Genomic DNA, 1,153,433 nt, shown 5'->3' on the forward strand with positions numbered 1-1,153,433 from the left:
GATTTTTGATGAGTGATTCATATTTTTAAGTTGAGCAACAAAAAGCCATCATCTTTGTAACAGGAAATCTTTGAGCTCCTAGATGAAATTTCTCATTGAAGAAATACTTTGCACTTAAAGGCCTTGGAAACTTAGATGTTGCATCTTTTTAAACATTTTCCACAGATGAAAGTATAGGCTTTGTAGCACCTAGTGATGGGGAAAAAAAAAAAAAAACACATGAGAAATTTATCAAATCACAGCAAGTATGTTGTCTGCCCAGCAAAAATATTCTACATCTCCTGCATTTGTAAAGTCACAGGGTGTTACTGAAGATACAAGAGAAATACAGTATTTTAGTGTTTAAATAAGATCCTAAAAAACTGTAAGAATAATTGGAGATAATGTTTTATTAGCTCAGGATTGGCAATTTACTTACCAGATTTGGACCTGAAATTAATTCATGTGCATAACTTGTGAAGATCCATTCTAAAAAGGAGAGGGAATGCCAAGATTCTTCTGTACTATGCAATGGTTTTATGTTTCTGTGTTCTGCTTTTTTGTGGTCTTTGCTATTTTCATTCTCCAAATAATTTTTCTTTTCTTTTGATCCTGTTAATGAACCTTGAACAGCTCTATGACATCCTTACCTCTCTACTGAACTCTAAAAGTTAAGCAAAGTCTTTATTGGCCTACATACTGATTAAGTTTTGAGTTTCCTAAAGTTTAGCAACCATTTATTTGATTTATACTCTTCAATTGCAGTCAGTTTTTGAACGAAAAAAAAAAAAAACAACCAAAAAAACATAAAAAAACAGCAACAGGGAGTTTTCCTGCCCTAAGACGAAGAACATTTGTATGATTTTAATGAGGCCTTTAGGTACAATCATAAGATGAACATCATAATTCACAATAACAGAAAGATATTAAGCATATGACTTTAAATAGTGTTTGTGTATTTTTTTCTCCTTTCAGTTTATGGACTTCATATACCGTGTCAAGCAAAATTCACTCTGTATTCTGTAAGGCAAAGATAATTTATTTACTCATATGGAAAAGATGATGGCAAAGTAAACTACTCAAAGCATAACAATAGGTGATTGGAAAGGAGCTATTGCTCTGCATTTTAGATGGCATGCTATAGTATGGGGTACTGGGTATTTTTTTAAAAAAGAGGATATGTCTTGCACTCTTGTTGCAGTGTGCTAAAATGAAGCAGGTACAAATAAATAAAATAAATAAAATCCTTGTATCTAAGTAGTAATTTATGATGAATGATCACATGGCTCTTGCATAAATGTCTTCTCTCAAGGATATATAATACCTACAGCTATGCATTTATGTGTGTATGCACAGAAACCTTAATAGGTTGACCTGCACACCTGCTTGTGGAAGCAGCCCTTTTGCCATTACAGACCATAAAGTTTTGTAGGCATATTTCAATGAATTCATGTAATTAGCTGTTAAATCTTATTAAAAAGCACACATTATTATTCTGAAGGCTTCAGAATGGAATTCTGGTTTCATTCTAGCAATAACTCTTGTCTGTTTAGTAAGTGATATTTTTAGGAAAGGGGTGAGGATGATTCTTCCCTCAGGATATTAATGATGAAAGAGCTCTAAAATGCCTAGTTATTATAAACACTTTAGCATTGGCAGGTAGAATCCATCCCACATAGAAAAAAAATAAAGAACAAAAAGTATTAATTTGATTATGTGGCTCTCTGAGATTCTCTGGGGAAGTTTTTCAATATTGTTCCATCTCCTTCAAGAAATTCACACGTTTCATTAGATCACTGCTGTAACTGCAACCTGTCTAAAAAGCTTAGCTATTGCAAAGGACAGACATTTTACCTTTAGCTCAGTAATATTTTACTTTTTTACCTGTAATAATTCTTTATTTTGTGACAGGTCTCAGAACAAATATGTCTGTATTCTATTACATTGTTCCTTAGTTTAACCTTATAAAGACAATTATACAATTCCAATGACTAGTGAATAGGAGCCTCTTTAATATTTTAGATGTTGTTCCTTAAACTTTGCAAAAGCTCACACGCTGCTGGCATTCATTACCTAATACAATATTATGTTTATTTTTAATTAAAAGTCAATGGAACCACAAACTATTCTGCTTCTGAAAACTAGTAGATTTCTCAGTCATTACTTCTGTTAAAGGAACATATCAACCAATTTCTATTCAAGAACAGAACAAAGAGGTATCATTAAATATATACTTAAAGAAAACTCTATTGAACTCACTTTGCTTTCTGCCACAAAGGTATGCTCTTCTGAAACACATTTGTTTGTGATCAGTTAGCAACATTACCCACAGTTTCTATTCTTGTATGATATCATCTGAATCCTAGACTGTGAACTTAGCCTATTGAGTAAGCTCAATCAGGTTGTGTTACAGCAGATAAATTGTTCCAAAAAATATTGATTGTAGCAAAACTCCAATATTTTTAGGCACATGCTGAAACACAAAAATCTATATTGCTAACATTGTTATGTGAAAATTTAAGAGCAATTTAAAAATTTAAAATATGCCTTACTGGAAACTTTAATAGGTGTTGTGGTTTAACCACAAGTGGCAATTTAACCCCACACAACTGCTCCCTCCATGGTGGGATGGGGGAGATAATTGGAAGGGGAAAAGTGAGAAAGCTCATAGACTAAGATAAAGACAGTTTAAGAGGTAAAAGCCATACACAAAAGCCAAGGAAAGCAAGGAATTAATTAACCACTTCCTGTGGGAGGGCAGGTGTTCAGCCATCCCCAGGAAAGCAAGGCTCCATCATGAGTAACAGTGACTTGGTAAGACAAATGCCATCACTCTGAATGTCCCACCCCTTCTTCTTTGTTCTTCAGCTTCATGTGCTGAGTGTGATGCTGTATGTTATGGAATACACTTTTGGTCCTTTGAGGTCAGACGTCCTGGCTGTATCTCCTCCCACCTTCTTGTGCACTCCAGCCTCCTTGCTGGTGAGATGTGGTAAGAAGCTGAAAAGGCTTTGGTGCTGTGTAAGCACTGCTCAGTGGTAATGAAGACATTCCTGAATTATTAATGCTGTTTCACCTGAACCTGCCCTGCAGCTTCTTTGAAATATTCCCAGGTGTCCTGTCACCGGGTACCAAAGGGAAGAGCTCAGCATCTCCCTCTCCCCTTTGTAGGATGTTGTAGAGAGCAACAAGGGGTTGCCTTTCAGCCTTGTCCTCTACAAGCCAGGCAAATCCAACATCCTCAGTCTCTTCCTAGAAGATGCTTTCTGGCCCGTCCACAAGCTTAGTAACCCTCATTTGGATGTGCTCAAGTACCTCAACATCCTTTTTTATTGTTGGGGGCAATGTATGGGATTGTACTCCCTAGAGAATGAGAATGCAATTAGTAAAGTTGAAACTGTTTCAGGATGTGCTATGTCAGAATTAATTTGCCTTGTATGGCCCTCTGCAGAGAGCAAAGCATGGTCCTAAAAGTGGCCACTCACGGCAAGAGAATGAATGTCTAGCCTCGCTCTACCTGCTGATGTATCAGATCTGTGTTTGGACACATGCAAGGGCCCATCTTGTCACACTCAGCTTGCATCAAAATGTTGAGATTTTTTAACTGAATAGACATAGTTTGATTGCTTTCTCCACTTCTCAAACCTGTTTTGAAAACTATGTGTGTGCTAGAAGATTGTTTTATTTAGTTTTAATAATAGGAAGAAACAGAAATAAAAATATTTCCTTTTGTATCTGAAAAATATCATCAGTTAATTTCATCACATCAAGATTCTCAAGTAGTTCCAGGTGGGCATTCAAAAGCCCTAATATTCTGTCCTTTTTTGAGGATATCTTAGAGGTGCATAGGGACTCCTACAGAGAAGCCTTTCAGTGTCAGGTGATCCCCTTGCCAGCCACCTCCTCATCCACATCAGTATTATCAATGAGAACCTTACTCTTCACTAAATGTCTGCAGAATTTCATTAAATTTTAGTAACCTTTATGCACACTTCTGGAGAATAAAGAACATTCACACTAACTGCATCACACTGACCACCACTGTTAATTTGCTGTAGATTTTTCAGTGTTTTGGCTGATCTGGCACTTTGCCCAATTAAACTTCCAAATGGATGCCAGCTGTGGTTATTTTCTTTCCTGAGGGGAAACACCCATTGTTAAAGTGACTAGATGAGTCAGCAGTGGCATGTTCAGAGTCCACTCACACAGTGGGTGGTCACTCAGCCCGGGGAGGGCTGGATCCATGGGTCATGGCCATGTGGAGCTGGACTCTGGCAGGCTACTGATGGGTGATCTCAGGCTCCACCCTTCATTAGTGATCTCAAATAGAGGTAACAGTGAAGCTCTTGATCAGGTCTTCTGAATTTAGATTGCACAAAACTATAGTTCAGGAAATAGGTTTCCTTGTCTACTTCATAACCTGGATTTCATGGCATCCCTGAGACACAAAAACAGCTGTATCTCAGCCTTTTGTAGTGGGAGCAAGCTCTGCACTTCCTTTGACTCCCTTTCCCAGGTGTTCTTATGCAAAACAGTCTGTGCTTGGATGGGCTCCAGGCTTGCTGCACCATCAGGAGCTGCCACTTTTCAGCTCTCTGCATGCAGTACCAGCAGGGGCAGGCATGACAGCACTTCTCATGCATCACTGCCCGAGATGCACAGCAGAGCAAGGCTTTAAAGGCAAAAAGTGGCTTGTCACCCGTGTCATACTTTCAAAAACACCTCAGAGAACCACACATCTCTTCAGTCTCACTGCGGTCACTCCTGGTCATCATTCTTCAAGTTTCCACTTTTTGGGAGATAGGAATGATTGGTCTTGTCTTGCTCCTGCTGCATTTTGTTGCTCTGTGAATTGCCTTTGTCAGACTGCAAGAAATATTTTTTCCAAGCTAAACTGAAGAATGAATCAGCCTGCTCTTGGCTACATCACTTTGTGTTAATGCTAATGAGCATTGGCTCTGAAACAGATTCAGAAAAAATAAGATAAAAATAAAATAAATAAAATAAAAAATAAAGTAAAAGTTTCCACTTGTAATCTTTGTGATATGTGTCTTTGAAAGTGTTTTTGGAGCTGAAAAAACCCTTTCATTGCATCTCATACAATTAATAGTCTCTTCATCATTTGACTCATGGTGAGCTCAGGGGATGGGATGGGATGGGATGGGATGGGATGGGATGGGATGGGATGGGATGGGATGGGATGGGATGGGATGGGATGGGATGGGATGGGATGGGATGGGATGGGATGGGATGGGATGGGATGGGATGGGATGGGATGGGATGGGATGGGATGGGATGGGATGGGATAACACAGAACAGAATAGAATAGGCTATATAATTCATGACAATCTCAGATTAGGTATGAGGGGTCTTCCCAGGAGCAAAGGTATTTACAGTGTAGATCCCATCCGGGAGACAAGATCAGAGACGAGCACACATACAAGATAATTCCAGCAGGGACTGAAACAGTCCTGCATTGTCAACACTGGCTTTAGCAGGAACCAAAAACACATCCCCACACAACCTACCATGAAGAAAATTAACTCTATCACAGCCAAAAGCAGCACAATAGGGAATGATTGCTGGTTTATAATGTCCCATTGAAAATGCATCTTAATGTTATTTTCACATTGTACTGAAAGTGTTCAAAATACTTTTTCTAATTAATTGCATTTCTACTAGCAACATTTATAGTAAGAACACTATATGAACACAAATTGTATTTGTACTTGCATTTCCTTCATCAATTTTTCAGTGCTTCATCAAGCCATAATAAATCATGCTGAAATTCTGTTTTCTGTGACAGCCTCTAAGGACAAAACTAGTGAGAAACATGCCTATCATCAAGCCAGAGGCAGAAGGTGAAACACACTTTTGACCATTTTATTTGAGTTCTAGTTCTGCCTTTGTGTAGTTGTGGAAGGAAAAATGCACATTCACTGTCCCCTGTGGAGCTCAATATACAGAAAAAGATTCAGCAACACTTGTTCTTTTTTTTTTTGGCACATACTGTCTTTGACAGTACTGGATAGATGGGTTAGACAGGAGATTTAAAAAAAAAAAAAAAAAATCACACTCCACAGTAAAACAAAACTTTTATAATCCAAAAATGTCTAGGGTATAAGAAATTATAGTATGACATGAACTTTGTGGCTTCTAGCATTCCAGAATTTAAGAAGTTGGATACATACAGGTTCAGAAGTCAACACATCATGAAAGAAAGTTTCATAAACTTTGGTAGGCTTGGTGCCATGACCTGGGGAGCCTGTTCCAGTGCCCAACCATCCCCTGGGTGATGAACTTTTTTTCTAATATCCAACCTGATCTCCCCAGACACAGCATCATGCCATTTCCTTGGGTACTATCACTGCTCACCAGAGCAAGGATATTGATGCTTTCTCCTTTTCTTCCCCTTGTGAGAAAGCTGCAGAATCCTCTGAGGTCTTGGTCTCCTCCAGGCTAACAGACAAGTGACCTCAGCCACTCCTCATGTGGCTTCCCCTCAAGACTCCATCATCTTTGCTGCTCTCCTTTGGGTGCTCTCTAACAGCTTAATATCTTTCTTTTATACCCAAAGCTGCCCCCAGCAGTTGAGGTGAGGCTGCCCCAGCTCAGAGCAGAGCAGGACAATCCCTCCCTTGCCTGGCTGGCAATGCTGTGCCTGATGTCCCCAGGACAGGGCTGGCCCTCCTGGCTGCCAGGGCACTGGCTGGTTCATGTTCAACTTATCATCATCCAGGATCCCCAGTCCCCTTTCCATGGTGCTGCTCTCCAGCCTCTCATTCCCCACCCTATCTGTACACCCAGGGTTGCTCCATCCCAGGTGCAGAATCCAGCACTTGCCCTTAAACTTTTCATGGTTGGTGTTTGCCCAGTTCTCCAATTTGTTGAGGTCTCTTAGTCTTTGAGAGAGTCAACAGCTCCTCCTAGTTTTGTATCATCAGGGTACTTACTTGTAACAGAGTAAGATTTATTTTGATTGTTCTTCAGAATGCTTACTACAAAATGCATTTTTAATTTATTTTTTTAAACACAATTAAATATATTATGAAAAAGACCAGCTAGTTAGGATCTACCTTCTTTGACTCTGCTGGGAGCATATTGATTTATGCTGATTATCTAGAAAACTATTTTAATTAAATTAGTTAATATACACCATCTTAAATTAAGAATGTACATTTCTTTGTATGCTTTGAAGCCTTGCACTAAGTAGCAACTACCAGTTGAATATGGAGCATCTAGGTTTTTATAATCTCAGTATGTGAATACTACAGGTAAAACACCTTCCAATGTCAAAAGAAAGATTATGAGTATCAACTCATACTGAAAAGTCTGTCAATTATGAAAGAAAATCAAAAACCCCAGAGTACTCATAGTTTCTATTAATTACTGAAGAATAACTTTGTATAGAATAGTAATAGAATCCTTTATATAAAATATGCTAGTTATGCAACACATAGTGTAGAAATTCTCTGATATCAAAGAAGGTTTGAGCACAGCTTACTAGTCCATTTTTTAAATTTCTGTATACGTTTTGCCCAGCTGACTTTTTTTTTGAAAATTTATCATAAAAGAAAATCCTTTCATTTCTAGCCATGGTACATGGAGCTCTGGTACACAAAACTCTGTGAAAATTTCAACTTTGTTTTAAGGCCCTTCAACATCATCACTTACTTCAGAACACTTGGCTGAAATCTGAGTGTGTGCCTACAATACATTTGAGCAGACACTACTCATGTCATGGAAATAATTGTTTCTGTGGCTTTTATTTCTTACACTTGTGCTCAGGTAAATTATTCCATAGCTGCCATCTCCTTACAAAATCTACACATAGGGATTGCAAGTACTGGATAATTTGACTTTTATTACATATGAACGTTTTTATTATTTTGCTGGTTTAGGAAACAGTCTCTAATGAGCATCAGTCTCACACTAGAGGAAAAAAGATGTGTAACTCTAAGGTTTACAATATTGGCTTCAGGCTTTTAAAGCAGAATACTTTTTTTAAGTTCTTTTTTTTCCTTCTTTTTCTTTAAACCATTTGATGAAAAGATGTGTTGTGATAGGAATGGAAAGTAGGTTTCTTCTATGCTTATAGCAAGTATACAAAGACACTAAAAATAAAGTAAATTTAAAGCAATTAATTTACCCAATGAACTCATTTCATATGTCAGCACTTAATGATTTAAATGATACTCATTTAAAGTTTCCCCTTTCTTCTTTTTTTTTTCCAAGTATGAAAGTAAAAAGATCTGTTGATAATTAGACTCCACGGGTACTAGTATTTATGCATTGAACATCATCTACTTCAAATCCACTGAGGGGTTTATGATCCATTTCAGTTTGACTTTGCCTTTCAATTTCCTGCTAAACCAACCATCAGAATTGCTAGATTCACACCAGTAGAACCTTTAGAAACATATTGCTGGTAATGCCTGCAACCAATCCAAAACTAACTGAAAATGTATGTCCTTGGTTCTTCTTTCCCCTGCTAACCCAGAACAGCAAATTCTGCATTTTTCTTGCTGCGGTTTTCCTACTTTTCACTGAGCATCACAATCAGACACAAGGGGCTTTGCATGGATTCATTAAAGGGCTAAAAGCTGTTCCAGCTCCAAACTGGATGGCAAGAAATCATTGTGGAAAGATACAACAGCATGAAATAATCATTCTTCAATACACAAAGTGAAACAGAGCCATTCCATGATTACTATCTGTTGACCTAAAGTTGAAACAGAGAATAGATATACCCTACACTTCCTCCCTAATAGAATATCTTCAATGCCATCTCCATAATGATAGCAAAGTTAATTAATTCCTTGCTCAAAGGCAAAAAGGGGTCAAATCAAGAGGGGAAATAATTAACAAACCAAAACCCTCCACTGGAATTAAATCTCACCTTCTGTCTTTTCTAGAAAAGATATATATTAGCAGAAGACTAAGTACTCTTTGGTGAGGACTGTCACAACTTTTTCTGCTATTTAGACCCCTTATATTCCTCATTGAATGTATAAATTTTTTTCTTATCTTGTTTGTTGGTGTTCTCTCATTTTCTCTTCTGTGAATCAGTACTGCACACCACAGGAGTGGCAGCAAATGGAGAATGGGCTGTAGGTCACAATGTCCACAGATAAACACCCCAGCAGCAAGAGTAAACCTGACTGAGTTTATCTTTCCCCAGTGAATTTAATCCTCAATGTGTGTGTGTGTGTGTGTGATTTCTTAGCACATGTTTAAACCCTTTGTGTGTGTGTGAGAGAGAGAGTGTGTGTGTGAGCATGTGCTCACACGTGGGCTCTCTGGGACACAGGCTCAGCCTCACTTGCTGCCAGACCTGCAGACAGAACAGTCGTGGAAGTGGGATGGAGAGACCCCTGGGTTCCTAGGCTGTACCTGAGAGTGCTTCAGCAACTGCAGGGAAGAAACCCTGGAATCCACAGATTTTAACAACTCAAAAGTTGCAAAACATTTTCACTTTTACTACCTTTGCATTAGACATGCTAGTTTTGATTTGATTTGCTTTAGACAGCTTTTACGCAGATCCATTAAAAATACAAAACAACATTATTTTCATCTGTTTGACTCTTATCTTTTTCACAGGAACACAGCATCTGATGTAGAAGATCAGAGATCCATTTAATCTAATTTTCAAACACTATGCAGTGAGAGGCTATGAAAGCTGTCATGTTCAATGGTTCTGTTAATAAACCCCTCATTTTAGAAATTATTAAATTATGGATCTCAGATTCTGTGAAGACTGGTAAGAATAGAAAACTCAGCACTAAGCATGGAACAAGAAGAGTGTCCTTCTGAGTAAGCAAGTATCCACAAGCTGAACAGCTGCTGCTTCAATGAACGTTACCAGCAAAAACAGAATTTCTGGGTCCTCAGATGGATAAGAGGTGACAGCAGCAGTGAAGAGTCTGGGTGAGAAAGCAAGACAGGGTACAAACTGAGACCTGGGGAATCCAGACATGGATACAATACCTGGAGAAGATGAGTTGGTTGAAAGACAAAACACAGTGCTCCTTGTCCAATGGTCAGTGCTTCAATGTTCAACTGTTAGGTCATTGCAATTGAACAAGTATCTGCTTATATATTTATGTGCACATATAAAAATATATATGTGTATTTACTTTTTTGTTAATTAAAATAATGCTACATAGGTTCAGAAGACTGACAAACCGGCCAGTTTTAAGCTTTAAACCCAAATATTACTAAACTTATTCATTAACAACACATTTTATGTTAATAATTAGTTTTTCCATATTACCAATCACCACAATGTATACAAAACTGTCATCAGTAACATTAATATGGCACTCATTCATATGTATATCATTTATTATGATTATACAAGATGACACTGTTGGCTATGGTAGTTATTGCTTCTCAGTTGCTGAGATTAAGATGATTAAAACCAAGAGACTTTGATGAGAGAATTTATAACTGAAGGACATTAATTTTATTTCTTCCTTATATTTTCACAATGTCTAATGTTTCTAGGCTATTTGGTACTCTCAAGGGGAAACAGACTCTCAACTCCTTCAAAAACTGTTTATATTGAGTTTTTTTCTCATTTTGTACATCATTGTGATAGTAATGGAAATGGCTTCTTGAGTATTCCCCAAATCATTCTGTATGCAACAACACACATCTTTGTCCCTTTGATGATCACAGTCCTCACATATTTTGTGGTTATGAACAGTTCTGCCATCACAGCACTAACCAATACATATAATACATATTAATGCCTTATTTTAGCTTATTTTAGCACCCTTACACTCGAGTTCAAGGCAAGTTAATACAGATTACAGCATTTACAGTTTCTCATTGACATCAGCCTCTGCTTTGGCTACAAGGTATCTGGCACCAAGATAAGTTATTTAAACCCTAAGCTCAAAGTCTTTGCTCCAGGCAAAATGCACAAAGAGACCTGGGCATTCAATAATCAGATGCACAACAGCCAGTCCTCTGACTAGTTTCCAGAATTAGCAATTATAGAATGATGAAAAAATGCATCATGAGTTTACACACCTGATTCTCATCCAAAGGGAAATTATTTTATAAGGATTATCAGCCTAGAATTCTCTCATGGACCTTGGTTCTTAAACAATTTTTTTAAAGAAACACAGATGAGTAATTTATTCCAAAGGATGCCTGGAAGGAATTCTGCTTAGCACAAATCTCAGGAGTAGACAGCTTGCCAGGATTTGGGAGTCAGACTGGATGATCAGCATAGGAGACAGACTACCTAGAAAGTATGGACACTGATCAAAGGAGAAAAACATGCTTTGCCCCCTTCAGAAAGGCTCATGAATAAATATTAGATGATTAATTCACTTAAGAGAATAGAAACATGTGTCTAGTCCTAGTAAGTAAGACACAAAAATCTTACAGTCATTACAGAAAGTAAAATTTACTGAGTTACAACTTTTCCACTGTATTCAGAAATATTTTCTCATCTCTTCTATTTTTTCCATTCCATACTCACTCTATTTCCCATAAATTCTGTACTTACTGATATGGGTCTCACATGAGTCAATGGCACCTCCCAGTTGGGTATCAGCAAACTTACTAAGGGTGTATTCAACTCCTGCACTCAGGTCACTGATAAAAATATTGAACAGAACTGGCCCTAGATTTGAAACCTGAGGGACACTTGGTACAGCCAGATGTAGCCCCACGCACTGCAACCTCTTCAGCAAGTTATTCATTCAGTTCACTGTGGAACTCACTCATCCTAGAGGAGGACAAGTGTTTGAGAAAGATGCTGTGAGGGACAGTATCAAAAAACCTCACTGAAATCCAGGAAAACTACTTCCACTGCTTTCCCTTAATCCACTGTGTGGGTGACCTTAATCAGAAAGATTAAATAAGGCAGGACTTTCCCTTTGTTAACCCAGTTTACTGTGCCTGATGATTGCATTGCTCCTTAAATGACTTTCAATACCACAGTATAATCTTCTCCATATTTTCAGGACTTCCATGTCTGCAGTTCCCTGGGTCTTCCCTCACACCCTTTTTGTAGGCTGGAGCAACACTGGACAGCTTTCAGTCAGCAGGGACCTCGATAAACGTCCAAGACTTTTGGTAAGTGATCAAGAGGGGTGCTTCTGTAACATCCACACCTTCAGTACTCCAGGTCAAATCCCATCGGGCTCATGCACTTACAGACATTCAACTGCTACAACTGCTCCCTCAAAACTTCAGTGTCCATCAGTGGAAAGTCACTGCTTCTGTATCTGTGGTCCTCCAACTCAGAGGACCAAGTAGCCCAAGGGCTTACCAGTATCATTAAAGACTGAAGCAAAAAGCCCCCAACACTGAATGCCTCCAACCTCTTCTTCATCCTTATTTGTCAGGTGACAATCAAGTATCAAACAAACATTTTCCTTAAACCTCTCTTGCTATTAGTGTAGCTCAAAATGTCTCCTTTGTTTTCAGACATAACACTGGCCAGTTTCAAATGTAACTGAGCTTTGCCCTTTTTTCTCCTTGCATCTGTGAAGTACATCTCTGTAATCTCCCTGTGAAGTCTAACCTTGTTTACAGAGATCACACAATTTCTTTTTCTTCATCTCCAAGAGGAGTTTTCTGTTCAGGCAAGTTGGTCTACACCACCTGCTTGCTTTATTATACTATCTGTTAATGATACTGAAGAATTATGAAGTTCCTATGATATATTTTGCAGTTTGCTATTTATTTTCCATCTGATTCTAGCCATACTCCAACATTTTAATGTTATGAAACCAAATTAATAATAAATAAATAAACAAATAATAAATAAATAAATATTCAACATTATTTCCAACATATTTTCTTGAAATAATACTGGAATATTTACATTAAAATTTAACTCTCTTCATTTAATGATTATAGAGGTACTAAAGATTCTTTTACCGTCACCTGAGTAATTGCCAATTTTTCAATATATTCAATATTTAAGGATCTCATTATTTTCTTTACTTGTAGCCCTTCAATATTTCTAGTGCAAATATTTTTTTCTCATTTAGTATAAAGTCTTTGTATACCATTTATTGGATCTCTAAAATAGTCCTGCCAGAGGCTATTGGAATTTCAGACAAAAAACTACTTGCTTATAAATGAAACTATTTTCTTAAAAAGATGAATAGACTGAGATGCATATAGTCATACATTCAGCAAGACAATGTACTACAGTCTTATTTTTCTTTGTTTCTATAATAATGACAAACACATATATGGATAGACAATATGCCAGAAATAAAAAATGTAACTGATTACTCTTTCAGAACTGTAGCTAACACTTCAGTGGGAAACTGGAAATTCTAAAGTAGTAAAAAATACATAAGTATGGAAAATTAAAAATTAGTGCCTCTATATATTAATACTATATTTTATTTAAGTACTTTATTTTTAATAACTTTTATTTTTAATAACTGAATTTGGAGGATTTAAAACAATAGTTCATTCATGAAAACGGGTAATACAATATATTCTATATTTTTATGGAAAAAGCAGTAATCACAGAACTGTTATAGAATCAAAACTAGTCCACATATCACGTCAACAAATTTTACTACTTATGAAACCAATAAAAGGTAAGAAGCAGCATATTCAAGTGCATCAAACTACATAAACCATATATGTATAAAACTGAAAAGTGTAGCCCAACACCTGAAACACAGACTAGGGTGCCAACCAGCAAACTGTCAACAGGTTCCCTCTATCTTCTTTTTGCACACTTGCTCCTACCCAAACTGGCTCGATCCCTTCATCTGCCCACCTTTGGTTCCTCCCCTAAACATTCCATAGTAAGAATTTCACCATCCCAGCATGTGTTTCCCTGTGAAATGATAATGTATAATGCATAATGAGCCCTGTCCCGGGGGCAGGGACCCCTCAGTCTGTCATCCCAGAGGATGACCCCAGGGACTTGTGGTGCTGTGTCTCACTGGGGCTGATGGTCTCCCAGGACAGCCCTGAGGAGATGAGGGCAAGGGCTCGTGTGTCCATGCTTCTCTGTGTGGGGGAAGGTGAGATTTCATCACATACCTTGACATGGGTCAGCTCAGATCTGCATTTCAAGCTGCACAAAAAATTACAGCATCACCACATCAGCACTCATTACTTTTAGCTCATCATTCTCCAAGTGACACGATGCCCATATAGAGAGTGAAGCAAGAGACAGAGCTGGTTGTGAAATGCTATTTAAAATCAGCACCAATATACTCTTTGCTGTAATACTGCACTCAGCTAAAAAGGGGAAGGGATTCAAACATTATAAATCATTTTAGAATGGAGCACAGAGAGAGATAGATAGCAAAAGGGTCTAGCTATGTTCATGCATACCAAGTATCTAGCTGAAACAAAATAGCTTGATACTAGCCCAATATTCTTTCCCACACACTTTCTTTGACCCTACCTCAGCTTCTGATCAATGTCTAATATTAAACAATATGGAAAAAAAGTCTGAAATAGTTTACTTGGCTACCTTGAACACTGGGACAAATTAATAATGCAGTTGTGAATCAAAATTACATCTTAGCTGTTTATCAGATATCCTTAAATTTCAGTTTTGCCTGTCTTTTCTTCAAGATTAGTAATTACAAATGCTACCAAAATTTCCTACACTATCTGTAACTTTAAAATCTCAGCATATGGCACCTAAAAGCCATCAGTATATGTTAGTTGCATGGCAAGAAATGTGTCTCTAAATCAGGTTAACAATTATCTGTAATGCCAACAGTCTTTATATTTTTAAGTGTTCATTAAAGACTACATGGCAGGTAGACAGAATGCCTGTCTTCTTTCCAGCTACAAATTACTTATAGATGTTCTTTATGTAATTTTTATGCCTGAAATTAGAGTCAGGGTTACCAATATTTTATGGGCTTAGTTTACATACAGCTCCATGCACAGAATTCTGGTTCAAGCCAAGAACTCTTCATGAAGAATAACAGAGATACAGAAGCCTACTAGATTTGTTCTAGATTTGTTTCTTCTCTCTGGCATATGCCAGAATATTTATATCCATAACTTCTGCAAGTATTATCAAGAATAATGAATAATTTTATAACTGCAGTGCTTATCTTCCCTGAAACTTCAAGAACCATACAAAGACCTTGAAAACATTACAACAGATAATACAGAAAAAACAGTCACAGAAATAATGAAAGCAAAACCTGAGATGCAAGAAAACTTTTTTGTATAAACAATTCTTTTCACCCTGCCAGCTAACAAGTTGAAGTTTACTGAGAAAATCTGCTCACCAGTGGAATGAATTTCAGATTTGATCAATGAAGAATGATTGTACATAGACTGCATTTCATTATTACTGAATTACAGTAAATGACTGACATGTTTAATATATCTTAACTATATCTCAATCCAATGCAAACAGAAAAGTGGAGTTTGGAAGGACAGTTTAACGTCTTCCCACCAGCTCACTAAATTTATTACCTATGAAATCCACTAAATAAACAAATTTTTTTCTTCCTGTTGCAGCACCTCATCCTTTCCTGATTTCTTTTCCTGTACATACTGCAGAAAAAAAAAAAAAGGACTATTATGACAGAAAGATAATATTTGATGCAATTCTGTATAATACCCTTTTACCTATTACATTAGTGACAAAGCACAGCAATTTCCCAGCACACTTTTTTTCCCTGCAATATTTATCTTCTCTTTTGTTCTACTGACACTGTGTGCAGTAATTTCCTATTATGGAAATTCCCTTTTTTATGTCCATGGTATACAGAACTCAAGGTGATAATCTGTCAGGAAGTATATACTAAATAATTTATTTGGTGAAATGATCATATTAAATGTATTTTCTAAACTTTCACCATGCAAGCTTTCATTTAGAAAGCTTCCACTGCACAATGCAGTACTGTATCACATCCATGTGGGAGCTATCACATTGTTGTTATACTATCTTTTACTTTTTATCTCCACAAAACCAGTGCATTGGGCAGAATAAACATTGGTATTTGTGGTCACAGACTGAAAGCCCTAAATTACTGGAGCTAAGGGGTAATGCAGCTAGTGTTTGAATAGGTATCTGAACAGAAGTCACTCTATTAGCAAAGACAGGGGGATCAAGATATAAATTCTGCCAAAGCTAATTGCACTGCATATACTATGTAAAAAGTCATTCTACCTGTGTAAAGAGCTCAGACACTTCTGCTTTTACATACCTTATAGGATTTCCAAATCATCAAACTCTGCTGACAAGAGATGGCAGAACATTACAGTAGCAACAGCTTTTGCTGAGAATGCCAGTTGTCTAAATATCAGACAAACTACACACCAACATCATCTTAACTGATCATGACTGATACAATACAATAAATTTAGTCACTAAGATAAGAAAAATCTTGTAGCAGTAGAACAAAACTAATTCCTTGGATTCCACTTGAGAACTAAGTGTTTTATGGTACAACATCTAAATCAAAAGAGAATTGCATTCTCGCTCTTGTCTCCAAACAAATTTCACATCTGGCCTAGAGGCCATATCATGTGGCCTCTAGCAGAATACAAGGAACATCTAACATGGAGTTAACAAAATCACAGCTAATTGTGATACTAAAACATCCTAATCCCATCTCTCCATGCACAGTGCATCTGAAGGAAATATTCTTTCTTTCTTAAATCAGGACTGTGGTGGGTACTCTTGAATATTGCTGCTATTTAGTTTTCTTGAACAGAGATATTTTGTGTTAGAGGAAGCTTAGAACCTTACTTAGAAAGCTTAAGCAGTCAAGAGGAGTAACAGCACTTTCCCCTCCAGCTGTTGCCACCACTATATTTGCCTTAATCCATCTCTTCATTGTTTGGGTTGTATTATACTTAATCTTTACACTATGACTGTATCCTCTATGTGAACATGAAGCACTAACAGCAGCACATGGTAGTATCCCAATACTTGTGGAATGATCTCCACTCGTTTCTATCAAAAATTCATTATCTGTTTCATGCAAAAATTATACTAGCCTGAGTGAAGCGGGGGTGGCACAATGGTCTCCTCCTCTTTGTGACCTCCCCTGAAGGACTCAAAGACATTTTCAAAAGCCTAAGTAAGGAAATGGAATTTTACAGCATATCTGTAATACTCTCCTACCGTTTTGAAGAATGTTAGGTCTCACTGATAAACATGCAGTCTGGGTTCCTGGTCAGAGTTCGGACCAAAACCACACTGACATTTATAACCACATGGACTAAGTTATGGGAATACACAACATTCTGCATTCTATCAGGACATTCACAAGAATTATATTATATGAGTGAATGAGTTTTGTATCCGAAGTCAAATACTCATTTTTAAATATCAATGCCTATGTGCTTTACAAGTGCCTACACATACCTAAATATGCTGTCTGTGCTTGCAAGCACTGTGCACCGTATTATTCATAGCATTATTTGTCACAGAAGACCCCACTGCATTTTTTAAAGCAAAGAAACCAGTCTATCCACAATTAGAGTGAAGTTATCTGGAAGCAAAATGTAGGAGCTATTTAACAAAATACAGCTACCTTACACGAAAGTATATGACAGTGAATGAAGAATAACAAATGTAGCTGAAAATGTAGGAGGAATTCGTAATGTAATTATCAAACTTAAATTTTATCTGCCTTGGCAAAGTGAACAGGGAACTGTGAACAGGGAAAATGTGAATACCAATAGTAACACATTATTCCGTAGAACTATTTTGGTGTATTTATTTCTTGGAGGTTGTGAGGCGAGAGTGCCTGCTTACAGATAGTGTAACTAAGGCATCACAGCCTGTCAGGTCTGTGATACAAGTTTTCCACTAGCAGGGCTGATATTCATGTGCCTGACAGGTCAGACAGTTAAGTATCTGCCCATTTCTGATTTCAGCACATTTTAAAATTCTTGGGAGCATTTAATCATCGTGATTGACTTAATGATCCTTGCCAAGTCACTTTCATCCTTGACTGATACCCAAATGATCAATAAGCTTGACCATGCCAAAAGTGCGAGAGAAGAGAAAGAGGGGAAAAAAGAGGGTGAGAAAGAAAAAGAATGAGGAACAAAAATAAAACAAAGGAAGGAAGAAAAACAGTAAAAGAGCACAAGACGGAAAGAGAGAAAGAAGGGAAGAATGGGAAGGAAAGAAGTGGAGGGGAGAAATAATAGAAGGAGGGAACAGAGAGAGGGAAGTAAGACAGGAAGGAAAACTAAGATGGAGGAGGAAGACACACCATGAATATGAAACATACAGCATAATCTACAACTTGAACCCAGAATCACACAAAACATTATGGGACACCAGTACTGAACAACAAATCAATCACAAGAAAAATGCAACACCACAGTATTGGAGGGTTGGGATGGGGGGTGAACTGTAAAGAAATTCTAGACCATCTCTAGCGTGAATACTACTAAATGTTCCTAACATTTGTCTTAGTAGCTGAAGTGATATTTTTAAAATGTATCTAAATTACTTGGAAAATTAAGGGTCATTGAAAATTAGTAGGGATTTCACCACAAAAAATCTTTGATCCATTTTTTAACTGTAAGCATTTATTTGTTCGTGTTAATTTGGTTCATCTAACTGATGAACCAAAATTTCATTTTCAGAAGTAATACAGATAACTTGCAGCATAAATCTTGCTGGATGTCAAACAGATGTGACTTCTAATGACAGTAAAGACCTCTAAATAATTTAGGTATTGAAGTAGTGAGCAATGCAATGCATGAATTAGAAATAACAAGTCTATAATATTCAGTATCTATTTCTTATCCTCTACAACCAATGAAGTATTTACCCCAAGGGATTTTGAATTTCAGAACTAGAAAGTGTTCTTGGGGAAAAAAAGGCAGAGTTTTATTTGAAGGACACACACCACAAAACATGAATACTCAAGGTGTGGCCATCTATGCTGTTCTGAAAGCATAGGTCTCCAGTTTTGGAGTTTGAATTCAGTTTTAATTTCTCTTGAAAAAATGGATTTGTTACATACATAAATGTATACGTATATGTTACATGTATATAGTAAAGAGAGTGATTCTGTAATTCATAAATACAGTTGACAGTTTTATAACAGAATGATTTTCAACTATCTCACTTTAGCTAAAATAAGGACCACTTGTTTTAAAAATTTGTAAATTTTTAAATGAAATTTTGTTATAAACTTGGTCCTAACATGACACTGCCCTTAACACCACCACAAGGCTCACATCACTTGTGAGATCACATTCTGGTGTCACTGCAGAGGAAGCAAACAAGCCTGCCTACAATTACAGCAGTCACACTTCAAGAGTTGTGTCAGCAAGAGAAGGCTGGATGGTACACGAGGCTGTGAAATATACACCTTTGCTTCTCCCCAGTCAACAAACGCAGGAATTCGATGGGGCTGGTTAGTGTCAGCACTAGCAGCTGAAGGTGTTCTTTCCTCATGCATTAGAGCTGCAGAGGCGAGCTCAGCCAGCCATACGCCGAGCCACCCTCTGAATGGCTGCTGTCCTCACTGAAAGAGGGTTTGGCTTTAAGTACAGGTGGAAGAAAGGCATGTACTGCTCACCCTGACACCTCCATGGGAGCAGAATTACAGCCACGCAAACCTCCTCTTTCACACTGTGCTTTGGAAGTAAAGGGTGAATCATTTCCTTTCCAGATTTTTTCAATACTATTATCTATGGTACTGTGGTACTATTACATATATCATGTATATATAAAAATATGGAGCCATACAAATTCATACATGCACCTACACCTATATAGTAGAAAGCCCCAGCTCATAAAGTTCCTAAGCAGGAAATATCTTTCCACAAATGCACTCCATGCATCTAAGACACACCCCTACACACTTCAACACAGGGAAATGCAAACCCACCCGTGGACACACTTGTAAGGATCCATGCTTTGTGACTGGCTGCCAAAATTTCCCAGCTCACACACCTATGTCCATCGGCACCTCAGATAATGCATTTACACAGCTCATGCACCATATGCACATCCATGCAAAACTTACACAAACCTATATGAATGAACAGTTGTGTGAACAAACCCGTGCGCACACGCAAGACAAAAGCACGTCAGAGGCACATATACTGACAGGTAAGAACCCATACGCACAAATACACGTGAACAAAACGCACAGGTACCGAAAAGAATCCACGCACACACACAAACACGGAAATGTGCACATATGCACAAAACGCGCGTGCACACACCCGCACTGAACCGCACGGGCGCAATCACACACCACACGCGCGCTCACACCCAACACGGCAGCGCACACGAGCACGCACAGACACTCACACGGGCAAGCGCACCCAAACACGCACCCCGCCCCGAGGGAATCCTCCCACGCACGCACTGCGGGACCCGATACGCGCACCCCGTGCGCCCAGAATGCACCCCCGCCACCCCCGCACACCTGGGACAACACCCCCGCACACCTGGGACAACACCCCCGCGCACCTGGGACAACACCCCCGCACCGAACACCTGCGCGCCTCCGCACCGCGGGCGGTGCCTGCGCGCCCCCTCCACGCAGCAAACCGCCTGCCCGCGCAGCTTGCGCGGTGGTTGGGCGGGCAGGAGGGCAGCGCCTCGCGCGGTTCAGTCCCGCAGGCCGGGCAGTGCCGGTCCCGCTCCCCCGCCGGATCCCCTCCTCTCAGCTGCCCCGCTCCCCCCGCCGGATCCCCTCCTCTCAGCTGCCCCGCCGGATCCCCTCCTCTCAGCTGCCCCGCTCCCCCGCCGGATCCCCTCCTCTCAGCTCCCCCGCCGGATCCCCTCCTCTCAGCTCCCCCGCCGGATCCCCCTCCTCTCAGCTGCCCCGCTCCCCCCCATCGCCCCATCGCCCCCGCGGAGCGGCGCGGTCCCGGCGGCGCGGCCGGCAGGTGGCGCCATCGCTCTTCCCGGCGGAGCCGCGGCCGCGCCGCCCCCGCTGCGCTCCCGCCCGGCCCGGCCCGGCCCGGCCCGCTGGGAGCCGCCGCCCGCCCGCGGCACCGCCGGGCCCGGCCCCCGCCCGCCGCGCCGAGGAGCCCCCTCACTGCGCCGCGGGGAGCAGGGCTGTGCCCGCCGCTCCCCCGCGCCCGGCCTGTGATTAGTGTCCCCGCGCAGAACAATCGGGCCGCGCATCCCCGCGGGCCGCGCACGGTGTGTGCCCGAGGCGCGGGCGAGCCGCGCTGCGCCAGCCCGGTGGCGATGGCAGCCCCGGGCACCGCGCGTGGTTCGTAACGGGGCTGTGGTTGCTGCCGCGAGCGGCGGGATGGGCGAGCCCCAGGCTGCTCCGGGCGAAGGGGGGACCCCGCCACGCCGGCAGCTCCCGAGCCGCTCTCCCAGGCAGAGCTGATCCTCTGGAGGGAACAAGGGGGTGGGGGGAGAGTCTCAATTGCAAATGCTGTTCGGAGTTTATCGGAGGGAGCGTCTGAGCGCTGAGGTGCTCTCCCGTGGCTCCCGGTGGATGCAGGGAGGAGGCAGGATTGTGGTGGGTTTCGGCTGTGCAGGGAGTTGGGGTAGCGGGGGGGTGGGGGGAGGAAAAGACACGATCGAGAGTAGCTGAGACTTTGTGCCCCCGTTGGAGAGATGGTTGAGTCCTCGTCAAGGTTGCTGTGGTATCCCAGAAACACCATTCACTCCGAGCTGTGACCGCGCACCATCAACAGCAACAACTCCGCTGCGCCTGGCCGAGGAATAGGAATTAGGAGCTCTCAAGAATAATATGAAAGGGATCTGCAGAGGGGAAATCCGTGCAAAGGAATCGAAATTAGCAGACTTTTGGGAAAGGGGATGTACTAAATGTGGCCGGCTGGACTTCATCCTGGTGAAGAAAATGGAGATTAAAAGTGGATTTACATTTTGGAACCTCGTCTTTTTATTGATGGTTTCGTGTGTGAAAGGTAGGGTAGTATTTGAGTGGTATATTTTTAGGGGTCTATTTGCTTTCGGTCAGGGCGTTGCAAGCTCTCGCCTTGTACCAAGGTGTATTTCAAAATATATTTATCTCTTATTTTATATTTTTGCCCTTGGTACTTTGCAATGGAAATACATAAATGATCGCTAAAGCGGGGAGGAAAGAAGGAGTTGATTCAGAGCTCTCTTCGGAGATAGGAAATGTATTTGCTTGCCAGAGCTGGCGTTCAATGCAGTGACTGAGCTGGGGCTCAATAAATATTCTTGCAGTATGCTCAAACGGAGACGTGAGTTGGTTCATATAGCCTCTAACTAGTGTATATTCAAACAAATCCCACTGGTTCACTTTTTTAAGGTGACGATGATGTTAATGCGGGGTGTGTGGGGGGATTACCTACGATTCTGGTTTTCAGTCGAGCAGCGGGATCTTTGCGGGAATGCCTGTATCGATGCACTTATTAGTTTAACCCGTTGCGTGGGGAAAGTTACGGAGGAGCCCAGCGTACGCATAGCCGTCTCACAGCCCGAAATGCGCTTCACTCAGCTGTCTGTACGCATGCAGGGCTCCAGGCTGTCGGAAAGGTGCGTTGGTAATTCAGCCTTGGAGGCATGGTCTGTCGCTAGGTGCAGAGATCGACACCTTTTCTCTTCCCTCCCTTGGTCCCTTTTCTCTGATGTATGTGAGGGAGTTTGACTGGTGGTTTTTGTCTCTTTTTTTTTTTTTTTTTTTTTTTTTTTTTTTTTTTTTTTTCCGAGGCAGGGGCTATTTTGCTTTCTTATTGCTTCAGAGTTGGTGAAAGGTGAGCAAAAAGGAAATGTCTAGTTAGCGGCATAAATATCTTCACTAAGTCTGTGCTTGCAGACAGTTAAGGGAAATGCTACACACAGAGAAAAGAAGAAATATGTGGCTTGAATAATGTGCACCTGCCGAATTGCACGGGCATCGCTAAACAGAGAAGTGCCGATCCTATCACGCGTGCCTTCAGTAAAAGGATCTATTCTGCTACTCCCCACAGTCGGCTGCCTACCCGAAATAATCTCCCCTTGTTTGTGGCCAGTGATTAATATCCGATTAATCACCCTTTTATCCCCCTCCTCATCCTTATCCCTCCTCCCCGCCACAGTCATACACTCCCAGAATATTTAGTAGACATTATCGATCCTCTCCGAGTTTTTAGACTTGGTTATCGCCTACAGAGATTGCCTGCACGGGTGGGAAGGAGGTGTCTTGTGGGGGTGGCATTCAAAGGCGTGCCTTCCTGAGCTGGCGCTGGCTTGGATGAAACAGTTTATTGTAAAGCTTTGCAGCTGCTTTTCCCCCGATTTGCATCGCGTTGAAAAAGACAATTCGCGTTTCACGGGGAGGGTCTGGAGGGCTTTTACCTCATCCCGCGTTATCCTGACGCGGGGTATCCATGGGGAAGGGGCTTGCCTGCCACGTTTATGCACGCTGTAATTAAAGGCAGCCTTTCTCTGTTTGCATCTATTGAAGGGAGCCGCTCCCGGCGCTCTGCCCCGGTCTGGAGACGATTTTCTATCAGCACCGACCCGCGCCTGTGGGGGTGTTTCTTTTCCCCGGTTCAGGGTTCTGCCGTGAGCGCGTTCTCGGTGCTGGTGCGAGGGCTCGCCGGCCCGGGCTGGACGCTGGCCCGGCTGGACTCCGGCCAGGCGCGCCGTGCGCTGCGCGGAGCGGGCGCGGAGCGGGGGCGAGCGGCGGCTGCTTGGCGAGCGCGAGTCGCGGGGCGGCAGCATCCGACCGAGGGACGAGCGGAGCGGCTTCCCCGGCACCTGTTGAGAGCCGCCGCTTGCCCTTGGGGGTGGGGGAAGGAAAAAACGCCGGGATGAGGCACCAGACACAGCCCAAGAAACAGCGAAAAAATGGGTTTTGCAAAACTGGCTGTTTCTCCTTCTTCCCGTTGTCAGGGCCTAAGCTTCCCCGGTGCCAACCCTGGCAATTTCCATAGACTTCCTTTGGACTGGGGCGGTTCTCCCAAAAACTGCCGACCCGGGAGGTGAGATTTTACATTCTGGATGCGGGTTCCTTTAGGCAGCCAAGCCTTACATAGCTGGCTTACACTCACTGCAGCACTGCATCTATTCAGAGCGTTTAGATTAATTCTCTCTCTACTCCCGTGAATAAAAGCGTTTTACTTCGATTTACATTCCCATTGTGTCAACACCTCTTGTCTCCAGAAAGCAGAGGCAAACGATGAATGAATACCTGCCCACATAAAACGTTCCAGATGTTGGGAGCAAGATGACTCCCCAGATCCTACATCTGCTCTACCATTGCCTGGCAAGGCCTTTTCACCACACCCCATCTCCACAAGCTCTAGCCCATACCCTTCCTTGCTTAAACACTTCTACTGTGTCCAGCATCACATCATAACACCCAAACTGTTGCTGTCATTCCTGTCATCCAGACCACTTCCACAGCTTTGCTTGATATCTGTTTCTCAGGCTTTTCCTATTTTTGCTATTGTCCTGTCACCATTTCCCCAGTCTTGAGCCACAGCTCTCCCATCATTACAGGTGTCAAACTATCCTAGAATGCTTAAAGAGCCATGTTCATATCTGAATAATTTGGCTTATATATTAATATAGACAAAACAAATCCTTCATGTTTATCTATAAATTCATGTCTCCTTGGAACCTTCAACAATACCTGAAAGCAGTTAGAAAAGGGAGAAGAAAGCAGAAGGCATAAGAAAGGATATTGTCAGAACTGCAGAGGAAGGAGTGATAGGAAAATCTAAGTAAAGAGGAATTGTTCCTTTTTCAATGAAAATCTTGTTTACACAATCTCCCATTATGCAATGGAACCATCTCCAACAAAATCTTCCTTCAATAGGCATGGAGTAAAAAAGAAAAAAAATGACACCACTGAAAACTGAGAGGCATGAAAGGCATTAAAACAAACACATCCACTATCCAGCCTTTAGAAAAGGCCAAGTAGAGTGATTTCTGATCAGCTACAGGGAGTAGTGAATCCTGTGCTTTTCCCTTTAGATGAGCAAGACACCCAGGAAAACTCCCTCCCCTCACCCCATGGGAGAAATAAGAAGCACCATTGAGGCAAGGGAGATACAAGCAAAGTTTAAAGGAATAGGGAATGGAAAACTCTGCTGTCCAACTCCCTTACAGAAGGGGGGAAGAGGGCATAAAATAGGGGAAAAATATTAGGCAGCATCAGTGAGCTTTGCCTCCTGGGATTTAGGAGAGAAGTAACAGATACTTGTATGCCTTCGGTTTGGCACCTCCCTCCACCAAAGAAAAAAAAAAAATGCTAGTGATCTGTTAGTGGAGGCAAATCAGAGAGGAAATCAAGGAAAATGCCCATATTCCACAAGACTCTCCATCTCTTCTATTTGGCTATCGCTCCAATAGATAGAGCATCAAGGTCGACTTTTGTCTGCCTGGCTAAAATGAAGCTTTGCCGCTGCTGTTGTTCCTCTGTTCCCCTTCTTGCAGTTGTGACAAGCGGAACAAGAGCAGCTTTTAAACTGAAAGGGAGATGAAGCACTGAGATTTTAAACGGCTCATTGACAGGAGAAGTGATGAGAAAATGAAAAGCATTTCCATTTCCAGTATTTCCAGTGATGGGTACCTGGCATGTGCAGTATTTAGCAGGGACAAAGCGTGCCCTGCTTCTTTTAGCCACCTCTGCAATCTCCCTTTTCCTTCATTCCAACCTCAATCCCGCTCCCTTCATGCTCTGCCAGCCCCTCCCCACCGCTTCCTTCCCAGTCACTTGATTTATGATGTTACTGACGATGGATATGGGATTACTGGCGGATGGCTTTCCTCAGTGGGGCACGGCTGGGCGCAGCGAGGTGCTGGCTCTGTCCCCGAGGCGGGAATGGTCGGGACAGCAACAGCAGGTTCAGGTTTCCTCATTCCCAGATGGTCGATGCCGATGCTGCATCTTTGTGTGCGTGTGTCGTGTTAGTTCGTGTGTTTGTGTGAGTGTACCCATGCAGGGGGGCAGGGACACACTGACTGGAGCAGAGCCAGCCTCGTCCTTCCTTTTCAGCTCCTCCACACCCGCTCACCTCCTCTAGGGTGTCTGCCGTGAGCCCCCGCAGGTCACCTAGGGCTGGCTGTGCTCAGCGGGCTGCCCACTGTGACCCTCCTGTTTCCGAGCGACGCAGTTCTTCAGGGCTGCAGGCAAAGTGACCCTCTCTGCCCCCGCCTTTCTCAGGGCTGAAACACGCGGCTGTGCCCGCTAATCGCTCGGCTCCTCCGCCTCCTGTCCCGCAGGGCAGCAGCGGAGGAGCGCCCCTTCCCTCCCAGCAGCAGCGGCCGGACCGGTCCTCCTTCCCCCGCCGGTGCCGCCGGGACTCGCGAAGGGCACGGAACACCCTCGCCTTCACTTCGCTCTTTTTCATTGAGAGAGGCAGCAGTCGCAAGGTGGAGCCGGGTCGGAGGGGCGGCTGCCCGGCGGCATCCTCCCCCCGGCACCAGCATCAGCACCGGTACCGGCACCGAACCCGGCACAGGCACCGGCACCGGGCCCCGCAGCCGCCTGAAGTGACCCTGGCACAGTCCGAGTCCTCTGGCTTTGCTTACTCTGTCTCGGTCACTCCTGCACGTCTCCGGCTGACAGGTCCAAGGCAGCTCTAGGGTGCTCGGCTGGTTGGTTTGTTTGGCTCACACACAGAAATCGCCCCTCACTCCCAAGCACAGCCAGCCCGTTCCTCTGTGAGAGGCTCGGCACTTCAGGCAGCCCTACAGGATGGAGAGGGACAGGTTGTAGCTTCAACTCCATTATCGGCATCTCAATTTGCAAGCACCAGTGCATGAGACCTAAAAAATTCTGAGGATGTGCTTTAAAATTCCTCCTTTTCCAAGATTCCTGTGCAGAAGCATAGCATAAACCTGTGGTTTTTTTGATTATTTGTTTATATTGGGGGGGATGTTTTTGAGCAACAAGTCTAGCAGGATGGTTGCACATCTAGCTTAGTGCCCTTTATCTCCAGCCATCACAATTAGCAGCAGTCTAGTGAAAGATTGGAGAAACACAGCAAGTGGAGTGACTAGCACATCCTGGATTTCAGCAGCCAACAGCTTTGGGTCTCCTTAGATATAGGCTGCTTTTGAAACATTGCATTTGGAAAGGCATGGACTGGCCTGTGTTCCTCTCATTTGTCTGTTCTCTTTCATTCTGCTTCCTTTTTCCCTTGCCTTGCTTTGCCTTTCCTTGCCTTGCCTTGCCTTGCCTTCCTTCCCTGTTCCATACCATGGCATTCTTATAAATCCTGCATTCTTTACTCTCTTCATCTGGCTAAAATCACTGGCTTGTATGGACATTTGTGATAAAATCGGTTGTTGTTGATGTGCTGTGAAGGCCTACCCATAAAAATTGTGGTTTGAAACCATTGAATGCACGTGTAACAAGAAAGAAAAACACACACTTGTCCAGAGAAATTTGAAAAAGTTTTAACATACCCTGTGGGGGTAGCTCAATTTACCTGTAACAACTTTTCAGGGAAAATATTATGAAGAATAAGATAGTCTTGTAGCTTTTTAAAAAAGTAATGTCTTAGACATTGATTTTCAGAGGTATTGAGCATTTACAATTTCAGGTGGCTCTAGTAAGGGTCTGGGGGACATGTTAGCACCTCTGAAGCAAGACCAAGTGAGTCCATCACTATGATGTTGAGACAGAGAGAAACAGTATAAGTAAAAGGAAAGCATCTATAAACTAAATTAAAATCATATTTTAATTCTATAGAATCTGATAAAATGGAATGGTAGGAACAAGAAAGTCTTTATGATATGCTGTAAAATTAGTTTGGTTTTTTTCCCCTTTTCCACTAATAGGAAACTTCAGTTCTAATTCCATGGGGTTGTGACATCTCAGCTTCAACTACTTGCTGATGTTTATCATTCAGCTTGTGTTTCTGACCATAATGGTTAAGGTTGAAAGGATAGAACAAAGCCTTTGAGGGAAATTAGTTTATCAGTAACTATAAGGCAATTTCCAGGAAAGAGCTGTCAGAGAACAGACAACTTGGTCTAAGCTGTTGTTTTTTTTCCTTAAACCCCTATAATTCTAAGACAAGTCTTACTATGTGAGATATTTGAAGAAGCAATGTCTGATAAAAGTAATTATTGCAAGTTTATAAACCTTACCTCATAATTTTGTTTATTTAATTTCCTTGCTAGAGTTTATTGCAAAAATCCAGAACTCTTCCACGATTTAGACCCATGCCTTTCAATCAACTTTACAGAAGAATGTTTCCTTTTCAATGAAATTATAAAATTTCTCTACAAAAAAAAGATAATATTTTTCTTTATATAAAATTCAAGGAACAATATTTGGCAATTATCTTAGACCTACATAGAACAGGGACCTAAATAGAACAGACATGTAATGCACCAGTTTTCACACTCCTTTATTTTAAAAAGAGCCTAGTAGTATCAGAAAATGTTGAAGATCTCCTTCCCAATATCTAGCTTTTCTTCTGGGAAGTAGAATGGAGAAGGATACTGGACTATAAGGAGGAATTTTTAATGCATACAGACACACCATTTCCATTTGTACTTGCTTACATTCCGTTGTTTACCTTTCCTGGCCAGATTTACAATCATTGTTGCGTTGCTTTGTCCTCACAGAATGTGTGAGATTTACTATGGCTTCATAATTTCAGCATTAGAGATGCTGAGTACTGTTGTAAATGTCAAAGAAAGAAATAGTGGGAATTCATCATGTCCTTTCCAGGGTCTGAAATCTTAGTTGGGTAAGTTTATAGATTTAGGAACAGTGTTACTCATAAAGGGTGAGCCTCGGGATATTGGAAAATGGCAAACAAGGGATTCCAGCAGGGCTGGTCCTCTCATAGAGCTCTGTTGTTGAAAAATAAGATGGGATGCAGCAGCACAGACATAGAGAGATGGACTGCCCATTTTCCCTTGGATTGTACAAAATGCATCATAGTGTCATGTGTCATATTTGCATTGTATCATAGAAATAAGGAAAATAACTGTAAGTAACTTAACCACAGAAGCATTCCTGGGGTGATGAATTCTCATCCCCCAAGGCCTGTAAATAAGACAGACTGTCTTTGCAGTAGAACTGAAAGAATTTGGAGGCTTGAGGCAGAAATGACTGAGTTGATTACTTGGATTATAAAGCTATTGAATCTCTATTTCTGACCTTGAATTCTGTTCTGTTTCCCCTATTTATGTATCTTATTAGCCTTATATATCTTTATGTATCTAACTTGTTTGATTTAATTTTCATGGAAATATGTATTCCTATATATTTACACATGCATATATAATATGCATGTGTAGAAATTATATCCACATATTTGATTATGTTATGAAGAAATTCAACAGACTGCATTGTTACCTTGCAAAGTCACAGGTAACAACTTGAAATTTATGTGCTTCCTAAGTTATCTATTACCTTTTAATGTATTGTGTATTTCCAATCTCAGAAGGAAGTTCTGCTGTAATACATAATTGATTTCACTAACAAAAGAAGAGTGATAGTAGTGATAGCTATGAATACTTGTTAGGAGGAAGGCTTGATGAAAAGAAAAAACACTAGTTACTAAAACCAGTAATTAAAAACTGATCCTAGCACATTAAAAATTGACTGATATATTTATTCCTACTGATTTAGGAATTTTTTTTTCCGAATATAGTTTCTATAAACTGTTTTTAGCAGATTTAAAACCTCTAAACAGCTTTCAAGTGCAGAAAAAATGAACATTTCTGGGTTATTTTCAGGTTTATTTTAATACTGGTATTATAATTTGAAAAGGCTGACATATCATATATCAGAGGTGGCTGTATTTCAGTAGCAGTTAAAATGAACCCTCTGCCATCATTATCTCCTCATAGAGCTGTTTTCAAACCCAGCAAGCAGATACCTGCAAGTGTAGTTTGAAGTCCTTGGTGAAAATGAACCACATAAATGCAAAGTACAGATATTCTCATTGAACATAGTGTTGAGCTACTTGAATTACAAAACCTTTCCTCCACTATTTAATCTGACCCATTACTAAAACTTCACAGTTTACAGTTAGCTTCCTTGATTGCTGTGCAGTTTCATTTGGGAACTGAAGCTTAGTCTAATTAAAAGTATTCTTTTAAAAGCCTATACTAATAGTTGCATTTTTACTTCTGTATATGAGCTTTGATCCAAAGGTAAATAGAAGTTATAAAACAGGATATAAGAAACACCTCTAAATTGTCTGCTGTTTGAGCTCATTGAAGGCAAAAGGAGAGTACAGAATAAGATCTCTGAGAAAAGATTTTCCTATTTCTTTTCATACTAAGTTTTGAATTACAATTTTCAGTACATATGTTTAGTTTGACTTATAGATATTAATTATAAGAGAAACCATATTTTAATTAGAAGTGGTCTTTGGAAAACTCTTATTATGTTGTAAACCTAAGGATTACACAATAAATTGTTTAAGTGAAAATAAATGATATATTTGGATACAGTAGGAAAATATTCTTTTCACATTTCATTGGTGGTCACATCAGCAGTTCTCAGTATGAGTCCACTGGATTCAGTGTAATGATAGTGTGCTAATACAATGTCAGGTGTAGTCCTTAGAACCCCAGAATAGTCCTGTTTTTTGTCAGGACATATGGTGAATTACAACAATTTTTAACCCAGTTTCAAGATTTCTTTTTTTTTTTTTTTTTTTTTTTTTTTTTTTTTTTTTTTTGCCACTGTCTTAATTTAAAGACATCTAATATGCTGAGTCAAAACCACAAGAACTGAAATATAGTGGAAAACAAAAGTCCAAATCCTGACTTTTGGGAAGCCTACATGGTTAAACAAAGATTGGGGGAAGAAAAGGTCTTTGTCCCCCTCACATAATCATATCCATTGGCTTTGTGGTAATAGATGCTTTTTCCTTGCACCTCCAGGGGCATGCAGGAACACAGACACATCAGCACTTCTGGTAGCAGGCATCTGTAACTGTGTCCTCTACCAAGAAGAATTATGCCTAATTCATGACTATGCTCTCGTCTTCTGTGATTTCCCTTGAATATATCTGTGCTGACACTTCAGTTATATGACTCCTGCTGACTTGAGCAATGCTTGTTGCATGGAATGGCAGAATTGGGTGGGTTGGCAAAGACCTCAGGGACCATCAAGTCCAACTCTTAACCCAGCAGTGCTGAGTGATGAGTGCCATGCATGACATGGCAGTTTTAATGTCCATGAGAGAAGAAATACATATGCTTAATAACCCATAATAAAAGGGCAGTCTTTGCATCAATATAGTGCTCACAAAGGTTCTCACCTGATTGGAGAGTTTTTATCACTATGATATATTGAAGTGTATTGGCATTTGCACTGTCAGCTGTGGAAAGCTGCACCAATCAACCATATAAGACACAGTCTTTTTGAAAACAAACTTATGATTTGCAAGGCTCTTTATCTGATATAGAAATGAGCAACAGAATCAATGTTTAATAGAGAGCAAGTTCAATGGCATTGCTGATTCCTGCATGCCTAGCTCCATAACTTTCCGAAGGATATGCTTCAAAATTCCTAAATCTTTCTAGTACTACAATTGCAGTCCTTTGAAGCATGTATGAGTTTCTACACTATTTTCAGCTACTTTTAAATTAGGCTACTCATAAAACCCCCACCATTCTCCTAAGCTCTATCTATATATTTTTACTACACTCAAATCTAGCTCATCAACTAGCTCCTATAATTTTTCTGAATTTATTCAGCCTCCTCTGCACTTCTGGGCTCTCTTCCCAAATTCTCTTCCCACTCCACAAGTACCACTGGAGAAGTCCCAATAACATAAAGCCTGCAGTAAAATATAGAAAGTTCTCTTCAGCTTCCATGTAATTTTTAAAGGCCTTTTTTGGCCCAAAGTAATAATCATGTAAGGGTAATAGGCTCGGAAATGAAATATCCTCCCAGCCTTACAGTCATAGACTAAACTTACTTTTTCAGGCAGTTCTTTGGATTTTATATAATCTCCAAGAAACCAAGATTGGAAGAGTAGTTTTTCATCTGTATTTCTTTTCGTTCTTCATTATATTGTGTCTTTTTATCTGATTATTGTTTGGTAACCAAAATAATACCCATTCACCCCAAAGAAGAAAACTTCAAAACACATTATTAAAAAATGTTCAAAATTTGATAATGAGATACTCTTACACTTACTTGTGTATTAACAAACAGTATAGAATTAGATAGTTAAAACTGGAACTCTTGATATATTTTGGAAATCAAAGCTCTAATATATACAGTTAAATTGTCCAAGTGACATGGTAAGAGAAATTTTACAGATCTAATATTACTCCTGTATCCTTTATTAATACTATTGTTCTGGGATGACCACAAATGAGTAGCTGGGACTGGATTTACATAATATTGTAGAAAAATAAAATCATTAAAGAGGAAAGGAGAAAAATCACATACAATAAAACAGGGTTAGATTTGTAGGGATAGTGTTACGTGCTTGTTCCCATTGACTTTGTGTATTCCAGTGAAGTCAGGAGAGTTTGCTGTGTATCTGACTTGTGAAAGGGACTGTTCCAAATTGCTCCCTTTGGGACCTCCTGTATTCCTCACCTCTTTGAAATCTATTGATAGCTGAGTTAACACAAATCTGAGAGTCAGAGTGTGCCACAGATACCAACTAAGGAGAGAAACTACTCATCAGAACCACTGTAATTATTAAGAAAACATGAATTACGTTCTGGAATTTACAATAAATCTGACTATATGGAAAATGGATAGTTTATTTTAGAATATTGTATACAATACAATGAACATTGAATCATTGCTTCTGAAAACATAACTGCTTTGTAATGTTGAGGTGTTCTCTGAGGAAGGTTTTCTTTATTCTTACAAATTTTAATATTGTGCATTATTAAGCTAGTACACAGTGTCCTGTAGTTAAACATCCTCTGGCCAAACTGATGTGGATATATTTATTTGATCAACTGTTTCTCCTCATCTAATTCCTCCATGCTTCATGTGTACAAAAGTTACTTCCATTATCTCTTTTCTATCATACCTATTTTGCGCTTTTAATTCACAGATTGTTCTGGGCAAGGTTCCTATTCTTTGTCTGGCACACCTGGATGATTGTGCACTTTTTAGAAGTTGTATCTTATATTATTCCTCTTTTCTTGTCTCTTGTCAGTATTACAAATAAGCCCATTATCTACTTGAATATCTGTATTTTACAATCCTAATGTCTTTTTTTTTCCTACCTGACAATACTATTTTTTATTTCATTTCTATTGACGGTCCAATTAATGTACCTAACAGTGTTTCTATTTCACACTGCTTGGTGGCTCTAAGTCTTCCCATTCAAAGCTTCTTACTTCTCAAGTGAGAAGCATACTTTTGAAAAAGAGTGATCATCCATTTAATTATAACCTTGTTGAAGTATTTACTAGTAGATTAGTTTAGAGCTTGTCCCTACTGAACTGAAGAAAAGATTTGCCACTGACTTTTAGCAGAACAGAGCAGATTGATGCTAAAAAGCACAATACTCATTTCAATGTAGAGGAGTTTATTTAGGATGTGACAGCTGTACAGAACTGTTTATGCTTTGCATGGGACTGAACTGATGAAAGGGAAAAGCTGTAACAGTTGAACTCCACCAGATTCTTTTTTGCCAGTACCCTAAAATGGTATTAGATCTAGGTGGCTGGGCTACTGAAACTCTCAAAAACCTTTCAGGCTTTATTCTATTTCTGTTCACTGTCTCATGAAGTGAGTCGACAAAAACAATGTTTCTGATGATAAGATTGATATCAGGTTTTATTATAGTTTTCAAATCCTATTCTAATTCATTATCAATTTATGAGGATGGCAGAAGGAAGACTACAGTTGCAAGATGACAAAAATCTAAAATCCTTTTTAAAGCTTAAAGTAAATAATATCAAAATTTTAGAAGACAATGAGTCAACAGTTTATTAACCAATCACTTTTTTTTTTTTTTTTTTTTTTTTTTTTCTTTTTTACTGATTTGTTTTAGAATTTGGCAGAAACACATGAGAAGCCCTGAGAGTTTAAAGTTTCTGGCTGATCTCTAAATCTAAAACAGCTGAGCAGATTTAAATATTTTGTGTAAACAAATTTGCATCCAGGCTGCTAATCTGCATGCCATCCTTCAGCTTGACATTTTCTGAAATGATGGAAAAATGCTAAGCCCCTAATACTAAATGGAGTTCATAATGGAAATGCTGACAGACCCTTAATTACCTGTATTGTGATTCTGCTGAAAGCTTCTTTATCTGTCTAATCTTTCACAATACAGTTAAATATATAAATTCTTGAGAGGAGGAAAAAAAAAAAAAATTGTGTTGGAAATACTGAACTGTAGTAATGCTATATTTTCTTCCAGACATCCACTTATGGAGGCAGCAGTGACAAAAAAAAATATTTTAAGAAAAACGTAACATTATCTGTGCGAATGTAAAGGCAGCCAGCGATGCTTAAAAGTTTAACTTAATCTCCATTTTACAATCTTTTTGAGTCACCTTTCTGGCAAAGTATGACTAAACAGATAAAATCAACCATTTTTAATATAATAATGAGGTATTATCACAGAAGAAATTTCTTATTGACTTGATAGGCAAAAAATCACAAACAACAAAAAATACCCAAAGTATCGTTCCATTGCCATAATGGATACTTTTGCTTATCTCTTTCTGCACTTAATGGAGGAGGAAGTAGAGGATAATATGAGAGGAAGGTCATTGTCTGGACTTTAGTTTACAAATTCTGTAATGTAGAAACTCCACTGTCTGCCAACTTTAGAATACAGTCTTTAAGATTCTCTGGAAGAGCTTTTTTTTTCAATTTTTTTCCCATTTCCCTCATGAAAATCTTCCCTTTTGTCCAGGCTATAACCACCTGAAAAAGTAGACAGTATTTGCTCTGCAGAAATTGCTTAGGTTGGATGACTCAGACATATCAGCCCTGCTCCAGCTCCACACAATCTCTGTGCCCCAGCCAGGGCACACAGCTGTGCCTGTAGAGCAGCTTTCACACATGACACTGGTCCTTCCAGGAAACAGAATATCCTCTAGCATTTTTGCCTTTGTGGTTTGCTGGGCGAATGAAATCTATTTCTCCAAGGTTCCCACAGCAACGACTGACAAAGCTCAAAGAAAATATCCTGAATGAAAATGAGAAACATACTACTCTGATACCTTCTTTCCAGACTGCTGCCTTCTCCAAAAGAGACCTGTAACTTTAATTTTTTTGCTTGTGAAGAACTACTTCAGTTCCAGGATCAGCTATTTGCCCATCTCTGTATCTTTTATAGTATCATTCTGCTTTTCTTGGCATAAGGAGATTAGAACTCTGGGCAGTGCTCAAGATAGGGGTGAATCAGTGTTTTCTGTAGGGGATAAGTTTCACTCTGTTTTACTCTTCCTGATTGTGGTAGTGTCATGGAACATGAAGTCAATAATTTCAAAGAAATTTCACTGATGTGTTTGAGGTCAAACCTCTGAGTTCCAAGTTCAGCATCATGCAGGTATAATTTAGTTATATTTTCATGTATGCATATTAATCTCTAAAACTTGCCTACTCCCACATTTGCACACCTATTGATTTTGTGAAGACATTCTGGAGTACCTTGACATTAGAGTACCTTGGTGCATCATTTGGTTACCCAAAAGATTTTAACATATCCATTCTTGCAACTTTCCATACATAGTCCTTACTCTGTTGAGGATAGAGATGTGAGGAAAACTGATCACTAATCTGAAAGCAGTAACCCCACTTTTGCTTCATCATCTAAGCAAGAGATCATAATCTATTTATTGTATGTTACCTTTTAACAACTTTAAGTTTGTAAAAGGATCTTTCCATCTGTTCTGTGGTAAACTATTTTTAATAGCTTTTGGTGGCGAGCCTTGTCCAGAGATTTTTGCATGTTGACAGTGACTGAACTTAAAAAGTTTATCTTTTCTGATTAATGCACTTATACCCAGGATTCCCTTCTCCAGTGTGACAGCCTTAACCAGGAGAAGAGCTGCCTGTGTATGTTGCCTTCTCTGCTATGCAGATGACCCAAAAATATTTTTATATCAGGACACTTTTCATAATACTTTTGAGGTACAATAAGACTGTTTTGTACTTTAAAAGCTCACTTAAAAATATATTACTGGAAATGGCATATATATTGCAGGAAATGGTGCTATTTCTATTGGAAGCACTTTCTAGAATTTGGACTAAACTACCATTCCAAGCAAAATATTAGAGACACTGAGCTCTTGCAGTTGTCATGTTCCAGATGAGATGTTTCTGGCGTGTCTGGTCCTGAAAGATTGCATGGTATTTTTCACAGAAGATTATTATTAGCCTTCATCTGCTGGCTGAATTCCAATTTGGATAATTACAGTCTGCTATCTAAATTTTCTACACAGAGTGTTGCAAATAACCTTCTACACTTCCTTTTCTGATCTTCTGAGAGGCATTTCTGAGAATTATTAAATAATAGATCTATTTAGTCTAAAAGGCAGCTGCTTCCAAATGCTAGGGGAAAGTTACTGTTTTAAAAGGTGTGTTGACTATTCTGTGCTCAGTGATAAATTACACAATGGCATTGGTGTAGGAAATGCTCCTTAGCACTGTATAAAAAAAAAAGGAAACTAGTTCCTTAACAAGATTGCTGCAATTTAATTAAGAGTTCGTGGAAACATTTTAGATAAACAATACAATATGCTCTACCAAGACCAGGAGTATAAGCCTGGAGAAATCTACATAGAACGTTTTGGAAAAGTTACAAGTTATTGAAGGTTGAAATAAAGATTTCTTATTCAAGATGAAGGATTAATACACACAATAGTGGTACACAGGAGAATATAGAAAAGTGCAAAGCTGTGCAAAGCTTTGAACTTCCTCAGATAGAAAAAAAATCAAAGGGAGAAAATGGGTCAGTTGGACCAGTCATGAAGTCAAGTCCCAGATTTGAAATAACTGGATGAAAAGGAAACATTTCAGATGTAGTTGAGTAGAACATTTTGCTAAGTACATACTAGTTCTGTTGTTTGTTTCAATGTGAGAAAAGACAGGAAGGGAATTCAATATTAATCACAATTGCTCAATATATTTTTGAACATGTGTAATTATTTGACTAGTTTAAGGATAATTTGTTAAGCTCATTGGTCCATCAAAAGTGGTGTTTGCTGCTCCCTCTTGGCCTCATGGTGAGTAGCAGCATTCAGCAAAATAAGAAAGAGATAGGAAGCAGAGATGCCACAGAAATGTCTTGATTCAAAAGGTGCACTCATTTTCACTATCTCCATCTTTTCTTGGTGCCTGTTGACACGGATGTGTTAAACTAGGAAAAACCCTCTCCTGTACTTTCTTCCAACCTTGTTTACCTCCCACAGAATGCCCTCTATCAAGCCCAAAGGGTTTTGCTCTCCATGAAGAAAAGATGACAGTGTCAACATTTTTGCTCATGATTGTTCCACCCTGCATTTTGAAAACTCTGTACAGGTTCATGGTAAAACATTTTTTTGGGGGGCGGTTTACAGAGAACAGTACAGCATAGTTGATGCAACCACATAATAATTCTATGACTTCTGGTATTGTTTGGCATTATTTTAATTCAAGAAAAAAAATTATACCCACTCATGTGTGCTGAAGCTATTTCTAAGCTCAGTCCAATCTGTTAAAAAAAGCACTATAACAAGATCATTTTACATAATGTTATGTGCAAATTAGGTATTCACTGGGTTGATGCATGTCTGGATTGAATGGAAGCAGAGGTGGTTTATAGCCCTTTGAGAAACCACTTAAATCTGGTTCTAAGAAAACTCTTATTACAATGCAGGTGGTGAGTTGATTGCGATCGTGAAGATTAAGGATATCTCTATTTCTCTGATGTTACAGAAACACAGAAGGCTTTTTGGCCTGATTGCCACTATGACTTACCGTTGCCAAAAACTGCATTAGCTGCTATTTTGGAGCCTCCTCAGTACAGAATTTTCATTATCTTAGTTTCTTGTATGAATACAAAATTAGTAAATATGAGTGAAATACAATATGCACGGTTCCAAACCAAGTAGGAGCATTCTTAAGATAACGATCAGGAGAAAAATGGAATGAGTTAATTTCTCTGTTAAACAGCTTCATTATCTGTTGGGTAGTGAAACTTCAGGTACTTTAGTGTGCAATTTAACACTACATTGCCAAAAAGACTCACTATATATATGGCAGTTCAAAATACACTTTGAAGTCTTCGTTCTTTATAGTTGTGTAAGAAATTGGCTTCAAGGGAATTGCTACTATCCTTTGCTAAGGAAGAAACAAAAATAAAATCTTGAAGTTAGTGGGTCAAATATCATCCGCTTTAATTACTTTAAACAGATGGAAACCATGAATAATTATTATTCATAAAAGCCTTTTTATATGCTTTTTCAAGGGGTGTTATTGCAAGATTTTTTTCAGTTACATAAATAGCAAAGTGAAAAAGAGCAAGTAATATCACCTCATGTCTGCACATTAAGAAACAGCAATAAAAGGTTTGTTTTATAAGTGCTCTGAGAAGCTGCATGGGTCCAAGACCCATGCAGACAGCACAAAAAAAATTCTAATGTTTGAGATCAAACTTGATTGAAGGATTTATTTCCAATATTTAATTATTTCTTCGTTTTTTATGATTTGGTTTCACTCATGCATGCCGTTAAGAGGGCAAGGGGGAATTAGTTTCTGGGAATTTGATTTTTCACTAGGAGAAGAATACATACCTCTTTTCAGATAAACTTTCAGATAATGCTTGATTTCTACCAGCTGCAATGAGATTTAAATGCACACTTTACTAGTCTTTCAGTATTTGGCTTATGAATCTGCTACTGGACAGTCTGAGAATGAAACTGTGCAACATTTTAAAAACTGACAGAGTAAAAGTTCATTCACAAACAAAAGATTTTTTTTCCTGACAATTGCCCCACTTTCATAATTGTACTACATTTCAATTTGCATTTATATGTGGGTTATTTCTGATTTTGGTCTCACTAACATACCATGTTTTTGCATCTAAAATCAAACATTTTCCTGCTGACTAGTGGACTGAACATTCTTATATAAAATGCTGAAACATGCAAAAAATTAAAAACACAGCCAAACAACTGTATCACCATAGCTGTTAGACCCATGCATCTCCTCAGTGTCTCACCCTTCTGAGCTGACTATCTATATTGGCTTCTGAAAATTTCTCCATGTCATGTATACTGGTATAAACAAATTTACACAGTTACAAGTGCTGAAATAATTTACTTCCTACAGTCCATCAGCCCATTCAGCTAAGAGGCAGGAGGTTCTTGAATTGCTATTACACAACTACAAATAGACATATGAGAATGTCTGATTCTTCTTGCACTCACTTATGGTTGTGAATTCAGTCCTCTGTAATAGCATACCTTTCTTCTTCTTTTTTTTTTTTTTTATTTCTGGTAGTTCCTAAAAAAAAGAGTTTGAGTTTCAGAAAATGGAAGAAAAAAGGGAGGATTCCTCAAGTGACTCTCATTCTCTAGATTTCAAAGACTAAAAAATCTGAGAAAATATGTTCTATATTTGCAAAAATAATGAGCAAAAATAATTGTTGCTTGTTTCTGCACTTTGATAAGAATGCACTGTATGTTGCTAGTTAATTACAACTAAATTACAAATTGCAGTTTTGCCTTTGATATATTACTTTTCCTTCCCAAGACAATACAACACCTGTTTATCAAAACTGCTTAGGCAACCTCACCAAAATTAATTTTTTGTTACTGTTTGCATTATAAATATTGTGGCAGGTTGGTTGGTTGGTTGGTTGGTTGGTTGTTCTGCTCTTACTCGAGAAGGGGTCTAGGAGTTTTTTTGTCTCATCATAATTACAAGATTTCACAAACAATGGATGACTTTCCCAGTTGGGAGTGAGAAAGAAGGAAAAAAGAGCCAAATAATCCTTGTGAGAGCATTTAGGGCAACATGTTCTGGCCTGGCTCCAGAGATGCTGCTCTATAGAGACAGTTAAAGGGCAATTTAAATTTCACTTTGTTGAACAGTTTGTGGTCCTCTGGGTTAAAAGCTGCTACTTCCATGTAAGCATAACTTCAATAGGAAGCCTTACAATTCTTTTAGGTATCTTCCTATTGTTTTCTCTGCTCAGCTGGGAGGTTTATCTGCCAGTGAGCCAGCCTAGCTGCTCACCTGTAGAGAGCAAGTGGATGCTCCTCCACAGAGCACAGAGCAGCCATGCACAGTGGAACATCCTCTGTGCTAACCAGGCTGTTTCCCAAAGTATTCTCATAATTTCACACCACATTATACTGTGAGTCTTAAATGATTGAATGTCTCCTTTGAACATTCAAAGGTTCCCTACTCTACTAGCTCAATGTTATCTTTTTTTACATTGCCTCGTGGCAAATTAGTTGAATATACTGTAAGAAAAGGGAGATCATCAGTATCTTATTTGCATACAAACATCATATTATTTTCAAATTATCTTCTTTAAGCTTCTCATTTTCCTAGGATGTTTTCTTCTTTCTGTATGAAGTTTTCTCATTCCATATGCACTCTTCTATTAGTGTTTTCTTGCATAACAGATTTTCCTTTCCACCTTTATTCTCTCCCTGGATATAAGTGCTAAACTACACAATGGTAAGAACATCAGCAATACTTCACAATTAAGTTTTACTGACTTATACCAAGCTAGTCAGAAAAGTTAAGACAAAAGTGATACAAAATTTTAAAAAAACAAAAAAACAAGCAACCTCTTCACTTTCTCACTGCATAGGAAATGCTTGTATGGCTTGAATATTTCTATCATTGTCACTTTGCCTAAAACTTACAAAAAATTTCTCAGGCTCATAATGCCTTAGGCAGCAGCCCCTATGTTTTCCCCTCCCACAGAAAAGAAGAAAAGGCTTCCTTACCCTACAGTCTTCATGGGTGTCTTTGGCTCATGCCAGTAAATGTATTGTTTTTGTCTTGTATAAAAAATTTGTACTTTGAGAGGTACATACTTTGAGGGACAGGGGAATGGGAGGTGATTTTTCTAAGAGAAACATAATGAAAGCAAGTTAATCTCTGTACAGTTACAAGTGTTCTCACTGCTGACAATGTCTGAACAGCAGACATGCTGAGATGTAATGGGGAATCACAGCTTCAGGGAGCCATCTGTAGATTTCAATGCAAAATCATTCAACCCAGCAAAGCTAAAGCAGAAACAGATCTATTTGAATTTTTTTTCTTCAGCTGAGAAAAGACTTTCTGAGGAAGATTACAGGAGAATTAATAGATTTCAACTCTACCTTATTTCTTCTTTATCTTGACCAAACTCCTTTAGACAATGATCTGGTTTTCATGCAGTACATAATATTAACATTGTACCTCTCGTCAAGAAAATGTTAATATTATTCCTAAAAGGACATTTTCATTGCAGCTTTGAAAACATAGAGAAATATGTAATTATGAATTTCCTTAACTTATATATTCTGGAGTTCACTACCTGGAAAATATCTCAGGTGATATTTCTATCAAATTTCTAAAGGGAAGTGTCGGAACCTTACTGTGTTAGAAAAAGTTAAAATGTTCTTTGAACCAGGATTCTGTCCATTGCTTCCTATCTCTACGTGACAGATTAGCAAGGACCTAAAGTATGTACAGAAAGAAATGAAATACTTATTTGCCTTATTGCATACATATTGAAACTGTTATTTGCTTCATATATTCTGTATATGATAGGAACTTTAAAAGTGGAAAAAATAAAATTAAATGAGATCCTATGGCAAGTCTTTGAAACAAAATGTCTCACAAAGATTGCCATAATACCCCACTGTTTCTGGATTTCATGTACTTCCTTTCACTGTCAAGAACCAAATATCACTATACTTAGCATTGCTAAGTTTATTTGGCCTGTTGCTGACTTCCCAGGCTTTCAGGTCCATAGCAAAACAGATGTCACAGATACAAATAGTCAAACATATGTAAATCCATCACTAATTGCTTAGAAAGATATTTTCTTTTCATTGCTAAAAAGGAATTACAATGTAAGAACATGTAATCATTGTCTGATTTTCAAAATAAACCACAAACCTTCTATGTTTGAAGTGATGGAAAGGAAAATAGATGTGTAGGGGAGAAAGCAGCACCTGAGCAGATTATCTGCCCAGTGATTTGGTTATTTTTATTCCAAAATACAAGTTCTCTCTACCTCTGATTAGGAACAGCATGTTTAAAAGCTGCAGTTCGTGTGGTGTCAGCTAAATATTGTCACTGTTTTGAGATGTGAGTAAAGAAACATCTTTCAAAGAATACTGGTTTTCTAATAATCTCTGGCAGTTAATTTTTTTGTCAAGGATTTTATTAATGCTGCATATATAAAAATGTGATAGTCATTTCTAGTTAGTGAATGTTGAAGTACGTTTTAAAGACTCTGAAGCTGATTATGAGGGCTTTAATTTGCTGTTGTTTTCCAGCCAATACATTAACTGTCACATAAATTTATACTATTAGTGGGATGTAACATATTTGGTGGTAATTAAGATTCAGGTCCAATTTTCTTAGTGACCTTTCCTCCTTGTATTCTCCATTTCAAAGTGATTTATTAAAACCAAGATTATTTGCTAGATTCACTCTCTTTCCTAATAAGAATTGCCTTACGTTACCCATTTCTAATGGAATTATTTTATTCACACGCCAAAAGTGGATTTCTCCATTCCAGGATAACAACCTTACTTTCAAATACTGACAAAACATCAGTGACACAAGGTTACTGTTGTGAGAAATCCTGGTCCAAAATACCTCTAAGATAATATGAAGTGTTAGTAAAAAACAAATGCAGTATATTTGAAGCAGAACTGGTAAGAAGAAAAAAATAATAGGAAAAATACTTCCAGAAAACATTCTGAAGGTAGCTGATCCAAAACAGATTGGTTAGATATATTCTGTCATGTTCTAAGAATATTTATGACTTTTTAAACTCTCTCCTGCATTGTATTTTTTATTATCTTCTATCATACTATTTATTAATAGTTTTTGTTTAATCAGTACAGTAAGTCCATGCAAAATCTTCTGTCATTAGCAGTGCCATGCATTAAATTCACACCTATTTCAATAGACATTTGAAGTGTTCTTTTGGTCTGATCAGTAGTTACAGAGAAAAGAGGGTGGCCAACTCAGGACAAACGAACAAAACAGTAGAAACAAAGATATGCTTTGAAATTGAGCACATACATATATTGGCTTTTAGTATAAAATACCTTTGTTGCTACAGAATATCTGATAGATAAATAGTGCATGAAAACGAAAGGAGAAAAGTAAAATACCTAGAGCTAAAGTGTTAGTCTAATGTGTGAATGCAAGTAAATTGGTACAAAGTACAGGTGATTAGAACAGCCAGCACACCAGATCATTTAAGATCTTGATTGAAAGTTTGGTTTCCTTTTTGTTTGTCAATCTCTGAGATTCTTTCAACTCTTCTCAAGTTCTGTTCACACCTTTTTTTCAATGCACTTAATCCTTTTTGTCGCAGTCTGTGAAGCACCTTTAATTCTGCAGTGTCATCTCTGGTACAGGCTGGGCACTACTGTCTGCAGTTTTCTAGATACCACTGCACCATTAATATTATGAAATGACATTTTTTAATGATCTGTCTTACATATTGATGCACCATCCCTTGCTTTAATATCTAGCAGTGCTATAATCTTTAATGCATGTTTCCATATACCAATGTCATAAGGGAATACTGTTAGTTGTTACCTTGCTTGCAGATAGAAAATCTTTCTGCAAGTCAGTTATGGGCCAGATTTGTTCAGGGTATTTAGGTACCTAATGATCCAGGCAAGTTCCTAGCAGAACTGACAGAAGCCTGAATGTGTAAGACCCATTATTTCAATAGGTATTAGGTTCTACATTTTTCAAAGTCATGCTGCGCCCTATCTGGAAAATACCTTTTAAAAATCTTAAAGTATTTTAAAAATGTCCCATGTGACTTCCCAAAGTTACAGAAGTCTTTCATCAAGTAGAAAGCTGAAGCCATGTTTCCTGATTCCAGGGCACCTCTGTTAACAGTGATCCATGATAAATCCTTTTCTATGAGTAAACATAAAATACTAACCATGCTGTTACTAGGTATAAAGGAACAATGTCCAGTGGGGGAGGTTTATATTTTTAGAAATTTCTGTATTTTTCTAAGAAGATGTTAGGTTTTATGCCACTTTTCAGTACTGATCTGCCTTCCATATTAAATAATCAGTCTAGTGAAATAATACATGAAATGGAAGTGACACGAGTCTTTAATTACTAGGTGCTACTTTTTCTGGCAAACTTTAAAGTTTGAGTGGACATATAAACATATACAGTCAAAGCCAAAATTGGAAAAGGACACAGTGAATGCATATGAGAATTATTAGTGTTGACTAAAAAATGCAAATAACTGTACTTCCATAGCATATGTGCAGGATCTGGTAAAGGAGACTAGTAAAAAAGGAATTAATATGGGGGGTTTTAACATGCACTAAGAATGGCTGCTTTTTGAGATGTTTCTTTGCTACAATTTCTCAAAAGCTGGTACATGTCTGGCAGCTGATGAACTTAAAGCACTGCACTTCATGGTGATTAGCACCATCTCATTGTTTCCTTGTGCTCCCCAGTCTGCATGTTCTTGTGCTAGTCTACATGCCCTTGCACTATCCTGCACTCTAGTCTGCAGTCTTCTCAAACTGAAATTGGTGTCCTTCCTGTCAGTGCAGTGTGCAGCACAACATGCACCTTGTATATAGCAATACTTTGGAAATATTATCACAAAATAATGGCTGAAACTATAATGCGTCTAATTATTGATTGCTTATCATCTTTGAAAGGCAGAGTTGTTATAAAATACAACCAAATCATAATTTTGCATACAATAGCAATTTATGTCCATTTTTCAAAGACATTAATGGCAAAGGACATTCACAGAGATGAAAGATCATGGCCTGTAAATAAACTGGACTTCAAAAGTTTTTAATCTCTTAAGCATGTTTCAGTAGACTGATTAATGATTAATCAAAATGCGTGTAACAATGACCTAATTATCTTCAAAGTTAGTTTGCTTTTTTTGGGATTTATTAAATATATTAAAGTCCAAAATGGAAAATATTTTTCTTGAATGTCACAAACAACTTCATATTTTAACTGCAACTTTTTAATAATCAATTATTTCATAATAATTTCATAAATAAGTTATCAGCTTGCAATGAAGAAAAATTTGGTCTTTCTTGAAGGTTTTCGTTTTTAAGCATGAATTTACAGCAATGAATTGTTGCATTATATGCTATATATGCATTAAAAATATACCTACCAGTCTGCAAATATTGTGATTTCTCAAATATGCATTGTGAAGGTCTGCATTCTTGTCCACGTTCCACTTAATAAAAGTGGAACACTCCTTTGCCAAACATTAATGATAATTTTGATGTATACACACTGAACTTCCATCCCTGAATTGCAGAGAAATGCAATTAGCTATAAAATACACTGAAACATGCAGAAATCTCAGAAAAAATGGGCCAAACTTTCTTTACTCCCTTGGTATTCATTCTAATATGTATGTAAAGAGGCCAACCAAACAGCCAGTATGGAATTCACTCTTGTAATAAAGAACATACTAAAGTATTTATTATTAATATGCTTCTTGATTCCATTGCTATGGTTTAGTCATGTCTCCAAGACGCTAATTATTTTTTTAGTTCCGTTATTACATTGTTCTTATAAAAATTTTACAATGATAAAAGGGGCTGCAAGGTTGTAGAAAATCAGACCAGATGCAAAGTAATGAAGACTTAGATTCTGGTATTTATCTTGCACTTTTGCATAGTGGTGTCTCAGGTGTATGTAAATATCCTATCTTGATATGTATTTGTTATATCCATTACAAGCTCAAATTACTATAAACTTTAAATTATCTCTTTTTTCCCTGAAGTTTGGAGGGTTTTGTCCATGTTTGCTCTAGTTGTATTGGTCAACAGCTATTAATACTCAAGGCAGGAAATCCTACTTATGATTTTACAGCCATCGTTTGGTTTGGTATATGACTCATGAGACTAAGAAAGAAAATTTATTTAGCCACAGAAAAAAAAAATTATTTAGTGCTTGAAGCAATGAAATTTTCTGGCTTGTATTCCTGATCTTCCTTTTGTGTCCAAATGTATATATACATTTTTTTTTTTTTCCACCTTGTACCTTATTTTTTTGCCAAATCACAATAGCAAATAGTGACTACAAGTGAAGGACTGGAGAATGTCCAAAAATCATAGTCTGGTGTTTAGGAAAATATAGAAGGCAAGAGAATTGCTTCATTGTAGTGTTTCTACTTTGTTGTTGTTGTTGTTGTTGTTGTTCTCCTCTTTGGGAGGCTTTTGAGACTAGAAAGAGAAACAGAATGTTATATTCAATTGATGTATTTTGAGTAAAGTTGTGAGTCGCATAACATTTTCTAAAAATCACAGAATCATAGTCATCAAGCTTGTAAAAGACCTTCAAAATCATCTAATCCATCTATCCAGCACCATGGCAATAACCCCTAAGCCATATCCACAAGTGACACATCCAGACCCCTCTTGAAGACTTCCAGAGACTGTGACTCTACATCACCTCCCTGGGCAACTTCTTCCACTGCCTAACTGCTAATTCAGTGATCTTTTTTTTTTTTAGGATAGATAATCTGAACCTCTCCTGGTACAACTTAAGTCCCTAACCTCTTTAACTTGAGACCTGTCAGAAGAGAACAAATCCCTGCTTCAGTACAACCTCCTTTCAGGTTGTTGTACAGAGCAATGAGGTGTCCCAAGCCTCCTACTCTCCAGAAAAAACTTTTCCAATTCCCTCATCCACTCCTACTAAGATGTTTTCTAGACTGTTCACCATATTTTTTACCCTTTTTTGGACACAAAAGATCAATACAGACTAGAGACCTAGTCTATTAGATGTATTTTGAGAATGCCTACTAGATGTTCTGAAGACAGGAGAAAAAGGATGGCCTTAGTCCAGGCTAAGTGTCAGAGAATTTCTCAGTGTCTCAACTCCATCATGCTAAACTCCAAGCTTTTACATTTACTCTGTCCTTGCTGTTTTGGGTTTTTTTAATGGTGGCCAAGCAGACTTTGAATGTTTCACATTCAAATCTTCACAGGTATTTTGACTCCAGTTCCACTTGCTTCAACAGCTTTAAAGTAATTTATTTAATCCCCATCTTAGCACAGAACTTCTGCATGCCCAATACTTTTGAAAAATTCTGTACCCAAAAAGCATATTTGGATAACATCAGTTACCCAGTAGACAGAACAATAATAGACCATGATTTGCTATATATCTTTATGTATGGATCCATCACTATAGTTTAGGAAATCTGTGGGTGAAAAAATTGGAAAATTTTTACTAAGTCAAAATAGCATGTAGTAGTGATACATCTTAATAATTATGAAAAGTATCCGAATTGAAATACCTTGGCTTAAATTTTTTACTCCAGAATTTATTTTTTTTTACGTAACAAGGATTAAAAAACTACTGCCAAATAATATATGGCTTGTTGAAGGAATTGCATTTACTTATGAGTTTTGTCTGTTTGCTGGGTGGGTACTTAAAGAAGTGTGTGTATCTTGTCTTCCTGTGGATGTCAATTCTTTCCTTCTCTCTGGTTTTGTAAATTCCCAAAATATGAATGCATCAGAAGTAATTCACTGGCCGTGCATGAAACAGCTACGTGCAAAAACACAGTGACTGCTCTGTTTCTCATAGCTGAGTTCAAGCCAGTGCAACTCTTTGTGCTATTAGGGATTAAACCTCCTCTATTTTGTGCTACAACGTCTGCAGAAAAACTTGGCATGCACATGGACCTTGTTTGTCATCTATATTGCTGGGAAAGAGAACTGCTTTCATTTACTGTACACGGCTCTGAAACTAAACCAGCTGGACCTCGGTTTTGGTGGGAGTTTGTTGTTTGAGGGTTTTTGGTTTGATTGTCTGCTTTTGAGAGAAAATGTTCACAACAATAATACTAACATATTTCAGTATTCAAGAAATAGTGGATACTTTTCTGTTGTTCAATGCATTTTGATAATGGGAAGTCAGTCTCTCATCTCTTTAGTCTTCTGCTCTTGGCAGGCTTCTGACATTATTTATCCTGCATTTGATAATTCATCCCCATAAACTTGACTTTTATAAAAATATTTGTTTGTGGGTCTAGAATGTATGAGATGAATTCAGTATGTGAATTCTGAATTGCATCAATTTCATCATATATAAAACATTCTTTTTACTAGTGACACATAGATTTTCTTGTTTAAAAATTCTAATGCATAGTTTATAATACAATAAATGCGCAAAACTTTATGTAAATTTTATAATGCACTGATGCAGTTTCACTTTTATTGAAAAAATTGTAAGCATAGAAAATTCCTTTTCGTTCTCTAAGAGTATATCATAGGGACCAAATAATATTTGTAAAGGATTCTATGATTATGTGCCAAAATATTAGGAAAAAGATTAAATATCCATTATGTAGCATAATACCTAGCTGTGTGTTCTTACTTCTATGTCTGATCCTGCACACAAAAGTTTAATTTAATTTACAGTGAAATAATCCTACTAACTCTTTCCTGTTCTCTTCCTGTTGATCTAAATGGCAAAATTCCCACAGGACTTGAAGAACCAGACAAATTTCTTAATATGTAAAGTTAATTGTGTGGCTAGATTCAATTACACGGGTATCAGAACAAACAGCATTTACTTGCTCCCTTAATACTGTTGCCTTGCCTTCCCTTCCAGAGGCCATCTGTAAAAAGCATGCTGTAAGCTAGAACAGAGCTATTCTACTCTTGTCTGTGTGTGACTAGTGTTTAACTTAGGTAAAAGCTTAGATTGCCTCAAGCCTTTTTTTTTTTTCCCCAACAATTCAATAGTCCTTTCATCCAGATTTTATAGATTTCACAGACATCACCTGGCAGTCTCTGCATCTACTTTTACCAAGCACTTAAAAAGCAGTAAAATGGTCATGCAATGTGTGCAAATGCACAGGATTGGTTTTCTCTTTGGAAATTAACCAGCATAATAAACAAAAGTCCTGACCAAAAAAAAAGCATTGAATAAGAATATTTTTCATGTACCCATCAATTATACAATTATAAATATGAAGGGATGTTTTAATTATTATAACAAAGAACATTTCAGTGTTGCATGCAAGAGCATATTTCCTAGAGACTATTTCCCAGAATATTTTAGATGAAAGGCAATTCCATCTGAAAAAAAAAAATCCAATTTCTTTTCTTTTTATTTTTTTAGACAATGATTTTCAAAGCTTATTAGGTAAAGCGGAGATATAAAAAGCCACTTGAAAGTACAAACAAATGAACAGGGAGGAGAAAAGCAAAGGAAAGCAAGAAAAATCAGAGTAAACAATTATTAACCCTTTACAGCAACACTTTGCTCCCATTTGGCAGCGGAAAATATCTTCTTTCAGCCTTATGTATAAAGCTGAAGTTTCATTAAAAGATATAACAGTTCAGCACATATTTAAAATTAGGCAATTGATTTTATGTACTTAATTGAATTGCAGGCATTTTTTCTACTTTTTCCAGAAGTTTCTCAGTTATTATCATATGAGACATCTCTGTGCAACAGACAGCTTCTTTTACTCATGTGGTATTAAAAAAAGCCCGTGGTGGGTTCACCCGTGGTTGGACACCAGGCACCCATTAAAGCTGCTCTACCACTCCCCTCTTCAAATGGGCATGGGGGAGAAAACACAAAAAAAGGTCCATGGGTTGAGATCAAGGCAGGGAGAGATCTCTCACCAGTTACCATCACAAGCAAAACAGATTTGACTTAGGGAAATTAATTTAATCACCAATCAAATCAGAGTTGCATAATGAGAAATAAAACCAAATCTTAAAACACCTTTCCCCCACCCATTCCTTCTTCCTGGGCTCAATTTCACACTCAGGTTCTCTCCCTGCTTTTCCTCAGTGGTGAAGAGGATGAGGAATGGGTCCTGAGGCCAGTTCCTCACATGTCTCTGCCAATCCTTCATCCTCAGGAGGACTCCTCACACTCTTGCCCTGCTTCAGTGTGGAATCCTTTCCATGGGAAACACACCTCCAAAATTCTGATGTGTGTCACTTCTATGGGATGCAGTTCTTCACAAGCTGCTTCAGTGTGGGTCCCCTCCAGGAAACCTTCTCCAGGGTGGGCTCCTCTCTCCATGAGGACTCAGGTCCTGCCTGGAGCCTGCTTGAGCACAGTCTTCCCAGAGCCACAGCATCCTTCAGGCACATCCACCTACTCCAGCACTGGATCTTCCATGGGCTGCAGGTGATTATTTTCTCCACAGTGGCCTTCCACTGCAGGGGAACAGCCTGTCTCATAGAATCTAAGAATCATAAAGTAGTTTGGGTTGGAAGGGACCTTAAACATCATCTGTTTCCAAGCCCCCTCTGCTATGGACCAGGACACTTTCCCCTAGACCAGGCTGCTCTGAGCTCCATCCAAGCTGGCCTTGAATCCCACCAGGTATGAGATATCCACAGTTTCTCTGGGAGGTGTATTCCAGTGTGTTATCACTCTTACAGTGAAGAAACATCTAATCTAAACCTACCCTCTTTCTGTTTAAAGCCATGTGCCCTTATCCTGTCACCACATGACCTTGCAAAAAGTCCCTGTTCAGGCTTCTTGTAGGCCCCCTGATGTACTGGAAGACTACTTAATGTGAGCTCCAGGCCATGGAATCCCAACTCTCTCAGCCCCTCTTCATAGGAGAGGCATTCCAGCCCTCTGATTATCTCAGTGGCCATCCTCTGGACTCTCTTTTTTTATGTTGGGGACTCCAGTTAGATGCAGTATTCCAGGTGAAGTCTCAAAACAGCAGAGAAGAGGAGAATTACCTCTCTAGATCTGCTGGTCCTGATGGAAGACACAGATGGCTTTCTGGGTTGCAGATGTACATTGCCAGCTTATGTTGAGGTTCTCATCCACCAGCACCCCCATGTGTGGTTCCTTCTCAGGGCTGCTCTTAATACATTCTCTGCCCAGCCAGTATTTGTGCTTGAGATAGTCTTGATCTGGGGGCAAGACCTTGCATATAGTCTTGCTGAACTTCATGAGGTTCACAAGGATCCACCTCTCAAACCTGTCCAGCTTCCTCTGAATGGCATCCCTTCCCTCCAGAGCACTGACCACACCACACCACACCACCCACACCACACCACACCACACCACACACACCACACCACACCACACACACCACACCACACACACCACACCACACCACACACACCACACACACCACACACACCACACCACACACACCACACACACCACACCACACACACCACACACACCACACACACCACACCACACCACACCACACCACACACACCACACACACCACACACACCACACACACCACACACCACACCACACCACACCACACCACACCACACACACCACACACACCACACACACCACACACACCACACCACACCACACACACCACACACACCACACACCACACACCACACACACACACCACACCACACACACCACACCACACACACCACACACCACACACACCACACACCACACCACACACACCACACCACACCACACCACACACACCACACCACACACACCACACACACCACACCACACCACACACACCACACACACCACACACACCACACACCACACCACACACACCACACACCACACACCACACACACCACACCACACACACCACACACACCACACACCACACCACACCACACCACACCACACACACCACACACACCACACCACACCACACCACACCACACCACACACCACACACACCACACACACCACACACACCACACCACACCACACACACCACACACACCACACCACACCACACACACCACACCACACCACACCACACCACACCACACCACATACACCACACCACACACACCACACACACCACACACACCACACCACACACACCACACACACCACACACACCACACACACCACACACACCACACCACACCACACACACCACACACACCACACCACACCACACCACACACACCACACCACACACACCACACCACACACACCACACACACCACACACACCACACACACCACACACACCACACCACACCACACACACCACACACACCACACCACACACACCACACACACCACACACACCACACCACACCACACCACACCACACACACCACACACACCACACACACCACACCACACACACCACACCACACCACACCACACCACACCACACACACCACACACACCACACCACACACACACCACACACACCACACACACCACACACACCACACACACCACACCACACACACCACACCACACACACCACACCACACCACACCACACCACACACACCACACACCACACACACCACACACACCACACCACACACACCACACACACCACACCACACCACACCACACACACCACACGCACCACACACACCACACACACCACACCACACACACCACACCACACCACACACACCACACACACCACACCACACCACACCACACCACACACACCACACCACACACACCACACACACCACATCACACCTTGGTGCTGTCAGCAAACTTGCTGAGAGTGTACCAGATCTCATTCCCATGTCACTGACAAAGATGTTGAAGAGCACCAGTCCCAATACTGACCCCTGAGGAGTAACACTCGTTACAGGTCTCCACTTGGACAGTGAACCACTGACAAAAGCTCTTTGAGTGTGACCATCTTGCCAATTCCCTATCCACTGCATGGTCCACCCACCAAATCCCTGCCTCTCCAATTCAGAGACAAGGAGCTGTGAAGGACAATATGTCCTTCATGTGTGTCAAATACTTTGTTCAAGTCCAGGTAGATGATGGCACTTGTTCTTCCCTTACCCACCAACACTCTGGCCCTGTCATAGAAGGCCATCACATTTTTTGGCACAATTTGCCCTTAGTGAAGCTGTGTTGGATGTTGGTGGTCACCAATCATCTATTTACTTACCTTAGCATAGCTTCCAGCAGGTTCTGTGATCCAGCTCTGTTATCTTGTCAAGCACAGGAGTCTCCTCTACCTGTCCTTCTGGAAGACCTTATATGCTTTCATTTCAACACTCCATTGATAGGAGATATGCATCCCACCAGGTCTGCATGTCATGCAGGTAAGATCACATCCCTGTAGGCTTGTGCACATCTCTAATTCCCCTTGTTTATTCCCCATGCTGCTTGTGCTTGCATAGAGGCATTTGGGTTTAAGCCCCATTGAAGCTGCCCTATGGTCTGGAGTGGGTGGAATTCCTTTCTGTTGCTTTTCAGGTGTTCTTCTGCTCATCTGACGTCCCTCTCCAGGCTCTGGGCATCTCTTGCTGGCACTGGCATCAGTAGGAGTGGGATGGACTGAGGTTCCCTTTCCCCTGGCAGCTTCCATTTTTCCAACTTCCATAGTCCAACTGAATAATTAGAGCAAAATCTAACAATTGATTTCACTGAAAACAGCCAAAAAGGATGTAGGAAGAATGCAGGCTACTTGCTTATGTAAATAAGCTAGTTTATAGTCTACAGAATTAGGTTTTTTTCCTTTTAAAAGGAAGAATTATTTTCTTTGTGGACACAATATCAATATGTAGATATTGTTGCCTTTTTAAGGTGCATACATTTTCACTTGGCATAAATATAGTGGGTAAGATTTTGAAAGCCCGTAGTATTGACCTAATCTTGTTCTCATTTGTTCTCAAAAAATTAATGACTTATGAGTCAGGCATTTCATTAATGCCAACAGTGAGAGATAAGAAACTGCATCTTCAAAGTCTTCAGTACTGAAAGTGCCACCTATCCATTTCAGTTAAAATTGCCTATCCTGAATGATGATGAATAAGTTGATATGGTTTTGAGAGATTGACAGGACAGATGCTTGATTGTCACAAAATATAGGCTTACTCTGATAATTTTTTTATAATCAGTAACATGCAATTTTTTAAGCTTAATATAATATAATTTAATCTAATTTAATTTAATTTTTAATTAAAACGTTACATTTTTTTTAAAATTAAACACTCTATAGTGTAATTTAAATGAGTAGGTAATTTTCAGGTAAAGGTATAGAACTTTTAAGTCTTTTAATCAGACATAGGCCACCATATTTCCTATGTGAATTCTTGAGCTGTATCCTCTGATCTGAGTTTGGAATGAGTTCATTAAAAATTAGATCATGCAATTTGAATTGGAAAACTCTTCAACTGCATGAAAATCTAACTGCTGTACTTATTAGAGGTTGTCTGGATTTATCTCTCTAATTTAAATTTCAATCCACTGTCCACTGATCTGCCAGTCAGATTTACTTCTCTTCGTACTCTCAGTGAAAGTACTTGAACAACATGAATAACAGGCAATTGTCTTTCATAATAAAGAATATTTTGATTATTAGAGAAATTTGGGCATGGAGGAGCTCTGGATCAAATTTCTTTAGCATTTTTAACATTTTGAAACATTTCAAAATCATGAAAAACCAAACAGAGATCTGAAAGTCTTGAGAGTTCAGGTGTTCAGGGCACACTGAGAATGACAAGTGCAGGGTGGGAGCAAAGATGGTGAGTTACTTGTATGTTCTGCTACATTTGCACTTTTCCTGAAAATTGTAAATAGGATTCTTTATGGAAAAGGTCCTCTTAGAATTAATTCCAACCTACTTCTTATCTTGTGCTTTTTGGTAGTGAATACCTACTTTGTTTCAGCTTTTTTTTTTTTTTCCCCCCATTTGTGTCATACTTTGGATAATCTAATAAAACATTGAGAGTATTCACTGTACTAAATCAATTCATACAGCCAATATTGCTATTTCTGGCAGGTCTGATAGAAGGAAAGATGGGCCTGGGAGGTGGCCACTTCAGGTCATACTAATGTGGAGAGGATTGAGAAGTTTAAATTGCTACTTTTGTGTAGAAAAATGGAAGCATATAGCTTCCAGAAAATTCCAATTCAGTCTTTTTTAAGCCATAGAACTCACTTTTAAATTATTCCTGGTTTTGTATAATTCTCTGTTTCTGTGCTGCTTTCTGTTTTTGCTTCTCCTTATCTCCCTTTCCCAAGAGGTAGTTAGAGCTCTTCTCACCTTTCTATGACATGTTCCATACATAGCAGACCGATTTATTTCAATGTGTTTATACAGTTTTCCAAAGGCTTAAATCTGTGTTGTAGAGGTGACCCTGCCAAAGACTGCTGTGAAGCAACTGCAAGCAGAATTCCTTGTGTGTGTGCACCAAGGCAATTGTCAAGGGAAGAAATGGATAGCTGCAGGAATGGGAAGAGAAGTAAAATGGAGTTTTCAGATTTGCTCTAGATGAGAAATCCTTACCAACTCAATTTAAAAAAAGTATTTATATTTATATCTATATATTTATTCTTATTTGGAAATGGAATAAATAAGAAGAGAATACAGCCACAACTGTCATTTGGGTAGAATAATATATAAATCATTCTGGTGATTAATATGAACTTGGAAGTCTAGATAAAAAGGACTTTTCAAAATAATAGGTAAATTTTTTATTAGATAGAAATCAAAATTAAAAAAAAAAAAAAACCAACGTGCAAAATCCAGGTCAGTTGTGATGTGATAACAAGGAAAGCTGAGGTAAGAAAACTGAAACCAAGCACAGTGGGCCCTGCATTAAATTCATGCTTTCCCTTAGTAGAAATGGCTATTAATCTTTCTGTCTTGGAAATAGAAATGTTCTTCACATTTCACCAATCCACCAGCACTGCTTTATGACCCAGATATTTGTCCTATTAGTTTGTCATGTATGCAATGGTGCTGCAAGCAGTACACGTATTTCTTGCCAAGGTCAATGACATTGCTAATTTGTTTTTACTTAGAAATCCATCAATGACCAACTTAATGTAGTGCAGGTTGGTTTCTGCTACTGAAATATTCTAATTTTCAGTATGGAATTGAAGCATTGTTTCCAGCACCCATCAAATTTACTATTAAAAATCTGTTGCAATTTAAGTTGCATTGATTTAAGCACTTTATTTTAGGTGTCCCATTTGAAAATATTACCTATGTTTAATTTTAATTTTAAAATTTTCAGTGGTTTTACTGAGTAACATTAAAAACAAAAATTAATTTTTAAAATAGATGGTAAATCACTACATCTATAAAACTGACTTGCATTTATAATAATCTTCAGTGATATTTACTTGACAATAAGGTTTCAAATATAAACTGAAAATATCTACTTGTGTCTAGTCTTTGCTGTCTTTTTGGTTACCTATTCACTGTGATTTATTTCCATGAAACTTTCTAGTATTTTTAAGTCATACAAGGGAACAAAGAGTCCTTTCAATGTTGGTATGACTTATTCATGCAAGTAGTGTTTACGTTTCTGATTGCCAATGTATACTGTATCAGCATTACAGTGACTGTGTTGTATATTTCAGAAGGTTGTTACTGCTTCTGCACTTATTTCACCTCCATTATGGAAATTTATTAATGCCATTAAGAGAACATTGTTCTGGATTCAGTTAATCTTCAGCCTGGATAAAATGCTGCAACTTTACACATAGTGGTATCCTTGACATAGCTGCAGAGCTGATATAGGTTAATGTAATTGTTTGTGTGCAAGACCCTTGGTATTGACCTGAGAGACATCAAATTCTGCCTTTAGTAACACTCACATAAATCAGGAGTAGGTCCATTGATTTCAATTACTCAGTATTTACAGTGAAATGAAACTGAGAACATAATTTACCCTATACATCTAAATTTAACCTTGACACAAACATGCACAGTTCCTATTTACTTGAACAAAGCAGTTAGAGAATTCCAGAACTGTATCATAAATGGAAAAAAAAAAGTCCTAAATAGATAAAACTCAGAAAAAGTATCTGAGCAGCCATTAAAATTTAGTGAAATCACAATTTTATCTTTCCTCCTGCCCACAAAAATATCATCTGCTTTTAATATAATAATTTCTTACCAGATGTAGCTGTATTTAGAGTCACCCTTTTGGGTGACTGTGGTACAGCCTGGATCAGTCTTTATTTTGTCTTCACTAAGAACTATTCTCAGTTATGTATTTTGTGTCCAGTTTCTGCTACTTAACCCCGTAAAATCAGAAGAGATAACCCTTTAGTCTCTTAGAAGAGATTGAAAATTCATCTAAATCAGAAAGCAATTAACATGGAGTTTTGGTATTTATAGGGGGCAGTTAATCTAAGCCTTTAAAAATATATAGAAAAACTGACATTAGAAAGACTTGTTAAAATGCATCTTCAGGTTTATACATGATGTGTAGGAAACACAACTAATATTGTCTTTCACCCTATTTTGGAAATGGAAAGTAAATATTTATCAGGTTTATATATCTAATAAGGCTGTAATTACTAGTCCTACATAATATTAAGGTTTTTCCAGGAAAATAATCCACATTCTGCCTTATGCCTGCAAAGAACTGTGCAGATCACCTTGCTCTATAAATTACTATATTGGATGTTCCTTGTGCCTCAACTTTGACTCTTTCAGCTAACTAAAACTGAAAGTTTATTTTAAAGTCTACAGTATTCTTCATAGAAATTATTTGTATGTCTTTTGCTTTCAAAATGTATTTTATTCTCTGTTCCATAAATAAAAATTCCTCTTTATATGGATATAATGATGTTTGCTAACATTAGGTATATGTGCTTAATATTTTCCTATTTTCTGTAGCTGTTATTAAACTGTATTCCCTGTCCAGAATATAACAAAAGATGATAGCATGAAGTACCTATCTGGGTCATCACAATTAAATTGTATAGAAATAGATAAAAGAAAACTTTAAAGAAAATTGGTTCCTTTCCTCTGCAGAGATTTGTTCCTCCAGGGTTTCCTAAGGATGGGCATCTTTAATCTTTAAAACCAGACACTGTTCTGAAACTATGTTCCAGAGTAAAAATATTTTTGTACAGTAAATACATTTTGCAAAACTGAGTATTGTAGCTGTCACTTTCATCAGGAAAATCTCAGAATAGAAAAAAAATTATCTGACTTTGAGCCTACACTTACATTCAGACACATCCTTCTGGTTGGGGGATACAAACTACAAACTTATGCTGCTCAAGGGTTTTTTAGCCTCTCCCTCATGCACATAGGAAAAAAAAACTCCTAATTTATTTTTTCGTAACAACTAGTATATTTTTTTCTATAATAATCCTCTTTAAAGTAAAAAATTGTAAGATTTTAAAAATAGAGGTGATAGAAAATACAGACATGCCCCTAGTAGTAATATCAATAGTGCTTAAATAAATAAGTTCCAGATCTTTCTGCATCAGCAGGTTCCTAATCCTCAATTCAAAGGTTAATAAATTTTATGTAGACATAAGAAGCAAGTGGCTGAAAACACACATTTAATTCTTAGTTTAAGGCTGAATGACCTGTTCTTTTATTCAGGCATCATGGTATCAAAAATCACTGAGCTCTTTCTCTGATTTTTATGTGGTACTGATAAGCATTTGCACTGGTATTAACATTTCAGTCCCTTTTACATGGCCACAGAAGTGCTTCCCCTTTAAGAGCCAGGTATTTAATCTTGAAGAAATATATTCTGTATATCCTGATGTTGTGAATTTGACCTTATAATACCATGTCAAATTAAGATTAATTAAATTTGTACATTTATATCTACTCAGTCTCTTATAAATTTAAAATAATCCCTTCTGCCTGCCTCAGATTTTACCATATTTTCCTGTGGTGAGTAAGTTGAACAGAATTCCTAATATTTTGCAAAGTTGCTTGAATAAGGAGGGGCTGAAAAATCATAACCAAAAATTGGTGTGGGACTTCAGAGGATGCTAGATTGCTTTCTCATATGAATAACCCTACTAGTAGGATGCTGTTTTCAGGACTGAATGAAGATAACAGTAGTACTTAATTGACCTTCTACTTCTAGTTTATAGGTGCTGTGTAGACAACAGCTAATCTGTACCACATACATATATGTACTAATTTCATAATGATTTACTTTGTAAATTTTACTAGCTAAACTTGAGTCTGAAATTTAGCACTGTTTTATAGAGCATTGTTTTCACCCTTTGTGAAGTAATGCAGTATCAGAAATCTAATGCCATCAATCCCTCTCAATGCAAATTACCAAGAAAATTAATTCTGCATGTGCTCAGTCCTCAAAACTAGCTGAGTTTTTATTGGAAATGAAAATGAGCATATTAAACAGAGTAGATTTTTAACCTACCACCAAACTTGGAAAATGACAAAACCCTGAGAAGAAAAGTGAGAAACAATACTGGGGGAATGTTTGGTTATGGTGGAAAAATTTTCAGAGTTTCACAGCAAAGTTATGAGCTAGGGAGCATTTTCATTATTCATCACAAGGCCAATGATTAAGGATAAGTAGCCTTCACACTACTGCTCAGCCTGAAGATAATGCTGCAAAGAATTTTCTCATGAGTATCTGCTATATGTACGAGGGAAAAGTGTATTACACACAAAGTCTTGAAGCATTCTACAAAGTAAGTTTTTAATTACTGGAGAGTCAAAATAGATGGATGAGAATGGAGAAGGAATACATGGTTCAAAAAGCTACACTGCAAGATGCTTTTGCTTTTCTTTCATAACCATAGAATTTGTTTTTCATCTACAGCAGTTTGTCTCAGAGTGATAACCACTCAGAACAACAATCCACTGCTTAGTTATTTCCCTCACTGGTTGTAATGCCCACCCTCATCAAGCACTTACTATCATCACATGGAAGAATGAACTGGTTTATAAACTATGGAAAATAGTGTGTCTCTAATGTATGCACTGAAGGCTTGTGGAATACAGATGTTCCACTGTTTAAACTACAGTGTCCTAACAGCATATGTTGGGTGTAGGCAAGGAAAATTAATCTTAATTAGAGTTTAAAAAATTGCTATATACTTACTGCCACCAGCTTTGATAAAAAATCATTCGAGCCTTTAAAAAGCAAAATTAGGAAATAAAAATAAAATATTATGTCATCATTTTTAAGTAAGTAGAGGGGAAAATATCTATGTAGGTCATGTATCCATGTGCCCTCTTAATGTTTATAGCATTTCTTCCTTGAACTAGTCTTCACTACTTCTTTTTTGCATTTCTTCATGATTAGTTTCAATGGAACAGATGTTTTCAATGCAAAGCAACACTCTCATGCAAAATAATTTGGAATATTACAGGGTAAACCAGAATAAAGATAGCAAAATAGGAGTAAATTAATACTTTTTAATAGTTTCAGTTTATCATGGGTATAATTTAAAGAAATCTTATCAATTCAGCAGTAGTAACTAACAGAATTTTTTATTGTGGTGGTTTGAATCTGGCTGGATTCCAGGTGCCCACCAAAACCACTCTATCATTCCTCTTGCAACTGGACAGGAGTGAAAAAAATATAATGAAAAGCTAGTTCATTGGGATAATGGCTGGAGAGGTCACTCACTGATTACCATCATGGGCAAAACAGACTTGAATTAGGTGAAATAATTGAATTTATTACTGAGCAAAATCAGATGAGAAGTAAAGCAAATCTTAAAAACACCTTCCTTCCAACCCTCCCTATTTCCCGGCTCTACCTCCTCCCCCTGAGCAGCACAGACAAGAGATGGGGGTTACAGTCAGTTCATCTCAGATTGTTCCTCCTCAGGGAGAGTCCTTCCCCACTCCAGCCTGAGGTCCCTCCCACGGAGACAGTTCATGAACTTCTTAAAATGAGTCCTTCCCATGGGATGCAGCTCTTCAGGAACTGCCCTGTGGGGTGCAGCCTGTCAGGAACAGGCTGCTCCAACATCAGCCCCCCACAGGTAACCATTCCTACCAGCAGTCCTGCTCCAGCGTGGGCTTCCCACTGGTCACAGCCCCTTTGGGTGCATCCACCTGCTCCAGCCTAGGTTCCTCCGGGGCTGCAGGGGGATCTCTGCTGCCCTGTGCCCTCCAAGGGCTGCAGGGACACAGCAACCCCACCACATGCTGCAGGGGAATCTCAGCTCTGCTGCCTGAATCTCCTCCTCCCCCTCCTTCCTCACTGACCCTATTTCTCTCATATATATATATATATAACTCTTTATCTGCAGTTATTTCTGTGCAATAACTTTTTTCCCCTCTTCCTAAACATGCTGCTACAGAGACATTATTGCCATCTGTGATGGCTCAGCCTTGCCCAGTGCTGGGCTGTTCCTGGAGCTGGCATTGGCTCTGTCAGACACAGGGGAGCTTCCAGCAGCTTCCCACTAAAGTCAGCCCTGTGGACCCCCAACCTCCACCAAAACCTTGCCATGCAACCCAATGCACTTATTAGGAAAAGGGATTATGGTGATCCATGAGGAGAACAGACGGTATTTATATAGAGAGAGTGAGAGAGCAAGCTATTACTATTAAACATAGTATGTTTTGCTCCTGCTTTCCTTAAGGACTGTGTTTTTTGCTTTTATTTTCCAAACCTACTCAGGTACTTTCTGTTGAGATATTTTTAAAACTTGCTTTTCATAGTATTAAAATCAGTGAGTTCATATACATCACATCTTTACTGAATGCCTGTCTTATGTTTACACTGGGTGTCCTCTTCTCCCCTCTAAAACATCCTTGAGAAATATTGAGAATAAAGGAGAATGCCTTAAATTAATAAATTTCCAAAGAATTTGACTGCAGAACATGCCAGGGAAGTTTTACTGCACGCTATCTTGTTTCATACTCTTCTCCAAGAATTTAATTTACTGACTAATATACCATGCATAAAGCCCACTCTAAGTTTTACTGTGCTTCAGTTTTAGGGATGTAATAGCAGTGTGAGGAAAATTACAGTTTTTAACAAATGTATGATTTCCAAATGCAAAAAACATATGTGTAATGTTACTCATGCCCCAGGCTATATTCATGGTGGTAAGAAAATTTATATTATTTTCCCATGATAAAAAAAGCTTAGATAAGAACAAAAATTACCACTTCCTTAGAAAATGCTCACTATAAAAACAAATTGCTCTGAAGGAACCTATGCAAGTCCCATTAAAGGAATTGACTTTGTTGCCCAGTTTACATCTGAAAGGGTGAATACATTTATGGGAACTTGTTATGCAAAATGTTTGCTTTTGAACCATGTGTTGTTATTAAATCACTAGTAGCAGAGGATTCACAAACCCAGGAAGGGCAGTCGGTAGCCATTTTTTCTTTACTTAAGCTGGTGAGGGCCTAATATTACTGCTTTTAATTTCTTAGCTTACTTCCTTCATTTTTTCAGGAAAGATTGTGATGTACAAGCACCCTTATAAAAGAAAACTGTGTTTCTTATGTTTCTTTGTGAGAAGATGTCAATGTTTGTGAACTGATGTGCTGATTTTTCTCTTGTGCTCTTTGGTACTATGACCTGCCAGAGCTAAATGGATGCACGGTTTCATTCAACATCTCTGCATGTGTTGGAGATTTTCTACCTCCTCCTGGTTTTGTTTTGCATTTTGATGCCTATGGAAATACCACATACATAGATAGTGTTATGTTCTTTTTTCTATTCACAGTGTTCCAATTTTTTCCTACATTGACCTCTTCACAATTTTGGTATGTTATATAGGAAAGAAGGTAACAAGTACCATTGCTGCTAGCATTTCATCTGCAAATATAATGAGGGTATAATCGACACAATCATCCAGATAATTAATGGGGGTGTTAAAGAGAATTGGACTCAGAATTGACCTCTGGGGTGCATCACCATTACTGTACTCAACAGTTCATGATACTGATCACCACTCTCTGCTCATCTTACTCAAACTTCATCAACATCTCTGTGAGGACTGGGAGCGATCACTCTGGGAAAAAGAAGTATTTCAAGAGTACCTTACAATGGAAAAATTGTCCTGCAGAAAATGCAGCCACTGTATTGTAATTAATTTCATATTGTATAAAGTAGGAAATAAAGATAAATTACTTTTATCACCCATCAACTGAAAAATGGAGAAATATTAGAAACCTTATTTTATCTCTACTGGAGGTTTGTTTAAGAACTGTAATGGGAACTTTCTACATTCCAGTAATTTCCAGACACACAGGTTTTTTTACTAGTTTCTTTTTGAAAATTGTTGCTATCAGTAGTCAAATTATCCAAATTCCACAGTCTTTCAGGAAAGCATTAAAAAAATTACTATTCAATGTACGAAAAAATTAAAAAACCTCTAAATTAAATTTAAAGTTTTAGAATCTAAATTGCTAAAAAAAAAATTTAAATCTAAATAATAATATATTTTTTATAACCATAACATAGTCAGTGAATGGCATCTTGTTTTTTGGGGGAAATGTTTCTGACATTGCTTGTTCTTTCTTTGTACATTTATATTTCTTTCTAATGTTTCTGGAATTTCTCAATGATAGTAGATGATAAAAGAATTTTAAGCTTTAATAGAAACATGGTAAATGCTTTGTAGTAAATATTAGTATCTTAAACAAAGTAGTGTGTGAGTATCTTTTTTTCACTATCACAATTCAGAAATAAGAGCATGTTCTGTGTTTTTTGGACTCTCTCTGCTAGCTTTATAGCAAGAAGCTAAACACGACAGATGCAAAACAGAGAAAAGATACCCAAGTCTGTATGAATGCAGTTAAAAATATCCAGACATCTTTAATTTATGGAATCCCAAGCAGATGGTAAAATATGTTTACTGAACTCTTGTCTCTTTTTTTCTCTAAAGAACCAGAAGCTTTAAATATCACAGCATGTTTCAGAATTTGGCAGTGAGGACATGAGTTTTCTCTGGTTTCTTTTTTTTTTTCTTTTTCTTTTTTTTTGTTTTTTTTCCTTTTTTTAAAGTCCTAATAAGATGCTCTTAAATTTGGAAGACTGTAAAGATTTTTGATAACTGACTCAAATTATTTCTTTGAGGCCTCTATGTGAAAAAATTTACTTTTAAAAATGATAGAAAAGAAAAAATGTTGTCTTACTATTTTCAGTGTCTGTACTACAATTTGATTTAGGCATTATAATTTAACACTGTCAGAATCTGGCTGTTTTGAAGGCCAATGTTACAATTAAATTATATAGATTTTATTCTTGCATAACTAGATTAGAATAAGATGATTTCATTATTTTTGCACATAAGGGCAATGTGGTGTTTGTCTGAAACACATCTTCCAGATAGACATTCATTCCTGCACTGAGACAATAAAAGACTGAAATCTTGCAGCCACTGATGATTTGTTTCAGTCCCTTACTGAGGATCATCTTAGAGCATTCCTTTATTTTTATTTCCTTCAGTTCACTTCAGTTTGCTTTTTGGTTTGCTTTTTCTTCATTTTTTATTGTTATTATTTCTTTTCTTGTGTAGATTCTTGATCATAATTCAGTTTCATAAATTGAATAATATTAATTTATGTGATAAAAGGAAGAGTAGCAGTAGAGAATCAGAACTGTTGTTGCCTCACATCAGTAGGTGACATCAGACACCACATATTGGATGCCTTTTGTGCATCCATGTGGGGCCATGTTCAGGTTGTTATTTCAGAAATGTTCCTGTCTGAGGACTATACAATGGTGGTGTTTTACATACCTAGATAATAACAGTTAATAATTATACTGTGCTTTCGTGTCCTCCCAGGTAGTCGTGTACTTATCTTGAATTATTCTGAGAACTTATTTGATATTCAGAAGTTCCAAATTATTCAAAATTTTTTATTTCCACAATCTTCAAGATAATGGAAAACTCATTGTTCGACTTCCATATGAGGCTGCTGGTTTTGGAAAGTGATTAGATGCAATATGTGTGAAAGGCAGTGTGTACAATCTGTGTGAATCTATCTGAAAAGATAAAATTACAGTCTAGATATTCTGAATACTTCTTCACAATAGTGGCTGTGAGAGCTTCCTTAGAAGCCTGCTCAAACCAGAACAGGAAAGACCAAGCTGTGTGGCTGGGCAATGTGCAGGAAGGAAACAGCCGGCAGATTTTCAGGAGATCATTCTTCAGGGTTATTTCTCTGCATAAATTCCTGAAGCTCAGTTTCCAGATGAAAGAAGGAAAATGGAATTCCATGCTATCCATTCATGAGATTTTTAACGGATTCTAGAGGATCAGGCAACCTGCATGTGAAGCAGAAACAGAGTACTGCTGTCATTACCTATGTTTCCAAGACTCAAAGTGAAACTCATGTTCTTTGTAGCCCACATTTCAAGAATTTCGTGGGTATTACTGAATCTAGGTTTTTTCTTCCATCTCTGAAGATAGATAGTATCATAAAAACCAACAAGAGTAAGTGTTCTCATGCAAACAACTCTGTATTCTGAGTCTTCTGAATGAGAGCTACGGTAGGAATTCAGGGATGACTAAGCCTTAAAGTTTGAGTAAGGAATGTGTGTGCATGTGCAATATCCCATTTCACATATTGAAAAAACATAGGGAACTGTATGAAAGCTGAATTTGATCTGCCTCAATCTGTAGGCTCTCCATTCAGGAAGCATGATCTTAATAAAGAGGAATAGGATATTTGAATATGTCGCACTGCACAATCGAATTTGTGGTTTGGGGAATCAGGTTACAATAATACCTAGAAGAGGGAATATGCACTTTTTTGATGGAAACACGTGCATTTCAATATATGGTTTAATATATACATTATTGTGATCTGTTTAATGACTTTATTTTTTTCCTTATCCCTTCCTAAAATTTGCATTTCTTCGATTACACAATTTTTAATAATTTATTTATTAATAATTATATTGATTACTTAGAAAGTTTTTTGACCTGCTAGCTGCCTACAGGAACATCACAGATATATATAAACATAGGGTTATAAATAATATTTGACATTATTGACATGTGTAATTTAATTTATTCCTTTGAACAATGCCCTTTGAAATGCTGACATTCTAAGCTTTTGAAACATTAATGCTTCTCTGTGAAAACTTCTATGTAATGGTTTTGGGAAAGTGAAGATGTGAAGAATATACATTTAAATGGAAATTTGGAAATGGTTTTCCTGAAAAATCAAGTTGTGAATATGGTATTAATTGTCCCCTTGAACTTTCCATTAAGCATGAGGGTGAGAATTCACATCTTTTATTTGCATTGAGCACTTTTACTAGCCTTTTGTGATTGCTATTTACAAACATTTGAACTGCACACACAATTAAATATTTTTAAAATTAGCTGTTCTGGAGCTCCAGTCTTTATTCTCAAAAATGTCTTGAACTAAATGCCAAGAACTTGCCTAAAACTAAACGTGGTGACATGAGAACTGGAGTTATGAAATGTATGTCTTTAACTGTGTCCACCTTGTAACAAAGACATTAAACCTAACTAGTCATTGTCTCTTCCTCCATTTAATGTAGTGAATTAATAAGAGAACTGAGCCTTTTTATTAAGTGATCTTAATAAAAAAGGCAAACAAACTGGCTTGGTGATTTTAGGATATGGAAATGTTTTGGTTAAGCAACTTGTATCTTAGCATTTCTGGAGGAACCAAAACACTTAAGTGTAGTTATGAATTATTTCATAGCAAGACTTTGTTTTCATAGAGAGGGGAAGTAAGCTGGTGAGAGGCTTTTAATGCCTTGTCCCTGGCTTGCCTATATCTTGCACAAAGGTTTTGACAAGAACTGCTGGAATTCCTTTCAAATACGTTAAAATTATAATAACTTTATTTATGAGTTGTTTATCTGTACAGTCAGAAAAGTTATGGATTCTCTTACTTGTAAGAGTTTGTAAATCAGAAGTATCTATTCTAAACACGTTGCCTTTCTGCTCCTGAGAGTATAAAGGCAGAATTGTAATAGCTATCAGAATATATTTTCTAAAGTTTTTTTTTTCTTCTTTAACCTTGTTTCTTAGTGCACAAGTGTTCAATAAGCCAAGAAAAGGGATCTAGTCAACTCTTTATCTTCCTAACCTAAATGCACTTGGTTATTGCTTAAAAAAGTCACATGAAGGGAAAGGGAGGAAGCATCCTCTGCAACCTGATGATCTGAGAGATAACAAAATTTCACTTAGAGTTTCCCATGGAAAGAAGCACTATCAAAATGGGAAAAAATGTCAAAGGAATGGAAAAAAAACAAAGTGCTATGATAAAAATAGAACTCAAGCCTTTTGTGAATAGGATGTGTAAGTATATGTGTGGGCAATGATTTAAACTTGCACACCTGTAAACCTGTACAGTAAACTTCAAGATCAAAAGAGCAGATATTCTAAATCTCCTCTCTGTAGGACAAAGTTCCTCCCAAATGCTGATTTTGTCTTTAAAACCCTATTTCTGTATCAGTTCCTAAATAATAATACTAATTAAATGTGTTCCTTTTTCTTCTCTGACGATTGTTAAGAAAAAAACTCATTACAAGTCTACCTTGTAAACAGTGCATTAAACACTGTTATACAGTATTTACACTGTATTAGGGGAATTGTAATTTGCTGGTTCCTAGTTTATTTCTTTAAATTGTGATTATATCAAAGCCTGCAATAAGGAGTCTCATCTTTCTATGGAAAATTGTCTCTATATAAACATATATTTATGTTTATGCAAGTATATTGCCATAGCCTTCAGTGCAGATGTAGTTTGGACAGCAAGGGATGCAACATAAAGTAGTAATTTCTGTTACATTACTGTAAATTCAGCAACTAAATACCAAATTCTGTGTTTAAATTATCTGAGAAACTTTTGAGGGAAAGATGAAAAAAGAAGTGATCAGGACTGCTAATTCAAAGAGGCAAAAGATGATGTGCAACTCAGCAGAGAATCTGGGCCATAATTACCAGGGGTAAATCACACCTGACTGATCTGATTTTCTTCTATGATAAAATGACTGGGTATGCAAATAGGGAGAGAGCAGTGGATGTCATTTACACTGACTTTAGCAGAAGCTGTAATACTCTCACCCACATTAAACATTACAATCTGGATCAGGGGAAAATCAGATGGGTAAAATTTGGATGACTAGACTCAGAACAGTGGTTAATGGATCAGACACTCAGAGGGTGATAACAAGGGCAGGGTCTTGGGCTTGTCTTATTTGCCATCTGTATCTATGACTACAAGAAAGTTGTGGGGTTTCTAGGTGACACCAAAGAGGGAGGAAAATAAATTTAAAAATTAATACATAGTAAAACCTCTTTTAAAGTGCTGTAACTGACCACAAAAATGAAATAACTTAGGATCCATTCGAAAGAATGGAGTAAATTAATCTGGATGTGAGGTTGCTTCATTAATTTATTATAAAATACAGCAAAATATGTATTCAGAAAGATACAGAATGTACAAAACCACAAGCATAGTACAGCTACAACTGTTAGGTCATTCTCTGTGTTACTTCATTTAATAAGAAAGTAGGAGAAATATCCTTCTAGAACTCAATTTCAAATGATCAAGTTTTAGAAATATAAATATAACCTAAATAAAACTGTTTCAAATACGTAGGTAATGATCTGAATATATGACTTAAATTTCCAGTTTGGGAACACTCAGAATTTCACACTGACTTTGTAGATAAACTTCTATAAATGCCTTCTTTTTCTCTGCTTAAAAAATATATAAAATTTGTTTGGTATTTTCCATGTGAAATCCATGTCTGTCTTTTACATCTTTAACAGCACAGCTGCTGTTAATGCAGACCCTGTTTTAAAAACCTTATAAACTTTTATGAACTAAACCTGCTTCTAATTTGTATCAGTGCATACTCTTTCAGTGGAACATTTCAGTATGAAAGATTTTTTAATGGAGGAGAAACCTAAAACAAGGTATGATATTACAGCAGATATCCCACAATTAGTGATTATACAGACTGCTAGATTTGAGGCTTAATCTAATATGCTCTATAACTAAGGTAACACAAAGTTAAATAGCTTTTTTTTTTTTTTTTTTTTTCCTTGAATGCCAATGTGATTCATCTGAAGTTAATTTTGGATCTTTTTTGATAAGTTTTGTGCATAATATGGGCATAAAACTAGATTCCTCCACTATCATTTGGGTTTCATTGCCATAAAACATTCAGGTTTAACTACAGATGGAGTTAGTAACTTTGGTATCAGTTCTTTATAAAATTAGATGGTACCATATAATTTCCCATAAAGTATTTTGTTTCCAAGTAGGTTATATTATCTTTATGAATGCAGGTGAACTGAAGTAGCTTAGAGACTGCAAGCATTACTGTAAAGTTAAGCTGCTTGTAAAATTGTCTGAAAAAACACCAAAAGAAGCAGGAATAAAGACCTGCAAGTAGGCTTCTCCAGGCATAATAGAAAGAAAAAAAACCCTTCAGTTCATAATTCAGCACTTTTTTTTAATAGAAGAAAAGTGCTTCATTTCTATTTTAATTAAAAATGTAATAGTCAATGAAATGGAGATCAGAGTCCAGGAGAAATAAATGAAAGCACCTATTTTTCTTTTCCTTGTTTTCCTATTTTATTCTTGCTCTTATGTTCTTATTTTCAGCTCAGCTTCTTTTTTTCTCCAAATGGGAAAATTGTTGAAAATGTGGATTTTATGGGATTTTAAAAAAAAACCAAAAAAAAACCATATCCAGTTTTTGTTGCAAGTCATTAAAAAATGCAGTAAGGATTCAACTGAACAAAGTGCTATTTGGCTACTCCTATAAATCACTGGTAGATATTGTTTTTAAGATCATATTCCCCATGGTTAAAGTTTCTTTCTGTCTTTCCATTTTCTAGATCTTTCTACACAAATTCCCTTGACTGAATAGTAAGCTGAAAATACTGATAAAACCCCCCAAAGCTGACAGCTCTTCTCCCCATTTTGTGCATGAAGTGCAGGACAGAGACATTTGAGCTCCTGGGATGCCACAGAGGTTGCATAGCAACGGGTGCCAGAAGCAGCTCATCTCTGCTGACTGCCACACTCCCAGGACAGCAGAGAAAGTATTTCAGGGATTGCAGCCTCAGATCTTTTAGACTCTTTAACCTTTTGTGTTTAAAAGAATGAACTATTTTTAAACAGTACTGTGTAAGCATACATAGCTTTTTAGGTTCCACCAAGACAAGGAGAGTGAAACAGGAATATTAATACATCTTTTCTAAAAAGCTTTTTATACTCATATAAAACTTTTACTTTCATAGAATAAAGCTACAGATGGGACCAAAATGTGAAAGTAGAATAACATACTCTCCTGACCACTTGCAAAATGGTGCTACAATTAATTTTTGTCAATGACAGAAAACCAATAATTTTTTATATTTTTCTGCATCAATGGAACTTCCATTGTGCAGTGAGAGCAGTAAGATGCATGATACACATGGAATAATGAAAGAGTTGGAAAGAATGATTGACACTTAAACCTGACAATGCAATGGTTCCATTTGGGACAAATAACACTGGTCTCTAGTTAGGCAGCACTTAGAATTCCTAATATTTATAATATTTTAGTTTCAGGATTTTAATAATTTACAAAGTAGAAGTGGGACTTTGCAAGTTACTTTCATTTCTTTGCAAAGAAAACACGTGAATCCCAGGAACATTTCACACATCTATAAAGGTTCCTTTAGAAGATTATTAAGCCCCTTAACAACATGAAGCAACAAAGCTTTGTGACAAATTACTCCCAGATACAAACAGAAAACAAGTATGGCTCCACAGAGAAATAATTAGGACAAACTGGCACACTACTTAGATTGGAAATCATCATAGGATAAGATTGCCTTTTAAAGCCTCTAAAGAGTTTGAAGTGAAAAATTAATTTGTCAATGAAATGTAGACACCTCCTGTGTTAAGCTGAGTGAGGATTTTCAGGATCAGAAGTCTGGACTTAGGTGCCTAAAATCCCCAGACATTTCCTGTGATCCAGAATCCTTAATGATAAGTGATTTAAAGCAAACTTTAAAGGGAGTCAATTGCTGTTTTTGTCAGTAACTGATCCGAGGCCCCAGAGGCTGAGTCTTCAGGAGCACTAAGACTTACAGTTCCAATGGAAGCTGGCAGTACAGGGTTTTGAGCTTGTATGAACTCATGAAACATTACAGACTGCTAAGTAGTGTGAAAAATGAGATGGCTATAAATACAAACTTTGCAATTATTTTTGGATTTGAGTGCTATGTGATTCAGCTCCTCTCCTGTAAACTGTATTAACTAATCTAGCATGGATATTTTTTGGTGAAGCCATGTTCACAGTTTTGGTAGCTGATAATTGTAAAATGATTGGTCTGAGACACAGGCACTGTATTTCAGCAGTGAAATTGTCTCTACTATTTCATATGCAAACTTTTTTCTAATTGTTCATAATTTTTTACTGTGGGATTTAAAAAAAAAAAAAAAATACTTTTTCTGGATATTCATGCCTGACCTTTGCTTAAGAAGAATGGCATGCAATTCAAGAGGTGACCAATTTGTTATAATCCCTTTCAACCAAAGGCTGGCCCAAGTGGGAATGGTATCTCCATGGCTGAAAATGAGAGGTTTTGAACTGCTGCTGAGCAGACACAATTAGGGTCCTCATATCCCAAGATGAGAAAATTAATTTGCATGCCTGTAAGGAATAGTGCCAAGGTGCAAGGTACACAGACTCCAAGGCATCCTTACACAGACAAACAAAGCCTAGGATGTATTACATTAATTGCTAAATAGATGGAGTGCAACACATTAGTAACATTCTTGCCCACACAGTGATGCTAGATATTTTTGAAGAACTATATTAAATAACATACCTAAAAATCTAATTAAGAGAAGTGTCAGTCACAAATGATTTCGAAGTAAATATTGTGATTTCAGAAACTGTTTCCATTTTGGAAAAGAGCAAAACATTGGAACCTTTAGTTTTTATAAAATTAACTGAATAAACTAAACTAACATTACTAAATAATTTCACTTGTTTGGAAAACGTGAAGTACAGTTCATATTCACCTATGGTGTTGAATATTAAACTAGCTATACTAATAAATAAATTAAAATGTTTGGAAAAGCTGACCATTTGATCTTTGTTGGTTATTGCCAAAATGACTTCCACATTACAAACAAACAAATAAAAAACAAAACCCATCCAAACCAAACAAAAAAAAAACACCGTGGTTCACATTAAATAGTAGTTAAGGTTTTTTAATCTTTTAGTGTCAGTCCTGAAGATGATTGAGTTTTTAATATGAAAGTTGAGTTCACAAAAATTTATCAATAAAAATTAAGCTACAGACATGTTTATGGACATAGATTTTAAAGGTTTACAATAGTACCTTTCCTAGCATCAGATAATTTAGCAGCAGTGACCTTTAATATTTGGCAGTAGTACCTTTTTTCCGAACAATACTGGAAGAAATGAAAGACATGAAAAAATGCTTAGCTTGTGTTTTGCAAAATTAACAATTTAAATACCCAAGCCTGAGGGACAGGTTTTTTTAAATAATCTATTTCTGTAAATGGGATGCAGAGTCACAAAAATTTATTTAAGACCACAACATAGTATAAAAATGTGATTGAATAAGAACTGAGAGTAAACCTCAAAGAAATCTCAGTGGTTTACTTGTTACTAAGTTCTTTCAGTCACAGAAATTTTACTCCTATATTTAGTGCTCCCCTTCTCTAATCCTTGTTCCTTACCTTATTCTTACCTTTCTTAACTTATTTTTATGCTTACTCTGCACTTCTGTAATTGCTGAGAATTTTATAAAAGCACATTACACAGACAAAAGTATTTACTTGGCATAGTTAAGTATACATGTAGTATGTGCTATAAAACTAACTACTCACAATTTCAAGCATTTGATTAGAATAATTTTGAAATTACTACAGTGGTTTTCTGCCATCTGTCAGTAATATTTCAAGTAGAAAGAAGAGCTAAAATACAGCTCTTTTTTTCCTTTAGATTTTTCTCTTAAATTTTGTTTTCAAATATATGTAAGAAATATGAGTTGTTCTTAAAAAGCCTTGAAGTATTTGTAGTCTGCCCATGTAAAATCACACCTGTGATGACTTCAATGGAAATGCTCAATGTGTGAAAAGAAGAATTACAGATCCATACTGAGCTCCCTTTTCATACAGTCCTTGTTTATTATTTTCTAGCATTGGCTGTATATAAGTAAGTAAGTATAATAGCTTAGTTCATATTATTTCAACATATCTAAGCTTGCAAATTAAAAGACCTGTAGTATCAGAGCAGTTTTGAAACCTCTATGGCATTTCCAGTTAAAGTTGGTTTTCAGTTTTAAAAACATACTGGAGAAAGTAATACATAGTACTGGATAGCTGCACACAATTTTCATAAACAGTTTTTCAATAAATATTTGAATTAAGTTCATGGTATTCTGTCTTCAAAGCAAAATCAGAAGAAAAACAGTGATGTGTTTGCTCCTATGGAGTACTAAAATTCAAACTCATTATAGACTTATAGTTGAAAAGTTGAAATTGCACAGGCATCTTTCTCAGAATCTTTCTGTAGAATGAAGGCAAGTATCCAGTGCAGATAGAGAGTGATGCTTGTAAGTGTTCAGTAACAACATCCTCTAGAATTTATCTGCTTCCTACCTCCGAAGTGTTCTCTTCCTCTTGTACCTTGCTACATGACACAAAAGTTTCCCATCTGCACTTGCCTAGAACTCAAAAGTAGAATCTACATATGGAAACTTCTGTCTGGAGATATTTTGACCTTTGATGTAATGATGCAGATTTTTGCTTGGCTGACTAATTCAGATCTTTATTGTTACCAAATCTATTTATTCCCAGAGCTGGGTTTGAGGTCCTTCAATAACATTCTTTTTCTTAGCAGATATAAAAGAGAAGGAATGAGGTGAGGGCTCTTATTGGTAGAAGGTTATAAGGAACACATCTGTTCCCAAACAATTTTTATTATACAGTGTGGGTAATTGAAGTTTTACAGCCATTTATGAAATTAAATTCTCATAAGGAAAGATACTGTGATAGGAATTGGAGAACTAAAAATAATTCTGGTACTTTAGACACTCAAATTTTCCACATGACTGATTTTTTGGCATTTCCATAATTCTGTAACACAGAAATCCATAGTATTCTAACTTCTGGAACACTTAGAGATTTGCCAACGATGAATGTGCGTCTTTGGCTAGTATAGGGTTGTATGGACGCTAGAAGTTACAGATGTGACACCCGATGGTGCACTCGTGACCGATATTACCGATGCTCCTGCACAGAGTGGGTTTGCAGAGGGGATGGGAGCATCCCTGGCCGAGAGGCAGCCGGCTCTGCTGGGTTTGCAGAGGGGATGGGAGCATCCCTGGCCGAGAGGCAGCCGGCTCTGCCAGCAGATGGAGCGTGTCCTCCCCGCTGGATGCGGCTCCGGGCGCAGCCGGCTCTGCCAGCAGCGCCCGCCCTGCGGAGCGGCACACGCTCCACCAGCCACACGCTGCCGTGCATGCTTCTCATGCTTCCAAATATTAATGCCTTTTTTTATTTTTTTATTTTTTTTATTTTTTTTATTTTTTTTTTAATTTTTTTTTTTTTTGTGTTTTTTTGTCTTGGCTTGTTTGTTTGTTTGTTTTCCAACTTACATCCTATCCATTGTGCTCTAGTCCTAGCCTTTTGTACTCTTGATTGTTTTAGGATAGATCTCCCATGTGCCATCAAGCAGAAATTCTGATTTATCTAGTTTCTAGAGACTAAAATAGGCTTTACCTCTAATACAGAGCTAGCAGAAAACAGTATGATGTGTAAAATTTAATCTTTAGTTCTCTATTGGTCCCACATATAATTTTAAAATTAATTTGCACTTTAAAATATGAATCACACTGGGAATCCCCCAGTAGCTAGTCTGAAAACTCAGACACCAAGGATCCAGCAACCCCTTGCCACCCCATCTCCCCTCCCCACTGCAGAGCAATCTCTCAGTGCAGAGGAGCTGACTGGGGTCTCAAACTTGTTGGCCATAAACTTATATAAAAATAAAGTTGTGATGCTACTCTATCTTGATATGTATTTGGATTCTTATGAAGAAACACCAGTTATAACCATTGTATTAAAAAAATCCTTCAGAAATGCAAAGGCTACCTTCTACTTTGAAATTGAAAGTAAGCTTAAAAATGTATTATTCAGGTGTAGGGATTTTTTGGTTTAGTTTGAGAGGTGGTGTTTTATTTCATCTGGGAGGAAAATTTAGGTTTTTAAAAATTAGAAACAGATTTTTTTTTTTTTTTCTTTCCCCTTCTTTTTATTTGGATTAATAGCTCCTGGGCCTGTTTAAACTTACAGACTTACCAGAAAATATACAAGTGCTTGCTGGCATTAACCCCATAACACTCCATGAAGAAAACAAACCCCTTCCAAACAAATTCTGGATGTTTTTAGAGTAATCAGTTTACAAAGACAAAAGTACTTCTCATTCTTGAAGTTTATAATGATAGAAGGAATCATGTTAATGTATAACTTTCCTTGTCTGACTAATATTAATTTTATCTGGAGGAATGCTTCTGTGAATAAATCTTATATGCAAGGCAGAACTGAAATATTTTTGCAGTATGATTTTTACCATGCCAATATTTTTGTGTTTCTAGTAAATAACTTTCTACTGACAATTTTTGTATAACATACTGCATTTTCTGTTCTCACAATTTGAATTCATAAAACAGAAACTCAGATGTTTTATCTAAAAATATTTTTAAATTTATCAATGATAACCTAACAATGTTACAAAATGCAAAGCTTAAGACCATTCAGCTCTCTGAAAATATTTGCACAATCAGTTTTGAATTAAAATGCTGCATCTTCTCTTGAGTAAAAATAAATTGGAAGAGTAATAGCATAAGAAAAACATATGATGAAGAACAGTGATGAAATCTTTTGTTTTTGTGTAGGAAGATATGAGATCATGTATTTGTCATGGTTCATTGGTGGAATCATTACTTGTAGAAAAACCATAACAAATGTTCCTATTCTGCAATTGTTTTTTCTCTCTCTTTCAAACCAGAGAAGGAGTTGTAAAAAGGCAATGCTGACAGAAGATTTACAAATCAGTTAAAAGTTATTCATACTGAAAAGATCAAATCTTACCCAGATTTCAAGATAAGTGTTTTAGAATAAAAAAATCATATTAGAATTCTTCAAGATTTCATAGAAAGGGATAAAGTTGTTAAAGCATTTTATTTTCTCCCATATGTTTATGGGAATCTGGATGAGGTCAGAGATACAAGTTTTCCTGATATTTCAGCCAATACAAGAAGTTTTTCCCCAATTCTTTATTTCCTCTGATGTCACAGAGGCCATCACTGAGACCCTCTACTGTTTGGTTGGGAGGATTGTATGTAATAGCAAGGAAAAGAGAAGGCAGCTCTTTGTGTATAGAATAAAGTAATCTAAAATATATAGCAGCATATTAACTAAGAAAAGAAAATCTAAAAGAAGTAGGTATGCAGATCTTAAAATGACAAGGACAGCCATCAAAATGAGTCTGTAATCTGGTACAGCAGAATGGTATCACATTAATAAAGAGAATAAATATAGGATAAAACTGTATAAATTGGTATTTTATTCCATTATCTTTTGTTGTTTTGATTAACAATATACAGCAATTCAGAGACTTTGATATAGTCACAATAGTTGTGTTACATTAATTATTTGGACTGCATAATTTCATACTCATTATCACTGTGTAGTTGGGAAAGGAAAGAATAATTCACAGAAAGGTTTACTCTAGAGTGCTTTGTGAGGGAGCTACATCTGCCAGTCTGACAGCAGCTTCAGTCAGTAGTTAATCCAAAAGGTTTTTGTAGGATGCTCTAGGTTTAGAAAAGGAAGAGATTTCTGAAGAAAGAGCTTTGGTATCTTTTTAAATCTTAGATATTATAAAACTAGAGAAATTATACCAGAAAATTAATTGGCTGTAATTTTCTAATCACATAATGTAGTGATAGGTATTAGCATCTGGACCAAGACTGCTTGTATGCCTATGTAAGGTAATTGTGGGAACTATTTTCTTTCCATTGAGATAGCTTATCTTGCGTTTTTACTAAATTCATGTGCTAAGTCTTTTCTTGCATGAGCAACTTCTACAGAACACTCTTTAAACAGAACTTTTCGATGTATAATTATCCTCTTTTAATACTTAAGCAGTAGGCGAAATAACAATTTCAGAGCATCTTATCTGAACTGCCTGACCTATCATTTAATCACTCCATCATTTTATATACTCCATTCTTATTTATCTCTTTTAAATTGCCTCCTTTCATTCATTCTCACAGTCTCTGCACATGCTTTTTTCCTTGTCATTTCTGCATTATTTCTAAAGAGAAATGAATGAAGTTGATCTGTTATCAGATGTCTTATATCAGTGTAACTTTTTGGATTTATTCCAATATGTATCAGAAGAGGATGCAATTTGGTACTTCAGAAGAGAATTTTCAGGTGCAAAACTCTCTTAACTCAAAATAAAAGCATTAATAGAATTTTGTGTGTTCACATGCAAACTTTTAATTAAAAAAATTTAGATCATTGTTTCAGTGTAATTAAGATTTCATTCAGATAAACAAAATTATGTCCAGTAAAGCCAGTTAATTTTAATTCAGAAGTGTGTTAAATAATCAAGCTATGTTCCTTTTCATCCACTTTCATTTTCTCTAATACATTTTGTGGTCCATACAAATATCCTTCTGATTTTTTCCATCCTTCATCTCAAATTATTTCATCTCTGTAAAATTCTGATATGTCTTCCTTTGCCCTTTTCAAAAATCAGTATCCATAACATGAAATATCCATTTAAAGAAAAAAGAACTGTAATACAGCATTCTTTCTCTCCTCTATTTACACTCCTCACAACTTACAGCCTGATACAAGTATAGACTATGTACACCAATTTTAGAATGTATTTGTATTCATACAAATTTAGAACAATGAAATTAAATGTTTGATTTGTTCATAGATGGTATAAACTCATAAGAAGGGATAGGCAAGGAAAGAAAGGCAATGGTGTAGCCCTGTATGTTAAGAAGAATTTCCATTCTCCAGAGTTTGGTGCTGCTGATAAAAGGTTTGAATGCTTCTAAGTAAGAATCAGGACAAGACCAAGAAAGCAGGTATCATGGTGGGAGGCTGTAACAGACCAGACAGGAGGATGAAGGGATGGATGAAATACTCTATAAGCAGAAGGAAGAGTTATCATGATTGGTAGCTCTTGTGGGCGACTTCCACTTTCCAGAAGTCTGCTGGAAATAAAATACAGCAGAAAGGAAGCCACCTAGGAGATTCCTTGTATCTGTGGAAGACAACTTCCTGACACAGCTGAGGGAGACAGATAGGGAAGGAACCTGTTTGAGAATGAAGAATTTGTGGGACGTGTGATGGTTGCAGACCTACTTGGACACAGCGATCATGAAATGATGGTTTTGTGTTCCCAGAGAAGTAAGGAGCAGGCCTGATAGCTATATTGGACCTCAGAAAAGCATTCTGGCCAGTTTGGGAGACGTGCTGACAGAGCCCTTTGGGGGTAGTCCTGAAGGGCAAAGGAGTCCACGAAGACTTGACATTCTTCAATAAGGAAATCCTAGTTACAGGTGCAGGCTGTGTCCATTCACTGAAAGACAAGCAGGGGGGAAGACCATTCTAGGTGAACAAAGAGCTTTCCTTAGAACTCAGGAATCAAAGGAGAGTTTATGACCTTTGGAAGAAAGGCCAGACAGCTCAGAAGGACCACAATGATGTCGTGAGTTTATGCAGGGAGAAAATTAGAATGGCCAAAGCCCAACTAAAAATCAACCCGGCTACTGCTGTAAAAGATCATAAATATGCTCCTAAAAAAAAAACCAAAAAACAAGCCATAGTAGCAAAAAAAGGAGGGCTAAGGAGAACCTCCATCCTGTTTTTGGATCTTTAGAAAAGCCTAATGACAAAAGATGAGGAAAAGACTGAGGTAGTTAATGACTTCTTTGCCTTGGTCTTTTTACAGTAGGACCAGCTCTTCTCTGGTTCTCAGACTCTGGAGCTGGAAGACAGGGATGGGGAGAAGAATGAAACTCCTGTAATCCAAGAGGGAATTATCTACATGGATCATGCTATACCACAGGAAAATATAAAATCCATCTACAAGAAGGGTCAAAAGGACCTCTGAGACAGGGAACATCCTGGAGCAGATCATGTTCAACATCTCAACACAGCATGTCAGGGGATGAGGCCAAGACATTGGGGGTTTATGAAAGGCAGGTCCTGCTTGACAAACCTGATCTCTTTCTGTGACAGGATGGCCTGCTTTGTGAATGAGGGAAAGGTTGTGGGTTTGTCTACCTGGACTTAAGTAAAAAGCATTTGACAACAGTTTCCCACATCATTCTCCTGGAGAAACTGTTCATGGCTTGGATGGGTGTGCTCTAAACAACTGTCTCTATGTCTGGGCCCAGAGGGTGGTGTGGTGGTGAATGGAGTTAAATCTAGCTGACAGCCAATTGTATGTGGTGTTCCCCAGGGCTCAGTAATGGAGCCAGTTCTGTTTAATATCTTGATGATTTGTCAGTAAGTGATCTTTCAGTCAGTTTGAATGTGACACCAAGTTGGTGGTATTGTTGATGTTATGGAGGGTAGGAAGGCCCTGCAAGAGATCTGTACAAGCTGGATCAAGGTCAACACCAATTGCATCACATTCATCATGGCCAAGTGTCATATCTTGTACTTGGGTCACAACAAACTCGTCAAGTGCTACAGGTTTGGGACAGAGCCCCTGGAAAGCTGCCCAGCAGTAAAGAATCTGAGACTGAACATGATCCATCTTGTACCCAGGTGGCCAAGAAGGCAAACAGTTTCAGTCTGGAGAAAAGTAGGGTCAGGGATCACCTCATGACTCTTTACAACTACCTGAAAGGAGGGTGTAGTGAGGTGGGAATTTCTTCTTCCAAGTAACAATTGATAGGACAATACAAAATGGCTTTGTGTCAAGGGATGTTTAGATGGAATACAGGGGAAATTTTTTCCCCAAAAAGATTGTCAAGCATTGGAAGAGGCTGCTCAGAGTGTTTATAGAATCAACATCCCAGGACTTATATAAAAGATGTGTAGATGTGGTGGTAGATGTGGTGGCAGATGTGGTGTTTAAGGACATGGTTTAGTGTTGGACTTGGCAGTGCTGTTTCAGACTCAACGATCTTACAGGTCTTTTCCAATCTAAATGATTCTCTGATTCTAGATGCCACCATAATAAACATGATCAAACATATACTTCTTTTCACCTCCTTGCTACCATCCATATCAATGCATGATCTTTCACCATCATGTGCCAATTAATTTACAGTCTTGAAAGGCTTTTGTAAAGGACTTTATCCTAAGCTTTTCAGGCATTCAGATAAGTCATACTTGCTCTTTCTCCACTGTGACGCTTTTTTGAAGACTGCCATCTTCAAAAACAATTTTTCTCCTCTTTTTTTTTTTTTTTTTACTGTCCAGATTGTGCTCTTCTGAATGTCATGACTTTCATTGTTTATATCAGTTTTCCAAAACCCAGTGTAAGAATGGCCCTTTAGCCACCAGTTGTTCTTAGTAGTCTTGTTAAAATTATAGTGCTATCTGATTCATTGTATCTTACATGTCTTTTGAATGACATTTGGAAAAAAAATTAACAGAGGATTTTATACCAATCTTACTGCAAGAGAAATAAACTAAATAACATATGGTTTTTGTTTTCTTTTCCTGAAGGCAGAAGAGTGGAGTGAGGTGCATGAAAGTTACCCATTAAGCATTTTTTAGCAGAGGCCTTCCAAATCTAATGTAAATGTTCTACTTGCTAATCAAGTCTCTACACAGCCAGACTGTGTAGGACTGCAACACAGGCAGTTCTGCTATCTTGTTCTAAATGTACTTAGCTTCAATAATAGAACAAATATCATGAATTTTGCTGTGCAATAAAGGAGGAAAAATAATAGTGGCAGAAAAGAAAAGCACATCTGATTTGGAAGTGCTTTGTGATTTTGCAGGTAAGAATTATCTTCTTTCCTTTCTCTTGGAGAATTTCTAATGAGTCATTTACAGCTGTTAGAAGGGCAGTGAACTTTATAGATATCATTGTGTATATCTGTAGTATGTCTTCTCTGTTTTTTATTTTTTTTCTAAAGCAAGGTGGCAATAGTTACCTTAGTTCAAAGTCAATGTTGCTATGTCATACTGTTATCAGTTAGGTCTGAGCCTTATGAATTAATTATAATGGTCTATGAACTCCTTTCTCATAACTTTTTATATAAATGTTTTGCCATACAGAATCCCAAGGAACATTAAGTTAGAGAAAATTAAAGAGAAAAGTGACCAGGAATGTCATAATTTGTGAACCCAGTAACAGCTCAGTGTAAATCTTTAAGAGTTCTTTCATCTCTCTTGAGCTCATTAGCTGTAATAATCTTCCTGATTCTGGGTCAGTCATTGAAGTGTAAAACTCTCAGGGATATGATTATATTTACCTGTTGTTGAGACAATTTTTTTTTTGACATCCAAGGACTGATGAGAAGGATAACTGTAGCTAATGCTTCTGCCTTATTCCTTAGGCATTATTTCAGAAATCTTTTAACTCAGCCAAATGGAATATTCCAGTATGTTTCTCAACATTATCTCAATGTCATCTTCCCCTGTAGCAGGTAATGCAAGCCAAAGAAAGGTTACTAGCTTAAGTAGGCAATAAACTCCCATAAAATGAAGTTTAAAAGGCAGATTAAGAGATGTTTTCTCTCATTATATATTTTAAAATAATTGCTGTTGATAATCATTAACGGTTTTTAACTCATTCCAAAAACTACTTATCCCTACTTTTTTTTCCTTCATTTTAATTGTAATATGAAGATTAGAGAAATAGTATTTAAACCAATTGTCCAAAAATGCAGCATACAATTTATTAAAATGAAGAGTTTTTTAAGCAAAGAATTCATGCAGAAGCTAGAAGAAAATACTGAAAAATATTTGAGTAGTTAATTGCAACAAATATGTGAAACAAAATAAAGTAGTAAATATATAAACATAGTTTTACCAAGATGTTAAAATATTGTCCATCATACACTGACACAAATATAGCAATCTTTACAATTTTTCCTTGTATGGGAATTTTAGTATTTGGTGTCATAAATTAAATCAGTTATAATATATAAGGATATATATATAAGCAGTCAATAAGTAATATAATTTTATGCTGGTATTGTTTATAGTATATTAAAGTTACTGGAAGAGAATATTTGTACTTAAATGGTCATTAAAGAAATGCATTGCATGGATGGCACAAATTGGGTGCTGTGTTATTTAAAAAATTAAGATGAATTTAGTACAGGGCTTAACACTTAGAAGGAAATCAGTTAAGCAGGCTAGAATTACCTGGTATTTTTTCCAAAGCATGGGTTTAGTATAATATTAGAGCTGTCGATATTTATGGATTTTAAATTAAAATAAAACCTATATCTTGTCTCTTTATAAAACCACAATCTTTAATTGCTTGTGAATTGCAAGAAAAAAGTTGTTTTGACTTATTCCTGCTCACATGAAAAAATCAATTCAGAATTTCATAGAGGCATGAACAATTTTAAATATATTATTTCAATTATTCTTGCTGTTTATTAGTCTGTGTGGGGTCATTAAGCCTATGAACATTTAGGATTACAGATTTACACCAGGAAAATATTAATAAAATCTAGAGGCAAAGCAGACTAGAATGTCTCATGTTGAGAGTTTGCATAACTGTTTTGCTGAAAAAGACTATCCAGCAAGGTGTTATCCATAAATATTGATATATTGGTTTTGACAAAGCATTGTTAATAAGAATAAATACAAATTTTTCTCAGTGGTATTGATAAAGTACAAAAAAAGACAGAAAGTTAAAAACAGATTTTCTCAAAGCTGAATATAATTTTGAAATATACCTCAGTGTTGTTAAAGTGAATGATTTATTAGATGGACAGGCTTGAATTTTTTTTTAAATTTCTTTTAAATCTCTTTTAAAATTCCCACTGGACTATTGGGGTTTTGAGCCAAGTGAGGTTGTGTTTTGAACAGAATCACAAAGTATAACAACATGTCCCACACTTACTAAATGAAATATAAAAATATATTGACTTTTTAATGTAAATAAATAGTTTCATTCTTATCAGGAACAGCCTTATTCCCAGGATTTCTGAGTATTTGGTATCTACATTTTTGGTATCTAACCTTCTATTACAAATTAAAGCTAATGGGTTAGTTTCACTTGGTGACTAATATGTTGTCCAGTGGCACTTAAAAAAATTAAATTAAATTAAAATTGATTTTGTTCCCTCCTTTTGTTCTTATAACATTTATCAGACAAAAAAAGATGCTAACAACTTGGAGTGGTGATTTGTTTTGCTTTTGAAGTACTGAGAAGTCTTCTCTGAAGTTTCTTATAGCACATATGATGAACTTTCAGAGAGCTTTAATGAATTTCTACGCTTTGAAAAAAGTTGCAGAATTTGTGCATGGAGATAGCTGTTCTGTAAATTGAGACCTTCTCAGCTTTCTGGTGAGTTCTAAGAATTACTCTATTAATCAACTCAAGTCAGTGTTTAACCTTGGTATAGCAGTTCATATTACATATTCAAAAATCCTTTCCAGTATTAATGATCACCCTCTCTTAGTAGGGCACAATATTTTTTATAGCCTGGCAATCTGGATTTTTGAATGCACTGAGCATCAGTTGTATTCCCATCCCTGTAGCATCAATCATATGCAGTTTGCCACCATAATTCAACAGTCAATATATCCTTTACACCCAAGAAATAAGTGCTATTTTTTAGAAGTTATTGGGTTCACTGTGCATTGATTTCAGTTTATTACAGTGTGTTAATACCCTAGTCACATCCCTCAAATTACAACAAAGTAATTAAGAGAAACATAAAAATATAATTATGTTTTGTTTGAAAATTCTGTAATTTCCATGCAGACTGGGTAAATTATTCATATTGGATGTGGATTTAATTTTTCCTTTATTGCACGGATAGCATAATCCCATTGTTCTAATTATAGAGATAGTAAATAAGAGAGAAAAGAATACCACCTCTTACTCCTAAAAAAATTCTACTGGCACACTAAGAACTAATTAAAATTTATTATTGCATCATATATTGCACCAATAAAGAAGTTTTGTAACAAAAGCCTGCGTGGGAAGGAAGGAGTCAGAGGGTTATTGCTAGGTTGTTTTTCAGTGAGTGCTTTCTTTCTCTCTAGCACTTGTTCAAATGCTTCAGAATGTTCTCATAAAGCTGTTGCTGTTGGTCACTGGTGTAATATGAGCTGGGGCACTCTCAAAACCAGTGTGGAGCATTCATTTGCAATGCCTGCAGAGCTAATACAATTTTCATTTTCTCTTGAAGAGCTGGTTAAGCTGTATTGCTATTATGCACTGTTTTCTGCAGTGCTGTGTCTTCATCAACTCCACCTTGCACACAGATCTCATTTAGGATTTGAGACAGAGGCAAAGAGCAGTTGAGCAGCCTACTTACCTTCTGCACTTCTTGGATCTGGGGGAAAAACTGTTACATGGAGTTGAAACAAGCAGCTTGATGGTCCTGCCATTTCTGAGATGTGATTTTGCTATTGCTGTCAGAACATGCTGACAGATTTACCCTTGCTGTGCTGGCCATGTTGCATTCTCTGCACACAATACAGTGATGGCACCAACGATGGCAGCTCTATGCTGTAATGTGCAGGTAGGAAATGGAGATCAGACACTGAGTATGCCCTGCTCAGGTACCTGGCCCTCATCTCCTTCAGAAAAGGCAGAGGAAAAGAAAACACTGTGAACCTTACAGGTAAAATTACAATACTGAGGTTTATAAGCAATTGTCCACTTTTCAATGAATTTACTCCTGTCCTTGTTATGCTTGAGAATAAAAAAAAGGCAATAATACAATAATTGGAAAGGACTAAGCTATAGATGTATCTTTGGCAAGATTCTCTCCCTTGATCTTATGCACCTGTGGAACAAATGTCTAAGTTGACCTAGATATTTAAATTTCTGTTATAGCTAACAGGATGGAATCAATTTATTTGATTGCAGTCTGATATACAGGAATAAGCATCACTGAATCTATTGTCCAGGACTTGACTGATAATAACAGGAGCCTTGCTGTTAGGACATTGTAAACACCCACATTTAATCAAATTGTGTTCTTTAACTAATTTGTAAGCAGATGAGAGAAGAATAAATGTCAGTATTGGAACATAAAGATGACTTAAGCCCCTGGACTGCATTCAATAGTTAGAGGACTCTGGATACACCAACAGAAAAGTTACTGGACATGAAGTTAAGGCTGAAAAATAAATCTGCTTTTACAGAAACACAATTTGCAAATTTGGATTTGATCCTAAGAAACAAATTTAATGAAAACTAAGGCACTCTAGAAGATATGAGCATGAAGCTGACTTGCAATTAACCTGTGTCAAATACTCTGTGGGACACATAAATTGGGAGAACACAGGGATCGAGGACTTGAAATTGAGTTTAGAATACCCCAGTAATTACTGTGAACAGATAGCTATTACATGGGATGTCACTCTTAGTTAGACCAGAAGTTCATGTTGGCACTGAGAAACCCTAATAAAAATGCATTTGGATATAGATTAAAAGAGGATTTGATTTAACAAATTTTTATTATATGGAAGGAAAAAAAAAAGAGATAAATAGTTATACTCAAACATTCCAATCAATTTTGCTTCCAACTGCACCAACTATCACTGAAGAGAGTGCCACTCAAGGTGGTCACATCTCCTCTGAGAAAGGTACTTTGATACAATCAAAGCTTTTTCACTGTGGTGCAGTCATTTACCATGCCCCACTTCTCTGGTATTTTTTTACCAAAACTTAATCCAAATTCCACTCCTACACTATACACAGAGTGAGACTGAGCATTTCCTCATCCCAAGGATCATTGTGGGCTATTAAAAAGAATATTTACTTCCCTAGGGAAGTATCATTATATGTGTTTCCTGTCTGTCTATCTATCCATCCATCCATCCATCCATCCATCCATCCATCCATCCATCCATCCATCTATCTATTCATCTATCCACCTACTCATCCATCTATCCATCTATCCATCTATCATCTTTCACATGCATATATACAGAAATCAAATATTTAAAAAATATTTCCCATTAAAAAGGCTGTCTCTGTATTCATATTTGCTCTCTTATAAGCAGACATTTGCCTTTGCTGCAAAGAAGTAGAGAATCAGTAAGTAACAATAATATATTTTTGTGTTAGGGAAAGAAAACAGCATAAAAAAGAGGTGAGGCCCCAAATATCTATACCAAGAGGATCCAATGCTTATTTTTTTTTAAGGCCAAAATATAAATCAAAGTAAAAAAAAAAAAGTGTCTTCCTCCTGAAAATTTTGTTAGGTAAGACACTGCTACCATCTGATATTTAATAAAAAGAATATGACCTGAGAAAGACACAAAGGTTTTTCTCCTCCATGTTTTCAATTGAACAAGCTTTAATACTCTATTGAGATTCTTTACTACTGGGGATATTTCAGTGCAGTACAATTTGTTTCAAAGTAATAGCTTTCCTGTTAGAGCTAGTTTGTCATGTCAGAGGGGATGATTATTCATGATAAGCCACTGGCAATATTACCAGCAATTTTTTAAAAATGTAGGGTACTGATTAATTTCAGAAATATTAGCTACTGAAAGCAGACATCAGTACTGCAGAATGGATGAGACACTTGGAGTAACAGTTGCCAAAAGGTGAAATAAGCTAAAACCTGGGAACACATCAATTACAGATATAAAGTCACCCAATTTAATAGAAAATTACGTGTTTTGCTTACTTGATCAGAAATAACAGTGAACCCTACTGAGTATTAATGACTCCGTGGGAGGAACTGAATGTCCGAGACTATTTTATAACAAATTAAGTCTCGAGAAATAATTAGTACTCTCTCTCTGGTTTGTTTTTTGGGGTTTTTTTTTTTTGTTTTTTTGTGCTGATATAAGCTGAAACCCAAGAAGAAAGACTCAGTCTAGACATCTGCATTTTTCCCATGCATAAATTGTTGGGAGTAGTTATGATATAAGAGTATGCAAGAGGCATTAGCAAATACACAATACCTAGCACATTAGTAAAGCATGTCCAAATTCCAATCAGCAGATATGGCAGAAAGTAATATGCCAGATTCCTTTTTCCCATCCAAATGAACATGAAGACATTTTGCTAGCAATATCTCAATATTTACAATAATATTATTTTAAAATAAAATGGTATAACTGTCCTCTAAAACAATTTTACATTCCAAGTATGCTATCCAAGTCAGAACTACTTACCTACATATTTTTTCTTCTTGTTTCTGTTACTTCAGTACTGCACTGTTTGAGTTTATTCTTTTTTTTTTTTTTTTTTAATCCATTCTTAAACATTTTCTTATGACTTTTCACATAACTTTTTTGTCTAACTTTGTTCTGCATCCCCAGTTCAGGTGATCCAGCATTTTTGGCCAGAGGATGTTGTTGGCAGGAATGTGGAATATGGAAAAGGGTAACTGGTCAGTTCTGGAGATCAAATGGGTTTTTCTTTGATGTTGAGCTGGTGTGGCTGGGTTTTAATCTGTTTCTCTGTTTGCTATTTTCAATAGAGCAGGGAAAAGAAGACATCAATGATGCCATCAAATATTAATCCCTCTTTCTGCAAATGGTCACAGTGCAGCTTAAAGTTTTATCAAAACTGGTAGAGAGATAATTATTCTTTTCTTGATGGTGATGACCCTGCATGGGGAGGTTTATCTCACATAGAAGACTGGAAACATCAGCTAGGGTGGATGAATCGGTTCCTGTGGTCTCTCTGTACCTCAGAGTCATAGTAAGGGCAGCTGGCCAGGGGTACTGCTCATCAGCTGATGTTTAAAACCTCTCTGTTCACATCAGCTCCTTGCATTTTGCCATAATATGCAGATTTCCTCCTTAGCAACTCAGGTATGAAGTTCACATGAATGCCTCTATTGTGGAGCAGGTTATCTCTGGAAGGGATCAGAATAAATATATGGAATAATAGTAACAGCTTCAGTAGTCCTGGGACTATTGGGACCAAAACAAAATCTGAAACAACACTTGACTGTATTGCTTGGCTCTGTAACATTTTAGCACTCTTATCTCTACTAAATAGTGTAAAAAATCAAGAATCTATCAGTGCCACAGAGTTGGACTCATTTGTACATCTTTTGCTGTAGAACAGTTTTCATACCTTTTCTAGAATTTTTTTCATAACTTTGAAGTGCTTTCCACAGTATGGAGAAATAAATCTCTGATTTACTTTTTAGAAAATTATTTGTTAAATACTTAATATTTTTAAGTCAAACTCTCCAGTGATGATGTTTGCTTTCTAAATGGAAATAATGGGAATGTATATATAAATAGAAATAATATAAATTAGATAATTAGATAATATAGATTATATAAACAGTATTGATAATGCTAATTTTATTTTTTTCACAGTGTCAATAAATTAGGTACCATTAAAAATCTTACAAGCTCAGATATTGCAGTAACTAACAGTGGTCTTTATCTTTTGATCTTTCATTAGCCTAAACTGCCTCAACAGTCTACTGAAATTTAGATTCTGGCTTATGATTAAAAAAAAAATACATTTATGACACATAAAAGTACATGGTAAACATATTTATCCTTTGACCTTTTGCAAATTCAGAAATGTACAATGTGAATAAATTCAAAGTTAAAAATTGAGCAGAATTGACAATATTTAAAAAATTAATTTTGGATTCAGACACCTGAAGCCACTAAAGAAAATCATAGCAGTCTGTAGATTTTTAGATGAGAAGAATTAATTTTAATACATTAAAAGGCTGCTTCAATAAAAAAATTACCTTTTGTAAAAAATTTAAGTGTAAAAGAGAATTAATTTCTGTATATAAAAGGTGTTTAAATTCTTCTGAGATGTTTAAATTTTGCTCCTTTCATTTTTACAAACTGACAGAAACTTTCCCATAATGTCAAATTCTTCATGGGCAGTTCTCCTGATCTCCCTGCATTCAGTTGACCCTTATGTAGTCTGTGTCTCTTTGAAATGGTTTTGGGTTTCTTTTTCACTATTATGTGATCTAGAAAATGAAAAGCAGAAAACCCCCTGGAGTCTGGAGTATATCAAAGACTATAGCTGGATTTTCCTGCTGCTGCTTTCTTTAATTCTCAGCACAAATTTAATTCTGCTACCCTCAGATAGTTTAGGTTATTGTAGAGTACATGGAGTGCTTTTGGTACAACGATCCAAATCCTACAGTAATGGTAGAGCAGCATCCAGTAGGTACAGCAATAGCAGAGTAGCTACTGACATAGAGTTCTATATGTCTCACTGTGAAAGCTGAAAGTTTCACTGGAGAAGGTAGAGTTTCAGAACCATGAAACAGTAGTTAGGCAATTATTTCTTCTCAAGTTTATTGAAGGGTCTCAAAGGTCTGAATTTCCACATGATCTAAAGTAGGAATGTTTTTATTTTTTTTAAATTTTAATTTTTTTTTTTTAAGATCATCCCTGTAATGAATGAGGAGAACTTCTAGGCTGTTTATGTCTGAAGTAATCTGAGCTGCCATAGAAGTCTTGTACTTTTTGGATGAAGGAAATAGAATGTAGGAAGACTGTCTGTGGTAGTGCTTAGTAAATACTGTTTAATTTCTGCAGAAACTGTAAACAGAGCCTTATTTTTTGTCCTGATTTTTCAAGCACTGAGTCTTCAAAATCTTTTCTAGTCTTACTGAAGTCACTTCAAACCAGCGCTGTATTTATTTCACAGTGCTTATTTCCTACCTGAATGCTCACTAAAAATTTTATCCTTATTCTTACTTTTTTACCCCTTCTCCCCACTCCCTTTCTGAGTTTGACTAAATCTATGATATTTTAGAAGGTTTATGGGTACTGTTTCTTTATTCCTCTAAAGCTATATAAGAATTTCAGTAGATTACTTAGATTTACAATAATCTTTTCTGTCACTTACACAAAGCTGCTGCAAGATGTCCAACACCAGAGGAAATATAGTGCCCTTCCCCTTCCCCTTCCCCTTCCCCTTCCCCTTCCCTCTTTCTGTAAATCTCTTTACAGTAGTCCATATCCCAGATCTGAGATTTTAATGAACCAGGTATATTTCAGAGGTTTGCTGTGTGTGCCAATGGGCTTTAAATTTAGGGAATTCAGCTCAGCATTATATTATCAGTTTTCCTGTAACATTACAATTATTTTGAAAACTAATTAATGCTATGGGACATTTGAATTTTAAAAGTGTAGCACTACATACCTCTTAATTTCCTCAGAAGTCACTTTTGTTTCAAACATTATTTTGAAGAGGGCATTTCCTTATATAGCACAATTGCCAAGAGCAATGGCTCTTCAAACACTTTATTAAGTGACTGTTTCCCTTAATTAAGAATTTTCTTATTTACCAGTTTTACAGTATTGTTAACCAATTATTCTGGTACAGAAAATTCCATTTACTCTTTATATTTTTGCAAATAAAATTTCCCAAGCCCTGTTATCTACTTATATCCTAGAGACCCAAAGACCTATACTTTAAAGCAAAGTAAATTATAAACTGTTTTAGAAGCTACAGTTTGACCTGATACTGCAGTGGTTGTATCTTACAACTGGCTTCATGAAGCCCTCATGAAAAGAACTGGCTACTTGTCAGAATGTTTTAATAGAATGAAAATTTTACTCTAAGGTATTTTATTAAAAATTAGTTAGGAAATCTATGCCAGTTAATATTTTATTTCTGTAAGAACATAATACTTCAAAATATTGTTGCCAATACATAGTATTCTATGAATGGTCTTCCCTGTGATTTTGACTTGCTGGGAGATTGTTCTAAGCTAACTTTACAAATACCACAACCTAATTATGAAATTAACAGTTTCTCAGATCACATATATAAATTTAAAAAAAAAAGCAAATAAAGAGCATTAAAAATCTTTGTACATGTGGTTAGCTTTGCAGAGAAAGGAACAGTGAAAAGGAAATGTAAAACAAATATAGTTCTTTCAACAACTTATCTTTGCAATGGAATCTCTGTTCCTGTCTTCTCCACAGAGTAAATTTCCTATGTTATCAAACACTAAATTTGCATTAATTAATTTTCAGACGTGCCTTTGATATGGTGTCCTCTTTAGGGCTGCTGGAAAGATTCCTGATACAATTTCTAATTGTATGATGGTTACTTTCTACTTTTGAAGTAGAAAAATTGCAGGAAGAGCAGGTAGATGAAGAAAGAGTGCAAGCTCAGAATACTAATGAAGACACTTTTCACAATTAATTCTCCAAAAATGAGGAAGTCATAGCTCAAAATGTTTATTCTTAAACATGGGAGTGAGAAGCAGGATGGCCAAATGCCACTGAGACAATAAATTTGATTATTTGAACTCTAAAGAAAGAAACCCTTTAAAACTCTTTAATATCTACACCCTCCCCAAATACAAAAAATGTGATTGCCCTGCAATTCTGTAGTGCTCACATGTATTAAATATGGCAGGATTTCAATCCCAGAGAGCATTTGTAATTTGCTCTGTGATGAGATTCCAAATGTCCTCTCTTGTTTTTATGTCTAGTTCTATTGCCCAGATGCTTGTCACATCTGAGAGATTACCCTTATCTGGCTGCATGAGCAAGGAGGCAGTTGTTTTGGAACAGATGATCCCTTGTCTACAAGGCATTGAGATATTATGTCAGGAATAGCAGAGAAATATTGAAATATCCTTAGAAGGAAAGTTAATTACATACTGGGGATAAAATCCTGAGTGTATTTCAGCTGACTCTGTTGAAACCAGACTTTCATCTATAGTTGTGCTAGTAATGCTTTTAAAATAGAAGCAGAAGATGATTCTGTGTCAGAGTTATGTATAAACCAAAGTAATTATGCCTAAAGGTGAGTTTAAACCCCCTATTTTCCTGTGAAGTGACTTAGAAGTTTCTAGATTTATGTTTCATCTTTTTAAAAAATTCCTCAAAGACTGACAACACTATTGAAGTTAAACCCTCTTTGTTTTCAGTTATACAAAATGACAAACAGTTTTCTGTTGTAGAACAAGAAATACAAACAATGGCAATAAATATTTATTTCAATACATGTAATAAAAATTGTATGGGTACATTTCTTACATAAGATCCATTTTCTTATTTTGCCACCTTTCCAGTTTAAGCCTCCTACTGCTCAGAATGTATTCCATATGAACATGAGTAGTCCTAATGTTTTTTAGACCTTATGTTTTTTCAAAGAAGTAACACACTCAGGGTTGGCAGGAAAGAACAAACTTTTGTCCTTCTAGTAGTTTTCACAACTAAGACAAGTGGAAGACAAGACTAAAAAATATTTCAAAATCTCTTTCAGAAAATGTAACAGAGATAAGAAATTAGTCTCTGAAGGAAAAGCAGTACCTCCAGGAAGTGTTTAAAATGTGATAATATACAGTGATTGCTTCTTTTTGACTGATATCCTATACCAGTTCCACTGATTAAGTTATAGAGTTTCCAGTCAACCCTACCAAAAGATTGGAAAAATCTTTTTGGAACCTTGTTATATAGCTTATGCAAAGGTAAGACAATCTGTCTTTCTCAGTTATTTACCAAAAATTATAACCATCTTTTGTCATAGCCTTAAAATGATGTGAAACACAGTTAAAAGTTAAACTTCTTTTGAAAAATTAATGGTGTCTGAACTTCATAATGTCCCAGTTTCAGGTAAGTTGTGCAGAGAATAGACATCAGAATATATTGTTTGAAAAAGCAAATGCTTTTAATAACAAATTGAAATACAATGGCAATTTACTTAAGAAATCCCCAATTACTTGGAACTCCTAAGAGTTGATTTTCAGAGACGTTTTTCAGTGTTCTTTGTGCACTTCACAAACACAACATTATTGCAGTTTCTTTTGTTTGCTTTGGTAATAAGGCTTTATTGGGCAGGTCTGAGATTTCCTTGGGCTAAAGAAGAGTCCTAAATCAAGGAAATTTGCATTATATGTCAAAAATCCCAAGAATTATATACAAAAGTAGAAGGTAAAAAAACAATCCAAAAAGATAGATATCACCACAACAGAAGAAGTTGTAACCGTGAGATTTGGAGTAGTTTAGGTTCCAGGGACACCTTACAGAAATCTTCCAGTACCTAAAGGAAGTCTAGAAGAAAGCTGGAGCAGGATTTTTAGTAGGATGTATGTGGAGAGCTAGGCTGAAAGGATAGTCCAGGAGGGAATCTTTCCCAATGACTCGCAGCTGTGCTCATTACCAAGGAGTGGAAACATCTGAGTCTGCCCAATCAAAGAATGCCCATAAAATAATGGGTTAGCTGGCCACTAGTTACAGGTACTTTGTACTTTGAGCTGTAGTATGAGACTGAGAGGCTGCTGGAGTGAGAGAAGGAAGCTGCTGGCTGTGGTGTGAGGAGGTGTGGGACATGTGGGTGTGCAAAGGACAGACATGGTGAGAAGATGTTGAGTAAGGGACAGTCAGGATTGGTGGCCAGGAAAGGGACAGCTTGGGGTCAGCCAGTCATGCAGAGGGAAAGGAGGAGTCAGAGCTGTGTGGAACTCCCTGCAAGACAAGGAATCAGTACTGGGTGAAGCTGCCCATAAGAAAAGGAGTCAGAGTTGCATGTGAGAGAGGTCTGTAAGAATGGAGGAAGAGATGCTTGAAAGAAATTCACTAAGAGAAGGCAGCATGTAGAGCTTGCAACTGAAGGGGATATCAGCCGTGTCCCTCTCAACATATTCATTACAACAGATATAAAGTAATAGAACAAAGGAAAAAGGCTTTAAACTGACAAAGGATTAGATTTTAGAAAGAAATTCTTTTCTGTGAGGGTGGTGAGATACTGGAACAGGGTCCCCCAACTCATGGATTTTCCATCATTGTAGAGTTCAAGGGCAGGTTGGGAAATTTGGTCTAAAGGAAGGTGTCCCTGCCCACAGCACGGGTTTGGAAATTTAGACTTTTTAAGATCCCTTCCAACCCAGACTATTTTATGATTCCAAGTATTTATTACTTTGGGAAATTAAAACACAAGACAGTAACAATAATGTGTGGTCGGGTAAAATATTAAATGAAGATTTTTCTCAGCTGGTCAAAATTTCATTATAAAAGCTGCTATTGGAGCTGAGACAGAGATGAGAATTATTTGAAGTACAGAATGTTGAATGAAACAGGCATAGAGATCTATAGGATAGTATTTTCTGAAACAGCACAAGCTGTAAGTCCTTGTGGCAGGCATGGATTTCCACTCCACTGTGAACTGCTGCCAAGATGCAGTGTCCTTCTGTCCTGGTGTGCTGTGGGGCAGGACTGCTGCTTCGTGTACACCTCCCATGCCAGCACAGGGGAAACAGGAGACTGGTGAAGAAAGAGCAAGCTATAATGTTCTAGTGGGGCTAAAATTAATATTGTGGTTAGGAAGGGACAGCAGTGAGTGTCCTTAGTATTAGTGTCCTAGCATGTCTCAAACAAGTAACAGTTTTTTCATATGAAAACACAGTAGAATAAGAAAGAAGTTTGCAAGCTGCTGGACACATGGGGTAGGAAGACAAATAGTGGAGAGTAAGAAAGAACTAAGTCCAGTACATTAAAGGAGATGATTACCTTTCGTATTTGTAGTCAAGTGAAAAAATGGAAAAGCATAAATTAAAGAGAATTAAGATATGATACAAGTGATGAAAAGGTAAATTTCAAACACACTTCAAAGTAAAATGCAGTCACCACATCTGAAGAGAGCATCCTATTTTCAGTTTTCTAAGTGGACTTGAAGATCTGGGGGTGAGGCATGTCAGGACAATTGAAGTTGAGATAGAAATAAGTTTTAGAAATATTAAGTATATATTTTGCAAAAATGGATAAGATTGGTAGCAGAATAATAAGATTGATAGCATAGAGATAGGTTCACATCACTATATCTGTGTCTGAGCTCCAGTAGATTCTTTGAAGTGCTAACAAAAAGGATGAGCATAGAGGAGCCATAAAAACTAAGTGAACAGAAAGAGAATCCAGTAAAACAGAAAAGAATCAGCTGTACTGATATATGATCAGCATGAAAAATAACTACCCTTTGCTGCCAAATACAGTCAGGTGATCAAATACCACAAACAGAGAAAGGTGTTGCAGAAACATGCAATGAGAAGAGACAAATGAATATAGATGTATTCTGAATGGAAGAGAACTACCATTTAGGGGGACAAGAATAATTTTGCAAGTGGGTATATTGCACAAAATAAAGGGACATGAACGTGGATGACATGGATAAGGGATACTTTAAGATAGGATTTTAAGGATTTGATTTTAAGATAGGTGCAAGTGAAAGAAATGGAAGATCACGTTACCAGAAAAGATAATGAAGAAAAATGCAGCATATGTACAAATCATCTTCTACTTCCTTTGTTTTCTCTTAAAATAAAAGAAAGTATGAAAAACTTAATTAAAAGGAAATTCACAAGCAACTTAGGAATGTACAAGTGTGTTAATCAATGCAGACTCAGTATAATTATCTTATGATAATGACTGCTATTAAAGAACACACTCAACAAGGGAGATAAAGATTAAATGAAAGGTGTGGAGTACTTGGAAGGTGAAAGGTGTGGAAATATGTTATTAAACAGTATAATTGAATGGTCAGGAGGAAGAGGAAAAGCCAAAGACAATATTGTTGAGCATTGAGTGAGAGTAATTATGGGACATTCAAGGGCAAGGGGTATGGACATGATGTAAGAACTACTTGCTTTGCTAGGAGGTAATGAAAGTTGAATAAATGGATTAAGAGCTGCTGTTACTGATGCTCACAATAATCCCACAATGAATCAAAGGATGACTGAAATCAGGAAGAGGAGCTGTGTTTTTCTGATTTAAAGAAGTATTTATTCATGTAAAATTGATGAGGATTAAACATCTGAATTTTAAAATCTGGTAGAAAACAATGCAACAGAAACTTTGAATCTTACCAGCTATTAAGAGAGTCTCATGAATGGTGTTGTTCATCTTCATACTTATTTCAACAAGAATTTTTCTTTTCTAGTCTAACTTCAAGCTTTTCAAAATTCTTTCTTGTGTGCTTTGAATAAAACTTTCCCTTTAATGACAAGCAGTTTGCAAGTAAATTCTGCTTGGAATTCTGATTCTGAAATCTAAATGAAAAAGATCACAGTATCTGCTACTAGTTATTTCAGCATGAATTTTACCTCTTGAAAATAAATGTCATGTTTTCCACAGTTGATCAGACCAGTCAGTTAATGCACTCTGTCTATTTTGATCATACCCAAGTTGGACTGCCAAGGTGAGGAACATCACAGAATGTATTAACATATGAAAGTAGAGATTAAAGTGCACGTTGTGCACATGAATTCTGTTGGCATGATTCTGTATTTTACAGACTAAAAGAGTAGACCTATCAAAATCAAACTTCACATTGGTTCATTTGTTTTTTTTTCCTTTCTTGGAATTAAAAGTCTATCTTCTGACACGTGCATAGCTGTGCTACATTCTGCTAGACTCTGAAAAACATCCAAGTTAAATCATCTTGCAGTATATGAATAATTCTCTTTTGTTACAGTTTGAATATGGAATAAAGGAGTAATTGGAACTCTCATATGTCATGGATATTTACATTTCATATCTAGGTATGAACAGGACTAATTACACTCCTCAATAAGTAGCATGTTATCTCACAAGGTTCTGTTCCCTCATAGTTGTGGCTCTGGGTTTTTTGATTGATTTTTTTATTTTATTTGGTTTAAATATAGTTTTATAGTAGACCTATTATAAATGAACTTTTGGTTGTATTGAATTAACAGAATAGTCCATATGTAACTGAGAGCTTTCATGAAGTATAGAAAAAAGATTCTGAATTATGGTGCTGTATTATGATCTTGTGTCAAAGTTTATACTCTGCTTTCCACACTGAGTCTGGAGAGATGGATGCAAATTAATAGTCCATGCTATTTAATTTTCAAGGCTCTCTAAGTTTTATCTCTAATTCTATTGAAGAAGGCCTCAGCAAGAGATTTCTAGGAAGAATTGGATTGATAAATACATTCACACAGCTATTTAAAAAGACTTATTACAGTGATTGTATTTGGTAGGAAGGGTTAAAGTTCTAGGATGTAGATCTTATGGGTAAATAGTTTGATTTTCTAAAGTGTCTTGTGCAAAAAACTGTATTCCAAAAGATTTTTAAAGTGCTAAATAAAACAGCTAAGCTTAAATAATAATACATAAAGATGATTTAAAAATAGTACAAGTATATGAGCCAGATGCAGAAAGAGATAAATAAAACAGGCTCCTAACAATGAAGGTTGTGCAGGCACTGATACGAGAATGAATTCTCTAAGGCAACTTGCAGTAGAAGGTAAAATTTGCTACACGTTAGATGACGTAAAAAAAAATCCTAATTACTTTTTGAGTATCTTCCCTTCTGTTTTTGTCCTATATATCTGTGATTCACTGATAATTGTATTAAAAAGAAGTCATACTTCATAAGAGGCATCTTTTTTCACCATTGTAAATAGACATGAAAAAGCTGAGATAAAAAAATTGTACATTCCACCCTTCTGTTGTCAAGAAAAGTCACTTTACAGCATAGCAATACAAAGTGTAAAATCTCCAAAGAGTTCTGTTTAGTACTCCAGAGAAAGGGGTCTCTGTACATTTAAATGCTCAACGTGAAGACAAGCTTGTGGATGTGCCATGCAGGTGACGATTCAACGAGCTCAAATATATACGTGTGTATAATTTAAGAGTTGGCATATGTTTGTTTGTCGTTTGTTATGAAATGTGTATCATGTTTCTGTGAAACAGCAACTCAGCACTTTGCGCTTTCTCTCAGATGAAATCCCTCCAGTAGGAGAGGGGCTTGCTCCGAGCATTCTTGGGGAAGAGAAGCTTCAGGGGTGCAAAAGGCAAAGTAGGAAAGCTGATCTAATATTTAAGGGATAAGAGAGCAGAAAGCTTGGAAAGGGGATGTAGACGTACATTCAGACTACAAAGCTGGTGGAAAATAAAAAAACCAAACTGAAGTCCCAAAAGAGTTAAGAACTGCCATAACTGAGCATTAAAACTTGAAACAAAAACATAGAAAAAGACCTGCCCTGCCAGTGCACAATGACTTGGGAGAGACCTTTTTTTATTTATTCTTGTTTTCTTATTTTTCTCAGGAAATTGATTTTCTATTTAAAAAAAGGAAATTTGTTTAGAGTTTGAATGTAAGGGGATTTTCTGACATTTGAGGATGTTGTTTTTGAAAAGAATCTATCAGCAAAGCAACCTTTTAGCTTTGACCCACTGTACTGTATTTGGCTGGGATAGACTTAATTTTCTTTGTGGTAGATCCTATGGTCTTATGTTTAAGATTTGTAACCAAAACAATGCTGAACATTTTATCAGTGCCTACACACCATCCATCTTCTTCTCATACCTCTGGGAATGGGCAAGAGGGTGGAAGGGGAAACAGATGGGATATAGATGACCCCAATCAGTAAAAGGGTTTTTTGGAACGTATGGCTGCATACTCAGTAATTAAAGCTGATGGAAAGAAGGAGGAAGGGACCACATTCAGGGTTATGCTGTTTGTCTTCCATGTAACCATTTGGCCTCATGTAGGCCTGTATTCCTGGAGGTGGCTGAACCTCCACCTGCCAAAGCAGGCAATGAATTCTTTCATCTGCTTTGCCTGCATGCACAGCTTTTGCTGTACCTATTAAACTGTCTTTGTCTCAACCCACAAGTTTTCTTGTTGTTACTCTTGTTTTTCTCCTCCATCCCACTGGGGGAAGGGAGGGGGGTGTGGTGTTGAGGGAGCTCTGGGGCCCTACCTGATCACTGCAGATAAACAACATCCACATGGGGTCAGTCCAAGCATGTCAACTGTTAATATTTACATGAGATAATATAGTGATGCAACAGATGGCTAGTTCAGATTGAGCCCTTAAGTACAGAGCTTTCATAACCCAGAATTATTGATTGGGAAAAGCTTGCTCATAATAAATAGACTTTCAGTCTTTTCCAGAGCCAAAATACATGGAGGAAAAGCATGAGGTTAATAGTTTTAACCTGTATCAGACTGTATTGAAAGGGATTTGTGTTGAAAGAGACTTATTTACTCTTCCCTTTGACAAAAAAAAGGGAATTGATGTGAATACTTTGGTTCGTAAACAAATTTAGTCATAGATGTTGTTATGTATATTTATTTTCAAAGGTGCTACCATATGTCTTTAGATAAACAGTATGGAAAACACATTTGTTAGGTAGGTGGGATTGTTTGGCATTAAGTGGCCAGCATTTCCATAAAAAAATGAGCTTTACCTTTCTAAATGCAGTAGCTGCTCAGAAACATTTTGATGTATTTTCAGAAGTCATTAATTCTAGTGATGTATTCTGTTGAAGGTGGGTATAAAAATGGATTACTAACTTTTGTTTCTTTGCTATTTTTTTTTTAGGATTTATTTATACTTGTGGTGGAACTTTAAAAGGACTTAATGGCACTATAGAAAGCCCTGGCTTCCCATATGGATATCCAAATGGTGCAAACTGTACCTGGGTTATAATAGCAGAAGAAAGAAACAGAATACAGATCGTCTTTCAGTCTTTTGCTCTAGAAGAAGAATATGATTATTTGTCATTATATGATGGGCATCCTCACCCTGCAAACTTTAGGACAAGGTAAAGAATAAATATTATTAAAATCTCACCGTAGTAATAAATTAAAAACATATGATAAAATAGTTAAATCTAATGTTTTTAAATTATGGATTCTTCAAGGTGTGCTTCCTCTAATTAATCATAGGTGTCAAAATGTATATCGTGCTTTAATTTTAGTTAAAGTAACTGCTGAAATTAATCTAGCCCTCATAAAACTCGTCTCAATGAAATGTAATTAATTAAGAAGCATATGAGCATGGATAAATTAAAGTGAATATGAGATCGTAGAGGTCTTGGTTTGCATGATGTAGTAGCAGTGGAACTTTTGTGATCTTTGCAACAGGGGGCTTTTTATAGAGATCAGGAAAATTTAATTAAGGTAGACTAGGTAATTTTTTTGTGCGTTTGTATATGACCACCTTCTAACAAAAAGGGTTTACAAAAGTGAAAAAATCCGTTTGAGACATCAAGAGTGTGATGTGCCACAAAACTTTTTCTGTCAGAGCCTACTTCAGAGTCTTCAACCAGATGTTCATTTCTGGAAGGCTGCAGCCTATGGAATATGTAATAATTCCACAATACCTACACATACATTTGCTTTGTTATCTTTGCTGTCATCTGCCTTGACTTCTGGAAGTCAATTTGTCATTTTCATAGACTTCTGTAAGGCCTTTGGCAGGGCCACACAACATCCTTGTTGTTAAATGGGAGAAATTTGTATTTTTTTGGGTGCACTCTTTGATGAATTACACAGTGGCCACACCCAAAATGTTGCAGTCAACAGCTTTAAGTTCAAATAGAAATCAGTAACAAGAGAGATCCCTCAGGAGTCTGTATTCAGATAAACACTATTCAACATCTCTGTTAATGATGTGGCCAGTGGAACTGAGTTTGCAGATGCACCAAGGTGAGTGGTGCAGTTGATTCTCTTGAGGGGAGGGATGCTGTCCAGGGGGACATCAACAGGCTGGAGGAGTGGGCCAGTGAGATGAGGCCAAATGTAACATCCAGGTCAGTTCTCAGTATCAACACTGACTAGTGGATCAATGAATTTAAAACAGTCCAGCAGAGAAAGACTTGGGGATATTGGCAAATGAAAAATTGGACATGAACCAGAAACACAGATGAGGACTGGAGCACCTCCCTAATGAGGCAGGTTGAGAAAGCAGGGGCTGTTCACCCTGGAGAAGGGGAGGTTTTATGGAGACTTGCAACCTCCCAGCATCTGAAGGGGACCTACAGGAAAGCTGGAGAGGGACTCTTCATCAGGAACTGCAGTGACAGGTCAAGGGCGAATGAGTGCAAATTGCAAAAGGGAAATTCAGGTTAGATATTAGGAAGAAATTTTTTGCTATGGGGGTGATTAGACACTGAAACAGGCTGTGGAAACTCTTACCCTGGCAGTATTTAAACACAGTTGAGCAACCTGGTCTACTGTGAGGTGTCCCTGGCAGAGGGTGGGACTAAATGATCCTGAAGGTCATCCTAGCCTCTTTTACTTTGAATAATGCTGCTCAAAGAAAGAGATGTGTTTTTGTAATATTTTATGGTAAGTGTTGATACACTGGTAATGATTTTTTTTAAGCTATTGTGTAACAGTCTGGCATCTGATTGCTAAAAGGAATATGTAAAGGAATATGTGTTTCCTTGGTACAGCAAGGAAACTAGAAGAGTAAAATTCTACATCTCAAATTTGTGCAGGATATAAATTCTCTTAAATGGTTAAGTCAGCAGATGCAGAGAAATGCATCTCTAATGAAATTGTTTTTCTTTGTACTTCTGTGTTTTCATTTCTATTTCCTGTTTCATGAATGCAATTCTGATATCAGCTGCAGGAAAGAGGGAACCCACAGATAAAAGATTTGAGAGTTGTCTTCCACAACAAGTTTTTCTCCTTTCTATTCAGTCCTCAAAAGATAAAACTGAGAGTTTCTCAAACGTAGGAGCCTGAAAGGGCCCTCACTGTCAGTCAAAACTTCAGTTGGTGAATCTACTCTAAACTGCAATCTCAAGAAGTATTTGAACAATATTCTGCACAGATGCAAAGAATGAAATTTTGTTTCCCATTAGGAAAAAATGGTCCTTAAGCAGTTAGTTTAAATAAGCATCAAGGAAAACAGGTGAAGATAGTTATCAGATGAAAAAGAAGATAAAAATATCTTGTAAAGACAGAATTATTTTTTTGTCCTGGTCAAGCTGCTGAAAATGTTTATATATATTTGTGTGCAATGTACATTCATATATGTCTGGATACATATATAGATAGCCATATATGCATTTATAGATATGTGTGCAAGATTCTTTTAAAATTAAATTAATTCTTCAATGTTGGACCTTTAGAATATGTTTTTTCAAAAGGTTGGTATCTTAGAAGAAAGTCAAGGAAACCTGCCATGCTTAAATGTTTCGATATTGTGTATTTAATTTGTCACTAGATTCTGGTGAAGAATAGTGTAAGAAGTTACATGAAAGAGAAAAGAATCAGTCAGCACTTAAAAAGGAAGAGATTATTAAGCCTCAATATAAGGCTTGAAATAGACTACTTTGGCAAGATTTACAAGATATTTCCAGAGTGTGAGTGCTCAAGAATAGCACACATTTGTGTGAGTGGAGAATTGGCTTTAAAATTAAGAAAGCATGATAATGAAATTATGCATGCCTTACTAAATCTTTCATGGTGACATTTATTTTATCAGATTGCTGTAGTAATTAGTGAGGTGATGTTTCCTTGAGTTTTCTTTTTTGCAAATAAGCAAAGTTTTACTGAGGTACGGTTGCTTGTGGAATCTATCCTAGCATGATGGTGTATTATTACTTAGTGACATTACTGAAAGTGTAACCAGATTACACTTTTCACTGTCCTTAAATTTTGTAACAGGCAAAAATATTTTCAGGGGACTACACGTGTATTTGAAAAAAGTACATAACTAGACAGCTAAAAAATTGTCTTGGATAGACAAGGCCATTACATCTAGTTTTTTACTTTAATAATGTGGATTAACTTTCTATATGAATTAAATGATTTTGCAGTTCAATTATTTGTGAAGCTCCTCACCTTTTACTCGCACCTCATCTAGTTTTGTGGTTCATCTAATTGGTCTCCTCAGAATTAAATCTAATGAAATTAGTCGTTGCATGTCTTCAGTGAATGCTGAACAACTTTTTTACCTGGCACCTAAATGGCAGCTAAACAACAATAAATGGAAAGTGTAGTCAATATTTCACTTGCATCTTTGTGTTACTGTGTATGCTTCATTTAGTATATTTTACATAATTGTTGCTTCAAACTATAAATACAGAATAACTTTGAACTTTATTCAAAAAATGCTTTTTTTTAAAATAAATCATATTTGTAATCACCTACAAAAAAACAATCTTTATTTGTAGAAAGACAGTGTTTCTTCCTGTATTCAAACCAAGATTTTGGCAAAATGTCATAGTTGGGAGTATTTCTGGGTCATATTACTGTCTGTTTTTAGAGCTTTCTTGTTGCCCCCCCCACCATGCATATTTTGTGACTTTTGTGTATCCAGCCTTTCACATTTATACAACTAGTCCCCTCAAGAAGAAAGAAAACAAAACTAAAAACGGACAAAAAACCCAACCAAAGAGAAACAAAGTTTGATTTTCTATAATTGCTTTTAAAAACATTGTCTAGACATTTTTCTGGTAAGTAGCTAATACAACTCCTACTCTGGATAAAAGTATTGCATTTCCAGATTAAACCTCCTGTTCCATTTTTTCTAAATTTCTGATTTTCTCATTATTTTTGTATTGTACAAGATGAGTAATTTCAGCTAAGCTTACAATATGTTTTCAATTTTCAGAGTGTCTAGCTTGAGAAAAAAGGGTTTTGGTTGCACTAGAGATAAGAAATTCCATGATTTAATGAAGTTAGTAGAAGGTATGCTTGAACCAATAAAACATCACATAAATCAACTGCTTTGCAGAGCAGTTGGAGTCATCTGATGATACCTTTTGTATGTTATGAGAATGGTCTTTAGTGCAACTTGTGAATGATTCACTGGGCTAGCCTTACCTGAGGGAGCAGTGGGAAATGAGCTGCTGCTCCCAGGGACAGGGCAGGAGCCAAGGAGAGGCAGCTCAGGCTGTGCTCTTGGGCAGGGCTGGGCACAGAGAGCAGAGCTGGGCTCTCAAGGGTCCAGCCCTGCTCCTCCCCGGGCTGGGCCAGGGGCAGGCTCCCCCAGACCTGCAGCGAGAGGAGGCAGGGCCAGCTCTGCACTGAGCAGGGCTGAGAGGCTCCTGCAGGAGGCAGGGACAGCACAGAGCTGCAGCTGAGGATGCTTCAGGACCATGGACAGCGAGGGGCGGCAGTGCCACCAGCTGGGGCTGCCCAGGCTGGGAAGGGTTAATGCTTTCCTCAGAGTGCTGACTCTGCATAGAAGAACCCAGGAGAAAATAATTTAATACTTGCCTGTAAAGCAAAAGGTACGGACCTAACCATATGAGTTCTTCATTGTGTACTTTTCTTGTCAGTCCTTGGAAAATCACATGGAAGCCATAATTAGTTTCAAACCACACGCTTTGTGGCAGTGATATGGTGCACATGTGGGTGGATGACTGAACGGCAATATGAACCCTGACATTTCCTTGCAATTATTTTACTTTGCAATTTGGATAACATCTTGTTTTCTTCTTTCTTCTTGAAAGAAATTGCTGAGCATAAGACGTAATATACTGTCAGTAAATATCAAAAAAGCACGCTGGTAATTTTCTTTTTTTTTTTTTTTAATTAAGGAGTTAGGTGCTTAGAATTGAATACTAATTTGAAAAGAGGTGTACTCAGTAGTTGTCTAAAACATTTTTCTCTAATTAGCTACTCCAACTTGCAGTGTAGTATTCAAAATAGCTTTAAATATTTGAATAATAATGTGACTATATATCCAAACGGTGTTCATAGTTCCAAGGAAATATATTTCCAAATTTACTAGTACTTAACCAGTTAATTAATTTAACCAGTACATTTAATTGCCAGTTAAATATTCATGACAAAATTAACATTGCATTGAAACCAATGAAATAAGTTCAGATCTGTTTTAGACAGAAATAAAATGTTCATCCCTTCTGCAAATGTACTTGGCTAAATTGAAGCATTTAATCCAGTATATTTGTCTCTTTATGTTGACTAAAATAATATTTCATATGTTTATGCTCAGAAAGAAATTTTTTAGTAGCTGAAACTATGTTTTACAGAGTTAAAAACAAATTATTTAGAAAATTATGAGCCTACCATAATGTTCCCATAAAAGTCATCATAAGATTTCATCATGTGTGTCTTCATAAGGATAGACATGGTATGGAAGTTTGGAAAGCTCCACTATTACAAATATGGTATAATAATTTGTGGAAGTTATTCATTTCTTTGTTTAAGTGAAAAAAATATGAGTGTTTGTTTAAAAAAAAAAAAAAAGTGGATTTGTGAGAAACTGCCACAAAATGGAATTTTTGATCACTGAATATATATATATATTTTTCCATGTATTCAGAGTCTGCAAGATCAGCAGAGATATTTTTGAATGTTGATAACATCACCATGTCCAAAGACTTAATTATATTAAAGTCCTTTCTCTTGTGACTTGTGGTTAATTTTCTCTAAGGAACTTTAATGGAAGGAAGCTTTAAACATAGTGTTTAAAAGGGGAGTTAATACTCATAGTGTTTAATCTCTTGTATTTAAGCAAGATAAATCATCCTTTCATCTACACTCCCTGCTGAGGCCACCAGGAATTAAATGTACAGGTTACCTGATCAGTGCTGCTGAGCTGAATAGGAGAAATTACCTGAAATTACTGGAGACATCTGCTATCTTTTCTGTGTTGGTGAATTGCTCTCCTAAAACATCTGACTCCATGCTTATGCCCACATTTTTAACATTTACTCCCCTTACAGAGAAAAACAACATTTTCAGTGGATTAATAAGCAGATATTCAAAATTTTAGCATGCTCCTAGTGTTAAAAATGATTTTGTATTGGGTCCCTTACTCAAGTACTTCCAAAGGTTTGAATTTGGTACTTAACCTACAGACTCATACTGACTGTAAAATTAAATTTAATTTCTTCGGTCCAACTTTGATAAAAGCAGACAAAAAAAATGGCTGAAAATAGGTAAAATTACAACTAATACTTAATATTCATTCATATGAAATACTGCTACAGTTGATGATAGGTGAATTGTTTCTTTCCATGGCTCTGGGGCAGGGCTATGGTAACTTAGAAGGGCATGGAAAACCATCAAACCTGCCAGAACAAGGAGCCAGACTGGCTTGTCTGACCATGCATGGGAATTAGACTTGTCTCAGTGGTCTGCAGGATTACACAAGGAGCAGAAGGAGCTTTCCCAGGTGGTGAGGAACACCCATAGGGGTGAGCTGAGCACCCCACCAGTGCCTGCTCCTGGCCTGAAAACCTTCTCAGATGTCTCTCAACAATAAATGTGCCAGGTATTATTGACAACAACTACTGTTTTTTAGCTAAAAACCAATCACAAATCTATGGTATGTTTTATCTGAATAATTTCCTTTTTAATTATTATTACTTTAGAGCTTTGAAATCATAGAATTATTCATACTTTTCTTTGCATCTAAATTTTTATTGGAAACCGTTCAGGATATTGGATAAACAAAACCAAATCAACAACAAAAATCCAAAGCAAAAATCAAGAATACTTTATTAATTTTATGTTCTTACTTAAAAAATAAATAGCACTAAGTAGAATTCTAACAATGCCCAATTTTAAAAGGGAAAAATATATTTCTGGAAAACTAGGTTTTGCCTCTAAAACTTTCTATTTTTAAAGAGAAAGACTTATAGTTTACATCTTCAATATGCTGAATCTTCAAATTTATCTTACAAAACTTTTATGAAGAAAGGCTAGTGAAAAAATAAGTGTTGGCACTAGCAGAAACTTCCAGTGCTCTCATTTAATAATTCTGCTTGCTTTTGCATTCCTTATTTTGATGCATGTGTGTTTCTCCTTCTGATAGATATCAGCCTGTGTCAAAAAGGCAGATATTAGGCTATTGTGGTAATGTTGTTCTGTCAACTATTACTACCCTGGTAGCTCCACTAAGCCTTTTTTTCTGACTCAGACCCTTTGCTTCTCCTTAGAAATTTATCCATATTTCTTTATGAACATTTATATATATTGCATCCTTTGCTATCTCCCAGGCAAACTCCTTACCTTATGTTTTTTGGGGAACTATTATGTTATTATGAATTTTTATATAAATTCACTATATAATATTATTGGAGCAAGTATTCCACTCTTTCTCATATTTATGCTCATCAAAACCAGAAATTCTAAAAAGCCCCACATTTTTGCCTTGCTTTTGTCTCTTCCTTCCTCCATTTCTGCTGTGTCAGGGTTTCTACTTAGAGAATTTCATGACTTTAAGGCTTTTTTTACTTTTTCTGTCTTTTCCCACTTCCTCTCCCTTTAGGTAATCTACAGTACTACAAGGTGCAGTGCAGAGTGCCCAGAGCTAGTGCCAATGTAATAAATGGGCAAAATACCTTGAGGGTGTGTTGATTCTCCTTCCTGAATTCAAATTCTGTTGTAGGTAGATTTATTTTATCTCATATGTGTGTACAATTCTTCTTTTTTGTAAGTTGTTTCTCATATGAACAATTCCTTCTTAAACCATATAAAGACGTTTTCAGAATATTTTATAAGTTCATTTAGATTATTGCCATTTCAAACAGCAGTTAGAGTATCTAACTCCAAGTTAATTCTGTACCTTTCATCTTCTAGTATAACAGTTGCTCAAGCTAGCAGACTACCAATAAAATAAATAAAGAAATGTCAGCTCTGTGAGGTTCTAGAAGAAATCTGACAGAGACAAGGTCTCTCTGAGTGTTTGGTTATTAGGGCTTTAAGACATGTCAGAGTGGAATATTTGCAGTCTTCATTCACAACTAACCTTGACAATTGAAAATTACACAATTTTCTTTTTCAATCTCCTGTTTATATCTTTTTGGATATTGATGTAGACCAGGACTTGTTGATAGGGAGTCCCTGAATTATTTACTGTATTTCAGAAATTTTCATCATCCACTGTAGCTCTGAATTTTTTCAGCTCAGACTGTTTGTTATGTCCTAAGAATACACATTTTTCTTCTTTCATCACTGTTCGCTTCTTCTCCAAATTTTCAACCAGAGTAGACATTGTGAGCTGAATAGGATCAAATTAGGGATTCTCCACTTTGGAAAGAACTTCAAGTCTCTTATCACTGATTTTTATTTTAGCTGCTCCATGGTTCTTTAGATTTCGCCATTATTTGTCTGGAAAGAGATGAGAGAAAGGAATTTATTTTGAGAATTTAGGGACTAGGGAACAAAACAAACTGCATTATACCCTCCCTTCACAAAGAAAGAGAAAATAAAAAGGGTATAATTCCTAGACAAAGACCAATGAGTAGATAAGGATATAGAAAGCAATAGAAACATATACCAAAGTAGATGAAGGAGAGGGAGCAAAGGCGTTTTAGAAATGAAAGAAGGAACCAGCAACCAAAATGGAGAACTATGAGATACCTAACAGAACTGAGTTATTCTTACTAGGAAAATTTTCACTACACAAACAACCAAAATAAATAATGCAAAGGTATGAACAGAAGATATGTAGAATCTTGAACTCAAAATTGGTAGGGACACAGCAAAACTTGTAGAGAAGAGAAGCAAATAATTGAAAGAAATGTAATAGAATGAAATGTATTGGTAAACAGACATGCAGCCCTAGTCTGTCTGAGTAGACAAAACATTTACATAGATTTTTTTTTTAAATGTGACAAGTTTGCTTTATGAAAAAATACATTGAAGAAATCAAATATTTGACACTGTGCTTGTAAATGCAAAGCTGAAAGAACATATCAATTTTTCTATACTCTTAGGAATATTTTTATATGATGTTAAAAGGCTTAATGCTGAGAGTGAGAGAAAGCTAGATAATCAAATCTGATAAAAGAATCTGCTTGCCCAGACAAGGTGCCACTTGTCTCTTGAATTTATACTTAAATTTCTGCAAAGAAACCAGGGGGTTTTGTAGGTTTAGAAAAATAGTTAACTTGAAAGGAAATCTAAAGTTAAGTGGTAGAAATTTAAAAACTAAACCCAAAACCAAACCAAGCCAAACTAAATAAAACCCAAGCAACCAACTAAAATTTTGATTATACTTGAAGGTGGAGGTAACTTTCCAGCAACTGACCTTGGGGAGAGACTTTCCCATTATCAGCTTTCCATAGGATATCTTTCTCTGAAATGGTTGGCCAGTTTGGCTGCTTTGAATTAGCTGATGGATATTGGACTAGCTTGTTTACTACTCATGTAATGCAAGAAAAGCCTCTTGTACAATCTCTGAGATTTATTATCTATCTTTGTATAAACTGATAACCACCTGTATGTGAAGAGTGCCCTTGCCAGTTTTATAGTGAGATGAGTACGGTCATTTATGAGAAAAAAAAAATACTTAGTCACTTTTCTTTGTGTTGCTAAATTGCTTAATGGCACTTGAAACAACCTAAGAAGAAAAGCTGATTTTTGTTGTGCAGGCTATTTATAACACAGCATGCCAGGGCTATCTGTGGCCATTAGTTTTCCATCTATGTTTCACTTATAAAAAGGAAAAGAATGATCACAATAATGGTCTTGTTCCAGAAGGTTATTATTTTTGGGAAAGTATCATGCTATTATAGGGTTGTCTAACTGTTAGAACTGTTTCCATGGCAGAAAGGTAACTCTTAAACCAGCAGTTAAATTGACCTTGTATTGTTGCAGTTAACAGTATCAATAAAAATACTTGATAATTGAATCAACAATATATTGCTACTTAACTAAACTCAATGCTTGGTTCCTGTGTGAATAGACTATTTATATTATTTTTGGAGAAAGGCATGAGCCTTCTATTTTAACTGGTAAGTCTGCAAAAAACTAAAAGAATCCTTTGGGATTTTGTGCAAATACATGTTTGTGCATATGTATTGACATATACACTAATTAGAACACCCCTGTAGATTATATTATATTGCACAGTTGGAAGTGAATATTTTATCATTCAAATAGTTTTGATGCCTGGAAGTTAAGAACAAATTAATGTCAATAATATATTGGAAACCCCTGAACAGGTTGATATGGGCAAGTGATTTTGCCTACCAAAGAAACCTCAAATTAAAAAAAAATAAATTAAAAACCAAAAACATACACACAAAACCAATAAACACCCAGCACCAAAACAAACAAAACCCACAAGAAAACACCAAAAAGCCCCAGAGATCCTTTCTAAGGGTTAGTAGCATAAAAAAATTATTTCCAAATCTGATGTCAGTTCTTCTGTAGTCAAATCAAGTCTTTAGAACCTAAATGTAGCAACACTGATAGTTATGCAGAAGTGTCTATTTCATTAGGATTTATAAATTCAGCCATTAAATTATACACTTTTCTTATACATTTATTTTATGCATCATTTTCTACACATCTATTTTGTATTGTAAAATATAAATCCTACACATCTAGATTTCAAGTTGTATAAAAAATTTAACTTCTATACATTTGTAATATATCTGCAAAGGACTGAGATAATTTTGCTCATTAAATGATGTTGCCTTATAATATGAAACAAGCTGTGCCCAGAAATTAATGTATATTTTATCTAGTTTTAAAGAATATTTGAAGTTCCTTTAAAGTAGATTTGCTTTTCTTGCTGACACGTTGCCATGCTAAAATTATACTAGCAGACTAAGTTTAACTGATATTTTCTAATATTGTGAAAGAGAAATCTTTTCTTGGACAAATGCTGTTCATTCTTAACAGTGGTTTGAAAGAAACCAATAAATGCTTCTATTGCTCAGGTGTGCAGGTGGATGTTTCTTGAACAGTTTTTTATAAGGTTATTAAAGTTGATGATGAGAGAGCTTCTCTAGAGTAGCCAGCATCTATATAGAAGGAATTGAGTTCATATATTTGGGTAGAATACTGGGCACTGGACAAAGTGAAATGAAGAGGGCCTAGTGTGATGGTCTAACTAGCAAAGGATACAAAATTGAGGAATGTTTGGAGAGAGAGTAAATGAGAATGGGAGGAATGAGAGGAAATGCTTTAACAGACCTATGTACTCCTAAAAGGAATTGTACACACACCAAAATGTCAACATCATGAGTGGTGACAACAACTGTATTTTTGGGCTATTTCTGTACTGTAAATTTTCATATATTGAAGTATTTCTGTTGTCATTTAGGAAGTAGTTGTCCATAATTCCAAAAAGATTCATACAGTTTGAAGGAAACAATAAATGCTAAAGGACACAATTTTCAAACAGAAACAACTGACGCATGTTTTCTACCATGGCAAAATCTGGAATTAAGTCAAAGTAATGTTTGGGATTTTTTCCTAATTTACCTAAGTAATTTCTTAGGTAACTGCCTTCATTACATGCCACTTGATAATCCACCTCTGTAAATATAATCTGGATGAAAAAAAGCACATGGACATGCTAATCAAGGCAATTTATTTCATAGTCAATTGAATTTTGCTAATTGTAAAATTATTTTTTGCCTAGTTGCATGGTAGTCGTGTTATACCAGACCATGTGAAAAAGAATCACAGCTGTAATAGTTTATATTAATTATTATATTTCCTCTGTGATTTCAAATGAACATTGGAAATGAAAATATGTTTAAATATAGAATTGAAAAAATACTTAAAATGTCCTCCATGCCCACAAACACACACAAATCAATTGAACATTTTGACTGTCCAGAATACAAAGAAATATGAAAAATAATATTATCCACTATTCAAATAAGTTAAAGTTTTTTTCTCAAATTAAAGACTATAATAAGTATTACAAAAAAATACTGTTTTTCCACATATAAACACTGTGGACAAGTCTCATTATCTGGATGTGTGTTAAAAATTCTACAATTGTTGTTGTAGGGAAGGAAAAAATATAAAATTGAGACATCTTGCTTTTCTGAAGTTAAAACAAAAAATGATGGATTTGACTATCGTTTTGCATGAAAAATAAGTTCTGAATATATTTGTAGCTTCATCTTTTCATGATAACACTTTCCCTATTAAACTATTTTCTACAATTTATCTCTTATTCCATTGCACACTCCTGTGTTAAATTGTTTTATACATTTCTATCCTACCTTTGTAAGACCACCCTAATTCATCATTGCCACACAATTTTATTTTTTGACAATCATTTCCCATTTTCAGTTTTATCTGTGAATAATTTTTTTGCCATCCCTTTCTTTTTCAGAATTTCAGCTAAGCTACTAAAATTACAAAAATCCCTCAAGTAAAAAAACTCTAGGCCCATTTTTTCTTTCTTTCATATTGCACATTTCAATTCATATTTGCACCTGTAATTAACAATATGTTGATAGCCTTTCAGCCTTGGGTATATTGAAATTTGGAATTGAATTTGACATGATTTCACAATTTTATGTAGAGGTTTTAAATGTTTTCTCTTGCCCCATGTCTTGGGTATAGTAGATTTAATCCTCCTGTATCTAAGGTTTTCTTGATGGTTGCCTAGGGAAATTAAGTCTTGTTTGTTTGGATTTTTTCCCAGTCTATTATTTGGCATAGGTTTTTTGTCTAAACATTTTGTTATATAGAACTGCACTAAGTTATTGATCAATATACTGTAGCACAGGTTTCATTATTATGCTAATGTGTTCCAGATATATATCTGAAAGTGGCTCTTAACACTGTTTTATAAGGTGCAGCTGTAAAAAAAAAATTAACTAATAGTAAGCCATGAAGAAGTCAAATCAAAAAATATGAGCTACTTTTTTAAAAAAGAATAATTATAACCTTCAGCACACAAACAAATGTATTTATTTTGCTTTATGTTTGGTTGGAGATTTTTTTTAGTAAAAAATGTGCTTTCTTAAACAAAGTCTTTTTTTTTTGCATTGGTATTTAGAGTAGTGGCCAGTTATTATTGATATTGAATTAAAAGGTAAAATGTCAATAAATGTTCAAAGCAAGACCAACTTTGACTGTCCTAAAAAACCCTATTCACTTTGCCTTGTTAAAATGGCTTGTGTTTGAAGAATAATTTTGAACTAATAGCTCACTTTGTGATGCAGTGGTTTGAAGATCTTAATATTTAACATTTTTATAAAGCATATTTCCTTAAAATACGAGGAAAATGGAAAAGTTTTAAACTCTCTACTTTGGCTTTTCATTGTCTTTGTCAGTTACAGTACTAGAAAGTAATAACTGTAACTCTTAATTTTGCTACGAAATGTGGGTGGCCAACTCATCTTCTTTGTGAGATATCCTGTTTGCAGTAATAATTTTTTCCTTTTACTAGTTTTGTTTACTCCACTATCTGATTCTGTTAATGTCAGTTAACATGGCTCTGACAAGGAATCAAGGTAGCATAGATAACCTGTCCTTTGATGGCTGCAAAATAGATCAGCTAAGTGCACTCATATTTCTGTCATAACTTTATTTTTATTTAAACCTCTTAATTAAAAGACAAATGCTAGTTGCAGACTGTCAGTCCCTTAACTATTTACAGATGCACATTTTATGTGCCCATAGCTATTATCCAATCCTAAATGCAAACACTAGTTGCATTTCTTATCTGATTTCAGCAAAAGTAATAGAATCTTTTAAAATCTCTTTTCTGAAATTATTGTGATATTTCTTTGTTCATTTTGGAAGTATTTTGTCTTTGTTCGATCAGTTATTAGAAGATGATTAAAAAGTTGGTTAGAATAAAGCGCTTGAAATATTTTGGTTATATTATCTATGTTTTCCAAGTCCAAATTTTTAATTCAGATTTTTCTCCCTTGGAAGTGGGCCCTTATTTTCTATTTTAAACTCGGGTACCTTTTTCTTAAAAAATGCTTTAATTTTCCTGCTAGAAGTTTTTCTATGGTATTTCACATGTAGTACAGAATTGATAATTTACCTTCTACGGGAGTGAAAAATATGTGTTTTAATTATTTATGTTTATATAGAATATTAATTGCACTTATGCAATAGATACATTAATTTAGAATATTTATTTCACTGCGCATGTAAAAATCATTATAGGTCACATTTCTGGTTTGATGGGATAGAAAACACCACAAGTGCGACATTTTTCCTAGATCTGTGTTTTCCAGAGTTTTAGACATGGAAATGTAAAATACTTTCCATTATAACCTGGTTTTCTTATCTTCCACTTTGTGTTTAATTTGGTTGTCTGTTTTGTTGCTTTTTTACCTACCCCAGCTCCAAGAGCATTTCAGAGAAATCCGGAGTTTAATTTTTCACTGCAGTGGTCAAAAATAAAGATTTTATTCCTACTTATTTCTTCACTGCAGTGGATTCAGGCTCTGCCTTGAAACACCATATGCTCCAGACCTCTGAGTATAAAGATAGACATTTCCAGAGTTGGAGGAGAGACACCTTTACTCTAGCATCCTCTCTTCCCTCTCTTGCTCTTTCTGGCATACTCTGCTTCTATGTTCTCCTTTGAAGTGAACAGGGGCCTGTGAGAAAGTCAAGTTATTCCTGACTCAGTGAAAGTTTTCTGGAAGAAAATGAATGAAAAAAAATCTATGGAGTTTTTAGTTTTGTTGGGGTTTTTTAGGTATTTCAGCTAATTTAGCTGATGAATCAGATGGTTTTATACTATTTGTTGCCATTACTTGATTTTGAAAGACTGAATTTTTCATATTAAAAGCATAGATTCTGAAATATGTAGGCCTATCATTTGTCCTTTTTTACATGGCCTGCTATGACATATTTATCTCTATACCAGAACAGGAATAAAGAGTGTGGTGATCATGTCACAAGCCTTTTGCTCGTGGATGAATTCCAAAATGATACAGAGCATTTAGTATAAGTTGAAGCTGTTCTGGAAGTTCCTGGCACCTACAATGGTGAGAAGCAAAATATGGCATCTCTCCTTTCCATATTGTGCTATTTTCACACATTAAGGCAAAGTTACAAAAGATAGTCCAACTCATCTAGAAGCTTGTTGTCACTCACAGAAGCAAACCTGTCCCCCGTGTTCCTCTGACTTTGGCTGTGTGATCCTTCTCTTTTTTCCTTTGGCTCTGGCTCTTACCAGGCATACCACTTTGAGGATATGCTTCCCTTTGCTAACTGAACTGACTCAGGTTTATTTTTAAAGCAATAGCTCTTCATAGGGGTGGTTAAATAAATTCAGAGAGAAGGGTGCAAATGGCTAGAACAGTGTGAAGTCAGTGTTAGAGCTCTGGGAAAATTGGAAGGAGTAGGTCCCTCTCCTTTGGTACTTTGAGAGCTCCAAGACCTGCTAAAATGTACTCTAGCTCTTTACCCAGCTTTAGGATGTGGGCAATAAACTATATTGTCACAACATTCTGGCTGCTCAAGGTTAAAAATATGTACTGCTTGCTCAATTTGGTTTTTTTTTTTTTTTTGTTTGTTTCTTTAATTCTGGTTCCTTTAAGGACCTAGGACACTTTCAAGTTCTCTAATGGTTATTGTTTTGATATGTTTTGTTCTTATCAGTTTTCCTCTCCAAGGAGCAGGCAAATCCACATCCTATATAATTTTAAAATTTATTTGTATGGTAGAGCAATATCTGGTTCTTCTTACTTATTTGAAGTTCTTACTGATAGTTTTATGTCTTAAAACAAATTGACTGCTTTAGAAAAGATAATTATTTATAAAATCTGTTTAATTTCTGATGATAGAAGAAAGTGGAGCGTTGTATAAGAAAAGCTTTACACTGATAATGGATTGTGGCAGTTTTTAGAAACATGTTTTGTACAGAATATAATGATCATACCAGAACCTGATGAGTACTTTTTTGTTTAGTTCAAAGCAGCTGCTCAATTAACAGTGCTCAGCCTTGACCTATGACCATTATTTTAAAATAATAGATTGCAGGAGCAGTTTTGCATTTTGACAGGGAAAAATTATCATTTGACAAAAAATAAATTAGTTCATAAATCATATGTCCATTTGTTAATGACTTGTTGAACAAAATATATTTTTATTACTATTTTCAGCAAGAGTAAAACTTGAATCTAGTTGACTGCTTCTGCTTGAGTTTGCTCTTTTATAGATTATTAAATACTGTTTATTTTTTTTAAACAATTGGATAGACATATAAAAATTCTAGGATTTACTCCTATTCATATTTTAATTGGAATCTCTTAAGGAAGTCTTTACATTTCTTTTTTTCTTTCTGATTCAATGGCCAAGTAACTGTTTCTTTAGAAAGAAATTTGAAAGGCCAGAGATGAACTGAATTTTACCAGGATGTTGAAGTTCAATCTTGTAACACTCTCAACTGCAATTCAACTCCTTTATTAACTTCTCAACATGTACAAATGAATGCACACAAGCACATTCGAAAACATAAACCCTAAAGAGAATTGACCTTAATTGTCTATTACTCAGTAGATAAGTGTTATCTTTTTCTAAAGCACTCCTGAGATTTAAAAGATGCTTGTTCTGAATAGGTGTGTAAGAAAAAACATTAGAGATTGTGGTGGGTTGACTTTGGCTGGCTGCCAGATGCCCATCAGCCATTCCATCACTCTCCCTCAACAGCAGGACAGCAAGAGAAAATAAGATGAAAAATCTCCTGGGTCAAGACAAAGATGAGGAGATGTACACATCAAATTTACACATTACAGAGCCTTAGTTTAATTCACTTCCTAGAAATTGATTGATTACCTAAATCATGGGATTTTCATATCACATGAATCGCTTTAGCAATACTATCAGAGATATATTGATGAACTCTGAATTTACTTATTGCTTAAATGTCCAATACATTTCTGAATACTTTTAAGCCTTTGGGTTAACTGAAAAACTTGTTCAACAAGGTAATTGAACTTCATCTTACCAGTTAACTTTGACACTTTTCAGTTTAATTAAGTGTGAGTATATAACAAGTGAGTGATTGATTACCACCATGAGTGATTGTGTGATCCAAATAATCACAATTCTTTTGGAGCTTATTTGATTCTCACTTGGATTAGCTGCTAATGTTTGCTGTATTTTTAACCCTTGTGATTCTTTGAACTTGCTATTAGGATATGGTCTTTTCCACTCCAACCTCAAGAAGGCATGGTTGCATAGGCGGGTGCATAAAACATGGATGTGAGAAAAGGCCAAGGCATAGAAGAGCAAATGGGAGATTAGTTTTACACTGGCAGTTAGAAGAGTCATCAGAAAGGTATAATCATGGAAATATTGTTGATGTTATCCATTAGATTAGATATAGATTTCTCAAATCTTAGAAACTTAAATTTGTATGTAAGATGTAAGCAGTTATTTTGCTCTAAGAAATGCTGTGGTGTACTAATATTAAAATATTGTCTTTAAAAAAAAATTAGAACCTCTGTTATTTTCATTCTTCTATCTAGAAAAGGAAAAAAAAATAAAAAGCAACTCAGAAAACCCACCCCAAACATATACTATAAACTAAGGGAAGTGGGTTGCTTTTGTGTGCAAGTAGAATCATAGAATCATTGTGTTCCCTTGAGTCCTGTCACTGGTCACTGCAGAGATCAGTGCCTGCCCCTCCTCTTCCCCTCCTGAGGGAGTTGTAACTGCAGTGAGGTCCCTCCTCAGTCTCCTCCAGGCAGACCCAACCAAGTGACCTCAGCCAATCCCCCTATGGCTTCCCTTCAACACCTTTGCTTCCCTCCTTTGGATGCTCTGTCTAATAGCTTTATATCCTTCTTATCCTTCTTTCTTTGTGGTCCCCAAAACTGCACATGGTACTCAAGTTGAGGCTACATCAGTGCAGAGTAATGTGGGATAATCTACTCCCTCAGCTGGCAATTAATGCAGTACTTGATGCACTGTGTACATCCACTTGGTGTAGAAATACACTTGTAAAATTTATATAATAAATAAACAGTCGTAGTACTAACAAAGATTTGGGGTTTTTCCCCTCCCCTCAGTTAGATGTTGCAGGGACACCTTATTGTGGCCTTTCAGTACTTAAGGGGGGCTTTTAAGAAAGGCAGGAACAGGCTCTCAGTAGAACCTGCAGTGATAGGACAAAGGTTAATGGTTTTAAACTAAAAGAAGTTAGATTCAGACTAGATATAATGATGAAATTTTTTACAGTGAGGGTGGTGAAACAGTGGGCCAGATTGCCTAGAGAAGTGGTAGATGTCATATCCCTGGAAATACTCGAGGTAAGGTTGGATGAGGCTCTGAGCAGCATCATCTAGTTGAATATGTCCCTACTTATCACAAAGGACTTGGACTAGATGACCCTTGAAGGTGCCTTACAACTCAGAGATCCCTATGCTTCTATGACTTAGTTTATCGTAAGGACTGTGAAAAAGAACTCTTTACAGAGATTAGGGCTTTTAAACAAGCCTGAATCCTGGTATCCAATCCTTTGTACCTGTTCAATAACTGGAAGAACAGCACTTTCTGACTTTGGTGTGTGTTATGAGACTAAGCATGTTAGAATTGCAAGGCTCTCCCTCCTGTGGTATTTGTGATCGCTTTGGTCTGTTACTTTGATAAGGTGACAGAGGCTATTATCACACAGAATAATTTGAATCTTATATAGTGTGTCTCTTGAACAGTTAAGGACTGGATCTGAATTCCCAGAAAGCTTACACACCTCCTTCCTTGCAGATTTTCAGGACTTAACTATATAAGACCTGAACAACCTTTTTTGACCTTAGACCTGTTCCTACTTTGTTTGATATCCTGTTATCTAGTGAAGTGAAATCAATATTTTTTGTATCCAAGCAGACTTTTTACAGTAAGTTTCACATGTATTTTTCATATTTTCAATATGAAAACTTTTTATTTATATAAAATATTTATTTATTTATATAAAATATATTTTTATAAAATTTATATAAAATATATATTGGAATTATTAATGTAATTTTGGTAACGTGCAAGGGAAAATCCTAACAGGAGTGAAAAAAAATCTGCTTTCTTTTGTGGCATTCATGCTACTTTACAGTGGATATGAGACAGTAAAAAAGTCCTAAAATCATTAGAGCTGCATCTCAAGTAGCAGGCTCTGGAATTTGATATAGGAATCCAATATTGTGAGATGTACTTCAAACTGAATGATCTTTGTGCCTTTGAGTGTGGAATATGGATTAAGTTTCTGAGAAGGAGGAGAAACATAGGTTAATATGTTCTGGATCACTTTGAAAGCTTTATTCAAAAGCAAAGATGTTTGCAGTTAACAGTTGTAAGTGGCTTTACTTTTGAAAGTAATATATTTGGTCACTCTTTCATATACTTAAAAACATTGTTGATATTTAAATAACATTTTTTAATGGCATAGAAGATATTTTGTTTCATAATTTTTTGGTAGTGAAATGCATAACTTAATTTTTAAAAGCATATTACCTTGCTTTTCCTTGCTTTTCTGCTGACTACCACTTATGGCTGACTGCTATTGCTCCTTAAATAGTTTTCAGAGCTTTTGAAACTTTCTACCGGTAGATGCTCATTTTGCTGTTTAGAGATGAGAAAGGCTGTTGTGGTTTAACCCCAGCTGGCAACCAAGCACCACACAGCCACTCTCTTACCAGGGGGAAGAGGAAGAGAAATGCAAAAGTCATAAAAGTCGTAGACTGAGACAAAGATAGTTTAACAGGCAAAGCCAAAGCCACACACACAAGCAAGGCAAAACAAGGAATTCATTCACCACTTCCCACAGGCAGGCAGGCATTCAAACACCTCCAGGAGAAAAGGGTCCCCTGAGGAGTGATGGTGACTTGGGAAGACAAATGCCATCATTCCAAACATCTCTCCTTCCTTCTTCCCCAGCTTCACATAATGAGGAGGACACCATGTGGTATGGGATGTCCCTGGGGTTGTTTGGAGTCAGCTGTTCCACTGTGTTTGCACCCAGCTTCCCATTCACTCCCAGCCTGCTCACCAGCGTGACAATATGGGGAACAGCAAAGGCACTGCCCAGCAGAGCAAAAACATCCCTGTATTGCCACACTGCTTTCAGCACAAATATAAAACACAGCCCATAATAATCAACGTGAAGAGAATTAACTCTACCCCAGTCAAAATCACACAGATGCTTACATGTCTGATGAATTATTATGGAAGTGGCACAGAAAAAAATAAAATATCAGAATAAAAATCACGGAACAAACTGAAAGAGAAACAGATGCTAGATTTTGCATTCCCATGAAAGAGGGCAGCCAAAAAAAATTAAAAACCAAAATATGGGATGTCAAATTGGATATAATCAACATTTAAATCCATGCTTTATTAAGTAATCATATCTTTTTTTTTAATATCTTGGTATTCAAAATAAGAAAATGCCATGACATGTAGAAATAAGGGGATATAGTCATCAGAACCAAATATTTGATTAGTATTAGATGAAAACAAGATTGCGTCTGGGAAAAAATACTGAAGAATATTTTTATTTTAGTTGAGTAGATGCTGGCCACAGAAAATGCAGCAACAAATTGGGTGAGAAGATCATGATTTTATCTTAGAAAATGCAAATAAGCAAACCCTTCTGTTGAGGGCTTTCTCTTTTTTTGAATAATAATTAGAGCTAGTGGGAAAATGTTAAACAAGTATCTGGCAGGCAAAAGATCTCACTAAATTTGAAATTGAATCAATGTAGCATCAGGCTAGTCAGATGTTAAATCTAATCATCTGCTACTTAGAAAATTAATAGAAGTGTGTATGAATACAAAACCACACAGACAGGACTCCAGCAGCTAATAATGGATTCATCAGCATGTGGTCCAACAAAACCAAGCCTCAACAGTACCTTACTAAATTCAAGATGTATTTATTTGCTAAGTATTGACTGGTACTCTCTGCATAAATAACAGATAGCAAGCTACTGGGCAAACCAGCAAATAAAGTGACTGGTAGAAGGATTATAGATAGCTTAATGGGAAAAATCCACTGGTGATGAAGTTTCATTTGTATACATGCTATGGATTTTAAGAATAGCATTATCTGAAGATTATCAACTTAAATCATTATCATGATTTAAGTTTTATCGGTCTTATCATTAAGACCGAAATTTCATAGTGGAAGGAAAAGTAAAGTCAAGTGTTTTTAAAAGAAAAGTTGATTTAAAATAAAAAAAAAAAAAATCAATTAGAATATTTTATCTCTTATTTGAAAATATCAGATATTTATGTTTCCTATAAACTGCTAAATATAGAATAAAATTCCATTTCTGTTGTCTTCAGAAAGTTTGCCCTTACTTGTGGGGAAGATTCTCAATGAAGTTATGCAACAGTTTGTTTTACCTACTTTTCTTTTATACTTGGCACTTTGCTTATTATGCATATTCTTTTTTTAGAATCTATCTTCTTTTTACTTCAATAAACAGTTATTTGGAGATTAAATTACAAGTGAGAATGTATAGATTTGATTTTTTGATACTCTTTTTAATTTTACAATCAAAATTACAATAACTTTGCATGTTAACATGTTTTTTATTTCTGCATAATTTTACACAAATTAGGGACAAACATTTCTTGCACCTTTCAGATTAGACTAAAACTCTTCCTGCTGTAAAATTTCTGACCTAATCAAAAATGTATTGAGATTAAGTGTGACTGCTATTCACTTAAAAGAACTTTTTTGGTGAATTTCTTCAGATACAATCGGGTCTAAGCTGAAATATTCTTGAGGAATTGTATTTTCTTTGGAAATAATTAATAGAAATGCTAGAATCTTGTGAACCTGAAAAGAAAGCAAAACAATAAAAAGAACTGTTAAAATACATTTTTAAAAATTACCTATTTAAAAGCGTAATCAATGTCAAACAGCAAATATCTAAGACACACAAGCAAAGAGGAAATAGTCATTTATCACATCACAGTCTCAAGTAAACAGTTTATCTAGGAGAACTTTTGCATGACTAATCAAGATTTCTTTCCATAATTTTAACTCTGCAATTATGAAATGATTGCTCTATTTAGATCCTGAAGCTGGGAGCTGGTCTTCCTTGTGAGCTGATGAGTTTAAAGTTCAGCATGCAGCTTAAAGTGATGTATGATTTAAATTTTATCACAGGGACCACAGTAAAAGCAGAAAACAAATGGTTGATCAAACTGCAAAAAATTCCAATCAGAACTCTAAAGTCTTGGAAACCACAAATCTGAGATGATTTGTCATTTTAAAATTGACATATGTGTTGGAAAAAGATTGTGGGAGAGATTAAAATAGATTTTAATTGCTCTTGGAGTAGTAGTCTTTTAAAATGAAAATGAAAACAGCATTCAACTGTTTAATATAGGTGCCTTCTTTTTTTGAATCTTAAGCTTGTGACAGAATATAGTAACCTACAGGAGGAGGAGACATGGAGACACATTCTGTAAATGACATATTTAAAAGAAAAGAATTATATCATTTTTCAATCATTTACAGTGTCAAAAAATATTGCTACAAATTTTCATATAAGTTAAAACATTATCACAACTATTTAGAATTTATTTATTATATTTTAATTAGTGGTGACAGAATATTTAGAAATTCCTGTGTACATAAGACAATGGTTTTTTTCAGACTCCATTTGACTTTTTCCATTGCTGAAAAAATAAATAAGGATGGAGTGAGAAGACTCATAAGACACAGATTCCTTCAAAGCTAGTCTCACCTGGAAAAAGACATCCTTTAGTCACTTTATTTTTACATCAAGATATTTTATGTACTTGCACCCTAAGTACTTAAGAGACATCTGAGGACTCAAAATCTGTCTTATTTCACCAAGTAGTCTCAACAAATAAAAATATAGCAGTGAATATGACAACTATTGTTACTAATTTGCCTACAATATTACTAACACTCATACTCCAAACAACTACTTATGTAAAATATGCAGTTAAAATTGTACAGAATCCTCCTGGAATCTACCTCTTTTCTCTGATGGTGTTCTGTGGTGCTTTTGATGTTCATTTGGATCCTCAGCCACTTTTGTTTGCCTTGGGAGGATAAAGATGGCACCATGGGATAGTTATGGCAAACAACCAGCAAGATTAATTCTTTGTCAAAGAGTATGATGGTGATGATTTTTTTTCCTCAGTCTTGGGTCTACATGGAGTAATTTAAGCACATATCTCTCATATTTCCTATTCTCTGGTTCCAAGGCAATGTGTGTTTCTGTTTTCCATTCTTATACTCTGAGATGATTGTAAAAACATTTCCAGATTCATGTTACTGCAGCTACTTATCATTATAGTTTTGCATGCAAGTAATATATAGATACTGAATACATATTGTGTCTCCAAATGATATCTTTAATTTCACCATATTTACTACTGGAGTTTTAGAATTTCTATATACAATAAATTTTCAGGAGGAACATCTGGTCTTTCTGATATAGAAAAGTGGAATAAATAAAAATACCTCTTAACCTTTTCCTAAGCTCCCAGAAACATCTGGAGTCTTGCACTACACACATAATGTGTCCATTCCCTGTGGGTGTTAGGTGCCTGGCAAGCTGGATAGACACACCACAAAGAAAAAAGCAAATCTATTCATTCATATGCAGTATATATTAATTTACAAATTTGTATCACTGTTCTGTGTTTGATGACACTCTGTAGCTAACCAACATCATCAAAATCAAAGTACTCAAGTAGAATGTCACAATTTAAAATTTGAGCTTTTAAGAGTTGAAACAGAAAACCTCTGTAGACATTGTCTTTTAGTTTCCATGGTTTGCCATGGCTACCCAAGCCAGTATCAGGTACTTATGGCATCTCTTAATGAAATCAGAGAACACTTCCAAAGTCAAAAAGGGAAAGAAGGAAAGGAACAGATAATCCCACCCAAAAAAAAAAAAAAAAAAAAAAAAAAAAAAAAAAAAAAAAAAAAAAGTGCATTCATAATGTAAATTTTTTTTCTGCCAAAGTGATAGACTATAAAGGAATGATTCAAGAGCATGGCAAAAGATGTAGGCACATCCTGCCAGGCCTCCATCTCTCCAGAAGCACATGGATCTTGTGGTGGTACAATGTCATACCTACCAACTCTGTGCTGATGTTTAGAATTTCTCACAGTATCTACAACAGCAATAGACCTGAATAACTCCATTAAGTATTTTAAATTTGAAAAAAGTTGATACAAATGGAATGAGATATGCAAATGGAATGTAAGATGGGAAATTGCTGAAGATAAAAAAACCTCAGCTACTAGAAGAAATTTAAATTTTAAATGTGTTTAATATGCATGTGATATCTGCTTAATGAGATGACTGCTAATTTTGCATAATGTTTCCACCTAAAGTTTCACTTTTACCAGAGTGTACTCAGTTAGACATTTGGTTGTCTAACATTTAGTTGGACGTTTAGACTGATCTGAATAAGTGACAATCAGATCTTTGCACACACATTATCTTACAGGTATTTTTCTGCTTACCTGCCATCTCTCTCCTGCAGTTATGATGTGCTTGCTGTGTTTCATTTTAAATGGCAATGAAAACTGTTCTAGCTAATGCTTATGATAATTTGTAGAGTTTAGCATACAAATAAGACTTAAGCTTTAAGGTCAATGTCTTTTTGTACCTAATGAATAATACTCAAGTATATAGGCTATTTCAATAGTCAGAATGAATTACCTTACAGTTCTTTCTAAAAAACCTGTAGTATTTTACTGAGTCATATTCACACACTGAATTTTTACTTATTAAAATTTTTGATTCATTTTGCATCCACTAAACCAAAAATATTACCTCCGAATTTCTTCATATCAATTGAAGTGTAGAAAACCAAATTAGAGAAACAAGCTTATCCTTTTTGACTAAATGTGACATAATGATGGTTATAAAAGGCCCACTGCTGAAAGCTAAATGGTATCCAACAGCTCTTGTAATGATCTGTTTTGCATCAGGAGCTGCAATGTTTACTATGCTAGCACATGTGTTCATTTAAAAAATCCACTACCCATCTAAGCTGTGTCTATGTACCACACATAAAATTAAATATTTTGGGATAACTATGTGCTTCTTTTCTGTTGGATACATGTTTATACCCAGACACAGGCTAAGCCTACTGTGAGACACAAGTTAAAGTTTTATTCAAATTATTGGTTTGGTTTAACATTAGGCCAGTTTATTTCAAAGTGTTGATACTAACCAATGAATTAATTTCTTTACTGGTTGATGACTTAGCCATTGGAAAAAATGCACTGAGATTGACTTATTAAAACAATTATTCATATGGCTGTTTGGGAGATGTAAGCATTTTATAACCTTTTTTTTATTAATAGAACAAAAAGGTACCCTCCTAATAAAAAAATGCATTTCCTAAATCATAAATATTCTGTACATAATTCTCCATCTTTTCATATCAGCATAAGTTCTTTAGTCTTGTTTTAATTATATTATTCATAAAGATGCCAATGAAAAAACAAAGAACAACTTTGTAAATACTCCCTCTGAGGACTTGCTACATATAAATATGTGAATATTTACCTCTTTAGGGGCCTTTGCTTCTTTTGTTCATGTTTTTTCATTGTTCTGGTTATGTGATGTAAGTACTATTATTATTTGGCTTTCATATCTGTCGTGACTGTAACCAATAGCATAAATTGGCTATTGTATTAAGAGAGAAGGTTTTTAATTTTTTCTTTTTCTTTTTTTTTTTTTTTTTTTTTAATTTTGTTTTGTTTTCAAAAGATTGCTTAAGAGAAAGCATCTATATAATACCCATTAATTTACAGTATCTGTTAAGGACATGAAGTATATAGAGATCAAATAAAAATATAAAATTTTTTTTGACTCCCATGAAGCAAATAAGCTTCATGGTAAATTACTAATACACTATATGGAATGCATCTGAAGGTATCTTAAAGCTAAAAATAAGAAAAATATTAAATAAATGCTAATATTGCAATTAAAGTATTTTTTAGCAAACAATTTCCTGACCTTTTGAATTCTAGGCTTCTCATCACTCTATATCCTTCCCTCTGATGAAACTAGAAATGCTGATAATGGCAGGACATAACTTACCAGTTAATTTCTGATTTCAGAAGATTGAGACTGAATTTCAGAATAAGCAGAAGTAAATATAATAAAACAGCCGTAAACCTCATTGATGTTTTTTTCCTACATGAAGTAAAATTAAAAATATATATCATCTATTCCAGTAAAATTATCAGAGTTTGTGTATTTCTTAAAGTGTCCTAAAGACCAGCCTATGTAGCTGTATATATATCTGCATTAAAAAACAAACAAACAAAAAAAACCCAAAAAAATCACAGTGAATTTGTTCTACCAATGAAAAGGGAAAATTTAAGTCTTGAGCAGCCTGGACTAACTCTGACCTTCAGCCCACTCTGAACAGTACATTGAACTATGTGGTCTCTACAGGCCCCTTTTGACCTAAATTTTTCTGTCATTCTAAATTCAAAGTAAAATGTAACATAAGGGCTTATCTACAAACACATGAAAATAATTTCAATCTCAATCATTAATAAAATATATCCTCCTATCTGCTGCACAATTCACCACACATGGCTAACTGGGTTCCAGAGGTATGTCTGACCTCACTGGTGTGTGTACAAAGCTAAATTCTTCAACTGGTTCCTTATGCATTTTTGGCAGTTAAATATTGTGGGCTTTGTTGAACCCTGATGAGGTTATTCTCCCAAAACTGAGGAAGTGTTGTCATATGTACATCAAATTAATATGTAGAAGTGGGCATCAGCAGAGCTTATCAGCAGGCTGAGTGCACAAAAAATGTTTCTTTCATTTGTGTCTCAAACACGGTTGTTTTAATAAAACAAAACAAAACCAAGCATACAAACACCAAAAAAATCCCACAAATCTTCATGACCCTGTAATTCCTTTTAAGAGAGCTTTTTGTATGGATTTGTTATTTCACAATGATGCTACTTTTCGGGTTGAGATCAGAAATTTCTTCTTTGAGGCTAAAGTGCACAGTTTAAATAATATTAAATTCCCTCATTAAAGTGAATGATGGTCCTTTTCTTTCATTATATTCCTGTGGAAAAATTCAGCTACTACAAATTTTAGAAGAAGCCTGTGTAAGATATATAGTGCAATACATTTTTGAATATAACTTTAAGGAGTCTAAATTGTCTAGTGTACTGTGATTTCTTTGGTTGTTTTACTTTTTCAGCTACTGATAATGTGAACTGTTTTTAAGTCCAGTTTCTATGTCTTACTATCATCTATAATAAATATAGTGTCCGTCAAAGAGAGTCAAATTTTCTATTAATTCCTCATTTACTATATAAAATGATTTTTTCATGTAATGCAAGCTACAAACTTTTAAGGCAGTTGTCCTTTCCATGATTAAATATTATTTGGAACAGCCATCTGTCACACACAGTTTTATTTACCAAGCAATTAAACATGAATTGTGCTTTTTTGTTTCTTAGGTTAACAGGATTTCATCTTCCTCCACCTGTGACAAGTACAAAATCTGTATTTTCACTGCGCTTGACAAGTGACTTTGCAGTTAGTGCTCATGGGTTTAAAGTTTACTATGAAGGTAAGGCATTCTTAACAAAATATTCTGGTTTTTTTTTTTTTTTTTGCTCTGATCTCTATACATAACAAAAACCTTAAGCATCCCACAGAAATATACAAAAATACACATATAGCCTTATCCAAGTTAAAATATTTGCTTTTTGTGTAATCACTCACAGATGCAAAGAGTCATATCTCAAACCCAAATATTTCAAACTCTACAATCTATAGTCTCCCATCCAGACAAAAATATTTTTTGGTCTCTAATAATGGCAAGTTCTTTTAATTCTGAAAAACTTAATTGTTATTGTTCTGATTCTTCTTACACATGCTTATTCAAATTAATGTCAAGACTTTACTAGTTAGTCTTGGATTTTGCTGGATAGTGGCATCTGCAAGTTTTATGGATGGATTCCTTCTCATATGTTTGCATAGGGGAAATGCTGACTCAGTTCTCTGAATTGACATAAAGCTATTTGTCTATAGCAATTTTCACAACTGTCTGTAGTTTGCACACAGATACTGAAGTTAATGAGCTGGAACATGTATTCCTGAAGTCCAGAAGTTTATAGTATTGTATATGTATGTTCCAGGAAGGATCTTGTTCATGATCAAGTTCAGTATAGTAGTGTTTGAAGAGTTGGTTTATATAATGCATTCCTTTTTTAAACCCATTTCTTAGTACCAGGGACTATGAACTCTAACAAGTTTTTATAGGACATAAAAGAAAATATTTTTCTCATTTTATTTGTTATAGTGTTTTGTCATTTGTTTTTTTTTTCTTTTTGTACTTTTCCCCCCCCTCTTTTTTAAAAACACTTGGTGTTAAGACATTTGATTTTCCTGTTTCCATGAGTGTCTCTGTCAGCAAAGCCAGAGCTATAGTAAACTGCCTGGAGAAGTTCTGAGGTCATTGTTGTACCCTACTTGGTCCCATCTGCAGTAGAAACTCATCTCTGAGGCAGTAACTAGCTGAATAACACTTTGATAGCTAGGAAACTATCCACAAATGGGTAATGCAATGAAGGGCTGCTATTGAAACACAGTCCAGAATCACTCTGTAGTAAAATGTCTTCAGCCACTGATATAGGTTACCTCCAGGTATGATGCATTAGAATTCTACTTCATATAAAAATTCCCTTCTATGTATAAAAACATGAAATGAAAAACATAACACCATTTTTAGGCCCTTATTGAGTTATAGAGAAAATAGCTGAAATGGTTACCCACTATCTTTTTTTGGCTGGGAGGGTGCACATAAAAACCAGATAATTCAGAAAAGAGGAAATCAGGCTATATGTAACTGGTTTTGTCTAGATTATAGCTGCTGTGCAGCCTGTTAATTTTTCAAGCATTTGGTAACTGTTCAGCATCAGCATTATTAAAAATGTTATATTAAAACAAACTATGCAATTCCTATGGATTTTTAACTATGCAAAATATAATATATGCTTCTCATGCATTAATTGAATTCATTATATATCGTATCATCTGTCCTTCTTATCAACATTTTACAGAAAGATTTTTCATTGCTAATGCTAACAGACAACATACTGTGCATCTCAGTTATGATTGAGAATGATTAAAACTAAAATGGAAGATCAGCTGTAGACTTCAGCTTGCACATAAGACTGAGTCCTCACATAGTTCATTTTTAGGTGAAAATAACGTGCTGATTAATAGAACTCAAACTCCTAGCTCAGTCTGGGGAAATTTTACCTTCAACCACAGAAATCAGCATTTTAGAGCAAAACATAAGTTTTTTACCTTGAACTTTGATACTCATCTTTTTTTGAAACTGATGTTTTATTTTGTGAAATTAAGAATTTTCAAAAAGTTAGGCTGGATATCAGAGTCTTAGTTGAATGGAGTCTCCCCTACCACAGCCAGACCTACTGTTTTAAGACCTGAATCAAGGTAACTTCATTTCGTCAGAGAATTTTTCTTTCAATACCTGTTTTTTTCTGACTTCATATGAAGCTATCCTCTTTATATCCAGATAGCAAAGAAATGAAAACTCATTACATTATAGTATATTCATTTAATGCCTCTTCCCTTGATGGGAGAAAATAGATGTATTTAAATGGTAATCACATCAGGGCAATTTCCATTTCTGTTCTTTTTCTATTCTTTGTGAACATGTATAACCCTGCAATCAACATTTTAAGATCTGGTTCTGCCAGTTTTCAAAAATTTTGATTGCCCAGTAGTTCCTTCTTAGCTTCTTGATGAAATATCTGCATATTTAGTACCCTTAAATATCAGGCCTCATAATTGAAAGCTTCATTATGGATATGTAATTTGAAATTTAAGATAGAAATGATTAGCAACCTATCATTGCAATAAAGCAAAATTATAGAGGTGGCATGAGAGGATAGGGTGAGAAGTGGAGATATATATATGCAGGGATTAGATCCAGTTGTAATTTGAAAAAGAAGGAACATACCTTTCATAATCTGAGATAATTTAAAACACTTTCTTCTGAAATGCTTTGAAAGAGATTGTATAGGTAAATGGTTACATGGAATCTGTTATTGTTCACTATTAAAAAAAAACAAACAACAAAAAAAAAACCTAAAGCCTCCAAACATTTTTTTTTCTGACTTCTCATCCTCTTGACAAATTTGCAGTTGAGCTGAAAGCTGACAAGAAACTCCAGAGTACCCGACAGAATCTATGGGAGATATGAATCTGTGATGGGCTTTCTTGATCATAGCACACAGGAACATAGTCATATTCTGATCTCTTCAGAATAAAAATGTTTATGAAAAGATATAAAATGATATCTTTAATAGAAAGACTATGCCGAGCCACCATATGTAAGCCACTGTAATTGCATTCACTCAAACCACGTGCACTACAGGCCACAAAATATTGACTCTGGCCTGCTAAACATTAATATCATAAGCCTCAGTCTGCAATCTATATCCCTACATTCTTCTCTCCTCTTCTTCTTTCTCTTCTTCTCACCTCCTTTCTTTCTTCTATATCAAGTGCCATATTTATCTTTGATACTGTTATGCACAAACTCCTTCATGTTCAGCTTCTTTATTATTCAGAAAAGAACACATCCTATAAACATACCTCTCTATGTAGCACAATATCCCTGAAGAAAAATTGTTTCATGAGGGAAAACTGGAACAGATTACTCAAAAGTAATAGACTTCACTTACAGTGACAACAGAAAATGGTGAGGTGCACTAAAAATTAAGGAGGGATTTTAAAAATACCCTGGAGCTAATTTTATCGCTGTCTAGTGACATGGCATTGCTGGTTGGAGTGAAAAATGGGGAAGTTCTAAGTCTGCTGATTCTGTGCCTGTTTTGTTTGGGTTTTTTTTCTGGAGAGTTTTCTGTGGAGTTTTTTACTAGCTTTCAGGCTCCCTACAACATGTATAGGTATTAATATCTGGAGAAGGAATGCTATACTTAATCTCCTATTTGATAATTTAGGCTAAGTACCGTGTAGCTGTACTCTTTTATTTTATTTCTGGTGGGATAATTTCGTTTTGGAATAGAAGAGTTTGATGCACTTTTCCATTTCCTGTTGTCCTAAGATACATAAGGAGCTTTATTCATTGAGAGTACAGGAGGAGAAATACAGCTGCTGAGAAAGAAAGCAATGTAGCAGCTTGGCTACACAGCAAAGGGATTCAGTAGACATAGTCCTGCTTTGAACAGTGCTTCCTTCTGTTCTCACTGTGTTATTTTACAGCTGTTAAACAGGTAGCTGACATTGCTAAAATCATTGACTTCATTAAGAAATGTAATGCTAGAATTTATGGCAATCTTTATTCAAGTTAAATATGATAGACATTTTTGTGTTATCCTATTGGCCATGGCAAAGAATAAAAAAAAAATTAATATGTACATTACCTTATAGTGAAAACTCTGAATGCCCAGCAGGTGAATTGTAAATATTTATAAAAGTGGTATGAAACATAACTTTATCTGGTTTGTACTGCTGCACATAATTTTAAAGCTGAGTTATAAAACTGAATTATTATACACTGTGTAAGTAGTGGTCTTAATGTTTGTACTGGAGTGCTGCTATGGAGTTCAGCAATTCTGCTGGAATGTTTTTGTGAGGGATTTGAGAGCAATGTTAAAATTTCAAGAATGATCACAGCTTTATGAATAATGGGAAGTGGGGAAGCAAAGAAGGAAGCAGATGATGTTTATTAAGAGATTAGGATTTCCATCTAGTAACTTCTGTGGACTCATCATGAATTTTTTCAGCAATATTAAGAAAAATTGGTAGCTGATGTACAGCATTATTGAAGCATGTAGATAAGAAATACTAATAGGACTTAAATATGCCAGGATGTGGGTGCTCAAAATAGTTTTGGCAGTTAGTATAAAGTTGAGAACGTGAACAAATAGGATAAACTATTTTTAGCTCTGTGCATATCAGAATTCAGAAATGTGGCTAAATACAATATAAATCTTGGATTCAGGTAAGGTTCATGAAGTCCTAGCTGTATAAAGCTAATAATATCACTGCTAGCTTAATATAAAATTTAAAGGAGTACTAATGAAGTATTGTTTAATATTGGAGTGCTCTCTGCAAGAAATCCACTGAAAAATTGTTTGCCAGGTTGGAGTTGTAAAAGCCACAGAATTTAAGCTGGAAATTTGTTACCAAGCTTACTGCCTGATGGATGCTATAGGCTTTTTGTTGTTGCTGTTCATATCTTGCCATAACAGCTGTGGATATGACTGGTCCTTGTCATTACATTGCTTCAACCCCTTAATAGTAAGAGAAAGGAAAGGGAAAGGGAAAGGGAAAGGGAAAGGGAAAGGGAAAGGGAAAGGGAAAGGGAAAGGGAAAGGGAAAGGGAAAGGGAAAGGGAAAGGGAAAGGGAAAGGGAAAGGGAAAGGGAAAGGGAAAGGGAAAGGGAAAGGGAAAGGGAAAGGGAAAGGGAAAGGGAAAGGAAAGGAAAGGAAAGGAAAGGAAAGGAAAGGAAAGGAAAGGAAAGGAAAGGAAAGGAAAGGAAAGGAAAGGAAAGGAAAGGAAAGGAAAGGAAAGGAAAGGAAATTATTAAATTGCATAAATAGATACATTTAGAAGAAGCATACTAAACCTAACAAAGCAACATGTTAGACATAAGTCAATATATATTTTCTATTTTTACTTCTATTCAGTATGTTGGATAACAGGAAGAAAAAAAATGTGCTGGAGTTTCTGTATTTTGTCTGAATGTATGAATATCTGCCAAATTGTCTAGGAAGTCCCAGAAAATTATCTAACAAATCATATTTGTCTTAGAATACTAGCTTGGATGGAAAACATCCCACTAATGCCTCTTCATGGACTTGTATCTACAACAGACTTTTATGCCACTCCTAATGTCAGATGCATAGTAAAGCTGTAGCACAGAAGACAATAAATTTCTTATGAAATCAATACCAGGTTGCCATGGTGCTTCTACATATTTTACCTGTATGCTGTGCTGGTTGCACTGTTCCTGTATAAGTCCAGAGGAAGTAGAGAGAAAAACAGCTCCGTGGACTTAATATGGTTAATTTTCATAGCATTTCACACTATTTTTATGATGCCACAACACTGATTTGACTAAAGAATAACTTCTGGAAACAAAGTTAGGTCTCAAAGACATGAAGCTTTAAGAAACTTTCTTTGATCTCACTGATCACTCTGCCTCACTTAGAAGTAAGACTTTTAATTTTGATTTTTTGAACTTCCAGCCACTGGCTTTTGTTCTGCTTTTATCTGCTAAATTATAGAGCCCTTATTATTGGCATCTGTGACTTCTTATGGAGGTTCTTAAGTACTGCAGTAAAATCTCAGGCTTCAGAGTACTCTATCTCTTTAATATGGGCTTTTGAAGCATTAACATAAACTAATTTTCCAAATAATGAATTATTTTCTGTCATTCTTCTGCATTTTCATCATTTTGTGACAGCTGTGTGAAAAAAGTCTCTGATCAGTACACTTGTCTGGCTGAGGCCTGCACCCGATCACCACAACCTGTCATATCTTATTAAATCTTTTTTTAGTTTTCAGAGCAACCTCTCTCTGTCCTGCCTGTGTGAGGGTTTAAAGGGCTGAGTGCCAGCAGCTGGAGACAGGCTGGGGTGTTGGTAACCCTGCTCTACTGGAGACACTGGGGTCTCTCTCCATGCCAGCTACTGGAGTGGGTGGGGATCTCAGCTGCCACTCACTGGGGTGGGAATGTTGTGTGTCCCAAAAAACAGCTCTCAGGAGGAGCCTGTGGGAGTGAAGCAAGTGAGGGGCTCAGTGGCAGTGCTTGGAGGATGCTGTGTGACAGGTGCTGTGATGACAACTTGTCTGCAGCTTCTCCATCCTGGGTGTGCCACTGGCTGTGCTTGGGTCACTCACCTGCACACTTCCATCTGGAATAACCAGCAGGAAGGAGGTTCTGGGTCTAGGGTGAGGTAGCAGGAGGATGAGGAGTCCATGCTGGACAAGTGGACCAGCACTGCATGTTGGCTAGTAAGCATCAGGCTGGACCAGCCAGTGATGAGGGGACCCCTGGGGCCAGTAAGAGGGCCTGGAATCTGTGTGGGATTGCCAGGCAGGCAGAAGGATCATGCTGATTGTGGGAACGCAGGTGTGCTCATGAAACCAGGTAATTCTGAGTGTGCCTGCATGAATGACCCCCTGTGTCTGTCAGACAAAGAGAGTCTTTGGCCACAGGTGCTCATGTTCAGGGAGTGCTGACACAGCAGTGTCCTGCCTGTGGCAGTCTGCAGCCCATCCTGTCAGTGTCTTGTGTGTGTTGGTGTTTCTCTTGGACACTTGCCCAGCTGTGAAACTGGTAAAATCTACAAAGCAGCAAAGTGGCTTGAGTCACATCCCAGGTCCTGTGGCCAGGCGAGGAAATGTCCAGGTTTCAGAGCTGCTGGAGGCAGTGGCCAGTTGCTGCTGAGAGCAGTGGCCACTTATTCCATCCCTTCAGATGCTTAAATGTCATTTGGGTCCACCAAGCATAGTTTGCCCTTGGTAAATCCGTGCTAACTACCCCCAATTAGTGTCATCCTTCAGGGGATGGATTACAAAAATGTGCTCTTTAGGCTACGTCCAGGAATTGAGGGAAGGAGAATTAGTTTATACTGCCCGTAGTGATCCCTCTTGCTTTCATTAGGACAAGTGAATCATTAATCTGTCTAATATGAAGGACTACAGCTGATTGCTATAATTTTCCATGGATTATGGACAGTTGCTTTTCAGTCAGGGTGGGGCAGCTCTTCTGGTGCCCTTGGGTGAATCTGTGAATTGAATATATCCAACTTTTCGATGTAAACCCAGAACCAATTACCTCTCTCCTTCCCAGGTGGATTGATACATGAACAAATTACTCCTTATGAAAAATGATGCACACAAGACATGGAGTTCTTTGGTCTTTCCATATTGAATATTACTGTCTTTGTCACCTGATGAATCTGCAATCTTCCACATCCTTTTTTTTGCCACTATCATATTTTTAGAATCCCTTTGTATAATCCATCAAACACTTCCTTGGCCTTTGACATTCTTGATTTTTGTTCCTAAGCACCATTTCTGTACACCTTTCTTGCTGTCCATCCTTTTCCCTTTTTTTTTTTTTTTTTTTTGGTCTGTACTTTGCATTTTAGTTCATTAAGAAGCTCCCTTGTTAGCCTCATGAGTCATTTGCCAAAGTTCACTTCCCCTTAAAATAGTTGGGATGTCATTTAAAACAATCAGCCATTTCTCTGACTGCACTTCCTCCCCATAATTGCTTCCCAGGAGATTCTGCCTAACAATTCCCCAAATAAATCCAAATATGATGTCTTAAAGTCTAGTGCCCCGATTTTAGTACTTACTTCTCATCCTTCTTTCTAAATCTGGGCTCAGTTTTCTTGTACTCTGTAGATAGGTCCCTCTTCCCTGAAAAGAGCATTTTTAAAGGTCCTCCTTCTGAGTTTAAAAGGTCTACATGCGATTATATTCTTATTTGCGTTGATCAGGTAGTTTCATTTTTTCCCAGCAGTCCTACTTATCTTCTGATGAAGTACTACGATTATGAAGCCCAAACCCTTGGAGACAGCTGTGTAACTAGGCATTGGTCTGCTGGATGCATTTGCAGCCAGAGCTTTTCTCCTAGTCACAAGGATTGAAAGGGATACCAACACCTCAAGGGATCACATGCTCCTCATTTTTCCTCAGAATACCATATCAGCTTAGATCAGCTTAAGATTTCCCTTGGCCATTTTATTACCACTCAGATGAGTGAATAGCCTAAAGTAGCAGTTGTGAGGCTGAAAAAAGAGCAATTGCTGTATAAAATTATGTGCCTGAGCTCCAGGCAAGGAGTACACAGTCCAAGATTAGAGGTCTGTGATACAGGCAGGGGACTGTGCCATGCAGGAGGGAGTATCTGAACACTAGAACCTCTCAAAATCTCATTATGGATGGCTGTGTCACTTTAACTGTACTTTTGCATAAGGATAATAAAAATTGTTTCTGCTGCCAAATATTTGTCATCCTATTTTTAGGAGAATATGTGATAAATTCATCTAAAGAGACTTGTCATTCTCTTCCCTGTTCTTTCATTTGAAAAATAACATGTAATTTTTAGGAAAAAAGCTCATGCACATGTGCTTGATTATAGATCCAGTGTTTTATTCTACCATAATTAGCAGTTAGATTTTAGTGGTTGTTGAGTGCTAAATTTTCTTTGATAAATCTTTTTAAAATAAGAAATAATTTGATTGATTAGAGAGTCACAGAACATGCATCATTTTGTTCCAGACAAAATGAATGGAAATATATTTATTTGCAAAAAAAGTCATTCTTTGAAAGTTAAAAACCAATGAATAGCTTATCATTTCTTCTGCCTTGAGAAAAACTTAATAACTGGGGAAAAAAAAATGTCTCTCCCTTAGTCTGGTAAAAATCCACTTACTATCTCAATGTTCTGTTTAATTTATTTCTTTCAGAATAATGTTGTTAAATAAGCCATATTTGTCAACTTGTGGTACTGCAATTTATCATTTTGATACGTGCCTCATATTGAAGCTTAACTAAGACAGTGATTAATTTGAAATCTTAATTATATGTCAGCCTTACTTTAGATTTTTTTTTTTCTTATATTTTCAATGCCATTTTTCATTTAAAGAATAATTGAATATACACTGCAAGTCTTGAAAGAAATTTCCCAAGAGATTCTAAGGTTTTCTTGGTGAACTTACATTCTTCAGCTACTGGACTGTCATATTGTTAAGTACAGTAACCTGACCAAAAAAAATCTTAAGGCAATCTAGTTTAACACATTTTGATCCCATGTCTATACAAGCAGTGATAACTGTAATCCAATATAGCTGAAACAGTATTCTGCAGGAGCCAGTATATACTGCTCATTAAAATACCTAATTAAATTAAGCTCCATGTTTATAAGCAGGTGCTTTCTTCCAGTTTTAAGTTACAGCTCAATGAAATTTTGAAATAGTCATTCACAATAGCAGACTTTGAAATATCCATACGATTCATAAAAATGAAACTGCTGATAAGCACCACTTACACATCTAGAACTACATGGCTTAATCCTTCAAACTGCATTTGGGTTTTTGATAGCATTTTGGCTTTGATTTGTGATAGCTTTGACAGAACTTCTGCAGCAAAAATATCAAAATATAGAGATCTGCAAGAACAAGTTCAGTATGCCAGCATGTAATCTTAAAAACTCTTCAAAGACAGGAGCTCTGCAGATGGAGAAATTTATTTATGAAAAGAACATAATACAGAATAATACAGAGCTGTAACCTAAAAGACTCATTTGTCATCTTAACAGATTTTCAAAATTTGCAGCTTTTTCACATTAGTTAAATTTATAGTTTGTATTTGGACACTTAGATCTATAAAAGGTAGTCATACTGTTGAGCAAAAATTATGTGACATGTAAAATGCTTGGAAACAGGGGAACTTTAAACATCCATTATGTCAGTCACTAACATTATTCTGAACAGTACCAGTATAATTATTTAGTGGTGATTATGACAACAGTTTTATTTAAAGAGAAAATCAATTGCTTACTCTGGATCGGAATTCTCAGACTATTGAAATAAAATTAATTTTGTCAGAAGTGTATTTTAAAAGATATTTACTGTTTTGAACAGCTCTTAGCAGAGAATTTCTCAATAGACTGTGAGGCCATACAAGCAAAACTCAGTGCAAGTTAGAGAGCTTTGAGAAGGATGGATAATAATATTGTGGAACTAGATGGTCAGTCAAATGCCTTACAATTTGAAAAAAAAATAGTTTAAACAATTGAAAGTAATTTATAATTAAATTATATTTATATTTATATGAAATAATTAATTAAAAGTCAATATTAATCTTCTCTCTGGAAGAGCCATTCTCCTTTGAATACCTGAACATCGTAATGAAAAATTCGTTCCCTTGCCAGGTGACAATAGGCCACTAACACTTCATGGATCACCAGTGGCATGTTACAGCTAAAAATTATTTAGTAAAGCTGCTTATCTAAGATGAATACTATAGATGTAGAAAAATCATGAGACATTGACAACATTTTAAAACTTTATTTTAAAATTTCAAAACTAACATTTTTTTAAAGAGATATTTATTCTAAGAAAAATCATAATGAATTTTTTATTTTGGATAAATTGATTAATTAATTATTAGTTCTTGATGAATTTTTTAATGTAAGATCCTAAAAGATTACATACTAAAAAACTATGAGTTCCATCACCTGTAGAATGTAACATTTAAAAAGAATTTTCTGAAAATAATAACATTGGAATAATTAAAAGAAAACTCATTAAAATATCAGCTAAAGTTTTGGTACAGAATTCTTACACCTTCTTTTCTTTTCTTTTTAATTTTTGCATTCTGAAGTTTCCCTGCTATAAAATAGCATCTGAAGTGTGTATTGAGAAAATGAAGAAACCTGATATCAGAAAAGAATCCTACTGCTTTCATATTAAAAAAAAAAAAAACATAGAAGACTAGGAGACTTCTTTATATATTTATTGCATGATTAAAGAAGAAATAAAAATAATAGGATTATAAAATATTTATTTTTTAATTTAATTTAGAATAATCTTGTTCTACCCTTATTCTTCTGTCAGCGTGCTTCTAAGCCATGTGTTCTTAGTTCTTTTAGGGCCAGATACTGTTGCCACTTGCAGCATTCAATTCCCAGTCTCTCTAAAGATATAATCAACATTGATGCACTTCATGCCAGTTGTGGGGCTGATTTTGTGATGAAATATGCATCCTATGGGAAATGATTTGAAATCACAGGGTAAGAAAATGCTCCTAAATGATGGCTTCTCTACATGAAGCCCAGGTCTGAACTGATGATGTAGATATAAAAGTCTGTGCTAAATGCTTATTCTTCTCAGCACCCTGTCACTCCAGATTACTAGTTAATAGTAAGCAGACAGATGACAAGAATAAGATGTTTATAGGCAAATATTGTTGTTAAATAACAATGTGCTGTGTCATCTTTAATTACAGCATAGCATTGCTCAGTTCTGTACTTGTCACAAGAGCTCATACTGCAAGCAATAAGAATGTGTTATTCTGGGCATGAAGCTTCTTTTGGAAAAACTTTCTTCTTCCACCCACAATTCTGCTACTGTCACAGCTGAAATGCATCACAGCTTAGCATATCGTTGAGATGCAATGAAATACAGATTCCTGATCTGGTTCCAATCCTCAGACATGGGCAGGGGCACCTTCTACTAGACTAGGCTTGTCAGAGCTCCATCCAACCTGAACTTGAACACTTCCAGGGATGTGTGGTGTTCACTTCTCTGGTCATCCTGTTCCAGTGCCTCACCACCCACACAGCAAAGAATTTTTCACAGAATCACAGACTACTCTGGGTTGGAAAGGACCCACAAGGACTATTGAGTCCCACTGTTAAGTGAATGGCTCATACCAAGATCAATCCTGAGACTGTGGCATTATTAGCATCATGCTCTTTTTCATAAAATCTAATCTAAACCCACCATTTGAGTTACTTCTTCTTTATCATTTAAATACATCTTTATCATTTAAATACATTTTATTTATTTACTATTAATAGGATATTTCATAAGTGCAGCATAAAATAACATTTAATAAAATCAGGAAAAATTGCTCAAAACTAAAGAAAAGAAATCAAAAGAATAAGTTCTGGAAAGATTAAAATGCAAAAGGAGACAGAACCCAAGCATTGATGAAAGAGATTTAGTTATAACTGCAAAAAAATAGGAAGACTCTTATAACATGTGTTCTTCACATTAGTGTTGATGTGGAATGCATTTCAATTTTGACCCATGGACCGAGACAAATAAGCACAGTACTAGAGAAGTTTTCAGGGGTTACCTGAAAACTTGGTGTGATTAAGTCAGAAAGAGAGCAGGAAAAGGAATTAAAAAAGCATTGAAGAGAAAATTATTTTAATTTGATTATTTAATATCACTATTACTTTTAGGGTCTTACAGACTTCATCCGATTGCTATTGTGATGTTCCTTTCTTCCTCTCTACTCAGCACTCACCTGGCTATGTAGGGAGAAATATCATGGAAATAATACAGATGAAAACAAATTGTTTTGCACCTGTTATTCCCTCATCCTTTTCTCTGATCCAGCCTGCTGTATAGCTCAAAAACACCAACAGCAATCCAAGCAACCAAAGTCATAAATGAGATACACACAACTGATAGTGTGAAAAAACAGCTCCATTGACAACAGCACATTTATTTTAATTTAAAACGTTTATTAAACTACATCTTGATGCACCACGTTTAATGCAGAGTGACAATAGGAGGTTATAGCAGTCTTAGAGTTGTAAATCGAGTCACTAATTATCTGCATTTCAATGCTTAAAACCTGCTGACAGATTTACTCACACAAAACTGATGCTTGGTCCTTAGAAGAAAATGGAATGTATTTTGGATTCCCAAGATAGTTTCGAGTTGCAAAGGCTCCAAGAAACAAGTTTGTCATGTTTGGTTTTGGGTCTTTTATGACAGGATTACACAGTGTGTCTGTTATATTCACTTGAATCCAGTTTAATCACTATACAGACTTGAAATGATATAATAAAAATGAAAAAATAAAGTCCCAAAGATGAAATTTGTTTTATAGATTGAAAATAGTTACAAAAGAGAAACTTAAGAATTTGAAATCTTAAAACTGATTTTTCTTCTGAACTCTTTCAATTTCCCTTGAGATGGAGATCTCTTTTTTTCCAGCTTCTCATCTGGAACGCCTTTGGTTTTAAGTTTGGCCTTTCTGTGTGAGATATTTCAGAGTATACTTTCATTGCTCACTTCTAAGAGATGGAGTTCTTTTCTCTTCTTCTGTCTCTATATTTGAAAACTTAAATCAAGTTTGTTTATTTGATAGACAGAATGTTCTGACTTGTCCATGAAAATCATGATATGCATCAGTCTTCACTGCCAGTACTACCTATGCAAAAGAAGGAAAATAGGAATTTTTCCTTCCTGGTTTTCTGAGATTGGTTTCCTTTCTTAGGAGTTTTTTTTAAACTTTCATTTTAATGGCATTGTTTCTATAGCTGTCTCCTTCAAGCCCAGTATATTATCTTGTAAGTGGCATTTTTGGGCTCCTACATTTGTTTATAACTCCTATCATGTATGAGGGATTAGGTGGTCAGGATTCACTACACAAGTCTGCCAATACACAATACAGTGCTGATGTTAATATTCTGTATTGTCATTGCAGACATCCTGTACAGCAGAGGGTAGAGGTAAACATTTCCAGAGTACTGCTAGATTTTTTGTCCTTACTACTGTCTATAAAATAGGCATAAATAACTAGGACTTGTAGGTGTATAGGTAAGTCATACTTGGACACACTGCAACACAGTTTTTTATCTTCATTGCCATGATTGTACATATTTGAGTATTAATGTTTTTTCACCCATTCCCCAGAAATCTTAACCAGGTTTACACAATTCTTACATGAGTGCATGTGACATGGTGAAAAACATAAGAACTTGTGGCATTAGTGCTGTTCCTGCCTTTGGGGCACAGATGAGCGTTGACTCCTGGGCAGTTGGGACTTTCAGCTCGTGGGAATGCTGAAAGGCCACAGCAGTATTTCAATTAAACTCATCCTCTCCTCATCCAAGCACTAATGAGTCAAAAACTCCTCCACAGTGCTACCCTCAACCAGCTTGTCTGATCATTTCACCTATTATGTGCTGGTAGATTTATTTTATGCAACAAAGGCAGGAATAGCTTTCACTCTCTTTTCTGAATTTGTCCACTTCTTTGATAGTCAGGAAGCTAGGAAACTTACAGAATTTACTTAGATTTGCACTATATTTAATTATATGGTCTACAGATCTGAGGTAAATATGTGTTTCCATTCCTGATCAAAATTAAAACTTCATTACAGTTCATCTGATCTGTTGGCTCTTTTTGTATTTGAAACTAACTAAATTAATTAATAATTATATAAACTAATTTTGTTCATAGATCTTCTATGAGCAGGAAGAATTGAAAAATTCAATGCATTAGTGCAAAGCCAAATTGAATTTTCAGTTTACCTTTCTTTTTTGGTAATGAGTATTGCTATTTGTGCTCACATCATTTGAAGAATAAAAATTTAAGATTCATGTTACATCATCTTCTAGTTTTAATCTATGTAAGTTTAGCATAGGAAAACATAAACATTTCATTTACCACAGAGCCTGCACAGAATTCTTAGGATGGTTATCAACTGATTTTACTTTAGGAACAAAATGCATTAACTAATTAGTTGTAACAGGGCATCCACTGAAAGTCATCTGTCTCTTCTTCTGTGGCAACAATTCAGTCTGTTTGTTTGGTATATAAAACAAACTTAAATATTCTTACATATCCACATGCTAAAGCAGTAGATTTCTTAAAGGGCAATACCATTATGGTTTTGAAACAAATGAAAAGCTTTATTTCAAGACTTGAACCACAGACATTTTTCTTTTCAGTAAATATAGTGAGATACATCTAGTGTTGATTTTCACATTACAGAGAAGGTCAGCTTCAGGGAAAAAATAAACCAATAGCCTTTCTGAGATTCCAGTCAGACTGCTTTGAATATTTTTTTTTTCTTTAGACACTTATAGATATGCTATACTCTTTTTAAAAAGAAAATTAATGTATCAGGAACTCCTGTTCATGTCCTTCATTTGGGCCTAAAATCGTCTTTACTGGGTTGTTTTGGGAAAACATAGAATGTAATAGAATGTTCATTTATTAAGAATAGAATATTCTTTTCTTGTAACAGGATAAACATAAGCTTCAACTACTTGTTACATTATTCAACAGTATACCCAGGAAGCAATGGAAGTTAATAGCATACTGTGCTGCATCAATGCAAGTGTAGTCAGTAAACCAGGGAAAGCAAATTTTTCCACAGCTTTTAAATCTGGAATATGACATTCATTGTTGGATCCTCAATGCAAGAAAAATGGATCAAGTTCAGGGAAAGGTCATCCTCCAAAGAGAGGTGAAAGAAGATGTACTTCTTCAGCCTGGAGAAGAGCTTCTGGGGACAGGGAGCATCCTTCAAATACTTGTGTGGAGCTTAGAGAGAGGGGTCTTCATTGAAGTGAATAGAAAGGCAGACATACTAACCAAAATGGTCTAGAGTGATTGTGGAATCGCCTCTTTGAGATCTGCTCTTCTAGTTGACCCTGCTTTAAGCAGGGTCAGGACTAGAGCTCTCCTGAAATTTCTCTAACCTGAATTATTTTATGACTCTGTAATAAGTAACCCGTAGAAAGCAACCAAGATCAGGAATTTTAACTTCCTGGTTTAATATGAATGCCAAATGTGGTTCCTGAAGGGATTATTTCCCTGCAAATACTGACAGATTTTGAAGTTGGCTTGACATAGATGCAATTAAATGTAATTTTATTGTCAGAGAAAAGCAAAGGCTGGACAAAGAACCTGAAACTGAGGGTCACTGGGTCAGTTTCACGCAGGCTGTGCTCTCTTCAGGTGTCACAGTCACACAGGGGCTCAACATGGGTAGCAGAGTCAGAGATTGGATTGGTAACAGGATGAGGGCCAGGGTGGAGATAAAGTACCAACATAGTGCTGAAAGTCCTTACAGACCTAAGCCCACTACATCATAGGGCCAAAGCATCTATGCAGCAGACATCTGAAGACTGGCTGAAGGGAACTGATGGATCCAGACTGGGATGAAGGGAACTGATGGATCCAGACTGGCTGATGGACACTGATGGATCCAGACTGGCTGATGGACACTGATGGATCCAGACTGAGATGAAGGGAACTGATGGATCCAGACTGGCTGATGGGAACTGATGGATCCAGACTGGGATGAAGGGAACCGATGGATCCAGACTGGCTGATGGACACTGATGGATCCAGACTGGCTGAAGGGAGCTGATGGATCCAGACTGGCTGATGGAAACTGATGGATCCAGACTGGCTGAAGGGAGCTGATGGATCCAGACTGGCTGATGGACACTGATGGATCCAGACTGGCTGATGGGAACTGATGGATCCAGACTGGGATGAAGGGAACCGATGGATCCAGACTGGGATGAAGGGAACCGATGGATCCAGACTGGCTGAAGGGAGCTGATGGATCCAGACTGGCTGATGGACACTGATGGATCCAGACTGGCTGATGGGAACTGATGGATCCAGACTGGCTGATGGGAACTGATGGATCCAGACTGGGATGAAGGGAACTGATGGATCCAGACTGGGATGAAGGGAACTGATGGATCCAGACTGGCTGAAGGGAACTGATGGATCCAGACTGGGATGAAGGGAACTGATGGATCCAGACTGGCTGTAGGGAACAGATGGATCCAGACTGGGATGAAGTGGGACTCCTGGGTCCATGGGTAGAAATGCAAATCCTGGTTGATGCTGATCAAGTTCTATAGCTGCCTTCAGTGCCTTGGCATTTAATCTGTCTCAGGTTATTGAAGATATTTTTACTTTGGGTCTATATGTTGTGCTTCTCTTTTTTTTTGGACTTTGACAGCTGCAAGTGTGCAGATTCTGCTATTTTACTACATATCTTGAAATCTGTAAATAAGCAGACATGATTTGTTAATCTTAACTACATTATTGATGCTTTATATTTCTGAATTGACAAGTCAGAAATATCATCAAGTCAGGCTCCACAGGACAATAATTTTAACATTTGTAACCAGGTATCTTCTACCTTCAAAATAGCTCATAAGGCATGATGAAAGTGTTTACAATGCTAAATTTATTTTATCGCAGAGAATTCTTTTTGGACTTTAAAATCATCCTCTGAAAAGGAGGTTTTTTTTTTTTCCCTTTGATTTTCTGGAAAGTATTGTCTCTTAATTTTGAGAACCAAAATAGGAACCTAACACCATGAAGATGTTGATGGTAAGAAGGCTCCACAGAGGGATCTGGGCAGGCTGGATCGATGGGCTGACACCAGTTGCTTGAGGCTCCACACTGGGTCCTGCCTTTGGCTCACAACAACCCCCTGCACCACTACAGGTTTGGGGCAAAATGCCCAGAAAGCTACTGGGTAGAAAAGCTTGGGAGTGTTGGTCAACAGCCAGCTCAACACGAGCCAGCACGTGCCCAGGTGGCCCAAAAGTCCAATGACATCCTGGCTTGTGTCAGGAGCAGCATGGACAGCAGGACAGGGCAGTGAATGTCTAATACTGAGCACAAACAAAACTAATCATTGATACTGATAGCCACTTTCCTTAATTTTCAAAATGTACCACTTTGTTAGCTGGTGAAATGAACTTAAGTGAATCATATTTTGGATATTTTTAAAGTGTCATAATTTATATGTTATATTTGAAAGCTGTGTAAAACACATGCCCTACCCCTGAAAGGTTTGCAAATTGAATGTTACAGATCATGCAATACAAGACACAAGACAAATGGCTGAGACAGTATATTTCTACTATAAATTTATAAACTTAGATTAAAAGTCTAAATTACATTGCCAATACAGAATATGTTTGAATGTTCATTCCTCCTGGACCATCATTAAAAGTAAATTAATTAAATTCCATTAATTGAAGCTGCATAAACTAAAAGCAGCAAATCAGTTTCATACTTTTTGGCTAATTTTTCTGGCCAACTACTAGCGCTGAAAAAAATTAAATGTGGTTAAGTGGTTATCACTATCAATAAGGACTTGTGCCTTTTTCTATTTAAGCACTATTATCTCTACCCTGTGGCACATTAACTCTTTAAATAGACAGCTCATTCTTTTAACTTTTCTAGAAGCATTCATCTACTTCAACAAACCATTGAGAGCTTATTAGCAGAACTTATTTGTCTGTGACTTGTTTTGTAAACTGAAGTGATTAAAAAAGTAAAGGGAAAAAAAGCAATAGTAGCATATATTACTAAATAGTCCTAAAATCAAGGATTTTTTATATTAACTTTTTTTTTTTTCTCTTCTTTCTTGTTTGTTTTTCTTTAGTAATGGTCAAACATTCTGTCATTTACTAGGAGTTATGTGTCATTGACTTTTTTCAAGTGAAAAAATCTCTATAACTCATAGTACTATCATTAGAAATTCCACTGTAGTATTAGACAGACCTAATTTGCAAGAGCATGGCTTCACAGCCTGAACCAGAAAAGTAAAGAGGTTGACAAAAAGACTGAAATATGACAAAAGGAAACAATCAATATCTGGCCTTATCAATAAGCCTCAGCTAGGGAGACAATGGATTCTCATTGAACTGAGACTTCATGGAAAAACTGAGCAATTCTAGAAAAATAATTCGATTATCATGAATGTGAAAGTGTGTTGAAAAGACAATAGGGATGGAAGTAGTCTACAGATGATAGGAAAAAAATATCTTCAGTTGACTTGTTGAAATTTTAAAACAGAAAAAAGGAATTTAATTCTTAAATGAGTAACTCATCTTCCTAATAAGGCTCAATCTTACAGTAACATATGTAAAAGTCAAAATAATTTCTCATATAGAAGAACAGATGCAGTAGATAAATAGCTTTGCAATATGAAAAAGATTCCTGTCAGCAGGTTGGGAATTCCTTGTATTGATTAGAAAACCTCTTCTTAAAGAAAAGATCTAAATTTAGCTAAATTTGAAACAGGCACTTATTCAAGGCCTAGACTCTGTGAACCTGTTAATTAACAGATAATCTGTAGTGGTTGTCTCTCAGTCTAGATGGCTGCAGCTGTTCCACTACTATGGACAATTAGGTATTTTATTTCATCAGGGATTTAGATCTCTTTTATTCCAGGTGATTATTCAAAGGAGCTGACTTTCTTTCTCAGCAAACTTGCATAACCCAGTTAAGATACTAATTTTCATATCTTCCTTTTCATCTTTATTTAAAATGAGGAAAGTTTTTCTCATTCAAAAATTTAGTATTAATAATATTATTTTTTGCACATTTTTTTGAGTCTGTTTTTCTGACTTTGTTGTGAAGAGCTCTAATAATTTAAAAAATATGAAGACAGAAAAGCATAAATTCATATCATCTGAATAGTATTAAAACAGAAGAATTAAATACCTCATATATTTCAAACATTTAGGTAATCTTAGTAAGAAAATACTCTTTGCTTCATGAAAACCTTTTATGTAGTGCAGTGAAAAAACACAATTATTGTAAAATAATTTACTTGCCCAACTTAAATATAATTCCTTAATACAGAAAAATTTAAAAATGTGGTACTATTGGAGATTACATTAACAAAGGAAAATAAGAGATTATGTACACCATGATAAATCATAGTAAGAGAGATATGAAAATAAAGTAAAAAAAAAAAAATTTGCATTTATAATTTATTTCTGTTGCATTATTATCTATTGATTATGTTTTTTTCCTGTATGGTTCACATTACTGCAATACAAGTTTCATACTATAATATATTTATATTAATGTATTTTTCCTTCATTCAATTTCATTTTAAATATCCTTGTTTCTCATAGCAAAGGCAAGGAAAGATTCAATTCATGTTGAGTCCCAGGCCTTATAATTTAAAAAAAATTTAAAAAAACTGGGTTTATAGACTTGTTCAGGGGGAAGCCTGGTGGTGGTTTCCAGAAAAGTTACTGGTCTATTAAGGAGCGGCAAAACAGTAATGAACTTGAAGTTTTTCTCATTCCCAGAACTCTACCAGCACCTTGCTGAAGAACTCTTTGTCAATACAAATAGCTCCTGAAGGTTTTTTTTTATTATTCCATAAAGGAGCTCTATATAATTTTATTGAAAAGTAAAAGAAAAAAAGAAAAGGCAAAGTCTAATTAGCCTTCATATGATATTATTTGCAATTTGGAAATAACATTAAACTAAATGAACCTTAGTGTCTGACCAGTCCAGGGGCTCATAGAATGTTAGTGGAGACTGTGGTTCAATAGCAGAGTGAAGTGGATTGGATCAGTTTTCATCACTGCTCAGGATTTAACTTTACACTAATATTGCATTTTAATTCTGCTATAAACACAATATTTAAATATTTGTAATCAAGAGTGTACTATTCTATGCAAGTAATTAATAGACCATATTTGTATATGTTTTATTTTAAATAAAATAAGCTTTTTTTTCAGAGAATTTCACCATGGTGATAGAAATTGCTCTTTCATTGTCTTTGTAAGCATTCAATTAAACTTTCAATGTTGAAGCAGTTTTTTATAATTTTTTAAAATGAAATGCTTACTGCATTCTGTGTTTACTACATTCAATTATTGCAAAATTCAATTAACCCTTTGTATGTTCTCTGTAATGTATTTATCTGTTTTAATTGAATTTTCCTCTCCTGGAATTTAGCGAATAAATAGGAAAAGCAAAACTGAACAAACAGCATTTGGCTGTACTGGCAAATGAAATGTTAAAAATGAGAAAATTAAATAATCACTAAAGCCTGTGTGAAAAGCTCACTATTGAGGCTAAATATTGGTTTGATTAGGAAAGAAAAAGGACTCAATATCTATACAGTTACCCTCACCCTGTCCCAAGTCTGTAAAAGATCAAGAGAGATCCAGGACACCATAGGATTTCATTTTAGAAACAACAATGTTTAAAAAATAATCTACAGTGTCCATAAGTGCAGCATGTCTGCCATAGAAAATTTAGAGGATTCTAGGTCACTTTTCTGCTGTGAACTGTTGAACAAAAGCTTTGAATTAAAAATGCTGTTCGTCAGCATTTCTACTGCATGCAACGTAATAAGCACAGCAAAATTTATAAAATACTTTCTAAATTGTGAAGGAGAAACCATTCAGACCTTTTCAGGTTTCAAGTGCCAAGAGTCCCAGGCCTCCAGCTCCAGGGCAGAATGTTTTATTTTTAATTCTATAATCTACTTGTGTGTACGGCAGATGATCTGTGATATCTGGGAACATTTGCTCAAGATTACAAACACCAAAATAAATGGTCTTGTAAAAGAGACAGGAGAGTGAGCTAGGAGTAGTTTTTAAAGTCCTAATTTTATCAACTTCTTTTTTTAAGTGCCATTTTCTCTCCAGCTTGTATTTGACACGTGCACAAAAATGAAAAAGCAAATTCTAACATGTAAAGTTAATGACAGCACTCACACCTCTTACCAGTTTGTTCTTGCCCAACTTCTATTTCTGTGAAAAGCAGGCTTTGAGCTGTGTCTGCCCTTCCTATCATTAACACTGGCAGAGTCTGCTTTATATCACATGAAGGACTTGAAGTAGTAAATGAGATGCATCAATTAAAGCTTTCTAATACTGTAGCAAGGTAGAAATGTAAATATAGTCTGTGTACAAAGCAAACTTCCAGATAAGTGGTTTATTTTGGATTAGGAAGGAGTTCTGCTTATAATAGTCAGTGACAAAGATGGACACTTTGATAAGACACTATTAGTACAGTGCACCTTAGGCAAAATTAGGAAGTGGTATTTGATATTTCAGTAGAAAAATATGTCAGATAAAGCTGAAACAAAAGTAGACAAAATGAAGAGTAAATAAACTGACATGCTGCATATATTCTGCTTGCTCTGCTTCTGGATTTCAGGACTTTTTTGTTGTGTCTGGACACTATTGAAATTTGGGCTGTGGGTTCCAGCATAGTTTCCCACAAAGTCTACCTGAAGGCAAAGATAAAATCTAGCATTTAATTTGGAATAAATGACCACAAGTAAAAATTAACAAATTATACTCCTTTTTTGGACAGAAAATTATGTAAGAATGTTCAGCACTCAGTATCATTTGCTTGTATAATTCAAAATTTCAGTGCTTTCACAGAATACCAAAAGCAAGAAAATATCCCCTAATTAAAATGTGCAGTTTCACAGTGCTCTAAAGGGCCACAGGAATTCTTGCCCTTGGTTTATTTGTACAGCTCCCTCTTACATTAATGTGAATTGTATGGGTGGATTAAAGGCATGGTTATAACCTAATTATCTTGACATTTGCACTGTGTATGACTTCTGCTACACAGAAACCACACCAATAGAGCCAGTTAAATGTGTGTTAAAAATAATAATGCATACATAAAGTAGAAAGAGGTATTTTGCATTCAATTCAGCTCTTTACAGGAAAAGGGGATGAAAAACAAGCTAGATCATGTTTCTTGCTTATTCCTGAATTCAGCTTCAATGTTTTGTTCTTTAAATATAACAGAAATGGAGAATACTGCAAGGCAAATATTGCATTTTTTGTGTTGCCACAGAAGTTTTAATTATTAGATTTTTTTGTTTGGTTTGTTGTTTTTTTTTCTTATAGTGAATAAATAATTTCTTATTTTAGTATATGTTAAAAATTCATTTTGGTCACTGAAACCAAAAGGTTTTTTCCAGTTCATTAAGAAGTTATGTCAAAGACCTGTATTTATTTTCTCCTTTGAAGTCTCTCTTCATGTCATGATTCTTCATGTGTTTTTTGGTGTTTATAAATCCATCTTCTTTCTAGACATCCAGCCCTGACCTATCTGTCAAAAATTATAATGTAGAAAATGAATTTTTATACATGGCAAATAAAATCAACTTCCAACAGGTGTATCCAACAGGTGAAGACAGAGACTGTATATCTATTTCTACAGGCCACAGTACAGTAGTTTTAAATTTATTGTAGATTAAACAATAGAAGATCCTACCTGCACTATGTGGTAGTTAGTAGTAGTAGTAGTTACAGTATATCTGTACTAGTTATTCACACAGGGGAAGGATAGAGGAGGATATTGAATCTATTCTACTGTGTGTGTAGCTAGAGCAGTTTATTTGACTTCACCTATAAGCAATTTAAAACCTGCAATGTATGCAGAAAAACTTAGTGAGTAACTAAAGTTTTACGTGTGGGAATAATGGACAAAATCACATGGACAAGATTTAATTTTTATATTCTAGTTTAGGTAAATGATGTTAAGGTCTGTTATTACAGAATTGCTTACCGTTTGAGTTAATCTTCCTTATTCACAGTTGTTAAAAATATTGATGTCTGGAGGTGAGTTAATTACTGCTCTTTTTCTGTGGTGACAGGAAGTAAAGCATGAGCCACACAACTTGGTATAATACTAATGCCATTAATTAAGCTGATTAGCTATTCTTTAAAGATGCTGCTTAAAACTAATTATAAATGGAATGCAGATGGAAAAATTCATAAGTAACTACACTCTATATGTCTGCATTTATTATTATCATCTGTTATGCTGAGAAGTCTGTTTTTTGCATCCCGTTTGCACACAAAATCACCATACAGACAATTCCTATCACAAAACAATGCTGACTGATGCATAGGACTGTGGAGTAGGAGAGGCTTTTTCATCTGTTGTGCTGTGCCTGTCTTTCAGCAGGACTACTTTCTGTTGTATTAATCATGACTTGGAAACAAACCTGAATTAAAGAGAGCTCTTGTTGCATGGTCACCTTTGACTATGCTAAAAGAATTGTATTTGCCAGCCTTTTTTAAAGGGTTCTTCAGGTCTGGCCATGTTCCTCAAGTGGTTTGTTTGTCTTCTCTGTAATTCAGGTCATGCTGGCAAAGTCAAGGTCCAGAAGTGTAGCTGAACAAAAATTTTCACAGTGGAAGAAATAAAAATTCTGAGCATGGATTTCACCTACAAGTTCTTTAGCATTTAAACTAGGGAAGATCTGTTTGGGTTACCATAACCACGGATAATAATTATAAATAGTTTAAGCTTCTTCTGCACAGAATATGCATGTGTTAATGTTCACTGCACTGTGGGGTTTTTCCAAATCTGATGCATTCTTTAATGTTTCTCCTCTCTGCTGCTTTGTGAGACTTGAAAGGATGTGTAGTTTGGTACTTGGAGGGAAGAAATAACAATTTGTTTATTTTAAACAAGTTGGTTTTTGGTCATGGGAAATCTTATTGTTTAACAGCCATATTGTTTTTATTTCTTGGTCCAAAAAAAACTGGTTCTTGAAACATTCTGGATAGTCTTATGCTTTTAATGTTCTGAATTTCTATGTCACAGGATACAAAATTAAAAGAAATTTTCATTTTATAGTCTTGATTGGTACAACTCATTTTTGGTAATGTCTTTTTGTAATTTTTTACTGAACAGAGGATCTGGATATAAATGTTGATGTAATTTAGAAAATTAAAATTCAACAAAGCATCTGGAATTTATATGTTGAATAAATAGTTGTGAAAGAGCAATCAATATTTTAATTCAAATTAAAAAAAAAACCAACCAAAACCAACAAAACAAGTACTAAGTCAGAAAATGTTATGTTTACTTAATCTGAGGAAGAAAATGCCCAATTCCATACATTTTTCACTTCAGTTGTCTGAAAAGTTATGTAGAAACTTAAATGGTCTGATTAGATTCTAATGAAGCAGATAAATACCATATCACCTAACTTAAGGCAACTATGGCTTACACATGACCTAGATACTGCATGCTTCTTTTTGAGTTGGAAGAAAAAAGGGGTCTGCTTCAAGAATGCAATTTATCTGGTCTCTGTTCTTTTATCTTACATTAGGAAGGCAAAGTCCTCCCCAGATCCTTTCATCAGCCCTAGCAGCAGTGTTGCTGCCACACAGATTTTATTTCCCATCCAAATGGTGTCAACACAAATAAATACAAGTATGTATTCCTTCCATATGGAGTGCTTGCCCCCTCAAATTTCCATTATTCTGGAAATTTAATTTCAAATTTTTGCTGTAGGGAACTGCCTTCTGCATAATACTGCTATTAGCAGTGATTCCCAGAACCTCCTACATAGAGCTCTTGCTCAGGGAATGCATTTCCTTCATCCACATCACATCTGCCACTTGCAACTGCATCAAAGTTAAAGATAAAACAATGATCCCAGCTTGAGCTTTGGAAGAATAGTTCCATGGTTTTAATTAACAAGGAACCTGATTAGAGCAGATGGAAAGACATTTATGCAGCACTGACTGAAACACTGCAGTTGTAAATATGGTAGTAAACCAAATGTCTGTAGGATCAGCCTAGACCAACCCTAGAAGGTGATCATGTCTGCTATTAAATTGTAAAAAACTTTAATTCCCAAGCATTTTTTCCATTTCTATAAATTAACACCCTGATACAATGTAGGAGATTCCATGTGTGGATGAGGCTGTCATGGTTTGGGAAAATACGACAACATAAGAATTTTCACCATGGCTTTCCACTGGCTCTCAGGGGTTAAGAATGGATGCTGACCTATTTCTTTACTAGCATATATGAAGTCTCAACCTCCCACTTGACAAATGTATAAAAAGCACTTGCTTTGCATAGTTTTAGCAGCTACAAAATTCTGTATATTCCCATGGTCAATACCCATATGTAGGAACTATCTTTCCTTGGTACTCACTTTCTCATTGTATAAGACATAGAACTAAGACATGGAATGCAGCTTTTTAGATTTTTACTTGGAAGATGGGTATTTAAAATCTAGATAAAGCAACAGAGGATTTGGCAACTTTTTTACTGTTAGATCATCATTGGATTTTTCTCAAGACCAAATCAAAAAGAATTGATTAATGATTTCAAAATTATGGCAAGAAAAAGGGATAGTCACTTTTATCATGGTTTGGTTGCATTGAAATAAACAATCAGTCCAAGGCACATATACTGAAAGATGTAATAAAGTATCTGAAGATGAAGGGCTTTTATGAATTACTTTCATAAGTAATTTAGGAGCAGTCCTCAAGCAGCTAGGAAAGGTGCATCTTCATGCTGGAAAAAGGGAGCAGGTACATGTCCAGTTGAGAAACATGAGAAACAGAGTCATTTAAAAAAAAAAAAAAAAAAAATTAGGTGTATGGTAGTCTGGCTTCCTGGTTGACGGTATAAATTAATCAATATGCCTCTAGGTCATTAGGAAACTTTGCATTGTCTGTAAAGTTTCACATGCTATGCATCAAACATGAGAGAACAAACATTTGCTGGTGTAGTATCACAAATCAACTGAATGCTGCTTAACAATTTTCATTTCATGCAAACTACCACTACCAGTAAATGAATTGTATTAAGATAGACATCATTGTTTAATAAATAAATGCTTTAATTTCAAAATTTGTGTTGTTATATATAAAGCTTCCAGATGGCATCTTAAAATATATCTAACTCTGTTGATCTGAGGTTTAAAAACCCCAAGTTTTAGGATGTTCGTGACATGTCACTTCTAACCTTAGACTCTGATTTCTCAAGTCATTCAAGAGATGACTGTTCTGGCAGACATATAAAAAGAAACAAACTAAGAAAACATAAAAAGATAAATGAATGGGATGAGGGCAAATTATATGCTAACTGCAGAGAAATAACTCAATATTATATTAAACTACTAACTTATTTTAGTCTATAAAATATATCAGGCTAAATCTGGTTTAATTTGAAATTGATATAAATGCAAAATACTTTACAAGTTGGTGATGCTGTTGATACTAATTTAACTTATGCCTTGGGGCAATTTCCCAATTTGAAATCAATGCATCTGCATAATTTCAAATTTACGGCAGCATTGATGAGATCTTTGCTTTGCTGTTCAACATCATGAATAATATGAATATTATGAAGCATATAGCAATCAATATCCTGAAATATATTATGATCTGCATGATCACTAATATTGCAAATCTCTGGCATTGCAGAAAATGAAAGAGAGAAAAAAAAAAGAAGAAGGAAGTTTACACATTAGGACACTCAGGCTCCATTACCAAAGTTATATTTGATCATGAAAGCATCACAAAATACTGACAAAGATAAGCAATTTTTTATCCTTCCGCTGCTTCTTATTGTAAAGAGGACACTATTGCTCCTTTCACTCCTACATTTAGAGAAACTAGACCCTGACTGCCACTTTACTGCACATGAGAGTATTTTACCAACTTTCTGTGTAATAGAACTAACTGATAGTTAAAAATAAAGAATAATGCTAATTAACATCAAAGAAAAAATACAGGAAGACAGACATACAGGATATAATTATAAAGAAATTTTCAGTTCTGCTGCTTCTGTAACAGACACTCTTCTGTTTTGATAATATTTTGCATCCAATTTACCATGCTTGGAACATGGAAGTATGTGCATTTTGTAATTGAAATAGTCCCTACATTAAAAAAAAAAAAGCAAACATTTTGTGCCCTCAAAATCTCTTTCTGTCTCCTGTAGAAGCTTCATGTCTGTGGCAGCAGGATGGGTAGCAAGTAGCAATGAATAGTGTGGCCTGATGGTAATGAGAGAGCTACAGCAAGCCTTTGGATGTCTCAATTTATATGCAAAATCTCTATATTCTCTAGATTGCTGCTCAAAAACCCATTTGCAATAGTTCTCCTCAGCTGTAATTTTTCCTTAGAGATAGCGCTAAATTATGGGATTGCTAAATTAGTGTTATAATGAGAAAAATAGAAGTAGAATACAGATTCCAAGGAAACCTTTAAAAATGTCATGATACCTTCATGCCAATACCAATATTAAATCCTTTATCCCTGCCAATTACAGTATGAGTAATTCATTCTGCTGAAGTGTTTGAAATGAAAGATATTTTCAAACCCAAGACACAATGCCCTGAAAATGTTTTTAATTTTAAATACTATGTTTTATCTATGATTTCAAGATATTACCCTTAATAAAGACATTTTGGAAACAGACAAGTGAGGGAAAAATGGGATTTATCAGCTTAAGAAAAAATCATTTAGGTAATTACTTAATCCAAAACAGTGTACAGGTAGTGCACCATATGCTATAATGCATTTTCAAACGAGAAATTGAATTACATTTCCAGAATGACAAGGCAGTGGGTTTTGACCAGGAAAGGTGTCTGAAACCGAGACTGTTGAAAACCAAAATGCAAATAGACTAAACCCCAAGTAAACTCTGAATTGAGGAAAAAGTAACTGAATTCTAGGAAGATGTAATATTGATACAAATAACAAAGAACTTTTAACAAACTGAAAGCTAATTAATTTCATCAGATAAACATTATTCAAATTAAAACCAGCTCAAAATAGTGTGACTTCAATCAAAATAGTAATCTCTTTAAGAAATGGTCAAGGACAGATAAGAAGTATTTTATTCAATGAAAACGTTTGAGGTAATGATAAAATTATCTAACAATACAGATCTTATCTAAATATGTTTTATGCATATGATATATTTAAATGATTAAGTGAAACTACTTGCCATAGTGTGCCATGTTTTCAACACAACATCATGAAATGCTCCTTCAGAACTAACTTTTAAAGTGAGTCTTTTAAAAATTATGTTCAGGTTATTTATAGTATCTATATGTAACACTTAGCTTAAGAAACAGCTTTCCTTTGAAATATTGCAGAGTTGATTACTTACCATTATGTAGATATATTTAATCAAGGGGTGTCATATTTTCTGTTGTTTATAGTGCCAATCTTTATGTTTAAAGTGAGTTTTCCTCATTTTCCAAATTTTAATTTCTGGGAGGAAGTTTTTTCTTCCTGTTTGAAAACCTTGTAATGTTTTGTAAGTTTTCTACATTCAAGAGGATCTTGAAACTGTAACAAGGTAAACTTTGTGTGTTTTATTACCTTGTCTAATTACGGCTGTCACCCAGAAAAACTGTAGGTTCCAAGTTCAGTGGGAATATCTAGGCAACCTCTCAGAGGTGGTGATTTTGAAAAGGACAATTATCAGGAAGGGCTATGTCTTTTCAATCCTTTGTAATGCAATTTTTTTACTTCAATGCTAAAGGCTTCTCACTGCTTCCTCAAGCTCAGATGGATCAAACAGTGAGAGTGAGATGAGGAGCCTCCCTCTCCCCTGGTCCCAGGGATTCTGCTGCTGGCACCAAGGGCATGAGGTACTGCAAGACCTGTGCCTGTTGTAAATGTTAGGAGGTACTTCTGGATTGAAGGAGGATCCAATTGAAGAAACTCCTTGCTCTCTCTTACTAAAACTGGAAGAATATGAAATATGAAATAATATGTTTCTTTTGACAGGTTTTTTTTAAGTATACTTTTTCTAGGCAATCACAACCTCTTTGTGCTTCACATACCTTAAAAATAATTTCTCCTTTCATAATTTTTTTCCTTGAAAATGATGAAATGTATGCCTGATGTCTAACATTTATAACTGAATAAAAATGTCACTTTTCTTCCAGTAATTTTTCTTTTCAGCTATAAAATCATTAGATTTTACAGCAGAATTTCAAAAGCATGTGGGTAATGTCTGTTATCTACTTATAGTGTGATTAGCATTACAGATCTTAACTAGTTGTTAAGTAAGCAGCATCATTCTTGAGCAACTAAAATATGAAAGGTCTTGTAGGAAAAAATACACTTTGTGAGCCCTCTAGACATTCTGGTAATTGTGCCACCATCTTCTACTGTTTATTTTGGAAACTGTTGACTCAGATGATTTAAATCTTCTAAAATGACCTGAGGGCAGTGTGGTTTTGATACAGAAAACAGATAACCAAAAAGAATAATATCAGAAAGAGCTGATATGAGAATATAGATATATGGATTTAGTTCATAAATTAGGGGATTTTTTATTGTTCTTCTTACAGAGGTTATCTTTTCAGAAAAAAATTCTAGATGGTTCATGTGCAAAAGGAAAGTTTATGAAGTATGTCTTACATATTCCGCATACTAGGAACATACTTGTTAAAGGTATGGAGATATTTAAATGAAAACACTATTTCTTAAACTGGAAGAAATCAGGATCCCTAAATTAAAGAATTTTAATATGTAGAAATTTGGAAAATATATCTATTGCATTGTCAAGTGAAGATTATGTAATTATCATAGGTCATTCGAATGGATCCAGGATTAGTTAGGACTAAAATATTTAGAATGGATCCATTATTGATCAGAAGTGGATGGCACTTAGGAAAGGATTTCACCAGGAACTCAGGTGATGTATTTTGATTTATTGAATTCAATATGTGGATTGATATGCATTTGAGGTTTCTAAACCCTTGTAAAAAAAATTACCCTTTATTCCAATTCTGTGCTAAAAAAGGCCACTTCAGTGTTGTATGATACTCTGGCATGCACAAATTGAAAATAGTTGTAGTTATAAACAATAACTTGTGGTTATAAACAATGACTTTTCTGGACACTGCTGAATCTTGGAATTTGAGTTTTGGCTATGAGTCAAAGGACTGCAATGCTGAAATCAGCCCTGATTTTTGAAGAGCAAGCAAGGATATTTGATGTTGCAGTCAAACTCTTGAGGTGTTCTGGGGATTGTTTTCCTTTTATACCAGCATGACCAGACTGATCTCAGTAAGGACTGAAGTAGGAAGCAGTGCAGAGAGATGAATGTACTTCTCCAAGGAAAGATATTGTACTAGTTTGGATTTGCATAACTCAAACTACACCTGACCCATCTTTTTTCAGGAACAAAATATGTCTGAGACATTTTCTCTTATCTTTACAATTTAAATATGTTTTTAAATACAATCCCTGTAAACATATACATAGAAATATAGAAAATAATAAAAGGTTTTCTTTCTTTATTCAGCCATCATAACTTTCATCACCAAGCACAGTAAATCCTTTTTCATTTGCAGCTTGACAGCTAATCACATATTTAAGCTTTTGTTCAAACACAACTAAATAACTTAACAGTTTTAATTGCTAAATAGTCCCATAAATTATAATTTTGTTGAAAAATTACTTATATCAGCAATGTAGAAATGTAATGAAACAGCTGCTTAAGGAAAGTTTGGAATTCCTGATTTTATTAAATCAATTTGTTTCCAAATATCTTTCATTTCACAAAAGCAAATGAAAAATTTTAAACAAATAGGAATTTTTTGTTCTTTATTCTTAATCTCATTTTTGATGTTACAGAACTAATGTACCAGAGTTACCAGTGAAGCTTTCTCAACTTTATTTAAAAAAATGCTCCTTAAAACTGTGAATGAGGGAGGATCACAGTATAAATTTGACATGCTAATCTACAATTTATCTCCAGTTTGTAGATCTGATTAATTTAGGTATTTTTCCCCTTTTAAAACAGGATTGCTGACTACAGCAGTAGTCAACTCTACCACAACTGTAGCCTTTATACTTCAGTCATCTTGTAAATAGGGCATAGGAAAGCAGAAGTACACAGACTCATTGCAGCTGAGATGATAAGTTTTTGTTTATGTCTCAGCATATTCCTATATCTTTTTGCAAAAGTTGTTAATGTAAGAGAAGGAGGAACATTACATTAAAAAGTGAGAGATTTAAAATGGAAAAAAACTAATTGGAAAAAAGATTCACACAAAAGTATAATCAAAGCTTTCAGCTTATATATACATACAGATCTCTTATTATAAGAGTTAATAATTCAATTTTCTTAATATAAAGTATATGTAGAGGGAAGAAAATATGTTATTATGAAGCCTTGTTTGATTTTCCTTGAAATAGGTAGATACTCCAGAAATCACATCAACACTGCAGTCTAGTCTATGTGGAGTCATATTTCTTTTAGTAAATATTTGACCGATTGATAAAGAATAAATGTTTTTCCCCAGATAGCAAACTTATTACAGCAGGATGTTTGACTGAGCATTCAGGGTGCTGAGGCACAAATAAGAAGTCTGGATGTCTGTAAACTTCCTTGCTCCTGACTCAATCTTTTTCTTCTTTTTTAAATTTTCCTTATAGCCTTCTGTCTACATTTGGCCAATACATGAATTCAGATAACATCTGATAACCAAGTCAATGTTAATTGCAAAAGTTTGTTACAAATGTGTCTGATGAAAATAGATTTTTACTTCCTGAATGAAAACACATCTTTCTAAACTTGTTGAGAAGAGATTTAAAAACTGATTTTTCTGCTCATTTTTTCTGTTGACCTTTATTTTGCAGGGAAAAAGGAGGAAAAATCCAAAATGTTCATCAGTTTGGTAGTGTCTGTCCAACAAAAATGGACAATTAACCTGAAAATAGGGGGTATTTGTCTGTCAATTGAAACTGGCAACATTTTCCCTCCTTATACATTAATGTAGAACTCTATATCACATGATTGAGCATGTCAGATGTAGACCAGAGGATAGATTTCTGCGTATTCCCTACCATTTCACACTGTGTTAACAGCCTACTTGTATAACATATATTTCTTTGACGCTGTTTAGCTCCTGTAACGCACCAATCTGTCACTCTTTAAAGAAGTTTTGCAAAGATCTCGGTAAGATATATGATCTTTCAGTGAGTTAGCACCACAACGAACACTTCATAAGCTCTGTCAAACAGTGATTTGTGCTGTACTGCAGCAGGCTTTTCCTAGGACATTTTTCTTTTTCTCAATAAAAGCACACAGTATTGAAAGTATTTAAAAGTAGAAGCTGACAGGGCGTTGTTCAAGCCATTTTTCAATACAGAAATACCACTAAGTTCAGAGACATGACTGTCACAGTTGTTTCAAAATTAACTTGTCATGTAGAGATAGCCAGAGAAATGGTGGCCTACACAGATGTTTAAAGTGAAGTTAATACAAATCTTGTGTTATTTTAGTGATAATCCTTTCTCTCCTCTCAAATTATGACAACATCTATTCAATTCAATAACAAATTGGTCAAGAGAGGAATGATCCACAGAAAGTAAAATGAAGGGATAGGAATAAAAGCAGTTCTTAACCTGGCTGCCTGTATGAAGGCTATGTTAATTCTACCTTACATTAGTTACAAAATGAGACTTTGAAGAAGGAAAGTTTATATGTTTGTGTCGCATGAATTATTATGCAGCTGCTCTCCATCATTACATTTATAAAATAAGATTAAATGCCTTTTACTACTTATGTCCTGGCCCAGTTATTTTAAACCAGGAAAAGCAAAGCAAGCTGTTTGATCTCTGATCCCACAAGACTCAGACCAGAAACTGCAAATAGCCCTTTTTGATATTAAAGTGTCTGGGGAAAAAAAATTATAGCTATAATAGTCCATAGCTCAGAATCAGTAGTGTCCTGAATCATTCACATTGATTTGTTATTTATTTTTTTCACTATTAAAAAGAGAAAAAAGTGTTGATTAACAGTTTTAGCTTGAGATCCACAAAGGATAATTATATAAATCAGTGCCTACTCTGCCAAGTGGTACTTGCTTATGGAAGAATGTTGGTACATCAATCAGCTCAACAGTTCATTCTTTCTTCAGACATTTGAAATAATTTCTGCATCACAAAATAATTTTTCGTCAAACAATACACTACTTTTACTCTCCAATGCTTCAGAATTCTGAAAATGTTTCTCCATATGTGTCAGGGAGCTTGGGAACTTGCCTCCAGCATAAGGCAAAGCATACAAATTTGAGACTCGAGAGATGTTCTCTAAGAACTGCACAAGCCCATGCAACGAAGGTGATAATAGAATGCTGAGCACCAAGACAAGGAAGAAATTCTTTACTGTGAGGGTGGTGAGACACTGGAACAGGGTACCCAGAGAAATTATGGATGACCCAATCTTGGCAGAGCGCAGAGCCAAGTTTGGATGGGGTTTTGAGCAACTGGTCTACTGGAAGGTGTCCCTACCCACACTGGGGGTGTTGGAACTCAATGAAATTTAAGGTCCAACCAAATCAGTCTCTGATTCTTGCAACAGGAAAATGATAGCATAATGCTGAAATAAAATAACAATTACAGTTGATTGTTTCTCAGGTGAAGGACATATGGATATTCTTAGTAAAAGAGAAAAGGTAATTTGGAATAGGTAGGAAAAGCAGATTTCAATTTTTCATGTTCACACAATAAAGTACCTTTTCTCCCATGGAGAAAGATGGCTTTTGGAAGGTACAGTATTATGGGTGCACATCTCAGCACTTATTCATAAAACAAAATTTTGGTGGAATATACGTTATTCAAAGGTTTTGTGCTTGGTCTTGATGAGTGGCCTGTGGCAGACGTTTGTTCACATTGCTGTCCATTAATTTGATCACACCGTCTTTGGTTAGTGAATCATCATGTAAGTAATTTGGACAAGATCAGTAATGTTCTATTATTTCACCTTATGAAATGGAGTCAATAAGCCATAATGCATTTTAGCCCTGTGAAATTATCAGGGTAATTACCATGCAGAATAATGCAAATATCCTTGATCTAGTATTTTTAAATGTTCTCTCGTCTGGACATTTGTAATGAAAAATTCATATTATACCAGACAGACCTTTTCTCATAAATAGGACTGCATTAGGTGGCCATCTGCTTCAGACCTTGTGTTGGTTCTGATCTATTTTTTCTCTTATATTTACATCTATATATATGTGAACAATGGGATGGGTCTGCCAGAGCAGCTGTCTCGTAGCCTTTATTCCATCACAACTATCAAACTCATTTTACAGAACCAAGCTAGGAAAATGGAAACAGCTTCACCAGCTTACAACAGCAGACAAGTTGTTCTTGGTTACATGGTCTTTTAGAAGTTTTTTAGCCAATATTAAATAATATTTAATAAGATTAAAAGTTGACAAGAGTTTTCTTTAGCCAATTTGTATACTTACATGTACCTCTTGCTTCCAACAATGCTTACTTCTAATGGTTTAAAACAATAAATAAAGCTTCATTTTTAAGCTTACATAATACTGCTATCTTGCTTAACATATTTTCTAAGGCCTAGCTCTAGACAGCACATAGCTTTTTTAGTTCCTGACCTTGCATCTCCAACTTTCTTGCATTTCTTCACACTGAGATTTGCTTTCCCACAACTTTCTGAGAGTCTTGTACCTTTTCTATTTCCCACAACCTTGGATGTATGATTGTGTTGAAAAAATGACTCAGAGAATAGCACTTTATTATGCAAGGTTTTGGATGTATTTCTGAGTTGTATCATAAACATTTGAAAAAATAATCAAAATAAAGTGCTTTACTGCTACTAGTTATACACTTTTAACCATAAATTTTCTCTTGCTTAATGTATCAGCTCTGTTTTCAGCTATATTCTGAATGCACAATCAATTGATACAATCTGATGTAAGCAAAAGAGATTGCACTTCCATCCTAATCTAGAGTGGAAATTTTATTTCAGTATTTTAATTAAAATACTTTGATAAACAATAAAGCATGTTGTATTTTAGAATGAAAAACCTTTAGCTCACATTTTTTCTACATTACCAAAACTTTGCATTCTTCAGAGTATGAATAAATATCAATGACAGATGTACAATGTAATAAAACATGTCTAACTGAGTAAACTGTATGACAGTCATATATAACCTGAAAGATATGCTGGTGCATGAAGCATTCACAAAAATACTTTAAATAGAAGCTTAGAGTAAGGGTTTTAAAATTTCACTTTATATTCTGAAACCTTAGCAGATAAAAAAATGAAGAGTTTGTGTCCTCTAAAAAGATGATTTATTGTAAAAATAAGAACATTCAGAAAATTTATCTAGCATTGGCTCAACAAAGGCACTGCCCAACTGTATCCTACCTACTGAGCTATATTCTCAACCCACCAGCTGAGATTCACTATGGAATATAAAGAAGACCTCTGAAGAGTTGTCCTCATGACACCCAAGAAAGCTGATTATGACCCTATGCATTGAAATACAGTAAGGATATTAATTCTGTCAAGAAATGGTGTGCTTCAAAAACAACTCTGATACAGATTTTGGAGAGATCAATGATTTAATCTTCTAAGGAAAACTAAACCATAAGACTTTATAAATTAAAACTAAATTACAGAACTAAGGTCATCTTTCTTTTCTCAAATTTTTTTCTTTCTCTTCCTCTTCTAAACCAGAAGCATTTGGAACCTAAGCACAGGAATATTGGTCTAAATTTGTTGACAGGTCCAGTGTTGCTACATGTTTTTCATACCAGCAGTAATGGTGGAAGCCAGACTGAAATTTCACTGTAAGAGGCAAAATGACATTTGAGTAACAAGGAAGCAGGTAGTCAATGAAGTTATCCAATTGCCCCAAATGTTTGGATTTCTAATAGGGCACTAGAGTGTCTCCTAATAGTAATCTAACGCATAGGTATACATACAACAACAGATATATGCAAAGTATATGGAATAGATATGAACAATTGAAATATTCATACCTCTGAGATATGTACAGAAGGAAGTGTTTGTTGCTCTGCCAGGTCATACAATAGCTCTGAATGTTTCAGGTGCCACCTAGTGCCCAGTTCCCATGTGTCAAAGCTCCCTTCAGGACAAAACTGCTTTCCTTTGTGCCCTTCTATGCTACTGTCCAACATGTCTATGACAGCCCAAACCCACATCTTATGCTTTAAATTCCACTTTTAAACTACGAGTGATTCACAGTAGTAGAAATAGCTTTCTTTTTTTTCTCCTCTTTCTTTTTTAAAACAAGTTGAAAAGTTCAACACACAACGAGTTCTGCCTTCGTGATGCACAGCTCACACAGGTTGTGAACAAGACCTGTAGCAGGGAAACCTTGGCTAATAAGTCAGACATGAACCATGATTGATTAGCCAAATGTTTGTATCCTCAGACTGCACATTGGTCAGTTCAGATCAGCTTGACAGCAGGAAGGTCAAAGAGAAGCTACATTCCTCTGAAGGCTAGCCAGTCTCTATAATTTATAATAATTTAAAACACAAATCTTTCCAATTATCCCTTGTAACACCTGAAGAGTCAATGCATTAAATAGCAATGCCTATTAGTGCTCACTGAAACTACTCCTATATTTCTTCTTTTTTCCTTTGGAAGTCCCAGTGCTTTTACATTAAATGTGCTATTTTATTCTGTGCTGTAATTTCAGAAATTCCATCATCTTGAATGTAAAAGCTATGCATCTTCCTAGCATTTTTATACAACTTGGAACAAAAAATGGAGCGCTAATTTCAGTAGGAAACTAGATGTGATAATACATCAAATATATAAAATTCATTACATTTATTTGACATATGTATCTATTATTATTTGTAAAATTTGTGTGGAGATGCTGTCTATATAACATCACACAATTTTTTTTGAGCTATGACATCCTCCTTCAGTGAATAAATTGATTTCTTAATTCTTTAGCTTTTTACATATTTGTTTACTATAAATTCTCCAGGTAAGAACAGCCAGTGAGTAACAATGCAACATTTATATTACCTAGTATGTGATAAAATCGGATGAGGCATTGAGGCTAAGGTGAATGAAAAGAGTAAGATGAGATAGTTGTTGCATAATATTTCAGAAATTGAAAATTTAATTATTTTATACAACTCTAGTAAGAAATATATATTGCAGAAGGATTATCAATAAAGTATAAATTCTAGGATTGTTTTTTACTTTAGATTGTCCTGAGCTCTGAAATAATCTTTTCTTGGTAATTCCAACAGCCTTTTCCCAGCTGCCTCAAGAATACAGCCATATTTTTATAAGCACTCAGAAAACACTGCAGTCTAAATAGAACAATCCCATTTTGTCACACACATTGGAATATCTTCACAGCCTTTGCATGGCAGGCAGGTGCTTCTGTCTGGACTTCATTCACCTGAGAAAATGAACAACCATCACATGTGGCAGATACAGCATCTCAGGCTGTATTAAACTGATTAAATTAAACTGATTTGGTTGAATAGTTTCATAATAGTGTGGGTGCAGCAATCTCTGTGATACCTGGAATTCTACATCTGGGCCAAAACTTCATGTTGTTTCCAATGGTCTTCCTCAGTCCATGCGCTATGTGCATCTATCTTCCAGCCATACTCAGGATTTAATTGGTGCCCTCAACAGCTGTGCAGGAATTTACAGCAACTAAAGCTCTGTTCAAGTGGAATTTGGTAAAGGCAAGTAAGCGTGGCTGCTGCTGTTATCTGGATAGCTTTGCTAGCTATCTGCTGTTTGCCTGCCTGTCACTCCCTTCAGGTGGCACTTCAGAAGTCTGCCTGATGGGGAAATACCAGATTTAACCATATCTACAGATCATCTGTTGGTTTCACTTCCTTCCAGGTTATGCTGCCCTGTGGTTAAATTAGTGACTGCCATTATATTTTTTTTTTGCATGTCCCTTCAGCTCCAGTGCTCTAGTGCTGTTCTGCATCTGCAGCTGATTTTAACAGATATCCTGAACACTGTATTGTGTGAAGGGAATACATTGCAAAACCTGGACATTTTTCATGCTCACTGTATTAATGTGACTACAGTATCATAATTATTCCTCGTTTCCCTCACATACCCTGGAGGTTTTTTTTTCTGTACTTCTTCTTGCTGTTCTCTTGCTTATAGAAGAATTATGTTAATGCAGTTCTAACTTAATGCTGAAACAAGTTTGTTCCTATTAAAATAGCATATGACTTTATGCTATAAATAGAAACATTCTTGTCTTACTGGCAAAGAAGACAAATCCAGTGATTGTTTCAATGTATTTAGAAACAAAATCAAATGCAGTAAAAAAAACCTACATTGAAAGTTCCTTCAAGACAGGGTCCTCTGTAATTTTTTGACATGAAAATAATATCTCAAAAGGAAGAAAAAAAGCAAAATCATGTCATTCATTAAAAATATGTTGGAAATAGCAATGTAATTATCTGTATTATCTTTAGTGAACAGTAGAGACCCTCAGTGAGGTTATTAATGCAGATATATTAATCAAGAAAAAGCAATTAGAACAGGGAAAGAAAAAAACTTTATTTTCCTTTGGGGAAAAAGAAAACCCAAAACTTCACACACTTTCTCTTGCTTGATTATTTAGACACCAAAATATGAGAGTCTTTTGACTGATCCACAAAAAATTCAGAAATTAAAAGAAAAACTTCAGAGGAGTTTAGATTCTAGACAAACAGTTTCTGTCACTGTTGTAAGCAAAAGTGAATTTCAGAGTAGTGACTCTTTATCCTACACTTGCATCTTAAGGTGACAGATTTGTTGGAATCAAGGGATAACCATTTTTGTTGTTGAACTTCTACAAAGGAAAGACCTGGATTTTGGGGGAGTTTTTAAAATTCAGTAATTTCCTTAATATATCTGTGCTATTTATGATAGATTTTTCAAAGCATTCATTTATAATGTGCCTTTACTTTCTGAATCTTCCATTTTTGTGCAATTAAATTGATATTTTGATATTAAATTTTTCATTTATTTCCTTCACTGTATTATATTGCTTACTCCAAATTTTTCTTGCTTCAGAGTGAGTTTCCTTCACTCTGTAATCTCAAGTGAAACATGTATGTATAGGCATATTTCAAAATGTGTATAGAAAGACAACAGTATCCCTATACTCATCAGTTAATTCTTCTAGAATCTAGACCATACTTACCCATATACTCAGAGTAATTTGAATGAGAACAGAATAGATAGTAAGCAAAATATAAGTTTTGGGGAAAAAGGCAAAATATTATGATTTAGAAGCTATGTAAATAAGTGACTTTTTTAGTTTATAGAATCTTTAGAAAACAATGGACAACTAAAATAAACTGTTATAACATCCTATACGGATGAATTTTGGACAAGGAAATTTCGGGCTGCTTCTTATTTTTAGAAAGACATCACCTGTCCTAGTGTTTGGGACCTTTAGAATGTACAGCTCTCCCTACAGCCACACACACACAACATGCAGCACTTCTGAAATCAGCCTTGAGTCTTCAATGCCAAAGCATTCTTGCTTGTCAGTAAATCAAAGTACATATGCATGGCTTCCATGCAAGGAATATCCATGGGATATATCCAAGGGATATCCATGTACAGACATGTTCTAATATTTCCAGTACACCACGTCCTGTCCCAAATGACAGCAGAGTGATGCCTGGAATAACAAATTCATATTCATGTTTGTATGGCAGAGGAATTAGCCACAAGTGAACAGTCTAGGGCAGGTATCCCACAGTTATAGGGGGAGATATCCAAACCAAGAGTGTGGGGATACCAGGAGACTTTAATTTCAAAAGTACTGCATGAAACAAGTATTAGCCTGTATTGGGATATTACATGGGTCTTTCAGTAAGTGAATACTCATGAAGATTATGTACAGAGAGTATTTCTCACTTTATTTTGGGAAAAATGGGGTCATAAGGATTTGCAATGGCTGCAACAAAAAGTATGAAAATATATGGATCAACCTTTTAAAAAAGAAAAAAATATTTATATTCCAAATTTTATAATAAAAGTGTGCAATGGACATTAATATTCATAACTAAGCTTAATGGAACACAATGCTATGAGAAATACCTTTATTACTGGAAATATGTGAAAATAATTGTTTTATATATTTAGACATCAAATTATAAATTTCACATTTAAACATTTTAGGGGGGATAGTGCTACTCTTGATTTCATAAATACCATAACAAAAAAAATCCCCAAACATTCCTGACTTAAAATCTGAATAAAAAGCAAGTACATTTGAAATTTCCATATCTGGCTCTGATTTCTTTCCCCCTGAGTGAATGCTGACAAAGAGTCTACATTTCTGCTAGCCTTGTTTTTTTGGAAAAGTTTGTCAGAAATAAATTATATTTAATGTTATTTAGTTGGAATATCTTATTAATTAGTATCTATAAGGAGCTGAATTTCTGCTAATTAAAGTCTTTAAAGGAATAGGTCCACTCCTACTAAGCAGAACTCTCCCAGGTACATTTTACCCATTGTTTTTTAACAGAAGTTACATTGGCATTAATAAGGAGTAATTCAATAGAAACTTATTGAACTGCGTTGAAGAAAATTCTAAGATTCATGTTTTAACATTATGTATTTATGTAGAAAAACAAAGAGGACAAATACGTTCATGCATACCTTGTTTACAAAATTAAATCTAGGACAAAAACTATTCCTGCTTGGAGAGAGATTGAAACAATTGGGGCAGCTCACTTTGAAAACAAGACGAGAAATAATACACAAAAATGAAAAAAAAAGTGGGAAAGTGTAAAAATTCAATTATACTTATTTTCAGACCTCATGAACAAGGAGAAGCTCATCCAAACTACAAGATGGCAAGCTTAAAAGGAAATACTTTTCTACCCTTCATATCATTAGTGATTATCAAACTGTCACTGAAGTCAAGGATCTGTGCTGAGCTGAATAAAAATTACAATCTAGTTTGGCAACTCCTGTGTTCCCTGACAGATGACAATCTTAGGGTAACAATCCACAGCTTTAAATGTCAGGGAGTTGGTAGTACAGTGTCACATGTTCGAAAAAAACACTACCTATTAAAGAAGACAATTGCAGTTACTTGGTAAATTATCTCCCTCTCATCCCCAAATAAGGCACTTGTAATGTTCAAAATGAAAATACTCACAGAATAAATTAATGTACTTTAAAGTGTATAATTTATTTTTTCTCCTGTCTTATCTAGAATCAGGAACAAAATGGCTTGAAGGGTTAGAGTAGTAACATACTCCCAGGCCACATTCATAAAGTTAGAAAGTTAATGAAAAATGCCAAGAATTCCTTTTAGATGAGTCATATAGTATTGCAACTGGAAAATTAGTTTTATTTTAGAAGGAGGTTGATTTTTAATTAGTGCTTTAAAATATAATGTAATTTCACAAGAATAAATTGCCTTCTGTGGGTAATTCTTGGTGAGACAGCACTAAAAGTAAAGGAAGCAATTTTAGGTAGTGGCATTGCTAATCTTTATATTTTTTATTTCAAAAGACAGGGAAACTTTCTGTGACCTTTTTACAAAGCCCTAAGAGATACAGGCTTCTGAAAGACTTCATCTTCTGGGGAAAGCTGAAAATGAAAACACTGTGTACAGGCCGAGTTTTCAAGTTAATATAATATGATTCATATGGTAGCCAAAATCCACAGGATGATATTCTTACCTTAATTTTGACATGCTGTGATGGTAAATAACAAATTGAATGGCCTTGACAACTGTTAGAGGATTTAAAATAAATTCTTTTTGCACAAATATGCGGGAGTAGCTGTAGCATTGCCTTCTTTGTAGAGCTTGCAAGCAGATTTGAGGGCAGAGAAATGTTTCAGCACAGAACACTTCAGTAAAGCAGTGGTAGAAATATTAGTCCTTTGAAGTGACCAAGGTGAGATAGGATATTTTCCCACTTTTGTGTTGTGTCATATTGCAAGGTAATGAAAGTCAAATCCAAACCCCCAGTTTATTATGTAAGAGAAAGCAGGAAATAGCAGCAATGGCATCAGCCACAAATATGCATATTTAAAATATTCACATCAAAATATGATTGGTAAATAAGATTTTGTAAATTAACTCATTAGCATATATATTATATATAGTGTTTATATATGGACACATAGGACATATGGACATATAGGGAATGAATTTATTATTATAGTGGATTCTACCTTTTAATAACTGCTACATAGTTTTGTTTCATGGCTGGAATCAGAAGTCTAGTAGTATTCTAGAAAGATTCTTCGTAGTTTTGGACATTGAAGTTTGAGAATGTAATGAGTGTTGGGAGAACATAGTGATTGTTTTAATAAGTGTTTATATCTTTTTTCTTTAATTGAAACCTGTAACATCTTAGGCATTTAAATATGTTGTGCACACACTCATGAACAAATCAGGGCTACTGAAGAATGTTTTAATCACATGGAATTCAGGAAAATAAATTAAAACAATACATACATAACCCTCTCTTCTTCCATGATTTTCCTTTTTAGCTTAGGGGAATTTGGAATGAATCCAAATACAGATTTACCTGATTTGCCTCTTCCCCATTAACATTAAGTTGATAAGTATGCTTGGTACAAGCTTTGAAGAGCTCAGGATGAGATTATGAAACATATTTTGTTCACACTTGCACTAAAGCTGTGTTTTAAAGTCCATTAACTAAAGGACTTTGGTAGTAAATGACTGAAAATGTTGTAATCAAGCTGTTCATGATGCTGAAACACCAGTCAAAAGGGTACATGGTTGAAGTGTGAGTACCAGCTACAGAAACTGAACTCTAATTAATGGCCCCAGAGATCAGACTAAGAGTGGTCATGAGGCATTTTGGATTCTCAGTGGTGTAAAACTCTGTATTATGGAAGAAGTTACCAGATCTGTGGTATTTATATACATGATGATATACATGATTAAATTAGCTAATTCTTTGCTCAGAAACCAGTTACCACAGTACCTCATCCATTTCCTCATTGTCTAAAATCTATCTAAACAGTTTTCTGATCATGCTCAGGCTTATGCTTGCTAAAATTATCTCTTGCCTTGATTAATTTTATTTTTTTCTTTCAAATTTTGCTCAATTTGAATTTGATGTTCTTTCACATTTGTATTATAATTTCTTTATTGTTTTGCATTTACATAACTTCAAAGTCAGAAATATATTGAGTTGCTTTGTTCCCTGTTTGTATGTAATGATTTATTTTGTATACATTTAATTTAAATATTACATGAATATATCAATAGCTGGAGCTTAAGGAAAAAAACTTCATGCTTTATTTTCATCTGCCTTTGAATATGTGGGTACCTAAGCAAATGTAAAATACACTAAGTCAGCAGTGGATTTTCAGTGTTAAGAGTTCAATAATATCCGTGAGAGTTCTATAATATCTGTGAAAACACACTATCTGTCCAAAGCTGCCTCAACTTGTGTTCTGTATTCTGAATCAAAATGAAACATTTATTTATAGCAACATTTCAAGCATAAAAGCATTTTAAGTCATAAATACATATCTTTTCCAGAGTTACAGAGTAGTTCCTGTGGCAATCCAGGAGTTCCACCAAAGGGTGTTTTGTATGGTACAAGATTTGATGTTGGTGACAAAATCCGATACAGCTGTGTGACTGGATATATTTTGGATGGACACCCACAGCTTACTTGCATAGCCAACTCTGTCACTACAGCATCGTGGGACTTCCCTGTTCCCATCTGTAGAGGTAAGAAAAATCCTCTATACATTAGTATCAACAACTTTTAATCTCTGTATTAATAATTAAGTTTTAAACTATGATTAAAGAACCCTTTTTTTCAATATTTTGATCTCTTGCTCACATATATTATGTATCTCAGCATATATACCTACTAATTTTAGGTCAATATTCTACTAAAATTATAGTTATAATTTATTTTAAAATATGTTATGTGATAAGAACTAGAAACCTAGTAATAAGTAGAATATAAATGTCTGTGTACAGCATTCTTTCAACTGTAGGAATGTATATTTGGCATCTATTAGTGCTTCCTAATAAATGACTCTTTGTCTAGTAGTAACTTGGCTGTTGAGCAAACAGAAATATGAAACTGCCAAAACAATTGACTTACAGGTTCTTACTTCACTAATAATCAGATTTGATTATCTTAAGATTTCTATATAGGATATTCCTTGTATTCTAACAAATATTGTAGGTCAAATCCTTTTCCCTTGTTCATATTAGAAATATAGCCATACTAGGCAACCCTATATTACAGGTAAATCTTATTTCCTGATAGAAATATTGTTAAAGATGAATAATGCTTGCAGAGCAGCAAATGAGGGTTATGCTGATAAAATGAAGGCACTATCACTGCTATATGAAACCAAAGTCAATATGTCAGGTAATCTTAGGATCAGTTTCTAAATTCACAGGTTAATTTTACAAAATGCAACCTTTGTATTTGTCTAATAAGATTGATGAAGTATTACAGAGGTTACAAAAACATTTCAACTGAAATTACCATTCTAATAAATACAGATTGGTTAAAACATGGTTAACCAGCACTGCTAAAAATTAATTATGTATGAGAAAGGTGTGTCATTGGAAATACCATACTTTCATTTCCTGTTCCTGGTTAGAAATATTTAGTAAGTTTATCCATTTTATTGAAAAAAAAAATACAAACTTATTTTTAATAATATTATTTTCCAGTAAAAATATTTATAATTTCTGAGTCTTCCACTCCTACTTCCCAGAAAAATGCTAGCTAATAATGAAGGAGATATAAAATCAAGGCACATATTCAAATTTTGCTTCTGGAGATGAGAATGCAAAAGATATGATGAGAATATGTTAACTTTCAAAAGCCATACATTTGTAACAAAATCAAAGTCTAATGGGCCCCATTGCTCAAATTCTCAATCCGTCAATTTTGAAATGAATGGCATAAAAAAATGTATTCTTGAATGAGTTAGACATTCCTCTTTTTGATATAACATTTTTCAGGAGATCGTTGGATATATTTTTGGTTTTGCTCCAAGGGGAGATGGAAATATACTGTGTAAATTTGAACTGGAATAGCCCTGTGGTTAGCCCAAAATAGCCCTGTGGTTAGACATTACTAGTTTGTAATAAGACTATTATATGAAAATATGAAAACTGTTTTTTTAACTCATAATTAGAGAGGTCATTATTTGCACAGTGTCATTTCTTAAGGCAAAATAAAGTTAACAGATTGGAAAGGATTGAGAAAAATGGGAAACAAATTCTGTTAGTTTTCAAAATTGTCATTTTGTCTAGAGACTGAAGGACTCAGACTTTTCTGTATGTGTGAAAGAGGATTAAGACAACAGCTTGATTTACTGCAGAAACTCATGCAGAAGGAAAATATTTTTGTTTTTAGAAGACAATTCTTGAATCAATAGCAGTGAGGAATTTAAGGTGTAAAAATTTGATGAACAAAAATTTAAAAAAAACCAAACCCCAAGGTACATATTTTAATAGTTGTGGTTTACAAATTACTGAAACATAACCTAAGAATGTCACATATTCTTGATTTAGGTCCTAATATAATGACTTAAAGCCCTAATGCACAAATTGCTGTTCAGGTATTTTTGGGCCATGTCCAATAAAAGAAAAATAACCAATTATTTTCAAGAGTTCCTTCTCTGAGTCAATGTTTTACTCCAGAAACATCTAACTTTACATATAAAATGGACCCTTGTGATTCTATTCAAATGAATCTCTCCTAATTTTGCCTAATACAATTATCCAACACAGAATTCTGCAAAAGGTTGCTGAAGATGATTACAGACTAATGAGCTTCTTATCTCTTTCTACCTGTTTGCCATGGAGACTCTTTGATTAAACACTTATCCTTAAAGATTTCCTGTGATAAATGTCTTATTGTTACCTACCAATGGTCATTACATCTCACACAGAGGATCCTGACACAAGCAAGACAAACACCAAGAACAGAAGTATATTTTATTCAATATTAATCTGAAGATTGTTTGTTTGCTGGTTTGTTTTTACATTTCAGAAAAAAACTTGAATTTGAGGCACACTTAGAAGTCAGCATACTTAAGATCATAGATGTCTGTAGACTAGTTGTGTTTAAATATCATTGTCATCTGCCTCTTGTAATTCAGAACAAATAAATATGAAGATTTTTTTTTTCCTTATTATTTTAGATCATTCCTCTTACATTGTCTTCACTTTAAATGAAGACATAAGGAAGAGGTCATGCTTGTGCTTTAGCAATGTGATTATTATGGATTGATGTTTCAAAATGCAGTATTTCATTGGAAACAACAGTGTTTTGTAATGCCACAAACATATATACAGGACACCCTACTAAATGCTTTAATTTTTAATCTGTTAAATAATATCAATCTGTTAAATAATACCAAGTTATATATTTTTGGGCCAGATTTTATTCATAAAGAGAAGAGTTATTAATCAAATAGCTTCTTATTCCTTTACTTTTCTCCATAGAAATTTAATTGAAAAATCAGAAGACATATTTAATGATTGCTTTATTTCATTTCCTCTTTCTAGCTGAACATTGTTTGAATGCACAAAGATTTTCACCTGCATGTTTTGATATTCATTAGAGTATGTTAAAATAAATTAAATTAATATAAATAATTAATTAAAATATATATTACTTTATTTGATTTATTAGAAGTGAAAAAAATACCCTAATTATAAAAAAGATAAATTGTAATTATTTCTTGTGGTCAACTATGTGGAGGAGTTGCTCTCTATATGAGACAACACTTGAAATGTACTGACATCTGCCTTGGGATGGATGACGAATGAGTTGAGAGTTTAGGGGTCAGATCAAAGAAAGAGCAGATTAATAAAGGAGCTGTGGGTGCTTACTACAGGCTGCCTGATCAGGTGAAGGAGGAGGATGAGGCTTTCTGCAGGCAGCTTGAAGCAGCCTCAAAGTCACAGATACTAGTTCTTGTGACAGCAAAGTACAAACAGTCTGCAGGGTTCCTGTGAAAACACTGATGACAATTTGCTGTCACAGGTAGTAGAGGATCCCACAAAGAATGGTGAATTGCTCAACTTCATATTAACAGCATCTCCTTTTTGGAGATGTGAAGGTTGGGGGTAGCCTTGGCTGCAGTGACCATGAAAATTTGGAGCTATATATCAGGAAAGGAGGAAGCAGGGCAGCAACTAAGACTACACCCATGAACTTCAGGAGAGCTGATGTTAGCTGCTTCAGGGATGTTCTTGGAAGAATCCCATGAAAACAGGCCCTGCAGGGAAGAAGTGTCCAAGAGAGCTAGTTGATATCCAAATATGACTTCCTTCAGAACCAATAATGATGCATATCTATGAGCAGAAATCAGACAAAGGGGGAGAGACACCTGCATGGATGAATAAAGAACTCCTGTCATTACTCAAGCATTAGCAGGAAACACACAGGAGTTAGAAGTAACATCAAGCCACATGAAATGAATATACAGAGATGGTCAGAGTAAGTAGAAATGAAACCAGGAAGGCCAAGGCACATCAACGAATAAATCTGGCCAAAGGATGTCCAGGACAACAAGAAGAGCTTCTCAAAATACATCAATAACAGAAGAAACACAAAAGGGTAATGTGGGTCCATTAGTAAACAGAGGGGGACCCTGGTAACAGGGGACACTGAGAAGGCAGAGATACCAAATTCCTTTTTTGCATCAATCTTCACTGACATGATCAGCCCTCAGGACTCTCTGACACAGACCAGGGTAAAGGAGTCTTGGAGGGAAGATTTTCCCTTGGTGAAGGAGGATTGGCTTGGATAAAGCTAAGCAAACTTGACACCCACGAGTGCATGGGCTCTGGCAGGATGAAAACATGGGAGAGCTCCTGGACACTGTAGTGAGGTCACTCACAGTCATCTTTGCAAGGTTGTGGTGATCAGGAGAGGTGCCTGGTTCTGGAAAAAAAACCAAATTTCACCTTGGTCTTCAAAAAGGGCAAGATGGAGGACATGGGGAGCTATTGGCTCAGCCTCAAGTCAGCCTCACTTGAATCCCTGGAAAGGTGATGGAGCAGCTCATTCTGAAGGACATCTGTATCCATTGGATGACAAGAAGTATTAGATTAGGAGTATTCAGCATGGATTTGCTAAAAGTAAATCGGGTTTGACCAAACAGATTGCCTTCTACAATGAAACAACTACCTGGATCAATGAGGGGAGAGCAGTGGAAATTGTCCTTGACCTTGACTTCAGCAAGACTTTTGATGCTGTCTCTCACAAAACCCTGATAAAGAATATAAGGAAATGTTGACTGGATGAGTGGACAGAGGCCAATTAAAATCTGGCTGAATAGCAGGGCTGTAATCAGTGGCACAGAGTCTGGTTGAAGATTTTTCACTAATGGTGCCTCCAAGGTTCCATACTGGGCCCAGCATTGTTTAACTCATTCATCACTGGCTTAAACAAGAGGGCAGATGCCTCCTCAGCAGGTTCAGTGATGACACAAAGTTGGGAGGAGTGGCCAATACCTGGGTGCTGTGCAATCTTCAGAAAGACCTTGACAGGCTGGAAAGATGGACAGGAAGAACTGTCTGAAATTCAACAAAGGCAGGTCCAGAGTCCTGAACCTGGGGAAGAATAACCCCAAGGACCAGCACAGGCTGGGGGCTGATCTGGAAAGCAGCTCTGTGGAGAAGGACCTGGGGCTCCTGATGGATGCAATCCTGTGCCATGTGCTTGAGCTGACCCTGCTTGAGCAGCAAGTTTGGACAAGATCACCCACTGTGTTGCCTTCCAAACTTGCTGGTTCTTTGATTCTTTGAATTAAACTGTGCACAATCCATGACTAGTTTTCAAATGAAGCCTTCTCCCCTGAAAAATTAATTTTGATAAGGTTGTTTTTAATCATTAAATGTGACAGAAGCTTAATTATATCACCTATTCCTGAGCTAATGTTGCAGCTTGCAGTTTCTCCACAATGCAGTGAGCTGGAAACAATTTACTTAGGGTAATAAATAATGCTACATTTATATATAATATTTTCATTATATAAAGGTTATATGAGTTAGACACTTTCATAATCAAGGAAGTATTCTGACTTTAATGTTTTCTAAAAATTTCTTGTTCCATGCTAAAATGGGTGTTTAAAAATCACCATTCTAAAATCCTTTTTTTTTTTTTTAGAATTCAGAAATTTCAAGTGCAGATACAGTTGTATTTCTATTCCTAGATGTTCTAATGAAATATTTTCACTATTTCCTGTACATATAGCTACAAAATATTTGTCAACATAAAAAATCTGTTTGTATTTTCAACAAGAGACTTTTTCTTCTTGTCTAAATAAATATATATTTTGATCAGAGAAGTGCACAACCCACTAACTAGATTAATTTTTTCAATTGAAAAAAATGCATGTATGCTTTTTTTTACTATTTATCTTTATGGACATTGAGTTATTTCTTGAATATATTGTCATGGTAGATAAAAGTCTGAAGAGGTTCATACTAAATTCCAAGTCTAGGAATTCTGTAATTCCCCTGCAATTTATATGTGTGCATGTACTTATAAAGATATATTTATTTTTATCTATCTTTGTCTTCTTCTGCAGTGATTTTTTCCAAATAAACTGAATTGAAATACTTATGAGCTCTTATTTTTAAAAGTGATCTAACAGGTGTCAAATTGAATTAGAATATTCAGCTCACTATTTAAATATTTTGCCATTTACCCTATGTAGAACCCACTGGACTGAAAAATGTGTTAATTGCAAGTCACTGGTATAATTGTGTAAGTACACTGATACATGATTATGCATATTTCAAATCCATGAGGTAAGTTTTAGGTCAGATATAATAGAGAGTAACTTCAAACTAAATGAAAGGGCCTTGTGCACCTTCCAATACACTGCAATTTAATGGTTGTATTTGTTTATATATGGAATATAATAGTATGGATTTTTTAAAAAAAAACAACAACTAAAATTAAACTTCACATAATTACCAAGAAATAATCATAAAGCAGGGTAAGCATTTCACAGACAGATATATTTGGTTGCAGATGGATTTTTGATTTTACAAAATCGTTTCAAATAGAACCTAGTAGTATAAGCAATAAAATAAGATGACTGCCTTTGCATCTTTGTTATAAGCTGGTCTTTGTAGGCTGTGGAAAGAACAAAGCAGGATATAAAGTCAAAGTACTTCACTTGATGCCATGTAATGCATTAACTACTGGAACTGACAATATACACAGAAGAAAATAGAGTGCACTAACTTAAAAGCAGGAATAAATTACATCTCCTGGGGAAAGAGCAGTTTTCTGCCTGAAGCTAGCTCCTATATACAAACAGTTATTCTTGCTTATTTTTGGGAAAAGCCCCAGAAGAGTTATGTGAGTCTGGATAAGAAATATGTTGGATTACTTGAGAAACTGAAAAGAAAAAAAAATCTAGAATGATGTATTTATATATAAGAAATTATATATGAACAATTTTTTCAGAGCTTGTTCCACAGATCCTTTTTGGGACATAACTAATCAGTGGCTTAGAATGGCTAACACTCTTATGGTGGGTATTTAAAAAAATATAAATGGTCTACAAATGCCAATGCTGCTCCCTAGAATTAGAGACATTAACTAAGATTCTTTTGGGGGTGGAAATGATGAAAAAGATCTACTATTTTATTGAAATAGTAGAATAATGGTTGGGTGTTTTCAAGTACCATGCTGTGTGCTTTCAAGCAGGGCAGAGGAAGATCTGCAAAATAATATCCAGAATGACTTTTTGAATAATGAAATATACAGTGCCTTTTGTTGCTATGAATTTTTAGAATAAAAGAGCTTTGTGAGTTCTTTATTTTAGCCATCTTTAAAATGTGTAATTTTTTATACCAATAGAATCAAAATTTTCCATCTATGAGAAGCATTGAAATTGCTTACTACTGTACCCTACCACACTTGTATTTTCTTTTATATTAGTGTTATTCTCAGGATAGTACCTGATATTCACTATCAGGGGCATAAATGCACAATCTGCTGTGAGAAAAAAAAAATACCTAGGCCTGAAAAACTGTCAATCTTCATGTGAATTTTAGTGTGTGACCAAAACCACAGATTTCTTACCATTGTAAATAGTGGCAAAACTTTGCTGAATTATGTGAAGCTATTTTAAGTCATTATTGATGTGTTATAAACCAAGAAATTGATAGAGAAATATAGATGTTTACCATATTGGAATTACCATATATTCCCAACTCTAGTGCTAAAATATACTAGTTTTACTGTATTATTAATAAAAAAAAATATTAGCATTACTGATATAAATAATAATACTGATATAAATGCATTCCTATCTCACTGAAACTATACCAGCAATAAAAATGATCTAACACTGTTCATGCTCCTTAAGCAGCCAACACTATTCATGAGAGTTACAATTGGGTTTTATACAATCAGTTCATGTCTAGAACTTGTACTTCTTCATTTGTGATAATGGTGGTCAAATTATGAAGTTCTTAGGATGGATGGAGAGCTGGTCCATGTGAAAATTTATGGCATGCAATGATTTGCTACTGTAGTAGCAATGATGCTTGAAAGAAAATCAAAACCTTTTAGAAAGCAATCTAACAATGAAAACTTTTCTAACAGAAAATAATTCATTTTTATTAGCTTCATTTCTTAAACGGTTTTTACACTTTCAAAACTTTGAATATCTTATAATGTTGTTCTTACTTTTCCTTTCTTCAAAAATGTGTATCTCCACATCAGAATAGTAATCAGAATATCAGAGTCATACTTCCATTTGGTTTACAGAGTCTGGCTTTGCACATCTTTATGTGATTTTGCTAATTCCTATCAGTAGTGGAGGCAGTTCTTCTAAGATCCATTAGGAATTTATATTATCAGTGGCCTAACCCTTGGGTGATGTGATATAGTCCAGAATGAAAAGGTATGTGCATCAAAATAATTTAAACTCATCGGTGCAGTAACTGTGTTAATTTGGAAAACAGCCCTCTCATACTACATCTGCAAACAGTATACAGAGGACTGGGGAAAGAAACAGAAATTAACTCTTTCTAAATAAATTAAATTCTGCTTAAAGAACAAAGAAAGTATATGTAATTATTCCAAAAAGAGAACGTTTGGGAAAAGTTGTAGTTCACACCAAAGTAAGGACATTACAGACATGGCAATGCCTTATCTTGCTACTTCTTACAGGAAAAAGTATCAATAAGATCAAATTTAATTACAAAAGATTGTTATAGCAATTGATGAAGGCAATGAAGAGGAAAAAACAAAGATCAAATTTTAATTTAAAGAAATCTAACTCAATATTGAACACATTAAAACTTCTTGAATACCAAAAATCTTTTATCCCATTTTAAAGGTGGGAATTAGGACTTAAACAAGTGGGTGGAAGTCAGTTGGGTGGTTTATGATAATTTTGAATCACTGCTTTTATCTCCTTTTTCTTAAAATTTTTCTTAACGAAGGACAAAAGACATAGTAGTTGTGCTAGTTTTTGAAATTCTGTTGCAAAATTTTTACTGAGGACAACATAACAGTGAGAATTATACCTGAAACTGAAAGGGATAAAGATTGCTCTGAGCAATCAAGATGAGTGAACGAGAAGAAGGAACCTGGAAAAGTAAAATATTGGTTTAGCATCATTCTTCTCATTAAAGCACAATACTAGAATTGTCAGTTGCAACAAAAACTGAGTCTTTCACATCTGATTTAAAACTCAGTTCTTTATTTGTTAAAAACACCTAAAGACTATTCTAAGAGGATGGGTGTTCAATGTATAACTAGCTTAATCCCAGTTTGGGCAAGTAAATTCTGCTTTTGTGGGGTAATTGTTTGCCTTTAAAATCCTTCTGTTCTTCTAAAGTTCATTCTCTATATGGCATTCTTGGATAAATCCTTCATAGTTATCAATTAGCAGAAATAATATTTGTAAAATAATTTAAGATACTTTGAAAGTAATTACTGGTAAATCCCAGGTTCATTAACTCAATTTACTGAGCTGCTTAATCTAAAACCTTTGGCTGCCACAGGCTTCTAAATAGACTAGTATATTTTCCTAACATTATTGAAATTATGGCTTGATAAACCTTTCAATATCTTTCAGTTTCTGCCTAAAATGAGAATTTACCTGAATATAAATGGAAATTGTGAAAATATTGTTCAGTATTTTGATATCACTTTGCAAATCCTGATTTATAACTCAGTTGTAATTACATCTAGAAGACAGAAGTCATAGCAAATTGGTTTTCTGGGGAGTATTTAAAGTCCTTCAAATATTTTCTCAGGAGAGTAACTGATTGCCAGTAGTGTTTTTTGCAGGTGAAAGATTTCATTGCTAAAATTCTAGCATGACATTTTAACATTCTTCAACACTACATCTGTCTAAGACTGCATCTTTCTTAGCCTAAAGATTGATTCACCTACAGAACATGAATCTTCATCTTAAGCATTAATTAATCTTCTTGTTCTCATAATTAGCAGAAGTGTTGCTGGTTTATTTAAGTATTAAGGCATCACTTTTGGTGTCTTGTGGGATGGTTTTCAAAACTGTAGCTTGTTTCTAAGTTCCAATATTTATAATTGTACACTGATGAAGGAGTCTGAAGATGATGCAGTTGTGTTACTAAAATAAATTTGGAATTCCACAAAATTAATTAATCTTTTTATTCAGCTCTGCAAAGTCAGAGGCTAAAACCAATTGGCTTTAAATTATCTTGACTCTGGAAGGGCATTTAAATGTAGAAATTGCAGCAGTTTTGCTACATGTATATGAAAGATTCCATCAGCAAAGATTTAATTTCTCACAGAACTGACTGTAATGAACATATAGATAAACAGTCTATTGTGTTAATTCATTCATCTTGTATGATGGCCTTCTGAGTTTAGTTCAGGATGAAACCTTTGATGGTAGATCTGTACAAATGTAGCATGTAAAATTTCTTTTGCATTTCTGTCAACCAGTGGAGGTGACCTTAGCTGCACAAAACAGCTCATGGGTAAAAGTTCTCTCTGCACTACATCACCAATTTAATTCTGGGTTCTTTTGAGACAAACTGAGAGGAGGTCAGAAACTTTAATTGTGAGAGCTTAGGATCACTAACTGCTTAATCAGTTTAACCTTCCTAATCCAAATGCTCTTGACATTGGCTGGAATTTTACACTTCAGAGAAAGAAACTTCCTGGTGGGCCGTTATGCATTGATTATCTCCATGTCACTCTTCCCTCTTGTTTTTCATTTTGAAGATTTTATATCATATCAAACATTATATAATTCACATAATCACAACATCATCAAGGTTGGAAGAGAGCTTCAAGATTGTCCTGTCCAACCATCAACCAAGCACCACCATAGCCACCCCTAAACCTTATCCCCAGGTGCCACATCCAGATGCCTCTTGAACACTTCCTCTGAGATGGTGACTCCATCACCTCCCTGGGAAATTTGCTCAAATGCCTAACCACTCTTTCAGCAGGTTTTTTTTTCCTGATATCTAATCTACACCTACTCTGGGACAACTTGATGCCATTTGCTCTTGAGACATGACAGAATAGACAGACGCCCATATTTCATACTCTCATAATTTAATTCTAGGTATATATTTTTAAAACTTTTGTATACATCTTAGAACCTGTAAAAACTGTGCAACTAACGGTGAAAAGTCTTTGATTTTTATGCCTGCTAGTTCCTAGTTCAGTCTTCTTTGAGAACCATTAGGAAAGCAGTTTTTCAGTATCAATACTTACACAATCAAGTTGAAAAGAAAATAATTTTAAACTAAGATCCATAGGAAACAGACATTTTGACCCACATTTAACTCAGGTAGCAGTGGAGGGTCATGAACAAAGGATGCAGAATGATGTGCACAGGGTGACATCAGAAATGACAAGGCAGGGTGAAAGTAAACCTGCCTCAGGTCAGCCTGGGACACAAGCAGGAGTCAGAGGAGAACACATTGTTGGAAAAACAGACAGTAGAACAGCTCACATGGATGGAGTGTAACAAAGAATTTCTCAGAAGAGAGATGCAGGATGGGCTGGTCGAGGGATTGTGGAAGAGGACCAGAGAACACTGGAACAATCAAGGAAGTCCTTTACACCCTGGTGGAGAAGGGTGAGGAAGGGTCTGAAATGTTCCTCAAAGAGCTCAAGAGAATCTGTAATTCATTAGTTCTCATCCACTTTAACCTTTCTGTTTCTTGTTGAAAAGGCAGTAGGGCAGGATGAAGACTGTAAAGATTTCAGAAGATCTTAAAGAATCCATACCTGCATTCCACTGAAAGACTTATTCCCACTAGGTAATTGTCAGTTTTTAAAAACCTTCCCATTTTCCAAAGGCAGTGGTTTTCTATATTTTGTATGCAATATTATTAGAAAGAACTTTTATAATTTACTCCACATGTATTTTTCCCACCAAAATTTAAACATCCATTTATCTTCCACCTCCCCTCCACCACCCTGTATATGCTTTAGCACCTATGGAAATTAGAACCCAATTATTTTCTTCTTCTTTGCAGTTTCCTTTTACATATTTAACTTTGGTCTTCTTTAACTGTTATAATACTAATGCTATCTTACTTCATAACTCATGAGATCACTAGTAATGTTTGCTAATTTCCTCTTGACTTTTTTCACTTTATTCCTGCTTTCTTTTGAAGTATTGGGCCCCAGTTAGCAAAGGCTAGTTATGAATTTTTGTGCTTCATGGATCTCTACTCATAATTACAGCGTGCTCTTTCTGGTCTGTGGATGTGTCCAGTTAGTTATTCATCTGTGAGGGCTATTTTAATTCTTGCCCCACTTTTTAAATAATTTCTGTTTTTAAATAACATTTTTTAATTAAAAATATTTTTGTTTTAGTTTTCTTGTTGGTTGGTTGGTTGGTTAGTTTGGCTTGTTTGATTTTATTTTTTCAAAACATTAATTGTTGAATTCCAGGTAGATAGGCAAGGCTTTTATCCTTCTGTATTGTCCATGGAATAAAGCACTTTTGGCACAAATTAAAGAGCTTCAGTAGACAAATTTGGCCTAAGTCCCAGAATAATATGGTGCTTATTTACTGCAATCTATAAATCTCTAGGCTGGCCAAAAATGTGGTGTCAAATTCCAATTTTCTAACTATCTGAAGCAAAAAGCAAAGTGCATGCATCTATAGGAAAAATGCTGTGGTTTAACTCTTCATTTACTCTTATTTCATTTAATATAAATACTGAAAAAGCAGTATTTGGAGATTCAGTCCTCCTGCATCTTTGAGCACCAGATGAAAGTGCTGAGGTAGTGGTTATTTCATTTCAAACTGAAAGAACTATGAAAATTATTTTCTACCTTTGTTTATCTGAACAAGATTTAAAAAGCAGAGGTTTTCTAGTAACACTAATGATTGTAATTTCAGGAGCAAAGATTCGGAAATTTTGATCTAATTGGAGATGAAAGCTCAGAGGGTTTCCGTCATTTATCCAAGTCATGTGGGTATTTGTCCATACACCAAGGATTTATTAAGTGTTCAGTTTCCACTAGGAACACCACAGACTGAAGTAGAATTTTGTAATCATTAACAAACACTAGGCTTCCATCACCTGAGTAATTCAAATTAAAATGACTGATACTCACTGAGCTAGGTTTTATCACCTATAAATGGTACAGCAAATGATTAAGAGCACTCCTTCACTCCTAAGGGGAGAAAGCAGAAGAATGGACAGCACAGTAATCAATAGCTGGCTCTGGATTCTCAAAGACAGTAATGAAAGAGTTTCTCTCTTTCCCAATTTCCTGACAGGGAAGTCAGTTCTTTCCAGATAACATGCAGTTATGTATTAGTCACAGTATAAGATTAATAACTCCAGGGTGCTGTCATCTTCCTTGTTTAATTGCTAAGCTGCATTTTAAATACAGCTAAGTCAGCAAAGCGACTTGCCAACCATTTGCTCTTTCTAAATGTTCCAGGCAGCCACAGCAGGTCCAGATACTCTCTGTGTCTAGGTGCATGGTGATTCCATTATCCTCTTTTGAAGGTAACTGTAGCTGCTCAAGTAAGCCTGAACTGTGCAAGAAAAATAAGTATATAAAGTGGCTCTATGCATATCTGTAGAAAAATTCCTACTATTTAAAGAGACCTCTTAAGAGACTTTGATCTCCCATTTTTCAAATTTATGACTTGCTTTCTGAGTCTGTAAACTCTTGCCTTAAATTAAAGGCAGCCTCATATATGTTACACTCAGCAATGGTTTAATGGCACTTTTGGGAGCTATTTTTCATGTTATTACAGGTTTAAAATTTGATCACAGTCTTGGGCAGATTTTTTTGTTTCGTCTTTTTTTTTTTTTTTATATAAATAGAAATGTAGCCAACTCTAGTCAGAAAATAAAATATAGATTCAACATATGATAATCATGTTCATGGTTCCTTTCACTCATTTTTCCTTCTGACAATCCTATATCAGTAGAATGAGGTCCCCCCTCTTTTGATCCTGTTTCATCTGGAGCTGTCTGGAAGAGTGGCTGGATATTCCAGTCATGTATAGTTGACACACTAAGGCGTGTTTCATTTCATTTTATAACAGACTTATAATTATCAGATTAAAGATAAAATAAATTAGATATTTTCATTAAATATGTAGGACACAACCTGATTACTGTAATTCTGTTCTTTTTACTTCTGCAGTTACCAATTAAAAGGCATTTCTTTGTGCTAAGGATAATTATCTTAAATTTAAACCATAAAGAAGTTCCTCCAAAATTCCTTTGCTGATGCAGCTGTTTGCACACCATATACTCAGTTCACTGCCAAAATAGAGAAAAACATCAACAATCTTAATGATTTTTATATAATTTTTCTCTATTCCAAATAATGACACATTTTTCTGTTTGTCCAAGAAGCTTAGGTAAACTAGGTATTTCTTTTCACGTCACTTCCCACTGTTATTTTTATAACTGTAATTATCAAAGAAACCAGAGTACATTCCATGCTTCTTGGACTGAATTTCAAACATTTCAGGATGACAATTTAACTATTCATTTTGTGTAAGAATAAAGAAACTGCATCTAAGACTGAGATCTTCTACACTCTGAAAAGTCTATAATAGTTTTCAATGCCTTTTCTGTGATGAAACTATCCATTCATAATTTCCTAAAAGTACAGATGTTTAAGACTTTTGTAAACAAGTTATTTCTATTTGTCAGTAAGATTTTTTTCCTAGTTACTTGCATTTGGAAATTAAACTACCATATTAAATTAAAACAATGTAGTGGGTAAGTGTAGGAATTTAGATTTCCACAAAGTTTAATTATGCAAGCAGTTTCCTTGGACAGACATTGAGTTTAGTATCTGTTCTAGTAGCATTAAAAGTTAGAAAGAAGCTAAGAAAATAGGTTTCATATATCTTAGAGTCTAAGAACCATAACAGGAATGTATTTTTTCACCAAACATTTTCTACATTTCCGTGAGGAATTTTGGATTTTGTTAAAGGAAGGTGATATCAAAAACCTTGAACACTCAATGAAAATTTTTCCTCTCATTTCTGAAAGAAGTAAAAATACAGTTAGCTTAGTGATATTTAATGAATTTACATTGTAAAAATATATTAATGGACTTCTAGGTTATACCTACCATATATTGTAGCATTTGCTGAAGCAGATGAATTTTTTCCGGAGGTTTGGAGGTTTCCATATTAGTCAGGCTATCCACTGACTATGCTGCTTACTAAGTTATATTTAGCTGGTCTTTCAGTGTTCTGTTACTGCTAAAAACAGTATTAGCATGTTTCATCACATCAAACATGATATCTGACTTTTCCTCTGAATTGTGACTCTCCCCTAAAGCAATCATATAGTTCTGTAAGGGAATATTCATGTTCTTGCCATGCCAAGTTTCCTGATGATTGATTTTAGTTTTGACTGTTAATTCTTTCTGCAACATTACTGACCAAACATCTTTTAAATAGTACATAAGCTACCAGGGCAGTATGTAAAGACCTGCAGTTACATATCAGTTTAAAACAGCATAAGGTGAAATTTCCATGTGATATGGGTGTGTTGAGAGGGTAAAGGAGATTATTCAGAATGTTGTTTTCTTTGCCTCAATACATTGACACAGTATTTGGAGCAGAGATTTATCCTTCTGACCTACCCTGAAAGAAACTTCTATCAGCACCATATTGTAGTTCTTGCTGTCTGTGCCCCTCTACCACCTTCCTGGGAAGCTTTTTCCAAAGCTTGACAACCTCTTACATGATGAAATCTTTAGTAATAGCGAATCCAAACCTCCTCTGGTGCAACTTGACACAATTTCCTTTTGTCCTATCTCTTGTTACCTGGGAGAAGAGACCAACAGCCCCCTCTCCACAAGTTCCTTTCAGGCAGCTGCAGAGAATGATGTCTCCCCTGCTCTTCCTTTTCTCCAGGCTAAACTCTTCCAGCTCCCTCAGCTGCTCCTCATCAGAGTTGTGCTCCCTTCACAGCCCTTCTCTGGATGCACTCCAACCCCTCAATGTCTTTACTGAAGTGAGAGCCCCAGAACTTAACACAGGGTCCAAGGTGTGGTCTCACCAGAGCTGAGTGCAGAGATAAAATCACTGTCCTGGTCCTGCTGACCACACAACTGCTGACACAGGCCACAATGTCATGGACCTTCATTCACCTGGGTTCACTCCTAGATCATGTCCAACCAGAAACCCAGGTCCTTTTCCACCAGGAACCTTTACAGACACTTCCCCAGGTTCCAGTGAACTACATGATGATGGCAAGAGGCGAAAAAAACCCAACCAAACAAAAAACAAACAGCAGAGAAAATGGGTAAGATAAAGGGATTCAAAGGATTATGCTACAACAGAGATACTGTGCTACTGGGAAGGGTAATATAGATGTTATTTTGGTAAACAAAGACTTTATCTAGGGAGCTCACCTTTCCTTTTAGTACAAATCTATATTAATTTTGTATGCTGGATCCATGGTCCCTTTTTCTGTCCTACCTTTTACAGAAATCCTAGGATGATTCTGGAAAAGTGTATGTAAATCCAGGATGATATGCATCTGCACACAAATCTGTCTTTCAGAAGTGTAGTTTTCAAGCATTCACTCTATCAAATTTCTGCCTCTTGACTCTGGGGGTATCCAAAAGGAATGCAAAAAATTGCTTTAATTATCATAAACTAATGTTACTTTACAAAGAAATATTTCTTCAACAGCAGTAATCTAGTTCTTAAGATTACAGATATAATTTCTAAGTTTTGTCATTGAGGGAAATTATTTTACAGTTTTTCCAGGCTGTGTTTACTTGAAAAGCTACAAGGTAATCTGGTTTTGCAGTTTCTTCTTCAGTTCTGTGATAGCACCTCGCTGTTTCCATGCCTTGTTTCTCCATTATTAATACTACCTCAGCATCTAGAACCTAAGATAAACTGCTTGACCAAAGGTTCATGTGGGCTTAGAAGAGCCAGAAAAATGTGCCACGTATCATGAACTGCTTAGTCTGACACTGGATGTTAATTCTGTTTTGTGCTGTTGCATATAGCCTTGCAACCATTCTAATTTGCATTATCTTTGGATTATATTTGTTTGTGTCTCATGTCTACCCTGCTATTTGTAAGACTACCTGCCATTTTGAACAAGGGTGTTATAATGATCTTGCCATTAGCCATATAATTTCCTCTCAGACATGAATTCCATTGCTTCATATTATCCACTTCGTGCCAGCACTCTGGAAATGGTTTACAGACAATAGTGATTTTGTAGCCCTCTAGTCCTAGAATAAATTAATGTATAATCTGCACAGTGTCAGCACAGGAATTGGCAGGCTTAGTAGGTTCTGGTGCATTTCAGCCATTTTTTGGCTAGGGTAGTACATAGAAGGTCCAATTAAGTGATTTGCTAAATGTGTATAAATAATTACACTAACAGCTCCCTTTTCCATCATCCCCAGTATTTCACTCTTCCAATCTTTCTAAAGATCCAACTTTTATTCTTAATTTTTGTACAATCATTTGCCTCACAGCTTGAAAGATCTATGGTCCAAATTAAGAAACTGCTAGCAAAGAGCTTTGCCATCAATATTTAGATACACTTAAAGAAAAGCTTGAAATTTATAAGCAACTCTAGCATGCTAAGAGACCACACTTATTTCTGGACGTTGATCAGATATCTCAGTTTGGTAAAATTTTTCATTTTGTGGATAAATTTTACATACTTTAAAAAAAATGTGTAAAAATTGAAGACATAAATATAATCATTAAGATCCTACAAACAAGCAAACAAACAAACAAACCTCATGAAGTTAATGATGTCTGTCATCTCACTTGCACATTTAGGAAAGAATATGGAATTCTGGGTCAAAAATGCATTTGTTCCTCTCCCTGTCATCTGTTTGTTTAGGGAGTTTTGAAGATAAACTGTTCATATCTAATTACAACATTTGTCATAACTTCCTCCAAAGATTTCATGTTGTTAAACGACCATTTCATCTTTGTACCAAAATCTAAAGCAAACCCAAACAGCAAATGAAGATAAATGAACTGATTAAGTCACAGACACTTCTAGTAGTTATGTAAACAGTCAACATATAATTTAAAGATCTCATAACAGCCTCTGCCCAGAGACTGCAAACCTCAGTGAAATTTATTTTGTAACTATAGATTAGAAACTCTGAAAACAATTGACATTATTTAATGTGAACAAATATTTGACAAGTGAATTGGGCCTATGAAAACTGAATCCTTATGGAGAATCTGAAAATGAGGAGCCTGTAAAGACTGTTTTGCAGAGCTGGCTAATGAGGACAAGTATGTAAGTTCATCTAAGAATAAGACTAATGCACAAGCTTCCCCAAAGAAAGAAAGAAAGGAACCAGGACAGCCCTGTCTCAAGGCATAGGCCTCAGTCATTTATTTGTAAGTGCCTGGAGAGGTGGTATGTGCTGTATTTCAGACTCAAATCCACTGACAGCGATTTTAGGTTCAGTGTATATAATGCAGTGTTTTTCATACAGGAGCCAAATATAAAATTTTGTACATACATATGTGTATATGCAGATTATTTCTTCTACCAAATATTCAGACAGATGAATGAGAGTATTCTCACCGAAGTTCTATTTTAAAAAAAGCTGCAGTTTTTGCATAGATTGTCTTGATATCAAATGTGTCAGATGGCTGAATGCAACTCAGCTTGAATAGATTTAGGAGGTTTTTTACAGGGTCACTTGGAACACTCTTTATTCTATTGCTTCTTAAAAACTGGATTGCTTTCTGTCTATATAATTAATTTCTTTTTAATATACTTAAATATATATTTTATGCATTTAAAATGTGAAGCAATAGAGTTGGTGTTAGTCAACCAAAAACATTATCTTGTCCTTCTGTGTAGGATACTTTCATGTTGTACTGTTCTTCTTTTCATGAAATTTATCCTGTGTCCGTCTTTGGCTGTATATATGTGGTATTAGGTGAAGATATATACATGAAAAATAAAACAAGCTCTTGCTAAACAATTAGGGAGCATTATGTGATCACCAGTTCTCTAGAGGATTCTATCAAGCACACTGTCAGGGTTTCCATGGAAACAAGAACATTATTAAAGACTCCAAAAAGTCCTGTCTTTCTCAGGTTTGTCCCCTTTCCTCTTTTTTAGGTAGTTTGTGTTGTGCATAAGCATTTCATTTCAAATAGTGTAATAAATGAAAGGATTTAATCCCCTCATTAAATGGAATATATTCCTTTCTATAATAAGCTCTGGAATTCTGTGGAACTTGAGCTGCTGTCCTAATTTTAGGTAGTTTTACATTAAGAGGATATGACTATTCATTTACTGAGAGTGAATAAGAAATGTGACCTAGACTGCTATTTTTCTGTCATGCTTATTTTTTCTAGTAGCTTTAAGAAAGGAAAAAAAAGAAAAAAAAAAAAAAAGGAAAGAAGAATGTGGTATGGGCATGTGACTTACATCAGCCTACTAACTTGCTTCCTCCATATCTGAATTTCCATAGTTCTTACAGAATACCAACAGTTAGAGTGTGGGATTCCTTTCTTGGGCTGAAATGTTTGCAGTTAAACATTGCCTCTGGGCTCTGAGCTGTGTATGCAATTGAGAAGTTTGTTGACAACTGCAGAGAAATCATACTTGTAAAAATACAATGTTTAGCTGAGAAAATATTTTAATGAAAGATTAATTCAACAGGACAATAATAAATATGTTGTTAAATCTATCTTTGTAATGGAAATAAAACTGTGTTATCTCACTAATAAAAGTATCGTGTTCTGTTCTGGGATCTTTGAAAAACAGAGCTTAAGACTGGTTTGGGTTTTTTTCCATTTCTCAAATGTCCCTTTCTTCTCATGATAATTCATTTTCATATTATATGACAAATTCACATTAAAACCACATAACATTTTAAATTCATTTTATAACAGTTCCCAAAGTTTGTATTATTTAGGAATATTGTTGGATGACCAGAGAGTTAAATAGCCTCCTGCACTATCAGCTTAAACAGACAGGATGAGAGGGATTCCTCTGAGCATCTTCAATATAGAAGTCTATGTGTTCACTACATTTCTGTATTTTTAAGACACAACAGAGAATAAAGCACTTATGGTCCATTTTATGTTCTCTGCTAAAATGAATCATAGATTTGTGATATCATGTAGGTTGGAAGGAGCCTCAGGAGGCCTTCTGTCCACAGCAAGGTCAACTACAGTAATTTGCTTGGGCCCATGTCTACTTTCAGCATCTTCAAAGATGGAGATATTGTCTCTAGAGATGGTCACTGGACACTTTTTCCAGCGCCTGACCTCAATAATGGAAAATTTCTTTTTCCTTACATTGGATCTGAATTTCACGTTTCAGTTTATATTCATTCTATCTTGTCATTTCACTATTTACCGTTTAGAAGGAACTGGCTCCATATTCTCAGTGCTTTCCCATTAGGTAGTTGAAGACAATATAGATTTCTTTTATATATATATTATATTCAATATATTCTTTTATATCTTCTTTTCTCCAACCTGAACATACCCATTTTTTCCAGCTTCTCCTCTAGTCATATGCTCCAAGTCCCAATTCACTGTGGCAACCTTCAGTTGACTCAGTCTAGTATAGCTTTGTCTTTCCTGTTGATATGGGCTGACCTTGGCTGGATGTCAGGTGTTCACCATGCTGCACTATCACTCTCCCTACTCAGATGGGCAGGTGAGTGGAAATCTAACAAAAAGCTTATGGATCCACATAAGAACAGGGAGAGATCGTTCAGGATTACTGTCACTGGGAAAACAGACTCAGACTGGGAAAATTAGTTTATTACCCATGAAATCTGAGTAGGATTTCTGAGTAGGCTAATGAGAAATAAAATCAAATGCTAAAACACTTTCCCCCCACCCATCCCATCTTCCTGGGCCTTACTTTGCTCATTACTTTCTCTACCTCCTCCATCAAAACAGTGCAGGAATGACACAGAATGGGGGGGGATGCCAGTTCATTGTCTCTGCCATTCCTTCCTCCTGATGGGCAGGACTCAGATTCTTTCTCTGTTCCAGGGTGAGGTCCTGCCCATGGGACAGAGTCCTCAAAAAACTTCTCTGGACTGAATCATTCACACAGGCTGTAGTTCTTAATGAACTGCTCCATCACAGGTCTCTTCTATGGGGTGCAGCTTTCAGGAGCAGACTGCTCCAGTGTGAGATATCTCATGGGCTCACAAGTCCTAGCAGCAAATCTCCAGCTTGGGCTTCTCTCTCTGTGGGGCCACAGCTTCTGCCAGGAGCCTGCTTCAGTACAGGGCTCCCATGGAGCCAAGTTTCCTTCAGGTGCATCCCCTGCTCCAGTATAACATCCTCCAGGGGCTGCAGGTGAATATCTGCTCGGTCATGGACCTCCATGAAAGTCCAACCTGCTGATCATGGTCTGCACCACCAATTGCAGAGGAGAGCTGCTGTGGTGTCTGAAGCACTTTCTCCCCCTCCTTTTTCACTGACCTTGGTGTGTGCAGGGCCATTTGCCTCATAGTCTCATGCCTCTCTCCAGCTAAAATTTCAGTTTTTATACCTTTCTTGAATACATTGTTCCAAAGGTGCTGTCACTGTCACTGACTGGCTCATCCTTGGCCAGCTGTGGGTCTGTCTTGGAGCCAGCAGGCATGGGCTCTGTCAGATACAGGGGAAGCTTCCAGGAGCTTCTCACCCTGTAGCCACCCCTGTGGCCCAGCTTGTTCTAAAACCTTGTCATTCAGACCCTGTACACTCATACTGGACTTTAATATGGTGTACTGTAAAAGTGTCTACTTCTCATAAATGATTATGAAAGAGCCTAAGATGATTAGCTCAAATACAGAAGTCTAGTGTGTAGGTATATGAAAAGTTAGGTGAGATTTCTAGTTCCATATGTTAAGTGGATCCTGGAAATGAAAAGTGAAAGAAATTGCTGGAAAAACCTATCTTGAGGGAACAGCATATGAATAAGAAATATGAGAGAAGACAAGATATAGGAGACAAGAAGATTCTGAGAAATGGAACAGGCAATTTTGAAACTGTTAATGGGGAAAAAAAAATCACCACAATTCAAAGATGGGACAGAAGATAAAAAAAATAAGTAAGAAAAATACAGTGATTATAGGGTATTGTCAAAGGACCAAATGAGAAGGTCAAAGTTGGGGGAATGGAGAGGATGCACAAAGGGATAGAAATATATACAACTGAAAACAAAATTTTCCAAGGCAAAAACAAGTTGTATGTTTCCTTCAATGCCTATGAATCTGTTTAAAAAAAAACCAAAACCAAAATAAACCAAACTTTTGAATATGAACTAGTCTGTATTTTATTTTTTCTTTTTTTCTTTCTTTGTCAAACAACATATGATCATATTTCAAGACTGCTGCTCTTCATTTATCAATAACCACTGAACTGTTTTCTACTGAAAATGGTACATTTCCCTTTCCTGAATTGAGATGAAAATTTTTACTATGTCAGGAAGACAAACATGAACATTATTTTGACCACAAATTAACAGACTGAATGGCAAGTAATCTAATTGCATCAAAGAAGCTAGGGGAAAATTCATTTATTATAACATAGTATTTTCTCAAAAAGAAACAAAAAAAAAAATTAAAAATATAAACTTTGTAAATCTACTGCATTTTTAATGAATATTATATATTCACTCCAGTCTAGAATATATGAAAAAAGTAATGAATAGAGTCAGAAGTATCAAGGGTTCTTTTAGCATTTGAAATCTAAGGTAAGAAAATTAATTAGCTATTTTAAGACTCTTATCTAGTTCTTCAAAAACAAGCAAAGAAAAAAACCAAGGTCAAAGTACTTATTTTCTATGGTGGTCACCTGTAACAAAAATATTGGCTTTCTAGTGCTTTCCCTTCTGTGAATTATCATTGTCTAATGGTATGATTGTATTTACTCTCCAGTGTGTGAATTCTGCAATGGGATTAGTAATTTACATCTATCTAGTTGCCTATTTTAATGAGAATTTTAGCAGTGATTTTCAGAATGTGTCATTACTGCTAAATTTGCTAAAAGCTCAGCTATAGATTCAAGAGGTGTTAGAGAAAGAAGAAGACAAACTGAAATTCTTAGTGATTGTATAGTCAATTCAGCATCAAGTTTCAACAGTGCAGTTTGGGGCTTCTTTTGCATTTTGCTGTTCAAGTAATCATCTGTGTTCTCCTAAGGATAATGTTTAATTTATGCAACAATAATTTATGCTGTTGCTGAATTATTTAACTTTCAGGTAGTCTATGCTATAATGTAAGGAATGCATTTTTCTTTGATTCTAACTGTTGCACTGTCATCATGATGAAAATAGCAAGTTATGCATTTTATTACTGTATTATTACATTGTGTGCTTCAAGAATTGTCACTTGATGCAAATACTTTGGCAGCCAATTAATTGTATGAAGTTCCTCAGCCAGTTTGTATTTTCTTGTTGATTTTCTTTGCTGTTCCTTCACTGAAGGTGCCCAGACACGTGTTGTGCCAGCATGACATTAAAAGCCAACTAATTTTAGAATTAATTTCTTAAAATTATTTTGATAGAAATTTAGTCTGCTGAATTCAGTTTTTTTTCATCATGTGTCTTTAAATACTCTTCTTTACTGAGTAAAAATATTGCTTTAGTAAATCCTGTGTAATGCCATTGGTCCAGATGGAGTTACAAATCTATCCATCAGTGCACATACCATCACACCATCTTCATAAACAATGTGATCTACCAAGTATTGGATGAGAAGTGTTAAACAATAAAAATTTTTATATATATCTATAAATATATAAACATATAAATATGTCCACATGCATTTATCAGGGTCTTGAAAACATATCCTTGACAGCCATTCTCCTATAATGGGCAGGGCAGTAGTTAGTAGTTACTGGTGTTACTGGCTTATCTTACCTTACAAGTTTTTTACATGGATGTCTCCTGTGAGCACCTAAAAGCATCGTTATCTCTTTGGTTAATCACTCACATACTTCTCAAAGCCCTGTGTGTGTTGTGTCTCTCTGTGACAATACATCACAAAAGTGCTTAGCTACTACTGGTTATGCTGTTATATGGGCTACACAGTTCCTGTGCACTTATTTTGGGAGTCAAGGTAAGCAAATATTAATTGTATCTTGATTCATGCACTTTAATTTATGTTCATAATAGACCTCACCTCAATCTACAGGAGTCACAGTATGAAGCTGGTTATATTGAGATAAGATGTTCATACTGATTCCCTTTTGATATTTATTTCATCTAGGCACTTTGATAGCATGATTCCATTGTAATACGATATATCATTTTTAACATGCTACCAATAAGTATTTATCACAAATAATATCAGGATACTGATTTTAATTGCCTTTATCAGGAGAGCAGTTTGACAGCAACCATATGTATTCGGTTTTTTTGAGCTTATTAAGATAGAGTGTACTTCACAAGAAATTATAAAACAAAATGTTTCCATGTGTTTTGAAGGTGTCCCTGCCAGTAGTAGAGGGGTTGCAACTAAATGATAATTAAGGCCCCTTCCAACCAAAGCAATTACTTGGTTCTATATCCTGCTAGAGGATTAATAGTGGAATAAAGGAGGAATATGGCAATAAAGAGAACTTTTTTCAGAATTCAGAATTCTGATTTCAGCAAGGTGGTCTACTACAAGACAAGAGCTCTGTCATCAAGGACCTCTGAGTTTTAATTGCAAGATTGCTGCCTCTCTAAATACCTGCTCTTCAACTCAGCTCTCTTTCATTTTGGGAAGTGTCTGTAACAGCTGTAGTCATACACAGTGCTGTGACTCTTAATATCAACAAACATATTGCAACATCCTTCTTTGAAAACAGCACTAGAAAGACTTTTTTTAATATATATTTATTTATTTATTATTAGCTCAGTTCTTCTATCTTGCTTTTTTCACAAGGTCATTATTACAAGTTTTGGCATATGTTCAAGTGGTGGCAATTGAATCTTTAAAATTTTCAATAAGTGAGAGCAAGCTAATGAAAATAAAAGATGAACATTTGGATCATGTTTCGAACTACCTTTTAAATTTGAAGAAGTAAAATGGACACCAACCTGAGATTTTACGTTGGCTATTAGACATGCATTGTGATTTTCCAGGAAAAAATCTATAATGACTTCTTGCACACATCTTTAATGCTTTGGATTTCTATCATAAACCAGAATGGCTCTGAAGATGCTGTGACTACCTTTTGACTCAATGATGCATGAAATAAGAAGGATGTATATTTTAGGCCTCAGTGGCTCTAAAGGCAAGGCTTTTGAAAAGAACTGTTCTGTATAACTTTTTTGATTAATGTTGAGAGGGCAAAAAGCACAGATATCAAAAAATATGGATGTGGATGTGGATGTGGATGTGGATGTGGATGTGGATGTGGATGTGGATGTGGATGTGGATGTATTCACTGTGAAATTTGTTGTTCGGAAAAAGGAATACCAAAAAATTTATTTGGCAGAACTCAGTATTTTGAGTAGAAGACCAGAGGAAATAGATGTGTCAGGGTAAAGCTTTTACCTTACTCACTGATGTACACTGTGATCACCACTCCAGAGTGGATGTTGGATACATCCACAGAAGTCAATGCTCATTCCAGCCACTCTCAGGGCTGTGGCTGGGCTTCAGCACAGCAGTTCCACTGTGGGCACTTTGCTTCCATGTGATTTCAAGTGGCTGTATTAAAACATTTCCAGCAGATGTCTACAGGCAAGGGTCTTTGTAGGAAATCAGATCAGTGCACAACAACCCACATTATGCACCTTTCCACTATTTTCTGGTATGTTCTGGCAGTTGCTCATCTATGGCTAGTGTCAAGACTCATGACACTCAATTTGTGTTTAGAGTATCCTGGTTTCCATGGCTTTCCACAGCCTGCACTGTACTCAGTTCTTGACCTAGGAGAGGGCACAATAGTCCCAGAATCACAGAAACAGACAGTATGTGAGTCTGGAAGGCACCTCTGAATATAATCTAGTTCAAGTCCCCCACCCTGAGAGCAAGGATGCCTGGAGTGGGGTGATCAGAGCCATGCCCAGTTGAGTTTTGAGCATCTGCAGATAGAGACTCCACAGCCTCCCTGAACAATCAGTTTGTATCAACCTTAGAGCGGGAAAAATATATGTTTGAACTGTATTCTATTTCCATTTGTGCCAAATTTTCTCATTATTATTCTTGGTACCTTTGAGAAGAGTCTGTCTCCATCTTCTTTACCTCTCTGTCAAGTATTTATAAGCACTGGTGATTCCGCTTGAACCTTCTCTACCCCAGGCTGAACATGCACTCTCTCAGACTCCCTGGTATGTCTGCAGCTCCAGTCCCTGAATAATTTGTGACTCTTTGTTGGACTCTCTCTGTCCATGTCTCTCATACTGGGCAGACAAAGTACTCCAGGTACTGTGAGAGAACTGGTCTCTGTCTGGACTTTATGCTGCTTCTTGCATTTCACCACCTTTCATGCATTTCATCTCCCAGCTCTTCAGTCACTTTTCACCACACATCACAGACTCTTCATCTACCCCATACTTTATCAGTTTGTCTGTGAGTGTTACTGGCTAAAGTGAAAAAGATATTATTCAACTTCTACTTGGAAAACTTTGTTCATCACTCAAGCAGAACACTGAAGCTCCTATTTCTAAATGCTTCTGTGGTGTAAAAATCTTTTTCTTCTACTTCTGATTTTAGTTTTCCAAATTTGAATGTCTCTGTGAACTTTTCAAATGCAGGCAGACTTAATTTAAGTTTGATAAATTTTGGCAAATAAGGTAACAGAGCTGCCAAAGCACTCATAAATTGGCTGAGAAAATGTCTTCAGAAGAGGTTAAGTCCTGCTCCTCTCTTCTGGTGAAGCAGGAGTCACATTTCACATTCAGGAGTACTGAATTCCAAAGTCTCTGCATAATTAAGCAACTACAGAAATCTTGACTGTGAGATCTTGAAAACATTTTGTCATCATTTAGGCATTTTGTGATGCAATAAAACAGAAATTCTTGTAGAAATGTAACATTACAGAAGTAAAGAGATCAAAAATATGACACAGAAATTGTGTTGCTTTGTTTGCACAGTGCTTGGTAAGAATACACCCTATTGTTTAGAGGTTTTACAGAAATAAGTATATGGAATTGCACATTTTAGGAAAAAATTGTGATGAATATTTGCATTTTTCTTCAGCTCATGAAAGTTAGTTATTTTAAGCTGCATGATCCTTGTAATCCAGTTGTCATTAGGACAAAAGGTACAAATGACTAGACACTGAAAGTTATGATTTCCTCTTATGCCTCTAAAGTCCTATACTAAACATAATATAGCAAATTAATATGAGATTTTGCTTGATGGTTTAGACACAGAAGTGGTCTCATTCCAACAGTTTTAAAGCTAAGATAAAAATAACTGAATATGTATGCATTGAAATCCATTCTTCATTGAATGGTGCAAATCTTTTAAACAGTGCATCTGTTCTGAGAAAACAAACAAACAAAACTTTTAATCAGGTCAAGAAAGTTTAAAATACACCAAAGGAAGTATTCTTTTTTCCCTGATCCTGCTCTAAATGTTCTACCAGATCATGGGCAGGAAAATTTTAAAAAATAGTAAGTGAATTCAAACAATACAAGTTCTTCACTGTTTTGTTTTTCAATTTGCTTGGATGTTTTTTTTTTTTTCTATCTCTAAGCTGTCATAGGAGAACTATACTGAATGATAGGAGAACTTATCTGGGGACCACAGGAAGTTATGAAACCCAACACACCTCTCAAATCTGACTTTAAAGGCAGTTATATTTTCTCTGGGTCTTATGCAGCTCACTTTTGAAAATTTCCAAGGCTGTAAGTTCCACAGCCTCTGCAGGCAAACACAAGCTCCCAGGACATAACCTGCATCACCACGGCCTTCTTCACCAGCCACAGGGGAACTTCTGCACATGTAGCCTATAGTACCTTCTTCTTCACTGGACTTGGTGTCTTCAGGTTTACATCTCTCATTTTTATTACACCTCCCTCTCCCTCCCTCTCCCTCCCTTCCTTTTCTTCTGTTGCACAGCATTTTTCCCACAGAGGCACCACCAATTTTGCTAAGTGCCCCAGCTTTAGTCACTGGTGTAGCTCCATCTTGGAGCACCCTGGAGTTGGCTCCATGGGAGCAGCCCCTGACATCTGCAGAGGCCACTCCTGCAGCCCCCAATACCAAAACCTTGACACAATAACCCAGTACAATCTTCATTTGTGTAAGCTTTTTTCTTGGTGGCTTTCACATCCTACCTGCCACACTCTTCTCCTGAGAAGGTCCTTCAAACTAAGAGGTGTAAAGTGATCCCAAAGAAGTGCCAACTCTTCCTCTGCAGGCAGTCTGTCAGATGACACTGGGTGCTCTGGTTAGGATTCAGCCTTCTTCCTGACACTACCACCAAGTGATTTTCACAGAACAGAAACAATTTTCTTTTATGCAGTAAAATAACAACAGATAAAACAAGCGTCACTTTGAATACTTAGTTACTTGTTTGGAGTGAGTGGATGTGTGGTGTTTTGTTGCCAGCTGGGTTAGAACACAAGATTGTCATTATTTTATTCATTTCCATAAATATTTGTCATTAATAGAACAGTGTCTCCATTACAATAATTTAATTATAATTTCTTTGTGGTTCAGAGGCAAAATTGAAAACCAGGTGTAAAAATCAGCCACTGCCAAGTTCATACTTTTGATGTAATTTCTCTCTTGAAAAATAATAATAAAAAAACCCCAAAATCCACAAGATCTCTAGTAATTTCTAAAATCTCAAGTATTATATTATTTATCATGTTTCACATTTTTCATGCTTGGTTTAAAGACAAGACAAATTTTAAAGACAAAATTGCATTTATAAATCACTGTACAAACCATTCTTCCTTGTAGGTATTAAAAATAATGAGAAATTAAAAAAAAAAACAACTAAATTTCAAGTTGATTAATTTATATATTTACTTCTAGGGTTTTTTTTTCCCTTTTCTTTGTTGAAGCAATCAATTTAAGTACTTTCTGCTTTCCTCTGTATTCCATTTGCAATGAATTTACTCATGCCTTCTGCCCTTCAGCAACTCAAACAGTAAATATCAGGGTTGAGAACCATGAAGTCTAAATTAGTATCTTAACACTGCAGAACTTCTAAGCTTTATTGTTTCACAAAGCAGTAGAAAACAGTTTGATCATCAAAAAATCTTTATATATTTTTTCTGTTGTGCCTACATTCATACAAGGCCTGTCTAAATATTTTAATTTACGTTATCTTGGTTTGTAAGCAATAAAAGCACTAATCCTTTCCTAAAGTTCATTTTTCTGTGAGAAAAAAATGCTGCTTTTTTTTTTTGTTGGAAGACAGCAGTAAAGGCAATGTTGACTGATATATAGACTGGTTATTTTTGTTAGAAAAAAGGTTGTGAGTTAACTCATCAATTTCAAGTCCTGTATTACTAAAACAGAAAATTAAAAAAAAAATAAAATCTACGTACATTTTTAAACAAGCATGTAGGTAAGAGTTCAGGGGGCTGCACCCTTTTTTAATTTCTTTTTTTTTTTTTTTTTTTTTTTTTTTGTAAAAAGGAAGTATTGGCTTTATGTGCCAAGATTTTAGTTGGGTTTAAATGTTTCCTTCCTTCTTTATAGAATAGAGAACAATAAATGAGACCTCTGTGCACCATTAACTAGAAAACAGTTACTTTTCTTATCAGTACAGGAGAGTCCAACTCTCCTAAATCACATCCACAACATTTCCTTGGAGAAAAAAGGGGCAGCTCTGAAGATATCATTGAACTTTAATTTTTTGCCAGGTAATAATATAAACATTTACTGTTTCAGAATTTGTGGGTTAAAAAAAAACCAAAAACCAAAAACCAAAAAAAAAAAAAACAAAAAAAAACCAAAAAAAAAAAACCAAAAAAAAAAAAAAAAAAAAAGAAAAACAAAAAGAAGACAAAATCTTAAAACACTTAGAGAACAGAGATTTCCTCTGCTTTCACCTGGGCTCAATCTCTCACTTCCCCTCGCTCCTGCCACACCTCACCTTCAGCTGGACATCGACCGGCAGCGGGGGGACAGTGCCCACAGCTGTCCTTTGTCCCTCATCCTTCACTGTGTCCTCACCTACTCGTGTCCACTGCTGTTGCCCTTGGTGCCCATCCAGCCCCACTGAGCCTCTCCCACTGCCCTTGGTGCCCATCCTGCCCCACTGAGCCTCTCCCACTGCTCCTGGTGCCCACCCAGCCCCACTGAGCCTCTCCCACTGCCCTTGGTGCCCATCCTGCCCCACTGAGCCTCTCCCACTGCCCTTGGTGCCCATCCAGCCCCATTGAACCTCTCCCACTGCTCTTGGTGCCCACCCAGCCCCATTGAACCTCTCCCATGTCTCTTGGTGCCCACCCAGCCCCACTGAGCCTCTCCCACTGCCCTTGGTGCCCTCTCTTTTCCTCTGGCATAGGTAGTTTTTGTGGTTCCATCTCAAAGGTGGTGGGTGGGAAGGCAATTTATTCCCTTTAACTTATGCTCAAGCACCATTTAATCTCCTCACCTCTTTAGATGCAGATGCATTACTTGATTTTTGAATTTTTTGCTGGCTGTCAAATCTATATAAATTTAACTGATATACAGCACACGAGTGCAAAGTGAGACATTTAAGGATGTGAATCATGTCATCATCATTTATAATCATCACTGGGTTTATTTGGAATTTAAAATCTGTGAGTTTTACCAATCAATACAGAGAATAAGATTTCCATTTGTCCTCAAGAATAGGTTTATGTCCTTCTACTCAAAATCTGGCTGAACTTTATGTAAGTCAAAGATGAAAAATCTTCTGCAAAGATATCCTGAAAGATTTTCCATTGATAGATGTTTCAAAATCTTTATATTTCAATTTCTGAAATCAGTAAGGTTTTTCTTATGCATAAATTATGAGGAAAGGTTGAAATTTTTTCATTGCTATAGATTTGTAAAAAAAAAGTCAGCATATGACTGTTTCTCAGATATATATTTATATATTTATCTTGCGTTATATTTAGAGTATTTAGAATGCATCAGAATATCATATAAAATAAATATTATATACATTACACTGCAGACACTGTTCTATGTACTCTATAGATCCGTTCTTTTATCCTCTGACTCTAAACATTACATTATTGAGACAAAATCAGAGAGCTAGTTTTTATTTAGCAGAGCAATATCTTGCTAGCCTAACAAGGTCTTTGACCCAGGTCCACTGGGTTTTTGTGGTTGGTTACCAAAGCTTGAAGGTTTATTCTGGAACAGAGCATCAGGCTGAGTACATACAGAACAGACTGATGAGGGATTTTCTTGCTCTCTTTTTGATAAAGTGGGGTGACCAGAAACAGCTCTCAAGTGTCAATGTGCAGGCAAATGAGGCATGGGAAGGCTAAAAATTGCAGCTTCACATGCAGTCAGAGATCAATGATATTATTAAAATCACAGAGCCATAACAAAACCGTTGGCCCTGCTCAAGTTCTGCCATATGCATGTACAGACTCTCCAAGAAAAGTGATCAGGAAACAAAAGGAATGTCTCAGTTTTACAGACAGGTGTCTGCTGGGGAAGGCAGGATCCTCCCTTGGATTGGAGAATGTAAACCCCCTCCCTCTAAATTATTATAATATTGAAATTATGGGGCTCTCAGGCAAAGATACGAGGATAGGAATAACTGTTCTTTATTAGTATGTATAACAAGGCAAACAAAAATGACAACAACTATGGAATTAATAACAAACAGAACCAGGGACTCCATGGCAGCCTTCTCAGCTGAGATGGGAAAGGATGGAGGAGAGGCTTTGCTTCGCAAAGCCCCTGGGCAGTCAGTCATGGTGCCCCCTTAGGACTCTGAAGAGCATTGATATGGAACAAGAGGAATGAGCTAAAGATCTCAGGCTGGTGGACAAGACGTATCAGAAACTCCACGGCTGTAGCTGGAACTGCTGGATGTCCCAGCAGGGCTGAGAATGCGGGGCTACAGGGCAGAGAAACCCCGAGAAGCACTAAAGGAGCAGCAGGGATGGGGCAGCCATGGCTGGCTCCAAGCAGGGCAGGAGAGGCTTGGACCCAGGAACATGAGCAGATGGGGATAAGTCTCTCTTTTAGTGAGGTAGGTGTTAATAAGGTCCCAGGTCAGTGGCTGCTCTCTCAGTGGCTGCTTTCATGAGCAGAGGCTCACCCTACAGAAGAAGAAGAAGAGGAAGAAGAAAAAGAAGAAAAAGAAGAAGAAGAAGAAGAAGAAGAAGAAGAAGAAGAAGAAGAAGAAGAAGAAGAAGAAGAAGAAGAAGAAGCTCCACACTGGGTTAAGGTAAATTCCTTTATTCAAGCAACAGCAGCCCTGAGCATCCTTCCCTGAGGCTCCAGAGTGAGGGAGGTAGCAGCTGCCCCCAGCCCTCCTTTTACCTGGCCCCAGCCAACCCTTTGTTTTCTCAAGCTCCAGCAGCCAGCGTATCCCCGCAACTCATGGGGAAAATTCTATGGGAAAGAAGGAACAAAAGAAAGGAAACCTAACCCCAAACCAGTGTTGTTTCTGCAAAGGAGGAAGCAGAGAGAGCTGCCATCGTCTATGGAGATCCTGAAGATATTTTTGTGCCTATGTAATCTATTACTGTGCTCATTAGCAAGTTTCATAATCAGACTATAATACTACAGACTTTTAGAACTGAGTTTCAGTTTTTAAGGTGCTTTTCACTTCAGCCTGTTCAAGATAGTTTCTATTCTGCTGATTGTAGCACAGCCAACGAGGAAACAGAATAAGAGACTAAATTCAGGCTGGTGGGTTTTTTTTGTGAAGGCAGCATAGGATGTGCAGAAAATTTAACTGTTTAGTTCTATAAATGTCTAGATAGTTCTATAAATATCTATATAGATAAGATGATGAGATAGACTATGTACCAGATTAAAGCTCGATCTACCATGCAATCTCATTGAATTCTCAATGAAATCCACAAATTTGCATGTCTTATAAATCACTGATGACATTCCCTTTGTCTTTGATTACTCATTTTATTGAAATTTACAGTTCAATATTTATGTAACATCATTATGAATATCACAGAAAAATACAAGAATAAGCAGAAAATTAAATAAGACATAACTAGAGAAATATATTTTCAAACTTTATTATGAAAAATGAGCAGTGAATAGCAAACCAGGAAGTAGGAAAAAAAAATTGTATGAAATCAGATTTCACTGGAGATTATTTGAACATGTACACATTTTTTTTTTTAATGCGCATTTACTCATAAGATTGTAAATGGAGAAAACAAGAGAGAGAAACTGCAGGTGTCTATGAACATAAATAGAAACAATCTATGCCCACAAAAAGAAAAACAAAAACCAAACCCCCAAAACATTATTTCTTAATCATCACTCATCATAATATCAGTGATACTCCCTCTGCACAAGAGCCCTTATGCATATTCAAACAGAGATCTTAATTTGAATTCATAATACCTTGAAAAGCTTTTTAAAGCCAAGTCTCCTATTGCATATCACTTTGAAAAATCTTCCCCTTTCAGCATATGGTTAAGATCAGAGAAATATATTAAGAAAAATGACATCTTGGCAGTGAGTGTATTCTTTGCATTTATGCCTTCATATCACATTTGCAAGATTGCTATTGGATAAAATTTCCCAGTATATGACAAAATCAATTCAATTTGAAAGTATGGAGTATAAATTTTAGAAGTAGATTTTAAAATACATCAGTATTAACTATGTATTTGTAATTGAACAATGTCCGATTCTATCGAGTCTTAACTGAAGTGTTGTCTTCTTACAATTTTTCTGGATGTTTTTCTTCATATTTGATAACTGGAAATTAAAAGAATAGAGATGCACACAGTTCTTTCAGGACATCTAGGTGCTTAACCACTGTTTAGCTACTACATTTTAATTGCAGTGATTGAAGTGTGTGTTGTGTGGGGGAACATGCAGCACACACACATAAAACCTAAACTACATCCTTAAACCCTCTTGGTAACCAACAAACAGATAAATATGTTCTCAATAAGTACTATTCTCCATCCTTTCACAAACAGATATTTTCCCATTTCATGGACTTCATCCACCCTTCCAGATGTTCAAAAATAGATTGTGATTTGGGATCCGTTCATCAGAATGGGTGCCAATGGCAGGAGAAGCAGCAGATTTGATGATTGGGCACCAACACCAGTCAGACCCTGGTCACTGCCACACTGTCCTTGCTCCTCTCAAAATTCACTCTTCATTGGTTCATGTTATTCCTGTTGTTTTGCTCCCTGCAACATAAAACTTGGAGTATAATCCATTTTTTCCCCAAGATTAAATGTCCTTGAGGCACACACTGGGTTTCCCCATCCTGCTGCTTTAGCTGCCAGGTATACTGTGCTCCTTGAGCAAAGACAATCCCATGAATGGGTTTGTCTTTTCCCATGGGAAAAGGGGCTTAGGCACTTAAATGTCTTTGATTATGCCTTGGTAGTATGTTAGAGGCAATTCAGAAAGTTACAGAAAGGCAGGGAAAGAGATTATCGTGGATCTATACGAAAATCACAGCAAATCTTATTTTTCCTCTCTTCCTTGTTCACATTTCCTTACTGGGCTTGTTGCACATTGATGAAGATCAGCCACGGTTACTCTTTCTAAATGTTCCCACATCAGTTATTCTTTTATTTGCAGCATTTCATAGCTGACATCTAAGAAATTATGCTGCTTCAATTGTGATAGAAATAGGCGTGCTAAAAGCAGGTTGCACAAGATACAATTACTACATTTTCTTTTATTTGTCAGGGTCTTGTGCACTATGGAGTTAGTGGTAGAACTCCTGTCAACAGTGTTTGTCAATTTACTTGAAGATTAAATCTTTTTTTACACTGTCTTCACAACTTAAGGCACCAAACATTTGCATAGGCATAATGTTTTTCAGTCTTCTCACAGATGGGAGATTTTTTCCTATGGGGATCTGATTGCAAGACTTGAACCAGGCAAATGATGTTGTAGGTGGAGAAAAACAAGATCAGAGTATAGAATTCTTTTATTTATTGTTCTAATGCTTGCAGTACACTAAGATGATATCCAGTGTGCTTTTTTAATATATGCAACACTGAAATGTAGATAATATTAATTGTATTTGTAGCAAATTTGTTACAGGAATCAGAATAAAAACCATGATGATTTGTTTCGGCCATTTTGCTGATGGTAGCAAAATCACACTTTGGAAAAATCTCTAAACAGCTGTGGCTCAGAATGAAGGGCACACTCAGTGACACTGTTTATATTTTTAAACAGAGCCACACTAATTTTTAAAGTTTTGATATACTGTAACAATATTGTTAGCAAGCAGTTTCTTATATTTCTAGGAACTAAGATATGTTTCTCTGCAATTCATTTGTTAAGAGCAAAGCATGAGTTTTACAATACATAGGAAAGTTTGCTACTGTAAGCTAGCAATTTAAAATTATTTTTCTGAAAGTCTGTAATGCATGAAAACAATATATTCATATTTTTTTAGAGATATATATTTATTATTCCTTTCACAGTATGAGGCCAGAACCTGTGATGTGATAAGGCTTCCTAGTTTTATTATATTTAGTGGATTCAAAGTGCTCTGGCTAATTAGTGAGAATAAATTTAAGATAGATTTTTACTTTGGGGTTGGATTTTTTGTTTGTTTTTTTGTTTGTTTAGTTTTTTTTAATATGGCCATGGCATAATTTAGTAGAATTTTTAAGAGACAAAAACTGTTATTTTAAACTCCTGAACTGCTGAAATAAAGATTCACAAATTTTTTCATTCTGTTGGAAGTGAACAATTATGTATGTAAGAATTCTTTAAACTTCTTATTCTGTGATCCTATACTCCTTAAAGCTGCTTTTTTTCCAATCCTTATCATTAAATTTTCATCAGTATTGACTGGGTTTTCAGACTCTGGGGCAAGTTTTATTCATGTTAGCACTCTAATTGAGCAGAAGCAAAAATTGCTTTTCAAATATGCTTCAAACATTTGGGTAATAAACTGAATAAGTAATGCAATATGGTATATCCATTCAAGTTATTTGAAAGATATTTCCATTTTTTAAAGAAAAATCACTAAATTTCCAACTAATTTTATTACCTCACAGAAATAATTTTAGCATAAGATCCTCAAAAGTAATATTTGAGTTATTAGGCATATATATACTATTAATAAAGAAGATACAGAACATCAGTCATTTGAGAACTATTTCATCATAGAAAAAGGTCTTTTAGAACTGATGATGTGAGTATCCAATGCTTGCCTGATATATCCAGCATAAGACCACATGCTAAAAAATAGAGTAATTTTGGTTTCAGAGTCACTGTTAAAAAAGAAAAAAATCATTGTGACAATTGATCAAACAGTTTCACAGTTATTCATATAAATATTCAAAATCTTTTCCTGTGGTAGAATTGTAAATATTTGATCTATTAAAACTCATTACTCTGATGTAAGCATCTTAAGTGTGAAAGCATCTTGCATGTGACATTAAGAAATCCCTCATGAATGGCTTTGGTTTGAAAACTGATCACCTGTTGGAAAATGATTTCTCAAAAATAAACCTAATGACTAGATACTCACTAAAATAAAATATGACAATACAATTAGTATATAATGGGTGGGATTCTCATGCTTCTTTTCTCAGTATAATGCGACTGCTGCACACCACATATCAGACTTTATGGTAGGGATTGAACTCAACTTGATCTATGAAAAGAATTTTTAATTAAACCAAAAGAGGAAATAGTGATATTTTTGCATGCTATTGTAAAGTGACTGAAACAATGCTAATCCAGATTTATAATTATTAATAAATAGTAGATTATAAAAATACATGCTGGTACAAGTATAATAATCCTTAAGCAATTGTTACTTGAAGCAATTACTTTTTTAACACCTTAATTTTGGAGCAGCATTCCTAGTCAAACATGTTAAAAAGTCTTAAGCAATTGTTCACCTAAACAGTAATGACTTTCTATTCTCAGCAAGAAAGAATACATTTCTAAAGGGCTATTTTAATCTGGGTGGTTTTTATTTTTTTCCAGCTGAGGATGCTTGTGGAGGAACAATGAGAGGATCAAGTGGAATCATCTCGAGCCCCAACTTTCCTAATGAATACCATAATAATGCAGATTGCACATGGACAATTGTGGCAGAGCCTGGTGATACTATCTCGCTCATATTTACAGATTTCCAAATGGAAGAAAAATATGATTATTTGGAAATAGAAGGTTCTGAACCACCAACAATAGGGTAAGACAAATATTGCAATTTTAATTTGATGAAAAAGAGGAAGATGATGAAATGTGAAAATACAACTTTTTGTTACTTTTCCTTTTGTGAATATGTAGTCTTGCTAAAAAAACCCCTCACAGTAATAATTGTGACCATGGCATAAATGTTAATATTCCAATGGCAACTAGTAAATGTTTTTTTAATCTATTTTGGAGATGTAGCATCAAGATGAAGGGGACTGAAGGCTCATTTTCTTCATTGTCTGTGTGTCTGACCATTTAACCATTATGTATATATTTAGAAATAGAATGGAACGTAATGGACTGTAGTACTGGTGAGGACTGGTGAAGCCTTCTGAGAGTATCATAATGTCAGAAAGTGAATGTCATGGAGGCTTTCAGCACAGAGTTGGGGCAGCTAGCATTGGCCACACCTGTTGGTCATGGATTGTCGCTGGAGGAGCTTCTGTACAGAGAAATGCATGCATGATCTCTAAATAGTGAGAGTGGGGTTGGGGATACACTTAGCATGTGAGATAAAACACCCTGAGCTGAGTAGTCATAGTACTTTTTGGCTCTGGTTTTACTCCAAGTATAGCATCTTTAAGGAGAGTTTATGACTGTTTGTTTGTTTGTTAACTTGGCACTAGTAACAATATTTTTGTTAGTCTGACTTCTGCAATTCTTAATCTCAGTGTAGATGTGTTATGTAGATGTTGTAACACAAGCATAAGAAATAAAATATTAAATAACCTCTTTCTTTGATCTTTCAAGATCAGATACACTTAAATGGGGAAAATAAATTACACATTCTGTGTTTTCTGGTCTGGTAGTTTTATGGTAACGCAGCATCACACTACTAAAGAAATATGTCAATGTGACAAATCCTTGTGTTTTTTTTATTGCTTTAAATATGATGTTGATTCACAAAAAAGAAGTTGTATACAAACCCATAAATCACAGTTATGGTCTCCAGTAAAATCCTGATCTCTTAACTCACTCATAAAGTTTTATGGAGGTTCTGCATGACAGACAAAGGCATGTGAGCAACATGTGATAGAAATGGTCATCTAGATACATTAAGGTCAGAAGAGTCTTGTTTTCTTCATATCAGTATAAACCCCCTGCAAATACAACATAGACCAAATAAAACTATTTAGATTTTATAAGATCTAAAATTAGATATCTATATTGTTTAAAAGCATCAGACTATGTCTCTATAAGTGTTGCTTGTAAGTAATACATTTTTACTGCTTCAGGGTGTAATAAAAGTCTATACTCTAAGTCTAAGCTTTAGCAAATAGTGCTTTATAATTTGAGTTAATTTATACTGCCACCTACATAGTTAATTACCTGTATTAGAATATTACTTAATTGCCATTGAGTTTTGCATGATCTTAAACTGAAATCTATTGAACTAGCTGTCAGCTAAAATAAATTTTAAATAATAATTTATAATAATTAGTGAGGTAACACCAAAGACATACAGATGTTATGAATCACTTGAATAGCTTAATATGCATTTGATTTTTCTTGAATGTGTTTCATTTATGAGCTTCAAGTGATGATTTCATTTTTTGTTCTGCAAATACAAGGCCATATTCAAATGATATAAGATTACTTTATAGATGGAAATTCCCATTATCTGTTTATAAAACATAAAAATTTACAATGCTAATTTAATAATTACTCATGTAGAGAAACAGACTGAGAGCATATTCTTTTTTTAGCTTGTCATTTATATTCCCTAAATTGGACTGATGTGTTCAATTAATGGAAAGTATCCCCCCATATGTTGGGAAAAACAGCTTTGGAAAGCTTAATTAATAGCAATTTGTTAATTAGATTTAGAGTGGTAATACTATATATGTCTTAGACTATAGCTGATCTAAACCTAAACCCAGGTTCTTTACCTTTCATTCAGGAAAAGAAAAAACTTCTCCAATTTTCAAAATTACTAAAAACTTACTGGTTGATCTGGATAATAAGTATTATTATAAAAGAATTTCTTAGAAAATCTGCTGCTTTATATGACTATTACACCTATTGATTAAAAAAAACCTAAAACTTTTCTTCTGCACATCTGCTGAAAGTAAATAGGATCTAGTGAAATGTTCCTTTTTGTCTACCAAAAACCAGGTTGTGCCAAACCAATACACAAGTTGACAGCTGTTCTTCCTCCATATTTGGAGAGCTTGGTTGTTAATTAGCATTTCCTGACTCTTAATCCCATTTTGCTAGCACTATAAAAGAACAAAATGATAAATGGAACCTATAAGAAATATTAGTGAAGGATATACAAACTAGTGGTAATTAAAGTGAGGGTGAGAGAGCAGATAATATCTATTATGGAAAAGGGTATTATTTGGGGTTGGGGTTGTTTTTGTGAGGAAAATACAGTTATCCTTGTTATGTACATGGTCACTTTTATTGCCATTTCAGTTACAATAAAAATTAGCCCTTAGGAGGCATTTAAAAATTAAGTGTACTGTTATGACAATTAACCTTCAACAGACACATGCATTAATAAAACAGATTCTCAATCAGATCTTTTTAACCAAGTGGTTATTTTATTTATCCAGTGCCTGAACAGGTTAGATTTGTTTTCAGTAAATGTACTTGATTAAATAACGCTCATATCAAAGGCTACAGAGTAAAATGTCTGCCTGAGGTAAATGTGGCAGCACAGGAATAGAAAATCATAGCTCAATAGTACAAGTACCAATGAAAGTAATAATATGTTGAAGGAAAAAAAGCAAAAGAGACAAAACAAGAAACAGAGGTTCTCATAAGAGATTAAAATAGGAGGAAAAAAATCCCACCTCAGGGCCAGCATTTATTTTCTTGAAAAATCACTACAAATTAGAAAGTGACAAGTATAATAGTCTCTTTTTCAGTAATGAAGACTGTTGAAACTGCTTCAGATAATTATTACCATTTTCTCACTAATAAATAGTTTTTAAATCTGTGTTTAATGCTCAGAGGAAGGACTCAGAAAGGTAAGGTTTAGGAGTAATACGATTTTAATAATTATGCTATGAGCCTCAGATGAGAAAGTTTGTAATCTGATCACAGTTGAATTTAAATTTCAATAATAGTAGCAATATTGATACTGCTTATCATAGGAAAAATAATTTCAGAAGAATGTTGTGGTTGTAGCCAAATAGCTAGAAAATTTTTTTTCAATTAATAGAGCAAACAAAGTACAGTCAAAATAACCTTCTGTAATTATCAGAGTATTTGTTTACTGATAGTGGATAGAATTAATTTTTATTGAACTTAATTGCCAACCACTCCCCCCTAAAAAAAACCAACCATCAAAAAAAAAAAAAAAAAAAACCCGAAGAAAAAACCCTCAAACAAGTGAACAAAAAGGAAGTCACTGCAAAAAGCAGCCAAGTTTTGGAGTGCCTAAATCCTTTTCTTCTAAAACAGGGAACAGAAAGTAACAGAGATAATGCTTAACTGTGGAATGGGGAGAGCAGAAAATAAGAAATAGGAGGAATACCAATGCTAAAAATATTGTCTGGTTTGAGCCTTTGATAATTCATCCATTGTTAGTTATAGTTTTTATCTTCTTCTGAAGGACTGAGAACAAAAATGAAGTTCTTTGCTTTCTTGGAAGCAAAAGCTTTCCATAGAAACCAGGTATTTCTGTCCTTTGCTGTTTGCTTCTGTGATTTAATTTTTTGCCTCGTGATTCTGCATTTCACCTGTGGCATTTCTCTGAGGTCGTTTGGAACCCTCCAAGAAGCACAATGCATTCTGTAATGTGTAGGGTTCAGGCACAATGGTAGTGCTTAGGAGGGGGATTTGTTGCAGTGACTGTGGAGGTTAATTACATGTTTTCCATTGTTCTATTGTGTGATTCTATCTGGCAAACATCATCTGAAAAGGACTTTGAAACTGGCTTTACATCTGGTACTCTCATACCATAATAAAAATACAAAATTTAATACCAAATGCAAATGAACCACTGGTGTAAATCCAGAGTTTCATTCTGGAATTCAATATGTTATGTATGTGCCCACATAACCAGGTTGTAAGGGAACAAGACAGAATGACAATAGCAGGATAGTTCAGCATGGAAGGGGACTCAGGAGCTGATTTGTCCAATCTACTGCTGAAAGCAGACTCAGCTGTCAGGTTGTTCAGGCCTTTATCCAAACATGGGGTCCAAACAACCTATGTGGACAACCTTCTGTATGTCTTGACTGCTCTCATGGGAGGAAAGCTTTTCCATTTTTTCCTAATTTATAAATCATTGTTCTCAGTCAGAATCAACACACAAGACTTTATTATTACCAATTATCTGTTTGAGGTCCAAACATTTGCTGTCTTCTTTCCTCCTTATGGGTAGGCAGTGGTATCACCTTTCTCCAGAGCAGGATGGCTGATACAGCCAATCCTAACTCATGAGTCAAAGATCTTCCTTCTTCAGGCTCAAGTTGTCACATTCATCTTACAGGGATATGTACATAACCAGCAACATGATTTGTCCTGTCTTCCTCTAGAATACTAAATGCTAAAGCTTATCTGGCACATGTAATTTATAACTCTATAATGGAGACAAGCCTCAATGGGAAGACTATCTGTTAAATTTCAGCACGTACTTGCATCAGACAGGGAGTCAGATGCAGCCACAGAATCCTCTTGGCTCATTGTGGTACAAATGAACGCTTTACATGACCACTGTGAAGCTGCTTTTGAAAAAATAAACATGTTGCCACTTCTATTTCTGACTCCTTGGTTGGCTCAGGCATTTACCCAGTAACAAAGGAGCTGCACCAGGAAGTGATATGAGAAAAAACCCAAGCTTTTTTTTCTTCCTGTGTTGGTGAGCAGGAAACACGAGTTGAAGAGAGCAGCAAGGCACATAGGGAGGGGAATATTGTTTCTTCAAGGAATACAGCAACCTTATTGTCAAATTAAAGCCTGATCTGTTGTCTTCTCAGGTGCTTTTATGTTAACTGACAGTACCTACGTAAAGATCTATGATTTTTTACTCTTTTACATTAAGTAAACTGAAAGACAGAAACTTCACAGTTATTTGATTTCCTTTTTATTTTTCATACTGTATCCTTAATTTAATGCATTTTCATGAAGGTATGAATTATTTTATTTTGATTAATGTACACAATGTAAGGAAGACAGTATTTGGTTGCTGTTGTTGCAAAAAGTAGTTAAAAGCACTTTTTTTGAAGAAACTTTTCTGAAGGTACTCCTTATTTCTTCCCTTTCCTATGTTCAGAAGTACTGCAAAAGGAAACATTTATAAGTCTTTTCTGAAATTGCATGTTTTCATTATTCTGATAGCACTTTTTAATATGCATGAAGTTATTCTCATCTGGAGTCAAACATATATTCACCAGCAGTTATCAAATGAGCAGTTGTACATTGGATGAGCTTTTTACATATATTTTTTCTCAACAGTGATAGGATTATATTATTTCACAAAGTCTTATCAACATTCAAAAACAAACTGAAAAACAGTTCTCTGGAATCCTGATATGCAAGCACAGTATTCTGGTTTTCCCACATCCCTCATAAACAAAGATTTACTGACTGCTACTTTTGTGCTTCCATGGGTCACCTGAATCCTCCTTTGATGAAACAGCCCAGAGTGCTTCCAGTGTGGCTTATTTGTAACTCTGCTTTGTAGAAACTTTAGCTGAACTTTGTAGAAACTTTAGATAAATAATACTCTAAACCTGGGGGATTTGTTAATGAACACTTAAACACTACAACAAAAAGAAACAAAAGTAGCAAAGAAAATCGGAAGTCTCTTACAGCAAATTTGGGGAATAAAATAGAGGTGGGAAGATGGCTTGATGATTTTACAGGGAGCACTTTCAGTGTGCTTACTCCAGCAGAACACTGTACTTGTTTTGATGTGGCCATTCTCCACAGTCTCAGGATGGCAGTTGTTGGAGTAGTAGGGGAGACATTGCTCCTGCCTGGAACACCAGTGACTGAACTCATAAATTTTATGCTGTGTGAGCTGTATGGTGGGGGAAAGTGTATTAGGATAGCATGAATCTCAAAACAAGGCAGGGAAGAAACATCACAACCAGCCCAAACCCCAAAGAACAATTAAACTGCAAAACATATTTTTTTTCATTTGTCTTTCCAGAGTAATTAAAATTTCACATTTTCTGCTCATTTGAGTCCTTGCCATGTTTACTTTATCCAGCAAAGTAAGTGGTATGTTGTGGGAGAACAGTGATCCCTAAAGAAATAATCCCAAATCACTCTCATTTCTAGATTCTGATTTAAAAATTTTAATATATTTTGTACACTGAGTAAACTACACGCATTCATCATTCCATCTTTTATGTCTCAGGCTACAACAGCTCAAAGTATAATATTTTGATTGCATGAATGAAATTCTTTGCATTCATTAATAAATTCTGACAAAATAAAACATTATTTATATGTGACCTACAGACTAATCATAACTTCACAAACAGATGCTTCTTTTTGTGATTGTCCATCTGTTTTATGTGTGAATATCCTATTAGGATATATAGGGTACAAATTTACTTGTAAAATGAACCAGTGACTAAACCAAACAAATAAGCATCCTTTGAATCTGCTAATGCAAGTCTATTATATTAAGCATCAACACAATGTCCAACTGGTGTCAGAACAATTTTTTATTAAAAAAAAATATCACCATCCAATATGCAGGTGACTTGTGGCAATCCACAGCTTTCTGGCCATGACCTAACAGTCAGTAAAAAATGAAACTAAACCAGTTGTGTACATTTACTGTATGTTTATTTCTTCTGCATACAGTAGGTCATGCAAAATTCCACTGCTAGGGTGATCATGCATTGGAGTAGGTTATCCCAGGAGGTGGTGGAGTCTCCATCCCAGCTGATGTTTAAGAGATGTCTGATCTGGCACTGGGTGATATAGTTTAGTGGTTTAGGGGTTATAGTGGTAGTGCTGGGTAGATGGTTGAACTTGATGCCCTTAAAGGTCTCCCAAGCTTGATCATTCTCTGATTAAGTGATTTTGTCTGACATTATCTAATGCTTAATCATAATGAATGATAGGATGTAAACCACACTTTCAATGGCAGCCTTATTTAGTTGTTTTATGAAGCTTTTTTGTAGTCAACTACTTTTCTATCCTCTATAAAAAGCTTATTAATGGAGATACATCTTAATTAAGTGAACTCCATTCTTCTTTCTTTGGTTATTTCTGTAAGAGTCCATAAGTAAGTTATTGGCAGCTTCACATCTCTCCATCAGCCTTTTCAGTGTCCAGACTACTGTCTCTGAATCTGCAGAAAAATTACCTACTGCCATAGTGCATACTCTTTCTTTCTGAAGCATATAGCACAGGTTTTGACATCTTTTATGTGGGTATATTGCACTGCTGCAGAAATTCTTTTCCCCATTTTTTTCTATGTCAGAGGAAAAACTTAAACCATCATCACTATTTTCTGAGCAAGAATGTGCTGTCCTGAATGTCCTAAGGGAAGTTAAGGGTAAGGTGAAGGACTGTTTGAATAAGGCTTATTTTCTTTTAGTAAATGACACTATGTCTTTCAAGAAAAAGAATCAAAACAATTCTGTACTGAAGCTTCAACCTTTTAACTAAACTTTCCAATCCTGTATAATTTAGAGAATCTGAGATCCAGTCCCAAAATACATGCATCTTTTCTTCTCTGTGTTTTGGTTATTTTTGAGGTACATCTTTTCCAGAGAGTTAATTATAAAAGGGGAATTCTGTAATGAGGTGGAATTAAGGAAGTGCTACAGTGTTGAATGCAATTTAAAGCAGAGTTCAGCTCCTATGGGAGAGAAATGAGAGATGATTATGGCAGAAGCAAAGGCTAACAGTCCTTAGAGTATTATTTTTTCATTTAGCTTTGAATTACAGTGAATCTACTAGCAAGACCTTCCATCAACTGTTAATAGATTTAAACTAGGTAGCTGAAAGTTAACTACCTATGAAGCTACAGCTTGGCTAGATGTGATGGAAATTAATTTTATTACTGTACTCTGTGCATCAGACATGTACAGAAGTAACTTGAAATGGTACAGAAATGTTGCCATTTCATGTGGTTTTGGTGATTTTGAACACAGGTTCCCCAGAACTCTGAAGTAGAGCAGCACATTTTATTATTCTGTTCTATAAATATTCCATCGAAATAAAGCTTAAATTGTTAAACCTGTTAAATTGTAATTTCAAGTATGTGTTGCTCTTTAAAACTGATGCAACTTGATTTAAAAAAAAGTCTGATATATTTAATATGTTTTTTCCTCTTGGTTTGTGCAAATCTTGCTATTGATGCAAGAAAAGGGTAAAAAATGAACCTGGTGGTTTCAATAGCCTAGTCCAGTTTGCACAGTCAAGTCCAAATTATTCTGTAACATATCCTTACTGATCTCTGATTTTCCTTTGGGTTCACCTGGAAACATGGGACACAGATTTAAACTTTAGTGGCTCAGAATTCATGGCAGGGGTGTCTGTTGTGATGCTTAGATTGAAAATCATTTGATACAACCAACTGGGTCATTCAAGAGAATATAAACGTGTTTTCCAATGAAAAAAAATTCTAGCAACAAACTCTGTGAACTGAAATTTACAACTAAATCTGAGAGAAATCAGAGTTCAGAGTAAGATGCCATTGGGGAGATCAGTATTCAACCAGCTAAATCATTGGTATTTTTTGGGTACTAAATCAAATAGACAAAAAGTAAAATACTGTATAAAATCAGATATATATATTTGTTTTCATTGAGCTAAGCAAAACTAAAAATTATATAATATATCCTTTGGTATTATATTTTATCATATATCTAAATTTAAAAAAAAAAAGAAAGACAAAGACTAGTGCTGCCAACATTGAATGTTGAAGTAGAAGAGGAAGGCATTCTTTGCATTCTGAAAAACTCAAAAATAGATACATATAAAAGGCTATTTGATAAAAAGGAGGATTTGATTTATGTGGAAGTTGGTTGAAAGAGCAGAATGGCATTATATAAGCATACTAAAATGTTTCTTTTTTATGAAAAAAAAAAAGTATTTTTCTAATAATATGAAGGATTAAGGCAGTTTGAATGGAATTTCATTCCTGTTTATGGATAAATGGACACCAATGCTAAGGAAAAGGACATCAGGCATTAAAACCTTACCAAAACAGCTTTACAGAAGGGGTTAATATAATCCACAGGAGATCTGGCAGTAAGTGGAAGTGAATATATCAAGTACATAATAACAGGCTATCCTATTTCAAAAGAAAGATATAGATCACGGTAAGAGACCTTTAAAGCTCCCGGTGCAGTCATAAAGATATACAGAGCAGAAAGAAATTTTGCAAAAGGTGAGAAAAGAACCACATGACTAATGAATAAAAGCATAAAATACTAAGAAGCTTTTAGAATACAGTAGGAAAGGCTATCACAGTTGCTGAATTACAGTCACCAAAGGTTATAAAAGACAATGATGGAGAGAGTTTGTAACTACATTAAAGGGAAAGAGAAAACAAGAAAAATTGGTTCCTCCTTAAAAAAAATTAACAGAGGGCTAAAAAAAGGGACACTTGGGAAGTTTAAATAGAGACAGTTAGCTCAGAACCATGCATAAATAATGGAGTAAGTGATGAAAAATTACTGAATGAAAAAGTTTAATTATTTTTAATAAACAATATTTTTATTACAAACTAGCAGAAAAATGACTCAATGTTGTCTGTTAATATGTGCACTTAATTGGGAAAAGACACACAAAGAATAGTTACTAGTTAGTCTCTGTAAGTCATGTTGTGTTGCATCTTAAATGGATGAGATCTAGGCCTGGTAATGTTAAATACTTTTGCAATATCTCTGATAGTGGAAGAAGAATTATACATGAATATCAATAATGACAATTTGGAGGGTCACAGGCTCCTTGAAGGATGGCAACATGCTTCAAAATAATGCTGATAAATCAAAGTGAACTTGAACATGTTAAATTTACTTCAGAGAAGTACAAAATGCTGCTGGCTAAATAAAGAAGGCATAGGAGTAAATATCAAATACGGAATAAAGACCCAGTAAGAGGACTAATACTGATTAAATGCATCAAGAGAGAACAAATAAAAAAAATATTCATAAGAATAATTATTAAACAGTGTGTCCTTGTGTGCACATGCTTTTATGCTTGCAAAAGTAAATTGTTTTTATGGTATATGTCCTGCATTTATAAAGTCACACAACTTTCAAAAGTTGCAGATAGGATTAATAAAGATGCTGGAAATGGTTGAATTCTTATTTAGCTGAAAAAATTTTTGCACTAACATTCTTTTACAAATATAAATGATATTTGTTATTTATACAGCCCTTAAAACTTCATTAGCAGTTAACACAAATATTTCCATGTTTCCTAATGAGATATTTCCTAGTATATCTTGATAAAATAAGTTTAAAAAAAGATTAAACAATATTAAATCATCATGTGGTGTTGTACCTCAGGAGGCCCAACCTTTGTTTCGTGTGTCATGCTAGGATGGGTATTAAGGGTTGGGACTAAAGAACACTGGCACAGTTGTGGAGCCTAAGCTTGCTTTCATCTGCTCATGTCTGGTTAAATTTCTACTAATTACATTCTTATAAGCCAATACTTTAAACGTCAGTTTCAATTTATAGCATGTGGATTAATGACCTACTATCTTTTATTAGTTATTAGGTCTGAGTTTTTGCAAACTTTTCAACTCATATTTCTCAGGAGAGTTGTTCAGGGTGCTCAGACAACATTATCTCATAACCACTGATATCAGTAAAGGCATCATATAAGAATTTAATAGATTATGGACTCTGATACAAGATATTTTAAAACTGATATTATCTTTTTACTGCATAATTTAGAATATATCACTTTCCAGTCAAATGTCATGAAAAAAGTTTTATTTTGGCAACTTCAATTTTGTGCAGTAATACTTTATTTATGTGGTAAAGTAAATAAAAATCATTATTGTAAGGCAAACTTACTTAAAATCTTCTGCAGTCTGGAAAACCTCCATAATGATCTGGCTGTTCAACTAGGGTTCCAGAATTTCCTAGAGTAGTAAGATATTTCATTCTAAAACCACAGAAAATTTTATAAACTTTGGTTTTGATCTCTACCAAAGATTTCATTTTCATGTATTAGAAAATATATTAAGCAATTCAATTAATTTTAAATTAATGGAATTTCTTAATATATTGACTAATATTGAAATAAAATAATTTAAATATTAGAATAAATATTTTTTGTTCCATGTAAAAGCCAACATTATTAAGCTGGTCTACTTGGTTCATTTTTTGTGGCAGAGGGAGAGGCAAAGACATGAGGATTAAGTACAAGTCTTATTTGTTCATAGAATAACGAAAATATTACTTTTACTTTCTAAGGAACAAACATTTATTTAAAATGGGTTTTATATCTCTTTCAGCTGTAAATGGAAGACTTTTAAGTCCAAGGAGTTTTTCAAGTACCACAGATTGTTATCACAAAATCAATTTGAAGTATTTCCAATTATCAATCACCTTTTGTTTTTTAATAATATTAATTACCCTCAATTAAAAAATAGATTATGGGATTTTATAGTATTGTGGAGAATCTTAAACATTCTTCTTATTTAATAATTTCTTATTGTGTCATATTTTTAGACATTTATTGCTCTTGAATCTTCAGTACAGCCTCTGTTAATGGAGAGTGTGATGGTTTTTTTTGAAAAGTTAAATAACAAATGTTCATTTTGGAAATGTGGTGTCAAATCATGGACAGACTATTTGCTATGTCATAGCTTGTTCACTGATTTACTGGGAACAGCAGGTGGATAGCAGTCAGAGCCACGCAGTATCTCAAACCATGTTCTCATCTCTGAGAGCAACATTTACTTTTTGCCAAAAAAATTATGTAAAATATGATTTTACACATGCCTATGTATTAAGAACTGACATAAATAATTTTAAAGTTATACCTGCTTATGCTTCAACTCACAAGACAAAAATTCCTGGTCTCATTTTCTGTAAGATTTGAGACAAATATTGCTTTTTAAAATTCTTCGTGTAATGTTTCCTTTTCTAAAAATATAAAACATACTGAAAATTGTTGTCCTCGTTTTTTCTGGATGTCTTAGCATAAGAAAACTCAATAATCAATACTATATCAATACTAAAGTTTGGTGAATCCTTTTCAACATGATCTGTTGTAAATCAGTAGAATTTGGCCAAGGATTTCTTTCCACACACATCACTTCGTGTTCATCTACAGGGTTCAGTTCAGTGGCATACCAGCCTAGGTCTAGAATTGGAAGCAGTACAGCTCTAACAATCCTTGCTCAGTGCAAATATTCATGCTTTAGAGTGCATATTTTTTCCTTTTGAAACCCAGGAGTGTTTTAACTCCATCAAGCTAGTTATGTGGCACAGAGGGGAAGGGCTGTGGTGCTCATTCATTTGGTATCTGGTACCCTCTGATATCCACCTTGTGTGCTCTCCAGTGGTTCAAACTGCAAGGCAGATGTGTGATGTCCAGAACTCACATTTAACGAGGTGCTTGGTGCTGACTTGAATATCTCAGAGGTGTTGCTCTGGATGGTCTAGATATGCCAGTAATCTACAGAATATACAGGGAATAGAAGAGGTCGTTGGTTCATAATAAAGAACAGAAGAGAGAATTTCAGTTACTAGTCTCAGGGGTCAGTAAGAAAGGCATTGTTTCTGAAAGAGAGAAGCAGCTCTTCTAATTTTTAAGATTCTATTCAGATACAGGGTTTAGTGCCAGAAAGAACCCCTCCTGTAAATGAGAGGCTTGTGTATTTAATTTGCTTATCTGTGCTAATTAAAAAAAAAAAAAAAAAAAAAAAAAAAAAGTCTTCCCTTAAAAATTCTAGGTGTTTAAAGTACCCAACTCCTCCTTTTTTTCTTCTATTTTTTTTTTTTTTTTAAATCTGCTCTGATAGTTACTAACCATTGTTGCAAAAATAGGGAAAAAATACACTTTGCATGTATTTATCATTGACTTCAGCTGCTGGTATTTTCATGTTTTTATCAGGTTATAGAAAGAGGTCTTCAGTGTTTTTTACATTACTTTTTTCTGGACTTCTTGCCTCCCCACTGTCTTCACACAAACTGCAGGGGAAACTTCTCCAACACCCAGGGCACCAGCTCTCCTTCTTCAGTGCCTTGGTGTCTGCAGAGCTGCTCTGCTCACATATTCTCCCTCCTCTCTTCCAACTGTGGTTGTAAAGCAGTTTTTCCATCTTCTAAATCTGTTATCCCAGTGGTGTTACCACTGTTGCTAGTGGGCTTATTCTTGGCCCTCAGTGGATCCATCCTGCAGCCAATGTCATGTGTTCTGGTGGACATAGCACAAGCTCTAGCACTTCTCACAGAAGCCACAACTTCTACCAAATCTTTGCCACTCAGACCTAATATAATCCTCCAAGTTTCACAGTTTCTGTTACAGGAGGCTCCTTTGACAAGATCCCCAAAGGGAATCAGTTTAGATTACTAAATCTCACCTATTCATACAAACAGAAACATATAATGTGCTCTTAATGGTTCACTTTTAAGGTTTTTTTATTAGGAGCCATCAAACTAGGAAATAGAGTCTAAAATATTGTGAAGTATAAAGTAATTTCTCTCAAAATGAGTTGTTCTGCATTCATGCTGATACTACTTGCCCAATCCCCTTCTTCCTTTTTAATTCTTATCTAATGGGCCTAAATGTGAGCTATTACATCCCTTATTACTCAGATAATTTCAAAGCTTTGGTCCTTAGTTTTAAAGGCATTTTGTTACTTCTATTTCTGTGAGGCAAAAGTGATGGAGGTGTATTATATCCACATTTAATTTTATCACGACATCTTGAAAATTCTCCATACAAAAAAAAGTGAGAAATATTTCTCTAAATACAGTTAGAGAACTTTAGAATATGAATGTTACAAATAGAGTGAAGAGAAATATGATCAAGTACAGAGAACAACAGTAAATTCAGGGTGTTGTTTACCAGGATCTCTCTAGGACCCTGGTCAAATAGAGATGATCAAGGACAGAACTGGAGCAGTCTTAGGCTGAGCTGGAATGGGGTTCCTGGGTCCAAGGCAGAGGCTTAACATGCAGATCTAGTCAAGGTCAAGAAGGTGCCTTTACAGCCCAGGCAGTTTCTGATTTTTTTCTTAGATTTTTGTGGTGGAGAACAAAATTTTGTCTATGTGTTGGAAATTTAGAAATTATTATTATTATCATCATAAACATCATTATATAAAGAATGGTACAATTTCTTGTTAATAGCCAAACATTTTGAAATGAAAGTTGTATAAAATTTTTGAGTAAGAAATTTCTTATCTTACAGATACATTGGAGAAGGGGGAAATGTCACTACTGTTAAATGTAATCAGTCAAAAAATTTAAATGTCCAATGTGAAAAATCCAGTAGAATTAGAAGGACACACAATGTTGGATAAATAGAAGAAAGTTCTTGCACAATATATCACTAAACAAAATATTCATCCTCCTTCTGTAGAAGGTGGAAGCTAAGGTGAATGATTCTGTGAGTAATCTGCATGGATTCCTTGACTACAATTATATTTAAATTATGCAGTAAAATTAGCCTTTCCTGGCAGATTTCAGTATCTACCTTGATAAAAGGGAAGAAACAGGAAGAAGTGAAGTCTCAGAAAAAGTTCACCTGTACTTTGAATTGAAATGTTTAATGTTTATCTTCTTACTTTGTATTGATGAGTTGTCCTTTAAAGGCATTTCAGGACTGTCACCCTTAAAAGATTAAATACCACAACTGACTCAGACTTAAAATGACAGCATTTCAAATTTTTATTCTAATGTTAAGGAACAACTCTTTTAAGATATATTTGCATTTTGATGTCATATCTAAATATGAGCAACTAGAGTGGCAGATACTCAGGAAAACTCAGTCTAGAAGTACTTTCTCTTATAAGACCCATGGGGTTCTTAATTTTGCTGCAGAGTGGGAGTAATTTCACTTATATTTTAAACTTTGGCTCTATCCAGAGCTTCATGCCAATTTCCCTTCATGCACTACAGAAAATAAAATTAGACTCTTTTACCAGTTTGACCACTGCAAACATATATGAGGTTTTCATTTTAACTGCTTTAGTTACATGAAATACTAAGAATTATGGGAAGAAGTTAAATGAGAATTGGCTTCATGGAAAAATACTCTTTGTTTCCTATTTCTAGTGCCTCCAATTTTCTTTAGTGTGCATCTGGCCATATTGAGAGGGACTGATAAATCAGTAAATACAACTTTTGCCTTATTACTGGGAAGTGGCTACTTCCTAGTACAAGTGGCCTTGTACAGCCATTGATCTGACTGCTGGATTCTCTTAGGACTCCTCTGAAGTGTCTTGACCTGGGCTGTTTTTGTCTTTTCGTTGTCTACTGTCAAGTGACTATATGACAATCACGTATACCAAAGGTTTGAGAGCTTAAGCAGCTGCTGCACAGCACATGTTGGACCTCTATGACAATTGGGTCTTGAGAAGGCTGGGAAGTAATGAAAAAGAACAAAGATTCTGTTTAGGAAGCATTCTGTTCAGCTAGCCCAAGGATGACTCAAGACTGAGGAAGGAAAGTTGTACCATGGTGATGTCAAGATACTGGTCATACAATCATAGTGGTGTGGGTAGGAAGCACCCTAAAAATGATCTAGTTCCAACCTCTCTGCTGTCCATGAGACCATGTCCACTAGATCAGGAACACTGTCCACTAGACCAGGTTATTGCATCCCCATCCAGCCTGGCCATGAGCACTCCCAGGGAAGAGGTATCCACAGCTTGTGGTAACACGGTCCAGTGCTTCACCATCCTTGCAGTAAAAATTTCTTCCTAATATCTTATCTAAACCCACTCTCTTTTAGTTTAAAGCCACTTTCCTTGTCCTGTCATTACATGACCTTGTCAAAACTCCTTTCAAATTTTCTTTCAGGCTCCCCTCAGGTGCTGAAATACAACAGTTAAATCCCCCTGGAGACTTTCCTCCTCTAGGCTGAGAAATACCAATTCTCTCGGCCATTCTTCATGACTCTAATAATTTTCACTGACCCCCTCTGTACTTCAATTTATGTCCTTCTTGTGCTGGACAATCCAGAGCTGGATTCAGTACTTCAGGTGGGACTTCACCAGAGCAGATAAAGAAAGGCAGAATGACTCACAATAAAAATTTTTCCCTTTTATTTGAGAAAGAATGAAGTGCTGATCTCAGGATGCAGAGGGACACAGAAAATTTGAACATAGCACATGAGAAAAGAAATAGATATTAGAATTTTTTTTTAAATAAAGAAGTTACTGGTACTATTAATGAGACTTTTCAATATTTAGACTGTTAGTCTGTTAAAATATTAATTGGAATAATAATAATTTTAACATGGGGCTATTCTTTTCTATCCCAACAAGATTTTGTGTCTAACAAATACTATTGCAGAACGTCAAATTGTAGGGCAAGTGTAATATTTTTGAGTTTTTAGTTTTGTTCATTTTTGACTCTTACCAGAAAGAATCAAGAACAAGCTTCCTTCTCCTATTCAGGCAATACTTATAAGTATAAAAATTTGTTCTATAGAACTGAAAAAAAACCAGCCAGTTCAGAAATTGAATATGGCAACGTTTTAAGAGAGGTAAATTTTATTAGCCTCTCACAGGTAATGGTCCCAGTTATTGGCCACATACAAGTTGTATTGAATTTAGTTTTATTTAGATTAGCTGTGAAAGTAGGGGGAAGAAATGTGCAGGGTTCCATGGGAAGCACTCAAGAGAGTCACATTTATCATTATAGCTGTCCATGGTCCTCCACTCTTCAGCCAAGGTCCTCAGATTTGGGATTCTTGAGAGACATTTTGATTTAGCATGTGCAGGAAAAAAATGAAATCCTAGGGCAGTTCTTGGTGTCCAGTTTATTATAGTTCTGGGCCAGCAGGATCAGTGCCTTTGTGGGAGCCCTAAGCTGCACAGGTGCAGGTGCATCTTCTCAGTGGTGCATCCAGACTCGTCTGCCTCTGCTCTTTGTTGACTGCCCTGAGCTTGATCTCACCAATTACACCAAGGAGCTGCTTGTGCAACTCATCACAGCTTGTGTGCTAGAAGGACCCATGCATTAACCACCATGTGCAGCCAGGTGAAGTTATTTTTCTATGATCTGCTCAGGGAAATCAAACTGGAAGTGCAAGGTCACTTTGTATATAAGGTATTTGCATCACATTTATGAAAAATGACTCCTTCTAAGACCCTGACATCTATATGAAAATCAGCAGCCTGTACTAGGCCTATAGGCAATTAGGACACATCACAGTCCATCAGGGTTATTTTCTTATGTCACAAAGACAAGATTGCATGTATCATGAGCTAACAGTTGTATATTTAGAAGGCTTCTAGCCTCATACTTTATTATTCTGTCAAGTCAAGAGGTTAAATGGAAAAACTTTAACGTAGAAACACCTGGCTTTATAGGATGCAATCAACTTTTGAATTTACTAACTATTTCTTAATCTTGGCACTTTTCAACATTTCATAGACTTTCATTAATCATCCCTTGGATCTTTATTCAGTCCTTAATGATTATACAGAGACTTCTCATGGAGTTGCTTTATATGACAGTAACTCTAAAATTTAACTTTTTCCAGCATTGCAAAGGCAAGACAAAGCTTTCATATATTTCAACATTGACATTTTTAAAACAAAGACTTTTTTTCAGTCTTTCAGACATCGTAATATACTTGACAAAAAGAGTCAAAGGGTGAATTGTTTTTATCCATCTAGATGAATAGCTCTAAAATTAATCAGTAGATTATTAAAGTACTTTACTGAACAAGCAGTTTTTCTTCAAGGTTAAATAATGTAGAACTTTTTTTATTCCTCTTCCCAAACACTTGCTTATTTGTTTCTTTTTTTTTCATTTTTACTTTATTATAAATCAGAAATAAGTGATTGCAGTGAAGTTTCAATCTAAGCCCTTACTTTAGTTCTAAGTAGCTCATGAGTCTAAATTTGAAGAGTGGTAATTTACTGGTCCAAAAATAAAAACCTGCTTTTTGTCATTAACTTGACTGCAGTTCTGAGAAATGGAAGCAACAATTAATATAGTATCAAACTCATGAGTATCCCATTCTCAGATACATAAAATGCTCAGTCCTGCTATAAATATTACAGAGACTGACTGTAAGAATTAGGTCTTTTACTAATTTCATAGCCACTTAAAACTTTGGTTATATATGACCCTCAAAATTCTAATAGAGTGTTAGCATTTTTCCTTTACTTTTCTAATGAATATTTACCATTCAGAAGGAGCTTGCTCTAGGAAGAGATTTTTTCTTATTTCCTCTTTAAAAACTGAATTATGACCATTTAATTTATCATTGGAATGATGTGTTCTGTCATTCCCTGTGACTGGACATTGGATATGGCAATGCAGAAGAATAACTCAATCCTCTTCTTCCTTTGTTTTCTTTATTTATATGCTTGTTTTATTTCCAAGTTAATCTTTCTTTCTCTTCTCGTGTTATTTCTGTTTTCATCATTTGTAGTCTTATCTGGGAAACTGCTTATTTTGATATTGTAATTTCAAATTAGTGTCTTTTCTGAAGCCTATCTATCTCACAAGATGGACAATTCCTTAATCATGCAGGTAGTTAATGACTTGAGTGTACTGACTGCACACACAAGAGCAGCTCTGATGCAACCCACCACGTGTTTGAGTTTCACACATACAATTAAATGAAAAACTCAACTTACATTAAAGTTCTGTAGCTTCTGTCACAGAGATGTCTTATTTAGTCTTTTCCTGAGATACAGATACACAAATATTATAAATGTTAGTAGTGCATAAATGTAAGCTACAATTAAAATACTAGGGATAGCAGAGCTCTTAAAACACTTATTTTATGTTGGAAATATTTCAAGAAGCAAAATTTACAGTCAATTATCCATTTTGTTGACATTTGTTGTTATCCAAAGATAACTGAAAATGCCTATTAACATTTAATACTTATTAATACTTATGTGATATCTTCAAAGAAGTTAAATCCTTAGTTATCAGTTCAGACAGCAATAGATTTTCTAAGAAACATAAGTTAGTGGAGCTTTTTTTGCTATTTGACAATATAAGTCAGAGCAGTGTCCTTGCTCTGAAATGATTTAATGTAATTTGGATAGAACATTTCCAGGAAAAAAAAAAAAAGGGCCAGTAACCAAAGCTGTCATGCAAAAGACATTCACATATATAATGAATGCCATTAAGATCCATTAAATTCATCAGTGAAATTGGGACATTAAAAAATATTGATGTGTCTAGTCCTACTAAATACTTACTCTTTAGTTCTTGGCCAAAGAAATAAGTTAGGTTAGTGTCTGAACTTCAGTGTAAAAATCATACAAACTGAGTTGATGGAACAGGAGGGATGTAGTAATTTAATAATTAAGTCCTTCAGGATCTTTCAAATCCAGTGATATATTAAATACTGAGTTGGTGTCAGCTTTTCTCCTCTAGTATGCAACTGGTTGTTTCTAAACAGATCTGGATTTATTAAATGAGAGACCTAAGTTTTAATGTTGTGCCCTCAAATCTGCATTGTGGGGTGGATCCTTTGCAAAAGATGTTTATTATGAAGCTTGCTGCATGAGATGTTGCTCTATGGGATCAAGGCAAACATGAAGAACAAAGGAAAAAAATCACAGAAATCTTTGCAAATGAGTATGTGTTGTACTGAAGTAACAGGAGACACAATAAGCTGCAAGTGCTTGCTACTTCAAATTTGTGTTTAATACAAGTACTGACTAATTTAAGCATAATTTAACCAAACTTCTCTTTTCAAGGGACAGGTGGTTAATCTCCTTTTTAGTGTATTATGCTGTGTAAGTATTAAGCCCCAGTAGCACATATATGAACATGCAGAGGCTTTATCAAAATGTATAATAATTTGCCCTTTTTAAATCAAAGCTTTTTGTGCAATAGTTTTATTTCAACATGCAAATAAAACCAATAAGAAAGGATCCACAGAGCTACAGTTTGCATCAAAACAAGCACTTAGGATTTTTTAGTGCATATATATGAGTAATGAAATCTATGTATGCACTTAGTCATGCTTGGATGTAAGTCTTTGTTACCCTAAGGCTTTGGTAGAATTAGAAGGAGTTTCAGCACTCTTTATCAGGTATCAACCTCAATTTTTTATAATTAATTCCATTTCTGTGAATCTGGCATATGAGGAAATGCAGAAACTATATGCTTAATTAAGAAGTTTCGGGAAAACTTTGCTGTATATTTTTTAAAAAGCAAAACTTTTTTCTCTTTGGAATAGTTTTGGACACATTGAATGCCCAAATTAAGGCCTGCATTACATCATAATAATCAGTGCATTGACAATTGAGACAATCAGTGAAAATATGTTTGTAAGAACTGTAGTTTTAGGTGACTTTTAGAAATTAAAATTAGTCTGGTACATGAGCAAGAGGGGAATGTCTAAATTACTTGTCAAGATTATAGCTATCTGAGAGTGTACATTTCAAATGTTATTGTAAATGTATATTGTTTCTTTTTTGGAAGAAAAAGGATGTGCACTATGCCATTAAAAAAGAAGACACACCAACCTTGAATTCCACTTAGCAACATAAGGTGGGAACTATGTTTTAGAATTTTGAGGGCAAATAAAATACTATTTGACTTTGCTGGATCAGAATTAGCCTAAAGCAGGTGATTTTTTTTTTTTTTAAAATTACTACCTAAATAGTGTATAAAGGAAGGGAATGTAGGCATGTTGTTGTAATGAAGTGCAAGAATGAAATTTTGATTCTCAAAAATGTTAGTCCCTTATTTTGTAAACTGTGCTTTACACACAAATTAAGTGCATTGATGGAACTTCACTGACATATCTACATGCACAATCTTACACTTCTACTAATCCCTTGTTTAGCAACAAAGGGGCATTGTTTCAGTAAGCACTTCTTTTTTCAAATATATTTTGCAGTAGATAACAGCCAATGCTGTTGACTACACAAAGTAGGAAGATACTTTAAATCTCTGGTTCACAGCCAAGATTCTCCATGAACATTTCTAAGAGTTGATGAAAGACAGCTGCAGAAGGGAAGCCTACTCTCTGTTGACTGAAATTTACTCTGCAGGATTCTGTGCAGCTTGAGAGGGAGCTACATATTTTGAATTATAAAAGAACATGAGACAGCTGTGTTTCCATTATGGAAGACATGGTGTTTTACTTTGAATTTTAGGAAAATATTGTAGATGGTGCAATATAACTATGCTTGGAATAATAGCTGACACAGAAGTAGGTTGGGCTGCCAATGTATTATTGTAATGGTGAACAGCTTTATAATTTGCTCTGAAGATAAATTGATATGAGAAAAGGGGCAGTTATATCAGCAGAATAAATTTTGTCAGTTGGCAAATCTCCTTTCTGGGAAGAATCTCATAGAACCCATGGACTGTAAAAGTCAGGTTGTAGGAGTTGTAAATTTAATTAGAAGTCAGCATAGATGTAAGGATAGTTGTATAAAGTGCACCTATATAAATAAATATCTGATTTGATTTGATAGGTAAACTAGATTTTTAACTATTTTAGAAACAAATTTAGTCTTTCACTGTGAACATATTTAAATGTCTAGAGCAATATTTTCTCATGCCTTGGACAATAAACTTGCAATTTATTTTTCACATGGTTTTGTGATTATTGAAGAGAAACCTTCTCACAGGCAGAATATATGAGTGAAAATATGTGTTAGGAAATGTATTTTACAGCCTTATTTTATTTCAATTTTTTTAGTAAGACGTCTTCCAGTAATAGGTTTATTCTAAAATATGCAAGCAGTGAAAGGTTGCTGCCTCTATTTCTATACTGCCTAATAATTATTTATAGAGTGAGAATTTAAATAAAATAACTATTTCCTCTTGCATCGATGGGTAATATTATTATAGAGAGAAATAACTGTACCAAAAAGGGTAACTAACCTCTACCTTCCAAATACAAGCCTCAAATTAAAGTATACTTCTTACATCTGTAGCAAGAAATTTGTAACAACTAAAGCCACTTTATGGCTGTTAGAAAATGTTTCATTCTAAAATTCACAATGAAAATGCAGAAATATTTGATGTTTGCTAATTGAAAGGTGTAGGCTTCTGCCTCTTACACTTTATACATATTTTAGCGCAGTTCTGACTCTAATTGGTATACAGCAATGTGAATTCACCAATCCTGTTGCAATCTAATAGCACTATATTTTTGTTTGTTCAGTTGGATTTTTTTAACTTCATCATCTGGATTTCTTGGATCTAGAATTTGAAGTCAATTTCATAAGCTCAAAAAACTTAGATTCTATATGTTGTTCAACTGAAATTAATTATGTGAGCTAATGTGTTTCCACAGTATAAAAACATTCATTTGCAAGTAGGTGGAGGAGTTTTAATAGCCTGTGGAGTCAGTCAACCTTTTGTCATTTAAGACTTCCTGAGGGAACAAGGGTGCAGGTGCAGTTTTAGAAATTTGGAAAGTTTTCTTAAACATGTTTTGTTTTGTGGTAGAGTGAGTGGGAAGAGATGAAAAGAGCACTACTTCTAAACTGTTATCATTTCAAAATATATATTATACATATATATATCACAGAATATATGCACACAGACACAGACACAGACACACACACACACACACACACACACGCAATACAAACTTATCAGTTACTTATTTAAGTAAGGTTTGGGATTTTATTTCACTTAAAAAAATCCCTTCAGAATAAATTGATTCATCATGAATAGAGCTTTTCTCAAAGTAAAATAAGAATCCTTGATGTCTGAACATAAAATGGCATACTTGTTGGCTAGTATTTTATTTTAACTACAGGAAGAATTCTGTTTGTAACTAAATGGAAGGGCATAGATAAATATTGTGGTATTCTGAAGATGTGACTTATCTTTCTGGTTTTTGGTGAGAAATATTTATTGAATTACTGGCTTGATGGAAGAATTTTCTATCTGAAGTTTATTCTCCGTCTTTATAACATGACATCTCATTTAAAAATAAAATAACAAAAGAAAAATGCCCAAACAAAAAAGAACTTAAATTCAGACTTTCTTAATGAGCCAGTCAAGGTGAAAGACTACTATAATTGGAGCAACATCCTTATGCTAAAAAAGAAACAAAAAAACAAAACAATAAAAAGTCCAGGTAATTTTGTATACTGGGTCTAATGGCTCATAGTTATTTTTTTTTCATAGAAGCCCACAAGGTGATGTAGTTTGGATTCGTGTCTAAATCAGAGTTGATAGCACAACAATGTACTGGCTACTTCTGAGCTGTGCTTTCATAGCATCAAGGCTTTCTTTCCCCCCTCCTCAGTCCCCATAGTGAGTAGACCAGGCATAGGCAGGATACTGGGAAGGGAAAAAAACCTAAGTAACAGAACCAAATTGATCAAAAGGATATTTCATACCATATAACTTCATGGTCATCAATAAAAAAAAATTAGAGGGGCTGAGAGACAGCTGCTAATCATTGGAGACCATTTTGATTGATCTGTTTGTGGAATGTGGTGAATGATTGCTTCTGTATCACTTGTTTTTTTCTCAACTTTTCACTTTTTAAACTGTCTTTTGAAGAGTCCTTCTTTTGCTTTTCCTGTTCTCTGCTCTTACTATTGTTTGGGGCAGGGAAGGGAGGGAGTGAGGAGCTGTGTGATGCTTGACTGCTAGCTGGGATCAACCCACTAGAATTTCCTACTCTTCATGTACATTTAATAACTAATTTTCAAATCCACACAAGTGATGGAATATTTCTCTTATCCATATATCCTGAATTACTTACTCTTGAAAAATAGATGTCTGTTTTATCATTTTAGATAGTGGTTTGCATAACCTAAGCTCTCCCATCTCTTGAATGTGAAAGTCACAAGGCACAAACCTTTGCCTGGTGCCCAGAGCAATGATCCTTTTAGCCCATTATCTGATATAAGTGGACATAAATTCTTTCTAGCCTGAGTGCCATGTACTTCCATCTTTACAGTGCTGTGTCTGGCCAATAACATGGTTGTGTAGTTTCTGGCCTAGCACTGATTTGTATCCCATCACTTGGTCAGGCACAGTATACAATTTTCATGCTTGTTAAAGTGCTGCTAACCAATAAATAAAAAGTTCCACAGAGGGCATGTCAGTGAATGCTGGTTTGAATATAAAAGTTTTCGTGATAATATTGAATTTTTTTCTTAATATTTTTTATTTATTTGTTTTAATTCAGGCTCTCTGGGATGAATATACCTCCTCCAGTTATAAGCAACAAAAACTGGCTCAGACTACATTTTGTAACAGACAGCAATCACCGATACCGTGGATTTAGTGCTCACTACCAAGGTACATTTAAAGAAATAAATTTTAATTGTGGCTGTATTTGTTAGAAAAAACAGTGCCTGAAGTTGTAGGAAATGGGAAGGGCCACTTAAAAAAAAAAAAACCTCATAAAAGTACAGTTTGTTTTGCAACCTGCTATATCAAATTATAATCTGTTAGAATATGGGCAGTGTATGGTCTAGTATATCTAAATTCAGTTACCAAAAATATTACAGGAGATACCTGCTTTACTCCAACCTGTGCAAGTACTTAGCTTTTAAAATGGTCCTAATATTCTGAAAAATACTGTGGAACAGTAACAGAGAGAATGTCTTTATCATTAAATTATGGGATTTATTCTATAGTTGTAATTTGTAAAGCAGTGAGTAAGTTTCTGTTTACTAAAGTAGCATTTACCCACAATTGCATTTTGCTATGTTTTGGAATGCTTTGCATTATTATAGATTTAATTAACCAGAAAGATTCTTACCCACTGTTTTTATGAACAAGCATTTATATTGAGTTAGAGAGAAAGCATCTGAAGCATAATTTTGGGAGTGTCACTGTTTGAAACAAGGTCATTCTAATGATGAAGTGTTAATGAAAACTAAATGTCAGTAGTGTATGGTAATATTGCAAATAGTTTTCAATATCCACAGTGGATCAATGGATCTTCAGGGAACAGTAACCTTTTTTTGTGTTTTTGTCCTTTTTTCCATTTATCTGATGAAAAAAACGAATCATGGCATTCCTATTAAAATCTAGTTCAAGAATTTCTTTTATAGTTTCTTATAGAAAATCTAGCATAGGAAGAGAATAGTAACATAAAGTTTTGCAGAATATGATCAAATTAGTCAAGTAATGCAAAAATTGCAATTATCAAAGGTCTATGACTAATGTTTTAAATTTGAACTTTGATAATAACAAATTTTACAACTCTGTGTGATTGCCTCAGATAACATATTCTACACAAGAACAGAAAAAAATTGATTGCTCTTTTCAGCAGGTATTGTATATCTTTATTTGGACTTCCTGAGTTCATAGATGTTCTGGAATGTGAATTCTGAGTGAATTTATATGAAAGAAGTTTTCTTAATTAGCTTCAGGGCTGCTATAATGGTTTATGAAAAACACTGACTCGTTTTTTGCATAATGTCTTTCATACTGCATATGATAAACCATACTCTTTACTAAGAAGTTGCTAACTTATGGGACTGTAAAAAGATAGACTGTCTAATAAATCTACCCCACAATTGAGAAACCATATGATTACTATTTTGGTGGTTTAAGTGAAGTGTTTTGGATTGTTGAGCTGTTCCTTCTGAACTAGTGAGAAGAGAAGAACAAACCATGTTTCATGGTATATATACATGCATCCCTGCCAAAAATGTGAGCTAATAGCTAATGAAAGAGAGCAGGCTTATGTTTATTTTTAAAAATTTGCTTTATCTAAGAGCCATAAAATGTGTGAGTTGGTAGGTGTAGGAGATTTTAATATGCTGTGTGTCTTCTATTTCTCCTTACTGCCTAAGAATGTAGTGATTAAATATTGGTGTTCTTACTATTTTTGTTTTCTCATTTAATTTTTAATGTTGTATTGCTGAATGTATGTTAAAGTGATCTAAATATTAAGTTGTCAAATGCTGCAGCAGCCCACCATCCTTAAAACAAAGAAAATGTCTTTTGCAACTGTAAAATAAATGTAGACAGTAAAAAAATATCAGCATAAAAAGGAATTAAATGTGCATACTCAAGCCTATATGATCAATAAAAGATAACCTTGATAGTAGAAAATAGAAAAACACATGATCAGATAATGGAGGATGTGTAGTTTCTGGTAGGTTAATGGTAGACTAAAGGAGAGTGTAAGGAAATTAGATAAATATTATGGAATCATAGAATGGTTTAGGTTGGATGGGACCTTAAAGATCATCTAGTTCCAACTCCTGTGCCATCAGCAGGGAAACTTTCACTAGACTAGGCTGCTCAAACTCTGCCATGAACTCTTCTAGGGATGGGATATATTAAAAAACTGTCATACATTTAGAAAATTAACAATAAATGTATAGCACAAAATATTTCAGCTTTTTGAGAACTATAACCTTAATTTTTTCAGTTAGAGATAACTTTAAGCCTTTTTGTAATGACAATTTTCAAACTTTAACCTCAGTTATTTTCGGACATGAGTGATCTGAAAACCAGAAAACTTTATAATAAAATTTTTTAAAGTATTGCAAAAAGCCATTTAGTACAAGTGCTTTTTTTTTTTTTTCATTTTCAAGAGTTTACTTCTGCATTACTTTTGAGAGGGAATCTGTTAATTCTTTAAATAGCTTTTTTATCAGAGTGTTACATAGTAATAACTGTTAAAAGCTCAGTCCTTCCCCTGCTTAATTGATGTAGACTGAATGTAACTCCTTTCTGAGTTCCCTTCCTGAAACATAATATTTGCTACGTAGTACCACTATAACCAGAATTACTAATTTCTTAGTACTTTCTCTAGTTTAATTTTCTTTAACCTATTACATATTTTTAAGGACCTGGACTTCATTCAAATTCTGAACTTCAGAACATTGCATAATTTTAGTCTGTCACTGCGTGGCACTGCAGTACCCTTTTCAGATAATCACTCCCTTGGTTTACTGCTTTTGTCTGCACTAGTGCACATTTTGTCAGTGTATTTGGGTCGTGGTTTAACTCTAAGCAGCAATTAAGCCCTCTCACCACCACTCACTCACTCTATCCTCAGTGTAAAACAAGGCAGAAAATAGGAAGAACAAGAGTGAAAAATTTCATGGTTGAAATGAAGATGTGGAAAATCACTCATAAACTACTGTCCTGGACAAAGTGGTCTTATTATAAAACCTTTCCTTATTATAAAACTTTTCCTTAACTGTTTTGGGTTTTGGAAAACAAAAACAAATAGTAAAGAAATTATGAAAAACACCCTTTCTCTCTCTTTTGAAAGCTTAACTTCATTCCAAACACTCCCCCTCCCTCAGTTCCAGCACGGATTACTCTCTGTCTCTTTGGTGATGTGATAGTGCAGGAGGTTCAGGGCTAAGTGTAGGAGTTAATTTCTGCTGTTGCTCATTTCTCACTCTTTTCTTTTGCCATTTCTTCCCTCTTGCATGTTTCTTCTGCCTTGATGTGCATTGGCCATGGGCCATAGTCCCTTAGGGGAAGAAGCTGCTCCAGTGTGGGTTATCCATGGGCTGCAATCCCTTTGAGGGTATTTCTAGCTCTGGAATGGAGCATGCATGCTCTGACCTTCTTCCTTTCTCTCAGTGTTTATTATCTTGAATACATCTTCATAGAAATGTCACAAGTTCTACTGTTTGACTCTACACACTCAGCTGTGTCCTGTGATGGGTCCTTGTGGAGCCAGATGTGGCCAGATGTGCCCAGCTGAGACAGCTCAGTGTCTGTTGAAGGCAGAGGTGATATGTTCAGCCCTATACCCCTCTGCTACCAAATCCCTGGCATTTATACTAATTGCAGTCTTATTCCCTTCTGTTCCGTTAAGTTTATGAAAAGTGTTTTTTAAGATTCTTTTTCATAAGGCAGCCTGGCATGGCTGAGCTTCAGTGTAAAACCTAAAGCTATTGTGGCCTAGACATTTGGAAAGACCAAAAGTGATGCACTGTAAAGTCAAAATATGGGGAAAAAACCACACAGCAACAAAAAAGCCTAGGGTATAACATACAGTTTTGCAAAGACACTTTTAATGTAATTAAATATCTTTCCCTAATTTTCTGTTTAAGACCTTGCAAATAGGTGTGGGCCTTTAAGGCCTTTAAAGTTTTTGAAATTGACTTATACAGAAAAAATGAAATCTGATGAGGTACATGAAATTGTGGGAAGCTCTCAGCTTCCTTGAAGAACACAGACATGAATTATGTGTATTACTTTCTTTTGATAGGCAATTTTATTCATGAAAGGTATTCATTTATACAATATTTAAAAGACATTGTTAAACAACAACTAATATGGTTAGAAGATAAATTTCAATAAGAAATTTCAATTAAAGGAGAATCAAAATGTTTCCCTACCTAGGTTGTGGTGTTGTAACCCACTTATTCTTGCTTGTCTGGTCATCTATTTTTCAGCACTTCTTTCTATTCACTGAGAGTTCCTTTCCTTGATGCTTTCTCTTCTTGTTGCTTTGTTATAACTCCCTTTGAGTCAGAAACTGTTGGCTGAAGTAGAACAAAAGCTGCTTGGATCTTCTTGAAACAGCTGCTTCACTGTTTCTTGGCACCAATAATCCTCTTTTGCTGTTTCTAAAATTAGTTGTGTTTTTTACTCCTTCCATTTGCAGTCCCTTTTGGTTGCTGCTTTCTTTTGGTTACTTTTTGCACTCCTTCATTTATGTATGAAATCATAATATTATCTAAGTGGACAGAAGGGATTAAGTTAGCTTCATGACATCTGGTCTTACTGGCTGGTATACACAAACTTCAATCTTCTTTATATCAAGCATATCCAGATTCAGAAAATGCTCTCAGAAAAAAAATAAAAAAAAAATTCTTCCTTTTTTGATAGTTAGACATTGCTTTAAGCTTCCACAACTTTTCTATCTCTTTAGATCCAGAATCCTTTTCCTTTCGCTCTACCTGTGTCCTCCCTTAAAACTCTGAAAGGTTTCAGCAGTAGCCCTACAATTGCTAATCATTTCACTTGTGAAATCCATTTCTTAACTAATTTTGTTTGCATCCCTTGTTTGTTTACCTCTGTTTAAGCAAACTCATGCTTCCACTTTGAGCAAAATAGTATCAAATATGTAAATTGAGTGCACAAACACATTTACCATTCATTAGGAATCTTTGCTTATAGAAAAATACAAAGGAAGCTATGAAATATATCCATGAGAATTTCAGAATAGAATAAAATTTAGTTGTCCTGCTCCTATTTAGAAGCATGCAAATGGTTACTTTCCTTCATACTTGACAGACAACTGTGTGGAGCTGAGGTTGGATAAATGTGAGCACCTTGAATGTGGGATTAAATATGAGGAAAAAGATGTTGAAAAAGATATCTTCTTGCTCTGCTTGATTTTCTATTGTTACTTTCCTTTTCTTTCTGTCATTTTGTTTATGAATAGAAATGTATCTTCATTCATAAATTATTTATGGAGTCAGCTTTTCTTAATATTTTTCTTGGTTTTGCTTTCAGAAAGAATATAAATGAGGTAAAGAACAATAGTACTAAGCTGCCTTACAACATCATGGTTAGACTTGCCAGAAGGGGAAAACTGTCTTTATCACATTTTTTACAACATTAGGCAATTTAATCAGATTTTGTCATTCATTTCTTATCTTGAAAGCTATTGCAACAAACAGTACTCTTTACTACTGCTGAAAGACTAGCAGCTGTAACAGAGACATAGGTAAGATTTTTGTTTAGACACCTATAGGTGTCTGCATACTCATTAAAGCTGGAGAGATGTGAAGCACTGTACCTGTATATGTTCACTGATGCATCACTGAAATCACCCAAGATACCAAATGTATTTCTGTGGCAGTGGCAGAAGTGCAGAAGTTCTTTGGGCAGACAAACCAAGGTGTATGTTAATGTAGTTACAAAATTTTTCCAATTCAAATTATGTATGGGTAGCTGAGCCCTCCCCATACCTTGTAATCCTGCCAGTGTGGGTTGCAGAGTGATTGAGCTGACCACATGGTAGGTGTTGGGTAGTGGTGTTCTAGAGTAGAACAGACATCTGCATGGTGCTGGCAAGTTAGAACTTCCAGCAGATCACATGGTGTGTTTAGCACGTCAGACACCCAAACACCGAGCAGACTTTGCTCCAGGTGAGACAGTGGAGAGAGTCAGAAAAAAGGTAAAACTCATTGATTGAGATAAAGCCAATTTAACATCAGAGAAAAGGATGGGAAAGCAGTAATGAGAAAAGAATATACAAAACCAGGGGTGCACAAAACACCTGCCAACCAATTTCCTTCCAGTCCCTGAACAGCAGTTGCTACCCCCCAGATAAGCTGCCTCATGCCTTGCTCAACATGATGTCTTGTGGTATGGAATATTCCTTTGGCCAGCTGGGATCAGCTCTCCCAGCTGTGTTCCTTTTCAGCTTCTCATGCCCCCTCAGCCTCCTTGCTGGCAGAGCAGCATGAGAAGCCAAAAACTCCTTGGCTCATGGTGAGCACTGCTCAGCAATAACTAAAACATCAGTGTGCTATTCTCATCCTAAATCCAAAACACGGCACTATAACATCAACTAGGAAGAAGATTTACTCTATCCTAGCAAGAACCATTCTGGCATAGAAACTGGAAGATGGGAAGGAAGAAACAGCATGTAGGCACCTGTTACATCCTGTCTTAGATGTGTGCTTTAAAACTAAAACACTACATTCCACTCACTCCAATGACTAGATTTCCATTTAGTCTAGCAGTCTGTATGCCTAGTGCAGCTACAGACACACTGATGTAGGATTTTGATCTCAGTTTGCATTTACTAATCACTTATAGAAATGTTTGGGGTTTTTTTAATACCAGAACATTCAAGGTCTTGAGATTCCCTAGGAGAAAGAAAGGTACAGCATCACTTGAGTCACATTTGTAGAAGTCTGCTACTTTGACAAGGGCTGTATCCAAATAAGTTACTGCTTTCATTGATAGTATATTTGAGAGATGACAGATGTTTACTTTTATTTTTTTAAGACACATACTTAGTTATGAGAATTGTGAATCTGTGACTTTGAAGACCTTGAGCTTCTTTTGTCAAAACATCACAGTGGCTGCCTGATTTTGTAATGGATGGAGGAGAAATAAATCCTTTCTTCATAGAGTGAAATTACCAGAGTTTCTCAGAAGTTTGTTTTTAGTTTTGTTTTTACCTCCAGGCACAACAAGAACCTAAATTGCATACATCCTTATATAAGTAAATGTTTTTAGTGGATTTTCATACTCTTGGGTCTTTCAGCTCCACTTCATCTCATACTGACATACATTTTCTAAACACATTATTTTTCACCTTTGCACCCTTGAGATGTCTTTTATACATGATTATACACCCACACAATTACAGTGCACAAAATGACATCGACTTTGTTGTAGAGAAGTTGTAGAGGAGAAAAAAATGTTGCATTTTGTTGACTGTCTCCAAATTTAAAGAACTTACTTTCAGAATTCCCCCAGTGATAGATTTTAATAGCACCATTTTTGGCAGTTAGTTCTGATACTGTATATGTATCCAGATAGATCTAATTTTAGCATTTTAATTCATTTTTTTAAATTTCAAGATCATATTTCATTTTTTAAAAGTCAGTAGAACTAACATGAAATATTAAGACTTGGTAGTCTATGCTAATGTCTAATTTGATAGATTGTAATTTACTTCTGGAATAAACATTAAATGATGCAGTAAAGAGCTGTCCTTTCCCTTTTTAATGATTTAATGGATGCATCCTCTTAATTTTATACTTACCATACAGAAAATATGATATTTTAGGAACATTCAAAAATTTTAATATCTTTCTGTTTAATTTACTATTCTACATACTCCTCTTTCTTGTTTAAAAAAGAATAAATCATAATACTTTAAGTATTATTGACTGCAAAATACAAGAAAAAAGTACAGACTTACTCTTTATTTCTGTTTAGGTAAGCTTAGAAAGCATTTTATTTACTTCAGTCACTTTGGTTGAAAGCTCAAGAATTTATAAAATGAAATTAAATGCAAGATTTGAAACAAACAGAAAAAAAACCTAGGAAAATGTCAAATTGAAACTGTAAAATCCGTAGGTAATATGAAGAATCCTGGTTTTCAGAAGGGAAAAGAATTATTCACACCTTAGTGTGGTTTTAGTGATCTTATTTGTATATACAAACACCCCCACACATATCTAGATCTAGATCTAGGTATATATATGTATATAGATATAAAGATATACCTATATCAATACATAAAAATATTTCAAATATATAAATATATATTATATTTAGATTCAAATATTTACCTATATTAATGCATATCTCTCTATATATGCCTATATATCTGCATATATATATATACATATACATAAATATATTTAATACATCTATTAAAATATTTCATTTAAGAAAATCCACGAAAATTTAAGGAATATTAACTAGGAAAAAAATTTCTGTGGCAGTTGAAAACTTCTATTAATAGTACATAAACTCTAGAGTGTAGATGGCCTTCAAAATACTCCATTTTGATTAGATCAAAATATTAATATATTAACCTATACATCTGTATGCTTCATAACCATCAAAAAGCATAATGTATTGCACTAACAATCTGCTCATGTCAGGATGCTAAAACAACTGAAATAAAAACCTGGAATAAAACACTTGTTTAGTTTCAGAATATTTAATGGTGAGATTAAACGTTGGAACATTTTGTGTCCTCTTGGAAAATTGTTGAAATGCAAATATTCTCATAATATGCTTGAGCTTTTTTTAATAAATTACTTCTATTTTTCAGTTGTGGAAATTGTTTCTTATTAATTAGTGTAATTAATTAGTAGTAATTGAATGCAGTAAGCCATTCAAGTTAGTTTATAAGTAGTTTTGACCATTATAAAGGTTATTGTACATTAAAGAAAATAAACCTGGTGTGTTCTAACTTTAGAAAGTAGATTTTAAATGCTAAAATTAATAGTGTCACTGACACCAGAGGTATTTGATTTATTTCTGCTGGAAGATTTACTCCCATTTATTTCTCTTCCTCTTCCCTCACTAATTTTTTTCAACATTTTTCTTTTTTTTTTCCCTAGGGGGTAATTTTGCATTTCCAAGGGCTGGTTTTCTACTATTAGGGGATACACACACAAGGAATGAAATAATTTTCATAAGAAAACAACAGGCAGGTGAAGACTACCCTCAGACTCAAATTTTCCTATGTACATTCTAATTAAATGACATAAATTATTATGCATAAATATCTTTTATTTCTTCTCTTTAGCCTAAAATGTTTGTATATTTAGTTACTGACAGCAGTTGCATTTGTGAAGGAAAGCATATTGTCATGTCCTTGAGGTTTAGAAGGTGAAGTACTTAAGTAGTTTTAATTTTAATTTTAAAATATTGCTGGCTAGATTTATGTTGAGGCATAAAATATGTGAAATATAGCTTCTGCATTCTTTAAATGTTTCTCCCTGGTCTATTATTTGTAAAACTTAATCATACCTTATGCATGAAGACTGATTGATATGCTGGATAACCTCCTGCCTAAAGATAGAAAAGTTATTATTTTCCATTAGAAAAAAAAAATTCCAAAATTCTATTTGGAATATAAATATGGAAGTGACCCATGCAAGATATTATGCCAGAAGTTATTTCATAGTGTTAAATGAGGTGCTACACTTTTTACTCATTCCCAGTATAGATAAGGTTGAGGACATTCATATTCCTCTTCAGAATTGAATCCAAGATTATCTAATTTCAGGAGTAAAAGTACCTTTTGTAAAGTATCCCCAAATAAATAAGGAATCAAGCCTATTGAATGAAAAGTTAATATTTTAATGAATGCCATTTCAAGTAAGAAATTATATTTTCTGAACTACCCTTTTAATTCCCTATTACATTTTCTCTACTTTAATTCTAGTCAATGGATCTCTTTACAATTTAAAACATTGGCTGCTTTATTTGTGTACTGTATCAGTAGCAGTATGAGAAAGCTGAAAGAATTACATTTCTTTTTCCCCATTCACAAGTACCAGGAAATTATTAAACATACATCTCTGTTCAACAAAGTGTTTTCACTTAAATGCAGCTGAGGCAGTAAACCTTGCATACTAGTGAATATTGCTCTATGGAATTTGTTAATGTGCAAAATCACTAACTAGTACCAAACAGATTCTCAGTTACCTAACTTCTTAGATTTTCTTTCTATGAAATTTTAGTACATTCATATTTAAAAGAAAATAGTAAAAGTCCCCTGAGAACCATGATGGTCAAACCTTCTAAGCATGTCTGAAAAATGTCAGAACAAATATAGAATAGCATTGTGAATACTAAAATGTTTCTAGCATTGATGTTTGTTGTATTGTGTGTTTCTCTCTAATGTACTTGCTTTGTTTTATAGATACCAAAATGTATACTATTTTTGGTCTAGATCCTGGGTCAATATAAGCATTGTCAATACCTTTTCAGAAAATGGAATTTTCTGAATATGTAGAAGAAAGACAGAGGCATGTAAAGTGGTTAGAGTGGAGAGTGAAGGATTGTGAAAGAAAGATTTAGGTGACAAGATGGGTAGTAATAAGGAGATTGAAGGGATTCTGTTGAATAATTATGGCTTCTTGTATAATACATACCCTGGATGGAATCTAGTCTGCGCTAGTTGGATTGGACAGACATCCAGGACAAATCTCTTTTCCAGGATGAACCAGCTGAATTGTTTCAGCTTTTCTTCATAGCAGAGGTGCTCCGTATATCCAATCATCTTCATGGCTCTCCTCTGGACCTTCTGTAACAGGTCTATGTTCTCCCTGTGCTGAGGCCCCCAGATCTGGATGCAGCACTCCTTATGGGATCTCACAAGGGCAGAGGAGAGGGGCGAAATCCCTTCCCTATCACTGCTGACCACGCTGCTTTTGATGCATCCCTGGATGCAATTGGCCTTCAGGGCTGCAAGTGCACACTGCTGGGTCGTGTCCAGCCTCTCATCCACCAGCACTTCCAGGTCCTTGGCAGGGCTGCTCTTGACCCGTTCATCTTTCAGGCTGTATTGATCCCAGGGGTGGCCCTGAGCCAGGTACAGCACCTTGCACTTGGCCTTGTTCAGTTTAATGAGGTTCTCATATGCCATTTCTCAGGCTTGTCCAGGTCTCTATGGATGGCATCCCATTGCTCTGACATGTCAACACAGCACTTGGCTTCTTGCAGTCATCAAACTGGCTGAGGGTGCACTCAATGCCTCAGCTTCTATCATTGATGAAAACAATAAATAATACTGATCCCAATATGAACCCCCGAGGGAAACCACTTTCCCATCTGTCAGAACACTAAACTATCAAGAACATTACCCTCTGGACACAACTGTCTAAGCAATTCATCATCCATTGAACTGTTCACCCATAGAATCCACTCTCCTCACTTTAGACAGAAGGATGTTGTGGGGAACCACATCCAAGGCTTTGCTGAAGTTTAAATAGATGATTTATATGGGCCTTTGTAGATTGGTGTAGCTGGTCCATCATAGAAAGGCACTAGTTTGATTAGAGAGGATGGTGAAGCAGTGCTGCTGTTCTGAATGACCTCCCAGTCCTCCATATGCCTCAGCACAGCTTCTAGGATTCTGTTCCACGGTTTTCCCAGACACAGAGGTGATGCTGACAAGTTAGTGGTTCCAAGGACCCTCCTTTCTACCCTTTTTAAACACAGGTAAAATGTTTCCAGTTTTCCAGTCACCTGGGACTTTGCCTGGCTGCCATGACATTTCAAGTATCATGGACAATGGCCTGGCAAAAATACCAGCAAATTCCCTCAGGACTCTGGGGAGCAGCTCACCAGGTCCCATTGACTTCTGTATGGTGGTAGTGAACCTGAATTTCTCTGACAGTGTAAAGGACTTTGATCTTGAAGCCCATCCACTTGACAGGTGTGGGAAGAGGATTTGCCAGTGAAGACTGAGGCAAAAAAGTTTGGAAATAAAATTATGAGATCTGTTGGTCATTATTATTGTCAGTAATATCAACAAACACTTTTGCTCTAATTTAGTCCCTATACTATGTATATACTACACAGGGTCCTCAGATCCTCACTTAAAATGCTTTTAAAAAAACACTTTAATGCTTTTTCACCTAAAAACTAGGGAAAGAGTAGATGACAGAACAGAAAACTTGTTGCTGTATAAATCAACCTTCACCTTGACTCCAGTTGTTGCTTTGGCCTCTGCATTTCCCAAGAATATAGCAAAGTTGAAGAAAGTTCAGAGAAAGCAAAGATATCAAACATATGGGTAAGTCTCTGATTGAAAAGTAATTCATCTACATAGGACCCTGCAGCTTGGAAAATGAATATATCTGTGGGAAGAGGAGAGATATACAGACCATAAAGTTATGAATCACAGGGGTATTGGAAATATTTATTAGCTGTCTTTTGGATGTCAGAATTGAGGCACATGCTGTGACTTACACAAAATTACTGGAAAGTTACCAGTGGAATAGGGCACTGGGTCTTTTGAGTCCTAATCCAGGGCAGCTGGAAGCGAGGTAAACCATTCCATTTTTGACAAAGCTGGCAGAATTGATAAAATAATGCTGGTTAAGTTTATAGTACTGCCTTGGTACTATAGAAAAATAAGATATACAAAAATATTTGTGAAGAGAATCCCTGACTTGAAGGACATATATTTAAATTAAATCAGGCTGACTCAACTTCAAAAGGGAAGAGGTCAATAGAATTTGTGAAAGTAAAACTGCTGCTTTTTCTATTTTTCTTCACCTGAGACTACTTTTCCTTCTTTCTCAGTTAATAGTAAATTTGGGATTAAAACACAGTTTTTATAATTTCAATAACTTTTAATTCCTAATATATATGTTTAATGGTTTAGTGTAACAGGCAGATAGCATACACAGCTTTTTAATTGTAGGTATAAGAAGAAAGGATTCTTCATTTATACACAGCATCATGTTTGGTAGTTCGGCTTTTCATGAAAAATATATAAGGCTTACATATTTAAATAATATTTTCCCTAGAAAGTTCTCAAACCTATAATTTAAACAAATTAATGCTAATACTATAGTTTTGAAAGAAATTCAATTAGAATAAACTTACCTGTTTGTTGAAGCCATTTGAGCACACTCTTTTGACAGAGAAAACCAGTCAGTAGTATTTAAGCCAAGAATCATTCAAATTCCCAATGACCCAAGTGGGAAATCATGAATACTAAACAACCTTAAAGAAACTGACAGTCATAGAATCATGGAATCATAGAATGGTTGGGTTTGAAGGGACCTTAAAGCTCATCTTTTTCTGAACCCCTGACATGGGCAGGGACATCTTTCACTTGACCAGGTTGCTCAGAGCCCCATCCAGGCTGGCCTTGAGATGTTTGAAGGGACCACAGTGGAGTCATCTGGCCCAATTCCTTGTACAAGCAGGATCGTCCTAGAGCACATTGCAGAGGATTGTGTCCAGATGGTTCTTGGATATCATATATTTGTCATTATACTGCTTTTGGAGGCTATCACAGTCATTTTTGAGTGAATAATTAATATTTAAGTATCCCATGTTCTTTGTACAGAGACAAACTGTCTCTTTTTTGTACTTAGTTTTGTACTTACCTTTTCTAGAAGTAATGTGATTTTTTGGGTTTTTTTGGGGGGGTTGCTTCCTTTGTTTTGTTTTTTTGTTTGTTTGTTTGGTTTGGGTTGGGTTTTTTTTATTTGTTGGGGATTTTAATTTTTTATTTCCTGAGGGAAAAGAGTTGCTGCTGAAAACTCTCATTCACTGCTGTCCAGCAACTTTTCCTTATATGTGAAAGAAGTTGCTTTGGAACTGTGTGGAATTTCTCAGAAACTTGCTTATGCAGAGATGGCCATACCATTTAGTTTAGGTAAAGTAAATATCAAGGAATGAGTGTAAAACTGCTCAGAGCTGTGAAAGTGACCAAATTCTAAGATGCCTTTCAACTTCAACCGTTCTGATGAAGTCTGAAATGTTCAGAAATGGTGAGCATCCAGTCGTCTCAAAATTTGACATTTTTAAGTTCTATAGTCAAGAAGTGTAAGAAGTATCCAAAAACTGCTGCCATTTCTGAAAAATCAGAGAATGATAGAATTTTTAAGGTTGGAAGGGACCTCTGGAGATCATCCAGTCCAACCCTTCTGCCAAGGCAGGGTCACTTAGAGCATGTTACACAGTGCACATCCAGGTGGGTTTTGTGTGTCTCCAGAGAGGGAAACTCCATGACCTCCTTGGGTAGCCTGTCCCAGTGCTCTTCCACCCTCAACATAAAGTTCTTCCTCATGTTGATGTGATACTTCTTGTGTTTAAGTTTGTGGCCATTGGCCCTTGTCCCATCACTGGGCATCACCAAAAAGAGTCTGGCACCGTCTTCTTGACACCTGCCTTTGAGATGTTTATATGTATTGGTGAGATTCACTCTCAGTCTTCTCTAAACTAAACAGTTTCACTCCTGCAGTGTCTCCTCATAAGAGAAATGCTCCAGATCCATCATCTTTTTGCCCTCCACTGCACCCTCTTCAGTAGCTCCTTGTCTTTCTTGCACTGAGGAACCCAGAACAGGGAACTCCAGGTGTAGCTGCACTAGAGCCAAGTAGAGAGAGGGAGGATAACCTCTCTGGCTCTGCTGGTCACACTCTTCCTGTTGAATGACAACATAGCCTTCAGCTGTATCAGTCAGTATCCCCTCAGTTTCATATTATCAGCAAACTTACTGAGGGTATATTCAATCCCTTCATCTAGGTCATTGAAAAACAAGCTGAATAAGATTGGACCCAGTATTGATCCCTGGGAATCATCACTGAGTACAGGCCTCCAACTGGATTCTTCTCAGCTGATCAGGACCCTGAACTCTGCCATTCAGCCTGTTCTTGGTCCATCTCACTGCCCATTCACCTAACACACAAATGTGTGTTACCTGAATTTACCTGCTGTTATGTAAGATAGTGTCAAATTACCATGTTTTTAGATGTGCCAATATATTTTTCTCTTTAGAAGCTGTCTTTGTGAGCATTTCTCTGTGCAACATAAAAGTGAGGATAGATACTTGCCATAACTGAGATTTTATGGATATTAGGAACAATTTTAGCTATTGAACAAGAACATTATCCTTTTTATCATTGTATGGCAGTGCAAAATTGCCTGAAATGCTTGCTAAGGCAATGTATATGTAATTCTTCTTAAAATGATTTTGAAATTTTAGTGTGTAAGCATTTACCTTAGGACACCTTGAAATTGTTGTCTAATAGATCACTGGGGTCCTCTCACAGGGAAGATTTTCCTCAGGCAAAGCTCTTGTTTTGCACTGGATGCCACTTCACAGTTTAAAAGTTCACCTACTGCCCACTTGATGCTGACAGCACAAAATGTTCTGCAGGAATAGCTTTATCTCTGTAAACTCTAAGTGGATTTTGAATCAGTTTTTATACTGAAGAAACCTTTTCCCTTGCCAGAGAATTGTTTTCATCTCACTTAGGACCTGACCTTTCTTTAAAAGTATTGTTTTTCAGTCTGTCCTGACCTTTTAGATAAAACCAAAACATAAAAGATGATGCAGTTTCATTTATAAATCATTCAACTTTGCTTTGCTTTATAATTAAGATTTATTCTGCTTAGAGATTAACTTTATTTATTCTGAGTGAGAAATAAGAGAAAAATAAAATTTCTTGTTAAATTTAATGTATTGCTCTGTTCATAGATGTATTTGTTGCAGATAGGTAAAAGATGTTATAAATCAAAGGCCTTATGAAATCAGGCCTTGCTCTGCTGAATTAGCAAGTTAGCCTGTCACTTCTTGTAAGTGCAGCTGGCAAGTTCCCATGCAAAATAATCTTAGGTACAACAACAACCTATAACATAACAACCTATAACACAACAACCTATAACACAACAACCTATAACACAACAACCCGTAACACAACAACCTATTCTTGGGGAGAAAAACAAGTTCACCTGTGCAAACAATAGATATATCCCATGAGAATCCACAAAGGAAAAATATGAACACCTGAATCTCAGCACGTACACACAAATCACCTTCTGTACAATAGATGAAGTCGTAAGAAAACCACTAGCCAAGAAAACTACTACCCAGTTTGTGTTGCACATGAGGTCTGTGAAAACTGTATAAAATGAGCTTTGTGAATAAAAAATAGGCTTTTCCTGCATGAAGAAAATAGATTCTCAGCTATTTATTACAGCAGTATTTTTCACAGAGAACAAGAGACAAGCAGAGACCAACAGCTCCCTGAAGGCTGGCGAGCTCAGGGATCAGGGCTGGGGCCAGAACGGAAGGGCTTTTCAGCCAGAGTTGGTCCCCCTGCCCCAGCCAGGGAGTAGAGCAGGATCTGGGAGCATCTGGAGGCAGACCAAACCCTGGGCATTGGACATCTCCATGGTAAAGAGAGGTGGAGGGTACATAGAAATGTAGTGTATGTTTGGTACACAAAACCTCAGACCAAAAGTTAGTTGGGTTATAACGCACTAATATAATATTATGTTAGCCAGAAAATCTTGTCATAGCCAAGGGAAACACAACTTATTGTTATTCTAATTAATGTTTAATGATCTGATCGTCTGAATTATCAAATATAGAAAAGCATCAATGATAATAATGCATTTATAAAAGTTAAGAACTGCCTTTCTACTTCCTCTGTATTTGTTTTGTCTTGTTTTCACCCTTTTCTCTGTGCCCCTGGGTGGGATTACAACGAATTGAGAGCATCCAAGAATCTGTTAGGAGGAATTTGGCACTCTTGGGCATGAAGAAGTGAGGTTCCTCTTCAGCCTTGGAGTTCAATTATTCTTTTTTTTTTTTATATTTTCTTAACATAGTCTGCTTTTTTTTTCATTGTTCTTTACCAAAATCTGAAAGTTGCACATTAGCCTCCCTCAGCCTAAGTATGTTTCTGGCTATGTAAGATCTATGTAACTTTATCAGATCATTATTGTATGCAGTATTATCAGAGCACAACATTCCTGAAATGCTGTCAGCTCAAGAAATATTCATTTGACACCTGTGAATTATTAAAAATGGTGAAAACAAACTTAGGCCAAGGCAAGCCTTCATCATGTCAAAATAAATTCTGTGACCTTGTATTACAAATGGCAAAACTGTACTTGCTAGGCTGCAGTATCTGTTAGTTTTGTGTGACATAGGTAAGGCAAACAATGAAAAAGATATTAATATTAATAAAATTAATTAAATTAATAAAAGTATTAATATTTGTATACAAGATACCTTTGCTGCAACTTTGTCTTTACTATTTGCCAAATAAATGAACAAACTTTCTAAGAATTTTATATCATTTCTAATAAGTACTAATCTGTTTAAAAATATGATAATTTAAAACATATATTAAATATATTAGCTATTAAAATAATCTTCACTGTACTAAAGATTACTATATTGGATAATTTATTATCTTAAATTAGTTTAGCAAACTTTAGTAATAAGTTTAAGTCAAATAGTTTCTTGATGCCTAATACTGGATTTAGAATAGAAAATTTGGGTATTTAGCCTGTTTAGAGCAAATATTAGTTAGACACTCAAGAGCAATGGTACAAAGACTTTTGCTGTTAAGAATAAGTGAAAGAGATTATTAATGGGTATAAGATGAATTATTTTCCCACATATCTGAACTTCATGGAAAATATTTTTAAAAAAGAAGTATCAAAGTCATATCAATACACAGTTCGAACTTTAGCAAGTGTTGTTCTGTCTGAAACTGTATATTTTATATATAAATGGCACTTTGCTTGCTTATAACACTGAACAGATATTAGGCAACTAATATTAATATTAAACCGAAAGTGAGAATTTAATTTTGTTGAAAAGAAATGAGAGCACTACAATATGATGGCATATCCTTGTTGGCACAAGAAATAGAATTAGAAGTCAGAATCCTTAAATTTTAAATTTACCTTTTTGCTAAATGGTTTTAATTTTAATGTACATAGTCTGTATAGTAGTTATTATTTCAGATTTGCTTATTTGATGTTATCCTATCCATAAAAAGGGAAATAACCTTCTTGCACTATGATTCACAAAATCAAATTAGAAAGAAGACAAATATATAAGACAATATTCTCAAGTCTTCTTACTTGACAAATACAATAGACCTACTCTTTTTCAAGGGCAATAGATGTGAATGCTTTCCATTCCCAGCATTATATTACTCATCTCATAGATTCCTATAATAATATTGAGTCTCGAAGAATTTTTAAGTTGTATTGTTTGGGGTTCTTTGTATGATTATGTTTGATTACACGGATCTGCGTTACATTGATGCAGATCTCTTTTGAAAAGAAAGCAAAGTATGACCATATGAAAATAAATATTTTGTATTTCAAATCATTGCTTTCTCCTTTTCTAACATTCATTTGTGTTAAGTTTTGGGTCTGGTTTTTATTTTTTCTTAAAAGTAACAGGCCTTTCAAAATGTACTTTCTCACTGAACCAACTGATAGAACTTTATCCATATGTGGGCCTATGTTGGTAATTTTCTTTTTTTTCCCTATTCATTCTAGATATTAAAATATCTATATATATTGCTGCAATAAAATCTATTATTTGGACAGATATATATGTTAAAAAATAGTAGCTATGTCCTGATTTTAGTAGAAAGGAAATAATCATGTTAGAGATTTTTGGCATTTTGTCTGAATTTTTTTAGATTTCCAAATGTAAACAGTTTGATAAAATTAAGATGCATAAATTTACCATACTTTCAATATCCACTTAAAAAATGTAAAGTGATCTTAAATTCACTGGGAGGGGCATATGGAAGATCAGTGAGACATGCATTTGTGTATACTGAAGTATGACATATCTCCTGCACCTCTGAAAATTTCTGCTTAATTGAGGCTTAATTGTCACTTTCAGACTGTTTTGATATATGTCTTACTGTAGCAATCGATTAAATGTAGAACTTTGCATAAAAAGTAGAGAAAAAGAAGAAAGAGTTAACAATAAGGAGGTTGAAAAAAAGAGAGCAGAAAAAAAAAGGCAAGGTTAAAAAAAAAAAAAATAAGGCAATGCAGTAATGCAAAAAAGTAAATTCTGGTACCAAAAGGAGATAAAAGTGAAATTCTAGTCATGTCTCATAAATGTGGGCAACATGAAAACAAAAGGAACCAAAAAGGCTTTTTAAAACTTCTGACTGGACAGCTTTTGGAGTTTTTGTTATTTGTATAAATCCAGGGATCATTGCCTGTTTGAACTGAAATTTAGAAATTTATTTTGAATCATATATTTTTCAGTCATGTATGTCTTTACAACCACAATTTTATTGTATTTCCTTATTTATTTTCTCTTTATTTTTCCTTCTTTTATTTTTCTTATTTTTATTGCATTTATTTTCTGAACGTTTATGCTTCTGTTTCCTTTATTTTCTATTACAATTTGATCCTAACAATAGGTAAAAATACTAGAAATTTATGAAGAATAAAATAAGTGATTTTTAAAAATATGTCTGGAATGACTTGTTAAAAGAGTCAAATAAGCTGCTATATCTACACAAACTTGAAAATTCCTTTGACACATCCAGCATATATTCTTCTAACTAGGTTTCTAATTTTATTGGAAATTTTTTGTAAGCATCAGATATTTAATGACAGAGAACATCAAAGAGAACTGTTAATTAAGATAGGGGAAAAAAGCATCTTCTTAATAGAATGCATGGGTCACTCCAAAATTAGTTAAGTATAGGAAGGTTTTAAGTAAGGAAGATAAATAAGCCTTGATTAAAACTCCTTGAACATCTGAAAGAAGAATGAAGATGGAATATAGTTATTACTCTCTTAAAAAAATTCTATTTATAACTGTAACTCATTCTTCTTTAATGAAGTATGAATTTTTTTTTTTTTTTTTTTTTTTGCTTAAAACTGTTTACACTTCTTTCTCAATTACCCATTGCAAAATTTTAGACTGGCCTCTTGCTAATAAGGTACACAGGAAAAGTCCCAGGATGACCTCATGTCTGTCTCCTCATTAACACCTTCCTGTAGTCTGAGTCCCACTTAGGGTCATCTCCATTAAGGACCTTTAGCCTTATTTGGGAAGTCTGTGGCTGGATCATGTGTGTCACAGGAACTAATAGAGTCCTGTACCTTTATTCGTCCTGAATAAATAAGATAGTGAATATTCCAATTTGCTTTCACATTTTCAACTCAATATGGTTTTAGCAATTAATCAGCAAAAAATTCTAATTAATTAGAGTAGCTGTTGGATGGTAGCCTTAGATCCCATTTGGTCTTATGAACAATTTACATGTTTTTATCTGCTCTTCAACCACTGAAGTTAAAAAAAATTAAATTTAGAAAAGCATCATAAACGGGACAGACTTTCTACCTAGAGTCCAGTAATAAGTGAACTACTACAAGTGTCTGTTCTGGTACAAGTTCTCTTCAACATCTTTATCAATGAGCTTCAATAAATGACAGAGAGCAGTGTCCTTGGGTTGCAGATGACACCAAAATGTCAGTCATTGCAGTCAAGGACCAGCAGTCAGCATAGCCAAGGACAGGGCTGCCATAGGGACACAGACAAGCTGGAGGCAGGAGCCAGCAGGAATCCTAAGAAATTCAGCAAGGGCCAGTGCAAAGTCCTGTGGCTGGGTAGGAAGAGCCCCTGGCAGCAGGAGTGTCTGGTAGAAACAGCTCTGCTGAGCCGCCCCTGTGAGTGGTGGCAGACAGAACTGAGATGACAGCAGTGTGCCCGGGAAGAAAGAGGGCCAACAGCACCCTGAGTTGTATTAATAAGAATGTGGTTAGTAGATTAAAAGGAAAAGATTTTTGTCCTTGTCTCAGCACTTCTGTGGCCATAGCTGGAATAGTGCCTCAAGATTTGGGTTTCATGACAGGGTTTTCACTGAAGCAAGTTCAGTGGAGGGTCACTGAGATGGTTGGGGGTTGGAGCACTTACCCTGTGAGGGAAACTTGAGCAACCTAAGCCTTTTCAACCTGGAGAAGAGGGGACAACTTACAGGAAAGCTTTCCAAACTCAGAGCCCTCTAAAACAAAAAAATAAAAAGATAATTTTCAACGAGTGTTTTCACTCTGTTAGATACCATTTTCTGCATTATTTTTGTTTCTGGCAAATGCTTCTGAGAGTGGGCAAAGGTATTTATTATCTCCCTGGATTATTCCCTCAGGAATTACTCATAAAAGTTTAGTCCATTAGATTAACTGTTAATTGAACTTCCACTATGAGTTTAGCTGGGGTAAATTTCTTTGGTACCATGTTTACAACAGAACTCTGTGTATACTTGTAGCATATTGCATATGCAGTGTGTGCATCTAGCACAGATTCAGGATCTATTTTTGGAGCTTTGTTTCAGGCAAATGTCAAAGGCTCTTGCCTCTTTTCTTTACTAAAAATGATCCTGGAATCAAGAACAACTTCCACTCCTATATAAATAGAAAGGCTTATGGGTCTCCCATATGTTTGCATTATCCTAAGTTTTAACAGTTGCAACACTTTTTGACTGGTGTCTTGTAAAGACTAGTTTTCTGAACTGAATTTCTCTGTAAATCACCATCTTGATCTTTTTTCACTTCTACATAGCTACAAGTTTTTAAGTGTAAATGCCACTTTGAATCTTTCCTTGTGTAAGCAGGCTAATTTGACACATGAAATGTCCTCAGTTTTGCACTTTCATCTCTTCTCCTTCCACAGAGATGTGCTTAGGGAGATGCTGGTCCAGCCTAGTAGGTCTCAGCCTCTTTCAGTGTGGGTTGGTCAGGTTCTCTTTCTTTGTGAACCCATGCCCTAAACAGCAATTATACTTTCTTAACCCCCTGTCCTTATTGCTTCTTCATATGATTCATCCTGGCAGTTCCTCCAGCTTCACATCATCTCAGTGGCTGATTGTGAGTTCAAAGTGATGCTCTGAGTTGACTTCAATTGAATGCAAAATATTGGTTACAGCTTTTCCCAAAAAGCAGAGATCACTATTATTTTCTTCTTTTTTGTGCCATTTATCATTAAAAGGTTTTCTTTCCTTTTTTTCCTTTTTTTCTTTTTTTCCTTTATTTATTTATTTTTTTAACTAGAATATTGAAGTAAAATAATGTAAGGCTATTTATCATATAGAAAAATTCAATTTTTAAAATAATCTCTTTGAAAAACTGAAATGTCAGATGTGATTGCAGAAGACTTAAATGGAGAATATATTAAAATGCCCGTGCAATAAATTGGTCTAAGACTGTTTCCATAAAATAAAGACACCAAAATTCATATTTTTGCAGATTACAAATAATATTTATGGAAACATTGATGGATCTATTCTGTGCAGTAGCTGATACTTACAAGATTGTTTATACCTAACACTAATTTCCTCTCAAAATCCTCCATGTAAATCAAGCCATATTGTTTAACTTTACTAATCTTCTGCATGACTTCTTCAGTGTAAATGGATGTGGAAGCCTATCAACTTAGGTTCTGTTTTTAGGTTCTGTTTGAAAATTGCCTCTGTATCAAAGCAGGACTTTTCAGTGTAAGCTCTGTAGATTTAAGTACATTTAATTTTTCTTGCTTTTTTCTTTTGAGATGAACTTTCTTTTAAGTTGTTCTCATTTGAAGTGCTGTGCCTATTTAAATAAATAGGATAGACCATGCCATTTGATGGAGATTTTGAATATAGTTTTACTTTGACCTTGATATGGGAAGCAGGTGAATGTGTGTTATTGTACATTTGCATGCATGATAAAGATATGTTCATGTAGATTTTGTTTTAATAGCAGTGGTTATGTAACATACATTAAGTTTTCTTTGTTTTAAACATTTTTCTGTTCCAAAATATCTCTTAGTTATGCATTTGTATTTTCTGTGTTTTAAGCTCGATACAAATCTGTCAAAATTTACTGTATACTGAATCATAAGTAGTCTAGACTTTTGATATTATGCATATTGTGGCAATTTTCTTCTTTTATTATGAAATAAAGAATAAAACATATTTAGATCTATTTTAGTTACTTATGCTGCTGCCATCACAGGACAGCAAGTAGTTTTTTGTTTGATCCCTGACATAAACCTGGAGTCTTACATGGTGCTTCTAAGGTTTTCTAGTTTTCCAGGGGAAACTTCCAGTGTGATTTAGAAGTTCTGTACTACACAGCAGATATCAAGATATTAAATGTCAGATAGCAAAATTAACATGTACCCATATCAGCTTTATTTGTTGTCTTTATAAAGCTAACATATCCTCTTATCTTAATATTTTTAATAGTATGATAAAATAAACTATTTTTAGCCTATAATTTCTGCAGTAAACAAAAGAGATTCTATTAGCAAGACTGAGTATTTTTGATATTAGGATCTTTTCTATTATTTTACATAGAACATCTGAGAATTGTGTCAAGAGATCTGATATACCTTGTGCCTTAAATATACTAAATAATGTTTTATTCCTCTGGGAGTCTTATTTCCATTTTCTAGTGGACAGATTTTTCTAAAAGTTTGAAAACTCTTGTTGCTTTCCATCCTACCATCACCCACTACATTTAAAAGACAAGTGTCAAAGTATGAGAGGACAGCTCAGAATCAAAAAGAGAAGTGTTGAACATTATTGTTTGAATGTTCAAGAGTCCCTAATAATTATGATGGAATAAAAAAGCCATGTTTTAAAGATACTAGAAAAACTTAGTACAGTTCATGCTACATAAGCTTTGTTAATGCTATTTTTATGGTGAATTTTGTTATTCATTGCCCAGTCATTTATTCGATCCAGTCAAGATGGAGTTTCTACAGTGTTAAGATGTTCTAAATGCTCACAGGTGAGATACTTGGCTTCCAAACATTTTCAGCCAATTATGGGGGATGGGGAAGGATGAAAATGTTAATAAAATATTGAAAAATTTGCTATATATTTTAAACACTAGAGAACTTAAAAGTGGTAGCTTTCACAACCAGGGCATGGACAATTTTTTAGCTACCAAAAATTTTGTGTGTGAGGGTTTTTGGTAAAATAATCTGGTCTATTACGGAAATCAGAGAGTAAAAAGAGAATTACATATGAAGCCTTTTTACAATTTAAGTATAACTAATAATGCTGACAAGTTTGTTTAAATGTGTACCTTTTATTATTCATCTACCCTTGGCCACATGTCAAGTCTAAATGGGCTTTTAGAGCCCTGTCAAGCTTTGATTGAAAGAATGAGCATATCTGGCAGCCTTAATAGCAGCTGGAGTATGGCAGCTTTTTCTGCTACTTAGGCTGCTATATAATGCTGCCAATGCACTCCTTGACAGGATGGTTGCCACTTTTCTAAGTGTGGGGAGCCTATTAACAGTATGGCTGAATATTTTGCTCTTGCCCTGCTGATTTCAGGACTGAATGTGCAGGGGTGGAAATTATGCCTTGTCATTATGACTAGTGAAAAAGTTTAAGTTTTGAGGAGATTTAAAACTTAACATGTATTATCACTATTTTTACAAAATGTTCACTAGTATTAAACAATGTTCTGATTGCTTCAATTTTTTAAATAAAGCCTGTTGACTTTCCTCTTTTATGTCAGTTGTCTTTACTATGTTAAACAGAGGGAAATTTAATTTTTTAGATTGATCAAGAAAACACAATTCAAAAGAAAAAGTTAGCATCCAGTACTACTGTGTGTCCCACAGGTTCTTCTACTTTCATCAAAACTGCCTCCACTGGTGAGTTAGAGGAGCATATTGCAGCCACTGCTGGTGCCATTACTGTTGCTAGCACATCTGCTGATGTTGCTGTATCCAGTGCAGTGACCACCTGTAGACAATCTGCTGAAGAACAACGAGTACAAGCTATGAATATAAGAAAATCAGTTCTGGAGTCGGCCACTTACAAGGAAACACTCTCTCTTCATCCAGCAAATTTACAAAGCACAAGAAGACGACCAAGAAATGCTGAACAGATAGAGAGAACTAAAGAACTTGCAGTTGTTACTCATAGAGGTATTGGATATTATTTTACTTGTGCCCATGTAGTTATGAAAACATATTTTGTATAAATTAAAAATAGAAGTTCAGGTATCCATTTAGGAAATGCAATTGAACCAAATGGGAAAGGGATTAAAGCTGTCTAAATTTGAGTTCTAGTAGGGCAGTCAGATGAAAAAATGAAATTATTAATAATATTGCCTTGGTTATTTAAATTGATTTTATTTATATAAAGACAAGATGTACATAGAAGGAATTTTCTTTTGATGTGACTTTATAGCTTGCATCATTATATTACACAATAAAACTTAGTTTAAGAGGCATCTGATGAAAGTTTAGAGAATTGAGATTAGAATATTAATCTATTCTGCATATGTGATTAGATATAATTAAGCATAGCATTAAACATGTACTTTATAAATATCTGCTGTTCTAAACTAGTAGGTGATGCAGTTGTATTCATCTCCCATGCGTTTATATCTTCAGCAAAATTTTGGTTTTTAAAACATCTGTACATATTCATTCTATCAAACATGAAATCAATTATCAAAGCAACATATAGAACACTGGAAAATTCAAGAAATATTAAATTGTTAAAGCTAAAGTTCTTATATATTTCTATATTGAGATGCTGTGTGTTAAAAAGTAAATGTCGATATCTGAAACATGAAGCTGACACAAAGTAATGCTGGAATGTTTTAATGTAACCAGCAGATATTCAGAAAAAAATTGCACGTGGTATGCTTTTAAACATACACAATTTCAGAAAAGGATCAGCTTAATTTTGCAGGCTAATGTTGTTGAATTCCATGTATTCGACATTCTGAATTTTATTAAGTGTTTCATGTTAATCAATTGTACATGAAAAATTTGCAAACACAAAAATATTGATGAGAAGCACCTTTTAGAGCCCAAGCAATTTGTAAAAGTTTCATTATATGAGTGATGTTTTGTAAGGACAGATTTATTTGGAATCTGTTGTCTTACCAGATAGTCACTTAATGTAAGTTATTGTAGCTTCATTTACTAACATCTTTTGAAATGGAGAGCTGCAGTTCTTCAGAATTTTAAAATACATAATTAAATAAAATAAATGAAAAGCAAACAGTCTTTGGTTTGCATATAAAATAGAAATAATTAAATAGATATTTATGGTTAATTTGTATTAATTTCAATGGAGTTCTGAAGTATTTTCTGGTTATTGACTGATATAAATTATTCAGTAGCTTGGTTTGTACTAGTTGTGTGGCTGTGCACTCGAGAAAGTCTTTGGTCAAGTTGAAGAAAACAGGCTTATTTTCATTTATGAGGGAGCACATGAGGATCTGTAACAATATCTTCTAATTCAAAGCTGTAAGAATGGCAGTTAAACATGTTAATAATTGTGATACACATTTAATTTTTCCCATTTTCTCTTTGGAATAATTACTCTGCAGTGTCCTCTCTACTGTTTTCAGTGTTCCTTTCTTCTCTGACCTGTTCTTTAATACCAGATATGGGTACTTCTAAATTATTTTATTAAAATAAAGTGCTAAACATTAGATTGCTAAAAAAGGGAGAAGAATTTAGACACCAAGATAGTGCTAAAATAATGTTGTGGTGCTAATTTTTCACATATTAAAATAGTACTGCAGGTACCAAGAGATATGACAACCCACATACACCTTGTATAGACCTTAGTGGAGAAGGACCACACTTAGTTCTGTGTGCATTTTATTCCCTCATGCAACATTGAAAGTCTTGATTTTGCTAGTATTCATTATACAAAAACCTTAAAACTTTTTACTGTGTCTGCTACTCAGGGAACAGTACATGTGTGCATGCTATTAAAGGGATATTTCTGAGCTGAGTAAATTATCATTTTTACTCAGCAAACACCTATATTTGATAATAGCCATTAAAACATATCAAATTACCTTAAATAAATAACCTGTATTTTTTTTTTCCCACGGAATATTCCCTACTAAAAAGACATAGTCATATTCAGAAGGAATTTTTGTGAATGTGAGATAGTTGCTAATTGACTTGAAGGAATTTTTATCATGGAGGGATGTTCCAGAGATATTTCTGTAGAGTTTCCTGCAGGTTACATTGAAATATTTTAACCTCTCTTTGGCAATAAATTATGCAGAGAAGTTTAAAAACTCAGTGTATTAAATAACTATGGAATTATATAAGACCTACTTAAGAATTTTATATTAGTTTCTTTTAAAAATTATTTCTCTATTTAATAGCTATTAAAAATTAGCTTTTACTTTGGAAATGCTTTTTTTGCTGTGCTCTAGATTGCAATTTAAGAATTACACTAACAAATTATGCAAATTAATTCATAATTGAGAAGACAAAATTTAATATACTGAATATAATTATTAAGACTTATTATATGTAGGTGTGAATATTTGAAATTGTAAAAATTTATTGTACATATAGACCTAGCTGTAGTTTTTTTTTTTTTAAACAGTGGTAGTAACACTTGAATAGTGCAGTTTTATGATACTTTAGCAAAATCACAACTTCAGAAAAAAAGTGGTATTGTTGGCCTTCCATGGGATTGTTCTGTGAATAAGGTATTTCAGAATGAGTAGACAATAACAATAGTTTTGTTTTGTAAATATATTTTGAAGTTTATGCATGAAAGAGATGTATAGAGAGAACTAGAGGTTTAGATATACCCAAAATTCAACTGCTAGGTGTAAATTACTGTACCCCTTTCATTCAGTTAAACTTAGGAACTTCAAACACTGAGATTTCAGTAGAAATTCTTTTTGATACTACAATCAAAATTTTTAGTATGATCTGTATTTTTCAGGTGTGGAAACAAGAAGACAATTAAACATGATAGAAACATGTTATTTCCACATGGGTGGTTTTAGGGCTTTTTCCTATTTAAATATTTAAGAATTGTTGGCTTTATCATGACTAAAGTAATAGAGGATAATCTGACATTTTTCTTTGTTTTCTTTTAATTTTGTTCCATATGATGAAATCAGAGTTTAGTAATGCTTTTAGTCCATTGAATTGTTCTATAGTTTATATTAATAACATACTTATTAAGCCTTTAGATTTTTTTATTTGTGTATATGCATACATCATGAGAGATATTTTAGAACATTTTCTTGTGAGGACTTTTGTAGCTTACTTTTACTATCTAAAGATCTGCTAAGAGGCATATGGCCAAATGTTAAAAGGCATTTGTACAGTGTGCTGAATAATATGGCTTAAATTTTGGTCAGCCCTGTAGTGGTCAGGCAGTTGAGTATCAATTGTTGTTGGTCCCTTCCAACTATTCTATTCTATTCCTATTCTATTCTATTCTATTCTATTCTATTCTATTCTATTCTATTCTATTCTATTCTATTCTATTCTATTCTATTCTATTCTATTCTATTCTATTCTATTCTATTCTATTCTATTCTATTCTCAAGGTTCATTTTAGTGTGGAAATAAATGTAAATAATAATTAAATGCTCTGAGAAACAAATGAGTACCAGGTGCAAACAGTGAAAAAGGCCACTAGTACAGTTTGTAAGTAATAAGTTTAGAAAAATAAACTGTCTGAAAAAGAGACACAGTAGTTGGGGGGAAAAAATTGCTTAGCAGACTCAGGCTCAAATAGTGCCAACAAGTTTAATGGATGAGTCTAGTCATCATCTAGCAGTTCACAAGTGTCTCAATGTTTTTATAAGGAAAATAATTTCAAGAGAATTCTGAATTCCAAAAATATATTACTCTAAATTTCTCTTTTTAAAGACTAGAAATGTCACTAAGCATTTCCAAATTTTTAACCATATATTCTCAGTTTAAGGAAATATGTATGTTTTGGTAATTTTACTTAACTATTTTTTTTTACAAAATTTTATTATCTCTTTGGATATCTCAATTCTCTATCTTTTTCTATGTTTTTTATCACTTTTTTTGTAAGCCTTTGTAATTTCTCTGTCCTTTCCCTTTTCTTCTGTAAGAGTACTTGCCTTATGCTTTTTGATATTTGGTTTTATATAGTATCTTAGTAATGGCCACAAAAAAATGAATCAGGGAAAAAAACATCTTGCTACTGGGTGTTCCCTATAAAATCAGAATTTCTTTTTCCTCCTGTCTTACAGGAGAATTTATAATGGTAAAAGGCAGGAAGATTTTAAGATTTGTTACAGGAAATTAAATCAAATGCTATTGAAACTTTTGAGAACAAAAGGATGTTAAGAGAAAATAATTTATCGAAAGGTTATGATAAAAGTGTATGATAGATCATTACTTTGGGATTATTCAATATAAAACTAAGGATTTGCTAGAAAATATGTATTCACATATCCTATTTTTGAGAGGTTTACTTAGAAGCAGGAAGAAGAAAGGTGGAGTAAAGATGGGGAGGTTTTTTGAAAAGCTGTTAAATATTTTTAAGTCTAATAGGTAATCAATGTGCACAGGTCCTCAGGGTCTTTGGTTTCTCTGCTTTTGTTAGTGAAACTCACAGCTATAATGATAGGAGTCTGAAAAAAGTAAATGTATTTGGCAGTATGATTTCTGAAATTATTTGTATATAAGAAGATTTTATATAAGAAGTTTTCTTCTTAGAAAATTTAAAAATTTCAAGAAATTTAATATGTGCAACAAATCACATGTATGTGTTCTGTTTGGTGGATGAATTCTATAATGGATGGTTCGTTAATGTCAAGATTTTTATTAGACAAAAAGTGATAATAATGTCTTAAACTTCTTGATATCTTCCCATTTGGAAGGAGGAAAAGAGATAATTTTTCATCCAGCAGTCAAATCTGGAGTGATTAGAAGCAAGAAAGGGAAAAAGAAAATCAGTCATATTTATTTAAATAAATAAGTTGTGTTAATGTTTTAATTGAATTGTTGCCTTTTATACTTCCTTGTCAATTTTCTCCTCACAACTTTTTTACTCATGTTTTTCTTACTCATGTTTTTATTTTCCATTTCTGCAGTTCTTAATTGTTTTTCATTACACTATCAATGTTTGCTTCTATAACTGATATTCATCTGATGTGTTGTGTCATTACTTTCTCTTGGTATTTCAGTGTTTTTGCTTTTGACCACAAATTGTTGGTATAAAACAAATCTATTTTAGTTAGAATAAAAAAAAATGGTGAAATTATAATTTAATATTAAAATTCGCACATCAAATGTACTTGCTTCCTTTTAAATGATGTTTTTTCAAATTAGAGAAATTTGATATACATATAATAAAAAATATAGTAGAAAAACTGCAATTTTGATAATTTTAAATTAATAACACAGTGCAATAATTCAGTGTAATAATGCAGCAGTTGCAGTAATTTGAAATATAAATCTTCTATACAATTTGTTTTGACCAGGGCACTTTAGAGTTTAAAGGGGAGAGACATATGGGGAAATGTTCGGACTGGGTGAGTAGTAAATAAAAAACTGAGATCAACTTATGTAGAAAGGGAAACATGTATTAGTATGAAAAGTGGCTGTTTCACCACTTTGTAGTCTGTTCATCTTCTGTATGTCTCTTCAGATTTAAGCAATTGTTAACCTGTGCAGTTCATGCTGTACTGCAAAAACTGAAGAAAATTCACGTACTCTAATGCTGACTTTCAAGGTGCAGGAAGATTCTAGAAGATAGTTCTTCATTAGCTGGTGTGTTGGGCTATAGTGAAGTTTATTTAGGTAATCACTAGGTTTAGAGATTTTTTTAGTGGTGACCTCAATGATATCTGGATATTTAACTCTTGCATTGTTAGAATTTGCAAATTGTGGGTGACTGGTTGTGTCACATGCATAGTGAATATGATGTATTAAAAAAAAATAAAATAAAATAAAGGTAGCTGGCCTTCATGTGAGTAGTAAGTTCAATCCATTTATGCAGAGGATATATTTCTAGAGGAAAAGTATCATGCATCATGTATTTGGCATATCTGCACACATACAACCCATGCTGGAAGTCCAAAGTATACAATACTCTTGTTTCTGTCACTAGAAATTGTGTTGTTGTGAGTAAAATCTATCATCACATACTGAAGATTTTAAATAATCATTGAATTACTGGGTCTTCACAAGTCAAAATCAGTTCTACCCATATTCCAAATAATTTTTTTTTACCACTTCAGAAAGCAATTGAAAATTTACTCTTTGCTCTTTATTTCTCGGATAACTTGTTTTCCCATAGTATTAAACTTTTGTATAAGTAATTTAAGTAGGGCTGGATATACAATCTTGAAATAATGACTTTGATGTTAGCATATTGTTCTCCATGACTGTTAGCTGAGTGATAGTGAATATAAAGTAAGAATAATTCTGGAGAAGGAAGGGCTGTTTCCATTTTCTGTATAGTTACTTGAATAATGCAACCTGAGTGCCTGCTTTGCATAGAACAGAGGTGTTTTAGTCCCCAGCATTTTAAATATTGTTTATATTTAATTTGAAAATTTACAAAATATAGAAAAAAAGCTGGATACTTCTGTAACATAAATGCTGTTGCATAACCAAAATAAAGATGTGTATTTGTGGGTTGGCAGTGTTTTAAACAAATATCCTTCACATGGCTGCATACCCTGATTCTTCCATATTGTAGAAGCAACTTTTGCTTCTTGAATTGTGTTTCTCATTTGGCCCTCAGGACACAGTTTTTCAATGAAGTTGGAACTGTGTCAACTGAACAATCATCATTCAAATTGAATTTCGTTTCTAGTGTTTGAGAGCTTTCTGTACTTCAGGTTATTATTCAAATTTTACATCTAAGTGGGTTTTTTTATATCTATGCTTAAAATTTCTTTACTTGAGGCCCTTTTTCAATGCAGTGCCTATCCTGAAGTATAAAATGCTGAAGTTGTTGGATTAAGTCCTCTTCTACAAGTGTTTGTATGTAGCATGTCTGCATATAATGCATACATGCAAATATGAATTTGCATAAATATACATATTATTATTATTTTATTAAAGAAAAAAAGAAAAGACAATACTTTAATCTTTATGCATGCCTAAAATTTTGCCTGTAAGAATTAGAGTCTTGATTATATTACATGAGAGACCATTTTGGTCAAAAGCTTCAAGAAAATAATTCTAAACACATTTCACTTTAAATTGGCTGCTTGAAAAATGTACATGACTCCATTGTGTGTCTAATGAATGAATAGTAGCTCACACATCTGTAATGTAAAATTCTTACATAGACTTCCTTTAATACTGGGACTGTTCATATCCTTACCTCCTTAATAAAGCATTCAGTTCCATTTTCCTTCTTTACAGAAAAATATTGGGCCTTCTAACATTAGAAAGAGTTATAGAGAAAGAGTGAGAGGGACAGAAAGGTGGAACTGTTCAGCCTGAAGCAGTGAAAGCTTTGTGGAGACCTTGGAGCACCTTCAAATACCTAAAGAGGACCTTCAAGAGAGCTGTAGAGGGACTTTTACATGGGCATGTAGTGATAGGAAAAGGCTTTAAGGTCGAGGTGGGTAGGTTTATATCAGATAATACCATGAGGGTGGTGAGGTACTTGAACAGGTACTTGGCACTAGATGATCCATAGGTCCCTTCCAACCCAAACCATTCTATAATTCTATAATAATATTTGTGTATTTGTATTAGAGGGACTTGAACTAGAAAAAAAGCATGAGCAGTGTTGAGCAGAAATCCCAAGGTGGATGTCTAAATTATTTCCAGGGTTCTGACATAATCTCTGATTTGGTTTCACAGAGTTCCAGTGCTACTCTTTGTGCTTCAACCAGTCATATGATCAAAAATAGATTCGAGATTGTCAGGGATTTATTCACATAGATGTGCATCAGTGTTCCTTCTTCTCCAAAAATATGCAATACAAGTAAACAAACCTTCTGTCTTTATCTCTAAATTTAAAAACAACCAACCAACATACAAGCCATATATATTTAACGTAGTATTAAAAATAAATATTTAAGCCTCTCCTTGCTTTATAACACTGGAAAGGTGGTTATGTCATATAGGATTTTATAAATTTTTATTATTTTTATTGTCTTATCACTACCTTCCTATTATATTTGTATGTCTCACAGGGATATCCTTCTTTGTTGGTGTATTCTGTTTTCTTGGCTCTTAACTGTTCAAATATATGAGAATGTACTAATCTGACTGTATTTAAATATTAGTACTATTGTTACATCTGAACACTTTTTCTTGAGAGAAATAGGCATATAAACTCATCTCATGCCAAAATAGGTATCTTATGACCAGATTAACTGATCTCTTAGAGTGAGTTTTTCTTTGTGGATGGGCTTAGATGTGTACAACTACAAAGTTAGCTGTCATGAATCCATCCTCTGAGACTTCTGAAAAGTGAAATCCACTTTCAGTACTTACTGTCATGTGTTTGACACATAAAATAATCCTTATTTTGCCAAGTATAAAATAATCTATTTATTGGATAGGAGATTTCTCTGGTGATGGTGGGATTATCTTTAAGTATGTTCATGCATTTGCAGCCCAAAACATAGTGTTGGCATGTTTGCCATATAAATTTCTACAATTACTCCTTCACAGTGTATTCAGAAGCTACTGTTCAGTAAATTAACATACACACTCCAGTTAACAGTAAAATTCTTCACTTGTAAAGGTTCTCTAAAGAATTACTTGCTTTCCTAGTGGTATTTATTAGTCTTGGCAAAGTGATGCAAAAACCTTTCACTGATTTCACCAAGACACTCTTAACTACTTTCAGTTCTACCTTAGACCTGGTGAACTCTTCTTGTGTACATGAACTAGGGATAAGCCATTTGCATATTTCAGAATGAGCAGAAACAAATGAAAAAAAAAATTATACAGGATGGTCTTCCTTTTTAAATGTGTTGTTTTGATAACTTTTGAAAATAAAGGACAAACATGTCCCTAATGAGAACATTAAATCCATTCCAGCACCTGAGCTATTCAAGACCATTCCCACCTTGCTTAGATGCTGGAAGAATAACTAAGCCTGTCTTCTGATTGATGAGGAGTTACTTTATACTGATCCTCAAAGAAAGCCAAAAGAGGGTTAGGGCTATAGTCCAACATTCCTATTTACATAGAAATAACATTTTAGAAAGCTCAAAAAATGACAAGAGAGCATTACTGTTATTCCAGTATTGCTCTGCTGTATGAAGGTAGAGTACTTGAGTCTGTTATTTCCTCTGAGGATAGAATTGCTTATGGACTTCAGTTAATTTGGAGAGAGGGAGGGTCTTCTCCAATTAAAAGTAAAAAAAACCCAAAATCTAGTACTTCGTAGTAACATATATGTTTTGCTTCTGCAAATAATGTATTTCTCAGAACCATTACCAATGTTTATACCTTACATTAAAATGGCACACAGGTAAATTTACTGCTGCTTTTTGAGATAAAAGTGCTTCTGTATTTATGAGAAAATATAGTCTCTTCAATCAGAAGTGTAAAAATATTTATTAACCCATCCTGTATCTAGTGCATAAATTGTCTTTCTTAGTAGTACGCTCTTTCTTCTGAATCTGGTTCTGCACTTGTGCTTAGTAATGATACTTTTACTTATAAAAAGTATCATTAATATTTTGCTACTATGATATTTATAACTAATGTAAAGGTTCTTTGAATATCCTTTGATTTTCTGTATGAAGTAATGGGTATGAAAATTTATTTGGTGAGATACGGTGTATCAACTTATGTTAAATTCTCCTAGACATAACTCCTTTAATCTTTACTGTCTTCATCAGCAGTGTTTGCTTGTAGCCAAGATAAAACATCTTCTTCTTTATAGTTTCTTTAAAATATATACCTGCTGCAGTGTCTATAATGCCACTTAAGTATATTGTACCTAAAGTCAATTTATATGTAAAATTTAGAATTTTTTAAACTGGTCCATTTTAATGCATAATTCATCGCTCAAGGGCCAAGCAAATTAGAGATGAGGCACTTAGTTTAATGACTGAAAAGGAAAGTTTCTTGTAGTATGTTTGCCTATTCTTGCTTGCATTTTTTATATGTAAAGTTTTGGGTTTATCCTCTTTTTATTAGCTGTTTTCTTTCAAAGATATGTTGAGGCCACAAGGTTTGCCTGTATTAACTGTTCTGTATCATAAAGTCAGCCCACAAGAAGGACTTTTAGAGAAACAGATGAGCTCTGGGCTTGGTGGAGAAGTGGGAGACAGCTACCTTCCATATCACATTCTGTAAATAACATTTTTCAAACTAGAAAAAAGACCAGCTGCAAAACCAAAAGCAGAACAGCAGACTGCATTTTATTTTCTACATTCAAATACCCTTTTTCTTTTTTTTTTTCCCCCAACACAGAAGAAACAGCTATTTTAGATCAAACATATTTATAATTCTTTTCATTTTCCAAGTTCCATGAATGTGTGACGATGTTTTACACAATTATTTTGTGCATGGAAGGAAATATTTTTTGCCTTTTTTTTGTGTTTCGTTTTTTATCAGTTATACAGGAGAAAAATTAAGTTTCAAATACCACTTCTTTCCTTTGTCAGGATATACAGGAATGCTAATTGGTCTCAATATTTATTTTTGTGAATTGTTTCACACCAAAGGTACAAAATCTGAACTTGTGAGATAGCCAGTACTCTAATTTGTATATACTTCCATGATAAAATTTGTCAAATGAAATATTTTAGATTGTATTGCCTGATACATGTTTTTGTTTTTGTTTTTTTAACTAGTGAAAAAGGCCATAGATTTTAAATCTAGAGGATTTAAATTGTTTCCAGGGAAAGACAACAGCAACAAGTTTTCTATCTGTGAGTGTACTCCTTTTTCGTTACCTTTATCTAGTGCAAGAGTGAAGTTTGTGGTGTGCTGTTTGTGTGTAATTATTTGTGTATTCTCATAATAGAACTGGTTTCTCCAGTCTGCATGGTGAATTTTTAAGTATGGTTCTACTCTAAAGACAGCCTTTCTATAAATCTGGCATTGTAGAAGGACATGTTATTTTGTCAGCAATTTCACAATAAATTTACAATATTTGCAAGGAAACAAATATTCATCCTTCTAGGTGTCAGCTGTAAATTTAGGTGCGAGTAAGAGACCAATATTTATATTTGAACCTTAGCAGTAGCATCAAATGTTGTGCAAGCTAAAGTATATCCTCATTTACAACTGCAAACCACATATGAGGTCACATTTGAAATTTTAAAAAATTCATTAAGTTTGACATTTTAACTAATTAACTAGGTATAGATTTTAAAAATCTGGAGATGCTTGGTGCCTTCAATTTTAGTTTTAGAAATTGGAAACTCAAAGCTCTTGACATGTCAGTGGACCAAGTCCTGATCAAACCATGAGGAGTCAGGCAACTTTCTAGCATAAATTAAATAGATGTGTCTCTAAATATATTAAAAGGATAATTTTGAAATAAAAAGTGCCATTTTTATAGAGGCCTTTTTGGAATAGAACCACATTTTAAATATTTAGAAGTAAATAAAATGGACTAAATGTTTAGCTTATGTTGGATTATACCACATTTCATTATTCTTCACAGGACTGAAAGGACTTGCTTTTGAAGCTCCCTAGGTTGGAAATGTTTGCACTAATTATTTGTTTAAAGTATCAGTGATGGATTCAGTTTCCAGAACTTAGCAGGACACATTAGCATATGTTTTAATTTTTGGTGGTAGATTTTAAGCTGTCAAGGTATTTTTAAGACAAAATTGTCTTCAAGCAGCATGACCCTTTGGCATTTTACAAGTCAGAGAACTAAAGGAAAACACATTTCCATTCAATTTTTGTAATGTCATGTATTGCCATATTCAACTTCTTTGTAAACTGCATCACCTAAATAGTTTTGTAAGACATTTCTGGTTTGCTTGAAAACTTTGTATCAAGATATTTTAAAAAAATATTCTTTTTATACCTATTGGGTGAAAGGAAAACTGACTGATCATGCAGAAGAAGTAACAGTTGGATAATTACAGTAGTGTTTATAAAGTACATCACTGAGGTCTCTCAGCCCTTCTGAGATTTTGTAGTTACAAATATTAATACAATAATAGTACAATAAATGATAAAAGAGATTATTTTGTAGTAATTGTTATATTTTCTACTATATAAACTTTAATAAGAATTCCATATTTATAATGAAGTACCAGATACTCATGATATCCAAACCAGATTGCTATGAAATTAGTGATGAAATTTATCAGCATATTTTTGAAGGTCTTTAGATAACTATACATGTTAAGATATTCTATGTGAAGCTGGAAACTTCTTTTTTTTTTATTGATTATGCAGAATAGATTACATATATGAGTCTATAGTAACTGAAAGTGGAAAACTTGGTGATTTGCACCTTTAGTGATCATAATCTTGTGATAAATAGATAACTAAGGTTTTATATTGTCTAGCAATTGATTCTCCACTTTGGTAGCTGAAAATGTTGAAGAGATAGTATTTTATAAGAAGCTTATGTATTTGGATGTTAACAAGATAATTTTTAGTGTGGCTTCAGCTGGGTCTAGTGTCATTACATTACAATGACAGATAGGGTCCTTTAAGAAAAACAATGACCAACATACAACTGAGAGTGAAAATAAGGATAAGTGAGTATCTATTTCACATTATGCCTTCTATTAGCAATGTCTTTGGAATTTTTTCTCTAGCATCCTTAGCATTCTCATTCATCTATTCATTATTTTGCATCTCTTTTTTTGTTTGTTTGTTTGTTTCCTATTTTAATGTATCAGTTGTATAGTTGTATAACATTCAATACTAATGCACAGGTGATTTGTATAGAGTAAAGCCAGAAGATATTTGATATGATGATACTCTTTGAAACAAGCATGAATCAGCTTCAGTTTAGAAGTGCTGACAAAAACAAATGAATTAATTGGCAGATCTAATTGAATTTGGATTAGAATTGTGGAGTTTCTTGATTCTAGTTTCGTGACCAGACCATGAATGAATCCTTTCCCTAGGTGCATATAATTTACTATAGGAAACCCTTTAACTGCTTATTGTGCATAAGCATCTGAGGGTAAAATAAATGTATATATGGACAGATATCTGCAAAATTCCATAGGGTGGCAGACTGAAAAGTCAAGCATTATGCCTATAAAAGTAACAACAATATAAAAATCCTAAACTATGAAATTACTTTTCATTAGATACTTAACAGAAACAAAAATGGTTTATAATTGTGTAAATGTATTTTGGAATTGGGATCAAATCAGAAATCTATATCTACCTATAACATTTTCCTCTATTTTTTTACTGCAGCATGTCTTAAATGTTCAAAAAATTAATTATCTCATTGATTTTCATTAACATAAACCTTTATATTTTTGTTTATGAGTATTTATAATTCTGTATATTATAATTTAAAAGTATATTCTATAGAGTATTTCTAGGAATAGAACCATATACAGAAGGTGCCGAAAAACCAATAGGATTTTCAAGTTTCCATTTTTGGTAGAAATCGAAGTGTATAATAGTTCTTGTGTCTTGCAACCTGGTAGAATATTTTTTTTATATGAATATCTGCTCTATTACATGTGTATGGGGAAAAATAATGTACAAAACCAAAATAATTATTTGAAATATTAAACATGAGCTATAATAAATAGAAATAATATTATTTAAACACTATTTTTATGTCTTTTTCAGTAAAACTTTCCTCTGTGTGCATTGGTATACAATGCATAGGCAAATGACACTATTATAATTTCTATAATATTATTATCAGACATCATGAATAATTTTTAACTATAGTTGTAATAATTAGCTATGTTTAATGCCAGAAAAGTTTGAATGTCTTTTTATATGTATCCAAGCAACTTTTGATGATTCTGAGTTTCCCATGTCTCATAATGAAACACTCAATATTTCAAAGGGAGAGTTAATTCTACATGCTTGTCCAACAAGATAACTTCATTAAATGCAGTCTGTGGAATTGTAGTTGTCAGAGAAAAATATTTATTTCAATACTAGCCTGAACATGGGTTTCTGTAGCTAGCATGACTTCATCACATACACATCTATTGGAAGAGGAAAAGAGTGAAATCTGAAACCAGGAGAAAGACTCTTCCTGGCCCAAAAGTGCCCAGAACGTGGAAATGCAGATGAGCAGAGATTGCCTTGATGTGGTTTTAGAGCAAACTTTGCCATGTTGTGGGTGCCTTGGGACAGAGGAGAGTAAATACTGTGGTTCCAGCTGACAAGCACTGAGCTTGATAGGTTTTTTTCAGCAGTGTGCTCTGTTGAGATGTTTTCTGTTTAAGCCTGTACAACATTTGCATTTGGCCTTTGGCTTCCTCAGGGGTACCAAACCAATTCTTCCCTTTTTCTGTGTGTAAGAAGACAAATTTCAAGGAAGAGAAACCCCCAAGGATTCTGAATCGTTTTCCTCTTCATTCAAAGCTGAAAGTTAATGAACACCCTTTAAAAGTATAATTGGAAGCAACAGTAGTATGTTTACTCTAATTGTATGCAAACCTTTTCCTTAAAGGGAAGTAAATTCTTATATTGCAAACCCATTGGTCTAGTTCATCAGTAATAAAGATGAATAGAGGTTAAAATATTTTTCTGCTTAATACAGATTATTTGGCCTCATGTCAACCTTTTTTTTAAATATTTTTTTCTGTGAAGTCATGAATTTATCAAGTAATAGCAGACTAACACCTTTTGATAATTTTCCAGTTTTATGAAGAGGGGGTGGAATATGCTGAGATATGGTTAGATTTTTACATCCAAATTTCTGGAAAAATGCAGGGAATGGTTCACAGAAAATTTCTCTCTGAAGATCCATTTTGATTTATTGCAAGATAAATATATGCAAATCAAACTGGCATTTTGAGTTTACCTTCAGATCACCATATTTTGGATATATATACATTTTCGATACTGGTTACGGATAATTCTCTCAGCAGAACCTTATGCATTCAGGTTTTATTACAATTTAAGGAGAAAAGGTCAGCTCTTAGTGGAGATGACATGTAATCTTAGAGCCCTAAACCTGATGAACATTCCTTTAAATGTTAATGTTTCTAAAGAGATGATAATGACATTTCCATATGGATTCAATAATATTGCGAGCAAACAAAATAGCTGATTAATAGATTGATTAAAAAAACACTTGTGTTATTTAAAAAAAAAAAAAAAAATCAGAAAATACATGATTTGTTTATTACAGGGAGAACAAATTTATGTATTGAAGCTGGAGTTTATATGGATGATCATATTCTGTAGAAAATTTTAAAAGACCTAAAATGAAAAGAATATATTATCATATTTGTTAATTGCTTATCTCTGTATTTTCTAAAAACGTTGTAATTTTATCTCTTTTTTTGTTTATTTTATTTTGTTGTTGTTGTTTTGTGTTTGTTTTTTTCAGTAAATGAGGGAGGTATTAAACAGGCGTCCAATTTGTGTCCAGATCCTGGAGAACCAGAAAATGGAAAACGGATAGGCTCAGATTTTAGGTAAAATATAAATTCTACCATTGCATCATTTCTCTAATACTGAACTTGGAAAATTAATATGTTGAAAATGTATTACTGTTGCTGAATACTTTTTTAAAACTGACCTTCTTTGAAGAAAGTGCACTATAATTTTGTATAAAATTATGTAATGCAATATGGCATGTACTTAGTATGCAAAAAGATAAAATACCTACCTAGAAGAGATCATATACCTGAAAATATGACAAAAATAGGATTGAAGGTAAGTTTATGTTATTTCCTCATATAAATATTCTGTTAGATTTATAAATATTGAGCCTACGTGTTGTACTGGAGGCTTTTGCAAAGGACAAAGCAAAACTGAATATAACACAAGAAGAACAATAAAACTTCAGAGAAGAAATTTCAGATCTTACAGAAATATTCATTCACTCTAACAGAGAAACTACATTCCCTACAGTATGTTTTTGTTTTTCAGGAACCCAGAAGTTTGATACATGCAGAGGTATTTTCCTAGCAATCCTCACGTAGGCCTAGCACACTTCACATTGCTTTTAAAATTAATTTTTATGTATCCTCTTTATTCACAGCTATCTTTCAAATCGCTTTCTTATAAGATAAAAAAGAGTCTAAATATTCTATGTTGTTTTCTCAGCGAACTTTACTCCTAATTCCAGTATCACCAATGGTTGATGAGTAAAGACATACATAATGAATTTTTAAGAATGTTTTGGATTAATTTTCAAATATTTTCTGAGTTTTGGATTTTTGTCCTTTTCATTTGTTGAACATTTATTTTAAATGGTTAAAACACATGGGACTTTATATTTGATGTATAAAGACACTTTAGACTGTACAAAAAAACTAAAGCTATGTTCTTGTTTCACATAATATGCTAATTTCACATTATGTTTACAAAACATAAAGTATCTTAATAATGAAAGAAAAAAGACAGTAAGAAGGTTGATAATTTTAAAGTTAATTGGTTTTATTACATTCAAGTTTGTGTTCTATATATTTTGTACTGTACATATCACACACCACACTTCTAAGCATTTGAAGATAACTCTTAGAATAATCTGGATGTAAAAAGATTTTTCAAAATGATGATACTTCATTCTTTTACATAACTTCTTGTACATTTTTACGTGTGCTTTTTGACTTTTCTCCTTGTAATCAACCTGAAGACAGGGTTGAAAATTACATCCTGATTAAACATTCTAGCTAGCCAACAGTTATTACAATTTCTCAATTTGCCATAATAGTCTTCCTATTTCTCTAGTTTTGAGAAAAGCAAAATTCGATGTGTGTCCAAAAAAGCTTTTTAACTAATTTTATAAAAGCATAATTTCTAATATTAGCTTGCAAAACAAAAAATATTTTCAGAAAAGAAAAAAAAAAAGCTGTATTTAACTGTCATGCTTTATACAATCATTACTTTGGCTGATGCTTTGTTTTTTAACTTCAGAAATATGGCTTGAGAGCAAATGCTTTTGACAGACAACCTGCCAGTTCTTTCCCAGTCTTCTCTGCAATTGATCATGGAAATACCTCCTTACAAAAATTATTCTAGTTAAACTTGTGTGAGAGCACTATCTCGAGAAACATGATGATGATAAGGCCCTCATCTTTCTTTTTAGACCAAAATGTTGGTATTCCAGTTAGTGTTTTTTCACCTGTACACTGGTGTGATGTACCAGGCTTTCCTATTTCAAATGCATTTATGAGAAAAGGAAAGGAGAACGCATTCAAATTACTAACAATAGTAGAAAAAATATACAAGATATACAATATATTTTCTTTCCCCAAATTTCTCAGTAATCTTGGTGACATTTTTTTCTCTTAGAAAAAGAAAAAAAAAATCCCCAAATTATCTGTTTGGATTTATACTTGTAAAGAACAGCACTGGTGCACATTAATAGAACATGAACATCTAGCTCAATTGAACACTTCACACATTGGTAAAGGTCGTACACGGAACAAAAGCAGAATAAAAAATTTCAGCAGACTTAATAAAATTGCTTTTAGGTTAACCTGGTTTCAATTCTTGCCATTATAATAATGGTTTTCAATTGCTTCATAAGCCTGCAAAGTAAGTGTACTACAAATTATTACTATGTTACATTTAATTAAAAACATCTAGTACTGTGGAAAATCCTTTCCAGGCTGGCCTATACAGGGCAGATAGAAAAATAGCACCCTTTCACCTTTTTCTTCTTGAAGTCACTCTCTCTGTAATGCAAGAAATAGCTTTACTTTAAGGTTGCCTCTCTCTTTTCTTTTCTGAAAAGAAAGTGACAATTCCAATTACAATGCTTCCTTTGAAAACACTGTATCTTGAAAAAGGGTTTAATTCTATCTCTACTAAGATCAATCAAAATTTGATTTCTGTAAAATTTAATATATTTTAGAGAAGAGCATGCTCTTGTCACAGCTCCTCAGCTTTCTTCAAATGTGAAGGTGTAGGTTTGGGAACATTGTATTGCAGTTTTACTTCTGATTGCAAACACTGCCTGCTCTCAGCACATTCATTTCCTCTTACATGGCTTTACAAAATCTGTAATTCAAGCTCTTAGACAAAGTGGAGCATTCTATGACATTATTTGGGGCCTGTAATTCCATGTTTACCCTTTTGGTTATTTTTTCTAATGTGAAAATTCCCATAGCTGTATTTTGGAGTATTAAAGGTTGTTTCTGATGCTAGATGCATATTTCAGCTTAAAATTTTTTTCATGTTGAAACAAAGTCAAGAAGTCTTACTTTTAGCTGCCAGCCTTTCCCATACTGAGAAAAACATTCTACTTCAGAAAGGAAACTTCCCTTCCCTGGAGTTTCTTAAAATTTTTGACACACCAGTGATTATTTGGCTTGAATTTGCATTTTTCTTATCTTGTCATCCACTACAATAAACACCTTTTCCATGTGTCCAGTTTTAGAATCAATGCCCTTATGTAAACTATGGGATGCAATAGATAAAGAGAAAAGGTTTTCACATGATCTTGTTTCTATTTTTTTTTGTTTCCTATGGAATAAACATAGACAGACTGAATTATGAGGCAACCATGTTCTTCCACCACCATGTCAGAGTTCTGTCTTCCTCTGTAATCTGGTCCCACTAGGATTTAAAATGAGATTCTGATCAAACCTGTATCACAGGTTTGAAGCAGTGAATACTTTTGAACAAAATGCTGATGTAGCCTTAAAAATACATACTCTACTGACAGAATGAAAAATATGAAGTTTATGATAAGTACATTTTCTTTTACCAACAGGTTGACTTACAGTAAAACTAGTGATAATACTTTCTTTCACTTTATATTATAAATTAATGTACAGTTATTTTCTTTGGAAGAATTAAGTTCACCATTAATTGACTAGATTGACTAGAGGTTTCATACTTGATTTTCCTTAAATCTTCTCTGAATAACCTATCCTTCTCTGCAGATATGCAAGGAGAGTTTTTAGACTTGGAAACTTGAAGATAAACATCCTGAAAAATAACCAAACTTGGTTTGTAGCATGAAATATGAGGCTAGTTTATAGGGGATCTGTGCACCTACCACTTTTTAACAGTTAATTAGTTCCTTTTTCAAGGACAAGTGTCTTCCAGCACACTTTGTGAGTGTCTGACAAGCTTTGTGAGAAAAGATGACACTTGATGAATTACCAATTACTTCCATAGTGTCAAGAAATCCTCTGAAACCAAAATTTAGCCATCAGTTTAGTTTTTTCAGCACACAGTATGGATTTTTCTTGATTAGAAGTTTGGAAGACTTAGATATTCTAACATTATATCATGGAATCCTAGCATTTTGCAGTAATATTTCCAAGTAATGTATAAACTGATCTGTGAAAATGTTCCTGTGGATGTTCTTAACTTGAGAGAAATGCTGTGACTTAGCTCAGTTCTCATACTGTGACTCAAAGACAACAGTAGAAACTATCTGTAGCTTGCACATAAAAAATTATGGATCAGTAGTGTGTAGAAAGTTGCTAGGTTCAAAGAAAAATCACTATTCATAATCTTGAAAGCTTGCATGTGTTTAGTTTCTTTTGCTGCAGGTGGAAGAAATATGTGCTGTAATACTGATTGCTTATTCATGCTACCATTAAAATATATGATAATTCTAAATTTACAGTTTAATAGAGATGGACTTTAAGAACTGGTTAGTTATTTCTGGCTGTACATTTTCATCTATGGCTAAAAATGGAGTCCTCTCTCAAATTTGTTCACTTGCAGGCGTGAACCAAATAGGTAAATATATCAGAAAGATGGTTTTGATTCCTTGCATAATTGATTATTTTTCAACAATAATTTTAAAGAATATATCAAATTATGGAAGAAAAGAACTAAAATGAGATAGCTTGCTACACAAATGCCTACTATTAAAATAATACTATTCAGTGTAAACTTCATATGAAGTTCAAAATTTTAAACTTGCTCTTTCTCATCCTTTAGGGAGGTTTTATAAGTCCTACAGGTTTTCTAACTATAGGTTCTATAGTTAATTTTGGACTCCTTACTGCTCTTAGTTTTTGTTGTTTAAAGAGGAATCCCAAATTTGAGACAAATGATCAAAACTTTTAAAACAGATACAAAATTAAGTGTTTTTCCAATTTGTATACTAACTTCTATACTAACTTCCTTAGCAAATATTTATTCATATATTTTTCTTAATAAAAATATATTCAGAGTGTGGGATTTTTTATGAAAATGCAAACCTCATGGCAGTCATCTTTTGTCCAATTAGAAACAGAAATTTTCTGATAAAGTTACTGAGAGACACTCATGTCAAGCATTCATTTTTGAAGTTATGAACTGCATTAGCACATATATATATTATGATATATATGTAAAAGCTTTGCATTAATTCAGGACAAACTAAGAAGTTTATATGAGTCATAGAAACATTGATTGGAAAGGTCCTTCAGAGGGCAACCTGTCCATCCTCCTGCCCAAAGCTGGACTAGGCAGATCAGCTGTGGTATTGTTTAGCCAATCCCAAGATTAGAGATTTCACAAGAGTTTGAGTAAGCTGTTTCAGCTCTGCCCTCCTTTATTGAAAGAAATTTCTTGCAAAGTAAATTCTGTATCTTCCAAACTGTCCCTTTTATATTATCTGGCATATTTAGAAAAGTTTGGTTTCATTATCTTTGTAATGGCTCCTGAAATCATTATGGTCTGCTATTAGATGGTACCCTAGCTTTCTCTTTGTCAGACTAATTAAGTCTAGCTGCCTTAACTTTTTGCATGTGCTTTAAGCCTCTGACTAATCTCTGAACTCTTGAGTTTTTACCAATCTCTCTCTTGAAGTGGGAGGTGAAATATTTGGCTTAATATTGCAGACACAGCTTCGCCAGCTGAGTAATAATTTCACTCGATCTGCTGCCACCACTTCTAGTACTGTTAAGTAAATTGTTTTATTCAGGATGAGTATATGTTACTGATCAATAGTGCAGAACATTGCACCTCTGCTTGTTGAGTTTTATGAGGTTTGCCCAGTGCTGGACTTTGTCAGGCTTCTGCTTTGAAGGTCTGCTCTTCAGTGTGTCAGCTACTGTTCCTACTTTAGCTTGATCCATAAATATATGGATCCATAAATTGTCTCCCCATCAAGGCTGAGGATAAAAGTATTACACAGTATCAGACCCTATGTTAATTTCCTAATGCTCAGATTATTACCAGCTGAATATAAAGCGATTAATTCCTACTCCTCAAGCACAGCTACCAGGCAGAATTTGAATATATATCTATTCAGTTTGCATTTTTTCATCTCTCAAAATACACTGCTCTCAGAAACGTTGCAGATGTTGAGCACTGTTACACTGAGCACTGCTACATCTACCACGGGGCCGTGTAGCCATTCATTATGTCAGAGAAGACAATCAAGTTAATCAAATATAATCCAGCTTCGGTAAATTTGTGTACATGCTCTTGATTTCCAGTTCATGCTTTACTAGAGCACCTGTTCTTTCCAGAGATCAGTGTAAGATTCCTTCCATCTCCTTGCCCTTTTTAAAAGTTCATGTAGTGTTAGCCTTTCTGCAATCAGTCAGAACACCTCACTGTGGTTTTTCATAGATTTCACCTTGCAGAGGCTCAGTCAGACTGTTCAGCAGCCTCTGGTTAAAGGTACCTGTCTGCCTGCCCTGGAATATAGCTGCCTCCTTTTATTTGTTACTTACCACTATTGGCTGTCCCTCTTCACAAATCAGGTTGGTACATACAGATACCTAGGAGCACATCTGCTGCAGAAATAGATGCAGGAAAGGCATTTAATGCTTCTGCCTTTTCCATATTGGATTTCAGCACCACAAGATTGCTTCATCCATTTACAAATGAACCCACATTGTGTACGAATTTGCTTTTGTGACTAATATACCCAAAGAACCTTTTTTTGCTTACCAGTGTGCATTACCAGTCTTAGCTGTAGTAAGGGTCTCATTCAACTTAATCACTCAGGGGCTACTAAATTAAATTAGTAGATCCAGTTCTGAAGGTTCATTAACCATAAATTATCAGAAGATGCATTATAAATGCTTCCTGAATTCTATAGATTTTTCTCTGAGCATTAACTTTTCATCACTTTCAGTGTTAGCATACTGAATTAAATGGCCATTGACTGCATTCACAGACAATTTCTTTTTGTGAATATATTCTGCTTCTGACATTTTTTGAGATTTTCATGCTATCCTTGAGATTTTTCTCAATGATGTGATGTCTATCTATATTGTATACAACAACAAACAACTTCATAGCTGTATCTATCATGCTTCAGTTCTCTTGAGATTTACAAGCAGAAATAGTCTACTCACACTTTTAGGGGCCTTCATCTAGTAAGCAATTTGGATCAAATGTAAATGAAGAAATCAAATAGTCCTTTTTTTTTCCCAGTATTTTTGGTCATTTGTTCCCACAATCTGTTTTCAGACTACTCTGCCAGTTTTCTCTAAAATAATGCCTGCCCATAGTTCAGAGGATCCCCTAAAACCAGTTTTCATTATCTGATTTTCTCCCTCCAAAAAGTTTTAGTTCTGTAACATACTAGAAGGCTGAGATCAGATGTCTCACATGTCCTCCTGCAGTACCCCTGGATATGTAATAGTTGTTCATCAGTTTTATCCTGTCAAGGGTCTCTCTTTGCCCTTTAACACAATCCTTCCATCATTTGAGATTTTGTTAAAGAAAAAGAAAATAAAAAAATTAAAACTCCACTGAAATTGTTGCTATGTCACCACACCACACAGACCCTCATTAAACCCTTGGCCTATCTTTCTTTAATTTTTTTTTCTTAAAGCTTATAATTATTTCCTGGTAATTTACACTGTCCTTTTTAAATCTTCATTGTATTCACCTCATGTGCCTCATGAACACTCCAATGGAGGGAAGTGGCACTTTACACTTTTGTACTCAAGTTATCAAACTTTTTTTAAAGAAAGATTAATTTTTAACTGAATTCTTCTAGATCACAGATTAAAGGTACTGGAAAAAAAAAATCATCATCAGAAACCAGAAGAATCTCTCCTTTGATCACAGGTCTTGGCCATTCACTTAAGACGTTAGAAGTCCATGATCCTTGTGGGTACCTTCCAACTCAGAACATTCTATGACTCTGTGATTCTCTGATACTTGAACATTTGGAAAGAATTGAAAGAATTTCCATTTTTAAGAGTGTATATGTAGATAATGACAAAAATATTAGAAAATGGTAATCTTGACTATGCTTTTAAGTTCCTGAGAGACATATTTTCTTAACATTTTCTTGACAAGCTCTCTACTATTGTCTTTTTTTAGCTGATCTTCCATAGGAACTGATCTCCTACTCTTCTATTTTCTTTCTTAGACTGGTACTTTACCATCTGCTAATCTAATTGCCCTTAGTAAGTCTCACTCACACAGCATATATGTCACAGACTTTGTAAATTATCTAGTCTCACTGTTTGTGAGTCCAGTCACATGCTTATAATCATGTACTATTAAATACCAGTTTAATATCAAAACTGATTTGAACAAGTGGACTTCATAATCTGTGGTTATTTATACCTCTGTAGGTGATAGAAATAATTGTCATGCTTGTGCAGTCCTCATAATCATTCAGTCTTCTGAGACTTTTTCCTCTTACAGTTTTTTTTTTTTTTTAACCAGGAGTTTGATTTAAAAATTATTTATTTGTAAATGGTGTACTTCCTGCTTGGCATTTCCTCTTTAAATCAGTCCATGCCTAGTTATAGGAAAAATATTTCTGTGTTATTTTTCTTCAAGTATTCTTTTCTTTTCCTAGTAATAATGACACTCAGATTTTCTCAACATGACTTTCTGAAGCTGATAATTATGAAAATCTAATCTTGAGAAAGAAATTCTTATCTTCCCAATTGCTACCTTTTGAACTTTCCTAACCAGATAGTCCCTGTAGCAGCTGTGCATAATTTTTTTACATTAATTGCAGATAATCCTTGTGTTTCACAGTTTTGAAATATCCTCCAACTCTATGATCTGCCTGGTGGCTCTTTTTCTTCAGCCTCCTATAAAAGCCTTTTATCCTTACATTACAAGGGCCTTTACATTACATTTACATTTTTTTTTCAGTTTTTCACTTTTATATCTCCTTTTTTGGTGGATTCTGCAGCTATTCTTTATCCCATTCTTTCACAAACATTCTTACTTAAACAGGAACTGTTTTGGAATAGTTTATAGAGCTGTTGCTCACTATGAAATCCTCCTTTTCTGAGATGTCTCAGTTCAGGTGACTGTATCATCCTTCATGCCCTCATTTTCTTACTATCTGTGTAAGATATAAAGCCCAGGTTCTTCCCAGATTTCATCAGCTATTTTCTGCTAACACCATTCTTTTTCCAATACCTGACATCTCTAATTCCCTTAAGCTAATTCTTCTTCTGATAAGCATCAATCTTCTTTAGTAGCTTTTTTCACCATAGATGCATTTTAATAGATTACTAACAAAAGTTATTCTTTGGAATGTGTGCTCAGCCTTTTTATGTTTCTCTCTGCCTTTGTGAATTGAAGAATTGCAGCATTAAAATGACCATCTCTAAGGAAAGAAAAAGAGACCTTGTTCTTTGCAATCCAATCCCTTCAGAGAAAAATTAATTTTAGTATGTCTTTTGGCAAAAATGAATGTCATACCTTGTGTGATCAAGTACAGATTTGAAGATTCCAGCCAAGTAAATATTGAGTCTTTGCTTAGAGAGATTTATGAATGATTTTTTTTACCAGTATGTAATGTATCAAAGACAGGAAGATGTCATCCATCTGCAGAGGGTCAGATAACTGCATGGCTTACAGTGTTATACAGGAAGGCTACTAAACCAAACTCTTGGGGAGTTTCTGCACATTTAATCCTAAAATACCCAGAGAACTGCATTCACAGTGTAGCAAAGATCTTGTAATTCATGTATATGTATAAAACACACATATTTTACACTTTGCAGGTGTGACAGACAAACCTTTTAAAAGAGCAGGCTGAAATTATGAGGTGCAAGATATTGCTGTCAGAGAAAGGCCTGATGTATTGGCTAATTTCAGCTGTAATCAGGATTTGAAACCATAATGATATTAAAGGAAAATAATTATCTCAAGAATATACATTTATGTATTGATTTATTCAAATTTTCCAAACTGAACCCCCCTTTTCAGTCTTTCCCCTGTGCCCAATCCTCCTCTCAGAAAAATTTAACAACTAGCAACAACAAAAAAGACCCAAAACAAACAAAAAAACCCCGAGAAAAAGCAACCAAAAAAAAAAAAATAAACAAACAGAAACAAAACAAAATGAAACAAACAAAACAAACAATTTTTTTTCCTGGACTTGTTTCTTGTTTTGTCCTTCACAGATTCCAGCACCAGATGTCAGCTTCGTATAAAAAAGTACAAAACGTTTTCAACTTCATAAATAATCACAGCTAAACTCCTAGAAATATGTTTTTAGAAATCTTTTCTTCCATTAATTTGAGAAACATATGCCAGTTAAATAAGAAATTTCTCATATTCACTGTGTAACTTCCATTATCTAGTAGATGTTACATTCAGAATCTTGTTACTGGCAAGAGTACTGAGACCACTTCTGTGAAGTTAACACTTCTCTGAAAGCTTAATTAAAACCTTAACCTACTAATCAAAATATAAAACAATGCTATAACCAGTATTTTTTAAATAATCCAAATTATTATAGGATGCTCTTATTAATAATGTGCTATCTTTTAAATACCAGAAACATTATTAATATCTAGTCCTTCTCTCTGGTATTGTGCTCCCCCTTCCAATGCCCCCCAGTTCTAAAGTCAAAAGCACCAGATTTCCTCAAGAAGAATCAAGGGTGGGAAATATTCACAGCACAATATTTACAACCTGAGGTCTTTACTGGGAGGAATAAAATGTTTATAATGGGGATTTCTTTTTCATTCTTGTAGCTGAACTTACAACTTTTCTTCTAAGTGATTCCTTTGTATTGCTTTCACATTTTTCCTAACTTCAATTAAATAAATAACTACTTTTAGTTGCACAATGTCTGGGTTGGTCAAATTTTTGCTATATGGAGGTCTGAAGTTAGGTCAGAAGATGGTTGCTTGACCTCCAAATGACTGTTAAAAGAGGTAAAACAGCTCCAGCCAAAGTAGGGCCAGAGAGGGCTGAACATTGTGCACTGTCACACTAGTACACAGCCTGAAGCCTTTTACTGTTGAAAGCAGAAATTTCTGGATTACATATTTGTACTGTTTGTCAAGACTGTCATATCTAAAGAGATGGAAAAGAAATGGGCTGCTATATATTTGTTTAAAAATGCTTCTTTTTATGCCATTGTTTGATTTTAGCTTGGGAGCAACAGTGCAGTTCTCCTGTGATGAAGATTATGTGCTACAAGGTTCCAAAACTATCACCTGCCAGAGGATAGCTGAAGTTTTTGCTGCATGGAGTGATCACAGACCTGTGTGTAAAGGTAAACAGGAATTCCTTCCCTCACAGTGATTTTTCCATTTATCCATTCTATCCATTGTTTCATAGTAAATCCTGTTAAATTTTTTGTAAGTACCTGAGATTTTAATCCTACTGTCTCCACTTTCTTAGTAAGAATGCATTCACCTATGCTGTTTTGTTTAACATGAACTTCATATTTCAGTATGCTTGTTTAACTAGGATCCTTACATTATGAATTGTGCTTTATAAGCAGCTGACAAAAACCTACCACACTCTAAATATTAGGACTTATCAAGATAGGGTATTAAAATTGCAGTGATTTAATATAAAATCAGCATTTCATGAAGCTTCTTCATTACATCTTTTATAAACAGATAAGAAATTCTTGAATTTAGAATAGATTAGTAGTGGAGAAGTAAGTCTATATCTGGTTTTGACCCTGAGCAAATGGATAAAGTGCAAAATATTCAGTAAAGGGAGAAAAGCACAAAGGAATTTTGCTGAAAATATTTGATGACCTAATGCAGTGGCACATATGATGAATCAAGGAATTGAAGTATTAGTGTGTCAGTACATATCAGATATTAGTATATATAATGAAAATATTAATATGCACAAAGACACAGAAATTGTCCTAACTACAATGGGTTTTTTTTCCTAAATTTCAGACTTAAAGTACTGAAAGCTCATAACTTTTCTGCAGCACACAGGCAAAAGAGCTGTGCTTTATATCCCAACTCTGCTCCAAAGGATGGACTCACATGTTCAGATGGAGCAGCAAATTGTCTAGAACATTCACTGTTTTTCCCCTCCTTACTTACTTGCCACATACAGACACAAGATGCAAGGAGTCACACAATTTCTTATTAAATATGTAGACAAAAAGCCATGCTTGGCATTAGTCTCACTCATGACCCTAATGTCTTCAGCTTCTGATCCTAAATGAGGAGCCTTCCTCTCACCTCTCTACCCTCTGCTTCTTTCCCAGCATCTGGTGTGACTTTGAACACACTCATCACCAGAATATTGTTTCTTTGAGGGTGGTGCAAAGGTGACATTTTTTCTAGAGGTTAATGTGAGGGAAGGAACAAGCTGAATCTTCCTGTGTTCAGTATTGATCAAATAAACATGCTTTGTGAAAGTGCAGTGGAGCTCTAGGATTATTTCACATATCTAAGAGTCAGTATTTTATTCAATTATGCAAGATGGTCTGCCAGAATACAGTGGAAGAAATAGTTCTTTACCTCTTGCAGTTTATGTGGTGTCATAACAATCACTGGAGAAATAGGATAGGCTCATGTTTCCTTGAGGTTGCTTGTCAGTTTTACATCTTCATGCAGGAAAAGCTAACCAGTGGAGCATTCAGCAAAGATCTGAATATCAAGTAAAGAATAATAATAGTGTTATTGACTTCAACAGACTAGGAATTTAGTGCCTTAAAAGTGTCATTTGAAAGCAAAAAGGATGCAGTTTAAATCCTTTGTATTATTTGATACAGAGATGCAAGCTACATAAATAATATGTGGGGGTTTTTTTAACCTGACATGCTATTGTAAATAACCAGACAGACTTTGATTTGAAAGTAAATACCCTTTGTAATCTTTAGAAATAGATAACACTGTTTTGAGTTAGTCTAAGTTTTATAAGCTTCCTTTAAACTTTTCAGTGCTTTGGCCATCGATTCAATGGGTTGTAGAAGGGTTTTAGGGGAAAAAATGCTGACATGCCACACACCAACACATATGCACAATAAAGCACATACACACAGTGATAAAAGCCATCTTTTTTTTAATACTATTTAAATTAGTCTTTCAAGACATTAGTGAAGGTGGCATAAGTTAGTCCTTGAAAAAATTTAAAAATAAATAAGGCAGTTTTTGTTACTGTAGTTGCTATTTTTCCTCCAAATATTTTCAATTTTTTTAAAGAATATATGCTTAGACACAAGAGAAGGTCTATTTTATTTTGTCAAAATAATTAAACATGGATGTTCTATTCTTTTGTAAGAGGTGGTTCTGGTTTTGTTCAATGGTATTTTAATTCTTCATATAATGATTAGAGTAAGTTAGAGATCAGTTTATAAATCTGCTAAATGCATTTTCTGTGTGAATTAAAAGGTGAGCTTTCTTTTTGCAGTCAAAACTTGTGGATCCAATCTTCAAGGGCCTGGAGGCACTTTCACATCACCCAATTTTCCATTCCAGTATGACAGCAACGCTCAGTGTGTGTGGGTCATCACAGCTATCAATACTAATAAGGTAAGTTTAATGTTCTGACTTTACTTAAAAAAAAAAAAAGAAAAAAAAGAAAAAAAACAGAGAAAACAAAAGAAACAAATCCCCCCCCACCTCCAGCCTCCCAACCCTAAACCAACCAACCAACCAAAAGCACACACAGACCACAACATTTTTCACTTATAAGATTTATCTCTACAGTCCAGGTTTTGTACTATGTGCATTTCAGATATTTTAAAGAAATTTCTGATAGCAGATGTTAAAACCTCTTGTTTCCCCTAAGACTATTTTACTTTGTGTATGCCAAGTAGATGCTATCATGTTTTTATGTGTTTCTCTAAGTTAGTTCCCAGAAGCAACTCTCCATTGGTATGAGGCAATTCCATGGGTCCACTAGTATTGTGTTATGAGCCTTTGTGTATAAGACTGTTTATGTCATGTTTGGTCTTAGACTGTGTGAGAAATCACTGAAGTTCTTGAATTCATTTTCTCCTCATGAAGGAACTGTTCTGAAGATGTTTATTCCATTGTCTGAACCACTGCATTAAAATCTCGTGTACTTTATACCTACACTTTAAAACAGAAGTACTGAGTTCTGATAATGTCAGATGAGTCAAAGTAGAGCAATAAAGCTAAGTTATGACACCAGTTGTCTTTAATTTCAAGAACTAGACACCTGGCAGCAATGACTATATTCTATTTCCAGGTGTATCATTTTGTGTTAACTGAGTATAAGGGACTTGTTTAGATGTAATAAAACATAAATTAGTTGTGCAGCTCTGGAATGTTTTGTAAAAGACTATTATCACCTGTGTTTGCTGGTACAGAGATATATTCTACCTCTAAATTTTGTTTTATATTGCCATCTGCATCACATTCCATTATCAGACAGATCTTTAAGGCCCACTCCTTTTCACCTGAATTCATCAGAGGACTCAGTGAAAACCTGACTATTTTCAAAATTTCAAAAACCATTTCTCTACACTGGTGTATTTCTCTCTCTAATTTTGCAAAATCCTGTCTGGAAGCCATCCTCATGCTTCACTTTGGTAGAAGAAAAAAGAATATTTATACAACTGATTAGAATTTGATAATTAAAATTATAAATGAGTTTGGGTGGGACGTTGTTTGTTTCATCCTTGTTTCAAGGACTCCTAATCAAATTTATCCAATTTATAGGTCTTAAAAAAAGCATCAAGAGTCCTTGAAAAGTGATTCAGTCTCTGGTCCACAGATGGGCAAAAAGTTAGGATCCAGGTCTCATCCCAAAGAATTTTCATATCTTTATTTCTTTAATCAAAAACTGTTTGTGAGCAAGATGAAATTTCTAGAATTTCTGAAAGTTTTGTCAAATGTGCCAGCTGAGAGAATTTAGTATGATACTATTTGAGGAATTGGAACACAGTTACTACACTGTACAAGTTCTTTAAATGGCCTGAAAATCCCCAGTGAGAGGTTGAATGTATTTAAGACCCATTTTTTGCATTAAATGGTTTACTTTCTTAAATGCACCAAGGGTATGTCTACATAACAAAAATAGAAAAATAAGTTTTTAGACATTGTACCATTGGTAGAAGCAAGCCCTTGAGCTCACAAACTGTTACATATTTACTGGCAAGTTACAGGGACTGCTGGTTTAAGATGTTAATGACCTGTAGATTGTAAAGGATTATACTCTGCTGGTGTTATTTATGTATTAATGCTGCCTTTCTCCTTCTTGCCTGCCAATTCACAAGATGGTGATGCAGTGTTAGCTTCAAAACCTCAGAACTTCATTTTTACCAAAAATATTTTTATGGGAATATTCAAAACATTATTCCATGGTATTATTTTCCTTGAAAATCTCCAGTTTATGCATTTATAGAACTGCAGAAAATTAATTGAACAAGTGGTTTTTTTCTCTGGTTGCCAGTGTGGTTGACAGAGTCACAGAATGGTTGAGGTTGGAATGAACCTCCAGAAATTCTGTAGTTGAGCTCCACTCCTCAAGCAGAGCCACCCAGAGGCAGCTGCCCAGACATTCTGAGTATTTCAGAAGATGGTTACCCTGTGACCCCTCTGGGCAGCCAGAGCTGGTGCTCACTAGCTACAGGGAAAAACTGCTTCCTGATGTTCAGAAACAACCTGCTCTGTTTTAATCTGTGCCAATTGCCTCCAGTCCTGTCACTGGGCACCAATGGAAAGAGTTTGGTTTCATCTTCTTTACAACCTCCCATCAGGAGTTTATTGATGTTGAGACTCAGTGATCCTCTTCTTCTTTGGGGCAAGCAAGCCCAGCTGTCTCAACCTTATAAGAAAGAAGTTCCAATCCCTTAATCTTCTTAGTGCCCCTCAGTGCACTCTCTCCTGTAGCTGCCTTTTTTTGTTTGTACTGGGCAGGTGCAGTTGTTTTCCTTTCTCTCAAAACACTAAAAATTTCCAATTCTAATGAAAATAAAATTGACCCGCTTTTTAGTCAGAGATCATGCCTGCTATAGTTCAAATAAAATGTCCTTAAGTGTTATTCTACACTGATTTTTTACTGAAACTGTAAATACAGCAAAATAACATATGACCATATGAAAACTGTCCTAGTACCTATACAAGAATACCTATATAAGAATACACAGAGTTTTAATACTTGGGGATGAATCAGGACTCATAGATTTAATAACCTCTGCTGGTTCAGTAAAATACTTCAGTATATTCATGCTTCAGTTTGATTTGATTAGCACATGCATTTTGATTTTATTTATACAGCAAAGTTTTAGTAGCAGGATGGCTGTAGGGGTGACTTCTGTAGGAACAGATCAGAAGTTGCCCCCATAACAGACTGAGACAGTTCTGAGCAAATCAGGCAAGCTGGTGGCACCTCTGTGATAACTTATTTGAGTAAGGGCAAAAAAAGCTGTATAACAGCAGCTGAAGGAGATGGTTGAGAATGCCCAAGAGAAATAACCCCACAGACACTATAGGCAGAGCAGAAGGAGTGGAAGAAGATGCTCCATGCTGGAGCACAGATTCCCCTGGAGCTTCTGGAAAGTGCCATTGATGCAGGCTGTCCCTGATGGAGCAGAGACCCACCTGTGATCTGTGCACAACCTGTGCCTGGAGAGGAGGGTGTGCCTGAAGGAAGCTGTGACCCCCTGGAGAGCCCAGGGGTGAGCAGGTTTCTGGCAGGAGCTGTGACCCTGCGGGAGGAGCATTCTAAACTGCAGCCTGTGGGAGAGACCGTGTTGGAGAAGGGTGAAAAGAAACCCTCCTGCAGGAAAAGAGCATGAGGAGGAAGGAGAAGCACAGAGGAAGGGCTACAAACTGACTGCAGCCCCCATTTCATGTTCCCCTTTGCTACTTTGGGAGAGAGGAGGGGCCAGAGAGTCAGGAACAAAAAAAGTGAATTTGAGACCATGGAGAAAGAGACTGGGATGATGCTGGGTTTAATTTTGTTCTTATTTGTCACTTTCCTACTCTATTTTTAATTGTAAGGAAATGAAACTAATTTTCCCTAGATTGAGTTTGTTCTGCCCATGACAGTAATTAGTGAGCAATCTCCCTGTCCTTATCTTGACCCACAGACTTTTTCATCCAGTTTTCTCATTCTGTGCTGCTGAGGGGTAATGATGAAGTGATTTGGGGAACATCTGACAGCCAGCCAAAGTTAAATTACCGCACCTTGAATATTTATCTGTCTTCTCAAATATTTAAATACTCTGAAGATATATGAAAACAATAATTAAGAAGAGGTTGCTTACTTAAAATTAAATATGACTTTTTATATAAGGCCATAACCAGGAATACCTGTTTGTTGGTGGTACATTAGTATCATACCAGTAATAAGAAAGCAAAGAAATAATGTTAGGTTAAGCAAGTAATTTTATTTCAAAGTATAAGTTGGATACTGTTTCTGAACTTCTGTAATATAACACTGAAAGTGCTATACTCTGAATTAGATTCATCATGGGCAGATTGTAGTACTAGGAGCTATAATAGCTTCAGGATTACCCAGAAAATACTGTTCTTTGTGTAGTATTGATTGGAATAATTATAACTCTTTGATATTGCAGTGAAATGCAGATACACAAGAATTGCAGAGTTTTTAAACTAAGGAGTAGATAAAAGGTTTACAATGTTATCTGGAACAACATTCATATATGTTTATATTTTTCAAAAAATGTGTCCAGCACTGATTAGAAGAACATTAACTTGTTGAGGTTAAAAGACAATGAGCTCTTTGTACAAGTTGGATCAACTTCTTCTTATGATGTATTGAGGAACTTGCATGTATAAAGCCTTTGCTTATATAATCAGTGGTTAAATGTGTTTAGTTTTGATTCATGCTAGCATTGCCTTACTGTTCTGAACACAATTCTGCTGGCCTTGTATGACTGCTAGAAGGCATACTAATTGGGAAAAATTATGGGCAAAAAAAACGTGTTATGAAATTGGATGGTAGTAGAGAATTTGTATCATAATTGTAGTGAAGGGTCGAGACGTGGATTTTTTGTAATTTGTCCTTTTGTTCTATACTGTGAAAATGATATTTTTGGATTTGATGAAGGAAACTTTTTTCTTCTATTTAGTTCAGTTGGGTTTTTTTTTTTGTTGTTCTGAGTGAAGATTGTATGTTGAATGTAGATGTTAATGAAGGTTTGTGCCTTGATGCCAAAAACATCATTGATGTATAAATGAAGATTTGTCATTAAGAGTTTTTTATAATGACTACACTAAATAATGTGATGGTATTCATTATATCATGACAATATTTACAATATTCTACACCACAGCTGCGAGGACCACAATGACTTAGTTATCCTGGTACTTCAGAGCTGCTACTTGTTGCATCATTTGCAACAAAATAGCTCAGAAACTGAGATTCTTTTAAGGGAAAGTGCAATAGATGAAAGACCCTGAAATAGATGTAAATGGATTTATCCAGGACTGAATCTAGCTAATTTTCTCCCTAACAGATCTCAGAAATATGTTTGATAACAGCACCATATAGATGAAAGGAATGTTTCCCCAGTCAATTAGCTGCCTCTTTAATTTAGTACTGCATTATAGTTCATCCCTTGCCTCACACAGTAAATCAGATATGCTTTTCATGCCCAAGCCTTGTTGACACTGGAGTAGAGCCATAACTTAAAATCTCAAACATGGCCAGACAGGGCAGTGAGTTTACTATTGAACAGTAGAATAAAAACTGTTTGTGAAAGGAAAGTAATTTGGATGGAGTAAAAAATAAAACTCATTGCTGAAGGTGCACTGACACATCTGATGTTATCGGTGAGATCCCCATATTTTCATTGTTGTTGTGCAGGTTTTTTGCATTATTCTTATACCAGAATCCTGCTCTTTGGAGATGATCTGTTTGTGAGAAAGCCACCAATTTTTCAATAATTAATATTATAATTAGAATAATTATAATCTATGATGTACAAAGATCTGAGCAGTGATTCAGTGAAGAAGGAAATAGAGGCAATTGATTCATGACTTTGCAAGAGTGAAATATCTATGGTTGTCTGTATGGTATCACACCAATATACTCTTTATACCTTCTTGATGACTTGTATCTTGCTTTGTTGCCCTCTTAGGAGGGGTGGTTGAAATTCTCTGAAGAGTCAGTATCTGCACATGTAAGACTTCTCCAACATCATATGATAGAGGAAATTTATGGACAGTTTTCCCTTTTCTGGATTATCTTAACATGGCTTCCATACAGTGTTTTATATACACTAATGAAGTGATTGTTGCCACTTTTATCCATGGCTGCTCTGGAACCAACAAAAGCTTTGTTGATGAAAAATAGCAGAATTATAGTTACAGGGATCTACCTGAAAGAACATTCATGAAAATCATACCTTTCTATGGAACTCTGAAGAAGCAACTAAATTTAAACATCTTTATTTGTCCTCCACTGTGATGCACATATTATAAATCTTTGGGTCTCTTGAAAAAGTTCTTATGAATATCTGAACATAAATGAGAACAAGAATTTCTCAGTTTGGACTCCATTTCATTGCATGTCTCGCATCTAGTGAGGGCAATGATACCTGAATATCATGTGGGATATTGCAAATACTCATCAGTTAGGGTCTAGACCAAGCTATGTATTGCCAGTAATTAGTTCTAACATTAGGTAATGGGATAATTTTATGTTTACATTTTGAGTAGTTCATCTTTGTATTTTCAAGATTTAATTCCCATCTCCTCCACAGTGCATTTTTTGTATTTACTTTCTCCTAAAAGATTAAACCCTATTTTCCTTTCATTGTTTTATTAAAAAAAAAAAAAAAAAAAGACTACAAAGTAATGAATTTTAATTTTTTAAGATTTATGCCAGGGTAGAGTACCAGTGAAATCTGAATTAGGGCTAAAGTTAACCAGAGTTCAAGTCTTATGAATTATACTTGCTGATTTTTTTCTAATCCATGGTGACAGAAACACTGTGGAAAATGTCAGTGCTAGAATGACAGACTTTCTGACAGATCTCAACCACATTCACACCACATATCATTCATCACCAAGCATGAAGAAGGAGAAAAATAAGCAAAACGGTTCCTTTAAAAAAAAAAGAAAAAAATTCAAGCTGGTTTGTTTTTAGAATTGTAAGAAGAAATAAAACATGTTGTGAACAAACTGCTAAATTTAGATGTATCAGAAAACTAGGTCCTGGTTCTGTTAATTTTATATGACAGGAATTTAAATTAAAAAAAAGAAATTCTACCTGTATGTTATCTTTTGTTTGTCACAACCATACTCTACATTTCGAGTGCATTTCAATCATAGAATTCTCCTTACTGCTTGCATAAATACATTACTTAAAATGTATTCTTTATAATATAGGCTTTTGAAAGTTTGACAGTATTCACATTCTTATCCTTTTATCTATTGAATTTTGAAGGAATTTTGAAATCCAGAATGACATGCTTGAGAGCTGAGAAATAGCTGACTTTTGAATTTGGCTTTAGGGTTTTTTTAATTATTATTTTTGTTAAGGTTTTTGGTTTCTGGACTATTTTTGTTCATTCGGTTTGTTTGGTTTGTATCTGTTAGGAAATCTAATCTGAATATTTTTGAAATGGCAGAGCTTACTGAAAATTTTTAATATCTGCTTCCAGTTGCTGTAGTCCTTTACCTTCTAAGAAACTGTTTAAATAATTCAAAGTATCTGGAGAACTCCTCGCATGATATTTTCTGCAGGTCTGGAGAATTATACTGAGGGAACAACTTGCAACCATTACTGAAATAATATTAAATATGGTTGTCATTTAATCACTTTGTATTTAAATAGTTCTTTTTAAAATATTTTTTTACATTCAATTCTTCCCTTCCTTCTTCCTCATGTCACTAAGTTGCTGTTTTGTTCCTGCAAATAATTAAATTTCTGAGGTTTTTGCTTTTAGACCAAGCCAAAAATAAGCAAAAGAATATTCAGCAAAGTCTGAGCATTTATGTTTAATTTTCCTCAGCTGTGGTATGTTGTTAACCATGTCAAAACTGTCAGTGGAACATTTCCTAAGCTTGCTGTTAAGCCTAAACCCAGTTGCCATCCATATTTAATCAGGTTAGCAGTAGAAATCTCAAGCAGGCAGGCTGCTTCAGCATGATTCAAATACTCATTTAATGAAATTTCTTTTGGTCAGGTCTGTTGGAACAAACCACACTGCACCTCTTTTTGCAAGCAAATGCCTCAAACTTGGCTTTTCCTAATCCTCATGTGAAGCTGTACTGTGGGTGCTACAGTGAAATGATTAATAGTATGAGCATATTTAAGTTCACTTTAAACTATCTATTTTACTCATAACTGTGTTCTTCATCCATACAGATGAAAAAGGCTGATCTTGTATTTATCAATAGTAGATAACACATTTTTATCTTACATGAAACTAGAAAGTGTAAATAGATTTAATTTCTGGTCAGGACACAATAAATTGCTTTGTAGTGTTGGCTACACTATTCTTCGATGTTGTTCACTTACATTTTGATCCAGGTAAACCGTCTGAGTGACATATACACTACAGTTAAAAAAAAATCTTAGAAATATATGTGTACAGAGGGGAGATTCTCTCAGAAGAATAATGGCATAGTAGGGAATCCAGCCATCCCTATGCCAGGAAGTTAACAGGTTTGGCTGTGAGGGAACAGACAAAATTGTTGAACAAGACAATTTGGAATCAGGAGGTATGTGCAGTTGTAGAGGGATAAATGAACTGTCATTTCATCCTGAAATTTTGGTATAAGTCTTCATTATGAAAGGAGAACAGGTTCATTGTCTTGTTAAGTTTTTTCTCTGCCATGTCTGTGACTGTATGGGTGATGTTTCACACTCTGGAAATATAAGCAACTCATAGGGAATGAGAGAGATTTTGCTTAATGAGTGATTTTTGCTTATTATTGCAATAGCTACAACAAAAGCAATTATTTCTCTTTGAGCCAATAGCAATATTTGATTCTAGTTGTTCTCTGTATTTACTATACCTGGAGCTATTAACTCCACCTTTTGATAAAACTTCATGCAAAATTAAATGTCAAATTTAAATTTTAGTTCTGTTTGACTTTCTATAAGCTTCTAAATTGGGTCTCACACCAAATTTAAATGCAAACATTTTTCTTACTTTTACTTATCATGAATATCCACATCCAAGCTAGAATTTTTTAAAAGACATATGTATGTGACTGAGAGACCTTGATAGCAAATTTCCACTGCTTGCACTGTGAGCATTTGAGATGTTTCAATCTTTTCTGTTTGATGAATTTTTGGCACAGGGACTTGTCGCTTTTCTCCATGGTTGAGTTCACTTGGTTGCTCTTGAGAGTGATCTTTACAGGAAATTGTTCTGCTCAATATATAACTTTTTTTGTGATATTAGACTGGGAAATAGAGCTGATAGTTGTTTGTTTGTTTCTCTGTTCTCTATGAAGGGACTCCTTCAAAGGCTCTTGGTACCATTCTATGGTGTCCTAATCTTGGCAGATCCCCACCAGGCGGATCTCCCTCCTCAGCTCCCTCCTCAACAAGACAGGGGCAGAAAACATGAAGAAAAAGCTCAGCAAAGAAGATAAAGACAGGGAGATCACTCACTAGTAACTCTCATATGTAAAGACTCAACTTAGAGAAATTAATAAAATTAACTGCCAAATCAGAATAGTTAAAATAAGAATGAATCAAAATCAGCACCTTCCCCTCACCCTGCTGTACCTCTGCTCCCAAAATCTTACCTTGTAAAGCCAATATACATCCAAAGTGCAAACTGAAGTTTTGCAGTGAGATTTAATCACAGTATGATTCTATATTTCCATCCTTTTCAGGATATGTGGCTGCCCATCAGGTTAGGCTGACATCAGTTAGTGACCTCTCTGCTTTCTTTTGGAACAGATGGCTTACCCTCTGTGTGATTAGAAAGAGCAGATTTCTATGCTGGGTGCAAGGATATCCTTTCTGAGCAACTACTGAAAGGAAGAACCAAAGCAGGGCCAGGTTAATTTGAAGTCCTCAGTCCATTCCTATGATTGCAAGAATTTTGCAGTTTGAGAAAAATTAGTTTTTTTCTTTTTGTAAACTCTGACACTGAGGTTAGTTTTGTGAGGGAAAGATTAGTGTGATTTTTTCATTATGATTTTATAAATTAGTTAATTTTTTCCTGTTTATACCTATTACTCTCTCTTTATAATGGTCCTGGCCAGTCATACTTCCTTTCAGGCTATCTAGAGCATCTTCATCTCCATATCTGTGAAAGGGAAAAAAAAAAAAAAAAAAATCTGCAATTCTTGCAATTCTGTAAAGCAGCTTTCCATCTGGATGGCCCCCACAATGTATGATGTGGTGTAGCTCCTCCCTGGGGATTTGACTCTTCCCTTTGTTGAACTTCATGAGGTTCTTAGTGGTCCATTTCTCCAGCCTGTTGATGTCTCTCTTCTGGCAGCTTCAGGTCTACCTGAAGCCCAGGCAGACAATATCCACTGCTTTTCTCTTAGCCAACAGGCAAGTCATTTAATTACAGAAGTCAATCAAAGTTTGTCAAGCATGACTTCCCCTTGGTAAAGCCATGCTGACTGCTCCTGATGATTTTCTTGTCCTTAATTTTCCAGGGTTAGCTCTTCCATGGTAGCAGTAATATTAAATAAAATTATACCTAGTATAAATAATTAAAATAAATAAATATAAATTTAAATAGAATGATGGCTAAGTCTTATAATAAATTATTTATTCAATATATTTTTCTTCTGAAACTATTCTTTTATAATCAAAAGTATGATAACACAAATATTTTGATGGAGAGACCTGTGATTTTATGATAAAGCTGATCAATCAGTGGCGTTTCCTTAGCTTGTACCATCATATTTAAATGCCCATCATTTACTTACTGGGAAGTACTCAGACATCCTCAGCAGAAAAACAATTAATTATGTCCTGAGGGCATATGAGGACACTCAGATACAAACAGGATGTGTTTCCTTCTCCTTGCCTAATTTCACTTCTACAAGTGACAAAGGCAACCAGACATCATTAGGAGTTTTTAGGTAGTTTTTTTCTTGCTGGAGTAAACAGTGAAAAATGGAGAAAATAGGTATCTTGTGAATATTTTTCAGTGAGGTGGATTTCTTCCTTTTGCTAGCATGTTAGGATCATTCATACCATGGGTTTTTGCAAGATAATGTCTGCAGAAATAGATATTTTATGGACCAATAACCAATATCCTGGCACTAGGGGTTCCTAGAATGTTCAAGTTTTACCATTTCTTCCCTTGCTATCTTCTAGGAACAGATGCTATTCCTACACCATGTTAAAGTTAGTTTCTAACAAGCTGTTTCCTTCAATGTCTAGATCAAAATTTTTGTCTTCTTTTATAGTAGCTTAATAAAAATAAGTGAAATTAAGTTAATTTTGAGTACAACTATTTGTAATTTTTGCAAGTAGAATGAGACAGCATTTGCAAATAATTTAATGTGAGACAAAATTGTTAAATCCAATCTGAAATAATTGCCTAGAGATTAACAATCTGTCTCCCAAGACAAAAGTTGTCTAACTGTTTTTATTGTTGGGAACATGATAAACAGAACCTTCAGTAAAATAAAATATGTTTGCTTAATGATTTATTTACAATCATTCATTTCGCTTTGTGGAGATATTGAAAGTATTGTAGAATGCTGTATTGCTCTGAATAATAAATCTCAGAAACTCCTGCTGTGGATGCAAGTCAGCAAAGTATGTCATACATCTAACAGAAAACTATAACATGAAAAAAAATATATCATCTGTTTATGCTATTAATTTAATGTGTTTGTTCTCAGGACAGGTAGGAATATCCATTATTTTTTTAAAACTACTGTTCCTCCAAAGTAATAATTTATGTGATTTTAGTACATTTCTGTTGTCCTCAGCATAGACATCCACATATAAGTGCTTAATCTCACTTTCTAGACAAGACTAATAGGTACTTCTAAGATATGGTTGATCCTGTGTGAATTTTCTACCTTTTGATGGAATAGATTACACTCCAGGCAGGTTTTTTCACTTTTTTTGAAGAAGCCAACATCAAATATAGTTGTTTGCACTGTGGATGTCTACACTTAAATATGATTAATCCTATTTCCAAGAAGGGGACTCAATAAAATGACTATCCATTTCAACTGCTGAGAATTTATCCCCTGCAATAATAATGAACATTTATCTTCTATCTTTGATTTCTCTAATGTTCTGTGAATCCCCTGCCTTCCCCCCCACCCTCACTTTTCTCATCCTGTGTGATACTCAAATATTTAATTAAATTTGAAAGGACACAGTTGCTCTATGATTTAGGCTGTTTCATTTTGGGTTATGTTTTGTTCATATAATATGCAACTGCAAAATAACCAATTAAACTATTCATATGTCATACAACAATTCTTAGACATGTTACATTCTTGGAAAGATGTTTTAATTCATATTTATTCCTTAATATTATCTAATATATAGCTCATTTAAGTTGTATCTTAGCTTAGTACTTAACTACTCTTATAAGGAGAAAAGGTTTCCTTACACCTTTAGAAATGTTATTATTTTCCTGGTAGAATGTCTCATTTTATGGAGTGAAAAGGTTACTATACATCTGAAAATATTTTTAGAGTTACATTTACATTGGAAGAGTCAGGATAACAGATGCACACACAGAAGAAAGTGCAGCTGTGTATTTTCACTCTTCAGAAGAAGAAGCCCTGAGGAACATACACTTGCCTCTGTTACACACTTCGTATGTTCTGAAATTTTAAAAGTTGAGTACTTCACCTGGAACATTGCTTTCCTCAAAAAACCTTCAGGGAGCTAATTTCATCAGGAACTGCATGCATATATTGAACAACTGTCTGGAAAATCTGTTGTCTGGAGTGCATCCTTCTGAGCATGCTTCCTCTGAAAACTGCAGGAAGTTCTCGAGGTAGTCATTAACTATTCAATAAAACCTTTTCTCATTACTTCTGAGCTGGTGTTTTGCCCAAGGAGTAGGTGGTAAAGGATATATTCCAAGGCACAGAAAAAAGGTATACCTGCTGAAATTTGTTAGAAATTAGACCTCTACTTCCAAGGATTCCTTTGAAAAAGTTCTTGCAAAATAATTGGAGACCAAAGTAAATAATTATAATTTTCAGAAAATTACTTTTCAAATAGGCTTTTTTTTTTTTCCCCTGTAGAGACTTACAAAATAATTGGAGACCAAAGTAAACAATTATAATTTTCAGAAAATTATTTTTCAAAGAGGACTTTTTTTTTCCCTGTAGAGACAGTACTTATTATTTTTACTGCCTCTTATTACTATGTATGTCTGGGTTTATAACTTCGGTTTAAATCAGGCATTTAAACTTGTTCATTACTTTTGGGTTTATAAATAGCAAGAGAAGCCCAGGATGTAGAGAGACTGTTGCCTTCTGTTTAGTTACTTCCTATTTTTTTTTAGGGAATAAAGGGTTAGCATATTTTATTTTGAATAATTTGTTTTTTTATATAGTGTGTACATGGAAGAAGAGAAAATTCAAGATTCCTTTTTCCTCATGGTAGTGTATAGGGATGTATTTAATAACATTCTCTGGAACAAAATTCAAGATGTTGTTAGCATATATCAGAACAATTGTAGCAGTCTGATACCTGCTGGATTTATCAGAAATTCTACTATGAAAACACAAAACTTTAGGGACTACTGAGTATCTCTTTCTAAAAAAAATACAACATAATAATAATTACATTGCCTAATTTTAGGATATTCTCAGTTCTGAAGCCATACAGATGCATATCTGATATCATTAGCTGACTCATTATGAGTGAAATGATAGCTCAAGATTGGTGGCAAACTGTCTGAGATGGAATCTTGAAATTTTCTTCTTCTGCCTTCCAGGATCAACTTTTGATAGTATAATCCTTTTATCAAGAATCTTATAGCTCAGGCATATAATTGATGAAATATTTTTGTGATGATATGCCTTATCATTTGAAAACATTTTGTGGTTACTCATTTTTTTCTATTCAGCTTTGAAAGAGATTGTGGTCAGTGGATAAATGCTTTGAATGCAGAAATATATTATAGCATGGTCAATGTTTGTATACATCAATAAAACCCATGGATCTTATTTCATTTATATTAATGCTTTAATCTTGCTCTGGGAAACTGGAAAAATAGACTTTACTGGAATGTATAGCTAAAGAAAAATACTTGCCCCTGCACTTTTGATTGCTGTGCATCTACTAACCAAATCAATAGCACACTTTAGTAATACTAGTCTGATTTAAAAATATGTGGTATGTAGCAATAAATAATCATAGTTTTCCTTGAAGTGTTTATTCTCATGAGCAACAGACTAAAAAGTAGAATTCCTCTAAGGTTTTACTCTAATATTAAACTGATTCAAAGATGGAACCAAACTTTGGTTTGCCATTTAAAGATTTTTCAGAAAACTGAACAAAAACACTGTCAGATGACTGGTACAGCAGAATTATTGGAAAGTTTATTAAAAATTTTTAAGTTATTTTCTCATCTTACCCAAATTTCAGTTTTTATTTTAAAAGGTTCCATCACAATCAACTTTAAATGCTGATATCACAAAAAAACCTTTTCAGTATTCTAAAGGGAATAGTCAATATAATAAGCACTGCCAGTCCAACTGACTTTGAGTGTTATAAAACTAAAGGTGATGCTGTAAAACAAGGACTCTGAAAACATAGTCTTAAAACTACTTATTTTCTTGCCTGTTGGCATATTTGGAAAATTTAAAGTACATATTATATTGTACATTATGTGTGTACTTTGCATGTCAAAGGATGAGTTTCCAAGAAGTATAGAGGGCTTATTTTTCCAGTAGGAGCATGTAAAGGCTTGTACAGTACATGTGTAATAAATTAGTTTCTTATTGGATATTGACAGATCTAGCTTTATAGGATCACAGTTTTTGATGTCATACCTATGCAATTAGCACAGTTTTAGGTGAGTTACAAAGAGAGTGACATAAAAATCTTGTAATTAAACATCCTGCTCTGAAAAAAATTGGGGAAAAAAGAAATTACAAAAATGCACATCTCTTTGGATAATTTTCTTTTTTAAAAAAAGCTCTCTTTATCACAGAAAATCGTTTCAGATTGTGGAAAAGTGAGGGAATACATCAGACCAGCCAGATTACAACAGGATCATAAATTATTTGGAGATTCACTAGAGAGAAGTGGAAAGATTGAAGCTGAAGCCTATGTTTGGATTAAAAAAAATCAGTTTTGATTATTTTTTCATTTTCCACAATATTCAGTAATAAGACGGATATTTTTGAGGGAGTTCTCTTAGTTTTTTATTTGTGAGCATTGTTAAAAAATAATGACAAATTTAAAAAAAATTAAAAAATAATTTTAAAAATATTATCATTGCACTTTCAAAATAAAAAAAAAAAAATCCGGATAATGAGGTCAGATTTCTTCATGTGTTTAATGAAAAACACATGATTAAGATGCAATCCACAAATTAATGAAGATTTCTGATCATGAATTAGTTATATAATTTTTATACTATCTTCCTTTTCTTATTATTATGGGTATAGTATTGATGGTTTTGTTGCAATATTATTTCAAAATGTATTTTACTGTTAATAAATGAAATATACTTTCAAGTTGAATTCAATACTAATATTACTTGCCCATGTTTTATGGTGGAGTCTTCTGTTCTGATGTACCTGCACATCTAATTGCACAGAATTTAAAAGTGGACCAGAAAAACCAGCTTTTATGCTTGGTTTATTTGGGGGTTTTTGTTTTTTGTTGGTTGGTTTTCTAACTACTGAGTGAAATATGTATCAGCCTTAAATGCAGTTATGGATTCCAGTTTAATTCTTATGTCTAGTGTTACGAATTTTGTGGTGAGAACAGCACAAAATATCCAGAATATTTTTTTTTATCTAAGAACATTAAGAAGATTTATGTGTGGTTTTCTTCTCTTTACTCAATTAGAGCAAATCAGCTGCCTGCCTACAAAATTTTCCATGTCCTTTCCATCTGTGCCCTCTTAACTCTCTGTACTTGGCAGCAGTCCCTGGGGTATGGCCCATGTACATGCACACACATGTGTTTAGATATGTGAATATGCCCAGCTGTCTCTTCTTCAGTGTACTTATATCACCTCTTACACCTGTAAAGGAAAACTTTTCTCCTCCCTATGGAACAAATGGCAATCCTTAGAATATTTGTCAGTTTTCCAACTTGGCTGTACTGACTTTTGCTCATGGAAACTTGTCCTTCTTCAATTACCAGAACCCCAGTGTAACAAAGGGATATAAGCTTCCAAGGACATGATAATAATCCATCAGAAAGGCATCCACATCTTTAGACACAAATGCTCTCAGTTCTCAATTACAGCTGTAATAAAAGATGATTTATTACAGTATTAAAATTCCGATGTAAAAGTATTCTGTTATTTTTATCCATATGAAATTTTGAGGGGCTAAAGATAGAGTTACCATGATTAATACATGGGTGGAAACAGTCTTCTCTCTTCTCTTCTCTTCTCTTCTCTTCTCTTCTCTTCTCTTCTCTTCTCTTCTCTTCTCTTCTCTTCTCTTCTCTTCTCTTCTCTTCTCTTCTCTTCTCTTCTCTTCTCTTCTCTTCTCTTCTCTTCTCTTTTCTCTTGTAAAGAATGAATTATTTTCTTAAAATGGTGCTGAAATTTTTATCCTTCAGCAAAAATATGCATAGAGCAATTTAATTTGCAGGATATTAAAAATGGTCATGATTCTAATAGTTATATTTCACACAATTTCATGAATTAAGAAAATTACTTTTACCTTTGATTCTTCTTTATCCTACTTGAGCAAGATTATAGATGTCAGGAGTAAATTATATTCTTCACCTTCTCTGCATTTACTCAGTGATGTACAATTATTTAGTTGGTGTTTTAAGACAGGGTATTTAAAAAATGCAATAAGTTATCTTGCCCTTTGAGTATATAGTAATCAAAATGTAATGTGATTACCCACAACTGTAATAAACATGTAACAACTACTTAAATAAGTAAAATCATGGTGCTTTGAGGAGGTCAGCAGAGTGATGATACTTAAAAGTTATTATAATTCACATGTCATGGACCAAAACCTTGGGGTTAATTGCACTAATTTATTGTGAAATATGCTAACTTACATGCAATTATTAATTGGAAATCACTTTTATTTACATTGCTGAAAAGCTTGATTTGCAGACTCATCTCTCAAGTGCATTTATTTATTTCTAAAATATATTTACCTATTTTATTTTGTAGGTTATTCAGATAAATTTTGAAGAATTTGATCTGGAGATTGGCTATGACACATTGACAATTGGTGATGGAGGAGAAGTGGGTGATCCTAAAACTGTACTTCAAGTGTAAGTCTTTTGCATTTACAGTTTGTGTGCATTGAAGAATGTCATTAATGTGTTTTGATAAGACTAAATAATTATTAGAATCAGATAAATCTGAAAAACTGATCTTGTTGCAAAAATTTTACAGTCTTCCTGCAAGGTTAAGGTGACAAAAGATGTACTTCACCTTAATTTGCTTATTGGCTATTATAGATAACTCAAAAGAGCAAGTTAACATAGTGAAGAAAATCACTACAGAGAAAGGCTGAATAGGGTGTTACTTAAACCACATATTACAAACCAGCATTGAGTATTGAACAGATTTTTATCATTCATGGGCGTTTTTCTAGAATGTGTGAGCCCATATATATATGGATATGTAATATTCTTAACAATCATTGATTACTTCAAAATCCATATTTCTCTAATACTTAGCTTGTGGCAACAATACTAAAAATTTTCCCAAGAAGACAATTAAGAATTTTATTAGTTTGTAAAATTCTCAAGACAGTGTTATAAGTCAGTGGTTGTGTTTGCTCCACGGTCACTTAAAATATGCAGAACACTGTAATTAGGTCTTATAATTCATCATTTTATGTAATTCTAATTCTAGTCTGAATAAATCACTATCATATAGGAGAAATGAATGTCTTTTACAGTACATTGCATTACATGCACTTTCAAATCTGAGCCAAATTTATTAAAAAAGAAAAGTGATCTAATGGTTAAAAACCATAATTTACATATAAGGGATTGACTGCTATTTAGAAAATATTTTTACAGCCAAATAATATTTAACTGTTAATTTAAAGTAAACTGACCTTTCAGCAAATACCTGATAGTATAATTAGTTCACATGAGTCAATAATTGAAACACAGGTAAGAATGTGATACAAGTTAAGGTCAAAATATATTTAATCATAAAACAAAAGAATAACAAAGTTATGATTCTTTAGAACAATATTCCCTGCAGTATATTTATTGGAAATGTATTAAAACAATTTTACATATTGTAGTTTTCCATTATTCACCATAAGAATGATATTAAGAATTAGTTTTGTTAGAGAACACTAAATCCAAGGTTTGCCTCTTTTTCTGTCCTAATTTTACCTCAGTAATATTAGTAATTGCAAAACTTTGAGCAGAGCACACATTTTTTCTAAGATTTACAGATTTTTCTAACCAATTCTCCTTTAGATTTATGCTTCAGAGGATAATTATCTGACCTTTTTTTAATAGGTTTTTAAATCATTTTATCCTTTCTGTTTTGTTCTATTTTGTTTAATATCTTTGTCAATAGTCTGGAGAAGGGGTTTGAGTGTGCCCTCAGTCAGTTTGCAGATGACTCCAAGTTGGGCAGGAGAGTGGATCTGCTGGAGGATAAACAGAGCTGAAGCTCATGGGTCTGTAGGTCCCCGGATTTTCTTTTCTCTCAGGTCCAATGTTTTCCCCCTTCCTGTAGGAAGGACTTTTCGAGTGATGGAGGTGATCTGGCAACATCAGCTTGTTTCTTTATGATCCTGGGATGCATGTCATCAGGCCCCATAGACTTGTGACTTTTCAGTTTCATCCAGTGCTCTTGAAGCTGCTCTTTAGTTCCAGTGCGAGTGACCTCTCTCCCAAATCCCAGGCGGAGGATTGAGGACTTGAGAGAAAAGGGAAGGCTGACAGCCAGTGGAGACTGAGCACAGAACTCACTGAAGTATCTCAGCCTTCTCCATATCTGTTTCACCAGTTCTCCCCTCTTGCTTTTCAGGGGGAAACTCTCTCTTTGGCTTTGTCTTCCTGACTAATGTCAGAAGGGTTGGACATTGTTCCAATGTCGAGCTCTGGAAGGCACTGCCCAGGGTGATGTTGGAGTCAGCATCCCTTGAGGTGTTCACATGTTTAAGGACATGGTTTAGTGGTGGACTCAAAAATGTTGGCTTAACTGTTGTACTTTATGATCTTAAAGGTCTTTTCCAACCTAAATATCTAATTCTAGGATTATTATCCGTGAAAAGACCAGTATTTGGCCAGGTGTTTATGGTGCAATTGCTTTAGGATAATGCAGTCTTGTAGTGGATTGCAGATGAGTTAATTGCTACCAGTAATAAATTTGAGACTTGTGGAAGTAGTATAACTTCTAATTTTTAAGCAGCACTATAATTCAAAAATTATTGCTGATAATGCTAGAATTCAGTTTCATCTATTCTTAAATTCCTAAACTATATGGAATATTCGCTCATGTGGAAAGAACCTTTATTAAGTGCCAATTCATAAGTTCTTATTAAAGTTTAACTAAAGTATCATTACTGAATTACAGGAATGCATTAAGGCAAAGTGCAATACTATTTTAGATTTTGAGTAATGTGGTAGAACAGTCTGTAGAACAGACTGTATTTCATTGAGGATGTTAGCATTTCATAGAAGTATTTCTGATTATGTACCTTATGTTGGGGAGAAATGACAGAATTATACTATTAAAATTGTCACAAATATAAAGAATCCTGAGCAATGATTTTTAATTAAAAAAATTAAGTAGAAATTTCATCTGTCAACATAAAATAAGAGAATCTGTTTTGTAAATAACTAGGTAAATAATTTTAAAGAATTATTACTATGAAGATCCTGGAAAAACAAAAAAATACCCCATTAATTTATGGGGGTTTAATATTAAGTAATATTATACAATAAGCCACAAGTATATTTTTTTTTGTTTAACAGTAGAATCAGTATCCTGTGATCAAAAATATCAATGGTGAAGTTATTAGGATTAAAATGCATTAAAAATTTACATGGAAGATGGAAGATAATTGAATACTGTGAAAACCATGTAAATCTTTTCTCCTGTGAACCATGCAGATTTTGTCTGAGATACGATGCATAGCAAATAAATCAGCTGTTGTATCATTTAATTTTTGTATTTTAAATTTTAAAATAATTACCTTTCCACTAGAAAATTGGTGAACAACATTGGTTTAAATGTCTGGTTTGCATGTTAAAAATGTGAAAACATTTATCTTCCAATTTATCAGAGTTAATCAGGAAACTTATCCAAGTGTTTAATCTGCTAGTTTTACTGGGCACTGCTTGATAGGAAGGTTCAGAAGCAAAAACTGAAGTGGAATTTCAATAGAATTATGTTTCCTAAATTGGTAATTGCAGTCCTGATTATTCCTATTCTGTTCATGTTAATCACAGAAGTAGGTAAACTCCAAAGACTTTTCTGCATTTGCCATTAAGTTTCCCTGGGTGCTTGTAATTCTGAGCCTGTACATCTGTGCACCATATTTTTAGTCTGTTTGAAAAGATGACTGACATGAAGGCATCCTTAGTGCTTTCTTATGGAACTGAAATGCAAGGTGGAGCAGTGTTAAGTGTTATTACCAAGAGACAGAGGGGAAGAAGGAAAAGAAATAGTGTGTTCTCCTCCATACATCAGGCACAGCACTTTTTCAGGATGTTTTTTTTGGAAGTTTGCTTTCAGCAGCTTGGTCTGACAATTGCTGCAGGTGACTTTTATATCCATCTAGGCACTGGTTCCTGTAATATGTCTTTTGAAAATCCAGTATACAAATAATGAAATTCAGTGTTTTTGTGTGCTTGCTGTGTTGGGTGTTCATGTATCCAAACTCATATTACAGAAATGGAGAGTCTTACAATCTTCTGAATATCCTAAAACCCAGCCTTCAGTGTAGTCTATGAGGGGGAGAATACATGTCACTAGTATGTGGGAGAAGTAGTTCTGGAGTTGTAGAGGAAGAAAGGGAGAATACCCTGCTGAGTGTTGTAACTGCTTAACAAAAAGAGAGACATCATAATCACACACTTCCATTTCTACTACTGTCAGTGTTCACTATTCAGCTTTTAAAAGGGAACATGTACTTCCAGGAGAGGAATCTAGGTACTGAATCCAGGGTGGAGGAAGCAACATTAACCCCCAGAAGGACAGAAAGAAAATTCTCCACTACAGACTTTGATTATTCTCTTAAATAACTTCCTATCTATTAAAAAAAAAAAAAAAAGTTTTTTTTTTCTGGATCCTATTGCTCTCTGGCACATTCCTAAATGTTTTACAGGGATCCTTAAGGACTTAAAAAATAGAGCAACAAGTGATTTTTGTGATCTCTTGATTTTTTAAAAATGTATTTTCAAACATTTTTATCCTTCTGTACTATTTAATTGTAATGGATAAAAATGCATTTATAAATTAATTTCAGAAAATGGAAATGCTGAACATTTTGATGGATGTTTATCATAGAAATTATTCTGTCTGACTTAACAGACAGATTAATATTCTCAATGCCCTTAATATTCAAAATACATAGTCAGTCACCAATGACAATTACAAAACTCTGTTAGCCATTAGATCAGTGTTGTTTCTCAGAAACATCCTGTTAATCTACTAATTTGGCAAAGACTGAACTCACTGAAGACACTTTCCCTTAGTACAAAAATGAGCAGTTAATATGTTCTTTTGGCCAGGCTTTTACTTGTTCAGTTCTGGCAAGAGTCTTTCTAGTTGCTCCATCTGTGAACACAGATGTGGGAAACAGACATGTTTTTTTCCCACAGCAGACTATTTAATACAGAAGGAAGCTAAAAAAGACCAGAGGGAAGAACTAAAATTAACTGTAAAATACATTTAGAATAGTCCATTTTAAGTTTCAGCTAGCTTTAAAGAATGGTTAGAATGTTCAAAAAATGAACAGTTTTCATGGTTGTACAGTATTGTGCTTGTGATCCACTTTACAAAAATGAAAAATATCCTGAAACTTTTCAGCATTATGTTTCAGATAATAAACTATAACCAAATTTGAGACAAAATTTTGGGAAGAAAATGCAATATAACATAAAAGTCCAGCTTTCACAACATTTCCTCATTGCTATCACACTGTTCATTCAGCAAATAGAATCAACATTTAGAATTGCACTGATTTGCATACTTTTGCAAAAAATATTAAATTTTAAAGAAAATTTTAAAAAGTAAATCAAGTTTAATTCTTTCTATTAATCATCACCCTGTAACAGTAGAAGGTTTTAAATTTATGACATTTGTTAGTTTTCTTAGTGAAGGAATAAACAACAGCTGAGTGTTGTCAGGCTGTTCTTCCTTTGTTGTAGAAGTGGTGATGAGAGGAGATGAGAATGAAGGGAACACAAAGGCTTTCATAATAATGTTACTACTTAAAAATAGCAGCTTTCTTTTAATTATGTGTTATGCATGCATTTCAAAGTGGGTAGTTGCATACCTGAAAAATCAAAGAATCACTGTAATGCCTCATTATGAGCTTCTAGTGCCATTGATATGCCTTCATGTACCTGAGTAATGGACATTGTATTGTCAGAGGAGGTTAAGGATTAGGGAAGCTGCATGTCTTTTTGGAGTGAAAACTGAAAGAGATAAAATATTTCAATACAAAATAAGCAGTAGTTGCATGTGTTTATAGACTACTATCACATTTCCAGTCATTGGAAATTTGACAATTGTCTTGACTGGCCAGCCAGTAAATAAGAAATTTAGTGTGGGCTGAATGCAATGAATTTAAAAGCAAACATTAAAAAGTGCTTGGTAGTTATTTAGATTTTTTACAAACAGAAAAAAAAAAAAAATCTCCTTAATGCTTAATGGCTTCACGGAAATTTTCTTCTACCTGTAGGTTAACTGGGAGCTTTGTACCAGACTTAATTGTGAGCATGAGCAATCAGATGTGGTTGCACCTTCAAACGGATGAAAGTGTGGGCTCAATTGGTTTCAAGGTCAACTACAAAGGTAATGATACATCATTGGAGATATAATGGTGTGCCAAAAATTAGGCTGATATTACGAAATGTTTTCCTTCATGTTAGTGGAAGCATTCTATTTCCAGTTCTGTCAGTTTTAAAAAAGAGGAAAATAAAAGCTAAAATGTACAAAAAGAAAAGAAAGGAAGAAAAAAGTTTTCTTAAAGGTCTCATGTTACATGACACTGTATGCATTTTGTTTGATGTGTTGTTACATTGATTTTTGGCATATAACTTTGCTCTTATTTTCTGTTATTTAATATTGACAGCTATTAAAATGAAATAAGTCTGTGATTATTTAAAAATTAATGAGAAAAAAATATACTTCCTACATTCTTTTGAAAATTAATATCTATCATAACATTACAAAAAAAAAAACCACTGCAAGTGGACAACTTGAATTACTGCTAAGTTTTGCGCCAAGACAAATAAAAACCTAATTATGTTATTCTTTATGGTCTCAAAGTGCATAATGCACTATATAAACCATTTGTTGTTATTTGATACTTCTGGAAGAACATACAGTTTTTATAAAGCATGAACAGCAAAATAAAGAAATGCTAAAGTACAACACATATATACATATATATGCATTTCTGTATTATTACAGAGTTAGTTATATTTGTTATTTTTATATTACTATTAACACAGATGTATGTCTTTGTCACAAGTAGTTTATTAATTGCACAGTTTCTGTCTAACACCTAAACCTCATAATAGAAAATATGATTATTCATCAGAAAATGAGAGAGGAGAGGCAAAAGTTAAACCAGTGACTGTGTGTATCAGAAATGGAGCTGATGTTGCTGAGAATTGGCAGATGGAGTAAATGGGCATATTGTGAATAAACCTGCACAATGGCACTTGCTGGATTTTTTTTTTTTCTGTCCATAATTTTCCTGTAGTGAAAAACTCCATCGTGTTGTGGTCCAAGTGCACTTGTGCAGTCTGGATATTCAGATCTAGTGGACTAAGATAGTAATATGTATGATAATCATTAAGACCTAGGATTTCTACATTCAGGCTGTTGAAAGGGGAAAGAGAATGATTAGTATAAACAAGTTTAATAATTTGCTAATACAGCAAAACTAGAACCATGTTTGAGTAGAAAAGGATGAATTTTAGATCTGGACTCTAACTTGCAGAGCTCAGATTGTCAATTCTTTTATTTACATGATTCTTTCCTGATGAAATTAATTTTACTTGCAACAGTTTTAGTTTGCAGAAGGTAGAGGATTATTCTCTATTATATGCCATGTCTTCTTTTATTCATGAGTTACATTTATTCTTAGAAGCTATAGTTCTGCAAGAATAAAATTAATTGAATATGAATAGGTAGAAGGGTACAGAAAGGGTGAACATTCACAACAGCATCTCCATATAATCAACTTTGTGATTGTATGCCTAGATATTGAATCTATTTCTCTCTTGCCCTACAATAGTATTTTACCTTAGTTCACTAAATAGCACTTGAATGAAGCACTCAATGGATGGGTGCTCTGTGGTGGTAGTGGGAGGGGATTGCCTTTTTTTTTCTCCTTCTCTTTTGGGATTATTTTGTAGCATTCCCCACCCCATCTCATCACCCATTCAGAGTATGAGATAAATTTTTTATCTAAGTTGCCTTCACTTTGATCCCTGAGAGGATGTGTTCATTAGAACACAGAAATTGGGCAATAGTCATAAAATAAGATGGAAAGGGTATTGAGGACAAGTCAGGTTTTAAAGCGTTGCTACTTCTGTTGTTTTTAAAACTGTATTAAGTCCCTCCTAGTAATGATGGTAGGCACTGAAACTAGATGCATAAATGGGTAGCATTTTGGATTAGCAGTTGTTCTGGCAAGTTTTGAAATTATGAATTGAAAGTTGAGAGAAAGTCCGACCAGGTAAACTGAGAATTTGCATTAGTTCATTCAGGGCTGTGACATAAACTGAATTATTTACTACAATCAAAAAATTGCAAAGAATTTTCACTTTTCAGAGAATTTTTAGAAATACTTAAGAAAATTATGATTTTAGCAGTCAGGGTCACAGGAAATTTCAGTTTAAGTTATTTAATGAATTCTTTAGAATATATGCCTAACTTGTTTGTTCATCTCTTGACTAGAATCAAGTGTATCACTTTATCCTGACCTCTTCTATCTCATAAATTCCACTATCCACTTAGATATCTAGCTAAGGCTGATACTGTATTTATTTATACATGTATTTGTTATGTGTTTAAGTCTTTTAAATTTCTGCTTACATGAAAGGTACAATTACATTGGCATTTTACATTAGATCCAGCAGTTTTATTTTTGAACTGAATCATCCCCACTGCCCTTGTTTTAGTTTTCATCATGGAGCAATCTTGAAAGCCACAAATTACACTTGTTTGAGGTAAGTCATAAGATGCAATTGGATAACATCCAGTATAGCATTCCTTTGGTTTTCCAGCTGCTAACAGGCATTTCTCAGGAAATTCTAAAGCTTTTTTCGAAGTAAAACCACTAAAACACAATTAAATGCATACAGATAACATAGATACTGTATATTTTGTTTCACTTTACGGATCTGCTTATGTGGAAGTTAATTACTTGGTATTGTACTTGATAACAGTACTTACTAACACTAAAACAATTTATTGCTAAAAGGTTTTGATGCCTAAATATCTGCTTCTGTGCTTTTCAGACTCAACTAACTAGAGGTAGTGGAGATATCCATTGCTCACCCCACCAAAATTCATAATGACATTCTTAAATATAAGTGACATTTAGGTCTGATCCTGTCAGGCATTTTTAAGATTATTCCAATTTCTACATGGAATATGAGGAACAAAATATTATGGGATTTCATCACCAGGTTGCTTACAGTGCAAGATAGAAGGACATCTCTTTTCTGACTGGAATAGAACTGAATATGCCATTTACTGATTGAAATAGGCAAATTAATTTTTCAATACATCTGTATTTATCAGTTTTTAACTGAGTAATTCTATTAGATTTGTGTTATTACAGGAATTAGCAGTTGACCCTCTTTTATGTATCTGCCATTTCAGCTAATCTAGGAAGTTTTTGTGAAATAATAAAAGTCTTTGTTTACTTCTACATTAAGGTGTTGCATATGGAGTTATTTTATGGTTTTAATAGCTCTATAGCATTATAAATATTTAGATATTTAAAATAGATTTAAATATTTGTGAGACTATTTTAAAGTAAATGAATTTTCATTGTTTTGAAATCTCTATTCCAGTATCTCATAAAATAAAACTACTTAAAAAGGTAGAATAATTGATATTGGGATTAGGCAGGACAGAAATACAAGCACTGCCTTACTGTAGATAATATTTTATCTGTTATCCACTGTAATATAAATTGTTTTGTGACTTCTTCATGCTTCAAATGTATGTGTAACATTATTAAGTAAAATACATGGAACATTTAGAAATTGTAAGTGAATTATTTTCGCATCATAATTTTAGGGATTATTTGAAAACCATTATCCTTTATTTAGATATGAGAACAGACTTTGGTGCTTGTGTAATTACCAAGTAAAACAAATAAATAATGGAATATTTTCAGACTTCCCATATCATATTTATATTTATAAAAGTAAACTAAAAATTAATTGTTTAAAATGTTGGCATGTTGCATGAACACCTAAGATCATTCAATATTTCAGGAAATGGTGCCATATTGTCACAGTAGCACTTCTATTCTCAAAGCCATGGTGAAGAAGAAAGAAGTATCTGGCTAAACAGTAGCAGAGAAATAATCTCCAACATATTGAAACACTGGAACTGAATAGTCTCCATCTATAACAGTAAAAACCAGCTGCACAAAATATGAGACAAACAAACTTATGGCAGAGCTGTCAAAGAAACCCATTTTTCTGAGATAAGGTTTTGCAGAATTTTGAATTTATTTTGATTCGCAAAAAAACTTTTATAATCAAGTAATAGAATATTATAGTTCCTAGAAAATTATATATGAGAATTTTAAGAATGATAGCCTTCATATGCACCTCTCCTTTTGTAATTTTGAACATGTATGAAAGATTAAATGAAGATATTCCTTGTACACTCTTTCAACATAAACTGTATGACAAAATTTGTGGGATTAACAAATAATATAAATGGTCATGGTGTAAATTAATAGGAAAAAAATACTATAGGGAATGAAATCAGTAAAGTAAACATAATACAAAACTATCCTCTATCATCATCATGTGGGAAAGATGAACTTGTGTTTAGGTCAGATTTGAGTCTTCTGAAACAGACAAAACTAACCTCAGGGCAGTCTTGTTCTGTTAGGTCCTGGTATCACACTCTTAGTTTCTGTGCTGTGGCCAAATCTGAGGGAAAATTTTCTCTTTTGGTGTATCTGTTTTATTTTTCTCTATTTTTGAAGCCTCTTAAATCAGAAGGTTCTCCTGATAGTTCTGCCTCCTGTTAGGACAAAATCTGTTTATTAATACATCAGATATACTCCATTCCAATTGCATATGAAAAGAAAGTTGGAGAAGGTTACACTGACTGAAGTGCAATGATAGGTTTTAGTAGAGGATTATTTAAGATGCCAAGCTAGATAACAGTGTAGGTAAAAGTGAATTTGAAGCAAAGTAGACTTGCTTATTCAATTTTCCACATTGATGATCTAATTTTAGGATATGGGATTTACACTCTGACACCCAGTATTTCAGAAGATTTCTTTTTGCTTAAAGCATGATGTTCATCTTGCTTCAAGTACCATGGCTTGTGTTCCTGAGTGCTTGGGATACTAATACAGCCTGGGGTAGCCGTCTGGAGTTTGTGATCCACATTTCATCCTGTTTTCCCAGCAGTAAACGCTGAGTTTCAGACACATCTCAGGTTTTTTGTCACAGATGGCACAGAGATATTTTTCCATGACTAGCTGCCCAACAGCGATTGCTTTTCTATTGGTGACAGAATACTGAATTATCTGAATCAATTGTTAGTCCCCTAACTATGTCTAGAAACACAAATTTCAATTGTGTGAAATAAGATACATTTACCATAACACAGACTTCAGTAAGATCTCATTTTGACAAACTGAGAAAGTAACTTATCTATGAAACATGTGCCTTCATGTTCATTCTACCAAGAGCAATATAACTTTAATTCTTGCTGTTCTTATTATTGGCTAATTAAAAACAAACAAACAAACAAAAATAAACCACAACTACACTTCAGTGAGACTGTGGACAGTTTCATTGTATAATTTTGGGTTTCACAAGACAGTTGTCTTTCTTTAGTTAAATACTATGTAATCCCTGTGTGAGGATAGGGGAAGTGAAGCCTTTCTGCTTTCTGCACATCAAAAGCAGGAATTAAATCTATGCCATATTTCTACTTTCTGAACTGTTCAGAAATTATAAATTTCAGTATATATACTCTTGTATTTTCACTGTTGTGATGCTTTCTGTTGCCTATCTTCTCTCTTCTCTTCTCTTCTCTTCTCTTCTCTTCTCTTCTCTTCTCTTCTCTTCTCTTCTCTTCTCTTCTCTTCTCTTCTCTTCTCTTCTCTTCTCTTCTCTTCTCTTCTCTTCTCTTCTCTTCTCTTCTCTTCTCTTCTCTTCTCTTCTCTTCTCTTCTCTTCTCTTCTCTTCTCTTCTCTTCTCTTCTCTTCTCTCCTCTCCTCTCCTCTCCTCTCCTCTCCTCTCCTCTCCTCTCCTCTCCTCTCCTCTCCTCTCCTCTCCTCTCCTCTCCTCTCCTCTCCTCTCCTCTCCTCTCCTCTCCTCTCCTCTCCTCTCCTCTCCTCTCCTCTCCTCTCCTCTCCTCTCCTCTCCTCTCCTCTCCTCTCCTCTCCTCTCCTCTCCTCTTTCTCATCATGTGCTTCTTCTTTGTGCGATAACTAGTCAGGATCATAAAAATTGCTTAATTTGATTCTAGTCCCAGTTCTATTCCTTATGTATCCTAATTTCATTTTGCAGAAAGAGTGACATGCAGGATTTCACACTGATGGTGAAAATCCATCCAAATTATTTTAATCCATGTACATCTGATGATTAGTTCAAATTCTTAAACGCAAAAACTACTTTGTATTTTTAAAAAAAAAAATAAACACTTCTTTTTGTGCAACACTGCTAACCAACAGTTTACTAATACAGAATAAATTCTCTATACTGATTTCATGTCTGCTGAAAGTTATTGTAAGTTTTGTAATTCAAAATAATTTCTATTTCAGACATCTCTTGAACATATTGAGCAAAAGTTCATCCATCTCAGAAACTTGGGGCACTTTTTCTGTTGTTAAGTTTATGCCAAGATATTAATTGGTTTTGCATTTTACTCTTATGTTCTTCCTGCTTTGTTGGCCACAATTCACTACTGAATTTTTCTAACCCTACTGAGTCAGCATTATCTAAATATGTTAAAAATATTTTTTATCTAATTTTCAAACAATGCATTCAACATAAAATTTCCTGCTTGTAATCCCTAGTTTATAACAATATGGGAACAGCTGTAGAGAGGCATATCAAAGATTCATTTAACTGGGTACAACATAAGGAAAAGAGAGCAAGCAATTATATGGTGATACTTCTACAAAATATTTTCTTACTTCTTAACAGATTGTGACATAGGCATTCCTAATCCAGTGTATTTAGTGATGAATTTTTAAGACCATTATTTAATCTATTTTTGCTCAAGCCCATAATTTTAGTATTCTAAATATTTTATGGCAAGGATATTTTAGTGAAGAAGTTATTTCCTTTTGTTCACTGTAGTTTTACTAGCTTCATCTGATGCCTTTTCATTTTCTTTCCTAGAAAATACAAAGTATTTAATCTTCCATTTTACTGCTTACTTTGCTTTGCAGGACCTTTCTTTATTTCTTCACAGGTAATTGTCCTCATTACTGTTTTATGTAATCAAATCAAACTTGCTATCATCAGCAAGCTTTGTCATTTCACTGCTTGCCCTGTTTTCCATCTTCTGATATATTGTCAGACAATAACTTTAACTACCCTGACATCTGCTGGACAACTGACATGGCAAAGCATGAACAGTCCAGGAGGGTCCTGGAAAGCACTGATGTCAGCTTTCTGACACAGGTACTGGAGGACCCCACAAGTCCCCCAAATGTCCTGCTCAGCCTCATACTAATGAACTGGGAAGGGCTTTTTTGGTGATATGAAAGTTGGGAGCAGCCTTGGCTGGAGTGACCATGAGATTGTGAAGTTCAATACTGGGTGAGGAGGAAGCAGAGCAGCAAATAAAATTACAGCCATTGACTTCAGGAGAGATGACCAGCCCTTTTGGGGATGTTTTTGGAAGAATCCCATGGAAAAAGGCACCAAAGGGAAAAGAGGTCCAAGACCCTTGGTTCATACCCAAGGATCACTTCCAACCCTGCACAAGAGTGATGCATCCTAACAAGTAAGAAATCAGACAGAAGGGACAAGAGATGTGTGTGAATAAATAAAGAGCTCCTGTCATTACTCAAGCATCAGCAGGAAATACACAGGAGACAAAAGCAGGGATGGAAGCAGCCTGTTGGAATGAATATACAGAGACTGTCAGAGTAAGTAGAAATGAGACCAGGAAAGCCAAGGCCCATCTGGAATCAAATCTGGCCAAAGATGTCAAGGACAGCAAAAATGGCTTCTTAAACTACATCAAAAACAGAAGAAAACAAAAGGATAATGTGAGCCCATTAGCAAATGAAGGGGGACCCTGATAACAGGGGACACTGAGAAGGCAGAGTTATCAAATTCCTTTTTTGCATCAATCTTCAGTGGCATGATCAGCCCTCAGGGTTCTCTGACACAGTCCAGGGTAAAGGAGTCTTGGAGGGAAGATTTTCGCTTGGTGAAGGAGGATTGGCTTGGATAACAGCTAAGCAAACTTGACACCCACGAGTGCATGGGCTCTGGCAGGATGAAAACATGGGAGAGCTCCTGGACACTGTAGTGAGGCCACTCACAGTCATCTTTGCAAGGTTGTGGTGATCAGGAGAGGTGCCTGGTGCTGGAAAAAAAACCAAATTTCACCTTGGTCTTCAAAAAGGGCAAGATGGAGGACATGGGGAGCTATTGGCTCAGCCTCAAGTCAGCCTCACTTGAATCCCTGGAAAGGTGATGGAGCAGCTCATTCTGAAGGACATCTGTATCCATTGGATGACAAGAAGTAGTAGATTAGGAGTATTCAGCATGGATTTGCTAAAAATAAATCGGGTTTGACCAAACAGATTGCCTTCTGCAATGAAACAGCTGCCTGGATCAATGAGGGGAGACCAGTGGAAATTGTCTACCTTGGCTTCAGCAAGGCTTTTGACAATGTCTCCCACAAAATCCTGAGAGACAAAATATGGAAGTGTTGACTGGATGAGTCGGCAGTGAGGTGGATTGAGAACTGGTTGAATGGCAGATCCCAGAGGGTCACAATCAGTGGCACGGGGTCTGGCTGAAGGTTTTTCACTAATGGTGCCCTTCAAGGTTCCATACTGGGCCCAGTATTGTTTAACTTATTCATCAATGGCTTGGATGAAGGGGCAGATGTTCACAGATGGCACAAAGCTGGGAGGAGAGGCCAACACCCCAGAGGGCTGTCCAGGTCTTCAGAAGGACCTTGATATTTTGGAGAGATGGGCAGAGAACAGTTTGAAATTCAAAGAAGGCAAGTGCAGGGTCCTGCACCTGGGGAAGAATAACCCCATGGACCAGCACAGGCTGGGGGCTGACCTGCTGGGAAACAGCTCTGTGGAGAAGGTCAGGGGGGTCCTGGTGGAAAACAAACTGCCCATGAGCCAGCACTGTGCCTGTGTGGCCAATAAGACCAATGATGTCCTGGGGTGCACTAGGAAGAGCAGTGCCAGCAGGTCAAGGAAGGTGATCCTGCCTCTATTCAGCCATGGTGAGGCACATCTGGAGTGCTGTGTCCAGTTCTGGACTCGGGGAAAAAGAGAGACATGGAGCTCTTGGAGTGGGTCCAGTGGAGGGCAAAAAAAAAAGATGATTAAGGGACTGGGGCATCTCTCTTATGAGGAAAGACTGAGGGAGCTGGGCCTGTTCAACGTTGAGAAAAGATCTTGGAGAGGGGAGCTTATCCATGTCTATGAATATTTGAAAGGAGAGTGTCAGAGGATGGATCCAAACTCCTCTTGGTGGTTCCAAGCAACAGGACAAGAGGCAATGGGCAAGAACTGATGCACAGGAAGTTCCACCTGAACATGAGAGGAACTTCTTTAACGTGCAGTGACCATGCACTGGAACAGATGGTACAGAGAGCTTTTGGAATCTCCTCCACTGGAAATATTAAAGAGCTGGAATTATTCAATATCTGGACACTCTCCTGGGCAATGTGCTCTGAGATGACCCTGCTTGAACAGAGAAGTTGGACCAGATGACTCACTGTGCTCCCTTCCAACCTTACCTATTCTGTGATTCTGTGAAACAGATTAGATACTGAAGAAGTCCATTAGTGACTTCTCTTCTCTGGCAGAACTGACCAATTATTTTTACCATCAACTAACTATATTTTATGCAAACATGCAGAAAAAGCTTGTCTTTTTGTGAAAGAGCTCCTAATCTCTGTAAGAACCTTCCATTTGGGCTTCCTTAAATGCCCTTTTAGGACTGTAAATAGTGTACCTAAACTGGATTTCTCTCATCTCCATGCCAGCTAATCTTGCTGGAAAGCATTAGTGGATTTATAATGCAAGATTTTGCTTTAAAAAAGCCACAATGCTTTGTGGATGTCATTTTTATCCATGTGTCAGCTGAATTTATACGTAAATATAATTTCTACAGTCTTGTTACATCTCAGGTTTACATCTCTGTACTTTTCAGATATCCTTTGGAACTTCTTCTGAAAATAGAAATTGTATTTTCATCTCTGTCCTACACTACTAAAATGACCTTAAGAAATTGGGTATTTCTTCAGCCTTTCAACCAGCACTTTGAGGCACAACCCAAATTCTTTTCATAGAATCATAGGTACAGAAAAATTACTTAGGTTTTCTTCTATTGCTTTATGGCAGATAGGCAAATTGGAATTTTTTGTTCTTCTTTCTAATGATGTTTGATTTCTAGTTGTTGGTAGTTTTGGGGGATTATGAGAGGGCTGTTTACAAATGATCATGTGCTCCTCCCTAGAAACTAACTTCTTCCAAAACTGTCATGCATAACATCAGAACAAGTTTTGTGGTGTGGTTTTTCTTGTTTGTTTGTTTATTTGTTTGGGGTTTTTGTTTTTTTTTTTTTTTTGTTTGGTTTGGGGCTTTTTGTTGGGTTTTGTTTGTTTTTGTTTGTTTTAATGGTAGTTGTTCATTTGCTTATTTTTTTTTTGTTATTTGGATACTAGCTTTTAGTTACTAATTTCTTACAGCAGGTTTTTTTTTTCAATAGTTCATCTTCATTATTACAAAAGTTCATGTTTGTTGTACTGCTGAAACAAGGCATTTCCTATCTTTATCAGGATATAAGTTTTGCATTTGGGTTTGAATAAAACGACTACTGGTGCTCTACTAGCCATTTTCTACCCTAAGTCAAGAGACTGCATGCAATTTTTTTGTGTACATGTGTATTTAAACACACAAAAATTTACTTTTAATCAACAAATAGTCAAATTACTATGTAATTTTTAATTTTTAAATATTCAAAATTATATACTGAATTCATAAAATTTATAGGGACAAATATAAATCAATGTTGCGTCAGATTTGATCTTTCAAATAATAACGCTTTATAACCAATAACACCTTAAGTTCTATTTCTAAGTACTTAAAAGGCAATGCAACTTACATTATAAAAAAGGTCTTAAAAATATCCTGTAGTAGAGGATTAAAAAATTACAATATTTTACTCAGCCACTAGAATTTAGCTTTTCATAATTTTTTACCAGTATTTATTGTAACTCTGCCATATTTCAAAGCAAATATGTTGGTCTCAGGTCATTTAAAGTTAGCAACAAGTGGTGTCTCTAAAAGCAGTTGCATCAGAATGCATTTTAGTGTGGGGTTTTTTGGATTTTTTTAAAATAATTTTTGGTGCATATTTTGGTATTAAAAACTCTCACTTTTCTATTGACTTTACTAAATTGGTGAGACTAGATCTTCAGTCTAAAAGCAAGTTCTTAGAGAATGAAACTGTATGCTTTTTCTCCATTTCACCTGTCTATGTCCCAAATTATTTATTTACTGGTGCTTATTGCATATTAACTTCTTTTTCAATACTGAATTTTAAATCTGATTTTGCTATTGGGCCAGATGTCTCAGCCTGGACTAGGCCACCTTCAGAGATCTCTTCGTACCCTAACTATTCTGATTCTCCACATGCTAGTGCTGTTTAATATTATCTTCTCCATGTTGATTTAAAAATTGGGTTATTTATCTTCAACAAGTCAATTAATTATTCATAATTCTACTTAATTGTTTTGTTTGGTTTAAAGGAAGGTGTCATACGACTTACGATCCATTTCTACAATTCCCCTCTTGTCAGTGGAGAGCTGGTCAGGCAAGTTTTTATTTGAAGGTGACTCCCACAACTTTTTAATTTTGTTCAATAAAATTGTAGGTCATTCTTTCTGCTCTACAATATTTAATTAAAAGCATTTAGCAATCCAACCTTTTGTGATAGTGTTATCCATAAAGGAGCAGGATTTTTCACTGCTCTGACCTTAGTCTTTGGGCAGTAGGAATACATTACATGTGGAAAGGTCATCTTTTGCCTATGTCCCTAAGTATTAGCTACTGCTTAAACCAAGACACTGGGCTAAGTGGCTGTTACTCTGATTTGTCCTCTGCAGTATTTCAGTGTGCATTTAACTGCAATTGGTGTTGTTGTCTTCTGCATTAAGCATATATGTTACAAAAGAGTAACTGCTTATCTTTGATTTGGGGGTAAAAATATACTCAAAACAGCCTGTTTAAGTTAGAATTCTTTAACAAGCATTTTTGAATTTTATAACTGTAACTGAAAGCAAAAACACATACACAAATAACAAAGCAATTCATGCTTTTGGAAGATTCTCCTGGGCAAAGGGTAGAATTTAAAAGTCCAGTGTGGTAGAATGACAGCTAGGATATCTTGTTGTGAAGAGCTCTAAAAAGGGGCAGGAATATAGAGTTCTCTCTCCACACTTTATACCTTTTTTATCTCTGAGTGAATCTGCCTCATTTACAGCCCATGATTTTTGTGTTCTCCACCAACTGGCTGTGATTCCTGACTACAAACCTGTCTGTTTTCTCCACGCATTTTACAACACTGAGAGTTTACCATGCCTGATTAGTCTCCATTTACTTGAATTTGAGTTGGTGGAGGCTCCCCTCCTGGCTGCACTGCATCAATTTTCTTGCTGTGGTGAAGGTCTGTGTGTGGCAGTCTCTGGAGATGTCAGCTTTCAAAACACTCAGATGCATTTCCTGCTATACCAGCCTGTGAAAGGGTGACAGAAGTAAGATTTCCATCTGTTTGTCTACTGAAGGAACATCATGGCATAGTAGTTGCTTAATTTCTTCATCTGTTGGCATTGCACGGAACAGAGGGCTAAAATGTATCTTGCTTGGATGAAAAGTGAAGCTCACTGTTTTCTTTTGTGCATTTCAGTATGTCAGGTGGCTGCAAGCAGATCAGCACTATATTTAAAATATAGTCAGAACTAAAAGTGTATGCATGTATAGAGATTTTATTCAAAATGCTTCCAGATGAAACACCCAAAAGAGTAAGCATAACTGATTGTGATGTTGCACTTCTCTAACTTGAACTTCTGGGTTTTCCATATTGCCTTGCATATGCCCTGAAAATATTCTTTTATTCTCTTCTTTTTCCTCCAAGTCAATAATTAATTTCTGTGAGTGCTATTATGCTAGAAAACAACTACATCAGCAGGCCTTTTCATTATGTATTTTCATATTCTGAGAAATTTGTATTAATTATTTATATTGTATTAGAGAAGAATACATCTTGCATTTATTGCTGGCTGTTTATTTCAATTTACTGTTGATTGGCATTTTCTGAAACATATTTCCAGAGAAAATGCCTAAAAGCTATAATGCTTTAGATTTGCCTGACTGATGCAGTTAACCCAGCAGGCAGCTAAATCCTCCATGGCCATGTGCTCACACCCCTTTCAGCAGGGTGGGGAGAGAATCCAAAGGAAAAAAGTGAGAAAACTCATGGACTGAGATAGAGTTTAATAAGTAAATCAAAAGCTGCACATGCAAGCAAAACAAAGCAAAGAACTCATTTTCCTTTTCCTGCTCTCAGGCAAATGTTTAGCTGCTTCCAGGAAAGAAGGGCAACATTATTCATAATGGTTACTTGGGAATGCAAACTCTGTACCTCTGAAAGTCCCTGTCTCCCTCTGTCTCTTGTTGCTGAGCATGATGTCAAATGGTTGGGCTGTCCCTTGGGTCACTTGGGAGCAGCTGTCCCCAAGGCCCAGATTCTGTGCAAATCACAGATCAGCAGTAGGTAAAACATCAGTCTTGTTAATGCCATTTCATTGCAAATCCAAAACAGCACCATGAGCCTCTGCAAAGAAAACTACCCCTTACCCCAGGCAAACCTATTACACCAGCTTGCTATATGACAATGCTTACTTCCAAAGATGGTGCACAGATAGTGCACTAATCATTAAATTACCTTGAATTAATTCATTAATTGTTTTTTTATGAACAAATGAGCCCGTACTTTCACAGTAATTGGTGTTACTGCCAAACATTTGGTAAGTTTTTTCATCTTTTTTATTTAATTTTTTTTTTGATGCTGAAGCAACAGTTTACGAAAATTTGCCATGGAGAACAATATGTGAATTTCTGATTATGTTCTTTTTTTTTTTTTTTTCCTATTATAATTTATTTTTTTTAAATTTTAATTCTTTAAATGGAAAATTACATGAAAGACTATACAAAGATAGTTTTAACTTAAAAGAAGGCTTATTTATGCTTATAATTAATGTTGGTAATTTGAAATATATGTTGAATGTCCCCTTCCATCATTATATGTAGTGTAAGAAATTGAAATTAAAGATAAATTTGCATTTTTAAATTAAAAATCCATAATAATGTTTTTTTCCCGTTTCCACTTTTCTTTCAGCTCTGTGTGGTGTATTTCTATGCATAAAGTATTTAATGACATATGAAAAATGCTAGAATAACATATTGTTGATCCCCATGGTGCAAATCTGTTATTAAAGTGAGATGTATAGTGTGAGTTTGCATTCCTTAAAACTAAGGCAAAAATCCAATCTCTAATCTAGAGAGGATTTTTTTTTCTGCATTGTCACAACAAAAAATAGACAATCATCCTTATCCTTGAATTCTAAATCTAGGCTTTTAATTTTTTTTTACTTAATAAAAGAAAGAGGGTGGCATCTGTCTTTGCCTTTAGCTTTAGCTTTTTGTTCTTTTTTATTCAACCACTTGCAGTATGTGCAAAATGCTGAAAGATTCAATTTTATCAGAAAACAAAGTATTGCACTGACCAGCCAGTGCTCCAAAGAGATGTTAAGGTGTCTAAACACTGAGTCTTTATTTTCTCTAACCAACAGCTCAAAATACATTTGTTGTTGTTGTTGTTATTATTACATTTCTTTGTTTTAGTACCTGGACATATATTTTCTCATTTGTAATTAAAGGATTCTCCAGATACTGTAGAAAAGTCCATTTACACAGAAAGTTTGCCAGGGCCACTCTCTTCTCTCCTTTAATCTCCCCTTCTCTCCCTCTCCTACTCCCTCTCTCTTTCCATCTTAGTCTTCTTTCCTTTTCTTTTCTTTTTTCCTCTCCCCTTCCTCTAGGCTGAATTATTTTGTGCATTGAACCTCTTGCAAATCATGTAAAAAGCTAATTGCTAAGCTGAAGTAACACAAGATGAGAGTAGCTGATCTGGAATTCCTTGTAACTTTAGGAATATTCACGAAGTCTGATTGAACACCTGAGGAAGTGAGTGACAGAGAAACCCTAGGAAGCTCCAAGGTGATATGACTGGGCAAACGTTCCAGTTTTCCAGACAACAGTTCTTCTGATGCAGTCTCTGGTCCCATTCACTCTAAAAATACAGTGAATACTCAGGGTTAATTTTATTATCTAGAATCTCTAAGTTAAAGTGAGATAAAAGTAATGAGAGGATAAAAAACTTTTTCCCTATGGTCTCCATGATAGCTTCCTTCTATTACCCTGTTTATAACTTTAGGTATCACAAAACACCTCAGGTTGCAATAGAATTGTCAACATTTATATAGTATGTAACTCTGGAAAAAAATCTGGGAATCAATTGGATTTCTCTTCTTTTTTAAAGCAGAAAAAACAGAGGATTTTGAAATATAAACTTGCACTTTTTTATGGCATTCTTCTGAAAATTATTGTCAGTTTTTGCTTGTTCTAAATTACTTGTCATAATACTGACAAGAAAAACATTTTATATCAATCCAGGGTCCCTTGGAGAAAGTTTTCTGTGGTATAGTTTTGTCACATTAAGAACTACTAGGAAAATACCAATTCCTTTATGGTTTGTAACAACCAGAGTTCTATATTTTTCCTTTACTATGAAAAACTAAATAGACTCCCTCAAGGGGGAACACCTTTCAATATAAAAGAAATAAAAATGCACACACAGACATATTTTGGCACTTGAATAATCTAACATGTATGTGCAATATCAATTATTTTACCTACATGAAAGTACAACTGCCTTTTGAAAATAAAACTAAACAAAGTTGTAATTATGTGGTGAAAATTTTATTAATGCTGATTGACAGGTGATGGAGACAGCTAATGAAAGAAGGCCACAGCTGACTTCTCAGCTAAGCTGAGCCTTGGGATGCTGTTGTGAACTACTTGTAACTGGGGCTTAGGAGAGAAGCACCTGAAATTACTGTGTCTCAGAAATTTGAAATTGTTTCAAGAAACTTTGGTGATACAGAAAGGCATTTAAGTCTTTGTTTCAAATTCTGCAGATAATAGCTTTCTTTCTTTTTAAATGGAAGTTCTGGTTCAATTTTTTTATGGTAAACAAATATGCAAAAATATAAAAACATAGTTTATAATATCAATTAAATCTACATTTTAAATTGCTTGGAAAAATACAGAGATATGAGAATGTGTCTCTAAATTAACAAATCTTGATTATTGCTTTTGTTAGCCACTTAAACTTTTAAGTTGAATTGTTTGGATTGTTTAAATTGTTACAGAGACCCATTTGTGAAAAAAATGAACTTTACTAAATAGGTGTCATGACCAATATTTTAGTTAAATAGTAATTAAAGAGATCATGACAACTTTCTCTGAGTATTAATGTAAATTACTAAACAGATACAGAAGTTAAACTGATGAAAATAATTAGATGACATGAAACAAGTGAACTCCCAGGTCAGCCTTAGAAGGTGATTTTAGTAGGCATTTAATAGTAATGGAAATTAGAAATCTGTTGATGATGTATTTAAAACTCAAGTGAATTCTTGGAAATAATCAGGAAAACAAATTGATATTATTCCAAATTTAAAGAAGGAATTTAAAAAAATTTTGCTTGGTGAAATTTTGAACACCTTGTCCCTAAAATCATGGGGCTTGAAATTGTTCCTCTTTGAGGAGATATTTCAGAGAGGTGGTCTGAAGGAATTAAGATGATAAAAGAAAGCTGTGTCACCCAGACATAGCCAAAAGAAGGGATAATCAGCAACTTGCACTTCAGTGGAGTGATAGATTCAGTCTAACATTACCAAAAGGGAATAGAGTATAAAAAGAACTAAGAATTTCTTCTTTGTCTAATTCACATTTTAAGTCTTGCATTCAGACTGTCTAATTATCACAAAGGAACTTTATTAACTATACACTTAATAATATGGCACATAACTTTGCTAGTATCTGCTTTTGCCTGGATTAAAGTTCACCTTTCCAATGTTTTTTTGTGCCATCAAATTAACATTTGGCTTCCACTTGCAGAGGGCAGTGAGGAGGAATTTACAATTTATCTGCATCCTGAGTTCAGTGCTTGGAGGAGTAGAATGATCCTAGTGAGATTGCCTTGTCCTTTGAACCTCCTTAGGCAGTTATTGTTCTCCAAACAGCCAACTTCTTTGTGTCTTGGGTTTTTTGTGTTGTTGGTTTCTTTTTCTCTTCTTTTTAAATTCCAGTTAGTGTTTTGAATTTGCAGAATGCACTCCCACACATTGCTCCCCTATTTCTACAACCACCAAGGGCTGTTGAATGTTATACAATGTCTACCCCCATTAGTCAGAGCTTTCCTGTATCTGACTGGTGCAAAATCTCAGCAGGGTAAGTAACAGGTCACACCATTACCAAAAAGCTTCTGGTTTGTCTCCAACCAGGTAAAAGCAGCTCTGGCCAAGGCAAACACAGCTGAGCACTGAACCCTGCCATGGCAGGTCAATGCTGCACTTGTTGCAAGAAAAAAAGGAAAGAAACTTTAAATGCTTTTAATCTAGGCCTCCAGAACCCAGAGTCCTCTCCAGGCTATGTGTTGCTAACAATTAGATCACATATAATTTTTTAATATTAATATAAACATATATGGTGTCTGAAATAGTTCTATGGAACAAAATTATGTTTAGAGCATTCTTTCTTCAGTCTGAGGGTATTCAAAAAATAATCAAAATCTCGCACCTGATGAGGTAGGGATAAGGGAAAAACCAGACAAGTGGTAAAGGTCACTATAATTAAAGAAATTACTGTTTTTATGGGCCAGATTGCAGTAAAGACATACAGATCATAGAGAAAATTGTTGCCTTAACAACTAGGAATTTCTAAAGGGGGAAGAAATTGTGCTTGACTTTCTAAAAATAGTGAATTATATTAAAAAATCAAAAATTTTGGTAGTAACATTGTCAGTAGTAATGATGAAAAGAAAAAGGCCTTTCAGTTTAAAATTTCGGCTAAATTGAGGGGAAACAAAATGTGGTAAGTGACAAAAATGGAGTATACTGTTGAATAGTCACTTTTTGTTGGTAAGTCTTAGAGGCTGTCACCAATTTATTATTTATTACATAGAACCATGTATTTTTAGAATTCTGTTTAGAATTCTTTGCAATTACCTAAAACAGATATGAATGTAATAGCTGTATATTATGCACATAGCTGCAATAAGAAATCTTATTATAAAGCCTCAATGTAAGAAATATGAAAAAAAAACAAACCCTAAAGCATAAATTTTATGGTTGCATTCTACATGACTTCTGTAGATCATATTTAGGTTAAAAATTAACTTCATATCAGATGATAGAAACCATCGAACACTATCCAAAGATACTGTGTTGCAATTTGTTTATTTGAGCATATTGTGCTAATATTATTTTCTCCTCAAATTGGTTATTTTTCTTCACGTGCTTAACCACTTAAATGCATAGTAAGAAATAGATAAATTAAATCAAAAATAATCCTGAAATATACATTATGTTAGTGTATTTCTAATCTGTGAAAATCCCTTCTACTTGGGCAGTAGGAAGATACTATATGTTCAGTTAATATGGCAATTACTGCTGTTAATTTTTATTTCAACCTAAAGGACACCTGTAATCTGGCAGTCCAGCCACAGGCTTCATAAAATGAAGGCACAGACACAGTGTAATAAATAACATTTGGCAAATTGGTATGGGGCATTAATTCCTACTTTAGCATTGCATTAAAAAAGACTAAAAGCTGCACATGACAGAATTAAAGCCCTGGGCATAGTTTTTTCTCAAAATAAAAAAGTATCCCTAAAATATTACAACCAAGAAATAAGTATAATCTAAAAGCTTCAAGGCACCATTTCTACAACTTTTTAGAAACCAAATCACTTCATCTACTGTGACATATGTACTGTAATATATGGTGTGCCAAGTCAATTAAATTGTTAATTGTCTGCTTTTAAGACAAACAGATGGTGGGTCAAATTTTTTTCACTTTCAACAATTTTAGGCCCCAGACCTATTAGTGATATGCTCATATTACCCAGCAGGGAGTTGAAAAAAGACTGTCAATGCCTTTTTCAAACTGTTTGCTTTTCCTCCCCACTTCTACCCTTGTTTTAATGAGTATTTAAAACTGGGGTTTTTTTCATGAGTTTTTCTACAAATATTATGGGGTTTTTTTCTTGTTTATCTGTCAAACATGCAGCTGTAGGTTAGAAATAGTCATATAAAAATGTGGAGAAGTGATTGCAAGTTTTCTAGATTTGTTCTCTTCAACTTCAATTAAGGATTATAAAATTAATTTGCTTTAACATGGCCTTATTACCCAGCTGACTAGTCCTGGAAATATTTTCCCCATGATTTCTATATTTTATTTAGATATTTTTAAGTGTCTTTTGAAATAATTTTACAATAGCTATATTTAGGGTATCTGGCTAGACACGTGAACTATAATTAAAATAATTTCATTTGTGGCATGTTCTCAGTTTTTAAGAGTTTTGTTGTCTCTGTTCTCTAAGTAGTAACTATTAGTTATTACCTTCCATGCCAGGACAACATTTTCTTAGAATAGAATGATAAGGCTGGAAGATACATTCAAGATAATCCAACTGCTCACTCAGCACCACCATCGCAAACATTAAACTACCAAACCAGATCACCAGCGCCAGATCCAGACACCTCTCAACTGTGGTGACTCCAGCAGCTCCCTGGGCAACCTATTGCAATACCTGACAACCCTAACAGTGGCATTTTTTTTATTCTAATAGCTAATCTGAATCTCCCCTATCTCATCTTAAGATCATTTCCTCTGGTCCTGTGACTGCACAGCAGAAGAGACTGGCCCCCACCTCACCCTCCTTGCAGGTACTTGCAGAGAGCAATGAGGTCCCATCTGAGCATCATCTTCCTGAGATTAAACAAAAACAGCTCCCTCAGCCATTCCTGCTGAGACATATTTCCTAGATTTTACATGAGCCCTGTTGCCTTTTTCTGGAAACACTTCAGCACCTCATTGCTCTTTTTAAAGGGAGTGGCCCAGAACTGAATTCAGTGCTTGAAGTGAGGCATCACCAATGCTGAGCACAGTTCTTCCTGCAGATGCCCTCTTTTTTCATGGGTATGTCTGCTAAAGCAGAACTGTCTGCTAGCTAAATTCTGGAGTAAATACTTCCATTTATATACTAGACTAATAAGACTTAAAAGTGGTAAGATATTATATTCTGTTAGTGTGAGGCTTTGTGCAGGTAATGTATGGACAGCCAACACAAAACTAGTTTATTCCTTTTGTCTCTGTGGTTGACAAGCCAGAACTAACCTGATCAAAAGGATCACCATTCCAGTCTTCCTCAGTGACTGTAAGATTCCTGTTTCCAGTGAGACCAATATTACTGAAAAAACCCTAACACCTCACCTTTATTTTAAAATATCGTGGTTTAGCTATACTTTCAGCAAGTGAGGGAGGGAGATGAGTGAGGGAAGCACAGACTTAGATAGTAATTTAAGAGGAAAAGAAACCTAAAAATTGAGGTTTTGTCCAAATTGGGCTATTCCTAATAAGTTTGGAGAGACCCAATTTAATGTTACCTAAGATACTTTTGTTTCAATTGAATTCTGGTTGGCTTTACATCCATAAATGATTTGGTCATAAAGTCAACAGTGCTATCTCTAGTTTTCAATCTTTAATGCAGTCAAAATTAATGTATTTAAATCTAGTAATTCTGTGCTAAAGGATGTACTTATTTTCATCTATGATGTGCATCCATTTACAAAAACCTTCACTTTTGCACTTTTTCTATTAGTTGTATTTCTGAAAAGCCACAGTTTTTTGTAAATAGGGAAGATTTCTTGTTTGCTGACACAGTAGTTCCATTATTTTATTTTTATGGAGTATTTCAAGTAACATTCTTGCCAGACTTAAATGCTGTGTTTATAAAATTGTCATCATTCTAGGGTGTGGTTGAAGCCTAGACTGATTTACTGTGGGGAAGTAAAGAATATTTTGGTACTGTGTTGTGACCCAAGCTGATAGTGATTATGAATCATAGCAACATAGTGTGATCTGGGCCCAGTGCAGCTGCAATTTCATGTTACTCCTGTCCCTCTTCCACCATTGCTGAACTACCAGTAATATAGTTGAAGTACTTAGGAAATGAATATGATTCAATAATGATAGGTTTTGTTGCCACAGAAGCCTCTTTTAATGAGCAGATTGCTTAATGTATTTCTAGTATAAATTTACTTTGTATCCAAGTTCCTTTTGTTCAGTGAAATGGATGTATACATACAGTTTCCATGTGAGGTAAGAGCTTCAGCCACTTGACTAAAGGGTAAAATGAGGTAGCTGTTTTGTTGGGTTTTTCTTAGTTCCTTTTCAGCTTTTTATGGCAACTTGTCTTCAGAATTTTTCTGTGAAAGGAAATATTTAGTGACAGATATTAAGTTTTAGAGAAATAATGAACATTTCATTTAAGACCGAATTTCAAATTCCTATAATTTAATTAAAACAGTTGGTATAAAGTGAGGATCAGTGTAAAAGAAAATTAACTCCTCCTAAAGTAATGGAGTTGGTGTGGACAGTCAAATTCAGATCTTGAGCAGTTTCATGGAACTGTCTGTTGAGAAGCAGGGGTGGCACCCCAGAGTAAAGAACAACATCTCAAAATCATAATATGGATATGGAATGGAAAATGTAAGAGAAAGGTGAAACATCACAAAGCATTTTGTGCAGAGAAGTGTTCCATGTCCAGCTGTCTTGCAGAACTGAAATTTACTGGATATTTTAGTGTAATAATTAAGTGTGGGTAACATCCCATTAGATGTCTTCTGAAAGGATCCAAGAATAAATGCCACTCTTTAAACTTCTGTTTTTTCATTATTTCTAGTGCTATTTCATTTTTACTACTTTCCTCCTTTTAAGCACCACTTACACCACTACTTTCAGTAGTAGAAATGAGCTAACTATTGATTAAGTGAAGGTTTTTTTCTTGCTGAAGATTCCATTGTCACTGTCAGACCTTTCAAGTGAAGGTTTGGTCAGTTCAATACTGCCATCATGAGTTTGCATTTAACACTTGCATTAAGAAATTAAATAAATGTGTAGGAATATGTTTATTTCACCTACACTTGCTGAACCTGCTTTTCAGTAATTGGCATCTGCAAGAATGTGTCTGACTTATACTTTTTCTCTAATACCTGTCAGTCTTCAAATAGGCAAATCAGTTTCCAGCTGTGGAACACAGAGTCCCAGATTTGATTCCTTACTCTCCATAGAGGTTCCCACCAACAAAGGATATTTCTTATTTCTTTTGCCAGCTTCATTAAAACACCTGTCTTCACAAAGAGAATGGAATTATGTCTTGCAGAATTTGTAAGTGACATTGAGGATCAACTTATGTTAATATTATGTCTTCTCTCACTCTTTCATTTTCTATTTCTTACGTTCATTTTCAGGCTTCCATTAGATGACAGTGGACATATACATGATTTATTCTTAGTCTCTAAACCCATAGAAAGCCCAGTTTGTACTCTTGAATGTAATTCAATGAGACGTAGGAACCCCCATTTGACTTCTATATCTAGAAATTACAGGGAGCTGTCACTAATAAAACTAATTTTAATATAATGTAATGAAGTGTAACTTTAATACAATACTCAGATCTTGATACTTTCTGTCTGGCTTTAAATCTGTTATTTTGGTTGTGTGCATGAGTTTCAAATCACTAGAAACAGTGAAGGCATTTAAAGGAATTCCAAGGGATGCAAGGCAGTCTAAATTATCTGAATTTAAACAACTTCCATGGTGGTCATGAGGGAAGTAGTTTTGTTTGTAAGTGGAAGAGGAACACATGCTATTTTTTGGAATTCATTATTTTATATGCTTTTCCCTACTTTGTATTTGAGGTCATTGTCTGCTTTTAAGTTCCTTGTCATGACTCCATGACTCCAAATCTTTCATAATGATCTGACCTTGAAATTGCAGGAATAATATGGAGACAATTATGTCACACATTGGTGTTTTTCCCTGAACCTTAATGTAGGTCCAAATGATTTTCTGTTCTGTGGTAGCTCAAAAATTAGGTACACAAATTTAATTTAATTTCTGTTTTGAAAAATGCATGATCCATGATTTTGCAGTTCTAGCAAATGAAGATTTTCAAGCTGCATAATTTCCAAAGTACCTCACATGTCCTTCTTAAAAAGTGATCTAATTAATCTACTTAACTTCCATGGAAACATGGAAAAGTTAAAACCTGTAGTGGCTCTCTGGCAGGTTTTAATCGTGGTAACAGTCTTCTGTGCCCACATTTATGGCAAAACTGGGATTCTCTGAAATAAAATTAATAACTGGATTCTGCCTATCATTGAAAAGCAACAAAAAAAAAAAATCGTTTTTTTACCTAAGTGAGATTAGCTGTGTGCTCCTTCTCTTAAAATTTACACATTTTAGATTTATTTCTGATATAGAATTGAGTATTTCTTTCATTATTTTCTTTCATGTTTAGAAATTTAAATTCAAATATAATTAATATTTTAAATTCTGAGTCCATAATTACAGCTTTGAGGTATTTAAAGTAACCTCTTCATTTTAGTAAAGTAATAACTCATATACCCAGTACTATTTTATAAATCAGAGTTATTTCTGTAGAAAGAGAAAGCGTGACTCTGAAACCTGTTTATTCTTTTGAGACTTCTATGTTATTTTTGAATGGATGATGTTCGAGAAATGCACCAGCATAGGTCACAGTGATCCTTTTCCACTGTGCTGGAATTAGGATTTCTCCACAACCTGTTTATCATTAGACCTCTGATTCAGTCTGTGCTGAAGTAGCTAATTTTCAAAAACTACTAGTGAAACATAGTATAGTAGAGGTGAAAAGCTTATTTAAACAATATATGATGTTTCTGTCTTTAGCTTAACCTACATATGGAGTGAATTGAATTTAAAAAAAAACTGTGGAATAGATTTTACAGAGGATTGCCTTTTTGCAAAGTCAATTTTTCAAAATTTAACAAGTGTCAGTACATAAGTTACTCATGAAAGCATAATTCAGCCTCTGTGCACAAATTCATTAGCAGAGTCTTTAATTACACAGTCACACAGTATTTCCCTTAGGCTCCCAGCCTCCTTCAGTGCATTGGATGAATGGTGTCTTGAGTATGTGGCAGCTGTTTAATATTTTTAAGTTCATCATTCAAGTGTTGGTCTTTGCCTTATTTACTGCACACTCTTTTGAAGCCTGAAATAAGTACACAATTATTCTCTATAGATCTTATTTTCTAATTATAACAATGATTATAATAATTGTAGTTGTAAAATTTGTAATACTTTCTTCACTACTTCAAGAGAAAAAAGATCATTATTATCCTAGAGTTACATGTGGAGAAAATGGGATAAGAATAAAGAATAAGTGGAAAAACTACTGTTATAACTTATTGTATGATGCACAACTCAGGCTTTATTGCTGCTAACCAAACTGCAATATTAGGTGATGCCTTTTGTCTCTCATGTATTTTCCTGGTATTTTTTTATTGCTTAGGCACCAGGATCTCAACTTAGACATTCCAAAAATTAAATTCACACGAGAGATGGCCAAATGTTAAAATTGTGGTTTTCCTTCTCTCCAGATTATGCAGTAATTGTTATCATCCATTTAATGGTGTTAACATTTATATCACATCACAGCACCCAACTTAGATTATTTTCATCACATCTTTAACTGTAACAGTGTGCTCTTGTCTCCAGGTGTCTAGAAGGACATTTTACTAGTTACTTTCTCTTCTCTGTAGACAATATCCCAAAAAATTTTCATCTCAAGCTGATTCAAAAGCACAGTCTAGCTTTTTTAACAAAAGTAACTTGCATAAATAAAACTGTGCTCATCCATAAAACTAGTATTTAAGCAATCACTATAAATAAATTTATTCCATCCACATTTTGCCTACAATAATCCTTCATGTTTTTTTTTTTTTTTTGTTATACAGATTTAATACCTGTCAATGTACTGATCTTCCTGCCCAGCAGTAATCCTTAGCAACAAAGGAATTCTGATTTCTTTATATTGTAAAGAAACTAACTAAAAGGAATTTGTTAGTTTGCCTACACGCTTATTTCTCAGACTAAGCTTATAGTTACATAATCAAGGAGTAACACATTGTCCTAAAAAGTCCTGATAGCTCCTCCCAATTTAGTTGTCTTTCAGGTGCTTTTCAGTAACTCCCAGAACAATCTTCTCCATAGTTTTACCAGGTGTTGAAGTGAGACTCACAGTAGCTTTCAGGGTCTTCCTTCTTGCCTTAAAAACTGGGATGCATTTTCCAGCTCCCAGTCAACTGGTACCTCTCCAGATTCCTAAGAAGGTTCAGAAATCACTTAGAGAGGTTTCCCCATGACATCAGTCAGTTCTTTGAGGGTTCTCAGATTAATCCTACCAGGCCTCAGAGACTTACAGGGATCCAGATGAAGCAGCAGATCCCACACAAGTTTGGAGTTTCCTGGGAGTTCATCATACTCACAAACAAGTCCCTCCAGCTCAGAGCAACGGGAAACCCACAGCCCATCATCAGTTTATGGCTGAAGCAAAGAAAACATTGACAGTCCCTGCCTTGCCTATGTGCCTGTTTTTCAGGTGATCATCCTCATGCTTCAACAGAGTGATGATATTTTACAGTGCCTTTTGCTACTGATGCATTTTAACGAGCTCTTTTAACTATCCCACATAATTCTGGCTAGATTCAACTCTGAGCTCTGGCAACCTGAATTTTCTCCCTTCAGTGGCAAGTATTCCTGTATTTCTGTATTCCTCCTATGGACCTTGCTTGCAGTGGCAATACACTTTATTTATTTCACCTTAACCCCAGAAGATCCCTGTTCAATCAAGTCAGCCCTCTGCCTTGCCTGCTTGACATTTTGAATTGCCTGCTCCTGTACACTAAGGAGATGGCATTTAAAAAGTGACCAGCGCTGATGAATCTCAGCAGCTTGAAAAGTGTCTGCTCTTCTTATGTCCAGAGATGAAGTTTTCCTGACAGTTTTCCTCCTATCACTAGAGATAGTTCCTATAGCCAATATGGCCATCAATCACAACTTCACCCATGAGCCTGTTATGATCCCACTCCTGACTCCACAATAATGTTAGAACAAGATTATTAAGAGATGCCTCTGCCCAAATTAATGTGTGGACAGGACCATGTGCCAATGTCAGTACTAATTTTATTTAACAGTAAATGGGAGGTAGCAAGACAGATAGGAAGAGTGGGAAGGAAGGGAGAAGAGGGGGAAGGGGAAGGGGAAGGGGAAGGGGAAGGGGAAGGGGAAGGGGAAGGGGAAGGGGAAGGGGAAGGGGAAGGGGAAGGGGAAGGGGAAGGGGAAGGGGAAGGGGAAGGGGAAGGGGAAGGGGAAGGGGAAGGGGAAGGGGAAGGGGAAGGGGAAGGGGAAGGGGGGAAGGGAGGGGAAGGGAAGGGAAGGGAAGGGAAGGGAAGGGAAGGGAAGGGAAGGGAAGGGAAGGGAAGGGAAGGGAAGGGAAGGGAAGGGAAGGGAAGGGAAGGGAAGGGAAGGGAAGGGAAGGGAAGGGAAGGGAAGGGAAGGGAAGGGAAGGGAAGGGAAGGGAAGGGAAGGGAAGGGAAGGGAAGGGAAGGGAAGGGAAGGGAAGGTGTGTCATAACATGTTCTATCTAATAAATGCAAAGCACAGCCCTATGAGACTACTGTGGGGAAAGGTGACTCCCTTCCAGCCATACCTAATGCACTTTACACTGCTTACTGTTGGTGTAGACAGTCTGTCTGCACTGTTTCCTCCTGAGATTTTTCTGTGTCAAAACTGGGATTAGTTTATTCTGCTGCACTAGAAAACAGCTTGTCTTCAAAGTAAATTTTTAGACAATTCTCTTTGGACTATGTGCACTAAAGTGATGGCTAAGAGAGGATTTAATTCCTTCCTAGAAGAGAAATATACAGGAAAAAGTTTCATTGTTCTGAAAAGTGTGAGCTCATAGGAAAAGGAAATAATTTTCTGATGCATATCTTACATAATAAAAACCAAACCATACTGCTGCTGATTATTAATCACTGCAGGTGAAATCATGTAGCACTTATCTTTTTCTCCTGGAAAAACGAGTTTTAAAAATGTTCTGCAGTTTTGTAGCACTTAGTGAATATTACAGAAGCCCAGCCTAAAACTTGCTTTACCACCTTATTTTACTTTAGGATAAAGTATGACTATATTTATTTTACTTTGTGATATGGGCATCTGCATGAATATTTTATCACTACATGCAGACCTTTAGCTTAGTGTTAGCATTCTTTTACTACTTTACCTATGGTCACTATGCTAACCTTCAGCCTAACTCCACTGTAACTTAAGTTTTAAGGTTAGAAATAAATATTATTCACCTTTATTAAGAGTAGCATAGTGACATTTTTTTCAGGAACAACTGTTATTTTCAGGAAACTGTCTGAATGATCTTTGAATCATTGTAACTGTGGGCTCTTTTGAGTATAATACTTGGAAGAGTGGAACCACAGCATAGCAGATGATGTAGTGACAGAAATACTACTTCTGACCATTTATGGCAGGGTTAAATCAAGTGTTAAATGATAAAATTTTCCCTACAATGCCAGTTAAAAGCTTTCCCTAAATACAATAGTGTAAAGGAGCAGATTGTAAAATCAGTGCAGGCTCTAGGTGTCACGTGAGATTGGAAAGTAAACAGCAATTTTTATCAGCTTCAAGTTGAACATTGAGTTCTGAAAATGAGGGTAATTGCTGCATAATTGCTGTTTTGTTCTGAGTTAGTTGATTTGCCGAGGCCCAGGTGTATTTTATTTGCTTGCATTTCACTTGGAATAATAAATGTATAATTATTTTCATCTATTTTGTGGGGAAAACTCATGCTGTACTCACAGTGTTACAGCTCAGGTGTTTGAGATTGTTAGGCTACCTTGCCAGGAAATCATGCTCTTTGTCTTAAGTCAGAAACAACAAAGAAGCTATAGTTGCTCTCTTGACTCATAATATTTATCACTACTTCAAAATCAATGAAGTTTCTGAGAAGGATGACAGATTTCTAAGTGCTTAACTTCACTTTTTTCACTTCATCATCTGTATTATATTTTCATAAGTAAATGAAAATGATAATAGGTTTATGTCCATCAGGCTATTCACATTGTCATTTTCTTGAATCCTTTCAACTCAGCTATAAAGTGATGCATGCACAATTTAAATAAACGTTGTTGCATCTTCAAGTGCTTTGACATAACTCCTTTAAATACAAGGTTTTAATAGTGGTTATTTATTTATAATGGTTAAATCATTATAGAATGGTTTGGCTTGGAAGAGATCTTAATGATCATTTAGTTATTTCTAGCACTATAAGCAGGGATGCCACCTACTAGATCAGCTTTCTCAGGGCACCATTCATCATGTTCATCATGTACAGGGATTTGTACCACAGGACAGTAAGCTATTATTTGACTCTGTCTTGTAACTTTTATGTGATACTGTGCTTTATAATATACATACATCAATAAGATTCCTGAAAAATATTTCCTGAATGTACACGAACTGAATTTTCCCTTTCTCATCAGACTTAATGGAAAGGCCTTTAACAGACTGAAAAATGAGGTCATTGGACCTAAAACAAACACATTGTGTGGTGTATCAAGAAAAATTTAGATGTTAATGAACTATTATAATTTCTTTTGAATCAGTCTGGATCAGTCCTTTACTTTTCTGTGATCCTATTTTCTCTTATATTTCAGTTTCAATAAATAATATTACTATTTATATTCCAAGTTGTATAAGCTGTCAGTAAGGTACAGTACTTCAAGGGGGTGGACATGAGAAGGAAAAAACAGGAAGAAGAAATGAGGTTCTTCTATACTTTTTTACATGGTTATGTTCAGTGTCCTGTAATTGCTCTAAAACTTATAGTTTAGAAAAACATTAAACCATCCATAAAGTATCTTTATAATTTAGAAGCAACAGTTTTAGTTTCAGTCATTATTAATTCTTATCTTTAATATTTTGATATTAAATTTGGTACACTTGCAATTTTGAATACTACACTATCCTCTCATGCTCTTTAGATATTTCTTAGTCTTTTTTTTTAATGTGTAAATGTGCACTTAAAGCAGCACATGCAACTTATAGATAAATTTATTTCAATACATGGACTGAAAAATTTACTCTCATCATCACATTGACATTTTTCCAAGATTTTAATACTGCAGATTGGACACACAGTCACAGTAGTAATCTTCCTGGTGTAGTGGGGAAATTCCTCTCTAAATTTTAGTTATTCTTCCCCCATCCATATGCAAATAAACTCTTTTCTCTAATTTGTATATTTTAACCATAATAACCACAATAAAACATATTATTGTCAAAACAAATTCATTATTTTGAGGTTGAATCATCATTTCCTAAGTAAGATAAGAACTAGTTTATTTTTCTTTACTATTTAGAAACTTGAACTTTGGTTTTTGGGCTGAAATGAACTGTACTCACTTGATGTGCTTATGAGCAAATTCAAGCAAAACACTTAGCAGCTCTGAAGACCATGATTTCAGGAAAATGCATTCCATTGTGGCCAGTAAAAAACAAAACCAAAACCAAACAGCCTTTTTGATAAATTCTTTCTTGCACATTGAATCTATAACCTGAAGTTTGGCAAGGGGATATCTAACCAGATTCAGTTTGTAAAATTCTGATTTGCACAGGCTTATTCACTTGTTTAAGAGGATTTACCTTACAAAAACTGAAATCCACAGGAGCTTCGTCCAAGCTGCAGTCTTATCAGAGATTCTAGCAATGTTTCTCTCTTTTATTACTTTCTTTTTTTCAGGGTAGGGGGTGTGAGAGCATTCTATTTCTAACTTGGAAAAAGTCTGAATTTGACAGCCAGGTTTAGATGAAATTTATATGCATCTCTGTGCTGAATAACCTTGGCTGACTGCACTATGTCCCCAAAGCTGCTCCCACTCCTCAGAACTGGGAGGAAAGTAAGAGGAAAAGACTCATAGGTTGAGATGAGAATGGGAAATAGCTTACCAATTATTGATAAAGACAAACAGACGCAACTAGAGGAAGTTTAATTTGATTTACTGCCAAATAAAAACAAAGTAGGACAGTGCAAAGTGAAAACAAAACTAAAAAAAAATTCCTCCTCTTTTTCCCAGACTCAAATCCTTTATTCCAATCTCTTCTGAATTTTCCTTCACCTCCACCTGATAAAAGTGGATCAGGAGTGGGGAATTGGATTCGTGGTCAGTTCATAACACTTGGTCTTTGTCATTCCTTCCTCCTCATGCTCTCCCTTGATTCAGTGAGGAGTCCTTCTCATTGTCTGTAGTTCTTTTAGAGCTGCTCTAGCATGTGCACTTCCCATGGGGTGTGCTCCTTCAGGAATGGGCTGCTCCACCAGTTGCAGATCCCTTCAATCCCTTGCAATGTGGGGTCACCCACAGGCTCCAGCAGAGATGTCCATGGGCTGCAGACAGGCAGCCTGCTTCCCTTGGCCTTCACCATGGGCTGCAGGGAAATGTCTGCTCTGACACCTGGAGCACCTCCCCTCCTTCCTCTCTGACCTTCATGTTTGCAGGGCTGCTCCACACATATTTGTATTGATCTTCTGTCACAGTTGCTTTGCAGCAGTTTTTTACTCTTTCTTAAATATGTTATCACAAGGGCACCACAATTTTTTCTGATGGATTCAAACTTTGACCAGAAGTAGGTCCTTTTTGGAGCTGGCTCTTTTCAATATGGGAGCAACCTCTCCTCACAGAGGTCATTTCTGCAGACCCCTGACTACCAAAACCTTGTTTTCTAAGCCCAGTGCAAATACATTAAAAGACTTTTGGAGCAAGCCCTGCTTTGTGTTCATAGATCTGGGAACTGGTTTTTTTTCTGTGTGTGTGTGTGTGTATGTGTGTGTGTGTGTGTGTTTGGCAGAGAACAGTATTTTTTCTACAGTCTGAGATTGGGGTTTTTTGGCTATTTGGTTTCAGTCTGTTGTAGCTTTCTTTTGGATATAGTTGTCTTGTCTCAGAAGGGAATAAGTGATCAAACTAGAAAGAAACAGGTTGAAGCATCATGGCCAGAACCTTGGGAAAGAAAACAAGCCACATAAATAAGTCTTGGTGACCTGTTTCTCTAGAGATTTTCCTTTTTGCTCTGTTCTGTGAATTTCTGAGAAAGGCAAAAGCAAGGTGGAACTAACAGTGCTACGTCCCAACTACATGTTTAGCTTGGCAAAACTGAAAAAGTTTAAGTGACAATAAAGTTTCTACCAAATTAAAACCTTCGTGGTGTTGCACAGTCACATGTATATTCCTCATATGATAAAAGGAACCATTATTAAAGGTATCAGAGGATAAATTTATTGATTGCCATTAAAGGAGAGTTGAAGAGCTAGTGCAGGTTTTCTTGATCAACAGATTTGAAAGGTTCAACAGGTAATATATTAGCTGCAAATAGATTCACTATATTTGTAGACCAACTCTGTATGTAATAAGAGATACATTCTTGATGATATTTTCAACAGTCTTGAGTTTGGACTTCTAACATTCTAACATTTACCATTAAAGATGAAAAAGAAGAACACTATGTATAGCAAAAGGATCAAAATTATCTGTACAGTGCTGACTCCCATAATGCCAGAAAAACATCCCTTGAATTAGTTCATTTGCATTTATATGTTCTTCAAAAGCACACTGACAGTTGCAGATGAAGCTATTTAGTCCAATGAAACATTTTATTTTCCTAAAGATTTTCTAAAGTGGAGTGAAAGGTCTTAGTCAAATCATCAGTGACACAAATGAGATTCCTGTTAGTCATATTATTAAAATAGGGTATTGCATGTTCTAATCATAACCTAGAATACTTTGTAAGCATCAAAGGACCACATTCTCTACAGCTCGATTTCTTTATGGTTATTAACAATATGCCTAGATTTTATTTAGTCTGTGGTAGAAAACCAGTCAGTCTTATTTTAAAATGAGAAAGGCCCCACCACTTAAATAAAGATGATTCAGGCACAGAAATTATAGAATCTGTGTAACTTCTAATGAATGAATTTTAGTCTTAATGCTACCTTAAAAATTATTTCAGACATTTCTGCATATGGAGACTAGCCATTCACATTGTTTTTTTCCTTTTCACTGGTCAAGCAGTAACCACTGGTCTGAGGGATATTCTGTGTATTTGCATTGAAACTGTTCGTGTAAAGGATTGCAGACTTAAATAAAATTCCTTAGTATTCTTTTTCCATTTATTCCTCCTTGAGAGTACCAAGTATCTATAGTCCCATAAGGAAAGCTAATAACATAGTTGCCTGCTATTAAAAGTTATGTTAAGGGAGAAATGCTGAAATTCATAGATGCTTTTTCTCTTTAACAAAACTACTTTTTTTGAGGTTTAACTGTGATATAACACTCCAGAATGTCAAATTACATTTTAAGTTTTAAATCTAAAAAGTTACATAAAAATTTCTTCAAGTTACTCAGTGATCCATCTTTGATCCAGCTAAAGTCAAGTACATTAAGGAAAAGTCATCCTGAATTAGCTAATTATGCCCCAATGTAGTTGCTCCAGATTGAAGTAGCTGCATAAGGAAAGCAAATGTAACAAGTTTCTTTCCAACCCATTGCCTAGATTCTTGATAGAGCTAAGAAAGGTGTGATTGATTAAAAGCTATAGTGTTTGGGAAGCAAAGGGGATTGAATAGGCAAGCAGGAAGGTGAAGATACAGATACACACTGCAGTTTCAGAGCACAATGTCACTCTTGACATGCATCTTCACATCTAAATTATACTGAAACAATGCAAGTATTACTTCAATATGACTGAAGGGGAAAGACCATACTGACAGGGTTTGAGAAAGTATAGTTATGAAGGCAACAGAAATCTCTTGAGGCAGCATAGATGAAATGCAAATGTTGAAGCTAATGCTCACAATTTTAACTGAAATTCTTTAAGTAATAAAATACCAGCTGGTTTTGCAAGCAAATCTGGAATTAACAAGATACTGTGATTTAGCAATATTTCAATAGAAATTTAGGAAATACCACAGTTTTTGTTAATTTTTTATATGAATGATAAGTCTCATGGAGTGGATAAATTGTTTGTGTGGATAGAGTTCTACATAACAGTTCATCTTCTAAACCTAAATTAAGAGAGTAACTTATTTTATTGAAGGTGTGATTATTATTTAGAGCCCCACAGGACTCATTCAGACCAGGCCAGCTTATTTCTGTCTGAGTAATAAAAAAACTTTAGATATGGATCACAGTCCTGAATAGGAAGAGAAGGAATATGTCTATCCAGAAAGTCTGTAAGTACCTAAAATACATAATGGAACATAGTTATGAACTATTTTATGCTAGTAGTAGAAAACTTCAGATAAATTATGCAGTAAAAATCATGTTGATATATCTGCTGACCCTCTGAAAAATCTGTTGTCATGACGAATGGCTGTAACTTGTTTTCTTTATACAAGAGAAGTTGAGTGCTTGTGATATACATAAAATATTACTTTTAATGGTGTCTGCCATTGTTTTCTTACTTCACTCTTAGAGGAACTTCATCTGACTTTCCAATGTGTATCCTCCTATAATTAATTATCCCCTTTTTTCCTTTGTGAAATGTTCACATTCTGGCTCATCAAATTGTTTGACTAGGAAATGAGAAATAACCTGACAACTGGCAAATTCAGCAAGGGTGGAGAAGGTTATCACCACCTACGTAGTAGGGAAAGAACAACTCTTATTATAGATTTTTTTGCTCCCCATAGAATTGAGCAGAATAGAACTAACTCCATACCCTTGAATGGCTGTTCTGTATAACACATTATAGACTAAACATCTCATGAATTCATATAAGGAAAAGATTGTATGCTCAAATCTTCCTCCTCATCTCCTTTCCTCCCTTTGCAAACCTGTTTCTGCCTTAGTGGGACCCAGAAGCACAGATAAGGTGCTGGAACATTGTAATGGGTGTCTCACCTGAGGCAGTCAGACACAGGAGTTTTCTTATAGTTTGGCTGCAGTCATAGTTCCATTCTCTTTGTATTTTGAAAGAATGCAAGATTCATTCCCTCTCTTCACATTTGCCAATTACTAAAAAAATAACCACACTACACATTAGACAAGATTCTTCTTTCCTATATTTTAGGCAAACAAGGAAGAAAAAATAAAATAAATATAAAATAAATATAAAATAAATATAAAATAAATATAAAATCTATTGTGGCCAGAATTGAGAATGAGAAAATCACACTAGTTTTTCTGGGTAAAAATAGTGGTTAAGGTGATTTTTATTTTTTCTAAATATATCTGGATTTTCCAAGATATGGAATCTGTAGATAAAAATCTGATCATTAGCAGGAAATAAGAGTATTGATTACCTTCAAAATATCACATGGCAATAGACATTTTTTTGTCTCACAAATGAACTTCCATCCTTTGATTATAAAAATATTCACACTTTAACAGTAATAGGTAATATACAAAATAATCTCTTTTATTTGAAGATACATATCAATATTTAGAAGAGGGTATCATTTGTTAGGTGATTAAAATTTCTTTTTTTTTTTTACTGATATTTAAACCCTATTAGAAACAAATGTAACCAATCTCCAATCTATTACTATTTAAATTGGTAAGCATAGTCTAAGAATGCTGAAATTGGTCCAAAATTCTTTGTCTGCTATGTATCTTTAAGATTATGGGTTTTGTGTATACATACTATGAAGACACATGGTATAAATTCCATTATTTATCATCCTGGTTTACATAGAGAAATGTATATGTTCGTGATTCATGGATTATTAGATTTTATTTTCCCAATTTCTACTTTTTCTGTGCCTTTTCTCCTTAGTATTTAAGTTTGAATTTTCAGGATAAAATAGATGATGTGGTGGATTGATTCTGGCTGAATGTCAGGTGCCCAGCAAAGTGGCTCTATCACTCCACTCCTCAGCAGGACCAAGATTAAATATAATAAAAAGTTTATGGGTCAAGATAAGGGCAGAGTTATCAGTCACCATCAAATGCAAAATAGTCTTGACTTGGAGAAATTACCTTAATTTTCTGCCAATCAAAATCACAGTAAGAGAATGGGAAATAAAGAACTAATCTTTAAACACTTTCCCCCCCACTCCTCCCTTCTTCTTGGGCTTAACTTTACTCCAGATTTCTCTCCCTCCTTCCCCTCAGTGTCCGGGGAGGACAGGGAATAGGGACTGGTCAGTCCATCACACGCTCTCTCTGCTGTTGCTTCCTCCTCATGGGGAAGGACTCCTCACACTTTTCCTCTGCTCCAGCATGGGGTCCAGTTTTCCACAAACTTCTCCAATATGGGTTTTTCTCCACAGGCTGCAATTTTTAATGTGCTCCACCATGGGTCCTTTCCATGGGTACAGTCCTTCCATTATCAAAACCTCAGCACACAAACCTAAAGATGATTATAACACTGGTTCCTTGGCCTTTGCAAGCAAAAGTTATAAAAATTGCTTCCCTTATTTGAGATATTTGAGAACTGTCTGGTCAGAATCCTGTGCAATGTGCTCTGGGATAACCCTGCTTGAACAGGGAGGTTGGACCAGATGACTCACCGTGCTCCCTTCCAGCCTGACCTGTTTTGTGATTCTGTGAAACATTTGGTGGCATATTTTTCTAAATTTTTGAGTAAGAATATCCTGCATTGGGGACATAAGCACAACAATTTCACAACTAAGTTGGATAAATGTGTTCAGTAATGTGTATATAAATTGTACATACCATAGTATTTCAAAGTGAGATTACAAAGATTTTTATGCAGTATCTTGCAAAATGTGTCGATATATGGTGGTGAATGCTTGTAGCTTTTGCAAAAAGAATTCAAATATCAAACAGCGAGTTTTATCCTTTTGAATCACATACTTGAATTTTCTTTTCACCCTCTAGTTCAGCCATGTTCTTTGTTTCAAAATACAATATGATTGTATTCAAATGCTCTTTTACTAATGACTAAACAAATCTAGTTGTGTGTCATATTTCCTTTGATGCAATCAGTAAAACAAATAATGGACATTTTTCTGAGATGTTTAAGTAAAGAATGATTGGTGTTTCCCCTGAGGAATACGGATTTTGAATCTCTGCTGACGTGTTAAGAGGTATTGAGCTTTTCCAGTGTGTACCTGTGAACTCTTTTCTTTCAAAATTGTGTTCCTTATAGGAATCACATTCTTATATTTTGTTTACTCTTGGGTTATAGGAACAGAAAAATAGACAAGTTACCTCTTCACACCCTAACTCCAGTGCATTTCTGTCAAATTTTATTTGATTTATGTGTCCATTTATTTTCCCCAAGGCCCCCTTTAGTCACCTCCAAAATGGGCTTGTCCTTCACAAAGAGAAAGGCTAAGAGAAAAAAACTTCCTATATTGCCATCCTAGGGGCTACTGTAGCTTAGGGCTCTCCCTTCAGTACATCATTGGTTAAAAATCTACAAAATCTTTAAGTGAGATACACCAAAGTAGTGTAAGGATAATTTAAAATGAAAGGAGATGGTTATCTTAATTTTCTTTATATTATTCTTTTAGTTTTCCCTTAACCTGATATTTTTTTCTAGATACTTACTATTAGAAAATATTTTGGTAATAATTTACTTAATTCAGTGCTGTGAAACTACTAACTGTACAGATATATTTAGGCTAATTGCTTTTTTCAAACTTAGTATGAAATCCTAACTAGTTCCAACAAGAATTTATCTTTTCAAAAAAGATGGCTTTCTAACATCGCCATAAATCATCCCTCCTTTTACTGTTAATGTCCTTCTTTGTGAAATAATTTTTGTAAACAAAAATAGATTTTCTTTTCTTTCTCAAAAACCTTAAAAAACAAAAGAACATGCCTGACTCATTTTTAACATATTTAACAAATTTTATTTATGGGTAGAGGTTGTTTTTCCCTTTTTATAAGGCTACAAAGGAAATAATACCTGAAATAATATTAGCATAAGGTGTTATTTTTTCCCTTAGGCACAAACAGCAATACTTTTGTATCACAGGAAAACAAATATACATCCTAGCCATCTCATTTCAGCTAACATGAAGTGCAAATCTCAAAAAGCAGAACGAATCATAAAAGAGAACAAAAATCAATACATAAAGCTACAAAGTGAAATGAAAATGTAAAATAAAATACAAAAATGTGCTTAACCAATAAATTTACTTTTGACTTTTCAAGGTAGCTATACATATAGCTATACATATATAGCTATAGCTATATATATATATATAATAAACTTTTTCTAAATGCTTACACTAATATAATACAGAAGTAATGTTCCACTAAAATGTACTCTATAACAATTTCTGCTGTGAATTGCACTTTCTTTTTACATCTGCATTATCTGAAAGAGGCCATTGTAATATTTTAGTCCAACAAATGCACTAAGCAGTGGTCTCTTAGTGGTCTCAGTTTTGTTGACAGGTGTTCAAGTTATGTTCCAGAAGAGTAGCCCATATGCTTTCTCTTTCACCTCACTATTTGGTGTCTCATACTGAAATTTACAATTTTATAGTTGTGAGGTTTTTATAGTTTCAATTATGGCATTAATAAGTAATCTGTCTGAAAATTTACTGTTTTTCTGCCAATCGTAAAACAACAGTAAATTATTTCTATTTATTGTGAATGAGTTATTTAGGATGAGGGACTAGTATGAGTTTATCAAGAAGAGAGGCTCTGTCAGGCTCTGAACTTCCCTGCTTAGGACTTTTTGAAACAATATATGTAGTGCAGGGAAACTGAAACACAAGTAGTAGAACTAGCAGTAAAAAATGTGAATTTAATTTACTCCTTATTGAATTAAAATACATATGAATTCAAATAAACATTAATACACATTCCTAAAATCATGCTATTTAAAATGTGATTATCTGAAAAAAGCCCAGGAAGCAGCTTGGATTTTTCCTCTCTGTTTTAAAGGAAGTTATTGACATTCTCTAAGAAAATATGAGAAGTATTTCCACTTCAAATAAATAAATAAATAAATATAAAAAAAAAAAAAATAAAAAAAAAAAAAATAAAAAAAACCAAACAAACTAAACAGCAACAAAATCCGAACAAAACAGAAAATCAAACCCTATAATTTCTGTTCCTGTGGAAACCTAAGTAACAAGAGCAATAATCTGTTTCAAATTCAGAAATGAACTAATGCCAATACAAAAGTGTATAAAAGTGTTGTAAGCAATGCAGTCAGGAAAGTTTTAAAAGTGATTAAGGAAATATTTGGTATAAATTTAAATTAATACAAATGGGGTTTAAGGATGGTTTAATTAATTTAAATCCATTATTTATACTACATTTTCTTCAACTTGATTTTGTTCATGAAAGCAAATTCAGTCTAAGGCTATGGATGTAATCTCTCAAATACACCAGTCAATCACATATTTTTTTCAACTAGCTCCTGTAAATTATTTTACACTGCCTAATTATTTTTTGAATGTAGAACTAGTTTCTTTAAGTCCAAATAGGGACAGCTTTGGTCAGCTATGTACCTCTTCAAATTTGAGAAAAATTATGGAAACTCTTGCCTGGCTACATCAGAATAGAAGCCCCAAAAGAGAATAAATTGAAGTAGGTATAAATAAATTTACTGCCTAATCCATACTATTTGAGAAAACTGCAGTAAGCTACATGACATAGTCACTTGGTGGAGAACTAGTTTATAGAATACATCTGTTTATAGGACATATTTTTTTCCCAAATGAAATATGAAATTAATTAGACACTTAGAATAGTATTAATCTACCAGGACAACCTAGGAAAACTTTGTATTTTTTGGCAGTAAAACACTGAACAGTTCTGTAGGTTTGACATTAAAAGCCCCACAAAAATTGAAGGCAGGAGACTGAGTTTGTGTGTTCTTTGGGATAGCTTATGTTGTTTCTTCAGGAAAGCTGTAACATTTCTTTTGAGGTCTGTGATCTCAGGATAATTTGAGCTTGGTTTTATCCTTTTATAATAATAAATTATATCAATCCTTTCCTAAAACTGTTTGGAAAAAAATACAAATAAACCAATAAGAAGTGTTCATGGCTTTTTGAGCTTTTTATTAGATGGTTTTCTTTTGTTCTTTTTGAGTTTTCTTTATCCAAACAGAATAATAAAGCCTTTCAAAACTCTGTGGAATATTTTTAAAAATAATCTTCAACTCTTTTTCAGGTTTTGGTAAAATGGAATGTTCTTTATTTGTTTCTTTTCACAAATTTAATTGTATTTAGAACCTTAATATCTGAAACCTCTGAGAAATCAAGTGTAGGCTGCTAAAAATATTGCCCTAGAAAAATTGTTTGAGTTAAAATCAAAATACTATTTTTTTTCCTTGCACTCTATCATATATGGAAATGTGAAAAAAAAATAAAAGGCTGCAAGACCTTTAAAGAGAAAACCTCAAACTATGGTACAGGGATATTTGTTGCTGTCATTACATGTAAATTTTTTGAAGATCCTTCCATGCCTGTGAAAGTTCAAAACAGGATCCAGCATGAGAGAATGTCATAGCACTAATATTTGTAGAAATAGTAACTATTCAACCTTGCAGTTAAGGCTACTGAGGAAAAATGGTATTTGACTACAGAGAAATTATTGTTTGCATATGTTTACATAATGTATGTGCATATAAATTTGTATATATATTTATGTCTAGCCTCTTTTTTACTGTGGGGAATTCTTTTGGTGCCACCACTCCTTTATTTGCCATGTCATTGGTACCTCAGTTTGAACTGTATTGCAACATGGACAGTGCTTGCACATTGAGGAGCTGGTCTCTGTTTCTAGTTTCAAGAGTTCCTGTTCTAGCAGCATTTTACTTAATAATATTATTGTTTAAAAATTCATGAAATAAAATAGGGTAGAAATACCTTTCCTCGTATCATTTAAATTTTCAATTAATTCATAAACACAAAGAGTTTTCATTTTTCAAATCCCTTGTAATGGTTTAACTGTAGCCAACTAAGCCCAACACAACCTCTCACTCATTTCTCTTGGTGGGATTCCTTATGTAGAATTTCCTCCCTAAGAAGGTGGGATAGAGATTCAGACTCAGTGGTGCATTTTGACAACTGTTTTTACACAGATTATTTCAATTTGCTTAGAATTTTCTATGTGTCAGCATATGCATGCAGCAAGTTTGTTTTATTCTTCTATAAATAAATTCCTTATTTATTTCAACAGAAATTGAAAAGGAAAGCTGTGGGGATCCTGGAACACCATTGTATGGTATTAGAGAAGGGGACGGATTTTCTAATCGTGATGTGTTAAGGTTTGAGTGTCAGTTTGGATTTGAATTAATTGGAGAGAAATCTATCATTTGCCAAGAAAACAACCAGTGGTCTGCAAACATACCAATCTGTATTTGTATGTACCAAATATTTTCTTCTTATTATTTATAAGGCATTTGATAAGCTTTACTTATAGGTAATTATTTGTGTGATTGATTTCAGACTTAGTAAAATGTCTAAAGCTTTCCTGACAGAATAGACTTACTTTTTCTTGGCAGGTTTGCCTAATGTACATGCCCAAGGAACAGGTTCTAAAACTGCTGAAACATATTTTTTCTCTTATACCAACTCTTAAAGCAATTTTCTTTATGTGCTTTGATGTAGTGGATTATTATTGGTAGGTTTTGGTAGGATTCTGTGGATGTTATTATGTAAAATATGTATGGTACAATTTTGATAGCTAGTCTTATAAATTAATATATTTCCTCAGATTAGAAATCACTGAATTGAAATCAAGAGGTCAAATTATTTACATTTCCTCCACGTATTTTATATAAAGATAAATTTTATATAAATACCTATTAGCACTTAAATTATCATAAATATTTATAGCTCTCTTCTTGTTCCATTATATAGTGTAGTGAAAACATTTGCATTATATAGCATAAGTTGCATTAAATAGCATAGGCATATACAATGTTGTGATATGTATTTGTGGAAGCACCTTTCTTAACTTTTCCACTAAAATAGTATGGATCAAATATATTCAGAGTGCAATCATTTGCTTTCATCTCTGCAACTCATTTTAATATGGCTTAACTGAATTTATTGAATATAATACATTATCCTGATAACAACAAAACATATCTTGTCTCTTTGAGGCTTCTTAATTTCTTGGGCCTCTGTGTCAACAACAAGTGATAAGGGCACTATTGACTTTCTGCCCCTTTAATGTGCTCAGTGGGAGGGCTGCTCATCTAAATAGTTTTCTACAAGAGAAAATAAGTGGTGTCAAGTGATTGTTATCAAGGGTAAATTGCAGGGGCTGCCATGGATTTCTAATGCAACACACGTGTTCTGTATTTCTTGTGGGCTCTTTTTGGGAGGTAGTTTTATTAAGAGGAAGGAAATATGAAAATTGAAAAATCAACCTTCTTTCCAGATTCACATATCACCACAAATAACAAATTATTCTGTTAAAGTACTCAGCAAGTTTTAAGATTTTTTGCAAAAACTTAGCACAAAAACAGTCCTTGTTGAAGTGTTTTATTCTATTATCTAATTTATCTATCCCTCTTTTGGCAGTTCCTTGTCTTTCCAATTTCACTGCACCGATGGGAACAGTTCTTTCACCTGATTATCCAGAGGGATATGGGAATAATCTAAACTGTATCTGGACAATAATTTCAGACCCTGGGAGCCGAATTCATCTCTCCTTTAATGACTTTGACTTGGAATCTCAGTTTGACTTCCTTGCAGTTAAAGATGGCAACTCTGTAGATTCCCCCATAATTGGAACATTTACTGGGGCTGAAGTTCCTTCCCATCTTACCAGTAATGGTCATATTTTACGTCTGGAATTTCAAGCTGACCATTCAATGTCAGGACGTGGATTTAACATCACTTACAACAGTGAGTAATTGTATTTTGGGGCAGAGGTGGGGAGGGTTTGTTTTCAGTCTGGGAGATAGGCATAAGTATTTAAAAATGATGCTGTGATAATGCACCTTAAATCTTATATACCTAGAAATTCCAAATATAAGTGTTTGGATTATTGATCAAATACTGTGCTAGGGATGAAAATACTCATTTTTCTCATTTATGGCTTTAGAGATCATTGTAGTAGGAGTGTTTGGCAGACTGACAAATCAGACCAGTTCAAAATTGTGTAATAGGACTTTACTAAATTTGCTGACAAGGCAATTTGTGCCACATAATATATTAATCACCATCACTGCCTGTATAAAACTGTTTTTCTTGAAAACTTATATGTGAACATATGTAACATCCTAGAGCTGCTGGCTGCAATCTTTGCTAGCTCCTAGTCACTGTAGTTAAGTGAGCAGCCATAGGAGGTCTTTGATCAGTCAAACCACAATAGACTTGTCTTTTTTCTTTTTTTTCTGTTTTACTTTCCTTACTTACTGACTACATAATAATAATTGAAGGTAATATCAAATATCTTCTCCAGTACTAAATACCATCAGCACTTATTCACATTTTTACTGCCAAAACTGTTACATTTCTTCTTAAACACATATGAAGATCTGCCTACCTTGCATTGGTACCAAGTGATTTGGTATTTATTCCACACTAAAATCCAGACAGGATATATTCCCAGCTAGTGCAGACATGGTGATGCAAGGCCACAGCATGAATAATTGCAAAATACACTATGAGACTTTCCTGGGAACATATGCAAAATTGGATTTTGCCAATACAGCAGTATCCTGAATTATTAGACTTGCTGCTATGTGTAGAGATTGATGGGAATAAGAGAGCATCCAGTAGGGGGTTCATCATACCCTTCAACCAGAGTTTCTCCACCCCATCAATCCCCTCACATCTGGGTATCTGGATTTCTTTCTTTTTCTTTCTTTTTCTTTCTTTCTGATGATAGGGGTAGCAGAGTTTTCAATGTCAACAGATAGGAAAAAAAAAAAAGCAAAAGACAATACATATTTTGATATTTCCAAAATGTGATGTCATATGTAATTTGTCCCATTCCTGTCTTTCTCCCTAACATCTGAGAGTATATATAATTCCAGAGGCTTGCTTGAGATGTAAGAGACAACAACAGCATGATTTGAAGGAGAACAGATCTCTCCCTGCCTGTGTTATCTGCTGGACTGTATGAGAAATGTGTAACCTGCTGGACTGTATGAAAGAAAATACTGTGGTGCTTACGTTTTGTTTTTTTTTTACTCTAAAAACATAAACTAGCCCTTAAATCAAAAAGGAAATGAGAGAGGTTGGTAATTGAGAGACCCAGACTTCACATTTTTCATAACTGAATGTTAAGTTAACATTATTTTCATAAATTTTCAAGGACTGAATGCCCCTGCAGCTGTTTACTTTTCTCGCATCATCTTTCACCTCTCCATCTTTATTTATTCTCTTTTGATTTTTGTTTTGGTTAAGGTTGTCAGTCTTTCAGAGAATTATTTATAAAGACCTACATTAAACTTTGCTGTCTAAATAAGAAAGAGATAAACTGACACTAGATTATTTTTCTGATATTGTCTTGTATTTCAGCTCTCAGTTCAGACTGTTTGTCACAAATGTAGAATGTAAGCATGAAGAACATGTGGTATCTTCTTATTGGTTTTTATAGGTATAAGTCATCATTGCCCATTCACCTTTGACTGGTAGCTACATATCTCAGTACCATAACTAAATATTGGAAAGTCAGGGGTTATCCAGAGCTTCTGAAATATAAAGTCAGTTATAATGAAAATCAGATATTGAACCCATGTTTCTTTGCAGAAATTTTAACATTTGCTCTTTATTTTCTTTTGTCTCATGTACTTTTAATGTTTATAACAGTTCTCTTTACTTTAAATTTCCATTGTGGTGCACTCAATGCTGTCAAGCCTAAATCTAGTAATGAAAAAATCAAAATCAGTAATTGGAGGGTCTAAGGTAATCTTCTAGAATAAAATAAGGGCTGAGTATAATTGGATTTTCTCAATTCATCCCATTTTGCACAACTAGAGATAAATATAAGTCAATTATTGTTGAATTTATAGTAAAAATGAAAGATAAAGAAGGTTAGCATGGAATGCTTGTTATATTTAGTTCACATTTTGAAATGAATTAATTCTTTAAACACTGCCAATACTTCAGATTTAACATTTCAGGGGCACAGAAATATACTTATCAGATAAATTCTGCTTCTTTAAAAAATTTGCAGACTTCTTTGGGCATGTAGTAATTTGATCATGTCATTTACATTATGCACCAATAGTATAAAGTGATAAAATTCAAATTTTAAAAAGAAATAAAAATCCAACATTAACTTTTACCAGTTGTATAATGAAACTAATAACTCTGAAAAGAATTTAAAACGTTTTACACATTTGAACAGTTTAATATATTTATATTTTTCTTTTCAGGGGTGTGTTTGTGCAAATTGTTAAGCTCTTTGTTAAACTCTGTAGCTAAAATCTTACTAAAACAGCAGTATATCCAAATAATCTCTACTATTTCTTCAGTAAAGACAGCTGCAATCTGATAAATTACAGAAGTAAACCTTCTATATTAAATAAAAGGCAAAATTGATGATAAAAAGGAGTGAATAGAATTTCATTCTGTCTTAGTGTTTGTAAACCCAAAGTTAATTAAAAATATCTGTTTTCTGCTAACACTCCAATTGATATATTCCAAAGCTATCAGTCTCTTTTTGCCCCTTCAAGGATAGAAACAGTACATCACAGAAACAGTATCTCTTGATCAATCTTTTCTAATAAGATAGTAGGCTAGTAAATAACTTCATTGATATTTTTGAGGTGTAGAATGGAGAAGAATAAAACTGAGTTACTATTACATGAACTGATTATTTAATGGATTTATCAGAAACTATTTTAATGCCCTATTTATTTTTATTACAGAAACATGTGTGGTCTCAGATAATTGCTCTCCTTCCAGTAAAATTGAACATAAATCTAGCTTTTGTTGGAATTAAGCAAAAATTAGATTTCAAATGTGTCATCTTTGAGCTATTACAGTAAATCTAACAAAGATTTCCTATTTAGTTAAATTTTGAGACTAGATCATAGAAATATGTGACTTGAAAATGGATGATACAGAGAATGTTCCAATAAGCAAAAGAATAGGAACTCAAAAGGCTGTGATTTTCTGCTTGGAAAAGGAGGCAGAAGAATGTTTCAGGGACACAACAACCTAAAACTGCACTGGTTTAAGCTGCTATGGAAATACATACTTACACCTGATTTATTGTTTCCCCTTTATATCCCAAACTCAAGAGCTGTTGATATTTCTGGTCCATGTGAAGATATCTTTAAAGTCAGCCATCCCCTAATCCTTCCTGTAATAAACTATAAGCATTAAACTACTCAGTTCAAGGGAAAGTATGAGCCTTTTATCATATTTGTGACTCCTGTATGAATGCTTCCCACTTTGTATCTTTAATTATGGAGAACAGAGCTGCACAACTATGTTGAATTGAATAATTGAATATTGAATACAATCACATAAATAACAAGCAATAAATTTATATTGTCTCTTTGCTTCAGTCTAGATTTCCTAGCTTAGGTTAGAGCAGACAAAATGGACACTGAAGTTCAGCGTGACAGCTGAAGCCATGTGACAGAGGATCATATTTACTTTCTGTGACAAAGGAGTTCATGCAGAGGAAACTCAATAAGTTCTCAATGGGCATTCCACAAACCAGACTCATGCTAATCTTCCTTTGGGCTGAGGTGGATGAGTATTTTGAGGTGGAGAGCATCTTCCAGATTGCTTGATTTATGCTAGCTGTGGAATTCTTTGAGCTGTTCCTCGTTGATTGGGATATAGGAAGTACTGGGCAAATATCTCTGAATAAGCTTAGACCTGCTGTTTCTTGTTATGTAGATATTTTTTTTTTACTGTTTTCACTATAGCTGTTTAATTGTGCTAGCAAAAACCTTATAAATTAAATAGCAGACTGGCAAAGGTCAAACTATGGGCCTCTAACGTCAGCCTAGTTACTTGAGTTGTTTCAGCACAGTGGACCAAGACATGGACAATCCCAGATGATGGGTTTGTATCTAAAAACTGATTTAGTGTGGTTTATTGCTGTGTTACAGTATCACAGCATATTTTTCCTGCCAGTCTCTCCTGTTAAGACTTTTTCAGCCTCAGAACTTGTCAAGCTAGAATTCTTCAGTGTAGCATACTAGAAAGAAGTGTCAGCTTACATGTGATGGTACAGAATAAGCTGGCACTTTTTAACATAGCTTTAAATAGTCTTTCACATTAGTTTTTGGTATTAAATATATTGTTATTATTTTATATTCCCATGACTTTTGTTTTTTTTTCTCTGATATTTTCTTCTGAAAATGCTACTTTTACTTCAAAGTTATTGCTATACTTACCAGCCAAAACTCTTGGTAGGGCAATCCACCAAAGCAATTAACTGCACCAGTGGACCACTCCTTTCTAACCCTATTTGAAAGGACTTTCCAGAGCTGGCTTTAGATGAGATGAGTTGTGATTAGCTACATACCTGCCTTCCTATCTCATGAGATCTCTGAAGCTCCTTCCCTTCTGTTGTTTTTTTTGTTTGTTTGTTTTTAATGTAAAGTACATATTTTAATATCCTTCTGAATTAATAGCAGAATATCACCATTTCCCTAATCTGTGATAATATTTCCTGGCATTTTTCCAGATATTGCTTTATATGCCTGTACAGTCATGGTAGTTGATGAGGATAAATGCCAGGAAAACTGGATCCCCCTTTATGTGTAATAGTTCATAAGGAACTTTTTCTGTGGTTTCTTGAATGGCTGTTGATTAGTAAAATATTAATTAATGATATACCCATGTGTTCTTTTTCTTTTCAGCCTAAGGCTAGTATTTAATATTACAGCTCCACCATGAAGCTTTTAGAAGTCTCAGGAGATGGAATTTTGCTCATTGAGTAATGTAACTGTAGCCAGGCTAAGCTGTGACTGCTATTGGTGGGACAAATTGTCTTTCACTATCTTGCCTCCCAAAATCATTCTATGCAGTAAAATTGATCATACAGGAGCAGCAGTGGCAGCAGTTCCTGAGCTGAAATATAGAGCAATGAATTGATTTTTCAACCTTAATAAACTGGTGTCACACACAACCAAGCTAAACCTGGAGTCAACATTTATCTACATTTATAGATAAGAATATTGAAAATCTATCTCTGGGTTATCTGAAAGTAGTAAGAAAAACAGACAATCAATGCCTTCCCTAAAAGTAATGACTGTGAACAAAAAATTGGAAAAGTTTTTGTAACTCTGAAAAAGTATGGGATTGCATCACTTTTTATGCCATCTTTGAGTGGTAAACAATTATTCAATGAAAGAACTATTTTTATTCCCAATATATATGGCATTGCCCAAATCAAAATGTCAATAAATAAATGCTTGCTCTTGTCTGTTATTTATTTATTTTCATAAAAAATATTTTTATGATTTAAAATACCTTCATAATGGAACTTATGAGAAATCTTTCTACTAATTTATTGAGATATTACTTTAAAAAAAAATAATCATTAGGGGGTTTGTATATGCTTTGTCTAGCAGACCCATCAGTAAAACTGCAAGGGAAAAAAGTGAACATCATCTTTTTAGGACTTAGTCCTTTCTGAAGTGTCCACATGTAAACATATTTATGAAGATACAATTTGCAGTCATCATACATGAGGAAGGTGGATATTTTTTCTCACTGAAAAATCAAAATTTTAAAAATACAAGATGTACACACACTATTCTTCATCAATAAAACAACAAAATGCAATAACTACTTCATATCATTTAATGATAATTCTATAAATATGGCATTGCTCATTTCTGTCAGAAGATGGTCTTTCTTCTCAAAAGTAATGTATATTATGCAATAAAAAGATATGAACAGTTTTTGTCATAGCATCTACATGTATATAGAGAAATTATTTTTTTCAATTTATCCAGAACTAAACTTGAAATGTTAAAAGTTTGAAGTTTTCTTTCTTTGGCCAACATAACACTTTTTGTCACTGTTCACCAGCTCTCAATAAAGGAAACAAAATTAACTGTGGTAGGATTAAGCCCACAAAGGTCAGTATGGCTGAAATAGTGTGATGGTGAAATTACATAAAGTTTTTGCATCATACATAGATCCTTGACCTGCCCTTCTGAAGGAACATTCTGTCCCATTTTAACATTAAATAGGATGAATGTTGTTGGAAAAGTAGAATTTAGCCATTGCTGAAATCTGCCAGCAACAAGCTGTCCAAGCTGAGATCCATGCTGGTATAACTTCATATTTTAAGCAATTATTTATACAGTTTTGCATTTTCTGCTGCTGAGCAAGTTTTTGATTCTTATTTTTCCCTTCAGTTTCCTAATATAAATTGTTTGTTCTTACTAGCAAACAAAATCTTTAAAATGTCATCTTCCTTGCAAGAGGTCTATGTCCTCTACCACTTTTCTTTTTTCTCTTAAAAAGCATTTGGACACAACGAGTGCCCAGACCCTGGAGTGCCAATCAATGCTCGGCGTTTTGGTGACAACTTTCAGCTGGGGAGCTCAATTTCAGTTATATGTGAAGAGGGATTTATTAAAACACAAGGAACTGAAACAATCACTTGTATGCTAATGGATGGAAAAGTAATGTGGAGTGGACCTATTCCTAAGTGTGGAGGTATGTATAATATTTCTTTCTAAATCAGGAGAATTTGATATAATAATTTCAAGCTGTCACCAAATGAAGATGAGATTTTTGCAAATGAATAGCACAAAGCTGTTATTGCTGGTACAGTATTAGATCAGAATGAAATGATGATCTCTTCTGGGTCTTTGGCTATGGTATTTAAAACTGTTTAAGATGTTTTAGCTCTCTGCAGTACTTGTGTTTCTTCTATCCACGGTGACTCTAGGCTGGAGAAGACTCACTTAGCAATTATTTTTGGTTTTTTAAACAGAAATTAAGTACTTCCATACATTACAAGCTGAAACCACAGTGTTATGCATATTTCCTTGGACTTGTTTATACTAATTGACACTAAAATATATTTGCTTCATTGTCTATATTCTAGGATCTTTGTACCTAAAAGGGGAAAATTAATTCACCTGTTTGTAATGATTAAAAAAATATTAATCAATTATAATATGATCTCCAATTTGTTAGCTTTTACTTGAAACAACAGTTTAGTTCTTATTTTCACTATGTAACTGCCTTTCTGACAAAATTTGAACAATTTTAATACATTAGTGTGACTGTTTACCATATGCTTTGCATCCATGTTTACTTTCTGTGATGAATGATTATTGTTTCATAGATATAACGTGTGTCAGTTTCACTAGATAAGATAGGCTATAATACCTTTTCTTTACTATGACGTTCATGGATCTTTACAGCACTGCTAATAAAATATAAAGTTGCATTTTTCAATGTCACATTAAAATCTTAAATTACTGGGAATACTTTTAAGTGTCAGTCCATGCACAACCTGATCCACAGGTGGTCTGAGACTCTGAGTGGAAAATGTAATAGAATCCTAAAGTTTGAGACACAGGTATATACAAATTTTTATATTTATATAAATTTTATATATATATATATATATATATATATATATATATATATATTTTATTTATAATATTTATAAAATTTATGATAAAATTGGAAGACAAATGAAAATATGTGTAAATTAACAATTTAATTTTGTCCCTTAATGTGTTCAGAAGTTTTACTGGCTATGTAAAAATTTGTCTGTAAAACAGAGTTCTTTGATAAAAACTCTTCATACACCTCATAATTTCATTGTCATAAATATCAAGTCAGAGGCATAAGCTCCACATACTGACTAGGAATGTGACTGCTGTGCAGTGCTCCTTACACTTCAGAAATGTCAGAATTACAGTATACAGGTGGGAGCTATTTAATAATCTGGTGCAGACAAACAGCATCCACATGCTCATTTTTCAGGCAGTCCTGGCTAACCTCTGCTGGGACTTCCTCCCAGCCCTGCTCACAGCTCAGGATTCTATCTCAGGTCAGACAGTCACTTCATTGCCACCAAACCCCTTTCCTGTAAGCAATCCAGTCCTGTTCAGCTGTCTCAGGTGGAGCTGGGTGTGTCTGTGCAGGCACAAACTCAGGGTGTTTTTATGTGCATGTGCACCAGTGACCATCCCTGGCTCCTGGCTGCTTTTCTTTACCTGCTTTTGCTGCTCCCTGAAGACTTTGAGTTTGGGATTCCTTGTCCTCATGCCTTTCATCTTTCCTGTGTGAGGGTTGTGTGAAGGATTTTCCCATAATCTGTTCTAATATTGTGTGTTGTACCCACGCTGAAGATCTAACCTTGGTCCTCCTGCATAACTCCTGTAAGGCTTAATATCCTGCCATTCTGTAGCATTAGTGATAAGCTCTTCTAAGAAACATTTCTAAAACTATGAATCTACAAGATGTTTAGATGTTTAGTGATTCTGTGAACAGCCTATTATCCTAAAGATGTTTTTCATGCTCACATACAAAAATTTGCTGTTTCAACCCCTGCACCTTGCCATACAGAGAAATAAATACAAATGACTTTGTAAGGTTTCTTAGATCAGACTATGATTGTCTTTTACTATTTGACATAGGCCTGTGTTTGATAAAGAGATTCTGCTTGATGACCACCTCTAGTTGTGTTATATTTCTAAAGTTTCATTTTGAACACATGAACATTGGATATTAATCTGTCAGACAAACATCAAATAGGACTATAAGAATGAAGAGGGGATTAAAATCAGTGTAAGAAAGGTTAGGGAATCAATCCTTTGGCATGATGATTGGAGAGTTTTATTTTCCAAAAAACAAGGCTCTTTAAGATAAGCCCAGTAGCTCAGCTATTCTGAAGCTATTCTGAAGGGAAGTACTCCTGAGTTTAGGAAATCAGCATGTAATGGTAAAAGTCAAACAAAAAAAATCCATTAAATATTTATCTGCAAGAGCCATAATCAGAGGACAGATAAGAAACATTTCTTTAAGGAAAACCAGCAGCAAAACAATCCTAAATAAAATAGAGAAACTATTACAAATTTAGGCAATCTTAAGTGTGCATTATTTTTAATGCACTGTTCATAGGAATATTTTTTGCAATAGAGGTTTGGAGCTTTTTGTATTCTAAATGCAATCTGTGTCATGAAAATTTGGTGAGAATATGGAAATTTGTACAAGTTTTGTAATGCTATATTGTAACTGGCTCAGAATAAGGCCATCTGGTTCCTATTCTTGTCAATATAATTTGTAGTTTATAGGATTCATATGTATTATGAACATTTAAAAGTGCTTATATACAATAAAATATAGATATTATGCTCTAGAGTTAACTTTCTGGTTGTTGAGATAAATATGAGTTTAGATAACTTATTGTTTGTCTCATACTGTTTACTGAAGGTAGTATGAAAAAAACTAAGATAAAAGGTGAGAAACGCCCACTTTAAATGCACCAGTGCATAAAAAAAGAAGTATATATCTTCATATTTAGAAGTGTTTGCAACATATTGAATTCTGAACTCTATAACTTCTAGAAACCCTTTGTTTTCCCTAAAAAAATAGAGAAAGATGGAGCATTATGTCCTAAAAAAACCCCAAACCAAAACAAACCTATTTACAGCAAATCATCATTTTAGTATAGGACCTTGGTATTCTCCTGAGAAAAATGAAGATCAGACAAATGTGTAATAATTCATGGTCTTTAACTTCAAGTTGTGTCAAAGAGAGCAAAATTATTATATTTTTTTTTTGTAATGGAGAAGTTCAGAATAATATAGACAATGATATGTACTGTTCTACTTTGTCAAAATGAGCAACCAAAATGTTTTGCAGGCTCTACTAGATTAAATAACCACAAACAGAAAATAATTAAATAGCCACGTTTTTGTCAGAAAATGTCATATATTTTACACTATTTTTAGTAGAACCATGGTGTTATGAAACTTGATGGTTTTCTTCCTGCAAAGTAACATGCTTCTGCTCTCTGCCTAAATGGAAAAGGTCCTGGATGTCCTGGTGGACACCAAGTTAAATATATGTCCCAATGCAAAGAAGGTCAGTGGTATCCTGGGATGGATAAGACAAGGATGTTGAGCAGGCTGAGGCAGGTGATATTTCACCTCTGCATGAGTACTGCTTGCAGAAGTATATATTGCAATATTTATATGTGTTTTCCAATTAAAAATACCAAATAATCTTGTAAGAATAGTAAGCAGGTCTTTTTCATGGATGAGGAATTTGAACTGCCAACATGCCAATCAAAATTTATGTGGTATGACAGTGGATTCAGTGATGTCAAAGGTAAAATAACAGTTCACTGATTTCTAGCTTTAAACATATCTGAAACTTTAGTTTTTCAAGTCTTTCTGCCCACAATTAAAAGCAAAAATAATGATACTTTGTAGACACTATGTTTTGTTTATATTCTTTAATGCAGAAAATCTATTATACACATAAGTAGAAATACAATAGGAAAAAAAACCTTTTTCAGAATTATTGAACAATTTATTTCATCTTCTTAAAGTCTTAACTCAGTTATTTCTATCTAATTCTGAGCACCCCAGAGCCAGTCAGCTTTGAAACGATTGCATCTTCCTGAACTGGATTTTCAATATTTGTTCATTCTAATTGTCTTATATTGTAAGTGATAAATATGAACTGCATCTAATAAATCTGTATTATTTACCTTTCTCTTTGTTTCATTTTTAGCTCCATGTGGTGGGCATTTTTCATCTCCAAGTGGAGTAATCCTCTCTCCAGGCTGGCCAGGGTATTATAAAGATTCCTTGAATTGTGAGTGGGTGATAGAAGCTGAACCTGGACACTCTATCAAAATTACATTTGAAAGGTCTTGGCTAATATTTTTCTTATTTAATGTTTTCCAGTTTTTACCAAGAAGCAGGAGTTATTAGCTTTATCTTAACATTAGTTTGCATTATATCTAAAATCAAGCAATTGTTTTATAACGTATGACTTTCAGAAACTCCTTCAGAGCACAGATTATCTTCAGTGTAATTTCTACTTTGATGTGCTAAAAAGCTTTTGAAATTTCTACCCTCTTGCCTGTATTTAAGCTTGTCTAGCCCAGTAAAAAATGTTGTCTATATTTAAATATTAGCCTGTTTCATTTGCTTGTAACTATATTGCTATGATGAATTATAATTGCTAAGTTCTCTTTTTTCTCTCAAAATCACATAATATTCAACTCTGAAAATCTGAATCAGCTATGAAAACTAAATTAAATGCAGTCATAATTTTCCCCACTCTGAATATTTATCATATCAGCTGAGCCATTGTTTTGAAAGGACTGTGTGCTCTCAGGATGGAGTTCCAGTGTCCCCAAATTACTGCAGCATTCTGTTTTTCCTAGACTGATGTCTGTTACTAAGGTCCCTAAATCAAAGGATTGAAATGTGCTGAGCACCCTACATTTCTCATGGTAGCAAGATGTTGGCATTTAATTTGAACTCCTAATCAGAAAACAAGACAAAAATGCAATAAAGAATGCTATTCTTCATTTGTATTAGATAATTTTTAATTGTAAATATTAAAAAAATTGGAGGACAGTCCAGTAAAAAAGTGCCATTGATCAAAATTATAGTGTACAAATATGATGCAAGTAATTTTCAGCTGATATTTATGCAGCATGCTTTGACTAGGCTCACAATTGACTTAGAAGAAGGTCAAAAGAAAGAAGATCAAATTGAAACAATTCAAAAGTTGTTTTTAGCAAGGGATGAAATTCATAATGGCTTTGCAAAATTTGTCATTGTGATAAGATTTTTAAAACTCTTTTTTTAGTACTATATCTTACACTGTAATAATGTTTTGATGGAACAATACAAAGAATCAAAAGACAGGTAATATGTAGATTTCAGTTGTTTTCTGTCCTTATCATCACATGAAAGCTAGTCTTTCAAAATCACTAGTATATCACTTGAAATAATGATTTACCAAACTTTTACCAATTAGAATACAATAAAAATATAATAACTCCCTCCTGCTGAAAATTCTGTTGTTTTTGAAAAGAAAATTATAATTTCTAATAGTTGATTTTGATTTCAGCAATTGATTTAAACTATGCATTTGATGTGCACAGTCATTTCAAAGTAAAAAGCATTTATCTTTATATTTGAAAAATATAAATGCCAGCTGCATTTTCTTTCTTTGTACCTGAGTTTTAAATCTGACACTCCCTTACATACATTTTTTTGGTTTTAATACACTAATGCCTTGTCATAAAATTGCACAACCTCTATTACTATTGTAAGTAAGATCAAAAAGAACAAGATGTGGTCTCTTTGGATGACAGAAAAGGCTTCTATCCTCTTTATGACACCTTTTTTCCCCATTGCTGCTCATTTTTGACACTCTTGTCACTTGTCAGAAATTGATCTGGTCTGCATATTGCTCACATGTGGCAATCCAGAGAGGCCCTACTCACAATAAAAGTTTACTCTTATGGTTCTCTGTGCAGAAGTACACCTAAAAATACATCTATGTATGCTGACACAGATGCACTTAGATATATATATACTTACATGTCTGGATGCAAAGAAAAAGTTATTCTATAAATCACATGATGAAATAAAACTTTGTAGTGCAATGAAAGAAAGCATTTTTTAAACTACTGTTATATTTTTACTTAGAATATTATTTTTCACAAAGTTTAAATTTGCCTTCTGAGTCATTTATGCATTGGCTTTTAAAAGAATCATTCCAGTCTTGGCTACCCTTGTTCTGCTGCTTCTGCTTGTAAATTTTCAGCTGCACATTCTTAACAGAAAAGGAAATTTTGTTTAAATACACAACTTTAAAACTATAGTCAAATTACTTTCCTATATAATTAAAAAACCTCTCATATTTTGCCCAGTTCTTTGCCTTTCAGCTTTGTCCTCAGAAACACACATACTTTTTCTAGCATTTATTGGTGCAAATACCAAAACTTCCACAATATATGTGGTAGTTTGAAAGATTTTGAATTTCTTGGTCAGGAAAAATATTTATAAGTGGATGTCTATAACTTTAAAAGAATTTTTTTGATTTTCTAAGTTTCCCACTTGCAAAGTAGCTTCCTTTTAATCTTCCTATAATTTCTCTCTTATATACTTGGACAGGAGCCAGGTACTACATTACATGACTGTAGGCTAAAGTGCTCCTGTGCAAGGAGACAGAGACATGAGAAAAGAAGGAGATCCACAGACAAAGCAAATAAAAATAACTGTTAACTTTTGTGCTTTCAGCATGCAAAAAATGACTTTTTAATATGTTGTATGATTGTGCATGTATTTTTTAAAAAGTTTATTCCTGTTTTACAAGTGCAACTAAGACAATCTATTGATGTTTTGTTATAAATCAGTATCTTTTTAGGCTCAATTGAAATGACAGGAGTGAGAAATGCAATGCCATTCTTGATTGTAATGAAGTGTTTATCATGAAGCCTAATTATGAGTATTTAAATGTGAGAGATGCTGATAGCAAACTACTGATTGGAGTACTACTCATGTTTGTCTATTAAGCATATACTGTGCAGCAGGAAATCCTGACACTGCATTGAGTTGATAAGAGTGTCTCTTAGAAACAAAGATGTGTGTCATAAATACTCAGGCACCTTTATCTATTCAAATAAGGCCCCCTAAAAAAAGTGCATGTGGCATCTCCTATGTTAAAAATTGTTTCACACCTGTCTGCTTGTGAGTCCTCATAAGATTAGATATCACACAGCACTGAAGACATCCAGGTTAATTTAAAAATAATGATCAGTTAAGTAGGTAGGAACACAGCAAGGGTCTTATATGAGCACAGGATATTTCTTACTAAGTTAAAAGCCCTACTGTTTGGTCACACCAGAGGGAAAACAATATGTAAATATAGCAGATATGTTGAGCATCAAAAGATATTGAAGGAAAAACTGATATAAGCATGAGATTTATAAATTAAATGTAAACTGACCAGTTTTTTGCTCCAAATGACCAAGCAAAAGCATTGAACACAAAGCCCTCTTCAAATTTTTTTCAGTTCATCTTACTTAAAAATGGTTCTTACATTTTCTTTCATGCATAATTATTAATTTTTTTAATCTTCATATTTTTCTGCTGTTTATGGTGGTACATATAGTCTAAGTAGTTTTAGGAGGATCTCCTTTATATATTTGGAGATTCAATGTAATTTCAACTTGACTTGATTGGCCTGGTGGTTGCAGTACATTACCTTCTGTCTCAAGTATGCTTCTGGTATAGGTGCTGAGAAAGCTGAGCAAGACTAAGTGATCTCTTTCCAACATTTCTCCTATGTTGTATGGATTGCTGGGGGAAAAAAAAATTGGAAAGAGCAAGTTATTGCCTATTAGCTTTTCAGCAGGATGTTATTGTGAGTTACTCTGGGAACTAACAAAACCCAAAATTTTCAGTTTTCCTGCCACTAAGATTATCCCACTTCATTTCTGTAACTTCCTATTACTTTAATTCTGTGCTCTTTTATGCATTATTTAGTAGGAGCAGAACATCAATAAAAGGAAACACATGTTTTGTGGGTTTAATTTGTCTTCCTGTCTTTTGCCAGACTCCTTGGACATAAATACTGAAATATTGAGTTCCTCAGTACATTGGTTTTACTCGTGCAGTTCTTTGAATGGATTTCAAAAAGCTGAGTAAATCACAGCTAGAATTAAGACCATCTAAGGGTCCTTGTAAGATCCTGCTGTTAATTGTTGCTTTTTAATTCTGAGAAGGTTTTTCAGTAATCCATCAGAGTCCATTATAAAGCAGTATGATTGATCTAAAGTCTGTCATAGCAAGAAAGAGATAAACCACTCTGTCAAAATCCCAAACAGGTGCTTGGGATTGCTGATACCATCTAAAACAAGACAAGCAAGGAGATATCTAGCAGCACTATCACACTCAGCTTTTCCTTGCCAGGGAGAGCACACATGCAGTATTTAAACAGGCTTTCTTGTTTTCTAGTGCTTTCTAAAAAGGGTTTTAGTCATGGGGTTTTTTTTCAAATAACTGCTGTCACCACTTTGGACTGAGTCTCAGATGGCAGAAAGCCACTGGAATCAAGTAATTCTGTCCCTGCTTATAGATGGTTGTAAGACAGGAACCCAAGAGTATGAGCCTTTGATGATATAAAGTACTTTGATGATATTTTTGCCAAATGCATCAACATACCATCATATAATTTAATTAATTATTCAAGAAAGAAAAAGAATATTGTTATAAATGAGCATATGCAAGTAATATTCATATTTATTAACAAACTGTTTCTAGCTTTTGTTTCCTGCCATACAAATCAGCTCAAGGACTTTAAATTTATTTCCTGCCATACAAACTAGTTCAAGGAGTTTAAGGATCTTTAAGCTTTCTAAGGAGCTAACCTGAAATTGTATTATTGTATAAATTATATAGGATAATTAATATTTTTGCTCTGGTATTGAAAAATATATATATGGAGAAAAATATTATCAGGAATGGTGCATAGTTTAAAAATATGAAGTTTTTTGCATTTGTTTTAACTATCTCTTAAATTTGTGCCTCTTTTTTTCCACAATTCCAGATTTCAGACTGAACTCAATTATGATGTTTTGGAAGTTCATGATGGACCAAACCTATTATCTCCACTTCTGGGTTCTTACAATGGCACACAAGTTCCCCAGTTTCTGTTCAGCAGTAGCAATTTCATGTATCTTCTCTTTACAACTGATAACAGTCGTTCTAACAATGGATTCAAAATTCACTATGAGAGTAAGTACTTCTGTGTTGATTATTTGATTCCCCCTCGATGTTTACCCTTGTCATGTACAGATATCATCTTGGGTAAATTTCTGTTATTTTCCAGTCTGAGAAAGATTTAGTAATGGTTAACTGCAAGAGGGATGACCACTAATTTTATTTATATTTAATGCCATTGGTGTATTGCTCTGTGCTTTAAGAATCAAAATATGAGAATGAGAAGTAAATGCCTTTCTTCTGGAGGTTGCTTTTATGTTTTAATGTTCTTATACTTCATACAAAACATGTTTGTGGGTGTAAAACAGCATGAGATCAGGAAGATTATGAAAATCTAAGAAAATAACTGAATTAGTGTTCTGATTGATGTATCTGCAGCTCTAACTGAAGGTACAGGGAAATTCATTGGTGACTTGAAAATCAAGAAATGGAATTGCTTGATTATTAATTTTTAGGGTTTAAACATCTGCCTATGTTATTTTTTCTGACATAGAAATACTCTTTTGTCCTTATTATAGTTATATGCCGCAGAAACTATCTGTAATATTTAATACTTTATGCATTATTAAATTCCTATGTTGAAATACTATAATTCAATTTAAATTTTGTCTTTCTAAATATGACTTCTGTTGTAATAATTCCTACCTATATGAGAAATAATATTTTTACTGTAATCACTATCTTATTTGCTTAGTAAAGGTCATAGGCACATTGTTTGTACTTCTACTTATTTGAATAACCATGAAAAAAATCCAGATGTTCTTAATTTTTAACATTACTTTTTTCAATTTTCACTATTCCTGGGCACTATAAGGATACTAAAATTAATATGCATGGGGGTGACATTGCCAGATAAAATTTGAATGATTTGAATTCCATTGAATGTTAAACTCAGGCTGTTTATTGAAAAAAAAATTCTTATTATACCAAAATTATTACCTGTCCTAGCATTCAGCCACAAACTTCCATTTATATCATCTGCATTATAAAAAAATGATGATTTTGTTAAGTTTTCATCCATCCTGAAGTTTGAAGGAAGGTTATCTTAACACATTAGGAAAACTAGATTAAGATTGCTAACCAAAACTACTAAAATCATAGAAAGACCAAATAATGTTAAATGGCAGAAATTATACTTTGGGAATGTGAGCAGCAAAAGAAGGAAATCTGCAAATTTATTACAAATAAAAAAAAAAGTTTCAAATAAATACAGTTGGAAAGGAAATCTGAAATTTCTTTACAAATAAATTCTTGAATTTCATTGTAAAATCCTATTTTTGTAAAACTGATCCACACCTCACAGTTTTCTACAGAGAATAAAAGTGAAACTTATATTATCAGGGAGCATGGAAAATATATATTCTTACCATTTTTACACAAAATTAACAATTTTCAGTATTTTCTGTTTAATAGGCCCTGTTTATACACAGAAGTTTAATATTCATTTTATTTTTATTTAATTCTTACTTGTTTATCCTCTTGTATTATCCAGTACAATCCAATTCTATTTTTCTTTTTGGGAATACAAACAATAAGGATCATTGGTCTCCTATTCATCACTTCTTCTCCAGTCAAATATTGTATTGAAAGCTAAGATTTTTATATATTCTTAACTTTTATGCTAATTATATCTTGCCATAATTAATTTCTTCGTAAGGAAGGATTTTTTATGACTTCTGTGTAGGAATAAAAGGAATAACACCCATAAAAAATCTTGCACTGAATACTTCTAATAATTTACTAACTTCAGTATTTTTTTGTGGAGGGTTGGGGTTTTTTCATTATTATTTTATAATAAACTGCTTTATATGAGCTTTATATGTGAACATCTCACTGGGAAGTAATCTAAAAGGCTTAATTTTTTACCACACATTGAAATTCCCTTTATCAAGTCAACTTCTCTTTACTCTTTTCTGCTATTCTTTATCTTCTCAATGTATCATATATCAAATAGCACTAGGTATGAGTGTGATTTATGTAAATAATTGATCTATGTAAATATTTAAAATATGAATATCAAAAGAAATGTAAACAACTTCAGCTACACTAGTAAATTTTGATCAGGAAAAATATAGAGTGAAAATCAGAATTTTGAATGATCATCAAAGCTTTTTAACATCAGCATCAGGTTCAAATTCATTTGATGTTACTGAGACAGGATCAAACTAAATATGCTGTAAATCATTGGATATTTTTCTTCTTTTCCTCTGCAACAGTGGCAGGATTCAAACTGTGATCCACAGTATCTTTTAATGGTAACATGGAGAATTGTGGAAAGATTATTCACTGTAAATGTGTGATAATGAAGCCATCACCTCACAACCATCACAACCAATTACTTAAATTAATTTTTAAAAATCTGTAGGTTCCTTATCTAACTGTTTTCTTTCACCTTTTTTTTTCTTTTTTTCAATCTAGGTGTAACTGTTAATACTTATTCTTGCTTGGATCCTGGCATACCAGTGCACGGACGTCGTTATGGACATGATTTCTCTATAGGTTCCACTGTCTCATTTAGCTGTGATCCAGGTTATAGGCTGAGCCATGAGGAGCCTTTACTATGTGAAAAAAATCACTGGTGGAGTCACCCACTCCCAACTTGTGATGGTAAGGAGGAACAGATTTAATACAGAATATTTTAAAAGATGCAAGTTTTGCCAAGCTGTTATCAGTCACAATGAGTTAAATGCCAGAGCCTGTAAAACCTACATTTTTAGGAAAGAAAAAGAATAGTATGAGGAAATAAATGTCATATAAATCTGTGATGAGACCTATAATCATAAAAGCAAAGAATGATATAGTTATTTAGTCCTGTAGATTACTGAAGGTATGTCTATCTGAATTTATGTAATTGTGAGCTAACTGATTGCAAAGTTTATGTATATCTGATTGCAGCTTAAAAACTTGTGTTTGGGTATCCATCTATGGACACAGATTGCTGACATGCAAAACATGCAATGAAGTTTATTTGCTTCTGACTCAAAAACTTCATTTTCTCCTGTTTCATGATGATCACTCTGTTTCTAGCTTGTTAACAGAGCTTGACACCCTTCAATCACTGTGGAAATTTATTAAGACTGCATTATATCTGGTGATTATTAAATCAGATAAAAGCAGGATCGAGTAACACTCCTCCCCCAAAACATTAAATCTGAAAAATTATCTAACATATTTAGTCATCTCTTGTAATCTGAATTGTTCCTTTTACTGCTTTCCCAGTTGGGGTCATATCAATTATATGTACTATTAAGAAATAAGATTGTTATGTTCATTCAGTTACATTAATTAAGATATTTGCTTCCTAAAATAGTTTTCCTCCTTGGAGCATGGTACATGTTTAAACATATTTAAACACATTTAAACATTTTTAACATGGTTAAAAATATTTCCAGGAATATTTTAACAATTTAATTCTAGGGTAGTATTTAACCAGAGAAAGTCTCCTGAGATTTTTATGAGCTACAGAATGTACATGATACTGTATTTTTCTAATACAGTTCTTAGTGTCTCAGGACACTCATTTTGAAGGAAAAATCTGAGTGAAGACTGATGAAGAAACTCACATGTGTGATTTGCTCTATGGAAGACTATTCATTCCCACTGCATTACTTTCTTTAGAAAATTGTAGGGATTTCCTTGGCCTTCAGTTTGTTTAGTTAGGAAATGCTTTGATTTTTTGTATTTCAGGAAGTTGAAGGTGTCAGTATATGATAATACTCAAAATCTCTGGTGGTAGAAAGGGATGTGAATAATCACTTTGCTGAAAATGGGCCTCTGTAGTCCTGCAATTTTCTAAAATTTTCTAAAATAGTCCTCCTATTTTCTAAAATATTCAGGTTCTTGCAGTGAAGAATTGCAGTGTTCCCACAGTTTGCATTGGGACTATATTTTGCTGAATAGATCACAAAACTAGGATGTGGTTTCTAATGGTGATAGGCACTAGATGATAACCATGTAAAACAAACAGTACAAGCACACTCCCTATGAGTACCGTGCTCTGTTGTGAAATAAACTTACATGTTGTGATCCATTTATTCTTAAGGATGCTGAATTAGCATGCAATTCATTAGGTAAATTATGTTTCTTTTTCTCCAGAACACAAAGCTAAATGGCAATTGTCCATTCAATAAATAGATTGTAAAGGTAGGATTGAGTACATTTATTCTACTAAATTTAATCAGTATATGGTTGATGTAATTTTAGTTTCATTGCTGAATTTTCTTCTCTAAAACAATACAGACTCCTTGCACCCCAGGCAAAAAAGGGCATTTGTTAAATGGGCTGTTCTTTGCATAATCTATGAGTACGGGTTTGTTTTAATCATACCACTAATAAACACATCAGTCACTGTGCATTCAGAATGTTACTCTGATGGTTTCAGAGGAGACAAGTTCCTTTGTGATTGTTCTTTTTGATAATTGCATCTCTTTTTTATAATTACATTGTGTAGGGTTGTGTAGACAGACCATGGTAATTGTGCACATAGGTCATGGTAACTCATGAGTAGGTGCAGTTTGGAGAAGTGAATACAACAGGAAAAATTTTAGAATTCTTAAAGCAAGTTCCTCCTCAAAGTAGAATATGGTGTTGTCTAAAATTCTATTATTTGAAGAAGTGTAAACGAAATTTTTCGTGGCGTTTGATGTTGCACAGATAGACACCACAAAAAAGATCTAAAATAGATGGTTATGAGCTTTGCTGAGAAAGCACTGCTTGTGTTGTGTTGATATCATTCCCATCTATTAACTACATATGACTGACTTTTAACCTATGTATCTGGAAAGCCCTGAATTTCTTGTCTGTAGTCATCACCCAGTGCTAACTAAAACCACCAAATTATATCTTGTAATGCCCTTTCTATATGAATTCTACAAAAGAATTTTGCTTTTAAGCTTTGAATACATGTTAGGAACCCTCTTCTACCCAGTATATGAATTATTGTAGTAATCCCATAAAAAATTACAGGAAAATGAATATAAAAGTTAGATATCTACTTGAGTGTAAAGTGCTCTTCATTTCCTTCATCATAACATGAAATTGAATGCTAATAGATAATTCTTTTTCATTATTTGAATTAAAAATAAATATTGTCATTCCCCTGATCCTCATTTACTTAAGAAAATTTATAAATAGAATTAAAATAATTCAATAAGATAAAATAACTTTAATGTTTATATTGGAAACTCCTAGATGTCCAAATGAAGTAGCAAATATGACTTATGCAGTACATGAGGAAATAATGCAGAGGTGTTATATCCTTTCTGCTGAAATCTCTAAAATAAAAATTATAATTCCATTAAAACAGAATTGTTAAAAAAATCTGCTTCAAATAGTGGTGTAGCAGAGGCCAGAAATGGAAATGGAGAGCATGTCTGGTCTATTTTAGATCTAAATGAGGAGGTCAAAATGCATTTATATTGTGAGTAATCTAGGTTGCACTACTTTCTATTAAATTAATCTCTTGTGTAATATAACTCAAGTCCAAGGTTTCTTTCTTCAAGCTGAGTATGTTAATTTGATGTCCACGTCCTTATTTATTTACCCCTACTGAGCTACTTCCCATTTTAAGATACATTATATTTTCTGTAATTAGGGAAGACAAATGCTGAAGTTTCTTGGTCTATGAAGCACAGTACATAAGATTCAAACTCTAATTCCCTGTTTCAATAATTTTAAAGTCTATTTTATATGCCACTTTTATTATCCAACTGCACAATAAATGAAAATCGTCTCAGAGTTACATTTTTAGTTGGAAGTTAGAATCAATTAAACAAATTAATGTAATGAGGCCTCTGTTTTTGTGCACATATATATTTGTATTTAGACATATATACACAAACATATTTCCATATAAATATATTTTTCTCTTTTTTTCTCTGAAGTTCCTTCTAAATGAGCATATGTTTTCAGTCTTCTTTGGTGATGCTTAAAATCTAAAGCTAATTATTACTTATTTATTTATTACTAATCAATTAAAATGTGTGTTTTTTCTTACCATCACCTCTAAAAACCAAATATTTTTCAATTATGTGTATTTAAAAAAACCCTGAACTTATGGAAAAAAAAGTTGTTTTGTTATTTTTTTCTGAAAGAGTGTGTTCTTGAGAGTATTTTACCTTTCCTGACAAAACTGAGATACATCATTGCATGTTAGTGTCTGAACTGTGGTTGGTGATCTATGGCTAGTCTCTTGAAAAACCTTTACATAAGAAAATAATAAGTGACACCATTTGAAAATGTAAAAAATGCTAATTTCACCAATAGCACCATTGTCAATCAGGCTAAAAAAGTAAACCAGTTTGATTGTTTTTTTAAATGAATTACTGGTGAACACTCTATTGAAATACATCAAAAATGCATTTATATGTATCTCTGAATCTATTTTCTTATATATAAGTATTATTTTCTCCTGATTTACTAAATAACTCATACATTTTCTTCACGTTTTCTTTTTGGAGATGGGGACTGTTACAATCTGATTTAACCCCAGAGAAGCAAAGAAAGCTAAGTCTCTGTGTATTAACTGGAAAGAATTGTGAAGGTTCAAAATATACCCAAAAACGAGATTAAAACCAAAGGAGGTTAGAAGTTGGTGCCAAAAAATGGAAGAAGGAAAGGGAAAGGGAAAGGGAAAGGGAAAGGGAAAGGGAAAGGGAAAGGGAAAGGGAAAGGGAAAGGGAAAGGGAAAGGGAAAGGGAAAGGGAAAGGGAAAGGGAAAGGGAAAGGGAAAGGGAAAGGGAAAGGAAAGGAAAGGAAAGGAAAGGAAAGGAAAGGAAAGGAAAGGAAAGGAAAGGAAAGGAAAGGAAAGGAAAGGAAAGGAAAGGAAAGGAAAGGAAAGGAAAGGAAAGGAAAGGTGAGGGGACAGGGAGGGACAGGGCTTAGGTGGAAGCACATTCCCCACCCGAGGGTCCCCACCATGTCTCGGTGCTCCCCTCCACCTGGTCTGGGGTGAGGGTCCCCCACGGCCGCTGCCACACTGAGGAGAGCAGAATTCCCTGGACTGAGATGTGCTTTGGGCAGGTGGGATGGCCCAGGTGCCTCCCTTGAGGCAGTGTGACTGTCCCTGCAGCTCTGAGGCTCTGTCCCATCGTGCTGCAGAGCTCTGGGGCAGGGTCTGGGTCCCCTTTGGGGCCCTTTATGGCCCTGTCCCCCTGTGCTGGGGATGAGCTGCTCCTGGTGAAGGGCCCCTGCTGGGCTCACTGCTCTCACCAGAGCCTTTCCAACACTCCCAAACCTCTCCCCCACCTTTGGAGAGCCTGGCAGCTGGTAGCCCTGGGGCTGTGGTCTGCACCCTGAAGGTGTTGGGCTTGTGCTTTGTGAATGTCCCCAGCCAGCCTGAGCTGTCACTTTACCTCATCTTCACCAGGGAATGGTGCAGGGCCTGTCAGAGCCCCATTCAGGGTGTGGTGATCTTCTCTGCAACTTTTGTAATACAGTTTTAAAAGTCCTTCATGAAAATATTTATGTCATTAACTATAATACTTCAGTCTCTGTCAGGGATCCCGTTCCTCTCATATCCAGACGTCTTGACACTTTATACTATACTCTTCATAACTCTGAGAGTGACTGATGTCACATCAAAACAAACTAGTTTTAAATAGATAGTACATTGTATTTGTAGACCTCAGATGACAGCAAACATAATTAGTGGTTGTTGAGTTTTCCTGCATGGCATAAAAGGCAAAATGTAAGAGGGTTTTCTATGAATAAGTGTTAAGCTAGCTATACAGGATGACCCTGTGCAGGAAGAGAATATACAAACTGACTTCTACAGTAAAATAGAAACATGTTAAAACCAGAACAGAGGGCATGTGAGAATGAAATGGAACAAACAGACAAACAAATATGAACAAACGTCATAATCTAATGTGAAGTGTCCTAGAAATGTGTTTTGTGTAGCACAGTCACTGTGACAAGACAGCCAAGTACTCACAATTTTTAATGCAAGGGTCGTAGAGATGGAAAACATATCTTATTGAAGTAGATTTTAAAAAGCTTGTCTCATTACTGATCCAAAATCATAGATTCTTATGCAATTTGCCAGCCTCCCCAAGTGAGACCCCAAGAGGAATAGAGCATAATGACAGTTTAGCAGAAGATCAAATGGGTAAAAATAGACTATGAATAAATTTAGGCTGGAAATTATAAGGCTGTTTTGAGTATTGCAAGATTGATTTCCTATAACCACTTTATAGTAGCATGAAATATGGTCTGAAGAGGAACTTTCCTACGAATGACAACGTTAAGTGTTTTTTATTAGAATTATTCATGTATTTTAGGGATGAAGCATGATCTGCATGTCTCCCACTGAGGCATGAGTAGCCTGACTAAAAGTTCTGGAACTGTTTGAAATTATTTGCTTTGAAAAATTATTTTCAAAATATATGTTGGGCCATTTTCTAAGCTAGGCTTGCTTGCTGTCACTTTTTTTGCAATTGTTCATGTTACTGAGCAGAATGAATGAAGTTGCAACAAAAGAAAGTGTAAGTAAGCAACCCAATATTGTAAGAATTTATTTCATCTGAACATCTGAACCAAATTCCACTATTAAATTGGACTCTTCCTCTCTTCATTCATGGTTATCAAAAGCTTCCTTTTTAAATTGTTACATCATGTCACTTTTATATTTAATTCTCTTTATTTTTTGTTGTTTTATTCTCATTGTTATCGTTGTTTCATATTTTATTTTATTTTATTTTTATTTTGATTCTCAGTATTTGGAAAATAGTAATGCAGGCATGCCTTGATTCAACTTCTCCAATTGCATTAAAAGAGAAATTTTTAGTTAGTGTGTTAACATAATGTTCCATTTTCCACATTAGAAATCGAAAGCAGTGCTTCAGTTATTTCCTTAAATTCTACTTCTACTTTTTCTTAGCTTCCATTTCTATATAATCAGATTAAGTGAAACAAAGGTAGAATTTGGAAATATGCGTGTTTATCCTTTGCTGCTCTTATTTTTATGTGTTCCTGTTTTCCTTTGCACTCTGAAAAACAGTGAGAAACTAGTAGTGATATTACATGCTTGGGCTGTTAGCCATCTTATCAGGGCCAGTTGCACATCTACTGCTTCAAATGTGTCAGCTTGGCTTTATTTTCTGAAAGGCTGCTCCCTCAATGCTCTTTTTTGCCATCTGCTAACCTTCATAGAGTTGCACTGAAGCCCTGATGGCATTCCATAGATGTTTTGTCACTCTTTGTATTCCTGAAAGGTTCTACAAACACCCCCTGTAAAATATATTATTTGTTTGGTCTATATCTCATGATTATAAAAACTGACTCTTTTGTTATTGAATGGATGAAGTAGATAGTTACCATCAGGAACTCCAATAACATGCTGTCACAGCCCTGGCTGTATTTTGCTAATATCTAAATATAGCAAGATCAGATGATAAGGTGGCAGTATTTGCCTTCACTGTCTCTTCATCAGAGAAGTGAGGAGGAAAATTAATATGGAAGGAGGTTATTTGCCTGTGGCAACAAGGAAGAGATTGGGCAAATGTGGTCCTAGAATGTCCTATTTCAGCCTGTGGTACTGGATTTGCAAATTTCCATCTTACAACTAGGCCAACAAAGGCTAGAAAGTTGGCAGGAGAAATAGCACATACAAAGCAATCATAAGGCTATCCAGTCAAGTAAGCATGTTTAAAACAGAAATATAGCTAGGTAGAATTATTGAACAAATTTTAGCTAGGCAAGATAGGGCAGTCTTCATCATAGGATAGGATGAAATTCCATTTCTGATAAAAAAAAAAAAAAAGTGTTAATAAATATATACTTCTTTTAGTGCCTTGAACAGAGTGATAATATGCAGTGCCATAACCTCATTATGAAAAATAATTGATCTTTATGAAAAGATTCCACAGTGCTACTGTAATGTCTGGAAAATGCATGTATTTCATTGACATAAATGTCTGCTTTGGTACAGGGTGAGACTGAAAGTGCATTCTGGACATTCTCTTGATTCTCTGTCTGCTGTGTCCTCAAATCAGTTATGAATTTACATCTACAAGCAGAAAATTGTGACATGTCCATATGTTCATTCTCAAATATATGACATTAATAGCAAAGGCATCCTGGGTGTAACTTCCATAATTTACTCCATCAATGTATAGCAGGAATTGCCATAAGCGACATAAATATCAAGATATAGCAGAAGAAAGAGTATGATGCAGCAAATTACTCACAACACCTTTCTCCCGAAGTGTGAGATGTTTGAGCACATACTGCAAGGCCAAACCTCTCCCCCTTTGCAAGTCACACTGTTGAGTGCCCCACAGGAGGGGTAGGAGTGGGTTAAACCAGCTAGTGCAGGTGGGGCAGCACCTCTTAGAAAGAGGCATTGCTCCTCCAACCTCTGACAGGCACCTTCCCTCTCCCTCATTGCTGGGGCAAGGGTGGGAAGCACAGACATGAGCAAAAAATAGGTGAATGATTTATTATAGAACAAGAAGAGGGTTTGATGTTTATTTGGGTTGGAGTTACAGAAATGTAGCTGCCATTTACATCTCTCCAAAAGTGCCTTTGAAGACCTTTAACATCTAGAGATAAGAGAAGAATTTGTGTTAATTACTTTGGAAGGGCTGCTCTTATCAGTCAGCTTTACTAGAACCGTCTAGATTATTTGACCTGAAACTGGTGACAGGAGTTGACTGTTTTTATTCTAAAATATTTCTGCAAAATTATTTTGGTAATGCGTATAATGAGGCTAAGGAAAATAAAAGGAGTAGATGCTTTTAACCTTGAGGAAAAAAGAAATAGAACTACTCATTTGTTTTATAATGTATGCCCTTCTGAGATAATCTATGTTCAGAGAACTCTGATGCAATAACTTCATACTGAATTTTAATAACTGTTATTGATATATAATAATTCTAAAATGCAAGACTCTCCCTTACTAAAAATTACTTGATTAATGTTGTATTTTAAAAACCCTGGAATAGAAAATCATTAAGCCGTTCATTTTTACCAGTGTTGTAATGACTAGATTTTTGTATTTTGTATTAATTCAAGCTGCAATTTAATTTCTGTATTGCTCAATTACCAATTACTTTTATAAAGTTGCTAATGAAACAATAAAAATGCTTATTCTTATATTGGAATCTGTCATTAGCAGTAATATCATCGATATAAACACATAACCAATGATTATAATTGTATTCATGAAACCATGTCAACCCTCCCTGCACAAATATTTTAAGTAAATAATTCTTCAATAGCCAAGATCCACTATTTTAACTCTCCAACCTTGGCTTCTGCTTAAATGATATTGTTTGGCTCTGGGTCATCTGCCTTCATCTCTCTGCTGAACTTAATGATTTTCACAGAGACTCCAGAAAATCTGAAGAAACAGCTAATGAAACTTGATTTTGATTTTGTAATGCATGTTAAATACAAATTAATTAATCATTGATTGCATTTATTTTTCTATTGTATAAAAATGGCGAGTAGTCATATCTGAAATTGCTCTGATCTGAAATCATTTGGGTTACTACTTTTAAGTAATTTTAAAGGCAGAAAATTTTAAATTTGTTCTCTCACATTATCTCTTATCTGTATATTTTCTATTATTTATATTATTATTGTTGTTGTTATTATTTTTTTTGTTTCCAGCTTTATGTGGTGGAGATGTTAGAGGACCTAGTGGAACAATTTTATCCCCAGGTTATCCTGATCTATATCCAAATTCACTGAATTGCACATGGACTGTGGATGTTACCCATGGAAAAGGTAAATAAATCCTTTTATCTTTTTCCAGCTTTTTAAATATGTAAGTCCAGTATTCTCTGCTCTTGAAGCAGACCTAGGTTAGCACCAAAGAACTTGTATTTGCATTGCTGATTTTTGAGTTTGTTTAATTTTCTTGCAGTAACTCCTAGAATTCCAGAAGTAGAGTAGGCCCTTATACTTCCCACAGAATGAAAAGTCCATGAGAAAGAATTATGTAGTGACTGATCACAGAAGCTGAAGGATGGAAGGCTTTTAAGGAAAAGGTGCCTTTTTTCTTGAAGGTAGATTTCCAGAAAAAGGTGTAATACTGATTATAACTCTTCTCTGAGAGATTAAATAATGCTTAGGACACAAATGGAAGCTGGTAGCAAAGTTTCCTAGAAATAATGTGTCCTAGTTGCTTTCAAATGACAGACTTTGGTACTAGATGAGATGGATCATACTTTTAGGTTTCTATTTGTATTTTATATTAAGTACGGGAGAGGCTGCTTAGTACTCTAGTGCTGTGGGTGGAAAGAGCTAGAGAGTTTTAATGTTAGGGGAAGGAGAAAGAGATAGATGTCATAAGGGAAATTGAATACAAAGAGTAAGCTGATAAGAACACAAAAATGAGAATTATATTGTAACACTGGAAGGAATACAGGAGAAGAAAGGAAGAAGGAAGGCAAATTTAATTCTGAATTTCATCAGTGTTCTCAGTGAGGGAATGAAAAATGTTGCTAAGTATTCTGATGATGTATTCCTCTAAGAAAGAGTTATTGATAACATAAAAATAAGACTTCAGATACACAGACTTGTGCTGATCTGTGATCCCCTTATTCTATTTTGTACAACTAGTTTGATAGTTTCTCATCTAGATGTTAAATCACTCTGACTGGTTGTCCCATTTAAAACTCCTTAAAGCGTTAGAGTGGCAAAGTGTATCTCTCAAAATTATTGCTCCAACTGTTCCATAGTCTCTCTTAATGCCAAGTGATGCCTTTGTGTCAATGTAATTTGATTTTAAATATTGACAGTGAAAAAGCCTCCTGAACTTACTGATGCTACATCACATGCTACATTGCCTTTGTTACCTCTAGGCATGATACATGGTTTTTAGAGTTGTGGGAATATAAGGGACTGTCTATCTTTTGTTCTTCTGGATAAGCAAGAAAGACTAATAAAAAGTGTAAAGAAACTGTTAGACCTGTAGTAATTTATCTTTGACTCTGTCTGAGAAGTCATTGGATAACAGTTCAAGCTTTATAATCTAAGAATTGAAGGCAAGTAGCAGAGATGGGTAAGATTTTAGCTTCATAGGGTAATACATGACAGAAAATGATGTGAATTCTACAGTAAAAATGAGGTCAGATGAAGTCACATTTTTTAGGATTCTTGAAAGATATTTTATTAACGCTTCCATTTCTCTTAAATTAAAAATGATATTATGAAGATAAGTACTTGGGAAGTTTTGGGAAGTTTTTGTGGGTTTTTTTCTTTTCTTTTCGAGAAAATGAAGTAGCCTTTTTATGATTTACCTTTTTTCCTAAAACCTCAGCTAGAGAAGTACTTAAAAGTTGGGATAAATAAAAGCTGAAATTGGCAGTAACATTTTATGTGAGGCTGTTGAGAAAAGTCATCATATATAATGAGACTCCTGCAAAAACCAATTTGCATAAATAAAATATACAGAGTATAATAGTACATAATACATATAGTAGTAGTACTATTATGTACATAATAGTACATAATAGTACAAATATGGATATTTGTATATGCATATATGATGTGATGCATATGTGCACACATATTCATAGACTCACATTCTTGTTTGATTCAATGTCATGCAGCATTACAGTCTCGGGGCAGAGTAGCTGGAAAGCTGCTCAGTGGAAAAAGACCTGAGGGTGACAGTGGCTGAACATGATCCAGCAGTGAGCCCAAGTGGCCAAGATGGCCAGTGGCATCCTGGCCTGTATCAGAAATGATACAGTGATTGTATCTCTGTACACAGCACTGGTGGTCCTGCGTCCGGTTCTTCAGTGCAAGAAAGACACTGAGGTGTTGGAGCGTGTCCAAGGATTGGACATTAGGAGAAAATTTCAGTCATTGGAACAGGCTGCCTGGGGAAGTGTCATCCCTGGAGCTATTTAAAAAACATGTTGATGTGGCACTTAAGGACATGGTTTAGTGGCGGACTTGGCAGTGCTGGATGTGGTTGAACTCGATGATCTAAGTGGTCTTTTCCAACCTAAATGATTCTGTAGGTTTTACATTATTGTATGGAAATGTTATTAAGGAAAAACATGAAGCATGAACGCAATGTCACAATTTGACTTGGACATTTTGATCCATGCTGCTCAAAGAGCTTCTGGAAAAAATTGTAGCGTGGGTATTTGCTCCGAGTAGGAAATAGTGTGTGAAATCCTCATACTTTGTACTTGTTGGCAAAACGCTATTAATTCTTTAAGCTCTTCCTGTTGCACTGCATGAGGAAGATAGCTGTCCTTTTATGATAATAAGTCACAGGCTTATTTAATTTAAATTTCTAACAGTTAAGTACTATGTCACAGTGAGCTAGTCAATTAGGACACTTCTGTATTTAATGGAAAAATGCATATATCTTTTGGATATGAGTCATTGCACCTTGCAAGGGTATCTAAAGCAGAGGGAATGAACTATCCTCTGAAGGTACCTGTTTATCATGGAATATCCAGCAGGTTAATATAGTCCCCAGATGAAGTGTCTATGGAGAGACTGAATGACTGAGGTTTACATACTTACCATTTAGAAAAATTAATCCCATACACATAAATGGGTTATTTTAATGAGAGAGAGAAATAAACTTTGTTCTGGATATCTCATTTTCTGCTCTATTTCATTGCTAGTATAATTTCAACTTCAGAAACTCAAAAAGTATCTTCTATTGGTTACTAACTGAGATGATTTTTACTTCCAAATATTTTGGGGATTTTTTTCCACAAAGTTTTGTAGTTTCATGTCAGACTGCCAAGAAAAAGTCTGTAACTTGTAGCTCCAGGGTGCTGTGAGGTACTTTCTTATAGACACATCTTTATGTTACAACTTCATACTCCTATTACATAATAACAGGTAATTAAATGCATAGATGTAGTTATGGTGTATATTATATGTCTGTATATGTTGATTTGCTAGTAAAAACAGCTTCTGTGTTTGTATATACTGTTTTAAATAACAATATTGCAGTATAAAAATATGTGTTTTAATTTTACTTTTCAAGTAAAATTCTAAAATTTTAGAATTAATTTTTGATTTGTGTTCTTGTGGACAAGCATTATGATTCTTGACTGTCCATTAAAACTTGATATCATTTTCTTTCATTTAAAAAAACGTGTTAACTAGAGAATTGAACATTTATTTTTAAAATAGTTAATATGTCTATTAATGACTTTTAAGAAGAGAAAAGGAAGCACCTATTGACAAAGTTATTGCATTTTTATCTGTGATTAGAATGCAATATAAGCATATGGTAAAATGAAATTTGTGGATTATCATACCACATACATATGGAGTATGTTTTGAAAAATTTATTATGAGATGAGTTAATTAACCCATCCTCCAACAGTCTGAATTGTAACATAGAGAAGTGACATTTTGCGGTTTTATGTCTTCCTATCTTCATTTCAGATTTTAAATATTCCCCTTACAAAGAAAGGCACATGTGAGGTGGAATGAGAAGGAATCTACCTGAACATATCTTTTAAAATTCTTCCCCAGAGAAGACACAATCTGTCACACAGCATATATTAATGTGATTAGAATATTTTCTGAAGAAAACCAAATTGTACAGCTAGTGCTGTATTATACCTTGGGGTTTTGCTAGGAAATGTCATGGCAATCTGGAAAATTGATTGAAACATTCCCTTGAGTTAAACCTTGAGTCTGATGTTTGAACAATACTCAGTGAAGCTCCACTGTGATTCACAGGAATTCCATTATTTTGGGTTACTACCAAAAATTTTCTTCTGTATTTCTGATTTTGTTGTTTCAGTATACTTGCATGCATAAAAAGGGCGAAAATTAATTTGGAGTGCAGTAAAGGCAACAAATACGAACTGTATTTTGATCTTATTCTGTATATATATATTTAACATGGGTTTTTAAAGAGATCTTTTCATGTGAAATCAACACTACATCCTATATGAAATAAGTTAAAAAAAAACCCCAGACATTTAAGAATTTATTAATTCCAAAGCTAAATTTATATGCGTTTGTTCAAAAGATATGCAACCCAATCTCAATTCCAGAATTCTGTGTGTGATTTTTCCCTATTTATTTTCACACAAGCTGGGAGAATGAAAAGGGTGATGAATGGCTTTGCTCATGCAATTAGTAAATTAGGATTTTTTTAAAAGCCAGAATAAGTCTTTTGGATTATTTATTTTTACATTAGCATAAAATAAAATCTAATCCAGTAATTTCTATGAGTACTATTAAGTAAAAATGTGTTTTTCTGGATCCAGAGGGATTATATGATGTGTGTGGAGTTTTAGGAACAGAAGGAGGTATCTACTTGAAAAAGCCGAATGGCTCTCCAGTCTCTTTAGAGGGAAATAAAAGATAGTGGTCTCCAAGATCCAAGGTTTTTCTCTGATTGCTGCCATCCATATGTCCAGCTGATGGCAATACTAAGCATGTGTTCCAAAATATACAGCTGGTCACACAGACTAACAAGGATAGAGGAAAGTGTCTTATTGGCCCGTGTAGAAACACCAGCAGCACTGAAACAGACATGAGCACCACAGGCAACCAAATCCTGTTGCTCCACACAGGCTGAAGGGAAAAGGAGTCTGTTAGATGTGAAACTAACATACACACATGCATGTGCTCCCTCAGCCTTCCACATTCTGATCCAGGAGCTGGGCTCCAGATTCTGCTCCTACTAGGTTCTGCCTGGTCTGTGACCAATGGCCCTTTTTCCAGTTGTCCCCTGATCTCAACCTGCTCCCCAGACTATTTCTTTACTTTTTGATAAAATTATGTTTAATTGTTGGCCATGACGGTACCCAAAGGTCATTAATCTTCATCTGCTATGTTAATTTGCAACCACATTAATGGATCATCCTAAGTATTCCATCATCACATATATTTGGAGACTGAATCATTGGTTTATAACTAACATGAAAAAACTGAAAATGGTATCACACTAGAGGTGTCCATAATCATCTAAGGTAACCTAATGGATTCTTCTGTTTAATTTTCTTGGCTTTTCAGTGCATTCTACCAAAAGATCATGCTCTAACCCTTGGTAAAACATGCAAAACTGATTTAGTTGTCTGACTTGATCTTTAAGTCTTTTTATTGCTACTGTGTTCCAGGAGATATCTTCCTTTCTAGATGTGGGATTTATATATCATGATATTATGATATTATATTGACAAAAAATTGTATTGTTGACATATGTCACACCTTTTTAGGAGACCTCACCTTTTTTGGGAGGAATTGGTGCTGTTACTATGTGTCATTAGATTTTAATATCATATATTTTATAATCTTTCCTTTCACTAGTGGTATTCAGGATATAAGGATACTGGTGATAGTAAGAAATAAGGTTTGCCTCTTTTATTCTGCCATTACCTGTTTGTATTTTTGAATATGCATAGTGTATCATTGTATTTTACACACAAATGGAAGCATATATCTTTAAATTCTAAAAATCAGATGTCCATATTTTATAGCTAAAGGCAAAAGTTAAAGATGGTGTCAAAATAAAACCTGCTGCAAACATATTTTATTTCCAAAATCAGGACAGATGCTAAATTTTAGTAAAATTGGACTATCTTCATTTACCAAAAGATGATTCATGATGCGATGCATGAATTTTAACCTTGGCTTGGTTACACAGATGTTAATAGGGTAACATGTAAATTTAATTCTCCTTTTTCTAACAGGTGTGCAATTCACCTTCTACACATTTCACTTGGAGGATCATCATGACTACTTACTAATAACAGAGAATGGCAGTTTCACACAGCCACTGGCACGCCTGACGGGCTCAGAGCTTCCTTCACCAATCAACGCTGGTCTCTATGGAAATTTCAGAGCTCAGTTGCGCTTTATTTCAGATTTTTCAATATCATATGAAGGATTTAATATTTCTTTCTCTGGTAAGGACATACCTGTAATATCTAGCTCCTGAAAACTTTGGGTTTTTTTTTTCTCTATTATATAGATATATATTATAAATATAGATATGACATATATAGATATATGTCATATAGAGAAAAAAGTATTTATTTTGATGAACACACATACTGAAAAATGATATTATATTAATATTTTCATAAGCACAATAATTTCAAAGCAATTGAGCCTCTGTGCCTCTATAGAGGCAAAGGACACATCTGTGCTACATCGTAAATAAGATGGCAGTTAACTGTAAGCCACATTACAGTGTGGGGATGAAACAGAGCTAGTCTAATTTCAGTTACTGATATTCCAGATGAGCTGAACTGTCAACTATGTAGTTTTTGTTGTGCCATTTTTTAAATTTGTTTTATTTACTGGAGTTATTTATGACTCTTACAAGAATGACAAATCATGTTGTGTCATGCATCTTTAAAACATTGTGAGTATATTAATTGCATTACTTTTCAATATAATCTAATTATCAATTTAACATTCACAGAATAATTTTGCTTTAAAATACAATGCCTGTATTGATATTCAAGTGGAAATATACAGAAATTACAAGACTGCAAGATTGCATATATGACTGGTAGAGAACGTGCTCTCATACAAACTTACTTGCTCTTGTTTTCAGAGTATAATCTTGAACCTTGTGAAGATCCTGGGATCCCACAATTTGGTAACAGAATAGGATTTAATTTTGGTGTTGGAGACATTCTGACATTCTCCTGTTCATCTGGATATCGTTTGGAAGGAGCTTCAGAGGTTATTTGTCTTGGTGGTGGACGACGAGTATGGAGTGCACCTCTGCCAAGGTGTGTGGGTACGTGGTCAGCTGCTTTCATTTGCTTGTGTGTGTAGTCATTGTCCATGGACTTGCAGATTTAGAGCATGGAAAAGCATGGTAATGCACCCCTTTTTAATGTACTCTCATATTCTCCATATCTCCTTAGTCACCTTTTTTAACCTTTTTTAGTGTATTTAGTATTTTAAATGGACTTCACAGTCTATATTTGAAAGCAATTCAAATTGAGGGCACAATGCTTACTCTTCTTATTTGGATTAATGGGTTAGGAAAACTGGGTATGAATTTAAAGCATCATTTTTCAGTTCAAATGTCAGGTATTTGATTTTTTTGTCAATGCAAGGTTCCAAGAAATACCTGTATTATAAAATTGTAGTTAGAGTATTTAGACCAGATTTATTTCATAAAAATAAGTCCATTTATAGGAGTACAGTCAACCTGGACATCCTATATAGCAACCATATCCTTGGAATATCCTTAGAACAGTTAATCTGTTTTTTAAATGATAGTTAAGATAATTGAGAAGAAACACTTTCTGATTATTCCTACTTCACACTCTCCACTCACTATAGAGGTAGCCTATATATATAGCTTTGACTAGCAATTTAGCTTTAAATGGCTAAAGAATGTTGTTTGAGCTGAATTCTTCCTGAATTATTTGATTTTCAGTCTTGTTGAGAGCTGTTAAAACAATAAGATCTCTAAAAAGTAGGATAGTTACTTAGGTGCCTGCATTATTTTTATTTAAGAGTATATATTGCTGAAATTTATTTGAGTATGTACTATATGGAAAAGTTAGCACATGAAAACATCTGTATCAGTGTGCATTTAAAATATTTTTTCATACTAAATTTTTGGTGAAACATAAATGTCTTTCAGATGTTGATTGCATAGTAACTATGGATTGATTATCTGTTTCCTCTTATATGTTGTTAGTTACTGTATCAACATATTTAGGGTCAAACCCCTCATATGCTTATCTCAGTATAAGCAAAAATATGAATTTTGCTTATGCATTAGCAGCATTTATATATGTACCTATAGAAGAGATTATTTAGAAGCTCAGTCAGAGCAATGGATGAATAAATGTTCTTTTTGTGTTGGAGTTGATGAATTTTTAACCTTAAGATTAATAATGAATGTGTGCACAGTCAAGAAGACAGTTTAAATTTCACTAATATATTTCAGGAAGTGTTAATATGAAATGAGTTGGTAAATTACAAGCAAAAAGAAACTTCCACAGCAGCATAAATGTAAAAAAAAATTGTTATATTTCATGACATAGAAAAATAATGTTTATATTTGCTTGCTTGTTGGGGGAAAAGAAACAAGCTGTCACACAAGGAATAAATTCTTTTCTAGTCAACATGTTTCCTCCTCACTTTTGAAAATAAAAGATAGTCTCAACTAGAATGGCTTAATTAGCAGTTTTCCCTCCATATGTATCCAGCCTTTTCAGTCTTGTGCTTAATTTATGTGTCATAATAATGAAATTCAAGCATGACAAGAGTAGAAATTCCTATTAACACTCATATTAGACTCAAAATTTATGTATTGTTATTGTGGCTCATGTTTGGCATTTTTTGTCAAAACGATTAATGAGATGTAATCCTTCTGATATAAAGTGCACTTTCACACACATGCAACATCAATTGGGAAGCAACCAATGCTCATAGTATTTGTGTTCAGATTGTCAACACAAGAATAAAATGCAAAGAAGATAGATAAAGTAGAAGAAGTTTGGTGGAATGCCAAGCATCCCTGTCTGGATATAACAAATGCCAATGTGTTGGGTTTTGAAACAGAGTAGTCAATCATAATCAATTCTTAACCAAATAATTTGCCAGAAAATTAGAAGCTTTTCTTATTTAGAAGATGGATAAATACTTGTTATGTATTAATTAATGTTATTATTCAAACTATAAAGATAGTATTTTTAAAAAGAAAATGACTTAAGAAATGAAATTTTAAAATTAGGAATTATTAAATGGAAAGATAGTGTTCAAATAGAAAACAATTATATTTTTACTGAACTTTTAAAGCTGAATTTCTCAAATGATAGTATTATCTCAAATCAGTAGGTCTTGATGTTGTGCTGAAACAATTTTTATGGTAAGATTTTTCTAAAAAAAGCATAAAGATTTTCCATTTTTCTGTTCACCATGTGATGCAGCAGTTCTTGGGGTAGATATCTGTAGTCATGGGGCAAGCATATATTTTAATGGTAGCTGAAACTTTGGTGTGTTACCCACTCTGTGTTGGCTAACAAATCCAAAACACACTCTGTATGAGTTACTACAAATTAACTACAACACAGCCAACAGAACAAGCTGTTAATAAATGAGTGTATCTAATGATGACAGAAAAAAAGTCCATAATCTTTGAATTGCTTGCTTTGGACTTTTGCATGGACAGTGACAAGGAAGTCTCCTTTTGACTCCAAGTAATACATTCTTTCAAAAATACCTACAAGTGAGTATGAATGCATGTTCAGTTTTGTCTTTATAAAAAGCAAACTCTAAGCTCTGAGTGGTTCTAAGGAATCAACATTTCCTTCAGTATGCTAGGGGTTTGTCTCCAGCTTGTGATACAGAGCAGAGAAATAGTCTTAAGTTTGTAAGTATGGAGCTGTTTTCTTGGGTTTGTAGTGCCTCTGAAATGTTCTGATGTGTTTGGAGTTCAGATGTTTTTGCCTAGTTCTCTTTATAATTTTCAATGCCATAGATAGCTTGCAATAATTTTCCTGTAACTGTGTTACAGGTAGGGAAAAACGAGCAGTTATTATTGCTCTAAAGGGAAAAATAGTGACATAGATAAAATTAAACTTTTCTTATAATCAATAATGGAATGAAGATTATTAAAGATCTGTTAAAACTCAGTCATTCCTTAGTTTCATTATTTATTTTAATGCTATACTCAAGTGATAACCAAATGCAGTGTTCATATTTAACACACATTTCTTTCTTGGAATTACTTTTTTTTTTCACTGAAGTTGTTCCTATTTTGCCAGGATTTCTTATGTATTTTTTTTTTCTCTCTCCCTTGCCCTTTACCTTATAAGTCTATTCAATAGCCAAATTGTATTACCTTTCACTGTAATTGTCATGTCTGACTTTATAAACCTGAAATTGTTTCTATGTCTGTGTAAAATAATCTGTTTCTTCATAGCTTCCCAATCATGTCAAGTCTTTTCCTTTGGCTTTCTTAGTGCCATAAGGTTTCTTTCCAGACTGCTAAACCTTCGCTGGGAGACATTGACTTTAAAACTCTTTTTCTTCTGTGCTACTTTCACTTTTTCTGTTCATTCTTCTCAGTAAGTCCTAAACAGTCTCTGATTCTGGACTTACAGATTTCTAAGGATCTATGCTCCTTGAAATTATAAAAAGCAGGCAAAAAGACATAAAATATCTACAGGCAAATTCATTAATTTCTGTAATGTTGCATACTTTTCAGATAATACTGTATATGAATTTTTGCTGGTAGAGATTTTTTTTGTTCACTGATATAGCTTCTTTGACAAGCTTTCATTAAGGTGCTTTTCAAAGAACACCAAGAGCAAACATTCCAGAAATGTCTGAAAAGTTATATTGTATGAGAGAAAATAAAATTCAGCATTGACTGGTTATGCATAAATATAGAAACAAGGAAGGGAAAGTTCTAGCACAGATACATCTGTAGTAAATTCCCTAATTAGCAGGAGAACCATTAGCTACCCTCTGCACATCTTATGCTATATCCCATTACTCTTGTTCCATCTGCATAGCTCTGTCCATTTCTGTGCACATAAAACATGTAAGATAAAGATTGCTTTTAGTATATTTTCCTTCAAAAAATGTCCTTTTGCTAGTTTTGAGATTTCTTTTAATACATGGAATGTTTGGGCAGCATGAATTCTGAGTTTAAGGATTGTGATATCCAGTTGTAAATGTCATTGATTCATCTCAGAACAAATGAATCCTAAACGTTCTTCTGTTCATCAGAAGTAAATTTATTCCCTTAAATATTTCTTTGGTTATTTGTGAATGTGTAATATGTCTGTTGTTTTCTTCAGGGATAGGATTCCTGAAAAAAGTAAAATACAGTCATTGAGGTCTCACCATATGTTTGCATATTAGCATTATGATGTGATAAGATTTTTTTTAATATTTCTTATGTATTTTTAGATTTTGCATCAAAGTTTAACTGTTCCTGTTCCCCATGTGGAAATTTTTACTAAGTTCCAACAGCTCCAGAAGTTCTTGAGTTACTTTGTGGAGGGGTTTATTTGGTTGTTCATGTTTTGGGATATTTTTGTTGGTGTTGGGATTTTTTATAATAATATTAAATTAGTTTAAAGGAAAATCATGCCCACTGGTAGCTTGAATTCTTCTAATATAGAATGTGGGTTTTAAATGCAATTTGCCTTTTTAATATTAATGCAGATGCACATTTGTCATGCTATTTCTTCATCCTCCTTTGATTGATTGCAATGCAAGAGCATATTATTTAAAGTATATGGGACTCCTACCCATTCTTGTCAGCTGGAGCAATCAGTTATGAAAAATAACATTAATAATGTAAGTAATTCTTTCCAATAAAAATTTCTTTTGTATTCGGCCATTAGCCACTTGGCCATTGATGTAGAAATATCATCTTTTTGTAAAATTATTTTTAGGTCATAAATACAGGATCTTCCCAGATCTGGAAACACCGTCATTCATTATAAGATAAATAATGTAGTCATAAAACAGAGAAAGTATATCGAAAATAAATTTAATACACAAATAGCCACAGGAATCTTTTGATGTTCAGATCAACTAGGAAGAAGGTACCTGTATTGTAGATACATAATACAAAATTTCTGTTAATTGTTTTTGTCTATATGAAATGAAGTCTTGTATTTTGGAACAATGTAAAATGAAAGGGAACCCCACTATTCTTACTGATTGAAGAAGACAATGTTCTTTTCACTTTTTTTATCAGCAAAGAGTTCCCTGTATTTAACCTGTCAGAATATAAAAGCTGCCTGGAAAACTTGTGATAACCTTATGACTCATGCTACTCACAGAAAGAAAGCTTTAGTAACAACTTAATCCTTTCAGAATTTCTGTGCTATCGTCTGTTTTGCTGCCTTGTTTTGACAAGAGTCTATTTTCTGGTTTCTGCCAGCCTCCAGTTGAAGAGGTAGAACATCTGAAGACAAATGGCTTAATAAGAAACTCTTTGTTGAGCACTGAATTTAGATGCAGTTTCTGAAGTCCTGCTTATTTACAATCTAGTACAAAGTTGTTTAAAGATAAAATCCTTTTTGGAATGCTTCTGCCTACTTGGCCAGTCAAGCTGTTGCATTACCCAGTCTCCTAACCAAGAGATACCATCTGTACAAAACACAGAATGTTAGATGTAGCTCTTATCTTTTGATTCTAAAGGATTGCATTAAAGAAAACAATTTCACTCTGTCTGAATTTTGATCTGTAGGAGCACATCGTGATTTTTGAATTGATAATTATTTATGGCAAAAATTTAATCAGCTAATTGTGAAAAATATTGCAATATTATCTTTCTTTTTATATGTATATTTTTTTTTTTTTAATTTTTTTTTTATTTTTTTTATGAGAAATTCAATTCATTGAAGAATTGGGTTCAAGTGGTTAAGTTACCCGAATAGATGCATTCCATTCCTTGGTTACAATCATTATGACATTTCACTTGCTCACAGAATTTAAATACACTAATAAACAGCAGTTAAAATTCATCTGTTTTATTATGGTAAGGTGCAATGAACACACATTCATAGCCAAAAGCATAACAGTCTTGTATTGTAATTATCTTCTCATAGAAGTTTTTACTTTTCATTACTTTTCCTTTGAGGTTTTTGTTTATTTTCCTTTCTAATACCAAAATGAATCTATTATTTTTGCCAAAGTCTCGAAACAGTAATTCACTTCAGTAATCCACTTACTGTTACATCCTACTACTATTTTTTTTAGGCTGAATTAAAGCCTTTGTGAAAAAATATCTGGGTGTGAAGTATTTTTCCTTTTTTTTTTTATACAAGAAGAGTGTGTAGGGCAGGTTCTAGGTTTCAGCTGAAAGAAGTAGAATTTTTTTAAAACCTCAAGACTTTATTAATAAAGCAGCCTGATTTTTATCTCTGTTGATGAGGAAATATTGCTAAAATGAAGCATTAATTCATTAACAAAATATTTGTAAGTTCTGATAACATCTCTACATATGATTTAAAGAAGGTTACAGACTCTCTGATCCACTGTAATTTTTCCTTTACTTATGAAGTACTAGTTTGTCACCTCTTTTCTCTCTTCTGTTTCCCTATTTACACATATTCCCTAAATTTTATCCTGGTTTTCCTCTTAAGTCTGTATTTATGTTTTACTCACTGTAATGCCTTTTCAAAATTATTTTCCAAACACTTCGAAAAAATTGCATGTGTTTAATATTTGGATTTGTTTTAAACTTTAGAATTCCATCTACGTTACTTTTTTCTGACACTTTTTTACTCAGCCACTAAATGTAAATAGAAATATTATGGTCTGTTTTTATCTTTGCTGTAGTATTAATATCAGAGAACAGAAAGAAACTGTAAGTCTCCTGAAGCTCCACGTGACTTTAAACAAGATAACCACCTGTTTGTGTTTATAGACAGGAGTGGAGATTCTCAGATAGAAATAGCTATGCTGTAGTTTGGAATGTCTTACAATATTAATTGTGGGCTTTCCCAGTTTGATTTAGCACTTGTTCCAATATATAACCCCAACTCCTGTTTTTGTCTGAGCATGTGTTTGATGCTTTGGGGTTAGTTATTCATTTGTGGTTTTTTAAGCCGTAGTTTGCACTGACAGAAGGCAAGGAGAAAAGCCAGGAGCTAACTGTTGGTTTTTGAGAAATGTACAAAAGAAGCAACTGTTGTAGACTGGTCTGTGTGCCTCCGTGGAACTGTGATGATGATATGAAACATTATATTTTGTTTTTTGAGACTGCTTTTACTAAACCAGCTTTGTCTGGTAACACAAGATACAAAGAATGACAGAATGGTTTGGTTTGGAAGGAACCTTTGAGGATCATGTAGTGCATCTGTTTGCCACAGGCAGGAACATTTTTTAATCAATCATGTTGCTCAAGCCTCATTCAGTCTGATTTTGGACACTTCCAGGGATGGGACATCCACAACTTGGAACACAATATTCTTTCTCTAAATTCAGAAAATCATGTTAATGAAAACAAAGACATGAAACATGATGGCATGATGACATCCTTTTTCTTAGCAGAAAACTTAGCATGATTCTAAAATGCTAGTTAAAAATGTCCTAACAGTAAGCTTACTGCTGTGTTCAGATTTTAAAAAATTGCTTTGAATTATAGCTCTGACGTATCCCAGAGTTGTTGGATCAACTTAATACCATAATTACCTTGTGCCTTTTGGCTTTTATATCCCTCTGGAATGGGAAAAGGGATCTCACAATCCTGAAATTACAATAATCTCACTCCTTTCTGTTGTAATTCAAAGTGACCTATGCATCTTTGAAATAGCAAATACCCATTTATTTGAGAGTGCGTAAAAGGATAGATGTGATCACGTGAATAGAAGGTTTTCCACTTCTGCCTAGATTGTGTGTATCCAGCTGTTCCAGGACAAAATAATGTCACCTGAACTATTTGGGTACTTGTTCTATATTGCTGAATTAGATGTAGTCATCAAGCATTTGTTCTTTGATCTGTTCCTGACTTGGCTTTCTGTGCAATATCTGCTTTAGCTGCATACAGAAAGGAGTAGTTTTTTAAGCTGTTTTTTTTTTTTTTTTTTGTCATTGCTGACTTAATTTCATATACAAAGTATATATTTCAATGTGCTGAATGTTGCTCAAACAAGGCTGGGGTGGAAATTATAATAATGTTATTAAAATCAAAAGATTTTAGAATACACACCATAGTTTGCCTAAACATCTTTTCAAACCATTAAGATAAAAACAGTTTTGCAGAACATTATTTATTCTGTGAAATTATAAATCATTTAATTTCCCAGGTTAAAATAAATGAGATTCATTCTCACGAAAGTAGGTAAAATAAGTGGGAGGATTATTGAAATAATCCTGAAAACAAACAGAAACCCAGAAATTTAGTGTTGCAGTTAAAATTAATCCAAATCTGTTAAAAAGAGAGGAAATACTCTTGCACTGCACTATAATGGCCACATATCAAGATTAAGTAAATAGGGGAGCAAAGAAGTGTAGTAGCGTCTCAGTATCTATTTAAAATATGTGATAACTAAATGCTAAAAATTACTTAATTATGTATATAATCCAATACATAATAGGAAGTGAAAGTTAGTTAATAATGCCTAATGAAGCATTGCCACAAGTGTTTATGTGTCCAAGTACTTTTGGGTGATTAAATGAATTGCCAGAATCTTGAATTATAAAGTTTATTTCTTGAAATAATAACTGTATTACTTGAAAATAATTAAATTAACTTTATTTTCCCTGGAGAGTTATGTTTTTCTTCTTTTTTTGCGTTTGAAATTGTTTTTTTCTATATTTATCTGGTAGCTATAACATAATATTTTTCTACTGTAATTTACACCATTGACTATGTTGGTTATCTTGGTTAAATAATAACAGAGGAAAAATACCTTTTTTCATTAATCTGTGTGAAAATGTATATATCTTCACATATATATATACATATATTCATGTGCATGTATATATAAATAAATACTCATATAAATTTATAGAATTCTTCTACTGTATTTTAATTTGCATGTATATGAATTTCAGTGTTGGAGACATTAAAAAAATACAACAAAATTCAAAGAAGATCCTATAAAACAATATGATTATGAAATGTGTCATTAATATGATTTTAACTCACAGTGGTTTTTGGCATATTTTTATTAAAGTATTGTAATTTAGAAATATTCTTGTAGCCTTCAATCACTGTCATGATCACATACTTCAAAATATATTTTTGATATTAATAAACATTAATAATATTGAACTAGGTTACATTAACATTACCATTATCACCTTTACTAAAAATATTTATGTGTTCTATTAAAGCATGTCTTAACTTTTTTGTTTTAATTTCAGCTGAATGTGGAGCCTCCACAACAAATAATGAAGGAATCTTATTGTCCCCCAATTATCCTCTTAACTATGAAAACAACCATGAATGTATTTACAGCATTCAGGTACAAGCAGGGAAAGGAATCAATATTTCTGCCAGAACATTTCACTTAGCCCAAGGAGATGTTCTTAAGGTATGTATATAATCATGCAACTTATTTTTGATTTCTGAATTTCTAGTACCTCCCCTCACTGAGGTTTATCTATCTGCAATATTACAGTACCAGGTAAGTGGATATAAATCACTTCTTACAAAATATCTTTCTAAACTGGTTCTATTTTTAGGAAGTTAAAAATTAGGCACCCTCAGGTGCCCCCATAATCTGTTTCTTAAGACATGTTTTTCTGACCAGAGATAATTAAAAAAGAGGTTGAAATAATGAAACAAATGTTGCCTTCATGGTTATTTGTATTGTATTTTTAGTGTTACATATTCATCAATTACGTCTTTTAATTTGTTTACTTCCACAGTATCTTCATAGCTTTGCTTCATAAGCAAAGAACAATTAACCAAAGGCTACTAGATACCCAGAATTTTCAGATATGTTTATTTTATATTAAAATTGTTGCTTATTTGAGAGCCAAGTGGATGCCTTAATTTTTACAATTATTAATTTTGAAAGATTTAATTTGAAATATGTTTACTATTTATTAAAATGTAAGTAGTATGGAAAAAAAAAACTCAAATCAACCAATGAACCAACCAAATCAGTTGTTCCAGTAACTGTTAGACAGAAAAGAACATGGATGGAATTTTCTCACGATTTTTTATGTTGAAACCATTCAATTCTGTTTTCTTAATTTAAAAGACCATTGTGGGAAGGAAGCTACAGTTATGTACAGTTAGATACATATAAAGGAATATAAAAATAAAAAAAATCAATTCATTTGTCCTTTTACTTTCTTAATCATTTAATGTACATATTTGAAAAGATCTAATAATTTACGAATTTTCAAGTGCCATTTGAACCATATAACTTCAAATGTTTAACTAGATAATCTTAACTCTGAGACTTAGAGATGAAAATTCTGCTTTAATACTGCTACACAATTAATGTGAAAACAAGGAAGGCCACCACTCATCTGTAAATGTCAGTGGCAGAAATATTTGCTGTATCTTGCAGGTGTGTTTTTTCAATGAAACTAGTGTTATGTAATTAGTGTGTTTTTTTGTCAAGTCAGCAGCCTTGAATTATAAGGAGCTGAAGTTCCTCCCTAATAAAAAAAGATCCAAAACAATCTATAAGAAGTATTCTTGATTATGATTGCCACTTTTTTCAATCTATCTGACATCACAGCAAAACAGAGGCACTCAGCCTTTACAATTGTGGGAATAAATATCTGTGGAACCCATCATGTCTTTTCCTGCCTCCTTTCTTAGATGGAATTCTCACAAACTGTCTTAATTCTATCACACTCTTTTTAAACATGTTCATTTGATCAAGAAAGATTCTTCAGAAATTTTTCAAAAAATTTTCTCCCAGAATCAGTTCTGCAGTTGTCTGTCAATCCCTTTCTATGATCCTATTCTACTTTGAAAACAGAAGTAGACTGTCTAATTTGCCTGTTTTGCTGATTGTGGAGAATGACCTTTTGGCTTCAGGAATAGGATATTAGAGCTATATTTTGCTTTTAAATGAATTATTAATACCCAACAAATGCTTTTAACCTAATATGTATCACTGCTTTGTAACTGGAAGTTAAATGTAAAAATGCAAAAAATTTAAAAAAAATCATCCTGTCTTCCAAACAGCCAAGTGACATATAGAGAATGACAGATCAATATACTTATATATATACTTCCTTCCCCCACACACAGATGAAGCAACTCCAAAATATTGCATGGTTAAAGTTCAGATTTTTATTGACAAACTTTGCTTGGATAATCTATCTCTTTGCCTCAGAAGCTAGAGATGAAAATGCTGGCAAAGAAGTTAGTAATGTACTTTGTGTTACTTTTTCTTGAAGCTAGGATTTCTAGATCACTAGAGGTATGCAGCTAAAATTCCATTCTGTAGTCAGAATACACTGAATATTCTAATAAAATTTTGGCAAGTTCTTTACTGAAGCCATGAGGTCTGCAGCTTGCCATGTGAATAAACTGACCCTTTATATCTGATAAGCACTGTGATTGAAACAATGAAACAGCTGTCCTGGGAATGCAGCATTAGAGAGAAATACCATATTTAACACAAGTAAATCTCCACCCTTACTATTACTCCAGGGGCAGAGAAGGAGGAGTTCCCTTTTATCAGTTCTGAACTGATATAGGGCAGAGGTTTCAGAGCACATAATTTGTCTTTCATTTGTTTTATTCTCTTGTTCTCCTTTCAATGTAACTGCTCTGGCTACTTACATTAATGGTGTAACTCTTTTTGGGTTTTATTAGAAACTGTAAGAAATATATAAATATCTCTGCTTTTTTTGGTGTAGGGATATGAACTGCTCTTGAAAATGTCATATCTTGTTCTAATATTTATGAAAGTTATATGAAGACATATGAAAAAATTTAGGATCTGAACAATCATTACATGTCAATCCATTTAATAGTAATCTCAGAAACTCTGTAACACTCACTTCCTTCTTTGCAATTGTACTGATAATTGTGTTTGTGCACTATATTTCCAGAATACAATATTTTTGGAATAAATTACCTATGTGGGAGGCAAAGATAAATAATGCATTTTTATCAAAGTATGAAAATATTTCTACCTGTTTTTTTCCCCCTGATTTTATCTCCATCCAACAATTTTGCTCATAAACTCTCTAGTCTTTGCTAGCTGTAAGCAAGTCCTCGAGATATACACAGAAAGAACAGAGTTATCATTGTTCTGCTTGCCTGAATAGTCCATTGATAGTGGTGAATGTGTTATTTGTGTTGAAATCTGTTGAATGTAGAAAATATTATTTTATATCATGGAATTTTAACATACTTTTTAATTTACAGGGGAAAAGGTATTTTTATTAAAATTGAAACTTTGACACGGCTAATATATAGCTATCTTTATTTTCAATCAATTCCAGCATAAATAAAAATGCATTCATGCATGGTACTAATTAAAGGGTAGTTTTATGGTAATGTTTAAATAAAAAAATCAAACCACTTCCAAAACTTCTGCAGACAGATTTCATTGAGTAAACCTAAAACAAAAGAGAGGAATGCTGAATATGAAAAGTATCTTTTTTTCGCTTTTGTTGTAGAAAATGTGCTCGGCTTTATGTAGTGTGAGACCTGATGTGGTAGGTGGTATTGCACCTATATGGAAAAAATTGATTTAAGAATTATTTTTAATAACATTATAGGGCAATCTTTCTTTTTCCTTTTACTAAAGCACTCACTGCAGCAACAGGCAGGTACCAGCATGTCAGCAAACAGAACTGGCACTCAGGGCTCCCTTTGGCTGTGCTTGGCTCAGCTCTGTCTGTGCTCCTGCCAAAGACAGGATTCAGTCTTACTGCACTTGTTCATTGTCTCCTTCTGGGCCAGATTTTAAAGGTGTGCACATGGTTCCATTTTTGAGGGGTTTGGGCAAAGACACTGAAGGGATGTGATGTCTGGACCTTTTTGCTGGTTTGTTTCTTAAGAACCTTCATGTTTATAATAATAACACATTTAGGAATATCATCCTGAATATAAGACTGAGAAAAAGGTAATAAATGTAGGGGACAACCATCCCCTCACCCCCCCAAACATATGGACCCTTTTCTTTCTTTATATTAATGCTTCTATTTGCGTGTGATATACATTTGACAGGGTGTTGACAGCCTCAGATCTGAGCTGCTGATTTTATGTTATTTCTTCTCTTTATGGAGGAACAGATCTTCATATCCATATGCCTTTTATGTTTCAAAGGAAAATCTCAAAAAGAGCTTGATTAAAATGCATAAATTTTATACATTCACTTATGATACTCCCTTGCTAAAATTTTATATATTTAAATAAATTAGCAGAAAAAAGGGCACTAATTTCCATTTAAAATTTGGTGATAATGGAGCCACTTAAGAGATTAGCAAGTTTTATTTGCCCTCTAATTGTAAATGCAAACAACACTTCCTTCAAAAATTGAATATAACATCTATTAGTTCAAATATTTAGGTAGAGTGTTCACTATTAGCATCCTTCCCTATAACATTTCAACATATTATTGTGGTATGAAGAACAATAACAAAATTTTCTATGCCTTTTCTTTTTCTCTATGAATTAATCATTTAAAGATTGGGCCATTAAACATGTAATAAAGATGGACATCTGTTTTATGAATAGTTGGTTACTGGCATATCCAGGCATTATCCAGTCATGAATCATTTATCTTTGAATTAATGTTACAGAAGGACTTTAAGAAAAATATATCCAACCAAATAGTATTTTATAATGATTATTCTTGGGCTTATCTTTAACACTCAAGTGACATAAATCCAGATGTGCTGGCAAGGCCTATAAGAAAGTAAATTTATATATTAAAAGTAAGATAATCGTGCTACCTTAATGCACATATAATATTGCCTTCCAAAAATATTATGAAGCTGAATTACTAATTCATTAAAAATATTTAGCTCCCACCTAGTTTAACAAGGTTGGAAAGAAAATCTTGGTTCTGAAAATCTCGGAGGGGTCTGCTACCACTTTATTGGCAAGCTAAATTGTATAATTTAAATGATTCTATACATTTCCTTTTTTTTTTCCTGTTAACTCAAATGCAGCAGAAAAATTAAAGTGTGACCTAAATTGAGAGTTACACTGGAAAACGTGCATTCATTTCTTGTCCTAAGGGAGACACTAGTGTCATAAGAAGAAGGGTCCTTTGAATGTCTTAAAGAGAGCAACCAAATGAAAAAAATAATTTAATTTAGTGTTCAGATGAATCACAATCCTGCCCCAGCGAAATGCAGTTCTCCTACTCAAATGAATCAGTTTCACAAGTGTTGGATACTTTAAATTCTATTCCTTCATAGAAATTATTTATGTTTAAAAATATTATACAGTGTGACAGCTAGTTAGCCCATGACATACAATGAATATTAACTAATGAGAGATGTCAGTGGACTAATGTGAAAGATTTAACATGGTAGGACATCTAACAAAATTAGCAATAATATGTGCGTGGGGAAATTCTAACATGAAGAAAATCGGTGTCATGGCACAGCTTATTTGAAGTTTTGGTGAGACATTGAAAATAGTTGTTATATTGGTATAGTTGTTTATTACCAGCTTCCTTTGCTAAGTATCAGGGATACACAGATAGCAGAAAATGGTTTCCTCTTATACAGTTTTTAAAAATAAAATAAATCCTGAAATCCAGGTAACTATTAATTATAAGTGGATTCCACCTGGGTTTTGTTTAAGTCTGTCATGATGTAAATATCTCTGCTGGATAGCAGTAATTCCTGAAATGGCTATTTTCCTTCCAGTTGCTAAAATAAAACTAAGTGCGTTTCAGAATTAATTTTCTGGGTTGGGTGGGGTTTTTTGCTTGGTTTTCGTTTGGTGTTTCTTAGTTTGGGCATGATTTTCTTTTTCTGGCTTGATTACTGATCTCAGTATAATTTAAAGGAGTTTCTTAAAAAGATAAGAAGTCTATTTTAATACTGCTTTATATATATTGAAATTATTTTTAGCTGATATGCATTAATTGCACTTTTTATTCTTCTTTGATTTCTTACATCCAGATGAGTACATCAGCTTTTAAATTTAAGTTTGCTTGGAATTTATTTACTAGTGTCAGTAAAAACCAAGGAATTATGTCAAGTCATCTTGTTGTGCATTTTTACACTCCTGTACAATTGCTCATTACAGCTAGCTAGAAGTCACTTATTTATTTCAGCATATCATTAAATTTAAAGTATTACTTATTAATAGAGACATAAGGATTTCTAGAAAACAGGAATTAGGTGTGCAACTCATTCTTACTATAGGGAACAGGCATCATAATACTTCACATTTAATATGTTGCCTTACTACTATTGCTGGTCTATTTGTTTTGATTTCTGTTTGATGAAGATTCCTGCCTAAAAATGCAAACTCACAGGTCAATTTACTGATTTTTAAGTGAATTTTTTTAATAAACTACATCAATCAAAGTTTTAGTTATTATAGAAGTCACTAAATAAATCCTACAGGAAATAATGTTTGGGTGAGCAATTGTACTTAAATTATAGGAAGGGTTTTTTAGGAATTACAAGAATACAATTATCAATGGTGTTTTAAAGCAACTAGATTTTTAGGGAAATTTCCTGAGAATTATTAGAATATTGTCCAACATATTTAGTATTCTGATAGATGGAAAAGAAAAACACTTGAAGAAAAATAAATAATAAAAATGTGGTACTATGATTTACATATAGATTACAATACTCTTTCAACTTACAGAAGCAGTTGTAAATTTATTTCCTAGTCACCTTTTACTTCACAGTTATATTTTAACCTGTCTTCACAGGATGAAAAGCCACCCTAGGTTTATTTAGGAGGCTGAAGTTGGGGATATATGACATTTTGCATTGCCACCTCAGACTTGAGGCAGATACACATTATAGTTGCTGATGGGTTGTGATCAGCATTACAATACTGACAGTGAAAGAGAAAACACAGAGATCTAAAAAACCTGAGCTGATATGGCACCTCTGCCCCCTTCTGCTGTTATATAAAAAAGGAATTGACATATTTTAAACTGCATTTGAGAATTCACCACCCCTGAGTCAGCTTAAGTCAAGAGAGGCAAATAGTATATCTAAATAGTACTTCAGCTTGACTGGCAATAGGTCTCCCTTGACAGAGCTGTTCTTCCTCTTAATGCAGATGTACAGAATTGTTTTGTAGGTAAAAGATGTCTTCTTTTCTTTCTTCATGACTGTAAAACTCCTTTTTTTTACAGATCTATGATGGCAAAGACAACACTGCTCACCTGCTGGGAGCATACACTGGAGCATCATTAAGAGGCCTGACACTAAGTAGCACTTCAAATCATTTATGGTTGGAATTTAACTCGGACATAGAGGGCACTGATGAAGGTTTTCAGCTTGTGTACACCAGTAAGTATTTGAGAAAACAGTAGGAATAGATTTAAAGGAATTTAAAGGAATGAAAATTTTCACTCATAAGATGAAAATGCAGTTAAATGACAATTATGGAAGAAATTGACAGCAAATCACACATCAAAATAATATACATTCATTGCTGTACCCAAAAAACCCTAAACACATAGCATACTGAAATTCGGCTTTGATATTTAATCTGGTACATAAATCACTGTCGTTTTTCTAGAGGGGTACTTTTCAGTTTTAGAAAGCATAAATAAAAACAGGGTAACTTTCAGATAATTATTTTAGGACATAAAAGTATTAAAGTATATGAGTAGTAATTTAAAAAATGCAACCAAAAAGCATTGCTTCATGAAGATAAGTCATAAGTGAAGGAAATTCTCCTTCTTAAAACTCATCTCTGACAATTACTTTGCTTTTGTTTCTGAGCTTGGATTATTGTTTAGAATAATCCAATTTGGAACCAAAATGATAAAGAAAGTTTCCTAACAAAAACCTATTTACACTATAAAGATGAGGAGAAGAAAAATTGTTTCTGATCTCTGGCTTAGAGGGTATATGGAAGAAGTTATATACATCCACTTTGCCAAGTGTCAGTTTCTGAAAATTGTAGCACATGACTATTGACATGTAGTGTATATGATTTTTTAGTGTATAATTTTTTCATCATCACTGAATTATTATGCAGAGCTATTTTTTATCAAGCAGGATAGTGTTATAAGGTAATTCTGCAACATAGCTATCAACATGGGTTTTTTTGTCCTTGTGCTCAAATCATTCATTTTTCACCTGTTCAAAAATTGTTCATTGAGAAGCTCAACATAATGTTTTTAAAACCAATTTTAATAAAAATTGCATAATTCTTGCAGAATGAAAGGAAAATATTTCAGGATAGTAAAAGAGTATGTAATTATTTTTCAGATGAAAGTTGCATAATTATATTCTGTAACAGCATGTGATAGAACAGGACTCTAACCTATGATTAAAATAGGACTGTGTCACTATGTAAGTGTCAAGGAATTTAATTTTTCTTATTTATATAGGTACAACCAGCACTTGAACCTTATCAATAACATTTCTGTTTTTTGAGACATTTATATTAGAGTACACTTTCCTAGCCTGAAGAATTCTTAGCCTGAACAGTGATGAATCTTCTTTTGTTGCTGTTGGTAGAATTGGAAATAAAAATTAAATCCAGAAGAAGGCCACAGAGATGATCAGAGGCCTGGAGCACCTCTCCTATGAAGAAAGGCTGAGACATTTGAGGCTTTTCAGCCTGGAATATAGAAGGCTCTTATAGGACCTTCAGCCTAAAGAGAGCCTACAAAAAAGATGGAGAGGGACTCTTTACAAGGACAGGTGATAACAGGACAAGGGGTCCTGGCCTTAAACTGAAAGAGGGCACATTTAGACTGGATATAGGAAGAGCTGGGTCTGAGCTTTGTCTGGGTGGATCCATAACCAGGAGACAAGGTGCAGAGCTCCCAGTCAGAGCAGCAGCCTTTGCTCAGAGGAGAGCTCACCATTCTGCCTTGAGGCTCAGGTGGGATCTCACCCTTGAGCTGTGCAGGTGGTCAAAAACCAGTGCTCCTTTGCTGAGTTAGGAGGAGTTCAAGTCCCTCTACTGGGCCAGTGGAAGCTTCACCCTTCAAAGAGGTGTTCTCCCTGTGTGCTGCCCCACACACACTGCCCCACCATGCCCTGGCTGAGGCACCTCCGCCTGCTCTGGTCACACACAGTTAGGGCAGCAAAAATGCTGCTGGTTCCCAGGGTTAGGCAATGGAGTTACATGTTCACCCTCAAAAGGGAGGTGGTCAATTAAAAAATTGACTTTTGTTCTGTGTCTGTAAGAGGGCTGTCCAGAAATGAGGGCATGTCAGTGATCAAGGCAGATTTGAACTTTTCACAGTGTAGTCAGAAGTTTTCTTACGACACAGGAAATTCTAACTGGTCAATAAATGTCCAGACCAGAATTATCAAAAATGGTTCTTCCTCTGGGACTCTCTTTAAAGTGTTTCAGAGCTTCTGCAGCACACACTATATGAAGAAACAATAGTTTAGGAAAAGGAACTTTTCCGTGAGAAAAGTTCAGCTCAGAGGTTGTAGAGGCTGAGACATATTTGGCCGAGCATGAAATGAGCTGAAGGAAAAGCCAGAAAGATACAGATTTTTATATACTTTTTTTTTTCCTTCCCTTTACCTGAGCAGCTTTATCCAACATCTACAATGAATTTACAATTATTTTGCCTGTAAAATAAAATAGAGAAATTTTTTTCAATGAAGAGTAGTAATGCAGCATCTGAGGAGAGATTGTGAAAGGCTACCAACTGTTGACCAGATGGATAGATGCTGAGTGAATGATTTGTTGAACAAAGCAGCCATGAAAACCCCTTCATTTCCTCCCATATTACCTATGCATAGGAATAGCATTCTGATACAAAGGCTCTTTTTTTTTTTGCCTACACACACTCTAAGACACATGATATTGGTAAAATTATTTGGTTTTGAACAAAGTGAGATTTCAAGTTGCTTCTCAGTTAATAACAGAAAACTTGATTTCAAATAGAAATTTTTTCTGCCAAATTGCAGTTTGTGTTTCCCCACGAGTTAGTATACCTCACTGTTTCCATGTAATGCACTGTTACTTTTTTTCTTCTTCCTTTACATCTCTTAAGTCTCAAAAATGTCCAAGTCATTTGGCTTGAATTCTTTATATCATCATTATCATTAGGATAGGGATTGATGAAAATAGCAGTTTTTCTTTGGTTCCACAGGTGCTATTGTGCTGCTATTGTTATTATGCAAAATAATGAGAAATCTGCTTTAAAGTTTTGTTTATGAGCCTTTAAATGTCTATTCACAAGTAAGTGGACAGTCCATGTAGCTGCTTGTTTATAATAGATCATAAAATTTTAAAACTTATTGATAATGGTTACAGATATTTTCTGTCCTTAATTGAACTCTTAGGAAAATTGAATTTATGACACAGTGTGGTCGTGCTCTAAGAATAGTGTATAGGCAGTTATCCTACTTAGACTGCTTACAGAGAAGAAATCCTAAAGATGTTGTTATATGCAGTTTGAAAATGACTGATTTCCATTGAAAAGCAGAAAAATCTGAATGTCATTATTGTATTTATCTGTTTGATTCTGTAAATACAACATTTTATTCCTCGCACAGGTTTTGAACTGTCACACTGTGAGGACCCTGGTGTGCCACAGTTTGGATATAAAATCAGTGACCAAGGTCATTTTGCTGGAAGTACTATAATTTATGGATGCAATCCAGGTTACACACTCCATGGAAGTAGCCTTCTAAAATGTATGACTGGGGAAAGAAGGGCATGGGACTATCCTTTACCATCATGCATTGGTATTACACTCTTCTATCTTTTTATTGCTTTACTTATTTTTTTGAATGCAAGAATGAAAAAAGAATTGTAAGGATTGTTAGATATATGTAAAATCTGATGTGTATGATCTGATATGTGTACAAATATATTTACACAGGCATTTTATACTTCTCTCTGCATGCATCTCATCTAAGTTTATCTAAGCAGTATTGCCTTAATAGCTTAAAAAAAGATAGTAATACTTAAACATTTGTGCATACTGAAAGTCCTAATACATGCAAATCTAGTTAATGCCAGCAAATCAATAGAAAAAGTTTAATCAGAAAGTCATTGTAAAACTAGGGTTTTTTTTACTTATATATAAATATCAATAAACTAGAAAAATCTCATATATTTATACGAAATAGATAAAACAAGATATGAAGAGATATAAAGTTATTTTGCATTTTTGTCCCTCCTGTTTCTTTACAATATTACTATAATTTCATAAGTTTTGCAGCTACCTACAGGATCAATTATTCCCTTAGGAAAGTGAAAAGAAGACAAGACTTAAATATTATAGTAGCTTTCTTTTTCATCTTCATTTAGAGGAAGCTGGGAATGAGTAAGTAGGTGAACCAAGGGGTGAAATGCAGTCCTTATATGCTGTTTTACAGTGTTACAGAATATGATCAGTTTAATTGTGTAACCTGTTCAAAAAAAGAGTATAAATGTGTAAATTGATTGCTCAGAGGATTAGCTGTAAGATCATTCCATAATGTTGTTTTTTATTAGCTGAATGTGGGGGACGGTTTAAAGGAGAGTCATCAGGAAGGATTTTGTCTCCTGGTTATCCTTTTCCCTATGACAACAATCTGCGTTGCATGTGGGTGATTGAAGTAGACCCAGGAAATATTGTCAGGTACTGAAAATGGCTCTTAACATTTTAACAATTTTTTTTTTTTACTCTAATAACCAAATGTTGCCTCTAGAATGGAGGGGAAAAAAAAAGGGATTTTGGGCTTAAATCTTAAGATGCAGATCACTGGTTTTGAGTTGAAATTGTTGATTTTTCAACAAGCATTATCCAAAAAAGACTGAGCTTTACAATTGGTTTTAATTTTGTGAAGTGATGGAGGTAGAGAACTCTCCAGTTAAAGGCTACATTAGAAAAACCCCTGCAAAACAAGAAAACAACACAACCTGCATTTTCACAGTTCTTTTTAGTTAATTTGTTTTGGTGGGAATGTGATAAATAATATTGTCTGAGAAAAACTGAAACTCTTTTCTGAAAAGGTTGTGTAGATACTTATAGATTATTTGAATGGTTCAACTAATATATTACTTTATGGTGGACAAATTCAAATATTCTAAGGTGTTTTTCTTTCAAATTCAATTTAGTATTGGGATTTCATGCATTCAAAGATAAATGTTTGAAACACGATAAAAAATTACCCTTTGAAATTAAATTTCATTTGCTTCTTTCTGTTGTTTAGTTTTGTTGTTAAAGTTGTGTTGTTGAGTAATATTAAAGCTGACAATAAAATGATGTTCTTTCAGCCTCCAATTTCTTGCTTTTGATACTGAGGCATCCCATGACATTCTTCGAGTTTGGGATGGTCCACCTGAGAATGAGATGTTGCTCAAAGAAATTAGTGGCTCCCTTATTCCTGAAGGCATTCACAGCACACTCAACATAGTAACTATCCAGTTTGACACAGATTTTTACATCAGTAAATCTGGATTCGCCATACAGTTTTCAAGTAAGTTGATTAATTTAATTTTTAATTTATTCTATAAGATAGTTCACTCACAGATAAATAATTGTGCTGGAAACACGTGACAACATTTCTGATTTAAGGGAAAGAACTGGCACAGACTTTGTTGTACAGCTATATTTTCATCTTAAAGAAACAAATAAACAAAACCAAAAAAATATCACGTTCTTTGCTAGTTTTGGTTTTCAAGTGCCAGAATGCTTATAATTATGATTAGTGTTTCTCACAAAGGAGGTGATGTAGGCATGTCAAAATCCTCATCCTTTTCTAATCAGTAAGAGTTTCTGCTTTCAGATACATCTGTGGGGAATTTTCATTTCTGTTGTGATTGTATGTGATGAAACAGAAGAGAGCTCCACAGGAACAGCAATGTCCTTCTCCCTTTTGCCTTCCAGTGCTTTATCATCTTATTACAGGCAGCAGGATGACGAATCCAAACAGTTGCCTAACTGTTATTAAATCCCTTTAGACATTTTATTGCTGAAACAGAAGAAGTCATTGAGCCAGGTCCATACTGACCTTCTTTTTCCTCTGGTCAGTGAAATTTATATAAATATATATATATATATATATATATATTATTTTTTTTCTTTTTTCAGGATTAGCAAGATCTAGTCTAATATAATTTTGTGTAGCAGCAGCAACATTTCTAACACGGGTTGACACAGAGACTCTAAATGTTAACACTATTTACCTCATTGTGCTTCCTGAGCTTGGTAGTTGTTTAGCCCTTGTTTTCCCCTACTCTCATTATTTCTATGTGTATGACAAATACATGTATGTGCATACAGTAATTTGAAGGCAGAATGAATTATGTAAATGTGAGCACAAAGTGAAATGTGTTTTATTTGAAGTGAAAGAATGCTTCTGCTCCATATTTTTGAAGCCATGAATAGAGGTTTTAATCCTTCAGCTCCAAGGTATTTTTGGCATTTTACGACCTTAACTCCTTCCAGAGCCTCTTTGAGAGATTCTCACATATGTATTTCCATGGTCTTAAATTTAATTTTGAAGCCAGAGAGGGAGATCATTATACACTGAACTTATTTAGGCAGTCATTTAAGCTGAGTGGAAAAATAGATTGATGCAGAATAAGAATGGAGTTACCAGGAAAAATGGCTAGTACATGGCAGTAAAGTTATAAAACAGCTACTGATGCCCTTGCAGTGATTTATGAGAAAAGAGAGTTTAGAAATTTATCTGAGTGGTTCTTTGTTTCTCCATGCTTTTTGCAGTCTGTTGCATTATAATGACACTTTAAAGAATCCATGAAGTTTTACTGCTTCAGCATTTCTCATTCTCTTGAGTCCAGATTCTCAAAACCAGAGTGATCCTTCTCAAATAGTTGATGTGGCACAGTTTGGGTGTATATTCTCAGTAGAACAGAAGGGTTTTTTGTTTGTTTTTTCCTAAGTTAAGATTTTAAAAGTAATGTGAAAATAGCTACACAACCTGAATAACACTATTGCTCTATGGACATATTATTTCACTAACCAATAATGAAAAATATTCGAGGAGATGAAGGGAAGAGAAGGACAATTCTTTGCAACTCTGTTTCAAGTATCCACATACTTTCTTTGAGTAGCTAATGTCTGAGTGAAACAGATGGTGTCTTCATACTCCAGCTACACTGTAATTAACAAACAGAAAGCTCACACAAGGGAGGTATCTGCTTTTACTTTCCTCTTGCCATTTAATGAAATTGGGTAAGAGTATTTAACTGGATTATCGGCCCTTTTACCTCAAGAGGAATGTTACTCAGTGGCAACAGATACTTTATATTCAAATTCTTTTAAGATTTTGAAGGCTTTACTTTTTTCTCTACTATATTCTTACCCTTTAAACAACAACAAAAAAAAATGTTTCCAAAAATGAGTTAACCTTCCAATTAGTTCCTTTCAGTTTTTTATTTCATGTTATCAATTGTTCTTATACAATTTTGCAACTGTCATTTAATGAGTGAAATTTTTCACCACTGATAATATGGTATAATTTATATTTGACTCCTCTATAAGCAATCCAATATAATCAGAAAAACAATTTTTATCTGGAGATATAAAAGGCAGGTGAGATAGCATCCTTCACCAAATTAAAAGGGGAAGGGTGGAAGAGAAAACCCAAAAAAGCTGAAATGTTTTATAAAAAGTAGAAAGAAAATTATTATTTAATTAGTGCTATGTATTGCAGCATGTAATATCAAAATTGTTTCTTTCTAGGGCTGCCCAAAACAATAATTTAAAACACATGGACGTTGTTATTAATTTTGTAAAATTTAGAGGATGTGAAGGGAAAGGGTTTGACAATGAGATTTTTCTTGCCCATTGTGTCAGTTAGTTTATTTTGTTTCTTTTTGCCAGCTTGCCTATTTTTGCAGAGAAAAAAAAAAAAAAAAAACCACAAAAGGTTATTTGTATCTGAAATAGTAGAAGTATTTTGATGGTTAAACATTCATAATCCTTTCAGTAAGAAAATAATCATGGAATCATCTGGGTTGGAAGGGACCGTAAAGACCATCTAGTTCCAACCCTTCAACCCTCTTGCCATGGGCTGGGACACCTTTCCCTAGACCAGGTTGCTCAGAGCTCCATCCATCCTGGCCTTGAACACTGCCAGCTGTGCCAGCTTCTCTGGGCAGCCTGTTCCAGTGCCTGACTACACTTATAGTAAAGAATTTCTTCCTAATATGTGATATAAACATACTCTGTTTCTGTTTGACCCCTGTCCTGCCACTCCCCGCCTTTGTTAAAAGTCTCTCTCCATGTTCCATGGAGGCTTTCTTCAGGTGCTGGATGTTTACAACCAGGACTCCCTGTAGCCTCCTCTTTTCCAGACAGAACAATCCCAGTTCTCTCAGCCTTTCCCCACAGGGGAGGTGTCTTATCCCTCTAATCATCTTGGTGGCCTCCTCTGGACTCACTCCAGCACCCTGTTCTCCTTTCTGTGCTGGGGACCAAGGAGTTGGACGCAATACTCCAGCTCAGGTCTCACAAGACCAGACTAGAGGGGCAAGAAATTATTTACTTTGTGCTGAACTAAGGAATACTGGGGATTTTTTTATGGCTGGCAAGGATAATTTTTAAAATTTAACACAATTGTACATTACTCTGAGAGGAAGACATAAAAGTGATGAATTTCAGATGAAATAAAGGATTGTTTTTCAGTACTTCCCACCAATTATCCAGGGCTATTGAAAGTGCAGCTTCTTTTATACATCCAATGTAAACAAATAAATAAATTACTTCACATTAGGCAGAGCAGAATTTTGGACTAGTATGTCTTTTGTCTTTAATATGTCTTTATGTCTTTCATTTTTGTGTTGGACCTCTGCAAATGACCACAACAGTGTCTCTTAATTTAAACATTAAAACTTTTCAGTTTCTACAGTCTTCTTTGAGACTACAGTGAAGTAACATGATAGAAAACAGAGCCCACAAATCCTGAAAATCAAAGTAGCAAAAGTTGTATAATAAAGTAGAATATTTCAAAAACTTTTTACCTATGTGTAAAAGCAAAATAAGAACCCCTGATGATTCAACAGTAAGATAAAAATATGAGGGTTTTGGAACATGCCTAAATGGCATGTGAATAATGTAGCTATAGAGCAGATGCCAGAGGTCTATCCTTAAAGAAGTGTGAAAAGTTGACAACAGGCCAGAAGCAATATGCAAACAGGAAATACCTGTTACAGCATATTTTTCTCTCAACTGTCAGAGATGGAGCATGAAGAGCCCAATACATTCTAAAAATCACCAATCAAATCAGCAGTAATTTTTTTTAACAGAAAATTCTGCACAGAATAGAAAACTAAGCTGTCAAGAAAAGTGAAGGAGAAAGAGAAGGAAATAATCATTTATTAGCCAGAGACATGAGCTGCATTTCTCAGGGTCAGACCAAAATATTAGGCACGATGAAACTTTCTCATCAGTTGACATCACTTCATGTCACCAAGATGAAAGTAGTAGCTGTGAAAAAAGGACAGAACTGAAAGTAGTTGAGTAAGAACAATTAAATGTAAAATATTAGCTGAAAATAATTGTGTATTTAAAATAATATTTTAAGTCATTTTCATATGTCTGAAGTGTGTAATATCATATCAGATCCCAAATCAGATCCTTTCCACAGATTTCAAAGGCCTTCAAATCTGGTATTACAGGAAAGTTTTCTCTTTGCTAATTTTACCATTTCAGGTGCCATTTATCTTTAATGCAGGAAGGAAGGATCTGTATTCATCTTTGGTAGACCATTATTTCACCACCAATAGCTGCACTACTGAATCACTCAGAATTACAGAATGCATTCTGCTCAGATCTCAGAGTGTAGTCACATTTCTGACTAATTAAACATCACACAGGATAGAGCATTTTTTAGACCATTATAAGGCAGCTAGTGCAGAAATAAGCTGTAAATATTTTTTGAGTATTGGGAAGGTTTTGTAAATAGATGTTGCAGCAGTATTTTATATCATGTGGCAGCAATTTCTTATATAACAGGATATGCCTTAAAATGCTTGGATTTACTGTCAAACTGCAGCTGTTCATCCTTATTTTAAGACTGGGTGAATAGCCCTTTGGAGTTACTTGCCTCTATACTCTATGGAAAAAGCCTAGAACACTTGAGGCAGATATCTGCTTGCATGGCTTGAGTCTGACAATATTAATTTCCAGTCTGGAATTATAATGCATCATATTACTTATGATGATTACCATGATGATTAAATGCTTACAAGTCAGCTTTCTATATTTATGATTTATAGTCACAGTTTCTTCTAAATGTTTTGTGTTCAATTTTTTTTCCTTTTTTTTTTTTGTTTTGTTCTCTTGTTGTTGTGGTTTATTGGTGGAATTTCTTTTGTTCAAAGACAGACCTAATAGCCACAGTCACCTTTAGGAAGATTCTTTGAATGCTGAACACCCTCCTATATTTTTGGTTTTTATCTTTTCTTCAGTTTTCCAGTAATAAATATCTCTATATCCTGAAGGTGATTTGCAAATGCATATGGGGAATTTTACTGGTTTCTTTCTGAGAATGCTGTTTTCTACCACTGCTGGTATAGGGATCACTTCCTAACATAACTTTTTCAATTTCTGAAGTTACTAACATAGGATTTATTTTTTCTTGTGTCTATTCCACAGCACAAAGAACTTTTAATCTAAAATATTTTCACACTCTGGTTTGCTGAGAACTTTGAGAAGAATCCTTTGAATTTAGAGATTTCAGGAGGATCACTTTTCTATCAGAAATATCTGTGGATGTCCACACTTGTAAATTCAGCTCAGTTTTTTGTTTTAGGTTTGCAGGGAGTGGTTTTGGTATATGTTTTCTTTGGTTTCATGGTTTCTTTTTTCATTGAATTTTGGAGGTGAGGGTGGGTTTGCTTTGCTTTTAGCATCGAGAGGCTTAACAGAAGGAAACCATTTAATAGGTTTGATTCCTTCTATCTGCTGTTGCCTTTATTTAAAGAAGCAGCTATTCGTGAAAGGAATGACCATTTATGTCTTTCAATGACAAAAAATGTCATTCCTGTCACAAGTTTGTAAATGACAATAACTTCTTAGTAGCTGTCATCTTAATTCAGTAGCATAGAGGGCATGTGAATTTTATGCAGACAAATACATTTAATATTTTCATGTAAAATGCCTTGAGACCAGAGAGACCTGGAGTTATAGTATTAATAAGTGAAAGCTGAAAGGAAGTATCAAAAGAAATTTGTGACATTATAAGTAATTTTAACATTATAGATAAACAAATGCTCCTCTCTGCAATGTCACCATGGCATAAATTATATTTATAATTGAAATTCCTGATTTTAAACCCCATGAAATATCATTTGTCCAGACTCTTTAGATATTTATGAATAGAAAGTCTTTTCACCTGTCCTAAATTTACATATGTAAAGTTGACTTTGTCTGACTTGTGACATGGCATTTCAGGGAGATCAAGCTGATATGGTTCCAAATTTCAAATGCTGTGTGTCCCAGTTTAATATTTTACTTTAATATTTCAATTTTATATGTGGGAAAGCTGTTCTTCATATCTGAAAAATCTGATGCTATGTTTTATTTTACAGAATAATAAAATTGAACATTTTGCTTTACGTTTCTAATTTTTGGTTCCAATGGGTTGTTCTACTTGCAGAAGAAGTCCATTACAGATATGTATAACTGTGTATATAGCAAGGTAGCTTGGAAGTGCAAAAATATACTTGTGTGGTTCTTAATATTATAAATAAAATTAATTTTCTATTTTAGAGAAGGTTTTCTAACTTCCTTATATTTTTTTCCTTTAGTTAATCCAATCTCTTTCATTGAATTATTCCAAGCCAACTATTGATCAAAATAGAGTACCAGACAGCAAAATATTAATGTAATAACACAAATCCTTGAAATTATTTCAACTAAGATACTTTGAAGATTTAATTAATAGCATGAATTTTATTTTCTGTTTTGTATTACTCACTAAAAATTTGTCAAAAGTATACGGGTTATGCTTTTTTATGTATAAAGTGCCTTCCTAATATTTAGATGTGGCAAAAACAGAGAAGCATTACAATTTGGTCCATATCCACATTCACAATTGTATGATTTTATTCCAAGTAGCAAATCATAGAAGGAGGATATGAGGAAGGCTGATGATCAAATGGCCTATGTTTAATAATATAGTTTGCCTCTTTATGCTGTTTTGGGACCAAAGATATGTGACTCCATTTACTGGATAAGGAGTAAAATCTCAATTAAGCTTTTCTTCCTTTGTATTTCTTTTGCTACCAATAAATGGAAAAAATGGCATGTCACCAAGACTTACCATGCTTTGTCTTCTATGTACAAAGAAACTTAACCCAATTCACTTGCATTGTGGATATTTCACCATGAAAATAAGTCTCTGCATTCATATACTAGATTGATTACTCAGCATCCTTACTTGCAACCTTATATAGAAAATTCAGTTAAATACTGTGGGACTGATGAATTCATCATCTGAGGTTCATGTGATATGTTTTTGCAAAATCACATGGAGGTGGTGTTGCACATCTTTAAATATACGTGAGTTCATCTTACAATAACTTCTGTACACAGGGCAATAGTATATTAAGCTGTTTTTGCAGAAATCTCGAAAATGGTGTATTGCTAATTATTTTATATAGATGATAGAAGAAAAGTGTGGGATTGACATTCAGCCTCGTGAGTGGGGAAGCCATTTTCCAATGGTGGATAAATTAGATGGCATAGTTATTCTGCTCTCTGTTGTCACTGAGAAATTCTGGTTTTGTTTAATGCTACTTTGGAGATAGATTTTTCTATTCATCTTTTTCAGTATCATTAGTTTCATTTGTTTATCAGTCATGTGCCATCCTTTATAGATACATGTACATGTACACATGTAATGGGACCTTTCCTGCAAGTACAGGTACATCTTCAGGACTATTATCTTTTTTCTATATTCAGATTACAGTAGAGTTCACAAATGTACAGGAGGAAGAACCACTTGGAGACTTATTTTCTGTTTCTCTAAGGTTTTATTCTCCTCTCAGTTGAACATCTCTCATTTTTTAGTCAATTTGTAAGAGAAATACATATTCTCTTGTATGCAATCCATAACAAAGGAAAGGAAAGTGTTTTGGAGGTTTTTTTGCAAGCTCAGAACTGACTGAACATCACAAAAATTTATCTAGAGAGAATATTTTGAGGGAATGGCATATATATATATATATATATATATATATATATATATATATATATATATGTAACAGAATAATTAATGTTGGAAAAGACTAAAAAGATCATCTATTCCAACCATCAATGTAGCACAAACAATACAACAATGGAGTTGACTACTAATACTACAAATTTGTCAGCTTATTGTCTGTTCCTACTTCCCTCTTACCCCATTTCTGGCCAGGGATAGCCATTTTGTAACATACTAATGTAAAAAGGAAACTTTGATCCTATTTTTTTTTGTCAAGGAAATTTTATTTTTTCTTAACAGCATTCTAGTAATCTATCTGATCTCATAATTGACAGATATAGAAAAGACTCTTGACTAATGAATGCTTATCTTTCAGTCTTATGTGTATGAATGTGGAAGAAATTATTTGTGGGCTGGTGTCTTCAGTTACAGGCTGGACATATTCTGACATGAAGTCTGAGATAAAATTAATTTACACAGATGAACTTTAAAATCTCCCTCAAGAACAAAAATCTTTAATCTTATATATATTCTCTTGTTGTTTTGGTAAGATCTAATCTGTATAATGCTGAAGAAAATAGAAGCTATTCTTTGACATTATTCTTTATTTTTTTTCAAGTGACTTTAGTATAATACTTCAACAGAAAAAAAAAAAATTGCCTTAGCAAAGATCAGGATAATGACATTCAAGTGTATGGACAGAATATTACCAAATAATGAGGCCAATTCTGTATCAATGTAAAACTTATCAATAATAGTACAGTACTCCAACCCAAGTCAACTCAAACGAACAAATAAAAAGAATTAATGGAAAAAAATTTAAAAAGTAAAAAATTCAAATACATTAAAGATTTGGCCGTATCTTTAAGAGCTATCAAAATATTCCTAGTGTTTTGAAATTATTGAGCTATAATGCACATATACAATTTGTGAAATTAAAAAAAAAATAGGAACAATCTCCCCCTCTCTTCAGGAAATTTCAGTAAAAAGACAAGGCAAACCACAAGTGTTGTTCTCTGTCATACAACTATATCCTTAACAGTTGCAACAAAGCAGGTTGCACACTATTCTGCAGACAAACAAATGAAGCAAACATATTTTTTCTCAGATCATCCTAATAATCTTTTTAATAGAAATGCTATTAAGAACTGAATTACCATTGATAATATTTTTCACTGCATGAGCAGACCTTGTGTGTAGTCCAAGGTTCTCATCATTTCTTCTTTTTGAGGAGTTATTTCTATCTCACTGTATTCACATGTAAATGCAAAGGATACGTGGTCTGACATAGGATGGAACTTGTATAAAAGCTTTAAAGAACCAAAAGGTTCCAAAAACTCCAAGCCCTAAACATACAATCTAAATTAAATTAAGATTTTCAAAACACTTCTTCCTAGATGAAGTGCGTTGCCAGCATGATTAAATAGTCACAGAATCCGTTTTCTGCTGAGTTTCAGAAATTATCTGAAACCATATATCAATTTATTTATTTGGGCCTGAGTTTCATACTCAGAGCCAAAGCTCTGAGATAATGCTTAAGAAATAATACCTGTTCTGAACTGAAGAGTTCATACTAATGGAAAAAATATTATTACTTATGGACTGGAAATAAAACAGTTCTTAAGGTTTCCAGTAAGACATGCTAAGAGAAGTGTAGTGCTTTGGATGGTTTTAACAACTAGTATAAATTGACAAGAACAAAAACAAAAAGTAATGTATCTAGTAGTAAGAACCATAACCTATCCTTTCTGATAACCTATTTATGATCCTAACCTATCTGATAGAAAAATCAGATAAGGACACTTAAGAAAAAGCTTAGTGGCCACTGTTGCCCTCTTCCCCAATTTGCCCCCTACCCCCAGCCTCCCCAAAAAGAGACTATTCCAGGTTGCAGTGTAAACAAGAATTTTAAAACAAGTTCTATTGATGTCTGAGACAGGGTCAAGCTGGTGAGGAAACTTGTTCTGACTGTGTGAGTGTGGGTGTGCAGCTGTGAATGAACCTGGGCCCAAGCTTTGTGCAAGTGTGACTGCCAGAGCTGGTCCAGGATGGTTGGATGGGGGAATTTTCCTTAACACAGAGACCTGCCTATACAACATAAAAACCCTGCCTGTGCAGTATATTAAACTTCTTCGTTGAAGGGATGCGTTGTCCCAAATGAAATTCTGATTCTATGATTTATTCCTAATATTTTCCCATTTTAATCTTTAAACAAAAACTGACAAACTTAGATAAAATCCATGAAGTCATGCAAAATAAACAAATGGAGTCTGTGGTTAGAATTTACTTAAGAATTACAATGACTATGCTTCTAAATCTCTGTTAGATCTACAGCAGAAAGGAAAGTTAAAAATAGATTAAAGAAATGCTATCAGCACTGCCTCTGTTGGTAGAAGACAATGAAAATACTGTGGATAATTTATTCTTTCTTTTTCAGGAGAAGTTATATAGAAGGTTGGATTTGAGACAGCAAATACCAGGCTTACCTGGTTCTCAAACAGCATTAGAGATTCAGGGAGACTGCAGTGTCTATATGGGTTAAAGGTATTATGTGTATTCTGGGACAACTTGAATTTTGAAGGTGCAGTCAGGATTGGTTCAGGCTGATGTGAATTTGAAAGAGCAGCAATACTAGAAAGCCTTTATTTAAAGTGATAGGAATTTGAAAGAATGTGTTGGTTTAAATACGCATATAATAATATTTTTGACATGATTTGTGTTATGAAGAGCTTGAAATTTGGAAGGCTTGAAGCTGCTGACATGATTGTGGGCTCTGGGGGAAGAGAAAAAACAGAAGGAGGAAAAAAAGAAAAGAAAAGAAAAAGATTTCTTTTTTCCCTTAATTCTCTAGATTTGAGATTCAGACTCTTCAATTATATTTGACTCAGCATGCATTAGAACATTAAATTTAGAAATCACTGTTAACACCAAGAAATCCCAAGACATTTATTATATTGTTTCCAGAATCAGTGGAGTCTATTGTAACCTTGTCCCACTTTTAATGCTATATTTCAAGGTATCTTTCCTGCATGAAAATAGAGTTGTTTAAGAACATTTCAGTCACCTATTAAATTGCCTAGGCTTATAAACTATCAGAAACTTTTTGACCCTGGCAGTAATTTCCCACTTTTGAAGCAGTAATAATCAATTTAGAATATTTAATTATCTTATTTATGACTAAATATACTTTTGTGCCTTATTATTAAAAAGTTGTAACAAAATTCTTTTATACCCCCATGTAAAGGACACTTGTGGATACATCTGTGTTTACATGTTTTCTGGGTATGGTTGAATGAAGATTTAATGGTTTCTGTGGCTCTGCAGGAACATTTGCACAGTATTGTTCAGCTTGTAAAGAGATGATTTAGGATACTTCCCTATCTCCACTGCTCACAACATATGAATCTGTTTATATGAATGATCTTAGGAAAAATTTAAACAAGTTGTGGGCAGAAGGGAACTGAATTTTTGCATGGCTTGGCTGTGAAGATTCTAAACAAGATTCTGTCCCACTTCATTCAAGTCACCTAGCAGGAACTATGAAAGATAAACAACTTTCCAGAGTAAATATTTAGAGTAAATATTTCTGCCTGTGCAATGGCCCTTGTTTTCTGGAAGATTGATGATCTCATATTCAAAGCCTAAATTAGAGAATATGTCTGTATGGCTACCTGAGATATTAAGTCTCACTTGTGGGTCCTTTGGTTATTTCTGTGTCAGCACATCACACAGAAGAACCAGGAGGAGCTGATACATAGATGGAAACAGCTGGCACTGAACCACTGCTGGCAACACAGAGATATTAGTTCAGAGTCATTCTAACATGGTTCAGCAGTGTATCTTCAAATTTAGATTCATCCAAATGAAAGCTATTCATCTGCTCCAAAACCATGCCCCACTGCAAACCAAAACACAATCTGGAGTTTTATTTTACCAACATACTCAGCTCAGAAATGTGTAATAACTATGCTGAAACACTTTCTGCCACTCTAAGCCTGGAGAGAGACATATAAGCTCTATGTATCTAAAATGTTCACTAATCTCTCACCTACTTAACAGTTTGAGCATGAGCTGCATTCATCCCTATCCTGGAATTTTTGATCAAGAATTGTCTCTTATTTCTTTATCTAGCCCAAATGGTTTGACTGATTGCAGTGTGATTACTCTAAACTAGCAGTGCCAAGAGAAAAAATAAAATAGGTTTTCTGCATTTCTCTATCTTCATTAGGGAAAAAAAGGCCCTCAGATGATCACTCACAGGTTTGTGCTACACACAGAGTCACTCTTGCACCTGTTATGCTGCATATATTAGGTAATAGACACATCTGAGGTTTGTCTATTTCCCATAAAAAATGTTTTTAATAGGAATTTAATGCACTACATTCTCAATTCACAGCTTACTAGTTATTCAAGACAGTAATTCCTAAACTCTGCGTTTCCAATAAGTGTAACAGAATAAAATATGAGGAATTCTTTTCTTACTTTATCAACTCTAATACATTACAAAGAACTATAGTGCTTATACATGAGTTTATGGGGAATTCTGATAGCCTGCTCTGTTTATTTTGCAGAAAGCTTTCAAGATTGCATTTAAAGTAAACTATCAAGACATCAGGAATTTTATTATTCCCATAATTTTGTTAACTCCATAAATTTTCATGGAGAATGATGAAGATGGCAATTGAGGTCCCTGAATATATAACAGGAGAAAAACCCCACTTCTTGTACTGGGATATGCAGTTCAAAAACAGTATTGACACTTAAAAAGCAGAAAAAGAAATAGGTTGAAAGTAGGTAATGAAAATAAATATTAATAAAATTAAACAGATTAAAGAGGCAAATGGACAATGCAGGGCAAAATACACAAATAACCTCTCTGAAATAAAAAAACCCTGCAAACATACACAGCTTTTAACAGTAGTAATGATGGGCTAGAGTCAGGCACATGAAAAAATACCCTTATGACTACAGCAGACATGACAGAAAGCTGTGATTAAGAAATTCAGTTTGAATATGTGGATAATATATGCTAACTCTCCAGAGATGCATTAATTCTATAATTACATACAGTACTGAGATAATCTTTCTCCAGTCTCCTTTTTACATAACTATTTTTTAATTTTTCCATCAAAAAGATTGTTTGAGGATCCTTATTCTGGCAAATTTATTTATAAAAAAAAAATCCCACTTCCTTTTTGAGGTAAATATATGACAACAAGCAGCAAAAAAAATTGCCAACAGATTTATTTTTTAAATAAAGATTACACATTTATTATAAATTTTCAGTACAGGATTTCTGCCTCAATGGAAAAAAAAAAAAAAATCATATGTTTCTTTCTGTTCCAGTGCATGAGAATGCTAAGTGCCAAGCTTAAGTAAAAGTTTCTCCCATGTGATACTGATTGCAGAGGTAATCTGGGGAAAAAGCTTATTAATAAGACATCTAGCTTTGCACAGCCAAGATTAAATTAAATTAATCCCACTCCTAATTAAACAAGTTGAATTTAGACATGTGCTTACAAAGCAAGATATGCGGTTTTCAGGAATACCATGAAGGGATAATTTATGTTTTAATTTCTTTGTAGTTGTGGAACTCTGGATACCTTCTCCTGATTTATTCTCTTTAAAATGAATTAGGTAAAAAAATGAAGATTAAGGAAACAATCATTTTTAGGAATTCTGTAATGCTCACTTATTTCTATCATAAAGTATTGTCATATGGAAGAAAAAATAAACAAACATGCATATATATATATATATATATAAATATAAATTCTACCATGATTTATTTATATAGGCTTTTACCACCATTTAAAATTGCCATCAAAGTAAAATAGCAGCTGAAATTTGGTATCTAAATCTGTCAGTTCTAGTTGTTGAAATGCTCTGTGTAGGTATGTGCATGTGTTGAAATTGAGGTGAAAGACAAAACATTTGAGTTCTTGCTTTCAACAAGAGCAAGAAAAAGATACAGATTGTTATATAGATATAAATTAAAAATTTAGAGGAAAGATGTTTCTAAACCTTGTATATATGTTTGAAATTTCCAGTATGCATATCTTTCTAAGCCTATTAACTATTTTTATCTTACCATATCTCCAAAGGCTGTGTGAAAAATTTTACTAAGTGCTCCAACTTAGTAGCTTTGTAGCTCTATAGTGTGCTTTTCACTAAGAACTCGTCCCTGTTTTATTACTCTGATGAAGATATTGAGGATAATATCATGCAATACATTAATAAATAAATCACATATCATGTAGTAGCAGTAGTGTTAGGCAGGTTTTTTTTCTCTCTTCCTTTAAGTAGCACTTTACAGAGAAGATAGAAGAAAAAATTCCCACAGATTTTAGGCAAATCTAACCTAATAAATTATTATTTGTTTATGATAAAGTGAAGTATATTCAGTACTTTTAATGGAATTCTTTCCCTTTCTTACATCCTGTTCATTCAGAATAAATAAATGGGTTTTTTTTTTCAGCCTGTTAAGCTCATATGGCCTGTCAAACCAGTTTATAAATCCTTCAGTTAGATTTCATGCTTTTAATAGAGACTTGCAAAATGCTGAACAAACACTGAAAATAATGAGAGTTAGAACTTCTAGAAATCATCTACTTAAAAGTCTAAACCCCAGATGATGACATAGGAGCAGAGAAGCTCTCTTTTGCATTCTAGTGCTATAATGCAAAATCCAGTCTTCAATAAGTGATTTTATTTTTAAATTAGATCTGTGTGTATTTCGTGTGAATTTGCAAAGTTTAAAAGAAAGTGTTTTCTTTTATACAGCTGGAGTTTTGCTTGTTGCATCTTCTGACTGGTATGTTTGTGCTTTTGGTGCACACATTTTTCCTAGAAGAGCTTTTGTCTTCCATATCCCTTTTCTGTAAAGTTGGTCTCTGTTAAATTGTTCCCTGGGATTAATTTGTCCTGGATGATTTCCTTTTTAGAACCTCATGAAGTTTTTCTCAGGCTTTTTCTCCAGCCTACTGAGACCTCCCTAAATAGCATTCCTGCACTAAAGCATATCAACTGATCTTCCAGTGTCTGTAAACTTGCCAAAAGCCAACTTTGTCTCATTGTCCCCATCTTTAACGAATATTGAAGTCAACAACCACCCCTGAGGGACACTGCTGCTAATCAGCTCCTGCCTAGGTTTTGGATCATGGACACTCTTTGAACCTGGCACACCAACCTGTTTTCTACCCATTCCATACTCTACTTATCCAATCCATGCTTCATCTCTTTGGCTACAGAGCCAAAAGACCAGGAGGTGGGTTGAGCAAGCGTGCAAGCATGCAAGATCACTACTGTACAGGGCAAATAAGGGTAAGGTTATAAATTTGGCACACAGACCTCATATCATAAAATTAATTTGCATAAATATTACTAAGTGGTTAAAAAACCCAAACAGATTGTATCAGAAATTCCTGTGTGGCCCCTTCATGTCTTTTTCTGCCATATTCAATTCTTTTGCAAAATGATGCAATCTAGTAAGAGCAAGATGATGTATAGAAAATAACATGTTTCATGCCAACATCTTTCTCTCTTTGGCCCTTCAAGATTGATTGTAAATTCTGAGTAAGAAACAGCCCCATTCTTCTGGAATTGCATGTTTTAGATAAAGCAGAGAAGTGTTTTTCTTGTTTATGGCGAAATTCAAGGCAGATGATATTAAAGTGGGCAGAACACAGTTTCTCTCCAATATGGACTGTTCTAACTGGCCAACACCAATCAAAAGATTGAGTGTGTCCTGCGTTCTCAGCAGGGAGGGATGCACATTCATATATGACTGGGTTTACTACTTCCTTCAATCTAAGTTTACCTTAAGGATTTTTTTCTTTTTCTTCTGACCTGTATTAAGAACCTTTTGAATCTTTTCATATTTGATGAAATTTTATTCAAGTGTAATACAGCTCTTATCTTACTGTCTTGCATGCAACATTTGCAAGACCTGCTAGTACAGTGTAGTGAATTTAGTAATTTTATATTTTTTTCTAAATTTAAACCCAGCAGCATATTTAAAGATACAAACAGGAGTCATGGTAGTGTCTAATGCAGAACTTTTAAAAAATTGCATGACTATATAAAAAAAAAATTGTCTTTCATTTATTATGAAACATTTAAAAGAAATATGTACTTAATCTTTGAGAACTAAAAAGGAAAATTTTCCCTTTACTTCTGTTCATACTTTAGTTTTTTTGGTGGATTTATTTGTGGAGATTTTTTTTCCCTATAGTCAGTGTTTTCTATGTGTAAAAACAACCCCATAAAAATCCCAATAACTGTATAGAGTCAATTATATTTTTTATTAAGTACATATTGGAAAAAAAGGTATTTGGTATTTGTTGTTTTTTCATAGAAAAATAAACTATTTAGACCAAAATTTGCTCTTCAAAAACATTGTAAATACAAAGCCCACACACATTTTGGATGAAAAGTTTGCTGTCTGCTGGTATTACCTACCCAGAAAGAGAGCATCTAAATTAAATCTCAGTACTGCCACTTTGTGTTTGTGTTACACAGATTGCTGAGCTCAGTGGGACTAGTTCCACAGGCAAGTCTGACATTTGGTATTTATTTGTAATATGTATAACGTATTTTAGTTCTATAATGTTAGTAGGCAATAGTATTTACTGAAATAAATGTTGATGTACTTACTTTTTACTTAAGCTTGCATATTATTGTGCATAATATATTTCTTACATTGATCATGAGGAAAATACATTTTTATTCTTTTTTGTAGTCATTTTGATTGTTTTCTATATTAATAATAATACATAGTTATGCATTATATATAGCTGTACATTCTCTCACACTAAATCCATGTATATTTTTTGTAGTGATTTCTTTATTGTTACTACAAAAGTCTAGTGTTGTAGGTAGGTCATGTGCAAGGGTATAGACATGAGTGACCAATGAAATTCACTTCCAAGGTCACAGCTAAATGTTACACCATAGATATATTGAACTATAGAATTGTGGAGAATTGAAGACATGTGCAAGCATACCTTAACTGGAAAACCTGAAGATCTTATTCTGCTTTTAATTTTATTCATCTTAAAAATTTCTCTAAGTTAAAAGTGCTAAATGCCCAGGGTAATAGGAAATGTCCTCCTTTCCTTTTTATATACTGCAGTGTTTCACAGAAATTAAAAAAAACCCAACCAACCAACCAACCAACCAACCAACCAACCAACCAACCAACCAAAAAACAAACAAAAAAAAAAACCACAAAAAACAAAACAACAACAACAAAAACAAACAAACAAACAAAAACAAACAAATTAAAACAAACAAACAAACAAACAAACAAAAAATCCCACATAAAACCAAAAGAAGAATTAGGCGCTTTTAATAACTAAAGGAGGTAGCAAAGATTAATAGTACAGAAGCAGCAGATTGTTGGATGATTTCTCAAAATTTTTTAGGTGATTAAGAAAATTTTGAATTTGCAGAGCTTCCTGATTAGAAAAATGTAACAAAATGGGAAAAAAAAAAATAAATTGAAAAGCTGGGGTTTTCTTCAATAAAGTATTTATATTTTTTCACTTTGCTTCTAGGTTCTGTAGCCACTGCCTGTCGTGACCCTGGTGTGCCCATGAATGGAACTAGAAATGGTGATGGAAGAGAACCTGGAGACACTGTCATTTTTCAGTGTGACCCTGGCTATGAACTTCAAGGAGATGAGAGAATAACCTGCATTCAGGTAGAAAACCGGTACTTCTGGCAGCCAAACCCACCAGTCTGTATAGGTATGCAGAAAAAATTAAATAACACTTTCCTAAATATAGAAACCCTTATGTAATGACTCACACTGCTCTAGGAACTTGTTTAAAGAAAACACATGTACTGCACATCTTAAAAATTATTTTAATCAACCTCTGATAGTTTTAACCAAAACCTTTCCTCTGTAATTGTTAGTATAATGGTTCTTGTGCTCTCCATCTCTGGGCCATCTAATTGATAATTTGATGATCTGGGACAGAGAAAGCAAATAAATCAGTGCCAATGACTATTATCCTTGGTAGTCTGTTCTTGGACAAATGTGGGGAGGAACTTGACAGAGATTACAACTGCAAGGAACACAGTAAAGCTTTCAATCAGTCTTTCCTTTAATAAACTTAACTTGGCCTTAGCTGTTACAAATAAGATCTGCATTCTATTTGCATATCCTCTGCATGCACAGCATCTACCCTGTTCATGCATATCTGTAGACAGGCGTTTGCAAACACTACAGTGCTCACTTGGTGTCTTGGCTATTCTACCTAATGTGTTAAAGTATTATTTTCTCTGTGCTTACTCTCCTTGCTATGCCTTCCTGTGTAGTGTGAGTTTATGGCTTGAAGACAAGAACTGTCTAAACTATTTTCTGGGAAACTGCAGTAAAATAATATTTTATTTCTCATTTCTTACAATACTTGTATGTGAAAAAATAAAAGAAATTCTAGGGCTCTGAACCCTAAAGTTAAAAGGTTCTTTTATCATGCTGGCCTTATTTGATATTGCTGGCTTTAAAATATATGTCTCAACTGATAAATAATTACCCTATTATAAAGCAGTAGTAGTAGTTTTAATCACTATGAATAGTGAGTCGATGAAATTGCAAAATGAATTAATTGTAAGTGTAGGTGCTCAACTGATATTCTCTCTGTAGCACATATTAAATATGCATACACTTGATTTTTAGCTGCATGCATCCATTTATCTATTACTGGTAAGTTCCACACTTCATGCAAGAACACCTGCTGTACACAGAATAGCAAGAATGCTTATTATGATGATTTATTTGTCCAAATATCAAGCATGAAGTTATCCTCTATTGATTTCCTATAATGATACATTCTCAGGGAATATGAACTGCTAATAGACTACAGTGTGCAAACCTTGCCTTAGAGCTAAGTGATTTCAAAATTGTGTGTTATAGCTCAGTACACCCTGAAGTTCATTGATTTTTTTTTTCTCATAAGCTGTAATATATTCATTAATGTTGCTGTAAACTGTGCAATACTTACCCTACACATAACTTCAACACTATCATCATTTCTCAAAGTTTTAGAAAAAAACAAACATAATTTTGATGAAAGAATAAGAGGCAGGAATAATTCCTAAGGTGTATAATTGTACTATGTTCTAGGTCTACTTTATTAGCTCGTTACACATCAAAGGGTATTTTCGAACCTCCTAATTATTAATGCTCAAAACTAGGTAAATGTACTTTTTAATTGTTCTTACCTGTGGGAGTGCCTTGTTTTTTTTTAAAATTCCCTTAGTTTTGCCTTGCAAAATTTTAAGAACATCATTTCAAAGGTAGTAGCAATGGGAGAATAACCAAGAATTAAATAATGATTCATGTGTTTGAATGAAAGATAGTAATTAGAAATTCTTCTATGCTAAAGATATTCTGAGAAGCTATACATTTGACAGCATGTTTCTGCCAAAAGACAGTCCTTTGGCTTATGCCTGTGCTGCAAAAATAGCAACATATTTTCCATTCCAAAGATTTTCTGTATTTAATCTTGTTTAGATATCCATATCTTAAGTGATTATGTTTGCTTAGTTTCCTCAGGGATGAAATTAAAAATTCCAGTATGCAAAAAGACATTTTAGGATTCAGGTTAACTATACATTTAGGAGAAGTATAGACTGTCTCTCAGAGGTTTCAGACTTTCTTCAGAAATTCATAGGTCTTTCTTTTTTTTCTTGTGGCTTGGTTTTATTTATTTTTACTGTTTTGTTTCAGGCAATGTCTTGTTTTTCATATTTATATTTATAAAAAAAGGTTTTATTGTAGGCACTTTATTCCAGTGGTGCTTTCCTCAAAATCATCTATATGAAACTAACACAAAGTAAAATTTCAGAAGTCTTTTCATAATTCTTTATGATTATTTAAACTTATCTTCAGACTAGATATATGGAAGAAATTTTTTACAGTTAGGGTGGTGAAGCACTGAAGCAGGCTGCCCAGAGAGATGTCCCCTGGAAACATTCTAGGTCAGATTGGACAGAGTTCTGAGAAACCTGATCTAGCTGAAGATGTCCCTGGTCATCACAGAGGGGTTGAGCTAGATGATATTTAAAGTTCCATTCAAACTCAAACCATACTATGATTCTTTATTTAATATGTCTTAAAATAAAAAGTAAATGAAACCGTATATTCTGTTTCTTTTCTTAAGAAGCAAAACAACAGATAAATAAATAAATAAATAAATAAATAAATAAATAAATAAAAGTCAGAAAGCTGTGGAATAAGATTTTCTTGCCTCCTAGAGAAATTAAATAGATGCTCCTTTCATTTAGAAAAAATGAATGCTGAGAGCAGCACAGAGAGAGCAAGGTTCAGTGCTTGCTTACCACTGTGTCTACACAGAGGTTTATAAAGATAGGCTCACATGCCCTATATCAGATTTTTACTGCATAACACATAAAAAATATATTTTTCATAGTGTTTTGACATTTGCCTTTCTTTCTAGACGGGCTGTTATATTTGTTCAGTCTTACCTCTAATACAATAAAATATGTTCTTTAAGCTTTGTTTTCAGAGCTGGTCTGTCACCAGTTAAAAATATGGTTATGGCAATAATAACTTTCTACACATTAAATTCAGAAAATTATGGATTCTGAAACACACAAGAATTTAAGAAAATCTATGACTAAGTTTAGAGAAGATAGTAAACTGGAAAAGGAAACATAATTTACTAACTTTTTTTTCATTTGATAATGTTAACATTCTCAATTTGCTATCTTATTAATTGAAAATTAAAATAATCTGAAACCATTCTATCTGAAGAAAACTCCATCTGGGAGATATTTTGCAAAGTTGAAGATTATTTTTTTAATATTATTTTTTAGTGCTGATAATGGCATACCTTGAAATAAAATATATTGTGGCTGTCTGTCTAGCTTAGTGTACTTTCCATCTATTCTCTTTTTGATTATCAACAGACCTTGGCAGGAATTAAATGAAGACACTGTAAACAGAAATGGTAACTGCTGATTTGTGTAAAGTAAGAATAAGTAAATAGGAAAGAAGTTGCTATTATGAAAATATTCTGTCAGTGAGCTAACAGGGAACTGAAGTAAATCAAGACCTCAGGAAAGTATAATGAATGCAGATATTGACAGAATTTACTCTGGAACATGGACATAGCATTTAACTTCCTTGTATCATTATATGCCAGTTCAGAGTACTTCAAAAACATCCTCACACTCATGCAGTTTTTTGGTCATTTCAGTGAAGCCTGGTTACAGTGAATAAACTAAATATCCTCTTTGGTATTCTTCACATTTTCATTCCTAGGATATGCAGAGAGTGCAATCTGAACCATTAAAGTACACAAAAAAGAGGAATGTACAGGGTTATACTGAAGTATAACCATTATATGAGTATAACTCATTAGTTCCAGCTGATGAGCAGCCTTTACATTCCATACAATCTCACAGTCTCTTGTTTACATGAACTTTTACATCAACAAGGCTACAGAAAGTTACAGTGAACTCTTTTACAATTAATTGACATGTATTGTTTTGTAATAATTTAATATTACTCATTTTGAAATTGTGACAAAGGAACATTCAGCAGCAGATGCTTTTAATTAGAAACAATACGAATTTTAATTTTTTGAATTATTATCCTTATTGTAAAACTAAGTAAATGTTTCACACAAAATTAAATTTCTCCTGTCTGTTCAGTTGTAGCTAATGGAACTTTATCTATCAACTGAAAACATCTGGAAAAATGTTTTTGTTATAAAAATTGTATTTAGAGGTTGTCAAAAAAAAGCAAAACAAATTGTGCTAGGCCTGGAATATATATTTTATGCATTTGCTAGTACTATTAATTTGTGATATTATTGTGTTCCTAAATCCAGGCATTGTTTCCACTTCTAGCTGCTTTTACACAAAATGATGATTTTATGATTCATCACTAATTTTAATACCAAAATATAAATTAAGGTTCTAATTTTTTGCAGTTTTGCTTTGTTTTGAGTTAATTTTGCTATTCATTACTCTATCCTATTTAGATATGTAAAATGTAGAAAAACTATACTCATACGTACTGTGACTGTGGATATGTTAATCTACTTGAGTATTCTACTTGCTTTACTTGAATTCATAAATGACCTAAGTGATTTAGTTCATAGAATCATAGATTCACAGAGTGCTTTGGGTTGGACCTTCTAATTCCCACCCTCCTACCGTGTCAGGGACACTTTTCATTAGACCAAATTATTCAAAGCCCCATCCAGCCTGACCTTGAACAGTTCTAGGGTTAGGCATCCAAAAATTCCATGGAAAACTTGCTCCAAGTATCACCACCCTTCCAGTAAAGAATTTCTTCCTAATACCTGATCTAAACCTACCTTTAAATTTAAAACATTTCCCTCTTGTCCTGTGAAAAATCTTGTGAAAAATCCCATTCCAGCTCCCTGCTAGGCCCTCTTTAGGCGTTGAAAGGCACCAGTAGTTTTCCTGGAGCATTGTCTTCTCCAGGAAGAACAGTCCCAGCTCTCTCAGATCATTTTCATAGGAGAGGTGTTCCTGATCTACGAGATCATCCCTCCTCTGAACTCTCTCCAAAGAGTCGATGTCTTTCTTGTGTTGGATGTCCTAGAGCTGGATGCAGCATTTCTCATTATATCAGTAAATACTCTGTATATTTGCCAATAGATTGAATTATACCTGTACATATAATCTTTATCTGTTCAAATCCTCTTGAGTGCAATCACACAGCACATACAGAACAACCAGAGGATCAGGCCCAGACGACATTTATGAAAGGCAAGTTCTGCGTGAGCAACCTGATCTCCTTGTATGACAAGGACACCTGCTCTGGGGATGTTAACTGTCCAGAGTTTAGTAAAGTGTTTGACACTATTTTCCACATCATTCTCATGGAGAAACTGACTGTTCATAGCTTAGACAGGTGTACTCTTCAGAGGTTACTAATGGCTGGATGGCTGGGCCCAGAGAGTCAGGATGAATGGAGCTACATCCAGTGGTGGCCACCCACTAGCAGTGTTCCCCAGGGCTCAGTCCTGTTCCATGTCCTTACTGATGATCTGGATGAGGGGTGGGTGTCACTAAGTTGTTCTGGAGTGTAGGTCTGTTAGAGGTAGGAAGGCTCTGCCACTCCAGAGGGATCTGGAGAGGCTGGATCAATGGGCCAGGCCACTGCTGTAAGGTTCAATGAGATGAAGTGATGAGTCCTGCACTACACCATATAGCACTCCAGGCTTGGGGGATAAATGGAAAAGGACCAGTGGAAAAGGACCTGGGGTCCATGGCTGGCAAGCTGCCTGCCAAACAGAGGCCAAGAAATCCAATGGCATCCTGGCTTTATCAGCAAGGTAAGGCCAGCAGGACCAGGGCAGTGACTGTCCCCCTGTACTCAGTGCTGGTGAAGCCACACCTCACATTCTCTGTTAAGTTCTGGCCCCTCTCTGTACAAAAGACATTGTGGTAATAGAGCGAGTCCAGAGAAGGGCAGCACAGCTGGCGAAGGGCCCAGAGAACAGCGTAATGAAGATCACCTGAGGAAGCTGGTGTTGTGTAGCCTAGAGGAAAGGAGGATCAGGGAAGACATTCTTGCTCTCTACAACTACCTGAAAGGAGGTTGCATCGAGGGTGGTGCTAATTTCTTCACCTAAGTAAGAAATGACAGGATGAGAGGAAGTGGCCTAAAGTTGCACCATGGGAGGTTTAGACTGGATATAAGGACAGATTTCTTCACCTCCAGTAAGGTTACCAAGCATTGAAACAGGCTGATAAGGGAGATGGCTGGAGATATTTAAAACACATGTGTTTTAAATATGTGCCACAGATGTGGCACTTAGGGACGTGGTTTGGTGGTGGACTTGGCAGTGTTATGTTTATGGTTGGAATCATTGACCTATGTGATTCTAAAAGAGATTTAAATAACCTGAAACCTCACAGAATCTCTGTTACAGAAGACCTGAGTAATTAATTACTTTCCTAGGCCCAAATAATCACTTAGGAGAATTAAAACTTCCAAAATTGTAAGTCTTAATAAATCTTATCTGGAATCTTTTGAATAACATTTTAAGAAGTTCTTTCAAGAACAATCTATAGAAAACCTGATTATTCTCTTGCTGCATGAAGTCTCAGATAAGGAATGCTGAAGAACAAAATTTCATGATATGTTCCTTCTTTTTTACTATTTGTTGTTCTGGACCAAAGCCCCACAACATTTGGGAACCTCAAAGTCACATAGAAAAATGTAGTTGTTTTATTCTCATTGTGCTTAAAGCTATTTTATTTATCTCTGAGTTTGATGACAGCAATTACTTGAATATTTTAAAATTTACTTTATATTATATCCATCTTGGTCTGAACTACTAATCACTGTTATCTGGTCAAAAGGCAGATAATTGCATTATCAATGTAAGTATCATGTTTCATAGCCTGAGGAGGTTCTTTTAGAATGCATTTAATAAGTAGGAAGAGGAATGCTTATCCAGTCAAGTCTTTTTATGTGTGTAGCCAAAGCATTTTACAAGTTCACAGCCTTGAAATAATGTTATGCAAGCAGAAGGACACAGATTTCAAAACCAGGTGTTTCACATAGTATTTGTCTAAGGCAAAATGTGAATATATTTTTTTATTTGTTTCTATTAAAGCTTTGTAAATACCTCACTTGTTTAACTTTTGGAGGTCACTAAATGTCAGTGCACAGATTGCTGCTACTTGCTTCTTTGTCTCTTACCTTCTTTCCTCAAGTCCTATCTATTTTTATTCACAGCTCCCTGTGGAGGAAACCTGACTGGCTCATCAGGTTTTATACTTTCACCAAACTTCCCTCATCCTTATCCCCACAGCAGAGATTGTGACTGGACTATCAATGTTAACAGTGATTATGTTATATCATTAGCATTTATCAGGTAAGCTGCTACTTATATTTTTTAAAGTCAGGTTTATAACTTTATTATTTTATTTTAACTTTATTATTGTTCAGATCTCTGTAGTGTAATATATGTATACTTAATATGAATATCAAAGGGATTAGTAATCCTTATATTTGTTAAAAGTTACAGTAAATGCATCAGACTCATCAATAGACATACAGGTGGAGCTTGGAAACTCATTGCTGTTTTCTTAAAAGCATTCTGTTTACACTGACTAATGCTGAGGTAGATGGTGCTCAATTTAACTAAGATTCAGTTTGTGAGAAGGCAGCATGGAGTAACTCACTGAAATGTGTGCAAACAGGATAGTCTTTAATGATGAAAACTATTGATTCATCTATTTGTATGTGACACCTGCTATTTAAGCAAAATTTCAAAAGTAGTCTTTAAATTTAGATTTATTAGTCCATATAATTTCAGGATACTCAAGATACTTCCTGATGTTCTGGCTATTAAATGGAATTGTTCTAGAATTTTCTTTTATCACCATGCAAGACTAAATTGAGCTTAATAGAATTCACAAAGGAACTTTTGCTGTCTGCACTGTATGTAACACATGATGTAAATTAATATATATGTTATGTGTGAAAATTATGCACCCCAACTAGAAAAAGGTAAAAATGGTACTTGAGATTTAAGTTCTTCTTATGCTGGGTGTTCTATAATAGGGTTTATATTGTTCTGACCAGTGCTAATGATGATGACTTCTTTAGAGAGGTAGATCATATAGTTTTCTCTTCTTGGTGCTCAGTAACATGGTATGTGTTTTCATGAGTTCATCCTAAGGAAATTAATCACATAATTATATTTACATAATTAACAGTATAATTATTTTGTTAGTGATTTCAGAATGTTGTAAGTTGGTAAGGAAACTTTTTATTGTGTACTAGCACTTCTTTTGCTGATTTGGTTTAATATCATCAGCTCAATATATTTAAAAATATTCTGCTTTTTATATTCTATATTTAGATATGAGACCCTCCATCTTACAATAAAAAACCCCAAACATATTGCCGTTTGACTCTGGATACTAAGAACAATTTATAGATCTCAACTAATGCTAAGTTAAAAAAATCTCAAAATATGGTTAGTTGCTATGAATCTTTGGTAGAAACTCAGAAGCTTAGTCTTGGTCAAAGTAGATTGCATCTTTGCTGAGAATTGCCTCATTTATGGCACACAGACTGATCTAGAGTGACAAACACTGAATATTCCACTACACAGTCTTTTGAGTGGAACTCACTCCACTTTAATAATTAAAGCTATTGACTTCTTACATTTGCATTTCTTTTATAAGAAAATATTTTTGAGGGAATCCAGAAGTTAAAAAAAGGAGCTCTATCAGGTCTTCAATGCCTACATTTATTTCAGTCAGGGGCTACTGTCAAGTAGAGACATAATAGTTTGGATTTTCATTCTTTTACTACCTACCTTTTTAGAAAACTTTCTTTTTTTTTATGGGGACAATCTTATAAGTTAACTCTCTGTCCTTAACTAGTCTGAATTTAACTAAGTTAGTTAACAAACTATAATGTAGTTCAGAAAAAAACGTGAAGCTTCTTCACATGAAGATGAAATAAGATTAAATACTTCATCTTTTTATTTAAACTGATGATAGGCAAAATGCTTCTTGCTCCCAGAGATACGTGAAAATCACCATCTGAAAGTGTTTAGTCTGGCTGGAAGCCTAATGCATTATATGATAAAGCATTTCTGCCAAGGGTTCCAATAGATCTAGGTTGTTTATTTTTCTAAACCTTTAGAAATAAGTTATTAATTCTTTTCTCTATTTAGAAAGTTTTCCTTTTTTCTCTGGCTAGCAGGAAATTATTGTTTCTAAGGTGTGAAGTAAAAGATATAGTATTTCTTTGTTTGCTAATAAAACACTTCAACAAAACATTTTTTTCTCTCAGTGAAGGGATTTCTTATTCCCTTTTATTGAAACAGAGGTAGTAAATTTCAAATTTAAGCTAATAAGAGTGAAAATGTTATACAAAGCATATTCCATCTGATATTTCTCTTTTTTTTTTCTCTAGCTTCAGTATAGAACCAAATTATGATTTTCTTTATATCTATGATGGGCCAGACAGTAATAGCCCACTGATTGGGAGCTTTCAAGATAGCAAACTTCCAGAGAGGATAGAGAGCAGCTCAAATACCATGCATCTGGCTTTTCGGAGTGATGGATCTGTTAGTTTTACTGGATTCCACCTGGAGTACAAAGGTAAACAAAACTGTTTTCCTTATTTATTTACAAACTTCAGTGCATGAGTGCAAATTTTGGTTTAATTGCTCATAAGTTTCTGCCTGGTGATGTTTTTGTTTTGCTTGAGAATATGATAATGTGAATAATCTATTCATACAAGTACAACGCTAAAGATTACTAACTTAAAGTTACTAGTATGATTTTGTTTATCTTTAATGTTGAATGTATGATTGCTTTCAGTGTTTGAATGGGCAAGCACTTTTCATGAGGGCATGTTGTGATAGGACAAGGGGGAATAAATGGCCTTAAGCTGAAGGAGGACAGATTTAGGTTAGATATTGAGAAGAAATTCTTTGTTGTGAGGGTGGTGAGGCACTGGAACAAGGTGACCAGAGAGGCTGCTGACTCCCCATCCCTGGGGGTGTTCAGAACCAGGATGGATGCAGCTCTGAGCAACCTGGTCTAGTGGAAGGTTCCTTGCTCTTGGCCAGAGCATTTGGAATTAGATGATCTTTAAGGACCCTTCCAACCCAAACTGTTGTATGAGTCTATGATTCTATGAAAAAATAGGAGACAGCAGTTTACAGGTTTCAAAAATAATGGTGCAGTGGCATAACTTAATAGCATATATATATGTTTTATATATATATTTAGATATACTTATATATAAATTTATTTATTTATATTTATATATATGTTTTATCTAGAATTTATTAATTTTTTATATTACATAGCAGGTCATGTTGATTTAGGTGCATTTAAGGTCCTGTGAAATGATATTACATGCTAGAATCTAAGAATCCAATATGGAAAATAAAAAAAATATTTTGGCCAGACCTTTATATGATAAACCACAGTAGAGTTGTCCAATCTGTCTGAGATCATAGCACAGTAAACAAAAACATATACACTTGCAAAATATATAATCAATAGGAACTTTCATAACTGCCTCTGCATGGCTTGAGAAACAGAAATATTTGCTATTAAATGAATATCAAAATATTCTGTAAAGACAACCAGAAAGAAAATAAGGGCTTTTATGGACCTCCTTGGTGTTGTTTTCTTCCCCATTTATTGTGGGAGCAATTAGTAAGTGCAAAGGTATAGAAGGGAAAGAATAATGTATTTATTGCTTTGTAAAGCCCATGAAGCCTCCTTATACTTTCCTACAGTCATTGGAACCTACAGATGTCAAGGAAGTTTTCTCCACAGTATGAGCTAGTCCTGAAAAATTAACAGTAGGTCTCAATCATGTTGATGCTCATGATGTATGAAGTTTCAGTTCACTTAAATATATTTCCTTTTTTTCCAACTAAATTGAAAAATGATAAATGCAGATAGAAGTGCTGTAGAAAGTGATTCAGGATCACAGAACTCCTGAAGAAAAGAAATTATTTTTGAAGAGGCCAGGTTTTTTTTCTTCTGTGCTGTTGAATGAAGTCTTGTGTCATGGAAGCAAAGTGTTCCTACTTTCCACCAATCCAAGTGTGAAGGATATTTATTAGGAAGACAGTCTCTTTGAATTCTTGATCCAGATTTAAACAAAGTGTTGCTGCTCTACTTTGTGAAAGGGACCAATCCGATTTTTATTTATGCCCCAACATGTGTTATACACGAGGTGAAAAGTTCCTCTGGGTGTTGTACAAGTGCGGGGAGCCCTGTGCCGGGGAGGCTTCGCCTGGCAGGGCAGAGGAAGAGTCCACGATCAGGCTGGAAGCACCGAGGGGCAGATCCGTGCATGCCCGGGGAAAAATGCCCGGGAAATTCGGCTAATTAGGAGCCTCAGCACATAAACGCAGTTATCTTCAACGCAACTTGGGACCACTTTTTCTGGGTTTCTTGGAGGGAGCAGGACTCACCTGGAGGGTCATCTTCGCCTTTCTCCATCCTTGCTCCCCTCGCCTTTTTCTCCCTGCGCTCCTGCTTCTTTCCTGGCTGTCTGTCCTGTCCTGCCCTGCTGAGCCGCTTCCCCGAGGCAGCTGGGCTGTCTGTCCTCTCCTGCTGAGCCACTTCCCCGAGGCAGCTGGGCTGTCTGTCCTGTCCTGCTGAGCCGCTTCCCCGAGGCAGCTGGGCTGTCTGTCCTGTCCTGTCCTGTCCTGTCCTGCTGAGCCACTTCCCCGAGGCAGCTGGGCTGTCTGTCCTGTCCTGTCCTGCTGAGCCACTTCCCCGAGGCAGCTGGGCTGTCTGTCCTGTCCTGTCCTGTCCTGCTGAGCCACTTCCCCGAGGCAGCTGGGCTGTCTGTCCTATCCTGCTCTGCTGAGCCACTTTCTCGAGGCAGCTGGGCTGTCTGTCCTGTCCTGTCCTGTCCTGCCCTGCTGAGCCACTTCCCCGAGGCAGCAGGGCTGTCTGTCCTGCCCTGCTGAGCCACTTCCCCGAGGCAGCAGGGCACCAGGGCGGGCCGGGGTTCCGCTGTTTCCCCGCGGAGCAGCCGCCTCCCCCCAGCCGCGCCCCGGCCCCGAGCTCCTCACCGCAGCGTGCGGGACAGACCGCAGGGTGTTCAACACCTCCGGGACTGACCGCAAGGTGTTCAACACCGCCGGGACAGACCGCAGGGTGTTCAAACCCTCCGGGACAGACCGCAGGGTGTTCAACACCTCCGGGACAGACCGCAGGGTGTTCAACACCTCCGGGACTGACTGCAGGGTGTTCAAACCCTCTGGGACAGACCCACAGGGTGTTCCTGACCGCCGGGACAGACCGCAGGGTGTTCAAACCCTCTGGGACAGACCGCAGGGTGTTCAAACCCTCTGGGACAGACCCACAGGGTGTTCCTGACAGCCGGGACAGACCGCAGGGTGTTCAACCCCTCCGGGACAGACCCACAGGGTGTTCATCACCGCCGAGACAGACCCACAGCCTGTTCCTGACCTCGGGGCAGACCCGCTGTGTCCGTGAGCCGCGGCCGGCCCCGCTGATCGCCGCTCGCAGCGCTCGCTCCATCGGCGCGCCGCGCTCACAGGGCCCCAGGACGGATCTGCCCATGGCAGGGATCTGTCCCGGTGGTCTGTTTCTCTCTCCGTCTCTCTTTTCCCCTCTTCCCCCCTTTTCTGTCCCACTTCGACGGAACACTTACCTTTCTTTATCAATAAACTGTTCTCAGATATAATATTGGCTCGCTTGCACTTTATTTTCATCTGAGAAATCTATAAAAAAGAATCCTCCCCAAATCCCCTTTAACAGAGGGACGGGACTTTGTAATCAAGGCAGAATACTATTTCTAACATTACTGGTAGCCCATGTGCTCCACTAAGATGTTTTTCTCTACTACAAAGAGTCATAATGCCAGAATAATGATGTAGCTATCAGCACATTTTTAAAGGGGCTGAAAATCTAAGTAATGGGAGGATGCAGGTATGTGTTAATGTGTGTATATGTAAGTGAGGGAAATTGGAAATCAACTTTATCCTAATTTTCTCTGTTCACCTGAGTATCTCCTGCTTTTCTCATAATAACTGGAATGTGCATTTCAACATCTTTAAAGAAGAGGCATAAACAGAGAAACTATTTCAATTCACATTAAAAAAAATCAGGAATTATGAAATTTGGATAGCTCAAAATCCCTTAAGCAGACGGTCAGCTTGATTAGCGAATTGTCCCATTTTTACTGGGAATATCTGATGAATGTTCCTCTACACTGCTTAACTTAGGTGTATCATAAAAGCTCTTATTCTATGGCCATTCCTTGAATCTTGTGTTCAGTTTCGGGGCCCTCACTACAGAAAAGATGTTGAGATGCTGGAGCATGGATAGAGGACAACAGAGCTGTTTAGGGGTCCAGAAAAGAAATTTTATGAGGAGCTGCTGAGGGACCCTCGACTGTTTGATCTGGAGAAAAGGAACTACAACTACCTGAGAGGAGATTGTGATGATTGGGGTGTTAGCCTCTTCTTACAAGTAACAAACAATAGAACAAGAGAAAATGGGCTTAAGTTACACCAGAGAAAGTTTAGACTGAATTTTAGGAAAGGAAGTCTTCATGAGAGGGGCTGTCAGTCATGGAACAGTCTGCCAGGGAAGTGGTAGAATCCCTATCCCTGAAAGTATTTAAAAGATGTTTAAATGTGGTACTGAGAAACATAGTTTGGTGGTAGATTTGGCAGTGCTGGGCTTACAGGTGGGCTCAATTAGCTCAGAGGTCTTTTCCAGCCTAAATGAATCTAAGATTCTGTGGTTCCCTTCTATTATTCTATAAAAAAACATGGGTGGAAAATCAGCTGAACTGCTTAGTGGAGACTCTTGGCTAGTATTAATTGTGATTAGTAATGCAGCCAGTATTCTCTTTGTTAACAACCTGTCTGATTAGGACAGACCAAATCTGTGGACAACATCATTTTGGGGGAATATGTCAGTGCTACACAAAGGATCTTATGAGGGTATAGAATCAGACTGACAGGAGCCCTGAACAAAGCGTTCTGGTTTCAGCTGAGTTAAAATGATTTTTCTTCCTAGCAGCTGGTATAGTGCTGTGTTTTGGGTTTGGGATGAGAATAATGTGGAGAATATCCTGTTTTGGTTGCCACTGGCCAGTGCTTAGACCAAATCAATGACTTAGGGAACTGCAACAGCCACAACAGCTGACCCCAGCTTTCCAACATGATATTCTGGCTTGGGGAAACCTACTTAGGTGCTGGCTGGGCATCAGTCAGTTGGTCATGAGAAATTGTTTTTCATTTACATAACTGTTTTTTCTGGGGTTTTATGTCTGTCTCTTTTTTAAAATTTTCCTTTCCATTACAATTTATTATTATTATTATTATTATTATTATTATTAGTAGTAGTAGTAGTAGTAGTAGTAGTAGTAGTAGTATTTTATTTAAGCTATTAAACCATTTTTATTTCAATCTACAGGTTATCTCAATTTAACCTTTCCATTTCTCTCCCCATACCACTGCAGATCCTTAGTTGCTTGGTCCTTAGTTTCTGACTGGGGCTAAAACTGAACAGTTCTTTTTTGGCAAATTGGCTGCAGGTCTGACCACAGTGTGTTAAAACAAATTTGTTTTAATAATCCATAATGTTAATTTAATAGTCACTGGTCACAATGTTAATTTATTTGAAGTCAGAGTTGTGCTTGTTCTGAGAATTGGGTTATGTAACAACTTACTTTTTCTATATGTTCTTCTTTATTACCTCTGGGGACCAGATTAAGGATATAATTTTGATGGACTGTGTAATGCTGGCTCAAGATACAAGAAAGTAATTCCTGTTAGTGAGACTGATCTGGTATTTATGCTCAGTTTTTTTTGTCATATCTTTTAGGGAACCACCTATTAGCAATCACAACCTTTATCTTTTCTCCTCAGAGAGCCAATCTGTGGGGCAGATAAGGAGGAACATTTGCCCCACTCCTTCACCTTTCCTTTCACCTTCGCCTTTTCATTCTCCTCCAGGGTAATTTCAATATTAGCTCTTGAGAATTTTGAGTGTCCTTGAGATGTTCAAACCAGCGTATTCATATTGTTATGTCTCCTGAATGTGATTCAGGTTTTATTTGAGGTTAAACAATTTTTTAGGAATACTGCCCAGAAATCTGCCCTGAAGCTGGACCTTTAGAAGTTATAAGGTGTATGGGAAAGTGTGGGCAAATCCAATGTTTTAGTAGTTCAGCCCGGAACAAGTGTAGAATGATGAAAAAGTGCTAAAATATATGAGGAAAGTATCTTATCACACTAGCAGTTCCAGAGAGACACAAATCATTGCAATGTGCTGGGACCTGGCCCAGGCCTACCAAGCCCTATCCAACATAATTCACTGTCCTCAAGTGGAAGAGGTCTCTGGATCTGACAATAAAACCACTGGAACTCTGGCTGCTCCAGCTGTCATGACAGACCTTGCAACTGGACCAGAGGAACAGCCTGTGCTGGTATCAGTCACCCCTACACACAAACAGAAATACTGGTGCTTGTTTGGTAAGGAAAGAGACTCCTAGTAAGAAGGGAAAGGAGGAGGAAGTGGATGAAGAGGGCTACTCCAAAAAAGCCATCATGAGGAGGAAGAGGAAAAGCTCATAAACAAGGCAGTGACCATACAATCAGCAAACAGTCAATTTGGCTGTGCCAATGCTGGGTTAACAGGGCCAGTAATCTGGAATTAGAGGGAAAAGTCCAGCACCTAGGATCCCCTTCTAGGGAAGGGGGCTTTGACAAAATGTTTGAAAATGGGGCACAAGCCCTCAGCCTCTGAAGGTAACTCCCTCCAGGCTTGAGAAAAGGTATCCCTTCTGAGAAGATGTTATAATCCATTCAGGCAAATAGATCATCATGAGGAGAGGTATCCATACCTGAAAGAATCAGCCATGAAACAGATGATTTGTGATGACCTTGATACTGAGCAGTTATCCAAAGATACAGAAGTCCAGTGCAAATGATCCACATGCTGTAAATTTTTACAGAGCACATCAAATGTCACCTCATTGGCAGTAAAGACCTGAGAAGACAGGGAGGGACAATCAATGGATAAACTAGACATGGAGAAAACACAAGAAAGTGGGATAGAATATCAACCTCAATCCTAGAGACACAGCAGGGAATTGGAGTTGGAAGGAAAAAACTCACAAGGGTGTTTTCCCAGGAAAATGGCCACTCCAGTTTCCAGCAGGAAGGCGGAAAGAATAAGACTATAAGTGAGAAAAATTGTAAAGTCAGTTTAATATAGAAAGCAAGAGCCATGCACACATGCTGAAATAAGGAGTTCATTCCCATGGCAGGCTCATGTTTAGCCATCTCCAGTAAAACAAAGCTCCATCACACATAATGATGACTAGGGAAGATAAATGCATAGCTTCAAGTAGCCTTTCCTTCCTTCTTCTTCCCCAAAATTTATATGCTGGGCATGACATCATAAGATATGGACCCCATACCATACGGTATGATCCAGCTTTGATCATTTGGTGTCAGCTGTTCCAACTGGGTTTGCTCCAACTACTTAAGGAGAGAGTTTTGCAAGTTCATGTTAAAAAGATGGTGCCAGTCTTGTCAGATGCTCGTAGTGATAAGCTGAGAGGTAATGGATACAAGTTGAAATAGGAGAAATTTCAGTTACATATTAAGAAAAAATTAATCATTCTGAAGCTAGTCAAATATCAGAACTGATTACATTGATGTCATTGGAATCCTTCAAAATCATAACTGGACTGTACAAAGTAACCTAATCAAATTGACCCTGATTTGCATAGGAGTTGTACTACATCTCTTTCAACCTAATTTTTTTCTTATTTAACGAACTTAAATTTTTCCTACAAATTGTAACTGATGAAGTTGTGCGCTATATGTACACTAATCCTATTTTAAGTGACAGTATACTCATATTATACTTCATTGGTGGGCCACATTTTTCAGATCCAAATGTTATACTGACCCATGTCCTAGGTCTGATATGTAGCCATATCTCTGGTTGAGTTTATTCCCCTTCTCTCTCCCTCGCTTAATTTCTGTGTTATAATGGAGGAAAAGCTTATTAGTTCTATTAAGTACTCTGGAGAATAATTATGGAATGCTTACTATAATTTGGTATGTCTGTAATATTATCTCCAAGAATTTTATTGTGGCTTTATTCTCTTTGAAACTTGGGCATGGAGTGGTAAGTCATTATGTTCTGGAAAAAGCAGTTGCTTCTCTTGGCTTTCAATACTGTTTTCCATGCACTGAGATACTAGTTTTCAGGAGGATTTTGTTTTCATTACCCTGTGTTATTCAACAGAGACTTCCTTGTGGCACTTGAGGTTGAAACAGCATGTCACTGTTTTCAGCCTGTACTTCAAAACCTTACCTGATCCTGTGGTGTGACAAGGTTTTCAGAGAAGTAAATGCTGGTTTCTTTGAAGCTTGTTGCAAGATTGTGTTATGTACGGAAGGAATTGACACCTGGTATGCAAAGCCAAGAGTGTAATGTCACCCAAATTTGAACTGCCTAATGAAAAAAATTCCTGCCTACTTATTACAGAAAATAATTTTTAAATGCTCCCACTGAAAAAAAAAAAAAAAAAAAAATCTTTGTAATAATATAGAATTTCTCTGATGTTTTGCTAAATCTGTCACTGCCCTTACATGTTTTTATCTTAATTAGTTTCTTAGGAAAAAAAGGGGAAGGGGTACAGGGGTAATCAATGTCCTGTGTTCCTAAGTTAGAGCAACATCAGTGGTGAAGAACTTTCTCTCCTGTCTCCTGGGAGCACTTATAAATTTGCTGAAACAGTCTTCTTGCTTGTTCTTTTTTCACTGTTCTCAGCCAGACTGAAGAATCATTTGATTTATTCTTCACACATTCGACTAACTTTTTATACACATTCACTTAGCAATTCCTTCAGATTTACAAAAGTAGTTTTAAGGTGCTTAGTATTTCAGGCTTTATTTCTCAGAATTTGTATTAAGAAACTGTATTTCTATAGTGACATTGTTACTGTTTAGTCAGCAATTTTAGGAGCCTGTCACAACTATAATTTTGGGGAAAAGAAAATTACAGGGCTGTATTTTCTCCCTAGAGATAATTTGTGCTGTGACAGATCATTCTTTTCTCAAATTTTGATTTATGCACCAGACATAATAGATTGCTTCATTTTTTCTCTCTTTATTTTTTCATCTAGTACTAATATCTGCTTTATCTGTGTATGTTCTAGAATATCTTTGAAACATTTAGAATTATTTTTTCATAAACTCAAGAACAATGATCTCACAATACCAATTATGAATCAATACAGTTATATCAATATTGGTTCAATAAGAGGAAAAATTTTATTGTCTTGATTGTCTAAAATATTAGCTATAATCCTAAATTAAATTATCCTTTTTACCTTTTTTTCTCCTAAGTATGATAATTTAGACTTGAAAGAATTTGAAATTTGCCCTAAGATCTGCCAGATTTCCCAAATGAAAGTGTGGTTGGCTTTCATATAATTAATAATATCTGTGTGATATCTTATAGACTTCCTAGTAAATAGAATCTTTTGACTTCTAATTGTCCATCCAAATTTTTGAATGTGTGTTAAATAGGTTTTAGACAACACACTACAACTATCCATATAAATCAGTGTGATACCAAATACCTGTTCTTAATGATTAAAGATGTATTGTAATTATCATTTGTCATTGTGTTGTTTTTCATATCAGAACCATGCTCTGTAGATTATATATGCAAATTATAATAATTTTTAAACACATTAGGAGGTCTTGACATTCTTTTGGAAGATGTGAAATTGAAAATTATTCCATGTTTCCTTCGCCAAATATAAGCACCATGTAATTATTTATCTCCTCTCAGAAATACTGAAACATAAAAGGGGCCTTAAGGGATGTACTTAGTTCATTAGCTTGGCTCTAGTTGTGACCAATAGTTTATGTGTGGCCAAACTGTATAAAAGGCAAATAAAAATAACTGTTCCTGCTTATCTGTAAGTTTTCAGAAACTTCAGTTTAGGTACTGACAGGATCAGATAAAGTGTCTTTTTATGTGAAACTCTTGAAAAGCTTTCCAGGAAGTTCAAAGCCCATATAGTCTTTTGGCAACCATACCTACCTGTAGCAGAAAGTTCCACAGTGCAAATATGCCTAAATATGCCTGGGAAATTTTTTTTTTTTTTTTTTTTTTTTTTTTTTTTTTTTTTTTATGTTTTTGAAAGCTGGTGCCATTCTTGAAAGAAAATGAAGTGTTCCCTATTGATTTTCTACACAACACCCTGAAATGTTAAATATAGTCTTAAATTTCCATCTTCTGCCTGATAAAATATAATATTGCCAACTACATCCTGTAGAGCACAAAATAATCTGCTTTACTCCAGCTTCTACATAATACATTTACTCTTTTTTCCTTAAAGGAAATTCCATTTTTTTTCCTAAATGTTTTACTTTTCTCACCTTATGCATAATTATGCTGTTAATTAGAAGTTTTGAGTATTTATTTTTGTTCAATATGTTACTGGACATTGGTATTCACATTGTAGAAGTAAAAAGGAAGGAAATAGAAAAGCATATGTGTATGTTTGAATTTATCTCAATAATTCGAAACAAATAGCTATAAATGATAAAAAATGACATATTTAGGGAATATTTTTTATATTTTTTCCTCCACTGAGGGATAAATATGTATATGAAAATATACCATCATATCATATACATATAAAAACTCAGTTGAGTTTATTAATTTTGAAGACATTCTTGTTTGCATACTTCTTATTTTGCAACAAATTGTTAATATTGATTTCCTCCATTTACCAATTTTCAATCCACAGATTTTAAAACTAGAATATGCCTTATCTATTGGAAAAATGTCCATATATCTAACTTACTCTAACTACATAACTTTATCATTGATGAGAATGAAGTCTGGAAAAATAATAGAGCACTATAGGAATTTTCTTTGAAAAAAGGACAGAATGCATAGTTTCTGTCCTTATATAGTAACTTGTACAGTTGTTAAAATGAAGGAGAGAAAACATTTGATGCAAAGTCACCTTAAAAAAAACCCAGATTCTACAAGGTGCTCAAAGAAGGCCTCAGGAGAACTCCAGGGAATATTTAGATAATATTTATTTTTATTAGTGGTTATTGTTTAGTCATTTTGGATTATATTTAGAATTATATTCACACTTGTTTCCTCTACAGCAAAACTTCGTGAGTCTTGTTTTGATCCTGGAAATATAATGAATGGAACAAGACTTGGAATGGATTATAAACTGGGTTCCACTGTTACCTATTACTGCGATGCAGGATATGTTCTTCAAGGATACTCCACACTAACATGTATCATGGGAGATGATGGAAGACCTGGATGGAACAGAGCCCTGCCCAGCTGTCATGGTAAGAACAGATTTTCATTTATTTTAGTTGTCGTTGTCATTACTCTTGCTTTGTAACAGGGAAGAATCAATTGAAAATTTTGAAGTGATTTTAATAATATTCTCTTTCAGAAAAAAAGCATTTTTCAATGATACATGTAATAAAATACATCTGTGACACCTCAGGAAACTATTGATTCCAACTTTTATTAGCATGGGATATATAGTGTTATTATTGTGAATAGAGCCTTGTAGTAATGTCATTCTCACTTACAGCAGAGCATAGAGATATATATTATATATTTAAATACAACATTAACAATACTTTGGATGTCATAATATATGTTTGTTTCTTTTTGTTACTACTGGTTTTGAAAAAATACAGATGAAATATTTTGTATATTTAAATAAATATTTAAATTCTTGGGCATGTGGTCTATAGAAAAGTTAAGCCTTGAAATGCAGGAAAGATACAGTTATTCAAACTTTTAAAGGTATAAAGTCTGCTAATTTCAAGTGGATGTCTCAAGCATCAACATTTTTAGATTTAAACTCTAAGAAATTATTAAAGTTTTTTTTTACTGATTTAACAGAAATTAATAGCCACTTGCAATTTTAACTTTGTGAAAAATCACATATTCATATTGAGCACAAACCTCTCCCATGTATGCAGATGACTGACATGTATGAGAAAACTGACACTTGCTTCATAAGTTAAAACCTAATTATTATGTTACTTTCCTAATTATTATGTTACTTTATGTTACTTTATTATGTTAATTTCCTAATTATTTATGTTACTTTTGGAAAAGTATTGTCTTCACAATTTGAAGACAAAATACCTGTTAAATTCATTTCCAATTTGAAAAAAAAATATATTTTAAATAGAATATGGATTTTCTTTGAGGTGTACTTAAATTTCCATTGCAAAGTGGCTGGTAGAGTACCAGCAAAACCAATTAAAAACCATTCTCAAATCTAAAGAATATCAAATATTATAAGCATTTGCAGAAGTTCAGTATTTTCATTACCTACCAAAACCATCATGGTACTGAATTCCAAAACTCGGTGGCATTAAGTTGGTGCAGTGGTTCTTGCATATGTTTGGAAGTGTGTTCAAACTTCCAAACTCTCTGTGTTAGAAGTCAAATAGTTTTCCTCATTTTAAAATGAGGGATGAATATTCATGAGAGGGGACTTGCTGAGGAAGGTTGTGTACAATAGGGGAAAGATTCCCTTTTTTTGGAAGGTCTTTTTGATAGGTAATGAAAGGTTAAAAATACTTTATTGATGCAATATTTGTGTCTATTAGTGTCACTTATAATCTACTTAGCAATCTTCCAGTGCTGTTGAAACTTTCAGTAAAAGGAGAATGTTTTGCTTGGAAATAATGCCTTTGTAATAAACAGGGAAAAGTAAATTTTATTGTAAAAGAAGTCATGAATGTCTGTCACTGATTCCAACTGGACCATTCTCTTTCCTGGATGAGCAAGGCCTTATTTCAAAGATGACAAACCTCATACTTCTTTAGGATATGATGGTGCAGAATAGACTTGTGTTTCTTGTATTGCTTTTTCCTCAAGTTAAGAGTAAGTGGAGCTTTGTAGTTATGTTGCTGTGATATATTATGGTATATTTTGACCATATTATCAATGCTTTCCACTTTTGTGTGATTTACCTCAAGAAAAACAGAACTTTTATATAGATATAAGAAAGATGGTATCAGTTAATTAGCTCTCAGTTACAGAGCTGGCAGAAACAGTTTGAGAGCTGAATTTAGCTCCTGAAAACCAGTCTCACCTACACAATAAAATTTGCATGGTAGAAATCAGATTCCTTCATTCTGCAGTTTGTATTTTTTGCAGCTGCATTGAAACTGATAGAGTTACAATGAAATATGATATAAAATACCACCTCAGTGTACATGGGGGGTTTATTTAGTTAGTTAATTAGTTACAAGAAAAAAATTGAACAGATGCTAAGATTATCTAGGCTAATATGCTAAGGTATTTGGTATTTCACTATGGGTGTTAAGAAGGGAAATACTGAACATATGTGGATGCATTATTAGTATGACAGAGATAATGATTAATGATTTCTCTCAGCTTCAGCAACTACAGTAATTTTAAATTTTTGGTAGCAAACAACAAATGCTTACATAATAGCAAAAAACCCAGTAATGGGAAATCATATTCGTAATTGAATGTGAAAACCTTGTTCCTACCAGAGGAAATTATGTATTGATCACTAAAACATTTTACTATATTTCATCACAGTATGTTGTTGAATCTTTGGAAATATTTGAATCCAAGCTTCAAAATAACTCCATCTGTAAGATATATCTAAAAATATTCACTACTCCTATGCCTATGATTTATTTATTTTTTTATTTGGTACAAAAAAATTCAAAGCATTATTTTGGTTGCTTTTGATCTGTATTAACTTATTATGGCTATTTGAGGCAGTTCAGATCAGGTTTATATCTAAAAAAATTTCTAGGATAGAACACAGATATGCAGAGAATAGCACACTATTACTGCTATTGTTTTGTAATATTGGAAATGATGACAACTTTTCATAAATCATTCAACTTTGTTTATTTAATCAGAGGCTTTATAGCTCACATTTTTATGCACTTTTACATGCTGACCATATGAAGAGCTGTTATTTAAATATACTTCAAAATTTGAATGAGAAATGAGTTGAGCAACTGCAAAAGCCAGAATATTCCTGCAGTTAATGAAGCTGAATGTTACTGTTAATGAGATGCTCTGTGTCTCTGTGTTTTATAGTTCCAAAATAATGATCAGTTTAACCACTTAAGCAGCATACTTTACTTAAAATTGTCATATGCTGATTACTTATGAAACATTTCTCACTTTCTTTTTGCTCAGAACAGCATGCTTGTATTGTAGAATCACATAGACAATGACCTGAGTACTTAGAATTGAAATCAATTAGGATTTTGTTTTGAATACAAAAAGGCTATTTAAATTCTGAATATTCTGAAAGGTTAATTCTTAATAGCTGAGCTTGAAAAATTAATTGATGGTAATTTAAAAAAAAAATAAACTATTTTATTTGCTATTGAACTATCTTCTGAATACTTAATTTTTGTTCCCAAGCTTCCCTTTCCCGTCATTCACAAATTTATGTCCATTGCATTACCATTCCAAACTTTCCTTCCATAAAATCAGTGGAGAGAGACAGACTTCTTAAAAGATCATCAAGGGGGATTTAAAGAGCTTGTTAAGTAGGTATATTTTTCCATTTGCATCTGGACTGCATTAACAGGATTTAATCTGCTTGTATGCTCAGCAGGATATGACTTAGAGCAGCAACACAGGAACTATTAGATCTAGTGAAATATCTGAATATACTGTGTGGAAGCAGAACTGTTTGCACTAAAAGCATACAACAAACTGTATTTTGGAGGGATGTAAGTGTTAAAATTTAGCAGTTGGATTTCTGAGTAAAGTAAAGAAATAGGAATCTGAGTGTACCTTAATCTATAAACCTCACACTACAGACCCTTTTCTGTATGAACACTCATTTTTCCTCATCCATGCAAAGGAGAGCATTTTACACCAAGAACTATCAAGTCAAAAAGCCAAAATGAGAAAATCTAGCTTCCACACAGTGCATTTTGCAGTGAGTGACTAGAGATTTAGTTACCAGTATATACTTCTCGGGGACAGTAGTCTCATTTTTCTGAAGACTTGCAACTGAGTTTTTTACTGTAAAATACCCAAATGTTTTGTAAATAGAAAACAAAACTAATATCTTTCTTTATGGCTAGGTAGACAGCTGGCATTTTGCTGAAAACCCCACAGTTTGTTTTTTTTTTTAATGTGTTTGAGTTCAAAGCTCACCTTTTCTTGAAGATATTCTCTTCATATCAGAAAAAATTTGAAAATTTTAATGGAATAAACTATAAATATTATTAATTCTAGAAAAATTGGAAAACAAAATAAATACAGACACATGCTTATATCCACAGCAAGCAAGCATTATTCTGTCTGACCTTTTGCATATACATTTGGAATTCATAATATGGGTTTACAAAGTCCATTGAATAACAGATGTGTGTAATCATTCCAGACTTTCATTTAAGAAGCAATACTATCATATAATGGTAAGTACAGTATTAGAAATAAAGAAAGTTGTTAATTACAATGATCTTATTAAAATCAACTGCCAGAGAATCCTTATTCCCAATGAATTTAAGGGATTAGTTAAGTGGAGTGCATCATAAAACCAGACACTTCCTCTTCTCTTGAACTAAATCTGCAAGCCAAATTTTGGGAGCAGAGTTAAGGAAGGAAGTGTTAAAGGAAGGAGAAATATTTTAAGGTATATAAAATTGAGGTTTTCTTCAGCTTTAATGTTTTACTTTCTTTGTTAGAAAATAAATTATTTGAAATCAAGCATATCATATCTATTCAAGCCATAATTTTAAGTATGTTTGCTTATATGCAACTGTTATTTTGAAATAACATAATGAATTAGCAGGGAAAACGTATCAACAACTTTAATATTTTTGAAAGTAATGCATAAATTATAAAATATTTAAATTAACTGACAGTTTCTAATTTTTTTGGCAATAAAAGTATACGGAAAATACCAATGAAAATACAGAATAAATCATGTGATTTTTTTTTTTTTCTGCTTTAGAATATTAAAGACTGACACTTTTGTTTGCTTTGAATATGTAAATTTTCTAGTAGAAGATTGTGAAAACATTACCTTAAAAAAATTCTTTCATCATGTGTTTTGAGGTGGAGACAAAAACAGTTTTAGCAGTAGTTTACATAAATATATGCTTGTTCCTGTATTTATGGTAGCACCATAGGTGCATATTTTTCTTTGAAGATTTTATTCAAACAGACAAGGTAATTTCAGGGTATTCTGTTCTTAGAAGGAAAAATATATCTCTACCATTTAGTCAAACAGAGAAACAAATATTTATTTTCCACTCTGCAAGACACTGAATTGGGACAGGATTATGTAGTGTCCGTTAATAATCATGATAAATCAATTAATTAATTAATAACTGGAATTAAAGAAAATGATCCAGTCATCTACACTGGATGTAGCTGACAAATGTGCATATTTCTAACTTAACCTCAAGCAGCAGTTGGAACGTCCTAACTCTTGTGTAAGAGAACCTCAGTAATGAATTGGAGGAAGTTTCAGTAAGTGGAATATGCTGGTGGTTACATCCATAAGACTCATACTTCATTGTTTGCACAAGTTGTGTCATCTCCTCTTTGTCAGTCACAGTGGAGACTGGGGCATGGATGGTTCTGGGCAGAAACCTGCAATTAAGAGAGTGCATAGTTTTAAAACTGAATTATTTTTATTTTCCTTCTTGACTGGGCTACATACAGCATTTTTCCAACACACTACAGGAATGGTAGGCAAGGACATTGCCCAGCTTAAAGGGGTATCTCTGTCTTATAGATCCCATGTTTCTTGATATTTAACTCAAATGCCAAGTTTGTTGCAACCTTTTTTTCTGATGTTATGCTCTTTTGAAGGACCAGTGTCTTCCACAGCAAAACTTTACTCCTAGTTTTGAGGTTTTTGCTAGAACCTTTTCATGATGTATTTCTCTTTTATACCATAAAGTGTAGCTGTGTGTTAAGAATTTAATATAAAGCATCACAGCACCATGCAATATATAGTTGTGTATTCCATCTATTGTAGAAACTGTTTTGTTGCTATATATTTAAAAGGTTTTTTTTTATTTAACAATTTCTTCCCTGGTGTACTGCAGATTTTATATGTTTCTATTATTTTGTTAATCAGTTACTGGCTTAGATGGTATTTTAAACCTTTACTTAGGTGACATGCTAGGAAATACACTGCTTTGGTTCATGGTTGAATTTTTAATAAAATATATTTTTAGACATTAATCTAAATTTATATTTACAACTGAGAGCAAAGATAAGTCATAGAAGGCCAGATGACATTAATTTCAGTGATATTTTAGTTATTTTCAATTCAAATGTTAACTGAATCACACCTTCTATTTGTATAAGATAAAAGTATGGAATGAATTACCAACTGACCTAAAGCAGAGTGGGAGTAAATGTGACAGTAATATGTTCAATATGTATCTGAAGTGTCTACAATGCATTCAAATTGGACATCCTGGGAGGAAAGGAAGCAGAAAATTACTTTTGTTTCCTTTGTATGGAGAATAATATCATACTAAGGAAGCTGGTTGAAATAGATTTGAAGACAATAGCAAAAAGGTATTTATTTACTGTTGACCTGGAATCATGTTAAAACACCATCTTAGAGTATTACCAATCAGAACCAAAATCTAAATGGATCACCAAAAGAGATGAAGAAAAAATGCAGTCAAGGAATCTAATAGATAGATATTAGGATATATATTTCAGGAAAACAAAATCCTGCTCAAATGAAGGTAATATAAAGTGTGGCAGGGTTTTGAGAAAAAACTTTAAAATCTAATTTAAGCAGTAATACAGTTTAGCAAAGATTAAAAAAGTAGAAATTTATTAAGGAGTCAACAGCAGGTCAAGGCCAAAAATGTATTAAAGGACAATGTTATTGAAGGAAAATAAAAGAAGTTCCTTAAATATTATATTTCTTTTATTACCTTACTGAGGTAACAGGAGAGGTAGTGCATTGGAACCATTCCTTTGGCTTGAAGGGGCCAAGTCAAAATAAGGAAAATCAATAAACAGAACCATAGCAAGCTGCTAGGATAAGGCAGTCTTTTCTGTGTACTGCTGAAAGAGATAGATATGAAGCATTTGAAGTACAAATGTTGACCTTGAGGTCAAATTAGCCTTTCTGTCGGAGAGTGGGAGGTGATGAACCTGTCAGAAATCTTCCTTGATGAGCAGTTGGGAATTTCCACAGTTAAAAATTTGGTAGAGATCATTAAAACAAAAAAACAAAAACAAAAACAAAAACAAAAAAAAAGTAGAACAAGGAGACACATTGTTCAACAAGTTGAAGAAAAGTCAATATAACTTTTGAAGAAGAGTGTGGATCTTTTTGGAATGTGTTAGATCTCAACAAGCATAGGGATGAAATTAAAAACAGTTGATACTACATGATTGAATTTCTAAAGATGTTTGGCAGTGTTCCATGAAAAAATTATTATGTTTTAAGGGAAAAGCAATACAATGCATTAGGATAATATTTGATTACAAGGTAAGAATTGAAAGTTGTTGATGTGATGTCCATTTTTATGTTATCTAGAAAAAAATCAAGGAAGGCTACCACAAAGATCTCATATATATTTTTGCTATGAATTGTGCTGTCCAATACAAATTCACATAAAATTGTGATGAGAAAGTTCACAGTACCACAAAATTATATGGTAGAATCATATCTAGAGTTAAATGCACAGAGTAAAAGGTACATAAATTTCACATTTGTTTAGTGCATCTGTACATCTGTTAAGTGCAGACAAAATGCTTTTAGAAGAAATGACCCTAAGTATAGGCATGTGAAGATAATTAGATATTGGTTGTGAAGTATCACAAAATTACAGAATGGGTGACATTGGAGGGGACCACAGTGGGTCACCTAATCCAACCTCCCTGCTAAAGCAGGTTCATCTCAGAGCACATGGCACAGAATGGTGTCTAGATGGTTCTTGAATATCTCCAATGAACAAGACTCTGCCAGCTCTCTGGGCCATCTGTTCCAGTGTGTGATGACCTGAAAGTCAGAAGTTCTTCATGTTCAGGTGGAACTTCCTGAACATCAGTTCCAGCCCTTTTTCTCTTGTCCTGTTGCTGGGCACCACCAAGAGGAGCCTGGATCCATCCTCTGACACCCTCCCTTCAGGTACTGAAGACATTGGTGTGGTCCCTTCTCAGTCACCTCTTCTCAAGGCTGAATAAACCCAGTTCCCTCAGCCTGTCCTTGTAAGAGGGATGCTCCTGTCCAAGATAAATTACCTCAAAATCATTATTACTAGTCTTTTGCAGATTAGCAAAATTCTATCAGAATTATATTTAAGGATTTTTTCTTCACTCACAGAGCATCTTAGCTCATGAGATATGCTCTAAAGAGGCAGTGTTAACAAAAACCTAAACAAATATAACATAAAAGTCATATTTGCTTCTTGCCTGCAGATATAGGAGAGTCTATTCCTCAGCACTCATAGTTCAAAGAAAAACAGAACTGCAGTTTTTAAATGTAGTACTTATTAAAAGGAAACAGTCTTAAATTTTTGAGAAATGTAATTAAAAATCTTTCTTTGTAGTACTAAGAAATAGATCAATACATTATGCAGTCTTCAACTTGGTGATTTGAAATGTATTAAATAAGATTCTCTGGGTTGCTGATCACTAGAGATCCCAGAGACATCTGTGAAAGTTTCCCAGACACAAAAGTTCAATGGGTATTTTTCTTTCTTTGCCTTCTGCATGCTTTAAATGTCAACTCTGTATTATTTTTTTTTTGTATTTTCAATTGTTATTTGTGCTCATAACTGTTCATTGACCAGTTACTTTGACTGTTGTTTTGTTTTATAGATCATTCGGACCCTACTTTTCTTTCCTGTTTTTCAGGAGTCTCTGTTCCTAACTTTCTTGATGAATTTTATTTCTTTCTAATCTGAATGCATCTTTAATTACGGACAATGTATTGTTTCAGTCTTTTTTTCTTCCTTCTTCCTTTATTTTCTTTAGTTCTCTTTTCTTTAGGGAGTTTGAAAAGTGGGAATTTCTGTCTTTTAGAAGTTAATTTAAAAATCTGTGTTGCAAACCTAAACAGCAGCAATAGAAAAGAAAGCTGAGATTGAAAGGATTACAATGACCTCAGTGAATTTATCATTAACTATCAGATCTAAAATTTAAAATTACAATCATTAACTGTTCCTGCAATTTCCTTTTAAGCTGCTGATGCACACACACTCAAAATATTTAAAATCACTTGGAAACAAAGTGATCATCATTTGGAAACCTAAAACTTCATTCTAGTATTGTAATAATATTTGCAGATTCAAGAAAAATCTTATTTTTTGTTCTAGCTGTGATTCACTGCTAGAGCTTGAAAACTCATATCAGTACAAGAACATTCTAGAGACATGCAGATAGGCAGTTTACAACAACATAAAGGGGTTTTGAATGGGCAATACACTCATTACAGCTTCCCCACAACCCTGAAATACTGAGTCCTATCACCAAAACAGGATTCAGGAGCTGATATCACTTATGAGCTCTAGGGTAATAAGCAGAATCTTTGTTCTGTGAAGTTTGAAATGAAATCATAAAATTACTGAGTTTTAAGAAAGCTCATAATTTAAATTTCATTCTCTATTTTTTTATGTTTCTTTGCTTAGAAGCCGTCGTTATGCTCTTCATCACATAATAGAAATTATTCTTAAACCAAATAAGAAATGAGATATCATGCAGATATGAAGGGTGCACAGATGAATAAATAAATAATAAGTAGACTATATGACCTTCAAAAAGAAAAAAGAAAAGAAAGTTTCTCATTGGAAGGGATGATCATTTCTTGTGAAGAGGTCTGTAAATCCTTACACATTTTTGATTCATACTTTCTGATGCATCAGTCTCTCAATTCTGCTATTGTAGCTAAAATGTGTTAAGCTTTGTTAATCTCTGATTTATTTTTACTTCTGCACATCTGTCATATAATTCTCTTTTCCTCTTGCTATCTTAATTTACTTGAAAGACTCTGAAATGGTCTTCCCCAGAAGACTGCCAATTTTCTTTTCTTTATATTCATTCAGAATGTTGGCAGTTAAATTGTTTTAAAATGATTGTTCGTTTTCTCTCAGAAGTTCCTTAAATATCATGTCAAGTCTGCTGCAGACAGTTGACTTGAAAAGCATGTTCAAACTTTTATTTAGTTACTCTTTTTCAGCTGTGGAAACTTTAGTACTGGTGTGCTCTTTGAAAGGAATGAATCTGTGCTGAATAAGGCTGACTGCAGAGACCTATTCCACCTCCATTTATTATAAGTAGAGACAGTTTTACCTCAAAGATCTCTATTCTAGCACAAAAGATGTTAGAAAATGTTTTCTCCTATTTGATAGTTCCATTCTCAGAGCCTGCTGCTTTAATTCCATTTTATTGGCAAAGGAAAACAAAACATTGGTTAAATGAAAGAACATAACATTAAGTGGGTGTTTCTGCAGTGAAAGACTCCTGGAGATGGTTTTTTCAACTGGAGCAGTGGGAAATATGAGCAAGAGGAGAAACCTCACCATCCTCCAGCTCACATGGGAACACCAAGACAGGGAGAACTCAAATCCCACCCCTTGTTCTAGAGGCAAGCAACATGAGGGGAAGTTTTCATTAGCTGCACACAATTCCTTCAAAAGTTAAAAAAAATATTAATGCATTAAACATCACTTAGAATTCTGGAAGACTATACCACACTGGAAATTAATTAAATCCACTGCTCTCTGTTGAAGAAAATGTTCTTTCAGGAAGCTATTTCTTGCATTATTAGCAGAAAAATGAAGAATTAATAATAATTGTCTGCAATTTAGCTATTTTAAATTCAAAAATTACTAATGCATCTGTTAAACAGAGATTTAAAATTTCCTATAATTTAGGATTAATTTTAATCTGGCTATTTTTATTTTATTTGTTAATTGTTAATATCTTATCTATACTTATTTAGTTATTTATGTGGTGTCTCATTATGCTATGGAATTTTTTTACATTAACATGCCACAGGCCTTGATAATAAATAATTCATGAGGTGTAGCTCTATCCTGACATTTAAAAATTGAATCATTATATAGAATTAGATTTTGGGTTATAAAATTGGAAATCTGACTCTTCAGATTTCCTTTATTATTCTCTCTAGGGCTTTGACAATTCAAATAGGAACACAGGATTTTTCATTTATGTTTCTTCACTTTACTGCTCATCTAAAATGGACTTGAGTTTACTCAGGGCAGAAACAGAAATATGTCTAATTTCCAGCTAATTGCATTTGTTCAGAAAAATATTGGAAAAATAAATAAGGAAGAAATAATTTTCCAAACTGTTAATATTTTGAAAATTTGAATTACAGCCAATATTATGAAAATGTTATCAGATGTGAACCCATTCTATGCAACAAAAAAAAATTGGATTTTGACCTTCTGCCACATCTTGTTTCTACTGAAAAATTCATTTCACACTTTTCTTACACTTGACTAAAATGAGTGAATTCAGTAAACTAATTTTAAGCAGCACAGGATTTCAGCACTTGAGAAAACAATATGGAATTTTTGAAAATGCTGTGCACCACAGTTCCTTAAGGAAAAACTGAATAGAATTGGTAATTATAATTAATCACTAAATTGATCACTAAATTGAGAGCAAACATTGTTTCTAAAGTTAGATTTCCCCTGAATATAGATGTGTATCTCATAATCAGCTGTATAAAATCCGATTTTTGGAACTTCAGAAAAACATCTATTTCTGTTTAAAAGATTTCAAGAAACAGAAACTGAATATGGGAAGGTATTTGGCTTATTTTACTTTGGTGGCAAAAGTTGATGAATTGTTATATAAATTTGCATAGAAATAATTTGATAGTGAGTTTAATTGCATTTTATGCATTTATATAAACTTTATGTATTAACACCAAAAGCAGTACTAAATTTTCTACTGCTTCTCTTGATTTAAAAGAAAGAAGTACTTTCCTCTTGAAATGTACTTCTTAAAATGTATCTAATTATGTTTCTCTGCTAATTGTTCTAATCTATTTGATTTTCTCCTTACAAGATATATTTTATTGATTATACATATTTTAGAAAACTTAAAAAGTAGGTTTAGGTTTTCGGGGATTTTTTGTTGTTTTGTTTTTTTTAAGAATTGCCTTTAGATGTTCTCCCATGCTGTACTCTTTTATTAATAATCTTTTTTTCTTCATGAGTTCCTCTTCTAGAAAATGCTAAATAACCTATCACACTATAGCAATTAGTTTTTGGGTTTAGTACTGCCAGAACCAAGAATATTGAACCAACTTCCTTGTCAGCTTAGAATCAATTAGTAGGAGTAGATCCATAACCAATTATAATAATTACTGTCTCTTGTCTACTTTGATATCCTTAAACAATTGTGGCAGATATTTATATCTCTCTTTCTTCCAGGAATCATACAAGAATTCAATAACTTGCCAAAAGTGTTTATGAGGATATCTAAAATTAATTTATTAAACTAGAACTGTTGGCAATTATTTCTCTAATCTTTATCGCAATCTACCACATCTTCAATATGTGACCAGACTGCCCATGTCCTCATTCTTCTATTTTGGAGAATAAATCCCACCTAGTATTTTAAAACATTATGCTAATATAAAAATAGAACTTTTTTTTGTTTTAAATGGCAAAAATCTTGATGTGATGTTCTTACTGAGACTTTACTGCTCTTAAATGGAAAAAAAAATGTTACATTCTATGTCTACATTAAATTCTAGCTTAGATATAGCTTTCTCTACAGCAATGTTTCATTGAAACTCAAAATCTTTCTTTGATCTTTTAAGTTTTTCTACAACAGTTGCTAGCTGCTTTTGATCTTGCATTTTTCCATTTGCTAGTACTTTTTAAAAGTTGCTACTTTTTTTTTTAAGTTGTTTTGTTTTGGGGGGTTGCTTGTTTTTAAATAATGCCATCATTTCCTTATTTTCTGTAATGATTCAGGGCCTGCTTTAGAAAATTTCTAACTTGCCAACTTCTGCTGGCCTCTGTTTTAGCTAACCACATTCAAATACTTTTACATATATTGGCCTGAGTTTCTCTCTCATGTTTTACATCAGTTTTGATTTCTATATTCTTCATTATATTTTTCTTTCATACTGTTTTTCAGCATTATGATGTTGCACTGTCTCTCTCTGTATTTTTTGGTGTCTTTTTATTTTTAATGTATTTCTGCTTTTCTGAATAGCAACTAAAACATACATTTCTAGATCAGATTGTCCTTTATATTTTCATCGTACTATTAATTGTATTGTAAGCAGCTTTAGGTTCTTCATCAGCTTCACATTTACAGACTCATATCCACAATAAATATATCTGTAAATTAGAACTTTGGAATCAATGTCTACCTTTTTTATATGTTACAATGTCCTTTGCATTAAAATTATTTTATATCTAGAATTTGATGTATCAGTCATTGTATTTGTTTTCTTTTTACTTACAACTACTACAAGAAATCATTGCAGCTGAAAATCTCATAATTGTACTACAAAGGATAAATAGAATGCAATTGTATTACATGACATGAGGAAAAAAGAGTCTCCAGTGATTTAATATATATGGAGGTTTGGGCTGGTATACAGTTCATTTTCTTCACAGTAGCTAGTAGGGCCAGTTTGGGACTTCTGCTGGTTTTGATCATACCAGGGAGTTTTCATTATTGCTGAGCAGTGTTTGCACAGAGTCAAGGCCTTTGCTGCTCCTCATGCCATCCCACCAGTGAACAGCTGGAGGGGCACGAGAAGCTGGGGGGCAGCACAGCTGGGACAGCTGGTCCTGGATGACCAAAGGGACATTCCTTACCTATGGCTTCATGTTCAGCACTAGTATAAGGGGCAGGTTGGCCTGGGGCCATGACCAGTGACTAGCAAGGTTGCTTGATGGTGAGCAAGTATTTTCATTTGCTTTACTTGTCTTTCCTGGGTTACATTCCTCTTATCTTTTCCTTTTCTTTACAATTTCCACTATCACCCTTTCAATTCTCTAATTCCCCCACAAGGAGGGATGAGCAAGAAGGACTATGTGGTATGTAGCTTCCAGAGAGAGTTAAACACAATAATATATTAAATTTTATAAACGTAAATAATGTCACTAAGTAATTATTTTCCTGAACCTACTCATCTAGATGAATTGAATACTAGATATCTTAGATTGGATTTTGAAACAGTGACCCATTAGATAAAAAGTAATATCCCATTACCCATTAGTTCTTCAAGGCATTTTTCCCCTCCTTTTCCAGACTGTATGTGCAGTTGTTCTTATTTTTTGACTGTGTTGTAGCTGTGTAATCAAATTTATCTGCATGACATAAAACCATATTGTGCCATTCATTTTTAAGCAGTGTTCCCCATTGATTCCATTGAGAACTGCTGCTTCAAAATGGATGGTGCAATATGGCACTTAAATCTGCAAATACAATTAAATTATATTAGATCTTAGCTGTAGGAGCTAGAAAGTAGGTGATCTGAAAGCAAGAGTAGGAATTAAAAACTTCAAGCTGCATAAAAAGAAGGCTTGATAGCAAAAGTATTAATGTTTTTTAAAAGGTGAAGAGATTTTAAATTGATTCTCATACTTAGGTAGTCCATTCTTCACTTTTTTCTTACTAAACTTTCACCTTGTGAATTTTTCTTTTGGTTAAACTGCAAAGGCCTGATGAAAAACATCTGAGCAATAGGCACGTGATTGGGCTTTTAACACTATATTGTTTAGCTGGAGGCACAGAAAATTTGACTTTATAGCAGTAGTTAGGCAGATATTACAAGAACCTATTGTTCAGATGGGTGATTTTCCCTCTGTGGTTTTCAGCTACATTTCTTTTACAACTACTGAAATTTGAAGAAAGATGTCACTCTGATGGTAATGCATTTTATATTGCATTCTCTATTTACTAATACACTGCCTTAATGAGGTAGAATGTAGTTCTTTGACAAAGGTAAATGAATACTAATGATCAAGGTGGGTAATCTTCCTGATAAAATGCTTGCCAATTTACATACAGGATGGGTCATACTCTGTTGTTTTTATGATAGGGTTTGTCAAGGGCTACAGGGGATGCTATTTTACAAGGCAAGATGCCATTAGGTTCAGCATACACAGGAACTTTTTGCCATTAATGCTAAAAATGTTTCAAGGAAATAGTGAGCAATGCATCAACATGCTGATCTTTATCACATTCTTACCATAGTCAAGTCCCTTGCTCTCCCATTAATGCCCTATTGCTGACCCTGGAAAGCAGGACAAGGACAGCATACTGCACAACATTTTGGTGAATAAACTAGAATAACCTAGAGCATAAATAAATACATAAGGGAACACAGTATTTCAGAGTCTAAGCAAACATTATTAAAAAATAATGAAATACTATTGGAGAATTACGTTAGAAAATATCAGTTGCCTCCTGAAGGTTTTTTTGGGTTTTTTTTGACTGGTTAGTTGGTAGGTTGGGTTATTTTATTCTGCAGGATATTTAATTTTACATTTAGGATATACAGTTTTACATCCCCAGGGGAATGGTTCTCAGCAATTGTTGCATTTTTTGTTTGTTTTACCAATTTATATTTGTGGGTGTGATGGATTTGCTAGATTTTTACTGTAGATAGACTTTTGAATGCAGAGCATAACAATTAGATGAGTTGATTTTCATGACTTATAAGTCTTTGACTTTCTATTAATTAGGAAACTAAATAAGTCCTTGCACTGTAAAGCTGACACAAAGGCAATAAGACCTACTTAGCTGAATTAAGCAGAAGTGAAAGTCAATGTCTACCATGGTAGTAGTGGAACTTTTACATCTATCCAAACAACTTGACACTAGCTGTTTTCTGGAAGCAAAAATATATGTTTGCATCAAGTCAGTGTTTTCAATTCACTGTAGCTATGAATCCATCTTTGATTTCTGAGCATTAATGTTTAGTTACAGTTGGTAAAATCTCTTCTTCTTGAAAATTTTTGCCATTTTAAATTAAACATTTCCTAAAATGCAAGTAAGTAAATACAGTCAGTGAACTAAGTTTACTGAAATACCAAGCAAACTTCTTCCTCCTCCCTGACACATTCAGAAATGTCTTGGAGGACTGTCTGGCTGCTGTAAGAGTTAAATGAAATTTAACATTTTCTCAGCTTGTAAAGGCCAACTGGAAGCTTACATCTTGCAACCAACTTCTCTCTATTCTAGTTGTTTTTGACACCCAGGAATGTGAATTCTTGTGAGGATGAGAGAGTATTACAAAAGCAGTTGGAAAACAAGGGGCGTAATAAGGAGAAAAGTAAATTCAGAAAGGGCTGAATGAAAAAATCCAGAATGAGAAGACTAAGGAAAGGAGTTTAAAGAAAGAAATACTAACACAGTATTAAGTTCTTACTGCTGATTATATGTTGCATATGCCAGAGTGACAAATAGCTCATGTCTAACTCCAGTCTGTACTGAGCCCATTGTAGCAAAGGCTGCAGACAGCTCTTGTTGAAAGACTCCTCACTGGAAATCCTGTTCTCCCCTTGTGTGAGCAGATGTATCCCATTATAAATCCAATGTAGATGTATGTTACTTTCATGAAATTCAGCGTGTAGGAAAAATGTTTAGGTGTTTCAGAAAGTGTCATATAAACATTTTAATTATCAGCTGTAAAAGAGAATGGTATTATCTTCACATTTTAGAGACCTGGAAGTTATTTTAACCGTACTTCAGTATTAATGAGAACTCTCTGATTTTTGAAGGTGTTAGACATTTTTATTAATTTGCAAAAATGGTTGGGTTTAATGACTTTTAGAGATCTATAAGCATTTTTCAATTAAGTTATTCTGTGACCTTTTTTTGTACTAGCTGTCATAATAATACTACCTTGCAAGTATCATGACATATTTTTTTAGATCTGTACATAGGTAAATATATTTTGCTCTGGTTTAAGCATACTAGTGTAAGAACCCTTTTTTACAATTAAGATAATGCCTTTACTAATTACATAACCTGTAGGAATAAAAAAAAAACAGGGATAAAAAGATACGAATTTTTCTTTATAATTAAGGTCCGCCATATGCTGAGGACTATATTTAGCTCTTAAATTTATTTTAAGTATTGGTTCTGTTTACTAAGACCTAGTTTCATTAAGGGTGAAATTATGTTCCTTTTTCTGTCAATGCCATTGACTTTAGAGGAATTGCAGTTTTACCTAAATTTGGATATTATTTATATCTGCTGATTAGGAAGGTGTGATAATGATATGAGTGCTAGAGTGGGACAGTGGTATTGGTGATTTTAGCTTAATTATTCAACTCACAGACAGTAAAGAGGGAAAAGGAGTTAGGAATTTTTTTTTTTTTTTATATTATTTCTCTTATTTTAATGCTTTTGTTGCTTATATACTTCCATATTCACTTCTGTTTGACCCAAAATCTGGAATAAAAAAAATATTGAGTACTTACTACTGGTAAGCAGATGTGTTTTTATCACAAATATTTGCTGTATTTAAATAGTGAAGGTTTTTTATTTTGGTTTTTCCAGTAACTCATGGCAAATAATTCTCTTCAAATGAGGTTCAGCCAAGATACTTACTGTGTCTTGGAAAAAGTCCCAGTAGTTCTATTATCTAAATATGTTTTCACAGGAAATGATGAATTTCTAATATTTCACATGGTGGGTGGATTGAGGGAAGGCACTGAGATTACTCTTTTAGCCACAGAGGGCAATATTCTGTGTACAAGTGGTAGTCAGTGCTTACTCCATGTGTCAGGGCACGTGCCCATCCTCTGAACTGAGCATCACCAAGACTGATCTGGGTCCTGACAGATTTGCTTAGCTCCAATAAAAGTGCCACATCTGCATCCACACGTGCACAAGCAAAGGTCAAGACCCTTCTGTTGGCATATTTCAAATACTGTGACTTTCACACCAATCCATCAAATCATTCCCAAATTGTTTATGGAAACTGGAGCAACAGGTGCCATCTGCTCCTGTTTCAGGTACACAGTCTGTCAAACTCTGAAGTTACACCATACTGAAAGGAATCCATGCCAGTGCAAATTGAATAAATCTGTTCTCAAAGTGTTGAGGCCTTAGCTTGCTACATTTTAAAGATGTGTGCTTTTCATGGTATACTCCACCAAACATTTTGCATGAATTAGCTAAAAGAAGTGTTAAAATATATGATTTGTATCTACACCAATATCTTGTATTTAGTATGACAAATACTGAGATAAAATCTTCTGGAATAGTAGTAAGAAAACCACCTTTTTCTTCATTTAGTATAATACATGAAGCATTACTGTTTTGAGAGAATACCACAAAAAAACAAAAAAAAAACAAAAACAAAAAAACAAAAACCCAGATGTGTTTAGACAGTAAAACATTGAGTACTACTTCATTTATGAATTTATGTCTTAACAGGAAAAAAATTTCTTAAATATCTAAGTTAACATTAAACTCATTAAAAATGTTTTATAGTCCAAAAGAGAAAAATTCTTCTAAAGAGGTGCCATACCTTAAAATTGGATTAGGATTAAATCTAAATTAAATGCTTGTCTGTGTGACAAGCAGGTAATGGATATAAGCAACCACTAATATTGAATAATATTTCATATATATGCACCTGTATATCTGATGGAAAAAAAAAAAGAAGAAGTAACACTGTTTCTTGCTTGACATTTTGAATAATGCCAAATTCTAAGTTTTGTTATAAGCCTTAGAAAAATGCATTATTGTGGTAAAAAGCATTTGTATCTATCTTCCATTTTATCATGTATTATGGCTATGGTAGCATAAACATGATGTTTCTATGATAAAGAAAATTGTGTACTCATAACTTTATAGAGTTATAAATAATTGACATATAAGTAAGTGATACATCATATTTACTCAAGAAAGCCTGACTTTCTTATATCAGTAGCTGTAGACATTATTTTGCATGATGAGTATATTGGCATGAGTAAGAATTTACTAATGTGCAGAAGGGCTGCATAATCTATGCTCTTGTCATAGTATAAAGCATCATATGAATGAATAATAGTTTTGTATGCTGTAAATAATAGCATTCTGCATATAAACTACATCATTACTTTTATTAAGACGGTTTATAAGTTGTAAAGAAAAAATAATCGATCTGGAAAACTGCAGATGCCATCAATTCTCATTTGATATATGAGAAAATTGCACATACTAGGTATGTCACAGGATGTACAAATTTAATCCAATGTAGAAGTATAATAAAATTTCCTGTTATATCATATGCCAACATACAACAAATGCCCCTGCCCAGGGACTCAACAACTCTCTGTTTTGTAATGCAGTTTGAACTGATTTTTGAAATTACATTACATTTTAAAAATCTGATTATCTTCACTTTCTAGCACCCTGTGGAAGCCGATCAACAGGTTCTGAAGGGACTGTATTATCACCCAACTACCCCAAGAATTATAGTGTTGGTCACAACTGTATTTACTCTATCACTGTTCCTAAGGAATTTGGTAAGTAGGTCTGGTCTCATTCATATATTTTTGTTGCTTGGATACTTTCAACAATTCTAGATGATTTATATGGTTGTTTTTCCGTAAAATTATTAATGTGAAATAATTAATGTGTTTTAAGCTGATACTTCTATTAACACTTCCATCATTTTATAGTGCATTATTTTCTCAGAACACTTATATTGGCCTTTACATTTTGAAATTAGTCATCAGTATTTTTGTCTCACTGGGATAACTAGCATGTTACTTATAATACTACTGTGATGCTAACCAATATATTTGTGGTACCACTTAAGGTTTCTTTTCACCCAAGGTCATGTGCCTATGCTCTAGAAAATGAAGCATAGTTCCAATAAGTCCATGTAAGCAGGGAAAGCAATGTTTATCTAAAATATTTGGTACTGTTGCTCTTTTAACCCTTGACTTCTCAGTCTCATAAGGCAATGGCTTAGTTTTTATTGACAAATGAAATTAGAGCAGCATGTGTCTGCTTGGGTTTTTTAGAGTCTCTGAACCTCCATCAAGATTTCACATCCATACTAACATTTTTTCTGTTGACTAGACAAATATTTTAATGGTGTCTTCTGTCCTATACAAAGACAGCTTTATGTCCCTGGATTTATGAATTATTTTATCTCATTTTATTATTAAACATCTATGGTAACAGCTGATGGTTTTTTGATCACTTTGACTTCTTGGTAAGCGGTATGGCACATATTGAGTGTCATTTAGACTTTAAATATCCTTACTTTAGATTCATGCTTGGATAAGCAGGACTTCATTCTGACCCACAGCCCACATTTCAGTTAGTCAAATAACAGGTGCCTGGGGATGGGGCTGGGTATTTCTTAACCTTCCTTCACATTGAGTATGTAAACATCTTTGCCAAATTAAAGACAGTGCTTCAACTGCTATGATACATCTGTCATAATCATGATATCTGAACTCCCTTAGTATCCAATTGGTTTGTTTTTGTGTATAGTGTAGAGGTGCATAGACTACTACAAAATAAGTAGGATTTTAGAAGTATCGTCTCCTAAGTCATGCTGATCTCTCTTTATTCCAAAAATATTAAGATAAAATGAAACCCGTGCACAATTCTTGATTTATTTCTAGGTATTATAAGCATGTGCTTTTGACAAAGCTAATTGTTTTTAGATAAACTGTAAAGTTTATATTCTCCCATTTTAATCAAATCTGAAGTTACGGATTTAATGTCAGTATAGTAATACTTCTTAGTTTATGAAACAGTGTCAAAATATAAGGCCTTAAAATTACTACAATAAAGGACTCAAAATGTTAAGTTCTTTATACTTCATACTTTTGGCATTCTGGATTGAAATGTAGTTTTTTTAATTTCCAGAAATAAAGCCAGATTTCCCTAAACAACATATGGAATGGGGGAAAATCCCACTGCTCTCTCTGTAGTTGTTTGGAATAATTTGAGAAATACTGGTTTTCTTACACACTAAGCATGATAGTAACAGTATTGAGGAATTCTGTTTGACCATTTCACAGTGATGAGACAAAAAATGTTGATGCAAAAAAAAAGGTTTAGGTATGCTTAACCTTAACATACAAGGGTTCAGTGACATATTGTGGAATATAAATATGATAGAACATCTAACTTTTTTACCCTGTCCTACCTTGGGATAGACCTTTACTTTTTTTTTTGTATTTTAATAGTGTATTTTGACAATTAGTTCAGATACCTGTAGAATATATAATGTACCATATTTGATCCTTTTGTGCATGCAGAAAACAAGCGTGTGTTGAAAGAGAAAGGTAAAAAAACATGGTAATAACCACTCAAAATGAGAATGTCATGACACAACAAAACAAGTGCCAAAACAGATGTTTCCATTTTAGCTGCTTTTTTCCAATGATACTCATTCACTAATAGGAAGCAGAATTCCTCCCACCCAGAAGCTCACATTTTAAAATATGAATCTTTCTTTGAATTGTACGCTGGTGTAAAATTTTTTTGGTAAGTTATTAACATAGATTTTTTCCTGACCTGGGCTCTTTCTGTAATCTATCATTACTAAAATTATTCTGGTAAAAACCATTAAGAAAGGCAAGGTAATTCTGACAATTGATTTAACTGAAGTGTTTAAATTTGATGTAATTATTTGTCTCAGTCTGAAATTTTACAGTGTGAATAATGAATGTGTTTTATCTAATATCTCACTCATCAAAATATATTTAAGGACAGTTTCAGAAAAGAATAGCCATAAAATTGCAGTGCTGAGGTCTTTCAGATCAATTTTAGTAAGTAGGAACTTTGTTCCTGTAACTCTGCTGTTTTGGGTCTTAATAGAAAATATTACATTCAGAGTCTTCACTTGCAATTCTTGATATGTAGGGATCACTCAATAACAAGATGGTCAAAAAAATCTGGCCTTTGTGGAAAAACCCACCAGATTTCATATTCAATTCACTTGGTAGTGTGCATCACATCATTTGACAGAGATTATTCACAACAAAAAAGAGTCAAAATTACATTTTCGAGAATGAAGGGATAGTCTGACAAAGCTGCTGACATAAGATAATTTAATTTTCCTAAAGAAAACAGCAAAAAATCTGTCATCTTCTCTATGGCTCCAACTTTCAATGTGAAATACAGCAACCAAATATTTGCTGAATGGAAACTCTTCAAGAACTCTTTTTTGCAACCAGTACAGTATATGAGAACTTATTAAAAAAAAAAACAAAAAAACTAAAACCAAACAAAAAACAGAGGAAGAAAATTGAAAACCTGGTCAATATAGACAAAACCCACAAACAATAATAACATATTCAGTGTGTAGAATGGAACTTATTGGCCTGGATTAGTTTTTGATGGACTGAAAAGAAACCCATTTCATCTGCAGCTTCTCAGGTTCTCAAGTCAAAAATTCTGTGGAAAAGTCATTTCAATGTGGACTTTTTCTCAGTGTTTCATTATTCTGTCATGCAGAATCATAGTTGCAATATTTCATACCATGACAGGTTTAAGCTACAAGATAAATGATTCACAAAAGCACACAGTGTGCCACAGGCAAAATCTTTTGTAAACATTTAAGGCTCAGCTTCTTTGACACTCTCCCACTGATATTTTAAAGTGGTGTAATGATTGTTAATTGTTCAATCCTGAAATACTGCCTTGGTTGCAATTAAAATGCAGATGTTTGAGATTTTTTTTTCTCTGATGGACATGACCTAATTTTTATGCTCTACTCTGTATAATGGTGTCATCTATGCTTCTTTTTTGAATTAATATTTTTAACAGTAAAATAGATTTTATATTAGCTGACCTCAGCAAATGACTTTCCTTTTTGTTAGAGCAAAAAGATAGATTGAACATATATGACAACAGATGTTAGTGTGGCTTTCAGCTATTCTACCAGAAAATAGATGTATTTTCTCAGTTGTCACCAAAAATGATGAAATTTATATCTGAATGGTCTCTTCCTACATAGAAACTAAGCATTAATTGGGAAAATGTATGGTTTCCATTGAAATGTTTGCTTTACATGCACTGGAAAATATAATATATAAAAATTGCAAGAATTTTATTGATAAGAATGATATTTTGGGACAAGTCTTCTTAGAATTATGGCAATGAAGGTAGATCCAGTTTGCTTACTGTAGACAGGGAAATTTAATTCCACTATTCTCTTCAATTCATGAATTAATGGCTTATATTCACAGACACGTTTATGCCATTTTCTGCTTTTGCTTATGTCTTGTCTTGAATTTCTGGGAGATAGACCTGAGTTATTCCATATTAGCAACATAGAAAAGAAAGAAGTAGAACTGAATAGCTGAACTTTGGGATTATTGTTATTATTATTAATAATATCCTTGAAATAATTATTTTTTACCAATTACTGGAAGGTAAACCAACAGATTTTATTTTGCCAGTGAAAATACACACTTAGCAATGGTGTCAACCTTTGTTTTCTTTTAGACAGCTCTCTGCATCTACACTTGTTAGACACCTTAGCAGTTGTGTCACAGTAAAGTTATCTCAGTACTGTTTGATTTGATTACAAACTCAGTTTACATTTAGAAAGAAAAATATAGGCGAGGACAGATCATAAGGAGCAGAATGTGCCAAATTACAACCTCACATCAAGAGGGAATGAGAACCAAATTGTATTTATGATAATACTTATCTGAATTACAGTAAAACATTTGTTTTAATAACTTGAATCCATCATCACTGCTGAGTACATCATAATATGATTTAAGAAATGTGGCAGATGCATGGACTGGCATTTTTTAAATGTGGAGGGTTTAACTCTCCGTCTTAAGTAAAAATGAATGGAAATGTCTGGCTAAATATCTAGCATCGATATTTTTAAACATAAACTAAACAATTATTGAATTAAGGAATACTTTGCTGAAGGGGAGATGGAAATGAGAGAATATGATCTAAAATATCAAAATGCTGCCATGCCAGGCAGGAATCTGATTCTGCTCCTACCCTCTTTTTATACAAGCAACCACTTCAAAGTCTGTGAGACTGCATTGTTCAAACAATGATTACTTGTCAACAAGATGGAGCAAAACCACAAAGACTGCTCCAAATACTAGAGTGTCCAACTGTATAAAGGTTCAAGACACTAAATTCAGAAGAAGGAGACAGCAATCCAGCACGTACCCTGTATTTTATAAAATGTAAGTCAGCTCGCCTTTCCTTCCCCTCAAAAAAATGACTTTAAACCAGAATGACTTCCAAGAAAAAGGACTGTTTATTTATTCACACTTATTAATGTAACCATAAAACTATTTTTAAGAAAAAAGTATATATTTTTGTATTTGTTCATAAATTTTTTGCATATAAACATAAAAACTGACAATCCCAGGGCGCTTATATAAAAACTAAAAATATTTTAAAACCATGTATCACTTAGTCAAGAAATTTAGTGACATCTTATCTGAGTAATGCAGTTTTCTGGTTTATTTTCTCAAGTTTTCTAAAGTGCAGAGTAAACATCATGGAATAGGATGTACATACAAATATTTGTTGAGAACAATAGGAAGAAATACCTGCCGTATAATTAATACCAACAGTTGATTGAAAATTCACACCTCATCCTCTTTTCTTGGTATTCTTTTAATTGTTGCTATGTCGTCATTTCTCTTAAGACCATTCTGTTGCTGCAATATTTTCAAAGGATCTTATACTATTTGGATTAGTATGTTTCTTAGAAAATTCTTGAAACTAAATTTCAAGAGCTCAGCATAAAAAAGTTTATGGCAGTCCTTTTCTTCAATTTTCTCCAGTCAGCTAATTAAGCTTCATTCAAAAATACATAAGCAGGATTTTCATCTGTGATAGACTTTAGAAACTCTGGCCAGAACAGAGAGATCATTGTGCAAAAGATATCAGGAAGACACAAGCACTTTTCATCTCAGAGATAATAAGCTTAAAAAAGGTAATATTTATATGTAATATTTAATTACAATTGATGAAGTAATTCCTTTTAATGAATGAATGAAAATGAGTGTTTTGGTATGGAAACATTCACATTGGTGTAAATGCTGCTTTGTGTTAATTTAGCTCCTTGTCAGAATATTGTTTTAATTTGAAAATTCTCTGGGTGGACTTAACATGATAGGTATATGTCCTTTCATTTAACTCATTTTTAAATTTAATATTGAGAGTTAATGAAGAGCACTGAAGAGGGTTAAGCGTGGAGTCAGGTTGCTTAGAGCCAGAAGAATATGTAGGTTGTGTGCATTGTGCTTGAAGTAAATTAATGCACCCTCCTACCACAATAGAAATTGAATATTCTCAGTGTTCATTCAATGTGCATTGAATGACTGAGTATGAATTTATTTTCCACTATTATTTTGATTAAATATGATAAACGAACAATTTTTCTGGAATTTACAATGCATAAAACTAACTACACAATGGCATGGCTAATTTCTTCCTTAAATTAAGATGATTGTATAGCTATATAATGAATACAGTAAAAATTGGTAGACTCTGACTCATTGTATTCTGCACAATTTAGCAAGAAAAGAATGTACTGGTGTAGAGCCAGAAATAAAAAGCTTAGAAGTCCATCTTTGTCATACTAAATGGACATGAAAATCTTAATGAAAAAAATTTTCATCCATAAAGGTAAATTCTGGACTTTCACAGTGACAGGATTTGTGGCTTAATCTGTATAATCCAAGTGGGGATGATCTAAATCTGTAAGTGTACTTAGTCTTGAAGTGCTGCCCTTAAACACTGCAGATTTATATGCACATAAATTTTCAGCTTGCATGCAAAGCAAATAGGTGTGTATACATGTAATTCAATCCTATGCTAGAATACATTTCCTGTTTAGATATACAACTAATTAAATAGATATTTAACTGAGTCATTCAGATCCTTGCTCTAATCAACAAATAGAAATACATATTCTTTTGGTGTGATTCAACCCATCTAAAGCATCTACTTGCAATTTTTGAAAAAACAGAATTTATTTGCAAAGTAAAAGAAAAAGCACAGCCTTATTTTATCATATTTGTTCTGGCAGCCATGAAGGGTTACAGGAATTAGAGAGCATGCTGCATGTGTGATCTCCATCCATGCTGCAATCACATTGCATACACATAACTTCATAATTTTCTCTTATGAATATGTCTGAAGCTGGCAATTTCAGATATGTTCCAGTGATCAATCATTTAGTGGCTTGAGACTGAGTGTTTCAAATTCACACTATTCTTAGTGATTCTTCATCCTCAAATGTTTTAAACATAATAGTGGAGGTGAAAAAAATGTGTGTCTTATTATTAAGTGCATATTTGACTATGATATCTCTCCTTCTTAAAATGTTGTTGGGCACCTACTTAAGAAGAATTTCAGGTGATGAGCTGCATTATATTAGTTTTTCTACAGTGACAGGAAGCCATGGCCTGTAGCCTGTCTTCAGAATGAATACCTAATGGATTTATGTTTCCACCTGAAAAAGGAAAATGTAGGACAGGATTGATTATATGCTGGAAATAACTTTTGTTGTGGTTTTGGGAGGGACTTTAGTGAGTATTAAGTATTCTCTTCTCCAGAGTATACCTAAAAATGCAATTTAAAATATAAATATTTTCAACTTGGTATAAAAATAGTTATAGTACCAGAATTTAAGTAATATATACAAACCAGGAAATTATTTGTTCTTTACTGTAAGAATTTATTCCTTTGAATAATAATTTGCTGCTTTTAACAAGACTGTCAGATATTTTTATTTTTAATTGTATTTCAAACACCAAACAATAATACTAACTACTTTTATTTAAAGATGAATAGTCTGGTGGCAAAATATTGTATATCAAACATACCTGATAAATAGTGAATATGTTTTTTATCATAATTTCAACTATACATGGATTACTGTACTACAGGCTTTCCATAGACTAGCTGGAGCTTGCAGAATAAGATTTTTTTTTTAAAATAGAGGTGAGCATTAGTTGTATAACTATTAACTTTTGGCTTGCTTTTCTAAGTCAAGGACATATTTGTGTCATTGAGATGCTAACAATATAAATTATAGAAGTACCAGAAGGTCATTTTGCAACACTTTCCACTTAACTCTGAATCTCCTAGGTTCTGAAGGGAAGAACTGGATGGTTTTATGTACTCAAACTCACAGCTGGGGAGTACTTCATTCATTGGTTCAGTGCTTAACACGCTTGCCAAGTGAGCAGATGCCAATAAAAAAGTCACCATAGGGTGACATTTAAAGCACCTCAAACTATTCAATGTATTTTTGAAATTAAATTCAAAGAATTTAGTTGCTTCGTATGATTTGAAGTCACTTTTTCAGTTCTGTTTTTAGATTTTTCAATAAAAATGATTAGTTTTGGCTCAAATATTAATGATGTGTTTGAATATAATAATGATCAATTAAATACAGTCTACAAAATAGCTTGAGCTATTGAGTTTCACTGTAAACATATGGAACCAGTAGAGTTGTCTTTTTAATGGCTTAAACCCAAAGTCAAATGATAAGACCACATCTATGGTCTTCAAAGAAATTCACAGTTCCCCAATAAGCAAAATAATTTGGCTGTAATGTGATTGAATTGATGAAAGATTTCTAAAGACTTTTTTTTTTATTATTATTTTTTTATTTTCTAAGCAGTGGGACTCCAGCTGCTCCAAATATTTAATCATCAAATCTTGTTCACAGAAAAGGCTGCTCTTAAAATAGCTGAAATTAGTCTGGGTTTCTGGTTATTCCAAATATTGGAGGAAAGACTACATTACAATCATTGATTGCAAGCTTTTCAGCACATGTCCCAAGGAGGAGATTGGATGGTGGGATAGTCCTCTGAAAAATTCTGTTCAGAATTCTGTTTTCTGTTATGCTTACTTCTTAGGATAAGATTGCAGTACTTTGGAAGGATGATAGCAAAATCTTGTATCCCCTTTTGTTAGGACATCTTATCATAACGATATATTAATAATGAAAGTGCCATTTTTACTGTTAATCTCTGCACAAGTTAAAAAGTTGCTTTCTCAGTCTTCAAGACTGGCCATTTACAAGGACCTTTCTTTCTCTTGGAGTTTATGTTTTTTTGATTTTAGTAGTTTGGGAGTTTTTGATGTGTTTCTCTCCCTCCGCTGCATTTTCTTATTTTGTAGCTCCAAAAGTCCAAACAAAAATCATACTAATAGAACATCTGTAGAAATGCCTCCTCCCAGATATGTGTTTCCCTTGTTGGCAGTAAGAACCAGAGAGACCTGGACAGGAATACCATGAAAAGTTAATGTGATCATAGCCAAGTTTCCATCCTGAAATATTTTGATATATTTCAGGGAAGGAGCTCATTAGGATCAGACTAGGATCAACAAATTGCAAAAAATTTCTTTTACAAAACATCTTCTGCGTATAAAATGTTTCACTGTGAGGCTCTGTTTGCATACTTATAATACATATTTCTTACTTTTCCTCTTCATTATATTCCTTTGGCTATCTCAAGTAAGATTAACTGTATTGACTCAAATATTTGTGTTCACCAGTGCATACACAGGCACAAACTTCAAAGATACTGGATTTCTCTCAGTGATTTCTATTTAATTATCTTTGTTTAGAAAACAAAGAAAAAAGTCTTTGCAATCCCCACTATATTTTGTTTTATGTTCTTCCATATGTATTCTTGACTGCAGAACTGGCTGATTATTCCACATGCTTGAAAACAGAATCCCTGAAAAATCTGTTTTACTGAAAAAAAAGGGAGGGTGGTTTTAGCCATTTGCTGTTTGTATCCAGTTGTTTATCTATAGTAATTTTAAAAGAAATTTTCTAGTTGAATTTTAGATAGAGGTGAATTGCATCTACTCTGATAACATGAGTAAATTTTGGGAAAATGTGATTAAATTCTCTAAGGGGGGAAAAAAAAAACTTGGAAGTCTGTAGCTGCACATTTTTTGTGGCAAAAAATAATCCCACCTCTTTATAAGAGTTTAGAACTTGAATTGTATTTTGGGAAGTAATTAAAAGACTGTTAAAATATGGCTATTTGGTGAGAGGAAATTGCTTTGAGTTGTAACTTAGTGAAGATGTTGAATTTTTGGTTTTGGAGGCCATCATGGACACAGATGAAGGATAATAGTCCTCTTGTTTCTGAGAGGTAGCTCCTAGTGTATGCCAGTAAGGCAGGAAAATGGAGGAGGACCATATAATTTGAAGATTATAAGGGATTAGTAGATAAAGAAGGAATGGGAAGAGTAGGAAAAGTAGTGTGTGTATATTTATTTGTGGATACCTTCACATAAATGTATTTATATACATATACTATATTTTGTGAAAGGGTAAAGCCTTCCTAAAACCAACACTTGGCTAATGAGACTTGCCCAGCTCTAAGTAATTATATGGGAGTTGCATGAGAAGAAAAAGGCAAACACAAATTTTGTTACTGACATGGGGTGAGACCTGTGCAAGACACTGCTCTGATGAAGCACCTGCACCACATCAGTCCAGGTTTTGTAAATGTTTAGGAGGATGGTAGAGTGATGTGGTTCTTCTCTTGTGGCTTTCACACCTCAAATTCCACTCTAACAATGTACTTATTAAATGTAACTCTGGATGGAAACTCTACTTTTTGTTTTAATACTTGAGGCCTGGAGAGACTTGTCATTTTAAAATACATGTAATGATAAACACCCACTTGCACTGTTTAGAAGGTATAATAGACAATTAGAAATAGGCTTCTAAAAATCCTGTGTTATTGTAAGGTTTAATTCACCAAGTCAAACTTTTATTTCTCCAAGTCACCTGTTCTTTCTGTTCTCATTCTCCTTTCTCCCATTCCTATTTTCTATAATGGACTGTAGATCCTGAAATGGCAAGCTGATTGTTAATGCAAAATTTGCTTTCTTCAAACACAAAAAAGTTTCTCATTTAGGTCTTGAAACCCTCCCTAGGTTTTGACTTCTCATTTCAGTTAGAGACTCAGGCAGACTGGCAACTGATAAATGGTTTTATTTGCTATAAGGATCGTATTGATGAAGTCCTGTTTCTCATATTTACTGCTCTCAAATGGCTGGAATATTTTCACATTTTCCTTTCACAGGTTCCTTTATATAATTTTTGATGATTTTGACTATGAGGAATTATTTAATTTTTTTTTTAAGTGTTCCACTGGGAGTTCTTTGAGGTTTGCGTACTAATGAAAAGAAAAATAATTACTCAAATATTAATTTCATCCATATGATTCAGTAAACTGAAGTGATAATTTGTTTCAGATGAATGAAGTGATTAATCATCTGATCTAAAAATTAACATTTACTTGTAGGATGATAAAAGATTATTATTATATGCAGAAAACTGTTGTACTTTTAATTAGTAACTCTAAATAAGCTGAGAGGTGATTGAAGAAACAGAGTTTTTTCAAAGTGACTTTACCATTAAATCTAGAACCCTTATTACATAATTAATGTATGGTTTAAATTAAATGTCCTATCTTAATAAAATTCTTTTTTATTTTGCCTTAATACTGTATTCTTCTTATTGTTACTATATTGTTCTATTGTCATGCCAGAGTTTAAATTGTTTATGCTTCTACCATGTATATTACTTAAGAGTAATATACACTGCCTTTGGTCTGTCCATAAGCATTAGAGAGAGACTTAAACACAAATTTATCAAGGGAGGGCCATCCTTCAAATTTGGGCACCTTATTTAAATACCTCATTAACCAATTTCATGTTCCCATGCTACATTTTTTTAATAATTCTCTAACATTAAAAGGTCAGTTCCTCCCAGAACTATAATGAAGAGGTTTGAAAAATACAATTCATTTGAACTTCATGTAATTTGTGTCTTTATAGATAATAGTTTTATGAATGATATTGTTATTACCATCACAACAGTCATCAACAAAAACAATTTTTCTAGATTTCTTATCTCTGTGGATATCCCTTCTGTTATGTACAGGCTACTGTTAAGATCTACAGGAAAACAACAAAAAGTTGCAGGTGTTTCCTTTCTCCTTCAGTTCTGAGACTAATAGAAAAGTTAGCAGTAAACAAAATTTGGATGTTTTACTTCTATCATTTCTTACCTTTTAAAAAAATCTTGCTTAGACAGTCAGATGCTATGAAGGTGTGATTCAGATTTGTTTTCTCAAAGCATAAAAGCAATTGTGTAAGAACATATGAAGCAGAATTGGAAAATGCTGCCCATGTTCAAGATTACCAAGTTCTTCACATTTCTGTGGTTCAGAACACTTTTGTAGTAGCAGGGCAGTAATGACTAGTTGCTTCTTAAAGTAATGTCAGTAGCTGTTAGCTATACAGTCTTGGATTCTTTTCCTCTTCTCACACTATTTTTAAGAGACTAGAGAAAAAAACTCTCTGGGTCACAATTACTGGGCCCAGGCAAAAAGCATTCCACCTAATAGTCTTGTCCCTTTCAGAGAATCCAGAGTACTTGAACATCATATCAGTAAAGAATTGTCTTTTATTTAGAAGAAGAAAAATAATATCATTAATTATACTTTCAATTTCTTTTTTCTCACTACTCTGTTGCTCACTGATGGACTTTCAGAGACATGAACACATAAATTTGTCTCCCTCAAAGCAGATTTGGAGCCAGAAATTTAAACTTTTCAAAACAGTTAATTTCAAATTAGCAGCTAGGTCTACAGCTTTGACTACTGCTTTGGTAAAATAATCTCAGAAAACACAGCCTGTGCAAAGTGGATGTGAAACATAATTCTCTCATTCTTCTGCTTTTATTTAAGTTAATAGGATTAATCACTGATGGATCTGTTAGGCATTACCATTTAAAATGTATTGTGTTGTGTTATATACCACAAAAGAACATAATTAAAAACATTGCTAGTGACCAAAGACCTACTTTAGTTTTTAAGGCTACAAGTAGGACTGACATAATATAGGAAAATGTCTGCACACCTTCTTTAAAGCATTTCAGTAGGATGTTCTGAAACCAGGGTGCTTTTATATCAAACAATATATTGCCTAATTTGTCAGTGGCTTTCTCCATGCAACTTTTATTCAAATTAAATTTCTAATTCTCACTCTAGTCAGTGCTGAGTCTGTAAACTCACTCTCACTCTATTAAATAAAATGTAATTACTGCCTAGGGCCATTTATATTTTTTTTGTCAAACTGTTCTGCTTCACTGTATTATCACTTCAACCCTCTTTGCCTACTTTAGAAACTACATTGGTAACATATAAGAGGTACATTTTTCGTGCAAGACATTGAGAATGACATTCTTTCAAAAAATTAAAAAAAATAAAAAAGAAAGAAAATAGAAAGTCAATTAAATTTTGCAGTGTCATGATTTGGGGAATTAGTCAAATTTAGTGCTCCCACTAAAACCATACTTCCACTTGCTACTCCATCCACCTTTCCACTTGTGGGTGACTGGAGAAAAGAAATGGAGGCTCAAAAGATCATGGTTTGAGATAAAGCAATTTACTGTAAACAGCAATGAGATAAGAATAAGATCAGTAACAGAAACAGCATTAAGGACAGAGGGCATAGGAAAAGAAACAATTCAGATGGAAAAAATGCCAGATGATAATGGACAGTAGCAGATGGCTCTCTCTGCCAGGCTTGCTGGACCTGAAGGAACCTTCTCCTCCAAGAGCCTTCCTTCCCCCAAGCCCTGACAATGACATGAGGTGGTAAAGAAAAACCTCCTGCTTTTCCATGTCCTGGCCATGCCCCCTCCCAGCTACTGCAAAATGTAACCATGTCCTGACTGAAACCAGAACACACAGGAACAGAGGCCTTTTTCTTTTTAAATGTGGTATTATATTTCCTTCCCCTCAGCAAAAATATTGAATAATAAGGCGCAAAAAAGCATCTCCTTTTTAGGTAGGTTAGGGAAAATGAGATAAATTCAATATCTCAGATTAAAATAATAAATCTGAGTAACATTAAAGGAGTTAAAATTATAAGATGCAATTTTTGTCCATAAGGATAAATAAATCTATGTTATCTGTTTAAAAAATTGATAATAATAGATGTTTGAAATTCAGTTGAGTAAAACCAAAACAAATCAATATAGAGAAAAGAAAGTTGTATGGTTTGATGCTTCCTTCAGGTTTCTGTGATAGATAGCAGATGTATACACTAGTAATTTTTAAATTATTGCAAATAATAGACTCTGTAATTAATAATATAATGTAAAATAACATGCTATAGCTAGCAATAAATAAAAAATACTGTTTAAACTGTTTTTCCTTACTGTTGTGTTGTTGCAGATCCTGAAAGAGCTTTACATGTATGCATGATGATTCAGGAGAGAGGGATGTGAGTTGCAGAAAGGGAGAAGAAAGAGAGACAGAGGTTTTAAGCCAGAGGAGAATGATAGTTTATGTAGTGTAATAAGCTCTGCTGATTCTGGAAGAAAGCAGAAAATGTGTTAATTAGGAGAGTTCAGTCCTCTTCCAGCTCCAGGAAAAGTTCTTAATCTCACATTTTACATGGAATTATGCCCATTTGTGGGGAAATATGCATGTAAGCTTTTTATTTTTTTTTTTCCGCTGGGCAGTTTAACATCACTTCCTCATGCTGAGCTTCTTGTGTTAATCTTTGGCCCCATCTCCTGTTTCTAATTATATTCTTATTGTCTTTTCGTACATTCAGATATTTCCTTTTCTCAAACATGAAATACATCAGATCTCATCTCCTTCTTCCCCTCTGAGTCTTAGAATGCAGGAATAAAGTAATAGGAAAGAGGAAAAATCATCATGTTTCTGTACAGCACTTCCTTTGTAGAATTAAAACAAAGGAAGAGCAGCAGAGGATGGCTTGCAGCTCAGTCTGGATCTGTGTGCTCTGTTTTTTTTGAGATCACAGAATGGAACAGGTATTTTCTTCACCTTCTTCTGTGGGAGGAAATGGCACATGAGAGCTTTAAGTACCAGAACTCTTTCTTGCCCTTTCTTACCCCTTCCTTGTTTTCAGGGAGAATCATTTATTCTGCCTTTTCCTCCCTAATCATCTGGATGTCATGCCAGAAAATATAGGATTCCATTTGACATCTCCAGCTGAGACTACCAAAGGAACAACACTAATTCTTGATAAAAAGCAGATAATTCAGTAAAGGCTTTTTCCACAGACTTTAAGAAGAGTCTCCACAGAGATTAAGGACTAGACAGTAGTGTAAGTCACATACATTGGGAAGATCTAGTATATATTCAAATTAATTCACCCTATTCAAGTACAGTTAATTGGCACATCTGTGTGTGGCTTGGAAAACCTCCATGACTTTTATGTTGATGACTCATATTAATTTGTTAATAACAGTAAATTTGTGCTATACCTATGATATTGAGACAGAAATCTGTTATATTTGAGGACTTTTGAAGAATGATCTTGTATAGTCATTCTTCTTTACACTAGGAAACTTGTGTAAAGTTTTTGTAACTAATCTATAGTTCAGTTGCTATATAAAATGCTGTATAAATATATTCATGTGTGTTATATATATCTATATATGTGGGAGGGAGAAGTTCCTTTTACCTATTGGCAGCTTTAGCAACTTTTCATTTAAATAATTATTCTCATCATTTTTATATCTGATTATTTTTTGTATCATTAATATATAAACTCAATTTACTTTCATTGCTCAGTCAATCAGCACCTTTCTGTCCTTAACTCGTGACAGTGAGAATACCCTTTCCAATGGTTTACACACAAACCCCTCTCTAGCCTTATTTTGACATCTTGTCTGTAGGGCATCCAAGAGGCTCATACAGGTGGAATTAATTTTTACTTCTTCCAAGGTCAGGAACAATAGACAACTCTTTTATTCTGTTGCTTTGAAATGAATCAAAATTTACACAACAGGTTACTATTAGCAGGGACTTTAATTTGTATTCACAAACAGTTAATAATTTTCCTGTTACAGCATATGATAAGAAGTGTCAACCATTGCAGAGAAATGTAACAGATATCACTAAAGATCACTGTTACAGTTACAGACTCCACTGAATATATTAGCAGTAACTGGCAGACAACCAAATGTTTGGAAATGTAAGAGGAGAAACATTTTTTAAAAATGACACCTCTGCTACTATTTTATTTAGAAATGATCATAGCAGTGCTAACTCAGACATAATCAGTTTTATATCAAACCGAAGTATTATACTGAACAGTAAAAGATAAGATCTTCTAATTCTTTATGTGCTGGTCAAAATTAATTTAGGTTTCCCTACTGAGAGCAATATTCCTACCCATGAATTCTGTAAGATCATCTCTTTAGGGTGTCATTTTTCAGTCTTTTCCTTCAAAAACCTTCTCAGAGATTATTGAACTGATCTCTTTAAAAAGCCAACAAACACTCAAATTATCTTGAAGTTTTACTGGACATTATCAGCAGAAATATCTCTTTATTTCATGTCTATATGAGTATAAAATAATTTTAACATACTGAGTCAGTCCATCATTTGTATTTCTAGTTCAATGCATCACAATGTATTGCTGGTTCATCCTACATACAAAACAAAATTTCATAATTTTTTTCTTCTCTGCTGTTTGTGATGAAGTTAAATACTTAAATGAAGGGATCCATTTAAAGAGAAAGTCTTTGCTGCAGTAAGAAGGACAGATATGAAATTGTAACATTAGGTAGACTCTGACTTTTTTAGCATTATAGTAAAAGTAATTTTTCTGTTTTGTAATAGATTAAGACAGTAAAAGGTCACAATAAGCCTTTGTACCAGATCATCTCTGCTTTTATTAAATATAATTTCCACGATTAAACTATGTTATGCAAAACTCTTGGCTTGCAGTCAATGAATGCAGAGCTACTTCATATAAATAATTGATGGAACTTAACTTTCAAATATTTCTAGATGCAGATATTCTGCTATTCATTTATGCATTTTATTTTTTTCAAGGCTACTCCATGGCTGGTTTAAGATGTCTTGAAAGCGGCATCCAAAGGAAATTGCAGAAGTGAAAAATTTAAATTCTTACAAAAAAAAAAAAAAAATCCCCCCCAAAAAAAACAAAGTAAAAAAAACAAAAAAAAAAAAAACCAAAACAAAACAAAAACAAAAAACAAAACAAAACAAAACAAAACAAAAACCAAAACAAAAAAAAAATCTCACCTCTTTCCTCTTCCTAAAGAAAAAAAATATCTGTGGCCCCTGCAAAGAAAACTGATTGAAAGTGGTTGTCATCATACTAGTGTAGTCAAATCTTAATGCAGGTGTCTATTTTGTGGAGAATTCCTCTCTTTCTGATGAGAAGGGGCAAAACCAAATGTTTTTCTTATTTGACTGATGACACTAATATGGTCTATGGTAAAGACTTGCTGAGTCTTTCTCATTGAGAGCAGCACCACTCAGTAGTTTCCTGCTTCCTGGAGTTCTGCCTGAATCCTGTTTATTTAAAGCACAGATTTTCTCCATTGTCATTTATCATTTGGCTGACTGACCATGAACCACCACTTAGCACAGTGAATGGGATCTCCAGATTTGGGAGTTAAGATGCATGGGAAATTTGCATTTCTTCTTTCTTAGTGAACACTTGTTATTCTTAATCACCATGGGGGTCTTATTTCTCTAGTGAGAGATTTCTCTGTTTTTTAAAGAAGTTTCTCAAAAATGTGGACTTCTTCCTCTTTTTTATTTTCTATCTCAAAAAATAATTAAATATGGTATTGTATTTTCTTTATAGGAGTTAACAAGAAAAAAAATTAAATCTAAATCATAAGCAAAGAGAGCATATCATTAGTGGACCAGACATAGAAACCGATTTTTATGCATTTTTTTCACTGAGAAATAAAATTTTCATATTTTATTTGTTCATGTTGTGAACAAGACTCTTTTTTGGAAATATTATTTAGATTGTAGATGGAAATTATTTTTGAAACTAGGAGAAGTTAACTTCTACAGAGTAACCACAAATTCTGAGAAAGAACTCTAGCTCTAAAATTAGACCTATTTTGAACCATAACTGTTAGACACCTGAACACATCTTTTTTTCATTCACAGTTAGAAGAAATCTGTTTTAAACATATCAGAGGAAATTATCTAATCTACCATTTTTAAGTACAATTTTAAATTATCATTCTTAACAAATCAATTTATCTTTTATTTCTTGGGATTTTGCTCTGTTCTTCCAACTAATTTGGTGCAAGAGAAACAGTAAAGATATTGTAGAACATAATGACCATAGTGTAGCTCATGTATGTCTTTTCCAGACTGAAACAGATCCTACTGGGAGCCATTTATATGTATTTAGAACTGTAAAGGTAAATTGAGGCCTATTATATTAATAGGGCTAATTTTCATATTTCTTTAGGAGTTATTAAGACCTAGCATTATAAATACTGATTCAGCCTTTAAACAAACACCTAAAACCTCACCAACAGGGCTTATATTAATTGTACATCTCAGTTTCTGTATTACAATGCTTAAACCATGCTATTCCTTCTAGTATTTTCTTAGCAGAAAGTGAATTACAACAGTAGTGGACTTGATTTTACACTAAAGCTTACCTATTTCAGTAAATCCTTAGGCACACAAAACATCCCTAAGAAGGGAAAATCCAGGGTGAAGAGTTATAATATCATCTTATTCCATTGTTACCCATGTAATATATTAAGAGTATTTCTTTAGATCCAAAAGCTGGCATAATATATAAAATAAATATATTTTATCCAGGTAAATACTACTTGATCAGTACTAGCATTAATGGCAATTACATGCTATATGTTTGAATTTTGAGTTAGGTTTAACTCTTTACTGGATCAGTGTAGTGGGTTGACTTTGGCTAGATGTCCTGTGCTCACCAAGCCACTCTGTAAGTGCTGTTTCCAGCAGAACAAGGGAGAGAAAATAAGGTGGAAAACAACTAGCAGGTTTAAAGTAAAAAAAAAAACAAGCAAGACTTTGTGTGTGCATAAGCAAAGGGAACAGTTAATCTCTAATTCCCATCAGAGAGTGATGTTCAGACACTTCCTGGGAAGCAGGGCCTCAGCAGATGTAGCAGCTGCTCCAGAAAGTAAACACTGTAGGATGAAAAACACCCCCACCTTCCTCTCTCTCCCTTAACTTTCATATCTGTGCTGCTATCATATGGAATGCAGTATCTCTTTGGTTGCTTTGGGTCAGCTGTCCTGGCTGCATCCCCGCTCTCAGGATCTTGCCCCCTGTTAACCCTGGTGTGCTATCAACACCCTTCCAGCTACCAATGCCAAGCACAACCCTGTCAGGGCTGCTAAAGAAACTGAACTCCATCTCAGTCAGACCCAATACATAAGAAATGTGAGCAATTCAATGAATGTACATGGCCCTAGAGAGATGAGAAACCCAGAAAGAACATTTTATTTTCAGGGATTGCCACTTCAAGAAAGTAATGGTGCATGCCAATGATCAGACTATCAAACAAAGGTGGCAAAGACCCTGCACAGATGAACAAGGAGCTGATGATAAAACTTGAACGTTAAAAAAAAAGAAAAAATCAAGAGGTTGAAGCAAGGTCAGATGTTCGAGGAGAAATACAAACTCTTGAAATACACTGAAAAGATGGGGTTAGGAATGTCAAAATCCATATAGAATTGAATCTGGGGTGAAGTCTCTGAATAAAAATGTTGCAGAGAAACATGAATTAATAAACTTCTTCTTAACTACAGTCTTTGCCAATAGACCAATCTTGAGCAATCCTGGAACCCTGAGAGCAGCAGAAAAGTCTAGAGTCAGGGTGACTTAGAGAGGACTAGGTGATGGAGCACTTAGACAAACTGGGCAATAATGAATCCATGGGACATGGGAGGTCAGGAGCCCTTGGAAGGTTGTGGCAGCTGTGGGGGGTTCCCAAGGGCTGGAAAAAGACAACATTCCTATCTTCAAGAAAAGCAAAAAGGACTGAGGGAACTACAGGCCAATTGATCTCACCTTTGTTCCTGGGAAGGTGATAGAGCAAATAGTCCTGGTCAACTTCTGCAAATATTGGAGGTGATAAGGATGATTAAAAGTAGAGTTAGCACTGTTCAGCCAAGGGAAAGAAGGACAAAGGTAAGTCAAGGCAAGGCAAGAGATAAAAGCTGTAAGGGAGGCAGGACACTGGTTCAGGTTGGTCAAAGAGGTGGTGGGATCTCCATCCCCATAGAAATTCAAAACATTTTTATATATTATTATACATGGTCCAGAGCAATCTTTTCTAAATGGCCATCTTGTCTGTAAAAGGACTGTACTAGGTAATTGGTGAAGGCTTCTAGTCTGCTATTTTCTAATTTTGTGAGAAATATTTTTTTTGTGAGAACTTTGTGAGAATACTGTTCATAATCTAATACTATTTAAATTACATAATATATATAATAAAAGTATATATAATATATACTTATATAAGTATCTTTTTTAAAGCAGCCAGATGTAAACTCGTTACATATTTACTTCTTTAAAAATGAAGCTAAAATTTCTTTGATGAAATTTTTAACTAGCTCACTATTTTTGGCAATTCCATCTGCTGTTGGATGCTTTCCAAACTCATTGAAAGTATCCAGATGTTAAAGAGATGAAGGCTATAGAGACATCTAGATATTTAGAGGCACGGAATGCCTGTTCATCTAGTTCTTGTCTGTTGAAAAGGGAGCTTGCTTGTGCTGACATAATTTGAATTATGGAGTCACTCACAGTCCTAAATTTTTGGCAATATTAACATTACAGTTTACCTGGAATTTTGAAATTAAAGAAAATCACACAAAAACCCCTTAAAATTAAAATATAAATATAAAAAAAAACACAAAAAACACCTTAAAATGTACTTTATCTATTAAGAAGTACATAAATTAGTAACTATCAAAAATTTCAGGAGAAAGTGTTTTTTGAACAACTTTGAGTTGTTTATCTTGTAAAATAAAGGACAACTAAATGTGTGAGTAAAAGGTTATACCACAAAACACAGGGGAAAAAATATATTTAATTTTTAAATAGTATTGCTACAAAGCATTGAGAGCCAAGATGAGCATAAATTCAGAAATAATTTGCAGCCCCAACATTAGATGTCAAGTTTGGACAGGTGACTTCCAGTATTTCATGATAGTTGACTGGGAATAACAGATGATTAAGAATGAGTCATTATTCAGAGAATGCTTATCCATACATCATTAAAGGAAAAAAAAAAATGCACCCAAATTCTCCAGATTAAGTGATTTGATCTTTATTAGAACTGGATAATAGTTTTCAATTATTTGTTTCCCAAAGGCAAGCTATACTGGATCCTTAACTTATATTTTATCAGCTTTTGTTAATTTAGAGGGTATTTTTGAAATTACTTCAAATGTATTGGTTAGTATTTAATTTAAAGAAAATTCTTTTTAAACACTAGAAAATAAAAGAAAGAACACATACTAAATGGAGTAGACAACAATGAGCATGAGAAAACACAGGAATAATGAACTGTTCTTTTTCCAATAATCAGAATTTCCTTTTTTGTGACAATATGTCAGCTGGCCAGGTATCAGTCACTATATATTTCAACATTTTTCAGTTTAATTAATAAAAATAAAGTATCCTGAGACAGAAAAAGGAAGGAACAGGTTCTAGATTATTTCTTCCCTAATGGCTGCAGCATATTCCTGCTAAATTTGAGAAAGCAGCTTGATCCATAAATTGATTATAAAGGGCTCAAAGCCTCTTGCTTGATCTTTCTGCTGTTCCATGTTGTGGTAGTAATTCCTCTTTGTCACTTCTTTTGATGTCTCAGCCTCCTCAAATCTCTTCTAAATATATTTTATCTCCAGTCAATGAAACTTTTGGTTATGTTCTTATATTTTTGTCTGTATTTTATTAAGAAATGCACAAATTATAGTGGAAAAAACCAAATATCCAAAAATTATATGAAGACCTTTCTCTTTCTAAAGTGACTAATTTTAAGGTATTATTCATGTATTAGTTCAGTTTCTTCAGTGTTATACTTTTAGATTAAAGTGTTCAGAAGACAAATTTAGAGGCAAATCAATATTGAAATACTTACAAAACATACAAAAAGACCTTGGAATTTGACATACTATATGGTAAAATTGTGGGTAAATATTTTGCAATAACTCTTTAAAATACAAATATAGCTTAACAATTCTATTTTTACAGTTTTCCCAGGATACAGGTCTTGATAACAGTTATGCTTGCTTGTTATGGGAGCCTCAGCTCGTGCCTTGATTTTCCATACATAGTTTGAAACTTAACTCAAAGTTGGAAATAACAGTGGAAGTCACAAAGAACTTTTCTCAATGGCAAAATGAAATTCATTGAGTATGAAAAAAGATTAGATAAACGTAAAAAATGTGACATAAACAATTAGCTGGATTAAAAGGTTGTTAGTTGTCTTTAGCAACAGCAAAGAGAAGACTTGAATCCAGATAAATATAATTTTGAAAATAAGCAGAACTATTAAAAATATCACTGATTAATTTTCTGGAAACTGAAGTAGAAATTATGAGGATAATTCAGCATCTCACTTATAGTTCCTGTTAAAAAATGGATAAGAATCTCTGGAAGTGTCTCAGAAAAACTTTTTTTCAAATTTTATATAAATATAACATGCTTCAAAAAGAGGCTTTTTAAAACTGAAAAGTGTATATGATAAGATCATGAGTAAGGAACATGGAACTACCTTTTTTAAAAAAATCAGTCAAAAATCAACAATCTGAAGACAATGCAGTTTTAATGTATTATTTTTAAAGTTTATGGGGGTAAAATTAATTGAAAGAATTGAAGATAAAAGCTTCATCTTCTATAACTAAAACTAAAATGAAGCTACCTTAGAACTTTTGGCAAACAAATAGAACCTAGTAGCAACACATTGGAATATTTGTTCCAAAATGTCTAACCTGACAAACAAGAACTGCTTCAGTTTCTCTTTTCAGATGTTCTAGTACATAAAAATATCTGACTGCTTACACCTTTATACATGGATAGTTCCTAAGTAATTTTCCTCTCCACGGCTTGTAGTGTTGGATATAAATGTCTTCTAGGTACTAGGATCCAAACTAACCCCAAATTTGGGGGGTTTTTTTCACTGATTGCTTGTATTGAAAGTGAAAACACCTGTAATTCAAACGAGCTGTGCAAACCTTTGAATTTAAGTTGAAAAATAGGCCTTGCAATGAGTTGCTCTACTAGAATTACTTTAAAAATAAAGATTTTTGTGATTCAATAAATGTATTCTGAAAAGTGCTTGTTGCCTTAAATCAGTTGCTTATGTATTTCACAAAAGTTATGATATATTTAATGTTAATATTCTTTAAAAAAAGGAAAAAATCCAAGGTAAGTAAAAGTTACAGAAGGTTATCTATAGAATTAATTTTAAAAACTCAGTCTATAATAATATGCCTGGAATTTTAAGGGAGAAAATTGCATTAAGAACTTAGACTTGTGGGGGAGGGCACAGAATTTGAAAGTAGAAAATAATTCAACAACAGAAAAATTGTTTTGCTCCATAATTACTTGAATCTTTTAATGATTATATGTATATGTATATGTATGGGTTCTGTGCCTTCATTGTCTCTTCTAGATGTATTTTCATCCTTTTACTACTGTAATGGTGTGAAAAATAACCTACATTAAGCATCAAGACAGCTGATTCAGTTATTTTTAATATCATACATTAATATATATTTTGTTCTCTCTCTTTTCCCCCCCTCCCCTTTCTTATTCTATTCCCTGTGTTTGCCTTTGGTTTTGGTTTTTGTCTTGGCTACTGATGCTTCTTCCTTCTTTTGCTTTCTGTTTGTTCAGTTGTTTTTGGCCAGTTTGTATTTTTCCAGACATCACTCCATGATGTTGTTGAAGTATATGATGGCCCAGCCCTACAGTCATCTTTGTTATCCTCTCTCTCAGGATCTCATTCAGGTATCATTTAATAGAACTGTCAGTATATCGTTATTTAGTTTTTTAATGAATCTACAAATAAAATTTTAAAAAATAAAAATAATAAAAAAAATTAAAAAAAAAGAGAAAAAAAGGATTGTCCTATTTTTTTTTTTTTTTAATTCATCTGAGGCAAATATATGAAAAGCACTTCAAAATCTTTGCATTTATAAATGAAGAAAAATCACTTTTTAATTTTTTTTTCTTTTGGTATTTAGCTAATATTGTGGGTATTTAAGAGTTCATACTCTGTGCATTTATGGCTTCATCCAGTGATTAATTTGAAATAGAAAAGTAAAATTAAATAGATCAGTCATATGTTGAGTCTATTTAAATAGAGATAGGGACTGGGAGTTTTGTTAGGTTTGGGGTTTTTTTTCCATTTTTATTTAGGCTTTCTGTTGTTGATTTGGTTTGGGTTTTTTTAGGAAGGATTGTTTGTTTGTTTTGGTAAAGGGAAAAAACAACAAATATTTCTAGTAAGTAAGATGAGTTTAAACTCCCCTTTTGTAGAATGACATAATACTGTCAACATAAAATATTAAAAGTGCACGTATTTTACAAAATTTATTGAAGCAGAGCAGGGTTTGGAGAATATTATTTCTAGGTGCAAAGATGTTGACAGGTGTTTTCTTCAGTAAAAAGTGCCTATGACAGCTTTATATTTTCATTGTCTGAGTAGGTGAATCTCTTCCACTGAGTTCGGGGAACCAGATCACAGTCAGATTTACCTCAGTTGGACCAATAACAGCTAAAGGATTTCATTTTGTTTATCAAGGTGAGACAACCTAGAAAAATGTGTACATTTATTCTGTTCATCATAGGTTGTGAATCACCAGAGAAGCAGGCTGAGAATGAAGAGGAAAGTAACAGCTTTTTAACAATAGAACAAGTGTCACTATTTCTACATGTTTTGAAAAATGTTTGGAACTATTCTTTTACCTGTATTTTAAAGTTGAGATCAAATATTTAAGAAGCATAAGAAGGGCTCCAAATTTAAGAAGACAGTTATACGAAACTTCTGTTTTTGTTTGCTAATCTTATTGACAAATTTTAGATCCATCTGTGTGCTCTAACTGGTTTATTTCTCAATTTAAATGTGAATAGTTGTGAATGTTATTTCCTGTGGGCTAAAAATGATCTTACTAAGATATTTTTCTTGATTTACATTATTTGCCTTTTTATGGGTCAAATAGGAAATTTTTATATACCAGCACTTGCAACTGCAATTAATTCTTTCATTACATATAAATCCTTATCTGACAGTCAGAACACGCATTTAGAAATCCACATGAATAAATGTAAATATCTGACACAAAATGTTATTTTTAAACTCTGTACTAGTTGAGTATCTCATGGTAATATTTCTTAAATGTGTCATTTTAGAAAGGTTTTCGTGTGTATTTTATGCATTACTTCCAATCTTGGCAAGGATATCAGTGCTATGCTCTCCTAAATGGTAACTCAGACATCAAAAAGTGAGCAATCTCTATTGTGAAGATTCCTTTGGGGATTATGGAAATTTGCTCAACTGGGAAATAGCTGAAAGTTTCTTCCAGACATTTTAAATATTTGTGGTTCAATATCTGTATTCCGTCACCAAATCTAAAATTAAGAATCCACAATTGTTTGCATGTTCACAGCTGTTCCAAGAACAAGTGCAACACAGTGTAGCTCTGTGCCTGAACCCAGATTTGGAAAAAGGATTGGAAATGAATTTGCAGTTGGTTCACTGGTTCTTTTTGAGTGCAATCCAGGCTATATCCTCCATGGGTCAACAGCAATTAGATGTGATACAGTACCAAATGCATTGGCACAATGGAATGATTCACTCCCTACATGTATTGGTGAGTTCCTAAGGCTTTTTAATATAACTAATTACAGCTTAAAGTGTAGACTATTTTCTAGTTGAATGTGTTTATTCTTTGTCATTGGTATAGTATTTTATTCTTGCTTACTTTAATTTTTCTTTTTTATTCAAGGTTAAGTTTTATTCTCCTTTCTATTCAAACTTTTCTATTCTATTTCTATGTTAACCTTGCTGTGAACTTTCACAAGTCTCATGAGCATGCTCTGCTGCCATCATTTTTGTGATAGCTTCTCTTACATTAACATCCCTGGAAGTTCCTGGCTGCCCCTCTTTAATCAAGAATCAGAAATATTAGTTTGTGCCCTGACTTTTTGCAATACTAGGATGCTTGCATACTGCAGATCTCTAGCAAGATATTGCAAGCTATTAGGAAGAACACTACTATATTAATGATTTAGAAATAGTTAGATTAATATTTTGTTACTTGCCAGAAAAAGGCCAGTAGCTTTTCAGATCAGAAAACAAACATTGTTTACTTCTAGTGACTTTGAGATTAAATTCTCTAAATTCTTAAATTAATGTGCATTCATTGATATTAATAAACTGATTTAGACCAACTGGAAAACTAGTAATTGCAATGAAAATCCCCACTTTACTTTTTCTGATAGGGAACAGAATTTTTTATTAAAAATATCATAACCCATTGCAAAAATGCCATTGTGATACTGACTCCAGCAGAGTACATAAAGAGGTTTAGGTGAGTAGATGAAAAGAAAATAAAGAATATATTTTCATTAGGCTGATGTTTCATCTGCCATGTAACCAGCTGATGGTGCCTGGTAGAGTATGAGTGTTTTTTAGTAAATTAAAAGATTATCCCCAAAATGCCAAAATCCTGCTATAGATCAAGGCTAAGTATCAGTGGGGTAATATTGGTAAAATATGATTAACTGAGTTTTAAACACATGATGTTGATTTACACTCTTTCAGACATGGCAATAAAACCACAATTTCTATATCAGCTGGAAGATGAAGTGTATAACTGTATCTCGTTTAGTCTCCTGGATTACAGATAAATCAGTAGAATTGTTTACTTCTTTTCCTCTTGAATTATATTCCCCTGTTTTTTCTGATATCACAACTTGACAAAGTGTTGAAGTCATTCTTTTGGACACTGATCATAATACATTATAAATATTTTAATACATGATTTAGTCTATGAAGAAAAAGCTATATATCTGTAGAGAATCTAAACTGAGGAACGGTTACAGGCCACCTTTTGTGTGAAAATTCCTGTGTCAATAAAGGTGCTAAAATACCTATAAGGTGAAAATTGTATTAAACTAAAACAGTTTAATAATTGAAGTGGTAGATGTGACCATATTAAATTGCCTTAATTCTAGTGAGTGTTTTAATATTACATATTCTCATAATAGATATAGAATTATTGAATCTAGAATCATTAAGGTCAGAAAAGACACCCAAGGTTATCGAGTTTGACCTTTGATCAAACATCACCGTGTCACCTACAGCACTAAGTGCCAGATCCAGCCTTTTCTTGGACACTTACAGGGATGGTGACTCCACCACTGCTCTGGGCAGCACATTTGAATGGTTCACCACTCTGCCTGTGAAGAGCTTCCCAGATGTCCAATCTGAACCTCTCCTGGCACAGCCTGAGGCAATGTCCTCTTGCCTTATCATGGGAGAAGAGCCCAACCCTCACCTGGCTGCAAGTTCCTTTTAGGCTGTAGAGTGATAAGGTCTCCCTGAGCGTTCTTTACTCCAGGCTGACCAGCCCCAGCTCCCTCAGCCACTCTGATATTGAACTTTCTAGAGCCTTTGCCAGCTTTATTGTCCTCTCTGGACTCCAGCACCTCAATGTCTTTCTTGTAGTGAGAGGCCCAAAAATTAACACAACACTCAAGGTGCAGCGTGGCATCAACCATTCCATCTGCTCATCCTTTTATGAGTAATTGTTTATAAACACTTTAAGTGGCACTAGCATTTAATTTATCCATGTAGTTCTAAACACATTCTATTAATCTTCTGCCACACATTATGTATCTACAATATTTATTATTAAGATAAGTTACATCTTATCTATTTTCTAAATCCTCATATTTGCAGCTCCTGAAATCCCTTCACAACTTAGTGATGTTGCATAGAAGTGATAGATTAGCTTCTAATGGACTTGATAAACCATCTCATCCATCTTTTCCTTCATCTTCAAAATACCAACAGAATATCTGTATGCAGATTAAGATGTAATATTCTTTGTCTCTGTTAGAGCCTCTAATGATATAGACAAGGTGCATTCAAGTTGAACATTCGAAAGAGATACTTGATGGTACTTAATGTGTCTGTCCTGTTTCATGCATAACACTTATATTAATCTGTGGACACAGATGTGATGAATGTAGTCTTGCAAGGATCTTGCAAATTCTTTACTTATGCAGTAGATCCACAGACTATAATGGAATAACTCACACAAGCAGAGAACAGTCAGGGAGTTGAGACTGGAGTTATTAATTATTTAGAGGAGCAATATTAGAAAGAATGAATGAAAGAATATTAAAAAGAAAGAAGAATGTTACCTTTTTTTGTGACAATTTTTATCTTTTATAGTAATACAATACATAGCTTTTAAAACTTCAATCTAAGACTTAAAAAATGCTTTATTTTTGTAAGATTACCAGGAGACAATATAATGGATTTCACTCTGTAAACGTCAAATAAATAAGGGGAATATTAGCATGATTCTGTCAGTTAGGAAACTGACATAATTCTAATTTTATTCTATTCCTTTTTGGTCAGTTGAAAGAAGAGTTTTGAGATAAAAAATTTGATTTTCCTGAACCATATATTTTTTTAATGTAGCATCAATTAAAAAAGTTTTCATTCATTGCATAAGCTTTTATAATAAGTCTTCTCACTTCTGAAGCTTCCAACTTCTTTTCTTGCCTGATGCATTTCCTTTCAGTGCCCTGTGGTGGCATTTTAACAAAGCGCAAAGGGACCATTTTATCTCCTGGTTATCCTGAGCCTTATGATAACAATCTGAATTGTGTGTGGAAGATCACAGTACCAGAGGGAGCTGGGATTCAAGTAAGTGCACTTGCTATTTGCTTGCTATCATCATATTTAGAACTGTTTTTCCTGATGCAAAAGGTGAAAAGATCATTTATCTGTACAGTTTTTCTATCTCATTAATGATTTTGAAAATTGACTTTATTGCATATCTTTTTAAGTATGCAGTAATTGAAAGTTATAAGATTTTAAAAGATGCACTTGTAGCCTTTTACTTAGAAGAATATCACAATGACTTCAAAATGTATTTTGATAGATCAGTGATATATCCTTATAAGCCAAGGGAAGTAGAGAGCCTTCCTAAGAATTCTATTTTGCCTTCCCCAAATTTATATTTCTTCTTTATTACAGTGAAATTAAATTAATTGCTTTCAATGACAAGTTATATATGTTTTCCTAGAAACTCTATTATTTACTCTATGTTTATGAAAGTTCACTGTGATGTAAAGATGCTTCATTATGTTTCTACATGGCATGGGAATTTATTTTTAAAATTGCTTCAGAGTGTTCATTTAACTCCATAGAACACACAGTAGGAAAGTATCCATTAAGCTTAATCATGCATGTCTCTAGAGTTCACTAAAGAAACTGACAGAAATCTGGTTATTGCACAGGCAGTTGAATTTAATAAATTAGGACTTCTAAGCATCTTCTGAAAAAATTCCTAGCAAAATGCACATCAAGAAATCATGACAACAAGTTTTCCATGTCTATCCTAGTTCAAAATGTAATTGCCGTGAAAAATGAATAGATAGAGTTCATTTTATGTAGGTAAAGGCTTAATAAAGAAAATCAGAACAAATGTTGTCAGTTTATTAAAGCTTTTTAATAAATTTAATTACAGATATTTCAATAATATTTTATAGCCTAAATCAGTTTTGAGATTGATTTTGAGGAACACTACTTGATTTAAACGGCTGACTAGAACACCTGACAGGATACTTTGTTCTGTGAGAGGATTTAAATTAGGCAGTAACTGTCCTCCTGATTTAGGCCATAACTGTTGCTTTTTGGAAGTGCTTATCTCTTATAGCAGGCTGCATTTTTCAGAATCACTAATGAAGTGATTAAATTATTAACTTTGGTTTCAATTTAGGTGTTTAATCTTTGTGGTATTCTTTTGCTCCAGAGTTGTAATAAAAATATATATATTTTACTTTCTTCAAGTATCTGAAGCATGCTAATAGTCAGGTCCTCTTCACTGCTTCACTTAAGAAAAAGAAATCCTTTAGCTATAGTATCTGACCAATTCCTACAGAAATTGATACATTATTTGAGGCCCCCATCCAAGAAATATGTGGCCAAACTGAACATTTATTTTATGTGGAACAAGGTCCAAGTCACATATTTCACACAGAAAAATGACTTCATTACTTGGTTTTACTGGAAGTGGTATTTATGTCTTCTGTTGCAACTATTTCATTCTAGAGAAAAAGGAGTGAAGCAAAAGAAACTTTGACTTAATGACTAAGGCCTTTCTGAGATGGGTTAGGGTTTCATCATGCCTCTATCTCTTTTAAAGCTTTTCAGTAAACAGGTACAACAAAAGAAGCTAATACCAGAAACTCTCCCTTGCTAAACAGGAACAAGAATCTGATATTTCTCTACTTTGTAAGGTGTGATTTCACTATATGAGAATAGGTATAGCCTCCTTCTTGCAGTTTGTCTCCTTAGCACTTGGCATCTCCCTATGAGTGGAAGAATGTTGTCACCTCTGGAAGAAATGAAGTGACTATTCTGCCTTTTGTTTGTAGCATGCTAGTGACTGCTCCACCTCAGGAGATGAGTTGGTGATGAAGGTAACCAAACAAAGCAGTTTTCTCTTACCTGGAGGCAAGATTTAAAATGGCAAAATAGATGAGGCATCATGCATCCCTCTGGGACTAGTTTACTCCTGGAGAAATTACAGAGAGAAAAAACTGCAGTAATTGAAAATACCATGTTTCATCTTCTACTCAATGTCCTCCAAACAAGAGAATCATATTCTATACCCATCTGATTTTCATGGCTGTGTGGATTTTGGCAGAGGTAATACGTGGTTGTCACTAAGGGTTACAGGATTTATAGTTTGAATTGGCAATCAAATAAAAAGTACTTGCCATTTTGTTCACTTAAGGATGATTTTCCATTCTCTTTGACAAGGAGAGCAAGACAACTTCTCATGACTGAAAGCAACAGAGGCTACAATTTAGAGTCATCTTTGAGCTTGAATAAAGAGTGGAAGAAGTTTGTGTTCTTTACCTCACATTTTTCTTCATAGGTGCAAGTGGTGAGTTTTGCCACAGAACACAACTGGGATTCCTTAGACTTTTATGATGGTGCTGACAACAATGCTCCAAGGCTTGGAAGTTATTCAGGTGACTGAAAAGATTTTTCAGTAAATAATACACAGATTCAACTCTTTACTGTAAACACACAGCTGTTTCTATGTGTGTAAGCATGCTTGAGCATGGTATGTGTGTTTGTTTCCCCTACAATTAGCAATTAGGTAATATTATCTCTGTTTAATCAGTCATTGCTTAGCAGATTTTCATAAACCTGTATCTTTTAAAATGTTAGAAATGAAATAACACTCAGAGGCTTCCAAACTAGACCTCTCTAAATGTTTTTCTCACAATTTCTCACTTTTTCTTGGGTTTTTGTTTTTTTTTTTTTTTTCATTATACTAAATACATGTGTATGCTAAGAGATCAGAGGCAATGATATTGTCTTGTCTTATGCTGAAACACAAATAAATAGTCCATCACATTTCTAAGAACAGTCCTGCATTGTATTTTCAGAGCTGCTTGATACATGTGACTGTTATGTTTAGAATCATTTTGGTGACAGGATTTGCTCTGGCTTTTAAAAAGACCCTAGTGAATATTTCTCCTTTTGTGGGTAAAAGCAAATAATATAAATTTATATTACCCTTTCCTTGTCTGTCGTTCATGTCTCTGATATTGCAGTGCACTGAAAATGTAATAAAACTTTTATAGGGACAGGTATTTGATAGCATCTATGATGACAGAATATTGTAGAACTGGTTATGTGACCTATCTCCTGCTTTCATTCTCTCCCCCCCTCTCCTACTTTCTCTTTTTCTCTTCTTAACCCTGTTTATACACACACACACACACACACACACACACACACACACACACACACATACAAACAAACACACCCTTATGTCTGCTTTTATTTCACTTTCTCTGCATTTAAATAATATTTTTAATTCTCTTTTCAGGAACAACCATACCTCCACTTCTAAACAGCACATCAAACAACCTGTACCTCAATTTTCAGTCTGATATCAGTGTTTCAGCTGCTGGATTTCACCTTGAGTATACAGGTAATTCAGAAATATTCAATTAATAAAGAGCACTTGCAGGTTCCAGAATCAGTTCTATCTGAACTCTAAAACAGAGAAATATTTAGTCCTATTGCACATAATGTGCTACATACTGTAACCTCAAAGTCATTAGAAAACCCTAATTTAAATCCAAGTGACCAAATTCAGGCCTGAAAAGTGTACTATAAGGACTGTGAAATTTAGTTTGTCTTGCTTTATCCTCAAGTTGCTTTTGCTCTCTGGAAAACTTTTCTGACCTACAGCAGAGAGAAATAAATGCAGATATCCTTGTGTGACAATCCTAATTCATTATGTCCATTGCAGCCCTGGTCTCTTCCTACAGATGCCACCCCTGCAGCTCCACACCCCACCACTCCTTCCAAAATCTACAAATTATGCTCGATGCAATTACACATGTATTTTAGAGTATGTTTGTGTAGGACACAAATACTAGTCACCCTTGGCAAAGAGTAGAGAAAGAATAGTCTAAAACTAGCAGTTGTGCATCTCTACTGAGAAATGCCTGCAGGTTGGTGAGAACACTGAATTATTTCAAATGGTTTTTATTGTTGCTGAGTACCTCACCAGTGGAAAAGGCTGTAATTATAAACATGCTTTCTGTCTGAATGACTTTGTCTCAGATGACTGACAGGAATCCTGGCAATCACCAGCTGTGAGGTTCCCTCTGCTTATATTGGTTCTGGTGTCTGATCTGCATAATTGTGTCTCTGTTATTTCTTGTCAGTTTTACCATATGCAAATCCCATGCTCTGGTTGTCTGATTAGCCAGTTGGAGAACACAGCCTTGCAAAATTACTGCCTGATCGCTTGTCTATAACTAAACATTAATTATAGGTAGAATTATTCTGCCATTTCCTTGAGATGGAGATAGTCTCTCAGCTGCTTACAACTTTAGATGAGAAAAAAATGTCAGGAAGTCATGAAAATGAAATAAAATGAGACTGAATCCAGTGAAAGTGAAAATGGACTTTCAAAACCTTTGTATTCCCACATGTCCAAATAATATGTGTAATATACTGCCTGCATACAACCTCCACCTTTAAAAAAAGACTTGCTTTACACTATTTAAGTTATTGGCCCATATCAAGAATCAAATATGTGTATGGATTTATACAGGGATGTGTGTGTGAATCTGCACAAAAATAATGTTTTCTGTGTGAGTGTATAAACCCAAAGTATATGTTGAAAATTTGTGATTCAGCAAATAGTACTGATGTCTCTCAGTAGATATCCAATTAACCAATAGCTCAGTGAAATATGCTGTTTTACAAGATAAATGATTAATTAACTTTTCTTGTTCAATTGATAGAGATATGTGATTAAAACATCATACAGTCTGTGGTGATTTAACCCAGACAGCAACTAAGCACCATAAAGCTGCTTGTTCACTTCCCTCTCCCTGCTCCCAAGTAGGATGGAAAACAGATTTGGAAAAAACAGTTTAATGGAACAGAAAATGAAGGGAAAATACTAATAATATATAAATAAACAAAATAATAACAATCAAATTCAAATATACAAAACAAATGATGCACAATGCAGTTATTCACCACCCACTGATACTCAGCCAGTTCACAAGCAGCAGTCCCCAGCCAGCTTTTCCCCTTAGTTTATATGCTGAGCATGGTGCCATATGGTATGGAATTTGTTCAGTTGGGGTCAGCTGTCCTGAAACCTTATAGTTAATTGCTTAGTGTGGATTTCAAGTGCTAGGAACCAGCTGTTTCACTCCTTGAATCCATGACTCTTACTCCTCCACTATTCTCTAAGAAAGATATAGTCTCTATAACCTGTGAAAGTTTTATGATTTTTTTTTTTTCCATCTGTCATTCAATTGTTTTTCAAGAAGAGACTATGGAAAATTCTGTACTGGGCTGAATCAAATTTGATATGGGAGTTTAAATCTAAGGGACAACACTTTGTTGTCGTTGCTAGGAAGGAAGACAAGAGAAACTGTACCTTGTGTATCTTTTGCTTTTTTGTCTCTTGCATTTTTCTACAACTAAGAGGATGTTTTCTTGCAATTCCAGAACTCACAAAACTGCTGTATTTGTGAGGAAATTTCTACAGAAAGAAAGAGGTGCAGAATTGCTCTCTTCACTTGTCTTGGTCATATCTGACTCTCAGGCAGCAGTTCTTGCTCTAAAAGCTGTGATTATGTTTATAAAGACAGCTAGAAGATGGAAAGTAAGGGCCAGATTTTAATGTCAGTGTTTCATAAATTTGTTTCATTAAATTGGAGCACATGCTGGCCATGGACATCATGAAGAGTCAGTTAAATTAAAGTCCTGGTATTTGAAGTATTGGTGCATGGTTCTCATGCAAAATCACATCAAAATTAAAGATTTATATGAAGCATTTTTCAAACGAGCTTGTCATAAAGATTGTTTTAGTTCAATTTGTAGTGCATCTTGCAAGTCTATTTCACCAGTTCTAGGAGACACAAGTCTGAGGGGAAGTGCACCCCACTTGCCAAAATGATTACTTTTTCATTTCAGCCATAGATTTCTCTAAGAAGGTTTCATTCTGTTTAATTTCCAACCTCTCTTTTCATCCCTCATGAAGTTTTTTTGTCCTGTCTACTAGGGATTATTTTTCAGCTTCTAAAAATCCAAATGCTAATATAAAAGTGAAAGAAAACAGAAGGAACTTTATTTGCTGAAGAAATATTTTAACACCAAGTAAATGATGCTTTGACATAAAGAATTAGGTGTTCATTTGTGAAACTGAATAGTGTTCTTATATATGTTTTTTCTATAATATTTTTACTTCTCTGTTGAATCCATAAATTGTTGTTTTATCCATAATAATATTTTTTTTGTATTACATTGGATATCTTAAATACAAAAATATATTTCATTGAAAATACATTATATCACCTGAACTTTGCCAACAAGGAATGCCACAGAATGGTTTGTTAAACACTTCTGTAATGTTTATATGTTTTATACCACTATAAAATTTTTGATTTATTACCCATTTTCTCTAACTAATGTTTTGTATTATTAAAAATTTCATTGGTAGGTTTTTATGTTGAGCATAACAGGAGCTGCTGGAGACAAGACATAGCATCAAGTAGCTTATTTTTCTTTAGATACAGTTCTTGTCTGAAAAGCAGAAAATAATGAAAGTATGTTTTCATTGAATGCATATGTTAAAACCTCTTTTTCTTGCCATTGGATAGGAAAGTTCAAGAATCTAACACATTTTACCATGAGAGTAGTATAATGTAGTTCAAGAAGCTATTCATGCTCCACAAATAATGAAGAGACTGTGGTTTATTAATACATTTATGAGTACATTTATGACCTGAATAAATTTCATGACACTTCAGAGACACAAATTCTGAATTAGTCCTTGGCTGAGAAGATGGCAAAATTTGTTTCAGTTTCTTGAAAGATATTTTAGATGTTCAGACTGAATTTTTTTTCGAAATATTATTTTATTAATTGAAGTGAGAGAAAATAGGATGAATACCTGTGAATGTGGTTTGGGCTGCTAAGGTAGCCTGAGAAAGGCACCTAGGTGAACTCATTTCATTTTTCATGGCCTGAGTATTCATGTAGGTTATGCATTTCAACTGAAGGTTCAGTAACTGGAAACTGAAACCTGCTAATTCTTTGTTTGACTGTTCAAAACAGATTATAAGCAATCATCTGTGCAAGCCAAGCACACTTGTTATTTTGCATTTGTACTTTGTACATTGACTGGATTGCAGTCTAGATGTCTGAAATATAAAAAGTCTGTCTAGGTCCATCAGTCATTTTCAAAATGGGTTCTTTGCTCTTCTCTAGTTTGAGAACAGAAGATAGAATTTGAAAGCTAAAAATATTCATTAGCTCTCTTCTTTCATATTGTATAAAAAAGCACAATTTTAACACTTCAAATGGTAGTTTTTACTTAGTGAGAATCTTACATGAAGTGATGAGTTACTGTAGTAGGTTTTAAAACATGCAGATTTTGATAATGTTCTGAGGTAGTAGGTGGCCATAATTGGATCCCATAATGCTTCTCTATTATCCCGTGTACTAATGCCTAGTTGTGTAATAGTCCTGACTTCACAACTTGAGTTTAATTCTTACAATAGACAAAGAAAGCAACTTAGTTGATTACACTTTCTTACATTCCTGGATCTTCCTGGGTAGATGCAATAAAAAAAATTCTTTGTCTTTTTGATGATTATGAAAAAAAGCACATGATCACTTGGCAAACTATTCTGTTGCAATCAGAAATTCAAAATATTACTGTTATAGCTCTATAGATGCTTCTTGAAACATAACAGATTAGACAAAAATTGATGCAAGCATTTATTTTGTGTGTGTATGTGTGTGTAAATGAATGAAGGATTTGAGTCAGACCTGTGGAGGATGGAATGAAGGAGGGCACTTCTAAAGGAAAGCACTTTGCAACGTTTCCCTGTGTTTTGCAGCTGGCGAAGCGTTGGCCAGCCTCCCCTGGAACACATGCTGGTAAAGAATAGTGGAGGTGCTCCTAGTCTGAATTATGAAGGCTGTAATTAGGAGTGATTTAGAAATTAATGAGTCTGTGCCAGGAGATAGTGGAATTTTAGAAATGAGAGTGCAAGTTAGGAAGTGTTTGTTGCCACACTGATCCTTTTCCTTTACTCAGAAAAGAAGAATTTTTTCTCCTTATACACAGTTGTTCCAAAATAATGCTACTTGTCCACTGGCAACTGCTGATTCCCAAAAGCACCCTAAAGCTTATCAACACAGCATACCTATGTGCATTGTACACAGTGCTATCCAAATTTAAAAACCAATTTTTTGTTCATTAGAATAACTAAACTTCTCTATTTTTCTCAGCTATAGGTTTGGACTCTTGTCCTGAACCACAGACCCCAAGTAATGGGATCAAAATTGGAGACAGATACATGGTTGGAGATGTGGTGTCTTTCCAGTGTGACCAGGGTTATTCTCTTCAGGTAAGTCAAGTTTCCTATTTTCAAATGGTGCCTTTTAGTTCTTTAACATGGTTATGTTTGAGACTGTCAGTGCAAAATGGATGCTGAGCTCTTCAGGAATTGTGTACACACAAGTTTACAGTGCTGTTTGCTTTTCTACCAGATAGTAAATTAAGAACTATCCAAATATTCCATCAGAAATGTATGGCTCAGTGCTTCTTCTGCATTAGTGATTATAGGTGGAAGATAATACTGATGGTATCTTTGATAATTATAGCTGAACCATGAACTGCCACCAAAATTAAGTCAAAATAACTTGATGAACAATTAACAGTAGTTCTCTATGAGCAGAAGTAAAAAGAAAGTAAGTAAAGAGGGGGACCAAGAATAAACAAAGAGAACTTTTCTTAGTAAATCAGACAGTGTCTGTTGTTTTCTTTCAACAATTTCTTGGGGCTTTTCTTCCAAAATGTTTATCAATTAGGGGTGTATTTGGTGCCAAATAAATTTGCAATGTCCTTGCACTAGCAAAAGGTATATCCAGGGGAAATGCAGTGATTGTAAATCATCAGTAGGAACCTGTCTGCCTATAGGAAAAAAGTGGAAAGTATTTTCAAAAACTTGTGCAGTTTTGCTATAGAATCAGATCCAAAACTGAGCATTGTTTTTACTTGAGACTCCTCAGAGTCTGCAGATTCTACAGTCTTCCATTTACCTAGCTCCTTGCGAGCCAAAAGGACAGAAAATTGTCACATTTACCTAAGCACTGCAAAAAGAAAAGTCTTAAAAGGAGAAAATAATTTCTATATAACAGCACATGATTAACTGCTAATAGAGTTATGTATTCTTTTGAAGCAAAATATCAAAATATGCCAGAATGTGCAAAATGCCATTAATATCAGTCTCATCTATAACATGTGTTGATGGCATACTAACTAAATGAAGTTTAAAAAATGCTAATAATTTCAAATATTTATTTTACAAAATTCTCTAAAAACCTAGATACTGGTTTTATACGTGCTGCATCAAAAAAAGAAATTGAATTCTATTATTTGATTAAAAAAAAAAAAAAAGCCTAGGCTGCATGTAGTGCTAGAACAAAATAGTCTTGTCTGGCTACAGATTTCCACTGCTGTTTGGATTTGGGACCTGTATCCCAACTTCCCCTTCAAAATAGAATTCCTAGTCATGCCTGCAGATTTTTAATGTTTCAAGAATCGATGAAATGCATGTTCAGTGATTGCAAGTATGAGAATGACTATTGAAGTTTTCTTCTTATACTGCCTGGTTTTAATCAGCCACTCTCAGAAACAGCCTGAGAAATACTTTTCTTCTTTGTTTCTCACCCTAAATACAAGTGTGGGTGAACAGATAGGCCACAGTAAATGGCTGAAGTATAGAAAATATAAAATATAGAAAATAAAGAGTTTAGGAGCATAGACTGTGAGAATACACATGTAAAGTTTCTTCCCTCCATATGGTTTTTCTCACTTATGCAGTTTGACTAGATGGTTTTGGGAGATATCCCAAGTACAGTTTGTCTTAAGATTTTCCATTTTTGCTTGCTTTCTCTGGAAGACAACTAGAATTATGTGAGGCTGATGAACAACACAGAGGGTGTGTCTATGATGGATTTAAGATGTGAAGTCAGCACTTACATAATTTACATAATTTATATAGTATGTATAGTTTTATCATGTTCAACAAATGATGTAAATACATAATATGCAAACATTGCTTCAGTTAGACCCATGGTTTCCAGACCCTTGGTTTACACTGAAACATGCACAGAATTCAGCTGGGTTCTGTTATACTGTAAGAAATAATATTTATGGCATAGACACCATCATGAAATGAGATAACAGTCACTTCTGCTGTATTGAAGGCATGATACAATTTACAGTCAACTACGTCATTACTATGCCTTTTTGTTTTTGTGTATTTTGATGATATTTTAAATTATACATTATTTTTGTTGAAACACTAATGTGCTGTGTACTGTATATTTTTGATATGAATTAGCAAACATTGTGTCATTTTAGGGACATTCACATATCACTTGTATGCCTGGACCAGTAAGAAGATGGAATTATCCCATTCCAATATGTTTAGGTATGTTCATCATACATGATTTTGCTTAAATATGCCAGAATGAGAAAACCAGAAAACTCAAAAATAGTGCACATGTAGAGGAAAGAATTGGGAGAACTGGAGAAACTTCATTAAATGAGAAAATGGTCAAATTAAATTAGAGATTTTCAAAGGCTCCTCCACTTACGTTGGCAAGTCTTTTCCGAAATGTCCAAGCAGTAAAAGAAATGCACATTGTCCCTTTCAACCCAAGCTGTTCTATGATATGATTCCATGTGTTCTAGTCAGATATACCATCAATTCATTGATGACATCAATTCAGGAATGACACCTCCAGAGACCCTTGCAACATAGCTAATTTATTTAGGAGTCATTTCCCAGAAGAGTAATGGCAATTGTAGAAGATACTAAAAAAGAAATAACATTACATTTTCATCTCTAATGAGCTCATCATAAGCATGTCTACCCAATTTCAGAAGATACATTATTTTTCAAGTTAAATTATACACATGTCCATATTACTATTGGAAAAAGGACTGAAAACCTTCAGAAACCAAAATGAGACCTCTGAAGTGCATTTAAATATACTCTTTTTATATGATGAATAAATGTGAGGAATGTAAAACTCCTAGTTGTAATCTCTTTCACTACTTAGAAATACATTTTTGTTTGTGTTCTCTAACACTAAAATTTATCAGGGTTTGTAATCTTCAATGTATGGAAAGCAGGATGCTGCAGATCTCATTAAAGACTTTTTTGCTTTGTTTTTCTTCAGCTAATATATATCCTCTTGAGCTGCCTCTCATAATCCTGTTCTTAATCCTGTGGGGTGTTAAAAATCTCCTGTGAGTTACTGAGCTCCCTCAGCTTAGAATTTATAAATATTCAACAAGGTTGAGATATTTGTAAGAATTTTTTTCAGGAGTTAGTCTTCAGTTTTTGTCGTTATGCATTAACATATGGTTAGAAAGCCTGATATTATAATTGTATTGCTCTTGGTAAATTCTGTGATGCTGTGCTGAAATTTTAGAGGGTTTTTTTTTTCTTATATTTTTCCCTTTGCAAGTAATGGTTTTTACTTGTGTTTCAAATGCTGTAGCAAATTTTATTTGGACAAAACTGCTAAACAAAATGCTATTTATCATAATTGCCATCTTTAAATGTAATATGAATGTCTAAGTAATTTTATTTACTGATGTTGTGCCTGAAAACAAAAATGAAATTAAGATATGAATTTAGCTTTATTTCTGGAAGAATGTGTACGCGTACTTTTCTAAATTTTTTTAAAATTTTATCTCATTTTTAGAACAACAGGATAAAAATTCAGTTTTTAAAAGACCTCTTGAAACACTTTGTATTTTTGTAATACTTTGTCCTATATTATTCAGATGCCCCTTTACAAACATGCACAGTTGTCCCAGTGCTGCTGTAAGCTGAGTGTGCTGCTTGCCTGTCACAAGGACAGTTCTTGCAGAGAGATTGCAGAGTAAACACTGGGACAATGATGCTGGTGGAAGCACAAGTCTTGTGAGGAGCAGCTGAGGGAGCTGGGGCTGTTTAGGCTGGAGATAAAGAGGTTCAGGGGGACATTATCCCTCTCTACAACTGCCTGAAAGGAGGCTGGAGCCAGGTGGGGTTGGGCTCTTCTCCCAGGCAACAGTGACAGGGTGAGAGGACAGAGTCTCAAGATACACCTGGGGAGCTTCAGGCTGGACATCAGGAAGAATCTCTTTATGGGAAGAGTAGTCGGGAATTTCAGATCATTTCTTCACAGAATGAGCTGCCCAGGGGTATGGTGGAGTCAGCATCCCTGGGTGCTCAGGAAGTGGCTGGATGTGGAGTTTAGTGCCATGGTCTAGTTGGCAAGGTAGTGACTGGTCACAGGCTGGGCTCATGATATTGGAGGTCTTTTCCAACCTAAATGATTCTGCTATTCTGTAATCTGTTCTATTTTGAGTTCATGCATACCCCAAGTTGAAAAACACTCAATCCAGAGTTGATACAAATCTGCAAAGTACCTACTTGTAAATTGCTTTCTTACAGATATTTAGTGGTAAAGATATGTTTTTGTATTTGTTTAAATATATCCCTAGATATTATTATATTATTAATACCCTAAGGATCTTCAATATTATGGATTAATTTTTAGCTCATTTTATTCCTCTGAAAAATATTCTTGGGTTTTTGTTTGTTTGCTTTTTAGCACAATGTGGTGGTGGAATGTCAGACTTCAGTGGAGTGATTCTCAGTCCAGGGTTTCCTGGCAACTATCCTAGCAGTTTGGATTGCACATGGACAATAAAACTGCCTATTGGGTTTGGTATGTGTTGTTTTATGTATTAAAAATTGGGTTTTTCATGGGTGCGAAACACCGAATATAGATTTAAAAATATTGTTAATCCTAGCAAAAAAACAAAAATAATTGTGATTCATTTGAGGAAGTTAACAAAATCTTAAAAGAAAGATTTAAAATAGAAGAGCTACAAGGTTCTTTGTTCGTCATTTAATATATGCTAACAAACATTTTCTGATAAAGACAAATTTTTTAAATTATAATTCAGCACAATTTTCTAACTTTACAGGATTGATTTCTCTTTTTGTGAAGTCATAAACCCAATAAAAACCCAAAAAACTATAATGAATGCTTTACACCAAGTCAGTTTAGAAGTTAAAGCTACATTTTAATTAATTATTTTATCATAAAGCTTCTCTCTTTATCCTAAGTGAAACTCACAACAGCATAGAAATATTCTTTTAAAGGTAATGTAGAAGCCTCCCACTTGATGCTGTCAAACTTCCCACTCCAAGTAGAATTGTCAGGAACACTGAATCAAGCCCACAACTGGTGGAGCCATCTCACTGGGACTGCTGCTCACTTAGTCAATCCCCAGCCTGCAGCAGATAAGGATATTGGACTCCAGGTGTAGGATTTTGCACCTCTCTTTGTGCAAACCTTCAAGAAGCATTTATTTACTCAGTCCTTAAGGTTTTTTAGTGTTCTTCAGACAAAAATTGTGCCATTTTAGTATATCATCCACAAGCCCTAGTTTGGTATCCCCCACACACTTGTTCAGGATGCATTCTCATTTTCCAAGTCTCTTCTGAAGACATAAATCAGGGTAAGCTTCCATAGCAACCCACAGAATATTGTGCTTGTTACTGGCTGCCAACCATTGAATGGCTGATTATCACCCTTGGAGCCTCAAAGTTATGTTAATTTTCACCGACTTCCTTTCCATTCATTGAGCTCGTGTATGTTCACCTTTCAGATGAGAATGTTATAGACTGAGTCAAAAGCCACAGCAGAGTGAAAGTATAATATATACACTTTTCTCCCTTTGTCAGTTTAATAATAGAAGGATATAATGGTTGATTAACTGTTATTTTCTGTTAGAAAATCCATGTTGACTGCTCCTAAATGTCTTTTTGTCTTTTATATGTTTGGAAATTGCTTCCAAATGAGCAAGTTCCATAATTTCAAGAACTGAAGAGAACCTGTAGTTGCCATTTCCCAGGTTCTTTTTGTTGTCTTAAAGGTGAATATATATTCAGATTTTTTCAAGGACCTAGAACTTCTCTTATTTCACCATGATTTTGTACACATATTATTAGCATTTTAATTACATTGGCCAACCTCTTGAGCAACTTTGGGTGGATCCTGTGTATATTTTATTGTAAAATCATTATTCAAAGCTAGCCAGTAGAGTTATCCTATCCAAATTTTTATCATGTGACACTTTTTAAGTAGCTGGTGCACTAGGATTTTCTTTCTTTATATGCTAGTTAAATGGTGTGCTGGTTTTCTTTACTTGACAATATAGAATTTCTGAGTCTTCCAGAGTGAGTGTGACATCCCAAATAGCATTCTTTTCTGCATATTTTCAGATTCTTTCCCTCCTCTTTTTAAAATAAAATCTATGGTATTTTTGATTGGAAACCCTGTGAGCCTGCTTCACTTACAATTTAAATGAAAGCCAATTGTTCTACATGGATTGTTTATATTGAAAAATATTAAATATTCTGTAACATTGACTTAACCAAATCTATCTGGAAGAAATACATTATATTAGAATAGCGATTTCTATAGAGAACTCAATTTGTTTGTTTGCATTTTGTTCAAAACAAACAGACAAGGTTACAGTCAATAAGTTTTTTTTTGTCTTAACATTTTATAGAAATAACATTGACACTTTAAATCTGTCACTACCTGAATTTTTAGATAGCCTGATGGGACAATTTGTAGTGCTTAATAATGAGTCATAATGCTGTCTAGAATCACAAAATAGACTTCTGCTTGTAAGGCTATAAAAAAAAAAAATAAAAAAAAATGGCAGTAGTAGGTGCATTATTCCTGTATCAAGTCCGCAGAAGAAAAGGATATTCAGAGTGATAAGGGAACAGGATATTTTGATAGATGATTCCAAAGACATTTGATAATAAAGAAGAAATAATAAAAATCTGGAATATTGGTTAAATTTCAAATGTAATAAAATGGCATGTTCAACTGCATCCAGAACCTGCTGTCATTTTATCCCAAGTGCACTGTCATCTGCCTCTTCCCTCACATTACTGCTGTCGTGTCTCTCTTCCTGTACTGACACCTTACTCTGTTTTCTTTGCTTGCATTCTGCTAGACTTATGTGTCCAATAATTCTAATTTAACTCTTCAGACTGCTATTTGCACTCTAAATTATTAGCATACTGTTTAGTTTGACTTCCATTAGGCATGAGATTCAACTACAGATGTTTTGGAAACAGTTTCTCAGATAAGTATGTGTAGCCACCAAAATCAATAGTTCTGAACTGCTTTGTAATAACTGAAGTTTATTCACTGGATTTATGAACTCTTTTCCAGTTCATGTACAGGAAAATGAAATGCTTCACTTTCTATAAGAAAACTAAAGCTGCAAAGATTGAAACATGCTTTATATATTTTTTTTTTACATTTTTAAGTGAGATACATTTGAAACTAAATCAAATATTAAAATAAAATTTCACTGTTAAAAAAGAAAAAAAAAGATATTTGAAGGAGTGATGGCTAAAACTGGTTTTAGTGATGCTGTGACTGCTCTAGTGGAGGCACTTATGTCCAACTCTTCAGTGTAGTAAATAGAAAAACTGAAAACCCCCGTCATGGGAAATTTTTATACACTTTTACTTGTTTAACTCTTTTTAGGAAGACTTTCTACCAATTAGAAGTTATTATAAGACCATAAGCTTCTCCACCGTATATTATCTAATGGTGTAATGTTTTACCAATGACACTGTGTTTATTTGCATATATAAATATATTAACTACTCTTTCAAGCAGGGTGTCCAAGCTGTAAAAAGGCATAGAAAAAAAATCATTCTAAAAGGATGAAGTCTCAGACAAATAGAGGCAGGTGCTACTAGCAGAGCAAGGGATGAATCTTTTGAAGATGGTTCAGAAACCTGAAGATAAAGACAGTGCGATACAGAGAGCAGGATGGTTTGCAAAAATGTGTTTCTACTTTTGTATCAAAGAAAGTTGGTGAAAGAGGAATAAACTGACAGCAAGGTCATGTGAGCTGGCAGTTACTAATGGCAGCTTAAATTTGGACAAGTATATGGTTCACAGGATCAAATGCAAAGCCAAAATATCATGATAGCGAAAGAGCAAAGATTGAATCTTTATTCTCTGTGTAAGAAATATTTGGAAGGCTGACAAAGTCAAAGAATGACACTTAAAAGAAAAAGCTTTCTTATCACTTATAGACTGTCTTCAGATAAAGCAAGACAGAAATTATCAGGGTAACAGTAATTTAATTATGCACCTAACTTGCATATAAAATGTTTCATGCTTCAAAAAATAATTCATAAGCTTTACATGGTATCTGGGGGGAAAGTTCTAAAAGACAGTGAGAAACACTACCATGTTACAGTTCAGGAGTTACAAAACTATTCATGACTTTCAATAATTTATCTGACAGTATATCTTTTACTTTCAGTTTTATATGAAATTGTGTTGATTGTCTTTGCCAGAAACACCAGTAGGTCTCAATAATCTTTCTAATGAAACTACTGCATTAGCATGCCATAGTTGCAATAGATCCAGCCAAAATATAGATTTTGCTTTGTTTTAAGCTATACAAAAATATGCCATAAGCAGGAAAATGTCTAAGAGCCCTATAACTGCTCAATGCATAGAATTTTCTTCTCATGCCACATAATTTTGTAATACATCACCTGGTTAGGAGAGATAACTTGCTAATGGATAGTAAGCTGCCTTCCTATTCCTTACTGAACCAGATGATCAGAAATTTCTGTCACCAAAGCCATCATATACCAGTGTGTATGCAGCACTCATGTATTCCCCATGTACTCTGCTTTCACAAGTCCTTGGTGCACCAGCAGATAGCCTGATACCCTGAGCTGGACCTGAGGCCTTTCTGCTCACCACCTAGTCCAATTTAAAGTTTGCTGGCAGATATTAGATGTGCAGCTCCACACACATCAGGACTGGGAAATATAGAGACACTTGCCAAGCAGCACATGGATTTCCTCATGGTTATTTTCTGCAATTATCAGTGTAAGATGTACACACTTTATTTTCCTTCCTGGTTTTGATACTAATGGTGTTTATTTACTGACAATATTTTTCAGGTGTCCATTTGCAATTTTTGAATTTCTCAACGGAGACCATACATGATTACTTAGAAGTTAGGAGTGGATCTACAGAAACTAGCACTGTTATTGGGAGACTCAGTGGCCCTCAGCTGCCAGCCTCTCTGTTCAGCACAACTCATGAAACCAGCTTATACTTTCACAGTGATTACTCACAGAACAAACAAGGATTTCATATTGTATATCAAGGTGAGATTTGGACATTCTTATGAGAGAACAAGGTGGCCATTAAAGATTTTTTGGGGGTTTTGGGGTTTCCTAAAAATAAATATGAAAGATTTTATGTGTTTCATTCCTAAGCTTTAAACATTGAGATAAAACAGAAGAATGAAGAACGTTAAGATGAAAAAAGCAAATTAATTGCATATTTTCTTTAAAATCAAGTCAAATGTCAGCAAACAGATAATTGCCAATATCTGAAGCTGACTGACATATTAATTTACACTGCATGCCTTTACAAAAGAAACATCTCTATTCAATGTCTGGAAACATACTGGAATTTTAATTTTGTGTAATGGGTTCTGGAAGCTATAGATCTAAATACTGTTTTGTATTACTGGATTGATGTAGGTTTGTGTAAATTAATGCCAACCCAAAAATCTCCAAATCCATTTCATTTCCTAGCTCACCATTTCCCTGAAGGTTTTTGTTCTTTTGTACCCAAGTAGGTCATGTTGAGCTGGTGAAGATCACGAGATCATGGTTCTATTTATAGAATTGCATTTTCATTTAAAAGGGATTAGATCACCACTGTTCATGAAAAAAGGTCAAATGTGTATTTTAAAGTAGATCTGTTTTCATTGTATGAATAACACCTAAGAGTGATTTAAAGAGCTTTTACTTTAGAGCAGTCTCCTATTCCTCTTTTAATAATAACAAGTCCAAATTGATATGAACTCTGTGTAACATTCTGGAAGTGAGCCACTGTGAAAAGAATTAGCTTTTAAAGAAAAAGTCAATTTGTGGCCTAAACTGAAAAGGACAGTAAAAACACAAGACCATATACTATTAATAGTAACAATAATAATTTGTGAGATGCTGTCATTTGTCAAAACACTGGAAAGTTTTAACCACATAAGACAAAAGTGATTATGTCAAACATATACAACATGATATTATTCTTATACTTCAGACTGTACACAGCTTACTTGTTTTCACATTGGTAATAAGAAGACAGTGCTTCAAATCTTCTTGAAACACATCACCAAGATGTATGAGAAAGCTTGTTTTCAAATTTTACTTGTTCACTTTAAAGTCTTTGATATTCCAGTTCTTTATAGAGCCTTTTAATTCTTCTGGGAATAAAACAAAAAAAATGTGTAGACATCTTTATTTCTCCCTCTCCTTAAACATAAGAATGTAAAACCTGATAATTCCTATTGGATCAGAAAAGCACTTCATCTATCTCAGTATAGTATCTTCAAATAGCAAAAAGAAATCCTATTCATTGGCACAGAAGCATAATTGTTTTACTGTACTTCTCCAGGTGAAAAATCAATTATTTGATCATCACCATCATATAACTTTGGTCCCCAAAATATGGGCTGTCCATGACTTTAAATTTTATTCTACTTAAAAACTCTTATTTTTGAGATAATCAGAATTTTTATTTTACTGATTTTTCCACCATTACTGTTATTTATTTCAGCATATCAGCTACAAAGCTGTCCTGATCCTCGACCATTTCGTAATGGTTTTGTTATTGGAAATGACTTTACTGTGGGACAGACTATTTCATTTGAGTGTTTTCCTGGCTACACGTTGATTGGAAATTCAGCTCTGACTTGTCTTCATGGCATCAGCCGCAATTGGAATCATCCTCTCCCCAGATGTGAAGGTATGTTCCCAGCTGACCTATAAACCCTTCATCATTTGAAAGTCTTCCTAAGGCTGTTAGCTGAAGGCATTTCAGCTTTTTGGTTAATAGAGGGCCTGTATTTTTAGTGTGGTCTTTGCAAAGGAAGGACTCAATTTTGCACATTAAAATTTTAGCAGAGGAGCTGAAATGTTTCGTAATATAAAATCTCTGAAAATTTATCTGAGATAATAAGTTTACTTCTGGGAGGTTAGGCTTAAAGTCTGGAATGTGGAGACCCATACTGCTTTTAATCTAGGTGAGGCAATGCAGTAAAAACTCTGGACTAAATTCTAAAAAAGGGTTCAAAAATTGAATTTGCCAATTCTGGCCACTTACGTTCTTTCTTATCAGTTAGAAAGAAATGTTAAAGGTGGTCTAGAGTGAAATGTCTTCCAGCCAGTGCTCTGTGAACTTGTTTGTAAATATGCTTCTTCTGAATGGGATTTTTTTGAAATTGCATTTTTTTAACCTTTTATATTTGTTTCTTTCACTTGTGCTTCAAATAAACAAGCAGATTCAAGAAACTGTGACTTGCACACAGCTTTAATTTTAAGGAGACAAAATGACTGTGATGATTCTGTAGAAGTGTTTATCTCTTCCCTAGCTATGCTGAAAGGAACCTGATGGAAGCAGCAGGCCAAAGAAGGTCACTTCTCCACTTAAGAACTTAGCTTCCCTCGATATTGAATGGTAAAAGTCAGCACTGAGAATGGAATCCCCACTATCACGTAGGAGAGAAATGCTCAAATAAAAACCCCCAACAACAACACAACAACACCCCACTCCCTAAAAAACTCCAAAGCAAAATGCAACCATCAGAATAGAAAATAAAAAACTCCTCTGTTTTCTGGATTTTTTTTCATTATATTTTGCATCACATATCCAAATTTAGGTACTTAAATGAGAAGACTCATTATACAAAATTCCTGCTGGAGTCAGTGAGCCTTAGGAATTTCTGGGGGATGTGGTAGCTAAATTAGGACCTACCTGGTACTGAAATCAGAAGGGGAAACCTTATCATATGAAAGAGAGATGACACCTACACTGTCTTTTTTTTTTTTTTTTAAAGGGGAAAAAGTTAATTCATTACAATTAAGTTTCGCCACACTTTTTCTGGATCCTGTGGCATAGTAATGCCATCATAGTTCATGTCTCAACTGTTAAACACTTAGCTTTTCCTTTTAGTTACTACTAGCTGTATTTTCTGTGCCTAACATTCAAAACATTTTATTGAATGGAGTGGTTCTGTTTCTTTGAATTACCTTACTGGAAACAATAATTTAATTAGTAAATTCTAAGATGTCCAAACCATGTTGTTTCTCTGAGTATCAATCTTGGTCAAGTTCCTGAATAGTGGCTGAATGTTCTTTGTTTCTACTTAATTTGATATGAATAATGAAGATACAAAAAATCCACCAACTCGAAAATAGAGATCTCAGATGCATGTTTGCTGCATGATTACAGACTGTCCACATTACTCAGCTCCTGGACAAGTTTCTTATTATACATGAGAGTTTGTGCAGATACTTCAGGTGGTATTTTTAGTAAAGGACTTGTGACATTTTTTTATGCTATAGATATTTTTGAGTTTTGTTTTTTTGTTTTTTTATTCTTTATTGTTGCAGAAAAAGGATAAGGATTTATCTTCCAGTTCTGCTTGGTTTGATTTGAGATAAAGGCTTTGTGTTCAAAAGCATTAAAATGAAGTTGGCTTTTTTGTGTATACCTAGTACCAGAAATACACAGCATGTCTTAAATTTGTATTTGCTTTAATGTGAGACAAGATATTATTGTAAGACAAGATATACCGAGGCTTGTTTAATTCCTCAGGCTTCTTCAAACAGACAATCTGAATTAAATATGACTAAACTTGCTTTCTGTTTTTTTTTTTTTTTCTGTTCAGTTTTGTTCTCTTCTTGCATCCCTATGCACCTAATATTCCTCTGACCAGTGCTCAGCATCATCTGACACTCTCTCACTCTTCTAAACTCATCTCCTGTGCTTTAATCTCTTTGGATTCTGTTCCCTATCCTTTTCCAAGAAATCTTGTTGCAGTCATCAGACCATATCTTCACTCCACTAAGACCTGGCTGCAAAACCATTTCTGTCTGTACTGCTCCAACCCCCTTGAGCCTTTAAGTTTAAAGCTGAAGAAAAGCCGTGCCCAAGCTGTTGAGTCTGAATGGCTGAAATATCACTGTGGAGGTCTCCTTGCAGTTCAGCACCACAGTGTATAAACATAAACCATAACACATGCTTTAGCTAAATACAAATAATGCACAATTCCTATGTGTCAAACCTTGTATTTCCCACAAGCTGCTCTGGTTAGAGATTTTTAAACATATTTTAGAAACTCTATCTTGCCATATATATTTTGCACATTGCAGAGTGAAGTGAGCAAAATAAATGTATGCAAAATAAGGCAAGTTATACAGTTTTAAGCTTCTTTCACTTTTCCAAAACTAGGCTTGTGTAACATTTCTCTTCTTTAAGAACTGAGTTGTGTCTTATTCAACATACATCTTAAATCTGTATGGAGAAAATCATCTAATTTGGACTAATAGTTTTCCAGAAATACATAAGGTATGAAAGTCCAGAATCTGTATGGTCACTCTTGCACTGTATGATGTCTAAAATTAGTACTCTAGTACTCTTCAGCATGAATTACAGAGAGGATTCCTATTTTGTCTACCAGAATTTATATCCAGAAATTCAAAATTACTATTCAAACTGTTGGATGCAATATATTAATTTTGAAGTTCCCCTCTAATCTTTTCCCATCCCTCAACCTTTTATGTGCATTCTTCCATGTGTTAATTTTGGTTGGCTATCTTCTTGTGACCACACATAAAAACAGTGAATGTGATTGTTGTTAATTTATAGCTGGAATTTACAATTATATGTATATAAATTTCTTTAATTCCACTTCTGATAGTATTTGTGACATCAGAATTTTTTTTTTTTTTTTTACTTTTATATTTGACCAATACTGTCGAAATAGACTTCTGATTCTGCACACAGCTGAATAAAATCTGTTTTCTTTGCACAGGAACAGTCATATGCAATGAAGTTATAGTGTACCAAATGGGTTCAAAACTAGGGCTTTAATATAGACTAAGTAGAATGCAAAAAGCATTTTCTGTCTATTTTTAAAAAAGTGTCTTTTTTTTATAGCTTTGTGTGGAGGAAACATAACTGCAATGAATGGCACCATATACTCTCCAGGATACCCTGATGAGTATCCAAACTTTCAAGACTGCTTCTGGCTTGTAAGAGTACCACCTGGGAATGGAATCTACATCAATTTCACAGTTCTCCAAACAGAGCCAATATATGATTTCATAACTGTCTGGTAAGAAAACACTTTTGATATGTATTTAATCTTCATGTGACAGTCTGTAACCAAATATGAATTTAAAAGAATATATTTGTGATCTTCCCCTTCAAACTGGTGTTGACTCTAGGAGAAGTGACTGAGTTGCACCAGTCCATGTTTTCCAATGGACTAGTCTCTCTAGATAATATTGGACAAGAAATCAAAAACAATAATAGTGTTTGTCAGTTTGTATGCTATAACAGCTCATCAAGAGAAATAATACTTAAGGAAGCACCAATAAGGAGTTTCAGATGTATATATTAGCTTTTAGAAAAGTGGGACAATATTTCATTCATGTCTTCCAAGCTGGCATCTTTTATTCTTAAAAGTACATAAAACAAGACTCTCTATTTGTATTTGGCTATGACAAAAAGCACTGAGCTAACAACAACTGTAAAGAAATTATATTCTCTCTCTACTTGAATCCATGTCTGTCATGGCTCTGCATGATGACCCTCAGCAGAATCCTATCACATTAATCCCTCCACCACACATTTGAGTACATGCAATGTCTTTAGTCCTCATTTGTCCTCATTTGTATTATATACATGATTACTATTTAACTATGAAGCTTATACCACTTCTGGGATACTATTCATTTATAGCACAAATCAAAAATTTTATAGCAGTTTCCAATGCAAAAAAAAAAACCCATTTAATTCACAATTCAAATGTTTCAAAGCTTATTGACTTGCTACAATTTCCCTGCTAAAACAGAAGAAAACAGAAGTGAAAGGGTCAATGTGCCATAATTTGGACAAACATATTACTACAAAATTATATTAAAAAAAAAAATCTATATTTTTATTTTGAAATTATTTTCTTTTAAAATATATTATGCTAATAACTATTCATAAAATATCTTTACATTTAAACTTCTATTCCTTAATATTTGACAATCTGAAGGGAAGCAAGGATGAATATTAAATACTCTTGTATCATGATGCTCTCCTATGTACAGTTCCACTGTTGTTAAGTACTAACTTTGATTTCATTTTCCTATTGAAATGTGTATTTCATTTTTCTGTAAGGTAGCAATTATCTTACCAGCATTATACTATTGTCTAAATAATAATAAATAGTATGAAATAATATCAATACATTCATATGAAGAAGGATTCAAGAAATTAATCAGCTGCAGATCAGTTTTGTTTAAAGCTACCATTAATTATATTAATACTTACTAGAGTCAAAAAGACATGACCATTTATGTAAAATTCATGGCACAGCAATCAATTGATTGAGAAAACTCTGAATCACTCATAAAAATAATCTTTAAATCAATTCTTATCTATCCATACATACTGTAAACTATAAATGATAGCATTAAAACAATTATGTGGGGAAAGCTAGGTTAAAAAATGCTGACATTAGAGCATATCTAAAAGTAACTTAGAATAGCATTGCAAATAAAAAGTGCATTTATTAATGTCAATATGCAGTTTTCAAGGGGAATCTTGTATTCAGTAGTCTATAAACATTTTGAGTTTATTTTTGCTAAAGCAAATATTCATTCTTGTGTTTTCAAATTTTTATATTAATTAATTTTAACAACACTGTTTATCTCTTAATTTTCCTAGAAATTATCATATTCAAAAGACTGGGGCACATGAACAGAATTAGTTTTATTTATTTTCTGATAGCCACATTTGAAATTAAAGATACACAAATGTGATCAGAGGTTGTGGCAAGTAGATGAAGTACAATCACAAATTCAGTAATTTTGAGTTGGCTGCAATTTTTTTTTAGAAAATAAGGATGTGACTTTCAAAAGGTGGTTGAAGTATTCATTAGTATTCAGTCCATATACAGGATATGAAAAGGTCTTCAGCCCTTGATGTCTGTTTAATCTTATTTTAATTATCTCATGCCTTTTAGTATAATCTAGGGAAAATTTACTGCATTCACTTCAAATTTGAAGAAATTATTAATTTTTTTAGACCAAAAAAAGAAAAAGTAAATTTTTCTGTTTGTTTCTCTTAGGGATGGACCAGACCAAACTTCCCCTCAAATTGGACAATTTAGTGGCAACACAGCATTAGAATCAGTCTATAGCACTTCCAATCAGATTCTGATAAAGTTCCACAGTGACTTTACTACCAGTGGATTCTTTGTACTTAGTTATCATGGTAAGTGTGACAAATTAAACTTTTTCCCTGTTTATACTGGTCACTGGAGGACGACAAGGCATAAAAAAGTCAGGTGCTTTTTCTAAGACTTGCTATTATTAATATGATTCTAGGGTAAAGCATACATATGAAACACTAACAAGAATGATGAAAATAAATTATTTTCTTGACCAGATATTGAATTCACTATTAGTCAAACAAAAATACAAAGACTGCAATATGATGAGACATTAACAAAGAAGGCAGCCTCAAGACCCTAAAGTTCAAGGTGCACATACTTCTTTTTTTTTTACGGTGCTTCTGAAATTCCTTTGAAACCTAAATGTTTTTGGAGGACATTGAATTTCTTTTTGACATTTGGATAGTTTGAAGTAAGTGCTTTTTGTTGTAGAGATGCCAGTGATAGTGAACTATACCTATTATTTACTACACTATATATAGTTCAATGATAGTGAACTACATAGTGTAGTTAACATTAATCTGCCCTTGAATTAAATATTGACTGAATGAAAATGTGTTTGAATTAATGCACTGAATTCTTCCTCTTTTTGTAGTCATCCAGACCCTCCATGGCCAAGTGTCTTTTGCATTGATATAATTACAAGAAAACACTGAGAAGTAAGGGTGGGTTTAGGTGCTTTGTAAATGCCCTTTGGATTGAACATCCTAGGAAACATTGACAGACTACATCCTGTTTTCTGGATCCTGGTCAACTTTTGTGACTTTTGTGGCTAGTTTCTTTTTGACTTATTAAAGACAGTGGTAAATAAAGTTAGACAGAATTGATGGGATTAAAGAGCTTTAAGCTAAGTGAAACAAAACAGAAAAATACATAAAACATACAATGAAGAAAAAACACCATCAATTGATTATGAAGTAGAGTCTTCAGCAGGGTTAGGCAGAGATTGATCAAAATTTCCATTCCAAATCTTGGCATCTAAATTGCATGTATCAACTTGAAAAGGATGAAATGATATTTTGTATTAATTAATGAGTCCGTATGTATTGATACCTACTAATATATCAGTATATGACCAAACATATGCTAAAATGCTTATGGAATCATGGAATTATTCAGATTTGAAAAGACCTTTTTAGATTATCAAGTCCAACTGTAAACCCAACACTGCCAATTCTACCACTAAACCTTGTTTATAAATAGCACATTACCTGTCTTGCAAATACCTCCAGGAATGGTGACTCCACCACTTCCCTGGGTAGCCTGTTCCAGTGCTTGGCACATTTTTACTAATATCCTATCTCATGTGGAATAACTTGAGGCTGTTTCTTCTGCTCTAGTAATTTGTTAGTATTAAAGTGTCTCTATAGATCTCCTTTTACTTGTTTCTTTTGTTGTGAAAATTGTCATACCACAGGTGTGGGCTCTAATGTTCAATAAAGATTCAAGCTGAGAAGCACAAAGATTACTTGTAAAGAAGCTTAAAACGATTTTTGTACTAATGTTGGCAAGATAAATAAATCTTTCTGTATCTTGGAGTCTATGGTCTTTCATATCAGCTGAACAAAAATTAGAATGATAAAGGAAAGGCAATCAAGGAGTCAAATAAAGGCAAGGAGTCAAATTTATTTAAAATAAATATTTTGAGATTAAAATTAATGATACTGCTGTTACCCTAAAATGAGAGACATTTGAGATAAATTATATGACTTCTTTATTGAATCAGTTTTTAATTATGTGCATGATTTTTATTATTATTTTTCTTAAGATGCAAACAGCACAGCTGGCTCATGTTTAATTGGTGTGCTTTATTTTAAATTGCGTTTTTCTAAGGCTTTCTGACTCACTAATTTAAGTAGATCTTCATTACATGATTGAAGAAAAGGAGTGTAATAGAAAGATATCAAAAAAGATGACTCATTAGTAACAAAAGGTCTGTTTTACTGTATAAATTTTGTGATTTTCAAAAGTTTAACCAATTAGAGTACTAAAGGATCTAATCAGACAAAAAAACCAAGAATGTGTATTACTGAAGATGAACTGTCCTCTGCCATAAGTAGATAATATTTTGTGCTAAAGAGAAATGCTATAAACCAATGCTGCATGAAAATGTAATATTGTTGAAAACTGAGCATACTTCACCTGCACATACATTTTAAGACAGGGAAGACTCAACTGTAGATAAAAATATGTCAAAGTGAATTCTTTTGCCAAATTTCTTTCTTAATTGTGTTAAGATCAAATTGTATTTTGTCTATTTCTAAACATGGGCCCATTTTCATTGGTTCTTTGGGGAAAAAAAATCAGTCTGTTCATCTTCTGCATACACTTCCTACTTATCTTTTTATTTATTTCACGTGTTTATCTTGCCTAGCTGTTGCATCATGTGCTAAGTCTCAGAAAATTATTTTGTGTGAAACTTCAAATGAGACTTTTAAAAGCAGGATTATTCTCTGACACTATCTGCAGATGATGTGTGCTCTACAACTGCTTATTTATTAGGAAACTTCACATTCAAAATGCTTCTGTCCATTACTTAGGCTGCCTCTGTGTAGAATCTTTGAGATTCCAAAACTTGTATTTATTACAAGGTTTTAGAAGCAGAAGAGTTCAAAAGTAAAACTGTATTGTAAAAAAAAAAAAAAAATAAAAAGAAAAACCAGAAGAACAATGATTGAAAACTACAGAAATATTTGCTTTTTGACTGGGATTGCTCAAGTGAGAAAATTGGCAAAACACTTCTAAACTTCTTATGCTATTTATGAAGAGGTTTTCATCACTAAGACTGAATAAATAATTGAGAATGCAGACACAACATCCAATGTTTTCATTTCCTTTCTTTTGATTATTTTGAAAGTTTCAAAATAAATTGAGTTTTTATGTTTATCCTGCTAATGTGGATATTAAATCAGTTATTTCATAGCTATGATAACTATGTTTGAGAATGTCAACTGTGCTTTGTTCTTGTTTATAGCCTATCAGCTCCGTGTCTGCCAGCCTCCAGCAAATATACCAAATGCTGAAATTCTGGCTGAAGATGATGAATTCGAGATAGGTAATATTAAAACAAACAAAAAAATTTGTTCGTGAAATAAACTTGCTGTGCACAAGGTGTTTTTCAGAATGGAAATCGTACTTGTGATATTTTAGATTTTTATTTGAAATTGCATTTTTAAGAAATAATTTCTTTTTTGTTATGTATCCTTAATCCTATCTATGTTTCAGAGATTGCATATAGGTAATACAATCACTCTTTGTAATTGACTTAATTTTAAAATACATTTTTCATAGTGTTTAATGTAAAACAGTGTATTACACTGAAACAAACAAACAAAACCCATAAGAAGACATGTAGACATTCTACATAGATTTCTATCTATATAGAATTCTACACCAGAATTAAGGTTCTATGACCCAAAAAGTAAAATCAAATTTGTAAAAGTTATGAGAATCAGAGAAGGGAATGACATTCTAACTTTCTGAGATATGTCAATAATATGACTTAGCCACCTATGTTTCAAAGGAACATGATTTATATGATCTGATTCCAGATGTCTGGTCAGCTAGTTTTGCTCATGTGATGGCAAAGAAAATAATTTCTTTTAGTATATGCACCAGTATATGATTCATTACATAGGTTACAAAGAGAAATTACTTTTTTGATTGTCTTTTCTCTATAATACAGGCCGAAGAGAATTGCTGGGATATGCAAGTTTTTACTTTTTTTAGTCCATAAAACTATATGAATTTTTGGTTTCTTAATTAAAAAATGACAATTTTTTATTCTCAGAGTTTCAAATCTAGAGAGCATTAAGAAATCCATTTTCTATTTAATGTTTTTCCCCCTCAGGACTATATTAATTACTGACTTGATCTTAGACCTTTATTTAGTTCCATAATGATTATCCTATAAATTGCTTAAAGCTTTGTGGACATTTGGTTCACATAGCATCAGTCAAACTCAGACAACTTAGCAAACTATCTAACAAATAATGTGGTGGAAAGAAGTGATAGATGCAGCACAGTGTGCAACACAAAGCTCATTTACCACATTTCTTAGACTAATCAAAGTTGTTTATGCCAGAGGTCATTTAGCCCATTGTATATTATGTTGGTAAGAAACTCCATTAATCAATAATGTTTTCAAAGCTGAAAGTCACAGTTAATTGCTGTTTAATGCTTCTTTTGTTTGTTTGTGTTTTTGCCCTGTGTTGTTTTTCTGAACAGGAGACATAATAAGGTACCAGTGTCAACCAGGCTTTACGCTGGTTGGGAATGAGATTCTGACATGCCGACTGGGGGAGAGACTTCAGATGGATGGAGTACCTCCTACTTGTCAAGGTTTTTCTCTTTTTTATTTTCCTACTGCCAGATCAGTTAATTGGTGATTCCTTAAATAACAACTACATCTCTTTACATAGGACACCATAATGAAACTATTTCAGACTTTTGATGATTTATCCCAATATATCACTCTTTGTGTCAGATATTAATGCAAAATAATTAGTAAACTTTTAATGAACTTCACAAGTTGAAAGGACTCTTCTACTTTGTGAAAATAATTGTGCAATTCCTTTCTATTTTTTTCTTTTTTTTTTTCTTTTTTTTTTTTTTGAGAGTCTGGTAACTAATGAGACTCATTTTCTCAACAACATAATTGTATGAAAATTTATATGGGAATTTTCAAAAATGCTAAATTAACATAGCATGGATTTGGGTGAACAAGCTCACAAAATATTTTTTCAGTGCAGTGTTAAGTACATCAATTTTTTATTCAATGTATTTAAAAACCAGGTTTTCTGTATGTGTGTGTGTGTGTGTGTGTGTGTGTGTGTGAATATGTTTGTTCCTTTTTCCACTTATTGAGAACTGTAAACAGAGAGATAATGCCATCCCATTGTTAAGGCTAAACCTGCCAGCCCCTAACATCACACTTTAAACCAGTCTTTATTAAACTGAAATTTGATGTGTTATGCTAGAATATAATTTTTCCATAATTAAAAAAAAAGAAGCGAGATTTTTCTTTCATACCAAATTGATTAGGGAACAAATGAAGATAGGCCTTGCACATGCGTCATTAAAAAAATGGAATCTCTTTGAAGTTCCAGTGATGGGGATGAGTTTATGTTTTCCTGTTAATTTTTCCATTTATATCTGGAAGGATAAATAAGGACCTACAGTTATAAACCTGTATGATGAAGCCTTTTCAAGAAAAAAAAGACCAAACCAAAACAGCACAGCCTCATAAAAATATAAGTTATGTTAACATAAGCCATTTTGAATTCTGCTAGTTTCTGTGATATTCCTTTCTTTCCATCTGTTCCTGAACTTAGTATTCTGACACCTACAGCAGGATTAAAATCCTTTCCCAAATTAGTCATAATAAGTGCGTTTGAATTACATTTGTATTATATGAAAAATAGTGACATCTGTTTTTTCCAGCAATCTGATGTTTTGGTGTGTCCTTCTCCAGTAATTTTAATTCGTTAGCATATCTATAAAACACTCATGATGATTTATTTGGCAATATTGAATTTATCATGATTACTACATTTACAAGTAAAACTTTAATATTTTACTATTTCTTAGAAATTTCTAAACTTATAAAATGGTGCACAATATACATGTTAAGAAATTAAAGATCAGAATTTTTTTTTTTATGAATTTATTATTACTATAATCTTCACCTAAGCTTTCAGCTGAGAGTTAAAAAAAAATCTTGTATAAATGTACTCTTTTCCTCCATTCCTGGAGAGCTGAAAGGATCTACTCTTACAACTGAATAAGCTGTTTCCCCCTGATTTTATGGACAAAATTATGCAGAAGTCAAAATGACTCACAGCAATGAATCTGGTTCTTAAAAATGCAAAGTGAAATTGAAATGTGAGCTTCATAAGAACTTCTGCACTGATAAAATTTGAAAATCCAGGCATTTAGTTAGATACAAATGTGTCTAGTAATAACTTCCAACACCCCAATTTTAATTTAAATCCTTACTTGGCAGAGGTATTGCATTTAATAGGTGGAAAACCATAGTAACCTCCAGGCATTGCTTTAAATGTTAAAATTATGTAATATTAGGTAGGGAAAATAGAGACTTATGTGCTGATCCTGAGGCATTCTCTCAGTGTGTGTTGCTGAAGGCATATTTGTATTCAGTGCAAGACCCAAGACAAAAACTCAGGAATGATGACTTCAGTTAACCATAGTTATTTAATCTTCTATGTCAGATACGAATGCCAAAGTTTGGTTTCAATGCTAAATATTAAATCAAGGATCTTATAATTTCTGTTTAAAGCAGAAAGAAATTAACATGGTCTTCAGAGTTAGAGTCAGAAAATTAAAAAGAAAATTGCAAAGAAATTTCTAAAATTGTGTTAAAAATGACCAGTCCAACTGGCAACCTAGAATAAGCAGCAGCATGCTTTCTTTTATATTTATTTATATAATGTCTAAATTCGAAGATCACATTATATAAGTTAAATTTCAATAATGAAAGATGAATAGAGAGCGTTGTGGAATCTAAGGGCAGCAAAAATACATGCAAAAAAATTATGTCTTTCATGATTTTATTATATGGCATTGGCCTATGGATAAGCTACCATGCTTCATTGTGCAGAATATAGCACACTAAGAGTCACTTTCAAGGAAAAGTCTCAGTTCCTCTTTTGGTTCACATTAGTTCTTCTTTACTACTTCTTTTCCCTGGGTAGAGCAAATGGTTTCTTTTGAACTTTATTCTCATAATTCCTGATGCTTTAACCCTGTGCATATGTTATATGCTTTAGCCAATATAAAGTTGCATTTGATTGAATTTTTCTTTAATTTTTGACTTGAAATAAATTGATACCAACATTCCAAATTAACCCATAAACAAAAGCTGAAGAATGCTGCTGAGAAGAATTTAAGTAACAATATATTAGTCTTGAATCAGATACATTTTCTCTGATTCACATAAAACTTAACTACCCAATTCCCAAGGGAATCTGTTTAACAGAAAGAAGTCTTTAAGATCTCTATAAAATTCCCAAGGGATGTTTAGCTGAAAATCCTGAAACTAAGGACGGTTTGCAAGGCAAAACCAGGTGCAAATAAACTAGTGCAGCCAGATTACTGTTATGCTCTTCCTGTCACACATTTTTATATAAATATATGCCTGTATGTACATATAAAGCTGAGGGGATTACTTTGCTCATTTTCTTGAGATGTGTGTCACAACTGCCACAGCCAGATTCCAGTCATATGAGTTTTGTTAAGTAGGGTGGAGATGCTGTATTCCATCTCTTCTTGAGTAATTGAAACAAATACAGGACATGAGAAACAACTTTTGAAGTTTAGCAATGATGGTAAATTGAGATACAAATATTTTTAAAATATATGGGCACGTACAATTTTTCAAGTTGTTTGGTTGCATTTGCAGAGGGGTGGACTAGATGACATTCAAAGGTCACTTCCAAACTAAATATTCTATGATTCTTGCAAAGATTTTTAATGAAGAAAATTACTCTTTTTTTTTTTTCTCTGTTTTTCTGTGTTCTTCTTCTCTCTTCATAGTCCAATCTCTTTTTCAAAATAAAGCTGGATTTTTTTAAATAATGAGACAATATTATTTCTTGAGAAAACTAAGATCCTATTATTTTTCTTGTGTAACTCAGGACTAACTAATTTTCATGTAGGAGTTAGCTGTCAATATAAAAATATTTCAAAGCTCCTGTTTCTCAGAGTGAGGTTCTGAATACACTGGAGGCATTTATTCATATATCATGAAGCAAACACATTTTTTGAAAAAAACTTCCAATAACGTGGTAATGCCAACTATTTCTATTTAATGAGATTATTATTCTTGTAGACCTAGTGAATCGAGATAAATTCAAAATTAAATCCCTTCATCATATTTTAAATCACCATGTTGTTCAATTTAAGGAAATAGAATGAGTAATGCAGTTCTTTTAAACTCGGGAAAATCTTGTCAATCACATGAAATAGAAATAATGGGCTTTAGATTTTTTGCCAATTTTTCTGTTTCACAGTGCTCTGTCCAGCCAATGAAATGCGTCTGGATTCAACAGGAGTAATACTGAGCCCTGGATATCCTGACAGCTACCCAAACCTCCAGATGTGTGCCTGGACCATTACTGTGGAAAAGGGTTATAATATCAGCATGTTCTTTGAATTCTTCCAGACAGAAAAGGAATTTGATATACTCGAGGTTTTTGATGGTAACTATAGGATGCATAATTTTAGATGATACCTTATCTTTATAATTGTTTTTATATTGCTTTTGTTTAATTATTATTGCTTATGCACATCATAATTTTTCACTATAAAATATCTTGAGCAATTACTTCGATTTTTCATAATAAAAAGAACTGCTGGGTTACTTTATTTTAAAATTGTATTGCATGTTACACTTAGATATAATTTTTGTTTTCAGTAGATATATATAGCTTCCAGTTAAAACATTTTTCAATTTTTAAATTCAAATCAATTTGCCATTTGCTTGAAGAATGTTTTGCATGTATATTAATTGTGTGTATATGGTTTATGGTATGTTATTTTAAACTTTGTAACTCCTTTTTTCCTTCTTTTTTTCCTTCCTTTGTACCAAGGACCAAATAGTCACAGCCCATTGCTCATATCTCTCAGTGGGGACTATTCATCTTCTCTAAATATAACCAGCAATGGCCATGAAGTATTTCTCCGGTGGTCAGCAGATCATGGCACCAATAAAAAGGGTTTCAGGATAAGATATATAGGTATGCAAATGTGACTTTCTGTAATGTGCATAAAATTTTAATGTGGAACATTTGTATATGTGAAAAGGGTAATATAAGCTATGTTTAATATCCTTAATTAACCAAACTGAAAGGAAATCCAATGTATTCTATATATATGAACCTAGTAACCCTCATCTTGTGAGGTAAAAAGCCCCTCACATGTGCTCTGTATAGAATTAATAAAAGACAGGGCTTTGAAATGGTATAAGCCAGTACTAAAAATAAAAGAAGCAGCTTCCCCCTTCTCTGTCCTATTTGTTTGCATTTGTGTGCCTCTTCATACTGGGGTGTTTTTCTAACTAGGTCTTTGTGTATTTCAGTGTTAAAAATTTTGGTGGGACAAGAGAAAGCATTTTAACAAGGCAGGAGTGAACAGCTATGAAGCAGAAAACCCTGAAGAGTTGAACTCTTTAATTTAAGGTTCAACTGAAGCAGCAATCAACATTAAAAGAGATAAATTAATGTGTGAAAAAGCCAGTATTTTATGTGCTATTAATTCAAATTAACATATTTATGAATAGTGTGTTGAAATGGTACCTGATAAAGTTACATTTTAGTAAAATTACTTTTACAGAATTATTATGTAATTTTTTTTTACGGGAAAATTATTTTAATTAGTCGAACTAAGTAGATTTATTCCAATTTACAGCAATTGCACAAGATCTATATTTGAATTTTTTTATGATGACCAAAGATATGAAATATACACAAGGAAAAGTACTAATGATAGTATCAGTAGATATTAGAGAAGTTATTGGCATAAAGCTGTTTTACTTCACAAGGTGGATAAAGAAATAACAAATAAATAAAAAATTCTTTCGGCTGTTTTTTTTTGTTGTTTTGTTTTTGTTTTGTTTTGTTTTTTTGTTTTGTTTTCCTCACTTAATTTTTGGCTACTTCACAATTGAAGAAAAATAATTGAGATCATATATACTCTGAAACTGTATCAGTATCATCTTTCCCTTTAGGAAAGGACAGTTTTCTCAGACTTAAAATGTCTGTTAATTAGGTAAAACTCACTGTTTGCTAGACATAAAATAATATATGGATTTTAATTTCCAGTAGTCCCTTTTGGATCTGTTAAAAGAGAAAGAAGAGAAAATTCTTCAAAGTCTTTCCTTACAGGCAGTAAGAGAAATGTTGAGAGGCAGACAGGAAATATTTTCTAATGATCTGTTTCACACAGAAAATACTGTTATGTTCTTACACACTAAAGTAGAGGTCTCTCTATCTTTGGTTCTTTCAGGAAAGTATAAGTCAGGAGACATTAAGTGTAAGGAAGAGGATGCTTTCATAGTATGTGGTCTGAAAGATATAGCAGTACTTCTGATTCTTCCTTTTGCTGTAATATGTTTAATAAATATTTGTTGTAAACCAACAGCCATATTAGTACATTCTGGTCAGAGGAAGCTTTCATGTGACAAAAACTGACTTGAAGTAAATCATGAGATATGGAAAGGTTTAAAGAGCGAGTGAAGCAGCAGTTCTCCATTTGCCTGAGAAAATAAATATCAAGTTATCAATGTTTCTTCAAAGCATAAAGGAAGCACTTTTAAAGGAAAACTTCCAGCACAGTTTTCTTTCCTACAAAAAGGGAAAACAGCCTTTATGGCTAGCAGCCATTAATCAAATTAATCTGAGACCAAGTTAAACTTTTACACAAACAAAATTCATCTTAAAGTGGTTACCAGGTTATAAGAGTCTTCTGGTCCACTCCTATGGCAAGATGGCCAAAACTAAATTTCTTGGTACTCAGTGAACAAGGGAGATAAAAGAAACATAGTAAATAACCAGTATTTCATGTCAGAGTTTGGTAAGTACATAAATAATTTCAGATTATATAAACTGTAACTCTTAGACATATTTTTTCTCTTATAATGAGTTATGATTTTTTCTCATAGTCTCTAGATTAAGACTTCTGTAAGACAATGGGTTCTAAATAAATCAACAACTAAAAGCACATTCAGTAATTTGCCTCAGATTTATGGTGATAGTCATAAATATAATAAAATGTATTTAAAATGTTTTACTTCACTTTAGTTCAATATATCACAGAACTTAAATGAAAGAACCTATTTAGCACCAGAAAGAAAAGACTATATAAAAATAGTTATGTTCAGGATGTACTGTTTTTTCCCTTCTTTCAAAAATTTTTACACTACTGAAATGTATACAATTGCAATAAATTTTCTCATAAACTAAAGTTCAGTAGCTGATTTAAAAAGATGGTAAAAAAAAAAAAAAAAAGCAAACAAAAAACAATCAAACCCCAAAGCTATAGCCAATCTTAAAAGTTAGCTATAACTCTATTTTTTGAAGGCTCCCAAAACCTGAATCTTGTAAAGACCTTATAAGCTTTATTTTTATCACCGTTATATTTTGTGAAATTTGTCAATGCATGCATTATCAGCACATAAAATACAACTTTTTAGAAATGGTTTCTCCGTGTCCAATCAGACGCCCACTGAGCTCCACCAGAATCTCTCAATGATTGTTTCCCGCACCCCAAAAGCGTGTTCTATTCATTTGGCACCTGTGTTTTCAGCTCTGTACTGCAGCACGCCGGAGTCGCCGCCGCACGGTTTCATCGTCAGCCAGACGGGCGGGCAGCTCAACAGCGTGGTGCGCTGGGCCTGCGACCGCGGCTTTCGGCTCATCGGCAAGAGCACCGCTGTGTGCAGGAGGTCTCCCTACGGCTACTACTCCTGGGATGTCCCAGTCCCTGCTTGTCAAGGTAAACCCTTCCATGTAAAACAAAATATATAGGCTCCAAGAAACTTTCTTTTCCTAATGTAAGCCGTCAGTTTTCTGACTTAAAATGAAGAGCAGGGAAATAATTTGTGGTCGCGCTTTTGTGCCGATATTTTTCAACCTTATAAAAACAAATGTAGGTTTAGGAAACATTATTTCAAGAGGACCCAATAAGACTGACATATATAAAACAGCGCTTTACCATTTAGTGAAGAATATTTAGGCATTTCTTTCTGGTCTAATAATAATTTCTGAAATGCTGGTGTTCTTTGAGAACTGGTATAACTAAGGTTTTCCAAGGACTGTGTCTATTTTTTTATGTATATCTTTGGAACTGGAAATGAAGTTTGTGAGAAAAGAATAGATTTTAATGTTTCAGTTTGATTAACAATATTTCCCAAGCTGACATATAGTGACCTGTTGCATTTCACTAATTTGGTTTATATTACACTGAGAAAAACAGTTTGTTCTGTACTCTCCTGAAGTCCTGTGAAATTGGTTCAGCCCTCCCTTAGCCCATTCCCACCGGTGCAAGCCCATCAGCTGCAGCTCGGTTTCCCCTCCCTTCACCCCAGATTTGAAATTCCCCACCACTCCTTTGTTCTGTCTCTTTTTTCCCTGGACCCTGTTCAGGAATAAACCTTGAATAACGAAGGCAAAGGAGCCTCCTTTGGTCTTTTGCTTTGTCCAGGCCAAATTCCCTTCGTCTCTGACCTAGAGCTAGCCAGAAGAAAGGTTGGAGAGTGGGGGGATCTCAACAGTGACCAAAGATTTCTGTGATAAATCTATTTTTAGGGAATTTTGCATAGTTCCTATTGTCATTTTTCCTGTCAAAGTATCTGATGTGTCAATAACTTTTCCTGATATTTTCACATTTTCCCCTAACTAAAAGGTAATATTCATAGAATTATATAAGGGTTTACATGGAAGGGACCTTAAAGATGTAGTTCCAATCCCACTGGGACGGGCAGGAGCACTGTTCACTTGAGCAGGTTGCTTAAAACCAGTCCAACCTGTCCTTGAACACTTCCAGGGATAGGGCAACCACAGCTTATCTGGGCAAGTTTTCTATGCAAGTTTCCACAAATGTGAAATTCCGCTCAAAACTGCTGTAAACAAAAATGTCATTGGGTGACCCTTGGGAGGTCCGTTGTTTATATAAAAGTCTGTTATCAAGCATTGCTTTCTGGCATCTCATTTCTTAAAAATTTAAGGTTAAGGAAGGGATATATTTTTCTCGTGCCACAATATTGACTGTTAACATGGATAATATGACTCAAAATTTATCAAGTCACTAATGGAGATTTTTGAATACTGAAGGAGTAATTATTCTCAATGGTAGATATAGAACACCTCAAGTTGCAGCTAGAATGTATCTGAAATACATTTTACTGACTGGTAAAAGAGACAGAATGCAAATTATGTGTGTTATGTGAATAAGCAATACTGTAGAATTTGTTGGTGCTTAGGATTGCAATCAATGCTGTTTACATGTTACAAAAATTTTACAAATGGGTATTAATTTTATGCACTGATGAATGCTGGCCATGATGTAACACAGTGGTCATTGCTCAGGCATCTCTTGTAATTGTCTCAAAGTTCTTATTACCATCAATGTGATTTTGAGAGAAGAGGTTAAGCTAGGCCTGTTGAGCTAGGCAGTAAAGAGTGTTATTTGGTTATACCTTGTTTATACTAGTTATCATCTTGGAATGGATAGATTTGCCTAATCTGCAATCCAAGCTATTGAGGAATTTAAGAATTAATAAGCATCATCACATGTTTTCATTTTAGTGTCATAGAAGTTGTTTCTTTCTTTGGTGATGGCAAATAATAGTTCCATCAGATGTTTGATAAAAGGTGGAAGATGGACATTCTCGTTTAATTAGCTCGTCACTTTTTATCTAGCTGGAGTCATGTCCTTAAACCCTCTAGAGCTTTGTAGTAAATTATAGTTTCTTGGGGTCTTCAATTTCTTAATCATGATTTTCTTATTTTCTTCTAAATGTGTGTTTTTCTCTAGTTCCCAACAGGTACTGTGATAGTCATTAGGTATTTGTTCTTATGTTTGCACAGACAGGGTGATAGGAAATTATAAATAGTTTTCTGTGATCTTTTCAGCAGAGTGTGTCTGTACTGTGATCTTTGGCTTTTCTTTTTCTTAAATTTTCATGACATATGCAAGAGGATTTTTATGGCAATGCACGAATAATTTAACATTGTTTCTTACACCTCTGTTCTGCAAGTTGTTATAGGATTGGTACTTTACCTGTGTCTTAGCTGTGATTATTAGCTTTGGTACTGTGCCACACAGTTGTTATATTGCTTATGAAGCAAATCAGTTTTATGTCAGATCAGCTCCCAGAAGGGGCAAAAATAGATTGCATTCTCTTTTTTTTTTACAAGTATTTATACATAGTCTGAGAGGATTAACCTTCCTGTGTGGGCATGATAGGTACTTTCTTAGTGCTCAAGATTTGACTTCAAAGTAAGGTACTTCAGACTTAAATGACTAAGCCCTTTTTTTCACGTTTTTTTTTTTTTTTTTTTATCTGACCTACATTAGATATATGGATTTGGAATGTGGAAAAGAGTTAGTTTTTATTTTTATTCCCAAAACAGACAGAGCATTATTTAGAACCATATCTTCTTTTGGTACATTATTTTTGTTAAAGAAAAATAAAAAAGTAGTTGCTTGTGCTTTTATTTGCATTTTTCAACTTTCTTCTGTAAGAGATAGAGGCACCATCAAGGAGAAGTGCTATGCTGGATCCTTTTCTCAGCAGCAAACAGGAGCTGATGAGGAATGTAAAGCTGAAGGGTACAGTAACTGTGAAATTGTAGAGTACAAAATCCTTAGAGCAGTGAGAAAGCAGGATGCTAGCTAGCCTCCACTTCAGAAGAGCAGAATTTGGCCACTTCAGGGATTTGCTTGGTAGAGTACCATGGAATAAAGCTTTAGATTTAAGAGTGGACCAAGATAACTAGTTAATAGTCAAAGGATCACTTCTTCCAAGCTCAGGAATGATGCACCCTCAGAAATGTTATTAGAGAGAAAGTCAGCTGGAAACTTCAGGACACCAGCCTGGATGAGCAAGGAGCTCCTGGACAAAAGAAAATAAAAACAAAGCCTAGAGAGAGTGGAAGAGAGGACAGACATATTTGTGATAAAATGAAGACTAAGCAAATTGTGGGCCCTCTCCAGAAGGGTACAGGAGACCAGGTTACCTGGGACATGGACTGCTGAGGTACTCATCAGAGGTTTGGCTCCATCTTCTCTGACAGGTGCTTCAGTCTCACTTCCCAAGCCATGGATGACAAAGACAAGGGCCAAAAGAGGCCTAAAGGAAACCTGGAGAGGGACTTTTTATAAGGGTATGCAGCAATAGGATAGGTGGGAATGGCTTTAAAATGGAAGAGGATCAGTTCAAATCACACATCAGGAGGGAATTCCTTACTCTGGAGGTGGTGAGGCACTGGAACAGGTTGCCCAGAGGAGCTATAGATGCCCCATCCCTGGAAGTGCTCAAGTCCAGGCTGGACTGGGCTTTAAGCAACCTGATCTAGTAAATTATGTTCCTGCCCATTGCAGAGGGATTGGAACTAGATCTTTAAGGCTCCTTTCAACCCAGGCCATTCTATGATTCTATGATTCAATATTTTCAAAAGGGTATTTTGTTTCTGCTTTCCAGGTGGTAAAAATAGAATGTTGGAAGGTAATTTTAGTGATTTACCAGAGGTCACAAAGTGCACCTGATGGAAGAAATCTGAATATAAACCAAATTTGTTTTTCTCAGACTGGTGCCTTACTAATTCAACCACAATTTTAGTAAGATTCTGATGCTTGATGTAAAATGTCACAGAAGCTCCACCTATAGTGAATTCAACCATGGTATACCTAACTACACAAACAGCATCACTCTGCAGACAACTGGTCATATTTTTTTTTCCCAGATATTTTCTATTCCCTTTACTTTATTATCATCTGCATTTTGAATTGTTAGCTGCAGAGTTATGAACCATTGTTCTTATTTTTTACTTCCTCCATAAAAATGCAAAAGCTCCATCGGATTCAATTCCCTAAAATTTTAAGAAAATTTATTTGCACGCTTAAAACACACTAACGAGTTTAAAATTATTTATTATGAATTTAAGACTAGTGATTTTACAGTGCTTAAGCTCTCTGAGGTCAGTGGAAACTTTTATTTGAGACATAAAAAACTTTGTCTTTCTCTTTACGCAGCAATATCTTGCGGAATTCCTAAAGCTCCACTAAATGGTGGGATATTAACTACGGATTACTTAGTTGGCACCCGAGTTACTTATTTTTGCAATGATGGATACAGGCTATCAGCCAAAGAGCTTACCACTGCAGTCTGCCAGCCCGATGGCACCTGGAGCAATCACAATAAAACACCTCGCTGCGTAGGTGAGTAACATGTAAAAAGTCTCTGGTGAGTCAAAACCTGTCTGTACATTTTGTTTATTTTTCCAGGGCACAAATCTTAACATGAGTTAAACTTTGATCTTCAGGTTACTTTAATCTATGAATTATTGCTGAAATATATGAAAAATATATGAAATACATAGATGAAGTATATGTAAATGAGACATGCTGAAACTTAACAGCATAAGCAGAATAAACATACTAGATCTTATAGAATACAATCAAACTAATAATTAATTTACAGTTAAATCAAAGTTAATGGTTGCAGAGGTTTTCCAGCAAAGTCATCTCTACTGGGAGATCTGCACAATTCATATACTGTTAACAAAAAACCTTTTTACTATCCAGAATTGCAAAACTTGTGATAATTGTTTGAAACTGATGCTTATTATTTATATTCATCCCATCATTATAGTCCTACATCATCTAAACTTGTGGGAACATCACTGCAGAAAAAACTGCATTTGCCTCCTAAAATGAAGTGGCTATAAATGGGATATGAAAACCTAGGTGATTGTTAGAGAGATACAGGGATGTCAGTGTCTCATGCACATTAGGATTTGGATTATTTCACCCAATGAATTTTGAAAATGAAAGCAAATTAAGACTGGAGTATTTTTCACGGATTTCCCCTTTCTCCTTTTTTTTTCTTCTTGTTCTTGAAAGTTTCATTCTGTAATGAATTTACCTCTTTCCAAAGAACTGATGAAAATAGAGAAAAAAACAAGTGGGAAAAATTGTTATGCTCCTTATACTATTTTTTATTCTGTTAGTGTTGTAGAATGTTTTTGTTCCATTTCTTGATGAAGAACACTTAGAATTAAGATATGAGACAAAAATATATAGCTGTTGAAATAACTTGGATATGGATATTTTTTTTCTGTCACCAATGTACAGCCTCTAATAGTCTTTCATATCTCATAGTTTACCTGGGTAGAAAAATCATTTCTCCATTTAAATGTACTTAAAATTTTAGTAAAGATTCTGATGCTTGATGTAAAATGTCACATAAGCTCCACCTGTAGTGAATTCAACCATGGTATACCTATCTACACACAAACTGCATTACTCTGCAGACACAAGCCTTGCTCTTTCTGGGTGATTATTAATTAAATGAGACAACTAATGCCCACTAACCACAGGGAATTTCACATAGAGCCTTAGTTTTCAAAGATTATGTCACTGTGTTTAAAACACATTTTTTTGTTAGAAATGGTACAGATTTTCCCAATTTGCCTGTACTGAGCCACCAATAACTATGTCTTTTTGTTGTTTTGGTAGTTGTCACATGTCCAAGCATCAATTCTTTTACCCTGGAACATGGAAGATGGAGAATAGTGAATGGTTCACACTATGAGTATAAAACAAAAGTAGTTTTCAGCTGTGATCCTGGGTATTATGGTTTGGGACCAGCATCTATAGAGTGTCTTGCTAATGGCACCTGGAGTTGGAGAAATGAGAGGCCTTACTGCCAAAGTGAGTACATGTTGTATCTGCACCTGCTGAACAGATTTCAATAAAAAATATTTTATTGAGTGAATTATAAATTTACTAATTTAGTATTCAAAACAGTTAATTAGAAAAATGTTTCTTGGTTAGAATTCCTGGGTATCCTAATGGTTGATATTTACAAACAGAATACATTAGATTTAGGGACAAGAGCATATCTGTGGGCCCTCTTCTGGAGTTTAAAGGTCCCTAAATTTGTAAAGGGACAATGAGAATATTTTCCTATAGGTTTATTTTAGGTCAGGGATTCTGTAAAATCTTGAAAAATGCAAACTCTTTGTATCCTGTCTGCACACTTGATAAACTAAATAATCTCTCCTTTCAGGTAGTTACCATGTAGAGTGCATTTGTAAATATCCACATCTTTCCTACTATTAGCTGGTATGCTGATAACCTGCAATACTTAATTAAAAAAAATTGATATTCAGATACTTAAACAAACTAAAGATGTAGCCATCATTCTGTTTCCCTCCCCTACAGCTATGAAAAGCACATTTCTTTATAAAATTACATTTAGACATCTCTTTTTCAAACCTATGGTTTGGTTACACTTTGAAACAGCAAAACTCTTTCTCTTTATGGAACAGGGTGTGATGTACCCTCTAGATAGAGAAGGATACAACTGTGATTTTGGTTCCTATATCAGAATTATGTTTATCTCCATGTTTATGTATAAATACAAAATATGTAAAAAGTCTGTAGATAAGCCAAATAACTATGGCTTAAAATGCATTTATAATTTATTGACAATATATATAAAACAAAAAAAGAGGTATAAAAATACAAATTCAAAGACACATTAATTATACTGGATGTTAGTCTTAATTTTGAGTTATGACCAAAAATCTAACATATAATTTATAGAATTTTTAAAAGTCAATTGCAATATTTCATCTCTGCTAGTATTAAAAATACTGTGTATATGTCTGTATCTATATATTTGTGTATATATATTCTACATACTAAATTTGTATCTGCATCTTTTTTTGCTTTAATAGACAAACTACTTTTAGCTATGTTTTGAGAAGCTTTGTTTGAAATATCATTACTTATTTACTTCTAGGCATAAAGTGTGCTACCTAATTTCAGCCTCTTACTACTCATAAATTGTTTTTGTTAATTATTAATAGAAAATTGACAAATAAATATATTCTTTTTATTGAAAAGATGCTTTCAATTATGAATAAATAGCAAGAAATTCCGTCAATATAATTCACTTTTTATAAAAATGTAATGTGTAAATGCTAGGGTAAGGATTTAATTATGACCTAGAAGATCAAAACAGCCCCTTCCCAAAGAAGAATAACTAAATCTGATAGCAATTGTGATGTTCCAATACCCAGAAAGTACTTGATGAAACCAAGGTAATTAAAAAGCATTTAAAAATGTTCTGAGTGACTTTTTTGAACTTTATAGAAATTATTTTAATTGTTCTTCCTCCTCTCTTAAGTATATTTTTTGGGGAAGGAATAGTTTTTGCTTACAGGTTTTTAATCTATGCTTTCTACAGATTTCTCCAAAATACTTCAAGGTATGAAATGTATTTATCTGATTGACTGTTTGAGAAGTATTGTTGGTTGATAGGAATTATTGTATGTGTGTTTGTGATTCTCAGCTGTGTTTTGTTCTTGTTTTGCCATGAAGTTATTTCCTGTGGAGAACTTCCTACACCTCCAAATGGGAATAAGATTGGAACTCAAATCACATATGGATCTACAGCTATATTTACTTGTGACTCAGGATACATGCTGGTTGGCTCTGCAGTGAGGGAATGTCTGTCATCTGGACTCTGGAGAGGAATTGAGACCAGATGTTTAGGTATGGATACTACTGTCATGAGTTTTCCATTTTCTTTCTCTCTAGGAGACAAAAGTAAGCATCTTTTGCAGAGAAGCAGACAAGATCTGCTTGTCTTTCTATTAGCAGATTCACTGAAGAGAGCTCTGCATGTGTGTGGCTGGGCTGCATTGTTTTTCTCATCAAATTAGAACAATGTTTATATTTTCAAAAATGTTAATATCTTCACAACTTGAAAAATCTCTTTTACTGTATTTTTATATATATATTTAAAGTAGAACTATACATAAACAGCAAGACAGATTGATTCCATATGTGTCATCTCTAATATATATCCTCAGTAAAATATCTGCATGGTAGATCTGAACTAAGTGGTTGTGTCATAGAATTAAACTGTATTCTTGAAAAGGTACAGAAAGAGGAAAAAAAAAGTTTGTGGAAACTTTGACAGGAGCACTGCAGCCTTATTTCTTAGAGAAAGCCACTATCCAGACCCTTTTTACAGAATTTGAGACCCTTTGCTTGTATAAGGTTAGGCATCTTCTCTTATTTAATATATTCAGACATCGTTGTCTGAATTATTTATGAATAAAATGAACACATGAAACAATTTCAGGGCTTCTTTCTGATTCATTATCATGTGTACCGTGTGTTATTGTATTTACTGTAGAGACATAGGTTTTAACTCTATATTTAACCAAAATTTTAATTTCAGTTGAAATCAAAAGTATGTTAGCATTCTGATTTAGAATGAAATATATAAGTCATGTTGTTTCTTCTTGTTTGTAGGGGCATGAATAAATAACAGAATATTCATAATCTGATATTTTCATAAAACTGAACTAGTATATGCATTAAATATAAGGGTTTGCTGCATTGTACAGATTGCCATTCACCTTTTTAAACTACTTTTCATCCCAAATAATTTTTCTTCTGTAAAACAGCATTATTTGCTAATGTTCACTTAAGTGAATGACTCATGAATGAGCTAAAGTGTTGCTTATCAAGCTACAAGTCTGCAGCTGGAATGTTCCCTGACAAACAGCAGAGAGGGATGGAGGCTTTGCTTTTGTTTCATTTTAACAATGGAAACCATTTAACAGAGCAGGAGGAAAAAATAAGACCTTAATTTTAATATTTTTCATCTTCTAAATTGTCAGCAATTACAAGATGTTCTAAATCTAAAGTTTTGAACAACCATAGTAGGTGCATAATCAAAATGTTCTGCTTTTTTTCTTGTTTGCCTGTTTGTTTTCATTTTTACTGATTTTTCTGCAGAAGCTACAGGTGTTGAAGTTTGGTGAAATGTAGAAATTTTCTTCAGAGAAATATTAATCTAAAACCAGATAAATTGCTTGCTATTTGTTAATAGCACAGTGGAAAAATACTTCCATTTAAGAATTTTACCAAAATAACATTATGCCAAGTGAAGATCAGCACAGAATTAATTGAATTACTCCTACATTTGCCTGTAGAAATAAAATTGTAATATAATTTAATAAAAGTAACAGGTTACATAATCTTTACTTGCAAATGAAAAGTGGACCCTTACTTCTCAGAAGAGATTCATTATTATTCAGTTCATACACTATCCTGTCCAGTAATAATAAACAGTTAGGAAAACAACTACATAACTAGAGAAGAAAAACAGTAATCTAAAACACACCTATTGTGTAAGACTAATAGCATTACAGTAAATTTTATAATGCATATCTTTAAAGGTTTACTATAGCATATTCCTGAATACAGCATGAAAACAAGTATTACTCAGAAAAATTAGAATATACATTATATGTATCATGCAAAAAACTTATATTATGCTGAAAAAACAAAAAAACCCACCACCACAAAAAAAAAAAGAAGAAAAAAAAAAAAAAAAAAAAGCCTAGTGACAGAGCAAATTTATAAAAGGGAGAGAGGAATGGCTGCCAAAAATTTCTCTTGCAACAACGTTGCCTACTGTGTTACATCACTGTGAAGGAATGAGCTCCCTGCAGACTCAGAATAATCCAGTTCAATTCCTGTTTCCTCCATAAGTAATTCGGGACTTAAGATAGAGGGATGAGCTCAGCTAATGACAAATCAGAAATAAGAAATCTTTTTGAGAAAGAAGGTTAGTGGAGGAAAGTGGAGGAAATAGAGGAATTAAAGAAGTATTAGAATGTAGGAGAAAGGAGATCAAATACAGCAGGAAGACCTACAGAGTGGGTATTTTAATGGGTCAAGAAATGAATTTTTGTGCAACTTGTTAGCAAATTTCACTATCTACTTCTGACGTTTTTGTGCTTTCAGTTGTACACATTTTTATCCTTTATCTTACAGCCTTTTCACTTTTACTTTCTGAAAAATGGACTGAAGTGATTACCAATGTATTTCTGTTTTAAGTTTTGAGGATGCCCATAGGTGTACACTTAGATTACACACATGAAATCCTACAGGATTACATAATACCTTTTTCAAGTATTTTGTTTAAAAATGTAATTACTTTGTTTCCGAAAGTGCTACTGAAATAATTACATTTAATTATTGTGTTAGATAGCCTGATTTTAATGCCAGGTATGTGTAATTTAAATAATTGAAAGTGGAATAAACAAGAATCTAAGTATCTGCATCTATATGCAATCATATATAGATGGGCATTAGAACTGAGATAAGCTTTAAATCAAAAATATTGATTAAAATCCAAGTTATGTTATTCCATGACACTGTGAACAGTAGTGCATGATTTTGAGGACAGCCATAATAGTGTGAGAATATGATGATAGGTTCACAGCTCTTTTTTGCCTTTCTTTTCTCATTCTGGCTTTTTTACTAAAAGATGGGTAATTTATGGGTAATTAATCTGTAGCAAAAATTAGAACACTTAACACAACTGCTTTCTTTTTTCAATCTCACTTTTTTTTCTTTAAATAATACCTAAATGACAAAGTAATACTTCATGAGTAATCACATTATTATAATAGTATGATATTGGCTTCTTGGTTGTTATTCTGCATAGCTGATGAGAAGAAACAATGTTCAAATTGAAAAAAACAAATGAAACAAAACAGAATAGGGCTTCTGAAGTAATTCTATTGTCAAAGTTTAAAAAGTTAAATGTTTCAGGACATTTTATTGTGAAAAAAATCACTTTAGTCTTTTTGAATAAAAGAACAAGCAAAGACTAGAATCATGACTGTTATGTCTCCTAGGTTACAAACTGTCTCTCAATTTATAATGCTTGATCTTTTTCTGTACAGGTAATACTAAAACTGTCTATGTAATAAATCCTGAGAAACATTCAGAAACATGGAATAGATTTTTAGTGAATATCCTACTTATAAAAAGAGACTGACAAATCTGTGATTTTGTTACACATTTTCCTCTTGGAAAAGTACTTAAAATAATCAACAAGAAATTTATTATTATTTTGTCTGTTTGAATAAAAACTTAGCATATTTACAGTTTACATATTTAAAATTTTGTATTTTGCATTATTTCCTTTATTTATCTTTTTTTTTTTTTTTTTTTTTTTTGCTTTAATTTAAAGTCAGGAATAACATTGATCATAAAAACATATATTATCATACTTTTTTTTTTTTAGTGTATTTGTTTTAATGCCTGTTATCAAATGTTTAGTAAACTAGGCATTTCCTAGAGTAGAAGTGGATAAGGTCTACTTTAATAACTCTATAGTACTTTCAAGCAAAGTTTAGAATTAACTAGTATATGAATGGTAGAAAATAATTCCTAAGATTTCTCTTAACACAAAAGTTTTTCCCCTTTTCTTATTAGCATTGTTTTCAAATATTTTTATTAGGTCAAAGGAGAAGCTTTATCAGAACATTACTTTTACACGATTTTAGGATCAGGACTACTTTTTCCTCTTTTTTTTTTTTTTCTAAAGCATATTGTGTGGGTATTTTTTGCCTTTTAAAATATTTTATGCATTTTTTAGTTAACATTTAAGACAGCTTAGTCAAAAGCACTTAAAAAGTAAAATTATCAAAGAAAAATATAGCATTTTTTGAAAAGTCTTTCTTTTAATACAATTCTTATATAAAATGGAGCAGATCTTTTCTTAGATTATTGCAAAGTATTCTGATTTCTTTCTAGGACCCTACTCATTATTAATGTCAATGTGCAAAGTTCCATACTTCTCTTTGGGGGGTTTCTAACTGAGCTGCTCTCACTTTTGCTAGTTACATGACTGATAGTAATTTTAAGAGTTGTTTAGACATCTCATCAATGAAAACTACATTAAAAGACAGTAAGAAATATGACTTTTAATCAATAATTAAACTTAGACAAAAGATATCTTATGCACACTTCTTTTTTTTGTTCATTGATGAGCTAACTCCATGTCTTCACATCTCTTGAACTTATGACTATCCTCTTCATCACACTGTTCAACACCTAACACTTAATTCCTTCTTCTTTCTCAATTCCTCACAACGTCTAAACATCCTGATAAAACAGATTTGTTAATATTCTCTCCCTGATTTACCAAAAGTAATTTCTGTTATTTCATATGGGATAGACCCAGCAACTTCTGGAGCAATAGTTTTGTTCAGTTCTGCATATTAGTATTAAATCTCAAATAAAGATAAATTATGAAATATTATTAAATTTTTAAAGGCCTGTAAGATCTCATATTTTGTTGTTAATTGTGGCATGATTAAATGATGTTAATTCAGTTAATTTGGAGAACACCTTTATGAAGTGACCCTATGAATTAAAATGCAAAAATAAAGAATGAAGTGTATTTGCCTAACAGGATATAAGGAAGTGTGGTTCCCATACATGGGTAATACTAGAGGAGCTAGTATTAGAAAGAGTAATAGCAGATGGATAGAAAAATAGAGCTGTTTAGGTTAGTGTGTAAATTAAATGCCAACGTTTGCATTTCCCAAACAATAATATCAGGAATGCCTTTCAACTCTTCCCCTAAGAGAAAGGCTACATTTTACATACTGTGTCTTTGTCTGAATTAAAAAAACAATCCATCAGACTGAGCATATCAGGAAGCAAATAATTGATTCTGAATTATCTACATGTGCTTTACATATGGTTCAGAGCATTTTCCTTGGACTCTATCTGGTCTAGTCCTCTGGCCTAAATGCTATCGTTATTCATATGGTTCTAATTTGTCAAAAAGATCTGTCAATAATTTTACTACTTTTTCTTCAAAAGGAGATGGAGCGTGTTTTGTGCACCTAGTTGATCTTCTCAGTGTTCTTCCTTTGAAAGGAAGCTAATTTTTTTGTAGTAAAACCACTCAGCACATTTAAGAGTTAGAAGGAAGATCTGAACCAAAATTCTAATGTGAACACAACCTTTGATGTGTTATCTGGGGAATATTTATCCCAGTTTTACTCAACTCTTTTTTTTTCATAAAAAATACTGTTTTAATATGCTAATGAGTCACTGTTGGTGGCTTGTTTCTCGTGAAGAAAAAACCAGTTATCCATCAGCTCTGCAGACAGCAGTGCTGTCCACGGAGTTAAAAGAATAGCAGACCTACCATCTGAGGCAAAGCAACCATGTAAGCTAACAGCAAAAAATGTTCAGTGCATTAATCTATCAGTGGTATTTTTTATATTTTCTCAATCAGCTTTCAGTTACTGAAAAGTTTCTGTGTCTATGTAACCTCTGAAATGTAAACTCTCTGCCACTATTTTCATACTTGAAACTTCTAGAATGATATATAAACAACTAACTTGTTCATCTTCACTGGTTTCAAATATCTTTTTTTAAACTCTTGCTATTTTAATTGAGGGGGATTCTGTATCTCCAGTGTTACTGAATTAATATATCTGGAGTTAGCCATATGCTTCTCTTTGTTCTTCAGTACTACTGTATAATAATAACTTGACTTTCAAATTAGGTATATGATGTTTCATCTTTAAAGAATTATTCAGCTGTTTCAAGGAATTCAGCAGAGAACTTCCCTCTGTGGGCCATGGATTAAAAAAGATTTAAAATAACTTTACCATTCATCCTGAACAGTTTCAGTACAGCTTGAGCAGCTGTCAAGATGAGGCTTTTCTGAAAATAGCAATAGAAAAGCCCCAAGCCCTGTTTTGTCCAGGACTGTGCCTTCTTATATCTTTTTTATGAAGTGCAAGCCCTGTAAAGAAGAAAAAAAAAATGCCGGGAAATAATTCTTCCCTTTTCAGTTGAGGTCATCTTGACAGGTTAATTAACTTCGTTGAATAATAAAAAACATAAATCTCTGTTTTCAATAATACATCGGTATGTAGATTTGTTTCACTACTGTGCTCATGTTTGGCACAACTGACAAGTAAAATAAGCACAGGTCTGTTTTTTGCCATTCAGTGTAAAGATTCTGTATTCATTTATTCCTGTTTTTTCATCTCAGAGAACAACCTGCAGAAAAGAAATCTGATTTACAGCTATGGTTTCAAAGGTTCTGACACTAAGTTATTATGCTCATTCTTCATTGCTAGAGCAGGATTTCATGTCAAATTCAGTAATTTATTTGGTCCTCACAGGTTATTGATATCCTTCATTCCCAATCTTTGACTAATTTTGTTTTATAATAATATTTCTTGCAATTATTCTTCTCAAGTTTTGCTAGACTGGAAATTGGAATGTTATATTTCTTATTTCTCATCTCAAATCTACTACTGAGTAAAACCTTCACATTTAGTCTCTTTAATACTTTTTTTTTTTTTTAATTTTCACTTGTCTTTGCAAAAGTGGTAACTTTTGATTCAGTATTGCAAGTTAGAAGTTACATTAAGACCCATGGGTCTCATTTGGATTCATAGAACTGCTACAAATGTCTTTTACATCTGTGTCATAGAAAAAAATGGAACTACAACTGGTTTTATGGTGCTGCACAAAAATAGAGAGATTGGCAATGGACAAAGATGTCATCAAAACAGTCATGAAGCATAGCTTAGCCAAAAGTAGTCTAGAATCCTAACTTAGTGTGAAGTCAGCTATTTACTAGCAGGATATTAGAATATACTTATTTGGCACAAAACCCTTATAATAAGAGTAAAAATGAAAGTCCTGAAAAACAATTTCAAAGCAGAGAGTAAAAGTTCTGGAAAATATTAATGAATCTCTAACTTTTTTGAATCTTAGGGAATTTACTCATCTGCATGAACCAGCAGAAAGTCCAGTATAGTCCTCCAATGTTCTCTTAACAGGAACTAAGTACACCATTATACATACTTTCCATAGCAAACATAGTGAACTGTTTACCACATGCAACTACATGACAGTTGTCAATTATTTTCCTTGAAAATAAAACAAATAATTCTGAACCCATCATTTTGGGGTATTGGATTGTTTTGATTTTAGGTTTTCCCCCTCTTTTTTTGTTTGGTTTGCTTTTAATGTTTATTTTTTTATATCCCTCAGTCACTCTAAACTTCCTCTGGAAAGCAGAGTAAAAACTGGCAAAAATCCTGCAAATCACCAAGTTGTTTTCTCTTTTTTTAAATCTCTTTTTAAATTTTGAGATTAAAAATGTGTCACAAGTCTGGTATATCCTGTTTTTAAATGAAATTTACTTCCTTTATACTGTCACTGATTGATTTATTATTCTGTTATGGCAGAACTACAGTTTTATACACAGCTTTATAATATTCTTAATGAATTCAGTTTTATCTTTCAGTTTAGAAATCTTACATAGGGATAGAAGTAGTCTCTACTCTTTTAAAAATAGCTTTCATTACTAGTAGTGGGAAAGTCACAATTGGTCATGCAATATAGTTTGTGCTCCAAAGATATCACTGTTATACAGAGTGGGAGGAAATAATCAAAACAGAGGGATTTGAAGTAACAGAATCATAGAACAGCCCAACTTGGAAGGGAATTTAAAAAATCATCCAACATTTCACGGCAAAGGGAGCTCAGATGGGATTATCTAGCAACCTGTTTATTCACATTTTGAAAACATCCAGTGATGTAGATCCCATCACATTCCTGAATAGATTGTTGGAGGGAATGCCTGTTCTTACTCTCAAAACAATTCTTTGTTACATCATGATGAAACCTTTCCCGGTGCAGCTTGCAGCTTGTCCTTCATCCTCTCTGTGTGACTCCATGTGAAGAGAGAGCCTCCTTTATTTTTGTAAGCACCCTCAAAGTACTGGAACACTGTGATGAGCACCCCCCACCCCTGCCTGAGACTTCTCTTCTTCAGGAACTAATGCCTTCAGCCTTTCCTCATAGTTCCTATGAAAGGTTTTTTCAGCCCTTTGATTATTTTCATGACCTGCCTTTGCAGTCTGTCTGAATATTCCTGCATATTTCATGTGCATCCTGGCAAGCACTGAGTAGAGTGAGATGATCACACCCCTACCACTGCTAATAATGTTTGTGCAGATGCAGCCCAGGATCCCTTTTGCTTTCACTGTTGCAGCCACACACTGCTGACTCTCAGTCAGCTTCTTGTCCACCAGGACCCCCAGGTGCCTTTCAGTGACACTGCTCCCCAGCCACACATCATGGCTTGTTCTGGCTCCTTGGTTCTGTCATCCCAGGGGCAGAACCTTGCAGGTGTTTCTGTTAACCTCATTCAGTTCTTTCTCACTTGCTCCTCCAGCCTGCCCAGGTCTCTCTGTAAGATGTCTCTTCCTTCCCATGTCTGCCTCACCACCAGTCTGGTGTCCTTAGCAAGCTTGGTGAGGCTGCTTTCAATCCCATCATCCTGATAATTTATGAAGATATTCAACATCATTACTGATCCTTAAAGAATCCTGTTGTGATAGGCTTCCAGCCTGAGTGAAAACCATTGATCCCCGCCCTTTTACTGCAGCCTGTTGACCCATTCCCTGCCCATTTTGAAGACCACCCACCCAATCTGTATCTTACCCTTTTGTGCAGGAAAAGGCTGTGGGAAATAGTATTGAATACTTTGCTGAATTTCAGGTAAGCAACATCCACTACCCCTCTCCTTGTATATAGTAGATGTCGAAGAAAGTCAAAAGAAAAGAAGAAAATGTTGAAAGAATTCAAAACTAGGGTCTGAGAGATTTATGGTAATGAGAAGAAGTAGGGTAAGAGGATGGGATTTTTAAATAATTTTAAATTTTCTGGAGAAAGACTGGGACATTACTGAAAAGCATACATATGATTTGCAATGAATTTTCACCTGTTGAAGTTGTGTGGGTTTTGTAAAGTCCACGCACAGCTGGAGAAACTGGACTGTGATCTTTGTTACCTCACATGCTGAATTGCTTCAGTTTTATTCTCTCTGCACAGGAAACAGAGATTGACCTTTCTGGTGAAGTACTCTGCTTCCACTCTGCCATAAAGCAACATTAAATTTTTAATTAAGAACCAAGACATATATTTTAATTAAATACTACTACAAAAATATTTCCTTGAGCATGATCTGAATCATTGCACTGACTGGTTGCACTTTTGATAGAAACTAATCTTTTGCAGCTCAGTTTTTATTCCTCATCTGGCTAGTCCTGTTTATAGTCAGGAATATTATAGGATAGGGAAATTAGTTCCTTTGGAGGATGTTCAAAAATGTCTGCTACATGCTGAATGGACTATGAACTTCTTGGAAAATCAAGAAATACTCTGACAAATTTTTTAAAAATGTTCTTATCCTAGGACATAAATTTCATTAATGTCTATTTTTTAGAAAAGACTGAGGGAAACAAGGAGGGAACAAACAAAGGATAATATAGCCTTGAAGAGTAGCAGATTTAGACTCCTTCTGTGACTACACAGAAGTCAGATTGCAGTCATCAATCTATGTGGAGGTTCACATACTAACAATACTATAAATCCTGATTGTTTTATCATGATTCATACAATGACATACAATAGAAAGTTCAAGATGTAAGAAAATGAAAGATTTTTTTTTTCTTTTTTAAGAAATTTTTTGCCCCAAATGAATGAGGCAAAATGAAGAAAAATGCGTCAGGATATTAGAAGCATTTAAAATTTCAAAGGAAAAAACAGTCTAAACTTTATTGGTTCTAAATGTCTTATTAGCAATCCCATGCTTTGGGGAGCTGTTTGAGGGGGCTATTCAAGGAAAATTAGAATAGAAAAGGAAAGCATAGGAGTTTGGGTGGCTGGTATTTTTTTGTCCCCAAAACGCTGAAACTCTGCTCTGGTTTTTTTGCTTGTCTTACTCTTCTTTTTGCAGTGAATTCTCCACCAAATGTCACAGTCTTTATGAAGTCAACCATTCTTAGAAGACTTTCCCATTACCACATTTTTTGCTGATTGACAGTGCCCATTTTCCAGAATTCATTACGAAAAATAGTAACTTCATATAATTTGTTTTTTCCCCAGCCTCTCTGTAGACTAAATGTCTCATTTCGACTTTCATAGTGAAAAATACAATATTTCTCTTATTTTGAGAATACAGAGTAAAAGATGAGGCCTAGACATAGCAAGATTTTTGGTTGCCATGTGATTGCTGAAAGATTTGGAGGCCATTGTGCTGACTACCTTCAACCAAAGAATGTTAATCTCTTTGGGATTCCACTGGGAAGGAAAGAAAAAATGGAAAACATTACAGAAAGTCAAATTCCAGCAATGAATTTTTCAAGTTAATTTTTTTATGAAGGCTATATTTATAATGTCCACATGGATTGATATCTATAATATTTGTATTATTTTTATGTAGAATTTTTCTATTTAGTTAAATGTATAATGCTTTAATGTTACCTTATTAATTTAATCATAACCAAAGTAAAACTAAGGTAAATAATACATATTTTTACATGTTACATACTTTTAATGGAAATTTGATTATATATATGATATTTAATCACTTTGCTATATTGTTTTTTTGTAAATTTTTTATGTGTATAGTTATAACTATGCAAGTGCATGACTTCAGTTTTCACCAAGCTAATAAAAACAAATCTTGGAATTAGACCAGTATAACACTTGGAAACATATTCAGTATTTCTTTGTTTTAGTTAAGGAGGTTTATTTTAAATTTCTATGGCATGTTTACTGATTTTTTTTTTTCTTTTTTCTTCTTTTCTTTTCTTTTCTTTTCTTTTCTTTTCTTTTCTTTTCTTTTCTTTTCTTTTCTTTTCTTTTCTTTTCTTTTCTTTTCTTTTCTTTTCTTTTCTTTTCTTTTCTTTTCTTTTCTTTTCTTTTCTTTTCTTTTCTTTTCTTTACTATGAATAAATCTAGCTGGTCACTGCGGTATCCCAGATCTTATAGTAAATGGACAAGTAATAGGAGAAAACTATGGCTATAGAGACACAGTTGTTTACCAGTGCAGTCCTGGTTTTCGGCTGATTGGCTCTTCTGTGAGGATTTGCCAGCAGGATCACAACTGGTCTGGCCAGCTTCCATCCTGTGTGCGTAAGTAAGCATGGCAACACCTTCTGGTGTGTGCTACAGGAATATCTGTGTCAAACAAGATGAGGATTGGGCGATCCTCACAAGTATGGGGCCGTATAAAATCTATGGTTCGTCTATCAGGTGAAGTTAAGTGTTGTCACCTAAAATTTCTGCGTCTTTTGGCTACTGAATTCCTGCTGTTATGGATATGAAAATTATTCAGAAAGTGATAGGACTTATGAATGCCACTACTCAAATTTGAAAATGGCTTTATGACCAGTAGTGGCTTTTGGAAATATTTAATATATATTTACTTTTTGTTATAGTTAGGCAGTTTAATTTTAGTTAGATAAGCAAGCACTGGTGAAGTAAACTGCCAACACTGCAGATTAAAATGCTTTCTTTACCAAATCATATTTTTATTTTCTTATTCTTTTTCCTCACAGAGATGCTGTAACTTTGATTTGTGATTTTGGGGATCCTTTCAGTGAATATTGTGCTTTGTTAATGGGGTTTCTTTTGAATGATAAGTGTGTCAAGCCATCACATGAATGACCTTTAAGACCTTAGGACCTTACAAAAAATGATGTATTCATATTTAGGAAAAATTTGGTATTTTTCTAAGCACTTTAAAGTAAATTGCCAAGATTTTCAGGGTTAGTAATATTAGTATATTGAAAGTGTATTAATCAGCTTCCAAATATCCTATAGCAGTATCTTTGCAGAAGAAATTCTCTTAATGCCAAGTCAAAGCACACCATGCTAATTCTTTTATTCTATGATGGTTTAATTTTTAATTTTTATTTTTAATTATTGATTAACCTTTTTATTACCAATGGTTTGTTACAAAATAGAAGAAAGTGTTTTAAAAAGTGGTTGTGGATAATTTTGTAAATATTCATCTGTGTCCAATTTTCCATACTTTTTTTAATCTGTTTTTTGTGAGTGCAGAAAATAAACTTTACCTTCTGTAGACAGTTTTTGTATAAACATAAGAAAAATTTCACTGTGCCAATAGTTCCAGGGTTTTTTCAAAAAATAGTCATAAATTTATAGCTCCACTAAGGCCTGCTATTTAGGCTACAAAGATAAAATATTGAGTTGACACTAAGACGAATTTGTAAGAAATAATACCTGAGGAACTAAGGAAGTGAAATATTTCATTTTGGACTGTACATAATGAAAATATAGTACTTGCTTTTCTCCTGCTTCTTCAGACCAGTTTTCCTCATTTGCTTTCATTACTGCATCTCAAGTTCTATTCAGTTTATTTAAAAAAATTAAGTAAATTCTTGAACATGAATACATTATGGAAAGTACACAGTATTTTATGGTATCAAAACTTGAAAATACTATTATATAATTATTATCTATTGCATATTAAGTAATGAAAAGTGATAACATCTTGTTCTGTTTTTGGGGTTTTTCTGACTGATGCTGTGCTAGCTGTCAGCTGTGGTCACCCTGGTAGTCCTATTTATGGAAGAACAAGTGGAAATGGTTTCAACTTCAATGATGTTGTGACATTTTCATGTAATACTGGGTATGTTATGCAAGGACCAACCAAAGCTCAGTGCCAAGCTAACAGGCAGTGGAGCCACTCACCTCCAATATGCAAAGGTAAGAAAGAAGCATTTACAGGTTTCTAACTAAATGTTTTAAAATTAAGGCTGAAAAATAAACAGAGTGTAAAGGATTACAAGACAAAGTGATTCCTCTCTCACCAACAGAGACTGATTAACATAATAATCTTATTATTAAAGACTATTTGTGGTTCTATGACTTCTTACACTCTGGTTGCCAGGAAAACAGTTGCAGAGAAATTTTCTTATGTGTCTGTATATTTATTCCTTTTTCAAAAAAATTGCTTCTACAAGTTGCTTAAGCAAAACTGTGGAGAGATAAACAAGAACTTAGATCCTGGAATAATTTTCTCTGCATTTTTAGCTAACATAGTTCTAAGAGACACGTAAGAAAAACTACTTTCTTTTTTTTCTTTTCCGTTTCCACTGCTGCTCCACTGAGCAACTTGACTTTGACAATTGTTATTCTAATTCATTAACATTGTCCAATTGTGTTGTTTTTCAATGCTTCTAGATATTATATGTACAATTCTTTTAGTTAGAAAAGTAATACTATGAAATTAGTCCTGTTTGAGTTTTCATAAGAAGTTTTAGGAAGGTTTTGTCACCCCTGTCTTTTTAAAATCACTTATGTGCTTTTTAAATAATTGGTTTTATTTAGAAAAATTTACTCTTTGCTGTAATCTGCATGTACTTATGCAGAAATTCTAATGGTTGTTTTTCAGCATCTTCTCTGCAGCCTCTATTGATTTTTATCTGTGCATAAACTAAATTGTGTTTTTATAGAAGTTTTATTGACTGTATTTTCTCTTCCACTTTTATTTGATCACTTCCCCTAAGAGATATGACCAAGTAGTTTTCAGAACTTAAATTTCCAAGGAATTCTTTGTGGACGAGAAGATAACATTTTTTAAATTTACAATACTAAACATGTACTGTATATTTAGAGTACCTACTTAATCTCATTTTCAATCCAGTTGCTATCAGTCACCTTGGTATTCTCATATTGCAGGGTAATGTGCCAAAGTGCTGGCAACTTATTGGCATGTAGGCTTTGGTAAATAAGTTGATCAGGTTACTCTTTGAAATTTTACATAGTCCTGAAGTTGTTTATTGGTTTTAGGAGAGAGTTTAAAAACAAAAATATCTATTTTGTGTTGGACATCATTAATCATGTCTGCAATGAGCAGTGAAATCCATTTTAATGAATATGATTTTATTTGTTTTGAAGTTAAATAGTAATAACAAGAAAACTGTTACCTTGCATATTTGTAAACTACCAAAAGTGCAGTATTATAGAAAAGGCTGCACACCATTGTGAAGACTTTGCTTTTGTCCCATAATTTTTTCATATAAATTCAGCAGTGCACTTGTTGTTTTACTACTTACAACTTTGTTAAATATCTAGTTTCTTAGCCAACCATAATAATTGTGGAAAACTATTGAAATGGTCAAAGTTCCTTGTATTTTATTTCAAGTGCTCACTACTCCTGAATAATTAATAAATTCTTTTCATTACTTTAATTATGTGCTTAGTAATATGAACATGGACAACATTCTCAGGCACATGGTGTGATTCTTAGGGCTGTCCTGTGCAGGGTCATGAGCTTCAATGATCCTTGCTGGGGGAAAAAAAAAAAAAAGAAAAAAAAAGACAGAAATGTAGCTCAGGCTTTCCTCCAGGAAGGAAAAAATAATCAATATTGACCATCAATGTAGCTAACAAATCATTCTGTCCTTTACTGTTAAAGAAGTCACATACAGTCAAAAAGCTATTTCTTGGAAAATGTATGTTTTCTAAGCTTGTGGTACCAATATTTGAAACCTTGTAGAAGAAGCACACAAGCACTATTTAGAATAGTGGCTAGAGAGGACATGAGCCATAAAATGACTACATTAAGTAATTGAGGTAGAAAAAAATCAAATCTTGAATTGCATCTGTCAATACCATTTTTCCTTTGCAGATTACAGAGGTTTTCAGCATATTTTAATAATTTCATATATAGACATCCATTCACATTTACCTCTGAAATTCAACAAATGTGAATGCAGGATCCTGCAGCTGGGGAAGAGTAGTCCCAGTACCCCCATGCAGCAGCACAGGCTGGGGGTGACCTGCTGGAAAGCAGCTCTGCAGAGAAGGACCTGGGGGTCCTGGTGGACAACAAACTGTCCATGAGCCAGCAGTGTGCCTGTGTGGCCAAGGTCACTGATGCCCTGGGGTGAAGAGCAGTGCCAGCAGGTCGAGGGAGGTGATCCTGCCCTACTCAGCCCTAGTGAGGCACACCTGGGGAGCCTGGAGTGTGTCCAGAGGAGGCTACAAAGGTGGTTAGGGACTGGAGCATCTCTCTCTTATGAGCACAGGCTGAGGGAGATGGGCCTGATCAGCCTTGAGAAGACATGGGACTTCATCACTATCAGTATCTGAAGGGAGGCTGTCAAGAGAATGGAGCCAGGCTCTTCCTAGTAAAAGGACGAGAGGCAATGGGTAGGAACTGATACACAGGAAATTCCACCTGAAGATAGGTGTATAGATTTGCACACAGGTGTATGCAAGTGAATGTATATAAACATAAAAATGATTATAAGGATATAGGGATAGTAGTTTTTATGGGAACTTTGGTTTTCTAGAGTAAGTTTGAATAAGAGATGATGTGTTGCCTTGAATGGGAAACCACATAAAAACTGTTAAAATAATCTTCATGACCCCCAAAATGAGTACTATACTGATCTCAGATAGCTGTGGGACACAAAAAAGGGGGACAAAATCCATATTCAGAAATTTTTAAAAATATAAATTTTAAAGTGCTAATGACTCAAAAAATGCATTACTCTTCTGAACCATTAAAATTAAAGTCTCTTTTTAAAAGCTCCTACCCACTTGCTAGGACATGTCCTTATTTTGTCAAATTCACCACAGTCTTACCTAGTCTTACTGACTTTGTGCACTTTTGCTCAAAACATCTGTCCTAAAGGTGATCCATTATCAAAATGTTGGTATGGGAAGAGAAGTATATTTGTATTTCCGTGTGTGTATTCGACCAAAGTCACGTCTAGCCCCAAAATACGTTTTTATTTCTGGACAATACTGTATTTCAAGCCTGGAATATAAATTAATTTTATTGGTATGTTCAGTAAGTTTTAGTGGCTAATAATTTTATGGTATCATCCCACTATAGAGAAGCATTTTCCTTTTATTTGCTCTGGCTTTAGTGTCTCATCATTTCAGTTCTTCTTCCTAATTCACTACTATTATATAAAAAAGTTAGGGTATATAAAACCAAGATAGCAACACATTGAATGTTTCTTACACACAGAATAGGAGACCATTTTAGGAGACTGTATTAGTATGGCTGTCAAGTCTGTGCTCTTTCTCTTTTTAGTGGTCAATTGTTCTGATCCTGGAATTCCTGCAAATTCTATAAGAGAAAGTAAAATCGAACATGGAAATTTCACGTATGGCACAGTGGTATTTTATGACTGCAATCCTGGATATTTTTTATTTGGCTCTTCAATTTTAATTTGTCAGCCAAATGGCCACTGGGACAAACCTCTACCTGAATGCATTAGTAAGTAGATAATGAGTTTGCTTCTACAGAGAATGTGGACTAGATGAGATATCATTTTACACAACATTTTCATCAGTCTCATGACAGCAATTACAGTAATCATATTTATATACATTTGTGTGTGTGCAGTAGTGATGGAGGGTCTCAGAAGCTGCTGAAGTAGCAGTTATATTGTCCTTGTATGTAGCAAATAACATAGAATACTTGTGAAGTTCAACAGCCAAACAGATGTCTCTGAATGCTCCAGTGTAATAATCCCTGATAGCAGGGATACAAGGTCAAAACCTGAATTCCCCAATAACAGCACTGTAGAGCACCTTAGTTGTCAAGGCAAGTGGATCAACACGAGTAGGTTATTTTTATTCTGGTTTGTTATGAACAACTTTCTAATTGTGATGCAGATATAGCTAGAGATGTTTCTTAGACATTTAATTGGCTGGGAGAGTTGACTTACCTGGTTCTCTACTGGTCTGTGAGAAGGGTTTCATTTAGGATCAACATTTTTCACTGAGAAAGGCTTCTTTTCCAGGGATTAAAGGGAAAATAGGCTAAAGATTCCTTAGTCAGGAATCATGGACTGATATTTGCAATACTGTAGTTATTTGTTCTCAAATAGCTTCAATAGTTCTACTATTACCTCTTTAAAAATAAGAAAAAATAAAGTTTTTAGCTTAAAAAAATGCTAAAAGCTTTTTCAGCTAAAAATTTCAGTTATGGAACTTGTCCCTTTCTTTGATGGGATAAGTAGCTTCATTGCAAGTCACAAAGTGTTGGTTTCACATTGAATTTAAAGGCAACATTTCCATTTCAAAAAGAGAAATATTGCTTAACAGTAAAATATCTCCAAAGAGAAATGAATTTAAAGGTAAAGCTGCAAAAATTTCTTCTATCTACATTTGTATTTTAATCTCTTAGTCATTTTTATCTGAATTGTCACAAATAATTTAATAATGCAGCCTCTATTCTTCTTTTAAAAGGGCTGTGGGAGTAAAAGTGATATATGTACTTTTGAAAGGGCATTTTCTGCTTTATTTATGTCATTTTTATAGAGAGGTCAATTAATTCTACCTAAGTGGTATCCATGATATTTTGTAATTGTAAACTTACCAAAACTTTTTAAGAGTCTTTTTTAAGAGCTTCTGGAATGTTTTGCAAATTATTGCTGGTATGGGACTTTTTATAATGGCATGTATTGATAGCACAATATAATGGTAATGGTTTAATGTAATGGTTTAAACTAAAAAGAATTAATTTAGATTAGGTATAGAGAAGGGTTTTTTTAAATGAAGGTTGTAAAATAGAAAGGAAGAAATTAGAATTAAAAAAAATAAACTCAATCAACTTTTCATATGAAATCCCAGCTGAAAAACATTAATATCAAATTACATTTTGTAGCATGAATAATCAAATTGTGGGTACTATTAATGGTGCTATAATTTTTTAAGTCAATTATTAGGGATCCAAGACTTCTACACATAAATGTAAACAGAAAAGTGTTTATTGGAAAGCCCAAAGGTGGAAACTGTATGGTACCAGTATGAAATTAACTGTGTCCTGTATGAATAGGGTAAAAGAATCAATGAAGAACACTACAGATAATAAAATATTCTGAAAAACTGTGAATGTTCTTCACAAGAAAGAGGTGAAGGCATGACCAAAATGCCTTTTTATGTTCTACATATTCATGCTCAGAACTCATCCTTAAGTGATAGTAGATTTTAATTAGATGCAATTGATTTTAAAAATAACATGCTGACAAGTGCTTGTTATGTAAAGTTGATTATTCTGGCCATTTTACTCAAAGTGCTCAAAGCCTGCAGAATGGTCACAGGGGTCAGCCACATTCTAGATAGTTTTCCATGTTCCTAAATCCTTTGTGGTCCTGTCAGGAAGATTCTGCACCATGAAAATTGGACCTTTGGGAGAACATGTAATTAAATTTGAATCAATATATACAGAAATTAAAGCTTAAAGACAAAAAATAAATCATTTAAGAGAGACAAATTGTCACATATGATTTTGGTCTTATGCTATATAGTACAATCATTGTACTCTTGCATGTATCTGAAATGCCATGGAATTGAACACATCCTCAATCCTGATTAGGCTTCTGACCTGGATTTTTCTTTAATAAAAAGTTCCTGTAGAAAATAGTATTTAATGCAATGAAGTTTTGATAAAAACTACAGCTGTATGATTCAGCAGCTGGTTCTACTACACTGATACTTGCAGCTCTAATTTGTGGGTTTCTTGGTACATAAATACAAATATCTCTGGCCAAAATAATCTACATACCATGGACAGATGTAAGATAAAAAGAAATCAAACATCAGGTCTAGATTCAGTTTGTGCACATAGTGTATTTAGTTTATGAATTTCAACAGTGCATTTCCCAAACTTGATTTATTTAGCTTGCTTTTAAATTCACTCCTTGCTCTGAATTATTAAAAGAGAGATGAAGTTCTGCATATTCCCTACCACAGCAATGACTTTTGCAGATACTATGCTGCTGTAATTTCTCTCTGAAGAATACAAGGTGTGTGCATGTGTTCGTGCCATAAAGACCAACTTAGTGAATGAGTGGTTTTGAACATCAATATATGTATCTAAAATATCCTTTTTTTACATCTCCAAACACTTATTTCACAGCTTTTGGTCTGAAGCATATTTTGTATTCTAATCCCATTATCTTCCTCCTTCCCCCAAACCCTAAAAATTCTAACCCCTTCACAAAGTCTGTGTAATGGAACCGAAAACTAAAAATTGTTCGATCAGTGATAATAACCTTCTTTTATCTCCAATAATTATGCATTGTAGTGATTGACTGTGGACATCCTGGAGTCCCTCCAAACGCGGTCCTGTCTGGAGATAAATACACCTTTGGTTCCACTGTTCATTACACCTGCACAGGGAGACGCTCGCTCTTAGGGCAGTCATCTCGTACGTGCCAGTTAAATGGACACTGGAGTGGCTCTCTTCCTCACTGCTCAGGTAATGTATGTCAATCAGTGACTATAGCTGAAGTTGTTTTAAATAGATTTTGTTTTCTTCAGAAGGCCATTTAAATATCTGTAAAATCGTGTATAAAACTGAATTACCATCTCAGTAGAAGTAAAAAAAAGTAAAATGAAAATATGCATAACTTATTAACAAGAAAATAATCTGGAAGCAGTAGACTTTCTTGGTGGCACTTGATATGAACAAGAAATTTCACATTCAGTTGGCTGTTGACAGTTGGCTGTTAACAAAATCATTTTATTTTGAAAATATTTTTAATGTTATTTCTGGTAAGAGTGTTAATTTCCACAGTGAAATCTTGCAACATTGCCTCTTCAAAATGATGGGTTAATTATCTTATATTTTTTCTTTTAACTTGCAAAATGTCTACTGGCTTGATGACACCTCAGATATAACTTGATTGTGTCATATATCCATCTGTATAATAAGGCCAGGTGAGCTCCACAAAATTTCAAGACAGGATGCTCAGTTTTTGAGGGATCGCCATCTAATCCTTGTAATAGTCAAGCCATCACTGAAGTCAAGATGTTTTCTGAAAAACTTACTGCTTAGGAATATTGTGCTTGAGAACTTCAGTTTGATTCACTTTAAGAGCAATGATCAAGAGAAAAACAGAAATCCAAGTCACACACTAATCTGGGATTTGATTAAATCCCTTTTGTTATTGCAAACTATGTAAACAAATACTGTGATAAAGGTTAACCATGTTAACAGTTTCAATTCTCAGTAAATACTGGTGGAAGTTCTTTCTTGTCTGGCTTATGTTTCATTATTTAATTGAAGAAATCAGAGGGGGTTGAATCTTATTTAAACTGATGTAATTCAGAGAACTTAGACACGTTTAATTGCAGAAAATAAGGAAAAAGTAAGTGGCATGCTTTTCTTGGATTAGATCTATACCAAAACCAGAAGTGAAAAATAACTGATATACAAAACAGACTATGTTTCACATTTAAAATACAAGGTTATTTGCAGTATTAGTAAATAATAGAATCATAGAATGGTGGAAGTCAGAAGGACCTTTGCAAATCATCTACTCCAACCTCCAGTTATAGGCAGAGACATCTTCCACTAGCATGATAGAATGGTTTGTGGTGGAAGGGGCCTCCAAAAATCATCTAGTCCTCCCTTACTGCAATGAGAAGGGACATATTCAACTAGATCAAGTTATTCAAACTCCTGTTCAACCTGACCTTGATCACTTCCAGGGGTGCTGCATCCACAAGTTCTTTGGGCAGCCTGTTCCAGTGACTCACTGCACACATCCTAAGAAATGTCTGCTTTATGCCCACTCTAAACTTAGCCTCTTTCAGTTTAAAATTGTCCCCTCTTCTCCTGTCACTACAGACCATGATAAAAAGCCACTCTATATCTTTCTTCTGTATTTTATGTATTGAAAGGCCACAATAAAGTCTTCTGAAAGCCTTCATTTCTTCAGGTTGAACAGCCCAAATTCTCTCAGCCTTGTGGCACAGCAGAGGTGTTCCAGCCCTCTGATCATATTTATCATTTCCTCTGGACCTGCTCTAAGAGATTTTTGTTCCTGTTGTTCCTGTTGTATTGGAAACCTCAGACATGGATACAGTAGTCCAGGTGGAGGTCTCACATATTCTAAAACTTTTTTGCTGTTTTATTGTTTTTTTTCTTCTCCTGCCCTCATCTCTTCAGTGTTTTCAGTTATAAACTGATTATCAGCTGCAGTTTCATAATATGAAATTTTACAGCCCATGGCATAGAAGTAGTTGAAAATTAATATGAAATACTAAAATAGAGCTTCTTGGTTAATATATTGCATTAAATTATAAACTGTTGGAAGAATTTTTCGATATCTGAACCTTCTGCAAACTCAGGAACCTAGAATGTGACAAAACCTAGAAAAATGTGCACATAATTTAATCCTTAGACTTTCTATTAATAAAGCTGAAGGAAATATACCACACTTAGAACATACATCAAGTTCTTCTGATCTTTAATTTTTAAAGATGCACTAGAAATCAACTTGAATGTGAAATAATCTTATTTAATAAATAATGATATATTAATATATTCGCAAATTTAAACAGGTTTTTTTGCCAATTTTAATAAAAAAGTGTTTTTACAGCTAGCATGAATCCATATTTCTTTGGGGAAAAATCCTCTTTAGATAAAATCTAAGGATATTTATTGTACTTTTTCATAGTACTAATAAGAAAAAGAATTAAAAATCTAAATTATGTATTGCAAAAATAATTTAAGAAATAGACAGAAATATAAAGGAATCCATCCTAAAAAATACACATGAAAAATCAAAGCAGCCCTACTGAAAATAGGATTATGCTATAGTATTTCTCCTATTAAATTAAATGTGTTGAAATATCTTGGGATATTATGAGTGAGGTATGTGACTTTTTTTTTCCCCCTAATTATTGTTCTTCTACCTGGACATAGAAATGCGATGGGTTTAATAAGATGTAATGGTGTCTCTAATCAGATCTAATTAATTTTTCTTAATATATGAAGAAAAATTTCCTTGACATGGGCAAGTTTAAATGTCAATCATAATGAATCAAATTGTAGAGAATTCAAACTCATATTTTATTTAACTGTACTGTACCAAACTATAATTCTTAGTAAAATTTTGAAATTTTGTTTTCAAAGTTTATATCCAAAATGCTTGCAAATCATAAAATAATTTTCAGTTCATGACACAGAATTTCTATATTTTGAATCTAAAATATGTAAAATCATCAGCTTTTATTATTAGCTTTTTAATCCATTTCTTCATTGTAATGCATATTAAAGCATTGTTTGTTTCTATTATTCATAATATATAATATAGAATGTATAACTGAGAAAAGACTCAGCATGCTTGACCTTTTAGTATATGAAAAAGAATTAAAAAAGGAAATGCTAGATCAGTGAACATAAGGTAACTAAATTCTAAATTTTGTAACATAACTCTCATGACAGTTTCTTGTCACATGACATTGAGCTAGAAGGAATTGTCATGTCCCATTGATATATACTGGCTTTCAGAAACAGTTTTCAATCATCATATGCATATCAGATGGAGTCAGAAATTTTTTGCAATGTAGAATTCCTCATACGTGTGGCAATAGTTGGAAATAGTCTAAATATCCTCCATTTCAAGATTAAATGTCAACTGAAAATTTGTTACACATGTGAGTGAAGGATGGCTTATAACTAACTATAAAAATAATTTGGTTGAGTCTGCATGAGGTAATAAAAATATGTTCTCTTAGACTTCATCACAGTCTGCAATTTCCTCATGATGGGAAGAGGAGGAGCAGGCACTGATCCCTGCTCTGTGGTGGCAGTGACAGGACCCAAGGAATGGCCTGAAGTTGTGTCAGGGGAGGTTTAGGTTGGATATCAGGAAAAGGTTCTTCACCCAGAAAGTGTTTGGGGCACTGGAACAGCTCCCCAGGGCAGGGGTCACAGCACAGCCTGACAGAGCTCAGGAAGAGTTTGGACAATGCTCTCGGGGTGTGACTCTTGGGGATGTGCAGTGCAGGACTGGGAGCTGGACTCGATGATCCATGTGGGTCACTTCCAACTCAGCTTATTCTGTGGTTCTTTGATTCCATCACATCTGATGTGACTAACCATTTAGAAAAATGATTTCTGTAACCTTCAATCAGAAGAGCTGGTGGTTAACCTTCCTGAAATAAATGTCTAATAATCCACAGTAATAATTAGGCATTAGAAAAGAATGCATGATTTCACTTAGAAGAGGAATACGTGATTTCTATTTCATAGCAAATAACCTGTTTTCATTTTTTCATCATACAGTTCTTTTAGGCATATTGTTAACTAACTTGCCAAAAACCAAGCTGTTATTGTGGAGACTTTACAAGTGTAGAGTAATGAGTAGGCCCTGTTCCAATTTTGTCATAGTCTAACTAAATACTACTGGAAAATGTAAGATACAGATTCCCAAAAGAACAAAATACACAGTTGATCTAGGATTTATTTTTTAATTTTTTCAGAAATATGAAGCAGACTTTTCTCAAATTAGAATGTTGTTAAGTCACCTAAGTACCTTGGGCATAAATTACTTTGAAAACATATAGAATTTTTTGCTATCATTTGGAACTATTTGCAATTCCTTTTTAAACAAGGCTGGCAATCTGCTTTAGTGATCTGTGTCACATAATGAAATGAGGAAATAGAGAACAGTCTGACTTAGTCTGGGATTTTGAACCAGAGAGCTAGCCATTACTTGAGTATATTTGTTATTTCTGAAATCATTTACATACATAGTAACACATAATGGACTAAGCCATACATAATTTTCAAATAAAAGCAAACTAGTTCTACTCTTCTTCCTTCACTATTCATTTCTGTATGTACTTTTGTCATTTAAGACTTGTGTCCAACCCTTCACTCCCAAAAGCATTTTTAGACATATACACTGCCAGCTAAGGCAGCAGAACTCTTGTTTTTCTCTGCATATGAGACTTCAGGGTCCTAATTTCCCATAGAATTCCTCTATAGTGAGTTTGTCACTTTTGGTCTTTTGCATATTTAGAGTTTGCAAATTTGTTTATTATTGCTATGTAAAAATTGCTCTTTTTACTTCTATTTAAGCTTTACTTCTATTTAAACCACAGATAAGTAAATAGTAATAGGCTATTCTGCATAACAGATTATTTACATTTTAGGATTATTTATATCTGATTCTTGGAATATTTCATCTTTATTTAAAATAGTGTGACAGACTACAAAGTAATGCAGATATTCTCTCAAAAATATCTATATTTTGACATATTTTGTCTAGAAGACATTAATTTTGTTTGCAAGTTTAAAAAAAAAAATGGGCTATGAAGAAAAACCAGAACAGTGAAGCTCCAAGAATTCTAGAATTCAACTCTTCAGTATTGAAAGTCAGTGATATAATAAACCTTCATCTCTTTTTGCATAGAAAAATAAAGTAGATGATCCTAAATAAATATTAAAATATTCAACCAAATGAGCTGCTGTTAATACAGTGTTTTACCTAGAGCTTCCTAAAAGTTCTAACCACAGTTGAAGATTTAGATGTATAATCTTAGATATTATTATTAATTTTTATTGTTATCATTATTACTGTGCTGATTATTCTAACATTTATATATAACAGATAACATTTAACATTATTTACCGTTAACCCTCTGTCTTAGAATTTTCTGAAATATTTATGTCTGAGGGAGATCTTAGCCATCAGGAAGTTTTGAAGTGATGTTTCAACATTTCTAGAATTCAGGAAAATGCTTCATGTGTAGTACACAGAACATTGTTAACTAGAAATTACATGCAATGGTAAAACTGTTCCAGCTCTAGTGATTTAAAACTAAGAAATATTTTATGAACACTACTTATACACAAACAAGGAAATTGTCTTTGCAGTCAGGGCCTTGGTTTTCCTCAGGATTCCTTATTTTAAGATGAAAAATTACCAAGGTTTTGTGCTTGTCTTTTTTTCCCTATTTTATTTGATAATTCTGTTATCAAAATTTTAGCCTGTTATTAGAGGAATTTGATAAAATTATAATTATTTTTCTGTATTTCTTTAAAATAAAGTAAAAAAATAGTGGAGGATCAAGTAATTTTGCAAGTATAGACACTCACACCCACTGATATATATTGGGATTTAAAAAAATTATATGTATACATATATAACTTATTTAAAGAGACATGTATTATAAATGCATACTTCTTCTAATCTTTGTACTCTAAAATCTAGGTGATACAGCTGGTTCTTGTGGTGATCCAGGTATCCCAGGCCATGGATCTAGGGAAGAGAACAATTTTAAAATTAAAAGCACGATACATTTCAGCTGTGATATTGGATATATCCTCCATGGCTCAGAGGAAAGAACATGTTTGGCAAATGGGAGCTGGACAGGAAGACAACCTGAATGCAAAGGTAAATCAAGGATCCACTCAATTTTTAACCTGTGTTTGTAGTACTGTTGATCAGAAAACCAATTTTGCATTGCCAGCTGTGTGTTGGGAATGGGATGCAGTAATTTTGGACTCATGAATTTTTTCAAACAAGTTTTTGCACTATAGCAGTGGCTTGGCATCTGGTGACAAACCTGAAGCCAGTTCCTGGCACCCCTGAAAATGCATGTTTACAGTTATTGAGGAAAAAAAAATAGATAAATCTCTAGAACTCATTTTTCCTATTAATATTGTTTAGCTTAAAAATCTTGGCATAACCTGACCTTTAATCACAAGCATTAATACACCTGAATTTCAGACAAAATACCCCAGTTTTAGGAAAATATCAGTGTCAGGATTTTTCTAGATTTATGCATCTATGTATGAATGGTTAACCTAAAATTTCATTTAATAATACTGTTGACATTATAATTTTTCAATAGAAAACAAAATGCTGAAACAAGTGTTTTTGTAAAAAATAATTCTGGAAATTTCAAAGTAGACAAATTATCATAAAAGAAAGCTATAACAGGATATTTGTGAAGAATCATTTATTGCCTAAATTACCTTGCTTCAGCATAGGAAATAATTCCCAACAGATTCTTTTACAAAACAAAGTGCCTTAAAAAGAAGAAAATAATTTGAGAGCCTGTACTCTTATTTCCTACTTTATCGCTGTTGACTGTGTTATCTGTATGAAAGAGTAATTTCATTTTAAAAATTTGTTTCATAAACTGGTTTTGTAATATCCTTTCTGCAGAATGACTGTCAACTTCACACTGCATTAAAAAACTTACATGTGTGTGTTTGTGTGTGTGTGTGTACAAAAATGCTTTTTATGCTGGTAACAAGAGGGATATGCTTTGCCCAGCTATAACATCTGCTATTTTTCTTTGACCTCATCTACTGTAGAAATAAATCAGCTCTTATACATTTTAAGATAGTTTGATGATATTTCTTTCTTGAAATGATAAAAATGCTTCACAGATCTATGTAGGTGTGGGTAGGGCATCACAGGTGTATCATTCTAGTTTAGGTCATATAGATTAGATGTAATCACATAAGAAGGAAATATTCAAATTCCCAAGTTGAAAATTAAAAAACTGGGAAACATCAGGGTTCCACCTGCCTGTGAAGTAACAGTTGACTCCATTCAGTGCTTTGAATTAGGAAGAATATTTCAGTGATGCTAGAAATGCATGATTCAAATTAAATCTACAATTATAATTGTAGATCAGATATTTTCTTATAATTGGAATTTTGTTTTTGCAGCTAAACTGGCTTTTTACTAATGCCGATTATAAAGCTAAATTTGTAGGTTTTGTTTCTCTACAAACCAAAGGGGAAAAAATAGTAATTCATGCACACAGCTTTTTTACTGTACAATTTGCCTTATCAGTAGGTAGCAAAACTTACATTTATAAGGACAGCAGAATGGATTTCTACCAAATCATGCTACTGACAGAAGGATTGCTCCTGCTCCAATTTTTCCTTTCAGAAATCATCTTTACAATGTTTTGAAAATATTTCACATTTTCCTTTATAGCTGTACAGTGTGGTAATCCAGGAACAACTGCTAATGGAAAAGTGCTTCGTATTGATGGAACTACATTCTCTAATTCAGTGATTTATTCGTGCATGGAAGGATACATACTTTCTGGATCATCTGTAAGACAATGCACTGCCAATGGAACATGGTCTGGATCCTTACCAAACTGCACCAGTAAGACACATTTCTAATGAATAGTCTTTGTTTTCCCTCTCCTCTGAAAGTAATGAATAAATAAAATGTAGAAGTCTCATACCAATAAATTTTCAGCTTTTTGTAGCACTACTTCCTACATAATTTTGCATGCTAAATACTTTTTTTAAATATAATGCTATGCAAATGTGAAGAATAAAGGCAGAGTGTAGCAAAATATATAGACTGCTGTTTCAATTTAAGGGAATTGTATGGTTACTTTAATTTGTTACCAATATATATATGCAATCTTGTTTATGTTTTGTGATATGACATATCCAGACATTTTTATTTTAATTGCTTCATCTTGAAAAACTAGCAGTACAATATTCTGTTCTTCTAGAGAGTAGAATATAAAAACCTTGTAATGAACACTTGAGGATTCTTTTAGTAGTCATTCCAAGGTCAAAAATTTTGTCCTGTTTTGACATATCATCTTCTGTTTGGCCTCTTCATTAACCTTAAAACTCCTTTGGCTACCCAACTAACAGAAGCTATTTCAGCATCTCTAACATTCATAATGAGCATTTTGCAACACTTTATTTTCAAGCCCATCTGTTCCTTCTTTATTACATGTCCTAGTTCATCTTTTAGTAGCAATTATGAAAATTTTACATTTATGTGATGCATGAGACTGCCTATCATTTTTAAGAAACATATTCTCATCAGAGGTATAGCAAACTGGTTTTTAAATTTTGAACACACTTACAGCAACCCAAATAGAAGCCAAAAGCTAGGTGATAAAATGTCTTGTGTTTTTAAATCCATCTTTAATGGATTTTTGTAGTCATAAAACCTGAGAGAGAGCCCAGAGTTTTTCTTTATTTATTATTTTACAAATTTGAAGGAGAAGCAGATGAATTGTACCAAAAATAAAGGTGGTTTGTGTTGTCAACTGCATCTATATTTTTTCTTGTATTTTGGAATAACATTTTACTGAAATATATGCCAAAACAGTCTTCTCAAGACACATTACTCTGGTAGAAGCATAAGATTTTACATTGAAATATATTGACAGAGGAAGTATCATAGTAAAACAAAGAGAGGGAGATTGAGGATTTACCACTTTTGTTTAGTCAAGGTGTTATCAAAATTTACAGCCAGTCCATACTTATGACAGCTCCTTCTTTCACATCACTGGAAATGCTGGGGTTTAGAGCTGACACAGTAATAAGAGAACAGCATAGATAATTTTCTGCTCCTTTACAGGTAGCCCTGGGCAGTGTGCCATCAAACAGGACTGGCCCAAGTGTGGTGTCACACAGACTAGACCATTGCAAGCTATTACAGGATTTCCTTAGAAAGAGGCAAAGCTAGATTTCTGCAGTCCAACAGAAACAATGTTCTCACGAGAGCTTCTTGTTGCTCTGGTAAATGAAAAGCCAGGCTGTGCAGTCAGCAAGGTGGGATCACTGGGTGGGAGCTGCCTGCAGCACCTCAGCTGCCATGAGCTGTGCCAGGGCTAGAGATCTGTGTGGCACAGCACAGGTCTGTCTGAAGGCCACCCTGGGCATTATCTTTATATTTTGATTCAGTCAAAACAATAGTATACCTGTAAAAGCATTGAGGACTATTTTAGTAAAATTTAAACATTAAGGATAGTAAATGGAATAATTCAAATAAAGAAAGTTTCAGAGTATTTGAAAGTACTTGTGTAAATAAGAGAAACAGTTCTGTCTTTCCCAGTTCTATGTTATTTGAAAAGTGACCAAGAAAAATTTATGGCTTTTCAGTTTTTAAATAATTTGAATTTATTGTGTTACTAGGTAAGTTAATATAGGCTGATCTCCAGTTTTCTTTGCTTGTACATTAGTTATCTTTACACTAATCCAGATAATCCTGTGGTATGTTTTCTAGTCTCTTCTGTATCCACACAGTGATTTATTGGGACATTTTAAGATTTGATATATGCTGTGTAATTAGTATCTACTCATTCAGACCATAGTAAACTGAAGAGAAGGTATACTATGGATAAATCTTGAATTCTTAGGTCCAAAGTTATTAGGTCAGGGGGGCTACACCAAAAATATGTAGTAATGGATTTTGTGATTTTGGAGATCCAGAAAGGGTGACATTGACATCAGCCATGCTTTGGCACTGAGTTAGAAGTGGCCAGGATGTGTGCTCTGCCAGGAAACTGCTTCTCACACTTTTCCAGAGGAAATAGCAAGGCTGTAGGGTGGTTTTCAAGTTTACCATAAAACAAACCATAAAACACATGGGATGCTATATTTTGCATGAACTAGATTTTTACCTTTTTTTTTTTTCCTGAAAACAACCACTTTTTAGCATTGCCACTAGTGTTCTCTGGATTTCTTGCTCTAAAAACTGTTCCAGAAATTGATAGATCCAATTGACTAGGTCTGAGGGAAACTTAACACTATTCTCAGATTACAATGATATCAAACTTTATATTAACTCCTTATGAGTATTTTATTTCATTAGGAAATGGAATAATCTCCTGACACTGGAAGACATAAAAGGTGTTACAACCATTCCCACACATTATAGTGCTATAGACCTAGTTTTTATGTAAGCTATAGCCCATGTTTGGGGGTCACCTGAATATTCTTACCTGTTTATGTACATAGCAACTATGAGAGAATTTGTAAAGTGGGAGGCTTTTGCAGGCATATCTTTTAATTTTTCCAGATTTTTTTTTCCTTTCAGAATACCCTAGATAAGTAAAGTAAGTAATAGGCATATACTTTTTTAAATTATGAAGCTGAACAGATATGAAAATTTTATCATATCAAAGGCTGATAGTGGCATATGGATTATTTCTTGCCTTTTTTCTTTTTTTTTCATTTTGTAATCTTGAAATTTTGTCAATCAAAATTGTACAGACCTTTACTACTACTGTTGAACAAAAGTATTTATGTTCTCCAAATATAAGTGTTATCTAGCTCCACATATGCTTGGCAGCTAATTAGGACAGCATATTTTTATCTTTTCTTGGTGAACATAAGATTTGTGTTAATTTTTCCTTCTCCTTTTTTTCCTCAATCAATACCTAGTTTCATCATGTTTGTTTCCCTCACATATAGCTAAATCTCAATTAGATTTTAAAATACGTTTCTCAACTATTTACTTGCAGTTATCAGTTGTGGAGATCCAGGAGTCCCAGCCAATGGCATGAGATATGGTGATGATTATGTTGTTGGACAAAATGTTACTTACATGTGCCAACCTGGTTATACAATGGAAGCCAATAGCTCCTTAATTCGCACTTGTACGAGCAATGGCACGTGGAGTGGAGTAATCCCAACATGCAAAGGTACAACATTTGTTTTTCTTGTCAGTTATTTCTTCTAGGACATTTACCTACACTGTTTATTGTAAACTATTAATTTATTGTGTATTTCGACAGAAATCAAAGCTTACCTTTAGTATGAATACATTGAATTGATTTATTCGGCTGCAGAGACAATGACTTCATCTTTTGCTTATTTTCCCTTTTATATTCCTACAAGCATAGTATATTGAACATTTTTTTATAGTTCTATATAATACTTTATTACTTTGCTGCTAAACTGAACTATCCAATATGAAATGATGGTTTAGATTTGTTAACTGCAGTTATCATGTCATAAGAAAGTAAGCATATATATGTCCCTGCTTTTACAAACAGAACACTCAAACATGTAAAAGACACCTCTAAGAAAGATGTAAGTATATACAAAATGAACTTTGTCAAAGGCAAATTCATCTGAATTACTCTGTCTATAATACTAAGATATTTTCCTGATGCCTCCTTTATTAGACCTTTAAGCATCACCTTGCTTAACACTAAATTGTTCCTGCAAATTTCCCTATAAAGATTTTTCTGCTTCATGTTATTTTCTCTGCTGTGGAAACTGAAAGGATTAATCTCAAGATATTCCTTCTTTCTCTTCTTCAAATTCCATACCTGATTTTCATGGTTTTAGGGGGTTTTTGTTGTTGTTGTTGTTGGGTTTGGAGTTTTTAATGTACCCTTTTAAAATTTTAACAGAAAAAAATTGAACATAATGGAAAAACAAACTTATCTGTCTCATCAAAAATATTTTCTCTGAGAGACTCACATGGTAAACCCTAAAACAACTTCTCTCTAGAGTAACTTTTTTTCTCTCTTCTTGATACTACATCTGTAGAAAAGCAGCATTATCATTTTGTGTTTTCTTTCTGGGTTCACACTGGGTCTGATCTCTATTCTTTTAAAACTTAGCTACATTTGGACTTACTTTTTTCTTATCCATCTTCCTTCTGTTTCATTTTAAGGAAGCAAAGTAAATACCTGCTAAGCAGCACTCATTTCCCCCCATAAATTTATTTGTCAAATTAAATCAAGTTAATTTCAAATCTCCACCATATTTACAATTAATTTTCTCACTGAACACAGTTCCCCCAAATTTTACCAAGTGCAGTTTGATTCTAATTTACCTTTGACAATGTCAAGTTTTAAGTTATTTTCCTGACTCATTCTTAAGGATGTCAAACATTGAAATCCTCTTGACATTTTACTTTTCTTCCCCCTATTTGCATTGTGCGTGTCATAGATAGCCTAAGTTTCAATTAAAAATTATTTTAAGAACTGAAGAATGGACATAGTGGTCATATTGACCAAGAGTCTGTCTCCAAGAGTGGCTGTAAATCAACAGCTAGAAGGTCATAAGACAGAACAAGTATTTACAATAAAGTCTCTCAGCCTCAAATTCTTGTAGTCTACAGGATACCTGATACCTAGCTGGGACCAGGAGATCTAACTCTGATTTGATTCAAGCAGAATCATACAAAGAAAGAATTTTACTGTCAATTTTAACTTTCAGTTTTTGAGTCTTTCTGGTTTTGGGTGATACATATTTTTGTAAATGGTAATTTATAATCCTGTGTATAATCCATAGTGTTCTCAGAATTTCATTCTACTTTGGTTTGTATATATACATTAGACAAGTTAATAGAATAATTAAAATTATATATATATATAATATAATGAATAATTTATAATGTATAATATGTAATGTATAATATATATTGTATAATATTCAGTAATGTGAAATGTATAACAATTAGTTTTTACTGTCAGATTGAAGTGCCAGGGTCCTTTGGTACTATTTAGTTAAAATAATTGGAAAATGAACTGGGCAGAAAACACATGCATAATTGTCACTGTGCCATTGAAAGAGGATATATAAATACTGCTCTGCTATGCCAAGTTGGAAAAGGATGCATGTTCATCTGCAACTAAATATTCAAATATTCTAACATTGTATTTTTTGCAGACTTACATTTGTAATATACTTGTAGTTCTTAAACTGAGATGTTGTGCTACATGTTTATGCCTAACTCTGATCAAAAAAGAGAAGCATTCTGGCTTGTTGCTGGATGTTGTTTTGTTTTGCTTCTCTCACCCTAAAATTCTGATGTTACATCTATTTTCTTCTACTTCTTCTCTCCTTTCCCAATAATCCACCAGTATTTCCTCCCTTATTAGTCACCTTAGAAGTATAAATACACAGACTCTTTTAAAAGGACTATTTGTGAAGCTCTTGGAGAATGAAGACAGAATTCTGCTGCTTAGAGCACTTATTCTGAATTACTTTTATTAAAACATCTTAGAAGTGTGGCATAAGCTATCATGTCCTTTTCTGGAGCAAAATCAAGGCCCCAAAATCTAGATTTGGTTTACTGGTTGGCAAAGGATTGTTTGATACTAGTATTCATAAGCAGCCATGAATGGTCTGTAAAGTATCTTTATGGTCTACATAACTGAGATTCTCTCACTGAAGAGAATAATAAGAATGGAGAAATGATACATAGTGAGCCCTCTGCAGGTTGCATTCAAATACATATTACTCATCATCTAGTACCTCTGAATTCTTTTAAGATAATTCTTTAAGATAGCAGCTGTTCCAAACATTAGTTTAAAGGTTATGGGTGCAGCATTTAATTTTCTCTGTTGTTGTGACCTGTGTGTTCTCTGCTCAGTATTTAATCACATATTCTCATCCCAACTGACTTCACCAAATTAAATAGTATTAGATTTTTTTGCTTTCTTTCTCTTTTGCTAGCACAGTTTACCCTCATCTGTCTCATTCATTCTATCAACTCAGTCTAAATTTCATCCTTTCTCTTTTTGGTTCAGGTTTTCTTTAATTTAATTTCTTTAATACCTTTTCCCCTTAAGCTTTCAATTAGCAATTGTCTGTTACTGCACCACTATTCAGTGAATAACACTTTTATCTTCATCACAACAGTTGCATCTCTATTTCTACTACCTTCCCATGCAGTTTTTCAGTCCTTTTGCCTACAACCAAATGGAAGATGATTGTATTTTCACCTAGGAGGCCTGGCAATTACAAAATATACTGAAATATTTCTTGTTGGCCTTCTTAGAGGTAACAATACTAACAGTTTCAAGGAATTGCAAATCCTTACATTTTCTCCCTCTTGCTAGCAACTAGATTCTTTTTTGGTGATGAACTACTCACAAAGCAAATAGTACAAACTGTGGTACTTAGAAACAGACTTTCAAGAAATATTTTTCAACAGTTATCCTGGAATTCCATCCCTAGCATTAACATCTAGCAAATATCTAGGCTGGTCAACAGGAGGAAAATATTTGATTATTGCCACACTAGAAAATGGTCATATTCTATGTTGTCATAACAGGCAAAAAAAATAATTGTAGTATATTACCAGACATATCTCAAATGTCAGACATGCCATAGTTTCCATACTGATTTTTAGGTAGCCTTCCTATTTGGTTTGATGCAGCATCCTGGTTTATTTAAGACACTTCATCAATCATCCACTGCCTCCTAAATGAAGGCAACCAGACATACTAACTTCAGGAAATATGGCAAGAATACAGTGAGAATGATAGCATGTCCTGACTGTATTGTCCTCTAAAAAAAGGTGAAATTAGCCCATATGGTTCTACTGGTAATTGTGTACACCGGGGATATCTGCAGCAGCTGGGCCTAATTATTTTGAATATTATTGCAGCTGTTACCTGCCCAACTCCTCCGCAGATCTCTAATGGAAGGTTGGAAGGAACAAACTTGGACTGGGGATTTAGCATTAGCTATGTCTGCTCTCCAGGATATGAACTCTCTTTTCCTGCTGTTTTGACTTGCGTTGGGAATGGAACATGGAGTGGTGAAGTACCTCAATGCTTACGTATGCATCCACCTTATTGTCTGTATTTTGCTGTTCAACTGTAATGGATTTTTCCTCTTTAAAGTCTTCACTTTTTTTCCCCTCTCCCTCCCCCAGTGGCTCTATTAATTTCAAACCTGGGACAATTACAATCCTTCTAAAAATTTCTAAAATTTTCCAGAATTTTAATGTTAGTAGTAGAATGAGAAGTCCTTAGACAAAAACACAAAAAAAATACTACAGGCAATGTGTACAACATAATCCAAGGCAATTCAAGATTAAAGTTCCTGTCTTGGCTTGATAGGGTAACTTGCATTATAATCCTTTTTATTTCCTTTTTTTTTTTTTTTTTCTGGCTGTAATGTTGACTAGACCCTGGGTGATTCTATGAAAGTTAACTATTTTTCACCTTGCAGTAAATTAATCTATATAATTTATGCAGTAAATTTTATTCATATGAAAGTTATAAATAAAATTGATGGATTTTTGTATTGCTAGAAATTTCATGACAACATCCAATCCCATTCATTAAAAGTGATTGCCATTCTTCTAAGAGATATTTAATTGATTGCACTGAAGAAGGAGGTTTTGTAGTTATTTGTAGAATAATTATACCACTCAGCAATGGTCTTCAAAAAGGAGTCTAACTGGAGGAGGATAATATCTTATTCCTGGCTTTACAGTCTCTGAAATTTAATTTGAACTTGCCAAGTAGCTGTGCTTGCCAGGTAGCTTGCTAAATGTTTCAAAATGCATTTCTCTGTTCTTTTACTATTTCTTTTTTTCATTTTTCATCTCTTCCTGTCAAAATTTTTCTCTATTTGGCTATATCCCAGTACTATGAAAGCATATTATATAGATCATATTTTCTTTCCCTTTTCCCCCCCCAATTATATTCTCATGTCATCAAGTTTCTGACTGCTGCTGAAACTCTGTGTGCCAGAGGTGGAACATGAAGAAAGGCATTTTTTCTGGAAGAAAAAGAACAAGACCACTATTTATTACTTAAATTCTCTATGTAGAGCTCTTCTAGAATCCACTATACTGTGAATATCAGAGACTATGAAAAAATATTTTCATTATTTTTTCTTCATTGAAATATGATGTCCTTCATTCAGTTTTGGATATCACAAGCTATTTATCATTTTTAAAGTTGAATACTCAATATTGCAGTATGCTCTGCAAAAGTGGCCTCTACCATTAAACTTCTTAAAAGGTGTATTTAGCACAGAATGCAGCTGCCTGGGAATTTAAGGCTATTTCATGCCTATTACCTTAACTGAATGTTGTTGATGTGCAATGGTTACTCATTGGCTTGCAAGAGAAAGCAATTGGCAGCCAGTGCTTGTTGAAGAGCTTAAGCTAGTTGCCATCTGGCAGAAATGAGGGGGAGCTGATGAAAGTCATTCTCAATAAGCAGTTCTTGACATCAGAAATTTAGTTCCTATCTTGATTCCATAGAGCCTGTAGCTGAAGATATGCAAGGTATAGTTATGACATAGAATAATTATTCAGAATGGAATATAATCATGTCCTTGGTTGTGTATTTGTGATCTGTGACCCAGTAAATTTGTTTGCTTAATTACTCATGCAGTAATTTCAGTACAGGACTGCTAGTTTCACAAGCTTGGCAATAGATGGCAAAAATGTAGACCTGTGCCAAAAATTCCCAACTGCAGATATAACTTAGAATCAAAGAATTATCACAGAATATAAAAAATTGGAAGAGACCCATAACTGGCCCAGCACAGAACAACCCAAAGAGTTGTACCCAGGTTCCTGAGAGCACTGTTCAAAGTTTCTTAAACTCTGTCAGGCTTGCAGCTGTGACCTTGGTACTTCCCTGAGCCTGTTCCAGAGCCCAACAACCCTCTGGGTGAAAAGCCTTTTCTTGATATACAGCCTAAACCTCCCTGACACATTTTTGTATCATTCCCTTGAGTTTTGTCACTGGTTACCACACAGAAGAGATCAGTGCCTCTTTTGCTTCTCCTCATGAAGAAGAACACAATGCGATCTTGCCACAGTCTCTTCTCCTCTAGGCTGAACAAATCAAGTGACCTCAGACACTCCCTTATGCAGCTTCCCCTCAAGGCCCTTCACTGTCTTTGTTGCCCTTTTTTGCATATTCCCTAATAGATTTGTATCCTTATATTGTGGCACCCAGTACTGCCCCCAGCACTGGAGGTGAGGCTGCCCCAGCTCAGAGCAGAGCAGGACAATCCCTCCCTTGCCTGGCTGGTGATGCTGTGCCTGATGCCCCCAGGACAGGGCTGGCCCTCCTGGCTGCCAGGGCACTGCTGGCTCATATCCAACTTGCCATTGACCAGGTTTCTTTCTGCAGTGCTGCTCTCCAGCAGTGTTTTCCCATTCTGGATCTTCATCCAGGTTTGTCCCATCCTAGGTGCAGAATCAACACTTGCTCTTCTAAAAGTTCATATTATTGATGATTGCCCAGTCCTCTGATCTGTCTGGGTGTTTCCACAGGGCACAGATGCCTTCAAGTGAGTCAACAGGTGCTTCCAATTTAGTGTCACCAGCAAACACACTTAGTATACCTTTGAGCCCAAGTGATTTAGGAATCTTCTGGACCTGTTTGTACCAGCTGTGTGGCATTCACAGTTAGCAGCTGGCAAGCTGAAATCCCCCCAAAAGACAACAGAAGTTGACCTAGAGGTCTCCCTTAGTTCACTGAAGAATAATTTGCCAGTGTCAACATCCTGTGTGTCCTATAGAGACTCGCATAACAGCATCCACTTTGTTTGTCCCTTAGTCCTTACCAAAGGCTCTTAAAGTATCATAATATCCTGGTTTTGGCCAGGACACGGTTAATTTTTTGCAGTAGCTGGGAGGGGGCAGGGCTAAGTCCCAGGCATTACTCTATAACACCTCACCTCACTGCCAGGGGTGGGGGAAAGGACCCTTGGTTCAGAGGAGTCAGAAAAACGTCTATGGTCAGTTGGATTGGGCTCTGCAGTAAACATTTTGCAAGTAAATCACCCTCTCTTTTGTACACGTTTGTAATTATTATTGTTGTTGTTAACTGTTTGCTTTCTTATCCCATTGCTCTTGCCAGTAACTTGGTGTCATTTCAACCCATGATCTCTGCCTTTTGTCCTGTAATTCCAGCCCCAGCCTCAGGAAGGAGGAGGGGGAAACCTAGGGGAGGGAAAGAGAGCAGCAGGGTGCTTTTGGGGAATCTCAGGGGCCCTGAATCGGTCAGTACCATTCCTAAACCAGGGCACATAGCAAAGAGCAAACCCCTCTCCCCTGCCTCATCCTCCCCTACCTCACTTGCCCTGCCTATCCCTCCTGAAGAGTGTGTAACCCTTCATACTGGCACACCAGTGACAGGGCTGATCCCACCAGCTTTTCCTTGTGCCAGGGATGTAATATTTCAGGGGCTGAGTCAAGACTTCTGGGTCCTTAAGGAGAAGACTGAAGAATCTCACTAATAAACTCTGGCAAGCCTTCCCATTGCTTATCATAGATGAAGGTTTTGTTCCTTTCCCTCTTCCAGTGTAGTTTAAAACTGGTCAGCCCTTCTAACTCCTGCAAAAAAATAATTTTTCTCTACTGAGAAGAGACAGTCTGCTGACTGCCATTGAATAGCAATTGATCTGGTGTTGTATAGACCATGATGGGATCAAAAACCCCAAAGTGCCTCTGATGGCACCATCCTCAGAGTCATCTGTTGATCAGTTGGATCTGCCTGTTCCTTTCAGTATTTTTCCCTGATACTGAAAGGATCGAAGAAAATTCAAGATGTCCTTCTGATCCTTCAGACAATTTTGCTAAGGCCTGAAATCTGTTCTGGTTACCCTTGGACTTCTCTTTGCTACCTCATTGCTGTGGACATAAAGAACAGCAGATAATAAAGAGAGTTGTACCAGACTAGAGAGTTTTCCAGTAATGTGCCAGGCTCCAGAGAGGCAGCAGGCTTCCCTGTGAGTGAGGTCCAGTTGGAGTGTTGGGTCCTTGGATTCCCTCAGAGGGATTCGCCTATGACAACCACTGCTCTTTTTATTTGACAGAGGTGGTCATGATGCAGGGGGTAGGTTATTTTGCCCTCCAATTCCAGAATAACATTCATCTGCATCTCAAGTTGTCAGTCCATCTAATTCCAGGCCTCACACCTGTTGTATTAGGGCACCTGGGAAGATGAGTCAGGCTAGGAAGGGATTTGACTGTCCCCATAAGCAGTAATCTACTTCCATTTCCCCTCCTCTGTTAGATCCCCCACTTCTGCCTGGTGGTGAGAGGGTGGGGGAATCCTTTGTTTCTTGTGTCATGGTTGGCTGATATATCCATCTTAGGGATGGTAGAATGTGATGCCACAAGTCAATCTCTTTGATGCTCAAACGCCTCCTCCAGCAGCTCAGTCACCAGGCTGAGCATCTCCTCTACCTGGGCACATCTCAGACAGGTGTGCTCACTGCTGCCATCAGACATTGACAAGAGATGTGCTGTTAATCAGTTAAATGTCTTCTAAGAATGAAACTAGCCTCACAGTCTCAGTGCCAGAACTCCATGGTCCTACTCTGTTAAAGGCTCTCAGAGTCCTTAGGAAAATATTTCCATTGAGAGTGGAAACACTCATAAAACTTCCAGTTCACTGCAACTTTAGTTTGTTCTAGTATCAGAGGGAAACTTGTGTTTTACTGTGATGCCTGGTTTCCACACTTACTGATATAAGAGGAAGATATTCAGTAGATATTCAATGACTAGGTCAGCTTGGACAACTAAGAGATGGAGTTTACTTAGTTTTAGAAAAAAATGAATAAATTTACCATAATCTCATTTTTGGATATGAGAATTGTTTTTCCCTTTAGAATCGTTGTTACTTTATTGGTGCATAGAACTGTTAGGAGAGGATTTCAAGTCCCTGTGTTAAAAATTTGTGTTTCACATATTCTCAAATTAAAACACAGAATATTCTAGTGAAAGCATAACAACCATGATCTGTCAGTCACAAATGAAGTACACTGTGTGTACACTATGTGGCACTGCCCCAAATCCATAGATCTTTCCAGAATTCTTAATTCTGCACACAGTCCCCTCCACCTAAAGTGATGAAATTGCATACATTTCTGGTGTGTTACAGATTAAGCCCTTTTTCTTCACCAGTGTGGGTGTGCATGGATTTCCCATCCAGTCAGTGTCTATAGAAAGAAGCAAAGAGCAGCAACATTTCATGTGAGCAGGTCCTTTGGAAAGCTTAAAATGTGGGTGGCAAAGACAGAAACATTACAAATGCATTTTGAAGGCTGTAGTTTGAGAAATTTAATTTAAATTATGCTTGTAGATGAGAAAGATGGAGCACAAAATTCCACTGTCTGTACAGCATGTCTATTTAGAAACATTATTGAACATGTACAGGTTAGGCGTTTTTATTATTATTATTATTATTATTATTATTATTACACTGTTTTCTGTCTGATGTGAAATTAGACTACACAATACTGGAATTCATAGTGTGTCAAGGAATAATATAGTCTGATGACACAGGGTTTGCCATAGCTGGTTTAATTTCCTGGGTCAATTATTCAAAATCCAGCTTCATACTTCATACTGCATACTTCATACTGCAGAAGAAGGCCAGTAAATTTGCTAGCAGTGCATTTACTCAGTTGTGCTATAGACTTAAGGAATCTTTAGGTGATAGGAATAAGGTAAAAAATATCTATTTAAGAGCATATTTTTATGAGTTAAATTTATCCTGTCTAATAACAGTTTATTAGTATCTGACTTTTAGATTGCTACAGAAGTTTCTTTATTATGTTTTCTTTTTTGTGTGTTTCTTTATTGTTAACTGTTCTAACTTTCGAGTACTGTACTTACATACATACATACCAAATCTTACCTTTCAGTGAAGGATGAGGAAGTAGGATTCTATGACTCCTAAAATCTATCTGCTAAATCCTTTAGCCATACAAAAATATTGAGCATTGGGTAGGTGGCAAGAAAGCAGGAGAGAAGGGAACATTGACATGAAAGTTTGATACACTCTTTGATTGCTCTCTAAGGGTTTGCAAACTGATGTGGTTTGGGGCACAGGTGAATTGTGGATATTTGGACTTTAATAAAATAACTTGTCATCTTGATTAAGAGTCAGGTACTGACCAAGCACACTATGTAGTCATTTTGAACAACCATCAGAAGTACTACAATCTGGAAAATTAAATATTATATATCTAGTCTCTCTGAATTCCTATTAAATGTTTCCATATTTGATCTGATTATAGTAAAATAAATACAATATTTGAAGTAATTTCTTCACGTAGTTCAGCTAAGTGTTGTTTTGGGTTTTTTTTTAATAAATGCCATATTCCATTTCTGTAATGTCTTTTTTCACAGCAAAGTTTTGTGGTGACCCTGGAGTACCTGCTCAAGGGAAAAGAGAAGGCAAAAGCTTCATCTATCAATCAGAAGTCTCTTTCAGCTGCAACCCTCCTTTTATTTTGGTTGGCTCTAGCACCAGGATTTGCCAAGCAGATGGAACATGGAGTGGTTCTTCTCCTCGATGCATAGGTATGGTTATGCACATGTATTGAAATTCTTTTAATGTTTATTCTTCCTCTTCTTCCTAAGTCAATCTAAGATTATCAGTTATTTTGAATTATCTTGCTGTTATTCTATACTGTTCAAGAATCAAATAACTTTTTTTTTGTCTTTGTAATTGTCTTGTTGCGTATTACTGAACAAGCTTAATTTTGTCATACACTGATGTATTTAATGAAAACACCATATTTTGTTTTGTGTTTAATATATTGCAATTTTTTAGAACCTACTCGCACAGCATGTGAAAATCCAGGAGTCCCAAGGCACGGGTCACAAAATAACACATTTGGCTATCAGGTAGAGTATACTTTTTAAAATTAACTTGCATATTTAAATATTTTATACTACTTCAAAGTCTAGAAACATCTGATTAGAGGTTCAAAGACTGCTTCTGCAAGAGTTGTTTGCTGCTATATTGCTATGTTTCCTTATTTCTAGCTATGGGATTACACTAATCCTGTGTCCCTATCAGCAATGCACTACATGCAGAACTTGTGATCAAATTCTGCTTGATTTCACCTAGAAGGCTTTCAGTATCTCCCACAATATATGTGCTCCCTACAATTTATTAAATAAGTTTTTTCCCCTCAAAAATGTGTATATTGTGTGCCAAATTACTAGTGTAGACATACTCTAAAAACAGGACTTTTTTCTCTGAGAGAAAATCTGTTTGAAACCACAAATGAATTTCAGCCACAGACCTGTTAGGAGAGCTTCTAGTCCACTCCCCCTTCTCAAAACAGGGTCAGCTAGAAGAGGTTTGTGAGGGCTGTCTCCAGGTTCTTTTGAATATTTGCAGGGATGGAGGCTCAAAAGTGCTTCTGGGCATCCTGTTCCAAGCTGGTCACTCACACAGTGAAAATGAACACTTTTTTCTTAGTTTTAAAGAGAATTTCTTATGTTTCAGTTTATACCTATTTCTTCTTGCTGTGTCTCTGGGCACCACTGAAGAAAAGTCTGCTTCTGTTGCTTGTCCTGCCCCCAGGGTGTCTTTTTGCAGGCTAGATTACCCCAGGTCATTCAACAGCCCCTTGTATTTCAGATGCTGTAGTCCCTTAATCAATTTTGTGTCCATCACTGGACTCAATGTAGTATTGTCCTTATCTCTCTTGCACTGGTCAGCCCAGCACTGGACCCAACACTCACTTAGGACTCACCGGGGTTAGCAGAGGGGAAAAAAACACCTCCCCTGACCTGTTTTCAATGCTCTGCCTCCCAGGAGACTGTTGGCCACATTTTATACAAGGCTGTGTTGTGCCCGGTAGTGCTTGCATGTGTTCCTGTTGGAAAAAACTGTGAAACTGAAAATTATTTTGAACTGCTGATTTTCTGATTCACACAAAATATATTTTCATGAGTGAATGGTTTAGAGATGCAAAACTGTACCTTATAATTTGCTAGGAATCTTGTGAACAAAGAGAGAGCCTAATCTATCCTGTGACATCTGTGTTTGATGTCAGGGCTGAAAGCTCTAGGCAGATGAAGAGGAAAGAACAGAAGAGTACCCAGCAGCTCCACAGTTGTATGAGGCCTCTGTCTAGTAGCAGGAGAATAAAAACTGCAGTTTGTTGGAAATGCAAGAAAGGACTGAGTGGAATTTGAACAAATTTATAAAATAAAATTAGTTTTTAAAAGTGAATTTTATCTAAAGACGCTTCAAAGTTTCAAAAAAGATGCTTCAAAATTTCTTTGGCTTATCCTTTTGGTGGCCTTTAAGCAGTACTACTCAGGCTTGGTTTTTAGCAATATTTGAGTTCTCAGACTGTACTAGATCACAATCATATGCAACTGATACTAAAATTGTCTACGTTTTCTCTAGGACCTCAAAGTTCTGTTTTGTACCAAGATAGGATAAGCAGGAGCAGACCTTAGGCTAATTTCGTTTGGTTATAATACATCATTATGCTAGAGGACAACTCTTTAGTCAACTACATATCAAATAAATAATTTATTAAGCATTTCTATTGTTTTATTGTCACAGTTTCTCTCACATATTAATGAGCTTTCATTGAAGGAAGTAATTCTGTCTCTCATTTGTGCTGTAGTTATTGTGAGTAAAATATCACTCACATCTAGCATGGAGCTGTAAAAATATCAAGCAAAATGTCAATTGACAAATCATTTGAAAAATAAGTGTAAGTGCTGGCAGAATTAACAACTGTGTAAACTCTAAAAAAAAAAAAAAATTGTAAATGATTATAAGGTTAGTGCCCGGTATATGCTGTAGGCTCCTTACACAGTCAGAAACTTATTCTTATGTTCACACAGTAAATTTGATTTTATGTAGTAACTCTGGTTGCTCTAAGTATGATTGCTTAGTTGATAAATAACAGGGTAGATGTATCAGTCATACAGATGAAGCTGAGCTTAGCTCTTGATTGGGTGGAAACAATTGTGAAAATGATTGCATCTAGCCAAGTTATTGTTTGTAGATCCCAGAAAGAAATATTGCATTATCATATGTTGCATAATGTTATGACTCCTTTAAAACCACAAAAATATTGTAAATTAATGTATATTATGATATAATTAACTTCCTTTATGAGTGGCATAATAGTGATTTTTGCTTCTATCCATAGCAGGAAGGTAAAGAATCATTCTAAATGGTTCCAAAATTAAGATATGGATTTTTGTGTTTTGTTTGGATTGGGGTTTTGTTTGTTTTCTTTTAACTCTCTTAAATACTTCATATTTAAACTAATATTAATAGGGTAACTTAATTATTTAATTGTCAAGGTTTAAATTTATTTCTTTGTCTCAGAAAAAAATACCAGGCTGTAGCTTTGCACCTAGAATTCATGTATTCATATGTGGAATGCTGTTTTAAGCACTTTAATCAAATAGCACTACCTCCTCTTTTATTTAACAAAAATCACTGACTGACACTTGCTTTTCACAATACTGATGTCAAGTTATGAGCTTCCAGAGCACCATTGTTTTGTTCCTTTTTTTCCCCCCCTACTCTTGATTATCTATTTTCCTATCTCATTGATTGCACTGAAAGATCAGGCAAACACAAGATAATCCTAGGCTTGACTGAAAGGCATATCTAAACCTGGCCTCCTGGAACCTACACTGACAAAAGCACAAATATCGCCACGTCACATTTGAATGATGTTTCAACTATTAAATAAGAACTTTGTAGAAAAAGAGGCAACAGAATTTTGCATGGACTTTATTGTTCAGTATTAAATTTTTCAGGCAGAAGCAGATCAGTTTCTTATTTGTTCCAATAACATTAAAATGCCAGTTTAGTGCTACTAGGATATCTGGCATGGCATGGAAATTACTGGTATCATCAGCTTTAATTGCTAAGAATACATACTTCTAGGATGTTTACCTTTCATCTGAGCCATTTTTATTTGACAGATCTACCTTAGCAGTGTGTTACAAAATAACTTTAGAACTTAGTGAATGCTTCATCTGTAATCTGGAAGAGAAATCACTCCTTAGAAAGAAACTGTAGGGTTTGAAATATTTCTTCAGCTATATTGCTAGAAACATAGAAAAGTACTTATAGCACTTTCACAAAAAGCTATTGCAACACAAGGTACTACTGAATTGAAGAAACAGTTTAGAAGTGCTTAGACCACTCAGTCATATATATCAGATTTATTACTTCTCATACTTTTCCAACATGTTTTGTAGAAATTCAGCTATCTTCCCTTATATTGAGGCCTAAACTGAGCTAAAGAGCAGCCTTAATTTAAAAAGGGAAATAGATACAGTAGTAGTGGTAGCCCTCTGCTAGCTCTTGGGTTCTATTTTATGAAGTTCTGTATGAAATTTGATCTGCAGATGTTGAGCAGCCTTGCAAATAATGTCCTTCTGTGAATGTAATGCTTATAAAAACTTCAGTGTTGATTGAACTGTAGGATGAAGTTCCAAGAGAAGTGCTCTACTCCCACAATATAGCTGTCTCCATTAGCGCAGTTGGCACCATCATTGCATCAATGAAAATGTAATTTAATCCTTATCAGACATCATGTATTTTCCTATTTCTCATTGTCCTGAGGTCTTTGGTGTCAGTGTGTTAGTGTCACAATCTGGAGTGCTTCACTGGCACAAATATGGTTGTTCTTTTTGAGTCTCTGTCATTTGTGTTTCATCTCTGGTTATTTGTAATGTTTCTAACACACTTTTACAGCTCTCACACCACAGTTCATTATTATAGATATTCTATTTCAAACTACACTATAAGGTACATTGCACCTTTGTTAGATAGCTCTTCTTTTTTACCTCTGAAAACTGATTCTGTCCAGGCCTGTATGTCTTTAAGGGTGAGTTTTTCACAGCAGCTCCAGTGCTAAGAATGTGCTGCATCTTTTATCATAGTCACACTGTAGTCTTCTTCACAGCATCCCGTAGTCTGCATTTGTCAAGGGCTTTGCTGATGTTCCAGCACCAGGTCTGTATTTCTCTGTATTGCATCACATTAGTGGGAAGTAGCTCATTCTGCACATACTAGATTCTTTTTATTCTGCTATGGATATAAATCTGTGGTTGTACCGTACAAAGATAAAGAAAGGCATAAAACCTGGTCATAGCTACCTGAACACAGGAAATTTAAATTTTACAGCTAATGAAAGTTTAGAAACAAAACAAAAGAAAACCAAAACAAACATGAAACTCCAGGCAGCTCAAGACTCTTTCAGACAGAGGAAGTCTGTCAAGCTTCTGCCCAGCAGTCTCACAAACTCCAAGCTCTGTTAAAAGGGCAATAATGTATTACTGGGCTACCAAACTACTAGATATAGTGAAGGAGTTATGTTTTCATTGACTTAAAATGTGATGCTAAAAGTTACTAAAGATAAATAACTGGCACTCCCTTAGCTTCTCAATCTTTGGAACAAATTGCTGGGGATGGAGAAATTCATTCGAGTATCTTCAAGTTCTTTGGTGAACTGAAATCTAAGAAAAAAATTGATTGTGGAACAATTCATAATAGTTAGAAGTATCTTTTATTCTGATATGGGATGTAAAAAATAAGAAGTATAATAAATTATTATTTTGATAATTATTATACATTATTATTATAATATTATTTACTGAAAAAAACTTATCTAGAGTACTTTATAAATGGATGCAGGTTGATATTTCTGCGTTTCCTTCTTAGATTGGTATTTCTCCTGTAAGAGAATAATAAATATGCAATCTTTGGAGTTTAGCAAAAAAAAAATAAAAAAAATAAAAAAAATTATGTTGTTAATTTTGGGAATATCCAAGTTATAACCATCATTTATAGAAAGGCAGTTATTGACCAGACATGATTAAACACTTTCTTTCTTTTTTTTTTAATTAAATGCAAACACTGTTGCCCAGAGTACTAATGCTTCTACTTGAGCTGTAGAATAAAAATTAGGAGAAATCTGAACATCTCAGCACTGGGAATTTTTGAGCATAGAATACTGTATTGTAGCGCCACCTGGTGCCGCTGACAAAAGTGTATTGGAAAATAGACCACAAAACTTTTTAAAATTACATTTATTTGTTTAATATTTACTATACATATTCTATATAATTAATACATTGTCATTACATATTAATTGAAATATTCTTTTTCATTTATTTGTAATCTTGAACACCATGGCAGCACTTCTTAAACATCTTCATCCCTTGGGCAAATGTTGCATTTTTGATGCTGCTTTGGTACTTACATATATAAAGGTTGTGTTTCTTGTGATACCATAAAATCATGGAATGGTTTGGGTTGAAAGGGACCTTTAAGATTATATAGTTTCAGCCCACTCCATGGGTAGGGACACCTTCCACTAGACCAGGTTGCTTAAGAGCCCCATCCAACCTGATCTTGAAAGAAGCCAGGGATGAGGCATCAACAGCTTCTCTGGGCAATTTGTCCTAATCCCTCACCACCCTTACAACAAAGAACTTCCTCCTAGCATCTAGTCTAAACCTAGTCTCTTTTGAATCTATTCTCCCTTGCCCTATCACTACATATGTCTGTAGACAGTTCCTCTCCACGTTTCCTGTAGGCTCCCTTCAGGAGAAGGCAACAATTAGGTCAGGATGAAGTATTCTTTCTCCCAGGCTTAACAAATACAGTTCTATCAGCCTTTCCTCAAAGGAGAATACCTCAGAACATTTTGGTTCCTCCTCTGGATTTCCTCCAACAAGTTCATGGTTTTCTTGTGCTGAGACACCCAAAGTGGGACACAGGACTCTGGATGAGGTTTCACCAGAACAGAGAAGAGGAACAGAACCACTTCCTTAGACCTGCCTCCCCACACTGCTCTTGATGCATCCCTGGATACAATTGGCTTTTTGGGCTGTGAGTGCACATTGCTCTAGCCTCTCATCCCCAGCATCCCCAAGTCCTTCTCAGCAGGGCTGCTCTCGATCTGTTCATATCCCAGCCCACCCCTGCTATAGCATGTACTGCAGCACCTTGAACTTGGTCTTACTAAACCTCAGGATGTTCTCATGGGCCACTTCTCAAGCTCATCCAGGTCCCTCTAGATGGATGCCATCCTTCAGATGTGTTACCCACACAACCCAGCTTGCTGTCATCTGTGAATTTGCTGAGGATGCACTCAATCCCTTCACCTGTGTCATTAAGGAGGATATTAAATAACACTGGTTCCAATATTGAAAAGGAACCTGCTTCCAAAGGTTATTGATGTCTACTGGGAGTCTGAGACATTGACCACTACCCTTTGGATGGGACTGTCCATTCACTTTCTTATCCATCTAACAGTCCACTGATTGAATCTTTGTCCAATTTAGATAGAAGGATGTTGTGGGGAACTCTTGTGAAAGGCTTTACATAAATCCAGAAAAATTATATCTGTGGCACTTCCCTTGTCCACTGATGTAGTCATATGAACACATCTTTCTTAAGTCTTGTACTTTTCTAAAGTAATATATTGATGTTGCTTGTTTTAACAAAGATAATCACTATTAAAAAAAGAGCTTCTCTTGCTACTCAGTGAAATTTCTAAAACTTGTAGTATTTTACTACTTTGTGCTTAATCATGCAAGTGATTTAGTGTATTTCCTTCAAAATCTTTTAAAAGTAATTACATAGTCCAGTGAGTGCAGAAAAGAGCAAAATAAAGGGAGATTAATTTTAAATCACATCCTGTGTTGATGAGCTACTATCTGTAGTTCATGTGTTATTATTAAATTTCATTCTGATGAGAAACTTGAGCTGAAATGGAATAGTACTATAAAGTTTCAAATGAATACTTGTAGCAGTGAAATGCTGTTTTCCAACTAAATTATCAGGAAAGAATCCACCTTTGAGCATCAGTCTGAATCAAGTGTTATGCATTTAAACAAAATAATTAAAAAATCAAACCCAAACCAGAACTATAAATGTGCTGTCACAGATAGTTTAAAGTTTTCAACTTCTTGTTTAAACATGAGTTAATAAATATATTAATACAGGTCACTGCAGAACAGTAGATATGATCTATGCACCTTAATATTTGAATTAATCACTCACACTATGTAATACAATACTCTCTGAATGACGTACTTCTAATCTAATTTCCTCGCTTTTGGTGGAAACTAAGAATTATTTGCATTTTCATCAATTTCACCATGACTGGACATGCTGAACAAGTTATTCCATTTTATGTTTGTGCAGAAAGAATTCTATTTTCGTTTTTATCCAATGCATACCCATAATAAGGATAATGATTAAAAGCTAATCTCAGATGAATTGCTATTGTAAATTGTAATGTACTTGTGTTCCAGTTTCTATTATCAAAGTGGTATAAAGAGCTGATATTCTTTATCTCTTCACAAAAACAAAATTAAAATATCATAGGAACATTCTGAAGCATAAGACAGGGTTGTTGATCAGCCCTGTCTATTCTAATCAAATATTTCTCATTATAACCTGTGAATATATCCAGCATTCCCCAAAAGGGGATCTAGTTCAGCAAAAGTCCAGCAGAATCTAATATCCATTTCAGTTCTGGGACTTCCCTTGTTTGTGGCAATTTTGCCCAACTGGCTCTCCTTTGCTCCAGAGTGGAGAAGGCACCATAAGTTTTGTTTCCAAACAACTGTTCCAGGCCCAAAGCAACACACTAGCGAGACCACAGAGATGAGGATTTGATTTTCTTCCATGGAGGATCTAATTTTGGGAGGAGAGTAATTCTACTGAGAACGAAGCAATGTTTTATTTCATATCAAATTGTTCTGTGAAATTAATTTACTTTCCAGAGAAAGAGAATCACAACTTATCAAGTCTGTATTATGTGAAGGAGTGATCAAATTTAGGAAAAAAAAAAATCCCAGCTGATAGTTGCTCATAACAATATTACTGTGTTTTCTACTTTTCAACAGGTGGGAAATGTTGTTCAGTTTCAGTGTAAAAAAGGACACCTGCTCCATGGTTCAACAACAAGAACTTGCCTTCCTGATCTTACCTGGAGTGGAATCCAACCAGAATGTATACGTAAGAAATTTTTTTTTTCTTTTCTCAATTTTTCAATCGATATTATTTAGCTGCAGTAACATTGTCATAAAGTTAATCTATACAATTTTATTAACTGAAAGTTAACAGAAACTTGCATTACTAGCTTACAGCAGCTAGAAATGATTAAGTGAAATGTTGTATAATAAACAATGGAATTAAAAACAAAAAAAAAAGAGAGAGAGAGAAAAAATAGGCAGATCTTGATCCAAAGTAATTTTCTATCTAAGAGAGTGCAGCCTTTCTAACTCAGAGAGGAGGTGGTGAGAATAGGACATATCAGAAATCCTGTTCTAAAATATGCAGGAAAGCATATAATTAAAATCAGTTCTAGTAAAGAGTTTGAAATGTTTCCCAGCCAAGGAGTCATGGTATTTTAAGATGCAGAAAAAAGTGTTTGCAATTGGAAATTTTTGAATCTGAAATAGAGAGAATCTTCTTAGGGTATAGACAGCAGCAGTTCATTTCATAGATCTTTTGCACTTTGGTAAATAATGATAATTTACTGAAGATATAAGATCATTGTTAATCTTTCTAGTTCAGCTAATCAGCTATATTTTTCTGGAAATAGTTTTAGCTTGTAAGATCTGGCCTTACAGAATCACTTCAGTGAATGGAGAACATATCTGCAGAAGGAAACAGCATTACTATTGTTTCAGCTGCTGCTAGAGTTAATCTTAGGCAAACAGCAAATCAGTAGCTCAGTGTGTTGAAAGGTGAACTCTGCTCTTGGAGGCATGCTGTCTTTGAGATATCCCACATTCTGGTGATTGTTAAATATATAAGACTGTTCATATGACATTAGAAATAGTAATTTAATTTTTCTAATATTTACGACTTACTTTCAATTTCTCCTTGACCTTTCATAGTGTTTTCCAACTGACCATTTACTTACTGTTATACAATGCTACATAGATATCACATGTGATAAAAGTCGTGCTTGCTTTTAAGTTTGGTATGATGTGTGCTGTTTCTGTTCTCATATGCAGACAATTAATTTTGTTCATGCAAGTGTATTTGAGTCTATTCTTGGTCCCTTGGAATTGAAAGGTCCATGTTTAAGAGTGTATTTACAGACTCATGGTGATATTTTATAGACTATCTAGTAATTTATAATGTGAACTAAAATATATTAATATGTAATTTCTATTGATTTTTCACTTTGTTAACTGTCAAAATATGCATATATTATCTTCTCAGAAATATTTTCACCATTTTGACAGAAGGATATTTTATATTTTCTATGTAGCTCACAGCTGTAAACAACCAGAAACACCAAGTCATGCTAATGTTGCAGGAATGGATCTTCCATCACTTGGTTATACATTGATTTACACTTGTCAGCCTGGCTTCTTCTTGGCAGGAGGATCAGAGCACAGAGCCTGTAGGTCTGATGGCACATGGACTGGGAAGGTTCCAGTTTGTGAAGGTAAGCTCTTCTGCTTGCCACTGCATCTGCCATCTGTCATATTTCAGTGCTTTTCTTTACTTGCAGTTGGCACATGCACACCAAGGTTTGGATTGGGCCCAGCCATCACGTTTTTATGAAGGGCAGGTCCTGCTGGATCTCCTCCTATAACAAAGGGACCTGCTTGGTGGTCACTCAGTTCTTGGCACTGGAGAGACCACACCTGGAATAGCATGTGCAGTTTTGGACCCCTTACACCAAGAAAGATATTGAGGTACTGGGCTGGTCCCAAAGAAGAGAAATGAAGCTGGTGAAAGGTTTTCAGCACAAGGCTTATGAGGAGAGGCTAGTGAAGCTGGGGGTCTTTATCCTGGAGAAAAGGATGCTGAGGGGAGACCTTATTGCTCTCTATAACTACCTGAAAACAGGTTGTAGCAAGGTGAATCTTGGTCTCTTCTTCAAATTAACAAGTGCTGAGAGGAAGTGGCCTAAAGCTGCACCAGGCAAGGCTTAGGTTGGACATTACAAAAAATTTTTAGGAAAAATTAGAAAGAGTTGTCAAGCACTGGAACAGGCTGCCTGGGCAAGTGGTAGAGGTAGATGTGTAGATGTTGGATTTAGAACCATAATGTAGTGGAGGACTTGATAGTATTTGGGTAGCTATTGGACTCTAAGATCTTTTCCAACCTAATGATTGAATAATTAGATAGTAGTATTTGAGAAAGATGCCTAAAGTCCAAGAAGATGTCTGAATCACTGTGTGAAATTAATCCATGGGGTTTATTATTATTTTATATTTTTATGTTAGGAGCTGTATACTACTAGAAAACAAAGTGTATCTACTTTGTCCTTGCTGCTTCAACCTTTAATTTTGTGTCTAATTCTTACTACATAGTTTGTCACAGTAGGACATGAAAAGCATCATAGCCAAGTCATGGTGAGAATGGTGGTTTTCATGTGAGATAAGGAATATACTCAAGTGTAGGGAGTGTTTGGAATTTTATTTCCTGAATAATTAAAGGCCTTTTAAGATTACTGTTACCTAATGTTTCAGATGTGGTTATCCCCAGGGCTCTTATTGAGGCATTCAAAGGCTTTGCAGCCAAACACTGCTACTTGGAAGGGAAATAGGAAATGAATAGTTTGTATTACTAAAAAACAGGTGTCCTGGAATTGCATGCCAGGCAAGTGCTGGGGGAAAATAAAGCAGTGCTTTGGGAAAGTGCTAGAAAGCCAGCAGCCAGGAAGCTTATGACTTGTTAAGTAGTTGAAAAGTATTGTGGCAGGCCAAATGTGATTCATAGATTGTATTTTGACTCAAGAATTTGCTGTTGCTGCTGCTGTTGAAAGAAGTTGTTCATCTCTTATTGTGAACTTCACAAAAATAACTTGGAAATAGATGAAAAGGAATAAAATAAAAAGTTTGAAGCTGAGAGCTCTAAAGGGGTGTGTAGGGGAATTAAACTAGAATTTGATCCTTTAAATGCAAAATTGAAATCTTGAAAGTCCTACTCAACTATCTGGACCTAGAAACTTAAACTTCATAGTTAGCTAGTTTTAGTTTTGGATTTGTATCTAATATTTGTATTTAAGTTTTATTTTGTGTTTCAAGTTTCAGTTGTGAGCTTGATTAGAAATTTATTCAACTTGACAAGGCAAATTAACTCATCATCTTTTTATGCTAAAGCCCAATGGAAAATGTGATCCAGATATTTCTAACCTGAACTTAATGCAGTCAGAAAGAAGGTGCTGTTGAACCATGCCCTCCATGTCAACAATGCACAGTGAAGCTCAATATGTTTCTTTCAAAACAGAGAGGAAATAGAGGTTAATCAATCAGTAGTAATAGTCCATAAAAACCTTAGGTTTCATTTCAACCCCCACCCTTGCTTCTTTACAGTTTTAACATACATCATAAGAAAAGACCTTTTGAAAAACTAAAATTTATTCTCAATGAAAATATTCTCAGTCCTTGAGAAGTGTTCTCTCTATGCAGAAGAATACTCAGCTCAGGGGGAAGGTAGTTTTTTTTCTTGTGTATTTTTTAGAACATGTATTGGAGAGAAAAGAGCTGGGTTCAAAGCCAAGACTCAAAATGCAAAACACTGAAATCACAGTTGGAGGAAGGAATTGAGTCTGGTGCTACTTGGGAGTATTTTATAGTAGGAGGCAGAATTATTTGCCTTCTTTATGTTCCAGTGAATCTTTATTAGTTTATTCAAAATAAAATATCTTAATCTCCAGGAAATTATGATGTGCTAGAGAATTTAGATCATCATCTTCAGTACTGGGGGAGTTCATGCACTGAGCACAGAAGAAATTATATTCTCCAACTTCCAGTTCTCGTATCACCTGAGCAGTTTGAGATACTGTGGAGAGCCTCGTTTGTTTCTTTCTGTTAATTTCCTTTAAAGAATCAGAGACCTTCTCCTTCATTATTATGAGATTAGGGCAGCACCCATGGGTTTTCAGTCTTGAACACAAGATGTCTCACTCAGTACTGTTGAAGATAGTTAAATCCTGGAGAGAAATGATTTCAAACTCCTTTTGTTATGTGTGCCTTCACTTTTTGGTCTTATTGCAGTCAATACACTGTTCACTGTTCCTAATCCAGGTGACATAGCCAGGATTTAGATGCTATGTTAGAAGGCATCTCACATATTAATTGCATGGTCCAGGACTGTAAATTCTGAAACATGGATTCTGAAGTAAAACTCTGCTTTGTTTGGCTGCTGAAAATGACTCAATAGCATCCAGGTGCCTGATTTAAGGGGACATGGGGGAACAGAAGAAATTTGTGTGCAAGTGCTCCTGTGATACTCAGGTTTGATGCCAACTGAAATCTCATTCATATCTGAGTTTTAAATATCACCTATGTGCATTTTAACAAATAAATTCCATGATGGAAATTATTTTATTTGTTTCTGAGTTTCCTTTGTTTCTTTTGCTACTGATTTATTTTTATATCACTTATTCTTTCTAACAGCTGGTTCTAAAATATTAGTGAAGGATCCCAGACCAGCATTGGGAACACCAAGTCCCAAACTAAGTGGTAAGTATGCCAAGGTTTATACTGTTATAAACTATTTCTGTACAAAAACCAATGAGGATCAGTTTACTGAGATTGCACTAAATGGTTTAGAATGTATAAAGGATATTAGGCACTAGATTAACAAGGGGGAAAAGATAATTAAATTATTCCCTAATTTTGAAGTCCATCTACCATATGGTAAAATATATATCTATGTACAATTTCTGTTATGTAATGAGAGTTTTATTGGTTTCACTGAAATCACTGTGTTCCTTACACATAAGGTTCTATGCAATTTACCTATTTGGAAACTGAACTACTCACCTTGAAATAATTTGAAGATGTTTTGCAGTTTTCTTAAGTCCTGCACTTTTTTATGTATCACTAATTTAGATTATTATACCTAAATACATAGTATCAGCCTTGAATTTAGCCTTTAGAAAAAAAATTAATTTTAGCTGAGACAAGGTAATTTCTTGAATTGCAGCTAAAGTTTCAAGTTTTAACAGATTTGCTGAAGACCATATTTGGATGTCCTGATAAGAGAAGCTCTGTGTCAACTGAAGAGATTTTTTTGAAAAGAGCATTCTCCTTAACTAAACTTCACCTTTGGCTATAATAAACCTATTTAATTTCTACTGATAATGAATAAGATTTAAAAGTAGTACTTTAGTATATGAGAATTTGGGGGCTTTTGGTTTTAAATATTTTGTGTACTAGTTCAAAGCAATGTTTTTCAGTGATGTGCTGCTGAACAGTAGACTTCAAGTTTATAATTCAGAAAATTTTCATTAATTTTTTGCAACCCAAATTAACTGCCAATATACACACAAAGATCAAGAAAAAATATATCAGGCAGATCACAAATCAACAGCATCAGAGCATTTCCACCATGCATTTCCTTCTTTGCATGTCCAGTATCTACACGTTTTTCCAAGAAAAATTCACAAATATACATATGCATGCAGAGACAGAAAAACTAGGAAAACTCCTTCACCCTTCATGACAAAGACCTGTCTTTGTGTTGCATAAAATAAATGATGAAGGAAAACTGTGGGCATTCCAATGTGCCCCAGTCTTGAGGGGCATCCTGAGAGAGAAAAGAGCAAACATTCTTCTTTGCTTATTTGACATGAGATGCCAGTGCACACATGAACACAGAGCTTTAAGTTCAGTGTGAATTGCTTCAAATAATGTGAAAGTTCTGATTTTAAATAGTGATTCTTACAGAAATAACTCTGATACATTACCTTGGAAAGTGTAGCAAACCCATCCTAAATCACTTTAATTGCTTGAAAGGTACTTCATGTTCAGATTTTAAAGATTTTCATGCATCAGTTTTTACGTCAAAGGTAGTTTTTTCTTGTTTTGGTGGGGGTTTTGTTGCTGAAATAACATTACTTAAATTAATCATTTTTCAGATTGCTAATTATAAGTATTAAATGTGAGGGTATAAATCTAGCTTATTTATTCCCTGGCAGACTATGCTCTGTTTTAAATTTTAAATTAGAGAATTTTTTTTTCCTGATGAAGCCCGTAATGTTTTCAAGCATTTGAAGACAAGACAAAATTTCTTTTATATTTTTTCAATAGAAAAATTGACTAGTTAATAAAGAAAATGCTTATATTATTTCATTTCATGTGAAGAAAATACTTATGAAAACTTTGATATCTAAATAGATACTAATTTCTGCAAAATTCAATGCTCACCATATGTCCCTAGCTGTCTGTGCTGGCATAGAAAAGATTCTACAGTGAGAGGAATATGATCTTCTGGCTAAAGCTTTTCGAATTTGTGAAACTGATTAACTCTGGGACAGGTCCATATTTTAGGAAAAAAAGTAAATGAAGATGTAGTTGTAGTTGTGTTCTTTAGTGCAAATACATTTGCCATAAAAGTTCATGCCAGGTTTCTATATTCTATATCTGAAAATCACGCCTAGTAGATTTATAAAGAGCAAAGTAAAGAAAATGCCAATATTTATAATACATTTTGTTGATTATTTGGCTTTTCAAGTACTAAATATTGCAAAATGTATTGAAACGTGTTTTCGTCTCTATAGTTCCTGATGATGTATTTGCCCAAAATTATATATGGAAAGGATCTTACAATTACAAAAGCAAGAAGCAACCCATGACTTTGACAGTCACCAGTTTCAATGCAACTTCAGGAAGAGTAAATGCAACACTTACAAACAGCAATATGGAATTGCTGCTATCAGGTATGGGCTAAGGAAAGCAAATTTCCTTTTTTTCCTTTCAGTTTTCTGTCTTACATACATTGGTTTCCTGTAACTTCCTGCATAACTTAAATTTTATTATCTTATCAAAGAAATTTTCATTGCATTTCAGTTTCTTTTCAAATGCTGGGATTTTTCCACTTCTTTCCTTCCCCTTTTGTTTTTTTTTTAACTTTTCCAGGTTTTTACTTTATTTGGAATAAATAATCAATGAGTGAAAGAATTATATTAATTATCATGTTTCTCTTCTAAATATTTTAAATAAACTTCAAGTACTGTTCCTGAGATTTTCTGAATTACAAAACTTCCCCACAGTAGCCTAATGACTAATAATGAATATGATGAGATTGATAAATGTTGACGTAGAAAGTCAGAGACACCTATGAACAAGGAAAGAAACTACAGCTGACACTTGTTAGATTTTCTAAGTAAGAAAAAAAAAGTTGGAATCATAGAATTGTTTAGGTCTAAAAAGACTTCTAATATGACCAAGTTAACCTAATGCTTCCAAATCCACCACTGAGCCATGTCTCTGGAAGTGCCACATGATGGTGACTCCACTGCTTCCCTGGACATGTTCCAATGCCAGACAGCCCTTTCAGTGATGAATTTTTTCATAAGATCTGATCTAAACTTCTCCTGGCACAACTTTGAGCCATTTCCTTTTATCTGACCATTTGCTGCTTGAGAAAAGAACCAAAAGGCACCTTGCTTCAACTTGGTTTTGGGTAGTTGTAGAGATGACGTAGTCTCCCTTCAGTCTCCTTTATTCCAGACTAAACAACCCAAGTTTCCTCAGACTCTCCTCATAAGACTTGTGCTCCAGACCCTTCTCCACCGCCACTGCCCTTCTCTGGACATGCTCCAGCACTTCCTTGTCTCTCTTGTAATGAGGGGCCCAAAGCTGAATGCAGGATTTAAGGTGTGGCCTCACCAGTGCCAATTATGGGAGATGATCTCTGCCCTGGTGATGCTGACCACCCTAGCTATTATACAAGCCAGGGTGCCATTGGCTTTCTTGGCCACCTGAGCACACTGAAGGACTGTGTTAAGCCAAGACTAGGACCCCCAGGACCTCCCAAGGCCAAGTGCAGCCCATTGATCCAAACTGCCCAGATCCCTCTGCAGAGCCTTCCTACCCTCCAGCACAGGAACAGTCCTTGGTGTCATCTGCAAACTGACTGAGGGTACCTTATCCAGATTGTTGATAAAGATTCTAAACAGGACTGGCCACAGTGTTGAGCTCTGGGGAACACCAGCTGTGACTGGCCACCAACTGAATGTCACACTAATCCACAGAAATCTCTGAGCACATCCAGCCTCTCAGTTTTTTACTCAGTGAAGAGTCCACCTGTCCAAACCATGAACAGTCAGTTTCTCTAGGAGGATGCTGTTGGAAGTGGTTTCAATGGCTTTACTAAAGAACAGTGAGACCACATCCACAGCCTTTCCTTCATCCACTGAATCACCTTTCCAAAGAAGGAGCCCAGAGCAGTCAAGCAAGATCTGCCTTTCATAAACCTGTTGGGCTGGGCCTGATCTCCTGATTGCTGAGAGGGGATGTCAGGAAGGATGCAGTGAGCCACAGAATCTGTGAGACCTTATCTCCCAGCCTTGAGTAGAGTGGTGAATTTTTATCACTAGGTTTATCTATTATTTCATAGGTGTCCTTTGATGAATCATGCTTAAGAGTGGACTGAATGTTTTCTGATGATAACAATGCTTTTCTTGGCTGTGTGCAAATTTTTTCTATTGTATTAATTTCATCCATGTAATTTCTGTGACAATATTAAGAACAGATGTAGCACTTTGTGTTTTTACAATTAGAAAAGTAAACAGCTGTGTTTTCTCACTCAAAACACTCCTCCTCCAAATAAAAAGTTCCTTCTATTAAACAAATGTGATTCCAAGTGCCTTTTTCACTCTATGTACAGGAATTACATAGGTCATCAAGTAATTAATATTTTTTTTTATTTCCCTGTTGTACAGATAGAACACTGAGATCTTATGCACTGAAAGGGTATCTGAGGGTGAGGGAAGTAGGGACTGAACAAAAAATACATTTACATACAAGGAAGCTGAAATCACCTATACTCAGTTTGTAGTTTTCTTAAATGAAAAATAGTTCCCTCCCCCTGCATAATTTACTGTTTTGCATTCCATTGTTTGATGCATCTATTTTGACTTCTTTTTGTTTTGACACATAGAATAAACCCATCTTGCCAAGGCTCATTCATTTGAGCTCAGTGAAGTGTTAACATGGAAATAAGTCTTCTCATTAGCTCAGAGATTATTTATATGTAATGATAGCTCCTATAGGGTACTCACCAATCCTTAATGTGGAGAAAACTTTTTTTTTTTTTTCAATTTAGGCTTGTACACTAGAAACATGAATTAGGAATCATTGCCTACGGAAGATGAAATCACTATTTTATTTTCATTTCCAAATTAACAAATAATGATATTTGGATTCTAAATAATTATTCTGCAGGAACAAGAACAAGTCAATAATTAGTCTACAAAGTAAATAAGGTTGCATACAAGTCTTCTCATTGTATGGAAGAAACTGTTTTGTAACTGATCAAATTAACTGATGAAGAACAATCCAATCATAAAAAATATTTTCAATTTAAAAAAAAAAAATTGGGAATAGAATTTGTGTGTGGATGTTCCTATTATCCCATTTTCTATGTAATGTCTAAATTATATATATTGAAAGTAAATACACTCTTCCTGATTCAGAACAATATTTTCCATTTCAAATCAGATTGCTGTCAATGTTCTTCCTAAGGCTTGAAGTAACAGTTGTGTGTATGAGGTTTCCCTTCTCTCCTTTCTACAGGCTAAGCTAAAAACTGTTTCTATTGTTATCATATGATTGTTGAAATAATTTCGAAATTGAGTGCATCTTTATAAACACATAGTGTTGATAGTTTGTACCTATTCTTCCTTTTTCCTCTTTAAGACAAGTGATGATGTGTCTATTCTCAAAGATGACATTATTTTTCTAGTCAACACAAATATGAATTTTTAAAACTGTATTCTACAGGAGTGTATAAAAGCCAGGAAGCTCGGCTAATGCTCCACATATATCTCATTAAAGCACCCTCCCACACATCTGCAAGCAAGTTGAAAGAGGAAAAATGGGCTATGGATGGTTTTGTGAGTATATTTCTGCTACAAAAGAGATGGAATTTTTTTTTGTATGATTGAAATCATGCTGGTTTTTACATAAAAAAAAAAAAAATCCTGAGATATATCAAATGGAATCTTTTTAGCAAGGCTTATTCATTAAATTACATGAAATTTTTTTGTGGAATGCAGGAGACCAGTCTGAGTGAAAATATAGGAACAGACATAGATTGTAGGCAAAATTATAATGCATGTTAGTACAGAAGCCTTTCTCTTAGGTCTCCAGTTCAATATATTTAGAAATTTTATCATAATTAAACATAAAACTATTTCATAGTAATATTATATTCTATTAATACAGTAACCATTTTGATCATTATATTAGCATTTTTTACTTTTTTGGTGATTTTTTAGAAATACTTTGAAAAATATGAACTATCACATATATGTGGAAAACAAAATGGATTACTCCAATTTAGCATTAGGGTCTTTGGGGTTCTGGATCTGAATTTACTCTTCAAAACAGAGAGGAAGAGAGCACATAACTAAGAAGAGGAGAGGAAAGGAGAGGGTTAAATAGCCAGGTTTCTGGGATGTGATTAAACCATGTAAAGGAGATGCCTTCCAAAAATAGAGAAAAAAGCAGACTTTTTAGAAAATAAAGAGTCTAAAATTATTTGGATGAGGATAAACACTCATACATTCCTATTGCACCTTCTGATTTTTTTAAGGAATTTGTGTGTTTTCTTATGTTTCACCTATTGGTTAAGCACTAAAAGACACCATTATGTGTGCACATGCCATGTGTACATTGAATTGTACACAAAAATTTATATTTTTGTAACAAGTGGCTCTGGTTGAACAATATTTTTTTAAAAGGTGCAGAATGAAAACCTTAAACCAAACTCATTAAGCAATAAATGTACTATTAAAAAGGCTAAACTCTCTTTTCTTTTACAAACTTTAGGCTTCACAAACATTCTCCTGAGGTAGCAAAAGCAAAGAATTTACTTTCAGATTTCTAAATATACAAAAGTAGACAAAGTATACTTTGTAAATTCCATATGCTATTTACATACTGTTCTTATTTAATCTTTTTTTTTTCCTCTGAGTCTTGGAATAGCAAAAAGAGGCTGCTTTAGCCCAAAGAAAAAAATTCACATAAGAAAGGTACCTGGTCTTCAGTGAAAACATAGCTTCAGATCACTGCTGAACATATACTGTGTCTTGAGAAAGGGAAGCTTAAGGGAAAAGCTTGAAGGAGCCTGCCTAGAAAACACTGATTTGAACCTGATAACTATTCTTAGAAGCAAGTATCTGTCAAGTTGTGTACAGTACTCTAGACTGTACTTACTCTGATAGGAGAGATAATCATAGGGTCACAACCATCCTCTCCCTCCCACAAGCCTTTTAGTTTATACTTGCATATTTTGCCTTTGTACCAAAGCCTTGTTCAATACTCTTCTGGTCTATGGCTGTATAATTAAGTGCTTATTGGCATAGACACTGAAAAAAATCAAAAGAACTTTCAATCAATTTGAAGTCACTTTTATTTTGTTTAAAACTAGCTATTAAAACCTCAATACTTGCATCCTTAGGACTATATGCAATATAACTTTTTCAGTCTACTTCCTAAACAAAACAGAAAATTATGAAGTATATAAAAGCTTAGAAATACTGACATTTGAACTATCAGAAACTTTAGGTCTTAGTAGTTTTAAAAAACTAAGTTAAAGATAGTATAAGGTGTTGTATGTGACCATAAAACATCAAGTCTGCTTTGTGCCTATAACAGTCCTGTCTTTTCTTTTGGACTTTATATATAAATTTCCTGGAAAAAGAGGGTGTTTATAATGGGAAATAACAGCTACCTGTCAAGTGTATTAGGATAGAAAATAGAATAGCTCCTTTTCAAATAAATACATGTAACTTACAACAAACTTTTCCCCATTTAATTCAAAGTGCTTTTTGTTTACAGGTTTCGGCTGAACCTGATGGAGCAACATATGTTTTTCAAGGATTCATCCAGGGTAAAGATTATGGACAATTTGGGCTTCAAAGAATAGGTATTCAACAAGTTCTAATTATTTTTTAGTTCATTGTTCCAAATTCAGTTTTATTATATGCAGTAGTATTAGGATATCTGCAGGATGTTAGCAGAATTGACATTTTACAGAATATTGAGATATTAATATCTTTAACTGTCATTTAAGTGGTAGTTACAAACAAGTTGTAAGGACCCATAGATGACTTGCAATCTACTGCTTAATATACATATTCATTTGTAATATTTTGAGCAATTTGTTTGTCCAATTATGTATAAAATTCATTTAGTTTCATATATTAATAGCTATCTAGAAAACCCATGTTAGAGAATGCTTTGATAAACTGATTTTTTGCTTATGATGCTGAAACGCTATTTCACCTAAACATTTGTTAGAAGAGGGAAACTGCTAAATATTTGCAGGTAAATACTTATATTACTTTTAGGAAGAAAAAAGTCTTAGTTTTTTAAGTGTTTATTTCCTAAAAATTAACTTCTTGTTTCTATACTAAGAAAACTTTGCTAACAGAACTCTGGTGACAACATTCTGTTGGGATATTTAAGAAAAGAATTTAATTTCTTTTCTAGTGTTGTCTTAAGAACTGTGGTATTTCTCCTTCCATGAGAAATTGAATTTAGTTATACTGAATTTGAAATGATAAAATACTATTGGGAATGTCTTAGAAAAGGACTTCTTTTTCACTAATGGCTGTTTAGAGAGAGTTCTTACTTTCAGGTAAAATTTCTATATGTGGATGGAGGATTATGTTCTTTCAGCCACGAAGTATTGTCCATTCTTATTTTTCTTCAGTAAAATCAGGAAATTCTTTAATTCTTGGAAAGAAGACAAATCTTTCTCTTGTCACAGTTCTAATTCACAGTAAAATATACCAATCTTGCTTTTCACTGTAATTCCATATGCAATTTACTTTGCAAGAATTTTTAGAAATATCTTTATTAATTTTTTTTCTTTAAATGAATATAAGAAGTTTTATAAGAATAATTTCCTTTTATAAACTTCTTAAAATATTTAAAATTCATCTAGGAAAAATTAAAATGCAACTTCCTTGAAAAATTGTTTTGATAGATTACAAAAAATTATATTTCTTCATTTGATTTTTGGATGATCGGTTTAGGTTTCTTTTCTGTAACATATTGAAGGTAATTTTTATTGGGGTATAAGTTAGAGGAAAAGAATGATTCCCAGTCAAATCCTATAAGATTTAATTGTAGCTAATATAGTCAATAATATTGCTATAAAGAGATTCACAATCTTTGAACGGATTTTGTTTAGCATGCTTACCACTTTGTTATTTCATGCACACAACCTCAAAATCAGCTTCTCTGAAATAAAATATTTTGATTGTTGTTCCCACACAATTTTCGTCACATGGTTGGTTGTTTGGGCCTCAACCATGGATGGTTGTTCGGGGTCAATTTTGTGTTGGTATATTTTTTTTTGGTTTTTTGTTTCTTTGTTTGTTTGGGGTTTTTTTTAAATTTTCTGTATACTGTCTTATATGTTCAAGAAAGTCAGAAAACACTATGACTTAAGCAATTAATAAAAGAGCCAGTTGAAATCTTGAAAATTAACTTTGAAGATGCATTAGGGAATCACAGAATCAACTCATTTGGAAAAGACCTTGGAGATCATCAAGTCCAACCTATGACCTAACATCACCTTATCAGCTGAGCCATGGCACTGAGTGCCACATCCCATCTTTAAACTCCTCCAGGGTCGGTGACTCCACCACTACCTTGGGCAGCCCATTCCAATCCCAAACACTCTTCTATAAAGAATTTATTTTATAATGTCTGGGTCATTGCTATAATCTTTCTTCACATTTAATAGGGCTACAACTTGTCTGTGTAGATAATGTAGATAATGCATTCTTCAGCCATGCAGGAGGTGATATTTCTATTTCTTCATCAATATCTGGCTTTAGCTATTCAAAATTGTTCCTGTGTTTTTCACTCTGTGTATCAATAGCAGCACCTGTGGAAGTAATGAGTTTTCAATTTGCCTTTTCAGGTGATTGACCTTTTCCTTGACAGTATGTTTGGGTTTTATATGTGTAGTATTTATTAACTACTGAAATATACAAATAAAACCAGTAATATAATCAATCTAACAGATGCATTATTATAAATTTGACTTTTTGTATCACAGTACAGCAATGTGTTTTCATTACATACAAAAGTTGAATCCCATGCAGAATTATGCTGTAAGATATTTACTGTGCCAGAGTAGGGTACTGTTTAGCCAACATGGGGCATCCACATATTAATCAGAATATGGTATATATTAAAATTCCAGGTGGCTTCAGCATACAGCTGTTTGTATGCAGGACAGCATGTGATGATGACCTAGTAACAAGGTGTTATTGAATTCCAAAGATTGTGGAATAGTATGTGCTGCTGATAACAGACATGTATATGATGTTACTTGTTTTTTCTTATTGGTTTTTTAGGTCTTAACATGTCTGAGGGTTCAAATTCTTCTAATCAACCACATGGTACAAATAGTAGTTCAGTGGCCATTGCTATCCTTGTGCCTTTCTTTGCCCTTATATTTGCTGGTTTTGGCTTTTATCTTTATAAACAAAGGTAAGTGCAAATTATTTCTCTAAGTGTTGGTGATTATTTTTATCTTCAGTTTTTGCTTGTGTAAATAAAGTTTTCTGTAAAACAACAAAGGTTTTGCAAGTGTAGACAGTTCTCCCTACATCTGTTAAGATCTGGTATAATAAATAAGGGATAAGTTTATTATACAGCACCGTACTTTCATTTACCTATTTAAAATTATAAATTTATAATATAATTTATAGTAAATTATAAATTTATCTCTTCAGGATAAAATACATGCTGTAAATTATTGGCATATGCTGGATAATAGAATTGGTAGTTTTTGTGTGTATTGATAATTAATTGCCTTTATTCTTTTCTTCATGTGACAGAATCAAGTAATCTCCTGGGTAATTTAATCTTAATGCCTGACCAGTTTATTTGCATACAAGTATATGCAAACATTATGTAATCAAGAGATTTCTTTGTGAAACTGTTTCTGCATCTGAAATTATTAGTTCATATGCAATTACATTAAATAGCCACCAGTCTTTTCAGTTTCATCAGTCTAAGTTCAACAGTTTTTTCATGTTGTTGAGACCAGTATTAATGCTTTGGATGCAGTTCCCTTGTCCTGCAGCTTTAAAGCATTTGATGACTCAAGAAACCTTAATCACTTTAATGCCAAGACAATTAATTGAATACTAGCTGCCAAAATGGTGATTTACATCTGATAGTTTGACAATAATACTAGTAACATACATTACAGGATAACATTAGTTTAAAACGTGTACCATAATTTTTAATTAGTACTTCTTGTTTTCAACTGCTCCAGCATATGAAAAATTGCCCATATAATTTTTTTATGTATTTGCTATTGGCTGTATGCTGTAAGCACTGGTCTTGGCTTTTTATGTTGATGACTTACAATATAGTATGCATTTTGTATAGCAATATAGATCAAAAGTTTTTAAGAAATTGAGCTCTGATATTTGCAGTGAGAAAGAGGGCATTTCAGCTATAACTGTATTCTTAGTAAAATTGCTGTCTCTCCAAAGGGGAAAAAAAAGCCCTCAGTCATCTGACTGGGGAATAACTGTGTCTTTACAAGATTTTGTTGTACTCTTTATAATCTGATTATCCAAGTGGAATGGATAACAACTTGGATAATGGATACAATAACAACGAATTGCCTTTTCTAAGGTTATTAACTCGGTTTCTAAGTGAACAGCATTTTCAAGGAATCATAATGCCCTTGAACTTCAATAAAGACAGTACTAATTCTTAACATTAATATTGTAAAAAAAGCCAAGATGTCATATTTAGATCCTAGAATAGGAATTGGGAGCTAAACTCTGTTCTGATTCCTAAACTATATTAAGTCAGTGAGGAAAACTGCAGTTACAAATGTTCTGTCTTTCTTCTACAGGACTGCACCTAAAACACAGTACACAGGATGCTCTGTACATGAAAATAATAATGGACAAGCTGCTTTTGAAAACCCCATGTATGACACAAATGCAAAGTCAGTGGAAGGGAAAGCAGTACGATTTGACCCCAACTTGAACACTGTTTGCACAATGGTATAATGTGGTAATGATTTGTCTTCAGTCTGAAAATTGACACACAACACAGTGCACACACCGTTCACTGATTAAAAAAAAAAAAACAAAACAAACAAAAAAAAAAAAAAAAAAAAAAAAAAAAAAAAAAAGAAATTTAAAAAAAAATTAAAGCACACTTTTCAGGATCTAGTGGGTCACCTTTTCCTGAGGATGATAGACAAGTCTGGGTTGTAGGGTTGTTTTTTTTTTTTTTAATTTTGTTTTTCATAAACTGGATCAGAATTCTTCTTTGTGTATGCCACGGAGAGTTTTAAAAAATTTTGCTGCACTCCATGAGTGCTACTCACAGTTTATTTGCTTTTTTAAAAAAGGAGGTTATTCTAAAACATAAAACATATTTGCATATATTGGAGGAGCATCCACTATCAGTATTCTGTGCTTTATAAAAACTATAATAGAGGGACTGAGTTTAAAAAAAAAAAAGATATAGGTAGAAAATAAGAGCTATACTTACAGGAGACAATAGGTCACTGATTTCTCTTTAACAGTCATATGCTACATCTTTCTCATGAGTTTTTATCTTTTTTTTTCCTTTTTCAGTCAGTTAAGTATTTTATTTTTCTCAGAACACTTGAATTTCTGAATCCAGGATGTAGTATTTAGAAATCAGCAAGTATAACTTAGTCTTTTCATATCACAGAAAAAAAAAATTACATTTCATGTCCTTATAAAATGAGCTTTCTTCCCTCTTTACATCTTGCTTCATTTTCATGTTCCAAGTCAAGTTTGTTTTCTCTGTTTCTATTACCAATATCCACAAATTGTAATGTTTATATATTTCTTTTGTCAATCATATCTAGACAAATTTTGCAAGGAAGAATAATATGAATTGAGCTTTGTATGTGACTATGTTCCTTTAATGTTGAAGAACATTCAGAAGTGACCATTTTTACATTAGTTTCAAAAACTAAAGCATAATTTAATATTTCCTATTAAAAAGTGCAGTTTACAGTAATATTAGTAATGAAATCCCTATATCAAAAATAGAAGCCCATTTTTCAGTCCATGTTACTTAAAACTAGGCCATATCCCACCTGTTTGTTCCTTCAGCATTTCAACAATGTGCATGCACAAAGCATGATGCGATCCCGTTGAAATTGATGGATTCTAAGAGACTTCAATGAACTTTGGATCAGATCTACAAGGGAATAGGAACGTATAATTTGGAAATACTGTGTTTTCACATCTATTTTATCTATATATTCCGTACTCTATGGAAGCAAAACCTTACAGCTCATTTAAAATTGAATATATTACCATAGTGCAATGAAAAAAAAAACAACTATATATATATACATATATATATAAAGCCATGATTTTATTAGGGACAATCCATTAATTTTAGGGACAATTCAGATTCCACAGCCCTCAAATACAAGTTTTAGACATTCCAGAATCACTTCTAAGGAAATGCAATTTTTAGTTCTAAAGTTATTTCATACCAGAATTATTCAGCGGGAACTCAGTAATTTATTTGGTGTAGGTCATTGTCTTCCATTCATAGCATGACTCACAAATGCTGTGTGTTAGCCAGTGTGAATTATCTGTTATTGTCCCTTTCAAACATTAATAATTCTGTGAAAATAACCTTTTTATTACCGTAATAGAGAGTGCCTACCAAAAATCATTGTACCCAGGATTGCTGCTTGGATTTCTATAATGTTTGATGAATTTCTTATAAATCATTTTACAACACTTTGTTTTGACTATTCATACAACTCTGTCAAACTGTATTCTACTAAAAGGATGCTGTTTTATATTTTATACCATTGGTTGTTATTTATTCTTGTTTATTCAAATGACTGCAATAACTATTATTCATTCATTAATGTTAAGGTTAATACATTTGAGATCGTTTAAAATGTTTCTTCTGCAACTGGCTACTCCTCTTATATTAATGCATACACTTTTGTAAAGAAGTATATTTTTATGAAAAAGGATTTGTAAAAGTATGATGTAAATTTTCAGTGCATTGTAAACAAAATAAAACTGGACAATTGCTTTTTTTACCCACGTCTCTTCTTTGGAAGGTGAGCTTTAAACTTATTAAAATTGGGAAGACAAGAAAATAACCAAATTAAGAATTCCTATTTGTTATTCTTGAGGGTCTTAAAATCATGTTAATTTTTCTGAAGCTTTCTGCAAATTATAGGTGAGTTGTAAGATCTAGATAACTTTCAAAAATAATCCATGAGCACAATGTTTAAAGCTATTTATTTGCTAAAATTAATTTTCAGTTTTACTTGAAGAAACAGTTTTACAGAAAAATAGGCCTACCATTGTCTACCTAGTGCAAAACACAGGAAAAAAAATTAAAATAAACAAGTAATGTAGAAAACTTTATCATTCTTCAAGATTGTAGATAGGCTTTGTATATTATTTGCTAGATATGTGCAGGACATATTAGCAGGTAGTAGCAGTGCATACAATATTTTCTGGCATTAAAAACCCCCAGTGATTCTTTTAATGACATTGAACTGGAGGGAGGGATGTTAATTATATTACTATAATATTGAAACTCTCTTTTAATGACCCCTTTCACTTACAAGAATGGAAAATGGATGACAAATCCTGATCTGAAATGCTTGTCATAGAATACCTGGGCATGGGGGAATAGTCTAAAACTCATTTGAGAATTTGATGCTCTATATAAATTAAAAATACCAATTCAGGTCCATGTTGAAATTGCTGAAAATTGTGTTGTTAAATACATTAGAGAAAGAAGCCTGGATTCAGTGTAAAGCATGAAGATTCTGTTTTTGAGGGGGAGGAGGTAATGTTCTACAGCAAATTGGTTCACTCTGCTAAACAAAAAAAAAAATACTGTTTCATGGTAGCCAAACTGGAATAGCTTAACTGGAAGTTAAGCTCTTTGATTTATCATAGTTCTTGTTACCTCTAAGGGTAAGACTTGGATACTTGCCTATGTGGGATGTCATAACCCTGACATAGCTTTATTTTCCCAACTAAACTTAGATTTTAGAAAGATACAAAGATATGAACCCTACTCTTATGAAGTCCAGTAATATGATGCAACAGAAAGTAATATGCTACATGCCTTCTATTAGCTATTCTTTTTAACATATCAGGGCTAGGTTATAAGAAAACAAAACAAAATTCTCTTCTTTTCCATATATGAAATTGGCAAAATATGGTGCTTAATGATAAAGCATTTTCTTCTTTCCAGTGGTTTTAACTGGTGCTTTCTTAGTAAGCACAAAAGGTGAAAAACCAAAAAGAAAGATTAATAAAAGAGCACTATCAGCCAAATCTTTGTCTAGCTGAGACACCAGAGAGTGAACAGATAATATGTCTGCTGTTGGACTTGATGACCTTAAGGATTTTTCCAACCTAAATGATTCTGTCATTTCATTCTGTTGTGCACTGTGAACAAAATGAAGGAATTCTAGGATGTCCATATAGCAGTTGTAAGTGATACAGTAATGTCAATCATAAAGGAGAGCAGATTGTCAGTTCTGCTTCCTAGTCATAAAAAGGTACATGCAAGTTAGTAAGAAGGCAATTCCATTCTGTGGCAGGTTTTGAAATTTCAGAGGCTTTTTTTAGAGTTTATGAGGAGATATGTGTCCAGCTAGAATCACAATCTGTGTATTACTCTCCTGATAAAGCTTGCTGATAAAGATCTTGACTTCTAGAGCCTGGGTGCTGAGACTCTCTGAGTACTAAATAAGCCTAACAGGTTTCTGGCAGCATTGTGCTGGCACCTAAACTGCCTTTGTGAAATATTTGTGTTTGGCCAGAACAACAAATTCTGGGGGGAGGAAACTGATTTTGTGAAAATGGTCTCTCTTGAGAAGACAAGTCTGTGTAACTCATGTTAGATATAGAAACAAAACTTTTAAGTTCTCAGAACTAAGATATGCATATAAAACTTTCAGTATTTCCTTCTATTCAATTTTTAAAACTTCAAGTTAAGACTTTTCTTAACTTGTACAATGATGGAAAGCTGCAGTTATCACAGCCAGGAGTATTACAATGGGGTAGGAAAAAATTTCAAAGTACTAAAATAGTTCATTCTCCATCATAGAATCACAGGATTATATTGTCATAGATTAATTGAGCTGGAAGGAACACCAGAAGCTTTAGATAAAGTTTCTTAGGTAACCATCCAGTTGGGTCATATAAACCTCAAGGAATGGAAACTGCATAACTTTTCTTTTAGCCTCTTTTACTTCCTAGCTGTCCTCAAAAGTTTCTTTTCCTGTAAAGGTAGAGCCACTCATGAATTTTGGCTGTTATTTTTTGTCCTCCTGAGGCCATTTTTGCAGGTGTTTGGATCACTGGCATTATATCCTCTCTGCAAAGTTTTCTTTTTCTCTTGGCTAAATTCAGGTCTCTGAATCCTGAAAAAAAAAAAAAAAAAAAAAAAAAAAATAAAAAAATTTGCAGCTCCAAAACTTCTTGGTGGTCAAGCCAGTTTTTCAACATCTTTCTTGCCTTGGAAGTCTCTAAACTGGCTGTAGTGTTCTAGGTGATGCCTAACAGGTGCTGAGTTAAAAGGAAATCCCTAATTCTGCTGCCTGTACTACAATTAACTCAGGCCAGGATTCCTTTGGCCCTCTGCTGTGAAGCACACTGATGGCTTGTAATCAGCTTGCTGCATGCTGCAACTCCCAGAGGATTTTTAAGGAGAACTTCCTTCCCCTGCTGCTAACTCCAGCTTGTACTGTAGCCAGAGGAATGCCTTTCCAGGTGAGGGGTATCCTATTTGTTCTTTATTAATTTCATAAAGTTTTGGTAATTGTGTTTCACGTCCTTTTGGATGGCAGCACTTCCTTCTGCAGTATTGGCTGTTCTTTCACTTACACGTTGTCATTTACACATTTGCTGAGCATTCAGTCTGTCAGCTCCTCTGGAACACTGATATGGATATTAAACAGGACAGGTTCTTCAATGGACCTCGAGGAGCACCACCAGACCCCTTGGTTTGGGCAAACACTCTCCTTTGATCCTGACCTCCCAAACAAATTTTTTATTCATGGAGTTATCCACCCATTCAAACTATAATGTCTTAACTTGGATACAGGAATATTTTGGGACACTTTAAAGACTTACTAAAGATAAATGACATTATCTTCCCTTATCCGCTACAAATATTATCAATTTTTATTTAAAAAGGCAATCCATTTATTTGGGCAATATTTTTCCTGTGGGGTGATCAAATATGCTTAAAGGCTGCCCACAGAGGTTGTTGAATCTCCATCCATCTCTGTAGATAATTCAGAAACCAACTGGACACATCCATAAGCAATTTGGTTTAACAGACCCCAGCTTATATGTGTTAGTCTAGGTGACTTCCAAATGATCCTCCAAGTATTTTTCTTTATGTTTCAGTAGAAGTCACAGGGGTATGATAGGGCATTCAGGTAGAGAAAAGTCAGGGAAAAGGTTGCTGAGTGCAGCCACATAGTTTGTGTACTAGAAAGGAGGAAACAAATCTTTTATACTGGATTAGATGAACTTTTTTCATTCTTTCTCATTCACACTTCATTATTAATATGACAAGTGAATAGTTGGCTCCCTTGTCAGGCCATTTTAAGTTACTTCTTCATTTGTAAATGTGCTCCCCTCTTTCCATCTTGAAAAAGTGCAGCAATGTGGTAAGGGAAAGAGAGTAAATTAAGGACTAAAGGCATTTAAGTCACTTTCTACTTTATTTGACGATTTCCTGGGAGGAACCCAAGGAAAGGCAACTGAGCAGGAATGGAAAGTTGTCATAAGATTATGCAGGTATAAAATTAGAAAGGCCAAACAATTGAATTTAATCTGACTATTATTATAAAAAATAGAAACCATTTCTGTAAATAAATTAACAAAAAGAGAGCTAAGGAGAATCTCTATCCTTTATTAGATGTACAGGGAAACTGAGTGAAAAGCTGAGGAAAATGCTGAGGTATTTGACATCATCTCTGACTCAGTCTCTTGTAGTAAGACCAGCTATTCTTGAAGCACCTGGCTGGTGGAAGACAGAGATGGAGAGCAGAATGAAGCCCCCATAATCCAAGGGGAAATGGTCCCTGATGGGCAATGGACCACTTAGACACTCACAAGGCTGTGGGGCTGAATGAAATTCACCCAGAGGTACTGAGAGAGCTGGCAGAAGTGATCAGTGAGCACTTTCAATAATTTGGCAGCATTCCTGTCTGACTGAGGAGGTCCCAGTTAGCTGAAGGTTAACAAATGCAGCAGCCATCTGTTACAAATCAGTTTAAACACAGAAGAACAAAGAAAACTAAAATGGAAAGAGCTTTCCATTCATATGGAAAGGACTTTTTTCCCTAAAAAGACGAGATAAAAAACAAACAAGATTAAATGTTGATGCCAAAAATTGGTTTCTTTTTATTCAATAGTAAAAAGAGGGAAAGAGAAAAGTAGAGAGAAGTTAGAAAAAGATAGGGTTGCTTTAAAAAGCACTGGAGAGGTCACCTCCACGGTGTGCTACCTTTGCTGCTGCTGAGATGAGAGCACATCATCTTGTGGCACCCACAAGAAAATCTTGTGTGGTGTGTTGACCTTGATGGATGTCAGGTGCCCACCAAAGCCACTGTATTGCTCCACTCCTCACCTGGGCAGGGGAGAGAAAATATAACAAAAAGCTTGTGAGTTGAGATCACTCAACAGGGAGAGAGAGAGAGAGATCATCCCCCAAATACCAAGAACAAGTAACAAAGAAAACAGACTTGACTCAGAGAAAAAAATTTAGTGCATTAAGAATTATTAAGACTTGAATAATGAGAAATCTAAACTAAATCTTAAAGCTTAAACGTTTGTTTCCTCTTACTTTCCCACCTTGTTATTCCAAACTGTCACCAGTAAATATACTTGGAAATGATAAAAATATTGAGAGTTGTTTGTTCAGCCTCTCAAAACAATAGCCTCCAGTGTTATACCATCTAGGCAGCATATTGCTTATTTGAGGCATGCAACATTAAGCTTTAGGGGAATCTGCAGAAGTAGGAAGAGAAAAAGCTGAAGTTAAAAAGAAAACAAAATACACAAACAAAACAAACAAAACAAAACCAAAACCAATACCAAAAACAAAGACAAAAAATGGAGACAAAAACAAACCAGGGCAGACGTACAATTTTTTTCCATCATTTTACTGTTGTGACTATACTGTACCTCTATTTCCATCACCCAGGTTCTTATTTCACTCTTGAGTTGGTAGCATGTGAAAACTGGATAACATTTTATAAAATTAAGTACATATATTTGACATAGTCATAGAGGGAGAGAAGCTTCCACATAGTATACATGGAATGTTTTTCTAAATAATTTAGAGCTTTTGCTTTTAGAAAAAGGTAACAAACCTTAAAAACATTTAAAATTTATTTAAAAAGTTTTTAGATGAAAAACAAGTTACTAAACCCAATGAGGCAGAGTAGGGAACTAAACTCACAATCTATATTACAAGGATTTTTATTAATTTCTGAAAGTCTTCCTCAAATTTTTTAGGTGGAATGTATTATTACATTCCACAGTTCTGTTACAATGTAACAGAATAACACATTTATGTAATATAATAGACCAGTATATTAACAAATCTTGGTGTACAGCAAAAATGCCAGAAGAAAACCATCACTAAGAAATCTTGTACAGTGTTTGTGAGATGAAAGCAGAGATGTATTTTTCTTGTTTCTTTAAGCTGTTAAACTTTGAGTCCTATTTTTCTAGTAACAAAAGAATATGAAAAATATGACAGTTATATTGGAGGGACCTGAAGTTATTTTATAGGAGTTTTGTCTAAAAAAAAAGAAGGCTATTTGATTATTTTTCTCTTTAAATAACGATATTCATTCTCTGCTTTTAGCCTAATGCCTTAGTGAAGGAGGTTTGCAATCTCCAAACGTGTTATTGTGAGTAGAATAATAAAAAATTCAAAGGACCCATTCTTCATAAGAACAGGTTGCCCAGAAAAATTATGGATACCTCATCCTTGGGAGTGTTCAGGGCCAAGTTGGATGGAACTCTGAGCAACCTGGTCTAGTGAAAGGTGTCACTCTGTTCAACTGACACAGTAAAATCAGTCTGAAGATGTTCTTGTCTTACTTAACTCCAACACTATATGTAGGCAATGTCTTATTATCACATCTTATTTAACTTGGGGGTTACATTTAGGGCAACACAGAATTGTACATGTTTGATGTGAGTGAAGGTGGAAAATAAATTTCCTTGCTGCTGTCATCAGGGAGATAAATCAGCCACAATCACTTTACCACATTTTACAGCCTATAAATTAGCAAAGAGTGTTGAGAAAATATATTTAAACTGTAAGATTTTTTTACCAGAAATAATTACATCACATCAAATTGGAAACAAAATAGGTACAGTTAAGCTACCTCATGAAGAATTTATAGGTCTAAGAGTCAAAATCCCCTATATATAATTGACTGGAGATCTTATTTTTTCCTGTTTTCTCTTTGGGTTATCTTGCAGCTGAGTTCCTTGTCTCTTCGGAAGAAAAAAAAAAAAAAGAAAAAAAAAAAAAAAAAGAAAAAAAAAATAAAAAAAACCTAAAAAACAAAAACCAAAAAAACAAAAAACTTCATCAATTGCTCTTAAACTAGCAGCCTACATATGCACCGCTTTAGAAAACACACAGGCTGGTTTGGACGGCTGTTTCAGTGTTTCATTTTCCCAAAGCCAATTGCACCTCTTGGCAGATCTCATCACTGAAGAGCAGCTGAAGAGTCACCAGGTAGAAATCATGAGTCACTGGCATTCCTCAGTGGGGAAATCCCACGAGTGCCCTACTCACAATGTGTATGGGACACATCTCTCCCCTCTCACTGTTAAATCCCATGGAGCACTTTGTATGATGGCAAAGCCTTTCCTGGAACAACTCCATTTATGTACAGCAAAGGCTGCTGTGGTACACAGAATTATGGAATTGTCTGCATTGCTCTTTGTTAATGGTCTCTAAGTACTGAATTGACTAAAGGACACACAAGTCAAAGCACACATTGACTTTTGTCCAATATTCTACATGCAGTCTTTTATTTAACACTGGGAGGATTGCAGTATTTTAAAACCAACAAAATCTGTTTGTTTTTTTTTTTTTTTCACTTTTTGTTTTTTTTTTTTTGTATTTTTTTTTTCTTAGAAAACATTAAAATATTCATGTAAATCATTACCACAGCTTTAGCTTAAGAGACAGAAGGCTGTGGAGTTTCTGTGAGTTTTGTTTTGTTTTTTTTTTAGCTTCCTTCACTGAGTAACCTTTTCTGAGAAGATAGGTCTTTTGTTTGGCCTCAGGTAGGCGTGTTCCTGCAAACTCTGAACTTTCAGGACAGTATGTCCATTCCTTTTGACTTCTTCCATAGCAGCAACTGAAGAATGATGCTGAACACCCACAGTGTGTTATAAGATTAGAAGAAAAATTAAAAAGTACAGAGAACATAGACAGATGCAATTTTTTGCCTGTGCTAAGAAAGAAAATAAATGAAAGAAATATCTGCTGCGGAAAATCACAAAGAAAAAAATTCTAGTTACACAAACAAATGTCCCGCCCTGGTTAACAGAACTGTCCTTCCTCATTGGTTTGGCACATTCTGCATTCATTTCTGGATCACATGGAAGACACACCCACTGGAGACAACAGAGGGAAAAGCAAAGAAGGGGATTTTTTTCAACAAGGAAAGTACTTCAGGCAAAAGTTGGACGCTATGGGATAACAAAACATGTCCACTGAGTTCTGTCCAAGAGCAAGATTAATTTACTTATTATAGAAAAAAGTACCATAAAAAATATCTGTCTTGACAGACCTTAATATTTTTTTTTCAAACTCTGAAATATGAAACTTTATAATTTAATTCATGTCCTCATAGAAAAACAGTTGCTTTAAAAAATTGTGGATAACATTACACATGGATAATTCATTTGTACTGAATATATAAAGAAATTTTTATTTCAATAAATATAGACATTTGTAACAAACAGTTTAACATTGATTTGGAGAAAAATATTTTAGAGAAAAAGATAATGAGAGAAAAATTAATTACTCACAAACATCTGGTGGCTTTGCTGATGAAATGGTTTGGCATCCTTTACAGAGAGGTATCTACACAAATTCATAATTTAAGATATCAGGAAAATTTTTGCTTTCTGTGACTGTGTAAAAGGAATTAATCATTTCAGATCAACTTCATCCTTTTGATTGAAAACATTGAAAGAGAATAAAGGGATTAGAATGTTTACTGAAAAATTTTTGAACATTTGTGAAACCCAGGAATTTAGTAAGCAGGAGTTCTTAACTACAGTAAAATTTTGCATTGAGATATCTAGGCACTATTTATTCATTAATTATCAGTTACGTTGATTAGAAAGTAGCATGGTTCTAAGCATCCTTTCTGTAGCAAAGAATCCAAATACTTGCTTCTTTAAGGAAATTACAGTTTTTTTCCTCTTCCATATGTATTAGAATGCCTATAGTATCACATAAAACAAATTTTTCCTGCCAGAAATAAATATTTGGAAATTTCCCTTCCTCCTTCTCCCATTCCCCAAAAATTTGATCAGTGGTTCAGGAAAATAATAGAGAACAGCAACATTCATTTTTTCCTCCTCTATTTTTCTCATCAAACTGACTGACTATCATCAGGAATGGCTACAGTGTTAAGTAAAAGAAATAGTTTGCAGGCTGTTTGTGGCAATTTTGTCTGGAGAAGTTTAAAATGCTCAGTTATAATGATAAACCCCTGCAATGTTACTTCATTATTATTGCTATTGTTATTACTATTATTATTTCTGCATTTCTTTAACAGGGGGGGAAGTTACCAGTCAGTTTTATGTAAATGAATGCTTAGAATGGGTAATTATGTCAAGCAAAGCACACAATTTCATATGGAATAGCTATCAAAACACCACAATGCTTGACTATCTAGTGTCGATAGAGACATTGTAAGATTTTTAAAATAACACATCTTTAAAAAAACCTTTTAAAATTCTATTATAATTTGAGTGTTATTATAATTTCTGGGGGTTTTTTTCTGGCCTTCATAAGCAAGTTGTGAAATCAGTGATCATACTAAAAAAAAGGCTCAGTGAGTTAATTTCTCTTAATTTTCCTCTTTATTGGTGAGAAGGAGAGAGACTCTAGTTGTGCACAATCTGAAGTAACAGTTTTGTGTTATACAACAGAGATGACAATTTTATATGAACATGTTTGTCTTTCATCATAAAGAATTTCCTAACATTTTGGAGAATTAAGGTTCCTTCTGCAATTTTTGAGATTTATCCATAGGATTCTGTGTTTTACTGAATTAATCTGCAGAAGAAGAGAATTAAAAATCCAAACAAAAATCAATTTTGACCAAGCACTGTGTGATATTTAATTTGCTAATTAAATATGTTAGATGTTAATATGTTAAATATCCAACAAAGGCCCCACATATCACACAAATTGCTCTGGTAATAAATGTGACAGGTTGCTAACACAGTTATACACATTTATTATTTACCTATTATTTTAAAAAAGGCTGATTCTGGAGAGTGGAAAACCTTATTGTGCACAGTGGTGAGTTGGAATGAGATGAAACAGTAATATGCAGTTTTCCAGTGACTTAAAACTGAATAAGAAAAAGCGATTTTTTTTAATGCACTCCACTTATTTGAACCAATGATTTCATGAATGGAAAAGCTGCAAAGCTTACAAAAGCTTCGTGTATGACTAAGGCATACAAATCTATTAAATAGCATTGTCCTTTATAAATAATCTCAGTATAACTTGTTCAGTAGATAAATGGATTTGTATGACTGAGAGCATCAAACCAATGCATCAGAAACTTGTTTCAAATTGTCACGTCACTAAACAAATCAAAATAAATTTCTCTGCCATAACACAATGATTCTGCTTTTTTCAATAGCAGATAAAGGTACACTTTGCATCTGCATGTTTTATGGGAAAACATACCTTGAGTGTTTTAATAAATAAATTAAAAGGAAAATAATTTACCCTGCAGCAACATGACCAGTAAGTAGCCTTGTCTTTCTTCATCTACTAATGTCTTGGAATATTACTCTTCTCTATTCACATATAATGAATAAATCTACTAGTAATAGCTCTACTAAAAATACAAATTTGTGACAGAAAAAAATTATTAACAACTAAATAAAGCAAAATACTTCTAAAAGAATTTAACATTTAACAAAATAGCTAATTACATTTATTATAAAATATTGTTAAAATAAATAAAATGACAAAATAAAATGACAAAAATAGCAAATTAAAAATTCCAGATGGATGCTAATTTCAAAAATTTTTAGGAAAATTGTATACAATTATTACACTAAAAACGAAATGCCTAATTTTTCTAAGACATAGGAATACAGTTATCCTGGAAAGTATACTTATTCTGTTAGATAAACAAAATAATACTGGCCTTTCTGAAGTGTAAGATTCTCATCAGCTTTTGAAGATGATTAATGAAGAGGATTAATATAAATGCTGTATAAATTATTTTATGCTGTACCACAAGACCTGTGGTATATTCTCCTGTGATGGAGTTAAATTCAAAACTGGCATTCAAAATACTGAGGATTCTTTATTCAGACTTCTCACATTCATTTGCATTTTGATGAAACTTTTCCATAGGGTATTTGTAGAATCAAGATTTTTCATCCTGTGCTAGATTTTGTTATTCAAAGCTCAAAAACCCTGATAAATTTCTGATAAAGGTCAGATAAATTTCTCAGCATGTCACTATTCTGCATTATGCCAAACAGTCTTTACATTTGTTAATCTTTATTTTGTATGCAAGAGAACCTAATTTTGATTATAAGTATCTCTTGGTTTAAAAGGTGTAATTGTCTTGACTTCAGTTAAGTTTTTTCTGTGGGTATCTACTGCTGTGTGGAAGAGGTGACCTTGTCCCTAAATATAATTCAACAGCTTGAGTCATTGTTGATATACACAAAAAAGAGCAGGATGTTTTAAGTTTCCATTATTACAGTCTTCAATTTACAGCCTTGTTTCATTTTAGAGAACTCCTGTAAGATTCTAATTACAGAAGGAAAAGGTAAAACATGCTGTCCATGAAGATGAGCAATAAGAGCCTTACACCAAGGTCCATACTCCCTGCTGATATTCTCTTTTATCCAAAGTCTGAATAAAAATGCAATAAAACCTTTTTAGGTGAGAATACATTATTGGGAAACTTCAGAAATACGTCATGTTAGCATTTATCAAGGTCTTTAAGAAAGTGTACTCTAATTTCAACCTTAGAAAAAGAAATGCAAAATTAGAACTTGTCATCACTATTGAAAACCAGTGTTTCTGTAAACATGGAAAATATCCTAAGAGGTGGCATTTTAACAGCAATTTCCTGTTGCTAGAAGCTATGTTCATGCACGTGGAGGACAGGGAGGTGATTTGAGACAGCCAGCAGGGATTCACCAAGGGCAAGTCCTGATTGACCAACCTAATGACTTTCTGTGATGGAATGACTGCATCAGTGGACAAGGAGGCACTGCAGATTCAGTTTTCTGGACTTCTGTAAAGCCTTTACCATGATCCCCCATAGCATTCTTCTCTCTAATCTAGAGAAAGATGGATTCAATGAGAGGACTGCTAGATGGATAAGAAATTGATTGGACCCAGAGGGTAGTGGTTAACAGTTCTGAATCCTAATGAACACCAGTGACAACTGGGGTCCTTTAATATTTTCATTAGTTACATGGACGAAGGACCAAGTGCACCCTCAGCAAATTTGCAGAAGACACCAAGCTGAGTGGTGCCATTAGCACACCTGAAGGATGGAATCCCTCCAGAGGGACCTGGACATGCTCAAGAAGTGGGTCCATGGGAATGAAGTTTAAGAAAACCAAGTACAAGGCTCTCCATGTGAGTCAGGGAAACTCTGAGTATCCATCGAGGCTGAAGGATGAGTAGATCAACAACAGCCCTGTCGAGAAGGACTTGGGAGTGCTGCTGGATGGGAGCCTGGACATGAGATGGCAATGGGCACTTGCAGCCTAGAAAGTCAAACATCTCCTGGGCTGCATCAAAAGCAGCATGGCCAGGAGGTGGAGGAAGGTGAATCTCCCCCTCTAGTCCGTTCTGGGGTAGTCTCCACTTCAAGTACCATGTCCAGCTCTGGGATCCTCTGTACAAGAAAGACATGGACCTGTGGGAACAAGTTCAGAGGAGGCCACCAAGATGGCTAGAGGGCTGGAACAACTCTCATACAAGGAAAGGCTGAGAGAATTCAGTCTCTGGAAAAGAGACTGCTTCAGCCTTGATCTAATTGGAGCCTGGCAGTACCTTAAGGGAGACTACAACAAAGATGGAGACTATTTACAAGGACATGTGGGACAAAAGGGAATGGCTTAAAATGAAATGAGGGTAGGTTTAGAGAAGATATTAGGAAAAAATTCTTTACTGTTGAGGGTATTGAGGCTTTGGAACTGGTTGCCCAGAGAAGCTGTGGATGTCCCATCCGTGGAAGTGTTCAAGATCAGGCTGGATGGAACTGAGAGCACCCATGGATAATGACGGGTGTCCCTATCCCATTCTATGATCCTGTGATTCTGCATTAATAGTTTGCATAGAAAATTATACATGCACTCATAAAACCAACACTGTATTTCAAATGACTTTTAATAGATATTTGATTAGGCCACTGTGGTTGAGAAAGATGAAGATTTTAAGAGACTCTGCAGTGTATGTAGTACTATTTTTTTCCCAGACAACAGATGCTGCTGCTTATTGCTTAATGTTTTAAAGGTTAAAAAGCAGTTATCTAAAGAGCTTGAAAATTTACACAAAGCTTGAAAAAAACTTAAGCCCTTTAGTTGCCTGAAAATAGCCAAAAATGAATGAAAGTCTATATAAATGAGAAATAATACTAAAACATTTAGGAAAGCTTTCAGAGCCTTCCTCTAATAACACAATTTCACCTCCATTCCCACTCACTCTATTCTTTTTGTCAACCCTAACATTAACTTTTTCTGCTAAGCTTTTGAAAACACCTACCTATTGCCCAGAGGAAAATGTTGTTGAAGAACATTTCTTTTCTGCTACACAAAGGAGACTGCAAGAATCTTGTGTGCAGAAATCTATTAATGGAGACTATAGTGACAGCATATATCAACTTGGTGATAAAAGTTTCTCCAACGCCAAAAAAACTCCAAAGCCCAGAAAATTAACAGAAAGGGAGAAGACAGGGAGACAGAGGAAACAGAAAACAGATAACTCTTCCCAGGTGCCCCTTTTGGGATGGGAGAAACATGGTCCCATATGAGCATTCACCACTACAAGATCTCACCAGTGCAGTAAGTAACAATGAAGAAGATTATGAAGATCTTTTGTAGGTTATGAAAATCTTTTGTAGATGTTGTGCTTTACTTCAAGTAAAGCAGCATAGATGTGCTATTGGTTGTGATTCTTTATTATTTTGTTAGCATTTATTGAAGTATGTTAATCAGAATTAACACTGATCAACTCTTAAGCTTCTGTTCACAATATGATTAGATAATATTTGTTAAGTATTGAAATAACTGTTATTTTCTCAGTTGAGAATTATGTTTTAATTTCTTTAAAATAATCCAAAGAACACAAACAAGTTATGTAAAGGAAGCAGGGACAAGGTGACTCAAAGACTACAGTTATGTACTTCCCATGCATCAAATTTAACAACAAAATATAAATGCATGGATGCATAAGAATGAGGAAAAGCCACATGAGAATAACAGCATAGGCATTCTAAAGCAAAAGTGCTGCCATGATGAAAAATGCTATCCAAATAATTAAAAAGAAAGTCACAGAATTGCAAATAGTAGATCAGCAGCATTTATTAGGACAAGTCAAAAAAGTTATTCAAGAGAACTTGCAGCAAGATAAAGAGAGGCTTTTCTTTTTCCCTAAACCATAACTCAAACTCTGATCCATCCCTTGTGCTTTAGCCAGAGCCCCAGCCCTGGTTCCAGGGAAGAAAGTCACATGGAAAGGGCTCTTTGTGAGCCTGCTGTTCCCTTCCACAGTGTCATGCCAGCTCTGTTTTGCAGAAGTAGCTCCCTTTTTTCCTGAACCCAGACCCTAACCCTAAGTTCAGGCTGAGCCTGAGGCACTGCTTCTGTTGTGGTAGGGCTAGGTCTAACAGAGTTTTCCCAGAAGTTGTGCTGTGTGTCTTCTAGAAATACTCTTTACAGATTTAAAAAAAGAAAAGAAAAAAAATTAAACCAAGGAGACACTCTATATATAATGCATATTTTTTCCTCAAGATATTTAACTTTGTAAGTGTTTGTATTACTATGTTTCCATTTTTTAAATCCATAGACCTGAAGAGGCAGATGGCTAAGTGGTTTGCAGATGGTTGAAAATGATAAATGGTGGTGACAAGTTCGTAATAGTACTTTTGTTCACTGTATTCGTGCAATCTGTTTCTGCCTAGGAAAAATCCTGAACTATTAAGTGGACTAAAATTAACAAAGTATTTTCCTCTGCTTTTTGCTCTGATATTTTGTGGGTTTGTTTCCAATATAATTCAAGTTTATCTGCTCTGAGTGCCATTTTAATACACTTGTAGTATTACAGCTAGTAGTTGTGTCTTGGGTAACACTTGCTATTTTATCTGTGTACATTATCTAAACTTTTTTCAGAAGTATTTACAGGTTTTTTGAGTTCATGGCATGTAACTAATGAAGAAAGAAAATCCATATGGTCTCACAGATGCATTCTCCCTGTAAAACTGGGAGAGAAAAGTGCCTTGTATTTGGTTTTGTTTTATTTCCTTGAATTAATATGTCAACTGTGATAATTGGGAATGACAAGATTACCAGTAAAAAGAAAAAGTATTATGTATTCTTATTTTTTTGTGTGTTTATCAATTATTTTCCCTTTCCCAATTTACTAGACTGACAGTGAAGAAAGTAGCAGGAGATAATAAAAGATAAGTAGGTAGCCAAAAAATTGGTAAAAGGTAGGGAAAAGATTATTATATGAATATGAGAATGGAGGCTTATTTTGTTTCAAAACAATGGTTAGGCCTCTTTTACATGTCAGTATACAGCACCTTTTTTTTGTTAAATTGAGGTAGAGGAAAAACACTGACATTCCCACTAATTCAATGTGGTCTTAATTTTATCTCCATTCCATTCCTGGGCAATGGAATTGTTTTACTGGAATAATTTCTCAATAATCTCTACATTAAGACAAAACAAAAAATTATGAGCTTACAATAAAGGGATTTTGTCCTGACACTGCTCTGTATTTTCCAAGGTTTTTCCTAGCACAGTTTATGACTGGCTTTGCCATCTTCAGCTGGGAGTTTTATCTATCACTGTCCATATGTGGCAAGATGTACATCCAGCATCCCTCCTCCTCTCTACCACAGGTAGCTGGTGCATAAAGAGATAACCCAGCTGTAAGGCTCAGCAAGGGGTCATCTCTGGCACCAAAAGGGCTCAAGCCTCAGCTAAGAATCGGCACCTTAGTCTGGAGAGCAGGTGTGGGAAGAGATAAAATAAATATTCCTGACTGAGAGGCACTGTTTTACAAATTATAAAAGACATGTGAGTTACCACAGAGGCAGAAGCCTCTTACACCCTGAGTCATTTGAGATTTCTCCCCAGAGTTTGGAAGTAGATTCTGTGGTTGAATTCCTTGTGGATTGAAGGAAAGGATCTCAATGTGTGCCTCACCAACAATTAGATGGTAACACACACTGAATCCTAAGTTATACTATTTCTTCACTAACTGTAAAATTCATAGGTACCTTTAACCTTGCACCGTATGTACCTACTAGTAGGGGGATTTTTTGTCTTTATTTTTGTGTAGGATTAGTTTAAGTCTTTTATCTGTTAGTTTTATGTCTATTAAAGAAATAATTCATTCTATAATAAACAGAATCAACTATTATTAAAGAACTTGTGAATGAGAGTGGGTTTTGGGGTACTGGCCACCTCAATAAAGCTACTGCCTGCTCCAGAGGCCTGGGCAAAAGGCAAGGACTTTTCTAAACCCCCACACCTATTCGTAACACCATACCAGAAGTTTTACTAAATTCTTCAAAAATCTTGACTGTCTTCTCAGATTTTGTTAAGAATTTTTATGGGGAAATATTTCTAACATCAATTCTACTCTGGATCCACCATTATAAACATATCACAGTGGTGCAGTTAAAGCAATTACTTTGATTAATATTCTTCCTCCTCTTTTCTAGTTCCAATCAAATACTCTAACTCTCATGTCCTTTACAATAAAAAGGTGTTCATCAGAGTTTATGGGTAATGGTTTAAGTATCTTGTATGTCTGGCTCTTATATATTTATGTGACTTCTTTTGACAAATTTATGGCTTTCTCATTTACTAGTCTATGATCAGTGATGACCTACACACCATACAGTTACCAGGTTCATTCCCTCAACTCTTTTGAATATAATCTTAATTTTTCAGTCATCTGGTACTTTCATGCATTCTTAAAAATAATTTCCTGTGAATAAAAGATATTGCCAGAAAGTTCTTAAAATGCTGAATACAGCTCTTCCAACCCTCCAGATATTAAATATTTCTCTTGTATTCATGAAACATACTCTTTAGTTACTGAAACCAGAGAAGTCTCTCAAAGTCATGTAAAAGTAGCCCTATTTCTGTCCTAACACAGAATAGAAATAGTTAGCAGATAGTTCCATCTTTCAGCAATGCATCTGAGCAACCCTGTGACATTTGGCTAGATTTAGATATACTGGAATTTGGTAGCTTATTCATAATCTCAGTTTTATCTACCATACACTGGGATATGGCCACATTTATAGTCTTAAATGGACTAGACCACAACAATGACAGAGCTCAGTGAATGCCTTTAAAGCCAGATATTTTCAGAATACAGCTAAGTGGAGGAAGTCCAGGAAGGATTGACTGAACAACAGAAATTGTTTTTTTTGAAGAGAAAAGTTAGATAGGACCACACTATGGAAGAATTGAGACTTCCATGGAACAATAGGAATTTAGAAGTACAAACAAACTATCAATGGATTATTTCAACACAAATAACATAGAGTTGCAATTCTACTTTGGAAAATGAGGGGAGCTAATCAAGCTACAATGTAAGAGTCAAAATCTGAGAACCTGTAATTCCAAGAGATTCAGCACATAGAAGCTGAAAGTGATAGTATTTCTGAAAAATATCAGTCTCCTTAAAGCTTAAATGCTGAATGACAGACAGGGAAGATTATAAGCAATACTTAGTTCCTAAATGCAGTAGTTTAATTTAGATCGATCATTTTTAATAATTTTAATTTAAGACAAGAGTTTCTAGTGATCATAGCATCTAGAGATGGCTAATACAAAAAAAAAAGTAATTTCCCTTCCAGGGACAACTTTTCTCTTGTGGAGTTGCATTCCCTTTATTCACACATACACAAATACATTCAGGGCCTCTCAGCAATATATAAATTTGAACTTGATTATGCATCCACTCTATTCTTCAAAAAAAAGTGACAAGAAATAAAAATCCAAATTGAATCTGTGAAGTTTATTGAAATGCAGATTTATCTGTGTAAAATCCACAGCAGATCCCACCACCAAATTTTCCAGTCTTTGGGAATATTTCCATTAACATAGCCAAGAGCTGACTGCTGCCCTGAATCTGTGAAGGTAATTATTTTTAAAAGCCTTTGACCCCAGGATATTAGTCATGAACAGGTAGTTTGCATTCCCTTGTCCATCCTTGTTCCACACATTTTCTCCACAGAGAGCAGTCTATTTACATAGAAATTGCAAAAATAACCTTTTAAGAATTTAGCACTTACTGTGTATTTTACTTGTACCATTCCCCCTCTCAAGCCTAGTGAAGGATGAATATTACAATAATGCATACATATTCATAGGCAATATTGTCAGCTAATTCTCACAGGGTTGTTATTATTCACAACTTATGAGTCCTTAATAGCCATTCAAATCTATAAAAAAACATTATATAGTTGGTCAAATTGTCATTTAACCACAGAACAATGACGAAAAAATATGAAGAATTTACTGTGAAGGGCTTTCTTTTGACATGTAATGGGAAAAAATATGAAAGCAGCCAAAAGTACATATTTGATGTGGAGCCATCAAACAGTATCTTATGCATTAACTTTTTCTGTTCTGTTGCATCCTACTACCACATTACAATGGATGTACATTGCTGTAGACCAATTAAGAATGCAGCTGACCAAATCCAGAGATCAGGCTTAAAACTATTGCTATGTACCAGTGTTAGTGCTCATCATGACCTCAGTAAGAAAGGCATTCAGACTCTGTATTCATTTAAACACCATTTATTAAACCAAATGCTATTAAGAGGATAGATAATCATAGGTAGCATCATAAAATATTTAGAGATGGAAGGGACATTCACTCCACCCCCTGTGCCCTTGGCTTTTCACTGGATCAGGTGGCTCAAAGGTCCATCCAACCTGGCCTTGACATGCTCAGGGGTGGTGTCTGGGCCCTGACCCCAGGATGATGTTGGCAAAGTGGCTAAATAAGTAAATAAAAAAGGGATGGGAGCGACTAAAGGGCTAGAAACTGAAAGCTTTAATATAATGAGGAATAAAAACGGGTGCACAAGGGCACAACATAAAACATAAACTGAAATGCCTGCTCACAGGTACCTCTAAGGAATAAAGTCCTTGCTCCCTACAAGTCCAGTGCCCACAGGTCTATGTAGCTCCTTTAGAAGACCCTGATTTTAGGTTGATCACACACTTTTATAGACTATGCAGGAATGCTCTAGAAAGTTTCCAGCCAATCACACACCTTTGTGTAGTCTCTATTTGCATGGTGTCTCTCCCAGTCATTCCCATAATTCTCTTTTTCTCCTTTATTTCTTGCCATAGCTTGACTGAATGTAATCTATCTAGGCTTCTCAGTGTCCAGGGTCCAATGATGTTACCTGCTGTGTGGCCAGTTCACAGCCCATCCCTTCCAGGACAGACTGCTACAGGGTCTGCAGTGGCATCCACAACTTTTCTGGGCAACCTGTTCTGGTGGCCAAACCTCACAACAAAGAATTTTTTCTAATATCTACTCTAAACCCACCCTCAGTTTAAAGCCACTATGCCTTGTCTTATCATTACTTGTCCTTGTAAAGACCCTCTTCAACTCCTTTGTTGGCCCCTTTTATGTACTGGAAAGCTGTTATAAAGTCTTCCTTTGCTTCAGATTATTAAACAATCTCAACTCTTTCAGCATATTTTTATGGGAGAGATATTCCAGCCCTTTGATCATCTCCTTGTTCCTCCTCAGGACTTGCTCCAACATGTCCAATTCCTTCATATGTTGGGGGTTCCAGAGCTGGACACAGAATTCCAGGGAGAGACTCACAAGAGCAGAGTAGAGGAGAAGAATCACCTCTGCTGACCTGCTGGCCACACCATTTCTGCTGGAGGTGCAGTCAATCCAACTGTCCATATCACCAACAAAGATCTCAAACAGCACCAGATCCTAAGGAATACCACTCATCTCTGGTCTCCACTTGGACATTGATCCACTGTGGGACACCATCCAGACAATTCCTTTTACCACCAAGTGATCTGTTTGTCAAACCTGTGTATCTCCAGCTTAGAGACGAGAATGTCATGTGAAAAAGTGTCAAATGCCTTTCAAAAGACTGGGTAGATGACCTCTGTTGCTCTTCCCTTATCTATTATCACTGTAAGGATCTACCCATCACAGAAGGTTCCCAGATTTGCCAGGCATGATTTTCTCTTACTGAAGCCATGATGGTTGTCACCAACCACCTCCTAATTTTCTATGTGCCTTTGCATGGAGGATCCAGGAGGATCTGCTCCATGATCTGCATAGAAGCAGGGCTGACTGACCTGTAGTTCCCTGAATCCTCCTTTTTCCCTTTTTAGAAACAAGTGTTATATTTCTCCTTCTCCAGCCAGTCGGAACTTCACCAAACTGCCATGACTTCTCCAATAAGATGGGTAACAGCTTAATGATCCATTTATTTTAAAATAAATCAATTATCAACAATATTTTGGAGCTTATTTCTTTACATATTATGGCTGTGAATTTCAATAAGATAGCACACTCTCTAGAAGCTGACAAATATAACTTCATACCTGTGGAGACTTTTCCAATGACCAAAATTATAGCTTACACAGTTTTTATCATCAAATGCTGTAAATAATTTACAAACACAGAGATAGAAGTGCCTAGAAACAGTGAAAAATTCTAGTCTGCTGCCTCACTTGTACATATTAATCATAATCATATACGTTTTTCCTTGAATTCACAATCAAATCTTTATTAGCAGTATTAAATGCCCAAAATGAAAAAAAAAAAAATAAGCTGTATCTAACAAGTTGGGGTTTCAGTAGACTCTTCTGAGAGTCAGAGACAAACTAAGATTTTTGCTCATTAGGATGTCTTCATTTATCTATCCTTCCCATGAGTTCAGAAGAGAATCAAGCAAAAATCCTAAGCACTTCATCATTCTAAGATGATGAAGGAACTGGAGGATGTCTCAAAGGAAACAAAGAGGTTCCCTTTGCCCACGAGAATGGAAAGATTTTTAGAGTGACCGAGCAGGTAGCTCAGTGAGGCTGTAGCATCTCCTCGAAGATACTACAAAGCCATTTTGATGGGCAACCTGCTCTACATGTGTCTGCTTGAGCAGAGAAACTGAACCAAATGCCCTCTTGAAGTGTCTTCCAACCTCAGCCATTCTTTAATTCCATGGAAAAAGAGGTATTATAGCTCCACTGCACACCCCTTGGAACAAAATGGTGGGATCCTGCCGTGCTCTGATGCTGGAGCCAAACCTTTGCCTTAACGAGAAACGAGATACATTTTCTAAGACTCATAGTTCTATCTTTGCAGATTGGCTTGAGATACCAATTTATTTTTGTTTGCAAACTCAATAGAATTGGCTGAACACTTGGAATTTTCTTGAGATCACTTTAAGTACTTAGGCAGTCTTCAAATAATAAGCTGCATTCTGTCAAAATAGAGGATTATGCCCTCCATTATAGAATTAGGAGCACAAACACTCTTGTTCTTCCACCTTGTCTACTTCCCAATGAAGAACACATCAAATAAGACTAGAACTAACTTATTATTTTGTGTTTGGTTTAGGATTTCTAAAAACATTCTCTTAGCTGTGGTAGATAATTGTCATCAAACACACATAATCTTCAAAGCTGGACTCTGCCATGCATTTCCTTATCATCTGAAATTATTCTGCAAAATAATTACTACTGTTTAACTTTCATCTGTCTAATCAATTTAAGGAGATAAATTTTATTAGATTATTTTATTGACAAGTCTTCAGAATGTGAGTAAAGCACAGCTCAGGCTTATATAGGATTGGAATTTATACAACTACTTTAACCATGCTGATTTCCTGTCTAGAAGAGGTATTGCAATCCCCTACCTCTTATTTTTAAAAACTTAGATTTGCACTATTTTTGCAGTTAAGTGTGCAACATATAGATTGGATATAAAATGTTGTGGTTGATAACTATAGCTCATATTTTCACAGTTATATGCCAAATCTTTTTTGGTGTAAGGGAAGAGTGAAAATCTTTAGGAAAAGCAAATATCCTTTCAATGAATCCAAAAACTTCAGTGATGGCTGTGAGGCTGCACTGCTTTGCACAGTGTAAGCTCAAAATGCTGCACATTCTGGCTCTTATTCCATAGTCACTTAGTCCTGGTTATACAGTGCAACTATATCTGAACTATCTAAATACTATTTATATTTTTTACTGAGTGCTGCAGTTCTACTGTGGATCTTTCTGCCATTGCAGGGAACATAGTGCAGGTCACTGTGGGGTGAGGCTGTATACCTGATAGGGTATACAGAGATGGGATACCTGATAGGTTTGACCAGAGAATGACCTTCAAGCTGGAAAGAAGGAAATGGAGAACATAAAATATCTGAGGAGATTACGTCATGAAGCCAAGACAATGAAAGAAACATGATGGAAGTACCTCTCTACTTTAGTAACTGAAGTCAAAATAATTTACTTTCTGCTTTCATTGCTATCCCCCACCTTGTACATTTTGAAGATTTTATTGATTTTGAAATGAAATTGAGAGGAACAAAATGATACTACTTTGATTATATCACCCTGGTTTACAAAATTTTGCTCTTCTATCTGTATGACTTAATATGCAATAATAAAAAAGGACAGCCTGGTGCATGGAAAGGTGAGCTGACCTGTCACTGTATTTGTATTTGATATCCAAACCAGGGGGAATTATAAGCTAGAATTTGGCCACCATTTTAGATATACAGCTCTGTCAGAATCTGCCAGATTCTGTATTAAACTAATAATGACTTTAACTTTCCATTTAAAATAATTCTGTGCCATTTTGTATTTTTACTAGGTGGCATTTCATGGTGTATCAAATCACAATATATTTGCAACTTTCAAAATATTTAAATTCAATTTAATTATCTTAAATTAATTTAAATAACTAACTTCTTACTGAAAATTTGAAATAATTTTTTAACAATAAATCTTTTTTGGATAATAATATTCCTACTCTGGGAATTCAGGTAAAAGGTCTATTTTAAGACACTGCCTAAGGTCTTATCCATCTTGGAAAGTGGCTGTGCAGCCTTAATAATGCACAGCACCTCAACTTCATGTTAACAAGAATTTATTTCCTATGTGACATATTTAGTCTTTGGCTCTTATGGTCCCAATTGGAGTGATAAAAAATGAAACTTCTTTAGCTGCTTGGCTACAGTTCTGTACTGGAATGTCTCCAGTTCTTGACTCTGCCATATGAAAAGAATATACAAGAGCTTCATCTCCTTCAAACAAAACAGCCATCTTGTCTAAATATATCCTTTAAAGCTTCAATGCTTTTGAAAGAGTAGAAGGAAGTTATGATTGCAACATCTGTTAGACAGGAATGTATCTTCTTTCTCTACTGAGTAGTTTACTCTCCAGCCTTGCCAAGTTAGTCACATAGAATAAGGTGTAGTAAGTAGTAGAATTTTTGGAAACAAAGCAAACTGAAAAAATGGAAACAGATAATATAAGATTTTTTAGGTAGCAACTTTACATTTTATTTTCTTGAGAAAAAAGGTACAAGCAAACAAAAAATCAGTAAAAGTATATAGAAGGATCAGGATCATCCTTTCTTTAAGGTGCCATGTGATGTATAAGTAAAGAAAGTCATCATGCAAAGAAGATAAAGGAAAGGGAGAAAACCTGAAAACTAATCACTGATTTTAACAAAAAGCATCTGTGATGTTAACTTGAAAACAGGTACAATATGATTCAGATTATTATATTGTCACATGTTGACCAGACTGAAATAATCCCTGCATTTTTGATCAAGGAGTTTAGATGTTGCCCATACTTGAACAGAACGCCATTCCTCCCTGAGCAGAAGCACTACAAAGCCAGCTAAAAAAGAGTGCCTTGCTGGCTTTAAGCACAGTAGGAAATTTACCAAGATTTTTTCAGCTAGAAGTCAATGTTTTGTACTTTGCATTCATTGCATTTGGTGGTCTTTGTACTCAGACGAGAACTACCATACCAGCAGTTTTAAACAGCTAGTTTTAAATGCACATAATACAATTGTGAAGTATTTCCTATGTAAAGCTGTAATGTTCTCCTGTCAACTGATGTGCCACGAGCAGAGAATAACATTTTTCTGAGTCTTGGTCTACTGTCGTACTCATAATAGAAATACCAGAGGAGAGTTCAGTGTGACTTTATATGAATTTTCTGAAAATGTTTTTCTCTTGTCAAAGTCCTCTTTACTCTGCCTCCAAAAGGGTCAAAAATGTAGGTCTATCCCTACATCTTTACTGAGTCTTTGAAGGTGTTCCCTTTTTTCTGGGTGGAAATGTCACTTGTTGACAGAAAGAAACATTTCTCCAAAGTTCTGAAGAAACGTGTTGATTTTTCTTTTCTGTGTGCACAGAGACAATCTCTGGATGCTGAGGACATTGTTGGTCAGATTTAAAAGGATTTAAAATTATTTAATACTATGGGTTTTGGAATAAGAACATAAAAGTTTCAGGGCTTTTTCTCCTTTGCTTTAGGCATTTTTTCCTTGAAGAAAGCAAATTACAGTGAAGAGAGATTAAGATAATAGATGCAAATGTCATTCTTTGTTTCTCTTCACATATATACCATGCTAAATATCAGAGCATAAAGTGACTCCTTTCTTACACTAGGAAAAGAAAGACCCATTTTCCTGAAAATGTTTGTTCCTCTTCATTGCCATTCCAAACCTCATGGAGAGCTAAAAAAACCTTCATTGTTTTAAAAAAAATCTATATAAATGAGTGAATGAATTCTAAATTTACTATCCTTATCTATACCACTGAACCCTATTTAAAAACTTCAAATATATTTCACTGAGAGCTTAATTATTTAATGTTGTGTGCTCAAAGCCAATATCAAATTACTGTCTTTGACACATCCAAGTGTAGCAGATGTAGAGCAGAGCCATGCTGTCACAGGCACAGTACAAGCCTGTGCTTATTGTGTTTTGTTCTTACATTCTTTTCATTATTTGTACCCCCATGCTAGTACTGTATACTGGTTTCCTTACTGCCATAGAATGTTATTTCTTTCAGTTATTGTCCTCTGGTTTTCTTCTGGTTGAAATATAAGCCATTCTACATTCAAAGCAAAATATGCTTCAAATTCATCAAAAATCTTTCAATCAAAGGATTGACAGATGAGTATGATAAATAAAGAATGATAGTAGAGCTTAAACACTGAATTTCTTACTAGGTCATTAGAAAATTATAATGCATATTTGATGGAAGATTTTTAAATGTGCAAAAGAGCAATCTCATTAATTCTGCTTTTTTCTTTGTATACCTTGCAAGTTAAGAGAGGTAATTATGAGAAGAAAAGTGAAGGTAGCTATTCATATAACATGAGCTATTTGAATTAGCTAAACCTTATCTCTGTTCTGCACTACTTATGAAGCTGCTTGAATTTGAAGTGAGAGTTCGTCATATCCACTGAAGAAGGCAGAAATAACTGGTAAAGTATTTGAAATTAAACTTTCCTACTGCTGTTCTGTAACCCATGGAAATCATGTTAAAAGGCAATATAAAAGGAAACTGTACATTTTACCTACTAAATAATTCAGATTGGGATTGAGGGCCCTGGTCTGAGTTTACACAAGGGAGTTTTGTGTGAGGCTGTTTCAGGGCAGTTAAGGTTTCATATTTAACTGGTTTGAGAGTACTTTTATGTAGTACTAGAAGTGAAGAACAGTATTCATTCCTGACAGTAAAATGAGTATTATGGCAGTTCTTTAATCTCATCTATGGAAATATATGCAATTATGGATATAATATATAATTAAGCAATAATTTGGATTGACCATGGGAGGCTGTTAATCCCAACTCTAGCTCAAAGCAGGGTCAGCCATAAGGTCAAACATGGATGCTCTGGACTGGAGACTGCACAGACTCTCTAGACAAGCTGTATTAATTCATGACTGTTATCATTATTTGCCTGTGATCAATACTTAGAAGTCTTTATATACAGTTGGAGCATTTCTTCTTTTAACTTATGCTGATCATCTCTGTCTTCTTAGGAACCTCTGCAAAGATTCTTTCCTATCTTGATGACCCCTCTATAGATGTTTAATGGCATCTATGAGGGCTCCCCATAGTCATGCCTTCTCCACCCTGAATCAGCCTCTCCTCACAGGGAAAGTGCCTTGGTCAGCACAATGGCTCTCCACTATACTCTCTCTAGATTATTGATTTATTTCTGTTTGCAATGAAAAATCAGACATAGAATTCTAGATGCAGTCTAATGAGAGCTGACTACAGAAAAACAATGATTTCCCTTGATGTACTGGCTGCACTTCTGTTAACACAGCACAGGAGGCTCTTGGCTCTCTTTGCTGCCAGTGCACACTGCTGGGTGATGATCAGCTTTGTCTGGCAAGATGCCCAGGGCCTTTTGAGTAGAGCTGCTTTCCAGGCCATCAGACCCTGCCCTGTAGTGCTGTCAGGGATTCATTCTTGCCAGGCACAGGGTGTCCCATTGAGGACAATCCATGGCTCCTCTTGATCCCCTCATCGAGCCTGTCTAGGTCTCCTTGATGGCACTCCTGTCCTCAAGCATATTGACCAGTCTACCTACCAGTTTGGTGCCATCTGCAAACTTGGTAAGGGCACACTGACACTCTGCTCAGTTCTTTTATAAAGACATTAAGGGGATCAGTCCCAGGACAGACCTCTGAGGCACTGCTCTTGTTACCAGCATCCAGGTAGACTATCACCCATTAAACATTACCTTGAGTCCAATAGCTCAAATACTTTTTTTTTTCCTTTTTCATTTTCCTAACTGGTTGTCCATACATACAAACAACATCCTTACCTGTACACAACAATACTGTTGGGACAGAGTGACAATAGGCATGCTAAAGATAAAATAATGGTGTCCAGTGCCCTGCTCTTATCTAATAATCCAGGCATACCATAGATAGCAATTGATTTGTTCAGGAATGATTTGTACTTGATGAGTTCACGATGGCTATTCCTAACCAAATTTTTATTTTCCAAGTGCCCAGGAATTTCAGAAGTATCCATTCCTTAATTTTCTCAGACACTCTGGTGAGGCTGACCAGCCTGTAGCTCTCTAAATTTTCTCCAAGGTTTTTAGTTAGGTGAAACATTTGCATTCTCCCAGTAATTGGAGAATCCCCTCATAAAAATAACTTTCCAAATTCTAGTTGCCTTGCAATGGCACAGGCCAGTTCTCATCACCCTTGGATGCAAGGTGTCCATTGCATAGACTCACATGGCTCAAGTTCTCTGAAGCAATCTTTGACTCACATCCCATTCACTGCTTGCAGATCTCTTCCTTGAATCCTGCCTTTTAGTGCAAGGGCCAAGTACACCTTGTAGGAAGAAGTTTTACATTTGCATCCCTTTGCTGAGCCAAAGAACACATAAACTAATTCAGCCTTATCTGTCCCCAGTTTTGATCTATTCCTCCAATGCAGTCCAGAAAATTCTTTCTTCAACACTTTGGGTTTTCAGCAAAGTATAAAACTCAACAAAATTAAAAAAAAAATATAATTTTAAAGTGAAAGAGGTTTACTCTAAGTTTTCTATAATACTCTACTGGCATACTAGTTTTAAAAACCGGGTGCATTACACAGATGTAAAAATGTACAAACTATGAAACTTAGGAAGTTGTCCAAAAGTGTTGGTGCTCATAAATCATACTTGAAGTAAAATGCCATTGTGGTTTTGGAAAGCCTACACTTAATAAATCATTGCTCAGCAAAATATTTTTTCCCTGCATGAAAGAGAGGATAGTGAGCACACTTCATATAATTGTAGCTTTTTCTTCAGAGGGAAGAGGTGGACAGAGGGCTTGCAAAGCACACTCCTTTTTGAGGGATATACATTTAAAAGAATACTGAAAGTAATGGACTTATTTGGTGATGATTAGGCAAATTTACTCCACTGTAAAAATTTTTCAGTTTTTCTTGCTGTGGGTGAAAATATATAATGCACATCTTGATATAATGATCACTTCAGTGATCACTTTTCCAGTTCTGTTAATTTTAAAGGTATGCTTACTCACATGGGAAGTTCATGACTGGATGCATTCAAAGTTTTTCTTTCAGCAATTTTCCGTTATTTTGTAAATATAATAAATTGCAAATCTTTTTCTATAGATTTACTAAGTATTTAGTTGCATAGAAGTTCTAATATCTTTTACTCAAGAACGATTTCTTGTGTCATTTACAACTTATTAACTGGTTGTGTGGCAAAACGTGATTTCTTTAACACATTCCAGTACTGTTGCTCACAGATGCAACATAATGGTCCTTTTAGAAAATTACTTCAGAACTGAAGTGGTGTAATTGAGGCAGGCAGCTATTAGGGCTTAGCTGAAGCATGATAATTCATTAAACCATAGTAATTCAATAGCTTTTGCTCATATGATAATAAAGTATATGTAACCCTTCATTTTGTTGATGCAAATTAAAAACCAGAGGGTAATTCTTTACATTTCAAACAAAATCTTGTTCAGTATTGTTTTTGTGATAGCAAGAAGCATATTCAACATATTTGCTTTTTTTTCCCTTCTTTTTTTTTTTTTTAATAAAGAAGGGATCTAAGTCTTAGTGTTAGCTAGAGATATATTCAAAGTTTGGTGAAAATCAACCTCATTACATCTTTATAATAATTCTAGGAGTGTAAAAGGAATTTTTTTAGTAACTGTTGTAGGTTAATTCTTCTGCTAGAATTATGGTGCCATATACCTTAGAATAACCCTGTTCCACCAGAATTTTTTTTTTTACTAGTACAAGGGTGAAACTATTGGCATGTAATACTCTCTCTCCATTTCTTCTTTCCTCAGGAAAAAAAAATTGGTTCTTTCCTCAGGAAAAAAACTGGTCTAGTTAGTGAAATGTCCATAGCTGGCAGTAATATGTTCAATTCAGAGCTATTTGAGGTACATTTGATGCTCTATTAATATGATGTCTCAGAAAGAAAGAAATTAATACTTTTTTAATACTTCCTTCAGTTTTTTAACACTTTCTTCAGAAAAATGTTTATAAGAGAAGCTGATGATTTCAATGTTCTTTCAAAGATGGATAAATGCCCAATCTAATAAAAATTCCCCTATAAAAGATATAGTAGGATAGAACATTCTTACGCCTTAAATCTCTATAATTTCAAGAGCAATGCATCAAAACTATAAAGATATTTCTTAAATATTTTTTCCACTGTATAACCATTGTACGAGGGAAAAGACAACCTACTCTATTAAATTGTCTATTTACTTCATTAGGAACAGCTCCCCAGCTGTCCATAGTAGAAGTGTAACTGGCTGCTGCATAGTATACTTAAAAGGGTTGTGCAAAAAAAAGCCAAATAATTTTATTTCATCCTTTCAATATCCTTTGCCTTCATGGTTTTGCTTAATCTATCTGTTGTCGTTTATTAATTAAGAATCACACAATTATGGAATCAAGCACATTGGAAAAGACCCTTATGATTATGGAGTCCAACAAATGGCATCCTGAAATTGCTAGAGTAGAGTTTAAACTCTGTTCTCCTTTTATAAAATTAGTGCAAACAAATGACAGGATATCACTTTGTAAGACAGGGCTCACAGTAAGTAGACCATTAGAGGTTTGAGTTTTTCCCAGCTGAAAGAACACTAGACTTGAGAGACCAACTAACTTCCTAATTAATTTGGTTCCAGATGTTGCTGTATTAAAACAGTTTTGAACAACAACTTATTTATTGTGTTGTTGTCATTACTGCTGCTGCTATTGCTGTTGTTGACACTGAGAGCTTTGGCTGCTCCATCACAGGAATTTTTTAAGTCCAGGTAGGATGGTGCTTTGAGTAAACTCATCTAGTAGTAGCATCCCCTGCCCATGGTGAAGGCCTTGGAAATACACAATCTTTAATGTCCCTTCCAACCCAAACTATTCTATAGATAGTAGCAATGTAATTGGAATAAAGAATACATCATAAAAATAAAGTTTGAACAAGCAAATAATTTTGTGTTTGATTCTTTGCAGATAGTATAAACCAGTTCAAAAGAAAACAAGTAAAGTGAGGATAAAAATGTTTACCTGTAAATGGAAATTTTCCAATTTATTTTCTTTCAACATTAGGTATTGTCTCCTTGTATAAAATTGCTGTCTTCTTCCTAAAATTCAGCTGCAGACTATCTGTGTGTCTATTGTACCATTTTCTGAACAAGCTGCTATTACTAACATTCCTGTAATTGTTTCCAAAATACATCAATTCAGCAGTGCAATGCTACTGCTACTGCCATCCAAATATTACACTAAGTGTAATGTTCTCCATATTAGCCATGGGACAGGGAACAGAGAGCAAAAAAAGGAAGAGCTTGATATATTATCTCTAGTAGGTGGTCAATGACAGATAATTTGTGAAAATAATGGGGAAAAGTGATAGTAAATGACATTAAATTATTCTTACATACGCACTGTGGGCCTAAACTTGAAAATGTTAGTTGTTTGTAAAATTTATTATCTTTTATGGGAATTTTGCACCTCTAGGAATTACAAGTTCATGGGCTGCTTTCTGAATTTATGAAAAGGAAGATGAGTAGAAAAAAAAATTTGAGGGAATTTGCAGTGAATAATGTTTACTATTTATAACACATTGGCAGAATAACTTACAGCTTAAAAGATATAATTCAGGTTTAGTTGGGGGTTGGAATAAATTTTGAAGAAACATTAAAAGTGAAAATTGTGAGAAAGACAGTAGAAGTGACAAAGGAATAGTTAGTGTATAAGAGAAACTTATGTAAAAAAACCACTTGGACAGTGGCAACAGTAGAGAACAAAGTAAATTATTTTACTGTGAACAAATTTTACACTAAATTCATGTATTTATCTTGTCCAATTACTTCAATTCACAGTAATATAATCAACATATTTCAGAAATGTTCAATGATCCATTTGTTTTTGCACATATGTACCAATCTCTACTGTTGAAAATTCACTTATTATACTGTTAAATAATAATATTATTACACAATATCAAGTCATAAATCCTTGATGTCTGATCACAAAATATGTGTATTTACAAGCAAAGAGAGAAGTCTCCCAAAGCAGAATTGTGCATTTCAGCACAAATATACAGAACAGGCACATAGTAATAATCAAAAGTATTTTAAAATACTATTTATGTCATTTACTAAATAAAAAATAAAGAGCAAGTTGTTTCTCTTCAGGAGTAGATTATACAACAATGTTATATCAAATGTACTAAGGTGTTTAACCAAAAAGAATAAAACAAACTAAAAAAACTAAGGAAGATAGGTGGCTTCCAGTTTAGGCTGCTTTCCATTATTTAGTGAATCTAAATGTTTCCTTATTTCACTTTTCCCCTTTATTCTACATTATTGCAGTCTCATCCTGAGCCCTGTGTGCAATTTTGGGCACCACAGTGTAAGATGGATACAAATCTATTAGAGAGCATCTTAAGGTGAGTGTCTGTGAAGATGGTGAAGGCCCTTGAGGGGAAGCTGCCTAAAGAATGAGGTGATTTGTTTTTTTCAGCCTGAAGAAGAGGAGACTGAGGGAAAACCTCATTGGGGTTTGCAGCTTCCTTGTAAAGGGAAGTGGAGGGGCAGGCACTGACCTTTCCTGTCTGGTGGCCTGTGGTAGGACCCAAGGGAACGGCAAGAAACTGTGTAGGGGAGGTTTATGTTGGATATTAGAAAAGGATTCTTCACCCAGAGAGAGTTTGGGTGGTGGAACAGCTCCCCAGGGAAGTGGCCACAGCACCAGCCTGACAGAGTGCAAGAAGAGTTTGGACAATGCTCTAGGGCACTTGGTGTGCTCTTGGTGCTGTGCAGGGCCAGAAGATGGATTTTGATGATCCTTGCAGTGCCTTCCAGCTTAAGAATATTCTATGATTCTACAGTTCTGCCATTAATCATGGATTCCAAAGTACGATTTTACTCAACTTTAACTCATTCTTATATAGATAGGAATATATTTCAAATGTGCATATATTTTTAAGTAAGAGTGGGTTTTGGACTTGGATTATGATGATATTAGTAGTGGAGTACTGTATCAACAGATTGCTAGTTAGACTGCATGTTATTTTCATTTAATCTCTAACTTCCTAAATGCCTACATATTTGAGAAGCTATAATTTTATCACCTTTTTTCCCTTTTTTTTGTATACCTGAATTTTAGAATCATATCAGAAAATATGTTTCACAGTCTTTGTTGTAACTGTTATAAATGTTATGAATCAGATCATATTTGCAAATCATTGATGTTCAAATACAAAAGTGATTTCAAATTATCTGTGAAGGAAAACTTTGCTGAGAACCGTTGACTACTTAGAAATATTGTTAAATTTCAGAAATTCCTGAGCAACTTAGGGTGTGCCCAGGGGAGATACATGGAGTGCCTGCATTGTTCCTATACTCCAGGCATCTATTTTTTTTTTTGCTACTTCTAAAGACAGGACACAAAGTATAGTGGGTAATTGATTTAAATCCATAAGTTCTCTTTATGATAATCATACTTATTTCTGATTCCTTTTAGTCTTTTTGTTTTGTTTTGCTTTGTTTGTTTTCATTTATTGGTTACTGTCAGTACTACAGGCATTCACTGCTGTAATCACAAACACCCATAGTGATAACTATATTTTGTTGTAATCATATCCTTTAAGGAGATAGTTTTCTATGACATGTACTTACTTACTTACACTTGAGTTCTCTTTTAAAGATGAAAAAGCATTTGTGCTTGTTGGTAATAGAATTATTAAGACTATTATTAAAAAAAATGTGCACATACCAGAAAAAGTGGTATTTTTAGTTCTTTTAAAATTCACCTCTCTTTAGGAATTGATTGAGGCTTCTGTTCTTATGCCAATTTACACAAGAATCAAACTGGACAGGCTGCAGAAATGTGTAATCACTGATTTTTACCATGAGTGATTATAAAGATGTAATCACGTGTACAACAATTAGCTGATTAACAAACGAATATATTGAACAAATGAAGGTTTTAACAGAAGGGCACAGTAACCCAGACAAATGAATAACATAATGATATGAGAGATGTACAGGCAGTGCAGAAGATGTGAATGCAACTGCCTGAAGAGTCTGCCAATGAACCAGATGCTGCTGTGGAGCAAATATGTTTCTCAGATGGCATCGGGGTAGTGTTTGTCATCTGAAAGTGAAAATGACTTATGTGTGTAATGTGGTAGGGCAAATAGCACTGTTCTATCACCATACAGTCGTTTTTATTAAGTGTCTTTGGAAATCCTTTATATATGTGGATTTTATATTTCATATTTCACTAGTGGCAGGAGTACCTCACGTAAGTAATAATGGGAAAAGTATTTGATTGAATGATAGATAAATTATAACACAGACTAATGCATTTTCTATTCTATCCCTTGGAAAAACTGGACTCTTCCTCTTTACATTTCAACAAATGCTTTTTCAGACTGTATGAGTAATTGCTAATATTCTCACTGAAGGCTGGACAGAAGTTAAAGAGGTGTCAATGACATTGAGATTCACAACCATTTTTCCTAGTTGAAAAATTCAGAAACAGAAATTTTACAGGGTTTTTTTTTTCTCTCTCTGTATATATCTATCTAGATCTAGACAAATACACACACAAATATATGGATTTATATAAAAACACAGAGAATCCAAACTTCCTTCTTACTCTGCATGAAAGAAAAACTAGACTTCATCTTTCAACCTTTCTCCCTCTTAAAGGCCTTCAAAACAGAATTATCAATGATCAAGTGGCACTCTACTTTTGAAACTATAACAGACCTGGAATTCTTCAGACTTCAGCAGAGTCTTCATGGCTTGACAGGGAATTATGAACATAAGAATGCCAAAAGTGTGTCTTAATGATATAAAAAAAATTCTGTAAGAATTATATATATTTTAATATCATTTCAGGCAATATAAGGTGATGCTCTGTGTTCCTTCACTGTAAAGAAATTATGTGATAAATTACAGGAATTACAGGCAAAAAAAAAAAAACAACAAAAAATGCAGTGGACAAAGTGAAATAGCTCTCTCCCTGCTGGATTAAATGTGATAATTGAAGGCACAACATAGAGTTAATTTGGAAAAACACTAATGTTTTTATACGTTATATATATAAGATTATATACATATAATATGTTTATATATATATATATTTTTTGTATATATATATATATACACACACAAGATATTATATAATAAATTGACCATGGATTTGCTTGTTTGCAATACCTCACATCCTTAGCCTGGTTGCATCTCCTCTGTGTGAGTATGTTTGAATATTTTAGCTGTACTATAAGTGAATATTTGTATTTCCCTAACACTGAGTTTCTGTGGAGTCCTAATAAAACTATGTATCCTGTTTAGCAACAGAAAGTCTAGAATTGAAATAAACTATTTAATTGATTGGCATTGCCAATACCTTAACCAAATGACCATTTATATTAGATATAGAAATAGAGAAGAAAGTAGGAGACATGGCAGATTGAACTGCACTGGGACTACCATTATTTAGAAAACTTCCAGTGGTTTTAGGGATTTTCTGATGTTGAAAATGACTACAGGACAGAACCAAGCCCACAAACATAGAAGGCCAAATCTAAATTCATTAAGGTAAATGTCAAACAATATTTTCTTCCCATTTTGAAAACATATAGACAATAATTTTGCCATCTGAGAGATTTATCAAAGTAGATCTGTTTTACCATGCTAACAATCAGTGTAATAAAAATTCTATCTTCTAGAATTACATGCAGTAGGTATGAAGCACAATTATTTTTATACTAGATCATAGAATCTTAAAATAGTCCTTGAATGATCAAATGCTCCAGCATGTCAAGGGAAAGGAGTCTAGATGAGAATATCTGGCACTCTGTTCAGTCAGTCACCTCATGAACAGTGGCTCAACACATGGTGACTTCACCACATCCCTGGGGAAGTTCTCCTGCTGATTAATTGCTCTCAGGGTAAAAAAATCCCTCTTTTATCACTATGAAATTGTGCAGTAGCATTGCACTCATTGCTGCTTTTCCTATCCATGTAAAAGTCAGCTGTACCAGATTAGCACAAGTTTGCTGAAGTAATTGGAACTGCACCATTTGAAGTTTTCCAGCAGCCCTGTTAACCTTTATATTCACTCTAGTCTCCATTTAATTACATCAGGATCAGGATCTGTTCTTTAAAGTCCTAGAAAAATTTCTTTTGCCTTAGTGACAAAATCCAAATAATATAATCATTTTTATATCAGAAGTTGACTCCAGTGATGATTTCTACTTCAAAGCTGATGCTATGAAATATTATAAAATTATTTGGTAGAGTTCAACCTGCTGACAAGAAACCATCTATGGAAGAGTGCTTGTATGGCTCTGGGGCTGTAAATAATGTCCTGATAGAGTACTTTCTCATGGGGATCTCAAAATCATTTGTAAACATAGGATTTTATGTTAAAATTTAAGGACAGCCAAAATACAGGAGCCAATGAATGTTTCAAGAAAAATAATATTGTAATTTACTTGTTATGAGTTTTGCTGTTTGGCTTGTCCCTCACACAACTACCTTACAATAGATGGGAGGAAAAAAGTGATAAAATCAATAATTCTGATTTAGAGAGTGACTTTTTATATTCATCAGGGATAAAACATTTCCAAGGCTATCTATTCCACCCATTATTCCAGTTTCTATATGAAAAAATGAATTCTTTCATTGTTCTACTGTGTTAATCCATTCTTGCAAAACATTAGCTTTTCATAAGCAAGAATATTGTTTGTCTGCATATTGAAAAACTTCCCACTTATACTGTAATATGAAAATAATGAATTCTATTTTTTACAACAGCCACAAATGTTGGCAATGCTTGTGTTACAAGCATTTTCTGATAAATTAAATGGCTATGTAGCATAACTGTTACCACAGGCACCAGGAGATTTCAAGAATAAAACAGGATAATTTAAGCTTAACCACCTGGAATAATTTAATAAATTTAAAACTATTTCAGCAAACTTGTGTTTTTCAAGTTAGAGAGAGCAGCACTCCACTTAGAACACTTCTTTGTGAAGTTAGTATCTTTGAAAGGAATTTGTCAGCTGTGTTAAGTGCCTGGCAAAATATGGGTTCATTGAGAACTTTCCAAATGACAAGGATTCTACTTTAAAAACAACTAAAATACTGCATGTGGATCAGTTCCACTAGAACATTTGCTTGATCTAGAGTGTTATTAAAAAAAAACAACAGAAATTTCCAGACTAGACTGCCCAGAATAATGGAAGCTCATAGATAGTTTAACTTGTAAATACTTTAAGAATAATAACTAATTGTTCATGCAGTATTTCCAGAGGTATAATAGAACGTCTTACAATTAGTTTGCATCAGAAATCCACTGATCTGCCACTAAAATCTGCTTTAAAAATTCTCTCTAGTGACTTTTTTAAAAATATCAAACAAATATTTACATTATTCTAAATGAAATTTAGAATAATGTTAATTAAATTAATAATAATAATAAATTTATTTTTTTCATGAAAAGAAAATGCTTAATCAGAGAAAAATAGAAAAATAAAGTCAGACAAATTAATTTGTTTTAAAAATTGGGAGATGCTGGGGATGTCAAACAGATGCAGGTTAACAAGTTGTTGAATGAGTAGTACATTATTAATTTGTATGGAGGCTCTTCTGCAACAGGCAGAACCATCTATCTCAGTTCCATAGGGAATAAATTAAAAATTAAAACTAAATATTAATATAATGTGTTGTTTCTTAAGGAAAAATGAATATACAAATGAACTTGACAGAACATCTGATGGGTAAGATCCTATTCAGCCTTACCTTTTCAACTTTAGTCATTAAACTCTTGACACAACAGATGAAAATGAGCAAAACATTGATCAAATGTTTCCCTTTTTTCCAGTTTTCCTTTAAATTAAGGTAGTAAAATTTCAAAAATTTGGGGTGCTTATTTCTGGAAAACCATACATGATTATTTCACAAAAAAGTTGTAATGCAGACTCTGAAATCCCTGCCTGTGTGTTTCTATGTACTTCTGTTCTCTGATGAGCTGACTTTGTAACTAATGAACTCAGTTGGAAATGTAATTATCATAATCAAAATACAACATTCCAAATTGCTTTCAGCTAATACAGGGCACAAGAGTTTAAAATGCCATGAACACTCTTTCTAATAATGGCTGCTATACCTAGCAAGCCATAATTTGTCACAATAACAATATTTTCTTACTGCATAACCTCATTATCCTTTTGCTTTATGTATTTTCTTCCACTTATTCTGAATCTGCCAAAAACTTTATCAAGTCCAGCATTTTCTGATATTTTCAGAATTCTCAACACTTCATCTTGCATGAGGGATACTCTGCTGCTGCCATAACATAAACAGGAAATAATGATTTTTAAATTCTATTCACTTGCTAGGAGTACTTGACACAGTGATAAATATGAGAGAATATGACTTTATTTATTTATTTAGATGTAATTGAGAATGGGGCTCCACTGCCCTAGGCACTGTTCAAATAAATCTGAATGGAGCAGTGGTGTGGATGGAGGTGTGTGGCCACCTTTGTGTTGTCAGCAAGAGGAAATGATGTGTCAGGAATGACAGTGAGCAGAAACAGGAATGAACTGCAACAGCAAAGGAAAATGTTTGTCAGTCTAGTGACTTGAGCCATTGGTAGGAATTGCCTTCTGTGGGTTTCTGTGCTCTTGGGTTGTGATTTCTCTGCTTCCACATCTATAGCTCATGTTCCCAATGACACGAGAATGCTCGAGGCACATTTGCAAATACTGGATATGTTTATGGGATGGAGAGCTGAAAGGTCACTTTGAGGTCTGTTTTCAGGAATTTTTTGTCTTTGCTTCTTTAGTTTCCTGTATGGAAACAATCCAGATATATTTTCAAAATGAGCCAGTGGAAACAAACACCTACATGACTAGGTTCTTACAGAACAAAATCAGCTCAGATTATGCATTCGTTCAATGTAGCAGCATTTTGCAGAGGTGCCAGGACACTTTCCATGTCATATTTATACCCAAGGATGATTTTAATGAAACTGTTCATGTGTCCTTAAGTAAAACTTGATTTTCTGAAAAAAACCAACAGAATTAGAACTATGGATCTCCTTTTAAAAATTATTGCTTAACAAATTATATTTGTTCTGAATGGAAGTTCATTGCAATATAAACCAGTGAATCCTAGAGTTAAGAAAATTTAAAAACCAAACCAAAAACTGACATGGTTTAGCCTAACCAGGTAACTCAGCATCATGCAGACACTTGTTTCCCTGGTGGAAAGTGGAGCAGAATTGGAAGGTAAAAGTGCAATCAGAAAGCTTTTTGTAGCTTATTTCTCAAAGGATAATATTTATTAGAATGAAATTTTTTAATGATCTTTTCTTACTCATGCATGAGTGGTTTGATTTGGTAGAAGACCAAGGATTTTCAAAGAAAAGATAATGAGTCACATTGTTCAGATATAAATTGCATTTCATTTATTTAAAGCACATGTTTATCCCCCAGATATAAATCATAAGGAAAACATTTAAGTTGTAACCAAAAAATCCTTGATATGATGCTTTGAATCCTAGTTCCTCCTATCTGCCATTTGCAAAAATAAGGAATATTACTTAAGTATGAAATTCTTTGTGGGAAAACATTTAACTGGGATCAATAGTGGCCCAATAGAGTCAATACTGTCTGACTGAATAGCTGTCTGAGCTGGGGCTGTTTGCTACCACACAGGAAAAAAAAAGAGATATGTTTATAGTCCTGGCAAACAAGTAGAAAAACCCCAGAGCATGAATAAAAATTATGATAATGTAATCATTTATATGAGAAAAAGTCATAGAAAATATATTGTATTTACTTATTCCTGTCACCCCAGGCTTGCAAATGTAAAGAAAGTGACTTAGTGCTAAATGATTTGTGCTGTTCATTGCTGTACTGTGGTGAAATGGCTGATATTTGACAGACGTTGAAAGACAGCAGCATTAACCTTGTCCCTTCATCTCAGATTATGCAAAATAATTAGTCTTTCTGCTTCATCAGGTGCCTAAATCTACCACTTTGGCACCTGTGATATCTTTCAAGATATATGTTAGTTATCACTAACTTGACACATACTTGCCTGTTTGGTGAATATGAACCAAATTCTTTAAAGTAACAAGATTATAGAAATTTCAGATGAGACCTCTCTGGAGAGGAAATCTCAAGTTAAGTGCTCTCCAGGTGTTAGCCTGAGAAAAGATCCTTTCATAGTAACTGTATAGCACATGTTTGGCTGTTTGAGGAGAGATTAAAAATCTACATTTCTCTGTGAGCTGAAGCCTAACACAGATTTCCAGGATGATTACCAGGCTGTCTGTTCTGAGATATTTGGTATATGCCTCTGGCAGATTTGTTCTGCTCTATAATCAAAGGACTAAAGGAATTTTGAGAATAAAGGAATTGTTCATATTTTTTGTAAAAATCTTTTGAAACTTGGTCTTTCATATCCCTTTGGGAGGATGCTATCTCAAGGTAATGGGTATTCAGGGGTAAGGTGTTGACAGTTCTTTCAAAGATATGACAGATAGGAACCCAAAAGCTGTATAGTAACAGCTTAGGAGTAGAGGACCATCATCATCTTTGGCCTTTCAAAGCATTTTCTAGTTTTCCAGGCATGTTTTGGCCAGAATCCATTACCAAAAAACAGTTTTCTTATTCTAAAAATTTTGTTATGTAAAAAAAGGAAGCACCTTATACATAAACACAGGCATTTATTATTACTGTCATCCTCACTAGTCCTCCTGTGGGTGGCCTGGAAAACTTTATTCATCATGGAATTACAAGTTGCTAATGAGATAGTTATTTCACTACTTCACTGAAATTCTTTTAAGAACAAAGCCTATGTGACTTGCCTGTTTATTTGCTTCCTTTAAAGTTTGGGATGAAAGTTTCTGCTATTTCAGGCTTTGTTTCAATTATTCAGCCTCGTGCAAGCTTAGTCATCAGCTGTGCTATGTTCTCAGTACATGTTGGAGTACAGTATATGTGGAGGTGAGGCTGGCAGCCAGGAGATGCCAGGAGAATCTGCAGCTGTTGACATGCACTCACTAGCCTGGCTCTACCTTCTGCAATACTTGCAGGTTGCACACAGTGGAAACGATGTGATACTCACACAGCATCATCATGAACTCAGTCCAAAAACTACATGGCATGGAAGGCAGAGGGGTGTTATACAATGCAAGGCAGCAACACCAGTCACAGCAGTGGCAGAGACAGGAGCCAAGCTCACAGTGAGCTCTGCACATCCTCAGACATTCTATGAATATGGGTTTTTGTTTGTTTCTCATGTTTCTACATTTCTGTAGAAAGCTATTGATGCACACTACATGTGTGCATCATTTTAGATTATCTAAAATCTCATTATTGGTCATTCAGACCCTGAAATAAAACATTTCCAGTATCTAAATTACTAGCTGTGTGAACAAATTTAAATATGACAACATAGTAAATAGCATGTTGCCTTTATTTTGAGACCATGAGTGTTCAATTTTAAGCTTCAGGGAAGCTTGAATTGTCAAGATTCCACAGGGGAAGCAACACTAAGCTTTTGTCTGACTTCTGGTACACTCTGGGTTGGAATCCTTTGTGAACTTGAACAATCATCATTTCTGTGCATGAGTTCTGCTCAGCTCCCATTTCCTGTGCCCTGCAGATGCCTTCATTTGCAGAGTCTTTTATTCTGCTTCAGTAACTGGAGTGTGGGATTATATGCTGCACCTACTGAGCTACTGCTGAGATTGTATTTATTCATGGAATTTTGCTTTCTGACAGGTCCTGTTATTACCTGGCATGCATTCTTTGTGGTGATATGTTGGCCACAGGGTGTCCTTCTATAAAAATCATATGACCATGCACAGTCTTCCTTCAGAAGAGAGATATGTCCTTGTGAATACCTTATGTGCATTTACCCAAGTGGCTTACTAGTTTGGGTTTCCTTCACCAAAGACAGAGAAAGTAAACAAAAATCATCCTTTTCACTTTCTAGCATGCAGGAAAAGATCCTGGATACTTCTTAAAATTCTGCCAAAGAAAACACAACAGTTTATATGCTTCTTCTGTCTACCCTTGGCTTTTATACATGACAGAAAATATAGTCCTATGAGAATGATAGGTTTACAACTGAATTTGTTGTATTAGTGTACAATTTGGATGTAATCTCTCAAGATACTGCAGACTTTTTGCTAGCAGAAATGAATTTCCAATAACATTTAACAATCTAAAAATCAAGTTCTAGTGATAAATAAGATAACCAGAATACTAAAACAATTTCAATTATATTCATATTTCAAAACAATAGTGAAGCATGGAGGAATGAGGCATTAAGACACATGGAAGAAGTTTCAATAAATCAATACCTAAAGAAGAAATTTTTCAAGTCCAATTATATCAGAAGTTTCAAACAGAACACAGCTTGGAAAGTATCACCACTTCCTACAGTTTACAATTCTACCTTCTGTTTTTCACACCAGATACTAGAATAAAATATGAAGATAAGAGGAGAAGAGTAAGTACCCTGGGTTATTTCCTATTAAAATCAGATTATGAAATGTATCAGGAGAACTGTTCAAATACCCCAATTTTTTAGTCATCAAATCTGCAAACATGGGTTAAAATGCTACATGCAGAAATGTGCTGTCATTTGCATACAAGCATAATTATGCTTTTTTTAAAACATACTTTCTGTAATTCTTGTTTGACATGCCACACAACAGACCCTTCAAGAATCAACTCCTTCTAAGTGGGAAAGAGAGAAAATGTTTTCATGTGTGCTTCTGTAGCATTTCAGACATGAACTGAATGGTGCTATCATCTTCTGGATTTTCTGTGAATAATGATAAATTTATACAGGACATCTGAGACTCCAGACATTTGGAGGAGTCTAAAATGTCAGTTAGGTCTTTATTTACTATCATTATCTTATAATCCAGTAAGCCTTCATCAGAGACACTTTTTTGGGGTTTTTTTCCCCCTACAGCTACAACACCTGGTCTCTCTTGGCAATAAGTTCTATGTGTTATGCAGCAATTACCTCTGATATATAAAAATCTTCCCTGAGATCTGGAGTGGCAAGCTAACTCATGGAGTCTTTTCACAGTCATCAGAATTATATATGTATTTCATTGACTATTTTGCATAATCACAAAAAAAAAAATTATGAATTCAGCACCTTTAAATTGTAACTTCCAACCTATTTGGAATTCTTGACAGGTTATTGAGGTACTCAAACACACCTAGATAGAAGAAGAAGAAAAACTCAAGTCTGGGATTTTATACATTGTACTGACTATTAGAATTCATATCACTAAAATAAGATGAAAAAAATGACCCTGTAGTATATTTTTGTGCGTTTTGTATTTTTGCTTGGTTGTTTTGTATTTTTACTTGTTCTCAGAATAATGGAAGAGAAAATTCAGAAAATTCCTGAAAATTCAGAAATGTACACTTGCCACCACTACAAAAATAACTAATTTTTCAGAAGTAGCTTTCTCTCCCCAGAAATATACATTAAAATATTATTGAGATTCTATGTGCCTGCCATTTATGTATTGTACTATTAGGTACTGACAGTAGGATGATGATGTTGTGCTTAAAGTGCCAGTTCCTCCACTACTTTCATGAAGAATCCCTTTTAATTGTGCAGACATGCAGTTTCAGTGAGCTGTCAGGGAATGAGATGCAGGGCTAGAGGGCAGGAACAGTATCACAGGGGATCTCAAAGATCTCAGGGAGGAGTATAGCAGAGTCAGAAATGACACAGTGTGCACCAGCCTGAATAGAAAATAGGCAGAAGAAGAGGGAATAAATGTAAAAAGCCAAGGGGATAGAAAATCAAAGTCAAAAGATACCTCTTGGTCAGGGATGAGCCTCGGGGAACATTGCACTACATTTTAAGGAAAAAAATTCAAGCTATTTTTCTAGCATCTCATAATTTATTTCCTTTGTTTATGTCCTAATGTTATTGATTAAACACAGAGGCTTTATCTAAAAATGACTGGAACATACCATCAACTGTGTCAGAGCTGGGATTCCAGGACTCTCAGGATTTCTTCCTTCTTTTGCAATGGTGTCCTAGCACTAGGCAGTTTGTTATTTATCACTTTCTGGTCAATGCCTAAATTATGGAATCAGAAAACCTCTCCTCAACCTTTTACAGATGTAAAGGGATGTAGTATATGAACTGCATAGGTGCTGTTAATTTGCTGACCTCCTGTCATCATATAAGACTGTCTGGTGATGTAACAGAGCTATCTTCTTGGAATTTAGATGTTCCAAACAGCACCTCAATGTTTTAAATTTGCAAGGTTTAGTTTTTAAATGGATTGACAGTTTTGTCTCTAGGTGTAGACAAAGCTGGCAATATGACACCCTGTGATAAGAGATTGACTGATTTATGATTTATTTAAGCTAGACTGGTTGTTTACTACTTGGTGATAAAATTCAAATTGTAACTTCTCAGAGGTGGTAACTTGTGACACTAAAATAATCTGGAATGGAGGGTGAGAAGCCCACATACAGAAGGGTTTAAATTGGCTGGAAGCAGGAATTCTATAGCCAGAGGGACAGACTCAGTTGATGAGACAAGAAACAGATATTTGCCTGTCCTGTAGAACTCCTACAATGTGAGCATGTATGAGCTACATTTGGGCAGCAGAGTGACCCTGAGTTTGAGCTAAAGGCTGGACTAGGTGCCCCACATCAGCATTCACAAGTCTGGCACTAATATAAGCAGGTGTAAGGAGTCAGCTTAATGTAGGACTCAGCTGGGTTAGAAATAGTGTAAACTTTTTTGTGTAGCAATGACTTGAGTGAATTAGGGCATGCCTGTTGCTTTCCTAAGAATGCATCAATAGTAAAATATTTATCAACAGTTTTATAACTGAGAGGCAGAAAATATGTAATTATACCACAGCTTCAAGTAGAAATATGAGGTCTCCAAAAGCAATGAATGCTAAATATTTTTGAAGTTACATACAGGTGTTTGTGACAAGGGTAGTTTCAGAATAGGAGAAGTCCAAAAATAATGTGCCATAAGAACTTGAATCTTGTCCTCATTTTTCACATGCTGATGGCAAAGCAGTTCATAATTTAAAATGGGTCTCAAGAGAGATACAGATTCTGGAGTGCAACTTAAACTGAGTCCATCTTACATCAAAGAAATTGAACTATCATTAGCACACAGAAACCATCTCTCCAAGGTATAATAATGTATTCTATATGTCAGCCTGCTGCCCACAATGAATGCATATTGTCCCATTTATCACTTGTATTATTTAGGGTCTTGAAATCAAATGAAAATAGATAAACTACTCCTTCCCTGGTTTCTTAGTAAAGTTATTGAGGACTTGCATTGTATTTAAAACAAACAGATAAAAATAATCCAGATAACCAGTTGCTGGGAGGGCTTATATTAACATCTTGGAAAAAAAACCAACCCAGTAAACTATAAATTAAATGTGTATATATTTTATTAAAAATAGTAATCCATTTTTATCATAATTGCAATTGGTCATTTTCACCAGTGCAGACAAATTGTCCTTGGTTTACGATTCTAAAAGACAAGGATAGAGTTATTGATACTTTTACCACTACTTTACACAGTTTCCAATAAAATTGTCCGACTTTCTGAAAGCTTTATCAGTTTGCATCACGGATATATTGTGTCAATTGAACAGTATGAAGGCCTGAAAGCAGAAGCTGCCTGCATATACCTCCCTCACAAGGCAAAAAATCTCACCATTATGTTTGACAGCATTCTGTCTTCTTTGAGCTGTTGAACAGTGAGCTAAAACTAGCAGAGATAGCCAGCTCTAAACTAGTATTATATCTCAAACTGGTTGTTATTTTGTGGGACTGTTGTAATGTGGTCATACCACAGAATCACAGAATCACGGAATGTTTAAGGTGGGAAGTATCCACAGTGGATCATCTGGTCCAACCTCCCTTCTCAAGCAGGGTAATCTCAGAGCACATGGCACAGGATTGTGTCCAGATGGTTCTCAAATATCTCCAATGAGGGAGACTCCACACTTTGGGAGATCTGTTCCAATGCATGGTCACTGCACATTAAAGAAATTCTTCCTTGTGTTCAGGTGGAACTTGCTGTGCATCAGTTCCTGCCCATTGCCTCTTGTCCTGTTGCTTGGTGGCACCAAGAAGAGCCTGGATCCATCCTCTGACATCCCCTTTTCAAACAGTTATGGACATTGGTGTGGTTCCCCACACAAACACACTGCTGGCTCGTGGGCAGTTTGTTTTCCACCAGGACCCCCAGGTCCTTCTCTGCAGAGCTGCTTTCCAGCAGGTCACCCCCAACCTGTACTGGTGCAAATGTATTGCAACTCTAAAATACTTACATGACTTCCAACTCTTAGAATGACTGTAGACTATTTTTGGATGGGAAAGAGGAGAAATTAAATTATAATGATATGAGAAATTAAAAAGTAATGCAAATGTATAAAAGCTGATAATAAATTTAGATTTGGATGAAAATTGGTAATTACATTTATTCATATGCAAAGTAGATTTTCATACGCCAATCTGTCAGCTGAATAACTAGCTTTAGTATGTCCACTAATCTGAAATTCAAATAAATCAGTCTGTGAATAAGACAAAGTAGCAAACAGATAATTTTAAAATGTAGCACAAATTTATAGGAATCGTTAATCTGATGTCTTGGATCCCTTATTTTTTTAAATAAACTGAGTTTCTGACAACCTCAGTAATAAATACTTGTTCCAGATTCCTAACAGTGTTTCATCAAAAATGATGGTGTAATCCCATATATTGCAAAATAAATGCAAAAATATGTTACACAAATGGATCTACAAATATTATGAATGTGGTATGCAAAGCATTCTATGATTCTGTAGTAGATAACAGAAAAAAATCTAAACATTCCAGAAATTATCAGGAGCATGTATTACAGATGTCAGATCAGATTTTTCATTTTCTATTGCTTCAAAGGATGCTACAACATTTTTAAAATTATCCATATAATGTTAAATAGTGTCAGTTTTCTAGGATGCATGAAGCAATGAATGTGCCAGCCCTTTGAGAAACTGCAATGTTAAATTGAAGATGGATTCAGTCATCATTGGAGATATATGGGTGAGATATATCAAGTGGGGTGGGTATCTACTAAACTTGCAGTCAAATTTTCCAAAAACTAGTGCAATATTCAGACCAAGTAAATTTCTCTATTCTTTATACAGAATAGAAAGGATAGATAGGGACAGCAGAATCTCATCTGGAATTCTTTATAGACATCAGTCTTATCAATTAAACACAGACAACCCAAAGTATCTAAGAAGATTCAGCTGCTTCTAGACATATATTAAAAATAGTTGTGCCTTTATAGTTAGATAGGAAGGTGGGTTACAATTTAAATTGCACTTGAAATTCAAAAGGTCATTTTATAGTTGACTTTGCTGCATGTGCTTTCTATCATGATTTTTATCATTTCCATGAGAAATACAAACCTCTTACTTCTGACTGCAGATATTTTAGATGCAGCTGAAATGTTTTTGTAATTTGCAATTTTCTACTCCTAAAATATTTTGTGTGACTTTTAACAATTTGATATATTTTACATACACCTTACTTCTTGTTTTGAAGATTTTATATCTTTGTCTAAACATTCAAACTAAAAGTTTTCATCCAGAATCTGTACCTGAAAAATTATTCAACTTTCATGTTATGTAATTCAGTTGCTACTTCTAGTTCTAGAAGGTTTTACCTTTTTATGCTTGAATTGCAGCAGCATAGCTGCATGGATGGATAGAAATTTAGAATACCTTTATCCAAATTACACATCTGGAGGTGTTCTTGGAACCTACTGTCATCTTATGGAACTCACTAGCAGTTTAGAAATGTAAATTTTTTCCTCAACAGAATAGCTCAGTGTTTTGTGGCCATTTCTAGGCATTCTTAGAACTGTTCTGCTCCCCAAAGTTCTATAAATACCATTCCTTGTTTCAGCATCACACAGCTCCTTCAAAACTGATGGTTCACTAAGAATGTGCCAAGACATAGGGACAGTGATCAGATATGGAAGCTGGAAACTCAGCTAAAGGCAACTGTGGGAGTTCCTGTAACCCCACCAGAGTAAAAAATGAGAAACTTGACCTAGTTGTGCATGTTTGTCTCATCTCTTTCACTCAATACTAAAAAAATTTGCACCTTACTCCTACATAGGAGTGAAGGAAAGGAAAAAATAAGGTCCCTGTGTCCTGACCTTGAGGGAATACAAATTTTTCTTCCTAGAGAGAAGTAGAGACTTCTCAGGATATGCAGTTTGGATGGCTGATGAACATGAACAAAGATGAAGTTAAAGGTACTTTAGCATTAAAAAAAACTCACAAAAATTGGGCTTTTCTCTGCTGGTTATCCTTGGCTATTTTAATTTTTGGTGGATACCTCAGAAGCATTTGTCCATAAGAGATTCCTCAAACACATTCCTCAGCAACTTGTAGATGCCCAATAGTTTAGAGAAAGCCAAGAAATTGTTGTTATAATTCTTACTCTTGAAATTGCAGGAGTTTTAGCCTACTAGTTCATACCAAATTGTTACAGAAAAAGAAAGAATAATAGCATGGTTCATGCCCTTTCTAGGGGCCATTTCTACCCCCTTCCTTTTACTATGTTCACCTTTGCACTTCTCTGGATTCTGGGATTGGTGGTTTCAATCTGATCATAGTGGTGTTGGAGTATTACAGTGACTTGTCAGCTCCTGGACACCTTCACCACTAAGTGGAATATAATGTGCAAGTTGATGGTTTCTTCTTCCTCACAGTAGGATCCACAAGAAATAATACTTTTTTCATATATTTTTTAAAACAGCTTTACACCTACACTCTTTTTTCATTGATCTTCATTTCTATATTCTGCTCAAATTTACTAATTGTAGTGGCTTTTACCTATGCTGGATTAATTGTGTTTCTTGTTTCCCTTAAGAGGATAAGTTTTTTGTTTTTCCCAGGAATACAATTTGATACTAACAAATGTGCATCCATTTAAGCACTATCCACCTGTGCAATGAGATCATGCAACTCAGTTTCATTTCTGCTGTTCATATTCCAAGTTACTTACAGACATTTTAGGAGGACCATCCATGTTTCTTAACACAACTTTTACTATGTATTAGTATCACATTATCTGTTAGCTTGCTTTTGGCTTGCTAGCTCAGGAAATCTGTTTCACTTTTATTGTCAATATTTGAGCACTTGATATTGCAGGGATAACCACATATTTTAAGCCTAATAACACTAGTGTTGAGTGTTATGTCCAGCTGAATAAGGATAAAAGGATGATATAAAATGCCTATGTCAGGTACTTAATTGCATCCTTTTATTGGATGGAAATGGAGCATTGTCATGCCAACATAAAAAAACATCTACTTTTTCTCCTCTTTTCTGTGTTCTCCCATGCCTGTGGGAGTTTTTATATTTCAATCCTATTTAAAGCTTTAATTATTTTGCAAATTAATTTTACCCTTTTTGTTTAAAATACATATTTCACACACAAATAACATTTGTAAAAAAAAAGTCTGTGGAAAATCCAAAATCTACTAACTAAAATTCATGTTAGAACCTGACTATGAGTCATGATTCTTTTCTTTTATATACATATTTTTACATGCTTTTTTTTCTTGTGGGAAAGAATGGCTCTTTCGCCATATGATTTATTGAAAATTTTTAAAAATCCTGTAAATATAGGCACAAACTTTCTTTTGTTAACACTTATTTCCAGAAGCAGGCCTCCTTGAAGGGAAAAAAAAAGAAAAAAGAGACAAAAAAATGGAAAATTCAAAATATTAGAAGAAAATGACAATTTCATACTGGGAGATGACAACATTTCCAGCAGGCACCCTCTGGGCAATCAATTAAGATGGGTTAGGATTAAAAAAAATGTAACATATTTGAAGTGAACCTTTCCTCAGAGATCCATCTGCTCCCTGATGGTGGGAAAGTCAGCTTTAGAAGAGGTTCAACCACTACAGCTGCTGCAGAAGAGTTCCCCTGGCAGGCCTGGACACAAAACTCACCTAACAAAGGCTAGAAAATCTGCAAATCTGCTAGCACCCACTCTAATGTAAACAAAACTTCTATTTATTTAAAAAAAAAAAAAAAGCTGGTAAAAAGTACATTAAATATTCATTTCAATGTTTATACTAGGATTTTTTTTCCAAATATTCAGGAATGGAATAGTATAATATGCTAATAATAATATGCTAAAAAAATCCACCATCAGGAGATAAATAAAAGTAAAAATGTGGTGTAATGGGAACAGGAAATTCCCAGAAAGGAAAAAAAAAAAAAAAGCTAGAACAAAAGAAAATAGCTGAAGGTACAAAGCAATTAAAGTATTAAAGCAAATCAGCAGTGTATTGGAAAACCTCATGTATTGTTATAGGAATAAATTAAATAACAACAGTGAACTCTATATATTTTCAGTGTGAAAATTCAAGCTGCTTTTTTTTTTTTTAAGTATTGCATTTTACATCTCTCTTTAACATTACATGGCTGGGTTTCAGAGAGAGTTAGAGATTGAAGCATAGCCCATGGACTGAGAAAAGTGATTATCCTTCACTGTTCAGCACTTATTAGACCACGTATAGAAAACTGTGCCCATTTTTGGTGTCCCAATATAGAAGAGACCTGCATAAGCTGCAGTGAATTCATTGTGAGGCCACCAAGCTGACTGAGACTGGAGCACCTGTCCTGTGGCAGGATCTGGTGGGTTTGACTGGTCTGCAGAAGGACCAGTTTTGAGTGGGGGGAGGACTGGTTGAAGATGGAACTTGATAAGAACAGTGCTTGGTGGGTGGATGAGAAGTGACCATAAGTTGAATTTTTCCCCCACTACAGGAAGAGCCTGCTGAGACAATCTGTGTAATCCCCACACCTGGAGGTTTTTCCAGATCTGATTAAGCCTGAGCAACCCAAACTGACTTCACAACTGTCCTTGATGAACTGGAGACCTCCTGATTTCTCTTCAAGCCTAAATGATTCTACCTATGCTACCTTTAACTTCTGCATAAGTTAAAAACAATATTCTGAAACACCATCCAGGTTTTTTCTGCTTATTCCAATATCACCTTCTAGCTGTTAATTTTGTACTTAGCATCTTTTTTTTGTTTTTTACATTATACTTAATGTATATTAACTGGTGTGAAGTCAGTGTCATCTTTTCTGTGACCCAGAAATTCTTCTGTGCAGCAAGAAATCTTTGGCTTCCAGCAGTTGGCTACAATGAATGGCCATGCAAAAAGCCAAAGGATGCTATAATAAGCCATGACTTCCAACATTTCCCACACTATTTTTATTAAAAATATATAAACTATAAGGCTAAAAGACACCCCAATGGAGTGACACACAATGTTTCGTCCTCAGCCCCTAATATGTATGTTAATTTAGACTATCCTTAATAAATATTTAACCTGTTTTGTTTGAAGTGTATGAAAACAAATAATCTGTTGATGTCATAAGGTAAAGATAGATACAATAATTTCTGAAAAAAATCTACTTAATTTCTTAATTTATTCCAGAGATCTAAAAATGTAGTCATCAATTTGAAATCAAAATGTATTAAAACATTGGGAAAAAAAAAAAAAAAAAAAGTAGTTATAGCTAAGTATCATTAAGGTGCTTTAAACACAACAGTGTACTGAATGATGTGGTGTCCAACCCTTAAGGGGAAAGGGTGACTCTCCTGGGGGAAACCCAAGGTTCATAAACAGCTGTAGTTGACAGATACAAGTCATAGGTTCCACAAAACCTCATAGTTTTATTAGTAAATTATACACATGGCATGGAAATTGGTATGTTAGTCCCTGACCTACTGTATAAACACATGACAGTGGGTTTTGAAATAAAGGTTATAGTGAAAAAGAAGAGAGAGAGAAAAAAAAGAGATGATTTAAAGAGGAAGAGGAAGGGAGGGAAGGAAGGAAGGAAGGAAGGAAGGAAGGAAGGAAGGAAGGAAGGAAGGAAGGAAGGAAGGAAGGAAGGAAGGAAGGAAGGAAGGAAGGATCTGAGGTGGTACAGAATAACCTCTGGGTCCCAGCTGTGTTCCCACCTGGCTGCTGTGAAAATTAACACAGTCCTGGCTGGAACCAGGACAGTGACTTCAAATGCTTTTCATAAATCTCATTCTCAAGGCCTTTCATGGTCTTGGCCACCCTCCTGTAGACATGCTGTAATACTTTGGTGTTGTTCTTATATTATGGCTCCCAAAATGTGCCCAGGACTTAAGGTGAGGCCGCCCCAGTGCAGAGTAGGATGGGACAATTCCCTGCCATGCCTGACTGGAGATGCTGTGCCTGATGCCCCATAGAACACCATTGGCCCTCCTGGCTGCCAGGGCATTTCTCACTCATATTCAACTTGCCATCAACTCAAAACACCAGATCCCTTTCTGATGGGCTGTCCTGAAGCCTCACATTCCTCAGTTTGTACATATTGCCAGGATAACCCCATCACAGGTAGAGAATCTGGCATTTGCTCTCACTGCATTTCATATGGTTGGTGATTGTACAGCTCTCTAGTTTATCCAGATCTCTCTGTAAGGATTCTCTCCCCTTGAGAAATTCCACATTTCCTCCTAGTTTGGTATTACTGGCAAACTTACTTAATGCACATTCAAGTCCTGTGTGAAAATAATTTATAGCAACATTGATGAGCCTAAAATTGAGCCTTGAGGAACCCCATTAGGGAGTGGTCACAGACTAATATAACTTCATCAACTGTAACACTTTTTGCCTATCCTGTCAGCCAGCATTCACCCAAAATTTAAGGATTTGTCTAACTCTGTGCTGGCCATTTTGTATAGAAGGGTAATGTGGGAGGCAATGTCAAAAGTCAAAAAAATCCCACATCTACTGGCTTAGTTTCGTCAGTTAGGTGAGTGTACTTGTCATTATAGAAAATCATGTAGTTAAGCAGGAGATTGCCCTCATGTGCCTATGCTGGTTTTTACCAACAGCTGCAGTCTCTCAAGTGGATTTCAGTAGCTGCTAGAATAACCTTTTCCCTTTCACCATTGCAGTCTAGGTTAAAGCTCTTTCAATGATCCCTGCTAACTCTTGAACAAAAATCCTTTCCCCTACTTTGAGAGCACCCTCTGTATTAACTGCAGACCTAGTGTCAGTGAACTGAGCCAGGATTAAAAATCCCAACATTCTGCCAATCATAACAGTCATATAGCCAGATAAGCTGTTTCTTCTTGTTTCTTTGCTTCCCATTCTCTGCAACTAAAAGGATAGAGAAAGACACAACTTGTGCTCCTGATCCCTTAATCAATTGTTGTGAGGCCCTGAAGTCTATTTTGACCATCTGTAGGTTTCTCCCTTAGCTATATGTTAAGGAACCATTCCAAATGGCAAATCACATTTACAAATTAAATATTTTCTTAGTCAACTAACTTAGCATCTAAGCATTTCTTTTATCTACACATTTATTATTTTTCCATTATGCATGCCACTTTTGGTACTTGTGTATAATTTTCTCCATTTATTATTTTGTTGTTATAATGTGATGAGGCTCCTGAAAGCACAAACATTTGCTAGGATCAGACATGAGTCTTTCTTGGTTTTAGGGTGAAGTTCTCCCCATTGCTGCATGGACAGGGGAATGTTAGAGCAGCCCTGCCAACAGGTTGAGTGTGAATGCTGTTATGTATTCAGGAGCTTTCACCATGTCTTAGCAAAAAGAAAGTAATTATAGATTTTTTTATAGTGTTTCTGATAAAAAGTCTGAAGACTCAAGTATTTCTAAGAAATTAAAATGTGACTTTTATTTGAGGAATACACCCTGATGTTTGAAGCAAAATTCAGGACAAGACTGTATTTGTAAATTAAGCAGTACTGTGGTGCATTTTCTAGTACTATTTTATTTAGTAGTGTTTCAGTAGTTTTAGAAATAGCCTTAATAGGGTGAACAACAGGTGTTGTACTTTCCAAAGATTTTCCTCTGATATAACTCTATGTACTTGACATGCAGCTATATTCAGGTTTGGTGAATTCAGGTGGAATATGTTAGGTAAATGAAGATACTGGAGACAAAAATACATTGTCATTATACAGAAAGTAGGAGAATGTGCCTATCAGGGTGTTCATCAGATGAAGAAAAATAAAAGCAGATACTATTGCTCTTCATGTGAAACTCAACACCTCCAATGTCATGTCATCTGAAGGGTAAAATGGGACATTTTTGAAAAATATTATGGGTTCCTTACAAGATAAAGCCAACTTTCTTCTGCTTATACTTAGCTTTTAAATACTTTGAGAGCTTAAGTTCAGCTTTTCTCTCTTCAAGCAGCTTCCTACTCACCTCTTCAAAGGACTATTTTTTTTTAATGGAGAAACAATTATGTGAATTATGCACAATTTCTGAAGCTAGTTAATGGGTCCCATTGTACTGCCAAAGCTTTGGAAATACATCTTTAAAATGCCAATTTAAAAAAATATAATTAGGGTGATATGAATTACTACATTATGACACAATTCTGTGGAATTAAAAAGAGAATAATGAAAGAAGTGCAGAGAGTATATTTGTTTCTCTCTGAGAACCACATAGAAATTAAATAATATGGTGTCCTACCCTTACTAGCTATATGTCATCTACCTCAAGGCAAAATGTACTAGTAAAATCTGTAACAATCTTTTAAATAGATCATATCAGAAAAAAGTTTCATATTAGCAACGTGGGATGATTTTATTTGCCCCAAGTATTTGACATATTATGGTATGGAATTTTGGATTTAACTGTTGGGCACTATTTAACTTCTACACAAAAGCTTTCCAAAAATATTGTTCAGTTTCTCTGTATTTTAATGTTTTTGAAAATATTTTCTACCTCCTTTTGTATACATAAAATGTTACTGACTGCAATTTTTAAGGATAAAAATGTTTCAAAAATGAAGCCCTGTATTTGCTATTGATCAGATACATACTCAATGATTTTTATCTTCAACCCCATGAGAGAAGATTAATGTGTAAGTGAAGTATTTGGAAATGGAGATTATAGCAGATCATGAGTGAAGCTGTGGTACATTCCTATGATTATACAAAGATTCCAGATGTCTCTCACAATCTTCAGGTAGTCATACCTATATTCTTACACTAGTGGTGTATGTCAGTGTCATCAAATGCTCTTCTGCTTCTGAAATGGGAAAGCACACATCTATTAACACTTACCAATAAATTTTTTTTTGGTTTTTTTTGGTTTTTTTGTGTTTTTTTGTTTGTTTGTTTGTTTTTTGTTTGTTTTTTTTTGGTTTTTTTTTTTTTTTTTTGGTTTTTTTTTTGGTTTTTTTTTTTGTTTGTTTTTGTTTTTGTTTTTGTTGGTGGTATTTGCTTTGTTTTGTTTTTTTCTTCTTCCCCACCTTGACACAAGTATTAAAAAATCATCTGGTACTAATCTCTACCCTGACTGATAAAACAATGCAGTATCTAGGCAAACCTACCATTAAAATGAATACCAACCAACACAGATGAACTTGGCATGCCATAACACACACACAAGTACAACAAATGCAGATGTTTACTTTTTTGTATGAAATTAATCAAAGTTATGTCTATTTTGACCTAAAGTGAATTAGGATCTTAATAAAACTTTAGGATCAAACTCCCTTCCCAGAGTGACTAGAATAATTCAGGAATAATTGAACATATTGCAACAGAAATAGTATTATTATTTGGCTTTAAGGAAAGGCTTCTGATCCTATGGGTCAGCAAGATGCTGGAGTGGGAAATGAAAATTTATTTCTAATCCTGCATCTTCAAATATTTTTAAAAGGGTAGAATCAATGACTAGATTATGCAATTTTGCGTGTAAAATACAGAACCAGCTTTTCATAAATGTGAAATTTCCATCTATATTTAATGTTTCCCTCAATCATAGCAAAAAACTTTTTCAAGTCTCTTGTATTAATTTGATGTGTCAAACTAATTTTACAGTAATAAAAGTAGTTTTAAAACAAACATTGAGATTATTATTCTGAAGAGTTAATTAATCAGCTCTTCCTATTAAAATGTTGAGATTTAAATATAATAAAATATAATTTTTATTATTTTAAAGGTGTGGCGTTTTGATTAATTGCTCTTTTTTGCATTTGTTATTTATATTTTGATTTGTAAGTTGTCAAGGTAAACAAACAAGGTCATATTTTTAAAACTGTACAACTTATATATTTAGCAAATATTTTTGAAATATTTGCAGTGGATGTGGAAAGAGAAAACAAAAAAGTTATTAAAAAGAGTGCCATCATGGAAATACAGAGGAAGGAAAAAATTGGCATTCTACATTATCAAAAATAATTGCATGAATATCATGAAGGATTAGCTACTGAGCTCATTTCAGAAATATTAAATATATATACCAATACAAATGTGTACTGGTGTTGAAAATCCATTTTAATTATCAGCTACACTAAATAGCTACACTACTTTTTTACTTTATATTGCCTCACAAGGGTATATATTATTGGTTTATTTTTCTGGAACTAAATATACATCTCTAAACACACACAAAGTTTTTAAGTTTTGGGATATTTTATAGACAAGATGCATCTGTTTAATGTCACCTGTAATGATGATGTCTGAACTTACATAGTCTGAATCAATCTATAGATACATTTTAATAAATCTAATTTTAACTTATGCATAAGTCAAATGATTCTGATGAAACTGAAATATATATGTGTTATTAACTTTTTTCTGAATAATCTCATAAAGAGTAATATCTGTTTCTTTCCCTGAAATTTTGCTTATTTCAATACTCACCTCTTTACTTCAATTTTCTCTTTGGACTAGAGGAAGTTGTTTATTATCCATCATTGACTATAGACATGTCTTAGAGACATATCTTAGACATGTATTATCAGGTGAATTTAATGACTGTAAAATTTCAAGTGTTTATAAAAATTCAGAGGATATTGGAGTAAGCTTAGCTTTTTTTTTTTTTTGCTTTTTTTTTTCTTCTCCCCCCACTCTCTACTGTTTCTGGAGTCTAGCCCAGAATTCTTCAAAGGGTCTGGAAAATATTCACAACATCTTGAAAGTGACTGAGGTACAGCACTGGAAAAAAGGCAAAGTACATGGTGCTCAGGCATGCAGCAGGTTTGGATCCAAAATCCCTAGATAGATATGATGATGTTTGCTATAAAATAAAGTGGGCTTTGGACCACTCACTGAACTTGAGGGTAGAAGCCTTGTAGTCATTTTGCTAAACTGCTACCCTGCTTCAGCCAGGTATCTGTCACTCATCCTGCCTGAGAGGGACAAGCCCTGGAGTAAAAAGTCCCCAAATATCATCTGGAACAGTTGTTGATAAAGGCCAAAGGCATTTCTTTAAGCATTTTGAAGTGGTGTTTGAAACATGCATCCCTGTCTATTAGTCTAGAAATAGACCCTTTATACAGCATATGCTGAGAATGGATCCATAAAAGACACACAGTAAATTGAGCACTGCTTAACTGAGCATTCCTGGTCAAGAGGAAACACCAAGGAAAAGGGTGCTGTGGCTAACTGTGGTTAATCAGGCTCTGCTAGCATAGTGCATGCCTCACTCTGAAATAAAAGAAGCATCTTCCAGGCATGAAAACCAAGAGATTCACAATCCTACTAATCCATGTACCTTGTTACTACAAAGTGCAATCACTCTTACTCAGGAGGTAGTATTCTACTGTCACTTTTCTTTTTGTATGAAAGAAATTAACAGTTGGGTGCAACAAGTTAAGACATATACACTAATGAATATTTCTTTATTTTTATCATACTGCGAATATTTAAATAGTTGCAAAGTAGTTATTTCTGTAAAGGGCATTAATAAACATTTGCAGAGTGACTGGAGTGGCCAAGAATGATACCTATTCTTTTTTGTTTAACTACAAAAAATATATGGCTGAAGAGCAGCTTTTGTCATAGATTTAGAACCCATGTAGAAGAGGGACAATGAAAAAGAAGATAAGTAATGCACATCAATAACATATTGTACAATCACTTCAAACCTCATTTAATATATATTTCCTCATTAATAATCTCCCAGCTACAAAGTAAGACTTAGTTCTTATGAGGTAGAGGATGAATCAAAAAATAAGAAAAAAAATTAAAAGGTCTGAGAAAGGTGTGATCTAATCTTTTGGAAGAAATTACTTAACTAGGAATTTGTTTTGTGTGCACACAAAACTTTAATTGAACTGTCAAGTATCAAACTACAATCAGGTGATACATTTTAGTAGGTCACCTGAATTTGAAATTTGACAAAACTGAAGATCATGGTCTTTCTTTGTAAGCCCTTGCTTTAACTTTGCTCAAGATACCAAGTTTTGCAGTCTTACATAGCTCTCTACTGTTCTGAAACTTAAGGCCATTTTGTCCTTGATTACCATCTTTTGAGGGTTGATGGTTATCCCCATCCCTACTGGTTTTTAGCCATGCTTCATCTGGGCTATTAGGTGGCTCTGTCCACACTCAGTGGGAATCCATTGTGTTACTCTTCTACTCTTCTAACAGTGCTTTTCTCCTGAATATACTGTAAAAGATATTTTATCATCCAGTACTGTCTATTCTGCCCTCTGGTAACAACTCTCCTCCCTCACTATTCACAACAAAGACTCAGTGTGTCTCCATTCTGGTTTTAATCGCCATCCTGTTTTATTCCTCTGCTCCAAATTATTTCATTTCTTTCCCCTTTATCCTTGTCATCTCTTCTTTTTATCTTGAACTGCTTCACTGAGCTCTCATGTTCCCTGTCGTTTCCCTTTGACTCAGCATGGAATAAAGTTCCACCCATTGTCCAGTAGCAAGCTGGGATTGCACCACGAGGGTGACATATCTCTGCTCATCTGACAGTGAAATATATGTCCAGATATTTCTACAGTGGAACATACATTGGATCTTTATAAAACCATTATCATCTTCCAGCAGGTGCCTGTTTGTGGTTTTTTTGGTTGGTTGGTTTGGTGGTTAGGGGATTTTTTTTTTTTTTCTTTTAAACTTCCTGTGGATATCTTCAGTTCTTAGATTTTCTTACTAGGAAAAAGTCATCAGGACAACAGTTTTGTAAGACATTGTGCATATCTTCATAAAGACTGATCTGAATTACATGGCTTAAGTTTTACCTTTCATTTTAAAAATACCAAAGAAATATCTACCTCATTTTGAATAGGCTCTCGTTAATATTTTGTTTAGGTAGCTCTTTTTCTATTTATAAAAGTTGAAGTAGTACACACGGTATCTTTCAAAACACAATTCAAAAAGAATGAAACTCCAAGCAAGCATTTTTTTTACTTGAATGACAGTTATACACAATAGTCTGTCCTGAAACCACAACAATTAAGGAATTACTTGCTTTGGTTAAGAAAGGGTAGTGTCATCAATATGGTCACTGAAAACTTCACATGGTTAAATAAGTAGCATTTTTGTCTTGGACATTCTGTAAGGATAGGGGGTTGAGAAAAGAGCAAAAAGAAGATGAACAGAGAGATAACAAAAAAATAATTAGAGAATACTAGAGACATGACAGATATGTGTTGAAGAGCGTATCTCAGTTGTCAGGTCAGTTATTTTCATCACAGTTTGTAAACACCTGAAATGGAATTCTCAGAAGAAAGAAGAAGAACATAGACACAGCACCATGCTCAGAAGGCTATTGGGCATTTGGATCAGAGCTTGTTCTATTTTCAGTCTAGAGCTCAGTCAGGCTAAGCTCAACTTGGCTGCATGTACAAGTAATTAGGACTTTGAGTGATTTAGGTGAATCTGCCTTATCAGCCAGGCAGTTCATGGGCTAGTAAATTGTATGTTTTGATTGAAATTGCACTTTATCTCAGTAGTTAAACTTAAGCTATTAAAACAAACTAAAATGACTACCTTAATTCACAGTAATTTAGAAAGTTAATAAATAACATTGTCTTTGGAAACTTGCAGACAATAGTAATGCATTATTTATATGCCTTCATCCTAGAATCACCCTTCCCCATTCTTGGCTTTGATATGAAAAGAACTTGGATTATGTGCACTGTATCTTCCTTAGGGCTTAAATATGAACATCATATTCAGATAAAAGGAAGGGAGAAATGAAGTTTAAATGAATGTTTTTTAACGTGTATGGAACAGATGTGAATGCTTTCTTTTTATTTTCTCTAAAAATAGTTATTATCACAGTTTTTCAACTCCAAAGATGTTGCATGTTCTCTGTTCTTTAAAGTACTCATTACTTCATAGTTATTTTTTTGTTGAGAAAATATTTGCATTTATAACCAAGAAAGGTATCCACTGTAAAAACACAAAGTTTACCCAATTTAATCGAGTTATCACAACATCTGGCAGACCTGTTAAAGATACAATTACAGATTGAGGGGTTTACATTTGTAAATCAGCATATGAAACAGGTTAGAAATTAAGTAGTAAATTCAGAGAGAACAGCTTAGGCACTAGTGATTAGAAATGAATAGGTCACTGTGCACGGGGCTTGTTACCTCAGGCATTTTAAGGTCAGAAGAATCATACTGGTCTTCTTACTGAGCTGTAGAATTAACTCTGTTGTACAGTCTTTTTTGGTAATTTCAACAATAAAATGAAATGTGGATTACACTAAGATTTTTGGCTTGCTTGGGGGTGAGAATGTTAGTTTTGATTTAGCTATTTGTGATTAACACAGTGTTAAAAATCTGAAGCTTATATTAAGCCAGAATTCTCTAATTCCTAGTAATTGGATTTTGTTTTGCTTTTGTCTACTAAATGAAATAACTGAATTATTCAACAGTATGTCATAGGATCGTGATGAAGTTGCTTCTGTCTTAATTGCAACAAATTATGTGGTAATTTCCTTCCATTTCTTATTAAGAAGTGCACTAATCAGACAAAAAAAATACTCTAGAGACAATTTTCAGACATTTATTAAACATTTTCTTATTCCTTTTGTAATGTTGCTTTTGATCTCTCCTGCTCCCTCTCTCCAGTGCTTTACAGTATCACAAGTAGAACAGGACTTAGCATTGTAATAAGGGACTGGAGAACACTTTATATTTCATACTGTGTGAATGTAGTTTAACTGTGATATTCTGTCTTCTCTAAATTTCAGTTACACTGCAAAATGAATTATAAAATCCTTGCCTCAGTGACCCTGGCTGTTCACTAAATTTTTGAATGCCCAACTCTATCCACTTTTCAAGCACTTGTCAATGCAATGTAGGTGGATACTACCTTTCTTCATCACTGAATATTGTCCTAAATTTTACTTTTTAAAAGTCTACCTTCATGCAGAAAGATGTAGTTGTACAGTCAAGTACACAGTGATGCCCCTTCCCACAAAAATTTTCAGCTTCTAACTTTTGATCCAGTATCATGGCAACTTATAATTTCTTTCCCAGTTATGTGTAGAAAGGTAACTGGAAAGTCAGCAGAAATAAGAGCAAAGGATTTTGGAAAGTGTCCTTTGATTTCTGATCCTCTGAAATTTCTTTCTAAGCATTATTTTCATGTATTTTGGCCAGCTAACAGAGAAATAGTAACGAGATGTTTTTCAGCTGGATTCAAAGGCAAGTCTGAATTAAAAGGATTTCAATAAAGAAAATAAAATACGATAGCATAACTCTGATGATCTATCCAAAAATGTCCCTGATAAAAACAAGCTTTTTCCTGGGCTTTAATGTCTTGCAATCAAGCTTTAGTCCAGGAACATCCTCACATGGGATGAAATTAAAAGAATATTTAATGTTCTCAGATATGCTAAAATTTCTCATTTCCTTGCTGGATTCACCCAACTAGACAACTTTGTTTTTCCTTTCTTCCCTTCCCCACAGCTAGAAATTTTAACAAGTGTACTACAGTCTGTATACAGCTTATCTTATTCTCTATTTATCTCTCTGAATCTAGAAGAAAAGAAAAATACAGCCTTTCTTTACATACACATAGAAAAAAAACCCCAGATATGGAGATATGGTTGAATAATTTGTTTTCCTCTAAAATATTGAACAGATTTGATTACGCCTAGTAATTCCTCTATGTATTTGATTTTCATTTAATGTGAGTAATGTAATCATATTTTGACAGTGAAATACATTAATACATACTATTATGTTCAAATTCTGATCTTTTTTTTTTTAAGTTTTATCGTCCAGAAAATATTATTACACAAGATCTAGGATTGATTTATTTATATCTGGAGTTATCTGAATTATTTATTGTGAATGACAATAGTTTTCTTTATCTAGAATGCATGTTTGGTTAAAATTTCAATGTGTTAATGACACCAGTGACAGCTTCAATATGAGATTACTCTTCAGTGTAAACCAGTGATGAGGAAAAGACCATCAAATTCTGGTAGGGCATTTACCTCCTTACTCATCAATGAAGAATTGTTGGATGCTCTCTATTGTCAAGATTTTTAACCAGTCCAATTTTAATTTGGCTGAGTGATTGGCTACCCAATATTCTCTTTGCTAGACACATAGTTGAGCTGATGCCTGAATTTGCAGAAAATATTTTTTTTAATCCAGTTCTTTTTTTCTGCCAAATTAAAAAAAAAAAAACAAAAAAACAGTTTACAGTTAATATGTTAAATTTCACATATTTGTGATAACATTGGAAGATATGGGAGATAAAAAACCCTCTGAATACTGCAAATGATTGTTTATTTGGTCCAGTAAAGAAGCAGACCCTGAGGAAGAGAAATAACAATCAAGATTTTTTGGTTAATGATGGCCATATTTCACAACTATTGTACTTCACAGAATAATGATCTGGAAGGAGGGAGTAGACAGCCTGCAATTGAAAATCACTGATTATATCAGAAGAAAAAAAAGAGCAAATAGAAAGAGCATCAGGAATGTTAAAAATTGGATAGGAAAAAAAGGAGTATGTCCCTTTGTGTGTGTTTATATAAGGATATATAGAAATACTTGCAATTTCTCTCATAATTCCACTGGCTTTGGTTTTCCATGATACAAAATGGAATATTGAAATTTCAGTTTCAGAGTAGGGAGATGAAACAAACCATGCTTCAAAATATATGTTCTCCTGACCTTGGACTTGCTGACAGTTCCACTTGCTCTCACTAGCTCTGTTTTTCAATTCATCAGTAGTGTTCTAATGAACCCAAGTCTCTCAGGAACAGGAAGTTTTTCTAGAACTTCAAGGCTTGAGAGGAAATAGAAAGTAGAGTACCAGATAGAGGACAAAATTGGAGGGATCAGAAACTTGCACACATAGTGGGGCACTTTCATTCCTGTTAAATTTTTTTAAACCGTATCACCAGGTGTGCTTTGACTCTTGGGTTTGGGAAGATGCAATACCAAGAGAGTGAAGTATGGAAATGAGTGTCACACAGTGAGCTGGCAATATCAAATGAAATAAAATTGTTAAATTGTTATTTGGCTGAAACAGTTCTGAGTGATTTAGTAGCAGTCCACAAACACTACTCGGAAGCTGCACAATGGTACTGTACTGAACAATGGGGTAAGACTGAAAATTAGATTACTTTGACAGAAGTTTGTCTTTCTCTCAGTGCCACATGCCTTCACTTTCTGTAAAAATGATCTGATAAATGCCCTATGTCATCAAGAGCAGAACATTCCTTATCATCATAAGGGAAAGACTGTTCCCTGAGTACTTTCCTTCCTCTGACATATTGGAAAGGTGACATACTGAATATTCCATGGTGGGCTCTACTTGCCTTCATTTCCATTTCTTCTATTTATTTTTTGTCTCACTCACAGAACTCATTGGTTAATTGAGATACTTTACCAAAGTGTTTTTCCCTGAAACACTATAAGCATAGCACTCAATTACAACATAATGAGTCTCAGTTTGAAAATACTGGAATAAGAAATCTGAATTAACCATGGCCAAGAACTGTCCTTCACCATGGCTGATTAGGATATAAGTATGATTTACTATGTTTGGCAGTAGGATTTATATGCCAAACTGCCATTAAAATCTTATGATGTGAGATCTCAGGAGTCAGCACATTAGTCTTACTAAAGCTATAACCTGATAAGCACCAAATGAAAGCAAGGTTTTGAAGTTCAAGTAAAAGTGTTTTCCAAGGTATTGAAAACTGAAACTTGTAATAATAATAATAATAAAAAAAAGACACAGAATAATATTTTCTTAAAGTTTCCTTTATAATTAGAAAAAGTCTGATTATCTTAACATATATAACCTTTTGGCCTTAACCAGGTTTTCTGGAATACAGATTAACTACAAAAGAATCTAGAAAGCACTTTTGAGTTTCCTGGATAATTCAATGTTAAAATGCATTCTTTAAACATTTATTTGAGTTTTTTTCTACATTTCTAGAATGGTTATCCTTTGGTTCTTGCTGCAGTCCTTGGAAGACAATCAAAACTACTCAGTAAGCAGAAAAGCAGACATTAAAAAGCAGGAGAAGAATTACAACACATTTTTTCTTGTGTTTTGTATATGCAGGAGGTACAGGTGTGGAGAAGAATAATAAGAACCAAAATGAAAACTACACTGACAATGTGGATGGAGTCCACAGATAAAGTTCTTAAGTACTTACTTGTCTACCTTCCTTATGACCAAAAAAAAAAAAAAAAAAAAAGAGAGAAAGCATTTATTGCTTCTAGAGACAAAGCCAACTGACAAAACTGAGACAATTTTGAAACAGTAAAGTTCACAGCCCAGTCACTTCAGTGTGACTCATGGAGTATAGCAGCAGCACAGAAATAAAAGCTGATCATGGCATGGCTCCTTCACTTAGCCTGAAGTGTTTTTTTGCCTGGATTAATTTTTCACTTGTTTAAAAAATCTCCCCATAGTTTTTAAAAGTCTAGGCACAACTCTGACAGAAGTATCATGTATATACTGTCAATGGAAATATTCACCCAGCTAGTGAATAATAGCTTATAACTAGTTTCAAGTAGTTGCTCATATTTGGTTGTATTTGGTTCACATGAAATAATAGAAAGGCAGGCAGAGAGAAAGAAAGATCTTTGAAAAGGTCATGAGACCTCAAGCAAAACAATGCTAAGCTCTGTCCTGAAAAATATTAAGTTATCAAAAGATGAAGTGGTCTTTAAAGCTTCCAAGAAAATTCCAGGTTTTAGTAAATGTATGACCAATACTGAACATTGAAAATGAAGCTGTAGCATGTAAAGAACTCTATCAAAAACTAGTCAAAAACTGTACTGAGTTATTGAATGGAAAACAATCTCATAGACATATTTAACATAAATTCAGTGTGAGTACTGCTTCTTCACTTAAACAGTGCAATGCCATAATTAGCCATTAACACCATAAACAATCATATAGTGCCTTATAAATTCAATCCCAAATTTGGAATGCCCTTTATGTCATAATCAATAATCAGCATCAGGCTATTTAACCATAACAAGGCTGGTACAAAAAAATTTCAGGAGACAGAACACGTTTGACCACAGACTTGTTTATGGATCTTCAAAAAACTCAGTAAATCATCTTTAATAGGGTTGAGACACCCTTCTTCAAATGTGTCAAAAGCCTTTCTCCTGATGATACTTATAATTCATTTCTGTGCTGTCTGGCAATTGTATGCCATAATGACAACAACAGCAAGAACTGTAGCCTATAGGCCACATTTTCAAATCAAAAGTGTTCCTGCTAACACTATTGCTGTTCTTTTGAACTATTAATGCATTATAGACCCCGACACACTTTTGTGTATAGTACATTTAACCTAAGAATCATGAATATATTAAAATTATTTTCTCAAGTGGTTTCTTTTTTTTTTGCCATATTTATTGTGAAATATTTTTATTTCTCATTTACTTCTTTCCAAAGAAATCTAACATTAAGTAGAACCAGTATTTGACCACCAAAAAAAGAGTCTTAGTCATGAACCCAAAACATTTCAATTAATATTTCTCTGCTGTAAAACACAAGGTAGAATCCTTTTCTCTCTCAGGTCTGGTGCATTATTTTCACTGTAACTAAGAATCTACAGATATTTAGCACTGAATTAAATGAGGCATAAAAACATATCCAGAAGAACCCTTGATTTCTTTCTACACAATAAATAATCAGGCCTTTAAGGCACCTCCAAAGATGTGTATGTTCTTCCATGAGATATGAGAGGATGGGCATCTTTGGCAAAGTGTACAGATGTCACATGTTATTTAAATTATATGATGAGCAAAGACACATTATCACCCAGGAGGTGCTCAGATGTAATATGGGATTCATAGGCTTTAGCCATGTAACTTTATTGTCACATTGCATTATTTAGAATTATATTTTCGGCTTTGGGTTGGTTCCTTGGTTTGTGGAGTTTGTGGTTTTTATGCTGAAGAGTCAGAAAATAAACAAATTTTGTTTGGAGAAAAAAAAAAGGATCTCTATGAAATAAAGAATTGCATAAAAATATTTTGATGTGTATGATACTTCTGTATTCCATGCTTTAGTGTATTTCCTATGTTTCAGCATTGTGTGATGTGGTATTTTTTTCCATCTCATATTTCTCCTAAAAGCCAAATATAACACATATTTATAACATGACACTGTCTCTGGGCAGAAGAAGTAATCAGTTTGGTCTGAGTTTCAATTCCAAGTTTCCTCTGCCTCTTGGAAATACTCCTCTGGATTTTTAAATTTAAAATTATCTATATTTCAGGACAGCCCACACAACAATGAAGAAAATCCCAACAAGATAAGCCAAACTTTTACTAGATGATCAGCAAAATCTAAAACGTATTCCTCTAGGCTGTTATTTTTTGGAAACATGCAGAACAATTAAAAAAAACAAACCAAAAAGACTGAAAAAAACATTGTAGAATCACTGCTTTCTGAAAACTGGCTTCTTACACAGCTGTAACCTAGCACTCACTAACCTGGTGGTCATAGAGAGCCTGATATCTTTTGCTATTCATTAATAAATGTCTTTCTATTTCTATTACTTTGTTTAACTCTGAATGTCTGTCTTCAAACAGTGACATATTTTGTCTCATCTGTCCTCAAAAAAACAGAGGACAACAATAAAGATTGAATTTTTAATTTTATTTTTAGGTTTTCTCAGGCATAAATAATAAAAACAGAATATTCATAAAATTTTATCTGTATTTTTCTTTGTACTTTATATAATTCCACAGAATCTTTCCAGACATAGTTATTCACACACAACCAATGGGTTATAATAAATTAGATTTTCAAAAGTAGTTCATGTGAATTTTTGCATTCTTATTCTAAGAAATACGTTCTTAATTTCTGACACAACAGATATGCATAAATTGATATTTTGGGAACAGGACTAATGGGGTCAGAACTGTTGCAGGGTGCTGGGCAGGCTTCCTAAGGCAGCCCCAGCCAAGGCATAAGGCACCTGCCTGGGGACAAGGCAGGCTGAGGTCCTGGTCAGGTCCAGTGAGAGAGGAATTTGGGTCAGACATAAACCTGGGACAACTGGGCAGCTGAGGGGATGGGCTGAAGCCAGGCCAGGATGCAGTGTCAGGGTGAGGATCAGGATCAGACAGTCCCATGGCTGGGTGGGGTCAGACTGCAGCATGGCAGGAGCTGCATTTCAGTTCCATGCTCCTGGAATCAGGGCCAGGAGCCTGGCAGGACAGGCACTGTGGAAGGCAAAGCCCTCCACCTACTGCAGCCAGGCCAGTGACAAGTGTCTTCCACTTTCCAAAGCTTTGCTAAACAAGTACTAAATGCTGCTTCTAATGCCTGAGGCATGGCCCACACCTGGTCATGCTGTGACCTGGATTAGAGTGACCTAGCAGAAAAAGCTGAGGAAAACAGATGCCAAAATCAGGACAGATAATTATCTTCTTATCAAGTTGGCTATGGCAGCGTGGGGGGATTCTGCATGAACCCTTTGAATGACTGCATTTGCCATCTGCTATTCCCTTGCAAGACACTGTGCTTCTGCTCAGCACTCCTCAATGCACTCAAGCAGCACCCAGCTACCTTCAATCATGCACAGCAATGGTGTGGGATATTCCTCTATAAAAGTAGCACTCTTTGGAAATATGGCATAAGAAAGTCATGACCAGTTAGCACTAATATTGGTAAAAAAAGAATGTATTCTAGCTACATTTTTCAGTGTACAGAAATCGCTGGTTTTTTGTGAACAAGATTTCCTTGTTTGCACATTTAAACTGGTAAGGGAAATTACATTCATCAATTATCATAATTCTAGCTGTTCTTTGGAATATTATTTGTTGTATTTTTCAAGTAGGTGTTAGTCCGCTTAAGGTTTCTGATCTGTCAGCCTTTATTAATGAAGAAACCTAAAATTTGAAGAATCTGTGTTGATCTGAAGACTGAAAAAGGAAAAAGAAACCTCTCAGCTCCCTTGACAAGACACACTTGGATGGGATTGGTTTATTGAAGCACAGATCAACATTCTGACTTTTCAGAATGTATTAAAAAGGAATATAACCTCAAGGCAATTATAAGCATGCAACAGTAGTTCCCTGCTGCACTACAAACTGAAATTTTTCCCTGTCAAGAAAAATACACAAATAACCTACATAGAAAATATTTTTGGTACTTTAAAGATGTTTTGTATTATGGAGAATTATTTTTTAAACAAAAATTATCCAATAGCTTGCTAACATTCTTCTTTTACTCTATCCAGGCTTCTTGTAATAGATATCATAATGTATGATTTCAATATAAAGTTTATATTTGAAAACATTAAACATGTATTTTTTTCCCCTAGGGCTGATTACTTAATCTGTTTTTTCTCCTCCCAGAAACGTTGCTTGCATATTCAGATGTTAAAAATAACTTCATAGCAACTGACTTGTCTTCACATCCAGTGCAGGACCACTCTGAAAACCATTACTGTCAGCATTCCTGCAGTCTTGTCAACAACTACCTGCTCTCAGTTGCTGATGCAACCCTCTAGAGCAGCTCAGTATTAGAGTATGCATGTCATGATGTTAACATTGTGGATTTTTATAAATTGAAATAGAAATCTACAAGGTAGAAGCCAAATAGTATTTTCCAGATATAGCTAATGTAGAAGAGAAACTAGAAAGCTCTAAAATATTACTTTGAAAAATAATGTTTTCCAGAGTAGAATGTTACCATAAGTTTTTATTTAATTTTGAAGTATAAGAAATAAACTTTTGAAGTAGATTAAGCAAAATTTTCCTGACTAGTTTTGAGTCAAACACCAAAAACATATAAGTCCCCAAATGTTTCGTAACAAAGCTATTCTGTGAACATAAATATATTGCCACTACTATTCTTTACTGTTAATAATAATAATGACAGCAATAACAAGAAAAGCAAACATGTCTAGGGATATAATTTTGCAATGAGTTCTTTGCCTTTTTAATGGAAGATGAAATTAGAGATATGACTTTAGCAGGTTTTTCTCTAGAGTTCAGGTTCCCAATTTACGAAATTTAAATGTACAATACTCTTTTTAAGACAAATTACCTTCCTGCCCCTATGATGCAGCAACATTCTTCACTTCTTCTGATTTACTGCTAGATTTTAATAGAAGAGTCTAGATATCAATAGGAATTTAATAGCATTAAATTACTATTAAATAAATGTAACAAATACACTCATAATTAAAATACAATCAAATTAACAATGTTTTTCTCAACTGTTGATGGCATGTCACTTTGATATAATTTTTTGGGGGGTTAGATACTCGTGTTATTGAACCAAAAAGTTATCTTCTGTCATAAAGGCTGTAAATCACCTTGAGTTGAATTGTTTCACTTGTTTTTCTGAGGTCTGCACTGAGGATAGTAGGAGAAATAAGGTTTGTGTATATAGAGTATTTGTTACAACCTAAATTTACCTTCAAAACCAGATGCAGTTTTATAGGAAAAGTGGAATAGGAATGAGGATCTTTAAAATTCTGGTAGTTCGGCCAGGTCAAAATTCACTAATTACTTTTTACTATTCTAGAAGTGAATTGTAAACTCATTCTGTCTCTCCCATTGTAAAATGTTTGCATTAAAATGTTTGCATTTTAAGATGATGTAGATGTGCATATTTTTTTTGTTTTCACTTACACCCTTCCTGGGGTAGAATTCCATAGAGATTATGGGAAAGTAAGCTCTGAGTCTCCTGAATTACTGAGCACATAGTCAGCAAAAAAAGTGAATTTTTTTACTTTGGTTATGCAGACTATGCAGCTTTCAATGGAAGATGAAATGGGATTCAAAATAATCTTTCCACCTTGCACCTTTTCACTCTCAATAGTGACTGCTGTAAATTTCTACTTGCATAATGGAATGGAAAATTTAGTTTTCCTACTAATTCTTGATTCTGAAGTTAGCACTTAACAGTTGTTTTCCTGAGCAACCAACTCAGTAGCTAGAGGGAAGGTTTTATTATTAAAAATATATCTTTACAATTAAGTCCATGGTCCTGAATATTTTCATATCACCTTGGTTTCTTAGAGTTATTATTTGAATCTGGCATTGATTTGAGTAATTTTAATATACCTGTAGGTAACACACAGATAATAATGAAACTAATATCTGATCTAATGATGCCTGTGGTTGATTTGTCATTGAGAGTTGCACAGCTATTATATAATCAAGAAAAAAATATATCCTTAGAATAGGATGTGGCCCATCCACAGCAATACTAAAGTAACAAAATGGGATGTGAAAATGATTCTGCATTGGTCTATGTGAATGTATTGTTTCCAGTGGGAGATAACTACCAGAGCACAAATATAATGATGCCTTAGGATTGAGCACAGTACCAGCCTGATTTAAAACAAATGTGTGTTTGAAATGTAGGTTTATAGTAATCATTCCACATGGTAAATATGAAAAATAAACCTAGTTTCTCAGTCAGGGGAGAATTTTGTGCAGAAAGAAAAATCTAGCAGTTAATCTACTGGCCTTTACCAGTGGTGGCAGCTGAGTCAGTTTTGAGAAGAAGGTACAAGGAGTCTATAAATAGAATCAGTTGATTCAGTATTTTGCTTTGCAGTGATATTGAATTTTCAACATCCTAGTGGGTCTATTCCTCATATAATTTTGGAGTACTTTCCTACACATGAGTAATGTAGGGCATTGCAGTCCTTTTACTATGAAAATCCAGGTTATCATGTCTATTTAGAGTCCATAACAAAACCAAGAAACCTTGTATTTTGACCAAATTGTCTTAAAGAATATCCAAAATTTAATTAATTTCTAGAAAAAAGGAGTGACAACTTATCTGTGGAGATAATAATGTATTGTTGGCATGCTTAAAGTGTAGAGAGTTTAATCAAAATAAAAAAACCAAATGGTAAGAGAAATACAGGTGATTTCCAGTTACAAAGCAGAGTTTGAATGAACTAAGGAAAAACCTCTTCAACAATAGAGTTAAAACTGTAGGAAAAAAAAACAAACATAAAAAACAAGCCCAAATAAATGAAAAAATCTATTTAGTTTAACCCCCTTTTCCCTTGTGCTACTTTTACTTATCAGGTGTCCTCCTGAATGCACATGTCAACATGTTTTTTAAAAAAGGAAGAGGAGTACTTAAAACCAAGTTAAGATATCTGAGGACAAGACAAATCAAGAGAGTTCATGCAACCCTCAGTATGGGCAGTTTAGTACAATGTCTGGGCACTTTCTTAGGGTGGGACAAAAAAATCACATATAGTGGCTGTGTTGGGGAAGATATGTGGAGTCTTTTTTATCAACTTAATAACTAAGCTGATTATAAAATGAGATTTCAGATGAGATTCAGAGGGATCAGGGAAATGTATGAGTCTTTTGAGTAGGAATGTGGCATATCTACATACAGTAGTTTTTTCACAATTCAGTTAAAATGTAAATATAAATTTAGTCTTGATGGAGGCTTTATCTGACTCTTTTATACAATTTTATTCAGGATTGGCTAAATGTACATCCTTCCCCAAGCTCATTAATTCGTGCACATTATCTAGATAACTTGAGTCTCAAGATCTACATCTTCACAAAAATATAAAAGTGCTTCTGTATATATTTTTATGAGTTTGAACTGGTATCACATATGTCAGGTATATGTCTGTGTGTGCATATGAATTTTCTAGTTCTTGACGTAGCAATTTGCATTGATATCACTGTTTGCCAGCTGCAAACCCAAGGTGACTGCAGACATGAGCTGAATGTATTTTGACATCATGACTGTTCTTAATGGGTTTTCCATGTGCCAAATAGAATATATTCTGCCTCACTGACAGCTGCATGGGTATGTAAAATCTATTTTTTCACATTTTATCTGTTCAGGTTATTTTTTTTTGGCTTATACAAATCAACTGTTTTCCACAAATGATTCACCTGAAATAATGTCGCAATGAAGTCTCAAAAGAGAGAACTTCTTCAGAAAAGTGGGAAGGTTTTAAAATAATTTGTACACTAATCATCTGCATGCATATTCTCTTGGCAGATATCATGCACTGAAATAAAAAAAAAAGAGGCACCATGCCTCTGGAAAGATGGACAATAATGTAAATAGACAAAAGATGGACTATGAATGTACTCTAGGTTTACTAAAGGTAGGACAGCCTTGCTAGACCTTCACTATCCACCCTGAGGATGTTGCTTTTATGAAGGACAATATGCTATGACTAATCAAGCTTCTGAATATACTGTATTTATTATTGACAAATAGAAATTTGCCACCAGTGTCCCACACAGTATTTCTGGCTCTGTCAAGATGTGTTTGTTTCTGAGTCATGGTTATATGCTGTGGTGTAAAGCTGTCATTTAAGAGATTTTACCTTAATGTGATATAAATAACCATGGAGTTCCTTGAGATTATTAACTCCTTCTCATTCTATTGCAGTGCAGATTTTAAAATAGTTATTATAAAATGATAAAAAATGAGAAACTTTTTCTATCCTTATCCTTATCCTTATCCTTATCCTTATCCTTAACTCCTCGAAAAGTTAAAACACTAAGCAAATGAAAAAATTCAATTAATGACAATCTCTGTCACAAAACATCCTATTGTCAAGGCATAGTTAGCCAAGGACAGTTACACAATTTGCAGGAACAAATTTGCAGGAGCAAACAAAATAGAGTGAGCAGAGAAAGATCATGTGGTAAATGGCATGCTCACAGTTCAACTTTGGAAGAACAGAGAAGCTTCCCCAGGATGTGATTTGAACAGACACTGAAAGTTGATGAAGAAGGAATGTAGGAAAAAGTATTTTTTTGACTGAGAACCAAATGCTTGTATTAAATTAATCTTTGCCATTTGTTTCAGTGAGTTTAGAGGTCTCTGTTAAATGAGTTGCTGTGCTCCATTTTAATTTTTTTGTATCATATTAAGCATGGTGCTAAACAGAAGACTGAAAAACTTAATTAAGCTTCTTTCTTTCATTAGGTGTGTGTGTGTGATATGTTAGGGTTGGGAGGGGGGGAAATTTTCATGTCAAGATCTAAAGATCATGTCATGAGGCCATCATTTAGGATTGTAGAGAAAAATAAGGTATTAAGTTTATGTATGATTTAATTTTTTGCAATATGCCTTTGATCAAAATTAGGTAAAATTCATTACAAAACATTTCTGTGGGCAAAACATTTCCTAGTAGCTGCTTAGTAAAAATGATCTTATTTTCAATGTTATTTGCTGCTAAGAGCATTTGGGGATCTGAAGAGAATGCTGACTTTATTTAGCTTTTTAGAAATTTCTAACATGGATGGCTAGTTCTGTGAACTTAAAGAAGCCACAGAGTTTGATCTGAAGTGAGAGGTTTAGTAAATTTGTCAGTGGTAGATCCAGATGGGTTTTCCTCAGAGATTTAGAGATGAGCTAAGCTCCAAACAGAGCATAAATTCTCAGGGCTTTCAGATGCCAAACATCAAAGGAAATAGCTTAGGGTACAGATATCCAGGCTTACAGTAGCCAGTGGTGCCAAAGTTTAGGAAAGTCGTTGCAACATTTTGGAATATGAAAAAAAGAATGCATCACACTAAATTCCAGAGGAATATGCCCCTTAAATATGAAAAACTGCTTTTGATGAGATAATATTCTGACTACAGACAGTCATTTTCTTGGCTATAGATCTAAAGTCACTTAAAGCCTTGATGATAAAGCAGATTTGTTAAACTCTGTTGGATTTAGTTTTTTATTACACACCTAACAGCCATCACCATTTTAGCACATTTCAGGATTTGAAAAAAGATTCTGGGTTTTGCTTTAAGACTGATCCAAAATGTGGCATGAAGAAACTAATTGATATAACATGTTAGGCTTCAAAGTAGTTATTTTCTTATATAAATGTTTGAGATTTAGATCCAATCTATTATTTTTAATCTGAGGGCTTCCTAAGAACTTGAAAGTCTGCAGAAAAATAGATACATAGCTCTTGATATGCTGTATTATGACCTGAACTCAGTTCTTGATATGCCTAATCACTTTTTTCTTATTTCTGAGATGTGGCTAATTCACAAAGCATACTCAAAGCATACCTGAAAAGAATTAGATCTCTTTCATTTTTTCCCAAAATACTTATTCTGTGCAGTTATTGTCTGATAAAGCTGTTGAAACAATGGAAATGTTGAAAGCCATGAGCACCAAAAGCTCCCCTGTGCTGCTCAGTGGCACACACCCTGCTGGTAAGGCACCTGCTGACAGAAGATGTGTCAGGAGAGCCTCAGGACTCCTGCAGAGCACTTGGATGGAGCCTGCAGTGGCTCAAAGGTTCAGGGCAGTGGATTTTGCCTTTCTTGTGCACAGCCCTTGGCCAGAGCTTGGCAGCTTATCAAGGCTTGGGACAGCAGAAAGCCTTGGCACATCAGGGCGTGTTAGACAGCAGGTGAGAATTTCTGAGAAGAAATGGATTACACAGAGAATGGTAGTAATAACCCAAATTTATTTTCAGGGTTGGTTTGGAGGTTGCCTGGGGGTTTTATGTTTTTTGGTTTTGTTTTGGGGGGTTTTGAGTGGGTTGGGTCTTGTTACTGATTTTTTTTTGCATTCTCTCTCACTTGAAATGACTGTGGAAGTTTTCTAAAATTTCAAACTTCACAGAATCTTCTAGCAGCACTCTATTTTAAATGCTTCAGAAAAATATTTCCTTTTCCTGTCATGTGAAAATTCACTACATTAAATGATTTATTTAAATCTTTATTTATCTAATAAAAATTTACTTTTAAAAACCCCAAACCTTTAACTGAGAAAATATCATTACCTTTTTTCCCTATAGTTGAAATATGCTACATGGCACAGAAAAAAGAAATCCATACAAAATTTAGCAGCTCCCAGTTGAGTCTGAATTTAATTTACAGTAGGACACAAGCAATGTCCTTTGAAGAGAGGAGAAGAAAATTTACTTTCACCTAATTAGCCCACCTAAAAGTTAATTGTCAAAATTAATCACTTTCAAATTAGTTTCAAGCTTTTATGAAGGCATTTCATGTTAAAGTGCATCAACAAACAAAATGAATTAAATACCCAGAACCACAGACAAGGTAAATCCTGATGTCTTTATCAGCTTGCTCATAAACAGTAGAATCTTAGTAAATCAGCACAAGTTCTCGTGGGTCCATTATGTACCATTTCATTTAAATTTGCTATACTTCAGCAGTCCCTCTACAGTCTGTAGCTCCCCCTTCATTTATCAAGCATGGCATATATCCAGCACCTTAAATTAAGAATTAAAGTAAATTATCTGCATTCTAGAGACTCTTCTTTGTCAAGACACTAAATTATTTGTATGTAATAGGACACGCTTAGCAAATAACAAACTATTTGGAGATTCTAAAATTTTATTGATGACACTACTGTAGATAAGCAATAAAAATGCATTTTATTGAATCCTAAAAATTTTATTGGCTTTCTTTCTGAGTGATTCAGGAAAGTGAGGAGCAAAATAATTTTAAACTACCTTTGTATACTTCTTTTTCTACATCAAATTGCTAAACATATAAAGAATTTTTAAACACTTTCTCAATTGTTTTGACAATTGTATTTCAGGAAAGACTTCATTGAGGTGACTCCTGAAGCTCTATCCTGAAGATCTTGTTCCATCTTTGAATATAGAGCAGGATGTGATTGTGTCTTGAATCCTCTTTTTTCCTGAAAAGTCACTATCACTCTCAACAGATTTTAATTTTGTTTTGTTTCTTTTAAGACATTTTTCATTTTCAAAGAATGTGAAAGGCTTTTATTGAAAATAGAAATAGAAATTTTTTTTCATGTCAAAGACAGGCAATAATATTTTAGAATTGATTTTCATAGTGGCAAAATAACAAATGTGGAAATTTTATGGAGTGCAGAGACAGTGATAAAACTCCCACTGCAGAAAACTTCATGATGAAAGTATAGATGGAAATATTCCTTGACATATCTGCCAATGATACTTCAGAGAAACCCCATACACTCCATATTTAAAACAGCTTTTGTAGTTCACTGATATTTAAGCACAATAGTGCAGGGCACTTCTACATCTGAAATAAAGACAAACTTCATTCACTGAAGTTCATTTCACGTTGAGAAAAAATCTATCTTTATTTTTTCTGTAAGATATTCCAGTAAGAAATTAGTGGGGAAAAAAGTGCTAGTCTTGCTTTTACTTCTTACTTACTTACTTCTCTTTACTTACTGTTATGATTGAAAGAAAAGTATCTACAACTTCAAAAATAAATAATTATTTTGAAGCCTCTCCTTCCAAAAATGAAGTGGAATTGGAGATAGATTTTGCTAATACCCATACTGAACATCATAACATGGGTCATTAAATTTTTCATGGATGATTGATGATAATGGTGGATGAAAAAGAGGTGGTGTAATTTTCAGATAACTGGAAAGCATAGAGAGCTTAGTGGTCTGAAGACTTCTAAAGAAAAACTTTTCTTGCCTTGTTTTCCTTACAAAAATTTCAAGGAAAACCACTCTTTTTATCTATGAATTTTGCCAATTTCATTAATTATGGTATCACATTTTGCAAGAATATATGATGTGTTATAGAATATATTAAAAATTAACAGAAAAAAACTGTCTTCTGTTGTTTTCTCCTCAGTGATTCCAGCTAAGACACAAATGAGATAGTTGTTTAGGTTATCAAGAGTTTTTAAGAATTTAAAGTAACCAGAAATTTAAAATGCCTCCAGATGCATTTCATCAGCATTAGGGATTTCTAAGTTATTTAAGTCATCTACTTAAAAGAGATTAACACTTTACTTATTGGGTCTTACATATCCATATGTAAGGATGATATGCAAGATGTTGAAATTTTTACAGTATACTTTATATAACAGTATCTTACCCATTTGTTACAGTAAATCCCTGTAAGTTTAGTTTCACAATATGACTAATGGGTGGGGTCTTGTTTGCCCCTTCTTTTTTGTCAGTGAAACAAACCATGAATAAATAAAAAGAAAGTTACTGAATTAGAATTTTCTTTGATGATAGAAGAGCTTACTTGGAATTTTGTGACATTCTCAGCACTTGTCTGTCTCTCACAAGTCAAGACTTATTTTCAGTCTCTGAGTGAAAATGCCTGAGTAGCTGACTTAAAGCCTGATTATTTTATCTATTTATTTTAATACATGAACCAAAATAGCAAAGGAAAATACAGTGGAAGATTATTGTTGCAAATACATTTCAAACCCAGACTGTAACTATCTGGTACTAGGATAAAAGAGTTTTCATGACTGCATGATACTGAGTCATTTAATGCTTTGTGTATGTTGGTAGTAAAGGGGGGGAAAGGGATTAAGTTCATGGTGTTATTTTCAAATCTGATATACAGCTTTACTCTGGAAACTGGATTATGATGGATCAACTCATTTTGTGTGGGTCAGGAGATAACTATCAGTCATAATTTTAGGGTTTTAGTTAAAAGGAAAATGCTGTCAATTTTGAGAAGTCCAACCCCCTCATAACACAAACGTGTCCAGTTTGAGACAGAGAGCATTCATGCTTGTTTAGTCTCCTGTGGAATTTCTGTTCTTGTGCAGCAGATGCAAATTCTGGCAAGAGGTATGGCCAATTCCCTGTCTTGCTACAGTAGTAATATTTGATGCTGTTTTCCATAATTCTGTACTTCATTTCTTATTTTTTATTCTCTTAGAAACAACCTAGAGTTTGTTTTTGTCAGTTTGTATTATTTTGTTGTCCTCATCTTCCTCTAGCTCTTTCTCTTTGCATCACTAGTTTAATTATAGAAAGAAACCTACATTTCTTTTCAATTTTACATAAGGAATAATTTTTAGACTTATTCTTCTTTTTCTAAAAAAACTTTCTTTACCCTGCACTTTTTAACAGGCTTTTTTTTACGTTTGTTCTGGCTCAAAGACATGTTCCTTAAATATTGGTGAAACAGCAGCCAATACTACATAGATGAGTTGCAATTAATTCTTTGTACATTGACAGTTATATTACCTCACATCTCAATTGTGTTCACTATATCTAGACATTACATTTGTTCACTTTCATAACTTCATCAGGTTGCTAGTTTACAACCACCTTATTATCAGTTCATAAATCCTGGTCTTACTTCTCATCTGCTTCAATCCAGAGTCCCTGTCCTTATGAGCATCAATAAAATAACTAGGAATTGTTCCACTGAATTTCATTCTTCTTTTTCCATCCCTAGAGATTATCCAGCCCTTCATCAATAATATTCCAATTCTCTCATACCTTCATTTCTTTTAATTTATGTTATAAATTAAGTACATTATCATTCTTCTTCCATCAAGAATGCTAACAAAATTTTTTATATTAATATGAGTAGTCCCAAGACAGATTCTTTAGGAGTTCACCACATTGGTTATTCCACAGGGTTATAACACTATGACTAAATGAGTAGATTTATTATGATCTCCTTCCAAAATCTCAGTAGCTTTGTAGTACCTTTATTGTAGTGTTATGGGAGGGAAGGTTATGCTAGTCTCTCTGAAATACAGGCACACATAGCAGAGTTCCATAAGTATGCTTCCATTTCCATTAGCTTTTCTACTTCTGCCCTATGTTTGAAATTATCTTCTCTTTTGATACCTGAATGAAGAATTTATGTAATTTTTAGGCAATACCTAGATTATCTGAAATCTCAGTGCTGTCTCTGTGACACAATGGCATCTCTCATTGCATTTGTTTGATAAATCATATTCCTCTTCCTTTAATTAAACTTTGTAAGATGTATTTTGATAGACTTTATGAAACTCTTAAATGGTAGTCTCATTTTCTACACTGTTCGAAAAAATGTGAAGTCAATAATTTTTGTAAGTAAAGAAACTGGCCCAGATTTAAACCTCAGGGTAAAATTCTATACCAAGATCAAGCTAACTCTGCTAGGTCTGTTTCCTTGATCCTTGTTTGTTGCATACATATTGGAAGACCCCTGTATGCCTTCTATGGATGTGAATATGAAAAGAAATTCATTGGGCTGTAGAACAGAGAAATGTTATGTCCTCGAGTGGAACTTTGGCATGTGAAGTGGGATATGTTAAATTCTATCATAACACATTAATTTTCTCAATTCAAGGAATTTAAAATAAGGTTGCAATATTTTAACAGATCATAAATAGCTTTTGTAGTAATTTTCATATAGGAACAACAGAAATACAGTGTTAAACACCCAATTTAAGCACAACTCAATCTCCATTAATAAGCTCATATCTGACTATATTTTAAAAAATTAGCCTAAACCTATAAGAAATAAGTAAAGGGAAATAAACCTTTTTTGGAAAACAAACAGATAAAACTCAAACCTCCAGCATTTCATTAGTTATATAAAGAATAAAAAAAAAAACTTATGCATGTTATCATTATACATTAGCCAGTAAATTAATTGTCATGGTAATGCATAAAATTATCAGATCTTACTAATTTTTTCCACTCTGTATTCTAATATTTCATTTTGAAGTTTTCTGAGTCAGAAAACTGTCAGTGAAGTGGTTGTTATTGTCTCCATGTGTGATTGATGGCTCATTTAAATAAGACAGCAGCATGATTCTCCTAGCAGTGACACAAGATATATCAGAATATTTTAATAAGATACACTCCGGTTTTTTTGCTGCTTTGAAGAAAAAAAAATATTATGTTAATTTGATTTTTAGTACAGAGCTGAACAGAATAAGGATTTCTTAATTAGACTATGCCATTTAGTATTTTTATTTCACCCAAAATGGTAGTAAATAGCAACGTATATGAACTAACAACTGAACCTTATACCTGAAGTATGTGATTTAAACTTGAAATGATAAAACCTTCTCCTACCAGTTAAATAAATACTGATGATTGAACAAACTTAAATTCCCCAGGAAAAAAAGAGAAGACCCAGAACTATTTATTTAATCCTATTATATACTTGTAGATAATATATTAAGGAAAATTTGAATAACTCAATATATTATTTATTATTTATTTGAAAGTCTCAAACATTTATAACCCATGAAACACATAAATATTAGATATGTAAAAAGATTCTTACTTTTTAGTCCATCTTAAAGAAATTTCTGTATCATTTATATTGCTAATTATCCAGCAGCACTGCTTTGCAATCTAGCTGCTGCTTTCTGAAACTCTTTCAAATACTTGAAGCAAAAGGACTTTCTTATGTATGTATGTGTTGTTTTTTTAATATTTAACTGTAGTATAATTTTAAAATATTAGTTATGGAGCATTATGTAGCATTCAGCTAGAAATTCCAAGGAAGGAATTTCACCCATTTCCTTCAGTTCTGCAGGAAGGTAGTCAAAGATACACAGAACCTGCAGTTGCCTGTCTACTGAAGGCATTTTAAGTAGTTTTCCTGTTTCAAATGGTGATAAACACCCATTCATGAAGATTTAAACTTCCTTCTCCTCTTTAGTTAGCTTAAGTACAAGACTACTTCTTCTTTTTGCTTGTAATTACCTCCCTTCTACATATTTCACTGCATATGTCACTAAGCTAGGAGAAGTCCTGGAGACAATGCTCTTCTAAGAAACCCATCTGTAAAATGTTCAAAGTCATGAGCCCTGAATAATGAAGACAATTAAATTTATATTGTTGCTTCCTTCCTCATCAGACTTGGGCCACTTGGGTCCATTTTCATCCTTGCTGAATGCAGCCTGTTTGAGTAATCTTTCTTGACTTTGCCTAAATATTGAATTTTTCTGTTCTGTTTGTTATCAATGAAACTGTTTTTATTCGATTCACAAAGTTGCACTGCTGCAGTGACCAGAAACTGAGCATACTATGTGGGACCATCTAAGACCTGTGGTATCATCTATTTTTCTGCTTTTTTGTTCCAGGGTCACAGTTGGTTCATTCTACAAAGAATAAATTCTCTTCCTTTAAACTCAACAAAACTAAAAACAATTAATGCAGAAATTTACTATTTGCAGCACAGTTTTTAACACAGATAAAACAAATCCAGATTGGCTAAATTCACAACAATCTCATGCCCTGTATTATCAATATAAAATCTGTGGCCCTGAACTAGCAAAAAACTCTGGGCTGCAACTGATGAGTTTTTTGAGTCAATTTGAAAAGTAGAATGTCCAACAGGCTAGCTAGTAATTAGAAGGGGATATTGAAAAAAAAAAAAATACCTGAAAGCCAAATGAACTACAGCAGACTTAACCATGTAAGAAAGGATGCTGGATTTGGGCTACTATGTTTTCTTTTTCAGTATCAAGACCAGATATATTTGTCTGGACACTGTTCCTTCAGTATTCATTTAGTTGTATTCTTTCTGCTGTGCTAGTGATTAGGAATTCATCTTTGGTTCTGTCAGGCAGTGTTTATGATTTGGGCTTTACATCAAAATTGTCCTTGCTACTTTCACTCAATTCTAAATTTTGATACACTGACACTTCTCTGTTCTTGAAGTAATTAAATAGATAATAGTATGTTCCCATGGCAGATATCTGCAATATAGAATTAATAGAATATTTAGAATTATCTATGCACAACAACCAATATTTTCCTTTGATTCATTATATCCTAAACATAATTTCTGCCTTTTAAATAATCTTGAAGAACATCATCACCTTGGTAGTAACATCTATTTGTACTTCATTATAATATGTTTCAAAAATTTGACTTTTCCTCTGACTTTCACTGAAATATTGTCTAATGCTTTATTGGCCAAAAAAACAAGTTACAAAACTTTTGCTAACGCTTAATGGAAAACTCAGAATTAATAATTTATCCACAGCATCCAGGCCTTTAGTATTGATCAAGCATAAGCAAAGGCTTTGGATTTTGTCTGTTTAATCATCTTTACCAGTTTTTCAGTAACTCTTCAACTTAGATTAGTTTTAGGAAATGAACTGCTGAATAAGTGTTTTTGATGGCTCTAATGTGAGAACTGAAATTTCACATCATTTAAGTGGAACTGTAAGATAAGGAACTTTATCTACAGGATATTATTTCTTTTGTTCTGCATAATACTTATGGAAATGATTGTCAAAACACCCCTTGTAATCAAAGTTTTTAACTCACGACCCCTATAATGTGAGATAAGACAGCTGGAATATTCAAGATAGGCATTTTGCAATGAGGGTGCTTTAATTTTGCTTTATTCAATCATGACATAAAATTCTAGTTTTTGGATGCCATTCGAAAAATTACAGATATTAGAGGGAAAGAAAACTCTCCCTGGAGACTGAAGGGCTTGTTCAGACTTTATTCTTGTTAATACACATTCTTCAAATTTTAATGTCCTAGCATAAATAATATTTTTTTAATTTGTTCTATTTTTTCAGTACTCGTGATTAATACTGCTGAAATCTGTGTTTCTGGTATTTATCTGAAGTTTAGTAGGGTGATCCTGCCTGTGAAGGGTTGATTTAGATGTGTAAGACAGAAAAAATAATAAAAGAAAACATTGAAATAAATGTCAAAGAAAGAGGTTGAAAGATGAAATTTCCAACAGTGGTGAGGAATCAGGGATTGGATTAGATGATATGGTGTCCTCTTTTACAAAAAACAAACTAACATGAAATTAACAGTGATGTTTAACAGGCTATGAGTAGAATTCACTGAGGTGAATGTAGACAATTTAGTCTCTTTTTGACAGCTCTATATGTTTTACTGTGATTCTTCATGCCCCACCTGGGAAACATGGGAAATAGGACTGGTTTCTCTTTTCTTCCACCCATTTGCTGCTGACTGGTTTAATTTTCCTTCCACTGGTCAAGAAACTTCTGCAGTTAGCTTGCAAGGCTCTTGAAGCAGACTTTACTATAGAAACAATTACATGAGGCTGTTTGGAGAGCAGTTAATATCATCCACAGGCTTCAGTGGGAGCTTTTCAACATTTCTAAAATTCCAGCATTCCATGTAGCAAACAAACACATAAGTAAAAAAACTCTCACAAGATAGAAACCGTGACTAAAGAAACCACCTGAAGAAATATATCAGCATCTTAAAGATTGAAGTGAAGTATTTAAACTATCAAAATTTCTAGGTATTGCAATGAAACAGCAGAAACTTAAGAGGGGAAAAATATATAACAGGCACAAATCTACCCAAGATTGCCCCAGGAGCATCACATCTTGTTGTGTAACATACTGAAAAGACTAAAAAGGTTCACATGCTTCTGCAATGTTAATTTTGCCTGAGGTTACAGCTACATGCAGAGCTCAGTTAGTGCTTTCCTTCTTAAAAAGTTCCCAAACTCTTCCTTCAAGTGACACCATATGCAATGGAATCACTAAAATATCAGGAGACATAACAAATAATCAAATGTGTGAAATGAGTGAAAAATTTCTCAATACATTTGCTACATATTGAGATGAAAATGCTGCAGATTATTAGTTACTGTGGTACAGGAAGAGGAAGGATACTTTAGCAATAATTATACATGAAATTCGACATCAATTACCAGTCCTAAGAAGATATTATTTCATTCCTATAAATGACAGCAGGACTGGATTTGCCTCTTGTGACTATTCATCACAAATTCTTTATTTCTTTTACCATTCTTATTTACTATTTCAGTACTTTGGCCTCATCTCATTAACATTGTCCCTTTTTCATGCAGTTAGTCACACTTCAAATAAAGCAATTTAAAGTATTAAAATGCAGTGCTATGCATTCTCAGTAAAACCTCAAATCTCCTACACAATTTTTCCAGATGATAAAAATTTTAAATATAAGCTCAACATTTCAGAGACAATAACATTGCTACAGATCTATACTAACTGAATTTTTCTACCAGCAGATCAAGAGGACAGTCTGCTTTGGAGTTTTACAGTGCTGCTATGGTTCTGAATGAGCAATTAAGAAACTATCTGTCCATAAAAATCCCTTGGACCTGAGGAGCAAGGATTTTGACTTCAAGGATAGACAATTTTTATTAAAATGCATATATTTTATTTAGAAAATACCAAAAGATGCAGCCTGGCAGGAAAAGATCAAACCTGAATCTGTTGTAAATAAACCTAAGTGAACATTCTAAGAGTGATTTGTGACAGCAAAGGGCGTAGACAGGTCAGGTGTTTTTCTTCTCAATCCTGTTGACAAAGGGAAATATCTTGCAATGTGACAGGGTTCTTCAGGTCAACAGCTGCTTGCACACTTTGTGTTGACCACAGTGTAAGGATATAAGAAATACCAAAATATCTGCTTCTTTCAGCTATCTGCTTAAGGACTATTCAGTAGAACACAAAAGCAAATGAAGATGAAACTGCTCAATTAGGCCCACAGACTCACAGACTCAGAGTCCCACAAACATTAGGTATTGTCTGGGAACAGGGACATCAGAGAAGATCAGAGAACCTAGCAGCCACTGAGGAGAGAAACTCAGGCACTTCTTGAAGAGGGTTGGCCTAAATTCATCATACAGAGGGGAAAACAAGAGTCATGACTATTTGGTTTATTTTCTTTGACTTCTGGAACTATATAAAACTTACTGGTGGATACTTGAGGGAATTTGTGGAATATTCAGGTGAACAAGTTTGGTAAAAGGGGAACAAGGGCCCTAAAAGGGTTAATGCTTTGTAAGACTGCAATCAGCCAATCTGTCTGACAGAGCCCTACAGCTGAGGGCAGCAGTCTCTCCTATCTTCTGAAATATCACTATTTCTTAATGTTTTTCTTTGTAATCCCATTCTGCCCTACATGTGAGAGGTGCAAAGTGTGTGAATGGTAGGAACTGGAAGAGAGGCCTCAAGTTAGATGTCTTGTTGACCTGTCTAATATTCAGCTTAGGAGACAGCAGTTAGTGATCCACAGCTAATCCAGTCATATATTTGTGTGATGGATGGCATCTGAGCACTACTTAATCAAGGTATATTCAATCAATAGTACAAGTAACTTTAGCATGCATAATTACTGCATAATTAGTCAATGTACATACAGTGTGAATTTAATGTTACTCTATGCATAGAGTATTGTATTTTCCTCTCATGTTCATGATCTCAATATTTTATAAGAACATTTGAGAATATTGCCCAAGGGAATGTTCAGAATTATGCCCACATTCCAGATCTGACTGATGTCTGTGACTGATGGATCTGTTTTGTGAGCAAGGACCCATCAGAATACTAGTGAGTTTAATAAACAAACCACATCACAGATAGAATCTGTGCATCATGCTGTGCCCTGATCAGAGGAGCACTCAAGATTTTATCATCCTGGGGTTCCAAGCATCAGAATCTATGCTCAAAGGTTTATCATTCATGTTCCCAGCATCAGAAGTGTTGTAAGAATTTATACCGACCTGTCATCCTTTATCTGCAAATAGTATCTGTAAATACTTATCTCATAAATAGTTATTTGCTTTGCAAGATGTTATGCCTTTTTCATTGACATCCAAAAAGAATCAGCACTTCCCCAGTATGAAATTACTTGGTGTTAACAAGTGGAGGGACTGGGGTGTCAGTATATATGGAATATAAAATGTGTTAACAGGTATGAGTGCAGGCAGCTGGGGCCACCATGAACCACAGAACTCACAGGCTTGCATGCCAGCACTGGAGAGATCAGGGTGGATGCAAGTATGAGAGGTCTAAAAGCCAAGAGCTAGATTTATCTGGAAGTATGTGTGTTTCCTCAGTGAATTCAATCCTGCATGCATGTCAGTGTGTTTGATCCACTACTAAATGTCAACAAGGACCAACTGAAGAGCAAGAGAAGACCTGTACCTGGAAAGATGGAATTCCTGAGCCTGTGGCTGGGAGAGCACAGTCTCTGGGAATGGATATTAGGCAGAACAGAGTCTGAACAAATATGTGATTACAGAAGTGCTTCTGAGATGGCTGTGCAGCATCAAGCTGGGCTATTGAGAGAGTAGAAGACCTGTGTACTGGACAAGGAAGCCCAGCATCTGGGCATGGATTTTAGCTGAAATTGCTGTGAAATATGAGCAAGATCCTTCCCCTGTCCTACGAATGTAGCAAACTTATTCAGTCTTTAAAGCACAGACATGTGACACTAAGTCCTCTAATAACAAAAAGTTTTTGTAGTTAAAACAGAGAAGTAAACTGGCAATTTAAAAATTAAAGCAAATAGAGGATTGTTCTGCTGTGTATTTCTTGAGAAGTATATTTCTAAGGCTAAGTCTGAGCAATTCTTAAATTGTTTATTAGAACAGGAGTAAATATTTCATGCATTCTATTTTTATGTTTAATAGAGCTATCAACACCAGGGGCACACAAGTGTTTTCAGGCTGCACATACAACAGCAAGTAGGGCAGCTATTTTAAAATCAGTTACTTCTTTAATATTATTAGCTAAACTTTTGATTAAATATAAAGTTACTATTCTACATATTCTAATTTAATTAAAAGAACTTGTAACAGTTTGATGTATTTCTGTCTTTGTTTTTGTAACTGGGTTTCAAAATAAATATCTTCTACTAATGTGAGACAATAAAAATAGATGTGTTGATGTCTCATGTTCTTCACAGTATCTACTATGGGGCTGTGGTGCTGTGGGCTATGGTTTGGATTTGGGCTGAAGACAGTATTGATAATTATTGCTGAGTGGTGTTTGCAGATCACCAAGACCTTTCCTGCTTCTCAGCCCAGCCCACCAGTGTGGGGACCGGGGACCCACAAGTTGTGAGGGGACACAGTCAGGAGAGCTGACCCCAGCTGGCCACAGGGATATCCCATAACACAGGGCATCATGCTCAGTACAGGTATCTGGGGGAAGAAGGCAGTAAAGGAGGGACATTTGAAGTGGTGGCATTTGCCTTCCCAAGTAAGTGTTCCGTGTGATGAGAGTTTCCTGGAAATAGCTGAACACCTGCCTTCCCCTGGGGAAGCAGTGAATTAATTCCTTGCTTTGTTTTGCTTATGTGCACAGCTTTTACACTACTTATTAAACTGTCTACATATCAGTCCATGGTTTTCTCACTTCTATTCTTCTGATTTTCCCCCCACCAGAAATTATCATATATTCCAACTATATTAAATACCAGAAAATTCCTGTAGTCGTACAGATACCCAGAAACATACAATACTGACTCTGGTGAATAATTGCTTATTCATTTTAAAGCTGTTTTTACTATTATTCATACTTTATGTAAACTGAATAGAGAAATGAATATACAGTGTGTACTTATTTCTACATTAATTTATATGTCAATAATATCACCTGTTAAACATTTAAGATCTCTAATCTCTCAATCATCAGGGGTTTTCTGAAAAGAATCATTCATGTTAAGTCCTTTCATATTCACAAGAACAACTACTGAGTTGTTCTTGACATTATAATGAAAATCATATCCTGATCATCTTCTGAATAGCGCTATCTTTTATCCTGACAATAATTATCTGTAATATCAAGTTCCAAAGCCATTGATTTTACAAAATTGAGCCACTTGTTCTCTCTCTTTCCTTTGGTTATATTTGAGACATGCTGTAATTCGTCAGTCTTTACTGTAATCTCTTCAGAGTTAAGTAGTACTAACTGCAAAAACTACAGAAGGTCAAGAAAAATCTAAATTCTGAGATCAGCAACTAAATATGTAATTCTGTTTGTGTAAATAAAACACAAGGTATTATTATTGCATAGTAAATTTTTGCAATTTATTTTTGCTCTACATAATATCTTAGCAGCTTAATCAAAACTCAACAAAACAGTTATGATGGTGCTAACACTGACAGTCTGAATTACCTAATTACTGTGAAATGTCTCTCTTAAACATTGTTGCATTGAAAGGTTTACCTACCATCTCTTATGTTCCCTTTCTGTTCCATTCACCATTGGACTGCTCCTGTGTACTGGTAAAAGGTTGTGGAGCAAGGATATGACAAGTTGTGAGCCCAGGAGTGCAATCATTGTCATGGTGAGAATTTCTTCTTTCTCTTTGTCTGATGTCAATGATGATAATTTGTCCTTTTCCCACTTAAGTCCGTTGTTAACCTCTCTTCGTAAATACTGGGCTTGTCTATTAGTTTGCAGCTCTCTGTTATTCTCAACTTTACTATATACATGGCTAGTAATATGTGTTAGGTACTTATCTTTTTTCTTATTGCCCCTGAAAACGAGGTTTTCCCACCTTCTGAGTTTACATTGTTACCAGTAATTTACCACGCATGAACTCTTGGTAAATCCAGAGCCTTTTTTCATCTCTGGTATCATCTGGCCTGTAGCTTCCAGGTCTCTGTTGTCACCTCAGTCTTGCATTCCTTCACATACATCATAACCTGTGCAAACAATAGGGGAAAGGCCGTGGGTGTTGTTTGCCTGAGCTTAAGTCAATCCTTCCACACTGCTTCCCACAACATTATCCCAGAGAAACTGCTCATGTTTGCACAGGTGTATTGTCTGCTGGGTAAAAAACTGGCTGGCTAAAAAACTAGGCAAAACCTAGACAATGGTAGGGAATGGGCTTAAATTCAGTTGGATGGTCAACGATGATGAGCTTTCAAGGTCTCTTTACTTTGGCCAGATCTCTTTAATACCTTTAACAATGATCTGGATGAGGGAATTGAGCATACCCTCAGTCTACTCGAAAATCAAAGGAAGTTGTGCTGGGGTGTTGAGGTGTTGGAGGGTAGAAGTGCTCTACAGAAGATTATGGAGAGGCTGGATTGATGGCCAGAGGCCAACTGCAAGGCACTCATCAAACTCTCAGCAAACCTGTGCAGTGCTACAGGATGGGGACAGAGTAGTTGGAAAGTGGCCCGGCAGGAAAAAACCTGGGAGTGTTGGACAGCTGGGTGAACATGAGCCAGCTGTGCCCAGAGGCCAAGGAGGTCAGCGAAATCCTGGCCTGTGTCACAAAAAGTGTGGCCAGCAGGACCAGAGCAGTGATTTTTCCCCTGTACTCACCACTGGTGAGGCAGTACCTCTAACACTGTGTTAAATTTTGGGCCCTTGTCTTCAAGAACTGTATGGAGGTGCTGTAGCAGGTCCAGAGAAGAAAAAGAATCTGATTAAATGGTCTGAAACACAAGTCTTAAAGAAGCAACAAAGGGGACTGGGGCTGTTTAGTCTGGAGAAAAGGAGGCTCAGGAGAGATTTTCCTGCTATTTGTAACTACCTGAAAGAAGGTTGTGGTGAGGTGGGTGTTAATCTCTTCCCCAAAGTAACATGTGATAGGACAAGAGGAATGGCCTAAAGTTGCACCAGGGGAGGTTTAGATCAGATATTAGAAAAAAAAGTTCTTTACAGAAAGAGTAATTGAGCTCAGAATGAGCTGCTCAGGAAACTGGTGAATCTCCATCCTTGGACATATTTAAAGGAAATGTAGATGAGGCACATGAAATGGCATTTAGTGAACTTGGCAGTGTTAGGTTAACAGTTGTACTCTAATGTCTTTTCTTTTCATACCTTAATGATTCTATGACTCTATAATTCTGTTACTCTAGGGCCTTATTTCTTTCAATATAGTGTAGCCAATTAGTATGTATATCACAGATAAAAAACAGACATAAAATACACAATTACACAAAGTTTTAAAAAACATTGCTTTCATCAAAAAATGCAGACTTGAGCCCCTGTTGGAATTCTTGGCCTTTTATATGTATATTCTATTTTTCTCTTTTCCCATCAACTACAATACTAAGGAATTTTTCACCAAATGCATTGGCAAAATTAACTTGTCAGTACAGCCATCTGAAAGAAATTAAGGCTCATTAATACCCTGTTTGACCTCAAGGATTTGCAGCAGAATACATTACAAGACAATTTAACTCTCTCTGATTGATTTTGTCTGACCTTGTGTAAATAAAGTAATTAAAATACTAAAAAAATAACCCAGAAAAGAAAACACCCCACAGTGGAATCTTTCACTATTTTGTATACCATGTGTGTCTGGTTAAATAAAAACTTTTTTGTCTGTAATGCAAGTTAACAGCAAGCTTTTTTAAACTGACCTAAGAAACTTTTACTATGGCAGTTGAATCCTACAGAGACAGCACTCAAAAATATCTGAACGTGGTTTAGATTCAAAGAGAAAAATTTATATAATTTTACTGGAAATGGGAAAGTAGAAGATAGATATAACCAGTACAGGAAACTGTCTTGAAAAACACAATGCAGGATGTCTGCAGAAAGAAATCAGGTAAGGTATCTTGTGAATAATAATCCTACAGGCATCATTCCTTTCTTTCTTTCTGTTCTGTGTACTTATATTTTCTCTGCATTGACACCAAACATGTCCATCATGGATTAGAATCACCAGCTTTTATTCCCAATTTCTGTATGAAGAAAGGATTTTCTAATATTACTTTCACAATAACACAGTTCTTCCACCTACAGTTTAATTAGATCAATGTCATTCATAATTTTTATTCTGCCTCAAAAACTAAATGTTTCCATTTTTTTATCTTTCATCACAGCAATTGAATTGTGCTAAATTATTTTCCTGTCTGCATATCAAATCTTTCCTTAAAAGATTTTTCCTTAAAAAAAAAAAAAGAGGAAAAACAAAAGAAAATAAAACAAACATGCTTTCCTCACTCTTTTCTGTAGATATAATGAAAAAACACTTAAGGTGATAATCAGCTTTGTGCCAGGCTAAGTTGCAGAGAAACTGCTACTTCTATATCTTCTTAAAAATTTGAGGACTTATGCGCTTATCCCTGAAACTTTTTGTAAAATTAAGCTATTAATTTTCTTTAATATTTAATGTTATCAGCTATTCTGCTGTAAGGATAATTGTTGTAAAATCTGTTAATGTCAAAGAAGACTTGTATTGGGTTTGCATGTCCTGGTTTTTGGCAGCTTGGGGGGCTACTGGAGTGGGTCCTGTTAGAATCTGCTAGAAACTTTCTTAGTGTCCAGGAGAGACAGTCCCTGGTGGCTCCAAAGATGGACACACCACTGGCCAAGGCTGGGCCAATTTGAAATTATGGCAGTACCTCTGTGATAACAGATTGAAGAAGAAATAAAAAAATGGTGGCACAGTTTTAGTTTCAGACAAAGAGTGGAGTGAGATGATGTGAGAAGAGCAACTCTGCAGATGCCAATGTCAGTGCAGAAGGAAGGGGAGGATGGAATCCAGGAACTGGAGCTGAGATATTCCTGCAGCCTGTGGTACAGACCATGGAGAGGCAACAGTGCCCTTGCAGCCCATGGAGGACCATGGAGATCCACCTGCTCCCAGTGGAGAAGCTCCACACCAGAGCAGCTGGAACAAGTGTACAGGATAATATAACTCTGCTGATAAAAAAAAAAAAAAAAAAAACAAAAAAACCACTGGAAAAGAAAAAATTAAGTGATGATAAATAATTAATGGTATAAAAATGGGCAGAACAGTTAAAAAATCATGGTTAGAGTATTAATAAGAAGGAAACTAGCACAAATGTATAAACAGAATGAGTTGTTGGTCAAAGCAAATCACCTTCTTAATAGAAAAACTTGAGGATTGTATCTTGAGAGTGGAATAGAAGAGTATGATTCAGATTCACACAAGAAAAGAAGGACAAGGAAAAATGGGCTAGAGGGACACTTGTGACATGAATATGAATGCAAAAATCACCCTCAATGAGGGTGGAAGATTAGATTCTTCACTCTCCTGCTTTCTTTCAAAGTCCTACCATATCCCATATTGGTTTGATGAATCAAGTGCTTCTTGCAAAATTTTGGCAACCTAAGAAAGCAACTTTGCATGTGTGTGATTTTGCAGGTGACTAAGAGGCAAATGTACATTCAGAGTCCAAAAAAGAAGCTGATTTAGCAGAATTAGTTCAAAATGTGTCTGCATGTAAGATCTCTAAGTTCAATGGTCATAAACATGAAATTTAAGGTACAAATACACAATAAAACGCACATATGCAAATAATCATATTCATGATCTCAGAGAGATGTTTGACAAAGAGCAAATTTGGGAACATGGATATATAGAAATATATATTTTTGTTATAGAGTTTCATGAAACAGTGCTGATAACTGGTGTTTCAGATGAGAACAAAAAAAAACCTAAACAAATATTTTTTAGTCCTTTGTAAACATGGCAACTCTTAATTTCATCAGAGAGGAAATACATCCAAAATTTCACTGACAAATGGGCCTCCTAGAGTCTGGAAAATTATCCAATTACAATTTAAAGAAATTTATAGCAAAGATGATTGACTAAAAGTCTCTAAAATTATTAGGAAAAGAGAAGGAAAGAGCACTTCACTTTCTGATGTGAGTAAAATGTGAATTCTATCTGTCCTTCAATGTTATGTTGAGTGGGAAATGTTCCCTTCTCTGTCTCTCTCCTCCTTGACTTCTTTCTCTCCCATCCCCACTCTTCAAGTGTCAATCCCACGCTTACATGAAAAGCTTTATATTTATGCATTAAACATAATGTGCTCCTAATGCAGCCACTCTAGTTTGAGTGCTATCAACAGAAGATTAAAAAATGGTTTTAACCCTGGCCTGAGTCAAGGGAGTGGCCAACAGTCTCTTTTCCTAGAAACAACGAAGGATTTCCAGAGAATTACTACTTTGAAAATCTCATCCATAGCAGGATTGACAGAAGCTCCAGTTTCTTATGAGCTAACAGCTGTTCCTTACTCTGTCTAGGCATGGGGATTTGTCCACATAAGGAAACTCTGTTATCATGGCTGAATGGAAAACTGCTTGATCATGCATTCCCATCCTATATCCATCAAAGCTATTGTGAACTCTGAACTAATGAAGAGAGTGTCTGATTGATTCAGAAGAATTTGAGATTTACTGCTGTTTAAACACATTCTTTTTTTTTTTTGTTACTAATAGTGTGGACACTGCTGAAGGCTCATGGAAAAATTTAGCCTGGACCTTTTCCAGGCTGGGGATCTTTCTCAGAGACAAAACAAAGGAAGGAAGGAAGAACAACACAGATAAACACCCAGTGTTGACTACCAAGCCGTGTGAGTGTCTTTTGATATTTTGCAGAAAGCATGTTTTCAAAGAGGTGTTGCCTTCTTTGACCACTGAGTCTTTTCTACTTTGTTTTTCACAATCTGTCCTATATATATGCCATGGTCTTTCAATAAATCATCTCTTCTTGCTTCCTGGAAGAGGTAGCATGTGTTGCTGCATTATTCTCCGTTCCTAATCAGACAGCAACTCTAACAGCTCCCATGCAACTCGTCCTTAAACATGGGTGGAATAACCTTGCTTTTTAGCACTTACAGCTTCAGATCTGAACCTCCATTTCAGACACTGTGAGTCAGTGAATTTCCCGGGCACAAGAAGGGAGCTCACCTTAACAGACTAGTTACAATTCAATCATTGAAAATAAAAAGTGTTTCCTTTCAAGAATGTATAGAATCAATGTAAGAAAGGACATACCAGTGGCCTTTGAAAGCAAGATCCATATTTTACATAACTTTCCTATAGCAGATTTTCTAGAGCTAATGGAAAATGTCAATCACTTCAGTATCTGACATATTGCCCATACCTGGTTTTAACCTTGAGATGAAGTCATTAAACTTAGTTCACTGTTTAAATAAATATTAAGATTATGTAAAATGGAGAAATAGGAAGTATTCTGAAACACTGCCATCCTGAGATATGGAAAAGAAGAAAAGCCAAGATTTTGCTGTTCTACATACTCAAGAAAAAAAAGTTAATGTTTTATAATCCTCTTCCTAATGTATGCTTTTTTGATTCTTATTAAGTTTCTGAATGCTGTCCTCAGCAAAATGAACGTAATTTTCTTTCAAAGCATTTTAGTATCATACTTAATGGGTGAAATACATTTTGGCATTTCTTGAGAAAAAGAGGAACCCAGAAACTTTTAGAAGGTTACTCATTTTTGTTCGAGATTAAATTTGTTGAAGTTCTATTTGGTTTTGACACAATTTTATTTTCTTCCTTAAGAAAACATTTTTTCCTTTTTACTTTTCTTCCAATCGTTTGGAAAAAACAACAGGCAGAAATGTTTATAGTTTTACTTGTTGCCTTTTTCAACAATAAAACCAAAATAAAATCATTCCTTACCATGAAATGCAGCATGTTTCACAGTAAATCACAAAATGAAATATCTCACCTTCAAGATATTTAAACCTTTTGAATTGGTAGAGTGCACCAGCACTTGGAAGTGCAAATTGCAAAAAAACTTGCCACCCTACTTAAAATAATGAAAATGCCAGTAATTTCCATAGCAATAAAAATACTATTTCACTCTGTTTGAATAATTCAAATAATTGAAAAAAATAGTCATTTTCCTATTAATAATTCTAACATACAGCTGGCATTTGCAGTTTAAGCTGCTTACCAGTTTTCTACTAAATATGACTTATTTACTACCTTGCTCAAATCATAATGTACAGTTGTACAAGGATTATTCTTTTCACCTACTGAGATATAACAACTTCATCTTGGAATTTAGTGTCTCTTCTAAGCATTCTGTCAAGAAAGTAGATTAGTCCAGGGACATGAAGACATTTAATTAATTATAAGGAAATACAGGGGAAAAAAAAGTTATGCCATCTATAAAGTTTAAATAAAAGATACATTGGGATATTTCTTTTGTCAGGATCTGATCAGAAGAATGACTAGAATGTAATATGAAACTTTATTCAGTAAACTTGAAACTGACATCCCAAGAGGGAAAGACAATTATGACAAATCTTCCCTTGTGTGGCATATTTTAGGTGTCAGTATGAGATGAAACTATTCACAAATTTAATCTTACAGACAAGACCTCACTGTCATTAGCAGCACATGGAGAAGAAGTGCAGAAGTTCACTTTAATCTCTCACTGTCAAATAGGGTTTGGTATTTCCATATTCTTTTGAAGACTTTCATGCTAATCATCTTGATTACTTCTACTCTACCAATTTCAAAAGGTCTGCACTGATTCTTCCTATTACACAAAATAATCACAAACATGAATATTATTCTAGAGGAGTCTTTTAAATGGCTGAAGAGGTTATAGCATACCTAATATATTCAAACAAACCTGTTTCCTTCTAAAAAGATCAACAGCTATAAAAAAGGATGCAGAACAAATAGTCTGCTATTTGCACAGTGTTAACATTCTTTTCTACACTAATAAAATATACTTCAGTATACTTTAAAAATATTAATTAAGAAATTCTTTTTCCCCCCAGGCAGTTGACAATTGTTTCTGCACTTTGTTTTATAGAAAATATGCTTCCTATTAAAGGGGAAACTGTGGTCATAGAAGTCTGAGTAAACATGGAGATGAAATTATTTTTTAGCCTTCCTTGTCAGTCGTACCTCTAAACAGATAGGATGTACACATATTTTTTATACATTTAATCATGTGAGTACTCACATTTATATAAAAAAAATAACTTGAAGAAAATGGAAAAACAGGCCTTTAATTTTCACATAGTTGAAGTGCAAAGGAAATTTAATGTAGGCATACAAGACCTGCAACTTTTCACTGGAGAAATCAATGTGTAGGCATTTTCTCACTGATTTCAGTATCTCATGTGGTTGTCGATCTAACCAGAAAATTTTTCATTTCTAAATTACTGTACTTCCTAAAAACCTCTGATCTGGAGAAAAGCCATCTGAATCAGCACAAATCTTAAACCCTTGTGGAATTTCACTCCCTGAAGTAGATAAATAAAAATTTAATGTATTTCAGAATCAATATCATTGCAAACTATAAGCCACTTGGAAGTTATGTTTAGGAAAAGCTTTTTCTTTTAGTCCTTTGTGGTTGAAGTTCCCAAGATACTGCTAGCAGTTCAATTCCCAGTCTCCTAGCAGATCCCATGTGAAACACATACTGCATTCCAGCTCAAAATCAGATTTCCCCCAAAACCACTGCTCTGTTTTATTTAACAGAGAAGAAAAAGTCAAAACTTCAAAGCAGTAGCATGTAGTTAAAGTACTTTCCTGTACTTTTGTGACTTAGCTAGCTGAAGTAAGTTGCTTCTAAATATTTTACCACAAATGTAATGTTGCCTGGTTTTTCAAGAATAAAGCTATGTTTCTGTTTATGACATAGGACAATTAGCTAAACCATTAATAAGGGTAAGTTTAAATACTTTCTTTTTTAAATGATTAGTGAGATTGAGTATTCTTCATTGTACTAACAGACAGAAATAGCTTACTTCTGTGCTTTTAGTGGTTATAGCAAAGCTGAAGCTTTTATGCATCTTACTTTCACCTTTTTTTCTTCTTTTTAGGATAACAAGGGAATTTCAATAAATTCCTTTTTATTATGTCACCCTGATAGGCCTGTGTTTATGTATTAGATACAGTACATATGTGTAGATCCAGCCTCTGACCTGGAGGTTCCTTTATTTTCTTTGTTTTAGGTCAATATCAAGTGCCTTAAGTGCCATGGTACATTTGAAAATCGGTACATTTCCAATACAAGCCATACCAGGCATAAACCCAAAACCTGACACACCTTTTATATTGATTAATTTTTAAAATATCAAAACTTCAATGCCAGGGAATCACATATGTTTAACAATATGAAGTATATTGTGTCCTAGCTTTTATGAAGTTTTGAAGGAAATTTTGATAAATTCAAAAGGTACCAGAAATGGCACCTAATGGTACCTGTGTTTAAACAACACCTTAGATGTTGTTTATCCAGCTGTGGTTATACTTACACTGACTACAGTTGCATATATAGATGATCCACTTGTATACTTTAAATTCAGCTGTAATTAAAGATTATACAGGTGTGGGAAACTGATAAATAATGACGTATCTGATGGTGCTCATTGAAATTCTGACTGGAGGAAATTAAAAGGTAAATTAAGGACATCTGGAGCTCTATAATGAACCTAGCAGAGAAGTATTTGTGAAAGCAAATTAATTTCAGTTATACTCTTTTTTGATTTTTCATTATAAGTGAAAGATTTTTTTCCCCAAAAAAATACTTAGAAAGTGAAAATCTTAAGAAACTCCATAAGAATGTGAGCAAATGGAGAGAAACTTGATTACTGAACATTTGGTGGGCCACATGTGAGTGTAGGAAGGTATTTGTTTTTCTTGTAGATGGGAAAGTTTCAATATCCACCCACCTAAAAAAATAGTGGAACTATTCAAAACTAAGACAATGAACATCAGACAAGTCAAAGGTAATGTCAAGATAATGGACAACTCATGAAATAAGGGCACTTTCATTCAGAAAATGAACTTCCAATAAGATTCTGGAGAATCTTGGAGGGCTTCCAGTGAATGCATTTCTAAGATTTAAAAGCAATAATTCTAAAGACAGGAAGAATGTATTATTTCCTTAGAAGTTTTTAAATACAAGTTTTAGAATATTGTAAATATTTCTTATAAATTGTTTTAAAGGGGTATTGTTTAAATTGTAAATATATATATGATTAGTATTAAACATATAGACAAGTACACTAACATTGTTCATTGTTGAACAGGAAGTCTGTAGTCCTAAATGTTAGTTTGACTTTATTTTTGCAAAATCGCATACTACCATATTTGTAGCTTTTTCCTTACTTAAAACTTTTTTCTTTTAAATCAATTTGGAAATATAAATTCAATTATATCTTTATTTTGAAAGGACTCAATTTCTGAACTTCAAAGAAAAATAGAAATTGTAACTATGCTGAGTATATGAGACAACTGAAAATTTTGAAAAGCATTGAACGTGCAATCAGCATCAGATTCAAAATGCCTGGCTGATTTGAGATCAAATGAACAAAAATAGGAAAGGAAAATAAAATCTCTTGTGTTTAATATGGTAAACATAAGGGTTATATTAAATAAACAAATGTCTCTGGACTATACATTCCAGTAATGAACTTGGACTAGAATTCAGAATTTTAAGAAGGAGGATGCTAGATTCATCTGCCAGGAGAGACTTGACAGGTAAAGAATCATCAAAAGCAAAACAAAGAGAAAAGAAGATGCAGAGGAGTCAGGAAATACATAAGACATGCCAGCAGGGAAAATTCACAAGAATTGTAAATAGACCTTAGATGGCACTTGAGGGCTATGAGACTACCACAGACTGCAAGAGGAGAGATATTCTTGTTAATAAAATAGCATCAAAAAGACTTTTTAAATTGTCAAAAAGTCAGGAAAAAATGCCATGCATGTAAAATAACTTGGGCTTTGTCTTTACTGTCTTTAAAATCAGACCTATATTAAAAAAAAATCTCAGAAATCATAAAAAACCCATTCCCTCCTGTGTATGGAAGACAAAAATTATTATTACCAGCATAGATTCTTATAAATTCTTTCATGCTTTAGTGCTGGATTTACATCAAAACAGATTGTCATAAAACCACAATTCTTTATCATGGGCTGCAGATGAATGAATCCTGGAGAAATATAAAGCAGAGCTGTGATAAAATAAACAAAATTGATTGGCTAAAAAGGAAATGTAGAGGAATCAAAGAATAAACAAACAAACAAACAAACAAACAAGTAAATAAATAATATTTTAAAGCTTCACCTTTTCTTCTGTCACAGATCAGGTATCATTTAAATAACTTAAGAAGATGGGAGCAACTTTGAAAGATATCATAACAAAAGAAAATCAGACAGAGCTAATAAAGTCATCTCTGCTAGTGCCAGCAAAATTGAGGTCATAAGTACTATTGCTAAAAACAATTGCAGCCATATGTAGTGAAAACAGTAGAAATTGCTGACCCTTCTACACCAAAGCAACCCATTCTTTTTTTCTAACCATTCACCTGAAGCTTCAATGCTATAGTCTCTACTTTTATCCTTAGAACTTTAAATTCAATCAGTCTGTCATATTAAGACATTTATCATTTTCATGCAAAGCTAGAGCTCTCATCAGAGGCCTAATTATTTTTAAACATCTGATCTAAAGCAATACATCATCTTACACCTGTCCTGAAGTCCAAAAGTGAATGGGGCTTAATCCCAAGGTCAAATCAGATGTTCTTAGAATTTTAGATATTAGGGATACTGCTTCCTATCCAGATGGATCCTGCATATCCTCACCTTTTCTCTTCTTACTGTTCATTCAGATGCTGCAGTGTCTGACTCTCAGTGACAAAGACTTAAAGCCCAAAATGAGATATCTCAGTTTGCCTTCTGGTGTGTGACAAGAAATAAGAATCTTGGGACAGAACTAAGGCCAGCTATTTCAGTGAGCAGTTAGGTGGTGACACCAAATAAATATAAAATTATTCTGAAAAATATTTTACTGAAATTGCTCCAGAGATAGAAAAAGAAGCATGCATACAGAAAAACAGGAAGGAAAGACACAAATCATTGTTCTGAACTGAAATATCCACACATATCCAAACTTCAGATTATGAGGCAGGAGAAAATTGACCTGTAAAGGTATTAACTGTGAAATTAATCCTACAGTCCTAAAATAAAAGTCAAAATTACTTAATCACTAAGTGAAAATCTTGACAGGAGTTAGGACATGTTCCTTGTAGTGCTGGGCAAAATTATTTCTAAGTATTTAGAACATCTGCATAAAGTAAATAGACCCTATTATAGCTCCAAATGTTAAATGTTATTTACTCCAGGACAAAAAAAGAATTTCTGGGAAACCCAAAATAATGTGGAAAAATTATGCTTTCTTTTACCTCCTCCCTCACAATTGATAAAAAAAATCCAGTGTACAAAAGCAAACAAGGAGAAAGCAGTTTTGAAAAAATTGTGTCTTGAGCCCCATTTTGTGTGTTTGGTAAAGTTAATTCCATGGTGTCCTAATTAGAATTGGTGTCCTGATTAGAAATTCTGCCATTTTAGCTAATTTTCTTACAATCTTGAAATAAATTATACTTATATAAGATTCTACCTCTTACATATAGAACGTCATTTGACATCTAATGCAAGTAAAACACAAAATAGTTGTGATTGCATGTAACATTTAGCTCTTTGGTAGAAAGTAATTTGCATTGAAATGTTTGTCTTTCGTAACCACCTAAAAATAACCATGTTCTTAATTTATATGATTGATACTAATAAAAAGATAATTTGGCATTTAAAATGTCAATAATCTTTTTCACGGAGTAATAATATTTCCTGCAGTTATATTGTTAGTGAAATCTAATAGATCAATAGAGGTAGCTAATGCAAAATTTTCTGAGTGCAAGTTCTGTTCCATTCTTCCATTATACATTATTCTTATGAAAAAGAAAAGTCATTTGAGAAGACAAATTGTGTGGATTTTTTTTCCCCACATACGTATCATAACCTGCTTGAATATATGAGCAAGATTGCAGTGCAACTCTTAAACATTTTATGAGATAAGATTGTCTCACAGTCTGTTCCAAATGATCTAAATATATTTAACATGTATTTACATATTCAAACATACACACAGAATTCAGTGGGGTTTAAGTCTTGCAGTATTTTTTAAACAGGTTATTTCACAGAACCACAGAAGGGTTAAGGGACCTTAGAGATCAAGTAGCTCTTACCCTCCTGCCATGGGCAGGAATCCTTTCACTGTGTGTATCCCATCAGGACCATGGACTAAGTGTGCACCCATTTTGCATAAGTGTTACCTGATCTGGTGCTCTTCACCCAGTGTATATCTTCTTTACTCCAGCCTTTTCCCTTTGTCTCTGAGATCTTGGTTTCTTGAAGGACAGTCTTGCTAGCAAAGCCTGAGGCAAAGAAGATCTTTTGCACCAGAGCCTTTTCCAGGTCCCCATCTTGTTAAGCAGTGGGCTCACATTTCCCCTAGTCTATCTTTAGTCACCTATGTGCTTATACAAGTTCTTGTTTGCTTTGACATCTCTGGCCAGATGCAATTCCATTTGGCATTTAGATTTCCTAATGTCATCTCTGGGTGCTCTGACAATGTTTCTGCATTCCTCCCATGTTATCACACCCTTCTTGCTTCCTACACCTGTATGATTTATTTTACCTGTTTGGGTTTGATGAGGAACTCCTTTTTCATCCACACAGGCTACTCTCTATTCTTACTTAACTTCTTATTTATTAGAATTGTTAGACACCATTAAGTATCAGTTAGTATAAGCATGAAAGCTACAAGTGCGTTTTTTCTTTCATTCCTTCTGGACAACATTTTGTTCATCTGTAACATTTAGGAACCTCTTTTCCAAAATTCAGATTTGTGAAGGTGCCTCTTTTCTTTTTTTTTTTTTAATAAGATTTTTCGAGCACAAGGAGAAAACTGCTCTCAGTAGTTTATTCATACTTGCTTCAGCTGTGATTCATCTGTTTTATTATGAAGTGTTACAGAATTAAATGCAGTTTTAGCTAGGTGTACAATGACTCAGAACCCTGCATAAATTAGAGTCTATTGTGCTGTGTGTTGTCACAGCAAAAGAGGAAAAACAGCAGTGAGCTTTCAGGTGCTTTTAAACATTGTTTGTTCAGCATGAAAGAACTGATCTAAAATGCAGTGGTTACAGGGTTGCTTGCATATTTTTGTCCTTTGAAAAAGATAATTTTATGCAATTATAACCTCATCATTATGTTCATCTTCACACAAGGCATGAAAACATGTAACCACAGCAGCATCAGTGGCAGAGTGAGTAGTTTAACCTTGCTATGTGTTCTCCTACTCCCACATCTCAGAACAACCTGCTGGATACAAGATACCTTAATCACCTGCAGTCACACTACAGATTTAATACAGAAAAACTTGCAGCAACAGCATCTTCAGAGAAAAAAAACTCTCAGGACTTTTGACATCTCTCCATTTAAGCCATAATGTTACAAGGAGATTTGGAAGAGACAGCCTCTTTTTGCCCCTCATGTATTAATAAGGCTTGTGAAAAAAAGTAATTCCAATTAAGGACATGTCTTTTTTTTCCTTTTTCCTTTTTGCTATCCACATTGTGCTTACATCTCTTGTAGGGAGAAAAGAAACATTAAACTATTAAAAGTTGTGGGTTTGGTTTTTGTTGGTTTTTTTCTTTGAGATAATGTTTTACTTACTGCTAGAATCCTCCATATAATTTGTTTGGAAATCTTTAACAGGAAAAAATGAGCAGTTTGGACATTCATTTAACTATGCATGACAATAATTTTGGTCAGAATCCAAATCTGAAGTAAGTGTCCCACCTTCCCTTTTGAAAATGGATGTCCTAATGACATCAGCTATGAGGTATTACATAAAGCTGGCATTCTTCAGGTGCTTTTGTCTGGGCTACAACACAGAGTCAACACAGGCAATAAAATATGACATCACCTCGACTAATTTTTATATAAATATCTTGACTAATAAGATCTTCTTCTGGGAGTTAGGAGACATTCATTAGCACCAGGTTGATACAATCAGCCCCTTTCCTTAGAAATTTTAATAGAGACACAGCTCTTGCTTTGAAGGAAGGGACAATCCTAAAGTTTGTATTAGAGAGAGCCTAAATATATGATTCAATGCCTGTGGCTATTTTCCAGATGGGGAAAGCACTCTGGGGGAAGGAGCTGCATATCCAGCCAGCTGTAGATATATTTCCCTTCTAGTTCTTTCAGAAGTGGATTGATCAGTAATACAGAGCCAGTGGCATTTGAATTGTGTTTTCCTGAGACATGTTTTTCATGTGCATTTTACAGTTCAAAGCACTTAACATAATGAAAGAGTGGTGCCTTTAATGAGAGGGCAATAGCAGCATGTGCTGCCTTAGGGCACAGTGTGAGGGTAATGGTGATGTGACTGAAGTTCTGCTCACACCTCAGTAGAGGACCATGGCAGGTGGAAGAAATCATGCATGACATTTTCACATTATGTGTTTGAGACAGAATGTGGAAGATATTCTGCCAATTTTGCCATGATTTTGTTTTGGAATGAAATTTTTTGGACAATCTGGGGGGAACCAAGGGCTAACAAGCATGTACTCCCAGGGTGAATTAAGGGGCCAGGGTCCTAAAGAGAAAAGGGAAGCAAAGCAAGCAGACAGTGAGAAAATAAAGACCATATCTATACCACTAAGTTAAGCATACTAGCTCTATGTACCATTACTTCATATTATGAAGCTTCTGAGAACAAATGCCCTGCTTAAATAGATTATACAATGAAAAAAACTAGCTCCACACAGGCCAAAACCATCCCTGAGAGAATGTGAGACAAATTTATTTTATATAAATAAGAAAAACAAACAAACAAACAAAATGAAAACAACTGAGAACCCCCTCCCTAAATCATAAAGTGTTCTCAAATATGAGCAAAAAAATAAGTTAAATAGTTGGCTCATTTTTCAACAACAGTGGTGAATTGTACTTCAAAGAGGGATCTCCTCGAACTACATTTGAATTGAAAATTTTCTGCTCTATAGGCTAGAAATTATGGTTTCTCTGTAGGCATTGTGCATTTAAGCAAATGAAAGAATCCATTTTGTGTTTTCTAACAAGTCTACTTATTGAAAACTTTTTCCTACATGAGCAGATGTACCAGTAGTATTTGTGTTTTCTTAAAGAGATAGAAAGATAAAGGTTACTAACTGATTAAAGATTTTATAGCAATTTAAAAACAATGACTCTCTGAGACAATGTGTAATATATCTGAAGTTTTCAGTGTTTGAGGGTTGTTTAAAAACAAAATCAGTTAAAAAGTGATGCTATAGGCTAAATTTTCACCTAAGTACGGTGTCCCCAAGTTGTAGTCCAAGGAAAGAGAAATGCTTCAGTCTTTTGCCCAGTGTTACTGCAAGTAAAATATTTTTGTAGCTGTCTTTCATAGGAGCAAATTACTGACTTTTCCCCAGGATTTAATGCTCAGTAATTCACAAACAATAGAATGTTGATTCCTTTCTTGCTGCTGGTCACTTTACCTATGGTCTGAAGGTTCACAGCATATTTAAATACAAAAAAAATACAAAACCAAAATAAAAGCACAAGAAACAAACCAAAGAAATACAGACAAATAAATGAAACCTGAATCCCTCTTATTTGAACAATTTACCTACAGGCATATAATATTTAATTCACCATGATTCAGAAAATGACCAAACAAGGAAACAGAAAACCAAGACAACAAAATTTTGACATTTCAAAGGTCATTGTAGGTCATCTGTAAGTCTCCTAAATGTAGGCCAATGTCTCTCTGAACTTGGCAGAACTTCAGATGAAGTTTGTAGAGCTGTCAGTAAGCAATTTCACATAAAGATATACTTGATATAAAATTCATCAGTTTAGGAATAATTATGTTAAAGTCCCATCTTAGAAGTTCTCTGTTATAAATTGATAAATTTAGTTATAAGACTAACAAAACAGGCATCTTCAGAACTTATTCTTTTCATCATAAAGAAGGGCACATGTGGTAGTGATTTTCATGAAAAACTATTGTATACTTCAGGATTTGGATTGTTTGCTTAGTCTTACATTCCTTTACAAATATATGTGTTTTTTACCAAGTACTTTTAATAATGTCTTTTTTAAAATATTTTCTTTAAATCGTATTCTCAAATATAAACTTTTTATGTGAAAAAGTTTAATATTTTTAAATTCCATTTACCATTTGCAAATACTTTAATTTCTCTGAAACTTGCTTTAAGTACTGAGTTGACATGGAATGTCCTCCCTCCTTTCTTTTGTTGTTAATTATTTTTACACTGTGTGCATTTCCTAATGTCTATGGAAAATTATACATGATCAAAAATGTATAGGAAAGGGATGAGAAGAATATAGTTCAAGTCTGAAAAACAAAAAATTTATGAGGATAACAGGGTTATCATAACATTTTCTCTCTACACACAGAGGGTGATGGTTACATCTTATGTCCATCTTCAGTGTTTGAGGGTCCAAAAAAGTCACACTAAATGCAAAGTACTGTTAAACAACACCTGCTATAATTAAAAACATTTATAAAAACATTTAAACAAAAATGAGCAGGCTGAAATTTACTTCCTTCTGGCTTCTTGCTTTTATTTTATCTGAGATTATGTCAGGATGACCAAGAGTTGCATTCTCAAAATGTATTGTCACCATTTTCTTGTACTTCTTTAATGTTATTTTCTTTTTGTTTGCCTTCTTAAAATATAGAATAGTTTGGGTTGGAAGGTGCCTTTGAACATCATCTAGCTCCAACTCCTGCAATGAACAGTGGCATCTCCAACTAAATCAGGAGTCTCTTGAAGAAAGGCCTAAGATTTTCTCACTGGAGAAAAGGCAGCTTAGACTTCATTATGGTAGTTTCATATAACCTCAATTAGTTGTCTTAACTAGGACACTGATTCAGCAGCTGTGCAAACAGAATACTTATAAAAATATTTGTGTTTTTACACTTTTCTTAATTTTCATAATGGACAATTTTCATTGCCTTTCCATCCCCATTTCAAGAGACTGTTCATTTCATCTACTCCTTTGTTGACTGCTTTCTGGAATTTTTCCATTGCTTGGGAAATTGGCCTAGATGTCCAATATTTTAATGGTCATTATTTGGTGGAATATTATGAGGGCTCCTTTTATCTTTCTAAATTATGTCTGGCATCCTGTAGATCTTGCATCTTGCAGTCCATTTCTTGTTACTACTATTGCTGAGCAGAAATTTCAAGGAAAATTCTATGAACTTCTGCAGTTTTAAATCCACCATTTTGTTTCAGTCTCACATTTGCCAATGCTACTGGTAATAACAGTAAATCAGCATTTTCTCTCTGATTTACATTCACACTATGATGTCCAGGCATTAGACTCTTTTCAACATCCTCCACTATCTGTAAGAGGATGTGGGACAAAAGGTAAAGATAATTAATATAATTATAAAAGTTCAAGTATGAGATTTGTGTTAAATATCACAGAAAATCCCTGTCTGCAGTAGGATATTGATATGTTAATTAGCTGGTACTTTCACTAAAAGAAAATGTTAAATAAGGTCTCTACACACATTATAAGCAGAACAGCTTGAACAATGCTTATCCTTAATCTAAGAAATACTTTCATTAAATAATTCTTGGGATTTATTACCTCATTTTTATAGCAATATAGTCTTATATTTGACAAAGGTAAGTAAAATTGTTATTAAATTTAATATTTGAACAGAAATATTTCTTTTTAGTTTTATAGAGTGTTCATCATACTGCTTTGGCTGAAAAAGGGAGATAGGAATTTGAAAATAATTTAGACATGAGGCTGGGAATGTCACACCCTTGCTTATTAAATTTAAGATACAAGCCAAGTTTCAAGGACTACCTTCTGACCTGTCACTTTGTGCTGATTTGCCATGTTAGACATTTGTCTGCAATTGAGATAGGAGAAATTTATAATGAAATCACTTTTGTTATTGTAAATCCCATTCCAATTCATTTAAAGAGGAATTTACAATGTCTTTTTTCTGAAACTTCAGAAGTAGACAGTGCTAATGTCTATGTACACAGCTCCTGCTCCATTTAGGAAACAAAGTTCCAAAATTATCCCATACTTTAGTTGCATTTCTCTTATTTACTTTCATCTTTTATGTCTCTGCTTCTGCTTGTTCCCTTTCAACTTAGTCCTTTGGCTCTTTCATGTATGAGGAAATTTCGTCAAACAATACCTATGTCTAAATATGGTTCATGGATTAATCTTGTTTATTGATTTAAGATATGCTTGAAGGTTCACTTTATTATCAATTGCCTCTGTAGCAGGTTGCCTGATATGTAAAAAATCAGATATGTTTTTACAATTAATTAGTTAAAAAGGTGCTTAATTATCCCACACCCACACCAGCTCCTATTTATTAGAAAATGTGATCTGCATCTTAGATTGCACGGGGCCTAACAGCCTCGGGAAGCAGCAGGCATTTGGCTGGGAGAAGAGGTTCCTGCACCACTGCAGCAGCTGCCACGTGTAGAGCAACCAGCATGCTCATATCCTTGAACACACACTTGTATGCCTTTAGTCTGTGACTGTGCCACTTCCCTCTAAGAAAATACATAATTTGTCTCTGAATATCTCCTCCGTGTGCATTCAAGTCGGCAGGGAGGTGACAAAGCTAAATAAATTCCAACAGCTTTGATTTAGCTTTTGGGTTTTTTATTTATAAATAATCCACAGGGAACTGCAATGTCTGTGGATTCATATAGCCCTGAAGCAAAGCAGCAGCTGCTCTTGATTTTAGGAATAAATGTGTTTTGAAAGATTTCAACGTTATAATATCCCAATATCCCAATAATTTTGTCCAAAGGTAGACTGGACTTAATTGAGAAAGTTTTTTCTTTTAACATGGCTGTTGCCATATCTCTTTCTAAAGATAACACCAGGTTTTCTGTGACTGTGAAGTTCTTCAGGTCAAATTGTTACACTGTATATGCAAAAAGATGCTTGAACAATTCAGTAAATGACAGAAGAGAGCAAAAATTCCTTTTGTGCTGACACTTCACTTACACCAAATTCCACAAAATTTCTTTTAAAATATGTATGCTTTTATAAAGGTATGACAAAGACTTAATTTTCAAATTTAAAAAATTTCAGTAAATTTAATTAAATCTGAAACTCAATGAACATCATTGGCTGATCTAGATCAAATAACACTAGAATATAACTTGGCTGTGTCACACACTACATCCACTTTCCCCTGCCCTCAGCCTGTTCATCACATCTGGGACAGGCTTTGCCTTATTCAATTAATTTTAAGTACCCTGAGGGCTTGTTTTTATACTCTTTCTGTCTCAAGTCACTCAAAATAGCAACTGAAATGTGTGATTTACTTCAAGATTGATTGACAGATTTTTCTGAAGTGTTACAGGGTGCTAGATTGTGAAATGCAAACACCTAAAAGTAAAAGCACAACTTTCTTGAAAGTACAATAAGACAGAGGGTGCAAAGTGAAATATAGTTATGGTCAATTATGATCACTAAAAGAATGCAACCTGTTCTCAGGGATAGCAGCAAGGAGGAAGCTTTTAATGGGTACAAAGCATTCCCTGGGTAACAAAGGTCAGATACAGACTGGAATTTGTTGAGCAGTGTTGACAGGGAAAGTAATTATACAGTGAAAAAAACACATAAAGAAAACCTCTAAATAATTTCATGAGTATCCTGCTCTTCACTATCTTTGGCTGAAATTAAGAAAAACTTAGTCTACTCAATTTTTATTTTTTTTTTTTTTTCATAGATAAGGACCCTACCAGCTGCCCACCAATATACTTGGAAAAAGAAATACATAATACATAATACATAATACATAATACATAATACATAATACATAATACATAATACATAATAAATACATAATACATAATACATAATAAATAATAAATAATAATACAATGCTTCAGAAATGTTGCTCTCAGATTTGAATTTTTAAAAAAAGTTCAAAGGAAGGGAAGGGAAGTGTCCATGATAGGAGCTTTCCGGGTACGGAATAGAAGGGAAGTTACCGGGAAGGGAAGGGAAATTTCCTGAAAGTTTCTGGGAAGGGAAGGGAAGTTTCCAGGAAGTTTCCGGGAAAAACCATTTCTGGGTAGGGACATTACTTCAGGTTTCCCATGTTACTTCCGGGAATGGACGTTACTTCCGTGTAGGGAAGTTACTTTCAGTTTCCTGTGTTACTTCCGGGTAGGGACGTTACTTCCAGGCAGGGACGGTACTTCCGGGTAGGGGACTTACTTCCGGATGTTTAAGTTACTTCCGGGTAGGGAAGCACTTCCGGGAAGGGACATTAGGAAGGGACATTACATTTGGTTTCCCCGTTATTTCCGGATAGGGACGATACTTCCGGGTAGGGATGTTACTTCCGGGTATTGATGGTACTTCCGGTAAGGGAAGCACTTCCGGTTAGGGAAGCACTTCCGGGTAGGGACATTACTTCCTTGTAGGAAAGCTACTTCCGGGTAGGGAAGTTACTTCCGGTTTCCCGTGTTACTTCCTGGTAGGGACGTTACTTCTGGGGTAGGGATGTTACTTTCGTTCTCCCCTGTTACTTCCGGGTAGGGACGTTTCCAGGAAGTTTCAGGGAAGGGAAGTTTCAGGGAAGTTTCAGGGAAGTTTCAGGGAAGGGAAGTTTCAGGGAAGGGAAGTTTCAGGGAAGTTTCAGGGAAGTTTCAGGGAGGGAAGTTTCAGGGAAGGGAAGTTTCAGGGAAGTTTCAGGGAAGTTTCAGGGAAGTTTCAGGGAGGGAAGGGAAGGGAAGGGAAGGGAAGGGAAGGGAAGGGAAGGGAAGGGAAGGGAAGGGAAGGGAAGGGAAGGGAAGGGAAGGGAAGGGAAGGGAAGGGAAGGGAAGGGAAGGGAAGGGAAGGGAAGGGAAGGGAAGGGAAGGGAAGGGAAGGGAAGGCTGATTCAGGCCCCACCTGCCTTTGGAGAGGGTTTCTTTTTACGGATGGAGTTTCTCCAGATGGAAGATAAGTTTCTCGGGTTTTAAGCAAATTGGCTGTCACACGCAGTCTTGTTTTCAGGTCACTTTGGAAATGAGCAGGAGGCTTCAGGGTCCTTCAGCGTCTTTATCATCTCCTACAGTCCATGCCCACCACTTGCCTAATTCCTGTGCTTGCTCTGTACTGCATTGTGTTTATCTCCAGCGAAAACAAAAAGGATGTTTTTCCCAGAAAGTGTTACTTGGCCTCTCTTCCCACTTGGAACTCCTTTTCCTTGCTTATGACGTGTTAATACCAACTGTCCTGGGTTGGCTCCACAGCCATCCAGTTATCAGTGTTTGAGACACACACTTTATCTTTTGGGAATTGAGAGCTCAAAGGGTCTCACTTTGGACCACTGTTTATAACGTCCCAAGAGTGGGTTTTAGTCTTAGTAATTTCCCATCCTGGCTCAATTTGACTCATAACCTCCTTTGCAGGTTCAATAACAAAAACATTATCCCACTTGAGGTTTCCTTCAGGCAAGAAAGAGTAAGTTTTCAAGGCTGTTTGTAGCTGCCTGGAGACTGGACATATTCCAGCCCCAAGGCAGATACTCGCCGGCAGAGATGAGACTTGGATAACTTAACTTCGATAAGATGAGACTGATAACTTGCTGTAGATATTCCAAAGGTATCTTTATTTCTCCAAAGGGAATCTACTAACGAAGTCCATTATATGATATAACAAAGGGCTTTTATAGCTTTCTAGAGGATTGAAATTTCAACCAATAAGAACTACAAATTACAAACTAACCAATTACCTTAAAATTCTAAGTAAGCAAAAACCAATCACTTAACAACTTTAAGAACCAATAGCAATCCTAAGAGATGACAGAAGTTTTGATAAGGAGGAGGGGGGCATGCTTTAAGGAATTTCTTTGTCTAAGGAATCATGTCCCAGGGGCTCTGTTTGGGGGAAGTAACATCTTCTACAGTTGTTCATTAAAAAGCAGGTGCTCATTAAGGCAGCTCCTCTGGGCTACACACAGTTTCAGTTAAGTTCAAGAGGTGTTCAGCCCAGAGGCCTGGCAGAGGGAATATACCACCATAATCCACCCCATGAATAAAATCAGCTTTTCTGGACCTCTTCATGAATTGATGCTTAGAGAGCAGGGGCCAAGATATAAAATAAAAGCCTATTTTGTTGCATTTTATAGAAGAAGACAGGAATTCATTCTTATACGGCAGAGATCCTGTTGGCTTCCAGATGGTTACAAGTTAGAATGGAAATTCATGATTATCTAAGCAGAGCACTATGAATAAGTTATAGCAACACTTCATGACATTAAATCGTTTTCCATAATTTTCATACAGTCAAAAAGCTGCAAAATAAATTTCATACAGATCAAAGGTCTGAAAAGAAGGGAGAAAAGTTCACAGGCAGAAGAGAAGAGTACCCTTTGTGAGATCTTAAATGACTGTTGTAGTTTCTGGGTACACAACTAATTACCAGAAAAATTTGGCCTCTATGGCCTCTGCAGACTGATTTTCTTTTACAGCAGGGGGTTCAGATTAGCTCTCCATCAGTGCCTTGCAGTTCAGTCTAATCATATAATGTATCCCAACCTGAAGCTGACTCCTTAGTCTTAGCATGTCATCTTTTTAGCAGGTTCTGTCACCTGTAATGAAGCAAAATGGAAATAAATCCAGTTTAAACACCCTCACAAATGTATGAGAATTTGGAAGAGCTAGGCTTTTATAATTCTTTCTTCTCATCTCCCTCCAAACTTTAATTATGGATCTGAATGTTTCCATTAGATTTTATACTTCTATTAATCTACCCATGCTTTTATTAGGATTTGCTGTCAAGTACCTAAAACAGTATTTATCCATAACATAATTTTGCACTATCATAATTTCTAATGATTCTTTTACACTGAACTTATTGTTCAAACTGCAAGCCAGAGAAAAATAATACATGAAATCTCTGTTCTAGGATAGAGCTGCAATATAAATTCCTCCTCTGAAGCATTCCCCATGGCACATATGCCCAGTGTCAGAAACATGAACACTTCATAACATGATTTTTATGAAGACTCTAAAGGCTTTGCCTGCTTGTTCGTCCAGGGCAAGATAAATACTTAAATCTCTATTTCTAATCAGTCCTCATCTATTCGGAAGAGCTTGTCTGGTTTTTTCTTGTTTTGTTTTGTTTTTTTTTTTTTGTCTTTTTCTTCACTGGTAACACTTAGCATTCATATATATGACAAACATAAGTAAATTAAAAGCACAGCTTTATTTCACAAAAGTCTGAAAATTTTCTAAGCTCAGTAACAGAATATGTCATCATACATTCTCACTGCTAAAAGTGTGGAATTATGAACAGCTGATGTCTTGATTCTCTGATTTGAACAACCAGGGAATACTAGTCTTGGGTATTTACATTGCATTATGGCTGAAGTCCAGTTGAAATGGAAATATGTAATATTAAATATGAAATATTAAATATGAAATGGAAGATCTGCATGGACTTCAGACATCAAGATCTGCATAAGATTTTATCTCTTTCTGCCATCAAATCCTACATGCCACCCTCCTCCTTTAGCCTGGCAACATGTACTAATATTATAGAATCATTGAATCATTAGGATTGGAAGAGACCTTTAAGATCATCAATTCCAGCCATCAACTCAGCACTACCACAGTAACCCCTAAACCACTAAACCACAACACCCAGGGCCAGATTCAAACATCTCCTGAGCACCTCGAGGCAGGGTGAGGCAGAGAGGTGACAACCTCCCAGAGCAACCTATTACAATGCCTGAACACCTGACAGTGACAATACCTAAACTGAATTTCCCCTCTCTCACTTCTGGGTCATTTTTCTGGTCCCCTCAGTGCAGGCACAGCAGAAGAGACCAGCTACAAACCTTGCTACAAGCTCCTTTCAGGTACGCGTAGAGAGCAGTGAGATTCCCCCTGAGCTGCCTCTTCTCAAGACCAAGAAACCCAACTCCCTCAGCCACTCCTTATATGACATGTTTCCTAGACCCTTCATGAGGTGCCCTTGTTGTCCTTCTCTGGACACACTCCAGCACCTCAATGTCCTTTTCAAAGTGAACTGAATGCAGCACTGCACGTGTGGCCTCACCACTGCTGAGTACGGAGAGATGATCCCTTCCTAGTCCTGCTGCCTGCACTGTTCTTGATAAGCTGTGTACAGCACACATTGTTCATTCATATATCTTTAGGGAATTGCTTAAATTGCTCATCAGGAGCCCACCATATCATTACCTTGCAGTCCTATAAGCATTAGGTTTATTGTCACACTTCATTTCTTGCTTGGAAGGATGAATTGTGAGCACCTATCTTATGGAATGGGACTGCAGGCTGGTTTTCACAGGTGGCATCAAAGCGCCTTTCTTTAGTAGTATGAAGTACTAGACTCAAGAGTTTAAAAAAATTATAAATCAGTCTTAGATCTCCATGTTTTTTTCTGTTGTGCTGCAAGACTTTTACAAGCTGAACTTTCCTATTTTGGTTTGCATACCTGTCCACCTGAAGTTTTTGCAAAAGATAGATGCTCAGACTTAAACCAAAACAATATGAATAGCTCCTTCAATTATTGCTCAATTTGGTTTAAGGTTTTGAAAATTTTCTGGAATGTTTACCTGAAGATTTAAAAATAACACCTTTGATTTTATAGTCTCTGCCTGCAAGGTTTCTATATTTAAAATATATAAATTAAAAAGAAATTCAGGAATATGAAGAATCCCTTTACTGTTACCAATTATTTTGGTTGGTTGGTTGGTTGGCTGGTTGCTGGGTGGGTGGGTTTGGCTATTTTGGCTTGGTTTTGCTTTTCTTTGAGGGGGTTTTGGGGGATATTGTTTCTTTGTTATGGTTTGTGTTTTGTTGGGGATTTTTAAAATTGGTTTTTGGTTAGTCTTTTTGGTTTGGTTCTATTTTTCATTTTTCTCTGAAATAAAGTTAGGTGTCTGTGTCTTGTTCTAGATCTGGTCTTTTGTTTATTATAAGGTTTGCTGAAATCCAAGACCTTTTGAAGAAAAAAATAAATAGCTAAATAGTTGTGGCTTTTGGTTTTTTTTTGGTGTTTTTTTTTTTTTTCTCTCTCTATTTATCACTGAGAGAGGCACATCTGAATGTTCATGCCTCTGCCAATCTCTTATGTTTTTGCATTTTTTCAAAATAGTTCCTATTTTGAAAACTGTTCTATAAATCAGATTACAGTAGTCTTCATTGTGATACATGAAAAATAAGTGCTTTAACAGTAGGAGTATTATAGAGTTTAAATTAAAATAAATCATTACCTTTTCAGTGAAATAAATGTTAACTTTCAAATCTCAGTTTTAAAATCAAAACCTTGCTTATTTGCACTGCACACGGAAATGCTGCTTTTTGAAAAAAAGTTAATTGGTTGTTACAGTAACAGTATCAGTAAACTGGTTTCCAGAAGAGAAAGAAAAAAAAATAAAATCACACTGTACTAAAAACTGCACTTCTAAGAGGCTATTTTCTTCAGACTTTATTTCTTCATGTTGGTCTTTGAAAACATCTTAAATTCTTTCATTCCCTTAAAGTATAACACAAATTCAGAGAAGTATACATACCCACACACAAACACACAGAAATATGATACTGTTATATATTTTTAAAATTTGTTATTAATATCTCATAGCTTATTACTATCAGAAGAGCAGCTGCTGGTAATTAACTTATTCTGAAAATAAACAAAGATGGGTTTTGCTCCTAAATGCCTTCAGAGGACGTTTAGGTGTCATTCTAATTCTTGTGATCTGTAAAATCTGCCATATGAGAAAACCACAGACGTTTGTCAACTGTGAAGAACTAAGAGTCACGCTAATAACTGCAGTAATATTTCAGTTTATTTGCATTCTTAGTGTATAAAAGTGCTTTCAATTTTATGTAAATTGACACTTAGCAATAGTGTTTGAACAGTATTGCATGTTTTAACATCTTGGATCAGTCTCAGAAGCATTGGGCAAGACATCATATTGGAACAATTTTGACTTGTTTATTATTCTAATGAAAACAAACAAAAAAAAAAAATCCATGCTCAATCTAATAAGATTCAAAATAGACCATGAAAAGTTCCTAAAACAGCTACTGTGTATGTGGCATCATAATTTATACTCCTTTAATATCAAAATTTTTGACTGAGTGACTGCTAATTTTACAATTGCATTCACTTTCGCTTATTATAAACCAAGTTCTGCAAAGAAGTGTCTTCAATTTACATTGACCTCAAGGGAATAATTCCTTACAGATTGTTATGATTTCTTAGAAACATAATGATTACTATTTTTTTGCTTTGCTTTCCAAACACACTGCTGGCATTAGGACCTAGAATCTTCTGGGAGAATGGTAGAATTTTGTGTCTAGGACTTAATGACTCTGATCCTATTTCCTTTTTTTTTTTTTTTCTTTAACTTTTACAATTCCAAAAATGAGGCTGAGACATATTTGAGGGAGGAGAAACCTATATTTAGTGATGCATGTAAGTGGATGTCTTGAGGAATTATGTTTAGGATCAAATAAGACAATAGTTTCTGTGTTGCCATGGTTAAATAAATTCTGTAGGCATGCAAGGCTTGCATTACATTAGGAGAAGGACATTGGTAAACTGGGATAAATTTAGATTAAGTGGAGAAGATAACTATTGAAAAGATTTTTATAAAGATATGAGCGAAGACAGATTGTTCAGTGCCGTAGGAAAAGTTGAAAAGTTTTTTTGTGAAAGAATAGAATGGAAAAACATCAATTTTAGACTAAAAATTAAGCTTTTCATAACAGTCTTTTAAAAATGGAGGTTTTATATTAAGTTGCTTTAGTGGAACTCATTAAAAACAGCTCAGAATCTGGTGTAAATATATGCCTTCTGTCTAGTAAATCTATCAGTTGAGTGGATTCTATACAGAGAGCTTTATTATTATTTTGTAATTTATGTTTAGAAAAAAAAAGTCTTTAAAGTACCTTTTCATTTGTATTTCTGGAATAAAAATAAAATTAAAATGTTAATGTTGTTCAGCATTGTGAGAGAAAAGGAAAAAGTTGGAGGAAAACTTTATGAAAATATAATTGTTCTAAAATCTAAACACTTAGAACAGGCAACATAGAGTGAAGTTTTAATAACAAACGCAGCAAATAACCTTTCCTGAAATGCATAAATCTGACTTGACTTCTTGATCACATCATAATTAGGTCACTTACCTTTTCTTGCTTTCACTCAACTTATAACTTCACATGGGTGAGTATACTATCTGCAAATCTTTGCTTTAAACCTTTAGGTGCCAAGAGGATCTTGCTTAGTTTCCTTTAAGGCAGATGTTTTTATGTTCAAAAGGTCTCAGGGCTGTTAGGACTTCTAATTACAGAATGTAAAGAAATTAAAATTTTCCTCTTGATCATGCTAGCTATATGCAACATTCAGGTTGGATGCAGTATTGCTCATTTCTAGACATGGATTAATCTGAACTACAGTCTCGAATGAGAGAACTGAGAGTGTACTGTGGATCTGTTTGTGGACCCCATAGAGGGTGAACAGATTGGTAACTCTGTAGGTCTATCAGAGGTGTGAATCAAACCAGACTTCTCTGAAGACTATGTGACACCATTTTATCAGCCTGGCATATTAATCTGTAAAACATAGAATTGGTTCAAATAAAGCAGAATACTGTGCTGTGACCAAGGGCATGTGAGAAAGACTAAATCATTTACATGTTTCAAATTCCATCAATTCATTGACACTGATAAATTCTGTCTCATATGTTTTTATTTAAAGAGAATAAAAAAAAATCCCATAATAGGCATAATGACTTGAATCTTATAAGTTTGTAATTAGTTTCAAGATATTTACTGTTGCTATAGCTCTGATAAAGCCATTCTTAGTAGTCATAGTAATATTTTAGCAAATGGCAGGGACACTTCTTGGGGGAGTCATGTGATGTTGTGTGTGTTAACCCTGAAATTAAAACAACACAAAACACAACTGGGGAGAAAAATGAATTAAAGTGAACGGACTAAAAAAACATATAAAATTGAAAATAAAAGGGGAAATTCTTATTTCTTGAGCATGCTGTTTAACGAGTTTTTGATTGCTAAGGGTCCTGTTTTGCTATAGTCTCTGAATACAGCATTTATGTACAGTGCATTGATAAGTCTACTAAGACAGTTCTCATTTAGAGAAGGATAAAAACTGTAACATAAACACATCTCGAATTTTTCCATACAAGTTTTATATCTATCCTTGCAGCCTGTTTCCAGCAATGGCTATGTAAGTCACTTCCTAGGGAAATACAACACTTTAGAATAACAGAACAGTTGGAAGGGACATCCTCCACTGGACCAGACTGGTCAGAGCCCCATTCAACCTGATCTTGAATACTTCCAAAGATACAAGCCACTTCTGGAGTGCTTCAGTGTGTCACCACCCCTAAAGGGTTTTGTCCCAGTATTTGATCTAAACCTATTCCCTTTCAGTTTAAAGCCATTCCCTCTTGTCCCATCACTGCTTTTAGGTATTGGAGAGCTTCTCTAAGGTGTCTCTGGACTCCTCCCCAGGGTGAACAACTCCATCTTTCTCTGCCTCTCTTCAGAAAAGATCTGCTTACTCCAGCCTCTGGTCATATCATGGCCCTCCTCTGGACACACTTCAAGAGGTCCACATGTTTCTAGGCCCTAGAGCTGGATGCAGAACTTCAGGTGGGGGTCTCATGAGAGGAGCAGAGAGGGAGAATCACACCCTCCCAGCCTATTGACCAAGCTGCTTTCAATGCAGTCCAGGATGTGGTTGGCTTTCTGGGCTGCTTGTGCATGTTGTAGGCTCATATTCAGTTTTTCATTCACCAATATCCTGAAGTTCTTCTGCTCGAGGCTGCTCTCAATCTACTTTTTGCCCAATGTGAATCCACGTTTGGGATTGTCCAGATACAGGAATTGTCCTTCTTGCCTTTAGAAACTTTCTGTGCCTCACACAGGCCCATGTCTCAAGCCTGTAAAAGTCACTCAGGAAAGTCCCTTCCCTCTAGAGTATAACCACAGCACACAACTTGGTGTCATCCCCCTTTCCAGTGGAAATTTCACCAGTCTGTCATAACTGTCCAAGCATGAAGGAGAGTTGCTCAGCATTTTCCTGTTTCCTCAGAGCCCCTGGACACATCTTACTAGATCCCATGGACTTGTGCTGTTTCGAGTTCCTTAGGCATTCTCACACCTGGTCTTCTACTGTGGGCAAAAGATTCTCCCAGTCCCTGACTTTTAATTCTGTGAATTGGATAGTGTGGCTGAAGCACCTGTTGGTGAAGACTGAGGTGAAAGAGTTATGGAATATTAAAATTCAATAGACATTTGAGTTAAAATATACAGTCTTACTGCTAAATATTGATCTTTAATTTTTTTTTGCCACATTGGGTGATTTTAAAAAATTGCAAGCTTTTAGAAAATACAATGTCAATCGTGATCATTAAAACTCCAACTCAAAAGAATACCAGTTATAATTTTTTCTGTACCTTAAAGACAAACCCTTTCTTCATGAGAAACTTGTGCCTACTATGTAACAACTACCCAAGCCAAAATATTGAAAACAAGTGAAAAAATAGTTTTTACATTGTTATGCCCTCCTCCAAATGCATCCTTTAGAGATCATTAAACTCCATAGCTATTTCACATGTCATGACTGTGAACTGTTGTTACCAGACAAGTGCAACACTCTTATGGAAGAGATGAACTGTTTAATTATTTATCTGACTTTTCTGTGGCTATCTTTTTTGAACTCAGTGAGCTAAAATAGCAGCTATGGCCCTGAATGTGTGATACAGACTCTGTATGGCATCAAATCTCACCACAAAATGAAAAACAGGCAAATTTGTAACAAAAGACTTGATGCTAAGGAATATATCTTGGACATTCAGAATCTAAAGTAATGCAAACACTCACATGCCTGTAGTCTGCTGAAAAATACAGTAGTATGAAACACTGACCAGCAAATATTCTTCATGAATACTTACATATGCAATTCTCAGAAATACATCAGAAAAGTTAATACATAAAAATTAAGTTCCTAAAGAAAGCTCTTCAAAATAATTATTTAATTTTAATTAAATGACCAATTCTTTCAATTTCTTACGAAAAATTGGTGGTAATAGAATTTCAGAGAGAAAAAGACATGTATCTGGAAAAGAAAGATATAAGTGAAAGATGCATCAAAAATAGCAGCAACACCACAATAATTCATTAAATAAGTGGTGCTGCCAAGTTTGCAGCTAAATATAATTACACTTAGACTTGTGCATTCAGCTATGAAGTCATTAAAATTGACTCAATTCCCACCCTGCTGCAGCAGTTATCACCTTAGCCACACTACCATAAGATGACATTAATCCCTTTGAGGAGCTCTGAACTCTCAGCAGATAGCATGCTTCCCCTGAAAATAGGACACTTGGATGCAAACCATGTTTCTTCCCTCCCATGAGAGCTACTTTAAACCTCACGTCATAACTGAGACTGATCTGAAAACTCTAAACCCCTCTAGTTTACCTTGTGACATTGTTAGGAAAGAAATATCTATTCATGGATTCAAGATGTGATAGACAATGATTTTATTGACTTCGTAAAAAAATTTGTTTGGGAAGGTGAATGGCTTGACCCTGACCTGAAAGACAATTCTGGATCTTTTCCATTAACTATTACAGAAAAAGGGTCATTAGAATGTTCATAAAATCAAAATGTAAATGGCAAGATTCACTGTGGAAAGAGCTGATCTTGTACATAATTATGGTAGATAATTTAGTGATGCACTACTGAATTTGGGTTCTGAGGGTTGTTAAGTACCATTGTGTCAATTTTCCTGAGCCTAAGAGAATTAAATAGAAGTCAGATATCAAGTTCCTGATACTGTGGAAGTGGTTGAAGATGTAGAGATAAAATTGTTGAGGATTCTGAAGTCAAACTGGAAGAGTCTTTAAGGCTTTGGAATATTGTGACTAGGTGTTAGCCGTCTTTTCATTTTTACTTTATTGATGTACTAATACAGCTTTCGAAACTGTGATTCTTCTATGAAAAATACACAGTGTAAAAATATTGATTGGGATGAAACATAAAGTAGAAATAATGACCAAATACAAAAATGTATATGTTTTCTAGAATCAAAAGAAATATGCAGGTTCTGAACATTAACCGTGTTTTTAACAGAAATCTGTTACAAGGAAACAACAACTGAGCAATACTTTAATGATAAATATTATGAGTGATATTGTAAAAATGGGAAAGGTTAAATTAATGCAGTTAATCTAATAAAGTATGAGATGTACATGTGTATTATGTACATTAAGTAGATGCAGCTATAATAGATAGATCCATACAGCCTAGTTGTTGCTGTGGTAAACCATTGTATCTAAATTACAAGAGAGAACTAAACCACAAAATGAGGGGTATAAATAATTGTTCTGCAAAGAAACCAAGATGTGAAAAAGAAGATGTGGATGGAGATGTTTAGAAGTTAACATTAATATTAATATAATCACAGTTTTATTTCAGAGTAGGACAAAGATTTATTATACTCTTTTTTCTTTGAGTATGTTCATTTGTAATTACAGAACACAAGCATTTGAAAAAAAGATGTTCTAAAATGTATAAATATTTATTTTAAAAGAAACATTAAATTAGACTTGCTTTATATTTTAATAGTTTGGGTTCAGCTGTTTTGGTGGTAGAAGATGAAAAGAGGATATAATTGTTTCAAAATGCAGTTTGATTTCAAAGCATTTAGGGACAATTTTTTTTCTTTCTAATTTATCACTAACTTTAATTAATTGTTTTTGTTTGGTTTGTTTTATTTTCCTCTCTATCTTTTTATCTCAATGGTCTCTAATTATACAGAAAATTGTGATCAGGATTTACAGAAAGATAATAGACAATCACAGTGCAATCAACATCAACCCCCCGCTTCATGATGGAAGCTTCTCCACCTTTGATGAAGATTCTCTACTGCTTTCAGAATACAAGTTTAAAAAGAGACACCTTAACTCCTTATTTGACTTTCATTATGTGAACACTGCATAATAGCAGTAGGATACCAATATCACACTGATTAAAATTAGCCATTATTTCACACTTACAGTGTTAGCAAAGAGAGACACGCAGTGGTGTGATAAAGATACAGACTCTATGGTTTCAACAATTACATTATTTTGTCTTCTGGAGAAAAATTAACAATGAAAAATGACATCCTATTAGCAGAATTTGATGCTGTAGTAACTTGATTATACAATTAACCACTTCCATATAAGTGCTGGGGGAAAAAAATTGACTGGAGTGTAATCCAATGGTAGGTTAGAATATAATCATGCCCTCAAGGCATTAAATTTGTTTTCCTTTAACAGTTTTTAATTTCACTTTCACTGAAGCTATTTGGAAGAACATATGATACACCATTGAGGTCAACTATTATAAACATAACGTCTGTTGTACCCTTTACCTTGTTATCTAAGCATATACAAAATTAAGGAAATATTTTTGCCAACATTTTACAGTTGACTTTAAAAACATATCCTTAGAAAAACAAAGTAATACGGTACTTCTCAAATTTGCTTCAGTTGTTCCATAGCAGTCATGGGTAGATGGTTTTGCTGTGTAGAATGTGTACCACAGAAGGCATCTCCTAAAAAAGAAAAAGTTTGGAATTCTGATCTGACATTGGATGAGGAAGTGTCTCAGTGAACAAAAATGGTTAGGATTAGAACTGCTTCAAAGTATTACAAATGGGAGTGTAACTGTCAGTAGGAATTTATCTTGAAAAAGGTGATTGAACAAACCAAAATAATGGCTAGAAAGCCAGAAACTGACCTTACAGGTCTTTTGCTTACAAATATTATATTAATTCTGAAAAACTTTTCTTTACTTGATTTACTTACCCAACCAAAAATTACTTGATTTTTCTCTTAATATTACTAGCTGGGCTTTTTTTCCTGCAAAATTCTAGATGGTGTAGAACCTGATATACTACTAATTTCTACACACACGGTGCAGAACACAAAATATTTCAACCATTACCTGCACTTTTTCTTTTTTACTGATTGCATAGCCAGACAGGTCTTCAGAAAAAAGAAGTTCCCATCATTTCTACTGTCAATCTTGTAAAAATATTTCATATGTTCTGTGTTTGAAAGTTACCCAGTGTGAAAAGATGGAGTGAAACCTCTTGGAAGAAGCACAAGCAGTTTACACTAGCACTGGTTTCTGTTGTACAAGGTAATAACCATCAGATCATATGGTTTATTAAGGCAGTTGAGCTCCTTTCCATTTTACAAACAGTTATTGAGGTGAACTACTGCATGGAGTTGAACTGCACACTGTAAAAAAAAAAACAAAACAAACAAACAAAAAAACCAAAAAAACAAAAAAACAAACAAACAAACAAAAAAAAAAAACAACAACAACAAAACAAAACAAAACAAAACAAAAAAACTTCCTTTCCAGGGGATAGTGTTTTAGCATGGTTTTATGATTGCTGTACATGGTCATGGGCACATTTTAGAACATATGTTTAATCAACTGATAAAACCAGGAATAAGAAAGTGAAAATTATAATTCTGAAATGCTGACTTGAGCTGCTTTCTATGTTTAGTTAGGTTGGCATTATGGTCATTTTTAATAACAAATACATCTTTTGGCTTCTGCTGATAAATTGTTCTTCCTACCAGGATGTTCTTTACAACTTTAACAGTAATCAGAATAATAACACAGTCAATCCTTTCTGAATGAAGCCTACTGACAGATGAAGTTGGCAACCCTCAGTGCTTAAATGAGTTTCACCAGTATTCTAAATGGAAGCAGATGGCAACTTCCCAGAGAATGTGCACATTCCCTGGGGGAGAGGAGAAATGTTACAGCACTCCACCACTGCACTGAAGCAGATAATTAGGCAATTAGATCTATTAAAAGCTGACAAAAGGAAAAGTATAGATGAACCTTCTCCTTAGGCTCCAGTATGGCAGCACTTGTAAAAGCCTAGAAAAATTCACAGTGAAAACATGATTTACGAATTTTAAGACTGATTTGTTGCAAATTATTATTATAATCTCATGCACACCTAATATATACTAGGCATATTTTACATATATCCACATAATACATGTGTGATTACATATAGTAATAATTGTCTTTTTTCAAACTATGGTAAATTTGTTAAAATGTAGTTTATGCTCTAATTTCCCCCAATGGGCTTAATTCCACACTGATCTGTTTCAGGATGCCAAAATGTGAAGACTGGGAAGTATTCTGCTCTTTATGGAAGCTAGTTGTCTTTTCCAGCACATCTGGGAGAGACAAATATTTGCAGTATCATGCATGGAGAGAGAGCTGCTCCACTTCTTGAACAATACTTTTGCTAGGAAATGAACACATCTTCAGCACAGGTTCTGTGTGTGTCTGCACACATCCTTCAGCAATAGTCAGATAAACCCAGCTTAAACACATCACAGAAAGAAAGATTGTGGAAGTAAAGATTTAGTAAGAATTATTAGTTTTGGGATGTGGCATAAAGCTACTTAAAAACCTGTGAAAATAAGTAGATTGTAGGAAAGGGGCTCCTTGTCAGTATAATGTAGGAAACATTCCACAAATAAGATCTGATCTATGAGAAGTTATCAGCAATTTCCTGTTCATATGATTTTGGAGGTATATGTATTCAGGTATACATAGTTATTTTATTAAAAATATATTGTTAATTAGATAATAATATACTCTCTATACTTTATTATTTACTATTAACATATTTTTAATCTTATAATTTGTATGCTATGTTATGCCATGACTCAGGAGTCAGTCTTTGTGACAGGTACTATACAAACAAAGGAGAATATAAATGTGGATTAACTCACACTTTAAAAAATCTATACTACACAATATTTTCAGGCATACATGTAGTTATAGGAACAAGAATTATGAACTAGTATATATACTATTTACTCCATAGTATTATGAAGTAAATTCACATCAAATTAATTAGAAAGATCCCGATCATAAGGAAATTGAAAGAAACCAAAGTTAAAGACATCAGGCAGAGTATATCTTGTGATATCTGATGCAAAGTGGCACAGAACGAAGAAATGAAAGTGCAAGAAATAACACAAAACCTTCGAAGAATAAAAGAAAAAATAAAAAAAGACCAAGCAATGCTAGACGAAGGGACAGCAAACAGTTGCCATGAGACAAAGTTATGGATAGGCAATATCATTAGCTTCTTAAGAAATTTCAAAATTAAGTTAATTTAAAAAAACTTTTCTTCCTAAGAGGCCTATAGCTTTTATGTTGTTTGAGTACTTGGTTTATTCTGCATCAAATTCTCCCACTTGAGTTTTTCCTCAGAAAACTGAAAAATTCCTGACGTTTTTTCACTGCAAACAAGGAATTTTTTTCTTTTCTAAATTACCTCACAGTTTTATTTACTTTTTAAAACACGGCATCCTTGAACTATTCCTACCTTGTTCTGTACATCAGTGACAGTTTTGCATTCTACTCCAGTAATTTTTGGATAGTTTCCAATTTCTATTATTTATTTGTGAGGCCAGGAATATAAATGTTCTCTCACCACTGTATTCTAATTCTAATGCCCAACCTTTTGCAGACAAATAGTTCACATGCATGAGCACACAAAATGAGTTTTACATATATCTGATTGTCATTGAGAAAAGAAACTAAGAAGGTCTCATTGTCCTCGTTATCCCTCTCCCTTCTTCAATGAAAACTGTTCACTGCATTGGCAAATGCTGTTTTAATGCAGGAAATCTAATGTCTCTGTACTCTCTCAGAGCACCTTTTGGGAGTGTGATTTCTTTTCAAGCAAGGAGACTAAATTGACTTTCATCAGATCAAGCTAGCATCTTTGAAGTTTCCCTATACGACTTCTTTTTTGGAAAAAATAAAAGTGATAAAACTCAGAGACTTTAAAACTAATTGGGCTTTATATAGATTAACTAGGAATAAAATTAAAAAGTAGTTCAGGCCACACAACTCAATGATTCCTTCTGGTATTTAATTGAATGAACCTATGACTTATTTTACTATTTCTCCTTTCTGCTTAAGCATTATGAATATATTACAGGACAACTGAAAAGGCACAAATGGAGTGAAAAGTCTGTGTAAAAAGCAACTAGCTTAGATGCTGCTTTATATAATTAACACATAATTATTGGAACTTGTACCAAGGTTATAAAAGCTGTTGTCTATTATATGGAAGGCAATCTATGAAAGTTTTGATAAAAGCTTTATGTACTTGAGATCCTGTAAGAGACATAATGAATTTTAAAGCCAAGAAATCAAGATAAAGAGACTTTCAAGCAGGTTGAAATGAAATAATGTGGTACCTATTGTAAAGTATACAGCTAAAATCATGATTATTTATAGAATTTCATGCAGTTTTGAGTTAGAGAGTAACATGAGTGGCTTAAAACACCACAGGCAATTAAATGAAGACTTTTCTATCAAGTTTAAATTTAATGTTTTTGAATGATATTTCATGTTATTTTTGTCAGTTGCTACTCAGTTTAAAAAGTTATATAAAATAAATAAGTAAATGTTTTAATTAATTTTTTAAATAGACACTACTTCTATGATGATATAGAAACTTAGTTCTGAACAGTTTTTTAATGTGACTGGAATATTTCTTTGTCTATTTTTTTCAGTTCATAGAATATTTGGATTGGAATAGAGATCATTAAGGTATTACTGATAATATTAATGATCATTAAGCTCAATTTCTCTTTATCATTTTTGACAGATGTTCTTTCCATTCTGTTTTAAACAGTGGTGGTAGAGGCTCCACAGCCTTGCAAGTGTGGTTCAGTACTCTTCTATCCATACCACCAGATGTCTCATCTCTTTAATTTCTTGACTATGATTGTTATTGATTCTACACATGTGTACACAGAAAGAAGAAAAAATGGGAAACATAGTTGGTTTAATTACTTGTTCCAACTTTTTTCAAGGAACATTTATTAGCCAGGGATGTCTATATCTATTAGTTAATCTTTTCTGATTTTATAAAAAATAAGGACCACAAAGTTTTACCCAATCTTTCAAAATCTCAGCAAGTATCCCTGAATTCTAAAGAGATAAATTACTTAAACTCTGAGACTTTATTACCCAAAGTCTAGGTGTTTTTATGTGAAATTACCTTGGAAAATGTGTGAATTAACCTAAGCATTTTTAAAGTTTTCTTGCTTATTCCTGACTGAGATTTTATCTCTCTCATTGTAATTGCCATGTATTCTGTTCATCAAGTTAGTATAGTGAGATTTATTTCATTTTTATGGCATCAGTATAAGTTTCCAAAGCTGCTGTTAACCTATTTGCAGAATAACTGCCTGTGCAACTTTGTACCTTAGTATATTTAATTTGTGAAGTGGCTTCCTGATTTTGCTCAGGTCAGCTTATGCTCAGTACTTTGTCCCAGACTTCAATTTTTCTACATAATCTCTTTGTTTGAGATTCATGAAGAAATATCCATATTTAGCCAACCTCACTTTTTAAAAAATATGTCTAAGCTTTCTTGAAGTAAGACTGTTTAGATGTGTATTTTCAATATTGGTTATTTAAAAAAACCAATTTGGGATCTATTTCTTAGGATGCTTTACAGGCTTTCAGAGTTTATGAGTTCAACTAGTAAAATGATGTAATGTCAAAGTACAAAATATTTATATTTCCATAGTTCTAATAAAAAATGCAATGGAAACAAAAATATTTAAGTGCTTCATACACTATATTTTATATATTTTTTTCTTCTTGACACAAGAATTATGAACATATTCTCAATATTCCAAGTTTTTGAATGATATCTGGATAATCTGTCGCACAGATGTAACATAAAACTATACATTCAAAGAATTCTCCTGGGATTCAGTTTGCAAAGCTTTGCCTCTTTATCAATATCTGCTTAACCTTCACCAGTCACCTAGGTTATATTTTTGGTCTGTAAAGAAATGAAAAACACAATTTTAATGTTGTGAATGATATGATTGTATCTAGAATTTTTTTCCCCCAGAGCCAGTTCAGCTGATAAGCACTAATTATTCATGCACACAGAATTGGTAAGGCAAAATCTACCCTATATGTCAAGGTGTCCTACCTCTCCCAGTACTATGCCATATGTAGCTAAAGTAGCCCAACACCTATAATACCAACACTTCACATGATTCTGATGGTTTATCAAACAGAGCTGCACCTCCCCACCTTTCTAGACTTGCCAGTGAAATCTTGTTATACAGTAACTGTCTATTTTACTATTAATTTTAATTTCAAATACCTATCATTCTGTAGTTTACATTCCAGACGACATGTTTTTGGCCTCAACATACAAGGCAAACAGTAGTTATTTATGAAATCATTAAGGTCCATGTGCTGCCCAAACCTCTTCAGCCCCACTATTTTTGGTGAACTTTCTTTGTACTTCCTTAGGCTTCTGTTAACACTATTTTGTTGCTTACATATAAGAAAAAGTAAAACTGTACTCTGTCCTGCCATCATTCTTTCACAGGAATGCTGATTTTCTGCCACTTTTTCCTCTCATATCAGTGATTATGTCTGCCATGTCCTCCATAACTTCTTTTCTTCTGTATTGTATTTCCTCATTCTAAAGTCCTTTTCATCTCACTTTCATGATGACAGCTTTCTTCTGCTAGCTTTCTTAGCTTTCCTAAAGCCAAAAGGTTTAAAGATATGATGGCTGAATCCATTAGTACCTGGATGCATCTCTTACTTTGTGTTTAATATATAAGCAAAACATATAAAGCTTAAAGTATTTTATAATTTCATATATATCATATTATTTTATAGTTTTCATGTGTATATATTGTATATATATATAATTTACACATGCCTACATGCATACCTGCTTTTGGCCTTACCCAGCTTTTTTCTCTTGCTTTTCAAAAATTCAATGTCTTATTCATTCATTCTTTATCTTAAAATTTTGATTTCATGAACAAGATACTACTGTATGCCTCTTTTAGACAGTGAAAAGACTAAGAATGAATTAGAAATTCAGATTACTGTTCCCATATACCTGTTTACTATCAAATACTGCAAATGAAAATCTAGTCTATTAATTAAATATTTTAATGCACCTTTGAAATAAAATGCAGTGTGATTTCAGGAAAGTAATGCACAGTAATTCAGAAATAAGCCTCCATCCTGAGGCAATGATTCACTTCTTGGTAAAGGCTGAAGTTGTTTTATTTGATCCCACTTATGGCATTAATGTATGTTCTTGTTCAGAAGTTTTCAAAGGTGTTAATTTAAATGGAAAAGTCAAAGAAATGTGAATTTTTCTTACATTAAGTACAATTCTTTTATTTTCAAGTTAAAACTGAATCTGTTAAAGCTATCTTAAATCATGACTTAACCCGGGCCCTGAAGGATCTTTTGTCAAAAGCTTACTAGGTATTTTCTAAAGATCTCACTCTCTAATCTAAAATTTGATGTTTTGAATACATTTTGACAAATTACTCATAAAAAAAGTTAAGACAAAGTGCTGTGCTTTACAAATACCGATTCATCTATAACAATATTTTTTAAATAAACGTAGGTTACTTTCCTGAGAAGTGGGAATTATCCCAGTTTTTAGGGCATCTATTATATTTTATTTTTTTTCTGCTAATTTGTTTCTATAACTGTTCTTTTCCTAGAGAAAAAAATATTCTCTCAGTTAATTGTATGTCCTAATCCCTCACCATAGATGCCATAACAAACAGCTATAGAAAAATACAGCATTAAACAGAATGCAAAGGAGATTCCAATGTCTTTCATGCACTGGCTTCAAAACATGAATGAGGCACATGATAAAAGCTTCTTCTTGGCATGTTCTACAAATGCTTATGTTAGCAGCTTTACAAGAGGCAGCACTTTCATCCATATAGCATGAAAATGCTTCATTTTCCCCAACTTGTCACAGTACATTAATCGACTCAATTATCATTTGCTGACCTCATTTGTTAGCTCCTGGCATTTAAACTGAGAATTTTTAGCAGAGAATTCCGTATTAAACTAGAATTTCTTTACTGTATACCTTGATATTTGGATTTAATTATGTAAATGGATTTTTTATCAAAGTATGTGCATAATTTCCCTTGATCAAAATATATCATTCACTCAAATCTGAAAATGCAACATCAGCCAATATGTCTACAGCATATACATGTATATGCAAATATTCTATGATGACTTTAAACAGCAAAATTCTATTCTTTACATCCTTAACTTAGAAAATGAAAAAGGAGTTATTATTACTTTCATTTTTTCACTTATTTAATTCTTTAATTTGCTCACATATATTCTTTGCAATGCATTTCAATGAGGCCATAAATGTCATATTTTCTAAAAGATCTCTGTCTTTTTCCTGCAAAAATAGAATTGTTCAGTATGTGAATCTTGATAGTACTTATTATTTGGAAGAACACAGTGTCCCTTTGTTGCTGAGTCTTAAATTGTGTGGTTAGAGGCAGGATCTTATGGTACTATAAACTAACTTTTATAGTTAGTCGAATATTGTTTTGGAGCTCCATATTAAACTTGAAGCTGAGAATATTTTGCACATAATACTGGACAAAGCAGCCATAAAAAAACTTTGCATCCGCAATTTTTTGAAGCAGATTTTGAAAACCTTTAAGACAAGAAAGCCAAGATATTTCTTGAAATGCTATATTCACAGCTTTCTCTGAAGTCTAGAGAATTGCCTACATTTTTAGGAGTACTCTAAATTAAACACAGAAGCATAAAATTATCACAGCTGGAAAAGATCTCCAAGATCACAGATCACTGAGTTACAACAGTGAAATACCACTGCCACCTTCACCAATAAATTATGTCCCCAAGTGCCACACCTAGATATATTTGGAGCACTTCTAGGGATGGCGATTCCACCATGTATCTCAGCAGATCTATATTCTCCAATGCCTGTCCACTCTTTTGTGAATAAATCTTTCCTAATATCCCATCTAAACTTTCCCTGAAACAACTTGAGGCCATTTCTTCTCATCGTATTCCTTGTTACTTGGGAGAGGAGACTGATACCCACCAAGGTTCAACTTCCTTTCAGGCAGTTGTAGAGAGAGAAGGTTTTACCCTCCTTTACTCCAGTCTAAACAACCCCAGTTCTCTCAAGTGTTTTTTATGAAATCTGTGCTCCAGTGCCTTCATCAGCTTCATTGACTTGCTCTGGACTCTCTCCAGCCCCTCAATGTCTTGTTTGTGTTGAGGAGCTCCAAACTGAACACAGGATTTGAGGTGTAGCCCCATCCCAGTGCAGGGGGATGGTTTCTGCCTTACTGCTGGCCACACTGAAGGCCAGGACCCCACTGCCCTCCTTGGCCACCTGGGCCCAAACTGGCTCATGTCCATCCACTGTCAACCAGCACGCCAGGGTCCTTCTCTGCCACGGCTTTCCAGATATTCTTCCCTCAGCCTGTCCAAGTGCAGGATCCAGCACTTTGCCTTGGAACCTCAGACAATTGCCTTTGGCCATTAGGCTTTGGCCTATAAGCCCATGCTCTCCAGGGCAGAGCCTTTCCACTCTCCAGCAGGTCAAGACTCCCACTCAACTTGGTGTCATTCACAAACTTACTGAGGATTAATTTAATCCTCTCATCCAAGATAGAGATACAGGACCTGCCCCAACACTGAGCCCTGGGGAGCTTGTGACCAGTCACCAACTGATTTAACTCCATCTACCACCACATTCTGGGCCCCATCATCCAGACAGTTTTTTACACAGTGAACATTGCACCTGTGCTAGCCATGAGCAGTCAGACTCTCCAGAAGAATGCTGTGGGAGACACTGTCAAAGGCTTTAATAAAAAATCTAGGCAGACAGCACCCATAGCCTTTCCCTCATCCACCAAGTGGATCCCTTTTTCATAGAAGTAATCAGGCAAATCAAGCTGGACCTGTCTTTCACAAACCTTTACTCTCTGGGCCTGATCCTGGTTGTATTATAAATCCTATGTGATGGCACTCAAGATGATTGCTCCATGATCTTCCCTGGCACCAAGGTCAGGTCTGCCTGACTGTCTTGCAGATGGTATCAGATTTATTAATATACGGTCAGCCATGACCCCCTCAGTCATCCAGGAGTGCTGGTGAATGAATGACAGTGTCCCAGTGAACACTTCCATCAGCTCTCTCAGTACCCTTGAGTGAATCTCAGATGGCCCCATAGACTTCTAAGAGGTGTGGCAGAATTTGGATTGTTTCCTCCTTGTTCAGTGGAGGTTTCATTCTGCTCCCTGTATTTCAGCTCACAGAGCTGGGCAACCTGAGGACAACTTGTTGTGCTATTAAAGACTGAGGCAAAGAAAGTGCTGAGTATCTCAGACTTTTCCTTATCCTTTGTTATTATGATTCCAGCCTCCAAATTGTGAAGCATGGAGATTGTCCTTAGCACTTGTTTTTTTACTGACGTATTTATACAAACATTTTGTTTTTCACAGCTTTAGCCAGATTAAGGTCGAGTTTGGTTTTGTCCCTTCTAATTTTTTCTTCCCTGCATAATCTCATGACACCATTCTGAGCTCTGACTCACAATACTCATCCTGAGTCACCTGTCTGTTCTTCCAAAGGTAATAAAATAATGAGCACAAGAAATATTTCCAGACAAGTGAGCTTGGTGTCTTTAAATTGGGAGAATTTTTCCCCCTTATAATATGGACTATAATCTCACACTTTAACTTTGGTATGGATTTGCAAAACCTTTCTTAGATAAATCCCAAGCAAGGCTCATAGGTTACTACTGTTTAGAGATAATTTCCAGAAGGCAGTTTTGACATGATAAAATGAGGTAATTTAGACAATGGATGTTCTCAGGGAAAGAGAATAGTCTAAGGTGAATGCAATTTTCTGTTGTAGACAGAGCATTTAGGGCCTTTATATTTGCCATTTCTTGCTGTATAAGAAGCAGTCCAAAGAAGACTTCAAGTTGAAAGATATTTTTGGCCATGAAGGAAAATTAATACTTAGAGTCACAGAATACAATTTTTTTTTTTTTTTTTTTTAATCTAGACTGACATTAGTTTCTTTCTTTCTTCTGCATATGATAAGAGGAAAATAAAATTTTCTACTGAAAGATCTTTTATAAACGACTCAGTTTTCATGGTCTGGTCCATCTGCTTGACAGAATGTTCATTATCAGTATCAATATTTTCCAGCTCTTTTTATTCTCCCTTATGCCCAAGAGTAAGAAGATTAGAAGCTCATAGCAAACTTAAGAATATGGCACTACAATGAAAAAGAATACCATTACAAAATAGCCAGTCTCACTGTCAGAAACTAATGTCAGGTACATTGAATTTACAAATATGGAAATAGGTACATGCTGCCTACTAATACAAAATACTTACCCCCCAACTCTGGGTCTTCAAGCCTTCAGACCATAAAATAAAAGATATTTTTAGTGCTAATCCCTAAGTGCACAGATATAGAAAAGGACTTGTTCAGGCCGCAAATAAAATAAAAGCTGAGCATTCCCTTTGCTCAGTAGGCCCTGAAACTACCTAAACATGCCATTGTTCCTCACTTCTGAGAATATATATCTCAGCATATGTAGGCTATTGGCATCCAGTCTGAGTTTCAGAAAAAATGAATAAACAGCTAAGCAGAGGAAAATGGCATACTCTCCAGTGCCCAGTTTTTAAAGCTGTGATTAGAAGAAATATACAGCATGCCAGAAGATTCAGAACGTTTCAGAGATGAATTCTGTACTGTATTTACTTGTAAATACAGCTCATTGTAGAAGAGAAAAAGGAGACACTTTTTATGATGTCCCAGTGCCCCAGTGTTTAGACTCTCTCTTCAAGAGTTAGAAGCACAGAAAATTCAGAGCTCTTCCTGTTTTAAGATCTGTCCGGCTTCTTAAGACAATTTTAAGCACTTTACAAGGGCAAGTGCTGGATTCTGCACCTGGGGTAGGACAATCTTGGTTCTGTGTTTAGACTGGGGAACCAGAGTCTGAAGGGCAGTGCCGCAGATGGGCACCTGGGAGTCCTCATTGATGGATATTTAATATGAGTCAGCAGTACCCTGGCAGGCAGGGATCTTTGAAAGCAGAGATTTTAACTTTTAATTTAATGAATTTAATATTTTTTCATATATTAAACTGAAAAGTTAATCCCTGCAAAATTTACTAATGAGAATATTGGACCTGAAGTTGGTGGTGTTTCAGGATATGAGATAAGCCTTTTCAGGGTCATTTCCACCTGAAAGGTTGGAATATTTATTCATACCTCATTGGCCAATATTTGTTACATCAGAATGTGACCAGAAGGTTAAGGGAGGCAATTTTTCTCCTCTGCACTGCTCTTGTGAAAACTTACCTGGAATAATACATCCAGTTCTGGTGCCACCAGCATAAGAAAGGTATGGATCTGTTCGAGCAGGTCCTGATGAAAAGAAGAAAGATGATCAGAGGGCTGAAGCACCACTCCTATGAAGAAGAATTGAGAAAATTTGGATTGTTCAGCTTGGAGAAGAGAGGATTTGAGGGAGAAATTATCATTGTATAAAGTCCCACAAGAGAACTTTTTAAGTAGAAGGACTTTCTATGGGGCCATGTAGTCATAGGACAGGGTTAATGGTTGTAAACTGCAAGAGGGTAGGTTTTAATTAGATATTAGGATGAACTTAATTACTGTGAGAGTGGTGAGACCCCAGAACAGGTTGCCTAGGGAAGCTGTAGATATCCCAACCCTGGGAGCGTTCAAAGCCAAGCTGAACAAGGCTCTGAGCGTCCTGATCTAGAGGATGGGATCCCCATCCATGGCAGAGGGTGTGGGACTAGATGATTTTTAATGTCCTTTCCAACACTTAACATTCTATTCATAAGCTTCACACAGGTCCACCTCTCAGGCCTGTCCAGATCTCTCTGGAAGGCATCCCTTCACTTCAGCATGTTAACAGCAACACAGGGTCTTTGTGCCATCATCAGATTTGCTGAGGGTGCACTCAAGTCCGCTGTACATGTTGCCAACAAAGGTGGGAAGCAGATCCAGTCCCAATGCCATCCCCTGAGAAATATCAACCATCACCGGTCTCTACTTGGACACTGAGTCATTGATAACAGCTATAAACCAAAGCATGTAGAATGCAATATCATGTAAAATGTTATTTATTTAAACTTAGTGGGAACATAAAATTCTCTTTATTAGCATTTTTAAGCAACATCACGCTTTGCTGTTAAGTAGGGTGCATTGGCATCAGCAACTGAGGTTGTCCTCTGCCCGACTCATCAGAGAATGTTGGTGGCACTGGTTGCTGCAAAAAATGTGAATGTGGATGCTCTAAAATTTTGCAGTGTACTTACAGAGGATGCAATTGCTTCAGTTTCGAATCTAGGCTAGAAAAATCCCATTTTCTGTAGCACTGCTTGAAGCACATCACAGACCCTTTCCCTTGTTTAAGTTACATTTCTGTGCATGAAAGCCACTGTAAAGTGATGTAAGACTATAAACTACCTGAAGCAATATGAAGTCTCTTCCTCCTACTCCTGTGAGTCTCTGGACAGCCTACTGGAACACCAGATATTCTCTGCCTCTCTGTCTTTAATTATGACATGGAAATGTAACTGCTTCCATGTTAATGAGATGATAGAGCAGTGCTTTATAACGTTACAATGAGTAAAGAATCCATGAGGAGATATTAAAATTGGTTCAGAGTTCCTGCAGGGGCAGGAACAAGCAAAATACTTACAGAGGGTCTAACTGCTTTGTGAAACCCATCTTGCAGTACAAAAGAGAGTTGGTAATTATTTCAAAATTTGGTGCAGGTGTATGCAATTAGGTGAAGGACTGAAATATAAACATGGGAGTATATGGCTAGGATGCTAGTGTGTTTAACTCTTTCCTCTACATTGTTTAGGTAGCTACCTCATGGTTTTAAAGTTAAATAAGGATATTGGCTTCTAGAAAAATCATGTTTTTTACAGTTTCAGTATAATTTTCTCTTACTTTAAAAAATTGTCTTTTTAAACTTTGTTTATAGGATAAAATTAAAATCATCATGATTGCATTGCATATTCAAAAGATCCAAGGGAACTTATCCACTATCAAACTATTGAAAGTAGTTAATTCCTTTCTCTGTGAGGCAGAAAGATTTAGTTGCAATTGCTTAATATCATACTTGTAAAGTTGTTTAATAAACCAGTACACAGATGTAATTATATGATCAACAGTATTAATAATGCTGATTGATAATTTTTATGAATATTCATATTTCATCACGAGTTGGTGTTTTGCTTTTTTCATGACTAAAAGAGTGAATGTGAAATTTATACTACGAAAAATTTAAGAAACCAAAGAGTTAGCTGATTTCCATTGCATTTTTAACCCTACTTTGTGTCACCTCACCACTCATAATTTAGTAGGCAGTCAGCAAAGAGCACAGTAGGAGAAATGGCATCAATTAGAAGAAGAGAGTACAGCAGAAAAACAGATGTCATATCTTAGGCCTTTATAAAGAATTTTCATCATCTACAGATATTTTAGAAGCTGTGCTTCTTTCAGTATATTATTTATAGTTCTTCTCCTGTGTTTTGGGCTGAAGCCAATAATGTTATCTTTCTTTTATGAAATGTTTTTGTGTTCTTTACATGACAGTGAATGTAGACAATAACATATGGATTGTCTATTTCTCTGTCTGAGAAGTAATGACACTATACTCTTCCAAGTTAAAAATAAATATAAAAAATATAATCTTTAATAAAAATCAAATAATGGGAAAAAATAAAGATGAGTAGCTTGTTTTGTAAGATGATATAGACATATCAAATTGCATCATATATCAGCTGCTGATGTAATTCCAAAAAAACAAAATCTAAGCCACAGGAGTAGCTGTAAGTTCTGTGTTTTAGCCTACAGCCTAATCATACAGTACAGTGTTGCTAGAAGTAGTCTGTGAATTATATATCAAAATTGTAAGAATAAGGACTAGGGTTGGCCAGGCTTGCTCTAAATGAATCCACCAGTATCTCCAAAGTCCTCCTTCAAGAGCCACTCTTAACATATTCACTGCCTATTGTTACTGGGGATTGATTTCCCTGACCCAGGTGTAGGATCTTGCACTTGGCCTTGTTGAACTTCATGAAGTCCACATTTCCAGCTCCTCAAGCTTGTTCAGGTCCAGCTAGATGCTATCCCTCTGCTCAACAATATTGACTGAACCACTCAGCTTGGTGTCATCTGCAAACTTACTGAGCATGCACTCCATCCCATCATCAATGTAATGAACTAAGACATTAGATAGTATTGGACCCAGTATGGACACTTAAGGAACACCACTCCTTTTCTGTTTGGGCATTGAGCCATTGACTGTAGCTTTGGATGCATCCATACAGCCAATTCCTTCTCCATCAAATAGTTCATTCTTCAAATACATATCTCTCCACTGTAGGGGTAAGATTGTCGTGGACCACCATTATCAAGACAGATGACACTAGCTGCTCTTCCCTTTGTTTATTGATGCTATTCATTCCACTGCAAAAGTGATGTAGGGTAGAGTAATACAGACTTGACAGAAAAGCAGAGTCCTTGAAAAGATGGAAATGGAATGCAGCATAGAGGAGTATAGGCATGGGATGTAGGCTTTTCACTAGACACCCCTTGGCTATAAACAACTTACCCATGAGCAGTTACAGAAACTGATTTTGAGGGTAACAAAGAAAATAGATAACATGTACTAATATACCAGCACATATAGTTAATTTGGAGGAAGTCTGGAGATGCAAGCCACTGAAGAAAGATCATGCTCCCAAACATGAAAATTACTCCTTGGAGAATGTAGAAGGACAACTGAGTAGAGGAAACTTTCAGCATGAATATCATATCTTTCTGTCTTGGCAATGTACCTCAGACATTAAGAATTCCCAAAAACACTCCACCACACAAGCCAGTACCAGAAAAAAATCTTAGGATATAGGAGCAGGGGGAGGGTAAGCATATCACCAGGAGAAGTAGCTAAGAAATATATACTTAACAATTTTAAGTGTATTTGTGTTTTTTCTTATTCTGTAATAATTATCTGGCCAACAATTACTAGAATTCAGTTATAACAACAATATTTATTAAATGTACAAAAAGTGATCTTTACCCACAAAAAAGATTTTAATAACCCATGCATTTCTCATCCTAGCATTAAAATTCTTTGGGATATTTTTAGAGAATTTTTTTGTCATGTCTATTCTTTAAAAGACATGCAGACATAGTAAAAACTCTAGGAGTGAGAGAATGTCCGGATGAGTCAGGAACACATGAAAGAATAACTTTGTTGTTTACAAAAGAAAGAACCAACATACATGCTGCAGAGTCTTGGATAGCTATATAAGGGATAATTTGACACGTACCTCTGTGCCAGAAAAGACTCTTTAGCAAGTTCATAGCATCTATTCAGGGAATTTCTTTCTGAACTGAGTTTAGCTTAATAATATGACACTCCAGTGCCTGGACTGGAGTCACTCCTGATTTACACTGTGGTAATTATGATTACAATTTGCTCCACTGCTTAAAACAAACATTTAAGAGGAGCTGATCATGCAGGAATAGATTCAAGTGACATCCAAAATATCCATGTTATGCAAAGGGAAAAAGCAACAGTTAACAAGCCCAGTGAAGCAATAATAAACTGGGACTTGACATTCCTCCCTTGTCTCCAGGCTGTTGGCTTGTGCAGTAAAAAGCACTAACTGTCCATTCACTGAATTTTGTCAGTCTGATTATCTTTTTTAACCTGCAGGGACTATCCAGTGTAACAAGGCCTCAGAAAAAGATCATCATTCTCTTACCCTTTTAAAGTAATTGAAGAGACAGCTTCTAGATGGTTTAACCCCAGTGCCCTTTTACAAGAAGAATTAGTGGATGCCAATGGGTCTCTGGAGTTTGTTGCTCTTTTATACTGCAGCTATATTATAGCTTAAAAGACTAAACATTACTCCTTTTTTTTTCTGGCAGTAATTTCAGTGCTCCTATTATTCTCTTCAGTATCTGATTCCCTCTACACAACATGGAAAGTATAAACATGTAACACTTCCCAGTCATCATCTACTATGGAACATTTATATCTTAAACTACCCAGTGTCTGTACCCTGCAATCATACTCTGAAATCTAGACTGTAGACCTCATTGATCATAAATATTTTGACAGATAAAGCATTTGCCTAAAGACTATATTAGAATGGCCTTATCAGTTTCCAGTTAACAGTGATTCACCCAGGGTTCCCCAAAGACATAGCTTTAGTCTAACTTTGTCTCAGTGAGTATCTAATTACAAGTAATATCTCCCTTGAAGCTTATGAAATAATTTATTTACTTGTATTTTTATGCTGTTGCTTTCTCAGACCTTGGCCTCTTGAGCTCCTTGCCTACATTTCCCGTGTCTTGTTTTTCTGTTAATAATTTGTTTGTTATTAAGCTGAAGATGCTCAACAAAAAGAAATTGAACAATTAAAAGGCAACAGATTCCCAGAGTTGTGTTATATTTTCATATGTGTGCTAAACACTGTCACCTGGTGGTTTCTAAAGAACTATTATATTTCATAAAATAATTAGGTAGTTAAAATGAACACCAGAAAATCTGAGGCCATGCTGTCAGTTCTTTGTTAGCCTTTCTATTACTTTCAACAGTGCTACAGAATGTATTCAGTGGGAAGGAAATTGTGGGTTTATAATAATTTTATATCCTGCTCTTTTCAAATAACAAATTATGTGCTTTATTAATTGACATGGAAAACTGAACTGATATTTACAAGAATAATGCAATAATAGCTATTATATCCCCAAGGTTTTCCTTCTCATTATTAATGATCATATAATTTAAATATATATTGATTAGTACACTCATGAGCACAGAAAATCATACAACAGTTTGGATTGGAAGGGACCTTTCTCATAAGCCCCCTTTCTGGATCCAATACCTCTGCAGGGATTTAATGTGAGAGGAGTGAGCAGGAGCATCACCTCCATCAACCTGCTGGCCACACTGCTTTTGATACAGCCCAGGATATGTCTGCCTTTCTGGATCGCCAGTTCTTTCCCAGTTTCTCATCCACAGTATCCACCTATCTGAGTAATGATCAGAGACATGCCTCATTTAAATGATACATTTAATTTATCCTCTCCAGGATTTATGAGTGACAAACTTAGAAATTTTCAAGCCTGCTAAACATATATGAATGTATCGTGACACCTTCGTCTTGTTACCTTCTGCATCAGAAAAAATCCTTCATAATCCTTAGCAATCAAAGTTGTGTCACTTGAGTGTCCTTTACAGATCATCCTGAATAGCATTCAAATAATATAATTTGTGATTATATGATTATGTTGAATGCCTTTTGGCATTTTAAGGATGAAAATTATGCTGAATGCCTTTTGGCATTTTAAGGATGAAAAAGGCCTGCAAAAGTGATTGACCATATAACAATAGTTTTCACAAACCTCCTCGAGAAAAACTGAAATTTTACAGGTAATTTCACTAGGTGAAGATGTGAACATGTGCCTTCAAGGTGACACAAGAGTCTTGTATAACATATATTTCACAATGGTTGACAAACCAGGTAAGCTCTAGTCAGGGACTCTTCAGGATGGGTGTACCTCAGCACTATTTACAATTTTTTATTTTCTCTAGATTTACCTCTTCCCCTTACACCCCAACACTGAAAAGTGCTCTTCTCTATTAGCAAATCTATTGCAGGATTGTATCCATGCCTAATCCATCAAACCTAAGAAATTCCAAGGCATTTTTCCCACTATTTGGATAATTAACGGGACTGCAGTATTTTATAGTGCTGCTGTATGGTCAAGGATCTGAACAAATTCTTATTTCATAATCACTCTCACACTATACACATTTATTTCTCCAAGCCTGGACTCAGTAGTCTGGACTCAGCTCAGAATAAATTAATAAAGAATAAAATTAATTTTTGAAAAAATGTGCATCAGTTTTACCATAATTTCATCTCTTCCAAGCAAGCTAGACTGAACTGAATATGAAGGAATTCAGATACAAAACCCTCTTAAATTATATATTTTAGTCTTTTGAAATGTGACATTTACATTCAAAGCTAGATTTTTTAATGAGTTCCGGGCTTTACCCACATGTAAACATACTTACTTAATAAGCAAATGTCTAAAAAGCTTTTACATTTTAAATACAATAACCATATAGAAATTGATTGATTACTGACACTCTGCTTAGGAAACTATTATTTAGAACTTTGAGACCTCCACAAATTTCATAGCTCTGATTGTACTTTAATAAATTATCTAATTGTCTAACAATTTGTTAATCCATTTCCTGTGACTCACAATCATCCTCTCCCTCCTTTCTCAGTAGTAGCTCATTTTTTTACACGACAGTGTGATATTTGGAACTTTTTGTTGCTGTAATACTTACAGAATACTGTTGCCTCTTGCAGAACACTGTCAAGGCCACAGAAGGAAATTGCCCTAAGATGAACCACCATAGCAGGAGAAATTTACAATAAGAAAGTACTAATTTCAAGCCTGGTGAGGCTGATCTGGTTAGCACATCATGGTTGATGAATCCAAACAAAAATTCCCACTGTGGCAAACTGTGAGAAAGGAGATGACTGCTTATACATGTCAAAAAAACCCACCCCAAGTTATGGGAGCAGTCTCTGTGCATACCTGGAACAGCCTAGGAACAGTGTCTATGGACACCTGGAAATTGGACTGTATAAAAGTGGTACCCTCAGAAGAACTCTGGGATCCTCACCACCTAGAAGACCAAGGTGAAGGAAGACCAAAAAGACAACATTAGATCCATGGGTGCTGCCTATCTTCTCTCTCTATCATTCTCTCTCTCTCTCTATCATTCTCTTTCTCCTTTTCTTGACCCATCTCTTTTCTATTTTTTTAAATCTCTTTACCTTTACTTTTAAATAGAATCCACATTACTGACTTCAGCACATGAAAAAGTCCTTCATAATCCTTAGTAATCTAAGTTGTGCCTCTTGCGTGTCCTTTTGCAAATCATCCTGGAAACATTCAAATCATAGTTTCAGGAAAATTATGCTGATTGCCTTTTAGTATTTTAAGTGTGAAAAAGGCCTGCAAAAGTGACTGAATATACAACAATATTATTCACAGGCAACTTCACTAAGAACACTGATATTTTACCTTAATTCAGGCAGAGCCGCTTCTCACTAATTGGATCATAACAAATGTAATTTTTTTCCCAGCTGCAAGTGAAACTGTAGAAATGTATTTATTCATGATGTCTTTTAACTTAAGGACCACAAAGTAATGCCTCATAAATATTCTAAATAAAGTAAGTGATAAATTTAGTCTAATAACTTTAGTCAGATGCCACTATCTGGCAGTGTTGTGGATTAACTCTAGTCAGTACCTAAGCACAAAACAGATACTCACCCACTTCTCCCTGGATAGGATGGGGGAAAGAACTGGAAGAATAAAACTAAAAAATCTTGTGGATTGATGTTCAGGTTTTGTCTGCAATAGCTTTTTTCTAGTAGTAGCTACAGTGCTGTATTTTGGGTTTAGTTAAAGAATGATGCTGATAATACACTGATGTTTTAGTTGTTGCTCGGCAGTGCTTGCACAGAGTCCAAGAGCTTTCAGTTTCCCATTCTCTACCAGTGGGGAGTTGCACCAGAAGCTGTAGTGGAGTATGGCCAGATCCAAACTGGACAAAAGGATATTCCATACCATATGGTTCCATGCTCAGTCTATAAATTAGTGGGAGCTGGCCAGGAGCACCTGATCAGTGCTTGGGGAAAGGCTGGGCATTGGCCAGCAGGTGGTGAGCAATTGTATTGTGTATCACTTGTTTTTCCTCTTTTTTGTTTCTCTCTCTCTCCCTCTTCTTCCTCTTCTTCTTAAACTGTTCTTAATGTTCACAGTTTTTCCCCTTTTCTGATTCTCCTCTCTCTCTCACCAGGGATGTGGGGTGGAAGTGGGCAAGTGGCTGCAGTGGTTTAGTCACTGGATGGGTTTAACCCATGGTGGTTAAGATAATGACAGCTTACAGATAAATTAAAATCCAAGCATCCAAACCAATTAAACCAAGGAATTAACTCACCACTTGCCATGGGCAAGCAGGTGTTCAGCCACACCCAGGAAAGCAGAGCTCCATCACACAGAATGATGACTTGAGAAGACAAACACCATCTCCCTGAATGGCTCCCCTCACCTTCTTCTTCCAGCTGTATAATCTAAACACACCACCATATGGTCTAGGATGTCCCTTTGGCCAGTTGGGGTCAGCTCTCCTGGATGTGTTTCCTCCCAACTCACTGTGCACCCCCAGCCTCCTCACTGATTGTGATATAGTTTAATATGTACATTACTTATAATTCCCTGGAATTAGTGACTTTGTAAAATCTTGGTACTTACTATTACATATTCTGTTTCTTTTGGAAATAAATACTTACAGCAACAACAAAAACATGAGTACTATCACATATTATCTTCATGTAAGTTGTTAAACTTGATATATTATTTTTTGTGTTTTCAAGTAAGTATTCAAATAACTTTGGATTTAGATAGTTCAACAAATTTTGAAATACCTTTTGCTAGTATATCTAGAAACCACAATCATAGGCTACTTAAAAGTAATCGAATAAATATCTATATTGCTAAAAGGTCAGATATAACATTCCTTTATTATAATACTCTATGATATTCTTTACATTCATACAAACAAAATAAATGTTTTGCAATACGGTTAGATAGGAGTCTAGCTGTCAGTTAGCATGTACATTATATAATTTTACTTTCCAAGTACCACTGAATGCATGGGACAATGAATAGTCTCCACACAATATGATGTTGTACATGTTATTTTCACTGACACTAGTTTATAATTTGAAGCAAGATGCTGTGATGCAAAGCAGGGTATTATCTGCTATAGAGCAAGAAACTGGCATTTACATTTTCATGCAGTCTGTGAAAGACAGTCTCTTTTAGCACTGAAATGTTGCATTGCCTGCATCTGTCTTCTCAGCAAGACAAGCAATTATTTTCTAGGATTCAGTATATTGAACATGATAGCGTTAATTTAACATGCTCCATTGTCTTTAATTTTGAAGGTTCAACGATGTTGGATTGGCTTCTTAAAGAAGACTAGACTGATATGCTAAATTCAATAACATAAGTTCTGGAAACTAAAGGTTTATTTTCTCACATTGCTTTCTTTGTGCATATTGTGCATGCTTTGTAAGCAGTGATCTTTTTTCTAGTTTAGATTATACTGTAGATTCTTACTCATGGTTTTATCACAACTTTCTAACACCTGTTTTGAAATCTTATAAAAGGTTTCCTTTTTCTTGTTACTAAAGAGAGTTGAGCCAGACTTTTTTCCATCCTCCTTGAGTATTTCAAGCTTTCTTAGTTTGCATCCAGAAAACAAATCAGAAAGGTAACAAGAAATAGTCCAGAAGCCATTAGAGTATAATACATCAGTGATGAACATGTTAATGGGGAAAGTAATATTAAAAAAATTCTGTATTTTCTTCTCTTTTTGGTGATTGACGTATCAGTGCTAATTATTTTACAGAAACATGCTAGCTATTGATGCAGAATTCTGTGGAACAGGAATGGCCATTTCCTTTGTAACAGAGGAAACAATTATCTTGTTACTTTCTTAATCACTGACCTACAGCAATGTAGTGTTTAGGCTTTCTCAAAGAAATAGAGGAGATTTAGAGTCCTTTTAAAACCTGTGTAACAGCTTCTATGTAAACGTTAATGTTTTTTCTTTTTTGAAATTTTGAAGCCACATAGGAACTCAGAATGCATCTGTAGAAGTATATACATATATTCTTTGCTAATTTTTGGTATATTGTGCTTTTGTAGTGGTTTAGATTAGGAGGTTTCCATTTATTTAAAATTAATATGTTTTACTTAGAAATGCATTTAAATGTGTCAAGATTTCTCATGAAATTCGGATAATGGATTAATTTTACAAAATGATTTAATTTGTTAAAATGTAGTTCACAAGTTTTGAAGAATCTTGCTTTAGAAAACTGATCATTTGCCAGGGCTGTGTTCCTCCTCAGGAGGGACTTTGGTGGTCTGGGCTGATGGCCACCCAAGGCAGGTGCAAGAGGCAGTCTTTGTGATGTTCAGCACCTCTTCTCCTTGAAGTTTGCTTTAAAATTCAAGATTTCTGACCAGCTTGGCACCTTTGCCTTGAAAGTGGTCTGATATCTCTAACCTGCTCACCAGACATTCCTTCTTGAGCCTGAGCACCAACGGTGTGTAGGTGAAACTGGACTCTTGTCTGCCCCAGGTGCTGCCCCAGAGCTGCCCTGCTCCACTTGCTCAGCTGCACAGGACAGAGCCTTGCTGAGCCTTCCCTGTCCTGCTGTGAATGCCACTCTCTCTCCTGGGCTTGCAGAGCCACTTCACCCTGCTGCTGCTTGGTGGAGCTGTGGGGAAGTGGAAACAAGCATGTGAGTTTGAAAAGGCCATATGTCTAGATTTTTCTCTGCCCACTTATAAAACCTTTGTGTCCTTACCTTATGCCCATAGCATCTAACTGTGTGAAGAGGGAAGAAGGTACAATCAAAAATGCTATTTTGTAAAACACTGCTTCCATACATGCACATTATTTGTCAGCAACTGACGTCTTAACTGGATATTAAGACAATTTACAAGCATTAATAATCTGGACACTAGAAAAATAACACTTCATCAATGATGTAGTTTAAAATCAGAACTTATTGGTACAGTTATTCCTATTACTGATTTCTTCCTAATATGCATTTCTCCTAAAAGTTGTGTGCATTGCAATTAGTTTTAAAAATTACAGTTATATTTTTTTAAACAATAATGCAGATTATGAAATTGAAATAAACATTCAGTACTATTCAGTCATGCAGCTGGTGTACCATACAAAAATTACAATCTTGATGAATTTGATTTTTTATTCCCATCTCTGTTAGCAGGTCTGTTCTTTGTTGAATATTTTTTCAAGACTTTTTTATTTTTTTACATAATTCCAGTTTACTTAACTAAATTTTAAGCAGATTTACTTTAAAAATTCAAATATGTTTTTAGTGCTTTCTGGTTTAGGATAATCTTCAGTGTAAATCTTTTACCTAAGAAAAAAAAACCTGATGAACTTCTGTGAAAGATGTATCAGCTATGATCTGGTTAGTTTCCACTACTATATTTATATATATAGACTGAAGGAGCTATTTGTAGTCTCAGTCTCCCCATGGACTAACCCTGAAGATTCATTAATTTTAAGGTTTGTTGTAGACTCCTTTAAGCATAAAGTAAATAAAGTAGGTAATTCTTGTTTTTATATTTTAATTTTAAATAATCTATAAGTTTACAAGCCAGGTTTATTTACTTGAAAATTATGCTTGTTGAATTAAAAATATTAATTCAAGAAAACCATCTAACATATTGTTACTATCAGCCATTTAGGAACAATCAACATTTAACACCATTCCACGTGTTGCTGTTTTATTCTGAATATTATTATTGCAATACAAATAGCTATTTGTATTTTTGGATAAAGGTGATACTTAGGTTGGTGTTATTATCAGTCTAATTAGTCACTGTGGCACAAAAGCTGGTAGTGTAGTCATGAAGTCTGCTGACAGCATTAAGTTGAGACATTATCAATAGAGAGAAACAGGATATCACAAAAGAGGAAAAACTGGAGAATTATAGGATAAAACTAGGAAAATAAATTATATAAGAAATTAAAATTGGCAGTCCTAGGTTCTGTTTAAAAAGCTATAAGCTGTTGTGTTCATTATTTGAATTGTGGGTATTTGAATTGTGGGTAAGCTTTGTGATGAAAGGAGGCTCTACAGCCAGTATACTCCAGGGCAGATCATCAGGAACCAGTAAGTGCTATCTTTTTTATAAACGGCACCACTGAGAATTCATTTGAAATTCTGTATACAGCTCTGGTTCTTTTTTGTAATGAAGATGAGCCGAACTGGAACAAGTGAAGCAAAAGACAGGCAGGATGACTAAGAAAAAGAAACATCCATCTTATGAGATAACACCGCCAAAAAAAAAAGTCTAAGAAGGCACAGAATATTTAAGATATATAATGACTCATTACCTTATTAAGGTAGGAAAAAAATTTATTACTTATAATCCATATTAGAAATCTTAAGGAGTGATGTACAAAATCCTCTATTTCAAACATTGTCTGCCTGTGATTACAGCCCAGGCATTTTACATTTTTTTTTCTATTCCACATAATGTCATGCACTATAGTAATGTTACTAAAATATACTGTATCTATATATTTTCTCAGTGTCTTAAGCTATTTTTGCAGTCTTGCTTGCAAAATAAAAAGAGGTGAAACTATCTGAATCCAAGCTTGAGTTTATTATTTATTATTTGATGTAACTGATAGTCAAACACCAATATTGTGAGAAAATAAACATGGTTAAAAGCCCTATGCATCCTTTATCTGCTTTAACACATCAAAATAAGTTATTCAAGTGAAAATCCTCTACATTTGAAGCTTTAAAGTTTCATTGTCCCTTGTTTTAAAGGCATGGGATAAAATAAAACTTTTCTAATGGTAGCCAGATCAAAAACCAAAAGGCAGTCAGTGGTTAAAAGTCAATCTTTTCACTTGACATTACTGTCTAATTAGAAGTATAACACTGACTTAAAATTCTCAATAACTTCCAAAAATGGGATTAAATTTAAGTTTTTGGGAATAGAAAGTCTCATTGCATTAATATTTTACCTATTTCTTTGCCAATTCTTAAATTGCAATTTACATTTCAGCTAAAAAATTATTTTTTAAATATGTAATGTACTTATTAATGTCTTTAAGGTCAGACCAAATCTGGGACTTAGGGGAGCTCTTTTCCCCAGTCTGTTTGCTGATATTTCACTTTAGATGACCCCATGGCAGCAAGACCAAGCATGTCCAAAAAATATGAATACACACACAGTGCAGAAGTACATCTGTGTGAGATGACATAGAGAGCAATGATCTCCCCAGCCCCAGTTCAACCCCATCAACACTCCCAGCTGCGAACAACTCAGGCAGATCTTCCTTTTCCCGACTTTACCAAGTCAAGAGTTCCCCTGTGGTCACTTCCCCCATCCTCAGCTCTCCCTTGAGCTACTGACACATGCACATCTGCTGGTCTCTCAAAGCCTGAAAACCCTTTTCCTATCATACCTTCCCAGAGTCCCAGCCCATGCCTTGGGCTCTGTTTGCCCAGCCTTCACTTCTGACACCAGCTTTTTCAGACTTTGAATAGTATTGCCTCCCTGTGCAGTTCAGCTCGAGGACAAAGAGCAAATCCCATACACAAACAGAATCCACATATGCAAACACATACACTGACACAGAACAGAGCTGGTTGAAACTTTTCAAGTCAGTGCTGTACAGTTTCTTTAAAGTCCCAATTATTATTGACCTGAGTTCTAGGGTTTGCTATTTTCTTTAAAATACACTTTATATCATGGTTTATATATCAGAGCTTTTAAAATTTATTGAGTTTGCCTTTACTGTGAATAACTGTCACCAAGAAAATCTTATAAACCATACTCTTATGATGTGGTGAGGTATATTGCTCGGTACATTTTTTGTCTTGGAAGTGTTCATCATAATGAAATAAGTTTCAGGAAGATTTTAGAGAGCAAGATACAATGACAAGATTCTATCTACTAAAAAAAGGTAGAAACAGAAACCTGGAATCTAAATGGCTACTAGAGGATAATTTTCTGTATCTCTGAGGCTTGTCTAAAGTCACAACTTGTTTTAAAACCTTTAAAACCTTGTTTTAAAATGAGTAAACCTCAGCAGCTGATTGCTAGACATCCAATTTAAAAGCATTACAGAACAAGTTAAATATCAGATTGGCCAGGAGATATTGGACATCTTGTCCTTGTTGGTAATTGTACAAGAATAAAAGGACTGTAAATGGTGAAAATCATACAGAAAGATCTCATAGGCTAATAGTCTGTTAAGAGGTTGATCTTATTTGTTTCCCAGAAAGAGCCTGTGAATTTACTGCACAAAGAGAAACATTTATTCCAATCTAACAAAATAATTTTCTAACTTTCAAAATCACTAAGTACTTGTATATCTTATGCTAGAGCCCATGCTTCCACTTGAGTTAAATTTCTATATTATTCCCCTGAAATTCTGAAAAATAGAAAAGCAGTTTAGTTTTCTTCAGTGTATCCACTACTGAGCTTGTAAATTCTTGTATTGGTTGAAGACTAGAGGGCATTCAGACATCTCATGTTTTCTTATGCATGCAAAGCTACTCTGCAGTAACACCCATTTTCTCCCTGAATTTGATATAAATAGTCGCAAGTAAATGTTTCCAAGTTGTTCCACAAGCTTTTTCCCTCTGATGCTAGCAGTGGCATTTTGGTCCTATAAACTGGTCTCTGTGTCATTTACTTTTTTGTTTTAAAGCTGGTAATTTCAAGTGCACAGTACACAATAAATGACAAGATCTTTGTGATTCATTAGGCACACAATATCTTCATTAATAGAACAATCCACATAAGAGACAAATACCAGTGAATAGATATGGGAGAGAAATATCAACTGAGAACTCTACTCTAGGGGTTTATGAGACATAACAGGGACTGAAGCTTCCTTGAGTTTAGAGAATGATAAAACTCTCCAGTGAGCTTGATGAGGTCTAGTAAAAATGGACTTTACACAGAAAAAAAAGCAAACCAAAAAACAAAACTGTAAGAATACGATCTGTACTATACTAATATTATACTATACTGTACACTATACTGAATACTATACTGTACTATACTAATACAATACTAATTGTAAGAAAGTTTCTTGACAAGAAGGCAAAATATAGTTTTTTGCATTCTACAGAGTTCCTAGTTCAAGTCTACTGCAAATTTTCAAAGTTTGCATGAATGAGAACCAGAACTTGAGCTTCATCAAACTTAAATGACATCAAAAGAAGCAAAACAAAGAAAGAGTAAGAGGTAGAAGAATCAGGAAGACAAAAAACAAAAATAAGGAAAGAAAGAGATGGAATTAGCTGAAAGGGATGAAGAGATGTGCAGGCTTTTGTAATGGCTGAGGAAATACAGTTACTAAATAGGATACCCATGAAAGACATTCAGTAGTATCATTGCCAGAAAATATGACACTATGGCTGAAAAAAATTTTCAACAGGTTTCAACACTATCTTTTGTCTGTAAGAGGGTTAATAAGACAGATTTTTTTCCCCAAGGTTCTAGTGAGGGCTGTTAACCATGCAATATTTGATATATTTGCAACTCTGTTTCTGTATGTTCTTTTATTTTTCCAAATTTTATTTATTAAATATAGGTAGGATATTTGAAGTTTCAGGATCATGTATAACTCCTACTAAGATGAATTAGTTAGTGTGGAATTTAGATATAAATACCAGACTATGGGTCAGAGTTGTCCAGTGAACTTTTTAATATCTCAGTTTATAATCTAGCTTTTATGACAGTATTTTTATTTATGGGTGTGGAGAAAATGCACAGTTCCAAAACATTTTCTCTAGCCCTAATTTTCAGTAATATCCTTACTTAAAAGTTCTTGTTTTCAGACCAAACAAATGCCTGAAACTGGTTGTAGGCCTGATCAGCCAAATTCTCTTCTAGAATGATATAACAGAAAGTGTCCCTCAGCTTTCCCTCCTATCCAGAAACATCATTACTCTTATTTAAGTTACTAACATGTCTAAAAAAAGTGCTACGCATGTTAATAACATCAAAAAAAATAACAATATCAACAAAAAAATAGCATACATATTATAGTGTGACTGTAATTTGAGAGTAATACTTAGTACATTAAAAGTTGTATAGAGACTAATAAGAACCTTTGGCCTTAAAATTGATTGCTCTGGACTATGCTTACAGGCTCATAAACAAGAAAAAAACCCCTCAAATTACCATAATCAACTCTGCTTCTTACCATGAGTAGAATGCTAAAATCTCTAGACTAGTTTAAAGTAAAATGAAGCATAAATTAATTCCTTTTGTGGTTTGGATTGTGCTTTTTTGTATATCAAAAGAGAAAAATCTGTGTACCAACCACTAATTTATTGGAGCATTGCTAATTTGCATATCTAATTTCAAGCTGTACTAATTGCCTTTGAAAATGCCAAGCTTGTTTATTAGCTATTTCTTATTTTCCTGAAGGAAGAGTCTATTTACACAGAAGCATTCTCCATAACTGGAAAATCATTATCCTGGGACCTAAGAAAAAAATAAACCAACACTTAAAATGTATCATGGCTAGGTACAGTTCTTTTGCCTTATATAATGAAATTTTACTATTAAGTTAGCAGTTACCTTCCAGCATTTCAGTGGGGGCATTATTTCTATTAAGTGTTTAATCTACTTTTAGAATCCTAAGTTTGAATATTTTGATTGCTTTGCAAGCAGCACATAAATATTTTGCCTTTTTTTATGTGTGTCTCATTTAATAGTATAGGACCAGACAAAAAGCATTATGAAGTTTAATTCACATGTGTTTATTCCATTTAAGAATAAACTGCATAATTACTAAGCTGTCTCAGTCACAAAATAAATTTCCATAGCTGCCCTCTCTGCTTTAACAGACTTCCTCTAGTTTTTTGCCTACTAAAAAGCCCAATCACAATAATGTCAGTTTTAGTATGGCTTCAATTCAAATAATTATATGTTTAATGTTCAAGGTTTTATTTTTTTCTGTGATAAGATATAAAATTCCAAATTTAGTACTGTTGTGACTGTACTAGAGACTAATATATAAATTGAAGCAACTGTGGTAATAGGGAAGTAAAACATTTAATATACAACATTATTCTTCCTAATCAAATTTGAGTAAATATAATACCAATATTTTAGGAGAAACTAGAAAGCTTTGTCCTACACTATGCCTCTAGATGGAAAAATTGAAAATTCACTTTCTAATTGTTATAAGATAATAAAAAAGGAAATGTCCATATTTTCAAAACTGAAAAACAAGAAGCAAAATGAGTACAGGTCTTGTAGAGAATGTTGATGCTTAACTTTACAAAAAAATCAAAACAGATACAGAACCCCATCCTTATTCACCAGTTCTTACTATTAGCACAAGAAAAATTAGCAAGGTGGTAGCAACTGGTTTTAGTTGGGTTTTTACTCCTCATTCTTAAAGCAAGATATTCACCCTTCCTCATTTTCCCACTCATGCATTTAGAAGTCAAAGACAGGAAAGAGAATGAAGGAAGGAAAATGAGCATTTTTTTCATTTTTAATAAGAAGGTGATAGAGCTAAGAACTCAAATTAAAAGAATTACAAAAGTTAGGTTTTATGTAATCACAGAGGTATTGAATCATTAATGTTGGGAAACACTTCTAAGAACACCAAGTCAAACCATCAATTTGGTACCACCACTGCTCACCACTAAACCATGTCCTCAATGGCAATATCCACATGGCAGTGTACATTCAGTCACACAGCTCATGGCTGAGATAAACACAACAACAAAAAACACAACAGAGATAGCTCTTATCAAAACCCAGATACATAATTGTCCTGATATATAAATACAAGCAACCTTAAAATTGGATTGAAACTTATTCCTTTTTTATGGATTATATATATAAGGGGTGTTGCAATTAACATGCTGAGACAGACTGGAATCACCACCAGTCCTTTATTAAAAACTTTTTGTGCCTTCTTTCAGTGATCTCTGACTCCTTTCCTCATTAGTTACTTCACACTGCACTGACTCCTTTTCTTACAGGCAGCTCCACACAGCACTGACTCCTCTCCTTCCCTCTGCAAGTTTCCTTCTTCCTTCTGCATGACTGGCTAAACCCCAACCTGTCTCTTACCCAGCCACCAACCCAACCCTGTCTGTCCCTCACACAGCATCTTCTTACCTTGTCTGTGCCTTGCATGACTGCACATCCCCTCCTCCTCACAGCACAGCTAGCAGACTCCATCCCAAAGTTCACTAAGCTACAGGAGACTCCATCCCAAACTACAGCAGACTCTTGGCCTCAAGCTCCAACTGCACTTCACTCTTGACCAGCTAACCCACTCTTTTATAACACCCATCCTCTTTGGGCAGGGAAGGCTGTTTCCTCTTCTCATTAATCTGTACAGCTGTAATTCAGTTAGAAAAATTGCCTTCTGCACTATCCTTACAACCTATCTTCCCACAAAGGTGTAGCATTAAAATTTCATTATCCATAATCTATTGTGATTGTGATCTCAATCCTTTCCTCTGCAAGACCAGAATCACAAAAATTCATGGAAATATGTGGGTTTTCAAAACATAAACTTTTATCCAGGATCCAGTTAATTTTTTCCTTAACACCATACAAATTAATGATCTAAGAGGTACAAAAATTACCCCTAGGATAACTGAAACATATTGTAATTTGCCACCTAAAGTTTATAATCTGAAACTTCATCTGTGTATGTACTTTTGTGCAAGAAACTAAAAATTCACATTTTGGAGTCAGTTTATTTGTGATCATGGACATGGCACATAAAAATAGCAGCAGCACTTGTCAGGCTTAAGCAATTGTAATAACTTTACAATAATAATGAACTGTGAGAAGGAGAATAAACAAATTGGAGGGGAGGTGGAGGGGAAAGCAAACTAAATATAAAATAAAATATAACTGAGTACTTGCCTCTGAGTCAGTGCTACAGCATAGGAAGCATTTGTAGTGAATGTGGCTAGAGAAATTCCTGACCCAACTGAACATAGCTCTGTGCTGTAATCAGAAGCTCACTCATGACTTTTTCTTTTCCCAAAATTGAGCTACAAATCTCAGGACAGTAGAGCTTTACCTAACCTTCTATTGCATCACAGCCACTGAAGGTATTATACATGTGTCATATCTACTTTTGACAGAATTTTTCACAACAATGTAGATAAATTAAATGCTTGTGGAACAACTATTTTGTTTAAATGCATTTTAAAATGCCATGATATTCACAATAGCATGTTTTGACAGATCACATCTGTTATAAGGATCTTCTGAACTTTCCTGATAAAAATTTAACATTTTGCTATAAAGTCCACCTTTGTCTTTCTTTCTTTGTCTGTCTTTCTTTTTTTATTTTATTTTATTAGATGTCTTAGGAATATCTTTGGTTCAGTAATAATTAGTAAGTTGTGTGTTTTTTCCATTCCTATGAGAAAAACAAGCTTATAGCTATTATTGGGAGATTAAAATCACCAGACAAGGGCAACTGAGAGACTTTTTAAAAGGTGGTTTATTGCCTCATTTCATCAGTCTCATAGAAAGGTGAGACATTAAAGATGTTACATTTAATGACATAATATCAGAAGCCATCTGATTCTTAGTTACAATGCCTTATGGTTTTTTTTTTAGCAAATCACATATTTCTATGAAACTTTTTACACCAATCATTAATTGCTTTTCCTTTGTGGTTTTGCAACAATGCATAATTTTTAACCAATCTTATAACAATTCACAAACTTACATTGATACAAAACTTCTAACTTTATGACAGTTTTTATTGCTAAACATTAAAATCTTTTACTCTCTTACTTAACATATCTCTTTGCTTACATAATGCATATCTCTGTTTGCTTAAAACATATTTCTACTTAAACTAAGAACTTGTATTCTTGTTTTATGTCTGCTTCACTTTCTAATTCTCCAAGCCTTCTCCCAGGTCTTAGGTCAAACACTGTATTCATCTCCATCTCTGAGCCTTTAGTTAAAAATGTGATAACTGGCCTGAATGAGACAGTCTGCTTTCATAATTGCAAAAAAAAAAGAAAAATATGTTCAAAATTCACTTTGATTAAGCTACTTGCTTAATTCTGTAGGAAGGTATTGAAAATATTAAGAAATTTATATTATGTGGTTTTCTGGTTTTTTTTTACTAAAATGTAACATATCCTTCAAAAAAAAAAAAAAGCCCTCAAGCCTATCACATTAAATTGCCATAATATATCAGCTTTGAGACCATATCATGCATATTAAGTGAATCTTATGCATCAGTGTTTCCCATGTGTCTGCTCTGGTTCTTTGAGGAACATTGTAGAGTAACAGATTAGAGTAATTAATAACATTTCAAAGTAACTGGGATTCTAGAGTGTCTCAATTGCTGTGCATCATTCAGGAGACTATTTAACAAGGGGCTAATATTCTGAGAAGGGTTGTTCCATACTTCCTTCATTCATCACTTCTGAGTATCTTGACTTTTATTTATTTGTCTCTGAGTATGTTTTTACTGTATAGATTGCTTCAAAATTTCCCTTTCTCAAAATTTGCTTGCAAAATAAATTACTTGTCCCTACAATCTGTCTTCTAAAGCATGGTGCTAGATACATTACTGCATGGGATAATGCAGGGAGAAAGGGGTTGAAAATGGAAGTTTGACTGAGAAGCAAAGTAATAAGAGTTGTTTTCACTCCAGGATGATCTTACAGCTGGAAGACACTAAGAATATTCAGTGTGGGAATTTTCACATCTTGTGGTTACCTTGGGTTTTTCTGTCTACCTTGGGGAATGGAATTTCTGCAGAAGATAACAAGATGTTGTAAAAAGACTTAAAAACATCCTTCATAGGCCTCCCAGTGGGAAGGGGGAAGAGAGATGCAAAGGCTGGAGATTGGAAAAGCACAGACTGTGAAGTAATGCACATATGAGAGCCCCTATGATGTGTTAAAGCAGGGAATAAACACCCACTTTTTGCTCTTGCTAAGACAGAATAAACTTACAGTGTATGCGTCCCTGTTTTGCCAGTGTGATGGTGGAATAAATCTACTCTTCAAGCACTTCATCTGTGGATTTTGGCCATGTTGGTTACCTGCATGTGTTTGATTCTCACTCTTCATGTAGTTGTTATCAGAATGAAACCTATCTGAAGAAAAACATGCTGTTTCCAACAAATATTAGTTTAGTATGGACACCATTTACTGTAAAGTGAATTTCTTTCTTCCAAGTTTATCTTTTAAATGTTGTTGCAATGTATATTTGAAACCTTTATTGCAATAACTGCAAGTGACCATTTTCCCAGTATTTACACATCAAAAATTCAAAGGGAGAAATTTTTAAAGTTGGATTTCTCACTCCAAATATCTAAACGTCTGAAACTTTACTAAATCACATGTTCATTAATGCAGACCACATTGCATTTAAGAAGGAAGAAGGAATTATAGGCTATATTTCTGTATTAAATATAATATTTGTGATGGCCAACCTTTTTGTCCTCCTCAATATAGTCACTAATGGTAATTTTTCATTACGTGTTGCCTTACTCTGTGGATAAGTTTGACTCTGAGCTTTTGTACATAGCACACATTTTGGAGTGTTCCTCCCCACAGTGGCTGCTGTAGGTCAGAAGTTCCTCTGTGGATTTACTAAGTTTTCTGCTCTTCAGAAGTAAATAATGCCTTTTGAAAAAATCTACACACCCACAGAATGTAGATGATTTTTAAAAAGAGTACAGTGTATTAGCATCTCTACATTAATTAGATGTTTCTATCCTTACTTGAAAAGAGAGATTTCATTTAAAAAAGTGATGAAACTAATCATAGTATCATTTCATTGGAGGGGACCTCTAAAGGTCATCTACTCAATCCTCCAATAAATTAATCCTAGATGGATGAATGGTAGACTTAACTCTTCCTGTTTGCTATGATGTTGATGATTAACAGTGGATAGCATCTCTGTGGGTAAAGAATACAAGGTTCTGATGAAATATAATGCTTCAAATCCATTAGTAACAATACACTGCACTACAGCAAAACATATGCACTGGACCACATTCCCACAAACCAGAAAAGCAAAAGGAGAAAATCAACTTTCATTTTGATGCTGTTTTCTACATTTGTTACATTTTCCAGAGTCTAGCAAGTATTTTCTAATGATTAGTTCCAAAATGGTAGCCTGTATTTGCAAAGATTTCTTTTGGTGTGAATAGATTATAAAGTCCTCACACAATTTTTTTTTCTAACATGTGGTTCACTGGTTTTGGATTACATATAAAGTAAGAATCCTACATGAATCCTACAAGAATCCTTTCATGTTAGTTTAAATCCATCTGTCCAAGAAAGATCACATATTCAATCATAAATTGGGCTGAAATAAAATACTTTTTATAATGAAGATAATCTCTAGTTAGAAACTTTTACTGGCATATGTTAGCATTGAACTTATTCTAGTAATGACATTTTTTAAAAATTTCATACAGGTAATAAAATATTGCCTGTATTGACACCTCTTAAGCTGTTACTAAAAGACAATTTCAAATGTCAAACAACCTACACTAGATATAACCCTCAGTATTTTAAAGGATTGCTAAAAGATCACAGGAGATTAACTCAGTGATTGAACTGTATATGCATTTTAGAACCATATTATAAGGAAACTAAATCTAGTGCAGAAGGATGAAGCAAAATTTTCATTTATTCTTCACAGGAAGGTACATTCTACCTCTTCATTCCAAATCAGATGGAAAAGTGTTGTAACCCAATACCTAAAGAGGTATAAGGAATGTGTTATCCTAACTCAGGGTCCACATGCTATTGGCTTCTTTCCAAGTCCTCTCCCTGAGCTTTTCCCTAGAAAAGTCCATTAGCTGAGACCCTAAACCCTCTTTGTTCCAGAGTCACCATGCAATAAACAAGATCCCTGAGAAAGACAAAGAGCCTCTTTTGAATTCCTTTGTTTATCTAATGTAGCACCCTTTAGCTCCCTCAGAGTAAATAGCTAGGAGAGAGTTAACAGGGTGTTACAGAAATGTATATAATGCTGACAATAAATAGCACAGGTAAAAGACTGTATTATTATTGGTCACTAGCTCTTTTAAGGTTCTGCTTGTTTTGGGTTTTTTTTCTCTTTTTTTTCTCTTGTGTATACTCAGCTTGATGTCATCTTGAGGTGATGCCTCTGGCTTTGCTCTTTAACAGCAGTCAAGGTGCTGTTTCAAAAAGATGGAACAGTTTTCTTAATTTACTGTTTTAAATAAAAAAATGCATATTTCTCCCTATTTCTATCAATTGAATGAATTTCCCATTCAAAGACTGAATGTTATTTTCCTGTGCAGTTAATTCTTTTTTGTACTAAACTAAAATACAAGTAGGTTTTTGCTAAAGAATGTAAGCAATATGCATTTAATTGTCTCTTTTCACACAAATATAGCCATATAGCGTGTGTGTATATATATATATATTACATATGTTTTATATATGCATATATTACTGGTTCCATTCTAGACCCTTATCTATCTACACTTATGCTATTTACACGTAAGCTATTAAATTTTAGTCTCCATCCAGAATTTTTCTCACTTATATTGTCTAATAGGTGTACTCCTAATCAGAAATATTAGTACTATTTTGAATTATTTTCTATCTGCCCATCTTATTAAAAAAAAAAAGGAAGAACACCCATAAAATTACACCCATTCCTCCAATTTCCCAACAGACTTCATCTCAACTATCAGGCTTCTAATGTCTTTTATTTAGTTTAGAACAAAACAGTAAAATCTACCATTCTTTCAGCATTAATTACTCAACTAACACAAATAGCTCATTTTATAAATAATGTTTAAAATATGCTAAAAGATTTTCTAAAACTACTTTAATCTTTCTGGGAAAGCATAGCTTTTATTGTTTAATTCCTTTATCAAAGAAACCTTCATTTTTGGGCAGGCTGGATTAATTTCTTAATTTTCTATCTGCTTACCAAGCTCTTCTTTCCATCTATTTGCATTAGTAAAAACACTTTTCTGATCATAGGAAACATTAATCCAGTCTCTATTACAGCAACCACAAAGCCACAAAGCTAACATTTGACGGGTCCAGAAATAATATGTTACCTCTCTAAGCTGATTCTTATTTTGCTTGTGCCATTTCTTATTGTCACACATATTTTTGCCTCCTTATTTCTTGAGGAAATTTTTGTCATGAAAGCAACAGTCTGGTTTCTCTTACTTCACAAGATCTGTGGATTCTTCTTGTGTGAGAATTATAGGCAAAATATCCAGTAGAACAGTAAACAGTGAAGTGTACTTGGAAGTGAAATAAATTATGTTTGTGGAGGTTTTCTGTACAAAAATGAACCTGAGTTAATTCAAGCACATCTGTGGACCATCAAAGAAAGATTCAGATGACTCCACAGCAGGGTTCCACAGGACTGTATCTTAGATCCTGTGCTCTTCAACATTTTCAGAAATTACTTGAGTACAGCATTGGAAGGGATACTGAGCAAGTTCACAGATGACACAAAACTTGGAGATGCTGATAACTGTAAGAAATCTGTTCCTCCAAACTATATGATCACAGATGACACAAAAGTGGGAGGCCCTGCAGAGAGACCTCAACAAATCAGAGAACCGAGCAATCCCAAACAATATTGAACAAATAAAAAGTTCAAGAAAGTGCTGGATTCTGCACCTGGGATATAAGTACAGAGTGGGGAATCAGAGGCTGCAAAGCAGTGCTGTGCAAAGGGACCTGGAGGTCTTTTCTCTGAATGAAGAAAAGATATTGCTCATTTCCAGGGCAGAGGCTGCTTAGTCTGAATGACATCATGGCCAACTTATTTGTGATGTTCTATCAAGATCTACCCTAAAACAAGTAAAGTTCAACTTTTCCCATCCCCAGTTAAGATTTTTATAGGGAGAGACATTAGGGAAAAGGACATGATTGACTGGAATATTGCTGAGTGAGCTCAGAATTCAGTGTCACAGTTTTGACACTTTGATTTTTAAGACCTAAATGTTTTAGGAAAAGTAGAGTTGTGAAGATGATTAAGGCATTGGACGAGGGAATAAGCTGTGAGAATCAAACCTTGGAGGGGTTGACAAGAACTTGTTCAAGGTATGGAGTCTCCTCCTACTTTAGTAATGTTCAAAACCTGATTATACATGGCCCTGAGTAAAGTGTTCTAGTTGCCCTCACTTTTAAGCAGGACAGTTTGGACTCTGAAGGTGTTTTCAAATACCATCCATTCTGGGATTCTGTAAATACTAAAAGATATTACTTGAAATAAGCCTTATTGGACTGCCGTACTTAAAAGCATAGTTGTCATAGGGGAGTCATGTTTGAATAATTATTTTCTAGGGAAAGTCCAAACTGATTGATATTAAAACCAAACGTGTAAAGACTTCAACATATGCTCTTGAAGTAGGTGTCAGTTCAATGTTGATTACATTTCCAGATGGTGTAAGATTGACAGAATGCTAATTAATCATGAGGACAGAGTAATTATATAGCAAATTTTGTATTTAAACATTAATTCACCTCATTTGAAGAAAAAAATAAAATAAAAATTTCTAAGAATAACGTATAGAACTTATAACTAGATTAGGAAACAGTAGCATGAAAAGCTGTGACTGTAACAGGCTCTAGTGGTCATGATATCCTGTTCAGAACTGCAGGCTGATCATTAAAAGAATAAATAGAATAATAAGGAAAATACAAGTTAAGAGGAGATTTGTGACTAGAGTTTAGTGGGCACATTTTTAATGACAGAAATAAAAGATTTTAAAGAAATAAACAAAAATTTCTCAAAAGAAATAGCATAGGTTCAAACATCTTGTGACATAACAGATTTCTGTAGAACTCAACAGAAAAAGTAATTTTGAAAAAAACATACATAATGTCTATTGCTTAAATGAAAAACTCAAGACCACATGAAGTCCAAAGTTGGTTTCTTTTTTCCTTTTTTATTTTTTTTTGTTTTGTTTATTGTTTTGTTTGTTTGTTTGTTTTTTAAATGATGTTGAACTTCTCTAAAGAAAAAACACAAGAAAAGGCAAAATACCTGTGTTTTGGTAACTTCAAAATGTATGAGATAATTTCCCAAATGTGTTCTTAGTCAAATATATGATCCATGTAAATTATTGATATGGTTCCATACCCATACTACAGAACAAAAAAAGCAAGAAAATACACAAGAAATGGGATAAATAGACCTAGGTGCATCTGCTTTCCTTATACTCTGTCCCTTGATTTAGGATAACTAGTAAAATCAAGAAACTTTCTACTTTTTACATAAATATATTTTGTATGCAAATACCGTGATCCTTCTGAAACTACAAAAATAGTATTTTCAAGTATAAGACGAAATATTTCTAATCAGAACAGAAAAATCTTCAAGCACTTTCCAGTCGGAAGATGAAACTAAATAAGCCCTATGTCTTAAAAGCCAGTGTGACTATCACTATTCTAGGAAAGATATTATATAAAATATCTAGTCAGTTGAAATTCGCTTCCCTTTATTCATAAATTAGTTTCCACAGTATAAAAACCTTTATATAATCCAGTTTGACCTTCTGAATAACAAAACATACAATAATTTACTTTATCAGTCTTGTATTACTGTTACAAACTGTGCTAGAGTTAAGCTTAAGCTTCAAAAAATCAATTTCATCGTATACTGACATTATTAAGGTACGAAGACCTCAGTGCAACACTTCCAATGTCATTTTTTCCAGTATGTCAGTATTGTACACTGCCTGTTTTCAGCTGGGAGAGTTAGTTTTCTTCTTAGTAGATGGTACTGTGTTATGTTTTGGTTTAGAAAGAGAAAAATAATGATAAGCACACCGAAGTTTTGATTGTTATTAAGCAGTGCTTACCCTGAGAATTTTCAGTGTTGCACTCTTCCAGTGAGGAGCTGCACAAGAAGCTGGGACTGTGCATAGCAAGGACAGCTGATCCAAACTGACCAAAGTGATATTCCGTACCAGAGACCATCATGCCTGGGATATAGTCTATTTTATACTGTAACATAGTCTCTTTAATATATTAAACACAGTAAGGTTGTATTAAGGACATTTTTACAGTTCTTGTCTTGAACTGTTATTTAATATATTTAATAGATATATATTTATATATAGCAGTAGAACCATATTTATTAGTCATTGTACCATCACTTTTATTGTCCTCAAATCTTCAGTGTTTTTGCTGGAGATATTAAAACTAAAAAGCTCTATATTGCCCTTCACATTTATCAGCCTGCTCACTCTTCCTGTATTGATTCAACCAACCAAGAAATGAATTGCCAGTCTGTTATAGCATTAAAAGAGTCCTTATTGTTTCTTTATTGTCCAGTATGTCACCTAAATCAATTTCAGAGTCTCTGCTCTTCAGTGCAATGTTCAGTGTGCTGTTCAACAAATTTCAATCATCTGATATGTTATAGTAGATCTTATTTTACACGTTATTGTAGAACTTACCTGGTAGGCAGTTGCTGTTGCTGCAGAGATCTTCCTGACCAAAAAGGACTAAGGGATCAAAGCCACAACTTCTACAGTACTGACTTTAGTAGAACGATCTTAAAAGAATTAGACCTTCCGGTGTCCACTACTTCTGAGTTACTGGGTATGCTGAAAAATTTTTAACATAGAACAGCACAGGAGTTCAATTTCCCCCAATAATTCTGCTAAATCTTGCAGTACCAAGGTGTATATTTGAAGTCTACCGTGTTCATTGTTAAAGAAATTATGATAAACTATTTTAATTCATAAATGTAATAAGTATAATTATACATCATTAAAACTTGTTATCCTAATTCCACAGATGGTGAACAGAGGCAGAGAGATTAACATATAGGTAGAGCTCACTGAGGAAAGAACGAAAAAACTTGTTCATTATTTTTTTTCTTTCAGGTAAGAGAGTACTGTGGATTTTCAGCAGGTTCTCTGTCATTAACAGCAATACCTTCAGGTCATCATTTTAGTTCCAACCTTGGGTAGCTCAGCATGTGCTTCTCCAGGCTGCCTTAACTCAGGATTTCTGACAGTCTTCCACCTTCATCCAGTGCCTGCAGCCAACTTAGCTCATCTCAGAAATCTGATTCCCATTCTAACAGATTAACACTGCAGTGGAGACAAAACTCCTTCCACCTTTTCTTGTGCCATATTTTCATTCTCTGAATGAAGAAAAGATACTGCTCATTTCCAGGGCAGAGGCTGCTTAACATGCATGGCATCGTGGCCAACTTATTTGTGATGTTCTATCAAGAACTACCTTAAAAGTAGTAAAGTTCAACTTTTCCCACACACAGTTAAGATTTTTGTAGGGAGAGACATCTTTGGAAACCCCTGTCTTTCAAATGTCAAATCGCAACTTTGAATTCAGAATCTGTACAATTTATTAAAAACTCACACAGAAGAAAAAGAAAACAAAAAAACAGCTCAACACAAAACCACCAAATCCCACCATGCCTATAAATCTCTTAAAAAATTGTGTATGCTCATGGACTGTTTCTGAATTTTTAGGAAAAAATGTAACTTACTCTGACATAGAAATACAGTGAAGAATTAAATCCAAATAAATACTTAAAGTAAATTTTGCAATATGTGGCATGAAAAATTATGTTATCATTACAAAGAAAAGAAAAGCATCAGAAAAACTCAGCAATGAGCAATAGAAGTGATTTCAAATGGCAATAAGTCAAGAATATTGAGAACATAATTTACAATGCTATGCTGGTATTACAGTATTATTAAGTAATTCATGAAATGCCACACAAGTTGTTTTCGTGCTGAGACTATCTTTATAGTTACTGATGAGTTAATATTTCTGTTCAATTATATAGGTGAAAATCTCTAATAATTGCTATCAACAACAGGAGTGAACTTCAAATAGCTCTAAATAAAATATTAATGCTGTAATTTTTAAGAAGCATAACAAAAGCACCTTTTTAAAATTCTCTCAGGATTTATGCTCATTATCATCAAATTTATGATTAACTAAAAATGCCACCACTATTAATTCATTATAGAAAATACCTTATTTAAATGCTTGACAAAAAAATTGAATTCATATTTCACCCACAACCATTGGCTGCAGCTTTCTAGCATTTGTGCAGTTCTAAAATTATATTTAAATATTGCGACTAGTAAAAGGAATATAGTTTCATATATGAGCATTCAGTTTATCCAGGTATCAAATAGCTAGATGTATTCCCCATTCATAGAATTTAAAATGTTCATTGTTTCTGCCATAAATATGATATAGGGAGAAAAGCAAGTCTTCTATGAATCTTTTCTCGTTGCATTTTTAACTATAACTTTTGCAGAGAACTTGACACTACAAGACTACCTCTTAAAATATGTATTTTAACAGCATATTCATACATATATTTATGAGCATTTAGTTTAACATTCTATTGTATTTTAAAGCCTAGAATTATTGAAATGGCAGTAAAATGCACAATAAAAGATCATCAGTTACATGAATGTAAATTAAAACACTTTCTCATAAAAATATAAAGCAGTATTGCTTGAAATCACATTTTATTACATATTTAATTTGTAAGGATTCTTGCTGCAGTTGCTCCACAACTATTGAGGAGTAGTCCTATCTGATTTTTTTTGGATTTCTATGCCTAAATTCCCATGATCATCTGGTCTCTTTTCTAGGAGCCAAGGGTAATATAATTTCTGTAGAGCTTTAAGGGTAATATAAGAGATATAGTTAGAACACCATGATGTTCAAATTAATGACCCAACTACAAGTGATACATGTCTGTTTCTCTTTTTTTCCCAACTGCTTTCATGTAGACAAAATTTGTAAGTGGTATCACGTAAATCATGAAGCGGCAGAAAAAAATCAAAAAGTAGTTTATTACAGGCTGAGTAATTCAACAAAAACCAAAAACTACCCCAGCAACAGCAAGGAAAAGAGGTTGCTAGAAATGAGAATTAAAATAACTGAGCAGTTGCTCACCGAGGATTTTAGACAGTTTCCTACCCCAGAATGCATTATTTGTAACGAGCCCTGGGCTGCCTTCTCTTCAGCTCACACCAGTATGTTCTTCTGCTCTTGACTGGAGCTTGAAGACACTTCAAAAGAAACAAACAACTCAACCTAAATCATAGAAAAGGTATCACCATAGATAAAGCTTTTGAGCTCTTCTCTCTTTAGTAACAGTCTGGAAGATGAGTTATCATTTTTGATGATTTTGTTAATCAATGCAATCTATGCTATCAAAAGTAGGCTTCATTTTTAAGTGGCTGTAGTTATTCTAATGAAAGTTGGGTTTATCAAGTTTAAATTTATTAAAAACTTTACCAAGAACACTTCATAAAAAACTTACTTGCCAGTTAAGGGGAAGTGTATAATTTTCTGAGAGTCAGATACACATCTTGGATTGATTAATGCCAAAATAAGAGCTCAATCTAGAAGCATTTGAAATTAAATAAAAAGCCTGCTACTTTCACTTCCATATCTGTGGGGTTTTTTTAGTATTATTATTAATACTATTACTATTATTAATAAATATAATTTTTATTATTAATTTTTTATTCAATTATAAACACAATCTCTGACTTCCAATGGTGCTTGAAGAGGTAAAGAAATTTCTCTTATGTTGCCAGAACTCTGTGATTATGCAAACTCCTGTCTTGCTTTTCTTATTGATCTCTCATAAACTTTCAGCCTGAGAAAGAATCCATTTTCTTTAGGGAGAATAAAACAAAAACATAAATGAAGGTAAATAAAAGTAAAATAAAAAATTAAAAATATAAACAATAAACTAACACTCAAGGGTAGCAGTAGGAAGTAGTGTCCCCCACTCTCTTCCATTACACTTTTTTCTCACTATTATGGTTATTATGTTTATGTTGCAGTTGAATCAACTGAAGAAAAACGCATTTTAAAAAAGATGATTTTTCCAACTCCAACATTTGCAGACATGATAGTCTGAATCTGAGTAGCACAAATGGAGCCATTGTTTCAAAAGATTGCTGCATATCAGAAAAGATTTCTGCATACCAGAAAAAAAAATCTTAAAAAATGTTGAGATACGGTGTAAAGCAACAAAGAATAACAAGCAAAGATCAGTGAATAAAAAAATTATTAAAACAATTTTTTTAGAGATTGAAATGTTTCAAGAGGGCTTCCTTTTCCAAATGAAAATTTAGTTCACTTTATTTGTATTTTACCTGGTGTGTTACCATTTCATAATTTTAAGTAGAAGGTAATTTCTGCATGCTATTAATATCTAAATCAGCAGCATAGAATATATGAGCAGATAGTAATTCCATATGAAGAAAAATTGACTCCTTGAGTTTGAAGTTTCAAGAACAAAAATATGATAAGTAAAGAGCTTGTTAAGCTGCTAATGTAGAGCATATCTTTAGAAAAAAGTGGTCCACAGCCCCTGGCTATTTGAGTGAAGATTAAAAAATTACTGTAGGCACATGTTTTGCTGTGAATATGTATTAAGTCAGTATAGGATTGTATATTGTGTTTGTAATCAAAGTGTCAGATGATCTTATTTGTCCTGAGTCCTTCATCAGGTAGAACTAAATGAGCTTTCACCACTCTGGATAAGGAAGATGACAATTCCAAATCCACTGGTATTTTGTACTAAGTAACTCCATTTTTTATACTACATTTTTCCTTAGTGCATAATTTTGTAAAAAGAATCTTAAAGTGTGCAGCATTAGTGCTGCAGATGGATATTTGCAAAATGTCAAGGAGACAAGCACATTCATTTAAGGCTGGATAATAATAACAACAAAATAATAATTAAAATACTCTCTTGTTCATTTGACACTCCCATCTCACAAAAGAAATCACATGGAATTATGGTCAGGGTTGCCACTGTAGAGAATTTTCCTTCCACTGTTCCCAAGACGAAACAATATTTCATTTAGCAACGATTTTTATTGGCAATGACAGGGAGACAGAGACCTCCTGCTACCTACTTGACTCAAAGCCATTATGTCTCCTGTGTGCAAACTGTGTAGGCAAAAGAGGTGTGGAGACAAAAGCTGATTTCCTAAGGTCTGTTAATTCACCTAAGAACCTGTCATTTTTTAAGATGTAAGCATCTCCAACCCACACTGTCCTGAATGGTCTGACAGAGAAATGTGGAAGAATAATGTGTTTAGCTTTGGGACATGATCAGCCTGAAGAAATAGCATAATTTACACTCTCTAGCACTTTTGGATTTGGGGATATTTGGGTTTGGATTTTAATATATATAGTGTGCATTGTTCAGGTATATTAGTAAGTATAGCATACAAGGTTTGGATCAGTTAGTATATATTGTTGAGATCTATAAAATGTTCATCTCTAGCTAGAGAACCTATTTGTGTTGAATATTATCTATTCATGATGAAAGAAAATACTAACTGTACACAACTAGATGAAAGCCTAGCAGATTTATCTGAAAACTGATGTTTGTCATGGCCTTGAATAATGTTTTAAGTGACTTTTACAGATGATTAGCAGACTTTGAAAAAACTGAAAGGAATTAACTAATGTTAGATGACACAAAAGCTCATTTTCTACTACTAACTTTTTTTAATAAGTTGTAAACTTTCCTTCAGAGTTAAAATTGCATTAGTATAATAAATAAAAGGAAGTGAAACAAATCATGGCTTGTGGGTTCCCTCAGGATTCTGGTATGTACAGGATATCAGTCAGATCAGAAGATGGATTTGACAGATATAAATTAATAAATAGCTGTTGGATTTTTAATCTGTTGGATTTCTTTAGTAGACTCTTGAGTAACAGCTGTGTGATACATGGAACTCTGAAAGTGATGGAAAAATCACCATGGGAAGTGACCCATAGTTCCTGGACCAAAAATATCCTGCAAAGGATATATCTATTGATTTTGTGGTGTTCTGGTGTGTGTTTCTCCACATTAAGATGTATGTGAGAAATTAGGATCCTAAGATCTATGTGCCTTTTAGGACACACAGATTTAAAACATTCAGAGATGCTGATTTAAAAATGTTTATTCCTAACAGACACCATCTGATAACCTTCTGTATGTGCCAAAGGATTAGAGAAATGTTTTGTGTGCAAGAGAACCATTCATGTCATAATGCTACTTTTCAAAAACTGTAATTTTTTTGAAACATAATCCTTAACATACTTTCTATGCCTTTCTAATAATTGACTAAAAAACATTGCTATATCTGCTTTCCAGACAGAGGACTATACTCTTTATCTGGTTAGACTATCATGCATGAGTAAACCAGTGATCCAAAAATTTTTCAAGCCCAGGAAAATGATATTGAGTTATACCAATAAAATTTGCTTTTCTACAACAATATTCCTGATGTTTGTATTTTATGAAGTTATATATATATATGTGTGTGTATCTATATATATGCATGTATTTATGTATATTTATGTTATAGCATCTACCAAGTCTACCACATCTGAGGAACCAGATACATAAGCAGTCAAAAACAGTTTCTATAGGGCTACACAGTTGTATTTCTTTCCTCTCTGGCATAATGAATTACAAATTGCTGCTAAAAGGTCTAAGAAATATTCTAAGAAATAAAAAATTATTTCAATCCTTTAAGCAGAGAACATTAATTTCAAATCTTCCACACCCCAGAAATTATTTTAACATGTTTTACTTTCCTGTGTTTTAGAACTGATAGTCACTTCTCTTTTTAAATTTACTTTTACAATAAATAGCTGAAATAGCTACCCCATTCCAAATCAGTGGTATGTATCTAAGGAAGGATGATGTACATGTTTCCTCTGTTTCTGGTTTGTTGGCTTTGGTCTATTTCTATACAGCTGTATGTCTGTTGCAAACACCACTAAAATTTCCCCACTTACTTTGTGAATATTTTTTTTGTCTGTTTATTTTTTTTTGTTTGTTTGGGGTTTTTTTTTGTTTGTTTTTTTTGTTTGGTTTTTTTTGGGGAGTTTTTTGATTGGTTGGTTGGCTTTGGGTTTGTTTTTTTCTAGTGACTACAGACCTTAAAGACCAGTCCAGTGCTCTCCATTCCAGGGTTTATATGGACCCCTAGATTAACTAAACTTCAAGTTAGTTCAAGTGTGATTTCTTTTGCTTAGGGGTTTAAAGCTTTGCTAGGCACCCATGGTCAAATCTCTTGTTGAACATGTATCTAACCAAGCCATGGAGAACCCGTCCAGAAAAGGTAATCCAGGATTTAAAACCTCTCTTTTTGGAAAACCTAGCCAGACTCATGGAATAAAATAGGGTGAAAGGGACAGATGGAAGTCCTCAATTCTGTTTTCTTAGACTAAGGCTGGCTTTGAAGTTATTTAAAGTTGCTCAGGGTCTTATCTAGCTGAATTGTAAATATTTACAAGGGTAGAGATTCCATATATGCAGGCCATCCTGTTGCACTGCTATTTGTATGATTTACTTTTCCTTACATTTAGTGAAAATTTTCAGTGTTGCAACTTGTTCCTTATATATTTTACATTAAACAAATAACATTAAAGCCGTTCTTTGTTAAGTAGTGCTATTTTCTTGTCACATTTGGTCTCTATGAAATTTGCCACCTGTTTTTGTAATGACCCAGAATCAGTGGGAAAGATTTAAACTACTTTTCATTCTGATTAAAAGGTCAGCTGCAAAGCACACATATGGTAGCCAGTTGCTTAAAGAAGTAAAGTGCCAGAGGCCTGACAAGCAGCAATAACAACCCATTTAGGCTATTTTGCAAAACACTTCTAGAGTGAAATAGCAAACAATGTGCCTAAGTCAATAACAATGTTTGAGATTCAGTTTTTCAGAAAGGCACACGGCAAAATTCCTTTCTCTTGTTGTTTCTTCCAGGCTTGTTAGCAGCTGACAAATGTGGAAATCACAGCAAAAATGTTATTTTTCTTGCTATTTTTTCTTGCAGTCTTATGTCAGATAACTTTTAATCAGGTTACTTAAATGCATTTGCTAAATCTAATAATTTTTTGTTTTGTTTTGAGAAGAAATATTAAGACACATTTCTGGAGTATAGCTGAATATCACATCTATGACAGACAAATGAATCTAAGTCAATGACTGTCTGCATTTTTTTCATTTAATCTACATTATTGAGTTGGTTTATTTTGCTTTCTATTTTCTGATGTATATTGCACAATGCATTTCTCAGACCAAATCTTTTGCCATTTACTTGACAGAATTCCTTTTTGTGCAACACAAAGTGAAATATTTTAAGCAAAAGACATATGTTTCCAAAAAGCAGTGTAGAGAAGAGGCAGGAGTATAGTTTGATTCTTCTATCCACATGGTGAAAAATAATTTCCTTCTTTATCCTGTCCTCACTCAATGCATCTTAATGGCTCACATTTAAAATCTTACTGAAATAATAGCTCTTGCACTTAGAATTACTTTATTCTACCTTCATTGGAAAGATTACAATTGAGATAGGCAAAATAATGATATATTTTTTAAAATAATTTATTTTTTCTACAAAAGGAATTGAAAAGGCTGACAATAAAGAGTCTGTACAAATCCCTGTCAATATCTGGTGATAAAAAAAAGAATACCTATCAAAATTCTGTACAATCATCTGACAAATGTTGAGTATTAATGAAGAACAAGACTCACAAGTGCATGGATGCATAAGACTTGCTATTTTGACTTCTGGTGCAAGTCACTTTTAAGAATATGTTAATTATTGGAGTCTGAGAAGAGCTTACTTTCTTCTGTGGAATTAAAAATAAATTAGAGACAATCAAATTAAAACATCCAATAATTCAATATTGTTAGACAATATATTTTTTAGTGCTGAATTTCCATCCTTTTCCCAAGAGAAGGAGCAGAAACTAACTATCTACCTCAAGGATCCTGAATTTACAGTTCAGCCAGCACTGGCCAACACCAACAAAACCACCTGTTTCTAGCCAAAAAAAAAAAAAAAAAAAAAAAAAAAAAAAAAAAAAAAAAAAAAAAATCCCTTATAACGACTAAAAATTTCACAAAACCTAAGACAGTTAGATGAGCACTGGTACACAAGTGTAGAAGTAATTTATAATTGTGAAGTTATAGTGAACAAGGTTCACATTAATTGATGGAAATGAAGGAAAGGGAAAGGAAAGGGAAAGGAAAGGAAAGGAAAGAAGGAAAGGAAAGGAAAGGAAAGGAAAGGAAAGGAAAGGAAAGGAAAGGAAAGGAAAGGAAAGGAAAGGAAAGGAAAGGAAAGGAAAGGAAAGGAAAGGAAAGGAAAGGAAAGGAAAGGAAAGGAAAGGAAAGGAAAGGAAAGGAAAGGAAAGGAAAGGAAAGGAAAGGAAAGGAAAGGAAAGGAAAGGAAAGGAAAGGAAAGGAAAGGAAAGGAAAGGAAAGGAAAGGAAAGGAAAGGAAAGGAAAGGAAAGGAAAGGAAAGGAAAGGAAAGGAAAGGAAAGGAAAGGAAAGGAAAGGAAAGGAAAGGAAAAAAGAAGAAGAAAAAAGCAGTTTTCAGTTATGAGGGGTGTGCAGCAATCATCTAATCCAGTTGCTTCTCTACTTCAAGGCTACCCAAAAGTTAAAGTATGTTTTCCAAATGCCTTTTGAACACTGACAGGCTTGGGGCATTGAACACCCCTCTCAGGAAGTCTGTTCCACCATTTGATGATCCTTTTGGTAAATATATGCTTCCTAATATCCAGTCTAAATTTCATCTGGTGTAGCTTTGAACCATGATGTGTCCCAAGGAAAAGTTCACCACCTCTGTCTCTCTGTCCCCTCTCCATGAATCTGTAGAGAGCAATAAAGTCTATCTTCAGCCTTCTTTTCTCCAAACCAGACAAACACAGAGTCCTTAGCTGGTTGCCACAGAACATGCCTTCCAGCCCTATCACCAGTGCTGTTTCTCTTCTCTGCCCTCCAGCTTTTGTTCCAATTAATCACGCTGTAAAAAAAAAAAAAAAAAAAAAAAACCAAAACAAAGCAAAACAAAAAAAAAAGATAAATCCAAAACAACAACAACCAAACAAACAAACAAACAGAGTGAAGACAGATAAAAGGCAAAACTTCATCGCTGGAGGAAACAGCTGGAAACAGTTGGAACTGTTATCCTACAGAAGAGAAGGCTTGCAGGGGAATATTATTAGTATATAATAGAATTATTCATATGTAATTCATAATTACCTGAAGGGAAGGGGTAGAGGGGGATGGACTCAGACTCTTTTCAGTGCCAGACAGGACCAGCAGGGCACAAGATAAAACGGAGAAAGTTCACTCTAAACATCAGAAAACTGCTCTCCTTTGTGTGTCAGTTACAGAATTTAGCCCACACATCCACCTGACACCACCAGTGCCAGGCAATGATGAGTTCAGCATGGAAACCTTCACTAAATCAGCCATTATGATCACATATTTTTAAGAAGCTATATTTTCCATAGAGCTTTATAAATTTGGTTAACATTTACTTATATCCTATTTTACTCTTTTATAGTAATTACCTAGATAATAAATACATGTTTCTAACAAATATTTTAAAACCCCACAAAACTAAAAATCCTCCAATTTAATAATGTTTTAATTTTAATTTTATTTTTCATTTACTTTTTCTTATAGGAAAATACTGGAGAAAATATGGAAGCATAAAAGGACTAAAATTTATATGGGGTTTATATTTTCTGGTAGCTGATGCTAAAATATTTTTTGTTTACTTTTAGTTAAAAGGTAGTTTATGACTTGCAATGCATCTTCTCTTTATGCCACACATCCACACAGGCTTCAGGCAAAATGAGAGATGAAAAATGGAAAGGTCACAGACTTTTGCATTTCAGAATACTTTGTGATTCCTTTCTTTCAGCAGATAAAAGAAGTTGTGATAAATATTACAGGTCACATTACCATGTCTGCTTTTGTGTTTTTCCTATTGTGTTTGCCTAAGTGGACTATTTCACTTCTCTCTATATTCCTAGCATTGAAGCCATGAGAGATTGGTGGATAAATACCAGTTTTTTTTCTTTGAAATGCCTGTTTTCCTTAGAAACCATTCTCAGCTGCACATAGCCTATATTGTATAAATCAAGATAGACATCACAGAGTACTGGAGTGATATTGTCATTTACAATCTAAAAAAGAATTGTTAAGCTAGATAACAATCATTTTTCTCCCTGTGTGTTTACTGTACAATGCTTATAATGAACTGATTTTATGATGAACTTAAAATAGAAATTTTCTGATACATATTCAAACTATATGTAATATTGTTCTTGCAATAGGAATGTCACAGTGTGACTTCATTAATAAATACACACATCAAGGTGCTGAAGAGGAATCTGGTTTACTCACATCTCTATGCAGATGATTCATACACAAGATTAAATAGCTCATCTTCATAGTTATAATGCACAGACTACACACTAGATAATTTCTAGCTCCAGGAAAAGTTAAAGACCTGCTAACCAAGTAAACATGGAGAAATATAGGACCTCATTTTTCAGTTTGCAGGGTGTAACCAGAAACAGCTACTGCAAACTGGATTCCCAAGATTTCTGGATATGCCTCATGCAGTTATATTTTTGACAAAAGGCTTTTTCCTGGCATGGAAATTTTTTCCTGTCAGGATTTTTTGCCTGATTATTCTGGTTATTGTCACCTATCAAATTTGCTTTAAAATCTCATTAAATCAGATTTAAATTAAAAATTTGCAGGAAATATACTTCTACTACTACTACTAATAATAATAGTAATAATAATAATAATAATAATAATAATAATAATAATAATAATAATAAAAGAAACCAAGAAAACTCAAATCAAACTCTAACACAAGCCAAAATTAATAATTATAGGAGTTGTTTAAAGTGAATTGAATAAAGAGACTAAAAAGGCAAATATTAATTTTATCTTTTGTCTTCATTTCACTCACTGATTTGAAAGTATACCATTAAAATATATAGGCTATGAAAATTAAGTGAAAGTTGACTAAAAACCTAAACCCACCTGTGCAATTTCTTTTATACAGTTTATCTACAAGTGCTATGCTACTATGACTAGTAGCTACTGTTTACAAATGCGCTGAATTTTACTGAAAATTTTAAGTATGGTGTGACAACCCAGCCCTTGATCACTGTTTTTATTTTTAGAAAAACTACTGAAAATATGAAAGAGGAAGCTTTGAAATGAATGGATGGAATATATAACAAATAAACAGCCATGACAACTTTGTTCTTCTTATTACAAGATCTGAAAGAGAACTTTTAATTATTTTAAGTATACTTGGTGAAGGAAAAAATAATTTTGTTTCTGTGATAAATATGGCAGATAAATACTTATTAGGATTGTTGTGGCCATCACAATATACAGTCAAGTAGATTTTTAAGGGAAGTAGCATGTAGACATTTTATCTTTCTTATTTACAAACAAAGGATATTTGACAATGAGCAAAGAAAAGAGATAAATTTGTTGGTCGCTTATGACTTCCCCTTAGCAAAATTTAATGCAAGAGAGAGACCATTTATGATATTTAAACGTATGTGACACAAATATACATTCCTGAAGCAGTCTGTTTGCAAGCAATCTGTGACAGAGAAATTTGCTATGAAATAAACTGAAGTTGACAGAGTCCATAAAACAAGCACTGCACTTGCCTGAAGATGTAAAGTGTCAGACAAAAGTCTGTAAATGCTGAAAGTCTAAATGCAGGGTACCATGTCCTGTGCTTTTAAGGAGGCATGGATACATATAGGCAATTTTTTAAATTTTCTGATGGAGCAAAAACAGACTGTGTTTTCTAGGTCAGAATGTAAGGTTAAGAGGAGAAAACAACAAAAACCCATAAAGATAAAACAAGTTCCAAAGACTATGATGGCTTGGGGAAATAAAGACCTTTCTAGTCAGTTCAGGCATCTTGACTCAGTTAGAGAGAGTTTCAGTCATACAGAGATAATTACCCTCAGAAATTTGAGACTTCTGTAAGAGGTCTACTTATCACCAGGCTTCTTTAAACACTACTGAAAATCAGGATTTCAATATTTAAAAGATATGCATATTGCATACTGCTCACTCCTTTTTTCCCCTCTTGAGCCTTAATTTTTGTGCAGCTGGAAGAGACCCCCAATTTAAGTGTTTTTACCAGCCTAGAGCATGCTCAAAGAGAATTATATTGAAGAGAAATAGATGATAATATTCTATCAGTCGGACTGATTATGGTCAGTTTTTAACAGCCATTTTCCTTTAGGCTTCTTTTGGATATTGCTCCTGCAGCTGTACAAAATCCTAAAAGAATTTTTTTTTTTTTAATTTGTTCCTTTCCATTAGTGGTAGGAAAGAAGAGCATTGGGAGTATTGCCATAAAAACACAGAGGGAAATTTGGACTTTAAATCAGGATAAGGCTCTGCACTAGCGTGCTACTGGAAGCTAATAATAGGCTTGATGAACAAATCTATTCAAATCTGTTTGGTTTAACAAGTGATTCTACTTTTGGTGGCTGTCATAATGTTTGAAGTAGATTTTATGTTTTAACAGATGGTGAAATTGTAAACTGGACACAGAACTGGAGTTCTGGCACAGTCCTACCATATGAGAACACTGTAAGATTCAAGATCAACTTGACATTTCCAGGATGAAGCATTAACTATAAGCTGAGAAGAATGTACATCATAATTTTTTGGTGCACATAAGAAGCCCTGCGTGTTCCCATAATACTTCATTCAATGTTACTGTTTTTACTGACTTCCAAGTCTGATGTAATTTAAACATAATTGCTTTATAGCAGCTACATTCTCTTGTAACAAATGACAGTAACAAATATACTACTGAATTTTTTTATATTATCTGTCAAAGGGTGTTTTGATGAGTGAATGATGAACAAGACATCCTTTCTCAGCGAGAGATTATTTACAAGTATTTCAGATTAAAAATGTGACCAACACTGTAATTTGAATAGCAATAAATTTTGAATAGACTATTAGAAATCTAATGAAACTGTTAGTAAATTTTTGGATTGATTATTATTTTCCTTTATACTATGTAAGTGTCAGGTGTTTTTTGGTCCAACTGAGACTTGCTTCTAATTTGGATGCAATGGTTGAATTACTCTGGAGAATTTATTGTGGTTTTGTTTGTTTATTTCTCTGTTTCCATATTTTATTTTATTTTTAATATACTGACTTATTAAGTTATTTAGTGTCACATCTTCTGGAATAGTGCTAACAATGGAGAAATAAGTTTAAGAAGGAGGTAACTAAGAGATAGATCATGGATGGCACTGATTGATGGGTTAGTATTCCAAGATCTGTGGTAGTGGATCTTTGAGTGCAGTTAGGCAGGTTAAAAAAAAGCATATTTTAAATTACCTTTCTTAAGAAAGATGATGGATGGGCTCAACTACAAGGAAAGTTCTTTTGCTGGAGTAATGGTTGGACTTCTGTTGAAGACTTATAACTAGGGAAGAGATTGCTTTTATACCAAAGGAGGGTTGTATGTTTTTGGAAGACTATCCAAACATAATCATCACTCTTCCCTTCAATTCCTCTTCTATGAGATATTCACATCATGCTGTTCTCTTACTACATCCAACCTCAAAAGAGGAAAAACAAAAACAAAACCCACACCAGAAAAACAAAACAAAGCTCACACTAAAACAAACATGCAAAGAATAAAAGAAAGTTTATTGCAGAGAAACGAAATTTGTAGTCAACTCTCCATCACAAAAAATACAGAGCTATTTTATAAATAGATCAGTAGCATTTTTTAGCTATAGACATTCTTATGTTTTGATTTCACTATAAAGCTGAAAAAGTGTTCAGAGTTCATTATTTCACAGTCCATTTTTTTATGAGGGCCATTTTGTGCACTTGATAGAGTTTTTCTGTTTCAGTCCATTTATTACATGACATAATCAAGATATTTTAGCTCCATTTTTTGTCAGGAGTTCTTTCCTCTCCATTACCTACTATGTAGCTTGTTAGCACATAAACTTCTTCCCTCGTGAAATGGATGCCCATCATATCATTAGAGGCATTGCTTCCTACTCTAAATACCCATTTTTTCACTGCTATGAGTTTAGTCTTCCAACTATTTCTCCAATGCCACATCCATTTTTACCCACTGTACATGTTAGACCAAGAAACTAAAAAGAATGCCCATGTAGAGCATGAAGGAAAGATGTTGGGCAGCATTTTGGTGACAGCAAACAAACTAATTTTTTATACCACAGCTCTGATAACAACATGTTTTAATGGGTATGATTTAACAAAGCAAATAACAGACTTGATGAAAGTAAGAAGATTACCTACCAAAAAGACTGAATGCTGAATTCATAATTCAGCATTATATTATTATGTTATTCAGCATTAAAATCCCACACCTCCAAAAACTCAAGAAACCAAACAAAACCCCAAATCCCCAACCTCACAAAACTCTCAACAAAAAACACAAAACAAAACCAAGTAAATCCTCAATAGAAATGTTATCTATTTCTTTTCAGATAGCTATTTCAGGGAATGAACCTTGGTAAAATTGCTTTGGAGAGATGCTTTTGTTTTCTTAAAGAGAAGTATTGATGGGTTTAGCACAGATGGCAAACATGACAGGTATTTATTTGCTGAGTGTTTTTACATACCAAGATTGTGTTTTTTTGGAATGAAAAGCTTGAAGAAAGATTTACAAGCCACCTGATGCTCATTTTTTTTTTTTTTTTTTATAGTTTTTTGTGACATTAGTGGAAGTTAGATATGAGAGGCAATTTCTCCCTTGATTGCAATCTTTCTTTGTAGAACTACCCTAGAAACTGAAAGTATCATTAACCGGCATTTCAAACTATTATAAGAACAGAGACACATAGTTGTTCACTGAAAAGAAAAACCATCAGAAGTAATAGAAAGGAATTTGATATGCTGTTGAAGATATGTAGCCCGACAAAGGAAAGTCAAAGAACCAATCACATAATATATTGACAGGTATCTGTTAGATTCCTCTCTTGATTTCTGACTACAAAGCTTGAAACAAAGAGGAAGATGGTGTCCCTCAAATATTTTTGGGAACTGATTTATTTTAATATTTCCATTACTGATATGACACAAAAGAGAAATAATCAATATCTTTAAAAATCAACAAAAATATTATATTTAAAGATGGGCTGAATTTTAAGAGATAAAGGAAATAGAATCAATATATTAGGTACAGGTCTCTCACTTTTAAGGGCTAGTGAGAATTTATCAGATAAAATGAAATTTCACATTCTAAAATGTAAGGAGAACAAGAATGTATTAATTGATCAGAAAAGGACCATGAATCAATGGTATTAAGCAGTTATTAAAAGGAAACATTTAAGCCTGAAATGAATTATACTACATATATTGATGTATTTTGATTGAAGTATATGATATTTTCTGAGGCTTTTACTTTTAATAATTTAATTTTAGGAGCAATAACTGCCATTAAAAAATTTAGGAAGTCATATGTGAAATGTGATGGCCCCTGCTCAAAACTCCCCTGCTCATTCTGCTCAAAACTAACAAAAGCACATTGACTGTGTGCCATTAAGTGGTTTATAACAATATTCCAAAAGGCCATCCCATTTGGAGTAAGACTTCTGTTATCAAGACCAAGAGCCATCTTTTCTTTGTCTTTCTTTCTATGGTAGCACTGTAGTTCAGGCAAGAACAAAACTCAATTCTCATACAAATATTTAAAAGACAGAAGGACCTCTCTTTTATCAAAGCTCTTTTATCCCTGTACTCATTAAATAAAGTTCTGGTATTCACAATAACAGGCTATTGCTTATATTCAGCTAACATCACATTCATCAGGCCTGGGACTATCACAAGCATTTTCTCTGAACTTACCTTCTCTTTGTTATATCTTTCTTTTAGCATATTTATCTATAAAGTCAATTGTGTAATAACCATATAGCTGTCATCTAGCTTGCTTTAGTTGTGTTGAAGTTGGAGTATAATATTCTTATATTTGGGGTGTAATGTTTAATTTGTGGTGTAATATTTTTAAATTTTAACAAGCACTGTTATAATTTTTATGTAGACAGCAATAGCAAGTAGTTGTCCTTTGTGCTGGACCCTAGGACAAAGACACAGCTAAAGGAATGCAGGCATACAGTGACAAAAGTAGTTTTAGGTGCAATGAAATGAAACCAAAACTCTACCTAATACATGTAAAACATGTCAAAGGTAGCAAAGTGAGATATAATTTGGTGTTTCAATGAAGAAGACCACAAAAACAATCAGAGGACTGAAACACCTCTCCTGTGAGGACAGGCCAAGAGAGCTGAGAAGACAAGGCCATACAATTCTACTGACCTTACTACAGTCTTTTAATACTTAAAAGGGACTGGTAAGAAAGTTGGAAACAGGCTGGTTTTAAACTGAGAGTAGCCTCAGGCTAGGTATAAGGAAGAAAGATGATGAAGAGATGAAGGTGGTGAATAGATTGCTCAGAAAGGTGGTAGATGCTCCATGCAAGGAAACACTCTAGGTTAGGTTCAATGGGGCTCTGAGCAACCTGATCTGGTTGAAGATATCCCTGCTTATTGCAGGAAGTTTGGACCTGATTATATTCAAAGGTCCCTTCCAAATCAAACTATTCTATCATTCAGATTCTAAGGAATAAGGTGTGAAACATGCAAATCAAACAATAGAAATAATCCCAAGCAAACCCTAAGGTGAGGAGGAGAAAAAACTTGAATATTAATGTCTTCTTTCTAGTACCAAAAGGGAAAGAAATTACCTCTGTACACATCATGCTTGGGATGCTGACAACTTGTTGCAATTGTCTCCTTCCTGCAGAACTCTTGACATTAAGATCCAGAACAGCAATGAAATCTTGGAGCACAATGCCAACAAAAAAGGAGAAGATATCAGATATTATATTTTTGTATGAGAATTGCAATTTTAGTATTGATAATGAATGATAATGATAATGAAATTTATTTAGAATTAATAATCTAAATAAGAAGTGTTTGCATCATTGCAACTGGCTTAATGGTAACAACTGCTGTATTTTGGTTACATCAGTAAATATTTCTTAAAGCTAGCAATAAATTCTTGGCTTCACTTACAAGTGAAGTGTTTACCTTTTTGCACATCACTGTTTAAACAAAGGGAATACAAAGAACAATAGAACCAAAGACCTAAATGCACATATCATATATCCAAGAAATTACATTAATCTTCTCCAAAAATCCTCTGAGAAGCAATGCATTAGAGATGAGGAGGGATTAACTGAATTAGGAAACTGGAAGAGTAAAAATAATAAGGAAATTAATTCATCAGTCCTTGAGATTGCTGCCTAAAACCTCTTACAACTGTCTAATGACACCTGTGATTAAAGTCTCTTACACACACAGCCTTTTCCATTCCTCCTGAAAACTTCAGGGTCTACTTGGTAATTTCTAGAATTTAATTCTAATTCCATGGGAAGCAATATCCCTGTATTTGTGGGCTTTGCTTTCACAACAGTATTGCTATGCATTGCCATTTAAAAGTATCAGAAATATAAAATTTAGGTACATATTTGAGTATAAATAATGGAAAAAATAAAAAGCAACTCAAAATTATTATTATTATTATTATTATTATTATTATTAATTGAAAGAATTTATTTTGTAGGGAATAAGAGTGGTAAAGGAGGAAGAACCAGAGAAATGAGACACAAGAAATAGGGAATATAAGGAGTAGAGAATCATGTGATCTATGCTATTTGATGGTCCTTTTAAATAATCTCTGTATCTGAATACAGCAGTTTGCAACAGGGCAGTAAATGCACTGTTCCACTCTGCATATGTCTGACCTAGTTTCAGTACATGATTAGAAAAAGGACCATGAAGCACTACAGGAGATCAGAAAACCTGCCAATACTAAAAACAAAATAAGACCTGAAAATTGGCAATATACAGGTCAGAAAAACTACACATCAGGACATGATGAAGATTAAGTATTTTAAAGCTACACTCATTTCTTCTTGGAGTAATTGCTTGGAAGACTCATACAGGAAAAAATATCAAATTTAATCCTGAAAAGTTCTAGTTCAAGACATTAGATTATAAAAGCCACCTCACATTAGGAAAAAAGAGAATAGCATAAACCCAGCTTTCATGTAGCTGGGAAGGTCAAAATTTCTACTTTTGAGCTTTGAAGACGAAGAGGTACATTAGAAATAAATTAAACTTCTCACTTGAAAGAGTAAAATGCTTATTCATTGCAACCTTGCAGAAGGATGCAATATTAAAAGCTCAGGGTAAATGTAGATTGCTATTCAAAATGGCCTTTGAAAAAAACACATAAAGAAGGAACTAATTCCTCAGTATGATTAGAGAGAAGCCTACAAGAGAATTTTAGCAGATAAAATGTACCCTTCAAAAGTAGAAACCATATCAAAATGAGTAGAACAAAAAAGAACCTTTTAGAAATTTTGAGAAGCAAATGCTCAAGGTATTGAAACTATTAATGAAATGCTTCAATTCATAACAAGCAAAAAGTTTTCTACAAGCTAGCACTAACCCAGTGTATAGTTGAGATGAAAAAGTAGCATAAATAACAAAAAAAATACTCAGGAAGATAATTTCAGTGTTTAGTACAGGGAACTGGAAGGAATTCCTACAGAAGAGAAAGCAGAAGAAACCTGAGGGATTTCCTCAGATAGACATGTCAATAGAAGTTATTAAAAACTACTAATTCAAGTAATAGTCATATGCCACAACTTGAATGTATTCACTCAAGCATTTCATTTATGTGACTTCCCTATCATTTCTTCAATGGAGTAGAGGCTCTTTCTTCATTTATGTACCACCAAGTTATGTGTATTAACTTCATCCTTAAGAACAAGTCCAGAGTAGTCTGTAAGATGTATTTGATACATAACTCATCTAGCATTAGTGCTTATCATCACAGAAAACAATACTTGCAGAAGTGGTTGTCATAGCAATTGATGGACAGCATTTATATTTAGAGCTGAAGTAGGCTTGTCATCTGTGAAACTTTTTCACATCAGAAATCTGCATCAGATTCCTGAGGTGTTAATTCTAAGGTTTCAGCTTAATTAAAGTCAGTGCCATGGGTCTTTGTGTTTGTGTCTGCTGTGTTCAATCAATGACAGTGTCTGCACAAGCTAGATTTTTGATTAGTGATGGATGGACATTATTAGTTCAATATACTTTTGTTGTCATCAGAGAGAATTAGATATTTGCTTTGTCATTTATGATTCATACAGTATTGCAAGAATTAGATTTTATAGCTAGACCTGTTTTACCTCACTGTCAGGTGACCCCAGCGTTCCACAATTTTGCTTACTTAATTAAATCATATGCTCAACTTGTCCTGAGACTATTACTGAGCATTTTAACAAATCCATTTTTTGATAATGTGGATGGTTTACTTCCTTCTGGCCATTAATGAGCATTCTACATATACATGTAAAATTTCAGCTATTGCACAGTGATGGGCCCAATTACCCAGAAAAAGAATTGTATTTTGAGATAATGATTTTATTCCAAGAGAAAAAAAAAGATAAAGGTGCCTGCATATTTGACAAGAAGATCTCACAGAGAGTTTAGATATGTCTTTCATCAGATTTAATTAGATTGAACAGAAATATTGAAGAGTGCCTTTGTGTACTTTATTTTCAAATCAAGTGCCAAATCTGAAGACTGAATTATTGTCTTCTCTAAGAATTGTCTATTTTTCTAAAAATCAGATATGATTATATTAATTTTAAAATCTAGATATACAAGATTTAGTGGTCTCTTCATTGTTTCATACAGACATGAATATAAATCAGATGAGATGTGTGAAATGCAATTTTTTACCTTAGTTTAGTTCACAGCATTATCTCAGCTTCTCAGGACAGATACAAATTTGTCACTGACATAAACTTACTGCACCAGCTATCAAAATATGCAGTTCACCCCAATGTGTCCCATATTTAAAATATAGGGGAGGGATCTTACAGAACATCTTTGACATACCTTGGCAAAATGCTGGAAATTTTGCTGGTTTTGCTGACGCTGCCATTCATTAGAAAAACACTGCTCTGTGAATCACTGTACACAAGGGAAATGAAGCTGAAGCTAACCAGCAGCTGCAGGGAGGGTGGCCTTGTGCTTTCTGTCTGCCTCTGCTGTGTAGCTGCTTGAGAAAAAAATGCTTCACTATGTACACTGAAAACTCAGAAACTATAAATGATGTATGCAGAGCACAAATCATTCCCTGTGAAAGAGAAAGATCCTAGCATTTTAGTGTTTAAGGTTTTAGTCTTTTGGTTTGATTCACTTATTTTTGTAGGTGTTTACTGCCGTACAAAGAAGGATCAGAAAGCTCATGGTTGCTACAGCTCATTGGAACATGTTTGTTACATATTTCATGTCTATATATCTGGACTGAAAAACGTGACATTCATTGTGGCAAAATGAGCAAGTGAAGTTAGTGTGGACATGAATCAAATTACTATTATTTTTATATAATTATTATTGCAAGAAAAATGTTTATTTCAGATTCGGATGTTTTTTTTTGTACCATCCTCTTGTAACTAATGGATAGACATAAAACTGGATAGTACATACAACTGTAAATAGCAGTGTAGCTTTTAAATTCTGATTTCAGCTGAAATAATTGGTCCTGAAAAAAGTTTTTTTCAATAGGTTGTAGTTTTTTTCTGTTTGTTTCTTTGTTTATGGGCAAGATTTGAGGTGATCTTAGGATTCTCAGAATGGAGGTTTTCCATTTTAATTTACAATGAACAGACCAAAATATTTTATGCAGTGGGCTTGATGGGTTTTCTTCTCTCTAAAAGCAATTAATAGCCTATATTTAAAACAAATACATATAACTGTTTTATTGTCCATTGTTTTCCAAGAGTTTGTAAAACTACAGGGAAGAAAAACTGGGCAAGAAGGAAACCTTCAGAACTTAAAGAGTTTGGAGGTTAGGTGGTCTGAGATGATGTCACAGTAGTGAACAGTTCCTCACATGCTTGGAGTATTTTAGAATAATCAGTATTGCATGAAAAAGATATTTCCTTTGATATTTTCTCCTTCCACAAATTTCTAATTTTAAGCAAGTAAATAATAGCAACACTATTTTAAATTTCTACAGAGTGGGTATCTATACCCTCAGTAATTCTAAAGGCATCACTGAAGACTGGAAAATAGGAAGTGAAGTAAAAATACCTTCTGGAGAAATGGCAAGAAATGAATATTTATGAATGAAATTTCGCAGCACCATTACTGTGATTACTTGAAACAAACAAGGCTGTTCAAGGATTATTCTAAAGAAAACAAAACTAGTGTCCATTAGAAGCATTGGTTTTGCTCATCTGTATTTTTTTATCTAATTTCCTGAGATCTTTATGTGTAATGGACAGATAATATGAATGCTGAGCAATTTAACACACTGTTTATGAGAGGTTCTGGAGGAAATGTGTATGAAATAGCCTTTCAGCTGACTCAGTGAAATCTTACAGTTTATATGCATCAAACAGACCTGTGAAATCTGGAAATATCACTGAAGAGTGGAAACCAGAGCTGTAGCTAAACTCAAGTGTTTTAGCAGGTAGATGAAAATCCACACTTGGAGAAGTGGCAAAGCCTAAATTCAAATCATCATCTAACTGGATGAATGTGACTAGATTATATCAGTTAGGCACAGCACAGTGCTGGAACAGTGCATAGTATTATTCACTCATCTAATAAGTATTTTCAAATAGCTGAAAAGTAACTAGCTCACTGCTTAGCACCAAGTCCATTTATCCTAATGATCAAAATTACAAAAATGAGGAAGTGATTTTTTTTCTTTCCCTAACTTGAGGCAGCAGGAATATTTTGTGTATAGATAAACATGACAGGAAGTGGAGAACAGGAATTGTGTCCTTCTGTTAATTTTTCTATGCATTAGCATGATTTGCCTCCCTGATTTCCTGGAAATTTCTTCTTGGGAATGATTATGGGAATTCTCTTTGTATGAGTATTTGAGTAGTTCTGTAACTTTTGGAGAAAAAGGTCATTACTGGGGAAAAAAATTACTGGGAGAAGTAATTTGCTGTTTTTTGGTACTGACCTAGCTCATCCTTCCTAATGGGAAAAAAAAAAAAAGTTGATTTTGTATCTCTCATATCATTATTCTTCCATTCTCACAGAAGATATGGCAATAAGGTGATGAATTCCAGCAGTTTTTAAACTTTATTTAAGAAGGACTAATTACATTATTTTCTTTCTCTTGGTGGTGCAATAGCTGAAGAAGAGCTGATACCAGCATTCTGAACTGATGAGGCAAATGAGCACATTTTCCTAAGAATTAGTGTAAGTCTGCCTTAAAAATTCAGTTCTTTTCAACACTCTAAACCCAGTAATTGGATCAATTATGAGGAAAGAGAAGGAGAAGGTAATTTCATTTTAATCAGAATGATTCCCCAGTACCCCATTATCTAACGGCCCAGTGCTCTCCCACGGTAAAAGCATCTGCCAGGGCAGGACTCAGGAATGTGTTTTCTCTGGAGGACACATCTCCATTTCACTTGTTGCCAAGTCAGCCAAGCTCATGTAACATGACCCCCTGGGCTGTCATATTCTTGGTTATTTGCTCTTCCACAGGGCTGGAGGAATAAAAAACAAAAATAAAGAACAAAAAATAGAAGAAAGGATTGAAAGGATTCCTGGAACAAGAAAGCAATATATTCTACAATTGAAATCAAGCTTTCTTAGATCATGTGCCAAAAAAGGCATAGCAACATGAAAGACCAATTATGATGAGATTAGCTTCTTCAATAAGACTAATCAAATAGCTCATTAAGTGTGGTGTATATTGTAACAGCAATGCACTATGGATGCACTATGGTAGAACAAAAGGAATTCAGTTTTACTGTGCATATCTAATCAAGATAATTTCAAAATATTCCTACATTTAGACTGAAAATATTTTCTGTAAAAAATTACTGTTACAAGTTATTCCCTCTTTTACTTGGCAAAATCCTCATTTCATTTTCATTAAGAATAATTTTCATAAAGTTTGGAAAAGACCTCTAAGACCATTGAGTCCAATTGTGAAGTTAACAAGTCCACCACCACTGAATGTTTCTAAGAGTCACATCTACACATCTTTTCCATACCCCCAGGAGTGGTGATTCAATCACTTCCCTGAGCAGTCTGTTTCAGCTCTTGACAACAATTTTGGTGCAGAAATGTTCCCTAACATCCATCTAAACCTCCCCTGGTGCAACTTGAGGCTATTTCCTTCAGTCCTGTCTCTTCTTACTTGGAAAAAGAGACCAACTCTCTGTCCATTATAATTTCGTTTCAGGTAGTTGTCAGGAGCAGTAAGGTCTCCATGAGCATCCTTTTCTCTAGGCTAAACAACTCCAGTTCCCTCAGCTGCTCATTGTAAGACCTGTACTTTAGACCCTTCACCTGCCTTTTATAACTCCATCCTTTCCACACCTGTTCACATGATTCTTCTTACTGCATCTCATTATTTAAATAAATTCAAACCAGTTTCTTTTTTTTAATATTTATTAAAAATATTTTTATTGACATTGGTAAATCAAAACCATCAATTGACCACCTGATATGTGCTATATAACCCAAGTTACTAGTACTCAAGCTAATAATAATATCTAAGTGGTATTTTTATATTTGAACAATAGGAGTATCTAACAATATACCTTATATTAAAATTGATTTTGCTCTTAGAAAACACATTAAATGATTTTGTGGTTAAGTGGTCTTCTATTCTTTCTCTAGTCTTATTGCCTGATATTGTGTAAGTCACTTAGCTTCCTTTTTCTTCATGTCCAGTCTGTAAAGTGACCAGTATGCATGTTTCCATTCTACATTCCTTTTAGTGTAAGGGCATTAGTCTATTGTATTTTTCTGTGTCTAAGCATGGAGGTTACAGATCAAAGCTATATAGTCCAAGTGCAGACATATGGCAGCAATGATACATGAAATCTTTCCTTCTGACTTGCATGAGATCTGTAAATGACCTCGTAAAATCAGACCTTTATTTAACTATTCCCCAAATCCCTAAATCTTTACCAGTGTGTTATACATGTTCATGGAAACAAGAATTACATTTGAATTCAATGTGCGTTGAATCAATCTCAGATTTGTATGAAAATGCTTGTGAGCCACTGGAAAGAGCTGGAGACTGACTTCAAGCAAGTAACTTACTTTTCTTTGAAATCTGCCAAGTATGAGACTATTGCATTTATTCTTCTAATGGGAATCCTCTTTAATAAATGCCGGATTACTAGAATGTAATTTGTGATCATATTAACATGATTACAGCTCTCAGAATCCCAGTGGAGACTAGAAATATTATTAGGATTGTCAGTAGAAAGGAGTGTATGGTTTAAAAGGTTCTAAACTAATCATGCACTTATTAGTTATGGCCAAATTCCTGCCAACTCCCAGATGAGGGAGAAAAAACAGAACTAATTACTACAGTTGTGCACACAGGGGAAGGTGTCTGTACTCGAAAAAGTAGAATAAAACAGCTCTCATGCCTATAATTACTTTTTCCATTATGTCATTTTGAATTATTACAGAAAAAAATAATAGTAGCATAGTAATATGAGGTTCTGATAGGCTACAGCAATATAAAAATGGGTATCAAGACAGCAGCTGCAGAATGTTACTCTGTGAAATAATCTTTTCAGTTAGTAGAAATAGATTTATGAATACATTTAGCTGGAAAAATAAGTGTAGCTCTGACTTGAAAATAAGCAGATTCAGGAGCAGTAAGACTGATGATTTCAATGTTCAGTATTCTTACTTTAAAAATGTCAGAATATCAAGGCTTTTTTTGTTTCAGAATTTGAAACAAATGTGTACCACAGAAATAAATGTTAAAGGGAAAACACTCTTTTCAGAGACCATGCTGATAATTTTCTATATGGTAATGCAGCTTTTAAAAACCAGCATCTAATCTTGTAAAAAATTAAAATTATGATACTTTTATAGAGATTATATAATAATAAAATCTAGAAATTTAGATTTTCCAGGAGGACCATTTTCAAAACCTATAGTAATATCCTGGTTCCAGCCAGGACAGGGTTAATTTTTTGAAGTAGTTGGGGGGCGGGTCATGGTTAGGACACAGAAGTTATTCTACACCACATCATTGCCAGAGGATGGGAAAAAATACTTTCTTCTGGGGACAAAGACTCTCTTCTGTCCAGTTGAGAAAACATGGTGTAGGAAGCCATCCAGTATTGTCTGTTGTCTGGGTTATCTTTCCACATGAGCTGTTCCTTATAACTTTTGTTATTAATATTGTTGCTTTTACTGTTAGTTTCCTTCTCTTGTTGTGGTTTCCAATAAATGGTTTTTAACCTGTGATCTTTGTCTTTTGTGCCTCCAGCTGGATAAGGAATGGTGACTGGCACATGGTTTTAGTAGGAGTTTTAAATTGGAGAATACAATTTCTAAACCATTACAAGCTATGGAAAATAAATTCCTCTTAATTTTATTCTGTGTTGTATATGTTTGATATTAGATAATTATTCAGGCCTATAGTTCAAGAAAGTTCTGAAAGGAGGCCTTTCATCCATATTATTAAATCATTGCAAGAAAGAACAACTTCATCACAAACCATCCAGATCATCTCTGTTCCTAACATCCTTTGGCTTTCTGTTTTTCTTTCTGCTCCAAGAAATGTGGGTATGCAACTACCTCAAAACTCCACTTGAGAGCTGCATATTATTATCTTGATTTCATTAACAGTCTGTGATCTGATGTTTGAATTATTTCAACAGAAGAAGACTGGGTCTTTTAGATATCACAAAAAGAAGGATAGCTGCAAAGTTCAATCAAGTAATCATACAGTACCCTCTCTACTTCTTTATTTGGCCCCAGTGTCATATTTTCTTCTGCAAAGATTCCTGCATCAGATATTCCTATGTATTTCTCACTTCCAGGAATCAACTTCTTATATGACCTTATGACCTTGATGAATACAAAAAGTGTTTATCAGAGACAATAGTGGTGACTTCCTTTTATCCAGTACTTGATCAATGTTTATTCTGAATATCACTGCTTTGGATTAAATTCCATTCTTAGGATTTTATTCCATCCTGACTCCTCATCTGCTGATTTCACTTGAAAATTGATATGCATCCCTGTTAAAACCTGCCACTGAGGTGGGGTAATTGAACTTGGAAATATATCCTTTGGGGAAGATCAGTGTGAAACAACACTGGACAATCAGTGTGTGTGTGTGTGGGTATACTTATGTACATTTTAGAAAAATTTGGTTGTAATGGAAAGGAGATATGTACCTGTTTTTGTTACTAGCTATAAGAAAGCAACAGTATAGAAGAATGAAAATATTATTTAAGAAAATAGATAAGGAAAAGAAAGAAAGAGAAAAATATATAACGATAAACAGAGGAGAGGAAATGGATCCAACAACAAAGAATTTGGATGTCCATGGGTCACAGTCTTGATCAATCAGGCATGAGGGAAGCCCTGGATAAAAAAGAACTCAATAGGTTAATATACATTCAGGTTCAGGTGAGAAAACTCAGGTACCTCCACTTGGGGAGGACTGGGGGAAGCTTTAAAAACGTACATCATATGCAGTCCTCTAGTGGAAGACCCCAGAAATTCATCACAGAAGCCATTTGTCCCATAAATTTGGGCAATAAGTGTATGAGCATTTGCTTCCTTCCCCACAGTGGGTATTTTTTTCTAGATGCATTAACGAGGATCTGCTAACCAGATCTTGCCTCCAGGACTGGAATTAGCACCTTCCTGTTGAAACTTCCTTTCCTCTCTGCTTACCTCAAGTCCTCTGTGGTGGTTTATCTTATGCCAAGTTCCTTCTGTGCCCTTGACAGTGTTTGAGACAAGCATCTGTGCTCTCTAGTCCTTACAGCATCCTGTGGCTCAAACAGTGTCTTCCAAGGACTTCTCATCAGTTCATGGTTTGTCCACCAGGGTTGATGCATATGTAGTAGAGACAAAACAGAAAAAAATAAAGACAAAAGAAGACAGATAAAGCAACTCACTGGCCAATACAATGTGATTGCCAAACAAAAAATAAGACAGTAAGTATCAGAAGAATACCCACAGAGTATGATTATATTCTAAAAATTGATGGGATAAACCAGTATCTGAATAGCTAAAATCACAGCCCTTAATAATAACAAAGCTGCAAACACAGGTAAAGTTAAAAGCCCTTAGAGCACGTGTTAGGAAATGTATGGATATGGGAATTCAAATAGGAATACAATTGTCTGATTTACTTTGAAAAAACCCATTCCTGACAGGAGAATCCCACCATGGAATAGAAGTTGCATCTTGCAATATAAGGATTCATAACATGTTTTGCTCCACAAATGGTTCCAGGTAGAGTTGCATGGAAGATAGTAAAAGTCTTCCTTGCATTCTATCCATGCCTCATTTTGATCCTTGACTTTCTTCTTTCTGCTCTAGGAAGAGCAACTCAACCATAACATTTTCTTTTGTTCTGTAAAGACTATTAAGTTTATTCAATATCTCTGAAAAATTTAGCCAAATCATTAAAATATAAAGACTTCTGAGGCAGAATGAGGAAAGTTAGTGTATTTTTTGACAAATTTCTCCCTTCTGTGCTTATCTCAGGGTCCTGTTGCAGTGGCTTATCTTATGAAAAGTGGTTTCTGTGGCCCTGACAATTTTTGAGACAGGCAAATGTGACCTTTAAGTCCCTACAATCCACTGAATAGAAAGAACTGATTAGGATTTAAATATGAGTATAGGCACTAGATCTAATATGACCAATGACAGAAAGAGGATGATCTTAGCTTTTGCAGGGTGCTCTTGCAACTCACTGAATCAAAAACTGCAGGAACAGAAGTCAGAGATGTCTATAACAAACACAACTTTTCTTAGCAGACATAGGTCTGTTTTTCATAAAGGACACTGATTTGAAAATTTTCAGAACATTTAAAATATCTGAGGTGAAGTTCCAGCCCACCTGATGATAGAACTTCTCTTTCTTTCAAATTCCAATAACGTTTTATTAAAAAATCTATAATTCAGCATATGAGGTAAAGGAAAGGGGACACACAAGATTTTTTCTTTGCAGAAACACAATTTAAAAAGTGATGGCTCTGTACAGTGTTATAATAATGCAGTTCATGACTTGATAAATCAGCACAGCTCAAATTAAATATCTCATTTGCAGATGTTTTCTGATAATTGTTTTAACAACAGGGAGGGTCCCTGGAAAAACTGCATTACATCAATCTTAATATGTCAGATTTCACAACTCTACATATAATTATAAGAAAGTGTATTAAATACTTTAAAAGTGGACACTGCACTCTGTTATCAGAAATTCATTATAACCTACTCCACCTTTAAAATCTGCAATTAACATGGAATAAAATCTCCGCTTGCTCCAGATATGCTCAATAGGGTATGCATTAGAATTTTTCTTTTGATAACACAATCAAGACAAGACTTGGCATTATTTTAGTTAATTAGATTATTTTTTTGCTAATTCATTCTGTCTACAATTTATTTTTGTTTTCCTACTGCCACAATCTTGTGAAAATACTCATTAAAATGAGAACCCAGTCAAATGAAGTTCTCCATCTTAGCTCAACATTAAACCTTCGATCTCCATCCATATTTAAAACTTAAATTTAGACAATTAACTAAATTAAAAATAATTATGTAAAAAATAACTAAAATGCATACCTTTTTTCTTGTATGCCATAAATTGGATTAATTGTAAGCAATTCTTTTCTAAATTTCAGAGGAGAAAGGTCAAGCATGGAATGCATAACTTGGAAACAGCAGAAATGCCTTAAAGGTAAGTAAACAATTTTAAAAAACTATTTCCTACATATAAATGAAAAGACATATTTTATCTGAAGATAATGTTCTGCTGTTTTAATGTTCTACTTCCCAGTTTTCCTTCTGATAATGAAATACTCAATCTAAGTTTTCATGCAGGAGATAGTGCTTCTTATGTTTTCTTGGTTGGATAAAATGAATTCTTCTTTTCAGTTAACATGCAGAATAACAGCAATTTAATTTGGCACATACAAACAGTAGAATAAAGACTGACACTTTAATTCATATCATACTGAAAAGCATGACATTGGTGTAAGTCCATTTCCTGAGCACATGGATCTCTCCTGGCAATTTTAATTTCTGCCTTTGTGTTTATCTCCACCCTTGTAAACATTCTTCCCTACCCTTTCCAAATCCCTACTTTTAAAAAAGTGTATGATAGTATTAAAACCAAAGCAATTAAATAAAAATAAAAATTAAAGCCTCTGTTTGCTTTTCCAGATAAGTTACTATTTTCAGGACTATTATGGGAGAATTTAGCTGAATATTTACTTTTCATGTACCATCTCTGTAATGGAGTAAGACCTATTCTTTCTCTGCATGACAACAAATGATGCAAATGGTATTCTACAGTATTCTCTAACAGTAGTTTATTTTTTAAATTGTTCTGCTTTAAAATACCAAGCCATCAACTTTAAATAAATAACTGCTTGCATGAGAATCATTTCAAATTTATATTTTCTTGAAATATATTGAACATATTTATGCAATGTATTTTGCATGCCAAAAGAAATACATTGGGTTTAATTACCATAAGAAACATGGCAGGGTAGCTGCAATAAGAAATTCTTGAGAACAAGCCTCAGAATAAACCTAAAGAAGCAGCTGAGGCAATCGTTCAATCTGGTATTAAGTGAAATGTTCTAATCTGTGATGTACTATTATGTTCTGATTGCCAAGAGCTTTTCCAGTTGAGAGCAATACACTGAACATGTATCTGACAGAGGCCTACGTTGGTACAATATTAGTTCACAGCTAGGTGATCACAAGCTGCCAAGTGATTTGTAGAGATAGCCAGGGAGCAGGAGACAGACTTGTTCCTGCCCTCAGGCAAATCAGGAGGGCAGGAGAGTGATACCCACTAACAGCAACTACTACAGCTACCAAAAAATATTTTCAGTGTTTTACTTGCTCAGTTCTTAGAAAATCTCTCCTTGCCTGGTGACTGGAAACCAAATATACCTCAATACTAAAAAGGAGCAGGGAATAAAGTGGTATCTAGACAGTCTTCAGTTTTTTGCTTTTATTTCTGACCTTTAGGGTGAAGGAACATTGTAGCTTGTCTAGTTTTTAAGATAAGTCAGCAGACTGGTACATGCATGAAACTTTCACACATAGCCAAATGCATAGAGGTTAGATAAGACAGAGAACATCTCTTTGTCCATTGGTTACAAAAAGAAGAAAAGTAAGCAAGAACAATGAGCCAAGGTATGCAAGTTAGATGGGATTAGTGAACCCAATATGTAAAAAAAGTACATTGAACAGTGACATTATCACCCATACTAAATAAAAAACACATCCATGAAAAACTGAAACTGTATATGAAGACATATATGTAGTTATTTATGGAGAACTTATGAACATCTTAAACTGTCAAAAATACAAAATAAAACATTTTTCTTTTATTTTTATTCCCAAAGAGATACAACAAATATAATTTCCTCCTGTGGTTTATCTTTTATTGTTTGCTTTTTAAATTCTTTCAAGAATTTATGAAGATCTTTAATTATTTGTATTATTTTCACCTAAGCCACTACACTCACTACCAATATCCTATGAAGAAAACAACAGATAGCCAATTCTTTTCTTACATTCTACTATCTCTATTTTCTTTAAATAATAATAAATAATGAGCCAAAAATTTTAATTAAATGTGATTAAATTAAACCTTCAAACAAAGGTAAAATCTGCTTTATTTACAGCAGAGAAATCATGCCACCACACTCTCTCAAAATAGAAGTCAATTGTTAAACCAAGTACTAAGGTATAGAGTAACGTTATCCTGGTTCATTTTCTACTGTGTTGCCCTACAACGTTTTGCAGCAACAAAGAAACACTGCCATTATTTTAATGATAATGCTATTTTAACCTAAATAAATACTCCAAAACATGCCAAGTTTACTTCCAAACAGAACTTTTAAGTTAGACTCAGAAAAAAGAGTAACGTGGCTCCTAAAAAAGCCCCTTGAAACAACTAAACAGAAAATAAGCTAGAATTATTTTTAAAAGAAGTATGCAATATATCGGTGGGGAAAACCAAAAACAAATACATATGTAAAATTAAATCAATTGTTAATTGAACCAAAGGCCTCAAGTCACAGCCTCAAACAGGAAGGCTCTTTTTCTCTTTTGTTTTATTTCAATTGCTTCTAAGGTGCTTATGATATTTACTGCTTAAAGTCTCTCTGCGTTGAGTTCTAGATGTGCAACTAAAAGCACAAAACGTGATCCTGTAACTTTCCCACATATCTAAATCCTGAGTCTAACTCATGCAATTTCTTAGCAGTGTTGGTGATTCCCTCATTCTTACACATTCTTACACAAAGTAATAAGTGATAGGACTCTGTCAGTGCTTTGAACAATGACTACTATATAATTTTCTTGAGGTAAATATAAAAAACTAAAAACTGTTTTAAGTATTTTAGCAGAGATGTTTAATTGCAATGTGAACTAGAAGTGAGTTTTAAACAGAGATACAGAAAGAAACGTATCTAGTAGTCAGATAAAGAATTCATATAAAACAATTAAAAATAATAAAAAACCCTTGAAACAAAATTTTGCGTTTTCTCTTTCCTGCTGCATCTTACACGATTTTACTTAAACTTTCAGTGACTAAAAATAGCAATAGAAATAGAAATAGCAATAGAAATAGAACAGATAGCAATACATTTTGTAGATTTATTGGTTTTCACAGTGCTAGACTTTAATTTCTTCATAGCATCTAGGATGGGGTTAGGTTCTGGAGATGTGATAAAAACAATGTTACTAACACACCAATGTTTTAATTATTGCTTGACAGTGCTTACAGGGAATCAGAGCCTTTTCTATTTGACATTTCACCCCACCAGTGAGTAGGCTGGGGGTGCACTGGAATTTGGGGAAGAAGAAAAAATGGAGGAGATGTTCAGAGTAACAGAGTTTGTTTTCCAAGTCACAATTATGCAATATGGAGCTTTGCTTTCCTGGAAATAGTTGACAGTGAATTCCTTGTTTTTTCTTGCTTTTGTGTGCAGCTTTTACATATTACACTGTCTTTGTCTCAATCCTTGAGTTTTCTGACTTTTACCCTTCTGATTTTCAGCCCCATCCCATCAGGGGTGAGAGAGCAAGTGTCTATGTGGCACAGAGTTGCTCACTGGGGTCACACTACAGCCACAGAATAACTTCTAAAGTGTTTCATTTAGATTTCTGATGCCACAGTAATGTTCCCCAACCCTGACACGCCTTGTTTCCATGGTCACACTATAGCACCAGGAGATGCTGGCTCCACACCAAGTCCAGAGAGCTTTAATTAATCAAGTCCATTAAGCTTTAATACTTAAATCTCTCAGGAGAGAATTAATGCCATTCACACCCACAACAGAATGGCCTTCTATAGCCTTCTTCTCTACTGTTCAGCTTATTATTTTATTGAACAAAGTTTAATATAAAACTGTAAAGAGTAGATGGATAAAAAGCAATTAGTTTTCATCTGTCACAGGTGACTAGTCTGTTCCTTGCCTGACAGGCAGGATCCTGACAGACACAAAATTAAGATTTTCTTCCCTAGTTCTCCTGGTGCACTCTGCCCCACGGCACAACTACCACACCTGAAAGAAGCGAGTTTTTCACACATCAAAAGGTCTTGAAACTGGATACACAAACAAAGGGCACACAAATATATATTTACATCTCACATGTGTAAGTAGTGTTCAAAAATTCTGTCATCAGTGTTTCCTATTCTTGCCTCTTTCCAAATTTTTGCATAGAGAATCTCAGAATCAGAGAATCATGGGGGGTTGGAAAAGACCTGGAGGTCACCTGTTCCAGCCCACTCAACAAGCAGAATCATCTAGAGCAGGATGTCCAAGACAGTGTCCAGGCAACATTTAAATATTTCCAAGAATGGAGAAGCCACAAATCTCTGGGCTTCCTGTTCCAACCATATGATTCTTCTTTTATCCTTTTCTTGTTATACAAAAAAATGCAAAAATTGGATTCTATGCTAAGTAACACCATTTAAAATCCATGCATAGCAGTGCACAAAATGTAGCAGTCATTTAAAAGCTTTGCTTCTTAAGGATTTTGTTTAGAATTCTGATAATATTCTTAAGGGATCCTGAATCAAAATCTTCCAAATATATAAGTGCTTCAATATTAATTTTGGGACTATATCACTTAAGTGCCATAATTTCATATTTAGAGGCTTAATGTTACCAGAGTGAGTCATATAGAAACATGGAACCATTTAATAATTTAGATTGAAAAAAACCTTTAAGATCAATGAGTTCAAACATTAGTCTAACACTGTGAACTTCATCACTAAACCATGTCCTTAATTGCCACAGCTGCACATATCTTAATTACCTGCAAGGATGGTGGCTCAACCCTGGCAGCCTGTTCCAGTGCTTGACACATTCAATGCAAACCTCCTCTGGTGCAACTTGATGTCATTTCTTTGTGAGAAAGAGGGCCAGGGTCATCTTTGACAGGTGGACATATGAACCTTTTTTAATTACCTAGAAAAATATGGCTCAGAGATATTTACAGATTGGCTTCTTTGTGTCTAGCCTGTTTTACTTCTATCTATCATGTGGTCCTGAAATGTAAACAAACAGCCTCAATCATGCAATATTGTCCACAACCCTGCTATTTGGAAAGTGCATTTTTTAAGTGTTTGATTGCTAATCAAGGGTACAACTTGTTTTAATTTTATCTGCACTCTGGAGTCATATACCTTGCTCTTCTCATTCAACCAGGGACAAAAGTGATTCCTGCTTCAAGTGACATTAGCAGCTACTGAATCATTTCATATGCAGATTAAACACTGCATTACAGCCCTCTTTATGCCTGGAATACCAAATAATTAAATGCCTAATCCATAACTACTGCATCCTCCAAATTGTCATGAAAAATACTCAGTTGCCCTGCCTGCTACTTTGCTAGGGTCTATCCATTATTTTAGACTATCATATAATTATATTTGTATTGCTTTTATAATGAGGTGAAAAAAAGAGTGTTGGTAATTACTTCTGACCCTTTTAGTGTAGACTGTCTTATTCTTGGAGTATTTTTGAGGAATTTTAGGTGTGTTTTTTAGTGTGATCCTTCTTTTCAAGATTCATATGCATGCTAAATAACAAGCATTTTCTACCCCTTCTTCTTCTAATCAATAAAAATGGATCATTAATTAACAAAAAAAAAAGGCTTTATGTTTGATTTTCCTTCAAATGCAATGAAAAACTAAATATAATTACCTGTTATGTTTTTGAAATTTATCTCAAATTCTTCAAGCTTTCCTAGGTGAATGCCAGTTCAACCAATATCAGAAAACACTGAAATGATGAATTTTACACTTGCCATTGTCCAGTCACAGATATAGAAGACAAATGGCAATAATTTCCTATGAAGTGAAAATTTATCAACTGTTGCTAATATTACCTCTAAATCTTACAGACAACCTTACAGTAAGCTTATTTTTGATGTGTTTGATAAATAAAAACATTCAGACACAATATTACAAAGAAAAGGTTTCTCTAAATATATATATATATATATTATATCAATTCTTGAAGACTACTAGAGGAAAAGAATCTCCATGGAAATCTGTGACTGTATGAGAAATCTCACAAAAGTCATGTAGTCTCTGACATCACAGTACTTCTCACTTACAAGTATCCAGATATCAATACATATATCTGAGTTTGCCACTTTGGGAGTTACATTATTACTCTTAAGTCAATCAAACATAGAATTCCTTTATCCTGAAAACCTTTCAAAAATGTTTTTCTCTGGAATGATTAAATGCACATTTATGAAAGAATGTGATGATTTAGAATATCATTAACTCAGCATAAGTGTAAGATACAAGATCATTTCTTTGTGAAATCAGAACTTGAGATGTCATTTAATAATTAAGACACTCGGGTAAGTTCTTTCCCATAATACTACAAATTTTTAAATATTGGGAACTTTTGTTCAAAAGAAAAAAGAAAAAAACTTTTTGTAGTGGTTTGAGGGACAGTTCTAAAATTTCAGTAATATCCAGTCCTGTAGAAAACAAGATGTGAAGAAATTATGGACAAGTTGTTTCATCTGAACAGAAAACTGCAAGTCTTTGCCACACAATTTCATTCCCTAATTCAATCACTTGTTTCTTCAGTTTCATTTAACTGGGTATTAGGGAATCTGCTGAGTTACAAAGTGCAAAACACTTTGGGAAAATTGTTTGGGACCTTGCTGACCTTCTAGTGATATTTCCAACCTATCACTCAAACAAGAAAATCTGTTACCTTACTCTCATTTACTACTGGAATTTTGAAATAACCATATTACTAGATGCTGAGGTTAGAAGGCAATAAAAAGGAAGAAAATATGAAAATCTCTGTAGGCAGTAATTTGGGGAACACTAGTTAAGTTTCTTTCCTTTTCCCATTTATTGTAGCAATCCAAAAAACTGTTGTCCTTGTTTTAGAGACCTTAGGTGCTTATCTTTACTTATTCTATCCCTTTATCACTGTTGCTCAAGGAATAAACAGGTACAAAATACTCTCTATTTTCAGTGAGAGCAACCTACTTAAGCAGAAGTGAAGAAAATTCAGAATTCATTGGGACAGCACACTCAGGGACAGACACAGACAGGCTTGCACTGACCCTGGGTAGGCAGCAGGCTGGGGTGGAGGATCCTCAGGGGGGCTGGGCTTCCCTAACCAGGCAGTCCCACAGCTGTGCTTGACTTTGGGCTTCATCTTCCAGGCTGCCATGCCAGGACCTTCTAGAAGCTGGGGATGCCAGGTTGAGAGCTTTTAGGAGTGACTGCCTTAAAACATCCCCACCAGTCACCTTCAGTTTTGCCAGTGCTGGACAGCTCCCTCCAAGTGGTGTAGCCAAAATTCCCAGCCTCTGCATTCTGCTGATTCCTCAGAGGCAGCCAAGTCATCCTCTACTCACACTTTGTCAATCTACCCATCAGCTCCAGCACTCTTCAGTCATATGAATTTTCAAGAGCAGAAACACCAAGAATTTTTAATGAAAAGTGGACACAGAGAATAAAACTTGTTAATGAGCTTGATCCAGCTGCTGCTGAAATGAAAGATTTAAGATTAAGATTAAGCACCCTGATTAAGAAGGGTGCTAGGTACTTTTCCCCCCATATCTGCTAAAGTTTGAACATTACATATAACCTTAATAATTTAGAGAAAATTTGTTGTGTATATGTTGTGTATATGATCAAAACCCCAACAAAAGCATATTATTAAAAAGAAGGGACATTCTAAATCTGACTAACTAGATGGAGAAAGTTAGAGGTAATTATTTACTGATTCCTGGACACAAGTAGAGAGAAGCACACTTTTTACCAGAGAGAAACAAATATGTTGTTTTCAGTTTCTTCCAGACTTAGTGACCATGTATGCCAGCTCCCAAAACAGATATTGGTAAACCTCTGATTGACTCCTGAAACAATTCTCAACCCTATAATGAAAAAAAGAGATTATGTAGCTCTGGTGCAATCCATTTATTCTGGTTCCCTTTATATTTTCTTAGAATTAGCGTGGTAAAATTACATGTTCAGTATTTAGACAACCCTCCCTACAGGTCAATATCACTTCACAAATTTTTGTTTCAGAAATTGCACTTTAGCTGCAGACAAATAAAGCTGACAAAGTTGATCTTTGGTCTTGACCCCATATCATTTTGTTGAAAGGAAATAATATCCTGATTTCCACTGGGAAAGTCTGAACCCCGTGATTCTGTAACCAAAGTGGTATATTCCTTTTTCAATATGTATCAATATATTATTTCACTTTTTCCTTATCTGACACTTTAAATTGTACACAGAGATTTCTGTTCATACATTCTTCAAAGATTTAAACCCAGAAATGGATCAGATTTAATGCAACAAACGCAAACTTCTAAGAAACAGTATGCATTCTTAATGCACAGGAAGACTCATGCCCCAATGACAAGTAAATTATATTCTTAAATTCATAGTTGTTGTACTTACATGATTACCCAGTGTATTTTTTTTCTCACATCTCACATCACATCTGTGTGAATTTAAGAGTACAGAAAAAAACTAGTATGGTTAAGAAACTACAGCAATTATTATTTCATAAAGTTATTATTACACCTTATTTTGATTATTTCTCAGTACTATATCTATTTTCAATATTAGTCTTCATTTTTTAGCATAAGTGAATATCTGCATTGTTTTACATTTTGTATTATTTTATCTGCTTCTATAATTTCACAGATTAAAAAGAAATACAAATAAAGCAGGAGGGGTTTTGGACAAAATCCTTATGTTTAAACAGCTAGTACACAAATTCATGTGTTTTTTGCAGGCCCAACCATGAACTTCATTTATATATGTTTTATCTGTAATTATCTGTGTAGATTGGATACACTGCTCTTGAATATAAATAGGCACTTAAGCCTGCAGTTACCTGACTGGCATGTGCAATCATGGTAACTGATCCTGCAACTGCATGTCTGATAGATATACAATGCAGATCAGTAAAGTGCAGTTAATTCTCAATAATCTTTTGATATGAGAATCATCCTGGCCCTTTTCTCAGGTAGCAAGCTGCCAATAACAGAATACCTGAGCTGCATTTTCTGCCCCACCTTGTAAGGACAAGGCAAAATTTTTGCCTTTCAGCTCCATAAGGCAAATCCAATCTGTTGCAAGAGTGATAGCAAAAAAAACAGTGAACTTTCTTGTTACCAAACTTCTTTACCTAATAAACAATTTAGCAAAAAAACAGTGAACTTTCTTGTTACCAAATTCTTTACCTAATAAATAATTTGCTGAGCCACTCTTTTGACCTTTTCTTGCTGAACTTGATGGTGTTTAAGCAGGTTAAATCACAAAAAGGTACTGTATTTCTATTTCCCCCTTCAAATTTTGAGAGTAAAGGAAGTTTTAAGTAAATGTGTTATAAACTAGCCTTATAAAATATAAACTATTCTTATTGCTGTTAACATTGATTAAAAAAAAAAAAGTGAAAAAATTCACTTTTAGTATATTACAAATAGCTAAGAAAATAGTTACATAAGAGTTTCTCCAAGATATTTCAGGTTAATAAGCATTTCATTAAAAATAAAAAAAAAAAGTTATTCAGAAAGGAAAAGTAGCTGCAGGCTGAAGGTGCTTCTCCACAAAAGCACATTTTCTATAGCTGCTGTGCTCTTTGAATAGTGTGCCAGTGGCCAGTCAGATCGCTGGGAGCAGGTCAAAAGGAATGTAAAAATGTGACTTTTAACTCACCTTTACATAACCTTCTCCTCTGAAACGTCCATTTTCCTGCTGTATTTAAATAACCTAAGGGCTCTTTCTTTTAATGCTAGGCTACAGAGGCCACTGAGGACCATAAACACTGTTCAACGATCAGCACAGGATAAATGCAAACAAAATATGCTCCTTTTTCTTCATGTTAGATGCTGAGAGAGTTAGACAAGAGCCATGTGTCTATCTACTGCATGAAATATGATACATTTTGGAGAGTTAAGTGCAAATAAATTTGATGATAGTATGGAATACCAATATATTTATAATATTGTGTCTGTACATATATATAGGTCTAGACCTTCCCTACACGATCAGAGCTATTGTGCATTTCAGTGTATCACAGAAGTGAGAAAGGAAAGGTTAATACCAAAATGAAATGAGCTTGTGCACATGGGAAGAAAGACATTGTGCACATATTTCTGTTAAGGGAATTCTAGACAGAAATGTGCTACCTCTGGTCAGTGAATTAACACAAAAAACAATTACCAGAAGCATGATGTGGCTGAACCACTTAATGTTTTCTTATACATTTCAGCCTTGGTGAGAGCCACAGCTTAATGGTTCTTTGGGCCAGAGACTGAACTTTTTTTGCTGAAACATTTGATGCCTTCTGTAGCATTAAATTTATTGTTTTTCTACAGGGTGTATTAGCTTTGGGAAGAGTGATTCAGAAAGGACACTTTCAAAGCAATCTGTAACACAAAACAGATTAAAATATTCCTATAACATGTTAAAAAGAAGAATATGAAAACCATTTGCTAAAGCTAAGTTCAACTCAGTTCTGCACCATTGGATATAGCATGAAATTTTTCTAATTGTTCCCTGACACAACCCCAAGAGAAGACTAATTGTACTTGATGTCTTCTGGGCACAATGTAAAAGCAAAGCCTTGTTTGTCCCTTCCTATAAAGGATATAAATTTTTCTCATCATAGCCATTTTTTCCTCAGAGTGCTGTTTTCTAAGAAATATCTCTTTTCCCAATGCTTAGAGAGTCCAAAGAATCCAACTCGAGTGTTTACTCAACTAGATAGTAAAATGCCAAGAAATTAATATTTCACTATTTTAATTGTCTTTCTTAAGTCACTATTCCAGCTGTGGGACCGTATCTGACCCACTATTCATTCATGTGGAGACAAGCCTTACATTCATCAAGGATTAATTTATCAGTAACCAACAGACCTCTCTTACAGTAGAAAACAATAGAAAAACCATGTATGTCAGACAAAGCACCAGGGATAAAGAAACAAAAATTGTTTTGATGATAAAAGAAGCTGTTTATTACTAATTGCAAAGCAAGCAACCTGGCAACAGACAGAGGGGAGGGGTGATACTTCTACCTCTCATTTTGGAGTCAGTCATGGATCATCATTATATGCTGATCTTTCATTTGTCTCTTATGTGTTATATAAGGACCTGAAAAGGAAATGTATTTGTACACGAAAAACAATTCATTTATTTTATAGTCTATTTCACTTTGTTGTCAGCTAATTAAATTCTGTCACTGAACCAAATATGATTGATTGTTACCTGCAGCTGTTCCCAGTAAATCTGTCTACAAATAGTTGCTCCAAGATGGTAAGCATTCTGACACTCTCTAAAATACAGTCAGCAACAGAAACAGACAAGCGTTAAAAATTTAATCTTAACAAGACTTCCACTAAACTCAGGGGGATACCATTTTTAATTAGAAAGAGAATGCCAGACTCTGAGTAGCTTGCTTAGCAAAGTTCAGTAAGTAACATCTGATTAAAAGACATAAGGTGGACAGCTTTATTTTCCCTCTAGGACAGCCAACAGCTACAAAAATTATTTCCTTCATAAGATGCATTTAGTCATCAAAATGACAGGCTTATCAGATGGCGTGGCAAATTACCTTTTATTATTTTGAGTTTGTTTCCTACTGATGTGTCAATAAAGAGAACACACTGCCAGGGAGTGTTGTTATGAACAGTATTGCATATGATGGTGTGATGGGAAAGAATTCACCCTCAGAAATTCTGCAATGACACAAAACTGGAAAAAGTGATTCACCAGTGGTGGTGCTGCCATTCAGACAGACCTTGAGAGGTTGTAGAAATAGATATTGTAAAATCTCATACAGTTCAACAAGAACTACAAATTGAACAATCAGAGAATCATAGAAAGGGTTAGAAGAGACATAAAGATGATCTATTTCAAACCCCCTTAACTACTTGTGTAGGGATGCCACCCACTAAATCAGATTGCTTGGGGTTTCATCCCAACTGGCCTTGAACACTTCCTTGGCTGGGCCAGTCACAACTTCTCTGGGAAACCTGTTTCAGTGCCTCACTACTCCCACAGTAAAGTGGATCTTCTAACATCTGATCTAAATATCTCCTTTCTCAATTTAAAAACTGTAGGAAGATGGTCTGTAAGGATAGTGCAGCAGGTAATTTTCCTCAATGAATTACAACTGTACTGATTGTCGAGGAGTGGAAACAGCCTTGCCTGCCCAATGAGGATGGGTGTTATGAAAGAGTGGGTTAGCTGGTCGAGAATTAGCTGGAGCTTGAAGACCAGAGTCTGCTGCAGTTTGAGGTGGAGTTTGCTGGCTGTGCTGTGAGGAGGAAGGGAGGTGTGGTTGTGCAAGGGATAGATAAGGTAAGAAGATGTTGTGTGAGGGACAGACAGGGTTAGGTGGACAGATTTGGGTTAACCAGTCATGCAGAAGGAACAAGGGAATCTTGCAGAGAGAAGGAGTCAGTGCTGTGTGGAGCTGCCTGTGAGGAAAGGAGTCAGAGTTGCCTGAGAGAAGGTATGGAAGGTTTTTAATAAGAGACTGGTGATGGTTCTAGTTGTGTCTGTATCGACAACTGCAATGAAAAATATTTCTCCTTTTACTTTCCTTGGAAACAACCCCTCTCCAGCTCATCTTTGTGGCACTCTTCTGGACCCAGTCTAACAGTCCCATTCTTGTGCTGAGAACTCTAGAGCTGGATACACTGCTCCAATGGGGCTATGTGCTCTATGGAGCACAGTAGAAGGAGGAAATCTCCTCCTTTGACCAGCTGCTGCTTCTCTTTCGATGCAGCTCAGGATGTGGTTGGCCTCCTTGGCTGGGAGTGCATCCTGTTGGCTAATATCCAGCCTTTCATCCTCCAGTACTCCCAAGTTCTCTGCAGAAATTATCTCAGTGAGTTCTTCTCCAAGTCTGTTCTCACATCTGGGATTCCCCTAACCCGGCAATTTACACTTGAACTTGTTGAACTTCATGAAATTCTTTGGGCTCTCTTCTCCATCTTTGCATTGCCCTGGATGGCATCTCATCCTTCTGTTGTGTCACCTGAACTGCTCAGCTTTGTGTCATTGGCAGACTTGCAGAGGGTGCACTCGATCTCCCTCTCTGTGTTACTGACAAAGATACATCACCATCCCCAGACAGAGCCCTGAGGGACATAATTCATCACCATACTCCACCTGGACATAAAGCTGCTGATCTTAACTTGTCTCTTGATTTTTTTCTGATCTTCTCTAATATCCCTCCTAATATGGATAGGAATTGTCTTTGTGGTTCCTATTGACCTGTTTAAATTCTGGAAGATAGAGAAGTTGATCACACTATTCACATTACACCAGAGCACAGTTTAGCTTTCTCTGCCAGCTGTGGACAAACCTGTATTGTGATAGGCTCAGTGAAACTTGGGGTAGGGAAAGAACAGAGAGATGATAAATATATTGAAATTGAATTTTAACTTTTTTGAAAATAAACATCAGATGAGGCCTCCAATCCTTGCTACTAATGATAATTCAGTTTTGGAACTGTTAATTGTTCACAATACCTAACAGGAACAGGACTGGTAATATCTTTAATATGGAAAGGAGAAAGTCTCCAAAGTTTCCCTCTTAGTGCAGATACCAAGCAGTATGATCCCTATTCCATTTATTCTGGTAAATGTAATTTCTATTTTCATACATTATAAATGATGAATGGGGCTGCCTCAGTGTTCCAGGAAATAACAATATTAGTCATGAAATGTTAATACTGCTATTTGGCTTCTTTAGCGTCTAGCTGAACTGGAAATGCAAATCAAACATACACATTTTTTCTCATAATGCAGATTTTTCACAAGGTAGCTATCTTAATTCTTGGCTATTTCTGTATTTAGTTGAAGAACTCTATCTATATGTGATAGCTTTAACAAGAAAAAATTAGGTAACTCTCATATTGAACTTAGAAGCTTGCTAGATCCTTATCTGTCCAGTACTTACCCAGAAGCAATTCAGACCTGTGGCTTACTCCCATTAAATTGTACTGTATTCCTCAAACAGTTTCCACTGTTTAGCAATGGTATTTCTAGAAGAAATTATCATCACATAAATGAAGAAAAGTCTAATTGTGCCATTTTATGAATGCTTGTTTTACTGAAAATTATTCTTCCTCTGTCAAAGTAACTGTCAGAACCATTGTCTGCTCTTGGTAATGCAGCCACACTCTCTGATGAAGAGTTGCACGTGTACTCTGTGTGTACAAGGGTATATCCATCTCTGTACTTTACAGTCTTCATACAATGGGGAGAAAAGATAGATTTCAGGTCTGTGGAAGTAAGTACTGGGTGTCTTTACACATCTGTTAGCATGTTCATACTGGGAAGGAGAGTAAAGCTCCCTTAGATGAAGTTATGTGAACTTGTGAGGTTGAGAGTAGTTTCAAGGGTGCTCTTTCTGGCAGTGAGAAAGATAACAAAATAAAAGAAGGCACAGATTGTAGAAACACTGGTAAATTATTTCCAGACTTCCTTGCCCCTAGAAGTGTATACCCACTTACTCCATACCCTTTTCAGTTTGTGATTATTCTTAAACAAGGAGTGAACAAGTGAGAAGCAGCCTCTGGACAGTTAAATAGATCATGCCCACCAGAAATTTCAAAACTGCTTAACTGCACTGAATTTAAACTGGAGTACTTCTTCCCAAAATGCATACATGGCACCACTTTCAGTTCACTTACTTGATCTCATATTTTTTAATCTGACTTCTCTTTTTTGTTTTGTGTACCTTGAAGTTGAGCTCAGCTGCTCTAACACAGAAGCACCTATGATCTTTCACATGCGCCTACATATCTGTAGACATCCCCACAATCAAAAGCTGAAAGAGGAACTCAATTGTCCCTGCAATTAAAATGCAAATGCAAGATTAGAGAGCTAGAAAAAACACTGGTTTTTGCTGGGGAAAATGAAGAGAGGGATATCAACGTAACAACTGAAACACAAAGCTGTTTTGAAGCTCACATGGTATTTAAAACCAGAAAGATCTATGCTGTTTGCCCATCTATGTGCTAGTTTGGCTGGAGAAGAGTAAATATTCTTTATAGCAGCTAGTGTAAGTCTGTGATTTGGATTTGTGCTGAAGTAGTGTTGATAACACACTGGTGTTTTGTTACTGCTGAGAAATGCCTACATACCACCCAGGCACCTTCTGCCTCTCACACTGCCCCACCAGTGAGGAGCCTGGGGGGCACAGTGGAGAGGGGACAGCCAGGAGAGCTGACCCCAGCTGACTCAGGGCATATTTAATACCACATGTTGTGGTGCTCAGCATATAAAACTGGGGAAAAAGGAGAAAGGTGAGGCCATTTTTTAGTGATGGTGTTTGTCTTCCCAAGGAACTGCTCTTTCCTGAGCGTGGAAAACCTGTCTGCCCATAGAAAGTGATGAATGAATTCCTTGTTTTGCTAAAATTCCTTGTTTTTTCTTTGCTTGTGTGCATGGCTTTCGCTTTATTTATTAGATTGTCTTTATCTCAACTGCTGGGTTTTCTCACTTTTATTCTTCCAATTCTCTCCCTACATAACCATCTCAGCAGGTGAGTGAGCTAGAGGCTGTGTGGAGTTTAGTTGCAGGCTGGGATTAAACCACAGCAATCTGGATTTAACCCTCTCTCAGCAAAGGTCAAAGATTTACATGGAGACTTTCCTAACCAGCCCATCACCCTTTCAAATAAAAGCTAATTATTTTTCTGCTGATAGAAATATTATTTCCTTCCCTGAAGAACCTGGCAGTAGATCTTTGGGTCTGTTTTGTTCTCTCTATCCCCCAAGATTTCTATAAAACAGCAGGCTACGCATCTGGACCTATGGAAATCTCCTTCCACTGACTAGAAAATAACATTGACAAAATTATTATTTCCTGTGCTTTATTTCAAAGTGTCTGCATTTTGCTCTTTTCAGAGAAATTACTACCTTTTTCCTCCTTCTTTAGTTAAAATAATTCAGAAACACTGAAAATGCACTGTAGATTAACATATTTTCTATAACTTTCTAAGTCTCTATTACCTCAATAAATATATATTTTCTTTTACAACACCTGACAGTTTTGAAGCTAGAGTTTTTACACCAAAGCATTCAGTAATTTTGTAATTGTTTTAATTTTTGGGAATTTCAGAGCTGAAGATTACTCATTTATATTATTTGTGTCCAAAGACTAAGTTATTTCTTTGAGATTCTACAGATAGTCAGTAGTGATAGGAAATCATTATGACATCAAAATTAATAAATTGAAGTATTCGATTTGCTAGCACATAATTTCCTTTTAAACTCTAGATGTGTTTTAAAGATGGTCTTTGTTGTGAATCTTTCTAGAAAAAAAACATTCTTTCCTCTACACTTTCCCAATGACACTTAAAGATGCATCTAAATCAAAAGGGGGGAAATACCTAAACAATCTCTGAAGACACTGTTGGTATGTGCTAAATTGCATGGACAAGACTAAGGACAGGGAAATGTTTGTCTGAGTAGAGATGGATTAAAGTTAAATATAATTTTTGTGCATCAGATATCACGTAAGAGCAAAATCAGAAAAAAACTCTGAACAAAAACAATACTCTTGAAATTTACATAAGAGAGATGTGAAGCAATTATATCTCTCAGATTTTTAGCAGTCATTGGAAACCACAGCCATCTCATTAGGCACTGTCTGAAATGGGCTAATAGTGCTAGTCCTAGAGAACCTAATGAAGATTTATGAAAAAAAGAAGATATTGGTGACATTCTGAAACTGGGTAGGGAGCTTATTGCAGGATTGATCACCATTTCCACATCAGTGCAGGTTTGCCTTTCAATGACACCAACCTTTGTGTGTCCATTGTGACAGTAAAGTTCAGTAATGCAGAAGAAGGCAGAGATCTGTTCTTTGTCTTAGCTATGAGATTGTTTAACTAGGTATGCTCTACCTGTTCACTTTACCATCTTTTTCACCTTCCCCCCTGCCCCCTCCCCCCGGTTTATCAACCTTTCATTTATCTGTATAATGCAAGTTCTCTCTTTTCTTTTTTTTTTTTTTTTTTTAATACAGTAGGAAATAGAAATAAATTGGTCTTGTTTTCTAATTTACCTTTATTATTGAGTTTCATTGTCTGTTTCCTCTGTGACCCTATTTTTGTTTTCAGTCACAATGAATTTATGCTGTCTTGATAAAATCTGCATGTGAATGTGCCGACTTTCAGTTAACACTGCAGTTTTGACATTAAGGCTTTTCAAGCATAACCATATTGCTCATTGTTTGGTGTTCTTTCTTTTTCTTGTATCCTGTAATTGGTTATTCCACACAATTTCCTGATCTTTGTTTCAATTCACATGAAAAATTTTGATCTTGCCATAGTTTTATGCATCAAGTACATTAAGTTCATATCTATCCCAAAGCTGGAAATCATAAATAGAAGAACCAAGTATTAGGTTCTAGATATTTATGGTTTATATATAAATTAATAATTTAACATTTTATTTTAATTCCCTGTAACTAAGTGCAATACTTAACAGTTTATAGGTAGTTGATAACTGAATCATGTTTACAGTGTGGAACTATATAGTACTATGACATTTTGTTCAGTGGTTGAGGAAAAGCAGCAGCTACAGTAAGTAAATAATGAGGGAGCTGTAATAAATCAGAATTCCATGACACCTGATGTCTAGGTGTAACAAGAATAATTATTTTATTATAATTACTATTAAAAGTCAAGTTGAGAAATTTTCCACAAAATGGTCAGAAGATAAAAGTAAAATATTATTTACTTAGACTTTTCAGTACTACTGAAAGGTTTTTGTCTAATCTAAGAACATAGGGTTAATATTTTATTCTTATCATATATTATTTGATTGAATAATGGCTGTCAGGCCATGAAATATGTTTAATTTATATTATTATATAATTTTAATATTTAATATAAGGTTTTTAACATAGAAATGAAAGAGTTCACTATTTTTGAAATATGTAGTATAGATGGCCTCACTCTTGCTTCATCAGATTTTCTATTTTGCAGAAGAGTGACTTTTGAATCTCATTTGGCAGCACTCAACACAAAACTAAAACTAGAAATTTCCCTTGGAGGAAAATTAATTCTATTTTTACATACTGGCCACATGATATTATTAAAATATTCTGAAACTGTTTTCTTCTTAGGTTACTAATTTAGGTTTATGTTCTTGGGTATATTACTGAAACTCTTAAAAAGTCCTGACTAACTTTAAACTTTTTCACATTGCATGTTTATAAGTATGTAGAGATTTTTCACCATACATGTCACACGTGTCCCAGTTTTGTCATTAAACTGCATAAAACACAAAGCTTTAGAGCAGAAACTCAAACCTTGGTTTCCTTAACCTCTCTGTACCTGTGTCCTACTTTCTAGCCAGCATGCAACATTTCCTTCATCCTTTCTCCAAATCTGGCTCCAGTTTCTTTATTGAACTTGATTTATTTTCTTCATAGTGGCAAAGTTTTCTTTAAAGAGATGGATATTGTTTCCTTATGTGAATCACACTAGCATATATCTAAAGGTGATGGCATCTTATAGAGGGAGAAAAGAATTGGTGCAATCTCCTTTATCTGCTTTCCTGAGGTTGAACTTTAAAATAAATGCTTTATGAAAAAAAAAAAAAATGTTATTCTGGTCGCATTTTTAAAATATAAGTTCTTACAAAGAGTTATCACCCTTCTTTGAAAATTTTGTGGAAAAAGAGCAGGGCACACTCAGGCTGGGTGGGATGAATTATCTTTTAAAACATTCCAATTACTCATAAGAGAGATATAGATAACCTTATCAGATCAGATTTCAAAAACCCTAAATTGCAGCATTAGATGCTATGTTTAAGGTTCAGCATTTGCAATGAGCTGTGTAGAGTTCAAGGTATCCCTGAATCCAGCTCATAATTGGGATAATTTAATACACATCTAAAATAAGAAGTCTACATATTGACACTGAAATAAAAAAAAGGAAAAAGAAAAGGTAATATCATATAATATCATGCATCTGTTTTCTTCCTTTTGCTTTATAAGAAGTCACATTTGACAGTTAAGTTATAATCAAGACAAAATCTTCCTCTAAAAAAGCTTCAATGACAAATATTTCCATAATACAAAAGAATATATAATTTTTAGAAAAAGACAAAATAATAAAATGCACCTGCATTACTGAAAATAAATGTCAGGAAAGCTCAGCATAAGTTAGTCATGGTCCTGAGTGCCAAGGACACATTGATAAATGAACTCGTTAATGACATAAAACTGAAACGAAAATTCAGCCTTATTGATGTCTAACTCTAGTAAGAAAAAATATCTCAAAATTCAATATTTCTGTAGCCTGCTCATTTTAAAAACTGTGCTGACATAATAATTACATTGCCTGATTGCAGAAAAAAAACCATAAATATGATCATGCATATCTAGCACCTTTTTCCAAGCATCTTAAGCACTTTGTAAACAATACTAATTAAATATGCTTATCACTTCCTTTCTGGTGCAGACAACAAAAAGAGTTCCCTTTCTTTATAAGTCTCTTTTATTTAATGGTGTAGGGTGACAGGTGGGAAGTAGAAAAATTCTTCTGATTAATGTTACATCGGCAGGTTCGTCTTTCATGCTTTGTCATTTTAGGAGGCTATGCAACCACTGTCTCTATGCCTTTGGCACATCACACACAAAAACATGTCTGGGACTTCCACTGCCCTTTGTGAAAAGCTGTTTTGCCTCCTAGACATGTAGCAAGTTTCTGTATTAAACTCATGTTTTTGTCTGTTATCTCCTTTTACAACAGTGGAATGTCATAGAAAATCTTCATTAGATCATCTGCAATGACATCCCCATAAAAATTTAAGAAAACAAAACACAGCTTTAATGCAATATAAATCTCCCGAGTATTCTGGATTATTTTCGAAGCTCATTACCTAAAAAAGACACTTTACAGCTAAAAGCACAAAAGATCCACAGAAGATCCAGACAATATAACAAATGTGTACCATGCCCCCACTTTAGTTTTCTCACCATCCTAGAGCTGGGCAGGATTAAACACACCAAGAATATTTTCACCAGGTGACATTCAGCTCAGCCACATCTAAGAATAAAAAAAGGAGTAATGACCACATGCATGTGCAGTCAAAGGACATTTTTCTCTCTGGTTTTAAATCTAGTGAAGGCAACATGGGAGGAAAGATTTGAGGAGATATAAAGGCCTGGGAAAAAAAAAGTAAGAGTAAGCAAACTTATGACAAATATATCTCTATACACCTGTTCATAGAACATTATTCTGTCTATGCATTTATGCATTTATACATATACATTTGTATTTAATACATTTATATCTGCATATATGTGCATGTATATAAACACACACATATATGCAGATTTAAAGATATTAATTTATTAATGTATCCAAATATGCAATAAAAAAACGTAAAAAAGAAAGTTAAAGAGCAACAGAAGGAAGATTCAAGTGTCAGAAGTTCATTGGGTTTCTTTCACTGTCTCATCTAACTTTTAGAGTGTACTCTGTCTACTATTGGAGTAGGTGCTTCACATTTTGTTCTGGTTGGTTTATGTATTTTTTAAAATTGCACATTGATTCTTCTGAGATACGTTGTCTGTCCCTTTTGTGGCTTGGAACACACCTTTGTAAGTGCTGTAGCTATATTCAGTGAATATTTAATACAATTCTTTTCTTGTAGGAAAAATGAATCATCTAAGTTTTGCCTTGGGAGCTACTTTTTATATGCAATTCTTTTCTTCAAGTCATTCCTATAGGCAGGAGGGAGCACACCTGCTCCCCAGTAACTGGAAAAAATTCAAAAAATGAAGCTTCACAAAGCTATGTATTTTTTCAGGATTTGAGATTTTCCTACAAAAAAAATATTAACACTTCCTAGAAGTTATTGTTCAGAAAGAAAAAAATATTCCAGAATGAAAGAATGCATTCTTGAAATATATTAATTTATCTGTTGGGGTTTTTCTATTATTATTATCTGTAATGTGATTTTTTGGGGGGAAATAATAATGGAAAAAAAAATTCTATTTACTTTTGATGCTCTAGCTAACAAAACTGGAAGCCATAAGACTTGCCCTAGTTTAAAGACTAAGCTAAAGAACAATTTGAAAGAAATGCAATAACTACAGACCAGAATTATCCAAAGTAAAAAATTTGTATTGGTTGGTGGCTCACACAGGCAGTGCTGGCAATACAATTTTACTCTTGTGCCTTATTCTCTCTGCAATCCCTAATCAGTGGTTGAAGTTCAAGTGAGTAAATTATATCAGCTGATTTTGTTTTTGCTACTTGATTTTTCTCACATTATTACATTGGCTATATACTGTTACTAGCACATTGGAGTTGACCAATGCAGTGATATTTCAAAAGTTATTTCAGCTTACTTTAAATTTGTATGTATTTCTACCTAAACTATTCTTCTTTTAAGTAAATTTAGGAAAATGTCAAAATTACTCATGTCTGTAAAAAGTGTCATAGATGAACTCTTCTCAGGATAAGAAATTGATGCAGTTATTGAAAATTACATCTGCAGCCTACTATGTAGGATCCTTTTAAATGAGATCTTCAGCATTTTATTTTATGCTAACAGGCAGTAGAATAACATTACTAGAAGTCATATCAAAAATATGTTCAACGGTCCTTTAAACTTAATTATAAATTATTTTAATTTAAACTGTGATAGTATTCAGTGAATGATTTATTACAGTACTATTAAATGTTCTTCTACATAGTATAGCAATTTTCCACTTCATTGCTGCCATTTGAAAATGACGTCAGAAGTTGCTTCACTTATTTCTTCTTCTTAATGATTTATTGTCATGGTTGCAAAACATTTCAGCTGGCTACTATAGTTTCCTCTTCCCTCAGCACAGTTAAAAAACACCTTGGTGTTTTCTCAGATTATGTCAAGAAATTATTTACCTTTTAAGGTTTTAATTGCTATGGTTTGTCTAGACAGCAATGGCAAATTAAATATCAATGACTATGATGAAATTTTAATATGCAACAGCAGTTATCCTTTAATCCTTAGGTATGTTTGTTGACTGTGTCACAATTTCCAATGTTTGCTAATGTCAAAATCTAAACAGTGTAAGAGAAAACATAAGAAGAATTTGCAAAGGATTATTCACACTCTTACTTTTGAGTCACAGTGGAGCTTCATCTCCTAAATACTGGATCAATTGTTAACAAAATCTGACTTTTGCAGATTAGCTCATTCATTGCAAACCAAATTTTTACTTTTTTATCATTTTTGTTACATATATATACATATACATGCATATAATGCTACTACAACACCAAAATAAAAACCTGCCCAAGGATTGTTATTAACAATAATCTACCCTGAAAGCAGGTTGCAAAGTCAGTCTAATATAGTGCTCAACTATCCCTGCTTTTAAAATATTATTCCTAGTTTCTAACAATAAAGTCCTTTGCCATACATTATTTCTTACAGCAACAAATAATTTTCTTTATAAAATATGAATTTACTTTATAGAAAAGTAGGGATTTCTTTGCTGATTTTCTTTTTACTTTTACTCAAGAAACCTGAAGAGTGGCTTTGTAAAGCAATCTAATGGTGCAGTCCCATCTGTCAAAAATTAACAATAGTCCAAGAATTTTTTCGAGCACCTAAATCACATTAAAAGATATTTATAATAGCCTGGTATTTTGAAGAAAAAACGTACCGTTTATGCACTTCAATAAAAATGAGTATAGCACATACTCACTACAATGCTCATGTCGTACAGAACTGTGGTTCCTCCAGGTATAAGCATGTCAGAAAATAGAATTACGATGCTGAGTCTGAAAAATCTTCCAAATTTGAAGACGAACCTGAGATAATTTTTAACATCAGAGAATGTACAGAATAAATCGTTAAATATTTTGAGATAGAAAAGCTTTTTCAGGAGGAGGGTACAAGAAAGAAGGTGGTAGGACCTGGTCAAAAGGAGGGAGGAGAGAGGACATGGAATTACGTTTCTGTTCTGAGCTCCTCCATTAGTGAGATGCTGTACAATTAATGTTAGCATTGAAAGATACAGGCTACCACTCCCTTCAAGATCACTAATTCTTACCTTAATTAAGAAGCAAGGTTAGCCTCTCCTGAAAGATGGCATAATTTTTCTTGTAGATTAAAGGCACACTATTGTTTCTGAATTACACCTGGATCTCCTCCAGGAAAAAGCAACATAACAGAGCTGGAACTGATGCCATAAATATCTGCTTGAGACAGAGTAATTCACTTGCAAGTGAAAGAACAAGAAGTAATCCATGTGATTATTGATAGCTGGTTAATCTTCATGCTGGAAGTACTCAGACATTTTGGTTCCTTGACAATATCTAATTTTAGGGTATTTAGGTAGAAAGCAAAGCTCTATTTCTGTTTCAGAACATCTCCTGTCTTAAGATGTGACTTTGAAACTAAGAAGTGTGGAAGAGGCTCCTCAAGCCAGATGCAGAGTGGTACAGGTAAAAGATTAACCTGAAATATGCAGTTTATGAAATTATCCTCAAAATCCTTTTGCATTAGAAATTAAATGCATTTCATTATGTCATATATGTTAGTATTAAAGAATTGCCAAAGAATAATTAATCTGAAGATACAGACATTTCTCTCTTATACCTTAACTCTATTTAAATATATATTTAAATGTAAGAAAGATACAATTAAAAATATTATACCTAGCATATTGTTTAAAATCAGTACATTGAATTAATAAATGGAAATCAACAAGCACTAATGCTAAATAAGTATTAATTGGTGAAAAATTTTCTGTCACTATAGAAGATTAAATCACCTGTGGAAAGGCTCTAGTACTGAACGGAACGAACAGGCATTAAAGAAAGAGGTTTTATTTTTTTCAGCATATATTTATATACATGTCACTGGGAGACTTTGAGCAGTATATACAAATCCTAATCTTATTAGAGGCTAACAGTAGGTTCAGTGCTCTTGAGTGGTGTGGAATGCTGTATGGAAACAGGCACTTCTTTTTCTTGTCACATCCTTCATAAACTCTAGACTTGAAGCAACTGCTATAATCTTGCAGTTTGATCTCTGACTTAATGGGGGCCTAATGAAATTCCTGATATAATTTGTCAGTCCTGCAGCTGGTGCTAAACTAAAGCATGCTTTAGTTAAATGCTCTTGATATAAATGTTCCCAGCAAGAGAGAAGGCAGCAGAAATTTTGAGATATTATTGCAATGGCTTGGAAAATGCAGTTGAATTTGTGTGCCAAGTCTGAATTTATCTTGCTTAGGTTGAAGTGATAGGATCATATTATACACTTGTGATCTAGCATGAAGAGCTTGCTGTTGCTATCTTTATTCCTTCTGTAGGCTTTTACAGCTTGTGATCATGGCCTCACTCCTTAGTTTTCTCTTAGATTTACTGAATAGGTTGAATGGATTGAACTTTTCTGATTTTTTTATTCAAAGCCTATTTGACCCATCTTTAAAATGTGACAAAAATTCTTGTATTGCCAAGAAATACCCATATTTGTCAACTAATTTATAACCCACTTTTCAGTCAATAACATATCAAAACATTAATAGTATCAAAAGTACCATTCAGTAATACACATGACAATAATTAATCCTCATCCATAGGTATTTAAAAGTGCAAAGATGGAGAACCTATTGAAGCATTGAAGCTGTAAATTATGTTTAGGCATAAACACCCCTCCCATCTTCTCGTGTGTTTCCTTATTCTCCTTTTGTGTACAAATATATGTTCTTATACTTTCAGCATACAGCATATTATGTCATGACACAGATATCATTTTGGTGATTTCAAGTGATTTGTGAATGGTTGGAGAGGCAGCAGCAGTTTTGTAACTTTGTGACTACATTTAAAGTTATCATGTAAGCAGGTCTCTAACCACTGTCCAGTCTCCCTGTTTGCCTGAATCCCTCAGTACCGAAATAAAGGATATTAATCCCTTATCCTAACTTAGCATTAGTATTTAGGTAATCTGAAATCTTAGTCTGCAAGATGTGATATGCTGAACTAGTTAACTAACAGGAGGCTCGGAGCTGGCTGGAGCTGGAAGATAAGGAAGCAAGGAAGGTTGCTACACTCATCAGCAGAAGCTGCAGCCTTAAATGTAAGAAAAGAAATGTCCTGCCTAGACACAATGAGCAATGAGGAGACCCCAGACATTAATATTGGTTGGAACTGTAATGAGAAAGGTGGGGAATTTAGATTGTTGGTAGAATTGCACAGGGATTTCTTTATTCATGATCCATTTCTGGAGGGACCTGGCTTGAGTGTTTTACTGCTGTATTACTCAAATAAATTACCTTATTGGACCTAAAGCCTGAGACAGCTACAGCATAGAGTGAAGAAAATTCCTTAATACCTACCTATTTTTGTCCCTCACAATTTCATCTAATCCTTGCAAATTTTCCACTTACTTTTTCATGTGAAAGCATCACGTTTCCCTCTACTGTATTCTAATTCATTCCAAAGACATCACTGGAATTATTTAGCTACCTATTCACCCCATGACACCAGTGAATGTGTCATAGCTCTTGGGTTCTGGTGCATGCTCAAACACCTCAGCTCCATGTGTGGTTTGAGATCATTCCTAATTCTTCCATTACTTGCCTTCCATGAAAAAGACCACAGCCTCCCTGGGCTCCTTACACCTTAAGACTTTCCACTCTGTTGATTTTTTTTTATTTTTTTAGGTATAATGGGAAATATAAAGTTGAGTTTTGGAGAACTTAGCAACATGGAAATTGATATTAGCAACATGAAACTCTGGAAAGGGAATAGGCAGACAGAAGAGCTCAAATACTGTACCAGAGAGATCCATGGAGAAAAAAACCCACGTGCTACAGACTAGTGCAGACTAGTACTTCTGGAAAAAGGACTTGAGGCAGCATTCTCTTGGTACACTTAACAAGGGAACTCAAGAGGAGTTACAACACTGAAGGAAGCCAGTATAATTTGGCTGAAATGTCTTTGTCTGTATTGTCTAAATCACCTATACCTGGATTTTATGCTTCTACTTTACTACAAAATGAAACCCTTTTTCTTTTTTCTTTTTTTGTTTCATTAGAAAATTGATATTCCTGATTATGTTCTGAACAACTAAAATGCCTGATGTGAGATTAAATAAATTCCTTTTATCTGAGTATAATAGAGAGGGCACCAATTTTCTTAATATTAGAAAGCACACAATATAAGGACATGTAATTTAAAACACATTAGCAGCTGGATATTTCCCAATCCCTCATTGAGCTGTCTGTAATGGAAGAGTATTGTGTAATAACCCCTTTCACTCACTTATGCTCTGTATGACAGAAATCTGAGGACTGTTTTAAGGTGAGTCTCTGATAAGTACAAAATTTAGATTATAATCAAATCTTTTGATGGGAAGTTCAATAATACAGTGAAATAACATGACAATTATGAAGGATAGTTCACTTGAGGAACAAGAAAGAATAAGTTTTCTTAAAATTTTGAATAACCTATGTTAAGTCTTGGGGATGTGGTATATAAATTAGACAAGAGTCAAGGAAAAATCAGGCAAACCAGATCCTTTGAAATAAACCTTCAGGCCTTAGGCTTATAGAGTTTTTCTCCTGCTTCTAATTATTTTCTCAACTTCCAGAAAACAAGTGTCCTAGCAAGGCCAACCACTAATTCTTTGAATTACAGAATCCATTTTAATAGGTATTTTGAATGTTACCCAGTACAACATTGATGACTGTAAAGACTGCAGCTTGTAACCAAGAAGCAACACAAGATCATTATACAGAGGTCTTTTTTCATACTGTAAGGACAGTTAAGCCTAAAAGTACTATCCTAATTAAAGCAAAATGTGATGGCTTCAAATTTAAAGGCCTCACTTTGAAGTCATGTGAAATCCAGATTCTGTTTTCAAAAGCATATAGTACCCCCAAATTATGCTCAACCGTATTGATATTCATAATATTTTTGATAATTAAAAATTATAAAATGTAATGAATAGAACCAAGTAACTCAGCCCTATATGTGTTCTCTTCAAATGTGATCTACTTTTTTTTTTTTTTTTTTTTTTTTTGCTTAAAACAAAGAATTTCAAATATAAAGCAGTAAGTTTCAATAGCTTCTCCAAAGAACAACACCTTTTTTAAGCCATAAAGCTGGTTATATTTAAATGCTTACCTTTCTGAAAGGCTTGGAGCCTATCTATCCCTGCCCAAAAATTTGAAGTCTGTAAAAGCAGCCAGAAAAAGTCACAGAATTTTTGTAGTTGTCTCCAGTCCCTGAGTCACAAAGCAGAAAAAAACCCCTAATACAGGGAGCTAATATACCTTTTGCTACTTCTGGGATAGAAACTGAGAAAGAAAATCAAGTGAGATTTGGATTTCTGTATGCACAGGCATTAGTTTTACACTTATTGAACTGGGCCAACAATTCCGTGATGGAAAAAAATTAAAAAATAAACAAACAAAACAAACAGACAAAACAATTAGGCCAGTCATCCTCATAATCTTAGGCCCATCTTTAAAATGAAATTGGATTCTGATCATCTCGTGGCACCTAGTTTTCATCATATAAAATTCTAGTGACTAATGGATGCCCAAGAGGTCTTATGCCATCTTTTGTTTTTCTTGAACTTACTGAAGGCAACGAAAAAACTGACATTTTTGAGGAAATGTTTGCTGTTGTTCTTTCCATTTTTATGTAATTTGAAGTAAATAGACTCTTGCTGCCTTTTCTTCCCTTCCCTTTCACTTACATGCAACTTGAAATCACTTGTCACACTAACAAACAACCACAATTTTTTTTCACATTGAACATACTGTCTATGTACTTTAAAATTAAAGTTCAATATGTCTGAACTTAATTATTTCTTTTTTAAAAAGCACAGCTTTTAACTTTGTCCCAACATATATTCTTGTATCTAAAATATACATAAGTATTGCTAAGCAACGCTTAGCAGATGCTGTTTTTAGAAACTTCTGCTTATACAACAGCAACTCTTTAGTATTAATCATGCAAATTGTAATGATGTTCTTCAATAGAAATCAAATTTTAGTCTGTTAATGACCTTTATAGACATTTTTGTGTCAGCAGCAATCATCTGTGCATCAAGTTCAACCACATCTGCATAAGGCAACTTTATAAGATCTTACCATTTAAATCAAGATGAAATCACCAATTGTGACTCCACTAATATCAGTCTAACATTATAATGCAGTGGCAATTTGTTCCTGCTTGCCACTGCTGGCAGAACTAGGCAGCACAAAAAATTATTGAGACAGATGCACAAGTAATCAGTTATGTCACCTTATTGATGCATTCATGATTATTCCTTAATGAGGCAGAATTTCTTAAGAGGGAGTACTTGTCCCTAATGAATGTTTCTTCAGATGCCAGACTTGTTTGTCTTATACACCTGCTTTCCATATATGACCTGCTATCCTTAATTACTATTTATAGGTACAGTGGAAAAGCAGAATTCTTGAAACAGCAGCAGATAAAAGATCCTGCATTTCATTACAGGAAAACAGACTTTGGGATAAAATAAAATGAGATTCTGAGATGTGACTGAGGTCTTAATTCTAACAACCAACCAAACAAACAAATTTTAAAGAAAGAGGAAAATACAACATAAGGTTTTAATGCAAAATAAAGACTTGGCAGCCTTCTAATGGACTACTGATGGTATTTTAAAAATCTATTTCTTAGTTTTCTTTCTCTTCAACTCAAAAACTGGAGCACATTTTACCCTGTATTAAACATCTTCAGTTCCTGTTAATACTGTTTGGTTAGAACTCCAAAGAAATAGCCACAGAAGTCTTGTGGGTTGGAGAGAGGGCAGTGGTCAAAGCTCACGAGCAGAATGGAATCAGGAAGTGACTTTATGAATAGAGTGGAATCCAGAGCCCTGTAATATCATAAAATTTCCTATATAGTATTTCCTCTCATGAGAATGGGGATATCTTGGCACCTAAAATGGGATTCAAAATCATTGTTTATTTAAGAGAATTAAATTTGTTTTGTTAAGTTTGTTTTGCTTTGGTGCATGTGTGGAGCTTTTTCTTTTCTACTTTTTTCTCTCCAAGATTTTTATTATATCTATGAAATGATTGTAGAAAAACCCAAGTTATTTTCTCCTAAGCCCTGGAGGGAACTCTGTATTTCTTTTAGAAATGCATTTATTAAGATTATGTTCCCCAAATTCAGGAAAGCAGGTCTTACTATTTTATGAAATTGTCATGATCATTTAGTTGTAATTACTGTCTTTAGTATTCTCTTTATGTTCTGCTATAGAATGTGCAGTTTTGAAGTGCCTTTCAATGTTCTGTTTTTTTAATAAAATTGTTTGAAAAGCTCTTTTGACCTTAATTATTTACTTGCTATGAAGGCTTACTGGTTCATTCAGTTTCTTATAAAATGTTTTTATTTTATAGAGATTTATACTTGTTAGACAATAGTATCTATATGATGACTTAGCAAAGGCAGAGACAATTAATATTTCACTTTAAGGCAAAAGAAATATTTAATTCTCCACTTATCTCTAATGCACAAATTGGCAATTAATAATCTTACTGATATTCTCATAGAGTATTCATAGTAAATGCTGAATGGTTGTAGAAAGGAATTTCTGTAATTATTGGCTAAAATATACACGCATGAGATAAAGGCCTTGCAAAGTATTTATTCACAGTCATTCAGAATACTAGAAAAGCTGAAAATTGGACTCAATAATCCTTGCTGGGTGCCCTCCAACTCAGCTTATTCTGCAATTCTATGAACAGCTGGTTGGACACTGGAGGAACTGATCTGAGTGCTAAGTCATTCAGCCTTGTTTTCTTCTAGGCAACTTGTAAAAAACCTCTAGTGAGAGAAACTGCATAATCTCTAAGCAGTCTGTTTCTGCATTACTCTCCAGATTTTCTTTCTGTTTTTTTTCATTCTTTAAATGTACAGTCTGAAGTTCCTAAGCCACAGTTTATGGCAACTAGGCCTAATTATATCATGTACCACAAATTCCTATGATACTCTCCACAGAGAATGAGTTCAGTTTTGAAAAACAGACCTAACACTTGAATGGGCAAACACAAAAGATGAATTACTGGTTTTTTGCTTCATGAAAAAAAATTATAACAGTAAGGCAGAATTGCTTGTGGCTCTCTGTGTCAACAATATGATTTTTAAAGTACAAGTCCAGTAACAGTATAGATCATGTTTTGATGTCTCAGGAGCTACCCTTCTACCAGAAGTAGAGGCTGATCACCCTCAGCAACTTCCTTGCTTGTAAAAACAGCAATGAAATTCACACTATGTTATGATCAGCAATTAGTATGCACCTGCTGGCTTTGCCCTGGTAATTCATTATCGTGAAGTTATCATTGAAGTCATGGTGTGCTGATTACACATTATCTTTCATACATTACCAGTGGACCAGTGAATTGATGATATATTATTGTAGAATGTCAGGTAAGCACCAATAGTAAAATATGAGACAAACTTTGTTGTTTATTTGTTTTTGTCAAAACAAGATAACTTTATGGCAAAGAAAGACACTAGCACAAGCATTATGCTCTCAACATTCTTCATCACTGAACAATGGATATTGGATATAAAATTGGATATGGGCCAGCAAGGTGTGCTTGCAGCCAAGAAAACTGGGTTGGATTGAAAGTAGTATGGCCAGCAGGTTGAGTGAGATAATCCTTTCCATCTGCTCTGCTTTCATGAGACCCCACCTGGAGTACTGCATTGAAATTTGGGGGTCCCAGCACAAGAAAGACCTGTCGGTGTGGCCTTTCCAGGGAAAGGCCACAGAAATGATAAGAGGACTTGAACACCTCTCCTATGATAAAAGGATGAGAGGGTTGGTGTTGCTCAGCCCGGAGAACACTCTAAGAAGACCTTATAATAGCTTTTTAATGTATAGAATGGGTTTGCAAGGAAAATGGACAGAGACTATCATCAAGGCCTGCAGTGACAGAACAAGGGTTAGCAGTTTTAAATTGAAAGAGTTTAGAGCTCCAGAGTGGGGTTGCCTGGCCTAGGTCTCCAAGAAACTGCACTTCAGAGTTTCAGAGCAAATTTCATAATACCTTTCTGCAGCCACAGCACCCAGCCAGGGCCAGCAGGGCCAGGGCTGCAGGTTTTGGTGTCCCATGAATCTGTTTTTGTGTCTTAGCTTTCATATTTTCCAGATTCTGTACTGCATTAGTATATAACTCTGAACTTCATTTAAAGTGTTAGCAAGTTCTCTTCATAGTTTATTGGACAAAACAATCCTTTTCCAGACCATGAACCAAGGACACTGTTGCAGCTTCAGGCCCAAAAAGTGTAAACAACAGTGAATTGAAGAGAGCAGTCTGGGAGGATGACACTTCATAACCTGAAGCTGTAATTGGACAATTAACCCCAAATATATAAATGGACCAAAACTTATCAAAGTGTGAAAACTCGTGACATGCTTGGGTGTAGCCTCGGCCAGGCTCTTGTACTGCCCAAGGTGTAACCTCTGAAAGCCTGTTTAATAAATACCCACTTTATTCCTTTAACCCTGTCTAGCCTCTGTTCTAGGCAGCCTCTCAAGGCATCGCAATCGTTAACCTAAACTGCCAAATTCACCACTAACCATGTCCCTAAGTGCCACATTTTTAAATACCTCCAAGTAAGGTGACTTGCAACTTCGCGATTCAGCTACCTCCTTTTGATGTGTGTTCTAATTCTTAAAAACTCTTTCCACGAACAATTCTTCTAGTATCTGAACAAAATCTCCCCAGGCACAACTAGAGACCATTTATTCTTGTCACAGAACCACAGAATCACTATGTTGGAAGAGACCTTCAAGATTATCGAGTCCAACCCATGCCCTAACACCTCAACTAAATCATGGCACTGAGTGCCATATCCAATCTTTTTTTAAACATATCTAGGGATGGTGACTCCACAATTCCAGTACTTGATCACTCCTTCTGTAAAAAAACTTTTTCTTAATATCCTATCCTGTCCTATTGCTTGTTATCTGGGAGAAAAGATCAAGACTCTCCTTACTACAGTCTCTTCTCAGGTAATAACAGAGAGTCATAAGGTCTCCCCACAATCTCATTTTCTCCAGGCCAAACACTCTCAACTCTTTCAGCCAGTCTTCATTAGACTGCTTCACTATCCTTGTTGACCTTCTTTGGACATGCTTCAGTATCTGCACTTAGATGGGGTCAAACTTTTCAACACTTGGCACTTTGCTGTGTTGAACATTATACAATTGTACTCAGCCCTTCCATCCAGCCTCTCCAAATCCCTCTGCAAAGCCTTCCTACCACCCAGCAGATCAATAATCCTGCCCCATTTGCTGTTGTCTTCAGACTGAGTGTGCACTCAATCCCCTCTTCCAGATCATTGATAAAGTTCCTAAACTGGCCCAAATGCAACCACCTGCTGAATCTAAATCAATTCACCACCACTCCTTGGGGTCAGCCATCCAGCCAATGAACATTTTCCCAATGAACAGTAGATCTGTCCAAGCCAGTGACATCATTGTGGTGGTAATGAGGGAATCACAGCAAGCATCCAGAATCCATTACTGGAAGGAAAATTATGTCCACAGTGATGGTTCTCTTTTCTTGGCATGGGATATACTTGAGGTCATGTTGGCTACTATATTTTTATACCTTTGCTCTTTCTTTATTATTCTGCAGCTCCACTTTATCTTTAAATTCAGTAAATATTGTGTCTTTTACATATGATTTTTATTTGTTAGCCTAAACCCCATTTTGTCTAGCTCCATGTCAGCATAGTATTAATGACTATTGCTGAGTTCTCAAAGCTGTATCTTGTGTCTTGGTTTCTGAAGGACTCTGATACTGTACCAGGCCTATATTTTTCTGCACTGAATCAGTATGTTAGAATTTAACTTATCCCATTCTACATGAAGTGCTTGACACTGCTTTTTACCTAAAATGATAGTTGCACCACACAAAGACAAATAAAAGTAAAACAAATTAGCCATAGACAGTCATTTGGAAAAACTCTTGTCACAGCTAAACCAATTAAAACATAACTGCAGGTAGGTCATAGCATAACAGAGTTTAACTCTTAAGCATTGTTCTGAGGCCTGGAAAACTGAGTACAGAGGTTATGGCCTGTTGTGGTATTACCAACAGGAATTATAGTTACACTCTGCAGTACACCTGTGAACCCGGGTTTGTTACATTTTTATTTCAAATTAAACTTAATGCAAGATTGCTTCATCAGCATGATATTTGTTTCTACAGTGGAGTAGGGAAGTCCAATACTAAACATGCAACCAGGACCAACTTCCAAAGGTCATTCTATTTTCAGCTGTTGTTATGGTGCTGGAGCAATGCAGGTCATGCAAAGAAGATTGCAACTCTTCCAATACCAGAAGATGTCATCATTCTCTTAAGCTGTTCCTAGTCCTTAAAGTAACAATAGCTGTGATCCTTTCTCATCTAAAACAAAAAGAGCAGTAGGTTTGTGCTTAGAAGAGCAGAAATCTTTATGAGTCCAGTCAATTAGCAAATATAACAAGAACAAATTAAAGAATTCTATATTTAAATATCATGGACAGGATTTTAATTAGTTTTCAAGCAATAAATATTCTGAACTCTATCAGTACAAGTGTAAAACATAACAATATGGAAAGTCAATAGAAAAATGAACAATTAAAATTCATTGAAATTCCATTTGGAGAATTGAAGTGAGGTTATGAAAATATTGCAGAAGATGTTTTATGTGTAGAGGGCCCATTAACATGTATTTTCTATGAAAATATCTCAATATATAGGATTGAGAAGAAAAAGCAAGGAGTAATAAAGAAGACAAGAAAAAAATAGATTTACATCTTCTAACAAAAGTCTCACAAATTTTATCAGGTTTTGAAGAATACACGGAGCATGAATGTAATTCCTAACACTAAAAAAATTCAGAACTATTATTTATTTTTACAAAATTTTGGAAATAATTAGAAATATTTGTCTTTATAACAGCATATATGCTATCTTCTGTGCTACCTACTGCTTTACTGGGCAAAACATTTTATTTTATGATACACTTCTTACCCAAGCATGCACATTTATGTCAAAGAAGAAAATCTTAGGTCCTAGAAAACTGAGGACATAAACTTGCTTTCTGCAGTTTATGAAGGAGATGCAGGAAGGATGAAAAACTCTGACCAAGTTTTAGAGGATGCTGATGTCTTGTCCCTCAAGACAAGCCATTTTCCTTCCCTCCCCATTACAGCATACTGCACATGGTTATGTTCAACACTTCATGTTGCTCTCTCCATCAACAGGAAAATAAACTGAAAATTCACTCCTAGCTCCCACTTCAGCTTTAATGTATGAAAATCTTTGCTTCTAATTATCTTGCTTTTGTAGATACAAGTATTACATGAAGAACCACTTCAAGCCAATTACAGTTCCCATCCTTTAGTGAGACTACAGCTTAATTTGAAATTGAGAATAATTCAGATGAATAGTTTATGAACAATATTCCTCTATAAAAAGTCAGAGAAGAGGGAAATGATACCATATATTAACTTCAGAAACCCTAGACAGTTGAAAGAACATATTTTTAGTAAACATTAATTATCATTAATGAAGAAGGTTGACTTTTTGGTCTAATAACCAAACTAATTTTTAAAATAGACTTTAAATTTTGTGAGACTTCAGTAACAGATAATGCTTCCTAAACAATTTAGAAATAGAATTGAAAAAATTTTACAAGCTTATAAGTTTTGACTGAAATCTACACAATCTTTTTTTTCTAATGGAAGTGTTTGAAAAGCGAAAAGTCTTAGAAAAACATGGAATTTGAGTTTCATCATTCCTATTAAATGTCTTTCACATTTACTATGTAAAAAGCTAGTCTGATAACCCATTGTGAAAGCAAAGTTTGGTTACAGAAAATCAGTAATTTTGCATAAAAAACTGAAGGAATTCTTTAGGAAATGGTTGAATCTGTCTAAATTCTAATTAAAGCAATGTATATTCTTGGGGGTTACATGCACGAACAAATTAACTTAAACTAAAATGAACCCAGCCTAGCATAAAATGCATAAATAGAAAGGCCATTTTTTAAAATCACCACTGAAACCAGCCAATGTTAGAGTACTTACATTAAAATTGTAAAGCATAAGCTCATTTTTTCAATATTTCACACAAACAGCATTTGCTATAGCATGCATAATTCTCCTCCATTTATTATGACCTAAGGTGTGAGTTGTGTCCTTACTTGCTGTGCCAATTTGGTATTCAATTAACTTGTACTCACTTTCCCCATGCTGGAAGCAGCTGCATGTCACAGCATGGGTGATAGTGTAGGACCTCTGTTTAGAATCAATGTATTCAAGAGGTCTCAGTGACATATTGGAGTTTTCAGAAGTCTGATGTCTTTAAACCAAGTATGTAATAACCATAAAATCTGTGAATTAGAAATGCAGAATTACATTTGCAATGTGGTGCTTTGAGTTTAAATTGGACTATGGTCCAAGGTTAAGGCCACATTGGTTTAAGCCACTAACAGGAAAAATGCAATAAGATTTTTGAACAAAGATTTTTTTTTTTTCCTGTTGTATGTTGTCCACTGATGTAGTCATCCAATCATAGAAGGCCACTAGGCTGGTCAGGATGCATAATACTATATTTACTTATTTGACTTCAAGGTTCAAATTAAGCAAATCTATGAAAAACACAAAGAAAATGAAGTTCATTAGTTTTAAGGTCACGTGACAGAAACCTGGGGTTTTTGTCACATGATCCTAAATAATAAAAAATACTGTATAAATAATCAGGTATTATTTATTACCAGGCAAATTTATTATTCTTACAAATGTTTAGCTGTTTAAATATAAAGCACCATGTTGCACCAGATCTTATACATATTTACTTTGCTAGGATAAGTTAAAATACCTGTAGAGTTTTTATGCTTTTCCTCTGCCTTAATGTTTTTAGACATTGATCTACATTTTCTACAGTCAACACTAATTACATAAATGGTAACAATTTGTAGTAGTTTTTTCTCTGAAACCACATTGTTTCTCAATCTACTTGAACACTTCAATGGTAAGAAGTGCTTTTTTGCTTTATTATTATTTACAGATGTTGTTATCCCACAAGGTAAGAACTACCCCTCTGACCAAAGTAGGCAGAATGCTAAAAATTACATCAGCGTGTGTGTCCTAATAATTTTGTTTTTCCCTTGTTCATGCCCTTTGACTTAGATTTTTCATAAATATGAAAGCAAATACATATAATACACTGTGGTTACCCCACTATTGATTTAATCTTAATGGCTAATGATGGGAAAACCTACCATAGAACTTCCTATGGTACTTTTAATTAATCTTTCTTTTAAATGTACTTTTCTTGCTATTTGGTTAATTTCCTTCATGCAATCTCAACTGATTGTAACTTTGCTATATTTTCTCACCTTACTCTCTTACACATCAGAAGACTTCATGTCGTTTTTCCCCAAAACTCAATAAATATTAGATGATCGCCAATTCAGAATAACTTAGACTTCCGTACTCTAAGACAATTCAAGCCTGTTTCATATATGCTTTTTTTCCAGAACTAGATTCAGATTAGAGAGTCAAATTTGGCTGTGTAAAGTTTTTTTTTTCTCCATTTTCTAACATTAGAATAATTGCGAGTGTTTAATATTTGCCTCCTTTAAAAAAAGTGTTTTCTAAAAATATTGTTAAAGAGCTGTGAACAGATGGACAGTAATATAATAAACACTGGTTAACGAGGATACATTATTTTCTTTTGTTTATAACACAGAAATCAAAAAAAGGGAAGTGTTAGACAAACAAAATATTGCTTGGTTTGTTTGGCATTTTTTGCTTTTTCTCCTCTCAATTTTAAGTTTTGCTTTTCAGTTTTAATTCCAAAACCATTATTCCTCTTCTGAAACTCTCATAAAATAGCTGGGGTCTATTAGTAGGTATATATTTATTTCAGTTCCAAGATACCATAATTTATTGGTGGACTTTGGGAAGTGATACTAATCTTCAGACTTTTTGCTTCCAAGGACAATGACAGCCTTCATGCTTTTTCATTTTGTGAGAACAGCTAAAGTGAGTTCATTATTCATCTCTTATCACATTTTCTTCAAATTTGAGTATGTTGGATTTACTTAGAAATCTGTTTTAGTAAATGGTGCTGTATGTAAGTGGCTTTTAGAGGAACAACTGGGATTTCTCGTACACAATAATATACTTTTCTTAAAAGGCTATTTCTTATTAAGCAGTGTACATGTATTTTAATAAGAATGAAGAAGCTCTGACTTTGAAATAGCCTAAGGCACTGAAGTGCTTTGTGACTATTTGGCATGCCAGTAGCTTCACAGACTGAGAAGTGGAACAATTTCTGGCTTCCCCAAGGCATCACTGTCTGAAGAGTTGACCTTCTTCCCAACTTTAAGTCCTGCTGTCATTGTGTAAAACACTACAAAGTACAACAGTTATTGCCAAGGTGAAAAGCATTTTAAATCATATTACCCCTTGAAAAGAGGTTCAACACATATAATTATATGAAAATTACTGCCATTGCCTAATATTGATTCTGAACTAAAAGTCAGAAACAATTTATAGATGCTCTTTCTTACAATCCCTCATATCTTTTGTCGTAAAACCCAAAAGCACAAAAAGTACCACTATTGTACTCAATGTCAGATACCATCTTGGAAGGCATTTCAACACTTCTAATGCTTTTTTCTGTCTGAACATGTGAGTGGTTGAAAATAATGATTTCTAAAGCTGTTACTACAGCTAAAAAGCATTCTCGGTCTCAGAAATTTTTTATTCCCTTGTATTCTCCAGAAAAAAAAAAAAGCATTAAAACATGTGTGAGTCCCTAAATGTACATATATAATATAAGCATATTTTTGCTTATATATGTCTATATATTATATCATACCTAAAAATGATTTACTAATACATTTCTCAGATCACAGTGAAGAATATTGACCTTTTAATATTTGATCTCCTTTCTCTAGTTATTGTTAACTCTCATGGTACCAATTAAAACCACTAGAAAATAAACTACATAATTACAATAGTTAACTGTTATATTGTGTTTCCAGAACAGTGTGTAATTATATAAATTAAATAAAACTGTGTAAACATTTGTGTGCATATACACGCATATATCTCTTATTTCCCCTTCAGTTTTCTAAGAATCCCTCACTTAATCAAAAGTTTGTTAGTAATATCAAAAACATATTTTTCAAAGGTGATCTCAGTTCAACTAATAGTACATCTTTCATAGAAAAGTGTTGAACAAATATTCTTTTGTAGTCTCTTGGAAGAGAAGAGTAAAACCCTAGAGGCTTTTTGGAAGAGTTTCAGTGGAGAAAAGGAGAATATGACAGGCATCATCCTTATTTCCTTAGTGCTTTTATGCCCAAGGAAATGAGGCTATTCCTGGGCCATGTCTGAAAAACTAATCACATGATGACATGTGTGTCATTTCTGATAGAATAATATTGAGCAGCATTTCTTTTGAAATTTCTAAGTGAGACAGGTCACGTCAAATCCCATTAATCACAAATGTCACTTATTGTTGCAAGTATAGGATATATATAATAGGAAAAAGCCTAAATAAATTATTTTTGTGGAATACACAAATCTTCACTTTTGAAACTCCTGAGCAAAGTGGGATAGCTCTAAGTGCCTGTGTACAGCTGTGTCCTTTATAAAATGAGTGGAATCATCATGCTTTTTAGAAAGAAGATGAAGATGACTATTCCATATATAGGCATCAAAGCATGAAGACTCACAGTAAAAAATGCCACACATTTGAAAGTAAAAGCTCTTTTTTGAGCTTCTAACTTTAAGTAAATTGGTGAAATAAAAAGGAGGGTAAAATCCATTCACATTTCATTGGGTATTTTTTCATTTTATCTTAAAATATTACAACTGAAATTGTGACATAGGGTAAAATTCCTATTCTTATAAATATGACAGATGATTTAAATACTACATTACCTTTTATCTCATGTTACAGAAAATAAACAAGAGTGTAATAAAAAGTAGAATGCATGTCAGTTGATTTCATAGAATCTGCTAGAAACCTAAAATCATAGAACGTTAAGGGGTTGGAACAGACCCTAAAGACAATCTAGTCTAAACTCCCAACCTGATTTTGAACACTGCCAGGACTGGGGTGTCCACAACATCTCTGAGCAACCTGTTCCAGTGTCTAACCACCCTCAGAGTGAAAAATTTCTTCCTAATATTTAACCTAAATTTCACTTTTACCAGTTCTCCTTTTTCTATCGATGCCTTTTCTGCCCTAAAGTCATAAACCAAACAAGATTGAAATTATAAAAGTGGTTACCATTTATTGAAAATCCTCCAAGTGTGTTTATGGCAGAATGCACAAGTGATGTAGGGCTTCAGTGCTTTTATAAGTTTGTCAAATTAGCATAATTGACAAGAATACCCAACTAGAAGTACAGTTAATGAAGTAAATCCCTGTCTTGATTTTGCCCCTACTGAAGCCTCCCCCCTTGCTACTAGACCCACACTGTTTAGGTCTAAATACATGGGAAAGTGAACCATGGCCTTGGTTCACTGAAGAAGCAAATTAGAATAAGATTCCAGGAATCTGTTGGTCTTACAAAGTACTGAATTCAGCTAAGAAATTATAGAACTATACAGTCAAAGTCGAAAAACTGAGAATATATGAAAAATATAAAAAGCAGGAATCTTTTGGCATCACTATCACTACAGTTCTTAATGGAAGTTCTCTCCAGCTCCCTTGTAGGCCCTGTAGGACCCATTCAGATACTGGAAGGCTGCCATGAGCAAGCTTCTTTTATCCAGGCCAAGAGCCCCAACTTTCCCAGCCCATCTCCTGAAATGTTCTGCTCCTTCAGATCAGGGGACAGCCTAGCACAGAGAGAGCACATGTCAGCCAAGCCATTTTTATATTTCATTATTACTATGAAAGCTATGTCATATCCTCCTTGAATTAAATAAAGACACCTTGAAGATTGTACAATGGGAATTTTAGCATGTTTTAGATTCACACTTCAAACACTGACAATAAGAGGAGCAACCAAATATCACTATTTCAGATTATTAATTTTGTGATGGACTAAATTTTTTTCCATGGCATTACATTTATTTCCACAAAATTCTACAGAGATGTCAAAAAAAAAAAAAAAAAAAAAAAAGGAAATCTTGAAAAAGTAAAACAATTGAGGGACTAAAAACATATTTGTCCCTCATATTCAGGTACTCAGTTGCACTTTGCTCTGGTTGACACAGCAGTCCCGGTGAAATTTTGATCCTAAAGTATTTGTGTCAATACTGTCAATGTCTACCAGGTGGACTCACAAAATCTATGATAAGTGATCAGGTGGTGTACAACACCATACTGTTAGAAAACTTCTGTAGCACATCACTTGATAAGTGACTATGAAAGTAACTCCTAACTATAGATTCTGGGGTTTCTTTGGTAAATGTTTTTCAGCATTTATAAATAATGTTTCAGCCCACCTGCCAAACTCTTTTACTTAATTGTGAGAACCTAAGCCTACTGAAAGTTACAAAGCTTATGTCTATGCTCCTTTTTGTTAGCATATATGCTGACCAATAGTATTTTGCAGATATTTAAGAAAGGGCAGGATTGTTCCTACCTATTCTTACAATAATTTTATAAATTTCAGTATTTGACTAAGCTGGTAGAAGGAAGTAAGGGAGCTGTTTCCTTTGCAGCATCATGAAGTATAAATTATTTTCTGAAAGATGGCAAGTTTTAGTATGCTTCCATGGTTTAACACCAATGTACACTTGTGTCAATATTTTTCTCCCCTGCTTCATGAACAGAAAGAAAATGCAGAATGTTAAGGGAATGACTACTGATTTTTTCTCTGCTGAAACGCCTCAGTACTAGGTTGATTTTTTATTTAATATTTGAATATATGATAACAATTATTGCTTAACCTCTCAAGAATATGTAAGGGAGCAAAGAGTATGACTGTCATATGTAACTACATAATTGGAAAAAAAAGAGAAAGACAGAAAACAAAGGACATGGTGAAGAATGAAGAATAAAATGTGCTCATTGAAATCAATGTGACCACATTCACCTTAAAAGATGAAAGCCTTTATCAATGTCTTGCTGTAAGAAAGCTAACGTGATCAAAGCATTGGAGATGTGAGGGTTAAGTGTTATTCAAATACTACCTACCCCACCAGAGATTGTTCTCTTAAATTAGTTTGAGTACAACTTACACAATGCAAAGATATTTCCCTGCTGGCTCAGACTCGTACCTAAGGACTGAAAACTATCGTGAGCAATCCATAGTAATATATGTACATCTCTTTATCTTGGTAAAAAGAGATTATACTCTCAATTACCAGCTAGTTTCAAGTGGTACAGAAAATTATGCATTTCAAAGAAAACGTCTATTAGCCAGGGGAAAAAAATAAAAAGAGGAAAAAAAAAAAAAAAAAGACGAGTGCCTATTTTAGATATAGTAAGAAGTTATATCTGGAAGCACTGTTGTCACTGATATTAATCTTTTCATTAACTTATTTAGCATGAATTCATAATCTGACTGACATATTAAGTAAGGTCTCCACTGTGTCTGAAATAATCAGTTTGTTCTGCATGGCAAAACTATTTACTCTTGTTATGTTAAAATGGATCACATTAAGAGAATCTGACTTCAGCTGGCAGTTAATTGAGATCAGGAATACGACACTGGTAATCGTTTTACAGATGAGTTCCCTGTTTGCATTCAGTTCTGACTCTCAGCTCCTAGCAACTGCCAGGTCTTTGTTAATAGATCCTTATCAATGGAATTCTTTAGAATGCATCCCTGATTAAATGAAAAGAACATATCTTTTACTATGCTTACTAGTTGCCTTATTGTATGAAATGTTTTTTGAAATCAGGATACATACTGTTAAGATTGCATTTGGCCTGACATAAAGCAATAAGATTTTAATAGTATTTTAACATTAAAACAAAGCATAGCTTTCATCTGATTATGTGCCAAGTAATATTTTATTGCCAGGCTGATTCAAAAGAAAGCCACTTTTGTTTTAGAAACAGTGTGAGTAAAACATTCCAACACAAATTGCAGCTCATGGAGATCCATGCAGTTAATCCTGCTAACAGAAAGCTCTTATGGAGTACTTTCTGATTACAAGATTAGTCACCTTGACCAATATATCACCAATATAGGTGACCAATATATAGTCACCTTGACAATATATGTGTATAGACACACAATCCATCTGACATCTGAACCAGAAGATTGTTGTAGGTCCCTTCCAACTATTCTATTCTATTCTATTCTATTCTATTCTATTCTATTCTATTCTATTCTATTCTATTCTATTCTATTCTATTCTATTCTATTCTATTCTATTCTATTCTATTCTATTCTATTCTATTTCTATTCTATTCTATTCTATTCTATTCTATTCTATTCTATTCTATTCTATTCTATTCTATTCTATTCTATTCTATTCTATTCTATTCCATTCCATTCCATTCCATTCCATTCCATTCCATTCTATTCTATTCTGTTTCATTATGTGCACATTAATTGTATATTCCTTCTTAGCAGTCTCTATGGCTTGGCAAGGGAAGAGTTTAACAGTAAATGCCAATAGTACTACAGACCAAACAATCATTGAAGATTACATTAGTAACTCAAAATCTTTCTTTATATAGTGTATACATAAATTTAAGGACGTTGATATTTGCATTCATAACCTCAGTGTGATGTTCAGGAATAAAAAAATTGACAGATTATGGTGTCTCTTTAATGACCAATGTTTAAAAATGTTGAATTTTCAATTTTAGTTCAAAAAGCAGCATTAAAACAGTGTTTGCTCATAAAGTAGCCCAATTCTTTCTAAAATCAGATGCTTGTGTTGAATTTATTGAAAGGGTTAAGACCCACTCTGAATATTCTGTCATTAGTTGTGGATAGTTCAGCTCAGTTGTTTTCTGCCTCTTAAAATGTTAAAAACTTGCATTCACTTGCAGAGCACGCGTGAAATCTTCCTTTCTGACTTCACTGTTAATTGCTGTGTAGGACAGCTATACTTTACCTGTTATAGCACAATGGATGTTTTCTTTCTACATGATTTTGTAATATTATTTCATGGAAATGCAAGTTGGTGGCATATTTAGATACACTTCTGTCACCCTGTACAACCTTTCATTCAATCTGCCATAGTAATGAAATACTGTACTCATCCTGATGTAGTCCTCAGATAATATTACACATAAAAATATATATTTTGGATAAATCCTTGAAATATTGACACCTACTTGACTCAAGCATTCTTGATATTTTGTTAGTGTAGCCAGTACCTGTTTCAATCTATCATTTCATGTCATGAAACTTCAGGCATAACTCAACAGGAACCATACAAAATGTTTTTATGGCCCAAACAAAAAGATTTATTGCAAGACTACTAATAAAAACAAATGGCAGTTTAGTCAACTACTATTTCTTTTTTCAGCCTTATATGTTTTCCTAGCAAAATTGTATCACTTTGAATTAGATGTTCTTGGTGTCTATGTTTCCACAATGTCAATGAATACTAGGGTTCATTAAAGTTATTTATTCATATGTGTGTAGTGCCATGCATGATATGCCATGAGATCCACTACACTTCTGGACATTGCTGCAGAACAACATTATTATTCTGTATCTCTTTGTACCATTTGCCAGACATGTCAATGTCTTGGGTACTCTAAGTCATCAGAAGTGATGGTGGACATCTGCCTTCAGGAAGCAGAATTGTTCTGCTCATCAATGCAGTAAATGAGGCTGGGAGACACTGAATCTTGGTAACAGAAATTGCAAGGGAAGTAAAAAAGCAGATTTGTTAGAATGAAAATATAAAGCATAGAAATTATTTATTTTGGGAAGAAGTTTCTGCTTCAAACATAAGAAAACTCAGATTTTTAATAAAGTCTGCTTTAAAATGATAACTCTAAACTTCAGTAATTATGAAAAAGAACTAAACCTTCGTTTAGTGTGAGCTTTTTTTTTCCATCCAGTAAACCCAGTTCTCAGATCATAATAGTGTTCATACTGTTGTCAAACCAAGAGAAACTGTTTCTTATTCATGCCAGGAATTTTTATTTTTTTTTATAAAGAAAAACGCAATGACTGAACACTTTACAAAATTTTTGTAAATTAATAAGATTCTAGACAATAAATCTTATTTACACACCAATTTATCGGATTGAAGGTAAGTAGATCACGTTCTACATGTTCGTTTGCAGCTGTGGTGAGTTGATCCCACCAGCAGCCAAATACCCATTCTGCCATTCACTCATATCCTTCTACCACCACCTTCCAGGTGATGGAGTAAAAAATAATAATCACAAAGACACTTGATTCAAGATAAAGGAAGTTTAATAAGAAAAGGAAAAGCTACTTTTGGAAACAAAATAAGAAATTCTTTCACTGCTTTCTACTTTCTAGGAAGATATCCAGCTGCTTAACTCAGCACATGGACATGTTACCTGGGAAGACAAATACCATGAGCAGAAATATTCACCTCCTTCTTACCCTTGGCTGAGCATAACATCACACAATATTGACCACTCCACTGTTCAGTTTGGGTCAGCTGTCTTGGCTATGTCCACTCCCAGCCTCATGCCCATCCTCAGCCTTCTGAGAGGATGTAATGAAAGGATAGCAGAGGTAAGAGTGATCCTGAAATAATTTATTGTATAATAAAAGACATTAATTACTTATTTGAATTTATTTCAGTAGTTTCATCTTTTCATATAGAGAGTTGAAAATCTTATGGGCTGTAAATGACTACCTCTCTTTCAGTCTTGTAAGTTAAAGTGGGAGAAGGATTGCTGTTGCTTCTACCTTTTAATAAATCATTTAAGTCCTGAAATTGTAGCAGATTAAACAGGAAAAGTAAGAAAATAAGAAAGGTAAAGAGAATCTCAGGTAGCTGCCTTAATACTCAACACAAAGGGAACTTGAACTGAGTTTGCTTGAATCTCTATCCCCAGAAGAGAGAAATGGAAGATAATAATGGATTATATTTTCTTGTCTACACAACTTAGAAAAGTAGGAAAGCATTAGCATAAAATCTTCCTAAGCCTTTACTTGCCAATCTTTCTCTTCATCTTTGTATTAGTGTTTGAATCATTAAACTGTTTACAACAGACATAATCCCATACTATGCACCTGCCAGCAGAGAAACCTTTCCTGGACTCTGCTAGATCTATTACAAGCCTATGCTGCTGCTAGTATCCATTCCTGAATGACTTGCTCACTTGTGCTTGAGCTATTTTCATCCAAATCATGTGTCTTGGTTCACTTGTGGCTTACCACTGTTGCATTTACATCAGATTTTGGAAGAATGCACATACATTTCCAGTGATCTCATGCCTTTGCTGCCACTTATAAGACTCTCTTCTGACATTCCTGCACCTAGTTTTTCTGCTGAGAATACAGGAATGTAGAACTAAAGTTTTTTTTGTGGATATGAACTTCATGCATGTCTATGATAAGGTAAGCCTGGTTTTGGGGCTGTGTTCTGGGAACAGAACCAAAATTTGTGCTAGTCTTGCTCTGTCTCTAAGTTTCAGGTGATAACATCTTTTAGTAAACCAGCTGAGGCACTGAAGTCTCTAGTTGGCATGGTTGTTTTGAGGATTGGAGTGCAAAAGGAAGACTTGACTCAACATGGTACTGTAGACATAACCAAACCAAACCATAACTGCAAATCAAATAGAATTAAGCAATTTTCCCTTACTCTGACAGACTTTTAAACAAAATCAGTTATTCCTGTGGCTCTACAAGAAGTGATGCTACTTTTCAGTGTTTACTATAAAAGACAAAACACCTCATACAGAACATCTACTCAAGGTAATTAAATTTGTTCCATAAAACAGCTGGTCTTCTTAGCACTCTATGAACAGTTTAGGAAAACTACACAGTAACAAACAATTGTCCAGACATAAATGGTACTAGCTACATACATGTGTGATGCTATGAGTGTCTTCTCTATGAAAAGTAGAGTTGATTGTTGCTCTCCACATGAGTCTCTTCTGCCTTTTCTTATTGTGTTGGAATGAATAATGTAAAGAATCTGTCAGAATGATTTACGTGCTCACCAGAACAATCTGACTGCAGCTAACTATCTCATACCTTTCTTCTATTCAAAAAGAGGATGAGGGATAGGTGTAGGGAGTAACTACAGTGATTTCTCTGCAGCTGAACTGAAAATAGTAGCTGTTAACATTTTTCCTTTATGTTTGATGGCCTACAAAAATAATTACATTTCCCAAGTAGCAAGCTGTGTGTAGATTTGCTATAAAACTCTTAGATTAACTTTCTGGACCCTTTAGCTTTAACCAGTTTGCACTTCCAGCTACTTGCTAGGTTTTCTCTATAATTTTTTTTTCTTTGCCCATTTATTACACCCAACAGCAGGAATGTGTTGTCACTGAACAATCATTAAAATAATGATTCCTCTATTTGTAATGTCATTCTGCTACAAAAATAGAGCAAGTAGAAGAACACCTACATTGCAATATGGACAGCAAGTAAATATTTTCAACCTGCTGTGGCCAATAAATAAATGTCTACAACTGAAGGTGGCTCTGAGGGAGAAAGATGAACTTAACACAGAGCTGACCAGAAGATGTCCTTTTTTTCTAGTTAAATGGTTTCATCAGATGCATGGATCAACCAGCTGCATGAGATGACCAAATCAAGCAGCTGTATCAGCCAAATGAATCAACTAGTTCTGTTTGTCCCTGAGTTTATCAGAAGACTGCAAATATATTCCTGAGTTAGCGACACCAGCATGGAAATGTAGATTTATCTCCTAGCAACTCAAAATGTAAGAAGTGGACAATGATCAAAAGGAATTTCAAAGAAAGTTGTTGTGGTCTAGCCACACTCACAGCCACTCACTCTTCTCTGTGTCAAAATGGAGGGAAAATCAGAAAAGTGAGAAAACTCATGGGTTTAGATAAAGACAGTTCCATAGGTAAAGTAGAAGCCAAACAAGCAAAGCAAAACAATGAATTAATTCACTGATTCCCATGGCAGGCAGGTGTTCAGCCATCCACAGGAAAGCAGGGCTCCAACACGAGTAACGAGGATTTGGGAAGATAAATGCCATCACTCTGAATGTCCTCCCCTTCTGCTTCTTTCCCCAGCTTTAAATGCTGTACACGATGCCATGTAGAAAGGAATATCCCTTGTATTCAGGGACTGAGGTGGTGTGACATGCAGAATAAACCTTGACTCTGTGTAAGAGTCAGTAATTTCTCAGCCATAACAAAAATACCTCCATATTATTGACACCATTTCTAGCAAAAATCCAAACAATACCCCTATAAAAGTTACTATGAAGAAAATTACCTAGGCCAAAATCAGCACAAGAGCAATAGGACTCAGCTTGTTACAGCTCACATATTCCTTCCTGACAATCAATTGCTCCTCCTCATGACACTGGGTATGCAACAGATAGCACATGGTGGGTATCACATCTGTGTTCCAATTCAGCTGTGTATTCCCATTCCTGCACTACATTAAATGTTATTTGTACTTGCATTATTGTTCAGGTACTTTGCTATGTCACTCATCTAAATCCAATTCCTGCATAGCATCAGCTAACATCAGAAATTAATCTTGGTATTAAACACTGTCTGATACTTTGTAATCTTACTCTCATTGGAACATAGGGTCATCTGCTTTTGGAATTGATCTTAAAGATCATCTAGTTCCAACCCTCCTACCAAGGGCAGGTACATTTCCTACTAGGCCCTAACCAACCTGGTTTTAAACCCTGCCATGGCTGGGGCATCCACAACTTCTCTGGGAACATCCCAGTGTCTCACCACACTCACTAAAATATTTCTTCCTAATAGCTAAATTTAATTTCCTCTCTTTAAATTTGTACCCATTACTCACTACTCTATCATTACATTTCCTGACAAATACTTAAAAGAACAGTTACCAACAAATATCTAGAAGAACCTGTTCACATAATATTCGACTCTGACACATGCTTGTTTTAAATAGTACCTACTACTGTCAGCACTAAATTAACAAAAAAGAACACTGATGCTGAACAGCAAAGAACAGATCACACCTGGTTTATATGAAATTAACTCCAGTAATGGATTATATCAGTAGTAAAGGCAAAAAAACACAGTGTCCCATCTTTGCCATACTTCTATCAATATTTATTTCTGGAATTGAAAAATCTGATCTCATTTCAATTCTTAAAATATGCAATCCAAATTATAAAATGCAGTGATATGTTATGCACAGTAGTATGATTAATAATCAATATGATGTGCAACTGATTATGTAACTATTAATCAATCTTCAGTTTTACAGAATTTGTATCATAGATGCCCTTAGAATTCAGCTACCTACAAAAATTTAGCATTTACCTTCTTATGTGTCACAAATTATTTGTAATTCTTTGAATTAGCTAGGTAAAAAATGGTGTTAAATGCGACATGACTTCACCTGCAATATCAAAGTTTAACCCTTTACCTTAGTACAAAAGCTTAACAGCAGAATATTTCTTTGCTGTATGACTTAACAGTATGAGCATGGACAGCTCAGTAAAATTTTAATTTTCTCATAATACTTATTTTCCTATGTATGTTTTTGTTCCTCAGTATTCCTATATTTAATTGATTAAAAAGGATACTAAAATAAATTAATGGGGATAACATGAGTAATCTCTTTATCTTAATAAATAACCTCATTACTGAAGCTCATCACTACTCTTCACTACTGTGTATATTGAGTCAGATTTGGCATATTTCATAGATGGGAGAGAAAGCATAGTTTTTGTTATCTGCCTAGCTTTGTGGCCTACATGAATATATTTCCTGTTTTTTACTAGTTTTAAGAGATTTTTATTGCAGTTATATGGTTATTTGGAAAAAAAAAAAAAAAAAAAAGAGATCAATTCAATTTTCACTGGAAGATGGAGCAAGGATTGAGAACTGGATTACCTAAACTCAGCCGATGATTCAGATCACCTACTGTTCATATCTGCCAAATCCTTGAGGAGCAGAAGCCTCAAACTGAGCTGTCAGCACCTAAAACTTCTTTGCAATTCTTAAATGAGTTGACAATTCACTCCCTTCCACAGAAGACCCCAAGAGACAAAGTTCATTTGGTGAGTACAGACAGTACACTGACAGGTAAACATTGGGTTCAGACCAAAATTCCATTCAAACTATCTATTCATTGGAAAGAAATGTGTAGACATACCCCAGAGACTTCTCACTACTAGCATCTGACTCTGCTGCCCTAATGCTGTTCACCCTGACTCAGAGATGGATGGTGCCATGGCAATATGTATACACCCAAAAATAAAATGCTCCCTCTCTCTATGTTTTCTTCCATGATGTTATTTAGACCACTGACAAGTGATTTTCTAATTCACCTTTACCTATGATTAAAAGACCAGACCAATTCTAACATATCTTTAAGTGCTGTGGTCAGTTATTCTGCAAACCATCATTATACATATGCACGTACACGTGATAAGTTATAGCATAGAAAAATCGCTAAATATTAGATCTGCCCCACCACTTGCCATTTTTAATATCCCTCTATTTGAATGCTTCCTGCACATTCCAGTAACTGCTCTTGTGCTTGCTTCTGCTCCACTGTATTTCACCTATCTGACAGATATTATGTTTGTTTAGAATGGATTACAATTTCAACAGCCCTTAATTCTGTACTCTCGTGGTATTTGGTTGAAGTTGGGACTTCAAGATCTTGTTGGTCTTTTCCAATCTGGTTCTGATTATTGAGAAATTCATGTCTGGAATTTAAACACATGCTTTTATTCTTTAAAACACACGCTTTTCTTCTTTTTAAACATGAGCCTTTTCAAGGCTTTGACTAATTTCCTTTGCCCATATCTGTCTTTTAATATAAACGAATTTGACCCATTTTGCTTTACCTGCAGTCTTGTATTTGGATTTCCAGTTATTCAGCTGCACATATATATGCATATATGCAGCATGCATATATATATATATTGCTTTGTTTCACATCATTTCCATGTCTTACTAAGTGCTTACTATCAGTGATGGAGAGAGGGGGACATCCAAGTTTGGATCAGAAGCCAGTGTTACTGAGTACAGTATATGCAGTATATAGGGTTCTACTTGTATGGCACTTATATAGGGTTGTATTTTAGGTAACAATTTCCCATTGGCTACAGATTCTTCATGACATCACATCACCTGGTAACATTATCTTATCACAAAGTTTCACAGCATGTTTCTTGGTCACTTCTTGCCCAGGGAGCATTCATCTGTGTCTGTCTCTCCTACGGTTTCTGCTTGATCAGGCCTAAGATATCAGGCCCTTTTATCAGTTCCATTGTACTCTCTGTTTTATTCCCTATAGTTTACATATTTATTTATTATGCCCTTACAAGTCTACTGCTTACTTAGATATTTTACCAGACCACATTAACAAGACTGACTTTGACAAGCTCCTCCATTTGTTTCCCTACAATATCCTTTAAACATTATTTTTATTTATTCAAATTTCTATTACTCAGTATTTCTATCACCTGCATGAGATATAGATAATGCCTGCCTCTCTAAATCCCCCAGAAAACTTTACCTTATCCTTCAGTTCAATACTTCCTCTGCTTCTTATAATCAAATTGTCACCTGAGCCTATAGAAGTCTTGTACAATATTTCCTCTCATTCCAAGGGCTGGTGAACAGCAGTAACCAATTTGCTATAGGTTAACCACAGCCTACTGCAAAGTTTTCTCTGCTATTGCATCTGTTTGCAATATGTCCCAGTTACTTCTCATTTCTTACAAAAGCACAAGTAATATCACAGAAACTAATTTTGTAATAAACCTCTAAGAAATTACCAAAACAAAACATAAAAATATGTTTTTGTTTTGTTTTGTTTTGGTTTGGTTTGGTTTGGTTTGGTTTGTTTTGTTTTGGTTTGTTTTGTTTTGGTTTGGTTTGGTTTGGTTTGGTTTGGTTTGGTTTCGTTTCGTTTCATTTCGTTTAGTTTCGTTTCGTTTGGTTTCATTTGGCTTGATTTGGTTTGGTTTTGTTTTGTTTTGTTTTCCCGTGCACAGAATTTTCTAGTAACAGCAGAAAGGATAGACTGAAGTGCTCCACAGCATCTTGCCTTTGTTTAAGGGCAAGATGCTCTGATAACACCTGTCCTGACCACTGGAAATTTGTTCTTAGTGCCTGCTTGTTTCTAATGGCTTTGGATCCAGATCAACATGGGAAAAATATACTGAATACCTTCGAGGATGGATTCTGAAGGGGAAAGGAGGGACTGTCCTTGATTCATCCTTGTAAAAATCATGTCTTTTTATTGTAAGCAAAGTAAAAATATATCAAGCGGGAACGTTCTATAATATCTATAAAAATATATCAAGCAGGAGTGTTCTAACATAGTTAAAGGGGGATGCTTTTAGTAGGACTCCTGGTTTTGTCTTACTATAGAGCTGACTCTTAAAAAACATCATCTCACCTATACATACTTAATGCTTATATGCAGTCTGGGATATGCTGTAATAGGAGGAGAATTTTCAGTGAACTTGAATAACTTGCTATCATGATTCAGATTATGGTAAAGAGACATAAATCCATTTGCCTAAACATATGTATTTGGAACAACAAACTCTTCTTATGCTGCCTGATAGAATCCAAACCATCCTCACAGAGCTGGTAGATAAGAAATGCAGAAACTGATGAAGTCTCTGTACCACAGGCTGGTACCACAAGCAGGTATTATGAGTATCTCAAATGATATGCAGATTATGGCAGCTGCAGACAGCCTAGATTTAACCCATATACATATATTTTTAGATAAGTAGCTTTTAATACCAGAAGACCAATTTTTTGTCTCTGATTTTAATGTTCTTCATAATGCAAATGAAAAGACCCCAGCAAAGAAATATTACTTTTGCTTTTGCAACAGAATGCCCTTTAGAATGATGTCTAACCTTGACTTAAAAGGCTGAAACTATGAGAACACGTCACTTCCCTAGATCAGTTAAACAATGATTTATTACCTCCATGTTAAAAGCCTAGTCCAGTTTCAGCATCTAAATATCAAATCTCATTAGGCTTATTTCTGTCAATTTAAAGGAGTATCTGCCAACAAAAAGACCCAAACCAACAAACCTGCAACATATTTATTTCTAGGCCATCATCTTGATAGTTCAAATGTCCATGCATAAAAGAGGGTGTGCTTTTTTTACCACCAGAAAATTGAAGGATTGTCCATATCTTGAAGGAAAATATTATCCATAGTCCTTAGCCGTATTTCCTATTTCCTTAGCACTCATCCTTCACTGTAGACAACACTTATAGACAACAAGATTGGATATTAGGATCATTACTAGAAATATATTTAGGACAAATAAAATTTGTGTGCTTCAAAAGTAATCAGAATAAAAATCAATGTGTAAAATGAAACAAAATATCTTTTCAATAAAAATAGGCTTCATAAATATTCTTCACTTTACTCCCTTGGGAGAAAAAATAAAATAAAATTTTTAAAAAAGCACCAAAAAACAATCACAACCCCAAAATCAAACCAAGCCAAACAACTCCAACAAAGAAGATATTTTTAATCCATTAATTTTTATTATTCTATGTGCAAAGGAATGAGGGCTAAAATAAAAAGGACAAAACTAATGCAGCAATTTAAACACTAATATCACAAGTTTGCCTTGGAGGCCTTGGGATCTAATTAATGCTTAATTATGTTACATAAGAAATCAACAGAGCTTTCCAAGGTGATAAAGACCAGAGCTATCCAGTATTTTTTTTTTTTCATTTTACTGGAACCACATTCAGATACATTATCATGTTAAATGTTTTTCACTTATTAGAGCAAAAGCAATCTGTAACAAGACAGTTTAGGAATACAGAAGGAAAAACAGATGGAGAAAAACTGATAAATGGATATTGGTACTGAGGATATGAAAAAAAATAATATTAATTAAAGTTAGGTTGGCCTGAACATCCTCAGAATGGCCACACGTATTTAATATCACAGAATGACACAGAATGGTTGGCACTGGAAGGGACCCTGTGGACATCTGTGAGGGGAATTGGGGGGAGCAGTACCAGTTTTAAAAACAGGGATTTTACACAGATTGCAGGTCCTAAGGGACACAATGCTACTATTAAGCCTTTCCTTTTGGAAATTCCCATGGTATTATGGAGCTGTGACATGTTCTTACGGATGGGAGTCAGAATCCACTCAGACTTCTTGTAAGGGTCACTGATTTGTGCACTACCCTGAAGCTGACTTCAAAAACAAGTGAACCAATGTGGGTAAGCCAGTGGTCCCTACAGGCTGAGAAATTGCATGCCTTACAAAAACTGGTTAATGAACAATTGCAAGCAGGACGTATTATCCTCTCCACAAGCCTGTGGAACTCTCCTATATTTGTCATCCAGAAAAAAAGTAATAAGTGGGATTTGCTTCGTGATCTCAGAAAAATAAATGCAGTCAGGCAAGACATGGGAGCCCTACAGCCAGGACTTCCATCACCTACCATAATTCCTCACACAAGACACCTTTTGCAAAAATTGACAGACACGAACTCCGCTCATGCCAGCAAAAAAAATCCAGATTATTACACTAGTTCAAGAAGTATTTATAGGTCACTACGTTCATACAAAACTTTTCACTCAAACTCCTTTAGAAACACAAACTTCTAATTATTGCTTTTACACTAGTAATGTCCTTTGTTTTATCTTTTGCCAGCAAAATCCTTGTTGCACCTTCCTTTGTCAAAGCTGTCAGCAGCAAAAGGTCAGAGGGAGTAAACATGATGTCTTCACTTCTGTTCTTGCCTTAAATTTCTCTCCCACAACTTCCACCATACCAAGGGCAAAAGGTCAGCAATGCTGCCCAATTCAGCCTCTATAGCTATCTGATCTTCCAGAGTAACCCCCAGCTAGAGCAGGTTCACCCAGGGCAGACTGCACAGGATGGTGTCCAGGTGGGTCTGGAGTATCTCCAGAGAAGGAGACTCCACACCATCCCTGGGCAGCCTGTTCCAATGCTCGATCACCCTCAAACTAAAGAAGTGTTTCCTCATCTTCAGATGGAACTTCCCGAGTTTCAGATTTTGCCAGTTGCCCTGCATCCTGTCACTGGCCACCTCTGAAAGAGACTGGTCATCCTGTGGGCACCCATTTTTGAGATATTTGTATGCATTGATAAGATCCCTGCACACTCATCTCTTCTCCAGCACAAGCAAGCCGTGCTCTCTCACTTACTTTTCACATGCCAAGCCATTGTTTGCTGGCAATTCAGTAAGAGATTGGCTAAGAAGCATTTTGTTTAAAATTTTAAAGGGAAAAGGAACATTCTTTTAATTTTGGATATTCTCTGGTTGAAGATAACCATATAGTAAAGCAGAAAATAAATATAGATGTCAGAAAAATCCAAGATGTATCCCTACTTTTAAAAAGAAAAAAAAATGCTGCTTTTACATGCAGACATTTTGAAAATATCGTGGAAGCACAAGTTGGCTCTCAAGATGGTGAATCTGTTCATTCTCTTTCTGGATGTAAATGCATAATTTCATCGAAATACCTAAAATTGCAAGTTAACAATAAGGTTTTGTGATGGTGCTTAACAGGATACAATCTCCTATAAAACAAATACAAAGCTAAAATATTTTCCAAGATCTACATATATAACTACTTTATTTCAGAGGAATATAAACTATGAGTATTTATCAGAGTTTGTTCCTTAATAATTTAACTTGATGAACACCTACTTCACATTTCCTTGAAAGCAGCATTAGAATTGTGTAAAATATAAATTATGGCCTAGATTACCATTTCTATCAAAGGTGCTGAACAACAGCATTTGTAGGTATTTATTGAAATTAATTAGTTTGGACTGAGCAAAATATAACATGCTTTCCTCTGTGTTATTTTAGTAGCTTCTTGATAAAACAAGATAAAATATCCAACATATTCAGATAACTTGTAATATGCCAGGATCTGTGAAATATCTCTGATTCTGACATTATTTTCAGTTCTTTGGGATTTTCATAGAATTGAGAAACTCGCTTTTCCTGTCATCATTTAGTTAAAAGCCTCTAGTAGAAAAAAGAAAAACAGACCCAAATTGTCACATTCTCTGGTTTTCTATAAGGCAAAGATCAAGTGGAGTTCATATTTTAACAAGGAGCAGGACAGACTATTGATCTGCTCCACAGGCACACAGTAGGCAAGTGACTGATGCCTTGGTGGAGCAGTGAGGATCACTCCATGGATGAGCCCAAATAATTTCGATTTATTTTTCACATCTAGTTCTAAATCTTACAGTCCTGTTCTTCATGTCACAAGGTTACAATGGATTTACTTTTACAAAGGCAAGTATCTGACCCTTAACTGCCCGAATTTTTACAATTTTAACTCATCATAGTGCTCCTAGACCTCCCAGATGCAATTCTTGATTTTATCAATGAAAATAGAAAAGCTTTTCACAAGTCAGCCTAACCAGAACAACAGCATTATTTTTAAAATGAGATATAATTATGACAATAATGGATTTGTGGATTTTGTATTCTAGCATATGTTATTTAATTCTGAAAGGCAATAAAATAATAAATGATTTTGATGAACTCATGGGTGTCTAGGGAATTTCACTAGCACTACACATCAATCCCTTTGAAGTGTTTTGAGCATTTCAGAAGTTTCAAGGTTTTGTTAACTTGATGTAACTTCTGAGCAAGATGCAATAGGGTTTTCAATAGTCATTCACAAGAACTTACAAAAACTATTTACTTCCTACTTGAAACCTAACTACTGAAATACCATTAGAACTTTGCAAGCCTGTGTAATTTTCAGTCACTGTCAGTAAGCTTCTGACAACACAGAAATAATAACAATCTGAAATGCTTGTGTGATATTGGATGAGTTTTCAATTGCCCTGAAAGATTATGTCTATAATGTATATAATTACAGGATATTTGAGGTTGTAAGGGCTCTCTTGAGATCACATAGTCCAATACACAAAGCTAAAGCAGAGAATTTTCAAGAAGGCTCCCCAGTATCATGTCCAGATGGGTTTTCCATATTTCTACTGATGCAGACTCTGTAACCTCCCTGGGCATCCTGTTCCAGTGCTTACTCACCCTCTCCAAGAAAAGTTTATTCTTGTGTTGAGATTGAAATTCATGTTTTTCTAGATTGTGTCCATTACTTCCTGTCCTGTCATTGGGCACTACTGAAAGAGGGTCTGGCTCTGTTTTCTTTGCACACTCCTATTGGATATTTAAATACAGATATGAGAGCCCTGTGCACTTTTCCTTCTTCAGACTGAACAATCCAAACATTCTCATGCTTTTCCCAAATGAAAGATGCTTCAATCCTTTAATCATATTTTTGTACTGAGGAGTCTAGCACTGGACACAGTATCCTGGATATAAGATAATCACATTGCTTTAAAAAGGATTTATTAATTAATCAATTAATAAATTAATCCCTGTAGTCCATCTTTGCTTACTACATAGAATTATTCACCATCAAATTAAAATACTTCACAGCAACATCATATATGCCTACTTCTATTTCTATATTTTTTTCCTTTTAAATGGGTCTGGAATTCCCTTTTCAGAACAGAACTGAATGTTCTGAAGTATCTTAAATGTCAAGAATATATAAACTTTTGCACTAAAGCATTCATAAAATGGAAACCTCACACCTAGCAGAAATTCTTTGTCAGTACTTTGTTTTGATTTATCATTTGGTGGGTCATGTTTGAACCATATGCTTACTTAGACATAGTTCTATTAAAAGATAGCACCTCTTTTTACCAAGTCCTGTCTCACTGACACTGAAGTAGACAAGTAAATATCTTTCTTGTTTTCACTGTCACCTTGGAGATCTTGTACTTTGAGAACAACAAAGAGTAGAGGTGGGAGAGTGCAGTAAAAGGTTAAGAAAATAAATTACATTGGAAGTGATGAAAACACAAGAGTATTTTCTTTTTGATGCATTTAGAATTCTGATTTACAGTACCATGTGCAAGTAGAGTAAATATATGAATTATTATATCTAACGAATTTCATTAGGGATGGGACTAATAAGCAAATTTTTACAATAAATGCAAGGATGTAAATTTTGAGGAAACCTGTGGAAAAGCATCCTTCCTCTTGCATGAATTTAAATTCCAATATTGTGCAATCCAGTCTCAGATGTATCACAAAGATTTTCCAATATCTTGCCACAGATCATATGAGTAGCATTAAAAATTCAAATCATCTTGACATCAAATATTATCAAGTGAATCATCTGGAACACTAAGCATTTTCAGTTGTAGCTCCTGTTTTAAGGTACTACTTCCAGTCTTTTTTTTTTGTTGCAGGCAGACCCAAATATAGATATTTATTTTGGGTATGGGAAAATAAGTGAGCATATGTAACAAGTTTTCTAAAAATTTGCAAAAGCAAGGTTATAAATACCTTTTAACCAATATTTTCAGAGGAAAGGCATAACAACTAGTCAACTGCAGAAGCCGTCACAGGTGTCATTCAGGATTTCCAATCACTGTGAAAGGCTGCCATCTACTGGAAAATATTTAATTAAATCTTAAAGTCATCTTTATGACTGTCCATCAATTATAGGAATCCTCTTATTGTCAATTTAAAAAAAAAAAAAGACTCCTTTGATATTTTAAGACGCATCTTTTTGGGTCTTGAGGTTAATGATTGAACAATTTTCATAGTACAAGTGATTTCAGATTGTAGAATAGCAAAAAGAAGAACTAAAATTTTGCATAGTTTTTATCATATTAAATACATGACTACTTCCTTAGGAAATTATTTAATGTCAGATAAAGTCTAACTTCCTTCAACCTGAAGAACAGATATCCATTTTTTACCAAAGAAATTAATACATTTCTGAAATGAATCATAATGTGTTTAATCAGATTAAATATTTTCAGTCAGATAGTGAGAGTTAGTATCTTCTAGAAGTCATTTAAAATGACATTTAGAAAAATTTGGATGACATTAAGTGAACAATATACATGGAAATTTTAAAGATTATTTAATTGGCAAAGGCATAGCACTGCATTTCTCCACCTTTGTCTTCTTCTTGTGAAGGGAAAGGGGGCAGTGTTGTGGAGATACCCCAGCCCAGCTTGTCAGATGTACAGACAGTAGAGCCATGAAGTTACTTAGTCCCTTTCAGGACAGAATTATTTTTTTGTGCTCTTGGACCTATTTATTAGTGATGCTTTGTTATTTCTTGCCATAACCAGGGTCAACAGGGCAAAGCAATAAAGTTGCATTCCCTGCCACATACAGTCCTTGAATTACTCCAATCTAGACCTCTCCCTAGACATGTACATTCACAAACAAAGTTAAATGAAAAAGAGAATCCTGTGGGTTGGAACTTGTTTATAGCCACCTGTTTTAAAACTGTGGTCATCAGGATTCCTTTTCCTAAAGCAGCTGGACACTTAATCCTGTACATACTTAAAATGAAATTTAGAAATTTAACTCAAATACCTCTGTTAATATCTGGTGTACTATTAATGGCACTGCCAATTAATTACCTATTAAATGACAATCATTTAACAATTAAGTTAAACATACCCAAGCATTGCAGAGTATAATCCTAAGAAAAGTAAAACTGAGTATCAGAATGAAACCAACTGTTTATCAAGGAAAGCAGATCTGGGAATAACTAATGACCATTTTAGGAAAAGTGGAAGGACCCTGGGAAAGACTTCAGTTTTGATATTCTAGATTTTTGTTTTAGAGTTATGATAGTGTAAACCTCTGTACTGTAATTGCTTTATGCCTCAGAGTCCTTACACATTGTTCTGGTTGAGATCTGACTATTTGCTTGATTAAGCATTCCTTTTGTCTATAATAAGTTTAGCTGATGAAAGAAGCAGTCAAGTTGATTTTAATAATTTTTCTAAGAACAGAAAAGTGTTTTTCCATGTTTAAGATGCTGAATTCACCAGAAACTGAATTCATGCCTTTAAAAGAACACTCTTAACAATTCTCATAGCTTATGAGAAGAAGCTTAAATAATTGTTTTAAAAAGGTGCAGAAAATATCATGAGAAAACAACATGTACAAAGGTTTTGTCAGAGAATTCTTTAATGGGAAGATATTTTATCAAGAATTTTATTTTGTCATCAATATTAATGGTATTTTTGAAATTTAATCATCTTAAAAAAAGTCTAGAAAGAGGCTATTTATGTACAAAGGAATGTATGTAAGTGGTCATTTGTTTAAAAATAAAATTAAACCAAAGCAACTAAACTCTTATCCAAAAATTATTGATCTCCGTGCAAATTAGAACTGGTTGAAAATATTGCATTATTTATTCCATTAAAAAATAAAAACCCAAATATATAATTACAAAAAAGAAGTACAGGAGACTTGAAACTCTTTGAAGAAGTTGTAGATTTTACACACACAAGGAGAGAAATAGCCTCAAATAGAGATGGCTGAAAGCTGCTAATCTTGCATTCGGAAATAAGAAATAAAATGTAAGAATGAGACGACATTAATTACTCTCAGGCTGCAGCCTTGAACTTTCTTTGTGTTTTCTTTCCAATTTTCTCATTACCCACAACTTCCCTGAGCAAGCTGTTCCAGTGCCTCATCATCCCCACAGCAAAGAATTTATTCCTAATATCTAAATTAAACCTACTCTTTTTTAATTTAAAGACATTCCCATTGTCCTCTCACTACATGCACATGTAAAATGTCCCTCTCCAGCTTTCTTGTGGGCTCCTTTTAGATCTGGAAGGCTGCAATTAGTTGTCCCTGAAAACAGAAAAATCCAGATTTAATCAAAACCATTGTAGGAGAGGTACTCCAGCCCTAAAATCAACTTTGTGTCTCTCCTTTAATTTTTTAAGGCTAAATTGTATGCAGCTCTGATCAATCTGGTCTATGTCAGGGGTTTGGAGGTAAATTATCTTTAAGGTCCCATCCAACCCATACCATTCTATGATTCTATGATTATCTGCTCATAGAAATTTCTCCAGAGGAAATACTGGACCATTACATGCAAGAATTACTAGGAAGAAGGCAACAGAAAACAGAGACAATATAGAAAGCTCTTGTGAAAAAAGAAAGTATGCAAAAAACCCAAACCAAAACAAATTAGAAAACAAAAAGCACACCACTTTAAAATTTGTACATATGTGAGAAAGTGTCTGGAGCCCACAGAGAGCCAAACCTGTCAGGCTCTCAGCTTTCATGCTGAGATGGAGTGTGCTGACATAACTGCCTTAATATTTAAAGCTCTCATGTCTTCTGGCTATTGATTTGGAGAACAACTCATGCAACACAGATAGATGCTGCACAAGTCTGCTGAAGAGGTCTGCATACCATGTGGAAAATGTGACTCTTGCTGCTAACACTAACTGACACTGGTGACTGGGAGAGACTGATAAGATTCGCTAGAGGGAAAGAAGAGTTATTATACCAAAATAATAGGATTCAATTGTTGCCTCACTTGAGTCTTACCCAGTCTTGACAGAAGTAGCTCAACACAGTTTATAAACAGTTTAGAGGAAAAAACAGGGAAACAGATATGCTCTTTCTTACAAAAGGCACTTCATAAGCTGGGAGACTCTGAACTAGTTGTAGCAGATGCATTTGGGTTCAGACGCTGCTACTTCTGCATTATGTTAGAGTGATTAAGCGTTTCCATCCTAATCAAGTGACTCAGTTCAATTATAAAGTCTAGATTTGCTCCAGTACTTTTATGCCTGGTCCTTATACCAGTTAATCAACACTTATTTCACATGGGAGAAAAAAGAAAAAAAATCTTGAAACACTACACTGATCATCAGAAAGCAGCTCAGTGGTAGATACATTAAGCAGACTGCTTTATGTAACAAAGAGATCAAAATGAATTTGGGTGTAGAAGGGTTATGTTCTAGGACAATTTACAGACACATCCTTTCTGAATCTCTCTTTGAAAAATGAACAATGAAGTCTGCTGTTCTTTTTGTTTTAGTTTCTTTAGTCACCAATATGGCAAGAGCCACAGGCACAAGACTACCTTTTTAAAGCAGATGTGAGGGTGACAAAGTGAAACTGCTGTCTTTTAAATATACGAGTTTCACAAAAGCCACATGAAATATCCCAGTTTACTGACTCATTTTTGCTCTGACAAAGTGTTAGTCAGTGACACCATACTCACCTGTTGTCTGGTTATTTGGGAAGAACCAAATATGATTTGTCTTTTTCTAAGAATTGCCTCCTTCTCTCTGCCTTGTGCAAGTCCTGCTGATACTCTTCTTAAACCTAGTGAATATACTTTCACAATCTGAACTCAGTCCAGTCCAAATCACCATACTCCTGATGATAATGGATGTAGAAGATGCATTTAGTGTATGTGACAATTATTTGAGTTCCTCTGTAAAATTCCTGTGTATCTGAAAACTTAATAACTGAAAAACTGAATAACTTAAATTTCTAGTTAAAAGTAATATTGGTTTTAGCATTTTCATATTTAAATCTTCCTTCCAAATTATTAAACTCCACTGAAAACTGAGGTATAACCACTGTGGCCTAAGAGAACAAGATGTAGCATTCTAAATGCAATTACAAAACTGGAATAAATGTAGCCAGACCATTTGAGAAATAATGCTGATATATATTACAAAGATGTTTGCTATAATAACAATAATGTTAACTTGCTTCACAGATTGAAAGATACCAAAAATTGGCATTTACAGTCCTCCAACAACTGAATTGATTTGAATGGATTTTCTCTGCTAATGTTGCAATGTGACAGGTGTGAGATATGTTTACATTTTCATTAGTGACATGGAAAAGAACAATACACTAAATATTACCTAAACTGAAATATTGCCTTAAGGTATTTTGTAAATATCTCCAAGATATTAAAAGGTAATAAATACTTACAAACAAGAACAGCAAATTATCTAAAAATAATTACACTGGAAGATCTTGAAGAAAAAATAAACAGAAATATAATTTATTTCACGTGTTTCTGTTTAACATGTTGCTTATGTAGAACTGCCTTCAAAAAGCTATGATAATCATAAGATTCTTCTCTTTTAGGTAAGAAATAGAAATAATGACAATGGAATTAGTAGAGATACTCCTGCAAAAAATATATGAAATTGAACTTAAATTTGGGTAATATTACTTACAGAAAAGGGAATATCTAAGTGTCTGTTTTTTGTATGAGGTCCAAGTGAAAAATACTGTAAGAGATATCCACAATTCATCTTCAAGGTTAATTTTCAAAGCTCATATTGAAGATCATTTGGGGTGCCTGCACACAACAGTAAATCACTTTTGAACAATATTCCTCATTTTTGATATGCCAGTTAATTGATGAAGCAAGTTTTACTACCACTAACTCTTCTTCACAAGGGGTAGCTCTTATTCAAATCAAGACATTGCTGTTTGATTTGAAGAGATTGTGAAATACTTTTTACTCTCATGGCAAAACTAGCTACTCATTTTGGAATTTAGTTCTGGATGAGGTGAAACCTAGTGGTTGAGTAACAGAAACAGAAAGAGTAATTTCTTAAACTGAGATATTTTTGTGTGTAATTGTTAACTCATCATTTTAAGTTCCCATTTTCATTGAAGAACAAACAAAGGAAACAGAACTAAGAGAAGGTCATTATATATTAATGGCTCTAGCAAACCAGATAGGGCCAGATATTTTAAATTTAAAGTTAAGATATGCAAAGAATTATGACATCTCACCCCTAAGAAGGAAGAAACTACCTAAAATTTGTAAATGCTAATGGTCAAAAGGAATGACAGAAGTCCGAGGATCCAGAATCAGAAAGTTTTATTAGTGAATTACACACTTGACATGGAAATTTGTGTTAGTCCCTGGCCCACTATATAAGCATGTGGAAGTGAATTTTGGATAAAGGAGTAGGGGGAGAGGAAGGAGAGGAAGGAGAGGATCAGCAGTCCTGGTGCCAGCATTGACCCTGCTGATGAGATGTTCAGCACCCCAGCACCTCCTGGGCTCGGGGATGGATACTTTCTTGTGATGGATACTTTCTGAAGATATGTTCCTCACTTTCCATGCAGGTTAGTCCATGCATAACTCAGTCCATTCTGGAAAGAGGTCAGAAGGTTTCAGGGGTATTTTGTAGTCTTGATCCCTCTCTACAGCCCATGCTTGCTTCTTGTTGCTTCTTGGCCTCATTCCTGCTCTTGTATTTTTTTTTTTTTTTTTTTTTTTTCCCTGTCTCCCTGTGGTCTAGAACAAGGGAAGTCCCAGAGCAGTGCTGCTGTACATCCACCTGGCCCCCATCTCTAATCAAAACTCCAGTTTTTTCACATGGCATATTGATACCAACAGATCTATTACCAACAGTTCTTATCTGCAGTAACTGTCCTTGGTTGGATTTACAGCCACTGGCTACTGAGACAAACAAATTAACCCCTAATTTTCTGGGATTCTACCAACATGCCTCCAGATAGCTGGTAAAACCAAATATAACAAGGAAGTTATTCCATGTACAGCACCAAGACTCCACCTTATTTTAAGTTAAAAAATAAATTAGAATGTTGCCTGGAAATAAGGAATTGAGTTCAATTGTTGAAGTTGTTGAAAAAAATCAAAAGCAAGCTTTTTTTTTTTCAAACTACTACCAATCTTTCCTGGAACTTCAAGAAATAAAATTTTTTTAGCTGTTCAGTTTACTTGGTTGTTTCAGATCATCTGTTGAGTCCCAGGGACAAGACTGAAATAACTTCAGCACAGCAGGCACAGTGGGCAGGAGGAACAATGGCAAACAAGTTCAACATGTGAGAATCATACCTATAAAGTTCCTGGGGAGTGTTCATAGCTATATCATTTCTAGAAGATTGATTAGCTGTGGGAAATGATAAACTGCCTGGAAAAGCACATGCTGTGGAGGCAGGATTTTGAAAGACTTATTTCTGACACCAAAGAGACTACTGTACCAAAGCACTGCATTGCAGGTCCAAAGAAAGCAAATAGTTCTGTTTGAAGATCATGAGAATATAAGTTTGCTCTTGACAAAATATAAAGAAAGCATTTGATGGCCAGACAATAAATTTTGGGTATTATTCCTCTTCTACTTTTTTTACTGTAACCTCATTATTATTTCCAAAATGTACCAGTTATGCCATTTAGGCAAAGAGTCTGCACATTTCTGAATTCAGATAGATTTTCAAAGGAATGCTGATATAGAAAGGAAAATTATTTTAGCTTTCAGTTGTATAACCTTCATCTCTCTTTGTAATAAAGGAATAATAATAGTGTTTCAGTTTCTGTTTAAAATAGCTAATAACATTTAAGAATATATATACAGGTATTCTGTTTCTTTCTATTGAAACACTTCTTAGTTATTTGAAGTCATTGAAAACTTTGTTTTAAAATAAAATATATCATGGGTTATTAAATCTCTTTTAATGCCTTCTTTAAACTCATATCTCAACCAACCATAATAATATTCTTAGTCTATCAAATACATCAGTGATAATACTGATATTTTCTAGTATCATTACAGTTTTAATATTTCTCAATTTTATGTTCCAGTTGTGGTTGATTCCTAGTCAGCAACTCAGTACCATGCAACTGCCCACTCACTGCCCTCCACACCCCATGTGAGATGAGGAGAGGAACTGGAAAAGAAAGTAAAACTCGTGGGTTGAGATGAGAACAGTTTAGTAATTCAAAGAAAATGAAGTACAAGAATACTACAACTAAGAATAATAAATATTAAAAAAAAAAAAATAAAATCAAAAAGAGTAAGGGACAAAACCCAAGAGAAACTAATGATGCCTGAAGCAATTGCTCCTCACCCATTGACAGAAGCCCATCCCATCCCCCAGCAGTGATTAGCCCCTCTGAGCCAACCACCCCCAGTTTATGTACTGGGCACAAAGTCCATGGTGAGGAACATCCCTGTGGCCTGTTTGCTTCAGCTGTCCCAGCTTCTTGTGCATCTCCAGAACACCAGAGCCTGAGACACTGAAGCATCCTTGATTTGGGGTAAACACTGCTTAGGAACAACTGAATCATTGTGTTACCAACATTTTTCTCGTAGTAAATACAAAACACAGCACTGTGCCAGCTACTAAGAAGAAAACCAACTCTATCCCAGACAAAACCAGGATAGCTGCTCATAAAAAAAGAAAAAAAAGAAAGAGTTGGACAGTCACAGACAACCATATAAAGGGCGCTCTTCTGCTCATTCAGGGTCAATACAACCTAGATCACCTCCAAAATGTTTTGGGATGTTTAGGTTATTTACAAACTTGATGTCTCACTCTATTTGTCCTTTCTCTTTATATACTAATATCATTCAGCTCTGGCAAACTCTTACTATTCATTACAGTTATGACTATTTTGTTGTTCTCTGTTTTCCCTTAAAAAAGAAAATTATAATTAAGAAATCTATTAAATGAGGTGCCTTCACAGCCAATCTTCATCCAAGTTTTAATCTACTCTGTTTAACAGAATGTGGAAAGATTGAGGATGCTAGGTGATTTAATGTCTCATATTTAATTCTTCTTTCCATTTGATGCCTTTTTTTCAATTTTTTTAAAACTAATTTCTGGATGACAAAAAAATACCTACCATGTTATAGTATTCTGTTGTACACAGTAAGAGAAACTCACTTAAAAATTAATAACACAGGCAAACAGTGAGAATTAAAAAAGGGTGAAGTGATTTACCTGCCAGAGGCTGTAAATCAACTTTTTTTAACACATAGTTAAAAACATCATATTTTTTAACTTTGCTGCCTCTTAATTTTGTTTCTTAATTCTGAGATAAATTAAAGCTTCTTAAATTAAATCAAGTTTGTTCAAATAAACAGAAAATCGAATAACATACAAATAAAAAAGAACAACAGGTTGCAAACTGTTAATTTTTATCATTTCTTGAATAAATCATCATTGTAGTTACAGACAGCTGCTGAGTAGCTACCCTATTGTGTTATAGTTTCTATCACTTACAACGTGACCAGCCTCCAGAATTGTGATGTATCAGAAGCTTGTATTATTTTCAAAATGAAGTCATAGTTTGAAAATTGTGAAATGCCATTATCTAGTAAAAATAGAATGAAAAAAAATGGAATAACTGCACTGTTTATGTTTATATGCAACAGTTTATGTTGCAGAATTTATTAGAAGTCATTCAGAGAAGCAATTAAACTCTGCGTGTGGAAATTTTTCTCTCCTAATCTATGTAGGAAAACTCAAAAACACACACCTACTCTTTCTTTTAACAATTTAGTTTATGTTTTAGTTAAATTGTTTTATAAACATGAGACTAAACTTAATTTGGAAAGTTAGTTTTCCCAAAACTATGCAATTTACCTTTTTCTGTTTTCTTCTATTTTATTTTTTTCCTATTAAGAATGTCACCATTCATGTTGCATTGCAACAAAACCAGGTTCTTAATTTTTATTCCCAAAAATATAAGATAGAACCATCATTTATGAAATTTTTGAATATTTTATCTTGTTAAGATGGTTATACTAATATTTGTTTTTTCTTACAGTTATCATATTTAGTTTCCCTGATAAGTTAAAAGGAAGATAGATCAGAAAAACGTTTTTTCAAGACCTTTATTTCAGAAATTGCAACAGAATTATTACCAAAACATTTTAATGCATAGAACTATGCTCCTTAAATTTTTAGTCCAAATTTGAACAGCAAGTGCGTTTTCTAGAAAAGTTGGTCTTCAGCTGCTGCATTTTAGGCTATAGGAGATCAGAGAAAAGGATAATGCAACACAGTTCCTCATGCAATGGAGAAAGAAAAAAGAGAGCTTTATTTAAAGAAACACTACCCATATATATAGGGTAGAATGTGAAAAACAAAATAGAAAAGACTCGTTGGTCCAAGAAGGCAACACCTCTCTGAAAACACACCTTCTGCAAAATACCACGAGACATTCACACAGCTCTCACGCACCCTGCAGGTGCATAATTACTGTTATAACTTCTTATCCTTGTGAAGGCCTGAGAAACTCAAGGCTTCAAGGCTGCTTTTTCCCTGGTTCCCAACGACATTCAGCCAAGTTACAAAAATGTTATGTAACCCTTTATGCAATGATTAAGGTATACTTGAATCCAGTATGAAATAATCATGTTATAATGATAACACTGGAGAAATGTAAACACAAAAACTTCTGAAAGAAGCAGCTGGAAACTCTGAGACACACAAATTGTAAGGGACAGACAGAATAAATGCTTTCACTTTCCTTTTATTCCAGTGGGAATAAAGTAGCAGGAAACAGCAGGAAATTACTTGGCCTGTTCAAACTAAACAGAACAGTTTGAAATATTGCAGTTCTTACCAATAGCATATTTCCAGTGCATACCCAACCACTACCACAGTAAACAAGCTTTGAGGATCCAACAGCATATGGCCAAACATAGATATAATTATATGGGCATAGATTTACATAAGATTATATATATATATAATATTTAAGTCTTATAGAATAATTATGAAAATAAATATTTGGTATTTGACTTATTCATAAAATGCTGAACTGAGGATTTTTACAAGGGTAAACTAAAACATGAGAATATTTAGTTTTGAGCTAAATTACATATTAAATGTAATGACTTGATTTTGACTGATTATTCATATCATATATTTTTACTTCCACACATACACAGTATATAAAAAGTTTGTTGCAGCTGCATGAAAATTAAAGTTTTAGAAAATCTCTGACTTTTTGCTTTCTTTATCTTTAGAGAAAATGTTTTAAATTATGATGTAACAGAGACACATTACAAAGTAATCAATCACAAGAATGTAGATTTCCAATGTCACATTTATATATATTCACATCTCTTGTACTAAGTGTTTTTTCTGTGCTTACTATTATAGCAAATCACTGGCTGGTGCTAACTGCCAGTACTTAATGAATAGCAGAGTACAGTTCTGACTATAAGTAAAAGGAAAGTTGTTTGAGATACAGGAAAAAAAGAAACCTCAACAAACCAATCTATAAAAAAAAAAAAAAAAAAAAAAAAAAAAAAAAAAAAAAATCCCAAACCTAAAAACATAAAAACAACACTTAAAAGAAAATGAAAGAATAAATCAAATTGAGCCATAAGAATTTAAGGAAGGTTCCTGAAATATTTCAAGAAGTGAAGTGCAAGAAGGCTGAATAGGCTGTGCTTCCATCCACATGTAGGCATAAGGGTGTTCCTTGCACTAAAATTTACAGTGCCCTTATTAGCATTGTACCCCTGGCAAAGAGACATCTAGATTTTAAATTTACACTCATTAAACCATCTTTCAATGTGCCTTTAGGGTATCATAACTATTATTTTAATAGGTATTTTACCTGTAATTGAAGAAATAGTGGTTCAAAAGGGATAAATTTCTACATGCAGGTCTCTTTTTAGTTTATCTCCAAAGCTGAATATGCTACCAGAAAAAGTTTATGTAATTTTTATTCCTGTTAATAAGTCAATCTTAAGAAAATAATGCTTTTGTACTAAATTTAGCCTTTATTATCTATTCCATCATCATGAGTGTTTCCAATTCTGTAATCATCTGTACTTAAGGTCAGACATAATTCCAAAAAAGCAGACTTTGAAAATTTCACCCTGTTCCCTATGGTCTGATCAATATTCTTATCACAGGCAATGCTATTTCTATACCCTTCTCAGGCATTAAAATTGCCCAAGCTGATAATATTTGTGATCTACAGACAGAATTTGCACTATTATCTGGTTTCTGGAATGGTATTCTCCAATTTAGCACTCCCTCTAAAACCACACCACTGCTCATTTCCACTCCTCCAAGTGGAAGCACAAAAGGCAAAGATCACAGGTTGAGATAAGAACACAGCTGGAATCAACAATGAGGGAAGAAAAAAATAATGGCAGTAAAAATAGTAATACAAAAGGTTTAAGACAAAGGAATTATTTACATAGAAAGTCTACAACAGTAAACAAACATTGATCTGCTCTTCTCCTGACCAGTGAGAACACCCTTCTCCTCAGAAGGGAGACTCCCTTTCCCCTGCCCCCATTATTGACATGAGGTGGTAATCTAATAATATCATAGTCCTGGCCACCCCTGGCTATTACAAAAAATTAACCATGTCCTGGCCAAAACCAGGTCAAATATTCACTAATCATTTTATTTCCTTAATACTTAAAATAAGAATAAGGAAAGGATATACATAAGGTAGAGGGTTTTAATGGTTGAGATTTTATGTGAAAATGGAAAATTATTTGGAACAGTCAATTTATTTGTGGCAATCCTTTGAAATTCCCAGAGTCTGTTTGGTTAATTAATACAGACCATTGTCTCTAAATGTACTAAAATTACACCACTCCTTCTTTTATTATTGGTACCATAGATGTTGCTCTGATTTATGCAGGGTTTTTAAAAGTATTCTTAATATATTTTATTTCTCTTCTATCACTGCCAAATATCTTTGCATTTTTCTTCCTATTCAGATCCGGTAATTATGGAAGAAAATATAGCCAATCTTTTCTTTGCCTAGTGATCTGGAAAAGCAGCTTTTCTCATTTACAGAATCTATTTTGGCAACAGTAAAATTTCAAAATACTGATATCAGAAACAAAATATTTTCATTTTAACATGATTAATCTAGCACAATGTCTTTTACCTAAAATTAATGATTAAATTATAGAAAAAATATTAACTCAACATTTTGCAAGAACAAGGGAGATCTCAAATGGTCTGTGAAGCAAGACTCACTTCACACTAAGTCCAAAGCTAATTCATATAACATCTATAGAAGTTATTTTATTCTGTAGTATAAAGCTGATAGCCATATGCAAAAATTTTTATATAAGAAAAAAAAAGTGATCACATACAGGGAAAAAATAAAAATATATGGATACCTAATGCTTCCTTATTTCATCCACTTTCCACTAGATAATGAATGTAACTGCCAGAGTTTATTTAATTAAATAGTGATGATGATCCAAAATGTAAGGTGAGAACAATACAAGTTATTTAGGAAAAATGTTAAGGTTTACAGTCAAAGGGTATTTTCCAATGATTTCTTAACCATCCATCTTCCACTACACAGCCAGACAAACTAAGAGTCCAGTGAAATAATTCTTGATTGCCAGTGGTATAAATGATTTTCCAGCTGACAAAAGGTGGACCTTCACTGTAAAAGTGAAAGGTGAAATTTCCCAAGAAGAAATGTCATTCATGCACTAGAGGGACATCCTTAAATGGGAGAAAAAGGTTTTTTTCATCCACTTGTCATACTGTAACAAGCCATATAGTATCTCATGGACAAATCCAGCTCGTGTACTGAGAGATGCCTTGGGACATAATGTCAGAGAGGTTAAAAATACAGAAAACTTGGTTTTTACAGATGTGTTTTCCTCGAGTCCTGCCATACTCTTCACAGACCCTTTCTGCCACGTAATTAATTTTATTTGTTTCTAACATCCAAGCAAAAGATCTAAAACATGTAGCTGTACTTTTGTACTGATGGTCTTGAATAACATTTGCTCAAGATACTACGAGACATGTAACTGCACCATGGAGAGTACCAGGAATCAGTTCTGCATCTTTAACCAAACCTCAGTGGTGTTTCTTAGAGCCTGATATACATCCTCAAAAGATGGCTCCACTTATGTTGCTAGCTGTGCTTAACTGCAGCCACCACCCACATGGTTAAATTGTGTGCTCCTTCAACATGAATATTGCTATTTCCCCATGAGAGATTTCTATTTCCTTAAAACTGGCAACATTAAAATATTTTGGAGTACCTATTTTCAGAAAGAAAATGGTCTTTAATCTTCAAGATTTACTTCAGATAGAGATTAGTCTTCTTTTAAAACTTATCACTGTTTTTTCTTTTCCAGGCAGCATTCAAGTAATCCATAGTAATTGTTTTGACACACATAATTTTTACTGTCCAATTTTCTGATTCCTCAAGGACTAAAAAGCAACATGGAAATAGTAAAATTTTATATTTAAATTTTTCTATATTTATATACGTAAACATATGGAAATATTTTCTTATGCATCATTTAAAAATATGTAAAAAGTAACTACATGGTATTGAAAAAATGTAATAATGACAGGGTGAAATGTACATGTTTTTCACACTTTGTATTCAGCTAATGAAGAATGCTTAAAGCAATGTCATTACTGGTATGCTTAGAGTTTGCAGAACTGGAAGTCAGAGAGATAGAAGTGCTCTCTCAGCCTCCCAGAGTTGTGGCTTTCTAAATTAGTCAAGTAATTTACAGCCTTAGGTTTCTGATCTTTTTACTGTATTTGTTGGGTTAATTTATTGTTTGGGGTTTTTGTTAGGTTGGGTTTTTCATAGAGTTACTGTAACATGCAAGAATAGACTTATGAATTCCCTCTATTGTACATATTTGTAATTCTCTGTTATTATTTGCACAGCATTGTACCTCATTTCTATTTTTATTATTTCTGTTTAGCATCTTTAATTTAAATTAATTTAATTTGATTCTTTTAATGAATTTAATTATTTTAGTTTAATTTTATACTAGGTATTCCATTGCTTCCAGCAGCAGTGATTTCACACATGCATTATGACAAGCAGCTTATTATAATCTAGAAGTTACAGCAAAAAAAATCAATAAGTAAATGAGAATAAACAAGTTTATTTTAAAACAAGAAAAATATTTTTATATTAAAATAACTTTGTGTTCCATTTCCTACAGAAAATAAATTGATTGTTTTCTTTAAGAATCTCAGATAATCAGAAAAATACTTCATTGTATTCACTTCTTAATATTTTTTTGGCAACAATGCCCCAAAGCTTAAAAAAAAAATTGCTGAGCTAGATGGAGCTATATAGGAAAATATAGATTTATCCTTTAAAAGATCAGATTCAGGCCAGATATTGTGAATTTTGATGAAATCCTGTAATAGTAGATTCAGATTAGATATTATTCAGTTAGCAAGAGCATTACCCTTGCCAGTAAAAATGATGCTTGGAAAACAGTGCAAATATTTGTACTCTTCAGAGTGCAGATAAACAGTCACATTATATCATTGCAAACACTGTACACACTTGTCAAAAACTGCAAAAAATGGAAATTAGTATTTACCCTGTTTCCTTTGAACACAAGACCATAACAAGGAAGACTGTGCAGTTTTAAGTGAACTTAATGATTCTGAAATAATGTCGGGCTTAACACTAGAAAGGCTAAAAACAATATTGTGCTTTTTGCTTGTGGGTGGATCTCTGCAACCCCCTGGATTCCTGTGGGTGGATCTCTGCATCCCCATGGACCTCCATGGGCTTTGGGTGGATCTCTGCATCCCTCATGGATCCATGGGCTGTGGGTGGATCTCTGCATCCCCATGGACCTCCACGGGCTGGGATGGATCTCTGCATCCCCATGGATCCCCATGGGCTGTGGGTGGATCTCTGCATCCCCATGGATCCCTGTGGGCTGTGGGTGGATCTCTGCATCCCCCATGGATCCCCAAGGGCTGTGGGTGGATCTCTGCATCCCTCATGGACCTCCATGGGCTTTGGGTGGATCTCTGCATCCCCCATGGATCCATGGGCTGTGGGTGGATCTCTGCATCCCCCATGGATCCCATGGGCTGTGGGTGGATCTCTGCATCCCCATGGATCCCCATGGGCTGTGGGTGGATCTCTGCATCCCTCATGGATCCCCATGGGCTGTGGGTGGATCTCTGCATCCCCATGGATCCCCATGGGCTGCAGGGCAGACCTCACCATGGTCTCATCACAGCCTAGAGAAGGATTGCAGCTCTGGCACATGGAGCACCTCCTCTCCTCCTTCTTCACTGACATTGGTGTAGTAATTATGTCAAGATGGACACAACTAGAACCATCACCAGTTCTTTATTAAAAACTTTTCATGCCTTCTGTCTGTGGACTTCTCTCGGGCAACTCCATACAGTCCCGACTCCTTTCCTCCCAGGCAGCTCCACACAGCACTGACTCCTTCCCTCCTTCTCTCTGCAAGTTTCTTCTTCCTTCTACATAACTGGCTAAACCCCAACCTGTCCCTTATCTGGCCACCTAACCCTGTCTGTCCCTCACACATCTTCTTACCCTGTCTGTCCCTTGCACCACTGTCCTTCCTCCTCACAGCACAGCCAGCAGACCCCACCCCAAACTGCAGCAGACTCTCAACCTCCAGCTCCATCTACAACCAACTCTCAGCCAGCTAACCCACTCTTTTATGACTCCCATCCTCACTGGGCAGGCAAGGCTGTCTCCATGTCTCAGCAACCAGAACAGCTGGAATTCATTGAGGAAAATTGCCTTCTGCACTATCCTTACAAACTATCCTCCCATATTTTGGTGTTGCCATGTTGTTTTCCTTCACACTTCTCCTTTCACTTCACTCTTCTCTAGATGGAAAAGTACAACTGTACTACAAACTTTGTTTTGAATTCTCTTCAAATATGTTGTGACACAGGCATTGCCACCATCTCTACTTGGCCCAGCCCTGGCCAGCAGCCTGTCCATCTTCAGAGCCATCAGGGACTGGCTCTGCCAGACACGGTGGAAGCTTCCAGAACTTCTCACAGAAGTCACCTCTGTGGCTCCACTGCTACCACAAACCTGGCTGTACAAAACCAGCAGAAAGCCTCTCAGCCTAGCTTTCAGGAGGATCTTTTCTGTGATTTTCCCAGGCACAAAGGTGACTCACAGGTCAGTAGTTCTCAGCGTCCTCCTTTTCCACCCTTTTAAAAGATGGATATCATGTTTCCATTTTCGAGTCTCCTGGGCTTGCACCTGATTGCCATAACTTTTCAAATATCATAAACAGTGACTTTTGAAAATTCTCTCAGGACTCTGAGATGTGTTTCATTGAGTCCCATAGACTAAAGTGTCTTCAGGTTCCTCAGGTGGTCATGAGCCTGATATTAGAGTGTGAAGGACTTTTTTCCCCCAGTCCCCATCCTGCTGCCCACCCCCTTGAGAGTTATGCAAGAGCAATTTCTCAAAGTAAGTAGAAGTAATGCATTGAGGGAATGCCATCTGGACAATGGAATATGGAAAAAAACCCCGGTATTTAATAAACATTAGAAAGAATCATACCACTTTGAGACTTAAAACATAATTGTTTGAGATCATTTATCCTTGTCATAGTTCTGCCAAGACTAGGGAAGTACATGCCAAAGCCCCAAGCTTTTGTCAAGAGGATATGGATTTCTCTCTGTTGGAATCTGCCTAAATTTTTATTTCAACATAAGGATAAGGGTTTTGAGAAGATACACTGGAAAATCACTGTAAAGGGTCAGAAACTGCCTAAGTTAGATAGTAAGAAATGTTAACAAAAAGGTGATAAAAAAGTGTCCTAAGTCACTTTGCTGTCATATTCAAAAGAAATGGATCACTGCCACAATTCATAGTCTTTGCAGTCAGGTAGTGGTAAGATCTATTCCCATCTAAACTGTCTTTCACAACTCTTCAGACTACAGGGGAGTTTGCATTATTTTTTAACTTTTGCATAACTTGATATGATCTCATCTTCTACCTCTCAAATGCAATAAATGCTTTCAGTAGCCCAAGAATATCTTCAGGCATCAACATAGTACACAGTTGTACAGGACGGCATGTGGAAAAAATATGTTTGCTTAACTTTGCCTGTGTGGTATGGAAATCAGCTTTTCTGCCATGAAGGGAGGTGTGTTAATTTGTGTAACAACTTCTGTGAATGACATTTCCAGGCAGCAGCTGGAATTGCTCACCCTACTTGTCTTCCTGCAAAGTCTTCTGTTACGTTAGTCCAGGTCTACACCTCCCAAGAAAAGAAATCTTCCCATTCAAACAAATTGAAGGAGCATAAGTTTCTCCAAAATTCTTTAAAATCTAGCCTTTACATGAGCTCAGTACTTCCCTTGAACTGCCCTTCCCCTCTTCTCATACCAGAGAAGAAGCACATGAATGACTTTATAACACAATGTTAAGAAACGCACCTGCAAGTGAATATTGATGCTCTATTCCTTCCTGAAGTGAATACTAAAACGTCTGATGATATATATGCACTGGGTTAATGACTACAATCCACATCCTTAATTCAGAGTGAGGTGTCTAATTATAATGCTGTATAGTGTCTTCTCTTGCTTGTTAAATGAATACTGAACTAGCTTTTCTTCTGAAAGAATAAAAGTAAGCACTCTTCCCACTCTCCCACTGCTGTGGGATATTAGTTTATAATTTGGAATATGTATCTGGCAAAAAGAAGATTTCTCTAGGCAGAAGATCATCTGTTTCTCCAGATGCCTTCTAACCATTGAACTACTGGATTAAAAAGGGAGTGCAGAGAGGGGGAAATGGGGCAGTTTGCATTCTTGCATTTATTTATATGCTGACTTCCATCTGATAGTGGTTCCTAAGAAAGCCTATGAGATCAATTTTTGGAGCAAAAATGTCAAAATAATGCTCGAATCTGATCAGACTTAGGCAGACTTTGAGCTCTCAAGTCTCTTCTAACAGTTGAAATGGTGAGATAAATGTCGTCTGGATAGAAAATGGACTGAAAATTGATGGGACTCCTATGATTTGTTCAATATTCAATTGTCCCCCAGTTGACAGAAACAGGACAGTGCTGGGGCTAGCACAGTTTTAGTTTATAAATTCTCCTGGAAGTTAGGACAGAATCCAATCTCATCAGTTTTATGGATGACACCAAACTGGAGGGTCCTGTCACTGTCCAGGTCATTGAAACATAAATTATTCTCTATTCTGATTCTATAAGTCCAGAAAACAATGAATGATAACATAGTAAAGAGTCTTAAGGTAAGGTCTGACACAATTGATTTGTCACTTAGCAATAGCTGCATGTAGAAATCCAGGTACCAATTATAAATTAATAAAATTATGTTCACTAATTTATAAGAAAATAGTATATTTACTATGATTAATATAAATACAGCACTCCCATACTAACAAAAAACTAACAAAATTAACTAAATTACAGTTTATTATTTGGTGGTATGTGCTACAGATCTAATCAGAAATGTGACACTTCTCATGAAAAGGCTTGGAAAGTAAAAACAACTCTTCTACTCTCTTTTAGCATGGCATAACTGTTTTCATGTTGTCCAAATAAAATTCTAGCTTTTTTAATTTAAATCTTCCCATTATTTATTTCCAATTTCAGTAGGTGGAAAATCACAATGCATTCTGCTCCAGAAATGTGAATTTTCAGTTTGCCATATAGAGAAATTGGAAGGTGTCTAGAAGACTCCTTACTGAAGAATTCAAAATTAAGAAGCATTCCATTTTGTTCTTCTAGAATTAAAATTTTAAATAATCATAAAGCAATTCAACTTTCCAAATTGAAGCTTAACTTTTACGTTTTTCCATGTCAAGGAACATGCGAACAATTGTGAAATAGATTCATTGATAGATTGAACTAGATATCAATCATGGTGAAGTCCCAAACTTTAAATTTCCCTCTTTAGAAGCTCGAACACAGTATTTTAGAAATCTTTTTGTAAAAATAAAATACAGTTTCTATGACACATGAAATGTAGCTTATGTGGTTATTTTGCTTGTTTGAATTTTTAGTTTAGGTCTGTGGATTTACTTCAGCATCATTAAACAGAGAGAAACCACTAAACAGATGCTCTTTGCCAAATATATTGGGAAAATCTTAGCAATTCAGAAGCACCTAAAGGCAGCTAATAATCCAAGTGTTTTTAACATCAGCAAATAATTCCATATCTGATTAAATGCAGCAGGGGCAGCTCTATCAGATTTTTAGCATGCGCAATTTCAAACATAACAAATTAGCTAAAACAAAAACATTCTGATCAACAGAAATAATTTATAATTTAGAGGCTTTCTCCACTGTATCTTCACAATTCAGTTAAAGTGCTATGTAAAACTGTGCCTCTGGGATGCATCCTTCTGACAATACATGGGCTAGACAAAGGTAAACCTTATGAAAAAAATCACAGAAATTAAACCTTTGGTATGTCAACAGAAAACAAAAATCTCGTTAAAACTTACTTTTTATTTCAGAGACCTTATCAGTATTATTGCTATTGCATTCATAAGAGACAGAAGCAGCTATGCACTTCTGTCTTATTGTGCTAGCAAAGTTAGTTACTAAATCAAATATATTCTTTGGGCTTCTTCCTGGAGTGCTAGAGTTGTAAAAAAGCTGTGGGGCCACTTGTGATGTGTTCTTTAATTTGCCCTAAGATCCATGAAAATGGAATGTTTTTCGTGACATAACTATTACTTGCTTTCTATAGCTATTATAGTACAGGAACCAATGAACACTTACAGCTAAAATAAAAAGTAATTTCCTTCATACCTACAATAAAGTCAAGCAAGACTCACTACTTCACAAATGTCTAAATTATTTTAAATTTTCTCTCCATAGATGAGACCAACTACAAAACATTTCACACCCTTTGCTGTCTGTACTTGGAGCAATTTAGTAGCCCAGAATCTTTGCAAGAAATTTTTTCTTAGAACTTATATAATCCAGATAAGATTTTAAGTTTCTATTAATTTAATTCAAAATTCTGAGCCATTTGAAATTCTTCTATACCTGACAGGAATGTGGTTTTAATTTTTTTTTTCTTTAAAAAACATGTTATTGAAAAGCATAATCTGTTAAGATACCTCTGTACTAATAAACATGACTGTTGAACTGATTAATTTCATTACTATGGATAGCTCTATTTCTGGGCATTCTTATTGTTCTGAAATAAATACAGATAGAGCACCATTGTTATGGAAGAGAATCAGCCTCTTGTTTATCTAAATATCACATTCATGGGCTTCCTTAATATTTCTCTAATATTCTCTTAATATTTCTTAATATTTCCTTAATATTCTCAGGAAAAAGTTTAAACACGTAGTTGTAGCTAACTTCATAAATTTAGTTCAGTACCATCAGTGATGCTGAAAAAAGGCAAGGATGAAAGCCAAAACAAAAAGAACACAAGAAGTTTCTTCCTAGTATTTAAGAAAAAAAAAAAAAGATTTTTTTAGGTCAGACCATGACCCCAAAAAATGGGTCAGATCTGGAATTGTTCAGACCTCAAAAGTATTTAGGAGGTCTTTCAAAAGGGAAAAAAAAAAGTATCCAATTTTGTAAAAAACATTAAGATGTCTGAGCAGTTAAAATTTTAAAAAATATTTTAAGCTTATATATATGAGAATATTTTTACCTTTTGAAAAGTGTGACTACAGGCTGCATGTGACAAATGTGTGGCCAAAAAATAAAAATTCTCCTCCATTTTTCCTGTGTGTGTGTATGCCTGTAAAACCTAAAGGCCATTCTACCAACTTCAGTTTCTCAGTACAGGTACCATTATAAGTATCTTTTGTGTTTGACTATAGCAGATGTCAGCACCTAGATGTACTCAAAACATAAGGAATATTTTCTGCAATTCTTGTGTTTGTATGGTCAGAAGATACCTTAGTATGTGAAAGGTATTACATCTACTTTGCTGGTAATACTCAGAATTATATTTTGTTTACTGATTTCTCTTTTTATGTTACCAGGACAGAAGCTAACAAATGTATGTATTATGTTCCTCATGACCAAGCAGACATGTCACATACTAGACACCACAAGTTGTTTGACATATATTTGCAAATTCCAAATACATAATGGTAAAAGCAGTCTGCTTTTGTTTTGATAAGCTTAGTGATTCACTCCAATAAAGCACAAGTGCTAATACAATTTTAAAATTTCATCCATAAAGTCATCTTTTCTTCTAAAATAAGTATCTTCTGATAGGATCATCCCATTGGACACTACAACATTTATTTAACCTAGTGTACAAATCATTTAAACATCCCCAGTTGTTAACCTTGATTGAATTTAAGCATTGCTTGGGGTTCATAGTCTGTTCAAGACAGAATGTGTAATGACCAGATGAAAGGCTATTGAAAACAAAACTGAAAAGCCAGAAAGACTGAAAAGCAGAGACTAGAAAATAAACTACAGAATGAAACAGAACTACAGAAACAGAATGAAAGGAAAATGTGAGGACAATGGAAATTCAAAGCAGATTACCTTATTCCTCTGAAAGACTGAAAGCACCAACAAACATGGGCAGATAGAATAGTCTCAAGAGTGTAGCAATGGTTCTGGACCTTAGATAGCTTTGAGCTACAGAAAAACAATTATGAAAGAAGAATGTCAGCCTTGGTCTCACTATAGGTGCAATATTATGTTAAATAATTTTTTTCAGTTTTATCATGCAGAGTGTAAGCAGATTTACTCACTTACCAACCTATATGTGATACATTTCCTGATCTCATAAATTAAGCTGTTTGATTTTTTTTTAGTTACCCATCTTTATTGAATTTCAGAAGTGTGTTAGTAGTCTATAATGACCTATAATTAAAAGATGGAAGGAGCTGACCTCACCTTTATCATCCAATAAGTTTTTAAGTAGATATGATACCCACTCTGCTTTGGGATTAACCAAATTCAATGTTCTGACATATTCTACTGCACTATTCTCCACAGAAGTTACTAGATATTCCCTGCTTAGAGGCCTTGAACAGATTTAGGGGTAAGGTGATCATCAGCCTATTTAGTCTCCACCATTTGGATTTAATTTCGAACACACCCATGACATAGCTTAAGGGCCCCAGGAGCTTTGGAGATGTAACCTTAACTGCATAGAGTATTTTGAAGTCACAAAATGGATAATCACAAGATAAGAAAGTGTAGAAATATTGAGGTGAAACAAATAATTTTGCCCAAAGGATGGTCTCAACTCAATTTGCTATTAAACACCTTGTTTTTTAGGCTCATTATAGATATATTTTACCTTAGTAACAAGATACACCTCAAAATGATGTATCATTCTAAACTTTAGAATACATTAGTGTTTATCAGTCAAGACTTTGAGGCCTATACATTTCCAAGGTTTTGGATTATTGAATTCCCCATGAAAATGTTGATGTTAAGGGAAAAAAAAAAAAAAAGACAGGATATTTCTTCACCAATTTCAAAGCTGCTGGAAATAATAGACTATTATTTTCCAGCTCCAATTATTTTATAGAGGTCAGTATCTACTCATTCAAATGATATTAGAGATTGGCACAACTCCATCATAGGAAAGTTGTATTGGCAGTGCTCAGAACATACTAGTCTTGATGATAGAAAAGTCAACAAGATAAGAATGTCACAGTTATTGACAAATATTAATCAAGTAATACCTCTCTTGACTGCTATTAACATAAAGCAAGGTAAATCTAGGTGTCTCTGCTAACTGTGCTTGAATTTACTTTTTGACTTTAGAAAGAGGACTTTCAGGAGGACTTACTTGTTTTAGCCACTCATCTGTCCAGACAGATGTGCAATTGTGCAAAAAAAAAAAAAATGCACCTTGCTCTCAAAATGCTTTCTCTACCTCCTTCCTGAGGATCCAAGCAGAGTAATAACTACACACATACCTCATAATTCCAGTTTGCCAGAAGGCTAAGCAACTGCAGATTCTTTGAGACTTTTTTTCCTCACATTATCATAGACAATCTGATTACAGAAACTCAAAAATTATTGATATTTAACACATGCAAGCTAGCAATAATGACTGTGCTATGCATACCTTAATAAATCATTATATTTCTCTTGAAATACCAAATGGTTCTTCCAATAATATTTTTGAGAACCAGACTGAGGTAATACAAATTTATATAAAGTTTAGTCTTTGTTTATAGATCGAAAGGAAACAGTCTTTTTTTCACATTAGTTCTTGCATAAATATTTGAAAACTTGCATGTTTCAGTTATTCCCTCCAGTAATATCCAAGCTTGCAAATTTATCCAATGAAAATACACATTACAATTCTTTTCTGTTCCTTTCCTCCTACCTCAGAATCTTTTTTGCTTGCTATAATCAACTTGGTCTTATCTTCAGAAGTTTCAGTGATATCCATTTATATTTTAAGTTTTGTCCAACAGTCAGTAATTGTTGGGAGAGGAAAAGTTGTTGTCATGAAGATTTCCAAGAGGGAGAAAATAGCATTTCACAGCAACTTACATTAGTCTCATTTTTCTCATTATATGAATCTGTTCCTAATTAATTAAAAATTAAAAATGTTCCAGATTTGCAAATTTGTTTTTCTGCCTAAGTGATGATACTTGATTTTGAATCTACATTCAATACTGTCCTTTTACCACCACTATTATGCCAGGGACCAAAAAGCCATCAAAAAGATAATGAAATATGCAACCTACACATAGCTTCAAGCAGCCTACCAGCTATGAACTGATCTTCACTGGATATAAATCAGATTACTTGAAAAATCCTGTGCTATTTGTACCAGCTAAGATTATGGTCCTTGCTATTCATTATGCTTGCAAAGAATATTGCAAACTTTAGTGTTACATATCAACCTGAAGGCTGAAGTATAGTAACAAAATTTAACATATTACCCTGGGAAATTTACCTTCTAGAATGGAAAGATGGACCACAGAAGGGAAAGCAAAGACAAATCCCCATAATCAAATGATGGTGGTAAGCCATTCACTGATCCACACAATATATCTGTTAAATAAAATTCCTTCATAATAAGTAATATTGTATATAAAGCAAATTTCTAATCAATGTTACTGTCTATGCCTTTTATATGTATTTGAAAATAAAGGTTAACATATATTTACATTATATTACAACTACATATATTAAGGAAAAAACATGATTTAACGTGAAAAATTGCAGATTGCTGGAGTACATACCCCCAAAAATTCTGAACCATCAATAATTAAAAGTCATTGATAACCATTGTAGCAGAGTATTGATTTCATGAATGGCACATTTCATGAAAGGCAGGATTTAACTGTGATTGTAAGCACACTAAGGAGAAAAGAAACAAAAATGACAGCAAATTAACTCTTAAATATCTAGAACCCTATTATTCATATACATCAAAACTCATGTCATGTACTATAATCCTTGCTTAGTCATAAATTCTGAGCAGAATAGGAACCTGTAATATTTGTACTCTTGCCAGCATTAAACATGGATGTAAGCAAACACCATTTTGCAGTGTGCAGACTGCTTTTAACTGTAATGTCTCAGGAACATCTATTACATTTTTTAACATCTACAGAGGGTTAGGAAACCTTTCACAGAATGCTGATTAAAAAAAATAAAAATCTCACGCTCTCCTGAACATCAGATTATAAAAACATAGGATGGATGAGTAATTTCAGCTTGCAGTGACCATCAAAACCTTACAAAGTGAGATGGAAAGAAAGATCAAGAGAATGACTGAATATTAAATTGTATTGGAGAAGAAATTTCTTTGGATCTCTGTGAGGACAAATTCAAGGTCCACAACAGGGTCAGGGGCATTCCAAACACAAATATGGACAGAATGGAGAATGGATTAAGAGCAGCCCTGATGGAGGGAGAAGGGAATGGGAAGCTCAGCGTGACCCAGCAACGTGTGCTTGCAGCCTGGAAATCCAGCCTGTCCTGCATCAAAAGGGGCATGGCAGAGGGATGTGATTCCTCCTCTCTGTTTTGCTCTCATGACAGCCCAGCTGGAGTACTTTGTTCAGCTGTAGGGCCCCCAACACTGGAAGGATGTGAACCTGTGGGATAGAGCCCAGAGGAAGGACACAGGGACAGCCAGAGAGCTGGAGCATCTCCCATGTGAAGGCAGGCTGAGAGCTGGGACTGCCCAGCTTGAAGTTACCTTGTGCAGCCTTCCTTTACCTTAAGTGGACCTGCAAGAAAGAGGGAGAGGTACTGTTTGCTAGGACATGTTATAGGACAAGAGGGTATGGCTGTAAAGTGAAAAAAGTTTTAGATCAGACATTGGGAAGAAATCTTTTGCTGTGAGGGTGGTGAGACACTGGAACACATTAGCCAAAGAATCTGTGGGTGTCCTGCTCCTGGAAATGTTCAGGGCCAGACTGAATAGGGCTATGAGCCACTTGATCTAGTGGAAGATGTCCTTGCATGTGGCAGCAGCTTGGGACTGCATGATTTTTAAGGTCCCTTCCAACCCACGTCATTCTACAGTTCTGTAAAATAATATTCCCCTTCATGAAGATTTATCATATAAAAACGTATTTCTCAGCATTACTTAACAACTAAAAGAGAAAGTACTCATTAAATGGAAGTTACTCAGACAAAGAGCAAGTACAAACATTACCTTGTGAAGCAGATGCAGTCTACAGAGTAACATCCTTTTCTCAACAGCAACTATTTCTTCTGCTATAGATGCCTTTGTTTCTATGAAACATCTGTATCATATTTCTGTGTCCCCAACCCGACAATTTAGAATACATTTATTGCTTATATATCTTGCCTATCAATTAGTGTACATCTCACAAATATATTTATTCAGCTTTTCTTTAAAAAATCTGAGATAGTTTTCATGTAGCTTGTTCAGCTACCATGTCAGTATAGTACAAGTGCCACAACAGTGCTGTAATACAGCTTTCTGGGACTGCCTCGTTTGCTTCTTGGAATATTATGCTGCCACACTTATACTGATAGCTGTACCTGAGAGATTTCATTTATGTCTGGTTCCATCCACACAATATGCATTTTTTCAATTTCTATGTAGACAATATCCTCAGAGATACATCTTAATTGAGGCAAGGTATAGTGTATGCTGAGCTTAAGTATTCACAGCCACCTATTCCCCCAGTAATACTGCAGTGCAGTTCTAAAAAGCAATTTATTAAAACCTTCAGGAAGAAAAATACAGGCAAGTTAATATTCCACAAACCCATTCCTGTGACCCATCTTTATGTAATGTAGCTGTTCCTTGGGGATTATAAATTATTCTTCATGCTTTCACTCACTTTTGATATCATGTTTTTCAGTAGAAATCCCTTCTTTTATACTCAGACTTCTTTAATAATAAACAACTTCCCACCTAAAAAAAGAAATAAAATATATGCTTTAAAACACTATGACTATAATCCAGATATCTCCACATGATAGTGTAATATAATTTGAAATAGAGATAGAGGAAAAAAACCCGTGCACATCTCACATTCATCAATAAACTTTACTATAAAGAAAAGTTTTTATATACAAAAATTATACTAGCTTGCCAAGAAAGACATCTTTCTTAAAAAGTGATTAAGTGAGGACACTCAATGGAAAGGCACTGAAACAATTTCTATAATTCTGCTATTGCTGGTAAGAACATGTACTGTATACTTACCTTCCACAACGAGCTTCTTGTCTCCATGATGTTAAATGCTGAAAGTTTTAAAAGGTCACTCTGTTCATGCTCATTTATCTTTATTCTCATTTACTTCTTTACTTTATGTTCTGCAGAAAGAGTCTTCAAATGTTTTCCTTATTTATTTGCTGAACATCATCAATTCCACAAAGAAAAAGTCAAGTGGTAAGATAGTAGTTAAACAAAGGTGATTGGAGCAGAACATTATCTAAGACTGGTAAAATACAAGTCTCTGTTGAGGTAATAAAAGCCCTAAAAATGGTGTTCAGTTAGCATAAAGTCTAGAAAAGCTAAAGAAATAGAGAGTTATAGTTATTGTGCAATAGTTCCTCGCCACACCACTCCATTTTTACACTTTTCCCCTGTTCCAATGTGCATCCTTCATGGATAGTGGTTCTGACAGGACCCTCCTCTGGGTCCCCATGGGTTGCAAATTTTTCCAATCCTCTCTGGTGAGGGGTCCTTCATGGGCTGCAAATGGATACCTGCTTCACCATGGTCCTCTGTGGGCTGCAGGGAAACAAATTCCTTGGCCCTGGTCTTCTCCATGGTCTGCAGGGCAATCTTGGCCCTGAAGCTGGGAGTGTCTCATCCATCTTTTTCTCCTTTGACCTTGGTATGTACAGGGCTGTTTCTCTCACATGTTTTTTCACTCTCTCACAGCTGGTTTCTTAAAAATATTATCACAGAGGCATTGGAGGTATTTCTTGAGCTCAGCTGTGTCCTTCAGAAGATCCCCTGGATCTGCCTTTAACCAGATGAAACCAGATGCACCTGGAATGGGGCAGCCCATCTTCTCTTTTCTCAGATGCCACCCCTGAACTGCTGCCACTGCCAACACTTGGACAAGTAAACCTAACACAAAGGCAGGGAGCAAAGGCCATTCTGTTGAGCAAAAGAATCTGCTGAGGAGTTCTGCCTGTTTCAGAGGGGTCAAGCCTATGGCAGAGCTTTCCTTATTCCTATTACTTTGTTTTTAGGCTTAATTATATGTTATCTAGAGAAGGGATGAATGGTAGTACAGTTATTCAACTTTGATAAGCTTCAATTTTGGACTCTCCTGTAATGGCTGTAAAGCTCCAGACCTCCATCACCAAGTCCTTTAAAGGGGGGTACATAGGTGCAAGGGGGAAATATTGACAAGATATTCTCAAGAGATCAAAACAACAAAAACTTTACAAGCAAACTTCAGAAAATCAGGGAACTCTGGCAAAAGTTTTAAACTATATTCAATCAATATCAGGCATTTCACAAAACCTTAACTTAGCAAGCTCTAAGCCCATTCAACTTAGCAAATTCCAACTTATATATTCACATAAGCTATTCAAACTTCATGAAGAATGAATTAGAAGAGATACAGAAAAGAGCAAATATAGCTACTGCACATGTTTCAATTTGTGCAAAATCCAATGAAGGTAGGCTCAAGACGTGCTTGTACTGTTCCTTGGCTCAAGTGCCCTTTGGCTTTCCTGGGCCCTTCCCCTGGATGAGGCTTGTGGTCTGGTGCCAGACAGGAGTTGTGTTAGGGACTCCAGGGATGGATGAGGGGCATTGCCTGCCATGTGCCAGGGCTTGGTGACCATTGCAGAGGCTGGGAGGCAGACCCCAGTGGGGTGGGGTGTGCAGAGCAGGGCATTGCATCACAGAGCAAGACCCAACCTGTCCCTTCCACTCACACATGTGCCTGAAAGGTTTTGAGCACAAAATCTCCTCCAGTCTCTCACAATGCTTGACCATTAAAATTGTTCGAACTTTAAAATATAAACCATGTCTGAATTCAGGAATGCGCAGTAAACACTATCTATTTGTGAAATTTGTCTTTTGCAAAGTCTTCATTTCTTATGTTTTGGTATCAAAGCTAATTGATCTCAGAAGAAGCATTTCAGCTCTCTGTGAAGTTCATAGGAGTTGCAGCTGTTTAAAAAAGGAAGATGTTGAGATATCTTCTTAATTTTATTTTTTAAAACAAAGATTTCTCTCTTCCCTCCCTCCCTCCCTCCCTCCCTCCCTTCCTTCCTTCCTTCCTTCCTTCCTTCCTTCCTTCCTTCCTTCCTTCCTTCCTTCCTTCCTTCCTTCCTTCCTTCCTTCCTTCCTTCCTTCCTTCCTTCCTTCCTCTCAATCACCCTTTTGTTAGACAATCTTAACATAAGTTCATCTTCCTATGAACCGAAAGGATCCAGCAAATTCATTCCTTCAGCATAAATAGAAAAGAAACTGGTTTGAGGACTGTGAAGGAGGCTGCAATGGTGATGTTCAATTGCACAGACTTCAGCCATTATTCTTTCTTCATACAAATAACTAGACTGGGCAGCACAGAAAGAACAGAAGTGTTTCATTTCTGTTCACAAAGCTGTATTTATAGAGTAAGCATGCCTGATTTATATTTAGTCAGTTGAATTATTTCAGTGTAAAGTCCATGATATGGCTGGAGGTTTTAAATAAGCTTGTGTTTCTTAAATAAAACTAAAGGATGCTAGATATGGTTTGTCCATAAGAATACCAAGCTTTAACAAATATTTTAGTCATACACAGGAATATTTATTATCCGTTGTAGTGGATGAGTGTCAATGCAAATTTGACACATTTAGTCGTCTAAATTTTGTATTTGAGCAATTGCCTTGGTAAAAGTTATTCTAATTTGAGATTATGTCTGACAGGATCTACAGAAGAGTGAAGCTGTCCTATACTGCCAGCTGAAATCCAGTACTTTCAAAGAAAATAGATGTCTACCTTTTGTTAACAAGGTCTGAATCTAAATAGGAATCAGAGCCTTGAGTGAGTAAGTTCATGTCAGATGCTTAAATACAAAAATAAATTGCCATTGTAGCAGCAGCAGAGTATTCAAGCCATCTACATAGATATATGAAGATACATGTCAAATATAGTACAAGAAAGAGATGCACTAGGGAGTTGCCTAACATTTTTGACCTGCAGTTACAGACCAGATCATAACAACTTGTGAATATTTAAATAGTGCCACAACTCCAAAGTATCCCACGCAAAGCAATTGAGCTCATTTTAAAATACACATTGTCACTTCAAATTCCACAGTTAATTAGCTGCACTGGGAAATATTGTGTGTGCCAATGGGATCAACCAGCTGAGGGAATGCTTTCAGACTCTTCACCAGTTGGTTCTTCAAGAAGATGAGAAGGCATCTCTACACAAAGAAGAGATCACCTATTTTAACTAACAGTGTCACTTTAAAACCTACTATGAGTGGCATACAATATCAAGTAAGGTGAGATTTTACCAGTAACTGCAGAAATTGTCCAGCTAGATGTTTGTGCATTATAGATAAGCTAAGCAATGTTTAAGTGAAATTTGATCAGCTGTTATACATGTTGATGGAGAGTCTGAGTTCTCAAGTTTTTTTTTCAGGCCATTATGTTGCTCCTCAGTGCTGCACTATTACTTGTTGAGGTTAGAATTGAATTTTTCTTTCCACTGCTTTCTTCTCCCCATATTTCTACACAGTCATTCTTCACAGTCCTTCTTAAGATCTCAGCAGTTATGCAGAACTCATTTCTATCTTGTCTAGAGCTGTATCACACACACCAAGTGCAGGTGTCCTTGAATTCTGTCTTAATTACTGTGGCCTTCAATGCTGCCTTAATCCAGTTAATATTCTCCCTGCTTTAATACTATGAGTGACGAAAAAATGTAAAAATGGAGAAGACAATCAGCCTTCAGAAGAACTAGCTGCTAATTCAGGAAATTGAATGGGACTTAATGGAATTATGGCAAAGGATTTATATCCCTAATATTAATAAAACATGATCTTAAGAACTGGGAATAAAGGAAAAATCCCAGGATATCAGGGGTGAAAACATTTAATCCTTAGGCTTGTCTTCTAAGTAATTTAAAAATTCTACTTTCTTGTGTAGAGTCTCATGTAAACTGCTCAAGAAGAATGACTGATATTCAGTCTTCTAAAAGATGCTTAGGAACTGTAAAGAACATTTATTTTCAACTATGGTCTTTCTATTGGCTCTGTAGTTTCATTCAGAGCTATTCCCTGTTTAATCTGTGATGTCAGCAAGATTGATCCCATAGGGAGAGTGAGTTTCAAAATCTGCTAGTCAATAACAGCTAGTGTTGGAGCACTCAGTTTTATGTACAGGGAGTAGTGCAAAATAACAGAAGGAAGCACAAATGTTTCAGTCTTTTCTTTTGGACTGTGTAGGAAGCCTATAACCTATACTGTGCAAGCCAGAACTCAGTATTCTAATTAAAAAAAAAAAAAAAAAAAAAAAAAAAAAAAAAATCAGGTAGAAAAAAAGCAGGAATTAGACTGAAACATATGCTAATGTTCATCAAGGGCCACTCTCTTTTTAAAACCTCTTGCCAGCTTTCTTCTCCTTACTCATTTTCTAATTAGATTTCTATCACAAAGAATAATGTTTGTAAATTTCCAGGGTGCCAGGAAAGCTGCAGTGAAGATGACACAGAGAAGCATATTGTCACACTATGCAAAAAGTCAATAATCTCAGGAAATATCTCGGGGGAAAAGCAAATTCAAAGAAAGAGGCATTAGTTAAATATCCTCTCTTTCTCTCTCTCTGACCTGGAGACCATAGGAGCAGTGAACAAAGAGGTCTGGGAAGTGATGAGCACAGGGTCTCTTTTCTGTAGAAATTCTTAATGGTTAAACTTTAAAAATATTAATTCAAAAGAGTCTTGACTATTTACAAGAATGATATTCTAAATAACATAATTTTTTTATGAATAAGAATCCCAAGTACTCTCTCTTGCTGCATTCTAAAATATTATTTTGTACCTAGCTTAACAATTGCTTTTCCTTTTTGAATGTTTCATGTTATTCTTTGATCCTTATGTTGTAAATTCCTGAAATCAAACAGGGACAACTTGTTTCTTTGATGTCTTCACCCACCTATACAGCAACAAGCTGACATTTCCAGTAACCAACAATCTGTATTTTCCAATCTAATTCATACAGTCAGAATATTGTGTCTATGTGACTCATTAAAAAGATCATAGTTTCATTTTGTAGCAAGTGCTGATTTTATTGATCCAATTGATAGATCTGTACCTGTGCAGTGAAAGTAAGATGAATGAATGTCCTGCTACATTTTATAGTTAATGAGATAGTTCAACTCTGTATCTGTTTAATGCACTTTGGAAACTGCAAACTGCAGGGCTGAGGAGCACAATCACAAGAGAGAAAAAGATTGGAGGTGTTTGTATAATTGTTGAGCTTTCTTGCCATCTGAATTTTAGAAATTTTTTTGGAGACTCTTATTATTCATGAGTTTCATATCCCAATCAAGTACATGCTTCATAGTTTAATATACTCTTCTATCTGTTTCATAGTATGTTTGAACTATTAGTTTGCAAAGATATAGACTGTTCATTTCATCTAGTCTATTTAAAATAAGTTAATTTTAATTTGTGTTAAACAGGTCTTTGATAATGAGATTCTCTTTAACATGTCTTTCTATTTCCCTATAGTCCTGTAGTGCCTGACAAGGATATTTTTGGCAATTATGATTTAATTAAATATTCCCTAAAGAGTTACATAAAACAAAGTTGTATAAGCAACTGACAGCCATTTACAATCAATAATTTTAGAAGACATAATTTCCACCATTCTCATCAAAATCTTGAAAGAAGGTTTTGATTTAGCACAGATTATAATGTAGGATGGGAAGTTAAACTTCATGGTTGTCCAGAATTGTCATTTATAGAACATATCAAAAGCTTACTATTATCAATAAATATATACCTAAAGAAAGTTTATCTTCCAACTGTATTTGTATTCAGCCCTACATTCTTATAGGATAAGAACTATAATATCTGCTTGTTGCTCAAACTATACCTACTAAAATTTCTTAGTTGAAAATTGTCAATTTTTTACTGACAATACATTTTTGGAAGATAAAAGAGGAGATAGAGAAAAACAAGTATGAAGTTTCAGTCTTGTGAAAGACTGGTAATCTAAAAGTGAAAAAGACACCTCTACTTTTGGAAAAAATTAATAAAATTAATGCTGATTCTTTTTTTTTTTTTAACATGCTGCAGTTAATTTTAAGGAGTAGTCCCAAATAATGACTAGTCTTTGCTTTTTCTTTATTTCCAGTGAAGATTGGACTTTGACCCTGTCTCTTCCTATTTCCCTATCCATTTTGCAATTTCAATTTTCTTATACTGATAATTTGCTTTTCGCAAAGACAAAAATAGTCTGAAACTCTAAAATGAAGAATACTGTATATATTTATTGTATAAACACAAACAATATCAGCAAAAATAAATGGGGGGAAAACCTAACTGAAAAGAAAAAGGAAATTTATTGTCTTAAATTGTGGGCATATGTTTGTATTATGTTAGGATTTTCTACTAAGGAAAAATTTACATTGATTTAGTATCAGTATTTCCCATGTTAACTTTTTTCCATCTTTTAAAATGTGATCTTAATTTCAAAGACATTGAACTAGAAGGACCACTAAGATTAAAGGAAGTTCTCAAGAAGACAAAAAATGCCTTTGCTGTTGAACTTGCTGTTGAAACTTGCCTATCAGGCAATTGTCTAATTCCTTCTTATCACTCTTATGCTGGAGTTTTGGCAGATTCCCTGATATTAGTCTGTACTCCTTCCCAAGCTTTTGGGCCTCATTTTCCTGAACCCTTGAAACAGAATTTCCTGATGATGACTTAAAGAGGTGAGTTGCTTACAAAAGGCATTTTTCTACCTGCTTTAAATTTTGTCTTCCAGTGTAACTGAACAACCACAACTTCTTATGAACTGTTTTGAATAATGTTTTCACCTCTTCAACTACACCATACACTAAACATGCCTGTTTTCTCTTCTTTTTTTCCCTTCTTTTCTGTTGCTCTAGCCTTTGCAGGATCACTGAAATTTTAGCTATCAATTCAACAAAAGATTGCAACGTTACATATACTGGGGATCTGTATATGTTGTCCTTATTTAGAGCAGGTGAAAAATGTAAGTGAATTCATACATTAACTAAAAGGGGCAGGAAACATTCAATATCCACACTGACATATCAACACTCACAGTGCTATATGAGCAGGTAGGACTCTCAGCTGTGAGAGAAAACTACCTCACTATCTCCAATTCAAGAGGGTGAATAAAACTTAGTATAAGCTGCTTCATTTTCAAAAAATATATGCATTGAAGTTAGATGAGAACGATATGGAAGATAAAGTATTATTAATATTTTCCCACATAGAATCTGCAAATTGCATTTAATAGCACTGCTAATTCTAACATGAAAAAAAAAAAAAAGAAAAGAAAAGAAAAGGAAAAAAAAAAGGGAAAAAAAAAAAAAAAAAAAAAAAAGGGAAGGCTTGGGGCAATACCCAAAGCTCTGCAAACCATTACATGTCATGTTAACACCAAGATATGAGCTAGAGATATTTGACAGCTTCCTACATTAACTACATTAACCCCTGTGCCATAGGTGTAGGGTGATATTTAGACTGCTGTACCAATATGTGAGGAAGAAGCAAGGACTTGCAAAGGTAACCAGCTCATGGAGAACTATTGAAACCTCTGTTTCTGAATGCGTATCACATCCTACTATCAAATGCTAAATAAAAGAAGTGAGAAACTGGGATTATAGAGAATAAGGTCTAGTATTGTGGATGGCTCCCAATATCAGGATATATCATTACTTGATGGCATGGAAAAGACATAAAGATTAATAATGTTACTATTGGTACATTAATCATTTTCATCATCATTAATCATTAATTATTTTGTGGTGGTGATAGGAGCTGACTACAGGTAAATATGAAGTTTCCAATGCCAAAAGGAGAGCAATTTTATTTATAAATTGTGTGAAGAATTAAATATTTCAGTATAAACATTTGAATAATAGAAGTGTGGCCCATCTGTCAAGATGCTGAACTTCCAGAGAAGAATCTAAGCTACCTCTGTGCAGACATCTTTAACTGAGATACTTACTGAGTTTCCTGTCAGTCAGTCAGAAAGAGGTACATGTGGGAAATCATTCAAATCAGCTGAATAAAAATGTTGAAACCAGGTCAGAATAACTGTCACCTGAACACAGTCTCATTTTACATAAGCCTTTTTTGCATGATTATTTTAAATAAAGTACTGTTGGCTAGAGAGGAGAGAGAGGAGAATACTGATTTGATTTTTGTGACCCCTCACTTCCAAAATTGCAAATAATCACTCGGAATTGTCTGTAAGATATGGTAATTTAGCATGGCTTACTCAAGGGATAAGGGAAATTCTTACTGTTCTGGTATATTTTTGTATCTAAAAGAGACAAAGATCCAGAATAAACTCTGTCTGGGTCAGGTGAAAAAATATTAGGAATATTTGAAAACAACATTATATTACAATAACAACATAGACCTACAGTCTGTGGCTTTCACAGGTCCATTAGGTCAGAATTTGACATTACAGAATTTTTTGAACCATAATTGTATGTAGCAATTTTTCTTGCATCCATTCCTTTACTCTGGCAATCCATGGCTCACCAGGCTTTTCGGTGCAGTTTTTTTTAAGTTTTGTTTAAAAAATTAAGTCTAAGAATGCTTTAAGAACAACTGCAAGCCTCTATCAGATTTTAAATGCTGCTAGTATCAGCAGTTGAAAATAATCCCAATGAACATGTGGATGATGACAGACACAAGACAATCCTATCTCCAGGAGCTGAATTTTTATTCCTCTTGCCAAAGGGGAGTCTGCATTGGCAGCTTTTCTACTCCAGTGCAGGTGTTTTCCCTTCCGCCCAGGGCTGTTGGGCATGACAGATGGATCAATAATGCAAAAAAAGCAAATTCTAAACTTAGAATTTAAGAGTGTTTGATTTTGATTTCTGAACAGGAAAAACAATTTGCTTATATTATTTTGATTATCTGCAGCTGCTTTATTCTTCTGTTTAAGGATTTTAAGTTGGGAATAATTTTATGTTACAACATAGATTCTAAAGAGAGATTCTTCAAACACTGAGTAGCTGTTCTGCAAGATCACTTTGCTCAAAGTAAGATGTACACCATCTGGCAGGTGTCTTGTACCTGTCGTTGGGGATGATGATCAAAATAGAGACACTTTTTGGGCAAGGTTATAATATAAGTATGTGTAAGTCTTCACTGCTTGGGATTTAGAGGTGCCATTTTTTACAGATTGTCTCTTGCATTTTGTTTTTTTTATCAGCCCAAATTCTGAGATCTCATCCCAAAGACAATATACAGAAACTGTTTTATTTAATTCATGTGAAATAAGTTGTCTAATCTAGTTAAACTTCTGTGGGTCAGAGCTTTGTTATGAACTTTTTCCACATTTTTAATGACTGAAATCTCACCTGTCCCAATGCCAGTGTAGATGTTCTCTTTTCCTTCTTTCTAATCAGCTCTCAGAGACAGAGATATAAATAAATTTCTCACTGGAAGGTTCCAGTTATAGACCATGATGTAACAAACAAAGGAATTAACAATTTTGAATTAAAGATACAAAACTTTAAATGTAACTTTCCAATTACTATTTGATCTTTAATCAACTGTAGGGTAAGCATAAAATTGGTATTAGCTAACAACTCTCTGAAAATATCTATTAATTGCAATCTTCAGTAGAATATTTTAATTCCACTGAAATCTCATATTAGCTCCCATTTCTTTAGCATTCATTGTTTGAGCTTTTTGCATTATTTAAGTTGTCTATGCCTTTTGAATATACAAGCTTCTTTGGTGTGTGTCATGACAGATGTCAGACAATATAGGTATAAAATGAAAATAATTTTTGATTATATTTTTCTAGACTAATTTCCTTCCTTCCTAAACTAACTTCACTCCTTCCTTCCTTCCTTGTCTCCTCTACACACAGAAGTCCAAAGAGAAAGCTCTTCTGCCACTTTTTTGTATTTTGTGAATTTGTATTTCTTGTTGCATAACAAATTCTGTGAATTTCCATGCAAATGTAGTTAAGACATATTGAAATAAAGGGCTCTAAATTTTTATATCTGTCACACATTTTCTGTGTGTCCTGGGCTGAACCAATATTGCTGTTTCTTCTTTTGCCCTAATAAGTTTGTCATGCTATTTTTTGTAGACCCAACTCTTTTGTTTTATTCTGTTGGTAACATTTCGAGTGTAAACATAGATTCCACATATTCAGCTTCTCCCACCAGTGTCCTGCATCCAAAGCTGCAGGAAATATTGGAGGTCAGACTTGACACTAAGGTTGAATACCAACTCCTTGGGTCATCCTATACAACCTTCCCCCCAAATCCCAACCTGCCACATTACGAAAGTCATCCTTTGTGAAATAGCAGAAGGAACCTATTTCAGCCTGGGTAAATTAATTTGGGTACTTGTCTATTCATGTTGAAGAATTTTCTGATTTAAGCCTCCAAGTTAAAATAATATAGACCACCACATTGTTTTTAATGCTTTCAAAATATGGTTGTAATGTATTAATAAAATGTAAAGATAAAAATTCTAACAGAAAATACTTAACTTTTTCAATATATTTAAAGGTATTCTATGATATGTTCCTTAAACAATCATGTTGATCTAGCAAAGTTATTTTCTCAGTTTTCTCTGAAATTTAGTAGCCAATTAACCAAATTGCATTGAGCATTATCTAGCCTCATCTGAAGCACATATTTTACATGAGCTGTAGAGACTCCTCCTTCAGGACAAAACACAGTAATATAGGTATTTTTACTTCAGTGCAAGAAAACAATTTTTAAAATTATATAACATAGAAGTAACGCTTTGGATAATTAGCTGATGTTTTAGAGAGAAAATTAATCGGTTTGGTAAACAAATATCATACATACAATTATGTGGTACTTGAATGCCTTGGCTCACTAGTCTGGAAAAATAAATGAAAAAAAAAGGAAAATACTTTGGAATAAAAAAATGGAAATCCAACCAAAAACTTTAAATACCTTCAAAAATATAAGTTTTTATTTTTCTTGTTTTGAAAGTCTCAGGGTAACATGTCATTTCAGTCAAAGAGGATTCAGGACTTCAAGTTGAAGATGGAAATTTAAAGTGGAAAGCAATTTTAATCATGTAGCTGTGATAACAGTTCTGCTTAAATATTTTGAAGATGAAACCATTTAAGCTTACTGAAAAGTTAATGTGGATTAGAAAGTCATTGGATCACTTGTGATTTAGATTTGCAGGATGTATGTTTTTCACAGTGGAGATGACAAATCACAGTTATTTTGAAACTTTTGACCAAAACAAATTAAGATTTAAATGTAAGGAATTAACAGTCTGAGAATCAACTGTGCCTTACTCTCCATGAAGGCTGATAATGCTTCTAATAAGCTTAACTACAGCTTTGTTTGATTTATTTTTTTCCCTGCCTTGCTTTGGTTTTCTTTTTCTGTTGGGTTTTTTCTTTTTTTTTTTTTTTATTTTTTAGTGGTCATGATGATGTCTGTTTTTTGTTTTGGTTGGTTGACTTTTATACATTTGTTGAACACTTCCCTGTATCCCACCTGCATCTAGGCTTAATGAATCTCAGGCCATTAAAATTTGGTCTGAATTTGAATGAAAGTTTGCAAGAGGAGAAGAAATAGGCAGTGGATATTTGTGGAAATTTGACAAACATCATATCTAGGTGGTGATGTGCTTGCAATAGGCTCTGTGTGCTCCTTGCCCACTACAAGTCACTGGTGAAAAACACAAGTAATTCAAATCATCACAATAATAATCATGTTGGTGAACTGACATGTTAAAGATGTTAAAATTAAGCATGTATTTCCACTGCTGTATTTTTTATATATTTTTTTAGGCAATCATAAAGACTTACTGATTAGATCTCTAGACATCTCTTGTCTAAATATTGATGTAGTAAAGTCTGGTAATTTTTAGTTGATAAAACACTGTATGGTCCTTCAAAAGGAGAAACAAAAAATGCCTAAAATAATATTTTTGTGACTTTTTTTAAAATCACGTTTGAGTGCGTATAATTGTTATGTAAAAAAAAAAAAAGTAATATTTCAATCATCATAGTTTGATAATATATACTTAACCAAAAATTTGACATATTCTCTTGGTCTATAAGCAGTGAAAAGAATGCAAGCTGCATAAAGTTTCTATAAAAGAAGATATAAGCCATTAAAATGTATGTTCTGTTATTGTTGAATGAGAAACTCACTAGTTAGTTCTAACAGACTGACAGTTTCTGGGATGAAATTCAAATGTAGATGAGAAAATACCTCTTTGAAATCTTTAGACCTGTCAACAAACTTAGTGAAGTTGTACAGCTGCAAAGCACTGTAAACACACTGGAAATAATGGTTTAATGGCAGTTTCTGTGAGAATCTATCCAGAAAGAAAATGAAATCTCTTTAAAGATACTGAAGAGCATGTCTAAATAACCATAATACACTCCACTGCCTTAATGACTTCTATAGTCACATAGCTTTGGATCCAATATATTGTGGTTATTAAAAATCTGTTCTTACATTCTTCTCTGCAAACACAGATTGCAAATGTGATTCCAAATAAACTGTCTACATAGTCTATGAAAGTTTAGATTGTTATCCATATAACCTTTCCTTATATATTATATATGTATATATTTATATATTTAATCCACTTGACAGCTCTAGTCACAGGACTATGACTCTTTTACTGCATGCCTCACAGGTTTTTATTTCATATTGCACATTAAGTGGAAAATTTGATTGATCCTATTGGCAATTCTAGGTACTCTGGGGCAAGCTACAAGCCCACAAGGTTTTTCTTTCAAAATATATAATATATTGGAATGAAAACTGGATGAATATCCAGACCAAAAAATGTGATAATCAGTGTCACAAAGGCTAGTTGAAGACTAGTCAGTAGCAAGGTACCCTGTGGGCCAATACCACATTCAATTCTGTTTCCATTTCATTTTAATTTTCATTAATGATCAGGATGATGAGACAGAGTGTGGCCTCTGCAGGTTTGCAGTTGACACTAAGTGGGAAGAGTGGCTGCAATGTCAGAGGGTTCTGCTGCCATTCAAAGGGACTTTGACAGGCTGGAGAAATGGGCTGACAGCAATGTCAGGAAGTTCAGTGAAGTCCCACAGCTGGGGAAGAACAATCCCGTGCACCAGAGTATGCTGAGGGTTAACTGGCTAGAAAACCACTTTGCAGAAACAGCCCTGGACCTCCTGGTGGATCCAAGCTGACCATGAGTCAGCAATGTGCCCTTGCCACAGATAAGATGTCAAGATCCAATTAGTGAGAGATGGCTCTGCACAAATTAAACTGCAAACCAGACCACATGCTGAAGTCAATTACACAGACACAATAAAAGTGAGGTGGACAGGGAGAGAGAGTGAAAGGCACAGAAAAGGATGGGGAGAGGCTGAGAGATCAGCAGAAGATAGTCACCATCCACAGATCTGTGGTGTACCAGTGATCCTTCTTCACCTGGTCTTCTTGGTAATGGGGGTCCAAGGTAGTTCAAAACTTCACTATTTGTACATTTATGCAAACAGAAGGATTAATGCTCATTAGCTATATATTTCCCTTATTCTATTGTCTAAGTGATTCTCTTGTTTCTAATGCTAATTAGTTGAATGCTCAGTCTTTCTCTCCTTTTGAGTGTTGGTTGTGAGTAGGTGGTTACAATCTTCCCCTTCCAGAATTGCCTTTTGCCCAATCCAAGCTGATTCAGCACAATAGCAGAGTTGATTTCCTCATGGCCCATAACTTCTGCCATTATCAGCAATACTTTCTTGTTCCCCACCTTTGTTTACCTACCCCTAGGTCTGAGATAACAATAGTTACCACATTTATCTTATCTCAAGTTCCCATCACTGGTGGCTTAAGGGGGTGAGAGGGTTTTTTGGTGGTCACAGGTACCATCTGTCCCATAGCTATGGATCATTTTTGTTTGACCAGTGATATGTGTACAGCCAGTTGCTTCTTTACACAGTTTGCCCTGGTGTGAATTTTGTGTGCATGCATTATCAGGGTGGGCTAACCAGATCTTGCCTCCCCAGACCTGGAGTTAGCACCACCTTTCCTCTCCTTTCTGCACTTACCTCATGCCAAAATCCTTCTGTGGCAGCAGTGTTTGAGACAATTGTGCTCTTTAAGTCCTTACAGAAGGTAATGTTATACTGGGCTGCATGAGGAGGAGTATGGGTAGCAGTGTGGGAGCTGATCCTTCCCCAGCACTGGTGAGGCCACACCTGGAGTTAAAATAGCAAATAATAATAATAAATCATGATCCTTGTCAGTTTATGTGTAACTAACAATTCCCTTGATCCTGAATTTACAATGCATTACCCTGATCAGAAGGTTGGTTTGTTTGTTTGTTTGTTTGTTTGTTTGTTTTTAATTTACACATATAATTTATTTTGCTGATCAAGACATTGAATACAACTTCAAGAGAAAAATGTTTTGCACCCTTTGAAATCCTGTGCATCAAAGACTGCAAAATTGATATGAGCTTTAGAACATAACTGCATATATAATATGCAGCTAATTTCTTAAGAAAGCATATGCTTATGTTCTTGCTTTTTCATATCTGAAGACATTTCATAAAAAATCAGAAGTAGAAAATTTGTTACAAAGCTGTTATTTTTCTCCTCAGTATTCTCCTCAACCAGTGTAGATACCAATTATCTTCTTATGTTAGTAGGATAAAAACAAGTCTATGTCACCATCTTTTCCTGCTTCTCACCTCTGGCAGAAGCATATGAAGAATACATTATACTTAAAGATCAAATTCCTCCTGCTCTTGAAAGATTGGTCAGCATTACTAGCAATGATAGTGTTTCTGTTCATAGATCTATTTTACCTTTCTTTAAAACTGATGTGTTAGGACAAAGGAAAAAAGTCAAACATCCCAGGCGAAATGTAAGTAACAATTTATTTTCTCTTTCTGTCTTAATTGGTTAAATTTAATTTTGAAGTGATTTTTAGTTCCTTACAGCTCTAGAATTAAAAGATTTTTTCGATGCTATTTCATAATAAAATATTTACACAGCAAAATTCTTTGCATAGAATGTAAATAAAATTTCAGTTCCTCTCCACATATTTTTTATTTTAATTAACAGGAGAAAAGAAAACCACATGAAATTCCTTTTGCATGATGCACAAAAGGAGATACTGAACTTAAACAACAAATGCCTCATTTCAAACATAAGCAATCATCAAGGAAAAAAGATTATAGCTGTTTTCTAGAAATATACAAATGTTTATTCCTCACCTATCTTTATTAATTTTGTTTTTTCATTTTCACTTAGAAAATATTCTTGCTTTCCTTTACTCATGGATATCCCAGCTCATGATGTCCCCAGATATGGGTACTGTATTTTACTTTCCTCCTGTGGTGCTTTAAGAACATTTACTTCATCACCCTTTGCCTCCTGCAGCTCCTGACTGCATCCTATTCTTTTGTGTCCTGTTTCCTCACAGATGTTTTCTTAATATTTCAATTTTTGTAAAGGCTTCTCATGTTCTCAACTGTCCTTTTTCTTTGTCTTCTATATTCTTCTTGGCTTCCTCTCCTGCATTCCATAACTCTGTAAAAAATTACAGGTGTCTTCTATTTATCAGAGTCTTCCATATTTCTTTTACTATGCATATTTCATATTGCTTTCTGTTCTTACAGGACCACTACAACTTTTTTTGGTGTAAATATCTGTTAGGAGTCTGCCAAAAGCAGAATTTGGACAACATAAATACTAAATAAATGCACTTCATGCTGTCAAGGAAAGTTCTCAGTTAGTTGATGGGTTTTTTTTTTCCATGGCAAACTGTGTCTCATAGCTGCATGTATTGGTATATTTCTCACATGACAAAATTCATATTCATAATTACCTGATTATAGAGCAGTCAACTAGGGTTCAGCTTCCATCTAAAAATATAGTGAAGAAAGGGAATATTTTTTCTAGAAAAGTTTTGTTTCTTTTACTTCAACTATAAGTTTAGGTGTGGAATTTGCTATTTAAATAAGCAAATGTTACCAAAAAAAACAAAGTGTCATATCAACTGAAATATAAACCAACACAACTGGTATATTATTCATTATAAAGTGACTTCTGTGAAAAATTCTACCAATGTTACTATTAGGATATCAAATCAAATCTATGCATAGACTTAAACAATAATGTCTTTGAACTATGTGTGCTGAGAATACATCTGAGGATAAACAGATACCTGAACAAATCAAGCAAGCTAAAATCATACTTGTTCTGCCAATCTAGAATAAGGGAACACCAGTAACTAAATGGACTGATGTTAAATTTGGGGAAAATGAAAAAAAAAATCAAATTAATTAAAGATTAAAATTCAATTTCTAGTCCAATTAATAAAATATTGGATTTAATCCTGCCAGTTAGGTGAAAAGAACCAGATAAAAATTGAAAGAGCAATTCAACCAAAATGACATAAGTCAATTCTAAAAAGCAAAAAAGTACTTGAATATGTCACTGAAAACTAAGAAAAATTTACTCATATAATATTTTATGTACTACTATAGTACAAGAACATTATTAAATACCAAATCCTCTGTGTTTCAAATGTGGAAAAAATTCAAGTTATGTAATAAATCACAAAGACTAGGTTTTCAACAGGGGGAAAAATGAATATATTCAAAATATGAATACACTTTGAAGCATCATGACAGTGAAACATAAATGCAACTATTGAGATTACTAGTTAAGTTCTTTTGATGAACTGCCCTTGCATTTCACTTAAGAGGGAATAAGAAATAAAAAAGAGAGCTAGAACTTCTATGTAATCACAGTTCTTTGTGGTAGAAATGAAGAATGGCATTGGTGATCAAAGAGTGCAAAGAAGCAAGCCCAAAAGTCTACTGTTCTCAAGAAAATGCACTGATGCTTGAAGGTTATAAAGCTGCCCAATTCCCAGAGACAGGCAATCCAGGGAGACAATAGCAGAAATGTGATCTTGCAGCATATTTCAGATTGAAAAGGCCACATGTAAATCGATGAATATCCCATTGTGGCATCTTTAAGCTGAGGATTATCATATGACTAAATAATTGATCACTTGTTCATGTTCTCTTTGTAGTGAAAGAATCCATATGAAGAGACAGAATTCCATCAGAAGAGGCCAGGAGAAACCCATCACTGACCTATCTTAGTGTGGTTAGACCATTTATTTATGAGCTGTAATATCTAATAAATATATTACATCTAAAATTTTCAGAGTGGGTATTTCTTCAATGTATTTTAAGTGTCTGATTAATAGATTCTTATGTGAAGATAATGCCTGGAACCCCCAAACAATCAGCAAACAGGAGACAAACCAGAGTGGAATGAATCAGTATATTGGAAGAAGGATAGCACTGCTTTCAGGAAAACCTTAGACAACTAAAATCTAGTAGAACTGACACAAAAGATATGACTGAGAGTTCTTTTGAGAGTTTTTATTACCATTTAAATGTTTGCCTCAGACTTCCTAAAGAGCAATGAGGTGCATATACTCCTTAGTGAATTTAGCCTTATGGTTTTAATTAATACAAATCCTTCACAAAAAATACAGTACACAGAAAAATTCTAAGGGGTTTTCATCCAGCACTTCTACTTTTAGCAGACAGTGCTCTTACAGCATCTCCAAAGGTGCTTCAGATGCATGATTCTAATCACCCATGTAGTAAATCCTGTTCAAAAGTTATTACTGTAATCTCTTAGAACCATTTTGATGCTGTCCTTTACCCACTTCACACATATACTTCCATCTACTTATGAATCTAAAGTGTGTATTTCAGAATGGCCAGTCTGAACAAGGAGACACCTGAGCAGTTATGAATGACAATGCCAGTTTAGAGTAGCTTATTCTCAATTCTCAGCTTGCAGATGCCAGAAGGAGGAAGTTGAGTTGAGCACCTCATATTTTTATAGAAACATTATACAAGGCTTAAAATTCTGCTTGTCAGTTAGTTAGAAATCTACATGTGAGCCAACATGCAAAAGTATTAAAGTTAATGGAACAGAAAATGGAGCTGCAAGACATTAATGTAGAAAATGCCTATATTTAACATTCTGTTCTCATCCGCTCCAGTACCGCAGACTTTTACCTCTAACTTTGAATTACAAATCTCAAAAGTAAAATTGCACAATATCACTTGAACTACAAAGGCACAATCCTTTAAAAGCCATTATATTTTCATTTCTAGGTAACTTTTCAGAACACGTTCAGTCAATTGCTTTGCTTATATTTTTCATACTGTGGAAGTGGTGATTAAAGCCACAGACACAAAAGAAATACATTAAATTTCATTATGTCATGCCTCTTTTCAAAACTTCAACATTATAACATATAGTCTAAGCTGGATGTGTGCTGGAAAGCATTAAGAATCTATATTTCTTAACATTGCATGAGGACTTAACGAGGCAATATTGACTGCTTCAACTGTCTAAATCAATGCTGACTGATTAAAAACCCATTTAGAATATGAACAGACCAATAAATCCAGATACCATGTTTAAAAAAAAAAATTAAAATTTTAAAGTTTTTAAAAGACAGAACTATTTTTTCCTCTCTGGGTGTCTTTTTAAATTTATTAGTCTTCAGGGCAAAAAAAATGTACATAAATTTAAGGAGCTACCACAAGAAAAATTGTTATAAATGTAAAAATGCCAAGGAAAAATCTCAAAGAAAAATTGACAAAATAAATTTGAAGATTAAATAAAAAATTGATTATTAAATGAAAATGAAGATTAATGTTAGTGAGAGACACAGAGAAGTGCACACTGAAGTGAAACTCTATATCAAGCATGATCAAGTCCCAGTTATAAAACTTGAGGGGTTTTAATGGGCTATTCACTTTTCCAAAAGTCTTTTCTGGATGCTTTTTCCTGAATGGTTCTTTAAAGCATAACTACAAAATTATATGTTTCTGAGGACTATACTGAGAAGGTATAATTATTGCATGTGTTAAAAGGAAACTGCAGGAGTCTTTCTAGTGCCTAAGAGACTACAGAACAAAACATTAAAAATTATATTTCAAAGAGAATATTACATATTGCACCTCTTAATTTTGTATCCATATTTTGCTTACAGTATAAATGATAGCAGTCATATTCTGAGGTGAATTAAATATTATCTTAACAAAATAAAGATTTTTAGGCTGCCAACTAATGGGTTTTTTTATACCACATTAAGAAGGAAATGAGAGAAAAAGATAGTTCTATCCCATGGAGGTAGTCCCTGGTGCAGACAGAAAAATGAATAAAATCAGTTATCCCTACAGGAATTGTCTCATTTAAAAAGGATCAGTGAAAAAGCAGCAGGCTGTCATTCAGGCAAGATCTTTGTCATTGTAACTTGCATTTCTCTATATTTACATTGCAGGTGTTTGAATTTAAGCCTGTTCCATTAGTGACTTCTTACATATGGCATCTCTAATGAGAAGTTTCACTGGGTAATCTCTGTCGTGAGGAACAAAATAAATGGGTGAAAACTGGTCACAGGGGCATTCCAAGGTTCTCAGAGAGGGTTTGTTGAGCACCTAGACACCATACTGTGTTTCATCAAAAAGAGAGTGACCAGAAAATTGAAGAGGGTGATTTTTTCCCATTCATACAGCACTTGCAAAATTATCTGGAGAATCAGGCACCATTTGGTCCACCTTGTACAAGGCAGGTGCTGACAATCTGAAGAAAGTCTGGTGAAGATCTTCCAAGGGGGTAAGGGGGTCTGGAACATGTGCCATAAAAGCACTGATTCAACCATGAATTTAAACCTGCCTTAAGCAAGAGGTCAGACCTGATGAGTTTCGGGGGTCTCTTTCAGGAGGAATTTTATTATGATCCTATGATTTGCAGAATGAAAGTCAGATTTCAGATCTTTGCAGGCCCTGCAGAGAAAAAGAAATAGTACCTTGGAGAGAATGCATGCAGGTGAACCCATTCAGTAACCTGTCTGTAGGGTAATTCTCCTTTATTATAGGCAAGAATTACCAGTTTAGGAAGACTGCAAGTACTGCATTTTGTGTAGTTCATGCCTATGAAATACTTGTACAAATCATTTAGACATACTGGAGCAGACTCAGTTTTCCAATGTCCCCAGCATTGACAAGTGCTCACAGATTTCTCATCTGACTTTTGTTGTGGCTCTTATTTCCTTTTTGTCACTCATTTTCTTATCCAGCTTAGCCACGCTGGCAACTTTGACAGTTTGACTGCACCCAGTCCAAGTGAACAAGTCAAGCTTATCAGAAGTTACCTTTTTTTTTTTTTTTCTTTATGCCTCTGATCACAGAACTTGAACTTTTGTCCCTTTATCTTTTATCAAACCAAACTTTCAAATCCTTTGAAGTACAGCAGCCTCGAGAGTGCTGGTATCAGCCTTCCTCAATCACACATGGCTACAACTCTTTTCCCACTGCTCCTTTGTGCATGATGTGGGAAAGCACTGCTTGAATGAGACAAATAGACAAATGTTTCAATGCCCCTTTACAGCAAAACCATAAAAAAGGAAGAGTCTGCTGAGACTCATGCACAAGAAAGGATGTCCTTGAATGATTTAAGAGTGGTCTGACATTATGGATGCAGCACAATTCAAAGATGAATTGAAGTTAGGTATTTAATGCTAGCAGTATCAGAACTGTGAATAGACTTTTTGGCTGAAATCTTGTCTCATTTGGAGTGTTCTTGCTGTTTAAAATTGCATATAAGGTAAAACATTTTCTTCTATTTACTATTTCATCTTTCAGAATGTGTTGTCAGGCAGCATCTGTACTTCCAAGATATTTTCACAATGTCCAGCATCTTAAAGAATTGGCCAGTGCCCTCCTGGAAATATTCTTTATTTTGATGAAGGGAAAACATTATAATAATACATGCAGAAGAGGAAGTTGAACCCATCATGTCTGCTAATATGTAATGCACAAAAAAAAATCAAAGCAGAAGCATATTATGAGCACCTGAAATATGGGATATCTCTCAAAAAGCCACAGACGACACAGACTGATAAAGCTACTGAGGGGAAAAAAAGGAATAACAACACTGATTGGCAATCTGTGACATGCCAAGTGAACAGCAGGAGTGTGGGAAACAGTGTGTGCTTTTTAGAGAAAATTTACTATGCAGAGGTAGACCTTCCAGCTGAGCAGGAATGGAAGCATGAATGTGAAGATTGATGCAGAGAGCATTACTAGCAAGCCTGAAAAACAGTGGTGAAAAGAAAGTAAGGAAAAGAACATTTATACAAAATCTGAGAGGCCTCAGGACAATGAAATCATTGTTTAAATCGTGTTACCAGATCTTTTCTTAGTTTGGCACTGTATTTATCTGTTAAATCAGCATTTTTGAGCTATAGTGGAAATAATACTAACAGACATAAAGGTAAATTTTAAATTGTTTTATGGAGGAAGTCTGTAAATACTGTTCATAACACATGACTCATAACGGGATGAAATGTAATGAAGTATTCTGTGCAATCATTTAAGATAAAGGAATGAGTTTTAATCAAGATTAAAACATTTTCTTACTCCTTAATAAAATGCCTTATGCTTTTCATGTATAGCTCATTTTTTATATTTTCACTTTGTTTGTTGATATGCACCTTTTCATGGACACTAAATTAAAATCATAAATATTTATAGTAGTTACCTGATCATACACTTGGGATTAAATGTAATGGGTTAACATGCATAAACCACTAACAAATATGTTTACACATATAAATTAAAGAATAATTTTACTACAGATATATAAGTATGCTGAAGATTTGTCAGTTAATTAATGAAAATAATATTAATACTAATGAATGAAAAGAAAAATGAAACTTTTTCTTCTGCTTTGTGCTATACTGAGATAATCATGCCTCTGTTTAAGTTAATTAAACAATTATTAATCAAATTTCACCAGGGTGCCATGAAGACATATCAATACACATGACTATGTAAATCCAATTTCGTTATTACAAAAATTCAAAGCATATCCCAGAAGAGTAGATGAAGAACATTTTTCTCTATTTCAATAGTAGAACTGCAAGCACTGCAACCAGAGGGATCACTGTAGAATATTTCACTAATGAGAAGTGTGCATAGGTTTTTCAGGATTAATAAATATATTCCCTATGAATTATCATCCCTTGATTCCTGCCACAGAATGCTATGAGTCCAGATCTGGTCTGATTTTGAGACATCATGGAATACTTTTGTGTGTCTCTACTTCTCAGGAAATTTTTTTTTCTAGGTACTGTTAGACTCAATAGGAGTAGACTTTAATTTATTGATTACATTAGCAGACATTTGAATGCCTCCAGTAAATTATTCAAAACCAGTCTTATCAGTTACAGCTATTTAGGGTTATCTGGTTTTGTTTGGTTGTTTTTCTTGTTTCCTGACAATGTATTTAAATATTGATAGCTTTTGTATTAGTGAGAGCTATGTATAGTTTATAGATAAAGCATTTGGGAACCCTACTATTAGATTTTTATTCTAATAAAATATGAATGTGAAATATCTGTGCATTTATATCCAAACCTATTCAACCATAGACTGACATTTGGTAATCTACCAAACTAGCTACAGAGTCAAACAATTCCTATAGCAAAGTAAAGTAACGAGACAACAACAGCAACCATAATTTTTACATTTGTGAGAAAAATATAAAAATTGTCTCAGAAATGTCCATTTACTGTCAATATTTCAAGCTGGGAAAAGCTGAGATGTCATTTCTTATAAGAGATTTCCAGTCTGAACTATAATACAGTCAAGTTCATCCTATGAAATACATAAGAGAAAATCCTATAATAGAGAGGTAATTCCATGTTCCTTATAACCTTATTCATTGAAGGCATTGATGCAGTAATTTCTGCAATGAATTTGACTATTCACACAATAAATTTAACTACTGCTCAATGTCCAGAGGGAGATCAAGGAGGAATTGTGTCCCTCAGGGGTCCATATTAGGTCCAGTAGTGTTTAATGTCTTCATCAATGACATAGACAGTGGGATTGAGTCTGCAGATGATCTCCTGCTTAGCAGAGCTGCTGACATACCAGAGGGACAGGATGTCATCTAGAGGGATTTGGAAAAGCTCAAGGAGGGGCCCATGTAAAACTCATGAGGTCCATCAAGGCCAAGTTCAATGTGTTGCACCTAGGTAAGGGCAGCCCCCATATCAGTCCAGGCTGGAGGATGAGCAGATCAAGAACAGCCCTGCTGAGAAGGACTTGGGGGTGCTGGTGGATGAAAAGCTGGACCAAGCAATGTGCACTTGCAGACAGAAGGCCAGCTTTTGCCTGGGCTGCATCCAAAGTGGCCAGCAGGTTGAGAGAAGTGATTCTACCCCTCTACACCACCTGGAACACTGAGACCCCACCTGGAATCCAGCATCCAGCTCTGGAGCTGCAGTACAGGAAAGAATGGATCCTTTGGGGTAGGTCCAGAGGAGAACCAAAAAAATGATCATAGGAGCCAAACACCTCCTCAGTGTAAAGAGGCTGAAAGAGTTGGTGTTGTTCAGCCTGGAGAAGAAAAGGTTCCAGGGAGATGTCATTGAAGTTTTTAGTACTTAAAGGGGACTTATAAGCAAGATGGAGGCAGATCTTTTATTAGATCCCATAGGGATAGGATAACAGGCACTGGTTTTGAAAAGAGAGAGTAGATTTAGACTCCATATCTCTTTATGAGTGGTGAAACACTGAAACAGGTTTCCTAAGGAGGTCCCAGCCCTGCAAACATTCAAGGTCAGGCTGGACAGGTCCCTGAGCAACTGGGTCTAGATGAAGCAATCCCTGGTCATGGCAAGGGGATTGGAAGAGGTGACCTCTAAAGATCCCTTTCAACCTGAATCATTCTATAATTCCATTATTTGGTTTCAAAAGAACTAGGTTGCTATAACTAGTTCTAAGGCAAACAGCATCTGGGGAAAACCAGTAATTTCAGAAGAATATAGATCTCCAGGTATGCAATCAATTCAAGAGAAACATTAAACTCTCTGCTTGCCCAGTACAGGACAATGAAGTCATGTTAACACTGCAGATTCTGCAGTATTCAAGAGGTGATGTTAATTAGACTCAGAATAGGAAGCTATGATTTCCTCACTGAGCACAGTCTTTCCTGTACATTTTCAGGGTAATTTTCCGTGTGGCACTCTTTACAACTCCTTCTATTCTAGGTCTTGCCTTTATTCTCTTTGTCCTCATCTGTAAGGTCACTGAAGTAGCAGACTATTTTGTACATCTCCAGTTCTATTCAATAAATAATAAAAGTCAGGAAATGGACTTTCTTTTATATCCATCTGCTGAAGTCCATAAATACTAAGCTTTATTACAGGAAGTTGTGGACATTTTTAAGATTAGAGAGAAAGAAAAAAAATGGGTACCTGCAGTTTGTCACAGAAACTTATGTGTAATCAGAACTGAATACTGAATGAAATGAGTGAAATCTGTACACTGCCTGTTGTCATTGCCTATAATATAATATAATTGTTTTATTGCTTTCAGAAAGGAGGAGGAATAGCTTAAATTTTTGATAATGCAATGCAGAAACTTACAATGATAGATGACTAGTTTGCACATCAAAAAATGGCATGTAAGATAGCAACACGGTTGCCTTAAGATATCATACAAAGACAGTAATGTTTTGTTTTCTTTCTTTTCCCATTTATTCATTTTTTTTTGTGTAATGACAGCCTAAAAAGTCTGAAAAAAGTCACTGTTAAGTTTCAGCAAGTGCTGCCATTTACTAACAATAAATCCATGTGGACTATATTGAGTCTAACCCCATATAGTTACATCCCAGAAAACTCCCAGGCAGAACTGCTTTGTATGTGTGCCAGCTTTGTGACCAGAGGTCAAGTCTGAAAGCTGAACCTGGAGGATTTCAAAGAAATCTTCCCAGGGTACTTAACACCTTAATATTTAGGTCTTTTTCATGAATTAGTATTTAAATGTGGGTCAATAGTTCACACCTGAGTCAGGCATGTGCACCATGGGGAATGGGTTCACTGCCCCAGCCAGGCTGTTTTGCCTGCATCCTTCATTGACAATTTTAAGTAGTTCTTGCTGCCTCGAGTATCACAGATTTTAATAAAAAATAGCATTAGAATTTTTATATCTGTTAACATCTTATGTAAGTACATGATTGCCTAATCTCTGAGAACCTTCTGAATAGATTAATCCCACACAATTTTAAGTGGTATGTCTGTTCTAAAAGAGCAACAACCTTTCATGACCAGTGATTACTGATCATTATAGGGACATTATGGGGATACTACCTTGGATCCTGGGTAAAATCAGATAAAGGATAGCAATGAAAACTGAAAATAGGCATTAAATGCATGTCAAACATACTTGTGTAGCTATTTTCAAATGCAATGTAGATTTGAAAACCAGTGAAGATATAACAAGGTGCAGAGCATGCAGTCAAAGTACAATCCTCTATTTTGCCAAAAGAAATCCCCACTTTGTACTTGTCTTGGCAAAGTGAAGTACAGATTTTAAGGAACAGTTAAAATTTACCCTAGAATGAAGTGCATAAAATTAATTTTAAATTCTGTGCCTATCTGTAAATAATGCTGTTACAATACTCATACACATATTATATAGCTTATTTTCCCAACATGTACCACGAGCACCATGTAAATGTAAATTAATACACTTGTCTTCTTCCAGTATGATCAGTTTGGAATTTCCTACTGGGACCAAGTAGAAATCCCACAAGAAAGTTTAGCCAAGGTCACCCCAGCAAAGGGAGGGTTTAAGATTTATGCTGACACTTTAAGGATATTAAAAGGAAATGTAGATACACTGATGAAGATGCTTAAGGCAGCAGAGGAGAACACTGCAAAGCCAAGAATCAAGTAGATATATTCTGCACCTAAACAATTGTTTCATCCATTATTTCATCCAAAGAATAGGGTTTAAAAAGACTCAGAATTTTAAACTGCACTTCTATTATTTCTAAAATTAAAGTATAAAGAAAAAGATTTAGTGAGAAATACTCAATTAAAAGATTGGGATAAGCAGTAAGGATATCTAGCATTTACCAGAGTTTTGAGCACCTTTTGTTCTAAAAAAATTGTTCACAACAAACAAGAGACAGAAGCCATTTAGTGTACTTCCCTCCTTAAATAATCATCAGACCCACAAATTTGTTTTGCATTTAATTAAATGATTGCACATTACAGTTAAAATGAAAAGCAATTGCCATTTGATTAATATTAAATTAATGGCCTGAGGGAATTCACCTTTGTTTAGACTATGGTATTATTAAGAGAAAAATAATTTTGAAAAAATGCTTGATTTACTAGGCATAGAAAATGTGAAAATATCTCATGTAATTAGATGATCAAAGACAGAGTGCTATTAAATTGAACTGCAAAGCAAGTCAAGTGGGATATGCAGTGATATCAGTCCAGTGACATAAACTCACTGTTGCTAGGAGCTTTTATATCAGCCAGAAATATGCTGAGAAAATTAATTAGAGAAAAATCATTATTGAAGACATAATACCACTGATAGTCATTACCATCATCTAAAAAAGGCCTCATATGACTTTACAAATTTTGTTATAAGTGTGGAAACATGGATTAATCTGTGCATAATAATAGTATATTTCACCAGTTGCTGTCAGCATCCTTAAAAAAATCAGTTATACTCTGGAAATGGAGTAAATTATGGAAATCACTGTCTAAATCAAGCTAATTTGCAAAGACAAAATATTCAGGTTTTCCACTCTAGTTTTGATGTGAATGCTGCTTAAATATTTATCTCATTTGGGTATGCCTCTTGCTTGTTTAATTTGCCTTTGTTGACACACTTGCAGTTACTTTATAATAATTCCATCTCTGATGCCTCTTTTGCTGTCTTAGAGCAAGATTTTATAAGTATTCAGAGTTACCAAGGGAATAAAATTTATTTCCTGTTTCTTCAGAAAATTTGGCCACTGTTGGCAGACAAGAGAGTGTAGAAAGTCACCACTGAGTTAATGGGTTTGCAGCACACTTAACCTACTTTAGTACAAGAAGCTGAATTGTGAGTGATAATTGTGCACCTACATGATCTCTGTGAAAGCTCATCACAGCAATGTTCTCTATACTGGAACAAAAACAAAGTCACTAAAAAGGCATGATTCCCAGGAGAAACCAGGAATAATTAGATCATAAATGCCACCACCATTTTTCCAGAGCATGCAATGAACAATGTACAGGTTTTTCTGGAAATTTTTTCTTCCATGTATATACCTCAGTCTCTTTTTTGAACAAATGAGTCATTATTATCTCTCAGAAACTGTATTCTGGGCTACCATTGCAAACACTGTCAGTACATTTCTAAGCTTTTTTGCACTCTCTCTGAGAGTAATAATATAATCCTAGAAAAGGAAATTATAAGTCATCTAGTTAATTCCCTGGAAGTCTTGTAGTCCTAGCTCCTAGTCAAAACAGGGCTCACAGGATAATTAGGTTAAATTGTTAAAGATCTTGTCCAGCTGAATTCTGAGAACCTCCAAGGATGAAAAGTCTGAAAATGCTTTGAGCAACCTGTTTCATGGTTTAACAACTCTGATTATGAAATTCTCCTTACATTCATTCCAAATCTTTTGTTTATTCCTCTAGTAATTTCCCTGTGAGTCCCTAAGATGGACCAGGCACTACCTTCTCCAAGCACCCTCCTCCTTAAGTCATGGAAGACTGCATTTTTTGTTCATTACACAATGAAAACATTTTGAGATTTTTTTGTTTTTGTTTTTTCCCTTGCGATGTGATGCGTGCACAATTTAAAAAGGGGCTGATTTTATCCAAAACATAGATAACTTACTCTGAGTTATTCTTCTGTTTGAATGTACAGATATAGCTATTGCCAAGGGCACTCATGTGACGTGTTGATGACTTCCATGTCTGTTTCCTTCTTTCTTCCAAGGAGACCAGTATTGAGTGTGAGGTATGAGCCTACCTCATGTATTCTTATCCTGGTGTAACTATTGAGTTTAGTACTCTACTTGATATGCAAATATTTATGAGAACACATTGAAGTACATGCTCTCTCCACAAGGTGAAACTTGACATCATTGTAAAAGCAGACGCTGAATATTTCAATGTTAGTTTTGTTCTTCATCCTTTACCCCTCTCCTCACAGCCAAAGCTTCCAGTGTCACATCTCCCCATCTACTACCACCCATGGGCTTTTGCTTCACAGGATTAGCAATATTTTTTTGTGGCTAAGCTAATTGTTAGACCAGTAGGAATGTTTATCCTATCAGTCAGAAGTGGCATCTCCCAGAGATGTATGTGTTTCATGTGAGCTAGATGGATTGCAACATATTTTGAGGAGGAGAAGAATGGTAGCCAACTTATACCCTTGCAGGGCCAAACTCTAAATGTCACTGCTTCCTCAAGGAATGTAAGTATACTCTTTCCAGTTAAAGAACTCCAGACAGAGAGTATACCTGAATGCTTTGATTTGGTCCTGTTAGCTGTTTAAAACAAACAAAAAAAAACCCAAACAGTGTCCACTTGTAAGAACTTCCATTTTTATGAGTTTTTCTTTAAAGAACAGAAAAGTTGTTTATTAATGCTTCCCTAAAGTAAAAAAGTTCTAAGGAAAACTCTTTATCTTATGCTCCCCTAAAGTAAAAAAAAAAAAAAAAAACAAAAAAAACCAAAATTTGAAGCTGCTGCAATATTGGAAATCATAGAAAGAGCAATATAATATCATGTTATTAAAAAAAACCAATCATGATATTTTGAGGGAATGCTGTTGCCTATTATAGCATTCTCCAATTTAAATCTAGAAGAAAATGTTTAAATTAAAAGGAAAATGTTTCTAATATGGGACTGGTAATGGATTTAGGATATGCCCTGCTTCCTACTCCTAGACATCTGCCCAGTGGCCCTTGGTTGTTATTTTAAGTACATACTTGCATAAACAGATGAGCAGTCTGTGTTAAGGTATTAAGAAATAGCATTCATTGTTTTCTTGATCTATTTTATAAATGTTGATACAGTCATTGAAATGGACTTACACCATCTCAACTTACATCAATTCAGAAAGTGTTAGTAAAATTCTCTGTGGATGGAAAATGAGGTTAAAGTTTGGCATCATCTGTTTTTCTCCTATAGTAGCAGATCTTTCTACCCATGTTTGATGATTACTACAAGAATGATGAGATATCTCAGTGTTAAATTGAATGTATACACATTTATGTGCTACTAAACTTACATAACAGGAAAAAGGAAGAGCTCTGTGGTTAAAGGCACCATGCAAATGGATTTTTAAGAAACTTTCTTACAAGTACTAGACAAATAGAATGCAGACTACAAACTTATATACCTGTGCATAAATTTTACATAAACATACATTTTTTTCACATCTCCTTACAGATACATGCATTTTTGAAGATTTGTATAGGTTCAATAAATTTCTTAGTTAATTAGTTGCAAGCACTAATACTGACTCTTTTCAAGGAGGCATTGTTTAATATTATAATAGTACATCCAAAAACAAGCTTATGTCTGGGATACAGTGGTATTTCCAGCATTATAACAGAGTTTTTTATTATGTGCATTATCAGCTTATGAGAAATTAATTTTTCATTAATCATCAGTTCTACAATCTTCCTCTATGCATATAATAACTTTTGTCACTAGTGGATTAGTGTTACTTTCCATATTTATTCCTGTGATACACACAGGTTATCAGAACTAGAGTGGCTCAGTTGACAGAAGTTGAATTTTCTTCCCAGTAACTTTTACTAAATGTCTGATCATGTTCCAATACATTTAATCTCAAACCTTTTCTCTATGATGTACAAGTGCTAGTATGTCCAACCTACAGGAGGCTTTTAAGGCACATCCATATACAATTTTTTCTGGGAATATGTAAAGTTTTCATTCTCATCATAGCTAAAAGGAGTGTTTCCATGGATATATAATGGCTAATTCAGTAAGCCAAACATAAACTTATCCCAGATACCATTTCTACCTCTTTCTCTTAATTCTTTACATAAGAAAGTTGCTTAAGACAGGTTTCTGAGGTCCACTGAGGGAGCCCTAAAATAGGAGTCTCTTCATAGTTCATTTCTGAACTATGGAATTTGCATTGAGAGGAGTTATTCTTATGGTTTTCTTGTAGGTAGTAAGTGCTCTTTCCTTTCATCATATACTCATATTGTCAGTATATGTCAGTCTGACATCTTTTCTTATGAAAGCAGATGCTTACACGCATGCACAAGCACACAAGTCAATATAGAAATTTTAGACATTTACTTCAGGAATGAACTTGACATTTTACATTTAAGCAAGGCCACCAGGGCCGTCTGAAGAAACTGAAAACTAAGTGGAATGAAAACATATATGTAATATTTCCTTCTTCTTTTGTATTATACAAAGTAAACTGCTGAGTAAATGCGTTAATGAAACACGTAAGACTCCCCTTCCCCTAACCTCTCAAAAACTAGCCAGTAGTAATTTACACTTTTTAAATATGCATGCATGAGATAAGAAAATATTATTTCTATTTTATTTTTAGATTTCAGTGGGTTCTGAATCAGAGATTCTTTTCGGCCATACTAATAGCCACTACATTTCACAGTAAATTTCTTCAATTAGTCCCTAATTAATTAGAAAACATACATTAGGGTTGACAAGCATGAAAAAGTTCTGTGAAAAACATTTCTTTAATGAAACCATGTCCTTTTAAGAAGCAGTGGCCAGTGCTGCACTTTTCTAGACACTGTTTTCAAATTCAAATATATGAAAAAGATGTTATTAATCTTTATATGCAAATCTTTTCTCAGATACTTTAAGGCACATTCAGCCACATAACATAAAATGACAACTAAAGGTTAAATTCTAATTCTCTAACATTTCTACTCTAATGGAAATGCTCACATAAGCAAAGCAAGTGTTGATTCCTTCATTCAAAACTCATCTTTCTTCTCTTACCTATTATGTGGGAAAAAAATGATCTCGATATTTTATTTTAATGTATAATTTTACATAATCAGAAAGATTCTAAAAAGAATGTAAAAAGAAAGGTCAGTATTTTAAATTAGGGTTATTCAGTCTAATATTTTCAGATATATTCTGGTAAGAAGACTGAACAGCAGAAAGCAAAAATAAAGTTGTCACAGACAAATTAGAAATATTGTTTGCCAAATCCATTTGCAACTGAATCTTTTTTCTTTTTAAACCACAATGCACAAAATATATATTATTGATTTGACTGATTAATATTTCAAAACACAGGAAGTTTTTCTGAAAGGTAGGTCCAAATAAGAGGTAAGGAAATTTTAGCTTAACCCTCAAAGGCATTTGTTGTGCTAGAGAGAGCTAGGAGGACAAAAACAAACCATGGATCTAGTTGGGAGAATGAGGAATAAATGGCATTATGAAGCTGATATCATAAGCTTTTTGAGATGGTTGGAGACAGTTAGATATGATGGTAGTAATCTTAAGATGACGACAGAAACATTAAATGCAAAGAAAATCATCAGAGGGAATAAAAAAGTGTTTTCACTTCAGAGCAAAGTACTGAAGACTGCAAATTTGTTCCCATTTCTTTATCAGTTTAATTCTTTGCAATTCTTTTTATCTCTTAGGTTTGAAAATACTGCTGTCAGATCAGTGAAGCCTTCTGCAGATAGCCAAGCACGATTTTTCTTCCTTCTAAATTTAGACTGATTTATACTTATTGATTATGATGCCAGATGGTAAATACTATTAATGACTCAATGCAGAGAGTGGTTTCAGGTGTGAATGGTTTCTCTGTTCTCTCTGGGTTGAACTGATTAACTCTTCACATGACGAAAACTTCCTTGATTTTTTTGCTTTCCTGTGCAATAATAAGCTAAGGTAGTTCAATGTGCAGTGACATTCCTGTGTCATTTCCTCAGAGGTCATGAACTCTTTCTTCTCCCAAACCCACCTGTTACAACCTGTAACAGGCTGAAGAAATTAGAATATTTTGCCTGTTAGGTCTTCCACAGAATTCATCAACTTCATCTCATACATTTCCAACTAAATAGACAGCTTGTAGGAAGGCACATCAGTCTAGTCTAACTTTCTCCAGTCAGAAATGCTCCCAGGTCATCACACTAATGTCTGGCTTAATCTTCAAGAAAAAAAAAATGGCGGGAAGTGGGAAGACGTGAAAGGAATTCACTGATCACCTAGATGAGTACAAGAGGGAATTTCATGCTGCATCTTCTTTTTCTCTCAGTGTGAGAATGCAAATGGATTACAATATCAGAATGAGGGCTTGGGGAAATTTATTGATAAAAATTTTATTTTCTAGAAGCCCATCTTGTATTGTGTTAAATGGGTTTGGTAATTGACTGATTATTTATTCGAGTGACAAAGGAAAAATATTTAGTGTCAAGGGAAAGACTATGGCTTTCTTGAATAATAATAAAAGTAGTGTCTTTGTACAAGTTTTTTAAAGAAAGATTCATATCCAGAAGTAAAAAGAAAAGGTACAAACAAGATAAACTATCTGATATAAACCATCTGAAATATTTGCAGAAAACAGCCTGCTTAAGAAAGCCAGTTAAACAAAAGATTAAAAATCCTGGATTTTTTGTAAGCTTACTATTTTTAGGAAAATAAACAACAAACCAACAAACCAAACCAAAAAACAACCAAAAAAGTGCTCTCTGACATCTATGATGAATAAATATCTAAAAAACAAGTTACAATCTAATATAATGTTTCATAGATGGGAATAAGGGTACTGAATTAAAACTAAATCTTAGCAAGATGGATAGAAGAGAAATAATTCTTTACCTTAAAATAATAACTCTAATAAAGATACTAAACTGTTGCAACTTTATAAAAGAAATTTTTTAACAATACAAGCAACTAAATTATCCATGTATGGTAACATGAAAACAAATTCAGATCAATTCTGTATGTAAGTAATACAGAACAATTGTTGGCATGAAATTGAGGATACCTTCTGTAAGTGTAATTGTATTCACTCATGACAGTGTGATTTGGTCTGTTTGGGTATCATGAAAAGAATGCCTGTACTCTTCTCTAGTTTCTAGAAAAAGCTTGAAGTAGAACTAAATCAGGCACAAGATTGCCTTGATGCAATATTTATACTTTTAAATTCAATATAGGATCAGAGAGGGGCTAACATAAGAAGGGCTTATGTTCTGTTACTATTATAATCAAGAACACAGTAATGCAAATTCTAAATGCTTTTATTAACACTGAGCTTATTTTGCTCATGTGCTGCTTCTGTCAACTGCTTTTTCTCAGTCTGCATAGCTGAAGTCCAGAGAGCACAAAGTACTCTTGAAAGTATTTCTCAGTAAAAATAAACCTGTTTAATATATTCTATCTTTTGTAAGATCTGAAGTGTTGTAAGAAGCCTAAAAATGTCTTATTCTGAAAAATGTAATCAGGAAAATATAAATCAAAAATAAATAATTTATTGAGAGGTGCAACCATAGTTTCTTCCCCTTGCTGAGTCCCGAATTTTTCTACATTGCACTGTCTTCTTGAGTCATTTTGTTTTGGTGACTAAATCATCCCCTGCCACTCTTTGCTATGTGCTTGCCCAGTAAGATTTTGTTCAGATACACACATGCAGAGAATCTATTTCCCTCTGAAGATGAGATATTGCCTAAAAGACATCAAATATGAAAGCCTCAGACTGCATCTGAATAGTGACTTTGGTGATTCTTTGAAGAGCTACTTTCACCTTTGTTGGGGGAGAAAAGTCTGAGCCACGTCATTGCCCTGATGTAGACACTTTACTTCTGCTGTGCTTTATCAAAAGTGAAATGAGAGTTGTAAAGACAGTCGGGGAAATTCTCTGGATGCTGAAATGAAAAAAATCCTTAATTTTGAAGCTCAAATATACCTGACTTCTACATAAAATTCCTTCCTTTGAGAAATTTCCAAGTAATGGAAAGAAGGGCAAAGCCTTAAGTTACCACAGATGGGCTGTGCAATACAGTGGTTGTGCTTGCTTAGACAAGTTCTCCCCACACAGTCTTGGAGCAACATTACATGGCTAGAAATGGATTAAAAACAGTCAGCTAGAACCTAGAGGTAGCTGAGCAACAGATATGTCCATCATTGTAATGTGGATGCGAGATACAGCAATCAGTGATATATTGTAAATTAGGCTGCTCCACTAAACCTAAATAATTGTCATCAGCTAGGAAGACTCTGCCTGTACATAGCTGAAAGACATCACAGACTGGGGAAGACATATCTTATACCTCCATTACTCAGTAGTTCTTAAACATTCCTAATGATCCTCAGGTCTTTGGCTACTCCTTGGAAACCAGGGGATGGCAAAACCCAAGGGCATTTGTTTACTATTTCCCCTGAAAGATGTTTTCTTGAGACTGTGGCCTTGCTGTGATTATCTATGTCTTTGCCACATATTTGGTTGCTTTGGCAACTGATGGTCATAGAAAAAGATTTCTTTTGTGTTTGGTTTGGGTCTGAATTTTTAGCTTAATCTTGAAGGGTCTGGCAATTACTTTCTGTTTCATATCAGTCCGAAATTTCAGCACTGTAGATGACAGCCTATCTCCTACAGAAACACCCTTATTACAAACTGAAATCCTTAGTGCATTTTATTTCTGCATGTGGTGAAATTTGATACACATTTGATCTGTGTACAAAAGTATTCAACAACTAAGAAGTCGTGGTAGGTGACATTTGTCAGTCTTCCCTTGCTGCCCATTGCCATCACTGCATCATAGAGGACTACTGGACTGGTCAGGCACAATTTTCCCTTAGTGAAGCTGTGCTAGAGGTTTTGGATCCCCTCCTTATCTTGTATGTACCTTAGCATTGCCAGGATTTTTTCAATGAACAGCCTCAATCATGAAACAAGTCATTAAGCAGTTGTCTGCTGGGCAGGTGGAGCATGGAAAAAAAAGATACACACATTTTTGCATTCTCTGTGATTTTTATTCTCTGTGATTTAGCTGACTCTGATTTATTAGGTTAATGTACTAATAAGGGAACTCCACAATATTAGTTAAAAATGGTCCAAGCTAAAGTAGGCATGCTCAAAACAATGTACCATGGTTAAAATAATTTTGGCAGGCTTAAATTTAAAATAGAGAAATAATGAAACTGGTGATTGACTAACAAGCAAAGTCACTAAATTGTTTTCTAAGGAAAATGGCAGATTTTAGAATTATGGAGTAGAGATATGTAGTATGAAGTGGTCTTTTTTAACAGCAACTTGAGCATTGTAACTCACAAGGCATGGCACTACTTCATGTAAATGTAGATTAAATCTATACAGTTCTGCTTTCCTAAAGTATTAGAATAATGTTAAATATTTTCATAAGAAAGAAGGAAAATTTAAAAACTGGTGTCTGAAGCAGAATTTTGGTGATGGTCCTGAAATGGTGGAGTCTTAGCCCAGAAATGTCGCTGTAGCCCTTCATTAAAGAAAGCAAAAAGCAAATAAGATACTTGGTTGCTACAGTCATATTGCAGCATTTTTACTAGCTTAAAAAACATTATGACTGCTGTTCTTGACCTTGGTAACTCTTTTGTTGTTGGAGTTATTTCTCTGGAAGAACAGGAAAGTATGTATATCTATCAGCAATCAAACTTATTCTGTTCTCCCTGTGTAATTTATAATAAATCTCCAATTTAGAACTGGAAGAAAATTGCAGTATCAAAATGTAGCCAAGTAGAAAGGAATTAAACCACTAGAACTGTCAATCTAACACTTCTCATAGATAAAAATAAACAAAATTTCAGGAGAAAACAATTTGGTAATATTTTCAAAATAATTTGCATCTTAAATTTCCATTAACATTGTGCTTCATATTGAAAGGTTGATTAAACCCCTCTTTGAAGCCTGTATAGAGTTAATGCTAATGTATGTTATGTAATGCATAATTTTAAGATCTGATAAGTAATTCTTATCACAATAATTGATTGTAGCAATCACAATCTTCAAATACAGCAAAAGAAAATACAGTTCTTCATATGACTGAAGAATAAATTAAACTGTTTTGTTGCAAGGACACTAAAAGTATTGTTTTCTATTTTGAACAGAATTATACATCAGATCCATCACATGATTTGTTTTTTCCAATTGTATTTTGCAGGACATGTCAGACTAGCCTGGTAAACTGCAGGATAATAGCCTCTTCAGTATTGTTGCTGCTGTCAGATTGAGTGACTTGGCTAGAGGGTTGATGCTTTTAGCTTATGTATTTGATGAGAATGCAAAAGTATTTGTATTGACTTTCCTCCAGAAGCAATCAAAATTGTCTACATTTACCTTCCAAATTTAAAGCCATCTTCACTAGACTGATATAAAATGATTAGTGTACATCAGTATGTAGTAATCATTAACAAAATGTCCACCATTAAAGATTGTGTTTTGAAATGTCAAAATCTATGAGTGTTATTCATTTGGCACAACATTTTGCTCCTCAAGTAAACCATGGCCAGGGTTTTCAGCACTGTTGAAAAATAAGTCAGTTGCAAGCTCCTGGCTTAGGAATTTCTATTTGTATATGTAGTTCAAAAGTCATCAGCTGGAAGTTGGCATCCTTCAGGTAAGACTCTACAAACACATGCTGATCATGTTCAAAAATGTCTTTGGGAATTGCAGTGCAACTTCTAGAATCTGGATTTAGGCTCAGTTTTACAAGTCGTGGCTGTAAAATTCTCCCTTTTTCCTTAAAGATTTATGATGAACACTCACTTCTGTGTAAACATCTCTAAATTTTTTACAATAAAAAAGCACAAAAAAGGAAAAAGCCCCCAGTATTTGTTAGAAGAATCATTACAATTCAAAGCACAAGAACTCATTGAACTGAAAGTGAATCAACAAAGGGAAAAAAAATCTTCAAAACAACCTTACAGAAAGCAAATAGGATTGCTCAGTTAACATTTTTGTACTGTAAGTAGGAGTAAAGGAGACACAATAAAGTAAAACTGTTCAACTGGAGTAAAGAAAAAGTTGATATGACCTTGATACTTTTTTCAAGAAGTCAAATTTTAAGAAGAGTAGAATATTGATTTAATGATTTTGGGGAGTTATTTTAGCACATTTGATATTCCTTTAAGCTGTGTTACCTGCAGCAAGGTTGTTTTTTTTTGTGTTTTTCACTGAAACCATCACTATGAAATTAATTCAATTATGAAAATACGGAACAAGAATCCTGAAAAATTGTGATATCAATTATTATAATAACCAGAATTTATTGAGACATTGTAAAATTTATTATTGTATTTTCTAATTTTTCCTAAATGGTCCTTTTTTGCAAATTTGATTGTACTTTAATTCAAAATCTTTAAATATGCTAGTAGAGAAATTCCTTTTAAGAATTAGTCCCTTTAAATATATAGTTATTCATATTTGTTTTCTGGTGATGAAGTTGCAGAAATGTAGAAATACAGAGGAAATATAAAATTATTTTTCTTCCTCACTGCACACATTAATGGTTAAGATTTAGGGTCTGAAACATCAAGAAAGACTGGTCAAACTTGTTCACAAGTGCTTCTCTCTAAAAAAGTTCACTACAGTAAAGCTTACACACAGAACTATATTATCCTCCATACCTGTGAGAAAATAAAAGTAAATTTTTTTCAGTTGTTTTTGTAGGGGATTTTTCACTGGCTTGATGTTCACACTATTTTGGATGTGATGATTTTTGTTTTTATTTTTAAAATTACAGCTGAAAAAGGAAAACCAAAACTTTTTCATTTTTTAAGCAGCACCTCTCATGGTCTTGGTTTTCTCTACCAGTCCTTTCCCACTGAACTTGGACATAGGCAGAAGTTATCAGAGGCTGATGACTGCATTTAGATGTGGCTATGCTGTTTCAGAATGTTTGACAGTCTGAAAAAATGGATGTGGGCTGCATTGTGCAAGTTGGTCATCAGACATTCTGTCAACATTTATTTTACAGATTCACAGATGAAAATTCAAGTTCTTTGTATTTAAAGAATGGTTGCTCTTAATCTGCCTCTATTTGTCAACTGCTGTCACGAGGAATCCATGCCAGCTGTTCTGAGCCAGAGGTAAACCCACCCCCACTGCAGCTCCTGCCATCACTGACGTGGTCTGGTTCTGGTATGGAATCAGTTTGGTACTCCTGCTTCTAATCTAGCAGGGCCTACCTGCCAGATCTGCACACTAAAATGAAACTTCATAATGTTAAATTCAAAATTTTTGCAAATGACTGCAAATGAATTTGTTATATCCTCTGGCTTTGTCTTTTTTTCAGCCCACATTAAGGAAGATGAATTTTATTCACCTAACTGTGCCAGAACTGCATTTGGCATTTTGTGTCTTTACAGGTGCTTAATCCCTTTTTAGGCAGCAAAATCTTCTGATCCTTCCTGTCTGTTTAGAGTTTGTCCATTGTCTGCTCCAATTGCAAACAACTGGTGCTTTTCCATTGACTAAAACATTAGTTGTTTTGTGCCAAAAAATAGATTAACTCTTAAGCAGTTTAGTCTGTCAGAGTCTGTCAGTCAACTTCATGTTTTTGCAATAAGTCTGAATTAACTTTTACAAAATAATAAATATTTTTAGCTGCTTGATTTTATTTAAAGCTATAATACTTGTTTTAAATTTATATACAAAATATTTTTTCAAAAATGCAAACTGCTCTGGTGAGGTAAACTCTTCAGTCAGTCAAATTTCATCTTTTCTATTTTTTTTCCACTAATGGAAATGGTTCATACTAGTGGATGGTGATATCTCAGCAAGTATGTAAATCTCACAGTACCTTGACCTGTTTTTAAAATTGAAAAATCTGAACAAAATTTGACAAAACATTTGTGAGAAATGACCTTTTCGGGTGCTACATGCTTATTTTTATGATGGCAGCTGTAATTACTCCTGAGATACAGTCACCAGAATATTGCCATTTTGCTCTGCGTATGAGATAAGCCTTTCTGAGCTTCAGCTTCTATCATAGTGTGCTAAGCATAATGCCAAAGTTTTACCTGAACCTATATTTGCTTTCAGCTAGGGTTAAGAATACCCATTAACTGTGTCCTCATAAATGATTCCTACTTATTATTGCTGAAATATAGTGTGGCACAGTAAAAGGAAAAGTCATACAGCATGAATATACAGATGGAGTAGCTAAAATGTAGAGAGAACATGTTTGGGATTCTAAATACATATTTAGAATAAATTCTTCACTGACTTGCTGTGATTTCAGCATGACTGCTCTGAATATAAGACAAAGCATAATTTAGCTGCTGAGTTTAGCCATCAGTCACTTGATAACAGTAGTACAAAGGCCTAATTAGGGTTTCACAGAGAAGGTGATGGGGTTGTAACATGGTAAAAGAGCAGCACTCCTTGAATTTCACATTAAAGTTGTTTTTTGCATTCTCTAATTTTAATATGCTAGCTTGAAGCATGATTCTGAAACCTTCTCCATACACTCTATTTCAATTTTCTGTAGTCTTTTTACTGTAGCTCTCTACCAAAGATCATTATTTTAAACATTTTTAAGGTTTATACTTGCAGTTTTGATTTTCTTGGCTAGTTTGAATATGTTGCAGTGCAGAAGGTTATGAAGCCAATGTATGGATAATGTACATACACAAGTATAGCTATTGCATAACATTGATAATTTCTGTGAAAGAAACAATAGTAAAAGCCAGTCTTTTTCTCAATCCTAAAGAAAAAAATCAAAAAGCAAAACCTTTATTAGCAAAACTGATATTAAAGTTCTATGTCTCTTTTCTTTTATCTACCATGACTCATTCCTCCTGTCCCTTTTCTTGCCTCTTCCTGTTTAAAATTTTAGTATCTTTTTCAGAAATTTCCCATCCAACTATTATATTTAATAAGCTAAATAAGTTCCAGAAGAATGGCACTTGGTGGCAATACAACACTTTAGTGGACTTTCTAGAAAAGGATGTGTGCAGTAACAATCAAATTGTCAATGCTCAATGATGCACTGGAAGTGCCCAAGAGGAACCTGCACAGCTACAACATCACCCTTATCTTACACAGCTTTACCCACCAGCTGCTCACTCTTACCTTTGTAAAGCAGCTGACTAACTCTGGGTGGATTCTTTTCTTCAAGTCTGTAATGGATTTCTTTGCAGTCAACCGTGTTAGAGCTTAGATGAGGCTGACCAAGCACTGAGAGCCTTGTGCATCACCACTAGATTTATATATATATATATATATATATGTACCAGTTATTTGAAACTTGTACAAAGCTTATCCTTAAAATACTTGCTACTTTATTTCTCAAAAACTTTAAAATTCTATATTGAAATATTTAAATTACTCTTCTGTATTTGTTGCAGGAAGAAGCCAATCTGAAAGCACTGCTCTAACAAAGACCAGGACTACATCTGTTCTGTATTTATATATATTTCAACCCTAATTGATTAGATTACTAGTGTAATAAGATTACTACACAGAGACACATAGATGGGTTTTGCAGTGCAAATCTTGCCAGATTTACATTCTTCTCAACCAATTGGGGCAGGAGCTAAAGGAAAATAGTCACAAAGGTTACAGTAATAGTTTGGCATTGTATAATGGGAAAGTAAGAGATCAGCTTGAAAATATCTAACTTATAAGTAAATTGGCAGCTAATGTCCACAACATATTTTAAAGCAAGGAAAAATGAAACAAAACAAAACCAAAACAAAAAAACAAAACAAAACAAAACAAAAAAAAAAAAACAAAAACACAAAAAAAAAAAAAAAAAAAAAAAAAGAACAACCAACCAAACATACCAAACCCAAAACTGAGACAACTGAGACTGTGTCCCTGTGTGAGAAAACACATTCATCTGATATGTGACACCTTACTGAAGTCTAAACCCAAGATTAAACCACTACACATAGAAGCCCAAACCATCCATGACAGGGACACAGCAAGTAATTCAAACAATTCTGCTTGGTCCATGGACTCATCACAAGGAAAGGCTTAGCACTTATTTGACATAATGTGAAGTGTGTGAGTAAAATATCATGATGAGACTCACAAAGATTAACAGAGACGAGCACGAAGTTCTGCACCTGCCAAGAACAAGCCAATACACACGCACATGCTGGAGCCAGCCAGCTGGAAAGCTCAGAAAAGGCCCTGGTGCTCTGATGGGCAGCAAGCTGAATGTAAGTGAGGTACACTGTGATGAAGAAGGCCAACACACCCTGTGGTCACTCAGCAGCAGTGTGGACAGAGGTGCAGGGGGGTGATTCCTCCTCTCACTACTGTGTCCAGTTCTGGCCTCTCCAGTGGAAAAGACATGGACAAACTGGAAAAAGGCCAACACAAAATCATAAAGATGATTGAGAGACTGGAACATCTTTCATAACAAGAACATCAGAAGAGTCAACAGTGCCTAGGCCAAACAGGAGAAGGTTCAGGAAGAATCTCATGAATGTATGAAAACATCTGATAAGGGGAAGCCAAAATCAGCAGCTAGACTCCTCTCAATGAGAGAAGAAGGGGCAATTGGAATAAATAAAAATACAGAAATTTCTATTTAAAAATATTTTCTTTTTAATTGTGAGAGATTTCCACCCTAAAACACACTGTCTAGAAAAGTTGTGGAAGGTTTATCCTCAGAGATATTCAGAACCTAACTCAATACAACCCTAAGCAATATATCCTTACTGAGCCTGATCTAAGCTGTGGGACTGGACTCTGTGATCTCCTGAGAATCCTTCCAGCTTCAAAGATTTTGTGATTCCATGACAAGAACTAAAAATATATTTTTGTCTCAAATAAGATTGTTATTCACTCACTTTGTCCATCCAGCTTAGGAAATAAATTTAGGTTATACATTACAGTGTGGTGTGGTTTGGCCCCTGCACAAAATCTTCAATGACATTATTCCATAAATAATATTTACAGAATTTTTATTTTAGAAGAAATGTTTCTTTTTTATATAACAGTTTGGTTTTCTTAAACTGTTTTCTTAAGAATTCTCTGAGTTTTGAAGCCATGCCTGGAGGAATTTGAAGTTTAATAATTCTTGCAAAATTGCATGGCAGATTGTACTGCTTATGAAATTCAATTACTCATAAATAAAATAAGCTTCTGATTCCTACCCAATTTATACATCTGTCTGGTACAGGACTTAAAATTTGTTTTGTTTACAGAAATAGCAGCAGAGTGCCTCCAAACCACAACCCTACAAAGGCTGGGTTTATCTGTACAGGCAGCTCTTGTGCACTGTACCAATTTTTAAAAGTATTGACAATAGTAGAAGAAATGCTGGCCTATTAATCACAAGGTTCTAGGTGGATTGAATTGATTTTTGCAAACTCAGGGCTTTGTTTTCCAATTATAATAAAATTTAATCATATAATGTTTTGTTTCAACATAGGAATTGACGCAAAAGATACAAAAATACATAACAAATACTCTCTCTTCTAAATCTTGGTACATCTTTTTATCTGGACCCTACTAAGTGTCCATTGGCTATATGTCTTCTATACAAATCCTCATGTGAGGGCTAACCCATGTAATTATTGACAGGTTATCCATATAACACCGATCACATTCCCCAAAAGAAGAAATATGAATTTGAATATGCTCAAAATTGGAGATACAGAAACAAAAGATAGAGGAAGAAGGAGACTAAAAAGAACACTTCAAATCTCTTTCCAACTTAGTGTTAATTTCTCTGATTCCCTTATTGTTCTTATCCCACTTGTCACACAGTGTTTTCATCTACTCCCATAGACAAACCAAAGAGTGCTATTGTTAATATCAGGGACAGGTTTGTCTGCTTTCTCAATCATCTGAGAACATCACAGCAAGTGTTGTTCTCTTTATTTGCACTTTAAAAATGCTTCTACTCACGTTAATCTTCTTAGCAAATCTCATGTGGTATGTGGCCCTAGAAATTTCCATTATTATTTCTCAGTGGATTCTGAGAAACTCAGCATGAAAAAACTTTTAAACCCCATTATGGATCCACTCAGTGGTCAATTCTTCTGTTTAGGATGTTTTGTTACTATTTTATTGGAATTATTCTAGCATACTTTGACATTTCAGAAATCAGAGATAAGCCATGTCTCAGTTGATGGTGATATCTTTATTAACCATGAAGCCTACACCTATTTCTTTTATCTTAATAGAATTAGGTTGGTATAGTCATTATAATTCAGATTTATTTGTGTTTAATTTCCATAGTTTTTTGTAATAAATGAAAGAAAAGATTACAAGAAAACTAAAGCTAAACTCATTGCTATTAAACATACAGAATTTTTTTTTATGTTGGACCACTTCCAATTAAAAAAGAAACAAACTATTAAAATAGAAACTTATAATTATCAATAAACCTGTAAATATAGTTACAATACTTTATCTACCTGCTTTGATTTGTGGTAGCATTTTCCTTTGAAAGATTTTTTTGCTTCAGAGCTATGTAAAAGAAAGAAAAAAAAGAAAATATGTTAATTTCAAAACTGTCATGGAAAATATCATTTTATAAGTCATGGGATGTAAAAGGAGTCATGCAAATATTTTGTATAAAAATGCATACTATTAAAATTTTGTTTCAAATGTTAAGAAATCTGGATTTTACAAGATTTATCCACTGACTTTTGCAATTTGCTCCTTCTTTTATGAGTAATAATTCCATAATAGCTGTTTTGCTTCTCCCTGCACATGAAGTTGGGTGATATCCCCCTAATTACCGAACTCAGCTGGACACTTTCTATCTTCCCCAATTTTTATTTTGAACAGAATGTGTCAGAAAATCATTTCCTTTCCCAGTTAAAAAATTTAGGTTGACAAAACAGCATTCACCCTACCTTACAATAAAAAAGATCCCAAAACTTTTCAATAAATAGGGCTGGAAAAAATTGAGTATTCAGAAGGACTTTGAATCTAAAAGTAAGTTCACATGCTCAACCTATAGAGAGGACAGAATATTGTGGGAGACTATTTGAAGCTAAGAAAGAAATCTCTAATAATTTGGCTTTAATTAGGAGTGGTTTTTATCTCTAATTTTTTATTAAGTTCAAATTACAGCTATTTCCCTTCTGAAATGTTCTTGTTTCAGAATGCAAAACATTCTTATGCTGCTGTATTGAGCAGAGATAGTATTGTTAACATGGTCAACAGAAGAAAACCTTTCACAGTGATTAAAAATCAGATACTCCTAAGGCACTGAACCTGTATGAAAAATAGTAATTAATATTTGCATTGAGTTTCTCCCTACTGGATTGTGTGTTTCACTACTTTTACCATATGCTCTATTAATTTTTATTAGATTTAAAAGAAAAATAAAGAGAATAACCATATGCTTCTTAATTTTAGCCTTTATTTCCTTGGCTTATGTACACAATGTGATGAGCTATATTAATACGTTAATAGAAAAAAAGAAGCATTCAGAAAAATAATTATCTTAGTGAAAAATTTCCATATGTGAAGAAAATATTATTTTTATCATTTAAAAAATTAGCCTTTTTTGTTTTTAATTATTTTTACCATTTTAAAAATAGCCTTTTTTGTTTAAATTATATTAGAATAGCATTTGGAATACTAGTGATAAAAATAGAGAAAGACAAGCCAGCTTGCTGAAAAACAGAGAAATTGGGAAATTCTTCATTTTTTTAATGGAGCTAAGTTCTGTAACTGGAAAGTCAGAAGCAGAAGTATTTCCTCAGAAGTGGCTTTAAGCAACTTTTATGTCTTCTGGACAGCAGTCATGTGAATGAGCACTAAATATACATGAGCAGCATCACATCACAGTATGTAAATAGAGATATGATCAACACGTGAAAAAAATCAAAATCTGTATAAATCACAAGATGAAACTTGTTCTATTTTGAGCAATTCCATTAAAGTTTTCATTATATTTTATATATACCAGATCAAATGTACAAAATTTCCCTTGAGAAAATATATGCAAAAATCAAGGCAGAATCATATTTTAATAAAAAAAAAAGGTAAAATAAAACTCCTTAACACCAACTTCACATTAAGAAGGAGTCCTTTATTCATCCAGATCCACAATTAAATTATTTTTATTTGAGCTTGGCAGGCTTTGTTGTTGGCACACATGAAGCCTTTTTATACCTCTGTGTTGTTTCTGCATATGTAATATAGAATATTAAGACTGTGTGTTTTATAGCAACTCTGATAATCAACTCCCTTCCTGCTTTCCTACTGAGACTCTCAAACCACCTCACAGCTTTCTATTGGATAGAAACAGAACAAAAAACTGTTTTCAGGAACACAGAAAGATCACAGACATTTGCCCTCCAGAACTGGGAATTTGGTACAGTCTCCTCAGGGAAAAAATCTCATTAAGTTAATGTCATTTTCAGTGAATGAGAAACAATTTAAAAAACAAATACAAACTGTTTAAAATATTATCACTCTTAATTTGGACAAATTGAAACTTTAATGAGTGTGGATTTTGAACAAATTTTCCTTTTTTCTTTTCCTGAAATTTATTTCAATTTACATGTTTGTAATTAAGATAAACTGTTCTTTCATATGTTTTGAGATTTGACATGTATCTGGAAGAGACTGCATTTTGGACCATCATTTCAACAAACTAGTGGTAGTACCACACCCAGATTGATGGAGTTGACATTGTTTTCCTATTGAAACATAAAAATCCCCAAGTTAATATTTTAAATTAGTTGGATATAAGACATCTTAAAAGATGTGATAAGGGACAGAGGAAGAATAATTTGAAAATGCAGAAGATACGGAAACTTGATAAGAATCCAGGATTCCTTGGGGTTTATCTGACTATATTTCTGAAGTTAATTTATCATTAATTTTCCTGGGAAAACACTGTCTAATAGGTTTTTTTTATTTTTTTTTCATCCAGAGACCAATGTCAATCCAAACTGGCTGTGCACAAGTGTCACTCAAGAACTGAAGCAAATGAAAGAAGTTTTGTGAAACCACATTCCTTCCCCAAACACAAGGCTTCCTTTCTTTCATCTGAATAGTCTTGAAATATTTTCATTCCCACTGTATTTGATGACACTTTTGTTTGACTTCACCTGTGTAAGCCCCAGAAGTACAGACTTAAGTTTTGGACTTCAAAGTTTTGCTGTAAAGTTATTTTGCATCTTTCTTCTCTCTTATCCAAAACCAGTTATCTTTTCTGTGTGGGTGGTGGTGTTTTGGAAATAGGAGAATTAGGGGGATACTTTGAAAGTTTGTGCCTTACACATATTTTATGCAACCAACTACAGGTTTCTGAGGATTGGCACAAATACTGTGGATGCCTAGGGCACATCGTCGTGGGACAGTGGGAGGTTGACTCTGGGAGCATAAGAAAAACAGCTCAAATAGTATCATTGAAGCCATTAAGATTTTTGAAAAGAGGTGAAGAGAAAAAAAATGGGTGCCTTGAATGTATAAGAAATGTCAGACAACTAGAGTTTTTGAGAAGATGGTACATAAACAAAGCCCTGAGACAAATAATGATCTAGTTCAAAGCTGAGCCTGTAGTGTTCTCCTGCATTAAAAGCTAAGACTTTATATTGTCAAATATGTTAAAACCAACATGAATTTCTTTCATATGGATAAAAAAACCATGTCAATGTCACAACTGTCAGTGACAATTTCAAAAAGTTTACCTTCAAGTCTTGTACTCTTTCTGTCACTGTCTATTTTTCTCTACTGTCCAAGGAATATTTTGACAGAGGTCAGAATACCACTCTCAGTTTGTGTATGTTTTTCCTAAATAGTTTTTTTTACAGTTCCTTCTTTAAAATATTTTCTTCTCATTTTCTTTGCTTTATTTTTCATCTAGGCCATGTTTATTATATTATTTCAGAGTACAATTTGAATTTATGCATTTCCAGGGGAAAAAAAGCCACATATTTACTGCTGTCAAAGCGAGAAAGCAGGCAAGCAGAATGAGACACTAAGCAATCAACTTCTCAAGTGTTTTACCTAAGAAGAATTTGCTGTTCTACTTTTTTTTGAAGGGTACAGACATTGGATCATCCTGAGCACAAACTACTGAGAAGAGATTTTAAAAATGTGATGGTCAGTGTTGAACTCAAAATTATAATCCAAAATGTTGGAAGTGTCCAAATTTTTAAAATTTAGAACTACTTTTTTTTCCAAATTATTCCATTTAAAAAAACCCTTTTTATTAAACAGCACCAAGCCTGACAGAGTTCAGAAGTGTTTGAGAAATCTCCTCAGGTACAAGATGTGACACTTGGGGATGGTGCTGTGCAGAGCCAGGAGCTGGACTTGATGATCCTTGAAAGTCCCTTCCAACTCAGCTTATTCTGTGAATCTGTAACCCTGTGTAAACAAAAAACATGAAAAATATTCTTATGAAATATTCTCTCTGTCGATAAAATACAGTTTTCCTTGGATACTTTTTCTTAAAAAAAAAATCAGTGTTTGTTTCTCACTGTACTCTTGAATGATTTGCATTTAATAAATTAATTTTTTGATTAACAACATGAAATATAATTTAATAAGCCAAAGGAGGGAGTCCTGAAATGTATGTTAATAGAATGAAACTGAAAACTGGCATTAAAAGTTTAAATTTTACGCACTTGTATTAAGAGTTTAAAAGAATTCATACTTGAAAGTCATCAAAAGGAAGCCTCTGATGACCTTTATGATAATCTCAGAGTGTTGAAATCAAGCTCAGTGGTGCAGTTTACATGCCTGAATATCCATCCAGAGGGCCCTGGACAAGCTCCAGAAGTGGGTCCTTGTACACTTCATGAGGTTCAACAAACAGCAGGTGCTGGTGCTGCATTTCTGCCAGTCAGGGCAACCCCTGGTGTCAGTCCAGGGCGAGGGATGCACAGACAGAGGGCAGCCCTGCTGAGAAGGGTCTGGAGGTGCTGGTGCATGAGAGGCTGGACAGGACCAGCCACCTGCACTTGCAGACCAGAAAGCCAAACACAGCCTGGGCTGCAACAAGAGCAGCGTGGCCAGCAGGGCAAGAGAGAGGATTCTGCCCCTCTACCCTGACCCTCACATGGGGTACTGCGTCCAGCTCTGGGTACCCCAGCACAGGACATCAACTTGGTGGAATCCAGAAGGTACATGAAAATCATTAGAGGTCTGAAGTGCCTCTCCTGTGGAGAAGGGCTGGGACAGCTGGGATTGTTCAGCCTGGAGAAGAGGAGGCTCTGAGGTGACCTAATTTTGGCCTTCCAGTACCTGCAGACAACCAAAAAGAAAGATGAAGAGAGACTTTTTTCAAATGACGTGTAATGATAGGACAAGGTGGAATGGCTTCAAAATGAAAGAGACTAAGTTTGGATTAAATATTAGGTAAACATTCTTTACTGTGAGGATGGGGATGACACACCAGGCCATGTTGCCCAGAGAAGTTGGGTGTCCCATCCCTGGAGGTGTGCAAGGCCAGGCTAGTCAAGGTGCTGAACAATCTGGTCTAGTGGAAAGTGACACTTCCCATGGCAGGTGTGTTGGAACTTAAAAATTGTATGATTCCATGATTCTGTTTAGGATGGGAAAAGATCATCAGAATCATTCAGACAGCTTACTGCAACTGTCTCTAGCAGAGCATCTCACTACTCTACAAAAGTTTGTCTGTTTTTCCTTAACTGGTCAAATAAGTTAGGACAATCTGTCTTGCAGTGAGTGTTTTTGGTGCCATGGGGTTAACGCTGGTCTGCCATCTCCAAACTGTAATAAATGCCTAGCATTATTAGTTGCTATATTTCATTTTATAGTTGAAAAACAATGTTTCAGGTACCAGATAGTTTCTTTTTATAAGGATCTTCCAGTAAGGACAGGTTAGAAAAATACTGATTCTATACAAAGAAACTGGTGATTCAGAGTTCCATATCTTTGCTACATAGTGAAAAAGGACCCACATTAGCTTGGGTCCTGTCAAGAAATATAAGTTTTCTGGATTGAGGCCATTTCCTCTCAAGCCTCCAGGACAGGCTCTACAATGCAGCTAAAACAACAGATTTAAAATGCTTATAATTCTGCTACTGTTAATGTATCTAAGAAGGTCTATGAAAAATGCATTCAAGTCCAATAGTAAGATACTTCTGTACAATTACATTGCTAAATACAGAGACAAATGTTGGTGCAGGATAATGAAAACAGCACTGTAATTTGGGGACAAATAACTGGATAAGAATTGTTTTGAACGGAAAAATGTGTTGAAAAACAAAAATAGGAGATCCCATTTTAAACTTTTTTGTCTCATGCTTCTGAAGCAAAGTTAAGTGGTGTCAGCTAATCTATAGTTAATTTTGGTTTGTAATTGTCTACTAAACATTTAAAAATCATTATAAAGTCTGAATACTAGAAAATATGGTGAATATTTTTGTCGCTTGAGGAAGCACAAAGAATATTTTTGGTAGAAAATCTCTAGCAGTCTGGAATTCTGTTCGACAGTTGAAGCTGTCACTGCCATAGCAATGAAATTACAGTAATTTTCAATATTGCATTTTGAGGACTTCTCATCTATTTTACTGTAATTCCCACTCAGCTGCTCAGTCACTCACACTCCTTAGTGAGGCAGATGGCACAAATAAAAAGAACAAGAGCATGAGAACCCACTGAGATAAAGACAGTGAAATTGTTTGCAGTATTGATTTCATCTAAATTAATTTATTTATTGCCTATTCAAGGAAGGTTCAGACAGGCAAACACTGGAACAGGCATCCTAGAGAGATGTTTAATGCCCCAAACTGTCAGTGTTTAGGATGCATTTGGACAATGCCCCTGTTCAATGACTCTTCATTTTTATTGACCACATTGATGGACTTACCTCCTTTATGCTATCAGTCTCCATTTCTCTTGAATGGAGTGCCACGTTAAAGGTGAAAATTCAAGTTCCATTACAACTTAAAGCTGCATGAAGATATAAAATGCACTTAGATCTGGGGAGGCCATGAAGACACTTTTGTGTCCTTTAGAATGAATAAGGCTCAGCTGAATTTCCAGTGCCTTCAGCATTGCATAGAATTCACCATATGTCTATACTTTAATAAAAAGTGTTAGAATTAAATTCAACATAAGGAGCAATGAAAATTTCTGAAGTAGCATAGTGCTCTACATTAGCATTTTCATGGTTTTTGCTTTCCTAAGTGGAAAGAGATTGCAAGCTGTAGAAGGAAAGAAATTGCTTTTGTTGAGCATTAAAAAAGTTATCAGTGAAGATTTTATTTCACAGCCTTTGACTTGATACTATCAGATCTGAGAAGGATCAGAAGATGCTACTTTTTCTGTATGTAGGAATAAATCTTGATAATTTACTTTTTTGTTACCTGTTTGAATTTTTGTAGATTATAAAACTCCCTAAAACAAGAATGATTGTAAAGTGGATTGTGAGCCACGTTTTCAAGACTAATTCATAAGCACATTTACCTGTGCATTGACATGACCATTCTAAATGAGAATTCCTGGAGGCCAGTAAACTTGTTCCAGTGAGACAAAATACGGTGTTAATGCTCACAATACTGCCAGATAAATGGGTACAAATATTTTTTTTCTAGATAAAGGCAGCTAATATTGTGGCTGACAAAAGCATGTGTCTAATATCAATAGTGCTTTATTTCCCTTCCTGATACAAATGAGCACACAGTAAGGTGGACTGAAAACTGGATCAATAATTTTTAGAGCAGCACAGAGGCTACTGTCAAATGTCTAAAAGACTGGCTAGAGATAAGTCACCGGTGGTGTGTACCCCACAGGTCAAAACTAATCTACTGTTTAACACCTTCAGTAGGGAGGGGCAGAGTACACCCTCAGACAGTTTATTGACAACACAAAACTGGGAGGAGTGGCTGAGACACCAGAGGGACTCTGCCAAGATGGAAAATGGGCCAACAGGAGCTTCACGAAATTCAAAAGGTGAAGTGCAGGATTCTATACCTGGGAGATAACAAACCCACATGACAATATACACTGGAGGCCACACAGCTGGAAAGGACCAAATTCATCATGATCTGAAGGAAGTGTGCAAGTAGAGTGTGGCCCTTTTCAGTGGTATCCAGTGACAAGACCAGAATCAATGGGTACCAACAGAAACATGTGATATTTCTTCTGAACATCACGAAACATTTGTAACTGTAAGCATGGTGGGGCACTGGAACAGATTGTCCAGAGACTCTGTGCTGTGTTGGTCCCTGGAGGTATTCAAAAACCATCTGAACCTTGTCCTGGGCAATCATCTCCAGGTGGCCCTGCTTGACCAGGCAGGATTGTCAGACCAAATGAACTGCAGTGATCTGTTCCAATCTCAACCTTTCTATGATTCTGTGTTTCTGAATTTGTATCTATGTGGGCAAGACAAGACTATATAAATGTTTATATTAATTTATTGTTGTAAGAGGTAATGCTAAAAAATCCCTTTAAATAGCACAATGCTACTCGTCCTCATGGGTGAAATTTTTCCTCAAATCACTTAAGAATATTCCTTTAGAGAACAAAGATTTACAATGGGAAGACAAAAAATTCTGAGGTACATTGCTATTTTTTGTCGTTTTGTGCTTCAGGGAAGGATTTCTCTCTTTTCTTTAAGCAATGACTATAACTTTACTCTCACCTGTCCCAGCCACATGCTCTTGTAATTCACTGGAAAGTCTTCTACTTTACTTTTTTTTTAGCACATGCTTTTCTTAATACTTTTTTCTCACAGTATGGTATACTATCTTCTGTTTTCTTCTCAATTATATGGAGTAATATAAACTGAAAGCAGAATTTCAGTTTGCACATGAGCATCAATAATTAAACCTTGATAGAATGCTCTTGGCTATAAGTGTCCTTAACTGAAACTTTAAATGATCAGTCATAGTGCAAATTAGATGCTAGATAACATGGATGCAGTGTTCACTCATTCATTATACTCAAAAGACAATTCAGACTCAATAAAAACTAAAATTTTACTAATAGATGCAGTTAGATATATCTGCATATGAATAACTTACTGCTTTGTCACTTGACAGAGTCTTGATCTATACAGGAAAATTAAAAAAAAATAAAAATAAAACCAAGTTCAAAGAGAGGAAATTCATCTTAGTTTCTAAGTGACCCTGACTTAATAAGGATTAACCTCTCTCATGCAAGTGAACTTGACTTGTGTCAGTAGCTTGCATAGTGGTTAAAATGGAAAATATTCATGTTAGTGCATATGTCTGTATCAAGCTTCTTGCTATTTTGGGGCTATTTTTGCTTTACTGAAATATAGATAGGTCAGTTACAGCTCTTTCCTACATTTTATTCCCTAAGCTTGCATCCTCTATCACTTTTACTTTGTGTATTAATTCTTGGGTAATTGAAAAAGCAATATCCAAATGTAAATGCTAAATGTTTCAGTGAAGGGAGAAAATGCTCTATTTCTCTTTTCTTTCTTGTTTTCTTTGTCTCCTTTTTTTTTCTTTCTTTCTTTTTTCTTTTTTTTTCTTACTGTCTTTGTTTTTCCTTTTCCATATCTTCCCCCCTATATTTTCCTGGTGTATATTTTCACTTTCCTGTTTTAAAAATTTCTCAAGGGCATGAGCTCTTAATTGCTGAGTTACACGTTGCGTTTTATAAATAAAAAATTCCATTCATTTATTGTTTTGAAAATGAGTATTTTTCATCTCAGCACCATTTGATGAGAGCATTAGTTCTCCATTGCACAATGGCATGTCTTTAGTGTCAAGCTGTCTGGTTCTTTCTGAATTTATTCTTCATAGTTTTGTTTTTTTTCTCAAACAATTGTGGAGGTAAGGAGTGGGTAAATCACAAATATGATAATTTACCCAAAAGCATTTTTACATTTTTACTTACTTATTTCTTTCCTAAAAGGCTTTCAGGAGTCTGTTCTGTGGGGAACATATCATGGAATCTGATTTCCTTATGCAATCCATTCTACCTAGTCAAATAACTGATGGATGTTATCAAGATATTGAATAAAGCTTGTGTTCCATGAGTACATAATTTACTTATTAAAAATATTTATCCAAATTTTTTACTAGCTGTGAATTGCTTTAAATAAAATTTCTTAATTTGTACTATCTTTAAGTTCACAGACTAGTTCACTGACTTCATTAAAAATGTTAAAATAATTTTAACTGAAACATAGTTTAAATCTTCTAAGAAAATCAAATTTTATGAAATTCCATAGCTTTGCAATTTCACAAAAAAAGCTAGAGAAAGGTCTCTGAAACTTTCAGTGACAGGCTTCTTGCCATAAAGTGGAGTGAAATATATGCATGTTTTATTACAGGGCTTGAAATTCACAGCCTGACAAAAAAGGTGGATAATTTATTACTGAGGAGATTCAGCTTAGAAGCAGAATGTGGTAGTGCAGTGTACCTACTTTGTGTGTGCTTCTGCAATAAAATGTGGAATTACTCCTGTGGTACTTTGTCCTTTTCTATTCTTTATTACTACTTTTTCCCAGGTCATTTCTCCAGCTTTAATTTATAACCACAGCAAAAATAATAAAGCCAGTATCTTGTATTAGGTAACATTCAGGGTGTTCTGGTTCTACAGAATTCTTACAGCATGCCAGATATTACCCTGAATGTCTGGTGCATGTGTGTATGACTGCACAGAATGCATCAAATGATGGAAAGACAGCTACCATCTTTTTGTACTGCTTCTGCCTACATAAATTTATTCTTCCAAAATTTTTCTCCCTTTTAATTTTTCTGATTTCCATTTCCTCACAGCATGACTAAGGTAGTTTAACTTTTTCCCTCTTGGATGTTCTGTTTTGTTATTTTCACTTTGGCAGAAAAGTCAATAGAGGTAAGACTGATTTGACTTTTCCACAATGAAAATCCTGAGTACAGGTCTTAAAATGACTCAGCCATTTCAAATTGCATCAGGCTGAAGATTGATAAATGAGCTGTTAGTATAAAGTACTTAAGAAAAAAAAAAAAAAAAAAAAACAGAAGGCCCCACAACAAAACACAAATTCAAAACATTTAAAATTAATAAGCTGTATTTTACCCATACTTTTGACAAGCTATAGAAGTATTACAGACAGCTGTTTTTAAACATCCTATTTTTAAGTACACATTGCTATAATTATTAACAAAAATATATATGAAATTTATAAATCTTTAAAATTCTGAAAAGTTTCAGTCGTTTGCTTGCACGACAATTGTGTTTTCTTCTAGTTTTCCATACATTTGATTAATAGTCCAATTTATAACTTGAAAGGCAATGACAGATTAAAAATTCACTCTTCCATTTAACAGAGTTCAGAAAGGGCTATTGAATTCTCTAGGAGCCTCATAAATTCAAATTTTTTTCATGAACCCTATGAAAAATGGTCTGGATTCTTTCAAACTCACTGTGTATAAAGTGAACACAAATTGCAACAACTTAGAATTAATTCAGTGTTAATATTATTATGATTACCAAGCTAGGTAAATAATATTGATAAAATGCTTCTTTTCTGGATCATCAGAAGCTGCCTATGTCTGAAGCCTTAGAGATCCAAGATCTGTATATTCTATCAATAAATTCATTTCATATGCCCAAAACAGTTTCCAACAATTTATGCAAGTTTACACTTTTTTTGCTATTTTAGCATTGTGCAGTAGATGTCTGTTGCTGCTTCTAGTTTTATAATATCCCCTTAAGCAGCTGCTAGTATTTCCTAGAGGTTTTTTGAATTATGCTGTGCCTTGGAGAGCTGGAAAATATTTTACAGAAGGAAGATTGGGAAGTTATTGAAATCCTGAATATGGCCTTGAAAGTAGAAACTATAAGCAGCATAATGGAAAGGTATTAATTGATAATATATAGGAGGTAATAATTTCTTATATAATGTGGAAGATTACATTAAGATTTCAAATAAAAAAATCCAGCAAAATATTTATTTATGTATTTGCGTATTCATTCATTTTCTTGTTGTATAGTAAAAGTGATTTCCTACATAGAACATTAAATGATAAATTTTAGCTGTGTTAAGACTCTTCATAGTGTCCTCTATATATTTAACTTTCTTGATCTCCCCTAAGATCTTTTATTTTTGCCTCCCTAAAAAAATTCCTATTTTCCTTAAGTTATCAACATTGTTGTTAGCTCTATTCAGCTGGAAAAATATTTTAAAATCCATCCCTCAAATTGCCAATATATTCCTATAATATAAGATTACTTTTTTTTTTTTTTTACTATGAATGGAATCCAAAGAAAATAATTCACAAAAGATAAGTAGAATTTATAATTATCCTGCTGGATGTGTGTGTACTAAAACAGGGTTAGCTGAAAGAAGTCTTTCTGAGAAGAATGGAAGCAAATTCATGACTAAACTCAAGCAAGTTAGTTATAAATGTAGCTTAAGTATCTCTGTGGAATTTAATTTGTTCACATTGCCCCTAATCTTATTTTTTCTTACCAAAATGATTTGAAATATTCATAAGCTAACCTTCTCACGGTAAATTATATATGAATAATTACATTCAAAATATAAAAAGGTAAGGCTGTTAATTTTCTGTCTAAAAGTCACTTCAAAATCAAAGGGTCACAGTATTGTGTAAAAATATTTTGTTAAATGGCTGCATTTTCTTTTTAATGACCAAATTTCAACCATTTTTATGTGCTCCATGACAACACTAAACTTTGTTCTCAATGAATTAATGTAATTATTGTAAATATAAGACATTTAAAGTGATCATTAAAGGTAATAGGGGTTTGGGATATCCTTAAATATGCCAAAGGCATTAATTATATCCCTTTATTCTTCATGGTTATTTCCATGTATATTTACTGAGAAAATACTCCTTAAATACTCAGAGACATTGCAATAAAAACCAGGGTCCCAAACTTCAGATTTTATGGCATGAGTTACCAGTGTGATGGATTGATTGCCATATCCATATCTCTGGTCCCATATATGTGCTTTAATTGATTTTCCAGTATAGACTGATTTGCAGGATCAGAGCTGTATCATAATTCATAAATTATGGTGGAAAGTATATGACAAGAAAATAATTGAGCAAGGTAGATTCACAATCCTAGATTTGACTGTTGATTTTCCTTTATACTGACTTTCAATAGAATTTTGTTATCATCTCAGAGGAAGAATTGATAAGTTCATGTTAAAAAAAAAAGTTTGCTTACAGTTCTCTGAGCAACTTGATCCAACACTTGCTTTTGTTAGCAGCCATATATTCTGTTCAAGGAAGAAAATATGTGCTGCCCATATTCAAAGAACTGCATTTAATAACTCGTGAAATCAAGCTTCAATATGTAGAACTTGAAGGAAGACAAGTAGCAGGCATTGTAGATTGGGCAAAATCCTGTCCTCTGAGGTGTCCAGAATAACTGAAAGCCATGAGAGAAGTGTTGTTATTAAAAAACAGTAGCAATATATAGCATATACCTTCTATTATTAAATTAAAAATTTTTGTTCTAGGTTTATCCAAGATTTTTTTGCAAAGGTTTATTTCATATTATTGAATAAATAACAAACAAAATTAATTTGATCTTCAGCCATACCTAAACCCAATGTGGTTAAAACTAACCTCTTTGTATAACAAAAAACAACCTTATAAAATTATAAATAGAGTCAGTGATATCCAAAGGTGATAATCAGGAAGGCTAATGATAAACCCCAATAGATTAATGATCCTTATGTTAACAATAACGTATAATAATTGACACTTTATGAAAAAAAAAGAAGTTAGGACAATTTAAAATCCACAAACCTTACAGGAATCTTGGTATAGAGATAATTTCCATAGATGCAAATATCTGTTACCATCTACATATCATTATGTAGCCATGTGCACTGCATTAGAAATATTTGTCCATTTATCTAGTACAATTATCGTTTCCATCGCTCAATATTTTTATTTTATATTCTTCCCTTGATATTATTCTATAAGAACCAAAACTTTGCTGTTATTTTAGTATTGCTTCCCTCGAATTATATATTTCTTTTTTTCACAGAGGATACATATTGTGTTTGTGTGTGCATACAGTGATGGCATATGTCATACACATTGATGTGCATATGACACAAGCATTTGTCATACATGGTTCCTGACATCTCTGTTCAACTGTTTATAATAATCTCTTTTCAGAGATTTAGGGCTGGTCCTCAGGGAAATATGACTTGATGCTTTAGTGCAAAATGCCCATCAAGAGATGCTGCCAAGATTCATCTTTTTTCCCCAACATTTTACTTATGAATCTGCATGTAGAAAGTCTAAGAGCAATGCCTTCCATCAGATAAAACCCAAATTTGTCCTTTTGATTTTCCAATTAAGTTCTCTACTCATTTTACTGTTATATGCAGATACTGTACCTGATTTCTGACAGTACCCTGATTAAGCATGGCCCATCAGCAATGTCTTTCTTAGTAACTACTGCAGTCATTCATATCTGCTTCATTAACTTTAGTATGTGAGTATTTGAAATTTCAGGACGAAAAGAAACCAGGCTAATCATTTAGGTATAGTGCATTTTGCCTTAGCTCTTCTCTGTGCATGGTTTAATGACTAAATCAAAGGAAATGGAAGCAGAAATAGCAGTCTTCTGGGTCACTTCCTATTATTTCTTCTGTGATCATCTTGAGAAAACCATTTCTTATCATATGTGAGTACATTTTTAAGATCAAGTGATGAGAAAGATGTGGCCTCAGAAATAGGAACACAAGTTTTAAAACCAATCCCTAAATAAGAGAGAAAATGAAGACAATATATAAGAATTGTCAACAAGCCTTAGGAATGAAGACAAGTAAACAAAATATGAAAAATCAAAACAGAACAAAAAATGTACAGAAGCTACTGAAGTGAAATAATGTAAAAATGGGAGATAAAATTTACAAAAAAACATAGCTGTAATGTTTAACTTATTTTAAAATACAGAAGAAATAATAATAACTTTAGGTCTGATAATATATGGTGTCCAGGCCAGATGACATATGGCAACTGATAAAGAAGAGCTAGATAATAGTAATAAATAGGAAGCAAAGAAATTGTCATTATTTACTATTGTTCCATGTAAAAATGAGGTAGACCAATACATTCATATGACACGTGTCTTTTAATTGGTAAATAAAAAATAAAAAAGCATAATGAAACTACAATTCAACACTGTTTGAAAGAACCATAGAATATTCAGTTATGAATTTTCCGGGGAAATAATGTGCTTCTTATAATTTTCAAAGAAAAAAAAAAAAGATTGCCAGTGATTTCTCTGTCTTTTACATAAGTAGACACAAATTGCAGGTGTTTATTCCTGCACTTAGTAGTTGATTTTTGTTGTAGAAAAGTGTTTGCTTTTAGGAAATGTTGATGGGGTTTTTTCTTTGGCTTTTAACTACAAATATTCTAAAGCATATTCTCTTTATATCAGACCAAATAATAGAAAAATATCTAACACCTCACTGCCTTTTAAAACTTGGACACTATTTAGCCACTCACTGCACTATCATAGAATTTCTGAATCATTCAGGCTGAAAGGGATTTCAAGAGGTCTCTAGTAAAACCTGCTCAAAAAGGCTCAGCTATAACACCAAACCGGGGTGCTCAGACAAATTTTGAAAACACTTAACAAATGCTTTAACATTTAACCAAACATTTAACAACATTTAACAGAAGATACACACCTTCATTGGGAAGCCTCTTTCAATGCTTCATGGTGTTTGTGGAGAAGTTTTTCCTTGTAGGTCAGACTGTTTCCATTCCAACTTATGACCACTGGCATTCATTCTCCTATTCCTGGTTCTCAGTAAATAATCTGGCTCTGTCTTCTCACTAACTTCTTCATAGGTACTGGCAGGGCTGTACTAGGTACCCCAAACACATCTCTTCAGCCTGAACAAGCCCAGCTCTCCTAGTGTTAATCTGAACTGTTCTGTAGCTCCATCCAAACTTGTATCCTTCTACTGAGTCTATTAGAGTTTATCTAAATCTTTGTACTCTGAGTGAAAACTGGATGCAGTTTCCCTTGCGTGGTCTGCATTGAGATCATTAGTCTGGGTATGTTTTCTGGCCTGAGAACAACTGTTTCTACAAAAATGTCTGCATTGCATAGCTGCTATACAGAAGCAAAAGTAATAAATGTCTACTATGAATTTAATGTAATTCAAATCCATGCATTCTTTAATTGCATTCTTTAATTGATACATTTCTCTAAGGAAAAAAACCTTAGAGACAGCTTTTACTTCGAGAAAGCCCTGTGCAGAAAAAAACCCACATTGCCTAGGGAAGGACATCTCTTATTTCTAATCAGTAACAAATTGTGCATTTACCTGAAAGAAAGAAGCTCAGAGTTATAGAATACTAGGTATTTTATCCTTTTATACACTGAATTTTACACCTGTAATCAGGGTCATTTACTTTTAATAAGGAAATCTGTGGAAAGGAAAAAGGGTAACATGACTATTTTGAACTTATAATGACATTGAAATTTTCCGTATTGTTAAGAATAATATTTGAAAGAAAGGTAGAAATGTCAAAAAAATTGCCTGATGTGTACCTGCAATACTATAAATTGCATTAGGATGGCTATTTAGACCTTTTTTTCTGTCTTGTTATTTCAAGATGTTAAAGTCTTTATTCATGACATTTTTATTTTGGTTTAATTCCTCATTTTGCAAGAACAAAATGACAGAAACTTTATAAAGGGGAAGAATCTGAAAATTAAGAAAGTAGAAAGAACTCTTACTTGGAGATTTGCCAATTTCCTCCCTTGAAATTTTCCAATAGAAATGTGTCATAAGATTTTCTGAACAAAGCATTAAGAAACACAGTCACATAGATTTGTGATTTGTGGACTTATGTTTGGGGGGTTTTACAGCTGGATCAATTCCTTGCTATGATTTCTTGTATAACAATGTGTGCTGGCACAAATGAGAAGCTGATTATCAAAGAGAAGGGAGGTCAACATTGTCACCAGCACCTTTTCCTTCTACCAGGTGGGATGCAAAATTCCCTAAGGTGGTTGTGACAGAGATCATCTGCTTTGGACCAAACAGGATGAATTGTCATAGTTCACAGTGTTTAAATGAGCTCACAGGGTTGAACTGGGAACCCTGGCTGACTGGTTGGGTCAGAGTCCTAAATTTGGGCTGTAGGTCACTGATTACACCACCTTACTGCTTCTTCTGAGTTAAGATAATGGATTTCATTAATTTCATAGTTTCCATGTAAATGAAAGGAAAATCTATGTTCATGCTTTCTTTAAAACCCTCTCCCTTACCTTCTTCCTTCAGTTCACACACTTTCAGGAGTCTTTCCCCACATTGATTCATCTTTTTAGCTTTCTTCTTTAAAGTAAATTTTTTAGTATTTTTAAGAAATGTCTACGTTTTCCACCCATCTTTAGCATTTTGAGTATACCTTATGAAAAATCAAGGGGCTTAGATCATGCAGATTATTTCATATGTTACAATGACCAGCCCTCAGGCTGGGGACTTTCACTTCATCCTAATATATTTTTCCTCTGAAACTCCCAGCATAGAGGTCATAATATATAGTTAATCTAAATTGTTACTTCAGTATATAGCTGTTGATACAAAGCTTCTGGACATAACTACAATTTTTGACAGTTTTCAAGCAATTGATTAACCATTATATTGTCTTTAGTCTATTGCTTTCGATGTACTAAAAAAAGCAGCCTTTCAGTATATTTACCCTTCCAATTCATCCATTTATTTTAAAAACACCCAAATGGAATATGAACTACATCCCCATTAACAAAACATAGTTATATGTCATAATGCTGGAGGATGCACTTGAAGTGTGGGCTGTCTGAAGCAGGTATGTAAATCATATTAGGAAATTAAAGTTCATTTTTTCTGAGTAGAAGCTGAGGAGAACTGAAAGAGCCAAACACATGAACCGAGGATTTACTGTCTTACATCTGCTTTATACTGTGAGATATACCTTCCTTGGCTACTTTTCTATCACAAGAATTAGGAGACTGAGGTGATGGACTATGAATCAGAATCACCTTGATGATTTCACTACGGATGAATAAGATCTCCTGAGAGCTCTGAAAAGCACAACAGAACAGAGTCTTACAGCCAGGGCTAAGGCCACTGCGGGCAAATTTGTCTGTGACCATCACAGACTGCTGAGGATGTTGTGGCATGCTCAGGCTGCAGCCAGCAGAATTCAAATCTGCTGTAGACCCTGCCTGGATGGTTGATGTCTAGACAAGGCTGCACGACTCTAATTGGAAACAGCAGTTAAAACATAGATGTGAGCACAAATATTGCTGCAGCTGATGGTCTCAGGATAAGCCTCCAACAGAGAAGACCAACTTAAAAAAAAAAATAGAAATCACATAAGTCTAATAATTTTCACATTGAGATCCAGCATAAATATCAGCAGATTGTCTCAGTCAAGATTGAAGGGCTTTCAGACATGTCTGTGTAAGTGACAGCTGAATATAATTTCGTAATTTTGTAGTGAGTTTAGATCACCAAATTTCATCAAAATTATGTGTCTTTTGGTTGGAAGAGTAGTACTTTTGAAGAATGGGATCTAAATAACCTTTTGGATCTAGATCTCAGGCAGCTTTATGGGGACACTAATCATTAAAACCCACCAAGAAAACTTTCAAATGGTCAGAAAATACAAACACTTTTGATGCAAATGCAGACAAAAATATGTATATATATCATTGAAAGTTGTATCATTTACTGATAAGGAAAAGTTTTCAGTTGCTTAAATTTGTTTTATTTACTTCAGGTTTACTAAATTTATTTCATATGAAAAACATGGCAGCTGAAAAATATCAAAACTATTTCATACATAAAGAAAAATGTGCAAACACCATGACATACAAATCAGGTTTTATTAGCTAAATGCTTAAGAGAAAAAAAAATAGAAGAGGATAATCAGGGTTTATTGCCATGGGTTCTCACACTCAGTCATTCATATGATGTGTTTATAGACATCAGAAATGAAAGTGAACACATAAACACCACACATCCATATTTTAAGGCCACAGAAGATGTTTCTAAAGGTTAATACAAGTTATATTCATTTGACTATCAGTTATACAGGGTACAGATTTGGTATCAGGTATTTGTAAAAATATTTAAAGTAGAATATTTCCTTCTCTCTCCTCTTGGAAAGACGGCAAGAATTTTTGCTATTAATATATTTACTGAGAAAAAATGCATAATTTAAATGCTAATTTACTAATGGAAATCTGTGGCACCTCACGAGCAATAACAAGTAAAAGGAACTTTTGAATCAAATACTTTATCAATTATTTATTTGATAGAGGCATCCTTCAAGTGGAAGATGAGCTCTAGATGTTGTTGCCATAGATTAAAGACATGATGAAGCAAAAGCATTTGAGATAAGGGAAGGGAAGGAAGAAGGCACTAGGGAATGGGAGTGAAAACAGAGCTGAATAGTTCTGAATGGAAGAGATAAAGCCTTTTTTTTCTGTTTTTCCTGCCTATGCTTAGTCTTCTTAAAATGCAAAGTTTGAAGTCTTTTCACTCTTTTTTTAAGCGTCCTTAACCTTGCATGATGCAATGAAAGTCCTGAACAAGCTTTTTTAGCCCTGTTTTGTCCTCTTCACCAGTCTAAAATAAGCATTCATTGGGAACATTGCAGTCATAGATTTTTGATCTTCAGAATTACATGAATATTGCATTGTACTGTAATCTTTGGATCACAGTTCCAGACCAAAAAGAAAGAAAAGGATTCAAGAATCAATACAAAATAGAGAGCATACAGATGTGACTGCTCTGTGGGGGTGCAGCATGCCTTGCATCTACCAGACAAAATAAAACAGGGCAGCAAAGTCCCTGCAGACAGTTTCAGGGAGGAAGCTAAAAGACTGGCAACAGTAAATAAGGACATCCATGACACCTGGATGTAATTAAATCACTGGAGATTAATCTAAATTAAAATCATCCAAAGCATTGAAAGTACAGCAAACTTGATAGAGGGAAATTGTTTTTTAAACTAATGATACTTTAATAGAGTAATCTAATCCAGTTAATGCCTAGAGGGATGTTTCTGAGCCAATTATAAAGGAAATCAACAAGAAAACAAAAATTCTAATGAATCATAAGTGACAGAACCAGGAAGGACTTCTCTCATTGCACATTCTGATCCTCAGCATTTTCTAGACAACTCATTACTATTTAATATAATATAGTTCTGAGTAATCCTGATTGTCCCAAATTCCTTTGTAATCTGAGAGTCATCTTGTCTACTTTCCCTGTTAAGATCTTTCTCTTTTTTTCTTTTTTTTTTTTTTTTTTTTTTTTTTTTTAATACAGTTTGGACTACTTATTTTTTGGACTTTGCCATTGCTTTTTCTTCTGTTATATTCTAAGACTGAGAATAAATTCATTCTTTGAGTTACACTCCTATGGTTTAGGATCTTACATTTTAAGTATTGATCATATCTGAATATTGATTGAACCTTGCTGAAATGCATCATGTTCTGACAATTCACTCTCTTTATATTCACAACATTTATATCTCTATTTCAAATCTTTATTTTATTTCCCACTATAGTTGATATATATTTCAAACCATAAATCAGAGACTTCCATATGTGAACACCAACTGTAAGCATTAAAACTATGTAATATAACATTATTACTTTACTGAAACACAGCATTGGTGTTTACTTCATGTCAACATCACAGTGAACATTGCTTTTTGTTGTTGTTGTTGTGGAATTATTACTGGATATTTCAGACTTATTAGCTGTATATTTGGCTGTGCCGTTTATTTCTTTCCCTCTTACCATGTGGTGAGAAGATTAAGATTATGCAGAAAGTGTTGTTTTGCATCAGGGTTTATAATGATTGCTGCACTAAAAAGAAATAAGTCACACATCCTGGCTCTGGGACACCCTGAATATGTAGGAATCCTCCACAGTCAGTTGTCATTTTCATAGGAACAATAGAATACACACAAGAAGTTACTCCTCTCCACTTGAGGTTCAATTCAGAAGCAGAAGTAATGATATTTGGATATATTAGTAAAAAACCTTAATTTTTTTGGTTTTTCTCAGAAAAAAAAATCAGGTGTTTAAGAAAGAAAAGAATTCTGCTTGAGAGGAAAAATTAATTGCTCTTCAGAGAAAAGCTCTGTTATTATTTGGTGCATTAAATCTTCTGAATTCAATCATCAGCATACTTATAAATTTTATAGCACAGGAAAGAGAAAAAAAATATTAAAGAAGGATAATCCTTAATTTCATTTTTATTCACCTGTTTCATTTCTCCAATTCTGTACTGTGTTACTTTTCATGGTATCAAATTCAGATGATTCATTCCAGCTTTTGTATATAATTCTTTTTCTATATTGTTTTGCAATAAAATACAAATAGATGTTTAAATAACAGAAGTAAAGTTCAGAAAGTCTTGTGATTAAGTAAGGAAAGTGTGCAGTAAGCAACACATGAAATAAAAAATCTAACATAAAATATAGAATATCAATGCTTTGCTTGAAGGGATATAGAGGATTACTAACAGAAATTCAAATTTCAAAAAAATTTCAAATCCAAGATGGACCTAGGGTTTTATATAATAGTATATGCTTGAAAATGTTTTCAGATTTCCTAGAATCATAGAAAGATTTGGGTTGAAAGGGACCTTAAAAATCATCTGCCATGGACAGGGACACTTTTTACTAGACAAGGTTAGTTATCTGCAAAATCTGAATTTGCAGAATATACAGTTAAAACTAAAATTCCTGATTTTCTTTGCTAACATGATCAGCTTTTGAAGATAAGGGGAGAAAAATTATGTATGCTTTCATATTCCAAGGCTAAAAGAATATGCATTTCCTGAGTAGTTACTTCCAACTTAAAACCTTTGTGTTTGGGGAGTTATTCTCACAGGGGAATTCTAGAAAAATGGGTTTAACTATAGCAGGTCTGTCTATTTGTGTGTCAAAGAGATATGATGCTTCAACAGTAACCCAGTAGGCTTTTCATCCTCTACCATATCTGATTATTCAGCATAGCCTTGTCTCCAATCCAGATATTGTGAACTAGGATTTAAAAAAGGGGGTGTGCACATCTGTATGTGTGTGTGGGTGTGTGTATCTGTGCCTCTGTGTGTGATTTAAGACTAAAAGAAGCCCAAGTAGACTCCTGTTGAAATGCTGAGTGGTGTGACTAGGTGTCTCAGAAGGGGTTATCCACTCTGTACTGCTCAAATTACTAGGCTTAGGAAGAAACTATTCCCTGGGATTAATGCTTTTAGTGAAATAGATGAAGCCAAATAGCCTAGCAACCCTATTATCATGTGCAATAATTTTACTGAATATGAGTCTCCTCTTAGTGCTGAGAAATTATTATTATCATCACATAGATTCTCTTGAAACTCTCATATTTCTATATTCAACCCTCTAAAAGATAAGATTGGGGCTGTATTTCCAGAGCACTTCTCTGTCTCTTTAAAAGCAGCATTGTGATAGCAATCTTCTCAGCTTTTGGGTTATGAAATTTTAATTTGCAACATGAAACTGAAGTATTTAGTGTCAAAGTAGTTTTTGAAACAGATTTTTTGCAAGTATTAAGATTAGATTTATGCCTTTCATTAAAAGCCTGTCATCAAGGTTTACAAAATGTTATTTCTATGAAGGAAGCTATTTGCTTCTTTTTAATGATTTCACTAATAATTGTGCTAATATATTCTGCATGAAAACAATGATTTTAATTTTTTTAAACTTCATTAAAAGCATAAAAGACAAAAATATTAAAGGAGATTGTCAAAGTTATAGATAGTTGGTTTTAGATATAATAGACAATCATTAATCTTTTTGATGATTTTTCACTTTGTCTCATAATAAACTGTTCTATCTCTTAGAGGGAAGTGTATCATATGAATAAATTTTGAAAGTGTAATATTATTCAGTACAATATGGTTGCTCTAAGGTATTTAATAGCTCTTCATCCAACACTTAAAAGCATTTATGACCACTTCACCTTGATTTTAAGGTCTAAATTGTTTTACAATTTTTTAAGATATAAATGAGATATATTGCACAGCTTTGATATGAGATCTTGGTTGGATTGTATTTAGCAGTAGCCAGACAGGTCAAAAAGGGTCACATTTTCTCTCTTTCTGCTTTACTTTGATTTTTATTTTCCCCCACTAAAATAAGAAAGCACTAGGTCACTTGAAAATAGAAAATTTAATGTTACAACTAAAAGCAGAATCCATTTGACTAACTTTTCCTGGAAAAAAAAGAAATTGACTGTCCTATCATTATTTTTGTTCATGTTTTCCAAAAATTCTCTTTCACTCTTAGTAGGACTCTCTCATTAAGCAAAACCTTTCAATGCTTAATGTTAACCATATGTGAATGCTCATTTGTATATCTGAAGATTTTATCAGTCCTGACAGAATACTCCAGAACAGAAAATTAATTTCTAAATTACAACTTCCTTGATGTTTTCTGAAATTGTTCTTAAATACCATTTCTGTTGTTGTTGTTGTTGTTGTTGTTGTTGTTGTTGTTGTTGTTGTTGTTGTTGTTGTTGTTGTTTTGTTTTTTGTTTTTGTTTTTTTTTTTTTTTACAACATTTGATACATGGGAACCATTTTCATTCCAGCTAGAGGAATGAGGATTGCTGAAGGCACTTTTAATATCAAGGAGCAGTTGAGGAGGCACATAACTGATGCCTCAGGTTCACATCCTGATTAAAACTTTTAATAATTTGGTAATTGCAGCTATTCCAAGCCAAAGCTATGGTTTGTAATGCAAAAAATTTTGCTTCTCCCTACTCATACTGAGATTTTTTGAAGGAGTTTGGAGACTTCCTTGTATGTAAAAACAGTTGCAAGGAAGCAAAATTTTCTTTTTTATAGTTGCTTCTACAGCTTGCAAGGGTCATTTATCTGCATGGAACAGAAAAGTAGGAAGTTTATTTTATTATCATATCTACTTCCATATTTCCCAAGGTGGTGGGAATCATATAGGTCTAGAGAAAGGCACCCCTTTCTCATGATCACTCTGTGTATGACAGCAGAGTTTCCAGCTTTCCTTACTGTTTTCCAAGGTGTAGTCTTGTATGTCAATAAGGTATTTCTGCATAGTATGGGCTATGCAACTGAATTTATCTCAGAATTCTTATTTTTTAGATATTTTCTTCAAATAGTCTCAAAGATAACTATTAGAGCTTTTGGCTTCTGTGACTCTAATTGTAGGACTGTGAGTAAGAATACCTCTTTTTATTGGCTGTGCTCTAGAGGAATTTAAATTCACTCTGAATAAACTGGGAAGTTCAGCTGATCATAAGTGATTATTTCTAAGAAATAGGTCTTTTCCCTTAAACCAAATAATTATTAATTGTCTGGGGAATTACGGAATGAAAGTTTTCAGAGCCAAAACCAACCTAAATAATATTTTAAAATTCATGGAGGCTTTAAAAGTCTCCATGGTTTCTGGTGTCTGCTTCCCTTTTCTCCTGCTTTTCTTCTTAAAGATAGTCTACACACTTCTTTTGAAAAGCACTCCAGGGAAGCTCAGTGTTAAAAGTTAATGTCTACTGGCTGAGGCTTCACACTGTTTCAGCAAAGACAACTCTCTAAAATACACTGCCTGTTCAATTCTAAAGTTTCTGGTTAGATAGGCTCTGTTCTCTTCTCTTTTTGCCCAAAGCAATACTTAAATCTAATTCTGTCCACATCAAATATAATTTGAAAATTTGGAAATAAAAACTGATTATATGCAGTGAAGAAATATACTAAAATTATTTTCCTATTTCCTATATTCTACATTTCTACATTTCCTACATTTATTCATAAGACATAAACATAATATATACATCTATATGTGGAAATATCTTTCATGGTGCCTTTTTTACTTGATTTTTTTTTTTTTATGCTTAAGCACAAAAGTATTTATTCAAAAGAAAAAAGTGTAGTTACATAAGATCATAGAATAATAACCTGGATTGGAAGGGACTGCAAAGATTGTCCATCAGGAAGGGAAACCTCTCATTAGACCAGATTATTCAGACACAACATGAATCTCACATAAACTCTGCAATGTCTTCTACTCAAACTGGCAATGTTGAGATCTTTTTTAACATGAGGCAGATACACATCTCCCTGCTGATGGTCCCTATGACTACACTTGTGCTGCTAAATGAAGCATGAGGAGGCATTTTCCCAGACACAAATGCCAACGCATCCAGAGAAGTGAACATGTAATTTTATTAAATCTCTCAGCCTTCAAAACCAGATAGGAAAGTTACTGTCCTAAACTGTGACTGAGAAGCATTTGGGGAAGTACTAATTTACACAGCCCCAAAGTTCTAAATGTCAAGAACTATTTTGATCATTCATTAGTAAAGAAACAATAATTGCTATGCCCAGTAATTGAGCATGGCTCTGCTTAATTCATGAACCCAGTCACAGTTCAGGGACATAGTTGTGCCACCTGTGTTATCCTAAAGGGCATAACAATTCAATTATGGCTGAGCAGCTGAATCCAGCACAGGCACCTCTTACTAAAGTAAGAACACCTTGTAACGTTGAAGGCTGACTCCTTAGCCTGGATCAGCAACCTCAGTAACAAACTGCTGCAGCAATTCATCATACAGGCTGTCCTGACTCTGATATACAAAGGAAAGCCTCAGCAGGGATGCTGGTACTTGGCACTGGATAAAACAGAGTGTAGGTGAGTTTCCCTAAAGCAAAATTTCAACGTCTGAAACTTTCCCTTCCTACCCATTGTTCTCTTCATACTAGTATATTATAGTATGCAGTCTATTAAGAGATTTGAGGGTCCACCTGAGCTCTCAATGAGGATAAAATATTTAATAAATTAGGAAAATTTCAGGGTTTTTCTACTATTCTCTATTTTTTTCAGTGTTATATCATAAGCATTCCAAAGTCAGCATCTTGTGTCCATATATACAGAAAGTATTTAGAGGTGACACAGCAGTATCTTAAATATTTATACATCTCTTGTATAAAGCAGCCAGGTATTATTAGCTTGCATATATGAAGACTTTAAGGGGGTTATTACAGTGTTGTAAGGAATAAAAAAAAATGTGCATTTCATTATTCTTAAGGTCATGCTGGCATTATTTATATTTATTGAGGAGTGTCCCCAGCCACCAAACAGCCTGAATTGATGCTTACCTCACAGCATGGGCTGCACCAGGAGCTGGCTGCATGCAGCCTAGCAGGAATGAATCTTGGGGCGGTCTGACTCCTAAGCTGTTCCCAGCAAGCTACTCTCAGAATGTAAAGCAGTTGAATATTTTTCAAGCTGCAACACAAAGGAAGAGAATGACTTGTATGTGGATATCAGTGTATATACCTGCTGCTACTACTATTAATCACATAGCAACAGCACATTAGTCCAAAACCAAGTAATTTCTCAAGAATCTGAACATCATATACAGTAGCATTATGGCTAAACACAGAGCTCTTTCAGTAACTGATATATTACACTTCATGACTATATTACATTAAAATGCATTTGACATCTATAAGCTGAAAAAAAAAATCTCTGCTTAGAGAGCATATTTTTGGATATAAAGTAATTAGCAAATATAATTGTCTAGTAATGAAATATTAGTCTTTTGCACCTACATTATTGAAAGCAAACAAAAAATTCCAGAAGGAAATAAATTTTAAAAAGGCTTAAACTGATGCATTTTTTGATATCTGCAAACATTTACTTTCCATCAATATATAAAAAGTTTTTAAGATTTCTATGCAAAAATGTTAGCTCTGTCAAATTGAATTTAAGGATCCTAAAATGCATTTTAAAACATATAATTTCAATATTTGGAAATGCAAGAACTAAAACCTAAAATGCAAAACAGTCCAGGTTCATAATCTCACGGGTTTTAAGCTGCAAGTATTATGTTTATGTAGATCTTCAAAAAGAAAATCTGATTCATCCAACTGAGCCAATGTGCTCAGCTAAACTTCTTATGTTAATGGACTCATCTTCACAGACAATACAGAAAAATAAGCTTTTTCTAGAAGCCATTGTAGATTTTCTGCTCTTCAGATGTGCTGAAACAGCAATTCACAGGTGAAGTTACCAGTTAGATCCAAATTTCAAGAGAAATACTCTAAAGTTATCTTCCTTTATTCTGTCAGAAGAATCTTTCTTTGGGAGAAGACTGTCACCAAAGAGCCCAGCTCCTTCCCCCCTCCTGTCTGTAGCAGTATCTTCTGCAGGGTGACTCAGTGGAAGTTGATTTTTTCCCTCCCACCTCTCCTGTTTCTCACAGCTCAGTCCAACTCTATTCTTTTACCCATGTTTGCTACTGAAAAAGACCAACTGGGTACAGACTAGCAGAGGAGAGTCATTTCTCAGGAACACCATAATAGTTCTGATGAACATTATCCCAACATGGCATCTGACCATCTGTACAGTTGTCAGTTTGGGGGCTCTTATGTTCTCTGTGAAGAAAATATTTCTTTGAAAAGTTTATCATGTGAGTTTTATTCAGCTGTGTATCTCACTCTGCTCACTTCCTATTGACCTCCAGATTTTCTTTTATATAACACCTCAAAAATTCTATAAGAATTAAATAAGCACTAGATACACTGACTTGATTACTCTCTAGCATCGACAAAGACTACCAATGTCACACTAAATAGCTTTCTTTGGTTATGTGTAAATACCATTTGTTTTTCCACAGATTGTAGTACCTAAGAATTTAGAAATTTCCAGAAGATAATATTCCTTAGAACCTTGCCAGATGTTAATTTTGAACCCTAAATTTGAAGTTACATTTTTAAGCAATGATTTTGTAAGTGTGTAGGATATTGGATCCAAAGTATTAAGCAAAGGGTAAGAGATTAATTTAAAAGAAAATTGTCCAAGAACATATGATAGGAAAAGGAAATAGGTCAAGAATGGCAAAAATTAGGAAGTGAATTTTCAGAATTTGAGAGTTGACATCAGTAGTGAAAAGGAAATCTCACTTCTACATTTGCTTTACAAGTTGCTGATGCCTCAATCCAAATAATACAACAGACTGAAGGACTGGTGTAACCCCTTCAGTTTTTATGACAAACATGAGACTCAGGCAGTTTAATATTCCTTCAAATCACCTGAAGTTTGTAGTGTCATTTCCAATATAGGAGCAATATTACTATTCATAATAATAATAATTCCTTATCTTCATAATGATGAAAAATAACTGTTCTGATATTTAACACTTTCCTTATCAGCTGAAAATTTTCAAGAAGCAAGCATTAAATTAAAAAACTGGAGCAGACAGTAAATCAAATTGTTATTGACAATCTTGGTGCAGAGCTGGGAAAATGGAAAATGCATCCCCTTAGTAGTCCCACAAGGTCAAAGCTGAAGCACATTTGGAATATTTGCAGAAAATGTATCTGAGTACACATTTCCAAAGTCAAGTATTATACAAAGCATTGCTTTCCAGGCCAGGAGGTTTCCCTTGAAAAGTTATAACTCAAAATAAGCTACCCCAAACTTGACACAAAGAGATATGCACAGTCTTTTTTCAAGTCAAGAGATATGCCTGAAGAAATTACCCCACAAAAAGCAAGTTACATATTAATTCAGTAAAATTACAAAAAAAACTATTAATTGTTCTAGTTATAGACATAAAATTTCTGAATAAGTCACTGTTTTCCCTAATAAGTATAAAGCTAATTGACAGTGACAACAATTCCATACTTATGGTAATAAATGGGTCTTCAAAACTACTAAGAGTTGTAAAGGTAAGTAAAGGCAATCAGGTAAAATTAGACTTCTTAGAATGCAGAGTTCAGTCCTTTTCACCTTGTCCCAGAGAAGATGCAATAGAAGTAGAAATGCTTTCTATCCAAGCAGGGAATCTTACGAGGATTTAATTATTTCATATTTTACCTAAATAGATTTGAAATGTAAAATGAGAGTTTCTAGTTTCTCTTCCATAGATGTGCAGAGAGGAACACACAGAATTAACAGAAAATGGATACATGTTTTAATTTCTCAGAATAGCTATTCATGGTATGCCATAATAAGTAACAGAATGTACTGCAACAGAATGTTAACAATGTGAAGAGACAAGCCAAGTAATCTATTATCAGAATGGACACTGGCTTCTCAGGATTAGGAAAAAACAAATGAACTAAAAATCCTGTAGAGAAGCCTTTCAGTGTGTCTTCTGAATATTCATCTATCTCAAAGCATTTAATATTGGCAACATGGAGGGACTGGATGAGTTTGAAAAAGTATGGCAATTTGAATATTTTTTAGGCCAGAACACATTTTCTTCATTATCTGTCAATTTCTGTAGTATTCATAGATGTTTGTCCAAATATATTTTCCCAATATTTTTACCCAAGTAGGAATGTTAACTGTAATGTATTTAGAAGACATATTTTTTTTCTCAAGAAATATATAATAACAATAAAATCAGAAGAAACATGTCTGAACATAGAGCTAAAAGATGCAGTTTCCTTAGCAACAAAACTTCTCAGATATCCACTAAATTCCAAAACCTTGCAAAAAAATGGAAAAAGCATCTACAGTGTTCACATTCTCCTCTCTCCTGTATTCTGAAGCCTTGCTTTATAATTATGGGTATTTATACAGACAAGTGAAATAATCTCTGAAATGAAGGATTTCAGCTCCAAACAATTTTCCTTACTTATACCTTTGAAGTGGCCTTTGAGTTGACCATTTTTACACAATGGCTTGGAAAAATGTGATAAGGAAACTAAAGATGTCATTTTTTATACATACACACACATACATATTTAATTCATATACATATATACATATGTTATATCTATATATATGAAATACAGAAAAAAACCCCACACACAGACAAACTAAAAAAGTCCCCACTAAACTCAAAGAAATTAAAAGAGAAATGAAGACTGATTATCTGAGCATGATATAGGGGATGGAATGGCAGGGAGGGGCTATTTCATGCCAATTTTTGTGGGTAAGGACTAAGTGTAGCTTGCAAGAAACAATACACAGAGATGAGAGAATTAGCACAGGGAAAAATAGCAAATAAGAAAAGGAATAACTGACAGGTAAAGGAAGCAGGATTTTAAAAATATAAAAGGTAAATGTGTTTAATATAAAGGTTGATAAGAAAATTCAATCAAGTAATAATTTTCTGTTGTGGTTTCCTGTATATTTTCTGCAGAGTTTGGCCACAAGTCCATGCTGAACTACAGGCATCATATGAGCTTTGAGGGAAGACAAGATGAATCTGTGCAAGTTTTCTTCTGGTATTATCCAGTGGTATCCTTATCTCCAGTGCAGGGGACAAGAGGTGCTGTGTAAGACCAGGTTTCTTCCAGAAGGAAGCTCTCTGACACACAGGCAGGGGAGTAACCTGGGCACTGCTACCACAAGCATCCCTGAGGATTAGATAATGAGCCAGAGCTGAGGCCACTGAACTCAATCAATTGACAACAGGACAAAATTCCTGTTAATAGGATAGTTATTAAAGTAGGGGGTTTTATGCAAGTAGTCTTTAGTAAAGTGCTAGATTATTTAATTCCAAAATATTGTGTATAATAAATAACAAATGATAGGATTAAATTTTTCTGACTCCGTTTAAGATAGAAAATCCTTACTAATATCAGAAATATGATTGATAAAGATGTGGAATGCCTCTTGCTTTCAAACCCTCGAATGTTTAATGTTTTCCCACTGTAGTCAAAAATTAATTGCAAATATTGAAACAATTGACTTGAATATGAGATTTATTTCCTTTTTTAAAAATCATTTATCAAAATCTGAGTGCTACAGGCAGTCAGCTGGATGTTTTCATCCTTCTTTTTTTCTGATTTTTCTTTGAAATACCATTAATATTCATCAAAATATTTAATTGGAGACAATTTGTTTTTCTGTATGAGTATTTATCAGTTCAGCAATTCGTAACCTTATGTCATTGTTTCCTTTTAGACACTGCATGGGGTCAAATTCATGGTAACACATGCTGAAGAATGAAAACCAAATTGATATATTTTCTAGGAATTCTAATTCTGCTCATTACCCAGATAATCCTCTTTTTATTTCCAGGCTGATTTTTTTTTTTTTTTTAGTTTATGTACAGGGTGCAGATTATTCAGACTTAAGCAAATTTTTAGGTGGAAATTCTATTGTTTATTGTTTTCTGCCTCCTCTCCCCTTTCTCTTGTTGACACCATATTTTGCAGAAATGTGTTTTCAGTAAACAATCAGAATTCCATGACATTGTTATTGCACAGTTAACAAGAAATATTTTCCTAACTTACTCATTTTAACATGTCAAATTGGAAAATGTTTAGAATTTCAATCAAGATTCCTTAAAACAGGCAAAATTCAGTTCATTGTAGTCACAACTAAGTTGCTGCCTCTTGATGTTGCAAGTGACAAAGGACGTGTCTGCACTTAAATAAAACAATTGAGATTAAATCTGCACAGTTGCAATCTCTGGGACTATTGTAGGAAATGGTTTAACTGCTTCTGTCATTTTTTCAATGACACTATGAAGCACAGTTTATCCTGTTCTGTACAAACTATAAAACAAACTCTGAGCCAGGAGACATTGGCTTAATCCTTGACTACATGGTAAATTTCTTACATTATTTTGGGTGGGTTATTTAAGGTCTGCTCAACAAAATTTCAGGTTATAATTTATATTCCCAAGACAAAATTGGTATTTCTTTTGATGAGAAACCAAGAATCTATAGGGAACTTTTCAACAACATACTTCATTGTTGAAAGATTTGTTTTATCACCAGTTAACTGAATTTTTATCATGGACTTTTTTCCAAGTCCAAGACAAGAGTTTTTGGTCAGAGGAAAAACTGGAGGCAAACCAGACCAATTTTTAATCATAACAGTTTCTCATATATTTGAGCAAAATGCAGATCTTTCTTCCTCCTGTATTGATCTCTTGCCATGAGAATACTTGGCAGTATCAAAATCTGAAAAAAGTTTTCTGAAACTATATCCTTCATTTCCAGATAACACAAGTAATCAGCATATTTCTCTTCCCTCATTTTGCCTCTTCTGTTTATTTGGATAAGCACTTGAGGAGTTTAAAATGAGGCCTTGGAACTTTAACTCATTCTCATAGAAACAATTGTCTCTTCTACCACTTGCTGTTTTCCTTTGATATGTCTCAGCTTTGCTCACTTCAAAGAAAAAGACATTTTAAGCTATTTGTTATTTGATGAAACTGTGTGGCTCTATGAAACAAAGACACAATCTGATAAATTCATCAGATGCTTTCTCCAAGTCAGAGGAATCATATATCTTTCTTGTTATTTCTAGTAGGAAGAATTCTCATTTTTAAGACCTTGACAAGCTTTTAAATTCAAGCAAATCTACTGAGAAAAAAAAAAAAAAAAAGGTGTTTTGCTGCAGTTTTTGCATGTGTTTTATTACAGGTATCTCTTACTTGTTCTTTTTTTATTTTTTTTTCCTTAAGTACTCCTGTGCCTAGACACTGGTTTCTTTTATTTCAGACCAGGTAAATAGAAAATTAAATTAAAAATCATTAGCCTAAAAAATTTATAGGGTTTGCATTAACTTTTGCCAATGGTATTAGAATGGGTGAATGCTGTGCTACTTAATGACTCCTTTTAGAACTAATTGCTTCACTGTTGCTCTCTGACTTTTGATTTCAAAAGAACTTTTAATGTAAACTACTGTTCAGTGTGAGGAAAACAAATTACATTCATAGAGAACTTTTAATATTTTCATCATTACTTATATTATTGCTCTTTTCACATTTAGCCAAAAATTTAGCCAGTAAAAAAGCCCCTGAAACATACCTAACCTTCTAGTAGCACAAAACAAATACACTATGTGCTGATAATAACTGAAATTTGTGTCATGGGTAGCATCTTAGCTATTAACAATTAGCAGTTTTCTAAGAGAAGAGAAGCCTAATTGTCTATGCTGGTTTTGACTTGGATAGAGTCAATTTTCTTGCATTGGACTTTGTTTTGGATTTGTGATGGAAGCAGATTTTATAACATCAAAATGTTTTTGCTGTTTCTGAGCAGTGCTTGCAAAGTGTCAAGACCTTTTCTGCCTCTCATCCTGCCCCAGTGAGGAGGTTGGGGATGCACATCCAGCACAGCCCATACCAGTGATATTCCATACCATATGGTGTCATGTTTATTAATTCATTGTTTTATTTTGCTTGTGTGCACAGATTTTGCTTTACTTATTAAACTACCTCAATCCATAAGTTTTCTCACTTTTTATCTCAATTCTCTTCCCCATCCCACCAATGGGAGTGAAGGAGTGGCTGTGTGGATCTGAGTTGATGGCTGGGATTAAACCATGATATTATCTAAATAGAATAATATTAGATAAAGTTCCCCCTTTAATCAACATCCAAACATTTTTTATACAGGCACAGTTTCTTAAGCATGACTCAGAAGTTGCACTACCAGAGCATAACCCTTCTCTTCAGATGTCTTTCAAAATCAGATGCAATACTTGCTACCCTCAGGAATTGCAGAAATCTCTGAAACTTCATAGTAGAAAAGAAGGGGAAAAACTGCTTGTTCTCTTCCACACTCATTAGCCACTTTCTTCACTTACCAAATGAAAAAAAAAAAAAAAAAGGGAAGTAACTGCAGCAACTTAATTTGGAAAAACAGAAATAAACATTGACAGAATTATAAAGAAACACCAATCTATAAAAGTAAGATTCCTTTCTGAGTCTTTGAACTCAAGTGTCTGACAACTCCTAAAGTCTCTATATTCTTCTTTGTCTATTTCACTTTCTCTTTGAAACAAGTGAGGAGAAAGAGAAATCTATAAGTAAGAAAGAAGAAAGATAAAGTTCAAAAGATTTCCACTACACAACATCTGAGTAAAAAAAAACCTGAGGAAAAATCTGTAGGGGGTTTTCTGATGGTGGGGTTTTTTGTATGTTTTGTTGTTTTTTCTGGTTGAAATTCTAAAAAGATACTTCTGTGTTTAAAATATGAAGGTGCATGAGGTAAAAGTTTATGATATATAATGCAAATTAATATAGCTATATATGCATATATAACCATATGAGAAGGAAAGTTTTATTTATGACATTTCAAAAGGTTTACATTTCTGATGTTTGAAAAAACCAATAGGAGATATGTTTACATTTTCTTGTCTGTGAAATATATAGTATTTCTATTTAGAAATTATATTTACTAAAGTTCTTGAACTTGCAATTCAACATCTGTAAAACTTCTTTTACAACATCTAATTTTTTATAATATTGTTAAAATACAATGCAAAAATATAATATAAATTATAATGTTTTATAATCTGGATATATAGGAAAAAAAGATTCCATAGCTTCTTTTTTTCTGTGGTGTACTGATCATCAAATCTAACTTCTCCCTTAATTTAAAAAGCTTTTCTTCTACAAATAATGCCAGGTATTGATAAGCTACTATGCCCTTGAGAAAGTTGTGACTCTCAATTAGGTTAGGACAATGTATACATCCATAATGTATATATTATGTAAACTGTTAATGGTTATTCTAGAGTAAATACTGAAGGGAACAGATTTTATGCTTAATTTCCAGCATTTCTATGTAGTAAATGAAAACACTTTTCCATTCTAAATATCAGATCAGGTAATTTTCAAAGTTTCTTTCTAAAACATGCTGTGGCTAACAGTATCATTTTCCACAAAAGACTTTATGAAATACATTTTTCTGAACTTCTGAAATCTTTAAGCAAACCTTGGCAATGGACAGTCACACTTTTGAACTAAATTGTGCAGGGAATGAGCGAGAAGGAATCCTTGCCTATGGCTTGTGAGACAAGAGTATATATACTATATGTACTATATATATATACATATATATATAGACTGGTGCAAAACAGAAAGGGTCAAGTGGTTCTAAAGCCCTCTGTGATACTCCCCTCGAATCCCACAAACTGAATGGAGATTCATAGTCAATTTTTTTCCCCTTACCATTTCCTTGCTGTTTCAATAATCTTCAATGTATTTTGTCACTGTGTAACTGGAAATATGTGCATCTCTATCAAGGACGAAAATAACCTCTTTTAAACCAAGATCTCATGGCTTGGATAAGGAGAGAAAACAATTTATTTCATAAGTGTTAATCTCCTGAGAAGACTGCAATTTAACTGATGTGCCTAAATTTCTCACATATTTTGTAGTTTAAAAAGAAGAAAAAAAAAGTGTGAGATCCAAAGCTTTTAATTTTTGTAAAAGCTTTAAGAATGAAACCAAAATGAAGAATTGTTTTACTTTGTTTCTGGTCTAATCTACAGGTTAGTTATAGAATCCATTAAGAGAGAACTATTTTCACTGTCTCCTTAAACAAGACGTTTGTTTTACACTGATTCAAGTATTTGGCAGAAAAAAAAAATGGGAAATAAGCTTACTTAATTTCCAAGGAGAAGGAGAAAATAAGACCAACAGGGACAGTCAAGAATTTGTCTAGTGATCTCTTCAGGGAATCCAGGACCTCAGAGTTTACTTAACAAGAACTGAGCAGAAAGAACAAAGGAAGTGGTTTAATTGCAAATATCAACCAATTTATTTCCCTCACAGGCAATAATTTTTAAACCATTGTATAAACCATCTATATAAGGGAACAATGGCAAACAGGTGATTTCCACCCTTTATTCATAGTTCAGATGGAAATACATTCCTTCAATGTGTGAAAAGCTGGAAGAAATAATTTATTTTCCAGACAAAGACAATTCTGTCAATTCTTATGTGATTAGTTACATTAATTGTTAAAAGATAATATGAAGATCAAGGGAAGCATATTCATTTCCTAAGATAAATAAGGGAATAGAAATATATCTATGATATCTGAAAACATACCACTGTCTAGTTTATGAAATCATACTTGTTCTGTTAGGAGATTTTCTTTTAATTGATTGAGGGTGTTTGTGTGTGAATTGGCTTAAGATACAAAGGTCTTTGTTGAAGATATGATTACATAAGGTATCTAAAATATATTTTTTTGTCTGTTTCATAGGATCATTTCAAACAAAAATCTCCTGTTCATCAAAGTTTCCATAATAAATAAAAAAGTCTGCTCACTAAATTTGCTCTCAAATCAACTATTGATAAAATTCACAATTATATAGGATTTCAGAACATTTGAGTGGCTGAGTTACTATATTTTTGTTTCTTATTAGCTTAGACCAGTAATTAAAAATAATAAAATAAAATAATGCCAGGAAGTATATTGGCTGTATGCAAAAGAAAACATAGACATTAAAAAAAGTGTACAAAACCAACATAACTGATTATTCTTACTTACCATGACACAAATGTTATAATGAAAGTATATAAACTATTATATAATTCATTCACCAATTAAAATAAAATAAGCACTTAACAATAAGTTTGGGAAGGTTGAAATATTATCTTTTTTTATATGTAGGCAGTATTTTTAAAATTTAGATGCAGTAAATTACCCTATTCTGGCTACTTTACACATACAATTCACTTATTCTCTTCCATGGAGATGTTAGAAGATATATTGCTCTCTGAAATTTTGACATCTACTTATGGACCTTATCTCCCATAATTTATCCAATCTTCAAAACCTACTCATACCATTTTTGTCCACAACCTTCTGCACTAACAAGTTATAGAAGTTTCCATTTGTTTACAAAGAATTTTTACCTTTCCTTCTTCAACTGACCCCAAATTAGCATATCAAGTGCCTGTTTTGTTCTTGTATTTCAGGATTTGATGAATACCAGCACTGCAGTCACCTACTCACCCCCTTGTACTAGTTAAGATGGAATTTTCTTCATTGCAGCACATATGGTGTTATGTTTTGGATTGGTGACCAAAACAGCCACAGACACACACCAGTGTTTTAGCTATTGCTGGATAGTTCTTACACAGCATCAAGGCCTGCTCTGTTTCTCTTGCTGCCCCATGAGAAGAAGACTAAGAGTGAAAAAGAAGTTGGGAGAGAACACAGCTGGTACAGCTGATCCCATCTGGCCAGAGGATTATTCCATACCATATGTACTGTACTTGGCAATAAAAGCTGGGGGAGAGAAGAAAGAAGAGATTCTCAGAATTATGGTGTTTGTCTTATAACAGTGCTTGTGAGCAAGTAGCTGTGCCAGGCTAAGCTGCTGACTGAAGTTAGCCCACAATGCACCCTCACAATACTATAAATGTAATTTTTTTCAATGTTTCTTTCTAAACTATAGATAAAATACTTCGGTGGAGAGCTAAGATGTTTCAGGCATTGCAATAGCCTGCCCAGGGAAGTGGTGGAATTATCATCTCTGGAAGTGTAGGACAGGCATGTGGGGGATGTACCTTAGTGGCAACAGCACTGCTGGGCTAGTGGTTGGACTCAATGATCTAGGAGGTCATTTACAACCTTAATGATTTATGTTTCTTTAAACATTATTTCTCATGTACTAGTCTTCCATCCATTCATTATACATATATTTAATTATATATTATTCTGTATTTTTGAATAATATATATCCTGCATTTTTATTATAAGTAGTTATTTGCATCCAAAATTTTTAAAGATCATAAATACCTAGCAGATTAGAAACATAAATCCTTTAAATTAGAGAAGACTAATACAGGAACAGATTTCTTCTAAATCTTAAAATCTTGATTGTCCCCACCTCCTTACATCACCTCGGTGGCATTTTATCAGAATGTCACTTTGCAAAAATTCAACATTAATAAATACTCTGGTGATTAAAGCCTGAAATAATGTAGTACTTACTATGGCACATCTGAGCATGCTGGGAAGTGTCATTTTGTCCTTTTAAGCTGAGCTTAATTTTCATGGTGGCTGCAGGAAGATAGCACCCAACTGCCTGCCACAGAACAGGACACAGCCTGGTCCTGAGCATGCACAGGTTCATGAGTCCTGGTGGGATGCACTCACAAGTCTTGGGGAAGCTGACTGGTTTTCTGAGGTCTGTTTCAGTTATTCTTTAAATATCACACAGATTATGGAAGGTTCCAAAGGGCTGGAAGAAAGCACATGTCATTTTTGTCTTCAAGAAGTACAAGAAGGAAGGTCTGGTCAGATACATCTTAATCTCTTAATCCATTAAGTATAATGCAGCTAACAATTCTAGAAATCATGTCCAAGCTAACAAGGACAAGAAGGTTACTGGGAACATTAAGCATGGATTTACAAAGGAGAAACCACACCTGATCAACCTCACAAACTTCTTCAGAGGAATGGTTCAGAGAATGAGAGAAGTGAAGGATATAGATTATTTTGAATTTTCCAAGGCTTTCAACATTAATTTTCACAGCATTCTACCATTAAAATTATGAATAATAATATGATAAATAAACATATAATTAAAAACAGGTGAAAATATATTCTAAACTGCCTGAAATGCCTGCTTACAGGAATCTAACTAGCAGCATGAAGCCAACCTGTAGACCAGTCACTAGTGGTGTACCCCCTGGGCTGATTCTTGAACCACTACTATTTAATTTCTTTCTTAATGACCCTCAAAAAATCTGCTGATGATAAAAATCTAGGAGTGTGAGTTAAAAATCCTGCACCTGCAGAATACAGAGTAAGTGTCAACAAGCAGGAAAAGAGATTGACATGAGCCAGATCAGCAAGGAGCCTTTGACACAAAGGTCAGCAGCCTCAGAAGTGCCACTGGCAGGTCAAGGCAGGTGATTCCTCCTCTCTACTCAGCACGAGTGAGACATATCTGGAGGGCTGTGTCCAGTGCTCAGCTCTCCAGTATAAGCAAGACATGCTCAAGCAAGTCCAGTGAAGGGACAGAAAGATGACAAAGGGACTGGAATAACTCACATTCAAGGAAAAGTTGAGCTGGAGCTGCTTAGCCTGGAAAAGACTCACGGGGATTTTATCAGTATGCATAAATAACTGATGAGAGGGAATGAAGAATGAACCAGAGTTTTCTCAGTAGTGCCCAGTGACAGGACAAGAGGCAATTGAAACTGTTTGAAACAGAAGAAATTTTATTTAGAGGTAAGGTCCAAATTTGTGCTATGTGGATGGTCAAATGCAGAAAAAGGCTGCCCAAAGAAGTTGTGGACTCTCCATCCTTTTATTGTTATTGAAAATCTGACTGGACAAAGACCTGAATTCATCCTGATTGAGCAGAGAAGCTGGATTTCCAGAGGTGCCTGCCAGCTTCAAGGATTCTGTGATTTTATGAAAATTCATCGGAAAATTTTGAAATTGCTGTTCTTTTATATTTTATGCACTTCCATAATTTTCATGAAATTTAGATTGTTCATAGTAGGCCTGCAGTGGCAATTCATTTAACCTGCCAAGCAAATGCATTCCAAATTCAGGAACATTAAAAAACTGCACTGCAAAGTAATAAGGGCTTATTCTGCCTGACCTCCCTCAAAATCTCTAGCACAGAACCAGATCATAAATATTCACAGGATAACAGATGTCAAGCCTTATGAATACATATAAATATTCATCAACTTATGGAATTTTTAGCTATCCACTCGGAGTTTTTACGTTTGAATAACACCAAGTTGGGCAGAAGTGTTCATCTGTCCAACAGTAGGAAGAATCTATGGACCAAGGACCAACTGTATGAAGCTAAACAAGGCAAAGTGCCGGTCCTGCACTTGGGTCACAGCAATTCCATGCAGTACTACAGGCTAGGGAATGAGTGTCTGGAAAGCTGCCTGGTGGTAAAGGACCTGGGGATGTTGGTCAACCAAACGTGAGCCATCAGTGTGCCCAGGTGGCCAAGAGACCCAATGGCATCTTGGCCTGTATCAAAAATAATTTGGCCAGCAGGACTAGGGAAGTGATTGTCCCTCTGTACTGGGTACTGGAGAGGCTGGACCTTAAATACCATGTTCAGCCTTGAACCTCTCTCTACAAGAAGGACATAGAGGTGCTGGAGTGTGCTCAAACATGGGCAAAAAGGGTGCAGAAAGGTCTGGAGCACAGGTCTTCTGAGGAGTGTCTGAAGGAACTGGGGATGTTTAGCCTGGAGAAAAGGAGGCCCAGGGGAGACCCCACAGGATACCCCAACCCTGGAAGTGTTCAGGATGAGGCTGGATGGAATTTTCAGCAACCTCACTTAGTGAAAGATATCCCTGTCCTTGGCAGTGGGTTGGAACTAGATGATATTTAAGGTCCATCCAACCCAGGCCATTCCTATGATATCACTCACTACAATTTCCTAACAGGAGGTTGTAGCCATATGGGTGGTATCCCTTCTCCCAGTTAACAAAAAACAGGACCAAAGGAAATGGCCTCAAGTTTTGCCAGGCGAGGTTTAGATTAGATATTAGGAAGAAAGGCTTCACAGAAACTGATGTCAAGTATTGTAACAGGATACCCAAGGAAGTGGTTGTGCCACCATCCCTGAGGTATTTCACAGATGTGTAGATGTGCACCTGGAGAGATGGTTTAATGGAGAACATGGCAGTGTTAGGTTGATGGCTGGAATTGGATATTTGTTCCCTGTTTGAAATAGAAGTTTAAAACTTTTAAGATGCTCCGCAAAGCCAAGAGTCAGCATTCCTAAAATCTGTTCCTACATCAATTACAATGTGAATACAGAACTGAATCTAAACAAAACAGAGTCAGGGCCCATATTTATGAAGTAGATAACTTTCTGACTACTTTAGAGTCTAAGAGTTTATCTAACTGTCTTAGTTTGAAAGACAAGTATCTACTAAGGAAGGCAGGAGCCTCTCTTGAAATGGAAAATGTAAACTCCTTCCCTCCAAATTATTATAACTTTGAAATTAAGGAGCTTTCAGGCAAAGATATGGGAATGGGAGCAACGGTTCTTCACTAAGAAAATTAAAATAAAAATGCAGTATTACGACAACCAGAACAATGACAGAGTTAGAATACAACTTGACACCTTGTTGGCCACGGTGTTGGTAGCACCCTGATTAAATGGTGGCTACAGTCTTCTTGGAGTGACAGATGTGGTATTGTTAAATCAATGATTTTGGAAAGAGGTGTAGTTTTTCTTTGAAGGTTCAGTGGTGATGAAGATGGGCCTGGTCTTCCTCTGGAAATTCAGTAGAAAAAGGCTGCTCTGATGTTCTAAATCTCAGACTTTATCTAGGTGGGAAGTGCTTAGCTGTCCCCCTGGGTGGGGCATCTCACAATGGAATGATGTCATTCCATCAGCCCTGCAGGGAGACTTAATGACCCATTAACAGAAGAGGGAGAGGGAGAGGGAGAGGGAGAGGGAGAGGGAGAGGGAGAGGGAGAGGGAGAGGGAGAGGGAGAGGGAGAGGGAGAGGGAGAGGGAGAGGGAGAGGGAGAGGGAGAGGGAGAGGGAGAGGAGGTTGTGATCTCATGGGCAGCCTGCACTGCAACAGGCTCATGGCAGGTCCTGTGAACTCGTGGGGAGAAGAGCCCACACTGGAGCAGGTTTGCTGGCAGGACTTGTGATCCTGTAGGGGATCCATGCTGAAGCAGCCTGTTCCTGAACGACCCCATGGAAATGAATCTATGCTGGAGCAGTTTGTGAAGAATTGCAGCCTGTGGGAAGGAAGTTGCAAAAATTCATAAAGAACTTTCTCCCCTTCAAGGGACCCCATGTTGGAGCAGAGGAGTGTGAGGAGTCCTCTCTGTGATGAGACAATGTGTAACTGAGTGACAGTAACTCCCATTCCCCATCCTTCTGCACTGCTGTTGAGGGGGGAGAATTGTGAGTACCATTAAGCTTGAGATATAAAGGAGGGGTGGGGGAATTCGGTTTTAAGGTTTTCTTTTACTTGTCATCCTACTCTGATTTGCTTGGTAATAAATTAATTTATTTAATTTTCCCAAATCAAGTCTGGTTTGGCCATTATACTAATTGTGATCTCTTCCTGTCCTTATCTCAATCCACAAGACTTTTGATGTATTTTTATTGCTCTGTCCAGGAGAGAGATAGAGTGAAGACTGCATCTGTAGACTTGGAAGCCATGACACACTTCCCAAACTACCTTTTTTTCAGGTTCCAAGGTATATACTACAGCCTGTCTGGAATCTGATGTCTTGAGAACTTAAAGGCTAATTATCTTCTTTCCTATTCAGGCAGCAGTGTGCCTTTGTGTGCATTAAGAAATTCACATTAAATATTGCATGAAACATTAGGTAACCTTAATATATTTCATGGTCTCTGTCCTGCACAAGCCTTCTGCAGAAACCAGGAGACATGATTATACATTCATCAGTAAGAAACTCTCTTTCTCAGTCCTCTGTAAATTTTAAGGGATTTTCTGTCACAGCAGTTCCATTTAATATAACTTGTGCTGTGAGCTCTCAGGGTCCCAAAGGACTGACCTCATAACCAATGTGCGATTTTTAGCTATAGGGTTGTAGTCCAACCCTGTCCAGACATAATATTGAGTCTCAGAACACTCAGATATGCATCACTATTGCATCAAGATAAATAAATTGTATCTCTCAACTGATTTACGTAATCTTTTCCAAATATTTTATTTTAGACATTTCCTCACAGTTCCGGGAGCAAAGTAATCAATATCTTTATGAGAAATGCCCAAAGAAATAGAAGGGGTACTTATGTGTGTAGTATTGAAAAATCTCTTCCACTTATAGACAAGAGCTAATAGATAAGGCTCTACAGGAAAGACATTTTACTTAAACTTAGCCTGCAACCTGAAGCAATCCTCTAATAACAAACTTAGTGCTTTCTCAGAATGAGAAAACTTCTAAATCACAATTACTTTAAGAGATGTCCAGCAGTACTTAATCTCATTCTTCCAAAGGCTTTGGAAATATGCCTATTCTTCAAAAAACAGATATTCTTAAAGAAAAAAAAAAAAATTATTCATCCTGAAGCAATGAAATGTCTGAGCACAAAGAAATGTATCATTGCTGCTGTATGACCAGCATGTTAAAAGGATTTTGGAGGGGAATATGTCAGAGCACATCATATTTTTAAGTGATATATGTCAGCTGCAGAATATATTTAAGGGTTCAGTGGCACCAACAGAACCAGATCTAATTCTGGAGGACAGAGAAGGGACACAGATTTTTACCTGTAGGCAGCATTATGAAGATGACAATTTTACATTAGACTTAAAAATGACCCATTTAGCAGAAGATTTTTGTATAAGGAAATTCTTGGTGTGCTTAAACCAAAGAATAATTTAGACACACATGAGATCTGTTTCATTTGGAATCTGAAATCTATTCCCACCATTGCAAAATTAACCAAGACATTTTCTTTTTCTCTGAAATACTTACTGTGTACTAACACTCACTCGTGTGCTGTCAGTACTGTAAGTAGAGTCAGTGTTCATCTGGCATGCATTCATCCCACCTTGTAAATGGAGTTCTTATTACATGGTGAGCTGCTTTCACAGTGCATCTGATTCTTTCAAGAGGTGCTTGACACAAGACAAAACAACTACTTGATCATATTCAGACTGGAATATACTATTACAAACCATTTCTGCAAAATGATTGTCTTTGTGATTTTTAGTATTAAAAACCCCCAAACTCTGAAGAATGACAAATACACTGTATAATCAGTGTTTTCAGATGATTTCCAAATTGCTTAAAATGCTCATAAGTATTTTGTAGACAAATTTTAAATGTAGAATAAAAATTGAAAATAGAAAAAATGGTGCATACATGGTGGTAATTTCATTTTACTTAGTATTTTCTAATCTTTTATACAGTGTATATGTGTGTATATGTACAAGACATTTTGTTCTATGTTAAAAGTGAAAATTTATGAGTAAATAGAATGTGAATTTCTGAAAGATCTTTAACAAGTCCATGGAATAATAAATAAATTAGGAAAACCTCTATTTATTTCTATTGTTCATCTGCAGCTCAAGGCCAAAAAAAACTGTATTTTATTCAGATTATTAGAGTTACATGGTAAGTCTGGTACCCCATGAACCATGCATTTAATTATGAGTATTTGACTTCCAAGGATGAAAAAAAACCCTTGCCATCTTTAGACAGAGATTTGCCTATTGGAAATATCATGAAGCAAAGAAAAACAACCCCTTAGTCTCTTATGAAGTTTCTTAAATACTCTTTAACTTAATAACCAACATTTGATGGACATGCTAGCAATAGCTATAATGACATACAGATTGAATTAAGATTTGATTTAAGATTATAGTTACGTACTGGCATTTGAAAATATTTGTGTAGATGTTGATCATGTTTTAGCTTTGAACAAGTTATGAAACTTATACTGGTAAAACATTCTCCTTGTGATTTTGTTATAGAGGTTCTGAGATCAAAATACAATTGCTTTTTCTGCCTTTGTTGAAATTGTCTTGATGTACCCTCTTATTCTTAGCAGCGTGGGCAGCATGGGAAAAGAAAATATGAAAGAGTCTTAATGAAGTTATACTGATATTAAGTTTGAAAATTATCTGTATATTGTCTGTATATGTCTACCTGTTAATGTACTGATTCATTCCTATCCATTGTTACTATCTACACAGTACAGTTTCAAGAAACATAAAGGCTTTTCATGTAAACAAACTTGTGTTTTAAAATATGGTACACATTACGTTATTTATGCACCAGACCAAAAGCTTGTCCACTATCAATGGTTAGTGATATCACATAAGCTCCATTTTTTTTATACCAAATTAACATTTGAAAGTGATTTACTGTGCATTACAAATATCCTTAAGGCGTTTTCAGCAAGAGTTTTACTTACAGAATTCATCAAATAAAATTTCATTGCCATGAAACATACCAATTATCTCAAATATAGTGAAATGCTGAAGAAGCAAAGCTGTTGAGATATAGAAGCCATTTAAATCACAGAATTAAAAAAAAACAAAACAACCCCCCAGAAAAGCACCCCCCCTCCCCCAATAAACAAAACAAAAAAGCACAAAGAAAGAAACAAAACAACAATAATCCCAAACTCATGAGTTGGAAGGGATTAATTCAAGTCCTCAAAAGGACTTTTAAATTTTAAAGGTAGATCCCATTTCCAAGTTAAAAGTGCTTGGGGTTAAATTCACTCCCATTTTGAATATCTGCAGGAATAGGGATTTCACAGGCTCTCCCAGTGACCTTTAAATACTAGAACCCCTGTTCCAGTGCTTAAAAACACTCATTCTAAGTACATTTCCCTAATAGCTAGTTGAAATCTCTCTTGTTGCACCTTGTCCCACTTACATTTAATTTCTTCTCCTGTTGTTAAAAACCACAGTAAAATCTTTCCTCAGTTTTTCCTTCCAAATTTTTTCATTCTCCTTCTGTATATCACATATTTCAAGCCACTAATCATTTTTGTAGCCCTCTACTAAGCTTGCTTTGTTGTTTTTCCTTTCCCGTGTGTTTTCTATTGGGAAATAAAACCTTGATGCAGGAAATCTGAATTTACTCTCAGAATTGTCAAAGGCAGGTTACCTGCTATCTCTGCTATTGTGAAAACAGTCTATTATGCAATAGACTTCCAATGGGAAAGCTCTCCTTGACAACTCCGTTCCATTCAGTCCCCAGCTGCATGAGATTCTTCATATATTTACCTCTGTTGGACTTCATGCAGCTTCTTTCAGCCCATTTGTGACACTTGCTCAGGTGATAGTTTGTATCAGTCCTGTCCTCTTCTCACAGGCTTTGTTCTCAACAACTGAAACACTAATCTTTGAAAATTAGGATTTTAGTTACCTTGCTGATAAGAATTAAAAGTTAGAAGGGAGTAGTTATCTGAAACTTAAATAATTGATTGTCTGTCATTTTATGTTTGCTGAGCTCCGCTTACAATGGGAAAAGATGAAACTAGTGAGCAGACCCAAAGGAACATGGACAATGCAACCAGAAACCCATTCTTTGGAAAACTGGACTATCCCCAGAAATCATTTGTATTGTCATTAATAGAAAAGGTCAAGAGTTTAGGGTGAGGAAGACTCTCCTTGCTTCCTCCTTTTAAGACCCCTCCCCACGAAAACGACCCCAGATTTAATTTAAGAAGTCAATCACGCATGCTTAATAGCTATTCCAGCTAATTACCATAGGAAGTGGGGGATGGGAGGGGCTGTTATTATGCATATGTATTTACTTGAATCCTTTGCTAATAAATAGACTCTGTGATCACCTGTGATTTTGCAGTGCTATTAGAGGATTACCTCATGCTGCTGCCCAGTGCTGAATAAACATTCACTTTCTAACTTTAAATTGTTAGAGAGCCTTTTGTCCGTCACAGTTGAGAATCAGTATTAGACCAATACTCTTACTTTGGTAAATCACAGTGACACTTTCTAAAGGTGCATTCTTATACACCATAAAGGCCATGAATGGAGATATTGAATTGTCCTGCCCCTGGTCTTCATCTCTGAGGGGCACCACTGTTAATAGTATCCACACAGTATTACACAGCTGACCACAGCCCAGTCAGGCCAGCCCTCCTGACACTTTTCCATGTTGCAATACACATTTTCAATTTGGCTACAAGAATATATGTGAAATGCCTGATTAGTCAGGATAAACAGTTTCCACTGTTGTTCACAGAGTCTGTTACTACAGAAAGCAGTCAGGTCCTTCAGGTATAATTTGCCCTTGGTAAATCTATGCTGGTTCTTCCCATCAGTCTTTGGTTGTGTCCAGCAGTCATGAGGAATGCACCTCATTCAAAAGAGAGAAGTAATAACATGTTTTATTGAGGGGAAAATAATATAGTTCAATAAATTTGATAAAATTTAGGACAGCTTAACAGCAGTTACCAAGATTCCAGAACTTTGGTAGCAAGGTTCACCTTATTAATTACTGCATCAAAGAATGGTCCAAAGAAAATCAAGTTAGGTTTGAGTTAGAAAGATTTTCAGAGATCTTTTGTCAAGAGGTTGGGAGTAGATCCCCATACCTTCTAAACATATAGAGCATAGATGCAGCAAGGTCCAGTCTTTGGTCTCAAACTCGGATGATGGTTTATGATGAATGGAATTATCTATACAAAGTTGATAATAATATTGATTAGCTTCATGGAATAACAATATTTCGTTAATTCAGCATGGTATCAGTCACTCACCAAGGATCTGTCACAACCAAGGAATCTCTCTGCCTTGCCCTAGGAAGAATCTCATAGCCTCAAGTACGAGATCTCTAATCCTGAGAGAGATCCCTGCTCAATGACAAATATACCTGGTGTGCAGCACAGATGCAATTCAGGAAGGGCTCAAATGAATAAATATTACCATCAGGAGGACTTCATCCTGATGGTAATATTTATAGAATTGAAGGAGTTGGCTGTTAGGTAATAGTATAGACAGACAGATGTCTTTATTTTAGCTTTATTTTGAAACCAACTTTCAAAATCTTTTTCGTCATTCTTCAAAATCTTCACTTCCTTGTATGTGTGCCAGGATCTCTCCAGCTCACAGATTTATTCCAGGGCAGGAATCCTTTTGCTCTTTATTCAATCCAATTCAAAGTATGGCTATGGATCAAGTGTATCCGTCACAAGCCTCTAGTGACACTATTTCAAAGTTCTCAGTAGTTTAAGAAGCCTGTTATCAATTGCAATATTTCTCCACCCATCAGGTGTATCCTATCTCTCCCCAGTAATCCTAATTCTTCAGAGACAGAGTCAGAAAGCCAAAGCATGGTCTGAAATATCATGTAACCAACCAGGCACTGACTCACTGGATCCATCAGCTCATAAGTAAGCCCTTCCCTTTGATGGAATTGAGATGTTCCTTGAGCTGCCATGTTGCATGCTTTACAGCCTATAAATTCCCTTGAGAGTATCACTGATGTCAGAGTAGATGAGCAATAAGACATAAGAGAGAATTCAGATGAACCTCAGCAATTTCTCTTCATCATCCCAGACTGAGCTTCTGACAAGCCATAAACTTCACAATACAGAAAATCTGTTTGGGAGACAAATGCTGATCCCTGTAGAACGATTCTGCTACTATCATTTGCTACTTCCATTTTGGGGCCAGAACAGGGATCAAGCTGAGCTGGTCCAAATATCTTCTCTGAAACTTCTTCCCTATAAAACATCATAGCCCTATACCTGTTTTAAAAGTGCACATCAAGAAGTGAAGAGAGAAATATCTTTCTTTTTGCCAGAAACCACAACATTCTGTGACATCTATTTTAGGAGAGTGAATTCTCCACTCGTTTAGTGAAGCCATAAGATGTCCATCCCTCTGGTAGGGTGTGGGAAATTCTCACTGGGAGAAGCACTAGGCACAGCCTGAGACCAGGGCAGCTGCTGCAGCCAGGCCAGGAACTGTCTCTTGTGACACAGGGCTGCCACAGTCCTGCCCCCTCTGTCAGCCCCCTCGAGCCTCAGGTACCACCATCACCCTGCTCCCTTTCTCACAAGCCATTAAGGGTTCAGTCACCCTTTGGCAGCCCTGTTTGCTGAACTCAGTATATCTGAGTAATTCAAGAGCTACTTTAAAATTTTATGTTGGATGCTTTATTTTTGACCTATATATTTGCTTGTGGTGAGTTGACCTTGGCTGGTTGCCAGTTGCTCACCAAGCTGCACTCAGTCTCCCTCCACCAAAAGGGCAGAGGGAGAAAATATGACAAAAGTCTTGTGGATAGAAACAACGACAGAGAGATTATTTCCAAGTACTACCACAGGTAACACAATCTCAGCTTGGGGAAACTAATTAAATTTATTGACATTTACTTGTAAGAAAGTAAGAAAGTGAGAAATAAAAAAAACTTCTCAAAGACTTTCCCATCAACTCTCCCTTTCTCTCAACTTCCCTCTAAACTCTTCAACCTCCTTCCCACCTGGGCACTGCATGGGGATGGAGAATGGAGACACTTTGTCTCTGCTGCTCCTTTCTTTTCACATTCTTCCTCCATCCCAGGGTAGGGTATTTCCTATTGAATGTAGATTCTCACAAACCTCTGCTACACCTGGTTGTTGTTTGGGGTGAAAGCAAGTAAGGAAAGCAGGAAGGGCCTTTGCTGGGGTTTCACAGAGATGTTTATTTCAACCACACCTGTTCAGAGAACAAAGGCAAAGGACTTTTTGTGAGGGTCCAGGTTAAGTACATGGGATGAGCAGGCAGGAAGAAGCCTCAGAGACCAATTACCAGGGGACATGGGGGTGTCACAGGGGTGGGGTTAGGGCATGGAGGCCAACAGACACAGGGTGGGAGTGACCAGAGACTGAGGGACAGGGAGAGGAGCTGACCCAGGAACAGAACAGGAGCTGCTTTGGCCAGATTAAACAGGATTTGTTATCAAGAGGAGGCAGTGAGAGAGGCCTCTCATTTTCCCTAACTGGGAATGCCTTTCTGGGTCTCCACAAACCTCCAAAATGGGCTCATCCCACAGCATACAGGTACTGCTCCAGTATGGATCCCCCACACAAGAGGTTTCAAGACAAAAATCTGCTGTTTGTGGCCAACTTTCCAAGGGCAACTGTTTCCACCAGGAGCCTTCCCCAGGGTGGGCTCTCCATGGAGTCACAGGGAACATACACCTGTTGCTGTGTGGGGTCCCTCATGGTCTCCAGGGTGGCTATCTGCTCCTCCTCAGCTCTCCATGCTCTGCAGGGCAATCTCTGCTCTGGCATCTGGAGCATCTTCCCCTCCCCACCCTAAAACTTCTCTGATGTTTGTATCTGCAGGGCTGTGTGCTGTGTCATATATTCTCACTCCTGTCAAAGATGTTGCAGTTTTTACCTTTTCTTGAATGTTACCACAGAGGTACTACCAACACCATTGATTTCTTCAGCTTTGGAACAGCAAATGGGTTTGTCTTGGAGTCAACTGAAACAAGCTTTGTCCAACATGGGAGTAGCTTCTGTCATCTTCTTACCTCTACTGCCAAACCCCTGCCAGGTAAATCCAATAGTGTCAAGTAGTCTGGTGTCTTTCAGATGCCACATATGGACTAGTGCTATCTTGTTCATGTCAGCATAAAGAGTTCAAACCAGGAAAATAGATACTAACTAAGAATCTTATCTGAAAATGAAATAAGCCCACTGTACATGACAGTGAACATGTCACTATTATTTTATAAGCTGTAGAATCTATACACACTGCCTTAGTGTACCAAGGAGAAACACCAGCACTGTGAGATGTTCTCTAAAGTTACAAAAGTTGGAAATGCACAAAGAAAATTCTGCAAATAACACTACAACTTCTAGATGTAGGGCAGATGAGAAACAAGATGCAAAAAGTAGCAAAAACTTGAAAGGCTCAATATTAATATCTTTAAAGTAGCTTGGCATTCAGTACCAGAAGTTTACTACTTCACACATACCTATAGAAAAGTAGGTCAAAATGATTTTTTTTTTCTTGTTTTTGCTATGGACAGGAAAATCCCACTCTGCCTAAGACACTGTTATCAAGCATGATTGTGGGTACCTAGGCTGAAAGGATGGTGCAGGAGGGAATCTTTCCCAATGACTCGCAGCTGTACTGATTACCAAGGAGTGGAAACATCTGAGTCTGCCCAGTCAGTTTGGGGGATATAATGGAGTGGGTTAGTTAGCTTCAAGTTATAAGCACCTGCAGCTCAAGTTGGAGCTTTAGAGTCTGCTGGAGTAAGAGCAGGAGGCTGTTGGCTGTGCTGAGAGAAGGTAAAGGACGTGGTTGTGCAAGGGGCACGTGAGATGTTGAGTGAGGGACAGTCAGGGTTAGGTGACTGGGAAATGGACAGTTGAGTTTGGCTGGTCATGCAGAGTGGAAAGGAGGAGTCAGATCTACGTGGAGCTGCCTGGAAGATGAGGAATCAGTGTTGTGTGAAGCTGCTATAAAGGAGTCAGACTTGTAAGGAAAGAAGTTTGTTAAGAGAAGGAGAGTTTGCTTCTAAAGGACTGATGGTGATACCAGCTGCATCTGTCTCGACATAACTGCAACATGTAATAGTTGAGTTCCTCTCCAAAACAATTGGAGAAGTTGAAAATCTTGGAAGAATAACTTTTGCTATGTGTTAGTAAAGGGTATGGAAGAGTAGGGAGGTAAAGTTCATAGTTATGACATTTGTCTTCATAAATAACTGTTATGTATCACAGAGCCCTGAATTTGTGGAGCTGGCTTAATATGTGCTTAGCAATAGGAAGTTGTGAAGGAATTCTATTTTGCTTTCCTTGTACACAAAACTTTTTTGTAATTTACTAAACTCTTTTTACCCCAAACCGCAAGTTTTCTCATTTCTGCCCTTCCAATTGTCTCCTCCAACTCGCTGATATGGGAGCAAGTAAATAGCTCTGCAAAGCTTAGATGCCTTCCAGGGTTGACCCACAACTTTTTAGCTGGCTGCATTAAGGTTTGGAAATTTGAAGTGGTCATATCTTGCAGAGACTTACTTTCCTTCAGGTTCTCAGTGGGATAAGATACAAACAGCTATGTATATTGCACACAAAGAAAACAATGTTATGTTCATTATTTCAAATTTGCTGCATTCAAAGATAACTACCTTTATATGGCATATCCTTATCATGGTGATTCCCATTATGAATGAGCAACTTAAATTATTAGGCAACAAAACACATTTTTCCTTGTGAATATGATTTCATGGATCAACATATTGTTGCATATTAGGAACTCTTGCAAAGCCTTGCAGAATAGTTTCCTTCTTGTCTCTCCCCATTATTTTTTTTTTTTTTGTTCTGCTTCAAAATGCTAGAAGAGGTACATTCCCAATTTTATGGAATTATCTTCTGAAGTCGAGTAATGCATGTGGAGGTTACAGAGTAACAATGTGCCCAGACCATGAGGCTTTTTTTTAAAAAAAAAAAAAGGAATTTATACATTCTTAGCCTTCTAAAGTGTTTAGAATCATCATTTTGATTTGTTCTGTTCCTTATGCAGCAACATTTCTCTCAACTTCAGCCTATTATATCCTCTATTTTGCTACCAGAGGAACTAATAAGAAACAAATTAAAATCTAACATTGTCTAGGAACGAGGAATTGATAATTTATATCAAATTTAGATAATTTATAGTTTTAAAATTAACATTTGAACTATACAGAGTTTTAATAATCAAGGCAAACCATCAAATCAAGTACCATAAAAAAAATCATGTAGAAATGAATTGCCTACCCATTTAATACTTAGGTAATGTATAGAAAACACTTTCATTTTAAACAAAGGGTGGCAGTAAAAGTATAGAAACTTCATGTTACAAAGAGCTAAATAATTATTTAGTAATGAAGGTTTAAATCTTTAACTCAGCAGTTAAATTGATTTTTAAATTAACTCTTTATTTTAAAATACACACCAGAAACCAATGCAGGATATGGAGCTCCTCTAGAATTAAACAAAGCACCATTCTCTGAATTACTTTCAACAGAAGGATAGTGAGATTACTGTCCGTATTTCACAAAAATGCCAAGTACAAAGAACTAACATATTATTTACACCAGAGCTTGCTAACCTACATTTCCTGCTGTATTTTTTTTAATAAAGACTTCTTGTTTAAAAAAAGTATTTCTCTGCAAGACTGTTACAGTATGATTTCTATTCTTGTTGCACCACATACTTCTTGTGAAAGAAGAATGTGTTAAATGGCTTCTGAGACATGATTTTTTTTCCAGTTGCCATTCAATTACTTCTCATATCTGTATGAATATTTTCATTTTACAAACTTGATTCACTCTGACACTCAATGACAGGATTGCTAGATAAATAAATAGATCTAATCTGTAAATATTAATTTCATGCCAGTATCAAAAGCATTTGGAGAAAGAGATTCAAATAGATATTTCACTTAAGTGAGAAAGAGAACCAGAAGACAATTTTAGGTAATCTTGCTAAATTAGATTATCGAAGACTGTTAATTATGTTCAATCTTATTCAAGTTTAAACATTAATTTGGGGAACTTCTGAGTTTTAGGAAGTCACGCATATCTTTATGGAGGAAGTCACTCTGCTGGGATAAGAGGAAAAGGAAGCTTTTTCCAGGTCCTAGTTGACTGGAAGTTGACAAATGATGTCCTAATTTTCAAGGACAAGAAAGAGGACCACAGAAACAGCAAGCCTGTTAGTCTTATTACAGTGCCTTGCAAATTATGGAGAAGATAATTCTGTGAGGTATTGAAAAACACCTGAAAGACAATGCAGTCCATGGTCACAGCCAGCAGGGCTTCATGACCAATTCTGCTTATCAAACCTGATTTCCTTTTATGACAAGGTAAGCACTGTTGATCAAGGGAAAGCCAGTTAATGCAATCTTCTATATCAGTAAAGCTTTTGATACTGTTTCTCACAGTTTCCTTCTGGGCAAAATGTTCAGCACACACCCGAATAAATATATCATGCCATGGGTGAGCAACTGGCTCATGGGTCAGGCACAAAGAGTTATAGTGAATGCAAAAACCTCAGACTGTCCTGTCACTTGTGATGTTTCACAGGGCTCCATCCTCAGACCAGCTCTCTTCAACATCTTCATTAATGACCTGGGTGCTGGACTTGAAAGAGTACCAAGTTTGTTGTTACACCAAAAACAGAGGAGCTGTTGAGTCACTTTAGGGCTGACAGACCCTGCAAAGAGATCTTGGTAAATCAGAGGCCTGGGCAATCACCAACCACATGAAGTTTAACAAGACAAAGTGCCAGATTCTGCACCTGGATGGGCATCCCTGGATGTATGGAAAGAATGGGAATTGAGAGACTAGAAAGCAGTGCTATGGAGAGGGACTGTGGGTCCTGGTCCATGGCAAGTTGGATACAAGCCAGCAGGAGCCAGGAGGGCCAGCCCTGTCCTGGGGACATCAGGCACAGCATCACCAGCCAGGCAAGGGAGGGATTGTCCTGCTCTGCTCTGAGCTGGGGCAGCCTCACCTCCAGTGCTGGGGGCATTTCTCAGTGCCACAAGAAAAGACAGAAAACTATTAGAGTGTCCAAGGTGTCCTGGGTTGGTGTTTTGACTGAATTCTCACCCTGCCCCCTTGGCCATGAAGCTGTCTGCTCCTGGGGGAGGGGCCGCCTGGGCTCGGCTCTGTGGACTGGCCTTGGTTTTTTTTTTTTTCCCCTTCTTGCGGTGGCTCGCTTGGCTCTGGCTGCTGCTGCGTGTGGCTTTTCGCTACTGTGGTAGTAGTTCGTTGCCTGGTTTGTTAGTTAGCTGTTTTTTCCTTGATTTTTTGGCTTTATATTGCTTGAATTATTTGTTTTAGCTCGCTGTTGTTTAAAGCTTGCTGGCTGTTTTTTCTTTCCTTTCTCTCTCTCCCCCTCTCCCTTCCACCCCCCCCCCCCCCTCACCTCCCGAGGATCAGCACCAGCTTGCTCCGGAGGAACCCTGCGGCCTGCCTCTGGACACTGGCCAGAGAAGCATCTCGTCCTTCTGGTGAAGATCGAATCGTCCACGTCTCTTTTTCTCTCTCGGTGAAAATTTTTTTTGTCATCTGGATCTGTGCTGGGAAGTGTTTCTCTTGTATGTGTTAATAAATAGGTTTTTTCCACTTTTCCCCCTGAGTGAAATATTTTTTTCTTAAGTCCAGTGGGATAAAGAATTGGGGGTTTATTCCCTGGGGAGCTCTTCTGGGGGTTTTTTCCCCTAAGTTTGTCCAAACTAGGACATTTCTTATTTGGTGGCCCGTACGGGGAAGGAGAAAGTGGAAAAAACTTTATAACATCTTGTTTTAATTTGCCTGTATTGATATCAGTATGTTTTTTGAAGCCATGATGTCTTTTGGATTGGAAGCCTGCCTGTATGTTTGCTCTTTAGAGTTTTTTGAAATCTTAATACCCCTGTGGTCTTTGGGCCTGTTCTCTTACTCAGAGATAGCCCCAGTGTTGTCTCTAGCACGTAGTTTTTTCATGAAAGGGGTATTAACCAAAATACTCATTGGGCTAGGCTTGGTTGTTATGATCTGCCAGAAGTTTATGAAGGTGTTAGAATCCACTTCAGGGATGTACAAGTCGTGGTTTGTGTTGTGCACTCAATTCATTAGAGGAGAAGCAAGCAAAGAGGATTTCTTGCCTTTATTTTCCTTCTTCTCCCCTGAATTATTTACATCTCTGTTAGAAAATGTTCAGCTCTCCCTGAGTGTAAAGGAAACCATCTTTCTGGTATTTAATTTAGTAAGTTTTTTCTATACTGTCTGCAGTTTATACAGAATGAAAGCTGAGATTTCTAGGGATGCAGGTGTTACAACCCCTGATTTGGTAGCAAAGCAGAGTAGGAAGAATTCTGAGTGGTGTGGCAAATGGGAGGAACTGGGCCAAATTCTAAAAGAGTTTTCTGAACCTATAATCTGGGATTTTTCATCTGAACAAATTCAAGACCCAGTCAAGATTGCAAAGTACTTAAAAGAAAAGTGTCAGGACAATTCTAAGGAAAAGAAAATCACTGCAGTGAGCTGGGCTCTGGCGTATGCTTATCGAACCCTGTTAGATAGTGTAGGACAACAAACAAAGGAGAGGGAACAGGGAGATAACGTAGCTACTATTCCAGTTACTCAGACTGCAGTTAACTCCTCAGGCTCCAGGACAGGGGCAAAATTAGACAGCAAGCTTCAACCTATGGCTGTGGCTACCAGTACCAGGAGTAGAAAGTGCACAAAGAAAACAGATCGGCCGGGGGAGGATGATGATGAGGAGGATGCAGGAGAAGGACCTTCAACTCCCCCTGATGTAAAATCCGAAGCTAAAGTGACTGATGGGAGATCAGAAACTAATAATGAGTCCCTTTCCCTGAAAGGTCTTCGTGGTCTAAGAAAAGACTATACAAGGCGACCTGATGAATCCATAATTAGTTGGCTAGTCCGGCTTTGGGATGCAGCAGGTGAGGCAACCATCCTGGATGGCACGGAAGCGAGACATTTGGGATCCCTGTCTCAAGATCCAGTCATCGATCAAGGTATGATGAGGGGAGCTAATCCTCAGAGCCTCTGGTCACGTGTATTGGACAGTGTGGCACAAAGATATCTCTGCGCTGATGACCTGTACATGCAGCAGACCAAATGGAAAACCATCGAGCAGGGAGTCCAACGTTTGAGAGAGATGGCGGTGACAGAAATTATTTTCTCAGATGCTGTAACAACTAGAAATCCAGATCTGGTACCGTGCACACCTATTATGTGGAGGAAGCTTGTGAGGCTTGGACCATCTGAATATGCCTCAGCTCTTGCAATCATGAAACGAGAAGATATATACGAGACAGTGCTTGATATGGCAAAGAAGCTTTGGGCGTATGCTGATGCTGTGCATGGCCCAAAGCATGCCAGGATTGCAGCCGTAGAAACACGTTTACAGAACTTGGAGGATAAGTTGGAGCAAAACCATAAGAAGCTGAGAGAGGAAATCAAGGAGGATCTCCTCCAAATCTCAGCTGTGCAAATCGGACGTCCTGGCAGTCAACGCAGACGCTCCTCTGCTGAGGAGAGAAGGTACACCCCACGTGCGGAGTTGTGGTTTTTCTTGCGTGACTGCGGAGAAAACATGAAGAGGTGGGATGGAAAGCCCACAGCTGTTCTGGCACGACGAGTGCGTGATTTGAAGGAAGACGAGGCTCAACAAGAAGGTTCCATCAGAAAGAGAGCAGCTCCAGTCGCCCGGAATCACAGTGCCACGTATGAGGAGGATGATGACGACATGTCCGATTCACTTGAAGGAACTTCTAAGACTTATGCCCCCGTCAAAAAGGATAAACAGGCTTAGGGAGACCCTGCCTCTAGCCAGGGTGAGGCCAGGGAAAACCGAGTGTTTTGGACCGTGTGGATTCGGTGGCCTGGCACATCGGAACCACAGGAGTATGAAGCTTTAGTGGACACTGGATCGCAATGTACTATATTTCCATCAGGATGTGTCGGAGAAGAGACCGTTTCTATTGCTGGTGTAACAGGTGGATCACAGTGGATCATAGTGGAAGCGGAAATGAGTCTAACTGGAGGAGAGTGGAAGAGATACCCGATTGTGACTGGCCCAGAGGCCCTGTGTATTTTGGGAATAGATTTCCTTCGAAGCGGGTATTTTAAGGACCCAAAAGGCTTCAAGTGGGCATTTGGGATAGCGACTGTGATGGCGGAGAGAATCCAGCAATTGAACACCCTGCCCGGACTATGTGAGAATCCAATTGCCGTGGGACTCCTGAGGGTAGAGGAGCAGAGGGTACCGATTGCCACTTCAATAGTACATCGCCGGCAATATAGGACAACTCGGGATGCTGTGATCCCGATCCATAAGATGATCCGGGAGCTGGAGCGCCAAGGGGTGGTGAGCAAAACCCACTCACCCTTCAACAGTCCCATCTGGCCTGTGCGCAAGTCTGACGGAGAATGGAGATTGACAGTGGACTACCGTGCATTGAATGAAGTCACCCCACCGTTGAGCGCTGCCGTGCTGGACATGCTGGAGCTGCAGTACGAGCTGGAGTCCAAGGCAGCAAGGTGGTATGCTACCATTGACATTGCCAATGCGTTTTTCTCCATTCCTTTGGCAGCAGAATGCAGGCCGCAGTTTGCTTTCACCTGGAGGGGCGTGGAGTACACCTGGAACCGACTGCCCCAGGGGTGGAAGCACAGTCCCACCATCTGCCATGGGCTGATCCAGGCTGCACTGGAAAAGGGTGAGGCTCCAGAACATTTGCAGTACATCGATGACATCATTGTGTGGGGAAACACAGCAGAAGAAGTGTTTGAGAAAGGAAAGGAAATTATCCGAATTCTCCTGGAAGCCGGTTTTGCCATCAAAAAGAATAAAGTTAAGGGACCTGCTCGTGAGATCCAGTTCCTAGGAGTGAAGTGGCAAGATGGAAGACGTCAGATTCCTACTGATGTTATTAATAAAATCACAGCTATGTCTCCACCTACTAACAAGAAGGAGACACAAGCTTTCTTGGGTGCTATAGGCTTTTGGAGAATGCACATCCCCGAGTACAGTCAGATTGTGAGCCCTCTTTACCAGGTTACTCGGAAGAAGAATGATTTTCATTGGGGCCCAGAACAACAACAAGCCTTCATCCAGATTAAACAAGAGATCGCCCATGCAGTAGCTCTTGGTCCCGTCAGGACGGGGCCAGATGTGAAGAATGTGCTCTATTCTGCAGCTGGAAACCACGGTCTGTCTTGGAGTCTGTGGCAGAAGGTGTCAGGTGAGACCCGAGGCCGACCCCTGGGATTCTGGAGCAGAAGTTACAGAGGGTCTGAAGGTAATTATACCCCGACAGAAAAGGAAATCCTGGCTGCTTATGAGGGAGTCCAAGCTGCTTCAGAGGTGATTGGCACAGAAGCACAACTCTTTCTGGCACCCCGGTTGCCAGTGCTGGGGTGGATGTTCAGTGGGAAGGTTCCCTCCACCCACCATGCCACCAGTGCCACATGGAGCAAGTGGATAGCCCTCATTACGCAGCGCGCCCGGATCGGGAAATTAAATCGCCCAGGGATCTTAGAAATAATTACCAACTGGCCAGAGGGAGAAAGTTTTGGTGTGACAGATGAGGAACAAGAACCAGTGACCCGGGCTGAAGAAGCACCACCTTACAACCAGCTACCGGCAGAGGAAATCCGTTATGCCCTGTTCACCGACGGTTCCTGTCGCATTGTAGGGACAAATCGGAAATGGAAAGCAGCTGTATGGAGCCCTACACGACGGGTTGCAGAAGCTACTGAAGGAGAAGGAGGGTCTAGTCAATTCGCTGAACTCAAAGCTGTCCAACTGGCTTTGAATATTGCCGAAAGAGAAAGGTGGCCAAAGCTCTATCTTTACACTGATTCCTGGATGGTAGCCAATGCTTTGTGGGGATGGCTGCAGAGATGGAAAGAGACGAACTGGCAGCGCAGAGGAAGACCAATCTGGGCTGCAGAAGAGTGGAAAGACATAGCTACTCGGTTAGACAAGCTACCCGTGAAGGTTCGCCATGTGGACGCCCATGTCCCCAGAAGTAGAGCTAACGAAGAACAGCGAAATAACCATCAAGTAGATCAAGCAGCAAAAATAGGGGGGTTGGAAATAGATTTAGATTGGAAACATAAGGGAGAGTTGTTCCTGGCTCGATGGGCCCATGATGTCTCAGGCCATCAGGGGAGGGATGCCACCTATAAGTGGGCACGAGACCGAGGGGTGGATCTTACCATGGACAGCATTACTCAAGTTATTCATGATTGTGACACTTGCGCTGCTATCAAGCAGGCCAAGCGGGTAAAGCCCCTCTGGTATGGAGGACGGTGGTCCAAGTACAGGTATGGGGAGGTTTGGCAGATTGATTACATTGCACTGCCTCAGACCCGCCAGGGCAAACGTTATGTGCTGACTATGGTGGAAGCCACAACCGGATGGTTGGAGACTTACCCTGTATCTCACGCCACTGCCCGCAACACCATCCTGGGCCTGGAAAAACAGGTCCTTTGGAGGCATGGTACTCCTGAGAGGATCGAGTCAGACAATGGGACTCATTTTAAGAATAACCTTGTCAACACCTGAGCTAGGGAACACGGTATTGAGTGGGTGTACCACATCCCTTACCATGCACCAGCTGCAGGTAAAGTGGAGAGGTACAATGGATTGTTAAAGACCACCTTAAAGGCATTGGGTGGGGGATCCTTTAAGAATTGGGAGCAGCATTTGGCAAAAGCCACTTGGTTAGTCAACACTCGAAGTTCCACCAACCGAGCAGGTCCTGCCCAATCTGAGTGCCTTAATACAGTAGATGGAGACAAAGTCCCAGCGGCCCATGTCAGAGGATTGCTAGGGAAGACAGTATGGATTAATCCTGCCTCGAGTACAGGCAAACCCATTCGGGGGATTGCCTTTGCTCAAGGACCTGGATGTACTTGGTGGATAATGCAGAAAGATGGAGCAACCCGCTGTGTACCAGGGAGATCTGACTGTGGGATGAGACAGAAGGAATATGTAAATGTTGAAGGTTTGAGCAAGTCAGAGGAAGTGTTTATATTGTGTTTAATGAGTGTATATCCCAATCGTGGGTCAATGATCACGATATGGGATAAGGGGTGGAATGTCCTGGGTTGGTGTTTTGACTGAATTCTCACCCTGCCCCCTTGGCCATGAAGCTGTCTGCTCCTGGGGGAGGGGCCGCCTGGGCCCGGCTCTGTGGACTGGCCTTGGCTTTTTTTTTTTCCCCTTCTTGCGGTGGCTCGCTTGGCTCTGGCTGCTGCTGCGTGTGGCTTTTCGCTACTGTGGTAGTAGTTCGTTGCCTGGTTTGTTAGTTAGCTGTTTTTTCCTTGATTTTTTTTGGCTTTATATTGCTTGAATTATTTGTTTTAGCTCGCTGTTGTTTAAGGCTTGCTGGCTGTTTTTTCTTTCCTTTCTCTCTCTCCCCCTCTCCCTTCCACCCCCCCCCCCCCCCTCACCTCCCGAGGATCAGCACCAGCTCGCTCCGGAGGAACCCTGCGGCCTGCCTCTGGACACCGGCCAGAGAAGCATCTCGTCCTTCTGGTGAAGATCGAATCGTCCACGTCTCTTTTTCTCTCTCGGTGAAAATTTTTTTTGTCATCTGGATCTGTGCTGGGAAGTGTTTCCCTTGTATGTGTCAATAAATAGGTTTTTTCCACTTTTCCCCCCTGAGTGAAATATTTTTTTCTTAAGTCCAGTGGGATAAAGAATTGGGGGTTTATTCCCTGGGGAGCTCTTCTGGGGGTTTTTTCCCCTAAGTTTGTCCAAACTAGGACACAAGGGAAAGCAACAAAGATGCTGAAGGGTCTCGAGGGGAAGATGAATGAGGAGAGGCTGAGGTCACTTGGTCTGTTCAGCCTGGAGAAAAGGACATTGAGCAGAGACATCACTGCAGTTACAGCTTCCTCATGAGGGAAGAGGAGGGGCAGGACTGACCCCTGCTCTGTGGTGAGCAGGGACAGGACCCAGGGAATGGCCTGAAGCTGTGTCAGGGGAGGTTTAGGCTGGATATTAGGAAGAGGTTCTTCACCCATGCAAAAAGCATGACAATGTAGTTGTATTTTGTGTAGAATGGAACATTTTTTAATCTGGAGTTGGTTTTAAAAGGGAAGTAAAAAAATTCCCTGTCTTCCAAAAATACATGATTTTTTCAAATAATTAGTTTTGTCAAAGACAGGAAAATTCAAAATTAAGCACTGGTGTTCCTGTATAAAACACGCAGGTTTTTTTCCCAAGATAAGTATTGGTAAAGGCAAACAATGCTGGGAGTTTAACACCTTAAAGAAACTTACTGATCTGGTTTGTACTCTGCTCTGAGAAAAGCCTTTCAGATATTGACTTGTTTATGACTTCCCAATGAGACATGATGCAAAAATTGTCAACTTATTTCCATCAGGGATACTCATGGGTCAAGTGTTGGCCTTGCTTTTTATTTTGAAGAGAAAATTTCCTAGAAAAGATAGATAAATAATTTTATATCTTAAGTAAAACATATCATCTAACTTATATCATCAAAAATGAAATTATCAAATGAGAAGCAGTCTAATGACTGGGTGTAGGTTCTTGTTTTAATTACTTGATCCACAGAAAAAGATCCTAATTTTGTTGATGCTATGGTTCTGTTGTGGATGTTATGTTTGAAATAAGATAGTTCCCTAAAAATGAAGTGTTTTAAAACAAAAAATGTGATCTCTACAAATAAAAAAAAATCTTTAATCTTGTAAAAAACCTGAAAAATGTAACTTTAAATGACTTGTAACAGAAGAAAAAAGAATAAGATCAGAGTACAAATCATTGTTCTGAGCTCTCAGAAATCATAACTATGTATAATGGTATTCTTTTTTGTTCTTTGATCTAAAAGAAGAGACAGGAAATAATGAAGGGCAGGTCAGCTCTGAAAAAGACAGAATGGGGAATAAATTTGATCAAATGGGCATTTCTGTTGAACAGGAATTTTCTCTTTGAGAAATTTACTCAAAAACGTCCATGAGAAATCGATATGTAGCTGGAAGCATCTAAAATTAATGAGCACTATGAAAATGTAGTTGACATGGGAAAGGGAATCTGCAAGTCTGGAGATGGATGGCTGCTGTGATCCCCCCACTCTCCAAACTTTCTTCTGGCTGCTCTGGGTCAGAGCTGGAGGGAATCTGGTATGGACAAAGCAAAAGGTCAGGGTGGCTCTTCTTCCTGGGATAATCTAAAGTTTATTCCCAAACTCTTCCAGGGGAAAAGGAGGGCAAATAAAAGAGTGGTGGGTGTATTCAAATCTCAGGTGAGGGGAGGGGAAACTGAGCTGCAGCTGATGGGGTTGCACTGGTGGGGAGGGGCTAAGGGAGGGCTGAGCCAACATCACAGAGCTTCAGGGGAATACAGAACAAACTGTTTTTCTTAGTGCAATATAAAACAATAACAATGCAATACAACAGGTGGCAATAAAGGCCCATTGCAAAAATAATAGATAATCCAAAAATCTTCTTTTTAAGGTGGTGATGAGCAAATGCAATAATTCACATCAATGCAAACACTACAATAGCAGCTTAAATTATATTGCAGTGTTATAATTATTTTATAACATGGTTAAAAAATGACAATTTATTAAATAAATGCCTCCAAGGATTGTCAAAATGAAAACAGAGTCAGGAAAAGAAGACTTAGAACAATTAAGGATTTCTTGAGGAAGCTCAAGTTGAAAAGGAGTTTATTATAATAATGATAATTTGAAGTACTTTGCTTAAATTGACTGCTTGTTCTAAAGAGAAATCTTATGCCTAGCTTTTATATTGAAATTTAGCAGGAATTTTAATAAAAATAACTAATTAAGAAAGTTATTTTGACCAGTTCAAATCAGTAATCAAGCATGAACTGCAGATTAAATCAGAACTAAATTTTAATATAAGAAAAAAGCACATCTGTTATATCTGTTTACTATGTAAATATCAGTATATAATGAAATTCAGAATGTGTCAAACCTATTCTGACTTGTTCCTTAAAAATAAAAGAAAGGTAACAAATTCAAAATTAGAGAGATGATACTGAATAATAATCTATCAGAAAAAGTCTTTCTTTCTCCTGTTTTTTTTTTTTTTCTCCTTTTTGACTCCTGTTATGATCAGATTTCTTAGAGATTCCCTCTGCCTGAATCAAGGTGTAAATGAGGCCATATGTTGGAGACAATGTGGATTTTATTTAACAGGTAATGTGAGGTAGAGAGAGAAATAAACAGGAAAGAGGGAGGGGAGAGATAGAGGTGGAGAGAGGAGATTAAGCAGAAAATAGCTCCCACATGTAGGTCCAGAGGCATCCCCTTGGTCCCCCTTCACTCTGACCTCCTCGGTGGGGGTCAGAGTTGATCTTCTGGGGGTACCACCTTTATACAGCCCATGTTCCAGATATCCGTGGGGTGGTTGCAGATGCAGTTTTTGGGTTATCTTTGTTTGACTGGTGATATGTGTATTAGCAGCTGTTTCCTTTTCCACTGTAGGAATTTTTGTCCAGATACACTAAACAGGATGTACTAACCACATCTTACATCCACCAGGTCTGAAACAAGCTCCTGCCTGGTATAAATTTCTCTTCTCTATGCTTAAGTTGCTGCTGCTGTGGTGTCTTATGGCATGCTCCTTAAATCTACACTATAAGGAGTAAAAAAAGAAAAAAGAGAGCGAGATTAAAGTAAATAGGACTCTTAGAAAAGATAATACACTTGTAACTGAAGAGCTTTTGAATTTTTTTAACTTACCTATTAATAAAACATGAATTTACATGCAATATACAGAAATTTTGGTCATACAATGTAGTTTAATTTAGAAGAAATATCTCAGAAATTATTGTCACATTTTAATTTCTTGCTAAGGAATTTTTACAAAAGGAATTGTTATAAAAACAGTAAGCTATTGCTTTGTTTTGCAAGGATGTGGTGATGAGGAAAAAGGAGAACTTGGCTTAGGCACAGCCTTACTTAATAACTTAATATGCTCATTTATATTCTGGAAGATTTACAGGACATGGCATGAATATGATTCATAGGTGGTGGTATAATAAAAGGTGGAACACTTACAAGAAAGATAAATTAACAGTTCCAGAGAGATTAGGCATATGACCACAGTTTTCTTATGTAAGTAGAACCAAGTACAAAGTATCCAACTAATGCACAAAATTAAAGAGGGTATACATTATTTAAGAAATTATTCAAGAATGTGGAAGGGATATTCTGACAGTAATTTTAAGGATTTAAGAAGAAAAGACGTCAACAAAAAAATATCAGTAATGAGATCTACATTCCCTGGTGACATGATAGAAATTCCATCACCTGAAACATTTCAGAATAGCCTAGGAAGAATAGTAATGAATATACAATAAAATAAAATTAATAATTGTGAGGTAAAATTACTTCAAATTACTTTTTTTTGAGGTCAGATTGAAATGACTGTTACTGATATGAAAACCAATTAACTGAATAATTCATAGGTACTTCCTTTTCACTCTCGTCTACATCTGTTATACCACTAGTCAGTAAAGTGCTTACTTTGGTAGACAGATTTTTTTATTGTTATATATAGCGTAAAAATAAAAGGCATTTATCCAGTCAGTAATTCACTGAAGTCTTATTTTCTTTCTTCTGTCAATTAACTATATGACATTTACTACTTTTAAACAAGATGACTCAAAATTTTCGGTCTGTCATTTTCTACAGATATGCAAGATGTCAAAATCTCAATATAGAATCATTAAAATGTGAACTTTTTCTCTCATCAAAAAGCCACTATTGCATAACATCTTGAAAGCTTGGAGTTTTGATAAACATACAAAATTACAGCTTGTCAGAATCACCAGCTACCACTGGGGAAATAAAGGAAAAAACAGAAAAGAAAACATAAGATATGTAAATTTTACTTCTACTCAAGTTCTTTTCTGATGATACCTTGATAGTTTTTACTTTGGATTATAAAATTTGCTTAGCACTTTTAAAAGTTCTTATTAAATACATTGAATTTTTGTGGCCATGAAAAGTTTCTGCTGGGCTGAATAATTATTTTGTTGTTTATTTTAAGATTGTAAATACATCAGGAAAGTTTCTATCCATATCAGCAAATCAATCAACTTGCCAAACTTAAACCATAGTAGACTTAAAATTAAAAAGTTTTAGAGACAATGTTTTGAAAGGACAGAAACATATCACAACAATATTAGCATAAGAAGGTGAAGGGAAAATGAAAGATCAAAACACAATGACTGCCACCAGTAACTGTAATATAACATGAAAATAGCATCAGAAAATCCCACTGAAAGGTTTCCAAATATGTCTTTGTTGTCACTGAACAACAGGGAAAATGTCCTGTTGGGCAGTCTCTGAGTATGAAATAATATTTATTTATTCTTGTAAAGTGGAAGCTTCACATTATTTTAAAAAGTTAATTACTATTAAAATATTTTGCATGTAGCAAGTATTATATAATTTAAAATTTTAGCTGAGTGATTAATTGGATTGTCAAGTGAGCACTTTATGCTGCATAAACTCAGGACACAGGCTAGCTATAATACTGCTAGCCCTTTGTTCAGGATGTAGAAGATATGTTATCACACTGAAAAACAGATATTTTAGTAGGCACAGTATACTGTGGTTTTATTCTGAAAAATATTTGGAAAAGTATGTACATGCATTTGATATCAAAATCATTAAATATTGAGAACTAATAAGAGTTCAGTAAAACAAAGAGTTACTCTATTTTTTATTTCATAATGAAAAAAGTCTCACAAAAACCCTTCACTTGACTGAAATATTTTATTATTGGAAACCAGACAATATAAACAGGTTGCTCAGTATGTTATAGCTCTCTCTTTTTTTAACAGTGACATCCAAAGGAACGTGAAGAAGAAAACATGTGGTTTAAGATTCTGATGTTGATTTATAGTCACTAGCCCTGCTGTCTGCATGTAGGAGTTGAGAGGAATGGTTGACTGGCTCAAGACAGGTGGGAAATGGGTGAAGGAGCAGGTGGGATGGATCACCTTCTCACACTCTAGCTGTGTAAGGCAGGCTCACACTCTGTGGGGATAATCAACAGTGTAGGACCTCTGTAAGCCCCAAAATGGTGGCAGGAGCATTCTGGCATTGTGTGAACAAAACTTTGGCACTGCAATTAGCACAGGCCAGCCTGGGGGCCTGGAACTGATAAAAGCTCAGCAGAGATGTGTGCAGCATGATGTGCTCCACCACCCTGGATTTGAGAGCTGCTGAGACCACACTGGTTCCTAGGATAGTGGTTATCTACTCTCTCTTTTTCTTTTTCCTTCTCTGCTTCTGCATTCTTCTTCTTGAAATATATTGTAATCCTGACCAGTAAGTCTAGTCAAAACCATGCAAAGTGTATTATTATACCTGGATATTCTAAAGTTTGAAAGGAGTTGTTTGTTATTGAACTTGCTTTGTTTCTCTCATGCGCTTCTCAGATTTTATCCAGCTACCTTTCCCCAGACCTGTCAAGTGGGATGGTCCATTACAGTGAATGTCTTAATTGTCAGCTCATACAATCTCCTGTATCCACCAGAGAAGTGGATAATCATTAAATGGAATAACTTTTAGCAAACACAATGTTCAGACAGCAAAAGGTATTCAAAAGAGATCCATAGTTAGAAATAAAGAGGAGTTATGGTGTTCCAGGGTCCCTGAACCAATGAAACTTATTGAGGTATCCTTCCCACTCTGCCCAGGACCCAATTTCAGGACCCCCCCAAGTCCTGTCTCAGAGATGCTACAAAAGGGCCAGCCTCTATCTCCTGCCATGCCTGGCCACAAGACCTGGTGGTCATCACACTCCTGGGGGCTTAGCTATGATATCAACTCAGCAGAAAGTTCTGCCCTCTGCACTTATCAGAATAGTTGGCAACCCAGACAAAGCTCACACCAAAATATGCAGCCATCCAGGGCTCTGTGGGATGTTGCCTTTAACTAGTAAAGGATGGCAGGAGTGAGAACAGCTCTGTGAGTGGTGACCAAGTGGATGATCTGATCCACCTGCTGACAGAGCTACAGGACAAGTAGAAATGTTAAAGAGCAACAGGGAGTCTAAGAAAAAGATTGAGTGGTGAAACCATTTTCTGCTTCCAGAGAAAGAAACAATAAACACCAGAACAAAAAGCCAAGATAAGGAAGATCCTGTATCATCTACCCAAGAAGCAGAAGGCTGTAGCTTAAAGGATAGAAATGAATGGAAGCAAGTCTACTCTTAAGGCAACAGGTAAACCCTAAGTCAAACTCTAAGTTGAAACATCAATAAAAAGATGTTTAAATCTATCCAAGAAAAAAAAAAAATAACCCCACTCATGTAGAGCATCCATAAAAGGACCTCATATCAGAAAAGAATCTTTCAAGGAGTTCTTGGCAAGTGGCTGAATTCAGGTGAATGAGACAAGATGTATATTGCAAATAACCTTGCAAATGAAATCTGACAGTTCATTTATCTGTCACTTCTGATCATTTTATAAGTTTATTGTGAATATTCAGTGTTTCAGTTGCAATTTATAACAATCACAGACAGTGGATAGAACCAAAAGGAAAAATACTTTACTTCCCAGATACTTGAATGAGACTAAAACACAAAATTTAAAAAAAAAAAAAAAGATTTTTCTTAGAGCATGTGTTCCAAGCTAGTGCTCTTGTCACTTAGAAAAACAGATCTTTTAACTAGATTGATGAACAGTTTAAGAATGATTAATCTTTATAGACAAGGAGATATGTCAAGAGCATAAGTATCATTTAATAGTCATTCATAACATCCGTATAACAATTATATTTTTAGAATATAGGGACAAATGGAAAAAATGCATATATTTTCTATGACACAATCTAATCAAAGATGATTAGATAATTGTTAAAGGACTCTCAGTTAATCATCTGGTTTATAGTCTTACATCCAGTATCAGTGATTTCTAACATAGTGTAGTTTTTTTTCTAATATTCCACAGCAGAAAATTATATAAAAAAAGGAGTGGTATACTTGTAAATCGCCAAGTATCTGAGAGCTTATTTGGAGTAACACTGTCCTTTGTTAAAAGTTATATTTATAGAGTCACTTCAGCTGTGATGCTGCAGTACTGTTTCTCTTTCTCATATTGTGCCACCCAAACAGCCTTGCCTGGCTGGTGATGCTGTGCCAGATGCCCCCAGGACAGGGCTGGCCCTCCTGGCTGCCAGGGCACTGCTGGCTCATGTTCAACTTGCCATTGGCCAGAACCCCAGATTATTTCCCACAGCACTGCTTTCCAGCATCTCATTCCCCAGTTTATCGACACAATCAGGATTACCCTACTCCAGCTGCAGAATCTGGCACTTGCCCTTGTTAAACTTCATGTGGTTGGTGATTGCCCAGGCCTCTGATTTACCAAGATCTCTTTGCAGGGTCTGTCAGCCCTAAAGTGACTCAACAGCTCCTCTGTTTTTGGTGTAACAACAAACTTGGTGCTCTTTCAAGTCCAGCATCCGGGTCGTTAATGAAGATGTTGAAGAAAACTGGTCTGAGGATGGAGCCTTTTGTAACCCCACAAGTGACCAGCCAGCCTGATGTGATCCCATTTACTATAACTGTGATCCAGTTGCTCACCTGTCACATAACATGTGACATTTTGTCCAGAAGGAAACTGTGAGGGACAGTTTCAAAAGCTTTACTGAATTCCAAAAAGATTACATCAGCGGATTCCCTAGATCAACTAGGTGAGTTAACCTATCATACATAGAAACAGGTTTCATAAGCACAGAAGAAAGAAAAATAATTAAGAAATTCCTAATCTTCATCTGAGATACAACTTTCTTCTCTAAACTGATAATCCTTAAAATGCCCTGGCTTCCTGAAGATATTAGCTCAAACTACCCCTAAAGTCTACAGTACAATTCAGTGTCAAACCCTCGGGTGCACCAGTAACTCCCACTGCTCCTGAGAGAGTGCTTCATCCCCAAAATTTCACATGAACAAAGCTATTACAGTGGAATTAAACTGACTCAGATGAGAGTCAGGGTAGACAAATGAGTTTGAAGTTGACAAAGACCTGAGGTCAAGGCAGGGTGTCAAGATTGTCAAGCAAGGTTTGAATTTAGGATCAGGGAGGGGTATGGCCAGGCACAGGCACCCTGGAGTGAGGTCAAGCAGTGGTCAGGGCCTGAGGAGGGAGGAAGCCTCAGATGAACCTTCTCACATCTCCCAAAAGAAGAAATGCAATAGGGCTGGCTTTGAGCACAGGCAGCAAAACAGCTCAGACTGTGATTTAAAGATGATGCAGAGCCTCCTCCTTGCAAGTCACACTGCTGTCAAAAATCCTGCAAGTTCTTGTAAGAAGGATATCTAATATGAGCTAATGACTCCTCTGTGATTTTCTTTGTTCTGATTCTCATTATCTCGATGTTTTCAAAGATGTTTTATAAACAAGCAAATTGCTAGGGCATATTTTTGGTAGCATTCACTTATATTTAATAAATGCCTTTTGCTGTCATTGCATAAAAATATGTTCAATTGTTATAGTCTAAAATTATTGGGATTTATAAGAAGTGAAGATAAAACATTTCTTTTTGTACAGTTTTGATGATCTTTTCTCTGCTATAAAAAATGTTCCTCTCCAGCTTGAAAATAAAAGGCAACCCAGTACGTAAGCATATATATGTAGAGAAATATTTTTCACTCACTCCTATGCTTTTGCCTTTGATAGAAATGGAAGGATGGAATATGGTCTAGAGTAAGAGACACTGAAATTCTTTTTAAAATATATTCATTCTTAAGAGTAGATAAATAGACTAAATAAGATATGAATTTTTGTGTTCCAAACAAAATCTATGTCTCTTTTAAAATGTCAGATTCTTTTGAATGTGGCATTTTAAAGAAATATATAAAGAAATACAACCATTACAAATTCCTCTTTCTTTTTAGTGTATTTAAATGAACTAGATCTTTTGTTAGAATACCATTAAAAAAAATCTAGTGGACAAGAAAGGAATCAAAACTACCCTGCTGAAACAATAGGTCAATCAGCTCACATCCAAGACTAGCAAGTACTGTATGCCAAGGCTCATTTGCACCAAAGGTTCATGCCAGTATTCACAGTACCTCACATATATACATCTTTATGCTTTTCTGTCTTTTCTCTCTAAACAACCAAGGAATTTTCTTCATAAACTACTGGAACTTTCCTTTAATTGCTCTAGATTATATTGCAGGCTAGATGCCTCTTTCTGGATGTGTAGTATGTGAATTGCTGGTGTCTCAATTCAGCTGCTAATCTTATTTGTCAGTATCTGCTTACACCAGAAATAAGGAATAAATTATGATCTATATATGTTAATATAGCTGCATCCTCAAATAAAACTAAGAAACATGACACTCATTAATCTATTTTTAGCTTGAAATGCAATATCTCAACTGAACATCAAATCTGTTTTGTGAGTGATTTAATGTATTGCGTTGAAATGGTTTTATTCAGCTGATTAGTATCTCAAAGATTTCTCAAGTGAATGTTATTTAAGGTTTTCAGTGACAAGCTGAAAGCTTTCAGCTCATATTTTATCACAAAAATAACACAAATTAAGCTAAACTTCAGAAACTGAACGCTGCACAAAAGTTTTATCTCTGAAACCTTGGCGTCACATACATAGAAACATCGTTTGATTTAAATAAATTATTGCCTTTGCAAAGTGCTGGGGCAGGACATTCACAGAGATGGGCATTGCCTAACAACATAGAATCTGCATTATGTTGAAGCATTCAATAATTTTTACTTGCTCATGCAAGTTTTATGCAAAGATACAAGATTTGGAACACAGACTCTATACTTTGCCTCTGACAGTGACTTTGTTATCTGTGCACCTTAAAAAATAATAGAGTTTCAGTCCAGACACAGTCAAATTCTTCATGAGCACAGCTTTCAGTAGAATTATATTTTATTCCAAATTAAATTGACTTGAAAATGTTTTATTCCCAAGGTCAATGACAAGTTATGCAACAGCTAAATCCCAAATGAAGATTTAGGTTGTCATAAATAACAATGATCTATCAAATTGAATATCTTGATTATACACAGCAAGTTCTAATCAATTAAGCAATCTGACTGAGGAAATCTGCTATCTAATTCATAATTGCTTGGAAAGCAAACATTTCTATAGCACAATGAAACTGTAAGATGTAATAGGAATCTGAACTTCCAGTTTCATTGGGATCAGTCATGTTGTTCAAAATCAGAAATTAAGTCAGGTACAACTATCAGACAATCATTTGGGTGCTGTTTTATGAAAGTGAGAGCTCACAGATTCATTAACATGTACAAACATTCAAATATAAATATATATATACACACAAGTAGAGTGTAGCAGATAACTAAAGCTGAGTTTAAAGGCACACAGTCAAATATATATCATTTTATTTCCATAAGAATTTTTCTGTATTGATCTGGAGCAATCAAGAAGCCAATTTATTTTATTCTACCTAGCTTTAAGCTAAATTATATTTTCTTCCAAACCACTTGAAGGACAAATAGTATTATATTTTTCAGCATAGCCAAAATAATTTCTTTAAATGCAGTTTCAAACAACTTTTGGATTTTTAAAGTTTTTTAAATACCTTTAGAACAACTCTTTATCTAAAAAAAAAAAAAAAAAAATTAAATAAAATGTGATACTATTAGATGAATATTTTCTTGTTAAATTTGCTTTTTTTTGCTGTAAATATGACTCTTTTTATTCACTTTCTATGGTCATATTACTTCCCAGGATAAGGTTTCTTTTACTTATACTTCAGTACAAAATATGCTGTTAGAAAAGTCAAAAGAAAAGTAATTTTTAATCTATTTGTATGTATGAACAATTTTTCCATACCAAATCATTACAAAAGAAAATTTGAAAAATTTCTGGAAGAGCTAAAATTTTGGACAGATGTGGAAAACTCTGTACAGGTTGCTTACAAATGAAAAGAAAACCCAAATGCTCCTCACCCTCAAATCTACCCATATGCAAATTACAAAAGTTATAATATTAGAAACTAAGGTAAGTAATAAAGCATTGTACAAATGATATCTGTATAAGAGATTATAGGAATTGTGGTTTAAAAAAAATAAATCATTTAAACTTTTTTAATATTTTCAATGCTTGTGCTTTTCAGTCTTGGATATTGCTGTAAATTATGCCATAATTGCACATTATGCCATAGTTATCCTTATAAATAATTATCATTCTCTACATGAGGAAAAGCTTTTAGGAAGAAAAATATAATAAGCAGCATTGTTTTAATACACATAATTTTGAGATGATGAATATACCATGAAGTCTCTCAGTGTTTCCTGTAATTTTCCTGTAATGTTTGTGAAACATCTCATTGGGATGCAATCCATGCCACTTTTGTGTGACAGATTATTTGTAATGAGAACTGGGAATCCTGAGTCGTTAAATGGCTAGTCAATTTTTAAACTTCAAAGCAAAGCTGAATTAAATGATTTTATTTTTATAATCTACCAGGTGATCCCATAGCTTCATCTACTACCACTGGGACTGAGATTCTCATCTGTCTCCCCACCATGCATCTCTCTACCTAGACTTGGATCTCAGATCTGTCCTGCTGTTTCTCCAAATGAAAGGTGTTTGACTTAATTTCATGAACTCGCTCCACTCTGTGGACACTGCTGCACTATGTGGTGCTGTAATTCACAGCCCTTGACTTCTCAGCTTGACTTCTCTCCACACAAAGCTCTGTTATATCCTGTGTCTGCCAAATTCTTTCCTCTCTGATCTGTCATCTTGTCCTCACCCCATGGATTTTATGCTTGTGAATATATTTCCCTTCTCAACTGACTCTGAAAACACAAGCAGGTTGGACCTTCAAATGTTTGTATCTGTCTGAAAATAAAATGGGATATTTATGCACTTCTACAGCTAAAGAAGGGAAAATTTACTTGAGGAAGATAACAGGGAGAGATGAGAAAAACCCTTCTACAACTTTTTTCTGTCTTGCAGTCTTGGCTACTAAGAAGTCAGTGGCACTTATCTCTGAGGTTGGGATTTAAAAGCTACTAGAAATTCTGCACTAGAAATTAATATTGTCCCATCATGATGCTGGTGCAGCTGCTACAAATCTGTATTATATAGTAGCATGAAAAAAACTCAAACCAACAAAACAGTTCAGATATTGTATGTTTATTTTATGTGTGATCACTGAAAAGTATGTATTATGATATTCATTAAAAACCAATAAAACTTCAAAAAGAGTAATTTTTCTTTTGTTTGGATTCATTACCAATTTAAGCTTGTTCACTGTTATAAACCTTAACACATTGACACTTAGGACTTTAGTTTCTTTGCATGCTCAGCAGCTGGAGTAAATCACTTCTTCTGGAATAGCAACAGGTGATAAAAATGTAAACTGGTTTATTCCATAAGCACAATGAATTAATTGCTTCTGAAAGCACTAGAAGTAAATGACTAAAGAATTGAGGAAAAGAGTAGACAAGGACAAAAAAGTAATTGCCAGTGTAGATACAAAACTTTTTATTTCTCTGTAACTTAGGGATTAAATCAATCAAGTTCAATATGTGAAACAGATTAATCCCATATGAAAGTGATGTACTAATACAGAACTGCCCAAAATTTTGTTCTAAATTATCATTACCAATGAAAATCTAAAGAAAACAGAAGTTAAACTCACAGGGACTGAAAATATCTAAATAATTTGTGGAAGTTTAGTCAGAAAAAGAGCAACAGAAAAAGAATACAACAGTTATATGGGGAATTAAAAAACTTTCAAAATTAATATTTAATGAAACAAATGTATTAATATTTTAAACAACGAAGACTAAGAGGGGAAAAAACCCAAAGAAACTGTAGTCCATTTAGAGTACATTTGAGGCCTGAAATTAAAATAAAAGATGAGAGCACCATAATGTGAAAGTCCTGTAGAACTCTATGATGTGACAAAATTCTGTGTCATAAAACATGGCATTAGCAGCATGCCATTAAATAACAGGTTGATGATATAATCAAGGCTTTTAAGGCTGAAATTTAGAGTGATTAAAACTATTTCCATGAACTTGATTCTTCAAAGGCAATGGAAGTAAAGAATATGTTGCCACATAAGAATTTCACATGATGTTACACTGTGTGGGAAACTGCTGAAAAAATACAGTTAAAAATAAAATACAATTATCAGACACTGGCATTTCCTGTTTAAAGGTAATGGGATGGGAGAAGAGGTAAATTCTTAAAATGGCTGATGTTGGTCTTCTCAAAGGCCCAATATCCTTTTAAGACATTTTTGTCTTTCACAGAAAGTAAAAATATACTTCTTGAGGAGAAATTTGTCAAAATATACAATATAAGATCAACTGCTTGAAGGGAATATTTCTATGCCCCGTTTTTGTAATCTGAAGAAAAACTTGAAACTGATTAGATAAATGTGCTTAAGAACACGAAATATTGCAACCTCAGACAACCAAGAGATGACAAGCATTATAGGAATGTTTCTTTGTTAACAATTCCATTCTTGCCATAGCAGGAAGTTCCAAGCTACAAGCAGAACCTGCTGAGGAAAATGCTGTGATTTTCAATGGGCATGTCAAATACATCTTGTCCATCCCGACTGGCCATATTTTAAAAAATTATATATCCCTGTAAGGTTGTGAGATTTTTTTTTTGTACAAATTAATTATTGAATAGTTTCCCACAATTTTTCTTTGTTTTCAAAAACTGTGAAAAATAGTGAATATGTGTTTGTAGCTATCAAATTGAAAATGAAAGCAACTATTCTTTAAATGAGAATTGAACTAGGGAAAAACACTGGCACTGTATGGCCTGTTAGAAGAAGGATATTGTTATAAAGGATACATCTATTCCAGAGTCCTAGCTCAGATTAGAAGAACTCAATTTGTTTCACGTGTAACTAAAGAGCAAGTAAAGTGCTCCAAATGGTGTCAGCCTTCAGTTTCAATTGGAGCTACTCCAGAGGAATTACTCCACCTATGTATTTATATTTATATTTATATTTATATTTATATTTATATTTATATTTATATTTATATTTATATTTATATTTATATTTATATTTATATTTATATTTATATTTATATTTATATTTATATTTATATAGAAATAGAAATAAAAATAAAAATAGAAATAGAAATAGAAATAGAAATAGAAATAATATATATATAATATATTTAAGTATTTATATACACACATATGTATGCATATCATATATACACAGGCAATGCATATAGAAAGAGGACTTAGATGTTGGTCTTCAGTCCCTGTTTCATTCCACAAGTTCATTCCTAGTGAGCATGGTACTTGTCATTAAAGTAGGTACAGACAGAAGCATTCAAACAGTTCTCTGGAACCCTGGAACACACTTCATCAGTCTGAACTTTCATTTCAGCAGGTTTTAATGTCTGGAAGTGAAAAGTTGTTGAATATTTTTTCCCCACATTTTTGCATCAAACTTATTTATTTCCACAGCATTTGCAGCCAAAATAATGCTGAGCCTCTGGTTGCTTGAACAATATAATATGCTAGTACTGATATTTCATATATAATATAATCAGTACTGCTTTAAAGGAATATTGCAGTAGATTAATCAAATAAATATAAAAATGAAATTATGAGGAGTTTTTTTGACACCTCATATAAATTTCTAAATTCAACCTTAAATTTCTTTAAACACTTGTTTTTCTTTGTTTGAATACAAGTTGGGCTATTTCAGGATGATTAAAATGTTAAGAAGTCTGCTACTATACCTTCATGTTCCTGTTACATTTATGTTCTATCCCATCTGGACTATTTCTAATATAGAGTGATTATTACTGTGGAAATATAAATCTCTAAAATACAGATATGCTTTCCAGTTATTTCTCAACATTTTAAAAACTCTCTTTCACCTGTGTTCTAAACAGGCCCTACCAGTCTTCCATCTTCTCTGTGAATGATTTTGTTTTCTCACTAATGCAAGAACAAAAATGTATGAGTATTTTATAACTTCTTTCTCTAGACAATAAATTAGCCTCAATGAAAAGTGTGTGGTAGCTGTAAGAAAACAAAGCAACACAGAATTCTATCACAATCCAAAAGGCACCTCAAAGTTTTTTTAAGAGATCAAGAAGAAAAGAGATTTGCCACTTTTTCACTTGTAATGAAAGGTTAGACAGAGGAAATATTTTCATGCATCAAACTAAAGATTTGATTTTTAAAGCAAAATACATATATAAATGAATTCATCAAATGTGAAATTGGCAATGATCCAGACATCCCTAGATCCAAGATCAGAGAAATCCTTTGGATCAGTCTCTGTAATAAATATGGACAAATTCAGTGGGGGAATAAAATTGGAGAAGTTATTTTCCTAGGCATTACTTTGAGGCTAAAAGCTTTGGAGGACAATCAAAAGTAGGAAGAAAAGATTAAAGTCTGTAGTTCTGTTTGTGGAAAAACTATTTATTATTGTGAAAAACAGATTACAATCACATTTTACTAAAGAAGAAAAATTGCAACTATGCAATTTAGGAAATTATAAAAATGCAGAAGGAAGTGTGACCTTTTTTTTTTCAAGAATAAGTGAAAGAATTACATTTAGCTCTAAAGTAAATGTACTAATTTCTAAAAGATAATATATTTTTATTTCCAGCATTTATAAAATCCTCTAGAACTTAACAAATAAGTTATAAAGTAGAGGGATTTAGAAATAATTAAGCAGGTAATACTTACCAGTAATTTTACTGTATTGTTTTGATTCCTTAAGTATCTAAAAACAGGTCAGAGCAGAATGGTCATCATGTCCTCCTGCCTTTTGAAATATTTTGTCAAGGGAACCCTAACCTAAATACATCTGTTCTTTAAAAGTTTTGCAGTGTTATCCAGTTTTTTGCCAGTCTGTAGACAGGAATCCTGTGTTTTCTCTTATGCAATTATTTTCACTTATGCAGTTCCATAGATCTTATATAATTATAAATATAACAGTAAAATATAGGACTGAATTCAAATTAAAATCTTGCTTGAAGATTGAAACAATTACACTCTGCATTAGAGAAAATTACATAGCTAAAAGCTCACTGAAATGACAGTGAATTTATTCTGATTTTTTTTCTTTTAGAAATTTGAGTTCTGGTTTAATCTTGATTAACATAATAAATATGATGTCCCACATATTATGGGACATCAATACTGAAATGCAAACAGCATCAATATCAATTAGTGTAAATGCATTTGCTTTTGTTATAGGAAACAAATTACACATTCCACCTTAAATTGTACACTTTGGGATGACAATTTTAAGTTCTTAAAACAGTCAAAAAATAACAAAAGCTGTGAAGCAGAGAAACAATCCAGCCAATAGTTATAGCTAAATAATATTGACAAAAACACCAGTGCAACAGAGCTGTCAAAAATCACTGTTATAAGCAGATGGATTAGAGATTGAGAAGATATGGAGTATATTCCAAATAGAAACACCAGTTTATCAGATTCTGACAACACTGAGTCTGCAGAAAACATTAACAGGGAGGGCAGCCAAGGCTCAAAATAAGAAGTAATAATAAAAATAAAATAAGAAGACAAAGAAAGCACTAAGTGAGAGGTCAAAACCAGAAGAATGTTTTGCAGTGATGCAAAGTCCAGTCAAATACTAGTCCGTATAGAAAAGCATAAGAAAAGAACCATTGGCACAGAAAAATAAGAGTAAAGGAAAATTCTTTTCTATCATGCAGTAAATGTTTCCCTTCCAGGATATTTTATGTTAAAGCAAAGCAAATTACATGCCTTTTTGGTTTGTGGTTGGTTGGTTGGTTGGTTGCTGTTTTGAGGGGAGGAGCGATTGGTGGGGTTTGGGTTTTTTTGTTAGTTTGTTTAGGATTTTTGTCGATTTGTTCGTTTGCTTTTTCTTGCTGTGTTTTGTTTTTTTAATCAGCTCTGTGTGAATGCTACCATAAAACGGGAATTTAATCTCTTAAAAACAACTTGGTGTGTTTTTAAACATAATTCAAATCACTTTCAATGCGTTTGAAATACATTCTATGAACTGGGCCTGTCTTACCTTTAAATTAATTTTTTTGTGGTAATTAATTCTGTAAGCATGTTTTTAAACTGAAATATTGTATGTAGGCATTTAAACCAGGATACAGTGTAGGAATCTACAGGAGTCTGTCTAGTCTTGTAACTGACAGATGAAAAGAGGGGGAAGGAAAAATACTGTTATGGAAAAAAGGGTTAGTGATGAGCATCTGTGTATATATCATCAATTGTACTGCAGGTGTTTCTGAAAGGCAGACACCCACTCACAGCCTGTGTTTGTGAGACACATAGCACTAAATTATGCACTTCTCATTCCAAATCCATTAAGGGTACTCTAAAGCTTCAAGTAATATCAGTAATCCAAGTCAATGTTTACATAATTTTACATCAATTGTTAGCAAAATCAGTACCTAAAATTACAGCTAAAATGATAAGGAAACAATGAGGGGCCAGCCAATCAAATCTACAAAGCAAATTGAAAAAAGCAGATATAAAATAAACTGCCTTCCTGGCCAGTGTCAGATACTCAAGGAAGTTGAAAGCAAAATGCTTGTCATTAGGAAAAAGGCTCAAAATAGGTAAAAATCTTAAATGATTTACGCTTGTCAGAAAAAAAAAAGTGGGTATCAACATCCCCTGAAACTCAGACTTGAAGTAGTGCTTGTGTTTGGTGGTTTGGTGATAAAAAAAGAAAAAAATCAAAAATATAGAGGATAAATTAATAGAATTGTCAATATCGACAGTGACCTTACATTTTACATTTAAAAAAGTATTTAGATTAAACCTTTTGAGAGAACTTCATGAAAAATGAAGTCAGTGCTGCTATTTCCTGCTGATTTGAATTTTTTTTCAGTACTGTACATTACAAGTATTCTAGTTTTCTAATCAAGGCTATGCATGGTCCTGCCATGTACCTTTCTTTCTTTCTTTACTCACTCCTTTCACGAGGCTGTTCTACCCCAGACTAACAAAATCAACTTCAGTATTGGGAGCTCTGTGTTATGCAGTCTCTCCTCTCTGATGAATGCAAGAAGGATTCTGACTGTCTGACAATCAGCTCTTTTTAATATTCTGAAACCTTCCTTGAAAGTTCTGAAGCAAAAGAGCTTTTAAAAATTGGCCTGCTCTAGTCTCTGAAATGTTAGGCTGATACTTTATGTAAGTATATATCTATAGGGGATTTTTTTCTACATTGCATCCTTCCATTTAAAAAGAGATTGATTGTTTTCCAAAATAACTGTCTCTTATTTCTCATAAGGAAGAGCTATAGAATGGAAGATGTTCTAGAACTGGAACACCTTCATCTAGTAGCACCTAGAAACTGGAAAGCCTCCAGGAACTTATCCTGCATGAAAATACCAAATTTCTCTAAAAAGTTTGGGTTGGGTTTTTTGAGGCAGTATTTTTTTTTGGTGGGGGAGGGATTTGGGGGGGTGGGGTGGGGTGGATGAGCTTTGTTTGGTTTATTTGTTTGTTTTTCCAAATAATGTTATTTAGCCTTTTGTCTGTTGACAGGAGGGGGGAGGAAGGGTTAGGTTGCCCCACAGAAATAAATAAATCTTTCTGCTTTGTTAGTAAAATCCCTTTTTGACACCCATAGCTTTGATTAATTCAGAATGCAGATAACAAAACAAATTAAATAACTGAAGTTGTCCATAATTGTGTCATCCATCCACTGGACACAATTATGGAAAAAACTTTGAAGTATTTGTGCATTTGGTCTGTAAGATGTGCTTGTGAGATTCCCTTTATTTTATTTCTTGGAATTAAAGAAAAATTAAGCTTTTGCTAGTGAAGCACACTTTCATTTACAAAAAAACTTCTTCATGAATGTCTTGCCTCCTTCCTCACCACTTGCAGAATGGGCAATATGTTTGAACAACTAAGAAAACATGCCAACTATATCAAAACCAGGTGTATTTCATATCTGTAAACACATAAAGGAATTAAAACCTATGGAAAAAAAAGTTATTTTAGAAATTTAGCAAAAGTACAGAAAATATCCACTAGTAAAGTGTCAGATGATAAACTAAGTTTTTTACAGTTCAATAGATATTTTTTGTGCATCTGTTCTCCCCCAATCTGCTTTGCTCTTTCTGCAGCTGCAAGAATGAAAGAGAAGCCCTTGTTATTACTTATTGAATTGAATTCCAGGAGCTCTTAGAATTTAACCTCAAGATTTGTGAGGAACTAATATATCACTTATTTTGCCTGGCTTCTTTGTAGCATCCTCTGTAAATAGGACCCAAGAGACAACTGAGTAGGCATAATCATATGAACAAAACATGCTGCAGTACTGCGTGAACATTACTACAGACTGGTCATCCTTATGAACATATCCAAAGGGACTTCATAGCCCTTCCATCATTTTCAGAGATACCCATAAGTTAAGGGGGAATATAATTCTTCCTAAGACAGCATGTCTTCTGCTGTCTTCATGAACAAATGCTTGAGAAGAGTTTTAATTGGTTTGGAGTTTTGTGGTAAGGTCTGGCACATTTAATGGAGTATATTCAAAAGTAAAGCTAAGGGCAGTCCAATATAAGCAGAAACACATGGCAACAAAGTCCTTGAATTTTTAAAACACCCTGCTCAGTTGCTACACAAAAGATTTCTTATGACCTTACAGTAAGGCTTGCTTTTGGAATTCAGAAGGATAAATTATAGGGAAAATATAAAGTGGTCAAACAGACTGCAGAAAAATCTCAGAGGCATATTGTAACACCATTGTGCTTCTCTCCAGGTTCTGGTAGGTCATCTTCATGCTGGTATTTGTGAAATTTGAGAGGCAAGTTGCAGTTCATGGTCAAGAGAGATACAGTGATGAGGTGGGTTTTATGGAAAAAAAATAATAATTATTTTTAAACCAAAAGAACTTCAGCACATAGCAGTGTTACTAAATCTTCCTCATGAGAAAATATGTCAATGAGCCTGAATTGTTAAGTAAAGCATTAGAGCTACCTTTCACTATGTTTCTTTTCTTCCCCTAATAAAGAATAGTGATTCATCTCTGGACAGCTGGTGAAGTTACAAGATTCAGATAAATGCTTCCCAGGTTGCAACTTGGCTACAACAGAAGAACATGACATGAAAAATAAATGAGCAGACAAAAATGAGTAACACTACTTCTGTGAAATCTAGCATACTTTTTTCTTCAGAAATTCTTCTTCTTTAAAATAAAATCTGAACTTGAAACATAAACTTAGAGAATATGAAGTTAAAATTTGTTTTATAGACTTTTTACATTAAGAAATATAAACACTTATACTTTGGGTAGATCTTCTTGCAAATGGAAAATCAATAGGAATATACTGATGTTGTACCATTAGTCAAGCCCTGGTCTTCTGATTTCATAGATTAGATTGATTGTTGACTCATGAAACAAACCAATCCTGTTAGAAGTAAATGAAAGACACTAAAAGTAGAGATACTGCTAAACTAGCTTGAGAGTTTTTGTTGCTAGTTGATGCAATGAAGTATCTTTTCTCTCAATTGGTTTTGTGAGGTACTCACAATAGAAAGGCTCAAAAAAACCACTTAGATCCAGCAGTTAAAGAACAGACAAGTTTAAACATATGAAAATAAAACAAGTTATTCCTGAATAAATACTGCTGCATCAAAGAATCTGGATGAAAAAAGGAATGGTTGGTGCTTAATACTAAAACCACAAATCATAGTTCAGTCACTGCAAAATTATTTTACTATCTGGATTGCATCTCAGACATCAGAATGCAATGGGTACAAATGGATACAACATTTATTTAATATATGGCTAAATATTTTATTGCATCTCAGACATCAGAATGCAATGGGTACAAATGGATACAACATTTATTTAATATATGGCTAAATATTTTATTGCATATTTAACAAAAGAAGTACATTCAGGTAATGAAGTAAGACTTTATCATGATAAATTATGCAGAATAGAATAATTTCTCAATTACCACTGTTGTATTTATTTGATATCATTCTTAAAAATGATATTTCTTGTGTATGTATATATATATTTTAGTATCCCATAATATAATCCCTTCCACCAAAATATTGAAGAGACTAGTTTTATATTATGCAAAAATTAATTTGATTTGAGGTCAACTTCCAGTCTATTTTAAAAGTTTAAAATAATTCAGAATCTCAGGAAACCAATTTTATATAAAACAAATGGGTTTTGGTTAATTGATTTTTCTTTTACTTTCTCTTTCACCCTAATTTTAGAGAAAAAAAAAACAACCTTTAAAATATTGCTGGAAACATTTTGTTGCTCTTTTGAGACCTCCAGTGAACTGAAAAATCCATTATTTACTCAGCACTTCTCTTCAGCTGTGCTTTTTTTGCACAGGTATTTGGCTGCCTGGGCTGCAGTGACCATGGAATGGTGGAGTTCAAAATCCTTAGGGCAGGAAGGAGGATGGGCAGTGAGCTCACTGCCCTGCATTTTAGCAGAGCAGACTTTGACCTCTTCAGGACTGTGCTTGATAGAGCACCGTGGGATAAACACCTGGAAGGAAAAGGTAAACCAGAAAAACTGGTTGATATTCAAGGATTGCCTGCTCCAACTCAGGAGCAATGTATCCCAACAAAGAGGAAATCAGGCAAAAATGCCAGGAGGCCTGTGTGAATGAGCAAGAAGCTACTGGACAAACTCAAACACACACCAAAAATAAAAAAAACCTACAGAGAGTGAAATCAAGTGTAGGCAGCCTGGGTGGAATGCAGAAAAATTGTCTGAGCATCTGGGGACCTGGGTAGGAAAGCTGAAGCCTTGGTAGAATTAAACCTGTCCAGGGCCATCACAAGCAACAAAAAACACTTCTGTAGGTACAACAATTTTAAACAGAATACTAAAGAAAACATGAGCCCCTAGAGAAGGGAAAAGGAGACCTGGTTACCTGGACATGGAGAAGGCTGCAGTGCTCAATGCCCTTGATACCTCAGTGTTCACTGGCAAGTGTAGTCACACTGCCTTAATCACAGAAGGCAAAGGCAGGTACTGGGGAGATTAATACAAACCAGGAGAAAAATCAAGTTTGATGACACCTAAAGAGCATGAAGGTACTCAAGTCCATTGGGACTTGCTGAGATGCACCTGTGCATCCTGAGGGCCAAACCACTACCCATTTGAGAAGTCATGGCAGTACAATGAAGCTCTCACTCATTGAAAAGGAGGAAATCTAAGCACCATCTTTGAAAAGGAAAAAAAGAAAGAGCTCCCCCTTTTCCTATTTCTCTCTCTCCCTCTCTTCCTCACATTTACAGTTGAATGATCCATACTACTGGCTTTGGCATACGCTCTCATTTGCACCTCAATTCAGCCAGAGACATCTCTCTAATAATTTTAATAATATTTTATCAGCTGTTAAACAGAGACTACAGGAAGGCAGAAAGCTAGGATTCCCTTCAGGTTGTTCTTATGATAGCTTTAAATTAGCCAAGTGCTTTAGTGTCAAATACTTGAGATGGAGTCATGACTGATTTATTGAAGAATTTAAAAAGTTGACAATATGCCCAATTATTTGCACTAGTTAAGGCTCTGACATTTTTATGCTGTTAGTCTCCAACCAGAATGTTTTTATTCTCTCAGAAGTTACATGTCAGTGGAGATTTTGAGTACTGACACATAATATTGACAAGAAACTACAAACTGTATCCCATAATAGCTTTTAAAACAAATTGTATGCCTCGCTGTCTTGTTTCATATATCATTATTTCAGTAGTCTATCAGGAAGGAAAGAAAAGAGAGAATATTAAATACAGTCTTAAGTCATGGAATTTCAGGTGGAAAAAAAAGTGAAAATGAGGGAAATACAATGAGATGGAATTAGATGACACAGTGTTACATAATGCTAGAAAACACCTCAAGTATTGTATCATGTTTCCCCAACACTGGAAAGACATTAATCTGTTGGGTTGAATCCGGAAAAGAGCCACCAGGATGATCAGAGGAATGGAGAGCCTCTCCTATGTGGAAAGGCTGAGAGAATTGGGATTGCTTAACCTGGAGAAGAAAGTGATTCATGGTGCCCTAATTGAAGGGAACTTACAGGAAAGATGGGGCAATATTATTTACAAAAGCATTTTCAATGGGTCTAAATTGAAAGAGAAAATGGTATGGCTAGATATTAGGAAAAAATTCTTTAGTGTTACGGTGGTGAGGCACTGGAACAGACTGTCCAAGGAAATTGCATATGCCTCATCCCTGGAGGTATCCAAGGCCTGTTCTAGATGATGGTTTCCCCACCCACAGAAGGGGGTTTGGAACTAGATAACCTTCGGGGTCCCTGTGCTGCTCAACCTAAAAATATTATTGTATTCCATATCTACCTGTGCCCAAAATTGTCATTGTCTCTTTAAGAGCTGGTGCTATGGCTGGATTTGGAACCACTGGGGCACAGTTTGCCAGTGCCATGCAAAAGTCAAAATACCCAAGCCAAGTTCTCTTTTGCCTGGTGGTTTTATCTCAAGGCAGAGATTTCATATATTTTGGGTTTTTTCTTTGTTTCTGCCTTGCATCTTGGACTGACTCAAGGCACATTCCAGGAGTGCCTGCTCCATGTCCAAGTGCCCACAGTTCTCCAGCAAGGAGGGATGGCACCAAGTCTTTCCAGCCCAGCTGCTTTGCCTTGCCTTTCCATGCCATCTCCTGACAAGAGAAAGAAGTCTCTTCATGAGTCCTAGCCCTAAACACCAGCCACCAGAATGATCCAGCCATCAGTGTTCCAGCCACCAGAATGATCCAGCCACCAGAATGATCCAGCCACCAGAGTGTTCCAGCCACCAGAATGATCCAGCCATCAGAGTGCTCCAGCCACCAGAGTGAGAATGATCCAGCCATCAGAGTGATCCAGCCACCAGAGTGATCCAGCCACCAGAGCGATCCAGCCACCAGTGTTCCAGGCACCAGAGTGATCCAGCCACCAGAATGATCCAGCCACCAGAGTGTTCCAGCCACCAGAGTGCTCCAGCCACCAGAGTGTTCCAGCCACCAGTGATCCAGGCATCAGAGTGCTCCAGCCACCAGTGATCCAGCCACCAGAGTGTTCCAGCCACCAGAATGATCCAGCCACCAGAGTGTTTCAGCCACCAGTGATCCAGCCATCAGTGATCCAGCCACCAGAGTGATCCAGCCACCAGTGTGTTCCAGGCACCAGAGTGTTCCAGCCACCAGAGTGTTCCAGCCACCAGAATGATCCAGCCACCAGAGTGATCCAGGCACCTTTCTCAACAGAGCTGCTGCCAGGTGAGGGGGGAAGGCTGATGCCCTTTCCCTTTGTCTGGCAGCCACCAGCTTAGGAAGGGTCACTCTGCCATTTGAAATCTCTCATTGTTCCTGTGGGGAGGGGTTTGTGAGATCTAGCAGTTTTGTATCTGGTGATTATTTATTGTTGGGTTTTTTTGCCTGTTGCTGTTTTGCTTCTTAGTAACAAGTGTAACTCACTTGCTAAACATTCATTACTTTGATACAGTCTTTTTTTAAATTTAAAATTCTGGGTACAGAATAAATGCCTCTTACTAAAATAAGTCTAACATCTTTTGCTGCTAAACTACTATAATTATTTTTTCTACCAGACATCTTGATAGAATACTGGAAAAGAACAAGAGAAAGTCAAGTACTATTTCACATATAATGCCATATATCTGTGGATGTGCTTATTTACAATGCAAGCAAACTAGTAGTGATGTGATATTTTAGTATATTTTGTTGTTAATACTTTCCCAACACAGAAAATCTTTTCCATATACAAACTGACACTTTTATTTTCGTTGTGATGTCAAGTCATAATCTGAACATCTGACAATATAAGTATCCAGATTGTCAATAGATTTGGTGAGGAGCAGACAGATACAAAGAAACCTTCTATTTCTCAAAACATGCTCATGTTTCTCAGCTGGGACAGAGAAAATGCTTATGTCATTCGAATGGATACACTTCAAAAAGTACACTTTTAGAAAATAAATCTGGCACTGTGTAGGAATTATCACATATGAATATGTATGCCAATCTGCATTGTGATACACATGTGCATGCCACCCAATATGATACATAACATAGGAATTTGTAATTAAGATATTGAAATGTATGGTTCTTCTGTGTCTAGGACCTGAAATTCACATCTTACTTTGATTTACTACTTAAATACCTAATTAATTTAAGATCATTACAGCCCAATACTCCCAATTCCACAGCTAAACCATGTCCCTAATTGCCTCTTCTACAGATCTAAGTATCCCCAGGGATGGTGACCCAGCCACTCTCCTGATCAACTTGTTCCAGAGACTGACAATCCTTTCAGTGAAGAAGTTTTCCTAATATTCAATGTAAACCTTCCTAGTGCAACTTGAAGCCATTTCTTGTCTTGCCAGTTGCTACTTGCTAGAAGAGCCCAATCCCCACATGGCTACACTCTCTTTTCAGGGTGTTGAGGAGAGTGATAAGGTCCTCTCTGAGTCTCATTTTCTGCAGGCTGAACACCCCCAGCTCCTTCTCAGACCTGTGCTCCAGACCCTTCACGAGCTTTGCTGTCCTTCACTGGACACACTCCAGCCCCCAGTGAGGGGTCTAAATCAACACCAGATTCAAGGTGTGGCCTCACTAGGGCTCAGTACAGGCAGAAAATCATTTCCCTGGTCCTGCTGGATGCTCTTTTCTGATACAGGCCATGATACCATTAGCCTTTTTGAGCATGAAGGCTGGCTCATGTTCAGTTGTCTGCCTGTCTGTCATGGTTTAACTCCAGCCAGAAACCAAATAACACACAGTCTTCCTCACCTCCTCCTAGCAGGATGGGCAAGAGAATTGGAAGGGTAAAAGTTAGAAAACTCATGGGTCAGTATGAAGACAGTTAATTAGGTAAAGCAAAATATAAACACACACACACAAGCAAAGCAAAGCAAAACAAGGCTTTCATTCACCACTTCCCATCAGTTGGCATGATGTTCTAGGACAGCTGGGCTCTGTCATGCATGACTCCAAACACCTCCACCTTCTTCCTTATTCCCTGCTCTCTATATACTGATATAGATATATCAGTATATATATATGATATCACAGAGCCTGGAATATCCCTTTGGTCTGTTGGGGTCTCTTTTCTTGGCTATGTCCCCACCCAGCTTCCCACTCACTCCCTGCCTTCTTGCCAGTGTGGTAGTATAAAAAGCAGAAAAGACTTTGACATTGTGCAAATGCTCATCACCAATAACAAAAACATTTCTATCATTTGCACTGTTTTCAATCCTTTTAAGATTCAGTTATTGTAATAGAGATACTTCTGCCTGAAATTAAGGTGTAAACAAGACCATATGTTGAAGTCAATAGAATGGATTTTTATTTAATAGTAGATGTGAGATAGACAGAAATTGAAAGAAATAGGGAAAAGAAAAAAGGAATAAGAGTAGAAATGTGTATAATCTCCACGACAAGGCTTGATTGCTGCAATTTCAGTGTCTGTTGGTCAAAAGTGGTCACTGTGTCAATCCATCAGAGTGGAGGAAAGGCACCAAAACAGCAGTGTTCCCTGGGTTATATTCACTCACGTTCAGGTACCACCCCTGGGGCAGGGAGTTTCACACTAGCAGATGTAACACTGTGGATCACAGGAAAATTTGTGAGTCTTTGACAATATCTAAGTCCTCACAGCTGACTATTATGTCAGTGCAGTTAAGTCAATTATAGCCTATTATGTCCCATCAGCAGAGATGAATACCTTCAAGCTACAGTGTGAATGTCCCAGTATTCCTGGCAAGGGAGTAATCACAGCTGAGGTCACTTGTGAAAGGACAAAGAGGCAGTACAGGGTTTGCCTCTTTCCTTATTGCATTCGGCATCCAGCTGTAGTCTGAGGTGATGAGTGTGCTCACCCTCTGCACCTGGGGGTTAAGAGGTTGATAGTTTTAGTCCTTAACCAGTCCCCAAGCCCAAATCCAAAACATAGCCTCATACTAGAAGAATTTTTAGTACCACTGTGAAGAAAATTATTATTAGCCAAAACCAGCTCACTGTACCAGCATCCCCAGGTCCTTTGATGGGCAGATTTCCAGCCTGTAGCACTGCATTGTTATGATCAAGTGCAGGACACAGCACTTTGCCTTGTTGAACCTCACACCACAGGCTTAGCCCAGCAATCTAGCTGGCTCAGATCCCTTTGAAGAGCCTTCCTGTCCTCCAGCAGATCAATGCTCCCACCAACTTGGTGTAATCTACAAATTGACTGAGGACGCACTCAATCCCCCTGTCTAGATCATTGATAAAGACAATAAACAGGACTAGTCCCAGTACTGAGCCCTGGGAGACACTATGTGTGACTGGCCACCAGCTGGATGTAACTTCCATCACCACCCTGCTCTGGGCCCAGTTATCCAGCCAGTTTTGTATCCAGTGAGCAGTGCATGTGTCCCAGCCATGTCCCAAAGGATGCTGTGCAAAATCATGTCAAAGGCTGTACTAAAGTCCAGACAGACACATCCACAGCCTTTCCCTCCTCTACTAAGTGGGTCACCCTGATATAGAGGGAGATCAGGTCAGTTAAGCAAGACAATAAGGGTGGGGAGATGATTTTTCTCTCTGTCAGCAAAGTTCATTACAGCTTTGAGGGGAGAACAGACTAGTAATCTATACAGATCCACAATCCTTGGGTGAAATACTCTACTTGCTAGTCAATTTTTTGGGCTCTCTTTCAATGATAATTTTCTCCTCACTCTATGAGAGTAAGCTACGGTCAATATGGTCAAAGATCCAATAACCACTCCTTCATTTTTCTTGATATATCATAATCAGAAGCAGGCTGAAATGGTTGTCAGACTTACCAATAAATCAAAAAGACATGATTTATACCTGAAGTATTTTTTATTTCAAAGGTTTTGTAAAAAAAATGTAACCAAAGTGATTCCACTGTCACTCATTTATAAACTGTTCTGATGACACTCAGGAAACTATAAAAATGACCCATTATTTACAAACCAGTGATAATTTTGAATTAGTGATAACCCCATTAGTGATAGAGATTACATTATGCCCATAGTGCTTATACTGAACACCTGGATTCTTGCAGATTCTACCCAAAACACTGTAGTGCCTGAGTATAGCAGCTGTTAATGAAAACCAAAAGGATTTAAAATGGAAAACTATATTTTAAAATACCTGAATGGTTCAAAGCCTTAAGAAAAGACAACAACTTAGTAGGCAAAAATACATTTATAATGTGGTGCAGTGGCTTAAGAGAAGGTCAACCCTTAGAAGTGTAAACCCAAGTAGGACAGCACAACTGAGGCAACATACCCATTTGTGGCACCAGTTCTAAACTGGTGGAACAATTGGGGAGCATGCTGGAAATAATACACTGCATCTACAATTTGTCTCATGATGAAAGTCTGTGGAGGCTGAATTGGAGCCTAATGTTTTACTACTCTGCAGTGACAGCACTAAATAGATTACATTCTTGTTAATTCAGCACTCCAGCACAATTTTGTCATTAGATTGAGCTGCTTTTGGCAAGAAGTTCTAGCTTCCACCTGGGATATTTCACATGCACATCACAAATTACACATCTTTTTCTCTCATCACACTGTTCACTGTGGCTTTTTTTATCATTAATCACTATGATCAACAAAAATGGGAAGACTAAATTGGTAATAAAAATGTTTATGCCAGCACAATCAATTTTATATGCAAATATTCAGCCTTGCACTCAGTAGGAAGCTAGGGAAATACCTGGAATGTGGTCAAGAAGTTTGGTAAAACTATGGTTTATGCATTCTTAGTAGCTGAGACCTTTTTTTATTTTCCCCCAACAAATGTTAGTTTTAACCTTGAAAGGGGGGTCAAGCATGACTAAATTGCAATTTTCTTCTACTTTGAGGGTTATTAAGCACTGGAACATCTCACCCAGGTCATGCTGCAGAATTTACACTGGCAAACATTTAAGCAACAGATCAGATATAGTACAAAAAGTAAAGGCATAAGTAAGTAAGTAAAAGTAAGTATTAACATCTATGACTGACTGTTCTGAAATAGACATGGACAATTTTCTGTTTTGGCCTTAAAGTTTGTAAATGTATCAAAATGTAGTTAGGAAGGCTTCTGTAAAGTAATTGTTGTAAGCTATTTGACCAGAGAACTCTACACATACAGAGAAATCAAGTGGACTTGTGATTTACAGATAAGAAACAATGTAAGAATGTTATCCTTGAATAAAAGATCTGGTTTAAAAGGGAGAGATTGTACAGTACAGTACAAAGGCCACGAATTTTAACAAAATCTGTAGGAAGTGAATTTAAGTGGTGATTAATCAAGGCCACACACCAGGGTATTTCTCACATTATAATCTTGTTCTGTTCCATTTAGGAAAGAAAGTGAAAACATCTATCAGGTAATGCTAATTATAGGGGTATTAGCTTTGAAATTTATGGGAAAAAGGAACATGAAAAAAAATTGCATTTAACTCCTCCTCATTTTGCTTCACTTGGTGTGCAGCTACATAGCAGACTGCCATGAAATTACTCCAGTGTAACTTCAAATGAGGACACATGTGTTCTAAAGAAATCTATTTCTTATTTGATCTTGGGTTAATTTACCATCAAGACATAGTTACTTATCATCAAGACAGTGAACACTTCCATTAAACTCATTTCTACCTGTCAGATCCCTTTGAAGGCACAGGGAGGCTGTTCAAAGACTGAATTGATACACTGAACACTTGAACTTTTAATACTGAGACTACAGATAGTAGAATAATGAATCTACTTATTAAAGTTAATTTTCTAAACCTTCCTTGACCAGTAAGGCTCCAGGATCAATGTTTATGTATTTTTACTTGAAAAACTTGAATTTTAGAAATTCTGACTCTGTAAACCCCATTAAAGTTAATGACAAAGAGTTTTAAATGCAACTACTGATTAGAAATATTTCAAGAACCTTTGTTCTATTTGGGCCCACATCATTACATAAAATACCTACTTTGAAGGAACAGCATTAAGAGACTATCTTGTGAATTTCCTAAAAAGCACAGGGATTGCAACCTTTATGGCCAATATTTACAATTTAAGTCAGCATTAGATGTGGACAAACAAATACATCTTATTTATTTACATTCTAATATAAAAATTAATTTGATCATTTTTAAAGAATTATAGAACCTCTTCTAAATAATGTGGGTAAAATTCTAGTCACTTTACCATTAATTCTACAGTCTCATCTACTGGCCAGATAATTTGGTCTCTTTAGTTCCTTTCAGTCTATTGTGAATCATAGAAATTAACATGCTAGATTAAGCTAAAAAGAAGGTTGTTAGTCCTAAACTCAGAAAGATGATTCTGAGATTTCCTAACATAAAATCAGATTATATAATTCAAAGGTAAGTTTAGTCATCTTTAAATCTAGTAAAACAAATATGATGCTATTGCAATTTACCATATATATATATATAAACCAAATACTGCTATTGCTCTAAAACAATTAGAATGTTTTTTCATATGAAACAATGTTTTTTTAAAACAGTTATTCTAAAATCATACATTTTAATTTGCTTAAAAACCCATGACTGTGTGTAGTATAAAAACCCCCGTGCATTTCTGCGGCAATTTTTATTTTATTCTGTAAACCTGCACTTAGAAAAAAAAAAACCAATTTACTCTTTAGTTGAATTATTTTTCTTATTACAGTTTTAGATCTGCAGTTCCTCTGGGAGGAAAAACAAACCTTGCTTACAAGGAAAAATCTTCAGGTCAAGAGACAGCATCACTGGTATGTTCAGCATGTTAATCTTAGCATTTCAGGAAAAGCTTTGTTAATTCTGGCAGCCAGTCATTAAAAGCAGAACTGCATAATGCTCAAGATAACCATATGCATTATTTTCTCTGAAGGGAACATAATGTCACAGGTTTCTTCTTTCCATTTGTGTGAGGATTTTTTTTTTTTTTTGTAGAAATGGCTGTATTTACAACATCACATTGGGCATCTTCTAATGCCAGATTTCATTCATAACAATGTCCCAGAAGATCTGCCTCTTCCATTGTTCTTTCTCTCCATAACCATTTTGTTAAATACCACTCTTGTGAACTTTCCCTTTCTAGAAACATCTATGCTTTCTCCAGATCCTTTGGACACTCTCCCATTTGTTCGTCTTCCAACTGAAATTTAAATCATAAGTGCAATAGCACATGTAATTTTGACTTCAAAAAAATAACTCATTTATGGTTTTTATCCCTTTTTCTTTTCTCCCACATTTCCCTATTCTAAAATATAAAAATCAAAGAATTTATTAATTACACAGAAAAAATTGAGGGTTTGTTATTCCACTTCACTTTTTTCATATATATATGTATTCAAAGAGGTAGACATATTTGGCTATTAATTCACCATGTACATATATGTGAGTACCTTGAATAACTATATATATCTTTGAGGAATCAACTGAATTAAGCTGTACTGGGTTGAATTTTCACTGATTTTCACCTGTTGTCAATTCCATCTGTGTGAACTGGCTGCAAACTGGTGAATTAATGAATCTTTACATCCTCTTTGTTCTGATGTAAATAAAACAGATGACAATGAAAAATAGGACGTCTGATATGGAACATAGCTTACAGTTCAGTTCAAAATAGAAAAACATGACATAGGCAAAACTGAGACATGGAAAGTGGAAGAAAGAGTTATTCCATATAGTATGAGAAGTTGTACCAACAACTGTCATGAAAAGTTCTTAGAACTGTTTCTGAATGGCTGATTTTTTGGAACTATCTCTTTATAGTATTCTGCTCTTAAAATGTCACATTTTATTACTCTCTGACTGGCTTATTCATTTACACTGGTGTGGAGTGCCCTCAGGGCTCACCTGTGGCCTGAACAACAACAGATGTTAAGACAGAAATGTGAATGTACACAATGTGTGTCAATGGGAATCCCAAAGTTCTTTGTGAGGATGTTTGCCTTCATCATGTGAAAGAAGATGACCATTAATCAGATTAAAAAGTAGTTAGGGATTCACAGAATCATTTGAAGCAAGGACTTCAACTTGAAAGGAGATGTACAGAAACATGAATATTTTTTAACAGTGAGGAGAGACCTTGGGCTGAAAGCTCCAGCCTCTGCTGCTCCCTACCAATACTGTAAACCATCAACTGATTTGAGGTGCCTGCCCCCAGATCCTGCAGTATCAAAGTGGGGTGTGGCACACAGAGACCCACCCTCAGAGGATGGGATCCTGAGCTTGTGGAGTGCTTTCTCACTGTGTGGAGACCAATAAGGTGTTTGGATATGCATAGCTTTGCCTAGAGCTGGAACACCCTCAGGAGTGGTGTGCAAGTAAGGACAGTAACTGTGCGTGTGCCCCTGAGAAAAACTTTTCAGGATTAACAACACAAGGATGTTGAGAAAATTGTGGGTAAAGATACCAGAAGAACCTAGTAAGTGATTTTCTTTTTGAGTTGCAGATAATGGTCTTGAATCTATAGTTCACTGATTGCTGATTAATTATATGTAATCAATAAATCAATAAAGCACTTGGTATAGCTTAAACTATATAGAGAGATTATATTAAGTGAGGGGAAGAGAGAGAAGGGGGGAATATTTGGGGTAATGGCAGTTTTCTTCTCAATTTACTGTTATGCATGATGGATCCCTGCTTTCCTGGGAATGACTGAATACTTGCTGGCCCATGGGAAGCAGTGAATTAATTTGCAGTGGACATTGTCTACCTTGACTTCAGCAAAGCTTTTGCCACTGTCTCTCATGGAATCCTCATAGGCAAATTCAGGAAGTGTGGGCTGGATGAGTGGACAGTGGGATGGATGGGTCAGTGAACTGTCTGCATGGCAGATCCCAGGGGGTTGTGGTCAGTGGAACAGAGTCTACTTGAGGCCTGTCACTAGTGGTGTCCCCCAGAGTTCTATACTGGGCTCAGCATTATTTAATTTGATCAATGATTTTGATGAGGGAGTAGAGTGCTTCCTCAGCAAGTGCAGAGATGACAAAATTGTGAGGAGTGGCTGGTATCTGAGAGGCCAGTGCAGCCCTTCAGAGGTACCTTGATATGTTGGAGAGATGGACAGGGAAGAACCTTCTGAAATTCAACAAAGACAAGTGCAGGGTCCTGCACCCAGGGAAGAATAACCCCATGGACCAGCACAGGCTGGGGGCTGACCTGCTGGGAAGCAGCTCTGTGGAGAAGAACATGAGGTCTTGGTGGAAAACACATTGTCCCTAAGCCAGGAGTGGCCATGAAGGTCGAAGTAATCCTGGGATCCATTAGGAAGAGCTCTGCCAGCAAGCTGAGGCAGGTGATCCTGCCCCTCTGCTCAGCCATGTGAGGCACATCTGCAGTGCTGTGTCCAGTTCTGGGCTCCTCAGTGAAAAAGAGAGACAGGGAGCTCCTGGACCAGGTACAGCAGAGAGCTACTAAGCTGGCCAAGGGTCTGGAGAATCTCTTATGAGGACAGGCTGAGGAAGCTGAGCCTGTTCAGTCTTGAGGCAGTGGAGAGGGGACCTCATCAATGTCTATAAGTATCTGAAGGAGGGATATCAAAAGAATGGAGGCAGGCTCTTCTGAGTGGTGCCAACCAATAAAACAAGAGGCAATGGGCAGAAACTGATGCAGAGGAAGTTCCACCTGTATGTGAGAAAGAACTTCACTGTGAAGGTGACATGAACTAGAACAGATTTCTTAGAGAGGCTTTAGAGTTTCCCTCCAAACCTTCTGGATGCAATCCTTTACCATGTGCTTTAAGATGACCCTGTTTGAGCAGGGAGGTTCAGCCAGATAAGCCACTGTGTCTCTGACTGATTTTGTGAATTATTCATTTTTCTTTTGCTTTCCCTATTCAATTTATCTCAACCCGTGTGTTTTCTCACTTTTCTGATACTTTCCCCAGTCCTGCTAGTGGGGGGAGTGAGTGAACTGAGACATTTATGAAGGTACATAATGAGTGGTACATAATAACAGAATGAGTGGAAAACTTAAAGGTTAGTCTGAAGTATTAAAAAAAAGATTGCAGTTTTTCTACTCATTACTGTTCAGATCTGTCAGCTTACTTATCACCCCTTCCAATCTGATCACTTTCCCACAAAATGGGCAAAAATAACCAGAGAGCAAGTGATTATTAAAGAATGCCAGATGTAATACTTAAAAGGAATAGCTATAATTTTATTCTAACTTCAAAGAAACATTTAATATTTGTGACCATCACTGAACTCCAAAAATAGCACTAAGATCTGAAATTTCAATATCAGGTTTATAACTCATATAGGATAGATTGTTGTTCTACATTAGCTTTCTTAAACCATAAGTTGACTGTTGATTAACAAGAAGGTTGCTTTAAAAATACCGTAGAAATCAAATGTGAGCAAGAAGAACAGGTGGAAAGTGTAATGTTGGTGTTAACATTTAACACCTTATCACTCCACAACTATCTTAAAGGAAATTGTAGCAAGGTAGAGGGCAGTCTCTTCTCATAGGTAGCAAGTAACAGGACCTAAAAAAATGGTCTCGAGTGCCAGGTGAGGTTTAGATTGGATGTCAGGAAATATTTCTTCACTGAAGTGCTGGTCAGACAATGAAATTGGCTTCCCATCCCTGGAAGTGTTCAAAAGATGTGTGTAGCACTAGGGGATATGGTTAGTAATGAATGGGGTGGTGCTGGGTTTATGTTTGGACTCATTAATCTTGGAGGTCTTTTCCAATCTTAAAGATTCTATGAGCCTATGTTTGATCCTCCAAAGAGAAGTGCAAACCTATAAATGGGTTATGTTCCTTTTGTATTGACAAGTAGCACAGGCAGCACAGACTGCATTCCTTCATTGCCTCTCCACAGTGCCTGACAAACACAATGCAGACATCCATGGAGCCCTCCCCTACCCCTGTACAGCACTGAAAATAGTTTTTTTCTGTATTGACTCCATATAGAACACTGGATCTTACAAGCTGGATCATCATCTTTAGCTACTTTCTTTTCAGAGCCACTCAGCTCTGCTGAGTGATATAGAGTCCATTCAGTATAAACTGCATAGTTATTTCTGAAAGTTTACCATTTGTTAAATGGACATTAATTCTATCTGCATTTTAGCCTCTACACAAGTTTTAAAAAACGGGGAAAAAATTGCCTAAGACCTTCAGGAAAAGACTAGCAAGAAAGAAGACTGATCAGTGGGCTCTTATCCCTGAACCTCCCTAGCAAAATTCAGGCTGAAAAACCTCTTTGTTAAAACCAAGATGTCTCCCATGTTTCACAAAAGTTCTTAACCATTCTGATTAACCATCTATTCTTAAGCATACAAATACAAATATTAAGATATTGCTGACAACTATAGAATCCATTTATCTCCATGCATAGTAACTGCAGCTGGGACATTCTTTATGTGCATAAATAAAGCTTGAAGTGGGATCCTCCAGGAAATATTTCTTAAGATTGATTCACATTGAAAGAAGATGCAGAGGCAAATATATTTCTTGTGGCTTAAAAATAACAATAAACCTCATTCTTCAGAGCAGAATATGCATTTTATAGCTACCTATGCTGTTTTCACAACATGAAAGAAACTTCACTTGCTTAAAATCTACACATGTAAAGCCTTTACTAATGACATTGTTTGGCCAATTTAAGTGTTTACTGATATGTATTTTAGAAATTATAGCTTTTTCTCTGTATCAACTTAATGAGTCCTTTTGAGTAGGAAAGATTATAAAATATATAAAGGTTCTTAACATAGTGTCTCATATAAGAATTCTTAACACAGTGTCTCTTGAAGCTCAACCTGCCATCTAAATTAACTGTCCAGGTAAAAAGAAGCACTCTTCATTTATATCACCTAGCTTGCTTAGAAAGAAATCTAAGTGGCTTTGATATTCAATGGACATAATTTTTCAAATTTAGTCATCTGGAAAAATTCTCATATTTACATTAATAGAATTCTGTTATTCTATTATTCAAAGAATAATATTACTGCAAAGAAGTATAACAATTCTCCATTGACAGTGTATGAGGAATAAATGTGAACCAGTAAATATTAAAATTAATTATGCCTTTGTATCTTAGAAAAGTCAAATTAGCATCTTAACAATAATAGTAATTGCATGTTTTCTACTGCATGAGTTTATCACCTTTTCCACACAAAAAAAAAATACAGTCAAACACAAAATTTGCTGATTTCAATGGCTCTTAGAAGATAATTTTGATAAGAAATTTCATTTTCAAGAAAAGATTGGAGGGTTAATGATAATTACCCATAAAGCTGTCAGAGTAGTTCTTCAAGGACATTGCATAGCTGAAACTACAATAGAGTAAATCTCCAGACACTGCAAGTCTAATTGGGTGGATAGGTTAATTCTACCTTGCAGTCTGAGCAAAATTCTTGGCCCATATCTAGTTTTTATCTTTCCCTTCTGTAATGATATCAGAGGAAGAAAAGCACCCAGTAGTGGTTTAGGTACAAGAGTTACATTTTAAAAGGACAGCTATGTGCAGAATTTAGCCAAGTGTACCCAAGTAGAACCCTTATTTACCTAGTCTTGGTGGACAAATCTCCTTCTGAACTAGATCACTCACTGAAAAGGAAGTGTTTGGATATTTTTGGGAGGGTGATGGTGGATATTCTTTTCTTTTTTCTCTTTTAGTTCCAATGATTTCCTCTAGCATTTGACCTTCTGTCTGAAATTAGGTCTGATAAGCAAAGGTCTGAAAGACTCATTTAGTCAATATCTTTAGTTTTTTCCATTTTTTTTTTTTCCTAATAATAGTCTTATTGCTTTCACCATCATAACAAGATCCAAAGAATGGGCAAATGCACAAAGAGTGCCAGAAATAAAATCAATTTAAATATGTTTTCTCAATGTATGATTTTTCTGTCGTTCCACTGATCAGGAATAAGTACCACTGTAAACAGAGCTTTCTAAGTCTAGGTACACAAGGGTAAGTGCTGGCTAATGCTGCTATTTAAAGTGAGATTAATTAATTGTTATAAAGATTAATTAATCTCTATCCTTCTCTCTCTTTGAAAATAATTTTTATGACAAGACCATGACAACTATGAATCTATATCACACTTATAAATGTAAAAATAGTGAAGGGGGAAAGTCAGAGGAGGATTTCAAGAATTTGATCTTTAAAAAATTAACTGATCTAAAATAAAGACAAATTCTGCTTTGCTTTACAATGATCTGTGGGTTTATTTGGCACGTTCAGAAGGAAGCTTGGAACATGACTAATGTCAGTAATAGCATGTATATCTACAAGTGTGTGATCTCCAGTCTCTGTTCAGAGAAGTCTTATTGCTAGCAGTAGTGACTCTAAAAGATGTTGAAGGCACTAGCCATTTAAGTGGAGGCTGCTTGCCTAGTCTCAGATGACTGAGGCAGAGCTTCCCCTCTCTTTTTTAGCTCTGAAATCTATATATCCCAGAAGACATACAAAGAGCATGGCTAATAGAATGAATAATTGCACCAGTAGTACTGTTAATTACAGAATCAAAGTGTCTTGCAATAATTGGATGGCAGGAAGACAGAATTAGCTCAAAGAAATTACAAAAAGAAGAAAATGCAAAATCAAAACCAGAATTAAAAGAAAAAAAGAAACAAAACCAATAACACAACAAACCCAACAAAACAAACAAAAAATCAACCCCACCAAATACATAAATGTTCCCCAACATGCCTTAAATGGAGTTGTTCCCATATATACACTTGAGGCCTGACCACCTATGGTATGGCCTGTCACTAGATACAATGATATCTGGTACAGTAGCCCAACTCCATGCACTTCAATATTTAGACCAGTAAAAATGTTTTTTTTTTCTATGCATAGCAGTTATGACTGTATATTTTTCATACATACTTATACAATTCTTTGGAAATCTTCCCTGCTCAAAAGCTGGAGTAAAAAACCCACCAAATCCATATTCACATCCCTCTCTCCCCAAAAACTCCAAAACTCACCAGAAAACTTGACCCCAAACTTTTGGAAATAAAATGTGAAAATTAACATAAAGTAATTACTATTTTACATCTTTTAATTTTAATCCATTATTTAATGTAATAAAAAGTGGTCAAGAATCACTTGAACATTTTTGAAACTTTATTATAATTACATAGTTTAAACAACCTGTGATTTCGCAAACTCTGATACTGATATACATATATATATATATATACACATACACATATATATATGAATATAGTCCAAGTCTTGTTTCTAATTTTTCTAAAGGGAAGAATGGACAGTTCTTCTCTAGAGCCAGCATCTCATATGGTAGAGTGGGTATAAAGTACCTGCCAAGTAGCTGAAATTTATAAAATCTCCAGGCATATGTAAAAACAGTATTTTAAAATGTTAGTTTTGTATACATCCTTGCAATAAGTGGACTGTACTCTCCTGGTTTCTGCTCTCTTAATGACATCAACAGATCAAAAAGTTCATGCTATCAATCTAGTCCAGAACCCATGATCCCTCCTCAACATCAGATTTATATTTTTATTAACTCTTATTAAAAAAAAAAAGAAACCACAAAAAAAACCAGATTTGTTGGGTATTTCACAAACATGCCAATTTTGTTACCAGAATACATTAAACAAACTTTCTTAACTGTTCAAATCATGTTAATTTACCTTCTTGGTGGAAAGCTGCTTTGCATTTCAATATTTTAATGTGATGAATTTCACTTTTTGATTGCTCAAGAAATGTTTTTGATTTTATGTTCAGATACTGAACTTCCTTATCTCAGGATGAAATATTTTGTCGTGTGCACTGCAACATAGGAATACTTCCTTTATTAGAAATTGTAGGAATGCAGGCTTTGTTATTTGTTTGTGCACAGAGTAAAACATGGGTCATTCATTCACCAAAAAAAAAAAAAAAAGAAGAGATAATAGTCTGCTATTGAACATCAATATGTCAATTATTTTAGAGATATAAAGCAGAAATAGCTCTTTAAGCCCATTTAAAATAATTTTAACTGATATAATTATATTTCTATGCATCTCTTTCAAGTTGTAGTGGTTCTGCACTACAATATATTAACATTTGACTGTGTTGAGGATGACATTTAAAATTAACTTTTATTGTTATAATTGGCTTCATTTCTCTTTTGTTAATATGAATTCTCATCACTTAATTACTTCAAGTGCACCAGCTGCAAAAACACTTGACTTTACCAGAGGTCCCCAAAAAAAAAAAAAAAAAGATCCAGACAGATATTCTATTGAGGAAAGAAAGAAAATCCTCTTTATGTGTAATTTTAGTGATTTTTTTTTTTTCAATAGAAAATGACTTAAAAAGGAAAAATATTTTTCTTAAAGTTCTGGTATATAATTAAGTTCCCAAATTTGATACACACAGAATATTGCTTCAATTTAATGAAATTTGGCTTTTAGCATTTTAATAATTATTTATTGCTCATAAGCTGGAGAAAAATTACTTATTCCCAAATGCTTGGTTTCAGACTAGAAAACAAATCAACCAACCTATATTCAACTTTGTTTTCTGGAAATACACAGTTCCAATTGTATAAATTGTATCCTAAAGATCTCTTCTTTGGCTACTGTTTGTTAATTTTAAACAAAATGCCTCCACAATTTTTACTGTTGCTATGACAATTTCTTATATGAAAACTGTGCATGTCTGAATTTGGCACAGTACCTAAGAAGGAGACAAAAAGTTGTAGCCAAGATCATGGGAAACTAGTGCTCTGTGCAAAAAAAAAACCCATAGCATTTTCAATCAGTAGAAACTGGTAAATTAATTGTTAGAAATGTAAGGTTATTAAAAAATCATATTTAACTTTTCATGCCAGATAGGAAATTTTAACCATCTGACAGGAACAACATTTACTGGACTGTGTAATTAACCATAATTAAATTACCAGATGGATCAATGTCCTACAGCTCTGCTTGCAAAATTTGTTCTTGGACTACAGACCAACTGCAGTGACAATATACCCTCCATATGTCCTGATATTTTAGTATATTGATCATTCATACTGAGATGTTCATTGGTGCACCTACTCACTACATGCAGTTAATTTTCTTTGAAAAATAACCTGAATATGAAGAGCAGGTGGGAAATAATTCTGCCTACTCCTAACCTGAACTCATATGTTCATATCACTTCTAAGATAAACAGGTCAGTGTGTTCTAAATTATTACACTGCAATGTAGGTGCTTCCTTTCTTCATCCTCTCCTCTTTCAAGAAACTTGAGGTTAATTATACTTTTTCTTTCTACCAGCGATAAATGAAAATTTCAAGTGTATAATTTCATAGTTTTCAGACAATTTATATTATATGGAGTGGTGGTGAGCCAGAAAAGCATCTTTGAGAATAAGAGAAATTGTGTAGTCTATTGGACAGCCAAGAATTATATTTTGATTTGATTATATTTTGAGCTGGTATGGGAGATGGGCAAAAAATACCACATCTCCAAAAACATTGAATTCATGGCACAAGGTGACAGAGGTCTACTATCAGTATCTTATTACAAATGAACCATGCAAACATCCATATGCCATGATTATCTGATCTGTGTTTAGGACAAAGAGTCAAGCTGGGTAATGATGTTATGCCTACTGGATGGGTACAAATGCTGTAATAAATTATATCCTGTCAGTGAAAGTGTGCATACTTATGTAAATCATCCTGAAGTAATTACTGAGTGGTATTTTACAACCCTCACTCTAAATGGTCTGTTTTACCTCTGAGTGCAGTGTCTCTATGCTGAGTAAGTGATTACTGTAGGGTACTAAACTGGTAGTATTCTATTTGTTTATAAAGCACTTTGTGAGCCACTAGCATAAAACACAAAATGCTATCAGACATTTAGATGTTTCTTACTAAATAAAAATAAGGGCATGAATTACATATTGTGCAATTCCTGTCAGTTTATGAAAAAGCTTTAGAACAAAAATCCTTCTGAGACAGTGGTAGGTGGCTATATAAACCATAACAAAATAAAACACAATGCTTCTGTGTGAAATGGAAGATTTCCCATGAGTAAAATATCTTCAGAAAAAAAGGACAAAAACAACTAACAAAAAGAAACAACAGTTTTCTTTGGAAGAAACAATTACTTGAAAAGAGAACTTGAGAGTACATTTAAATTTATTAAAAGCAGAAGTCTGACAGGCAAAAATCTAAATTATACAGCAGAGGAGACTTACTTTTAGCTATGCATAAAAATAAAAAACTAAACACTCCCCAAACTCTCTAAAGTAGCAGAGAATTAATACAGTTTATAACTGATGGCTCTGTTCTGGGTTAAGGAAGAAGCCCATACTGCAGGCAGTACTTCATGATGCTCTGCTCAATTAGAGACACTATTGAGACAGTTTTGAGAGTCTTAGACACGCATTATTTAGTTTCTCTTGTAGTTAGCTATTGCAAGGAAATTCAGTTCTATCCTTGTAAAGTCAGTGAGAGTTACCCTTGACTACCATGGTAACAGCATCAGGAGTACAGATCACAGAACCACTGAGTCATTAGGGGTGGAAAATACCTCTGGGATCATTAAATCCAACCTTTGGCTGACCAGCACTTTGCCAACTAGACCATGGCACTAAGTGCCACATTTAATCATTTCTTGTGCACCTTCAGGGATGGAGATTCCACCACTTTCCTGGGCTGTCCTTTTCAATGTTTAGTAATGCTTTCCATTAAGAAATTCCTTCTTGTGTCCAGCCTGAATCTCCTCTGGCACAGCTTGAGGCCATTTCCTCTTGTCTTGTCACTGGTTGTTTAGAAGAAGAAACCAACCCCCACCTGGTTACAGTTGTAGAGGGTGATAAAGTCTCCCCTGAGCCTTGTTTTCTCCAGGCTAAACAACCCCAGTTTCCTTCTGGGGAGATATGCATCAGATCCTGCTACAACTGGTGAGTAATGAAGCAGTTTCAAGAAAATTTGAATACAATTTTTAAGGCCACATTACCTCTTTGATGTCTTATCTCACTGTTTCCCAGTGGAAAAATAGTTAGATTCTAGAGTGAATCTTAATCTTTATAGAAATTTCTGATATCATTCCTTGCTCCCCTAATATATAGATAATTCTAAAAAAAACCCCAAAAACCAGAGATAGCCAAAGCCATGTGAAGTGCTCTCATAGATATAAAAGTATCTCAATATTTTCTAAGAAAAAAATTTACATTACAATAAAAAGCCATGATCATGCACACTAATAATAACTATAAAATCACAAACCTCATTATTCTTTAGCTTTTTACTCTACATGCGCTATCTTATAAGTACACAGATAAATTTTGAATTAAAAAACACATATCTGTTTAATTCTGAGCCACACCTGCTGCTTTTCACAACAACACCAAGAATGCTCAAGGATCGTTATGTCTGTAAAAGACTTTGGTTATTTTAACCATTTTGTATTTCTCTCGTATGCTGAAGTAACCACCAAATCAACAATGTGTCCTCCTGACCCAAGCTCATGCTTTTCTCATCTTCATGCTTTAAAGAAAACAGTCTATGGACAACTGCTCCCACAGTACTTCAGTAAGAGGACTCTGAAACAAACCACTTTTGTGCACTCAGCGTGTCAGGCAGAAAAAGGGGGAAGGGGGAAAGCAAAAATTTTGATATAAATGCTGGAGCATGCAAAATGGAACAGACTTAGGAAGGATCTCTTATGCTTTAAAAAGTAATATTTGAAGACTAGTATTGCCACCAAAAGTTTTGTTGTTTCCAGCAGTATCACCAAGTTAATGATCATTTAGGGGCATATGAAGTACACCTCTCTGCCTTTCACCTTGTCCCCTGTGAAGGGGACATTTGACACACAGGTCTTGCACTCCCTGCAGCATGGTTGAGAATGAGTAAGGAGTGAGTGTCTAAGGAAGATGACAAGCAGTGTGCATTCTGCATACAGCTGCAGCTGAAGTGAAATGGCATGGAATCTGAAGCCTGTTCAAATAGATCTCTTGCTTTACTGAGTAATGGGTCAGGCAAAAGGAATGTTGTAACAGAGTTCAGAGATGTCAAATCATGACTATTTTTATTAGAAGTAAAAATCAGAAATAAAAATAGACAAATAACTATATATTTTTTTCCCTTCTCTGGTAGCCTGGAATACTACATCTTATCATGTGGATAGGATTAACTATCCTAGTCCTGACATTATTTTGAAGAACATTTTCTATAGCAGTGTTTTCACCACAAATGGTTCTTGGGTTTCTGTTTCACTTTCTTTTTGATGAAGTTTTTAGTCCTAACATTATTTTGAACAAAGTTATCTATAGCAGTGTTTTCACCACAAATGGTTCTTGGGTTTCTGTTTCATTTTCTTTTTGATGAAGGTTTGATCAGTTTATCTTTTCTACTTTTTTCTGCAGAGGGAAACATACCCAGTATTTTCTCTGAAACATGCAATTGCAGCATTTAACAGTACTGAATTCCAATCCAGCTCTTTAAGCATTATGTGTCTCTCTCTTTGATGTCTCATAAAGAGAAAAATGTTTGGCCTGATGACAAATAGATTCATTCTAGACTATTGAGCCACCTGTGAGTTTCAGCCACACATTTCAATGACTCTTTTCCATGCTTTGAGAAAAATTGATTAATACACAGATGGTGTATTATGGTTTCATTCATACCCATCATCATGATAGAACAGATAGTTACAGTCATATTTGAACTCAGCTTAGAATCACTGATTTTGTCTGAGGAATCTCAATCACAAGTTTTCCCAAGGTTAACAAATATATACAATGTTGCTTTAAAATGCAAGATTCAATTCATCAAAGTCATGTCATAATGCATACATAAAGGGAAAATGTTAGGGTTTTTAAAAGAAAAGAGAGGAAAATATAAAATTAATTCATTGCTGAGTTGTTGGCTTTAAGGACTGTGAAAGATAGCAAGAGAGAGACATGGCAAGAGATTCTTCAAATGAAATAAAATACAAATAATTTTTAGAAGAGAAATAAAGGACATGAAGGGTACTCTAGTACACAACTCTAGTTGTTCAAAAAACCAGAATGGTTAAAAAACATTCATCAACATATGGATTCCTTTCAGAGAAATGTAGCTTGAGGGACATGGTGTTCAGAGACAATCAATGACAGGAAAATGCTCCACAAAAGGTCTGCTAAATTAAGTATTTAGGTTTAACTCCTGTAGTTTTTTTGTTTTTTCTTTATCCATCCATGCCACCTATAAACACTTGAAGTTTCACTGAAAGGCTTGAAGTTTCACTTTCTCCATCAGGTGTTGAAAGCTAAAATCTTTAGACAACTATTCATCTTCACAATGACTGTGCATACCTAGTTGGGTAAATCTTCTTCAGCTCCTCATTCCAAAATACTTTTCCTTGATTACACAAAGAAAAAGCAAGAAACAAGGAACATAAAGCCTCAATACTTTACCAAATGTTTATCAGTGACTTAATCTTCAGGGAAGAAAAAATATAAAGACTTTGATACAGGAAAGTGTTGTGGTTAAGGGATGGTATTCCCAAATCTAGTTCCCCCACTAAGACCTCCCACCAAACCACACTTCTGCTTTCTTGCTCCTTTCCCTTCCTCTTTTCCCTTCTCTACCCCCTCTTCTCCCTTCTCCACCCTCTCTTCCACCCTCCTGCACCCCTGAATGTGGCTGGAGAAGAGCATCACAGACACAAAAGGCAAAGATCACAGGTTAGAATAAGAAAACAAACAGTAACAGCAGCACTGTTATTAACAGAAGTGTACAAAAAGAGAGAACAAGTTTCCTCAGCTACCAGGCTTTGTTTCCCAAGAAAGGAATGCCTCTCTTTCCCAGAAGTGCAAAAGCCCATCTTCCCCACCCCAGCAATGATGTAGTGTGGTACTGAATAACGAAATTTCTTGGCCATGCTCCCTCTCCCTGATCTGAGTCAGAACCAGGACTGGAAGTAAATTTCAAATTCTTGGTTTAGAGAAAACAGTACATGTTAAAGAAACCAGCCCTGATTTAGAGTGATGTTGTATTTAATTACAAGTGGTACACAATTCAATAATGTTCTGAAGAGTTTTCCATTATTCTGTCAGGTTTGCCCAGTCACAGATATGCTCCTGCAATTTTAGACAATGAAAGACAGCAACATTGCAGGTTTGGAGAAAAGGGCAAGGTTGGTACATGATGGATATTAGACACTGACAAAATGAAAAATATATCAAAATTTTACAAAGCAGTCTGCTTAGCTCATTTTCACTGTCCAAAGAATTGTTTTTTATATGCAAAATAAAATCTGTAATTTTCAATTCATTTGCTTTATCAGGAGGATGGCATATCCTGGAACTGGTTTGTTAGTAATGAAACTCCACTGACCTTTACCCAGACAAGGAGGAGAATATAGGACTGTCAGAGAGCTGATGCATCATTTTCATTCCTGAAGATGCCCCTCAATACCAATCTTCATTTCCACTAAGATGCTGAGGATTTAAAACCCACACAGTAAGGTATTTGAATTATTGTTGTTAGCCAGTTCATAAAGAGACATTCAGAATTTTCTGCCATAATCTAATCTAATCTAATCTAATCTAATCTAATCTAATCTAATCTAATCTAATCTAATTATTTATACTTTCCTTCAAAAGGATGACTAGACAAAAAAAAAAAAAAAAAAGAAACGAAAAAAGAAAATAGCAATAACAACCAAAAAGCACCATTCAAATCCCCAAACACAAAAAGAAAAGTCAGAAATTTTGTCTAAGTAAGAAAAACTGCATTATATAATAAATGGATTACCTGTAGTGCTAATACAGTGAAATATCACCATTTTCTTGAGACTGAAAAATAGTAAGAAATTATATTAGCCAAGTAACACCAAAAAGCATTTACTACCACCACTAAATTCTCCTCAGCATCTTTGTGTAATTCTTCCCACTCCTTCAGATATGAAGTATAAACAGTTTTTTTTCTGCCCAACTAGCAAATTTAGCCTACTGTTTATCAATTCAGAAGCCAAAGGTCTTTACAGAGAAGTCCACCAGGAACATGGAAAACTATAGGCAGTAGTAGTACTTGTTAGCAAAAAGAACTGCATATCAATTCCAAAAGGAGGACAAGCAATGTGCCTCCTCTCTGATGCTGCAACATGAAAGAGCAAGGAGTACTAAGGAAACAGAACACACATTATTATTATTATTATTATTATTATTATTATTATTATTGTTGTTGTTGTTGTTGTTGTTGTTGCTAATTTTCTGGTCTCATTTTAAAGAATCTTACATTAACAGTAGGAACAGTACTCTACAAATATAATAATTTATTTTATACCCTTTTAATTCTTACAGAAATTACATAATTGCACTAGGCAATCTCATTTTGTGTTATACTTTACAAGCTTGGAACATAACACACTGTAGTGGAATGTACTTTTGATCAGCTGGAACATCTGCATCCAAATCATTGCACTGACAGTTTCTAGTACCCAGCACACAAGTTAATTTAGTTTTAATGGATTAAAGAAAATTACTTCAGTTTTTTTTTTGCATTAAAATATATCTAGATATAGAAAATACTGACATTTAATATTATTATCTAAAACTTGTAAATTCAAATTATTTTTATAATATAAAGAAGAACTTTTATAAGAAGAACTTGAGCTGAAATGTATTCAAAAATAACACTTTTTTTTTTCTCAGAGTAAGAACCTGGAATAAAGAAAATAATTAATACTGTCGTAAGCTAATATGAAGAATGGGCATTTGCCAGAGGATAAATTAGATTTTAAGTGGGAGACCATTTCTGTGGCACAGGTCATGAAACATAGATGTAGAAAGACAGCTCATCAAAAGTGAAGGGAGTGAAACAGAAAGACAAGAGTCTATGCTATTGCTTGACCATAAGTTATTTATAAAACTAATTATATAATAAAGCTGAAAGACTAATCAGGACTGCAGAATAATATTCACTATTAACTAAATAAAGTTAAGGTTACTTTTAATTTTTTCTCTGTTGTTTCTCATATTGTTACTGCCTTACACAATTAATAATTTCTTTTAAATGAATTTACACTCTTCAAGGTAACAAAATTATTTTTCAAAAAAATATTTCAAAGGTCTCCTTTAAAGACATCAAGATATTGTTTTTTTTGAAACTCTCAGCAGTGGTGTTTTTAGATCCCATTTTGCTTTCTATTTACACATCTTACACAGCAGAGATTCAGTCATGACAATAAAACTGATAGTACACCAGCCAACAAGGAAGAATATATAAAGAGTGTCTGAAGACATTATATTATTTTTTAAACCTAATAAGGTATTCTGCTTCTAACCCATCTGTTGTTTTTCCATTGTCCCCTTACCCACCCCCCCACTCCTTGAAGGAAACAGAAATATCAAAAAAACAAAGAGTCAGTTCATAGCTATTTTGGGAGATGAAAAAAATAAATAGCTTTTTGTTGAAGAATTGAACTGGAATTTGGAATGTATGAGTGTAATCCTTGCTTTAGTAAGCCATCCATTAACTTCCACTATGACAAGGCACTTCTCTGTGCTCCAATTCCAGCCATCCTCCTTCACCAATTTTAGGTCATTAGGAAAGACTTCCTTATAAAGTAGACAAAATTGAACTTCCCAAAGAACCATTGTAATAGCCAATGCAAATTCTTCTACTTGTGAGATATGAAACTAACACCTGAGTGACAGGGGATGTTTGAGAACCAAGAATGAGATGAAGAGAAGAGAAGCAGAAATTGAACATCATCTAACATTACAATACTCTTGTCCCAATTAGTGTAAATCAGCACATGACTCATTCCTAATTTAATGGTTTTAAACTGAAACAGCTTCAACCTGAACGACTTTATAATGATTTATAGGTAAAGACATAAATCTTACAGGTGGAGTAGAAAACTCATATATGTATCCTACTTTGACACTGTAGCCCTCAAAAAATTTTATGTGCAAATAAAAGAATATGATTTTCATGAGACATTAAAAAATTACTACTAGTCTCTTTAAAGTTGCAAAGGCAAATTCATAACTAATTTGCACCATTTTTATTGTTAATCCAGTTAAAATGATACTAACATTCATAGTCTAAATTGTGTAAATAACTTAGACCAAATCTTATTATTAATACACTTAAAATTTATTATATACAAAATTTCTAGTTCTCCCTTTTGTCTTCTCTTAATCCCTACAATGTTCCCCTGTTCATCTCCTGGAGAAAGTAATGTTAATCATAGAATTTTATTTTGCTTTCCCAGGAGGAAATATGCTATTGATTCTGATGGTTTCTTCTCTATTGTGGTTTCACTTCAGATTATATTTCTATCTTCTATATATTGGTACAGTTAATGCATTTAAAAATAATGTATTTCTATATTTTAGATAATTAGTCTTTTTTCTTTTAACTACTGTAAACTCTCTTCTGTCCAACTCCCAAATCTGCACCACAATAGCTCACCACTCTTGAATCTTTCATAACTTCAATTTTAAGTGCAGACTTTTTTATCATTTCATTCTTGTATTTCTCTGCACCATGGAAGTCTCTCTCTCACTTTTATTTTCAAGGCCTCATATTTCATTCTCTGCAGAAAAAACTACTCCTTATTACTTCATAAAAAAATTATGGTTATACCATAAAAAGATAAGCAAAAGCACTTTAAAAAATAAAAAAGAGTAAAAAAATACTGCTGCAGGCAAAGAAACTAAAGAAAAAATATGAAAAAAAAAAGAAAAAATTCAGTTCAAAAATGAGTGGCCTGTTGCTAGTGATGGCAATACTGTATATACTGGTCTGCAGGTTATAAGCCTGAGTATTATAGTTGGAGTTACATCCAAAGGCTTTTAAAAGAAAGCAGAATCATCACTGTGTTTTTCAGAAGATTTGGTCCTTGTGTCATGCTTTGACATGATCCTAGAAAACGTTGTAGACTGAAATCTTTCAGGAAAAATAAGTAGTGGAGCAAATAGTACCTAAATCCTGACTGGTCTTAATGCAAGCTATATTCTGAGCCATCCAGCTCTGTCAAGATATGGTGTCAGTTGTCAAAAATATTCACAGGAGAAGGAAAGGCTATGGACTGTAGGTTTACCTCAAGGGCACAAAAAATATTTTAGAGAAGGAGGCAGATATTTTGAATTTCAGTTGTGAATGCAGTTGAAAATGTTGCACAATCCACACTGTAGGTCTATATGAACTGAGAGAATTATAACAAAGCAATGAGAAATACAAATGAGCAACATGTAAAATGAAAAAATGAAAAACTACAGAGAACACATTATTTAAAACATTTTGACCAAAGACAAGTATTATATTTTGTTACACAAAAGGAGATGTTGTGCTATTTTTCACCTCTACTCCATGCACACTGGGATATCATGTAATCAATAAAATAAAATAAAGCACTATGAAATATATTAAAAAGAACATTTTTTCTCCCATGTTAACTCTAGACAGGACTAATGCTACTTTTATGAATGCACTTCAATCAGAAGACTTCTCATCTTACAAATCTTGTCCTGTTCTTACTGTAGCCCTACATTTGACATCACTGTTTTGAGAGCAAAGCTATTGATGCTTAAAACTAAGGAAATTGTAATTGAGCTTAGAAACTGATGAGTTTGGGAAATATAACAGTCTAAAAGGTGTAGAAAATAAGCAGTTGAGGAAGATTTATCCAAACTGTACACATAATGATTTCTGCTTTCTGAAATAAGACTCACAAAAATTACTAGGAATGGTTGAGATAAAATAAGAATACAATGTTTGCTACTTAAACAGTATGTCAACAAGCCAGCCAAACCAGAGACAAGTGTGTTTCCATGCCAATATTAAATGTCTAAGGGAATAAGTGTCTGAGGAAAAAAGAAACAGAAAAACAAGGTGAAATATATTGCCCTAGATGAACACAATGAAATATTGGCACCAGAAATTTGTTGACAGCCACCAGGATGGTAAATGCAAAGATGAATGTGAGAGCCTAGTATGACAAGAAAGAGAACTTCAATTTAAACAGATAAACATATTCAGAACAGAGTTTTAATGGACCAAAATACCTATCTTAAATGACATACATTCAGGTAGCTGTTTGAGAATGTCTGACCAGGATAATGATATTTATTACCAGATTCTCAGACAAGGAAGTGAGAACAGGCAATAAAGCTTTTCTAGATAGAATCAGCATCCTCGTATTGATTAGTCAAATGTCACTGTGGAAATTAAACAGATAACTTTTTAAGAAAATAAAATTGTGTTTGTTGTAGGATCAGCTAATCAGGAAACCCCTCCAGTAAGAAAGTTACTACTGATTTGATGTAAAACAATGATACTGTTCAAAATCCTATAGAAGTACATAATTTTGTAATTGTGATGATTCACTTAGATTCAAGAGCTCTTTAGAAGAATAAAGGACAAAAAGGACAAAGCTTGTAAACAAAGTCAAAAGTAGGAAGAAATTTCAATAAGCAGTTGAATAAGAGACAAGAAAAAGGAGCTAAGAATAAATGTTCAGTTGTTCATCCAGCATTGACTAACCAGACATCTTCCATTTGGGCTTGTGTAATTCAGCATAGACATGAACCACTAAAACAGGTTTTATGAGGACAAAAACAAATTATGACTTTAACAGTTCAAACACTTTTGAGTCATTGGTCAATGACAGCAGGTGAAATTAAAGCTATATGGAGGGAAACCAAAAAAAGCAAAACATTTTTTGCACACATGTAAAACCAGTGTGACCTGAGTACAACAACTCAGGAGCAAAGTTCTTGGCTGCTAAGCCAACCTGAAGAACAAGTCAAAAATACAAAATAAATTGTTAAGAAACATTGAGAGAGAAAGCAGGGGAGAAGAGAATGTCATTATGCCATTTAAATACATGGCTTTTCCTCAGCTAGCAGCACTTCTTCAGGGGTTGATGCTAAGTCTGATATGTCTGACAGCACAGCTGATCTCCATGATGAAGAAATGCAGACACTCAGATTTACAGATAATACCAAACCAGGAAGAGTGGTTATGTTTTAGAGTCTGCTATTCAGAGAGATTTCATCAAGTTGGGGAAATAGGGTGACATCTGAAGTTCAAAAATGGCAAATGTAAAGCCTATGTAGCACAGATTAATAAAGGCTGGGGCAGGCTGGGGAGCAGCTTTACAGAGGAGGAAAGAAGGGCTCTTGAACAAGCTGTGCTTGAGGCAGCCATGAGTCCTTGCACTTCTAACACTAAAATAAAGGGGAGAGAAGAATGCAGTGATGTTCCTTTAAAGGCTGTAGCTATTCCTACTTGATGTAAGGTGGCACAGTTATTAAAAAAATCATATTCTTAATTTTGCCTTTCTTTTCTTCACAAGTTAAGTGGAAAGTTAATATTTATGAACACACCAATCTACAACTGGAAAAAAAATTAGTGGCTCAGGGGAAAGAGTCAGAACAACTCACTTTTTAGGACTCTAAGCTGCTTTGAAGGAATAGCAAACAATGGCCATGGATTATCTCACCTCAAGCACTTTTTAAAGAAGTAGAAAATGAGAGCTAAATGAGAGCTGACTTTTCTCCAAACTTATTAAAAAGGGTGCATAAACTAATATTGTTATCAGAATTGCCTAAAGAATTTCTGTGATACTAGCAATGATTTTTACAAAGTATAAATTAGAACATCTGTTCTATTTACTATGTAGAAGCACAAAGTGAGTGCTCATCAATGTCATCAGGATAATTTAAACTGGAAGATTTACTATGATTTTTTTTCCTTTTGTGTGTTACTGTTGAAATTTTTCTTAAACACAATCAGTATTTATTGGATCTGTGTGATTTTGACTGAGATTAAATCCTCATCTCAGGTCTTCTAGAAAATGTTTGGACTAAGAAAAGGAAAGTCATCTCTATGGAAGCACACACATACAAGAGACAATAATCTACCTGCAGTAACTATATAATTATCAGTTGCATATCTTAGTAACTGAAATCACCTAAATTCCAGAGTGACTACAATCTCATCCTGGCAGTTTTATTGAACAAAGATAAAAACACCTTGTGGTGGGATGTCCTGCATCCTTCTCCCTGCCAGTTTTTTGTGTATGCTTTGTCTATGCACTGGGCTATAGAGAGAACCTGCCAGTGAATTCTGTTAAATCACACTTTCACAGGTTTGTATTAAAACCTGTTTTTTTGCCAATACCTTTGGCAGTGATTATTTAGTTGGCTGCACCACTCATTTACAACAAACCATTATATACATCAAAAATATAAGGGGCTCTGGATACATATAAAAGAAAATTAAAGGAAATAAAAAGTATGTTGTTTTCATCACTGCTATATCACAAACCTATGGTATTTTGAAAGTTCAGGCAAAAGTTTAGCTCCACATGGTTTTCAGTATCTGAAACATGAAAAAATAAGCTGGTGATATGGCCTAAAGTAAGGTGAAAATTGCTTTTCAAGATGCAGACTCCTTCTATATGGAATAATAAGTGTAAATGTATGTGATTCTTATTAAGTAATAAGAAATCAGATTATTTGTGAAGCTTTAAAGTAGAAATAAAAAGAAATATCAGCTTTGGGGAAAAACTAGTCAAACCATATATCCTTAGGGTTAAAGTTAGCATAAGACTGTAAAAAATATATTTGCATTCAAGATCACTGAACAAGAGATAGAAGTTACAGAGGATATTTTTCTGCAAGATACTGCACAATTATGTGCAGTTAAAAGCATAATACATGTAAGAAGTCTCTTGATCAAAGCTAATTTGAGGTCAAGATGAACTGTCTGACTGTTAAACAAATAATTGCTGACATTTTCATTACTTGAGAACAACAGGTCATGAGCAAAAACTGAAACTAAGAAAGAGACAAAAATATTAAACAGAATCTGGCTAACTTGAAATTGAACTTTATTTGGCTAAGTAAGAGAAAGTGCCTCATGTCATCCTTTTGCTGACAAAGAATGACTAAACTGTGATCTGAAAAAAATAATAAAGATGCTCATACCCATAAATATGTGAGAGTTAAAGAACCTTAAGATAGTGCTGGACTTTCTTATGACTTGTGAAAAAGGAATATGAGCTTTTGAGGCAACTGATTTAAAGTCATCGTATGGGAATAGACAGAAATACAAGGAAAAGCTTTTGAAGAAGTAAAGAGAATAATTTCATATTCTCCATTAATGAAATTTTATAACACAAAGGAAAGTCTAGTCTTAGAAAGTGGCACATTACAGAGTAGTCAGGGAACCACATTAATGCAGAGAGAGTGTCTAAAAGCCCTTATGAGCTGTTATTTCTTAGTTAAGGAATGAGAAAGAATTAGCACTAGACCTTCACAAAACTGCCTAAAATCTTTCACAAGCTCTGTCAGGACAAAAAAAGCTGTACAGTGTCATGTCCCCTCAACTTTGCTTATGTTTTAAATGTCTGAAAGCATTAATTTAAGTGGAGAATGGAAAATTGGTTCATCAGATGCACATCTAACAGGGTCTGGCACAGTTAGGATCTCCTGCAATGCTTTGCCAAACCCTATGACAATGCAATTGTCAGACCCATTCCTTCCACACAGATAGTCCCCCATAATCAGAAATTGAACCTGGAAAGTCATGTGTCATTTTTCTCATACAAATAATGTCACTTTTTCTCTTGAGAGCCTCTCCAGTTCCTTTATGCCTTTTCACCCAAAACACTCTGTACTCCAAAAAACCTGTGTCAAGCAAACCAAATCTGAATACTCACCACTTTCAATACAACTGCATTTCCAGAGGTTGTACTTTAACCCATTTCACTTTTAAATTCTTGAAATGAGGATGCCTCATGGGACAGCTGCTCTCTGGGGTTTGGGGACAGCAGGGACTGCCCAAGTCAGCAGAGCAGGGCAGGATTTGGCATCCTGGTCCACTCCCACCATCTCAGCCAGAGGCAAAGCAGCTGGGGAGCCCTGAGGCAGCCCCAGCCCAGGCATGGCCTTGGGCACAGGATGAAGCTAGGCAGGGGTGTCAGCCCAAATTCAGGGTCAGGAACAGGCCCTGTGGGGGACACCAGAGTGGCCAGGAAGGGCATTTGCAGGAGGGTCAGGTTTGGTTATGCTCACTCAGCCTTTGGTCACAGACACAATAGATATTTCTGAACAAAAACTTTTCTGCACACCCAAACACAGTTTCCCTGGGTGTTCCCAAGAAATCTCTCATCACTGAGAGATCAAAGGTAGCAGCTGAGGACCTAGCTGATGGTTCAGTGGGGATTGAGATGTTCAACATAATTCTCCTTAAATCTCAAACCTAACAGATGCTCTCATAATCTAACTAATAAGTCTCCATTAACACGACCTGGTTAGTACCAATGTTGAATATGGTGACTGAGTTACAGAGCAGCAGAAGAGTTTCCACTGTGTGACAACCAAACAGCAGAGATACAAGTATGGGAACACTGGTTGATTGGTAAGAGCTAAATCAAAGACATATAGAATTTTAAAGGTATTTTTGTGAGATAGAGAATATAATAATTAAAACATCTTTTAGGTAACACATGTAAAATGTAAAATACAGTTTGTGATTGTTTTCAAAGTCAGACTTTAGCCTCTTATCAACAGAATGAGTTTAATTTGTGATGATACTTTCCTTTATTAAACTCAGAACAATGTAATTTCGAATAGTTAAGAAGGCAGAAGTCAAAGGATCAATTTAGTCTTTCAAAAATTCCAGGTAAAATTTTGCCTTTATACAGCTATTGCTCAGGAAAATCACTCAGATCATAAAGGATTCAAATCCTGACACCAAGCCAAAATATACAATGAATTCAGTGTGTCTATAATCCTATTTGACTTTATTTCTGGAATTGTTGCCCTTAGCAATTGCCCCACAGGTCCTTCCAGGAAGAAGTCTGAACCATCTTCTCAGTTCATAGATGGTCACCTACGGTAAACAAACAAACAAAACAAAGGTATGGCAAGCAAGCAAAAAAAAAGAGGTGTGGCAGCCTGGTATATAATGCTATAAAAGACACACATTTCTCAGGAGTGGATACCTGGACTCTTGAAAAATTTGAGTTCATTTTTATCTGTATCTAAATGTGCCTTGCTGCCTGAGGTTTCCCTTTATGTCCAAAGCAGGCAACCTTGTATGAGAGTTGAACATAGATTGCACCAGCCTTAAATAAGAATGAGGAAAGTTGACAAGTCTGGTATTGAGACCTCAATATCACTCCTGCACTGTATTCCTAATTAGGTTCACCCAAAACTTCATTTTAGCAAATAATGTTCCAACCTCTGAACACTTAATACCTGGTGATGTTATTTAACAAGAACTTTTTTCATTTCTTATTCAGTATGTGGCTGATCCAAAAGCAAGCAGGACATATGCAATGCCAAAAGTAATGCAGGAAAAAATGCTGAAACAGTTTATTTCTTAATGAATATTCATGAAATTATTTTGGAAAAACACTTTTTTTTTTTTGGTGATTGCTTTGTTATAATCTGCCTTAACACTAAATACATTACAAAATAGATATCTTCAAGCAGGTAAGGATAGAAAAAGTAATTTTCTAGGAATATTTTCAATTACCAAGGACAGCCTTCTCTGAGAACTTTAAACATGAAAATAAAGCATAAGAACTGAGGAGAACTAAGTTTTCCAGCTATTTAAAATTAGATGTCTCCTCTGTATTCCACCCCAAGAGATTTGTAACATTGAAAATCAGTAATTTTAAGTGCACTAACTTTTAATACAGAAGTACATTGAGGTGGTAGAAAGATATAAGCTAAGAATAAGAATTAAACTGTTTCACCTAACTACTCATAGAACTGCAGCCAAACTCAGCAGAAGATGTTAAATCAATTTGAGCAGCTAGTACATATGGTGCCTTATTTTTCTATAGATACAATAATGACAGCTCCACCCATACACAAGTCCTTTCAACTGCAGGGTAGGCACATTATTAGAGTTACAGCCCACATACAAACATTCATCTGCTTGCTAGTGACAACTGAGTTCTGATTATGTTATATGTCTGAAAGAAGGACAAAGAACTTCAGGCATTGAATAGCTAACAGAATAATTCATTTTTCAGAAGAATATTGAATGTGACAAATAATAGGTTTCAAATGTACCTAAGACATATTTTTGCATATTCCCAAAGCTAGAAAATTCCACATGACAAAATTTGTGGTTAACAACTCCTTGAGTTTGCCTGCAAGCACTTACGTTGTCATCTTTGAGCACAGTAAAAACAATTGAAAAATCAACCCAGTTGCCCAAGGTTTTCTGAGAAAATTACACACTGGAGAAAATAGACTTTGATTGTGCTTTAAAATCCCAGCAACTCTCAACCAAAGGCCGCAGAATGGAAACAAAAAATTCCCCAATGCATTCAATGACTGTATCCAAACATCTGAAAAGAATCTGGTGTAAGAATCTCTCCTTTATTATAACACTGATATTATGTCAAAATGTTTGTACGGTAATCTACACTTGGCAGAAACTCTGCATAATTGTCTTACTGTCCTTGCACAGAATTTCAAAATTTGACATCAAATCAAATTTTGGGAGGCCATTGTTTCCTTTCCACTGAATTTGATGGCTTACTGATATTCTATTAGACAGCAACATAAAATCAAAGCAACAGTTAGAAAATTAGAGAGGCACTTGTCAAAGGCTGTTAGTGTAGGGAAAATTAGTATAACAAACAGCTTTAAGAGCTGCTCTTTAAAATTACAACTTTCAAGTCACATTGAGCATTATAGATTAATTACCCTATCAGACTTGCTGAGCACAGCAAGGACAGATGAGCACCTAAAAACTTGGGCTGGAGTTTATGTGAGTGACACATGTTGATTGGTTCTCTTAATCCTTAGCAGACTTCTTGTCATGTACCTAAATATGGACATAAGTATCTGATTTTAAGCCTCAGGGTCTGAAGGGCAGTTAAATATGTTTCTGCTTGAAAATGACACTTTGTATATCAATAATAATCCACAAAGTTGAGATCTGCAGGAGAAAAAAAAATAAATAAAAGACAGGTCATGCTGAATATATGAATATCTCCAGATTTGCTTTAGGACTAGAGACCTCACATGAACAATATTCTACAGATGATGAAGTGATGCTTTGCCAACAGACACCAGATGGTTGTTAAATGACAGACGAGAGTCTACGTTTGATAGAGTCAACAAACCAGGCTGTAACATATGTAAAACTAGTAATGCATGTTTCAGAGACTAAGAGCTCACTGATGATTATAAAAAGTTAGTTCAAAATCAATTCTTTTTTCAAGATTTACTTTGCCTCAACATTTTCCTGGTAGAAACCATGTTGTTATCCCTTACCTTCAAGTGGTAAATGCCAATAGCCTCATGTGTGATGAGAGAACTGGAGGATGTGAAAGGAAAGACTTTCTCTTTTTACTGAATGTTATCCTCTCAGTAAAATAAAAGAGGATCATCCTATTGATTCACATGGGAATTCTGTTTGATATTGAAGAGATGATGACTGATCAGCATTTTCATGTGGCTGGTAATCAGAACAAGGCACAAAATCACAACACCAGATAACTACAGCACAGTGTTGCCCTGATCTGCTGTTTCATGGGCTGTTGGTAAAAGAAGAAATAGAAACAGCATTTTCATTTTTAAAGTATATATTCCTTGCAGGTATTTGTGGAAAGAAAAGAAAACCAGTCTTCATTTTTATAGTCAAGCAACACTTTATCTAATTAAGTTGCTTTAGTAGCAGGAGATACTATCTAGGAAGATGTATTTCTATTTCTGCAAGGGGTATTAGTTAAAATTAGTTCTGGTATTAGTTAAAAGTTATTTTGCAGAAATTAAGACCCAGTAAGGAGCTGAAAAACTGTCAAGGAAGGATTTTCCCACTGTGAGAAAGTATTTGGGTTATTTTTTCCCTTTTCTTATCTGTAGGAGGTTATAAAAACTGTTTCCTTTCTCAGCATTCTGAATATGATTTTTTGTTTTAACTACTGCTGAAGTCTATCTGAAAACAAGCTAGTGAAATTTCTTATTTTTCAGTTACGTCTTTCAGCTTTGCTCTGGGGTTTAAAATACCAGCTGAGGCACAACTCAAAAATCTGTGCATACAGACTGGTTTCTAATATTCCAGAGATTAATATCTCTGTTCCATTTCAACAGAAGATTAAAAAGGCTCCAATGATTACCTTGACTAAAGAAAGCAGATGAGTAATTAATTGTTTCTGCCAGAACCCTGGTAAGTGAAGAGAGCATTGCAATGACTGACAATATTGCAGAGAATATGAAAATCCTATACTGGTTTTGACAGTGGAACCCCCAGGCCTTTTCTGTTTTATTTCCAGATTGATTTAAAGTCCATTGAGTTTTGATTGACTTTTTTTTTCATTGTGTAGTTTAGAAACAGGAGTGGGCAAGATAGTTTTGTTTGTATTGGTTATTAACACTGACTGGATTTCACACGTGCATGTGAGTATGTGAATTTGATGTGGGATATAGCTTTAGGGTGCTTTTCCTCTTTGTATTGATGTTGAATTATTTTAGAGCCTTTTTTTTATAAAGTGCTCGTGCATGAAAATATAATTTCTTACTGTTATTTAATTTATCCCTGATAGTATTTCTTACCTGTTCTGGGCCCAAAAAGCTTGGTAGGACAGAATAATGATCCCTATTAATATTAGAGAAGAAAAAGATAATAAAGAATGGGGTCAGAACATGACATTGCCCTTAATCCTTAGACTGCAAGGTGATCTCTCTGCACATCAAGCAAAATCACTCAAGGAATACAAGCCTGTAGATTTTGTGTTGTTTTTTTTTTCTGAATTATGTTAGTAAACTGGAACAGAACTGGAAGAGGGTGAGAATTTAGATAAGTATTGTATAGCTTTCTTCATCACTGTCTGACTCCTTTGTTAGTTGTCATCACACCCTGGGGAGTAGGTAGTGTCACCAGCACATGCCAGCAATTTAGGAACAACAGGTGAGTAAGGAAATGCCCTAAATTCTCATGGACCATTGCAAATGTAAAGATGAGTCATGGCAAGGTCCTGGTTGGTATGAATCACAGCTGAGGATAAGGGTTAGAATGCTTCTCACTGACATTATAAACACACATCAGATGACACTGATGCTAACACTTTTCCTTCTGGCTACATGATATAAAGCTTCTGTAACAGGTATAAGTATACACAGAGCATTTAAATTCTATTTGTCTATAAACACACAAGTTCCAGATCTAACTTTCAGTATGAAAGAAAATATGGCATCAGAAATTGAAACAAACAATCTGTGCATAGCAAAATTCTAGGAGAGTTCTGGGAGGCATGAAGAACAGGATTTTGGGAAGAATGTCTACTGCACTTTGGTAAAAAACTGGGAAATCTTGGATCTTTATGGCAGCTTTCTGAGTGATTACCAAAGTCTTGGGGAAAACTCACAAGAATATCTTACCACAGCAGTGTGGCCAATATTTCAGCACAGGCTGAAGTGCAAGCTCAGTATGACCTGGTCAAGGAAGCTACACATCTATTTGCTTCTGAAACTCTACTGTACAGCCTGTAAGTTGTGAGTATGTCTCAGTAAATTATTTCACTCATAATTTGTCTCATCATGGCAACAAAAATGTTTCTTAAATCAGTGGAGTTGGGTGTCCATAAAGATCTATAAAGGCTCCTAACATTCCATAAGCAAGGCAGAAGCATCTACATGTGTATTTCCTTTAGTATTTTAAAAAATGTGGTCTTGTATTATTAGCAGAAGCTTCTTAATTTCTTGATTTTTAAATGCAGACTTTAATGGAAAGTCAAAATCACATTTTCATTTGCTTTCAACTTGACATCTAAAAAGCTTTAACGTGACTTTGAAAATCCCCATAATTAGAAATGTGCCACTCACTGATACTGGCAGAGATCATGAAAAGTGACAAAACCTCATTTAAAGAACATGAAGGTTGCACAGTCCTGCATTCAGAAGTGTGAAAAAGTCTTCACCTCAGCTCAAAACCGAGTATATATAATCATATATATAATAATATATATATATAATCATTAGTTTACCCCTCAGCTGAACACTCCCTCCATTTCCAGCTGTGTTGCCTGAGCAAGGCAGGGTGCTGGGAACACCAGTCTCTCCATGCTCCAGGCTTATGCAGAATGCTGCACACCTGCCAGAAGCAGCAGTTCAGAAGAAAGCTGATTTGCTAATGCTCCACCAAGAATAGAACACACCAAGGATAAACCAGTTACCTATAAATATTCAGAAAAATGAAATATGCAACTGCATTTTTAGATGGCCACAGCCTGGTCAAATACAACTGGATTTTGTACAAGCAAATATAATTTTCCTCTATTAAGCACTGTTCCTTTGAATGCCAGCCAGGCATGCAAGAACCCATTTCAAGCATGCACCCAAAGAATCCTTCAGAAATCTTTTTGCATGGGAAAATTTGCCCCAGATTCAATCTAACTGAACAGCTTTTGCTGAAATTATGAAAATTGAATTTATATTCAGAAAGAAAAATGTGTATCCCACAGAAATTATATCCTGAAATGTAGCAGAGTTCTTATCTTATGAAGAAATGCCTGAGAATGGAAGGTATCAGCAGTTTCCTGCTGTCCTTATCATAAACACAATTAAATAATGTTGCAGCTCTTGAAATGTTGGTGTTTGCAAAGTACAGGGGAGCATGTTGCAAGCACAAACCCTGATAGTCATCTACCAGCTACCACTGCTATCAGGTAGTTGCAGTATGAAACTGCAAATGATTACTACTCTTACAAGATACCACCCAAAGTCTGGTAGGCACAGCATAGATAAAACAGAAATAAAAACATTTCCTGGTTTAGCAGCAATTTTTTTCAAGGTATATCATATAATTTTCATGTCTTCTAGTTTAAGCAGAGAAGAGCATAGGAAGATATGTATCTGCTATAACAAAAAGCTTTCTTTCTTTCTTCATGGTTGCTATTAGTTCATCCCTGAAAATCTGAAGGAAAATTGCAGAGGGCAAACTCAGGTTGAACACTACATCTTTAAAATCATGGTGTTCTAACTTGGAAATGTGAAAAAATTTAGTTTCTGAAAACTGAAAAAGATAGTCAACTGCTTTTTATCATTTTGGACTCACGAAAAAGTGCCTTTGTTTAGCATTTTTCTGAACAAAGGTCCTGATATTTTAAGCTGTTAAAGTGTTTGGAGTTTTTTCCCTTTATACCACTCATTCCTAAAAAAAGCTACAGTTCCTGGGTGCTAAATCATCGAATTTCCTTCTTAGAATATTTTGTAATTATTATTTGATGTGATAAATAAGGCTTGTAAAAGATCCCCCATCTCAAAAAAACCCCAAAACTCCAACAACCCAAAAACCTCATCCTGCATACAGTTTCTAAGATGCTTCCCATTAGAACAGATATATGATATAATATATATATATATATATGATACATGATAGAAATATATATATATATGATACCTGATAGAATATATGATATATATGTTGGATAAGGGTTTCATACAATGTGACCTCTTTTGGAGGTTTAGATTTTTAGTCAACTTTTCCTGTTTGATTAAACAGATAGCTCTATTGCTACTGCAAAAATTACAAAAAATTGATTTTATTAATAAATTTATAGATTTATTAATAAAATACTTTATTAATAAAATTTATCGAGCTTGTAATTAACATTATTTTATTACAAAAATTTTTGGTATGCTTTATTTTCTTGTTTGGTTATTTTTTTAGAAGCATTAGTTTCTTACTTTCTTGCAGATATCTTCATCATTTGCTCAGTTATAATGGATGGATCTCAGACTCAAGAGCAGGCATATTTACAGCAGCACAAATCTTACCATGAGTCCATTAATACACAGTGCTCAAAATATTGTTTATTTTTTAAAATGTGCAAATAAATACTACCAAAAAATATTGAATTCTTGTTTTGAGGAAAAGAAACTAAATTTCAGGAGACAAAAGAAAACACTAATATGTAAAGTAAATAGTAATGTAAAGAAGATATTTAGGAAAATACAAGTAATAAAGAATAGTGTTAAAATATGTAATAATATCCCTCCAGAGCTTTATTTAATATATGTCATTTGCTTTTTGTTTATTAGGATGTTGTCAAATAATTCCTCTTGTCATAACATAACTACTGCAGAGCATTCTCCAAATTATTAGATGTAAATATTGAGTTTTTAATTTTATTCATTAGTTTAATTTGCTGCTTAAAGAAATTACTCTGTAGCGTACATCTAATGAAATCAATAAATTAATAGACAAGAAACAATGCATATTGGATTAATTACTCTTCTCAATGTCTGAAACACTGATGTATTACCAGTATTTTCTGAATTCAGTCACCAAAGAAAGGTACTTAAAATTATACCTGTCATAATATTCATTACAAACTCAATCACAAGAATTCTTAATTGAAATTTTCTCCAATTCTACTAAATAACTCTTCCAATTGTATTTGATTTTTTTCTGCTGCTAACAAATCTTGCCACTTACTTGGAGCAAACATGAGACACACAAATTACTTTAATAATTTTTAAAGTTTTTCAGAAAATAATTCTGTACTAAGTTTTAAAGAGATCACTTGAAAATAATACTGAAAAATGTATACTATGAATTATTCTGTGAGAAATATATCCAATAATTAAAAATTTTAACAAATATGTAACTTAAGTATTTATATTATTTCCTTGTCAAAAAATAATAACATTCTAGTAGAATTCTGTTCTAAATATTTTTGTGACAAACAGTGGTGTCACAGAATTATTCAGTGCATGGCATAGTCTTCTAATATATTTCACTGGAGTATGCCCCCTCACGTGAATTCCACGTTTAGATTATATTTTTTGATATCAAAGTCAAAACACAGAGACAGAGAACTATGACTTTTTAGGGGTTTTTTTCTGAGGAAGAGAATGGTCTAAATGTTCTTCTTAAAACTTCTCGTAATATTTCTTACTTTGATCAATTTCACTTTAATGTTACTTTGACTTTATTATTTCTTAAAATCTTTTTCTACTAATTCACAGAATTATTCCAAGTACATTTCTAGTAAATTATAACTCACTTCTTGCTCTCTTGCTGCTTCAATGTCTGACCAATTTTATAGACAAGTTTAAGGACTTGTCACAAGTAAGATTATTTTGTTGTTCAGTAGAAAACAGATCTGCAGAAATGTATGGCTTTGATGTAGGTTGCAGGTGCTCAGATAACACCTCAGAACAAGAGACTAATTCAGTGTTCAGAAGACTTCGAGGAAGACCTCAGAGAGCTGTTCTTGCAATTTTCTTATTCTACTTTTATGACAATGTGAAATGAATAGGTATGAGTTGGGAACATCTCCTAAAAAATAAAGCTACTTACATGGACTGCTTTTAAATAATTGATTGAGGGATCAAAACACAACATATACAAGCTTCTAAAAGAGATATTAACTGGATTCAAACTGCAAGTTTTAAAATTAGGGACTTTCTAATAGTGAATCATAGAATAGTAGAATATCCTGAGTTGGAAGTGACCCACAAAGATCATGAATGTCCAGCTCCTGGCCCTGCACAGCAATATCCCCAAGAGTCACATCATGACAATGTTGTCTAAACACTTCCTCAACTCTCTCAAGCTTGCTGCTGTGACCACTTCCCTGGGGAGGCTCTTTCAGTGTCCAACTCCCCTCTGGGGGAAGAATATTTTCCTAATATCCAACCTAAACCTCCCCTGACACAGCTTTAATGAGGTATATATAATAATATAATAAATAATAATATAATAATCCTGAGGTATATAATCTTTTCCAATCCAAAGTTCTGAGTAAAGATCTAGTCTAACTTTAGCACTGAAAAATATTACATGACAGCACTTTGCTGGGGCCTTAAGACTGTTGATTATGTCTTATTTATATATTGAGCCAGGAATTGCAGGGTTCATTTTTTGACTTTTCAGCTATTCATGGGGTTTTTTTTCATGGAAGATGGGGGAGGAGTTCTGCCCAGAAATTTATCTTTCAGTGGAGCTTCAATATTTGATTGTTTGCAATGTACTAGTAGGACTTATATATTTTTCTCCTGTGCAGATGAATAAAAGCAGGATATTGTCCTTGCAAGATATCACCTCTTCTGAATGCTATATCAACATTTTCATTTTCCTTTCCTATGATAAAAGTGGTTAATGCAATGTTGTTTGTCAGGAAACTGCCAAAATTGCTAGTGAGTAGAAGAGAAAATAGCTTTGTTATTTGTAGAACAGTCTTGCACATTAGAGTGATGTCCTCTTCAGCCTCTGTTTCCTTGCTTATATTTTTTTTTCCCATTTTCTTTCTTTTCCTAAACATTACACTCTTCTGGATGACATTCATTCTTGTTTTACTGCTTTCTTGTCATATGGATAAAACTAATACTTGCTTCTATATGCATTAAGAAATACACTTCCATTCCAAGTTTTGAAGTAATATATAGACAATTTTCAAGGAAGATTCTTATGTTAAGTTTGGGAGAATAGAAATAATATTTCCTTTCTTTCCTCCCACCCATCTTGCTACTGAAAAAAAAAAATCACATTGAAGAATTCTAGGAAAAAAGTTCTAGAAGGAAAACAAATGAGAAAGCAAATGGAAAAGGTGACACTTAAAATTATATCCCAGGCTTTAAGTGATTGTCAGGTGGCAGTTAATCAAGAGAAGAAGAATGATCAAAACTAGAACTAGATTTTATTGTATCATTCTTTGTAAAAATAAAAAAAAAATAGGAAAAAAATGAAAAAAACCTCCCAAACAAAAAAACAAAGTAAAACCAGAGTAGAATTCTATGTGTATACTTTAATTTTTTCCAGGCTATTAAACATGATGTAAAATAGTATTGTAATTTATAAATTCTAATTATATTCAACAAAAACCAGCAAAACCCAACAAAATAAGCAAGATAATAAATACATAAAGAAATAAACACAATGGAAAAAATTAAACAAAAACAAAAGGGCTTTTAGCCCAACAGTTAGATCTCAAAACTAAAATTAAACCCCTCATGATTTTCATAATTAATGAGGAAAAGTGTTTTCTAAACAATAAAATGCAAATATTTTAGCTCAGATATGGTTATTTCTTTAAGTAAAAGTGCAAGCTGAACACACTGCTTGGGATGAAGACAACTGCTAGTGAATTCTGCTCATAAATACTATGAAATTATACCTGAAGTTATTCTTACATTTATTCTAATTATTAAAATTGGCCTCTAATCATTATAATATGCAGATTTTTTGAATTTTTTTTTTTTAATTCATCTGTTTGTAACCTGAAGATTTTTTGGGAAGCATAATTAACATTACCCATTGACAAAATAAAGTATTCAAATTCTTCCAAAAAATGTGTGTTTATTGTGCTGTCAAAGAATTATTCAATTCCTGATCATGAATGTCTGAAGACTCAAGGTTCTGTCTGAAAAATATTTATTTTAAATAAAAATTCTTATTTATCAAAAATTACAGTTGCTAGAAATTCCTCATATGCTTGAGAGTAGCAATTTATATTGTAAAAAGACCATGGTTCCTCTCTTGAGAAAAAGTAACCCATAACAGCCAAAATAGACTCCATCATTGTCATGATCTTTTAAAAATCCAGAAGAGAGAAATAAACAATGAAAATATTGTTGCCTTTTAAAGTGTCTGGTCGAGTAAAAAAGCAATGAGAAGTTTCTGTCTTCACAGAATTAGTCATGTAATCTGCTTGCTAGATAAAATGTTTAATATCTGTTTATTATAATAATTACTATTGTTGTTAGAATGCTACAGGTCATTGTGATGTACTAATGAAGATATAAATTTACCAGAAGAGCAAAGACTTACAGGTGGAATTGATACATCTCTCTTCTAGATAGATCTGCTAGTTGACTTGTCTGTTTTTCAGAAATGCTTAGATTTGACACTACAGTATTTTTTAAGCAATAAAATCATGATATGATTGTCACAAACTTGATGAAACGCTAAAAAACATGAAATGAGTATGATACCAGAAAAATGAGTGATACTGTGCTGGAAGCAAATTGCTAATGGAATTGGGTAAGTACCCATGTGATATTGTCATCATTCACCTTGTCACAAAAAATAGAATATTCTCAAAACTGTTACAGAAAATAAATAAAATAATAATAAAAAGAACTCAAAACACAGAAGATGAGGGCCCCATGTTAAAAAAAAAGGAAGAAAATTCAGTGCCTTAGATGAAGCATACAGAATATGTTGTATTGGAATTAAATAGATATTAAATATTTCTTATAGTGTATTTTGTAAGCATCTTTATCTCATGATAACTTTTTATGTATTAGCCTAGCCCAAATTTATGTTCAAAAACAGTAAAAATCAAATTTCATAATGCATATTATTTAAACTGTTATTAATAATGTAGGTGTGGGGATTTTTAAATGTTTTGTAGATCTCAATACAAGCATGAAATATTAACATTCAAGGCTAGGGTATCAAACTCAGTGCTTCCTAATACCATATCCCATAATATGATTTCATGTGAAAAAAGTAGCCACATTAAGGGCAGCCAAACAGCTCACTCATATCCAAACCTACATACTCACACATGGTGAGGAGCATTTTTGTCTAGCACTTCTAGCAGAATTTATTATCTCCATTGGATAATTTGTATATCCCCTTTAACATTCCAGAAGCCTTCTGTGTGTCCCTATGTACCCCTTTCATCTTCTCCTTCTGAAAAACAGCTGATGGTTGGTTTTGGAAAGAAAACACAAGTCAGCAATTAAGTTTAGGATAGGATGAGCTCTCAAACTGTACAACAACCAGCAATTTTTGTCATCAGCCTGGAGGTCAGATTTCAGACCGGCAGGAAGTAGTTCTGAAGAGGCACCTCTGGAAGAGTGCTACCTCTGGGGCAGGGAAAAGCTGAGAATAGCCCAAATCTGTGGCTTCACTTCAGCCAGCCCCCTTCATGCACTCAGACTCCTGGAAAGTGATTGTTGTGATCATGTGTTTAATCCTATTTAATCCTAGTGCAATGTGCCTTTTCAGAAAAATGTTTTGGGCTTCAGAGGGAAATCTGAACAGTAAATGCTACTCAAGCTACACAGTATTTTGAATATTAAAATATCTACCAGTTTACTGCAAGATCTGCTAGTCATGTCTTGCCTTGATACCTCCCAACAAGAAGAGTTAAAGAGTCTTGCAGTGGAGTGGCCACACACTGAAACACACATTTAGAGGACTTTCCATCTCCATAAATTTTTCTAGAATATTTCCAGGCTATTGTGAGGCTAAATTTGATCTCTCATGATCTAACTTCTTTAACTCTAAATATTTTATGCAAAATTGAGATCTAGCAAAAATGCTTTAATATGAGTAAATGTTGCAGAAATTCTCTCTAGAAGTAGCAAGGATACATTTAGTTACCCAAAACACTTTCAGAGAAAGCCATTAATTTCTATCTTGATTTTTAATTTAAAAGTTTTCTATGTCCTTCCTTCTTTGAAGGACATTTTTTAATTCTCTGAATTAAATCCATACAGTCAAGAGTCTTTGAAAGGTCACCTCGTTGCTATGCCCTCTGTATTTCAGCTTGATGGCTTTTTTGTTTGTTTACTGGTTTATTTTGGGGTGGTTTTTTTACTTAATTACTTAATTCTACAATCAGTTCCTTTTTCTTTTTTTCCCTTAGAGGTGCCACAATCTGGATTGATGGAGCTGATTCCCTTCTTGCTGCCTACATGTGCTCTGACACTACAACCCCACAGGCTGCAGGGCATTTCCAAAGAAAAGTTTGAACTCTGCAGAGGTTCCTGTGAAGTGACAGCAGCAGCAGGGAAGGCAAACACACAGATATGTTCTCTGTACTGGTCAGTCCCTGTACTTTGTGCTTCTGCAGCAAATTGTGGATGAAAAAAGGTGTAAGGATGCCATTAATCACAAACACAGATATTTTCTACCCCCTACCTCCCAGCAATCAGTTCAGTATCCATAAAGCAGAATCCATGAAACTTGCTTCTGAGGGAACTGGTTGATATTGTTGCTAAGCCACTTTTCATCATTTTGGAAAAGAAATGGTGATATTTAAAATGGGGAGAAAGGAAAATCCAGGGAACTACAGACCTGTGGGCCTCACCTCTGTGCCTGGGAATATCGTGGAAGAGATGATGGCTTTACTAAGGGTAAATTGTGCCTGACCAATCTGGTGTCTCTCTGTGATGGAGCAATGGCAATGGCTGACAAAGGAAGACTGATTGATGTCATGTATCTAGAATTCTGTAAAGTTTTTGATAAGATTTCACATGACATACTTATCTCAAAATTGGAGTGACCTGGATTCAATGGATAATTAATTGCCTTGTTGGATGTAGCCAGAGAGCTGTGGGCAGTGGGTCAATGTCCAGTTGGAGATGTGCACCAAGAGGTGTCCTGGGATTGGTGTTTTTCACTGCCTTCATCAAGGACACAGACAGTGAGACTAAGTGCACCCTCAGCAGTTTGTAGACAACACAAGGATGAGCAGTCTAATTCCAAGTACAGTGTGCTAAGCCTGGATTGGACCAGTCCCAAACACGAGTACAGACTGGCAGTTTAGTCACTGCTTTTTAAGCATTCATTGTGTTTTAATCATTGTATTAAAAAAATTACAAGATATGGAAAGAGAGGCTTGTACATTCCAGTTGATGAATGTCTTAAAAAGATATTCCATTTTGTATTAAAGAGTAACTTCAAAGTTAACTACTGAAGTAAATCTTTTCTCAGTGTGAATAAATACAGATATAAACTATTTAATTTCCTTTCCTAAAGGAAAGTAAATACAGTGTCTATTCAGCTGTGGAAACAATTTCTGCATGTAGTGTATATGTTTGTACAGTCACATCTGTACATTATAAGGACAGAATATATTTTTGCCATTCTAGACTATTTAAATTCTATACAGCTGTTAAACACTGGATCTCTGGTTTAATAAAGCCATGGGACACTTATAAATAACTAAGAATAGAAATGTATGGACTCACGACTGTACACTTTAGAGTTTCATAGGGCTCCAAAGTCTTGAATGCTTATTTGAAAGGTTCCATGTCCTAACAATTTTTTACCACAATGTGAAAAGAGTCATCCTGCCTGACAGTCTTTGAGATATTAAGAAAGATTTATGTTCATCTGCTTTAAAACATAATATATTCCTACTTATTATGGAAATAAGATTCTTTTGTATAATTCTAGTAAAAATATTTTCATAGAAAGTGATAACTAGGATAAATTATATTTTAAAAATTTGACTTTCATTTCATGGACTGAGCAATAAAAGAAACAATGTGACTATATTCTTACATTTGCAGTAATTTAAGATGATGATTTCAAGGCCTTCTTCTATTTTGAAGCTGTCTCAGAATCTAACTCAATTGTTAAGATGAGACATTGCTGTATAATTCTAGAGGCAGAGATAATTCCAGTTAATTATCATGTGGGCTCATTAGGAGCTGGTATGTGATTCTGAATATATAAAACCCAACTAGTTTTAAATCCAAAGAATATTTTTTTGTTATAATAAATATCCATATATATGCTATTTGTTCCTAATAGCATCTGTGATTATGCTAAAAGTATGAGAATATTTTATATTGCTATAGTGTCAGTCAAAATCAAATGCCAGCTATACTGAGTACTGCTAAAAATCACAAGTTCACCAAATGAGAACCTGAGAGCTCAAACTGAAGCAGTTGCCTTCCTGGTGGCAGCAAAAATATTTGACACTTTGTGGAGCAATATCACTATCACATTCTTTAATAACTCTGTTATGATTTTAAGACTGAGTGGACTTCTAGGCTCCACTTCTTTTGTTCCTAGATATTGCAATAAATTGGTCCTGAGTTTTCTTTTATATTTTCTTGATTTGGACTTTGTTTGTTTGCTCATGTGTGCTATATCCACACATCATTTAAATTATCTGTGCCTCATGTAAGTAAATTGCTAAAACTCAGGTATTTGACATATAGGCAAATGTATTTAAGGTATTTAAGGTATTATGTTTGTGGTTTTTTCTGATCTTTCCCTATTCCTTTTCTGCCTAGATATAAAAGAAAAAAAAGGAGAATTAAAAAAAAAAAAGAGTATCAAAATGGCTTCACAAATGAGAGAAGCTACGAATAAGACATTTTTCACCAAAATAAAATATTTAAATTAATTCAGAATGTGATTTTATGTGAGAGGGAGATTAAGTTACATTTTGTACTCTGTACTCTTTGTCTTTTATCACTGCTGATTGCTTGACATTTTGCTTTCACTGTGCCATATCAATGAAGAAGTGTTGGAGACAGTAACTGCATGCAGACCTTCCCCTGAAATACTCCCTGGTTCAAAATGCCCTTTGAGTTCAATGGCATTGCCAAGCACCAAAGCAAATATTTATCAAGAACCCATATGTCTATGGGTTATATTTATAACTAATAGATATAATATTCCTGTTTTCTTAGATCACATTAGAAATGCAATATTGCAGCACGGATACTGTCTGGGGTGCCTCTGCTTTCTATTCAAGCAGACTTCTAGGTAGACAAAAGCAGATGTACAGAATAAAGGGAAGGGAAAAGTATAGTGCTGCCCTGAGCCTCAGTAGGGTTCTTGGATTATTTTTAAACTGCTTCTTGAAGTTTCATGCTGTATCAAGGCACACTTAACCTTTTTTTTCCCCAATATAAGTTCTTCTTTTATTTTTTTTGTTCTCCTTTCCCCTGTAGTTTCTAACAGTACTTTAGGTTTTCAGAGGGAATATCTGATCTAACAGAAGTTGAGAAAGAATGTAAAAGAACTGTATTGTTCTTTGGCCAGATACATTAGGACTTTCAAGCATGCTTATTTAGGACAAAGCAACTGTGTTCCATTTTATTCACCTTATGTTTATTAGTTCTTTTTAAAAATTTCTTTTAAAGTGATGATATATTTATTGACATTACAATAGCACTGAGTGCAGCTTCTTGTTCATTCCTTAAAACAGAGTTCCTTCAGAAGAACTGTGCACTCTTTGTTCCAGCAACTCCTTATTTTCTGGCACTAATAAGAAATATGTTTTTCATAGAGGTAAAGATTCAGTAATTATGAGAACTCTTAAGCCATAGACTCTTTAGATGTTAAGAGAACTTTATCAAAGCATTCTTTAAAAGTGAAAAATTAAATTGCTGATAATCTGGTATGTGAAAACCAAACTAGAATGAGGCCTTGGAGATATGTATGAACCTGAGGAGAGATGTCACCAGATGTGGTTTTGGTACACAAGCCTTCATGAGGCTTCTCCTTAGAAAACAAGGAATAACAAATCCCAGAAAAACAAGCTTAACTGAAATGCCTCATATTTATAATCTAAATGCCAATGGTAATAACACTGCAACAAAAATTACTTAATATTGAGTAAACCCTTTACTTCCCATAGGAAAACAGCAAGCTAGAACCATAGCATCATCTGCTTTTCTCTGTAAGCTCCATGTGCCTTTTCTGGATGTGAAATGCTGTGGGCTGTGCTGTGGGGATGAAGGGCAGTGGTGGTGGCTGCTGTGGGGTGTGGCTTCTTCTCGCTGTTGTGGAGGTGGTGGCTTCTCTTGCCGCTTTTGGTTCGGGTTTATGGTTTTTTTTTTTTTGTTCTCTGGAAATTATGGAGCAATAGAGCCACCTACTGGTATTTTTGCAACATTGAAAATTAATAAGTCTCTTGGGAAAACACTAAAATATTTAGTGTATATTATACTATTTTGCTTCCTATCATAGGATCTGAGATTAAAAAAAAAAAAAAAGAAAAAAAAAAAAAGAACAAGAATACAGGGAATAAAAAAAGTCACTGTTTACATTACATTAATAATGTTCCAGATTTGTAATGTCCACTTGAAATTCCTATTTTTTTTTATCAGAATATATTCAAGAATTCTTAATGAAGTTAGATTTTTGATTAAGAGGATATAATCCTTTTTTTTCCTAATGCATAATTTAAATGTCAGGTGACCAAATATATACTGAGTAGAGTGTAATGAGGAATAAAGTCATTATAATGCCCTTGGTCTCTTTTGGACAGCTAATGCATTTTACATCCTTTCCAGTTACTGACTTAACTCTTGAAACTAGTAGCAAAATCCTGTATTTTCCTTTCATTCTTGGAAAAAAATAGCACACTTAAATAATTACTGTCTGCATCTCTTTCCTTTCATGATGTTACTGACAGTTCTTGAGGGAGAAAGCTCAGTTTTTACAACTTCAGCTTTCTGAAAGATGTGGATAAATACCATACTGAAAGAGCCTGAAAAAAAATGCTAGATGTTTCATGAGCAACTGGTGGCTTTTATTTAAAGAGAGAAGGCCAGTTTGATTGCTGTTCTCATTTTTTTGTTTTTTAAGGTTCAAGAACAAAAACATTTTACTTTATGATTCTTGGATACCTGGCTTTTACTCAATTAAACCCACAAACTGATTATGTACTAATTATGATTCAGAACATTTCCCAGAGGGAGTAGAGGCAGAAATCTGATCTAATATGGTGTGACAGCTGGCTGCTATTCCTTTCTTATTATTAACGTCAGTTCTCAAGATGGTCTGTGCCATAGCTTGTTTTATCTGGGGAAAAAACACTGGGAAAATTTGGAGGAAATGTTATATCCTTTAATTGACCAGAGTCCTAATCTTACATCAGGGATAGCTGGATTTAATTCAGATTATTATGCTACATTGTCAGAGTGCAGAGAACTTGTTAAATCCTCATCTTCTTTGGAACCACCGGTTCCAAATACATTCAATTTTACAGAAAATAAGTTTATAAAGAATGTTTTATTTGTGATTGTCTCTTTGTATTTGACCCTGGTGAGGCTGCATCTCAAGCACTGTGTTCAGTTTTGGGTCTCTCATGTTCAGGTGCCAAAGGGTGTCCAGAGAAGGGCAGTGAAGCTGACAAAAAGTCTGGAGCACAAATCTCACAAGGAGCACCAAGGGAGCTGGAATTGTTTAGGCTGGAGGAGGCTCAGGGGACACCTTATCACTCTACATTTCCCTGAAAGGAGGAGTGGTGAGGTGGGGGTCAGACACTTCTCTAGTGATAAGTGATGTGACAAGAGGAAATTGCCTCAATTTGCACCAAGGGAGATTTTGATTTGATATTAGGAAAAATTTATTCACTGAAAAGATTGTCAAGCATTGGAACAGGCTGCCCAGGGAATTCACCATATCTGGAGGTATTTAAAAGACAAGTCAATGTGGCACTTAAGGACGTGGCTCAGTGGTGGAGTTGACAGTGCTGGGTCAATGGTTGAATTCTATGATATCTTTTCTAACCTAAATTATTCTAGCTGGGTCAATGGCTTGAACTCTGTGATCTCTTTTCCAACCTAAATGATTCTATTATTCTATGATAAAAAAACTGTCTAACAATTTGTGACTAGGGATTATGCTAATTTAAGTGAATCTTAATAACTCCTTCATGTTCTGTATATTTCCAGGTTTCTGAGAGGCATTGACCTCAACTTGACATTTTCCCAGTAGCTCAGTTTTTATTGTAACTTTACTTAACCATTTATTTCAAGAAATAAATTCAGGAATTGAATTTTCATTAAATTCTCTATGAAAGCTGTATATGAAAATTAATTGAGAGATAAGAGGATACAGTATGTCATATGATGTCATATGATGTGATATGCATGTTTTCTACAGAAAGTGTTCCCAGTATTAAAAATAGTGATGTCCAAAGTCATCAAAGTTAATATTTTCTGTTGAGAATTGGTCACATAATACAGTACTTGATTAGAGGTTTCTCCTGCATCTGATATGGTTCTCCTGGGGCCCTAAGAAATAATCTGGGTATACATGTGCATATGCACAGTATCTGAAATAAGGGAAAATCTGTGTTACAGCCCACCAGAGTAACTCACAGGACAGGGTAATATTTTGCCTGCCTATCACATGAAGGCAAAAAAGAGAATGGCACTTCAACTGCTGAAATAGAACTGGAGAGCTCTTCAGGGTAAAGACATAAAGCCTGGATACTCTTTACTAGAAGAACCCTCAGGTCTAAATCATCTCCAGAAGCATCCTGATGGAGACTTATTTTGAAGGAAACTGTTTGGCTGGTACCAAAAGGGATAAGACATAGCATTATATAATACAGCCAAGTGAAGAAGGAGTGAACTAGGTAAATAATCACATGTGAAGATGCCATATTATATGAATTTATAAATTTAGTCTCTCTACAATATGGACATATCAGTCTGACTTCTTCCAGTTCCCACAGAACTCTTTTTTTCATGCCTTAGGTGTTCAGCTGCTGTGAACAGGACATTTCTTCCTGTAGTTTCCACATTATTTGCTCTGATTTTCTTGATGTTCAGTAAAGTCACTGAACATTCTTAAGAACCAATTCTGGACATACTCAAGTCTGAGTCAAGAAGTTTGTTGAACTTTTAGTAGGGAAGATAAGCTTTCAAACAGGAAAAAGGGTTTAGGGAGACAAGAAAGGGATTTTTGTATCTCCTTTGTCCATTTAACTTGAGCATCAAAGACCATCAAGCAGTTGTTGCCAGAAAATGCTGCATTTCTTCTTGTGATCTCTTAAGGAGTCAGTTACTCCTAACAAAACTACATCCTTGCACCCCAGCTTTGCCCCACAGTATGTAATTACAGTATTTCTATAAACTTTATGACCCAGCTTCATTCTTTTCCTTCTTACAAGTGAGAAACATCATCTGCCTGTGGGTTAGCAATTCAAAAGGTTGCATCTTAGCTTGTTTACAATTTCATTTCACTCTTGCTTTCATCTATTAATAACAGGGAATTATTAGACAAAGAAAATTTTCCAGAATTTTTTCAGACCAGAAACCTCAACTGGACAAGTGGAAGAAAGATAAAGACTCTGTAGAATGCCAGTCACAGTCTCTGTCAAACACTGTTTAGCAACATGGTACATCATCATTGTTATTTGTGCATATGCATTTTATAGCTATTAGATATGTCTTTTTTTTTTTATTGTTAGGATCAAGGATAGGGTTTCACAATACTAAATTTCATATGTAAATATATATTATCATATTTCCACATGTGAGGATGTCTCAGAAGTGTTTTGTTGTCAAAATCAATGATTCAGCACACAGAGAACTATGAAATTTCCTTTTCCCATCAGATTTCTGTCTACTACACGTTTCTTCATGGCAAAAGTCTGTATAATCCTACAATATTGAATTTGCAGCTGTTATATATTTATACAATTTGAATATTGGTGGCTAAAACAGAATAAAAAATAATATTATCACATGTTATGTCATTATTCCTCTTTTGTGAAATGCTAATTTCTGAAGACATTTAGATGAAGTTTTACCCTATCGTGTGAAAAAAAAAGTATTTTTCTGGAAATTGCATATAGAATTATACCTGAAATTTTCAGAAGGAGGTAGCAATCTGACATTAGAAAAAGCAGCATAATATGGTCTGCAAGTCCCATTAATCTAGTGCTACTGTTGTTTTATATCATCTCTTCAAAACAAGAGAGATATAATTTTTTTGCTCTCAACTGATGCATGATGTGTATGAGAACACTCATATATATCATTCAGCTTTCTAAGCAATGGTCTATGAACTACCTAAGGCATGAGCATCTAGCAAAAATTGCCATTTCATATCAACTCTTTTATACTTCAAGATTATTTGCATGCCCTGAGTGAAACATCTTAGGATATTGACAATAAATAAAATAGAAAAAATATATAACTCTTCAATAAAATATTTCTTCCTAATTTCTGAGACATTATTCTTTGTGTGTCACCTATTTTGATGTTGGTTCCTAGCTTCTATGTTCTGCCTTACCAGCAGTAGACTGATCTATTTAACAATTAGAAGCAAGGACTGGGAAGAAAAGGTTACAAGGGAGCCTCTGAGATAATGAAATCTAGTCCATTTCATTAGAGGTCACCAACAAACAAGAATTTTGTTAAGAATGTTCTCCAGAATGTCCAGGATAGATGCTGCCACCTTCTTGCTGCTTAAAAATACTCTGTACCCTGGAGGCAGATGAAAACACCAGAAACAACACTAAGATAGAGGAAGAGAGCAGAAACCTTATAAGCCTCAGTTATCCTATCTCAGAATGGAATCTGTTCATAAAAACTCCAAGGCAATTTTAGGATACTACAAAATCTGTGGTACAGAAGAGGGTGGAGTAACACCCAAGCAGCAATCTGAGCTGGGGATTAAAAACTTTCTGTTTTATCTCAGAACAACAACCCAATGAAGGGAAAGAGTAATCAGATCAGACCTATACATAATGTTATTAAGCATGACTAATAACCAGTGCCTAGAGAAGAAGGAAAATAAAAACATCAAGAATTAGAAAAAAAAATTAGTCTTAGCATGGAAGAACTTGAGAACTCCTTCCTGATTAATACTAACAATCACACTGATAGATACTTTGAGATTTAGGATTAGTGTACAATTGAAAAGATATAGTGTCTTTTTCAAACCATAGAGATATTAAAATCACTGGATATCTGAAAATTCAAAGAAGAAACAGAAACTCTTAGTTTGTTCCCCCATTTATTGAAATATAACTTCAGGAACACCTTCCATAAGTTTATCAGGAGTGCTCCTGCCATAATTTTGTGACAATATCTATCTGTTTCTTTCAGACTGCTTCCATAGTTAAGAATTTCCTTCTAAATTCTGCAATTTTCTCTTCTAAAAATAGAAGAAATTTTAATAATTACAGCTGCTGAAGCTTTAGAGAATACTTTAACTCTTATCAAGGACAAAGTATAAAAGCCCTTGATTTCTTATGCAACCTTTTTTGCTTTTATATGTCACACAGACATAGGAACCCACACAAAATTTGAAGAGAGATGCTGCCAGTCAAGGAAATGAATGCTGTGTTTTAAATGGTGTGTGTAGAACCTCTTTCAGGACTACTGGACACAGTGGATGTGCAGATTTAGAGGGCAGACATTTTTTAAAATTTAATTTTAATTTTTGCTTCAATAAAAGGAAGGCGATTATTTCAAAACCACTAATATTAATAACAAGAAACTAAAAGGTATTTGACTTCCTTAATTTAAATTAAATACCTCTTTGTCCCTCAGCTTCCTTTACATGTGGCTTTTACATGAGCATGCAATCAAGCAGAAGCACCTGAAGCCTGGAATATTTGATGATGCAGGTAATGATGACGATTAAAAGTAAAGACACAGCTGTCACTTGAAGGATGGCTTGAATTTTTGAGACTTCTGCTATGTAGTTCATGTAGCCTCAAAAACTTACCATATGGTTACCTCTTGGGGCATGTCTACACTAATTGGTTTATCTAAAACTGAGATGCATTGAAGCAAAAGCTGCAGTGTAGCTGCTCTGATGCAATTGCATCTGAGATAACTGCCAAGGCATGCTACTTCTCAAATTATTACTTCTACATGAGGGAAATTTATCTCAAAGCATGTGCTCAACCATGGTGCATACATTTGTTATGTTTTTTGAACGGCTGCCTAGTCCTGTGCACTGAGTGATTTCTGCTGCAGAAAAGGAGGAATGCTCCAATTACACACAGATAGGAATCATATCACCATTCTTATTCATGCCATAGGCCTAAAAATTCATAAATGAGAAGACTTCTTTGCAGAGTTCTTATAGAAGTGTGTAGGACAGCTGAGGAATACAACAAAATTTTCAGGAAATGTGTTTTTTAGAACATGGAGAAGAGGGGGTAAGGATTTCTTTATTTAGAATTCTCTCCCATGTGTGCTGCAGCACACTTGGTATCTGATTAACAGATAGATTTGAGTAATGAGCAAACCAGCAGCTGTGGGGTGACAGTGCAGTTACATTCAGGAGACGATTATCTAGCAGGCAGCTAGGCAGTGGCCAGAATTAGTGCTCTGTACAATAACTGTTAGAGGAAAACTGAAGACTTAGCTGAAATCTGGGAGACAGAGACTATCAGTGAGACTATCCAGAGGGTAGCTTGCCTGTGTGTGACATTTCCTGAGGGCATATTATCTTCTATGCTTCTTACTCCACTGAAGAGTGAATATTTTGTCTATAGGAAGGTGCATTAGTATGCTGTACCTGTCTTCATGGCTTTTAAAATTTAGATAATAGCCTAACAACCAATTTTTCAGGGAGGACAGTAGATCTTCAGAATTTTTCTCAGCATCACTGAGGGACCTTATGTAGGTTCAGAGAGATCTCAAGTCTATGCAAAGGGCTGTTATGCATTTTACATGAAACATTCTTGTATCATAGGAAAAATCTTAGGCTTCCTGTCAGGAAAAGAGTCTCTTAGCTTTTCAATAAAAAAAAATCATAAAAACCCCACCCAAGACCTAAAATCAAAAAGTGTTAATAAGCCAAATTATTAATATTTTTCTAAATAAAATGTTAACACAAAAAGTAAGTGCTGTTAGAGATTTTAGAAGAGTGATAACTTTTTTCTAGGTGTAGGTAGGTTCCATGTTTGTGTTAAGGAGGAAACACAGTACCTTATCCAGTTAGATTTCTGTAAGAAGAAAACCTGAATTGAAAAGGTCAGAAGCGGGAGTTGAGGAATCACTTCCTTAAATAAAATGAGGATTAAAGAAGTAGTGAAATATACAGGTAGTCTGTGTAGTCTGACATGAGTTAGAGGTCTCAAATGTGTATGTTTCTCATTGTAAACTATTTTCTTTGTCAGGTAGGACTCTGGAGATCAAAGCCTGATTCCATTCTGTTGGACTCACAGGAACAGTATAGGAAGAACTGAAGTAAGAAAAAACAGATGATGGATAAAAACATTGAACCTACATTTCAGGTATACTTGTTTCTCATAATCCTGTTCATCAGCTTTGTGTTTTATCCTGATCAATCTGCATCTGCCAGTTAGGATGTGCCTAATTAAAATGAGGTCCTATTCTGTCAGATGCAGGGTAAGATTGAATTCCAATCTTAATACTGAAATGTATATCCTTGTCCCACAAAATGAAAAGGTAAAGATATCTCCAGAGGGTTATTTTGACAGGGTCACAATCATCAGTTTGGAAGCTAGTGAAAGACAGTTTCAGCCTATTATTTAAGAATGTTTGGTAACATTTGTTAAATTTGGAATTCCATTTTTCCTTCCTCTTAGTCTGTATTACAGATTTTTCAATGATATGGCCATAATTTCATAATGAGATAGAGACATATGAAGGGCAGCAATAAGCTCAATATGCTTTCTGTGCTTTTGGTTTCCCTGCCTGTTTATTCTGTAGATAATGCTTATATTAATTTCATAGCAAGACTGTAAAAAACATTGTTAAGTGATTATAAATAATGACCTTGAATACTTATTGTTTTGTTAAATTTATATCTTTGTTGATTTTGAAAGATCCAATATTTTAGTGGAAAATCACTAAATTTTCTCTAGCTTCTTGAATTAATAACTATTGCTACCAAAATTTATTACTCACTTTGTGCAACAGTTATGCTAAAGAGTCTGCTTTACTACTGTTTCACATCCAAAAAAATACTCTACGCTCAAACTTGTGTGTTTTTACCTGTGTCTGCCTTGTTTATATCTTCAGACTGATAAGAATAAAATCATAATTCTGAATTTTTAATTCAACAAATGAAATGAGGAAGCTCACCACAAGGACTGGAAAAGAACAGCAATGTCTTCAGACATGTTCTAGATGTATCCTCATGGTTGGTGATAACTGATCTGATAACTGATAATTAATAACTTTACTCAGGTATAAAGCATTGCAAATATGATGTTAGAATCCAAGAGTGACAGAAGAATTCAGTCTCTGAAAAACATCTTTGGAGAGAAGTTTTGTTATATGCAATTTATTCTAGTGTAATCTGCTGTTGAAGAGGACATTCTGCTGTCTTCTAACTAATTAAAGGGCATGATATCTGGTGACTGAGTCTGGCCTATTTTGAAATTAATAATTTAAAGCTAGTTTTTTTCTGTTGAATTGAGAAGCCTAGTATCAGAGAGTATGCAGAGTTGGAAGGGAATATCATGGACTGCAGCTTCTGTCTTGTTTTACTCACTCTCTCTTTGATCCAATGCAAGTGATAGGGTTCAGATGTGCAATCTAATTGTGAATCAGAAGCAGTTTGCATATTTTGAAAAACTTAATCAGCTCTTCATAAAATTTTCCTGCATCATATTTGGACTGGAGATGAAAATGAATAGAATAGAATAGAATAGAATAGAATAGAATAGAATAGAATAGAATAGAATAGAATAGAATAGAATAGAATAGAATAGAATAGAATAAACTCTTCGAGCTGGAAAGGACTTTCAGATTTTGAAAATCTTAAGGCATATTATCAAGAGTATTGACCAAATGCCTCTTAATGACTGACTAGTTTGTGAATTAGACTGACCACTTCTAGGAAAAGCCTGTTCACTCCAAATTGACGAATACAGCAGCTTAATCGCCCCTTTTGACCAGCTGGTCATGCTGTAATTGATACACTCCAGGATGCAGTTTGCCCTCTGGGCTGTCAGGGCACAGTGCTGGCTTCTACTGAGCCTGCCCTGGATCCAGCACTGTCAGATCTCTCTCTCCAGGGCTGCTCCCCAGTCAATATCCCAGTTTATACCTGTGTCCAGTGATACCTTCTCCTAAGTTCAGAATCCACCATCCTGAAAATATCATGGAATTAATTTCCATGTATCATAATCCAGTGCTCCAAATTATCTAGACCCTTCTTCAAGTCCTTTTATCCCTCAAGAGGGACTGGAGCACCTCCCAGTGTAATATTATCAGCAAACTTACTAATGGTGCTTTCAACACCTTCACTGAGAGCACCATGTACCAGCTCATCCTGTAGCTGCATAACTGACTAGAAGAATGCTGCCAAGGTCAGTAAAAAATCCTTACTGAAATCCAGAAAAACTATACCCACTGCTATGTCCATGTGTGACCTTGTATAAAAATATCAAATATAGGTACAATTTTTTCTAGATCACATCTTTCTAGTACTTAAAGAAACCCTTGTTATTTGGCACAATGCTGGTCAGTCTCGACCCTGAGATTGGCCTTTCATGTCCTCTCCCTGCATGAATGAATCACAGCTCCTCTGAACTCTTCCTGTGAAGCCTTGCCTTTCTTCCCTTGCTTCCTGAGATCACACAGTTTCCTCTTTCCCTTGAGCTTCAAGAAGACTTTCCCTGCCTGCCAAGCTGGTCTTGAGCTCTCCTTGTTTGACTTATGACACAAAGGAATTGACTGTTCCCGTGCTTCTAAAAGGGGCTCCTAAAGACTAGCATTTGTGGGCTCCTGAGACCTCAAAAGCACTCCCAGGATACTCTGTTAAAAAGCTTCCTGAATAGCAACAGCTCAAAATTTGCTCTGCTGCAGTTCAGAGCAGCAGCTCTGGAAGAGAGTGGAAATTTCCTATTTTGGCAGATAGAATTAATCTTTTGGCCAAAACTGACCATATAAGAATAGACAGGTACTAAGTAAAATCAGTGAGACTGTCTGCAATTGTATGTCAGATATTTTAAAAATAAGCGATCACATACTTTTTAAAAAGTGATCACATACTTCAGTCTGGCAATAAAATGACTATAAACCAAACTGGCAACACTCCCAGTCAGCACTTTGTCTTCTTAGGATTTGGTACTCTCTTGTTAATCAGCACCAAGAGGATGCATTTCATAGTTGTGACATACTTATCTTACTTTTACTATGTATTTTTTTATTATTTATCCATATGGTCTTGTGAAAAAGGCTGAGACATATGATAGGTAACTGAAAATAGATATCCTGCTCAATAGGAGACAAATTAAAGTTCTGCAAAGACCAAGAAGTAAAGGACTTTATGGAGCAGAATTTTTCATGGGAACATACAACACCAGCAGGAAAGAACTGTCACTGCACACATTTCTTCTGAGCAAGGAGGCAATTTTTTGATTGTGTTTATATTACATTCCAGTGAGTAAAGTTTAATATCTGAATGTTGCAATTCATTGGACAGTATGACTGTGAATTTACACCACTTCAGTAGTGGGATCTCACTTATATAAAACTACCACTATGATAATATGTTCCAAAATTCCTGCTCACTAAGAAAATAAAAGAAAAATAATTGTGGCAAGATAAAAATAAGCTATCTATTTTCAGCTAAGAGGATCTAAAACCTTTTTTCATGAACAGGGTCAGATAAACTATATTTGAAATAATATCTATTGAGAAAATTCTTATTAAGGTACCTAAAATATTATTTTATACAAGAAAATTCTTCAAAGTTAATATCAAATAGAAATTTAATTACTACTAAGGAAAACCTAGTGAACAAGAACAGTATTGTTCTAATTTTAGTTGGACCATATCTCTCACCTTAAGATTTGTGTTGCTGTTTTCTTAAATGTGATGGCATTAAATTGAAAAATGGTGTACAGATTAAAATAAGAGTTCATCTTTCTTTAAATATATGCTGCAGGGTTTTGTTCCACCCCATGAAGCCTACCAAAAACTCAGTGAGCAGTAACATTTAACCTTTAAAATAAATTATCATTGAATTACATTAATATTAAAAATGTCTTTTATGTGCAAGCAAGGTACTTGGAATTCAAATTTTAAAAAGCACTGGAAGCACAAAAGAAAATCAAGAAATAATCTATAACCATACTTGCTTTGCAAATTAAGTAAAATTACAAAAACCCTGGCAATATTGAATGTATGATATTTTTTCTCCATTTAAAAATATGCTGATATACCATACCTAATAAAATTAGAATATAAATAAGTTTCAATGCAGATTACTTAAAATATAGACTTGTTTAAAAAATTGTTGAAGGGGAAGCACATCCTTAGATTAAGTTTTAGAGACTTTACTTTCTTCTTTGTTTTCACCTGAATAGCCTGTACTTTGGGAAAAATGTTCTGCCCCCACTGAAGCCAACGTGAGTTTTGGAAAGCAATGGGAGATCTTACCCTACAGCTCTGTAATGAGTTCAGAGCAGCTGAAACTCTGCATCTCCCTGAGCCTCAGCCAGGTCAGTGGCACTTCAGGTCAATGCAATGGACCACTAGCACAAAGGGTATGTCAAGATAATTCCCAAAACATCATTCCTGCAGAGAAGCTCAGGTGTACTTAACTTTAATGCTGACTTCAACAAGACAAGGAATATTTATAAGCTTGCATGACTGTGCTTGAGGTTCAGGAGAGAAAATAGAGCATCTATGAGAAACTTTACTTTTGCAATATAAAATCTAAAGATAAACATTTTTTTGAAGTAAGGAAATGTATATTCAATGCCTCTCTAGTGTTTTACTACATATTTAGGGCAACCACACAGGCCATACAAACACATATTTAGTTAAAATTTAATTAAGATACAAATTATTTATAGCAGTATAAAATCTTGAATTCCTCATTCTGATGTCTCACACTACTACTCCCATAAGAAAAATAATAAAGAAAATAGAACCAAAATAAACAAATCCCCTATCACCTGATACTTCAAAATGCTTAGTTTTGGATTAAGATGAAAAGGTAAATATTGTACTCACTGCTGTGTTGTGTTTCAGTTAACTTAAAAGAAGCAATTGTTTCACATTAAACTACATTTTACATTTCTGTAAAATCTGAGTATATAAAAGATTAATGTGATACAGAACTGTACTATGAAATATAACTATATTTGTAGCATGCCTTTCATGTTTCATATTAGTGCATTTAACACCTTGGCCTAGTCATAACTGCTTTTGTATGAAATGTCTTCATGTGTGTTCTAGTATAATGAGTGCTATTTTGGTTCAGGTCTTTCTTCAGGAAAACTAAGGTTGTGTTTTTTGTTTTTTGTTTGTTTGTGTTTGGGTTTTTTGGGGGGTTTACTGTTTGTTTGTTTTTTTGTTTTTGTGTTTTTGTTTTGTTTTTTGTTTGTTTATTTTTTTAATTTTTCTTTCAGTGCTGTCATTGGTCTGGTGGCTTCTATGCTTAAAAGAAAAAAATAGTTATTGTGATCAGCTTTGTTTTTCAGACTGAGTTTTACATGAGAAATTTCACTGTAAGCCAAAACCAGCACCTACTCATTGAACTGTACAGATGTCAGGAAAGTCAGTAAGACTGTTTTGTCAAATTTTGAGTTTTAAGACAGTAATTGCAATAAATCTAACATCCCTGGGACTATCAATATACATATTTGCAGACCTGGAGGCATCTACTAAGAACAATTTAGTTCTGGAGCACTGTTTTTGGATGTTTGGGCATGACACCTATCACTATGATCTAAAGAAATCCATGAGATGTGCATCAGTAAGCAATTCCTTCTTGCCATGGTCTGAAAGCATGGCCCTTGCAACTTTATTTACACAAGCCTGATCTTGGAATGGGAAAAACAAACCTGTCACACAGATGGAGCACCAGGTTAAAATACAGTGTTTTAAAAGGCAAAATCACTTTTCTTCAGTGAGACTTTGCTTTGTATTCAACAGCTGATTGTAAATTTGATACATTGTTATAATCATGTAATTAAAAAACTGTAGAGCTAGAATATAACCAAACCCTGATATAATACAATTTTATGTATTAAATATAGAAATTCCTGTAGAAAAATTTAAACTTGAGAAAAATTTAAATATTTTTAAAATGGTATGTGGAGTGAAATTAATGCTTTCAGAAATGGGTTTATTTTGGGATGCAGATAAAAGAAAGTAAAATTTAAACATTCATAAGCATATACATGCAGTAATTTTCATAGGAGAGTGATGCAAACTTAAACCAGTTGATAATTTTGTCCTCTAGGATCATCATACATTGACACTTATGCAAATAAAACTTCATTCATAAGTTTGGATTTACTCCCAATTTATATTTCTGCTAGTGAAAAGAGAATCAGACCCATTGATTTTGTGACAAACTGCTACTACTAACAGTTTTTTAAAGGTGTCCTCCTTTTAAATGAATGTAAGGGTTGATTGCTTTCATACTGCATACTTACTGCTTCCTTCTGTCCTTGACCTTTATCTGAGAGGCAAAATTTCAGGATGACTTGGCAAAAAAAATTAAAGCTTTTTTCAGAAAACTTGAACTCTGCAATTTTCCTTTGTTTCATATTTCACGGGCAAAAAAATAAAAGAGCAAAAAACCAAAGGTGAGTAGATTAATGATATTATATTTCATATATATGTATATATATATGTATGCATGTGAAATCTCCTTCAATATATGTACACATAAAAATGACAAAAATGGGAAGTGTTTGATGTACTCAGTAAAACTTGTGTTATTTGATGCATCGATTTTCCCTGAGGATTGTAAACCTGTCATTGCACTGCTTTTTGAAAAAACAAAAAGAAAAAAGCCTTCTCTCTGATTTGCACAATTACTTTGGATATTTTAACAGTATAAACAAGGAAAGATAGTTTTCAAAGTCCACTAATGTTCTTATAGCTGTACATTTTGAAATTTGTAATATCATTCATGGTATTGGGGCAGAGTGTTATGGCAACCTGGAATTTGTCAGGAGAGTCACAAGAAAAATCAGAAAGTACACAGTACCCGTGCAAAGAAAAATCTCTTACTGGAAGGAAAAACTAAGGACTCAAGTTTCAGGCTTGTCTGCCCATGACAATATGCAAGTCACCAACCATTCATCTGCAAGTCTCTCCATCTCTCTCCAAGACTTCTGATCACCTAACTCCCCTGTGCTTAGGCTAAGCTATTTGCTGCTCTGTTCAATCAACTTCAACCTTTAGGAATGAATTGCCATTAATTTTACAGTCTTGTTTTTAAAAATTTGTCCCTAAAAGTCAGAAGAAAATGTTCCTTAGAATCCCTGCATATTTTCCCAACATATTTTGCTTCCTTCTTTTCAATGTATTTTAAATTAATATTTTTCTACTTTTGTCCAAACCACTATGAATCTTTGTACATTTAAATACACAATACATTGTTGCTTTTTAAAGAATTGCCAATGGGCTTGATTTCTTTTTGCAAGAACATAGCTTCACGTTGTAAATATACTATGAACTTTCATCATGAATGAATGTGTAAACTAATTAAAGGTTAATCACCTTACTCCAGTAATATATCAAGTCTTTCAAGTAAAATTGCTCCATAGAGAATTACCAAGGAACATTTGAAATACATAATTTTTAGTGGAAAAAGGTGTAATTGTATCAGATTGGGCAAGAGTGGTTTCCTGTTGAGGAGTCCACCTTGACTGCTCCTGATGCCCTTGTTTTCTACTACCTGTGTTGTCATAACCTCCAGGATGACCTGTTCCATCAGGTTGATGGAGGTGAGGCTGACTGGCCAGCAGCTTCTTGGGTCCTCCTTCTAGTTTACATACATTGCTGACCAGAACAGATTAATGGAAATTTACTGTTACAGTCTATTTCTCCTTCAATCTTCACTGAAAACACTTGTAATGACCAAGTCCTAAAGTCTTTCTCTAGCCATCATCTCTAAACAATATTCCATTCAAATGTATTCTTAATGCTTCTACTAAATTTCTGAGGCTAAGACTGGCAAGTCAAAACCCATATGTTATATTCATTTTCCTGAATTTATTTTGTGAAAACCTTTTAGAATTTTAGTTGAAGTAAATAATCTGTTTTAGATATTATGTACAATGATTCTACATGAAGGTGTCATAATAAATATTCTGCAAGTTAATTAATTAATTAATTAATGCATTTCTTTGACCATAGCATAAAGAAATCATGTGAAGGAACAAATCATGAGGGACAGTAAAGGCACAAGGGGATATACAAAGGTCTGGCCATCTGTAAGCAGTGTTCTGGCCAGAATGCTTGTCTGGCTGTGTCCTGCCCTGGTCAGTGCAGTCTGCTCTGTTCCCTGATTATCACCATTGCTAGCTCGTTTCCTGAGACAAGTCTCTGGCCTGTGCAGCTGTGCACACCTGCAGAGGGACAGCCTGTAGTGTCCCAGGTGTAACAGGAGTGAGCCTGCAGGAGCCAGGCTGTGGCTGCTAACAGATGACACAGGTAACTCAGCAAACAGGTGAGATGGCTGGGAGCCAGGGCTGTGGGAACATCTCTTGGGATGAGGCACCTGGACAACAGGACCATAACAGTGTCCAGCCCAGCTGCCAGAGAGACAATGGGACCTGGGCATAGATGGAGAGACCTGTGCACATGTGTCTGTAAACCACAAACTCCCTCAAAGCGCTGCAACAGCCTGTCTTATTTTAGACATGATCCTTTAAATGCTGTACATTCCTCTTGGCAATTGTGGAGAGAGATAATCTTCTGTCAAGATAAACCACAAGAACATGTTTCCATATTCCCTTGGGCAGATTGTCTGACTTAAATTTGGAGGACCACTTCTAGTAAACTCCCTAAGGAGGTTTTTTGCCACAGCTACTTGTAATGTGGTTAGATTTGGAATACATGAGGTATTAAGGCAATAAAAGTTTCAGAATATTATATAGTGGAGGGGAAAAAATGCAGTAGCTTTATCTGATACAAGGAGCATTTGCAATGAGGAAAAACATCCTAGAAATGTCAATTAATAATGAGTCCTCCTTTCAGATTCAAAGATTTATCAGACCTTAAGAGAATTGTTGGTATGAATTCGGCTTTCTATATTCCAGATGAATATTTTAATCATCAAGACGTGATCTCAAGCTCTCTAGAGTAAAATTCATGCTTAAGAGTTTTATAGACATTCCAGTAGACAGAAGAAATGAAGCAAAAGTTGACTAGTGGCTAGGGAGTACAGATGAATCTTACTCAGAAAGAGAAAAATCCTACACATCATGAAAGCCTTCCTAGTTCTTGTTTGGAAGAAAGAGTATTGAATACTCTCATTATGACATATGTATTGCAGGGGGTAAAAGCTTAATTTTTCTCAAATTTTAATTTTATATTTGAAAGTAGCTTCTCACCAGTGCTACACAGTACATTCCTACTTCTAAAATATTAATTTTTCCCACATTAAGATGTCACAACAATTTGTATTCATTATTATCTATTATTTATATAAAATGCACTGAATCCTGAGAGTTGACATAGTAAATAGATATCAACCATAGCAACATTAAGAAGGCTGATTTGGGAAGCAAGGCTGAGTGGTTCATAATTTATTTCTTAAAATCTCATGTATTTTTTTCTTCAGATCAACACTCTGATGTTATGATTTATCTCTATGTAAAGTCCATGAAACACTGAACCTTTGTAAATAGCTTTAGTGGTATTAACAGAGAAAGAAAAAAGGTAAAAATAGCTGAGTATTCTGCTTTACTGAAGATGTCTATGATGCCAGAAGATTTTTGCTTTTTATTTATTTTTCATTTAATCATAGCTCTGTAAACTATTATTGTATGGTTATATAGTTTCTTAGCTACCTTTAATTTTTTTAGACAAACACATTCCTGGAATCCTATGCTATTCCTGCTTTTTCAGTGAACCAAGGACATTCACTGTCCCATGTATTTAAACAAAAACAAGGTGGGGCTAGAAGCAAGGAGGGAGGTGTTAGTAGGGGGCCAAACCAAAATAATTAATTACCTCATTAAATGAACTTCTAATTGGAGATTCTTATCAATTACCTTAATTTGTTAAACATAAAAATGCCAAAAGCCTACATCACATGTGCGTTCTGCTATAAATGCACCTGGAGGACCCTCAATAAATGATAACCACTTCTCATTTTAGTCATGTTTGGCTTTTGATTTTAGGGCTGATACATCTGCTGCAATAAGGAAGTGGTTCAATAAAATGCATCTTATGTCTCTTCAGTACTAAAGAGAGATATTAGCCAACACCAGGTTTGATTCTCCTGTTCCATTTTATTTACTTTCTGAATTCCATTTATTCTTTCATTTTATCTAAATAGTTTCATTACCCAGAAGAGTTTATAGAGTTCAGATGAAAATGAGTATTCACAAGGAGAGAGATTTTGAATTCCTTGTTAATTGACACAATGCTTAACAAGTCTCAGTTAAAGTGAGAGTTACTTTCTGCAATGAATACTTGATATTTTGAGAAGTCTAGCAGTAGAATCTAAGTGTGACTACAGGAATATTCTTAGCATTCAATTGTGCAGGCTGAAACCATAATAGTATGTGTGCCTGTATATGTGCACTTAGAATCTTCATCAAGTCAAGGAGAAAAAAAAATTAATTGTGTTATTAGAAAAGAAGTAGCCACCTTGCCAGAAATGCTTATATTTAAATTTGTTACAAGTTTACATCTTTCCTGTTATTGCACAAGTAGGAGCTCACAGTGATTCAACTCAAGGTAAGAAAGAGGCATGTCCATTACTAGCAAGGCAATGCAGGAATTATCTAGAATTGAGAAAATTGTTTTCTTCAAAATTTTTGATTGACATTATATGCCAACAAAAATAATGAATATATATATATATGTGTGTATAATGGATAATTTGTTTTTTAAAATGTTGTGATTTTTTTTCCTGTTTCAGCCTTACAATTAATTGTCCTATGTACAGTGGTTTTGGACAGGTTACCCTTATTTCATCTGCAAAGACATATTGATTCCAACAGGAAAGTGTTGAATGAAAACATGACATTAGGTGTCTTCTAACTGAATGCCTCCTGCCACACCATGGGAATTTTTCTGTGATTTCTAAGATATTTCATCTATACTAAACTGTAATTCTAGAAACAGATTAGCATTGGCTGAGGCCAGAGTCTTCAAAGAGCCCTTGCATCTGAACAAGACTAGATGGACTTCTACCAACTCTAGATTTTGCTAGTACAAGAGTTAATGAATGAGAGTTATATTTTTGTAGCAAAAGCATATTTTAAGCCCTATACTGGTCCAGAATATAAGATAATATGTTCAGGAAATAGCTATAAGTTAACATGGAGCTTATTTAAAAAAAAAAAAAATGTCAGTTGCAAAAGAAATACCAATTGAAGGGCAAAGGCTCATTGATAAATGCATAAATATCACATTTAAATAGAGTTTTAAACATTAAGTATTCTGATTCCTTTTTCTGCTTCAACAATAGGAATTGTGAAGTAAGCCAGCTCTTCCAATCACAATACAAATATAGGATAGTCTTCAAGGTTTGCTTATAAGTCTGTTCTTGCTGTTAATTGAACTCTAAAAATTCTTGCTTGTAAGGTCTTCATAGTACATGTCATGATGTATTATCTATGTCAATTTAAATTCCATTTTCTTCAGATATACTTGATATTTTGTTCTACAAATTTATTCTACTTTGAATTAAAAGCTAATTCTCTTGTCATTCTTTATTTTTTACTTTTTTTTTCCTGCTTTGTGTCCTTAAGTAGTGGTCATCCTTTACAAAAAAAAAAAAAAAAAAAAAAAAACTTATCAGAAGGACCAGGCATCATTGAGATAGTTTAGCCTTCTCTTACAGCAAAAACATGGAAGTAAGGGAAGTCTGATTTAACACAAAGTAATTTTTTATTCAGTTGCTGAATTTTCAGTTGCTCATATTTTTCCTGTTTAATTTTAAATTAAACATAGTAAAAATATGTGCAGAAAAAGAAACATCTAAATTACAGAGCCAAATAGGCAGTTAAATGCAAATTTTGCCTCTTACTCACACTAATTTCATAATTCTCAGTTTCAAATTTCTAGCTTTGCATTTTTTCCAATGTTACTTCCAAATTTAAATTTCTATCCCACAACAGAAAGCTATTTTCCACTGCATTTACTTGTAATTGCAAATAAAATACCCAATGGATTGTTTGGGTAGTAAGGGTTTGGTAGCAGGAGTGGGTTACCAGGGTTGAGCTCTGTGGAAGTTGCTGGAAGCTTTCCTCACATCCAGTAGAACCAATGTCAGCTGGCTCTGGGACTGATCCATCCCTCTCCAAGGTCAAGCCCATCAGTGTTGGGGTCACATATATGAGAATTAAAAAACACTGCACAAACAAAACTGGTGCAACTAGAGATGAACAGGGGAGTGAGACTATGGAGAGAAGCAGCTCCTCCAACAGGAAAGAGGGGCTCCCAGGGCTGGAGCAGAGATCCCCTGCAGCCCATGTGGAGACCATGGTAAGGAAGCCTGTCCTGCTGCAGCCCATGGAGCTCCACAGTGAGCACAGGTGCATCTGCAGCCCCTGGGGAAGCCCCCACTGGAACAGGTAGAGATGTTTGAAGGAGTCTGGGACCCTGGAGAAGCTCACACTGGAACATGTAGAGATGTTTGAAGGAGCCTGGGACCCCTGGGGAAGCTCACACTGGAACATGTAGAGATGTTTGAAGGAGTCTGGGACCCTGAAGAAGCCCACACTGGAACAGGTAGAGATGTTTGAAGGAGCCTGGGACCCCTGGGGAAGCTCACACTGGAACATGTAGAGATGTTTGAAGGAGCCTGGGACACCTGGGGAAGCTCCCACTGGAACAGATGAGCTGCCAGGATTTGTGACCCCCTGGGGGCCCTGTGACAGAGCACAGGTTTGTGAAATCTGTGAGAAGGACCCATTTGGAGAAATCCATGGAAGACTGTCTCCTGTGGGTAGAATCCCAACAGTGGAGCAGGGGAAGAGAGTGAGGAAGAATGAGAGGAAAAGACAACCCCCACTCCCTGCTCCCCTGGGAAAAAAGAGGGGAAGAGGCAGAGAAAATCAGTAGAGGGACAGTGGGAAGGTGTTCTGAGATTTGCTTTTGTTTTTCATGATCCTACTCAGATTTGATTGGTAATGCTACTCAGATTTGATTGGTAATGAATTAAATTAATTTCCCTAAGTCAATTCTGTTCAAACAATTCCTAATTGTAGATATTAAGTATACAAGAAAACCCTTTGAAAATCTTGCTTTAAAATTGCTATTTTTTTTTTCATGGAAAATTATTATTCTTCCAAAAACAGTGACCCATTTCAAATTTCAAACTACTAGAACATGCATGGTGTGCCAGAGTGACACTTGTGAGAAAAGACCTCAGGATTTACATGTAGCAAAATTTTTTCATCCTTGAAACAAAAGAAAAATCTCTTGAATTTGGAGATTATATAAACATCTAGAATAGATGGAATGAATGATGTTGAGGAAGTATTGGGTGTCTTCTCAGATCATAGCATGGCCTAGGGGACAGGATGCACCACCAGAGTTTACCCCAAGACTAAAGCAAACTTCTCCAGGCCTTGCATTTGTTTTCCTTTGAGTGAATCCAAATGACAGTATTAAAAAACCCCCAGATATTTGATTCCACCATGCCTATCTATTAATGCTTTCATGAGAGTTTTCTGTGTGTTCCACATTTGGAGCACTGCAGCTGAAAATACTTTGAGAAATCTAAATGTGGAGAGGCTGTTGATCTTCTGTAAATAAATGGATGGATGGATTACACAGGTGCATTCAAGAGAGAGACAAAATTTCTGCCACAAGATCACATACAGAACCTTGTTGTGAGAGATTATCACTCTCCCAGGGCTACCCTGAGAAAGTAGGAAGGATAAAACTTCATCAAAGACACTGAACATGCACTCCAAAAACATAAGCCTGAAAAACAGTTTCCAAAACTGCTTTTTGGAAATATTCCAAGGATTAATCAACTTAAATATAGTGGTTCTTAGAGATAAGACATTAATTAAAAAAAAATTCCCCTGGCAATTTTTGGAAATTTAGCACCTACAGAAAATATTGTATAGTAAATTTATAACATTTCCAATAGATTTTAGTATAAAATCAAATTAATGGTCCCCCATAGAGGTCTTAGGATTTATTTTACTAATATTTTTGGCTCAGAGTTGTGTCTGGTCTCTGCAGCAGACATGAAGCAGCATGGTCAAGGGCTGCTCAACTTCTCTCACGTCTTAGAACATGTTCCTCAGCTTTGTCACACATACTCTGTTCTCACATCTGACATCCTCATACCTAACTCAGCTCTGGATGAGTGCAGACCTTCATTATCCCTCCCTGCATGCTGCAGAGGTACCATTCTAATTCTGTACCTGAAGAAGGACCACAATCCATTACAGAACAGAAAAGGGGAAGCTGAAGAACCCTGGAGTCCCATTTGTTATGACAACACAGCTTGGTTGTATCTGTGTGTGCTTCCAGCACAAAGAAAAAAAAAAGGTAAAGAGAGTAAATAAGTGTTCCTTCTGTCCCTGCTTCCTTCAAACAAATGAATAACTAGGTAAATAAAAATTATTCCCTAGGGCACCATAAGGCAACTTAGAGCTTTGGTCAGGATGGAGCAGTTTCTGTAAACACAGTGTAATGTTAATTATGAATGTTTAAGCAATTTGCAAAAATAACCTGTTTTATTTCTTTTAATATCAAGACAGAAATGCATGTGTATACCTGAAAAGCCACAATATTTGCATAAAACCCCTAAAACAGCATACAACCAGTCCTTTCATGTATTAGAGGATAAAAATATTTAATGAAATCTCTTTCAGGTTTTAAAAAATATGATTAATTGTAAAATACAACTTGTATTACAGTTTTTCTACATAGTGTTTATATAGCCCTGGAAGACCTTTAGTTACCAATGTCATGTAAATGATGCTAGACCAAGTATTATTGTTTTGGATGTAAGTCATTATTAAACTTGTACTGTAGTGTTTGAGTTAATTTAACGTATTTCCTTTTGTGTATTTTCTAACTAATTCAAGAGAACACAGCTCTCCCATTTGAAAAACAGTCGATAGCTACATTACAGGAATAAAAATGAATATAAATAAGCTGATAAAAATGAACTTGCATTGTTAAGTTTCACCTAGCAGGATGACCTAGCACTACAAGAGAAATAATGCATGACTTGGATTACATTTATTACTGTAAAATGTATTAGTGCCTCAGATGCTTTCAGATGTTACGAGACACAAAGAATGTATCATTATATAAATACATGTGCACATATCAGCAAGATATCCAGAACTTGCAATAAAAGGATAGAAATTTCCCTTCTTACTAAAAGAGTTGAAATCCTTGACTGAATTATAAGCTATGCATACACTAACTGGAGGTTAGAATGTTTCAATCCAAGTTTAATGTGTATTAAACCTAACAAATGAAATTAGATCACCTATTAAACACATTTTATGTAGGTTTTGAGATATTGTCTCAATCTTCAATATGAGACTCATTGAAGGAAAAAAGCTAGCTAGAATAAAACCTGTGGAACATGCATATATTCTCATATTTTTTTATCATAAGCTTTATAGCAAAAAAAGGAGGTCTCTGGTCCCCCAAGGGCAGGGGAGTTTTGCACTGTCTTTTGCAATAGATTCTGGATCTGTTGCAATACGTGGATCATGTGCAGTCCTCTGGTGGAAGGCCTCAGGAAAGAGCTTGAGGGCATTTTAGGGAATATTAATGTTTTTTGACTCCTTCTAAGACATCAGAGCTGCCTCACATCAGCAGTTGAGTCAGTTTTGTCCCATCAGCTGTGTCCCCTGGTAGGAGTGAAGAGGGAATTTTACATCTCAGTGCTTGTGTAGGGGAGGACAATCAGCATGACAAAAGGTGCCATCCCACCTTGTCCCTGCTCAGTGTCAACGATGGCCCCTCCTGTCTGTGGGAATTGCCACCACACACCCAAAATCTTACCTCTGACTCCCCAGGGATGCAAACCTGGCCTCACAGAGCCCCCTGGCACCTCCACATTTGTTTTGAGTCATTTACCATTAACAGTCCCAGAATGTGAAGGTGTGAGAGAGGCTTGGGCACACCTGGCAACCAACCAAGGCAAAACATTCCATGTATATGAAATGAGGCACAGTAATTAATTTCTTTGGTATTGTTAGCAAAACAATATAAAATAATTTGGCATTAAACTTCTTGGTCTGTAATTTTATTGGAAGAATCTTTGAAAAGTGGTGAAACAAAATATCTAAAATTATCTACATAATCATTTTATTAATATAAACACAGCAGATTACATTTTTTATCAGATCTCAAACTTGAATATTAAGGTTGATTGAGACACTAGTCAGAATTGCTTTTAATTATTGTGTGTAAATGATATGGTGTTCACAACCAGTTATTTCCCTTTGTTTTGTGTGTTTGAGACTTTCTTTATAACAAAGATGTTCTGTTCTTCTGACAAATAAAAAATAATAAATAAATAATGATAATTCTTTCCACAACTGGTCACCTTTAGCTGGCCAGTGTATGTTTAGAAACACTCTGCACTCCCACCTGTTTAGATTTATTTTCCTAAAACTTTGAAGGTGACTAAATTTAGTTTTTGCTTTATAACTATGGAAACAAGGCCATCTGAACAGAAACTGCATTGTCAAAGACAGTTACATAATAATGCAAAAGAGCCCTAGCAATGAGTTTATGAGAGGAAAACAAAGACAATAGAATGGGCTGCAGTGGGACAGTGAGATAATATTTATCAGCACGTCAGGAAGCAGCCTGAGCATATAGATCACCTCACCTCTGTCAAGATCTCCTTCAAAGGTCACCACAGGAAAATTTTGTTGAGGAATTTGAAGGAACATAATGCTGCATCTTTGTAGGTGTTAACAGAAATAAAGAACAAAGGTATTTCATCTAAAAGTGACCATATGTGTTGTAGATTTTGTGTTTTGGACTCTTTGCTTGTAAGATTGACAGATGGTAAGTGGACCAGGTTGTAACAAAGAAATCAAGCTGTTTGTGCTGGATATTACCAGCAGGTAGTGATTTTCTACCTTGTAATCTTTCAAGGGCATCTTTTTTCCACAAAATCTTTGTTTTTACAAAAGCATAAAGAAAAACAGCACAAATGAACTTAGGCTATAGACTCTTCCAAAACCGTCTCTCCTAGTAGGACAGTGGTTTATTTATATGAAAAACCTCCAAACAACTACCAATCAGTTTAGATTTTGTTGCCTAGGAAATCTGGCAGTGTTATAGTACTTGAGGTCTCTAGATAAAATACAGGTGAAATCCTGTATGAAGGCACATTGCAAGTGTGTACGAGGTGATCAGCTGTTACTGCCATATAAATTTTTTTTTTTTTTTGCTTTTTATATTGAGCTCTTTAGTTTTACTTATATGATGCTTTAACTTTTTTTTGCTTCTATAAATTTAAAAGCTTTCATACCTCAGAAAAATAACTAATTTACTGTGATACACAAGGTTAAATATCAAAGACTATAATTCTTAATTAGTACAATAATACATTTACTGTATGTTCCATCCAAACCAAGTAGAAGGATTAAGTTTCATTCAAGATTGAGCTAAATTTACATTATGCACCTTAAAAAGTAGCCAAGGAGCTAAGTAGCTACTGAGCAAGTAACTCCCCCACCAAGTCTGAATAATGAGACCAGCTGAAGTTAAAATGTTTTCTGTTTTGAGGAGACCCTTGGTGTCAATCCTGTTGAGTGCACTCCTATTATCCACACTTAGCCCGGAGAAAAATATTTCTGAGAAGTTTTTCTGTGAATACATCTTTTAGAGTTTTAATAAGAAAGAATCCCAGTGTTCCCAGTGAAGCATCCATCTTTGAAAAACAGTTCCATTGAGCTGGGTAGAAATATGTTTTACAAATAATTTCCAAGGAGCCAGAAGTACCTGCAACTTAGGACACAATCTACATTATTTGAAATGTCTAGGACTATTGTATCTCCAATGAAAATAATAAGAATTTATGTGTTACCAGGTGGCCAGGAAAAGAACATAAAAACTAATTTAAATATAGGGTGATAGCTGGCACTCACTGGCACACACTCCATAGTCTCACAATCTTCTTCAACAGGAGATTGCATGCATCCCAGCATGATGAATAGTCTCTGATATACCTATTTTCTATGAATTGGTCTAATCAGTGACCTAATCAAAATTTCAGGCTTCAATAAGAGATTCTGGCCCTGAATCTCTTTCTTTAATTATATAATGTGTGAATATTATTTTTTTTGATTATTCCACAAGGTGCCCAACAATTTTTTTTGTCAAAGAGTAATCATGTCTCTAATCACTCTCTCCATACAAATCATGATTTTTAGATGTGTAACTTAATCTTTAGTTCAATTTATTTTTTAATTCTTTACTGCTTAGTTTATTTTTACATTGCAGTTATTTCATATTTCAAATCACTCATTTTTTCTTTCTTTGAATATTTTTACAGACCAACACTACTAACTCCTTTCAAGAGCACAAGGCCAGAAAAATTGTAAAATTAGAGACATGGGTGATTTACATAGATTTACATAGTTTATTTTATTCACAGCTAATTTCTTAGTAATTTATAGTAATATACTTCTGTTTTTGATCTTCACCAATATTTGACTATATATAGTCAGATAGCCATGATTCTGAGGTGCTAATGTTTTTCTAAGTAGTAATAGTTAAGGAACTATCTTTGTGCATGTGCACAATTATTTGTTGAAAAATAGTGAATAGTGAGTTTGTGGGGTTTTCCCAACCTCCTTCTCCTCCCCCAAAATTCATTTTTTGTCTTTTTTTTTTTTTTGTTTTAATTAATTCACCTGCCTCTCAATATCAGGAAATTCTTCCAGATCTTGTGTTTTGGCTCTCCTGAAACACACTATACCAGCAGATTTCAATACTCACTAATCATTTTCTCTTCTGAATGATTTAGGTAAAAAGAATAATAGGAATTGCAGTTGAAAGAGATATAGTGGTTTGTAGTCAAACTATTTCTTTCTTTCTTTTTATTTATAAAGAATTTCCCTTTTACTTATAAAGCAATTTATCATTAACTTGAAAGTGGCAAACTTTTCTACCATCCCTGGTTGATTTGTGGTATTGTGTGTGTGTTAGTAAGCAATCTAATCTATAATTTAAATTTAAACACTATGGGAAAAATTCTAATAAAACCTTAATGGAAACAATAAACCAAACTTATGCCAAGTAAGTTTCTGTGTCAAGATATGGAGAGTTTTAAAATTATTAAAAATTATGGAATTTAATCTTAAGTTAAATTTGGTTATATGGTCACGTGTGGTCCTAAGAGAAATAGAATAAGTAACAGACTATCCTAAATAGTAGGAGTATTCATGCAAATATAAAGAGGTTTATTTTCTGTGCATATATCATGCTAATATAGATAATGCCATTGAATCACATTCTATTTGAAAGTCCTAGAATTCTGTATCATGGCAATGCTGCACTTTATATAACACCAAGTCTATCTCAGTACCATGAAGTAACCTTAAAGCAGCTGAATAAATATGTTTTCCTCAAAAAAATTTGACACATTATTCCTGTCCAGATGACAAAGTGATATCTTTTCTTCCTGCCATGTAGTTGATACAAAGAACAGGGACCAAAGTAAACAAGAAGAGTTATTATTTTCAATGTTGTCTAAATAACTCAGAGGAAATTTGGTAAGAAGCGTTGCTATCTATGTCAGTAACTATAACAGCACTAATTAAGTTTAACATCCTAAAACGTTGTCTTAGTTCTATAAAACTAAACAGATTATGCTTGGCTGAGAAAACAGACAACTTGTTTTATAATAAATAAAGAAATTAAAGCAGCAATCTGTTCAGGTGAAAACATTTCAGCAGTCATGGATTATCAGCCTTAAAACAGGCAGCCCAGGAGTACCTGTAAGAGTTGTTACTTTTGCTTGTTTCCTCATGGCTATTTTTCTGGCCAAATAAAAAACTGGCAGAGAAGATGGACTTAAATGACTTCCAGTATAGAATTGAATAAAGATTACTTGAGCTTTTCATCAATCAAAAGTGAAAATTTACATCAGCTCTAGTTGCACTAAGGCAATTTTTCACCTGTCTCTAAACAAATTGTATTTCATGTTCATCCAAAATATATCTTATTCAGTCAGTCATTTCCTGTTTTCAATATTCTCTCTTCATTCCATTAAAAAGCATCTCAAACATAAAAAAAAAAATATTTTGCTGGAGAATATTGATGCTCATGCAAAGTTAGATTTCCATTAGCAAAAAAACCAAATCAAACCAAAACAATAACAAAAGGAAAACCGGCCAAATGATTCAAAACTTTAATGAGTATTTTTACCTCTGTGTCTTTACAATACAGGACAAAAAAGATGTGTTCCATCTGATACTGATTTTTTTTTTATTTTTTTTTATTTTGCTATATCTAATTTGCTAATGTTGATCAATGGCATAGCATTAGATCTGAAGTTGACTATGAACTTTGAATAATGAATTATTAATTATGTTACGTCTGCTTATAATAACTTATGGAATTTCAAGAATTCCATGTAAAATCTGATAGGATAAATCTGGAGGAGGTAATCTTTTTTTTTCTTCTTCCCCTTAGTCAGAAAACACAGATCTGAGAAAAAAAAATTTATTAAAATAATGGATAAAAATAACTGATTAGTTTAAAATTAAGGATTAGAATGAATGGCTGCTAGGAAAACCATGCAGAATATCTTTGGGCATCAACACAAAATATGAAGTAAAGGCAGAGATGATTGTATAAACTAATCTGTATGTTAAACTGGTATATCTTTTAGTGATTCTTTTACATATATTTTCTTCCTTTCCCTGAAAGACTCTGGATCTGAGAGGACATAAATGAAAATAGAGGTTTTTTTTTTTTTACAAAAAGCAATTACAAATATTAAATTGCTTTGACATAAACCTGAAAAAACTTGTACTAAGAATGAAATAAATCTTATGGATATTTTTTCAAAGAATTTGGATCAAAACATCCCTTTATGTAGAACCAAATCAAAATGTTTAAAACTGGAAGAGACCAGACTGGATCATCAGGTCCAACCTATTCTAGAGTACATTACACAGGATTTTGTCCAGATAGTTCTTGAATACCTCCAGTGAGAGAGACAGAAAGAGACAGATCCATAACCTCTCAGGAATCCATTCCAGTGTATGGTCACTTGCACAATAAATAAGTTGTTCCTGAAACACAGGAGGGTTTTCCTATTATTTTATCTAACAAGGTGCCTCATTCCTAATCTTTGACTATTGACATACTTTTATACATTGTCAATGAGATTTTTACTGAAAAATGCAGCAACAGTCCCCCCACCCTCAACAACAGAGCTATATTTTGCATCATGTTTCAAGATTACTATATTTCATTTCAGTGGCTGGTCTTACTTTAGTTTTCTCCAATTCAAGCATATAATGCAAATAAGAAAATGTTTATTAAAAGCCTTGTTGATAAATTGCATTGATAAAATAAATTCCTAATAAAAAAGGAGTTAGTCTGAAGATTAAGAATGAACTACTGCCATTTATAATAAACAGATAAAATATTGTTTAATAACAAACTCCCTGGAGTTGCCAAGATGGGTGCCACCTTTTCATCCTGGCTGGATTCAACCTGTCTTGCTCTCAGGTCAGCAAAGCAGAAGATGTTTCTTGGGTGGCATCTTGCACGTATAACCTCTCCTGAATCTGTACAAAAGTATTCAATATTGCAGCCTGCTGATCCCTCCTTATCCTGAGAACCATGGTATTGCTACAAGAGAGGAGACAACACCCCCCCACCCTCCCTCTCCTCCCAGGTTTTGCTCAGACCTTGGCATTGCAGCCAAGAGCAATCTGAAGCATCCCCAGGTGAGTCAGTGAGATGCTCAGACTTGGAAAGATAAGTCTATCAAGTGGGGGACTTCACAAGGTCTTATTATACACTTTTCTGATTAATTAACTGGAACTAGTTTTAGTTTTGCTCTGAGTTATTATTTAGTATTCCTTAAAACCTCTGAAGTGTGGGCATTATAGCACCTTTCATCTGGAATCTGAGAAAAAAAATAGTAACCACCATTAAAGGTTTATATTGTTTGACCTTACTCCATCTATGGAATGATTTTAAGAACTCCAAATAAAAAATGTAAGATTAGTTTCCTATTTTGTGTGTATTTAATCTTTTCACTATTTGAATACATAAAATTTAATTTTTTCTCTTCATCCTTAATAATAAGAGGAACGTCTTATAGAATAAATTCAAAATTAGAATATATAAGTATAAATGTCTAATTTCAGTTATCACTTTTGGGTCTATCTTTTACTTCTTGGACATCCTAGTAGATCATTCTCTCCATGACAGATTATTACTTGCATTACTTTCTTAGTTTGGGAAATAGTAGACAAAATTATTTTAGACTATCTATTTTAGATATCAAGTACAGGAAATGTGGATTTTTGAACAAGTTATTTTTCATCTCTGTATTTGGTGGTGTTCCAAATTGGTGTTGAATATAGCTTGTCCTTTTGATTTATATGCTTTTACATACAAAAAGTTGCAGCTGTATACATAGGGACAGAATTAGGTCCACTGGGTTATTACTATTCACTGGGAAAAAAAGCAGAAAATCTGCTGGTATTGCAGTCTTCCCAATTTAAAACTCATTACAAATGGAAGGTGAGATCCATTTATAGACTTTAACTATATTCTTCCGAAGAAGAATCTTACTTTTCATCTCTGATGTCATTTAAAGGGCAAGGTAAGAGTATATTGAAATAGAATCATGTATCTTCATTCCTTCAAATAAACAGAATGACCTTTTCCTGAAATTTGATGTAATATGTTTTTCATTAAGTGTTTAATATTGTACAGTTTTCATCATGTGACTCAGCAGTGAGAATAGAATTGTTGCTAAAGGACAGAGAGTCATGATAACTCTACTTAAAATGCAATATCAAAAAACTGTGCTGAAAATGTTATTTTTACTTGAAACATCACAGATGATGTGCTATAATCATAGATCCTTAGTTCTGCAAAATTAACTCTATAAGATTACATTTTTGGGGAATTGGGGAAATATTATTAATTTTCTTTACTTTTTCCTATCTAAATGGCTAAATCTTCACTCTGTCAGTGTGCAATAATTTAAAGGATAAATAATGATATTATAGTTTTCATGTGTGAGGGTAAAAGTAAGTGGAACAGCCTCTAAGGTCAGGCTAATGCAGAAGAAGGAATAACCTAACTACAGCTGACAACTAAGCAGGAAAACATGCTTTAGCCACAAGTCAAATCAAATTGCCAAAAACAAAACCAAATTTGAATAAATAAAAAGAAAGTCTTGGCCTATATACACAAACAAGTTATATAAAAATAAATATTCCTTATGTCCAATGAAAGAATAAAAAGTGAAAATTACTTCTTACAATAAAATATCACAACTACACACTAATGAACACATTCCAAAGTGATAGCAAAGGCACTCCAGGGAATCCTAGCACCTCAAGCAAATTTAAAATAAATAAATAAATAAATAAATAACAAAAAGAGAAATGAAAGAAAAAGGAAACATTAATGAGAACTCGAGACAAGCTAGTTCTAAGAATAGCACAATATGATTTACTGAATTAGCTTTCAGTGATTAAAATATAGATTAAAAAGCTAGAGTTCCTGCTGTCTTTTTTCCATGCCATAAATGATAAAATATCGGGAAAATTAATTTTAAGTTGTCTGACTTCATTTCAGATCCCCAAGGAACTTCTCACAACCAGACTACCATCTTTCACATCACATTTTTTTAACTAATGAGAAGAGTACTTGTGTTTTAATCTAGGGAAAAAAAATCAAATCTCCTTATGTATAGGGAACTCATAAGTAATATAAGCATATTTTCCAACTTTTCCTGTATTTGCTTCAGAAGAGACATTTGTCCCCAATAAAGTCTGTGAAAGAAATAATGTAACAATAATCTGTAAACTATTGGTATGACACTAGGAAACAAATAACTGACTAACCATGAACACAATACCCTACTGTTGAATTACTTTATCTGGTGATTTTATTAACCACGTTTTTGAAAAAACCACATGGCATTATCACCACATACAGACAGTAATTTCATTAATTTAAAAGAAATGGGATTTTGCAATCAAAGGCAGTAAGAGAAAAAACATTTTTTTCCAATAAATAAGATAAAAAAGATTAAAAATTAATAATATTCTTTATAACTTGATTGAGTGCATGCTAAAATTGGTAGTTATCAAGATGTAGGTACAGAATTTATTTCTGTGTCTGATCTGCCTTTTATTCTCGTCCGTGTTTTATGAAAGATGAGAAGTTTAATATATAATTTCGTAACTCTGAAGCTTTAGATTAGATTAGATGATGCTTAGATAGATTAGGTAATAGATTAGATAATGTTAGAAAACCCTAATATAAAAAAAAAACAAGAAAAAAAGTTAGCCAACATCAAAACTGTAACAGAAGGATAGCATTGACTTATTTTCATTTATGCTGGGTTTAATTGTGTAAATTCTTGAATAATTCTCTTCAGAAATAAAATTTTTGTTTTTCTGCTTTGAGAACAATGTAAACAGAAGTGTAGGCATTTTTCCTTCAGAAAGTCAAATGAGGGAAAAAACTTTAGATATCTGAGATCAAGTATTTAAATGTGCTTGTAATCACTTCTACTGGAACTAATAAGACAATACTCTGTATCTCACCACAAATAAATAAATAAATAAATAAATAAATAAATAAATAAATAAATAATAAGAGGGGAATGTGCATGGCTGAGTAGATTGGGGTTTAAAACCATTGTCAACATGTAAACAAAGCTATTCACTTCTATATTTAACATTGCCTTTTCTGCTGAGCCACAGGAGCTTTGGAGAATATTATTTCTTAGGGAAAGATTAGGTTAAGAGGCTTAGTTACCATGGCTCTAGTATTTAGTATACATATTTGATAAGATTTCCTATATATTTCCTCCTATGTTGCAACTTTATCATTTTATATCTGCAGTAGAAAGGAAAATTAATAGCTGTCAAAAATTACAATACTTTAAAAGCAGAATCAGCCTAGCCACCCAGTCAAAAAAACAGCCATTCACAGCTTCCTTGCCAAGGTTTCTGTGTTTATATCTCATAAACCTTTAGCTTAACAGGCAAATAAAGGAAGAATAAGGAAAAAATATTTCTCCCATAGACATCTTGAATCTGAGAGTAAATGAATGGAATATAGCTAAAGACGGAATATCCTAATCTTCTGCTGTCAAAAAGGTCTTCTATTGTCTATTGTATTCAAAGGCTTACAGAAGAGCTTTCAGGTATTGAAGTGAAAATAGATTTAAATCTCTGGCTCAATAAGTAGCCTTGCTCATATGCCACATCCTGCACTATTGCAAAGAGCATCCAACAGGGATTCTCCTCTGCAACACATTGTAGGTATTGTGTATAAATGGCTATCACCATAAATTCTTCAAACAAACAAATAAATAATCCAAAACCCCCAACCAAACTGGCAAAAAAACCCAACAAAGCTCATTTAAAGCTGCCTTAGCTCAAACATTGAATAAAATCACAACTTTGTTTTATGATTTTGTACACAGGTGGTCTCTTCTTTTGACATTGGATGAGATGATGTCAACAGGAAATTTTTGTTTTAGGACTGCAATTGTCCATTTCAGAGTGATATTGAACTGAACATTTTTCCAAAACCTAGTCAGCTGTTACATGCTTGAAATATTTCTAGTTGAAAAGCTATTTTTTCTTATTATTTATTTTAATTTATTAAATAGAATAATTGAAAAAGGTAACATTTTTGCATTTTTGAGGATTGGTCTTTTACATTCATAAATAAGGAACATCCAGTTATGCTGTCACTTAGGTTCTTCTACGTTCCCTATGAAAGAACATAACTATATTTGATTGATAAAAGGAGGAATGAAAACATTATAATGAAGATTCCATAGGTTTGGGTTTTTTTGTATTAGCTTTGAAGACACCTTTTTCAAGGAAGAAAAAATGAGACCTTGTGGGAGTTACATGAAAGTCTCCAATTCCCAGACTCAGTTTTATCATTATACTTGAATCAGTGGAGAAAGAGGAATATCCACATATTTATGAATACCTAGTACTGAAAAACTATAAGTAGAAAAAAATAAAAATCATGTATGTGAGAGGTTTATTAACATACTACGTATTAAACTGCTAGGTGCAGTAATGTTTAATTTTCAAGTTTGCCTGAAGGGACTAAAAATGTACTGAGTTTAAAACAGTAAACTTAATTCTCATAAAATATATCAAATCCTGACAAAATTTTCAAGAGTGATAAAAAAATGTTAAGATTAGAAATAAACTGAACTGAAACACCCAATACAGCAACTCTGGAGAAGCAAATGAAATTAGATCATACAACTTTAAATAAATGCCTTTAACCATCAGGAGTTTATCTTATAAACATCTGAAACCTTTATCAACTACTTTTCTATATATATTTCCTAATATAATATTTAACTATAAATTTGAATATTGAATTTCCTTTGTCCTTCAGTGACTCTTATATGTTCCTCGTGCATGGAAAAGGCAACTGTATAAACAGGTATAGAAATATTCAGGTATGCCAAATATGGCCATTTTTCCAAAAGATTTAAAGAGAAAAAACATATCTGTATACTAGATTAAGTATAAAACCTGAGAAATCCTATAGTAGGAACTTTTACTTCAGTTGCAGATTCTGATTTATGGGGAAGAAACATATTTTACAGTATGACAGTATTCCAGTCATACAGTGTGTTATCCTAAAGTACCAATGGGTGATAGGGGACAGTTAATAATTTGGAGTTTCCTTCCAGCTTTGTTTATAAATTAGCTAAGAAAATTATACCAAAACTGTCATTAAGTCCTTAGGTTTCTATAAGTTTTGGCAAAATTAAAGAGAAGTAGAGGACTAATTTCTGCTATATGAAGATTTCAGGGTAAAATGCAGTTTAATTTAATCATTAAATATGCATTTAAAAAGATGTCCATGTGCATGTTCCCATCCTGGATGAACCCTAACCTACTTTTCCTTTCAATGTTTAACTTTGCCAGTCTCTGTAAGCCTCGTTGAACTTCGTGGAATTTCAAATTACATAAAAATTGTAAAATCAGAAACAGAGCCACAGCTCTGCATTAGATTTTATGCATAAGAAATATTAGAATAAAATAAAATACTCCTCTCCCCCAGAATTTGAATTATATCATTAATATAAATTATAGGCAAAACTCCTCAAAAGTTTTATTCTTAGTTTCAATTTTCATATTCACCTTGGGAAAGAAATTAAATCATGGTTGGTTTAGTAACAAGCCAATAAGCTAAAACACTGCTTGAACAGTACAAAAAATAAATATATATCATTCTTTATTTGGTTCAAATGGAAGTGTTCGTCAACCATCTGTTTTTGTTTTTTTTTTTTTTAAATACAACGGCCACCCTTGACTGCTGGTCTGAAGTGTTGAATATAGGATGTGAAAGTGACAAGAATTGAAATGTGTGGTGGACCATTGTATTTCTTGATGATAGGAGATGGTGAGTCTTCATAATTCCTTTCTTTAGTGCCCCACCTCATGCACATTCATGATTTATTCTCATACCATATATTTGAAACTTTGAACAGGTATGAAAGGTTTCACCACAATGTTTCAACTTTCAGACTTTGCATGCAAACTGAGATGATCTACATATAAATAAAATAAAATAAAATAGAAAAATATGGAAAATTATATTATAGCAAACTTTGTATATGTCCTCAAAGTTAGGTGCCCATGCATATAAAGCACAATAAAATGGAATATGAAGCCTGTACATGAACCAGTGGTGTGTCCAGGTGGCCAAGAAGGTCATTGGCATCTTGTCCAATGGCATCCTCCATCAGGAATAGTGCAGCCTGCAGGACCAGGGAAGTGATTGTCCCCTCTACTCGCCACTGGTGAGGACACACCTGGAGTGCTGCCTTCAGTTCTGGGCCCCTCACTTTAAAAAGGACATGGAGTGTGTCCAGAAAAAGGCAAAAAGGTTTGTGATGGGTCTAGGAGACTTGTCATATGAGGAGCAGCCAGCTGATGGAGCTGGGTTCATTGGTCTGGAGTAGAGGATGCTCAGGAGGAACCTCTTTGTGCTCCATGAGTACCTGGAAGGAGATGGTAGTGAAGGGGGAGCCAGTCTCTTCTGCTGTGTCTGCAGTGACAGACCAGGGGAAACAACCTTAAGCTGAGACAGAGGAGATCCAGATCAGATATCAGAAAAGAAATTTCATTGTTAGGGTGCTCAGGCACTGACATAGGTTGCCCAGGGAGGTGGTGGAGCCACCATCCCTGGGGGTGTTTGAGAGGTGTCTGGATCTGGCACTGGGTCATCTGGTTAGTGGTTTGGGGTGATACTGGTGGGTTTACAGTGATAGTGCTAGGTTGTTAGTTGGGCTTAATCATCTCACAGGTCTCATTCAGCCTTGATGATTCTCTGATTCCATTAAATACATTTGCTCTTACTCATCAATATTTTTAGATCTGCTTCCATTTTACATTAGCAAAATAAAGATATTTTAATTATTGGGCCACCTCTATATGCTCTGGTTTTTTTGTGCTTTTTGGTTTGTTTTTTTTTAAAGTTCTCTTTCTCATTTTGCTGCACATAGTAAAATACACTGAATTTAATAAAAACAGTTTATTTTTTTAATAGCTTTTTCTATCCACAAAATATAAATATAAAAGTTTCTATTATATTCTATATTTAATTTGACCCAGTGTGGCTGAAAGACTAGAACATCAGTGAAATAGAGGTAAAAGGCACTCTTAAGGGAATAAAAAACTCTCAGCACTCCCCATACACTCACTAAAATATAAAAACAAGGAGATATTTCTATGTAGTGCTTAATCCACAGTATCAGAGAAACAGCAGCAAACCCTGTGATATTACTTTAGTTTTTTCCAGTCAGAAGGTTTTACTCCTGAAGTAAACTGGCTGTAGCAATCAGATGGATTATTTTCATGTTGTGAAAGATTCTTTAACTGGCTTCAAGCAAATTGTATTAATACTTTCACTCTGTTACCTTGTTCTGCACAGTCTCACCCATGAGATACTGTCCTCCACGAGCTTCTCCAGTGTAATAATTCCTGCAAGTGGGCTGCATTTGTTTATGAACTGCTTCAGCATGAGTCCCCCACAGGTCCCCAAGTCCTGCCAGCAGACCTGCTCCATGGTGGGCTCCTCTCTCCACAGGTCCTGCCAGCAGACCTGCTCCATGGTGGGCTCCTCTCTCCACAGCTCCCCAAGTCCTGCAGCAGACCTGCTCCATGGTGGGCTCCTCTCTCCACAGGGCCATAGGTCCTGCCAGCAGACCTGCTCCATGGTGGGCTCCTCTCTCCACAGGTCCTGCCAGCAGACCTGCTCCATGGTGGGCTCCTCTCTCCACAGCTCCCCAAGTCCTGCAGCAGACCTGCTCCATGGTGGGCTCCTCTCTCCACAGGGTCACAGGTCCTGCCAGCAGACCTGCTCCATGGTGGGCTCCTCTCTCCACAGCTCCCTAAGTCCTGCAGCAGACCTGCTCCATGGTGGGCTCCTCTCTCCACAGGTCCTGCCAGCAGACCTGCTCCATGGTGGGCTCCTCTCTCCACCGCTCCCCAAGTCCTGCCAGCAGACCTGCTCCATGGTGGGCTCCTCTCTCCACAGGTCCTGCCAGCAGACCTGCTCCATGGTGGGCTCCTCTCTCCACAGGGTTACAAGTCCTGCCAGCAGACCTGCTCCATGGTGGGCTCCTCTCTCCACAGGTCCTGCCAGCAGACCTGCTCCATGGTGGGCTCCTCTCTCCACAGGGTCACAGGTCCTGCCAGCAGACCTGCTCCATGGTGGGCTCCTCTCTCCACAGCTCCCCAAGTCCTGCCAGGGGCCTGCTCCAAAGCAGGTTTCCCGGTGGTTCACAGCCTCCTTTGGGAACATGCTCCTGCTGTGGGGTCCTCCAGGAGCTGCATGTGTCTCCCTGCTCCCCTGTGTGTGTCCATGGGCTGCAGGAGCACAGCTGCCCCTCCCTGGGACGAGCATTGGGCTGGAGGGGAACCTCTGCCCTGGGGAGCCTCCTGCCCTCCTTTCTCACTGATCCTGGTCTCTGCAGACTGGTTTCTCTCACATATCCTCTGTCTCCTGAAGTGCTATCCCAGAGGCTCCACCACCACCTCTGATGGGCTCATCCTTGATGAACAGCAGACCTGTCTTGGAGTCAACTGGCATTGGCTCCGCTGTACATGAGGAAAGCCTCCAGCAGCTGCTCACAAAAACCAACTTCCATCTCATCCACTACCAAAACCTTGCCATGGAAACCCAATACAATTTCAAACAGTTAGTTATCCATTTCTTCACTTTTGTCTATAAAATAACAACTGCATAAGAATTATTTTTAGGAAATATTACTCATTCAATCTGGCTAAAAATGTCCTAGAGTTTCCTGGATAGAATTTTCCCCTTTTTTAATTTAATAAAATTCTGATGAGAATATGTAGATGGGTAAAAGGTGATTTTCATAGATACTAAGAATCTCTTGCTTTCTCATTGGTGATTAATCACGCTATGAGGAATATCTGAAGAATTGCATTTTACACAGAGTGAGAAAAGGAAAAAAGGTTAGAAGAAACATGAATTTAAATAGAAGAAATGCTAAACTCTGTAAAAAGAAATACCCATGTCTTAAAAGTGCATGAATAGCCAAAGGGAAAATTTCAAGCTATGTCAGAATATGCGCTGTATTCTGTATATTCTTTGAGTGGTCAGACATAGGAACAAATTAAATAAAAAAGAGAGAGGGGAAAAGAAAGACTTCTTTTTTTATTTTTTTGCAGCTGTAATACCAGGCATAATAAAGACTCAGTATTAGATGGCCTTAAATGGAGTTCACTAGCATTAACAGAAACAAATTTAATTTATTATTTTAAGTGTCAAGTGTAATTTTATTCTGTGTATTTGTTTTGCATGGCTTGGTTTTGGTAGTGGGAGGGCTACAGGGGTGGCTTCTGTGAGAATTCTGTGAGAATCTTCTAGAAGCTTCTATCATGTCCAGCAGAGCCAATCCTTGGTGGCTCCAAAGATGGATGTGACATTAGCTGAGGCTAGGCCAATTAAAAATGGTGGTAAAACCTCTGTGACAACAGATTGAAGAACAAAGAAAAGCAAAATGTTGTTGCCCAGTTTTAATCATGACCAGAGAAGAGTGGAGTGAGAACATGTCAGAAGGACAGCTCTGCAAACACTAATATCAGTGAGGAAGGGGAGGGAGGAGGTGCTCCAGGTGCCTGAGCTGAGATTCCTCTGCAGGCATGTGGTGCATGGTGTGTGGTGAGACCATGGTGAAGCAGCTGTGCCCCTGCAGCCCATGGAGGTCCATGGGGATGCAGAGATCCACCAGCAGCCCATGGAGGTCCATGGGGATGCAGAGATCCATCCACAGCCCATGGATCCATGGGGATGCAGAGATCCACCTGCAGCCCATGGAGCAGTCCCACCGGAGCAGGGGATGCCTGGAGGAGGCTGTGACCCTGCAGGACACTCATGGGAGAGGAGCCCCACTGCCCTGTTGGAGCAGCCTGTCCTTGCAGCCCTCCTGGAGGACTGCACCCCGTGGAAGAGTGGCCCAGGCTGAGCAGTTTGAAGAGAACTGTTGAGTGTGAGTTGGACTCACATTGCAGAAGTTCATGGAGAGCTGGCTCCTGTGGGAAGGAGCCCACGGTGCAGCAGGGGAAGGACTCCTCTCCCTGAGCAGCAGGGGAAGCCTTGGGTGATGAACTGATCAAAACCCCCATTCCCTGCCCCCTTGAACCACTGGGATAAGAGGTAGAGCTGGAAGGAGGAAGGGATGGGGGGAGAGGTGTTTTCAAAGTTTAATTTTACTTTTCATTATCCTGCTCTTATTTTGTTAGTGCAATAAATTCACTTCATATCTCTAAGTTGAGCCTATTTTGCCCTTGACAGTATTTGATGAGTGATCTCTCCTGGTTCTTATCTCAACCCATTAACATTAAATTCATTAAATTTTGTCTCCTCTGCCCAGCTACAGAGGGGAGTGAGTGGGCAGCTTTCATGGGTGCCTGACATTTGGTCAGTGTCAACCCACAGAACTGGGTTTCATTAATATACAACAAATTATTTCAAGTATCAGACCATGAAAACAATGGAAACTCAAAAGTGGTTTTATAACTACATTCTGAAAATTTCCTTTATGTTTACCATCTGCACAATGGTTTTTGGTTCTTTTTTTTTTTTTTTTTTTTTTTTCCTTGTAGTGCTTCAATAAATCAAAGAAAATCTTTGGCTGAATGTGTTTTTAGGTAAACAGGAAGGGAAAAAAACCCAAACAATCTGGAAACAATGTCAGCTCAGTGCTGGTAATAAGAACAACCTGTTCTTGGCAAAGTTAGAATCATGTTTTTTTCATTGTTCAGAATGATTCATCTAAGTTTTCTAATATTTCCAATATCAATTGGATTTACTTGGACTGACCTCTTTTATAGGGGTGAATCCTTGCCTACACAAAACAAAATTTAACTTTTACTCTGGATAACTGTATCTTATTATATTTCTTGCAAAGCTGAAGAACTTTTGACTGAATTTATCAAACCAGGTCATTATTTTGAGAGTGTTGCTAACATCCTAAGTGTCTCCAAATCTATACAGGGAATAAGCAACAAGCAAGGAGACAAGTAGAGCAAAACTACAACTACATTATGGAATTGAAGTTCTGTAAATTAGGCTCTAAGATGCTTTTCTTCCTACCACACAGACTGGAGAAATGGAGCACTAATTCTCCTTTTAGTTTTTTGTTTGTTCCTTTGTTTGTTTGTTTTTCTGCATGCCTGGGTTTTCTACCAAAATAAGCTAGAACTGTAAGGGGACATTGCAGCCAATTTCTTGAGACAACCAAGACACTTCTGGGATCTGAAACTGACATAAGCATGTGCACAGACACAACATTTTAGATCTTGCCATCCTTCCCCTCAAATCTTTCATTATAATATCTCCCTTACTATGAGTGAAATTCCCTCAAAATGTCCTGGAAAGCCAGGTGTAGCATGCAGTTTTAGAAGCTTATCTAATACAAATGGAAAAGCAAGCATATGCATAGTAGTATTCCTGCAATTAATACATGTTGTGGGAAATGTCCCTGTGATGGCATTATGGAGGTTACAGCATGGAGAAGCATGACTGGATTTATTTGAGCACTAATCCAGGAATGTATTCTGCAACAGTAGTGTGGCCTGCATATCCTACTACAGCATATACAATTGTCCAGGTGGCACATGCCTTGTTGAAATGAATTGTAATTAATATTGTCATGAAAATAAGGAATGTTACATTCCACAGGTGAGTTTGCTTTGCTAGATGGAAATCTCTGGATATATGAGGCTTACATGGGGTTTTTGCTGTATTCAGGTGGACAAATTCAGATAGAAGGATTTTATCCTTCAACTTCAAGCATGTCCTCTGCTTATCAGTATCAATTTACAGCTCGAGATTTTTCTTGCTTGACTGTCTGTTGCAGTATGGAAGTAAAATTGGCATCTTTACTGGCAGGCTTTGAAAAATGAAGTAATTATAGTCTTGACAGAGCATTGTGCAAAATGTTGAGCTTTCTGTTGTTGATGTGGGAGATTTTGTGCTCTGGGACTACCAAACCAGCATGCTTTAAAACTAGTCACTTCACTCCAAAATGTCACTTCATTCCATCTAACTACATTATAAAGATAGCTCTATTAAACAGAAAATTATAATCTCAGAAGAACTATAAGGTCTTATACAGAAATCTTTATATAACATATATTTTACAGCAATCATTTACTTCTAATCGTGTTCTTGATAAGATTTTCAGATAATTATCTATAAAAAATAAATTGTAAAACTGAAACCCAAAAATTCTGTCAGTCATTGTCAATCATATAGTGTAACTAGTGATGAAATTATACATTTATATTAGTGCAGGAAAGACTTCTGGTCTTTCTTATAGTAAGAAGTAAATGAACACGGGAAGGAAGATTAGAGATAATGTATATAAATTCATTTTAGATTGCTCTATAGGAAGGTCTATCAAAACAAACTAGAAATAAGAGGGGTTTAAATGTTAAGATTTGATATGATATTAATACAGGTTTCAAAATCAGTAACTGTTGTGCTATAAGTCAGAACTAAAAAGTATGATTGACATATGTGCTATAATTGAAAAATAGAGATACCATTTACTGAACATAAAAGGTTGGATTTTTTTTTGTTGTTTTCTATGTGACAGATCTACCCAGAAGATTTTGGAGTTCTGAGTTGTAGTCCTTCCAAACACAGAATACAGGAAATGTTGAATAGCCCATTAACCTGCCAGATTACATTTATTTGCTGAAAAAGAAGACATGCAGAGTGACACTAGCTATTATGTCATGTTGACTGGTTAGATTTGTTTTTAGAGAGTATTTAGACATTTTGATAAGAGAGTCTCAAGATACACTGCATCATTCCAAGGAACGTATTTTCTGTTCTTTTTACCTGAACTGGTACTAAACTCTTGGTGAGTTCTAGGACAAGGGAAAATGGCCTCAAGTTTCACCAGTGGAGGTTTAGGTTGGGCATTAGGAAAAATTCTCCACTGAAAGGATTGCCAAGCCCTAGAACAGGCTGCTGAGGGAAGCAGTTGAGTCACCATCCCTGGAGGCATGTAAAGCTGTTCAGTGGTGGACTTGGCAATGCCGGCTTAATGGTTGGACTTGATGATGTTAAAGGTTTTTTCCAACCTAAATCATTCATGATTCAATGATCTCATCTCGATGTATAACTTATTTGCATAGCAGCACTGAGAATTTTATTTTTCTAGAGCTCTCTTAGGAAGGTTGACAGCACCTGCCATGCTATAGATCTGCCAGAGATAAATGTCGAATTTAACATGGTGCTGCAATAAAAGACCAAGGTAGCCATAGTCCCTGAAACCCAGGAAGCCAAAAAAACATATTTACTTTTTAAATGTCTTCAGACAATGAGACCTACACCATTAGATTACTCAGTAACTATCATTAAAAGAAAACAACAGAACCATTTATTAGATCATATCAGGTTGCTCTCATCAATGATCATAATAATACATTTGAATTACATTGGCCTATATTTTTTTAACAAATCTCCTGCTTTATGGAATAGTCATTTCCTGTATGGACCAATACAGTAAAGATAGGGAAATAAACATTTCTTTTTACATTATCATTGGTCAAATGTTTATTTTCTGAATTTCAGTGGCATACCAACTATTAAGGATAATTCAAACTCTGTTATCTTTTTTTATAATTTATTCAGTTTTGCTTTAAAAAATTAGTTCGAATACATGTGACAATTTTAAAGTCCCAAAGTTGTGTTGGATTTTGCTGGGATTGTTACTCCTTGGAATCACCAGTCTCAGGTGTTACTCACCAGATTCCCCCTGCTTCCCCCTCTATTCATCTATATGTGTCTTCCCCAGTTTCACACACTTCCTCCCTCCCCCAGGATCTTTTCTCCAGCCAATAGCTTCACCACTTTCTTTCAAGGTCCCCTCTTTCCAGGGCCATTTATTTTTGGTGAAAGTTTGTCCCCGTTTTTCTCAATCTATGCAGGCAGTTTATATGTTCACAGACATAATGTATGATCAGTTTCCCAAGTGATGTTTCTGATTTGTGTATCTTCATTATTTGGAGGACTCAGAGAAAGACACTTGATTTGCCATTTTCTAAACCCAGACTGTGTGAATTTTAACTGGGAAAGAAGTCCTGCACCTAAGCAGGAACACCCCTATCCATCAATATATGCTGGATGGCAGTGGTTGGAAAGCAGATTGTCAGAAAAAGACCAAGAGGTGTCAGTGAACATGAGCAAGCAGAGTACCCAAGAAGACTTATGAGATCCTGGGCTCTGTTGGGAAAAGTGTTGCCTCTGGGTTTGATGGGGTGATCCTTTCCTGCTCCTCAGCACACCTGGGGTACTGTGTCTAGTTCTTGGCTCCTCTGTAAAAGTCAGGCCCACAGGAGAGACTCCAACCACTAAGATGACTAAGGCACTGCAGGATCTCTCATATGATGAAAGGTTGAGAAAGCTGGGACTGTTCAGCTTGGAGAAAGCTTGGAGGGAGTACCTTATAAATACTTGGGTGTAGTGTTCATAAAAGGCTCTTTTCAGTGGTGTTCAATGAGTAAAGAGCATAAACTGAAACACAGAGGTTACCTCCAAACATCACAAAATACAGTGACAGTGACTGATCTCTGACACAGATCAACCAGGGGTGTTGAGGTATTCAAAAGCCACATGATCCTGGACAGTCAACTCTATATGGTCTTGCTTTAGAAGAGGAGTTGGACAGGATGACCTTCAGATGTCCCTTCTAGCATCACTATTTTGTGGCTCTGTGGTTCTGTGATTTTGCATAATGGCTCTGTGTCTAAAGGTTAATATATTTTAATTTCAAAAAGAAAAGGAATGTTAGTGCATTTTTTATTAAAAAAAAAAAAAAAGAGGAGAATAAAAATACTGCAGAAAACAATTCTGAAACCTTAAGGATACAAGTAGCAAGGACTTTTTTCTAGGTTTACTAATTCTTACAAAGATTTTGAAAAATTTTCAGATTCATATTTCAAAATGGAAGCTGCTGAGATTAAAGGAGGATATTTTAGCTTCCCTAATGTCCAAACTTGTTTCAAAAATCTCAGAATTTATTTTTAAATTTTGGAGACAGTTACGTAACGCTAAAGAGAAAGACTGAGTGAGGACTCATGACTTTTTAGATAATTTAGATAATTACATCTGATTAAATTAGAGGGTGAAAAAAATTCAAAAATTTACCATTCATGTTGGAAAGAAAACAGAAAAATCAAAGTCTCATGTATATTGCCTTGGAGAGATCAAACTGAAGTGTCTATTCTGAAGCATATTTCATTATTGACAGATACTGTAAAAAATAGGAGGAAATGAGTGAGTCTATGCCTTCAGCAGGCTTTAGCTGATATGCTGAAGGGGGTGAGGTAGGCTATGAAACTGTGCCTGGAGTTTTAAAATAGACCCTTGACTCTGTGTGACAAATATTACAGATGATCCTTGGAACACTGGGTTACTTGCCTAATTAATTATTATAAGGAGAAATTGTATCCTACATGCAAAGCTGTGATTGAGAGGCTCCCATGGAATTCAACATTTTGATAATTCGGCATATTCAAAAAAAATAACATTTTATTTGGAACGTTTCCAACTAACTAATTAAAACTTACACAGTAGATTTTTTATTAATTGTTCCAGAAAAAAAATACTAAACACAACAATTCAAGAACTGTTGCAATTCAAGTATTTTTATCTTTTATTTTTGTACTTGAAAGAAAGCTTACTCAAAAGTCTAGAAAGGCCAGAATAATAAAAATGACCTAAAAAGAAGACAGGAGTCTTTGTCAGGCTCATGAATCACAGCCTTGAAGAAAATAAGGCAGAATTCAGGACTGTATGTTATTTGTGTCTTCCTTTTCACTGATCTGAAATTTTATTTTTTATTTCCATCTTAATGAATATTAAAAGTAGTCTTGTATGTGGAAATTGATATAATGCTTGCAAATTTTGACACAGCAGTTAAATAGGGTATGCAAATGCACCTATGAAGAATGAAGATGTACACAACACATAATCACAAAGGGCATTTTAAAAATAGCTATCAGAGTAGCCTTTTTTATTCCATTTGCATTTCTTTTTTAGGCACTGGGAAATTCCTTCCCATTTTTAGGAGGGAGGTTGGGCTACAACTATTCTATCCTGAGACAGCAGATCCAGACAGAAAATTCTTTCCCAGACATAAATTATTTCACGCCTTATTACTCCATAAAATAAGACAGAACACTGACATCTCTTCAGAAATGAAGCAGCATCTTTCTGCAGAAGTGTAAAAATATGGCAAGTTTTTGCTACTTGAACAACCATCCATAGCCTGGAAAGTCAATGAGTGAGAGTTTCATGAAGTTGTAAATTGACTTGTATTCAATAATCTGAATTTCTTTAAAAGGAAAATTCAGATGTTAAAAAGTTGTGAAGACAGCTCATTACTATTAATTCCTTATAATCCAAAAGATTCCTCTAAAGAATATTACTTGAAGAATTTAAAAATATTTCATTTCACTTTCATTATTCTAATTTATTTATCGTTTATTTCTTTATACATGCATAGTCTTCCTGTAGAGATATTTATAGAAGAAGATGGAGAACACAGAGTACTGTGCAGGGTTTTGCTGCTTCAGGGATGAGTAACGGATGAATTCTGAAAGTACAATTGCAACATTTTTCATAAAAAACAGCAGAAGGCTTCAGCTGTCAGTTGTTGAGCTACAGGATTTAGTAGAATGGGTTGGGAGCCATCATCTGCTGACAGGTCATAGCACCTTTTCTCTTCAGTTGCCAATATATTTTAGAGCTTTTATGTGCTGTAATATCTTCTGCAGAGTTGTCAAAACAATGCTAATGCCTGAGCACAGCTCAGGTCATGTAATCTCTACCTCTCATCTTTGTCAAATAAGCCATATACTCTGGCACAGATAAGAAGCATTGAAAAACTAAACCATAAAACATTCAGATGGGTGACTGGTATTTCTGAAGTGCCTCACTACCATCAACATAAAGGGAGCTCTTCCAGGCTGATCATTTCTCAGCATACTGTGAGTACTACAGTGTAAAGGCAAAGCTTCCAGTTAAAATAATCCCTAAGCTCTTTTTCTCACACAGTTAAGCTGTACTTCCAAACAAGAAGCCAAAAGGGTAGAACAAATCTTCACTGCTCTGTTGCTGTAATTTCCCTCTCCCCCAGACTTTTGGCAGCTTTACTCTCAGGAACTTTCATGCCTGTTTACATAAGAATGTTTGAGTTCAGCTTTCACCCAAGATTTTATCTAATCACCCTCCAAAAGTGATTTGTATCTGTGACCATCCTAGCACCCTGAAAAAAAATTCTTGGCTTCTGAGTAAATTAATTACTTTAGCAAAATTGTTCTTTCTGTGTGATAAGGCATCAAACTATAGTTGAAATCTAGAATGATTTAACAATAACCTCATTGGACATCATGTATGATTCAGCATAAAAATTTTTTTGGTGAGCTGTAGTCGGAAAAGCACTTAGATGTGTAGAAGATACAAAGAAACAGCATGAACTTCCTTTAAGTGTTTGTGCTCAATATATGTATGTATTCCCTATATTCTTTAGTTTTCTGCTTTCTAAAAGCAATTCTACATACCTGCAAAGGAAGAAAACAATGTTTCCTTCTCTAGAGACTTTCATAAAACTCTACAGTACAAATGAGGATGGATCTGATTCCTTCAACCGTGTTTGCTCAGCTACCTAACCAAATAATAATTCTGACCAAACAACTTGCAACAAAAAAAAGAGTTTTGCTGGGTTTTGTTTCTTTTTATTTTTTCTGCTTTGCAAAAATATTAATTCCCTGAAGACCAAATATCTAACCAGAAGTTAGTTAATGGTCAACAAGAGAAAAACCTAATAGGGTGCCAAAGATTCTAAGGGTTAAGGCAGCCATAAGATGTGGGAAGATCAAGTTTTTGGTAGTTTTCACTCTGGTGAACTCCCCATCCTCTGGTAAGTACCTAAAATTCTTCACTACTTGTTTGCTTTTTTTGGCAACATTTCTGCTGATGCAAGTCATATGACTGATGCAAAATCAATAATTTTAAGCATTCTGAAAATTGTGGTGATATTCCAATATCTGTTGATAAAAAATAAAATGTTTTGTAGTATGTGTATATATGTATGATAATGGATGTTACTTCCTAGACATTTTTTCAGCCTCTCATTTTATTAGAAAAACAATTGTGGGAACTCCCCAAAAATATTTTAGAAGGTAAATTCAATCTTGTTATAAAATATCTATGTATGTGTGTGTCCATAAAATTATTGTCAATTACAGCCCATGCTAATCACAACAAATAGAATTTATGTAGCTGAAATTCATTTTTCTATACATATACACATATATGTGTGCATATATATATGAGCATGGAAGTTTGTGTTGTGTCTAAGTGTAAATCCTTAAAATGTTTTCATTGCAGTAGGGCTAAGTAATCTGCAGAAAAGCAGACTCAATGCATTTTTTTAGTGGAGTTCTAATTCATTATCTTATTACTGGCTTTCTTGAAGAATAAAATCAGTTGCTAAAACATGATTAAAACATAAGGAGAAATGATAAATTTTGAATGAATACATTGTCCAGGATGTTTATGTCCTTTCAAAGTTAATGAATGAAAATTAATCCAGGCTTCCTTGTTGAGAAGTTATTTTTCACCCCCAGCTGAGCAGCAAATACTTTAGTCAGTAATAATACAAAAACTAATAACATATTTAAGTGTTAAATCAGACAAGCAGATTTTCAATTTAGCCCCAAAGCTAGAGAGTGATAACTTACAATAGAAAGAAAAAAACTTCGTCCCAAGCCTAGAAATCTTCAGAGTCAAGGAAAAGTACTTGGGTTCAGGACTAAAAGGTCAAGAGAACGGATGCTGACAGTCTTAACAGCTGGGTTGGATTTCTGAATTGGATATTACAGCCTCAAATTATATGACATTTGGTGGCATTTTTTTTAGTTTGTTTGTCTTGCAAGACTAAATTGACTCTCTAAATTAAAAGTATAAATTAAAAATGCATAATAATATTAAGTATGAGCTATTCTGTTGTCCACTTATGTGGAACAAGCAAAAGCACTTAACTTCTTTGAATAGGTCATGAGATTAGAGCTGGTTAAAAAATATTGACAGAAATGCAGTATTTCAGGGGAATACTAAATCATAGCAATATTTCATATGGAAATCGAGGAACCAAATCATTCAGTTTCCTCAGTCTTCCAAATAAATTTAGAGTGATTTTTCCCAGGCTCCTACAAGTCATTTTACAAATTTCTGCTGCTCCCCATCTGCTGAGTTGTTTGTCTCTCCAATCCTGTGCACACCACAGCTGTTCTTCCTGTGAACCAGCCAAAAGCACCACAACCTTGGTGAGCAAAGCAGCAGAGGTCCCAGGGAGGCAGACAGCAGCACACCCAGCTGTCAGGCCACGAGCTTGAGCAGTTTGCAGGCCAATATCTAGTTAAAAGCATTTCACAGGTGAAAGTGTCAAGGTTTCTTTCTTTCTTTCTGTCTCTTCTTTCTCCTGGCCTGCAGATTTGATGAAGCATCTCCCAAGTTTTCCAGATGGCTGGAGCAACTCCCTTCCAACGCAGCTGTCCACCTCACAGCTGGGCTATTTGGACTATTGACATCCTAAAAAGGTAGAAGTAGTTTTCCTGGAGGCAGCTACATTCTACTAGCAGCTCTGGAAACTACTGTCCAGTGCTTCCCTGGCTGACTCATAGAGCTCACTTAGCTAATGTGCTGGTTTGCAGAAACCTTGTAAGGAAGCAATTCATTAAAGAACAGCTGGAGAAGTTTGGAAACTCAAGGCAATCCTGTGGGATTTCAGTTCCACTAAACAAAACCCAATACTTTTTAACTTTTTACAGTTTGAATTAGTTTGCAGCCATTTGTAAATGTTATACATGTTTTGCACATTACACATTTTGTTTCTTCGGCAGTTTCTGCAATCAAGAACTTATTAATGGCTTTGAGAGCTATCCTTGGGAGAGAAAAAAAGAAAAAGTTCAAGAGAATTCAGAGTTGCAGCCCCCATTTTTTTTTAACGTTATGTAATTAGCTGTTTGTGCTGATGAGATTTACTTGTTTTTCAGTAGATTCACTTGATAATTCTGCTCCTTTTTTACCAGATGTTCTGATATGGATTAAGATAAAAATCCTAATCCTTGCATTTATATTTTCTTCCACCTTCTTTTAGACAAAATATTTGTCTATGAGTCTTACTCCATTGACATTAAGTAGGACTTACTGTTACTAATATTGGTTACCACTGTGTGGTTACTGATTCTTTTCCTCTCCCCCATGGGATACCAAACTGCTGTATATTCCAATTTTATGCCTGAGGTCTTAGAAGCATTAGCTATATTAGTCAGACTGTGCATCCTGAAGTCTGGTGCACTCTGAAGTCTAAGTGCCTATATCTGTATGAATTACCTCCCTGAACTCTGCCTACTGTCCTAACCTGTCTTTTTATCTGCCTCACTTAGTACTGTAACTGCTTTCTGGAAGGGACACCAAGCTGCTTTTTTTAGCCACCACTAATCATGAGGTGGTTTCTGCAGCCAAACTGATGCACCCAGGGACCATAAACATCTGTTTAAGCGTTCTGATAATCTCAGCACCTCCTGCTCTGTATTGATTGTGGCTCCAGATAGCATTTGCTGAGCTGAGTACTCAGCAGAATAATTTATCCCAGAGCTCATAGAAAATACAAGATTCACCTTACTGCTTGTAAATTGAAGTCTAATAATTAAACTATCTTTCCACTTCATCCCTGAATTGTTTCCAGTCTTTGTGTTCTCTCGCTAGTCCTTATTTTTTTCTACTTCTTCAACAAATCATACTCAATTTAAAGAGAAAAAAACTTCCTTAGAGTCTTTAGAGTCATTAGCTAAACCATTTCAATGGTTATTGGAACACAACAAGGCTATCAACCTTTTAACTTTGAATAGTATGCATATCCCTAGTTAGTTTCCCAGTTTTCTTTGTTCCATGCTCACTTGTTTAATTTATTCACTGCTTCACTGACATGTAACAGTGGTCACAGACAGAAACTCCAACAATCCCCTTGTGTCTGTGATGTGAATACTTTTGTCCAGTAAAAAGTAAAGTTCTAGCAGAATGTGTTTAGGTTTTGTGTAAAATTTTAGGTGGTAAAAAACCCCACAATGTTCAGACCAGAATACTGTAGCAAAGATAGTAAATTTTATTTTTGGACTTGCTCCAGCAATTCCATGTCCTTCTTATGTTGGGGACACCAGAGCTGAATGCATCACTCCACGTGGGGTGTCACAAAAGCAGAGCAGAGGGGCAGAATCACCTCCCTTGACCCATTGGCCATGTTCCTGTTGATGCAGCCCAGGATACAGTTGGCTTTCTGGGCTGCAAGAGCACACAGCCAGCTCATGTCATTTTCTGTCAACCAAAAGACAACCAAGAAACTGACAGATAGAATCAGTAACAATTCTATGACCCTATGTCATAAATTGAGCTGCTGAAGCAGAAAGAATATGGGACACCTACCAACACTGGAACACGTTCAGATCACCAAGAAAGGTGTTAGTCACTCAAGATAAAATATGAAAGTACGGGCTCCATTTTTCTTGCCTTAGTTAAAAAAATATAGGTAAGGATGTAGGGAGGAAGGTAACAAATAGATGTATACTGTTAGCAGTTTGCTGGAAAGTCTTGAGACAATGGGCAAAGACATTTGGTTATATCTACTTTTTTAAAGTAAAATATATTTTGTTTCTTTGAGATTATAATATTGTTCAATATCTGCAGTGTTGTAGTTGAGGAGCAAACTGATTTCAATGTCTTTTTTTTTTTTTTCATCTTAAATGCTTTCTCACCTAGTTTTATTTTTCCCTGTGCAGATGTAAATTATTTTTTCAAAATGATCATGACAAATTTCCAGATCTGATTACGAATATTTTTCATTTATCCTGAAGAATTAACAGGACTCCAATAAGAGTAAAATAACATGGGATCAGAGCCCTCTGGGATACAATGAATTGTAGGACTAATAAGGTCTAATGCTGCACATTATACATGGAAATCTACTCCTTACCAATTTTTCCATGTTTACAATTAAATGCAATGTAAAGAATCCTCTGGAATGAAAAATACAATTTTTTATAAAATTACTGGTCTTCCCTCAGAAATTAAATGATCATGTCAGGTCACAAATAACAACATGCTTTTGACCTATGAGTAGAAATGCAATTGCAGAGAAAACTGATTCCCCAGGTTTCTTTATGAGAAAGGGCAGAAAATGGGCAGAAAAATGGGCAGAAGAATCCACAATGACATTAAATTCTCTTCTTAAAGAATTTTCAAGGAAATGATGGAATTTCCTGTATTATATCTATGTCTTGTGCCTTGCCATTTCCAAAGGACAATTTGCTATTGCTGTCAGGACACACACCAGCAATCTGCTGGCCTAGGGGCTGTCTACAGGCAATCTTAAGACTGATTCCTTTTTTTCACAAAACAGATAAATCACCTCTGAGATCACAAATATATTTTCAGTGTCAATCTCCACAATTTCTGTATTTTTTTAGTACTACTGATAGAAACGATGATATCTTAGGGCACTAAGATATTCTGGTTCTGTTTACAGTACTGCCTAAATATAAGAAAGCATGAGATATAATGGGAGATATCCATGTTAAGCACCACTAAATGACAGCTGATTAAGTTAATTCAATTTATTATGGAGGTTAACCTTCACCTGTGCTAGAGACAAACTAAGTCCAAGTCACACTGACTACCCAACTAAATATCTGTTGACTATAATGGGAGCTTAAAAAAGTAGCTTACCTGCACATGTAGAAACGTGGATTTTATTGTCTTAATGTTAAGTCCCTGAATGGACTTCTGGAATGGCAATTAAAAAAAAGCATAGTTTTTTAACCTGGCATGACATGATGATTAAGTGTAAAATTCATAAATTTATTTATATATTTAAATATTATATTTATTTATATTACTTATATATTTATTTGTTATTTAATAGCAATTTATTTATTCAATAAAACTATAATAACCTTTCTTAATTTACTGTAATAATAATTATAGCTTATAGTAAGTATAATAGAATGCCACTTTGAATGTTTGTCATGCATTTGATTTTTTCCTAAAATGAACTAAAGCATAGAAAGACCATTTTTTTGAAGCTGTTAAAGTGAAACCACACTAGTAGCTCACAACAAATTTTGAGCGAGATTCTATATCTAAATCCCAATAATTTTCTCACTCTTTGAAACAGTGGTGAAACTAGTACAAGATGTCAAAGGAGAAGTATGGAAATGAGTGAAAATTTATCCTCTGAAGGCCTCTGTACTATTTTTATTTCTTCCTGCCAGGGGCTGCAATCAAACAATGCACAATGAATATTCATTATGGAGCTGAGTAATCGATTCTATTATTTGCTTTTATACACTTCACAAAACTAAGTTCAGTGGAGAAAGACACATCTGGTTGGATGCTGAAGCAATGCATCTCTGACTCTTTCACTTCCAGAATGCTGACAGGGACAGTATTCAGGAAATGAAACATTCCTCAAATTTTCAAAAACTAACATGAAAGACCATTTTTGCAGTGGTAAATAACTTACTTTTATTTTTGCTGACAGCAATATAAATGTGCATATTCATCTTATCAAAAGTAGGATCCTTAATAATTTTCTCTCAAAGAGACTAGGTTTCACTCTATATGTGGAATACTCTTTACAAAATTCCCTGATTTACATCATCTTCAAATTGTTTTTATTTACACTTTCATGTTGCTCTCACAAAACAGCTATCACTTTAATGAAAATTGATAAGTCTTGGGTGGTTTATGAAAACAATTAGTAAAAGGTAGTGTATAAACTCTCAGTCTGGCAAGAAGCTGAAAGACAGAAAGAGAGAATTTTGTTTTATCTCTAGGTTGCCTTACTGATACCATGTGAATGACTTCTTTTTCATGTTCTTGTAGTTGTGAGCAAAACTATCATGGGAAATCATCTTAAACATTTTGCTTATCTAAACATACAAAAACTTCTCAAACTTTCTTTAACTTTACATGGGACTAAAAATCTGTCCAAATGTTATTTTCCACCTGTGTTCTCTAACTTTTAGAATACTAATCTGAATCCCAGTGTGCTTTCATAGCTGCAATGCCAGTGTCATTTTAAAAGCTTTCTGTTCAGCATGATTTTCACCATATAGCTTCCCTCACTCTTTTATGTTATTCACAGTAATAAAGGCAATTTATGTGGCTCCTTTGTTTAATAGAAAACAGGTATTATTAATTCATGATCTTTAATACTAAGCTGGAACCTTATAAACTCACAACATAAAAGACCAGTGTTAACAAATATTTACACTAAAATTATCAGGTGATTCATAAGGAGGCATATAGAATTTGATTGGTCTTTCATCCTATAGATAGGGCATCTTAGACATAATTAAAAATGCTTAGAAACACCACCTTCGCAATTTGGGAATGATTCCTGATGTTTTTTGTCTGACTGGAAACAACTTTTGAATAGAGATGTCCAAATTTCTGCTTAATCATCAAAAAATTCCACAACATACACACACCCACAATCTTATACACAGTTTTCAAGTTTATCTCTTTGTGAACTCATGTGCCTTTGTAGAAAAACCTAGGGAAAAAAATATTGAAAGTAACAATTTAAGTAGAGATATGAATTTCAGAAGAAAATTTATTTCTAAGAATTAACCTTAGTGTCCTCATGGCAGAAGTTTGTTTCCTTGTTTGTTTTGCCTCTTTCTTGGAATGCAGACTACACTTACATGTTCTTAACTTTGGTAGTGGTTAATTTGCAGATGTTTTCAACATGTGAGCAATGCAGTGCAACCAGTATTTCTCTGTAGGTTTGTCAATAGACTATATAAAATCAGTATATGGGGAAGAAGGAAAAAAGTCAACAAAGACTTCATGCTTTTGGTTTATTGTGTGGAGTGGGTGCTCTTTTTTAAAAAAGTGGGTTTTGTGCTAATTTTTCAAGTTTCCCTCTCCTACCAACAGGGAAATACAAAAGCTATTGAAAATGCTATCTCTTGAACAATGACTAAATGCATTTAGACTTTAGTCCCCACAGGTAAGTAAGAGATATTTGAGCCTTCTCTCCCATTTTTTACAAGGGCAGTGAAATTGTGTGATCAAGAGCAAAAGTAATCTTTAATAACATAATACAAGGGATGTAGGCAATTTGGCTCAGTATCAGATAAACATTTACTCTGGGAATCCATGTAAATCAGAGGAATCACTATTTGTGAGTCTTGGCCCTGGACGTGCTTAATCAGCCAGAATTTTCTATTAATGACTCCTGAATAGTCATGACAAAACTAATTACTTTAAAGATGGGCAAAGAGTTTTGGCAGGAAAAGACATGACATTTTATAATGGTAAATAATATCTCTCCTTCTCAATATGCAACACTGCTGGACTATGTGCAGTGCATACAAAAAAGGAATGGGCTATGTGTTAAGCTCATCAATTAAGAATTCTAATGAAAGGGTTTTTCACAGTTCTGAGATTTTCCAGTTATTCTTAACAAGAAGTTTATAGGATTGATCTCATAGTCTCGTGTTTGGGGTTTTTTTTTTTTCTTCTTTGTGGCTGGGTCTTTGTTTGTTTGTTTAGTTTTTAACTAAGGTAGAGGTGAATCCAAGGAGAGCAACAATGCATAAGAGAATAAAGCACTGCTTAGGATTTGCTGCAACACTGCTACAGAATGTTCATCTTGGCTTTACCTCTCACTTGGGTCCAAATTCTTCAAGGTCATCTTCTTTGCTTTTAAATACAACATAAATCAAATTATTAGCCCTGCTATACAAACACATTCCTGAGGATCAAAAAAGGCAAATGGATCATGTTCCTTAGGATTGTTTTTCTTAAATCCTCAATGATTTTGCTCCCAGCCTGTAGTTAAAGGACATCAACATTTCCTTTATATTATCTAGTCATAGTTCAGATTTGATGGGGGAGTAATACTTATTAAAAGGTAGAATTTGAATGGATTTGCAATTTATTATGGCATCACTTGACATTTCCAAGCTATGGCATATGATATATCAAATAACAGCTATGATAAAAAATATTACCCAAAGATTTTTTAGAAGAACCAAGTGCCATGTTCCCTTCCTTGAATTTAAATTGTTATATCATGTTATTTCCTTTTTTATTATGATAATGGGCATATAGCAATTTTCATGATAGAATTGCAAAACATTTTAGAACTATACACAGTATATTATTGATGTGAGATAATATAATGTTCTAGGGATGTAAAAACAGGCTAACCCTTTGTAGGCTGCTATTTAGGTTCCAAGCTAACCAAAAGCAAGGACTGCAATACTTGTAGTGCTGAACTATTGCATTTGTAGGTAGAAGAGTGTTGTTAACACAGCAGGGTCTTGGCCAGTGCTGAGCTGTACTCACAGAGCATCAAGGCTCCACCAGTCCCTTCCCAACAAAGAGAGGCTGGGGGTGGAGTAGAGGATGGGAAGGGACAGCTTACCCAGACTGACCAAAGGGACATTTCATACCTGTGACATCTGCTCAGCAATAAAAGCTGTGATGAGGCACATTGCTATACAGGTGTTTCCTCCAAAACAACCCTAAAGATCCTCCCCTTTTCCTTACCTTCTTTTCAGTCACATCCACTCATGATTTTCTTTTTTCTTAGAATTAAGTTCACTAGAATTTGTTCATTTTTTTTTTCTCTAGGTTTTTCTGAAGTTTCTACTTCGAAAAAAGTCCAAGACATTTCTAATAGATTCAGCAGTATTAAATATCAGTCTTCTAAAATCAGTCAAAATTTTGAAATCCACTTTATCCTAATATGACACTTTCAGCAAACTACCTTTATCTTGTATCTTTCTGAGGCAAAAATGCCTTGACTCGTGTCTGATTGTTTCTAAGGCTCTGCCCAAATTTTTTTTTTTTTTGGAGAAGAACATTCGAAGAAAAAATAGCACTACTAAATTCAATGTTGTGATTTTCCACATTAAAAGGCAGTGTTTTCCAAATGGCCTTTTCAATGTCTAACCATCAACTATTAATAAAAGATCAGTCAATTGTTTGAAATTCATTATGAAAGCATTTTTCAGATGGCATTGTTAATTGAATTTGACATTAGATGTATTTCAGGAAGAGGTAATTAAACTTTGAATGCTATTGACACTGGCTAGTGACATGTATATTTAATTTTCTTTGATAATTTTTAGAGCAAAATATAACAGTATTTAAACACTTCTACAGGTTTAAGACAATCTTCATTTTTCATTTCACAATTTTTTTTTCACTTGAATATAAACTGCTCGAAAGCATGGAAATTACAGTTTTAAACTGGTTCTTTGTTATGTTAAGGTATTTAAATGCAAGCTGTCTAATAAGACTTGAAATGGCCCCTCTGACCTAGAACTGTCTCTACATTAAAAAATAAAAGAAACAAAAATCAAAGAAAAAAAATTATCTGGAAGAAGAAATCTGAGCCTTTCTCAATTTTAGATCCTGGCCCACAAAGGCCTTCTGTCCTTTATTTTGCCTGAAGATTCCTTGCATTCTTAAAAGTCTTCCTTTAACATTAAAGAAAATCATTAAAGATCATTATCTTTCAGTTTTGCTTGCAAAGATCAGAAGTGTTTCCTGATATACTGTTTGACATATATTTTCTTGGTCTGAGAGTGATCTTGTCTATGACACTGCATGAGAGAATCAAGGATTCATCTCAATTTCAGCAACATGAAGGTAGAGTCCTCCTCTAAGCAGTGTGTCTTGGTGCCCAAACCCCAGTGGAATGAGGAGAGGACAATGTTTTCTACCCCTCATGCACAGTGGTAGAACTTCATTTCCTCCAGGAAACAAAGAGAGGTGTCACTTTCAGGTCACTTCTTCCACTCATCTTGTGTTACATTACACTGGAAATCTGTGGCAGAAGTGGCAAATTAAATCTGTGGAATCCCAAGTGAAAGCTGGAAGTACTAGATCCTGTTTGTAAAGAATGGAATAAATATTTTTATTTTACTTAGGAGACCTTATTAAAAAAACACAAAAAATCATAATAAAAAAAACCAGCAAAAATCCAACAAAAGCAAGCAAACAAACAAACAAACAAAACCAACAACAAAACAAACCCAAGCCAATCCCTGCTCGTTTGTGACTTGTAAATTTTCTAACCACTTGAAGTTTTTAATCAGAAAATAAATCTTTTTTTCATTATATGTTATTAATGCCATAATAGTTAAAATTCTAGACAAGCTCTCCAATGTTTTGCTTGTTGGGAGTTGTTCATCTGGCTTTTAATTAATCTGATGACTGTCCTCCCTTAACTTTCAGTTCAGTTCAAATTTCTGTTCACTACCATGACACAGTACTGGTGTTTAGTTTCTGATTCTCTGTACTCTTATTTAGCCATTAAACTCAAATGGATCACAGAATCATGGAATCAGCTGAGCTGGAAGGGACACTCAAGGATCACTGAGTCAAACCCCTGGCCCTGCACAGGACCAACCCCAAGAACACACCTCGTGCCTGAGAGAATTGTCAAAATGCTTCTCCAGCTGTCCCAGGCTTTGTGCTGTGACCACTGCCCTGGGCAGCTGTTCCAGTGCCCAGCCACTCTCTGGGTGAAGAACCTTTTTTAATATCCAACCTAAACCTACCCCGGCACAACTTCAGGCAATTCTTGTGGGTTCTGTTGCTGGTCACCAGAGAAGAGATTGATTATTTACCACAAGATTGGTTCTTACTTCAACTGCTGTAAATAGTTAATCTTTCTTCAAATCCCTCTGAAACACTCCCTGCTAAGACTAAACACCAAAGAAACTAACTTACTGTGCATGTTTGTACTAGGTAAATAATACCCTTTTATCAAAATCAGCTTTTTAATAGATATAGAGTTTAAAATTCCTGTCAAATACCTCTTCCACAAAAGTGTACATTAGACAGCTACAAAGAATTGAGAATACAATTCAAATGTATGCACAGTTATTAAGCTTAGAAATGGATTATGTGAAATTAGTTTTGCAACCCTATTTGTAACAGAGGAAAAAGACAACCAAGACTGGAATGTGAGGTATATCACAGATTTTCCCATTGCAGTATTTTGGATCTCCATGTTCTAACCAATCAAATTTTGCACTAGGGAAAATCAGATTTAAATGCCAAGTGGGAAATTCAAGTGTTTTAACTGAAGTTTTAATAATTTTATCCCTCCTGATTATGGATGGTATGGCACCTCCAGCCTAGATCATTCACTTGTGTGTTTAACCATCTGCTGTTTGGCCCTTTCCTGGGAAGACCAGTCTTGTTCATGAACCACACCCAGCAAAGATCCTAAGCATGGTATGGATCTGCAACTCAGCTTCCCTATTTTAAAAAAGTTCTCTGATGAGCAATCAAGTCATCTCTGGAATGCTCCCTCCTTTGCAAGATGAGAGATCTTTGATTCATAAAGCAATTATGATTATAATGGATACCAAAGTATGTATATATTTCTACATGTGCATGTGTGAATTTGCTTACATATGTGTAGACAATATGCAGTGATCATTACTATGATTCTTAATTTTTAGTAATTCCTTTAGACACAAGAAATGTATAAGGAATGTCTTAGTAAAGACATTTTAGCAGGGAAAATGAATTTCACCTGCTACAAGAGCTAAAATAAAACAGCAAGCATGATATGAAGCACATGGAAAAGTAATGCTCACTGGAACTTGAGTAAAAATAGGAGCAGCTTAAGTGTGTGCACCAATATGTGTGTGAGCTTAGGCGTAAAGTTTTAGAGGATTTATAAGAGAGTGACAGAGAATTAAATTTTGGGAAGTGGGCAAAGACTTCTAGCAGTCAGATTTGCTGGCATGCCTGCTGATCTTCCCAAGCACACAATATTCAGAAACCATTTCCTATACCTGTTCCTTACTTGGAAGTCTGGTCAGATTAACTGTGAGCTAAAGTTTATGCTCTCAAGCAGCCCCGGGGCTTAGCTTCCAGCAATCCTTTATAGTTAGCACATTAATCATCTTCAACTGGAGATGAACTTGAAAAATAGCTGAAATATCTTCCAAATACCAGCCAGATGTAGAACTGCCACGGGTTCTACTGATAGGAAAATGTCACTGTGTCTGTTAATCAACACTTTACTTCAGCTGAATCTCTTTTGACAACATTGTTTCTGAGGACAGTATTCAGGCAGGACATGAGAAACTCGATAGCATCTCACTGCAGGTGTGTAGGTTGTACCATGTCATATGTGACCTCAGCCACTCCAGTGCAACATTTTCATCCCGTGCCTCCCTTCCATAAATTCCAACTTCCTCTAAACTGTTCTGATCTTTGTCTAAATTCCTTCTTTAGACAGAATTTTTTTTTAGACTTACCCTACCCCAATGCATTTGCATCTCAGAGAGAAACAGGATAAAAATAAAACCTATTCATCAGTGACAGGCAAATATTTTAATTTTCATGAGTTCTGACAGGACTTGGTTTGCCATAGGTAATACACATTTACAAGTTGTATTTTATTAGTGCATCACATCATGTTACAATGAATCACAACTTGTCACATAGTATTAATATTATGTTGTATCTGACAGGGCATTGCTTCTATCTGAGCACACTAAGAAGTTAGCAAACTTATGGGAATTCTATGTGTTTTTCCTGTATTTCAGCTCTTAAAAGGTAGGGGAGGTTGTTGTAGATCAACTGAACAGATAACTGTTAATGCATGTTTTGGCACCAAATCTCTTGACTGATACCTTAGAATTTTTTTCTCATTTTATTTTGACTTTTAAAATTTAACCATTAACAAGTTTTAATACAATGTATAAACTCTAACATGCAGAATCCATTAGGCCTAATCCTGTGCCTTTTAAGTAATTACGGGCTTTGTCACTACCTTCAGCTTTTGGTTCCCTTTCTATAAAAGCCCTCAAGCTGCACTTCGATGTATGAAGTGTAAGGTATTATAAACAGAGTTTAGAATATTGATATATAATGATTGTTTCATGTTACCATGATACTTAACATTGAAATGATAACTGAAATCTTGTGCATACTGAGGAAACAGAATTAGAAAGGATAAATTAAACATGTTTTCAGGAAATGGTGGGAGCACAGTGATCTGATTATTCCTTATACAGTCACTTGCATAGTTGAAGCAGAGGGAAGATCCCATGAGACTTAGAAGAAATTATTTATCTATGTAAATATTTATTATGCAGGACAAGTATTCCACAGTATTAGATATTTCTCATTTTTACCTAATAAAAACAAAGAATAAAAAAAAGGAGAAAATAAAAAGTTTGTACTAAGAAATTAATGAACAAATATGTGATTAGACACACCACTGAACATTTAAATAGGTGCTCTTTTTTCATAGGTGCAGTTTTCTTATGCTTTAGAAAGAGCTTTAATAAATATATACTTTCCAAAATGTGCACGTAGACAGGAACTCCGATTTTGAATACATTATTTTGTTTCAAATCGTTGTAATTTAATTAACTACTGTTAGGATTTCCTATTGTCACTTGTTGCTAAATGTTTCATATTGATTTACAATATTTTCTGAGAAAATATTAGCTGCACATAAACTGTGCATACTATTTTTCTATAAATTATATATTAAAATCTATTCATAGAAAGAACATAAAAATTTAACTCTGTCATTCACAAAAATGCCATCAGAATCAAAGCAGCTTCACCTGTCTCCATCTTAACAGAAACCTCTTTACATTCATTTTAAGGCATCTTTTCTTTTGTGATGATGTATTATAAATGTCTTCTTGACCCAACACCTAATTGATCTCTACCACCACTGCTAAGGTTATAGAAAACTGCTAAAGCTCTTTCAGTGTAATTTTTGAAGAAGGGATTTAAGAAATGTTTACTGAAATATATGTCTAAGTGATTTTATGTTAATCTGCATGACCTGTCAACGTTAATTTAATGATTTCATGATGATCTCTTTTATATGAATGGGGTTATTAAAACTCTGCTTTTCTTCTTTTCTTTTTTTTTTTCCTGTTAGTGTGATGGGTTGACTTTTTCTGGCTGCTAAGTGTCCACTGAGCCAATCTCTCACTCCCCCTTCTCTGCACGACAGCAGAGAAAATAAGATAAAAACTCATGGACTAAAATAAAGTCAGTTTAATGAAGAAAAGCAAGGCTACATGAAGAAGTGAAGCAAAACAAAATGATTTATTATTTATGTCCAATCCTCATGCAATATCTAATGTCCAGCCAGTTCCTGGGGAGTACACACTCTATATGTACCTTGTCATGTTTTATTAGTAAACTGACTAAATCACAGATGTTACTCAAGATTTCTTACATCTTATTCAATGTTTTCTACTTGAATAAAGCCTGAAGGTTGCAACTTTATTGCTAAAGGGGGAAGGAAAAGAAGCTTCCTACCATTATAGCCAAAGAAAAAGAAAGGGCCTTGAGTCAAATTATTTTTAATTTATTGCAACTAAGATTCTAAAGCCTTTCAGTAGAAAAAAGTTTTTAATGGCAGCTTTGGAACCATTTAAAAGTTCCCCGTTAGCTTATAAGTAGTATAAATTTAAAAACACCTGGAAAACATATATTTTTATTTTGTTTTCAACAACATTAATAGAATAGGAAAATTCTGGGGTTTTTTTTGGTTTTGTTCTTTTTTATTATTTTGAAGGTATATTTTCACCTTTTTTCTATTAACTCTAAGTCAAAAATACTTTTGATAGCTGAGGAGTACAAAACTGTCTTATTTAATGTAGCTCTGCTAATCTCTAAAATTTGAAGCCTTTTTAAAATTAAATTAGACTAATACAGCTCTATAACTAAAGGTCAAAAATTCATATGCATATTTAAATAAGCATAAAATAGACCAGAGAAAGACTATATAAACTACTGTCTTCATATTCAATATGAAACAATTATGCGTAGAAGGAAACGTGGAGGAATTTTTTTTTTTGTATATTTATGTTGAGAACAGTGTAAAAATTAGAAATTAATTGTGTTCCATTATTACTTTACATTTTTCCTCTTTTTTTTAAACTTTCATGAAAAGTAAATGTTTATTGGAAGAAGGACAATCATACAAATAAGTTAATACCAGAATATCAGGTACAGCAAAATCTTGTGACTCACAAATAAGTAGGGAGGAATTTGTGAGAATAGTTAAACAAGTAACACACACACACACACACACACACACAGCCCTTTCTCATCTGGCTTGCTAACTTTGAGAGAAGAACTTTAAGTTTCTGCTGAGACCCAGAACAATTTTGATGCCAGGAATCTACAGAAGCAGTTGTTCTGGGTTTATTTCACATGAATAAAGAAGAATTGATTGGTGAAGTGCCTATTGAGGGCAGCCTTGTGTGCAGCTACTATGAGAAAATGCTGCTTGAGATCCTGAGGAAAATGAGCTATAAAAACAGCAGACCTACAACCACAAGCCTCTGGGGAGGATCCCAGATTGTTTAGTGCTCTACTTGGTGAGATCCTGTGGGAACCTGCCCTGAAAAGCAAAAGAGAACCAGAGAACTGGTTGACCTCCAAGGACAATGTCCTCAAAACACAGAAGAATTCTTTCTGATGTGCAGGAGATAGATCAGGTGAGGCAGAAGATTGATGCAGATTAACAAGGAACTCCTGACTGAGATCAGATGCAGGAAGGAGGTGCAAGAAGGGGTGGAGGCAAGCACTGTCTGCACCTGAGTGGTACCAAGGAGATGTTGCTTGTATGTGCTGGGTTGGAGAGCCAAAAGCCAAAGCAGAGTGAGAGTGAGCACTCAGAACAGATGCCAAGGGCAGGAGGACAAGCTTGAAATTCACTGGTAGGAGAAGGAAAGGTGAGTGAGCTGCTCTCCACAGCCTAGTGGGGAGAGGACCTGGTGATGACAGACACAGAGAAATCTGAGGTGCTCAGTGAGGTTCTTTGAATGCTTTACTCTGAGGTCTGAGAGGCCCCAATCCTACATTCATGTTTTGTGGAAATCAAAGTCAAGGCAGAGTGAGTGATCACTTAACCCATGTCAACTAACACAAGCCCACAGCACAGGCTGGTTTGCAGTTGCAGGTGTTGATGGAGCTGGCTGATGTCTTTAGACCTTTTTTCAAGAAAAGGAAAGAAAGAGAGTGTGGGGAAACTACAGTCTAAGCAGTCACATCTCAGTTTCTGGAACTCAGGTCCAGGCAGTCCCAGAAAAGAAAAGAACAATGAGCAGGGATGTAAAATGAGTTATGTGGGCAATTTCGCTGACACTGACAGCATTTTTGAGATAATTTAAAATTGCTTTTAAAAAGTTTATATATCAGTCTCTAAGACTTGAATAAGTAATGAAAAGAACAAAACCATAAATCAGCTACTTATGTATCAATTAATAGGTCATTGGCATCAGCAGTGGTTCTCCCCAGCTTGAATTTTTTATTAATCTTTTCTCTAATTTGTGTTTAGATTTGAATGATTGGTCTAGTACTGAATGGATATTTTTCAGAAAATTAAAAATTATCTACCAAAGGTTATAGACTTTCAGATGAGAAAAAAATATCATTTGGATAACTGAAAAGTAATTTCTTTTGCAAAACCAGACTTTTTCATATCTATTCTGTGTCCAATGGAATCCCAGTCTATCTGGGTACACTGTTCTTTTGTCTCATACAGTTTTACTTTGAGAGAAAGAGGAAAAAATGTTGCCTTAAATCCATGAAATGCTGATCTGGCACAAAAGTCTTCTTTTAATTTTGCTATCAGTCAGCTTGTCTAGAATTCCTGACAGTGCTTTGCCTCTGACACAGTCATATATAACATGATGTATTTGTATGTAACACATCGTTGCTTGGATATGCACTTAATAGTCATGTTATTAAAAAAAATCAAATTACTTCAGTTTTTTTTTAGAACACTAAAGAAATTGCTTTCAAATTTTATACACAGCAAAGAATGTAAAATTATTTATACAAATATATAAAACTGATGTTCCTCTAAAATTCACAAAGTTAACAGCAATTATGTTTATTGAGACTGATGATTTTATTACTGAGATGGTTTAAGCCATCAGTGTGTGTATTTCAATTTAGAGGGTTCAATTAAACAAAAAATCAAATCTTTATTACTTTTAAAGAGTATTAAATAATGCAGTTTTAGTTCAGATTGACAGACTTCAACAGAATTTCATTCTGTTCCTTATCAGATCACTCAGTCTATGCTTAACCTGCTACAGAGAAAAAAAGGCAAGAACTCATTAGGCAGAACTTCTTGAGATAGACTCCAAAGCAATCCATAAGGGAAATCAATGCTCCATTTATATATATATACATATGTATGTGTATATAAACCAAAAAAATTCAACCAACCAAACAACTAACCAAACACCAACCAACTTACCAGAATAACCCCAAGCATACCAAAGAAAACCCTCCACATGGATGTCCTTTATTGTGTTCTTTGATGAAGTATTTCTTATGAACTAAGAAATTACAGCAAGCAACTTCCTGAAGCCAATGACATGGTGAACAAGGGAATGAAGATGAGATAAGCTTTATTACTCCTTGTTTAAGAAAACTGAAGGAACTCCAGGATGCACAACATCTGCTCAGAAGGACTGCTTGCACAGCAGGTATTGCCTTTCCTAGGTCTGGGAACTGGGGACTTGGCATGTACGTGAGGACAGCTGCCTCACTCTGCTTGTCATACACTGTGCAGATCAATTCTGAATAACCTGAATGTGCAAGGACAGGTTCAGATGGGGAAGTAGTCACTTCTCACACTTAATTGGGCAGAGAGAACTGCCATATAGGACAGCAAAATGCACACCATTTTCCTACAGGACACCATTATCCCAATGGAACAGCATGATCATTTTACATGGACTGATAGCAAGAGGTTAACAGGGGACAATTTTAAATGAAAAAGAGCCATTTGGATTAGACATTACCAAGAAATTCTTTGCTATGATGAGCTGATGCCCTGTTCCTGAAGTGTTCAAGGCCAGGCTGGGTGGGATTTAAGCAACCTGATGTAGTTGGAGGTGTCCCTGGGCATGGCAGGTGACTTGAACTAGATGACAGTTATGACTCCTTTTAAACCAAGACATTCTATGCCTTAATGCATCTAGGATGCACTCCTTCAAATCTCAAAATGTAAATACCTTTTTAGATATAGATGCAAATCTTTTTACAACTAGTGTTTCCCTTCCCCTTCCCCTTCCCCTTCCCCTTCCCCTTCCCCTTCCCCTTCCCCTTCCCCTTCCCCTTCCCCATTTTTTCCTAGTCAAATCATGATTCCTATAACTGGCCCACCAGTGAGTGTTAGTTCTGGTAAACTAATCTGCCAGACTGATTTTGAACTGCTCTCAATGAGCCTTCATTTATTAAGGTGATTTACTGGTTCAGTGGAACTCGTGGCATAAATAATAGTCTGTTACTTTTTCCCTTTATGTTTGTGCAGTTTAAAATCTGGAGGTCTCAGTCTCTCAAAAATAATTATTAATCTAGGAAGATGTAATTAATACATTTTTAGTATTTCTTGAACCATTGAAATGTTTTCTTTTTTAGAATCCAAACACTCCATCAAAACATTTTTACTTCATTCTGTTCACTTGAAGTGCAGATTGAGACATCTGAACTCATACCAGTCTAGATTTTCCACTGTTGGTCCATAGACAGTTCTAGCTATGAAAAATGTCACCTGGACTCTCTTTGACTCATTAACTGATTTAGCAAAAAAATTGTGAACTCTGTGTCTCAGCTATGCAAAGCAGCAACATTGCATAATTGTTCATTATTGTTACTGGTCTGTAATTTTCACAGGGTGCAGATTTTAATTACAGAAGAATAGCTGCTGCCTTACTTGGTTCCATGGCAAAGATTTGTTGAGTGATATAGGAAGATATATTTAAATCTAAGACATTTAATCTTACATAAACTTTTTGTGAGAAGACTTATGAATCTCACTCTGTTCATTTAATATTTGCCCAAAACAAATAAAATATTTCCTTAATGTATTCCTCTGTTTCTCTAGAACCAGTTTATAAAATATCTGAAATGCAAAAGAGCCCAAAATTCTGAATCTTATTTTTTGAGACTAGTAGCCATTTACAACTTTGATCATTCTCTCTTCTTGTAAGTTGTATGAAATAAACACGGTAATCATCTGCCCTTTATTTCTAATGGTATCATTTATTTAAATATTTTCTTGTAGCTATACTAGAAACATGAATCTGTCAGTAAAATCTCTACATAAAATGCCAAACAATGTCTTCATGGACTAGATGACAGTGCTTCTGGTATTCAGCTTAGGGAACAAAACCACTAGGCCAGGTTGCTCAAAGCCCCATCCAACTGGGCCTTGAAAAATTCCATGGATGGGGAATCCATAACTTCTCTGGGCAACCTGCTCTAGTGTCTCACCACCCTCACAGCAAAAATTTTTTTCCAAATATCTAATCACATTCTACCCTCTTTCAGTTTAAAGCCATTCCCCCTTGTTGTATCATTGCACATTCTTGCCAAAAGTGCCTTTTCCACTCTCTTGTAGGCCCCCTTGGAGTACTGGAAGATGTTGTAACACTCCGCAGAACCTTCTCTTCTCCAAGATGAACAACTCCAACTCCCCCACACTGTCTTCATGGGAGAGGTGCCCCAGCCCTCTGATCCTCCTCTGCCCCTGCTCTGGATGCACTCCAAGAGGTCCAGGTCCTTCCCATCTTGGGTGTCCCCCACACTTGGCTCAGCAGCCTGTTCTCAGGATGATCTGACTGTCACAAGGCTCCACACTGCTGCAGAACTGCTCTACACTTGTACTAGTGCTAAAAAGAGATGTGAACTTTAAATTTGGACCAATATCTGGATGAGAACTCCAGAAAAAAGCTACCAAACTACAGAGAATTCCCTTAAAAAGGAAATTTCTTCAAGTTTCATCATGCAGCTCTGGTTTGAAGACTGAAGAGCTTTTGAACAGAGAAGTTTTGTGAATACTCACTGTCCTAAATTTCCTGGGTTAACCCTGCTGATCAAAATTTCATTAATAATGTAATTAAAAACATGCTTTGTGTAACTCTAATCAGATATCAGCAACCAGAATTTTTACTGTCACATTGCAATGATTCCCCTTATGATTTTTTTTTTCTTTTAGAAACATCTTTCACCTTTGCTGAAATGTAAAACAATTTCTTTGAAAAAACATCTGTAGTTAATCTCAAGGGTCTGTGAATGGAATTATCCTTAATGCTAAATCTTTTGGTGCATAAGACTTATCAAAAGAACCTGAAAGCAGGGAAAAAAAAAAAAAAAAAAAGCAAGCAAGCAAACAAAAATCCCTGCAAATGCATCCTTATAAAATCCTCCTGCTTTTTACACATGAAGAAACACCTAATATATAATTACAGTGAAAGAGAGGGCTTGACACTCTGAGCCCCTGCATTGATTCTTGCTGATTCATTTAGGATTACCCTCAGACAACCTGAAAAACAAGTGTACTGAAACCAATCATTCCACTTTCAATACCCTGATGTCCTAGTAATACAAAAGGATCTGAGATTATTTAATATTTCATAAGACTTTGCCATGGGATCAAATGCTCTGATGTCAATGGGACCATACATACATGGAAGTTAAATATAAGGAAAGTTTTCAAGAAATATGATATTGAATATCAGTGCAATAAATATTCTGATTACATATATCTTAACTGGACAAGATTCTGGTTTGGAAAATTATTAGTCTTTAATCAGTTGGTATATGTTAAGCACCCAACTAATTTCCACTCAGCTAAAGTATACATAAATTCTGATTAGACATCAGGTGACATCTTCTTTATGACAAGCACCATTTGCTCAAATGTCTCCTGAAATTGGTCCAAGTAAAAAGATGCAGAGATACAGGAGAATAAATAAGACAAGAGATCTGAACATTCCATTAACTAAGAACTTTTCCCAGAAAAAAAAAAAAAAATGGCAAATCTTTCTACTTATGCTCTAGTCTGAAGGAATTTTTTTTTAAATAGCAGGATAATGTGCATTAAATATTTCTCTTTAAAATGTTGACAAAAATAGCAAAGGACTGTTTCAAAATACTGGTAATCACAAAGATTTGCAAGAGGAAGAACATATTCTTTAGAAGTCTAGAAAGCTGATTTACTTATTTTTATATGACAGCTATTTCAGTGATATCAGAGATTTTAATCAAAAGTGTATCATAAAGTTCTTTAAAATGACTGTCCATGAGCTACAAGAATGTATAATATTTATTTTAAAACCTTTTACCACTTTTTTTTTTATATGTCTCCTTTTGTTTTCATAAGATCTACTTCAGATGAGGCTTTTATTTTTAACCTTACTGTCTTTAGGAACCAGAGCTGATAATCCTCAGTGTACAACACAGCTCTAGAAGAGCTATAATTATGTTACTGAAAGAGGACAGAGAGGCTTCTATAATTGTTCTGCAGCAACATTCAGTGCCGCAAAACACAAACAAAAACTTGGGTTTGCTATGGGGTTTACTGCAAGTAGAGTTTGGAAACACACTGTAGATTTTTCTGGCTTACTATTTTATGACATGTTGCTGCAATGAATAGAAAAAAAACAAAAACATCGAAATACTTAACCAGAGCAGAGCCCTGTAACACTTTAGAAAAGTCTTGATGGTTTAGAAAAATTAGACAGTTTGCTCCTGTATGCAAATTAAGAAGGAAAGGCTGGGTGCAAGAGTGAACATGAAAGCCCTGGAATTGGTTTTTGGGGCCAGAGCACAGCCTAGAAAGCAGAGCAGGGTAAGTATTTTTGTATGCTAAGGGTCTTTCATTTTTACCCTTAACCTGGAGTTAGATGTCTGGTCAACTTCACAGAGAACTGACAGCCTGGTACATTAAATAGTCTTGATTGCTCACCTCACTGACTCATCTTTTCCACGGAGCTTGCCTTTTGCATCAGAGTTCAGCTTCCCTATCACTTACTGATGGTATGCCTGCCTGCCTTTCCTGGTGTATGAACTGACAGACAGATGCAGGTTCTGAAAGTTCCTCAGCAAAAGCTATCTCTATTTTTAGTGAAAGTATTAGCTGACAGAAACAAAGGAAGGTTTGTGCATAATGAAATATTTTACGTGAAATAAAAACATGTCAGTAGCACTAAGATGTTTTGCAAACAAAGTCTGACTGCCAATGTTGAAACATTTCAGGTTTCCCTCTCATTTAGAATTGGATTTCTCTCCCCCAGGTTCGGTGCTCTTCCTAAGGGTGCTGGTTTTGCACAGGCTGTTTTTTGGTAGCAGAGGGGCCACAGAGGTGGCTCCTGTGGGAAGCTGCTGGAAGTTTCCCCCATGTCCAGCAGAGCCCATGGCTGATATCTCTGAGGATGGACAGGCTGCTGGCCAAGGATTGCCAATGAGAGAGGCTGGTAGTGGCTCTGGGGTGACATGTTTAAGAAGGAAATCAAAACAATGATGTAGTGTAGTTTTAATTCCAGCCAGAGAAGAGGGGGAGGCGAGAACACATGAAGTAAAACAACATGGCAACACCAATGCCAGTGGAGAAGGAGGGGAGGAGGTGCTCCAGGTGCTGGAGATGAGATTCCTCTGCAGGACATAGTGAGACCATGGTGAGGCTGCTGTGCCCTGCAGCCCATGGATCCATGGGGATGCAGAGATCCACCCACAGCCCATGGATCCATGGGGATGCAGAGATCCACCCACAGCCCATGGGGATCCATGGGGATGCAGAGATCCACCCACAGCCCATGGGGATCCATGGGGATGCAGAGATCCACCCACAGCCCATGGGGATCCATGGGGACGCAGAGATCCACCCACAGCCCATGGATCCATGGGGATGCAGAGATCCACCCACACCCCATGGGGATCCATGGGGATGCAGAGATCCACCCACAGCCCATGGGATCCATGAGGGATGCAGAGATCCTCCCACAGCCCATGGGGATCCATGGGGGATGCAGAAATCCACCCCCAGCCCATGGGATCCATGAGGGATGCAGAGATCCACCCACAGCCCATGGGGATCCATGGGGATGCAGAGATCCACCCCCAGCCCATGGGGATCCATGGGGATGCAGAAATCCACCCCCAGCCCATGGGATCCATGAGGGATGCAGAGATCGACCCACAGCCCATGGGGATCCATGGGGGATGCAGAGATCCACCCCCAGCCCATGGGGATCCATGGGGATGCAGAGATCCATCCCAGCCCGTGGGGATAGCGAGACATAGCGGGGGGATGCCTGGAGGAGGCTGTGATCCAGTGGAGAGAGGGGCCCTGGTGCCAGGCTGGAGCAGCCTGTCCTTGCTGGACTGCACCCGTGGAAGAGTGACCCACCCGCAGCAGTTCGGGAGCGCTGCGTGCCCCCGGAGGGGCTCACGCTGCAGCAGGGGCGGTTTGGCTGCTGCTCCTGGGAGTGAACCCACTCCGGAGAAGTTCACGGAGAGCTGTCTCCCGTGGGAGGGACCCCACGGCCTCACAGGGAAGGATTGCTCTCCTGAGCAGCAGAAAACCTCGGTGATGAAGTGACCAAACCCCCGTGCCCTGTCTGCCGCACTGTCGGGGGAAGGAGGGAGGGGCTGGGGAAAAAATCTTCTGTAAGGGCTTAATTTACTTCTGATTATCCCAGTCTGATTTTGTTTTTAATAAACTCACTTTGTATCTCCAAGATGAGCCTGTTTTGCCCTTAGATTGTTTTCTCCCAGTTCTTATCTCAACTCATGAAGCCTCCATCAAATTTTCCTCTGCCGAGCTCTGGCAGGGGAGAGCGTGAGTGAGTGAGTGAGTGAGTGAGTGAGTGAGTGAGTGAGAGTGAGTGAGTGAGTGAGTAGAGTGAGTGAGTGAGTGAGTGAGTGAGTGAGTGAGTGAGTGAGTGAGTGAGTGAGTGAGTGAGTGAGAGTGAGTGAGTGAGTGAGTGAGTGAGTGAATGAGTGAGTGAGAGTGAGTGTGTGTGAGTGAGTGAGTGAGTGAGTGAGTGAGTGAGTGAGTGTAGTGTGAGTGAGTGTGAGTGAGTGAGTGAGTGAGTGAGTGAGTGAGTGAGTGAGTGAGTGAGTGTGAGTGTGAGTGTGAGTGAGTGAGTGAGTGAGTGAGTGAGTGAGAGTGAGTGAGTGAGTGAGTGAGTGAGTGAGTGAGTGAGTGAGTGAGAGTGTGAGTGTGAGTGAGTGAGTGAGTGAGTGAGTGAGTGTGTGAGTGAGTGTGTGAGTGTGAGTGAGTGAGAGTGTGAGTGAGTGTGAGTGAGTGAGTGAGTGACTGACTGACTGACTGACTGACTGACTTTCATGGGTGACTCACTGACTGACTGACTGCCTGACTGACTGACTGACTGACTGACTGACTGACTGACTTTCATGACTGACTGACTGACTGACTGACTGACTGACTGACTGACTGGCTGACTGACAGACTGCCTGACTGCCTGACTGACTGACTGACTGACTGACTGACTTTCATGACTGACTGACTTTCATGACTGACTGCCTGCCTGCCTGACTGACTGACTGACTGGCTGGCTGGCTGACTGACTGACTGACTGACTGACTGACTGATTTTCATGACTGACTGACTGACTGACTGACTGACTGACTGACTGACTGACTTTCATGACTGACTGACTGACTGACTGACTGACTGACTGACTGACTGTCTGACTAACTGACTGACTGACTGACTGTCTGACTAACTGACTGACAGACTGACTGACTGACTGACTGACTGGCTGACTGACTGGCTGACTTTGATGGGTGCCTGGCTTTGGCCAGTGCCCAGCCAGGACACTGAGCCAGCCCCAGGCTGCAGCCAGCCTCTGCCTGGGCGGTGCTGCTGCACTGCTGACACAGACCAAAGCTGCCGATTTGTAGTGGAGCAAATGATAAAAATAATGGTGTATCAGCACATTCCCTTACCCTCTTTAGTTTATATTTTCAGCAGCCTTCTGTAAGGAAAGCAATGCAGAGATACATGAGCTAGCATAAATTTACTGGGAAAGAAAGCAACCAACAACATATGGCATGCCTATTTTAGATAAGGCAGAGATATAGCAGAAATTAATTTTGATTAATTAAACTCTTTTAAAATAATGCATAGTGGTCCAGACATTGTGCTGCACTGATGTGTGCAAGCACTTCTATGTTGTCAGCCAATAAAGCAGGGTATTTTTAAGATCTCCCCTAGCACTCCTCACCACACTGGCATTGATTCAATAAGATGTGGGACATTATAGATCTGTTTTTCTTCCCTGACAATAGTTTCATGGAAAAGGTGGAATAACTGGTTTGCCTACTGGGAAACATTTAGGTGCTCTAGATACCTGTGCAATGTAAAAGTGATTCAATGGGGCATTCCAGCTAGTACATTAGTGACACATTACAGGATTAAGCAAAATAAAACCAAATACAATATAGTCATGCAGATAAGACTAGATAACCAAAGAAAGTAGGGCAAGTCTTTCATCTTTATGTTGTTTGGTGCAATTCAGGTCATACTGGTATTGATTTACTGCTAGCAAATTATTTTAGAATTATTACCAAGTGAAGTTACTTTATCATATTTTCTGCATCCATTTCAATTACACACAAACCTTCAGTAACTGCTGACTCTTCTAGATGAGTTAAGAACTGAAAGATCAGTACTGAAAAGATATTGATTATGGATTTTTCTTCTCATCTCGGAGATTCAAACTAAATTGAGTTCAGACAAGTAAGTTGGGTAGTATAGGAAACTTCCCTTATCATCTAAATTAGTTTTGCAAGTATATGTGTATAAGCCATTTCTCAGTTCCATGATATTACAGTTGCCTACAAATAGGAACAGAAATTGCATTTAATACAGTCCACTATAAAGTCATCTAAGTGGATCAATAATTAAATTCCAAAATTTCTAACTGTGAAGAGTGCTGTTCTCTTCAATCTTTACCTAGTAAAGAGCAGTACTCAGAGGCTTTGAAGCATAATCTAGTATGGGCACAGAAGTCACTAATATCTCCAAAACCCATACTTCCATTCATTACATTTGGAACAAAGGAATTCCAATATCAAAACATTCTGTTCTCCACAGAATTTTCCATGGTACCTTGTAACTTGCAACAGTATATCTAGTGTGACTTCCATAAAAAAAATCCAGTAAAGAATTATAAGGGCAGGCCTATTTAGATCACCAAAGGAATGAGAAATTAATGAAATGAAAGTTATTCTGTGGTAGTGTTGGCTCAGCAGCAAAATGACACAAAGGCACATCCACACAGTTTACTAAAGCTTAATTCATTTGGATACTTGTGATCAAAGGCTTTGAATCATTACAAAGAAATGTCAAGGTTGTGACATTGTGGCTAGAATAAATCAGACAGAAAAAATAAGGCAGGAAGGAAAAGAAATGAAAACAAGAACCCCAGCAACAAAATTACATTTCCAAAATTGCTTTTTCCAAGGGGGAAAAACCCCCTGCTTATTATTTCCCCCAGAAATTGCATTTTCTGGGCTATGAAACAAAAGAGTTCCTCTCATTTTTTTTCTTTCAGACTTTGTGTGACTGTCACAGTGCAATGGTGGCACCTATTGGTCTAAGATATCTCTGAAAATCACACTCTGCAAAGGGCATTTTTTTCTAAATTAATACAGTTCACTCTCTTTCTGCATGCTGGGAGCAGCACTAGAATGACAATTCCTGCATTGAGGTGACAGCATGACTCATGGTAATAACTCTGAATTTAGTAATTTCTGATTCATGATTCTTCCCACATGTTGTGACTGTATTCTTGAACTGAAGCAACTGCAGCTGAGCTGATGGTTTAACAGGTAGTGGGTCTATCAGTTCCCTCCAGAATAACTGGATGGGTGCTCCCTTCTGTGCATGAGTCATTTCTCTGATGTTTCCTCAGAGGAGAGAATAAATAAGGGGAGTGTACCTGCGGGAATAGGTAATGAGAGTCCTGTGTGAACCAAGCTGTGCAGAATGAGGTTTGCTGTTTCTTAATCTGTCAGACAGAAACGTAAAAGCTGAGGTGGCATGAGGGAATGACAGGCACAGAGGGCAGATGTAGGTTCACAGCTGTCCCTGAGCACACTGTCCTGAGCAGAGGTGCTAAGCAAGCACATTGGTGACCTGTATTTGTTTGAGCAAGTATGCAATGTGTAGGAAAAAGATCTAACAAGATCTATTCTGTTTTTTCCAACTTTTTTTTTTTTTTTTTTTTTTTTTTAAATCCCTGGATTTTCTCTTTAAGATAAAGAGCTTCTCAGAAAAAGTCACTGAGAAACAGAATTTGTTTTCACTACAAAAAAAAAAAAAAAAAAAAGATAAATATTTGGAAATTATAACAGTGATTCAAATTGCAAACCAAAAATACTCCAATATATTCTCTTTGAAGAAACAATGAATCTCAACAGGAGCAGCCTTCACATTCCTTGCTTACCCTGCCTTGCTTGGCCTTCCCTCCCTTGCCTTTGTCTTTCTCCTGCATCACCCTAAGAAAACTTCAGCAAATATTTAATATTTTTTATAAATAGAAAATAAACAGAATCTGGGACATTTGTATAGAAAATAATTTACAATTTTTACTTTAGTTAATTTTATATCTGTTTTAATATTAGAGACATATTTAGACTAGTCAATGTATGTCATAAGCTGAGACCACTACAGCTTATTACTGTGTCAGGTAATAATTGCATTAATATTTAATCCAGAAAGAGAACTTAGTTAAAATATGAATGCTGGACTGACAAATCTGCAAGAAGCAGAAAGGGTAAAATGAAGTGTAAGAGAATCTTTTTGAGACACACTATAATAGCAGTTCAGAGGAAAAGGGACAAAATAAAATCTTACACAGCAGAATAAAGGGGAAGATTAGAAGTATAATATGACCTTCAAAAAGTGGAAGTCACTTCCAAACCATGTAAAAAATAATAAAAAAAAAGAAATTTCTGACAAGTAAACAGTAACACTGTAAAAATTGAGGCCAGAAGATGTAGGAGGAATGTGAAAACTACCAATAAAATCTTTTTCACAGTCTGTAAGAAACACTTAAGAGAAATTGAGGGCTGGTGGGTAATTGGTGAAAAGGATCTTTCAAAGAAATGGGTGAAAAAAGTTCCAAAATGCTTCTTCACCTTGGAGTTTAATACAAACAAGTCAAAGGCAATTTCTTTTCCAAAGACTTTCTTTGTAGCACACCATCTTAAGGAATAATATCTTCCTGAGGCTGAAGATGAATAAACTGAAGTTATATGGACCAAGTGCTATTTAAAAATGTAATCAACCTATTTACTCTTACTTAATAAATACTGTGGACAACAGGAATGGATGGTCATACATGCAAATTTTAAAATTTCTCAGAGGAATAACTGGAAAATGCAGGAAAAAAAGTGTGATTTTCAATAGGAAAATTGGAAAAATATATAATAAATAGAGAAGGCAGATACATGGAATAGAATCTTTAGAATCTATAAATATGTAGAAAAATAATTTTGTTAAGAATTCAAAATTATTTTAGACCTTTGAGACTTTCAATGAGAATTTAAATAAAGAATGAGGATGATGTTACCATTTCTGGAAAGAATTATTGGAAGTTCTTGCTAAATAATAATTCTTTATATGCTTGGTAAAATATCAAATTTTTTTAAGTGGAGTATAGAAGAAGATATACTGCTGTCTAAACCCATGGTGCCTCCTCAAAATATACACAAGATAAAAAACATGTTAGATTTTTCAGTATACTTTAAATGTATGGAACAACAGGATTCTCCAGCTCAAGAAGGAAGTGATTGAATCTGGCAATGTACTATTAAGTTGAAAACAAGAGAAATTAAAAAATAAAATACTATTTGCTATTTCTTGTAGCAGACACTTAATCTTGAATGAACAAACCAAGTATCACATGCAAAAAAAGGTATAATATTAAGCATGAGTTTTAATATAAAGAAAAAATACATTATTTTTACTCTGATAATGTTTGATATTTTGAACACCTTAAAAAATACTAATTTGATTCTTACATGCAAGTCAGTTTCTGTGTGCCAAAGAGAGGAAATCCTTATAATTTTGTATCTAAAAAGTTCTGCATGAATGTGAATTTTTGATTAGTGCCCAATACCACATCTGGATGTTACACCAGTATTTCAGTCACTAGAATTTCTACTGTGCTGAGATTAATGAAACTGTTCTCATAAACAAATGTGCACCAATTTTTCATGATTTTTCACATCAGCTTTAATTTTCTGGGATTTCCATATTTCAGTGGTTGACTTGTAAAGTTCACTTTTAGAAACAAGGCATATAAAAGTTTTTTTTAAATGCTCTGGCTACCTGGAGGAACACACTGGTAGTTCCCTGAATTCATGCTTTTTGGCCATATCTACTTAGTCTCAGTTATCTCTAAAGTCTTTGCACTTTTTACATCATATTGTCTGTCAAATCTTAAATATATAATTTGCAATAAATTTTACAAAAAGATGATTCAGCCAAAATTATGGCAAAGGTCAAAAACCCATTTGATTTACTGGGGTTGGCACGTGATTAAATCTCCTCCAGAAGTTTTAAATTCTCATTTTCCACAGGAATTTAATGAGAGATCCTTTAAGATTTAAGAGATCATTTGCTCACAAGGTTCCCTGACTCTGAAGACAATTGTAACAATGAACTTTCATGAACAAGTTCAAGAAATTGACTGCAGCAAAATAAAATTTCATGGCAAGGGAGTTTGGCATTTTTTTAAAAATTATGCTACTTCTTGTGAGATCTATACAGTGCAGGAATCCCAGCTGTTTAAATATTTTTATTTTTTTTTAGCCTAAGCTCACTGTAAGAAAAATCTACAGGTACATATAAGGCAATCTCGTTCTGTGATAGAATTACACACAATCCATTAAAATTAAAATTAAAATTAAAATACTCATGTTTCACTTACTGTATTCATATTTCACTACAATAAAGAGCAAATGACTTTTAGGATGAAAAGAAATCTAATAATCTCACAATATACACTATTATCTAGTGGATATAGTTTATTGGCTACACAACATCAGCAGTGTTCAGAGAATTCACTTCTGTCATATGAACTGGTGTTAGTATTTAGTGGGTTTATGAATTTCTATTTAATTTTTAAAATGTTATGTATTTTGCTTTTTTTCTGAGAATGATCCTTATGGACAATAAGCATTCTTCTTTTTTTTTCATAATATTTTGAACCGATATATTTAATATTGTGTGTGGATCATATTCTCAGCACATGATGTGACTTTTGGGCCTGTCTTGTGTAGGGCCAGGAGCTGAACTTTGATGATCCTTGTGGGTCCCCTCCAACTCAGCTTATTCTGTGATTCTGCTAAGCAACTAATCAGTCTATGAAATATTACAATAGTACAGTTTTGGTTCACTTGATAATCTAACCAACTTGTATTAGAAAATGTAAAGGTATAAATAAAAAAAATCTACATTTTACAACAAAGTATGACTCCACATCTTTTACTAGTTAAGTCCTCTTAACATCATGAGGATGCTTCTCATGCCTCTCCAATGACCATCTCAATCTAAGAACTAATGAAAAATTGTAAGTAAAAAGCATGCATAGCATAGCTGTATCTTTATTTTGTTCTTTCATTCTCTGATATGGTTACATATGACAGTAACTCCTTTGTGGTGGTTCTTGTATTGGAAATCTCTTTTTTTTTTTTTTTTTTTAAGGAAGCTGAAATGTGTTAAGTATGCCTTTCTTTCTGATATGTAATATCAGATATATAATGCAGTTTTCCTTTCTTTTTCTTTAGTTGCTTTATAATTCCACCCCTGTATAGTGTTTGTCTTTTGTTCAAAGTCTAAGGATTTCTTGGCCACATTGAGTAATATTTCATCTTTGTGGTTTCCAGTAGTGAATCTGCTTTTTTTTTTGTGAGTGTTGGAAATGTGTAGCATCAGCAACAAAAATAGGAACATATTTAAAACTACAAACAACACAAATACCTCAGACATAGTCTTGATCCTGTACTAGACAATGTACTATTATAGGGGTTCTATTCCACTATCATACCAGAGTCTAGTTCTGGTTCCCCATTTTCTCTTTCATACAGTAATCTCAACAATTATTTTTTTTTTTGTAAATAGAACCAGTTAGAGATAAAAACTTAGATTATGCAGAATATTTTTTAACCAGAGTAAATAAGTCAAAATTTCTCAATATTGACTAAAACAGAATAAAAGTTTTGGAAATATTCTGCTTAAAACATTTAATGCTGAAATATCTTATATATTTAAATGAACTAAGATATAATGATGACAAAATTTTCCACTGAGATAGTTTAGAAATTTCAAGGCCTATTATGTAAGAGAAACACTCACTGCTTGTTGACTGTTAAATGAAAGCACATCAATTTGATTTGTTATATTTTACTTTCATTTGTTCCAGTCACCAAATTATATCAATTTCATATTTTATTACTAATGTAAAACATTATATTAACATTATCAGAAACAATTCTAATGTAATTACATTTTAAGTTTCTCCAGCTTGTCAGGGATAAGACATATTAGAGACACTAATGATATCACTTTGACTTTCTTTAAATGTTTCTCCACATATTTTTTAATCTTCTGAAATTACAAAGACCACACATATATTAAAATTTTTATTTACCACAAAGAAGTGTATTTTTAAATCTAATTCTGTTGATAACCTTATTTTGGTAGCACTACACTTTGCAATATCACTGTACTTAAAATAGTATTGGCTAATGAACAATTATTTTAATTGTTGTTCATATGATCACAGCCTCACTACACAACCACCTTACAATGAACTTTAGTATAAACACTTAAGAGTCATCTTCTCACCACACATTTTAAATGCACAGGCTAACTGCATCTGTCAAAAGCACAAACCTTTTCTTGTGTAGCCACCATATATTCCTGTCCGAGGTCACACACTTTGTTTCTGCCATAAGAAACTAATAAGACTTAGATAAGTAATTAAAAATATAATTGGTTTATGCTTGTGTAGCCATTATGCTGAAAGCTTTCATATAAACCATACATCAAAATATAATATATTCAAAATCTATTAATGAAACCCAATTCAAATATACAACAGGAATTACTATGTCTTTCTAGTTATTTCCTCAGCACCAAAAATTAAAATATTGAACATCAATATAAAAATGAGCAAGACTATGTTATGTCTGTTATGGAAGACTTAACCTAAAAAACCTTGCTTTTGTTATTTTAGATTTTTTGGCTATCCACCATTGGTGTGAGATTGTCACATTTTCACTTCTTAGAACTTTTTTCAGAAGGATTTACACAATCCCAACATTCATGCAAGGTTATTAGCACAGTTCTGGAACCAAAATGGTCTGGATATATTTCTGATTTTCTGCTTTATGTACTGTTCAAATACACTTAAATAATAATTCCTGTAGACAACATTTCCTCTCTCTTTCTATGTTCAATTTCTTTGCTCTACCTATCAAGCCAGAGTGTCTCTTCCATAAACAAAAGGGCCATAATTAGGTCTCTTCCATAAACACCAAGGTCTAGACATTAGTGCAGGTTTAATTGTTTAGGAATATATCTAAACTGAGCTTTTTTCATCTATGAAAGCTCCTGATTACACCTTTCTTTACATGTTGACCATGGAATCGTAAAACTTTAATTCCACTCAGGATATTTTTTCTATTGAGGTTAAATTTCTATTTACCTGCCTTTCAAACAGACTCTTTTCTTGCTGAACCAGAATGTATAATTTTGTATTCAAGTTGCTGCAGAGAAGACAAGAGAAAATATCATAGTGTTGACTAAATTTTAATTTCTAAAAGTAAGGTGATTACTATTGCAAGTAGCTATTGTTCTGTGTGTGAAAATGTAACATTCCATGTGCTACCAAATCAGACCTGTGAACTTTGGATTTTTTCTTTCAGCAGTCATGTTATACCAATGGAAAAAAAGGAAAATAAATCTGACTATTACATACTTTTAATGTATGTAGCATTTTTCCATAAAGAAGGAATGCCTCTGTGATTTCTTTCTTTGAAAGGCCTAAAGCTGATTTGTATAAATATGTTTGAAGACAAGGAATTGAAAAATGGCACAGTAGTTTTGAATCCATGTATTTTTAGTATGTCTATCTCTAGAATCTAAATATTAAAAAGAAAATTGTAGTGATTAAGCTTAATTTTCACAGTCTGACTAACACATGAAAGGGAATGATTTTATCTTTATTTTTTTGTTTCTTTTAACTGCTACAGTATATTCTTTTGATAAGCATCAGGCCCAATTCTACCACCATTATTCAGATATTACTCAAAGAAAATTCTGCTTTTTTAAAAAATGCATTTAGGTCAAAGACTTTAAGACTTTATTCAGTTATTGGGATTTTCATTAAAATTATAGTCGATAACTCCTCCCCCAGCCCCTGAGATCTGGGATTTTTTTAAAACTTTCTGAAACAATGTTTTCACTTGAAAATATATGAAAATTATTAATAAACTTTAAAGCAGAAAGGTGTTGTATATACAGCCATTTTGTTCCTTACCACAACCCAATGGTACTTCTGTAATGAAATACAGCCATGAATGAGCAAAAGTTAACAAGGGCTTTCTACGAATTTAATGCAAACAATAGTGTAAATAAACAAACAAAGAAAAGCCAAGCTGCTTTGGTTTGGACATAATATATAATAAATAAATGTCAATATTTCCAATGAGCATATGTGATGAATAGGATAATAATTTTATAATTTTCTCTGTGTGAAGTTACTTGCCCAGCTTTGTGTCCTCCTCTCCCTGAACTTGGGTCTCACAGGGAGAGCCATAGCAGCACCATTACAGTTTACAGACACTTGGACTTTGCATTGGTCAAATCAAAATTTTGTTGGCTGTATTCTGGAACAAGAAACTTATCCTCCTAATGATCTCATTAGACTGTGATGAATAATCTCTCCAGGGAAGTCATCAAAGCCATATCATCAGCATTACTTAAATCTTCTACCCTTCTTAATCATTTTTATTATACTATTGTCTATAAACTCAGGATAAGATTGAAAATCCCATTGTACTGGGTGCATGGTTAAGTGCAGTCCTTGCCTTGAAGAGCTTAACATCTAATTAGATTAGACAGCTGTGACAGCAATGTTCAAAATGTCACAAACATTTTAAAGCCTGCCACAGGTTTTCCATCAGTACAACCTCAGGCTTGAACATAAAAAAATATAAAATAACAGGATCAGGATTTTCAAAGTATCAGGTTTGTACACAAAATAGGAAATAGGGTCCTGAAGTGGGATAAATTGGAGTCTAGAAGCCTATAATCACAATTCTCACCCTCCCCTTCTTGATTTGTTCTGCTATTCTCATCTCCAGGAGAATTTGTTTTCTTGACATAAAGCAAATAATGCTTTATCTAACTCTGTCATTTAAAAATACTGACATGTTTAAGCAATTCTATAAATTAGACACAAACCTGAGGTAAGCATAAATAATTCATCATGTAGTTCTGTCCAAATGCAACCTAAATCCTTACACACACATTTAAACCAAAAACCATACATATATGCAGGTACCTCTTGGTACAAGAATTATTAAAGGCACAAAAGAGATTGAAACACTGGCAACATTTGTAGTGGCTTGTCTATTCAGGCAGATTTAACCCCTGGCTCATTGGAGTGTGCAAGGATCATTCAGTCACACTGGTCTGAAAACTCTTAGTTAAATATTATGTACAGTGCATCTTAGTGAGCTCAGCACTGAGGTCACAATACACTCACAGATATTATGTGCAACTGCTTATACCATTCTCATCACTGTAGCACCAAACTTGCTTTCAGAAGAGCAAGTGGTGTGAGAAGTTAATGTCAGGAGTGTTTTTTTCTCCTATTTGTCCTTCACCCAAAAGGAAACTTCTGTGTGCAGTAATGTGAAATGGTTTAGCAGCATTATATAATTGTGAGAGACGGCGTCAGAGAATGGGGGCAGAGAGCAAATTTTCTGTAGCTCTCCACAGACAGAAGAGTGAAAACGTGCAAGCATTTCATCTGCTTGTTTGGGAAAAGGAGAAAATTGAAGTGTACACACCTGTGGATTATGCATAATTTACACACAGCTCATAAAATATGCATAGTGCAATGTATCATCATTTTAATTGTGCATTGCTTAACATCACATATTGCTTTCATTGTTATACTCTAAGTTATATTTTCTATGAGCTCTTTGTGCATTATTCCCATCTTGCCACATTTAGCATTACATTTCTCTAAGTTGTGAACAAAGGATTTAGGAAAACCTCATATGGCACTCTTTGATTAAACAGAGATATTGCCTAGTGGGCTGGGACAGAGGAGCAGAATTAGTGTACAGGAGCTGTCTGTGCAGCAGAAAGCACTTGTGAGACTTGCAATCAACTCTTTCAGCAATTAAAAATACAGCAAAGCACTCACCCTTTTGAGGCTCCATGGGGAACTTAGACTTCCATTTTTACCAGAGTTCAGTTAGGAAAACTACAGCGAGAAAGTTATAAAAGAGAAGATCAAAGAATGTTCTTTTTGGGAAGACCTAAAATAGAGTTTTCATCCAGAGAAACTTTATTTAGGCTACTATTCTTGCACATTGTCCTCTATTACAGAAGCCATGTAACCTTTAAATTAATTATTAAATATACAAAGATTAAGAAAGAATGGCAATACAGCCTGGTGATCATGGAATTCCCCAGTCTGATGAATATCTAGATCCCAAAGGAAGTGCCTTATGACTTTTTATATTTATAATAAAAATCCAATTACTTAAGTATCTGCTCCAAAACATAAATTCAGTAAAATACAGTTTAATAAACTCTAATAACTGGATACAAAGGAAATTCATGGTGGGAGTGGGGGGGGGAGTGGGGGGAAGATATTTTTGACATTTTCTCTCTTTCTCACCGTTCTACTCTATTTCTAAGTGGGAATAAATCAAATTAATTTCTCTAAGTCAAGTTTGCTTTGCCTGTGGCAAACAAGCTCCCTGTCCTTTTCCCAGTCTGGGATTTTTTTTCATCCTATTTTCTCATCTTGTCCTGGAAAAGGTGAGTGAGAGAGCAACTTCTTAGGGGTCTGGTAACCAGCTAAGGCAACCTAGGAGAGGAAGGAGAGGAAGAAAATCTTTAATGGATGGAATGGAATCTGAGAAAGAACAAAAGGACATGAGACAGAGAACAGAACAGTTCTTCATCTTGGAAAAAGAATCTGGAATGAATTCATAGGTAAAAAGTAATTTTGTTTATCAAATTGAAATCAAATCTTTAAAGAGACTGCTAAAAATAGATTATTAATGGCAAAATTTATATACACCATATTCGTTTCTGAATTTGCCATAAACACAAAAAAAACCCAAACTAAATATACTGATTGCAAAGAAAAATATATTTGCTGTTTGAGAAACAGTAAATGGCATCCTCTTAGAGAGTCATAAGTTAGATTTTCAGACTTTTCTTGAATTTTGGATTTTTAAGTAGTAATAAATACATGCAGCAAATTTGACCTTTTTAAATAACTTCAAAATAATTAATTTAGAAACAATATGAAATGCCTTAATTTCTTTCCTGGTACTTATTTTCTATATTGAAGGCATAAATTTATATCAAACAACATGAAAGACACAGCAAAAAGAATTAATGGAATATTCACAGCTTAAGGTAATAATTCTACATATTCATTAGTGCATTTGGAATATGCATGTATTTTAAATATGAAACTGCAGATTAAAACATTCATAGACAGCATTGTATAAACTCATCAAACACAAATCTTTGAATCATGAAATTCTAAGTAACAGCTTACATTTAGAATTTTCTCATTATTTTGTCTTTAAATTTGTGATTTAATGCAAAATACTATTTTATTACCAAATCTTAATTTAAATGAACACTATTTGAATTACTAGTTTTATTCCAGTCATTTGACACAAGAAAATGAAAGGGAAAGCACCTGAAAAGGCAAAAAGTAAATTTTTTATTGGTAGAAGCAAGATCCTTTAATAAATATATTTGAGGAAAATCCTTTACTAACATTACCAAAATCCAAAAACAAGTAGTGAAAGATCAGCATCTAGTATTTAGGAAAGAAACTTAATGATCTTGGTTTTTTTTAAATTTAAATTTCTGTGTTTTTGTGATTTTGCTATTTTAGCTTTTTTAATCTTGTGCTTTAGTTGTTCTTAGTTCTAGTTAATAGATACCTTTGCTCCAATAAAATAAGATAGATATCCTACAAAAAGTAATACACTCCAAAAGTTTTAATGTGCAATCCACCTGCAGAAATTAATTAATAGTGAATTGCTTAGCTAAGAAATTTAAATTAATATATTATTGTTAAACAAGCCGGGCTTTAAGTTATCTTTAACTAGAGATGGATTAAATGTAATTGAAGCCATAAGAAGAAAAATTAGGACTTGACAAAAGGAAGGGGGGCAATGGGAAGCCTTTGTGTTGCAATGCATATAAAACCTGGAAAGTTTCTGTTTCTTTGGACATCTTTCATGAATAAATGACCACTTGTCCCCGACACTGGCCAACTTGTTCAAGTTTGAATCTTTTGGTTCTCTCCTTGGACTCAGTAGTCAAAGTAGTCTAAAGAAATAGTTTCTGATTTTCACATGTGTCAAAGAAAATAATAGAGGAAAAAAAAAATCCTCTTTTTTTGATGAAAAGTGGCTTTTCATGAAGCAACAGACAAAGGTTATTTCAGGATTTAGATGATTATATTTTCCAGTGATTCAATACAAATTTCAGGAAATGGAAGAATGCTTGCTTTGGTGGCTTAGTTCAGCTACTGGATATTATCCAGTGTATAATATTCTTTTTTCAAGAAAAAAAAATAAAGGTCTCCACCTTGCAGTAACTCTACTGAAAGAAATTCTGCTATGGCTGATTTAAAACATGAGCAACACAGTACTAAAAATATTTTTCCAAGGCAGTAGCTCTAACCACCATCTAAATTAAAAAAATAAACTTCTCAATCTTGTCTAGAATATTCTCATGCTGTATAATAAATCACATCAGTCTCTTAAGCCATTACTACATGGTATTCTCTCATCAGGCAATTAGATAAATGCATGGCAATAATCAATATGATAAAATGATACATTTATGATTGTGTGGGAAGATGAGTGAGGGTAAAAAGATAATGGTACAGCAGTTATAGGGATGCAGCTGGGTCAGCTTCCCAACCTCCTTTACACAGTAAGATCCAAATGGGACCAAATGGAAGGTGGAACAGAGTGGAGGCACCATGGCCAGGCTCTGCTGAAACCCCTGCAGAGGGAGCTTGGTGGTGCTTTTGAGATCATAAGCCACACAGCAGCTGAAAACCAAGGGAGATAAATGAAGATGCTCTGCTCTGGAATCAGCAGCTCTGGTGAAATCATTGTCCTTGTTCTAACATGAGCCCATCCCAAGGTTGTCACAGGTACTGTGCTGAGACACCCACCCCCAGGCACAGCCCCCCCTCAGAGTGTGATGCATGACTGAAGTCATTCATGCTTCACACAAACACATTTTCAAACCTTAATCTGCTACAACGTTTAATAAAGAATGTTATTCTTTATGTAAAATGCTGACATGAGTCCATCAAGGGAGCTGGAATTCCCTGGAAATGTGCAAAGGCATGGAAACCCAGGAGGGAATTTCTCTGGCATGTGACCCTGAAAAAGTCAGTTGAACCATCCTCTGGTCTAGTGAACTGCTCAGTGAAGGGTCTCTATAATGGGGTGATGAAACACTGGTTGGTCTCAGCTTTTTTGGGGTACTGGCTGACAAATCATACTGAGAGCTTGAGTAAATCTTGGCTTTTCATGTGACAGTGTCTCACACATGATATTTAAAAAATGAATGTCAATACTGCTTTCAGTTTCAGATTAATAAAATTGTAACTATTCTTTTAAAATTCATTTAGAATTAACCTGCTGATGTTCAGAAGTACAATTTTTAATGCTTTTAAACTAATTTTTAGTACATTCAGGGATTCAAACATAGGTATATCAGTCTATGCATATTCTTCACTAACAATTACTGTGCTATGTTTGCTACTTTTCAGTTGAAAGTAAGACTGAGGCTTTCAGGAAGACAGTTCATTAAAACAGAAAGGAAGATGTAATATTTTCTTTCTCGATTATAATCTGAATACAATTTCTAGAAATGAATAGTGATGGGTTTTGATCTACAGTACAGTACAAATTTAATTAAGTCTTACACATTCTAAATAAGGAAAATGGTTTTACCTCCTGACATTTCAGATGAGAAATTCCAATCACAGGAACAATGAAGCACAGCAATTTCAGATACATATCTATTTAATTCTTGATCTTCAGAGTCTTATTTCATTAGCCTGCTTGGTATTTCAAACTACTCTACCAGGCTGCAGATAACTTAAATAAGAACATATATTTATCATAGATAAAGATGTCATCATTCAGTTTACTTTATCTCATCCATTGAGAAACTTTATTTTAATGTGATTATATGGAATTCCAGGTCAGCTGACATTTATGCTTTGGTATAGTGAATGCAACCTCTGAATTTGGACATTAGTCACATCAAAATAGTTTTCCAATTAGATTACATAAAATTCAGCTGACATGTAATAATTTATTATAACTGCCACCAATTAATTAATAAAAAGTAATACTGGAGTTGATGAAAGTTTCTCCAAATTATCTGTGACATTATCTCAATTTTTTCAGAGAAAATATCAGGGTTTGGTATACATCTATTTCTTCCAGTGCAAGCTGCAACTACATTTTTTCTCTATGGGCTGACTCACTGTTACTGTCTCAATCTTCTTAGGCTGGTAAGAGTGTATAATGGATTTAACACCTAGGTTTTAGGTGGGAAAACCATCACTCCTGTTCAGGGATATCCATAGCATAAATGTGTGCTAGTGAAGAAAAAGTTGTAGCCTAAATAAAGCAATTTTACAGTATTGAACATAAACTCATAAAGATGCACATAGATATGCACATGAATTAACAGTAAGTGCTTGGAAAGAGTAAGACTTAGCAACATAGAAATGATCCAGAAGCAAAAATGCCTTTCTTCAATTCCTATTCAGAATATGCAAAAATGTTTCCTCCTAGCTGCCTTTTTAATCAAGTACTTACCCTGCAACAGTAACTTAAGAAAAAGCAGTTCATAATGTTCCTTCCTCCACTGGTTCACATATAGTGTTAGATCTTTGCTAAAAATACATGCACTACTTGTAGTATCTGCTCAGACTGAATACATGAGTTGAATTTTTTTACTTTGCTTTTTTGCAAGTAACTTCATCTCATTTATTCATGGGAATGTCAGTGTGTAGTGGCTTTGTAAGCTTGAGGCTTGATATTTCTCATTAGTTTTCACTTGCATCCATAAGAAACAAAAGTATTCTTTCTCTTTCTTCTCCTATTACTTCCTTTCTGCCCTTACTAAGTTTTTAATGGTAAGTTAAGCCTCTTCCTATTTAAGTTACCTACTCTGCTGAAATGTCAGACACATTAAACCAACATTCCCTGGCCTGCAATCTTTTTCTGTTAGAAATCTTAAATGCATAAAGCAGAAGTTCATATGGGTCACACATCACAGTGATAGTCTTAAACTGATAGTATTTCAACATGTGGCAGCCTATTTTCTCTTGTTCTTTCACCTGATACCACCAAGAAGCACCTCCCTTTTCTTTGTTTTCCCAATAATGCATTTATAGATATTGTCAGGACTGTACCACTGCCCCTCTTCTACACAATGAAACTGAAATCAAAACTGAGATTCTCACTTCCCAAACCCAGGCAGTTTCAATAGAACTTATCAAATCATCCCCTTGACCTGCAGGCAATAGCCACTGACCCAGCACATTATATTGTTACTATTTTTTGCTGCAAGAGCACATTACTGGTTCAAGGCCAGCGTGGTGTCCCCCAGGATCCCCAGGCCATTTTCTGTAGTGCTGTTTTTGAGCTGTTCTGCTCTTGGCACATACTAGAGCATGGGGTTGCTCCTCCCAAGCTCAGGACTTTTGCATTTACTTTTATTGAATTAGTAAATTTCCTCTCAGCCCTGGTGAGGTCCCTCTGAACTGAGCACAACCCTCTGATATATCAGTCACTCTTCCCAGCTTTGTATCCTCTGAGAACTTGCTGTCTATGCCTGTCCCATCCAGCAGGTCATTGGTGAATATAGTGAGCAGTACTGGTACCAGTATTGAATCCTGTGGTAGACTGCTTCCAGCTGGCCTCAAACTGGACTTCATGGTTGCTTAAACCAGCATCTGAGAGAGTTTTCAGTCTGTTAGCTAATCTATACCTCATCAGGCTGTCAAGAAGTATGAATTAGGAGACTGTATTGGAAACTTCACTAAAATAAAAATAAATAATGTCCATTGCTCTCCACTCAAGTACCATAAGGGGTCATGTTCTGTGAGTTTCTAATTGTGTTTCACTTCACTAGCCTGAAAAAATCACATCTGTGATGGATTTTGCACTTTCTTTCTTTTTTTTTTTGCTATCTACATCTTTATTATTCTATTCTACAGACTGATTTGAATATTTAGCCTTCCTGAATGTAACTTATTTCAAAATACTTTTCTAAAATATATAAATTTTTCGCATTATGGAATGATTTCCTTACTCTAATCACCAGTTACTATTACTTAAATTAAAACATTACTATTTAATTTCCTTATTTATAAACAACATCCTGGAACAGAAGCCACAGCAATAGTATGCTGCTGTCAATCTTCAATAGCAGATACTGACTTTCAAAAGTATTGGATTGTCTATGAGTAATCTAAAATGATCTTCTCCATCCTGAAATGTGCAGAATATAATCAGAAAAACTTGCTCTAAACATGTCACATCTGTATTTTAACATTTTTATTAACCTGACAATACAGCATTTAAAAATTCTAATTTTTTCATACACAGAAAAATGTGCAACACAAGCTTGTGTTATCATAATAAAAGATATTTTCAAGCCTGGTTATATGCAGGTCATTACTTTATTGGAGGATTATAAACCACCTTTCCTTATCCCCACAAAATACCTGCTTCCTTATCTCATTCCTTCTGTTTTTCTCTTGTTTTGGAATATTAGTGGCTCAAAAAAAGCCTGCTAGAGCTACTATTTTTCATTAGCATAACAAAAAAGTGCTTTTATTCTTCCAAACCTGTCTTTTGACTCAAATACATTTAAAGATGATGAGGGGTACATTTTATAAATCCCTCTTGGGAGGCTGTGTGCTCAAGTCGTGCTTACATTAAAGAGATTTGTTTGTGTAACTCCCTATACACCATTTTGAAGATCTGCTTCTTGGAATATCAAATCGCATTTTATTTGATAGATGTGAAGTCTGGTAAGAATAACAGAGTGAATTTTGTTGCTTGCTTGTCCTTCAGCTCAAAATTAGCATTTTGAAAATTATTTAACTTAGACTGATAGGCACATAAGAACAGAAACTACATAACATTTCAAATGCAAGTATTAAGATATTATCATATTTATAAATCTCAGATTGCACTGGAGGTTTGGGATATTTTAGTACTATGATAAATAATTTCTTTTCTTGAATTTATTTTCTTAATTTTTTTCTCAATTTTATAAGTTTTTGTTATGCAAAGGGGAAAAATAAAGAGGCATTCAAGATGAAAAAAGAATGACATTTTAGAGAAACTTTCATGGTAATATGTGCAGTTTATGGATTTGTGCTTCACATAAATCCAACATCTTCTCAAACCAGGAAACCAATAATCTTCTATTTATAGTCAAAGAGTGAAAAATTACAGTGTGTCAATTTAGGGTCACACTGCCCTGGGTCACACTCAAAATAAGAGCAATTCTTGTAATAAGTAAAATGTCCTTATGATGCATTTAAGTATATAGATATATAGCTAAGTATTTCATTTTATCATTACCTGAATGTTAGTGCACCTAAAGAAAATGTGAAGGCTGCATCTGAAATCAAATGGGACAATTGTCTCCTACAGATTGTATCAAAACTTCATTTCTTAATGAAAGAAAGGATTCAAACCATAACCTCTAAATTGATGACACTTCTCAGCGTTTTGGGCTGGCTAATTTTGCTGCTTTGTCTCTGAATATCTTTTTTTTTTTAATATATTTTTCTATATTAAGTTACCTTTTATGCAATCTGAAATCATCTTGATGTTTAATGAAAAAATGCACTGGAAAAGTTATTAGGGTAATTAAATTATTAAAACAAGTATTCTTTATGATAAAGCAAAACTACTCCATCTTACTTCTTTTTTCCTTCTTAGTATCTGTATTCATTGAGAAAATACAGATAAAATGTTATTCTTTTAGGAGAGAAAAATAAAAGAAGAAATAATAAGAACAAAACATATGTAATTTACTGCTAAGTTCATAACAACTTCCAAGGAAATCAGATAAAGAATTAATTACTGTACAAGGAAAGACTTTGGAGAGGCTGATGGGAGTTGCATCCATTTGCTCTGGACAAAAAACCAGTAGTTATAGTTACAACATCTCTGTTAACATTTTTTATCAATTTTTCTAATTTTTTTAATTCAGCCAAGTTTGGTTTTTTTTTTTAATTTTATATAATGAGGCAAAATAAGGAAGAAAAATATTAATGGGGTAAATTAGATGATAATGTTTGTGCCACCCTTTGTTTTGATGGTTTGGCTGTTCTGGTGAATACTCATGAACCTGCAAAAAGCACTCTTAATTTGCTCACTTCAAAAATATCTAAATAGACACAATGTACTCTTGATAAGAGAAACTTAAATAGAGCATCTAGTAGCATCTCTTTCATAGCATCATATTTGAGTTTCTTTCCATTTCCAGTACTGAACAGAAGCCCAAGTCATGCCTCATCTAAAGCAAACAACCTGACAGGAGGCCACTAAAACAAAAAAATATTGAAGAGCCTTGCTGAAAGATCTTCATCATATTCCTTGGAGGTGAAGAATGGCTCTGGGACCCTGTCCTTCCTGTGTTCTTTGTGACCACTTATAGTTTGATGGAGAAAAACAGAAGGTGATAATTCAAAGTGTGGGAGTTAAAAGAAAAAAAAATTGGGACAGGAAATCAGCTGAAAGTGCAGTATAGATCTAAGAACTCAGGGGGAAAGATAGATGTAACTGCATGAAACAGAAATTACAGCAAAGCAAAAGAAAATTTGAGCTAAGTTGGACACCAAGACTGGGACTAGCAAATGTGATATAGGCAGCTGAGAAAAAGGGAGAGGTGCAGGCAGCATGTTGAGATGAGAGAATGGCACAGACTGCAGGGAGAAGCCCTTGAACAGAGAATGGGCTGGATTGGAAATAAGTCAAAAAGCCTGGATGACCACCATAGGATAAAGATGTAAAACACTTCAGGAAATGAGCTCACAAAAATATACTGACTGCAGATTATGGAATGAAACTGGCTTTCCCCAATGTTAACAAGTTTTTGTAAAACATATGGACACAGAATGTGGCATCAACAGTGTGATGTAAAATGTCAAGCAAATGGAGAGAAAGACTGTCAAATTCTTCAGCCATCCTATTCTTTGAAGTTAGGAAGCAAAACTGTGGTATTTGGAGATGTTATAGTGTAAGCATGAATTTAACATAGTCCCAGAGAAATAACTCCCATGATGTTATTAAGTTCAAAAAGCTACCATATAAAAGTTATCTTATTTTGCTTTTGTCATATATTGATGGTAACTGCTCCATTGTAACTTCTGGGACCTGTCAAGGGGCTGGACCCCTTTTCTCCCCCACAGGCACATCATTTGGGTGAGAACCATACTCTATGCACACTGAATAATTTTACTGGGGAATACAGATATTGCTTTGAATACATTTTAGCAGTCACTGGCAATTCTTGACCCTTAACCTGGCACAATTTTATATTAATAAAGAGTGTTATTCTGTAATCTGTTGGTGTGACTCCTCCATGGGCACGAGCAGTCACTGGCAGCAGGTAACACACAAAGTGGGAAGAACCACTGAGGGGTCCCTTTGTGCTGCTGGGGTGTCCCTGCCCAAGTCAGCCAAAGCACCCTCTGACCCAGGACTGTTCACTGTAAGGTGAGCAGTAATGAATGTAATGTCCCCTGTACTGGGACACTGACAGCCTGGCTGGGCACAAGGCTCTCAGCTTTCCTGGGACACTGACAGACAAATCACATTCCAAGTGTTGTGGAAACCTCTTCTTTTCATGCAACACTGATCCAAGGCACCAGCAAAGAAGAAAATATTTGCAAGACACTCTCAGCTGGAGAGGAAGAGAATTTACCCACCTGGGCATAAACCATATTGTGCCATATTCCCTCAGGCTCGGTGACTGCAGCTTGAACTTGCCCAGTATGTGTGATTAAGGTCAGATTTAGCTGTATTGGAGTGCTTATACATAGACCTCTTCACTGACACATAAACACAGGTGAGTGAAGTTAAATTCAGGTTATGCCACACTTATTTGTGAATTTTCATTGTGATACAATCAGAGGACTGAAACATTAATCAGTACGTGTAAGACGCAAGTTACAACAGAGAAACATATTTTACATTTCTTAAAGTTTCAATATTTTTTCCTTAAAACCTACCCAACATTTTCAAACATTCCAGATTTTCTCCTAAGGAACATAGAGATCTAAATTTTTTGAAAGTTTTAATGTCAAAACTGTCAGAAATCATTATGACCTTCAAGACTTAAGAGAGAAAAATCAATGCCTGAGATTTTAGAGGGAAGGAAAAAGTAATTTAGTACTCTCTTCTATCTTCTTGAAAAGAGATAAACATAATAGGAAACCAAAGTCTGAGAGCTGCTGGTTGCTTTGCCTTTCAAGTTCTCCTCTTTCTTTCCTATATTAAAACTATTGTTTTATGACCTCTAGGTAGAATTAAAGTGATACTTGTGCATTATTTTAGGGGACATTTTTGCATCATTAAGGTCTACCACTCTACTGATTTTAGGTAGATGCTGTGTTGTACAGTGTGTATGACATATGACACTTTTACTTATCAATTTAGCTTGTAAGAACTTAGATACATCATTAAAGGCAGTTTATTTTCCCCTTGAAATATTTTCACCCATTTAGATTAGCTATTTAGGAAGTTTTGGGGTTCAAGATGTTAAATTTAATAGTCAGTAAATTAGTTTTAGTTAACTTGTAGAACATAGCATAGCATATAAAATTAAACCAGAAAGAGAGAAGTAGTTAACATTTCTGATGTGTAAGTGGTAACCTATGTGGTGCTTTATCCATAGGCAGAATGGCACTTCTTTTGTGCCATGGACAACACAAGATAAAGAATCATTTATAAAATCACAGAATCACATACTGGTTTAATTTGGAATGGACCTTTAAAGGTCATCTAGTCCAATTTTCCTGACATGAGCAGGGGTAGCTTTTCTTAGAGGGATAAAATGCACCTGTCTTCATATAGGGATGAAAACTTTTTTTTTTCCTCTTGTCCACAAGATAGTCCATAATTGTCTTCCTCAGAACTCCTAGTATTATCTTTTGAGAGTGTATGGACCACTGTTTTTCCTTGTATGCTTTATAAAGATGCATATTTATACAAGAAATTGTGCCATTTATATGGGTATTATTAATTTCATTATGTACAGTTAAGTCCTACACCTGTTGTTTCAAACCTAATAGATATATAAACCATTTTAGATAACTGGGTTTTGTTTGGAGATAACTGGATTTTCTTTGGAAACACTGAGATTCTGAGCTCAGTTCTTTGCAGGCTGCTAATGACAAACGTGTGGCTATTATGTTACTCATGCCACTGAGACTGTGCTGTGCTAAGATATTGCCACCAAAAAACTGTAGTCCAGAGCATATTTTCTGTGCAATGAACTTTCTTTTTCTTTTTTGTTGTTTCCAGGCATATTTTATCTCCTTTTAGACTGGAACACACTTGTTTTTTGTTGTTCTTAAAGCTAAACCATGGAAAATATCAGTATTTAAACTCTTTCAGGGAGGTACTTATGCTAGACATTCACTGATGCTTGAGATCCCTTGACAGACTTGGTATCTCCAGGTTTTATCATCATACCCACAGGCACCCTAACTGCCTATTAAATACAATAGGGGAAGACATACATTGCAGACTATTTATACCAAACTGCTGTGTGCACATAAGTCAGTTCAGACATGTAGAAAGACAGCAGTCAGACACAACATAAAGTCCAATATAGAAAGTTTTTCCCTGGGAAGGGCAAGTGGTTTTTCTCATCTTCCTTCTGTATAGAAACCCAAATTTTTTAATTATGCAATTCAATTGCAAATTTAAAAGGCTTGTAAAAGAGATCTTTCCCTTCCCATAAAATATGACACACAAACCTTTTCCAGAAATCAACATTCTTTTATAGAGCATTTTCCTTTCCTTTGTGTGCTTCTGCCAAAATTCAGATGAGGGAGGTCCTTTCACTAGTCAGATTTAAATGACAGCCACCACACTTAAACACAAATTTTACTGCACTGTAATTTCTTTGTCAGTTAGGTGCTTATGTCCAAATAAAATGAGTTCAAGTTATAAGTTCACATTTCCAAAAATACCTTAAACAGAGAAGAAATATAAGCATTCAAGAAAACTTTGTTACACAGGTTATAACATGGTTATAGCAGTCCAGATATCAGAGAAAGAAATAATATCCCTGTGTTCATCCACTATCAGTAAAAACTTGATCTCCACATTATCTGCTTATTTGTAACACACATGATGCTGGAAGGAAGATCCCATGAGTACAGAGCTTCTGGTTCTGCCTCTGTTCTCTGCCTTTCCCTGAGCATATTAAGTGCAATGTTTTTTCTTTCATTGCTCTTCTTTTATCTGCTTTTCTAAACCTCTTTATTCCTCTGCTTGGTTTTCATCTATCTTGAGCTGCTGCTGTGGTACAGAATGCTGATGAAACAATAACTTATTCCTACTCAGAAGGTTGTTTTTCAGCTGTATTTCTTAGCATAGCATAGCTATCCTGTATTTATACAGGGAATTCCTGCATCCAGACTAAGGGCTCAGCTGTTTGAAGTACCCTGGATGTGTCAGGGATTGCAGGCGTGGATCAATACTGCAGCACAGACAGAGACTGATAATGTGACACCCCTTCCACTTGTCACTGATTCTGACACTCTTCCTGCAATCCTAATGCTCTGCAGTGTCTCTGCAGCTCTGTCATTGTCACCATGTGGGGACATTCCCAATCCCATCCCTCCTCTGCTGCCTCCTCAGACCAGCCAGCTGACATTTCCAATTCCTTCTCTGAGTGTGTCAGCTGCCACTTTCAACAAAAATGTATGGGCAGTTACACTAGCTCAACTTTTTTTTTAGTTTTGTTTTTCAGGACTGGAAGGAGAAAATTAAAAACCATAGGACTGAAGTTGCCCTTTGAGGTCACTGAATCCCTCCACTTAATGGGATTTGTAGACCACAGCAAAGTGGTCATGTGAATGCTTGCATTTGTACCATGAAGGCACAGCACAAAACAACTTTTAACAGTCAGAAAATAATAAAACACTTAATCAGAGAAAACAATATCATACTTTGTCAAAGGAAGAAAAAATTTCCAGAAATAAGGTCTTCAGAGGAAAGCAGTTTTAAAACTCATCTCTATTTTTCATCTTAAATAAGATAATATGAAGGCAGAAATGCTGAATTTGAACAAAAAATGTAAGATACACATGAAGTAAATCACCATTAATAGGGACAAAAGTCAAATTTCTTTCACAAGCTTCATAAGAATTTAGTTTGAAAGGACACAATATAACTCAAAAAATATTTTTCAGACTTTTGCTTGGCATCTCTGCTAGAGGGTGGCAATAGAGAGACTATCTAGATTCTGCATTGCTGTATAGCATTCTATCCCCTCTAAATTACATTTGAAATCTTTCAAAACAAAAGTTACTTTTTATTTTTCTTAGTTCCTTAATAATTTCCTCTGTGACTGATATAGATAAAAAAGCTGTGTTTTTTCCCACAGTCAGTGTAATCTTCTTGTTTACCCTTTCCATTTTACAATAGTTCATAGTGATCCATCTTCTAGAACAAACACAAACAAGATGCATTCAGCAATTTTTCCCATCACTGCAACCCTTGACAGAATATAGATTGAAAAAAAAACCACAAAACAGTTCAGAGAAGGTGAAAATGATGCTGATCAATTGTTGGAAGGAGCTTGACAAAGTGGGAAAACTGAAGTTTTTTCAAATTGTGCAGTGAGCCATCACATTGCAGCTGATATTCTATGCAGGAACTGATTTTCTCTGCAGATCTGAAAGTTTACTATTTCTGTAAGAGATACAAACTACTGGGACTACCAGATCTGCTAGTGCTGTTGTAACATCAGATAAGCACATAGAGTATATATATATATATATATATATATGTGGCTAGTAGCTGAAGAAAAGGTTCTTTTTCCATTTATTACTATAGTGTAGAACTTCTGCTTGTACACCAGATAACTTTATGGAAAAATCCACAGGATTTAATAAGGAAACAGCATAAATTTACAGAAATACTACTTTCCTTACAAAGTTGGTTTTATTTATTCAAAAATGCATGTAATTTTTATTATAAAAATTTCTAAAGACTCTAAGTTTCCCATAAGTATAATTTGCCCCTAAAGCCATGTGTAAAGTGGTTGCAGCAGGGATGGGTTTTTTTTTTTCCAGGAAGTGTGTTACAACTGTCTCTTTGGCTTGCATCTCTTCACCTTTAGCTGTGATGCTATTGTCTAGGTATTCAAAGTGTTTGCTGCTTTGGGAGTAGTGTCTTGTCATGTAAGACATCCTGGAAATTAGCATCTGCCCCAAACAAGGACTGGAGAGAGGTTGCTGCTGACAAAGACAGTTCTGCCACTCTCCTTTTAGGCATTATTTTAATGGTATAGCAGCATCTCTTTACTCTGATTATTTCAATGGACTACTTCCTGAGAGGGTTTTAGATAAAGAGTTCAAAGATTTTTATTTCAGACAGGAACAGCAGAGATTTGAGATCACCTCTAGCCCTGAACCCATCTCTAAAAGTACTATAAAAATGAACTAACTGAAAAAGATCTGAAGGGGTGGATGGTTGTTTCAGTTTACACTAAGCTCAGGTCACAAGCAGGTGCACAAACTGATCTACAGGAGGCTTCTCACCTGGGTAAACACGTCCTGTAATTCCTCTCACCTGCCATATCCAAGCTCCAACTGCTGCCAGTACTTGAGGATTCACCAAGGAAGATTTAGAAAATAAAGAATCAATGGCGTTACTACTGTTCAGATGAAAGGATTCTTTGATCCAAAAGACAGTATCCAACAGCACCACATTTTCTGTGAATTTCCCTAGAAACTCTTTCAGAATAATAAAGCAGAAAAATGTTTTGTCATTCTATGACTAAAGAAGAGTAACATTGTAAGATGTTATTTCAAATCCAAGTGTTGATTTGGATTTTAAGTGCTCTACAAGGTTTTTGGGATTTATCTGTTTAATATATTTTTAACTGCGGTAGGTTGACCTTGGCTGGCTGCCAGATGTACACCCAGCAACTCTTAACCCCCTTCTCAATTGGAGTTCCCTGGAAATTGGGTGGAAAAGCTCATGGGACAAGATAAAGAGAGGGAGATCCCTTACAAATTCCTATCATGGGTGAAATAGGTTTGACATGGGGAAAATTTAATTTATTGCCATTTAAAGAGAGTTAGGTGGTAAGAAATGGAGGCACAGAAATATGGTCTCCCTTCCCCCAGGCAACACAGAGGGAATGGGTTCTACAGCCAGTCTGTAGTAGTTCTTTTCAGCTACTTCCTCCTCAGACTTTTTGCTCTGCTGCAGTATGCACCCCCTTCATGGGCTGCAGTCCTTTTCTTCTCCAGTGTGGGGACTGCCAGACTGCAGCTTCCTCTAGCACTTATCTACCTGCCCCAGTGTGGGATTCCCCATGGTCTGTGGTGTGAATATCTGCTCCACTGGAGTCTCTGCTTGAGCCCCTGGAGCATCTCCTCCTCCTGCTCTAACCTCAGTGTTGGAGGGATTGCTTGTTCCACTTTATCCTCTTCCCTGCTGCACAGTGTTTTTTATTGTGTCTCACATAAATTGTCCCAGAGACACCACAAACTCCTCTGCCAAGCTCAGCTGTGTCCTGCAGTGATGGCTCCATTTTGGAGCCATCTGGAACTGACTGTCCAGCACAGAGAAGTCCCTGGCTCTGCTCACAAAGGCCTTCCCTGCAGTTCCCACCATTACCAAAACCTTGTCACTTAACACTAAACACCAAGAAGTTATTATATAAATTATGTCTATTGCAAATATAAAGAGTCACATATACACTGCTCCCAAACACACTGTGACTTCTACACTTCTTCTCAAGTTGGTTAAAATTGATGAGCTTAACACACAAAAACATGAAGAGTAGACACAGCTGCAGGGACTGACCTGGGAGTTGTGAGACTTCTGGTAGACATATTTTTTAGGAAATTATTTTGTATTTTTCCTGTATTTTTAGGGTAATGAATTAATGAAGAATAGAGTGGTCTAGCACAAACATGTTTTAAAAGTCAATAAATTTAATCAGTTATAAGTTGGAGTTGGTGCAGATCTAGTATCAAGATGTTTGCGTCTTTTTGTTTGTTTGTTCTGTTTTATTTTGTTAGTACTATATCTAGGTATGAGTCTGGGAAAAAACTCCAATAAAAATACAGGGGGGTGGACTGTGTTCTCATTGGAAATATAGAGCAATGATTGTAGCACATTACAAAACAAACACACTTAGCAGTTTGTTTTAAAACAAACTACCAGCCAATGTGGCAGTGGGGAGTGAATGATGATAGGGAGTTATTAAGGAACCTGATAGGAACAGACGGACTTCTAGGTTATATGTTTTATTTATCCAATTAGAAAAACAGAACAACAGAAATTCCATTTGATATTTACATTAGAAGATAGGGATGCAGATAAAAAACTAAAAATAATGCTTGACTGAGAATACATATGAGCATGCCAGTGGGAGAGAAGTAAGTGCTGTCTCCATGGTCTGGGGAATAGATGAAGGTAAATTGACTCAAAGATTGCCAGCACAAATGGGTCTGAAAACCCTCAGCCTGCTTCTCTCACTCTGGTCCTTTCCCTTTGCAGAGGGATTCACATGTCTGTGAGTGCAAGCAGCAGCAGAAAGATGGACAGAGAGCTGCATGTGGGAGGACAGGACCAAGAACAAGCCTTGACAGGAGTGGCTGAGGGAAATGCTGGTGTTTAGTCTGGAAAAGAGGAGCCTGAATGAAGACTTGTATCACTCTCTACAACTACCTGAATGGAGGTTCTGGAGATGAGGGTGATTGGTCTCTTCTTCCTAGTAACAAGGAATAGGACCAGAGGAAACAGCCTCAAGTTGTGCCAGGGGAGGTTTAGATTGGATATCAGGAAAAAAGTTCTTCACCAAAAGGCTTATAGAGCACTGGAGCAGGCTGCCCAGGGAAGTAAATGAGTCACCATCCCTGGAGGTATTTGAAAGACGTGCTTAGGAACATTGTTTGATGTTGAATTTGGTTAATGGTTAACAGCTGGACTTAATGATCTTGGAGGCCTTTTCCAGCCTAAATGATTTTAAAATTCTATGACCTGAATAAAATTTTTTGCTGTGGATTATTAAACTGCTTCTCCACCTCTGTTGTTGTACACACAAAGTTCATCCCAGAGCCCTCTTCTGCTTTAAAAGAGTACAGATGTGTAAGAGCCATCTATAAACAGTGGAAGGAGTTTTTCAAGAATGGACAGCATACTACTGGGACAGAGCTTCTGATAATCATATATTTTACTATTGGGTTATACAGCTAAATCCCCCCCACCAAAAAAAATACATAGCACTATATTTGTTCTCTTAATGAGTCTGGTGTTCAAGCTAATTTATATATATTTTTATGTATATTTCATATAATATTTTATATTCCAGGAATGCTGGAAAGGTCCCTTCTTGCATTGCTTTTACTCAGAAAGAAAAGAAATATCTTAATACAGAAAAAAAAAGTGAGTTTGTAAGGTGAATTAATATGCAAAAAGTGTTGTGAGAATGTGTAAAATTGTGAATTTTTATCTAAATTTTCAATGAAGCTATGGTTTGGCATTAATTTAGTGATATTAGTAAAGTGACATGAAGAGCTGTATAATCATTTAATTTTATTAGCGATCAGAATTACAAATATTTTATAGATAGTGGAAGGGATTAGATGACAAAAAATAATATTTAAGAGATTATCTTACTTGCCCATGCCACATTCATACACACATTTTAAGGCAGACTCCTTCATCTCCAAATATTTGTTTTTCTTTCAACTTTTCAGGAGACCAAGCACCATCTGTTTATTGTCACAAAAATCCAACCATGTTAAATTTTTGCTGCTGATGGCACAAGTCAGGAAAAAAACATAGATGATTTACTCTACCATGCCAATAATTAGTCAGCAAGATCTCTTTAATTTCTGACAAGATGAGAAGAGCTTAAACAGGTATTACAATACTAGTGCAATCTATACCATTGCAATTAATAGCAGCACTGACATTTTTAAAAAATTCTGAATAAGAGCCAATTTACATATATATTTATTCATATATCTATATATCAACTGGAACAGAAACAGAAACCTGGAATTTTTTCATATATCAGCTCTCATTCATTTTAGTAATGTGGTGTCAGTACACTGCCAACATTTACAACAGAATTGTTGCAGATGGTGTGTTTAAAATAGAACTGGCAAATTCACTTGCTTCACCTGAGATGCATTGAGGTGGTGTTATACTTTATGGAAATGTTTAAAATGTTATTCTAGATTAGGCTAAAAGAAATTGGATTAACTCCTCAAACATAATAATATATTTTTTAGCCATCTCAGGACCTCAATTGGAAAGTTACTTCACTTGGGAAAATTGAGGGAGAGTTGATCATGGACTTTCCATGGCAATATGAGTGTTTTTTTGTATTTCAAGTTGAAAGAAAATAAGCTTCCATAAATTCTAAATTTAATGTAAAGTTGTGGCTCAGGGGAGTTACAGATAGGTGAATTTAAAATTGTAGTTTAATTTCACAAGCCAGAAAACTGGTTGTGAAGATGTAGCATAGAATTTTGCTTTGTTCTTTTAATAGACCTCTGTTAGCAAGGGACAACATGAGAAGTTAGTTCAATCACAGCCTATGAAAACTTAATTATTGTTTTTTTTACTGCCATTGAACACTATCAGCTGATGTACTGATGATGTAGAGTAGTCTGAGACTAGGCAGTGGAAGAATAATGTACTCTAAAGCACTGTTTCAGGCTAATTTAAATCAGTAATAGAGTGATAAAGCTTTTACATTCTAACATCATTTTTCTTACCATAAATATGATAAATATATTACTCATGTATGACAGTGTTCTGGTTCCATATTAACTGATAAATGAGAGTCTAGATTTACAGTTATAGATACAGATCAGGTATAAGCTTGTCCTGTATGGAGTTGCACTGTACAATAGTAACCTAGTTAGCAGATACAACATTAATGCCAGTAATTAAAAAAAATTTTTGAAGTAGAAATTATTTATAATTATAAATTATTATTGTTATTATATAAGAGCTGGGGAAAATCAACAACAAATTTTGTAACATCTCCTGATTTTTATATGTAAGAATATTTTAAAGTTAAGGACTTGCAAAGTAAACTCTCCTTTCTTTTTACATCCCCAATCAAATTGTTGCCAAATTTTAGGAACCCTTTAAACATGGAAAAGAGTCAGGTTTAAAAAGGAGACATTGTTTATTCTGTGCATGGTGGAAAGTGGAAGTTTTCCATAAATCAAGCACACTAGAGAGTAAAAAGCAAAAGAATTTATACACTAAAATTTACATAAACCCACATAATACAGAGTTACCACCTACCCAACCATCTAGTTTGTGTACCTTACTCAGTACATGTTTTTGCACCTGTGTGTGCCTTTTTGGGGCTCTCTGGGGGTCATCTGGGGAGGTGACCCTTACTCAGTTTCAAACCAAGTTCAGCAAGGACCTGCAAAGCACAAAATTTTGTGCCAATTATGATGTGATCTGCAGCTTTAGAACCACGTCTAAAACAATTGCCAAGCAGGACAGAGTACAAAAGATTTCCATAAGCATTAAGCAGAACCTATTTAACACACATGATAGGACCTCTTAACATTCAAAAGTGGGGTTAAAGGTGAGAATGAAACCATCAGCTTATATTTACAACAGAGATCAAAACAAGGGACAAAGAATTCTGTTCACTGTCAACAAAATCAGTTGCACTTACTACTCTTTGTTGTCTTCTTTTGCTTTTCACTCTGCTCCTCACTCCAATACTGCCAGGCCCCACCAAAACCCAAAAGTGCAGCTGCTCAGGGATGGGCTGCCCATGACTGACTGCTATAACCCACTCCTGAAGGCATGGTGATTGAGGTTCTTCTTGATAGATCCTTTGGGGCAGATGACACTGAATGACCAGTGTTTATATATATATATATCTATGGCAGCATTATTTTAGAACAATTGGGTTGCAAAGGAAAAAAGGTATGTAGCCATTTTTGTTATTATCTATAGAAACTTAAAAATATGAAAGGATAAAGATATCACTGTAAAAAACAAATATATGAAGAAAAGATAGACAGATAAAGAAGAGATAGCAGAGGGGAAATCTATTAGCACCCATGGTTCCAGCAATGAGACTTGGTTTTTACAGTTTTTATGGCCAGCATGCAAAATGTTGGTCTCATTCCTGACCCAACAGGGGTGGGGGAAGCTCGTATAACACAATCTTCATTGTGTTCAGGCTCCTCCCTTGGGGCAGAGGGGGTTTACAGTATTTGATATAGCACTGGATCATGGGTGGTCCTCTGGTGGATGGCCCCAGAAATGAGTCTGGGGGTACTCCAGGGGTCTTTGATGGTTTATGACACCTTCTAAGACCTGACAGATGCCTCACACACCCACCAACATAGTTGAGTGGGTTGTGTCACACCTGAAGGGATGAATACCCTCAGGCTTATGTGAATGTGAATGCCTGGACACCTTTCCCAGAGAGATGTGGGGAGGGAAGGTTATAGCTGATCCTGTTGTGTAAAGAAGGACATCAGCAGGATAAAAAGCATTACCTTACCTCCAGGATCTGCTTTTTATCAGCCTTACCTGGCTCACAACCCAGCCTTTTGCTAATCAAATGTTTGGTGAGGCCTTCCTCAGTGGTGGAGATCTTCCTCTGGCTGGTTCTGACCCAGTGCAGGGGTTTTCCCAGCACACTCGAGAGCTCTCCTCCTCCCCTTGGGTTGTGTGTGTGAGTTCTGCTGCCTTGGCTGCCAGGGCAGTGCCACAGCTTGGCCTCATGGCTCTCTGACAAAACCAGCTGTGACACCACACTTCTGCCCAGAAAGTCATTTACATCTTGTATCACACAGTCTTCCATTGTTTATTCTACTCTATTATGCATCCTGAGCACAATTTTAGTTGTTTATCTGTACACTAAGCATGCATTGATATTCTCATTATTCTCATTATTATTTGCAGTCATCCAGCATATCTTTAGATGATGTCTTTTTTTATTTCTCCTCTAAATATTTTCTTCAGATAACTCTGGTGTTTTCCACAGACAATCTGCTTTGGAGTCAGTTACCTAACATAACTAGTTCCATACTATTTCAGTTGCACAGCTATAATGATTTGAGATCAATTTTTTCAGGCTGGTATAACATGTCACTATCTTTGAGAATAATTTTGATTTGCTTTTCAAAAGATTTTTTTTAGAGTGCTTTTCTCCCTTAAAATAAATAAATAAATGAAGCAGTGCCTCTACTAATGCAGACATGCTAAATATGGGTCTGTATGTATTAAATAATTAGCTACAAACAGAAGTATAATATTTTGAAATGTCATTTAACCTGTTTTAAATTGTCTTCATTTATTGTTGATAGAGAAGGAAAGGTATGATTTTGTTCTTTTATTATGAATTCTAGGAAATCTTGAACATTGAGGGTTTTGAGATTCTCTGGGTCTCCTTAAAGACCTGTGAATATTCATTAAATATCAGTCACTCCCTTTTGTGCCATGTGGTGTGTTTACTTGTCCTTTCAAAGCACTTTCTCCTTCCTAATACCAAGACCACTTCTATGACTGGTGCTACTGGTAACAGGTGACTTTTGATCTACAGATGATCTTATTTGAAGAGGAGCTTAGAACCATAAAGTCTTTACAATGCCAAAGGGAACACAATTTATTTCAGGGAATTCACATTTAAATGTATAAATGCAGTTTAAAGATTTAAATTTTAAGCACAGAAGAGAAAAAGTTTTGTATAATTCTGCATACAATCTCTTTTGTGAGTAAAAAAATGCACCTATTTCACATACAGTCCTCTTTTAATGTTATGTAACAATAAGTATCAAAACATTTTGGGTTTTTCCATAAAACAAACATAAACACTCCCTGAGATGTTTTCCTTAAAAAAAAAAAACAAAGGAAAAAAAAGGGGCACTGTCACCTACTGTTTATTTGCTTTTTAAAATCCTGTTGGAATTTTAGGTTGAGCTGTAGTTCAAGGAAATGGCAGGGGAAAATATTACATGAAATATTAATTTTTTTGTCTATATTAAATTAAGGATGTCTTGAATAATCTAATTATAAGAAGTATTTTTTTATTGTAAAACAATATCCTTCAAGGTGAAGCCTGAATTAATTAAGAATATAATCAAGTTTTATACCTTTTTCACTATTCAGTCTGTAAGTCTCTAAGGCTCTACAAACAATTCATTATAATTCAGCAATATGATATAAAAGGTCGTGAAGGTTGTTGGGTTATTTTATTCACCTCCTCTATCTTTTTAAAGTAAATTCATGTTCATAAAACCCAACACGTTTCTTACTGTCTGAAATAAAATTCTTCTGACAGTTATTTTAAGAAGTAAGAGCTAAAGATGAAAATTAAGTTTATAAATTGAGATATAACAAAAAATTGGACAAATCATAGAATTCATAAAATTTGAGAAATTAATATTAACAGCCTTAATGTGGATGGAGAAATAAAAATTATGCAATGTGTCCCTTTTCTTTAAGTTGATGTGAATTTAGACCTAATTAACTAATTATGGATTATACTGGATCATATTGATTTTTTTTCCAATGACTGCTGCTTTAGATTTAGCCAATACTTCAAGCATTTCCCCTTCAAGCATGTCCTTGAATTTGGACTTAATGAAAAGTGAAATAGTAAAAGTTTTAATTTTACTTCTTCTTCTATTTAATCTTTTTGGACACTGGGTAAAATTATATCTGGTCAGA

General features: G+C 34.9%; 1 protein-coding gene across 3 annotated transcripts; it reads left to right on the forward strand.

The window, feature by feature from the left end:
• The first annotated feature begins 21,479 nt into the window (after positions 1-21,479).
• On the forward strand, positions 21,480-599,725 carry CSMD3 (CUB and Sushi multiple domains 3). 3 transcript variants are annotated; one of them, XM_056483904.1, is made up of 71 exons: positions 21,480-21,834; positions 99,163-99,385; positions 126,729-126,841; positions 170,716-170,910; positions 207,707-207,914; positions 232,142-232,254; positions 256,532-256,840; positions 267,469-267,546; positions 272,133-272,220; positions 283,030-283,154; positions 285,269-285,390; positions 302,097-302,200; positions 307,819-307,931; positions 348,006-348,188; positions 349,358-349,684; positions 356,237-356,431; positions 360,479-360,617; positions 365,324-365,511; positions 367,915-368,103; positions 377,110-377,226; positions 383,136-383,351; positions 384,008-384,196; positions 393,262-393,431; positions 400,167-400,323; positions 403,513-403,704; positions 404,459-404,585; positions 405,224-405,426; positions 422,682-422,873; positions 429,881-430,019; positions 432,080-432,267; positions 442,845-443,039; positions 462,078-462,194; positions 485,409-485,522; positions 486,223-486,318; positions 487,184-487,387; positions 490,334-490,458; positions 492,701-492,797; positions 493,667-493,771; positions 498,616-498,734; positions 500,756-500,825; positions 503,008-503,124; positions 507,429-507,638; positions 509,098-509,286; positions 512,482-512,659; positions 514,667-514,812; positions 517,746-517,826; positions 518,999-519,112; positions 522,802-522,990; positions 523,381-523,527; positions 526,094-526,282; positions 530,543-530,728; positions 532,028-532,222; positions 533,900-534,073; positions 545,189-545,362; positions 546,788-546,961; positions 550,308-550,493; positions 553,311-553,484; positions 559,237-559,419; positions 560,983-561,159; positions 564,275-564,454; positions 568,165-568,338; positions 574,675-574,848; positions 575,102-575,175; positions 583,195-583,306; positions 584,574-584,753; positions 587,719-587,784; positions 589,827-589,985; positions 593,053-593,165; positions 595,114-595,201; positions 597,651-597,786; positions 599,174-599,725. In XM_056483904.1, the coding sequence occupies exons 1-71, from the start codon at positions 21,657-21,659 to the stop codon at positions 599,331-599,333; spliced, it is 11,121 nt and encodes a 3,706-aa protein (XP_056339879.1). In that variant the 5' UTR covers positions 21,480-21,656; the 3' UTR covers positions 599,334-599,725. The 3 variants fall into 3 exon arrangements, with proteins under 3 accessions (XP_056339879.1, XP_056339880.1, XP_056339881.1); XM_056483905.1 differs by lacking the exons at positions 256,532-256,840; positions 532,028-532,222; XM_056483906.1 differs by lacking the exons at positions 256,532-256,840; positions 267,469-267,546; positions 485,409-485,522; positions 486,223-486,318.
• Positions 599,726-1,153,433: the final 553,708 nt, after the last annotated feature.

The sequence above is a fragment of the Oenanthe melanoleuca genome, chromosome 2 (assembly GCF_029582105.1).
Source record: "Oenanthe melanoleuca isolate GR-GAL-2019-014 chromosome 2, OMel1.0, whole genome shotgun sequence".
Classification (NCBI taxonomy): Eukaryota; Metazoa; Chordata; class Aves; order Passeriformes; family Muscicapidae; genus Oenanthe; species Oenanthe melanoleuca.

What these genes read in the sequence shown, in the direction of transcription:
- CSMD3 (XM_056483904.1), top strand. Translation starts at nt 21,657, where the DNA reads ATGAAAGGGATCTGCAGAGGGGAAATCCGTGCAAAGGAATCGAAATTA. An exon ending in CCTAAAACTGTACTTCAAGT is followed by an intron (nt 302,201 to 307,818) that starts GTAAGTCTTTTG and finishes TTCTACCTGTAG; the next exon opens with GTTAACTGGGAGCTTTGTAC. An exon ending in ACCAAGTCCCAAACTAAGTG is followed by an intron (nt 587,785 to 589,826) that starts GTAAGTATGCCA and finishes TCGTCTCTATAG; the next exon opens with TTCCTGATGATGTATTTGCC.